At 45.6% G+C, this 1,153,433-nt stretch overlaps 2 protein-coding genes across 3 annotated transcripts; both read right to left on the bottom strand.

The window, feature by feature from the left end:
* Positions 1–306,021: 306,021 nt before the first annotated feature.
* Positions 306,022–885,592, bottom strand: PCBD2 (pterin-4 alpha-carbinolamine dehydratase 2). Of its 2 annotated transcripts, XM_086931502.1 has the most exons (4): positions 885,472–885,592; positions 720,271–720,405; positions 356,730–356,810; positions 306,022–307,033 (listed from the first exon to the last, which is right to left on the bottom strand). In XM_086931502.1, the coding sequence occupies exons 1-4, from the start codon at positions 885,577–885,579 to the stop codon at positions 306,938–306,940; spliced, it is 420 nt and encodes a 139-aa protein (XP_086787628.1). In that variant the 5' UTR covers positions 885,580–885,592; the 3' UTR covers positions 306,022–306,937. The 2 variants fall into 2 exon arrangements, with proteins under 2 accessions (XP_086787628.1, XP_086787629.1); XM_086931503.1 differs by lacking the exon at positions 356,730–356,810 and having other exon boundaries at positions 885,472–885,582.
* A 132,310-nt stretch (positions 885,593–1,017,902) lies between these two features.
* On the bottom strand, positions 1,017,903–1,144,302 carry TXNDC15 (thioredoxin domain containing 15). Its single transcript, XM_086931501.1, has 5 exons — positions 1,144,034–1,144,302; positions 1,107,793–1,108,289; positions 1,061,861–1,062,024; positions 1,044,553–1,044,683; positions 1,017,903–1,020,443 (listed from the first exon to the last, which is right to left on the bottom strand). Exons 1-5 carry the CDS (start codon positions 1,144,098–1,144,100, stop codon positions 1,020,247–1,020,249), a joined length of 1,056 nt encoding a protein of 351 aa, XP_086787627.1. The 5' UTR covers positions 1,144,101–1,144,302; the 3' UTR covers positions 1,017,903–1,020,246.
* Between the last annotated feature and the right edge of the window lie 9,131 nt (positions 1,144,303–1,153,433).

Raw genomic sequence — 1,153,433 nt, 5'->3', positions numbered from 1 at the left:
ACAGTATAGTGTTCATCCTCTGCATTCCAAAGAAGTAATGGGGAATGCTATTGAGTTGTTTCAAATGAAAGAAGAAAAAGGAAGTCCCATTAGTGTATGGGAAGAAAGTTTGGAAGCTCGTTGTTTTCCTCAGTTATTTCCAACAGGTCAAGGTGGACGATATGATGACCGACCTGTTCAAATTCCTGCATCTGAATACCGGACTTAAGATTATATGCAGAAGATCCAAGGTTTTGTCAATGTAGTCCATATTTGTTTCATCTTTTGTTTGAGAGTGGCTTATCTGGACTTTCTTATGCAGTGAACCATATACTAAAAAGTGGAGTACATCTGCAAAATGTTTCGGCAAGGGACTTTATGGATAAAGTCCAACAACAAGACACTATTTTGGAATCTCAGCTAATTAATCTCATGGCATGTCAGAGTGGTACTAACGAGTATTGGTACAGTCGTCATGGGGAACTGAAATGTATGGTAAGAAACTTAGGAACTCCTACATGGTTCCTCACTCTTAGCTGTGCTGAGTATGCTTGGGAGGACCTACTTCAAGTTCTTCGAGAGGCAAATGCAAACATAGAAAATATAGAATACAAGACACCTGGAGAACTGTGCTCTTTGGATCCAGTTAATGTATGCAGGTATTTCAATCATAGATTTGAAGCTATGATGTCTTTTATTACAAACAAAAAAAATCCTCCTCTTGGAGAGGTTTTGGATTTCTTTTAGAGAAGGGTGTATCAAGCAAGAGGTGCTCCTCACATAACATACATTTGCTGCTATGGATCAAAGATGCTCCCAAATTTGGAACAGATTCAGATGACACAGTGATGAGTAGTATTCTACATGTGTTGTTCCGAAAAGTACAGAAGAAAACAATTTAAGACATCAAGTCTTACGCTTTCAAACCCATCGTTGTGGAAAATACTGTCGTCGAAAGTTCAAATCCAAGGACAAGTTCTACACAAAATGTCGTTTTGGATTTCCACGACCAGTAATATCTAAAGGAAGAGTGAACAATTTTATGTCTTCTTTGCGACATACTGTGACAAGAAAATCACCGAAAAACACCTATAACTTAAAAAGAAATGAAGAGTCAAAATACATAAATGACTATAACCCAGTCATTTTGTCCATGTGGAATGCTAACATGGATATTCAATATGTTGCTGACAACTCTATTGCTGTGGCTCGATATGTAACGTCGTACATATCAAAATCAGAGAAGACAGAACTAAAGGAAATGTGGGAGGAAATTGCTCATGAAAAGAGCCTAAGTAAGAAATTGTACAGTTACAGTCTGAAGATGTTGTCGCATCGAGAAATTGGAGCATATGAATGTTCAGATCGGTTATCATCTGCAAATCTATATGCCAAATCTAGAACAATCATTTGGGTGAGTCTACGTCTTGCTGCAACACGAAACCGTGTTTTGAAATCTGTACAAGAAATTGAGTATTTGGCAGAGAAAGAACCAAACAGTACAGATATTTTGAAGACAAACATGTTGGATACATACTATCCAAATAGAAGTAATCATCTTGAGAACGTTTGCCTCTATGATGTACTGCAAAGCTATACTTTTAAGAGGAATATTACAGAAGATATCAATAAAGGAGTATATGCTGTAATTGGATGTGAAGGATGTCTGGTGAAACAAAGAAAAGGACATTTGATTAATCATCGAAAATTGACTTGCGAATCTCCAGTCAAAAGGGAATTTTACTATTTAGCTCTTTTGCAACTTTTTAAGCCATGGCGTACAGAAGAGGAACTACTTGGAGATTTTCTCAGTTATGAAGATTCTTTCAATGCAACCTAAAATACCATAGAATGTCCTGTTTTTACAAATTATCTGCAAATGTTGTACGATGAAATACAGCAAGAAGCTACAATTGCAGCAGAGATTGCTAGAGACAGTTCTCAAGACAGTCAGAGTTCTGCTTCATTGAGTCAGGATCCACTAGGAGGACCAATTATCCAAAATGAAGCTGCCACTGCCATGGATGAGGTGGAAAGAGCCATAGAACAAGCTCAGGAGGATGTAGTAAACTTAGAAGAATTGGAAAAACAACTAAACGTTCAGCAGAAACAAATATATGACGAAGTCACAGAACAGATTGAGCATGGTTTATGTCATGAGAAAAAAGAGTGCTCATGTACGTCGTTTAAACCTGTCTGACTGTACATGAGTGGAGAAGCGGGAACTGGAAAAAGTTTTCTAATTAAAGTAATTGCAACTTATCTGCAGAAAATCACTGAGTCATCGCTCTCTTGTGTTGTTACCGCTCCAACTGGGTTGGCAGCACATAATATTAAAGGGATTACTTTACATTGTTTATTGATGCTGCCAGTAGAGCATGATAATAAATTACAATACCACAAGCTATCTGGAGAAGCTTGTTGTGAAGTTTCCAGAGTCCTGAAGAAAATTAAACTTCTTATCATTGATGATGTAAGCATGGTATCAAATGTAATGCTTGCTTTTGTGCATTTAAGAATGCAACAAATTCTTAAAACAGAGTATGATGTCTTATTTGGAGGCAAACACATCATTGTTTTTGGAGATCTACTGCAGCTAACTCCTGTGAAAGGACAATCAGTGTTTAAAATGCTTACGCATGAAGACACCAGAAAGTGCCGAAGAAGCATTGGAAATGTTAATATATGGGAATGCAAAACTGCTCAACAGGAGCAAAACAAAGAGGAAAAATTAGGGCCGGGTGGAGCAGTGGTGTTCCTCCTTCTTTCGAACAATTAGTTCAATTCTCTGCTCCCCGTAGCAGAGCAGTTGATCACACTGTTTGCAGTGTATTTTCAAATCAGCAAAAACCGGCTGTACGTTGGGGATTATAGTTGTTGTTGTTCCTCTCACAGACGATGTAGATGCTCCGGTGGAGGTGAAGGCGCCATCTCTTGGGGGATTGCGTGCCAGGTCCTTGGTGCTCTCCCTATCAAAGTTGTTAGGATGCCTCCTTTCCACATGCCAGATCAAGGTGGCATTCCCAAAGCTGTACTTTCGGGTGGGATCCCCACGTGACAGAGTTGTGTCACATATCCGGCACGTCACCTTTGCAGCATTAGATTTCTTTTCCCCCTCTGGGAAAGTAAAGAACTTCCAAATAAAATGCTCTTTAACTTTCCTTTGGGGGTGGTCCTCAGGCAGGAAGTCCACATCAGAGGCGCTTCCGGGGGCGCTTACGCGGCGTGTATGAATGACGTTTTGCTCGATTTTTGGAAATGTGTTTAAAGTTAAAATATCGTTTTTAAAAATCAAAAATACTACTTTTATGAGTATGCCACTGAATTTCTTACATTATTATTTACTTTAAATACATAAATATTTTTTTTCCGTTCACGGGAATAGCGTTCACGCTACGTATACGACTGCGTTTACGGGTGCGCACACCCTGACCGCTCCAGGGTTTAAATATAAAAAAGAAACAGGAAAAAATACATTCAAAAATTAATATTACAAAAATACAGAATATTGGAATAATTCGAAAAAATTATAAAAATTAATAGCTATAAAAATTTGCTATTAACAAAACTTAATAATTCACTTAAAAAACCGTTATAGTTAGGAATTAGCATTTAAAAAACCTTTAAAATTCACTGAAAAAACCATGGGTTTAACACTCGTTATAGTTAGGAATTAGCATTTAAAAAACCTTTGAAATTCACTGAAAAAAACATAGGTTTCACACCAGTAATAGTTAGCTGAACATTTTACTCATACAAAACCATTGAAATTCCCACGTTATAGTTAGTTGGACTCACTATAACTTGCGCGCCCGCAATCCACTGCTGATGATGTCACATATTACATCATTCATGACATGGTCAGTGACATCACTGATGACATCTCAAATGACATCACTGATGACATCACTGAAGACATCATCCAGTGGCTGTGTGTTTCTGTAAAGTTTAAATATGTTTTACGTATTGAAGAATGAGTGGATATATATATATATATATATATATATATATATATACATATATATATACATATATATATATATTTTCTTTTTTAAATCATTTACCTTAGTTATTTATACTGTTATATACATAGGCTATTACAATACATGGAATAAACTGTTATCCTTTTTTTCCTGGTATTTGCTTGAATTTACATTTCTGTATATCGTTATTTCTGCTGTATTTGTTTAAGGTTTAGTCAAATCCCTGGGAGCTTTTTTGTGCCAGAAGGTAAGTCAGACATTATTAAACGTAATCAGTTTTTGCCATGTACATTTTAATTTGTTTTGTATAATAATGCATATTCTGGTATTCACAGCGCTTGGTTGGAGCTGATTCAAACAAGTCTTTTGACTCACTCTCATCCCCTTTCAGTTTCCACACACCCAGCCAGTCTCTCCTGATGCCTCAGGTGTGCAGGAACTCGGCCAGGAGGGGGGGAAACAGCTGAGAGGTGCTCAGACCAGGCCACAACCTCCCCTGCAGGCTCCGACCACAGCCTTCATTTCTTAAGTAAGCATCAGGCCGCCTGGGCATGGCGGTGATCCTGGCACTCACTTGTCAGCCTAGCCGTACCTGTGAATGTTTTTGCATTGATTTCACCCGGGCGCAGCGACAAGCCGGTCCTCATTCTCACGGAGTGTCTTTTGGAAAACTTTCATTGCTATGCAAAGTGGACTGATTTAGCCAACTGCTATCTTAGTTTGGGCTAATGCTTCACATGTTGTTTCCATGACTGCGCCGGTTTAAAAAGGCGAACACCAGTTACAGTAACCACTTTGTCTCTGCTTTAGCCTCATGAACAGTTGTTTCTCTCTCACTCCAAGTGCTCCTTTGCCCTTTGAGTGCCTTAAAAGAAAAAAAGGGTTTACTATTGTTTTGGAGTTTTAGCATTAGTTATGGGAGTCAGTACATAATATTATAGATGTTAGTGTTACATTTAATAGTATTAAAGTCAACACCTTTTAGGGTTGAAACATTTTAACTGTTATTGACGTAGTATTAATAATTTTAGTAAATTTAGTTTTAAGTTAAGTAAGTCTAGTACATTTTACTATTATTTAGGCAGCATGGCTGAGGAGAAAGATTCACCTCAGTTTGAGGATAGTGAGGATATATTCAGGAAATATTTTGAGGAGGATCTGAATACCTCTATCAAGAAGGCGGTCAAGGCTGCTATGTCTAAGATGAAGAGGAGTGCTCCTTCAGCAGAGGAGTACTTGTCTGTCTCTGACACTGATAGACCCACAAACCCCAAAAAAGGTGGAAAGGAACTAAGGAAAACAAGACATCTGGACAGATCCAAGAACACTGGGTCAAAAACAAAGAGGAACGAAACCCTGTCCTCCTGATGTGGTAGCCTTAGCACTATAAAATACTAGAGTAGCCATAGCTCTACAAGAGACATTGGTGTCCACTGCAGCACAAGAGAAAGTGGTGTAGTTCTTGGCACAATAGACAACCAGGATTCACTTAGCCTGGAGGATATATTCGATGTCAATGGTGATGTTAAATGGTTTGATGAATTCGTATTTACCCTGAAGAAGGCCCCGATACCTTTGGCAGTGTAGATGATGATTCACAAGGCATTTCATTTACTAAACCAGTTAAGGACCCATTAGGAAAAGAGATGTTCAGACCAGATACCATTAAACACCCACACAGTTCTGAGTGGTGGGAAATTATTCACGTGGCAAAATATATAAAGCAGTGGGTAAGAAAACCTCTTGAGAGGCAACATCAAAATCTAATGCAGTGCGAATATCCAAGACCAGTAATAGATGACAAGGCATGCCAGACACCAAACTTAGACCCGAAATTGATAATATTCCCATTTCAATCTGGTAAGGACCCAAGAAAGGGCCTGGAACGTTTCCTGAAACAGTGTTAGGACTGTCTCTTGAATGTCTTGGGCCCTTTGGCTCGACATGGCTGACGAAGCACAGATCAATGACTCTGAAGTAGACCGTTGAATGCAAAGAGCGATCTTCATGTTGGGTAATGCCAATTCAGGCCTGATAGCTGAAAGAAAAAATGCCAGTCTTATGAGGATGAGTCAAAAACTCGCTGAGTTGGCTAATAGAGTTTTTTCAAAAAGAGGGAGGAAGGAGAAGTGATCACTTGATCAACGGACACCGTTTACCACTCAGGTGAGTGGAAGGTCCAGTCACAGCGTGTGCCCGTATCAATGATTACAACAAGGAGGGGTTGCTGGACTGTTCCTATGCGTGACTAAGGGAAGAACTAACTGGCGTGACCAAAGGTGTAAGTGTAACACCCTAGGGCATCCATTTTGTTGGATGGATTTGCCTCACACACCCAGAAGGGTGTCATGCTTCATCATCGGCGGTTGCTCCTCGTCGGGGAGGCGGTGCAATCCCCGACGGGCTCACCTCAAAGAGGGGCTCTTTGGCGGAGATCTTTTTTCCAACAGCCTTATGGTGAGGTGTGGGTGTGTGGGCAGGGTGGTATGTGATAGTGAAAAGGGATATTTAAAATGTAGCTAAGGGTACCGGAATTAACTTTATTCTGGGGGTCCCCTGGCTGCAATTAAAAACAGGGGGCTAGCTCACTAGGAGTCAACGAGTAAAGTCAGGTGAACCTAGATGGGGCTAGTGGTGAAGACGGTCGACATGTTTCTCGCAGTGGGCAATAGTTACCCGCGATTCATCAGGACCTATAAAAAGGTGATTTACAACATGCTGGTGTCATGTGTGAGTTTGTGTGTGTATTACCTCTGTGGGGGTTGTCCTATGCCTAAACATAGAAAAGAGATAAAACAACAAGGATTAAAAAACAATTTGCAAGATGCAAAGTAGGTCACGTCATGGGAAAGAACTGTGAATAGTGTGGCATGCTGTAGGTGTACTTGTGATTCAAGTAACAGTCATTGCATGCCTTAGTGGTTATGTATGCCTAGTGTCTAAAGTGTGGCACACAGAACAATCACTGAGTAGGTGAGGTGGATTGTTGTGAAGTGTGAAGAGGTTTAAGAAGGTTTAAAAGGTTAAAATATGCAACAGCTATCCAGGCTCAAGTGTGCACCTGGGTTCATACCATGTGTAGGCATCAGGCAGTAGAGAGGGAGACACCCATTAAAACATAAGGTGACTAAGTGAACAATTACACACACACTCTGGCTCTACAAGAGCCTCAGTTCTGACAAACTCACATTGCCCACTCACCTATCAGTCAAGAACTACCAGCCACCAGAGGGGTCGGCGGGATAAGGCATCAAGGATGAGTCCATGGGTCAAAACTGGGGTAAAAGATAAACATACCGCCAGGCAATCGTTAATAGGTGAGCAGTATCTACAACCTCAAGGGACTCCTAGCCTAGAGCCCTGTTGTACCGCTACAACACTCACCTCCAATCTCTTGTGCCTTGACTGCATGACCTACCCTTCTCCGCCGAGCTCGAGTAGATATGGGAGCTCGGCGGACAGGGTTATTTACATCGGCAACAGCGAATCGGAACGAAACGCGCGTCTCCGCCTATCGGCGTGTCACGTGATTTCAGTCGATCGCGGGGCGGCCATCTTTGACTAGTGGATCTGTAACGTCAGAGAGGCTATGATGTGTATATGCGCTCCATTTTACTGCGTTAAATGCGCAGGATACCCGTTGATCAGGTGATTAAGTCACATTAGAGTCGGGTTTCCATTTGTTGTGCCTTGCTACAGTGGTGAAAAAGTGGTGGGGCGAACATCATTCTAAAGCGTGATGTCGATCAGTGTAGCGGCGGCCATATTGGAATGGTGTCACAGTGCCAACAACCCTGAGTGAATCCAAAACCATGCGTGCTGTAAACGGATTCGTGTTGAATCTTGGGATGTGCAAGCATCAGTGGTTGAGCGCTCATAGCTCATTTGTAGTTCTAATTAAAGAATGCAGGGTCGTCTGTTCCGAGTGTGTCATGAATAGCCACTGAGGTGCTGTGGCAATAATTCTGATCGTGGTATCAAAAGGGTGGGGAAACCACGTCTTTGAGTGTGTGTTTAGTTCACTATGGGGTATGAACCCAGTGGGGGGAGGTATAATTACAGATTGCAGCCCAATGCTGGTTGTGAGGCTGCATGGAAAAGTTGGCAACAGTGTCTATAGAGGAATTCGGATGGCTCACAGCGAGTGCCACGGGATGTCTTCGTTGAGACCCCGTTTGTCAGAAGATAAACGGTGGACCCATCTCTGTTCCTTCTGAAAGAGGGCATTCTTAGGGCAGTTAGGGCTGGACTCGAGTACTACCCACTTAACAGATTCTTCGTCATGGCCTTGGTCTACATAATGTTTGCACATCTTTGTGTGTGTCCTCTTGCAGCGAAAGTTGCTGCGATGTTCAATAATACGGGTTTTGATGGGGCGGGTTGTCATCCCGATATAATGCAAACCACAAGGGCACGTGAGGAGGTATATACAGTGTGAGGTGTTACAATTAGTATGGTGCCTCAGCTCCCATGTGAAGGTCTCAGAGAGCTGTATAGTTTTAACTGTCATGGTGTATCGGCAGACTCCACACATACCACAGGGATAGTGGCCCGTGACCGGGGGAAGATGCCACAGTGTCTGTTGGGTTTCCTTTCTGGCTTTCTTAGGTCGGGTACTGATTAAGTACAGACGACCCTGCATTCTTTAATTAGAACTACAAATGAGCTATGAGCGCTCAACCACTGATGCTTGCACATCCCAAGATTCAACACGAATCCGTTTACAGCACGCATGGTTTTGGATTCACTCAGGGTTGTTGGCACTGTGACACCATTCCAATATGGCCGCCGCTACACTGATCGACATCACGCTTTAGAATGATGTTCGCCCCACCACATTTTCACCACTGTAGCAAGGCACAACAAATGGAAACCCGACTCTAATGTGACTTAATCACCTGATCAACGGGTATCCTGCGCATTTAACGCAGTAAAATGGAGCGCATATACACATCATAGCCTCTCTGACGTTACAGATCCACTAGTCAAAGATGGCCGCCCCGCGATCGACTGAAATCACGTGACACGCCGATAGGCGGAGACGCGCGTTTCGTTCCGATTCGCTGTTGCCGATGTAAATAACCCTGTCCGCCGAGCTCCCATATCTACTCGAGCTCGGCGGAGAAGGGTAGGTCATGCAGCCAAGGCACAAGAGATTGGAGGTGAGTGTTGTAGCGGTATAACAGGGCTCTAGGCTAGGAGTCCCTTGAGGTTGTAGATACTGCTCACCTATTAACGATTGCCTGGCGGTATGTTTATCTTTTACCCCAGTTTTGACCCATGGACTCATCCTTGATGCCTTATCCCGCCGACCCCTCTGGTGGCTGGTAGTTCTTGACTGATAGGTGAGTGGGCAATGTGAGTTTGTCAGAACTGAGGCTCTTGTAGAGCCAGAGTGTGTGTGTAATTGTTCACTTAGTCACCTTATGTTTTAATGGGTGTCTCCCTCTCTACTGCCTGATGCCTACACATGGTATGAACCCAGGTGCACACTTGAGCCTGGATAGCTGTTGCATATTTTAACCTTTTAAACCTTCTTAAACCTCTTCACACTTCACAACAATCCACCTCACCTACTCAGTGATTGTTCTGTGTGCCACACTTTAGACACTAGGCATACATAACCACTAAGGCATGCAATGACTGTTACTTGAATCACAAGTACACCTACAGCATGCCACACTATTCACAGTTCTTTCCCATGACGTGACCTACTTTGCATCTTGCAAATTGTTTTTTAATCCTTGTTGTTTTATCTCTTTTCTATGTTTAGGCATAGGACAACCCCCACAGAGGTAATACACACACAAACTCACACATGACACCAGCATGTTGTAAATCACCTTTTTATAGGTCCTGATGAATCGCGGGTAACTATTGCCCACTGCGAGAAACATGTCGACCGTCTTCACCACTAGCCCCATCTAGGTTCACCTGACTTTACTCGTTGACTCCTAGTGAGCTAGCCCCCTGTTTTTAATTGCAGCCAGGGGACCCCCAGAATAAAGTTAATTCCGGTACCCTTAGCTACATTTTAAATATCCCTTTTCACTATCACATACCACCCTGCCCACACACCCACACCTCACCATAAGGCTGTTGGAAAAAAGATCTCCGCCAAAGAGCCCCTCTTTGAGGTGAGCCCGTCGGGGATTGCACCGCCTCCCCGACGAGGAGCAACCGCCGATGATGAAGCATGACACCCTTCTGGGTGTGTGAGGCAAATCCATCCAACAAAATGGATGCCCTAGGGTGTTACACTTACACCTTTGGTCACGCCAGTTAGTTCTTCCCTTAGTCACGCATAGGAACAGTCCAGCAACCCCTCCTTGTTGTAATCATTGGCTAATAGAGTGGCAGAAGGTGACCTTGGGGTCCTTTTCTAGTGACACAATTTTAATAAATTAATTTGGGCAAATACATGTCCACCTTTGCGACCTTAAGCAAAGCACAATATAATGTGAGATTTGTATTTGGTTCATGTGCTTTTGGAAGAGCCGACTGAAGGGGACTGGCTGCTGGCCGACGAGTTAGAGAAACCTCCACTCTTCCACAAGAAGAGAACGTACAATAGAGCATTCTCTGGAGCTGCGCCTAGAATCTGGAATTTACTTCCCCCAAACATTAGAAGAATCCGGATCACTTCAGTATTCAAGAGGGAAGCTGAGATCTTTCTAATGAGCAAATTCCTTCCATAACCAATAACAGACCCTACACATCAATGGACTAATTAGAGACTGTCCGGATAATCCTTCGATGTATATAATCGGCCCACTCCAGAAGATTACATAAATGCAGGATAACAGACTATTCCAACTTATAGGAGATAAACTATCGGAATAATCAGCCACAATCATTTTCCTTGCTATAGCACTGTAATTTATAACCAGACTAGTTGCTTCTTACAGTCCACTGTACTAATATATATGTGCTCTTTTAGGACATGTATTATTTTAAATTACAAATGTTCCCATTCAGAAGTTCATAGTTATACTCCTAGTTTTGTGTAAAGGACTCATCTAACTACCTGTCTCAAGGATAATGCTATAGATTTGTGAAGCACTCTAATACCCAATTGGGTCATGATCGTGCTATAAAAAACACTGAATAAATAAATTCCTGTACCCGGACCACTACAAGGTTTGGACTCTGGAAGGGGATTAACATGCAGGTTTCAGAAATATCGAACCTATAGCAAGATGCTTTCCCCGACTACCTGGATATTTCTGGGCAAACATTTCATCTACACGTAGCAGGTAATTATGTATCCAGAAGTATGGTACAATTTGTAATTCTATGGCAGCTGAAAACTGTAGTTTCAATCAAAAGAGGATGACTGGCTCATTTGTAATGGGCCTGTGTATAGAGAGAGCAGGTGGAACACAATCTGCTGCTGTACACACCTGGAACATAAATTCACTCCAATGGATGTATTCGACATTAAACTTTAAGGCCTTCATTATGTGTGGGTCCTTATTGTCCCCAGGATTTCCCACTTCAGAATACAGGGGAGATAAAGGGAATTTTAGGAAAAACAGATGTACCATGCCAACACCTGCATGTGTTTCCTGTTTTTTCACTCAGAGGACTTTGGCTGTTTTCAGCATGTGAAATCTCCGGCTGGAATACTTGTCACAAAGTGAAGTAAAGAAAAAAAGAAAAAGTTACCGCACACAGCTGGATGCCCTGTCCCCTTTCTCTGCCACTCTGCAAATGCGCCTCCTGATGCACTGCTTGTTGTGGTATATAGTCCCCTTGGATGCTAAGGGTAATTGGGGGCCAACAAGCCCTCCTGTTATCTCCAGTAAGTCCCACAGAGCGAGATTGCTGAGAGAACTTTGGAGGCCACGTCCCATTTTGCCACCACTCTGCAAACACGCCTCATGGTGCACTGTTAGTTGGGGGATGAGGTCCCCTTGGAGGCTGAGGGTGTCTTTAGAGGTGACACACCCTTTCTCCACCACTCTACAAACGTGCTTCCTGGTGCCGGATGAAGTCCCATTGGATGCTGAAGGTCCTTGGGGTCCCAACAAACACTCCAGTAAGCCCCACAGAGTGCGATTGCTGAGATGACTTTGGAGGCCACACCCCCTTTCTTCACCACTGTGCAAAGTCTGGTGCACTGCTGGCTGGGGGATGAAGTCCCCTTGGCTCTAGAGGGTCCTTGAGGGCCAGCAATCCCTCCTGTTACCTGCAGTAAGTCCCAAACAGAAGAACTGCTGAGAGGTGTTCACAGGCCTGACCCCTTTCTCCACCACTCTGCATATGCTCCTAATGGCACAGTGCTGGTTGTAGGATGAAGTCCATTTGGTTGCTGAGGGCTCTTAGGGGCCCAGAAGCTCTCCTATTACCTCCAGTAAGTCCAGTACAGCAGGATTCCTGAGACCTGGTTGGAGGCCCCAGCCCCTTTCTCTACCACTCTGCAAATGTGACTATTTGTTAAAAAAACATAGAAATTCATTGAAAAAAGCAAAGGTTCCAGGGACGTTATAGTTAGGCTCAGATTTTCAGCAGTTCTAGTTACCTGAGCTAACTATAACTTACGTCCCCGGCAATGCACTGCTTATGACCTCATATATTACATCACTCATGGCACTGTCAGTGACATCACTGATGACATCACTGCTGACATCATCCACAGAACTACTCACACCCCTATAAAACATCTTTTAAGCCCACCCACACAACCATTCACAAACCCATTGATGGATCCGTACCAGTACTCATATACACACTCACTCCTCCATAGAGGCACTCTCATACCCACTCACTCATACAGCCACTCACATAACCATTCACTCACCCATACAGCCACTCATACTACCAGTCACTCACTCATACAGCCACTCACATAGCCATATAGCTACTTACACACCCACTTATTTACCTACACAGTCACTCACTCACACACTCACTCACCCATACAACCTCTCAACACAACCACTCACTCACCCATATACTCACACACTCAGTCACACACCCACACAACCACTTACATACCCATTCACGCATCTATACAAGCACTCACACATCCACTCAGTTACCAAGTCAGCCAGTCACACAGACACTCTCCAACAGTCACTCACACACCAACTTACTAAACCAAACACTCACTCAATCAGTCACTCACTGAACCATACAGCCACTTACACACTGAGACACTCACTCATACATTCATTCAGGCACCCACTTACTCACTCACCCATACAGTCACTACACACCCATTTACCTACCCATTGAGCCACTCACATCACATCACCACTCAGACACCCATACAGCCAGTGACACACCCATTCCTCACCAAAACAGCCACTCAGACTCAATCTTATTCACCCACACAGCTACTCACACACCCACCTATACACCCATTTACACACCCATACACACACGGATATAATCACAAAGCCATCACATAATACATGTTAGAAGTAGTATCACTGACTAGTAGTGCACCTAGTATACAAATTTAACTTCTAGTAGGTTAGCATATATGTTTAACAATCAAACACTTAAAAACACTTACACTCACTTGATGATGTCATCAGTGATTTAATTTGAGATGTCATCAGTGATGTAATCAGCGATGTCACTGACCATGTCATGAGTGATGTAATATGTGAAGTCATAAGCAGTGCATTGCGGGGGTGTACTTTAGAGTTAGCTCAGGTTACTATGGCTGCTGAATTTCACTGGTTTTGTATGAGTGAAAACTGAGCATAACTATAATGTCGCTGTAACCTTTGATTTTGTTAGTGAATATATATATATATTACCTACTGGCAGTCGCCACTAGGAAGTTAAATATAGTTAGGTCTGCTTTTCCATAGACTGAGTGTTTGGTTTGCCAGTAACTGTGGCCCCATTTGACGAATCTTCAGGAAAATGTCCTAAAAAAAGTTAATTCACCTCAGCCCTTTCCTGGAACATTTTGGGGCGATCTGTCAAGCGTGGGCGAGAAAAAAAGGGGGAGCCTAAAACATAACTCCCAGGTATTTTTCATAGATTCCTCCAGACACGACTACAGTAAAAGCTGCTAAACGGAATTAAACCAACTTCGGCAGGAAGCTAGATCTTGGTCTACAGATTGTGCATTTGCAATTTGATGTGAATCCGTTAAGTAGCTTTTGAGAAATTAAGAGTGAAAAATAATTGTATATTTGAACAGTTGGGCTCGTGAGAGTACTGCATGCCTCCCGCATGAGTGAAACTTTCAAAATGGAGGCCTGTGATTGGTCGAGAGGCCAGTTTTTCAGTGAGCCTTCTCATGGGAGCAAGAGATGTCCATGTGTCTCACAAAAGGGAGCGTTCTGATTGTTTGGCTGTTGGAATGTTAAAAATGAAATGCTCAGTGTTAGAAATGGGAGTCTCTAGTTGATAATGGTTTGCACCTTTGTGAAGTAGGGACCCTTCGTCATGGTAAGGGAGTTACGCTCCTAAAATAACCCCTGCTCACCCACTTGGTAGCTTGGCATGAGCAGTCAGGCTTATCTCAGAGGCAGTGTGTAAAACATTTGCACATAACCATCAGTAATACAGTGAAAACACTACAAAAGGATCATACACCAGTTTAGAAAAATATCCATTATTTTTATAAGACCAAAACAACAAACATCCAACATACAGCACTTTTAAAATATGCACTCTGCACAAATACACAGTTCCTTGAAGTCGGTAGCTCTGCCCGCAGAATCCAAAAGTTCTGTGTGACCGTGTTGGTCAGGGGTGTCGACAGACTTGTAAACAGTACCTTTTGTGTTATGGCCGACACATTGGTGCGAGTCGGTCGAGGCAACCGTCGAGGTTGCGATGCAAAGCGTAGCCCTCAATGCACGGTGGAGGCAGTGGCTACAGTCGTCCAGCGGCGTTGGTGAGACCAAGGCTGCAGTGCAGAGTGAAGGCTCTGATTGATGCGGTGCTGACAGATCACAGTGCAGGTGACAGTGCCGGTTGCAGGAAGCTGGCGTAAGTCGGTCCGGACTGCGGTGTGGGACGGGGTTGTGCGTCATGTGACTTACAAGCAGTGGCCCCAGGCCACAAAGCAGTCACGGAAGTTGGGGTCAGTGTGCAGCACCAGCGTCGGTAAAACCAGGGTGGTGAAGTGAAGTGAGGCAGTATGGAGTGCAGTGTCCACAGGTCACAGTGCAAGCAGCGGCTTGGTGGCAGCAGCATCAGTCATCATCATCATCAGTGAGACCAGGGTAGCGGTGCGAGATGCGGACGGTGCCCTCTGGGGTGCCTTCAGGACACGGAGCAGGCAACAGACTCCGTGATGGAGTCAATTGCTTTTTTTCCCCTCTGAGGCGACTGAAACCGCAGATCCAGAAGCGGTACCCAGAGATTGGTGAAGTATCTATAGTCCCTGAGACTTCAGAACAGGAGGCAAGCTCCACTCCAAGCTTTTGAAGATACACCGCACATATAAGGAAAGTTCAGTCCAGTCCTTTCAATGTAGAGGGCAGAAGCAGCAACTGAAGGCCAACCCAACAAAGCAGCAACACAGTACAGAGGCAGTACTCCTCCTGGCAGTTCTTCCACCTCTTTGTCTTGGCAGGTTCTTTGATTCCAGCAAGTTCTAAAGTTCTAAGGTCTGGGCCCCAATATTTATACTAAAAAATCTTTTGTTCTCAGGCAGAGTGTGTCTGTACTTATTCCAAACCAGTTTGGTCTTCTCTGGCCCAGCTTCTCAGCAGGAGGTGGAGACAGCATTGTCTAAAGCAGGCCAGGCCCATTCAGGTGCAAGGAAATATCCACTACTCTAAATGCAGCCCAGGTTTAGTCAGCCCAGCCCTGACTTGTCGAGGAAAGGCAGAACACATCTCGCCCCCCCCAGTGGCTGTCTGAAGAGAATGCACATTCCCAGCCCTTGTCACTCCAATGCAAGATAGTCAATACACAAACCTAACAGAGGCACACAGAATGGCTAAGCAAGAAAATATCTACTTTGTAAAAGTGGTATTTTCAAGCACAGAACATAAAAATCATCTTTGCTAAACGATGCATTTTTACATTCTGAGTCCTAGCATACTAAACTCCATTTCCACATCTTGTCCCTATAGGAAGTTTTGCTTATAAGATGTTATAAGTAAAACTCCCATTCTATCCTATGGGACAGATAGCCTTTCCATAGCAAAAAACAAAATGCACTGTAATTCACTACCAGGACTTGTCAGACACACCAGTACATGTCCTACCTCTCATATACACAGCACCCTGCCCACAGGGGTACCTTGGGCATACCTTAGTGGTGACTTATATGTAAGAAAAGGGAAGATTAGGGCCTGGCAAGTGGGTACACTTGCCAGGTCGACATGGCAGTTACAAACCGTGCGCAGACTCTGCAGTGGCAGGTCTGAGGTACTTTTACGGGGCTACTTATGTGGGTGGCACAATCAGTGCTGCAGGCCCACTAGTAGTATTTGATTTACAGGCCCTGGCACTCTAAGTGAACTATACTAGGGAGATACGAGTAAATCAAATATATCAATCATGGAAACACCAATCTATAATACAATTTACCACAGGAGCACTTGCACTTTAACGCTGAACAGTAGTGTGAAAGTGCACAGAGACACTAAACCAGTCAAAACCAGGGGTCAGAAAGCAAATAAAGACAGGGGAAACACACCAAAAGATGCCAGGTCTTACAGTCATCATTACTGTTTACTGTGAACAATTTGAGGTGTTGTGGAAATGAAATAAAAAAGCTATATAAGGTGGCAGAAGAAAGGCAAGCTGTCCCCCTATGTTTAGAGGGGAGGCGTCTAAGGGATAACTAGATAATAGATGCATATTGTTTTGAACTAATTTTTATGATCTCACGGGATTGTGAATAGTAGAGGGGTAGGTGAGTTCTGAATACACTCCATTAGTAGGAATGCATATAGTGGTCATTGTTTTTGAGAGGAAGTGTGTAAGAGATAAATACTGTGATGAGTAAATGGTAAATACCTATTTTCCCCCAAAAAGTAATGATCGTGCTAGACTCTTGCTGGATTATAAACAGTAGAAAGGAGTAGGTGATCTTTGAATAGACTGTAGTATGCACACTTTCTACTATAAGAAGGAGTATTAATTGAGATGGTGATTGTCAGAGTGTACTATTTATGCCTAACAGCTTTGTAAGTGTTGCCAGTAGGCTACAGTCTCTTTCCACATGCTATGATGCACATCAATTATCAGAGAGAGGGGTGGTAGCAGGGAGGACATTCCCTGGACAGAGCATACTATGCACACCAGTCATCCAAGAGAGAGGACTCGGTATAGACACAAGTCTCTTTCTACACATCCTACTATGCACACCCGTTATCTGTGACAGCAGGGGCCAGTCCATGTACACAGCCTAATATGCACAGTTGTCATCTGAGAGAGAGAGGTCTGTCAGGAGAGGCCAGTTCATGGTACATGCCCTACCATGCAAGCCATCACCTGAGACTGAGGTCTGACAGGAGAGGCTAGTCCAAGTAAACACCCTACTAGGCACACCCATCATCTGAGACAGAGGTCTCACTGGAGAGGCCAGTCTTTCTCCATATAGCCTACTACGCACACTATCATCTGAGAGAGAGGTCTGGAAGGAGAGGGTAGTCCATGTGCACACCCTATTATGTACAACCATCATATGAGACAGAGATTTGATAGAATGGGTAGTCCATGTACACACCCTAATACATAAACCTGGGATCTGAGAGAGATGACGTAGTGGAGAGGCAGTCTCTCTCCTTACATCCTACTAAGCAACCCCGTCATCTGAGAGAGAGGTCTGGAAGGTGAGGGCAGTCCAGGTACACACCTTAGTATGCACTCCTGTTATCTTAATAAGATGTGTGGAAAGAAAGAGCAGTCCTTGCAGACACCCTATTATGCACACCTTTCATTTAAGACAAAGGTCTGAGGGAAGAAGCCAGTCTCTTCTCTTGCATTACTATCCACACCCATATTCGAGGAGAGGGCAGTCCCTCCATACACACTACTACGTACACCTGTCATCTGAGACAAAGATCTGTATGGAAAGGCAAGTCTCTCCCCACACACTACTACACACACCTGTCAATGAAGAGATAGGTCTCAGTGGAGAGGATACTCTGTTTAACATACTTCTATTTACCTGCAACATTGCTGCAATTCCGTAAAACACTCACGAGAGTAGCTCACAAGCTTCAGGGATCGAGGCTTGCTGCATAGACACTTGCGATCTCGTGAGAGGGTTACGAGACCCGCATGGAAAATTACTGGGCCTGTCACAAGGTGTTTTACGATCTCGCTAGTCATGTAAAATCGTATGGGGAGAAGTAAAAAAAAAAAAAGAGCCAAGGCTCAACTGATACTTACGATTCTTATTGCATGGTTGAAGAAATGCTATGATGTGATTGGGTGTAGAACCAGGGATTGCTCAGATTGCGCTTGATGATTTGGAGGAGAAGGAAGCCTGTTGGAGTTGTGCTCAGCAGAACTGACTATATTTAGAATTGAGACAGACTGGTGTCTTCAATTGTATATAAGAATCTGCTCTAATGTAAGGTAATTATAAATATACTTTATGAAGTTTGTTGAGAAGTGTCAGTAAGTGCACTACTGTTGGTAAATTGATTCTACACAAGGTTTAGTGAGTCAAAAGCTGTTTGCAGTAGTGCGTGTTTATTAATATAGGTTTTGAGAGGTAGACTTCAAAATGTGGTGCAATATCAGCAAGTATTGGATGTTGTGTTAAAAAACTGAAATGTCCAGTCTGTATGTGGTTGTAAGTAAAAGAGGCAGTGTTTCTGAAATAATAATAAAAAAAAGCATCTGCAATATGTTAATACAAGGCCTGGGGTTTTTATTGACCTTTACTGTGCACATTTTATACCCCTATGAGATGTTTGAGTGGAGATATTGCCATTTCTAGAGTAAAACACAGTGCTCGCTTTTAGGAAAGGTGTGTATAGAGAAATATGGAGCTTTACAAATTGTTATGAAACCATGTTGAAAGGCATGTTATATCTGAATTGTGGATATAAAACTGCAGTGTTTGAAGCTATAGAATTTTTAATAGAATGGAGCATGACGTTAGTGGCACAGTACACATAAATATGTGATTGTGGGTGACAAATATAGAGAATGTAGTGAGGTATCATTGTTATCAAATATTGATCAGTATGTAACTATATGTTTTCATTATTTTGTCTTTTTTAGGTGAAAATGGAAAACAGAAGCTCTGAAAAACACAAGTACCATGTCACACAATATATGGAGGAGTAAAACAAGAATTGTTTACTTTGGAAGAAAGATTAAAAAGTAACAGTGTGGAAAGTCAGTAAAAAGAAATTAATTCCACAACTGATGTTGTTCTTACTGCCTAAGGCAACATTTATGCCCTTGAAGAAACTTGTTCTGTATAGCTCTACTCTACTTGTTTTTGATGGCAAAATGACCTACTTAGTTAAGCAGCAAAAAGTGTTTTATTTATATAAGGAGGGTTGTTATATGCTTTAGCATTGAGGACCTTGGCAGGCACAGTGTCGCCAAGTTCAAAAGATAAGGATACCCCTGAGGAGTTATCAAGCTCTGCAGCACAGGTTAACTCAGCCCAAGCAAGTTTTTGAGGGTGCAAAGCCCTCAAATTTTTCCACATACCAGTGGTACTCATGGTGTATTCCTTGTTCTTGCTGTCCCTGCTGAACTCCTTTTTGTATATTTTACAAATCAGCAAAGATAAATAATAATGTGCAAAGTATGTTGTTTCTAGCATTGTCGTAGTTTGTTAATGTTGTTATTGTTTCTCAAATTGTTATATATTTGTTTTAATAAAAGTGTGAAGTTACTACTGATTTCTTTCTTTAATAGGTTTTAAAGATTTGGAAATGAATACAGTTTTCAAATGTTGATTTCAAGTTCTTCAAAACTGTAACTGTTCTCCTGCATGTATATGTATGTTTAAGGTACTATATTGAGATTAGAGCTTCTTCCCACTGTAGGATAATGATGGTATACTACACAGTGCTGTCTGTTGGTGGCGAGGGCATTTCTTTTGCACCTCTTAGTATACATGCTTTTCACTCTTGAGAAATGTTTTAGTGCAGAGCTTTGCCTTTGTGTACAACGTACTACACATGTCTGTCCCCATAAGGAGTTGTCTGAGACACAGGTGAGTGTGTCCATGCATTCAAATGTGCCCACTGATTGTACAAGACACAGTTGTCAATAGAGTGGATATTCCATTTTACACTCTACTAATGACATTAATTGCCCTGAAGAGAGGTATGAGTAATAACAGCAGTCTCTACCCACATCGTATGTTGCACATGTGCTACTCAAGGGAGATGTCTCAGATGAGAGGGCAGTGTGTTTTCATATCATAGTCTCTATAGGTGTTATGCAAGATATACTCATGAGTATAAAGGTAAATTCAACTGCATGCTTTACTTGTACTGCTTTCATAATGGAAGATGTATGACCACAAAGGTTAGCCACTTTTCATACCCTAATTTGCACAAACATCATCTAAAAGACACATCACGGGAGAGAGGGCAGTCGCTATATACTATACTATGCAGTTATCATGCAAGACACTTGTCTTAGCAGAGAGAAGACTTCTTTCCCAGGGTGAAGACATATTGCTGTTATTCTAAGAAGAGGCATGAGGACAGATGCCTCTAGTTCACTACACTGTACTTTATATCCGGGTTGTCGTGGAGATAGGTGTTAGTGCAAAAGTCAACGTTTTCCTAAATACTACTGTATATATCTGTCATGCTGGGGAGAGCACTGAGTGCACAGGATAATGCATTCCCACACATTAATAAATATGGTTATTTCCCTGGGGAGAGGTGTCAGTGGGGAGGCCAATACTTTTTATACTTAGTATGAAATAGTGAGGACTTACATGTGAGGTGAGTATCATCCCCAAGATACACTATATTTTGGGTAGGGTCAAAGGCCAAGGTTTATAGACACAGCGGGATATGCAGCCCCATTATCAACTAGTCAAAACACAATATATATCCCGAGGTCTAAATACAAAAGAACAAAGAATATCTGATCTGACCAAGACTCTATGAAAATACACAAAATTTGTATGGATTCCCATCACTCACCAATCCAGGTGACATGCTTCATCATCTGGGTCTCCTTTGACAGGGCTAACACTCCACCCTAGTGATGGAGGAGCCCAAGGATGTTTTCAAAGTTATGGATACAGATGTGAGCAGGTTTTATTTGTCGAGTGTATGGGACAGGAAAGTGCAGTGCAAAAATGTGGTGTGAATTCTAAAATTGAAGCGTAATCAGACTCAAACTCCGATACAAACAAAGGTTAAAAACAGTGCAATGGGACAGTTTAAATAGATAGCCGTCCACTAGTAAACATCGGTCAACATGTTTCCGCACTCCACGGCAAAACTGCACCTAGTGCTTTCATCAGGACCTCATAGATATTAAATGCTACTGCAGAGTGAAAAAAGTGAAATGAACTCAAATAATAAACAACGTAAAGGATACACTGTGAACCAGTCTTCTCACAGTTAACATTCCTCTGATCTCTTGGAAAATCTATAAGAGATACAAGAGGTACATACTAGAGTCTTAGATAACAGATTTAATTGTCTTTAATGATCTATGCAGCTAAAAATAGCCATCAGATGAGCCCTCAAAGTAGGTTTAAAGAAATCCATCGAGCCTTCCCTCAAGAGTATGGAAGGAAAACCTCACCCCACCTGGCACCCGACATATACATATCGTTAGAAGAGAAGCATACTCCCTCGATCGAGGGAGTATGCTTCTCTTCTAACGATATGTATATGTTGACAGAACTTATAGCACCTAGTTTATCGGGTGCTTTGCAACCTATACCACATACTTAGTTACTACCAAGAGATCTTTTCTGGAAATATTGAGATCTTTAAAACACCGAATACACCGGGTGTTTTATGGTTTGAAGCCTGATTCTTTTTTATAAAAGAGGTTGCATGGAGTGTTAACATCGACTGTGCACCTCTGAATATGGCACATTTTTGTTTAGTATGTGCTTACATCACACATCGCCATACCTTACTGTATTGGATGGTGTGTTTAATATGAAAAGAGAGAGTTAGTTTGAGCAGTGAGGGCTCTTACTATTGTCGCGGGCACTAGGTCTGTGTTTTTAATGTAGAGAAGGAACAATTCACCATATGAATTATGGTTTGGTGTACTTTGTTTCTTTCCTAGAGCGGTGCCTCCTTTGTCCTGAGCTGTTGCCAGGTGGGGTAAAGTTTTCCTTCCATACTCTTGAGGTAAGGCTCGATGGATTTCTTTAAACCTACTTTGAGGGCTCATCTGATGGCTATTTTTAGCTACATAGATCAATAAAGACAATTAAATCTGTTATCTAAGACTCTAGTATGTACCTCTTGTATCTCTTATAGATTTTCCAAAAGGTCCAAGGAATGTTAACTGTGATAAGACTGGTTCACAGTGTATCCTTTACGTTGTTTATTATTTGAGTTCATTCACTTTTTTCACTCTGTAGTAGCATTTATTATCTATGAGGTCCTGATAAAAGCACTAGGTGCATTTTTGCCTTGGAGTGCTGAAACATGTTGACCGATGTTTACTAGTGGACGGCTATCTATTTAAACTGTCCCATTGCACTGTTTTTAACCCTTGTTCGTATCGGACATGAATAAGGTTTGAGTCTGATTACGCTTCAATTTTAGAATTCACACCACATTTTTGCACTGCACTTTTCTGTCCCATACACTCGACAAAAAAACCTGCTCACATCTGTATCCATAACTTTGAAAACATCCTTGGGCTCCTCCATCACTAGTGTGGAGTGTTAGCCCTGTCAAAGAAGACCCAGATGATGAAGCATGTCATAGAGTCTTGGTCAGTTCAGATATTCTTTGTTCTTTTGTATTTAGACCTCGGGATATATATTGTGTTTTGACGAGTATCATCCCCACCCTACTATGCATACTACTTAGCCTTGGAAAGGAGTGAATGGAGAGGCAGTGTCTCTCTATACACCAGTAATCTTCATGAAAGTTCTCAGTGGAGGGGGCAGTTTCTCCCCATAGTCTAGTAATGGGGATTGTAAGAAGTAAGCATTGTACTGAAGGAAAATGTAAATTGTTCCTCTAAAGTGTTTTTATAATCTCACTAGAGTCTTTCAGAATTGTATAAAAAAAGGGGTAGCGAAAATCTGGTGCATATAAATTATTATATATATATTATAATAATTACCCGCTGATGCTTCCCGGTCCCGCACCTTCCTCCTCCAAGCGTCCTTCTATTGGCCAGCTTCCCTCGACGTCATCCTGACGTTATTCCTTTCTGGATTCCTCCTTCCAATTGAAGGAACCCTGTTCAAAATATACTGTGTCTTCCTGCAGACTCCATCTGAAACGCGTAGATTGTTCGGGCTGAGAAGACATAAAGGGGTTTAGTAGGTGAGTCTCCTCCAACCCTGCCCCCTTTATTTTCATTGAATCCCGCGTGGAGGTGGCCCTGCGACTCACCCTCTCCCCAAGCTTCTCCCGTTCAGGGAGAGACAGTATTCTGGATAAATCTGCATTCCCATTGACAGAACCCTTCCGATGTTTTACCTCAAAGACGTATGGTTGGAGGGACAGGAACCAGCGTAGGATGCAGGGATTATTGCCTTTGTTCCGGCTCATCCATTGGAGCGGGACATGATCTGTATAAAGCGTGAAGGGTGTACCGTCCAGATAATATTTGAGTTTATCAATCGCCCATTTTACTGCTAAGCACTCTTTTTCTATGGTGGTGTACTTTTCTTCCAGAGGAAACAGCCTTCTACTGATACAGAGAAGAGGATGTTCTATAACAGAGGATGTTGTTTGTGATAGAACTGCTCCTAACCCCACCTCTGATGCATCTCTATGTAGGATAAAGGGCTTGTTAAAGTCAGGAGATGCTAAAACGGGACTAGTGTTGATGGCTTCTTTTAGTCAGGTAAATGCTTGTACCATTTCTTTTGTGGGTTGTTTTAGGACCTGAGACCTTACATTTTTCCATAGCGCATCTGTAAGTGAGGCTGCTATCTCAGAGTATTTAGGAATGAACAGTCAGTAATATCCTAGGAGCCCAAGGAAGGCCCTTACTTCCTTTTTTTGTTCTGGGAAATGGAGTGTCACATATGGCTCTTACTTTTTCTTTTTGGGGTGCTATCATCCCTTCTCCTAAGACGTACCCGAGATAGTTAACGGAACGAAAACCACCCTGGATTTTTTGGAATTGATATGGAGCCCTGCGTTCCGGAGGGACTGTAGAACCAATTGGAGGTGCCTCAAATGTTCTTCCCAGGTTGGACTGAACACCACAATATCATCCAGATATACGGAAGAAAAGACCTGGTGTTCCTGGAGCACTGTGTTCATCAAGCGCTGGAAGGTTGCCGGTGCTCCATGTAGTCCAAAGGGGAAAACATTGAACTCGTACAGACCGTCCGGAGTTGAAAAAGTGGTCTTCTCTTTGTCTCTCTCTTGAAGTGGGACTTGCCAATGTTCTTTAGTTAGATCAAACATGGTGATGTATTGAGAGGTCCCTATCTTCTCCACCAACTCATCGATTCTAGGTATAGGATATGAATCGAAATTCGAAACTGAATTTAGGTTTCTGACATCCATACAAAAGCGTATGGATTCATCAGGCTTAGGGACTAACACAATAGGGGAGGCCCATTCACTGTTGGAGGGACGTATGACACCCATTTCTTACATGTTCCTGATTTCTTCTCTAACCGCCTCCCTCCGGGCAGCTGGGATACGATAAGGTCTTTGTTTTACTATCTTTCTCGGGAGGTTTGTTATTGAGTGGTGTATGAGTGAGGTCTTTCCTGGGCTATCGGAGAAGAGTTTGAGAAGAAGTATAACAACTCCTTCAGTGCTTGTTTCTCAGAACAGTCTAATTCGTTGTTTATGGGTAACTGTTCTAGTGTACAAGAGGTGTCTTCATGAGGGAGGGGTATTAAAATGTTGGCGATTCGTGGAGAAGGGCCTTACCATTTTTTTAAAAGGTTAACATGATATGTCTGTATTCATGAAGGACTCACTTGTATCCTATAAATGGTCTTCCACACCTTAGCGACTACTTTATAGGGGCCCCTCCATTCTGCTTTGAACTCATTTGAGGAAGAGGGTAATAAAACAAGAACCCAATCACCCTCAGACAAGCTTCTCCATTTCTTCCCTTTATCATATTGATATTTTTGTTTTTGTTGCTTCTGTTCTTGGTGGGAATTGGCAAGGTCTCTGAGCTTCCCTATCTGAGATTTTAGAGCGGAGGTGTATTCCAGAAAACCCCTTGCCTCATCTCCTTCCTCTTTCTCCCATGCCTCCTTCATCATTTCCAGTAGAGACCGGGGTTGTTTCCCGTAGAGCATTTTGAACGATGAGCTGCTCTGTACTTGCCCCCTCATCACATATAAGGCAAGGAGTAGTAGATTGTCCCATTCGGGCCCATCACTACTCAACATCTTCTTCAATGTTTGTTTTAGAGTCCCATTATGCCGCTCCTCCGACCGTCCGTCTGGGGATGGTATACTGAGGTTCTAATATGTTCAATATTAGGTGTCCTACAGACCTCTTTCATGAGGCGTGAGGTAAACGGGGTACCCCGGTCAGTTAATATTTCTCATTGAAACCCTACTCAGGAGAAAAATTCAACTAATTTTTCTGCAATATTAGTAGTGGTGGGCGTCCTTAGGTGGAAAGCTTCAGGGTATCTTGTAGTATAGTCTACGAAAACTAGAGCGTAGAGATGCCCTCTTTGTGTTTTGGGTAGGGGGCCGAGGAGATACATGCCCACCTGCTCAAAGCGGGTTCCCAGGATGGGTTAAGGCTGCAATGGTATGGGGGAAGGGCGATAGGGGTTGTGCTTTTGACATGTCTCACATTCTTGACAATAACGTTTATGTCAGCATAGGCTCCTGGCCAATAGAAATACCTTAGTACGTTTTGAGTCACCTTTTCTACCCCAACATGTCCGGCAGTGAGATGTGTATGAGAAAAGAATAGAATTTGCTCTCTAAAAGCACAGGGAACAAGTAGTTGGGGTTTCTTCTCTTTATCTGTTTTTCTATAAAGTAGTTCATTTAATATCAGAAATTGGGGATATATCTCTGTGGTACTCCTGTTTGTTATCTGGGCGGCTTAACATGCTTGCTGAAGAGCGGGATCATTAGCTTGAGTGAATTTGAACTTCCTGTCCAAGAGCCAGGGTTCTGATGTTATAGGGATGGATATTGGGTCTCTGGGGTTCTATCCCGAAGTACTTTGTTATTGGTTTGTTGCACTGTTGAGAAAAACATACAGAGAAAGTCTGGGTTGTCAGTACCAATTATAAGCTCTTCTGGTAATTCCGGTAAAACCCCCACCCTGATTTGGTACGGAGCACCCCCTTGTGGCGTGATGGTGAATACAGCTATAGGGTAAGGTTTTGTGTCTCCATGTACACATTGTATGTATAACAAACTATCTTTCGTCACATGAGCTAGACTTATGAGTCCTTGCTGGATCACGGACTGCCTACAGCCTGAATCCAACAATGCCTTTACCACCCTCCCCTCTACGTCAACACTTACATACAAGGCTGTGCCCATTTTGGCAGAAAACAGGACTGATTGTGGGATATATCCGACCTCCATGGGCTCTTGTGTTTTTTTCCGGGAGCATACCCGAGCGATATGTCCCCTCTATCCACATTCAAAACATTGTGGACTTTTGAAAGGTAAGACTTCAGGTTTCGTAGGATGAGATTGTATGTGTTCTGGGTGAGGTTTATGGTGACTTTTCTCTGTCATGGGGGTTGAGAGGCGTTGTTTCTGTGGTTCTGAAGACAATACCCTTGGCTGTGCATGTGAAAAGGTGGCCACCATATCTACTGCCTGTGCGGTGGTCAGGTGTGAGTGCTGTTTGAGCCACCTCTGGGTATTGTATGGGAGCGCCTCTAAGAATTGTTCTAAATAAATGCGATCCATAATCTCCTCTTTGCTACTTTCATGGGTCTTTAGCCATTTATCTGCTGCGGTTTTCAACCGAAAGAAGAGAGTCTTCGGGTTTTCTCTTGGGCGTCCACTCGCTTTCCTGAAACATACTCGGAATGCCTCCGCATCTAGACCTAAATGGTCAAGGATTACTGTTTTTATTTCTTCATATGACGTATTCCCATTGCTGTTGGCAACCTGGTAGGCTGCCTGTGCCTCTCCTGTTAACAGTGGCGCTAAAAAGAAAGGCCACTTCTCCACATGCACAGGCCTTGGCTACCCTCTCGAAATTAAGCCTAAACGCATCCGGGTCTTCCCCCGGTATGTACTTCTGTAATGCCACTCCTGATGGACTGGGGTGGTTAGAGGTCTCGCCTCCTGAGATCTTTGTGAAGAGTCCTTGGCTGCTAGTGTCTTTATTTCATCTAATTGTGCGGCCATACTCTCTTTAAAGGTGTCTCGGTCGTCCTGGGCCGACTTCATCTGCCGTTCTATGGCCCATCCTAATTTTTCCTGTCCTGCTATCAGGTGCTGGATTAGGTTGTCCATTATTCTATCAATGGAGGGATGTCCGCATTCTCCACCAAATGTAAAAGCGGGCAATGAATAGAGGAGACAGTAGGTTATTCGAACTTGAAATTTATTATATCAACAGATTTATCTTTTATCTTAGCCTGATTTGTAAAGGTGGGGGTATTTATTCTTTGTCCTTATTCTATTTTGAGTCTGGTTGTGTAATGAGTCTTTACTGGGGAATAGCTTCATCCTTTATGCTTTCTCCTTATTCCATCTTCAAGGCACTCCTTATGTCCTCCATTTCCTTTTTCTGGGACTTGTTCGTACTTGGCGGTCTTGGTACTCGTGCCGGGTAAGTCGGTAAGGGAGTTATAAAAGAAAAGGAAAAAACAAAATATGGCGTCCATGAGGATTCTGATTTTCAGTCAGATTTTTAGGGCAAGGAGTGAGGGACCACTGGTGCTAACACACACACACTCTGAGGGAAGTGTCGGTGCAGGGTCTCCGGGGTTTATGCGGGATATTGGGAGAGCCCCACGCTGCAGGCTTCCTCCACACCCACCCCGCAACGTGCTCCCATACCTGATGTAAACACGTTTCTCCTGGAGAGCAGCTGGGCGCAGCACCTTCCTCGAGGCCTCCTGCCTCTCTCGTCAGTACCACTTTCATGCACAGTGCTTGTACGGAGATTCGGTCTCCTCTGCTTCTGTGGCTACTCGGTGCTCCAGCTTCCGCCGATGCTTCCCGGTCCAGTGCCTTCCTCCTCCAAGCATCCTTCTATTGGCCAGCTTCCCCCAACGTCATCCTGATGTTCTTCCTTTCTGGATTTCTCCTTCTAATTAAAGGGGCCCTGTTCAAAATATACTGTGTCTTTCTGCAGACTCGGTCTGAAACACAGTGATTCTACCGGGCTGAGAAGACATAAAGGGGTTTAGTAGGTGAGTCTCCTCCAACCCTGCCCCCTTTATTTTCATTGAATCCCGCGTGGAGGTGGCCCCCCGACACAAATGATGCAACAAGGAAGAAATCTTTCTTTGCTCAATAATGACATCCAGATGAACCAACCACAAACCTTCCTTGGGATGTCTTTCCTCTCCCAGGCATATCACAGGTGTCTTGTGAGAGGGCAGTGAAATCATAAAATACAAAGAACTTTCTTTATATTTCAATACAACAATACATCAATTGTTTTTGTACTTTAATCAACACTTCTCATGACTTACTTTCATCACAATTACACTGTTATGGACTTAATTCCAAATGTACGATCTCGCTAGAGGATTGCGAGAGCAGGACAGCAAGTACAGCCCCCTAGTAGTGCATGCAGGGGATTGTTTATTCGTCTCCTGCGATATGTTTCGCAGGAGCCTTAACTTTGTAAACAAAATAATGAATACAATATTCATACTACACTGACTTTATTATTAAACATTAACATTCAATAATAACTGACCACTTAAAAAAGAACTCTATACAACAGATTAAAACAAAATGTATGACTGCGATCTCTTGTGCCTCCCAAGCCCTCATGGCCGGGGCGCAAGTTATAGTTAGCGTTGCTAACTATAACTGGTGAATTTATGTGCTTTTTTTAGTTCACAACATTAATGTTGTCACTGACAAATTCACCTAACTATAGCTTTATCCTTTGTCTTTTTCTGTGCATTTTCAAGTTTTTTTTTTAATTAAAAGAGCAGATCCTTTTATCACACCAAACTATAATTTTACTTTAACCTTTGTTTTTTTCAGTGAATATATATATATATATATATATATATATATATACACACATATATATATATAAAAAAAAAATATATATATATATATATATTGTATTTTCTTCGTTATGCATTCCTTCCCAAGAAAAAACGAGCGTAGACCCAAATCCGTGCTTCAAATTCTTTATTGTCACCAAGCTAGTCCGCCATGATGCGTTTCGGCCGACCCACGGCCATGATCACATGTATATACACACACACACAAATACTTATATATAAAATATACATATATATGTATACAGAGTACATAGTTCTCTAGATGTACATTGATGTTATTACTTTCTTCGTCCTTATTTTACTCAAAATAAGGGGTTCTCATCCTATCATGCACCTACCAGGGCATCACTATTGTCATCTAAACTAAATCAGAGAAATTAAAAGAGTTCACTTTACCCTATTCATCACTTCTTGACATACTAACATTGAGTGGTGTCAGTATTCCCTTTCACCTGTGAATTTTAATGGCTGGTCAATTGCTTACCAAAAGAAGGATGAGTTAGGATAACTGGTATGTGTCAGAACTTTCTGAGAGGAATGTGCTCTTTTATCCAGCTACCAGAGTAGTCCTAATTACATTCACTTCTAAGCCTAAATGTATATTGTAAGAAGCAATAAAGTATGTTTAGCAAATTGTTTTCTTAAACCTTAAAACAAATGGCGAAGCACACCAAATCTTCATATGGCCTGATCTGCAAACAAGGATTTGCTGTACACTAGGATTAATTCCCCATGACTTCCTCCACCTGCACACTAACCTAAACTCCCAAATACTTAAACCCTCTAACCAGAGGGCAGTGCATGCGATCTTCGATTGTCTCTACTCAAATATTGACTGAACAGCTATTGATTCAAACACACTCTTCATTTGAGCAACTAGCTACCTCAAACAAGCTTCCGCATGCAGTGTGCCCAGTAACATGAATGGGAAGGTCTGTTTGGTGTATGAGATTTTTGAAAATGGTCATATCATCAGCACTGACTTGCAGTGTCTTTAAAATCTCTAAGTTTGCTTTTTTGGTATAGAACAGATGTTTCCCTACCGTGCAGATGGAGCAGAATTTTAATTAGAAGAAGTTGTGGGCAACATAAACTATTGGGGGTTTTGACAATAATGCACTAAGCCAGCCATAAGTTGTAATGCAAATGCTAAATTGTACTCTACACAGTGGGACATGTGTGCCATACAGTTGTCCCAAGCTGCACCTGAGATTTCACTGCCAGTACCACCAAGGGTTGTGTTGTATTGCATTTGTGCAGCAAGAGGCCAGAGTGGAATGTTGGGGGTCGCACGAGGAATGCTTCTCCAATAACTTTTATCTCACTAATAAGGGTACATGAGTGTTTGCAGTTACCTTCAGGAACTTTTGTGGCTGTTGAATCACAAGCAATCATGGCTAAACTCTTGGCAGCAACTGACGTTCAACAGTATAGTAAGAACATTATTTAATACACCCCCAAAAAACGTAATACTTATGTCCTACAGGAAAACAGCTGAGAAAATCAACTGGCTCCTGGTTTTGTAGTTCTCCCATGGTATTTCCGGGACACAACAAAAAGTCTTGGTAAATCCATCCTGGCGCAATGCAGTTCACACACATTGGACTACACATTGATGAATCTCATTCGATCACCTGGGAGTTTCAGTTGTAGGTGGTATTAGAAAAAGCACTCCAGAAGAATAGGCCCAATTCATTGGACACTCTCCAGATAACCCATTATGTTGGAGCATTCCATCAAAGTAGCAGTAAACACCTATACGTGCAGGTCTCATTACCAACACTGAAGCCAGCTAGCATGAAGGAGTAAGTCACTAAGGTCTTTGGTCCAAGGTCTTCATAAAGACTCTGGCAGTTGTGATCCACTGATCCTGCTTTCAGATGGATGTGCCCCTGCATTCCCTGACAGTCACTTGCATTCTAAGAGTAAAGTGAATGCTTGCAGACTAACTGAGTTGTATTTCCACTCCACTGAGGTTTTCCCAGTGGCTTAGAAGTTCAATGGGTTTTTTGAGGTTGTAAACTCCAATGATAGGTTTGTTCAAATCCAGGAATAATTAATTGGCATTTGTTTGCTGAAGCAGGATCTGGGACATTAGGCATGGGAATGGATTCCTATTAATTCTTGTGGTTGAAATATTTATTTGTTGAGGTTTCCACTTGCCCAAAAGCCTGTAGAAGCTCATGCGGGGGCAGCCGGATGTTACAGGCCGATTGGACTTAAGAGGCCACTTACAATGAAGGCCCTGACTCTCTGTTTGATTATTTACTATGACAAATGGCATGGGATTGGATTAATGGTCTCTTTCAAGGAAATCTTTTAATAAGCGTGAGCTTCAGGGATAAGGGAAATGAGAAGAGCACCCAGTTGATGATAATAGAGTCTCTTATCTAAAATAATTAAATTGACAAGTCAATAGCTTGAGAAGCTGTCATAAAAGCAAGAGGATCTTGGATTATATAACAGTGAAAGGAGAAGGCACTCTTTACCGCAGGAACCAACCTCTCAAAGCCAGAGGCACGGAAAATGTTTAGCATCATGATGAACAGAGTTTATGATATATTCCACCTAGCAGATGTGGAAAAGAACTGGTGTTATGTATTAATTGGAAGGCAATGATTTAAACTGCTAAAAGAAAAAAAAACAATGTGATACTGAATGCAGTGGTTAATTGAGATGGTGTTGAGTCAGGAAGTCCGTGTCATTTTGGTATCTGTATGTGTATCTTACATAAAGGAACCAGAGTGTTATGAGAAACTAAATTAACAGTCTCTATCTCCTTAAATAAGGGTAGGAAATTTCAAGGTAGTCTTGCATGAGGCTGGATAGACATAACCATAAATTCCATCCCAGAATTGGTAGAATGAGACTCACTCTTAAGAATTCATTAAAGATCTAAATGTTAAGGATATTTCAAATGAGCGAACAGAGGAATCCAGAAGGTATATATTTGATCCAAGAAGATATGGCATTATATCAGGGTAGATTATTCTCTGCTTGAAGTCTCACCGGTGAAAAGGGATAAAGGCAGTCAGCCACTCCCCATACACTAGTCAGATCATGCAATAGTGGAAATGGTGAAGGGAGCCAGAAGAGTGTGTGCATCCAGGGCACAATATTATCTATTGAGAGAAAGAGATTTCAGGAAATGTGGTAATGAAAGCACACATGAGTTATTTTTATTGGATTCAGGGTCTGCAACATGAGACATAACATGGGATGCTTCTGTGGAGTCTAAAGGGGAAGTATAATCACCTGCAGTATAATAATTAATAAAGACAGGAGGAGAAAAATGACAGAATTCAAAAATAATATCAAGATACTAAAGGCAGAATCACCCAAAACAACAAAGAAGTCAAGAGGATGGAAACAACCTGCACATAAGTAAACATAGAACAGGATGCAGTTAATTGAAGGAAGATCATGCTGAGACAATGGCACACAAGCAAGCCGCACATTTCTCAGTATGGAGAGAACATGTGCACTACTTATATATACAATAAATGCAGATCATAGGCACAACTTGATCAAGGCAACAGTTTGGGCGAACAAAGACAAGTATACAGATCAAGCAGTCTTGTGGATTTTTTTCAGTGCTCTCTATAGAGAGGGATAGTAATTCAGAGTGTGAGGAAATTAAAAGGTGGATGCAAAATGTCAACCTCCTGGCACTAAATCGAGCAGAAGGAGTAGATACTGCAAAACAAAATGTAAGAGAATTCTACTAAGAAGCTAGCAACAGAAAATGCTGATAGCTTTGGTGATGTACCATCAGAAATGTATATAGTATTGCCAGGTTGTCTTGCCCTCATTTTGTTTGGAAATCTGATCAATGTCTCTTCCCATGGTCTGAGGTAACCAGCAATCAAACATTGAAACCAGTAAAAAATTGTTTCCCCTGCAAGAGTTAAGGACCCACCTCTCTCCATAACTCAGATCAGAAGATCTTCACTACAATACTGGCAAGCAGATTGAGGTCGATTACTACAATTATTTTCCACAGAGATCAGAAGGAATGCAGCAAATGTGTTAGATCGAATAAATTATGTATATCTATGATGAAACCTGCACAGATTTGGCTTTGGCGGCAGCAGTTTAGAAGCAATTTGGGGTTTCTATTTCCACCCAATGGCCTGGGTATCAGTTAATTAAGCGCTCACCATGGACATGTCTGTAGAACGATGGGGTAAGGCAAGGCTGCTCTTTGTCTCCCCTACTATTGGATTCTATATTGAACCATTGGCATGTATGGTAAGAGACTCACAGGTAATTCAAAACTTTAAATTGAACATGATGTGGATTATTTAGCCATCATCATATAATGTCCAGATGCTAGTAACCATAAAACGAGAGGCAGTAATAAAGTGTTTTTTTAGTATTTCTGGGTGAAGAAAGGTCTTTAAAAAGTTAAACATTTGAAAAGACGTCCAAGACATTGATTTGAAATGCTGATTTTCAAAAGCTAGACGAGATGGCTCTCGTAAACCTAAGTAGGCTTACAGAAGAAGTAAAGGTGGGAGAAGCCTTCAACTCACCCTAATAAATTGGATAAACATAATTAAGATTACTATCTTTCCCGAATGGGTTCATATCCCACAGCCTCCTTATTTCAAACTCAAAGAAATAAAAGGTTGCAGTTTCTGATTAATTACTTTGTCTTAATGACGCACCAGTAAGGAGCCCACAGACCAACCCACCTTCAAGACACCCCTCAACCAATAACAACTCCTGAAAGTGACAAAAAGGAGCACCCTAGCTAACCACATCAAATTCAGTGCCAACCACAGCAAAGAACTCTTCAACATCTTCAGAGAGTTCTCCAACCCCATAGCCACTGAAAACATCATCACCTCTTCCTAAGAACTCTGCAGCACCCTGGTGGGCTTTTTCCACTACAAAATCTCCATCATCTACAAAAACTTCAAACCCAAACCCACGATCTCCGACATTCTCAGCCTCCTCGATCCCACAGATTCAAACCCCGACCACCTGCTCAACCCTTGGGACCAGCTCACCACACAAAACACCACACCCATCATGAAATACATCTACTCAGAGCACCCACAGACCCATGCCCCCACCACATTTTCAACCTCTGGAGCAAGATGATCAGCAACAAGCTCATCACCATTTTCAATGCATCCATCACCACCACCGCCTTTCCCGAAGAATGGAAACATGCAGAAGTCAAACTCCTTAAGAAACCGTCAGCTGACCCCAGCGTACTCAAGGACTACATCCCATCTCTCTGCTCCCCTTTCCTGCTAAAGTCCTTGAAAAGCCCATCAACTACCAACTCACAGAACACTTGGAAAACAACAATTTTCTGAACACCTCCCAATCCAGATTCCCCTCCATCCACAGCACTGAAACCTGATCCTCCTCAACCTTTCAGCAACATTCAAAACTGTATCCCACCACAGCCTTATCAAGAAGCTTCATCCCATTGAAATCCAAGGAGATGCTCTCAAATGAATCACTTCCTTCCTCACAGGAAGATCCCAGAGAGACCGCCTACCACCATTCTAGTCCGAACCCAAGAACATAATCTGGAGTGTGCCACAGGGCTCGTCCCCCAGTCCTATACTGTGCAACAATTACATGACCCCCTTGGCAAAAATCTTCAGACCCCATGGACTAAACATCAAATCCTACGCAGATGACACCCAGTTCATCCTTTCGCTATCAGAAGACCCCACCACCATGATGGCCAACTTTAGTAGGTACAAACTAGCATCACCGACTGGATGAAAAACAAATGCCTAAAACTCAACACAGATAAAATGGAGGTGCTGATCTTCTAAAAGAACACTTCCCTATGGAATGATTCATGAAACCTTCCAAACTAGGACCCTCACCCACTCCAACAGGCCATGCCTGCAATGTTGCATTATCCTGGACAGCAAGCTCACTGTGATAAGCCAGATCAAGGCAATATCTTCTGCCTGCTTCCTCACTCTTCGCATGCACCGTAAGATCTTCAAATGGCTCCCAGTCAGCACCAGATGAACCGTCACTTAAGCTGGCTGGACTATGGTGAAGGCACTCTTTTTTTTATATATTTATTTTATTGGTTCACAGCATAAATACATCATCATAAATGAAGTAATATCAGAACTCCAAAAAGAAACAGAAAAAATAAATCAAATATAACATAGAGACTGGCTTAATTCATCCAATGGCAAAAAACATAACCTCGGCTATACGTGTGCACTAGATTCAATTGTGACAAATGAAATTACAATTTAAGCTTCATAACATTCTCAGTCTTCATAGTAATCTGAGAAAGCACCCCAAATTTTCCTCCTAGACCCAGTAACTGAAAAAAGTCCCCACTCCAATTTATATAAACTGTACATTTGTGTTCGCCACTCAGTAGCAATGCACAATCGTTCAACAGTCATTTTAAAAAAGATAAAATGACGAAATCCGCGGGGCTATCTTTAGGAATGTTCCCCAATATTAGCATCGCAGGGGTAACAGTCAGCCGAAAATTAAGTACTAAAGACATAAGTTTTTCAATTTCTCCTATAAATCCGGCCAACCTAGGACAAGAAATAAAAATATGTATACTATCTGCATGGTCAGCTTTGCACCGAAAACATTTTCCGTCAAAACCCTCTCCCCATTTGGACATACGTTCAGGAGTATAGTATAAATCAAACAGGGTTCTGAAAAATTGGGCTTTTAAATTAGCCGACATTAAAGCTTCTTTGGACAATAAAATAAGATCTTCCACAACTACTTCTGTATCCCCTAAACTGTTGGCCCATTTTACCCTTATTTTCTCAAGATCGTCCAACTTCCCTTCCCTTCTACTAACATTCGATACAAAGTACCAATTTTCACCTGTCTGCTAACTTGCTCCTTTTGTAAAATTAGCTTTTGTCTTATGAGAAAATCCTGAATTTGTAAGAATTTAAAAAAATAGCTTCTGGGTAGAGAAAACTGATCAGTTAATTCAACAAAAGATTTACACTTGCCATCCTCCATGCACATGTCACCCAGCCACTTTACCCCTTTTTTTGCCAATTTTGAGACATTCCATCCAAAAATATAATTGGCAATATCTTTGATGCACTAAAGGGAGTATAGTATGAAAACTTCCCAATTGCCGTTGTTCGGATCAGCCATCTCCAAGTCTTATAAGCACCCAATAGTACCTTAAATCGGGTTCGCTTATAGTAACTGCCATCAATTTCGATGAATAAACTCTGCTTCACACAAGACCCCAACAGGATTTCAAATATTGATGGATGGTTATACATGTGTTCAGTTGCTTCCCCTTTTATCAAAATTCTCATTTTCAATAAGAAACAAACTATATAGTAAAGAAAAAAAATCTGGTACCCCTAACCCTCCCCATTCAATTGGTAACATCATGTATTTCATAGCTCGTCTTGGTTTTCCGGGGCTCCAAATAAATTTCCCACATAAGGATTGCAAAGCCTGTATCTTAGGTTTTGGAAATTCCAAGGGTATTGACCTAAACAAATATAACACTTTAGGTAGAACATTCATTTTTATAATATTGGTGCGTCCAATAATAGTCAAGTATAATCGTTCCCATCTCTCAAGTGACGTCTTAATTTTGTCATATACCGTATTCCAATTAGAATCAATCAATTCTGACATATTAGCCCTAATCAGTATCCCAAGATAAGTAACCTCCTTCACCACTCTCTCATCTTCCCATGCTAAAGCTTCCGAACACAAAATCTGAGTTTTTGATTCATTGAGTTTATAGCCAGTTATAATTCCAAAGTCTTTTCCAAGCCTCTCAATCTCTGAAATGGCAGTAACGGGGTTCACAGTGACCACCGCGATATCATCCGCATAGGCGAAAACAGAAAAAGCAAAATCAGATACAATAAAGGGGGGTATAAGAAGATTTTGATTTAATTGTTCTGCAAAAAGATTGATATACAAAGCAAATAGTAACGGGGAACAAGGGCAACCTTGGCGAGTCCCTCTGGTAATATTTAAAGAGTCGGAAAGTACTCCCAAAGCAGAGATTTTGGCAGTTGGTATAAAATATAGAGATTTGATTGATTTAATATATTTCTGGCCAAATCCCATTTTGACCATTAATCTCCATAAGTAGTCCCAGCACACACGGTCAAACGCTTTTTCTGCATCTAACAGAAAAAGCGCTAATTCCTGATTATTCACCGCTGCGATGTCAAACAGCGTGATAACTTTGTTTATATGATCCACCGTTCCTCTTTTCGGTATAAAACCGTGCTGTTGTCGAGAAACTAAAGATGTTACAACTTCGGATAAGCGGTTGGCCAAAATCTTTTAATAGATCTTATTATCAACATTCAATAGGGATATTGGTCGATAAGATCCCACAATATCCGAAGGTTTACCTTTCTTGCAAAAAGCCGCAACAGTCGCTTCTGACCAAGTGCTAGGTGGGTTTCCCTGCTGTGCTTTCAAAATAACACTCAGCATTTCATCCTTTAAACTATAAAAAAAACTGTTTGTATACTTCCGCGGGTATTCTATCGGGGCCAGCGGCCTTACCAACTGCCAAGCTCTTTATGCCATTGCTAACTCTACCATCGTTATCGGTAAATCCAATTCATCAGCAATATTAGAATCTAACACTTTCAGCCCTATATCCAATCTATCACTCCATTCAGTAGTTGCATCTGGCCTATCTTCCTGCGAGTATAATTCAGCGTAAAACCTTTGAAATATATTGAGAATTTGTTCCGGCTCTGAGTGAGATACACCCTGGCTGCCTTTCATTGCGTTGATGTTCCGAGCTGACTCCTTCATTCGCAGTCTTACAGCTAGTCTTTTACCGATTTTTTTCCCCAAATTCATAACTTTGCATTTTAGAAGTTAAGAATCTCCTTGCATTTTCTGTATTCCAAAAGCCAAGAATATTAGCTCTAGCCTTTGCTACCCCATTTTCAACCTCCCAAAGCTCCTTTCTACCCCGGACAACTTCCCTCGTTAAAAGGATCTCTGCATGTGCCATCTGCTCATATCTTTTATCAAGCTCTTTTTTAAATTTCTTTTGCTGCCAAAGTGAAAAGCTAATGCACTCACCCCGGAACCCCGCTTTGAATGTGTCCCACACTATGCCATCATTAGCTGTACCCTGATTATTACTAAAGAAAAATCAAATCCAACTTTCCATATGTATATTAAATTCTTTATTCAATCCCAATTTACGATCATAAGAAAAATTAGGAGGTATTAACCTCTTCACTCGTCCCTGTATTTCAATCATTATCGGAGAATGATCAGAGGTGATTCTGGGGTAGGTTCTAATTGTAGCACCTTCCAATAAATTTTCTGGGGCAAAAAAATAATCTAATCTAACCAGTTTTTTGTGGGGATGTGAATAAAAAGTAAACCCATTATCTCCCCCCCTGAGTTTTCCCCATACATCAATTAAGCCTTGATCTTGTAGTAAATTAGCAAGAGCTTTATAAACTCTTGGTTTTCGGCCTTTATAATTTCCATACCCATCCTGTATTGCATTATTCAGCAAGTTTATATTCATATCCCCACAAATCACTATTGATTGTGAAAAATTAGCTAGCTCCAGATTTATTTCATTCAGAGGAGCGGGGTCATCCAAGTTTGCTCCATAGACTGTAGCTAATGTTAACTGCCTGCCCCCGGTCCTACACTCTACAATGGCCCAGCACCCATTTTTATCCACAACTTTCCGACCAACATTTGTAAGGTTTTGTTTAATAAGTATGGCTACCCCCCTTATCATACTAGACTGTTCAGAGGCAGCAACTAATATAAAACCAAGTTCTTTTAACACCCCCGTTTTGACCATGGGATATGTGTTTCCTGTATACACACTATATCAGGTTGGATATATTTCAATTCTGCAGCTAATTTCTGTCTTTTCATAGGATTATTCAGTCCAGACACATTCATTGAGAAGATTCTGACCCCTTTATTCGCCATTGTAATTGTAAATCCATTACCTGCCCCTTCAACATCACAATGAAAACTAGAATAAATGCTGCTAAACCATTCTTTTCATTTAAACTGTTCACCACATATTCTCCATGTATTTTGCTGTGAATTCTTTTTTCCCACTTTTTTACACCCCCCCGTGAGCCCCTTCCCCCACCCCCTTCTTCAGACTCACCCACCCTCTCCCACCCTTCCCTTCTCCCTTAATAGAGGCTTTAGGACTTATGGTCCTGTGATGCGAGTTTGCCCCCAAACCCCCTGCCGTCCCCCCACAGAGTTTACCCCCTTAATTCTACACCATACTCAATCCCCTGCTTTCGGTGAAACTCCAAAGCGAGCTTAATAAGTGTACAAATACTATTGGCTTTTTGCTCTCTATATACAGATCTCAGATAGAGTTATTGTTATCCATTATAACTATCTCTCTGCAAATTACAATGTCCCCAAAAATTATTTAGCTGCGGCGGCAGTCGTGAAAAATCTTGTACGTTCCTTATGTATAACTTTTAGTTTATCAGGAAACATTAAATATGCTTGCGCTCCCTTTTCTTGGAATTTTGATATAAGCTGTCTTAACTGCCATCGCACTTCTACAGATTGTTTGCAGAGATCAGGTCTTACAAAAAATTCACATTCTAAGCCTTACATTTTTTATCTGGCCGAGCTCTCATAAATAACTTCTCATGAGCTTGAAAACTATTAAAGGCCACCAAGATGACTCTAGGTTTCTGATCCCGTGGATTTACTCTAATTGGGAATCTGTGGGCCTGCTCCACCTCCCGATCCCAATCCCATTTGGTAACATCTGGCATTGCTTCCTTTAAAAGCAACACTATAAAACCTCGAGTATCAGACCCCTCTTTCCCTTCAGGAATCTGCAAAAATCTCAAATTATTTCTACGGGATCGATTCTCAGTGTCAACAAGTTTCCAGTTAATGTCTTCCTTGGTAGCCATATGTACTTCAATAGTCTTTTTTTGTTGAGCTACCTCATCCTCTAACGAAGAAATACGTGATTCTGCCTCCGTGGCCCTAGTCAAAAATTCAGAATGCGATTTCACCAATCGCCTCATGGAGTTCTGCAGCTTTTTACAAGAATTCTGAACTCTCAGGCTATCCTCTCGTGTCTCATCCCTATGCTGCATCATAGTTTGGTAAATCAATCCCAGAGAGATGTCCTCCATTTCCGACTCCAAATCAGTCACCACAGCTTCAGTGCGTACAGTTTCTTCTGCCCTGAGTTTGTCTCTAGTATCTAGTTGCAACTTTCGAGCAGTACCATGCTCTGGCCCCTCTTTCTCCATTAAATCAGCATTCATGCTGCTGTGGTCACTCCCTTCCTCTAAGCATCCATCTTCCATGCTCATTCTCATTCGTGTAGCATAAAGCTCTACTAGGTCCTCGGAGGATGACATAGATCGATCTGACAAGGAGTAAAAATCAGCAGAATCAGTTTTGCCACCAGTAGGTAGCATTATCTAATCACTGTTTAATACCGCATCATCTTCCTTCACCACTGTAGAAGTTAGCAGCACACTAGTATCAGGCAAGGTGCAGGTATCAGGTATAGATGAAACCAAAACTGTGGCGTCTGAGGTGAGGGGAATACTCAAGCTCTCTGCTGTAATCGTCTCCTCTCCATTCAATATCAACACAGGGACGGGGACAGGGACAGGTGTTAAAGTTGTAATGGCTTGAACTGATACAGTCACAGGTAATCCCTCTGCCCCCAACCCCTGAGCTTTGAGTAGCGCAGTCTGTTTTTTAGACTTTAGTTTTCCTGCCTCCTTCATTTTTGTAACGGAAAACATCTCAGGTATTTTCTTTTTTAAACTAGCAGCCTCACCCTCCTTGGAATATACCACAGCCTGCGCCCCCTCCAATTCTGTTGTCTTGCTCACTGAAGGTGCGGCTGATGCCGATGACAAGGCTGTCTCTATTCCGTCTATGTTTTCAGCGGCAGCGGCAGCCCCCTGCACCCGGGCTCTTCTACCTTTCGGCCCCATTTTCAAAACCGATGCCTTCTGCCGAAGAAACGCCTCGCTTCCGGCTACTACACCGCCTTGCTTCAATCGCAGACGCCGTACAGCCCAGGTGCGCCGAGTCAGTTGCCGGGTCAGGTGCTGCCAGAGAAACGCCCAGTGTTCTGCCTGCTTGCTCCGGATGACCGGTTCAGCAACCGTCCGTATTGCAAACATGCGGAGGATGTAAAGATCAAAAGCTGGCTTAACTCCACCAGATCACCCTGCGACGGAGGTAAGGATCGCCGTCTATTTCTTAATCGCTTAATCAAAAAGCCGTTTTAGCCGTTAATCCGCTCGGGTCAACTCAGGCCTGGCCGCTGTAGCAGAGTGGCGTACAGCCAAATGTCTGCAACTTAATGCCGCCAAGACGGAGGTATTAGTGGTGGGAAAAAATCCTGAACTTTGGGGAGATCACTGGAGGCCATGTAACCCGAGAAACGCTCCTATACCCAAGCCACAAATAAAAAAACTTGGAAATCTGGTTAGATTCTGCTTTAAGCTTCATCACCCAAACCAAAAAGGTTGCCGCTGCTTGCTTCGGCATTTTACGTAGCCTAAAAGCAATTCTGAAATTCTTCGACCCGGGTACCAGACAGGTGATTGTCCAATCTACAGTGTTATCTAGATTGGATTATGCTTCTTCTCTGCTTCTTGGGACCAACAAATCAGAAAATGCCCGCCTTCAACGCGTCCAGAACGCGGCTGCAAGAGCTCTTATTGGCCTGCCCCGTTTCAGTCCTACCTCTAAAACTATTCGCAAACTCCACTGGCTTCCAGTAGTTCAGCGAATACAGTTCAAAGTTTTATGTAGATCTTTCAAAATTTTAAAACAATCTAGCCCCAAAATGCTAACGCCTCTGCTGAAGATGTATGTACCCACGCGAGCTCTTCGCTCGGCTGGTCAGAATCTGGTTGAAGTCCCCCGGTTCAAACGCAGTAGAGCCGGCGGACGTTCCTTTCGGTTCCTAGCAGCAAAGCTATGGAACACTTTACCTGGCCACATTCGAGAAATAAATGACCTGCACCAATTCAGGAAAGCTGTCAAAACTCATTTATTCCCTTATTTTCTCCCTGCTGTGTTTCTGTTGTGTTTTGCTCTGGATCAGCGCCTGGACGCCCCTTTGCTGGGGCATCTGCGCGCTTTACAAATTTCCGTAACATAACATACAGCTACTGACCCAGGGAGGTCCGGCAGGAGCGACTCACTCACGCGTCCACACACCATCTTGCCTCCCTTACCCTTGCCTCCCTAAGGCACTCTATGTAGGAATCGCCACACACCTCCTGAAGAGACTGCAGACCACCAGAACTTGGCAGCCAGACTCATCTTTGACCTTCCCAAACGTACCCACATCACCCCAACAAGGACCACCATACATCAACCACCACATGAACTTCCACCAACTCTTCCGACACCTGCGCTCTGCCTCCCTATACCTCGCGCACACCCCCCGCGTCCACCGAAGCAACAGTGGAGGATGCTCCTTCTTCTACCTTGCTGTAAAGTCCTGGTACAACCTCCTCTTTCACCTCCAAAGCTTACGCCCTCTTCTAGGAAGGGACTAACGACCGAGCTGTTCAACCAAGCCTTCTCAAAGCAGCAAGGTTCCCAGCGCCTGGATATACTTGTGGGTGATTAGTCGCATTCTACAAATCCTATCCAGGCATTTTATTTTCCTTTAATAGTAACTGGGGTCCCCATCAAGACCAGTCTAGACACATTTATTAGAACCATGGAGGCGATTTTTGGATTTTGTAACAAGATAGGCAGCAAACCTATTCATGATATGCTTAAAATATACGGCAGTAAATGCCTACCAGTAGCAACCTATGGCTCTATAGTTTGGGGTAATGCCAATCTAAACATATTACAATCCTGTGGAAAACAATTCTTCTGTCGTATGCTGGCTGTGCAAAGGTCTATCTCCATTTATCTTTTGCATAAAGAGCTGGATGCACCATATGTTGCAGATTCAAGCAAGAGCTTTATGCTTCTGGCATAACAGTTGGTGCAAGTAGGGACCAAAGTTCACAAGGGATATAATTAAGGACTGCTTAGCACTGGAACATACTAACAAAATTCCATGGCTAGCACATTTGGATAAGTTGCTGAAGAATATCGATGAAGACCTATTGGTGAAATATCCTGCAGGTATTCTGCAATATGGCAAAAATTAAATTAAAAAGATGTACATGGAGAAACAAAGCCAAGAGAGAGCTAGTAGAGATGAAGAAAGAACAAGTGTTTCAAGATTTATGGCTAGCATAGAGATAACTAGTCTACCTGACTGTTTGGTCAAAGTCACAAACATCCAGGACAGATTTTACATGACAAGGTTGGGTTTGGGCATTGTCCATGAACTGGTGGCTTTTCCAAAGCACGAAAAATGGCAGAAAATAGTTCACAAATGCCCATCTGACAGGAAAGCCGTCCAGTCCATGATGCATTTTATGTTGTTTTGCAAGTTTCAATAGAGATATTTGAAAAATCTTATTACAGACAATTTTTATCGTATAGAAATAATTTTTGTACGAGGATGCTATGAAATGTTTTTGTACCCTTGACAATGAATTATTCTGCCATATTGTTGTTGCTGATTTTATAAGCAAGGCTATACTAAGAAGGAAATATCTTGTATTTTTAGACCATTTAGTCTATGAAGCTGATTGAAGGATTATCTCAGGTTGACAAAAATAATTTTTTTACAAGGTGATCTGTACGAATGAAGTCTTGTCATTGAATAAGCCTCAACTCTATGTAAGATGTGTCTTCTATTCTATGCATTTTATTATATTAATTGATAGTAAGTTAATATGATGATTATGATTGATTGATTTTTTTGTCTGGGAAGTAAAAGGCCACTAGTTGGCCTGGAGGAAGATAACAGCATCCTTAAGAAAGGGGGTATAAGTTATTGTCAATATCCAGCTATGCTACTGGAAATAACAAAAGTAGCAGGTCACTTAATGTGTTTGCAGGATGATCAAATTCATCGGCTGGCTCTAGAGCATGACTGAATCAGAGTCTTGGGGGTAATATATGCAAATCTGTGTGTAGCACCCATTTATTTTTTTTAACTTAGGTTATTGTATTAACCATTCCACTGAGAGCTACAAGAAATGCAATAATGATTGATCTACTTGAAAATGGGCATATCTCATTCTGGGAGGATCTAACTATATTCAAAAGGTAATCTATCTAGATTTAAGTTGGTAGGATGTTTTAGAGGCATCCGAATCATCAACACATTTACTCATCTCACTAACCTAGAGCTGAAAGCAAACAAAGGTGCATGTAACAGGAAAGAACTGTTGAAGTGCTACCAAATGCTCCAAGATGAAGTGGAGTGAAGGCAGGATCCGCCTGATGCTGTGTGGAGAAATAGCTTTCGAATGCTAGAACAAATAATAATATGCGCCAGACAATTGAAACATTACAAACAATTGTTCCCCGGCTTTATTGACATGAAACCACATTTTTACAATTTGCAGGCATAATTGGTTACCCCAGAATGTAATTCCGTTTGCCCTTCATCCCAGGATTTTATAAATACTGGAGGTGGAGGCCATAGCCTGAAAATGTTCTCTGGATGCCACTCCCTGTTACCTTTTAGAGAAGTCTTGAATTGTGGGATTGGGGGTTTCGTGGGAAGAATAAATCAGGTGGATGAAAAACTGATTAGATTTGTAGTGCCGGAGGTCAATGTAAGGCTTAATAAACATGAGAAAGATTTGCTCTTATAACTAATATTATTAGCAAAGGCACATATTGGTAAGTACTGTATGGGGGCTGTTTCTTCCTCCTTAAGGAATGTATGCGTGTAGTGTATGTCATCTTTATGGTCAACAGAAGGGCAAAGGATACATTGACATGTTGTGGTTGACGTTTTTGAAATTTATTTTAAGTGGAGTTCCATGAATATTAGTCAAATATGGATAATGGTGGTTCTCAATTGTGTTCTGTTTATCCCAAGTCTGATGGTTGTGAGGGTGGCAGGAGTCCTCCATCCTGTGTAAATTTTTCTATATCGAATTTAAATCATGAAAATAATAAAAATGAATTCTTCTTTCTAAAAAAAAAAACCTCTTGTGGCTGTATGACATAATTATTGCACCCTAGTCCACTTCAGGTAACTATTGATAATTCTGGGACTCAGGTGTGAAGGACTGGGTTATTCTAAGACCCAGCGGTGCCAGGGGACAACACCTGAAACCTTCGTGGGTTACCTGTTCCGGCGTACAAATCACAGAGACACGGGACACTTCCTTCGGCGTCAAAGATCAGCGTTTATTTACTGCAGGGATACAGAAGTCACAAGAAGTACACTACGTGTAGGTTCTGAGAGACTGCTTCGAATTGCAACAGTGGATCGCTCCTTTTATACATATTTTAGTCATAGCACAACATGGCGAACAAAAGGTTACAACTCAGTTCCCACAGTAAACTTCAAAAGGGTCGCTTTCATGTCTTCAGGAGCCCGAAACATAATTACAGTAGCATCGCCGGTTCCCAACTGTAAAAGTACGTTATCCCACCATTAAGTACATTCCATTCTGGCTGTAAACGAGTTAAGAAAAGAGACAGAAACAGGTGTAAGGAAGACAAGGATAGACAACAGATTGAAAAAGAGTGTAGGGGGGCAATATCGGAAACACGATTGCAGGATCAAAGGATTCGTGCCTTATGCATGCACGGCTGAAACAATAGACCAGCACGGCAAGATGAGCCTTGAGCGGGGCCATCTGCCTTTGCTGTGTCATCCCCCTCGTCATAAAGACACCCTCAAAGGAACATGGGTCTTCCGCAAGAGCTTGGGAACCCCAGGGTCACAAAGCGGACAGTGTCCGTTCGCTGACTACTTGAGGGCAAGAAACAAAATGGATGCCGTATCTAAAATGGAACCCGTGGGTTCAGATGGAGAAACCCACGAATAAGACGAACCGTTCAAGGCAGCATAGCGAAAACGCGTGCACCCACTAAACCCTTCATTTGTGGTTCATAGATACCAAACTCGTTCATATTCGAACAAGTCAAAAACGTCATTACGATTCTCACGGAACCTCAGACGCTCCTTTTGCCCTCATGTAGGCAAGCACTAGTCGATATCAGATTCGATCTCGATATTCATCAGATCATTCAGATGTTGCTGCAACATTATTCTATCCATCAATGCTTCTTTGGTAACAGATAGCCGGCTTATACACGTTGTAGCACAGAGGCCACATAAGGCAGGACCACACTGCACGCAAAGACAACACGGGAACAGAAACGCCACAACAACCCCGATGATCATCAGAATCTTCCAACCCCACGTCGACATTAGGCCCCAAAACCATCCCAGTAGCGTCCAATCACCTACGTCCACGTGTATGGACTCAGAGATCTTATGCAACTTCGAGATGGCTTGATATACAGTTGGAGCGTTATAAGGGATGAAAATACAGCAACTCGAATGGATCACCTTGCACACACCACCTCTATCTGCAAGAACAACGTCTAAAACCATACGGTTCTGTAACGTCATAAGTCTATCCGCCTGAAGCTCTGCTGTCAGATTACCAAGAGCACTTGCAGTTATATTAGCAGTCGATTCTACCACACGAGTCAGCTGTCTCAGGTTCCTACTATTAACCATAGGTCCCCAAAACGGCAGGAAACCCTTAAAGAAATCTCCTGCTTCTTGACCGGCAGTGTCCTCTTTGCTAATAACGCCTCTCACAACTCTAGTCTTGTGATAGTCCGAGGCGACTGTGAAAGTTGGTGGCAACAGATTCGCAATATAACAGGTGCCCGAGAAGTCACGGGGCAGCCACGTATATGCGCGATCATAACATACAAAATAGGTACCCTTGGCAGTCAGGAAAACAGGGGAAGAGAGCATCGGTAAAACATACGTTTCAGTGCAAGCACTCTTCCCAAGCTGAGCTCTTGGATTTCGACCAAGACCTTGCAAGCAGAAATTACCGAGGTGGGGTACGATCCAGATCGGAGACGAGCTCTTAAGCTGTCTATCACCCACTGACATGCTATACTCAGCCTCACTCAGATCCTTGTATGCTCGCACCTCTTCCTTTGGAATAAGCGATGCATCAAAAATATCTCTATCTAAGTCAACAATCGCTCTTGCCAAAGGCTTGTGGTACGGGCCGGGACCAAGGTCTGCAGAGCGTGGCTCTCGATGGGGGTAGGAATCTAGTGCGCTACGGAACATAGTTTGGAATGCCCGAGCTGACCCCTGGGAACTGTAAGGAAGGACCAAATACGGAATACCCTTATCCATGGTATGGGGCATTAACCCACACACTCAACAGTTAGTAGTATTCATCACTAACTGATGCTGATGTAAGAGCTGGACAAAGGAGTTGTTCATGAATTCCGCACGTCTAACCTGTTCATGTTGAGGCAAAAGATGAAAGGAATGTGGAGAAATAGTGGGGATAGATTTCGGTTCAGAAGAAGAAGTAGTAGGTGAAGTGGAAGGCAATAACGACTGTATTCCAAAATACACTCCACCCACTAGTAGTATAGAAACAGTCAGAAACAACAGGAATACCTGAAACAGAAAACATTTTGTTCTTACAACCTTATGCAATTTTGATCTTGATGCCGACATCCTCTCTACTTCCGACAGCTTAGAGAACTCCATCCTCTAAAAACCGTCCGTAAAGTTCTTGACGCACTTCGTTCTGAGTAGCGATTATCAATTCCCAGAAGTTCCCAGGAATCGACAAAAGTAACCGACCTAGTGTCCGGAACCTGCTAAACAGAAGGAAGTACCTGCACGGCCCTACGGTCAACCCGGATGTAAGGTTTTCTTTTAATCAAACATTCAATTTTAATGCAAATCTCCTAGCTGTGGAAAAAAACATACGTGGAAAAAAACTCATGAATTAATAGAGGATGCAATTGTTCATAATGTTCATGGCACCAGTAAGGGGTAATGTGAATTCAAAAAGAAAAAACAAAAAGGACTTTCTTTTATTAGTCTTTGTTACGAGAACGAAGAAAATATCGACTTCTCCCAGGTCGAGTCTGTTCTTCAAATAATTGGTCAGGTTGCGAAACAGTGTTCAATTGATCAGGTGACAGTTCAGGCCTCGAATTCTCCAATGCTGACGATTCAACAAATGTATCTGGCTGCAATGAAGTGTCTCCTACAGGTTGAGCATCACTAAACGGCACGAAACGTGTTGGGGTCTCTGTTTCCGATGCGGCAATCCCAGTCCTCACCCAAGAATCTGCTGGCAAAGGGATCGGGACTTTCTTGGTGTGGGTGGCATGCACCCAATTCTTTCTGCCTGCCAACCGAACTGCAGTCCTTGTAGCCAGCAGGACTTGGAAGGGACCCACAAATCTCGGCTCCAAGTTATGCTTTCTTCCAAAGTTGCGGGTGACAACCCAGTCACCCGGTTGGAGCCGATGTCCAGGACCCTCAGTCTGTGCCGGTAGAGCTTCAAAGACCTGTTGATGAATTAACCTCAGTTTAGCAGTCAGATCATGAAGATAATCAATTAACATTGGATACTCGAGACTATCAAAGGCCTTAGGCCTCGGGACTCCCCAAATGTTCGCAGGACGGACGAACACAATCTCATATGGGCTAATCCCTACTCGAGAGTGTACAGTCGCCCTGGTCGACAAGAGAGCTAGAGGCAAGGCATCAGGCCATGACAAACCAGTCGTCGCTTGAATCTTAGCAAGTTTCAGTTTCAGAGTACCATTGTACCCTTCAACTAAACCCGCTGACTGGGGATGATTGGCACTATGGAATTTTTGTCGAATTCCAAGGCCCTTACACACACTCTTCATCACACTCCCCACAAACTCACTTCCGTTATCTGACCATACAATCCGTGGCATTCCATACCGAGGAAAGTATTCCTTCAGTAGGACTTTCGCTGTGGACAGGGCAGTATTATCTTTAAGAGGATAGGCCTCAATCCATCTGGAGAACGCGCAAACCACAACTAAAACGTACTTCAGGTTATTGCATCTCTCCATATGGATGAAGTCCAATTGGATAACCTCAAAGGGACATGTAGGAGGAGCAAAATGTCCAGGTGGAGTGGGGGTGGCCTTGCCAGGATTATACATCATACATACCATACAATTCTTAATCACTCTCTCAGCGCACTTAACAATACCATCATTCTTCCATACAGGAGACAACAACTTACTTATACCTTTCGCGCTAATATGTGACAAACCATGTGCCATAGGCACAACGGCTAGCACATATGCATCCGGTAACATCCACCTCTGACATTCCGACAAATCAACCCAACATCCATGCGTGTCTAACTTTCCCGTGCTTTCTTTCCACTTAGTCTTCTCAATTTCGGTAGCCTCATTCTGAATCGCTTTCACGCTCTCAACAGCGTCCTCACACATACCAGTCTCCGTCGGCCACCTTACTGAACTCGTAACATACATTCGGGTTGCAGGATTCTTAGCTGTTTCTTTAGCAATCTCATCCGCAAAAGCATTACCACGACCAACATCATCCGTAACCTTTCGGTGCGCGCTGCATTTAATAATTGCCACCTGCTCAGGCAATGTAAGTGCGTCCAAAAGATCGTTCACGAGCTGTCCGTGTTGGATCTTCGTGCCATGCGATGTCATAAATCCTCTTTCTCTCCACAGACGACCAAAGCTATGTGCAACGCCAAAAGCATATTGACTATCTGTAAACACATTCACTCGCTTTCCCTTAGACAAAACACACGCTCTCGTCAACGGAATCAACTCTGCCGCTTGCGCGGAATTCTGGCTCAATCTCGCAGTTTCCACAACCGTACTCAACGTCACCACAGCATACGCAGTCGTCACATCACCATTCGACAACTTAAAACATGAACCATCAACATACAGAGTACCATCAGGATCTGCAAATGGAGTGTTTTTTAGGTCAACACGACCCTTCGTTTCTTCCTCAGTTCGTAAATAGCAATCATGTGGTGGTACATCATCTGATTCCATATTAGTCGGCAACAATGTCGCCGGATTCAGTACATTACAACGCTTTATTTGTATATGACTTGCCAAAAGCGTCAACTCATAACCAGACAACCTTGCGCTCGTCAAGTGTTGAGTTTTTGTTCGATTCAAGAGAGTGTCAACTGCATGCGGAACCATCACCGTAAGCATATTATCCATGACCAGTCCTGCAGATTGCCGGATGGCCACCGCAGCTGCCGCTGTCGCTCTTAGACAACTCGGCAATGCTCTAGCTACTGGGTTCAAGGTCGAGGAAAAATATGCACATGGACGCTGCTTACCGCCAAATTGTTGCGTCAAAACACTCAACGCACAACCCTCTCTCTCGTGAACGTATAGTGTAAACGGCTTGCTGTAGTCAGGAGTACCTAACACAGGGGCCGAACACAACGCATCACGCAGTTCAGAAAAACTTTTCTGACACTCTTCAGTCCATGGCAAAGGAGTCGGAACATCCTTGCACGTGAGGGCTACCAATGGCTTCGCTAGCAATGAAAAATTTGGAATCCATTGCCTGCAGTATGACATGATACCTAGAAAGGCACGCACATCTCTCTGAGTTGTTGGCACAGTCATTCGAGCGATCGCTGCAATTCTTTCTGGGGTCAACCTTCTTCCCTCCTTTGACAATAAGTGACCTAGATAGGTTACTTCTTGAAAACAATATTGCAGCTTAGAAGGTGACACCTTGTGATGTAAATCACATAGATGCTGTAACAACGACACCGTGGCAGTTTTGCAAATCTCTTTAGTGTCAGCAGCCACTAACAAGTCATCGACATACTGAATCAGGGCCGCACCAGCTGGTAACACAAACACGTCAAGTTGACTCTTAAGAGCTTGGCTGTAGATCGATGGACTCTCACAGTAGCCCTGAGGAGCGCGTTTAAACCTGAAGCTGCGACCACCTAATGAGAAACCGAATAGATCTCTGCTTTCCTCAGCAATCGGAATGCTAAAGAAAGCATTCTTCAGATCGATTACCGAGAACCAAGAGGCAGAGGCTGGAATCAGAGTCAGTAAAGCCGTAATGTCAGGCACCACAGGAAATTGTGGAATCACAATTTTGTTTACCTCTCTTAAATCAATGACAAAACGGTACACAGGAGGCTTGGATGGATCAGTTCGTTTCAAAATAGGTAACACAGGACTATTACACACATTTCCCCGAGTTTCTTCAATAACATCCTTCTGGATCAAATCATAGATGATCGCTAATAGCGCTCGTTCACCATCAAGAGAGATACGATACTGGGGAATACGTGGTAATCGCACATTTGATTTCAATTGGACAACATAAGGTAATATGTCCAGCAGGCCCACATCATTGGGACCTGTTGCCCACAAAGACTCAGGAAGAGAACTCAATTCCGATGGGAGCTTGTCAGTCGACAAGTACATAGGAGAGATCACTCTCTGACCCAATGTAAGCTCCACTCCCGCAGGAGAACAGTACAAAGTCGCATACAACCGTTTCAATAAATCCAGGCCCAAAAGATTCTCACCACAACCAGTAGTTAAAATCAAGGGAGCTTCTAGCTCACGAGGCCCAATTGTAAGGGGCAAAGGGCTAGAAACTGGATTGCTAACCGGGGCACCAGAGAATCCAACGGAAACATTCGTTAAGCCAGACAAAGGTGCGCCAGGGAGTTTCGAATGCATGATGGAACTTTTCGCTGCACCAGTGTCCAACAGAAAAGGCTCAACTACGCCCGATGTGGCAACTGCGACGTAAGGCCCTCTCTGATCAACCGGAACTGATACTACTCCCTCTCTTTGTCTGTGGCTGTCCTAGTAGTTACCATCAGCATCGATATCTAAGCATGGGCGGAAAATCCGTTTCGCTCGCGGATTTTGCGGATTTTCGGTAAATTCGCAATCCGCGAGATTCGCGAATCTCCCGCAAAATCCGCAAATCCGCGAGCAGCGGATTTTATGGCTTGCTCGCACTGTTCGCGTGAGTTCGCGGCTTCCCAGTACAACTTCGCGCCCCGCGAATAAGCGCAAAATTGCAGAAATACGATCTTAGCAAAACTGAAATTACTTACCAGGTTCAAAAGTTCAGGCTCATCATTAGTAGCCATTTCCTGTAGTGCTTCCTGAGGGGCCCCTCCAGAGTTCAGTTGCCAGTTGCAACTATTATGTGACCCTGCTCTGAACCTCAGAATAGTTACACATATGCCACAAAGGTCCTGAATTACAGCCAAGGGAGACAAGCAGGAGCCAGGCTGGAAGTTCAAATCCATTAATCAGCCCCTATTTCATTATTGTCAGTTGGGGCAGAGCAGGTGTTGTAACTAATTTTGCAACAATGAAAGCACTTAGCAAGTGCAAAAGATCACTAATCAGGAAGCACTAAGGAAGCAGGTGCCAGCTAAAAAAATATTCTGTGACACATTAATCAGCCCCAAATTAATTCAGGTCACCTGAGGCAGGGAAGGTGTGCTTTGCTTTGCCACAATAATGTACACTGACTGGACAACCAGAGGGTGCTGTGATGAAACAGAGGGTGGCATGGGTGGGCCAGAGGGTGGCATGAGTAGTCAGAGAGTGGCAGTGGTGACAGAGAGTGGCAGTGATGAAGAAGAGTGTCCCAAACAGGTTGGACACGTAGAAACAACAAGTTTGCAAAACTTGCGACCCGACAGGTAAGTTCGCATTTGCGAAATTGTACAAAACCCTCGCGAACTGGCAGAAACCCGCGCGAACACAAAAAAAAAAATCCGCAAATTCGCGAGAATTCGCGGATTTTGCGGATTGCGAGTTCGCAAATCCGCAAAATTCGCGAACGCGAGATTCGCAAAATTCGCCCATGCGTATCGATATCATGCTCGACGTAATAGTCGTCTACATGATACTGTGCAGATCTACCAGACGATAAATTGCGCTGATCAAAGCAATTGTTCGAGTCTGATGAAGCGGTAGAACGCTCATTTTGATTTTGAGTGGCACCGCGACCTCTACCACGAGATGCTTGTTGAGGACCACTACGACCTCCTCGAGCCGAAACACCATTATTTCGGTCACGTAAAACCGGACAATTAAACTTCAAATGGCCCTCACCTCTACAGTATGCACATTGATTGTACCCAAGCATAGATCTCGGTGTAGAGGAGTCAGTACGCGACTGCGTCCTAGAAGACTGTGATTGCGATCTATTTTGCTGCTGTGCGTCATTTTGATTCGAGCGCGGAGGATACGCTTGTTGCAACAGAACTTTAGTTTTAAGCTCCTTCGTTTTCTTATCTGCACAATCACTTTCTTCCTTTTCTCTGTTTTCATAATATTGAGCCGTAGCTAATATCTGAGCAGAGGTAGAAACAGCCCACGAACTTTCGGAATTTTTCAATTTGTTGCTGAGTTCAGGCAACAAATTCGATACAAATTTATCTACAAACAATCGCTGACCTCCCTCTGTGCTCATATCCTGACCACTGTGATCGATGAATGCCTCCTCAAATCTGGTAAAGAAATCGGAAACACTCTCGTCCTTCTTTTGCTTGCACGCAGACAGTTTATCCCAATTAACTCTCATTGCCGGCATAAGTGTCTTCATAAGTGTAATAATCCTCTGGGGCAGATCAGTAATGAGCTGTTCAGGCTTAGCCCCGCCAATTTGTCGTCCGTCGGCCGCCGCAAGAGCAGCCCAATCACCGCCTAACTCGGCTACGTGATTCTCTTGACGGATTTTTGCCCAAATTGGTTGAGGTACTACATTACCGAACAACATGTTGATATCGGCAAGGTTCATGATAGTGGCATCCACTAATTGGGATAATTCCTTATAATAACCTGCCGGATTTTTGCGGGGGTCAGGCAAAGTTTGCTTCACCTGCAATACTTCCGACCGCTTCCATGGGAGATGTATCCAAACTCTCTGGAAGTGTGGTAAAATTGGAGGGTTAGCACCAGGATTACCTGGCATCCACACTGGGGGGACTTCTCGAATAGGATACTGACCAGGTTGTGCCATCCATTCCTCAGTGGAGTCATTAAACAATGCTCGAGATCGTACTGTAGATCGGAAAGATAAGAGACGCTCTAAAGCACGTCGAACATTACCACCCACAATCAGACCGTTCGAAAACTGATTCTGGAGTTCAGTCATTTCGGGTGGTACATTGTCTACCTCATCATTATCCCACTCCTCTCGTAAGGATTTACACATTTCCTCAAACACGAATCTTTGTGTGGGCTCATTAAACTGAGAGAACGTGTCGAAAACTATACGCGAAGTGTACTTGGCAGGATGCCTAATCCATTTACGCGTCATTTTCACTAACGTCTCACTCTCCCTACCACCAGGAATTTGACTTCGTCTCTGAGAGGCGTCAGAAACATCGGACCCAAGTATCGGTCCAAATGGAGAGTAAAGATTAGCAACAGCATTAGGTATGCGACTACGGACAGAAGGAGAAGAGGAGAGAAGTACAGGGGCAACAACATGAGGGCTGAACGTAGGAACAGCAGGAGCAGTCGGAGTAGCCAAGAGAGCAGAAGTAGCAGGAACAATAGACTGAGAAGGTATAGGCAGTGGAGCAGTAGGAAGAAGGGCAGGTAAGGGAGGAGGAACAACTTGAGGAACAAGAGGATTCGGGAGGACAGGACCAACGGCAGGCTGACCCGCAGCTACCGGAACAACAGGTTGAGGAACAGGAGGAACCACAGGAGCTGTAGTATCCTGTGCGTATGGAGGTGGCGATTTCAGTAGATAGGACAACAAAGGGTCCTCCACCGCTTCTTCTCCCTTTTTATCAGAACTTGACGGTAAAACCGGATAACATTTATCCACCGCCATATGTTGCAGTCTAGCAAAAACTTCCTTTTCCTTCTCTTCTTTGTCTCGCTGGAACTGCTCTGCATTTTGCATCATCGTAATGATACCTTCTCTCTTATTTTTCTTAATCTGTTTAATTTCTTTCTGCTTGGCCTCTTTTCGCCATAACCGAAAGGAATCAAACCTAGATTTCTTTTTAAACAATTTTGCTTCAAGATTATCCAAAATTGCAGTTTCGAAACTACCAGGGGGTGGCCAACTAAGGACACCGTCATCTTTAGTGTAGCGGATCCAATAATCATTATATACGATAGGACCCACTCCATGGCGACTATATAGCTCATAAATTGGAGTTCCAACTGGAGGTATCAGACATGAGTCCTCCAACCGGGAATCCGTACCGCAACATTTTAGGAAACCAAACAAAGTACTACGGCCAGGCATCGTGCACACTAACCGAGTTTAAAACTTCAAGGGTTATCGAATTACGATGTCCTCGCAAAAATGCAAGACCCTCGGTTTTTGGCAATTGCAATCGTCAAATAAAAACTCAACAACTAAGAACCAACAACTAAGAACCACAAATGCAATGGAACCATGCAAACAACCAAGTTTCAACAACAACAACCAAGGCTTCTGGGAGCGACCCACAAATACTTAACTGAAAGAACAATGGCGTCACCAGGAAGGCCCGTCTATCGTCTCGCCGTACAAAGGACTACGCCAGGCGCCAAAACAGGTCGACAGTCAGGGCATCAGTCCGTCACAGCCGTCAGGAGGCGGGAATCTTCGCGGGAAAAGTCTTCGGACCACTTATTTCGACAACAGGATCGATGAAGCGGGGTGCACCTTCCCTCGGAGATTTCACACGAAGTTCCTCACGATCGTCGGGCTTTGGACCGGTACCGCTGATGTCGCCCAACGTTGGGCGCCAACTGAAGGACTGGGTTATTCTAAGACCCAGCGGTGCCAGGGGACAACACCTGAAACCTTCGTGGGTTACCTGTTCCGGCGTACAAATCACAGAGACACGGGACACTTCCTTCGGCATCAAAGATCAGCGTTTATTTACTGCAGGGATACAGAAGTCACAAGAAGTACACTACGTGTAGATTCTGAGAGACTGCTTCGAATTGCAATAGTGGATCGCTCCTTTTATGCATATTTTAGTCATAGCACAACATGGCGAACAAAAGGTTACAACTCAGTTCCCACAGTAAACTTCAAAAGGGTCGCTTTCATGTCTTCAGGAGCCCGAAACATAATTACAGTAGCATCGCCGGTTCCCAACTGTAAAAGTACGTTATCCCACCATTAAGTACATTCCATTCTGGCTGTAAACGAGTTAAGAAAAGAGACAGAAACAGGTGTAAGGAAGACAAGGATAGACAACAGATTGAAAAAGAGTGTAGGGGGCAATATCGGAAACACGATTGCAGGATCAAAGGATTCGTGCCTTATGCATGCACAGCTGAAACAATAGACCGGCACGGCAAGATGAGCCTTGAGCGGGGCCATCTGCCTTTGCTGTGTCATCCCCCTCGTCATAAAGACACCCTCAAAGGAACATGGGTCTTCCACAAGAGCTTGGGAACCCCAGGGTCACGAAGCGGACAGTGTCCGTTCGCTGACTACTTGAGGGCAAGAAACAAAATGGATGCCGTATCTAAAATGGAACCCGTGGGTTCAGATGGAGAAATCCACGAATAAGACGAACGTATCAAGGCAGCATAGCGAAAACGCGTACACCCACTAAACTCGTCATTTGTGGTTCATAGATACCAAACTCGTTCATATTCGAACAAGTCAAAAACGTCATTACGATTCTCACGGAACCTCAGGTGTAGAGCCCTTATAATTGTTCTATCTAGGCAGTAGCTTTCTTCTGTTTTAGGAGTCCTCCATTCTACCATTAGGTGGTGCTCAAAAAAGTCCTGTGGGGTCCTCACTATAAACCAGTTAATGGCAGTACACTGCAGCACATTGCATCTCTCGCACCACATCACCCTCCAGACCTGGTTTCCACACCACTGTCCTAATTCATTATAATCCATGTAGTTCTGTTTGTCACCAGTCTGTACCTAAGTCCTGTCCTGGAGGTGGAGCTCTGTTCAGCATCTAGTTTCTGGATCTTATGGATAAATTGATCCATTTGTGTTTGCTTTCTGGACTGACTCTCCTTGCTCTCAGCTCCAGTTCACAGTCAATTATGGGAAAAACAAGTAATAATGAATACCCTAAAAACTAGGCGCAAACCTGAAATCACAGAAGCAAGGTGTCCCTGTTTCCCTTCTTATGCCTGCTGGCTTTGCTGGTCTTGCACTCTCCAGGTCCCAGTGCAGCCTTCTTTCAATTGGTGGTTCCCCAATTCGAAGCATCTGTGTAATTTCTCATACCGGGCTCTCACCTAGCAACTGTGCCCCTCCTCCAAGCTTCTAGCTATTTGTGCCTTGTGAGCCCCATGCTTACCATTCTCACAATCTTTTTTTACTTCTTAAACTGTGCAAAATAGTGATTTCTTGCTGCTTTACTTTCAGGCTTACTCTTAGTTTGTGTGTCCTTTGGGCTTCTTTATTACCTGTTTTTCCTATACCTGGCGTTGCCACTTTCGTTTCTCTATTCCTGTTCCTTGTTGGTTGAGCCCCTCTGTCTCTAATGCATGAACATGATTACTAGTTCAGTCTGCATACTACCAGTCGAGTCATTGCTTGTGTACTGTTTACTTTGTCTTACACACAGGAGCGTAGCTTGATCAGTAAGATGGGGGGAGGGGGGCGGGAGGGCGAGCTTCAGACTTTCCAACAATCACACTAGCATATAATGTTGAAATACATTATGTGACCAGCAGGGCACATTAGAGGGACCTATGGGGCAGTGGAAATGGATTGGCAGGGATACTAAGTGAGAGAAAACATAATATTTTGTAAAATAATTCAAAAGAATTAGGACTTTTGAAACAGAGACCGGGAGAGGAGAGGGTGTGTGCGTTTTTGTTTGTGTGTATGTAAAACTTTCTTGTGAAATCTGACAGACACCTCCACATATACCTGACTAAAATCACCTGTACCCAACTATTTATCAGAAAATACATTTATTAGGATTGTGTAACACCTCAACCCTCCCCCCCCCCTTAAGTTACACCCCTGCTTATATTTCTCACATGTTGGATCACTTTGGTTCTGCCAAGTCATCCACCATCACTCAACAGTTTCAAGTCAGTGAAGCTCTCAATGTCCATGATCCCTACCTCGCCACATCCAATCAGGTCTGTTTCACTGTTCGTGACACTGTGCACCACCCACCCTAGCTCCACCAACCATACTATTAACCCTCCCAGTCTCAGATCCCAGATAGAAAACCCTATCATAGACACTGCAATTCTGATTTGTCGATACGTAAATATTTTAATAATCAAAATGCAGTGAAGGAAAAGAAAAAAAACAAAATCATACATATAAAAGAGCCATATTAATACTTTGCTTTTTCTAGTGAATTTTTGTGTACACACGTTTTAAATTACAATGACATATTGTCACTTAGGCAACTCAATCTCTGAAAAATCTTCGGGAAGCCAATTCTGCCTGGCCTATACTTGCAGTACTCTCGTCCAAGCAACAAAGAACTCATTTATATAAAGTGATAGGCACATCCTTAACATTACTATGCAAAAATAACCAGTGTCAACTTGAAAACCGAGAAGAAAAAAAGAGCTGAATTAGCCTGTAGCACTAAATGTAATTCTTAGACAATTATGCACAAATGCCCTGACTTGCTACAGCAAATTATTTTATTTTATTAAAGAATAATGACAGAATAAACGCGATGCAAAAATGCAGTGGATTCGACAATGGCATGTGACGTAGCACGCTTTAATCTTTTGGTTCCCGTGAATAGAATCCACCTTTTGCATTTTCTTGTAGACAAAATTATGTTCTTGATGCAAAAAAAGCCCATCACAGTGTTTGAGAGTATTTCCACACGTCCCATAACATCAATTCTCAGCGATGAAGTTGCTCAATATACATAAAAATTAGAATGCCAAACAGTTATGTGGTAAAATGTAAAATCAGACAAACAAATAAATAAAAAATAGAATACGGAGAAGGCTGCGAATTCCTGTAACTGATCAAATTTGGGAAAATGTAGAAAAAAATCACACCAGAAGGTAGGACAATAAATGCTGCTTAGTACAGAGGATACACTCTCTACTTAATTGTGTGGACAGTTTGAGGAGCATCACAAAAAGGAACACAAATGTCTATAGTTATTTTATTTATTTATTTTTATTTTTTCCATTTGTATGGCGCACAGCTAACCAAGAAGGGTTTCCCGGCGCCGACAACAGGTTTGCTGATCACAAAGTTTAGCTTGAGGGTTACAGAGAGTTATTTGTTAAAGAGCCAGGTCTTGATGCTCTTTCTGAAACTGGCATAGTTTACCTCAGTCCTGATGTTGACTGGGAGGGAGTTCCAAAGAGTGGGTCCCAGGACAGAGCAAGATCTACCACCAATTCTTGCCAATTTGTATCTGGGGATCACAAAGAATGCTCCTGAGTGGGAGCGCAGCATCCTTCCAGGGATGTAAGGGGTGACCAGTGTTTGCAGGTATTGCAGGTATTTGGGGGCTGTTGAGTTTTTAATTCTGAACATGTAGGTGAGGGCTTTGAACTTGATGCGTTGATCAATCCTGAGCCAGTGCAAGTCCCTCAAATGTTTCGATACACTGGTGAATTTGGGGATGTTACAGAGCAGTCTTGCTGCTGAGTTCTGGGCAAGCTGCAGCCTTTTGATCACAGCCTGATTTGATCCTAAGTACAGGATATTCCCGTAGTCAAGACGTCAAGACGTGATGTTATCAATGCGTTGACTACGGTCTTTTGAGTTGCAAGGGGCAACATCCAGAGGATCTTTCTCAGCCATTTCATTATGGTGAAACAAAGACTGACTACTTTTGGCCCTCATCCAGGTGCTTCCTAATGGCTTCCGTGACGCCTAGTAAGGCGGTTTCAGTAGAGAAGCCGGCACGAAATCCTGATTGGGATGGATGAAGAAGGGCGTTATTCTTGGTGAAAAGAGTAAGAGCAGAGTGAATGTGTCTCTCCAGAAGTTTAGAGCAAGCGGGTAGAAGTGATATGGGCTGATAGTTAGTCAGCACTTCAGGGTTGGCAGAGGGTTTCTTCAGTAGTGGACTGACCATCGCGTTCTTCCATAGAGAAGCGACCGTAGAGAGGGTGAGTGAAGCGTTAAGGGTGTTAGCGACAATAGTCAGAGCTGGGTCGTCGAGGGTTTTTAGAACACTGACGGGGAGGGGGTCTCGAGGAGGACCAGATTTGATGGACTTCAGGGAAGATTTAAGTGAATCCAGGGTCATTTCAGGCCAGTGGGTAAGGATTTTAGAAGCAGGAGGGTTTAGTGGTGGAGCGACTGGAAGGTTGTTAGGGAGAGGTTGAGAGTTTATGGCATGGATGATGTTCTCAATTTTATCAGTAAAGAAAGATGCTAGGTTTTGACATTGTTTGGTGCTCAGAGGGGGGCGTTTGCAACAGTATTGACACCTGCAAGTTCCTTAACTGTGTTGAAAAGAGTTTTTGCTTTGTTAGAAGCGAGATTGATATTATTTGCAACATAAAGGGCGCGTGCTTTGGTACAAGCGGAGTGGTACTTATTTCTGGCATTTTGGTAATCCCTCTTTTTTTCAATGGAATAGTCCTTTCTCCATTGCCTCTCAAGGTGTTTGCAGTGTGATTTTTCCGATTTCAGGCATTCAGTAAACCATGGGGCTGGGGGTCGGTGTATGTTTTTTTTGGTTTGAGAGGGAGGGAGACAACTGTCAACAGCTTTTTCCAGCCAAGTGTGCATCGCGTTGGCAATACCTTCCATATCTGAGGCCTGAGCTGGTGGGCTGTTTGCTAGAGATTCACTGAGTTTACTGTTGTCGAGCTGTTTCCAGTTTCTCATGGACGAGACCGGCCATACCGCGTTATTTAGAGTAGGTGTAGGTAATTTTAGGCCGAAGAGTAGGAGGTGGTGATCAGACCAACAGACAGGGGACGTGGACGTCCAACTAAGTTCAGGGATGTTTGTAATAATGGGATCTAGTAAGTGTCCCGCCTTGTGAGTGGGGCCAGAGTTTAGTAGTCTAAGTTGCAATACTGCAAGGTCCTCCAGTAAGTTGGAGCAGGTCACGTTGTTAGGGTCGTCAAGGTGCATATTAAAATCACCAAGCAGGGTGAGATTTTTCTAAGTTATAAATAGGGGGGTTATAAAACTGGCCAAGTCGGCAGCCCAATTTTTTAGGTGGCCGGAGGGGGGCTTATATATATGGACACCGGAGAATGTGAAGTTGGGATTCAGTGAGATCTTGAAGAAGGCAGCTTCACTGTCAGGTATGCTAATGGGCTCCAGATTGCAGGTAAACTGTCTCTGAGAAATTACCGCTATGCCACCTCCAATTTTTCCCTCTCTGTCTCTTCTGACGATGGCATAGTCAGGAGGGAGGGCAAAAGCAATATCCGGCCCTGAGCTCTCTGTTAGCCAGATTTCGGTCAGAAACATGGCGCTGGGTTTGTTATCTAACAGAAGATTCAGAATATCTAATTTATGCTGGGGGAGCGATCTGCAGTTTATACTATGGAAGGTAAAAGCAGTGTTTGCCTGCTTTCTTTGCCTTCTATAGCAAGTGTTCGTGCTATCAGGGTCAGGATGTGGTTGATTATTCATGAGTGCAAAGTTGCAATTTGGGCAACAGCTTTCTTCATATAGCGATGGCGCCAGTGTACTACAATTTGTGTTTGTCTTTGGTCGCAAGGACATAAGGAACTGGGAGGACATACCTGGACGACGAAGGGATGGAGAGGCATAGGTTCCTGCCCTGGCCCCGGTCTGGCCCGGACGGGCCCAGACGGGCAGGTCTTAGGCATGTCTTTGGCGTGGTTCCACATAAGTAATGAATACAGCTATATTCAAAGCAAGCTCATAGTGCCATGCATGCTTCCAGACAATGTTTCCTTCACCTAAAGGCTAGAATGGTCGACCTTGAAGCTGGGGAACTGAGTTAGAGTATCGGCAGGGGCGCTCAACATCCTGTGATTCTGGACAAATCACTTGAGGGGCAATTACGATGTCGGGTGAATATGTAAACGGGACAGACCAACCTCCAGTCTGCAGTCCCGCCCCCCTCATTTGGATGTGAACGTGTTCGTTCGCAGTCCGACATTTCCCTATGGGAGCATGCATTACGGCTGTAAACCGGACATAATACATACTCTCATGCCCCCTCTGCCCTCTACCGGAGACCGCACACTCAAGGGGGCCCTGCTGGGGGCCCCCAAACACGCTTTCCGACATGGTTCCATGTCGGACAGGCTGGCAGAGAAACCAAGCCGGAAATTGTGCTTCGTAATCCCAAAGGCGGAATGGCCCACCCTTTGGGATTACGAGCCAGTTCTGACTGGCCAACTGGCTCTTTGAGCCTGTCGGAAGTCAGCCGGAATAACCAGCCAGTTTCAATTCCGACCGGCTGATACATAGTCAGCCCGTTTAAATAGGAAAAGGAGGATGGGGGTCGGAAAGCCTCCAACCAAAGGTCAGAGGCTTTCCGACCTCCATCATAATAGGCCCCTAAATCTCCCAGTGTCCAACAAAATTAATGTGCCCATCTGTAACAGCTGATGCTCATGTAAAGTGCCCTGATACCTTTGGATCAAGTTCGCACTATATAAAACTCCGCCCCCCCAAAAAAACTATCCAGTTTCACCCTTGACCATGCCTTTTTCCAAAAAGTCTTGAATGGGTGGCTAAGATGCAGACCTACTCCCTTTTCAACTAAGAATAAATTACAACCATACCAGCTATTCCCACGCACATAAATATTATGTTATATGTGAGTCCTAAATTAAAAGGTAGATACATGCATGACTGCATCTATTTCACATTAATACTCAACACCACATCCTTATGGACAGCGATACTGCCACAGCATATTTTGAGTACATCTCAAAAACGAATGCACCTCACCCAGGACCAACCTTCACAACCATACACACTGTGACGGGACACCAGGAACCAGATACAAATCGGAGCACTTTGGCGACCAATCAAGATATAAAGCACTTTATCAATACAACACCCTGGGGCCTGTTAACAAAAGGCCGGATAAAAAAGTAGAAAAGTAGCTCACACAGGAAATCTTCTAACTTTGGAAAAAATTACACCCTTTTTTAGTTTCCTCAAAAAAATCGATACTTAGCCCTAGAAATCGAAAGGAATCCTGAATACTCTTGTGCATGTAGATTTTCTAAAAGGTGGAAAATTTTAAGCATGGGCGGAAAATCCGTTTCGCTCGCGGATTTTGCGGATTTTCGGTAAATTCGCAATCCGCGAGATTCGCGAATCTCCCGCAAAATCCGCAAATCCGCGAGCAGCGGATTTTATGGCTTGCTCGCACTGTTCGCGTGAGTTCGCGGCTTCCCAGTACAACTTCGCGCCCCGCGAATAAGCGCAAAATTGCAGAAATACGATCTTAGCAAAACTGAAACTACTTACCAGGTTCAAAAGTTCAGGCTCATCATTAGTAGCCATTTCCTGTAGTGCTTCCTGAGGGGCCCCTCCAGAGTTCAGTTGCCAGTTGCAACTATTATGTGACCCTGCTCTGAACCTCAGAATAGTTACACATATGCCACAAAGGTCCTGAATTACAGCTATGGGAGACAAGCAGGAGCCAGGCTGGAAGTTCAAATCCATTAATCAGCCCCTAATTCATTATTGTCAGTTGGGGCAGGGCAGGTGTTGTAACTAATTTTGCAACAATGAAAGCACTTAGCAAGTGCAAAAGATCACTAATCAGGAAGCACTAAGGAAGCAGGTGCCAGCTAAAAAAATATTCTGTGACACATTAATCAGCCCCAAATTAATTCAGGTCACTTGAGGCAGGGAAGGTGTGCTTGCTTTGCCACAATAATGTACACTGACTGGACAACCAGAGGGTGCTGTGATGAAACAGAGGGTGGCATGGGTGGGCCAGAGGGTGGCATGAGTAGTCAGAGAGTGGCAGTGGTGACAGAGAGTCGCAGTGATGAAGAAGAGTGTCCCAAACAGGCTGGACACGTAGAAACAACAAGTTCGCGAAACTTGCCACCCGACAGGTAAGTTCGCGTTTGCGAAATTGTACAAAACCCTCGCGAACTGGCAGAAACCCGCGCGAACACACACAAAAAAAAAATAATCCGCAAATTCGCGAGAATTCGCGGATTTTGCGAATTGCGAGTTCGCAAATCCGCAAAATTCGCGAACGCGAGATTCGCAAAATTCGCCCATGCTTAGAAAATTTGCATACAGAAATGTACTGCAAACGTGTATTGACACTCACATCATCTTGTTTCTCCAGGGTGAAAAGGAGGCCCCAGTTATGTAATCCTTTACCCTTTAGTTAAGTCCTGTGTCCCTCAGTCCCATATCCAGTGCTTTAAATGGGGCGGAACTCACCGGTACTGAGTACCGGCACTTCTTAGATTTATCACTCTGAGTACCGGCACGTCTCTACTTCTAAGGAGAGTACCAGTACTCGTGAAAAGGTAGGCTCATTGGCTGTGAGTGCTGCTGAGCAGGAGTGGAACGTTTTTCTGGTAGCCAAGGCGCTGCTTCTGTAGCCCCGATCTGAGCTCCAACTGAGCTATTCAACAGGGCCCATTTGAATAATGTGCGGGTGCTCACCATAACGCTGTGTTTGACAGAGCAGGGTCCGTTCAGGCACTGTGCTGTCAATCAAATTCACACTATCCTGTGCATTTGTGCAAGCACAGGAATTATGGCAGTCCCTTGGCAATGGCAATCCGGTTACGGCCAGTCTAACCCTGGTGGCAATTAAAAAAGCCATGGTAGGTGAAGAGTATAACATGGCTTTTATCATACCCGATTTTTTTGTGCGTCATCTTATGTTTGTGTGTTTGTCTGCATTTGTATTCTGTTTTTGTAAGAAAAAAGTGAGAGAAAGAGAGAGAGAATCAAGACACTCTCAGGAGGTATTTTAAAGAAAATGGATGGCACTTTGTGTGTACATGTCTGCTCTGTGACAAAGATTCATAAATAACGTAAATGGGAGGGTTAGTGGATGAATGAGTGAGTAGATGGATAAGTGAGCAGGGGTGGATGTATAGGTGGATGGATGAATAGATAGATGAGTGAAAACATGGATGGATGGGTGAAAGAGGGTGGATGATTGGATTAAAGGGCGGATGATGGATGGATAAGTGAAAGATTGGATGGATGAATGAAAGGGAGAGAGGATGGATGAAAGGGTGGATGATGGATGAGTGAAAGGAGGGATTGAGAAAAAAGGTGGATGGAATGAAAGGGTGGATGGAATAAAGGAGTGAAAGGGCTGATGGATGTACAAGCGAAAGGATTGATGGATGAGGTAAAAGGTGGATAAAGAGATGGATGAGTGAAAGGATGAATGGATAGGTTTGGAGATGGATGGATAGGTTTAGATATGAAGGGTGGACAGACAGAATGCTGAAAAACTGAATGATGGATGAAAGACTGAATAGACGACAGAATGTGAAGGTTAAATGCTGGACAACAGCATGTTAAATGTAGGAAGAAAGGTTGAATTGATAGATCAATGGAAGAAACAAGGGATATCTTTTGGGGAGGGTCATGATGATTTGTTTCATTTGCTTGGTGCCATAAGAGCTTTGGTTCGAAGTGGGGGTATTTCAGTTTCGTCCTACTCACATGCTCAAAAATACATAGTATTGTGCCAAACAACAGCAATTAACAGTATGGCATTAAGAAGGTGCAACTATTGTAAAAAAAAAAAAGAATTGTTAACATATCGCATTTCTCTTTCATTTTATGTAATGAGTTAACCTGCTTTGTTTATATAAACACATTTCTCATGTTTTGGCATGTGCTACAACTTATATAGAAGAAGTTAAGTACCATCATGTCTTGCCCTTAGCCCCGCCCCTAGCCCCGCCCCTTACTACACCTCTAGCTCATTTTAATGAGTACCTGCACTTATTTTTTAGTGATTTGATGCTTAGAAACGATGTTGTATAAATAATGTTCATGTGCTATCCAACAGAGTGAGTTGAGTTCGCTCATTAGAGCCTGGGCGGACCTCCATCACCGTGGTCATGATGGAGTGTACCAGGAGTAATAAAGGTTGTTGCCCAGGAATTGTTACTGACATTTTGTTTGTGTATCTAGAGTTGGACTATCTTGAATAAACTTCTTGGTTTACGTCCAACTGAGTGGACAGTACCACGATAATACTTACATTCCTTTGTTTATGCCTGGTTGCCCTCTCCATGCCTAGCGTTGAAATGCACTTTCTCCTGCCCTTTGACAACAGTAGTTTTACATACATGTCTATCCTGGGGAAATACCTGAAAATACTTTTGATGCCCACAAATACGCTATTTTGTACGTTTTCACCCACTTTTTAAGTGAACCCACACCAGAAGAGCGAGAAATCCTCCCCTGCCACTTAACTTGAAATTGCAGAAATGTCATAATACTGGCGGATTTCTGCTATTACAAATGAACTCTACACACGAAAAATTATCTTGGTCCTGATTCTGTGAATCAGGACTGGCCATTTCCATGAACAGTATGAACCTTATGTGCACCTGCATTGAACTTAAGTGCCAGTTTCCCAAAACCGTTTGTGACTCAAGACCGCTGCGGTCTGTGACTGTTGAAACACTCTCAGTGGAGGGGTTGGCTTTATTCTTACACATCTACTTCTGATCCCGGTTGATAGCAATGCAAGCACTCCGTTTCTATTTTTTATTCACTGAGATTTTATAGGGTTTATATTTAGAATTTACAACATGAGAAAAGGGACTCCACTTTCATTGCGACATCTTAGCAAGTTACACAATACTCCACAAACAGTCTGAACAAAGAAAACCTACTTCCACCCCCACTACCCCCCTCCCCTGTTTCATCCATCCCTCACCCCCATGGCGAACATACAGTTGTTTGAGCAGGTGAGACACTCTTTATTATTCTTAAAGGTATTAATACTTAGTTGCGAAGTATATGGCGAGTCACAGGTTGTGTAGCCTTCAGCAATGCACAAGGGCAAAAGGGCCTGTGACAAGAGGCTTCCAGGTCCCTATTCGGGCAGTAACCGGAGTTGCTTGTAATCTGAGCCTTGTGAAAGGTGCGCAAATTTTCACAATAGCTTTAGCGATAAACCTTTGTTTGCCTACACTCGGTCTAAAAACCTGAAAGAATTGTTGAAACATTCAGAGACTGCTAAAAAGAAGGATCACAAAGGGATGAGGAGATGCACAAACTGTGTGCATTGCAACAATGTGATGGTTGGTAATGTGATTACCCATCCTCAATCTGGAAGAACCATCAAGTTGAAATTTGAAGGAGATTGTAACAATAACCAGGTTATTTACACCATTAAATGTCCTTGCGGACTTTTATATGTTGGAAAAACTGAGCGGAAATTGAAAATTCGTATTTCAGAACATAAAAGCAGAATACGAAATAAATCCATGACATCATCCTTAGCAACACATTGGCTAGAAAAAAAACATACTATAGCCCAACTCAGATTTACTATTCTTGAAACAGTATCAATCACAGAGGGTTGTGACAGGCATAAGAAATTACTACAGAGAGAATCATTTTGGATAAAAATGTTGGGGACACTGACCCCTGGGGGATTGAATGACCGGATTGAGTTAAGCAGCTTTTTGTGATCACTATTGTATACATGTCTTCTAATGTTATATATTGAATCTGCTGTAGGGATTGTATATCACTGTTGATAACTGATTGTTTTTTAACATCAAATTTCTGATTTGGTCTCGTCATCAAAATACATTCATAATATCATTGCTTAAAACTGATTGTTCTTAACAAAAATCTCTGATTTGGTCTTATCAACAAAAAATATGCATATTGCTGGTTCATGGTTTTCTTTGCACATCTCTTTTCTTTTCTCTTACTTTTTTTCACTCTTGGTGTGGAACTTTACATCTGGTGGTGACTTTTTTTATTGACATTGATCACAGACAGTGACTGTTGCGTGTCTGTTGGGTTCAACAAAGTTTTTTGAAACTCGATGCTAAACTTACACGTGTATTCGCGTTTTTGGTGCATTATGATATGGTACGTGTCTTTCACTTCAGTTGAACACAGAACTTGTCGGGTATTTAAACATATATCTGAACATTATTATTGCAACTAGCAAATAGCATTTTATTACTATGTTCTGTTGGTTTTTGCTCGTAGCGGGTAGTTGGTTTGGGCTGGCAAGTACGATAGCATTAGAGTTCGGTCTCCGTGGTTACGCGTGACGTACACGATCAGGATTGGTATCTCGCATCTGATTGGTGGAGAGTATCTCCGGTGTAACCAATTGGAATGAAGGTTATAGTAGTTTAACCATGAATTGATACTGGTAGCACTAACGCGGGAGACTCCGAATGTCGGAATATTTTCTTGTGGATTGTTTGATGAGCTGCGCTCTCTGATGTAAATGGTAAGGATCTTTATAGAGTGAGGTATTGAGTTTTGGTTAGAACTACGGAAACGAACAGCATATTTAGTGTTCTATCTTTTTGTTGCAGACAGGTATCGAACTAACGATCACGCATTGAGAGGAGAAAGGGTTCTCAGTACGCATGTACCTGAAGTATATGCAGGTATGCATTTATATAACGCTCGAGTTTGCTGTGGTCAGAGTCTTTACTCACGTTTCTTTAGGCGGTAGCCTGATTTGTTTCTACATTGCTTTTCATAGTTGTGTTTGGACCTAGAAGAAACGAAGCTCATAAGAAGTACATTTACTTGTGTGTAAATGTGAGTAGTTTGTATATGCTCTTTGGGTTAAGGAGTATTTGTTGGTTAATGCACTATGGGTGTGTTTTCATTTGGTGTTTTTCTTTGGTGGTGGAAACTATTGAATTGAACCATGTGTAATATATATAAAAGAGACTGATGTGCCTGTATATGTTATTTTGCAGCATTGCCCCTGACGAAGGGACCCTACATTTGTCCCGAAATGCATTGGGCGGACTACGATGCATACAAGAAAATTTAATGTGTTTTCAATGTATATATTTGTTTGATTTTGGTTTAGCAAATGGAAATTCATGTGTTCATGTATAAGTACAGAATGTCGTGTTGAAATAAGCTTGACTGATTAGCAAAAAACATATGAATAAAAAATATGTGCTGAAACGTTTAAAAAGGTTTGATCAATAGAATTCACTAGAGTTGTGCGCAACTGAGCCTGTGTTAACTGTTAGTTAACCAGCCACATTTTCATGTTACTTTGTAGAGTGTTTGGGTACACTCAATCAGTCGCAGCACACAGATCACAATATCAGGTTCAGACTTAGTAAAAAATTTGGAATTAAATAGGAGTGCTCGGTGCACAATTGTTCATCCCGTTTATCTACCAACGACACATCAGTCCGGCCGGTATAAGTGACGCACTCTAAAATGTAAGGCACGTTTCAGTGGCGTAAATACAGAATGGCGGGCCTCCCTGCAAAATGTGGTGAGGCCCCCCTGTGTCTTCCGTATCTCATAGATATTTATTGGCCTTCGGATGAATGGGGCGGGGTGGGGGGGGGGCGTTGCCGAGGCCCGTGTTACGCCCCTGGCATGGCACGTTTGAGGTAGAAGCCCTGCCATTATGCATGACCACGGACGTGCTTTGTATAGACAGTGCCTCAAAGTAACAACTGAATTCAACACAGGCATCACGAATTGGTAAAGAATAAAGAAAGAACACCAACACCTCTTCCCCCATGGAAAACAACTATCGGAGCTCGGGGTGAGTGGTTTTAATGAAGCTTAGCCTTGTCTGACTCAGCTAGATTTCGTGTTTCATTCAAAAAAGTGAAATGAAAATGAACCGGCGGTAGGGACATGTAGCAATGAACTGAAGATGATGAGTGGCTGCAAGCAGCTGAAGAGACACGTTTTCAGCGCGTTCTTGTAAGGAAGGAAACTGCACATATATACAGGCAATACTGCTCGCAGCTACCAACTCAATTTATTTACGCAGGCCTATCACAGTGAGAGCGTGTAGGTGTGTAATTTGCAATCCCTCATTTGATAGATCTTTTTAAATTGACGGAGACACGAAAGGAGTCAGCAGTAAATAAACAATTCAACTTTCATGTAGCCCATTTGGCCCCACATTAAGGGCCTGGAATCAGTAATTGAAGTTAAGCAGTTTTATTTCTAATTAATAATAAAACCAGTATATATGTATATCAAGAGAATATTAAAGGGATACAGAAATACAGCTGGCAAGCTGAAATATCGTAACTGGTTACGTCTCAGTAGAATCAGATATGAAAGAATCACACACAAGCAATACAAACGCGAGAAATAGGAATAGGCAGGGGCGACTCCTCCGCTCTGGCGGAGGAGGGTAGCCCCGCTGCTTTTAAGCAGTGCTTTTGGGCAGTGAGAAACAGTTTGTGTCCTGTTGCTTTGCGGTGGGCAAGTGGGCGGGGTTGCTCTGCTCTCTGAGCAGGGCAGGGGAGGAGTGGTTTGCCCACTCTAAAGTGCGCAATGACTGTTTGGTCGGCACTTCAGCCTGCATGGAGATCATGCCCACCCCTTTAGCTCTTGGCTGAGCACCATGTCAGGATGCTCAGACCAATCACAACGCTGCATTGCACCATTGTGATTGGCTTAGGGATGGTAGCCGTGCCTGAAATGGAAAAATAGATGTGAAGGTACTCTGTAGTAAAGTACCCGCTTGTTTGTGAGAAGTGCCGGTACTCTCCAATTAAAAGTTTAGCATTTCTCTTGAGAAGTGCCGGTACTCTTTCTCGCAAAAATATAATGTGCCAGTACTCCATACTGGACAGTACCAGCTCATTTAAAGCACTGGAGCAGAGCCTGGCAGCCGTCTTCTGTTCCTGCCGGAGGCAGGAGAGTAGGAGCAGAGAAGACACGGGACACGGCCTCGAGGTAAGTTTACATTTTTTTTGTATTTCCGAATCCCCCTCCAGCGCAAAACTTGGCCCCCACCAGCAAGCCATGTTGGCAGCGACTGGGAATAGGTGTTCCTTAATAAAACCCCGATTTCTCTGTACTAAACATGAATACGTTCTAAAGTTCTTTAACCAGGGCTCTAAGTTTAGAATAAGGATGGTTCGTAGAATAGGGACTCAAGGAAATTTGGAAATGCGAGGAGGTGTTGGCATAGTAAAGACTCCAGTAGAAATCTTCCAAGAATTTTAAAAAGTGTTTAGCATGAAGCTTCACACTTGCAAGAATAAAGGAAGCAGGAGGTCTGTACCCCTCAAGATCGAAGGTAATCTGCCTCCTTCTAACAGTGGGAGCACTATTTAAACCAGTAAAATTCCAACAACAATCATGTCTCTTCCCACACCACCAGGAACTAATCAATTCTCTTCTTGCGCTGTGTAATTACAACATTACTAGACTTTCTCATCCCACAGAGATTGGACAGTTACTGCAACCTTTAACATTCTCAGTTTGTGATACGCGATATGGGGTTTCATCTGCTCATTAGGTCTTCACGTTTCTTGACAAAATGTCTCTTCTCATCCTTTACTATCAAGAAACTAGTACATACAACAATGCTCCTTTAGTCTAGCTAATAAAACCTTGAGAATGCACCTGCAAAGGAAAAGAACAAACTGGCGAAGCAATAAAAATGTCAAAATTAAGGCCTTTAGCCATGCTAACTTTAACTAAGCATTTAAACGTACACTTCAAATACTTGGTTATACTTGTACACATGTAACTCAAAAAATAATGCAATACGTTAATAACAGCAAATATCATTACACTTTAAAATATGACTCAGAATATATGCAAATGTAACAAAGTATAAATGCAAATGTGTCTACAGAATTCATCTTCATGTTAAACTGAACGATGCACAGACAGAATGATTATTGAACTACCATAATATCGAGTTGCAAATATCGTGATACAAGAATATCGACTGCAAGATTAGCGCAAGAATATCATGGCCCAGAATACCGACAGTAAGGTAAGATAAGAAATACAGTTTTTTTAATATCAAAGTCAGTAATATCGTTTGTAAAAATATCATTGTTTATAATATCAATTTTTATATTAGTGTGATGTATTTTAGTATGTATTTTAAAAGTATGTGATCTATTTTTTGTATAAGTATTACTTTTTTTAATATATGTGTACATTTTTTAGAAGGGAATAATTTTATGTTAATTAAATTTTGTTTTTAGTTCTGTAGCGGGTTGTGGGTTTTATAGGGGAATAGGGTGGGAAGTAATTTAATTATAATAAGGCAATTGAATATTTTGATTTATTAGTATTTATAAATAATATTTATTAATTAATTATCAATTGGTCATTAATTTCTATTATTAAATTAATTGGTAATTATGTTACTTGTGTTTTTTTAGGTGCGGGTTGTGGGTTTATGGGGGAATAGGGTGGGAAGTAATTTAATTATAAGAAAGTAATTAATAATTTTTATTTGTTAGTATTTATAATCATTTTTAGTTTAATTAATTATTAATCGGTTAATTGTTATTGATTAATTAATTGATAATTAAGTTGATTACGTTATTTCTTTAGGAGCGGGTTGTGGGTTTATAGGGGAAAAGGGTGGGAAGTAATTTAATTATAATAAAGTAATTAATCATTTTACTTATTAGTATTTATAATAATTTTGTATTCATTAGTTATTCATTGGTTTTTAATTTCTATTAATTAATTGATAATTATGTTCATTGTGTTCATTCTTTATGAGTGGGAGGTGGGTTTATAGGGGAATAGGGTAATTAAAACATTTTATTTATTAGTATTCATTTCATTTCTATTTTATAGTGTGTGTGGTAATTCATTTATTATTAATTAATTATTAATTGTTTGATAACTATTATTAATTAATTGGTAATTATGTTAATTGTGTTAATTACGTAGGAGTCGTTTGTGGGTTTATAGGGGAATAAGGTGTGAAGTAATTTATTTAAAATTCATTAATTAATTATTGATTAATGGTAATAAATTAATTAAAAATTAAATATTTAAACTGTGTAATTAATTAGAGATGTGCGTTGTGGGGTTTATAGTGGTAAAGGGTGGGAAGTAAATTAATTTTAATTAATAAGTTGTTAATTGACAAGAATTTAATAATGTTAAATTAGTTATGGAAATTGTGTAATTATATTTATGTGTGTGTTGTGGGGTTTGTTGGGGTAGAGGGTGGAAATTATTTAAAGTTTTATTAATGAATAAATACTTGTTAATTATTATTGATTTATTAATTGATAAAGTTTTATGGTAAATGTTTAGTTTTATTTTGTGTGGGGATTTTGCATTTTTAGGGGTAATTTGTGTGGTGAGTAAATACGTTTTATATTGATTTTGAATTAATAATTGTTTATTTCATAATTAATTATATTAATTATGGAGGTACACTTTTATAGACATTTAGATGTGTGTTGTGAAATGTGTGGTGTTATAGGGTAGGAAATAAAGATTATTGTTTTTGTGTAATGATTAATGTTTTTGATTATAAGTAATTTACATTAAATATAGTTTGTAAAAGGTTTGTAATTTTTTTATAAATGAATGATTGTAGTTAATTCTTAGTATGTTTTAACATTATAATATGTTTATATCTTTTGTAATTTTTTATATGTTCATATATCTTTTTATTTTTGTGTTGACAATTTTTGCATTGTAGTTGATATTTTGTTTCTTTTTTATGTTGAATTTTTTTTTAGGACATTTTCATTTTAACCCTCTGCTATCCAACACTTTCCCTACTGTTGCACTCTCTGGAGTGGGAATAGCATTTTTTTCCCTTACGCTATCCAACACTTTCCCTACTGTTGCACACTCTGAAGTGGAAATAGTAATTTTTACCCTTACGCTATTCAATACTTTCCCTACTGTTGCACTCTCTGGAGTGGGAATAGTAATTTGAACCCCTCCGCTATTCAACACTTTCCCTTCTATTGCACTCTCTGGAGTGAGAATAGTAATTTTTACCCTTCGCTATCCAATACTTTCCCTACTGTTGCACACTCTGAAGTGGGAATAGTAATTTTTACTCCTACGCTATCCAACACTTTCCCTACTGTTGCACTCTCTGGAGTGGGAAAAGTAATTTTTACCCCTCCGCTATTCAACACTTTCCCTAATGTTGCACTCACTGGAGTGGGAATAGTACTTTTTTCCCCTTTGCTATCCAACACTTTCGCCACTGTTGCACTCACTGGAGTGGGAATAGTAATTGTTTCCCCTCTATATACTTTTTTTATTTTTGTGTTGACAATTTTTGTATTGTAGTTGATATTTTGTTTCTTTTTTATGTTGAATTTATTTTTTGGGAAATTTTAATTTTAACCCTCTACTATCCAACACTTTCCCTACTGTTGCACTCACTGGAGTGGCAATAGTATTTTTTTCCCTTACGCTATCCAACACTTTCCCTTCTGTTGCACTCTCTGGAGTGGAAATAGTCATTTTTACCCTTACGCTATTCAATACTTTCCCTACTGTTGCACTCACTTGAGTGGGAAAAATACATTTTACCCCTCCGCTATCCAACACGTTCCCTACTGTTGCACTCTCTTGAGTGGGAATAGTAATTTTTATCACTCGCTATCCAACACTTTTCCTACTGTTGCACTCTCTGGAGTGGGAATAGTTATTTGAACTCCTCCGCTATTCAACACTTTCCATACTGTTGCACTCTCTGGAGTGGGAATAGTCATTTTTACCCCTATGCTCTTCAACACTTTCCCTGCTGTTGCTATTACTGGAGTGGAAATAGTAATTTTTACCCCTCCGTTATTCAACACGTTCCCTAATGTTGAACTCACTGGAGTGGGAATAGTAATTCTTTCCCCTCTACTATCCAACGCTTGCCCTACTGTTGCACTCACTGGAGTGGAAATAGTAATTTTTACCCCTACGCTATCCAACAATTCTTCTACTGTTGCACTCAATGGAGTGCAACTTGTAAGTTTAAATATTTATAAATATTTTACCAATTTATGTTATAATATCAAGGGGCATATTAACAAGAGCCATATTGCTGCTTTCTCGGCACATAGTGCTGGAAAAGTGTCAATTTACACATTGCACAATCATCAAGGCAGCGCTAACATGCTGTTTACAAGACGCCTTGCATCTTAGCAATATACATCGCTCATCAGATGCAAAATAGACATTCCCTCGAAAACCAACATGAATAAGTCGCTAAGCAAACACTGTGGTATTTACAACCCGGGAGTAGGATTGCATGGTTAAGTCCAGATCTCCCTATTTACAACATTCTCATTAGCGCTGTTCTTATTTCGCTGTATTCCGCCGCTATTAATGTGTATCGCCATCTATCACCAGGTTTCATATCGCCTGTCACCAAAGTGTTGCAAATACGCCGCTAACACAGGGATGGGAACCGGTGATAGACGGCGATAATGCAAATCGCGCTAAGAGCGATTTGCGATTATTACAGCGGCCCCTTGATAATATGCCCCCATGTTTTTATTATTAGATTTTGTGTTATAGGTGTATGTATATATATATATATATATATATATATATATATATATATATATATTACCTACTGGCGGTCGCCAGTAGGTATATATAGTTAGGATTTTTTTCCTATGGGATTTTTGAAAATTCTATGTCGAATAACTTTGGCGTTTGTGGACGGAATTGGCTGAAAGTTTCAGGAAAATGGCACATTTTGTTTCTGAGCAGCCCCTGAAAATTTGGGGGGGTTTCGTCAAGGGGGGCCGAGAAAAAGGGGGGTCCCAAACGCGTTTTTCCCATTCATTTTTCCATAGGGCGGTTGGACTCACTTTTAGCTCGAACGGCTGAATGGATTTACACGAAACTTGGCAAAATTGTAGATATGGTTTGCCCGACGTGCCTTTGCTATGTCTCAATATATGTGCTCCAGTGGATTTTGAGAAATTAAGGTTTTAAAAAACAGATATATCTGTGACAGCGCTCCGGTTATCGCCCCGGTTCGCATACCTGACGTGTAACGGAACTTCGCGAAGCGAAGCTGATTGGCTCCCCGGTGTCTGTCAACATTCTAAACAGTCCCGACCGGCCGCCATCTTGTCTCTCAGTAGGATCGAGAGACAAGAGGAGGAGAAAAACGAAGGGGGAATTTAATGAAAGGGGGCAAGGTAGACCCCTCCTGACCCCCTAGGAATGATGTTGGGGTTATTAAAGGGTCCCGTGGGGCAAATAAAAAAAATTCGATTTTTCGCGGTAGAAGCGCTTCCTGGTACGCGAACCGGGTCGCTCACCGGTAGCGTAACGGGAGTTCGCCATTTTGTGTTTCAGTCGAATTTAATCACAAGATAGAGGAAAAACAATGTGGGAAATGGGTATAAGGGGGCACGGGAGACGTATCCTGATCCCCTAGGTTTTCTGAGGGTGGCTGAGGAGGCTCATATATGTTTGAAAAAAAAATTGAATTTTTCGCGTGGTTAGCTGCCGGTACGCGAACCGGGTAGCGAACCGGGAAGCGAACATAAGTGAAAATTAGTGAAAAAAGGTACATTCGAAATTTTGAAAGAGTAATTATAGTTAAGGTAGCTCTGAAAAGAGCTTTTGGGTTCTGTGTAAGTTCTAGGTACTTATAAGTAGGTACCAATACACAGTCTTAAATTTTGTATGAAAACTCTGTTTCCCTCATCTGAGAAGTGCACACCATCTCCTCTGTAGATATCTTGCATGTAGTAACGCAAGTTATTGTTGTAGATGGCGCCCATTCCATGGTCTCTCATATAAGCTGAAACAGACTTATTTACATGCTTCCTCGCTTTCTCAATTTGTGGACAAAATTGATTGGACCACCTCCATTTTTGTCTTTGGCATATATTGGAATATACCAAGGCAGTTTGAGGAAAAAGTGCCATTAATTGCTCAAAGGTGTCCTTTAAGAGCATTTCCAGACCTACCCCAGTCAAAAGTGCCCAAATCATTTCCTCCACAGTGCACTATTATGAGGTCAGGGTTTGGCAAATGCAAAAAGGTTTTCACCAATGGTATCAATTGGTGACATCTCAATCCTCTTTGCCCAATCCATTTGATTTCCACATTTTGTAAATTGAGGTTGTGTAAATTTCTGTTATCAGCATACCTGTGAGCCCAGTGGATGTAGCTATGTCCAAGAATCCAGACATAAAACATGGTGAGAGGAGGTTCTGTTGCAGTCAGATGAAGCGTGGGAATGAAATGGCAGTTGAAACAGTAGGAGTTTGTAAAGAAAAAAAACTGTGGAGTTTGAGTGCTAATGATTCATTAGCAGTGATTGGTCGATTTTCATTGCTGAAAACAGAAAGTTAGGGTGCGTGGATGTGTTCTTTGAAAGATGTAATTTGAATGGTTAAGAAAAAATGATTTTAAGAAAGATTGCAGTGGATTAGCAGGTGTACTGAGAGTTCAGAGTTCATTTGAAACATTGTTGTGTGAACTTGTAAACATGAGAGGTCTGTCAGGAGGTAGTTGCTATGGAAAAAGGGCAGAAAGGGCAGAGGGGGAAGGGTGTTGATTTGAAAAAAGTGAGGGAAGAGTTTTGATTGGGTGACATGAGAGATATGTGTGATGAATATCAGCATTTCTGTGCCTTTGTTGGTTGCAGCCTCTGGAGTGCATACCTTTTGCTCTGCTAAAGAAAAATTGGTGTGTTTCTGAGACTGTTTTGAAATTCAAAAAGCATTTGCTAAGGTGAGATATGGTTCCTTTACTTTAGAAAGAGACTAGTATGCTTTTTGGAGAAAATAAGGAAGCCAGCTGTGCATTTAAAATGTTGTTTTGTGTCAAGTGTTTGCATTATGTTTTCCAAGAAGATTTTGCTTCTTTTACAAATTGTAATTGGAGATAATGTGAAATATTAGTACTGACAAGGTGTGGATGTACATAGGAGCTGTGCTGTGTTTTCAAATTATTGTCAGGCTCCGTCTCTATCTCTTCGGAGCTGTGCTGCAAGACCTCTACCTTCCCTCGAATAACCACCCCAACGTCTGAAGTATGCACAGACCATAAAGGTAATTCCCCCAAGGAAGGAAAGGAAGGGAACAGCGGGGAGGGAGATCTGAAACGACAAACGAACAAACCATTAGAAGAAAGTCCCCCCCATACCCGCTGACTCTAACGTCCTTCTTCTATGAATACAAATCAGTGACGTAACCTTTCCTTCCTACCTGAGGAGGGAATTTGTTAGGGATTAAATGCGAGGAGAGGAGACTTGAGGCAATACCAGGGATTCTGTTTCGCTGTAGAGAAGACAAAGGGAACCAGTATGAAACCCTAATGTGATTAAAGACCACGAAACTCATTCATACACATTCAGGCATACCTTCTCAGAACTGCTCCCCTTACAGCACAGGACCCCTTACTTATGGTACCCCTCTCTCGGTTCTCCTGCACGTAAAAATAAAGCAAAACAGGGTAGTGGAAACAAACAGAAAAAATCAGCAAACAATGTTAATCACTCCTTAACGCTGTTTTCTTTGTACATAGTCACCGAGTCTCAGTGTCCCTTATGCACTTGTTGCTACTGCCTGCAACTCTGATCAAGAGCAAGGTAGCAATCCGTCTTGCAACCTCACCACGCTCTTCTACAAAGCAATGTTTTCCCCTCGAGCCTTGAGTTCATTCAGCCGAGAGAGAGAGCTTGTGAAGATCCTTACACACACGCAGCCTGCATGCAACTCTGTTCAAAAGCAAGGTGGCAATCCGTCTTGCAACCTCACCTCGCCTTTATACAAAGCAATGTTTTTCCCCCGAGCCTTGAGTCCTTTCTCCCTAAGCCGAGAGAGAGCTCGTGAAGTTCCTTACACACACGCTGCCTGCGTGTCTTATACTTGAACAATATCACCAAAGTTCTGGGAAGTCCTTTCCAACACGCAGCTTGCGTGTTCAATACCAAAACAAGCTTCTCCCCCAACACAATGAGGGAAGAGAAGCTCCCAAACCAGCTTACCGCTACCAGAAGACGCTCACACCGAAGACTCCGTGATATGCTGAATAATCGGCGCCGCTGCTGGTCTCCGAGGCTGTTTTGTTTCCGGGTGAGCACCTGACTCTGCGTCTCCTGTGCGCCGCATAGTTCGGCATGCCGGGAAGTGTAGTTCTACCGCCGGCTGCCTCAGGACTTCGTGGGTTTACCGGTTCTGCACCTCAGAGGTGGGTACAGAGGGGGAAGGGGGGGTTCGAGATCTGACAGTACATCCCCCTTCCAAAAGGTCCCGAACCTACACAGGCTTTTCCGGGTAAGTGGCATGGAACCTTGCCACCAGCCGTGGGGCATGAACCGCCTCAGCAGGCTCCCACGAGTTTTCCTCCGGACCGTAACCCTTCCAGGATAACAAGTATTGCAAGCGCCCTCTCACCCTCCTGGAGTCCAGAACCCTCTGTACTTCATACTCCCTGTCCTGCTGTAACCAAATAGGCATGGGCGCCTGACGACGGGGGCATAGAGATGGCTTCAACAGTGAGACATGAAATACCGGATGAATCCGGAGATGTGCTGGCAGTCGTAATTGCACCGCCACGGGATTGATGTGTTTCACAACCCTGTAGGGTCCTATGAATTTAGGATTGAACACGCTATGCTTTCTAAACCGGATGTGTTTCGTGGACAACCATACCAAATCACCACATTTATACACAGGGCTCGGCCTACGGTGTTTATCGGCTTGCTTTTTGTATTTAGTCTTGGCCTGAACCAGGTTCTTGCGAGCAGCAAGTAGGACCTTGCGTACGTGCAATAATCTTTCTTTCACATCGGGTAGTTTACTGCATGTGCTGGGTAGCAGCAAGGGAGTGAATCTGGGGTGATGCCCATATGTGCAAAAGAAGGGTGTATGTTGCGTGGATGAATGCAGAGTGTTGTTGTAGGCGATCTCTGCTACCCACAACCAATCCACCCAAGCATCCGAATTGGCCTGTACATAACAACGCAAATACTGCATAAGTGTTTGGTTTAACCTCTCTGTCTGCCCATCAGTTTGCGGATGAAAACTGGTGGACAGAGAGGACTCGATTTGCAGTTCCGCACACCAGGTCTTCCAGAAACGGGCCGTAAACTGGGCCCCTCTGTCGGACACTATATCTCGAGGGAGAGAGTGTAGCCTTACAATGTGAACCAAAAGAAGGTGAGCCAACTGACCAGCTGTAGGGACCTGCTTACATGCCACGAAGTGACCCATCTTCGTAAGGTAGTCCACGACAACGATGATGGCTGTGTTGCCCTGATCCTTGTGGAGGCCGACTATGAAGTCCACTGAAAACCGCTCCCAAGGCTGTTCTGGTGTGGGCAACGGCTGTAGTAATCCCTGCGGCTGTTGTCTGTCGGATTTCATTTGTGCACACGTCGTACACTCGCTCACCCATTGTCGAACATCAGGACGCACTGAAGGCCACCAAAACTGTCTCATCACCTTCTCCAATGTCTTTACGTATCCCATGTGTCCCGCACAAGGGGTGTCATGACACCATGAGTATGCTAGTTTTCTCAGAGGTTTCGTGGGAACTAATACTTGATTTCCTCTCATGGGCACTCCATGTTTCAGTCTCCATTCAGGGTGATGGCGAATCCATGTCCTCCATACACACGTCTGTACTCCTTTACTCACTCCTGTGAGAAAGGCCTGAGTTTGAGTCGCACCAACCACTTGAGCAGGAGGGATGATTGCCCGATCAGGGGTGAAGGTATGCATATTGGGTTGTTCTTGGCGTGTTAATGCGTCCGCTTTCTTGTTGCTTGAACCAGGTCGAAAAGTAACAATAAACCTATATTCTTCAAAAAACAACATCCAACGCAGTTGACGTGGGGAAAGATGTCTTGCGTCCCGCTTGAACTGCAGATTCCGATGATCTGTATATACGGTAACCATCTGCCTTGCACCCAGCAACCAATGTCTCCACTCCAAGAAGGCATCCCTAATGGCCAACAGTTCTTTTTCGGCGATGGTATAATTACATTCAGCCACACTCAATTTCCGAGACATAAAGGCAATAGGGTGCAATGCTCCAGTGGTTTCTTTCCGTTGGGAAAGAACTGCGCCAATTGCGTATTCCGAGGCGTCCGCCTCGACAATGAATGGCAAATCAGGGTTGGCATGAATCAAAATCGGTGCAGAGGAGAAGGAGATTTTTAACTGTTCGAATGACTGTTGCGCCTCCTGGTCCCAAACAAAGGGAACATCCTTCCTTGTAAGGCGGGTCAAAGGGGTCACTAGTTTAGAAAAGTTTCGGATGAATCTCCTATAGAAATTCGCGAACCCCAGCAGACACTGAATATCCTTAACGGTACAGGGCCGTGGCCAGTCCGTGATAGCCTTGACTTTTCTCTCTGCCATCACTTGTCCCGAGGGGGTGAGCATCACCCCTAAAAATTCCACGGTGGACACATGGAACTCACATTTCGTGATTTTACAGTATAAATGGTGAGACAGCAGGGCTCTCAATTCCTGCTTTACATGTTCTTCGTGTTCTTCCATGGAATTTGAATAAATCAGGATGTCATCAATGTATACGACAACATGACGGTCCAAGTAGTCTCGTAATACTTCGTTTAAGAAGAATTGAAATGCCGCCGGGGCATTGCATAATCCAAAGGGCATTACGAGGTACTCATTGAGCCCATATCTCGTTTTAAATGCTGTTTTCCACTCGTCCCCATATCGAATTCGGACAAGATGATATGCCCCTCTCAAGTCTAACTTTGTGTACACAGTGGCTGATTGCACTTGCTCCAACAGGACCGGTATCAAGGGTAACGGGTATTGATTTTTTACCGTGATGGCATTCAATGCTCTGTAGTCGATACAGCATCTTTTCTCGCCATTCGCTTTCGGAATAAAAAACAGTGGCGAAGCAGCGGGGGACCTAGAAGGCCTGATGAATCCAAGGGCCAAATATTTATCCAGATAGGCTCGTAGAACCTCATTTTCTGGTAGGGTAAGGGCGTATATCCTGCCATTGGGCACCACAGAACCGGGAATAAGGTCAATCCGGCAGTCATATGAACGATGAGGAGGGAGTTTTTCAGCCTTCACGTTGCTGAACACCTCCTCATATTCCGTATAACAAGAAGGAAGAGATACTTCTTTTTCTGCTGCAGTAGCAACATGTAGCACCAAAGCCAATGCTCCTGAGGGGTTGAGCCTTTCTTGACTACAATGTTCTTTACAGAATGCGGATTGAAAAAACACCGCGCCGGAGTTCCATTGGATTTGTGGTTCATGCTTCTTCAACCACGGAAGACCCAAGATGATGCCATATTGAGGCGCCTCTATGATATTAAAGGATATTTCCTCATGATGCATTCCTTGATAAGACAAAACATAGTTTGGAGTGTGATACCGTATGGGTCCCGCTTTCAGCTCTTTGCCGTCTACGGCATAAACCGTTTCTGGATGTTCTTTTGTAATCAACAACACCCCGAGGCGCTCTGCTTCCGAGAAATCCATAAAACACCCAGTAGCACCTGAGTCAACCATGGCTCTGATGTTTCTTTTCTTAGATGCAATCACTATAGACATGTGCAGAAACAGATGTGTTTGTTCTGAGTTTGTTTCTGGGGTGATAGAAGGGATAGTTATTCTGCTTGACGGTTCCCCTCCGCTCACCTTCAAGCTTTGTAGTTTTCCTGCTCCGTGGCAGTAGTACCTGCTGCTACTGGTCCGCCTCTGCCTCTGCCAGGTTTGGGTTTCACCGGACATTCTCTCAGGAAATGTCCTTTTTTCCCACAGTATAGGCAAAGACCCTGCTTCCGACGATAGTTCTTCTCACTAACTGTTAACGATGCACGAACTGCTCCTATATCCATCGCTTCTGATGTCGAGGCCGTTTTGTCTCCGTGCCCCGAATGTTCGTAAGGTAACACCGTTTTTTCTTTAGTCTTGTGATCCCCCTTTCGCTCTTTCAGCCTGTGATCCAGGCGTAACGTAAGTTCAATGAGCGCGGTGCAGGTTCGAGGCTGAGGGTCAATTTGAGCCAAAACATCCTTAAGGTCGTCATTCAGGCCTTGATAAAAAAGGGCGGATTGTTTGTTTTCAGGCCACTCTGTTTCGGCCACCAAACGGCGGAAGTTAATCAGATATATTACCAGATCCGAACCGCCTTGTTTTAGCTTAAGCAGGTCCCTATCAGCCGAAAAAGTCTCAGCCCTCCTGTCAAAAGTTTTCTCAAAAGCCTCACGAAAGTCATCCCAAGCATAGAGTAACGGGTCATCCCTTCGTACAATAGGGACTGCCCATTGGGCGGCCTCACCCCCTAAATGTGATATCAAAAACGCGACTCTCGCCTGATTTGTGGCAAACATCTTCGGTTTGCACATAAAGTGTAACATTACCTGTGTAATGAATACTTGTACTTTGCTGTTGTCCCCGTAAAAGCGTTCCGGTGGGGCTAAGGGAATCTGAGCTGGCATTTCCACTGTAACTGTGGTTGATGGAACTTGACTCCCCCCTCCCATAGCCTGAGGTGATGGGGTTCTGTCCATTCTGGCTTTTAATTGGGCGTTTTCTGCTCTGGCAGACGCCACTTCTCTATTGGATGCTGCAAGTTCAGCTTGAACCTGCGCCAGTGCAGCCATAACATCATCTAACGTTGTCATGGCGTCTTCCAACACAGCCGAGAAGAGAGATACTGCTTAGGCTGATTATTCTGTCAGGCTCCGTCTCTATCTCTTCGGAGCTGTGCTGCAAGACCTCTACCTTCCCTCGAAGAACCACCCCAACGTCTGAAGTATGCACAGACCATAAAGGTAATTCCCCCAAGGAAGGAAAGGAAGGGAACAGCGGGGAGGGAGATCTGAAACGACAAACAAACAAACCATTAGAAGAAAGTCCCCCCCATACCCGCTGACTCTAACGTCCTTCTATGAATACAAATCAGTGACGTAACCTTTCCTTCCTACCTGAGGAGGGAATTTGTTAGTGATTAAATGCGAGGAGAGGAGACTTGAGGCAATACCAGGGATTCTGTTTTGCTGTAGAGAAGACAAAGGGAACCAGTATGAAACCCTAATGTGATTAAAGACCACGAAACTCATTCATACACATTTAGGCATACCTTCTCAGAACTGCTCACCTTACAGCACAGGACCCCTTACTTATGGTACCCCTCTCTCGGTTCTCCTGCACGTAAAAATAAAGCAAAACAGGGTTGTGGAAACAAACAGAAAAAATCAGCAAACAATGTTAATCACTCCTTAACGCTGTTTTCTTTGTACATAGTCACTGAGTCTCAGTGTCCCTTATGCACTTGTTGCTACTGCCTGCAACTCTGATCAAGAGCAAGGTAGCAATCCGTCTTGCAACCTCACCACGCTCTTCTACAAAGCAATGTTTTCCCCTCGAGCCTTGAGTTCATTCAGCCGAGAGAGAGAGCTCGTGAAGATCCTTACACACACGCAGCCTGCGTGCAACTCTGTTCAAAAGCAAGGTGGCAATCCGTCTTGCAACCTCACCTCGCCTTTATACAAAGCAATGTTTTTCCCCCGAGCCTTGAGTCCTTTCTCCCTAAGCCGAGAGAGAGCTCGTGAAGTTCCTTACACACACGCTGCCTGCGTGTCTTATACTTGAACAATATCACCAAAGTTCTGGGAAGTCCTTTCCAACACGCGGCTTGCGTGTTCAATACCAAAACAAGCTTCTCCCCCAACACAATGAGGGAAGAGAAGCTCCCAAACCAGCTTACCGCTACCAGAAGACGCTCACACCGAAGACTCCGTGATCCGCTGAATAATCGGCGCCGCTGCTGGTCTCCGAGGCTGTTTTGTTTCCGGGTGAGCACCTGACTCTGCGTCTCCTGTGCGCCGCATAGTTCGGCATGCCGGGAAGTGTAGTTCTACCGCCGGCTGCCTCGGGACTTCGTGGGTTTACCGGTTCTGCACCTCAGAGGTGGGTACAGAGGGGGAAGGGGGGGTTCGAGATCTGACAATTATGACCAGAAAATCGTTTTTAAGGAAAAGGAATGCTTTTTAAATTTATGAGAATTTATTTACTTGCGATGTGACTCCTGCAATGTGTCGCTTTTGCGGAACAGATGCATGATGCATCTGTGCTGTTTTTGCCCCATGGTGCTCCACAGTTTAAATGTTAAAAGTGATGCATAAGTGGTGCAAGGGCCTTGTAAATACACCCCCATGTGTGCATGGCCATTTCAAGTCAAGTTAACGATAATTATAAGGTAAGTGTTTAGTACTCATTCCGTTACATCTCTTTCACATTTAACTTTTATTAGTTCCACTGCTTCATTTCTTTAACCCTCAGTTTCCTGCCTTTGCTACTTCCCTCATTCCTTTTTCTATTACTTACTTACTCTACTCTTTCCACTCCTTTTCTTAGTCCCTCTTTAAACAGTATCTCTGTGTTACTCCCTCTAGCTGTCTTTCTTTTAACATTACTCTCTGTTTACTTACTCTTCTTTTTTTTCTAAAAATAAATTTCTAGTTCGCTTCCGGTTCGCGTACCGGCGCGCGAACCGGGAAGCGAATCAAAAGAAATAGAGGTTGCCAGAGTGCTAAACATTCTAGCAATTTCTTATAAAGGGGAGGTAGTTCTGAAAAGAACTTTTTTTTATTATTTTTGTTGTTTTATATTTTTTTTATTATTTTTCTGAACATTTTTTTACTTTTTTTGTATTTTTTGAACGGTTTTATATTTTTTTGGTTTTTTTGGGGGGGAAATGAAAATGATTCGTTATAAAGGATAATTCATTTTCTGGGGCGTTTTGGACATTTGTGATTATCAATAGCTGTATTGATTAAATGTATGCTACTCTCCCTGTAGAAAAATCAGTTGGACACAAAAAATGCACACGTGTTTTACATTCCCAAACTTCATTTGGATATTTGGGACCATCTCCCTCGCCCCTGGTCCCGTCACCGCCTCTTCATTGGATGTACTGGCCACAGGTGGGGGGTTATCTTGCAGGTCACGGACTTGTGCAGCACTATAATTTATAGGGTGCCACAATTCCATATGCCGATGCATGGTATAATTCCCATAGCTATATTTCTTTTCTGTCCCTCTGGACAGATCATTTTGGCAGATCAGACAGGTACGTACCGGGCATTTACCTTTTTTTGGCCCTGGGGAAATGTAAAAAATTGCCATATAAAGTTTTCTTTGACATGGGACCTCCTTGGCTGTTCAGGTAAAAACCTCCTGCTCCCTTGCACCTGTTCCTCTTCTTCCTCTTCTTCCTCCTCTTGCTGTAGGATAACCTGAGGAGGTGGTCCTCTCTTCCTAGGAGGTGGTGGTGGTGGTGGGGGTCCACCAGCTGCAGCAATCAATGAAGCCATTTCTAAGGAATCAAAGTAGGTCTTTCTCTCATAAAAATGAAAGTCAGAGTGAGGAAAAAAGGTGGGGCTTTCATCATTTGGGAAAAAAAAATGTTCTAAACCAATGAAAAGTGTTATTTTTAGGTCATATGACCAAGCCTTACTTCATTAGGAAACCAAAAGTAAAATGAACCAATGAAAAGTTTTATGAACAAGTCACATGACCTGTTATGCTTACGTTACGCGTCCCGCTACGCACCCGGAGCGCTTCCGGGGCGCTGCGCTTCGCGCCTTGGTTCGCGCTCCGGAGCGCTTCCGGGTGCGCAAACGCGGCGCGTCATAAGACGCGTTACGCGGCAACGCGATACGTCGCGCTTACGCGACGCGTCACGATGTTGTTTTCTAACGCGGTAGTTGCGCTAACGGAACGTTTACCGGTTCGCGGACCGGGTCGCGGAAGCAAATTGAGCTAACGGGAAGCTGCCCGGTGCGCGGACCGGTAGCGAAACAAAAAAAAGTAATTAAAAAAAATAGATAAATAAAAAAATTATATTAAATACATATAAAATATATTTTTCCTTTAAAAGAAGAATACATTTTACAGCTTTTGATATTTGCTATTAAAAAACATTGAAATTCACTGAAAAAACCATAGGTTATAGACCATATATAGTTAGGAATTAGCATTTACAAAACCTTAAAAATTCACTGAAAAAACCATAGGTAATAGACCATATATAGTTAGGGATTAGCATTTACAAAACCTTATTTTACTCACACAAAACCATTGAAATTTGCATATATAGTTAGTTGCAGTAACTATATATCGCGCACCCGCAATCCACTGCTGATCATGTCACATATTACATCATTCATGACATGGTCAGTGACATCACTGATGACATCACTGTTGACAACTCAAATGACATCACTGACAACATCACTGATGACATCAATCATGAGATAATACGATGAACCTCTTCAGACTCTAATATAACCTTAGATACACTCAGTGTAAACAGACACTCACAGACTGTCACTCATCCATGGAGTTACTCACACACCTAGTTAGTCATGCAAAGAATCAATCACACCTCCATTTCCTCAACTATACAGTTATACACACCTTACTTATTGAAACATATTCTAACACATATTTACTCTCTTATACAATCACTGATACAAGTTTTCAATGATCCATGCAGCCACTCACACATTCACTGGCTCTTATACACAGTCATTTATATATGTCAACTCTCACTTGTACTGTGTTTTACATATGTACTTACTTTGACATGTAGCACTGAGATATCCATTCACTCACCAATACACTCATGCACACAGTCAACCACCCAGACAGCTGTTTCCACATGCAGTTTTGAACCAATACATCTAGTGAATCAAATTTTCACACATCTATGCAAAGAGTCACACACCTCCCAGCCACCCACACACATACACTCACTCTCCCATACAAATACTTGGGCAACCAATCAATAACCCATATAGTTACTCGTATAGCTATTGATCAACACATGCAGCAGTTTGCAGAACAACAGATATAATGATGCACAAATTAAAACAGTTTATTCACTAACCCATGCACTTAGTGAGACACATTTAATCACTCTCTCATACAGTCAGTCATGCACCTACTAAATCCTTCATCCACACACTTATACATCCACTCATTGTTCAATATGTAAGACATATTTTAACTTTACAGAAACTTACAGTCACTGGATGATGTCATCAGTGATGTCATCAGTGATGTCACTGACCATGTCATGAATGATGTAATATGTGACATGATCAGCAGTGGATTGCGGGTGCGCGATATATAGTTACTGCAACTAACTATATATGCGAATTTCAATGGTTTTGTGTGAGTAAAATAAGGTTTTGTAAATGCTAATCCTAACTATATATGGTCTATAACCTATGGTTTTTTCAGTGAATATATATATATATATATATAAAATTGTTAATTTTTATATATTTATAATATAAAAAAAGTAAAATTATGAGTTTATTAATTGTTATAAAGTAAATATACATTTGTATATTACATTTTATATATGTATGTTTAAAGTTTTTCAAATTAACTTTATTATATATTTTTTAAATGTACATTAAATCTTAGTAATTTTTTTAAAGTAAATTTTATTATTTCATGTACTTAACATTTTTAGATATAAAAAAAGAAAATTTTTACATCAATATTTTTTACATCTATATTATTTTGTCGATATTTAAGTTGTTTACATTATAAAGATAGAATGTCGATATTTTTACTATCTTTTTTTTGCATCGATATTTGTGTATGTAGATATTTTTATATTCGATATGTCAGTGATTCAAACTGAACATAAGGGCACACGTTCATAAAGCTCTAGTTTCTACAATGAATACATTTCATTAATGCATATAAATGTTCACACATGTTAATAAAGTTATGGCACACCGTAAATATAGTGTCACATGTAGGTGCATAAGGGCATTTCTGTGACGTATAGGGGTGGAGTCTAAATTGCGCTGCTCCAACGGCTTGTAACTACTTGCATTCAGGGACTTGAAATTTCACAGCGCTCAGATCATTTCGAAACGTTTTCGCTCTCATGACATAACCACCCAACTATTTATTTTGTGATATACTATACAACAAAGCATCAATCTCATTCGCAATTTGTAGACAGCATAGAAACCTTGACAAAGCCCATATGACAAAACAGGTTTTGGCTGTTATCCCTTACGGGCAGCTGTCATCCTATGTATATGTCATCCTAATTCCCGACGCGGCAGGGTCTTGGGCTCAATATCCGCGGACTCGATAATTCTCTCGCCTCGGCGCCAACTCTAATCATGGGTCCCACGCTGCCAATCTGGACAATAGCTTGCTTAATCTCCACAACGGCCCCAACAACACTGGGATGCCTGGCTTCACTTTGGGGGTGCCCAGGAGGGGCATCTCACAGGGAGAGCCAGGAAGGGTTCCACAGTGTTATACAGCGCCGGGACGCCCCGTTGCTGGGGCTGCTGTGCGCTTTACAAGTATACTACATTTACATTTACATACAAAATCAATAGGCTGTCAACTGACAATTTATAACAAATAAAAGGTCACTCAACGTGTTTCCAATTTTGGACTCATGTGTCATACCTTTATCAATGCTTACAATTGATTTGTGCATGATCCGATATCGTCTTGTACCAAGGAAGTAAAAAGCATGTCCACCCTTTTGGGCCTTCTTTGTCCAGGGACTCATCAAGACAATTGCATAGCTATAGCTAAGGGCTCTCAATGGTTCCTCCCCAACTACGAGAATCAAAGGAAAAATAGGGCCATTATGGTTAATAGTTTCAAAACTAAAACAGCTGACAACTGGGAGCCAATAGAGCTTCGTTAAATGAGGAAAGAAAGGCAGCAAAAAAGGAAACCATATCAAAAGGTCCAGTATACCAAACAGTGTCTAAGGAATTGCTCATGGAAGCTGGTGGTCCCAAGTGAAGGGATTCGGAGTAAGCCAGGCATTAGCCAAATATTTACCAGCTGTGTACAAATCTACCACCAGGCGGGAGCAAATATATGGCATTCCTCAGCATTTTAAGAACAAGCATGGCAAAGCCAATATGTCTATCTTGGCAGGCTTGCAATTTTTAAAACGTTTTTGCGGTTTTTTTCGCAAATGTGTGCAGTGGGCATTAAAATGATAAAAGTAATTATGAACATGTTGCTGTCTACATGTGATGCTCATACGTTTTCAAACACAAAATAAAAGAAATCCCCAAAATTTAACATTAAATACAGGCAAACTGTGAGCAGGAATAGGCCTACCAGCCCAGGTACAAAAGTGAACTGATATTTATGTGGTTTGCATTTATGCAGGAGCAAAATGTTCTCACTCATTCACAGTAAAGTTAGTCTTCTTCGGCTGGTGTGGGTGTAAGCAAAATATGAATGACAATATAGAAGGCATTCCATTTGTGTACTTGTCTGGCAGTGGCAGCTTCTCTGCTAAGGCGGAGGAGTGTCGCCTCACTACTCTTCAGTAGTTAAGAAAGGAAAAAATAAAATGATATTAATGTAATGTTATTATTATTTTATACTGTTTTCCTGCTGCAGCAGTTTGTGTGAGGGGGCAGGGTGGGACTGCAGAGCAGGTGAGGAGTGGTTTGCCTCTGTTGCAGCATGTTTTCCTACATAGGATAACTCAAGCATGAGCTGAAATACAACATTGGAAAATTATTTGGGAGTATTGCACCTCATTGATTTCTATTTTTTCATGCATTTATAAAATTAATGGTTAGCACTCTGCCTTATTTAATCTTTTACTCATTAGCAAGACTATGTTAGATGGAAAAAGCAAACCAGTTTGTGCTTTGTAAAAAGTGAACGCCAATGACAATCCATATAAAATAACATGATCACTACTTGGTCTAAGCAACAGTAGCGTGCACCCCTGCTCACATTCAAAATGTGCTTTACAGATGATGTACAGTCTCTGCCACTGTGCAATACACTTGTTCACATTAGCCAAAAGTTAAGACGTGGACTTTCAAAACTTTGAGGCCACTTCTATGTTTCAGAACCTTATACTGAAGAATTAATAGGTGAATCTACTGGTTATTAAGCTGTGTCAATAAACTCTTTACATACTGGTACCAAAAAAAAAGAACAATTAGGGTTTCATGATCCTGGACTCCAGTGAAGCAAGTCACTATTCTACAACATGCAGCCCACATACATTTAACAATATGGACCTCTCAGCATTTATGTAAGTGATCAGATAACCACACAACAGCAGAAGCTTTTATTGCCGGAGCATGCGCTCCAGAATTCACAGAAATTAATTGAGCTAAAAGGAGCCTACATTTACAGGTTCGTCATGTTGGCTTGAAAGCGCCAACAAAAGTACCACCTGGATGGTACTCTGCCATCAAAAGCACTTCAGATGTCTCTCTCAGGTGCTAACCACAGTAAATATGGCAGCTTCATAAAATAAATCAGCAGTATTTACTTTGACCTGATTTAGTGGCGATCTGAATTCAAAGGAAAAGAATTACCTGTGGGGCGAGACACCACATCTGAGGATGCATTCAATCTTGCCCACCGGCAATGGGAAAACAAGAAGAAAAAAAAGCTGTAGAGGGACCAGCAGGTAGCAGAAGTGGGGCAAAAATATTCCTCCAATTAAGGCGGAGCACTGATTAAGTTGAATCAATCTGTGCTTGGTCCATGCTGCACCGCAAGCGTTGGATGTGATGTTTCAGCTGGACTAGCCAATTAAGGATGCTGGAAAGAAGAGTAATGCAGAAGCGCACAAATGGTAACCCCTTTTTGTGAACAATAGTGTCTCACAAGCTAGACGCATAACGCTAGCACATGCTCTTGCAGGCTCGACCCTTAAAAAGAAACAAATAGAAACAAATGTACTAATCTGAAGTGCCAAGGATAGGTTTGGGTCAATAGAAAACCCACAATTGTTTCTGCAGGGTATGGTTCAGGAATATCACAGTCAGAATCTCATCCAAAATATATAATGTTTTCAAAATATCATTTACCAGTAAATCGTCCCTTTGGAGTTATTAACAGAAAATATACACCAAGTAGAATGATATTTAAAAAGAAAATAGGAAATTTAGGCTATAATATCTATATCAGATACTGTTTCTGAACACAATATTCAGACACTCTTCGGCAAGCCATGAAAGAAGGGCCTCGTGTGGATTGCCACCAAATGCTTCCCTAAAGCATCTATGAGCGTCCGGTGAGAAAGAAGCACTTCAGTTTTAGAAAACAGAAGTAAAACACTGCATAGCTCCTGGTAGACAGTGAAGTGAGTGGCTGGGGTCTTGATCACAAGTCCACATGTACATAGACTAACTGCCAATTAACACTACATAAAGCTATACTGTTCTTCCCTTGCCGTGTAATAAACAACATTGTCATAGAATTGCTGTAGATCTGTTCCAGCAAATTAACAGCAACAGGGACTTTCCCAGTTGTGATCTTTGCTTTATATATGGCCCTAAAGCCTAAAAAATATAATCAAAAGACACACTCTATAATTTCCTGTAATACAGCAGTCCTGCCTCAAAAGAATAACTGCAACGAAGGAACCGATTACAATGTCGTCCAGAAAGCAGTCCGACCGAATCGGTTCTGGAATGCTTTCCGAATGACACAGGTTCGGTGAGTCCAACCGACCAATTACTGTGTGTCCAAACACCATTCCGAACGAGAACACAGGCTTCCACTGACAAAAGGGGTGGTCGGGGAAAACCTTGCACCCTGTGGCGGTCACACCATGGTGCCTGCCACACTGGGTATGCATGGAAAGGGGGGACCCATGGGTCCCACCACGGGCCCAATACAGAGGGCACTGGGTGAAGGGGGGCCTGCTATGGGCCCTAAAAGTCAGATTCCGACAGCAGATCTGTGTCAGAACAACCGATTTGGAAAGGCTGTCCGAATCGGATATCCTAATCGCTAGTTTGGAAATGTGGCACGTAGACCTGTAAGAGTCGGCTTCGACTGACTTCGTTACTCTGAATGCCATTCGGAACAGAGTTGGACAGTTCAAATGGTTTCCGGACATCATAATCAGTCAGACGGAAATATGTCGGAGTCAGCCGGAAAGAAGGTTTCCGAATCGGATTCGACCGATTCGGATGTCATTCAGAGCCTTTCCGAACAACATAATAATCAACCCCTAGGTTAGGGCACTATTATGTCAATGCTGGCTTGAAGTACAGTTGAGTATGCTGGTAGTGGTGATTCACTGATATGGCACTATTTTCAGGGATGATATTTTGTTCTGGATGTGCCTTTTGGAGATCAGCTGCAAAACCATCCATGATGCACCTTCATATTTATCAAAAGAGATGTGGTAAACAATTTGATTCCAGGCTTGCCAAAGAATACTGTTTCTAGCAGGTGGGACAGCAAAGGCAATAAAGAATTCACAAATTCCGGAATTACACTATGGACATTATCAGTTTGGTGGGAATACAGTGAGAAAAGTTTCATCATCTTTTAATTAAGCATGGGCTGAAAATTCGTTCCGCTCGCGGAATTTGTGGATTTTTCACGATTTCGCGATCTGCGAATCTCGCGAAATCGCGGTAAAATCCGCGAATCAGAGGGAAGAATTTTCAGCCAAGCACTTACAGGGCTACAGCAGCAGGTGCAAAAGTTGAAGCAAATTTTTTGTAACCTTTTACAAAAGGGTTACAAAGAAATTAACTTCAACTTGGGCACCTGCGGCTGTAAGCCTGTAAGTGCTTCCTGGCGCCTCGTTGCCTACTTGCAACTATTCTCTGACCCTGCTCTGACCCTTGAAGCAGGGTCAGAGAATAGTTACAAGTAGGCAATGAGGCGCCTGTCACGAAAATTAAACCTCAACAGGAAGCACTGACATATATAAAAACAAGCATTTGCAATGCAATAGGTCTAGCATTAGGAAAGTTTGAGCTATTGGTCTTGTAAATGACAATTTTTTTTATTTATGTGTTGGTTTTGAAAATAGCTAAATTAATAGCTTTGTCATTTACAATGCCAATAGTTATAACTTTCGCAAATGTGACATCTATAGCATTTGTAATGCAACATGTTTTGTATTTACGTGATTTAGATGTATTGATATTACAAATGACAATGGCTTTTAAATTTTTTAAATAATTAATACTTAAATAAAAGTGATTTTAATTTATAATGGCAATAGCTTAAACTTTTGTAAATAACTTTTGTGAAGATTATGTTCAGTGTATTTTATTATTTTATGTGACGAAAATCCAAAACAGAAGTGAAATATTAACATCTTTTTGTGACATTTGTAATAAAGCTTGAAACATTGAGAGAACACATTTGAACCAGTTGTTGTTGAATGGTTGCGCAGATTGATGCTGGGGTGGCGCTGAGTGGTGCTGTGGTGGTGCTGTGGTGGTGCTGAGTGGTGCTGAGTGGTGCTGTGGTGGTGCTGAGTGGTGCTGTGGTAGTGCTGAGTGATGCTGTGGTGGTGCTGAGTGATGCTGTGGTGGTGCTGAGTGATAATGTGGTGGTGCTGAGTGATGCTCTGGTGCTGCTAAGTGGTGCTGTGGTGGTGCTTAGTGATGCTGTGGTGGCGCTGAGTGATAATGTGGTGGCGCTGAGTGATGCTATGGTGGCGCTGAGTGATGCTGTGGTGGCGCTGAGGGGTGCTGTGGTGGCGCTGAGTGGTGCTGTGGTGGCGCTGAGTGGTGCTGTGGTGGTGCTGAGTGATGCTATGGTGGTGCTGTGGTGTTGCTGAGTGATGCTGTGGTGGTGCTGAGTGATGCTGTGGTGGTGCTGAGTGATGTTGTGGTGGTGCTGAGAGGTGCTGTGGTGGTGTTGATTGATAATGTGGTGGTGCTGAGTGATGCAGTGGTGGTGCTGAGTGGTGCTGTGGTGGTGCTGAGTGATAATGTGGTGGTGCTGGGGTAGCGTTGAGTGATGATGCAGAGGGCAGAAAGGCACAAAAAGCAGTCTAACAAAGGGCAGAAGGGCAGAAAAACAAGGGAAAAACGAGTCTAACAGAAGGCAGAAGGGCACAAAAAACTAGTCTAACAGTGTATTTTATTATTTTATGTGACGAAAATCCAAAACAGAAGTGAAATATTAACACCTTTTTGTGACATTTGTAATAAAGCTTGAAACATTGAGAGAACATATTTGAACCAGTTGTTGTTGAATGGTTGCGCAGATTGATGCTGGGGTGGCGCTGAGTGGTGCTGTGGTGCTGCTGAGTGATGCTGTGGTGGTGCTGAGTGATGCTGTGGTGGTGCTGAGTGATGCTGTGGTGGTGCTGAGTGATAATGTGGTGGTGCTGAGTGATGCTCTGGTGCTGCTAAGTGGTGCTGTGGTGGTGCTGAGTGGTGCTGTGGTGGTGCTGAGTGATAGTGTGGTGGCGCTGAGTGATACTGTGGTGGCGCTGAGTGATGCTGTGGTCGCGCTGAGTGATGCTGTGGTGGCGCTGAGGGGTGCTGTGGTGGCGCCGAGTGGTGCTGTGGTGGTGCTGAGTGATGCTGTGGTGGTGCTGTGGTGGTGCTGAGTGATGCTGTGGTAGTGCTGAGATGGTGTTGAGTGATAATGTGGTGGTGCTGAGTGATAATGTGGTGGTGCTGGGGTAGCGTTGAGTGATGATGCAGAGGGCAGAAAGGCACAAAAAGCTGTCTAACAAAGGGCAGAAGGGCAGAAAAACAAGGGAAAAACGAGTCTAACAGCGGGCAGAAGGGCACAAAAAACGAGTCTAACAGGGGGCAGAATGAATCCCGCCCTGCGTGTTTGTCCACGAAGATGCTACCGTTTTGTGCTATACCTCTACTCAACTGGAGTACTTTCTACTGTCTAATCAGTAAGTGCTCTCTCGTTGGCTAAATGTATAGGGGCAGATTTACAATAACTGGCGCATCACCATGTGGCAAAAACGGTACAGTGGCGTCACGCATCTGTGCCGTAAAAGCAGCGCATTGCTGGAGCTGCGTCGCAAGCGCGACGCAGCTCCAGCAATGCTCTGGGGGGCCCTATCTCCCCAATGCTGCGTCAAGCCTTGTGCCTGCTTCAAGCAGGTGCAGGGTTTTGACGCAGCATTGGCCTAAAAGTGACTGAGTGAAATCTTGTAGATTTCACTCAGCCACTTTTAGGAGGTGTTCCTGCGCTGGAACGCCCTCCTCTGCGCCGGAACGCCTCCTGATGGCGCAGGGCTTTACAACGTGAAGCATCTCTCAGATGCATCATGTTCTTAATACCCAGCACCATGGCGCATCTTTTGTGCTGCCGCTGCGTCACAAAAGTGACGCAACTGCGGCACAAAAGAGGCGCAAGCGGCTTGTAAATCTGCCCCATAGTGCTTTTACTACACTGTAGCTGCGTAAAGGGCCAAAAGATGTGTCTCCAGTGACCCTGTGTGCCTGTGCTTGTGTTACAGGCACACATGTTCACTGGAGACACATCTTCTGGCCCTTTACGCAGCTGCAGTGTAGTAAAAGCACTATACATTTACCCAATGAGGGAGCACTTACTGGATTAGCCAGTAGAAAGTACTCCAGGGCAAATCGCAAAACAATCTGAGATTTCGTGGGAAAATTCGCGGATTTTTTTGCGATTTCACGGGGAAATCCGCGAAATCGCGGAACACGAATTCGCAAATTTCTCCCATGCTTACTTTTAATGCAAATACAGGTGGTCTAGGTTAAAGTGGCTGAAAGTGAGGTGTTGACACAACCTTCCATGTTCTTGGTGTCTTCTGAAACAAAATAAAAGCTTGAGTGCTGGGTCCACGAGCTATTGACATTTAAATATCCTCTTCTTCCATAGCTGGTGATGTTTCTGGCATTCGTTTGTCCAGTCCTGCCTGCTCGCTACCACTAGGATTGAATGTAGTGTCAATGGAATGACAGATCACCTGGAACCTGCACTTGCTTGAAGGAACACATCCTGCATCTTATTCATTGTCATCATCATAATTTCCTTTCATGGGAACAGGAAGTGGGCAAAGTGGAGTTGATGTGGAGATCATTAGGACATTTGGCTCCTTTCAAACAGGATCAGCCTCCTTAACCCACTGTTACAGAGTGAAGCTGCCCCACATCAGTAAACTGATCGTTCCCTGCCTCCTTCACAGACCCTAGCACATGAGCTTGCAGTTCAGCATTTCTGAACAGAAGCTCATGTTCTACATGTGAACACTTGCCAGGCGATGAGGACCTTGTTACAGGTGAGCTTTCAGCCGGTTCACTTCTAGTATCTAACTCACTCACTGCGGCAGTGACACCTAGTGTGCTAGCCAGAACCAGCAACATTATACTGGTATTTACACAGTATGCAATAGTTTGTTGCTAGTTGTGGTTGCTGGCCACACTCACTGTTCAGACATTTTCACAACATGCTTGGATTTGGTGCTGCTTTTGGTTGCTAACTAGACAGCACCATTCACCTTTTGCCCTCAAATGTATATTATTTAAACAATCTTACTTTTGACAAGGATTTCATGTTTTTAGGCACCTTTTAACATTCACCGCAACAATTGTTTATCATGAATACAAACGTACAAATCTCAAAGATCATATAACATTGTTGCAACACAACTCTTGTATACATATACTTATGAATGAGGATGGTAATTTGTGGAGTTTTCCTTTATAAACTGCCAAAAGATAGTCCGCTCAAGAAAAAAGACCAACTGTGCGAAGGTATGTGTCTAACATCATTGTGGAGGGCTTCTTATAGTCTGTGTTGACTACCCAGACCATAAGAAACCCGCCACAAAGCCTTTTAAGAACCAATTGGATTGTGGACTGCTGTTTTCAATCGTTAATGATGTTGGACACATAACTTGCCTAAAAGCATGTATCCTCATCAAAAGTAAGATCATTGAAATAATATGTTTGAGGGTGACAATAACAATTGAGTGCCATTGTTGAGTACGAATGTTTCTTGATCCACCCTCCTAGAGCTTCTTTTGCTTTAGGTTAGGCATCTGATGGTAGATGTCACATTTTGTTCTAATATTTAAATGCAAAAGGAGTGGTTAATATCTCAGTCCAAAAGCCTTATTACCTTACTGAACGGTTTACTGCATATGTTGTAAGTGTGGTTCTTTCTTTTGAAAATGGCTCTACTTTACTGTCTCTTCTTCCTTCATTATCGTCCTACCATCAGACCAAGTATTGTTTCTTCACATATTAAGTGGCAAAGTTTAACGATAACAACTGGATGCAGTTTGTCAAGACTTACCAGGTGATTTGTTTACAGGAAACGTGGGAACTAGATAATTGCTTTTTTCTTGAAGAATATAAAACCTACTTTGTTCCAACCGTAGCATCAGCATCGGGGAGGGCAAAGGGCGGTTTGGTGTTCTTTGTGGCATTAGAACTCTGTGGATATGTTTACGATTTAAAATGGGACTCACATTTATTTCAAGCCCTCAAAATGTTTGTTCCAGGATCTACACTGATTGCTTTGATTCATTTCCATAACGCAAAGTCAACGTCAAGTGGGTTATTTAATCCCCATACCCTATGTTTGGCCATTAATTATATGGATGTGCAGGGCTTGGGACGGGAGAAGCGCGTACTAGTAGGTGATTTTAGTTGTCACCTTTTTGCTAGCCCGATAGATCCTTGAAATGTGAGTTCGAGATGCATGATTGAGGAGGGCCTCCATATGGCAAATACACCTGAAGGCAGTGCACCTAATACTTTTTTACATAGTTAGAATGTGGTCTTTGTCATAGAAAACCTGGTAAACTCACTTAACCCCAAAGGGAGGGGTTGCACATCAATTATAGATTTTATTTTTGTTTCAGGACCTCTGTTTTTGTTTATTGTTTATTTCAAGTTTTAATATAATGCACAGCCCCTTCAGTGATCATAATCCTTTGGTTTTATGTATTGGGGTGTTAGGTGGAGGGTCAACTCAACACCAGCAACACAGGCTGTGCCCACCATCGTAGATCAAGGGAGAAGGCTAAAATGGTCTCTTGTTGACCCCAAGGCCTTAATTTGTCACTCTTTAGCGAGTTCCGGCAGGAGATCTCCACTTGTCTGGTTCCAGATGTCTTTGTGCCATCATATTTCAGAACAGCAGTGGATGGTTCACTTTAAGGGCGTATATAATATAGGTCTCCAAGATGGTATGGCGGACCAAACACACTTTACGTTGGGGAGAGCTAACCTGGTCTTTACCCAGGATGAAGTTTCCCACAGTATCGTGGTCCTGCCCTGCAATAAATTCCCGGGCCCAGGTGGCATACCCTCTGATCTATTTCGAGATAATATTGATATCTGGGGCATGTCTTAACCTTGGTTTTAAATGAATGCTGTAATAAGGCAGGTGGGCTCCACTTTCGTGGTCATCTGCCATCATTGTACTGATTTTTTAAAAGAGGGACAAGGATAATTCACAGTGCTACCGTCCAGTATCGCTCATAGATGCTGTTGTTAAAGTACTGGGGAAGATCCTATTAAACAGGCTCTTATTGTGGGCAGATGAGAACAACATATTGTCTGGAGTGCAATATGTTTTTCAGCCGGGGAGGTCAACCACTGATTGGTGTGTCAGCCTGTACTTACTTATAAACAAATACACTGTTGCTCAGCCCGGTTTGTTGCATTTAGCATTCACCAGGGTAAAGCGTAATCAGATCTGGGATCTGCTGCTCTTGATTGGATGGGGACCCAGAAATTGTCTCTCTCCTCTCGTTCTCAATGTCAGCGCTTCAGCTATGGTAAGGTACTTTCAGGGGATGGAGCTTACAGAGTCTTTTGTCACTAGTAGTGGTGTTCACCAGGGCTGCACACTTGCATCTTTTTTGTTCACTCCTTATATTAATGGGTTGGAACAAACCTTGGTGTCAGCACAGGTGGACTGTCCAAGGTTAGGTACAAGACCATTTCCAGTATTGTTATATGCTGACAAAGTGGTGCTTATGGCACACACAGCAGTGGGTTTGCAGTCCTAGTTGGACAGGTTCACCACATATATGCATAGTCTGGCCGTTTATCTATTCAAGTCATATGTCTTGATAACTGGTCCGCGGTCCACATGTTCTAAAACCTTCAGGGTGGGGAATTATATTCTAGCTAAGGTCCCAGCTATTCCTTACCTGAGAGTATTATTTAATGCCAAGTTGAACTGGAACCCTCTGGTGGAGGGCAAGATCTGTGATTTGACAAAGACCACAGGTGGGATTGCCAGTTTTACCCAGAGGCTGGGCTCGTGGGCACCGGATACCTTATTAAACTTTGTTAGTCTAAGTGCATTTCCAAGGTGTTATATGAAAGTCAAGTTTGGAGCCACAGGCGGGTGGACAGGATTCAAATAGTGGAAAACACCTTTTTGAGGTGGATCTGGTGGGTGTTGCAAAGCACCCCAGCGTTTCGGTGCAAGGGGAGCTGGTTCTCAGACACATTAGTGATCTTATAGCTCTTAGGCCTCTTTGGGTTAAAATATGGACTGGCAAAGGTTTACAGCTAAACAGGTCTATTTTGTTGGATTGTTTATCTCTCAACCACATGCATAAAATCCCCCGGCTAGTGTATGTAAAGGCTACTTTAATTATCCTAGGGAGGGCGGCCATGTTTTATAATCTTCATTTGTTGTGCCCGTGGAGAAAAAACGGCTCATAGATCTATTCTTTGCACGTACCTCCATGCAACGTGAACAGCAGGAATTGGGAAAACCTATGGTCCGATGGCATTTATTATTAAAGTCGGTGCAGGGCATGAATTCTTATCTCTCTCAGTTATCAAACGACAGAGACAGATTCTTGGTGTCTCGATTTAGGTGTAACTTGTTGCATCACCTGTTAGCCTGTCCGAGTGGCTGGGTCAGCCCAGACGCATTAGGGCCCTGTGGCTGTGACAATGTGTCTCCACAGGATACCCTTTATTTTGTATTGCTGTGTAAATATTCTAGTAATCCTAGGAAGTGCTTTTTTTTACCAATTCTAAAAACAATGGATTTTGCCCAAGCCCGCATGGCACTCATGTATTTATACTTTCTTCCTAATGTATATGTTCTTGCCGCGGTTTCAGGCTTTTTGTATGCTGCTGTAAGATCTAGGTGTTCAAGATCTGAATAATGGGGCTAGGATCTTAAAGCTATATTTTTCATCTGAATATTAATGTCATTACATTTTTAATTCTTTTTTACGCTGATATATGAAAGTATTTATGGTTTTATGTTCTTTTATGATTGTATTTATAATCGAATAAAGATTTTATGATGAGGATGAAGAAGCAAATGCTTGTTTTGCAAATTGAATTCAATATTTTCATCTAAGTCTCTTAACCCCTCCCCTGCTGGTGACGGAACGTCTCCGTCATCAGCCGCGGTCGTGCTGTGCTGATGACGGAGCGGTTCCATCACGGCCCGCTCGGCACGCCTGCGCAGCGCGGATACGGCGCCTGCGCTGAGCGTTCCATTGAGCAGGTGGGGCTGTGACGGAACCGCTCCGTCATGACCACAGCGCGACCACGGCTGGTGACGGAGCGGTTCTGTCACCAGCATGGGCTCGCCGCGTGGCCCCCCCGCCCCCTTAGCGCTGCGGTGGAATAGCCGCCGCAGCGAAGGGGTTAAAAAGTCTCCGATATCAACAAAGTGTTGTAAACAAAAAAGCACCATCAGATGTTCCAGACCTGTTGCTAAAACAACATGGGCGGGCTTCATTGTCAAAAAATTCATACATTTCTACCCACAGGTTCTCTGCTTAATATGGGTGAAGATTTACCATTGTATGCAATTCACAAAACTTTTCTAAGTCATCCCTGGAAACCCAGGTCAGTCGCAGCTTTCCAGGCATAATCGTTTAAAAGTTTGTGGGCTTCACTGACAAAGACAATTTTGGTCTTAAGCGCTTGCTTACGGCCAGAAATAGAAAAACATATACCTTGCATTACACCAGACAGAAGTCCAAAACAGAATAATTAGCAGGCATAAAAGGATTTACTATAGCATAATTTCCCACCACTCCTTCAGGCAATTACACAGTAGTAATCACAAAGTAAAAGGTGGGAAATAGGAGGGGAAACATACTTTACCTTAGGCCCAATTTAATTACTGGCAGACGGAGTACTCTCCATTGGCCTGGTAGATGACTTTAAGTCCGCTAGGCCGAGACTACTCCGCCGGGTCCGCCCGACAGATTTATAAATGACCGCCTAGCTGACAGTCATTCATAAAGGCATTGACAGGAACTACCTTCACTGTGGTTCCTGTAAATGCATTTTACTGTTTTCTGGGCTGCATTGGAAGGATGCAGCCCTGCAGCACACAGTATTCTTTTTTTCTTTTTAAAAACAAAATCCTGAAACAGGATTTTCTTTTTGCAAAAGAATAAAAGTAATGCTCCCCTAGCCATGGGAGGCCTCTCCGTTAGGGTGGGGGGGCATTAGAATGTTTTTTCTGCTTCTTACCTCCAGGTTTGACCTGGTAGTAAGGAACAGTAAAAATTACTTCATGCCTGCCCACCTAAATTGGGTGGGCGGACATGTAGTTGTTGCTTCAATGGCACTTACTCTCCAGGGCTGTGGGAGGGGATTAATCTTAGTGGAGGAAAGTAGTCTCTGACATGAATAACTCTAAGCTCTATATTGGCAGAGAGGGTACTCCGTGCCAATATGTAGATCAGGCCCTTTAGGAGTTTGTGGGCATCCACAAATTCCTCTCTGACTCTTTTCCACCCTTTAAGTGGTCAGACATTTGCACCAGTAGAGACTTCACGTAAACCTCTCTCCAGAGTGGGAAGGGGACAGAACACACCCAAACTTTATGGAGGTGTAAGGAGGGAGTTTCTCCATGGGGAAAATGGAAAAAAAACATTTTCAAGTTAACAGAGATGCTACAATTCTCCAATGCAGAATAATATTCTACATATAATTCCTCACTGAGGTAATATCAAATTTAAAAAAAATGTCACGACATTGCCAGTGGCAAGACTCACACAGGCAATATTTGTTAACTGCAATAAGTAGAAAATCTGTACCTGTTATATTCCATATAGGTACCCAGATATAGGCCCGGGTAATATCTCAACCTTTCACCTATATTCACCCCTTCATTACATACATAACTGGCTGCTAGGGCTGACCCTTTACCTAGTTCCGGTACTTCTTACAGAATATGGGGTTTTCCCTGAGCAATAGCCTCATACATTATGCATTAAGAGTCTTGGAAACTCAGCAGGACTACCATCTCCTGCATAAGAACTATGTTCAAGGTTCATTACCGACGTCATCCTAAGTCCGACAAATGGCACAGCGAGGTAGAACACCTGGTGATATATCTTTAGGTATATAAACATCATGTCTTGCTCAGATAGTCAGAGGAGATCAGGACTACCCTGCCGACATACTCACGCGAGACGCTGAGGTTCCTGCATGCAGATACTCCAGCTTGTAGTGGTCCCTTGCGGGGTTCCAACTCGAGACCATGATGGGGTCCCACAGTCTCTCACTTCAGGTAATGGGGTTGACTTTATCTTAGAGGGATTCTTGGCTCAACACCTACATACATTCTAGATACACTTAGGTACATGTAGTTAGGGTAGTGTCGTAGGAGTATGCATTTTATCGTCATGTATTTTGTATACTTGGCTGTATTCATGGTTATAGCAAAATGGTAAAATCAACCATCCTTTTGTTTTCTTAGTGCTTCTAATAATTTCTGTCTGTTTCTGTCTAGTGGTTGTTTCAGCACACCCATTTTACACTTGAATAACGACTGTACAATAAATGGTTATTGAGTGGGCAGGGGTCCTTGGGGGCTCCTGAGTGGGTGTTCTTTATGGTCGTGGCGGTGTCCTCGGTGGGAGCAGGTTTCCAGGTGGTGATGGTGGGCTGTTTGTTTGTGGTGGAGAGGGGAATGGTATCTGGAGTCTGTTCGCTGAAGTTGTCGTAGAGGGCCTTAATCTGGAGGTGGAAGTAGGAGCTGAGCTTGTTGCAGAGGTCCTGGAAAGGTGTGATATCTGTGGATTCTCTGGGTGGTTTGGTGAACTACTGTATGACGTTGAAGAGTTCTTTTACGTTGCTGGCATTGGTGTGGATTTTGTTCTTGATAAAGGTCTGCTTGGTGGCTCTTATGCGCTGGTGGTATTCAGTCATGGCGTTCCTGTGGATGTTCTGGTCTTCAGTGGTTTTCCTGTTCCTTCAGAGTTTCTTGAGTCCTCTGCAGGAGCGCCTGGCTCCTTAGAGGTCAGTGGTGAACCAGGCGGCCTTCAGGGGGTGTTGTTTGGCGGGGTGGCAGAGGGGTGCAAGCTTGTCTGCACAGCTGGAGATCCAGCGGTATAGTTCTTCTACTGCAGAGTTGCCATTGGTCATGGCAGAGGGGGTCGTGCAGGAGGGTGGTGTTGAGGTGTTCCTCTGTGATCTTACTCCAGTTTCTTTGTGGCTGGCGCAGGGCGGGTTTGGGTGTGGTGATAGTGTTGAAGGCGAAGTGTACACAGTGGTAGTCTGTCCAAAGGGGCTAGGTGGTGTGGCTGAAGTGGATGTTTGTCCCTCCTGCAAAGATGGGGTTGAGGGTGTGTTCAGCTCTGTGGGTGGGGGTGATGAGGAGCTGCTTCAGTCCGAGATAGGCGAGGTTGTCAAGGAGGGTGGTGGAGTCAGGGTCGCTGCGGTTCAGGTCTTCGATGAGAATGTAGTCCGGGAGGCAAAGGCGTGGGGTGCGACGAGGTCGGCAATGCTGGTGGTGGAAGAGGCGCGAGGCCTGGAGGGTCTGTAGACAAGGGTCTCGCGCAGCGTGGTTCTGGGGCTAGTCTGGATCTGGAAGTGGTGGTGCTCTGTGTTGGAGAGGGGGTCGTTCGTGCTGGAGGTGGAGAGTCGGAGGGAGCTTTTGTGTGCGATGGCGAGTCCTCCTCCTGGGTGGTTGGGGCAGTCCTTTCTTTTGATCTTGTATCCGTCGGGGATGGCGGTGGCAATGTCAGGGGCGGAGGTGGTTTTGGTCCATGTTTCCGTGAAGAAAGCAACATTTGGCGAGGGAGTGTCAAGAAGGTCAGAGATCTCCATCGTGTGTCTATTAGGGAGCGCATGTTGAGGAGGATGCACGTCAGGGCTTCGGTGGTGCGGGTGTCCAGCATGGGTTCAGCGGTCATGGGGGGCTGTTGATGGTGAATTACTGGCCGTATGTGGTGTTCTGGCAGTTGTTTTTTCTGGGGTTGAGTACGAGGAGGGCAGTGATGGAAGGTTGTAGATCCAGGGTTCCTGGCGCCACAGTGTATGCCGTCTAAAGGCGCAGATCCTATATAGTATTTATAGGAACTACACGACACATCAGTTCATACCAGTATGACTACGAGTGAAATGTACTGCTTTTTGGGAACATGACACTTTGATTTTTTTTCATTCAGCTGAAAATTTTGTCATGTATATATTTGCATAAGAAAATGAAACAGAGCAAGTACAGCACACTTGATAAGTTTTTGCTTTTTTCTTCATGGGAAAAATATTTCTATTGTAAAGTATAGATGTAGAAGACACACTACAATTTCCCTTCGCAGAAATGTCTTGCCCCAAATCCCCACCAGTGATGTGTGTGGTTGCCTTGTGCTTTCCAGCCCGAAAAGGGAGTTACTCTTGCCCTTACCAGGAGTAAATCTCAGAGCATCTCCAGCATGAGAAAAAGGTGTAACATGGTTTAGAAATACCCACAAACAAATACATGGGTGGATGTTGACAAACTTTAAGAGCAAGAATGCCCTAAAATGTCCACTCTCCACCCAGAGGAGAATATTTACTCACACAGAAATATCAGTCTAAGTAAATAATTTTACTGATGGAAAACAGAAGTTTAGTAATTACTTAAGTGCTTTTTAAACTCATGCAAAGGCTATTTGCTAGTGCAAGGTACCCTTGTATGTCCTAATAGCTTTGTGAATCTAGTCCCCTTATCTTTTCCCTTTACCTTTCTCCAATAGCTCCTCTGACAAACTCCACTTCCTTCTTAAATGCCATTCCCAGAAGTGCTCCCAGACTACAGAGAAGTTGCTCAATCTTCTGACTTTTATGATTTAACAAATAGATTAAAAAGGCACTTCATATTTCAAATCAGAGGATATTTTAGGTGACTTGGAAATTACCTAACCAATTTGCTCCTACTTTAGAAGCAAGAAAATTATGCTTGACTGGTAAGTAAATAGTGGCAGATTGAAGCAAGTTAAAGTTTAGAATTCCAATGGTTGGATTTTGCAATTAGTCACAGATTAGATGCACATCTTGATACCCATTTCTAGGTTCAATTGCAGAAGAACGAATTATTTAAATGTGAGCTCCTATATAGGTTCACATATGAGTTTCGGCTCTGCAAAGAGGAAAAGTTCCCTATCACCTCATGCTACTGGTTATCCTAGATCCTCTGGTGTGTTTGCATTGTAAAGCAAGAGGGAGTATTTTACACCTTAAAAGCACACTAAATCATCACACATTAAATTCTTTATCACATAGGTGCACTGCATTCACAGAGTAATTAGACTGCACTTTGGTTTCTTTTTAACTGCAGTAGGTTTTTTCAATGTTTTAATCGGGACTCAAAATGGAAGTCAGACCTTTCAGCTTTGCCAGTGCTTGTTTAGAGGTGTTAATATGAGTTTACAAAAATTGCCTCTAAGCTACAATTTGGTGGGCTCTCAATTAGCCTTGGAAGTAATGACTGTTTTTAAAACCCACAGCAAAAATATGGTGTAAAATATGTCATTTTCATAAAGGCTCACAAATTCCAGCCATGATGATGGATTTTGATATGTCGTGCTAATGCCAAACATATGAAATCTATATTTATTACATTCATTAACATTACAATTTGTAAATACAAACCCAGTGATTTTAGCAAGATGTAGGAAGTATGTTGTCCTAACTCCAAAGTGAAGTTGTGGAAAAATCAATAGACTTCTGGTAACCCGGACCTACTTGGAAATTGGGATATAATACTTCCTATATGGGGTTAAGATGAAAAAAAAATGATTCTTATTATTGATAAAATTAGTAACTGGTGTGAAATGGGGCACCTGAACCACCTATGTACAAGCATTATGTGCACCCGGACCCTGATCTCCAAGTTTCATTTATATCAGAAAATGTCTCCATGAGTTATGATCTCCCACAGTACAGGTGGTCAACCTTACACCTACCGTTGTAAAATGACAAGCAAGAAACCTTCACCCTAGAACCAGTCTTCTCAGACAGAACCAGTTGTAGATGTGTGGGGTTCTGAGGGGTACGACATGCCCATACCTTTTTAATTTAAGAAAAACAGTTCCCCTACTTTTTGTGAAAAGACTACAGTCCTGGGACAGTTAATTCAGAAAGTTGAATTGTTTCAGGTGAAGTGTAAGGCAGGGAGTCTCCTATGTAGTGACACCAAAGATGGGGAAACCAGCTAAACAAGAAACACAGCTTCTTTCCATGGTGCCTGCTTGCCTGAAAGAAATGTAAATGTGTGCAAATGGTTAATCTGCAAATGTAAAAGGTGCTTGGGAGCCGATATTGGTTTTAACCCCTTTGCCGCGGCTGCGATTTCGCGACAGTGCGGCACTTCCGCAAAATGGGCGGGCCGCGTTGGCCGTTGGCCGACGGCAGCACTAGCGAGGTAGTGCTCCCGTCGGCCAACGGTAGACGGCAGCACGCAAGGGGTTAATTGATGGAATGACACCAACATATTCATTGAGCGGTATTGTAAGGAAGTTACAAGCGGAGTTGTGAAGCGTGCTTTTAATGGAGAGTTACAAAAACAATTCCACTGCCTACAGTCTGGGTATTACTAAAATCTATAAATTGGAAGAATCTTAAACCTGTTTTCACATTTTGTAGCAGCCTATGTAATACTGCGTGTAACAAAGGTTTAAAATGAAGACTATTCACGGTGCTTTCTGTCACAGGCTGGAATCTCGTAGCACTAAAAATAAACAAGTCACTATTAACTTCTATTAAAGGTAGCAGAGAGAACACAAAAGTATCACCACTTCTTTTTTTTTTGTCCTCATTCGCCTTTAACCCTCTTGAAAAAAGAAAAAAAAAGAAACCTTTCGTAGCCCTACTGATTGAGCTCAGGAATTTTGTATTTTGTTAGCTCTAACCAGGGGTACGTTTGGTAGGCAGGAGGAATATCAAGGGGTGAAGTTAGTTTTTTTTACTCCAACTCGGTCTTTACAGACCTGATGGACCATATCGGTAGCCTGGGAGGATACAATAGTCCAAGGAGTAACCAAGAAGAGGCATAATCATAGGACCCGGGGAAAAAGAAAAAAAACCCGGGCTCTCTATCTCCATTAGTAAGTCCCAAAACGCGATCTTTATCTTACTACAGGATCTAGCCATGTCCATCTTGGATACTTCACATAGTGAGGACAGCCATTGTGAGTGGGTTGGTGCAGCTGGATCCACCCAATACTTGCAGATTTGTCTCCTAGCCATTAATATTGCATATAATAATAAAGATCTAGCAGGACCGGTGATGAAGTCATTGAGGCCGAAGATAATTAGGGGCAGATTGATGTCCAATGATACTTTCAGGATGGACTCAAGAGTATTCTTCACATTTTCCCAAAAGAGCCGGATAGAGGGGCAATCCTTAAACATATGAACGTCTGATGCTTCAGGCATCCCACATTTGTTGCAAACTTTCCCTTTCAAAAATGTAGATAGCTTAAGAGGGAAAATCTACGTTATATGAGCCGTAAACAAATGATTCCGCTTCAACCAAGCAGGTTTAACTATTCTATGTAGGATTTCAAATGAGTCCGGCCATGCGTGATCACACTGCATATCCATCAGCTCTCCCCATAGCTCATCTGCAAGTTTAAAAACACCATCCACTTCCTCCTCAATTGCCCAATACCACACTGAGACCTCCCTTTTACCCACCGATCTCGCCACTAACTGTTCTTCCAGTTTACTAACCTTCCCAAATGATGCGTTTTGACTGACCTGGGCTTGGGCCCAGCTTTTCATCTGGATATACTTGAATCTGGAAAGGAAAGGCCCTACTCTCTCATAAAGATTTTCCCAGGAGAGTAGAGAACCATCATTCAACAGCTCTCCCCAAACTGTGATCCTAGAATCTCTCACTGGTTTAATCAGACTATCCGGGAAGCATAGGGATGTACCTGGGGAGTCCCACAGTGGCGCTAGATTTGAGAAGTAGTTGAGACCCACTTTGTTTCTTATTATGGTCCAGTTTTTTACCATCGAGTGGAGAACTTTTAGTTTAACTTTTTTGAAAAAATGTTGGTCTCCGAACTTAAACATAAAACCTTCCTCCGGTAACCCTGCCCCTCTTAACATAGCCCGAAACATCTCTCCTCCCTCTGTACTAGTGGGCATTTTCAACAGCATTCTTGAATGTGAGAGCTGAAATGCCCAGGCATAATATTGCAAGTCGGGCGGCGCCAATCCTCCCTTATGCCTCCTCCGCCGAAGCTTCTTCCATGCCAACCTCTTAGCTCTGCACTTCCAGATAAAGTAATTTAATTCTCTTTGACATTTTTCTATCAGGTACTTGTCGAAAAATAACGGGATGGTATTAAAAAGAAATGTGAGCTTAGGCAAGATTGACATTTTTACTAAATTATTTCGCCCCAAGATGGATAAGGGAAGGTGAGCCCACAATTTCATCTGCTTTTGACACTCTTTAAAAACTCGCTCAAGGTTATATTCTGGAACTTTCCCCACCTCCTGTATGATTCTAATCCCCAGATATCGCATAGTGGACCCAACTTGGTGTTGTGTTTCTCCTATATTCCATGCCATTATTTCTGTTTTGCTGGCATTGATTTCGTAACCCGAAACTTGACCAAATTCCTTCGCTCGTTTGATGACTGTGGGAAAAGCTGTATCCAAGTCAGCTGTTAATATGAGGATATCATCTGCGTACAGGGCCACCCTTCTCTCCCACTTTCCAAATTTAAAGGAGGTGATGTTATGATCTTCCCTAAGTACCTGTGCAAATGGTTCAATGTACAAATTAAAGAGCAACGGGGAGAGAGGGCAGCTCTGTCTCGTGCCCCTAGTGATCTTAAAAATATCTGTCAGGCTTCCATTCACTAGGAAACTAGCTGTCGGGCCTGATATATCAGATTTATGGTACGGGGAAATTTTTCTCCCGGATTAAATTTCTTCATTACCTCAGACAGGTATCCCCAGTTTACCCTGTCAAAGGCCTTGGTTGCGTCTAAGTTTAAAACTGCCAGGGGGAGTGTAAAAGTAGAGGTAATATCAATTGCACCGACCAGATCGAAGGGGAGATTCGCTAATTGGCGCCCTTTAACAAAGCCCTTTTGATCTGGGTGAAGGATTCTATCAGCCACCCCCCAACCTATTTGAAATGTTGGCAGCGAAGAATTTATAGTCATTGTTCAGGAGTGAGATTGGTCGATGAGACCCACAGTCAGTTGGGTATTTACCTGGTTTCAAAATCAATACAACTGTGGCCTCACTCCACGACCTAGGGGGGTTTTCTCCCTTCAAAAGTATATTGTTGTAGACTTTGACTAGTACTGGGATGATCATCTCTCTTAAAGATCGATATAGTTCCCCTGGAAGCCCATCCAGGCCGGCTGCCTTCCCTCTTTCAGACTGATCTATGACCTTTCTTACTTCGTCTGCTGTTATTTCCTGTTCTAAATCTGATTTTTGATCATCCGTGACAGTAGGTAGGATGACTTTCTCCAGCCACCTTTTTCTTTTATCGCTCTCCTCGATGATAGACTCATTATAGATATCTTGAAAAAAGTCATGGAAGGCCAAACCGATGTCTTGGTTTGAGGAGCGAGATGGTAGCTCACCTTCTACTTTTATCACTTTTATCCGATTACGGACCTGGTCTGTTTTAGCTTTCCAGGCAAGTAATTTCCCTGCCCCTTCTCCAAATTCAAAATGGGAGATTTTGCTTGCTTCCCATCTACGAGTTATTCTCTCTTGAAGAATACACTCCAACTGTTTTTAAGCAAGTCAAGTTTGTCCAGATCTTCCTTTGTATCCATTCCTATTTGGCTATTCAGTTTATACTCAATTACCTTCATTTCTGCTTCTAGGCCCATCGTGGCTTCCTAAATTTTTGTTTTCTAAAGCTTGCTGTGTTGGTGATACAGCCTCTCCAAAAAGCTTTCAAGGTGTCCCAGACCACGGAAATATTGGCTGTATCCAAGTTGATGTCAAGGAAATGTTTAGTTTCCGAGAGGAGAAACGAGATTTCTTCTTCAAGCAGAATAGTTTGATCGAAGGACCAAGATCTAGCCTGCTGCTGTTGTGTAAAATCTAAGCTTAAAAGAATTGCAGAATGATCCGAGAGATGTGACGGCAGATACTCAATATCTCTAACTTGATCTTTAAGATTATAACTAATCAAAGCGTAGTCGATTCTGGACTTATGTTTATATTTCAAGTTTCTAAACGAGACTCCCAGTTGGTCACCCACTCGTTCCCTCCATATATCAGATAAACCCACTGGTCCATGATTATCAAGAGGAGCTGCCTAGATTTAGAGGAGACTGCTGCCCTAGAGTTCGGAGATTTATCCAGCTTAGGATTCAAAACTATGTTAAAATCATCCACCCAGATTACTGGATCTGGGTAATCGATAAGATGACAACGAATGGCATTGAGATATGAGTCGTCGTCCTGATTAGGACCATAATATCCCACTAAGGAGAAAAATGTACCCCCTAAAGAAATCTTCAAAATAAGCCATCTGCCACTATGATCTTCCCTATATTCCAATATTTGGGTCTTGGCTTGTTTTTTAAATAAAAACAACACCCCTCTGATATTTGCCGTCTGGTCAGTGCAGATGGAAACATCCACCCATTTCTGACTTTTTAAGAATTCTTTTGTCTCGGTCTTAAGAAGATGGGTTTCCTGGATGACAATGACCTGCACCGGAGAGTCTCTTAGATACTGAAAAATTCTAGCTCTTCTGCCATTCGTGCGCAGGCCAATGACATTCCAGGACAAAATCTGCAGAGAGGTCATGATATTTCTTCCTTTGCCTCGACAGGTATCCCACTAACTTTCCAACCCCCACAGCCTAGCCCTAACCATTCCTGAGCACAAACGGCCGTATGGACTCCATCTCTAAGATCACTCCTGACCTTTAACATGAGTAATACTGGCAGGGTCTTGGTGAATGAGTTTTTTTCTCTTAACCCTTATGTGGCCCCCCCTCCAATCGCCCCCCGCCACTTGGGAAACCCTTCCCCTTTTACTCTGGTCTGGTAAATGACCAGGTTTACGTCCTACATTCACTCTCCCCTTCCCTATCCCCCTATGTTATATCTGTGCCAAAAAAAAAGAAGCCAACCAACCTGATAGTGTATTTATATATATGCTTTCTCTGTCTATTTGTTTGTTTTGTTTCTTGTTTGTTTTTTTCGTCTTTTTCTCTTTTTTTCCCTCCCTTACTTTTGCTCTTTCTTCCTTCTTTCCTTCTTTTCTCTTCCCACCTTCCTCCCCTTATTCCCTTTCTTTTCTCCTCTTTTTTTTCTGCCTTTATCTTTAACCCCAATTCCATTTTCTTTTTTTCCCCCTCTGTTATTTAACCCTATTTAACACATTTCACTTTTTCTTTTTCCTTTCAACTTTCCATATGGCGTAGTGCTTAGCTAATAAACATCAATCTATTTTTATTGTTATCCTTCAAAAATGTCCTTACAGATATGCCGATCCTGAGGCATACAAAAAAAAAGATACAGATTAGGGAATTGAGAAGGGATTCAAGGAAGGAGGCTTGATCTCCGCATAAGCAACTCTCTCTAGATAGAATGATGCAAAGGACCCAATAGGAAGAAAACTCTACCATATCCTAATCATTCCTTCCCAGCTGATGCATTACTTAAGGATTCTAGTAGCTCGTCTGCCTGATATGGAGATCTGATATAATACATCTTGTTATTATACATTATTTTTTAGGAAAGCAGGGAATTGTAATTGGACTGTAGCACCGACTTTCCTGAATTTTTCCTCCTTTGACCCAGTTCCCACTGTCGATCGAGTGTAACTTGAGAGAGATCCGAGCGCACCTCAAAAGAAAAATCCCTTCCTCTTAAAGAATTAGCCTTCAGAGCCAAATTCAAAATCTTCTCCTTAACCGCATAGGTAAGGAAGTTGATAAGAATCTTCCTAGGTTTAGCTCTACTAGGGTTGAGGTGGAAAGGGTCCCTGTGGATTCTCTGTATGTCCTTCTCCAGTAAGTCATCCGACTCCTCGAGATTTAAAGACTGCTTAAGGAGCGCAACGACAAAGGTCTTAATGTCTGTCCCCTCCTTACCCTCTGGGACCTTCAAAAGACGTAGATTATTCCTACGAGAATTATTTTTGAGTGACTCCAACCTGTCCCGTAGAGCATCTCCATCTCTGCGTAAAGTTTGAATTTTTTTCTCTGCCGACCCCAGATTCGCCTTAAGCTCGTCAACCAAGTTTTCCAAAGATTCAGTCCTTGAATTGAATAAATCCACTTTTTTCCCAGGATTTCACATGCCGCTCTAATCTCAGTCTGGTTATCTGCTGAAATTACAAAACCTTGTTTTATGTCATTTTTTAAAGAAGCAAATAAAACTTCTATCGAGCTCCCACCTGGACTTTCTGTGGCTACTCTTTTGATCTGTCCCTGTTGCTTAATCTGCTGTTCCAGGGTTACCTCAAAGACTTCCGAGGGCCTGGGTGCTAAGACTAGTGCGGAAGGTAGTGTAGGGGTTTCAGGAATGGTAGCGCTAGTGTTCATATGCATGGGCGTACTACTAGAGGATGCAGGGGGCTTTTTGGCATCCATAGTGGCAGAGTTTTTAGCAAGTGACAGGACCGTGAAGTTGCGCTCCCCCCCCCCCCCCCCCCTGTTTTCAAATGGTCAGGATCTGGGGCTGTACCCTAAAGAATGAGCATCTAGACGGTGTGACTGACAGTGTTATGCTTGGTCGATCCTTTATTTCTAACTCCCTTTATGCTCCTTCCTTTCACCTGATAATTCTGGAAGGCTGTGCTGTGGACAAACGAGGTGTCCCCCTTAGCTGTTCCTTCCTGGTGTTCAACCCCCAATATCAACTTTGTCTCAAATATGTCTTTAGGGGCACTCAGCTCTTTATCCTGCCCCACAAGGCTGCCTGTTTGTCCAGCTTGTCTAGGAATACACTTCCCCCGCTTCCCCCTCCTCTTGCCACCTCTCTTACCAGCACTTAGTGTGGGGCGGCCTGATTCTATGCCCTCCTCCGGGACTGCAGCTCGAGACCCCTCTAGAGAGAGGGTCTCTCTCTTACCACCTGCACCACCACGGCAGCACTCCTCATTGCCCTCTGCAAAAGACTCCTCTCCACCGGCTACTCGGGGAAGAAAATCACCAATACCACTTGTTCTGCCTCTGCTGCTGATCACCCGGAGGAGACCGCGGGCCACAGCTCTGCGACCGCGTCTCAGCTCCAGGGCGGCTCCGGACCAGCACGGCAGGAGGAGAGGATACGAGGCTGCAGGAGACGCTACTAGAATGCCAAGACACATCAGGCAAGGCACCTTAAAAAGACTTCATCCGGTAAGATAAATGAGGCGGTTCTTCTGAGCACGGCCCCTTGTCACTCAAGACCGTCTCCAAACGGGAAGGGAGAGCGCTGCCTCAGTACATGCGCTACCACTCAGCTAGCGGGCGCCATGTTTCCCCAGCAAGTATCACCACTTCTTGAAAAGAAAGAGAAACAAAAAAATCTAAGAAAAGGATAGACTAAGCAAAGGTAAATAGAATAAGGAGGAGACAGTGGGGAGTATTTATTATAGAGCTCCTCTTACGGTCCCCATATCTGAAGATTTTTAAAGTGATATTAAAGATAGTTATCACTGACGTAATAAGGTGGGGCAGAACAATGAAAGATGAAGCAGGGTTTTTAAACTTAAGCCACAGAAGAGACATAGCCTCTGATGCTAGGACGCTCATTCCATGTCGTTTTTGTTTTGTAATTACATAAAGGAATGACATAACTGCTGCATAGATGTGGGTTACGAAAACATGGACTTCTAGCAGGGGCAGCCAGACCTCACCTGGCAGCTGTTCTACTTGCTTCCCATTGGCACCGAAGGCATTGCTCTTGCTAGGCCTGGTCCCAGAAGACATAAAAGCAGAGACGTGAACAGAAACCAAACGGGGATCTCCGAACCGTGTTTACTTTCTATAGTTTCTGCTGCGTGGCCTCGCCCTAGCCTCTCAGCAGCCTATAGGAGTCTATTGTTGAGGTGAAGGGTGGGAAAAAGGGGGCAACCCTGGGCAGTTATTGGTGCCAAAGTGAGTGTGAACACGTTCTCTTTCTTACTGTGCCATTTTGGCGAGATGACGTTGATTATTTTGTTACTATCACGCACCGTGTGTAGTACGCTCACACATCTTTGAGACCTGGGCTGTAGGAAATCTCTTACTAAGATTTTAGATGCTTTGCATAATTAGTTTCGCATTTCAGAATGTGTCAATAATAAGAATGTATCTGTCTTCATTTTGTATTAAGATAATGATTTATGTCCTCTTTAAGTGAGTGAATAAAATGATTTTACAAAATAAAAGGTGATGCAAAATAAAGTGATTTAATTTTAAGCGTGAAGGCACACTCGTAAAAACAGGCAGGTCAAAGAAGATACATCTGAAAAAGAGTAGAGGAAACTAAAAAAAAAAAAAAGATGGATAGCTGGCAGACTGTCTAGAAGCTATAATCATGTGAATTTAATCAAAATAAGTGCTCCTACGTGTTTAGAACCGACATTTAGCTTAAACATGCTGGAACACTTACTTCGATTAAACCCACTTGATTACACCTTGCAGACAGCAAACCACATACCTACTTTGGTGCTTTTTGTTTGGAGACCGTGGTGATATTGGGCGAAAATCATGGCACATTTTATAAAATTACCAAGTCCTAGCAGACAGTTCAAAATGATTTCATTTAAATGTAAATAGTTTAGCAGATCAGCAAACAAAAAACAACGGTTGACCTGTTGACTATTCCACTGTTCCAAAAAACCACCAAAACAACACAATTCTTAAGAACACCCTTGCAGCTCCAAGCCACTCTGCTCTTCCTGTTGTTGCTTGCAGATCGCAGCCATGCATTTAAAAACCACTGACATTTTTGTACACCAGCTGTGTTATCAAAATATGGCGAACCATCATTACAGGCAGAATGAAGAAATATGTTGAGGTGCAGCCAGTTCAATTGTTCGTATTGACTTCACTAACTAGTCATTTCGTGGCAGAGGGCGGACAATTGTCGGAAATGTTCCTTTCGCGATGTTTTGCTGTTAAATTATTGTATGCATTAACCCACAGAAAGAATGCCAATTATGTGCGCGCTGTGTTATTGGAAAGCATGCAGTAGCCAAGATTTCTAGATCATTTTGTAAACATAGTTTTATATTCCATTAACACATGTGAGGGATACTAGCTTTAATGCCAGGGGTATTAAAAAGGTGCCGGAGATCTAGTGGCACCGGAACCCAGGGTCTGAAAGGGGCCACTGACCCCTAATTATTGGCATAGTTCATTACTTAGAAACTGTTCGAGTAGGGCATTTACCTTGCTGTAATGGGGCCCTTGCTCTTTTGCTGAGGCACTGTTTCATCGGCTACAGCTTATGCACGTATTGTTTCTGGGGAGAAAAACAACTGTCCAAAGAGTCATGCAGCCGAAGACTTATCTAAGTGACACAAAAGACATCCATCTCTGGCGAAACAAGCTACAGGAAGATCCTGTGTAAAAAGGAAACGTTAAAAGAGAACTAAAAAGTAAGATCGGATGTCTAGAGAAGCACCTGTTATACATATATAACAGCTTCTGTGGTTGTCGGCCAAAGAGTCCGCTGATGCGCAAACAGCAAATAAAAAAGATGCTAGTGTAGGAAGCTTACAGACATCATGTGAGGTTGAAGTAAAGGAATGATGGAGACAAGGTGCATGGACTGGGGCGAGAACAAGAGAAACTCAGTTCATTTGCAGCCTTCGTTTGTTCGCTCTGGTGATTTTTGCGGATCTTCGCCATGTATCTTTATGAAAGCCTGTTCAGTTCTTCCTGACACTTTCTAGCTATCCATTTCTTGCACAAAACCTGCACGTTTCTCAGTGGCAGCTCCTCCATTATTGCGGAGGAGTGTCGCCCCACTGCTTCACAGCAGTGCCAACTTTAGAAACATAAAATGGTAATAACTTAGTTATTACCATTTTATGGTTCATGTCCGTCTGCCTTGTGGGCAGGCGGGCGCTGCTGCTCTGCTCTGGGAGCAGGGAAGCAGTGGTTTTGCCACTCCTGAGTGCTTAGTGACTGGTCGGTGCTCTTGGGCCGTCCAAAACAGGCATGCGCACTTCCCTGTTCTCCATGTAGGCTGCAATACAACCTGCATGGAGAACATGCCTACCCCTACAGCCACTGGCTGAGCACCATGACCAATCAGCTTAGGGGAGGGAGACTGGCTGCCTACTTCCTGTTCCTGTCAGGGGCAGGAGAGCAGGAGCAGAGAAAATGCGGGACCTGGTCTCAAGGTGTCGTGTTTATATCTAGGACCCTAATTCGATATTCCCGATTTATGCCCTTGTGAGGTTATAATCAATAATACCCTGATAGAGGCATAAGAATCAGATCCATATTCAGAAATAGCCCATGCAGTCCAAAGCACAGCACGGCTACACCCATCGACTCCTAGAAAGAACAACGCGTTCTTTAAACAAACCAAGCCTCCAGCAGCCCGGGAAATCCCCCCTGCTTTTGTTTTGATTTGAACAAGAACTCCTAAAGTCCAGAAATAACAGTTAGTTCTTAGTGACGTCTTATGTCCAACCTTACGTCAAACCCGGCACCTTCCAGGTATAAAATACCAACAGTTGCCTTAAGCAAGCACACAGTGGTTTGGAGCAGAGCGGCCATCTACTTGCCCGAGAGCCCAGCTGATTCGAGAGCCCACGGAAGCCGCCCCTCCCGTTTTGACGCACTGAGAGAGACGCTGTCTTTTTCTCCAGACGAGAAAATCCAGCTCCGGTGTTTCCAGCCTACCCTTCCAGGTTGCTGGGATATCGAGTCCTGAGGAAAGAGATACCAGACCTCCCACATTCTATTACCAAGGTCCAGAGCGGACTAAACCCTTGAGAGAATTCTTTATGCAGATTCTTGGCAAAATAATCTTAACCAACTTAACTTAAACTGCTACTTACTCATCCCTTCCCAAGTATTAGGCTTAGGTCAGGTACACTAGGTTAGACTGTGTTAGAAGCACCAGTTGAGTACGTTAGTCAATGTATTTATGTATGTATATATTTTATCTACTTTAAAGTATCATATGGCTAAGAAACCATATCAATGCTTTTACAGTATTGTTTCCTAATACTACTTTTACTGTACGCACTTTACTTTAAGTATTGCAATTGTGGCAATTCATTTCTCTTGCATGAGAAAGAAGACTGCTCAATAAATAACACCTTTTATTGAAAACGCCCGTCCCTCTATTTCTCTGCATTCTGGTGAAACTAAGTATGCACTGCTGACTGAGTGAAATAGCTGTCTATTGTTTTCACACAACTCTAGAGATACACTCTTATTCTGAGGGAGCAAAGTTGTCATGTTTATGCGGTTGTCGGAAACTGAATCCCTTCTTGTCTGAGCCAGGGAAGCTTATCCCTCCCTATTCATTCGAGAAAGTTTCCAGTGACCTCTGAGCTAGCTGGCGCAAACCTAAATTAGGTTTAACATAGTCAGTAGAGACCTAGATGGCCTCAGTCCTACGTCTACACAGCTGTTTATGTTATTCCAATGCGCAGAGCCTATTGGGAAAATAGGAACTACACTACATGGCGCCCAACGTTTGGTAAGGCGATAATCTAACGCAAGACACTAGAGTAACTCAGTCGTGCTTTTTCACACAGACCCCTTTTTCCCGTAAAAACTCCAATAAACGCCTGGAGTGGGTGAAAGGTTAATATCCGCCGGAACTTAATAGAATGAGAATCCTATGTATTAGTTTTTGGTTTGATCAACGTTGAAGGATACGGTGTTCCAAAATATTGTGCACCTAATGTTTGTTTCCTTGAAACTCGATCTGCAACAGAAAACTTTCAGTTAGAAAGTGACGAAAAGAGAGAAAGAGAAGCCTTAGCAGCTCGACTCTTAAGGGAAGACACAACCCTCCAAGATAATGACCTGAGTGTTATAATCATTCCGGTCAATATATGAAGAACTATAACTCTTAAACTTATAGAAAACGGACTGACACCACGAGGTGGTACAGTCATATTCGTGGTAGAGGCACATGAATATCGGCAGACAGAGGTATTCTATTCATGGATACATTTTCCAGCAGCACACGCTGTGACAAAAGATTTCCACTATTACAAAATAGAGGAACCCCCGGATGAATACACTCCTTTCGAGGACGTTGAAATCCCACTAAATTACCAAGAGCACCTGCTCTGGTTTGGCGCCCTAAAACATAATCACATGACCAGGCTTGGTCCACTAGGTAGACCAGGAGCAACGTGGCCGGTTCTAGCCAGCTACACACCGCACCCAGACATTGATAAAATGTCAGTTCCTGAACTTTTAGCTCAGCTAAAACTCTTAATTAAAATACATAGGCAATTGGTCCAATATGTCATGTGGACCTCAATAGTCCAACCGACAATTAATATTCCACAGCAGACCCCTCACCAGGGGAACACAAACAAAATCACACCACAGAACGTACAATCATGTCTTGGTAAAGTACCCATAACACGGGGAACAAATTCCATTCTGGTTCGCACAAAAAATTACTCAAATTGAGGCAGTATTTCCAGATACTACTCCTACTGAGAAACACAGAATTCTGACAATCTGCCTCCCAATGGGGATCGCACCACATGTGGAGGACTGTGACACTTGGAGCACAGTCTTTGCTTCCATCTACACAAAAACACATGGTGTCCCGTCTATGGCGGTCATACCAGATGTACTAAGACAGATTCAAAATGAATACGGTCCAGAACCTGCTTTAACTCTGGGTATGAAATTACTGAAAGACTTCAAGCTGATTCCGGCTATATTATTAGCTAACATAAAAGGTGAAGCAGCATCTGTGGCGATCCGCCAGAAATTGAAGGAAACAGATATAGCAGAACAACCATTTGAACTTGCCAGAATCATAGAAAAATCATATGAAGAGCTAGGGAGAGATAGTTTGGGTGGGAAACCGGTAAAACCCCAACTAACAGAAAATCCTGAAAAAACATTTATTAAAAATAATTTAAAAACTCCAAAAAAGATTTGGGATGTTAATAGACAATCCACTCCCAGGGAAAAGCATTTCCAGTTCAGAGGGAGGTCTCCTCAGCATAGAGAGAGATCTCCAGGCCGAGAAGACAAGTCTCCCCAAAGGGAACCTACTGAAAAAAAGATACAACCTTAGAGATAGGGATAATATAAGAAAACCAGACAGATATCAAGATGTTGATACACGTCCCTCTCGATCCTTCTCACTCAATCTTTCTCGATCTTCCTCACAGAAATCGGAAAGAAGAGGATGGTCAGAACACAGAGAAGAGCACGTCCAGTCCAAAGACAAGGAACCTGCTCATCAAAGTAAAAAATTACAATTTCCCAGAAAGAAAGTAGCAAGTATTAAGATTAAACATGCCGAGAATTCTGAGGACACAACTGAAAAATGGAGAGTGGGCCCAGACAATGCTAGACAGCGGAGCAGAAGTGACCATAGCTCACAAGATCCTGATGAATCATCTGGAGACAGTGGACACAAATGAATACATTCAGGTGGAAACTGCAGACACACAAGTTAGTGTGCCCCATAAACTATATGAAATAACATTACGTATAGAGGGAGATAAAACTAGGAAGATAAAAGGTCTCTTTTGGGAAAAACTTTCAAAAGGCTAGGACATCCTTTTAGCTGAGAAAGACTGGCCACCAGAGTTTGTCAGGGAGTGCCCTCATGGCGAAGAAATAATTATGCCTGCCTACTCGAATCATATTCTGATTCATAAAAAATACACATTGGCAAGAAAATGGGCAGTGGCCCAAGCTCCTGCCTTATATAAAAATCATGTAGGATGGGATGAGGATTCACCTCACCACAAAATCCAGTTAAAAAATCAGCCCACTACACAAAGGCAGTACCCAGTTAAACAAGAAGCTAAAAAGCAAGTCAGGGAGATTTTAGATCAACTTGAATATCAAGGGGTGATCGAAACATGCACCTCTCAAATGAACAATCCTTTGTTTCCTGTCTCCAAGCCAGACGATTGATATCGTCTAGTTTTGGACTACAGACACCTTAACTCCTGTTGTAAAACATTTGCAGTACAAAACTCACATAGTGCAGCACTAATGTAAAACACTGTGCGGGAAAAATATAAAACGACATTAGATATCTCTAATGGATTCTTCTGTCAAAACATTGCACCTGAAAGCAGGTATTTGACTGCTTTCTCAATAATTAGATCGCAAAAACAATTTTGCAGACTCCCACAGGGATTCAAGAATAGCCCAGGATTATTCTCAGCAAGGGTAACAGAGTTACTACAAAAATATGATGATGAAGCATTATCATATGTCGATGACATCTATCTCACAGATGATGACCTGGAGACTCACTTAAAAAGGGTGAACACCATAATACTTGGGTTTGCGTCACAGTGTTACAAATTCAACTTTAAAAAGTCACGAATTGCCCATCTAACTGTCCTATTTTTAGGATATGAATTATCAAGTGAAGGCAAAAGCCTGGCAGACAATTTCTTAGAGAAATGTGCTGTACTCCAAGCACCAAAAACGCTGAAGAATTTACAATCAATACTAGGTTTCCTGAATTTCGGAAGAACATACATTCTAAATTATGCCGAGAGGGTTAAACCCCTCTATGAATTAATAAAACCAGATTTCAAACAAACCAATTGGACTCAGAAACACACAGAGATTTTGAGATCATTGCAAACAGACATGTTAACTAAAAACAAAATTACAACTCGCGAAAACATATGCAATCTTGTAATCCGAGTCATCCCAAGAAGATGCGGATTCACATACCTGACCTCTAATGAGGGAGAAACGGTACCTATACCTTACAAATCTCATTTGTACACTGAAGCTGAAATGAAATTCAGCTCTACAGAAAAAATTCTGTTAGCGGTTCAAACTGCTGTAGCAAAAGAAAGAGCCCAAGCCCAAGGGAGAAGGATAACTGTTTTTACAGCAGAACCAGCCCTTGAGGCGTTAACAAGTCCACGTAATCTGATTAAAGTGGCCTTAGATCCAGAATGGATACAATGGGAAAATTCTCTTGCTAAAGAAGACGTGAAATACTATTTTGACCCAAAACTGAAAAAACTAGATCTAGTATATGAACGAGAATATCCTCTGCCAGCTGAAATTCTGCCTCTAGAACAATATACCTGCGTAATCTATATGGACAGATTCGCACAACACTACAATGTAGAAAATAAATCCTACGATGCAGCGTGCGCGATTGTTAAAGGTCGCTGGTGCTCTGGTAAATTCAAACCAGTGATTACAAAAACTGAATCACTCAGGAAATGTTCAGCTCAGCGAGCTGAAATAGAACTTTAAAGAAGGCGCTTGAAAATGCCGATCGCAAATTCCCCACACTAATAGTGTGGGAGTCTTATTTCTGCGTCAAATCATACAACAGTGACATGCAGACATGGATCAAAAATGGTTACAAAGATGACATAGGTGCTACAATAAAGCATAAATTTATTTGGGAACAAGTAGTTCTTTTAAAGAAAGAACTACAGAAGACTCACGTGATACACGCACCGAGTCATCAACGTGAGGGCGTTCACGTTGCAGGGAATTCATTGGCCAACAGTGCTAAGTAATTACAGGCCCATCTCTCTCCTCCCTTTTTTGGGCAAGATATTAGAGACCTATGTCACCGGGTGCCTGAGTTCGTTCGTGGAGACTTCTCTATTCCTGGATCCCCAGCAGGCTGGCTTTCGCCCTCTCCACTCCACCGAGATGGTGATTGCGGCTGTCATGGACACCCTTAGAGCGGTTGCTGATGACAACCTCTCCCAAGCCCTGATTTTGCTAGACCTTTCGGCGGCGTTTGACACGGTCGATCATGCTATCCTGGTCGACCGTGTCAGAAACGCCGGCATCCAGGGTATCGCGCTGGACTGGGTGCGGTCTTTCTTGCAAGGCCGCTCGCAGGCAGTCCACCTGTCTACTTTTACTGCTCCCTTTCTCTCTCTCACTTGTGGTGTCCCTCAAGGTTCTGCTCTTTCTCCCCTTCTTTTTAATTTATATATGCAACCACTTATGGTCTCCCTTCGTCACTCCCCTGCAACTATTTTCAATTATGCTGATGACCTTCAGTTGGTCTTTCCCTTGGACACTTCACCCTCTTCCCGTTATAAGTTTCAAACCACCATGTTGATGATCTCAGATTGGATGGCTCACAGCCAGCTCAAGCTGAATCCATCAAAAACGGAACTTGTCCTGGTGGGTGGCCCTTCTAATCCTTGGAACGACACTTATTGGCCTCCTTCCCTTGGTATCCCTCCCAACCCGGTCAGGACCGTGAAAAGCCTTGGAGTGGTTATCTCTGAGGATTTATCCATGAAACCCCAGATCTCGGCTGTGACATCATCCTGTTTTTTTCAACTGCGCAGGATCCGTAAGATCTGTCGTTTTCTCACCAGAGAGGCACTCATTCTAGTCTTACTGGCTCTGGTCATCTCCAGGATTGATTTTGCTAATCTCCTGTACGTGGGGATTCCTGCTTATCAGCTCCACAAACTTCAGTTAATCCAGAATCAGGCGGCCCGCTTGGTGTATCACCAACCTAAACACCAGCATGTTTCTCCCCTTCTGAGGAACCTTCACTGGCTCCCAGTGGCCCAACGGTGCTCCTTTAAACTTGGTTGCACCGTCTTCAAATCTCTTCACGATCGCGCCCCTGAATTTGTGTCTTCTAAACTGAAGAGATATATTCCCACCCGTAATCTAAGATCATCTGCTGATAATCTTCTAGGCATTCCATCTTCCCGCCGGAAACGGCATGGCGGCTTGCGCCTTTCTTCTCTCGGCCCCATCTTTTGGAACTCCCTTCCCTCTTCTTTTCGTCATTGCCCTACCTACGAGTCATTTAGGAGAACCTTAAAAACTTTTCTTTTCAAAGCTGGAACAGTGTGATCTCCTGGCCCTGGTTTTGTTATGTCTGTCATGAGCGCCAAGAAACCGTTTCGGTGTACGTGCGCGTTATAAATTATTTAACATAACATAACATAACATAACAGCCACAGCGGAAGCGGTTCAACCGGCTTCCGTAGCCACTGAAAAGCGTTCAGAAAAATACATAGATGGGGAAACGATGCTGGCAGTAAAAGCCTCATCAAAAGGCGATTATGTAGCATTACCTCTCAACTATCCACTCAGTAATACATACATAATTGATGCAAACTCCGTTCCGTTTGCTCGAATCCCTGGAGTGGGGGATAGAGTAATTCCAAACATGAACCGAAGAGTTTTCTTGATTGAAGACGCACACAAGGGATGGGGTCTGAGGCACCAAGAGATCCTGAAAGCTCTGATGGAACTACAATCAGAGTACTGGTGGCCGGGAATGAGCGTAGATATCTACCATTTTGCAAAAATTTGCAAGGACTGCAACAGAGATCGCAGTTGTGAACCGGACCAGCCCAGATACCACTATTAGATGGTATCAGGCTATAGCGCAGAAATCCAGTCGGAGAAATGTGTCCCATAATTAATAAAGACTTAATTCACTTAAAAATGTGGCCCCAGCACTCGGCTGACGTCAGAACGGTTATAAAAGATTTGCGAGTCTATATCGGCACATACGCAATTGGCATGCTACATTCTGATCAGGGTCCTGTGTTTAGCTCTCGAGCTAAAGAGGCCATGAACAGCATGGGCATCGAATAGCGATACTCTTCTCCCTTCCATCTTGAGGGAAATGCGGTTGTGGAAAGAAAAAACTGGGACATAAAGCAATCTATAACGGCGAGGGTATTAGGTTCGGGTGATGGGTGGGTCAAACATTTAACAAGTGTCCAACGTAGTCTTAATAATCTGCCAAGAAATTCTCTTAAAGGTCTCACTCCATACGAACTATTGTTCTGAACTAGAATGCTTATTCAGGATAGTCACACTTCAGTGGTAGAAGAAAAATCCTTTGATATCAAAGATCGTTTGGCTGTTTTACAGGATTTAAATGAAACAAGAACAAACCTGAGTAACAAAGTTGAAACAACAGCCGACAACCACTGAAGAAAAACCACCGGTCCCAGCAAGATCTGTCTGGATTCCAAAGATTGGGGATCTGGTCAGAGAAAAGATCGCGGTGAAGAAGGAATTTGGGCCTTCTTACAGAAAAGCAGTACCTGTCTTAGCTATCAGCGGAACAAGATCAGTTGTACTACCGCCCCTTGCTGGTAAAAAGGGAGAACAGAGTTGTATCCATCGACCTGGTAAAACCAAAATCATGTGGCCAATAATAAGTAGTAGGCCCAGTGGATTCCCAAGAAATAGCAGAATACCAAAATTTGCTACAATCCAAGAGGCTCATACTGAGAGACTAATCACATTTGATAAACCTGCAGTGAATAACAAAGGACTATGCAATAATGCCATGGAACTAGTGCCTCTTGAAACCCAAATAACGACAGTTCATCAAGAAACACCACTCTACAATGATGTAGCTTCTGACTATGCTAATGAAACAAAGAAAAATGCAAAAGCAAATGAAAATCTAGAAAAAATTCCAACAATTGACAGAACTGCATCTGGCTACTTCATCAATTTCGACGACTTCTCTGAAGATCCAAGCGAGCATGAAGGGACGCCTCTAACAAAAACTTTCAAAGACAAAGTAATTGAACTTTTTCACCAACTAAAAGAAACATATCTAATTTCACCATGAATTGAATTTTGGATTGTGTTAGGTGTACTCACTCTCCTGCGTTGGCTCATCATGGTTCTCTGTTTGGGATACTTCATTGATGGAAAATATAGTACAATGGACACAGCAAGTCAGAACATCACCTTGGTCCTAAAGCCTCACACATCCTCGCACGTCGAGAAAAGAGAACTGTCATCTGTGAACATCTCAGCCAATCCAATACCCGGTGGGGTAGCATGGGACAGAACTGATTATGACATATTTGGCCCGGTTGAGCTCTTGAAATATCCACATCAGTTCAAGGTTTCATAAGGTGACTTTGTGACACCAAGTACATTCTCAGATGATTGGGACTTTGAAAACATTAATAATATGATGTCAGATTTAGTAATGTCAGGAAAATTTACAGAACATGATTACTTACAGGGTTAATCGAATTATGAAGAGTTATACTGTTACAACCATTATGGTGATCACTATTTGCATAAAACTGCTCAGCCTAGAAATGTATTATCTTATAACCAGTGGGAACACTGTCCAACTCCACCAAAAGGCAGTTCGAAAACATTTTATGATAAATTCCAATACTTCTCAGGGTTTATTAACAGTGATCCAGAAACGTTTTACTTCAAAATGTTAAGTAGGACAGGAATGAAAACAATGTTGACAAATACTAAACTGATTTATTCTGAAAAATTTTATGACAAAGGCCTAGATGTATCAAGCCTTTTGCGATTCCTTAAGGCCGAAATTCTGCGAATTTCGGCCTTAAGGAATCGCAAACGGACATTTAGCATCTTTTGGGATGTATCACACATTAGCAAAATAAGGAATCGCAAAAAATTGCGATTCCTTATTTTGCTTATGCATTTAAGGAATCGCAATTTTGCGATTCCTTAAATGGCATGTATGAAACTTTTTTAAATTGCGAATTTGGGTTAAGGAATCGCAAATTAACACCAATTTGAGGTTCGTGTTAATTTGCGAAATCCTTTTAAAAAACAAAATATGACTATTTTGAAGGTGGCATGTGACAAACATACATGCCCATAGGGCATGCATGTGTGCCATATGCACACACATGTAAGTTTCAGGGGTGCAGCAGGGTGTCCATGAGACACCCCTGCACCCTTGAAATTATTCTCAAATTGCGATTAGCAAATTGCGAATTCGCAATTTGAGAATTACTGCACAATCATTCCTATGGGCCTCCTGGCCCATAGAAATGAATGGGAAAATTATTCCTTAATTGCGATTAGCAATTTGCTAATCGCAATTAAGGAATTTTAAGGAATCGCTAAAAAATAGCGAAATTCTACATACATACCATTTTGCACTTCTCAAATAGCGATTCCTTAACAATCGCTATTTGAGAAGTGCAAAATGGTTTCTTGATACATCTGCCCCAATATGTCTACATTTGGTTTCGAATTTTGGAAAAATACCATTAAAACAAAAACGATCTGGGGTTCCAAAGATTGGCAAGTACATGGCCTAAAAGCATTATTTAGGGCCTGCATGATCCTAGAACAAATGATATTCTTGAATGACACAATTCAACAAACTACTTGTCTTGGCCTAGCTAAGATAAAAGATTTAAATACACTGTCTATTCCGAAACCCATAACTGATAGTGACAGCAGTACAGATGTGGAGATCGACGTATCCCATATTTTACACCAAACCAGAACACATCCTGATTGGAAAAAGTGGTTGATCTGGCCAACAGACACGAATAACTGTCAAGATTGATTCCTGAACAAAACACAGGGGTTCAAAATGACCAGACCCTAGATACTCCCAGAGGCAACATCCAGGGATAGTTACAACATACAGTGTAGGGAAACTATGCCTTGAGAGGCTAGAGAAATCCACACTGGCTGAAATTAAGCAACACTTGACTTTACTTAAAGACGGTGCTGACTTGCGTGATTTCATAATGGGACCACGCAAACAGCGTCAAAAACGTTTCATACCGGCCGGTATATATGCTGCGTACAACGAAGCATGGAAAGTAATGCAAATTGAGACAGCAGAAAAAATACGAGAAATTGATCGTATACATTTAGAAAAATCACTTTCTGTTGTGGACAATGGGTTAACAACTCTGTCCTCCAGAATATATTCACTGAACAGCATTGTATCATCTGCTTTTGATATAATAGAGCAGGACTTACTAATGTTACAACATGGTCAGTCGCAATTACGTTCTATTGTACAGCTTGGTTGGACGTTGCAAAATCTGCGTTCAGGCTACGTACCATGGCGTTTAATCAACACAACGTCATTATTCGGTATCTTTAACCTTACTGATAAACAAATCCGTTTGGCACAAAAAAGGAGCAGACTATACGATTCTGAGCATTGAAAAACTCGAGAGATTACCATTGACAATGTCGGAGAGGCCTGTCATTGAATGGATAATACATGGAACGATTACAATTCCGATAACAACTTTCCAGTTTAAATACTGCCAAGAGTATATACCTGTAGGCCAGTATGAAAGGTTGGGTAAAGAATACATCAAATCAACCTGGGATTTACCTTATACACACAGATGCTATAGTGAAGGGAACAAGGAGGTATTTCTTAGTGGTAAAAATTGTAAAAAATCACTAAGCTGTACACTTCTGTGTCAAGGTATTAATTTGCATGGAGCCTGCGAAGGGTCTTCAAATAACCCTTCATGTCACCTGCATGGCACGCCTGCAAAACGGATAGAGCCATTTTTTAGACCACTTTCTAACGGCAGTTACGTTTTAATAAGTGACCACAGCTGTTGTGGCATGCTGCCAGGAAAAGCCTATCTGACAACTGTAACTTCCAGGGCCGTTTGCTGTATGCAAGTATTGTATCCACAAAGCAATCTAGATATGGGGGCTGCGTTATGGCCTCAGTTGAATATCTCTTCTATTCAAATTGATACTTTAAGCAGAATGAAGTCTATTCTTTTACAGACAACTGTGCCTTTAACGTCATCAAAAGAAATGTATGATCTGCAAGTGGCAAGGACATCGGCAGAGATACATTCCCTTTTATCGACAAATTGCCCCGTGCATTTCGTAGATATACTAAGCCAAATCTTAAACATGTCTGATACCAGTGGCATCGCACATGTATTTAAGACAATTTTTTCGGGACTGTTAGCACCCTTTGAAACAGTTCTGGGCATCTTCCCGAATTTTGTCCATTCTGTTTTTGGCAGCCTACCCTTAATCTTGAGACTTGTGGCAGGAATTTTATTTTTGCTCCTTCTGCACCGATATGGCAAGCCAATCCACAGACAAGACTCTAGCAACGATGGAAGAAACGATCCCAGCAATACGATACCGAGACCGTATCACTAAGGTCCTCGGATTGGCCCGGCTAAGAGATCTGAGTACAACCTGGTTTCTTTCATTCAGACCAATCTGGCAAGATTGCATCATACCTGTGCTTCGATGTCTGCTATGCAGAGACGAATGCGTGTTGGGTGTCTGTCTTACACTACAATCAGCAGTACCAATGGGTATCGATACTTTGCTAGGTCCTGTAACGACTCATGCATCTTGTTGTCCCCAGCGGCTACCGATTCTGATGACGGCATTCATTGAGACTTCACCACTACGAATAGGTGGCGGTGAAGTACGAGAGGAAAGCAGCACCAAACAGGTACAGCCTTCTGTGAACATTGCTGATCCAACCATCGATGATAGCAGTCACGCAGAGAACTGCACAGTTGCATTATTTTCGAACTTGGTCGAACTTTCACCTGATGTAGTACACCAATTTTTTGCGGGTCTGTCTGAAATAATGTTCTCTCCAATCAACGAGAATAACTCTTAATAAAAACAATGAGCACACAGCGTTCCCTGAACTCTGAATTCGGCCTTCAGTTTTTGATAAACAAAGCTACAGAAAATATTTGGAACTCATTTTCCCCTGAAAGCGAAATTATTTTTGCCCATTTTTCAAAATATTTACCTTTTTTTGGCACATGGTACTCTGCTTAAAGTAGAACTATTCTTAGAGAACAGAGCTTCTATTTGTAGGATACTAGAGACAATATTTTTCCTCAGCCTCTAGCACATATACAGCAATTTGTATAAATATCTGATGAAATGGTCTTGACCTTCTTTTCTGTATTTAGAGCCGTTTCATGTGTAATTTTCGCAATTCATTCAGCTGATATATATATATATGCATTTATCTGAATGATGACACTGCTTGAAAAGCATACAGTACCAACACTAATTTTCATGTATTTACCTTATACCATTTCAAATGCGAAATATGTATTTTGGGGTGGGTCGGAAAACCCACATGCATCGTTGAATGTTTACTATTGCTTAGTTTTTTAGTAATGATAGACATCAATCCGTGGAGTGGGTGTCGTGTTTATATCTAGGACCCTAATTCGATATTCCCGATTTATGCCCTTGTGAGGTTATAATCAATAATACCCTGATAAAGGCATAAGAATCAGATCCATATTCAGTAATAGCCCATGCAGTCCAAAGCACAGGACGGCTACTCCCATCGACTCCTAGAAAGCACAACGCGTTCTTTAAACAAACCAAGCCTCCAGCAGCCCGGGAAATCCCCCCTGCTTTTGTTTTGATTTGAACAAGAACTCCTGAAGTCCAGAAAGAACTGTTAGTTCTTAGTGACGTCTTATGTCCAACCTTACGTCAAACCCGGCACCTTCCAGTACAACAGTTGCCTTAAGCAAACACACAGTGCTTTGGAGCAGAGCGGCCATCTACTTGCCCGAGAGCCCAGCTGATGCGAGAGCCCACGGAAGCCGCCCCTCCCGTTTGACGCACTGAGAGAGACGCTGTCTTTTTCTCCAGCAGAGAAAATCCAGCTCCGGTGTTTCCAGCCTACCCTTGCGGGTTGCTGGGATATCGAGTCCTGAGGAAAGAGATACCAGACCTCCCACATTCTATTACCAAGGTACGGAGCTGTTTAAACCCTTGAGAGAATTCTTGATGCAGATTCTTGGCAAAATAATCTTAACCAACTTAACTTAAACTGCTACTTACTCATCCCTTCCCAAGTATTAGGCTTAGGTCAGGTACACCGGGCTAGGCTTCGTTAGAAGCACCAGTTGAGTACGTTAGTCAATGTATTTATGTATGTATATATTTTATCCATTTTAAAGTATCATATGGCTAAGAAACCATATCAATGCTTTTACAGTATTATTTCCTAATACTACTTTTACTGTACGCACTTTACTTTACTTTAAGTATTGCAATTGTGACAATTCATTTCTCTTGCATGAGAAAGAAGACTGCTCAATAAATAACACCTTTTATTGAAAACGCCCATCTCTCTATTTCTCTGCATTCTGGTGAAACTAAGTATGCACTGCTGACTGAGTGAAATAGCTGTCTATTGTTTTCACACGACTCTAGAGATGCACTCTTATTCTGAGGGAGCAAAGTTGTCATGTTTATGCGGTTGTCGGAAACTGAATCCCTTCTTGTCTGAGCCAGGGAAGCTTATCCCTCCCTATTCATTCGAGAAAGTTTCCAGTGACCTCTAAGCTAGCTGGCGCAAACCTAAATTAAGTTTAACATAGTCAGTAGACACCTAGATGACCTCAGTCCTACGCCTACACTGCTGTTTATGTTATTCCAATGCGCAGAGCCTATTGGGAAAAATAGGAACTACACTACAAAGGTAAATTTATTTTTTTGTTATTCTCCCCTCCCCTCAAGCTACACCCAAGTTTAGCCAAGAAGAAATGAGAGCAACAACCACAGAGGAGTAAAGACAATGTTAAGAAGAATAAAATTCTGCTGGCGTTTCCAGTATGAGTGATGGTGGAGAATTGGAAAATGACCAAAATCCCCAGATACTTTAGTGTTGGTTTCCATTAATCCACAACACCATCTAGGCAAATCTAGAATTGAATGGGTTCCACAAAGAACTGCTTCAATCTTTGTTGGGCCAATGTTTGTTCATTTACAGTAGTGATTTCACCTGAGTGGTGTGCGTCCCCCCCTCCCCCCCCCCCCCACCAAGTAATAAGTCAAAAAGCTTGTTAGGACCAACACAAAAGATACATAAACCTTGGCTCAACTTGTGGCAGCTATGGTACAGGCAGACAGGCTTAACTAAAGTAAAATTGTGTTAAATATTTAGCTCTGCCAAAAAATAAAGTCAAAACTTAATACACAAAAAAATCCTACAACCAATTCCCCAAAAAATTGAAAATGTTTTAATTAGAACAATCAGACAAAATGATTACAAACCAATAAGACGAAACAGATAAATTAATTTTCAAAGGTTAGTCCAAAAATCCCCTAGGAAAAGTAAATCCCAATCAGAAGTCACTGTTTGTTGACTGGGACCTGGGCACGATTTAGGGGTTACCATGATGGAGCAAATAATCTTAGATACACTTTCGCCCTTGTCTCTGAAATGGAAGTTAAAATCCTCCAGTGAGGCAAGATTCAAGGTTGTATCTGGCAAAAGCCTCTGAAATTCAGATTCCCATTATCTGATATTGGTATAGGCTGCACATACGTGATTGGGTTGTATGTTATTACATCGGCAGTCACATATATGTATGTTATTTTACTACATATGTATATAAATGTGTATTTATTTTTTATTATTTCACATTATGTTCATGTCTAAATCAATATGGATAAAATTCTATCTCCATGCCAAATTTGGTGCAATTCTGTTAAGCCATTTTTCCGGCATCATAGAGGAAATCTCCCTAATTTGTACTCCTTAAGATCCAAGTTTGTGTTTACCTTGCTCATTTTGCACATCGAATCAACCAAAGTATTTATTATATTTCAATTTAAGAATGAATTTGGAGGCGTAGTTGAAGCAAGCACAATGCACTTTGTGCACTTTAACATGATGAACTACTGCCCCTTTTTCTGCACATGGAATTAATTTTTAGATGCAGTGTTTATTATGTCTCTACTCAAGAACGAAGGTCGTGTCTTGCTTGCCTATTTTGCACATTGAACAAACCTTTAGATGAAATGTTTATTATGTCTCAAGTTATGAGTGAAGCCCGTGTCTTTCAGCTCTTGCCAGCCTTTTGCATTTAGCGCTTTTAAATTTGTGTTTTTAATTTTGAAGCTTGTGTGCACCCTGTTTCATTTATGCATAAATTGTTATGATTTTTATTAACTAACAATAAAACTTTCCTTACCTTACTCTATGGGAATTTGAATGGTAAAGGGCACTTTTGGGAACTCTACCTTCCTTTTTCTGGGTCCCACAGGATAAATCTTGACAAAACTTGTCATGAATGACTCAAAGTGGATCAACTTTGATTTCCATTGAAAGGAGGTCAATTTATTAGAAAAACAAATATGTCTTTCCTATGCTGACTCAACCATAACTGTAAAAGTACTATTGTTGCCAGAGATATATATATATATATACCAGAGGTTTCAGGGACATTATAGTTAGGAATTAGCATTTTAAAAACCTTAGAAATTCACTGAAAAAAACACAGGTTTCAGGGATGTTATAGTTAGGCTGACATTTCACTCGTACAAAACCAGAGCAATTCAGCCGTTATAGTTAGCTAGGCTAACTGTAACCTACGCCCGCAATGCACTGCTGATGACTTCACATATTACATCACTCATTACATGGTCAGTGACATCACTGATAACATCACTGATTACATCATCCAGTGACTGAGTGTTTCTAAAAAGTTTAAGTATGTGTTTTATATATATATATACACCGAGGTGTATTGAAGAATGAGTGGGTGTATGAGTGTCTGACTGGATGATTTAGTGGGTGCGTGACTGACTGTATAAGTGAGTGATTGAACATGTCTTAGTGAATGCATGGGAGAATGACTAATCTGTGTGAATGTCTATCAGTCTGTCAGTTGGTGTGTAAGTGGCTGCATGGGTTGGTCATTAGCTGCACGAGTGTCTATATGGGTTAAATATTGGCTGTCTGAGTACATGTATGGGTACCTAAGTGTCTGTGTGGGTAGGCGGGAGTTGTGTGACTCCCTACATAGATGTGTGAGTGGGTGATTCACTGGGTGTATGGGTTCATGAGTGCAAGTGACAGGGGCTGTATGGGTGAGTGAGTGTCCGTATGCATGTCTTCATGACTGAATATCTCAGTGGTATATGTGTGAGTAACTATACATATGAAAGGCAGTATATGTAAGATTTGGAGTATATAAGTGACTATATGTGAGAGTGAGGATTGTGAGTGTGACTGTATGGATGAGTGTGCTTGTATCAGTGATTGTATAAGAGAGTAAGCATGTGTTAGTATCTGTATGAATACGTGAGGTGGTGTGTGTATAACTGTATAGGTGAGTAAATGGCAATGTGATTGATTCTTTGAGTGACTGACTAGGTGTGTGAGTAACTGTATGGGTGAGTGGCAATGTGTGAGTATCTGTATTGGTATATGATTGCATATCTCAGTGGCTGTATAGCTGATTAACTGCATGAATAAGTGACTGTATGGGTGAGTGAGTGGATGTGTGCACACCTATGAATCAGTGAGTGGGTATGTACTAACTGGTATTGTTGTGTCTATGGTTTCTAGAATAGTAGTCTGTATTTTAGAGTGGGTCCATCAAAGGTTATATTTGGGTGTGAAGAGGTGCATCAGATATTAAGTGGATGATGTCATCAGTGATGTCTTTTGAGATGTCTTCAGTGATGTCACTGACCATGTCAAGTGTGATGTAATATGTGATGTCATCAGCAGTGCATTGCAGGAGCGCAAGTTATATTTAGCCCAGCTAACTATAATGGCTGAATTTATCTGGTTTTGTACGAGTGAAATGTCAGCCTAACTATAAATTCCCTGAAATCAGTTTTTTTCAGTGAATTTCTAAGGTTTTTTAAATGCTAATTTCTAACTATGCCTACACAGGAAGGCCATGTGCAGAAAGAGGAAGAAAGGCGCAGCAAGAAGCAGAAGTAGTGCAGAAAGAGGCAAGAGAGGTGCAGAAAGAGGCAAGAGAGGTGCAGAAAGAGGAAGAAAGGTGCAGAAAGAAGCAACAGAGGTGTGCAGAAAGGGTGTACCTTAAAACAGACTCATACAAAGTAGCCTAATCACTAATCCTTCTCCCAAGATATGTTAAACCTCATTTTTGTCTTTAAGGTTCACTATTAATCGACTGCTCAGAATGTTAGGCCTACCAAATATCGAACAGCAATCTAACACATATCACTGTTGTAAGTCTGACCAAGTTTGTGAAGGTATGCATGCGTGTCTCTGCTTTTACCTAGTTACGTTACATAAAAACAAACATACAAATACTTGAATACCTTGGTTTCAAACAGCATACTCTGTAAATTTGTATACAAAAAGGTGTATGCATTTCTTTCTGTTTACAATACAGGCCACATGGGTATTCAATAGTATATTTGAGGGGCTCTATAACACAAATATACATAAGATATGTCTGCCTGTGCAACTGAATGACAGAGCAGAACTGAGAAGCTTTGACCACTTGAATGAATGAATGAATAACTTTATTGTGTGGTTACTTAAAACCATTACATTAAAACCAAAGTATAAAATTACAAAAGTTAAAACCAAAGGTGTTTCTGCGGGCAAGTTGTCAAAGTTCAGAAGGACACACTCAGTCCATGAACGTGGCGGGACACCCGATGCCCCACAACAAAGTCTCTATTCCTGCGTGGCCTTGGCGGCCATCAACTCGGTCCGAGTGTGTTGTATGAATTTTCCAAATGAGGCCATCTGTTTTGGTATGCTCAAGGTGAATAGTTGATGGATTGCTTCCTTAGCTGTACGAGACCCGGCATCCCTAAGAATGGGCCTGAGGTAGAGGGTGCGGGGTACACGTAGGGCAGGGCAGCAGAATAGTAGGTGGGCCATTGATTCACGTTTATAATTACAGAGTCTGCATTCCTGAGGCCCCGCGCCTGCTGTTCCCGGATGATATAGTTCTTTGAGCGGTAGGGGGTGCAGTCTGTAGGCGAGAATCTTGTGGAGTGCTGAAAGGCCCACGGCCTGCGTGAGATGGTTTCGGGGGTTATGCGCGGTGTGCGGCAGGCATAGGGACTCGTGAAAGGCTCTTTTTGTGAGGGACTCCAGGTCCAGGTCCCGGGAGCGTGCATGCACTTGCTTTTTTGTCACGTGTTTGATGGTCGTGTAATTGACCAGATCTGGGTTCCACGACTCAATCGCCAGATTCAGTTGCGTTTTGGCTGTTTCAAGGATGGCTGACCAAGGGTTCCCTGGTTCAATAAAGATGTGTTTCAAGACGGCCTTCAGTGTGTTGTCGCGTGCCGCTGTTGTGAGGTAGTAATATTTACTTAAAGCCGCCATCTCTTCCAGCGTTTGTTGGTTAAGGGCGAATTCCAGGCGAATTAGGGTGTTTCTTGTGCATTTCGGTAGATGGTACAGTCTCTTGTATGCCCCACAGTGAATTTTTTCCATCTCCTTATTCAGTTTGCCTGGATACGCCTGTTGTGCGTAGTTTAGGGCCGGGATTAATTTGGCCTTGAGGACTCTTTGGATGGCAATTGCTGATGGGCTGTGTAGGGAGGCTTGTAGTTTGCATAGGGCAAAGGTGATGGTCTTCCCTTTACCCTGGATTTTCTTTAAATGTGAGCAGCACAGTCCCGATTCATGGAAGGTGACCCCTAGGTACACGTATTTCTGGATGCTGTCCAAGGTCAGATGGCCGAGGCTCTATTTTGCTTTTTTTTTTTGGGATAGTGCCCGAAGATGACTATTTTTGATTTTGTCGGATTTGCTACCAGTCTGTTTTTGTTGTTGTATATTGCCAAAGCGGTGAGTGCCTTTTGAAGTCCTATTTTTGTGTGATCAAGGATTACAAGATCATCTGCGTACTGCATGAAATGTATTTTGATTGCCCCGATCTTTGGAGTTGCTTAGGCGGCCCCAGTCAAGGCCATCTCCATGTCTGCTGTATATAAGTTGAACAGCAGGGGCGCCAACACGCACCCTTGTTTTAAGCCATGGTTCGTGTCTATCTTGTCGGTTGCAGATTCATTAGAGAGTTTGATTCTTACCCAGGTGTTTTGATAGAGGGATTGTATCGCTCTTAGCAAAGAAGGGTCGATGTTCCAATGGACCAACTTTCTCCATAAGATGGTGCGGTCTACTCCGTCGAACGCAGCTGAGTAATCGATGACGCAGGCGAATATTGGGAGGCTTTTGCATAGCCATGCTCGATTGACTAGGTAAGAGAGTGCTGTGATGTTATCTACAGTCGAGGAACCTGGTCTGAAGCCGGTTTGACAGAATGGCAGAAGATTTTCTTCACTTGCCCAGTCTGTGAGGTCCTTCAAGATGGCACTTGCGTAGGCTTTGCCCTCGATGTCCAACAGGGCGATCATGCGGTAGTTTGTTGGATCCGATTTGGTCCCTTTCTTATGAATTGGGTGCAGGAGTGAGCCTCGCCATGAGTCGGGCACGGCCCCTGATAGCCAGCAGTCAGAAAACAAGTAGGTCAAATTTTCGGACCAGAATTCAATATTTGTTTTGAACAAGTGGCCTGGGAGGCCATTAGGGCCCGGTGCGCCGTTTGCTCTGATTTTTTTTTATATTTTAGACACTAGAGATTTTCCGGGGGGGGGCATTAGGTCGGTGATTGTGACTGGATTCGCTTTTGGTGGAGGCATGTTGTGTGGCTGGGTGGTTGGTCCTTCTTCATAGTAGAGCGCTTTTACGTGAGAGACCCAGACCGATGCCTCAAGGGAGTTTTCTCTATGGTTTGTGCCTCGACCAAGATGGCTTATGTAGCTCCAGAACTCTTGTGATTTACCAGGGCTCAACAGTTCGAAGATTTTCAGCCACTGTGCCTCGCAGTGATTGCGCTTTGCAGCCCACACTTTTTTGGAGTGGCTCTTTGCGGCCTCCTGCAGTTGAATTTTGTTTTCGATTGTGCGTTTTTTGCTGTGGGCTTTTCGTTTTTTGTTTAAGTCCTTAGCACTTGTTTTAATTTCTACGTTGAATCCGAAGGCCGTCAGAGGGTGCCAGTGAGTTGCCCTAGGTTTGTCCCCGCATCCCCGGAGTTCTGCCGCTAGGGTCAGGGTGCTTCCTTCCCATGTTGCTATTGCCTCCTGGTTGTATTTGCGCGGGGGCCAGCCGGCCCACGTGTTTGCCCAGTTGTTAAAAGTTGCGGTGGCTACCTGTCCCCATTTGATTCTTCTAGGCAGCTTTATTAATTCTTGGCCGTCCGATGCCCCGATGCATGCAGGATTGTAGCGTAATTTCACTGATAGGTTCATAGTGATTGTTAGAGCCGCGTGGTCGCTGTCGTTGCGATGGTGAACCGTGAAGTTTGTCATTTTGTCATGCAATTTGTCGCTTAAGATGATGTAATCGATCGTCGTTTTATTGTTGTACGTGTGACCGATCAAGGCTCCCGGGGTGTTCTTTAAGAGCAGTGTGTGGGCCGTCACCAGTTTATAGGATTTCAAAAGATCATTCAATGCTTTAGTCGCCCCACGCTGTTGGTTTTGCTCGGTAGATTCCCCTATGTTGTGGATGTTGAAGTCACCGAGGATAATGCTATCTAATGATGGATGGCATAGCAGCAAAGTTTTGAGGTGGTTTGCGAGTGAAAGCGAGTTAGATGTGTTCTCCTGTGGGTTATGGTAAATATTGATTAGTAGTATGGGGGCAATGCCGTTGGTGGAGTGGGGGAATTTCAGGATGCCCGCCTGAAAGTTGTCTGGTTGATTATGGAGTTCCATGAATTCGGTGTTCAGTGAGTGTTTTATATAGATGCAGGACCCCCCTGAGGGTCTTCCGAATATATTGGTCTTTTTTGCTGCTTTGCTATATTCTGCATATCCTCTTAGCGATAACGGTTGGATCAGCCAAGTTTCCTGTGTGCATATAATATCTGCTTCCTCCAAGAATTTCACCGCGACTGGGTTTAGTAGCAGCTTTTTGAGTCCTGAGACGTTCCACGTCAGTATTTTTAAACTCTCTGTAGTTTTCTTTTTTTTTAAAGTTTTTACTCGCACACTGGCAGTGTGTTGAGGAGTTCCGTCTAAGTTTGCACTTTGACCACTTATAGGAGAAGTTACCCACTTCTTAAGCTATCTTCAGATGCATAACACATGTAAGAATACATTCACAAGTAGATATATACCTCAGTCCCAAAAGCACGCAGACCTTCAAACTTGACAGCTTGCACTTTCCATTTGAGTACACAAAGAGGCAAGAGAAGTTCAGACAGAAGCAAGAGAGTTGCAGAAACAGGCAAAAGAGGTGCAGAAAAAAGGAACAGGGGTGCAGACAAAGGCAAGAGAGGTGCAGAAAGAGGGAAGAGGCGTACAGAAAGAGGCAAGAGGGGTGCAGACATTTGCAAGAGAGGTGCAGAAGGAACCAACAGAGGCACAGAAAGAGGCAAATGGGGTGCGGAAAGAGGGCAGAGGGGTACAGAAAAAGGCAAGAGGGGTGCCAAAATGTGTAAGAGAGGTGCAGAAAGAAGCAAGAGCAATGCAGAAATAAACAAGATGTGTAAAAAGAGGAAAGAGGGGTGCAGAAAGAGGCAACAGAAGTTCAGAAAGATGCAACAGTGGTGCAGAAGGAGGCAAGAGAACTCCAGAAAGAGGCAAGACAGTTGGAGAAACAGGCAATAGAGGTGCAGAAAAAGGTAACAGGAGTGCAGATAGAGGCAAGAGAGGTGTGGGAAGAGGGGTGCAGAAAGAGGAGAGAGGGGTGCAGAGAGAGGAGAGAGGGGTGCAGAAAGAAGCAACAGAGGTGCATAAAGAAGCAACAGAAAGAATCTACAGCAATGCAGAAAGAACCACCAGAGGTGCGGAAACAGACAAGAGGGATACAGAAAGATACAAGAGAAGTGCAGAAAGAAGCAACCGAGGTGCTGAAGGAGGCAAGAGAACTGCAGAAAGAGGCAGGATAGTTGCAGACACAGGTGCAGAAAAAGGGAAAAGGTGTGCAGAAAGAGGCAAGAGAGGTGCAGGAAGAGTGCATAAAAGGGCAAGAGAAGTGCAGAAAGAAGCAACTGAGGTACAGGAGGCAAAAGAAGTGCAGAAAGAGGCAAGAGAAGTGCAGAAAGAGGTAAGAGAGTTGCAGAAACAGGCAAAATATGGGCAGAAAGAAACAAGAGCAGCGCAGAAAGAACCAACAGAAGTGCAGAAGGAGGCAAGAGGGATTTAGAAAGAAGCAAGAAGGGTGCAGACATTTTCAAGAGAGGTCCAGAAAAAAGCAGGAGCAGTGCAGAAAGAACCAACAGATGTGCAGAAACAGACAAGAGGGGTACGGAAAGAGGCAAGAGAAGTGCAGAAAGAAGAAACAGGTGAAGAAAGAGGGAAAAGGGGTGCAGGAAAAGGTAAGTAGTGCAGAAAGATGCAACAGAGGTGCAGGAGGCAAGAGAAGTGCAGAAAGAGGCAAGAGAGTTGCAGAAACAGGCAAAAGAGGTGCAGAAAGAAGCAAGAGCAGTGCAGAAAGAACCAAAAGAGGTGCAGAAGGGGGCAAGAGGGTGCAGAAAGAGGCAAGAGGGGTGCAGAAAGTTGCAAGAGAGGTCCAGAAAGAAGCAAGAGCAATGCAAAAAGAATCACCAGAGGTGCAGAAACAGACAAGAGAGGTGCAAAAAGAGGCAAGAGAATAACAGAGAGAAGCAACCGAGGTCTAGACGGAGGCAAGAACACTGCAGAAAGAGGCAAGAGAGTTGCAGACACAGGCAAGAGAGGTGCAGAAAATTGGGAATAGGGGTGCAGAAAGAGGCAACAGAGGTGCATAAAGAGGGAAGAAGGATCCAGAAAGAGGCTAGAGTAGTGAAGAAAGAAGCAAGAGAAGTGCAGAAAGAAGCAGGAAGAGAGGTGGAGGAAGAAGCAACAGATGTGCCTGGAAGAGGCAAGAGGGGTACATAAAAAGGCAAGAGAAGTACAGAAAGAAGCAACAGAGGTGCAGAAGGAGGCAAGAGGGATGCAGAAAGCATCAAGAGTGGGGCCGAAATTTGCAAGAGAGGTCCAGAGAAAAGCATGAGCAGTGCAGAAAGAACCAACAGATGTACAGAAACAGACAAGAGCTGTGCGGAAAGAGGCAGGAGAAGTGCAGGAAGGCGCAACAGAGGTGCAGAAGGAGGGAAAAGGGGTGCAGGAAGAGGCAAGAGGGGTGCAGAAAAAGGTGAGGGGTGCAGGAAAAGGTAAGAAGTGCAGAAAAATGCAACAGAGGTGCAGGAGGCAAGAGAATTGCAAAAAGAAGCAAGAGAGTTGCAGAAAAAGGCAAAAGAGGTATGGAAAGAAGCAAGAGCAGTGCAGAAAGAACCAACAGAGGTACAGAAAGGGGCAAGAGGGGTGCATAAAGAGGTAAGAGGGGTGCAGAAATGTGCAAGAGAGGTCCAGAAAGAAGCAAGAGCAATGCAGAAAGAACCACCAGATGTGCAGAAACAGGCAAGCGGGGTGCAGAAAGAGGCAAGAGAATTACAAAAAGAAGCAACTGAGGTGCTGAAAGAGGCAAGAGAACTGAAGAAAGAGGCAAGAGAGTTGCAGACACAGCCAAGAGAGGTACAGATAAAGGGAACAGGGATCCAGAAAGAAGGAAGAGAGGTGCAGAAAGGGGAAAGGGTGCAGAAAGAGGCAAGAGTAGTGGAATAGTGGCCATGCTCAGGGTAAGTGGTGGTCCCTGTGGTTGAATATGGCCTGGGAGGAAGCCCCCTCCACCTATTTTTATATAGTTATGACCCCAGGGAGGTGGTGATCTCCGGAGCACTCTAGGAGCAATGAGGTGTGGTCTATCCAGCCACCCTCCTATTTAATTTACAAGCCCCAGAAAGGTGGTGGTTCCTGGGGCTCTTTGATTCAAAGGAGAGGGGTCCGGGCATCCCCTTATTACATATAAATAAAGCCCTGGAGAGGTGGTGGTCCCCAGCGCACTGTGAAGTACATGGAGGTGGGCCGAGTGTGCCCTCCTCCTTTTCAAATATAAATATTCCATTCATCAGGGACCCGGCCCACCCGGGGGCTTATCTAGAAGCAAACGAGGGAGACCATGCTTGCTTTTTTTTTTCAATCTTGCCATGAATTCACAAAATTATTTTTTTTATGCTTTTTTGCTCTGGAGCTTTCCTTTGAGGTCCCCAGGGCTAGATGGTCAGGGTATTCCTACCCTGCCCCTTTCTCTTTTTTCCGCATTTTGTGAGTCATTACTGACACAGAGTCCCAAAATGGGTGTCAACACTTCCTGGTTGAAGTGTCGGCAGACAATCAGATCACTGCTTGAGATCCGGAGGATTCACAGAGGGTTTACAACTTGGAAAATAAAAATATGTTTTTTCTTTAATATCTCCAAAACTTCTAAACAGATTTACACTAAATAACAAAAAGTATTCTTTCTGAACCAAGAGCTATCTTTCTGCCAAATATGATGTAATTCCGTCTAGCGGTTCGGCCGTAGTCATATCTAAAATCGCAATAAGAATTAAATTAAAATGGGGATAAAGCATTTGGGGTCCCCACTTGATGAATCACCTCAAAATTTTCGAAACAGCAGCTGAACTGAGCAATGTACTACTTTAGAAAATGTTTTGAAGATTTTTCAAACTGCGCCAAAGTAATTGGCAAAACAAAAAATGCGTTTCCTCTGGAAACTAGGGGCCTAATTATGACAAAAGTGGTCCAATGGACCTCAGGAGCCACAATGGTGGTGCGGGTACCACAGCACCGGCGGTCCAACCGCCTTATGACAAGTTGGACAGTCGGACTGCCGCAACCGCCAGGTTTGCAGTGGTTTTGAGGCTGCAATATGCTTGGCAGTGCTGCAGCATATTACAAGTTTCCTCTCAGCCATGGTTTTCAAGGTGGCGAAACCACCATGAAAACTGTGTCAAAGAGGAAACAAAGGGTACCCTACAGGGCCCCCTGTTGCCTCAGGGCCTTGGTGTGCATGTAGGGGGCCACATGTTGTGCACCCCTGTGTTCATGTAACCCAGTTCCTGCACGCCATGGACTTTACAGTTCATGCTGTGCAGAAACGGGTTTTGGCGTTCCCATTGCGCTGCCTTTTTGATAGGCACCACCTTGGAACCCCAAAGGACTGCCTGCCAGATCACGAGATTACTCGACAGCAGGCTCCTGGACCACCAAACTCATAATCAGGCCTTCAGTCCTAACTATACCTACTTACTGGGGACTGCCAGTCGTAATATATATTTATAACACAGGTGGCAATGCTGTATTTATAGTTAATACACAGGCCAACTATATATATATATATATATATATATATATATATATATATATATATATATATATATATATAAAAAAGTGATGTATCTGACAGTAATGCTTCGGATGTCTCAGTTGAAATATTGGGACAGAACACTACATCAAGTAATTTGGGAAGGAACAACTTTCTGAAGCAATTTTTGTTATTAAAGCCAAACAGAATCAACAAGTTGAGGAGCAGGATTTTCAGAGAGGCAGGGGACGAGGACTGCACGGAAGAATAAGAGGACAAAAAGGCAAGGACAAGAAGGAAAAGAAGATTCCAACAAACCAGTGGCAATGGTAACAAGAGCGAAGAGGGGAATGAAATGACTGTAGTTAACCTGTTGAAACTTGAGTTATAATCCACAGATATCAAACGATTATCCTTGGGCCTCTCTTTTTTCCCATCTCGGAATTTAGACTATATCCAAATGAGAATTGATGTATTTTATTTTTGAGACAGTTAAAACTTAAGAAATGGTTTTATATGCAAAAACCTAAAGTTAAGAATCTGGCAAGTGTTGCAACATCTAACACATTGTGTATATATAGAATGTAGAATTACTACACACTTTGGCCCAATTGGATGAAAACATTGAACATCATGCTGATCCTTATATAAATCTAGATACTTTGGATGTAACAGTTGACTCAGCTTGTCCTAAGTCGACCTTCACACCATGATACATTGCAATGCCTTAGAAGTCTTTGAAAAAAGTATTGTCAGGGACTTAAAGAAAATGAGATATAGGAATAGGGTCAATCAAGATGCAATCTCACGGTAGATCAATAGAATGCTTTAAAAGCATTGAAGAAAGATCAGTCTTTAGTGATAAGGCAGTCCGATAAAGGAGGCAATGTTGTTGTTCGGGCTAAAGATTATTATTTGAGTGAAGGTTTGGGACGACTTAATGACCAACTTTTTTGAATTGTATATTCCAAATCAGAGGTGTTGGCATCAAATTTGAAATACATTTAAATGTTATTAGATTGGAGGGACAAAGGTTTATTGGAGTGGGAAGACTTTTGAAGTCTGAGTTGTAAACATGCTTGGATTCGAATTATGTACCTCGTTCCAAAACTTCAGAAAAATGCACTCAGTCCTTCCTCCAGGGAGGCCAATAGTCTCCTCCATAGGCTCACAACTTGAGATGACCTCCAAACACATTGATTTTTATTTGAGACTGTTTGTAACAGATTTACCAGCATATCTAAAGGACATCTATGCATTTTCTCAAAATGATTGATGGTGTTACTTGGGAACCAGACTATTTGTTAATCACATTAAACGTGACCAGTCTTTGACCTGCATAAGAGATGACTTGGGGATCCAGGCCATTCGCCACTTTCTATGTGCTAGATCAATAACAATATTGTTACATACAGAAATGCTGGTTGAAATGGTGTGGTACTGCTTGTCAAATAATTTCTTCTTCTTGGACCAGAACATTTATAAACAAATACAAGGGACGGCAATGGGCACCTGCTTTGCCCCCAGCTATGTAAATTTATTCAGGGGCTGGTGGGAGGAGCAGTTCTCCAGTTGCTGTGGAAGGTATGGTGAACAAATTGTGATGTGGACTAGATTCATTGACAACATTATTTTAATGTGGAGAGGGGATGAAAATTCAGCAAGAGACTTTATATCATCATTGAATGAGAATAATATAAATCTACAACTCACATCACATATGAGCAGTACTAAGATTGTATTTTTGGACTTAGAAGTTGCAGTACAAGGCAAGCAATCGGTGACTAAATTACATAGAAAGGAAACTGCAGGCAACAGTCTCCTCAATGCCACCAGTGCTCACCCATACAACCTAATTCAGAGTATCCCTTAGGGGGAGCTAATCAGGGCCAAAAGGAACTGAAGCACAGAAAGGGAATATTTGGCCGAAAAATCAGTGATGGATAAGAGATTTGAAGAAGAAGATTACAACAAAAAGACGATGAGATTAGCGCTAGAAAAGGCAGACATGCTACAAAGACCTAATCTCTTACACCCTGAACCCACTGCAAGTGAACAGAGTGAGAGCCAAGTAAGATTTAGAACCACTTTCTCCAATCAGGCGTAAAATCAGAAAGATGCTTAATCAGAACTGGCATATTTTAAAAACTGGTTAAGTTCTTGGGAAATATGTGCATGAAACGCCCCATATCACTTTTAGAAGAGGAAGATCACTAAAGGATGAACTGAGTCATTAGTTAGTAACATCTCAGTTGGTAGGGGGACAAACTAGTAGATCAGATGGATTTGCATGCTGTATGCAATGTAAAGCTTGTGTAAACAGCAAGAGCTGCACAAAAGTGAAGGTACCCAATAATAGAAGGGAGTTTACATTCAAAAGGAGCTTTGACTGTAACACTGAGTTGTGTATACTGCCTCATCTGTCCTTACGGGAAGTACTATATTGGCAGTACTATTCACAAGACCAGAAAGAGGGTGTTAGAGCACAAGCGGGCAATAAGACATACTGATGAAAGCTACACAGTAGCTCGACATTTTAAGGAAGTGCATGGCCAAAATGATAGATTACTGACCTTTGTAATTTAGGTGCGGTGAAGATAGAGGAAAGGGAAGGCGATAGAGAACACAGACTTAGAATTATGGAGTCTAAATACATAATTGACTTTGAAACATTAATGCCTATGGGTCTTAATCACATTGAAGAGTTATCTATACACCGGGGGTAGAAGGAATGCAAGGTAGACATCTTAGATGTTGGGACAATTGAGTATTAAAAATGTCCTAGTTATCATATAACGATCGGGGCATGTAACCATTTGGGTTTTGATTAAGAGTTATGAATTCAGGCTGTGCCTGAGGAAAATATTGAATAGTGCTAACTAAAAAGAAGGTACCTGGTCTCTTTTCTAAAAATAATCTTTCTAATTAGATTTTCAATTTTTAAATCTCATGAGTAAGGTCTCCGTAGAGACTGAAACACGTTGAGTTTGGTTGCTGGCATGCTGTAATGAAATAAAGAATTTGAACTACACATCTGAATATATATATATATATATATATATATATATATATATATACACAGCAGAGAGTGTCCATCACTTACAGCAAAGCACCCTCTATGAGAGACAGATTAGTCAAGACCAGTCCATTACTGAATCGATTTATCGAAACAAGCCGAAAGGTGGTAGAGAACAGTTTTTGCAATAAATGAAATAAGCATCTTGGAGCGTCCTGGATTTTTCTTGACTGAGAGAAGTGGTGTGTATGTATATGTGTGTGTATATATATATATATATATATATATATATATATGTATGTATATATATATATATATATATATATATATATATATATATATATATACCGCAGAGACTGTCCATCACTTACCGCTAAGCACCCTCTATGAGAGACAGATTAGTCAAGACCAGTCCAGAAGTAATTAAAAGTAGCAGCTGGCTTCATACTGACAAAGGATTCTACAAGTGCAAAACTTGCAAGGTATGTGCCCATGGTGTCAACAAAAGCACTTACAGTACACCTTTCAGTGACAAGGAATTTAATATCTCTAAACTGTTACAGAATCTGCTGTCTTTGTGCTGTTGTGCCCATGTGGCCTACAGGACATAGGCAGAACTAAAATGCAGGTACACAAGCGAGTGTTGCAACACTTACGCACCATTACAAACCAGGATAACACATATCCAGTGGCGCGTCATTTCAGGGAGAGACACAACTCTACCAATTCCACAATGAAATATTATGTGATAGATGCGGTTCCTTCCAAGTAGGAAAAGAGGTGATAGAGAAAACAAGCTGAGGAAATTGGAAACTAGATACATCTTACAGCTAGATTCCAAACATCTGTTTAACTTAATTGTGGGTATAACAGAAAAATATCATTAACAGATCGCTATTGAATGTCATGCTGATGCTTTTATCTCTTGAGTAGTGATTTCAGTAATCTATTTATTCTATGGTAATTTTAGAGCATTTTAATTGCGCAAGGTATAATAGGTGTATGTATTTATGTATTTACTGTCGGATATTTATTAGTTTTACTGATGTGTATTTGAAATATTTATCTATTTATGCATAGAAGCATGATTTTGCACAAAACTCCTATTACCGAATCGATTTATCAAATTATTATGATGTTGGATTCTTCAATCACATGAATGATATAACACTCTGATGCCAGAGATACTTATGATCCTTTTTACAATGTAATAAATGTTACTCCTCATTATGACATCTAACTTAAACTACTTCATATATCTGTAAAACAGAATTGGCAAAAATGAGACATTGTCATTCCCACACAAGTATTTTATGTGTATTTATTTTTAATCACAATTTCACTTTTTCTGCACTTAGCACTTTTATTCTGCATCACGCACGGACAATGAATTCAGAAATGCAGGTACAATTAGATTTTTTTTATCATTTGTAGTGATAGATCCTGATATTTTGCAAGATGTTTTGTACATAGGTGAGAATTATAGGGAGTTTTACTTGTATTGCCAATAGATTCAAGCTTAAGTGAACATTAAACTGAAGGATGATGAGCCTTAAATATAGGCAAACAATCACATCTCATGTTGTATGGGTAATTGAAAAAAGAAATTCTGTTACTAAACTGTAATGCAATGCATATTTAGGTTTCAATGACAGCAGCTTACAAATTGTAAATTTTCTATGTTCATGCCTGATTGTCACGTGATACCATTAACTATGCACCTGTCACTTTAAATTTTGCACATTTCGATCTTGCCACTGTCATGTGATCAAGGCTCGGACGAGCCTAAACGCATAATGGCGACAAAGGAGGAATAGAATAATTTGACAGCACGAACTAGGGTCTGTGTCCATACTTGGATGTATCCTGTGTGCGGCGGAGAAGATATATGTATATATACATATATATATATATATATATATATCTATATATATATATTTCAACAAACGTGGCTCTCTTCCAGGCACACAGCGCTCTTTGATGGTGCGGTTTCGTGGAGACGGCGGAGCCCAGCCCTTATAAAATTGCAGCAAGTATTCCTCAAGGAGAAATCCACACGCACTCATGAGTGAAATCGTGTTCCACTTTCTGATTTTATTCAGGCAGCAACGTTTCCAGTGACAAGCCCAACAACCCTACGCGTTTCGGTTTGTGGTCAGACCTTGGTTACTGGTACAAAGCGTTACCAACAGTGTTCATATTTAAAAAGGGCACACATTTACCACATGATGTTACATCACATCCTTTTCAGGGGCGCTTTGCATTCTGGTACTTGTAGTGGCATAATTTTGTGCAATTCAAAAAGTGAAAAAAATGACTATAGTGCTTAGGCATACATTCCTGTGAAAGTAGTAATTATGGACAATTTCATTACTGTAATGGCTAGGCGAAGAGATAGGCAACACACACACAGAATAGGAACACACTCTGCAGTATGAATGAATAGGCATGTAACTACATCTCCCATAATTCTGAGGGCGAGCAGGTCAGGGCACATGACTAGTTTATTTAAGCCCCGCCCCTGATGGGCTCGGGGCTGGTCACTCGAAAAATTCCTTTGAATGAAGTGAATGCTAAGAAGCTGCTATGCCCGTTACCTTGTTGCCTTTCTGGGTTGTAATTGGATTTCTCCGTAATATCTACATGTGGGCGGCTGTCTTCATGCTGGAGCAGAATGGTGGAAGATTGTCATTCCCTTCCTGCCTGGCGTCTCACTCGCCGAGGGAGGTAACTATTTTCATAGCCTGAGGCAGCTGCTATGTCCGGGTTGAAAGAATCAAGCTGCATGCAAGAACAAAGTGCAACTGATTAGGAAACTACTGCGTTTCATTGGAGCGCTTCACGCTCGCATTCAAAATACCTGCTTTGTATATTTTTCTGCTTTCGCTGACTTTATCGCTGGGACCTGTTCTATAATCCCGAACTCAGCGGAGGTGCATACACGCTAGGAAGCGCTACTATATTTTAGTTCTTGTTTTCATTTCTTGCTTCTGCGTTTCGTATTCAGGAACTCAGAAGTACCAATTAGCGGCTCCACTATCTTGGGAACCTCCCGAGTGAAGGGGCAAACGCGATAGGAAGCGCTTTATTTGTTTTTGCTTTATTGTGTCAGCCAACACGCTCCGGAGAGCAAAAACGGAGAGCAAAAAACATCTGGGGAATTGATAGCTGCATACCACAGAGACCCTGGAGATGCAAAGTGCCAGAAGAATGGCATTTTAAGCATAATTCGACGACTATCTACAACCAGATAAGTGCCTCAATCTTAAGTGATTCCAGACTGTTTGTTTCTTTTTTTCTTTATTTTTGTCTTTTGTGCTATTTTACATTGGGAGCTGCACAGTTCCATGATATGTAAGTACCACACACATAGGAGCTTAGAGGGGGTTCTCTCACTGAAGGAAGTGTGATCTCATGTGTGTATTGTGTTTTCTTTACAGGGCATACAGGTTGGACAGTAGGATAGTGAGGTTCACCACCTCAGACAACATCCCTTATCTGAGCCTAGCAGCTGCAACTTTATTGTTTCTTTTGTCCCTTTTTTCCCTTTCCCCAGTACTGGTGATATCTATTTTGTATTCTATATCTATATATATATATACACATGGGTATCTCCGCATAGATACCCATATGTCTGCACAACAGAGTGACAAACCCATGGTTACCTATAGCCTGAACGATGGACACCAACACTGTGCTTTCATCAGTGTTGGAAACATTGATCGCCCTAACAATGGAGGTAGATGCCTTCCGGGGTGAGAAGCTTGAACTACGTAATGAAATGAGCATAATGAGACGTGAAGTGACTGGTTTGTCTCGCTCTAGTCCCACAGATACACGGGGGGCCCAATACATTAGGAATTGGACACTGCCTGATCCAGCATCTCATGATACAGGTGCAGGGCAATCAATACAGCAGTAGGAAGGAGCACAGGGCCTTCCATCATACAGGTTATACAGCCGGCACAATTACCTTTAGCTCCTCCAGAAACATTCTTTGGGGACCCGAAGAAATTCTGTATATTTCTAGGACAGTGTAAGTTACACTTTATGTGTAAACCGGCAGTTTTTCCCAATGATCAGACCAAAACAGCCTTCGTAATGTCGTATCTAGGGAGTAATGCAGCTACTTGGTCTTTTCCCCTCATAGAAAGAGATGACCCTGCCTTGCGTAATTTCGACTCCTTCTGTGAAGAAATGCACAAACTGTTTGATAGGAAGGCACACTTGCTCTCCTCAGACAGAGAACTAATTACACTTAAACAAGGTAACCAGGATTTATTGTCCTACATTACTGCATTCAATAGACTCATTTCTGAAACTGATTGGCCTATGGAGAAAATAACCTGGTTATATTACCAGGGATTGCAAAGTGAGTTAAAAGATGTCCTGGCACAAGTATTGCACATGCCTACCAGATGCGATGAACTAATTGATCTCACAGTGCAATTTGACCACAGTTACAAGAAAGGAGAGGAGATAAAAATCATACTGAAACCAGATACATACCCCTGCGTCCAAGAGCAGTAGCCGAAGGACCATTTCCTGCTTCGGATAGGCCAGAGCCCATGCAGATTAGTGGCTTAAGAGGACCACTAAATCAAGAGGAAAGGGAGCGTAGGAGGAAACAACGGCTATGCATGTATTGTGGGAAACCTGGGCATTTCATTAAAGATTGTAAGGCGAAAACCAGAACAACTTACAAACAGTTCCAAGGGGTTCAGAAAGTGCCAGTGGTGGATTACCTGCATGGGAATTCAGAAAACTAGAATGCCCAAACAAGTCCCCATCGTTTGAGGCCACAGGAGGAAGAGGTCTGTCCTGCGGTGGTTAATACAGTTCAAAACGCAGTGGCACATATGAATGTATGCATCACCTTGGATATACCTGGGGCCAGATGGGTAAGAGTACATGATTTATAACGGGGGCTACAGGCAACTTTATCAACCAAAGTTTTGCACAAGGAATAGGTGTGCCTTGTTTAAAGAAGAAGATCCCAGAACTGGTAAAAGCTGTAGATGGCAAAGAACTGACGTCAGGACCGGTACGATATCATACCCAGCAGATCCAAATGCAGGTGGGCTCGAACAATTCTGAGTTTATTTAATTCGACTTAATTGATGCCCCCCATTTTACTCTCATATAGGGCATGCCCTGGCTTACTCTACATGATCCCTATGTGCAATGGTCAGCACCAACCGTCACGTTGTATTTTGCATATTGTAAGGAACATTGTACTTCTGACAGAATACATGAAGTTTCTAAAAGCACGAATCCTGCGGAATTACTTGTCAACAGTTGTATCTCACAAAGTGTGGGATGCATCACCACACTACCCAAAGAATACCAGCAATACAATATGGTGTTCAGTGAGCAGGAAACCAGCAAACTGCCTCCACATAGGGCCTATGATTGCGTTATTGAGCTAGAACCTGGAGCCAGCATCCTGTGTAGCTGCATTTATGCCCTAACAGAAGCAGAAACCACTTATTTACCGCAATATTTGGAAAAGCTATTGGCTAATGGCTTCAATTGTCTGTCATCTTCTCCGGCATCTTTGCCTCTTTTTTTTATCCTGAAACGTGAAGGAGGCCTAAGGGCATGTATTGATTATAGGGCAATCAATCGAGTCACCAAGAACAACAGATACCCCCTGCCCATAATACCGGTTCTATTGGATCAATTGAAGGGAGCTACCATTTTTACCAAGCTAGACCTTCGTGGGGCGTATCATCTGGTGAGAGTGCGGCGGGGGATGAATGAAAGACAGCCTTCAGAACCAAATTTGGCCTTTACGAATATTAGGTGATGCCTTTCGGGCTAATGCCCCCGCCGCATTCCAATACTTCATGGATGACGTTTTGAGAGGACTGCTGGACGTATCCTGTATCGCTTATATAGACAATATTCTGGTGTACTCAACCTCCCTGGAAGAACATATCCCTCACATGTCGGCAGTGCTGGAACGGCTACAACAGTATTCCTTGTAGGCAAAGCTTGAGAAATGCCTTTTTCACACACAAGAAGTGGAGTTCTTGGGGTATGTCATTGGCCCCCAATGGATTGTGCATGGATAGAAAGAAGACCCAGGCTATTATAGAAGGGGAATCCCCTTCCTGTGTGAAGGCCCTACAGAGCTTCTTGGGGTTTGCAAACTTTTATAGAAGATTCATAAAAAGCTTCTCCAGCATCATTCAACCTTTGACACACCTTCTCCGGAAAGGAGCTACCTTCAAGTGGACGGCAGCAGCTGAGGAAGCCCGTTATACACTAAAGCTTTGTTTTACAAGTGCTCCTATCCTGAGACATCCTGATGCCTCTCAACCATTCATTCTCGAGACAGACGCCTCATACTACGCTTTAGGAGGAATCCTTTCCCAGCGACACCCCGACATGGGCCACCTACATCCTGTCTCCTTCTTCTCAAAAAAGTTATCCAGTTGTGAGGTAAACTACAGCATTGTAGATAAAGAACTTTTGCCCATCAAATGCACATGTGAGCAATGGAGACGTCATCTTTTGGGGGCCAGACACACAGTAGAGATATATACAGATCACCGGAACCTGTTGTTTCTAGAGAGTGCTCCAGCTCTAATGCCTCAACAACTACGATGGTCGTTTTCTTTTTGCGGATTTCAACTTCGTAATCAAGTACAGGCAAGGACCGCAAAATGGAAAGGCTAATGCGCTCTCCAGACCTTTGCCTGCCACTACAAAAGACATCAATACAGTAGAAGAGCCTCCCATCATCCGACAGAAGGCTTCATTTCCTACAGAAACTGAAGCGTTAATAGCCACCCATAACTTCTTGAATGAAGTAAAAAGAAAAAACACATGCCTCGATAAGAATGCATGGGTGAAGGAGGAAGCCCTTGATCGATATGTGAAAGAGGAGTTGATGTTTCATGATGATAGACTATACGTCCCTGAAGGACCACGCCAGCAACAAGTCCTACACTGGGTCCACAATACAACCATAGGGGGTCACCTGGGAGTACAGAAAACACTACAATCCCTGACTCGATACTTCTGGTGGAAATCGCTTCGAAAGGACACTGCCAAATACATATCCGAATGTTCAGTTTGCTCACAAGCTAAAGCACAACATCGAAGACCCAGTGGGTTACTCAGACCGACACCCACACCACCGACTCCCTGGCACACGGTGACAATGGACTTCATAGTAGAAATGCCTCCTAGTGCTGGTTGTGACACCATCCTGGTGGTGTGGATCATCTGACCAAAATGGGCCATTTCATCGCTCTTAACAAACTGCTCATTCAGCGGAATTGGCCGCAGTCTTCCTGCAACACATAATCAGGCTACATGGAAGCCCTTCAGTCATCATTACAGACAGAGGGACCCTGTTGACCTCCAGATTCTGGAAAGCACTATGTGAAATCATGAAGATTGACGCTCGTTTGTCCACAAGTTACCATCCGCAAACGGATGGTAAAACCAAAAGATTAAACCAGACGCTAGAGCAATATCTTAGATGTTTCACGTTGTTACAAGAAGACAAATGGAGCAAGCTCTTGTGGACTGCGAAGTTCGCATACAACAACGCCAATCATACATCATTGGGATGTTCCCCCTTCTATTGTCTCCAGGGTTTTCATCCCAACATGCTACCCTTTGAATGTCCTGTGTCCTCCAATCTCCCTTCTATTCAAGAACACCATGCAAACCTCAAGCTAGTCTTAGACACTGCCAAGACGCACCTAGAAGAGGCAAGAACAAGAGACAAGCTACAGGCAGATAGGAAGAGAACATCTGAACCCTCTTATAAAGTAGGAGATAGGGTGTGGCTTAACTCTAAACACCTAAAGTTCAGAGGAAACAATAGGTTGCAGCCTAAATTCGTAGGTCCATACCCCATAGAGAAGGTTTGTAAATCCTGTTGCCATGAAACTTATACTTCCTTCTGCTTGGTGAATCCACCCAGTTTTCCATGTATCTCTCCTGAAACCCTGTCTTCAGGGTACCCGGTACCAGTCAGACCACCAGCTATAGAGATTGATGGGGATGAGGAGTATGAGGTACAGGGCATCCTGGATTCCAAATACGTTAGGGGTCGAGTACACTAACTTGTTGACGGGAAGGGTTATGGCCCATAGGACCGTTCATGGGAACCTGCGACCAATTTACACTGCCCTGGTCTTTTGAGGTGTTTCCATACGCGTTATCCCACCAAACCCGGAGGTCCATAGAGACGACGGTCAAGGAGAGGGAGTACTGTCATGGCTAGGCGAAGATAGGCACACAGAATAAGAACACACGCTGCAGTATGAATGAGTAGGCATGTAACTACATCTCCCATAATTCTGAGGGAGAGCAGGTCAGGGCACAGGACTTGTTTATATAAGTCCCGCCCCTGATGGGCTCGGGGCTTGTCACTCGAGAAATTCCTTTGGATGAAGTGAATGCTAAGAAGCTGCTACGCCCGTTACTTTGTTGGCTTTCTGGGTTGTAATTGGATTTCTCTGCAGTATCTACATGTGGATGGCTGTCTTGATGCTGGAGCAGAACGGTGGAAGATCATCATTCACTTTCTGCCTGGCGTCTCACTCGCCGAGTGCGGTAACTATTTTCATAGCCTGAGGCGGCTCTTACGTCCGGGTTGAAAGAATCAAGCTGCACACGAGAACAAAGTGCAACTGATTAGAAAACTATTGCGTTTCATAGGAGCGATTCACGCTCACGTTCAAAATACCTGCTTTGTATGTTTTTCTGCTTTCGCTGACTTTATTGCTAGGACCTGTTCTATGGTCCCAAACTCAGTGGAGGTGCATACGCGCTAGGAAGTGCTACTATATTTGGGTTCTTGTTTTCATTTTGTGCTTCTGCCTTTCATATTCAGGAACGCGAAAGTACCAATTAGCGGCTCCACTATCTTGGGAACCTCCAGAGTGAAGGGGCAAGCGCGCTAGGAAACACTTTATTTGTTTTTGCTTTATTGTGTCAGCCAACACGCTTTGGAGAGCAAAAAACATCTGGCGAATTGATAGCTGTATACCACAGAGATCCCTGGAGATGCAAAGTGCCAGAAGAATGGCGTTCTAAGCATAATTCAAGGACTAACTACAGCAAGATAAGTGCCTCCATCTTAAGTGATTCAAGACTGTTTGTTTCTATTTTTCTTTATTTTTGTCTTTTGTGCTATTTTACGTTGGGATATGGAAGTACCACACACATAGGGGCTTGATATGCAAGTACCACACACATATGGGCTTAGAGGGGGTTCTCTCACTGAGGGAAGGATGATCTCATGTGTGTATATTGTGTTTTCTTTACAGTAGGAGATTGTGGTTCACCACATCCGACGACATCCCTTATCTGAACCTAGCAGCTGCAACTTTATTGTTTCATTTGTCCCTTTTTTCCCTTTCCCCAGTAGTAGTGATATCTGTGTTGTGTTATATATATATATATATATATATATATATATACACACATAGGTATCTCCGCATAGGGGGAAGGGATTAATTAGAATGTCATTGTTCTCGTTGTATCCGGCTGTAAGGTTATTGACAACCTATCTCTGCACGAAAATTACAATTAGAATGATTGTTATACTACATGTTCAGCCATTGGATAACTGCATAATTTTCTTTTCGGTCTGCAAATGCATGGTCATTTATATTCTGCATTGATTGTGTAAGTAGCCCTCTAGTGGGCAGTCTTATCATCTCATAATGACCTAGTTTGTGCCATGCTGTAAAGGATTTTGACAATTTGATTGTCACTTATACCATTGTGGTCAGTGAGGGAAGCAGGTTGTGCATATGAATATCAATAAAAAAAGAACACAGTCAAGAGTGCAAAAAAGTGTGTGAAATTGATTGAAACTGTATCCCTGAGGATAAATCTGGTTTCATGTTCTACCGGGCCCGGTTAAAATGGCAAACAATCATTTTTAAATGTGAGTGCATTTCCTCATCATTGTTCCTCCCTGTAGGGAACATGCTGTCTGCTTGTAAAATAAAGCAAGACTCTAGTCTTCGTAAAGTCTGAACTCGATTACCACCTTGTCCAATCACTTTTACGGGCTTCTCGAAAATGTCGAGCAGTGCTGTAGCTAAGATCTAAGTTTGTGATCGCTCTCCAATATTCCAGGATGCGCTTTTTTTCCCGGTTATTTCACTTGTAATGAACTATATTAGTATGCGCTTGTCCGTTTTCACTGTCAAATAATTGGTGTATATAATACGGAAGTGAAGAGACTCGTGCCGTACAGTGAACAAGCCGAAAGGTGAAACGCGTTGGTAGAGAATAGTTTCTGCAATAAATGAAATAGGCATCTTGGAGTGACCTGGATTTTTCTTGACAGAGAGGTGACACACATATATATATATATATATATATATATATATATATATATCCAACAAAGTTTGCCCAAAGCAATGAGAGCGCACACGATTTCAGAGGAAACCATCCAGTTTATTTCAATAAAGAAACGAGCAGCAGCATTCATGTTTAAAATTCGTTTCCGTCCGACGCGTTTCCAGGCTCCTGCCTCTTAATCATGGACTTTTCATACACCCAGCAGCTGACTCTGATGATTTCATTTTGAGCATGCCTCCTTTACACACCCCCAGTGAGCCTCGCTGTTTGCGTCACTTTCTCCAAGCATGCTAGGATTTGTAGTCCTAATCAGAGTAAGTAATTACCTTCCAGTAGCTGCTGCTTCATGTATGACCTTTTTTAAAGTTCATTTTTGGAAGTTCTTATTCCCCTCCATATATATATATATATATATATATATATATATATATATATATATATATATATATATATATATATATATATATATATATATATATATTACCTACTGGCTATCGCCAGTAGGTATATATAGTTAGAATTTTTTCCCTATGGGACTTTTGAAAATTCTATGTCTAATAACTTTGGCGTTTGTGGACGGAATCGGCTGAAATTTTCAGGAAAATGGCACATTTTGTTTCTGAGCAGCCCCTGAAAATTTGGTGGGGTTTCGTCAAGGGGGGGCTGAGAAAAAAGGGGGGTCCCAAAACGCGTTTTTTGCATTGAGTTTTCCATAGGGCGGTTGGACTCACTTTTAGCTCGAACGGCTGAATGGATTTGCACGAAACTTGGCAAAATTGTAGGGACTGTTAGCCCGATGTGCCTTTGCTAGGTCTCAATATATGTGCTCCAGTAGTTTTTGAGAAATTAACGTTCAAACCAAGATATATATCTGTAACAGCGCTCTGGGCAGCGATCCGGTCCGCTTACTTTTCGCTTATCGGAACTTTGCGCGCAGAAAGCTGATTGGCTCTCCGGTGTCTGTCAACATTCTAAACAGTCCGGAGCGGACGCCATCTTGTCTCTCGGTAGGATCGAGAGAGAAGAAGAGGTGGAAAACGAAGGGGGAATTTAATGAAAGGGGGCAAGGTATCCCCCTCTTGACCCCCTAGGAATGTTGTTGGGGTTATTAAAGGGTCCCGTGGGGAAAATAAAAAAAAAATGATTTTTCACGGTAGAAGCGCGGCCGCGAACTGGTAGCGAAACGGGAATTCGCCATTTTGTGCTTCGTAAATTAAATTACTAGTTATAAGTGGGTGCGGGAGACGTATCCTAATCCCCTATGTTTCCTGAGGGTGGGTGAGGAGGCTGATATATGTTGATACATCTCTTCCAGCGGCTGTGCGTGAGCTTTTTTTTTTTTTTTGCTGCGTGACAGTCCGGAGCGGCCGCCATCTTGTCTCTCGGTAGGATCGAGAGAGAAGAAAAGGTGAAAAACTAAGGGGGAATTTAATGAAAGGGGGCAAGGTATCCCCCTCTTGACCCCCTAGGAATGTTGTTGGGGTTATTAAAGGGTCCCGTGGGGAAAATAAAAAAAAAATGATTTTTCACGGTAGAAGCGCTTCACGGGCCGCGAACTGGGCCGCAAACTGGTAGCGAAACGGGAATTCGCCATTTTGTGCTTCGTTAATTAAAGTACTAGGTATAAGGGGGTGCGGGAGACATATCCTAATCCCCTATGTTTCCTGAGGGTGGCTGAGGAGGCTGATATATGTTGATATATCTCTTCCAGCGGCTGCGCCATCTTGCCTTTTTTCGAATGCCACAATTTTGTCGTGCACGGCAGCCATTTTAGATGCCAGGCTGGTCCCAGGCTATCACCTACCCCTGCGGATGTAGTTTATGGCCCCAGCTGTAGAGAATTCAGACATGCCAATCCTCCTGATTCAGGCGTGTGAGTACTGATTTCAGTGCTAGTCTCCCGCCTCCCGATTTCTGCAAGCAAAAACCCGGGGGCATATTACGAACAACTAGCGATAATTTTTGTCTATAACTTGTTTAGAGACAAAAATTATCGCCGCACATCGGCGATTTTTATCGCAGATAAACCTTGCTATTATCGCAGAAAAGTCAGCGATATTCATGTATTATCGACCTAATGCTCTTAGCCATGTTATCCACCTCCCATTGGATAACATGGCTAAGAACTGCTCAGGGCAGGTGTTAGATTTTGGAGATATTCGCGCTTAGCGTGAATATCTCCAAAAGTTGGTAATAGAAGGTAGCGATGTTAGGGACTGTTTCCAGTCGCTAACATCTTGGCACGCCACTTTGCATGTCATTAGTGATAAGTATCACTGACATGCAAAGCCGGGCCCAAGATGGTCGCTATCTCCTTTTAGGTGTCACTAACTGGTGTTAGCGACAGCTTGATAATAGGGAAATAATTTTATCTCCGCTTTCATGGTTTTTAAAGCCAAAAAAGCGGAGATAAACCCCCTTGATAATATGCCCCACGATTCCTTGGGGGTTTCAGCTGACATGGCTTGGTATTGTGTTACATGGTAATTTTTCCATGAAACGTCAGAGGGTCGATGTAGGGGTTCTAGAAGAGGTGATAAACCATTTAAGCCTCATGAACAAGCGCATGGTCTTTTAAAGATTTGTGAAGTACTCGGGGCGGCGGTGTGTGTGTGCCCTCTTTCAGGAGCGGGCGGGGGGGCACTGCCAGCAACTTGCCAGGTCAGGTAGTGTTCAACACGTGCATCACCCTTTCTCTGCCTGCTATTGCGCTCCATGCTTCGGAAAGGTAAGAAAAAGAACGTGCATTTGAGTTTGAAATGTCCGATCCTGCAGCAGCACACTTCCAAAGCCCACACATGACAATAACCCGATTCAAGGCCCCATTCACCCGTTTTTCAAAAAATAGATAACACTCCAACAAATTAAGGTTATAAAACTTTATTAACTTTTAACGATAATGAACAGAACAAAAACTAAAAACATTTAAACATTTATTAACACAAAAAGCAACAATGGTTAGAAGCTGTCTTTTGTGCGAATAGTCCCAAGGCAGCACAACGTGCAGAGTTCTGGACGGCACCCAGGTGATGTCGCCTGGGTGCCGCACTGGTTTAGGGATCCTACAATGCTGCTCCGAAAATTGGCGTGGGGCGTCCCGGGTGGGGCGGGGGGAGGCCTTGTCAGTAGCGGTCTGTTGTGCGAATAGTCCCAAGGCAGCACAACGTGCAGAGTTCTGGACGGCACCCAGGTGATGTCGCCTGGGTGCCGCACTGGTTTAGGGATCCTACAATGCAGCACAGAAAAACAGCGTGGGGCGTCCCGGGTGGTGCGGGGGGAGGCCTCGTCAGTAGCGGTCTGTGTCCAGTGTCACATGGCTGACACAACATGTACGACAGGCACCCAGGTGATGTCCAGTAAACTGCCGCACTGGTTTTGGTATCCTACAATGCTGCTCCGAAAATTGGCGTGCGGCGGCCCGGGGGGGGGGGGGGGGGGAGGCGGCGTGAACGGGCCTCCCCAGGTGGCGGCCATCTAGCTGAGTTGCGCTCGCTCTTGCGGCCACAGCGTCTCGCTCACCATGTTGTGGAGTTGCTCCCACTCTTGCAGTGCAGCGATAGGCGGCTGCCACATGGCTGTCAAAATGGCGGACGGCTCTTCGGTTTTGGGCCTGGTCCACTGAAATGGCCCTGGGACACCTTGGAAGTCGGACGCTTGCCTGCTAGGGCTTGGGCTCCATTCTCGAAAAGCGTCCCCTCAGCCGTGAAGATTGTATAAAAGTCTTGGGGGCCCCCGACTCCCGCAGGCTTCCGGTGGGGAGCGGCTGCCATGATTGCTCGCGGAATGACCACGACGGAGCCACGAGATGGTGGTGCTCTCATGCTGACGCCAGCTTCAGTCTGAATGATCCAGAAACAAGGTGGGGCTTTCATCGTTTGGGAAAAAAAAATGTTCTAAACCAATGAAAAGTGTTATTTTTAGGTCATATGACCAAGCCTTCCATCTTTAGGAAACCAAAAGTAAAATGAACCAATGAAAAGTTTTATAAACAAGTCACATGACCTGTTATGCGACATAGGGCTACAAAAAGCGTAGAAAATCCGTTGGCACGTGAGGCGGCGTCAGTAGCGGACCGATGTGCGAATAGGCCGAAGGCAGCACAACGCGCCGAGATCCGGATGGCACCGAGGTGGTGTCCAGCAAATTGCCGCACTGGTGTGGCCATCCTACAATGCTGCGCCGAAAGACGGCGTGTCCAGCTGAATTGCGGTCACTGTTGCGGTACAGTGACTCGAACGCGCCGAGATCCGGATGGCGCCGAGGTGGTGTCCAGCAAATTGCCGTACTGGTGTGGCCATCCTACAATGCTGCGCCGAAAGACGGCGTGTTCAGCTGAGTTCCGGTCACTCTTCCGGCACAGTGACTCGAACGCGCTAAGATCCGGATGGCACCGAGGTGGTGTCCAGCAAGTGGCTGCACTGGTGTGGCCATCCTACAATGCTGCGCCGGAAGTCGGCGTGGGGTGCCCCGTTGGCTTATGAGGTGATGTCAGTAGTGGACTGATGTGTGAATAGGTCGGAACCAGCACAAGGCGCCAAGATCCGAATGGCAAGTCCTGGATGTTGAGTGCCTCAGTTGAGATTTCTGAGCAGTGCTTGTAGAACTGTCTGAAGCTTATTTGCACCTGCTGCAGCTTCACTAGGTCCGGCGGAACTTGTTGCCTTTTCCTTTCTGCTTCTTTTCCTACAATGCGTTTCTTCTGAAGACACGACCAGGTCCCTGAATGTGTGCAGGGGGACGCTATTGAATGAATGAACGCGCCGAGATCTGGATGGCACCGAGGTGGTGTCCAGCAAATTGCCGCACTGGTGTGGCCATCCTACAATGCTGCGCCGAAAGTCGGCGTGGGGTGCCCCGTTGGTTTATGAGGTGATGTCAGTAGCGGACCGATGTGTGAATAGGTCGGAACCAGCACAAGGCGCCCTGCACTGTTGAGCCTTTTTCAATGTCTGTTTTTTGTTCTTTCCCCTCCATCAAAAACAAAACAAAAATACAAGGCGCCAAGATCCGAATGGCAAGTCCTGGATGTTGAGTGCCTCAGTTGAGAGTTCTGAGCAGTGCTTGTAAGACTGTCTGAAGCTTATTTGCACCTGCTGCAGCTTCACTAGGTCCGGCGGAACTTTTTTCCTTTTCCTTTCTGCTTCTTTTCCTACAATGCGTTTCATTTGAAGACACGACCAGGTCCCTGAATGTGTGCAGGGGGACGCTATTGATTGAATGAAAATGGCGGCTTGACACAAAGCTGACTCAAGCGTTACTGTTGGTGCTATACAGACAAAAATTGGTTTTCAGTTTGTACATTCTTCAGGTTTTTTTTTCCATCCAAGTCTGATTGAGAGTTTGTAGAAAAATGGCTTCAGATTTTCCACATACTACTCTTCAACATTCTTCCTAAATGTAACAATGTGAAACTCACTAGGAGAACGGCTGTTTCTGTTTCCTTTCAAAATGCTGCCACCAATATTTTCTGAATGGAAGACACCATCTTGTAACATAAAGGGCCGAAAGGGGTTCTGGTCTGGCCGATGGTTGGTGGAGACATTTTGACTATATCTTGGACCTGCCCGGCCTCGCCCAAAATGGCGCCGGTATAAATGGGACTCGTAACTCTTTGCCCGCAAATGTATATCTAGAAAATGTTATTGTAAGTGGCCCTGTCGTATTTTAATTACAAAATGTACGTCCACCGATTCCGCAACTGTTAGACACCTTTGTTCTTGTCACCTAATGGCCCGCTCGTTACGTTCTTCTACAGTGTAAATGTCTCCTCATCATATACGATTTGAGTTTGCTCCGTGGCCGGCCCACGTGGTTATAGGCCCGTATTTGTATACTGACATTTTCACAATAAAGGTTTTTAAAACAAAACACGGTAGTAGTATTTTCATTTGTAAAGTTTTTACTTTTAGTGACTGTTTTCGAATCAGTAAAAGGCAAGTGAAATAAAGCAGTCCAATTACATGACGGATAAAAGGTATAATATGTAGGAACGCAGTAAAGATAAATGGTCAAGGGCAGTTGTGTTTTTCATGTCTGCAACATAAAGTGATCGATAAGAATCTGATAATCAGGCGTATCGGCTAAGACTAAGACAGCAGGCCGAATCTCTTTTACTCAACGGCTCCGTCATGGAAGGAAGAAACGCCCTTTTTCTCGAAAAAGGAATATATTTTACTTGCAAGACAGTTGTAAATTTTCCGGGAAAGTACATTAGCCTGGAATATTATAACATATGTTTGAAAAAAAAATATTGTTCGAAAATAATAAAAAGCGTAATTTTTAGGTCATATGACCAAGCTTTTCATCATTAAATTAACAAAAGTAAAATGAACCAATGAAAAGTTTTATTAACAAGTCACATGACCTGTTATGCTTACGTTACGCGCTGCGCGCCGCGCCTCGGATCACTTCCGGGTGCGCTAACGCGGCGTGTCATAAAACGCATTACGCGACAACGTAGGTCAAGAATATAGTCTAAATGTCTCCACCAACCAGCGTTCAGAACACAACCCCTTTCAGCAGTCCAAAAAGTTCTGTTAAATGACAACAGAGGGGACAGGCAACAAGAACCATCAGTCAAAGAGGGGAGGGCAAGTTCTTCTCTTCCGGGTCATGTTGGGGCGCTACCGGAACTGATCGAATTGGTAGTCTACAGTGTTTCTGGATGTTTCAGACTAAAGCTGGCGTCAGCATGAGACCACTACCATCTCGTAGCTCCGTCGTGGCCATTCCACGAGCAATCATGGCAGCCGCTCCCCACCAGAAGCCTGCGGGAGTCGGAGGCCCCCAAGACTTTTGTAGAATCTTCACGGCTGAGGGGACGCTTTTCGAGAATGGGACCCAAGCCCTAGCAGACAAGCGTCCGAGTTCCAAGGTGTCCCAGGGCCATTTTAGTGGACCAGGCCCAAAACCGAAGAGCCGGCCGCCATTTTGAGAGTCCTGTGGCAGCCGCCTATCGCTGCACCGCAAGAGCGGGCGCATCTCAACTACATGGTGAGCGAGACGCTGTAGTCGCAAGAGCGGGCGGAAAACAGCTGAATGGCGGAAGAGGCACAGTGTAGCAAAAGCGGGCGGAATGGCAACTAAAACGATAAAGGGGCGCCTCACTACAGCTTGTCTTCAGGTCAAACGGATTGTGGGACAAGGTCCAGAATTGAAGAGTCATCAAAAGGCAAAAAGTACCGCCGGACCCCGGGAGCCGGCCGCCTATGTCGGGGGCGATCTCAGGCTACACCAGTGCTATAAGACTTGGGGAGGGTGTCGGAGCCAAGCGTCTTCTCCGAGTCCATGGCCATCACAGCGCCCCTCAGGGGCCTCCGTCAAGCTGTTTAGGAAGGTAACATATCACATTGTTTTCTAATGCAGTCAGGTCCACAAACGACACTCACTTACTTTGAGAATAGTGAAGCTGCAGTAGGTGGAAATAAGCTTCAGACAGTGTTACAAGCGCTGCTCAGAACTCTTAACTATGGCACCCAACATCCAGAACTTATGCTATTTGAGAATGGTAGTGACATCGAAGCATCTCAGGGACCAAAACCATTAACGTACTTTCACGTATGAAAATCTTACTTGGGGAGGGGGCAGGAGCGAAGCGCCCCCTCCCAGTCAGCGCCACCACACCGTATGTTGAAAATCTGAAGCCATCGTTCTACAAAGTCAACCAAACTTGGATTGAAAAATCTAGAAAAATGTACAAACTGAAAACCAGTTTTGGTCTGCATAGCATCAGTAACAACGCTTGAGTCAGCTTTGTGTCAAGCCGCCATTTTGATTCAACAAAGCACAGGCATTGAAAAAGGCTGAAATTCAGAACTCTAAACTATGGCACCCAACATCCAGGAGCTTGCTATCCGGATCTTGGAGCCTTGTGCTGTTTTCGATCTATTCACACATCGGTCCACTACTGACATCATCTTATAAACCAACGTTATGTAAATAGTTTTTTAATAAAATGTTTTACCCTGTTTCTTTGCTGGTGTGTTGTCTATATTTTTAATATTTGCATAGGGTTTGTCATTATTTTGTGCGGGATGGGTGATGGAGCCGAGCTGTCTTGCAGCCCTCATGGTGTGGAGCTCAGTTCATCTCACTATTTTCGTATTTCTCAAGAAGGGTTGTTCCTAATATTTCTATTTTAGCGAGGTCAAAAAGAGATCCAATTAGTGGCCTACTGATTTTGCTCGATTACTTTTATTTTTTTACACGATTTTTCACTATCTGCAAAGACTAAACAGAGTATTGCGACTTTGTGCTTGTTTGTAAATAGAGAATGATCCAAAGAGAACCAATTCTAAAACAGTAAATGCTTGGACAACAATCAATCAAATGGAGAGACAAGGAGGTACGACGGATTACAACGGGGGTAAAGGCCTGCGTTAACTACCCTTCTGTATCTGCAAAGAGAGAGTACTACTAAGGCAAAAGAGGGGAGGGGGGGGGGCAGCGTTCAAAGCACATCAGCGTGCATAAATACGAAAATGTTTTTATCTATCACGTACTTGACATTTTAAAGCTTTTCATATTTGCTATTAAAAAACCAATGAAATTCACAGAAAAAACCATAGGTTATAGTGGATATATAGTTAGGAATTTGCATTTACAAAACCTTGAAAATTCAATGAAAAAACCATAGGTTATAGGCCATATATAGTTAGGAATTAGCATTTACAAAACCTTATTTTACTCGCATAAAACCATTGAAATTCCATATATAGTTAGCTAACTATAAGCGCTAACTATATATCGCGCACCCGCAATCCACTGCTGATGATGTCACATATTACATCATTCATGACATGGTCAGTGACATCACTGATGACATCACTGATGACATCTCAAATGACATCACTGATGACAACTCAAATGATATCAATGATGACATCTCAAATGACATCACTGATGACATCACTGATGACAATTCAAATGACATCACTGATGACATCTCATTTGTCATCACTGATCACATCACTCATGTGATAATACAATGAACCTCTTCAGACTCTAATATAACCTTACATACACTCAGTATAAACAGACACTCACAGACTGTCACTCATCCATGGAGTTACTCACACACCTAGTCAGTCATGCAAAGAATCAATCACACCTCCATTTCCTCAACTATACAGTTATACACATCTTACTTATTCAAACATATAATAACACATATTTACTCTCTTATATAATCCCTGATACAAGCTCACAGTGATCGATACAGCCACTCACACATTCACTGGCTCTTATGTTCAGTTATTTATATATCTCAACTCTCACATGTATTGTGTTTTACATACGTACTTACTTGCACATGTAGCAATGAGAAATCCATTCACTCACCAACACACCCATGCACAGTCAACCGCCCATATAGCTGTTTCCACATGCACTCTTGAACTCATACTCCTAGTGAATCAACTGCTTACACATCTATGCACAGAGTCACGCACCTCCCAGCCACCCACACACACACTCAGCCTCCCATTCAAATATTTGGGCAACCAATCAATAACCTATATGGCCACTCTTATAGCTACTGATCAACACATGCAGCAGCTTACACAACAACAAACATACTGATGCACGAATTAAGACAGTTTAGTCACTAACCCATGTACTCAGTGAGACACATTTAATCACTCACTCATACAGTCAGTCATGCACCTACTAAATTCTTCATCCAGACACTTATACATCCACTCATTCTTCAATATGTGAAACATATTTAAACTTTACAGACACATACAATCACTGGTTGTTTTGATCAGTGATGTCATCAGTGATGTCACTGACCATGTCATGAATGATGTAATATGTGACATCATCAGCAGTGGATTGCGGGTGCGCGATATATAGTTAGCGCTTATAGTTAGCTAACTATATATGGAATTTCAATGGTTTTATGCGAGTAAAATAAGGTTTTGTAAATGCTAATTCCTAACTATATATGGCCTATAACCTATGGTTTTTTCATTGAATTTTCAAGGTTTTGTAAATGCAAATTCCTAACTATATATCCACTATAACCTATGGTTTTTTCTGTGAATATATATATATATATATATATATATATATATATATATATATATATATATATATATATATATATTTATTTATTTATATATTAGGTACGTTGTCGTCTCAGCAGCCAGTAACTCGGTAAAAAGACGAGGCAAACCCAGTATCTAGTGCGTGTTATTTATTATTCAACCCAACACCACTCTGCTATGACGCGTTTTGGCCTGATGAGGCCTTGATCACATGACACATATATATATATATATATATATATACACCTCACGTTCCCCAATGCCAGTAATCCAGAGGCAGTAGGTGCGGTGGCCAGTCATAGTTATCTCTAGTAACTATAACTCATGCCCTAAGGTAACTATAACTCACGCCCCTGCCATGCACAGTCTTGTCAACAATAATGTTATTTTACATGTTGCAGTGATGTTATCAACGATGTCATAGAATATGTCATGAGTGATGTAATATGTGAGGAAATTAGCAGTGCATGTCAAGGGTGAGAGTCATAGTTACCTTAGGGTACGGGTCTTAGTTATTAGAGATAACTATAACTTGGTGAATTTCAATGTTTTTTTTAGTTTAAACAGTTACATTGGCACTGAAATTTTCACCTAACTATAACATCACTGAATTTCTGGCTATCTTTTTAAATGCTAAGTAATAGTTTTTTACCATACAGAAAGCTAACCCCCCCTGCCACACTCACCCATTTTATAAGATCAGGAGTGGCACGTGTGCTCCCCAACCCTAAGCCCAAATGGGCCCTGTGGACCCCATTGCCCAGGGAAATACATTTTTTTCAAGGGAGGGGGGCGCATGGCTCAATCCCTGAGCCGAAATGGACCCCGGGGACACCATCCTCTGTAGCCAAATATAGTGTTTGGGGCCGCGTGGGTTCTGGAGCTTCACTGCACTGAAGTCAACATTGCTCCTACCCGCCGGGAGCAGCTGCATTAGCTGGCTCCTGCTGGGTGGGAGTCATCACAGTTTTCCTGTCCACAAGAGCACATGCAGGAAAAACGAAGTGTGCTCCCACCCAGGAGGAGCATTTTCAACACTCCTGTCGAGTGGCAGCACACCCCTTTACCTGCCCGCGGTCCTGAGGGCAGGTAAAAGATTGGTGTCCCGGGGGTCGACTTCCCAAGCACAGTTCAAGAGCATGCCCCTGGGGATGGGGTCCTTGGGGCTTTGTAATGCTGAGGAGGGGGCTGTAAGCCTCCTTCCCCTATTAATATATTCTCGTTCTGGTGGATGTGGTCCCCTGGGCCTATTAAAGGTCGGGAGGGGACAGTGTGCTTCCCTTCCCTTTATGATAAAATTGGCCCTGTGGAATGGGGTCACCGGGACCCATCTCTGGTTCCCCAAACTATTATATTTTTATGAATGCTGGCAGGTGTTTAATTTTGTTTTTAACTTGCAATCGAGTGCTGTGGAACTCTTGCTGGATCGCAACTTTTAAATAAATAAATAAATAAATAGTTTGGCCCTAGAGGGCCTAGGAATCAGGGTATCCTTACCCTTCCCTCCTATATCAATAATGTTTTACTAAAGCTCAGAACAGGGGACTACGTCACAGAGTCATGTAACATTTTTCCTCATGTGGCAGGCAACCAATCCGAACCTTGCTCCTGATGGAGCAAGCTGGCTCAATGGTAATAAAAAAGCACCCTGGCCCAATCAGAAGGGTCTATTTTTCAAAATTTGGGTTTGAGGCAATCTCACAAGAGTCCCTCAATCTGAACTATCCAATGATACAAATATGTTTTACACTTATGATCTCTAACTAAACTATTGGACAGATTTACACCAAATCACAAAAAAACACATGTTCTGGACCAAGATTTAGCTTCCTGTCAACTTTGCTGTAATTCTGTTCAGCAGTCTTTGTCGTAGTGCTTATATCTTAAAAGAAGTCTATAGGAAAAGAACAAGGATTTTGTATTATGGGTCCACCCCACTTTTTCTTGGCCAGGCTTAATAGATCACCCGAAACTTTCCATGCACAAATTAGGCAAAAAGTAGCACAAGTAGCACAAGTTATGCAAAGATTTGTCAAACGGTGCCAAAGTTATTATCAACACAAAAAGACATTTCCTGTATAAACACAATTTGAATTACAACTACCCAGCTGCAACTGCCACTAAATAACAAATATATGTTACATATGTATGCGCAGCCGAAAAGCATTATGGCAGAAGGCAAACAAACATAATCAACGTAATTTGCATTGGTGTCTGCTTTGGATCGTCTGAGGAAAAAGAAAGAGTGATCGTTCAAAAATATATATAAAAATATCTCAAGTAAAATCCGACACAAAACACTCAATATAAAACACAGTACAAAATACAATTAAAACACAATTCATACAATCAATAAAATCTAAATCTCCTAAAACATCATAGAGGATTAAAAGAAAAACTCCACTCAATTCAATAAAATTATCTCAGTTTAACTGTAAGAATGTATCAACAGACAGTAAAAATTCACCCCATGGCACACTTCACATAAAGAAATCTAATTTTGACGAATAGTTTAATCGCTTGTCCCCTATCCTTAATATCATATTTAATAAAATTGGGTTTTAAAAACAACTTCTGTTGGGCTAAAAACCACAAACTATCCACAAGGGTGTGAATTAAATCCCCATTTTGTGTTGAGGCTACATTTACAAAGTTATCCTTCATTTAGCAGCATACCGTGTTTTTAGGACATCAGAACTTGATTTACCCCAAATCTCAGGATACTTTGAAACATCTTAGGAAGTTTCTCCAGATAGGGAAAGGTCTCACCTCCCATCCATGAAATTATCAAGTGGGAGACAGATTGTTTCTTCCTCAAATATATAAGATCCTAGTCCCTGGAGACAGGCTTTGTTGCTCTCCTCAACTTTTCCTTACTCACTCCTATCAATACATTTTTTATTTTTGTGTAATATAATTCGGTAGCGGGTTGTGGGTTTATAGGGGAATAGGGTGGGAAGTAATTTCATTATAATTAAATATGTTATTTTATTTATTTAGAATTAATTGTTAATTAATTATTAATTGGCAATTAATTAAAATATAATTGGGAATTCATTTTATTTGATTCATTGATAAATATGTTAATTTTAGTAATTTATTTTCCGTAGCGGGTTGTGGGTTTATAGGGGAATAGGGGGGGAAGTAATTTAATTATAATTAATTAAATGTTTATTTATTGGTATTTATTTAGAATTAATTGTTAATTATTAATTGGCAATTATTAAAAATATAATTGGTAATTAAGTTTAATTGATTAATTGATAAATATGTCAATTTTAGTAATGTATTTTCTGTAGCGGGTTGTGGGTTTATAGGGGAATAGGGTGGGAAGTAATTTAATTATAATTAATTAAATATGTTAATTTATTTATTGGTTTTTATTTAGAATTAATAGTTAATTATTAATTGGTAATTAATTAAAATATAATTGGTAATTTATTCTAATTGATTAATTGATAAATATGTTAATTTTATTACATTATTTTCTGTAGTGGGTTGTGTGCTTATAGGGGAATAGCTTGGGAAGTAATTTAATTGTAAGTAATTACATTGTTTAAATATTTTTTTTGTGTCTAATTATTATTTATTTTTATATTGTAAATTAATTTATTGGTAATTGGTAAATAATTAGTATTAGTAGGTAATTTTAATTATTATTTATTTTTTATTTGTAATTTTAATTAATTAATATGTTTTATAAAATTGTAAAATATTTTAATTATTTTGTAATTGGAATTAATATTTATGTTATTTATATTTATATACGAGGTATTTACTTTCCCTACTATTGCACTCACTGGAGTGGGAACAGTACTTTTTACCCCTACGCTGTCCAACGCTTTCCCTACTGATGCACTCCCTGGAGTTGGAATAGTAATTTTTACCCCTACGCTATCCAATGCTTTGCCTACTGTTGCACTCTCTGGAGTAGGAATAGTAATTTTTACCCCTACGCTATCCAACGCTTTCCCTACTGTTGCACTCAATGGAGTGGGAATAGTAATTTTTACCCCTATGCTATCTAACGCTTTCCCTACTGTTGCGCTCTCTGGAGTGGGAATAGTAATTTTTACCCCTACGCTATCCAACGCTTTTCCTACTGTTGCACTCTCTGGAGTGTGAATAGTAAATTTAACCCTCTCGCTATCCTACGGAAAAAATATTGTATATGTTTTGTTAATAATATATATTACCTACTGGGGTTCGCCAGTAGGTGTATATATAGTTAGGATTTTTTCTCTATGGGACTTTTGAAAATTCTATGTCTAATAACTTTGGCGTTTGTGGACGGAATCGGCTGAAATTTTCAGGAAAATGGCACATTTTGTTTCTGAGCAGCCCCTGAAAATTTGGGGGGGTTTCGTCAAGGGGGGCCGAGAAAAAAGGGGGGTCCCAAAATGCGTTTTTCCCATTCATTTTTCCATACGGCGTTTGGCCTCACTTTTAGCTCGAACGGCTGAATGGATTTACACGAAACTTGGCAAAATTGTAGGGACTGTTAGCCCTATGTACCTTTGCTAGGTCTCAATATATGTGCTCCAGTGGTTTTTGAGAAATTAACGTTTTAAAAAACAGATATATCTGTGACAGCGCTCCGGTTCGCGAACTTTTCGCGTTACGGAACTTTGCGAAGCGAAGCTGATTGGCTCTCCGGTGTCTGTCAACATTCTAAACAGTCCGGAACGGCCGCCATCTTGTCTCTCGGTAGGATCGAGAGACAAGAGGAGGAGAAAAACGAAGGGGGAATTTAATGAAAGGGGGCAAGGTAGACCCTTCTTGACCCCCTAGGAATGATGTTGGGGTTATTAAAGGGTACCGTGGGGCAAATAAAAAAAATTAGATTTTTTGCGGTAGAAGCGCTTTCCGGTTCGCGAACCGGGTAGCGAACCGGGTCGCGAAACGGGAATTCGCCATTTTGTGTTTCGTTTTAATTAAATTACAAGATGGAGGAAAAACAATGTGAGAAATGGGTATAAGGGGGTACGGGAGACATATCCTGACCCCCTATGTTTTCTGAGGGTGGCTGAGGATGCTCATATATGTTGATACATGTCTTCCAGCGGCTGCGCATGAGCGTTTTTAATTTTTTTTTTGCTGCGTGACGTCTGTTAACGTTCGATTCGAAGGAAATCAGGAAGTGTTGACCGCCATTTTGACACTGCGAGTAAATATATTGTTAAAAATAATTGTTATAAATTAATCCGTATTGATAAACATTGTCTGCGCCATCTTGCTTTTTTCCAATGCCACACTTTTGTCGTGCACGGCAGCCATTTTAGATGCCTTGACCAGACCCACTCTCTGCACGCCGCTGATCCTCAGCATGGCTCCTCACCCTCGCAAGCATCTCCCCCACGCACTGATCACCCCCGCTCTCTCTCTCATGCATGGGCCATAAACCTCCCCCCATCTGCGCTGCTCTTCCCTGAGAATCACACCCTGTGCCCGTCCGACACCTCCCTTTCACCCTATTCACTACCGCACCCTCTGACACTCCTCTTCCTCTGTGTCTGATTGTCCAGGCCGGTCCCAGGCTATCACCTAGCCCTGCGGATGTAGTTCATGGCCCCAACTGTAAAGAATCACCCCTCTTCAAAGGAGTTACAGTAGATCAAGGCCCCCACCCCATGAGATCCGTCACACCACACGCGTTCCTACTATCTGATAACGATCCTGTATTGTGATTGGGGAGGGGATTCTCACTGTGAGGGTGTGTGGGACCGAGCCTGAAGCGGAAGATTCCAGGGATGCCTTTTTGTACATCAAAGTCTTCACAATTAAGTGTCACATTAAAAATATATAGCACTCCAACAAAGTAGTAGGATTATAACACTTTAATAACTTATAAATATATACAACGCTTCAACAAAGTAAACACGTTAAAAAATTTTTTTTTAAACAAACCAACAATGGGCTGCTGTGAGGTGGCGTCAGTAGCGGTCTGTTGTGCGAATAGTCCGAAGGCAGCACAACGCGCTGAGATCTGGACGGCACCCAGGTGATGTCCTTTACTTGCCGCACTGGTCTTGGCATCCTACAATGCTGCGCCGAAAAACGGCGTGGGGCGCCCCGGGGGGGGGGGGGAGGCAGCGTGAACAGGCCTCCCCAGGTGGAGGCTCCTCTGCTGCAGTGGGGCGCCCCTTTACCATTTCAGTTGCCATTCAGCGGTTTTTCCGCCCGCTTTTACTGCACTCTGCCTCATCCGCCATTCAGCTGTTTACCGCCCGCTCTTGCGGCTACAGCGTCTCGCCCACCATCCAGTTGAGTTGCGCCCGCTCTTGCGGCTACAGCGTCTCGCCCACCATCCAGTTGAATTGCGCCCACTCTTGCGGTGCAGCGATAGGCGGCTGCCACAGGACTCTTAAAATGGCGGCCGGCTCTTCGGATTTGGGCCTGGTCCACTAAAATGGCCCTGGGACACATTTGAACTCGGACATTTGCCTGCTAGGGCTTGGGCCCCATTCTCGAAAGCGTCCCCTCAGCATTGAAGATTCTACAAAAGTCATTGGGCCCCGACTCCCGCAGGCTTCCGGTGGGGAGCGGCTGCCATGATTGCTTGCGGAATGGCCACGACGGAGCTACGAGATGGTGGTGCTCTCATGCTGATGCCAGCTTCAGTCTGAAACATCCAGAAACACTGTAGACTATCAATTCGATGACTTACGGTTGAGCCCCAACGTGACCCGGTAGGGAAGAACTTGCCCTCCCCTCTTTTGACTGATGGTTCTTGTTGCCTGTCCCCTCTGTTGTCATCTAACGGAACCTTTTTGGATTGCCGAGTGAGAAAAAAAAAGGTGGGGCTTTCATCGTTTGGGAAAAAAAAATGTTTCAATCCAATGAAAAGTGTTATTTTTAGGTCATATGATCAAGCATTTCATCATTAGGAAACCAAAAGTAAAATGAACCAATGAAAAGTTTTATAAACAAGTCACATGACCTGTTATGCGGCTTTGGGCTATAAAAAGCCTACAAAATCCGTTGGCCTGTGAGGCGGCGTCAGTAGCGGACCGATGTGCGAATAGGCCGAAGGCAGCACAACGCGCCGAGATCCGGATGGCACCGAGGTGGTGTCCAGCAAGTTGCCGCACTGCTGTGGCCATCCTACAATGCTGCGCCGAAAGACAGCGTGGGGTGCCCGGGGGGGGAGGCGGCGCAAACTGGCCTCTCCCGCCTCCCCAGGTGGAGGCACCTCATCTGCAGTGCGGCGCCCCTTACCGTTTCACTCGCCGTCCAGCAGAGTTGCGCCCGCACTTGCTGCTACAGTAGGCCGAAGGCAGCACAACGTGCCGAGATCCAGATGGCATCGAGGTGGTGTCCAGCAAGTTTCACTGGTGTGGCCATCCTACAATGCTGCGCTGAAAGACGGCGTGGGGTGCCCGGGGGGGTGGGGGGGGAGGCGGCGCAAACGGGCCTCTCCCGCCTCCCCAGGCGGAGGCACTTCATCTGCAGTGGGGCGCCTCTTAGCGTTTCACTCGCCTTCCAGCTGAGTTCCGCCCGCTCTTGCGGCACAGTGCCTCACCCTCCATCCAGCTGAGTTCCGCCCGCTCTTGCGGTACAGCGTCTCACCCGCCATCCAGCTGAGTTCTGCCCGCTCTTGCGGTACAGTGACTCACCCGCCATCCAGCTGAATTTCGCCCACTCTTGCGGTACAGTGATTCGAACGCGCCGAGATCCGGATGGCACCGAGGTGGTGTCCAGCAAGTTTCACTGGTGTGGCCATCCTACAATGCTGCGCCGAAAGACGGCGTGGGGTGCCCGGGGGGGGGAGGCGGCGCAAACGGGCCTCTCCCGCCTCCCCAGGTGGAGGCACCTCATCTGCAGTGGGGCGCCTCTTAGCGTTTCACTCGCCTTCCAGCTGAGTTCCGCCCGCTCTTGCGGCACAGTGCCTCACCCTCCATCCAGCTGAGTTCCGCCCGCTCTTGCGGTACAGCGTCTCGCCCGCCATCCAGCTGATTTCCGCCCGCTCTTGCGGTACAGTGACTCACCCGCCATCCAGCTGAATTGCGCCCACTCTTGTGGTGCAGCGATAGCAGGCTGCAACAGGACTCTCAAAATGGTGGCCAGCTCTTTGGATTTGGGCCTGGTCCACTAAAATGGCCCTGGGACACCTTGGAACTCGGACGCTTGCCTGCTAGGGCATGGGCCCCATTCACGAAAGCGTCCCCTCTTTTGACTGATTGTTCTTGTTGCCTATCTCTTCTGCTGTCATTTAACGGAACCTTTTTGGACTGCCAAAAGGGGTTCTGGTCCGACCGCTGGTTGGTGGAGACATTTTGACTATATCCTGGACCTGCATATGGAGATACGTATGCAGTTTTGAAGCATATGGCCGGCGGGGACGAGTACTGATTGAACATTTGGACATCCCTATTGATATTAAGTTCTAATGTGTTATTGATTACTGTACTATTGAAAGTTCGAATTAACGTTACCCATGGTACTTGCCCGCAAATGTATATCTAGATAATTTTATTGTAACTGGCCCTGTCGTACTTTAATTATAAAATGTACGTCCACCGATTCCGCAACTGTTAGACACCTTAGTTCTTGCAACCTAATGGGTCGCCCGTTACGTTCTTCTACAGTGTAAATGTCCCCTCATCATATACGATTCCAGTTTACTCCGTGGCCGGCCCACGTGGTTATAGGCCCGAATTTTTATACTGACATTTTCACAATAAAGGTTTTTAAAACAAAACATGGTAGTAGTATCTAGATTGGTAAAGTTTTGAATAATAGCCACTGTTTTTGAATTAGTAAAAGGCAAGTGAAATAAAGCAGCCCGATTACATGACGGTTAAAAGGTATAATACGCAGTAAAGATAAATGGTCAAGGGCTGTTGTGTTTTCCACTCCTGCAACATAAAGTGATCGATAAGAATCCGATATTCATGCCTATCAGCGACTAAGACAGCAGGCCGAGCCTCTTTTGTTCAACGGCTCCCTCATGGGACGAAGAAACGCCCTTTTTCTCGAAATAGGAATATTTTACTTGCAGGACAATTGTAAATTTCCCGGGAAAATACATTAGCCTGGAACATTGTTAGTGATAAACTGTGAATGCATCTGGGTCCTTTGCTTTACAAGTCAGAGTGAGAAAAAAAAAAAAGGTGGGGCTTTCATCATTTGGGGAAAAAAAAATGTTCGAAAACAATGAAAAGGGTTATTTTTAGGTCATATGACCAAGCCTTTCATCATTAGAATAACAAAAGTAAAATGAACCAATTAAAAGTTTTATTAACAAGTCACATGACCTGTTATGCTTACGTTACGCGTTGCGCGCCGCGCTCTGGATCGTTTCCGGGAAGCTACGCCTTGCGCACCGGAGCACTTCCGGGTGCGCTAACGCGGCGCGTCATATGACGCATTACGCGACAACGCAGGTCCAGAATATAGTCAAAATGTCTCCACCAACCAGCGGTCGGAACACAACCCCTTTCAGCAGTCCAAAAAGTTCTGTTAAATGACAAGAGAAGGGACAGGCAACAAGAACCATCAGTCAAAGAGGGGAGGGCAAGTTCTTCTCTACCGGGTCATGTTGGGGCTCCACCGGAACTGATCGAATTGATAGTCTACAGTGTTTCTGGATGTTTCAGACTGAAGCTGGCGTCAGCATGAGAGCACCACCATCTCGTGGCTACGTCGTGGCCATTTCGCGAGCAATCATGGCAGTCGCTCCCCACCGGAAGGCTACGGGAGTTGGGGGTCCCGATGACTGTTGTAGAATCTTCAAGGCTGAGGGGACTCTTTTGGGAATGGGGCCCATGCCCTAGCAGTCAAGCGTCCGAGTTCCACGGTTGCCCAGAGCCATCTTTGCAGGCCAGGCCCAAGTCTGTGGAGCCGACCGCAATTTCGTGAGCTCCGTAGCAGCCGCCTGTCACTGTACCGCAAGATTGGGTGTAATTCCGTTGGATGGCGGGTGAGACGTTGTAATAGCAAGAGCAGGCGCAATTCAGCTGGCCGAGCGAGGCACTGTGTCGCAAGAGCGGGCGCAAGTCAGCTGGTCGAGTGAAGCGCTGGGGTGTAGCTGAGAAACCTCCACCTGGGGAGGTGGGGGATGCTCGTTCGCGCCGCCTCTCCCTTCTACTGCACCCCACGCCATCTCCTGGAGCAGGTATATGTGATTGTCGGACCAGGGCACCGCAGGACGTGTCTTTAGGTCAAACGGATTGTGGGACAAGGTGTGGAGCAGGCGCAATAATCTCGGGGGCCTCCGTCAAGTGGTTCAGGGAGGCACCGCATCACATTGTTTTCCAATGCAGTCAGGTCCACAAACAGCCCCCATTTACTTTGAGAATAGTGAAGCTGCAGCAGGTGCAAATAAGCTTCAGACAGTGTTACAAGCGCTGCTCGGAACCCTTAACTATGGCACCCAACATCTAGGACTTGTGCCATTTCTGCAAGGCAGTGACATCGAAGCATCTCAGGGGCCAAGCAACATACCGTATCCAGAGTCCTTCCCACAACCTCTGCCTTCCTTCTTACCTAGTTATTGTTCTTTCACTCCCACTCCAGGCTTTTAGTCTGTGGATGGAAAACCATGAACCTACACTCACCTATGAAAATCTTACTATTGATGGTTTATTTTGAGCCCAAAATACAAAGGCTTGTTTGGATCGCTGTTGCAGCAGGCTGCCATGTAAATAGTTATTTAATAAAACGTTTTACCCTGTTACTTTGCTGGTGTGTTGTATATATTTATAATATTTGCATAGTGTTTGTCGTTATTTTGGGTGGGGTGGGCGGCGGAGCCGAGCTGTCTTGCAGCCATCATGGTGTCGAGCTCAGTTCCTCTCACTAGTTTCGTATTTGTCATGAGGGGTTGTTCATAATGTTTCTATTTTAGCGAGGTCAAAAAGAGATCCCATTAGTGGCCTACTGATTTTGCTTGATTCCTTTTGTTTTTTTAACGATTTTTCACTATCTGCCAAGACTAAACAGAGTATTGCGACTCTGTGCTTGTTTGTAAATAGAGAATGAACCAAAGAGAACCAATTCCAAAACAATAAATGCTAGGATAACAATCAATCAAATGGAGAGGGAAGCAGGCACGACGGATTACAACGGGGGCAAAGGCCTGTGTTACCTACCCTTCACTATCTGCAAAGAGAGAATACTCCTAAAAGAAAAGAGGAGGGGGGGGGCAGCGTTCAAAGCACATCAGCGTGCATAAATACGAAAATGTTTTTACCTACCACGTACTTATCATTTTACAGCTTTTGATATTTGCTATTAAAAAACCATTGAAATTCACTGAAAAAACCATAGGTTATAGACCATATATAGTTAGGAATTAGCATTTACAAAACCTTGAAAATTCACTGAAAAAACCATAGGTTATAGACCATATATAGTTAGGGATTAGCATTACAAAACCTTATTTTACTCGCACAAAACCATTGAAATTCGCATATATAGTTAGTTGCACTAACTATATATCGCGCACCCGCAATCCACTGCTGATGATGTCACATAATACATCATTCATGACATGGTCAGTGACATCACTGATGACATCACTGATGACATCTCAAATGACATCACTGATGACATCACTGATGACAACACCCAGTGACTGTATGTTTCTGTAAAGTTAAAATATGTCTTACATATTGAAGAATGAGTGGATGTATAAGTGTCTGAATGAAGGATTTAGTAGGTGCATGACTGACTGTATGAGAGACTGATTAAATGTGTCTCACTGAGTGCATGGGTTAGTGACTAAACTGTCTTAATTTGTGCATCATTATGTCTGTTGTTCTGTAAACTGCTGCATGTGTTGATCAGTAGCTATATGAGTAACTATATGGGTTATTGATTGGTTGCCCAAGTATTTGCATGGGAGACTGAGTGTGTGTGTGGGTGGCTGGGAGGTGTATGACTCTGTGCATAGATGTGTGAGCAGTTGATTCACTAGGTGTATGGGTTCTAAAGTGCATGTGGAAACAGCTGTATGAGCGGTTGACTGTGTGCATGAGTGTATTGGTGAGTGAATGGATATCTCAGTGCTACATGTCAAAGTAAGTACATATGTAAAACACAGTACATGTGAGAGTTGACATATATAAATAACTGTGCATAAGAGCCAGTGAATGTGTGAGTGGCTGTATGGATCATTGAAAACATGTATCAGGGATTGTATAAGAGAGTAAATATGTGTTAGTATATGTTTGAATAAGTAAGGTGTGTATAACTGTATAGTTGAGAAAATGGAGGTGTGATTGATTCTTTGCATGACTGACTAGGTGTGTCAGTAACTCCTTGGATAAGTGACAGTCTGTGAGTGTCTGTTTACACTGATTGTATCTAAGGTTATATTAGAGTCTGAAGATGTTCATTGTATTATCACATAAATGATATCATCAGTGATGTGATCAGTAATGTCAAATGAGATGTCATCAGTGATGTCATCAGTGATATAATTTGAGATGTCATCAGTGATGTCATCAGTGATGTCATTTGAGATGTCATCAGTGATGTCATCAGTGATGTCACTGACCATGTCATGAATGATGTAATATGTGACATCATCAGCAGTGGATTGCGGGTGCACGATATATAGTTAGTGCAACTAACTATATATGCGAATTTCAATGGTTTTGTGTGAGTAAAATAAGGTTTTGTAATGCTAATCCCTAACTATATATGGTCTATAACCTATGGTTTTTTCAGTGAATTTTCAAGGTTTTGTAAATGCTAATTCCTAACTATATATGGTCTATAACCTATGTTTTTTTCAGTGAATATATATATATATATATATATATATATATATATATATATATATGTTTTAAAATTAAAAAAATGTTTTAAAGTTACATTAAATATTTAATCATTCTAAGTTTATTTAAGTATTTTAAGTATGTTTTTAATTAAATATAATTATTATTATATTACTTTTAAATTACTTTTAAGATATTTAAAAAATTCGATATTTTGACTGTCTATATTTTTTCCTATCGATAATTTGGAGTCAATGTTTTTGTACTTACCTGTTTGTAGATAGGAAGTCGATATTCTGGCATTCTATATTTTTACCTCGAAATTTTTTGCTAGTCGATATTTTGACTGTCAATATTATGTCAGTGATCCCTTTTTCTCAACTTCCCTATTGGGGGCAATTTAATCTTTTCCATATTTATTTTACATTTTTTCTTCTTGCAGTAATCCACAAATATATCTAATTTTCTCTGAAGCCCAATTCCTGTCAAATCAAAAATCACTTAATCGTCTGCATATAAGTCAGCTAATATGCATGCCTTTCATTTTTGAGCTAAACATATTCGATTGATTTAGGACTTTAGGGAGAACAGCTAAAAACAGGGGGCCTTATTTATGAAGGCCTTGCGCCACCGGTGCGTCACTTTTTCCCATTTTAAAAGTGGCGCACCGGCGGCGCAAGGCCTTCATAAATAAGGCCCAGGGAGAATAAGGTTGGTGCCAAAGCACACCCTTGTTTCAGGCCATTTCTTATATTGATTCTCTTAGAAAGGGATCCTTCACTGTCCAGTTCAACTTGGGCCCAATTATCCCGGTGGAGATCATGCAAGATTAAAAGCAAGTCTTTGGGGACTCGATCAACAGAATCAAATGCAGAGCTGAAGTCTACAAAATAACAGTTTCATTACTTAGCACTGCTCTATAGATTTCTTAGCAATGGCCCATAAACTAGAACAGTGATCAGTCATAGAGTGGCTCTCCTTAACACCTCCCTGACCCTGTGGGATAATAGAATTTGTTTCTGCCCACTCCTTTAACATCCCAAGAGGATTTTTGAGAAGACCTTGCCAGTTAAATTGAACAGGTTTATTTGCCTGTAGTTTACTGAGAGGGCAGACTCACCTTTTTTATATATTGGTTTGATCATCGCTCCCTTCTAACTGCCAGTAAATCTTCCTGTTGACAGTATTTCCTAGAAGAGGATATGAAACGCACTGGTCCACCAGGCAGTTTTTGTTTTTATTTTGCCACCAGTATATTCTCAGGGCCAGCAGCACATATAAGTTTTAACATTTCAGTTGTTTACTCAGTCAACCTCAGTCAACCTCTCCTTTATCTCCTCCTTAACAAGGAATCTAATGGGGCACTGAACAGTTGTGGCATCATTGTTTTTTTAAACCATTTTTATTGTCTTTACAGCAAAGAAAACACAGAACAGGCATGTCACTATTGAGCAACACTCCCACATCCCCCCCTCCTTACCCTCCCAACCCTCCCAAAGAATCAGGCCCCAAAGTCCAACAGCCAATTGGTCTGCCACTACGCTTATCAGAGACCATTGCAGCAACATCCCCTGACCCCAAAAGCCCGCCCCTCCCCTAGCACTCAAGCAATCAAATGTTTGCGGCCTCTCCAAGTCCTCCATCAAGACCATGATAATGTCTCCATTTGCCCCATACTCTTCGAAATTTCTTCGGGCAGCCCCTCGCCTTGTATGTGACCCTTTCGGCTGCCATGTAAAGGTCCATGCCCCTCCTCCATTCCTCCATTCCTCAAGACGTGGATTATCAGGCGCCCCCCATTTCCTGGCTATGTCTCTCTTGGCCACCACCAAGGCTAGCCCCAGAAAAGTCAGGAGTGGGCGCGCCAAGTACACATCGTTAGTCATCCCCAGGAGTATTAACTTCGGGTCTGATGGGATGACAGTCTCCAGCACCTCCCCCAGTTCAGCTAAGACCTCCCCCCAGTACTCTTGAATTTGTGGACAAGACCAAATGGTGTGCAAGAAGTCCCCCCTGTCGTGGCCACATCGCATGGGTCCGGTATTCTCCCCAGTTTATGGAGCCTTACTCTATCAAAATACGACCTATGCAGGATCTTAAACTGGATCAGACGGAGGCGTGATTTAATCAACACCTCCCTGGGATGCATCAGTACCACACCCCAGTCCACGTCATCCATATCTCCCACTTCCCGTTCCCATGTGGTTCTAAGGCCTTCCAATGTGTTTGGTCTATTATTCATGATGGTTTTATATGTTAGGGATACTGCCTTTCCGGGGATCTGTTCCTGCAGGAGGCGGCCCTCCAGCGGGGCATATTCGGGGAGTGCCTCTAGTGATGCCCCCTCCGCCCTCCAGGCATGCCTAAGTTGCATATATTTAAAAAACTGGGAGCGGTGGAGCCCATACTCCTTTTGGAGCGACGGGAAGGATTGCAGTGCCCCCTTTTTAACCACGTCTCCTAGAGTAGAGATGCCTATTGCGTCCCACCCCTGAAACCCCTTCAGTTTGTGCAGTTCCTTCAGCCAGGTGCAGTGCCACAGTGGAGTTTGCTTCGTCGGTTTGTGTTCCCATTGCATTGCCCTTGTCGCCCTCTTCCAAGCTCCCAGGGTGATTCTAGTAGCCGGCAGTAATCTGGACTGTCCCCTCCCTCCATACAGGTAATAAAGACAGGTGCGGATGCCCATCATGTGCCTTTCCAGTACATAGGTGGGGTGTGTGGCGGGCGCGTGCAGCCATTCATTTATGGGCGCCAGGTGTTCTGCCCAGTAATAGGCCTCCAGGTCAGGCAGAGATATTCCACCATCATATTGGTCTCTCTGTAGGGTCGAGAGAGCTACCCTAGGCTGCTTACCCAGCCATAAATAGGACCTTAGCGCCGCGTAAATATCACGAAATACCTTACACGCTAGGGGGAAATATTCATTCTGGAATGCGTAAAAAAATCTGGGGAGCGTGACCATTTTAAACATAGCCACCCGCCTTAGAATCGTCAGGGGAAGCGATTGCCACCTACTAGCATCGTCCGAAAAGGTGCGCATGACCCGGCTAATATTAGGTTCGTAGGATAGGTTACTATTAGTCGTGACAAATATCCCTGAGTACATAAACCCCTCCCTAGTTGTGAGCAATCTCTCAGGCAGTGTGGGCCATTCCTCCTTACCATGTGAATCATATAGCATTGACTTGTGCCAATTAATCTGGTACCCTGACTTATTGCCGTATCGGTCTAACAACTCAAACAGGGCAGGTACTGTGGTTTCAGGATGCGTAACAAAGCAGGACATCGTCCGCGTACAGTGACTCCTTCTCCTCAGTCTCATCCGCTGGTCCTATACGGAACCCAGTGATCCTTACATTTTGCCATATCACACAGGCCAGCACTTCAAAGAAAGGACAAACAACAGGGGGGACAAGGGGCATCCCTGCCTGGTGCACCAATGTATTGGGAAGGCCTCCGATAGCGTCCCATTAACCCTAACTCTAGCACTAGGGCTTATATACAGGAGACCCACCTTACGTCAATACTTAGGCCCAAAGCCCATAAGCTCTAGTACACCCTCTAGAAACGGCCAATGTACAGCACCAAACGCTTTCTCAGCGTCTAGGGAAAGAAACCAGTGAGGCTCAGCCCTGCCCTCTACCTCCCTGAGCCAGTTATGGGTCCGCCGCAAATTATATCTTGTGGCCCGTTCCGGGATGAACCAAGTCTGGTCCAGGTGGACCAACCCTGTTACCACCCGTCGCATACGAAGTGTCAGGATCGTGGCGTACAGTTTCGCCTCTACATTAAGGAGGGAGATGGGGCGATAAGACGAGCAGTTGTCTGTCGATTTCCCTTGCTTATGAATCAGGACAATCGTGGCCTGTCTGAGGTCCAGTGGGAGCTGTCCCTCCTCTTCAGCGTCAAGGAATAAACCCAGCAGATGGCGGGTCAGGACATCCGCAGTTTTTTTGAAAAATTCTGCCGGGTAACCATTGGGACCCGGGGCCTTCCCCGGTCGGAGTTTTGCCAGAGCCACCCTAACTTCCTCCTCAGATATGTCCGCCTCCAAGTCTGCCTGGTCAGAGTCCTCAAGTTCCGGGAGAGTAATATGCGCCATGTACTGCATGGCATCCTCATTTGAGCCTAATTCACGCGCTTCATATAAGGACTGATAGAATGCCGCAAACGCATCTGCTATCCTGGCATCCGTGTCGGTCCACTCCCCCGAGGATCTTTCTCCTTGTCAACCCAACGATCGTCTCTCTCTTTCCTACTTAGCCATGCCAGGAGCCTGCCGGATTTGTCTCCCACGTCGTAGAGGCGGTGCAAAGTAGCCAGGGCCTGCGTCTTTGCTTCCCCCGTCACCAATTGCCTATACTGGGTTTTCAGATAGGACAGACGCCGAAGTTGCCCCTAATCTCTGGTATGCAAGTGTTCTTTTTCAGGCGCCAGAATCTGCATTTCCAGTGCCCGTACCTCAGCCTGGACTTTCTTCCTGTCTTCCACCAGCCTACAATGAGCCCTGTCCCTGAGCACCACTTTAAGAGCATCCCAGAGAGTTAATCGGGAGTCCACTGAGCCAACATTATCTGCCAGGTACACCCTCACGTCTGCTCTTAGGCCCCTCAGGAGTTCTGAGTTTTGCTCCTACCCACCTCTACCAGTAAGGGAGAATGGTCAGACACACGCCACGTGCGCAGTACTCTGCTGTGTCCGATATTTACAGCGTCTGCCGTGCCATGAAAATGTAGTCCAGGCGGGAATACACCTTATGGGCCCCGGAGAAGAAAGAATAGGCTTTAGTGCTCGGATGGAGCCATCTCCATACATCGAGTAGTCCGAGTGCAGACATAGATTTGGCCAACGATGTCACATGCAGGGGTCTATCACGGTCGCCCGTCCTATCTAATGTAGGGTCCATAACATCCTTAAAGTCGCCCCCAAGAATTTGAATCATCTCAGCCGTGTTGCGGAGAATATCAGATACTCCCGGAAGTGTGCCTATCTGGAATTTGGGTGGGGCGTACGCTGAGACAAATGTGTATTCCCTCCTCCCCCACCAACCGCGCACTCCCACATATGTTCCCTGTGGGTCCGTCCAAACCTGCGCTATTGTCATGGGTGGATGTTTTCTAATCAGGATAGCCACTCCTCTGGATCCCGAGGTGAAGCCTGCGTGTGCCAGAACCCTATACTGCCCCCTCACCAGGAAGGCGCATTTAGTACCCTGGAGATGCGTTTCTTTTGAGGAGAATGACATCCGCCCCAGATCATTTCACATAGTTATTGACCAGTCCCCGCTTTATCTTACATCCCAGGCCGTTGACGTTCCAGGTCAATACCTTAAAACCTTCTCTAGGCCCATTTACACTGCCTGGGACACCCATGGGCCTGTCGTGCGGTAAAATCTGGCGGCCTCTCGTGTCTTAAGTCGGGAGTCGTAGTGAAGTGTGTGTGTGCGCTCAACAGGACATGACAAAAGAAACTCTCCCCCTTCCCCTCCCAACCCTGAACTCCCAGAAACTGAGAACACCCATCCCCCCTCCCAACCCCAACGTCCCCCCGTCCTCTCCCACATCCAGCCCCCAACCGGATGTCTGCTCCCCAATCCCTGTGTACTGAGAACATCCCTGACTGTCCCCCCTCCCCCACCCCACCTCTCCTCCCCTTTAGCCTCAGCCGGCGAGCGGCCAAGACCGACAGCGGAGTAGGTCTGTCGCCCTCCCTTGGGTCTCCCCCCACTCAACCTAGTGATGGATTCTACTTGTCGGAGGAGCTTCCAGCCCCCGCTCACTTAGTCCATGCTTAGTAAAAACATAGCATTATAGTAAATAACAAACAGTATGTAAAGAAGGGTCGCTTCAACGTGCTTGCCCCCTCCACGATGAGATACTTCCATTGTAGTCAGTCCTGCCCCATCATCAGGATTGTGAGTCTTGCGTCCCGTTGCCCAGATCTTCCCCCTGGCCGGTCGCATCGCTCTCAAGCTCTCTAATAGCCGTTTCTAAAGGATGTAAAGAGCGACCCTCTCCTTCTTCCGCGTCCGAGCGTCTGTCCTCAAAATCGACCTCTTCCTCTGAGTCTTCATGATTAGCCAGGGAAGTAAATCTGGATCTGGACGCCACTGCCTTCCCCGCCGAGGACGAGGAGCGTGTCCCGTTTCTTCCTAACGTGTCGGCTCCAGGGTACGGAGTGGTTTGCGTGTGCCTCGTTGCGCAAGGTTTATTGAGTCTCTGAGTCTTTGGCGGACTGGTCCGGAAGCCGGTTGCAGTCATGGAGTCTCTTGCCCATTGGCTTTCAGCTGTGGCTCCTTTAGGTATGGGATGTTCCTCGATCCACTGCCAGGCCTCTTCCGGTCGGCTGAAGAAGTGTGTCTTGCCCTTGAATATTACTTTCAACTTTGCTGGGAAGAGCAACATGTAAGGTATGTGTAAGTCTCTCAATTTGGCTTTTGCTGCATCAAAGGAGCCTCTTTGTTTCTGGACCTCCTGGCTGTAATCTGAATCACAGGAGAGACAACCATATTCAGTAGTCTTGATAAAGATGGTATATGAATAAACCAAACCATCGAAACGCGTCGGCGCCTAGCATCGCACAATCCAATTTCCCAACCTACTCCAAGAATATAAGGAAAAAAATCAAGTTTTGGAGCGGGTCCCAAAAAAAAGGGTTTTGATGTGCACTTGATGAAAGACAAATTGTCTATGTCCCAGTGTTTGTACGTCTCTCTTTTCCAAAAAATCTGTTCTTTAGATACACAGGAAGTTGATTTAATTGTACTTTTTTCATGATAGGTATTTTTAATATGTATAAATTGTGAAATTGTTGATTATTTTCCTTTTATTCAATGTGAAGGAATAGTTTTTTTAATCTATGATAATGATTTTTTATTGTATGTTTGAATACATTTTGACACTTTTATATAATTGTTTTATTTGTTAAATTCTTTTGCTTAGTGAAGCCTTGTGTCCAAGACTAAACTTTTGGGCATCCTTATACAGTCTCTTACCCAAGGGAAGTCTTTTCACTTCACTGTTTATAAGTATCCCTTTCCCCTGGGTCACAAGGGGTCTCTCTCCCTCACTTTTACTGTAATCTGAATATATCATTATGTTCACATTTTCCAGTTGGATCTCCCCCTTCTTCCTGGCCTCTCTGAGTATGAGGTCCCTGTCCGCGAAGTTCAGGAAACGCGCGATGACCGGCCGAGGCCGAGCTCCCGCCGGTGGTTTCACCAGCAACGCTCTATGCGCTCTCTCAATGATGAAACAGTTCGAAGATTGTACCTTTGGGAATGTGTCCTTAAACAAGGAGTGCATTATTTTGGTCTTCAAGGCGCCCTCGAGTCTTGAATGTCTGTTCTGGATGCTTGAATCGCCTCCAATAGCATTGCGGTGTCCGAGCGTGGGCCAACGTTCGCCGGGGCCGTCTCTTTCTGCGGCCGGGCCGTGGCATAGTTATCCATTGTTTCCTGTCGGGCGGCCATGAGTATCGGGTCCCTCTTCCCCATCTCGCTCAGACCAAGGGTTCCTCTCCTCCTAACGACTCTCACTTTAGTCTCCCACTTGCCGGACCGCTGCTGGCAGGGAGTAGGGGTAGCAGTCTAATCAGCACCTCCAGCCCCTGAACGACGGGGGGGTCTAGAAGCGATGGGCCCCTGTGTCCTCCTGGCTGTGAGTCAGTGCATAAGGCCCAGGCCCGTTGAGGTGGTGCCGCAGTTGTACCAGCCCAGCCACGTCACCTACGTGGTACTAGCGGTTCAGTGGCTCGTACTCCCTGCTCCCCCACGTGTCTACCAGGTGTCCTCCTACGGGTCGCGTCCCAGGGAGCACCCCTCTTGCCTGATATCAACGCCGTGTGGCCAGATACCATCCAAAGCCTCAGGGCCCTCCTCTCTGTTCCCCGTCACCAGTCCCAGACAGCCCCAGCATGATGTTCAGGAGGGGAGGGAGGCCAGCGCAATGTCACGTAGGACTGAGGCCCTCAATGCTGTCCGCTTGTGGGCCTAGCTCCGTGTCCCTCAATGTCAGGCTACTGTCCGTTTGTGGGCCTATCTCAAGCCTCGCCGGTACATATCCAGTGTCATGCCATCCCCCAGTACCACTCGCCATGCACTCCTGCCAGATTACTGCTCACTGGGGGGTGATCTCCTACAGGCCGCCGGGGTACTCACGCTTCCGCTGCCACGGCTCCGCTCTGACCCTCTACAAGCGCGTGGCAGGAATCTCCCCCAAACGAGCTGTGGAACTCTCGGTGGCTTCAGAGATGCTCCAGCGCCCTCCGCAGAGTCCGCGCTATCCGAAGAGTCCAAAGCCGATGTGTGGGTATTGTGTGCCGGATCCCAGCGCCCCGGCTGCATTCCGTTCTGCTCCAGCTGCTGCCAGGTCCGATGCCGGGATCAGGGTCAGACCGCACTCGGCACCCGCATCGCGGCTCCGGACGCCATCTTGGTGAAGTATGCGGACGCCGCCGGGATCCCGGATGCAGCAAAGGGGTCCGTCCTCGAGTTCGCTCCGGCGTCTCTCCCAGACGTACCTCTACGGATACAGCCAGCAACAGGGCAGGGAAGCAGGATTCTACCGCGATCGAGGAGCTCCGATCGCAACGACCGACATCTTGTCACCGCCGGGCCTCCCAAACGGGTGCAATCAGGTCAGGTTTCTTCCGTGGTCCGCTAGTTTACCTCTGTTGTCGTGATCGTTACTAGGTCTTGGGTCATTATCCAGCTCACCTCGTGATTTGGCGCAGCAGAACTGCTTAGAGTGTCGGATTTAGACGTAGCTCACCGGGAGCTCTGCAGAAGCACGTCTTAGCCGGCCATGCTGCTGACCACGCCCCCAGTTGTGGCATCATTGTTATAGGTCTCCTTTAGAAATCCTACCCACACGTCCTCACCCATGGAGCCTGACGATTGTCCCAGGGAATTTCCTATCCCACTTTGTACCAACCTCCAAAATGTCCTTATAATTTTAGTCTCAATGTTCTCCATTATTACTCCTCAACATTTTTCATTTGATTCTCGCATCTTCCTAGGGGCCAGATCTTTAAGTCCTTTCTTTAAACTAAGAAGGCATAACCTAACACCTTCCCTCCCTCTTCTTGATTTTATTTCTTGAGTATCTTGTGTTTTAAGATTCTACATTCTTTATTAAATCAGCTATTCCTGGCCTGCTCATGAATTTAAGTTCATTTTATGTGGTTTTGAAGGCAGCCACTTCTATTTTTAGGCAAGCAACAACCTTTTTTAAATTATTTTACCATGCCAAGATAGAAGATCAGAGGGTGCCTGCCCAGATATTAATCCTTCCTATATATGTTGAAGGCCTTCAATAAGCTTAAATGCTTCTCTGAGAGTCTTTTTCTTAAACGCTTCGAACATTCAACCTTTAAAGGGAGATCCCTTATTTGCCTAGGTACAATATCCAAATTAAGGGTTGTACTTAAAGGGTAATGATCACTTCTCTCCAGCTGGAGAACATCAAATTTCCTAATTAGTTCAAAAGCCCATAAATGAACAAACATGTAATCGATTGGGCAATTCTGATTACCATACTGAAACATTTTTCTTGCAGGGGTGTCTGCAGACACTCATCAATTTCGGCTTAAAAGGCCGTTTGATGCAATGAAGTCTATCAAAGCTACATCCTTTCCTGTGGCCTCGTTTTACGACAAATAAATAAGTTGTATGTAAAAAGCAGCTAAACAATCCACATATTTGTTAATCACAATCTCGGAAGCAGTTTATGGTTAAAATCTCCCATCAAAATCAAAATGATCACATATTGGGGGTACAGTGCACCTATATTTACCACACCTTCTTTGAATAATTCGATATTTCCATTGTAATAAGAAATACTTATCAAGTACATATAGATGTTCAGAATAATGATACATTTCTTCCCCATACTTTCATTTGCCAATTTTATACCACAATCGAGTATCCAATTGCACCGTGTTTTACTTCCCATACACTTTATGCGATTTTAATGTATACCAGCGTTAACAGTCCCCAGAGGGGCATCCTGAAACATTACCTACTACCTTCATTTTGACTCCCAAAAAGCCATCTATCTGCGGAGGCTCTCTACACAGCCATGTCTCCTGGAAACACAAAATTGAATACTGTTCCATTATTTCTCTAAACATCTGCAACTTCATGATGTTGTGTAACCCATGAGATTTCCAGGAGAAAAAGCTGACCCACTCAAACACTCACACACCCGCTCACAGATCCACTGACACACTAATGCACCCACTCATAGACCCACTCGGAGACTCATGCACTCACTCACAAGCCCACTGAGAAACTCATGTACTCGCACACCCACTCAGACACTCATGCACTCACAGACTAACTCACACACTTATGGAGGAGTCGCAAACCCACTCAGACACCCAGTGAGACACTTATGCAGCCACTCCCAGGCCCACTCAGACACTCAAACAGCCACACACATACATATTGAGACACTCATGCATTCACTCACGCTCAAAGATTTCAGGTTATGCTTAAGAAATCAAATATAAAACCTTAGAGATTTACTTAAAAAATAAAAGGTTACAGGGATGTCATAGTTCGGAAATAGTTTTTTATAAACGTTAGAAATTCACTGAAAAAAATCCAAAGGTTACAGGGACATTATAGTTAGGCTCACTTTTCACTCATACAAATGCAGAAAAAAATCTGAAGTTATAGTTACCTGACGTAATTATAGCTCACACCACCACAATACACTGCTTATAACCTCACATATTACATCACTGATGGCATCTCAAATGACATCCTCCACAGAACCACTAATACCCACTTACACCCCTATAGAACCTATCATACACCCACTCAACCCCTCACATACCCATTCACAGACCCATATAGTACTCACACAACCACTCACTCATCCATAAAGCCACTCACACATCCACTCACTCATACTGCTACTATCATACCCATTAACTCACCTATATAGCCACTCATGTGCCCACTCATTCACCAATACAGCCACTCACACAACCAGTCATAGACATACACTTGCACACCCACTCATACACCCTTACAGTCACTCACTTACACACCCATCCAATCATCCATATAGAAGTTTACACAGCCACTCACTCACCCATACAGGTACTCACCCACCCACATACTCACCCATACAGCCACTCACACTGCCACTCACTCATACAACCACTTCCATGCAACCACTTACATACCCATTCACAGATCTATACAACAATTCACATACCCTCACTCACCCTTACAGCCACTCACACAAACATTCAATCTTCAAAACAGCGACTCACATACACTCATTTACCTATACACATACATAATTCCAAGGAAGTAACTGGTTTTATCTGTTCATGTGATCTTTTTGTATATGGTTTTATTGTTTATGAGACCTTCGTGTTTAAAGACTATGGTCTAAATAAAGTATTGACTTGACTATACACATACAGAAACAGCTAGTCACTCACCCATACAGGCACTTGCACACCCACTCCTTCACCCAGTCAGCCACTCTCACAGCCACTCACACACCTATGCAGCCACTCACATAGCCACTAACTCATCAATGCAGCCACTCACATAGCCACTAACTCATACATACAGCCACTCACATAGCCACTAACTCATACATACAGCCACTCACACATCCAATTCCTCTCCAATACTGCCACTCAGGCGCCCATACAGCTACTTACATAACCACTAAGACATCCTTACAGCTGCTCACACACCCATACAGCCACTCAGATATCCAATCACACACCAATATAGTCACACAGCCACTCCGATGAGATATGATATCAATATTATGGCTAAATACTAGTACAGAAAGAATAGTAATTTAACTTATGCTGTAGCTTTGTATATATCTTTAAGACTCAAATGTTAACGAAACACTTACACTCACAGGATGATGTCATTAGTGATGTCATTAGTGATTTCACTGACCATGTCAGGCATAGAGTGACATATAAATTATGCAAAAAAAGGAGCAGAACACTATGGGTAGGTCTCAAGTTTAGGTGGACAGCAGCTCTAGTATAGAGCACGCTCAACACCAGGGACACTCTAAATTTGCTCACTTCAAATGTCTGCTTTTCTATAAAAGTCTTTAAGTATTGGATTAGCACAGTGCCATCCATGCCGAGATAGAAAGGGACAAAGGGCCACATGCATCAAACTTTGTAATTGCGTTACCTAAACTGCGATTTTTAAGAAATCGCAATTTAGGAATTGCAATTGCTTATGCATGTAGGAATCACAAAGAAAATTGCGATTCCTACACATTCCTTAATGGTGACTTGCAAATTGCGAATTGCAATGAAGGAATTGCTTCCCATTCATTCCCATGGGCCTTGAGGTCCATAGGAATGAATGGGAATTGCATGCACAATTTGAGAGTACCAAATAGGTACTCGCAAATTGCACATGCAATTTCAAGGGTGCAAGGGTGCCAAAAGGACACCCTGATGCACCCCTGAAATTGCCATGTTATCACATGTTGCACACACGCATGCCCCAAGGTCATGTATGTGAGCAAAATGGAACTTTGAAAAATGCCCTTTTGTGCATTTTTCAAAGTTCTCGCAAATTAACATCAACTTTGAATTGATGGTAATTTGCGTTTCCTAATTGCGAAATCACAATTTCTTTTGCGTTAATGCATTGTATTTAGGGAATCGCAAATTTAGCGATTACTTAAATTGCGATTTTTGCATTTGTGATGATGCATCCCAAATGCAAAAATACCGGTCGCAAAGGAGCAGATTCTGGAACTCTGCCCCTTTGTGTCCGGTATTTTGAATCAATCATGTGGCCCAAAGTTTTTTGCTATTTCCACAGGAAAGTCTTTAAGCATTGGATTAGCACAGTGCTATCAATGGAATTAACCCTTAAGCGCTGCGCCCGTCCAGCGACCGACGGCACCACTACCTCGGGAGTGCTGCCGTCGGCCGTTGGACGTTCCAACTGCACCTGCGCAATGGAACGTTCAGCACTGGAGCTGGACGTTCCAAAGCAGCCAAGGTGTTAAGTATGTTTATTTTTATCATTGTGTTTTATTTCAGGAAAGGGCAGCAGAAAGTAACTCAAGGTAAGAGATGACAACACAGCAGGTTGCGAGTAGACCGCTCTAGTTCGAAATATATTTTGTTTCTTTTATTTTTTATATATATTGTTTCTAAATATAATTGTGTTTATCGGCAATTCCATGTATGCTTTACCATTGAAATAAGTTCTTCAAGAAATAAATGATACTCTATGATGATAGTAGGTAAATATTTATTGAGGAGTCTTTAATAATTTTGTTTCTAAGGCAATTGGTATCCCACTAGGGTGCAAAAAATGTATTAAAAAATGTTAAAGAACTCAGTGAGTTTGATAACATAAATTAATACTGTTAATAGATTGCTTGAGATATGTTTATATCAAATACAACATGAAATCAAAAGAAGTTGTTAAACTTTTAGTGAGGAAGGGCAACATTGCCAGTGAAGCCCACTTGGGCACGATATTATAACAGATATTTCATGCCATGAAAATAAAAATATATTGGTATATATATTACATAAATAAACCAGATATGCTGGAAAGTTCGTTTCCACACTTTTAGTAATATAGTTTGGTGCCTATTAAGAATTATGAAGAGAAGCATGTTTAAAGATGGCAGCCGAAAAAAGATTACTGTGTAAACAAGCCTTGTGGCCGTCCTTTTTTGGTGTTTATGCATTTTGTAAACATGTGACCTATGAGGTAAATGCTGTACCAATGCAAAAGATCTACATCATGACCAAGGTCAAATGGCACTGAACAGCTTAGATGCTTCTTCCGATGTATGTCCCACTGCCACCAGTACCACCACCAGCTACGATAACGAAACAATAATGTCCATGGCAAAGGCAGCAAAGGGTAATTCAAGGCCACTGAAGAAATCCTATGGTTTCCTGTTTACTAAACATTCAAAGATTATTTCATGTCCTCATTAATCTGTTCACTTCAAATGAGGCTCTTTGTATTGTTAGTCAATAAATGTAGTAATCTTTATATTTTTCTAAAAGGGTTATCTGTTTATTATTGGGAATGAGGACTTTTTTTATCATTTTGTGTAAGTTTGAGTTTAGCAATTGTTAGAATGAATGTGTTTGTTAAATCTGCAAAGTATAGTCTTGAATGGAGGAGCAGGATTGGTATTTTAAAATTACTATTTAATAAATATTTTTGGTAAAATAACTTGTATTTGTATATTTTAGATTGTATATATATTTAAAATGTATTTTTAAAATGTAATTGGATTTCATTAAACATATATTAGTGACTATACCAGAGCATGTGCAATTAAGTTGAAAAAATATTTTTGCGAAAACATTTTTTAACCGTTTTAAAAATATCCGATTTCAAATCATCAATGTATGAAAAATTATTGAGACCTTTTATAAACAACAAATAATAATTTAAAAGCAAAATAATATTAAATCTAAAACCTAATAAAGACATTACAAATTTAAAAAAATTATACTAGTGTGCGAATTGTTTTTTCCAAATAAATAACAGATTGATGGAAAGTAATATATTTAAGTTAAAAGATTTGGAACAATGTCTGCTCTTCTTTGACTTTTATGTGTGTCAGAGTTATACCTTGTTATATTTTGTACATTATCTTCAGTGTCATTTTGTAACTCTCCTATAAATGATAGGGAACCACAGATAGCTATTTTATGAAGTACAGCACATAACACTATCATTTTGCATGCCATTTCTAGAGTGTATAGCCTCCTTCCTGTAGACCAGAGGTCTTCAAACTCAACATGTTGAGGTATAAAGACCCCCTCCTGACAAAAATTTCTAAACCTGTAGGCAGGGCTACTGGATTTATGAGGCAGTTGATGACCAAATAAAGAGACAGGCTGGACTAAATTGTGTGGGAAGAAAATGTAAATGATGTTATGTGATGCCGCGTATTTTGGATTAGCATTGCTTCATTATTTTGAAATTAATTTATTACACACAGTAACACTGAGGAAAGATTTCACCCCATCAGTACTTGTTTATATCCAAAATACAAAAATTAACGTCAGAAAGATTTCTAGTCAACTTTGGTGAAGGGCCTTCCACTCCGCAGGAATACGTGCTGCCACATTAGAAGCTCACCTGGCCCTGGCCGGGAGCAGCAAGGTCCCTTAAAACCCTGGCGGTCTTGTGCAGAGTTAAGCAATTTACCCATGCCGCTTTCCTCTCACCCCCTCCCTTCCATCCCTCTCTCCTCTCCCAACCCCGGACCCCTCTCTCAATTTGCCATTCTTTCTTTTCACTGCCCTTATCTCTAACAGTCTCTCGCATTTGTCTCATGGACTCTCGGACCCCGCCACTTCCCTTGCCCTTCAGCACTTCTCATTCACCTCATCTCTCCATTCAACTTTTTGTCTATTTGTATCTTACACCTCTCCAATCCCCCAATTAATCTTTCACATCTCCCCTTTATTCTAACAGAAGCCCTCACCTTTGGCTCTCACACACTTCTTGCGCGTCCACACTTCTGCAATTTACATTTCTCCTCATCCCTGACCTCTTCAATCAAATTCTCTCAATCCCTTGCTGTCCTCTCGAATCATCTCATCACCAAGCATACGGGTCAGACCTGAATGCACCTCTCAGCCTGTGCCACTCTGCTTATTGTTCCCTAATTCAAGAAGGCACGAGTTGTCTGTTTTGCTGGTTTGGTGCAGGCCGCGCAGTTATGGGACTTGCACCCTCCTTTGCTTCACTCCACCAAGAATCTATTGTCCTTTAGGAAGATATAAAAACCTTTCTCTATGCTCTGTAGGTTACCCCATTTGGCTGGCCCTCCTTCTCCTTCTGTGTGTTTCTCATTTGCCTTCAGGCAGCAAGTGGTTATTAGCCCCAGGATATCTTTTGGTAACAGTAGCGCACTACAAATGCAATAGGGAAGCTTATAAAGCGCCTGGTAAATTATAATAATTGTCAGAAGCAGGGAAGCCACTAGGCCAGAACTTCTGGGGGGGAGGAGGGGGGAACACTCCGAGCCAGGGCTTGCCCTAACACTGGTTGTACATAGTGCAAAATTATATTTATTGGTGCCCCACCCCGGTTTCCTCCTTCTCCATGATTTCCCACGCTACCACTCACCAACAATGCACCTCATCTCTCTATAGCACCTTTCTGACAAACATTCAATTTTTTTATAGCGCTACTCATAGTTTACTCTCACTCATTTCTGTGATCTGCATGGTACATATTCTTTGTAGCAGACACATTAACCCTCTGCACTGTGTGGATGACTAGAGTGCCCATGTGAGAGCACAGTGAGCGATGCAACAGTGTGAGAGAAGGGTGAGAGGAGTGACTGCAGGGTGAGTAAGGTGGCCGTTCGAGTTTGGGTACGGGTGCAAGTTCAGAATAGGACGAATTAATGTATGAATACTGTTGGGCTTGTTTGAGTGAGTTATATATTCAGCAGTGAGGGAGACAGGTGAGTGAAGTGTCAGTTGAGTGCATAATGAGTAGTGTGCTTGTGTGACTGCAGAGTGAGGTATAGGATGAACAGCGCAAGTGCATTGTGAGTGCTGAGTAATCACTGTGAGTGCAGGGTGAGCAGGTGAATGGTGTGAGTGCATGGTGATCAGTGTGAGTGCATTGTGATCGCTATGAGTGCAGGGTGAGCTTGAAAGTGAAGGGCGAGAATGAGGAGTGAGTTGTCTGAATGCAGGGTGCATTCCCAGACACTTGAAGTAACTCAGGATCGAGGATGGAGGAAATAAATAATGTGCTGATGCTGCAACAAACTTCCAGTCCTATGGTTAGGGTTGTCAGCAGATAATTTTGATAGCCCAGTTGGAACAAAAATAAGCAGAAACCTAAAGCTGTATTTTAAGCACTTATATGTGCATACTTCGAACAGCAAATATAAATAGAAAACACTTTTAATTGTGTTCTAAGGCGGCCTGAATGGTCCATGACTGATAATTAAAGAGAACAAAGACAGAAAAGTCACATAATGAATGAATACATACTTTTTTATTTATATGTTATGTTATGTTATGTTATGTTAGTGCTATTTGTATTGCGCACGGCTGCTCCAGCGAAGGAGCGTCCCGGCGCACCGACAAGGTGGCGAACACAACACAACTGGGGAACAGAAATAATTATTAAGAAATTGGGGAGTGAAGGATTTAACAAAGCTCAGAAAATAAATGAGTTTTAGCAGCCTTGCGGAAGGAGAGCAGGTCACCAAAGGTCCGGAGTTTCAAAGGGAGAGCGTTCCAGAGTGCGGCTGCCCGCACCTTAAAAGAGCGACCCCCCACCCGACTGAGTTTGAACCGAGGGGCTACCGCTAATTCTTGGTCTAGCGAGCGCAAAGTGCAGCCCGGGATGTAAGGGCGCAAGAGTTGGTGCAGTAAGGGAGGTGATAGGCCCTTCAGAATTTTGAAGGAAAGGCACAAAACTTTAAAGTGGATCCGCTGCCTAACGGGTAACCAATGCAAGGCTCGCAAAGATGGACCGGCCGAGCAAAACCTAGGAAGACCTACGATTGCTCTGGCCGCAGCGTTCTGCACTCTTTGAAGTCGGGTTAACTCAGCCTGGTTTAATCCTATAAAAAGGGAGCTGGCATAGTCCAACCGCGCCAAAACCGTTGCTTGCACCACCAATTGACGAGTTGCGGCATCGAAGTATTTAAGGGCAGGGCGCAGATTGCGCAGGATGCCAAAGCAGCAAGCCGCCGTCCTTTTGGTGTGGCCAACGAAGTTGAGGGAAGGGTCCAGCCAAACACCAAGGTTTTTGATCTCCGCAACCGGATTGGGGGTCGGCCCCAGCTCAGAGGGCCACCAAGTATCTCCCCATAGGTCCGTCCGCTTCCCAAAGATCATCACCTCCGTTTTTTTGGCGTTTAGTTGGAGACAGTTGGACGTCATCCAACCAGCCACCGCCCTGAGTCCTTCTCTGAATCTTGGGGCATCCACCCCAGAGTCCCCGCTGATCGTGACCGCTAGCTGGGTGTCATCTGCGTACGACACCATGGTCATACCACAGAGCTTCACAACCTCAGCCAGCGGCCTCACGTAGATGTTAAACAACGTGGGGCTCAGTGAGGAACCCTGTGGGACCCCAAGAGACAGAGGATGACATTTGGACTGGTAGGGCGGGGACGCCACACAGAAGGAACGATCCCTGAGAAACGAACGGAACCACTGGTGTGCAGTGCCGATCACCCCTATCTCCTCAAGACGTTGCAGGAGAATGTCATGGGATACCGTGTCAAAGGCGGCGCTTAGGTCTAACAAAACAAGCGCCGCCGTTTGACCTGCATCCAGAACTACCCGAAGGTGCTCGACCATAGATAACAGTGCTGTCTCCGTACTGTGGCCAGCCCGAAAACCATTCTGGGTGTCGTCCAGAATGTTGGCACGCGACAGATGACCAGTGAGGGCGGTGTTGACATGCGCCTCTGCGAGTTTGGCTGGCCACGGGAGAAGCGAAATCGGGCGGTAGTTCTCCGATTTTGTAGGGTCGAGAGATGTTTTTTTCAAAATGGGCATTACTACCGCATGCTTCCATTTCAAAGGCACCTGGCCTGATGATAGCGACGTGTTGATTAAGTCGCAAACCGGGCGAGCAAAAACCTGGTCTCTGAACATAGGTGGCTTGAGCGGGTCGTCCGGCGACCCCGACTTAACTCGGAGAGCCAAGGCCGTGTAAGACTCCAAAGAGAGAGAGGGGAGAGAGTCTAGCACCACCTGATCCAACCGGATGGGAGGCCCCATACTGGTTTGTGCAGTGGAGGAGGGGAAGGCCCTATATATGGTCTGGACCTTCTCCAGGAAGAAAGCCGCCAGCGCTTCACAATGAGTATTGGAGCTGATGGAGTTACCGGCCGGCTTCCTTGCCACAAGGTCTTTAAGGGCCTTAAAGATGGTTTTAACAGGATTCCCACTATTGCGAAACTCCAGAGCGTAGTATTCAGCCCGGGTTCTACAAACCGCGCGGTGATAAGACTTGACCGCAGCCATATACAGGGTTTTTTTGCTGCTGTCATACCTCTTCCTCCAGTCTCTCTCTGCACGTCTGCAGACACTTTTCAGAGCCCTCAGATTGCCATCATACCAGGGACTGGGGGCGCGGGAGCCACACTTACTGGAAACCATCGGGATAAGGGAGTCGAGGGCCCTGGTTACCCATCCGCAGAAATGGTCATAACCAGACTCCACGTTCTCCACTGCACCCAGTGGGTCGTCAGTGAGAAGGCGGTGGAGATCTTCCGCCTTTAATTTGCTCCAGCGCCGTCTGGGCATGGCTCGCAGTGGCACCTTAAGTGGGGCTTCATCAAGAGGACAGTGAATGGTCACGAGTGAGTGGTCTGACCAGGTCAGGGGGAGGGGGGGGGCCACTGTAACCCCTTCTAAGTTAGAAAAAAAGGGGTCCAGAGTGTGGCCACCACTATGAGTGGGGTCCGAGACCAGCTGGAACAATCGAAGGGCCTCAAGGTCCGCCACCATCCCTCCCACAGAAGAAAGACACAAAGTGTCAAAATGGAGATTCAAGTCACCAATGATAGAAAAATTGGCAGACCCTACTGCTAGTGAACTAACCGCCTCAGGGAGAGCCTCTCGAAATGCCACTGAGCTACCAGGTGGACGGTAAATCAGCAATCCTGACAAGGTAAAGTGCGGAGTAACCGCAACCTTGAACAGGGCGCTTTCGCAGCCCGTGATGTTCTGCACACTCCAGGCGCAAGAATAGCACGATTTAACAGCAAGAGCGACGCCACCCCCTCTCGAAGAGCGGTTGAGCGTGTAGATGGAATACTCAACGGGGAATGCCAGATTCAATACCGTAGAATCGGTGTCTTGCAGCCATGTCTCTGTCAGACAAAAGATGTCAGGGGGGTCATTGTCCACAAGATCAGCAATATCCTGATAATGCTTGACCGCCGATCTGACGTTTAAATTCCAGATGGTGAGATGTCGCGAAGAGACCTTACTGCTTATGGCAGGCTGCACTATACAAGACCCCAAACAGGAAGGGGCTTCGAGTAGCCAGCCGCCACAAGCACAGCGATGGGGGCCACACAAAGGGTCAACGCGGACTTCGGCGCAGGGAGGCAGACAGGTGTTAAATGCCAGGAGACTATCCCTGGTATACATAAGCATGGTTAGAGATGCACCTGATGTGAATATCGCCGCGAAGCCAGCGCAACCGAGCGCGGACGGGCGCAGACGGGCAGGATTCTGGCACGACTCCGGCCACGCGAGGACACGGCCGCTGCGCGATCCCGCTGCGCTAGGGGAGGAGCCTTAAATAGGTGTTCCCAGGCGTCACATGTGCATTCAAGCGCTGTCAGCTGGAAAAGCCTCACTCCACTCACCCCACTCCAAGATGTCTGCCAAAAACGAACCAAGCACCCACCCCAGGACCAGACCCGCCAAAACGGCGGTGAAGGGGCACAATTTATGGTGCAGGTAAGGGGCAATTTAAAAAAGGGTCAAAATGACCAAAACAAACAAAAAGAATATATAACGTTTTTAAAACAGCAGTTTTACTGCAAAAACGCGCAAGCGCTCTCGCAGCAGCAGCTACCTTGTCAGGGGCTGAAAGCAGGAGGGACTCGCCCTAAATAGATGTTCCCAGGCGTCACATGTGCATTCAAGCGCTGTCAGCTGGAAAAGCCTCACTCCACTCACCCCACTCCAAGATGTCTGCCAAAAACGAACCAAGCACCCACCCCAGGACCAGACCCGCCAAAACGGCGGTGAAGGGGCACAATTTATGGTGCAGGTAAGGGGCAATTTAAAAAAGGGTCAAAATGACCAAAACAAACAAAAAGAATATATAACGTTTTTAAAACAGCAGTTTTACTGCAAAAACGCGCAAGCGCTCTCGCAGCAGCAGCTACCTTGTCAGGGGCTGAAAGCAGGAGGGACTCTCAAGAGGAGGTCTCTGCAGGCTCTTTAAACAAAACACACAGGCATTTTACTTTTAGCAACCCTACTTTATATTCCTTTTCATGAAATGCATTCTCACACTACAGCAGTAATTGTGTAATATAAATGTAAGGAATAGGCAGAGTAGGACCCAGGGGGTACTGGAATCAGGAAAAAACACTAAGCCTCTGTAACCAGTTTACAAAGGCATGTAAATATGTAAATAGCCTTTAAAGACCTGTGAAAAACTCTGATGGGTGTGCTGGAGATAAGACTCCAGATACTGCCCAGCTGAGGCCCCAGCAGTTTGAGTTACACTGCAGCAGCCCGGGCTGAGACACAGAATGGGGGAAGAGGGGGCCTTAAGCCCTTGGGCCTGAGCAGAAGTGTCAGTGGGAATGCGCGACCCCTTTTGCATCGCTCCACGGCCCCCCTGGGGGTCGCGCCCCACAGTTTGAAGACCCCTGCTCTAGACTGATCAAGATAGTGAAATCAAAACTTCCAGATTCCAAACATTCAATCAATTATACATCTGGTTTTAGATGTGAAGTGCTTGGATTGGGAATGTGACTCCTTAAGCAAGGCAGAAGGACATAGCCCCTGGTCACCAATGGTTCAAAATGAGTAAATCAAAAAATACATTTTATACATTATACAAGTTAACATTAATGGAAAAATGTTTTACTCTGATTAAACTTCATCATAAACATATTTATAACAACAATATTTAATAAATATACACATATGAACTACAAATGAGGTTAAATAATACGTAAACAGTCACATTCTTTTTATCAATATTTAACAACATTTATGCAGAAAAAAACTTTCCAAATAAAAGGCCATCTACACAAATACAAAGGTGGTGATCTCTCTACGTAAAAATGTAGGTACATGTATTTAGAAACAAAATATTTAAAACTGCTTAAATTTAAAACAAAATAATGTTAAAATATTAGAAGAAATTATATTAGTCATGAATTAATTAAATAAAAAGTTACAGATCCAAAACTCCTCAAAGCAAATGTGGATTAAATAACAACATTAATAAAACATGAACTTATTCTATAAATATTACAATGTTTCGAAAAAATAGCTGAACCACAAGAATATTTTAATTTTTGTTTTCTGAATGCGTTGTAGATGTTTCAGGAGTTTGGCCGGCGCTCCTGAGTAGTGGGCGTTTCCGAAGTCTAACCTGTTGCTGACAAGGGCCTGGGTGACCGTTTTTCTTGTTTCAGTGGGGATCCATCTGTGGATCTTGCAGAGCATGCAGAGGGTGTTGAAGCAGGAGGATCAGACAGCTTTGGCCTGCTTTGTCATGGAGAAGGAGGAGTCAAGGATGAACCCCAGGTTGCGTGCGTGGTCGGTTGGTGTCGGTGCTGTTCCCAATGTGGTCAGCCACCAGGAGTCGTCCCAGGCTGAGGGGGTGGAGCCGAGGATGAGGACTTCTGTCTTGTCCGAGTTTATCTTCAGGCGGCAGTTCTTCATCCACTCTGCAATGGCTTTCATTCCTTTGTGGAGGTTGGTTTTGGCGGTGAGGGGATCCTTGGGGAGGGAGAGGATCAGCTGGGTGTCTTGAGCGTAGGAGATGATGTTGAGGTCGTGCAGTCGGGTGACGTGGGTGAGCGGTGCAGTGTAGATCTTAAACAGTGTCTGGCTGAGGCATGAGCCCTGGGGTAAGCCGCAAATGATCTTGGTGTTTTCGGAGTGGAACGGGGGAGGTGAACGCTCCGGGTTCTGCCGGAGAGGAAGGAGGTGGTCCAGTTTAGCACCTTGTCCAGGGTTCCAGCGTCGTGGAGGCGTGTGCATAGGATGCAATGGCATACGGTGTCGAGTCGAAGGCGGGTGACAGGTCTAGGAGGATGAGGTCCGCTGTCTTGCCGTTGTCCAGCAGGGCCCTGATGTCGTCAGTGGCAGCAATGAGGTCCATTTCGGTACTATGGTTCCTGCGGAACCCAGACTGGGACGGGTCCAGGATGCGGTTCTCCTCGAGGTAGCGGGTCAGTTGTTTGTTGACTGCCTTCTCGATGACCTTCTCCGTGAACGTTAATGGAGAAGTGTGGCTCACTGGTTACAGCAGGCAGACCCTGAAGCAGAGGTCAGACCCGGGACAAGGGTTCGAATCCCGACGCAGCAGGGTGTTGAGCTCAAATGTCCACGGACTCGATAATTCTCACTTCGGTGCCTGACCTAATCATAGGTTCACACTCTGGGCATTAAGCTTGCTTAATCTCTACAATGGCCCCCCTGCGGCGGGATGCCTGGCTTTCACCTTGGGGATGCCCTGTAGGGGCTATCTCACAGGGAAAAACCAGGACGGGTTCCCTAGGCAAGCGCGGAGATACCCCTTCGGGGGTCGATTCTGGCGCTATATAAGAAATGTAATAATAATAATAATAATAACGGGAGCAGGGAGATGGGTCGGAAGTTCTTGAGGTCCTTCGGGTCGGCCTTGGGTTTCTTGAGTAGTGCTTTGATCTCAGTGTGCTTCCAGCTCTCCGGGAAGGTAGCGGTCTCGAAGGAGATGTTGATGGCTTTCCGGAGATGGGGTGCGATGGTGGTGCTGGCTTTGTTGAAGATGTGGTGTGGGCAAGGGTCAGATAAAGAGCTGGATTGAATGGTGCTCATGATTTTGATGGTGTAATCGTCCTTTATGTTGGTAAGAAACAAAAATACCATTCAAATGCACTAGTTATAGTTTAGTGAGCTAACTATAACTGGCGTCTCAGCCATGCCCTGCTGATATCCTAACACATTACATCACTTATGACATCTTAAAACATATCCAACATTGAGAAATAAGTTGACCCCGCATAACATCTGCCTTCCTTTTTCTGCAATTTTGTTAAGCAGTGGTTTCTCCCACTCTTGAACGTTGCCATCTGTGTTGGACTGGCCTGTCAGGCACTCTGGCATTGCCACATGGGCGAGTGTGAAACGCCAGTGGGTGCTGCAGTTTTGTTTATTCCCCTTGAGCCGTGACAAGACCAAAAAAACAGCCCTTTCAAGATGGCAGATCTAGCCGTGCCTGAATGACCAACAGGTGAGCACAGCACTAATTACCTTGCATTTTGCATTTCTGCCTGAAAAAAGATAGGATTACCACACTTGCTAACACTGCTAAGTACTAACAAAAGAATATTGTAATGTGCAAGAGCCCTGCACTTACCATCTGTTTATAACAGAGAGTGAGGTACCAGAAGTATGCATTTCTAACTCTGCGGCTGATGGACCTATCTTGTATTGTCTAAAGCATTTCCTGCCTTAGACAGATAAGTTGATGTGCATATGTTTGGTTAAGATAGGTATACATTATATACATGCAGTTACAGTCTTCTATATAGCGAATACTATATCTAGTTTTTGTATACAAACTGGGCAAAAACATGAAAAATAAACATGCTCAAAGTGTGGAGCGAGAATGCAAGATTATCTCAAAGTGAGAGCAAGGGGGATTAGGGGCAGCCGACCGAAGGGAGGTCTGTTCCCCGAGCAGATTGGGAGGGGTGGGAGCAGGCCGGGTGGCCCGCCATTTTGTAGAATACCTCAGCATTTGGTTTGCTGTGGGCTAGGTAATAAGTAGCCCAAAGGGAGCCCAATAGTATACGGGCTGTGCAGTGGAGCTCCCAGTCACAATTTTATGTTTGGTGACCTGGTGGTTGGGAGCTGAGTGTAGAGTAGCAAATTTTTCCTCTCCCTCCCTTCCCTATTTTTACTGGCTTTTAAGGGTGAATTTTTGGATCAGGGTTGTTTTGTTGTGCTTTAATTGGGACTGGGGTACAAGGGGTATATTTGTATTGTCGCTTGGAACACTTGCTTTGCAGGAGTTGGAAAAGTTTGCCGGTGTTTGACAGAAGGTTAGTTAATGTTGAAAGTTGGTAACATGAGCAGGGAAATGGAAGGTAGGTAGTTTAACGGTGTGTTGTAGAAGCTTGGTTATTTACTGTTTCAGAAAAGCAGGCATAGGATGTTGGTTTAATAGAAGTGTATATTTTGATTGCAATACATTGTAATGTTGATAATATGTTAATGGCAGGGTGGTGGCCATGTTGAGGGGATCATAGGGGTGGATGCGGGGTCAGGTGATAGATATCAGATGTATAGCGAGGTTTTAGTTTTGTAAGGCAGTTGCCAGGTATGGTATTGTAATGTGTACCAGTTTCAATAAAGCGCCATTTTTCACACACAAAATGTTTTTTGTCTGGTCTGCCCCCTCTCTCCTAAAGTGGCCCCAAACAAAAGTAACCTGCCAGGCTTTGAGGAAGTCTGAACCCCCAAATCAGGTAAGCAAGTTGCTGTGCAACATAAGAGCCTTAACCAAACAACCACAGTTTTGTACACGGGGGATCAGCATTGGCACGCAACGTTTTACACATACGGTACCCTCAGAAACATGGGGATGATCTATACACACTGCGTGTAAGAGCTCTGTTCCATTCACTAAGGCTTAAGTTACCAACCCTTGAGAACACTACACTGACAGGACACCAACACCATGAGGAGCAGTGCATGCAGGGTAACAAACATCTCCATAGATAATAGGGATGAAATTAACCGTGAATCAGAAGTGAGCACAGCCAACGGTGACAGACTGCATTCTCTGCCGAAGGACACACAATAAGCGAAAAATGTAGCACCCTGGGGAAGTCTTCTTACACCCACATTTTCATCACCAACATAGCTCCAAAAGAACATGACTTTACGAAAGGTATGTTTTACAGCACAAATGTTTTCCGAACAGTGGTTCTCTGGTTTTAACAGCAACAACAAAAACAGGATCTCTGCATCAACTAGGTTTACCATATTAGTCCATGGGACCAGGAGGCAGGCAGGCAGGCAGAGAGAGAGACATACAGACAGATAGACAGATGGATAGACGCAGCATGTGATGAATTAGTCAGCTGAAGACACTATAATTATATTTAAAAATGGGCTTGTACTGCGGAAAACACAGCATAAGTGGGTTTGTGGTTTCTTTGGGCGGGTTTGAATAGTTACCTTACAGTTTTTCTTTTCCAATAAAGAGCAATTTACTCTGCATTTTGTTCTCGTTCGTCCATAATCCATAAACTAGAACAGGTCAATGATTGTGTGTACAACTATCACATTGAAAGGATGGAATAATGCATCAATGCTCATCCTCAATGCACATAATTGCCAACTCAAAAATAGAGAAACCTGTTATCGTGATTATTTCCTAGGGATACAGAAACAAAATAGTTGTTAAGCACAGGTGACCGCAATAATCACCTCATACCATAAAAAACTGTGCTGCATAACAACCTTGCACAACAACAAACACATTATCATAAATATGCCAGCTTCAACCATAACCACAAACCCAACAATGAACAAGCAGCGCGAAGATGCTATTCAATTACCACACAAGTCACAGCAAATATGTTGCAATAGAAGCCACAGCATAAAAAAAACCAAAGAACATTCGCTGGGTCCGCCATGTATGGAATCCATAGTGGATGCTCCATTTGAGCTATTACTATCCACTCCCCTTTTAACCTTTTCCACCATTTGAGCATGCACTTGTTTCATTCACCTTGATGAGAAATGTATAAGGGAACTGCTAGAATATGAAGTTGTTAACATTGATGTCGATGTATGCAATGATACATGTGTACTTAAAAACGAACTCAAATAACTGTTGTCGAAATCACCCAAGATGACCTCTCCATCAACCTAGAGTCAGAAATACATGGTGAGGCGGGCCTTGCAAACTTGGCCCAAGGCAAATGATTGACATACCATAAGTTGGGTGTCACATAACCAGCAGAATAAGCGCATGAACAGGCAAAGTCAAGATAGGCAGCTACACCACAATGGTCCAGGGAGATTGGCCATCAGCAGTGCATTACACGCGCAAGTTATAGTGAGTCCAACTAACTATAACGTGGGAATTTCAATGGTTTTATGTCAGTAAAATTTCCAGCTAACTATAACTGGTGTGAAACCTCTGTTTTTTTCTGTGAATTTAATAGGTTTTTTAAATGCTAATTCCTAACTATAACTGGTGTGAAACCTATGGTTTTTTCAGTGAAAATATATATATATATATATATATATATATATATATATATATATATATAGATATATATATATATATATATTTCAACCACTCCCGACTTGCTCTCCAGAAATCGGACTCCGACACTCAGGTAAGCTTTTCTCCATTTAGCTTTTTATTTTTCGCATGACGCGTTTCGGCACACCTGTCTTTCACAAAATGGAGAATCACATAAAATCACAGTATTTTAAACAGAGGATTGGAGGTCACATGTTGCTTAGTTAATTAACATAGCAAACAGACTATACAATTGTATGCAGCATTAATAGGGTTCACTGTGACTAAAACATTACTTCAATAGTTAAAACATCACTATTAAATTTACAATATAAATATAAAGTGTACATATATATATATACACAAGGATGTGTACCAATCTTTTGTATACACAGTTTTTCCATTTTCCCTCATAAGGAGACTTTTGCTATTATTCCATAGTAAAAGTTCATGTTTATGTCTCTGTTGCTTTTATTTGATAACCTCTCAATGTAGCACAGAGATTTTCAAAAATCCTTCATCTTATGACCTCCATTGGTACATCCAGTCCAAGTTTGTATTAGAAACAGTGTCCATTTCCAAAAATAGCGGGCAAGTGCTCCCAATTTGAGTCAAATTTCATCTTTAACTCTGCCTATAAAATAGATTAGAAATATTCATATTATAGTACTGTATCAACAATTAGTTAAAATATATCTATTATTCAAAATATATCTTAAAATCTAATAAAGTGCAAGTGCAATACAGTACCTAAAGTTATATGTGCACAGTTTGCAAGACATTTTCCAGTACATATGATAAGTGCAAATCAGCAGAAATAAAGTGCTAGTACATACATTATTATATCTCCATTCACAATTATTGACTCGGTACCTAATTAAAGATTTCACATATACATTTTCCAATTTCTTCAGGCTAATTGGCATTGATTTAATTTGGCATGCTGCTCAGTTGTTTATGACCATCCTAATTCCTCTGAATTTAACTACATTCTAATTAAAATCAGATGAAAATGAAATTAATATTGGAATTTTTGTTTAATTAAACCACATGTACGTGCAAATCCTCTTCTACATTCAGTCCATTCGGAATTTTTGTATTAAATAATAAAATGTACTTAGATTCCAATTTACGGAGTTTTCGTTCTCTATCGCCACCTTTCAAACTTTTGGGAACCTGATCTATCGCAAAGTAAATAACATCATTAAAGTTACCCTTATGTTCCTCATTGATGTGGCGGGCTACCACATAATTCTTATAATTGTTTTTAATTGCCCTTAAATGTTGTAATATGCGGATGTGAACCATGTGGATAGTACTTCCAACATACATTTTTGGACACGAACATCTTAAAACATAGACAACATAGTCACTTTTGCAATTTAATGGAGTTCTCATCATCCAAGGGCTGTTCAATAAAGGTGATATGACCTGTTTCTCATGTTTGCCATACCTACAGGCCTTACATTTAAAACATTTATGAAAGCCAGGGGTGACCTGTAGCCAACTCCTCCCCCTTTCTTTACTTCAGGGTTGATTTTACACAAATCCTCTAGCATTGATTTGGCTTTATTGAATGTTATCATTGGCCTTCTCGTGACTTTACCCTGTAACACAGGATCCTGTTTCACTAGGTACCAATGCCTACTCAAACTATCTCTCACTTTAGTTTGGTAGGCATTGTACCCCGTGATCATTCTTATCTGATCCTGTGTCTGTTTTTTCTTTTCCACAACTTTCTCCTTATCAGGTTTCAGTAGTGTTTCTCTCTGTATGTTGGCTACCTTGTTTTTTGCCTGATTCAGTATTTTGGGGGCATTCCCTCTTTGTAGGAATCTCTCACTTAATGTACATTGAGCTTCTTTCAGAGCAACCTTATCACTGCAATTTCGTTTCATTCTTAAATTTTCAGCATAAGGAATGCTCATCTTTAATCTAGGCGGGTGAAAGCTCTCTGCATGCAATATTGTATTTCCCGTGGTCGGCTTTCTGTATGTGCGTGTTTGGAGTCTTCCTTCTGAAATGTACACCTCTAAATCTAAATATGTAACACTAACCTTACTTATGTGCTCAGTAAATTTTAGATTGAGGTTATTAACATTGATGTTGTCAATGAATTCATTTGCTGATTCTATTGATCCATCCCATATGACTAATAAATCGTCAATTAATCCAATTCATTTAATTACATGATTGCCCCAAGCATTGCTGTGTTCAACTCTGAGCACCTGCTCCTCCCACCAGCCCATATGCAAATTAGCAAAGCTGGGGGTGAAGCAGGTGCCCATTGCCGTCCTTTGCAGCTGCCTCTAAGTGTCTCCTTCAAATAGAAAATGGTTGTTACTGAGACATAGCCTACACATTTCTATCAGCATGCTTGTATGTTGGTGTAGATTGATGGATCTCTGATTTAAAAAGTGCCTAACTGCCCTTATCCCATCCTCATGGGAAATGCTGGTGTATAGGCTAACAACATCAAGTGTAATCAAAAGATATGTCTCTTCCCATACTGTATCAGCTATCTCATTCAAAAAATCTCTCGTGTCCTGTATGTAGGCCAGTAAAGATTTGAAATATGTCTGTTAAAATGAGTCAAGATATCTGGAAGTTGGTTCAAAGAGACTTCCAATGGCCGAAATAATTGGCCGCCCTGGTGGTTTATCTTTATGCTTACGAATCTTTGGAATCAGGTACAAAGTTGGTACCACTGGGTTATCAACTTTAAGAAAAGAGTATTAGGATTTACTTATTAGTCCCAAGCCTCGCCATCTCGTTAAGTCCTTAACATATTTGTGTTTGAACTCAGTTAAATTACTCTGTGGGACTTTCAAGCAACACTCTTTGTCCCTCAGCTGTGTCATGGCTTCCATATTGTAGGCTTCTGTCTGCCTGCCGTACCACAATTTCCTGTCTGTCCTGTATTTTTGTCATCACAGCCCGATACTATTTTTCAAATCCACTCTCACTCTTAAAAAACTCTTTACTAGACAATATCGACAATTCCTTTAAATCTTTTATCACAAGCTCTGAATACATGTCTATTGCATCTTTAGGAGTGTTTGGTGTAAATGTCGATTTTGCTTTAAAAACTGTCATAGGTCTATCAAACACATCTAGGCAAAATAATACATCAGTTTGACTAATAGATTCCAGCAAGTTCAACCCTTTTGCTTCTCCCATTAATTGTTGACATGCAAACTGTACCTCCATATCTCCCACTTCCAAGTTTCCTGGATCTTCATTACTCATTCCCACATCTTCTTTGCGAGTATTGCTTCTTGTACTGAAAAACTTTTTTAGTTTTAATTTTCTTATGTACTTGAAAAAGTCAATGTGCGTTTGTGTGTGATTAAAGTTGGTGCGCTTACAAAATGAAAACCCCAATGATAAGATTTTTGTTTCATCCGGTATCAGGGTCAAATCTGTTAAATTGATAACGGTTACAGGCTCTATTACTTTTTCCAACCCTTGCGTTGGTGAAATTCCTTCTTCTTCCGGCCTGATCGTAGCTCTATGCCCGGCCCTTCGATTTTTTCGTTTCCGTAATTTTCTTTTCTTTGATTTTGAGGGTTTATCCTGACACCTTGAGTACGGTCCTGATATAAAAAACCAAACTCTTCAATAATTGAAGGTGGGCTCATATTTGCACACTCATTAACAGATCCCTCCTCAGATGCTGTTTCGATATCCGAGCTTGCTAGCGAACTTGCTTCTGACATGATACCGCGTTCATCTTATGCCCTTCTATTGGCCGCTTGAATCTTTGTCATGGTACCTGTTTTAGATAGCCTTTGTTTTCTGATGCTATCAAAGCAACGTGCAAACGTGTAAATTTGTCCTCGTTGATAATCCTGGCGAATCGGCGATCTCACTGAAACTTCGTCGCTTTTCTTTCCGTTATTGACTGCTCATATTTTGTCAAACGAGTGTTTAAGTCCAATTGGAATTTGTTCACATCGTCTTCTCCCATGCATTTAATCAGGTCCGCTTCTACCGCTGTGATTTCAGCCAGAATTTTCTCTCTGTCTTTTGAGGCGTATTTTATTAGTATTTTCATCATGTTTGCTGATGCATCTGCATTGTTAGCCGCCAATTCGCCCAGCATTTCTGAATCTAGATTTTCGTAGGTGGGGGCTGTCAATACACGCAAACCTCAGGAATCCTCCCCACATCGAGGTATTTGCTTAGTGACTTCACCTCCCACCATTTCGAAATCTCATTGCGCCTTAGTCTCTCAAGTTTTCTTTTCAGTATTTGGGCATTATTTTGCCTGACTTTCCCGGTTGAGTCCACTCCACGTTTTGGTTCTTCCAAGGTCTGGCGATTTTCACTAAATACAGAATCTGCAGCTTCTTCCCGTAATCTCATCAAGCTTTCCATTTTCAAATCTTTTTCAAACCAGGGGCGATTCCTTCCCACATCAAATTTTACTTTAGTATAGTTCTTTAGCTAGGTTCACTCATCGCGCCAAACAATACTGTTACGGTCCCCTCTCCCTGCTGCTCCCGAATTACAGCTGCTGCCTCTGTGCTCGATTCACCTGGCATTCCGCTTCCTGCCAAAAGCTCACAGCCAGCAATCTCATCACTCGTCATTCAGACCAATGTTTTCAAAGAGCGTGGGGGGATCCCTCGTAGTGTTAACAAACACAACTTTCCAAACTTGCCAGGATGTCAAAGGAGCTCCAAAACGAGGTTGCATCGGATCCGCCACTATCCCAGCAATTAGTGGCTAAATACTTCAACCACTCCCGACTCTCTCTCCAGAAATCGGACTCCGACACTCAGGTAAGCTTTTCTCCATTTAGCTTTTTATTTTTCGCATGACGCGTTTCGGCACACCTGCCTTTCTCAAAATGGGGAATCACATAAAATCACAGTATTTTAAACAGAGGATTGGAGGTCACATGTTGCTTAGTTAATGACCATAGCAAACAGACTATACAATTGTATGCAGCATTAATAGGGTTCACTGTGTCTAAAACATTACTTCAATAGTTAAAACATCACTATTAAATTTACAATATATATATAAAGTGTACATATATATATACACAAGGATGTGTACCAATCTTTTGTAAACACAGTTTTTCCATTTTCCCTCATAAGGAGACCTTTGCTATTATTCCATAGTAAAAGTTCATGTTTATATTTCTGTTGCTTTTATTTGATAACCTCTCAATGTAGCACACAGATTTTCAAAAATCCTTCATGTTATGATCTCCATTGGTACATCCAGTCCAAGTTTCTATTAGTAACAGTGTCCATTTCCAAAAATAGCATATATATATATATATATATATATATATATATATATATATATATATATATATATATATATATATATATATACACACACAACCAAATACTCCTCCAGTCAAGAAAAGAGATCCGGGCCACTTGGAGATGTAAAGCGTGTTTTATTTTCAATGGAAGGGAGGGAGGCGGACTCTCTGGGTGCTGTCGGATAGGAACGAGGTGATCCAGTCTAGGGCCTTTCCTTGGATCCCAGTGTTGAAGAGGTGGGTTATTAGGGTGCAATGGCATACGGTATCGAAGGCTGCCGAGAGGTCCATGAGGATGAGGGCGGTTGTTTCTCCGTTGTCCATCAGGGTCCTCATGTCGTCGGTGGCTGCGATGAGGGCGGTCTCGGTGCTGTGGTTGGCTCGAAATCCAGACTGGGATGGGTTGAGCGAGTTGTTTGTCTCGAGGAAAGCAGTCAGCTGTTTATTGACGGTCTTCTAGATGACTTTGGCCGGGAAGGGAAGAAGAGAGATGGGGCGGAAGTTCTTAAGGTCTTTGGGGTCCGCTGTGGGTTTCTTCAGAAGGGCGATGATGTCATTTGAGATGTCATCAGTGATGTCATGAGTGATGTCACTGACCATGTCATGAGTGATGTAATATGTGACGTCATCAGCAGTGCATTGTACGCGCAAGTTATAGTGAGTCCAACTAACTATAACGTGGGAATTTCAATGGTTTTATGCGAGTAAAATTTCCACCTAACTATAACTGGTGTGAAACCTATTGTTTTATTCAGTGAATTTTATAGGTTTTTTAAATGCTAATTCCTAACTATAACTGGTGTGAAACCTATGGTTTTTTCAGTGAATATTATATATATATATATATATATATATATATATATATATATATATACACACATATATATATACATATATATATATATATATTCCTCCAATCCTGCTTTCAGTTAAAACAGGTCTGACACATGCTCTGGTTGCCAAACAGAATTTTATTGCCACTGGTGCACTTTTGCCAACGTCGCGATGTACACTATTACAGCGTCTGGCAGACGCGTTTCGGCGTGTGCCTCATCAGTGCCAGGTAAGTGCTGAATGTGTCATGATGAATCATTTCGCGGGGCTGCTGTTTGAATACACCGAGTGTTCTCATTGGCTGGGACTCATAGATGTAGAAAGCAGACAGGGAAAGTTCCTACGATGATCAATGTCGCTGTAATCCCAACCACAAGACCTCGGGCACCGTACACCAAGTCCTGCAATGTGGAACAAACAAACCAAGCAGTCAGATTGTGGTACAGTAACCCATCTTCAGACATGATAATGCATTTGCTGCTTCGCCTGCTCCTTTGAAATTGCAGGAACGAACGGGTGGAATATCATCACAGCCGGGCATTCCTTTAAGCAGACAGCCTGCCTGCTCCCTCTCCCCAGTACCTCCAAGACACTTCAGGCTGGGGGGGGCGCCGCAATGTGCCTTCTAAGCACTCAAAGTCAAAGGTTTGTCGGTTATGTTGCGGTGCTCCTGAACAAGGGGCGTGTCAGAAATTGCGGAGCCGACCTCCGCCTCACATACTCCTCCAATCCTGCTATCAGTTAAAACAGGTCTGACACATGCTCGGGTTGCCAAACTGAATTTTATTGCCACCGGTGCACTTTTGCCAACGTCGGGATGTCCACTATTACAGCGTCTGGCAGACGCGTTTCGGCGTGTGCCTCATTAGTGCCAGGTAAGTGCTGAATGTGTCATGATGAATCATTTCGCGGGGCTGCTGTTTGAAAACACCGAGTGTTCTCATTGGCTGGGACTCATAGATGTAGAAAGCAGACAGGGAAAGTTCCTCCGATGATCAATGTCGCTGTAATCCCAACCACGAGATCTCGGGCACAGTACACCAAGTCCTGCAATGTGGAACAAACAAATATATATATATAAAATTTCTATGGCAAAATGAAACCCCTCATTTTGTTCCTTTTCAAATTAAATGTATTAAGTGTTACCACTTTATTCCAATCAAGATGACTTCAGGTGTGCCATACTTTTGTCATAAGTAAGACTGTTAGCGTTCTAGTTGTTCTTTAGAACACTCTGGGATATTCTGTCATTGGGCTATAGTTGGGCTACATCTGCCTGATATTTGGGCTACATTTGTTTTTTTTGTCTCTGGTGGCCATCTTTGGGCTACATTGGGCTACATTTGGGCTCTAACATATATATAGCCCAATGTAGCCCAATATATATTTTTTCAAAGTTAATTTTCGTAAAAACCACTGGAGCACATATCTTGAGACATAGCAAAGGCACATCGGGCTACCAGTCCCTACAATTTTGCCAAGTTTGGTGCAAATCCATTCAGCCGTTCGAGCTAAAAGTGAGTTTGACCGCCCTATGGAAATGAACATGGGGAAAACACGTTTTGGGACCCCCCTTTTATCTCGGTCCCCGCTTGACGAATCGCCCCCAAACTTCCAAGGAAGGACCGGAGCTCCGCGAGGCAAATTTGAGGAAATTTTCAGGCAGATTCGTCAACCGACGCCTAAGTTATTCACATTAGAATTTTGAGATTTTGCATTGAAAAAAATCCTAACTATAACTACCTACTGGCGACCGCCAGTAGGTAATATACATATATAAACAGATATATAACATGCATATCTATATAAATACAAATATAAATGCATGCATACATACACATATAAAAACAATGTTCCTGTTCCGCCACTATTCGGCGGAAACACAACCAGGTGCAGACCTCCAAAACAACTCCATCTGTACAGCTCGCAGTGGTTCAGATAGAAAATACGAATCCTCAAATGGATAGCAGAGTTCAAAAGTTCAAGATTTTAATAAATCAAAATCATAGGACCGGTGTCCATCCACAACGCGTTTCACTCCTCTAGGGAGCTTGATCACATGAAACGCTCAGAATGGTGTGCCAATATATAGTAAACATAGTGGTGGGACAAATTAGTGCAGTGCACGACCTCGACGTGCAGTCAGTAAAAACAAATGACAGACAAAAAAATATATATACGTTGTACTGATCGTTACATACAATAATAATAAGCTATTTTGCAGTCTTCATAAATGTAAAATTCAGTATGCATATATTTGTCATTATACATTTTGTTAATGTTTTTAGTTTTTGAACCAAGTGGAGAATATTCAAAATGGCAAGAAAGCATAAACAGTGTTGTTTAGAATATAATATTCAGCTTATACTTTTAAGCCAAAAAATTCAGATAAAAACTTGAGGCAAAGTGCCATAATCCAATCTTGCTTCTTAAATAAATGACAAGTGTCAGAAACCTGAGAATATAAAATAAACTCATGCAGTTCTTTTACGCTATGCTATATTACCCATGTATCGGTAAACAAAATTTATCAAGTAAGTATAAACATAAGTGGTACATTTCATTTGTTTAGGATTTTTGCTGTTAAAACAGTGCATAAAAAAGTGCAGTGCAATATAAACAAAATAAAATGAAGTAAATTCATGGTTTCAACCCACTAAAGAAAGTATATACAAGTTACAGCCGATTAAGCAAATTAGACAGCCCAACGCAATTCATGTGTATTATATAAATCATTAATCATTGTATGTATAAAAGTGACAAACTGGTTATCATCCGATAACACGTCTGTTCAATCATAGTTCAGCGGTAAAACTAGAATGCAGTAATATGAATACAACCTAAAAAAGTTTTCATATGCTTGTCATGGAAAGGGGAGACCTCTCGGTCACCCGAACGTATGGCTGGGTGCCCCGATCCCCCGGGAAACCTTTGCCCATAGTGGCGTGGTTGGAGCACGCCCCCGCCGCCTAAAAGGGTTGTCCTAACACTCGCCCGGAAGTCTGTGCACTTTTGGGCGGGAAGGGGATGCTGCCCCGCCTTCCCGCTGCAAGATAAAAGGCGCGGGAATCCAGGCAGGCACCCTCTTGTTCCTGCGCTCTGAAGGCTGCACCACTCGTCGCTCGTGAGCCCTCAAGGGAACAAGCTACAGTTTTTGAACGTGTAATCGTTGTTTTTTCTGTTTCAGTCGTCAAGGCGTAGCTGGAGTTCGAGTCGCTACTGCAAAACAGGCAGAGACAAAACAGAAGGCAGATATGCCTGGTAAAAAGAGTGGAAAGAGCTCCGAGATGGAACGAATGCTGCGCACACTAGTGAACCAAGTGTCGGCGATGGACAGAAAATTCGGTAAAGTAGACCAGCTGGGTCGTGGCCTAGAGGCCCTCCGAAAACAAGTGGAGGCCCAAGCGGGGCCCTCAGGGCGACCTAAGAGGATCGTGGGGCCTGCTTTGCCAAACATTACCCCAGGGGGGGATAAGGGGAAAAAGAGGAAGGGGAAAGCGGGTCCTAGCGAGGCCCCAGTCCCGATGGAGGTCCCGCTGGTCCCAGTAGCACCAGCGTCCAGCCCGGTACCCACACCGGATGGGGGATTGCCAATCCCTGTAGTTATCACACCGCTGGATAACGACCAAATGCCTCCCGAATTAGCGCTTCAGTTGGCGGCTGTGTTACCCTGGTTGAAGAAAGGAGCGGGGGGGATCCGCGGATGGGGAAGACCCAGCCGAAGAAGCTAGGCAGATTGTCGGGCAGCTCAGGCAGACAAGGGGCGCTGGGGCAGCAAACGTGCCTTCTATTTCTCCACAGGTGGCGAACCCGGCCGCGGGCGAAAACCGGAATAAGTCGACGGACACGACCGGAGGTACAACAAAGACCGGTAAGAGATCGCTCCCAATAATGGGGGAGGGTGCTGTACCCTCAAGGCGGGAATACTTGGCGCAACATGTTCCTATGGCAACTAAAGAAATGGTGTGGGCAAACAAGTATATCAAAAAGTTCTCATTGTTGACAGACAATCGTGAGTTAGAATATGCCAAGACTCAGAAGGTTTTATGGCACCCCAGTGTATGGAGGGCAAAAATGGCAGAATTCAGGGTAGAAGAGTCTATGATGAACTGGATCAGGGCTTTTTCTATTTTTGTAGCAAATATGGGTGAGCGAACACCAGAACTGTTGGGAGACCTCGCTTGCTACCAGAGCAGGATCACAGGCCTCCATGAGAAATATGGAGGAGAAGAATGGAAAGGGTATGACGTGGCATTTAGAAAAGCGAAAGAGTTTAATAAAACATTGACTTGGGATTGTTTGGATACTGTATCGTGGCATGCGCAGTTCTTGCCGAGCTCAGCGGGTGGATCAGGGTAGAGTGCAAACGGCTCCAGGGCCTTTCAACAGAAGCATCCACAGCCCTTTCGACCAACCTACGGGGGAGATACTCAGTCTAGATCGGGCGGGAATGGGATTAAGCGAGGAGTATGTTGGGGTTTCAACAAGGGAACGTGTAGCAGGCCGCAGGGAACATGCAGGTTCAGGCATGCCTGTGCAGGTTGTGGTAACACCTCTCACCCTGAGACTAGCTGCCCATCCAGAGGCAATAGTACAGGAGGGAAAGGGGGTACCAAACAGGATTGACACGGTGCCTCGGAGGTCCAAACAATCGCCCGTGGATATTCTGGCTTTGACTCCCTGGCTGAACAAATACCCTGATCATGTGTCCGCTGGGATGGCTTCAGGATCCCGGCGGGTGATTTTTGGGGGGCCCCCTCATGCAGAAACCAACTGTCCGTTAAGCACAACCCGGCGGTGGCCGCCACAAAAATCGCAAAGGAGGTTCGCTTGGGGCGGGTGGCAGGACCGTTCGGTGAACCACCAACTGCCAATTTTGTGTGTTCCCCATTAGGGGTAGTTCCCAAGAAGGAGCCGGGAGAATTCAGGCTCATTCATGATTTATCTGCACCTAGGGGAGCTTCCGTTAATGAGGCAATCGATGCAGACATTTGCAGTGTGAGGTATGCATCATTCGATGATGCAGTGGTAATGTTGAATCGCCTAGGCCCCGGTGCATTGTTAGCGAAGTCAGACATTGAATTCGCATTTAGGTTGCTTCCGGTGCATCCCCAGGATCAGCACCTGTTGGGTTTTGTATTTCAGGGGAAGTAACACATGGATATGTGCATGCCGATGGGTTGTTCAATTTCGTGTGCCTATTTTGAAATGTTTAGCTCATCTCTGGAGTGGGTATTCTCGAAGGCCTCAGGGCACCAACATGTGATGCATTATCTCGATGATTTCCTGTTTCTCGGCCCAGCGGGCTCTCGGGACTGTGCACGGGCATTGCGGGATTTCTGCGTGCTCATGCAGGGTTTCGCTGTACCATTGGCGCCAGGTAAGACGGTGGGTCCAACTACCTCCCTGGAGTTTCTGGGTATCGAACTAGACTCCGTGGAAGGTTGCTTCCGTTTGCCGGCGGAGAAGATCGCCAAATTCAGGGCCTCCTTGTTGCAATGTCTCCGGGACGACAAAGTGACACTGCACCAACTACAGCAAACAGTGGGCCAGCTTAACTTTGCTTTAAGGGTTATACCGATGGCTCGCCCCTTCTCCTGATCAATTGCCCAGGCCATGGTTGGCCTAAAGGAAGGGCACCATCGTACGAGGCTGTCGGCAGAGGTTCGCCAGGACATGCTCATTTGGCTGGCATTCCTGGCGGATTTCAACGGCCGAGTAGTCTGGAGCAAAGCCCCGGCCTCGTCAGCAGAATTAGGTTTATGGACAGACTCTGCGGGCAGTGTGGGTTTTGGCGCGATCCTTGGTAACCGATGGTCGGCCCAGAAATGGCCAGCATGGTGGGAAACAAGTGGTTTGACGAGCAACATTGGTTTTCTAGAGCTATTCCCCATCTGGGTAGCGTTGTCGGCCTGGCCAGAAGAGTTCCAAAACCGCTCGCTGATATTTTGGTCTGATAACATGACTGTAGTCGAGTGCATTAACCAGCAGGCAGCACGCTGCAAGTGGATATTGCGATTGTTGAAAGAACTTGTGTTGAAATGCTTGAGACTAAATGTACAATTCAGGGCAAAACATGTGCCGGGAGTACTGAATAATGCAGCTGATGCGCTCTCTCGTTTCAAAATGCAGGCTTTCAGGGATTGTTTACCCTCAGCGGAGCTAGTGGCAGCTCCATTTCACGAAGCACTATGGCAATTCGGCGCCCCGGACTACAAAACCTTGTGGTAGCCAGTTTAGTGCCCAGGACAAGAAAAGCTTATGAAGGGGCGTTCCGCTCGTACTGCACCTTTTTGGGCCCTGCATGGGAGCATAGATGGGGTCAGGAGGGGTACTTTACCCAATTTTTAGTGGCACTTCATGAGGAGGGCCGGTCGGTGGCAACCGCCAGTCGGTATAAGGCCGCCATATCGTTTATGGCTCAGCTCCAGGGGATTAGGGACCCGACGGATTCCATTATAGTCAGAAAGGCGCTGCGCGGCTGGCGGCGCCTAGAGGGTCGCAGAAAGGATACCAGACACCCAATAGGTTTTGACAGATTGACCTCCTTGTTGGCTAAACTAGAGGAGACATGCTCCTAACCTAGTGAGGTCGTCCTATTCCGGGCAGCATTTGCGTTGCCGTTCTATGGGGCCCTGCTGGTAAGCGAACTAGTGGCTGCCAACAAAAGGGATATCGATGGGGGTCTGCGCAGGGACCACACGCAAGTGAGGGGGGATTCCCTGCTGATCACGATAGCCAGGTCAAAGACAGACCAGGAGGCCCAGGGGAATGTTGTGTTGCAGCACGCTCTGGGTAGTCCCTGTGGTCCAGTAAGGCATGTTGAGGCCTACCTAAAACAAAGGTTGACGACATGGGGGGGTGCCTTGCTGCGACATGCTGACGGCACTCCATTAACAAAGTTTCAGTTCCAGAGGGTGCTGGCAATCACGATTGCAGCTGCGGGCTTGAACCCGAGTGATTTTGGGACACATTCATTCAGGATAGGAGCCGCTACAGAAGCAACGGCTGGGGGTCTGCGGGCAGACAATATTAAACAATTAGGCCGCTGGTCGTCGAGTTGTTTCAAACGGTACGTGCGGCTGCACATGTTGTAAGTTACTGAAGAAGTGCACTCACGCTTGTTGTCTTTTGTTTGGATTACAGTTTCACGAGCCTGTGACGCAGGGCGGAAATTGGGACCAGCCCAGTATCAGCTAACCACCACTTCAGGAACAAGGAATGGAAAACGAGTGGTCTGGGTCGTGGGCCACTCATACGTGAGGCGTGCCGCGGACATATTCAAGACAGGAGATACGATCCACACATCTGAGGAATATGGTTTCAGGGTGACCTTCCATGGGAAGGGCGGCCTATGTATTGACCGACTGCAAAGTTTTGTGGAAGAATTGTTAGGGCGGCACAGGTCACCGCCATCAGTAGTCATAGTGCACGTTGGGGGCAATGACTTGGTAAGGTTGGGCAGACGAGCTTTAATCGAGCACATACTTTCAGCAGTTAGTTGGTTAGCAAAGACGCTCCCGGGGTGCACAATAGCGTGGTCACACATGATTCCGAGGAGGGTATGGAGGGGTGGATTGTCCACGACAGCGTTGAACCATTCGGTAAAGAGGTTCAACAATAAAATTGAGAAATTGTTTAGCTCTGCACATCTTCAAAGCATACCTCATGGGTGCATCTGGGGGGACCACTGTTATTCAAACGATGGGGTACACCTGTCCAGGGTGGAGAATGATGGTATAACTGAAGGATAATGTGCCAAAAGGCATTGATGCAGTGCAACGGATTGGCGCGCGAATGCGTTCCCACATTTGGTGTTTTGTTCACGAAAGTGCGTTTGGGCATTGCACTTAAGAAGTCTGCACGCTTAAAGATTGAAACTTTGAAGCAAATGGTTTAAAAATGTTGAAATAATGGATTATGAAGGAGTGCACTCGTCTCCCACAAACGTTGACTCACGAAATGCCCTTCACGGGTTGCACCCACAAGATTAGATAAACATAATGACTCTGGAAGGATATGGTGATTCACTCATTCGAAAAGAACTTTGTGTACTCAGGAAGGTTACCAAATATTACCTTGAAAAGGAGGCCACTTTATTAGCAAATGCACAATTTTTGTGATAAAGCTCTAAACGCTGTCAGATTATGATTAATGATGAATTGTGGGACATGCAGTACATAAGCGCAAGGATATAGGCGTTAGCAATAGAAATCCAGAAAGAGCGCGAGATTCTTACACAGATGCGGGAACTAGGCGGGGTTACAGGCAAGGTGTGTTTAAAACGGAGCAGGTTTGGGTGTACGAAAGTTTGTTATGCAGCTGTAAGCGAAACGGATGGTGTTTTTATATAAAAGTTCAAGACAGGTATGCGAAACTTGACTAAAAACCAAAGCATGTATAGAGAATAATGCAGTCGTAGGATTGTTTACTCGTGACATTTTTTTAAAATAAACGGTATTTATAGCGTTCACATCACCTGTTTAGCATTGTAAGTGTAACAAGTTACTCCCTAATATGCTGTAAATAGTAAAGAGTTAAGCGCCAAACCGCATTTATGTTATAATTACATAGATATCGTTAAATCAACGTGTCATACTGTGGTAACATTAGGGACTACAGTAAAAGATAGCGAGGTGTATTACGCGTCAACTTTCATAGAACGTCTGGTTTTTTAAGTCTGTGAGGAGACTAGTTAATTTTTACTGACTGGGTAGAGTTTTGAGGGTAACGTTCATATAATAGGATATGTTTGTGCATTTGATGGAGAGACGATCAACTGATGTGTATACTTTATTATCTCTTTTATTTAGAGTGACCCCTGACGAAGTGCAAATATGCACGAAATGCATTGGGTTTTTTATACAAAAATAAACTCTGTCCTGAATACAACATGCCCTAGTCGTGTTTTCTCTGTAAAGTCCGGATGGACGTGGTGGAAATACTAGAAACCTGGAAAAAATGGCATGAGTATTTCGAGTGAGAAGTATGAAACAATGTGAAGTTAAATATAATCAAATTTACTGAGAAACAAGTCGAAGAAAAAAATGATGGTATAACTGAAGGATAATGTGCCAAAAGGCATTGATGCAGTGCAACGGATTGGCGCGCGAATGCGTTCCCACATTTGGTGTTTTGTTCACGAAAGTGCGTTTGGGCATTGCACTTAAGAAGTCTGCACGCTTAAAGATTGAAACTTTGAAGCAAATGGTTTAAAAATGTTGAAATAATGGATTATGAAGGAGTGCACTCGTCTCCCACAAACAATAGCGTGGTCACACATGATTCCGAGGAGGGTATGGAGGGGTGGATTGTCCACGACAGCGTTGAACCATTCGGTAAAGAGGTTCAACAATAAAATTGAGAAATTGTTTAGCTCTGCACATCTTCAAAGCATACCTCATGGGTGCATCTGGGGGGACCACTGTTATTCAAACGATGGGGTACACCTGTCCAGGGTGGAGAATGACTTATTGATAGGGGACATGATAGCTTGGCTAGTGGGATTGAGGAGACATGACCTATAGGAGGTATGGGGGGGCCAGATAGTCGGTCAACTATCTGGCTTGTGGCGGTAAGGTCATGATCGGTGAGCAGGGATTTCAAGGTCCCTAGTGGGGGTGCCACCCATTATGGATGGGAGCGCCCGGGGGGAGGCGGCCATTGGCCCCTCCCACGGGGGGCGGCACCCATTACGGATGGGTCGCCCATGGGGAAACGGCCGTAGGCCCCTCCCAGGAGGAGACAGCTATATGCCCCTCCCACGAATTTCCCGGGGGCCGGATACCTGCTCCGGCGGAAGAGAGTGCGGGGAAAGGGGGGTGGGGGGGAGTCCACGCTGTCCTTCTTACGGATACCCCGCACGGGAACTCGGACGACCTTAAGATGGCGCCGAGTGAAAGGGGGCCCCCATGACAAGGGAAGTTACAGTTGGCTGCGAGGGTAAAGTCCTCTGCGCATGCGCCACTCACACGTGAGGGCGGAAATTTGGTGATAGGGATTTGACACCAGGTTAAGACCTTGCCGTTGGCCCCTAATGATTGGATGTACAAAATTCGTATGCAATGCATTATGTCATGATGTTAGACTCGGTTAGGAAAATCTTTGTATTAGAGATTTGTTAAGGTTAGCCTGGATACCTGTCTTCATCAAGTGTAATGAAAGTTGAATTTTGTACATGATACATGAAACGTTTTAATTTAAAGTTTTACATTTTGTTTCATATTTTAATAAATACGTCCGGGGGGGGTCGTGAGGCCCCCCTGCCTGCCAAAAGTTCAAATTGTGTCTGTCTCCTACCATTGGGATTGGTGGTGGAAGGGGTGGCGGGCATCCCTGACCATATAGGAAGTTGTTCAAATCCTCAGTTAAGTTCAGATCGTTAGGCGCCTTAGTATCTAACAACAGTATAAAGTGTGACTTTTTGCCCGAGTAATTTTTCATGGTCCCCACCCCGTCCGGGCTGGGGTACTGAGCACAAAACAGTGTATTCAAGATCTTTCAATAATTTATTGTGGACATCACGAAAATATCTTGCCACAGGATAATTATTATCACTGTTGACGATTGCTCTTATATGCTGTAAAAAATGCGCTTTTGCACAGGCAATTTCGTACTTCCTATATATTCGAGATCGCAGGTACATTTCAATTTATAAACAACAAATTCAGACCTGCAGGTTAAATACTCTCGAATAGGGACAGGAACATCACTAAAGGCTGTCATATAGTGGGTACTATTTCTTGCAAATGTGCATGCCCGAGAGGAAGTACACTTAAAAAATCCTGTTTTGCGCAGCCAAGTTTTTTTTAGGAGTAACCTCAGGTGTAGGTCTATCTAATACATCACGCATTGAAGGGGCCCTCCTGAAAGTTATGTTTGGTGTGCTGGGTACAATTGGGCCCAAAATGACATCCGTCAACACAATTGGCCACTCATTACAGAAAATACGCTGAATTTTTCGTTCTTGTGCACAGAAAGTTGTGATCAGTCTCACTGAGCATTCTGATCTGATGGTATCACTACTTTTAGGTGCAAGAAGGGATTTACGGTCTATAGATCTAGCTTTAGTTAAAGCTTGTTCCAATGTAAGCTTCGAATATCCCCTATTTAAGAACCGATGTACTGATTGATTAAAACAAAGGTCCAGTGGGACTTGATCACTACATATACGTATAAACTCCCCATAGGGGATGCTCTTAATAGTATGTGCAGGGTGGGCACTCCGGGCATGTAAAATTGAGTTGCCCGCTCTAGGTTTACGATGGAGCCGGGTCTCTAGTTTATCATTTTTTATGAATAATTGTACATCTAGAAATTCGGCCACTTCTGTTGTTATAGCAGCAGTGAATTTTAAATTGAGTGTGTTGATGTTTAAATCTGCTACAAATGCTAATGCCTCCTCTGTCGTCCCCCTCCAGATTATACAAATGTCATCAATAAAACGCCAATAATTGACGATATTGAGCAACCAGTGTCGGTGTGTGGTCCTGAGCACGTGCTCCTCCCACCAGCCCACATGTAAACATGAGTAGCTGGGGGAGAAGCACGAGCCCATCGCCACACTGCGTAGTTGTTGGTAGACATCGCCCTGAAACCTGAAGAAATTTGAGGTGAGACAGATTTTAATCATCTCGATTAACATTGTATTGTGATCACGAAAACAAATATCACGTTTACATATATGCACACATATATATGCATGTTATGTACATGAAAGTTTGAAAAACACTAATAAAAAGCAAAGCTAAAAAGCCACCAAATTACAAACAGAATTGCTTTAACTTGAAGGAGGGCGACTAGAAGGCATTCAGATGTGTCACACAGTTGCCATAAATTCTGAATGTTAGCCCTCTGGTTGCTCATTAGATAACCGTAGTAAAGCTACTGCTCACCAGGGAAGTCTGCTGTTGGTATTCTAAGTGCATGTTTCAGTCTGCATGTCAGAATTTTTTAATGAAATAGAAGAGGATTTGAGAAGTCACTCAAAATGTGCCCTAATTTTTCTTTCTGCAGCACTAATCATAATTTCTATGGCAAAATGAACCTCCTCATTTTGTTCCTTTGCAAATTAAATGTTTTAAGTGTTACAACTTTATTCCAATCAAGATGGCTTCAGGTGTGCTATACTTTTGTCATAAGTAAGACTGTTCGCACTCTAGTTGTTCTTTAGAACACTCTGGGACATTCTGTCATTGGGCTATACTTGGTCTACATCTGGGCGATATTGGTGCTACATTTGGGCTCTTTTGTCTCTGGTGGCTATCTTGGGAGACTTATTTGTTACAGTCTCATCAGTAGGAAATGCTTTAAGTTTTTTACATTGATTCCATCATGAAAGGCATTCAGAAGTGTCACACATTTGCCATAAATTCAGAATATAAGCACTCTAGTTGCTTATTATAGAACTGTAGTAAAGTTACTGCTCACCAGGGAAGTCTGCGGTATTGAAAGTGCATGTTTCAGTGTGCATGTCAGAATTTTTTAATGAAATAGAAGGGGATTTGAGAAGTCACTCAAAATGTGCCTTAATTTTTCTTTCTGCAGCACTAATCATACTTTCTATGTCAAAATGAACCCCCTAATTTTCGTTCTTTTTTTAATTAAAAGTTTTAAGAGTTACCACTTTATTCCAATCAAGATGGCTTCAAGTGTGCCATATGTTTGTCATAATTAGGACTGTTAACGTTCTAGTTGTTCTGGAGCTGCGTTGTAGAGTGTTGTAAAAAGGGGCGTGGCCTCTGAACACTTCTATGCAACGCAGGCCCCTGGCGCATATTGGAGGTACCTGGGGGGCTAGTTGGCCCCCAGGGACCCACAGGATTGCGGAGGAATACATTCTCTAACTTAAAACTCGCCACAGGAAGTGTTTGCAGACATGTCACCTCAGGCCATACCCCCTTCCTTCACCACTGTGCAAAAGCACCCCGTGAAGCGTTTTAAGTTGGAGAATAAATTCTCGTTCAATACCGAGGATCCCTGAGGGCTCAATAGCCCAACAGGTATCTCCAGTATGCGCCAGGGAGCTGCATTGTAGACAGGTGTTCAGAGGCCACGGCCCTTTTTACGCCTCTCTGCAACGCAGCTCCAGAACAACTAGAACACTAACAGTCCTAATTATGACAATTGTATGGCACACCTGAAGTCATCTTGATTGGAATAAAGTGGTAACTCTTATGGTGCTTATTGTAGGTACCTAGTGGGCTAGTTTGACCCTAGGGACCCTCAGGACTCAAGGGGTCTTAATTTCTCAACTTAGAACAGCCACAGGGCGCGTTTACACAGTGGTGAAGGGAGGCAACAGGGCCTAAGGTGACGTGTGCAAACACGCCCTGTGGCGCGTTTTAAGTTGGGGAAAAAATTCCCCTTCAATCCTGAGGGACCATGGGGGCCCAAGTAGCCCACCAGGTGCTTCCAAGAAGCGCCACTGCGCTGCGTTGCAGAGAGGTGGTGTAGGCCGTGCCCTGTTTACATCTCTCTGCTACGCAGCTCTGTGGTGCTTACTAGATGTACCTAGTGGGCTAGTTGGAGTCTAGGGACCCTCAGAATTGAAGGGGAATTATTTCCCCAACTTAAAACACGTCACAGGGCGTGTTTGAACAGTGGTGAAGGGACAGGATGGTGTAGGAAAGTGGCTCTATATATACTGGACCGAAGAAAAATCAGCCGCACTACGAATTCGATTTACTCACCTGTTATCAGGAGAGACCTCAGTGCTGCATATTTTATCCCAGTACTGATCCTGAAAAGTAATTTTAACCGTACTTACCAGTAACTTGAATTTCCTTTCATAGGATACCATTGCCTGATTTTTGCTGAAAAAGTTTCTAAGTGTCGATTTTTGAAACTTACAAATATTCCTCTCAAATCAGCCGAACTATGAATTCCGATTTACTCACCTGTTATCAGGAGAGACCTCAGTGCTGCATCTTTTAGCCCAGTACTGATCCTGAAAAGTAATTTTAACCGTACTTACCAGTAACTTGAATTTCCTTCCATAGGATACCATTGCCTGCTTTTTGCTGAAAAAGTTTCTAAGTGTTGATTTTTGAAACTTACAAATATTCCTCTCAAATCAGCCGAACTACGAATTCCGTTTTACTCACCTGTTATCAGGAGAGACCTCAGTGCTGCATCTTCAAGCCCAGTACTGATCCTGAAAAGTAATTATAACTGTATTTACCAGTAACTTGAATTTCCTTTAATCGGCTAACATTGACTTGTTTCACTTGGAAATTCTTTTAAGTGTGGAGTTTTGGAACTTTAAAATATTCCTCTAAAATCAGCCGAACTACGAATTCCGATGTACTCACCTGTTCTCAGGAGAGACCTCAGTGCTGCATCTTTGAGCCCAGTACTGATTCTGAAAAGTAATTCTAACCGTATTTACCAGTAACTTGCATTTCCTTCCATAGGATATCATTGCATGCTATATAAAATATATATAAATATATTTTAAAAACTATAAAATAAAATAAATATTAGAATTTCAATATTTTTCACATTTCTTTTTCAATTTACATTAAAAATATGAATGTAATTTAAAAAAAAAATATCTAAAAATAAATAGTTTAAAAAAATGTAGTAAATCAGTATCAAAAAATAAATATAACAATCTATACATTTAAAAATTGTCATTTACAAAACCTTTGAAATTCACTGCAAAAACCATAGGTTTCAGGCACGTTATAGTTCGAAATTAGCATTTAAAAAACCTTTGAAATTCACTGAAAAAACCATAGGTTTTAGGGGTGTTATAGTTAGCTGGACATTTCACTCGTACAAAACCATTGAAATTCCTCCGTTATAGTTAGTTGTACTAACTATAACTTGTGTACTCACAATCCACTGCTGATGTTGTCACATATTACATCATTCATGACATGGTCAGTGACATCACTGAATGGATGGTGTAGTAGGTACGTGACTGACTGTATAAGTGAGTGATTAAATGTGTCTTACTGAATGCATGGGTTAGTGACTGATACAGACATTCACACAGTTTAGCTTGTCAGTTGGTATGTAAGCGGTTGCATGGGTTGGCGAGTAGCTAAATGAGGGTCTATATGGGTATTGATTGGTTGAGTATCTGTATGGGTGCCTGAGTGTATGTGTGGGTGAGTAAATGGATGCCTCAGTGGTACATGTGTGAGTAACTGCATATGTGAAAGGCAGTATATGTAAGTGTTGGAGTATTTAAATGACTATATGTCAGAGTGAGTGGCTGTGAGAGTGGCTGTATGGATGAGTGTGTGTTTGTATTAGTTATTGTATGAGTGTAAGTATGTGTTAGTATATATTTTAATAAGTGAGGTGGGGTGTGTATACTGTATAGGTGAGTAAATGGGAGTGTGATTGATTCTTTGCATGACTGACTAGGTGTGTGAGTAACTCTATGGATGAGTTGTGTGTGTCTGTATAGATATATAAGTGCAAATGATAGCGCGGTATTGATGGTTGACTGCATGTATGAGTGGCTGTACAGGTGAATGGGGGGATATGTGTGTAGACCTAAGAATTAGTGAGTGGGTATGTACTAACTGGTACTGGTGTGTCTATCCTTTCGAAAATGGTAGTCTGTATTTTAGAGTGGGTGTATCAAAGGTTATATTAGGGTATTAGGAGGTGCATTAGATTATCACGTGGATGATGTCATTAGTTGTAATGACCTGATAATTCTGCCAATCGTCAGGACATACGACCTTATCCCTTCTTGGGACCCAAAAGGGACATAATACTTCACAAAACTTACCCAAGAAAGGAATAATACTAACAACTAACTAAAGATATGGCCATTGCAGAGGAGCTCGTAAATAACGCCAACTGGCGACAACAACGGAAGAAACCAAGGCCCACGAGGTCAACGTACCCCAGGGTACAACAACAACACAATACCAAGGGCCACGAAGTAACAACAATGCGAACAAAGCCCACCCAGGTGGGACTACATCAATGCACGCTCCTCCTAACAAGGCCTGGGGGGTGGAAGAAATAGAATTTTGCTCCCGTTAAGGGCCAGACAACTTCTGAATCTGCAATTACCCATTAGAAGGGAATTCACCCATCCTTCTATAGGCATTTGGTCAAAAAGGAGCATGTTCTCCCTTCACAAAGAATACAGACAAATAATTATATGCTCTGGGGTTTCTTTTATTACACAATGATAGAATGACAAAAGAAAAGAATCACTAATATGTCACGATAGGCCATCTATATCATTTACAGCACCAACTTTAAACTACCAATTATATGATCACTAAATTCAAACAGGCAAACATATTTAGAATTTATATGTATATAAATGTATGGAACTTTGAAAACAGAAGAAGTTAGTTAAGCAAGAACAGTAGGAATATAAGAATTAGTGGATCACCTCACCAAGTATCTGTAAATCCCATTTCCACTTCGCCAGAGGGGAGTCCGTTTCTCCAGCCGAATCAGGATTCTCTGCTCCACCATCACAGTTACAGGTCTGCACTGTGATGAACTACCAAAGATTAAGTCTCAGACAGTAGTTCCTTTTGTAGAAGTGGGCACGTAGGACGAAGCTCCTGTGAGCCTCGCCCCCTCTCTCTCATCAGAATCAGCACCAACCTGCTTCAAGGCCACGGCATCGGTTGATCATGACTTCGAGGCAGAGCATGTACATTCCTCCGATAAGAACCGGTTTCTACCAGCATGCAGAGTGCAGAAAACAAGTGAAAAGCAAAACATACCTTCTCACCTAGAAAGGCTCAGAAGATGGAGACAGCTCAAGGAGTCGCTTAAGCATAGGCCACTACTTCCGCAAAGAGCCAAAATTAGTATACAAGATGGCATAAGATTATGCCAAAGCCAATAGGTAAGCCCTGCCATTAAGCAAGATGAAGTCAGAAACAGAAAGGTACATAATCAAGCCCTACTTTGTAGTTTGTTCTTACTAGGCAGGACTACACATTACCATGTTATATGACAGTATAAATTGTAGTTCTAAGAACAAGGGTACCCCATAAATTGAACCTGGGGTTAACTAATGTATATAAACAAACAATGGTTCGACAACTGTCCAACAGGATCCCAAAATGTGAGAGCGTATAGTAAATTCACGCTAAGGAGCTAAATACATAGGGAATTTATATAATATTCATTTATTTGTAAATTTCGTTTTTCGTAGACAAAGTTTCAGGTGCTCACATAAGTGAAGTTCAAAGGTTTTTTAAATGCTAATTTCTAACTATGCCTACAAAGGTACGACGAAGCAAGAGAAATGCAGAAAGAGGCAATAGAAGTCCAGAAAGATGAAGAAAGGTGCAGAAAGGAGCAAGAGATGTGTACAAGGAACCAACAGAGGAGCAGAAAGAGGCCTTGTTGCAAAGTCATCCTGTGCCCTCAACTTTTTGCTGACTGGTACTGGTGGCAACTGACTGACTAACCAGGCCTGGAGCCAGTGCTATGCTGAAAGACACTTAGAATACAGTTAAAACACCTACATACACTAGAGTACACTATGGGTTTGGGTATCCCTGTGATTGACATGACCTCCCTGTATGGCCCTAGTACATAATAGGGCGGGGGATTAAAACTACCTCTAACTAAGAGGTGCAGAACGAGGTAAGAAAAGTGCAGAAAGGACCAACACATGTGCTGAAAGAGGCAAGAGAGGCGCAGAAAAAAGCAAGTGAAGTGCAAAAAGAAGCAAGAGCAGTGCAGAAAGAACTAACAGAGGTATAAAAAGAAGCAAAAGGGGTGCAGAAAGGGGTAGGAGAGGTGCAGAAAGGGGTAGGAGAGGTGCACAAAGAGGCAAGAGATCTACAGAAAGAGGCAAGAGGGGTGCAGAAAGAAGGAAAGTGCAGAAATAGGCAAGAGAATTGCTGAAAGATGCAATAGAGGTGTAGAAAAAAAGCAAGATAAGTGCAGAAAGAGACAAGTAAGGTACAGCTAGAAGCAAGATCAGAGCAGAAAGAACCAACAGAGGTGCAGAAAGATGGAAGAGGTGTGGAGAGAGAGGCAAGATGGGCACAGAAAAAGTTAGGATGGGTGCTCAAAAAGGCAAGAGAGGAACAGAAAGAGGCAGGAGGGATGCAGAAAGAAGCAAGACAGGTGCAGAAACAGGCAAGAGAAAAGCAGAAAGGGGCAAGAAAAGGTGAGAAAGAGGCAAAATAGGTACATAAAGCGACAACAGGGGTGCAGAAAGAAGCAAGACAGGTGCAGAAAGAAGCATGGGAAGTGCAGAATGAAGCAAAAGGGGTGCAGAAAGAGGCAAGAGAATTGTGAAAAGAGGCAAGAGAGGTGCCGAAACAGGCAAGAAAAGTGCACAAAGTGGCAAGAGAATTTCTGAAAGAATCAACAGAGGTGTAGAAAGAAGCAGGAAAAGTGCAGAAAGATGCAAGTGAGATACAAAAAGAGGCAGGGAAGGTACAGAAAGAGGGAAGACAAGTGCAGAAAGAGATAACAGGGGTGCAGAAAGAAGCAAATGAGGTGCAGAAAGAGGCAACATGCGTGCAGAAAGAGGGAAGAGAGGTGCAAAAAAAGGCAAGAAATGTACAGAAAGAGGCAAAATAGGTACATAAAGAGACAACAGGGGTGCAGAAAGAAGCATGGAAAGTGCAAAATGAAGCAACGGGTATAGAAAGAGGTAAAAGAAGTGTAGAAAGGAGCAAGTGAGGTGCAGATAGAGCAAACAGGTGCGAAAAGAGGCAAGAGAGGTTCAGAACCAGGCAAGAGAAGTACACAAAGAGGCAAGAGAATTGCTGAAAGAAACAGCAGAGGTGTAGAAAGAAGCAAGAAAAGTGCAGAAAGTGGGAAGGGAGATGCAAAAACAGGCAGGAAAGGTACAGCAAGAAGGAAGACGAGTGCAGAAAGAAGCAAATGAGGTGCAGAAAGAGGTAAAGGAGATGCAGAAAGAGGAAAAAGATATGCAGGAAGAGGTGCAGAAAAAGGCAAGAAATGTGCAGAAAAAGGCGAAAGAGGTACATAAAGAGATAACAGGGGTGCAGAAAGAAACAAGGCGGGTGCAGAAAGAAACAAGGCAGGTGCAGAAAGAAGCATGGAAAGTGCAGAATGAAGCAACAGGGGTGTAGAATGAGGCAAGAGAAGTGTAGGAGATGGGGAGGAGCCAAGATGGCGACCGGGGCGGACGTGTAAGCTCCAGGCTGCGCGAGCCGTCCGATCCTGCACCGAAATCCTGGCATTAATCCTGACTGGACCTTGTTTAAAAGGAGGCACGCGAGCACGGATGTCGCCGGTGTTCTTTTGGGACCCCTGCCGAATATTTCTGCGGTGAATTAGCGCCGTTCTCCGACCTCCGACTCTGACCCAGGACCTGGAGCTGATCGCCGCCATTGGACACGGCTGGGCGCCTTCGGCCGGACACGCTGACACGGCACTGGCTGGGGCAGGAGCGCTGCTGATCGCGGAGGCGGATTACATCGCCCCTTTTTGAGCGGTAAGACTCCTTGCTGGGTTGCCCTGCTCCCGAGAGAGGCTGGAACCCGAGTTACAACGTTTTCCTCCCGACTTGCTGCTTGTGGACTGTATGGAGTCCATCTTGGGGTGCCTGCTCTGCCGCTGCCTGTCCACACCGCTGGTTGGGGAAAAAGCTCTCACTCTGCCCTGCCCTGGACCTGCGTGCCGCTAACCTGTTGGTGGCTCCCACTCTTTCTGCTCTTGCCTGCAAAGCCGTCCCCCCTCTCTGCACTGCGAGCCTGTTGCTGGGGTGGCCATGACGCCCCCTCCCCTGTAGAAGGAAGATGGCTGTCTCTCCGTCCTCAACGGGCAGTATCCTTTTCATGCCTGAACTGGCGATTGACCCGGGGGAGCACCCGTGCAGCGAAAGTCAGCCAGCAACGCAGAGGGAGCCGACTCGTGGCGACATCCTGGCTGCCCTGCTCGATTTGCGGGCGACATGGCGGCAACAAGCCCGTGCACTGGAACAAAAGATAGTGGGAGCTGCCTCGTGTCTCACAGAACTGGGCTCGACTGGCCCCCTGCTGCCGCTGTCTATCCCTGTTCAAGAGACAGTTTTACATCGCGTGACTGTGGAGATGCGTCCGGACCCTGGATATACAGCCGACTGTTTCACTATTGCCGAAGATACTGTTGCTAAGTCACTTTCCGCTTTGCTGCCTGATACTGTTGCTACTCTTTCAACACTGTGGCATTCCCCAGAGACTTCCCGGGCGCTGGTCCCCCTCCCTGCCTTTGCCATCGTGACTCTTTCTCTGCGTTTGCGGAGTATGTCTCAACTTGCGGCGGGGGGGGCGCCCCGCCACTTGGGCATCGATACTGTGGTTGATTGGGAGTGCTCACTTCCTCCTCCTCTTTGTCTTCTTTGTTGGGAGAGGCCATTTTGTTTCTGTGTCCAGCTTGAGGGGAGTGTACAGTTGTGGACATATCTGGATGTATTTCGGCGCACTGGCCAAGGCTGAGGATCCTTCGCACATTGACTTGCCGATTGACTGGAGATGACCTGGCCTGGACCGTTTTTTGCTCCGTTTAGTGCACTGGGGGAGACGCTTCTCTTACTTTAAGGTGGTAGTTACAACATCCTATCGTTTGTCACCGTAGCCAATATGTCGGCTCTGGGCGGAGTGGGGGTCGGGGGATGGACTATTTGGTTCTTATTTGTGCGATGTCTCCAAAATCGGTGCTATATCTGCTGCAGGTACTATTGCAGTGCTCGTGAGTCCTGGTAGCTTGATGACTGTGGGCTCCTCCCCCACCTTCTTTGTTTTTTGGGAGTTTTAGATTAGTTTACACACTTTTCTTACTCCCTATATTCAAGAGTGATACTTTTTCCTTTCTTCTGCTTCTCTTCTAAATTTCGGGTTTATTGGGCGACAGACACACTGCTGGGGGGGGGGGGGGGGGGTAGGCCGTAGCCTCTGCATGCGTGTAGGGTGGGGGGATGGGGTGATTTTCTTTTCGGTTTTGGTTTCTATGGTGCCTTTTATTTGGTGTTCGTCCTCTTTCTCTATGTCTCTCGGTTCCATGTTAGGTAGTATGGGGTGGTGGCGGTGAATTCTGTGTACTTTCCTGGTTCTGCTACCTCTTCGGGGTGACTACGCTGCCGTCCTGTCTGGGGATCCTAGCTTCCTGGGTATCCGGATCTTTGGACACACTGTTGATGAGGTTAGACCTCACCTACATGGGCTGTTTTCTTCTTATTGTTTTTGTGCATTTATGTTGTCGGACTTGAATAGCTGCATATGAAAAAACCTTTAAAATTAACCTTCACGACTCCTGAGACACGATACCACTTGGCTTTACAGTGTAACTTTCGATGATTAATGTGGTCCGCATGTGTTATGGTGTCACCGTAATGTATGCTATGACGCATCAACAGTTTTCGTGGCCGGCCGTATGGTTGTAGGCCCGTATTTGTACTCCTGATATTGCGTAATAAAGGTTTTCAAAAATTTAAAAAAAAAAAAAAGAGAAGTGTAGGAAGGAGCAAGTGTGGTGCAGAAAGAGGCAACAGATGTGCAGAAATAGGGAAGAAAGGTGCAAGAGAAGTGCACAAAGAGGCAAGAGAATTGCAGAAAGAAGCAACAGAGGTGTAGAAAGAAGCAAAGAAAGTGCAGACAGAGGCAAGTGAGATGCAAAAACTGGCAGGAAAGGTACAAAAAGAGGGTAGACGAGTGCAGAAAGAGAACCGAGGTGCAGAAAGAAGCAAATGAGGTGCAGAAAGAGGCAACAGACGTCCAGAAAGAGGGAAGAGAGGTGCAGAAGCTACAGGAGATTTGCAGGATGAGGTCAAGAGAAGTGCAGAAATAGAAAGAAACGTGCAGAAAGAAGCAACAGAAATTTAGAAAGAGGCAAGAGAGGCACAGGGGAAAGCAAAAGTGGCTTGCACACCGTTAGTACCAATTTAACACCCACATTTAGCAATAAGTAACAGGTGACCATTCTGGGGGGCTCATTAGGATTGCGGTTAATCCGCATCCTCCGGAACGGTGGAAGCCACCGCCGGCCCGGAGGATGCGGATTAACCGCTGCGAACAGAAAAAAGACCCCCCGCCAGATTAGGATGGCTGGGGGATCTTTTTTCCGTCCGCCGCTTTTCCGCCGCGGTCACCTTCCGACCGCGGCGGAAAAGCTCTAACATGGCTGGTGGTGTCTACCAGACACCGCCAGCCATATTAGGATGGCGGCGGTCCTATGCCTTTCCACTGCGGCATTTCCACCGTGGAAAGGTATACGGACTTTTCTTTGGGGGCCAGTTGTGGGCCCCCAGGGGTGAAGGGGGTTGGGGGGTGCGCATGGGGGGTACCTATGGTACCCCCCTGCCTTTGCGTGCACGAAGCGGCAGGCACCACGCGTTGCCTGCAGCTTTGTGCACGCAAAGGAAAACATGGTTTATTTAACATTGCGGCATGTGCTGCTTCAAGCAGCACCCGCCGCAATGTTAAATATACAGGATGTGACCGCCAGGGTGGCAGTCACATCCTAATCTGCACGGAGGGACCGCCGCTTCCCCTGCGGACGGTCCCTAATACTCTGGGGTGGCGGACAGACGCAGGTCCGTCCACCATCCTAATGAGCCCCTAGGTTTGCAAAGGGCCTTACACCACGCTGTAACACTTGTTGCTGCATTTTTGGTAATGTTTGACCCGTTTCAGCTAGAAACAAGACTTTTTTGTTCAAATCTGCAGATTAGGGTGCAGATAATGAATTATGTGGCTAATGCAGGAAATGTATAATTGTGCAAAAGTCGGTGCAGCCAAACAATCACATCATTCCAGTGACCCTGCTCATACCTCTGACTAGGTCCACAAGTGCTCCTCCGTGATTCAATTTTTCTTTGTCTCATTGAGTTCATAGTTGAGCTTCTATGGAAACGAGGAAGGCTAAACCTGAGGTTACCACTCCACAACACAGACTACCATACCACATAATTACTCTTCAGAACACATAATCCCACTCTACATAATTCCCATAGATTAAATACCACATACTTTCTATCCACATAATTTCACTGCAAAACATATCACTACACACAACGTATATCCACTCCACTCCAAAAAACATTAGTAAAAAACTTTTGCATTTACAACGCCAATAGCACTAATTCGCACAAATGCAAAACCTATTACATTGCAAAAACTTTTTTAACTAGTAGTCGTGTTTGCAGAGTGGTGGAGAAAGGGTGCTGGCCTCCGACCAGCGCTCAGGAATTCCGGTGAGTAAGGCTTACAGGAGGTACTAGTAGGGCTTCTTGGCCCCCAAATTTCCTCAGGAGTAAATTGGACTTCATCCCCCATCCCGTAGTCTGCCAGGAGGCACATTTGCAGAATGGTGGAGAAAGGGGGGCATGGCCTCCGAAGACGTCTTAGCAGTCCCACTGTGCGGGACTTACTGGAAGTAACAAGAGGGATAGTTGGCCCCCAAGAACATCCTTGGGGGCCAACTACCCCTCCTATTACCTCCAGTAAGTCCCACACAGCAGCATTGCTAAGTTCGAAGAGCAGGCCATAGCCCCTCTTCCCAGCACTAAACAAACATGCTCCCTGGCGCCCTCTTGGATGGGTATTGAAGTCCCCTTCACTGCTGAGTTGAGTTTGAGTTTAAAACATTTATAGAGCGCACGTTCACCTGGCGGTTTCATGGCGCTGAAGTGTACAGGACCCAGAGACAAGAAATCAGGAGAGAGGCAGAACAGAACAATTATAGTGGAAAGGCTTGTGCAAAAAGGAAAGTTTTTAACGCCTTTCGGAAATAAGAATATTGAGAAGAAGATCTGAGGTGAGCGGGAAGAGAGTTCCAGAAGACGGGGGCAAGTGTGGAAAATTTCGTGCCCCCCCACTTTTTGCGTCTAAAGCGGGGGACTGCCAACAGATATTGGGAGGAAGAGCGCAGCTCCCTGACAGGGGCATAGACTTTGATTTCCGAAGAAATGAAAGCAGGGGCTGCACCAGCCCTTGCCTGAAAAGTAATACAGCCCATCTTGAACTGAGCTCCTTCTCGGATAGGAAGCCAGTGCAAGGACTTAAGAAGAGGAGTGACGTGGTGGGACTTGGCCAAATTATAAACCAGGCGAGCGGCCTGGCTTTGGACCAACTGTAGTCGCCGCAGACTGTAAGCAGGCATGCCACAGTATAATGCATTACCATAATAGAGGCGAGATATTACCATCGCCAGGACTATGTGTTTTAAAGCAGAAAATGAAAAGAAACGGGAAACTTTGAAAATGGTGCGCCGTGAAAGAAAGGAGGAAGACACCACTAGGCTGACCTGGGAGTGCAGAGTGAGTTGGTTGTTAAACTTAATCCCAAGGGTTTTCACAGAAGAGGACGGAGAAGGGGAGGGACCCAGGGAGGGGGGCCAGAAGAGAGAGGTCCAGGGACTGGAGCAACCACCTGTCAGAACCAGCTCAGTTTTGTCTGGGTTTAACTTCAGGTGGTTGTAGTTCATCCAGTCCTGGATAAAAATCATAACAGTCTGGAACTTAAGCATGGAGTCAGGGGATGGGGACAAATTAAAAATAAGCTGAAGGTCATCTGCATAATTGTAGACGGAGACCTCCATTTGCTGAAGGGCAAAAATAAGAGGGGAGATATACAAGTTGAATAAAAGAGGGGAGAGGGAAGAGCCCTGAGGAACCCCGGATTGTACCTTCCGGAAGTCTGCCGAAAAGTCGCCCAGGCGCACTGCCTGGGTGCAGTCCCTCAGGAAGGAGGACAGCCAGACCAAGGCCGAACCTCCAACCCCCGCCGCCCTGACACGGGAAAGTAAGATGGAATAGTCAACCGTGTCAAAGGCGGCGGAAAGGTCAAGGAGGACCAGGGCCTGGGGATGGTTAGTGACCATACCCTCCCTGAGGTTGTCAAGGACCCATAACACCACGGACTCTGTAGAGTGTGCGGGGCGAAAACCAGCCTGACGGGGGGCTAAAACGCCGTTCTCCTCCACAAAGGTACTGAGCGCTCTGGTCACATGGCGCTCCAGTACCTTCCCCAAAAAAGGCAGCAAGGAAATGGGGCGATAGTTGGCAGGAGCGGAGGGATCTGCGCCAGGTTTTTTAAGGATGGGGACAATGATGGCCGATTTAAGAGATTGAATAACGGTGCCCTGAGCTAGTGAGCTGTTAAGAAAATGTAGAGGGGGCTGCACACAGACTGAGTAAATGTGCTTAAGAATGTGGGCAGGGCCTGATTTGACCGTAGGAAGGAGGGGGAGAAAAGACTCTTGCGTCAAGAGGGGGAACGAATCAAGACGTGCCCCGACTGACAGACACTGGGTATCAACAAAGAAAAGAGGAGGGGTAGGGATATTGGCTTTAATGTTGGAGATTTTGTCCAGAAAATAAGTATTGAGGGAGTCACATAGGTCCCGGGAAGGGGAAGGTTTTAGAGTAACTCTGTCAGAAAAGGCGAGATTATGTACAATGGAGAAAATTTCTCTAGGCTGGTTTTCGGCTGACATGATTTTTGAGGAGAAATAAGCGGTCTTTGCAGCCAAGATAGATTTTTTATACTGGGTAAGAAGGATGACATATTGGGTTTTAAGGTTAGGGCAGTAATCTCGCCTCCAAGCCCGCTCCGCATGGCGCACAGTTAATTTGATGACCTTCAATTCCTCATTGAACCAACGGTTCGTGTCGTTCGCACGCCTGGAGGACACCCGCCTGAGGGGAGCGACCGAGTCGCAGCCTGTTCGGAGCTAGGAGTTAATAGAATCAGCTTGTGCGGAGGACGTCAGACCGTGGAGATTGGGACTGGATGCAGAAAGTGTGGCGGACAGAGAAGCCACATCCACCCGGTTCCAAGAGTGCACCCAGATGTTTTTAAGAAGGGGGGGGCTTGGTGACTGGACTAAGATGAAGGGAGAAAGAAATCAAGAAGTGATCGGACCATGTGCAGGGGGAAATGGACAAGGAAGCTACTGGACAATTAAGGGACCAAACCTGATCAAGGGTGTGACTCTGAATGTGAGTAGGGGAGTGAACGTGGGAATCAAAGTTGAGGGAGCGAAGAGTATCCGAGAATTCTTTAGAAGTCGAGCATTCTGCGGGGTCTGAAGGCCAAAAATTAAAATCTCCCAATACCAAGATAGAAGAGTTGTTGACCGCTAGAGTGGCTAGCAATTCTTGGAATTCAGGGATAAAGTGTTGAGGAGGTTGAGGGGGTCGGTACAAGCAGGTGAGAGGGACTTTGAAAGACAATGAGCGGACAACTAAAAAACCTGACGATCCTATGGAAGAGAAAGTCAGAGGCTGGAAGGAAAAGTCTGTACGGCAATCAAAGCAACGCCGCCACCGGACTTGCCGGAGGGTTGGTCGGCGCGCAGAGCATAATATGAGGCAGGAAGGGCAGCCAGGAGGGAAGGGAGGGAGCTATCACAAAACCAGGTCTCCGTAAGAAATAGGAGATCCGGCTTGTGCGAGTCCAATAATACGAAAAGTTCGTGACAGTGCTTTACTGCTGACCTAGTATTGAGATAGTAAATAGAAAGGGCAGCCGGCAAGGGAGAGACAGGGACATCGCAAGACAGACCAGGAGAAGGAGGGGGGGGAAGGAACGGGAGATGGGGGAGTGGACAAGAAGCTGTCAATCCCAATCTACCAATGTGCGAAATCGTGGAGTCGACTAAAGGCCACGGGCCTTGAAGGTTGCAGAGCTGTGCAGAGGAATATTGTACAATCTGGGCATGGTGGGGTGCCCCTAGGCCCGACCGGCTTCGGACGGGCGCAGACGGGCTTACCTGTGGCGCCCCCGCTGCGCTCGTCCATGGCGCGTACGAGGATTGCAAATTTTATAGGGTGTATGGGGCGTGGCCTTCCGAAAGTGGGCGTGGCCTGTGATCTCGTGGGTAATGGCGGCGAGAGTGTTTGAATCCCACAGCAGCGCTAAGATCTGCTGCGCGGGGGAAGCAAACCGAAGTGATTCTGGGGTCAAGAGCTCAAGTGCAAATAAACAAAGGTGAGGGTGCACAGATTAAAATACAGATACATTTCTTTAAAAATGAGTTGTCACAAGCGTAATTTCCCGGCTTCCGCCTCAGGAGCAAAGTACATCTACCGCGCCCTAGGTATCAGCGCGACTTATGTAGGCACCAGGACCAGGGGTGTGGCCTTCCAAAAGTGGGCCTGGCCTGTGATCTCGTGGGTAATGGCGGCGAGAGTGTTTGAATCCCGCAGCAGCGCTAAGATCTGCTGCGCGGGGGAAGCAAACTGAAGTAATTCTGGGGTCAAGAGCTCAAGTGCAAATAAACAAAGGTGAGGGTGCACAGATTAAAATACAGATACATTTCTTTAAAAATTAGTTGTCACAAGCGTAATTTCCCGGCTTCCGCCTCAGGAGCAAAGTACATCTACCGCGCACTAGGAATCAGCGCGACTTATGTAGGTGCCAGGACCAGGGGGCGCGGCCTTCCGAAAGTGGGCGTGGCCTGTGATCTCGTGGGCAATGGCAGCGAGAGTGTTTGAATCCCGCAGCAGCGCTAAGAGCCGCTGCGCGGGGGAAGCAAACCGAAGTAATTCTGGGGTCAAGAGCTCAAGTGCAAATAAACAAAGGTGAGTGTGCACAGATTAAAATACAGTTACAGTTCTTTAAAAATTAGTTGTCACGAGTGTAATCTCCCAGCTTCCGCCTCAAGAGGAAAGTACATCTACCTGCTGGGGGTCATTAGGGGCCAACTAGCCTACCTCTTACCTCCAGTAAGCCCCACACAGTGGGATTGCAGAGAGGTAGACAAAGGCCATGCCCCCTTTCTTCAACACACTGCAAACGTGCCCCCTGGCGTGTTCTAAGTTGAGGTAAAAGTCCCCTTGAATACTGAGGGTTCCTGGGAGCCAACTAGCCCACCAGGTACCTCCAGTGAGCACCACACAGATGGAATGCAGAAAGGTGGTCCAAGGCCACGCTCCCTTTTTACACCACGCTGCAAAAACGGCTTCTGGCGCACTGATGCTTGGAGGGTGAAGTACACTTGTGTCCTGACGACCTCAAGACACAAGAGGACCTCATCACCCCACCAGCAGTGCACCAGTAGTCGCGTTTGCAGAGTGGTGTAAAAGGGGAGTGGCCTCGGACCACCTCTCTGCCACTCAGCTCTGTGGTGCTTACTGGAGGTACCTGATGGGCTAGTTGGCGCCCAGGGACCCTCAGGATTGAAGGGGACTTAATCTAACAATTTACAAAGCAGCCCACCCTCATGCGGCCTCAATTAACCCCGGGGACCTAATCGCCCAGGGCTGTGCCTCTTTTTAAAAAATGTTTTAAAAAAAATTATTTAGGGGGCCACGTGGCCCCCCTCTTGGGCCACTTCTGGCCCTAGGGACCCCATCCCCTGGGGCCTGGCTGCTCCATTGGGGACCGTGGGGGGAGCCCCAATGCCCCCACGGTCCTGCCGGCTCCCAGCCTCCTGCGAGAGCCGGCATTGCTTTTCCACAAGGGGAGCTGCTGACATGCAGCTCCCCTTGTGGAAAAGCAATCCTACTTTGCTCCATCAAAGCGAGAGCAGGTTTCCCTGCTCTCGCTTCAATGAAGCAAAGCAGAGTTTGATATGGCAGGGCGGGCGCCACATGACTCCCACCCTGCCATAGCAAACAGCAGTGTCCCTGGGGTGGGTATCCCGGGACACTGCAGGAGCCAGCCCTGTGGGGTGGCAGTCCCCAGGGCCATCAAGGACTCCAGGAGGGGGGCAACACGGCCCCCCTCCCAAAGTTTAAAGCCTTGGGGAGGTGGTGGTCCGCAGGGGGTCAGTAACGGACCTCTGCATTTCATTACAAAGTGCCCCGGGAAGTGGTGGTCCCTGAGGCAGTGTGGGGGTTCTGAAACCCCCAACACTAACTATTGATTTCAGCTCCGGGCGGTGGCGGTCCCCAGGGCTTGGGGGGGCCCGCGAGGTCCCCGCCCTTATTAAATTTAGCCTGAGGAGGTGGCAGTCCCTGGGGCAGCATGGGGGGTTGGGACCCCTCCACGCCTTTATTTTCAAAGCCCCGGGGAGGTGGCAGTCCCCGGGTCTGTGGGCGGCCGCCTGCACCCTGCATTTAATCCCTATAGCCCAGAGGAGGTGGCAGTCCCCGGGGCTGCGGGGGCCCCCACAAATTTAAACCACATTGTCCCCGGGACCTGGCCCACATGGGAGCCTCATTAAAATGAAGCACTGGAGCCCGCGCTTCATTTTTTAAAAACAAATTGGGCGGAATTCACAACTCCAAAGTGAATTCCGCTGAAATTATTTTTTAAAAAAATGCTTCTTTTGCCCCCCTGAGCAGGCCTAGGGGATCTGGGTGTTTCTACCCTGCCCCCTTTTCTTGTTTTTTATCTTTGATTTACTGTTTTCGGTTTTCTTGTGACTCGGTTCTCACAAGATGGCTGCCAACACTTCCTGGTTTGGAGTGTTGGCAGCCAATCAGAGTGAAGCTCATGCACCGCGCCCACAGATATCGAAACTGTTTCTTTTTATAATTTCTCTGGAACTACTGAACAAATTTACATCATTTTTCTGAACCAAGGGCTACCTTTTTGCCAAATGTGGTGTAATTCTGTTCCGCAGTTCCGGCTGCAGCTTTGTCTAAAGTTTCCTATAGAAATTAACATGGGGAAAATGTGTTTTGGGACCCCCTTTTTTCTTGGCCCCCGCTTGACGAATCACCCCGAAACTTGCAAGACAGGAGCTGACTGGAGCCCCCACTAGTTTTGAAAATATCGTGAAGACAACAGGCGCCAAAGTTATTGGGAAAAGAAAATGAGCTTTTTTAATAGAAACAAGGTCCTAACTGTAACTACCTACTGGTCACTGCCAGTAGGTATATATATATATATATATATATATATATATATATATATATATATATATATATATATATATATATATGCAGCAACAGCAGTTTTACAAAGGCTCCGCTTGAAGTCGACCCAGGAAAACCACACGAATCCAACAAGTAGGTAAAGGCACAAGATTTATTTAAAGCTTCAGTCCAACAGAATCTGACGCGTTTCGGGCATCCGCCCTTGCTCACAGACAGTCAGTTAATGCGGCATACACATTTAAATACCCAGTGCTTCACAGTTTTTTTTGTGTTTCAATTAACATTTTTTTCTCTCATTTTTTTTTTTTTTCAAACACTGCACCATGTGATGATGAAAAGCAAAGACATACTCCATTATGGACATCAAAGAGTCTGTTTTCCAAACAAAAATCACATTACTTTAAATGTACTACTCACAAATAAAGGGTTCAAATCCACAAGTATTAAAATTATTTTTTGTGAAATGCATTAGTATTGTAAAATGCATTTAAGTAGATATCACAAGTGGCTACAATTGCGGCAGTGCAAAATGAAAACCAGCAAAGAACATTTCGTGTTATCATTCAAATAAAAAAGACATTTTTGTTTTCTTTACTTTGGATAAAATCCAAGCATTGTGCAAAATATGCAATTATGTGCAAACTTTGTTTGGCAGAATAAAGTGCAAATGCAAAGTGCAAAGTGCAATTGTCATTTGTTTATATACACTTATAAAGTGACATTGTGCAATGTTGTGCAAAATGATGCAAAAAAGTAAGCAATTGGATAAAATCCAATATAGATGGATTATAAATGTCTTATCAAATAACACGGCACTGAAGAAGTTAAATGCCAGAGATGCAAATGGCCAACAATAAATTTAAAGCCACAACAGGTAGTACAAAGGTAAAGAACAACTAGTGATAATAATGTGATTGTGATAAAGGAAACTGAAATACTCAACTAATAACCCATGGCTATGTCTAAATGGAAATGAGAAAGAAGTGTATCCCAAAAGAAAATAAAGAAATGGGGAAAAAAAGAGAGCTTATATGGCAACAACCATGAAGCAATTTGTGATAAGGAAAAATTTAAAAAAAATGGAGTGTATGAAAGAAATTCTGTGTCCAAAGATAATGCCAAAGATAAATTGATACTAATTTTTGTATTTACGGAGAATTAGAGCAACCAAAATCACTAAAGAACTACAGGAAAACGTACAAATCTTCAGTATTATTGAGCCCATTTGGAAATCTGCTGTCTAATTCCAAAATAAACTGGGACTCAAGTCTCCTAAGCATCCTGTCCCGATCCCCACCCCTCACAGGTGTATCTACAGCGGCGATGGCAAAATAGGATAGGCACTGTAAATCATTTTTATGATTACTCTTAAAGTGCCTTGCCACCGGATAGGATGAGTCATTGTTCACGATGGCCCTCAGATGTTGAAGAATCCTGACATGCACAGGTTGTCGTGTACTGCCGACATACCTGAGTCCACATGTGCATGTCAGGACATATATGGCGAACTCAGTTTTGCAGGTGAACTGACCCCGGATGTTAATTGGGTCAGCACTGAATGGTGTATAATACTAGGTAGTAGATTTGCCAAATTTGCACGCCCTGCATGAAGTACAGCGTTTGAAACCATGACGTGATTTCATCCAGTCCTCCTTTTTCCTGAGTTCGGGAAAGTCATAACAAATATGTGATCTCAAGGAAGGGCCCTTCCGAAAGGTCACAGTAGGACCATCAGGCAGTCTAGGTTTTAGAACCTGATCAGTTAATAAGACTGGCCACCTTTGTGACATGATGGATCTTATTTGCCTTGCTTGTTTACTGTAGGCCGTTATGAGTCTAGGAACTTCATTATTATCTTCAAGGCCCCTCTCAGACCTGATATTAGGCGTCTGATCTAACAGGGATTCACGAGTTCTGATGTTAGCCTTTTGCATTGCTACCTTGAGAATAGATTCACGGTAGCCCCTCTGTCTGAATCTTTCCAAGGCTTCATTCATGCAGAATTTAAGGTCACTCTCTGAACTGCATATGCGTTTGATCCTCAGTAATTCGCCTAGTGGGATACTATCCACTACATGTCTAGGGTGGGCACTGCTGGCATGTAAAATGCTATTGCCAGCAGTGCTTTTTCTGTGCAGTTTTGTAGCCAGATGTCCATTGCGTACAAAGATTTTAACATCTAAAAACTCAGCCTCACAGTCACTGATAGATTTGGTAAATCTCAGATTTTCTAAGTTAGTATTTAGACTGGTTACAAAATTATCAGCACTTGCCAAATCTCCCCGCCACAAAACAAAAACATCGTCTATATAACAAATCCACAATAAAACATGATTATCAAAAATAATCGCATGTTGTCGCCTGAGGACCTGCTCCTCCCACCAGCCTACGTGTAAACACACATAGCTGGGGGAAAAGCAGGCCCCCATAGCAACTCCACGCTTCTGCACATAAACATCACTCCCAAATAAAAAGAAGTTATTATTGAGACACCAAGTAGTTAGTTCCATCAATACTTTGTTATGGCAATAACAGTTCATAGGTCTTTTGCCAAGAAAGAAATCGAGCGCTCTTAGACCAGATGTATGCTCTATGCTCGTATAGAGCGTCTCGATGTCCAAAGTGATCATTAAAATGTCATTGCTCCATGGGATGTTGTTAATTTTAGCAATGAAATCCCCGGTGTCCTTGACATAAGTAGGTAAATCCATGACCAAGTTCTGCAAGAAGTAGTCAATATACTGTGTGACATGTTCTGCCACCCCCCAATGGCCGAAATGATGGGCCGACCAGGGACCGGTTCAACCTGCTTATGCACTTTAGGGAGTAAATACAATTTGGGCAGGATTGGAAACTCTACATGCAGAAAATCGAACTCCTGAGCAGAGATCATGCCATCTCTTTTGCATTGAAATAGCAACTTTTTCAAAACATCTTTGGCATCATTAAAGTGTTTAATGTTGGTTTTGGCATAACATGTTGTGTCATTAAGTTGCCTTTTTGCTTCGGAGATGTAGGCTTCCTGGGGCCAAATAATCACATTTCCCCCTTTGTCTGCAGTGGTTACAATGATATTGTGGTTGTTACCCAGTTTTTTGACGAGAGAAAAATATTCAATTTCCTTTTTGCTTTTATAACGTTTTTTGTGCTTGATTTTGTAATGTAACTTCTTGAGGTCCTCAACTACCACATCCTGGAATACATCAATCGAATCCCTGGGCATGGTAGGATTACATTTAGACTTAGGTTTGAAAGGGCTGATGTTCGCCCCTAAATGTGTAATAGATGCTGCTCTTAGTTCTTCCTGAGTAGAATTGCAAACAGAAGGTGTTACATCCTCAGAAGCCAAATGATGTAAAGTCAACAGAGTTTTGGCGTACCTCGACGGTAAAACCGGAGATACACTCTCAATGTCACCAGAGCGAGATCGCTCCATACCTTGATCATTAAGCCCCTCCTTTATGTTGAAAAATTTCTAGATTTTTAGTTTTCTGATATATAAATATACATCAATGCGAGTCTTTGCATAGTTAAAGTCAGTCGGAGGACAGTACGTTAGCCCTAAACTTAAAAGTTGTTTCTCTTCTTCAGTTAGGGTAACTGTAGATACATTAATAATAGTATTATCACTTATCTTTTTTTGCGCCAGTACTGCCGCTTTGTTTTTTTTGGAGATTTTCCACTTTTTCCGGCGCTCACTCCTCCTTTTGTTGCGTCTGGCTCGCTTGATTGATGCTGTTGTCCTTTCTGTTGGAATTTCGTCCGAGGCCTCAATGTTTGTAGTCGGTCCGAGACTAAAAAATCGACCTCTTCCCCTAAATCTAAGATCAGGGAGTTACTATCGCAGGGAGTGTTGCCATCTTCATCAGAAGTGGGGCCACTTGTGAGTGATTCATTATCGCTTATTTCCTGATTGCCACTAATAAGCGATATTGCTTGGGCTGAGGTGGAGGCGCCAGCCTGATTGGTATTTTTGCCTTGTTTGGCTTGTGCCTGTTGCACTTGTTGCGCTAGTTTTATCCGTTTTGCACTATCAAACTTCCGTGCAAAAGTATAGATGGGGCCTTGCACATAGTCCTCCTTGTCTCTGGCAAACTTATAGACTTTCCTCGCCTTTATTTTTTCTTCCTGTTTTAGCAGTTTCTCCTCAATTTCCTTACGGCCCTTAGTAATAATATCATGCGGTTCAAACTTGCATAGGATGGCATTCAGATCCTCTATTTCCTTCATTAGAATTTCTCTGTCAATAGCAGCATATATATATATATATACTAGTTATAAGAACTTTGCACAGGTATCACTGTTTGATATGTAATGCTGTTGCTACTCAAGCGAGGATGGTGTTGTAGTGGAATTTCTACCAAATTGTATCAGATGTTTAAAATGCCAATAAAAATGTTTGGGGGAAAAAGAGGGTGTAAGTAAGGAACCATAGTTTAAATGGTAGCGCAGTGGCAAAGCCCTAAGAAAAGCTGGTATGGTGGTCTTTTAAGGAATACTACACCTCTACAGTCATATTGTGGTAGTCATTTGAAGTCTAAAGTCAGCAACTTCAGCTGACTATCCATACAGAACAGTGCCTTTGAGACATTTACACTAAAGCAGTTAATATTGCTTGGACGCTCAAGCCAGGGAGACATTCTGAAGTGCACAGAAGCCTCATCCCAGGTTCCCATTAAAGGAAACATTGAAAATCGTACTAGTATGGCACTGAAGGTGCATTGGTCATCAAGGATAGCTTGGACTGAATGCATAAGGTAACGGGACACAACTGACTTCTCACTTAAGGCTTTAACCATCTCAAACTGTGTCGAGATAGAAGGGCTACAGGTAAAGCTCCTTCAGAAAACGCTACTGCTGGTAATCAAAGTGCAAATTTAGATCCTCTGTCCCTTCATAATTAGCACTCAAAAGTTTAAACTAATCCTCGAACAGCTCATACCGATGGGAAAATATAAACCCTGAATAAAGTCCACCTTGGACTTTCAATCGAGATGAGGAGCAACCCTATTATGCAGCAAGTCATGTGGTGCAAAGAAAAATAGGTTGATTTAGCTGTACAAACCACTAGACTTATTCAAGTGAATCCCTCCTATAGTCAGCAAAAAAGTGGAGAGACTCAAATGTGGCTTAGAGATTTTAAAATCACCACACTTACCAAGCCCATAGATATGATTCTGTTTCATGTTCAAGAAAGGCCAGTAAGCAGCTCTCACAGAAGACACAAGGAAAAAAGAGTCTATAACTTCTTGTAGAAATAAATACTGCCACCATCCGACCCGTTTTAAGGCATGGGCAAAGTGAACAGGGGCTCCACCTTCCAAGGGGCCACTTGTGAAAGTGAACTTTTTCTATGTTTGAACTCTGAATATTCTATTTCTGTCTTTAAACCTCCCTCCCTCTGTCTACTTCTACCCCAGACTCAGTTCCTCTATCCATTGTAATCCTAACGATTGTTGGGGGTCTTAGGGAAAACATTTCAACTGTTGTGTAACCCTGTTATGGTTTAACATATAATGTATTATTGTTTGGCATCACAGAGGTTATAAATCATCATAAGCTGCATAATAAAAGTAAAGTTTTTCCATACAAGGCCCCCAAATTATTTCTTGCCTGGGGCTCCCAAAGACCTTTAGACTACACTGGGCCCCATTTCCAGTCTCTCCAAGTATATTAAGGGTACTGTAGTCACTCTCCATAGGGTTGCCCTTCCTGATAACAGAGCCATTCACTCAGTGTTCAATCCATTTCCATGAGAGGTCCTCAATAAAAATGTATAATTGGTGTTCATCCAGGTAAAAATAAAAGCCTTAATCAGCATTTGGTCCTTTGCTTAAGCTTCCACCAAACCAACTCTTTTCTCCTGTGGGTCACCTGCCTTTCTCTCCTGGCACTTTCTCTTGGGCTTTCTGTCTGGCAAGTTTAGATATGTAAATCCACCTCTCTCTCTCTCTCTCTCTCTCTCTCTCTCTCTCTCTCTCTCTATGGAAACTTGGGCGTGTACCTTTCTTGCAGCCCACCTAGCCCTCTCGTTGCCTTTTCAAGGTCAGCAGTGAGTCTCCTCTTTGCATGTGAGCTGCACCACGCAGCACACAAACAAAGAGGGGAAAAAACGAGGACAAATGAAAATGTATCTCTTCATTACACCGGTCTCAGGAGGGCGCAGGATTTTGATGCAGATTCTTATCTATAATTCTTTTTATATAGGGATTTGTGTCAAACCCCATGGGTGGTTGCGTAGGAGCACACTTGCACCACACAAGCAAATTCATAAAAAGGCAATGCATTGTGCTACTGTACGCTACTTTGAACTCCAAATGCACTCAAATAGTAGTTTGCATTGGTTTGTAAATTCCAACAGAAAGCTTTGCATCGGGTAACTTGAAAAATGTAAAACAGACTGATGCAAACTCTTTGTAAATCTGGGGATGTATATTTTTTTTTGCTAAGTCTGTTTTGTGCAGGGGACTCCATTGAGTAAATCATGAGCTACTGGTAGCTCTTCCGCTGCTAATAGGACCTCTTGAACTGGGACTAAGCTCAGTATTTCTTTCATATGCTCTGAACCTGTATAACATTCTGCTCCAAAAACATCAGATATGAGGCAGCGCGGCTGAGTTTCAGATGCTTGAAGTGGCAGCCAGACTAATGGTGGTCCCCAAGGGTCTCATGAACCTCCTGCCTTGGCAGCTACAGTGGGGGTGGGGTTCTTGATGGGCCTCCTCTGTCTACTACTCAGCAGCTAAAGGCTCAAAATTAATGTGAAAGGGTGGGCGAGTGAGCGTGAGTGAAAGAATGTATGTATGGATGTGTGAGTGAAAGGGTGGATGAATGAAAATTTGGATGGATAATGGATGGATGGATGAACAGAAGGATGAATGGATGGATGGACTGATGGCTGAAAAGGTAGATGGATCAGTGATAGGATGGATGAGTGAAAGGATAGATGGATGAGTGAAAGGATAGATGGATGAGTGAAAGGATAGATGAATGTATGGGTTGAAGGGTGCATAGATGAATGAAAAGATGGACGGCTGAGGGAAACGGATAGATGAGTGAAAGGAAGGATGGATGGAGTTAAAGAGTTCAAGGATGAAGTGAAAGGGTGGATGTATGGGTGAGTGAAAAGATGGATGGATGAGTGAAAGGATGGATGGATGAGTGAAAGAATGGATAGATTTGAATATGGAAGGGTATACGGAGGCGCAGAATAGTTAAAGACTGATATATTGATGAAATAATTAGTCAATGGCAGAATATAAATGTGAAATGGTGGATATCAGAAGGTGGATAGAGATGAAAGGATGAATGGACAGATGCTTGGATGGAAGAGACAAGAGAGCTCTTCTTGGGAGGGTCGCAATGACTTGCTTCTCTTGCTTGATGCCGTAAGAGCTTTGCTTCAAAGTGGGGGGTATTTACATTTTTTGGCTACTTCCTTATGGGGCCCAACTCTCACACAAACAGTGTGAATTACATCAAAGAGAAGACAACACAACCCATCATCATAGGATGGCTCTTCATGTGGATTGCTTGTTTTGAAGACCCCCGAGCTATCACTCAAAAGAATTAAATTTGGAGGATGGTGGGGTTTGCAATGCGAATGTCATGCTTCTAATGATATATACTACTACTTATGTTCAATAAAAATCATCCCAATCTACTAATAGCATTAGTGTTGTAATAGTGACCACATCGGACAAGATTACATTAGTGGCCACGCCATGCAGGGTTACCAGCAGTGATTGCCTCAGTGCATCAAGCAGGGTTCTCAGCAGTAGTGTAAAAAAGCTTTACCAATGTGGAATACTTCTGCATGGGAAATACATAACAGCCATGGATGCAACATCCTTGACACAAAGGTAATAATATTAGTAATAAGTCTCCCCAACAATGCATAATTTATCCCTTAAATATCAATTTTAGATAGATGTTGTGAGAAAACAGGTTTTTTGCAAGGGTCTCCCTACTTTTGCCATCATTTGAACTACTAGATGCTGTGTTTCCCAGTGTGTAGCGGGGAGGACTGGCCAAGTGGGAGGAAGATCCCTATGATAGACTGATGGGTCACTGACCTGGATGCCCCTTCCTCTTTTACTTCACATTAGGACGAGTGGAGGTCAGACTCCCAGTCGTGTTGAAAAGACGAAGTGCTCGGACCTCAGGACGGCTCCTTTAACTGGGCATCGAGGAAGAAACCACACCTCTAAATGACGTATACACTGCGGGATTGGCTCAGAAGGGGGAAATCAGAAATCCGGCATGTGACATCACCGAACAAGCGAGTTTGGAGTGGAAAGGAACGGGAGAGACGAGCAAAGGATTCGGAGTTCAAGTGTACCGGGAAGAAGACGTGGAAGACGGTCGAGAGGCCAACGACACTACAAGTCGCCCAACCACACTCACAGGGGAGTGTGGCTCTCCCAGTTACGGCAGCGCGTAACAAGCTGGCTGGGAAGGAGGGGAGGTGCTCCTCGGTAGACAAGAAAGCTTGTAGACCAGTACTGTAGAAAATAGCGCTTTGTATAAACGTCGAGTGCTCCCCTCCCTATCCTGTACCTACTTCCCCTTCCCGGACACCCTCTCCTCACTATCTCCTCACCACGCATACAGTTTGTAACTTACACATTGCACGGTGCTCCTTCTCACAAGCCGGACCTACCCCTGGGAAACAGTAGTGAAAGAAGGACAGGTTCTAATTAGTGCCATTTTTCCCTCTCGCATGTCCTACGGTGGCGTAACCGAGGCGGAGCGGACCACTGCAGACCCCGAGCAGGAGAGTAGGCGGACCCTAACCAACACCAGAGGAGTCAACCCAGCGATACTGTCCAGAGAAAGACTGTCACAACGAAAAAAGAAGACCTTTATGAAAATAAAACCCTATATACCGAGGTCTAGTCTCCGCGCCCTTACTTCTCCACCCTCGCCCCCCTCTACACAGTGCCAGTTCTCTCTCCCTAAAACCGGTACATGTGAATTGGCAACCCCAATTTGCAAGGACTTTAACCCCCTTATAAGTCCTTGGTGAATGGTACCAGTTGTGCCAAGGGCATGGGAGTTAAAGGGGTCACCAGGGCCTGAAGCACTGTTTGTGCCACCATGAGAGACCCACGTAACAGATGACAGCACTCCTACCATCGAAGACTGCAGGGGCAGTGCAAACTGCTCAAACTCATCTTTGCGCTCACCACGTGTGGCAAAGACAAAGCACTATGTTTAATACATGCCAGTCAACACTAAGGAAGGTCTCCTGAGCTCAGGAGGCAGGGTGTATTATATTAAAGGTGAGGACATATAAGTGCAAGCGTACATGTCCCTATAGTAGCCTTTTCCATTAAGTGCTACTATAAGTGGTCAGCCATCAGTCATCCTGGCTGATGAAAGGGGGTGTTACCCAGAAACTGGTCCCTAGATGCTTGTTTCCGTTTCAGGGAAGACCAGGCTTGGCAGTTCGGGCTGGACTGTTTGCATGAGGCACAGGGACAAGACTGATTTGCATATAGCTGGGTCTGAACTGAGGTGGCAAAATAAGCTAAAGAATGATGTGGATTAAACTAAGATCTGTGACTGGGGGTGAGTGTTTGCAAAGTTTCAGCACTCCATCCATCAACTCTTGGTGTTTGCTTTGTTCGCCCTAAGTTGGCAGGGTATGCCCAGACATGGGTCCCTTGCTCACTTTGCACTTTGTCACTTTCAATAGACCACTTAACACACATCAACAATTACTAGAGAAGGGGGTGTGGCCGGGAATGCCACCAAGATGACCGCATCTGTGTCAGGCTCCGGGATATCTTGCTCGCTGCTGTACTAATCCAACTCTGGGGGCCGTACTGCTTGCTGAGTGCGCTGCGACTCGTGGGGACTTGTGGGCGATGTCCACCCGCAACACTGTGAGCTGAGACCAAGGAGAATCAGGGAGGGGGGCGATGCCACACCGCTGACACTGCCTCGGAGGCCCTGAGGCAACCAGGGCTGCAAGTGAGCCTGACGTCGAGATTGCTCGATCTCATCGGCTGCCAGTGCGACCACATCTCCCTCTACTATTGGCGGGCTGCGGATCGGTTAGCTGCTCTTGGGCTGGTGTGCGCCCCTGCTCCCGATCCTGGGGGTTAGAGGCTGCGTGCCAGAGCACCAGAAGCTTGTGACTTGGGTAGCTGGCTGATTGCAGCGGGCATTGCTTTGCTCCCGGAGGATGATTGCTCCGCGAAGCTGGGGCCTGCAACGGCCCACCTCTACTGCATATAGAAGGCTGCTGCCACTGGAGTGTGGAGAGTCCCACCTGCGGGCCTTGGTCTGACATGCCATAACCAGCATAACTGGGACTTGTGGGGCAGTGCGAAGAGGCAGTGTTGCACCCACTTAATTGCTAGACAGCCCCCAGGGACCGCAACTTAGACCATCTGCCACATAGCGTGGGTGCCTGAGGCAGAAACAGCTGTCGTGCTATGCGGTGGGGGTGAAAATAAACGAGGCGGTAGATGCTGAGCACGCTGCCCCCCCCCCCACTGACCCTGACTCCTTGTTATTTACCCACTCATCTATTGGGCTGGTGTGAGGAGATGGTGGGAGCTTGCCCACTGCTCTGCCTGTGTTTACCTGGTGTGAGGGGCTGGGGATGGGCACCCTGCCTGTCGAAGGACTGATCAATCAACCAATCACCAGAATTTGTATAGCGCGCTACTCACCCATAGGGTCTCAAGGCGCTGAGGGGGGGGGGGGGGGGTCTCTACTGCTCGAACAGCCAGGTCTTGAGTTGTTTCCTGAAGGAGAGATGGTCCAGGGTCAGCCGTAGGTGAGTGGGGAGGGAGTTCCATTTCTTGGCTGCCAGGTAGGAGAAGGATCTTCCTCCGACGGTGGATTTGCGGATTCGTGGGACGTAGGCGAGGGCGAGGCTGGCGGATCGGAGCTGGTGGGTGGGTGTGTAGAATGTGAGGCGGCTGTTGAGGTACTTCGGGCCCGTGTCGTTGAGAGCTTTGTGTGCGTGGGTGAGGAGTCTGAACGGGATCCTCTTGTTGACGGGGAGCCAGTGCAGGTCTTTCAGGTGGGCAGAGATGTGGCTGTGGCGAGGGATGTCCAAGATGAGTCGTGCTGAGGCGTCCTGAATGCGCTGGAGTCTTTTCTGGAGTTTAGCTGTGGTTCCAGCGTAGAGGGTGTTCCCTTAGTCCAGACGGCTGGTGACGAGGGCCTGGGTGACCGTCTTCCTGGTTTCGGTGGGGATCCATCGGAAGATCTTTCGGAGCATGCGCAGGGTGTTGCAGCAGGATGACGAGACGGCGTTGACTTGCTTGGTCATTGTGAGGGAGGAGTCCAGGATGAAGCCCAGGTTGCGTGCATGGTCCGTTGGCTTGGGTGCGGTGCCCAGGGCAGTGGGCCACCAGGAGTCGTCCCAGGCTGAGGGAGATGGTCCGAGGATGAGGACTTCCGTCTTGTCTGAGTTCAGTTTCAGACGGCTGATCTTCATCCATTCCGCAACGTCTTTCATTCCTTCCTGGAGGTTGGCTTTGGCGGTGGCGGGGTCGTTGGTGAGGTAGAGGATCAGCGGGTGTCGTCGGCGTAGATGATGTTGAGGTTGTGTTTGCGTGCGATGGCTGCGAGAGGGCTCATGTAGACGTTGAAGAGGGTGGGGCTGAGTGAGGATCCTTGCGGAACGCCGCAGATGACTTCGGTGGCCACGGATCGGAACGGGGGAGGCGGACTTTCTGGGTTCTTCCGTCGAGGAACGAGATGATCCACTCCAGGGCTGCTCCTTGGATTCCGGTGTTGCTGAGGCGCTGTATCAGGGTGCGGTGGCATACGGTGTCGAAGGCTGCTGAGAGGTCCAGGAGGATGAGGGCAGCAGTTTCCCCGTTGTCGAGCAGGGACCTGATGTTGTCGGTGGCTGCGATGAGGGAGGTCTTGGTGCTGTGGTTTGCTCGGAAACCGGACTGTGAGGGGTCGAGGGATCCGTTGGTCTCAAGGAAGGCGGAGAGTTGTCTGTTAACAGTCTTCTCGATGACTTTGGCTGGAAAGGGGAGGAGCGAGATGGGGCGGAAGTTCTTCAGGTCCGTGGGGTCAGCGGTGGGTTTCTTCAGGAGGGCGCTCAGCTCGGCATGTTTCCAACTCTCCGGGAAGGTGGCGGATGCGAAGGAGCTGTTGATGATGTTTCGGAGTTGGGGTGCGATGATTGAGTCGGCTTTGTTGAAGATGTGGTATGGGCAGGGGTCGGTACGGGAGCCGGAGTGGATGGTGTTCATCAGGCGGGTGGTGTCTTCGGTGCTGACAGGGGTCCAGGTGCAAAGGGTGGTAGTGGGGGGCGCTGGGGGGCGCTGGTTCGGTGGTTGGGTGCGTGGTCAGCGCGCCGAAGCTGTTGTGTATGCTGGCGATCTTGCGGTGGAAGAATGTGGAAGAATGAGGTGAGTGAGTCGCAGAGGTCTTGCGAGGGTGTGATGTCGTTGTTGCAGGTGCTGGGGTTGGAGAGCTCTTTAACGATGCTGAAGAGTTCCTTGCTGTTGTGGGTGTTGTTGTCCAGTCGTTCTTTGAATGTTGTCTTCTTGGTGGTGCGGATCAGCTGGTGGTGTTTGCAGGTGGCGTTCTTGAGGGCGGTCATGTGTTCTGATTTCTGGTCGTGGCGCCAGGCTTTCGAGGGTGCGGCAGGTTTTCTTGGAGTTTTTGAGGTCATTGGTAAACCACGAGGCTTTCCTGCTGCCGGGTCTGCTGGGAGGATTCTTCAGTGGTGCGAGTTCGTCGGCACAGTTGGTGAGCCACTGTGTGAGGTTGCGGGCTGCTTCGTTGGGATCCGTCGTGTTGGTGGGAGGGTTCTGGCTGAGGGCGGTGGTGAGCTGGTCGGCGGTGATCTTGCTCCAGCTTCTGCAGGGGGAACCTATTGCGGGTGGTGGTGGGTCGTGGTTCTCCTGAAGTTGAAGTGGACGCAGCTGTGGTCTGTCCAGTGTAGTCCGGTTCAGTGGCTGATGGGGATGTGCTTGCTGGAGGAGAAGATGGGGTTGAGGGTGTGGCAGGCATAGTGGGTGGGGGTGTTCACCAGTTGCTTGAGTCCAAGGTTGGCGAGGTTGTCCAGCAGGACGGCGGTGTTGCAGTCCTTGTTGTGCTCCAGGTGGAAGTTGAGGTCCCCAAGGAGGATGTAGTCTGTGGAGGTGAGGGCGTGCGGACTGACTAAGTCTGCGATGGCTTCGCTGAATTGTGAGCGTGGTCTCGGGGGTCTGTAGATGAGGGTGCCTCTGAGGGTGGTCTTGGGGTCGATGTGAATCTGGAAGTGAAGGTGCGGGTGTTGTCGGAGTTGGTCGTGATGCGGATGGTGTTTCTGTGGACGATGGCGATGCCTCCTCCGGTTTGGTCGACGCGGTCCCTCCAGGTGATCTTGTAGCCATCAGGGATGGCTATGGCGATGTCAGGGCCTGAGGAGGCGTTCATCCATGTTTCTGTGAGGAAGGCGACGTCTGGTGATGTTGTGTCGAGGAGGTTCCAGAGTTCGACGGCGTGCCTGTGGATGGAGCGGGTGTTGAGCAGGATGCACTTAAGGTGGTTGTTGCCGGAGTTCGGCTTGGTGGGTGCGATGCAGGGTCGGAGGCAGGTGAATTTGCAGGCTTGGCAGGTGAAGGGTCCGTGGGTGCGTTTCGGGGTGGCTCGGTAGCAGGCGGGGTTCCGGCTGGCGTTGAGTGCATGGAGGGTGGCTCGTAGTAAGTGCGACGGGTGCGTTGGCATCGTTGAGGGCCAGGGGTCCTGGCGCTGGGCGTGGTCTAGACGCGGACGGGCACAGACGGGCTTGCCTTTGACGCACAATCGGCGCGCCCGCTGCGCACGTCCGCTGCACGGTCGCTTCGTGGTCTCCATAAGTAAGGAGCCGGGATCAGTCACAGTTGCTGAAGCCTATCACCATCATGGCATTCACAGACTCAGACATAACACACGAGGACCTGCTGGTAATACTTAGCACAATCTGCTGCTGGGGGCCTGCTAGCCTGGGACACTGCCCGGCAAGGGTGGGACCCACATTCTACCCCCTGAGTGTTGAGAAGCTCCACGACACTGCCTAAATCTGTTATGACAATTGTTGAGTGGGCCTAACCAGGGGTGAGGAGTGAAGATAACCTGAATGTGAATTGTCCCCCTGTACTCTGGCTGCTGGTCAACTGAAAACTCGACATGGGACAATCAGAAACCAAGCAAAGAAGGCTTACATTTGACCGCACTGATCCCGCTGGTCACCAGGGCTCCCAGTCAGATTCAGAAGAGCCCTTTGGACCCGGCTGACCACCATGTGACATTTCAGCTGTGATGGCTGAACTAAAGGCAGGCTTCGGCGCCATAGAGGCACGCTTCGACACACTGACGAGCTGCATGCACAGCCTGTGCGAGCGAATGGACAGAAAGGGTGACCAGGTCGACGGCGCTGAAGAAAGGATCTCCAGCCTGGAGGATAACTGCGACAACAGAGAAATGCCTGAATAAAATGGAGAGCCTTTTTAAAACAAGTGGCAATTAAGAATGAGGACCTCGAAGCACGTTCTCAAAGAAACAACATGCGTATCTCGGGAATTGCAGAGACAACCAACATGGGGCATCCTGAGAACAACTGCTGCTGGCCCTCTTTGATCGCCCTAGCTTCTCCAACACATTTGCTATCAAAGGTACGCACCGCTCATTGGGCCAGTGACTTCTTGGGGCAGCGACCTCCAGAAAGGAGCGCCTCCGAAATTCCTAATAGTTTGTCTCCTTAACTATAGGGATAGGGATACCGCACGACGGCTCTCCAGGGAAAAGGGACCTCTCTAATACCAATGCTCGAACATTTCCATTTTCCTTGATTTCACCCAAATGGTACAGGAAGCTCGGCAGAAATATAGCAGTGTAAAATACCCATTCCGTAAACTAAACATTCGCTACTCCATGTTGTACTTGCCCCACCCGCGGATAGACCATAAGGGATGCGCAAAGATCTTTGACACCCCTGCAGATGACAAGGCCTACTACAAATCTATTTGTGCTGGATCGCCCATGAATGGTCACACAACCCTGGATAATAATGGGACACAGGGACCCACCCACTACATCTTGAAACAAGCATAAGAGGGGTGGCTGGTTGCCGGGTTTGATGTCTGTTGCCCTGTCACCTTGATTTTTTATTTATGTTAGCAAACGTTCCACATTGTATGCCTCCCCGCCTATGGATCTGTATCCATAGTGGAGAGCATCATGCACCAGCTTTGATACTTTGCTTTCTAGGGACTGCCGGAGTCCGGGTCGTTCCCATGCCCCCATGGTGAACACTATTCTTGTTTATTGTGGGTTATGTTTTTCTTTTTTTGGTGATAGGTCAAATGGGATTCACTGAATATTTCTAAATCTAGTGTGGGTGGGGTGCAACTTCGGGACTGTTTTATTAGAGTTAGGGAGACCTCAAAGAACCGGACCACGTCCGCACTTTCCACTTTAGCCCGGATCTCGGAGACCAGCCGCATCTGCACTTCATACCCGGTCCCTGGAGGAGGGCGGGTGCTTTAAAGTCCGACAGAAGGTCCCGCAGCGCGGAAAACATCAGAGAACTGGACCACGTCTACACCTTGCACTTTAGCCCGAACCTCGGAGATCAGCCGCATCTGCACTTCATTCCCGGTCCCTGGAGAAGGGCGGGTGCCTTAAAGCCCGACAGAAGGTCCTGCAACGCAGGACGCGCGCGGGCGCGACCCTGGCCAAGACGGGCGCATCTTAGCCCATCATAGCCAGGAAGAGGCTGGGCTGGGCCACACTATTTGACTCTTCAACTAGAGATGCTCACTGGAGATGCTCTCTCCCTCTTTCAGGACAGTGAAGCGCGTTGGTGAGCACGGAACTGCACTAATTAACTAATTATTTGTAAGGACTGTAAAGGATTGTTACTGTATTGACTATCTGACCACCTTAATAACTGTGTTGACTCGTGTCACTACCACTCTCCTACTTAAGTTAGTATTGAGTTTCCCTCACTTTTCGTTTAGATTGGGAGCGCCACACTACCTAAAAACCCAAGTAGTATTGGAAAGAGAAAAACAATCGCAACTCGGAAGAATAGTCCCGGGTGGGCCTCACAGCAATCATTACTGAATTACTTGACGGGTGCAATGGGGGCAATCGAACAACAAATCAGTTTGGTGGAAGAAGCTTTAAACACCGAAAAGACAACCCCTAGTGGGGATATTGGGGAGAAACCTTTACTCATGGTGTCTTCAGGCCTAAGCGCTCCCTCTTCACCTCAGGAAGTAGCCCCAACAAATACGGGAACTAATAATGGATGTGAATTTAATGAGTCCCACCATATTTCTGTAAGTGACCTTGAGAGCATGTCCCAACCCCCTGTTAAGCGCGCAAGAAACTTAGACTTGTCCAAAGTCACTATTGCACCCATGATTGAAATACTTAGAGATATAAAAAAACTAGAAAACCAGCAAAAAAAGCTTAGCCCATATCTGAGCCCACACCCACACATAAGCCTAAAAATAAACCCCCAGTACTAGCCCAGTCTAATATCTCGTTAGAGCTCGATAAACTAAACAATAGATTTGACGAGTTAGACTCATACCTCAGGGAAATGCTGAAAGCCCTAACCAATAGAATGGAGTCACTAGAGATAACGCTGCTAAAATGCGTACCTCACCCCAATAAAGATACTTCACATCTACGAAGAGGTAGACTGGATTGTGTTGATAACACGGCCAGTCAGCTATCCCTTAGGGGGCCCGTTCATAGAGGTGAACAGTCGGAGAGGTGGGAGATTACCTGTGTGAAGGACCTAGTGAATACACTCATACAGTTAAATTCTGCGCCCGCTTCTTTATCTACTGTGACATTAACCCAACTCATGGCTAAAGATTCAACTGCCATCGCTACCACGCATTTTATGGCTGATAGCGAGAGGCTTAATACACGTTCCCTGCCACTAAATAGCACAGGTAGGAGAGCTGGTAGGGCACAAAACATATGAGCCACCCAAAGAGATCAGGGGAGCCCAACCAAATTAGACCTGCCCCCTGCGGTCACACCATATACTGTTGTCTTAGCTAATGTCCCAAGAATATCATCGGGGTGGAGGAGACAAGGGACTCCCTTAGAAATAAATCACTGTGTTGGTTAGGTTAAAAAACAGGACAAACTGAAAGGTTGTTTGCCGAATTCAAAATGGCTAGAAGGATCAGCTGGGTAGGGAGAGGTCCGAAAAAGTTATATGGCGACTGTGTGGTACTGTCTTTCAGCACCCCACAACTTGTACAATCAATCCTTACTGGAGTAGGAAGTCAGTGGATCTCGAGCCAAGACATTAACATAGTCCCTCTGGGATATTTCTATCCACAATTATTTAACCATCAGCCCCACTTGAGGCCCGAGGCCCAAAATGCATCTCATGGCCCTATGTTTAACATCCCAGTGCACAACAGGCTTGACCTATTTAACGATCTAGAACACGTAATTGACTACAGTCAGATTTAAGGAGTCCCCGGATGCAGCAAGTTCCACATGGAGGTTCTATAATTGAAAACAGTTTCAGATCATTTATGAGTAAAGAAAAATACATGCCAACTGGAACAGTCACTATGCCCATGATAATAACAATATAATTGAGCCGGTCCTAGTAATTCGGCATCGTTTGTACAATCATAAAAGTGCAAGCATGTTAACAACACTGCCATCCAATGTAATTACACCAAAAACAACTAGGGAAGGATTAATTGATGAGGTAGGCGAAGGATACCGGAACCAAATTTGAATGAAATGTTATTTTGGAACGTAGCAGGATTAAAAAGCAAGGTTGTAAATCATATATGGTACGAGTTTGTGAAAAGATTCAATATTATTAGTCTGCAGGAGACATGGTCGAGCAAACTGATCCATATTAACGGTTTTAAAACATCCATACCCCTGCTTTAAGATCATCCCATGGTCGCTCAAAGGAGGGACTATGTACCTATGTTTCAAATTGTTCGAATTTTAACAGAATTGAGTTGAATAATGTTAATCAGTTTGTACAAATTCTGTTATTGGACACAGACAAATTATTATGTACCGCTTAAGTGAATTTTTATAATAACATTCCCCCTGACCAGCTAGAAGGGGTCTTAATGTTACTAAGGTATAGCTTACAGAATATCCAGGCCACCGCTCCAAAGGACTTGATTATTGTCTGGGGTGGGGATTTCAACTGCACGTTATGTAATTATGTGGAGGGGTCCTTGCTGTACTGGTTTTGATAAAAAAAAAAAATTCTCTCATTTTGTTCATAACCATTCTGTTGAGATGCTAAATGACAATTTGTTTGAACTAGATCTAGACTTTGCTAATGATTTATGCCCTTCCCGGTTCCCTTTAAACCAACATTCAATGGGCGTAGTACCTTCTCGACAATCGACTTTATTTTAGTGACCAGTAGGCATGCTCCCAGAGTGGCAGATTTTCGTACCACAAGATCGCCTTAAGCTATCATTTCGCTTTGAGCCTGGTGTTAATTGCAAAAGACAAGGCTAGCAGTGCGCGGGATCATCCATCTCATATTGCTAATAATATTACCCTGTCTAGCCAAAACGGGTTTGCCCTACATTAGGATAAATTGGTCCCAGAAAATTTTACAAATACGATCATCAAAAACTGTAATCAGGAGTTTATGGTATGTTTAGATAAACTGCAAATAACAAAAACGTTTTAGAGGGCTTCTCAGTTAGTGCGGGGCATATTAAAAAGGCTCTATTAATAAACTCTAATAAAAATCAGGGTCACCAGCGTGGGTGGTACGATTCAAAATGCACTAAAGCCCACTCTAAACTAAAACATTGCTTACATAAAACAATAAAAAACCGACCAGAGATTGCAGGAGCACGAAGAGATTATAGTCGCACCATGAAAGAAAGGAAGCAGGAGTTAAAAAACGAAGTGTGGTGCGCTGTGCATGCAGCCTCAGTTACAGCCTGATTCATGAAATCCGGAATCTGCGATTCTCAATTAGCGATTAACTGCGAATCGCAATTGAGAAATCGAAGAACGGAATTCATGATGTTTTGCGATAAAAAAAAGCGATTCGCACGCGGCCGCAAAAGCTGTTTACAATTATCGATAATCGCAGAAAAATCGCAATTTCCGGCTACATCCGAGTCGGAATTGCGATATCGCAAATAGCGATATCGCTAATTGCGAGATCGCAAAATCGCAAGATCGGGAAAACGGGAAGTCGCATTTCGAGCACAGTGATGACATCACAACCAGGAAGCAGCCAGTTCCCACCCCCATTCACCACAGTGAGGCAGACCTCGAGTCAGCAACTGGGAGAGCTCCTGCAATTCTGCTTGGATTTCTACTGTGATACTACACTGCAGCAATATCTGAGGATGCAGTTCCTGGGCCCAGCAACACCACAGGGCGGAAGAGAAAGTTAAAGTTCTCCGAGCAGGAGCTGGAGCACTTAATAGAAGGGGTGGTGGCCAACCACTCCAAACTGTTTGGGAAGGACTCTAGGAGGGTGCCCGAGCAGGAAAAACGCAGGATCTGGCAGGGTATAGCGTCCACGGTGAACTCTGTGGGAGTGGCCGATAGGTCACTGGACGAACTCAAGAAACGCTGGTACGACCTCCGAGGTCGTGCCAAAGAGAAGGTCGCTGAGTGGCTCAGAGAGTCCCTGGGCACTGGAGGGGGAGGACCCACAGTCCCTCCAAACACCCCCTTGGACGACCAAGTAGAAGACACGCTGGAGACTGAGGCGTGCATCGGAGTGACTCGTCTGGACTCATCCCGCCCCACCCAAGACATCCAAGGTAAGTGGCATGCGACTGCGACCCTGTCCCCTATGAATGGCCATGACCATATAGCCTCCCATAATGTACCATAGTCATGCCATCGTTGCACATCAGGTAATGCCCTAAAGCTTTGTGGGACATGTAGTGTGGCCACAATGTAGAAGTGCCACAATGCAGCCAGACAGGTTCCAAAGTACGCAAAGCCATAGGTAGTCAGGGAATGTCACCCAGCATGCATGTAGCAACTGCACGTGTGACAGATACATGCAACTAATGAACGTCCACTTCCCCTCACAGGTGGCGCAGACAGCAGCGACAGCGAGAGGCTGCAAATAGATGAGGAGGCACAGGATGAGGAGGAGGTGCAGCCACATACACAGCCTCCAGCCCCTGCCACAGCAACTACTCCTGCAGCCAGGTCCACCACCAGTGTGCCTCCTGCGTCTGGCGCAGCAACTACTCCCGCAGCCAGGCCCTCTACTAGTGTGCCCCCAGCCTCTGCCGCTGCAACTACTCCCGCAGCCAGGCCCACTACTAGTGTGCCCCTAGCCTCTGCCGCTGCAACTACTGCCGCAGCTAGGCCCACTACCAGTGTGCCTCCAGCCCCTGCCGCACCAGCAACGCCTACCGTGACACCACCAGCAGCTGGTGCTTCAACATCAGGGCCCGCGACAGCGGCAACACAGCGGCCACCCACTGTGTCAGGCCAGCAGGGCAGGCGTGGCAGGTCTCGCCTGCAGACCAATGCAGCTATCACCAGGAGGGGGAATGGACAGCGGCTGGCGAGAATGAGCGTGGAACGACGCATGCTCCGTATACATCAGCTGCAGGCACGCCGGCAAGGTGCCATACAGCTTCAGCAGTACAACATTGGCCACAATGTGGCCAGAGTGGGGGACCGGATGGACCGCATGACGGCAGCCATGGCAGGTGTGGGGGAGGGAATGGCCCGCATGACTGCTGCCATGGAGGCCAACAATGCTGCAATGACATTGCAGCGCAACACAGCCCGCCGCCGCCACCGTCAGCTATTGATCCGGCTGACGGCCTACACCAGGTCCAATTATGTCATAGGCAATGCCACCTCACAGTTATCGCGCCGGTCCCTTGCGCAGCAGCAGCAGCTCATCCAGTGCTGCGAGGATGTGGCCAGGGTCCTTGAGCACCTGACCACTGCCGTGACAGCACTGCACCCTCCTCTACCTGCCACTGTTGGGGGTGATGATGCCAGTGAGGGGACATCGAGTGTGAGCAGCCACTCTGCCTCACACGTAGGGGCACTCAGACGCAGCACCAGGCCCACTGCAGGAACACGTGCCTTGGATGAGGAAGAGCCGCAGAGGCGCTTGGGTGGTTCGCGCAGGAGGCGCACATGACTTCATAGGACTTGTACAGGCACAGGCTGCGCATAAGCCTGGCCTGTGTACTGGACACAGCTGTATGCAGGATTTCTGTTAGCAATGGCAAGATTGAAACTGGTACCATTATTGTGAATGAAACAATAATATTTAATTTTTCTTTCACACATTGGCGTTGTGTCATTATTACATTTTGCATGCAAATGTGATTTGTGGGGTGAGGGTAGAGGGTGCACTAGAAACTGTTCAGTGTGATGTGGTTGCGATGTCTGTGGCCTTCAGCTGGGTTCTCCCCGCGTGCATGGGGCGCATGTGCAGGTGGCCGGTCGTCCCCTTCCGATTCACTGCCAGAGATGTCGACAGGTATCCGGCGCTTGGTAGCAATGTTGTGTAGGATAGCACACACAGCCACAATGCGGCAGCACACTTCAGGACTGTAGTACATGGCCCCACCTGTCTTGTGAAGTATGCGGAATCTGCTCTTCAGTAGGCAAAAAGTTCTCTCTATTCAATTCCTTGTGCGTATATGTGATACGTTGTAACGCCGTTGCTGTGGTGTAGCAGGGTTGAGGTATGGGGTGAGGAGGTATTCACGCAGGGCGTAGCCACTGTCACCTGAATGAGAGGAGCAGAGGGTGAGTGACTGTGCAGCGCAGCTACTTAATCGCAATGTGACATTGTGGGCAAAGTGTACTTACCAAGTAGGTGTCCTTCCCCAAAGTCTCCCCTGACCAGTCGTGTGTGGAGGCCGCTGTGCCGGAATATGAATGAGTCATGTGTACTCCCTGGGTACTGGGCCACTATGTCCGTGATGTATGTCTTTGCATTGCAGACCATCTGGATGTTGAGGGAGTGGTAGGACTTGTGATTGCGGTACATGTACTCCGTAGCAGCAGGTGGGCAGATGTGGACGTGGGTACAGTCAATGCATCCTATCACGTGTGGGAAACGGGCGACATTGTAGAATTGTAGCTTGGTCTCATCCAATTCCTGTTGGCTGGTGGGAAATTTGATGTGGTGATGTAGCTGGGTCAGCATTGCGTCAAGGAAACTACGTAGGCAGCGGGACATGGTGGGCTGGGATATCCCCCCAGCTGCCGCAACTATCCCCTGGAAGCTCCCAGAGGCCAGGAGGTGCAGGCTACACAATACCTGGACATGTGTTGGGACGGCATAGGTCCGCCTTGTTGGGTGCTGCATCAGGGGGTCAAGGTCCTGTATTAGCTTGATGATCATAGCCCCATTCAGACGGTACTTTGCGTAGATTTGCTCTCTGGTTTGGCCCAGCAGGGTGACCCGCTGGCGGAATATCCTTTCCTGGATTCTTCGTCTCCTCCTTGCTGCTCGCTGTAGCCTTCGCCGCCTGACCACCATGTACATTCCTGGCATTGTGAAACTCCTTCTGCTGATGCTGCTTCTCCTTAAGTGTGTTTGGTCAGGTCTGCACCAGTTACTGATTGGCCAACGGTTTTTCAAATTTTTTTTTTATATGGGTTTGATGGTTACCACCTGCTTTGGGTTCTCCTTAAATTGCGCCTCGCAAAATGCGATTTTGGTTTTTTTCGCTATTTGCGATTTTTCATGTATACCGGTTGCGAGTAATGTCCGATTTCGCAATTATTTTCGCAGAATCCGTGAAATCTCGCTATTTCCGATTCGCAAATGGTCTCCGGCCGGGATTTTGCAAATATTTATGCGAAATCGCAAATCTGTGTTTGCGAATTCGCAAATTCCATGGTGAATTCCGATTATGGGAATTCGCAGTGATTGCGAGCGCAATTTTGCTTCATGAATCAGGCTGATAGTTCCGCCTTCTGGAAGGCAGTTAATTCACCATTCCTGGTGAGTTGAGATAGGGTCTATAGAGATAGCCATTAGTGAGTCAGACTGGGTGGAGCATTATTCAAAAGTATTTGATAAACCCCACTCTGTTTCCCCTTATGAAGGAAACCGCGCATTAAGCTTAAGCTCAGAGCCTTTAACTAATTCCTCTAATCTAAGATTTGACTTAGACAAAATTATATCTGCCATTTCCCTAAGCAGCCGGGGTAAGGCACCCGGGCCCGATGGCATCCCTGTGGACCTTTTTAAATTCAACATGGAACGGTCAGGCCCCATCCTAACCCAAGTTATCAATGCAAGCAGCAAGATAGGTCTTATTTTATCTTAGTTAGAATCTATATTGGTCCCTATCTTTAAAAAAGGGGACAGATCCAACCCAGCCAATTATAGGCCAATAACATTGCTCGATTCTACAGTTAAAAAAAATGGCAGAGTCCTCTTAACAAGGCTTCAAGATTGGGCAAAGTAGCATGCTATCATTAGTGATCTACACTATGGCTTCTGCAAGGGACTAGGGACGGTAGAGCAAGGCCTGAACCTGAACATATTGATAAGCAAATATGGAAGGGCAAAAAGGGGTAGACTTTTCGTGGCCTTCGTGAATTTATCCGTTACATTTGATTGCGTTATCCACAAAAAGCTTTGGAAAATTCTAGAAACTTTAGGAGTGGATCCACCTAGAATTTTATAGTACAGTTGTATCAAGGGGCCAACGCAATGGTCAGGTTTGGGCAAAGCAGAAAATGCACTAAACACTTTGACGTAAAGCGAGGAGTGCGGGAAGGTTGCGTCTTCGCCCCCTTCTTATTTACCTTCTACATAAACGACCTGGGAAGGTTGATAGTGGAAGAGTGTCAGGATCTGCCACTAATAGTTAACCGCCCAATTCCCGCAATGTTGTATGCAGACGGCACAGTGCTAATGGCCCGCACCCCGATGGCTTTACAGAGGGTCATTTGTAGATTTGCTAAATACATGTCTAACTTAGACCTGAATGTTAACATTCCAAAGACCTATGTGATGAAGTGTGGGACCGGTAGTAGTAAAACCCGGCCTTTTGTTTTAAACTCTAATGAAACTAAAAGTTCAGACACATTCTCCTATCTTGGAATTCTATTTGATAGAAGGGTGGCGTGGTCTCAGGCGGTTAAAATGAGGAAGCTATTATTTTTTAAAGTCGTATCCGCCTTAAATTTCAGTAGGAAAATCGGCAAAAGGGCCCCAACAGAATTACTACAAATATATAATGCTAAGTGTGTTGCAATTGCTATTTATGGCGCAGGTATATGAGGCTATGAGGACGTGAAAGCCCTGCAGATTATAGAGAATAGGTTCCTGAGATATTTATTGACCCTCCCAGTTAGCACCTCCTCTTTTATTTGCCATACTGAATTAGGCATTTACCATCTCATGGATATTATACAAATTCAACCAGCATTGCTGTGGTATAGGATCTGGACCACAGACCAGACAATTTTAAATAGACAAATTCTAATGGACTGCCTCAAGTTAGAGGGGGTTAAGAATATAAAATGGCTGGAATATATTGAAAAGTTTATGTTCAATATAGGTCATCCTGAGTATTTTGCTGACCCGCCTACAATAGGCTCCATATCAAGGAAGGATTTTAAAAATAAATGTTTGTCTTTTGTGAAAGATCTTAGAAGAGGGGTAGAATTAAAAAAGCCTACAATTCATGCTCATTGCTCCACCTTAACGACCTTTAAAATCCAGCCCTATCTAGAGATGCCCATAGGAGATTATAGAAGATTCTTGTTAACACTTTTTCGTCTGGGAACCATATATAGATCAATTTCATTTCCAGAACAGAATGATTGGTCCAGGGATCTGTGCAAATGCCCATGTGATGGCTTATCGAACCAGTCGACCATCCATGTATTATTTTTTTGTAGATTTTACCTGTTGGAAAGAAAGAGTTGGATTCTGCCGCTGTTAAGGAAAATTGGTCTAAGGCAATGCCGTCCAGCTTTCCTGGTTTTACAATTACTAGAAGATGAATTTATAATTACATCTGTTTTATCATTTTTAAAGAATGTTTTTAAATGTAGGAAATCAATTTTACTGTAAACTATGATACAATTTACTGAAACAATCTCCTAAGAGTGATCGATAATATGTATGCTAGGATCCTTTTATGAGCTTTTCTATTGTGCTTTTATGATTATGTGATATAATCGAATAAAGCATGTTTGAATTTGAGTTGTAGTATTTTGTTGCTGCACGTCACACCTTAGAATTTTTCACCTTTACTTTCGTATATCTCACGGCTCTTAGGCCTACGTATGATCACTGCATGCTACCTCCACAACATGGTCAAGTTCATCAACCTAGGCATAGTTACCTGGAATTTACTTGATATTAACAACCCCTGCAAAGGGAAACAGGTACTGGCATAGCTTAATAGACAATCCGTTAAAATTGTTTTTCTTCAGGAGATGCATTTCTCCTCACATGCTGACCATGCTTTTGCTAGGAATTAGGGCACACATCACTATTTCTCATGTTACAGTTCATATTTGCGTGGTACCATTATCTTAATTCATAAAACTGTACCTTTTCTTTATCACTCAGATTATTTGGACACAGAAGGCAGATATCTGCTAGTACATGGAACACTGGGAGACAAAAGTACATTATTATTTAATATATATGCCCCAAAGTCTGACGACCAAGACTTATTTTTTAAACCTCCATTCCAGACTGGACAGTTTGGAAGTGGACCCCTTTTATTATTTTACGGGGATCTTAATTTAACACTGTTTGCACACCAACTCCACTAGCACATGCCCATCTGACAAACCCAAGGCCCAGGAGGTCCCTCCGCCACATCATTGACACTTATATGCTGCACGATGCGTGGCGCACTCATCACCATATGCAATCCGGATACACTTTCTATTCGGCAACCCATTCTGTTTGGACCAGATTAGATTATTGGCTTGGATTATTGTCAGCAACCGCCCACTCGTGGATATCCCAGGTCACTGTGCTCACAAGAACATTTTCAGATCATAATCCAATCCTATTGAGGCTTTGGATCCCATATGGATGTGGCCTTGAGTTCAGTTGGCTTTTTAACAGCAACTCGCTTCGGGACCTGGTATTCCGTAGAGAGCTTCATAGCTCCTTTCTCAAATACTTTGAGATCAATGCCGGAACTGTGTCTTCACAGGCGACCCTTTGGGAGGCCTTCAAGGCCTTCATAAGGGGGGGTGAATTTCCAAGCAGGTGGGCATTCTCTGAGAAATCAATATGCAATTAAATTGGACTGAAGCAAAACTGTAGGAGTAGGAGTGTGGCAAGGAAACTGACCGGGAACCCAGACTGGCCCGACAGACGGAATTGTTGGCAGAATATCATGAATTGGCAGAACTGGAAACTGCATACATGAGCAAATACTCCCAAGCTCATTGCTATGGCAAGCAACCTGGTTGCACCCTTGCTCATATTCAACGCTCCAATAGATCAATCAACTATGTTGCGGAAATTCAAGCAGAGAAGGGAGAGTCAATTATGGGAATAGAATGTATCATGGCTAAGTTCTACACTTATTACCAGAAATTGTACTCTTCTCATGAACCCCATGACCATGAGACAATCTAAACATACCTAGCAAGTGTTGCTATGGTGTGGCTTGCAGATGGTCAGAGACAGTTCCTCACTGAACCGCTCATTCTCGAGGATGCGACTCACGCTATTGACACTCTGGACGGTTCCAAAGTGCCCGGCTTTGACGGACTAACCGGGGCCTTTTATAAAACTTATAAGAAACAACATGCACCAAGATTGTTTGCATTATACAACGAGGCCATGCAGGTCGGCACTTTACCCCACACGCTTCAAGTAGCAGTCCTCACTTTACTGCTGAAGCCAGGTAAAGATCCTGGTAGCTGTGAGTCATATCGGTCATTATCGATGTTCAATTTAGATAACAAAATATTGGCTAAGGTGCCAGCAACCAGACTGGCTTTGCCAATGAAGCAAGTCATCCTTCGGCACAATCTGGGTTTGTTCCACATTGGTCCACCTCCTTGAATCTCCGAACTGTCTTTGCCGTACTTAATAAAATCTCCCCGACGTCCCTGCTGCAGTGGCACTGCTTGACGCAGAGAATGCCTTTGACTCTCTCGAGTGGCCTTTTCTTAGAGCTGTACTCGGCAAACTAGGCATCCCCCCCCCAATTCATATAATTAATTATGTTATTAAATACCAACCCAATGGCCTGCATTGAAGTGAAAAGCGCTATAACGGATGTGTTCCCGATTCTACATTGAACTCGACAAGGGTACCAACTATTCCCTCTCCTATTTATAATGGCAATGGATCCTCTGGTCCGGGCATACAGGAGCGCCACCTGCATCGTGGGCTCCAGCTCACACATGGGCCTCTACTAATATCATTATATATGAATTACATTTTACTGTTCATCAGCAACCCTCACCTCAATCTCCCCCTTATTATGCAGGTGCTAGCCAGATTCAGTGACTTCTCTGGCCTCTGTATAAATTGGGCACCGGATAGAACCAAATATCTGGGCATCCACATCCATAGAGACAAGGCGCAGGCTCTATAACAAAATTATGGACCAGCATTGACGGAACTCAACACACAGGTGGAGCGCTGGGTAAAGCTCCCTTTATCCATAGCTGGACGAGCTGCCATAATAAAAATAGTTGTCTTACCTCTCTTTCTGTACCTCTTTAGAAATATTTCCCTATTCCTTTAACACAGCACTTTTTCAATACACTACGCGGAACCCTCTTGCAGCTAATATGGGAAGGAACTTGTCCCCTTATTCGGGGACATGCGGATGCTTAAATATCCTATTTACAACCCGAACGGGCTCTACTTGACGGAATTACACACACACAGATCCTAACCAAGGGAATCCCACTCGACGATGCGGACGTACAAATGGTGTCTACTACCTATTAGGCATGGCGCCCTATGCACCGCATATTGGGGGGTGGCCCCCTCTATAATATTGCCATTCGGCTGCATGATAACCCTTGGCTCTCGCTCACCTGGGAGAAATTACTTCACCATGGTATTAAACATTGTCCTACTTTTTCGCTGATTCCTTATGTGTTGGTTCTGCTGTCAGTTTTTTTACGGGATGAGCTCGGCTCAGGCTCTCAGTCCCTGAGGTGAGATCGTAAAGTTAACTGGACTGAGTGATTTGGTATAAGCATCTTTTATGTTGAAGTCCCCAAAGTGAAGTGATAAAAACTTAATCCATACGGCTTCGCTAATATTTGCAATACCGTAACCACTTGTAATTTGTGGGCTCCTATTTAGAAGGGACTAAAATTGCTTTGAGTTGTGATTTTTACTTTCATAAATTAACTTCAGCCAGAATTGATCCGAAGCCGCTTGTTTTTCCCTTCGTATTGAGAGCCTAAAAGCTGCTTGTGCTTGCTTATAATTGTTAAAGTTGTTTTTATTATTGGGGTTCTTCCTTAACAATCAAAGCGCTTGATTTTTGTGAGTTTTTAATTTTCTTGTGGCTTTTAAAATTTGTGGAATTGAAAGATTTGTTTTCTCGGGCTCCTCCTACGTGGCATTTCTTTGAGTAGTTGGTTTATAAGGGAGGTCCAGCCACTGACGACGTGGGTATGTGACTCTAGAGATTGATGTAATAAGGCTTTACTTTTTTCAAACAAAAGAAGAGTCGTGGTGTCCGACCACTTTGTGCCGGGTGATCACTCTCACTTTGTGGTGCGATGTGATAACTCTCGATTAGAGGCAACGTTTCTCTACTCCCTAGAGTAAAGTCCAAAAACGAGTAGGTTCGACCATATGACCTGGTCTATGCAGGTGGAATATCAGTGGGGAGGCGCCCATTCAATAGAGTAAAGCCTAAGCTGCTAAACTGCATTACCACGTATTTGCCCAATGTCAAAGGTTTACTTCCTGCAGAAGTCGACTGTGGAGCAAAGTGTGAAGGAACTCTTAGGGGATCAAGCCCTATGTCTTCAGCAAAATTACAGTGGAGGTTGGTGTTAAAATCTCCTGAAATGATGCTGGGTGTGCTGCCCTACTTGCTAAGTTACAAATGATATTAATTAAGCTGTCCGTTTTAGATTTTTTCTCAGTGGTGCAGGTACAAATATAGACGCTGAGGAGGAGCAACCGAGTATCCATAAGTGAATTTACCAGCATAATGCCAGAGAGCCAATCCTCCTCAAATGTAATCTGTTTGATCGTTGGGATAATTTTGTTGATGTATATATCGTGAGGCCGCCGCTCGGTCTACCAAAGTTGGACTGTCTTGTAGTGGTTGTCAAACTCCAGGTAACCTACTATTGGGATGCTTTCTACTGCCCATGTTTCCTGTAAAAGAAGGATGTCATATTCTTTTAAGAAGTCCAGAGTGGCGGTAGATTGTTTTTCCTGCCCAAATCCCTTAATGTTCCATGAGCATATTGTTAGTCCGTGATTAAGAGTGGTTCAATCGGTCCGGTTTCAGGATATGACCCCTAGAAACCATTACCAATCTACCCGGTAAAGTTTTGCTCATTAGTTGTAGACTCTGGAATTACTGTTGGTGAGCGGCTTCTCACGGACCTCAGTACTGAAAAGGGCGCTGGAGAGGTCTGATTGTTTTCCAGTATTAAAGGGTTGCGGGGAGTGCTTGGTGTTGTGCTTGTTATACCCCAGGATTTTTAAATGGATTTGTTTTTGTCAAAACCAGGTCCCGGGTTGCCGGGGATGCCAGTCTTACTTGTGTGGCTTCATCCATTTTGGATCCAGTAGTTGGAATAAATTCAATAGCGATTATGTCTCTCGATTGTAGGTGACTTAGGCCTGGAAGTGATTTGAAGAGTCTTCATATATTCCCTCGATTGAAGATGTCCTGAGAGCCTCTGGAGGTGTATTCTGGAATAAGCAGCAGTTTGGTACTTTGGCTGTTACTTAAGTGCTCGCAAACCTCATTAGTCATTACCAGCTTTGTTTGCTCTGTTTTTTTTCCCGCTGGGCGGCTTCGATGTGAGTGTGGCGAGCAATGAAAGGGACGATTTGCTATGATGAGTGTTTAGGGGTGGGACAAAATAACTTTTGCTTGTGGCCACCAACTGATGACAGCTTGATAAATTCATGGAGTTCTTACGACCAGATTCTGTGACTATACACTGTATGCACAATGTGTTGTCCTCAGCAATGGATGTGGGAGAAACTAGCTTCTAAAACTAGCACCTGGGAAGTTACAGGTCCCTATTGCCCTACTTCGGGTGCTGGCTGCATTGTTGGCGATTAGTTAAAGCCGGATTTTGCTTGAATTGATGGCTGGAGGGAGTGCCCCAGGTCTTGAGGTGGCCCTGGCAGTTGACTGGTCTGATGTAGAGATTCTGTCTGTGAGACCAGCTGATACAGTGTTAATTGCTAGCTCGACTGTTCTCCTTTCACCAGTAATGTTGAGGGTACTTTTTGTGGAAGCTCTGAGTTACTCGATGGGGAGTTACTCACAATTGAGGTTTTAATTTCTATTGTTTGTTTGTTCCGGATTTTTCGCGGTCTTTTCTTTTCCCATTTCGACAGACGATGCATATTAGGATTGTTAGATGGTTCGATGAGAATTGATATGCTGTCCGCTGGCTCCGTGGTGTGAGGGGAAAGAGATCGGGTTTGGACTTTTGGGTGAGTTAAACCCTGTGCCAGGCTCGGAGCCTGAGGTGGGGGGTCTGATGACTCAGACACTGGGGGTTTCTTTATTTTTACTAGAACTGCTGAGAGAAATTGAGGCAGGGATGATAAGGAATTGATTATGGGAGAGCAGCAGCACACTGATTGGACCAGTTGGGTTTGGGCTTTTGTGATGAGAGGATTAAGTGCCTCCAGTTTTTGGTCGATCCCAGCAATATACACCGCAAGTGTATTTAGTAGGTGTACCTGCAGGTTCATCTTGTCCGAGTGGTATGTTAGTGTTGCTGCCCTTGTTTGGAAGGGTTGCAATAATTGGGATTATAGGTTGTTAGGGTTAGTCGATGGAGGTCTGTCCTGTAATACAGACTTATTGGGTTCAGTGGTAAAGAACGATAAATCTAAAGAGGTGTGGATTACGTTATCATTTGGCCCTTCTAGGTGAACCATTGGATCACCTTGATCGACCTATGCAGAAAAACTTTCCGACTGGCTGATCGGAGTTACTAAAGAGGGCTTGCGAATAGGTCATGACCCGTGGTAGCAAAACTTTGGGGCTCTTTATTTGATAGTCAGGTTTAAATGTGATTGAAGAATTAAATGCGGATGGAGAAAACGGACTTGGGTTTGAAACTTGTTGAAAAGTTAACAGGTGAACATCTTTGGTGGTAATTACATAGGGAGAGGTTTGTTCCGTTTGAACTGTATGCTGAACTAGCGGTTGAAAAAAAGCTTGATGTGATTGGCTATCGTCAAGGGCTTCTAAGGCTTCTTGGCAAAGGGATTCAGTTATTAGTGAAGAACTTAATTGTATTGAGTTGTCAGGCCCTTCAGCAGCCCCATGGATCAGGGGCAGAACCTTAATTTGGTGTGGCAATAACTCTGTGGCTGCAGGGGGAGTACCTGCGGCTTGTCCAAAGGGCTGATTACTTTCTTCTGTGCTGTCGCCGGTACTGAAGTCCTGAAGTAGTCCCATAATGATGCCTTGATTGTTGCAGGTTTTGATGGTTCTGCAGAGCCTGGTTTTAGCTCTTCAGCAGTCAGTTGGGCGTGTACTGGCCCTGGATCAGAAACTGTTCTTGAATTTCAAAGTATTTGAAGTGGCGTAGACGCCGTTGGGGATTTTACCAGATGTTCGCAAAGATCCATCTTCTTTGTACCTTTTTTGATGGACCTTGTTGGAACTTTCCTTACTCGCCCTGATCTCATCCTTGGAAATTTTTTGTGGTAAGGGGCTATGCGTCTTCCTGATAGTTCCTGGTAATTGATTAAATGATTGGCCAAGTTGGTTGGCTGATTAATTGATGAAATAATAAAATAAGTGAGGTTGATTAGTAGGTTAGATTGATATGAGCCAGTAGTCTTTTAGGTTTTGCTGTAGTGATTGTTTGCTTGTTTCGCGGTTTTTCACCGGCTGGTTATAAATTTTTTTTTTGTTGTAAGCCTGCCAATGCCTGATGAGCCTTGAATGGCCAGGTTGCTAGAACCCTGAGCAATCAGGATAACTGTGAACTCCCTTAAAAGACAGCCTGGCGTAGGTGACTCCTGCCGCGCTGTGTCTGTTTTTTCCTTGTCCTTATCCTTTTTATTTGTCGCAGTACTAGGCAAACTGTACTAACTGCAAAATGGGGGGGGTGATTTGTCAGTGTAATTTGTCCATGGCAGGTTGGAAGACTGTGGGACCGGCGTTGTTCATTGTGGCTACAGCCGGGTTAATGCGTAAGTAGTACGTGGAATTTTTTTTTGCAGGTGGTTGATGGAGGTTGGTGGAAGTTGTTGACCAATGGAGAGGAGCTGGGGTGAGCGGGAGGGGAAAGCGGGGCACTCAGGGCTGAATCGCAGGCTGCACCTGTACTAGACAGACCTCCTCTGCAAGACGCCAAGGGCACACACTCACTGCAGCCGCCGGCTAAAGGGCACCGGTGCTTGGCACGGACCGTCAGCAACAAGCTCGGTCCCCTCTGTCTCTCAGTCCCCTTTGTCTCCATGGCTGCCTGTGGGCGGTTGTATTTTGTTCAACGGCGATTTTTTTCTGGTAGGGAGACAACTGAGGTGAATAGGTGAGTAGTGAAGGAAGAATGGCAGTGGTTCTAGGCAGGTTCAGGTTTGAAATTAGAGTTTATTTGAGGCTTGAAAGTTTAAAAGTTTGTTCGGTTTTTGGGCACAGGAGAATAAAGTGAATACAGTGAAGGGCACTGCAGTTCAGCCCGACTCACCCTCACCCAAGCTCCCGAGCTTGCTGGCTCCGAGTTACTGCTTCGCCGTTAGCGCTACCGTTATCCCTTGGACGTCTCGAATCCCCCGCCTCTCTGCATGTCTGCGTGTCCGCGGCTCCCGCCTCCAATTCTCGGCCGGGTCTCAACTTCACTCCCGGTCCGAGCAGCTCATCTGCGACTCGTCCGCAGCTCACCTCCACCACCACCCTGCTCACAGCTCTGTAGCTCCGCCTGCAACTGCGTCACGTACGCCGATCCCAGACATTGCCTCCATTCAGAAAGTTCACCTATCCAGTATACAAGCCACTAAGCTCAAACATGACAGGGTGAGTTAGGTACTCTTCAGCAGTGGACCCCCCTTTCCACCCCCACCCGGCAGACAACGGGTGAATTGCTACCATGCTCAAACTGCAGGAAATGTGGGGTGGCCATACTGCTCTGGAAATAGTAGCAATGTAAAAACTTTTGGTCCTAGGCAGATGACGAAGGGCAATTTATACTTGCCAATGTCAGATTAGGTGACGAGGTCCTCGAGGTGAGCTCTGACTGCGCGCCCACAGGGAACATGGAACCCCTTCTCCTAGAACCTAACAGAGTTATGACAGAAATGGTAACCTCCCAGTTGATCCTGGGAGGAGACTGGAAACTTGGCCCAGACATCATCCTTGACAGGAAGGCTCCCCTAGACACAATGCATGGTAAGGACAGGGCCATACTTTAGTATGAAATGAGAAGATCATGTCTTGACTGACATCTGATGCCTACTACATCCTTCAAAGGATTCACAAACCACTCGCAGGTACACAATCTGGACTAATGCTTCATAGCCTTAATGAGAAAGAGCGAGCTCCCCAAAATGGGTGACATAACAAAGTAGGAAATAGCTCAAGCAAATTCTAAACGTCCGTATAATGAAGCTCTGGTGGTATATGGCTTCTTCTGAGAACTTTACCGATGGGTGAGATAAGAAGCAGTGGAATCGCTCTATGATGTCTAAAAAGAGGGGAGATGGGAGGCCTCTGCAGCCCTCTCTTGGACGTCAGGAAGGCCTGAGATCGGATTAAGTGGAATTATCTACTCCATACGCCCCAGAAACTGGGGTTTGGAGACAACATCATAACTAAGGTCAAGTGGCTTTATGTGGCTCCCGCCTCAAACTTAATTGTAGGGGGTTTATTTCGGAGCCCTTTCCAATCTGCTCACCCCTTCTATTTCTTGTTGCTCCAGAACCCCTGGCAGCCACCATACGACGCCACCCAAGGCTTGCAGGTGCTCCTACCTGCGGGTGCATCCATAATTCTCCTATTTGCAGATGATATATTGCTCACACTCACTGACCTGCCCACCTCCCTTATGGCAATCATGTCCACTATTTTGGAATTCTCAATAATTTACAGTTACAAGATCAACTGGTACAAGAGCAAAGCCCTACCACTCTCCTGAATTACAATGAGGGCAACCCTCCTGGACTATACATTTCAATGGAAAGCAGACCGCCCAAATTATCTGGAAGTGTATTACAATAGAAGCCTGCAAAGATGGTGTCAGACAACACTGACCCACTCATAACCAAGACTAAGGTGGAATAAGCCAAATGGTGGCATCTAAATGCATTATTGTGGGGGCAGGTGCAGGCAGTGAAAATGGCGATAGTTCCTCTGCTTATCTATTTCTTGGACTTCAGCTACAAATATCAAGCATGCAGGAAATTGGCAGGGGTATAAAAACCTTTATGTGGGGATCCATGTGGCCTAGATTGAAATTCACCACATTGATTGCCCACAGGCGATGTGGTGGCCTGAGACTGCCATGCATGGAGCACTATCACAAAACACTCCACCTGTCTCAGTTGGTGTATTTGTGGCCAAGATGGGACAACAATGCATGCAGTACAGGATCTCCAAATTCTGTATGGCACCCAAATCTCATCCTTACAAACCACTCATCCTGTTATAGAGAATATGTTTAAGGTCTGGTTCAATGCCCACAAGCAGCTCCAGGGTAACAGCAGACTGCATTTGTGAGCTTCTATCTGGCGTAATGCCAGCATGTGAGGCAAAGGGCATATCTTCAGGGACCTGTGAAACAGGCGGGCATACTTATGTAGATAGCTTGTTCATATCAAGCAGCAAAGGCGGCCTGTGAGAGAGGCTGTCACTCCTGTTTTTGGCCTACACTACAGTGACTTTAAAATCTATTGTTTCTGCACTCGCATCTACTTTTAAACCTTTTAACTATTTTGGTGATTTTACAAGGAGGTTTTGCAGGCTGTTTACTACCTGGGGTGTTGGTGCTCTGTCTTTCTGCCTTCCAGTCCCAGTCCGACGCAGCAGTTAGTGCCGTTGCCCGGAGGACTGAGGTTCCGTGACAATTGTAAGTGGTGTTTTCGACTCGTACGAATATAGTCGAGTTTAGTATCTACGAACCGCAAATGACGAGTTTAGTAAGTGTGCGCAGTTTCGCTGTGATAACTTAAACCGTTCGTTTGCTACGTGGGTTTTTCATCTGTACCCACGGGTTCCATCTTAGATACGGCATCCATTTTGTCTCTTGCCCTCAAGTAGCCAGCGAACGGACGTTGTCCGCTTCGCGACCCTGGGACTCCCAAGATATTTGCGGAAGACACATGTCCTTTGTAAGTGTCTTTATGATGAGGGGGATGATACTGTAAGGCAGATGGCCCCGCTCGAGGCTCATCTCGCCGTGCCGGTTTATTGTCTCAGCCGTGCATCTCATTAGGCACGTCCCTTTGATGCCTGTAGCTCGTGTTTCCCGATACCTCCCCTTTTACACCCTTTCCAATCTCCCCACTGTTTCCATCTTCCTCTGCACCTGTCCTTGTTCCTTTTTCGATCTGTTTTACTGCTGATTGGAATGTACTAATGGTGGGAAGATGGGTTTTTACAGTTGGGAACCGCCAAATGTTTCCGCACTTATGTTCCGGACCTTATGAGTATCAAAGTGACCAAAGCGACCCCTTTCGGGGATAATTGTGGGAACCGGGTTGTAAACCTTTGTCTGCTATGCAAACCTATGGGAAAATCGTGTATAAAAGGAGCGATCCACAGAACCAATTTGAAGCAGTCTCCCTGAACTACACTCGTTGTACTTCCGTGATCTCTGTGTTTCACTGCAGCAAATAAACCTTGAATCTTTGACGCCGAAGGAAGTGTCCCGTGTCTCTGTCATTTGTACGCCGGAGCAGGTTACCCACGAAGGTTTCAGGTGTTGTCCCCTGGCACCGCTGGGTCTTAAAGAACCCAGTCCTTCAGTTGGCGCCCAACGTGGGGCTGCATCAGTGGTACCGGTCCAAGCCCGACGATCGTGAGGAACTTCGTGTGAAATCTCCGAGGGAAGGTGCACTCCGCTTCATCGATCCTGTTGTTGAAACAAGTGGCCCGAAGACTTTTCCCGCGAAGATTCCCGCCTCCTGACAGCTGCGACGGACTGCTGCCCTGACTGTAGACCTGTTTTGGCGCCTGGCGTAGACCTTGGTAGAGCGAGACGATTGACGGGCCTTCCTGGTGACGCCATCGATCTTTGAGTTAAGTATTTGTGGGTCGCTCCCAGAGTTCTTGGTTGTGGTTGCTTAGTGGTTGCATGCTTCCATTGCATTTGTAGTTCTTGGTACTTTGTTGTGTTGTTTGACGACTGCAGCCGCCAAAAACTGAGGGTTTTTGCTTTTGCTGGGACTTGGTAAATCCCGCAACCCTTGAAGTTTGTGAAACTCGACTAGTGTGCAAGATGCCTGGTCGCAGTACTTTGTTTAGTTGTTTCAGACGTTGTGGTGCGGATTCCCGACTGGAGGACTCGTGTCCGATACCTCCGGTTGGAACTCCGACTTATGAACTGTACAGTAAACATGGGCTAGGCCCGATTACTTTTAATGATTATTGGATTCCCTATACTAAGAAGGACGGTGTCCTTAGTTGGCCACCTCACGGTAGCTTTGAGACCCCGATCCTAGATAACTTAGAGGCTAAATTGTTTGAGAAAAAGTCAAGGCCGGCCATGTTCGATGCCTTTCGGTTGTGGCGTAAAGAAGCCCGACAGAAAGAAATCAGACAGACTAAACGAAATCAGAGAGATGGTGTTGCTACCATTGTAAAGAAAGCAGAGCAATTTCAGCGTGATAAGGAGGTTAAGGAAAAGGAAGTGTTTGATAGACTACAGCGCATGACTATAGATAAATGCTATCCTGCTTTGCCTACGGAGTCGGAAAAGAAGGAAGACGCAGTTGAGGATCCTTTAATGTCTTATCTTATGAAGTCGCCACCTCCGTATGTACAGGGTACCACAGCTCCTGTGGTCCCCCCCGTACCTATTCTTCCACCTATTCTTCCTCCACCTGTTCCTCAACCTGCACCCGTTCTTCCGACTGTTCCTGCTCCTTTGTCTGTTGCTATCCCTACTGCTCCTCCGCTTCCACATACTCCTGCTCCCGCTACTGCTCCTGCTCTGTTAACTCCTGCTGTTGCTTCTGTCTCTACTCCTTCGCTTGTTAGTCCTGTGTCCTATACTTCTCCCTCTACTCGTAGTCGTACTTCTCCTCTTGCGGCTAGCTTCTTCCATTCGCTCGGACCTCTTCTTGGGTCCGCTGGTCCTCAGAGACGTAGTCAGCTTCCAGGTAACAGGGAACGCGCTTCGCTATATAATATGGCGATGGGTTGGATGACGCATCCCCTTAGAAATCCACCACGTATTGTGCTCGACGCGTTTTGTCAATTCAATATACCAACCCAAAGATTCGTGTTTGAAGAAAAGTGTAAGGTTCTTCGTGATCAGATATCGGCCGACGCACCTGACGAGGTGCTGACCGCTTTGTCTGAATTGCAGCTTCAGTTCTCGACTGGACTGATAGTGGATACCAACGTTCGACGTGCGGTTGAGCGGTTGCTATCTTTCCGTCCCACTCCTATACCTCAAGCCTTGTTTGTTGAGGATGTTGAAAGACAGCCAGATGAGTCTGGTCAATTTCCTATGCGTGAAGTTCCACCAGTATGGATGCCAGGTGATGCTAATGCTATTCCTATTATTCTGCCACATTTCCAGAGAGTATGGATCCATCTCCCATGGAAACGATCAGAAGTGTTACAGGTAAAGCAATCTTTGCCTGACCCTCGCAAAAATCCTGCAGGGTATTATAAAGAATTGTCGCAGCTCGTAGACGCTACGATAATGAATCTTGCCGATATCGACATGTTGTTCGGCAATGTTGTGCCTCAACCGGTATGGGCTAAGATTCGTCAGGAGAATCATCCACATGAATTAGGTGGTGATTGGGCTGCCATTGTAGCGGCGGATGGTTTGCAAACTGGTGGTGCTAAACCCGAGCAGTTGACTGCTGCTCTTCCTCAAAGAATAATAACGCTCATGAAAACTCTTATGCCAGCTATGAGAGTGAATTGGGACAACTTGTCAGCTTGTAGACAGAAGAAGGACGAGAGTGTATCCGACTTCTTTACGAGATTCGAGGAGGCATTCATCGACCATAGTGGCCAGGATATGAGCACTGAGGGTGGTCAACGGTTGTTTGTGGACAAATTCTTATCAAACTTATTGCCCGATTTGAGCAATAAATTAAAGAATTCGGAAAGTGCGTGGGCCGTTTCTACTTCAGCTCAAATATTGGCTACGGCACAGTATTATGAGAATAGAGAGAAAGAAGAGAACGACCGTGCTGATAAAAAGACAAAAGAACTCAAAACTAAAGTGTTGTTACAGCAGGCCTATCCTCCACGTTCGAATCAGAATGCTTCGCAACAAAATAGATCGCAGCCGCAATCGAACCGATCACAATCTCGTAATGACTCCTCTTCCCAAAGATCCTCGTTAGGGTACAATCAATGTGCCTATTGTAGGCAGGAGGGTCATATCAAATTCAATTGTCCTGTTCTAAACGATCGTAATAGTGGTAATTCATCTAGAGGAGGTCGTGGTGGTTCACAGCAGACGTCACGCGGTAGGGGTCGTGGTGCTCAGAATGATCGCTCAGATAACTCATCAAATTCCGATAATTGTTTTGATCAACGTGGATCATCGCAAGGACGATCTGCGCAGTACAATGTAGACGATTATTACGCCGATCAGGGAACTGACGACAGTAATTACTAGCGCAGCTATGGACAAGGAGAGGGAGTGGTATCAGTTCCGGTTGATCAGAGAGGGCCTTACGTCGCAGTTGCTACATCGGGCGTCGTTGAGCCTTTTCTGTTGGACACTGGTGCAGCGAAAAGTTCCATAAAGCATTCGAAACTCCCTGGCGCACCTTTGTCTGGCTTAACAAATGTTTCCGTTGGATTCTCTGGTGCCCCCGTTAGCAATCCAGTTTCGCGCCCTCTGCCCCTTACAATTGGGCCTCGTGAGCTAGAAGCTCCGTTGATTTTGACCACGGGCTGTGGTGAAAATCTTTTGGGTCTGGATTTGCTTAAACGTTTGTATGCGACTCTGTATTGTTCCCCTGCGGGTGTAAAGCTTACGTTGGGAGAGAGGGTTGTCTCTCCTATGTACTTGTCTCTCGATAAGCTTCCACCGGAATTGAGTTCTCTTCCTGCATCTTTGTGGGCAACAGGTCCCAATGACGTGGGCCTGCTTGACATCTCCCCTTATGTTGTTCAGTTGAAATCTAATGTGCAGTTGCCACGTATTCCCCAGTATCGTATCTCTCTTGATGGCGAACGAGCATTGTTAGCGATCATCTATGATTTGATCGAGAATGACGTTATTGAGGAAACACGGGGAAACGTGTGCAACAGCCCTGTACTGCCCATTCTGAAACGTACTGATCCTTCGAAACCACCTGTCTATCGTTTTGTTATCGATTTACGGGAGGTGAATAAAATTGTGATTCCTCAGTTCCCCGTTGTGCCTGACATCACGGCACTACTGACTCTGATTCCAGCTTCTGCATCTTGGTTTTCGGTGATAGATTTGAAGAATGCGTTCTTCAGCATTCCCATTGCAGAAGAGAGCAGAGACCTTTTCGGTTTCTCTCTTGGTGGACGCAGCTTCCGGTTCAAACGCGCTCCTCAGGGCTACTGTGAGAGTCCATCGATTTACAGTCAAGCCTTGAAGGGTCAACTGGATGCGTTTTCATTGCCGGCTGGTGCGGCCTTGATCCAATATGTCGACGACTTATTGGTAGCTGCAGATACTCAGGACATTTGCAAAATTGCTACGGTATCGCTGCTGCAACATCTCTGCGAGTTACATCACAAGGTGTCACCTTCTAAACTCCAATATTGTTGTCAAGAAGTAACCTATCTAGGTCACTTATTGTCAAAGGAGGGAAGGCGGTTGACCCCAGAGAGAATTGCAGCAATTGCACGAATGGCTGTGCCAACAACCCAAAGAGATGTGCGTGCCTTTCTAGGTATCACGTCGTACTGCAGGCAATGGATTCCAAATTTCTCATTGCTAGCGAAACCATTGGTGGCTCTTACGTGCAAGGATGTTTCAACTCCTTTACCATGGACGGAAGAATGTCAGAAAAGTTTTTCTGAATTACGTGATTCATTGTGTTCGGCTCCTGTGTTAGGTACTCCTGATTACAGTAAGCCGTTCACATTATATGTTCACAAGAGGGAAGGTTGTGCTTTGAGTGTCTTAACGCAACCTTTTGGTGGTAAGCAACGTCCATGTGCATATTTTTCCTCGACCTTGGACCCGGTGGCTAGAGCATTGCCGAGTTGTTTGAGAGCAACAGCGGCAGCTGCGGTGTCCATCCGACAATCAGCAGGACTGGTCATGGATAATATGCTTACGGTGATGGTTCCGCATGCAGTCGACACTCTTTTAAATCGTACGAAAACCCAGCACTTGACGAGTGCGAGATTGTCTGGGTACGAGCTGACGCTGCTGGCAAGCCACATTCAGATAAAACGTTGTAATGTCCTGAATCCGGCGACTTTGTTACCAATTAGCTCAGAGTCAGATGAAATAACAGAACACGACTGTTATTTGAGGACAGAAGAGGAAACAAAAGGTCGAGTGGACCTTAAAAACACTCCTTTGGAAGACCCAGATGGAACGCTGTATGTGGATGGTTCATGTTTTAAATTACCGAATGGCGATGTGACTACTGCATATGCTGTTGTAACGTTGAATACTGTTGTTGAGACTGCAAGATTAAATCAGAATTCTGCCCAAGCTGCAGAACTGATCGCTCTCACCAGAGCGTGTGTGTTAGCGAAAGGGAAACGTGTGAATGTGTTTACCGACAGCCAATATGCTTTTGGCGTCGCACATAGTTTTGGACGGTTGTGGAGAGAGAGAGGTTTTCTGACATCGCATGGTACGAAGATTCAGCATGGTCAGCTTGTGAATGATCTTTTGGATGCACTTACGTTGCCTAAGCAAGTGGCGATTGTTAAATGTAGTGCGCATCGTAAGGTGACGGATGATGTTGGTCGTGGTAATGCGTTTGCGGATGAGACTGCTAAGGAGACTGCCCGGAACCTTAGCACTCGAATGTATGTGACGAGTTCGGTTAGGTGGCCTACAGAATCGAGTATGTGTGAGGACACTATCGAGAGTGTGAAAGCGATTCAGAATGAGGCCACCGAGACTGAAAAGATGAAGTGGAAAGAAAGTACGGGAAAGTTGGATGCGAATGGTTGTTGGATTGACTTATCGGATCAGAAAAGATGGATGTTGCCTGATGCGTATGTGCTGGCTGTTGTGACTATGGCGCATGGGTTAGCACATATTAGCACGAAAGGTATTTGCAAGTTGTTGTCTCCTGTGTGGAAGAATGATGGTATCACGAAATGTGCTGAACGATTGGTTAAGAATTGTATGGTATGTATGTTGTACAATCCTGGTAAGGGAACCCCAACTCCTCCTGGTAGTTTTGCTCCCCCTTCATGTCCCTTTGAGGTGATCCAATTAGACTTCATCCATATGGAGCGATGCAATAACCTGAAATACGTTTTAGTTGTGGTTTGCGCGTTCTCCCGATGGATCGAAGCCTACCCTCTTAAGGACAACACTGCCTTGTCAACTGCGAAAATCCTACTGAAGGAATACTTTCCTCGGTACGGAATGCCTAGAGTTGTGTGGTCCGATAACGGAAGTGAGTTTGTGGGGAGTGTGATGAAGAGTGTGTGTAAGGGCCTTGGAATTAATCAAAAATTCCATAGCGCCAATCATCCCCAGTCAGCTGGTTTGGTTGAAGGGTACAATGGCACCCTTAAACTAAAGCTAGCAAAGATTCAGGCTACGACTGGTCTCTCGTGGCCTGACGCTTTACCCTTAGCATTATTGTCAACAAGGGCAACTGTACACTCCCGAGTAGGGCTCAGTCCCTATGAAATAGTGTTCGGTCGTCCTGCAAATGTTTGGGGGGTCCCTAGACCGGGTGTGTTCTGTGATCTTGAGTATCCAATGTTGATCGATTATCTTCATGACTTGACTGCTAAACTGAGGTTAATTCACCAACAGGTTTACGAAGCATTGCCGACGCAGACGGAGGGTCCAGGCCACCAGCTCCAGCCCGGAGACTGGGTGGTGACGCGCAATTTTTCGCGCAAGAAGAACTTGGAGCCAAGATTCACTGGACCCTACCAGGTCCTCCTTGCCACGAGAACTGCAGTTCGTCTAGAGGGTCGGAAAAACTGGGTGCATGCCACCCATACCAAAAAAGTCCCTATTCCGTTGCCGGCAGACTCGTGGGTGAGGAGAGGCATTGCATCAACTGAAACCGAAGGATTGCTGGCGTTTGTACCTTTCAGCGACGCACAACCTGTCGGAGAATCCTCAGTGCAGCATAAAGACACTGTTGAACATTTGTCATCAAAAGACTCAAGACCAGAACATTCAACTGATCAACAGAACGCTGTCTCTTCAACGGATCCTTTGTTTGACGAACAGACACGTCCTGGGAAAACCCGATACTTTTTGCGATCCAGCACTAAAGACTAATAAAAGATCCTGTTCTGTCCCTTGACAATTGCATTATCCCGTTGTCCACGATCAGTTTGAACACTCGTATCACTGTAATTATTTTTGTATATATACATTGAGTTTTGTTCCTCATATTTTTGCTTCCACAGCTGAGAGACACTTTGCATACACATAATTGTGAACAAAGGCCGAAGGCCGCGCGTGTACTTCCTTCTGGTTAGTAGGACTTGACACTAGGTTAAAGACCGTCGGTTCCTGGGAACTCCTAGGGATTGACTACTGCTACACAGAACGAAGTGCGTCAAGAAACGTTGCGGACGGTCGTAGGGGATGGCATTTTCGAAGCTGATGGACTTGGAAGGAGCTCAGGCGCAAAGGTTCAAGTTGCAACAACTTAGTCGTACCAAATGTTTTATGTTCCAAATATTCGTATTGCTTTTGACTGTTTCTGCATTTTTGGCGGGTGGGGTGTATTACATGATGTCTTGTTTCTTATCTCCTGCTATACCTACTCCTACCTCTAATCCTCAATCTACCACTGTTGCATCTCCCCATTCTTTCCATTTCTTACCCGAACACGAACAGGCTGGACGTGCAGAATTCCGCAACAATTCCTTTATTCAGCTCCTTCACCAGCACCAGTTAGTGGTTAACACTACTAATTGTTGGGTGTGTGGGTTGATGCCACACACTACGGATAAGGGAATTCCATATCTGGTGTTACCGTATAGTTCCCAAGGGTCCGCTCGAGCATTTCAAACAATGTTTCGAAGCGCACTAGATTCTCAACCCAATCGAGAGCCACGTTCTCCCTACCTTGGCCCTGGCTCGTACTATAAGCCTTTGTCTATAGCGATAGAAGACTTAGATAGAGATATCTATGAGCCGTCGCTCATTCCAGTGGAAGAGGTACAAGCCTATAGGGTCCTGAGTAAGGTCGAGTACAGTGCGCTCACGAGTGATAAACAGCTTAAAAGCTCGCCTCCGATATGGGTCGTACCCCACATTGGTAATTTTTGTCTAATGGGTCGTGGCCGAAGATCGAAAGCCCGACTTGGAGAGAGTGCTTGCGCTGAAAATTACATGCTGCCGATGATCTCGTCCCCTGTGTTTCTGGCTGCCAAGGGTACCTACTTTGTCTGTCATGATCGTGCGTATGCATGGTTGCCCTCTGACTTCATGGGCTCATGTTTTATCGCAAACTTGTTGCCTCCGACGTTTACTGTAGATGCAGATTATCACAAGACTAGAGTTGTGAGAGGCGTAATTAGCGAAGAGGATACTGCCGGTCAAGAGGCAGGAGACTTTTTCAAGGGTTTCCTCCCGTTTTGGGGACCTATGGTTAATAGTAGGAACCTGAGACAGTTGACTCGAGTGGTAGAATCGACAGCTAATATTACTGCCAGTGCCCTTGGTAATATCACCACAGAACTTCAGGCGGATAGACTTATGACGTTACAAAACCGTATGGTTTTAGACGTGATCTTAGCAGATCGAGGTGGGGTATGTAAGGTGATCCATTCGAGCTGCTGTATTTTCATTCCTGATAACGCTCCGACTGTTTATCAAGCCATCTCGAAGTTGCATAAGATCTCCGAATCCATACACGTGGATGTAGGGGATTGGACGCTACTTGGGTGGTTTTGGGGCCTGATGTCGACTTGGGGTTGGAAGATTCTGATGATCATCGGAGTTGTTGTGGCGTTCCTGTTCACGTGTTGCCTTTGTGTGCAGTGCGGTCCTGCCTTATGTGGCCTCTGCGCTACAACGTGTATGAGACAGCCGCCTGTTACCAATGGAACTCAGTTGGACAGAGCTATGCTACAGCAACATCTAGATGGTCTGATGAATATCGAATATGATTCCGACTAGTGCTTGCCTACATGAGGGCAAAAGGAGCGTCTGAGGTTCCGTGACAATTGTAAGTGGTGTTTTCGACTCGTACGAATATAGTCGAGTTTAGTATCTACGAACCGCAAATGACGAGTTTAGTAAGTGTGCGCAGTTTCGCTGTGCTAACTTAAACCGTTCGTTTGCTACGTGGGTTTTTCATCTGTACCCACGGGTTCCATCTTAGATACGGCATCCATTTTGTCTCTTGCCCTCAAGTAGCCAGCGAACGGACGTTGTCCGCTTCGCGACCCTGGGACTCCCAAGATATTTGCGGAAGACACATGTCCTTTGTAAGTGTCTTTATGATGAGGGGGATGATACTGTAAGGCAGATGGCCCCGCTCGAGGCTCATCTCGCCGTGCCGGTTTATTGTCTCAGCCGTGCATCTCATTAGGCACGTCCCTTTGATGCCTGTAGCTCGTGTTTCCCGATACCTCCCCTTTTACACCCTTTCCAATCTCCCCACTGTTTCCATCTTCCTCTGCACCTGTCCTTGTTCCTTTTTCGATCTGTTTTACTGCTGATTGGAATGTACTAATGGTGGGAAGATGGGTTTTTACAGTTGGGAACCGCCAAATGTTTCCGCACTTATGTTCCGGACCTTATGAGTATCAAAGTGACCAAAGCGACCCCTTTCGGGGATAATTGTGGGAACGGGGTTGTAAACCTTTGTCTGCTATGCAAACCTATGGGAAAATCGTGTATAAAAGGAGCGATCCACAGAACCAATTTGAAGCAGTCTCCCTGAACTACACTCGTTGTACTTCCGTGATCTCTGTGTTTCCCTGCAGCAAATAAACCTTGAATCTTTGACGCCGAAGGAAGTGTCCCGTGTCTCTGTCATTTGTACGCCGGAGCAGGTTACCCACGAAGGTTTCAGGTGTTGTCCCCTGGCACCGCTGGGTCTTAAAGTACCCAGTCCTTCAGGACGGGGAAGGTCTGAGACACTTTTCCGCTTTCCTTGTGGGGAAGGTCAGCGGTCTAGTCTGGGGAGGAGGGCCATAAATTGTGCATGCCTGAGCGGCCTGGGCCTGGGGCCCGACCCCTGCCCGAACAGGGGTAGTTTGCAGATACTCCTTTGAACAACCCACTGCTTTATGCCCGCTAATTCTGGAGCAGAGTAAACACAGTATTCTGCCAGGGAACTGGTGGCATAAGTGTAGCCACTGCCCCTTTGTGTCAGTGTCTGAACTGAATACTACAGATGGCGATCAACCCCTGCATTGTTCCTTGATCAACTGCAGGTCTCTGCAGAAACAAACTGGAAATGTATGACTAAGGGACGTCCAGACGGACGTGCTTTTTCTTACAGAGACCTGGCTAAATGAGGATTCGGCTCCTGATATTCTGGAAGCCCTTCCTCATCACTACGGAAATATTAGGGTTAATCGAATGCGCAAGAGGGGCGGAGGAATCGCCATTATACATAAGCTATCTTCCCAGTGCACCTTGGAATCAATTGAGATTGAGGATTGCGAAGCAGAGTTTTTCTCCATCACAGCTCCTCTAGATTGCTGTATAAAGGGGTACCTGATCTACTGCCCCCCGGCCAGAACACACGCTTTGCACCTAGTCTGATTGAACGAGTAATGCAACCTGCCCTACGCTATGCTAAACTGATGTTGGTTGGAGATTTGAATCTGCACTTGGATGATCCATCTAACAATGGCGTACAGGAGGTCCGCCAGGCAATAGCAGATCTCCATCTAATGCTTAAATCAGACTCTCCTACTCACCAACTTGGCCATTTATTGGATCCGATCTTTGCCAACTGGGACGCTTTATATGTTAAACCTCGACCCCGGTCCTGTGGTCGGTCTGATCATTTTATTGTCTATTTTGAGATTAGGCGGCCTCAGTTTGCTGTACTACATAAAATTGGTGCCACTAAATCAATTAGGAAATGAGCTAAGTTCTTTACATCTACCTTTAATACAGCACTTCAGAAGGGTGGGCCGCCTCGGGGCACTGATATTGTGTCAGCATGTGATGCACTTGATAATCGCATCCTGGAGGCACTGGATATCACGGCTCCTTGTTCCTCGAGAGCATCAGGCAGGCAGGGTAGGTCTGCGCCATGGTTAAGCAATGAACTCAGAACAGCTAAATCTGCCTGTAAGCGTCTTGAGAGAGCCTGGAGGAGGGAGTTCGATGTTCCGTCAAAGCTTGAATATAAATCTAGCCTAAAAAAATATAATGCTATGATTAGAAAGCAATGGGCCACCTATTATAACCATCAAATGAAATAGGCTAAGTGCACCGCTTGGTTGAATAACTTTGTTGAATAGTAAGATGTTGTAGTTAATGTTTTGAAACGGTTGGGTGCTCCTGCAAGTAACGTATCCGTCCGTATACGTTTATGAAATACCATGAGATAGTGCACACATAAACAGTGAGTGCATCCCTGTGTTGGGCACACCTTCAGTTCTTCATAGAAGACTCCAAATGAAACATTTAATCGTTATATGAGTTGATTTATTTTTCAACGTTTGAACTCTAGTTCCATTCAATATTATTTTTTCATATCAAATGTGTTTGCCAAACAATTCATATGCTCAATACATTCTTCATAGAAGTTTTAACCTCTCCGATGCATTTCGGGCTATTTAGCCCTTTGTCAAGGAGCTGTGGAAACGCAAATAAACCAAAATGTACATCATTTCAAGATTCACAGAAATAAGGATCATAGTATATACGTTAGGTTCACAAGTTCAAAGGATGCAATAAGTACACATGCTTGAGATAATCATTAAAGAAATACGATAACGTGTTAGTGCCTAATCGGTATTATGTGTTCAAGTGCTCCGGTACGGTAAAGTGAATCATGCATCGCGCTAATTGTTGGTAATGCTTACATGAGCCGGCTTGAATCAGTTCACCAACTGAAACAGAGATAATGGACCAAAGTTAGCAACTAGCAGCCTCTCGGGCTAACACAAAAAATAAAAAAATAAAGTGACAATGCCAAGGTGATTGCGGGTCAAACGCCGACTTACTTGCAAGTTGCCTGGAGGTTAACTACGAGCAGGTAACAGAAACTCGATGTTCGTCGCTACGTGTCTATTCCTTCCCGAAATTCAAAAGCGTACGCTAGGTGGTGAGATTATAAACCCGGAAAAGGCGGTTGACTCTCGTGTGGGTAGTGGTAATGAAAAACGGACTACCGGGGCAGGTGGACGATATGGCAGCCTTCTTTAGTGAGTGTCTGTAGAGTGATTGTCTAATCGATAAGTGCAAAAACATCCAAATAACATAAATGTACATCATGAAATAGTACAACATAACAAATCTCATAATCGGCAGCAGAAAAGTAGAATGCATTAGATCCCCACCAATTTGGTGGTTTACAAAAAACAACTAAATTCAGTCCTTTCATTAAGCCCAAAGGGCTTCATGGCTTGAAGACGGTATATCCAGGAGATTTCTCGTTGGAGCAACGTTTTATTATTGTCTTTGCCCTCTTTTTTTTTCAATGGTTTCTAGTACCAAGAATTTGAGTTGAGCAATGTTGTGTTGATATTCAAGGAAATGCATTGCAATATTCGATTTCTCATTTTTGGTACGAATGTTCGAATTGTGTTCATTTAAGCGTATTTTTCTTTTTCTTTCAGTCTTCCCAATGTAGATTTTGCCACATGGGCATTTCAGCAAATAAATGAGATTAGATGAGTCACAGGTAGCATTGACATTCAAGTTGATACTGTGCCCCTTCATGGGGTGGTTGATGGTATTGCCTTTTATTACATTATTGCAACTGTTGCAATTTAAACATGGTTGAGTTCCTTTGGACTCTGTCTTGCTCCTTGGTTCTCTGGAGAGGATTTATTTGAGGTTGTTGTTCCTGGAGTAAGCGAATATAGGTGGATTTTTGAATATGTCATTGAATTTGGGTTCTGATGTTAAGATACGCCAATGTCTTAAAATAATCTTTTTGTAGGCCATGCTTTGTGTGGAAAATTTAGATACTAATACCATCCTAGTATCTTCCGGTTTGGTAGTTCTAGTTAGCGATTTTTCTCTGGTTATTTTGGATACTGGGTTTTCAGCATCTTTTATGGTGTCATGTGGATAGCCTCTTTCAAGGAATCTAGAGCCCATCTCTTTGATCCCTTTTTCACATGTTTCAGGGTTAGATGCTATGCGTTTGGCGCGTAGCATCTGAGAAAAGGGTAAGTGACGTTTAAGTGAGCCCTGGTGAAAACTGGAAAAGTGTAATGTGTTATTGCGGTCTGTTTCTTTCCGGAAGAGATCAGTTTCAAATCCAGTGTCAGTTTTTGAGATTAACCCATCTAAGAATGTAACAGTGTCCTCACTTATTTGCCATGTAAGCCGAATTCTATTGTCTTTAGAGTTTAACTCAGAGCTTGTTCCAGGTTGTTTTTGGTATACTTTCAGATAAAGAAAAGATCGTCAATATATCTGACGAATAGCTTTAGATTCTTGTTCCAACTGGGATTCTCAAAAATGTTGGTGACTTCAAATTCTTGCATATAAATGTTCGCGTACGTGGGCGCTGCACAGTTACCCATGGACATTCCAGATAGCTGAAAAAACCATTTGTTGTCATATACAAAACAGCTATGGTAAAGGGTATACATCATGAGTTCCATAAGGAAAGTTTGCATTTTCTCCTCTATATTGCTGTTCAGAATGGCTTTTTCAATTGCCTAGATACCTTCACCGTGGGGGATAGATGTGTATAAGCTGTTCACATCTGCCGTGCAAAGAATCAACTTTTCCCCTTCTTGGATGTTAACTTCAGAGAGTTTGATGAGAAATTCTGTAGTATCTTTAATATAGCTTTTCATTTGTTTGACAATTGGTTGAAGGTATCTGTCCAGAAATGTTCCAACTGGCTCATGTAAGGAGCCTCTGGTAGACACTATTGGTCTAAATGGAGGGTCTAGCAGATTCTTGTGGATTTTTGGCGTCATATTGATGGTGGGACTCTTTGGATGTTCCAATAGTAAGAACTTTTTGGTTCGTTCATCAATTGTGCCAGATATCTGGGCTTTGTCAAGTATTTCCATCAGAGTTGCTTTAAATTGATTAGTTGGGTTCACTTCCAATTGCATGTATGTACGTTGATCTGATATGTGTTCATGTACTTTATTTTGGTACATGTTGGTGTTTACAATTACCAAGGCTCCACCTCTGTCCACTTTTATGCATTTTATGTTTTTATTAGCTGCTATTCTTTTCAGTGTGTCTTTGTCTTTTTGCGTAATATTTTCTTTGGTTTTTTGTGATAATTGATTTTCATCAAGTCTTGTTTAACTAGTGTTTCAAACATATCAATACATTTATGACTGAATGGAGCTAGGTAGAAACTAGGTGGACGTAAGCCCATTAGTGGATCAGGTTTCTGTGCTGTACTAGGTGGTACAATGTTATCAAAATAGTGACGCAATCGGAGTTTCCGTGTGAATTTAAAGGTACTGACTTCTAATTCCAGTAGGTTGGTTGAAGTGGTTGGAATGAATGATGTACCCTTTTGTAGTAATTGTATTTCATTTGATGTTAGGGTGGTGTCTGATATATTGATAACTATGTGTTCTTCTTTTTTTTGGTGTCTTTCTTTTGTTGTTGGATTGTGCGCCTCGTGTTGGGGTGATCTTTTTCCTTCTGCTGTGTTGCTTTGGCCTTCTACTAAAAAAGGCTCCGATGTTGATGAATGATCTTCTCTGGAGGTCGACCTTTTACTGGTGTCTCTATGCCCTTCAGATGTTGTGGGAGCTGTTTTTCTTGGTGGGCGATTAGACGATTCACTTCCAGATGAGGAGGTGTCAGTTTGCTGACTGTAGGGTTTAGGGAGGGTGGGTGTAGGGATAAAGGAGCTCAACCATGTTTAAATTGACACAGTTGCAATAATGTAACAAAAGGCAATACCATCAACCACCCCATGAAGGGGCACAGTATCAAATTGAATGTCAATGCTACCTGTGACTCATCTAATCTCATTTATTTGCTGAAATGCCCATGTGGCAAAATCTACATTGGGAAGACTGAAACAAAAAAGAAAAATACGCTTAAATGAACACAAATCGAACATTCGTACCAAAAAGGAGAAATCGAATATTGCAATGCATTTCCTTGAATATCAACACAACATTTCTCAACTCAAATTCTTGGTACTAGAAACCATTGAAAAAAAAGAGGGCAAAGACAAAAATAAAACGTTGCTCCAACGAGAAATCACCTGGATATACCGTCTTCAAGCCAGGAAGCCCTTTGGGCTTAATGAAAGGACTGAATTTAGTTGTTTTTTGTAAACCGCCAAATTGGTGGGGATTAAATGCATAATACTTTTCTGCTGCCGATTATGAGATTTGTTATACGTTATGTTGTACTATTTCATGATGTACATTCATGTTATTTGGATGTTTTTGCACTTATCGATTAGACAATCACTCTACAGACACTCACTAAAGATGGCCGCCATATCGTCCACCTGCCCCGGTAGTCCGTTTTTCATTACCACTACCCACACGAGAATCAACCAACGCCTTTTCCGGGTTTATAATCTCACCACCTAATGTACGCTTTTGAATTTCGGGAAGGAATAGACGCGTAGCGACGAACATCGAGTTTCTGTTACCCGCTCGCAGTTAACCTCCAGGCAACTTGCAAGTAAGTCGGCGTTTGACCCGCAATCACCTTGGCATTGTCACTTTATTTTATTTCTTTTAGCGTTAGCCCGAGAGGCTGCTAGTTGCTAACTTTGGTCCATTATCTCTGTTTCAGTTGGTGAATTGATTCAAGCCGGCTCATGTAAGCATTACCAACGTTTAGCGCGATGCATGATTCACTTTACCGTACCGGAGCACTTGAACACATATCACCGATTAGGCACTAACACGTTATCGTATTTCTTTAATGATTATCTCAAGCATGTGTACTTATTGCATCTTTTGAACTTGTGAACATAACGTATATACTATGATCCTTATTTATGTGAATCTTGAAATGATGTACATTTTGGTTTATTTGCGTTTCCACAGCTCCTTGACAAAGGGCTAAATAGCCCGAAATGCATCGGAGAGGTTAAAAATTCTATGAAGAATGTATTGAGCATATGAATTGTTTGGCAAACACATTTGATATGAAAAAATAATATTGAATGGAACTAGAGTTCAAACGTTGAAAAATAAATCAACTCATATAACGATTAAATGTTTCATTTGGAGTCTTCTATGAAGAACTAAAGGTGTGCTTAACGCAGGGGTGCACTCACTGTTGATGTGTGCACTATCCCACCTATTATAACAACAGAATTGAAACAGATGAGAACTCCTCTAAAGAACTTTTTTCTATTTTCAAAGAGATCACGTCATTAGCAAGAATCACTGCTCCTGACGTGAGTTCAGTTGAGTCCTGCAACAGGATAGCGGATTTCTTGCTGAGAAAGTGGGTAAGATTTATGCCACTTTCCCTACCTCAGAGCAACAGGGATGCGCCAGCAGCGAAGGGGATTCCAGAGGTGGATTGCCTTCGTGATTTCGTAGTTCCTAGTGAGGACAGACTTAAAGCAGTTGCCAGCGGGATTAAGTCTGGCTCACCCAGAGATCCGGCCTCCCCAACGATCTTGAGTGGGAGTCTCACCGTATTAGAGTCCTATATTAGACATCTTCTGGAGCTCTCCTTTTCATCAGGAGTTGTCCCGAAAAAATGGAAAGAGGCCATTGTCATCCCTCAAAAAAAGAAACCTAACATTAGCATAAGTCAGATGGATAATCTTCACCCTATTTCCCTCCTGCCTTATTTTGCGAAGGTAGCAGAGAAGGTTGTAAACATTCAACTGAGTGCGCATATTAAAAACCACAACCTCCTCCACCTTACTCAATCTGTCTTCAGTGCCACTTATTTCACAGAATTGGCTCTGATCTTATCCGTAGACAAGTAGATGCAGGACAGGCAGCGGCTCTAGTCCTTATAGATCTCAGTGCCGCTTTCGACACTGTTGCCCATCACACACTATTATTGCGCCTCAGAGAAGGCGGCGTAGACGGCAAAGCGATGGAATGGTTAATCTCTTTTACGTGACCGCTGTTTTCAGGTGTCACAAAAACCTTTCCTCTCGAAAAGTGTCAAGCTGGATCAGGGGGTCCCACAAGGCTCCATACTTAGCCCCACTCTCTTTAATTTGTATATCACACCTTTGGCAGAGATTGTGTAGAGGTTTGGCGTTAGTGTGATGTCATATGCTGATGACACATAACTTGTGTTGACCTTGGCCCAAGATTCTGAGGCTGCACACAATTTTTAATTGTGTCTTCAAGAGTTGGCCTCCTGGATGGCCGCAAACTGCTTGAAACTTAATGGTAATAAAACTGAGGTTTTAGTCATTGGCAAGGCCCCCTCAATCTGGTCCTCTGCTTGGTGGCCCCGTACTTTGGGCCAGACCTCTTCCCAAAGGATTTGGTGAAGAACTTGGGGATATGGCTGAACCCCAAACTGTCCTTTGAGACTCACACCAGGCGAGTGATGGGAAACTGTGTGGAGGTCCTACGCACTCTCCGGAAGACCCTAGATGTACTCCCAGTGTCTGCAAGAAAGACGATGGTCCACGCTTTTGTGACATCGCGTTTGGACTATGGGAATGTTCTGTATCTAGGAGCCAACATAAAGCGTGTTCAGAGACTCCAGCACATTCAGAATGCGGTTGCACGTCTCGTCTTAATGCTCCCGAAGAGAGCCTCATCCAGTAAGGCTCTTGCGTCCCTGCATTGGCTTCCAATGAGAAAGCGTGTTTTGTTTAAAGCTATGTGTATCAGTCACCATATTCTGCAGAAGATGGGCCCCTCGCAACTACATGATCTCCTCACCCCGTATGCTCCCACGTGAGGTTTAAGATCTAGCGGAACGGGTCAGGTATGTATACCAATCATCAGAAGAGCCAGGATGGGGGGTCGCTCTTTTAGTTTCCTAGCGGCCTCCTATTGGAATAAGCTCCCAATGGGGTTCCGGCTGGAACCATCCGAGACGATCTTGAGGAAAAAGCTGAAGACATGGCTTTTTCCAGCTGATAATTCCATTGTCTGATTTTTTACTGTTACGTTCGTCCTGGCATGGGATCTTGTCGCAGCGTGGGGACGCACTAGCTAGTGCAACCAGGCGCTCTATAAACTAAATTTGATTTGATATCGGGTACAGAACTCAAGTCCTTTAAGGTGCTATATGAAGAGTTTTAATTACCATGGTCATGAGCATGGAAATACAACTGAAACACTCTCTCACATACTGGAAGCACTGCCATGGGCCGCAAAGGACTCTCCCGTACAACAGTATCTCAAGCACTAGGGAATGTTCAAAGCGGTGGTCTCTGAATTTTACAGCCCTTGAATGAATATGCTCCTTCCTCACAGGGAGAGCACAGTAAGACTTACACCCTACACATCAGAACTCAAGGACTTGACCAAGAAGTACCTCAAGGATTATATCTCAGCCCTACCCTGTTCGACACTTACAGCACTTGATGTATTCAGAGCTCACAGCATCTCCATAATTTCCTAAGCCAAAGACACCCAACTCATCCTCTCAGTATCCGACAAGTCCCTCACGATCAGATCCAACTACACCAAATGCATGATCTGCATTGCGGAATAGATGAAAACCAACCCCCTGAAACTTAGCTCAAACAAGATAAAAGTATTGATCTTCGGGAACAAGAATAGGCCCTGGGAAGCCCCCTAGTGGCCGTCAGAGCTTTGCCCAACAGGTATACGCACTAACCATGCAAGAATCCTGGGAATCATCTTGGACGACAAACACAAAATGGCCTCACAGGTAATTGCAGTGCAGAAAATCCTGCTTCTACATACTACACATCCTCAGAAAAATCTTCAAACGGATCCCCAAGAGCTCCAGGTGTACTATCACTCAAGCCCTAGTTACTAGCAGACTAGACTACAGCAACACACTCTATGCCGGAATCTCCAACCACCTCCTTCACCAATGTCAGACCATCCAGAACACCACAGCTAGACTCATCTTGGATCTCCCACATCGCAAACACATCACCTCACAACTCCACTGGTTACAGATTCACAAACGTTGCCAATTTAAACTCCTCACGCATGCATGCAAGGCACTACACAACACTAGAACAGCATACTTCAATGCCGCCTTCACTTCCACCAACCCAACAAGCACCTACGATAAGCCTCACTCTTTCTTTGAAACAACTAAAATCCTGTACACACAGTACACATTTCATTTCCCCCAGGAATCACTGTAGGAAATTGTGTGACATCTACCCTGTCAGCATCTGCAATGGGAAATCCAAGTAATTGGCTTTGCAATGGAGATTTTTGGCCGCCTTTGTCTTTCTTCGTGTACCTGGCCTCCAAAAACTCTTTCACCAAAGGCCCCATTCTTTGTCTATTGGTAGGTATTATATTGCCTGCTGTTCCCTTAGCAGGCACAGGTTACTAAGTTGCAAGTTTTGGAACAGCTTTCTTTGAAACACTACTGTTTCACTATTTTATTGACAGAGTCAAGCCTGATGCCATGTGCCATCGATGAGTTTCTAATGTGTCTGCTTTTTTTTTTAGAGCACCCACATTTCCTTGTTAATCAGCACAGTGTGTCCCTGACCCTTTTAAAGATACGTCTGCCAAGTCTTCCAAGACTGCTTACCTTCTCTCTTGTTCAGCTGTGTCTCTGTCTGAATACATTTGAATTTCATCATTTTATTATTGTGCCATTTCTCTAAATAAGTTTATTGTAAGTTGGGGGGGCGCTAGAGGGCGCCGGACAAGATGGCCGCACTTGCGTGAGGCTCTGTCGAGACCTAGAAACATTTGCCCATTTATCCTAACATTTCTCATGCCTGCACCCTGAAAAGACGCCGAGAGAACCCCACTGCCATCGGGGGTCGGATGCGACGCTTTTTTCCGGCGCCTGCGGTGACTCGGTGAGCCCCTGGGGGCCGGGACGCTCTGCACCGCGTTCACGCTAGTGCGGTCTGGGGACCTCGTGGAGGAGACGCCCCGCTGCCGTCCGACCTGAGGACACCGTTGCCTCCTGCGTGAGCTGTCCCGGGGGCGTGGAGTCGGCGGACTGCAGAGGAGAGTCGGAGGCGGAGCACGGCAGCGGAGAGACACCGGAGTAGCAGCGGAGTGGCCTGGACCCGGCCTGCCGGCGTTGGTGAGTGGGGCGGGGCACTACGCAAGCCCGGGGCTGCGGAGGTGGCGCCGGGCATGGTTGGGCCGCGCCGCGCGAGCTAGGGCTGGCGGGGGAAGGGCGGAGGAGCTACGGTGCGCGGAGATGGCGGAGCTGTGACTCTGAGGGGTATTCTTATCGCCCTGGGCTGTAACGGTAGAGCGTCCTGTGTACAGCGGAACCGCTGGGGCCCTGAGCTGCGCTGAAGGACTGGCGGCCTGTGGTGCGTCCGCCATTTCCAGGGACAAACAATCAGATCGGAAGACCTTGGCCTTAGAGGGGAGCCTTACACAACGAGGCCACAGACGGTACGGACTGTACACGCGGCAGTGGGGCTGTGCTAAACTCCATTGGACACTGTGCTGGTTGTAGCACATGAAGCTGCGGAGAGCCTGAAATTGCGACGAGGTGCACTTCTGCTTTCGTCAACGGAGGGCAGTTAGCCTGCCAGCGCCATGCTGTAGAGCACGGAAAGAGGCTGGGAGTAGCACTGGGCAGTGTTCTGGCCCTGACCTGCGAGCATAGCCTGAAATAGCTGCGTCTCTGCTTGGCATCTCTTCTTGGGCTGAATTAACCGCCACCATGGGCAGGACAGACAGGACTCAGCCAAAAATAACGTTTGAAGCAAATAAAAAGACTGCGCACACATCTTCCCAGGCGCCTGCTGACCCTGATCAGGGGGGGGCTGTAGGGGGCGCCCCAAACTTGGAATCCACCCTGGTGGCCATGCAAAAGACCTTACAATCAATTGAAGGCACCATGGAGTCTGTCAACCACCGCCTCGATCAAATGGCGACACAATTCGACCGCCAAAACGAACGAATGGGGGAGGTGGAACAGAGAGTCTCTGCCACGGAAGATGGTCTGGCCACGGTCTCTTCTAAGGTGTTCAGTATGGAGAGGGTGTTGGCGGTCATTCAGGCCAAAAACGAGGAGTTGGAAGGGAGGTCCAGAAGGAACAATGTAAGGGTCACGGGCCTGCCGGAATCCACAAATGTGGGTCGTATGGAAGACTTCATGGAACGTATGATTATTGATATATTCGGGGCTGATCAACTGTCCAGACTCTTTATAGTGGAGCGGGCCCATCGCTCTCTAGCCAAACGGCCTCCGCCTGGAGCACCACCGCGCCCGATAGTAGCCAGGATACTAAACTATAGGGACCGAGATACCATTCTTCGGCTTGCGAGGGAAAAAGGGGCTATCGAATACCAGGGCAACAAACTCGAGTTCTACCCCGACTTCACCATGGCGGTGCAGACAGCCCGGAAGGAATTTGCTGCGGTGAAGCAGATGCTGCGAACTGAGGACGTGGCATATGCCATGCTGTATCCGGCACGCCTGCGGATCGGGCCCCCTGCGGACAATAAGGTATTTTCCTCCCCAAAGGCGGCCATGGACTACGCCAAACAACTGAAAAGAAGAGCTAAAGGGCCGAGGGAACGTCGGGACGACGACGATGGCGGGCAGGAAGAAGCCGCCTGAGCTGAAGATGTGCAGTTGTCTGTGGAGGGGGACTTGCTGCGAGTCACTGCGATATGCCACCTCCACTGTTGCTTGGGCTGTTATCGATGCTGGGACTCGGGGTCCAATGGGGTCTGCTTTGCCCTGCTCAGTGACTATGTACATTGTGGGCGGAGGGGCATGCTAACTGATGGGGACTCTGTGGATTGTGCGGCACTGACCCTTTATAGATCATTTCACCTGTGTGGGCATTGCTAGGCCGGGCTGAGGGCCACTAGCGTTGAGCGTTGTGTGCACGTGCTGCGGTGCGCATGCGGCGCCCATTTGCCTATGAGTTCTGATCTATTTGCTGAGGGCCCGGGCTGGAGCAAAGCTAACAATGTGCTGGAGTTTACTCGATTATCTGTTACTTTTTTATTCACGGAATAGGATTGCAGGTATGGGGATGTAGTTCTAAATGTTAGGTCTACGCTCTCGTCAATACCTGGCGTGAGTGGAGTGCCACTACGCCCCCCAGGATGGGAGCTCCCCACACGCAGTTGTTGATATTGTTGGGGTTTGGGGTAGGGGGGTCAATGGGATTGCTTTGGCATTTTGGGCACGCTGAAGTGGGTGGAGGGATGGGGGCTGAGTTTCTGGGGGATGTTGGGGGACTGTTCTTTTACCTGGTCAGGGAAGTGAGACCTGTGTTGCTGTTAGACTGTGCTTGGAATTTCTGGTATTGGATCGGTCTTTGTAGTGGAGGATCGTATGTCCTTTATGTGCTGATGGTGGCTGTGGATGGGCCTCTGAGATGGAAGCCGGGGAAAGCCTATTGCGTTGAGGGAGGATTGCGGGATTGGTGTTATGGAGAGGGGGGGTAAGATTAAATGCATTACTTGGAATGTGCGGGGACTTAATAGGCCGCAAAAGACTAGACAAATGCTTGCCTTTTTGAATAGACATGGCGTACAGGTGGCCTTCCTTCAGGAAACGCACCTTCAGGGTAAGGCGGCCGAAAAGGTGGGCAAACAATGGGCGGGGGTGAGACTGGCTACGAAATACTCTTCCTATGCAAGAGGGGTGATGATCCTGATCAAGAGAAATGTTCCCTTTGAAATTATGCATGAAGACATTGACCTGAATGGTAGATACATCATAGTACAGGGTAAATTATGTGGCACACTGGTAACTCTGCTCAATGTTTATGGACCAAATGTGGATGACCCTGAATTTTATGTAACTCTCTGGAACAAGATATATTCACTTGCACCTTCGGCTATCATATGTGGGGGGGATTGGAACGTCACTCTGGATTCAGACCTAGATAGGAAGCAAGACAGAACTCCTGTGCGTAAGAAGGCAGTGGATGCGGTGTGCGAGGGCATGGATGGGTTGCGCCTGCTGGACGTATGGAGACTACGTAACCCGACTAAGCGGGAGGGCACCTGCTACACCTCAGCACATGATACATGGTCGCGTTTGGACTACTGGCTAATGACACGAGATGTCAGTGGTTGGGTGGTGAGTGTTGACCATCTACCTCGTACTATCTCTGATCATGCGCCCGTCACACTGGTGCTGCAGCTCCCATCTCATGTCCCCACTCCTTTCACCTGGCGACTTTCCTCTGGGGTGCTGACGGACCAGGTGTTGTCTGAGAAACTGAGGCAGATAATTGAGGAGTTTTTTACTAACAACGTGGGATCTGTAGACAAAATGGGTACGGTCTGGGAGGCCTTCAAGGTGACGGTGAGGGGTGCGTGCATTGGGCTGCGGTCAGGGGTGCTCACGTCCATTAGGGGCTCCATGACCAGGTTAGAAAGAGAGTTACTGATTTTGGAGCGGCAACTAGAGGAGGGAGTGAATGGCACGGTTCTTGCTGACATTCGAACGAAAGTGGACGAATATAACGATCTGGCAGAGCAGGAGGTAAAATTCCTCTCCAAGAAAGCCACAGCTAGGTATTATGGCGAAGGGGGCAGACCAGGCAAGGGCCTGGCGGATCGGATCAGGGAGCCATGGGCACGACACTGCACAGTGCAGGAAATTATGGATCAGGGGAACGTGGTTACTAGCACAGAGGGTATACTGACCTGCTTCTCCAAACATTATGAGCAACTCTATGCGCATAGGGATACAGCGGATGTGAAAGAAGTGAATCAATATTTGGAAGATGTAGCCTTGGTATGGCTATCTAGGGGGCAGCAGGAATTCCTTATGCATCACGTAACTGAGGCCGAATTCAGGGATGCAATAGCAGCCCTCCCTAGTGGTAAGGCGGCTGGTACGGATGGCTTACCCTCCGAATTCTATAAAACATATGCGGATTTACTGATCCCGCAGCTGGCACAGGTGTTGGAGGAAGCGTTTGACTGCGGACAATTGCCGGCAACCATGAGGGAGGCACTGCTGGTGGCGCTGCCTAAACCAGGGAAACCGCCTGATAAGTGTGACTCATACCGCCCCCTTTCACTTATGAACACTGATGTGAAGATAATTGCAAAAGTCCTGGCCACACGGTTACGGTTACTGCTGCCTGTCATGGTCTTACCGGACCAATCAGGTTTCATTCCACTCAGATCCACTACACATAATTTAAGGACACTCTTTGCCGTTCTGCACCTGCTTAAACCTGAACTGCCTGCAGCCGCGGTCATGCTGGACGCGGCTAAGGCCTTCGATTCGGTGGCATGGAAATACATGATGGCTGTCCTGCACCGGATGGGGGTACCGTTCTTTTTCACGTCACTCGTCGCCCTCTTATATACTGCACCCACGGCAAGAGTCAGGGTCAACGGCCACGTATCTTCCTCGTTCCCGATACAGAGGGGAACGAGACAGGGGTGCCCTCTGTCTCCGTTACTGTTTGCCATCATGATGGAACCCCTGGCCTGTATTTTGCGTCAACGATATGCTGAAGCTGCATTGAAATTCCCGCTCCGAGCTCTGGCGGTGTCAATGTACGCGGATGACATGGTCCTGTATGTTAGGGATCCGGCTCTCCACCTGGAGAACATCCTACGCGAATTCATTAAGTTTGGTCGACACTCTGGTCTCACTATAAATTGGGACAAATCTGTGATCATGCCGCTCACGGAGGCGACCCGCCAGACCCAGCTGGAGTTCCCCCTGGAGTGGGCGACGGAGTCAGTTCGGTATCTGGGGGTCTGGGTGCACAGGGACTGCCAGGAGGTTATCCGGGCCAACTATGGTGTGGCTGTATCTAAACTAGAAGATCAAGTAGCGCGCTGGACTCGACTCCCGTTGACTCTGGCGGACCGAATATCCTTAATTAAAATGGTGGTGTTACCAAAATTTCTCTACCTTTTCATTAATATCCCTATCCTGTTGAAGTCGCATTTCTTTGCAAGGATCAGATCGCTCCTGATAACTCTCACATGGGCTGGCAAGAAACCAAGAGTGACTTGGGAGGTGCTGACCAAACCGTATGCACTGGGAGGGTTCGCCCTGCCGGACATGAGGCTGTATTTTCTCTGTGCACAGGCGCATTTTGCGAGTTATTGGTTGAATGCTCCGCCATACACCCCACACGTGGCACTTGAGGCGAGTGCGGTTCTGCCGTATCCGCTGAGGGCCATGGTAGTTAACGAACACTCGATTTTTGACAAGGGAGAGATAGACACAGTGCGGATTACGGCGACAGCCTGGGAACACCTTGGTCGCAGAGCGGCCCGCCTGCCGTTATATGCACCGGCTATGCCGCTACTCTACCACACTGACATTTCAGTAACTGGTGAGATCGGAGGGTTGCAGGTCCTGAGGGAAGCCGGATTACAATCCATGGGGGACCTTTTTCCCGGGGCGTCGTTTCTCTCTTTGCAGGCCATGACGGCTGGATTGACAAACACGTGCATGCCTACTTTTATTTATGCCCGGCTGCGGGCTGCGATAAAGGATTTGTATCCAACATACCCAGAGGAGCCCCCAACGCTCGGGGCATTGCAGTTACTTTACACAGCTAAGGACAGGGCTAAATTGGTCTCTAAACTGTACAAGGCTGCGCAGGAGGATGAGGGAGGGGGGGCGGACCTGGCAAGAGCACGGTAGGATAGAAGCCTTCCTGACCCTCTTAATGATGACGAATGGCATGAGTGTTGCAACATGACGGGAGGATATGTGATAAATGGAAACTTCCGGCTCTTACATTATAAATTTCTGCATCAGTGGTACTACACACCGACTCAACTAGTGAGGTATGGGCTTCGCACTACTGCACGTTGCGTGAGATGCGGTGCGGATGATGCTGACTTTATACATCTTGCCTGGGGTTGCCCGCGAGTGTATGACTTTTGGAGGGCGGTAACAGAGTGTCTGACGATTATGACTTCAGTTGAGGTTCAACTTGATGTGCGGCTCTGCCTGTTGGGTATAGCCTCTGGGGTGGCAGCACAATCACGACGACTAGTGGTACTGGCGCTCCAATTAGCTAAGAGGAGGGTTGCTATGGGATGGGGGGGAAGGAGGGCACCAGACGTGCAACTATGGCTGAAGGATATGGCTTACTGCAGAGACCAACTGCACTGTTATTATGAGGGTCTGCCGGAGAGGTCTCGCCCGCGAGACATATGGGCTCCATTTACGCTGTATGTCTTGTCTCTTGAAGATTCAGATAGCGAAAGGAATACGATTGCTGAAATACCGGAACATGATCTTGTATCGGATTGAATGTTGTTCGAAAGCGGTGAAGGTGGCTGCGTTGTGCAATGTGCTCATGCTGTTGTGCTTCATGTGTACTGGACATTTGCTGTGATAGATTCACCAGGCCAGACTGCCTTCTGCTGCCCAGCTGGGATCCGAGTATACGCTGTAAGAATAGCGATACGTTACCTGCGATGGCCGCACACCCTGGGCCGTTTCCTGCAACAGCTAAACCTTGAGCGTTGTGTATGTCCAATAGTAAGGCTCACTAAGACCGGGAGTGGGAGGGGTGGGAGGGTGTTGGAATTGTTAGTCGGTTGACTTTGTTATACAAAATCAGAAAATGAGACCGAGATCACATGAGGGCTATACGGCCGACATCATCGTATGCTCTGACCACTGCAATTGGAACATATATGGTGCCTACAGGAGCTCAGTATGGGACTGCAATTGTACTAAAGATGTATGTTACTGAGATCCACTGTGACTGTATGATGCACTGATTGCGGCCGGCCCTACCAGTGGGTTGTAGGCGCTCCGCTGTGTTTATTCAATATGTGCAATAAAGGTCTACCAAAAAAAAAAAAAAAAAAAAAAGTTTATTGTAAGTTCACTGGACAGTTCACCAGGTGCTTCAACAAACCTTTTAATCCACTTTCCCGTTACTGCAGCTATCACCCTCTGCTCGGTTTGCATGCACTGGTCCTTACAACTGCATTTCTTTTCCCTTTACCTCAATGTGCGAAGTTGGTAATTCCAAAAGCAAACAGAGAGTTATCTTTCTAGGAGACCTAATCAGTTACTGTCTGCATTAGGGCATACACTGCTGCTTACAAGCTTGTTCGGTTTCAGTATCCACTGGGCCTTCTCCACTCTGCTCATGGTTTTGCCTCACCAGTATGAGTGGTGACTTTCCTCTCCTCTATTTTGCCTTATTCCGTTGTTGTTCATGGTCTTTTCGGTGGATCTGAATCATCTCTCTCCAAACCCCTCTCTCGTCATCAATCCAGGAGAGAATCACCAGTCTCTGGAGACCGAGTTTCCCTCTTCTTTCTTGGGGGGAGGCTCAGCTGACTTCTCCAGGCCCCATATCCTCTCCACATCATTTGAGGTGAGGTTGTGGTATTTCAATTGGCTACCCACTTGGCCTAGCCGTCGTCAGATGGTTGTGCAGTCTTGCTTCGCCACTGACCTTGGCTTGTTGATGGTATTTGAGGTTCTCAGATATATCTTCGATTTCATCCTTTACTGTGTGAACGATGAGTCAGAGCAGGGTCTCCTATCGCTGAAGGTCCAGTGTCTTCATCTCTCTTCATGGAAGAAGACCTGACAAAGTCGTCCAGTGACTGTTTGACTGTTCCAGTTCATGGCTTCTTTGTGCGTCACTCCATGTGTGGCCACGAAGCACACCTCAGTCCCTAACCTTGTAGCCTAGCAGCCATAGGTGAGCATATATTCTTTTAGAGCAGGCATTGTCTCACACATGCTACCAAAACCTCTCCTTGCTATTGCAGTAACTGAGACTGTTACTCTGAACCTAGGTGAGTGCTAATGAAAGCGTTATTGAGGGATATGGTTGTAGAGTCTACATCACGACTACTCCATATCCGAGTCAACCTTTCTTAATATTGAGCCTCTGTGGAGTAAAAAATGATTGGTCAGACTGCACTCAAATGACAAAACTACAAATTATGTTTTCACTGTCCATAGCTAAAAAATGAATTATCTAAATCCGATGGGCATCAGTTTGCACTCCCATAAGACAGCTTCCCTGGCCATTTGAAGACTATTAAATTAAAAGCTTTTCATAACACATAATAAAATGGATGTATGGGCAGATTATCTTATGTAACCACTACTGTTACTCACAAGACATGGTGTACTAGGTGTAGATACACAAACGGATCAAAAGTTGGGTCTACATTCTTAAGAAAAGGTAAATTATGTAGTACTTGTAATGTCTGAGCCTCTCCTAAATATGCAGAGCTTTGCTAGGCATATTTGGGTCCATTAAGAATACCTTGGTGCAATGTAACAAGTACACGCAGACCTCTGTATACATGTTAATGGCTGCCATTTGTCTTAATCCTGTTCACCATCTCAAAAGAGTATGTATTGCCCCATCTACTCAGATTGACTGGTCCCGTTGTGCTTTAATCATTCGACATTCCTTGTAGGGTTGCTTTTAGACACCAGATGTATACATATAAGAATGTGGGACCACACCATTTAGGCAATTCAGTCCGGTTTACTGCAACAGTATATGTCAAGTACCAGGGAGGTGAGGAACCACAGTGCCTCAGCAGAAAGTAACAGAAAAACTCGGTAGTCAAAAGTAGTATTTATATTGCAATCTTCATGATTACATATTTATTGCTTACGCTATACGAATATGATATTTTAGGCACATTTTCTACAGCTCAGATAAGACAGTGTGTACGTTTGTAACTGGGTTCAGAAACAAGACTGCATGTGCATCAGTAAATGATTCATAAAGTACTGGTAACAATTTATCTGCATAGAATCCAGTGGAAACTAGAATATCGAGTTTATATTGGTTAATAAACATGATACAGCCCCAGAAAAAAAAAAAACTTTTGTGGACCTGGTCCGTGTCCAGGGTAAAATAACTTTATAAAACACAACAGCGCACTTGAGACTGAATGAGTATGACAGGTAATCACACAAAGTGCTGAGCCGCATATCTTGTAATGCGTGTTCATGAACTTGACCATAATACACATTCTGTATGGCTTGAAAGGCTCCCAAAATTGCTATAGGAACATTGGCAAGTCTACTTTCTGCTTAGTTTACTCTTTAACATGTCTCTTTGCAAACCGGAGATAAACATGGAGGAAGAATTTACCGGGGAAGAGTCCAAGGGTTGTGGGACATTCCTAGTTCGTGAATGTCAGAAAGCAGCTCTGACCCTACTACTTCTAGGTGGTTTCTCAAGAAAACCTTTAGCTACCACATGAGGTGACTGTGTGGGAAACTATGACGATAGTTCACATCCCGAGCTGCGCAGCACACTGATCCATTAGTAATAATTACCCTTGCCTTATAATAGTTTTAAAATGCAGTCTTTGAAATTCCGAAAGAGGCTGGTTTCCACCACACACAGAGGAAAACATATCTGAAAAGTGCCCTTGGCAAGCTTATTTTTCAGTAGAGACAAATGCGCTGCATGGCCCGTTCTAAGTGCAGAGCCTACCTACGGGCATGCTAAAAAAGCATTGCACTTAAAGGTGATTACACGGAGGCAGCAGCCCTATCAATGAACTGAGCCAGCTTGATGTCCTTTTTGGTCAATCCTCCAACGTCATGTGTGGTGAGGGTTATCTGGACCTGAAAGACACAATTAAATTAGAGTTATAGCAACAAAAAATGGGTGGTATTAAAAATGAAGAGCCATTCTACCTGCATTACATGTCAGGTACACGTTTTCATGTATACATTTAACTGTGTTATACTGTTGCCACTTAAGAGGGTATGTCAAGACTACCGTAATCGATTTAAGTAAAAACTGTCTCTGAGGAGGAAAACATTGCAATGATGGCAAACTATTTGTGAGTCCTAAGAATATGCATGCATCAGATAGTCTGAAAATCCAGGCGAAGGAAGCAGGGAGTCATGTAGAGTTCAACGCTATTGTTGGGTGGGAGAAAGTAGAGTGGGAGAGTCTGACAAAGAGGCTACCTAGAACTGATCCTTTTAAAGGTATGCCAGTTTATGCAGGGTGCTTTTTAGTGCATTTTAGTTGTTGGTTCTGTCTAGTGGCTAAGTGTCCCAATTCACATTTATTCCTAACATTTATTCTTCCTCTGGGTGGTATTTAAAAGGTGTTAGACCACAAGTTTTCAAAGTCACCTTTCCTCTCACACTGTTGAGATATTTCCAAATTGTATGGGAACTCCTCACCTAATTGTGCTCTAAATACAATCTCAAATACTCAAGAACTGGCAGTCAAGTTGTCAGACTTTTTTGAAAGCAAGATATCCACCATTCTGGGATCCCTCAATTCTCGGATACCCAGTGACTCAGAGGCCCCAGGATAGCTCAATATACTAGACAGGTTAGATTAAGCCAGATAGGTAACAAGGAGGTTCCCAATGCAACAAATAGCGTCAACCTGAGTAGATGCCAGTACAACTAGGCGCCAATGTCATCAGACACATTTTATTCAATCACCCTAAAATCAGGGCACCAGTTAGATCCTCTGCCCCCGTTTTAGTGGAAAGCGGAGGCTCTTGGTACTTGCATTCACCCGATACATCCCAGCAGTATGGAAAAAGGCACTGATTGTGCCTTTGTTAAACAAAACAAAAAACAAATGCCAATCCCTTGCTTCTTACCAACTTTTAATCAATATCCCTGTTACAATTTCCCATTAAGAATCTAGAGGGACACTTTAATCAACTCCTTTCAGAGCGGGTGGCTAATGGGCAGATTTTGGATTCAGCACAGTCGACTTTTCGCCCCTTCTATAGTACAGAGACTGCCCTGTTGGTTGTGGTGGAAGACCTGCAGATACTGATACAGAGTAGTGCCCGCAGCAGCCCTAGTGCTATTAGACAGGTCTGCAGCATTTGATACAGGCTTCCGCAAGATACTACTGAATATGCGACAGGAAATTGGGAAAATTTCGGGAATGAGGAAGCTAGAGAATCCAGAATGCAGCAGCAAAAGAGGCTTTTGATCTCCAGCAGTTTTCTTCCACTTCAAAAGCATTACATATTCTTCAGTGGCTTCCTAAGGAAAACAGGGTGGTTTTAAAAATTATCTGCCGTGTTTTTAAAGCTATCGAAACTACTTGCCCAGAACACCTATCAATAGAATTCCTGAAATACATTCCTGCACACTGCCTAGGTTTCTCTGAGGCCCACCTGTTGATTCAGCGTAGAATCAAATGCTGTTGCTCAGGAGGAAAAGCTTTTTGCTGTTAGGGCAGTTGAACCTTGGAATTAGCTGCCTAGTACAATGGAAGATTCCCTCACTAATACAATTTAGGAAAGACTCAAAGACCTGATTTTTCTGAAACTAGGGTCGTGTATCGTGCCCTAGTATATCTGAGTTGGGATCTACTCCTCTTGTTCGAATTACTCTGTTCAGCACCAGGTCAACCTTTGGGAAATGTTGCACTCTATAAAGGTCTTAACATGTTTGGACAGATGAGTGGATGAATGAGAGAACGAGGTATGGGCGAAAGAAATGATGGATAAGTCAATGCCTGAATAAATGCACTGCTATACATACGTTCTAGAGGACTGAGGTGTACACTCATCCCAGAGAAAAGTGAACCCATAGGCTCTTTACACTTAAGTTTCTGTGTTTTGGGGCTCCAATGTCTTTTGATCTGAATGGGTACGACCCCTTTGCTCTGTTCCAGAAGGGAATGAGAAAGTCTAGCCTATGAGAATACACGAGTCCTGTATGTGTAGTTTTAGCTAACTGAGCGGATGCATGCTTATTATGCGTTGTCAATTTATTCTGTGTGGCACTAAAATGGGATACTGTAGCTACCCAGCCATGAGCCGGAGAGAATGGACATCTTAATTTAATGTCACATAAAGAATAATGCACTCAAACGTTTATATGAGTCCATCAATCAATGACAGGACTGCCTTGCTAGCCCTGGAGACAAAACCTTCATTGTTGGAAATTTGCCTTCTCTGCAGGGTCATCCCAGATTTTTATCCTATGTTTATGATCCTGCTTTTGTTGGCAAATACGACTCTCTGCACTTTACCCCTACTAACCAATCGTAAAAAGCTTGGATCCTCCCCATCAAACATATTACATTTGGTAACTCCTAACTGGCACATTTAATTTACTTGTCAGTCCCTAGTATATTGTACCACATGTAGCCAGGACCTGTAAATGAAATTCTACTAGTGGGCTGCAGCACTCATTCTGCCACGCACTAAAGTAGCACTGTAAAACATTTCTCCAGGCCGGCCACTGCAGCCTGGATGCACAGTATAAAAGCACAAGTTACTACTTGTGTAATGATATATCTGTAAGAGACATTAGTTAGTCCTTACTTTAGAATATCCCCAGGCGTCAGACTGGATCCAGAAAGTTTTTCGTCAGCAGTGCCTCTGCACATCGGTAGGTGGCACCGTGCTGGCAACGTAAGCGCCAAGATGACATCACGGAGACTACTTAGGCGCCACCCATGCGCGCTGACATCAGTTCTGTACATGACTTTCCATGCCAGAAATGCAGAGCCATGCAAGAAACTGACCACTGGTGCCATGAAACTAGGGCCCAGAAAGGAATGACCTTAAACCTAGAAATCAGTTCGCAGAACGGGGAGGATGGGTGGGGCGGTAAGAAATCTATCACTAACTAATGTCTCTTATAGATACATTATTACACAAGTAGTAACTTGTGTATCTGAAAGAGACACGATAGTGATAGATTCCTTACCCTAGAATAGATACCCCAGCAATACCAACCCCGGAGGTGGGTCTGCGAACAAGATTACACCAGAAAGTCACGGAGAACAGAACGGCCAAAGAAGCCGTCTCTCCGGACTTGACTGTCAAGGAAGTAATGCTTGGTAAATGTGTGTAGCGAAGCCCATGTAGCTGCCTGACAAATGTCCTGCAAGGGAACGCCGTAACCTAAGGCAGTAAAGCTGCCATTGCCCTGGTAGAATGGGCCTTCTTAGCCAATGAGTAACATGCTTTGATTCACAGAACAGCCCACCGAGAGATGGTCAGTTTGTGCACGGCCCGACCTTTTTTGGTGCCCACGTAGCCAACAAAGAGCTGGTCATCCACCTATAACTGTCGTGTGCGCCTCAGATAGAACGAGAGCTCCACCGTCTGGACCCAAAGGGTCCAGACGGTGGAGCCTCTCTTCCTCTCTTCCTCTTTTGAAGGATGTGGAGGCGGAAAGAAGGTGGGCTAAGTGATGGTGGAAGGGCGTGACAACCTTTGGCAAGAAAGAAGGAAGGGTCCTTAAAACCACCTTGTCCGGATGAACAGAAAGGAAAGGAGGTTTGGAAGAAAGAGCCTGGAGCTCACTCACTCTTCTGGCAGAGGAAATAGCCGTCTTGAGAGTGAGAAGATGCAAAGGACAGTTATGAGGGGCTCGAAGGGGGCGCACATCAGATTTGTTAAGACAATGTTAAGTCTCATTGAGGCATAATGAACGGCACATGAGGAAACTTGTGCGTAATGACTTTCAGGAAATGGTTAACAACCGGAGACTTAAAAAGAGAAGGCTGATTTGGAAGCCATAGAATGGCGGAAATGGCCGAAAGATAACCTTTGATAGTGCCCAGAGCAGAGCCCGTCTGGGCCAAGACAGAAGGAACAGAAGGACTTCAGAAAGAGGGACAGAAAGGGGATCCACAGACTTAGCTGTGCACCATGCCACCAACCTGTTCCACCTGCAGGAGTATACCGTTTTAGTGGTGACGCCTATCTGCCAGAATAACATCACAGACTTCAGGAAAAAGATCGAAAGCCGTCAACTGCCACTGCTCAATCTCCACGCATGGAGGTGGAGGCTGGACAGGTTTGGGTGGAGGACCGTTCCTTGCTGCGATAGAAGATCCTCCGGAAGAGGCAGTACGATCGGGGGAATCAATCGCCATGCTGAGTAGCTCTGGATACCAGTATCTTCGTGCCCAGTCCGGAGCCACAAGAATGACTTGGGCCCGGTCACGCCGAACCTTCTTCAGCACTCTGGGCAGAAGTGGTATAGGCGGAAAGGCATACAATAGACCGCAACTCCACTCGCGATGAAAAGCGTAGCCGAGCAAGTGCTGCCTTGGAAATTCCAACGGGCAGAACTGCTGACATTGCGTGTTCTCTTCTCTGGCGAATAGAACTAACCAAGGCTCTCCCCACTGCTGAAAGAGACCGTGCGCCAAGTCAGAGTTCAGACGCCATTTGTAATCCATCAAGCACCGACGGCTGAGTTCGTCTGCTCTGGCGTTCAGAGAACCTGCCAGGTGATGCCTCGATGTTCCAGCCATGTCCAGAGGCGCAGAGCCTCTTGACAAAGGGTCCACGACCCCACCCCGCCCTGTTTGTTGCAATACCACATGGCGGTGGTGTTGTCCGTGAACACCTGCACCACTCTTCCCCGGACAGAGGGAAGGAATGCCTTCAGTGCAAGTCGGATTGCCCGAAGCTCCAAAAGGTTGATATGGAGCCAGGATTCCGGCAGAGACCAGAGATCTCTGATCTCCACCTCTCCCAAGTGGCCTCCCCATCCCAGGAGGGACGCATCTGTCACCACTCTGTGCTCCGGTAGGGGAAGGGAGAGGGATCTGCCACTGACCCAATCGCGATTCGTGAGCCACCATTGCAATTGTCGTGCAGTGCCCTCCGAGATCTGGACATTATCGGACAGGTTGCCCTGATGCTACGCCCACTGGAACTTCAGGTCCCACTGCAGAGCCTGCATATGCCATCTGGCATGTTGCACTAGCAGGATGCAGGAGGCCATCAGGCTCAGGAACGGAGGGTCATCCTGACTGAAACCCGGAATAGAGACTGAAAGAATCATAGCCTGAATATCCCGGACTCCCTGCTCGGAAGGATAAACCCGAAACCGCGTCGAATCCAGAACCGCTCCGATGAAGGTGAGCTTCCAAAAGGGACTCAGGTGCAACTTCAGCACGTTGATGGAGAACCACAGCAAATGCAGGAGGTCAACCGTAGTCTGAATGTGATTCACCACAATGGTACAGCACACCACACAATATTCAGTAACAGTAATGAAAATAGCAATAAGCCATGGAATGGAAGTAGCCAACGCGTTTCGTCCGAAGGACTTCTTCAGGGCGAATGGTTATCAGATTTACGTCAGGGATTATGTATTTCAAGATTTTTTTAAAAGGTAGTTCGAACTACCTTTTCGAGGCTGCGACCGGGAGGCTTGGAGACATGAAGATTGTTGAAGGTGAATATTGACATCACCGCCTACGGATGCGAATTTTTGGCATCTCATATCACTTCGTTATACAGCATTTGCAGAGAAACTTACTCTTCTATCTCTAAAATACAAGGATTCCCTCTATTTTACCTTCCGAAGACCAAGACTGTGTCTTACTGTTAAAAAAATCTTGAAATACATAATCCCTGACGTAAATCTGATAACCATTCGCCCTGAAGAAGTCCTTCGGACGAAACGCATTGGCTACTTATGTGTGAAGATTTGGAATAAAAACAAGAAAAGAGAAAATTCCATGGCTTATTGCTATTTTCATTACTGTTACTGAATATTGTGTGGTGTGCTGTACCATTGTGGTGAATTGTATATAGTGCCTTGGCACTGACTTTGGAGGCCTAGGGGTATATGGTCTCTGGTTTCTGGCACCCGCAAACAAAACTAGACCAAGATATAGAGAATAGAGTGCAGTCAAGTTTTTTACCCTGTACCCCTTTTTTAGCATCTCTAACCATAGTCTGAATGTGGGTGACAACTGCCTGGGGCAAGCCTGCCTTCAACAACCAGTCATCTAGGTAGGGGAAAGACTGACACCCCTGACCTGCACAGGTGAGCTGCGACCACCGCCATCACTTTCATGAACACCCGAGGGGCGCTGGTATGGCCGAAAGGGAGCATGGCAAACTGAAAATGCTCCTGGCCTACCGCGAACCACAGGGGATGCCGGTGGGCCGGCAGGACGGGGATGTGAAAATATGCGTCCTGCAAGTCTAATGCTACCATCCAGTAAGTAGTGGGAATAATAACCAAGCCCTACTTCTGGCCCAGGAACGAGCTTGAATGCCCCCTTGGCCAAGAGAGCCATAACTTCCTGTTGGAGAAGCACAAAGTGATCCCCCTACATGCAGTGGAACTGAGGTGGCATGGCTAGGCGGTTAGACTTGAAGGGGAGGGAGTAACCTCTCCGGACAAGTTGCTGCACCCACTAGTCGGAAGAGACAGAACGCCAGTGGGGAAGGTGATGTCGAATCCTGCCGCCCGCAGGCGTGGGGTGCACCCCAAAGTTCGGACTAGGAAGGCTTTGAGGCAGAAGGAATAAACGGCACCGGGAACGGGGCCAAACCTTGCATAGTGTCCCAATGCGGATCCCAGGTAGGGACAAAACTGTAGAACCGGGGCAAGGGCGGAACAAATGGTATCCACTGCGGCGCCGGAGGCAGAGCCGAGGGAGGCGCCGGAGCCGGCAGCGTGGGACCTTGTGGCGCCGTGGCCAGAGCCAGCGGGGCAGGATCCTGCAGCGCCAGGGGCGGAGCCGCCGGCAGCGTAGACGGCTCAACAGGATCCTGACACGCGACGGCGGGGCCCAAGGCACGCCGGCGGGAGCCCGAGGCCTAAGCAGGTGGTCCATGGTAGCAAAATTCTTGCACCTGTGCAGGAGTCACCGACGGACCCGGATAAGGTGGGTAGGCCATGGGACTCCCGGGCTCCGAAGGAGCTGCCGAACCCCTGTGCCCCTCGTCCGCATCTGGGGACCGACGGTGAAAGGTCTGAGAGCGACAACACTTCTTCGACTTCTTTTTGTGTCATCTTTTACCCGAATCCGAGGGTGAAGACTTGGAGCCGAGGAGCGATGATGGTGGCCCCGTGAGCAGTCTCTGGAGCGGCCCCTGGACCAAGAACGGTGCTGGGATGACTGCTGAACCTCAAGCAGCTTCCGGCGCCGCTCCCTCAAGGCCTTCGGGGACATGGCCAGACAGTCCATGCAGGACAGAAAGTTGTGGTCGTACTCCAGGCAGTTTAAACACGTCATGGGGGTCCACCACCGGCATATTGCAGCGGCAGGCCCCACAAGACTTAAAAACAGGCATCCCTACGTACACCAGAGTAGACTTACAGGAGACAAAAGTCTGAAAAAGAAAGTAAAAAAGCTACTAAGGTACGTGCTCTAACCGAATCTGCGCTTTCTGGCACGGAAAAAGAAAGAACTGACATCAGCGCGCATGGGTGGCACCTAAGTAGTCTCCGTGACATCATCTCTGCGCTTACAATGTCAGCGACAGACGCGGAGCCGCACAACCCAACCTACAGACGTGCAGGGGTACTGCTGACGAAAAAACTTTCCAGATCCAGTCTGATGCCTGGGTATATTGTAAGGTAAGGAATCTATCACCATCGTGTTCAGATACTGCTATTTCGGCCTGGCTAAGCCAACCTTTTTTTCAGGCATAAAAGTTCCTGTTTAATACTAATTAGTTACCTCTAAGGTAGGACCTAAATTCCCATAGAGCAAGGTATTTAAAAAGTAGGTCATGTATGGTTTACATGTCCTGGCAGTGAAAATCCTCCAATGTCGTTTTTCACTGTGGCAAAGCTGGCTCTCCAACAGGCTAACACTGGTTTACACTATTACATTCATAAAGTACTACATTCAGTTTAGGAGTAGCTACTAAAAGAGTTAAAGGACTTATTTTAATAGTAATTTAAAATCCAACTTAATTGTCAAGTCACTTTGGAAATCAAACTTTTATCAAGTTGCCAGAGATCGAGTGCAGTGTGAGAACATGACCACGTTCGTCATATAAGTCAATGTGTAAGTCGCAATTGCAATTTTCAAGATTGGATGGAGAAACCACGTGAAAGACAGAAGGTTGGTGAGCCACCCCTCCGGTGGATACCCTAGTACCCATGTTACCTACACCAGGGAAGCCGGGTGCATAGGTGTAAAGTGGTGTCGGAAGCTGCCGTCGAACCCAATGGAGGACCTCAGGAAAATGCTGCTGCTGGGAAAGGAGAAAATGTCCATTGAAATCCAAAGGAGGATTCTAGTTGAAGAGTACCTGCAAGCAGAGGGGACAGAGTCTACGTGACACAGGAGTGACCCGGAGACCCAGAAGACAAATGCCCACCGATGTAGGGAGTTGCAGGAGAGTTGACGGTGACCTTGACTCTGGAGCTGCGAGGACCAGGCGACACTGTGAAAGACCAGGAACTGTGCACAAGCTGTCCCACGTCGGATATCGAAAGTTGAGGGGTCAGTGTCCGCCAGGAGCACCAAGAAGCCTTGGCAACTGCAAAGAAAATGGATGTCAAATAAGGTGCAATGTTAGGACCAGCAAGGTCCAGGGGTCTCACCACAAGCGTGGGCGTCAGGGCAAGCCCCGAGCAATTAGGGGAGCCCAAAAGAAACGTTGATGACCCTCAACAGGACGCACAGGCCGGAGGCACTGGAGTCGCAAGAGGACCTCGAGCAGCTTACCAAAAGATGCAGGCCACGGTACAGAAGATGCAGTGTGGACAAAGATTCTGGTCACTGGAGATGCCTGAGGTTGGGGTTACTTGGAGGCCAAAGATCTTAGTGGAAGGAAGCAAACAGGCCTTTGCAACTGCAAGTTCATGTGGTGAACAGGGGTACGGTTCCTGCAGCTCCTACGAGGAATACTGGCCTCAAACTTGGTGGCAGGGCAGGCCTCGAGAGATATGGAAAACCACCACCTGTGTTGCTGAGCCTTTTGGAATTTGGGGGAGCTCAGAATAAGCAGACCGGTCAGCTTAGTCACGGTGCCTGCATATGCAGGGAAGTGAAACCTTCACTCCAAGGGAGAATCCTTCAGGTGTCTTGGATGCCCACAGGTCTTGGAAGGTTCCTGTATGGTGCACAGGCACAGACAATGCAGCAGACTGGAAGGGAGACGAAGTCAAGCCCAAACAAAGTCTAGAGTGCTCAGACGGTAGAAGTTGAAGTAGTGTCTGAATGAAATTGTGTCCCACAACTAATCTAGGGACCTACACCCAGGTAAGCCCTTAAGTACCCTAAGGAAAGGGTTGGGATGATTCAGGAGACCCTCACAGGGGAGGGTTTGGACGGGGGGGGGGAGAAGATATTCCCATGTCCTTTGTCCAGTTTTGCCCCAGAGCGGGAGCCAAGGGTTCCCAGAGCTAGTTTGAACTGGACTATGCAAGGAGGCACCAAATGTGCCCCTCATGCAGACTGAGTGGTGCTGACAAGCGCACCCACCTGGCCTCAATACACTAAACCATGTCTGGGAGGTGGTCACACCTCCCTGTGACAGGATGCCTATTGTTGTGCCTTCCCCTGCTCGAGCTTGGCTCAGCCTCAGGAGGGCAAAATTGTGTCTCTGGTCGGCAGCGGCCATGTTGAGCTGTCCGGGTCTAGAAGACTGGTACCGGGAGCACTGAGAGCCTGACAGGGCACGTACCAGGGCTTGGAATCATACCTCCCACACCGTTTACGGTGTGAGGGTATGATTTGAACATGTTTGATACCAAACATGATAGGTTTGTTGCAGCCAATTTCGCGATGGTCAATGCGTAATTACGCGGTGCCCCTCTACAGGTTATATGGCTGCTTAACTTACAACCCAGGAGAATGGACTCCATAGGCTGTAGGGGTGTACTGCTCATGCAGGGGTACCCTCACACTTAGAACCAAGCCCCTCGCCCTCAGGATTGTAATGTATATGGGTGACATAGGTTTTTAAGTGCAGTGACCCTACATATAGGAGACCTATATCTTTCGTAAGTGGTGCTAGCACCAGCTTACACAGGATGCAATGGCAGGCCTGTAGTTACAGTATGAATGGTCACCCATGGGTGGCATAATACATGCTTCAGCCCTTGTGGGATCTCTGGGCTACCTATGCCCAGGGTACCTTAGTTCCGTATACTAGGGACTGATAAGGGTACCTCCGTATCCAATATGGGATGTACTCAAGTACTGAACATAATTTAGGGCAGTAAGCAGAGAGACTGGGGTCCTGATTAGCAGGATCCCAGTCCAACTAGTCAATAACAGCTTAGCACCGGGCAAAAAGTGGAGGTAACCATAAAAGCAGATCCTACTTTCTACAATGCTAAAGGATCTCGCTGTTCAGCAATTGGCCTTCGTTGAACCCCGCTACAGATCCACTTGCTCTGCCAATGACTCATCAACAAACACTTTTCCTCCTTGCAAGTTTCTTAATCAGAAGGCAAATTTTCCACCAGGGCGAATTTAGTTCCTGTATCTGACCCACAATCCATCACAGTCAGCCTTAACTTTGACCCGATCTAGTGCAACCAGATAACCATGGTTGGAAATATGTCCTTTTTTTTTTTCACAACCAAGTTTATTGAGCAAAAGAATGACAAGCATGAGGCACCTTCCCACACCAAGGTCACCACATCAAGATCAATGCAAGGATCACATACACAAGAAATACTTAAGCAAGTATCAATGAAGCTCAGCTTTAAAATCCCAACTACCCATCCCAACCCCAACTACACCCCCACCCGTACCCACTATCCCCCCCCCCCCCCTTCCACACATGTACAGAGGCAATACAGAGATGGTTCATATAAGAGAAGCAAGCATGAAGCAACCTGGGATGTGCCTTTAGGGCCAGAGACAGCGCTGCGATCAAATGTCCTCCTCCGGTTCCGCCGGGGGTTCCAAGGATAGGCCACGGTAGTCAGCCCACCGCTTCCAGATCTTGAAGTGCTTGCGCGGGCAGCCCCGCGCCTCAAAAATCGGTTTCTCAAGACCCATAAAATAGTCCAGTCCCGCCTTCCATGCCGACAGGGGGGGGGCCCTCACAGATTTCCAGGCCCGAGCCAAGTCGCGCTTAGCCACCACCAGGCCCAGAAGCAATAGGTGACGTTTATAGATGTTGCCCCCAACCCCGTCCATGACGTGCAGCAGGCCCAGCCGGTGGGTACGGGGAAGATCCCAGCCCAGGACCTCAGCCAGGCAATTCCATACACCCCTCCAGAAGCCAGCCAGGCGACCACATGACCATACTGTGTGCAACAAGGTGCCAGGCACTTCACCACATCGCAGGCACTCCGATGACTCAATCAAACCAGCCCTCCACAGTCGTTCACGTGTGTAATAGGCACGATGTAGATACTTGAATTGTATGAGACGGAGCCGAACCGCGATAGCGGTGCCACGAGGAGACTCCAGGGCCTCTCTCCAGTCGTCCTCGTCCAGAGTGCCCACGTCCACCTCCCAGGCTTCCCGGAGGGAGCTGAGAGTAGGCGAGCAGTGAATAACCAGAGTCTGGTAGATCCTGGAAACCTTCTTGTCTCCCAGGTCGCCCATAAAGACTTTCGCCTCAATTGGGCTAAATTCCGGACGGGAGTCAAGGCCGGCAATGCTTGGGGCGAGGGCATGTCGCAGCTGTAAGTAACGGAAAAACTGGGACTGAGGCATTTGGAATTCCACTCGGAGGTCTGCAAAGGACTTGAGGGTTGCGCCGGACACGACGTGGCCCAGTTGAGTAATCCCAATAGTCTCCCAACCCTCGAACCCAGCCAGAGTCGCCAGCTCTGGAAGCAGACCGTTGTGCCACAGCGGCGTTTCCGCCGTCAACTTGCCCCACCATCCCATGCGGCGCAAGGACTGCCGCCACACTGCAAAGACCACCCTTGTCACCGATGGCAACCCACGGCGTATACGTGCCGAGTATAGAACGGTGTGGAGCGTATGGTCACCCATAAGATGCCTTTCCAGGGCATATGCCGGATCACTCCTATCCCCATACCACCAATCGTTAAGAACAAGCAGATGCGATGCTTGGTAGTAGGAGAGGAGATCAGACGTGGCCAAGCCACCACAGTAGGTGGATAGAAAACATGTCTTTAAGGCCACCCTGGCTGCTCCGCCCTCCCACAGGAAGCGGCCCAGCACAGAGTTCACCTGGCGAAACCACTCCATGCCTATAGGGTGCGGGAAATGTTGGAGTTGGTACAGCAGTCTCGGTAGCGCCACCATCTTAAAGATGGCCGACCTCCCAAAGATCGTAAGCGGCATCCTGGACCACGTTTTAACATCCGTCTGGACCCGTTCCCACACCGGTAGGACACTACGCGTCCAAGCCACGGCCCGCGAGGTCGAGAGGAAAACACCCAAGTATTTCAGGCCGTCCGTCGCCACTCGTAGATCAGCAGCCCAATCTTCGGCCACCACTCCGCCATGCAAAACCCACAGGGTCGACTTAGATAAGTTAAGGGTAAGCCCGGAGACTTCGCCAAACCCCCGCATGATCTTCAGGATTCGGGGGCCAGAGCGCCGCAGATCCGTAAGGAACAGGAGGACATCGTCCGCGTAGAGTGCAATTCTATCTGTAAGAGTATCGTTCCAGACAAAGCCACGCAGCTGGGCATCTAGCCGCACCCGCGCCGCGAGGGGCTCCATGGCCAGGGCAAATAGGTATGGGGACAACGGGCAACCCTGGCGCGTACCGCGGCCGATTGGGAAGCGTCCTGAGACCGCGCCTGCCACCCGGACCGACGCCGTGACATTGGTATACAGGAGGCGGATATAGGACAGAAAGACCGGCCCGAGGTTTAGGCGGGCCAATAAGGTGAAGAGATACGCCCAGCTCACCGAGTCAAAGGCCCGGTCCATGTCCGCAAGGAGAAGTGCGGCCTGTTCATCCCTAGCACTCATGGCGTCGATCGCTGCCTGCGCCCGCCGGATATTGTGTCGGGTGGCCCGGTGCGGCATGAACCCGGCCTGGTCGGGGTGGACCAGGTCGGCTATGAGGGGCAGAAGGCGGTTCGCCAGGGCTTTCGCCAAGATCTTGGCCTCGATGTTGAGGAGGGAGATAGGCCTGTACGAATCATGACGGTCAGGCGCCCTACCAGGCTTCAAAAAGACCACAATCTCAGCATGACGCCAGTCAGGTGGCAGCTCGCCCCTAGACCGCGCTGCCTCTAGCGCATTGCGAAAGTGGGGTCCCAGCTGGACGTGGAATTTTTTATAAAATTCGGCAGGGTAGCCACTAGGGCCGGGCGCCTTCCCAGTGTTCAGTTGGCCAAGGGCCTCCCCTAGCTCCTCGGACGTAAGTGGGACCTCTAGGGCCGTCCTGGTCTCCTCCGGGACTGCCTGCGGGAGTAAAGCATCCAAGTACGGGGCAATCCCGCTCTCCCTCAGTGGATCGCGAGGGGCATATTGTGCCTCGTAGTAGCGGGCAAAGCTGGCCGCCAATTGGTCCGGGTCGGTTATGACTGAGCCATCCCCCGCCGTGAGACCAGGTAGCTCCAGGGGCTGGAAGGTCGCCTGGCAAAGTCTATGCAACATGGTGCAGGACTTATCGCCCCACTGATATACCCTACTGCGCGTGGCGAGCCACGCCTGCCGGGCCTCCTCATGTAGGACCGAGGAGTAAGTCTGCTGGGCCTGCAGGAGCTGGCGCACCACGCCCTCCTCACCTCCAAGTCGACCACGCTGCTCCAACTCCTCCACGCGGGCCGCGGCAGCCACAATGGCCTCTCGGTGCTTCCGCCGAGCGGCCACACACCAAGTTATGTCGATGCCCCGGATCGTGGGCTTCAGCGCCTCCCACACCACAACAGCATCGGCTCCCCCCACCAAGTTCTCGCGCCAGAAGTGGTCGATTGCCTCCCGTAGGTGCGCCACGTAGTCCGGCCGCTGCAACTGCCAGGCGGACATACGCCAGCGAAAAGGTTGCCGTTTAACGGGGAGGGTCAGAGTGGCCAGGACAGGGGAATGATCCGAAAGGCCCCTGGGGAGTATCGAGGCGTCCCTAACACGGCTCAGGCAGGCCCCGGGTACAAACAAGTAATCGAGCCTCGAGAATGATCCATGCACCGCCGATACATACGTGAAGGCCTGTACTGCGGGATGAAAATGCCGCCACACATCGACCCAGCCCATACTGCGCGCCGTTGCACTCAACCGGGTGGGGGCAGCCGCGGGGGGGGGGTTAGGTACCACACACGCTCGCCGCTGGCGGTCCAGGCCCACATCCATGACTTCATTCCAATCACCCCCCACCACAGTCAGGACCTCGGGGATTTCGTCCCACAACGCAAACAGCCGTTCAGACAGTGCCCACTGCAGGGGGGGAGGGGCATAGACACTACCAAAAACCACCGGCTCGGAACCCAGCAGGCCTTTAACAAAAACAAATCTGCCCTGGGGGTCAATCCATTGCTTCTCGTGGACATAGGCCACCCTACGATGAATCAGTATGGCCACCCCCCTCGAGCCCCTCGTAAAGCCAGCATGATAGACCTGGTGGTAGCCGAACCTCTGGAGGCTAAGGGCTTTGGATCCCAGCATGTGCGTTTCCTGAAGCAAAAGAACATCCACCATCTCCCTTTTCCCCCACCGCAGCACAGCCCCCCGCTTAATCTTATCCAGGACACCCCGCACATTCCACGTCACCACCCGCAGGGTCTTCGAAGGAGTCACATTCGCAGCACTAGCCATTATCGACACACAGTTCAAGATCTGGCCCACCCTCCCACCCAGGTGCTACCCGCAAAATGACAAAAAGCACAGCCCCCGACACGTGTGGACCCACCCCCCCAGCCCGCAAACACAACTCCCCCGTTCCAGCCCAAAGCCCCCCCAACAACAAGTGCAACACCAAAACACCCCCCCAAACCCCACCCCCCCACCCCAATACCTCAAAAAACAGTGAAGTACCTGTCGCGGCATGGAGAGACCCGAGCCCAAAACAGAGGACTCAGGGCCCGCCATACCAATGGATCCCCAAAACCCCACCAAGACGCACACTCACCACCCCCCCAACAACACTCACATCCGTGAGGGTCTGAGGCCCGTATAAGGTACCCTCCGAGCCACACAGTGTCCCCATGTCTATAGCTGAAGTCTCCACATGGGAGCCGGCTGGTACATCAAGGACAAAATAAGACAGTCTCACCAGCCAAGGCAGAGCGAGTCCATATGCAGCAGACAGAATGTATGGAGGCCCAACAGTGTTCAGCTGCCCGCATCGGAGTGTTCAGAGTCCCTGGTGCCACCCGATTGCGACGCACAGGCGGAAGCCGATCTTTTCTTGGAGCGAGACCTCCGATGTCGGCCCTTCTTGGGCTGGCGTTGTGTCCGCTCCGGCGACGAACCTGGAGACCTGCCCGGGTCCAGTCCCGGTTGGGCGTGGGGACGAAGTCGCACTGCCTCATCCGTCCAGCGAAACACCTCCTCTGGCGAGTCAAAGAAGTGGGTACGAGACTGGTATATGACCCGCAGGCGAGCTGGATACAGGAGCGAGTACTGGAGCTTGAGGCCCCGGAGCTTGGCCTTAGCGTCCATGAAGGAGTGCCGCTGTTGTTGCACCATTTTTGTGTAGTCCGGGAAAATCATAATGGTATGATTCTCAAAGGCGAGGGAGCCCTTGTTCCTCGCCTCCCGCAGGATAACATCACGGTCATGATAGTTCAGCAGGCGGGCTATGACCGGCCGCGGGCGCTCACCCTCCGGCGGCCGCTGGGTCAGGGCCCTGTGGGCCCTCTCGATCACGAAACACCTAGATAAGGCCCCTTCAGGGAGCCAGCTCTCCAGCCACCCGGTCAGGAACCTCTCCATGCTGTCCTTCTCGCACTGCTCCGGAAAACCAATGAAGCGGAGGTTGTTGCGCCGCGCGCGCCCTTCTGCATCCTCCACGCGGGCCGCCAGTGTCTTCTGGACGCTTTCCACCTCCGCAAGGCGCTTCTTTAGGCCACTAATGTCCGCCTCAGTCTCCGTGACACGGGTTTCGACCCCAGCAATCCGCTCCACTGCATTGCGAAGGTCCTGGCGTAGGAGCGTGACATCCGCCCCGACTGCGCCTATCTTGGCATCGAGCATGTCCCGAGACTGGGTTATGGCCGCTAGGAGAGCTGCGTTGTCTGGCCCGGGGCCGCCGCTGCCACCGGTCGCCCCAGCGCCACCACTCGGCCCTGTGAATTTATCTATGGGCCCATGCTTGGGCGGGCCACCTCCTCTGTCCCTGGTCATGGCAAGCGCCGGGCAGAGCCAACACCACTCTCGGGCACTGTCGCAAGAACTGGACCGGGGCGGCCCAGATGAGGCCCCGGGGAGGGACGCTGCGATCGGATGTCGCGAAAATCGGGGCCCCGGCGTCACCCCAGCAGGACAGGCCGCACCCACACTCGTCCTCACGGGCAGCCGCCCAGGATATATCAGGAAGAATCAGCGGGTCCGCGGTCCACGGGTCGCCGTACCCAGCGGGCCTAGCCAGGGGAGGCGGATCAGGGGGGGCCAGCCGACCACCAGTCCAGCCCCGGTCGCCCCCGGGCACAAGAAGTCCCGCCACCAGACTGTCGCAGGGCCCAGCCACGCCGCCACCACTCGCCGGTCGTGCAGGGGAAGAGCCGATGGGTAGGAGTCGCTGGTTCCGCCTCAAACTCCAGGCGATCGCGGGCGGAGAGATAAGCCCAGGACGGCGTAGCGGATGCCACCTGCACCCGCCAGGTCACAGCTGCCACCAGGCGTCGCGAAACTCGAGGACCCCGGTTCCGGCCGGCCACCAGGCCGCACTCTGCCGCCGACTCCCCTCGATCACAGGAAGGGAGGAATCACAGGATCTACACACCAATGCAGACTGGAGACTTCACCGGATCGAGTACAGGCACTGGGCACCAACAGTGGGCTCGGGGGTCAGGATAAATGATCGGATTTAGTCCGGGCCGGCGGGAGCTCTACAAGGCTGCGACCGCCATCTTCGCCCGCCAAGCCACGCCCCCCCGAAATATGTCCTTTTTGATGCTATTTTTAATTCAAAATTGAAAAATTCATATTTCCAGTTATGCTTATTGGGTTTTTGTAGTTATGGTGACATTTAATTTATCTCTATTTTTCTCAATTGGTTTAGGATTTTTTCTGTGCTGTGTTTTCACTTTATTACTGTTTGAGTACTGCATAAATACTTTACACATTGCCTCCAAGTTAAGCCTGACTGATTTGAGACAAGCGACCATGTGGTAGATATAGGTTTATTTACTGATTTTTTTTAGGTTTACTCTGTCAAGGACTTTGATTATTATTTGAAGTGGTTCTCGTCCCCTTCAACTAGTACTCTAATTACTTTCATTCACTCTAATTACTTACATTCAATAATTAGAAAGGTGGAGGCATCTTATATTAAGGGGAAATCAGCAATTTATTCTTGCTGAACAGACAGATCATTTCATTGATGTTGGATGGGTAATTGGTAACAGTATCTTACCAGAAATTATCACTTTCTATCTCATGAAAATTATTTTCAATACACACATGAAGATAGCTGAGTGGATTATTGTTCCTGTTGCTGGAATTGGTGATGGTAAAGTGAAAGAATACAACTACTACACTATCCTACAATATAAAAAATATTGTCGCTGGTAAGCTCCCAGCAGCTCAGAGGAGCTACATAGATCCTGTCAGGAAATCCAAATAGAAAACATGTATGGCCCCTCTTTAGGAAAGGTACTTTCAGCAGAAGAAAAAAATATTTTTGAAAAAAATGCTGGTGGTACTAGTGTTTTGATGAACTTTTTGTGGGTTTTTTTACAGTGAAAAGAAGAGACAGACACTGTAGTGGTATCAGGTGCTTCATTCAGTCTAGGTATATTAGTGGGCAGTTAAAAGCAAACCCTTGCTGAGGGTACCTAACCCAGAGACAGCTTATTAAAACAAGAGCATTCACTGCTTCCATCAAAGAGCAGCTAACTCCCTATTGAAAAATGGCTGACAGAGATAGCTACATCATTCGAATGTTAATAACTGAAATGAATAATGACATTTTTGTTAGAACCCACATGATTGTGCTTTATCCTTCATATATCTGTAAATTATTAGGTGCTACTGGAGACCCATCTAAAAAGGGATGTACGATGTGACAACGCATGCTTTTACCACGCATGCCTTTACAACGCGGTTTTTACAACGCATGCCTTTTCAACGCATAGTGCTTTGGGGCGCTGGATAGTGAATAGTTTAATTTACTATTCCAACTCCAGTCCCCGTGGATAGTAGGGAAGGTGTTGGATAGTACATTAAACCTATTCCCTATCCCAGAGCGCCCCCCAGCGCTATGCGTTGTAATGGTTTGGTTGTAAAAGTTGCGTCGTAAAGGCACTGCGTGGTAAAAGTTGCGTTGTAAAGGATGTTCTCCTCTAAAAAGATCTCCTTTGAAGAGGAATGCCACTTTACAGACTTGTCTGGTGGCCTTGACAGCATGGTTGCGAAGAACACAGACCTTTTCAGACTTACTCTTCAAAGGGGAATTCAAAGTGGTGTGAAACAAGACCCTAGGAATGAAAATGACAAAAAGCGTTGCTTATGAACACAGTATTTCCTGAAGGTATCACACTGTCCTCAGCAAATGGTGATCAGTATGGAAGTTTTGGCAATCCCTACAAGAACACAGTCCTGTAAAATGCTTTTGTCGTCCATCTCACTCACAGGGTGTGCTCACAAAATGAGGAAAACCCATAAATTGGACATCAGCACCCCTCTGAGCCATGCACTCTAGGACTAGGGAAGTCTGCTAATTACGACGAGAGAACTGTCAAAGCCTACATCCACAGCGTTTGTAGAAACATCTCAATGAAGGCCTAAAGACCTCGCGCAGGTTTGTCGGCCAAGGATCACCAAGAGCCCATAGAGCTAGAGAAAGAGTCCATGGTGTCAAGACTAGACCTATGAAGTTGCCTAGTAACCCCAAAAACATAATGGAGAACTTCAGTGAAGTTGCCTCTTACGTGATCCAGCAGTAGAGGAATCAACAGCCGTACCATCAGAGTGTGGAATATTGTATAGCAGGCTTATGTCATTACAGGCACAAAGAACTAGGCTTCCCAAGTAAAATATTATTTTTCTATCAATTCCATTCACAATAATTCCCTGTCCGTGGAAGAAGGGAGGGAATAACCATTGTTGACACCTGTGTAATTAGGTGCCTGGAGCCCCGGTCTCTCTGTAGCCATGTGAGAAGACAAAAATGTAGTGTTACCCTGGGCTAGTGGAAGTCTGCAAGGAATCTCAAAGTTGATGACTTGTACAGAAATTAGTCTACCAGCCTTAAATAACCAAGCCCAACAACTCTTCATTAAAAGGCAAAGGAGTTCTGGAATACAGCGGACAGTCTAGAGAATTTCAGGCAAAGCGCTAGTTTTAATCACAGCCAAGGGAAAAGGAAGTTCCAGAAACTCAGCTGCCTTGCTCAACACTCCAGTGAAAGTTATAAAGCCCACAGAAAAGACTGCTAGGAGGCAATCAGGAGTAACTAAATGAGAAGTGCCAAAACCATGAAGAGGCTGGGACCCTGACTGTCGAACCTCGTCAAAGTAAGAAACTTCTCTACTGATTCTTCAGCCAAAACAGGAGGAATCTCTAGAGAAACGTGCTCCATGTGTCCTTACAGTGGAGTGGTAGACGTTGTTGTGGATGGTGCATGTCTCAATGCCATCTTAGGCATCTAAAGAACAGCCAACAAAGTGGCATCAGGCTCAAAGGCAGAGTTGACCAGCACCTGGGGGCCATCCAGGCACCGCACGGCCTAAGCAGCCCAAGGGCCAAAGGCATACTAGAGAGAACCAGAAGAACACAAACCATAATCAACAGAGCCCAGTGAAAGTGCGTACCTAAGACAGATCTTCAGGAAAAGAGAGAAGCAGATTCAACAGTGCTGAATGTAAGTCAGAACAGAGCTTGGCAGAGGTGTCAGACTCATGCCCCCTATAGTAGGACATTGCTTCAAAGACAAAGTCAGAGATTGAATCCGCTAACCCAGTGTTTCCAATTTTCGGTGGGTCATGAACATCCAGGAAATAAATTAAGATGCCTTTAGATTTTGCTTTTATGTTCTAACATTTGCTGTGCTTCAAAGATAGAGGCCATATGTCAGGCTAGGTCTTCTGACCAATTGCTGCTTATTTGTTTAACTTAGGTATTGGTGTTTACAAACTTCTCTGACTACGCAAAAGTCAAGTGAAATATGTGACAATCTTACTAGATTACAGGGAATGTGAAGGGAAAGGCTGTAGGATGTCATTTTTGTAATACAGCAACATATAAATACCTGTAAATAAACTGTAAACATTCAGCAGTTGGGAAAGCAAAAATGAAGCATATATATATATATATATGTAATTCTGAACTGTGATAAAAACAAAGATTTTAATAGGAACAAAACAAATAGACACTTTATTTGGTGATGTAAAAATGAAAAATGTTTACTGAAATTCAATTTCCACACATTTTTTTTTTCAAAACGTAGTTTATTGATTTTGTACAAACATTCCTGATTCTCCGCACAATAATAGCCATCACATCCGCAAAAGCCTAATAGAGGAAACCCCCCCATCAATGAATAATTACATGAAACGATAAGCCTCCATAATGGGGCCTCACTGTCAATGCCCCGGAGAAAAGAACCCTACACAACCTGAGTTCATCCCCAAATTATCACAACAAACTAAAGTGTCCCACCCCAACTCCCCATCCCCGACGCGGCTCATCAGCTATCTTTCCTACTGACAAACGTTCCTAGGAGAAACCATAGGTTGGTCTATGTATCACGCAGGCATTGCGAGTGGCTCCCCTCCTTCCAGTAGTCTGCCCCTCTCAGTCGACATGTGGTTCGCAATCTCGTAGCGCCTCCACTAATGCTTCCCATGCGGTTGCAGCCTCTAGCACCTTGTCATCATTACGCCTACGCGCCATTTGGTATTTCAGCTCGCTGTCAGCAGAAGCCCATTTCAGGAACTCCCCTCTCCATCTATTACTGGTGGGACCCACCGCTGCATTCCAGTGTCTCATGATTTCTCTCTTAGCCAATATAAGACCCATATCAATAAATGTACTCGTAGTTTTATTGGGTGTGTGGGGGAACCAATGTAGCATGCAGATAGCCCTGTTGAACTCTAATCTTCGCTCTGTGATCGGATTCAGTGCATCTCCCACCTCCTTCCAATATAGCCCCATCTTTGGGCAAGACCAGAGCATGTGGTCCAATTCAACCCCCGTCCTGGCGACCTAGGGCATGCCGCCTCTTCCACCTTAAAATATTTCCTGATCTTCCCCGGCGTCAGATATGCCCTGTGGAGTATATAGAAGGGCACCAATTGGAACCTGGCGTTCCGCGTGCTCCTCCAGGCTCGTCGCACTATCTGTTTCCAAGTCGTCTCAGGAATATCCTTGCCGAGATCTGTCTCCCACTTACCTTTCAATGCCTCCAGGGGTTGCAAGCCCTCACCGAGCATTCTAGAGTACAAGCATGTGACCTCTTTAAAGGTCCCTGCCACCATCATAGTGTACTGGCAGGCAGTCGTTTTAGGTTCCGCCAATACCTCCTTCCAATGCACCTGCATCTCTCTGGTCACAGCTCTGTGTAATAGGAAATCTCCATTCGGTAGGTCAAACCTCTCCTGGAGAGTCCGATAGGGCAGCATAGCTCAGTCTTCATAGAGGTCCCCCAACATTTGCACCCCAGCTTCCTCCCAGCTCTGCAGTCGCGACCAGTCTCCGCCATGTGGCAGCGCCGTAACCATCTCAATCGGTATCTCGGGCGTGTAAGCATGCAGCACTCCTGCTCTGCGTTGAGAGCGGTTCCAACAGAGTATGAATGTTTTCTCCTCTGTGAGTAGTTCCCAGAAGGTGAAACCTCTGCTGCAAAGCAAAATATGAAAGAAAATGGTGCGGCGTTCCCTTACCTCTCTCATGGTCCGGCCCCCTGAATTCCCGCGCAACCTCCTGAGTAAATACCTGTAGTTGAGCCGCCAAGTAGTATAGCTCAAAGTCTGGGACCGCCAGTCTGCCCTCAGCTTTGGGTCGTATGAGCGTCGTCTGTGCAACTCTACGTCTACCCATGCCCCAGAGAAAAGATACAATTAAGGACTTCAATAATCTGAAAGTGGAACCAGGTATCCACACCGGTAAGGTTCGGAAGCAGTACAAGAATCGGGGGAGTGCCACCATTTTTAAGAGGGATACGCGACCCGTCACTGACAACGGAAGTGTGGATCAGAAGGCCATGCTACCTTTTAACGCCCTCACTCCCCGGCCCACATTGCCCTCTAGCATGTTCACCGCCATGTGATAAATGTGTACGCCCAAGTATTTGAAACAGGTGGGTTTCCAGTTTACAGCCTGGGTCAAGCGCGGTCTGGTCTCGCCCGCCTCACCGGAAATAGACACGTCTTGGACCAATTCACGTTCAAGCCCGAGACTTCTCCAAATCTCAAGAGCAAATTCTCCGCTCCCGCCATCGCTCCGGCCGCATCTTCCAGACAGAGTAAGAGGTCATCCGCATAAAGCGACACGTACTGTTGCACCCCTCTGCTCTCTAGGCCTCCATAGTGGTTTCCTGTTCTAAGATCAGCCGCTAGTAGTTCCACCGCCAAAGCGAACAGTAATGGGGACAACTAGCATCCCTGCTCGTCCCTCGTTCTACTGGGTGTTGCGACGATATTAACGAGCCTATTCTCACTCTGGCTACCGCAGACATTTACAGCACCTTTGTCCACCGTAGATAGCCTTCTCCCAGTCCAAACCGGCCCAGCACCTTGTACAGACACTCCAATTCAAGATTATCGAAGGCTTTCTCGATATCTACTGATAGTATCATTGGCTTTTGCGCCTCCGGATGATCTCCGTCCAGTAACCTCATTAATCTTCCAAGGTTCGCGGAAGTATTCCGCGTTGGTATGAAGCCAGCCAGGTCAGCATGTACCAACGTGGTCATGTGGGGCAACAAACGGGCTGATAAGATACTGCTCAGTATCTTGTAATCAGTGGTTAACATCGAGAGAGGTCTATACGAGGCCGTGGCCTCGCCCCCTCTTCCGGTTTCAGCAGCGGGATCACCAGTGCTTCACGCATTGATTGGGGCAACTGCCCCATCTCCCTGGCCTCCCTATAAATGTCTTGGAGCCACGGTGCCAATAAATCGACATACTTCACATAGAATTCTATGGGAAGTCCATCTAGTCCCGGAGTTTTAATATGGGCCATACGTTTGATCGCGCCTCTTATCTCCCCATCTCTATATCATTGCCCAAGACTTTCGCCTGCTCTTCCTTTAGTCCCGGCAATATCAAGCCCTCCAGGAAGGTGTCAATGGCAGGGTCCTCGGGATCTAGTCGACTAGTATATAGTGTATCACAATAGAGCTTGAAACACTGCAAAATCTCATTCTGTATGTGGACCACCCGTCCCTCTTCCGTCTGCAAAGCTAGGATAGGGGAGCTCCTCTTCGCAGGGTTGGCCAACCAAGCCAGCAGCGTCCCCGCCCAGTCCCCTTCCGCATGTGCTCTTGTCGTGTACGCCCTATGGTCAAAGCTGCGCAACTGTTCCACTTCCACTGCCACTGCCTCTCTGGCGGCGCCAACCTCTTCCTGCAATTCGGGAAGCCCAGGTCTTGCTACCTCTGCTGCTCGGAGTTTAGCCTCCGCTTTGCTCAGGTCTCCTAGGAGTACTTTCCGTACTCCGGCATATTTTCCTATGCGAAGTCCCCTGACAACCACCTTAAAGGCGTCCCATTCTGTCGCCCTTGTCGCCGCCGTACCAGCGTTTTCCGCAAAGTACTGCGTTATCCCTTCCTCCAGCACAGCATGAAAGAGCGGATCATCTAATGTTTCCGGGCGCAATCTCCAAGTGGGGACACACGATATTCCAGCCATCCAGTCCATGGTGGCCAACAGAGGGTTGTGGTCCAAAATTGCCCTATTGAGATATTCAGTCCGTACAATAGTTGGCATTACTGTTGGGGAGCAAAGCACTGCATCTAATCTCACATGCAGCTCATGCAGACAGGAGAAGTAAGAATAATCCCGGTCTACCGGATGCTGCACGCGACAGGCATCTATCAATCCCAAGCTCGCCTGCCAGTCCAGCCGGCCCCTAGTTAATCGGTGTGTCGGAGAATTTGCCAGTGGAGGGTGTGACCTTTCCATAGTAACATCCGCTACGGAATTTAAATCACCCCCCAGCACTAGGGGACCCGCTAGATACTGCACGAATGCCCCAGATAACTTCGCCAGGAATCCCAACTGATCAACACTGGGTGCGTACACACTGCAAAATGCAATGTCCCTTCCTCTCAATATGCCCTCAATGGCTACATATCTACCCTCGGTAACTATTGTTTGCCTGGTCAGCTGGAAAGGGACTCCCGCCCTGATCCAAATCAATGTCCCCCTAGCAAACGCAGAATACGTGGTGTTGTACACTTTGCCCCTCCATCTACGCTGCAGAGCTATCCCCTCTGCCTTCGTTAAGTGCGGTTCTTGGAGTAGTGCAATGTGTACTCCCCCTGTGAACTAAATAAGCATGAACTTTATGTTGTCTGGTCATAGTGTGGAGCCCCCTCACATTCCACGTTATACACCTCAAATTAGTTGAATCAGCCATTGTCCCATAGCACTCTGGGTGAACCTACACAGTCACTTGCTGCCGCGTCGGTAATGGCCCTTCCCCAACTTGTCCCCAACTGTCCCATGCCCCCCACCCCCCAAAAAACAGGACCTAGAAGCACCCAACTAGTTCCCATCCAAACCATGACAACTGTCAAACAGTTAAGCCCAACAGTAGACACTGCAGGCAACTTCAACCTAGCTCTCATCTAGCATCCCATCTGCCGTGGCTGGCGTGACCCTGGTAGGTGCGTGCTATACGCCTCAGATTATTCATCATCAGATTCTTCGATATCTTTATTGGATTCTGCTCGTTCCGGAGGTAGCCGATCCTGCTGGTTCGAGAGCGCCATCACCGCCTCCAGTGCTAGTCGCCGTTCCGATTCCGTTTCCTGCGACAGGGGTCTTTTCAAACTCCCCGGCGGCGGCGGAGCCTCCTGGACTTCCTCTGTGGCAATTGGTTAGAGGGGGGCCGCACATCATGTTCTGTTCCATCTTTTCCCGCTCTGTACAGTTCGAGCCATGAACATACTTCCTACTTCCGCGTGTCAAAGAATGTCGTCACGCCGTCCACGATGACTCGCAGCCTAGCAGGGAAGAGCAGCGAATATTGGAGTCCCTCAACCCTTAGTTCCCTTTTCACAGCCAAGAAGGAGGACCGGCACCGCTGCGTTTCATAGGTGTAGTCTGGAAAGATTTTCACCTTGCTGTTTCCCACCTGGTATGGACCCTGCGTCCGCGCCTTCTGCAGCAGGAGGTCCCTGTCGCGATAATGGAGTAGTCGCGCCACCACCGGTCGTGGGGGTCGCCCCTGCTGGGGTGGCCTAGCGGGCACCCTGTGAGCACTCTCCAGTGTGTAGAATGCCGACAGGCCCTCCGGAGCCTTGAGACAATTCTCCAGGAACTCCACCATGTCTTTCCCTTCAGTTTTTTCAGGAACTCCCACTATTCGAACATTGTTTCGGCGATTACGCCCTCCCGCCTCCTCCGCCCTCTTCTCCAAAGCTTCAACTCTCTCCAGCACATCAGCCATAGTCGCCGGGAGGACAGTCTGCTTCGGGCCAATGGACGGCAGCGTGCCTTCCACTTCCGTCACCCTGTCCGCAAGCTTGCCATGGTCTGCCCGCAAGAGGCCCAGGCTCGAGGCCATCTGCGCTATGTCCTGCTGCAGTGCCGTCTTGGTGTCCACTATCACCTCTAGTATTTTGTCCAACTGTGACTGCAGGTGCGGGTCACACGCCTGGTCCGACTCCTCATGCTCACCCTGACCCGGCAGCTCCGTGTCTGACTGCGGTTGCGCACCTTCCTTCTTGCCCTTAGGTTTCCCCATGGTGGAGCGCCGCGGAAGCAGGAGCTCCGTTCGAGCCCAAGGGCTCTCAGGGTTTCACAATGCAGGTGGGCGCACGGTTCTCTCTCATCAGCCGGGACAGTCCCTATGAGGCCCCGATCATGCGTCAAGCCAGCGCGGGTTTCTCAACGTTCCAATCACTGCCACTGTCGCCGAGCGAGGGCCGGCGGCTCATGTCCCTTCTGCGCAGCCCCTGCTCGGTCCCAGACCCCGCTCCTTGGCTGTTCTCTCCTCACCTCCAAACGTACGGTCAGCAGGGAGGCACATAAGAGGGTCCAGATCGGTAACCCGCCTCCGCAGGCCAGCCCTCACCGATAAACTGCACCAAGGGGGAGAGCCCTTCAGATCCGAAGTCCCATGCAGCTGGATTAGTGCACAACAGTAGTTTCTACCTCTGGGCGCCAGGGGAGGCTCACCGCCCTCCGGTTCCGGCCGCCCGTTCCCCACAGGACAGCACCTCCAAGGGGAACTATGCACCAGTGGTGGCCTCCATATAGTCTATGACCGCTGTATGGTCAGGTGCTCTCTCCAAGTGTACTCCTTATTCTTCAATGCCCAGGTGGGTCTGTAAGTTATCTGGTTGGGCCTTCTCCACCATCTGCCTCTGCACTGGGCCCCAACACACCACCGAACACCACCACAACAGTCGCTCCTTAGTGCCTCCTCCCTCTCACCTCTCCACTGGCTGTTGCTCTAATGTCTGGGGGTACATTCAGTCGATCGTGGCTGCCAAACAGGATTCCCCCACAGGCGTCCGACCCCACAGGGGACCGCACCGGTGGCCGCAGGTGCCAGGCCCCGATCGCGGCAGGCACCCGATCAGGCCCTCGGCATGCCTTTTAAGCTCCGCCTCCACCGCTCCGCGAGCAGGGCCGCCCGACTGTCCGAGTCTCCACAGGGGTTTATACAGGCGGCCAAAGTGCACTCAGCCGCTCTGCACCCTGCCCCCGCTCCACCGCAGCATCCATGTCTCAGGCCTCCGCCCCACAGTGTTGTGCAACAGTGCTAATGCCGAGTCAGACAGCCGGGTCTTGGCAGCCACCGGCCCGCATCTGTCTGACCGTCGCAGTCCAGCGAGTGCGCTGCTTCGGGTCTCCCTACGCCGCAATCACCGCCGCATGCGTGTGGGCCAGCACTTATGTATCCCGAGGCCCAGTTCTTTTTGCGATCCCCGTTGGCGGCTCCCCAACGGGTTCACCTCCTCTGCTGCCGCACTCCGAGTGTCGCCGGGAAGTCGGAAGAAAGCTCACGCCGTCCTCTTCTCGCCCTGGCAGCAAACGCTCCACAGCCCGACTCCTCCGGCATCATCTCCTGCCTTCCACCAGCCAATTCAGCCGAGCGACGTTAGGCAAGCGCTCTCAGCCACCACAGACTGCCCTCTCCTCTGTCAGGCTGCCATTTTGGGGTGCAGATTTTTAAGTCCCGCTTTCCGGGTCGTCAGGTAAAGTTTCCCCTCAAGGAGATCCTCGGTTGGTCCCGGCTCCCCCACACACACCCCGGTCGGGGAAAGGGGGTCCGAGGACACTTAGAAGAAGGATAATTACGGGCTCAAAGACAGAGCTCGCTTTCTAAGCGGCCGACATTCGCGGGTCCAAGCCACGCCCCTCTTCCACACATCATTTATGTGCAATATAGTTTTAGCAAACAGTGCAAATGTAGTTGTCATTTCAATGGCAAATGTACAGAACTCTACCACACAATGCGTTCGTCATTTCCTGACTCATGTTCATTAAATCTAGGGGGGTTGCGAATGTTTGTTGTTAGGTTGTGGTTCCAAAACTTTTCGGAAGCCCTGCGCTAACCCAAAAACCTGTCTCTTGAATGGGATTGACGTCCTGATGAAACAGAGCCCTCCGCATGGTAAGTTCTAAACGATGAGTAAGAAGGCGTCCCCAGGAAAAGGCCCCATAATCACGTCTATCCCAAGATCAGTGCCTGAAGAGACACTAAAGTCGATGCTCACTTAGGAAGTTCTCACCACGCCTTCCACGGATGTGGAAAACAGGCAAAACTGTAAGGAAAAAGCCCAGAAGCAAGTCCCAAGACAGCATGTGAACCAGAAGAAAAGTCTTGGGAACGGCAGGAACGACACCCATGCAAACCAAACATATTTCTCTGTGGCATTTTATCTGCTCGTCAGCGAAGACCCCGACGCCTGTAAGACTTGTGCAGCCGCAGCCCTCGTGGCTAGGTAACTCGGCATTTCGGTGCCTGCATAGCCTCTTTACTCTAGGGTCCCGAGTCCCTCGCTTCCGACTGGCCTTATCGGGTCCGCCCGAAACCTTAAACTTTCCGTGTCCTCGGACACTTGTTTTAATTGTGCACTTGAAGTATTTTCCTAAGAGATTTGGTTTGTGCTAAGTACCCTGTCCTCATAAAGAGTACAGGGCTGTTGTGATTCCACAGCTAGGCATTTTGTGAAAACTCTCGGTGCTGTTGTGACACCGAATGGAAGGACTTTGAACTGATAGTGTTGTCCTTCTAACACAAACCTTAGGTATTTTCTGTGGGCTTTGTGAATTGGGATATGAAAGTAAGCGTCTTTTAGATCCAGTGTAGAAAGAAAGTCCCCTTTCTTCAGTAAAGGGAGTACTTGTTGGAGCGTGACCATGTGGAAGTGCTCCGCATTTATGTAAGCATTGAGAGGTCTGAGGTCTAATATTGGTCTTAGGGACCCGTCCTTTTTGGGGATCAGGAAGTATAGAGAGTATACTCCTGTGCCCTGTTGATCTTTTGGGACCTTCTCTATTGCATGCTTTTGTAGAAGTGCTAGCACTTCTTCTCTTAACAATGTCAGATGATCCTGACTCATTGGATGCTGTTTGGGGGGGATGTTTGGCGGGGTATCTGTGAGTTCTAGGCAATAACCATGTTGGATAATTTGTCTCACCCACTTGTCTGACGTGATGTTTTCCCAGACAGGTAGGAACTGTGATAGACGTCCCCCGACCGGTGTTATGTGGTCTGGGGGGAGTTCTATGAAGTCACTGTTTTGGTGTTGAGGCGTTGCGGTTATTATTATTTCCGCGGCCTCTTCCTTTATTGTTGTTACCTCTGTAACTGCCTCTTGAATTACCTCTGGGTGATGTAGGTGTGAAAGATGTGGATTGCTGATTTGTTCCTGTATTCTTTGAGCCCCCTCTATAGGTGGATCTACGAAAGGAACCTCTGTGTGTTGGCTGTTGCAATGCTCCCATTGACTTAGCCGTTTCCGTATCTTTCTTCATCTTCTCTAATGTCTCGTCTGTGCTTGAACCAAACAATGTCTTCTGATCAAATGGTTTGTTCAGTAGGGCTGTTTGTACCTCTTGTTTGAATCCTGAGATTCTAAGCCATGCGTGCCTTCTTAGCATGACACTAGTGTTAATAGACCTTGCTGCAGTGTCTGCTGCGTCTAATGCACACTTAATGGAAGTATTTGTTATTATTTTACCTTCCTGTATTAATTGGTCTGCCTTCTTCTGATGTTCCTTTGGGAGATGTGTAAGAAGTTTTTCTAGCTCGTCGTAATGTGCCCTGTCATAACGTGCGAGTAGTGCTTGTGTATTGGCTATACGCCAGCTATTCGCTGCCTGTGATGCTACTCTTTTACCTGATGCATCTATTAACTTTGACTCTTTATCTGGTGGAGGAGCCTCTCCTGTAGATAACGAGTTTGCTCTCTTACGAGCGTTTGAGACCACCAGCGAGTCTAGCGGTACATGCCCTCTAATAAATATTGGGTCCTTTGGGGCCGCTTTGTATTTTTTATCAATTCTTGGGTTTAACACCCTGGCTCTCACTGGGTTTTCGAATATCTCATCTGTGTGAGCAAGAAGACCCTTCAACATAGGGAGAGTACCTGATGTTCTCTGTGCATTAGGTAGAGTCTCTAACAAGAAATCCTCTATTTGAGGTTCTGTATGTATATCTACCTTATGGTATTTCGCTGCCCTATTAATGAGCTGCACAAAACCTGTGTTATCATCAGGTGGTGAAGGCTTTGAGGGATATAGCTCTGGGTCGTTGTCTTCATCTGACCCTACATCATAATTTTCCCATGGATCCTCCTCATCTGGGATAGTTTTGTCATCCCCTTGAGGTTCTCCCTCCCCCATATCACTGTCTACATCTGACTGAGGTGTAGCTGGTCTTGGTGTGGAAGGTGTAGGAATATTTGTCCTATTGTGAGGAATAGGAGAAGAGGGTGTTAGTCTAGGGCGAGGAGAAGCAGGAGGAGTTATATTCGTCCCCATTGTTCTCTTTTTTGAAGGAAGAGGTTTATCTTCTGACTGTTCACTCTTTCTCTTCTTCGTGACCACTTTCCCAGTTTGTGGATCAATAAACAAGATCTTTTGTTTGGGATCTGTCTGTTGCTCCTGAATCGGTACCGAGGGTCCTGGTTCCGAGAGGTGCTTTTGTTTTCGATCGTCAGATCTTGTTGTTTTCGAAACCGAATGTTTGCTCGATTCCGACTTTCTTGGTATCGAGTGTCTCTTAGGCGATAAGTCATATTTATGTTTCGACATGGAATGTTTCGATCCCGAGCTGTCCTTTGTATGTAGCCTCGGTGCCGAAGTCGATGTCGCCCTTTTCTCGGATCCGACATGGTGGGAGTCCGAGTGTTTCGGTTTCAGTTTCGGTTTCGTTGCCGGGCCCGAAGGCGGGGCGTCGGAAACTTTTTTCAGCGGTTCGACCGGGCCCGAGGGCGGGGTCGTTACCGCACGGGGTCGGTTTTTCGGTAAGGGGACGTCGTCACTCACGGTTTGTTGCTCGATGAGTTCTTCAGCCTCCGACTGGTCCCCTTCCGACCCCGACTGGTCCTCTTCTTCCTCGATTTGTTCGTCTCCGAACAGCTCCGGGATCGCTTCCGCCTGCATTCTGGAAACCTCGTGTCTTCGAGCTCGACGATTTCTAATCGTTAGCTTGGAGGAGAATGCTGCGCAGGCTTCGCAGTCCCTGGATTCGTGTTCAGGCGATAGACAGAGGTTGCACACCTCGTGTAGGTCCTTGTGTGGGAACTTAGCACCACACGTTGGACATTTTTTGAATGGAGTCCTTTCCATGGACTCCGGGCTTGACTGCGTCGAGAAAGGCCTCCTGTTCTTCGACGTAGTTCCAAGTTTTTCTCTTCTATTTTGAATTTGTAACGCGTCGGAAAGGAAATGAACGCGTTCGAATAACAATACCGTCGAATTGGAAAGGGAATACGCGCCGAAAATCACTTTCTTGCGAAGTTGATCTGGAGCGTCTCGATCTTCATCCGAACCCGATGGCGGAAAAAAACAATCTAAGGATGGAGCCGATGCCCATGCGCACTACCAACCAAGGGAGGAGTCACCAAGAGACAAAAGACTCTCCAAGAGAAAAACAAAGTGCAATCATCCGAGCCCAACACCAGATGGCGATCTATTCATAATGTACCATCTGCAGCCCATATGCCTCGAACACGCTTTATATCCTAACACGTGTAATATGGTGAGAGGATGTGGTCTCAGGGCTAGACTTCCGACTTTAGAGCTGGGAAACCAAGGTTCGAGCCTCAGGGTCGACTCCATATCCTGTGGTTGTGGGCAAATCACGTAATCTCCCCGTGCCTACCAAAAAAACAATATATAAATGAATGTGTCCTTGTGTAAAGTAACTGGTGCTCATGTAAAGCGCTCAAATACCTTTGAGTCGAAGTTGCGCTTTATAAATCTGCAACAAAAAAAAAGGCGAACCAGATTTCTATTAGGTTTGTGATTGAGCGCCCGTCCACCAAACTCTAAATCAGGCCCTTTGTTACCACTCCCGTTATGCACCGTTCCCTTCAGTCTGTGGCTTTTCCCAGTACAAAGTGAGACACGGGACTCCTCTTTTGAAAAAAGCCACCTTGGATCCATAAAGTCGTCGACAACTTCACTGCCCTTTTAGGTAAGACAGTGTTACTTTGCTCTTCCATGTCTTTCAATCTTCTTGGATTTCACTGGTTTGGGAGTCAGGTAGGCTCTAGCACCAAGGAAGCTACTACTCAAGTAATGGATGAAGTCTTCCAGATAATAGATGGAGACACATTCTGCCTTAGTGCTGCAGGACAGCTCAATAGTCTTTATTACAGATGAGTATGAGGTTCTCCTTATTTTTGAGAAAGGAATGAGCGTCAGAAGTGTGATGTGGCAATGTGTTTTCTTCTTCTTCCGCAATCAAGCTGAAGTAGTCAAAGCTGGGACATCCACCTCTGTATTCCTGGGGGTTTAGTACTGCCCCCTCCTGTTCAACTGTACATGGTGATGCTGGGAGTAGGCATTGAGGCCCACAGTATGGAGAGAGTCTGCAGCTCTGTATATAGGTATATTCTCATGACCATATATCCTCGGCTCAGGTGCCTTTCTCAGACCATTGTTTACACCTCATAGTTATGTGTTTAAGTGTTTAAGTACACATAAGTAGGGGGCAAAGCAAATTTACTGAACCTTACGCGGATTGCACTGAAAATGTGGCTTTTAAAAGTTGCACTGTGTTCATATTTTTGTTTACACAGTGATTTTCCTCTCTTCATCAAATAGTCAACATATTCTGCAGTGACCTTTAATTTCGTTGTAGCAATTCATGAGCTCCTACCTGCTGCCGGAGGAACTGGAGGAACACACATTTAATGTTTCATTGTTCAAGGCTGATGTCTTTGCTACCATAATTGTGCTTTATTCATATGTTCAAGCAGCTATTGTTTAGTAATGGGATGTCATTTCGACTTTTATGTAGGTTAAAAGTCCTACTTGACTTAATTTTGGGTGGGCTTCTAGAGTGAGCTTGTTTTAAGTGACAACATTTCTGAATGATGATAGGCTTTTATTAACGCAACATTAGTAAAACAAACAATGGTGCCACTTCACTCCATGTTTAGGGCCCTGTCCTTCGGCTGAAATGCTATAAAACCTGTTGTTTTGGGTTTGTGCACGGTAACTACGATCTCCCTCCACAAAATGCTGCCTGCCCAATATCCTTGGGGGTTAACTTATCTCCGAACTCCCCTGTCTCTCCCCCACCATCTTCCTCCTCTAGTCCCCCTTACCCTCAGTCTACTATCCCAGTTCTTTTGGGAACGAGCAGATGCCCCCTTTACCCGACATCACCTAGACCCCCTCAACAACTAACATCTATCCTCCCTGGTCCCTCCACACAATACCCTGACTCTTCACCCCTCTACCGCATGTTGATTAAATGCCGATCCGCATCTTGCCACGCGACGGATATTGCGGAAACCATTCTCAGTGAAAACATCGACATTGCATTCCTACCTGAAACCTGGCTCAACCCCCACTCCATTCCTATCCTCGACTTGCTCATTCCTCCTGGATATTCCATCATTAGGAAAGATAGAATCGAGCAAATAGGAGGTGGCCTTGCCCCAATCTTTAAAGATGAACTTAATCTCACGCTAGTCCATCTCCAGGACCCTTCCACCTTCGAATACCTTTGCGCTGATCTTACTACTCCTGGCTCCCCCACCATTCGTTAACATACTATCTACCACCCCCCTAGCAGTTCTATCCCCTTTACTGAGGAGCTGTCCGATCTTATTAAACAATCATCGCTTTCTCACTCCAAGAATCTCTTCCTTGGCGACTAGAACATCCACTGGAATAAAAATGAAGACCCTGCTGTCATCCTCTTTAAAGACACCATGGACATTACTGACCTGACTCAACTATGCCAATCCCCGACTCACTCCAAAGGCACCACCTTTGACGCTATTATGACTAGCAAGGATCTGGCCTCTCACTCAATGATCCTTCTCGTGGACTGGTCTGATTACCACCTTATCTTCTTTACCTTGAAATGCTCCGTTACTCGCCCCACCCCTATCAGCACTTTACCTATGAAACATACTCGTAATCTTCACCTTATTCCCCCTGGCAATTTGGAATCCCCAATCAAAACCCGCCTACTTCTCCCCCTCCCTCTCACAGCACTAATGACCTAACTGAAAATTACAATAATTCTATCCTTCAAGTCCTTGACCAAATTGCCCCAATCAAACTTAAACAACAAAAAAATCCCTCCCAAAACCTGGTTTAATTCCGACCTTAATAATGAAAGACGGGCCCTCAGGCAGTCTAAACGTTCTTGGAAGAATCATCCCTCCTCTGATAATCTGGTATTCCTTAGAAATGCTAGAGCCAAATACAAGAAGCACATCTTCAATGAAAAAGCCTCCTTCAACCGTTTGCAACTTGACCAGGCTAGAAACCGTCCCAGAGAACTCTTTAACATTGTTAAAAAACAAACTTCCTCTGGTACCCGTAAAATACCAGCCACTGTCGAAAGATGCGAAGAAATTGTAAGCTTCTTTTCGAGTAAAGCCAACTCGATTGAACTATCCTTCTCTTCCCCCACTCACATTCCAATTTCCCGGCAGCCAACACCACTTCCCTAAAATTCCTACTGCACCCTTTTCCTTCTCCCCTCATGTCATGACCCCTCTCAACCCCTCCCTGCTCTACCCCACACTGACTCCACTTTTAAGGACCCCCATACTAAAAACAATGCTTCTTGGAGTGAATTCTGTCCAGTATCTGAATCTACTGTCTTCAACATCATCTCTAAACTCAAACCATCCTTTCACACCAAAGATCCTCTTCCCGCCCAGTTGGTTCAGGAACTCAAACACATCATTGCCCCCATATGGACCAATATAATCAATTCCTTTATTGCCACTGGTTGTGTTCCAGCATCCCTTCAACTAGGTCAAATCTCCCCCATCCTCAAAAACTCCACTGCTGACCCTAACGACTTTAACAATCTACGCCCTATCTCTAACCTTCCCTTCCTCTCTAAAGCCCTTGAAAAATGAGTCCTGTCCAAATTAGACAACCATATCATCTCCTTCAACCTCCTTGACGTTTTTCCATCTGGTTTTAGGAAAGGATGCTAGGAAACTGCTATGCTCAGTATTACTGATTACATTCATCGCTCTCTTGAAAAGGGCGAATCCTCCCTCCTTATCCTCCTTGACCTCTCTGCTGCCTTTGATACTGTCCACCATCCCACCCTTCTTAATACTCTCAAAGATCGCTTTGGGTTTGAGGGCATTGTTCTCCAATGGTTCACCTCGTATCTTCAAAATAGATCCCAACAAATTAACTCAGTCACTGCCTCTCCAAACCCCAACCTGTCTCACATGGTGTCCCACAAGGTTCTATCCTTTCCCCAACCCTATTTGATCTATTCATGGAACCACTCACCCTCATTCTCAAACAAGCCAAAATCAATTACCACCTCTATGCTGACGATACTCAACTATATTACAAGATCAAGTCCCACCATGACATCCTTCACCTCAACGATACCTTGAATAAAGTCCAAGCCTGGTTCCATCTTAATCATCTCAAACTGAATCCTAAAAAAACTGAAATCATCCTTTTAACACCCAAAAACAGTTCTTTGCCTATCCAAATCTTGATCAATGATATCAAAGCACTTAATTGCTCCCTCTCCACCGCTAACTCTGTCAAATCCCTAGGCATCAGCATTGACCAGAATCTTAATCTCGTCCCCCACGATAAAAAAATGCAGCCAAAGGTGCTCTCTTCACCCTTCTCCATCTTAAAAAAAAGAATCAAACCTTTTATTCCAGCTGATGACTTCAAAATCGTTGTTCAAGCTCTTGTACTTTCCAGAATCGACTATGGCAACGCCACCCTTGTAGGCACCCCTAAAGTCCACCTTGCCCCGATTAAATCTGTTCTCAACCTGGCTGCCAGGCTTAATTCTGACTGTAAACGATTTGACCACATCTCTCCAGTCATCAAAAACCTCAACTGGCTCCCAATTGAAGGTAGATCCACCTACAAGATTGCATGTATCACTCACAAAGCCCTTCACCAAAACAACCCCTCCTACCTTTCTGACAAACTACATAAAGCTGGGTGCTCCAGGTCCTTAGAAGCACTAACGCCCTTGTCCTTATCCCTCCTAGACTCAAATGTAAATAGACCCAATCTTGTGCATTCTCTGGTAATGCCCCCACGATTTGGAACTCTCTTCCCAAAGATCTTCGCTGCAACCCCTCCTACCCTCTCTTAAAAAAAAGACTCAAGGTGCTTCTTCTCGACAAATATTGGGGTACCTAACACCGCTGAAATGACACTGTCCTTTATTTTTGTACTCTCCTCGACCTACCCCCTCTTTCTTCCTTTTCCTATTTTCTCTCACCCTCTCCTTCCCATCTCTCTCTCTTATTTTTCAACCTTCCTCGTCTCCTGTACTGATCTCTTAGTTACCTTCTTTCCTCATTGCCTCGTCTGACTGAATTGCCTTATCCTATGTTAGTTAGATGCACAATGTTAATTTTGTCTCGATGTGTTTACCTACCTGTAAAGCGCTCTGATACTCTTGGGTCCAGTAGCGCTATATAAAACCTTTTAAATAAATAAATAAAAATAAGGTCTTCCCATTGCTCCCCTTGAAGACAAACTCCATGTCAGTCTTCTTATTGAATAAGAGAATCCTGAAAAATCTCGATGACTATTTGCTATTTAATTTATTATTTGCCTTTTGCTATACGTAATTGAATTATTTACTGGCAATGAATAATAATAGAACTCAGCTTCTTTTTCCTATGCTAATACACATTTTCAGTATTTTCAATTGACTATTTTTTCCTTCTGCAATGATTCAAAATTTTAAATAAACCTTTATAGTTTGTATCTGAATCTTTTCCTGTGTGTGTTCTCTGGGTTTTCTTATACATTTATGCCCTGGGCTCTTTGGGACTCACAAATAGAGCTGATCCATCTTATCGGCCCTTTTAGTGGCAGAAAGCACAAACAGATGCACTACCACCCTGCAGTCTTGGCTCCAGATCTGAGCTGCAAACAACACTGTTCCTCAAATAGTGCTCTGATTTACTGTGAACTCCAAGTTTCACAGGATTACTTATATTAAATTCATTTTCCTATCAGAGCAATGGACTTAGTACTATCCAGGGCTGACAGAGTAACTGTATGTACCTATGATTACAATTGCCACCTGGAGACCTTCCTTCATGGTGTTGTCAAACTAGCGGAAGCAGTTTGCAAATTTGATCATAGATTCCCTCCATTCAATTTGAGTTTCTTTGCTTTTTTTTTTTTAGTCCAGGATTTTGTAAGAATTGCCTGCTAAGCCTATAAACCTGAACAAATGAACAGCCTGCGATATTTGGAAAATAAGTCTTCCTAAAGAAATCTCTAGGCAGATCTCGAAAACTTAGTCTACTTGAAACATGTAAAAACTGACTCTAAACAATTACCATGAGAAAATATATGTGTGTGGACTAAGTTTTCGAGATCTTCCTAGAAATTGCTTTAGCTTTCCCACAAGCCTCATAAATACATACATATGTGACATATTTACAACATAACATATGTAACATATGTATAATAAACATATTACCTCTTGGAGGTCGCCAGTGATTAGTTATAGTTTGACCCTAATTTCCATAGGAAAAGCATTTTTTATTTGCCAATAACTTTGGTCTTGTCTGATGAATCCTCAGGAAATTCTCAAAACTAGTTTGCCACTCAATTCAGCTGCTGACTTGAAAGTTTTGGGGTGATCAAGTCAAGTGTGTGTAGGTGGGGAGTTGAGAAAAACAAAAGAGGTGTGGGCCCACAACACATTTTCCAAATTTTAATTTCCACTGGAACTTTAGACACAGCTAAACTGCTGAATGGAATTACACCAAATTTGGCAGAAAGGTAGATGTTGGTTCAGGGAAGTGCCTTTTTGCAATTTGGTGCAAGTCCATTCAGTAGTTGCAGTGTTATTAAAATAAAGTAAAAGAAACTGTATATAAAAGGACTCGGAGGATCCGCAACCCCTCCCAATCTCGTGATGAAATTTGATTGGCTTCCAGCACTGCAAACCAGGAAGTATTGGCAGCCATCTTTAGACTCAGATTGAGCAGAATCCCAGATCACTTTTTTTCTTTTTTTTTTTTTAAATGAAAGGGGACAGGGTAGAAATACCCGAACTTCCTAGGCCTCTTTTAGGGGTCCCATAGGTACCCTGCAGGGTGATTAAAGCCTTTTTTCCAAAGAAATTTGACGGGAGTTGAGCTCAATCCACGGCTCCAGCTGAAACGTTAGAAAAAATGAAGTGCAGGCTCCCACACTTCGCTAGTAATCGCCCCCGAGTCAGCCAGGTCCCAGGGGCATTTTCATAGAGGATGGGGTCGCACAGGCCCCCCACCTGGGGCTTAGTAATGCCCTTGGGAGCACCACCTCCCTGGGGCTTATTTATTTAAAAATGGGGGCCTCTCAGACCACCCCAGAGATCACCACCTCCCTGGGGCTACATGGCAAAAAAGAGATCAGGGGGGCCTCTTTGACCCCCCCGTCCCCGGGGATCACCACCTCCCCTAGACCATAATAAATGTGAAGTGGGCCCAAGGGACCCCCTCACGCCCCCTGCACCCAGGTACCACCACCTCCCTGAGGCCAAGTTCATTCTTATAAAATGGAAGGGGGGTCATCAGTGATGTGTTGGGTGATGTCACTGATCATGTCATCAGTGAAGTAATATGCGAGGTCATAAGCAGTGCATTGCTGTGGCGAAAGTTACAGTTAGCTCACGTAACTATAACTGCTGAATTTCTATGATTTTAGTGAAAATATATATATATGAAACCATCCTAATGGAATAAAGAACACTTTTCTTTGATATTGATCCCACGGTGTCAGGCACGGACAACAGATTTCAGATGAAGAATAATTTTTATTTCATTGCTGTCGCCATAACTTTTCGGCTCACTTGAGCCTTGATCACATGACATATATATATATTTATTTATATTCACTGACAAAAACCATAGGTTTGAGTCCGGATATAGTTCGGAATTAGCATTTAAAAAACCTTTGAAATTCACTGAAAAAACCATAGGTTTTAGGGGTGTTATGGTTAGCTGGACATTTCACTCGTACAAAACCATTGAAATTCCTCCGATATTGAACATCTCCTGTAAACAGTTGAGTAAAAACGTTTTGGTTACAGTAGTGATTTTTAAGTAATATTATTGTATTTTAAAAGTTGACACTTAGAAACGTTTTCACATAGAATTACCAATGTTATCCTATGGGAGGAAATTCACTTAGCAGGTAAGTAGTGTTATTGTTACTTTTTCTTACTCAGTGGTGGATCCTGGATCCAGCACTGATGCATCTCCTGTAAACAGTTGAAAGAATGCGTTTAAGTCATACAGGCAATTTTTAAGGAATATTTGTAGTTTGTGAAAATCAACAATTAGAAACTTTTCTGGTGAAAACCAGACAATGGATTTCAATGGAAGGAAATACAAGTTACTGGTAAGTACGGTTAGAATTACTTTTCAGGTTCAGTGCTGGTCTAAAAGATGCAGCACTGGCTCCTCTTCGATAACAGGTGAGTAAATCGGAATTCGTTGTTCGGATGATTTTAGGTGAATATTAGTTCGAAAACTCCACACTTAGAAGAATTTCAAAGTGAAACCAGTCAATGTTAGCCTATAGTAGTGTTTTAGGATTTTGGGAAATGCAGTGGTGTTTGTGTAAAGTAGAGGTCGTGCTGGGGGTTGTGTTTTAGGGTTTAGGGTAGTGCAATGTTGTTTGTGTAGTGTAGTGTAGGGGTTCCTGCCGGGGGTAGTGTTTTAGGGTTTAGGGTAGCACAGTGGTGTTTGGGTAGTGTAGGGGGTCGTGCCGGGGGTAGTGTTTTAGGGTTTAGGCTAGCACAGTGGTGAATGGGTAGTGTAGGTGGTCGTGCTGGGGGTAGATTTAGGGTTTAGGTTACTGCAGTGGTGTTTGTGTAGTGTATGGGGTCGTGCTGGGGGTAGTGTTTTGGGAAGTGTAGTGGTGTTTGTGTAAAGTAGGGGTCATGCTGGGGGTTGTGTTTTAAGGTTTAGGGTAGTGCAATGAAGTTTGTGTAGTGTAGGGGTCGTGCTGGGGTAGATTTTGAGTTAAGGGTAGTGCAGTGGTTTTTATATAGTGTAGGGGGTCGTGCTGGGGGTAGATTTAGAGTTTAGGGTAGTGCAGTGGTGTTTGTGTAGTGTAGTGGGTCGTGCTGAGGTAGTCTTTTAGGGTAGTACAGTGGTGTTTGGGTAGTGTAAGGGGTCGTGCTGGGGTAGATTTAAGGTTTAAGGTAGAGCAATGGTGTTTGGGTAGTGTAGGGGGTCGTGCTGGGGTAGTGTTTTAGGGTTTAGGGTAGTGCAGTGGTGAATGGGTGGTGTATGGGGTCGTGCTGGGGGGTAGATTTAGGGTTTAGGGTAGTGCAGTGGTGTTTGTGTAGTATAGGGGGTCGTGCTGGGGGTAGTGTTTTAGGGTTTAGGGTAGTGCAATGGTGTTTGGGTAGTGTAAGGGTTGTGCTCTGGGTTGATTTACGGTTTAGGGTAGTGCAGTGGTGTTTGCGGGTTCGTGCTGGGGTAGTGGTTTAGGGTAGTACAGTGTTTGTGGAGTGTAGGGGGTCGTGCTGGGGGTAGTGTTTTAGGTTCAGGGTAGTGCAGTGGTGTTTGAGTAGCGTAGGGGGTAGTGCTCACCAGGGATTTAACTGGAAGTCTACTGCTGGTATTGAAAGTGATTGTTCAGTCTGCATGTCAGAATTTTCAAATTAAATAGAAGAGGATTTGAGATCTCTCCTAAAACATGCCCTAATTTTTCTTTCTACAACACTAACCATAATTTCTATGACAAAATGAATTCCCTCATTTTGTTCCTTTTTAAATTAAATGTTTTAAGTGTTACCAGTTTATTCCAATCAAGATGGCTTCAGGTGTGCTATAATTTTGTTATAAGTAAGACTGTTTGCGCTCTAGTTGTTCTTTAGAACACTCTGGGTAGCTGCAGTAGAACACAAAGGAATCAACTGCCAGGCTGCTTCTGTTGTAATATAACAGGAAGATATTTGAGATCTCACTTAAAACATGTCCTAATTTTTCTTCCTACTGCACTAACCATAATTTATAGGACAAAATTAACCCCCTCATTTTATTCCTTTTTAAATTAAATGTTTTAAGTGTTACCAGTTTATTCCAATCAAGATGGCTTCAGGTGGGCCATACTTTTGTCATAGTAATGCTGTTAGCGCTCTAGTTGTTCTTTATAACACTCGGGGAAGCTGCAATAGAATACAAAGGAATCAACTGACAGTCTCTGCCCTTGTTGGATGTACATTTTACTGAGAATGTCAGACTTCATTATCACATGACTGAGAAAGATAATGTGAATTCACAGAAAATATGCTCTCATTTTAGCTTCTGGAGCACCTTCCAAACCTCTATGGGACAAGCATGAGAACATAGTTGTCTCTCAAACATGATTCATGATATCCCAGCAGAAGGCTTTTTCACATGGTAAAATCACCTTAGAACACACCACAATTCCTAAAATGAGTATGGTACCATCAACAATTGATTTATAATGTAACTAAAGTCTTTAAACCCTCTATTAACTGAAATGCTTTTTAATGAGGTGCTATCATGTATATTGGTCCCAAGATGGCTGCCAACACTTCTTGGATGAAGTGCTGACAGCCAATCAGATCTCACAATGAGATGTTGTTAGGCTCCGCCCAGATATATATGTACTTTTTTTCCTTTAATATCTAAAAAACTACTAAACAGATTTACACCATTTAAGCAAATGGCACGAGTCTGAAATGAGTACTACGTCTTTGCCAAATTTGGTGTAAGTCCGTTCAGCAGTTCGGGCTGTAGCTGCGGCTAAAGGTCCCTATGGAAAATTGCATGGGGAAAACACGTTTTGGGACCCCCCTTTTTTCTCACCCACTGATTCCCGAATCACCCCGAGACTTTCAGGATAGGAGCAGAGCAGACCTGGCCATTCGTTTTGAAAATTTTGTGAAGATTCGCCCTTCCGCGCCAAAGTTATTCCAAATAGAATGTTGCGGATTTCCTATGGAAAATAGGTCCTAACTATATCTACCTACTGGCGATATATATATACATATATATATATATATATATATATCCAAGTTTGCCTGGAAGAAAGAGGGGCCCACGAGCAAGGTAAAGATTTCAGCTTTTAATTCTTTGTCAGGATCGCAGCTTGCATACAGCTTTTTATTTTTAGCAAAATGCATATGAAAATTGTGCTGTAAAGGTCTCTTTTAGTTTAACCCCCCCTGACAACTCAAAATGGGTGTATTTGCCATCCTCTCCCTTCTTCCTGTTTTTTATATCTGTAAGTGCTTCCTGATGAGGTTTAATTCCTTGGACAGGTGCCTCGTTGCCTACTTGTAACTATTCTCTGACCCTGCTTCAAGGGTCAGAGCAGGGTCAGAGAATAGTTGCAAGTAGGCAACGAGGCGCCAGGAAGCAATTAGCAGCAGGTGTCCAAGTTGAATTTAATTTGTTTGTAACCCTTTTGTAAAAGGTTACAAAGAAATTAGGTTCAACTTTTGCACCTGCTGCTGTAACCCTTGCTTGGCTGAAAATTCGTCCCCGCCGATTCTACCGCGATTTTGCGAGATTCGCGGATCGCGAAATCGCGGAAATTCCGCAAATTTGCGAAACAGATTTTACGCCCACCCTTAATGCAAATACAGCTAATTCAATGAAAAGTCAGCCTGACGCGTTTCGTATTGCTACTTCTTCAGAGGCACTGACTCGAGCTGCAAGGCAGGCATTCTTTAGGCAAAACCACGGCACAAGTACCCGCCCGGGTGGGCGTTGCCGGTCGCAGGGCTTCATGGTACCTGTAGTGTGATGTCCTGTCCTCCTTCAGTGAGTGGTCTGCCTTGGAGCACACTGTTGATGAAGAGGTGAGACCACAGTGGGGTATGCAGCTGTCCATTATCCCCAACAAACGCTCCTTGCTCCCACAGCATTGTAGAGTATCAAAGACAAACAGAGTCAGTGAGTGATAACAAGATATAATATTACTCGTGGTGTGAGACAGGGCTGCATACTCGCCCCTTTTTAATTGCTCGATACACCAATGCGGTGGAATCGGCCTTGATAGATTCCACCACAGTAGTCCCCATCATTAATTCTTTCCCTGTTCCAATGCTCCTCTATGCAGACGATGCAGTGCTCTTGGCACCCACTCCAGAGATTAATAGAGGAGTATGTAACATTTATGAATTAACTAGACATGAAGATAAACCAAACTAAGTCATTTGTACTGGTGGTGGGCACAAAATTAACAAAATATCCTAATCTTTCCATCAATGGTAGAAAACTTGAGATTGTGGACTCCTTTAATTATCTTGGATTATTTTTAATAGGAAAAACACCTGGTTAGATATGATATAATAGAGCCACTGTAATGAAAAAAAGCATTGGAGGAATTTTTAGATTTATAAAGAAGCTTGGCTCAAAACCACTAAACGTAATAATAAAGATCTTATACGCAAGCTAGGGATTAGACAATGCCGCGCAGCTCTTTACTATTTACAGCAATTATCGGATCCCTTGGTATGCTTTTCTCTGGCCTCGTTCTTTTTATCCGCTCTAAAGACTAGAAGGCGCATTCCTTAAACTCAAACTTCATAACTGAGAGAAGGCTCAATATGACAAACTACTGTTTTATTCCTCTTTTTCTTTTAATTGATGAATTCTTTGTATTTAATATGGCTTTTTGCTCTTTTTATATTAAATGATAACTCTGAGTGCTAACAGATGATCTTTTTATCTCTAATGTTTTTACTGTAGCATACTTTAGTGCCATTATATCATTGGCGAAATAAAGTTATTATGATGATAACAACTGGCTGTTTTGTGACCCTTTAATTCCCTACGTTGGCCAACCGTGATCTCTTTATTGATAATGCAGATGATTTTGAAGGTGGTGCTTACCGGAAAGTGGAGCCTTTGGAGCTTCTTCGTGGGGGCGGTGTGAAGTGGTCATACTTATTTGTACCCTAATAAGGTTTGCTGCAGCATAAAGGAAGCCCTTCAAAGGGGTCAGTGTGGATTCAAATTCCAAGATGGTTTCGCAGATACCCAGTGCGAGTTAAAGTGCATGGCACAGAAGGTTTTTGATTTAGAAAAGGGGGTGGTGATGAACAGAGTGTCTGAGTTAAACAGACCACTCTTACCCAGTCCAAAAATCAGGGCTTGATCCATCACCGTTATTTATCTCACTGCCCCATCCCAGCTCAGAACCTGGCTATATGCAAATCAGTCTGTCCCTGGCCCAGTGCATCATGGGAACAGGGCAGACTAAACTACCAAGCCAATTCTTCACCAGAAAGGAGACAAGCTACCGGGGACCGGTTTCTGGCATTTCAGCCTTCTTCGGCCCGGCTTGCTTGAATCCTGATGGAGCAGTGAGAAAGGGACTCATGTCTGAGTATACCCTGCCACACCTATAGTGGCCAAAAACGATTTAGAAAAGGGGGTGGTGATGAACAGAGTGTCTGAGTTAAACAGACCACTCTTACCCAGTCCAAAAATCAGGGCTTGATCCATCACCGTTATTTATCTCACTGCCCCATCCCAGCTCAGAACCTGGCTATATGCAAATCAGTCTGTCCCTGGCCCAGTGCATCATGGGAACAGGGCAGACTAAACTACCAAGCCAATTCTTCACCAGAAAGGAGACAAGCTACCGGGGACCGGTTTCTGGCATTTCAGCCTTCTTCGGCCCGGCTTGCTTGAATCCTGATGGAGCAGTGAGAAAGGGACTCATGTCTGAGTATACCCTGCCACACCTATAGTGGCCAAAAACGATTTAGAAAAGGGGGTGGTGATGAACAGAGTGTCTGAGTTAAACAGACCACTCTTACCCAGTCCAAAAATCAGGGCTTGATCCATCACCGTTATTTATCTCACTGCCCCATCCCAGCTCAGAACCTGGCTATATGCAAATCAGTCTGTCCCTGGCCCAGTGCATCATGGGAACAGGGCAGACTAAACTACCAAGCCAATTCTTCACCAGAAAGGAGACAAGCTACCGGGGACCGGTTTCTGGCATTTCAGCCTTCTTCGGCCCGGCTTGCTTGAATCCTGATGGAGCAGTGAGAAAGGGACTCATGTCTGAGTATACCCTGCCACACCTATAGTGGCCAAAAACGATTTAGAAAAGGGGGTGGTGATGAACAGAGTGTCTGAGTTAAACAGACCACTCTTACCCAGTCCAAAAATCAGGGCTTGATCCATCACCGTTATTTATCTCACTGCCCCATCCCAGCTCAGAACCTGGCTATATGCAAATCAGTCTGTCCCTGGCCCAGTGCATCATGGGAACAGGGCAGACTAAACTACCAAGCCAATTCTTCACCAGAAAGGAGACAAGCTACCGGGGACCGGTTTCTGGCATTTCAGCCTTCTTCGGCCCGGCTTGCTTGAATCCTGATGGAGCAGTGAGAAAGGGACTCATGTCTGAGTATACCCTGCCACACCTATAGTGGCCAAAAACGATTTAGAAAAGGGGGTGGTGATGAACAGAGTGTCTGAGTTAAACAGACCACTCTTACCCAGTCCAAAAATCAGGGCTTGATCCATCACCGTTATTTATCTCACTGCCCCATCCCAGCTCAGAACCTGGCTATATGCAAATCAGTCTGTCCCTGGCCCAGTGCATCATGGGAACAGGGCAGACTAAACTACCAAGCCAATTCTTCACCAGAAAGGAGACAAGCTACCGGGGACCGGTTTCTGGCATTTCAGCCTTCTTCGGCCCGGCTTGCTTGAATCCTGATGGAGCAGTGAGAAAGGGACTCATGTCTGAGTATACCCTGCCACACCTATAGTGGCCAAAAACGATTTAGAAAAGGGGGTGGTGATGAACAGAGTGTCTGAGTTAAACAGACCACTCTTACCCAGTCCAAAAATCAGGGCTTGATCCATCACCGTTATTTATCTCACTGCCCCATCCCAGCTCAGAACCTGGCTATATGCAAATCAGTCTGTCCCTGGCCCAGTGCATCATGGGAACAGGGCAGACTAAACTACCAAGCCAATTCTTCACCAGAAAGGAGACAAGCTACCGGGGACCGGTTTCTGGCATTTCAGCCTTCTTCGGCCCGGCTTGCTTGAATCCTGATGGAGCAGTGAGAAAGGGACTCATGTCTGAGTATACCCTGCCACACCTATAGTGGCCAAAAACGATTTAGAAAAGGGGGTGGTGATGAACAGAGTGTCTGAGTTAAACAGACCACTCTTACCCAGTCCAAAAATCAGGGCTTGATCCATCACCGTTATTTATCTCACTGCCCCATCCCAGCTCAGAACCTGGCTATATGCAAATCAGTCTGTCCCTGGCCCAGTGCATCATGGGAACAGGGCAGACTAAACTACCAAGCCAATTCTTCACCAGAAAGGAGACAAGCTACCGGGGACCGGTTTCTGGCATTTCAGCCTTCTTCGGCCCGGCTTGCTTGAATCCTGATGGAGCAGTGAGAAAGGGACTCATGTCTGAGTATACCCTGCCACACCTATAGTGGCCAAAAACGATTTAGAAAAGGGGGTCAGGAACAGACTAATTTGCATACAGCCAGGTTCTGAAACTGGGATGGTGCAGTGAGCTAAAAAACGGTGTTGGATCTAGCCCTGATCTCTTGACTGGGTGAGAGTATTCTGTTTAATTCAGAGACTCTGTCCCTCACCACCCCTTGTTGTAAATATTTTTGTCCACCCTAAGCGTGGAAGGGTATACTCAGATGTGAGTCCCTTGCTCATTGCACCATCAGGATTCAAGCAAGCCGGGCCGAAGACGGCTGAAATGCCAGAAACCGGTCCCCGGTAGCTTGTTTCCTTCCCAGTGTAAGAATTGGCTTTTGTAGTTTGGTTTGCCCTGTTCCCATCATGCACTGGGACAGGAACAGACTAATTTGCATACAGCCAGGTTCTGAAACTGGGATGGTGCAGTGAGCTAAAAAACGGTGTTGGATCTAGCCCTGATCTCTTGACTGGGTGAGAGTATTCTGTTTAATTCAGAGACTCTGTCCCTCACCACCCCTTGTTGTAAATATTTTTGTCCACCCTAAGCGTGGAAGGGTATACTCAGATGTGAGTCCCTTGCTCATTGCACCATCAGGATTCAAGCAAGCCGGGCCGAAGACGGCTGAAATGCCAGAAACCGGTCCCCGGTAGCTTGTTTCCTTCCCAGTGTAAGAATTGGCTTTTGTAGTTTGGTTTGCCCTGTTCCCATCATGCACTGGGACAGGAACAGACTAATTTGCATACAGCCAGGTTCTGAAACTGGGATGGTGCAGTGAGCTAAAAAACGGTGTTGGATCTAGCCCTGATCTCTTGACTGGGTGAGAGTATTCTGTTTAATTCAGAGACTCTGTCCCTCACCACCCCTTGTTGTAAATATTTTTGTCCACCCTAAGCGTGGAAGGGTATACTCAGATGTGAGTCCCTTGCTCATTGCACCATCAGGATTCAAGCAAGCCGGGCCGAAGACGGCTGAAATGCCAGAAACCGGTCCCCGGTAGCTTGTTTCCTTCCCAGTGTAAGAATTGGCTTTTGTAGTTTGGTTTGCCCTGTTCCCATCATGCACTGGGACAGGAACAGACTAATTTGCATACAGCCAGGTTCTGAAACTGGGATGGTGCAGTGAGCTAAAAAACGGTGTTGGATCTAGCCCTGATCTCTTGACTGGGTGAGAGTATTCTGTTTAATTCAGAGACTCTGTCCCTCACCACCCCTTGTTGTAAATATTTTTGTCCACCCTAAGCGTGGAAGGGTATACTCAGATGTGAGTCCCTTGCTCATTGCACCATCAGGATTCAAGCAAGCCGGGCCGAAGACGGCTGAAATGCCAGAAACCGGTCCCCGGTAGCTTGTTTCCTTCCCAGTGTAAGAATTGGCTTTTGTAGTTTGGTTTGCCCTGTTCCCATCATGCACTGGGACAGGAACAGACTAATTTGCATACAGCCAGGTTCTGAAACTGGGATGGTGCAGTGAGCTAAAAAACGGTGTTGGATCTAGCCCTGATCTCTTGACTGGGTGAGAGTATTCTGTTTAATTCAGAGACTCTGTCCCTCACCACCCCTTGTTGTAAATATTTTTGTCCACCCTAAGCGTGGAAGGGTATACTCAGATGTGAGTCCCTTGCTCATTGCACCATCAGGATTCAAGCAAGCCGGGCCGAAGACGGCTGAAATGCCAGAAACCGGTCCCCGGTAGCTTGTTTCCTTCCCAGTGTAAGAATTGGCTTTTGTAGTTTGGTTTGCCCTGTTCCCATCATGCACTGGGACAGGAACAGACTAATTTGCATACAGCCAGGTTCTGAAACTGGGATGGTGCAGTGAGCTAAAAAACGGTGTTGGATCTAGCCCTGATCTCTTGACTGGGTGAGAGTATTCTGTTTAATTCAGAGACTCTGTCCCTCACCACCCCTTGTTGTAAATATTTTTGTCCACCCTAAGCGTGGAAGGGTATACTCAGATGTGAGTCCCTTGCTCATTGCACCATCAGGATTCAAGCAAGCCGGGCCGAAGACGGCTGAAATGCCAGAAACCGGTCCCCGGTAGCTTGTTTCCTTCCCAGTGTAAGAATTGGCTTTTGTAGTTTGGTTTGCCCTGTTCCCATCATGCACTGGGACAGGAACAGACTAATTTGCATACAGCCAGGTTCTGAAACTGGGATGGTGCAGTGAGCTAAAAAACGGTGTTGGATCTAGCCCTGATCTCTTGACTGGGTGAGAGTATTCTGTTTAATTCAGAGACTCTGTCCCTCACCACCCCTTGTTGTAAATATTTTTGTCCACCCTAAGCGTGGAAGGGTATACTCAGATGTGAGTCCCTTGCTCATTGCACCATCAGGATTCAAGCAAGCCGGGCCGAAGACGGCTGAAATGCCAGAAACCGGTCCCCGGTAGCTTGTTTCCTTCCCAGTGTAAGAATTGGCTTTTGTAGTTTGGTTTGCCCTGTTCCCATCATGCACTGGGACAGGAACAGACTAATTTGCATACAGCCAGGTTCTGAAACTGGGATGGTGCAGTGAGCTAAAAAACGGTGTTGGATCTAGCCCTGATCTCTTGACTGGGTGAGAGTATTCTGTTTAATTCAGAGACTCTGTCCCTCACCACCCCTTGTTGTAAATACAGAAGGTTTTTGAGCAACACAATTATGAATGAAAACAAACCAGCTGAAAATAGTTTGACTTCCATTGAAGGTATCACTCAAGTCACTATAAAACATCAGAAATTGCCGGCATACAATGAGATATAGGCTAAGAGTAATGCCATATGCTCTGAGCCATGGGTACAAGGCCCCCAATAAAAGTCCTGTGATGCTGCCAAAAACTTCGAATTCTCAAATCAAACGGGATACTGAGTATTTGTATACACTTTGGTGGTTCCAGAGTGAAGTCCCTTTTGTGTCCAAATGCAATTAAATGAAGCTTAGCATGGTCACGCAAAGGATAACCAGGAAGTTGAAACCAAGACACGGGGTTTTGAATAAAGTTGAAGAGGGATGGTGACAGGGATCGAGAGGAGAGCAAAGCCAACATGAGGAGGTAAGCACTGCTGCAGAGGGGAACGACTGTTAACGAGGAGTAAAACTGTGAGCTGCCACATCGCTGTCAAGTGCTCATTGCAAGTCCCAGGATGACAATATTTGCCATACTTAGGCATACCCATACTAGCCAATTGCATCAGTGTTCCAGAAAAAATAAAACAATAGAAAATACAGATGGGAAAGTTGGTATAAACTAAGCAAAAAATTTACCTTGTTGTACACATTAAACCATTCAGGATGGTGATTCATTTTTTCGGCTCGGAGGGCAATGCGCGTCATAAAGCCAAATGCCTGAAAAGCCAAAAATAAAGATAGTATATACACTGATAAAATGACAACCAACACATTCAGTTTTATATCGAACAAATGGCACAGATCAGTATTAACGCTTATTCTTTTATTGTAAACACAGTGCAGACCTTTCATGGTTAGAGTGAAGGATTTTGAAATGTCTGCCTTGACTAGTAGTAGATGATGCGGTGCATAGCATAATTTGTACTAGAAGTGACAAAAGTGGGATTTTGTTCCTTTATATTAAAAAGGTAGTGACAGTGCCTCTTTCTACACAAAAACTCTGGCAATCTCCGGCAACGCAACTGCAGGCTGCTTCATGCCTGTAGTTATGAACAAGGGCACTTGTGCTCGAAACGCGTCGCTGGTTTGGCTTCTGTGGATTTAAAATAAACAAGATCTTTGCTGATGACTTGGTGGTCCGTATCCCTTTTGTTGATGGCGTGGAGGCGGTGAATATATATATATATATATATATATATATATATATATATATATATATATATATATATATATATATATCAAACACAGGTTGCCTCAAAAGGAAAGACGCCACTGGCAGGTAAGTGAACCTTTCTTTAATGGTCATCACTTGCAAGCAGGAAACATCGAGAAAAATGCAGCCTCAGTAACACAAGCCTCCAAACGTGTTTCTGGAATCACAATTCCCTTCATCAGTGGTTTGTTTGAGCTGTAAGACAAGACGGAGTTCTCCGCACGATTTTCATTCCGAGAGCATGCCTCAGTGGGCGGGGCCATCTGCGTGGCTTTATGGTCTCTGTAGTGCCGGGGAAAGAATTAATTAAACTCAAGTGAGTCCGTGTTGTCAACAGGCAATATTGAAAAGTTTTACCCCAGTGGGTTGGTGCAAGTTCTGTTTTGTTGCCTGCCCTGCTTTACAGTGATGCACCGTAGGTACTGCCTCTCAGAGTAAGGAAGACTCCAGCTTGGCGCCAACATTGAGCCCGCTCGCCGGCGGTGGGCTTCTTTTTGAGACCTGGCTAGCCGCTCAATTTCATCAAACACAGGTTGCCTCAAAAGGAAAGACGCCACTGGCAGGTAAGTGAACCTTTCTTTAATGGTCATCACTTGCAAGCAGGAAACATCGAGAAAAATGCAGCTAGCAACCCCAGAGCCTTGAGACCCTCACTGGTGATTTGCTGCGCTTTTCACAAATCCTTGATTGATTGATCAATCATCACATATTTTGAAAAACAGTACAAATCGCGGTCTACGTGGCTTCTTTCAGTCTTAAACTTTACTTAATGTGGACTTGGAATTATTTTCCAAAATGTGATCAATTTGGATGTATAGAGACCTGGAAAAAATATTGCTAGCATAACCATTTTGAAACTTGATACTGCACTCTGGGGCAGGCACAAAAAGCATAGCCAATCTGAGCCCCTCAATGTTATGGGTAGACCTCTTTAGACAGCAGAAAGCTAGATCTTCAGAAGCACAGAAGCAAAGCAGATGATGTAGAAAAGGGAGGAGTGTTTGATGTTCATCTCTTTCTGTGATTGGAGATGACTTCACAGCAGGAAAAATAATCCCATCTCTGGACCAAAACATGGAAATCCTATGAAGTCTGTGGTAACAAGAATAACAAGGGGGTAAGCACCTGAGAATGTTTGTCAAATTTATGAGGAAACATTCTTTAGGGGACCAAAACACAAGGCCATCAATAAGTTAGTATAGGGCACTTGGGGCTAGATTTATGATATGATAGGCTATTTGTATTGTACGCACCTACTCCAAGGAGTGTCCAGGCGCAGAACTAGGCCGCTTCCATGCTGACAAGCCCAGAAACGCTAGCGATCTACCTCCTGATCTCTGTCGCTGGATCCTTGGGGTGCTTGAAAGAAATTTGTTGGATCTTAGCTGTCTTGTATGGTTATAGAAGCTGAATATGGTTTTAAAGTAGGTAGGTCCTGCATGATACAAAGCATTGTGGACCAATACCAGGGCCTTGAATTTAACTCTCTCTCTGATGGGCAACCAGTGGAAGCCCCATAAGTGTGAACTGATATGAATCAACCCCTGAATATTTAGTAAAAGTCTAGCAGCTGCATTCTGGGTCACCTGTAGTTTATCAATTAGGTGGTCCCGAAGGCCCATTAACAGGGCATTGCCATAGTCAATTCAAGATGTAATCAGCACCCGAATGACTGTTTTCATTGCGGGGAATGATAAAAGGGGCGGACATTTCCTAAGGGATTTCATAATCCCAAAACTGATCACATCCAACCTTTTTACTTGGGGGCTAGAGAACAGTCTATTATCGATGTAATCCCCCGATTTTTTACCAAGTCTTTATGGGGACCTGGGGGAGGCATCATCTGGCCAAAAGGTTTGCCAGAAATGTGGTAATGTGTACATAGCATTTTTGCAGCTGCAAATGGCCAACTGCAAAAATGCATTTTGGGATGTGATTCGATCACATGTTACAGACCGAATAAATTCATTTTGGTATGTATTAATCCCAAATTGTGATTCAGTAACATGTTACCAAATTGCAATTTGGGATTGCGAATACATACAGATTCAGTATTTGGAAGGGGCATGTTTGGGCGTCCCTTCCAAATACTGAATCAGAATGGGATGTATGAATGTTTTGTAACAGAAATGCAGTCGCAAAACATTCACACTTTACCACCAACTCAAAGTTGGTGTTAACCCATTAGCATATGGAAAGGGGTCCCCTTGGTACCTCTACCCCTTAGAGAATGTTTAAAATAATATTTTTTTTAAAAGAGCAGGCAGTGGTCCCAAGGACCACTGCCTACTCTTGAAAAATAAAAATGAAACTTTTCATTTTAAGTTTTTAAGTGCATTTAAAAAAAAAAAAAAGATTGCCTTATTTCAAAGCAATCACAAACATGGTAGTCTGCTGAACCCAGCAGGCCACCGCCCCTGTGAAGGTAGCGAATCCTAGTGGGTCACAAATTGCTACCTACCTCATTAATATTCATGAGGTAGGTCTATTTGCAACACACTACGAAACACTATTTAGGGAATAAAGGCTAGCAAACCGCTTTGTACATTAGTAATAGCAATTACCAAATAGCAATTCACAAAAAAATCACTATTTGGTAATTGCTATTACTAATGTTTGTACATCTAGCGCTTGGTCTGAAAAAAAAAGTTCATCTTCGGAACATTCAAAGCACTGCAAGCAATTGAAGATCTAGAAATGGATTGATAAAGTATTTAGATCAATAACTAGAAAAGTTGCTGAGTACCGGGTTCCTTAACAATTATGAGAAGCAAATTGGAATCATCAAGTGGTCCATCAAAAATGACTTTTATAGACCGAGCCCTGTTCACCCAAGGCTTTTACCAGTTAGCAGTCTGTTGTGCCCAATATGTAGTCTGTGTGGATTGTCACTGGGTTACAAGGGAGACGACCTCTAGCATCTTAGAAGACTTGGAGTTATGCATAAAAAGTAAATAAAATGCCCTTGATAACCATGTGAACAGCCAAGTCCATCACCTTGCAGAATGGACACTAGTCACAACGGCGCAAATTTGCCCCAATACACAGAAGCCTTTAAAAGGTGCAGACATAATCTGTAATGGTTAATGAACCACAATACCTATAACAGAAACAGGAGGACAATATGCAATGGAAGCTGAAGATGTGAGAGAAAGAGTCTTTGCATTGAAAAGCCAATTAAATATGGAGGGCTATGTATGAACAGACGTACAAGGCAGACTTTCAACATGCAACCACAAGGTGATGGATGGAATGCTTAAATTAATCTCAGCTACAGCAATCACTTTGGGGTGCATTTCAGTCCACCACTCCACTCTAGAAGAAGGCTCGCATTATTCAAATCAGCACCAACCCAGCTTCTCAACTGGCAGACAAGGCCCCCTCCAAAAAGGACCACAAGCAACCCCAAACCGGTTTTGACCTATTTAGGTCTCATTAGCAAGGTACAGCATGAGTCCTATGGGACAGTGAGCAAAGAGCCCATGTCTGGGCCTTGGGTCACTCGTGTTCAGATTCAGGGAGAACCTGGCCTGACACTTTGGACTGCACGCTTCCTAATGGAACAGGGTCACGGCTATTTTGCATATGGCTGGGTCCAAACTGAAGAGGCATGGTGGGCAAAAGAACAATTGTTTGGAAACAGTCCTGCTATCGCCTCTTGGATGTTCAAGACTGTTAGAATGGTCAGAACTTTGGCAAAAACAACTGCACTTCGAATGGGTGAGCCTTGAATCAGCTCTCTCTAGACTGAATGATACAGGAACTTCTAGGCACTCCTAAAATGGGAACCCGTCCTGTATATTGACCTATCACTGTTGGTCTGATATAAACAGATGATCAAAACTGGGCCAGTTTACCATGTTGAATGTACGAACATTTAAGAAAGGACTTGAACTGGAGTAGTCTACAAATGTCCATTTTTCTGCAAAAATGAAATAAAAGCAGACCAGCGAACCTTCAAACTGCTCTTGGAGTACAGTCTCTTCAGGTCACATTTGTCTTGCAAATTCTGATGTAAACTGTGGTGAAGCTTTTTTATCATTAGAATGGGATGAACTTTAGTATTCAAGTATTTTTGGTCACAATGGCAGAATAAACAATTCTTCACATTAGCAAATACCCTCAGCTAAACTGGGCTTTATTCACTTCTGCACATCGCAATCCTGGACATGGAGGAGGCAATGGTTAAATGATCTTTTTAGCTACACAGTTCTTGTGATTACACTCGAAAGAAGGCTACCAAAGTTGGATCATCTACTACAACCGGACGTGGCTCACACCACAGTAAAGGAAGATCTGGTTATCATTCCATAACGATCCTTGGATATGCACAAACATTATGCTATATTTCACAATTGAAGTTACTCGGTAAGTGATTATTTAGGAGATTGAATTTTTTTATTCCAAATAGAAGTGTGGCATTGTTTAATTATTGGTAGAAAAGGGTCTTTGTTTTAAATAGTGGCATGTAATCACTCTCTGGCCCTGATAAAGCAACATATATATTCGCTAAAAACATGCTGACCCATTGTTCTGAGAGATAAAGAATTACATTTGTGGCAAAACTATTTTTGAATATAAAGAATTCAATTGATTAAAGATTAGCAGATGTCTCCGGCGTGATATCTACTTAAACAAGAGGTGACCTCAAACTCGGTCTATATTTCTTTACCAAACTAAATATGTTGCTGACTAGATTAGAGGGGAAGGGGAGGGGGAGTACCCCCAAGCGGAGATGTGTGAGATGGAAGACTACGGTAGACGCACGATTTAGCAAGGTAGGTCCATGCAGAACAATTCCAATTTGCAATGCAGTTAACTGGTCTGTAAAGCACAGCTCACCACATTCTAATACAAAGGGACCAATTTGATAAGAACACAGCAGCCAGTCTCATCCACGACCTCCCCAGACAGATGTGCATCACCCATACCTCAGGAAACTTCATTGGCTATCAGTCGCTAAGAGATGCCAGTTCAAGCGGCTCTGCCATGCCTACAAGGCACTCCACAATGAAGGACCAGCATACTTCAACAAACAAGTGAATTTCCACCAACCTACCAAGGAACTCCATTCCAGATCCCTCTCCCTAGCATATACCCAGCACATCTGCCAGACTAACAGTGGAGGCTACTCCTTCTCCCACCAGGCGCTAAGACCTGGAACACCCTCCCCCTGCACCTCAGTGCCTCAGCATCACTACAACAGTTCAGGAAGGACCTCCAGACCTGGATGTTCAACCAATAAGAAAAGACAACGTGATCCCGCAGCATGACCCCCACAGCACATCACGGGTGATGCAGCTGCGCTATACAAATCCTTATTGATTGATTGATAAGGAAGCCATTGAGACAGTTTGACTGGTAAGTTACCCAAAGCCTTTAAGCTCACCCACTGCTTTACTAGAATTGTTAATGCAAATATGGTTTGCATATTTGTAAAGAAGTCCAAGTGATTTCTTGTTCCAGCAAATCAATCAGCAAATTCATAACCAACACAAAAGTAAAAATTATGTGATCGCAATTAATAGGGGCTTTCTCCATCAAACATTGCAATCAAGTAGACTCTATTGAGACCAAACATTGCTTCTGATAAATCTACATATTTTCCTGTTCCATTAAATAAATCAGAATATTTAAAGAAGGTGATACCTAACTTCTAACCACAATTACTTTCCTTACCATGGGAGGAAATAGCATTGACAGTCAAGGTTGAAGAGACTTACAATCACTTCGCAATATATCTTCTATCTGGGGAACAACTCTTATTTGGTACATAGCTTAATTACCAGTATATCAGGATGAATGTACTCCGTCACTGACACAATGTGGCTATCATATATACAAACTTCAATCTCTATGTGAGAAAGCTTCCCACTTAACATGGATAAGTAGGTTTCAAAAGCACAAATATTCACATCAATTAACTGTGGTTTCATTGTTTGCACAACGTTGGGCAGTCTCTTATGAGAAACGAGTGTTGGGCCACTATAAGGTATTTGATCCCGAATACATTAGTATTCAGGAACATGTACTAACAGATACATTCTGTACTATTTTAGCCTTATTAGTGTCCTCTAAAAATATTTACTTCCTGGCTGTAATCTTGTAGTCAATATATCATTACCATCACCCTCCGAGCATAAATATTACCAATTCTCCGGTAAAGGTTGCTGTACTTTCAACAATTGTTCATAGATAACAGTATTTCACAGATCTCGAGTCACGTTATTTTCCAATAGTCATGCTGAATTCCACTTATAATTCCAAACTAAGAAGCACTAATATCACAATAAATATCACAATACATAAAATGTATCAATGAAATATTTACCTGACCTTTATAAGAGAACTTAACCAAGATCCCCTGGTCTCCATCCAACTCCTGTTCTGGGGATCACTATACCATCTGCAACACACTTTGCATGCTGGTGCCAAAGAGCAGGCTTTTAAGGTCTTGTTGGGTGGGCGGGATGGGAGTCTGAGTAGGGTAGCTAGTCAATGGGGTAGACGTGGCATAGAGAAATTCTTCTCCTTCAGTCGAGCAAAGCACCGGGAGGCTTTGCACTTCTCACCTTGGGGAGAACCAAAGTGGCTTAGCTCAAAGTAAAAACAAAAACACACAGTACCACCAAAACAGGGAGGCGTTCAGGACCCTAGCTTGTTCATTCCACAAGATGGAGGAATAATAGGTCACCACAAAATAATTTGGTTAGTGCAAAACCACCTTATTAAACACTGCTGCCAATTGATCCAAGACCATTTTTTCCTTGCCTGTTGGTCCACAGAATGTGAAAGTGGCCTAGTCACTATCTCTGAAATCAGCATTAGACCCTACTTAGTGCACAACCAAGTTCCCCACCTCTTTCTCAAATAAAGGTGATCACTGGTATTGAGAGAATGAGATGGCAGAGAGTTCTATTCCTTAGCAACCAGGAAAACAAATTAGCAGCCTCCACAGTGGGTGCAGCGATTCTAGGAAGTTGGAGTATGGAAGCTGAGGAGGAATGTACCTTGCAAGGGTGAAGATAATGAACAAACAGCTCCTTTGTAACACAGGGCATTGTTGGTACAAGGCTTTATAAGAGATGCAGATATTTACCTGTCAAAGGTTTGCCAATTATTAGCCAATGAAGTTGGCACAAAGGTCCATGAATACAAGTTTGCCTGGGAGGACCTAACTGAAGACAAACGGCTGAGTTCTGGACAATCTGAAGTTGCCTAATATGGTAAGTTGGTAGGCCAAAGTAGGGAGAATTTCCATACCCGAGGTGAGAGCATAGAATGGCCAGAAATAAAATACATTTAAAAGGTGTCGAGAGGATTAAAGAGGGAGAATATCCTTCAGCATACACAGGACGAAGTGACCTTGGAATTTTGAGTTTAACAGGAGAGATACTGGTCAAAAGGAAACCCAATTGGGGCATTGACCACATTTCTTGGGCCACCAGTTCTAGGATTATTTTGAAAGGGGCAATGCATCATTTGTGTGTATATATATATATATATATATATATATATATATATATATATATATATATATATATATACATATACATATACATATATATTGTACATGCCTCCTCTAATCAGATCGCACTGCCATTAAGCCCCAGAGGAAAGTGCAGGAAGCACTGAAACGCGTCGGGCTGACAAGGATGAGAGACGGAAGCTGGGACATTCTCAAACATTAAAATGAAGGTTTTTTACCGACTTCTCTGTTGCCGTGTGCTTTCTTCGCTGCAGAGCCTTTGAACAATAAACATTTAACACAACAGCTTCGTCGTGGGAGAGATGCACCACCTGGACACACAGGAAGGAGCCGTGGAGGAAGGGGCCGTCGTTAGGGAACCAACCCTGACAGGATAAGGCGCAGCAGAGTGTAACACTGGTGAGAATGCTCGAGTCAACCGGGGCATATTTAAATGCTTTTACAATGTGGTGGAGTGCTACAAAACCATCGCAACTTGAGATATTTTAATGCCGGTGTGAAACCCACTGTGGGGAATGAATGCAGGCAAAACAGACTACAATTCCCATAAGACATTAATGAAGTCACATGCTGATAAAGCGCCTCCCAGGCTAATCTACTAAAGTGAGCAGGGACTGGGTAATTGTACAAGCCTCCTCTAATCAGATCGCACTGCCATTAAGCCCCAGAGGAAAGTGCAGGAAGCACTGAAACGCGTCGGGCTGACAAGGATGAGAGACGGAAGCTGGGACATTCTCAAACATTAAAATGAAGGTTTTTTACCGACTTCTCTGTTGCCGTGTGCTTTCTTCGCTGCAGAGCCTTTGAACAATAAACATTTAACACGACAGCTTCGTCGTGGGAGAGATGCACCACCTGGACACACAGGAAGGAGCCGTGGAGGAAGGGGCCGTCGTTAGGGAACCAACCCTGACAGGATAAGGCGCAGCAGAGTGTAACACTGGTGAGAATGCTCGAGTCAACCGGGGCATATTTAAATGCTTTTACAATGTGGTGGAGTGCTACAAAACCATCGCAACTTGAGATATTTTAATGCCGGTGTGAAACCCACTGTGGGGAATGAATGCAGGCAAAACAGACTACAATTCCCATAAGACATTAATGAAGTCACGTGCTGATAAAGCGCCTCCCAGGCTAATCTACTAAAGTGAGCAGGGACTGGGCAATTGTACAAGCCTCCTCTAATCAGATCGCACTGCCATTAAGCCCCAGAGGAAAGTGCAGGAAGCACTGAAACGCGTCGGGCTGACAAGGATGAGAGACGGAAGCTGGGACATTCTCAAACATTAAAATGAAGGTTTTTTACCGACTTCTCTGTTGCTGTGTGCTTTCTTCGCTGCAGAGCCTTTGAACAATATACATATACATATACAACAAAAAACAAAAGCAGGTGCCTACAACTTTTCTAAGGATGCTACCACCCACTCACTATATGTGCTCTGCAGAGAGGCAAAAGATTCGATGAGCTTGTAATTAGAAGACCTTTATGACCGAATGACTAGCACTGTTAGAAAGGTGGATTGCCTAAAAGATACGGAGCTCTCAATCATGCTGTCATGAACACCCACCCACTTCTTGAATTCACCACCCCAATACCTAGCGACAACTCAGTTCATGGTATGCTCTAACCAGCACTAATATATTACACGAATAACAATGCTGCTGAAAAACAATATCAGGGAAAATGAAAAGATATATATCATGCAACATCAAGGTAATTATAAGTGAGTGCATCCCTGACTTGGATAACCTTAAGGGTTTATGCACACTGAGACTTGAAAGAAAGGGCCTGGTAGGGAGCCGTTTCTAAGTCTATTTTACAATACTGCAGGTGCTGAGCTCTCACCAAACAAAGCCCTGACTCGTGCACATTCCATGCTCACATATACTCACAAACACATACAACCAAACGAAAAACCATGCACACACACTCTCTCTCTCTTTCTAAGGCCACAACGACACACTTCCCATTAGTAATAAACAATGGAGCACCAGGTCTCTGTTGACAAAACACTGATGGACTATCAAAGAGTCCTAACTATTGGTGGAGAGAATGCAAATTATCAGGAAGTCTGTCTAACTAGTATTCATCCTAAAGATAACCCGTAGGATTGGATCATTTTGACAAACGGGGTTCACATAAATATTGACAAAGTTGATACTATGTATTGACCCTTGGGGGAACTCTGTAGTGTAAAGATTTTAAAGAAGATTGATGTGCTGTAGTGATGCACTCTGTGAATGCTCATTCAGAAATAAGTACAGCCAGTCAAAAGCCTTGCCACCATCAGCTATCTCCCACGTCATTCTGAAATGAAGATTGAATTGGCTACAGTGTGGATGGCCACTGAAGGATCCAAAAGGGTCTCAGCTGCCCTGACACCTGAAACAGGAATGGGGAGGAGCTGGTTCAGGACAGATCTACCTATAATGAGGAGTACGGTATTAACAGGTGTAGTATTAACATACCAACTTTTCCGACCCTGAATGTGGAGTGATAGCAGGAGTGAATGTTTGTGCATCAATTTCCGTAGGGTTACCCATCAGTCTGTGGCCGCTTTCCTGGGAAAATTCAGCCTGCTTTTAACAAGCGAAATGGGTCTGGGGGAAAAACCCAAAGGTCAGGGTTTCATCGCGCATTTTCTACTCCAGATTTAGTTGGACAGGCTAGTTTAAACCTCAATTATAATTTCCATGAAACTTGTAATGAGGGAACAAGTATTAAAATGCCCATTAGCTTGTCCTGGTTCTTCCAAGTGTGAGAAGTGAACTCTTCCAAAAAGTGCCCGTGTTTAGGACCCATTTTTGGATTCGTTTTCTTTGCTGGCCCCAGGAAAGCTTTGCGACAAGATGTTGTAACAAGCATTTACAATGCAATGGTTTCGCCTTTGGAAAAGTTAGAGCTATTGGCATTGTAAATGACAAAATTTGTATTTATGTGTTAGTTTTGAAAACAGATAAATAAATGGCATTGTCATTTACATTGCCATTAGCTTAATCTCTCGCAAATGTGAGACCTATTGTACCCTACGGATGAGCTCAGCAGACAGCAATTACTACCACACACACACCCAGAGCCACACACAAGGTTGATTTGTGGAACGGTGAGATTAGAAATCAGCGGGTTTAAGGCAGTTTTTTGTTTCTGGGCTGAGGGTGCAAAGTCAAGTCAAGTCAAGTCAAAGGATTTATATAGCACACTACATACCCAGAGGGTCTCAAGGCGCTTATGGAGGGGTGGGGAATTACTTGTCAAATATCCACGTTTTAAGTTGCTTTCTGAATGCTAGGTGGTTCTGGGTAAGGCGAAGGTAAGTGGGAAGTGAGTTCCAGGTTTTAGCTGCCAGGTAGGAGAAGGATCTACCTCCCATGGTGGTCTTGTTGATGCGAGGTACAGTGGCAATGGCTTGGTTGGAAGAACGAAGCTGGCGGGAGGGGGTGTAGAAGGACAGTCGTGTGTTGAGGCATTCTGGTCCGGTTTCGTAGAGTGCTTTGTGTGCGTGGGTTAGGAGCCAGAAAGTGATCCTTTTATTGACGGGAAGCCAGTGGAGGTTTTTCAGGTGACCAGAGATATGTTCTTTACGCGGGATGTCTAATATGAGCCTGGCTGAGGCGTTTTGGATTCGTTGGAGTTTTTTCTGGAGTTTAGCGGTAGTCCCGGCGTAGAGGGTGTTTCCATAGTCCAGTCGGCTCGTGACCAGAGCGTGGGTGACCGTTTTCCTAGTTTCGGTGGGGATCCAACGAAATGTTTTTTTGAGCATGCGAAGAATGTTGAAGCAGGATGAGGAGACGGCGTTGACTTGTCTGTTCATTGAAAGTGAGGAATCCAGGATGACGCCCAGGTTCCGTGCGTGGTCTGTCGGGATGGGTGCTTTTCCAAGGGCTTCTGGCCACCAAGAGTCGTCCCATGCGGAGGGGGAGGTACCTAAGATGAAGACTTCTGTTTTATCAGAGTTCAGTTTCAGACGGCTGTGTTTCATCCATTCGGCTACTTCTTTCATTCCTTCGTGTAGGTTAGTTTTGGCGGTGCTAGGGTCATTGGTGAGTGATAGGATCAGTTGAGTGTCATCCGCGTAGGAGATGATGTTGAGGTTGTGTTGGCGGGCGATGGCCGCGAGGGGGCTCATGTATACGTTGAAAAGGGTGGGGCTGAGTGAAGATCCTTGTGGTACGCCGCAGATGACTTCAGTGGCCTCTGACTTGAATGGTGGGAGGCGGACTTTCTGGGTTCTTCCGGTGAGGAACGAGGTGATCCATTCCAGTGCTTTTCCTTGGATTCCGATGTTTCTGAGGCACTGTAGAAGGGTGCTATGGCAGACTGTGTCAAAGGCTGCGGAGAGGTCTAGGAGGATGAGGGCGACTGTGTCTCCATTGTCCAGTAGAGTTCGAATGTCGTCTGTTGCTGCGATGAGGGCGGTCTCAGTGCTGTGTTTTGCTCGGAAGCCGGACTGTGAGGAGTCGAGGGATTTGTTGGCTTCGAGGAAGGTGGTGAGCTGGTTGTTGACAGCTTTCTCGATGACTTTGGCCGGGAATGGAAGGAGCGAGATGGGGCGGTAATTTTTGAGTTCGGTGGGGTCCGCTGTGGGTTTTTTCAGAAGGGCGCTGAGTTCAGCGTGTTTCCAGCTTTCCGGGAAGGTGGCGGATTTGAAGGAGCAGTTGATGACGTCTCGGAGGTGCGGTGCTATGATGGAGTCTGCTTTGTTGAAGATGTGGTGAGGGCATGGGTCTGTGGGGGATCCTGAGTGGATGGAGTTCATCAGGCGGATGGTGTCCTCAGTGGAGATTGTGTTCCAGTCATTAAGGATGTTTGAGGGGGGTGAAGGTCCAGCATATGGTTGGGTGGGTTGGTCTCCGGGTTGGTTGTCGAAGCTGTTGTGGATGTCTGCAATTTTGTTGTGGAAGAATGAGGCTAGGGAGTCGCAGAGGGCTTGAGAGGGGGTGATGTCGTTAGAGTTGGCCGAGGGATTGGTAAATTCCTTGACGATGTTGAAAAGTTCCTTGCTGTTGTGGGCGTTGTTATCTAGTCGTTCCTTGAAGGCGGTTTTCTTGGCCTTTCGGATCAGTTGTTGGTGTATGCGGGTGGCGTTTTTGAAGGCGTCCTTGGTGCTGGTGGTTGGGTCTTTTTTCCAGGCCTTCTCAAGGGAGCGGCAGAGTTTCTTGGATTTCTTAATATCATCGTTGAACCATGAGGCCTTCTTGCTGCCAAGTTTGCTTTGTCGTTTTTTCAGTGGTGCTAGGATGTCGGCGCTGTTGGATAGCCATAGGGTGAAGTTGGTGGCGGCTTGGTCGGGGTTTGAGGAGTGGGTTGGGGGGTTAAGAAGAAGCGATGATCTCTGCAGAGCCGGCTCAGATGTTCATTGCAGCGAGGTGGATGACATAAAGGTTTAGCTAATAACTCCTCTCCACAAGGGCCTGGTCAATTAACTCCGGGCTCTGCAGTTTACTATCACCATTAATCTGTTATGCGCGTCTCTGCTTTTCGAGTATTGTAGAATGACTACCTCTGCAAACAGCACGTGTTCTCCCAAAATAGGACCCTTTCCACCTCGATTGAACATGCACATCTGTGAGTAAAGCCTTCGACACAGTTTTAATGTGATTGATAGCCGTCTAAATCAATAAATATGATACTGTGCAGTACGCATAAACATTTTATGGGCGCTATAGGGAAATCGGGAGATGCCCTCCTGACAGCGGGTGCCCATGAACTCCTGAAAAGGAGGGTAGAGGTATGGTTGTTTAACGTGACGTTGTTAGAAGCATGGGCATAGTCACCCGCTCTACGGCACAGCTGGGACACTTTTTGACAGCTTTGGGCTGGTGCGCGAGTTTAATTGTTATGTTGAATGTTTGGATGGTGCTTTTGAGAATATAGCGTTACTTCGAAGCGCCCAGAGAAGCAAGAGGGATGGAAAAGATACAGGTGAGGGCTAGAAAGCGAGGAGGGGGTGTTGGATGAAAGCAGCTTCTCCAAAACGCTGGCAACGCACTGGACTGAATGACAGCACTTTAAGGGAGCGCCTGGAGGGTTCTTGCAGGAAGGGAGGAAGATGAGCTGGAAGGTAGAGGAGAGATGACAGCAAGAGGGCAGGAGGAGAGGGGGGCAGTCAGGTGATGGTGCGAGAGAGCACAGTTTGGGGAGTCCAGACCGGACTGAGTGAAACATCACAGTACGCCGGCTCAAAGATAGGTGTGACTGGGAGTCCAACAGGGAGACCCCCCCTCCCCCTCCCAAACTCTGCTTTTAATGGGGCAACATCTCGTGGGTCCTGGGCTCATAAGACGCAGCACCTGAGTGAATGAAAAGTAAGGTGACGGACCCCCCTCAGACCTTGTCTAGTACTGCCAGTGCCTACATGCCAGGGAATGAATGAAATAAGGCAGTGCGTCCAGATGGTGTCACAACCTTTGGGATAGCCCAGTGTAGCATATACAGGCTATTCACCCACACAGACCGCTAGTAGGGTCGGTGCAGCAGCTTCTTAGGGGCGGTGTCTCTGAGGGCCGCTTGGCCCGGGGCAGAGTCACCGTCCCCTCGAGCTCCGCCTGACTTGGGCCTGGCGCCTTTGGTGTGTGTCAGCAGGGGGTGAGACGGTGAAGAGCTGCCAAGGGGGGGTATTGGGATGGTAAAAACAGTGCCCACTGTGTGATAATGAGGGATTAGAACCACTTTAAACTGGAAAATCAGACAGAAACATGCACTCATGGATAAGGCTGAAGCAAGATGCTGTTGGCATTAACTTAATGCACACAGCTCCCTGCGCCCCTCTATATTGGCGGCCACCCATGCTAAATGAAGGCCCTGGGTTCCACAACTGTTCAATGAGGATTCTCCCATTACCACTGTGTGACACTGCGCTTTATCAAACTGCACCATGACATGCTATATTCTTTTGTATCAACACACTTAGGATCTAGTGGGATCTGTCACAGCCAAGAAGTACTGATCCCTTCAAGAATTATAATTCACACTAGAATACGACTGACTCAGTCTTTGTGAGAGGAAAATAAGAGGGCGGGTGTTCTATGGAAACCTGTAAGGGGAATATTTTGTCCTGGGGGATATCTCCCCCATACAGGTTTCCATAGCACACTGGCCCTCTTATATTCCTCTCACAAAGACTGAGCCAGTCGTATTCCAGTGTGAATTATAATGCTAGATTCTTTCACACTGCCTTGCGTTAAACTATGTCTCCTACTAGCACAATGTGCTCCTGGGCTGCAGCTATTCTGCACTGACGTCTAGGGGACAATAAATATTATTCTGTGCGACAATGCACTGCAGCCCACAATACTTACAGTAATGTTGCTATACTGTACCACAATGGATGGGCACACTCTGCATGATTTACATCTGCACTGTAACGGCGTACTCCATTACGGTAGACGTACACCTATCCCTCTAACAGTTCTATACATGTGATCAACTACACCGCAGTAACTACTGTGAGTCACAGAGCCCCATCCACGCCGCACTGTGCCCGCAACAACACAAACTGGGTAATATAGAACGACTTGCTGTAGTACACACACACATTTTAGTCAGCACAAGCACAGTGACAAAGATAACTTAATAATTTGAGCCTTGCTATTGGCTGTCACTGTAGTACAGCGGCATCACACAGGGAAAACTTCTGTGCACATCTGCACCGCATCCTTTCCCAGAAAACCCTCATCCGAAGCAGCGCAGCGAGAAGCGTGTGGGTAAGGCGGCAGGAATGTTAGTAAACAGGCGCCTCCGGGCATGTTTCTTGCTCCCGGTTCAAGTGCCTGCTGATCAGACGGCTTCCCTCCTCCCCCCGGCAACAGAAAGACACAGACGGAGACACTCGAGCGCAGGGAGACGCGCGGGGCTTCCACAGGCTGGAAGCCGCGCAGCCTCCCTCAGGCCGGAGGACGACACAGACCCCTCCATCCCCAGATCACCTTCTGCCGCCGGCCGCCTCCTCTCGGGGCGCTGCGGGCAGCGCGCGCCCAGGTCCCCCGGGACTGCACGTCCAGCCGGGGCCTCTCCTCGCCCTGTGGTGGCCGAGGAGGTTGTAGCTTCTCTCGGCTTTGAGATAACCCGGGCCTCAGCTCCCGTTACTTGTTGCTCAGCAGCAGCGACACCATCCGCTGCCGCACCGGGAGGAGCCTGAGCGCGTCATCGCGGCGTCAGGCAGGGGGCGGCCGCGGCCCCCTTCTGTGCACCCTAGAAGCCCCCCCGATTTGGGAAGCCCTGGTCAGACTTTCTTTGGATACTGTCAGAGCGTACTTTTACAAGAAACCATCACGTGTGTGTTAATGATTCTTGCTATCTTGGTACACACTTACAAACTTTCCTTACTGATGGAGGGTTCACTCTATTGTTTCTATTTGCAACTCACGACTCATTACGACTGCCAGAAGCGCTTTACACCGGGCGGCAACCTAGCCATTTTCCTTCTGCTTTTGTGACTCAAAATCAACATGCACCTACGAGGACACGGGGGAGGGGGGGCGGGAGAGGACACGGACGGTGGGAGGGGGGCGGGAGAGGACGAGGGGGGCGGGAGAGGACAAGAACGGCGGGAGAGGACACGGACGGCGGGAGGGAGGCGGGAAACGTGCACAGGACAGCGAGGGGAGGGGGGACGGCGGGAGGAGGGACACGGAGGAAGGCAGGACAGCAGCAAGCACGGCCCGGTCGGACCAGATTCGGGGGCGTTCCCGGCTTTTGGCTGACGTAGCATGACGTAGCCAAAAGCCAAAAATTCTCGGGAACGCCCCCGAATCTGGTCCGGCCATGACGGACGCCTCTCTGTTCCAATGGCTAGCCTCCATTTATGGAGCTAGCCAATGAAACAGAGGGCGTATTCCAAGAGTCCCTTACTGAAGACTAGAGATTTCTCTGGGGGCGGAGCTTACGCTCCGTTCCCCAGTCGAAACCTAAAAAGACTGTAGAGGAAAGCCCTTGTATCTTCAAAGGTGCATAGCTCTTGTTAGATGGCTACGTTTGCTGTCTCCCATTATATTCTAAGGCTTCTTTAAAGATTTGCCGGGCACTTTTAAAACCTATAAACAAAAACAACAAAAAACAGTACTAGTTTCTTGGAAATAGCTATTTTCTGGGTCACAGGATTGCCTAAAATTTGCCCAAAAAATGAATCCCCATATCAAAGCAAGAAATACCAATCCTTAAGGTCAATTTGAGAAGCAAAAGGCAGGAGCCAGCACTCCTGAATCATGCAGAAGACAGTCGCCTAGTTGAAACGGTGGCATGAAGAAAAGAACATGAGAATCATAGAAACAGAGCAGTCCGAGCACAGGAACCCAGCTACTATTTTTTATGGCTGTCAAAACACTGTTTCCAGGCCTGCTTGCCACCTAAAGAAGCTATTTAATGTGAACATGAAGACTCATTATGTACAAGTTCAAACTGTGTGAAGTTAGAAAATCCCTGTTGACATCTGAGCGCAATAAATGCTTGTGGCTTACTTTTATATGCCAACCTTGGCGGACCACGGAAAGAAAACACGGCATTAAAATGACAGCAAAAGTGAAAAATGATTAATCTTAAAACATGGTGGGTCTCTACAGTTTCTTCGAGGTCTTTTGATGCAGTAGTGGGGTTGGCTAAAAAATTAAGGAACCGAAACTCGAGGAGCCCACAAATGCACCATATTTAGTCTATCACACGTCTGAGAAACATCTTTGAGGTTTACCAGTCGATCCCTCGCCCAGCAGTCCTTGAGGTATGCCATCATACTCCTGGAAAGGCACTGAGACTGGCACATGGGAAGGATGCTCAAACGCATGCAGTCAGATTTTTCCATAAGCGCTTGAAATAGTAAAAACTAACTATATGACTAAAAAAAACGAATTTTATGTACTGAATGCATTGAAATACGATTTGGTATACCGTCGGCTACGTCACAGGCACTCTCTTCCTGTCTAGGATTTAGGGCACAGCCTCAATCCATCACTAGGAGGAAAACCAGGAGCCAATTATTCAAAACAAACCACTGCAGCATGCATGTCCTTTCAGTGGGTTCCTGTCACTATGGTCTGCAAGTTCCAAGCCAACGGAGAAAACAAAGTCAAACAGCATCAGAAAAAGAAAAGTGTGTTAGGAGAAATTAAAGCAAAATTAATCCAATCGCTATGGCCTTGGCAGGCTGGTGCGATGGTTATTTTTTTTTATTGCAGGCATATGGCACACAATCCAATAAAAAACTTACACAGCCAACCAAACATGGCCACCATATACTTGCAATTAAAATAATAAAATTAAAAAATATTTACAAATGTGGACGTATTACTGTTGCCATTTTATAAATACAAAGTCTTTAGTAGGATCATGAAGTTTATTAATATGATTTGCAAAGGAGACAAATACAATCACTACTTCACCAAAGAACTCAAATTGTGATCAGTTACAATGTTATTTAAAGACTTTCTAAAAACAACTTTAAAAAGGAGACCTAAATCACTGTGTAACTGGGCAGCCAAAGTATACGCTAAATAAACACTGGCATGTAAAGCTAAAACACATTAAAACACATTTTGAACCAGAATTGTGGCTGAGGAGAAATTAACTATTTTAGGGGGACGTGAACAATATTAACATAATTTCTGCAGTGATTCAAAGTGATGGAAGTCTATGGGCAAAACTGACTGACTGGGTGTACGCATCTGTAAATTGTGGCGGACAGAAACAAAATTAACTTAAAAAAAATATTACTATGGATAAACAGCTAAAGCTGTCTCAAAGCCGATCCGTTTTATCACTACAGAAATTGAAATACAAAAAAGGAGAATAATACAAAAAACAGTAGCATTGACAAAAAATTATCTAGAAATAAGATCCATCCAGATGAAAAGGCGAAGGACTTTTGGACGTTGTGGTTTAAGACGCTGTTGTATGAACTTTAAATTTCCGGTGTTTGGCATGAAATTGTACAGATATTCATATAAAATTTTCACTCTACTGGGTTTTTCAAACATTTTTATCAGCCTCTCTTTCCATTTTCTTGAATAGATATATATGCCATATCAAGTTTCACCAGCCAAAGGTAATGCAAAACACTTGTGAGCTGTCACTGCCTTTAGACGGATTAAGAAACAGAGGTGCAGGTGATGGAGCAGGGTTGCGCACGTAAAGCGACTTGCTCGGATTCACAAAATAACACAGAATGCATTAATAAACATGTTTCGTATTACTAATATTGCACCACACAACATTTCTAGTATCTAGGGGAAGCTTCTCAATGTGCTTTTACTAACAGTAACTCGAGTGACCGAATATGGCCACCGCAACGCGGGAACTTTTCTGAGCATGCGTCTGTCACACTTACGTGACATGACGTATTTTCTGCTTTGGTGGGAAAACTTTCCTTCTGCGCACTAGAAATAAAGATGCCTGCTCTATGTTTCACATGCTGATGCTTGCACTGCTACTCGTAACCCTGTTCGTTCTGCCTAAATCATTACCGCTATAGTTAAAATAAAGTAAGGGGAATAGAGTGGTCAGAGGTAGAGATATGTGGTATACAGTGCATTCATTTATTATTTGTTCTAAAATTGTTTCTCTTTGACTTTGTTACTAGCTCGTATTTGGGCCTGGTGTGTCATTGCTGAACTCCATTTTGGGACTCAACGCGCATGTGCTAAATTCCCTCGAGTCCACAAGCCATGGCATTGAAACCATGCCAGTGACAGTCTTGCCTGCAATGCGCCTGGGAAAATGAAATTTTACCCTCAAAAAGGAAGACAACTTACCAATCTTCTTATCCATGTATTTGTTATTGAAACATCCATTGTTAGGAGGAATAAAAGTGCATGGGAAAATAAAATCATTGGGGGGAGGGGGACATTAATTTGAATATATGAATGAAATGACCACATAACTGGTATGGTGTGATGGCCTCTCCTAGCTTTTCATCAATCAAATTGAGGGAATACACAAACTTGCAACATTGGGGGTTGGTACACTGCTCTGGAAAATGGTATAACTAAGGTAGGCTTAGCTAGTTAGATTGTCCGACTTGTCCGAATAGCTGACATGTCACTGACCCAACGTACTCAATAGGCGATCGAGAGCAGAGGTGTTGCTCTCGACCTCCTTCCCAGAACCCAATCGGGGTTCTGGGAAGGAGGTGGCTAACCCAATCAGAGTCTGACTGTTAGTTGTAGAGAGGGTGTGACACTGGCTTTACACTTTAGCTGTGGGTGCCGGTCCTGACCTCCGGTGGTCCTGTCCTGATCCAATTTGGTCCGTACTTGTCCTGATACTGGTCTGCACCTGTCCTGTCCTGTTGGCACCTGAACTATCGAGAGTCCTGTCCTTTGTCCCAGCCCGTGGCCAGGGTTGGTTTTCACACCATTCTCTGTAAATATAAAATTTGTGTGGATATTTCATTGTACTATTTCCCTTTCTTATCCTTCCCATGCTTCAATGCTTGATGAAAGTCTCGCAATATTTTCACATAATCAAAGCAAGATAATTTTCTTCCTAATTGAACGAGCTTTAATTGAATCGGTATGGACCATGAAATTTAAGAAATTTCATAGATAAAGTGTTTAAATCTTTCCCGAGTTTGTGGTTATTTTATGAATGCAACGGTTTATTTACTACCTTTTATTCTAACTCCCTTGATCCCTTAGGACTCTAGGTACCGGTGACTAGGATTGGTAAGTCAATGGTATAGGTCCTACAATGTTAATTAAATCCTGATTAAGAGTAGGTTTACCTGTTCAAAGTGTGTATGTTTTATAGGCCCCGGTGAGTATGGTAAACGGAGCAGGTGAGCCCTATCACAGGGACCAATGATCAGCAACCAAAGAAGTTAACAGATAATGCCATTCCACTCCAAATTAACTGGTGCTCAGCATACAAGAACCCCATCAGCCACACTTTAAGAATATAATGCTAAACGATAACTAACTGCAGAAGAAGTATTTCAGGCACAAAAGATATTTTGTACTGCAGCCTGATCACATTGAAATGTATGGCTGTCTAACAATCAAAATCTACGTTAAGCTTCACCCCAAAAGCCCGCAGTGGCTTCGGGTTCATCTGGCTGTTTCTGTTTAGACCCCAAGTACCAAAGGAACACCTGATGGCGATCTGCCAGGCGCAAGTCAAGGTTTGAATCTTATCGTTTTAAGAGGGGGCATTCCCTTGCACACTGGTTTCGATTTTTAGAGAACGACTGACTCAGAGACAAAGAGGTAGCTCTGGATTCACATTTGGTGGTACAGAAAAATAGAAACTGACTTAAAAGCATGGATGGCATTTATATGCGGATCCACACATCACTTCTGGACCAGAACAATTTTGGTGCAGAGACACACAACTCCACCTACCAAAGTACAGAGGTACTGATGAAAAGTTTCTAAATCCAGTTCAACACTTTGGGAATATTCAAAAGGTTTGTAATATGTAGCTAGCCGTATAAATCTAAAAGATAGTTACCGATAATGGCACACATTTTACATCTATGAACATGAAGAATTTTGTAAAGAATTTTGTAAAAATTATGGCAGAAAACATTTGGAAGTAGCTCGGCATTCACCTTCAGCTAATAGTTCAGCTGAAAGAGCTAATAGATTTTTTAAGGAAGGTGTAGAAACGGCAATTGCACCAAGAGCAAACGCAAAACAATTTTTATAACAAATAATTTTGTCATAGCATGTTACAACGTACAGTACTATAGGATTGCCCTCTCCAAGCTGTTGAGGAAAAGCGATCCTATCTTATGTCTTGAGTTAAGCAAAACCAAGTCATTTCATGTTGGTATACTGGATTCTGTCTACAACAGAGTATAGCAAAAACAATTTCAAGGTAACATGTTACTGAATTGTAAATTGTGTTTAGCAATTTAGTATTTGGAAGGGGTGTGTTTAGGACGTCCCTTCCAAGTACAGAGTCACAGTAGTATGCATGAATGTTTTACAATCGTATAACGGTTGCAAAACATTCATATTTTACAGACACCTCAAAGGAGGTGGCAACCATTCGCAAAGGGACCATTTCCCCTTTGTGAATGTTGAAACTAATATTTTTTAAGAGCAGGCATTGGTCCAACTGTGCAGTATGGTTCCATGTATTATTACTCTAACTGATGTGTTTTGCTACAGCTCATTGACTGCAAATGTTGGCTATTACAAAGCTCCATTACAGGAGTGCAAAGATATAATAAATCATACGAATGCCCCCAGGCCCTAGCCCACCATGTTTTTGTTTTGTTTTTTGAAATGGCGCTGTAGATCGTTGAATCCTCTGCAGATTCTTCATTAAAGTTTCAAATCTAGGGAGGAGCTACGCAAGCATCCGAGATGGCCGCGTGAGCACAGGGCTCCCGAGACCCTCGCCGCCCTTCGCACTTATCCTGAAGATATCCTGATTCTGAACACGGGTTATTGGAGATGAACTTCGGCTGACACTTTTGTTCTTTTAAAAATTTTAGTTGGACTTTGGGAACTGCAGCTACGTTGATCTGAACTTTTGAGGCCCACCCCATGGCGAAGCCGGGGGCTTGACTAGCTAGGACGCCGGGAAGTAATTGAACAACAGCGGCTGAGGGGCTCCCCCCTAGTAGCCTTGAACCAACTTTCAGTTTCGTTTTTGGGTCCTGGCACAATCAGACTGCAAGACGGTTCCGGTTTGCCCTAAGTCCAGCCTGGCTCTGCCTCTACATCGTGTGCCTGCGGTCGTGAGCGCTTTCGTATTGAGCTACGTTGTTACCCATGCCACTTGAGCCTACTTTTGTAGACTCTGGTGATCTGCCCGCGAACGGCCATTTTCACCAGGTCTTGCGGGCCCCTTCGGAGCACACTGTCCAAGATGGCTCACAGGGCCGACAACAAGAAGTGGAAAACCAAGACGCCTCTACGCGGGGGACCGATCCAAACTAACGCCATGGACCGTTATACCCATCCTAAAGGGTCCCCCGGTGGTACCAGCCGTACTCTGGAAGAAACCAAGGAAGATCCGACTGCGCCGACCGAATTGACTCTCCAGGATGTCATGGGCGCCAATGCCAGCATGAAGGCTTCCATTGGCAAGCAATATGAAGCTCTCGCTCCTAAAATCGACACAGTAGCCATCAATGTTACCCTGATCAGAGCTGACTTGTCTAAGACCAATGAAAGGGTCAAGTCGCTGGATTTAAAGACCTCTAGCCTCACGACTGATGTGTCAGATCTACAGACTGAAATCGGTAATCTGCGATCCTCCAACGACCTCATGTCTCACCGACTGGAGGACTTTGAAAACAAGGCCTGACGTAACAACATACGCATCATTGGTGTCCCTGAAAACCCCGAAAATCCCGCAACGGATCTCCTGGTGGAAGACCTCGTCCTAAATCACCTTGCCCCTACAGGTCTGAGCAAATTTTTCACAGTGGAGCGTGCCCATCGTGTGCCGGGTGGGAAACCGAAGCCGGGTGCCCCTCCGAGGCCTGTCATTACCAGGCTTTTTCACTTCAGAGACAGAGACGCTATCCTGCAGGCCTCGAGGGTGAGCGGCCCTGTAAAGTTCGAAAACACAACAGTGAGCTTTTACCCGGACTTCACTCAGCTTGTTCAAAGGCAAAGGATGGGATTTCAGGGAGTGAAGCGAAGACTGCGAGACGTGGGCCTGAAATATGCGATGCTATTTCCAACCAGGCTTCGTGCCGAATACGAGGACCGGACGTTTTTCTTTGACCGTCCTGAAAGTGTTAGTGACTAGCTGGATGCTCTACCTACACAGAACGATCGAACTGAGCACCCTGGTGGTGCCGAGGGTTGTGTGCCGGAGCAAGAGTGATACTGTGGTTCCCGACTTCAGAACATTTGACTTATCACACAGCTGGGTTTGATGATTCTAATACTATTGTGTTTCACTGTTGTATGCCCGAGGTTGGCGGGGGAAACAAGACTCTTTCCTCCTCCGGGTTTCTTTCTGTAGATTAGTTTAATGTCAGGGCGACAGGCACACTGCAAGTTGGGGTGACTACTGAGTCTAACGCAGGGGTGCAGGGTGGGGGGTGTTGTAACGGGTTCAAGTTAGGGGGTGGAGGGGGGAGTTTGTGTGTTTGTTATTTTCTCTCGAGGCAACGTATTGTTCTCTTCTTTTATCCGGTCATTGTGTTCTTTGTGGGGTGGATTCTGCATTCCATTCCGGGATGGGGGGTAGTGGGTTGAGGCTAATGTCTTGGAATGTCAATGGGTTGGGTGATAGGATAAAATGGGGAGTGGTGCTACAATTCTTGCAACGCCTCTCCCCCGATGTCGTTCTCCTACAGGAAACACATTTGATTGGGAATACGTTTCATGCCATGAACAGGCGGGGTTATCGTCTTGCTGCACACTCGGGATTTACTTCTGGGTCTAGGGGCGTGGGCATCCTTGTCCGGTCCTCTCTCCCTTTGGAAATAGATGATGTAATCCTTGACGATAGGGGGCGCTACGCAACTCTCACTGGCAGATGGGAGGGAAGGACTGTTTCACTGATTACCGTATACGTCCCGCCGGGTCTACAGACCTCTACTTTTGTTGCTATTGGGCGTGTAGTACTGGGGCTTCCTGATGGTATCCAGGTTATGGGTGGAGACTTCAATTTGGTTGTCTCTGGCAGCGTAGATCGCTACCCCCCAGAGATCTTACCAAGTCTCAATCATGGCTGAGTGGGTTCTTGTAGACTTTTGGTCTGGTAGACTGTTGGAGGTTGATGCATCCTGAGCAGATACAATACACTTTCCATTCTGGGGCCCACAGCGGTCTCTCCAGACTTGACTACGTTCTGATGCCGGCGGCACAATCCTCTTCCATCAGAGAAATTAGACACCTTGCTCGGGGTATATCAGACCATTCCCCTTTGTGGCTCTGCACGGATACTATAGTGTGTGGCGAAGGACGGGTCGCTCCCATAAACCCTTGGTATCTTCGCAATCCTAAGACCCACGCTGATTTGATAAAGTCCCTTGATCACTATTTTCTTGAAAATGTGGGATCTGTGTCCTCATCTGTGTCATTGTGGGAGGCTTTCAAGGCGGTTATCCGTTGACAGGCTCTGTCGTTAATCGCTGGTGCTAAGAAAACTAAATACGAAGAAACTGTTCGTCTTGAGACAGAGATAGCCGAGCTAGAGAGTGACCTTGAGGCTGGCGTGACTCGTGCTAAACTACACTCCCTCGGCCTGAAGCAGCTAGACTACAGAGCCCTGGTGACTGATGCTGCCAAAGAAATGAATAGAGAGCAACATGGCAGATTGTATGATGTTGGGGACAAGGCTGGTAAATTGATTGCGTGGCTCGACAAGAAAGAAAGGGCGAGTTGTGTGGTTCCCGTGATTGAGAAACTTGATGGAGTGTGTGTGACAGACCCGGCTAAGATTGTTGAGTGTTTTGCGGAATACTTTCAAACGGTGTACTCTCCGGTCTCCGATAGGGAAGAGGAGGATTCTCCTCTGCTGTTGCGCGACATTGCATTGCCGCGCCTATCGGAGGTCGACAGTGATTTAATGGATGCTCTACTTTGGCGAATGAGATTGCCACCCCTATTCGTTCCATTCGCTCTGGCAAGGCTATGGGTCCCAATGGTCTGCACATTGAACTATACAAATTGAGTCCTGATAAAATGGCGCCGTATCTTCGAGATATGTTCCTGGAAACGCGAGACCTTGGCTCCCTTCCTCATGATCAGCGTCTCGCTGCGATCGTGGTTATCCGCAAGGAGGGGAAGCCGCGGGATCGCTGTGCTTCCTATAGGCTTTTTTCGCTTTTAAATGCTGAACCCAACATTCTAGCCAAATTGTTAACCAACCGACTGATCAAGGTAATTAGTGACCTGATCCACCCCGATCAGTCTAGTTTTATCCCGCATCGCAACACTGCACTTAACCTGCGGCGCATACATGGCGTCCTCGCGAGGGCGGCGTCTCTTCATGAGCCGGCCATTTTGGCTTCCTTAGACGCCACGATGGCCTTTGACACAATAGAATGGCCATATCTCTGGGCCGCTCTCTAAATTTGGTTTCGGTTCCGGGTTCATCGGGTGGGTGAAACTTTTATACGACAAGCCGCTGGCTCAGGTGGTCGTTAATGGTGGTCGTTAATGGCCGAGTATCACACTCCTTTACCCTCGGGCGGAGTACACGGTAGGGCTGCCCGTTGTCCCCCCTACTTTTTGCCCTCGCTCTGGAACCACTGGCTGCTTGGTTGCGATGGGAGCCTTCGATAAAGAGTATCCAGTGGTCTCCGGATTTTGAGGATCGAGTATCGCTTTACGCAGATGATATCCTGTTGTACCTCATGTCCCCCCGAAAATCGCTTAATGTGTTGTTCGACGTGCTTACTTCGTTTGGAAAGAACTCGGGTCTAGTTATCAATTGGACTAAATCCTGTGTTTATGTGCTTTCGGGTGGTCTCCCTCCTCTGCCTCGTAGATTTCCTATCCAGGTCTCGCAGACTGGTTTCAAATATTTGGGGATCTTCATATCTTTAGACCCCGATGTCCGCTACGAGCGCAATCTGCTCCCCCCTCTTCAGAGGCTGAAACTCAATGTTATGCGCTGGCGTAGATTGCCATTGTCACCGCTCGGGCGCGCGGCGCTTTTCAAAATGATGTGCCTGCCACGATTTTTGTAGGCGCTCCAGAATACGTTCAATATTATTCCGGCGAGCTATTTTCGAGAGGTGGAGAGCTTACAGAGGCGGGTAGTCTGGGACGGACGTGCGCGTATCGCCCTTGCTAAGCTAACACTCCCCTGGTACGACGGAGGTATAGCGCTTCCGGATATCAGGCGTTATTATTGGGCCTCTCAGCTGAGTGTGATTAACCACGCAACGTACGCACCTGGTCCTAACCCGACATTCGAGATGGACAAGTACCTGTTGCAGGAACTACAATAGGGCACTCTATTCTAAGGTAGTAGGGATGAAATTATCGGGACCTACCAAGATTGCTGTACGGGTCTGGCATGATACGAATGTGGCTTTGGGATGGAGAGATCGACTGACCCGTGCAACTCTGTTATATGCATCTGAAAGATTGGGATGTCTCTGGAAAACGAAAGGTTTTGAGAAATGGGACATGATTGGTATTAGCAGGGTGGGCGACCTTTGGGCCAAGGGCAAAATTAAGACCTTTGAGGCATTAAAGATAGAATATGAGTTGAGCGACAGGGAATTTTTCAGATATGCACAGATTCACCATGCTTTGACCTCGGTTTTCACTGTTGGCGCCGACATCCCTGAGTCCTACCCGCTCGAAGATTGTGTGCTTGATGGTCATGTGCCCGATAGCACGATTTCATTAATATACAAGAAGTTGATCAACAATCGGGCGGATCTACTTGTACGTCTCAGGGAGGTCTGGACTGGTGACGGTTTGGAGCTAAATGATGAGGACTGGCAATCCGCTTTATCTTCGCCTAAGGAGGTGGCTATTCCTGCCCGTCTCCGCCTTGTCCAGCTTAAAATCCTCCATCGTGTGTATGTTACTGGTCCGCGCTTGGTTCGTATGGGTTATTCCCCCGATGGGTTATGTAAGCGTGGCTGTGGAATGGTTGGAACCTTCCTTCATATAATTTGGGAGTGTCTGGAGGTGGTTGCATTCTGGAACCGTGTGCATGCAGTGATGGAGAGGGTCACGGGAGTTGTATTAATGCCTGAAGTCAGGCGCTGTCTGTTGAATGTGTGGGAACCGAATGATTATAATGTTGCTCAGACCCAGTGGGCGACCCTTGGGAACATGATTGCTAAGAGAGACATCGCACAGTTGTGGGGTTCCCAGCGGCCGCCCACGGTATCGGTATGGAAGGAAGCATGGATTGGTGTATGTTTAGACAGAAGACTGTATATGTGGCTAGGGGTAGACCTAGGAAATGGAATAAAATCTGGAGCCAGTGGAATGCCTACCGTGGAAATATAGGTTTGCCCCCTTTCGTTGAGATCCTAGATGTCTCCCTCTCACCCTGACCTGACATTCTATGTAGCTTTAACTTTGTTACCATTGACTCGCTTCCCCGCTGACCCCCCTACTCTCTGTATTAGTTATATGCTGAATAACACTGTGCTCAGAAGTCCCTCCTTTGTGAACACATGTCCGTGTATATTGTATTATTGCCTTGTGTATTGTTCTTTCTTTTTCTCAATAAAAATTAAAAAATATTCAAATCTAGTTTGCCACTTGCTTCAGCTGCTGTTAGGAAAGTCTCAGGGTGATTTGTCAAACGGACCCCAAGAAAAAGGGGGGGTTCCCAAAAAGCATTTTCCCCATGTAATTTTCCATTGGGATTTTAGAACCGGCTACAGCCCAAACCGCTGTACGGAATGACGCCAAATTTGCCAGAAAGTTAGATCTTGGTCCGGGAAGAGCCCTTTTTGTAATTTGGTGTAAATCCTTTCAGTAATTTTGGAGTTATTATGGAAAAAAACTTATGTATATCTAGAGAATCCTCTGCTGCTCTGACAGATCTCAAAATGAGATTTGATTGACTGCCACCACTTCAACCAGGAAGTCGACTCAAACTTGGCCAAGTCCCATGAAAAAACATTGTTTTTAAAGTCAAGGGGGAGGGTAGGAATACCTTGACCCCCTAGGACTGATGGTGAGGACCCACACGTGTGTTTCATTATGCCCCAGGGTGGGTCAGGTAAAATAACGTGGCATTTTGAAAATTGTGACTTTCAATCTGACTTTACAATTAAAGAGGGTGTTAAATTATATTTCTTTAAATACCAAACTTGATATTCCTACCAGTTCCAGCCAAAAGTTTTCACTTATTACATTAAATGTAATAAGGTAACTCAATGTTATCCTATGAAAGATGCACGTCTTGCAGTAGTTAAAAATAAATGTAAGAGATCTTCACTGCCGGGACATTTAAAACAAAAACACATGTCCAACTTTTTACATACAATGCACGCTGCCCTATGGCCTCTTTATGGCCTACCCTGGGGGGTGACATATATATATTAGAAAGGAACGTTTAGGCCTGGCAAAAGGTTTCTTTTGTCAGCTCAAAATGGCAGGTTAAAACAGCACACACAGGCTGCCATAGCAGGCCTGAAACATGTCTAGAGACTATATAGCGGGTGGTATAATCAGTGCTGTAGGCTTTCTAGTAGTATTTAATTTACAGGCCCCGGGTACCAGTAATATCACTTTCCTAGGGACTTACAGGGAGATTAAATGTGCCAATTGAGTGTTAGTTAATTCCACCATGTTTAAAGGAGAGCGCACATGCACTTTAGCACTGGTTAGCAGTACAGAGTCTTAAAAGCCAACAAAAAAGGGTCCTGAAAACAGGCAGAGTGAAAGCACAAAGTTTGGGGATGACCCTGCAGAGAGCCAAGTCCAACAGTAACTTTTTTTTATATGTTAGTCAGCTTGTAAGCTTACAAGGCACACTTCTGGCAATGACTAAAGGACATATTTAAACAGCTTTTTTACACTGCATATCAATAGTAACCTCCCAACCCTTCCACGTGTCACTTTAGGGTTTTTAAACTGTAGTCCAGCCACAGCATACTGGTGCTGCTTGAAGCCATATGTATTTGTCATACATGTGGGTGGTGTAAATACACATCTCAGCCCACATATGACATTTAACTTTAACGCCACTGTTTCAATTTCTGGGATCATAGTAAGGCAGGAAAGTTAAATTCACCAATTTTACCAATACAGTTTTAGGGCAACAGCACACTCACTATGGCAATGAACAGCAGCATCACAGTGCATTTCTGCTAATACCAGCCAAATCCAGAAAAAGGCAAAAAATCACCGGAGACAATGTTAACAAGCTTTGGCATAGCCAATAGGTCTCGCTTTTGGAACTTTGTAAGTATTTAGTTATGCAGCAAAATATCCTTGGTGCAATAACATCAACTGTTGCATGGCTAAAAACGTATAAGGTCCTAAAGACGAGACCTACTGGCTATGCCAGTGCTCGTTTTTAGAGGCCTGGCATGCAGTTTTAAATGTAGGCAGGTAAGAAAGGTGCCAACCTGAGGGGCAAGGTCTAGAGAGAAATAAGATAGGAAGAGAGGTGAGCTATAATGAGATAGCACAAATAGAAAGGTGAAGCACAGAATGACAGGTCAAGTAAACAAAGTAGCGAGGCAGAGAGGCAAGTAGAGCCATTGGGAACAAAAAAAAGAAAGATATGAGAAGTAGAGAGAAAAGAGGTGCAGATGAGGTAGAGAGATGAGGCTAATACAGAGGAAGGGCGAGGAAGAAGTAGAGAATGGTGAAATAGGGAGAGAGACAGATGTATTAAACGAGTGTGACATTGGAAGCAGAGAGAGTGAACGGAAACACTGAAGGAGATAGAGAGAGAGATGAAAGCAAAGGGAGTGATAGATGGAGTGGAAGAGGTAGAGAGAGCATTGTCGAGAGAAATAAATAAAATAATGGGAAAGGTGAGGGAAAGAGGGCATCAATAAAAAGACATAGAAGGCCAATAGGTGAGGTAAATTGAGAGGCTAGATAGTGTATGAGAGGGGGGAAGAGAGAGATGAGGCAGTGAGTTGTAAGGCAGTTTTAGAAATGAAAGAGAGAATGGTGAGGCGAAAGAGGCATGTGAGAGGTAGAGAAAGGTAAGGTATAGATGGCAAAAATGATAGCGGGAGGTGAAGTAATGGAAGAGAAATGAAGGGGGATCAGATGCAAACATAGTTGCAAGATGCAGAAAGAAGAGAAAGTAGAGAGAGAGAGAGACACTTGAGGAGAAGAGAGTGGCAGAGAGCTGACCGAGAGCTAGAGATCTAGAGGTAGCATCGGAGAGAGGTGGCAAGTTAAGGTCATGAGAGCCAAGTGGTGTGGGGCACTGAGGTTTATTGAAAGACAGGTGTATTGTACAGAGAGAGAAGACCAGGACTGCAAAAAGTGTCCACACTGAACTAGAGGTTGGTGATCACCCTAAATATATTTATTAAAATAAAGCATTAGGAGAGTGCACTTTTATGGATTTCAGACAGCGATGGCTAACTGCTATAATTATACAATCCAGGTACCTAAGAGCCTTTAAAACCTGTTAGCAGTGGTTCTGGTTTAAAAAACGTTGCTGTGCGTAGGAGACCGTTCTCATTGATAAACTGGAAATCTGCAGTGATGTTATGACGAGTTTGAAAATATCGGAAATCTTCCTGGAGGCAGAGGAAAACTCAACTGTTAGGTCTTGTTTACAATATAAATGCTCAGTCACACAGACTGTTACATAGCTCAGGGTCCCTTAAAATTAATAGAAAAGGGCAAAATGAACTGAACACAATTGTGTCCTTTCGTATATAAGCAGTTGTATGCACCAGAGGTATCAATAAACGTTTGCACAGTAATAACACCAGCAAGCTTCAACTGGATTCCAGCACCCAATACATTCTTCATAGGCGATTTCTTCCTCTACACACTAAAGTTACGGACATTCGACACAAGAGGATGTACTAGGGAGTATACTGGATATGGGGGATTCATCCGCCCACTACTTACACAACCAATTCAGCCTAACAACCGGTCTCTGTTGCAGGTAGTTTTTAATAGATGCCTTTTGTTGTATGTAGTTTCGAAACTTCCGGGTGGCATAATAACCAATGTCACAGTACAACACTTTCAGCAAGTCGGCTGGAAGTGGGTGGTACTGCTAGAATGTAAGAGGGCCTAGGATTGTAGCATTGAAGTCACACCAGCCAATCGTAGTGCACGACACAGAATTTCGAAGTGCTGGATGGCTGTGGAGTCCGTACGTGCCCTTTGTCAAAGCTGTCGTCTCTTACGATCGTTGGGTGCCGCGGATGTATTTCTGTTTTAAGGGGCGTCTGAACTAGACTGTGAATCTTAAGGGCCGTCTGAACTAGACTGTAAATGTATGTCTTGTGCATGCCAAACTAAGCTGCTGACGCGCATGATGTTCTTTATGTGCTGGAAGAAAGGGAAGACGTGTTTAAATGGGAGGACTGGTCAGTACGGGTGAGCAAGCAAATTTATAGGGACTTCAGAGCTGAGGGTTTAGGTTTATTGTAAGAGCACGATCCAACCGATCAAAATCTTTTGGCAGATAAATCGTACAGCTAAAATCACTTTTGCCTAGGATAAAGACGTCAAGCGTATTTCTTTATAACAAAAGAACGGTTCATTTTAGGTCTGCGTCTTGTTACATTGAGTGCCTTTATTTAGAATTGGTATGCCCGCGCTAAAAGGAAAAAAAAAGGACGAGAGTGGTGCGCACGCGACGGGAAAAGTGTAAGCAGGCTGGCGAGTGGTGTGCACGCACCATGACGAGAGTGGAAAGCAAGATGGCGCATCTGCTCGTCATTGTGCGCGTCACCGCACGCTCTATGCCACCCGGTCGGACTTTTGAAAGCCCACTCACTAAATGTCTTGCCAAGGCAGCGCATGCGCTGGCTCAGGCGAGACCTAAAAAGGGGGATTTCTTCTCCACTGCTATAAGTATTGTAAGCTCCTGCCATTAGCTGAGAATTAAGAAGCAATTTCCAATCCTTACCAATTCTCACTATCAGTCAAAGAAACACCTATCCAAGGAGCAAACTGTAAGACAACACCCTGGTTCAACACTGCTCCCCAAACCGTTCACTCAGTTTTTGTACATAATCTGGAATTGCTCACTTGAACCCTACTATGCACAGCACACTGTTGCTTCCTTCAAAGGCCACCATTATATTAGTTGCAATATATGCATTCCTGACATTGTGTGTCAATGACCAGCATAGCAAAAATAGTCATAAATGGGACAAATGATGGAAAATTTGCAGTTATCAATGATCGTGTGAACGCCTTCACGGAGCGCCTTCCTCAACCAGGGCACTATCAAGAGAAGTCAACAATGATTTGATAAAGCATCCACAGTAATTGACATACTAGTCGCATGTTTTTGATTGTTAAACAGCTTTGAAAGGAATAACATGATATTGGATTCCGGTCATTAAATTATTCTGGGACCTAATTTAATTTCTGAATCCAGAATGCAGGCTTTTATAGGGAGAACATGCACATACAGCTTTCGCTTGTATCTTGAGTCAGACAGGACAAGAAGTGCAGAGATTTTTCCAGAGAATACTTCTTTACTACTAATAATGCCAGTCAACCTCAAGAGTTTGCATCATAAGACCTAAGGCTGCTTCAAATGAATTGTGAACAAGTCACATGTGAAGTGAAGACGTTTTATGCTCTTTGACGAGAACCATACTAATACATAGAATATATATAAATATGGCACCCCGGCCTAGTCAATTCATATTTATCAGGAAAGGATTACATATCACAGTGCAAAATGAAAAAAAACGTTATTTACATCAAGAATAAAAAAAGCGTACTTCATTAAAAAAAAATGTGTGTCTGCACATTTAGAAATAACCCCCTGAAAACAGGTGCATAGAAGTTAGTAACTCTTATACAACATCCGTGGAAAACACTTTAAAAAATCCAAAATTTCTGAAAGACTGGGGGGTTTCACACACATTTGCACTAAATTCATATACTGGCTGAACTGAAAAACAACCCGATTTAGTACTTACAATTCACAGTTCCTAAAAATTCCTAAAAATAAAAAAAAAACAATATTCTTTTCATTTGAAAGTGGCAGTCTTGCTGAATTCCTCCTTCAATTCCTCAGTGACCACTTTATATTAAAATGAGCCTTTTCAAATTTGTTGTCATTAGAACGCAAGAAATACTAGCAATCAAGACACAGGGCATCTAAAACACAAAAAGATTAAATAAACACTGGCAAAGTCAGCAGGTTTGGGCTATTTTAGGTGAATTTGTTGGGTTATATTAAATATTTTTAGTAAGTGCACGTCCACTTGACGGAGTAGTTTTGGAGATATTAAAGGAAAACTAAATTTGTATATCTGGGCAGAATATAAGTACAGATCCAATGGTGGGATCAGATTGGCGGCCAACACTTCAACCAGGAAGTGTTGGCAGCATCTTGGGACGGACCAATATACATGGTAGCAACCAACTGAATTGTATTGTAGTGAATGGCAGATTTTGAGGGTCACCAAAAGGAGAAAGTATAAAGGGTGAAAACAGATTTTAGTTACAATATTAATCATTTATTGTTTGTACCATACTAATTTTAGGAATTGTGGTGTGTTCTAATGGGATTTTACCATGTGGAAAAGCTTTCAGCTGGGATTTCATGAATCACTACTGCAGCCTCCCAGAGTGTTCTAAAGAACAACTAGAGCACTAACAGTGTTACTTATGACAAAAGTATGGCACACCTGAAGCCATGTTGATGGAATCAAACTGGTAAAATGTAAAACATTTAATTTAGAAAGGAACAAAATGAGGGGGCCGAGTTTGCCATTGAAATTATGGTTAGTTCTGTAGAAATAAAAATTAGGACATATTTTAAGTGAGTTCTAAAATATCTTCTGCTTCTATTTCGTTAAAACATTCTGACATGCAGACTGAACCATGAACTTTCAACACCAGCAGCAGACTGCTAGTTAACTCCCTGGTGATCAGCAGCTTTAAAACAGTGTTCTAATGAGCAACTAAAGTGCTATCATTCTGAATTTATGCCAAAAGAATTGCACATCCTGATGGAATCGAAGTGCAAAACTGAAAGCATTTTCTATTGAGGATCGTGCCGTAAATGAGGAAATCAGGGAGCTTCATAACAAATAAGTCTCCTGAGATGGCCACTAGAGGAAAAGAAAAGAGCACAAATATAGCACAAATATCACCGAAATGAAGCCCAAGTATAGCTCAATGACAGAAGTTTGCAAAACTTTTGCTTTTTTTGTTTGTTTGCAGTTTTATATAGCACAGACTTGACCTGAAGGTATAGGGGTGCTTTACATGAGCATCAGTTAAGTTACACAAGGACACATTCATTTTGGTTTTAGGAATAGGGAGATTAAGAGATTTGCCCAGAATCTCGAGATGTCGAGCTGACGCTGAAACTCAAACCTGGTTCCCCAATTGCGAAGTCTGCAGCTCTGGCATTAACGCCACATCCTCTCCTTTAAGTGTCACATACAATCAATTGGATAAAAAAAATTAAAATATACCAAATTAATTTCAAGTGGTTTGTTGCTATTTGAGAACTCAAACAATATGTCTTCATTTTAGGTATTTAGAGCACTAACCATAATTTATAATTGGACTAATCCCCTGGGAGGGCCAGGGACATCATATTTAGGACCCAAGTCTCCATCATGCTACTTGTCAAAAAAGCGCGTCAACTCCCTGTCAGGGGTTGTAAGTGCTATATAGATGCAAATACAATATAATACAATGATTGCATTTATTTGCTCCCACCTGGCACACCGGGTGAGAGCAAACCTATGTTCCCTGCCCGCATTAGCACAGGCAGGAAGTTGAAGCTCTGTCTATCCATGCTCTTGTGGACAGGGACCAATAGTGTCCCGGGGGATATAACTTGTGCCCTAAACAGCATTCTGCTCTTTCACAAGCAGCACATCAATATACAACGTAGTTCCCATCCTTTCACAGACTATAATGGCAATTAGTGTTTTTTGCGACTCACCAATATTTTTTATTTTGCCATTTCTTTTTAGATTGACAAGGGCCGGTCAGCTCCCTCAACAATAATGTTACACAAAAAACATGGTAAAACAAGCAGAACAGCTGATGCCAGACCTACTTTGGCTTTGTTAATTTTAGTTTTATTTGTGCATTGTGCTTCAAAGCCAATCTACCCTTACACAATCTACACTTACACTGGACTTTTGTGTAAAATTGTGTTTGCAAGGGTGAACTCTTATTTCTCCTTAAAATGTTCCATTTCCCTGCTCGCAAAGTATTTGCCTTTCTGATGAACTGAAAACTAGGAGACAAGCGAGGTAGTATCCACAATTACACTGTTAGTGTTCCAAAAACCAAACTTTGCGCAATCTAAAATTAGACACGTTTCCATACCATCTGCCCTTACATCTTTTGTCAAACTGACGATTTTACAACTGCCCAATCCGTCCGTAAACATGTATTATGACAATACACAATAATTTATTCACAACAAGAGCGTGAACTGTACAATTTAAAATAAATGAATGAAGGAAAAGGCATTTCTAAAGCACAAGGCTACCTCGGGGCATACCAGCACTGATAGCGGTGCAGCTTCAGATGTGAACACTTTTAGGAAATAGATACGTTTTTAATTGTTTTCGAAAAGTCAGGTCATATGGCTCAAGATGGATACGAAGGGGCGGGAGGTTCCACAACTTAGCGGCATTGTACAAGAAGCAACGCCCTCCACTTTGTGTGTTTCTTATTATTGAGAGTACCGCCAATTGTTTATTATCTGACCTCAGGGGCCTATTAGAGCGATAGGGTTGAATCATGGAACTGATAACTGACGGGCCCTTGTCTGAGAGTGCTTTATGTGTATTACACAGAGCCTTAAACTGGATTCTCTACTGGATAGGAAGCGCAGGCATAGCCGAAAGGCTTTTGGGGGTATTTGTGAGCAGACGTGCTGCGCAGTTTTGCCACCTAAGACGAGAGCTCCACCGAAGCGGAGCCCGAAACCCTGTAAATCCGCATGAAATCCGGCAGGTAGCACCCAAGCACCGCGAGGAGTGGCGGTAGATACCCAGCAGCATCCGTCAGCGCAAGCCGGAGGCTCCGAAACGCTCACTGACCCTGCGGCGCATTGAGAGCTCCTCAGCAGCGGCCCAGTGTAACCGGGAGGAAGGATCTGGACACTCCACCTGCCGCCTACGCAACGTCCCGGCACCAAGGCCCATCGACGATCGGACGAAGTGAGGAGGGCCCCAGACTTAGTGCTCCCAAGCCTCCACTCCTGGCATCTGTTGGGGGTCCGTCGCGGGCGTCGGTGGTCACGAAGGTGCAGAGAGTGGTGGAGTCGGGGCTGCGGCATGGCCCCGAGAGACTGCGATTTACCGGGTGAGTGCCGGCCGTGAAGGGGCCTGCTTAAACGGCTTCAGCAACGCATCTCTGCCACCACGGGTGTCCGTTGCTCCTGTTGTGTGCCTCCATTCCAGGGACCCCCAATCACATCTCTGTGACCCACTGGCCAGATCGAGGGCAGGGTGGGAGCGCTCCCGGCTAATCGGTGGCAACGGTTGGGAGTGAAGGCCGTGAAGCCGGGGGTGACTAGACTCCAAATTAACCCAGCGGAGATAAGGCCAGTGGCGGGGAGGAGTGCGAGGCTGGGAGCGGTGAGTACCGGGAGTAGAGCCCACGCCCAGGACATCTAGCTAGCACGACGGCCGAAACTCCTCGCCTGCTCTTGGGAGAGGGCCCAGTGGGGGTAATAGCTGCATACACTGGAGGCCAACTCAGGGGTCGACTAAGGCCCTGGTACTGTTAGATGAAGAACTACCTGGCGGAGGATGCCCGCAGCACATACTTGGAGGTGGGAAAGTGGCGGTTTACTTACTCACTGGAAACGACTGACACATGCGCTGGTGGGAGTTGAGGGAACCCCTGGAAGGTGAGGGACGGCGGACACTAAGGAGCGGCACAGAGGGCCTGACAACCGCTACCTGAATCTTCCTGCAGCGTGATTACTGGGTGGGGGACGTCGGCCCACAGGTGGCGCTGCCCCAGGCCCTCACAAGAGAGCCGTAAACCCCAACTGCAGTGGTCCAGAAGAGCACGATTGCAAAAATGAAGCCCAAAGGCAGCGCACCTACTCAGACAAATATGCGGTCCCGAAGTCAGCCCCACAAGACAAAGGAGCAACACGAGACCAATCCGCAGCAGCTGAGCCATCCTTAGCTTCCATAATGGCGGCCATCCAAGGTCTAGGGACCACTCTCAAGACGAAAATTGACAAGATGTCCATCGAAATTAATCTCATACGAGCCAACCTCAACAAAACGTCAGACAAAGCCAGCACCAACGACTCCGACATTCGGGAACTCCAAGCTTCCACCAAGAAGCTCGAGCAGAAGAGTCAGTGAGCTGGTCCACCAACACCGTCAAGTGGCCTTGAACCTCGAGGATCAAGAAGGGAGGGCCCGCAGGAACAACATTAGGGTGGTAGGGGTTCCGGAAGGTTCCGAAGGGCCTAGTATGGAACTCTTCCTTGAAGACTTGATCCTTAATGATCTAAAACCGATGCAGCTCTCGACCATGATCACCATTGAAAGGGCACACCGTGAGCCAGTTCCCAGACACAAATCAGGAGCGCCCCAAGATCAATAATTGCGAAAATCCTCAACTACAGGGACCGTGACGCCATCCTGCAGGCCGCCAGACAACTGGGAGACTTGCACTATGAAAACGCAACAGTCAGGTTCTTTCCAGACTTCACGCTCAAAGTGCAACAGGAGCGGCGCTCCTTCGACGGGGTGAAAGCGGCGCAAAGCTTAAAATCATGGCCAACGGCAAATCCCTCTTTTTCACTACGCCATCGGAGGTTCAGGACTGGCTGGACAGAGGCTTGGCACAGACGTCAGCGACTGCAACAGGCGACAAATGGAGAGACACTCGAGCCAAGTCACCGAGTTCATCAGACGGGAGATCAGACACAGACAGGCGGAGTCAGCGCTCCTGGCAATCGAGGTCAAGCAGCCTGGCGCAAGAGCCGCACAGAAACATTTGATGGCCCACATGGACTGCAGAGATTGCATTTACAGACCTCGGCAACCTACAATGTAACGTATAAACATTTTTACGATACCGGGGGTTGGGGGTTCTCAGTGTGGCACCAACCAGGCGAAGGTTGTGCTCCCTACGCCTGGAGCCAACCAGAATTCTATACTGATGGCCAGAGAGAATGCTTGACTTTCACTGTTCGAACTGAACTGGCCGACTGGCCCCGCCGTCCCATAGGCATATGTAATATCATCAGGCAGAGGGCATGGTAGGGTATACAACGCAACAAGATTCTAGCATAATCTGGGTGCATAAACCTGACAAAGTATTTAAGGTACGGGGATGGGCCTCTAGCGGCAGGACTTGGCGCTAGCGCATTTCCCCACCTAACTGTTAACCGGGGGGTCTTTTTTTGGGGTGATAGGTGCTCTGCTAGTTGGGGATGTGGGTTGTTCTAAACCTACGTGGCAGGGTAGCAGGTTGGGGGGCGGTAGGGTTTGCAGTTTCAATGTCATGTACAAACTGTTTGTAATGTTTGGGGGAGGGGCGGGGGTCCATGTTGGTCATGCAGGAAACGCAATAGTGTCATGGAACGGTATTGCAGGTTGTATGGATCGCGTGAAAGAATAGCATCCAGCGATGGCTACGAGATGGGATAAAAGTTTAAAGATCCTCAGCTGGAACGTCAACGGGCTAGGGGACAGGCTTAAGAGGGGTATAGTTCTCCAGTTTGTCAAACGAAATCTCCCAGATGTTGTCCTAATTCAGGAAATGCATCTTATCGGTAACAACTGTAATGTGCTTAATAGATGAGGCCATACAATAGCGACACATGCCGGCTTCACAACGGGGTCCCAGGGGGTGGGCATTTGTTGCAACGTAACTTCCCGTTTGTCATTGAACATACAGTGACAGACCCATTGGGACGCTTTGCGGTACTCTCGGGGAGGTGGGAGGGGTGCACATTAAACATGTTGACGGTTTATATTCCACCAGGTCTCCAAACTCAATCATACCAGGATCTGGGCAAGCTTCTCCTCTCCCTCCCTGAGGGGTAACTTATACTGGGTGGGGACTTTAACGCAGTAGTATCGGGTGGGCTTGATAGGCACCCACCCAGAGACACCCTCACAGGACACATGTGGCTCTCTAACCTCCTTAAAGCATTTGGCTTAGTAGACCTCTGGCGCATGCACCACTCGAACCTCCAACAATACACATTCTTTTCTGGACCACACCGCACCCTCTCCAGGATAGATTACGTCCTTATGCCTTTGCAACACAACCCTCTCATTCAGGAGATCAAGCACCTGGCACGGGGCATATCCAACTATTCCCCCATATTGGCCCACATCTCAATAGGGGAACAGAAGGTAGGCTGTATTGCACCCATAAACCCCTGGTTTCTCCACAACATAGAGACCAAAACAAAGATAACACGCTCGATTGGCCAGTACTTCCGAGAAAACGAAGGGATGGTGGAGTCCCCTACCATCCTTTGGGAAGAGTTTAAAACTGTAATAAGGGGTAACGCCCTCTCGGCAATCGCCGGGCAACGCAAGGAAAGGGAAAAGCAAATGCTTACCGTCGAGCGCAACCTTCTTAATCTAGAAAGGGCAGCGCAAGCGGAAGGAGACCCGGTAGCTCTGCATCAAATGCAGAGTAAGGCGACCGAATACAAGGCACTGGCTACTGAAGCTGCTAAGAGCCTAGCGAGAGACAGGGACCGGCGACTATATGAACAAGGGGACAAAGTGGGCAAAATGACAGCCTGGCTGGATAAAAAAACAGAAAGCACAGAGAGTAGTGGCAGAGCACAGAGACAGTTCGGGCACCCTCCTAACTGAACCTCAGGAGATAGTTCGTGAGTTCGCAGCACACTTCAAACAAGTGTATCTAACGGGATCGGAGCTCCCGGAGGAGGACTCCTCCGTGCTATTGGCCGACATCAGACTGCCTACCCTCTCTGACACAGACCGAGAGGACCTGGAGGGTACACTCACTGCAGAGGCGCTGACCATGGCGATCAATGATTTCCTGCGTGCAACGACCATCATGCTTCAATGTACTAATAAACAGAGTTATAAAAAAAGAAAAAAGAAAAATGCATGCAGAAAATCAATAGTGAGTTGGATTTGGGGAAATTGTAACGTGTTATTCCAAATAGTTAACCGAATGGAGTATGAGTGGCCACAACTGAATTGCTTTAGAATAAATCAATGGAAGATTGATTTTTACATCTCTGCACTGAATATCAGCTTGAATTAACTTCATTGAGAATGTCTGCTAAACTTTGCATTCCTTTTTGCGAAAAAGAAATTTATTGCGAAAAGGGCACCTGTACTAACGTTAACAGCAGCACCAAAATACGCGTTCATACATTTTGCAGCCGATGTAATTCGTTTCACTAAACCATTTTCTGGTACATTTTTTTCCCAGCCGATCAAAGGTATTTTACAGTGCTGATTTCTCCTGTCCAACGCTAGTGGTGCAAAAATAAAATTAACACAATATTGACACTCTATGTATGCATTTTACTCCGATATAATGTGCGGCACTCCTTGGTGAATGAGTGTTTCTTGTGCACATTCCTCAGTATTCGCCCAACCAGATACTACTTGCAAACACTTCATTTACTGAACCCTCCTCTACAAAACAGAGATCATCAGCTCAACAAATATAAAAATGTGTGTTGCCTCTGAAATCTCAGACACTTCTCTTGGATTGCCCCTAAACAAACCTTTAATTCCAGGGCTGTGTGCGCATCAAAACCCGTGATTGGGTGATGTGACTTGCAATCAACATATATGTGGTTTACAAAGTGTGACACTTATTTATTTATACACCACACTGCTTTATTGTTCTTTCAAAATGTTGATGTAAAGCATGATTACAAATGTCACAACCAATCTGCCACTGAGATGTACCTTATGTAGCTATTGAGATGTTGTTGTTCTTCATTAACTTTTTTCATAAATGTTTAAAGCAACAAAATGTCTTCTTATAACACGTTGTAAGCATGCAATTGCTTCTTGCATTTGTTTTTTTCAAAGATTTTAAAGTTATGTCAAATACCCCAGAAGCGTACTGCACAAAGTTTGATTAAATAAAGCACAGAAAGAATCCCCCCCAAAAGGACGTGGGTAGAAGTAATTACCCTGTTGCAATCTCCATTAATACCCCAACTACTTCCTTTCAGCATCAAATACCTCGGTGTCTCGGTCTTTTCGAAGCACCTTAGACATAAATAGAACACTAACCCTACTTCTGATAAAATACAATTGGCAATGGAAGGAAACGATATTTATCTTTGATTATATAATCCTGTTTTCATTTCGGAATCAGTTTTGGCATTTCTTCACGTCTTGAAACTTGATCGACAATTTGCTGTAATTGGCGATCAAGGGAAGTATCTGCAGATCAATTAAAGTAATTACCGGATTCCGGCATCACAGCCTATGTTAATTTTGGCTGAGGTCTGCACTTCAACTCCAGTTACAAATGATTTATTTTACTGAACAGTTTGCAGGGCAACCTTACCCCTAGCCACGTGTCATATGGCACGAGGGCCTCCAATGCTTGGTATGATACTTCCTGGGCTTTCAAAGCAGCTATTGGTACCCCAGAGGATACTCCTCCTGTAGTAGTATTAAGATGCCATTATATTTTACCATTACACCGAGTGCTACTAACATAAATGCTACATGATTTAATAGTATTGACGACAATCTACGGCTTTGAATAAACGTGCTTTGAGGAATAATTCTGCGCATCGCAAAAATCAGTCTATAAAATAATGTGTGTTCATTATTTTATTTCGAACTGATCTACACTTCTCTTTGATAATTGCCGAGCACTGGGGGTTTTCACAGGGAAATATATAGTTTAATCAATTTCCAATTCATTTAGTCCAGTTTGCATTTTGGAAAGCTGTGAAGTGCAGATTTGTTCTTTCCTGCACACAAAAACAAAATCAGCATCCATCCATCCATGCAATCAATCATTTATTCATTCACTCCCATCCATCACCACTCCATTTCACAGAATCCTAAGCTTGACAACACATCCTGCTCCTTGCTAGTGCAGCAAATAATACTTAAGGCAAAGATAGGGAGCAAAACTAAACTCAAGTCACGTACCAGTGGGGCATTGGTAAAATGCACTCTCAACAGGGGGGAAGTAATACACGAAAGATGTTATCCACAAAACTCAATCGGACAAGCAAACCAATGGACAAGAAAATGTTGTGCAACATTCACACCTGAGCAGGCTGTATACAACATTTCTGAAGACCTTAACTACCTAACCAGAAAAGCAGCAAGGGCTCCAAACACCAACCAGAAAGGATCAGGCGGTCAGACTGCTATTTGAATGAAGGTGATCTTGCATTGGCCTGCCCCATCCTGGACTCTTTCAAACATAATGCATGGGCAGCAGTGCAAGCAGGAGAACCAGGGTCGGACTGGGAGCCCAAAGAACCCTGAAAATTTTTTCGGATCGGGCCCATCCTCCGGGTGGTTGCAAGTGTGAAGCACTACTGCTTAACAAGACAGCCCTTCAGCACTGCTGCTTTAGTTACTGGGGGGCAATATTGCAGCGTAACTCCAAAACGGGCCTCCAGTTACAAAACTGGCCCCCATTGCTCCAAAACCAGCCCCACCCTTCCAGCCTCCGGGGCAAGTGCCAGATGCCCGCTACAGCCAGTCCGGCCCGAGGAGAACCTTGAAATCAACGAGGAGAAAGAATGAATAACACCAGGAGTCCAAGCAGAGGATTTCAATATTATATATATATATATATATATATATATATATATATATATATATATATATATATATATATATATTCACAGAAAAAAACATAGGTTTCAGGCCTTATATAGTTAGGAATTAGCATTTAAAAAACCTTTAAAATTCACTCAAAAAACTATACGTTTTAGGGGTGTTATAGTTAGCTGGACATTTCACTCATACAAAACCATTGAAATCGCTCCTATATAGTTAGTTGTACTAACTATATTTCGCGCACCCGCAATCCACTGCTGATGATGTCACATATTACATCATTCATGACATGGTCAGTGACATCACTGATGACATCTCAAATGACATCACTGATGACATCATCCAGTGAGTGTGGTTTGCTTCGTTATTTAAATATGCATTATATATATAGCAATTTGCATGGAAGAATTAGTCGATATATAAAAATAAATATTTGGATGGAGGATTTAGTAGCAGTTTAATTGACTGTTTACTTGACCAATTTAGTGTCTCACTAAATATAGTGGATAGTGACTAAACGGTGTGAATATCTGTATCACTTTGTCAGTTGTTGTGTAAACTGGTTCCCCAGTTGGTAACTAGCTATGTGAAAGTCTATATTAGTAATTGATTAGTTAACTGAGTTTTTGTATGGGAGAGTAAATGTGTGTGTGGTTCGGTGGGGGGTGTGTGACTGCCCAAAGATGTGTGAATACTTGAATCACTAGATATATGAAGTTAAAACTACATGTTCTAACAGTTGTTTGGGTGAGTGAATATCTTTATGGGTGTGGCGATGAGCAAATATTTTTTCATGGTACATGTCCAACAAACTAGAAAAATAAAAGGCAGTGTATGTGTCAGTTATTGATAATAAATAAGTATACATAAGATTCAGTGATTGTGTGAGTGACTGTATGGATAACTATACTTGTAATAATGATTTTATAATTCACTAAGTATGACTTACTATCTAAATGAATAGATGAAGTTGTGTTTGTATAAGTGTGTAGCTAAGTAAATATGTAAATATGATCCATTGTTTGCATAAGTGAGTAGGATGACTTCATATGTGAATAGGATGTGTGCTGGTGTGTAATGTCGATATAGGTGTATAAGTATTTTTGATAGTGTTCTATTGTTCATTGACAGCATGTATGAGTGAATCTACAGGTAAGTGATTAGATGTGTGTATACATCTATGAATCACTAAGTGGGTTTTTAGATACTTGTATTGCTGTGACAATGGATTCAAATATGATACTCTATATTTTATAAAGAGTGATGAAAGATTTTACTAGTGTATGAAAAGGTGTATGTGATTGTCACATGGATGATGTCATCAGTTCAGTGATGTCATTTGAGATGTCATCAGTGATGTCACTGACCATGTCATGAATTATATAATATGTGACATCATCAGCAGTGGATTGCGGGTGCGCGAAATATTGTAAGTACAACTATCTATATAGGAGCAATTGCAATGGTTTTGTATGATTGAAATGTCCAGCTAACTATAACACCGCTAAAACTTATAGTTTTTGAGTGAATTTTAAAGGTTTTTTAAATGCTAATTCCTAACTATATAAGGCATGAAACCTATGGTTTTTTCAGTGAATTTTAAAGGTTTTTTAAATGCTAATTCCTAACTATATAAGGCCTGAAACCTATGGTTTTTTCAGTGAATTTCAAAGGTTTTTTACATGCTAATTCCTAACTATATAAGGCCTGAAACCTATGGTTTTGTCAGTGAATTTCAAAGGTTTTTTAATGCTAATTCCTAACTATATAAGACCTGAAAGCCCACCAGGAATCTCCAGTATACGCCAGGGGACTGCATTGCAGAGAGGTGTAATGAAACCACGCCCCTTTTTACACCTCTCTGCAACGCAACCCCCGGGCGTGTTTGCAGAGGGGGAACTAATTCCCCTTGCAAACTGGGAGTCCCTAGGGGCCAACTAGCCCTCCTTGAACCTGCATATGCACCAGGGGGCTGGATTGCAGAGAGGTGTAATGAGCCACACCATTTTTTACACCTCTCTGCAACGCAGCCCCCGGGCGTGTTTGCAGAGGGGGAACTAATTCCCCTTGCATACTGGGGGCCCCTGGGGGCCAACTAGCCCACCTGGAACCTCCAGTGTGCGCCAGGAGGATGCATTGCACAGAGGTGAAATGAGGCTATGCCCCTTGTTACACCTCTCTGCAACGCAGCCCCCTGGCGTGTTTGCAGAGGGGGAACTAATCCCCTTGCATACTGGGGGTCCCTGGGGTCCAACCAACTAGCCCACCAGGGGAGCCTCCAGTATGCGCCAGGGGGCTGCATTGCAGAGAGGTGTAATGAGGCCACACCCTTTTTTACACCTCTCTGCAACGCAGCCCCCGTGCATGTTTGAAGAGGGGGAACTAATTCCCCTTGCATACTGGGGGGTCCTGGGGGCCAACTAGCCCACCAGGAGCCTCCAGTATGCGCCAAGGGGCTGTGTTGCTTTGACCCGGCAGGCGGCGGTCCCCGGGGCAGTGTGGGGGGGATTGGGCACCCCCCACACTTCTTTATCACTATGCCCCCGCGATTTGGTCCCCCCGGGGGGGGGGGGGGGTGATTATTAAAAAAACATACCGGGTTTAAAAAAAAAGAAAAATTGGCCTTGGGGGTCTTTGTGGGACCACCTTAACAGGCCTAGGGGGTAAGGGTGTTTCTACCCTGCCCCCTTTTTGTGTTCAACACGTTTGTTTTTCTCCTTTCTTGTGCCTCAGTCTAATGAGCACAAGATGGCTGCCAACACTTCCTGGTTTGGAGTGTTGACAGCCAATAAGCATGCAGCTTTCTCGGAAAGGTACGCGCACCGTCCGCATACGTACGAGGACCCGTGCGCACACGGTACGCACACCTTGTGATTTTTTTTTGTTTTTGTTTTGGGGGGTCCTAGTGGGACCCCCTGAGCAGGCCTCTAGGGGTCAGGGTGCTTCTACCTTGCCCCCTTTTTGAGTTCTACACGTTTGTTTTTCTGCTTTCTTCTGCCTCAGTCTACCGAGGCACAAGATGGCTGCCAACAATTTCTGTTTTGGAGTGTTGACAGACATTGGCAGCCAATCAGCATGCAGCTCGCGCACGCGAAGGTCCGCGCACATATATATATATATATATATATATATATATATATATATATATATATATATTATAGTTAGCTGGACATTTTACTCATACAAAACCATTGAACTTCCCCCGTTATAGTTAGTAGTACTCACTATAACTTGCGCGCCCGCAATCCACTGCTGATGTCACATATTACATCATTCATGACATGGTCAGTGACATCACTGATGACATCATCCAGTGAATGTGGTTTGCTTTGATATTTAAATATGTATTATAAATACACTACTTTCCATTGAAGAATGAGTGGATATATAAATATAAATGTGTGGATGGTGGATTTAGTAACAGTGTCATTGATTGTTTCCTTGACTAATTTGTAGAGTCTTACTATATATAATGTGTAGTTACTAAACTGTGTGAAAGTCTTTATTGCTTTGTCTTAATAACTATGTTAAAGACTATATTTGTTATTGGTTACCTAACTGAGTATTTATATGGGTAAATGAATGTCTATGTGGTTTGGTGGGGGGTGTGTGATTGCCAAAAAATGTGTGAATAGTTCATTCAGTAGGTATATGAGGTGAAGACTACATGTTATAACAGTTGTTTCAGTGAGTGTATATGTTTATGGGTGTGGTGGTGATGACATTTTTCTCTCAATGGTACATCTCAATTAAACTTGAAAAAAAGGCAGTGTATGTGGCAGTTATATCTAATTAAGTGTGCCTAAGGCTCAGTAATTGTATGAGTCACTATATGGATAACTGTATACTTGTAATAGTGATTATTCACTGCATATAGCACTGAATCTATAGGTACGTGATTAGATGTGTGTATAGTTCTATGAATAACTGAGTGGGTGTTTAGAAATTTCTATTGGTGTAACAATGGTTTCAAATATGGCACTTTCTATTTTACAGTGAGTGATAAAAGATTATACTAGTGTGTGATGAGGTGTATTTGATTGTCACATGGGTGATGTCATCAGTGAGGTCATCAGTGATGTAATTTGAGATGTCATCAGTGATGCCATCAGTGATGTCACTGACCATGTCATGAATGATGCACTTTTTGTGACGTTCCGGTGGCGCAGAAGACTGAGTGATATTTATCAGGCAGGACGAAGCCACTTTTTGTGGCGTAATCCTGCCTGATAAATATCAGTCCCTTTAACGCAGTGTCCTGCGTTAAAGGGGTGTGCAATGGGTGTTGCTGGGGGCGTTCCCAGCAGCATCCATGGACTGTAGAAAAAGGGTAGGGCTAGGACCTTTCTCAAGATTTGCCCGGCGCTAACCGCCCTTGTACCATTCAAATTTACCAAGCAATGAGGCAGGCGCCGGAGACCAGAAGGCAGGAAACAGAAGTTTATTCCGACGGAGCAGAACACATCAGATCAGACAACAAGGTATCGTCTCGAGGTGCTCTAACAGCCACTCAGAGGCCTGGCCTCTTATACACTGGTTTATGGCATGTGACCTTCTTTTAATACAATCACAACTTTGTAAGGCATGGGAAAAGACATCCCCGTAATCCTCGTGTTAATCCCACCCCCATATACATTCACAATGGAGGTCCTCAACCTGCTGATAAGAGGGAGGGTCATCACGCAGCCGAGTGTTTCGTCGAGTCTTAGGATGTGTGCGCCTGATCATGTCACAGGGGGTGGGGAGGCCTGGATCAATAGAGGGTCCTTTGAAGGAGAGCGACCTCATACAATAAGGGCAGTAAATGGTATTTCTCGGCTTAGGCAATGGCCTCGGACCTGTGTGGACAGTCGGACACCGGGTGAGGGGCCATCAATGGAGTGGTATTCATGCTGCGTGGACAATCCAGCGCAGAGGGGAGGTTTATCAACAGAGGGGCATTCATGGGAAGAGAGGAGGTGTTGGTCAGGCGCTAGCGTGACTCCCAAGGACAGGGTCATGCAGATGGGTCATGCTCATAAGGAGGAGGGAGGGGGGAGTCAGGGTGCGCGGAGGATGCTTGCTGGGTCAGAGGGGCGCGCTGGCGATCGGTCGTGGACAGGGAGACCATGATATCTAAAATGGCTGCCGTGCACGTAATACATAGGTGACAAGCTGGCGCAGATGATGTTCAGATCGCAAACTAAAATTCCACAGTCCTCCCTTTTAACATGTCTCGCCAACTTGTCAGTTCGGATTTATCCCCATAAGGCCACGTATTTCTACTTCATAGAGGGGGCTCATGTGCTCATTTCGGAAGTCCAAAGTCTTTGGGCACATATAGCTAGAAAGAAGGCCGAACAATGGTGGCAGACATTGGATACCTAAGCAACACACACATAATATTACAATAGGTATCAGCACGAAGGAAAACAACTTCCAACCCCAATTTTTCAAGGTGTCCCAAAACCAGCTCCCAAGCGACCATCCTTCCTGCTCTTGGTGAACCTCTGAGGACAGTCTGTGGAGGTGTTCAATGGCTTTGTAGACTGAAGGCGAGTTGTCAGGCACGTAGGTGCAGCAGCTGGATCCGATGATGCGGCATGCTCCTCCTCGGTCGGCTAGGACCACGTCTAAGACAAGACGATTTTGGAGGGTCACGAGGCGGACCGCCTGAAGCTCCGCAGTATTGTTGGCGAGGATGCCAGCCGTGATATTGATCGTTGTTTCTACTGCCTGGGTCAGGTGTCGGATAGCACGGCTGTTAGCCATTGGGCCCCACAGAGGAACAAGTCCCTTTGCTGCATCCAGGAACTGTGCTCCAGTGGAGTCGGCTTGCCCAAGGTCGTCTGCACGCCTCTGCCGGTGGTGGTTGGCAGGGGCTACATATGTGGGTGGAAGAACGAAGGCAATATAACAGGTGCCCTTCCATCCTTTCGGGAGCCAGGTGTAAGCCTTGGTGCCACACACAAAGTACATATTCGGAGAAGCAACAAAAGAAGGGGGTTCAGCTGAGTCCAATGTTCTGGTGACTCGGCAGGCGCTGTAACCCACCAGCTGCGTTCCTTGGCCTTCTAGGCACACAAGGCCAGTGACATTGATCACGGACAGAGCCACAGTCAGGGTGGCGGTAGTTTGTTTCTGCAGATGAGAGAAGGTGGTTCTGGCTGGATTGTGGAGCACCTGTACTTCGACTCGTTCTTTGGCTGGAATGTCTTTGATGAAGGTGGTGCCTGCGAGTGCTGGACACAGGGCAGCTGGAGTCTTTCCTGTTTTGTTCAGCCAGAACCCAGAGTAGAAGAGTGACACTGTCCGGCTGGAGGTGGCGTTGTCCCTGTGGCTCTCTTGCATGAGGATCAACCAGGCGAGGCAAGAGCCGTGAACTGAGAAGGGTGAAGGGATAAAGGGGATGGAGTGTCCAGTGGCATGTGGGAGCAACCCACAGATCCAACAGTTCGTAGCATTTGCAGCAAGGTTATGTTGGTGCAACAGTTGCACAAAGGAATTGTTCCAGAATTCCCTGCGCCTTTCTCGGAGCTGAGGCGACAGAGAGATTAGGTGATGCTCTTTCAGGGGTGTTGGCTGTGCAGTAGGTAGCAATGTCTCATGAGCCGGTGTGCTCTCCTCCAGAATCCAGAGGGAGGTCATGAGAAGGAGGCAGAAGAGGAAGACAATGAAGAGTGCAATTGTCTTCGATTTGTGCAGGTTGTCAGTCTTTGGATTCCTATACTGGGTATTTCCCGTTGCTTCCATCATCTTCTTATCTGGCGCTTCCATCATCTTCTTATCTGGCGCTTCCATCACCTTCAAGGGGCTCGGTAGTGGGCAGAACCACAGACTTTGTTTAGCTTCTCTCCCGGCAACCCTTGATTGTGTGTAGGTCACCGTTCTGAGATTTTAACTTAGTCCGTGGCCTACTTAGCCGAGACTCCCTCCTTTCGACGCAGGAAATACCCTTCTCTGGATGGCACAGTAGGATCAGAGAATTTTGCAAGTTCGAGTGCCCCAGTATCTGGATAACAGTCCAATATCGGTCGGTCTTTGGTCAGGAGCTCTTCTTGGGTGCTGACGTTTTCTGTCGTGGCCAGGTTTGCAGGGACCTTCCGACAATGATGCGCGTGCAGCCAGTGCTTCTTCCCCTCCACTCGGAGTGCTGTTCGGGTGGTGATCAGCACTTGCCAGGGGCCCGTCCACCGAGGTTCCAGACTCTTGGTTCGCTGGAAATTTCGTATCAATACAAAATTTCCCGGTTGGATGTCGTGACCGGGGCCCCTGGAAGCATCGGGGATGGCCTGCTGCACCTGTTGATGAATGACAGACAACGTTTTAGTCAACTTGCACAAATAATCAGATAGTAGGACGTCTGGGACGTCATGAATGGAGGTCGGTTTGGGAGCAGTCCAGAGGTTCATAGGCCGCCCAAACACGACCTCATAGGGGGTCAAATGGTGCTTGGTGGGAGTGGAGCGCATTGATAACAAAGCCAGTGGGAGGGCATCCGGCCAGTTAAGTCCAGTGGTGGCCACTATTTTTGCCAGTTTCAGCTTGAGTGTGGCATTGTGGCGTTCCACTAGACCAGCGGATTGGGGGTGGAAGACCGCATGGAATCGTTGCTTCACCCCCAACCCTTTCAGGATTAGCTGGATAACCTCAGCTATGAAGTGGGGGCCATTGTCACTCCATAAAATTCGGCAAAGGCCATAGCGAGGGAAGAATTCCTTCAGTAGTACTTTGGCAGTAGTCATGGCAGTGTTGTCACGGGTTGGATAGGCTTCTACCCATTTGCTGAAGGCACATACGATGACTAGTACATACTTCAGGCTTTGGCATCTCTCTAGTTGGATGTAATCCATCTGAAGGACCTCAAAGGGGTGATTGGGGGTCCCAAACCCTCCCCGGGGCACTACAGTCCCTTTCCCGGGGTTGTGTTGCAGGCAGATAAGGCACTGCTGAACTAGGCGTCTGGCTGAGTCAGGGATTTTGTCGTTATGCCAGACTTTGGAAATGAGTTCAATCATGGGTGCAGATCCTATGTGTGCGGGGGAGTGAGCCATGGTCAGTATGGGGATCAGGTATGAGTCGGGCAGCAACCATTTGCTTGCATCCTTCGTTCGCCAACAGCCCTCCTCATCCTTCAAACCCATCCTCGCCCACTTAGTCAGCTCGTGAGGGGTGCTGGCCGATTGTATGTCTCTAATCATTATCCTTGTGTCACTCCATGTTTCTGCTTGTGACCTGGTCATGTACATGCGCGTCACCGTCCTATTCTCAGCTGTGGTTCGTGCAGTGACGTCGGCCAATGCATTCCCTTGCCCAACTAAGTCTGTCACCCTTTTGTGTGCTTGACATTTGATCACCGCTAGTCGTTTGGGGAGGAGAACTGCTTCAATCAGAGCGGAAACTAGATCTCCGTGGAGGATCGGGGTGCCGTGGGATGTCAGGAATCCCCTCTCCCTCCACAGGAGCCCAAAATGGTGGACCACTCCGAAGGCATACTGGCTGTCCGTATATACGTTCGTGGTGGTCCCTGCGGCTATGATGCATGCTCGGGTGAGGGCTATCAGCTCTGCTGCCTGGGCAGATCGTTGTGTGATGCAGGCTGTCTCAACTACTGTTCGGGCTGTCGTTACTGCATAGGCAGCTGAAGTGGTGCCATCTGGGAGTTTGATGCAAGAGCCGTCTACCCATAGCTCTCCATCGGGGTCGGGAAAAGCAGTGTCTCGGAGGTCAACCCTACTCCTAGTTTGTTCGTCCGTGAGGGTCACACAGTCGTGTATGGGAGGCACGTCGGGGTCATTTTCAGGCAGAGGCAGTAATGTGGCAGGATTCAAAGTCGTGCATCTCTTCAGTGTGATGTGGGGTGCAAGTAGAGTCAACTCGTACCCTGTCAGTCGTGCGCTAGTCAGGTGCTGGGTCTTTGTCTGATTCAAGAGGGTGTCGACTGCATGGGGTACTAGCACTGTGAGGGAGTTGGAAAGTACAATTCCCTCGCTCTGACGGATAGAGACAGCAGCGGCGGCTACTGCTCGAAGGCAGGCAGGCAAGGCTCTGGCTACAGGATCAAGAGTGGCGGAGAAGTAGGCACAAGGGCGCTGCTTAGGACCAATTGATTGAGTTAGGACAGACAATGCGCATCCCTCCCTTTCGTGGGTGAAGAGGGAGAAGGGTTTGGAGTAATCCGGCGTTCCTAGGACAGGCGCTGAGCAGAGTGCATCCCGTAATTCTTTAAAGGAGGCTTGACACTCAGCGGTCCAAGGAAGCGGGGAGGGGACATCTTTGGTCAGTAGGGCAAGTAATGGTTTCACAATGAGGCTGTAATTAGGCAACCACTGTCTGCAAAAAGAGGTTAGGCCAACCAAAGAGCGGACCTGCTTCTGTGTTTTCGGGATGGGGGTATCTAGGATGGTTTGGATTCGGTCGGGTGTGAGTTTCCTCCCTTCTTTGGACAGAAGATGGCCTAGGTAAGTCACTTGTGGCTGGCAGAACTGTAACTTCTTTTTGGAGACTTTATGGCCATTCTCTGCAAGAAAGTGTAGGAGTTGGACGGTGGCTGTCGTTGCAAGCGGGGTGGTGTCGGCCGCCAAAAGGATATCATCAACATATTGGGTCAACACCACTCCCTCCGGTAGCTGGAAGGCATCCAGCTGTCTTTTGAGGGCCTGGCTGTAAATGCTGGGACTTTCAGTGTACCCCTGGGGAGCTCTACAAAATCGGTACGAACGGGATTTTAAGGTGAAGCCGAACAGATAACGGCTATCTGGATGAATGGGGATAGAGAAAAACGCGTTCTTAAGGTCGATAACAGTGAAGGTGGTGGCAGTGGACGGGATGAGGGTCAGAATGGTGGTGATATCAGAGACCACAGGATATTGGGGTACAACCACTTTGTTAATCTCTCGCAGGTCGATGATGAAGCGGTACGCTTTCTCATCTCCTTCACCTTGCTTCTTAACAATAGGTAGGATTGGGCTGTTGCAGACGTTGCTAACCACCTCTTCAACCACTCCTGCATCTACCAGAGACTGAATGATCGCTACCAGTGCCTTCTCACCCTCTGGTGATATCCGATACTGCGGGAGTTTCGGGAGCATAGCGTCCTGTCGTACAGTTATGTGAATAGGATCAATCATCATTCGCCCCACATCAGAGTCATTTTTGGCCCACAGGTACGGGGGTAGGGTGTCAAGCAGGGACAGGTCAGCGTCAGTTACGGAGCACATGTGTCGTGGGGGAGGGGATCTGGGCATGTCTGGGTTGTCGTACAGGATGACTCGTATTCCATCTGGGGAACACCTAATGGTAGCTCGAAAATGTTTCAGTAAGTCAATACCCATAATGGCGTCAGGGGAGTTGGAGGAGAGTAGAAATGTCGCGTCAGTAGTGTTGTTTTCTAGGTCAAAGGTAATAGGTACGGACAGGGGGTTAGTGGAGGGCGTCCCATCGAAACCTATCGACGTTATGTGTGAGCCAGACAAGGGTGCCCTTGGAATCAGTCGTTTTGATAACACACTACGTGTCGCCCCAGTGTCTACCAAGAATGGAGACTCTGCACCCAAGACCTTAGCGGTGACATAAGGACCTTGCTGGTCAACACAGAGCTCGACTGGATCCCTCCCTTGCCCCTGGCAGTCCTATGCAAAGTCGGGGGCATGTTCACCTTCAGATAGCTGATATTGGTTCTGTCGGGGACGGTCAAATGTGTTCGGTCTTCCTGATCTGTCATTATTGGTGTCGTTGGGGCTCCCTCGTCCCTGTACTCTATTCCTCGGACCACCCGTCACATCCCTGGAATCCCTATTCCTATTCATTTCTAGCAGAACTGGACACTGGAATTTCCAATGGCCGAGCCCTTTGCAGAAGGCGCATTGGTCATTGCTAACGTCTCTACGTCCAGTGTGGGGTGCTGGGGTGTGATCTTTAGGAGGTAGATCTCTGGGGGTGGTTGATTGGTAGTTCCCCCTTTGGTGTTCCCGTCCAAGCGCTATACCTTGTATCTGGGCTATCATTACCCTTTCCTTTAAATCTTTCTTCTTTTTCTCGGACGCCCTATCATTCTCATTCTTTTGGTGCTCGTAATACTGAGCCATCTGAAGGATAGCTGCGGGTTTGGAGGCCCCCCAACTACTCTCGCTCGTCTGCAGTTTTTGGGAGACTTCTTGTGTTAGTCCCTTTACATAATTTTGCACAAACAGGTGCTGTCCGGTTGCGGTGGTCATGTCTTGGCCACTGTAGTCGGAGAACACTGTCTCAAATCGGGAGAAGTATTCTGACACATCTTCCTGGGGTTTCTGTCGGCAGGCTGTGACTATCGACCAGTCTACTTTTCTTTCCGGGACCAGGGTTTTCAACTTCTGGACCAGTTTGTCTGGGAGTTCCAGTATGTCCTTCACTGGTTTACTCCCCGGCTCTCGCTGTCTATCTAGTTTACCGAGTTGGTCCCAGGTATGTCCAAACAGATCTGTGTGGTCAACCTTCCGGATTTGCTTCCACACATCAGCTGGCAGGCATAACCCAAAGAACAAGTCAATATCTGCTAAAGTCATTATTGTCGAACCCAAGGCTGTGCCTAATTCGGTATAAAATGCCGTTGGGTTCTTTCTTAAGTCGGGCAGGGTTTGTTTGAAGGTTAGGATATCTTGTCGGTCCCATGGTTGGTAAACCCAATTGTACACAACCCTTCCCTTTGCATGTTCATTATTAATATCATCGCTCGTCCCCTGGCCCCGTGGCGGGATCCAGTAAGGAGCCGCTTCTCTGATAGGCATCATAGTATTGACTACTTCTGCCGAGGTTGTTTCAGGGACCGTAACCTTGGCTTCTGGCTTCTGTTCCGCGAGGTGGCGGAAGACCTCAAGCATTTGCATGAAGAGCTCCGTCGCCTCACGTTCGGTCCCATCTCCAACATCAACCTTCCTATACAGTGTTGTTAGTTTAGCGGGACCCTTACTCTGATACCTATCTTCATACGCGTTCAGGGTGTGGTAGCTGAATCGCAAAATGAAATGCCGTCTGTGGCTGTCGGCGTGTGAATTATATACGCTCATTGTGTATTCTTCGCTCTCCCTTCGGTCTACCAATGTCTTTGCTATTTCGTTGATCCCATCCCGCTCATCTTTGCTTAACCTACTTAACCTGGCTGATGATTGTTTGCTAGCCTCGGGGTCGTCTGACGAAGTTGTTAATGTGGCTGGTGCGGAGGCCGTGAGGGCCGGTGCACTAGCACTAGGGTCACTTTCACTCACACTCGGGGCTTGCAGGTTTTGTTGGCTGGGAGCGTATGGAGGGGGCATGTAGATGATTGGGGGACCTAGCAGTAACTCATCGTTTGCCCGTTGTTTGGAGGGCAGTTCAGGGTAGAGCGCAGAGGGGGTCCTAACAGGACATTGGCCTGTTGACCCTGATTCTTGGTTTTGTGTAGCTTCTTTTCTTTCTTTTCTTTCTTCTTCTAGTTGTTTTGCGGCTAGGTGGGCTGCCTTTCGTAGTTCTTTCCCTACTTTTGCTTCTTCTCTTTTCTTTCGTTGTTCCGTTTCTTTGCGCCACATGCCGATACTGTCGAGCATAGTGGGCGTGGTCTTATTCTTCTGGAGCGCTATTTCTAATGTTTTTATTTTATTTTCGTTAAAGGAACCTATCAGTGGCCACTGACTTTCAGGGTTCTTTTTCGTATATTTATGCCATAGTCTAGTGTAAGCTATAGCGACTAGTCCATACTTAGTGAACATGTCCTTATTAGGGGTGCCCTCCAGTGGAGCTGGATGGTTCATCTCTAATAAGCGGTCCGGGCTAAACAGGCTACCAACCAGTGGGGAGAAGATAGGCATGACGGTTTACACCGGGGACAAAAGTCTGCACTACCTATCTTATCACAGCGGGCAAAGACTAGGCAGAATATTTCTATTCTCCGTTGTTTGGCGGCGGTGAATACCTCAAACGAACCAATACCGAATAATCGGCCAATCAAACAATTCAGTGGGGAGAATAAGTGGGCACGAAAAGTTATCGCTACCCACTCTTTCTCTACCTGCAAAGAGAGACCTTGTTCTTCCCTGTTTGCAGACAAAGAATCTCCAGACAATAATCCACGAACGACAGTTCGGGAAACAGTGGGGGAGGAAGATAGGCACGACAGATTACAATGGGGACAAAAGTCTGCGTTACCTATCCTTCACTGTTTGCAAAGAGAGAGCCTGTTTGTTTTTCCCCGTTTGCAGACAGCGAATCTCCAGAGGTTTCAACAAAGCGTAATACTAGTATTATCCAAAAAAAACAATTTTCCTCAATTCGTCGTGTTTACACGACCTTACCCGGACCGCATGGACGGTTTCCTGTCCTCTGGATCCAGCGCCCGATCGTCCTCTCTCCTTCGTGATGTTCGCGGCACTCCTGATGGTTCCCAGTCAGGACCGTAGATCACTCGAGAAAGGTCTGTTCAGAACTAGTGAAGGTCGGATGATCGGCTGTCAGACGAGGGTCTATCGGACATGAGCTCTTCCCGATCGTTGCAGTCGTTCACTCTGTCATCGGGACCTCTCCCACTGGATCCACGTGTCGCTGATGGGCCCCACGCTTTGGGACGCCAAATTGTAGAAAAAGGGTAGGGCTAGGACCTTTCTCAAGATTTGCCCGGCGCTAACCGCCCTTGTACCATTCAAATTTACCAAGCAATGAGGCAGGCGCCGGAGACCAGAAGGCAGGAAACAGAAGTTTATTCCGACGGAGCAGAACACATCAGATCAGACAACAAGGTATCGTCTCGAGGTGCTCTAACAGCCACTCAGAGGCCTGGCCTCTTATACACTGGTTTATGGCATGTGACCTTCTTTTAATACAATCACAACTTTGTAAGGCATGGGAAAAGACATCCCCGTAATCCTCGTGTTAATCCCACCCCCATATACATTCACAATGGAGGTCCTCAACCTGCTGATAAGAGGGAGGGTCATCACGCAGCTGAGTGTTTCGTCGAGTCTTAGGATGTGTGCGCCTGATCATGTCACAGGGGGTGGGGAGGCCTGGATCAATAGAGGGTCCTTTGAAGGAGAGCGACCTCATACAATAAGGGCAGTAAATGGTATTTCTCGGCTTAGGCAATGGCCTCGGACCTGTGTGGACAGTCGGACACCGGGTGAGGGGCCATCAATGGAGTGGTATTCATGCTGCGTGGACAATCCAGCGCAGAGGGGAGGTTTATCAACAGAGGGGCATTCATGGGAAGAGAGGAGGTGTTGGTCAGGCGCTAGCGTGACTCCCAAGGACAGGGTCATGCAGATGGGTCATGCTCATAAGGAGGAGGGAGGGGGGAGTCAGGGTGCGCGGAGGATGCTTGCTGGGTCAGAGGGGCGCGCTGGCGATCGGTCGTGGACAGGGAGACCATGATATCTAAAATGGCTGCCGTGCACGTAATACATAGGTGACAAGCTGGCGCAGATGATGTTCAGATCGCAAACTAAAATTCCACAGGACTTGAGTAATTTATAGCATCTTCTAAGTCAGTCTTTCAAAAATTCCAAAGTATAGGACATGATAATCCAAATCCAAATGTTTCTCAAGGAAAGTCATAAACCGTGTCCGTGGGTCATATCTGCCCAAACGCCGATATTTCAAACGATTGAAAATGACTTTTCTTGAGAAACATTTGGATTTGGATTATCATGTCCTATACTTTGGAATTTTTGAAAGACTGACTTTGAGGATGCTATAACGCGTCAGCTGGCTGTGGTACATAAACTTAAGGAAAATAAAAGCATTTGAATATACACCAAGATTCAGCGCTACAATAAGGACTCTAAGTGATATGATTTGATTGCACTTGTTGTGCAAGTGGTGCTGTGGCAAACTTTGGAATATTCTCCACTACTCTCTACTACTCATTCTCTACTACTTTAGTACTCTCTACTACTCTCTCTACTACTCAACTCTCTACTACTCTACTCTCTACTACTCTACTCTCTACTACTCTACTACTTACTCTTTACTACTCACTCTTTACTACACACTCTCTACTACTCACTCTCTACTACTCACTCTCTACTACTCACTCTCTACTACTCACTCTCTACTACTCACTCTCTACTACTCACTCTCTACTACTCTCTCTACTCTCTACTACTCACTCTCTAATACTCTCTAATACTCTCTAATACTCACTCTCTAATACTCTCTAATACTCACTCTCTAATACTCTCTCTACTCTCTACTACTCACTCTACTAGTCACTCTCTACTACTCACTCTCTACTACTCACTCTCTACTACTCACTCTCTAATACTCACTCTCTAATACTCACTCTTTACTACTCTCTACTACTCACTCTCTACTGCTCTCTACTGCTCTCTACTACTCACTCAACTACTCACTCAACTACTCACTCAACTACTCACTCTACTACTCACTCTACTACTCACTCTACTACTCACTCTACTACTCACTCTCTACTACTCACTCTCTACTACTCACTCTCTACTACTCACTCTACTACTCACTCTACTACTCTCTACTACTCTCTCCTACTCTCTCCTACTCACTCTCTGCTACTCTCCATTACTCACTCTCTACTCTCTACCTCTCTCTACTAGTTTCTACCTCTCTACCTCTACCTGCACACATATACACATATATATATGCATATATATGCATTTATATATATGTATGTTTGTATATATACATACATATATAAACATATATACTCTGCATATCTATATAAATACAAATATGAATGCATGTATACATATACATATATGCATACATATGCATGTTATTTACATGAAAGTTTTAAAAACACTAATAAAAGCAAAGCTAAAAAGCCACCTCATTACAAACAGAATGGTTTTAACTTAAACGAGGGAGAGATCTATTGCATTTTCAATGCTTGTTTACTTTGGTTCCATCAAAAAGGCATTCAGATGTGTCACACATTTGCCATAAATTCTGAATGTTAGCACTCTAGTTGCTAATTAGATCACTGTAGTAACGCTACTGCTCACCAGGGAAGTCTTCTGCTGGTATTCAAAGTGCATGTTTCAGTCTGCATGTCAGAATTTTTTTAATGAAATAGAAGAGGATTTGAGAAGTCACTCAAAATGTGCCCTAATTTTTCTTTCTGAAGCACCAATCATACTTTCTATGGCAAAATGAACCCCCTCATTTTGTTCCTTTTTAAATTTAATGTTTTCAGACTTACCACTTCTTTCCAATCAAGATGGCTTCTGGTGTGCCATACTTTTGTCATAAGTAAGACTGTTAGCGCTCTAGTTATTCTTTAGAACACTCTGTGACATTCTGTCATTGGACTATACTTGGGCTACATCTGGGTGATATTTGAGCTACATTTGGGCTCTTTTGTCTCTGGTGGCCATCTTGGGAGACTGCATGTCAGAATTTTTTAATGAAATAGAAGAGAATTTGAGAAGTCACTCAAAATGTGCCCTAATTTTTCTTTTTGCAGTACTAATTATACTTTCTATGGCTAGGCTTCATGACATCGGCCTAAGGGGGACGGTGTTCAGATGGTTTTCATCTTTTCTGGAGGGCCGCCGCCAGACGGTCTGGGTTTCCCAGAGCTCCGCCGAGATGCCGCCATTGGGAGTTGGGGTTCCACAGGGATCTGTGTTGAGCCCGACATTGTTCAACATCTTTATGTCCCCCTTGGCGGCAGCGGTGGAGGCTTACGGAGCCCAGATCGTGTCCTATGCCAATGACACGCAACTCCTTTTCACATGTGCTAAAGACCAGCCATTTGATGGGGAGAGAATTCGGGACTGTCTGGATATGGTCTTTGGCTGGTTCCAGCGGAACAGTCTAAAGGCCAACTCCAGTAAGTCGGAGGTATTATTCTTCGGCTGTGTCACCGATCCCGAGTGGCGGCAGTGGTGGCCGGCCGCCATGTGTCCTCCGGTACAATCATCCCTGGTGGCTAAAAATCTAGGCGTTAAGCTTGACAACAAGCTTTCTCTCAGATCTCATGTTCTTGGCCTGGTTGGCACCTGTTTTGGCATTCTGAAAATGCTCCGCAAGTTTCTTCCACTTCTTTCTGCGGAGCATAGACGGATTACGGTGCAGGCGCTTATCGGATCCAGGCTAGACTATGCCAATGCTCTTTTCCTGGGTCTTCCAGAGTACTTGGTCCAGCGTCTGCAGGTGACACAGAACTCGGCAGCGCGCGCAATCTTTGGTCTGCATAGACGCGCACGGGCATCTGGCCTTCTGCGGACGCTGCATTGGCTCCCGATCCGTAAGCGGATTATGTTCAAATCTTTGACGCTGGTGCATAAAGCTCTGTTTGGCTCAGGCGCAGGATATCTTCAGAAGAGATTGGCTTTCTATCGCCCTGCTCGCTCACTGCGCTCGGAATCCCTTTTCACGGCTGTGGTTCCTCGCGTGAGGAAGGCCCGGATTGGGGGGCGCTCCTTTAGCCTCAAGGCCTCCCAGCTGTGGAACTCGCTTCCACTGGAACTTCGCAGCACTCCCACCCTGCTTCAATTCAGAAGGAATCTGAAGACTTGGCTTTTTAACCTTTCTGTTTAGGTGGATTTTCTTCTTTGTTCTCCCCTGGGCTTTTGTTTTTCTTGTTATGTTGTTATACACTGTAGCTTCATGTGGAAAGCGCCGGGACACTCTTTTAGAGTAGCCGAGCGCTATATAAACATATTTTAACATAACATAACATAACAAAATATACCCCCTCATTTTGTTCCTTTTTAAATTAAATGTTTTAAGAGTTACCACTTTATTCCAATCAAGATGGCTTCAGGTGTGCCATACCTTTGTAATAAGTAGGACTGTTAGCGCTCTAGTTGTTCTTTAGAACACTCTAGGAGGCTGCAGTAGAACACAAAGGAATCAACTGACAGTCTCTGTCCTTGTTGGATGTACATGTTTTACTGAGAATGTCAGACTTCATTCTCACATGACTGAGAAAGATAATATGAATTTACAGAAAATATGCTTTCAGTTTAGCTTATAGATCCCCTTCCAAACCACTGTGGGAAAAGCATTAGATAATAGTTTTCTTTCAAACATGATTCATGATATCCCAGCAGAAGGCTTTTTCACATGGTAAAATCACCTTAGAACACACCACAATTCCTAAAATGGGTATGGTACCATCAACAAATGATTTATAATGTAACTAAAGTCTTAAAACCTTCTATTAACTGCAATGCTTTTTAATGAGGTGCTATCATGTACGCGTACCCCGCGATTTAAAAAAAAATGTTGGTCCTGGGGGGTCCTTGTGGGACCCCCTGAGCAGGCCTAGGGGGTCAGGGTGCTTCTACCCTGATCCCTTTGCATGTTTTGCACCTTTGTTTTACTGCTTTCCTGTGCCTCAGTCTACCGAGGCACAAGATGGCTGCCAACACTTTCTGTTTTGGAGTGTTGACAGACATTGGCAGCCAATCAGCATGCAGATCGTGCTCGGAATGGTACAGAGTACAGTAAGCTTACAGTAAGCTTACAGTAATCTGCTATAGATATATATTTTTTCTCTTTTGATTTTTTCAGGAACAACTGAAGGGATTTAAACCATTTAAACAAAAGGCACTTCTGCGTACCAGTCCCTACAATTTTGCCAAGTTTGGTGTAATTCCGTTCAGCGGTTCGGGCTGTAGCCGTGTCTAAACGCCGTATGGAAATTAACATGGGGAAAACACGTTTTGGGACCCCCCTTTTTTCTCAGCCCCCGCTTGACGAATCCCCCCAACACTTTCAGGGAAGGAGCAGAACTGAGCTGGCCAAAATTTTTGAAAATTGCACGTAAATTCCTCAATCGACGCCAAAGTTATTCCAAATAGAATGTTGCTGATTTCCTATGGAAACTAGGTCCTAACTATATATATTTATATATATATATATATGTATGTGGGTTTTATCCAACATGAACCAGACACATAATGTCAGACCACTGTTCATAAGTGTTGGGGGATAGGAGGGTCAAAAATGTAACAAACATCGAAAATGCAAAATTATATTACGAATTTAAAGGATATTACGAAACCCAGTAGTCTGGTGAGTAGGACCTTGGAAGAATTACTTTGAAATTAAAGCTCCACAGTCTGTCGGCCATTACTAACAGAAGGAATACTGCAACAAAATTAATTAAAAACTCCTCATTGGCATTTCCCATTAGGGTGTTTTTGAAAGTACAGTTCAACAGTCATTCAGAACAGATTCACTGTGTGATGCGACAAAAAAGTTTGGAGACTAGAGTTGGAATGTATTGACTGCAGGTGTTGGTTCAGCTTGGATGCAGGAAGCAGGTTGCAACATGGTGTTAGGTTTTTGACTATAGATGGAGGAAGCCCTTACCAATGCCAAGAGTGTGGTGTTTACGTCTGGGCAGGATGCTGGTTATTTTTTTTACATTTTATGAGAGGCAAGTTGTCTTCCAAAACTAAATTGACTCTCTTGGGTAGCTTTTTATTTACTGATCCGAGATCGTTTGGTAATTATTTTTTAGTAGAGCTAAAGGTTTTAAAAAAAATCTTTTAAAAGGTGGGGGCTGGGCGAGTTAAGCAGCTCTGTGGGGAGGAGGTAAGGGGGCCAACTAACATGGAGGAAGGGGCAGAGGGAGTCCAAGCTACAGGGCAAAAGCATTAGTGATATGGAAAGTATCGTTACTGGAGAACTCTTATATTCTCCTACATGCCCTTGTAAACCGTCCCTAAACGACCCAACTCCCTATTATTAATTGTATATAATATTTTAATTAGTAACATTGCAACAATGTCCAGTCCTTTCTAGTTGTACTAACCGTATATGATTAGTCCCCGAATATTCCCATTTTAGATGCTTTGGGGACAATATTCACAGTCATAAGAGTAGGTAAAGGAGTACCGCAGGAGGAAGGATAAACAGGCCCTTCGATTGGAGGTTGCTGTAGATAGGTCACGGTGGCTGTTAGCGATCCTAAAAGGGACTTTCCTTTAAAGTTCACATACCTGCCCCAACATCCCTCCAGAACCAAGACCACCACCCTTGAGTGCAACACCACCTTAACACCTGGCCGAATGATGTCAAGAATTTCCTGCTTTGTAAATATGTAATATGTAATTGTCTAAGCCTAATCGCTGTTAAAATGTAATCCTGAGTGAATTTGCTATTTGTATATATGTATATATATAACTCTAACCACTAGTATATATAGTAGACCTTTGTACTTACGACCATTCCTATGTGATTTTAGAATTTATCTGTTTGTATCTCTTCGTTGAGTGACTTTACAACTTGTACATTTGCAAGTTTTCCTTCCTTTCACTCCACTTGTATATTTGCAATTTTTTTTCTGTTTATATCTCTTATGTAACTCATATAATCCAAAGTCCTTATGTAACGCAACTGGTTCTTTTGTAAAGCGCTCTGACACCTTCGGGTAATGTTCGCGCTATAAAAAATCGCATTAAATAAATTGGAAGAGGAGTCCATGCCTATCTCGTAGGAGGTGGTGTGACTGTCGAGTCTAGTAGAACAATCACCATAATCATGATTACTGTGCTGTTTGTGTTCAAGAATTCACACCTACAACGAGCTCAATCCTCTCTCATAAGTACAAACACCAGGGGAAGCTCCTCCTCAACAGTGGAGGAGCATCGCCCCGCCTGCTGCGAGCACAGCAGTCACACACAAATAAATAAAATGGCTTGGCAATGCCATTTTATTGCCTTGCCATTTCATTTTGTGCTGGCTCGCACGAGTGAGTTAAGGCGGGCTGAATCCTGTGATTGAAGGATTACAACTGCCCCTGCAGTGCGCCTGGCGGGCTAGTCGGCTGGCTTCTTATGGCCAGCCAGACATGCACAATGTAGCCTCAACAATCCCATAGCTCTGAAACAGCTGGGGAATTGCTGGCACAGGCCCTCAGTCTCAAAATAAGCACTGGGTTAGCCGGCTACCACCAATCTTGGAGCTGCTCTCATGCTGATGAGAGCAGCTCCAGGATTGGTTGGACTGGTGTTCTACTGGGCAGGAAGGTTGTCCTTCCATTAATGCTCGTGGACGCCAGGAAATAAGGGACGCACCTGGGGAGCCGCATGTATGGTGAGTTTGGCACCATCACAGCCCACCATACGTTAATATTGCTACCTGCCACAAACAAAGACCAATTTTATCATATGGCAGAAGAGTGGAAAACTGATCAAGCCACCAAAAAAACTATGACTAACCATAGTTTTGCGCTCACAGTTGAGAACTATTAAAATCATTATAACAATATATTATAACAAAGGCAACCTCTGAATAACTACATTGTGACATTACTCCATTTTCATCAAAGTTCTCAGTGTATACTTTTACTGCCTAAGAACCATGGATCAGGCAGCTTTCTGACCTTTCGAAGCACTGGAATTGTGGGTCACCTAAAGCAAATGGGGTGCACACAAGGATGTTCTACTTTCAGCTCTGGATCTGCCTAGCACCAAACCAGCTGGGCTACCCTAGCTATGAAGCAGTGGACCTTATCCTAAAAGATTGGGGGGAAGACAAGCAGAAATAAGGCTTAGGAAGCTTTCTTGTTGGGTGTTTAGCAATGCTGCGTTATCTCAGTTTTTACTAAAGTTAGAAAATATTGCACATAGTCCGATCTCTCTGGAGCTCGCATACAGTTTACGTCTATTAGGATTCTTTATCATCTTAGTTGGTCTGGACTCTCTTTCCCTTTCTTTCTAGGAGGCAGCAGTAAAAGGCCACCCAATGGTTCCTTCAGAAATGAACAGTACAGCTCAAGTAAGTATAAAATATTAGAATAGTGAATTTAACCAAATTAAACAAAGCAATGTTGTAAAAAATAGTGTTATTATTTCAGGAGCGTGAGAACCTCACACAAGTAACAACCACAATCTTTGTCAGGACGAACCACAAAACTCACTAAATAAACCTGTGCTTAACCCTCTCATAGGTTGGCACACAAGCAGTCAGGGTTAATACAGAGGCAATATGTACAGTTCTAATGCAACACTCAAACAGCCATAAAATGAAAACACAACACAAGATTAATCCTAACCTAATGTAGAAAAATAGAGTCAAATTTAATAAATAAAATGTCACCAAAATTAAAACAACCCAATAACCAGAACCAGAGTTAGAATGTTTTAAGTTCTAGATGAAAACAAAACCAGAAAGCACAAAGCGCCACTCACAGACATGTGGTTGCATGGACCCAGAGAAAGTAACAAGTTTTCAGGCTGACTACGAAGGAGCGTGTGTTGAACACAGAGACTAGATTTTCCCCAGTGAGGAATTTACCTTCTCATGGTCCACGCCCATGCGAAGAGCCTCGATTGGGGCTTCAGGTTGGCAAGGGCCACAAGGAATCTGTTGTCAGTGCAAGGTATAGGTCACCAATGGAGCTTTGCACTGGCAGTTGATGTGGCCAGTCTCTCTTTGGCTTAAAAAGCAGCTCAACTCCAGAGGTTCACCTGGAGGGAGACGTGAGGGTTGATGCAGATGTGGGCTCACACAGCTGACTGTCATAGCTGACGCAGAGAACAGGTCATCCTTGGAGCTTCGCATCGGCTGCACCATAGATGGTCGTTTATTCATGTGAAGAGTCCGCTTGCTGTCACAAGGTGCCCAAAACTTCTGATTTTTCATCTGAAGTTCTGCTTTTGAGGCAAGAAGAATATACAGATGCCAGTCAAGGGTCCAGGACCTGGGGGGGTGGGGGGGCCTCTTAGGGATCAGGACTCAGGTTAGCATCACGGATCAGGCAGGTCCAATTTGTGCTGGTCAGTTGGTCAGTTGCAGGCAAGGCCCCTTGTCGCCATGTCTGGAAGGAATTCACAACACAAACCAGAAGAGTCTCTCATTGTCATGGGACCATCGACACAGGCAGAAAGGGATATTTGGTTCAGGTAGAAAAAGGCCATCATTTCTAGCTGTAATTTTCTACCATTTTAAAAGTGGCATTTTCAGAATAGTAACTTAAAATCAGACTTTACCATTAAAGGGGATTTTAAATTACAATTCAATAGAGTGAAAGAAGCATGTTTCTATATGTTCCCAAACTGAAGTTATGACTTATTAAGTGTAAAAAGGTAACCCAGTGTTAGTCTATCAGAGAGATAGCCCTACAACAGTGAAAAACAACTTCAGATGTTTTTTACTGTCATGACACGTAAAAAGAAAATACACATGTTCTATACCATGCACCCTACACAATGAGCCTTTAGGGTCTTCCTTGGGGATTACGTGTTAAAATGGAAGGCTTAGGCCTGGCAAAAGGTATATTTTGCCACATCAAAATGGCAGTTTAAAACTGCTCTACAAGCTGCAGATGCAGGCCTGAGGATCAATGAGTGCTGCAGCCCACTAGTAGAATTTAGCTTTCAGGTTCTGGGTACATGTAGTACCATTTACTAAGTACTTTATACGTAGATTAAATGTACTAATCAGATGTAGGCCAAGTTTACCTTGTTTTCAAGGGAGCACAATGCTATACCACGGATTAGAAGGTGTGAAGTGCCTGGAGTCCTAAAAGCCAAAACAAAAGGGTTCAGCAAAGCAAGGCACAAATCCGGGGTCACCTTGCCGAAAGAGACCGGTCCAACATACGTCCTTTGGCTTTGACCTAAATGCCAGATTTTGAATCTTCTTCTGGCTCCCCTAAACTCAAAAAACAAATGCACCCTTTGAGTGAGGTGTTAGCTTATAGTATTTTCCTCTGCTCTTTTAACTTATAAAACTCTACCTCCACCCTTCGGGTAGTGTTGGGGTCTGAAGGGGTTACCCATCCATTAAAGAAATTAAGTTCAATCAATCAATCAATCAGTACATTTGTAGAGCGCGCTACTCACCCGTACGGGTCTCAAGGTGCTGGACAAAAGGAAAGGGGGGGGGGGGGTGCTGCTACTGCTCGAATAACCAGGTCTTGAGGTGTTTCCTGAAGGCAAGATGGTCCTGGGTCAGTCGTAGGTGTGCGAGGAGGGAGTTCCATGTCTTCGCTGCTAGGTAGGGGAACGATCTTCCTCCCGTGGTGGTTCTGCGAATCCGTGGGACGGTGGCAAGGGCGAGGCTGGAAGAACGGAGCAAGCGGGTGGGGGTGTGGAACAAGATGCGGTTGTTGAGGTATTCAGGGCCCATGTTGTGGAGTGCTTTGTGGGCGTGGGTGAGCAGCCTGAATGTCATCCTCTTGCTGACAGGGAGCCAGTGTAGGTTTCTCAGGTGGGCGGATATGTGGCTGTGGCGGGGGATGTCGAGGATGAGTCGTGTGGTGGCGTTCTGTATTAGAACTTCTTCAGATTGTCCTGTCTGAGAATATTGTTGAATTTGGAAACTCTCTCTTTCGTCAAATCAAGGGCGTCAGTATGGGGGCGTCTGTGGCACCCTCCATCGCCAACATTTATATGGCAGCCTTTGAAACTAAATTCATACACAACGAGATAGCACCATTCTACGAATCCATCTCCCATTGGTCCAGATATATAGACGATATCTTCTTTATCTGGACCAATGGGAGAGATTCCCTTTTGGAATTCCTCGAATGGATTAACTTGACGGACATAAATCTCAAGTTCACTGCACAATACAGTGATACTCAAGTCGAATTCTTGGACATAATCATTAAGAATCAAAACAATAAACTAATTGTGGATTTGTTCATTAAACCTACAGCGAGGAATACTCTTCTTCACTTTAAGAGTTTTCATCCACGGTGCCAAAGGGAGAGTATCCCCTTCTCCCAATTTCTTCGAGGTCGAAGAAATTGTTCTAATTTGGCAGATTTTGATATCCAGGCTAAAACCATGAGACAGAAATTCCTAAATAGAGGTTACCCACACAGACTGGTCCGAGATTCGTATAAACGAGCCAGATTTTACGACCGTGACCACCTTCTTAGAACAAAACCACCAGCAACTAATGACCAACTGGTATGTATCACAAAGCACTCCACCCTAGACAATACAGTAAGACATATCATCAACTCAAATTGGCATATTCTGAATTCGAACCCCTCCAGTAGCAAACTAGAGAAGCCCATCTTTGCACATAAGAGGAATAAAAATCTTAAAGACCTTGTTGTTCACTCACGGTTTACATCAGGTAATGTTCAGTCAGAATTTGTACAAAGATCAATTAGTAATAACTTCCCGGTTAAAGGTACTGTAAAATGCTCAGCCTGTAAATCCTGCAGTAACATCATTGAAGGTGAGTTTTTTTTAGCATAATGGTTGTCGGACCTCTGCCATAGACATGTGGAATTGCAAAACTACTAACTGTATATACTTTATTTTGTGCCCATGCCAGCTTGGTTATGTGGGCGAAACCTCCAGATCTGTTCAAACTAGACTGACAGAACACAGGTCAGCCATTCGGACCAACAAACAGCTAGCCCCTTTGGTGAAACATTTCACCGAACACCATCACGCTCCAGATGACTTTAAGTGGCGCATCGTGGAAAAAATTAGACTCCCTAGCAACAAAGGGGGTGACCTAGTCAGAAAGAAAAGGGAAGTCTTTTGGATTTTCTCCCTGGGAACTTTCAAGAATGGCCTTAATGCCGAAATCCCCTGGGAGAATGCAATCCAATAGGTACTTTCAGTCATCTACTTCTAAGTGCAGTATTAACTTTTTCTATACAATTATATTGAGTTTGGACATATTTAATCCATGATAAATATAAATAACAATCATTACCATCTGATTTCTCCGACTATTTCCCCACCGTGATTTACAATTTAATGTTTATAACTATTATACCATTAAGACCTTGGGATGCATAATATTATTTAGAACATCCCGACGAATAATTATTAATATACATATATGTCCACTGATTAAAAACAATCTTTTGATGCCCACTATAATAGGAAAGTATATACTTTCTATGACTAGAGGTATAGTTTTGACTTTGAACAATTAGAGAACTTGATTAGTGTTACGCGCCATATTTAAATAAGATTGGCTTTAGATCTTCGAGACTCTACCAGTCCCATTTCGAGATCTAAAACAATCTTTTGATGCCCACGATAATAGGAATGTAAATACCTTCTATGCCTAGAAGGTATTGTTTTGATTTTGAACAATTAGAGAACGTGATCAGTGTTACGAGCCATATTTAAATGAGACTGGCTTTAGATCTTTGAGACTCAACCAGTCCCATTTCGAGATCTATTAACAGTAGGAATCATCTAACAATAGAAATCATCGAGCGAATTGTAAACAACATATCTTCGTATCGTTAGGTCTTTTACACACGCGGTATTTCTACCCGCATACATCCATAGGAATAAAGTTAGATATCGATTTAACCTTTTGGATGTTTTTTCAAGCCATTATCGTTGTCCTAAATTAATAAAAATTCCTCCTTTGGGATAATCGGTATTATCAATAATAATATTCGAAACCATATACGCTCCTTGTGGACGCACGCGCCCTTAACCTTTTTAGATTGACCATATTCGAGCGTTTTTCACGCGCCATCTTAGAACGGGATTCCTTTAGATCAGTTCCGGCCCATTAGTCTCTTTTCTACATCGTCGGTACCTCGAGTGCAACCGGGTCTTTTTCGCGCCAAACTCTTCCTTAAATACAGAATCAGCCACTTGGTGGCTAATTTCTTTTTTCGTGGAGGACGGGTCCCCATACGATGAACTTCGGAGCAGCACCATCTTGCTGTCCGTCTTCTAACATAGGATTCAAGGTAAGAACCTCGCTAGGTTGGGCGTACTGGGTATACTGGGTTTCGTCTCGCTCTTTACCAACAGTGAGACTTTATAAAAGACTAATTCCCTACCATGACTCTATTTTCAGAGCCTTTTTTAATCTCCACAACAAGGCGCCTTCATCAGCTGACCTGTTTACAACGTGAATACCACTAACCGCTACGGTAAAAAAAAATTTTATTACGGTAATGGAGATATTTACAATAAAATTCGAAGCAGTACCCGAAAAAAATGCTAGATTACTGCTGATACCAACCCTATTATTATCGATTAGTAATCCCGTTTCCTCGTTTTATCTTCTAGAATATTTTTATATTTATCCAACTTGAAATACCGACATAAATCAACGTTCCAATAAAGATTAACCCGTACACACCGCAATTCATATTCTCCATCTGGGAATTTTCAGGTACAGAGATGGTATTAATGAATTTAATATCTGCAATATACATTAGCCTGTTATTGGTTATTTCAGTCATATATAGATGTGCACCCTTTAATCCTTCCAGTAAATTTGGGTCCCATTTCTTTCCCACTTCTTTATTCTCCACGGCTCCTTAACCATCTAGCAGCTGTGAGATTACGCTTGGGGTCCTCATAGTGGATTCTTTGACCAGGAATGAGCAGACTGCCCCTGACGGTGGAATCGTTATATCATACGACCGCCATAAGTGTCTAGAACATTAACACAACTATCAGGTAAACACTTAAACAGAGGCTTGGAATAGTTATGCACCTGCCCTAAACTTTATAATCAACATTGTTGTCATGTGTAGGGTCTTTTACATTAAGTAGTCCAACCATTTTGGCACACCGTTCTATTGATTCTTTCTGAACCTACAGCATTGTCCACATGTCTTACGCAGAATGTTTGACCCATTATGTTTTGACCGAAGATGAACATGTCTTGGGTTACATCTTTTTACTAGTGTTATTTTTATCTTCAGGATCCCTACTATACGACAATTATACTTTCATCCAAAATAAGTATATGAAGATTTCACCTTTTAGTGTTCTTACTGCATGGATAGAGTCCTCATTGTTGTAAGTATATTGCTGTCTAGTGAGTAGTATGCTATGTTACATCATGACCTGTTTCTCCTTTAATACGCAATGAGAGTGACGCGACCAAATATGTTTGTAATGTTTAAACATCCTAAGTGACAAACATCCAATCCTATATACTGTGAATTGAATAAATATTAGTCGGAATATAGAAGTTCCACCAGGTGGCCATAAATGTTGGGGTCTGTTTCCTATACTGAGTCTGATACTGTACAATCGCCGGAGGTTATTCTGCCAATTATTGGCTTTGAGTGCACAAATCGTTAGTCATGGTCAGTTATAAAGTAAGGAATGATGTTTTAAATGCGTTAGTAACAGTTAATATGGTTCTGCCACTTTGTTATATTTTTGCTGATATGTTGACACAAAATCATGAATGTATAGATAATATATATATATATATTTTTTTTTTCTTCCCCTATGAATATATTTCAGGATCTAATCTGTGTCTCCTGAAGAAGGCGGTCCTCTGCCGAAACGCGCGTCGAGTTTTTATGCTTGTTTTCATTATTTATGTCATTACACTTATGTTTCTGTCGATAACCTTCACTGTGTTGAATATAAAGTTTTATGCTAATTGTTATTGAAATTGTATGTAATCCAAGAAACCTTTTATACCCATCATATGGTTTGACCTTTTGGCCATTCAAAATATGATTTTTAAATACATTGATTAAAAATATACTTTTTATACTAATTTGACAATTTTTTGATTGTTCCTTCCTTTTCTCTGGTCTGACCTGATTGTTCACTCATATGCTTAGATGTCCTAGGACTTTTTCTCACAACCTGTTGTTACCCTGCCCTAGGAGTCTATAGATCTTCACTACCCAGGGGGTCCTTGTTATTTTCATTTCTATACCATGCACCCTACACAATGAGCCTTTAGGGTCTTCCTTGGGGATTACGTGTTAAAATGGAAGGCTTAGGCCTGGCAAAAGGTATATTTTGCCACATCAAAATGGCAGTTTAAAACTGCTCTACAAGCTGCAGATGCAGGCCTGAGGATCAATGAGTGCTGCAGCCCACTAGTAGAATTTAGCTTTCAGGTTCTGGGTACATGTAGTACCATTTACTAAGTACTTTATACGTAGATTAAATGTACTAATCAGATGTAGGCCAAGTTTACCTTGTTTTCAAGGGAGCACAATGCTATACCACGGATTAGAAGGTGTGAAGTGCCTGGAGTCCTAAAAGCCAAAACAAAAGGGTTCAGCAAAGCAAGGCACAAATCCGGGGTCACCTTGCCGAAAGAGACCGGTCCAACATACGTCCTTTGGCTTTGACCTAAATGCCAGATTTTGAATCTTCTTCTGGCTCCCCTAAACTCAAAAAACAAATGCACCCTTTGAGTGAGGTGTTAGCTTATAGTATTTTCCTCTGCTCTTTTAACTTATAAAACTCTACCTCCACCCTTCGGGTAGTGTTGGGGTCTGAAGGGGTTACCCATCCATTAAAGAAATTAAGTTCAATCAATCAATCAATCAGTACATTTGTAGAGCGCGCTACTCACCCGTACGGGTCTCAAGGTGCTGGACAAAAGGAAAGGGGGGGGGGGTGCTGCTACTGCTCGAATAACCAGGTCTTGAGGTGTTTCCTGAAGGCAAGATGGTCCTGGGTCAGTCGTAGGTGTGCGAGGAGGGAGTTACATGTCTTCGCTGCTAGGTAGGGGAACGATCTTCCTCCCGTGGTGGTTCTGCGAATCCGTGGGACGGTGGCAAGGGCGAGGCTGGAAGAACGGAGCAAGCGGGTTGGGGTGTGGAACAAGATGCGGTTGTTGAGGTATTCAGGGCCCATGTTGTGGAGTGCTTTGTGGGCGTGGGTGAGCAGCCTGAATGTCATCCTCTTGCTGACAGGGAGCCAGTGTAGGTTTCTCAGGTGGGCGGATATGTGGCTGTGGCGGGGGATGTCGAGGATGAGTCGTGTGGTGGCGTACTGTATGCGCTGAAGGCGTTTCTGAAGTTTGGCTGTGGTTCCTGCTTATAGGACGTTCCGGTAATCCAGTTGGCTGGTGACGAGGGCCTGGGTGACCGTCTTTCTGGTTTCGGTGGGGTTCCACCGGTAGATCTTTCGGAGCATGCGCAGGGTGTTGAAACACGAGGACGAGACTTCGTTGACTTGCTTGGTCATCGTGAGAGAGGAGTCAACGATGAATACCAGGTTGCGTGCGTGGTCAGTGGGTGTCGGTGCGGTGCCCAGCGGCGTGGGCCACCAGGAGTCGTCCCAGGCGGAAGGGGATTGTCCGAGGATGAGGACCTCCGTCTTGTCCGAGTTGAACTTCAGACGGCTGTGCCTCATCCATTCTGCGACCTCTTTCATTCCGTCCTGGAAGTTGGCTTTGGCGATGAGAGGGTCTTTGGTGAGTGAGAGTATAAGTTGGGTGTCGTTGGCGTAGGAGATGATGTTGATGTTGTATTTGTGGGCAATGGTGGCGAGGGGGCTCATGTAGATATTGAAGAGAGTTGGGCTGAGTGAGGAGCCTTGGGGTATGCCGCAGATGATCTTGGTGGCCTCGGAGCGAAAGGGAGGGAGGCGGACTCTCTGGGTTCTATCGGAGAGGAACAATGTGATCCAGTCCAGGGCCTTTCCTTGGATCCCAGTGTTGTAGAGGCGGGTTATTAGGGTGCGGTGGCAGACGGTGTAGAAGGCTGCCGAGAGGTCCAGGAGGATGAGAGCGGCTGTCTCTCCGTTGTCCATCAGGGTCCTGATGTCATCGGTGGCTGCGATGAGGGCGGTCTCAGTGCTGTGGTTAGCTCGAAATCCGGACTGGGATGGGTCGAGCGACCTTTTTTCTTTGAGGAATGCAGTCAGCTGTTTGTTGACGGTCTTCTCGATGACTTTGGCCGGGCAGGGGAGCAGAGAGATGGGGCGGAAGTTCTTGAGGTCTTTGGGGTCCGCTCTTGGTTTTTTCAGAAGAGCGTTGATTTCTGCGTGTTTCCAGCTTCCAGGGAAGGTAGCTGATGTGAAGGAGCTGTTACTGACGTTCCGGAGGTGGGGTGCGATGGTGGTGTTGGCTTTGTTGAAGATGTGATGAGGGCATGGGTCGGAGGGGGAGCCAGAGTGGGTGGTGTTCATGACTCGGGTGGTGTCTTCAGTGCTGATGTGGGAACATGCGCTGAGAGTGGTGGTGGGGGTCGTTGGTTTGGTGGCTGGGGGCGGGGTCTGGGGTCCAAAGCTGTCGTGTATATCTGTGATCTTGCGGTGAAAGAATGTGGCGAGGGAGTTGCAGAGGTCTTGCGACGGTGTGATGTCGTTGTTGCTGGCGCTGGGTTTGGAGAGATCTTTGACGATGCTGAAGAGTTCCTTGCTGTTGTGGGAGCTCTTGTCCAGCCGCTCTTTGAACGATGTCCTTTTGGTGGTGCGGATCATCTGGTGGTATTCGCAGGTGGCGCTCTTGAGGGCTGTCATGTTTTCCGATGTCCGCTTGTGGCGCCAGGCTTCTTCGAGGGTTCGGCACGATTTCTTTGCGATTTTGAGGGTGTCTGTGAACCATGAGGATTTTCTGTTGCTAGTCTTGCCGGGGGGTTTCTTCAGTGGAGCGAGGTTGTCGGCGACAGTTGGTGATCCATTGTGCGAGATTGTCTGCTGCGTTGTCGGTGTCAGGTGTGTCGACCGGTGGGTTCTGGCTCAGCGATGTGGTCAGCTGGTCTGTGGTGATTTTGTTCCAGCATCTGAGGGGGATCTGTAGCGTGTGGTGGTGGGATGTGGTCTTCTTGAAGGTGAAATGGATGCAGCTGTGGTCGGTCCAGTGTAGTCTGGTGGAGTGGCTGAAGGCAACGTGGCTGCTGGCCGAGAAGATAGGGTCGACCGTGTGGCCGGCGTAAAGGGTGGGGGTGTCCACCAGTTGCTTGAGTCCGAGGTTGGTGAGGTTGTCGAGCAGGGTGGTGGTGTTGTTGTCGTCGTTTTTCTCCAGGTGGAAGTTCAGGTCTCCTAGGAGGATGTACTCTGGTGAGGTTAAGGCGTGCAGGCTGATGAAGTCGGTGATGGTTTCGCAGAATTGTGTCCGTGGGCCCGGGGGTCTGTAGATGAGCGTTCCTCTGAGGGTGGTCTGGGGGTCGGTGTGGATTTGGAAGTGTAGGTGTTCAGCGGCGGTGAGTGCGTCTTCGGCGTAGGTCGTGACGCTGATGGTGTTCTTGTAGATGATGGCGATGCCTCCTCCAGTTTTGTTGATGCCGTCTTTCCGGGTGATTTTGTAGCCGTCCGGGATGGCTATGGCGATGTCGGGTACAGAGGAGGCATTCATCCAGGTTTCCGTGAGGAAGGCGACGTCTGGTGCTGTTGTATCTAGGAGTTCCCTGAGTTCGATGGCGTGTTTGTGGACGCAGCGGGTGTTGAGGAGGATGCACTTGAGGTGGCTGTTGTTGCTGCGTTCGGTGGGAGGTGTGCAGGTTCGGAGGCAGGAGAATTTGCATGCTTGGCAGGTGAAGGGTCCGTGGGTGCACCTCGGCGTGGCTCGGTGGCAGGCGGCAGATCATCCTGTGTTGAGTGCGATGAGGGTGGCGGTGTCGTACCTCAGTCAGGTGCCCTGGAGACGTCTGGGGCCAGGGGTTGTGGCGCTGGTCGCGGACCAGGCACGGACGGGCGCAGATGGGCATGCCTTAGACGTGCATTCGGCGTGCCAGCGGCGAGCCCGCTGCGCGCGTCCGCTGTGCGGTCTCGCAGCTGCTGCCATTTAACGGGAGGTGGGGAGGAGGCGACAGCTGGGAGGCGGGAGGGTGGTCAGCAAATGGGCACGGGGGCGGGGCCGCACGGGAGGCAGCGGCGAGCGAGGCTCCAAGGGAGAGAAGGTCGACAGTCACACGGGGTACAGAAATCAAAATGGGCAGCAGACACTGGCACACAGGGAGCAGAGCAGGCGGGTCACAGGCGGCGCTGCAGCAGTGGGGAAGCGACCTACCCGGAGGGTCAAGGGTTGCTGTCTCTACAGCGCAGCGGCCGCCATTTAAAGGGAGGTGGGGAGGAGTGGACAGCTGGGAGGCGGGAGGGTGGTCAGCGAATGGGCACGGGGCGGGGCCGCACAGGAGGCAACAGCAGGAAAACGGAAATCAAAATGGGCAGCGGACACTGGCACACAGGGAGCAGAGCAGGCGGGTCACAGGCACAGGTGGCGCTGCAGTGGTGGGGAAGCGACCTATCCGGAGGTAGTTCACCAGTCCCGCATTGGTGTACTTTCCTGCAAACCCAAGTTCTAGGGAAAAAACCTAATTTAATAAAAAGATTACTTGCTTGTTATTTGTAGGTGACTTTTTCCTCAATAAACCGGAGGCCCAAAAGGCCATCAAAACATGTTATCTACAAAGAAAAATATGACACACTCCAGTCTCCTCCCATCTTTCTCAAATCAATTGAAAGCACCCATGAAGCCACATTCCCTCCAGGACTGTGGCAAACTAGCTGGCATCTATCAGTGGTCCAGTCTTCTGTTTAGGTGTCATCAGTGCCGTCCAAATCTTTCCTGCTGTCTTAATCCTCAGTTCTTTCGGTGTCTGCGTGGACAGGTTTTCCTTCTCATTGGTGTTTGCTCCCTTGTTCCTGGGTCTTCCTCACCTCCTCTCCGGAATCGCTCCCTTCCTGTAAGATGTAGTCCTTTTTCAATAATTCTGCCTTTGTTTTCTCCCATTTACCTCACCTTTCCCTGTCTTTGTCCTTCCTCTCTTTCCAGCTCGCATCTGATAGTGTCTCCTTTTTGTTTCTATTTTCCCAAAGAGCGAGCCTGCAGACTTGAGAGGAGAAGTGGTAGAGCGCCTAGTTAAGTTATTTCCTCTCTTTATATTTTGTACCCACTCACAGGCAGTTAGTACTCTCAATCCATCACAACAGAGTTTACAGTGAATGATACTCGGCTACTGAGACTCACTCACGTCAGAAGCCGATAGATCAGGTAGTCGAAAACCAAAAAATACAGAGATTAAATTGTGCAGAAATTATTTCTCACAAAATTGATGACAAAGGCCATTTGTCGTAGAATTTTGTTGGCCGTCGCAGACATTTTGTTAAACTACTTGGTTGAGAATGCGGTATTCCAGCATAAAGGAAGTTCTGACCCCATGGCTTCTACTCTCAATGTCGGTTTGAAAAAGCAAAGCCATTAATGGCTTACTGTTGCAGAGGACCAGCAGTGCACCTTCCAGTTTTTCAGTACACTACACAGACAGGGAAAAGTTGCAGTTTTGCCATGAACTCTGTCATCCAGCTCATTCATTTGCTGACGAAAAAGATGCAGGAACTGTAATAAAATTCCCAAATAACAATGATGTTGAAGAAATGGTTTAGACAGGCAGCATACTCTCCCACCAGGTGTCACACGCAAGGCTGATGGTCCCCAATGTGGTACAAAAGGGGGTGGTGATGGACGGAGCATCTGAACCAATCAAACACTCACACCCAGTCAACAGATCTGGGTTTAATCCATCACCGTTCTTTAGCCCACTCTGCCACCCCAGTTCAGACATGGCCATATGCAAATCAGTCTGACCCCGTGCCTCATGGGAACAGTTCAGCCCGAACTGCCAAGCCATGTCTTCCCTGGAACGGAAACAAGTTTCAGAGGACCGGTTTCTGGCATTCCAGCCGTCTTCAGCCCGTCTTACTTGAATCAAGTGGCAAAGTGAGCAAGGGACTCACGTCTGAGCATACCCTGCCAACTTATGGCGAACACCCGCTTTTGTACCGATGGTCCCCAATGAGCACATCCAGACTGCTTTACTGGACCCTAGTTAAGCTTTGTAACTTGTAAGCCCTATTCATAGGATGATGTTGCTAGGTACAAGGGTAGATCATGGAGTGAGGGCCAGCACAGCAGACTAAAAGCTGAAACATCCAAGCAAAGGTCTGAAGAGGTGCCTTTTTCATCGATCTCTTGAGAGTTCTCAGGGAACTAGTTGCCTCAATTTCTCTCACATCAGCATCATCCAAAGAGCAAAGCATTCTTCTGGGACTGTTTCAAAAGCTTAACTCTTAGTAAACTCACAATTGGAGAAAACGCAGAGGGTAAAGTGAAGAAAGCCAGTTAAGAAGATGCCATAGGAACTCTTGGGTAAGGCATCCATACGTATTTCTAATGCCAATCTCATTGTAATCATATTTTAGAAGCTAAAATAAACAAACGCAAATATCTTCACCAGCACTGAGTTGTCATAGCTAAAACAGGAATCTGCTGCTGTTCTCACCACTCCCTCCGATCAGTGCTATCAGAGAAACCAAATACATTGCTTGCCCGGCACTACCCGCACCCCACCTCACCCAGATTCACAATGTATCTTCTGATGTTATAAATTAATAATACCAATAGTCAGAACTTCATGCGGTTTTGATCCTGTCTGTGATACATGGCCAAAAAGTCCGCCCACAAAGGACAAACCACACTTAATAAAGCAAGCGACAAATTCACCGCCACCATTATTCATGAGTAAAGGGCGGTTTGGTCTACAGAGACAATGGTTAAAAAAAAGGTCCGGAGCAGTAGTGATGCAGACTTGCCATTTGCTCAGCATATAAAGCAAACTGCTCTTTGTCTAGCCAGTGCTATATGCGCTGTGACAGGGCATAAAATTAGACCCGAATACTAACTGTACAAAACATGATCCTCCTCATAAGCCTCAAATTGTGACCTTTTTTCCTAAGGCTTTAAGTTGGTGTTACTGGTATATTGTTAGTTCCCTGATCATTTGAATTTTATTTGTGATCACGTAACAGCTTCATTATTACCGGTGTGAGCCATGAGTACTATATTGATCGTTCAATAGTACCCACTCCAAATAATTCACTAGTAAAATTAGAGATTACGTGTGATCAAAAAGAAGTGACACCCAACATAGGGGTAGGACATGGCTAGAATAACTAGGCCCAGATTAGGAGTGGGCTGGAGTTTTCTGACGTCTTCTCACACCCATTGGCTCAGTGGTCGGAATATCACACAGTAAAGTAATTATCACACCTCATAATTAGCGGGTGCATTAAAGTCCTAATCATTCGTTAAATTTGTGTAGGTCAAACATGCTGGCATTTAACAGGGGAGTACAGTACTTACAGTTACATGAGGATTTAGGTCCATTAAGCAACACAATCAGTATGTTATTACACCAAAACTAAATGTAAATGTTCACACTTGATAAATTCCAAACCTCTGGAAGTCAGTTTTATGGGGTGTCATAAATAGTACTCAACCCGGCTCTTGGTTGGCTTCCAACTGTTAAGTAAATTTTGCACTGCATTGACTTCTTTTGTGACTCCATAAAGGTTAGATTATCTGTCTGTAAATAAGGGAACTTCTGGAGCTTTGTTCACTACTCATGTTATTAAGTTTGCTTTCAAGTGGCGATTCTGTTCGGTTGAAGGGTGGACATGTGTAGGCTTGTATTGGAATAGAGATATTGGGGAAATATTAGACCTTTCAACTGAGGATCTAATAGTATAACGGGTCTGTATAGACCGATACTACACTAAAATCAGTCCATCTTGTGCCAAAGAAAAATTTTTGCATAAATTGAACATCAATTTCTCTCCCAATTTTACATAAAAATTCTCCTCATCCTGAAATCCTGGTTTTATTTGTTCCAAACAAATAGGTTACAAATAATAGTTTTTAAATCCAACCTGCTATAAGCAGCCCCTTGGATTATTTCACATTTTACATGTCATTTTCTTTCACAATCCTGCCAGGTATCAGAGGGGAAAACGCAAAAACCTGTCCGTATCCCGCACTAAAACCAGATCCATGAACGCATTTTCTTGTCATAAACCCTGAGATTCGGTAAAACACCCGATTTGAGACAAGAAAATGTGTTTTTCAAATGTACAGCTCTCATTTAGCGATTCAGTGACATGTTACTGAAAAGCAACATTTGTTTGGGAAACTGTTAGGAAACGCTATTTGGAAGAAGCATGTTAAAGGGCATCACTTTCAAAAAGTGATTGCTTATGGTATGTACTAATGTTGTACACCGAACTCTGGTTGCAAAATATTAGTATTTTACGGACTGCTAAAATGTAGTGGCAACCTGTTTTCAAACAGGAAAGGGTCCACAAGAGAACCAACCTTTAATGAATGGTAAAAAAAAAGCAGTGATCCCTGAGAGAACTGCCTTAAAAAAATTGTTTTAAAAACTATTTTTAAAGCACATCTCATTTTCCTTTAAAGAAAACAGGCTCCATTAAAAATAAAAGTTTGCTTTATTTGAAAGCAAACACAGACTTGGTGGTCTGCGAGCCTCAGCATGGCACTATCCGTATGATGGCAGCGCATAGTAGTGGGTCACAATGTGCTACCTACCTCAATAATATTCATGAAGTATGTCGAATTGTGACCCATTGTGATTCGGTACTTTATGAACCAACATATTACATGGATCGGTTTGCAAAATTCCATACAAGTTGCAAAAATTCTGCTCTTTAATTCTGATCACATTTTGTCATTCCTATCTTAGTATGTCTGGCACTAAATCTCGAAACAAAATTGAGGTCCAAAAAGAACATTTTGTGATGACCTAAAGAAAGACACTCATCACTTTTGTTTTCCCAATGAAAGCAAAATGGATAAAAAATATATATATATAACTTATAAATGTGCACACCTCCTTACGGCCTAGAGACATCCTAAAACATGAGGTGATTCTGAGCCATTATTTACATGAAAAAAACTTGCAATGGTATTATCCTTTACACTTCTACGAACAAACACAATTTAAAAATTGTATTTGCTTAACTGCATGCAGCAGTGAAAACTTTACTTCCAATGAAGCATGTGTGCTTCAAGCCCTTTGCAAACCACTGTATATTTAAGGAATACCATGTGATTTGAGTTTCATGTTATATGTTATACTCTTGTATCCATGCCAAAATATTATGATGTGCCTATAAAAAAATATATTCCACCTTGTTGATCCTGCATGGGATGAAACATACTGTAACAATCTTCATAATTTATGTCCTGTTGGGACACAATGATTTAAAGTGACATAATACAGAACAGCATCACCACTAATCTGAACCACCTGACCAGATAAACAACCGTTTCCCTTCTCTCCACACTCACAGCATTTCTGTTTATTGTCGTAATTTTGTAATTTCGGGCACCAAACGGATAAATGTGGTGGCCCAGTATTTCAGACCTGGGCAGCCACCGCTTCCACTGAAAGCAGGAAGCACTCACATAAAGGTTTGATCAGAATTGTAAGGTTTGGGTCTTTGATTTTAAGACCTCCATTCACAAATCGATTGCTGTCAAGAAAAGGATCTAAGGAAAAGGGGGCTAGGGGGACTTAGTGAGTACATCCAGTGCAGCCCCAGGTGCGAATCAATAAACTATACATCCCTCCTGTCACTATAGCTACAGTGTTAGAAAACAAATGACAATACCTTAAAACAGACACACGCTAATGTCAGAACTGCTTGCTTATTTGCGCTAGCAGACCCTGAGGTACTCGGTGGCGGTTAGGTTTGGGATTCGCGTTTCCAGTGAATTGGCATTTTCAACGTACCTACAGCCATATCCGGATTTCCAGAAAACGTGGCAAATGGCTTAAGCAGACAGTTGAATTTGGCATGTTAAATGTCGATAAAATCAGTCACAGAATGTTTTTTATGGGAACGGGGCTGGAAGGGAGGGGTGGCGGAACTGATTTTCAATTTTAGATCTCATAGGAAGATTTGCTCACATCTGCAGCCCGAAAGACTGGCTTAATCAACACCAAGCTTGATATGAAATTAGAATTTTATTCAGATTGCAATAATTTTTTGGGCCTAGAGTAAATCCGTTCCGTAGTGTTTTAGTAGTGTGCATTTTAAAAAAGTTACCAAGCATGCTTTAAAGGATTAATGTACATCTGGCGTTTTAATCATGTTAATTATATTTTTAGCAACATGTGATTGGCTGGTTTAGGGTTTCATTTGATCACTCAGGAACAGGCTGTAACTTGCAAGTTTTGAGCTGAGAAAAAAATCTTGCAACAGCATAGCGGAGGAGCCAACCCGGGGGCGGCTCCTACGCTATGGCGGAGGAGCATCGCCTCACTGCTTTTAAGCATTGAGAAACATAAAATGACAATAGCTTAAAGTTGTCATTTTAGGTTTCCTGTTCTGCTGCTTTGCGGCCGGAGTGTGGGTGGGGCTGCTTGGCTCTCCGAGCCGGGCGGGGTGCCCAATGAATGTTTGGGCGGCCCTCTTGGGCCACCAAAAATAGTCATGCGCACTCCCTTGTTCTCCATGCAGGCTGCATGGAGAACATGTCCATCCGTATAGCCCCGGCTGAGCGCCATGTCACGGCACTCAGACCAATCAAAATGCTCCATTGGAGCATTATAATTGGCTTAGGGGAGGGAGCCTGGCAGCCTGCTTCCTGTTCCGGTCAGCGGCAGGATAGCAAGAAAGCAGGAGCACAGAAAACACGGGACCCGGCCTGGAGGAAGTTTTTTAAATTTTATTTCCGATCTCCCTCCTGCACGCCACCGATCCCTGCCACCCCTCCCCCACGATCGCTCCCCCACCCCACACCCGCCCCCCACACCTATGGGCCATGCGGTCCGCGACTGGGCCAACCCCAAAGGTGACAGACACCAGGACTGTGGGTACCCCTGATCACAGACCTGGCATCGGTCACCTTTGGGGTTGGCCTTCCTAGCGGCCCTCTTGGGTCCGAGATTTCACTGCCATTTTGTGCCTAAATCAAGAATTTAAGGCACTTTAAAAAAAACAACAAAAAAACAAGCAACGACACATTAAAATTATTGTCTTGCTTTGCTTAGAAGGTACGCGGTAGGGCGCTGGGCCTGGCTGCACACCAAGATCTGTGCCCAACCCCTGCTGCATACAGACAAGGTTCACACGCAGGGGGAGTTGGGCATTTGCAGCAGGCAAGGCATTGACCCTGGCGCAGACAAGGCCTGCACCTAGCTCTTGTCAAGTGCAGTCCAAGCAAGTGCGCAACAGGGATTGGCAATTAAGGATGTCATGAAAAAAACAATGACATTTCCTGTAAAAAAAAAAAATCAAGTAAAACATTGAGTAATGTTTCTGGTTTGAGCACGTAAAACCACTTCTGTGTACGAACGATAACAATATAGCTCACGGTGCACAAAATACCTATTCGATGAGGAGAAAGTTGCAAAAAAAAATTTAACAGGAGAACATCGCAGATGAGAGTGAGTTATGTCGTGTATTTTTTGCATTCCTGAACATAATAGGTGAATTTCAGGTTTTTTTAATGTTAGAGACAGAAACCTAATTCGGCTTTTAACTGTGGAGCGTGTATAGCTCCATTCATTAGTGAATATACTTTCTTACATCGTCCACTTTCTCGACCAAACCTAATTTTAAAACTCTAGCTCTAATAAACAAAAATAATACTTTTATTATGTGCACACGTTAAACTTTCCCAATATGTTAAATGTGTTCTATAAATAATAATAAACCATTTTTCTTGTTTGAGTAAAGACACGAATATTGTGGACGGAACTAAAAAGTCTGACCATGAGACTATCCCTCACACGTCTGTGCGCTACATGCTGTGCTTCAATGAATCCTCCCTGACAAGTTCAGAGAAGGCCTTCAGTGCCACCCCTGATAAACCAAGGTGAAGGCCAAATCACATGAGGCTGTAGCTTCTGAATTGAGTGAGGCAGCATGAACCGTCACTGTCCTTAATACAATGTGCATGTGGAACGGCAGTGCAAGATGGGCCAGTCTGACAGGTCAGTGTGTGGACCAGTTTTGTGGCAATCTGTGAGTTCGTTTTGTGGTAGTTGGCCAGATTTCTGGCTATATGTGGGTTAATTTTGCAAGCATCTTTACATAATAAGCAGGATGCAGTAGCAGATACCATTGCCCAGTTGGCGGTGAGTAGCACTGAGCATGCAATGCAGCATGGGGTGGGTGCCTCACATCAGGCGTGCAACACCCATTGGGCTCAAAGGGCTTCAGCCCCCCCCTCGTGTGTGGCAGCCTGGGATGAGACAGCTTCCCAGGCACACACACAGCTGCACCCGAGCACTTCACAGGTCTTTAACACCTTGGCTGCTAAAGGTTAATCCCCCCCCCTCCCCCCCCCCCCCGGTGCTGCACTCACAGAGTTACCATTGTTCATGACGAGCTCAGCTCGTTATCAGCTGAGCTCGTCATGAGCATCGAAGGGGTTAATCGACCATTCGCATGTTAATGAGGCCTTGCTGTTATTTCACTGCTTCTAAGAGCCACTGCAGCTCCACTCTGTCTATTGCTTAAATGTTCAGAAACATTTGGCTCCAGTTGCGCCTCTGTCTCACATAGTATGGAACAAGCTGCATCATCATCTCCTATCAGGCCAGCTGAAGGCGGAGGGTGAAGTTCTTTTATGTTCAAAATATTTTATTGAGTCTTGTAATACAATTAACTTTCCGATGCTGGCAGGGCAGACTGGGAACCAAAATCGGCCCTGACAAAGTGCTCGGCCGCCCCGCCCCACCCCCATCCCCCCCTCTCGGGTGGGGGGTGCCGCCAGGCTCTTTTGCCATGGACAGTTTTGCAAAAACGGCCCTGTAACAAGATCAACCCCCAAGGGCCCAAACCCAGCCCCCACCCGTGCGACACACTGGGGGATTGCCCGGTGCCCGCTACGGCCTGTCCGGGCCTGGATGCTGGGATCTTACTCTCCTCCCCCTGTGCCACGGTCCACTCGTCCACGCGATCTGCACAACCGGCATCGGAAGGAATTTGTGCCTCCTTGCGGTTAGAGTTTTACCGCAGGCCGTGATTCTGCCTGCTCAGAATCAGTGAAAACACAAGGGCAGCGTGCCGAAGAGAACGAATCGAGGGTGGAAGCCTTGCCGCGTGAGTTTCCCTGAAGACTTCTCGGCAACGTAGTACCTACCGTGCTGCTGCTACGGCCGCTTTGTTTCGGTCATGCCATCTCTCCTCGTCTTTACCTCCACGCCACCACTGTCACCACTGCGCCAGAGTCTGACGGGAGGGGGGCTGTGTCTGGTTAGGCAGCAGATGGTAAGGCGGCAGATGGTGTTGCCTTCATCTCTTCGTGCGCATTTGGTGCTCCACCCACGGTTTCATACTCCTGCATCTTGCTATAGATAGAGTGACCCTTGATCCTCAGGCCCCATCTCTCTCTGCAGCTTATTCCCTGCATGGTCTTGACTGGGCCCTTGGAAATTGGTGCTTTGGGCACTTAATTAACCCTCATTATTAACCCAATACAAGTGGTATCCCTGTAACGGGGTTCCTGCAGCCTCCTAGTATATATGTGCAGTTATATTGGAAGAACTAAGTTTCCTATATGTGGGAGGTGGCGGCAGCTCGTCAAATCCTGGGGAGGAGGTAAGTGGTTAATTGCTGCTGCCACTGCTGTGTTGCTGTGCTACTGTGTACTGCAGTGTACCTGGTTTGCAATGCTACATTGTCACATTGCCACCTGTTTTACCACAACCCGGAACTGTGTCATTGACCTATTTATTGATTACACTCTCTCCACCCGGACCTTGTTTCCACCTGACCCGGACCTTGCGCCTTTGACCCTGCTTTTGTCTTATACCCATATCTGCTCATTCTTCCATTGCTGCCTGTTGCTTGAAGTAGTCTGCCCGGTGTTGATGGCTACCCAGCGGCCCGCTTTTTGGTTGGTCTTACTGCGCTGGGGGGGCTGGAGCGTGTTTAGCAGTAGCCCCCTTAACAGGACAACCTAGATAGACCTAATGCTTCAGAGGGCGATCGGTGTCGTAGCCTCTGCGATTGAGCTATCTGAAAGGAGACTTTCCTTGGTCCCAAAGGATTTTGCACATTCACAGCCTCGCCCCTGTGTGACCGTTCCATCAGGAAGTTTTCCGGGGAGGGAGGGACGTGAGATTGCTATGTTCAATGATGGGTTGCAGCACAAAACCGAAATGGGTGGCTGATTTAATAGAGGATCTAGTTGGCAGATTAGAAGGGATCCTAAAAAGTGAACTCTCGCCTGTTCTGGTACGATTGTCCGAGATCAATCGTTACTGAATGACATCTCCAAACCAATACCATCATCCTTTCAGCCAAATGTCAGAGTAGATCCGGCCCCACCTTCACCTCCACCTCCCTCAGTAACAGAAACTGGAAAAGACAGGATGAGTATTGTTTTTGCGGAAGCCGCTTCCATTACCCAAAGACCAACTAGCAGTTAGAATATATTGAATACAGGGGTTAATCCGAGGGGAGGTCTGCGACCAGAGCAATTTCACTATCGGGGGCATTACCAGTCGAAACGTGGCGGGTGTATAACTCCGCAAGAGACTAGGAATCTTCCAATTAACTTGCCCCCAGCAGTGTGCCCTTATGTGGTAATTTTGTAAGGAGTACTGGGACTGATCGAGGAGCGGAAAAAAGCCCACAAAAGCTTGGCCAACAAGTGTCTGAACTGGTTCTCCAAGTACATTAATTTCCCCACTTCCCTGGCTCATAAATTCCTTCTTATTCGTAGAGTGTGCTGGATTGGGGAGAGTCAGTAGGTCCATCCAGGGAACTGTATCATCACGAATTTCAAAGAACGCTCACTGACCCACTTTGCACCTCGCTTAAAGAACACCCCCCTTTCTTGGCAAAAGTCCCTCAGCTGTGTTACTGTATATTTCCTCAAGTTAACCAGCTCGAACTCCATCCTGCCAGGTAGGACCTCAAACAATACAAAACGGGATTCTGGTCAAAACGGACCTTCTTTACAAGTTACACCAACCACCAGACAGGGATACTTTGGAAAAACCAAAAATATCCTATTAGGGAGACAACTAGGAGAAAACTCCAATCAGAAAAAGAAAAATTCAGGTGTAGGGTGCGTGGTGCACACTAGGCCGCTGTAAAGTGAACGCAAGCACAAGTCTTCATCCCACCGCTGAACACCAATATGTTGGACCAGGGGTCACCGGTCCACCTAGGGTAGCCTGGCACAAAGTGGGAAGGCCTACCTTCAAGGCGGATTGTCGTACTTGCACCACACTCAACACAGCACCCCAGCGTACCTCCACCAAAAATGACACCACACCATCTTTAAAAAAAGTAGAAAAGCTTTAGCTTTCCTTTAAATTTGATTTTCAGTTGCGACAGCAATAACAAATCATCATTTTTAATGCTTCACCATTAAAATTCTTGTCTCCTGAAACACAGGATATTGCATTATTTCATGTCACACTAGTGAACCTTACTCATCTACATCGCTAACAACAGGGTAAAGTATATATTCAATTCAGGCCAACACTCATTTAAATACTAGGAGCGATTAGAGGAAGGCCTAGAAGCAAATCAGCAGAAAGTATCATTAGTTTGATTCAAGCATTTGGTTGTATCAATTGTCAAGCAGAGCAGTGCCTAAAAATGGACAAGGCAGGTGAATACATTAAGCCATTCATGCATAAAATCAATAACAAAAGGTTTTCATTCAATACAGTCAGAGCATACATTAGTTTTAGCAGAGCAATAGAGTCCATGCATTAAATCAGGCAAGAGTACGCATTAATCTTGGGAAGTAACCCTGCCACCTGTAGGTTAATCTGCAATGCCCTGGTTCCTGCACAGCTGCAGATCTCATGGGAAAAGTACACTCTAATGTGGTTCAGCTGTTCTTTGCTCCCGGGGCCCATCACACTCTCTTTGTGGACCGGAGAACCGAACCACAATAGCCAGCAATTATCTCTTGAGTCGCGTCTTCCCCCCTTTCCCCCTTGGCTTGGCTCCCTGCTTACTTCTGCCTGGGAAGTTCTTGCGCACTGTCCAATAGATAGCAAATGGAAGGGGTTATTGCTTCTCCAGTTGTGTCCCCCCCCCGCAAAACACTAAAAGCAAGCCCCCGGTGGCGGAACCCCCACCGAAGACAGGGCGCGCCTCTGCGGCAATTCCTCCTCCTGTCTCCGTGCGACTCTCTCTTCGCCCTCACAAAAGTAAAGTTCTCACTGGAGACCGGGCGCGCCTCTGCGGCAGCTCCTCCCTCAAGGCAGGGCGCGCCTCCTTCAAACCCGCCCCGCTCCTTCCTGTGCTCCTCCTGCCAATGCCAGGGCGGGACTCTATTCAGGCCTCCGCTGCCTGGCAACTGCCTCTCCAATGCCGCGGACACCCTGTCAGCGCCGGACCTCCCCCACACTCTCCTCAGCAGGGAAGTCAGCGTTTCTCAAGGGCCCGGACTCTACTCTGACCCCTCCGCTAATGTATGCAGGACCAGACGCCAGGGGCGCCGCCGGCTCCAATCCACCGGAACCACGCTCCCACCACAGGAGATCCGCTAGTGCAGCGGCGGAGAGGCCACACAAGCGCGGGGAGCTCAGGTCAGTCCAGAGGCACGATAGAACAGGCTCAAGTGGGTCATAGCAGGGCAGCTAGGTGATGGGTCATGCCGGGCGCTGGGTGTTAATTAGCATAAGGGACTATTCCACCAAGGTTTCAGCCCCTCACGGAAGGCAGCCCCACTCACCCTCACCAGCCTGGTCAAGTTCCCTCAGTCCACGACCTGGCCTTCCACTAGTGGTACTGGTGGTATCGTAGTTTCAAATGAAAATGTCCTTGCGGGGTCAGATCAATGGGCTGGGGGTAGCATCACATATAGGAGTAGCAGCCCCGAAAGGAAGTCAATCCCCCTACAGTGTGCCAACCTCCTCACTCCACAGCCTGGACTCTAGCTTGGCCTCTCTCTCCACATACAATCCCCCTCCCAAAATGGACGCCCAACATTCCACCTTATATAGCCTGGGCCCAGAGTGACTAGAGTGGACCAGAAGGTTCTGGAACCCCTCATGTCACCCTATGGCCCAAGGCTGTGAGGTAAATCTAGACAGGCCACCATTTTGTGAGAGTGCCTACTCTCCCCAATTTTGAAAGGAGCACCTGCGCCCCACCATTAATCAGTAATGATGGTGCGCCCGGAGTTTTTAAGCCAACACACAAAAAAAAACATAGTGGATGCAAAAATGGGAGGCAGAAAGGGAGAGAAAAAATAAGGAGAGACCACCCAAAGGGCTGACAGATCTAACAGAGGCCACCCCTGCTTCAGCTATCAAGGGGTCCACAGATGTCCTTAATTTGACCACAAATTCCCTGCAACCAGAGGCAGCTGCTCAGAGGTTCGAGCAGGTGCCAGCAAACCACCTTACCTCCTGGAATATTGCTGGGATTTGGTTAAAAAAAAAGGGATGATGGGGCCTGGGGATTGTTCATAGATGTCTTGATTTCAGTATCTTCCAGGAGTCTTGGGCGCTGACTAAGGTTCATAGGCAGGGTTTCTTATATTCATAGCATTGAGGCACTACCTTAGGTAGTGGGTAGGCCATGCAGGGGGCTTTTAATATGGTTCAAAATTAAACTTGAGTGTTCAATTAAGAAAATCCCTATAGACTCCTGTGACCTTTTAGCTCTTCCTGAAACCAAATTCTGGCACTCCATGTCTGTTGATTAACATCTACAACAGGTAAACCCTTTTTGCCAAACCCTTGTTGCGTCTTAAGACTTTGAGTGCAATTCTGGAAACTTTGGCCATTTTCCATAAAGTGATCATTGCAGGAGATTTTGATGCATCCTTCGAACCCTATACCCCATTCTTAGAACTGCTTAAAGACAAGGGTGAATCTGGTAGGATACCCAGACTTTTTGTTCAAAGGAAAGCACCTAAAATGAGTTCTGCTGCCCGCCAGATTATTGATATATTGGTCTAATTTGGTCTGAGGCCATGTAACGGGCGCTTTCCATCAGATCTCAATGCAAAGCCAACGTTCAGGAAGGGTGATTATAAGAGCCACATAGACTCTATCCTCTTGTATGTTCAGGTTTGGTATGAAATCAAAGACATGCCAGGTCTTGATCGACATATCATCGATCACTTTCCTATTACATTAGTCTGGGATAAGTCACAGATAAGGGAAAGGCAAAGTTTAATCTCTCCTGATCCACTTAATTCTGTGGTGATTAGTAACAACAAACGGAAGGTGAAATGGAAGGTTCTTTAGAAATCCAAAGAGGACAAATTTGCAATCTACAAGGTTATTTTAGAAGAACTTTAAACTCTAGAGTACCAGGTTTTAACCCCCACACAGATCATGATAATGCACAATAATTTGTTTATAAAAATTGGTAACCTGTTGTAATGGACTGCAAAAGTAGAAGGGGATTTCAGACACCAAGAGTAAATGGATGGTTTAATTAATCATGCAAAATCCCTAAGAAGGCCCGCTTAGATGCTCTAAAGAGTAACCAAAGTGCACTCATAATTGAGTCCAGAAGGGGATTTTCCAGTGCTTTTAAAACCAGCAAAGCCCAGTGGGAGGCCTTCATTAGGGATGATCTATTAGAGGTGGTAAGGCTTAGAGACAATAAGCACTTCTGGCAGTTTGTTGCACATGACGGCAATAGAGAGTTATCTCACCCAGACTGACATATTCCCCCAGACTCGTGATTCACTTCTCGAAACTTTATAAGGAGGCAAGCTTGGGCGATGGGATATTAAACACCCTGCCATCCCTTCCCACAGATTCTCAGGGAGAGTAGGTCAAGCCATTCACTCTAAATGAAACGCTAGATGAAATCTGGCAAAGCCCCTGGTTTGGATAGAATTACAGTAGATTTATTCCAGAATGAACTCCAGATGAATATAAATTCCTTCTCAAATGGTGGTGCACCAATTCCGAGGTCTTGGAAAGGAGCCGAAATAATCCCGATTTATAAAAAGGGTGATACATGCACACCGGGAATTATAGACCAACTAAGTCTGATAGACAATATTCCGAAAGTCTACAGCATGCAAATCTTATCTAGGCTACAGGATTGGAATGCCCAAGACCAAAGTGTTGTCTCAATAACAGGCAGGATTTAGATCCAACATCAGCACCATAGACCAGATTGACTGATTCTTGACCATTAAGTGGAAGGTAATAGACATTGATAGGGGGCTGCTGCCTTTGTGGATTTGCGTGTTGCATTCAATCTTGTCCCTAGGGCAAAACTTTGCGTGGCTCTGCACAAGATCGGGATTGCGCACGGGCTACTGTCCCTGATCCAGGCATTATACACAGAAAACTTTGTGAGGCTTAGATGGGTTTCTGCAGGGGGATTGATGGAAGATATTCCAATTAGGAGAGGTGTTCGACAAGGGTGTATTTTAGCCCACACACTCTTTCTCTTGTACATAAATGGTTGCATCCCCTATCTTTTAAACTGTGAAAACGATTCCCCAAAGATGAAGGATTCTAAAATTCTGGGTCTCCATTTCATACATGCCACATGCTAGACCATGGCCTGGAATTAGCAAAAACAAAACCAAGTACATGGTCTTTGGTATTAGGTGGAAAATACCCAAGTGTAAGGTACTCCTAAGGGGGAGGCTTTAGATAGGGCCCATGAATTTATTTGGGCGTAAGACTGGAAGACTCCCGTAGATGGATAGCACAGGTCCAGAAAAGTATCATGATTTTAAAGCAAAGAAGCGATTAAGATTTAAGATTTGCCAAAAGATCACCCACTTTTGCTATCTTCCCTCTTTCAGAGATATACAAGATTCAAGCCTGTGGTGGGACCATGTGTGGGGCATGTTTATGGGGGCACTGTAATCTTAACACCCTTGAAAAAGCTGAAAATGCGTTTATTAAAACTCTGTTGAGACTCCCAAACAGTGCACCGACCCTGCCTATTAGATTCAACCTAAACCTAAGAACGATTTCTGACATTGATGTGTTGAGACCTATCCAATATTGCCTAAGGCTAGGACAATATAGGATCTAGGACCCTATAGGGACTGTGTTATAATGATATGAGATTGCTGACATCCTAGGAATATCCCCTGGCTTGTACACTTCAAAAATTGGCTAGTTAAGTTAGGATTAGAAGGTTTCTGGCTACAGCCCCTTGCATTAACCAATGGTGCTCAGGAGAAGCTGAAAACATCCCACTGGACTTATGTATTAGGCGTAAAACTCTCTGCGGTTTCTCCTAGAACCCTGGTAGACTCCTTTCTGATGTTCAAATGTGCACCTGAATATGAGTAATACCTGATCCTGGTCACCAACCCTCCCACACAATTTTCTTTTTTGTTTAGAGTTTTATATAGCACAAACTTGACCCGAATTGGGTATCAGAGCGCTTTACATAGCACCAGTTACGTAACATGAGGACACACATTCATTTTTTTAGGCACAGGGAGATTAAGTTATTTGCCCAGAATCACAGGATGTTTAGCGGCGTTACTGAGACTCGAACCCAGATCGCCAGGTTCGAGGTCGAGCGCCCTAGTGCACTTTATGTTAAATTCAGATTGGGCATATTACCGCTGGCTTCTTTTACCCATTCCTGGACAAAAAAGGGAGACATAACACACCTGTGCCCGATGGGTTGCCAGTCCCGGAGAATACCGAACACTTGTTATTTTTTTGTAAGGCATTCACTAAACAACACTCATGTTGGATTATTCCCCTTTGTAAACCTCTTGGATTTAGGGATAGCCATAGAGTTCTTAGAATATGCAAAACCAACACCAGAGGCTGTGGTGTATTCAATTGCTAGATACATGTTGGCAATTTGGTACATTAGGTCAATTGCTCCTTAAAATAACACCTTCATGTATATTTTATGTACTGGCCCAATCGTTTTTATGACTGGTTTTGTACTCTGCTATCTAGGTGTCCACTTGTCTTTCTTGTAAATCATATTCATTTTTGGGATGTTTTATCCAAATCTTTTATCTTTTTTATAATAATATGAATGTTAAAAAATGTAGGATTTGTATTGTAATGTTGGACCAAAATTCCCTTAACAGCAAAGTTTTACCTAGAAATGGTGTTGCACAATGACATTGTACGTTTTACTACATTACCATTTTAAATGTTTACATTGTACCTTTTATGGTTTATTTAACCGGAATAAAGGAAATATGATATGATGACAAGAAGACATACAAAAAAGCAGCAAAATAGTCATACTTCTTAGTGTAAATTTGAATCAAATCTAAAGAAAGTGTTATTCAATACAGTGGCGTAACAAAACTTGAGGGGGCCCCCCTGCAAAGCACGTGGAGGGGGGCGCCCGGCAGACCCCCCTCACTCCCGGCGGCCCAGCCCACCACCTACCACTTTGCCCCACCACCCAAAAATGTGGCATATTTTGCTTTGAAACCTCCAACATTTAAATTAAATGCCTCTATATTGTCTTTCTCAAAGTTCTAATGAGAAAGTGGGAAATCCTTTTAACATATAAGCTACGCTATTTGTAACATTCAAAGTCAAAAGCAGACTATTTAACTGAGGCAGCAATCAGAACAATGCCAAAGAGGGATCCTATTGTCTCAGGAACTGCTTATGGCTGAAGAACTATGAAGGGTCTTAATTAGAAGTGACATTAATCGACATTACCTTGAAACTTTGTAAGACAAACCCAAACCTGCAATTCCATAAAAACTATCGACAATATACATTCCTTAATAGTGGTAGCATTAGTCAATATTATCCAGTGTCATTAACTGTCTTGTGATGCTGATTTAACCAAAACAGCTACAGTATTTTTTGAAGGACATGAACATGAAAACTACATTACAAACACACAAACATTGTCTGCAGTATCATCTTTTTAAGAAGGGGATGGTTAAATCCAGTGTTTTAAAAAAAATATATATATACATACATATAGCGCTGTTTTGTGGTCTGTACTTACGTTTGCAGAATCGGAGTCCAGTGCCGATTAGTAGGAGTGTGGAACGGATATATATCTATATATATATCTATATATATATATATATATATATATTTTGATACACCCTCGCTGTAAATTGCTGGAGCAAAGATTCTTCACCAAAGAAGACGCCGCACACCACTTTAGACTACACTGTTCTGTTTATTCTCCTGTAGGTTTCCCCACCTACGCATTTCGGACTGCCAAGAGTCCCTGTTCACGGTTTACAAACCATGAGGTTACTAGGTCTAGCCTCGCTGTGGCTTAAAGGTATTATTGGCTTGAGGCTCATTACAGTACTGACGTTACTTGGGCATTGGGTTGGCTCAGGGTAGAATCAACTTATTCCAGCTGGCTTATGGCTCAATGGAGTTACTGTGCTTGCACGTGTGATAGGAGTATTTAAGCTATAGTAACATTGATTGCGAACTCTAAATACGGTCTTTCCTTTTCAATCCGACAATATTCCGTATGAGTGTATTCATCTTGAGTTGCTCACTTCAGAAAGGACGAAATGAGTCACAGCACAAACTAAGTTTTTATGAGGGTGAGGGGGCTGTATAATTGAAACATGTAATTGAAATAAATAAAAGTAAGGAAACCCACTGAGTGGCCTACATCAGTGTAACCTAGCCTGAGGAAGTTCTATCTAGACAAGCCTTCTGCCTTACTACTGTTTTTCTGCTTGTCACTTTTACTAGATGATTAAAGAGCAGAGTCTGTCTTAGCGACAGCAGACTATATTTATACAACCATCTGGTACAGAACAGGGCCTCTCACTCACACCATGCACCGGTGTCTAGAGAACATGGTTACGGCCTTCAGCTGTGCCCGGCAGGTATTTTGTATATTTGTATTTATATATTGAATTTATTTGAACGTCTGTCTCCAAGGCTATGTACACATAGAGTAAACTGATAGAGGCCTTTACAGCACATGGGGACAATACAATCATTATAAATTCCATAAAAGAAACTAAAACAAGTAAAGGGCTACATAATACATACATTATACTATCTAATACTATCTAATACAAACCAGTTTACCATAAGCAGCTAAGTAGCATTAAGAAAAGCATCCAAAGTCTTCCACACTGATGATGCAAGATAAAGCAGCTTCTTATTTTTACTGAACAAAATTTAAATCCCATTTCTCAAATAGAACATCCAATCCCACCCAAATATATTAATATCAGATTTCCAATACATAGTAATAAATTTGATAGCAGAAGAGATGAGTAAATCAAACAATTTAGCATCCGTATACGAAAGTGTAAACGGAATGCATGAAGATTCACCTATTACAATTTCGTATGTAATGGAATGATCAATATTACAAATTTGAGAGATTTTACACCAAACATTAGATCTAAAATTGGATATCACTGGACATTGAAATAACAGATGTTTCAAGGAGCCTTGTTCAGTTTTACAATTCCAACAAGTAGGATTACCAATTAAGTTAACCTTATTTAATTTAAAAGGAGTCCAGTAGCAATTGTTCAATATAAAAGTTGCTCTGGCATATGAAAGACTGAAACCACTGATACTAATGCATAACCAACAACAATATTTATCATTTAAATAGTCTGTAGAGGGTACTTAACATAAAACAGTACATCATCTGCATATCCAGACACTCTCTAAAACGATATTATTGATGGTAATGTTTTTTTTTTCTAAAAGAACGAATAGTATTAAGAGGGTTCAATGACCAACATAAATGACAAAGGATATAAACGGCATTCCTGCCTAGTGCCTCTAAAGAGTGGAAAAGGAGAAGTAATGGCGTTAACAAAAATATTTGCTTTGGGTGAACAAATACAATCCTTTAACCATGGAAATTAATGTGTCGCCTATGCAACATTTTTGCATACTTCTAAATAAACATTTCCAATTGACTTTATCACATTTCAGCATCTAAAGCTGAAAAGCCTGTGGGGCATTACATCTCTTAAGGAAAGAGATAGTCTGACATAGTAATCAAGTGTTATATGAAGATAGTTTACCTTTGAGGAAGCCAGTGGGCAGGATGAATAAAATGGTGTAGAATTGGAGTGAGTCTATTTACTAGAATTTTAGCATACATTTTACAATCCTGATTAATGAGTGAAATGGTGGGATAGTTAAATAGTAATGTAAGAATGTTATCAGGTTTAGGAAGGACAATTACTGTTAATTCTTTAAATGAACCTTTCACAGAAGCTTTATGTGTAAATTCTTGAAACCGTGATGAGAGGAGAAAGTTGGCTCAGAAAGACTTTTCTAAATTCTGCAGGAATGCCACCAGGACCTAGTTATTTTTTGCTATTAACATATTTAATGGAGCATCAGTCAGATAGTCATAAAAATGGTAAGATGAACTTAAGTAGAAAATGATCTAATATGGAATCATGAATATCTTGAAGTTTATCACAGAGGTTTAAATAAAAGTTCTGAAATTGAGCAACTATTTCGGTAGCAGATATAAATAAATGTCCATCTGAATTATGTATAGCAAGTATCTGGTTTTTATCCTTTTTGATTTGTAAGTAATTAGCAAAAGTGCGGCCAGATTTGTTTGCATTAAATTGGAAATTGACTTTGTTTGCAAATAAAAAGACCTGTTCTGTTACTAAGCAAATTATTATATTCATAGGTAGTTCTTGTAGTGTAGTTTTGCTTGAATGTCAGAAGAAGCTAAGAAAAGTCTTTCAGTTTTGGAGATTTGCTAGGCCAGACTATCACATTTTAATTTGAAAATTGGACTCTCATGTGCCATAATACAAATAGCAACAGAAAAAGATGATGGACTAGAACACTGAACATTGTCAAACATTCACCCTTAAGTACAGAAATCCAACCCTAAATCCATACTTTCTTTGCTCACCATACCATTCCAGTTTGGACCCAGCCATACACATCAGTCTTAGCCCTACTCCCCATGGGAACAGCCCGAACTGCCAGGCCAGGTCCTCCCTGTACTAGAAACAAACATCCAGTTTCAGGATATCACCCCTATCAGCCAGGCTAGCTTGAATACAATGGCATGGTGAACACGGGACCAATGTCCAAGCATACCCTTCCCACTTGGGACGACTAAAGCATCGCAAATACATGACGGACAGAATGCTCAACATTGTCAAATATTCACCCCCAGTATAGAGATCTGGGTGTTAATCCATTTTTTATTGCTCAAATGCCATTCCATATCAAATCAGTCTTGACCGTGCTCCATGGGAATAGTCTAGCCCAAACTGCCAGGACAGGTCCTCACTAAACTGGAAACGAGCATCCGAGGACTAGTTTCAGGGTGCGTTTATGAGTGAAGCAGGTGTGGATCTTTTCAGGCTTGGTACCCATTTCTCCAGGGGCGCAATAGCTAGTAAGGTTTTCTGGGTAGTTCATTTGTTACCTGAGATTTTGAATGCAGCAAATTGGTTAGTTCTACTTAAGACATGTGAAGCATGTAGGCTGTATGGAGCTAGATGGCTTTAAACATGCATAATGGTAGCCTTCAGTCTCTTAATGAAATGGAGATTCTCCTATTAACATGCAAAGAGAATCTTAGTTTCATTAAAGAAAACAGAGGCTAACATTTTTCCAGCCTCCTCACCTTTTGAAGAGAAGATGGAGGAAGTATGGTAAAAATAAAATATTTTTTTAAATATTTATTAAAATGAAATAATGAATAGGAATATCAATGTATAAGTATGGTAAGATTTAATTAGAAGAAAGTAATGTTTTTGCTTATCGGAATGTTTCAGGATGTTTTTTAGTTATGATGGGCTCATGGATTAATCCGGGTTTTTGTGTTTCCAGACAATTCATTGTAAAGTTTGCTTGGAGAGGAAGAAGATGTTATCCTGTTTCATTGCAGCTTAAAAGAGGAGGATGTCTGCACGCACTGGATGTTTACATGTTTCGAACATTCTAAATGCTTTGTGATTTGTTACTGTTCTTTCACAGGCTGCATATTGGGGCAGCAATAAACGTTATTGCATAATGTTAACCCCAGTTGCTTTAACCCCTTCTATGCTCATGACAGAATGGTTCCATCATGAGCATAAGTGCCAGTGTGCTCATGACGGAACCATTCAGTCATGAGCACACACTAAAAAAATCCCTCAGAAATATCCCTTTTTTTTTGCTTTGGGAGGTGGGGAAGACTTTCCCCAACCTCCCAAAGCATACCAGGTGTTTTCATTGTAATGACAATCACGCTCATGATGTGCTGTCATCATTACAATGATTGGTTTCGGTTTAGTTTCGGGGGCTCTGCCCTACAATGGATCACTTCATTTCTAACTGATCGCACTCAGAAAATTCAGATGAATGACTGGCTCACGGAGAGCGGGGGTCGACTCTCTCACCGCTTCTTTTCAACATCTATCTCAGTCCGTTAATCCATGCCCTTGCAGACATGGAGTGTCAAGTTTACAACTATGCCGATGATACCCAGGTCATCTTGCATATTGCAAACTCTACTCAATCCCATTTCCGTGCGCAAGAGATACTCCGCTTCACCATTAATTGGATGACTTCCAATTCCTTGAAGGTCAACCCAGATAAAACGGAGGTTTTAGCCATGACGGATGCCCTTAACACTTGGAACTCCCTCTTTTAGCCGAAGGAGCTAGGCGTCACCCCAGCACCAGCCCCAGTAGTTAAAAGTCAGGGAATTAAAATTGATGCTAAACTTACCATGGCCGACCAAGTCTCCACGGTGGTTGCCACTTGTGTCCGCCTACTCAGACTCCTAAGGATACAATCTTCCATCCTTTCATTCTCAACTATGAGAACAGTGGTATCCGCCATGATCCTAGCTCGCCTAGACTATGCCAACTCATTGTATATTGGACTACCAGACACCCTAGTGTGCAGATTACAAATTGTAATGAATGATGCTGCCAGATTAATCTTCTAACTCCCGAGGCACACGCGAGCATCACCCCTCCTTCAACGCCTCCATTGGCTTCCGCTCAAAGAGAGCTAAATTTAAAGGCCTCTGCATAGCACACAAGGCTGTTTACGGTCAAGCCCCAGTGTATATTAAACACCGGCTCAAGAGGTATAAACCCACTCGTTCCCTCCGTTCCTCCACGGACTGCCTCCTAAAAATCCCCCGCTTTAACTACTCCACTGAAGTAGGACGAGCTTTCTCTACCTCCATTCCCATACTCTGGAACAAACTGCCAAAACACCTTCGTGCGGTAAAGCAGTCTCCTGCCTTTCAGGAAACAATTTAAGACCATCTTGTTCGCAGAGGCCTGGACACACCCACCCTGTTAATCTATCTGGCTCACCCGCTTTCTTCTTGCAGCGCTAAGAGACCTTCCGGTATTAAGCGCTTAACAAAAACAAATTAACATAACATAACATAACAAAACAAACTAAGTTTCAGTTTTACAGTTTCAGTGCTTGTGGGGCTATCTCAGCCCCCCGAGCACCGTAAAACATGGGAGTGGTATCGTTGGAAAGGGGAGAATCTCCCCTTTCCAATGGTACCCTTTCCTAGAGGATCCCTGCTTTCAACGGTCGGGATGGGGGCTACCCCACCCCAAAAGATGAGTTTTGGGCCATTTCCTGTCACTGGCCCTAGGCCTACCCACACAAGTGAGGTACCTTTTTCTCTGAAGAATTTGGGGAACGCAGGGGTGAGTGGAATTCTATGGATCCACGCAGATTCCAGAACTTTCCACCACAAAAATGTGAGGAAAATGTGTTTTTTTGACAAACTTTTAGGTTTGCAAGGGATTCTGGGTAACAGAACCTGGTGAGAGCCAGTCAAGTCACCCCATCCTGTATTCCCCTGGGTGTCTAGCTTTAAAAAATGTATAGGTTTGCTAGGTTTCCCTAGGTGTCGGCAGAGCTAGGGTTCAAGATCCACAGCTAGGGCCTTTACAAAAAAATGGTCACTTTTCACTGTAAAATTAAAGTGTGTCCACGTTGCGTTTTGAGCCGTTTCCTGTCGCGGGAATTAGGCCTACCCACACAAGTGAGGGATCATTTTTAAGTTGAAGCCTAGCATAAGACTGCGCACATGCGCAGTCTCGCTGGTGAGATTTAGTGATATTGGGTAGCTTGCACTAGCAGGCTTTAAGCTCCACCCCTCTTTCCCATTGGCTGGTGTCACCGTTTATGCTAAACGGTGGCCGGCCATTGGGAAAGATGTTGCGGTGACGTACCGTTTTCTCTCTTTCTGCCGTCCCACTTGGACGGACTGCCCGGACTTCCTGCTGGCGTAAAAGGTTTGTTGTCTTCTTTATGGGTCCAACAGATGACCCCATAAAGAAGATAATAAACCTTTTACGCCAGAAGGAAAGCAGGCTGAGGCCGTCCAAGTGGGACAGCAGACGGGCCTGGAAAGGATCAGCGATGCAAGCAGCCCAAACACCGCTTTAATGCGTGCTTCTCACCCTTGACTGCTGGTTTATCGAAGGACAGTAAATCGCACGACTCTGCTGTGTACTTTGGGTGAAATCTTTGCTAATGCTACTCTGGAAGCCTAGAGTGAAGATTGTTTTAAGCAGCATTTGAACACTGGGCTATTTTAGTTGGGCTGTATTTGAGGTTAAACGAAGTGAAATGCTGTTTGTGGAATGGAAAGGAGCCATAGGTGCGGCCGCATTGTGTTTACAGGGCCGCGTCTCACGCCAGCTCGGATGCGATCACATTTTCCATGTGTTTACGCCATAGCGGACCTCTGTTTCACATTTCTGCCGCATTCAACCGGGGTCAGCCACCTACCTCCTATCACGTACCGCGCTGTTCATCATGAGGTCTTCTGAGACTCTGAGACCGCAGGCATGGACTGTCTATGTGGCGTCTGTGTCGTAATGAAGTCACATAGCTACAAGCTCGCACATGTACAGGGTCATACATGTCTCCATTTGGAATGCAGAGTGGGGATTCCCAGGCTGTCCCTTCCTGGTGAGCAAGGCCTGCAGGTCAGCGCGGCTCAGTCCCATTCTGGGGGGCGGAGTCTAGCAGGAATGTGAATGACATTCCGAGGTGGGGGTGCAGTGTGTGAGGCGGCAGCCCTAGTTCTGTGTGTTTGCTACTAACAAACTGGGTCGAAAATGCCAGCTGCCAACACAGAATTAAGTTTAATTTCTGTTGTTTTATTCCCGGCTATACCAAATTCATTCTGCTCTGGTGGGTGTGGTGTGACTGCAGCTGTGTGTTGATGCATTCGATTCTACTGGTGCGTCTTTGCAATTGTGCGCACAAGTGTGGTTGGGTACCTAAATTTGGATTATGTGCATGTTTTACCATCAGTGTGAGTTGTGTGTTTGTGTATTTTGTGGTAGTGCAGTTAGGTGTGTTTTGATATGGCCGTGTTTTTGTGTTGTTGCCTTTGGTGTATTTGTGCCCCTACCTGCGGTTGTGCAGGCGTTTCTACTTGCGTGTGCCTTGGTGTGATTGTGGCACAACTAGGAGGCAGCCACCTACCTCCTATCATGTACCGCGCTGTGCTGTTTGGCACTCACACGAGAAATACATCTATTTACGTCCTCTCGCCAAAGTACCGCGCGCCTCGCCGATTGATGGGCGCTTTTCATTTTTGGGCGAGGGTCACCTTGGCATCTCGCATGCCGCCATTTTAAAGCACGCCACGGAGCATTTGTATTGAAGGGATGTGACGGGCTTTCTTATTCATGGTGGTGTAAATGTGAACATGAAGAGGGAAGTGTGGGATATTTCATATTTTCATTTCTACCAGTACAAACATATGTCAGGGCCATTGCAACACGTGTTGCTTCTCTCGAGGAACAGTGGCCATATGACTGTTTCATAAGGACACTGTTTCTATCAGGACACTGTTTCTGTCCCTGAGCTTTTTAAGTACAATTCGTTACTCTGGTATGGTCATCCTAATTAGGTCGGCGGAAGTAAACCAAGACTATATCACCCAGAATGCATTAGGTCATGGGTACTCACAAACATTCTCTCGGAGCCAAATTTACAGTGTGGTTTGTGTCCAAAGGCCGCACCGGTGGGGGTGGGGTCAGTGGGGGAGGGGCGGGGTTAGAGCAACAAAAAAAACTGACCATGAGGTTGAACACAGGTCCCTGCAGTGGACGCCTTCGTCCACTGAGCAACCAGACCCGGCATACCCGGCATACCCACCCAACCCCACCCCACCCCACCCCACACCACACCTCTCTCTCTCTCTCTCTCTCTCTCTCTCTCTCTCTCTCTCTTTCTCTCTCTCTCCCTCTCCCCCCCTATCCCCCCTCAACCCCTCTTAACCCCTCTCTCAGTCCCTCCCTCTCTCCCTCCCTCTCTCCCTATTTCTCCCTCTGTCTCACTCAGACTGTCTCCCTCCCTCTCACACCCTCTCTCTCTCCCTGACTCCCTCTGTCTCTCTCTCTCTGTGTCTCCCTCTCTCTCTCTCTGTGTCTCCCTCTCTCTCTCTCTGTGTCTCTCTCTCTCTCTCTCTCTGTGTGTCTCCTTCTCTCTCTCTCTCTCTCTCTCTCTGTGTCTCCTTCTCTCTCTCTCTCTCTCTCTCTCTGTGTCTCCTTCTCCCTCTCTCTCTCGGTGTCTCCCTCTCTCTCTCTGTGTCTCCTTCTCCCTCTCTCTCTCGGTGTCTCCCTCTCTCTCCCTCTCTCTCCCTCTGTCTCCCTCTCTCTCCCTCTCTCTCCCTCTCTCTCCCTCTCTCTCCCTCTCTCTCCCTCTCTCTCCCTCTCTCTCCCTCTCTCTCCCTCTGTCTCCCTCTGTCTCCCTCACTCTGACGCCCTCCTCACTCTGACGCCCTCCTCACTCTGACGCCCTCCTCACTCTGACGCCCTCCTCACTCTGACGCCCTCCTCACTCTGACGCCCTCCTCACTCTGACGCCCTCCTCACTCTGACGCCCTCCTCACTCTGACGCCCTCCTCACTCTGACGCCCTCCTCACTCTGACGCCCTCCTCACTCTGACGCCCTCCTCACTCTGACGCCCTCCTCACTCTGACGCCCTCCTCACTCTGACGCCCTCCTCACTCTGACGCCCTCCTCACTCTGACGCCCTCCTCACTCTGACGCCCTCCTCACTCTGACGCCCTCCTCACTCTGACGCCCTCCTCACTCTGACGCCCTCCTCACTCTGACGCCCTCCTCACTCTGACGCCCTCCTCACTCTGACGCCCTCCTCACTCTGACGCCCTCCTCACTCTGACGCCCTCCTCACTCTGACGCCCTCCTCACTCTGACGCCCTCCTCACTCTGACGCCCTCCTCACTCTGACGCCCTCCTCACTCTGACGCCCTCCTCACTCTGTTGCCCTCCCCCCTCCCTCCTCCATCCCTCTGTCTGTCACCCTCCTCCTCCCTCTCTCTGTCTGTCACCCTCCTACGTCCCTCCTCCCTCTGTCACCCTCCTCCCTGCCTCTGTCACCCTCCCCCTTTCTCTGTCTCGCTCCCTCTCCCTTTCTCTGTCTCCCTCCCTCTCCCTCTCTTTGTCTCCCTCTGTCTCCCTCTCTTTGTCTTCCTCTGTCTCCCTCCTCCCTCTGCCTCCCTCCTCCCTCTGTCTGTCTCCCTCCCTCTGTCTCCCTCCCGGTCTCCCTCCGTCACCCTCTCCCTTCTTCTATCTGTCTCCCTCCCTCTATCTGTCTGTCTCCCTCCCTCTGTCTGTCTGTCTCCCTCCCTCTGTCTGTCTGTCTCCCTCCCTCGGTCTGTCTCCCTCCCTCTGTCTGTCTGTCACCCTCCTACGTCCCTCCTCCCTCTGTCACCCTCCTCCCTGCCTCTGTCACCCTCACCCTTTCTCTGTCTCGCTCCCTCTCCCTTTCTCTGTCTCCCTCCCTCTCCCTCTCTTTGTCTCCCTCTGTCTGTCTCCCTCTCTTTGTCTTCCTCTGTCTCCCTCCTCCCTCTGCCTCCCTCCTCCCTCTGTCTGTCTCCCTCCCTCTGTCTCCCTCCCGGTCTCCCTCCGTCACCCTCTCCCTTCTTCTGTCTCCCTCCCTCTATCTGTCTGTCTCCCTCCCTCTGTCTGTCTGTCTCCCTCCCTCTGTCTGTCTGTCTGTCTCCCTCCCTCTGTCTCCCTCCCTCTGTCTGTCTGTCTGTCTCCCTCCCTCTGTCTCCCTCCCTCGGTCTGTCTCCCTCCCTCGGTCTGTCTGTCTCCCTACCTCTGTCTGTCTCCCTCCCTCTGTCTGTCTCCCTCCCTCTGTCTGTCTCCCTCCCTCTTTCTGTCTCCCTCCCTCTGTCTGTCTCCCTCCCTCTGTCTGTCTGTCTCCCTCCCTCTGTCTGTCTGTCTCCCTCCCTCTGGCTGTCTGTCTGTCTCCCTCTGGCTGTCTGTCTGTCTCCCTCCCTCTGTCTGTCTGTCTGTCTCCCTCCGTCCGTCTGTCTGTCTGTCTCCCTCCGTCCGTCTGTCTGTCTGTCTCCCTCCGTCCGTCTGTCTGTCTGTCTCCCTCCCTCGGTCTGTCTGTCTCCCTCCCTCGGTCTGTCTGTCTCCCTCCCTCTGTCTGTCTCCCTCCCTCTGTCTGTCTCCCTCCCTCTGTCTGTCTCCCTCCCTCTGTCTGTCTCCCTCCCTCTGTCTGTCTGTCTCCCTCCCTCTGTCTGTCTGTCTCCCTCCCTCTGTCTGTCTGTCTCCCTCCGTCCGTCTGTCTGTCTGTCTCCCTCCCTCTGTCTGTCTGTCTCCCTCCCTCTGTCTGTCTGTCTGTCTCCCTCCCTCTGTCTGTCTGTCTCCCTCCCACTGTCTGTCTCCCTCCCTCCCACTGTCTGTCTCCCTCCCACTGTCTGTCTCCATCCCTCTATCTGTCTCCCTCCCTCTGTCTCCCTCCCTCCCTCTGTCTGTCTCCCTCCCACTGTCTGTCTCCCTCCCACTGTCTGTCTCCTTCCCACTGTCTGTCTCCCTCCCACTGTCTGTCTCCCTCCCACTGTTTGTCTCCCTCCCACTGTTTGTCTCCCTCCCACTGTCTGTCTCCCTCCCACTGTCTGTCCCCCTCCCACTGTCTGTCCCCCTCCCACTGTCTGTCCCCCTCCCACTGTCTGTCTCTCTCCCACTGTCTGTCTCCGTCAGTCTCCCTCCCTCTGTCTCAGTCTGTCTCCATCCCTCTGTCCATCTGTCTCCGTCTGTCTTCCTCCCTCTCCCTTTCTCTGTCTCCCTCTCTGTCTCCCTTTCCCTCCCTCCCTCGCTCTCCCTCTGTCTGCTTCCCTTTACCTCCCTCCCTCGCTCTCCCTCTCTCTGCCTCCCTTTCCCTCCCTCGTTCTCCTCCATCTCTCTCCCTTTCCCTCCCTCCCTCGCTCTCCCTCTGTCTGTGTCTGCCTCCCTTTCCCTCCCTCCCTCCCTCTGCCTCTCTTTCCCTCCATCACTGGCTGTCCCTCGCTCTCCCTCCCTTTCCCTCCCTCCCTCACTCTCCCTCCCCACGCTCTCCCTTGCTCTCCCTCCCTTTCCCTCCCTCCCTCTCGCTCCCTCTCTTTCACTCCGTCCATCTCCCTCTGTCTCCCTCCCTTTCCCTCCCTCCGTCCACCTCCCTCTGTCACCCTCTTCATCTCACCCTGCTTGTGTCAGCCCGGACTGAGACAGCTTCCAGGCACACACACACAGCCGCGAGCACAGTTCTTTAAAAGACCATTTGTATGTTAATGAGGCTTTTGTATTTCACCTCTTAGCCCCCCTGCAGCACCTCTCTATCACTGGAATTCCCCGGGCCCCCACAGAGCAGCAGAGTCTCGGCGCGCAGTGTTTGCAGACACTCTTTAATTAATTTATTTTTTTAAACATGGGTAAATTGTCTGCAAGGTCCGCGGGCCACCCAGGAAGGCTTGCCGGCCGCTGGCGGCCCGCGGGCTGTACTATGAGTACTAAGTGCCATCTCGATGTCTTGATAATGTTGTAGCATGCTGCTTGCTCATGGGGTGGATATGGGGCACAGTCTTTAGGTAAGGAATCAGGTCACTTGCAAAGCTGTGGCTCTGATTGGTTTCAGCACGTCAACCTTGATGATTGAGAGGATGTGGCATTACGACCAGAGCTGCTAACTTTGCCACTGGGGAACTAGGTTTGTGTCTCAGTGTCGGCATAACATCCTCTGATGCTGGGCATATCACCGAATCTCCTTGTGCCTACCAAAAATTAAAGTGTCCTTGTGTAAGGTAACTGGTGCTCATGTAAAGATCTTCAATACCTTTGAGGCGAGTCTGCGCTATATACAAATAAATAACCTTCATTGACTCTTCTGTGACGCCCGTTCCACTTGTAAGTATAGATTGGACATGGTGGCGTGGGAGGAGTAAGGGAAGAGTGCTTCATGATGTACTCACAGGGCCGGTTAATGGCATGGAAGAGCTGGGTCCAAGCCCAGTGTACCATTCTTCAGCGGGGCTTAAAGAGCTCACTGCATTAAGGTCACTCAGACAGCAGAATCCCTGTCACCTTGCTCCAGTGACTCGCATTATAGTGCTTTCACACTTTTTTTTAACCTGCTGCAGGCGCTGTTATGAATATAGACTGTAAATGCGAGGGTAAGGCGCACAGCTTGGATAGTTGCTTGCAAAGTTAATTTGTGAAATTTGAGGTGATTTTGATGGTTTTAGGGTGCTCCAACAAGTGGCGTAACCGTCCCAGTACGCCGAAAAGTTGTGACTGGTTGAGTGCGTTACAGGGTGTGTAAACGCATCCTTGTGATTGGGCACACCGTTAGGTTCGTCATAAATACGACAGACTCCTGGGTTTCAGAAATGAATTACTTTTTTAATTCACGTAATTTCAAAAGTTCATTTGTTTACATTTCATGACTTCATCTTATCCATATTGATGCATATGGTGAAATAGTTCAACACTTTTAAGCTTCACATAAAGCAAATGCTCCAATGCATTTCGGGCAGGTGAGGCCCTTTCTCAAGGAGCGCTGAAAACATAAACGTAAACACTTATTTAGAATTGGATTAACCCAAAAAGGAAAACATGCATTTATGCTTAAACATTGCAATTAAATACATTAGATCAAAAACCCGTGATGGTTGCACATTGTGTTGTGGTGGAATGATGGAGGGTGAACAAGGTGACCTAATGGCCCAGAGGTGGGACGTGGGGGGATGGGGTAGAAAGGGGGTGCGGTGCAAAGGTAGTCGCAGGCAAGTATCGGAGACACTTACGTGCAGGATGATCATTCAGTTCGGTGAAGCTCTCCCTCCCTTTCCCTCCCTCCCTCTCCCTCCCTCTCTTTCACTCCGTCCATCTCCCTCTGTCTCCCTCCCTTTCCCTCCCTCCGTCCACCTCCCTCTGTCACCCTCTTCATCTCACCCTGCTTGTGTCAGCCCGGACTGAGACAGCTTCCAGGCACACACACACAGCCGCGAGCACAGTTCTTTAAAAGACCATTTGTATGTTAATGAGGCTTTTGTATTTCACCTCTTAGCCCCCCTGCAGCACCTCTCTATCACTGGAATTCCCCGGGCCCCCACAGAGCAGCAGAGTCTCGGCGCGCAGTGTTTGCAGACACTCTTTAATTAATTTATTTTTTTAAACATGGGTAAATTGTCTGCAAGGTCCGCGGGCCACCCAGGAAGGCTTGCCGGCCGCTGGAGGCCCGCGGGCTGTACTATGAGTACTAAGTGCCATCTCGATGTCTTGATAATGTTGTAGCATGCTGCTTGCTCATGGGGTGGATATGGGGCACAGTCTTTAGGTAAGGAATCAGGTCACTTGCAAAGCTGTGGCTCTGATTGGTTTCAGCACGTCAACCTTGATGATTGAGAGGATGTGGCATTACGACCAGAGCTGCTAACTTTGCCACTGGGGAACTAGGTTTGTGTCTCAGTGTCGGCATAACATCCTCTGATGCTGGGCATATCACCGAATCTCCTTGTGCCTACCAAAAATTAACGTGTCCTTGTGTAAGGTAACTGGTGCTCATGTAAAGATCTTCAATACCTTTGAGGCGAGTCTGCGCTATATACAAATAAATAACCTTCATTGACTCTTCTGTGACGCCCGTTCCACTTGTAAGTATAGATTGGACATGGTGGCGTGGGAGGAGTAAGGGAAGAGTGCTTCATGATGTACTCACAGGGCCGGTTAATGGCATGGAAGAGCTGGGTCCAAGCCCAGTGTACCATTCTTCAGCGGGGCTTAAAGAGCTCACTGCATTAAGGTCACTCAGACAGCAGAATCCCTGTCACCTTGCTCCAGTGACTCGCATTATAGTGCTTTCACACTTTTTTTTAACCTGCTGCAGGCGCTGTTATGAATATAGACTGTAAATGCGAGGGTAAGGCGCACAGCTTGGATAGTTGCTTGCAAAGTTAATTTGTGAAATTTGAGGTGATTTTGATGGTTTTAGGGTGCTCCAACAAGTGGCGTAACCGTCCCAGTACGCCGAAGAGTTGTGACTGGTTGAGTGCGTTACAGGGTGTGTAAACGCATCCTTGTGATTGGGCACACCGTTAGGTTCGTCATAAATACGACAGACTCCTGGGTTTCAGAAATGAATTACTTTTTTAATTCACGTATTTTCAAAAGCTTCATCGCCTGAAGTCTGTAAATCCAAGCAGTTTCCCGTTGAAGGAGAACTTTGTTGTTGTCTTTGCCCTCATTTTTGCGAACAATCTCAAGTACCATATACTTGAGTTGGGCCACGTTGGGATTTGAATCGCTGAAGTGGAGTGCTACATTGGATTTCTGGTTTTTAGTGCGAATATTTGACATGTGTTCGTTAAGACGAACTTTGATTTTTCGTGTTGTTTTACCCACATAGATCATTCCACATGGGCATCAGCCTTATGTTTCGCCAAACTGGCTTGAAACAAACAGTGCTAACAGTCTTTTCCCACGCCTTTTTCTACAGGTCTTCACCGAACTGAATGATCATCCTGCACGTAAGTGTCTCCGATACTTGCCTGCGACTACCTTTGCACCGCACCCCCTTTCTACCCCATCCCCCCACGTCCCACCTCTGGGCCATTAGGTCACCTTGTTCACCCTCCATCATTCCACCACACCACAATGTGCAACCATCACGGGTTTTTGATCTAATGTATTTCATTGCAATGTTTAAGCATAAATGCATGTTTTCCTTTTTGGGTTAATCCAATTCTAAATAAGTGTTTACGTTTATGTTTTCAGCGCTCCTTGAGAAAGGGCTTCACCTGCCCGAAATGCATTGGAGCATTTGCTTTATGTGAAGCTTAAAAGTGTTGAACTATTTCACCATATGCATCAATATGGATAAGATGAAGTCATGAAATGTAAACAAATGAACTTTTGAAAATACGTGAATTAAAAAAGTAATTCATTTCTGAAACCCAGGAGTCTGTCGTATTTATGACGAACCTAACGGTGTGCCCAATCACAAGGATGCGTTTACACACCCTGTAACGCACTCAACCAGTCACAACTCTTCGGCGTACTGGGACGGTTACGCCACTTGTTGGAGCACCCTAAAACCATCAAAATCACCTCAAATTTCACAAATTAACTTTGCAAGCAACTATCCAAGCTGTGCGCCTTACCCTCGCATTTACAGTCTTTATTTAACCCACTCCGCCCCGCTGGCAGGCAGCACGCCTCATCCAAATTCAAACAAAATGCAGTATGAGGAAATCTCCAAATCAACTGAAGCTAGAGCAAGCACATTAGCCTTCGGATCAGAAGAAACTGAACGGATTTATGCACTTATTAACGAGGACTTAACCCAAACGACCTCAAGTCGCACCAAGGAACAGGGTGTAAAACAACTTCTTTACTTATCAAAACGCCGAATCAACCAAAAACTCCACGCAAATACCCTGATCAAATACCACAAGGCCTTGCGCATACCCAGAGGACTACGGATTGCTTTGAAGCCTTCATTGTGCAAAAACTCACCAGTGTTACAAGAGAAATGGAGCGCTATACTGAACAAGTGTAGTCTCGATCTCATTCTCCTGATAGTAGAAGAATTGTCCTCCATCTTATTGGAACTAATAAAAGAAATCAATGACATAGAACAAGAACTCAAGGATTCAATTACCCAAGAGGACCTAGCAAAAATCTTAGAGGACATAAACCTACAGTTGGACAAACACACGAAGGAGATAAACGAACGAAAAATTCGAAAATGTCGCCGGGACACCCTGGATTACAAGTTAGGGGAAGTGTACACCTGGGCCGACATATACGCCCAGCGTCGTCGAAACAGATCGTACAACCAGAACACTGACACATCATCCTCAGGCAGCGAAAGTTCGAACCGCCCACCAAGGAGAACACACCCGGAATCCACTAAACCAGGAGAATCACGAGACACCAGACAAAAACCAACATCAACCGATACACTATCCACCTCCGAGCCTTTTTTAGAGGTAGGACCGGACGACACAAACGACCCCGTCGGGGAAAAAGAGCAGGAAAAGGATCAAGAAGGAAATCAATCATCAAACAAAAAGAAAGCCAAAACGAGGAGGAATCGTTAGTGATCAATATATCAGATGTACACCTCAATCCAAATTAAATAAGACTACTCCAGAAAGGTACATCTTTCATCCCCACAAGCAACACCAACTTACTGGAGCTGGACGTCAGCACCTTTAAGTTAACCCGGAAATTACGCTTAAGGCATTTCTTTGAGAACATCATACAACCTACAACGGACAACAAAACCGATCAATTGCTGGGCCTGCGCCCATCAAGCTCGTACATGCCTCCATGCAGTCACAAAAGTATAGACACCTTTGAAGCCCTAGTAAGACAAGACATTTCCAAATTGAATCTCAACAAAAAAAAAAAACAGAACGTCACAAGGAAAGATAAAGACACCCTTAAGAAGATCGCCGGTAACAGTACCATCAAATGTCTCAAAGCTGACAAAGGGGGTGCCCTGGTCATCCTCAATACCAGCATGTATGAAAATAAAGTGCTAGAACACATCTCTGACCTTGAAACTTATATGCCCCTTGAAGGAAACCCCACCAATGAATACAAAACGGAGCTTCAAACCATCGTCACAAAAGCACATGAAGACGGCATCATCGATGATCGCACCAAAAAATTCCCGATAACAGAACATCCGAGAAGCCCTACGTTAACCATGTTACCCAAAATCTACAAAAACCTCACTGATCCCCCATTCCGACCCATCGTGTCCACGAGAGGGTCCCTTCACGAACCGATTGGAAAATTCCTTGACCGTTACTTACAACCCTCAGTCATCAAACTCCAAAGTTACATCAAAGACACCACCGAATTCCTCACAAAACTTTCTGAAATCAGCATCACCAATCATGAACATTTGATCCTTTGCACGGCAGATGTCAAGAGCCTATACACCTCCATCCCCCATGGCGGTGGCATAGAGGCCATTGAAAACACATTATTGAACAGTAACATCACCGAAAATCTACAAATGTTCCTCATGGAACTTATGGTTTATACACTCTACCATAGCTATTTCGTATACAACAACCAATGGTACCTACAGATGTCCGGAATGTCAATGGGCAATTGCGCAGCGCCGACGTATGCAAACCTCTACATGGGTGAATTTGAGTTTAAATATATCTACACTGACAAGAACTGGACTGACAATATTTTATTGTACGTCCGCTACATTGACGACCTCTTTTTCATTTGGAAGAATACGCAACACACCCTTGAAAATGCTCTGAACCTTCTCAACACTAAAGACAACCGAATTGCATTATCATGGAACACAAGTGACAAATAAATCACATTTCTTGACGTTAAAATTACCATCTCAGAAAAGGGTTCAGAAACAGACCTGTTTCGCAAAACAACCGATCGGAACAATACCCTTCATCACACCAGCTTTCACCAGGACTTGTTGAAAAGGCACCTCCCCTACAGCCAACTACTGAGAGTTAAAAGAATTGTATCCAATCCAGACACGTGCATCAACAGAATGAATGAAATGGGCAAAAGATTTCAAAGCAGAGGGTACCCACAAATTAGGCTCAGCGAAACTATCAATAAAGTTTCAAACATCACTCGTGAGGAAGCCCTCAAAGGATCCATCAGTAAAAAAGACAACAACAGAACAGTACTAGTATCTAGATACTCCACAGCCAGCAAAACCTTTAAAAGCATCATTCTGAAACACTGGCGCATTCTGTCGTCTGAACCTGACTTTGGATATCTTTTCAAAGAACCCCCACTGTTTGCATACACAAGGACAGAGAATCTAAAAGAATAGCTATCCAAACCACCACCCAAACAGATGTCACACACTGGAACACGTCCATGCCACAACTGTAACAGTTGCAACAACGTCATCCCTGGAAACAGCATAAACCACCCTATGAGAGGTTTCAAAATTAAACTCAACGTTGACGCCACCTGTGACTCTTCGAACCTTATTTACCTCCTGAAATGCCCATGTGGAATGATCTATGTGGGTAAAACAACACGAAAAATCAAAGTTCGTCTTAACGAACACAAGTCAAATATTCGCACTAAAAACCAGAAATCCAATGTAGCACTCCACTTCAACGATTCAAATCACAACGTGGCCCAACTCAAGTATATGGTACTTGAGATTGTTCGCAAAAATGAAGGCAAAGACAACAACAAAGTTCTCCTTCAACGGGAAACTGCTTGGATTTACAGACTTCAGGCAATGAAGCCGTACAGCCTCAACGACCGAATTGAACTAAGCGCTTTTCTATAGTACCATGTTTGGTACTTCTTCTTCACATTGACCCTTGGCAGCATCAACTTGAGTGTCATCATTAACTGTTTCATTAGTATATGCATAACCTCTCAATGTTTACATTTGGTACACATCAACCCTATTCCAACATGGCTGCCGCTACACCCTATTCCACCCCAGTCCCTCCACTGTGTTCAGCTCCGAACCACGTGACCCTTCACCCAATCCTGTTTAACTCCTCCTGCGGAGATTCCCTCCCAAACTTCGTGGAAACTCCGCTCCAGGAACCAGTCGCTTTGCAGCTTCAAACCTGATGCTTTGCAAGCATCCTTCCAAACACCAAGTAAGTCGGGGCCCCGACGTGCATCAGCCTTATGTTTCGCCAAACTGGCTTGAAACAAACAGTGCTAACAGTCTTTTCCCACGCCTTTTTCTACAGGTCTTCACCGAACTGAATGATCATCCTGCACGTAAGTGTCTCCGATACTTGCCTGCGACTACCTTTGCACCGCACCCCCTTTCTACCCCATCCCCCCACGTCCCACCTTTGGGCCATTAGGTCACCTTGTTCACCCTCCATCATTCCACCACACCACAATGTGCAACCATCACGGGTTTTTGATCTAATGTATTTCATTGCAATATTTAAGCATAAATGCATGTTTTCCTTTTTGGGTTAATCCAATTCTAAATAAGTGTTTACGTTTATGTTTTCAGCGCTCCTTGAGAAAGGGCCTCACCTGCCCGAAATGCATTGGAGCATTTGCTTTATGTGAAGCTTAAAAGTGTTGAACTATTTCACCATATGCATCAATATGGATAAGATGAAGTCATGAAATGTAAACAAATGAACTTTTGAAAATACGTGAATTAAAAAAGTAATTCATTTCTGAAACCCAGGAGTCTGTCGTATTTATGACGAACCTAATGGTGTGCCCAATCACAACGCTGTTATGAATATCTCATCAGCCTGCTTTCTTGCCCTCCCTCTCACCCCCTGCTGCCACGCACTGTTGCCCACTCCCGCAAATAACTTGACATCAGCGTGAGGAGCTAATCTGTGAGTGATTCAGGTGAGTTGGGAGAGGTGCAGAGATGTATGCGTTTAGGGGCAGTCATAACTCTGGCGTAATCAGCGAGGAACTGACCACTAAACACAAAAGGGGCTCCCTGCTGCCTCATATTATTCACTGGAAACGGAGGTCCCATATTTCTTTCCACCTACAGTGTTATTCTGGCAAAGGCTGACTGTTCGGTGCATCAGCCCTTTGTAAGCATGAAATGGCCCTGTGCAGATCCTGTAGCTGGTAGAATGCAGCAAGCAGTGCAGGGCAAATCTGTGTGGGCTTTATTCCGAGCCAGGCTGCTTTTCACTCTTGTTACTCGAGCATTAAAGTTTGCCAGTGAAATGTGATTATCTCACTCAGCTGCCATGCTAAGGTGCTGCTGTCATTGATGCCAATAGCTTCAGGTTTCTGATCGGTCTGCATATAAGCAGCCAAAACATCAAACGAAAGAATGTCCGGGCAGGTGTGGGGGGAGAACATTTGTGTGGGCTAGCATGCTTTAAGGCATTATCGTTCATGTGGACCCATGGTGCTATGGCCAAACATACACACAGCACAGTCCCGCATCCACCTAAAAACACATACACACACACACACACACACACACCCCATCTCATGTACATAGGAATTTGCCTAACTCCCTATCCACTCGCGCACACAAATAAAGGCTTGCACTCACAGTATGTTACAATCTTGCACAATCACTCACAAAAGTGAGTAATATAACTTATGCGGTCATAAGCTAAAACACACCCAACCCAGTGACCAAGACACGCACCAATCGTACATAGAAATGGTTCACTCACAGCTAGTAGGCTTGGTGTCCTTTTGAGAGTTTATCAGTGCACTTTGTGTCTAGAGGTTTCTTTCAAGTATGCTTGTTGCATATTTCTCCCTGACCTTGATTTTTGCAATCACAAAACAGATTAGCAGAAGCCCTTCCATCGATACAGTTTTTGTGAGATGTTCATAAATACATGCAGTCTTTTTTGGTTTGAATATCAACATCTGTGGAGAACTGAGAGGAAAAAGAAGTTTTAAGGGTACCCAGTGTGTCCTCTCAAAACATATTTGTCACTAACAATACTGCTAAACTTTTAAAATACAGAAATAATCAACAACCACAACCATGTTTATTTTGAATGTATTGCATTACACAGACTTCAGACTCACCTGCACTTGTGATGGCTTACTTCATCCCATAGTTGTAACTTTTGTGCATGCTGTCTTTTTGAGATTATGCTGTTCTGAGTTGCATGTGTTTGTGATATTTTAGCCTTTGTTGATGATCTGTTAGTAACATCTGCATATATGATAAACTTGAATTGGGAATTCCTTTGGGTTTTACGACCTGTAATTCTGGTTCAAGGTGTTAATTCCTTACTCCATGCGGTTCAACTTGCAATTGCTTAGTACTTGCTTGATATTACCGTGAGGTTATGTAAATCTCAATTGCAGATTTATTATCCTATAAATACTGTGCAATCGTAATCAGGCCCTTAGTCTTCACTGACATCTCCCTGTCACAATTAGTGAAAACAAGCATTTGCAATACAATAGGTCTCGCATTTGAGAGTTTGAGCTATTGGCATTGTAAATGGCAATGCCTTTTATTCATTTGTTTTGAAAACCTACAAGTGGTTCATAAACACACACTTTGTACGTATAGTCCTCGCTTACGAGAAGCAAGGCTTGTAGTAAAGGAGACTACCAGCCTTGCTTCTCATAAGCAAGGACTACAAGTACAAAGTGCTTGTTTAGGCAAAGCTTGCAGGTTTTCAAACGCATAAATATAAGGCATTGTCATTTACAATGCCAATAGCTCAAACTCTCGCAAATGAGCGACCTATTGCATTGCAAATGCTTGTTATTGGGAGACTTAGGGTAACACAGAATTGTTGAGCAAATGTTATTACCTATTGACTTTCGATGCAGTTCTGCCTTCCAAATTAACTACAATGTGTAAAAAAGAAGTCATGTTAAAAAATGACCTATAATTCTCATGCTAGTATGGGTACTCACAATTTGGGAAAAGTGCAAATATCTACTGTTTCTAAACTCTATATTTTGTTCCAATTTCAGAAATACATAGGTGTCTTTCATACCGATTTTTCCATGTATATATTTTCCCAAATTAATTGCTATATGCAAGACACTGCTCAATTATTGGCCTCTGGGTTCGTCGGGTTCTTGGTGAACCTACAAGTCCTATATATCCCCACAACCAGAAAAGTCCAGCGATGTAACGGTATATTGCTTTCAAACAGCTGTCAAAATTAGAAGAAGTTACAGGTGTAAACGTTGACACAAAGGGCTGTTTTCTTTAACTCATTTAAAATGTTCCCTTTATTCAACGGTTAGTTTCTACAAAGAAACCTTGAAGGATCTACACAAATGACCCCTTGCAGAATTCAGAATTTTCCTAAAATGTATAGCTTTACAGGATCCATTATTGTTTTCATACCTATTTCTACCATTAACTGGAAAGAGGTTGAAAGCACAAAAAATAGCAAAAATAGGCTATGTCCCAGAAAAATGCCAAACCTGTGTAAAACATGTTGGTTTTCTGACAAAAGTCTGCTTGTCCCTGAAAGCTGGGAAGATGGTGATTTCAGCACTACAACCCCTTTTTTGATACCATTTGCAGGGAAAAAAAACAGACGCTTTCACCTGTAGCCCTTTTTTCCCCATTGTTCCAAATAAAACACAAATTTAGCTGTATTTTGGCTCATTTCTGGGTCCCCTCCAGGAGAATCCACAAACCCTTGGTACCTTTAGAATCCCCATGATGTTGATAAAAAAGGACACAAATTTGGTGTGGATACCTTATGAGATCAAAAAGTTACAGGGGCCTAAGCGCGAACTACCCCAAATAGCAAAAAAATGGCTTAGCACGGGGGTGGATTCTAGCAGTGAAGGGGTTAATGAAAACAATATTCTCTTTGCATTTTAATAGGAGGATTGCAATTCCCTGCAACACTGTCATAATGCTGTACTTCTATTTCCAAAGAGCTGAAGAAACTTTATGTGGCCAATTAGAAGTTGTGATATTCTGATAGCTATGACAGCATTCACACTCGAAATGGGATTCTAGGTGTGCTAAACGAGAATTGTGATACAGACTCAAGCAGTGTCTGTTTCCTAGTGAATACATTCATTTCTACAGGAATAGCTTTTAAATGTCTGTGCAGTTTTGTGAAATAAATTAAATACTCTTCATTCAAATGGAGGGTGGGAACAGTAATTAACAACAGCTAGGCCATCAGATTAACAGAAATTGTGAAGATTCTTACACGCATGTGACCAAAGGTAACAATAAGAGGGATACATATTTCTGCCCGAATAAACAGTTTACCTTGCTGAACTGCTGATGCCAATGAACCAAGGTTGAAATATTCTCTGGACAATTAGACTTCTCATATTTACATCAATGTAGAGCATATTATGTTGGAAAAAGGGGAGTGTGCTCGGAGGGAGCAAGTGTTCCAATGAGAGAGAGTGAGACAGAGAGAGATGCAGCATACTATTGACTAGGATGTTCCTTTTGATTGTTTACTAGACTCTCTCAATTGACCTGCTCATTCATCAACACATGGTTAGAAGTACCCAGAGTTGCTCATCCTGCACACCTAATCCTTCAATTACAGATGTACTGCATATTCATCACTCAGGCTTTCCTAACTAGTAACCAGATACAATCAAGTTAGCATCCAACTATGTTTACCTTAAATCTCTGAACCAAGTCCAAATATGGAATGTATAGTTAAGGGCAGGGTAAACTGCATGCAACATTTAAATCTAGCCTACAGGATAACCAAATGGTATCTGCCTCAGTCTTCAGACTAGGATGAATTCCTACCATTGAATAGTTTTTCATGAAATCTATTGCAATATTGGTCCTGGTATGTTCCCAACCTGCCCTTATTAACCTGTTTCTAGGAATTGCAATAGGCCCTCAACAGTTACTCCTTACAAATGAGGTGACTAAAGCCTTTAATTTCCCAACTTCACAGTGCTGAGGGTTGTACTCATCTTCTGCATGGTTGTAAACCCCATACTTGCTGGATGACTTCGTGCCAGCACCTGTGGACAGAGAACATTGATATCCTGGCACCATTTCCAGGCACCTGCCATGATTGAATTGTCCAACCACTTGCTTAGCTCATTAGTGGTTTTATGTCCACAGATGTAAAAGAACACAGTGGATCCCACTTCACATATTCTTATGTACACCTTGAAAGTCTCCCTTATCAGGTCGGACAGTATACTGAGCCCACACTGATTTAAAAAAACAGCTTCTGCCTGACATATTTGTAACATTAAGACAGAGTCGAGGAGTGCCTCAAGAGGGAATTTCCATAAACAGGGCAAGTGGTTTGACTATTTCAACTGAGGTCACACAGGTGCATTCATCTATGGAAAGTAATCCAGCCTGGATTAAGCATCATGCATTAATCAATAGAAGGCAAACTCTGGGGCGTGGCTTGACCACTGAGCGCGATGGCTGCGAAGCGGTGAGGCTCCTGACACCGATGGCCTAAACCCGCTCTAAATATCCGCAAACGTATCAGTTTTACCCTGCAAGTCCAGGGGATTGTGGGCGGTACACCCGCTGTGACACTGCACACTGAAAAACGCTGGTGCCTGGGCTCCGGAGAGAAGAGGAGCTGTGGAGCGAGCAGGCTCGGAGTCCCCGGGCTCGAGTCCATCTACAGCCGGTTGGGACTTCCATGAGGGGCGGCCTCGGCTGTCGGGTCGTGGCTGCGCTTTGGAGGCTTGCACCCCTCGTTGAGCATCTGGACCCCGGAGGCAAGTAGCAAGGCGGCGATGTCCCTTTCGCAGTTTCCGCCCTCCCCCTCCGCTACTTAAACTCTCTCTCACGCAACTGCAGCATAGGCCAGGAGCGCGGCAGTGATCAGGTTCACAGCTTTGGGTTCCCGGTACTCCAGCTGTCCAGTGGCTATGTTGGGTGCCTGGTGGACGCGACCGCCGTGATTCACGACCACTACCTCCAAGCGTGACGGCCCTGTGGGTGTCTGCGGACTGGGAGAGTGGGGCTGTGATCGGATCACGTGGCCCTCTGCCCCACAGCTATGGTGAGATGGCGGGGGAGGAATGAGTCGGCCCGAGGCAAGGCGGGTGTTCACTCTAGGCTGCAGAGAATTCAGGGATGCCCTCTAAATTCATCCTGCTCGCAGACACAAAGTAGGATCTATCCCTGCCGGCATTCCTATTTCTTCAAGATTCACTCTGACTGGGTCTATTTATCGGCCTCCGACTGCTGTGGGTACCAGCAGTCTCATCCTGCTGCATTCTCCCCAGAGTGTTGGGATCTATCAGTACCAGATCTAGGATATTGGGTGCTATTCTTTCATTCTGCACTGCTACCGGCCTAATTGCCAGAGGTTCACTGTGGGAGTTCTGGTGGATGTTGGCTGTGTCTGGCAGGGCCTTTCAATCGCTGCTTTCTACCCTCATGGTAATGGCTGCAGGAACCAGTTCATACGGATTGTTACCCATAATCTGACCCCCACCAACACTTCATCGCACGCACAGAAGGCACTGACCCCACGCTACAGTGTACACAAGACAGTGGACGACAAATGCAATTCCAAATAAGTGGAAACTGGTGTACAGATTCTTTGCTGAAGGGGGGTAATTTGAAATCAGGAAACAGCTGGGAGGCTGAGGACACTATAGTGCACACCTTGTAACCCTGGTGAATCAGAGATTTGGAAAAGTCTGGTGTGCCTTAATTTGCGTACAGTGTGCGGGATTCCAGAACTGAATACCGGTATGTGAATCGTCACTTAAGCTACTACGCTATGTCTGGGCAAAAGGGACAGAGAACTACACTCCAGACTAAGTTGGACAAATATACCACTCATAAAGTAAACAAGCTGGAGAGAGCAACCAGGGGGGAGATGGGGAAATCGCCGCCACCTTCTGGGGAGTAACCAACGCTGGTGAATGTAAAGGCAGACATCGCAGGGGTGCGTGCCTCGCGGGAACACAGAATGGACACCATATCAATCGAAATGGAGCTGATCAGGACTGATCTGCAGAAAACGAGCGAAAAAGTTGAAGCATAGAAGTGGTAACTTAGGAACTTAGTGGCGACACCCAGCAAACGCGTAAAAGAAATCAAAGATCTTTAAACCGCGCAGAAGAGATTGGATTCCCAGCTAGACGATTATAAAGGTCGCGCAAGACGTAACACCGTCCGAATTATTGGGGTCTCTGAGCGGCAGCTGACCTATTCGTAGAGGACTTAATCATTAAATCGCCTACGGCCCAAAACAAAATCCAAATTATTTACAGTTGAAAGAGTATACAAAGTGATGGGGGAGGCCTAAACCGGGTGCCCCTCCAAGACCCATTCTGGCACGCCTCCTTAACTTCAGGGACCGGGATGCTATCCTACAAACGGCTCGTACTAACCCTCCCCTGAAAGTTGAGAACAGTGAACTGTCCTTTTTTCCAGAGGTTACCATTACAGTTCAACGCCAACGGCGCACCATCCTGGACGTTAAAAAGTCGCTGAGAGACAGGGGAATTCGATATGCGATGCTATTTCGGCAAAGTTGAGAGTAGAAGCGGATGGCAAGACTTGGTTCTTTGAAACCCCAGAAGCGGCACAAGACTGGTTAGAGGGCTGGAGACCAGCAAAGGTCCACAACGCAAAATGATACGCGTCAATTGCATCGCCCCGTAACAAGTTTTATCACGCCTGCAGTGTGAAATGCGAGCAGAACCCTTCCTATAACGTCCCTGTAATCTTTGGTCTTTTTAGTCAATTTCTAAGTTTTTTTAAAAATCCATTTCCTAACTATAAAGTCCCAGTAACCTTTTGTTTTTTCAGTGGATTTCTATGGTTTTCGAAGTACTAGTCGTGTTTGCAGAGTGGTGGATAAGGGGGATGGGCCTCCAACCAGCTCTCAGGAATCCCGCTGTGTAGGACTTACAGGAGTACCAGGAGGGATTCTTTGCCCCCAAAGTCCCTCCAGAGTAAAGTGGACTTCATCCCCCAACCAGTAGTGCATCATGCGGATTTGCAGAGTGGTGGAGAAAGGGGGCGTGGACTCCAAAGACCTCTTTGCAATCATGCTGTCTGGGACTTCCTGGAGATAACAGGAGGGGTAATTAGACCCCCCAGTGGAATAGCCGAGACCTAGTAGGAGGCCACGTCACCTTTCTCCACCACTCTGCAAACATGCCTCCTGGCGCACTACTAGGAGGGGGATGAAGTCCCTTTAGCTATTGAAGGCCCTTGGGGGCCAACTAGCCTTCCTGTTACCTCCAGTAAGACCCTCACAGCTGGACTACTGTGAGGTCGGCAGAGATCACGCCTCCTTTCTCCACTACTCTGCAAATGCGCCTCTTGCCACACTCCTGCTTGGGGTAAGAAATCCACTTTAATCCTTAAGACACAAGGGGAACTCATCCACCATCAGCAGTGCACCGAGGGGCACATTTACAGAGTAGCGGAAAAAGGGGGTGTGGCCTCTGGCCACCTCTCAGCAATCCAACTGTGTTGGGCTTACTATAGGTAACAGGAGGTCTTGTTGGCCCCTAAAGACCCTCCGCAGCCAAGGGGCCCTCATCCCCCAACCAGCAGCACCCCAGGAGGCGTGTCTGCAGAGTGGTGAGGCCCCCACTTTAAATGTCTTAGCATTTGCCCAGAAAAGGTGAAGTTCCTGGGGCTGCGAGGGGTGGGGGGGGGTCTGCCCCCCTGCCGGATTTCTGTTATTTTTAGCCCGGGAGAGGAGTCGGTCCCCGGGGAGAACTATGTGGACCCTCTGCATTATTAAAAAACTTGCCCTCTGGAGGTGCCAGTCTCCAGGGCATGTGGGTTGCCACAAGGGCAAATCACGCATAAATAATGAAATATGCCTTGGAGAGGTGGCGGTCCCCAGTCTTATGAGCCCCAATGTACCCCAATCTAGGCCTAGGTAGCTAAATGACCTTTTACCCACATTTGTCCTACCTTGCGCTGCATAACGGTTTTAGCACTGTCATTTTTACCAGTTATGTGCTGATAAATGTCAATCAGTTTCTTGAAAACTAGCCTCATTTATTATGCATGAGGATTCTTAGAAAAGTCCCCTGCACATGACGTACATCACAGCATGAAAATACTCTCCGTAAAAGGTGTGGCCTTCATCCTAGGGTAAAAGAACTGCTTTACATAACTGCAGGTATTGTTCTAGGCTCATTTGTATAACTGTACAAACATATTGATTGTGTAAGGAACCCCAAGGCTATCTTTAGGGTTTAAAGGACCGATACCGAACACTAGATAGAGGAGAAGCTTCCATTTGGTGCAATTCCGCTCAATGTTCCGGGCTTTAGTGTTCAAAAAATGAAAAATCCCCATAGATATAACAAGGGGAAAACGCATTTTGGGACTCCCCTTTTTTTCTCGGCCCCTGCTTGACGGATCAATCTGAAACTTTCAACACAGCAGCTGAACCAAAAATAGGACGTTTTTCGAAAATGTTGTAAAGATTCATGAAGCGGCTCCAAAGTTATTGGCAAAACAAAACACGCTTTTCCTATGAAAACATTGGTCCTAACTATAACTTCCTACTGGTAGTCAAAGCTGGCGACAAAGCTGGCTTTAGCATTGGACGGCGTCCAGTGCAACAGTCATTGTAGCCCCCCCCCCGCACAAACTACTTCACTCTCCACAGATGCCATCACTTGCACACTCCATCAGTGCCCCTCATTTCTACTTAGCTTCCTCTCACATTTATTTAATTTGTTTTACTGCGTGACTCGCAACAATGTAGGGTGTCCCAGCACTTTACATCATATACTCATATTAAGGAAAGACAATGAATAGCACAGCTGTGGGAATTCCTTACCCTTATTCTTGTTCTCTTTGCATTAACAAATGTATAGAAGGTAGTCTCGGAAAGTACTCTACTCAGAATTTGTGTTCAGCAAACAGTACACACATTAAACTGTAATGGATATCAATGACGCACGGAAGCACTCACATGAGCAGTCTTGCCCAGAGCATGCTCTCGCATCAAGTGTACAGTGATACACACAGGCCTGACCTCATGCACTGATGCAGATTAAAGTAGGCTGGCAAATCTAATCAGGAGACAGTCGCTTTCAGCGTTTTCCTAAATACCATCAACTCACATTGAGGTTTCTAAGACTGTAAGCAAATCTATAGGTACACACCGATTTACAAGCAGACATACAGTGCACTCACTCTCCTCAAACAGACACCTCTCACCAAAGAGACATACAGACACCTCTCACATACTCAGATACTGATTTACATAACCACAGAGTCACCAAACACAAAGAGAGATGTGATACATGAATATGCTGCCACATTGTAACACACTCAACCACGCTTCAACAAACATGTACACTTACACATCTAGAAACATGCATACTTGCACACCTACAAACATACTTACACAGATAAAGCTGATTTACATTAGTCTAATGAAAAACAGGTATGACAACACAGATAAACAGATGTTGGGCTGAAGCCAGTCATTGCAACGATACCTCCCTCCACTAAGGAGCCGCAGCGGGCGCTTACTTTCAACTCCACTTCCTTGCTCTAAACCAGAATTCCCTGTACATAGTAATCAGAAAAATAGCAGCTCTTATACCCCGAGCACTGCAAACACACACAGGTTCTACCTGAGAAGATAATGATTGCTACCCTCTGGGGCCACAGATGGGCTGGGGTAGAAAAGTTGAAAATATACTAAAAGTTCACGATATCAGGCCATGGAAAAAAGACAGGCTAAGGAGAAAGTCAAGGTAAACGTCTTTTAAAATGCATTTCATTTTAGTGTAAAACTCCTAAAACATAAAAAAAGCATTGTAAAACATTCAAACATATCATGTTTAAGCATTTAAGAACGTTTTCAAAGGAATAATACACAAAATGTGGAATCAAGAGAAATAAAGAATGAATATTAAGAACACACATGGCTCATGATGCCTTTGACTTGCATGTTAAGATACATATAAATAGTTGGATTTCTGTCCCTTTGTGGGTATTGAACCCAATGTGACAGTTCCTTTTTAGGTCAAGCCTGTGCAGCACATGCGCTGCGCTGCTCTTCAGCATGCTCTATTGGAGTATGGAATTGAAGCCCCGCCCACTCTCCGCCCATATTGGTCATTGGCTTGTGTTATTGCCCTTTGTAAATGCGGGCTTCTGATTCGTTAATAGGCGTGTTAGTCCCTCCTTAGTACAGCCGTTATCTTCATTTGTAACCTCCCATGAGGACTTGCTCTTTTAAATCACTTGTTATACGGTACGTCTTTTTTAGTCAGTAAGCACTATTTTCTTTAATAAGTTTCTCCTACTGCAGGCATGACATGCTTTCCTGCAACATTCATGGTTCAGAAAAGGCGGTGGTGATGAACAGAGTGTCTGAATTAAGCAGACCACTCTTACTCTGACCCTGGTCCCCGGAAGCTTGTTTCCTTCCCAGTATAAAAATTGGCTTGGTAGTTTGGTTTGCCCTGTTCCCATCATGCACTGGGACAGGAACAGACTAATTTGCATGTAGCCAGGTTCTGAGCTGGGATGGTGCAGTGAGCTAAAAAACGGTGATGGATCAAGCCCTGATCTTTGGACTGGGTAAGAGTGGTCTGCTTAATTCAGACACTCTGTTCATCACCACCCCCTTTTCTGAATCGTTCCTGCAACATTCAGCGCGCCTTTCCGAGCAGCACAGGCCCATGGCGGCCGCTTCCTTAAATAGGTCTCCCATTAACAAGAGTTTGAGCAATTGGCATTGTAAATTAAAATGCCTTTTATTTATGTGTTTATTAGCAAAACAGATGCATTTATTTTCCAAGAACTTACACTCCCGCAAATGCAAGTCCTATTGCATTGCAAATGCTGGTTTTAAATTTGTTCCAGATTAAGTGGTCCTCCCCCCTAGTTTCAATGTATTCCGGGATCACTCTGCATGATCAATAGTGTAGTAATTGTATAACTCTTCAATCCCTGGCTGCACGGTACCCAGGATAATGTGCTGCAAGGCTAAACATTTATAAGGTCCCAAAGGCGAAACCTATTGGCTATGCCATTGCTTGTTATGATTGATACACATCCTCAACATCAAAACCCTGCATTCCCTGTCGATAAGTTTGGTTTCTCTCCTTTAGATGGTTCATCATGATAGTTAAATTCTCAATTTTACTTTATATGGCGAACAATTTACTGTTCATCTTAAGCAGCCATTGTGTCAGGTCACCCTCTGTTGCCACAGCCGCCTGGAGCAGTGACTGGAGATGGGTATCCATTGTTTGATAGTCCTGCCTAGCCCTAGGTGCCTTATTTGCATTGAGAAGGAGTTTAGCTTTCTTGGCGTCTGCTTTCTCCATGGTGCTGTAAAGACTGGCTAGATTATGCTCTCCTCATCAGTTAACAAACCCAATACACTGATAAAATGCAAAAGAGGGCTGAACCTAAAAACCTATATACTAGGAGTCTATTATCGATGATGTGCCCCCAAACATCAACAGAGCAAAAACCGCCAACAGCAACTGCAGCGCCTCACATAATTGTGCATTTACAGCTCCTAGGCCACCCCATGCCCTGAAATCCAGCACTAGTGATATTGGACCAGGTCAGGCCATGAGCCATAGCAGCGCTCCAAAAATATCTTCAAGCACATATCTGTGATAATACGTTGATTCCCTTGAGGACTGACTATGTACGTACAGGGTTTTCTCTACTCTGGGATGACAGCCGCCATTTTAAGTGGCAAGGTTCCAAACTTCTACCCAGACAACTAGGCCGCAGCCACTACATCACTCAAAGGCACTTTGCTGCAGTTACTCTGAAAGGTGAGCCCATTCCTGGTCGAGTCTTAAAATGGGCAGCACTTAAAGTTGGGCAGCTGCCACATCAACACGGCAGTGGTACAGAGATCAGCTTTCAACCGACCATGTTTGCAAGTGTCAGCTATGAACCACCAAGCTTCATGTACAGCTGCCATAAAGCAGAATGCACAAAGTATTTTCTGAATAGTCAGCATACATTGACCTGTTAGGGATATCCTTTTACTGTAAAGAAGATCTGACCGTTGTTGGTACTGGTGTGAAAACATACACCAGGGTTGAACAATAAATCATTGCGGGCCTTGGGTAAACATTAACACAGCTGTGGTAAGAGTGCTAGCCACAATGACCTCCACAGCAAATATTTCATGTTTAAGAAGAGGCAACGGTAACTTGTAATTACAGTTGTGTTAAGGAACTAATGTGTGTTAACCGGTATCTTCGTATCAATCAAATGACAACTGTGTACAATTCCAATAATTCACTTTTTGAGTAAACAAAATACTAACAACCCTTGTATTTCAGTAAACAATCTCACTCAGTTAAAAACTTAATATTTCACTGTTTGGCATTTAGTGGCCTATATCTAGCCATACGTCTTACATTCGAGGACTATCATACACAAGATTCTGTTTGAGCACATCGTAATACTTCTCCTGAAACCATTCCTTTACTACAGAAGCAAATTTGATTTCTTTTGTGTCATACATGTCAAAACCCTATTTCCCACTTGAATAAAACATACTCAAATTAGAAATCGACGTTTTATTTTTCAAATTGTTGTCATAACAGAAGCAATCGTGGAAGTCTTGATTTTTTTCAACAGTATCTTAATGGTAGGAGCATTCCATTCACTATCGTGACAGAAACAAATCCATCGGAATAAAACCACAAATATATCTAACTAATATCTGTTCTATGTTTTCACATATCAGTTGTTTAATTTTATGTGAACTTTTTAAATTATTTTTTATTAAACTAATGGAGTCACTTCAACTTGAATATTTCTAGTGCGGAATGCTCAATTCCCACCCTCCTGAGGTTTTCCACCAAAAAAATCATTATACATATATAGTTTACTTATTCATGTTTGCCATTCATTTAAGTTACAGATATTTACATATTTTACTTCCCCTGTAGTGTCCATTACTTTACTTACTATTGTACGCACATTTTTTTTGGTCCTGTTTAAAGCAGCATTTTTGTGGTAAACTTCATGAAAAGTTGTTTTTTTACTTTTAGCACACATGCCTTTACCACGTATCTCGTAGTAAAGGTATGAGTGGTAAAGGCTATTGTGGTAACCACGCATGCGTTGTAATGCATGCATGGTTATGCCTGGAAACGGCCGCGTTGTAGTGCCCGTTTCCCCAGTAAAACAGTACCTTTCCCGAAATGACTACATGTAGTAGCAGTACATGATCAGATCTGCAGATATTTAAGCATCATTAGCAAATCTCATCCCTTTTTTGTTGAACTATTGATGCTATAAACATGCACAGCTATTGGCCAGAGTGTTATGTTTGACATCATGCTGAGGAACTCACATGAAGAACTAATTTCCGCACTCAACATATGCAGGCACTACACAGGGGTATCTTTTGGACTCAGCGGTGTCAGTCCCAATTCTTTTACATGTCGGTGTTGTGCCTTTTTAGAGAGTTATCTGGACTATGCGTCAATCTGGATTAGTCTAGGCTATTTAACCTGTGAGGTTTGGGTGGGTTGGAGTATGGAAACTGTTGTGGGGTGAGGTACAGGGCCTTCCCGGTCTCCAGTCGCTTGCGCAGGGGTGGACGCGCGCAGCAGCAACCAGTGAGCCTCACACCCAGTGCCAGTCGGAAGTGACGTGCTCGAGCGCGCGCCCTCCATTTATTCAACCTTGCAGGCCACGCCTGGCCTGCGGATGCATGGGTGCGTGCGACGTGCGTACACTAGAGTGCTAACAGCACTACATCACTATCCAACTTCATGAACTTTATGCAAAATGTCTTATTCACAACAGTTCTCAAATTAACAACAGTTTTTAGGGTATGGCTCTGTACTTGCGTGTCCCTTGGATGGTGGCTTCAGGGTCTCAGCTGACAGGCATAGTCTTTTAGCCGCTGGCTTGGAGGTGGATTGGGTCTGAGGTTGTACCGTGGGGTGCTATCCATCCCTTGTTCTCGGTTACGGGATGGATTTCTGGCGGGTGTCTGTGCCATTGGTGTTCCACCCGCATGCTCCGGCGCCGACTCCCGATGAACCGTTGTTGAGTCTCCGCCTTCTTCCGATATGGGAGCCCCGGGCCGGGGGGGTTCAGTGGGTCTGTCGGCTCCCTCGGTGTCCGTCTGCGACCCCGGTGGGACTGCTTTGAACCACGAGGTGTTCCTTGAAACTTCTTCTCCTTCTCTCCTGGCGGTCACCATGGTCCCTTTTGTGGCTGTTACTGTCCATGGGCCCGGCTCATAGAACGTCTGGAATTTTCCTCCGGGGCGCCTATTCCTTATAATCACTTGATCTCCTTGATGCAGTCGACGTGGCGTCGCCCTACGCCGTTGACTCGCCCGCTGGTTGTTTCGGTGTCGACGTTCCTGGATTTCGCTCGTGTTGATCGGGCTTGGGCTTGGCGCCGTCTCCGGGGCCGTTGGAAGGAGGTCTCGGCGTTGTCCCTGGAACATGAGGGACCACGGGCTCTTCTGGGTGGTGCAGTGGGGGGTCCCTCGATATTCTCGTAGGAATTCATGCAACCGTTGTTCCGGGTCAGCTTCTTCCACTACCGCTATCCTGAACATTTTGTTGAGTCCGCATAAACCTTTCCGCCTCCCCGTTGGCTTGGGGCCACTGCGGCGTGATGAGTCGGTGGGAGATTCCTCTGACTTTCAGAAATGTTGCGAACTCTGCTCCCTGAAAAGGCGGTCCGTTGTCGCTTTTTACCTCCTGTGGGTAACCGAACATGGCAAACAGTTTTTCTAGCGCCGGTCCCACGTGTGTGAAGGCGGTAGACGGCACTCGCTCCACCAGGGGGTATTTGGAGTATGAATCAATGGCCACCAACGTGTGTCCTTCCCCCGGGAAGCTCCCAAAATCCAGGCTGATTTTAGTCCAGGGGGTTGTGCATGCCTCCTCAGTGATAATTGGAGCTGGCCTCTCAGGATCACTCGTGAGTTGGCACAACATGCAGTTTTTTACATAGTCCTCGACCATTGCTTCCAATTCAGGAAACCACACCTTCTCCCGCATGCGTGCCTTCATCTTCGTGGAGCCCTGATGCCCGCCATGGGCAAGTTGAGTGGCCCTGTATCTGAGGCGTTGTGGTATCACTAGTCGTGTCCCTCTTAGCAGTACACCTTCCTCCTTGGCGCTGAGGTCGTGGCGGACGTGCCAGAATTTGATGAGCGATTCCTTGTCTGGGGCCGCCCAGGTGTCAGGAGGATGTAGGTAGTTGGTCCAGGATCCCTCTTGCACCGCCTTCAGCGCTCTCATGTATGGGTTGTCGTCCACCGCCGCTTCCATGATCTCTTCGATGGTCCTGCATTGGGGGCAGGATGTGAGGGCCACCCACCGGATGTGTTCTTCGCAGTTGTCATCGGTCGGTATTGGTTCGGGGGGTAGCGGGTGTCGCGACAAGTAGTCGGCCGGATTCTTAGCCCCCGGTCTATATACTACTTCCATGCCATAGGTTTGTAGCTGTATCACCCACCTCTCGATTCGCGGCGGTGGGTGTGGGGCAGTGCCTTTGAAGAGGGGCACCTATGGCTGGTGGTCCGTCACCATGACGAACGTGTGTCCTTGTAGATACAAGTGGAAATGGCTGCACGCCCACTTGATTGCCAGGGCCTCCCGCTCAATTTGGGCATACCTGGTCTCGGTCGGGGTCAGCGCCTTGCTGGCAAAAGCTAGGGCCGTCCATTGGCCCGGCTCGCTTTCTTGGGTCAGGACTGCCCCCAGGCCTACCGGGCTGGCATCAACGATTACTTCAGTCCTTCTGGCGGGGTCAAAGTATGATAACGTTGCGTGTTCAAGGAGGGCATCCTTTATCCCCTGGAAGGCTTCTTGTTCTTTCGGGCCCCACTGCCACTTGGCGTCTGTCTTCGTTAGCGCTCTTAGAGGTTCGCTGAGTGTTGCTAGGCCTGGTATGAACCGGCCACAGTACGTGGCCATCCCGAGGAAACTCCTCACCTCTGTCGGTGACTTCGGTGCGGGGGCGTCTTTTATGGATTTTGATTTCCTTGGGTCAATTTGAACTCCCTCTTGGTTAAAAACGTAGCCAAAGAATTCAATCGACGATTGAAAGAATTGACACTTGTCCCTGTGGAGGGTTGCCCCATGTGTGCTCAGTCTTTTCAAGACATCCCTCAGGTGTTTGTAGTGGTCCGACGCGGTGGCAGAATGGATTAGAATATCGTCACTTACATTAATCACCCCCGGCAGGCCTGATAGTAACTCTCGGATGGTATTTTGAAATACCTCCGCCGCTGACGATATTCCAAAGTTGAGGCGCTTGTATCGTCGGAGGCCCAGGTGGGTGCTGAATGTTGTAATGAAACGGCTCTCTTCCGCGAGTGGTAGCTGATGGTAACCCGCGTTGAGATCGATTTTTGAGAACCATCTTGAGCCATTTACGTCGGCTACTATGTCATCCATAGTGGGCGTCAAGTGTCTTTCTCTCTTGATAGCGGTGTTTGGTAACCGCATATCGATGTATAGGCGAATCTCACCCGGCTGCTTGGGTTTCTCCACTATGACCATCGGCGAAACCCATGGAGTGGGCCCCGTTACCTTCTCAATGACCCCCAAGTTCTCAAGTTTCTCCAGCTCCTTTTCGACCAGCGGCCGCAGGTGGAATGGGATCCGCCGGTGACGTAGTGCCTTGGGGGTGACAGATTTGTCGATATGGAGTCTGATTGGATCGCACTTGATGCAGCCAAGTCCTTTGAATAGTTCATGGAATCGCTCTAGCAGCTCGTCCACTTGCTGGGTCCTGATGCGGTTGGCGAAGGCGATCAACTTCAGATCTTCAGCAGTGTGACAGCTCAATAAGGTGTCGGCCTCCCGGTCGATGATGTGAATAGTTGCAGCTATTTCAGTTTCATCTGCCCGAATGGGTATGATGATTTTCCCTTTTAGGGGAAGTGGGGTGTCCGCTCCGTAGGCAAATATTCTGGTCTTTGAGTGTAGGACCTCTGAGCGGGGGCGAAGTTTGTTAAACTGTTGTAGCCCCATGACGTTGACAGTCGCGCCTGTGTCGATGATGGCTTTCACCTCATTCTCCCCCATCTTCACCACGCATGTTGGTTGTGGTCGTCGCCTCTGCTTCAGTTCTCTTGCAAACGAGACCACATACGCTTCCTCGTCTTCAGAGTCGGAGTCATCATAATTTTCAGGTAGGTGTTTCCCCGACCTCTCCGGTGGTGAGTTTTGTAGTGATAGCTGGCGGACGGTCTTGGACGGCGTCCACGACTTTTTGGAGGTTTTGTGTTGGTTTTTCCGCCGGCAGACAGACGCGAAATGGTTAGCAATTCCGCAGTTTCCACACGTTTGCCCCTGAGCTGGGCAGTCTCTGGCTGCATGGGGTTCATGGCCACAGTATCCGCAACGTGATGGGGGCGGTTCCCTCCGACTTCCTCTGTGCGCCTGGCCACGTGCTCGAGGCCGTACTGCGTCGGTGCGCTCAATTTTGATGGACTCACTTTTGGCGGGAGTTTTGTGCAGGGCCTGCTCCATGACCGTTGCTCTGGCGTCTGAGAGCTCATGGGCCCTGGCTAATATGAGGATATCTTTCAGGGAGATCCCTGGTTTCCGCAGGATGTGGCCTCTGAGTGTTTTGTCACGGCAGCCTTGTATCAACTGACGCCGTATGGCCCTCGGCTGGTCCTCATCGGTGGAGCTAGCCAGTTCTCTCACTCTGGTGTGGAATTGATCCATAGATTCTCCCTCACGTTGGCGGGCTTGTCCCAACTTGAACACCTCAAAGTCGATATTCAGCTGGGGGTCAAAATGGTTGTTGAGCGCAGTGACCGCCGCAGCATAGGTGGTCACCGCCGTCGGGTTGGGGAGGTGCTTGAACAGTCTGAATACCTCGTCCCCAGCATAATGGAGGAGCAGAGACCTCTTCACCGCATCATCCGTCTCCCTCGTGACCACAAAATAGTTCTCCAGCCAAATTTTCCAGCGAGGTGAGGCCGTCGACGGATCACTCGCTTCACTGAATGGGGGTAGCACCCCCGCCGCAGCGTGTTGGAAAGGAATATTGACGACTGGCACCGCGGCATCATTGTCCACCATGGCAGCAGATTAGCAACCACCGCCAACACCACGCGCCACGTGGTCAGCAAGCGAGGACGTGCAGGTTCCGATCCAGGCGGCACCAGGCCACACGCGGTAGGCACCGCAAGGCAAGCAGACGACTTCGGCTGGGTCGAAGTCGTTGGGCGAGGGTCGGGCACCCTCCACTCGTCGCCAATGTTGTGGGGTGAGGTACAGGGCCTTCCCGGTCTCCAGTCGCTTGCGCAGGGGTGGACGCGCGCAGCAGCAACCAGTGAGCCTCACACCCAGTGCCAGTCAGAAGTGACGTGCTCGAGCGCGCGCCCTCCATTTATTCAACCCCGCAGGCCACGCCTGGCCTGCGGATGCATGGGTGCGTGCGACGTACGTACACTAGAGTGCTAACAGCACTACAGAAACGTTCCTAAATTGGAAATCCAATGGGCACTGGTTGGCTTCAGATACCGTGACATTCAAGTGGCACAGTTAGTGGATGAGCAGTTCGCAACAATAGCAAGTGATCAGTTGGAAAGATTATCAAAACCTTTAGAAGACGGAGCACTTTAATGGCACCCATGGATGAACAAGCCTGTAGATATTGCGCATGATACCACCAAAATATAAAAAATAATCAGACTGGTTGACAGAGTAAAGGAGGTAGTAGAGAGAAAAAATATTTCAATGCACCCTAATTGAGCGTGATCTACAGACATTAACTTGTTCGCTGCGGCGGCTATTCCGCCGCAGCGCTAACAGGGGGGGTGCGGCGGCCGCATGCTGGTGACAGAACCGCTCCGTCACCAGCCGCGGTGCTCGTGACGGAGCGGTTCCGTCATGGCCCGCCCCACTCAATAGAACGCGCCGCGCAGGCGAGGCGGCCGGGCCATGACGGAATCGCTCCGTCATCAGCACAGCCCAACCACAGCTGATGATGGAGCGGTTCCGTCATCGGCATCGAACGGGTTAAAGAGGATACAAAAAAAGATATGGAGGGGACACAGACAGCCAAGAATATATATCCTGAAGGGAGGGTCATAATGTTTGATGATGCACGCACACAATTTAAGAGAAAGCAGGGCCAGTTTTCACAATACGCATACTTGCCAAGGAGATATGGATAGTGCTTTCACCACCAGAGATAACACAGATATCAACAACAAAGTTTAGTTTGACATCTGGCACTGGTTGGTTACTAATATATATGTAGCATTGAGATAGGACCCATTCAGAGGTCTGGGGGCGGGAATCTACCAGGTCTAGAAAGCACTGGCAAGATGTGTGTTCCAAGTCTATAACTGGGAAAGAATTGGAGAATCATGCACTCAAGTCAAGGAAATATCCAGTAATAGCAGGTTTAGGATTGGCTCAATTTAAGTACTTGCTCAGATCATATATGACTCCTGAAAGCGGTGTTGTATTGCTAACATTACTTGGTCCGGTTATAAAAGCTTTGTGTAATCAAGTACTTCACTGTATAATGAATGGGGTCGGGGCTACTACCGCCCTCAACAGGAAGCACTGCTTATTGAGAATTATCACCAAACCCAAACAAGGCAAATTGCCACAAAAAGTTGCCTTACTGCCAACCATCTGGGCAAAAAGGTACATAGTGATTCACTGGATTACATCCCGGGAACCACAGCTCAAACGCTTTGTAAGGGATTGACAGGGTGGTCATTAGCACAGAAAGGTCACATGAAACTCATTAGTAGGTGTTGGATTTGGCCTTTTTTCCCTAAATTTTATTTGCGTTTCCGGCTAGCCGTTGACCCTGTGTGAAAAAATACCTGCTTCGCAATGGCGTGCACAGATGTATTTGTGCTGTTGTGAAGAAATGCTACTTTTAAAATGGATGCCTTGGCTGTGTGTTTGTGCCGCCTGACTAAGGTGGGTTACCAGTCTAGTTGTTTGTTTCTCAGCACCCCCAGCTTTTGGAGGGAAACTTGGCAGACAGGGTGCTGGACACCTCCCCCTAGACCAGTTAGAACCAGTTTCCCCAGACGCTTCCAGAAGCTTCCAGCCCTTTCTGGTAGGTAGGGTGAGGGGTGTATAAATAGCGGAGCTGGGAGGCCATGTGCTCAGGCTGAGCGTGGACTCGAATGTAAGGGGACACTCTGCCAGGAGGTACCACCACATGGGCCTGTGTGCTGGCCCCTGTGCCAAACTGCAACCCCTCTGCTGTCCACAGGGCTAAGTGAGAGCCTTGCTACTGGAGTAAAGACTGCTGTACCAGGAGGAGTGCCACGTTACAGAGGATGACAGTTCCTGGGAATTGCGGCCCTGTTCTGATGAGTGCCCACTGACTGCTGATCTTGCCCAGTAGTGCCTGCTGCTCTCCTGCCTAGCGCCTCTTGAGAGCTACAACCCTGCTTCGTGGGACCTAGCGCCATGGGAGAGCTAGATAGCGACCTGGCCTGTACTCCCAAGAGGTGAGGAGCTCTATCTTTTGTCCCTGAGGCTGCTGGTGGGACCTTGCGCCTCGTGAGCGCGACGTCTAAAGTGCCAGAGAAGAGGTAGGAGCCATTGCCTGCAGCGCTAAATTGTAATCCTGCCCAGGCTGTGCCACTTCCTAGCGCCTTGCAGGAGCTATACTTTAATCTACCCAAGAAGAAGGAGGGGATTCCAGCAGTGCTGGGTGGCCAGGAAGAACTGGTTTATTTAAAAACACCACGGGAGCCAAGACTGCCGGATTGCCGCCCTTTTCGATGTTTAAACTACTGCGGTAGCCTACACTGCGTGGTCATCGCTAGCGGTTGCCTACCCCGCGTGTGTGCCGCAGTTGGGCAGACTTGAAAACCCAGCAGGAGCCCACCCTGCAAGCTAAATGCCAATGATAGCGGGAGCCTACCCCGCACTTTGAAACAGCCAAGAATCACCGCCGCAGCCCGGGGCCAGAAGGAGAGAAGAGCTGCCATGCTGCCGGCGGCGACCCGGAAGACCTGTGTTGCCTGGCATGGGCAGAGCCAAGGCAGGAAGAGGTGGTGTGGCCGAGCGGGGCTCCCGTGCAATGGGAGAGCCCCGCGTCTCCAGAGGAGCCAGGCAGGAGCCTACCCCATGCTGGTCCCACGTCAACCAGACGTCGCTGCCTCCCCCTGCCTGGGGGGAAGCCGTCTGGAGCCTCGCAGGCTCTGCATTGAAGTCCCGGGTCCCAGGAGGGGGCCCGGGTGAAGCCCACGGCAGGAGTGAGATGTCCAGAGAGGTTTGGGGCGGTTAGGGACTGCAGAGGCACATAGTCGGTGCATTCCCTGCCCGCGCAGACGTCCGGAGCCTGCCCCAAAGAGCCTGGTGAATGGGGCTCATTGGGGAACCGGTGGTGGAGGAGGCAGCGGTGCACTTTGTCGGTGCCTCCCCCGTTGGTCCTTCTCAGAAGACCGGAGTGGTAGTACTGGTCTACCCAGCTGCCCGCTTAGCAGTGGACAGCTGCAGCATGCAGCCACCTTTGCTTAGGAGTCCGCGTGGGGCCCCCACGTGAGCTGGGACACAGTGTCCCGTGGGCCATACAGCGCCGCCGCAGTTACGGGCCGCTGCACCGGTTTGGGGGCATTCTTGACTTCAGAGTCCCCAAAAAGGAAGACACCAACGTGCCAGCGTTTTTGCAACAGGTGGGGCAGCACTATTTTCAGAGCCCCAGAGTGGGACCCCAACTTGACCAGTACTAGTTTACCCTACACAGCGGTGCCGCAGTTGCGGGCCACTGCAATGTTTTTGTGGGCAACATCATTTTTGGGGTCTAGAGACCCGGAGGGGGCTCCCAGGTGACAATACTGATTCTCCTGTACTTAACTGCCCCACCAGACCATTGGTAATTTGAGAGTCCTAGAGTAGGGGCTCCCCAGGCGCAGTAGCGCCAGAAGCTAATCTGCAACTTTGGGGCTGCTGTTCCAGGTGTATTTACATAAAGTGTACTGTTAATGTTGCTTATGCCTAATGCTAATATGATTATGCGGGTGCATTTCTATGCCTAGTTGAATACCTCATGTGCATGTATGTTTATGGCTATGCCTAATCTGATGGTTTCCTTTCCCCTAAGGCTTATGTCCATGTCTCAGGCATTGCTATGTTTGACCTAATGTATTCATGCCATGGTGTTTCCATTTCAGACTTGAGGCAAATGTGTTGATAACGGATACCAGGCCGTGAAGTTCCGTTCTATGCCGAATGTCAAGTTATGATGGTCTATGTTTATGCCTCATACCAAAATGATGTATCCTTCACGGGCATGGGTTTTAGGCCCCAATCTAAGGTGAGTTTGCGCATAGTGTGTTTATTGGCTGACCCGACATTTTTATTCTTGGCTCATGGTTCATGCCTCATACCCAGATGGGTTTTTTGCCAACTGAGAGGCTGAGATGTTTTCGTTCCATGCCTAATGCCAATTTGACATAGGCCTAAAGCAATTTATGCTACGTGCCTGGGTTTGCTAGTAGCTACTGGCGGTTACTTATCTAAAGCTGATTGATATCACCCAACCTGGTGTGGAGTCTCTTTTTGTAGTGTGCCTTGTGTGTCGCCTGTGTGTGCTGCGCGGATGCTTTACACATTTCCTCCAAAGTTTGGCCCACCCGTCTGCACCAAGCTACCCGTTTCTAACAGTAGGGATCATACACAAATGAAAAGCTTAGCTGAGTGGGTCACGTTGCGCAAGGATTGACAGACCCTCTGGATACCAGGCCGCCTTGAGGGAGTAGTAGTTAGGGGACTGGCATATAAGCTTTGAGTTATGCAGGAAAAGTGTGTGAAGAGAACGAGACCTAAGGAGCTCCACACGAGGGATGCATGTGTGGGAATGCCACCACATGAAGTGTGTCGAAATGGAAAGTGCGAGAAGGGTCTCCAGTTCATCAGAGCATGTCTATTTGATTAAAAAAGTAGTGTGCTATACATCGTATGGAGAAACTAGCTTAGGGGAAGAGGTGTTTGCATAAGTTTAGAAATGTAGGAATTTTGCTTTTTTACTGTACTCCTCACGGGATGTGTTAATGTTTTGACTGCTGAGTTAATTTTAGAAAAATTGAATAACCTGTGAAAAAAGGTGTGCAGGTCCACACTTCAAAACAGAGTTAATTTTAGAGGCATTGTGTATATTGTTGTGGAAAGGAATTGAAAAATAAAGATATTAATGAAAGAGAAGACTGGTACAATTATACATTAACATTATACCAATTTTCTTGGGCACAATATTTCCTCATTCAATCATTTTCATTCGTCTCTAAACATGTATTTACCTATTGCTATATTGTTCCATCATTCCCTGCTGGCACTGAAAACATAAGTGTTGATCTCTTTGTTATACTCTTAATATTAGTAATCATTTGCATTGTTACCTCCCTGTTTACATTCCCAATCTCATGTGGGTGTGACCTTCTGCTCCAATTTTCACAAAAGGAATATTCATCATCGGGTGATTCTTTTTAGATCATTACAGATGTGGGAGTTTGGAAATCCTGGAAGACACTACTTTCTATTTCCCTTCTTCCTCAAAAAGAATTCAATCAATCAAATACTTTATTTCGGCATTAATGCCATAAATGTTTCCCACATTCACAGTTTATCATCAGTGCACAATATATAAAACTATATATAAAACTACGAGAATAAACATTTTTGGGATATTTACATAAATTAGTAAAAATACAATATGTCTGTAGATAAAAGCTTACAAAGTATAAAATACATATATACACCAATATTATGGTTATAATTTCGAAAGAAAGAAAAAAAAGATAACCACACCCAGAGGATGTTCTAATTAAATCAGTACTGCCTAGTGCTCATACATACCTCTCGGTATAACATACTGTTTTCAAACGCACATTAAACCAGTATGAAAGAAATATGCAAGTGGAAATAGCATTTGTCAAGATGTTTGGAGCTACTACTCTCCTCTAATGGAAGTCTGTATTAAAAATTTGCATTCTCAGCTCTTTTCTTGGGAAATTCCTCTGCTAGCATTATTTTCTTATATTATGATTTATTGTTGCAAAGATCTATTGAATGTGTTAGAATCGTCCCAATCACTTACATACTGATCAAAATTCATAATCTGTTGTATTTTCCTCTTTTGATCGAGTTCTTAGCATCTGTATAACTCCCAAATTGTCTTTTGTTCCACCTGTTCTCACTATTTACTTCAGACACTCAACGTAAAGATCACTGAATTGTTGAAATGTCTTATTTTTTGTCAAAAAAGTTATTACGTCCTATGTTCTTTTTTTAATCAATCATTGAGAAACCCACCTTTCATTAAATGTTCGCATCACTTGTGTTTTTACAAACTTAACAAATCCCTCCTCAGATTTTTTTTCATGTCTAGAATTTTGTCTGGCGTTTCTTGGTTTGCACATACCTATTGGTTACATTCTCTCTGAAAACCATTAGGGGAAGACTACTATTTTTCAAACACCCCATACTTATTGCTATACTACTATTGGTATTCAATCTGGATGTTTTACCACAGTATTAGAAGGATCCATTCAGTTTATCTGTTCAATCCTGTCTCCAATGCCCCCTTTTCATGAATACATTTCTTGTATAGACATATCAATCTCTCTACTCTGTTTTCCTTCTGATGTTACTCCGTATCCTGCTTAACACTAACCATTTAGATTTTTTTGCAATAGGTTCCATAGAAAGGAAGTGGTTGGCCACTGTACTTTTTTCGTCTCAATTTCTGACCACTGATTAATGCTCCACCATCCTGGTTCACACATCTGGTTACCATATATCTTGCTGTCTAATCAAAATATAATTTCTCACAGGGTCATAAAACTCCATATATAGCATATTCATAGTTAAAGATCGTGTTCTCTTGATTTATTTATACAGAATGCTAGTTTTATTTAAGCAGTAGCAACATTACCTACAACGTTAAGGATCTATCATCAAACTTAAACCATGCTTCAAAGGGATTCACTATTTAGGTGCATTATTTGGAACGGTATGCACTAGTTTATTAGTGTTCATCCCCATCTAAACAAGCAGTGTTTTCATATGTCTAGTTACAATTTCCCATTTTCTTTTGTATTAAATCACAGTTCTAATTTCAGCACTGTTTTGAATATTGGTAAACACTCCTAAAATAGTGTTTTCCAATATTATTTTAGTTATAAGGAGATGTTTTCCATGTTGGTACTCTGCTCTCTTACAGGAGATTATCAGAATTTACCATGGGGATTCCCTCAGTCCAAAATTTGATTCCAGCTACTTAGTGTGTTTCTCATATTCCATAGGACTGCTACAATTCCTCTGAACATGGAGGGACTTTCTGTAAGGTAGAATCACTTTAAAACGTTTTTATTCTGAATTAAAGAGTGAAGCTGGTCATTTCTGTGGGATGCCTTTGTATGTAAAGGTGGCATTTTACCTGCAAAAATTAGGAATCCAAGAAGTCAACATAGGTTCACTGTATTTGAAAGTAAATTCAAATTATTATGTCTTAAATTTAAATATTTCAATAAAGGATTACATCACTTGTTTTGTGCCCTTCTATATGACAAATGTACCATTCATTAACTCTTCCCCATCCCTGGGTCTGTAATCAGAATTGATTTATAAAAAGGGACTGACCAACATATTACCCCATAATATTTCCCTTCTTTGTAGATAACATTAATCTTTTAAGAGAAAGGCTTCTCTTAACACCACACTTACAAAACCAACTGTGAAGTCAATAGGAATTTCAGGTGGACAATTAGTCTTATGGAGCACCTTCTTCAAGACTTTGAAGGAAGCTCCCTGGGACACATTAGCATAGAGCCCTTTGACATCGCTGGCTACATGCACACTACACACGCACACACAGGATGTTGGTGCAAGGTTTGGCCATTCACATTACAGTACAACTTTACACAAGAGTAGACTGTAGGCCACGCTCTCAATGATAAAGATCAAAATGTCTGGTCACACCATCAGTCTCAAACAGGGTATACTGCCATCGCCATTTTCGATACTTCATCCAGGACATGTATAGTAGTCCTTTGTCCAATCTTTCGCTTCACAGGACAGGTCCATGACATTGCCTAGTCAAGGGCTGGCCTAGCCCACTGCTCTCAGGCTTATTGATGCTAGGGCCAAAAAAGCCCGGACACCAGATACACACGGAGGAACACTCAGAGCAGGGGAAAGTGCTGCTCTACCATGCAGGGGACATTCCTGTCTCAACAAACCAAAAGTTTAGTACCATTTCCGACAACCCCCCACAAAACGTTAAGCAATATTTGTGGCAAAGCCAACACTCACTGGTGTGATACACTCTACCCCACGCATACTGCTCGAAAATTAGATACAGGAAGAAGGAACGTCTGAAATTCCTTCAAACTTGATATTTTTATGTAAAACAAATGAAAGCGTATACTTGTTTCACACTAATAAGACGTGAGCCTGCCAGTGGTTTTCATAGCACATGTTACATTTTAAGAAACGTGATTGTTTGTGAAAGAAATAATTCTGATCAAAAAACGAAATTGCAGCCAGTGCGAACCCTGCACTGTGTCACTGTAATCCGTCTTGACAGGAAGCAGTAAGTGGAGATTCCTACTGTGAAAGAAGCAGATGTGAAAGGTCAGAGTCGGCACAGAACTTCAAAACCGTTAACGTGTAAAAACAGTGTGCATGGAAGGCCGAACAGCTAACCGCTGGATGAACGGATGTCCGCTAAGTGGTTCTGATGTCCTATTGGCGAATAATAGTTAACATTTAAATAGGTCCATAGAAGGGTTTGCCCAATTTACCAAAGTCTATTTTTTACTTGCAAATATAGAAGGCCGCAAATATGTTTTTGTAAATGTCTTCTTGGCTGCCTGGAAATCCCCACATAATAACAGTTTCTAGCATTTTGCTCTCACTAGGATGCTCTGGTATCCGAACTAACACGGGGCCCTTCTTTTTACATCACCTTCCATTGGCTCGGAAACGATAGCACGGAAATAGCATACTGCCCACAAAACCAGTCAGCTGATCCAGGGCTGTGCCAAAAAACACAAATGAACTTGAAAGATGGTATGCTCCACAGCGCGGTTTAAATCCGCCTCAAAGACACTGGGCAAGAAAGACTGCGACTTGGAACCCAACTGAACTTTCAGTCATGGAAGTGAAGCATAGATGAACATGTCTACTGAAGGCAGCACCTCGAAATGTCAGAATGAAAGACAACCGAGAGCATTGAGTGCCAAAGCAAAGCCTCTGTTAAGGCTAGGTAGTCAGTAACCATTGCTTCTGTCCTGAAAAGGAGCATTTTGCTGCGTGAAGCCATTCGCTATTTTGTCAAATCTTGCATGTGTGCTTGCCAATAATGAATTACATTAGCATAAAGTAAATACCGCAGAGGCACTAATAGAGTTATTACCCCTGCTTCTTCCCCAAACACAGCATAAAGGAGGTGTTAGGGGAAACTGGATAGTAGTGACTCTAAACCGCAAGGAAGATGGCACAGAAGCTGACCAACTACCACAAAAACATAATGATACATCTCAAAATAAGGTTCTTTTTTTTTAAAATTGATTTTCAGAAGGAACTTGCAATCCATAAACAAGCTGACATTTCTGGAAAGCCCTTGTAGTAGCTCGCACTAGTGTACGCACGTCACGTAAGCCACGTGACGTGCCCGCGCAAGGATACGTGGCTGCGTAGTGGGTTGGCGCGGAAGACCGTTAGGTCAGTTGAGGCGCGGCGCTCTTCGGGGATAGACGTGTCTGAATAAAGACTGTTAAACATACATGATTGCAGCATCATCATTGCTGGGTACTACACGACATTACAATGGCGACGAGGGTGGGATCAGACATCCCTACCCGCAGTGAACCGACGACAACCAAGCAACCACCTGGAGAGCGCGGCAGGGCCGAACAACTACAACCTCCTCCAGAGCCCAGAGAAGGGAACGAGGAAGACACGTGCAGCAGCTAGCCACGAGGTATCGTCCATTAATCAAGGAACGAGCTAGATACCTTGGTAAAGATCGAGGGGGCGGACACAGGTGGTCCCCAGAACCACGCGTACAAAGCTAAAAGTGATAGCGCCCCGGGAAGCCCCAAAGGACAAACAAGCCACCAGCCCACGATCAAGAGTGAAAGAATGAGCATCCAAACTAGATACGCGATGGCGCCGATGCAATTCCTGCCCAGGCCAGGAGAGCCGCTAATGAAGTGGGACGATTGGAGGGAATACATCGACAACTTCATTGGCGTGCTAGAGGATGAGAGCGAAGAGACGTTCAAACCAGCAAGAAAAAAACGTATCCTGCTATTGAACTTGGGCCCGGAAGGTTTGAGAGTATACAAAAGTCTGGTGCCGAAGCAAAGGGACGACACGGATGACGACGTATACGCCCAGGGAATTGAGGACCTGAATGAACATTTTAAACCGGCGGTGTGTGTGTCGGTGGACAGGTTCAACTTTCAGCAAAGAAAACAGCGGCCAGGAGAGACGGTTGAGGAGTACGTGGCGGCGTTGAAACGGCTGGCCGCCGCATGCAAGTACAACAACTGGGAGGAGGAATTCATAAAGGACCAAGTGATTATGCACACCACGTGCGTTTCTGTGCAGGACAAGTTGTGGGCCAGCGGAGAAACCACCCTGAAAGATGTAATGGTCATTGTTAAAAGAGCGGAGCTGGCGAGGAGATGTGCGGATGCAACTAAAAAGGAGACGGCAACAAGTTCTATGGTGAACAAGATCGATGAAGACGTGATCCGTAAGGACAAATCGACTAAAAAGACCACGGAAGGAAATGGCGCCAAATGGAACAGCAATGGCGGGCCCTCAGGAAGGCACGTGGGCGCCAACCGGAAACCATGCTACAGGTGCGGAAACTGGTCGCACGAGGCGCACGATAGGAAATGTCCGGCGTTCCGGGCCAAGTGCATGTACTGCGGTATAATAGGACACTTCGAGAAGGTGTGCAGAAAGAAAGTCTCCAAGAACACGGTGAGACTAGTCGGCCAGGACAGTGACACACAGGTAGACACACCGGAAGAGGAAGTAACCACAGTACTGGGCATATATGATCAGGTACGGGGAGCGGATGTGCAAGTCATGAGCATGGATGGAAAAAGATCGATGAAACCGGTGCTGGTGATGGCTATGGGAGGAATCACGATCAGCGTAATAGCGGGCACCGGTTCGCCGTATACCATCATCCAGAGGGCCGTGTGGGAGGAGAAGTTTGCGCCACGACTAGGCCCGAAACTGGAGAAACTAGATATACGCCCGGTCACGTACAACGGGGACCGCATACCCATGGTAGGGTTCCGACCACTGAGGTTCGAATTCCGAGGCCGATCGGCCCACTGCAAGCTCTACATAGCAGAAAAAGGACCATCGGTATTGGGATGGCTGGACCAGGGCGACCTGGGCATCAAGCAAGACCCAGGAGGAGTGGAACAGATCTTGTTAACGGAACATGAGGAGTGGCCTGACCAAGACAGGTGGAGGAAGACCTTCCCCAAGGTGTTCGGAGGCACGGTGGGGAAGCTGGAGAAGTTTGCACATAAGATCATCCTGAAGGACAGGGCAGTACCGGTAGCCCACAGAGTCAGAAACATCCCCATAGCAGTACGTGAGGCCGTACGAGAAGAGCTCCAAGAGCTGGAGAGGAAGGGGATCATTCAACCCATCACATGTGCGGAATGGCTATCGCCCTTGGTGGTGGTCAAGAAGCCCAACGGGAAGGTACGGCTGTGCGTGGACCTCAGGGAGCTGAATAAGAATATAGTTGTGGAAAAATTCCCCCTGCCAAGGATAGAAGAGATGCTGACCAACACCCGTGGCATCAAATGGTATTCCACCATCGACCTGACATCCGCCTACCACCAAATAGCCCTGCATCCAGAAAGCCGCCGGCTCACGTCCTTTATCACCCCGTTCGGGTGTTACCAGTTCCTCCGCATGCCATTCGGACTGGCGTCTGCAGCGGCAGTGTTCCAAAAACTGATGCACCAGCTCTTCCATAAGAGCACTGACATCCAGTACTTTCAAGACGACATCTTGATAATGGGCCGAGACAAGCTGGATCATGATGCAAAACTAGGGAACGTGCTGCGGATTTTGGAAAGAAAGGGTCTTACAGCGGAATGGTCCAAGTGCCGCATTGGAATGTCGTCAGTGACATATCTGTGTCATGATATAGGCGTAGATGGAGTGACCCCCAAGACGGAGAACGTCAAGGCGATCCGTGAAGCACCGCCTCCAACCAGCAAGGAGGAGATAAGATCATTCCTCGGCATGGCCGAGTACTATGGAAAATTCGTGCAACATTTTGCTTCCAGAACCCATCACATGAGGCAACTCCCGAAGGAGAACACTGAGTTCCGGTGGTCAGCAGAGACACAAAAAGAGTTCGATGACATCAAGAAGGCGATCACGGAAGCGGTTCCCCTTCAAGGGTATGACCCCCAAGGCAAAACGGTCCTAACCACGGATGCCAGTGATAAGGGATTGGGAGCAGTCCTGATGCAGGACAGAGGGCAAGGACAGATGGAAACCATAAGTTTTGCCTCGCGCACGCTGTCGGACACGGAGAAACGATACAGCGTAATAGAGAAGGAGATGCTGGCAGTAGTGTGGGCCACCGCGAGGTTCAGGCAATTTCTGTGGGGGATACGGTTCCTATTGAGAACAGACCATAAACCCCTGCTCAAGGTACTGACGTCAATTGGGCATGCTGAAGCCACACCGAGAATATCAAAAATGTCATTGAAACTAATGGAGTTCCGGTACGATGTGGAACATGTACCCGGGAACCGAAATCGTGTGGCAGACTACCTAAGCAGAGCTGCTGCGATGGAAACCAGTGAAGGAGATACGGAAGGATCAGAGGAATAGGTGGCACTCACAGAGGACCAAGAAAGAGCTATCAGCCTCGCAGAATGGAGGAAGGCGTACGAGGAGGACGCTGTTCTGCGGGAAGTGAAGCAGTTTGTGACACAAGGCTGGCCTGAGAAGAGAGTGCTGGTGAGGGAAATCAGACCCTACTACGAGGTTAGAGAGGAACTGTCGATAGGAGATAATGGAACATTTGTGCACAGGTGAGAGAGAGTGATACCACCCGCCAACCTCATAGACCGGTTACTGGACACAATCCATGAGGGACACCTGGGGATCTGCAAATTGAGGCTGAGGACCAGGCAAAATTACTGGTGGCCGGGAATGGACTTGAAAGCAGAAAGACATGTCAGGAACTGCACCAGGTGTCAAGGAGCAGATAAAACCTTGAAACTTCTCAGACCTGAGATGGGGAAGTTTGAAATACCAAAGAACCCGTGGGAAGAACTGAGCGTGGACATACTGGGCCCGGTTCTGGACATACAAGGAGTACAGAAGTACGTGTGTGTCATGATGGACAGGTATTCGAAATGGCCTGAAATTATGATAAGAGAGACCATGGACACAGATGCAATAATCAAGTTCCTGGCAGACACTTTTGTGAGAGAAGGCATCCCCAAAGTGGTACTTAGTGACAATGGACCCCAGTTTAAATCCGAGAAGTGGAACAGATTCATGGAAAGGAATGTCATAGATGCTAGGCACACGGCTATCTATCACCCAGCCGGCAACGGTTTGGTCGAACGCTTTAATAGAGTGGTGATGGGCTCAATCCAGGCTGCCATAACTGATGCCAGAGACTGGGAGGCGGAGATTTGGCACATGATTTGGGCGTACAGGATAACACCTACCAGTACAGGATACAGCCCGTTCCAAATACTCCGAGGCAGAGAGCCCTTCACACAGGACAATCGAGTGTGGAAGGAAAAGAAAATTACCAGTGAATGGTCGCCCGCGGTGGTGCGAGCCAACCTTGAGAAGGCCCAAGCAACTTACACGGAACACTACGATCGCAGACGGAATGTACGTGACACAGGATTAGAGAAAGGAGAGTGGGTACGTGTGAGGTTGGCTAACGTGCAGAGGAAGATAGCGAGTAAGTACAGCAAGCCGATGCAAGTGAGAGAAGTAAGAGGCAGAGCGGCCCTACTAAGTGATGGCAACGTCTGGTCACAAGACCGCATGGCAAGATGTAACAGGGTTGTGAACTGGAATCAGAAAACCACAGACTGGGAGGATGAAAGAACAGAGTTGGCTGAGCAAGAGGCTCCGGAGGGAGCACTTGAGGAGGAAGGAGTAGAAGCACAGGAGCTAGAGACAAGAGAGAACGAATTGGAGTGGATGGCCCGAGGAAGTAGCGGAGAAGGAGAAGGAGGCGCGGCCGCGCATGAGTCAGAAGGAAGTAACGAATGTGAGAACACCAGCACCCCGGTAAGACTGACCCGAAGTGGAAGGGTGGTGGTTAAACCAGTGAAACACAAAGACTATGAGTTGAACAGTGGACAATGAGGGACTATCTCCACGTTGGGTAAAAGGGGGAGATATGTAGTAGCGCGCACTAGTGTACGCACGTCACGTAAGCCACGTGACGTGCCGCGCCCGCGCAAGGATACGCGGCTGCGTAGTGGGTTGGCGCGGAAGACCGTTAGGTCAGTTGAGGCGCGGCGCTCTTCAGGGATAGACGTGTCTGAATAAAGACTGTTAAACATACATGATTGCAGCGTCATCATTGCTGGGTACTACACGACATTACAGCCCTCCTTGTCGTTATAATAAGAAAGGCCATATATCGAGGCTCTCGAGGTTCTGCAGACAAATACTGTCCTATGCTTCTCCAATAAAGGAATAATGCAGCTTGGAGAGAACGGGGACCCACTAAAAAGCAAGGAAGTTACAAACCATGGAAATTTTCAAGCTCTTATTTTACAACACGTTGGGACAAAACACTTGCTGATGACCATATATTTCCTAACAAAACAGACATCTGAAAAAAACGCGGTAGGTCAAAGACACACCCACAGGCATTTATGAGGAAATTCATCAACCTCTAATAATTCAATGCTCACATGGTCTGCAGGCATTCCAAGACTGAAATAATTCTTCTGCTAAAAGACCCACTGCTTGGCCTAAATTTGAACCATTAGGGGGAAGCAGATGAAGATAGGACGGCTTACACAGGAGGTGGACATTCTATGATCTACCTCCAAAAGAATCTACCCCATTCCTTCTCCAATTTAATATCTGTTTTTACAATTAGACTCGTAACTTAGGGTGCATAACTAGCATGGGTCTCATGCTGTTAGCCCATGTAGTGCAGGAATTGCAGGTTTCATGCCTGTTAAAAGGCAGATTCAAAACGTTTTTGATTTGCTAATAACTTAGGCACGTTTGATGGCTTTGCACAAAATATGCTAGATTCAGCATATTTACCTTACTTTTTGCGTTCTATATGCATGTTCACGGGGGTAGGGGTTGGTGGGGGAGGGGGTAAAAGATGCTTTCAAAGTGAGGGTCGAAGAAGAGTTCCTTTACCAATAAATATCCGGAAATTTGATGAATCTGCTCATTAAATTTGACAGTTGTTTAGCATGTGTTGCTTTCTGTTGGTATGTCAAGTTTTCAACAAATTCATTACGGTAGTGGGCACAGACAAATGAGTGATAATGTTCCACTAATAACGTTGGAGCGGTTTAATAAATTTTCATGAAATCTGACAGACTATTAGCAAATTAAACCTAGTACAACAATATTCGAATTCATGCACAACAAATAGTGTAGGGGCAAAGTTAAAAGGGAGAGTCAAAAAAGCTAGGGATTCATGTAATCCTCCCTGTGCATGGCTGAAGGCTTTGAGTAGCGTATGTTGTCTACCCACAGGGCTTGAGCAGAGGGTCTGGCCAAAGGCTCAGAAAGGTACAAGGCATATGAATGCAGTACATCAAAACACAACCCTAAAAGTCACTGAATAAAACACAGTTAAAGGTTACTTATGTTTTAGCAAGAAACAGATGAAAAAGCCATGACATTTGCCAGTTATGGTATGCTATGTATAATGCACACCATAACTGCCCCCCTCTCCCATCTTGCGCAGTACACCACGTTGCTCATGGCAAGTGAATAAAAAAAAAGAAGAATGAAGTAAGGTGTGCATTGCATTGGTGAATTTCAGGGCTTTTATTTTTTTGCTGAACCATAGATAACGTTTTAGCGGAGTGTTTGTTTTAGGAAATTTGTGTATGCATAAATATAGTATATACACAATTTTAGTTTCTATTTAAAATAACAATGCAAATTGGGCAATCCATAATATGTTAATACTTCAGAGTAGTGGAAAATTCAATAAATTAAAACATGAAATTTATGCAAAAGCTAGTTCAATCCAATTCTAGAAGAAGCTAAAAAGTGCACAGTAGATAATTGCTATAAGAATTGTAGCAGGGATTCTGCTCCTACACAGGACTGTGCGTAGAGACTTGGAATCTCAGTGAATTAGGGTGTGCCAAAACTCACCTTAGTACCAAACATCCCCTACCAGACTAGCATCAGTGTCTCATTGGCTCTTCCATACCACCAATGATTAGACAACCCAGAACATGGAACTTAGATTACCTCAGGCAATGTGGAACTGTGAGGAAACGGTTCCTGATAACAATGAGGACTCACCCCTTTCGGCCGTGTTCGGTCTGAGCACAAATGCGGGAAACAATGAGTTAACTGGGAACCCTCCTTCCTCTCTACAGGAAGCCAAGGGGAAGGTAGACCAATGGGAAGAAGGACAGCCACGGATGAGGCGGGACAACGGACATTATGGGAGTGGACGCGGGAGAAGAAGGGCGCGATAGGAGGAACCCGGAAGTCACTGAGGAGTTCGTCACGACGGAACATTGGGCAACGAGGGAGATCCAGGAGACGCCGAAGGACGAAGAGACTGCCGGAAAGGACGTGGACTGCTGGTTCGAGGACTGGTGGAGGCCCCCGGAAGATTCTGTGAGGCTGCCGCAACTCTGGAGAGTTGCGGCAGACGCGGTGAGTGGGTCTACAGGGACAGGAAAATCTGGACCCAAGTAGCCCTGACCCAACCAAAGGAAAAATCGATGTGGCAGTATGATCCAGGATTTCATGTTGCACAAAGGGAAGACCCCACCCTAAAGGAGGCTTGGAATCAAGCCAAGGAGGAAGAAGACCCTGACCAGGTAGGTCCTCATTTATTTGTAAAGAAAGGTTTACTGTATGGAAAGGGGGGAAGGGACCCTAATACCCAGTTATTTATCCCTCAAAGATACAGAGAGAAGGAGCTTTTCTTGGCCCACAGTCACCTGCTAGGGGGGCATTTCGGTAGCGAGAAAATGCAAATGCTACTTACCAGTATGCATCTGTTCTTGGCATGTAGGGCTGCTGACATTCATATCTGTGCATAGATCTCCGCCTAGTGTTGGGTCCGGATGATTGCACATTGTTGTCCTGGAAGAGTCTTCGAAGTATCACGAGATAGGTGGCTCCTCCCCTGGACTACAGTGCGCATGGGCATCGCCTCCATCCCCAGATTGTTTTTAGCCATTGGCCGAGATGGAGTGAACTATGTGAGTGGTGACCATGCTATGAGCATATATATATGAATACTGCAGCTGCTACAGGCGCCGGGGAGGAGGGTGGGCGATATGAATGTCAGCAGCCCTACATGCCAAGAACAGATGCATACTGGTAAGTAGCATTTGCAGTTCGAGGCATGTGGGCTGCTGAATTCATATCTGTGCATAGAATACATAGCAGTCCTCCTATTATTGGCGGCCGCCCGTGCCAGCTGCAGCAGTTTGAAAAAGTGTTTTGAGAACAGCCTGACCAACAGCTGCCTGCTGTTTGGAGTGCACGTCTACACAGTAATGTTTAGTAAAAGTATGTGTGGTAGACCATGTGGCTGCCCTACAAATATCCTCTAAGGGAATGTTACCAAGGAAAGCCATAGAGGCCCCCAACTTTCTGGTGGAGTGGGCTCTTGGTGGAATTGTGAGAGTGCGTTTAGCCTTAGCGTAACAGATCTGAATGCATTTCACGATCCACCTAGCGATACCAGCTTTGGAGATAGCGTTTCCCATGTGGTGTGAGGCAAATGCAACGAAAAGTTGCTTGGTGTTTCGAAAATCCTTTGTCCTGTCAATGTAGTACATTAAGGCTCTTTTAACGTCAAGGGTGTGGAGCATCCGCTCCGCCAGCGACTCAGGGTTTTGAAAAAACACTGGCAACTCAATTGTCTGGTTCATGTGGAATTGAGATACAACCTTGGGTAAAAATTTAGGGTTAGTGCGGAGCACCACCCTGTTAGCGTGTACTTGGAAAAAAGGTTCTTGGATGGTGAGCGCCTGTAACTCACTAACCCTCCGTAGCGATGTAATTGCTACTAAGAAAGCCACCTTCCAAGTCAGAAACTGAAGCTCGCAAGAGTGCAGTGGCTCAAAGGGAGGACCCATCAGCCTTGTAAGAACCACATTGAGGTTCCATTCCGGAGCTGGTGGAGTCCGTGGTGGAATGACCCTTTTGAGTCCTTCCAGAAAAGCCTTGATAGCAGGAACCTTAAAAAGTGATAGGTGTTGCCTATTCTGGAGGTATGCTGCCATTGCAGACAAGTGAATGCGGATGGAAGAATACGCCAAATTGCATTGGTACAGGTGGAACAGGTAACAAATGATGTTCTGAATGGAAGCATCCAGCGGGTCAATATCGTGGTTTCCACAGTAAATGACAAACCGCTTCCATTTAGCCGCATAACATGCTCTAGTAGTGGGCTTCCTTGCCTCCCGAATGATGTCCATGCAATCGGGGGGAAGATTGAGGTAGCCAAACTCTAGGACTTCAGGAGCCAGATAGCCAGGTTGAGCTGTTGCGGATCTGGGTGCTGAATGTCGCCATGCCTCTGCGTCAGAAGGCTGGGTGTGAGATGAAGCCTTTGATGCGGTACCACGGCGAGTTCCAGAAACGTGGTGTACCATGGTTGGCGACCCCACGTTGGAGCAACCAGGATGAGAGTCATTGAGTGCTGCCTGAGCTTGCGTGCCACCAGCGGTATCAGAGGTGCTGGGGGAAAAGCGTACGCAAATCTGCCTGACCAGTTCATCCACATCGCATTGCCCTGCGATTGCGGGTGTGGGAACCTGGCGGCGAAGCTTTGGCATTTTGCGTTCTCCTTTGTGGCGAACAGGTCTATCTCTGGATGACCCCACCTTTGGAAGTACGGTTGGAGTACTGATGGATGTATCTCCCACTTGTGCATTTGGTGGCTGTGCCTGCTGAGCAGGTCCGCCATCTGATTGTCTTTGCCCGGGAGATGCTCCGCCATGAGGAAGATGTTCCTCTGAATGGCCCACTTCCACATGCTCTGAGCCAGATGTGACAGCTGCGGAGAGTGTGTGCCCCCTGCTTCTGAATGTAGTGCATGGCCGTCATGTTGTCCGTCCGGATCAACACGACCTTGTTGCACAGATGTACTTTGAATGCCTTTAAGGCCATGAAGATTGCCATCAGTTCCAAAACGTTGATGTGCATCTTCCTTTGCTGTAGTGTCCATAGTCCCTGCACTGTGTAGTGGAGTACATGCGCTCCCCATCCTTGGAGAGAAGCGTCCGTTGTCAGGATAATCTGTGGCACAGGCTCCTGGAACGGTCGGCCCTTGCAAAGGTTTTGTGGATTCCACCAATGCAGAGAGTTGTATGCCCGACCGCTCACCAACACTAGGTCTGTTAGTTGCCCATGAGCCTGAGTCCACTGACGTGCTAGGCACTCCTGAAGCGGACGCATATGTAGTCTCGCGTGCGGGACGATGGAGATGCAGGAGGCCATCATGCCTATCAACTGCATGAACACCCTCGCTGGAAGCGAGTGCTGAGGTCTGAATCGTTGGATCAGCGTCTGGATACTGGCGATTCTCACTGAATTTGGCTGCGCAGTGGCTGCCAGAGTGTCTATTGTTGCGCCCAGATACTGCCGTATGTGGGCGGGCTGGAGATGGGATTTTGGATAGTTCAGCGAGAATCCCAGATCGTGCAGGAGATGAATGGTGCGGGACACGTGGTCGGCGCACTGCTGTTCTGACTTTGCCTGAATGAGCCAGTCGTCCAGATAGGGATAGACGTGGACGTTCTGGCGTCTTAGATGCGCCGATACAGTCGCCAGGCATTTTGTAAAAACTCTTGGAGCTGTGGTGACCCCGAAAGGCAGAACCCTGAACTGGTAGTGCTGGTCTTGAATCGTGAATCTGAGGTACTTCCTGTGTAAAGGATGCAGGGGAATATGAAAGTATGCATCCTTGAGATCCAGCGTAGCCAGGAAGTCCCCCTGCTGAAGCAGAGGGAGAACCTGCTGCAACGTGAGCATATGGAAGTGCTCCGACAGAATGTACCAGTTGAGGGGCCTGAGGTCCAGGATGGGCCTGAGGGATCCGTCCTTTTTGGGGATTAGAAAGTACAGAGAGTAAACTCCTGTTCCCCTTTCTTGCAGTGGAACGAGCTCTATTGCCCCTTTTTGCAGCATGACTTGAACCTCCTGCTGCAACAAGTGCAAGTGCTCGCTGGACATAGGACGGTTTCTTGGAGGTATGTTTGGTGGAGTGGAAGTAAGTTCCAGACAGTAACCGTACTGGATAAGAGATTTGACCCACCTGTCCGTGGTGATGGATTTCCACGCGGGCAGGAACTGCTGGAGTCTCCCCCCGACCGGTGTTGTGTGGTCGGGGGGCAGTGACAGCTGTTGTTTCCACGTCCCCTGCCTTTGACGTTGTTGCCCCTGTAACCACCTCTACCCTTGTTGGTGTATGAGGTCTGGGTGTTGCTTTTATAGTACTGCGTGGATTGTGATGCCTGACCCCTTGAGGTGCCTCTGTTATTGGAGCGGCGAAAGGAACCACCCCAAAACTGCTGGGACTGGAGGGCCCCCATAGACTTAGCAGTGTCCGTGTCTTTCTTCATTTTTTCAAGGGTTGCATCCACTTCCGGGCCAAACAGGTGGTCTGGTTAACTGTTTGGTTTAAGATGGTTGTCTGTATATCTGGTTTGAAGCCTGATATTCTAAGCCATGCATGTCTCCGCAGCAACACGCTAGTGTTTATAGCCCTGGAGGCGGTATCAGCCACGTCCAGTGCACATTTGATGGAAGCGTTGGTGATCAGCTTCCCCTCCTGAATCAACATTTCAGCTGCCTCTTTGTACTGATCAGGTAAGTGCTGCAGAAGTGTTTCTAGGGTGTCGTAGTGCGCCCTATCGTAGCGTGCAAGTAGGGCCTGCGTGTTTTAAATGCGCCAAATATTAGCTGCCTGCGCAGCAATACGTTTTCCTGAGGCTTCAAATATTTTTGACTCTTTGTCTGGGGGAGGAGCATCACCCGTGGTCTGCGAGTTCGCCCGCTTGCGTGCGTTGGATACAACCAAAGAATCCAGTGGCAAGTGTCCCTTGATGTACGTTGGATCCGAGGGCGCTGCCTTGTATTTTTTGTCAATACGAGGATTGATGACTCGCGCCCGAGTGGGCTCCCTGAAAACCTCTGGCGCGTGCTTTAGCACTCCCTTGAGCATAGGCAATGTCTTGACTGACTTTTCAACCACTGAGAAAGTGTCAAACAAAAAATCGACATCCACAGGATCCGTATGCAGGTCAACATCATGATTAGCTGCAGCTCTCTCAATTAGAGCGTTGAAGGCTGCAGAGTCCTCTGTTGGCGAAGTTTTCGCTGCGAAAAGCTGCGGTTCCTGACCAGACTGAGGGTCCTCCGGGTCGCCTCCGGCAGACCAAGGTTCATGTACCTCCTCCGGATTTGAGTACGCTGGATAATTGTACTCGTCCTCCTCATCTCCGTCGCCTTCCCCAGTGTTAGAATGCGTTGGTGAAAGTTCCAGATTTTGTGGAGATGCAGGCTCCATAGGGGCAGAAGTACCCGCAGAGTCCTTTTTGTTCTTGAGTGGAATACGAAAATGTTCCAACACCGGCTCCGGGGTGATCTTCCTTTTGAGGAGAGAGAGTTTTCCGGTGTTGGCGTCGATGATAACCTCTCGACGCTCTTCATCTGCGAGTGGCTGAAGCCGAGGCTTCGGCACCACCGATGACGCTTTAGGTGTTGACACCAACTTCAAGGGCACCCCGGCCCCATGCCTTGGAGCGAAAGCCTTCGGCGCCGTCTTCGGCGGCAGCGTGAAGTGGATAGGCGTTTGCGCCTTTGCCGGCTTTGGTGTAGGCTTCGGCACCACATCCTTCGGTTCGGGAGCCACAGCGTCCTTCCGAATACGTTGCAGGGACTCCGCGACCTTTTTTGTTAAGGCCGGGGAGGGCTGGACCGGCTCGAGCGATTCCCCCGAGTCCGGAGTCGGGTCGGCGAAAGGCACGGTCTTTGGAGCCGACACATCACCACTCTTGGCCTTGACGCCCGGAATCGGCGCAGCCACAGCTTTGGAGTCGTCTTGGCGCTTCTTCGAAGCTCTCTTCGGGTCATCGACCTCGACCATCTTCGGAGCCGACGCGGCCGCGTCGGTAGTCTTCGCCTTCGGCTTCGACACCGGGGTCTTCGCGTCGGCCATCCTGGCGTGGCTCTTGATGTTGCCGGCCATTTTGAGTTTTTTAGGCACTGAGGCCTCTGGAGCCTTGTGTCCCACCAGTGCGACTTTCACTTTCGGTTTCGATACCGTTGGTGTGGACCCCGATGGCTTCACTTTCGGTTTCGTCACCGGGAGTGGCGCATCACAAATGTCCGTGGCCGGGCCCGGAGGCGGGGCCGTGGGACGATTATTGAGGTCTTGGGTAAGGCCCGCAGGCGATCCCTCGACCTGGGCCGTACAGTGGGGGTTGACCCCTGAGTCAGTCTGAGGATGCTCCTCTTCTGAGCTATCCTCCACGGTGGCAATGGCCCCGTCGTCGTCCCCTACCTCTCCGACGACTTCATCAAATTCCTCGTCCCCCGCGTCGTAGTTTTCATCCTCCGACGCCGGGCTAGAGTCCGAAACTTGAAAGACATTGTCGTCTCCAACTTCTTCTTCGAAGATGTTGTCTGGCGGGGGCGCTGATAACTGGGCCTGGAGTCTAGCGGCCCGACGAAGCTTGAGAGTCTTCTTACACCGGAACTTGGAGCAGGCCATACACCTGGCCTCATCATGGTCCGGCGACAAACATTTGTTGCACACTGGGTGCACGTCGAGGTGTGAATACTTTGAGGTGCACACCGGGCACCTCTTAAACGGAGTTCGTTCCATGTTAAGTAGTCTGGAGCGTCGTGTAGGCCCGTCCGCGCTGACAGCACGCGGAAGGGCAGCGAGAGTTCGGAGCTGACGAACAAACAACCCGAACGATGACAATACCGACGCCAAGCCTAAAGACCTTTTGGTCTCAAGTTAGGAAAGTTAAACAACTATCGATTCCGACAGAGGGAACCGAAAACACATCCGAACCCAATGGCGGAAAAAAACAATCTGGGGATGGAGGCGATGCCCATGCGCACTGTAGTCCAGGGGAGGAGCCACCTATCTCGTGATACTTCGAAGACTCTTCCAGGACAACAATGTGCAATCATCCGGACCCAACACTAGGCGGCGATCTATGCACAGATATGAATTCAGCAGCCCACATGCCTCGAACCAGAAAAGGAAATTCGAGAAATTTATCACCAGATCAGCCAGTACTGTAAAGAATGTTCTATCTGTCAGAAAAATAGCCGAAATATTCCCCCGAAAGCTCCTCTTCGACCCTTGCCCATAATTGAGGAGCCCTTTTCCCGGGTAGCAATGGACAATATTTGACCCCTTCTTCCCTCTAGAAGAGGCTGTAGGTATGTGTTAGTTTTAGTCGATTATGCCACCCGGTTTCCCAAGGCGATAGCCCTGCGACATCCTAACGCATCCCAGATAGCCAAAGCGATGATAATGATTTTCTCTAGAGTAGGGTTTCCACGGGAAATCATAACCAATCAGGGTACCCCTTTTATTTCCAAATTGATGAAGCAAGTATGTCAACAACTTAACATCAAACAAATAAAAACATCCGCTTACCATCCTCAAACGGATGGATTAGTCGAAAGGTATAACGACGCCACCCTCAAAGCTACCCTAAAGAAGTTACTTGATTTGGAAACCAGAAAATGGGAGGACATACTGCCTTTGGCTCTCTTTGCCATTCGATGTAAGCAACAGAAAAGCACGGGGTACTCCCCCTTTGAGTTGTTACATGGGAGACCCCCACACACCTTGCTAGAAATGGCAAAAGAAGAATGTGAGGAAGAGTCAGGGGGCAAGCCTTTACCAGAATATGTAGCAAGCCTTAAAACACATTTGCAAGAATTGCGTAGTATCGTACGATCTCATCTGGAACAAGCCCAAACGTCACAAAAGAATCAATATGACAAACAAACAAGGATACAATCCTTTGACGTTGGTGACTATGTTCTATTGATGTTATCTACTTCAGAACACAAAATGTTAGGTCAATGGCAGGGACCTTTCCGAGTGATAGAGAAGGTGACCCTAGTAACATATCGTTTGGAGTTAGATCCTAAAAGACCCACACAGACCCAAATATATCACGTTAACTTATTAAAGAAATGGAAAGGACCCATTCCCACTTTGGTGGGGATAGTCAATCAGAATGAATCATTGTATAAGAAGAGTATTGACCCTGACCTTCCAAACTTACAGAGAGACGAGTTGTGCTCCCATTTAGAGATCCTGCAAGAAGTGTTTTCCTGATGCCTGGGAAAACAGATGTCCTAGAACATGAGATAAACACCATCCCAGGAAAAAAAGTGAAACTACGGCCCTACCGTATTCCAGAGGCCAGACGAGAAGCAGTAAAAAGAGAAGTAGAACAAATGCTGAACATGGGAATAATTGAACCCTCCTCTAGCGAGTGGAATTCGCCGATTGTTTTAGTTCCGAAACCTGATGGGTCCATCAGGTTTTGTATAGATTTCAGAGAAGTGAATAAAATATCCCAATTTGACACGTATCCTTTGCCGAGAGTCGACGAGGTGATAGAAAAAACCCAGTACATAAGTACTCTTGACCTCTGCAAAGGATACTGGCAGGTGCCCTTGCATAAACAGGACAGGGCGAAAACTGCTTTCTCTACACCCACAGGGTTGTTCCACTTTACCGTCTTGCCCTTCAGATTACATGGGGCACCTTCTACTTTTCAGAGGATAATGAATACAGTTCAGAAAGCCTGTGCAGCCTTCGCGGCTGCCTATATTGATGATATTGTCATCCACAGTGACACTTGGGAACAACATCTGCAGCATTTGGAAACAGTGGTTTATACATTAGGGAAGAAGGGTTTTACGATCAACCCCTCCAAAAGTAAACTGGCAGCGAGGTCTGTTAAATATTTAGGGATCTGTTAGGTGAAGGCCTAATAAAACCCCAACAGGAAAAGGTAGAATCCATCACTGCCATTCCCTTCCCTAAAAACAAGAGAGATCTGAGAGCCTTCTTGGGGGTCCTCGGTTACTACCGACGGTTCATCCCTAACTTCTCCCACATAGCTAACCCTTTAACAAATCTCCTTAAAAAAGAGGCCAAAACCGAAAAAGAATTGAACCATCCTACCCCAGAAGCACTACATGCTTTCAGTCGATTAAAACAGGCAATAACAACCAAACCTGTCCTTCTTAGTCCGGATTACGATAAACCCTTTATATTGCAGACAGATGCCTCGGAACACGGACTAGGGGCAGTATTATCACAGAGGGATTCTCTAGGACAAGAACGACCAGTCCTCTACATTAGTCGGAAGCTATTTCCAAGAGAAAAGAAATATGCTATGGTAGAAAAAGAGGCTCTAGCTACCAAGTGGGCGGTACTATCTAGAGGGACGGGAATTCATCCTATTTACAGACCATGCCCCTTTAGAATGGATGGCGAAGAACAGGGGGCAGAATGATAGGGTTTTAAGATGGTTCCTAGCCCTGCAGCCCTATCATTTCACCACCTTACATTGAAAAGGAAAAGAACATGCGAACGCTGACTTTCTCTCAAGGTACCCTTTAGAACCATTTCTTGCTGGCAAGAATGTTAGGGAAGGGGGATGTGAGGAAATGGTTCCTGAAAACAATGAGGACTCACCCCTTTCAGCCGTGTTCGGTCCGAGCACGAATGCGGGACACAATGAGTTAACTAGGAACTCGCTTTCCTCTCTACAGGAAGCCAAGGGGAAGGTCGACCAATGGGAAGAAGGACAGCCACCGGATGAGGCGGGACAACGGACATTATGGGAGTGGACGCAGGAGGAAGAAGGGCGCGATAGGAGGAACCCGGAAGACGCTTAGGAGTTCGTCACGACAGAACATCGGGCAACGAGGGAGATCAAGGAGACGCCTAAGGACGAAGAGACTGCCGGAAAGGACGTGGACTGCTGGTTCGAGGACTGGTGGACGCCCCCGGAAAATGCTGAGAGGCTGCCGCAACTCTATAGAGTTGCGGCAGACGCAGTGAGTGGATATACAGGGACAGGAAGGGAGGGAGGGAACTACGGGTATAAAGTCCAAGGTGGGCACGTTTTCATTTGTATTTTGCACCCCGCACACCTGTTAAATCCCACTTGCACTCCCTACTCTCACCGACATCACCTAAACTGAGCTGTTTTTTAGTTTGTGAGGCACGAGAGAGAGGAAACCTTAAGACTGCAGTAAAGAGGGGGAGGCTTTCCCCGAACTCAGTCATCCTTGCCCCTCAGTCAGACACTAAAAGCCAGTAAAAGGAGGAATCCAGCACCAAAGTGTGTTCTTGCTTACTTTAAATTCAAAGCACGTCGGGTGTGGTGACGGTACATAGAAAAGCCTTAATTTCCTTCAGTCCACTGACTGCTCTTTCCGTTTTTCTTTGAGCCTTCCGGGGTGGCTGTCCATAGGACCAGGAGGAAGGAAGAAGTGAACAACGGCTGGCCAAGGCATTTCATAGCGCAACCACCTGATGATCCTGACTATTGGAATACCATCACCATCATTGAACTTTGTTTTTCTCAAACATTCCTACCCCATCTTGTACATCCCCTCAATGAATCTCATCATTCAACCCACACTTCGGCCTCCTAGATTCCATTTTTGCCCATCTCTCCGACAGGAACACATGAACACTCTTTCGTTATACTATCATACCAGTCCAAAACACGGAGTAAATGAAGACACGTGCAAGTTTGAAATGTTTATTTCTAATGCCGTGTTCTCATGCGCAGTATCTTAGCTAATACAAGCAGACATATTATCAGCAACAAGATTAGCAGCATAGTTACTATTCCATAAAATACAAAGGAAGAAAGCATGTTATAATGCTAAATGGAAACAGGTTTAAAATATACCTATATTTCACCCTCCCTCGCTAGTAGGTTATTTTATATCTACAGAAGTTCTCTTGGGATTACAAAGGCGGCCCCATACCTCTGGTACTAGCAGAAATGGATTACATCAGATTCTGCAGCAGCTCTCAGCATGCGAATGTTCTCCAAGTGTGTGTGATCATGCCTACGCAGTGCATTATTAAACGCACCAAAATCAGAGGTGGCCACAGCTGCATATATGTTATGTCTAGAACGTGCGCTGATCAGTCCGAACAACAACCACTGTGTTGAAATAACCTTGAAGGCCTCGGCACTCACTGTTCAGACAAAGCTTACCAAGCAAGGCTGCTAATATAGAAAAACATATTATTCTCGTGTTAAGCAAAACACTCTGCTAAACTCTAAACATTTATTATAATGTGTGCCGTGTGCAAAAAGGCAGCAGAAAGGAAAAATGGCGTTTAAACTTCTAATAAACTCATGTCAACTTAACAGAGTGTGAATGCAAGGCTCAGCCCCATGACAACCCTCCCTGGATCTGAGCACGGATAGGAAAGGGGCAAATTTGGAAAGCAGAGTTCAAGAACAAGTCAGAACCAAGTTCAAATTGCCACCTGTGAAAAAACGGGAGCAAACTCAAAAATAGAAAGTACTTCAAACCAAGCAATTGCATCCACGGGAATAGAGAAGTCAATAGGCCTGGGTGCAAAAAAAATGAAGACGAGAGAAAAAAAATTAAAAATCTGATGTCCAACATGTGACCTTGGCCATGGAAGAGAGGGAAGCGATAACACATCTCACTCCAACAAGGTATATGCAAAGTATGATGCAACAGCCTCCAATAGGAAGTCACTGTTCTCATCTGAAAACATTTCAGCCATCCAATTCAGCAATGGGAAGGAACATACATGTTCCTCAATAGCCGGAGCCTCTAGCACCATCAGAGGACAGCTCGGTGTTTCTTCAATGAAACTTCGTGCCAAGAAATCTTGCACCGCTGCGAAAACATTCCAACGTCCCGGGACACCATGCATCGCTGCAACGGCCATAATCCCTCCGCCAGAACAAAGCAATTCATGAGCAACTAAGGGGCTCATCAGTTGATCATAATCCGCGTTGGGAGACACCGTATTGCAGAGACAAAAATCCAGGGCCCAGTCGAAATCGCAACTCAGGCAATGAAAGACAGGCTGGATGCATGTGAAAAAGGAAAATCTAAACGATAATCCATAAGCTGCACTCCATAATATTCAAGCATTCAGTTGCGGAGCAGCAACAACCGTGACAGATCTTCTCGCAACACAGGACGTGCATCCATTTTGAAATAAACAAAACATCAGAAGTACGCCTGCAACCAGAGAGAGCATTAAGGGAAATCCACCAAATAGGCTGGAAAAAGTCGAATGAAAAAATGCAGGGAACACACCAAATATAGTTTGAAAAGAAGTCACAAGGCCACTGCTAACAGCTTTAAAAAAAGTGAGCCAGCCCTATGGTGGAGGACGCATTAAAGATAGTGTGATTTAATTCACCGAAATGCAAGGGCAAATCCATATTTAATAAAGTGTGCCCTTCTCTGCGGGTGCTTGCCACGTGAAGGACAAATGTTTCACGAGCAGATGTAAGGGCAACCTCTTTCTGAGACAATAGAGCTCTTATGCAACTCATCTTGTTGAACTCTGCTTTCAAGGTCGGAATCGATGGCAGATGGAAAAAAAAAAAAAAAAATCGAGCTTCCCATATGGGGGAGGAAACATTACATTTTTACAGCAGACTACACGTTGTAACCACGTAAGGAATGCCGGCTACCATCCCACAACAATCTTCATTGTTTGAAAGTAAATAACTACTGTCTGCTAATAATGTGAATGTGGGTATGATAGCCAGTGTACCTTTTAAAATACAGGCTAAATTCAGCTCATTCTGATTACAAGAGCCATGCAATTGGATATTCCTACACATTAATGAGTAATCTGGTGTTGTAGTGCAATCTTCTCCATTCAAATAAACTTCTTTTCCCTCCCTAAGGCACCTATAGGTAAATAGTAGTGACCAAGCTTCACGAAGATAAGCAGTGCCTAAAGGCTCATATCTGCCAATTGCGTAGTACTTCATGCAGCCCTCGAATTTGAAAAGGGGGAAAGGTAAAGTTATCAATCCGTGGAAGAGCCACACAGCCAAATTTGTCTCGGCCACAGAAAATGGTAACGGTTCTAACTTTTCAATATGTAACAGAAAAAGTTGCATCTTTCATAGACATAAAACTTTGTTTTTCAGTCAAATTAAAATGGGCAAACAATGATGAAGTATTCATGTAGTGCCACTGCACTTTTCCTGATTTCAATGTCTGCAAAGTCCAGGCAAACTGCATAATAGAATGCAATTGATTTTGACCATGGTACAAAACAGACACATCCTCTTGCACAATATCAACAACAAATGAAACAATATTATCTAATGTGTAAATGCGGGAAGAAAGCCTGTTAATGCTATTATCTACAACTGCTAGCACTTTTTGTAAATTTGCTTGATCTATTGCTCTAATGCGGGAAGCAGCCTCAATCTGGGACAGTTTCCAAACTTCATTGTAAATAGCATATATCCATCTTTTCGATCTGCCGGAAACTGGGTCCTTGGCAAAATCATTCAGATCAACATTGTCAGTCAATTTAGATAAATGCGGCTTAACTGACGCTAAAGTGGAATGTTTGAGCCAACTCGGACATAATTTGCCTACAGAATAGGTAGTCACACAATGGCCACTTTCAAAAAGGGGATCCACTCTAACCTGTGTATAGCCTCGAGCTAAACCCAGAGAACGATGCTGGCAAGAATCTGCACTTTTGTGCCACAGCAACCAACCCTTAGGATCCAAATTGGATATGTTAAAGGTAGAATTCAGTAACAGCGTCTATAACGCCCTAATTGAAAAATTGGTATTATTATCCCAACCGGAGTATTCCTCTAATTCAGGAAAAGGAGCATTTAATTTTTTAGTAGTAGCCAAACCAAAGCAAGTTGTTTGTGAAATTGTAGAATTCAAAAACAACATATGGTTCGGGATGAGACATGCACAATGCAAAGCCTCAATGCCTTGCACTTGCCAACTTTTAGAACCCCAAACAGATTTAAGATCAATAGTATCCTTCCACAGTTCATAGCCCCAAACAGTTAATTGGTCTAGAAAGGCTTCAAATACAATAATTTTGTGTGGGTAAGTCTAACCTCGGAAGAGGACTTCTCTGTCATTTTAAAATAAAATGCATTGGGATTTGACTGATTAAAATCAGTAAAGTAAGCGAATCTCTTTAAAAGAGAAGGGGAGCTGCCTGCAACAGGAGCGGGACAATGTTCCCATTGTGTATAATTAACCATATTCCTCCTGGTGTTACCCTTATGCAGGTAGTGATTGCCAAAGTGTTGACAACAAAACAAATCACCATAATTTGCGGAATCTAAATACAAATCTTCAGCATCAAAGGCAGCATAATATTTCAAATCAGAAAACAAAGCTTCTACGGCCTGAACATCCCAATCAACAGAACGTATATTTTGTTTAATCACATCACCCATAGAAACCCTTAGAACATTTGAGACATTAATAACCTCTGTAGGTCCATGGATTTGAAATCTAATAGCATCCCACACAATCCCATCTAAGACGGGACAAGCAGTAATGTTAACAAAAGACAGGTCCCTTTTCAATCTGTGTGATGAGGAGTGGGGTGCCAATGTTCCATTAATATGTCACATACATGTTCTCTCTTCACCATAGTGTCCGTTGACAAGGCGGAAAAAATACACCACAAATCCAATTGACATGAACAAGTAAATTGAACAAAAGCACCAACCAAATGTATGTCCAAGGAGGAATCAAAAAATGTTTTTTTTAAACCATGTTGCAAAAACAGAAACTTTTGAAGGGGTCTTCGGTGTGTGAGAGTCAGTGTCAAATGAAAATCTGGACTCTGTAGCTACAAAACTTTGCAAATCAGGCATCGATAAGTCTGTGGGGTAAGTATACTCCGTCTCATCAAGATGAGCATCCGGTGGAGAACTCAATAAAGAACTGGAACATGCAGGCATCTTGAGGGTAACGTCAGGCCTGGTATTAGGGGCCGGGGCCAAAACTGAATGTCTCAAAAAAGATGGACAGGAGACCGCGGGTGTCATACTAAGAAGAATCGGCCACTCAGTGTAGTTTGACATTGTCAATGGAGATGCACCTTTTTTCCTTACGACCTGGAAGTGGTGGTAAAGTGACTGTTCTTGTGCCCTGCACGCCAAGTACAGGAACTGGAGCTCGATATGAGGGACCAAATTCTTTCTTGTTTTCGATCTTCTCCCGAACCAGTTCTCCAACTCGGGGTAGCCAGCCAACTACCAGAATCTGCAACGCAGCATCAGATGTGGAGGGCAAGTGTTCCTTTGCAAGGCTGTCTCTTGTCTCTTGTAGATTCTGTAAAGCATGACAATGTTCATCTACGTCAAAGGGGGCAGCAACAGCCGCCTGGTCTAGACCTTCAAGGTCCGGGGCGAACATTTTGATACCAAAGAGCATTTCGTATGGGGTCCGCCCCCCCAGAGACCTTCTAGGGAGATTATTAAGTGCACGTTGTACGCTATTGAGATGGGCCAGCCAGTTCCTGCCAGTACCTATAACCCTAGCTGTCAAAGACTGCTTTAAATCTTGGTTAATTCGTTCCACAACACTATTACCCTCAGGTCTGTATGGACAAAAAGTTGACTTGGACCCCAAACGAAGTCATGGCATCCTTGTATGCCTTAGGAGGCGAACGCTGGACCCTGATCCGAATGGAAGGTGCCACAGGCACAAATCCCTACAAAGATACACAATTAAGTCTCTTATGACAGTTCGCGAATCAGAACTGCAGTGTGGCCACACCCAAACAAAGTGTGTGCATGAATCAACTGCAACTAAGATATACTTATACGCAGTATCAGAGGAAAAAAGGACCGCAGTGATCTAAATAAACACAACCAAGTGGTCTATTAGAAACGTACAACTGTGTCTGGGGCGGATGCGTAGCAGTCGAAGGCTTAATCTGCTGACAAATGTCACATTGAAGGACATAATCACGCGTCTTTTTGTACAGTTCCCACCACCGGAAACGTTGTTGTAACTGAGATACAGTAGCCGAAACGCCTGCATGCGCAGACGCAACACCCTCCCGGGCAGCTGTAATCAGTGTGGACCTGCGGTCCGCGTTGGGGATCAATCTTTCACCAACATCCGGCATTTTCACATAAGGAACGTTATCAGGACAAATAATAAGAATACTTCGAAGGAAACCCCTTAGGATATTTACTTCCCTTCTCAGTAGCGGCAACAGCCGCCAAGATGTCATCATCAATCTTACTTTTGGAATGTTTAACTGCTGCAACCAAATATGTCGATACTGCTGATTTAGTGGCCTCATCGGCCAAACTATTGCCAACAGCGTGAACTCCCACACGTTGATGACTAAGATATGAATTACATACACGAGTGGCAGCTGCTCTTTAAGTTCAGCCACTCGGACCCAGATCATTTTATGTTTTATTGTGCTACCTTTGGAATCACGAAAATCCTTCTGCATTAAAAAAAACAGGTTTTATTGTAAGACTGGACACAGTAGTAAGAATCACTCACAATAAGAGTAGTCACACTAGGATCTGCGTACTCCAATGCAAGCATCAGAGCACGGAGCTCTGCCAATTGGGCGGTACAGTCCCCTAATGTCTGCGTATGTACGACATCTGACTTGAATTCATCATTCACCATGGTACCTACCACAATGGCGCAAGCTGAGACATATGCGTGCTTAGACCCATGCACAACTTGCGCTGAACCATCAGTGTATGTGATACAATGGAAATCCTCCAAAGGCCGCATAGTCAATGGAGCAGGATGAACAAACTCATACTGCAAAATCTCTTGTGACTGCAAGGAGGCATCAAAAATAAACGTGACATCCGGAGATGTCAATGATGCAGCCCATTGTATCCACCGTGGGTACAAAGCTTTAGAATTTGGTACACTGGCTTTCGTCACTGCCTCTAGTGCAGGACACGGGGTAGCAACCAACATGCGTTTACCCTGCGACAGTGCGCGTTCCTTAAGAATCGCCATTTGCACTACTGTCAAAACTTTTTCTACAGTGGAAAACCGCATTTCAGCCGAAGTGTACAAGTGTGACTTGTAAGTGATAGGCACTGTGTCACCTTCGTTAAAAGTAAGGTATGTGAAACCCATCGCCCCAGGGATGATTCTTATCACAAGGTTGGTGTGGTTATCACGAGTCAGCAAGAATTGAGATTCTAGAAGATCAGCCTTCAGAGATTGCAAAATGGCTGAATGTTCAGGCAGCCAGCATGATTTGGTAAAAGTAGGTTGTATAAAAGCATACAAAGGCTTGATACGCTGGGCATATTCGGGAATATATGTACGCCCGAAATTCAAAAATCCCAGCAAGGACTAACTTTTTCAGTGTAGTAGGAGCGTGCAGCAGTGCGCATTTCTCTAAGAAGTGAGGAGCTAAACCTCGTCCTTCATTGATGAGCTCATAGCCCAGGAACAACACTGTGTACTCTGCAATGTGAGACTTTGCAAAGTTGAATTTGTAACCGAAGTCCGCAAAGTTACAAATAATGCAGTCAACGAGACACAGATATGCCCAAATTTTGCAGTCTGAGATAAATGTCATCCATATACGAACACGCATCTGGGTCAACTCTCTCCAAAAGAGAGACAATGGGGGCAGCAAACACACCCGGACTATTCTTATACCCCATGGCCAGGCTTTTAAATTGGCCTTGTTTGCCGCCACTGGTAAAACTGGTCCATTGGGAACTCAGACGAGACAAATTGTGGTCAAAAAAACGTTGGATATGTCAAGTGTGGTTTTAAACCTTTTGCGCACAAGACCATCCACTAAAGCAGAGCCGTGGGTATTCTGTACTGCACAGGTATAGCAATTCGAGTTTAAATGCTGGTAATCCAATACCAAACGGTACGAACCGTCAGGCTTGGTCACAGTAAAAAGTGGGTTATTCATCGGTGACACACAAGTTTCAATCACGCCTTGATATTCTAATTGTTCAAGGATTTCCACCACGGAAGCCTTAGCTTCACGCCGCATAGGATATTGGGGTTGAGGCTGTGGCATAGATCGTAAGGGAATCTCGTGGTGTGGGGAACATTTATCCCAACCACAGTGAATACTGTACAGAGTTGGTGCAAAGGCCATAGCCCACTCTTCTGCAAAATTCAGCGCATGCTCCTTTGAGACTGTGTGCGCGAAACTAGGGAGGATTACCTCCTCCCCTCTCGGAGCTGCGAGAACAAAAGATGGGGGCCAGTCAGCCTCGGCTAACAAAATGTCATAGGTAGGTGTAAGATTTTCCCAAAATACCCCTTTTATGGTACATTGTATGTCACCTTCAATTAAAAGGAAAATTTCAAAAATCCTATCAGGGGGAGCTACTCTAGTATCAGCTGTCTCTACAACACCATATTGATCAGTCGTTGTCACCTTCAGTAGTGGACGCAGGGCCTCTCGCACTATGGTAATCTCCGCTGCGCTGTCCAACAATGTTAGCGCCCATGTCTGATTCCGAAGCTGCGTTCTCACTATCTGTGGCATATCTCGCTGTTAAAGCAGCAATTTTATTTTTCCGAAACTGGGGTCTTTTCTGTGAAGAATCATCCTGCTTGCCTTTTCCGTCTTTTGGGCGGGGCTGGTCGCGACTCTGCTGGACACCCCGACCTCTGCCGCCGCTTCCACCACCCAACGAAGAGGCCGATGTGTCCTGTAAAGACCGAGGAGAGCGTTGATCAGGAACCTGAAACTTATCAGGCGACTTAATCGTAGTGCGGTCGTGCAAATCATAAACGCGCTCAGTAGACGCATGCACTGGTGACGGGGGCAGGACTCCTGTTTCTGTTGCTGTTTCCCCTGTTTTTTATTTCTTTTCAATTTTCCTTTGGAGCTGTGGGTTGAACGTCCGTTTCAGGCTTCGCACCTTGAGTTTGTTGTTTATCTTTAGCTTTAGCAGAAAAGGGCTTGACCCCTAAACTATTGCGGCCAATCGTTTTTATAAGATGCCGTAATAATTGTTGGTAACTGTCGGGGTTTGTCGGCATCGGGGACCTCGAGTAAGGCATTCGCCACTTGAAAGTTCACCGCATCTCCCTTTATATTAGAAAGGACCAGATCGGAAACTACATCAAATGAGCCCACGATTCTCATTCCCAATTCAACCGCAGCCTCCGGTCCGTGTTCATCTTGAACACGCTTAATGACCGTCAGAAGGACAGCCATTGACGAAATGCCAAAGCACCTCGTGTACAGTCGCAAAAATCCTACCCCATGACTCACAGTCACCGGCCTCCGGTACCAAGTCCTTGGGTAAACTAATTGTAAGAATCCTGTGTTTTTCTACGGGAGTCAAATTAGGAAATACTGCTTCCAGCTGGTCAAACTTCTCGGCAAGCCAAAAAGGCATATCATCCTTATCTTGGGGACGCTTGCCAATTACTGCATTGACCATCAAGGGACTGAGCTTCATTCTGCTCGGTCCAGCTAGAAGTGCCGCAACACCATGGGCCCGCCCTGGAAATTGCAGGTTATATATTGAACAAGGGCCCGAATAAGGTTAATAGAAGAGTTATATAGGGTCCGTAATTCTGCAATGGAAACTTGCCCCGTACGAGGATGCGGGTGAATCCAGCCAAAACCAGCCAAGAAGCGCCCGGAATGGACAAAGGACCCAATCTAGCCACCGTTACACTGTGGGGAAGGGCGCCATCAAACCAAAAGCTGTGCTGCCTTGCAGAAATCAGAATCTCCTGTGTCCTATAAGGGACATATTCCCCAGGCACGGCAGTGTGAGTGTAATGTTAAACACCTGAGTAGCCGCATCGGCTGCAGGAAACGTCACCCATGAGTAGAAAATCTGAAACGGGTGGGCAACCTCAGCACTCACCACCAAAATAACTACCATGCCCTCCAAACCAACGTTATAAGCTTGCAAATGATTGCAGACCGCAATGAGACTATGCTGTGGTATATCAACGTTAGCCATAGCGACACAGAGAAGAAAAGGTACAATGTAAAACAACGTAGCACAACTGGGTAGTAATTCAAAAGAAAACCGTTTTGAAAGATTCAAGCTTGAAAAGACCTATGTAACTATAGGTAGGTTTGTCCGACACCTTTGTTATCCGGAAACAGTAGTGAAGGGGCTAAGGACTGATTGAAGTACTACTGAAGCGTCATGTAATTAGACCACCATCGTTGGGCGCCATGTAGCAGGGATTCTGCTCCTACACAGAACTGTGCATAGAGACTTGGAACCTCAGTGAATTAGGGTGTGCCAAAACTCACCTTAGTACCAAACATCCCCTACAAGACTAGCATCAGTGTCTCACTGGCTCTTCCATAACACCAATGATTAGACAACCCAGAACATGGAACTTAGATTACCTCAGGCAATGTGGAACATATGAACACTCTTTCGTTATACTATCATACCAGTCCAAAACAGGGAGTAAATGAAGACACGTGCAAGTTTGAAATGTTTATTTCTAATGCCGTGTTCTCATGCGTAGTATCTTAGCTAATACAAGCAGACATATTATCAGCAACAAGATTATCAGATTAGTTACTATTCCATAAAATACAAAGTTAGAAAGCATGTTATAATGCTAAATGGAAACAGGTTTAAAATATACCTATATTTCACCCTCCCTTGCTAGTAGGTTATTTTATATCTACAGAAGGTCTCTTGGGATTACAAAGGCAGCCCCATACCTCTGGTACTAGCAGAAATGGATCACATCAGATTCTGCACCAGCTCTCAGCATGCGAATGTTCTCCAAGTGTATGTGATCATGCCTACGCAGTGCATTATTAAACGCGCCAAAATCAGAGGTGGCCACAGCTGCATATATGTTATGTTTAGAATGTGCGCTGATCAGTCCGAACAACAACCACTGTGTTGAAATAACCTTGAAGGCCTCTGCACTCACTGTTCAGAGAAAGCTTACCAAGCAAGGCTGCTAATATAGAAAAACATACTATTCTCGTGTGAAGCAAAACACTCTGCTAAACTATAAACATTTATTATAATGTGTGCCGTGTGCAAAAAGGCAGCAGAAAGGAAAAAAGGGGTTTAAACTTCTAATAAGCTCATGTCACCTTAACACAGTGTGAATGCAAGGCTCAGCCCCACGACAGAATAGCAACTTCAAATTCTGATGTACTCGGTTTTTTGGTTTATATTAAATCAAGCAGCCTTCAAAGAAGCAGTTGCAGATTAAGATCTCCTTCACCTCCGATAAATTACGTAAATAATGATGATCCACCCTACTCTTGTGGGCTCGTTCTTCAAACCTACAATTTCCAGGTAGGTCTGATACAAACTAGATGTATATGCGCAATGATTGCCTACAAAATGCAGCTGACAGGCTTCTTTTCAAGATCCCCAAATATCACTGGTCATCCAATGCTGTAAGACAATTTCCCTGGCTCCCCATTAGACATAGTATAACCTTCAAAGTACTCCGCATCGCCTATAAAGCACTGCATGGACAGAGCCCACACTTTTTTCAACTGAGTTTATACAGTATACTCCAGGTCGGACCCTACCATCAGTTTTAGCTAAACTTGAGGTGCGTTCTAGCTTCAAGCGGGTAACCTCAGGAGGGAAAAGCTTTCGTTGTACTGGGAGCCACAAAAGCTTGGAATGCAACTCCCGCTACATATCAAGGAGGACCCCAATGCACTAGTCTTCAGAAAATCGCTAAAGACCTCGCTATTTAAGTCTCTGCAGCTTCTTTTTCTTTAGGTCCACATGTTACGCAGTGCGGCTGGGTCCCTCCTCGCTGCGCATGGGCAGTCGTTGACAGGCCTCTCCTGCGGATCTCGGATGGCGCTGTCCCTGCGAGGGCTCTCCTGAGGTCCACATGTTACATTAGTGATCTTTAAACCAGCGCCAAGACACCTTTCAGGTATTAGAGCGCTATAGAAAACTATATCATAAAAATATTAAACACTAGTTTCCAGTACATCCAAATAAAAACTGCAAACTCTCTCATGCCCATGCCACACTCCTGTAACTGTAGAAATGATACAATACCACAGTGGAATGGAATTACCCTGCCTCTCTGCATGCTGGCAGGAGAGCACAGGTGTCTGTATCTGGTGTTCTGTTGCCTCCGCCTTTAGTTGGCGGGGCACGAAGCATACAGTTTGTCTCCTTCGGATCACTGCGGTCGCGTTGACTTCCGGGTCCGCAAAGGATCAAGGGAATTGTAGTACAAAGGACTCTCCTTCAAAGTATGTTTGCGATCTGTATCTGGGTTTCTTGTGCCTCCGCCTTCGATTGACGGTGCACGGAGCTTCCAACTTGTCTCCTTCGAATCGCCGCGATCGCGTTGACTTCCGGATCCGCGATCGGACCCGGAAGTCAATGCGATCGCGGTGATCCGAAGGAGACAAGCTGTATGCTTCGTGCCCCGCCAACTAAAGGCGGAGGCAACAGAACCCCAGATACAGACACCTGTGCTCTCCTGCCAGCGTGCAGAGAGGCAGGGTAAGATCGTCACTTATGTAACACGGACCTATAAACAAAATAACTTGTACACGTCGGGAGCTTTGTGCAGGTCGTCCACAGTCTGAAAATCAAGAGACAACGGTCCTGATGATAACTCAAAAATAACACTAGTTTGAAACGCGTAGACCTTTCAATAAGCCAAAAATATTAAAAAAGGTTTCAAGAATTGTAAAAATAAATCTCCTTTGAGAATATTAATTGGAGATGGCTTAGCTGTGAAGAATTTTATTCCAGTACTCATTTAAAAAGCACACTATGTTTGTTGTTTGTGGTGGTACGTCTGACGAATGAATGGAGGCTTGAATGGTTCACTTTTTTTGAATTGTATATTGTAACTGTTTTTGTCCATGTAAATATGAATGTTTTTCTTTGTGTACATAAGGTCTTAAAAATGTGAATTTGGCAAACTAAGATACCAAAGTAGGAAATTTATAAATAAAATAAAATAAAAAACAAATTAAAGAAGTGTTAATACACACATGGTGTTTTAGTTCATATGTTTTGAAAAAATTGTTTAGGTTAAGCAAATAGCGTCACATGCATTCTTTTGTTCATTTAATAAGATCATGCACCTTTAATAAGATCATGCTAGAACTTAAATTTGGCAGCTAAACAAGTGCCCTAAAACGTAAGCACCGCTCTACTTGAATCACCTCTATTAGTACAAAAGGGCCAATCTCTAGTAGTGCTCTTCACACTGCTACTCTTAAAGAGTAAGAATTAGCTATCAGCTGTAGAACCCAAGCAATCTCCCATACTCCTGGGCTATGTTGCATAGTTTGACGCCATCAATTCCGAGTCCACCATATTCATATCAGAAATGTCATAAGGCACTCACAACATTCCTAGTCCATATGATTACACCTGGTCTCTTCAATCAATAGACACACAGATGATGGACGGAATGCGAGCAAATCAAACATTCACACCCAGTCAACAGATCTGGGTTGAATCTATCGTTCTTTTGCTCACCATGCTACCCCAGTTTAGAACCAGCCATATGCAAATCAGTCTTGACCATGTGCCTCATAGGAGCAGTCCAGCCTGAACTGCCAAGCCAGGTCATCCCTGGCCCAGAAACAAGGTCTGTTCATTCAAGCATCAGGAAATAGTTTTTTAAAAAGGGATCTATGTGCATCAGGTTTCCAACCATCCAATGCCCATATCCTTATTGTCCCAAAAGGTAGCAGCCATTTCTTCTTTAAGTTAACCATCAACACTACACTTATTCTAGTTAGGTCGAATATCATTTGGGCGATCTACTGCCATAATTGCCTGTCCATTGAAGCTGGTACTGTGAAGTGAAAGGCTACCAAGGCAACAATGACATCACTCAAGTAAATATGAACGTAAAACATGTGCCACAAGATATCTGTTAAAACCCCTCCCCCACACTGGACCAGTTCAAGTAATATTCCTTTTCAATCAGATGTACCCAAGTACTGTTATTAGACAAAGTTTACTCAGATGACAACAATGAATCCATGGACTGCGTTATCCCTGACGAAAAAAAATGGCTGTCTCATTTTAAAAACGTATACGGGGATACTGACGAAGCAACTAAAGGTGTTTCGTTGGCAACCTTAGCCGCCCGCCCCATCTTTTTTAACCATCAAGAAGTGGAAAAAGCCAATTTGGCTACTACAAAGCATAAGGCACCCGGTCCCGATGGAGTTCCTGCGTAACGAACGAGGGTAGGTGTACCCCCCTCTTTAAATCATTAAGGGGGGTGCGGCAAGGCTGCATTTTAGCCCCCTTGCTCTTCACCATTTATATCAACGGCCTGGGCGCACACCTAGGTGAGCAGGAAGCCGACGTCCCGCATGTAGGAGCCGCTAAGATCCCGGCGCTCCTATATGCGGATGACGCCGTACTAATCGCTCGCACGGATGTTGGCCTCCAGCACCTTCTGAATGCTTTTGGTTCGTTTATGGAGAGATTGGATCTTAAGGTAAATGTAACCAAGTCACATACAATGGTGGTGGGCCATGAGTGTTGTAAGAAGAGAAGTAAAACATTCACATGTAGGGGGGACACTGTTTCCAGGGTATCTACATTTCCCTATTTAGGTGTACTGTTTGATCAGAAAGGGACCTGGGGCCCGCAGATAAGAGCCAAGAGGCTGGCTGTCATTAGATCATCATCAGCACTCTTGGGCTTTGCTGGTAGGCTAGGGGCTAGGCCTATGGAAGCTCTGTTAAAAATCTATAAGAGTAAATCCGTGGCCATTGCACTATATGGTTCCGCATTGTGGGGTTATGTAAACTTGGAACCAATCCAGAGAGCAGAGAATAGATTCATCAGAACCCTGCTTTCTGTACCCCAGTCGACCCCAACCTACTCCATCCATAAAGAAGTGGGCCTATATTTTTTGTCTGACATGCCGAGTATGGCCCCCCTGATTTTTTGGCTAAAAATGTGGATGAACGAAGAACTCCCATTAAATCACAAGATCATGTCTGACGTTCTGTCCCTGGATAAATCCAATAAGATTCCTTGGCTGGCCTATTTGGCTAAGGCATTTTCAGACCTGGGACGTCCGGAGCTTTTTACCTCCCCCGAGAACATTAGGGTACAAGACATTGATTTCGTGAAAAAGTCCTTTATGGGAAGGAAGGAAACATGCCGCGAAGAACGTGAACTGGCAAAACCGGCAGTGAGGGAACATTGCCTACTTGTTAACTCATCTTCACCTGCACCTTATCTTGGTTTTGTCACAATTCCCTTCCATAGGTTCCTTTTAACTAAATTCAGATAAATTTTGTTACATTTTTATTTAGGCTCCTTTAAAAACTGTCAGAAGCCGGAACTAGCCTTGCCCTGTAGCTGCGACCATTTCTCTGTACAAGATACAATGCATTTTATCATGTTTTGTGGGTTGTATTCAGAGCCAAGGAAAAAATACTTGTTGCCTATTCTAAAAGAGGCTGGCTTCACTCAAGTGAGACCGGCTCTGCTCTTTTTACAATTACTGCCTAATCCCCACATTACCTTTTGCATAGCTAATTTCCTGGTAGCCGCCTCAAGGGTGAAAGCTGCCTGCCTAGATTCGCCTTAAAGCAAATGTTTTATCACTTATACTCATGTTGAATGTAATACTTTTTAATTGTCTGTAACATTTTCTAAATTTGTCGTCTATATTTAACGTTTTTTATGAAAAAGGGGAAAAAAACTTGTATGAAATGTTTTTATCTTTTTCCTCCTCTTTGTATGGCTTTTAAATAAGCCGAATAAAGATATTCTGACTGACTGACACAGTTTACTCCTAATTTTAACCAAATGGGCTGTGCAACCCAATCACTCATTTTGTGATAGTACTGACTCTTCCTTCATATCCAAGTCTGCTGAAAATTAAGCAAATCCAAAATGTTGAGGCAGAGCTCCATCATGGAGTGTGCCGTTTACCAAGAGAGTCAGAGATGTGTTGTACATCAACATTTTCCAGCGAAAGCTAGTTATTGTGAATGACAATGTAGCATGATTTTCAGATCAATCAGATGTTTACTCAGCATCCTTGTACAAATCCATGCAGACAGAGCATTGAAAAGAGTATAAAAACAATGCCTTTGCAATTACCTTTTTTATATAATGAAACAGAAAGAACTCCCTCTACACATCTGGGACTATACCATTGGCCAAGATCACAGAAAGAACCTTGCTACAAAGCGCGGCCCACCACCTTGGTTGGGTGTGAATTACTATGTCAGAAACCTTATATGGAGTCAATGCTGTAAAGCTTTGATGCCATGAGGGGGTCAACTCGCTTGTGGATGCCGTAAATGTCAAATGCAAGAGAATGGTCACTATGCAACAACCTCCTCTGACAACCCAGGAAAGTTTAGAAAAGTTTGATATTTTACTGTTCGGGAATTCTTATACAAATGGAAATAGGCACTGGCCAGCTAGAATGTTTCAGTAGTCAGCCTCCGCTTTCCAAAAGTGTGTATTGTCACGGGCTTATATAATTTGAGTCTGCTCTTTGTATGGCCTTTGGTCATCCTTTGAAAATTAGTAATTTGTTTCTTCTTTGGCAATTTGCATGTCTTATATCAATATTTTCTTTCTTTACCACTTTTTTAATGTATAGCTTCCTAACTTAAACATTCATTGTATCAAACATTAAAGGTCTGACATAACTGGGGTGTCAGACACTGAAATGTGTGCGTTCAAACTACCTGCCTACATCACAGAAGAGCTACTCCCACACTACCAATCAGGCTTCTGATTTTGTTACCCTCTTTTTCAATTAGTGGAAACTGGAAATTAGTACTCCAGTTGAGCTGCTATGCTCTGTGGCATTTTCCAGGGTTCCGTCATAGAATCAACTATCTTCAACATGTAGGTCCAGCCCCTGAGCTTGCTATTCGATAGATCAGTAGTCTCCATACATCAATATGCAGATGACCCCCAACTCTACTTACAAACATCCCCCATGACTTATACACTTTTCACTCTGACCCACCAAGCATGGATGGCCGACAAGTTTCTAAAGCTCAATTCCCAAGAAGCGGAGTTACCAATTCTTGTCCCTATAAATGAGTACCTAGTTGATGGAGTACTCATTGACAAACTCAAAAGAAAAGACTTTCATCATTCCTTTTCACTAACAGTGAAAGCCTTAGGTTTTCCTCTGTACACCTGTCTGTCAGTGATGCCCCACATGAGAAATACACTGACATCTGCCACCTCTTTAACCTTCACACTCTTCAAAGTACTTATACATTTACTGCTGCTGAATCACTCAAGATGTGCAGCCCAGGCTATAGCAATTACATGCTTAGACAATGCCATTGTTGAAGGGGTGCCCCAATTCTTTTCATACAAGTGTCAATGTAAAGCTGGGCTGTCTAGTCTATAAAGTCATCTGAACAAACCTTCCTACATGGCCAACCTATTGCTAGGCCTGTCAGGGAAGCAATGTCCATAAATCTCTCTGCAGTGACCTCTACAACCTGGTCTGTCTAAGCCCATAATCTTACTGGTCTGCAATCATCCTGATCCTCCACACACCTCAGTTGGAATCATGTTGCAGAGCTCACTTACATTCTTGACACTGGCCCTGCTCCTTTTGAGCTGCTGCCCCATCAGGGAGCCTGTGCTGTCTCTTCCCTTTATCGCAGAGTCTGGTCTAGTTGGATCTACGACCCACAGTATTGAGGGTGAAAGAACTCCAAAAAAACGGGTACCCACTGCCTTTGATACCAACCCTTTTAGATCAAATTTCGAGGTGCTACGATTTACACTAAGTTGGTCTGCAAGGCACATCTCCTGCAGCATATTCATAACGATGGCAAATGGAGAAAGGCTTTCCATATGAGAGTGACTACACCTGGTCAGGCATCTCAGGCTGTGGAACACCCCAACATGGGTTCAAGGTTTCTTCAATGAGGTCCTTTGTGATTTTCTAGACGTTTGTGCAGTCCTGTATATTGGCAATATCTTTATTTACTCATGCACTATCAACGACCAAATTAGAGTCATTCAGGCCACTCTCCAGTGTCAACATTTTCTCAGCCCTCTGGGTTTAAAGGGATCTAAAAAAGGTCAAAGCAATTTTGGTTTGGCATTCTCCTAAATATTAAAAGAAGCCCAAAGCTTTCTAGGTTTTACAAACTTCTATCATTGTTTCGCAGAATATTTCTCTACAGCTGATGCCCCTATAATACAGCTTCTGAGCACACGGGTAAGCTTTACTTGGACACATTCCTCTGAAGAAGCTTTCACACTCTTAAAATAGCACAACACCTCCACCCCTATCCTGCGACATCCTGGCATTACCCAGCCTTTAATGGTAGAGGCTGGTGCATCCCAGGTGGTCGTGAGGTGGAATTCTTTTGCAATGTGACTCTAATACTGGTCAGCTTTATCCAGTCTCGTAAGTTGTTGCCTGCTGAATGCCATTATTCGGTAACAGACCGAGAACTCCTAGAGATTGAGGTTGTTTTTGGGGAATGGAAACACTATCGCCTCGGTACCCCACACAATGGGACCATCCTTACTGATTACAAAAATCACCAACACCTAAGAGCAGCCAGATAATTCCATTGGGCACAGATCTTTAGTGACTATGGCTTTGTCATTCAATTTCAATCCCTTTGAAAAAAGGCAAGCGAGACGCTCTCTAGTGTTACAGTCAAGCTGCTTAAGAAGATTCCTAAGAATCACCTCTGGTGTTAGCGACAGACTAATAGGAGCAAGGACTAGCAACTAGACTGATCACCTAAAGGATAGGCATTAAATATTTGACCTCGACGGGATCATGTCCAAAAGAGAAAATCTGTTTAATGACTTAGGGTAAGTGGAAAAAAAATCTATGTCCCTACAACAGACCCACATACATAAGTCTCACAGTAGAGCCAAGCAAGTGTGTTTGCCGGTCATCCAGGAGAGGAAAAACAATAGACCTTTTGAAGAGATAGAACGGTTATTGTGGATGTCAATAGATTTTAAAAAAACTATGCCGCTGCCTCCGCTGTTTGTGCCCACTGTAAAAGATCCACTGTGTACCAGAAGACTTTCTATTTCCCATTCCAATAGCTTCAGGACCTTGGTACACAGTGCAATTGAATTTTATTGTGGTGCTTCCTCCATCAAAAAAGGGTTTACAACAGGCTCTATGTATATTATTGGACAGCAATGTATGCCTGTCATCTAGTCATCACCTTAAAAATGCGAGGCGTTTGAAAATGGTGCACTAAGTCTTAGAACAATCTCTACAATGCTATTCACTAAATGACTGACAATTGGGCAGAATAGTTGAGGGCAGCTGAGTTTGCCACCATCAATCCTACACATTTGTACCTGGGGCATTCACTTTTTTTCTGTTCTATAGGTTTACATCCTTGCATGATAAGTGATAATAGTGCACCATTACAGAGCATCCCTGAAACTCAAGAGTTCTATAAACATACACAAAATACCCAACTGCAAGCAAAACAAAATCTCATTTAGGCAAAAAACATTTACAAGGCTGTAGCAGACAGCTGTTGTACCCATACTGCACAATATCGCATGAGGGATAAAGAGTACCTTTCTATGATACACATTACACAATAAATCAGTGCTTAATCCAAGCAATAATTTAATGGACCATGGTGAATCCAGTAGCAGTTAAATTAGACTTGCCCCCTCCTTGTCAATTCATCCAGTGTTCCATACTTTATGGGGCAACCCAGTTGCCTAAAGCACCAGATTACCCTTTTCCCATGCCCCCCCCCCCCACCCCCCCCCCCGTCCCCAGTGTATGATATCACTCAATTTAACGACCGGGCAGTCCGAGACTCTGAAATAAAGAAAAAAGGGTAAGAGGCAGACTTTTCTACCTGAAGGATTGGTACTGAATACTGATCATGAAAACCAGCGAGTCAAATGCATGCCCCAGGGTTGGTGCAGCAATTCCATCTTAAGAATCCACCTAAACCTGTGGGAAGCATCCCCGGAGGGATGTACTCCCACATTCGTCAGAGAAGCTAATGCTCATAAGCATCTCTCTGCATTGACCTCACACCTTCATTTGTCTCTGCTCACAGTATGTCTGGTACAGAAGCATCTTGAGGCTCAAAACTCCTCAGTCAGGAATCCTGTTCTAGAGCCTATTGCAATTCCTGTCAGTGCCCCTGCTCCTGATCACTAGCACTGATCAGATCAGCAGGACAACTTCAATGAATAGTGAATCTTGCTCAAAAATATTCTGTGTTTCATAGGCGGGTCTGGTGGTGTCAATTTCGTAACCTCTGTCTAAGACTATCGGGGTTTGTGAACAGAACTTCGCTCCTGAGCAGTTTTACAAAATACACCACATATGCATCCCAATGTGTACAGGAGACTAGTTTGACTCCAAGGCCAAGTGAGAGAGTTTTGTATTAGAGTTCATAACAACACGATTCAAGTTACAGTGAGGAGTTTTTGATACACAAATGAGTGAATGTGACTTCTTTGTAACTTGTTCTACTACAGGTTCAAAAGGCTAGCTCATGAAGTTGCAACAGACTGCGTTTCCGCAGTTCCCAGTGTAGTTCTTACCCAAGTCATTGCAAAAGATAGCATATTTTGGTTGACAAATATGTGTGGGTCATAGTCTAAAGTCTTCTACAACAGTGCCATCTTCCTTTGATAACCTGCTCATCAGACTACCTCAACGCAGCCTGAAAAAGGTCAAACAGAATGTAGATAACTAGAAACGAGGCAGGTCATGGGCAATATTCTCTCAACGTATCCCTTCCCTTACCAGTGTACTGAGGGTTCTGTATATCAGTCACAGAGAAAAGGGTACACCGAGGAGGGCATTGAGGACCATACTGCTCTTGTGGAACCAGAATCCACATCCAGGATGCAAAGTTAGTGGCTTCCATATTCAGACACCTATTCACTGTTTGTGGCGGACAAGGAAGGCTTCAAACCAGGAACCTCTTGTGCTTAGACATACTAAGAATCAGATGTGTCCAAGCTGAAAATCAACCTTTCTCAACATGCAACAACTTTCTGGAATTCACCTCCTGTGGACATTGGAAGACTAAGCGTACTCTTATGTTAGTCAGAAGATATTTGAACGCTTTATCTTTTCCAGTTGTATCTGAAACAAGAATAACGCAGATGCTTCAACCATTCTCTAACAGTTTTTGTTACCATTATGAGGGAAAAAAAGGGGCACAACGTGGATTTAGCAGTACAGTCTGGTGCCCGACTGCGCAAAAACACAAAACAAGGGGCACAAGGCGGGAAGATCCGAAAACAAGTCCTGATTATCCAAACCCAAGCCCTAGAGATCTGAACCAGAGCCCCACAGCAGGAGGAGGGACGGTTCCTTCTCCATGGCCCAGTGATGCCGGGAGTCGGATTCGAAAAGAGACGTTTTCTGAGGACTGTCCTGCCCTCCACCGGGCTGCCGTCCGCCCCCGCCGGGCTCCCAGCACCTCTGGCCTGCTGCCCAAGGAGCAGTCGTAGCCGGGCACCCGCAGCCGCTGCGCATCAGGACATCAAGACTGAGAATGGCACCCCTTTACCCCCACAGGCCGCCTCCCCGGCGCTGCACCCCGTGCCCAAGATCGAGAGCCCGGACAGTAGCAGTAGCATATCAAGCGACAGCCCCTCGGGCCGCCCCCCCCCCCCAGCAGCAGCAGCACCCGCAACACCATGGCCAGGGCTTCATCGTGGATAACATCATGACCTCGCTGCGGGCCTCCCCGCAAGGCGTGGAGAGCGATCTCCTCTCCGCACCCAGGACTGGCATCGCTCCCTCCTTGTTCCTCAACTACTCGCCCAGCCAGGGCTCCTTCTACAGCTCGCCCTGCAGCCAGAACAGCAGCTCCAGCGCCGGCAGCTACCACTGCAACATGCAGAGCATGAACCTGTACTCGGGAGAGCGCTTCCTGACTTTGATTTCTGAACTATATACCCCCCCGGACTTCTCCTGGCACTCTAATCCATACTCACTGGGTCACCCTCATGGACTTCTTTACGTTTTTTCTTTTGTCCTGGCCGCCATTTTGCTGCTGTTCATGGCCGCTTTTCTCTGGACCCTGACCCACCATCTTGTCCATTCCCTCGTCCTTTCCCCTTTTCCCTCGTTTCCCCCTTGACGATCCTTAAATGTTTCTTCCTTTTTCTGATTTGCCTTTTCTCCAAACCCTTGTATCCCTCCCTTGGTGTTGTAACTGCGTCCACCCTCCGACCTCACTTAATGGAACTCTGCTCTCCGGGTTTTTTGGGTCTTGACCTGAGAAAATCTACTATTTGTATATCTATGTATATAGACAACTCTAATCACTAGTATATGCAGTAGACCTTTGTACTATCTACCATTCCTATGTAACTCTTAGACTATATCCATTCGTATCCCTTCCCTATGTATATAGAGTTAACTCTAATCATTAGTATATGCAGTAGACCTTTGTACTATCTACCATTCCTATGTGACTCTTAGACTATATCCATTCATATCCCTTCCTTGAATGTTCCTCCTTGTGTGACTCTATAACTTGTACATTTGCAATTTTTCTTCTGTTTGTATCTTTTATGCAACGCACGTATCCTGAGTCTTTATGTATCGCAACTGGTTCTTATGTAAAGCGCTCTGACACCTTCGGGTAATGTTCGCGCTATATAAAATCACATTAAATAAATAAATAAATATATGAATAAATAAATAAATAAATAAAAAGAGGGCCTAAACTTAAGCCACAATAGCAAGAGTATGCACTGGGCCTTGCAATTGTTCTCAGTTCTATCAATAATTTTTAAATATATGCAATATTGGTATGTAACTCCATTTCCAAAGGTGATAATGAAAGACTATATTTGGACGGAAGAGGTAGATGGGAGGTAGATGGGAAAACATAGAAAAAAGGAGATGGTATATTGGAAAGTTTGACTATACCCCACAAGAACTGCAATTCACCTTAGAGCGCGAATTCTTTCCCTTAGAGTTTTACATGGTGCAGTGTTTTGTTTGGAACCAGAGACAAGTACTCACCAAACACACTGAACGTTTATAGTTGCCATATTAATTTCTGAAAGGTTTAGTGGGGAATACACAAAATGAACCCAAATTATAGTAATTTAAAAATGTCACGCCCACTGGACCTTGATTCTTTGTCAGACCTTCAGCAGATCAGGATACCTTTGTGATAGCCATATCTTTCTCACTTTTTCACTACATTCACAGGTACAGAAACCTAACATGGGCAGATCATCAACAAAGTTTTCAGTCCTCTGAAATAAGATTTAAACCATGCGATTAGAACTCTACATTCCCAAATCATCAATAAAATACAAGACCAAAATAGAATGTTTCCCTCTTTCTTAGGGATTTCTCAAAAATCTTCAACTGGAATGACTTGCAAATAAAGCTTCAATTTGAAGAATCCTCTAACTGCATTAAAAATCTGGTGTTAAACTCACTGGTGCAATCAGTGGGGATATTGAGGACATTGGAAATTGCACGATCTAAGAACCAACATTTTTAATTCTCAGAGTTGTTGTTTTGAAAGGTTTCGTGAAGGTTGGTCAAAGAGGGACTATTGTAAGGGCGTAAAAACTAATTTTAACTAGAGTACCATGTAGGAGTAAGCTAGCCGAAATGATTTGAGGGCCTGCTTAAATCTTACGACAACGGGAAAAAAACATACAGTGAAATGCAGCTAGACTAATGACAAAAGTGAGGTATGGCCACATACTGAAAAGGAAAGTCAGTAAATTGGTAATTTGGAGTATTTAACAAGTTTCATAATTTAACACCACTAACTCTACATAAGAAACGATCATTATTTTGTTTTCTAAATATATTTCCAAGATTGTTTTCACGTTTTTTCATACCTAGAGAACTAAGATGTATGGTTCTCGTTATTCAGCGGTTACAGGCACATTTTACAACCTGGATATGAAACCAATCACTGACGGAGTTGAGAAGATTCACAGGCGAAGACTGCATATATCAGGAAGGGGGAGTTTTCCGATTCTAACGCAGCCACGTTGCTTCACTCTGACCTCTATTTAACAAATCAAGTTAATGGGCAGTGCGAGGGCCATTACCCGAGAACAATGGGGTGATTTTTCCTTTCAAAAAACAGTTATGAAACAAAATGTTGGATAACTCTGACAATGCTGGAAATCAAATTAAATCTAGACATTTTTTAACAGACTTGACAGGCATAATCCTAGTTACCATGTAAATTTATGATAAGCTGGTGGGATATTAGCCGCAGGTGCTACTTTTAATATATAGGCTGCATCTGGCTGGGAATAATCTCTCTCCGAGGACTTAAAATGACCTCACTATCAGACAAGAGAGAGGAAAGCCAGCACTGCTGCACCACATGAAAGGTAAAGATGTAGCGAATATAGCAAGCGAAATGTATTTTTTTTAAAACAGATTGCCATCGAATTGGTAGTGTGTTAGTGCCCGAGAGCATGCCCGTGCAAGAATAGCCCATTGTTACCCGAGGGCAAAGCTGAAAAAAATGCCAGAACAAATACCGCTAATACATGAAGATGAACTACACTAGCTAATTAGAAAAGCAACCCAGACTATCTGCACTTGATATTAACAGACTACTTCTTAGCCACTTAAAATCGCTGTTTAGTTTACAAAAAATATTTTAGAAGTGTTTAAGAACAAAATTAATATTTTTCTGGCTTGCATCTCAGAGCGGTTTCGTGGCTACTGATTTTACTACACTATTTGCCATAATCATGATTTATGATCAAGATATTAAAAGTAAGGCTAAGCCTCCACTTCAGAGAGCCTTCCGCCTCTTCATCCTTATAATACACTGTCCTTGAAAAATTAAGCAGCTAGCTTTATTTTAAATACCTGAAGGTCCAAAGAAAGCATAACTGTATCAATGCACATTTTCCACTTTTACAATTAAATGGTTTCTTATCAAAAATACAAAAGCTTATTGTAGTATGCAATCAGGGATAATGGGGATGTTGGTTCAAACTGCAATCAAAAGTACATTAACCGATATTGGGGGCAACGTGTATAAACGCCACCTTATGCTCCTAGGTTTTACCCTGGCCAAGCGCGACATTGCTAAAGCCTGGAAAGCGACAGAAGCGCCCTCCGTTTCGGTTTGGAAGTCAGGTCTAGACTTCTGTATGGGCTTGGAGGCTCCCATCTTCGTGGCAAGGGGGTGCCCTCGGAAACATTACAAAATATGGAAGCACTGGGCAGACTATCGGGACTGGAATTGGAACCTGTCCCAGTACAGGTCGCGGACCGGCTCGAATCTTCTCCCACCCCCCTACTTCATTGGGGTGGGTTTGTTTTTCTTCTTTGTATACATCTGGTGGGATAGAGCCTTTTTAGAAATAAACTGTATTGAGTGTAGTATTGTTGCTCTGTCAATACAGACCATGCTTGGTTACCAGTGCGAGGGGGTGGTGGGTATTGTATATTCTTTGTGTTCTTTTGTTTTGATTTAATTATAAGTCTTTACAATATTCTTTCCATATACAACCAAAAGTGTCAAAGACATGATAATGTATGCAGTGGCGGCTGCTGACATTTGAAAGTGGTAAGGGTTACATTGTCGTACTGCACTTTTATAATGCAGACAAATAACTGTCAGACACACAGCCGCCTCCTGCCTCCTTCCACCTTGCTCCTGACTCCTGCCTCTCCTCTTGGTTAGTGTACCCCCTTTCTCTGCCTCTTATTTTCCCTCACACTCCTGCCCTTGGAATGCTTGTGCCACCTGCCTTCCCTATGCCTTCTGCAACAGCGGCAGTGACAGCTTTCTGCCATCCCTTGACCTCCACCTCCCGCTTCCTAGTCAAATGTTCAAGCTTGTACTGTTGTACAGGACATGCGAGGGTGCGAGTGATACATCGGAGAGTGCACGCTTCTGTCTGTTGCCAGAACTACCCTTGTAAGAATGTGCAAACTCACCTCACCTCGGGTGGAACACGCACACCATGTTTTTAGATCACTAATCACGATACGTCAAGCATTGTGCTCCAAAGCGTTTGTTGTCACTGACTTCTCACCCAAATGTCAGGCCGATGCAACACTTGGGTTCGTGTGCCAGCGGCTGCGGAGGTCCGTCTCCCACCCTCCTCCGATGAATCCTGGGGGTGGGGAGGAATGCTGCAACTTTTGAACCCTCTGCCTTCTGGCCATAACCTGCAGCTGATCAAATGATTAGCGGCGAGCACCTAACTTAGAAGCAGACACACTATTGCGGAGATGACGACTGACGAGGCGCTATACCCCAGAGCTGCCTACTTTGTAATTGAGGAAACCGGTTTCAGTCCTGACATCGGCTCAACATCCTGTGATTGTGAGTAAATCACTTAATCTCTCCGTGTCGTTAAACAAAATCTGACCTTGTGTAATGTAACTGGTGGTGTCGTGTTGACATAAACCCACCAATACCGGTCCATTGGCCGAGTTCGCGCTGTATAAAACGGAAAATATATCTAAAAATAAATAAATATAAACCCTCGAACCTTATATTTCCATTCCCACTCTCACCCATTCCAGTACTCCCACCAGGGCCTATCACACCTATCACAAACTCAGCACTAGGCAAAACACTCGCTGAGCACCACTGTACAGCCAGAATAGCACTGCCCCACACAGATACACATGAGTCTCTGCAAGCAAGCGTGCCAATCTCCTGAGCATTCAACTGTTTCTTCAGCTTTCAGTTAAAACACAGTTCACTCACTACGTTTTATGGCAGGAGTGGATGGCTTGGAACTGAGATACAACTAACTGGGCAGGCTACAGCTTTTGATAGAGTTGAATTTTGGGGATGATTCAGAAATATGTTGAAAGTACACTAAGAATTTCAACCTAGAGACAGAATGGAAGAGCCTTGCCAGTGCCAATGCCACAATAATAGATGAGAGTGAAAGGCCCAATCAGCGTGGAGGTGCCTTCTGTGAATTCTATACACACACCTTAGCAAGTGGACGTGAGGAGGGAAAAGGGAAGTATTTTGAGACCTCGGTGGATATCTGTCTCAATGCTGGAATACCAAAGTGTACAGTTGATGTGTGACCTTGTGTATGCTTACGTCCGTACATTCTTGTGAATGGAACAGCTTGGGTACGGGCACATATCTGTACTTTGTAGGTGAGGTTGACTTGCATTGAGAGAGCTCAGTGGATGTCTCGGTACGGAAAGACCGCAGTGTGCACACAGGTACAAACAGGTAGTTTTTGAGGGCTCTTTGGATGTTCAGTCCTGGAATCCTTGGCGTGTGGTCACTGGTCTGTTGGATCAGTACAGAGGTTCATTGTGTGAATCCCGGGATGTTTCAGTGGCTGGCTATCAGTTTGTATGGAGGATCAGTGCACAGGTGCTTTATGAAACCTCTTTGATTGTCTCAGTTATGGGATGTTTGTTGAAGCTCTGTGGTGGATATCTCAGAGCTGGAGGACCGACCGAGGTGTAAAACAGCACAAGATAAATGTGTAATGTAAGACGTGTACGTGCCCCACTAGGGGAGTTTAGAAGCACACGGAGAGTCGAGATATTATATATGTGTATAGTGTATTACAATAGATCTAATAGCAGAAATGATGTAAACGGGTCAATTACACTGTAACATTACTTTGTGGGTACCCTTGCTTATGTTCTCTTGTATTGGATGTAACGACCCAATTGACCAGCTGAAAGGGCAGCGAAAGGACAATATAATATTTATTTACCGTCAGACTCCGGAGGAGGCGAGCTGCGAGCACACAATGACGACGAAAGTCAGGACGACTGGTAGTCACGCGTCTTATCTTCGTGACTCTCCACAGACTCTGCACTTTCACTTTCTTTACTTGAGTTGTTGTTGTGTTCTGGCCGGGTTTCACCACGCGCGGTGACGTCCCCGACAGCGTAGAAAATGGCCAATCACCTCGACATGGCTGGATAGCCATATGGTGATTGGCCATACAGTGCAGCCCCTCAGCAGAGCAGCCAACACCAACGCGCGGACACATCCTGCTGCAGCAGCCAATCCTGGCGCAGCGTTAAAGCAACACTGCGCCAGGATTGGGCTACGAGCAGGATACTATCTGCCCATTTATGAGACCGGGGGCCCGGGTCCCTACCTGACTGTGCCCTGTGTCTCGAGAGGGGGGGAGGGAAGGTCTACTGTGCGCATGCGCGGGCCAGTCGAAGTTTTTACTACTCCTGGATCCCACATGCGCATTACTGATTTACTGTCTCAGCTATTCTCACTTTGCCTGTGCGTGCGCTGCCTGTCACTCTCTCCGCTGCAGCCCCGCCCCCCGGCCACGGCCCACTTCCTACGATGCCCGATTGTGTCAGGCTTGTCCCGGGGCTGGTAGCGCACAGTGCGCTCGGATTTATTTTTTCATCAGCTGAGCTGACAGCTGCAGACAGCACAGATCAGAAGGATACCCTTGGCTTTCAATGCAAGTGCGGTCGTCCATGGCTAGTGGGGCAACGCCCCAACGCCTCTGGGTTACAGAGCTCCTCTCTATGTGCTTTTGATAAATAAAATATGTTTAACAAAAAAAAAAGGTACATCAACCCACCAAGTAAAAATGTCTCAAACAGCAAAGAAGGCGAGTGCTACTATTTTGATTTCCAAAGGCAAACTTATGCATAGAAGACACTGATTTTGCATTGCTATGTCCATGAAAAATGACATGCGAGGAAAACTCAGCTAATAAGTCACACTACAACTGTGGCGGATGACAAGACACCAAATCACATTTACGATTAAGGACGATTTCATAATTCACCTTATTCTGGGTACCCTTATTCATAATGAATTGTCCCTGCACATTTAAGCATATTCTATTAAGATGGCAAATACATATTTGTTATTAGTTCAATGTTTAATAATATTTTGGCACTTCGAAATGCATCGAAGTCTGCACCATAAAGGTGGCATAAAAATAGCACCTGAATGAATGGTCACCCAGTGTGACACAAAGCAAATGGAACAGAAAACAGAAAAGAGAACCCAGCCCGGTTAGGCAAAAAGACACACAAGTGCAAGACCTCATGGTGTACTTACTACTTCTGTATATAGACTTATGACAAACCTGTATCTTAGCCAGGGCAGCTCCTCCATTTGCATGGTGGAGTATCGCCACACAAGCCCCAGAGAGGAAAAATAAAATGGGAATAAGTTTATTTATGACCATTAATATATTTTCCAGCAACCGGTCCTGAACTAAGTGGCAGGACGGAGCAGGCCAATGCTGCCAAGTGGCAGCAGCAGGGAGATGTGCGATTTAAAATGTGCATGTCTCTTTGGCTGACCGTCTTGGGACGACCAGTCAGACATGCACATTTTAAAGATCTTTAACTAAGCTGGGTTAGAGAAAGCACAGGCCTCCAGTGCTCTTAGGAACACAGAGAGCCTGCTGTATCCAATCCTGGTACTGCTCTCATGCTGCCAGAGCAGCACCAGAATTGGGTACTGCAGTTTCCAGCTTTCAGAAGACATCCAGGGCAGGAGGACATTGCGCTGCAAATTGGGTAAGTCTATATTCTTTTTTTAAACTTTTTTTGTGCCCCCGGCACACCACCCACGTTATAAGCCAGCCGCCACTAATCTTAGCTATATGGCACTACGTTGGCCTAGAGTCTGCTATTTGCTGCTTTACTGCACATGGAATGTATTTTTATTCTGTTAACTTTTACCTAGGAAATAAAGACTACATTTTTCAACAATCCTCATTTTGCAAGCACCAAAATAGTGAAATAAAAAGTGTACATATTCATTGGTCATATTTTACCAGGGACACTCCATTTGGGCAACTATAAATCATAGCATAACAAATAAAACAGTATGAACAAGTGGAGGCAAGTGACTGCTGTGCATAAAGTAAAGAAGCAGTCGCAGAGGTTTAGCACTGGAACCAGGGTAAAGTTATTAGTGCAGCAGTTGCATTGGCAATTGGTCCCAGAGACCAGCAGGACCCAGTTTCTTAGCTTCGATTTAGCAACACTGCACCCATGCAACACCTCTACTGGGCAAAGAAGCATTGGCAAAGGCAGTAAGTTGCGCCTAGGCAAGAGCTATTGGCTTTGTGGATTTTAACCATGTTCACACCCGCGTGACTGCTGTTCAGCATGGCTAAACGTTAGTGGTGTCTGGGAGAGTGCTGTCAAGTGGAGTGGCGTGGCAAACAGTGAAGTAGAGTTGCAAATAGTAAACTGAAGTCGTGGAGTGTTGTGCAGTATCATGGAATGGAGCGTCAGAGCAGAATAAAGTGTAGAGTGGAGTGGCGTAGAGTGGAATAGAGTTGCCTAGAATAGAATGTCAGAGCTGAGGGGCAAGAGAAGATTGCCAGTCAATTGGAGGGGCATATATTTGAGGGGGCATATAGTGGAGTAAAGTGTTGTAGAGTTGAGTGCAGTAGAGTTGAGGGGAGTAAAGTGGCGTAGAGTGTCAAAAAGTGGTGCAGAGTGTCCTGGAGTGAAATCGCTCAAGTGTCACGTGGTGGAGTGTTGTGTAGTAGAGTGGAGTGTTGTGTAGTAGAGTGGAGTGTAATAAAGTGGAGTAGAATGTCAGAGTGGAGTGCCATAAAGTGGAAGATGCATGGTGTGTTAGAGCATTGCCTTTGCAGACAACACATTTTCAATTACATTACATTTGCACATACAGTTTTACTGATAAAACTATACAGCGCATAAACGATATGTCGAAATGGCAGCACCTAGTTTACCGATTTGTTTGATCATATTAAAATGTTTGTTTACATTGCACTTCTGAATTATTTTTGGAAAAGTGATTTAATTGTGCTTTCCTAATTCTGATGTATTCTGAAATATTTGCCCAGTTTATGTGAAGACATTTACACATGCTGTTGTGGGGTAGAAAAAAAACATTTTCTTTCTCAGTATGAAGAAAGAGATAGAAAAGTACCCACCAAGCTCCCTAGGGAAACAGAGTCCGATATTTGACCTCTAGGTCTTTGAACATACAGCAAATGTGACAAGATAGGAACAAAATGTAAAAGGCCTATATACAGAAAGCTACTATTCGTGGAAGAATAAAAGGAGAGATGGTGAACAAGCTTTTCTCCACGGGAGAGACAAAGACATGCTGGACAGATTAAAACAAATAAAGCTAGCAAAAAGAAAGCCAGAACAAAGCCAGAACATGTGACTTACAAACACCAAACCAATGGCAAACAATGTGTGGAATGCATTCCTTGGAAAGATTTCAGAATCAAAACACACAAAGTACAGAGGGCTGAGATGATAAGCCCTCTTCGACCTCCCGCTCAAGTTTAAATATCACAAAAAGAAGAGGGATTCAAAAGCTCAGTGGAGAAGGATAAGTGTATAGGAATGCACCAATTTTGTAAAACTGCCCTCACACACACACACAGCAAGCTGTGTCAAGCTTCATCATAGGGCTGCTAACACACCTCCCCGCCAGCCAAACACTGGAGGTGGAGCAATAGGGAGGGGAAACAATACAACACAAAATGTGAAAGTGGAATCACGGGTGAGATAATGGTGCAGAATAAGTGATGACGAGTGATATGTCCCTGTGATCTACTGTATCTTGGTATGACTACGAGACGGGTAAAGACTAGAATTATGGAGAACAGGTCGACATTTAGATGTCCACGAACAATGATTAGTTTGAGAATGCCCAGTGTGCTCATATAAAAATCATGGATAGTAGAGAAAATGAAAGCAGTCATTAGCTGGATTCTCTGCACTGGGTGTGTTGGGTAATGAAAGCCACAAACAATATGCTTAGACACCAGAGGCTGCCAGCATTCTTGCTGTTTTGGTTTGGGTACAAATGCTGGATTCCTCCTTCTTGGCACCACTGGCATCAGGCACTGCTCTGCTGGACAAGACAACCATCCATGGTTGGAAGTTCACAGAAGCTAAAAAAGGGGCTCTTCAGTGTTAGCACTGACTGCTAGACTGTGCAGGAACAGATTGCTAACCCATTTGAGTGTGCTGTCTGAATGGATTCATTAACTTTCGCCAAATATTTTATTGGTAGAATAGCACCTTAAAAAGACAGGGTCACATGTAACACTACTCCTTCATCGGAGGCATTAACCCTATATGCATAAACCTATATTGCAAACATGGGCACTGCAGGGTGTAATGATGGACTTCAGCATTGCTCAGCTGAAGTCAAAATACATTTTCTTTTCTCGTTATCTATTTTAATAATCGCTCGATTGTTTTTTTTGTGGTGCTTTTTGTTGTATTACAGTACATATTTTGCATCATTCTCAGCAGTGCCATATTTGCCATGGATACATAATTCTATGGCAGGACCGGAGGCTTCGGATTATGCCATTCTTTCTATCGCTTTATTTTCCACAGAAGCAAGAAAAATATATAATAACTACTTTTCCCATGAACATTCGGGAAAAAAACAAAATCGAACATGAGTCCTATCACAGTGTCCAGGCACCGGCAGCTCCCATCATGCTCTGCTGTCCTTTCCTCCTCCTCTTTCTTCGCTGCTCGCAGCAAGTTAAGTCAGATTTTTCTTCTCTCCTGGGTTTGTGGGTTCTGTGGCTTGAGCGTTTTGGCCCTGGGTCATGCGCTTGTTTTGTTCTTCCCTCACAGATTTCCTTCTTCAATCGCGGGACGCTTCGGCGCTCCTCACGCGATTCTGGTGCCCAGTAGTGTGCGGTGCGGTTAACTCGCCGCTAGGGGTCGGTGTCTGGGCTGCTGCGGGACCGCCGTCAGACACTTTCTAGAGCGTTCTGGCACGGTTTTGTCACCAGCGTGTAGCCTCTACCCGGCCACCCGGCTCTGACACCCTTCGGGGTCGCAATTTAGGTTTCCCCTTGCTTCTTTGACGACCTCTTGGGTTGTACTGAGACTTTGAACACCCTTCGGGGTCGTAATTGTGCCGGTGTTTGGCGTGGGAACGCTTCGCCGGGTGGCTTCCCTGAAATCTGAGGGCTGCAGCGTCTCCAAGGGCTAGTCCCATTAATTGTGTGCCTTTGGCCACCCATATCGCTGGGACCTTCCCCAGACCATAGAGTGCCCTTTGGGGGTCAATTTCGGTCTCCTTGCTGACCTCTCTGCCTTTCGAGCCTAATTTACCTCACCATGCAGAGGGAGTCGGACCAGTATACGGAGGAGGATCCTCTGAATTACGTCCCCTTGGACGATGACTTTTATCAAGCGGTCGACGACTCGATCTATCGGGCGGTAGACCAGGCAATGGTACCCCTTGAGCAACGGCTCTCGGCGCGTTTGGATGAAGCGTACGCTAAACTCGCCGCTCTAATCCCTGCGCCTGCTCCGGCCTCTGCCCCGGACACGTCCCCTCCTCCACCTCCACCTCCCCCTAAAAAGCCTTGTACTGAGGGGGTTGACCCTACGACTTTCGCGAGGGTGAAGAGTGCCTTTATGGCCTTGGAGGGCTCCCAATCCCCTCAAACTCTCCCCGCGGAGGTTCCTCCGCCTACACCCTGTACTATGTCCCCGGAGCCGCAGCAGGACGATGACTCTCCGGACTCGGAGGAGGAGGCATGTTCCTCCAGGTCGTGGCTGCCATCTCAACCATCCACCTCCGCGGGTCCGTCGGACATGTTGGACCCGGACGACATCGTCCACCCCAGATCTTCCGAATGGGTCCAATGCGACAAGATGGCCCAGTATGTTGTAAATCGCCTCAGGACGTCGGTGGATAAGGATGCCCGTAGCCGCCTTCGGGCGGAGTAACCTAGACCGTCTCTTGAGGGTAAGGTAGCCATGACTCCTGACATCGACCCAAAAATGGCTACCTTCCTGGTGAAATTCATCAAGGATCCCCGGAAGGGGATAGAGAAGTCCTGGCGTACGTGCCAGGACAAGCTCCTGGATGCGGTCGGCCCCATGACAAAAATTTTGGACATGGCGGAGGAAGCCAAGGTGTCGGGGGACATGATTTACCCGGAGGTGCTGTCGAACTGGGCCCAGCGCGCCATCATATTTCTGGGCAATGCCAACTGCGCCCTCTCGACAGAGAGGAGGCGTTCGCTCTTAATAAAGGTGGACCCCAAGCTGGGTGACCTTGCCTCGTCCGAGGCTGGCGCTGTGGCCCAGGGTGGTCTGTTTGGAGATCCTTTTATTAAGGAGCTCGGGAAGTTCGTGGCGACCTTCACTTCCCTAGACCGGGCTCAGTCCAACATCAAAAAGGTCTTCGCCCCTCATGTTTTTGAGAAGGCCGGACGAGGCAGGGGCCGCTCGTTCGGTCGCGGCGCCAGCTCTGACAGAGGACAAGGCTCCGAAATGGGCAGTTTCAAGACAAGGCCCGATTCATCAATTTCTACCCCGCCAGAGGGCAAAAATTCAGAGGACGTGGTGGTCAAAGAGGCCAACATCAGGGCGGTGGACAAGGTGAGTGTGCTACCTTCCGCGAGCTTGCGAGTAGGGGGGCGACTAGCGCAGTTCTTCCCAGCATGGGCCTCCCTTACCAGCGATGCCTGGGTGCTGCAGACGGTGCAGGGCTTCCGGTTGGAGTTCCATGGCCGTCCGTGTCAGCTTCAGCGTCCTCGCCCCATTACCTTTTCCCAGCGCGATGCGGCTTTGGTGAGCGAAGAGGTCGCTGCCCTCCTCCAAAAAGGGCAAATTGTTGCGCTTGCAAACACCCCTCAGGTTTCCTCAGCAATCTCTTCTTCGTCGACAGAGTCGACGGGGGCAGGCGCCCGGTGATCAATTTGAAGGAATTAAACGAATGGCTGGTATACCGCCATTTCAAGATGGAGGGGATTCACCTCTTACGAGATGTTTTACGCCCGTCCGATTGGATGGTCAGGCTCGACTTAAAGGACGCTTACTTAGCGGTCCCGATCTTCCCTCCACACCGTCGTTTCCTCCAGTTCAGGTGGGGCGATCAGGTTTACGAGTTCACCACACTACCTTTTGGGCTATCCTCAGCGCCATGGTTCTTCACAAAGGTGTTGCGTCCAGCTGTGGAGGCCTTACGAGCTCGAGGTGTCAGAATGATCGTATATTTAGACGACATGCTGTTCATGGACCAGTGCCCGAGACTCCTACAGTCTCAGTTGCAGTCCGCGATCAACCTTCTTCAGGGCTTGGGTTTTGTAATCAACAAGAAGAAGTCCCTTCTGGTTCCCGTCCAGTGTGCGACCTTTCTCGGTTTCAATATAGATTCGGTGTCTTCCACCTTGAGTCTGCCCGCCAGGAAGATGTCGAAGATCAGACACGAATTACGCCAAACTCTGGCGAAGCCATTGATGTCTTTGCGTCACCTGGCGCGGTTGGTAGGCCTGTTGTCGTCTTCGATTCAGGCTATCTTTCCAGGTCCCCTCCATTATCGGGCCATGCAACGCTTGAAGGCGTATCACCTCAGGAAAGGACTAACGTACTCTCAGCTGGTTCCTTTATCAGACGATGTGAGAGACGAGATGAGATGGTGGCTCACGCACATGGAGGCCTGGAATGGCCGTCGATTTTCGGCTCGGCTCCCGACATCGTGATAGAGTCGGACGCCAGCCGTTCAGGCTGGGGAGCCAGGTGCGGGGATTTCTCCACGGGTGGCGCCTGGTCCGCTTTCGAGCAATCTTTACATATCAACTGCTTGGAGTTACTGGCGGGCTCCTTCGCGGTGCAATGCTGGACCAAAGACAGACTGCAATCTGCGTCCTTCTCAGAATGGACAACGTGTCGGCGGTCCGTTATATCAACCATCTGGGTGGCACCAGATCCAAAATGCTGGCGGACCTCGCCAGAGACTTTTGGCACTTTTGCCTGGACCATCAGGTGTCTGTCACGGCGGAGTATTTGCCGGGACGTCAGAACGAGGTGGCCGATTAGCACTCCAGGAACATCCTGGACGCCAGCGTTTGGAAGCTGGATCCTCTTCTGTTCTCCAGGCTCTCGGACCGGTGGGGTCCATTCTCGGTGGACCTTTTTGCATCCCGTCTGGATCATCAACTCCCGAGGTATTTCAGTTGGCGCCCCGACCCTCAGGCGGAGGCGACCGATGCGTTCCTCCAGGACTGGTCGGTCGAGCAGGGGTATGCGTTTCCCCCATTGTCGATGATAACGCGCGTATCGGCGTTGCTACGCCGTCAGTTGGCGCAGGTGGTGATGATCACTCCGTGGTGGAGATCTCAAGTTTGGTTTCCAGTTCTACTGGAACTTTCCTGGGATTCTCCAATCCTACTCCCAGTCTCCTCACATTCTCCTCAATCCAGAAGGAGCTCCCCACAAGTTGGTCCAAGAGGGCTCTCTGCAACTGATGGCATGGAGGCTCTCAGGCGTCGTTGGACGCTCCCGGGCCTTTCGGGAAAGGCAGAGGACTTGCTTTCCAAAGCCTGGACGAACAGCACGACCAAGCGGTACAGATCTGCATGGCATAGATGGAGTCGTTGGTGTGTGCGACGGAATTTTGCTCCCGTGGGGGCAGCTGTAGTCCATGTACTGAATTTCTTGGCCGAACTGGCTCAACAGGGACTGGCTTATCGGTCGATCAATACCTTCCGGTCTGCGATTTCAGCAGGGCACAATTTGGTGCAGGGTTCCCCAGTTGGGGAACATCCTTTGGTTTGTAGGCTCCTGAGAGGTATCCGCCTTTCATTGCCGCCAGAGCCTCGGTACTCCGTCCTGTGGGACGTGAACAGAGTGTTAAATTTGTTCCTTTCTTGGCAACCGAAAAGGTTCTTGTCTCGTAAAGAGTTGACTGCTAAGTTAGCTATGTTGTTGTGCTTGGTATCTTGCAGACGGGTCTCGGATGTGCGCACGCTAGATATCACGGCCAGAGTTTTCTTTCCAGATGGAGTTTCTTTTACCGTCAGTAGGCGGACTAAGACCCTTACTAGGGTTATTTCCTACCTGGCCTTTCAGGACTCCCCCAAACTGTGTGTTGTGCAGTGCCTCCGTGCTTATGAAGATATGACTGATGATACTCGCTCTCCGGGTGAGAGGCAACTTCTTATTGCCCTACGGAAACCGTACAAGGCTGTTACTTCACCAACGATCGCCCGTTGGGTGCGTTGGGTAATGCAGGAGGCGGGGATTGATACCAAGCAATTTAGAGCTCACTCCGCGAGAGGACCTATGGCCTCAAAAGCTTTTGCCCTCGGGGCTCGACTGGAGGATTTGATGAGAGCGGCCGATTGGTCCTCGGACTCCACATTCAAGAGGTTCTATTTGAAGCCAGTTATAGAAGTAGCTCGGCTGGTTGTCGATAAGCTTTGAACTGGCATAATCAGAAGCCTCCGGTCCTGCCATTGAATGAGAATTTGCCTAGCCTTAGTGCTGGTAAGTTCCAATTCTATTAAGGACTCGGAGGCGAGGATTATCCCCCCCAGTGACTTCCTGGAAGTGGACCCTCCCCATATGCAATGTAAGTAAATCTTTTATGATGCTCTACTCGATGAACTGTTGTTGCTCTGCATTGTACTGCTCTTCTTTTGATTGATGACGTTCTGTTGGAACGGGCTAGATCTGATGATGTGTTCTTTTGCAGGGACTGAGAATTCCAAACAGGATGCGTGATTGGACCAGTGTATGGGCTTCGCGCGAAGAAAGAGGAGGAGGAAAGGACAGCAGAGCATGATGGGAGCTGGCGGTGCATGGACACTGTGATAGGACTCATGTTCGATTTTGTTTTTTTCCCGAATGTTCATGGGAAAAGTAGTTATTGTATATTTTTCTTCCTGCTGTGGAAAATAAAGCGATAGAAAGAATGGCATAATCCTCGCCTCCGAGTCCTTAATAGAATTGGAACTTACCAGCACTAAGGCTAGGCAAATTCTCATTCACACTTCGTGATTACTGTAGAGCTGGGGGTGATTAGGCATCTACAGGCCAAGGGACTATTTATAGTGGCCCTAGTGACTTTTTTTTGTGAACTCCCGATTTCTTTCTTTTGAGGATTTTGTGGGCATGGATTGTGCTAAATCTATGCACATACTATTATAAATAGCCTCGCTTCGTAGCTCCCGCAGAACTATATGGACAATTTCCTGCAGGACCTCCCGAATAGCTACTCTCGACTACGATAATGACAAACCCTAGCCCAACTAAGCTGATTACACGAATGTATAACCACGTTATCCACGCAATGGCATATACCAATTTGACTTTTTAGGTGGATGGGAAAAAAGAACTTGGTTTTGAAAAATCAGATGCACAGTGGGACTATTGTTGCGAGCAAACCAAGAAGATTTTGTACAATGGTAGGTTTCAGCATATCAAATTAAATTTCTCCATAGTGCCTATTATACGTCGAGCTAGAGGGTTCATTTTGCTCTGGCAGCGGAGTCAAACAGTTGGAGATGTGGCGCTTCTAATGTACATTTTCTAAACTTTACCAAGGTCTGAATAAAATGGTATCCGGTGATTAAAGGCCTGGGCCAGTGGTGGCCGTTTTGGAGTATGTCAAAGATGCTCCCAAGCCTTTCTGCCAGTTTGTAGCTATGGTCCTAACATTACGCAAACATAGAGTTGCCATGGACTGGCGGAAGAACACTGCTCCCAGATATGCCCAATGGATAAGAGACTTTACTTGTTCATGTCAGTCTGAAACATATGGAGCATTATTGCCACATACTTCCCACCCCAGGGATGTCTGGGAACCACTCCACAATTACGGGCTGACTCTACAGCAGACCTCCTGAATGCCTGTAATGACATACACTTAGTAATTATTAAATGCTACTGTTCTTCTGGTGCAGTGGGTGTACTTGCTGTGTCTTCATTTGTCACACTGAATTATTTTGATTGCAGCACTGATGGTAATGTATTTAAATGGTTGTATGTGTACGTTTCTTACATGACTATTTTATATGTTGTATAATGTATTTCAACGCCTAGGTTTCGGTTTAAAATGAAAGTTTTAAAAACAATTCTTAGCATTATAACGTCACTCATCTTGTGTGTAATCTTTATACTGCATTTTTAGTGTGCGTGTAACCCTAAACCCTTTTTAACAATTGAATATTTTTGGGCTCTTCGGCAGGCAGTCAATTTTTTTATTGGCTTCATGCTCCAAGGGTGGCCTTTTGAAATAATCACTTCCAAGCCCACAGCTGTACATCACCCCATGTAATTCACCCAAACACTGCAAAAACGAATTACGAAGTGTCTCCCCTAAAGCCAATTTTACTATTGTTCACTCTGTCCTGTGTCTGTCACTACCAGGATTATCTGTCACAGAGCTGAAGCTGATCTCAGCACACATTGGATCACCATCGGCAGGCACCGGATATACGGCCCATATGCACGGTGTGAGGTTGCATAAATGATATTGACCCAACACTTCGTCGGCTCCGCACAACCTTTCAGCTTCTCATCTCAACATTCTGGCCATCTCTGGGGCTTTCTAGGCCACAGAGTATGGCAGAGGATGTGGGTAACTTCACTTTTATCCATTAATATACAGGGACACTCTGTACACTCCAGAGGATTTGGAGTTTTAGAAGAAGCGTAGCTCAAATATACCTGGGACAATAGCAGGGTTTTCCAAAGGGTATTCAACTACTTAGACGTGTGACCTGTAACCCTATATGTGGTTACCAAAGTAACCCATCCACATGCACCACCCAGTTCGTAACTACGCAAACTGGAGTAGAATCCTTGCAAGCAGTAGGCAATGCAAGCCCATCTTTACAACTGGAAGATATTGATGCATAGCTGAATTTACATGGAAATCTTCTAAATAAAGCTAGTCCCCTTGCGATGTCCTGTCGAGGAATCTCAAATTTTACTCCCCAAAAAACTTTGTCTGGCCACTCCATGGACGTCATTTAGGGGTCGGCGTACCGCTGCTGCACGTCAAGCTCCTCATCATTATATCCGAATATAATAGAAACATACACATTGATTTATCTCTACCAATATAATTGCCTCAACATGTACTTAACCTCTTCCCTGCGTCGGACGGCCCCTGGCAGTCAGACGTCACGGTGGGCGTGTGCGTCGGATGGCCAGGGCCATCCGATTCGCGCACGCGTAGAATTCACCCGCAGGGGAATATGCGCCGCAGCAAAGCCGATAAACTCTTGACTTCAATATGTTCGAGCTGGCACTCTTGCCGAGATTCCGTTTCACATTCATCTTGGCATTTAAGATACGGTTATTTACCACTCGTATTGTTGGTTGCAGCTGTTGCTTATCTGGCTTTACCACCATTGTAAAGCTGGTACACTGCTCGCGCCCGGTTCTGTCTTTTCTGCGGCTTTGGATACATTGCCACACAGCTCCACTGAGTAGTTTCAGTCTGCTACGGACCCTCCCATTTAAATCAGTACGATTACCACTGGTCACTCCCCAGAATTCTTGGAGGCCTGAGAAGGGTATCATCCAACCCTTCTTTTTCAGTGGCATCCCTGAAGAAGGTGCTCCTGTGTCGAAACGCACGTACATTGATGAGTGAAGATAAAAAATGTCAAGCCACACATGATCTTTCTCAATGGATTATTATTGTATATAAATGCCCAGCAGCATCAGCTTTTGCAGGGCAGTCTTCAGATATTCGTGTGTCTTTCTGTGCACCTTGTTTTTAGAGGTTGGATGAAATCAGTGTGAATGCAGTCGCGAATGAAGTGTGAATGTGACATTATTAATTTATAATGTCAATTTGTATTTCAAGATTATACATTTATAGATGTTTAAATAAACATAACGCTTTTTGTATACTAAATTCTTGTGTTGCCCTCCTCATTGTTTTAATTATATTTTGGAATTCAGGTCAATACAAGTATATGAGAGTTGCCTTAGGTTTTTTTCGCTTACATCATTTAGAGGTCGCAGCTGTGACCCCCGGCTTACCCTTTGCTACCCCGAGCACTGCCTTTGCCACCCCTGGCCTCATAGGTGGCAAATTCAGTGCCAGGAACACAGGGGCAGCTGGGGCTCCACTCTCTTTATTTTCTTTTATAACACTAATAGTGAATAAATAAATTATATTATTCACTAATAATGTAATAAAAATGGAGTACAATAAGCTGGAATATACCCTTCCATGGCAGCTGAGGTAAGTAAAAAAAAATTTAAATGTATGTTGTGTGCGTACTTGCGGGTGAGAATGTGTTTACGTGTGAGAGTGTATATGTGTGAATTTGTGTATATGTGTGAATTTGTGTGCATGTGTAAGTAGGTGTGTGTTAAAGTGGAGGTCAAAGGGCGTGTGATGTCACTTCCGCTACCCCTGGCATTTAGGTGAATTGAGGTCCATTGACCACTCCCAATTAACACGAGGGGGGGAACAGAAAAACAAATGGAAAACCCAACAGCTAAAAGTGCTCTTAGGAACAGGGTCTAAAATCAACAGAGCAGTCAAGGGTCCCAAAGGATCATCAATGCATAAAATCTTCCCCACAAAGGCACAGCAGCCCAGTCAAGGTGACTATTGCAATACCATAATATTGCTGGCTCCCTATCTACTCTCAGTTCTCCGCGTTAACACCTCTGCCACCATCTTCAAACATGTTTCTGGCAGTAAATACAAAAACAACAAATCTGTCATTTTCACCATCAGACTACTGACTAACCATACCCATTCTGTTCACTTTACAAACACCTGGAGTCTTTGTGTAGTACAAGTAACTTACTTTCAGTAACATTCTTTCCGGTGGAGACAGTATATAACTGTATATTCAACACCCTTTTGCATATTTCCCAGAAGCCAGACTGGATCCAGAAACTTTTCATAAGTACCCCGACGCACTGGAAGGTTGTCCCGTGCAGCTCAATTTCCAGAGCAGAACGGTGTCAGTATGATGTGCGGAGACTATATATGCACCACACTCATATGCTGATATTAGTTGCTTTCAAAGGTGTCCATGTCCTCAAATGCAGAACCCCAGCAGCAAATTGGTTGTGACCCGCGTGCAGATTCCTTTACTTGGCACCTTATTAATGGATAGGGTTCAATCAGAGAACGGGGACGATGGGTGGATCAGTGAGGAATCTGCAGTTATTGTCTTTACCAGGAAGAGCGTTACGAAAGGTAATTTACTTGCTCTTCTGATAGAAACCTCTAAAAGCAGCACTCTCATGTTTTGTATAGGTACATGTTTCAGTGGCTTCCGTTAAGCTCTCGGAGAACTCGGATTCAGGCACTCATTGCAAGCCACCTTGACTATGGAAATGCAGTCTTAGTAGCTGAGCTGCCTATGACTCACTCCTGTCTAAACTGCAAGTTGTTCAAGATACTGCTGCACGTTTGATCTGTAAGCTCCCTTCTGGGTCTCCTTTGGAGCCCACACCTGAAACTCCTTCACTGGTTCCATGTGAAAAAATGCTCCTTGTTTAAGCTTCTTCATCTTGTTCATAAATCTTTGGCTGGCAAGGGCCCACTTTAACTTCAAGAGAAACTTCTTCCTTACTTACCCAGTAGGACTCTTTGATCTAAGGATCGATTACTGCTATGTCCCTGCCGTATCCGTACTGCGAGATACATAGGAAGGACATTTTCCTATCTTGCTCCTCATCACTGGAACAAACTTAATTTTCATATTCGTTCCTGCTCAAACTTCAACAGCTTTAAAAAAAACTCTTAAAGACCCGACTATTTCAAAAATTGCACCTGCTTAGAACCGCTAAGAGCACCAAGATGCTTTTTCGGATGTTAGTCTCCTGCGCTATACCAAATACTGTTAACATAACATAACATACCAAAGCAGCACCTGCTTCGAGGAGGCAAAGTGAAAGGACTCAGACATGAAAGTCCTACAGGACCAAGCAGGCGAAATGCCCCTCTCTCTTAACCGGACTGACCAGACAGTAGAGTTTCATAAACTTATGGAGTGAGACCCACGTAACTGCCTGGCAGATGTCCAGGACAGAAATTCCAAATGTCAACCTAATGGTTGCAGCTTTAACTCGAGTGGGATGAGCACCCATTGTTTCCGGAAATTGGTTTATGGCCGATGCGTAGCAGATCTTAATGCAGAGCACGATCCAATGAGTTATTGTCGTCGTCTACACAGCCTTGCCTTTTTCACTCCAGTGAACCCAACAAAGAGCTGATCTTCCACCCGGTGTTCTCCGATATGATCACTGTAAAAACTAAGTGCTCTTCTGAGGTCAAAACCATGGACTCTCTCCTCTTCATTAGAGAGGTGACCGAGCAAAGAACACTGGCAAGGTGATATGTTGATTGACAAACAGAAGGGTCAAAACTTTCAGCAAGAAGGATGTTCGCATCTGCAGAACAAGTTTGCCTGAGAACAAGGTCATGTACGGTGAGTGATACAGAGTTTGGAGCTCACTCACATGCCGTGGCGATGCAATGGTGACAAGGAACACAGTCTTGAGGGAGAGGTACTGCCAGGGGCAACTGGGAAATCGCTCAAAAGAAGTGCACATCAAATATGTGAGGGCCAAGTTAAAATCCCATTGTGGCATGGCAAAGGGAGAGCGAGAAAACAGATTCTGACCTTTTAATATTTTTATCACAACAGGTGATTTAAATAAAGAGGGCTGGCACAGCAACTGTAAACAGGCAGAAAGAGCCAAAAGGTACCCTTTTACTGTGCCCAGTGCAAAGCCTTGCCAGGGGAGGGATAATAAACAACAAAACATTAGATAACTTTGCCTGAAAGGGTTGATATGTCGTGTGCACACCAAACAACAAATCTGTCCCAAAGACAGGCACATAATGTATTTTTAAAGGAACACCTGATTGACAAGGTGACAGCAATCACCTCTGGCGTAAGGCCGAAGGTGTTCAGCTGTCACTACTCAATCTCCAAGCATTAGAGTGGAGATTGCGAAGGCCCAGATGCAAAACTCTGCCCTGTTGCAGCAACAGCAGATCCTCTACGATGGGCAGCCTGATAACAGATGCTCAGGCTCTGGAGTGCTGTATACAATACACTTCATGCCCAATCTGGTGCCACAAAAACAACTGCACCCAGAGAGACCTGATTTTCTTTAAAAGTCGCAACAGAAGAGGTATCATTAAGAAGGCATACAAGAGTCTCAAATCCCTCCTCTCTGAGGAATACGTCTCTGAGCAATAGATGCATGGGAAACTACAACAAGCAGAAATGCCGACATTGCGCGTTCTTGGCAGTGGTGAATATATCGAGACATAGTTCCCCCCAATTCGCAGAAGAGACCTTGCTTCACCTCTGAGCGTAACTGTGACTTGTGATCAGGTAGCCATCAGAGACGGAGTTCAAGCGCCTTGCATTCAATGAACGTGCCAGGTGGTCACCACTAGGAAAACTCTGTGATGTTCCAGGCATTTTCAGAGGAGAAGCGCCTCCTGGCACAGGATTCATTATCCCACCCAGCCCTGCTTGTTACAATACCACATGGCGGTGGTGTTGACTGAGCACCTGCACCAACCTCCCTTAGATGTACAGACGGAAGGCCTTCAATGCCAAGTGGATGCCCCTCAGCTCCAGTAGGGTGATATGAAGCAGGGACTCTGTGGGAGATCAGAGGCCTCTAATCTCTACCCTCTCAGGTGGCTGCCCCAACCCAGAAGTGACACATAGGTCACCACTGTCAGCTCTGGGCAAACTAAGGAGAGAGGTCTGCTGCTGAACCAACCACAGTCCAGCAACCACCAGTGCAGATCTTTTGAAGTCTCTACTGAAATCTAGACATGGTCAGAGAGGACCACTTGTTGGGCCCATTGAGAATTCAGATCAGACTGCAGAGCCCAGATTTGCCGCCTGGTGTGTTTTACCGGTAGTTTGGAGGAGGCCATCAGTCCCAGCAGCCTCAGAGAAGACCTCACTGAAAGCCCGAGCAGAGTCTGAAAGAGTAGGATCATAGACTGAATGTCCTGGACTCTCCTGTCCAGGAGATAGGCACGAAACCAAATGAGAGCATCTGAGATGGAATCAAGTGTGACTTTAGCATGCTGATAGTGAACCCCAAAGAACGCAGGAGGCTCACTGCAGTCTGGAGGTGGTTGATGACGGCTTGGGGCGAGTCCGCCTTCAAGAGCCAATCATCGAGATAGGGGAAGACTGCCATCTCTGACCTTTGAAGATGTGCAACTACCACTGCGATCACTTTCGTGAACACCCGAGGGGCACGGAGGAGACCAAAGGGAACACAGCAAACTGAAAATGCTCTTGTCCCGCCACAAACTGCAAGCGGTGCAGATTGGCACGCAGAACAGTTATAAGGAAATTGATGTCCAGCAAGTCCAACACAATCAGACAGTGTCCAGAGGCGAGGGCAGACAAGAGGCTAGGGTGAGAAATTTGAATTTGTCTTTTCAGAAGAAGTCATTGAGAGGGGGCAGGTCTAAAATATGACAGAGGACTCGGTACTTCTTTGGCAGCAGAAAGTAGTGGGAATAACAACCATGATCCTGCTACAGTACAATAGATGGTCCTCCATCAGTCCGGGGTAGCTGGAAGGTGCAGAGGAGTGGCTATGAAAAGTATGGTGTATCTTGTCTGGACATTACGCAAGATACACCTAGACTGTGACTAAGAAATACTGTATGGAACACAGGATATAGACAAAGCACAGTCAGTATTTCGTCTTGGTGCGATCATTCAAGACACTTCTGTAAATTCAATGCGAAAAAGAATGAGAGGTGAGTTAGTGGAATAGACCTACTGAAGGTGAAACGGTCTTCAGTTTAACAAGCTTAAGAAATAAGCACAGAAGTAAGGGAATCTTGCAAATGTCATAAGCGATTTTTCAGTCCTATGTTGATACATGATAAAAGAAGCCTATGCTTAAACAAACATGTTGATAGTGCTTAAATCAAACATTTAGCAGAGTTTCCAAGACACAATCACCCAAGTATATCCCTCTAAGGGGCTTGCTCCAGGAGCAAAACACAGTACAAAAGAGGATGGTTGCTATATGACAGAGTGACCCAGGACGTCTCAGTAAAAAATCGTGTCTTCATATTTCTTTCTAAAGATCAAGAAGTTCTCCAAGAAATCAAGATACAAAGACAAAATAATCCAGTAATCATGGATTTTAATAAAAAATACATTCCCTAAAGAACAAGATCTCTGTAGGGTTTTCTTCATAGCTAGTGTTTTCACTGAGTACAGTGCTGAACCAGTAATATAATGAGCCAATTAGTCCATTAAGTTCTTGGCAGAATCATTTCTGCCAGGCGGATCTTCCATTGAATTTGTCTGGGTTATTCATCAAATCCAGAGTCTTATTTAAGCTACTTAACCACCAGCAAATAGAAAAAGTTGGCTATATGGAGTTGTGCTTTAGAAATGTGTTCAGAATCATTCATCCAGGTATTTATTTTAGTTACTACCCACAGAGTAGAAGTCATAGAGAAAAGGCACAAAGAGATGGACAGGCAAAGCAGGGCAAGTAATGAATTCATATGCTGGCCAATAGGATGTATGAAATTAGTTACTTAAATTATTATGGTTCATGTAATAAACAGACACTAACACCTGAACACCTTTGTAAAAGGCATTATGGCGAAATTAGAGCATTTAGAGACCCACTTAGGGGGCCCAAAAATGCCTGTGAGATCGATAATAATAGCGTCAACCCTCAGGCCCAAACGCTGCCAATTGTTAAAAATAGGGAGGGGGGCCCAGTTAATCAAATGCCACAAAAGAACAGGTCAGGATCAAATTCTGTATCCAATGTAGACGTAACTCTAGGGGAACAGGCCAAAGACCTTTGTTCAATTATGAGCCTTTGAATCAGAGTAGGCCCGAGATAATACAGTGATTAATAAAGTAATAAATGGCTGTAAACTTAATTTGCCCCAGAGGCTACTCCTTTAGTGGCCATTCTTACAGGGGTTCCCCCACTCAGAGAGCACTGCTTGGAAACCACAATGGAGCTACTACGTAAAACAAAATACTGGTGTGATCAACATTCCAGTAACTGGACCAAGGTTTCCTCACACATTATAATGCCAGGCGAGTGGGGTGGGGTGGGGTGGGTTGGTCATAGACACAAAAAGATTTCTGGAGACTGTACTGTCGTTAATTTTGATAGTTTAGACATAGGGGGGCAGTTATTTAGGGACGGGGGCATTAGGGCCCTGCCTCTGGGCTTTTTCTATCCACCACCCAAGGGGGTACAGCCATCAGGTAGTTCCTCCGGGGGGCCTAGGACCTTTGTGGTCAGACAGGGTTGCTCCACTCTCCATCCAAACCCCATGGAGGAGATTCATACGTCTAACTGGAGCCCAGCATGTGCCCCGAAATGACCAATCTAGTCTAATGGGAAAGCTGAAGAAGGAAATAGTCTAGCCTGTCAAAATAGAATCCTCCCCCTGTCCTTACTAGATGAAAATGATTAACTGGCGCAGTCTTTCTCCTAACAAAGCTCCACCAGCAAATCAACTAAAAGGCAGGGGATAAAAGCTAATTAAATCCTTAATTGCAAGATTATCAGTTGGAACATTGCGGGCCTGAGAAGCAAACAAGATGATCCTAGGTGGATTAATTTCTTAAAAGACTGTGATATAGTTACTTTACAGGAGACTTGGGACACGAAAAACAGTTTCTGGGTGGATGGGTTAAAATCATAGTGTTCCCGCCCGACCCTCTCAGTCAGGTAGAGCAAAAGGGGGCCTCCTAATGTTATTTTCACTCAGATTGTCAGGTGCACAGAGGAGGGTGGACATGAGGTCCCATAATTGTCTGGCAAGTGAATTTACTTCTCCATTAGGATCCATTGTGCCTGCATGATTATCGTTTTTATGCTGATTTTTTAATTCTGAATTATTTTTATTGGGGTGATTTACTGCTATATATGTCCTAATGGCACTCAGAGTTTTTAGGTGGTGTAAGGAATTCTGGCTTTGTAATATTTTTTCTTTTTTAGGTCGTTCATATTTACAGATGATTTGTATTTTAGAGGCCTTTATCGTGTAGTGTATTTCAATATATGTAGTGTAGTTTTATCTTTTCTATTAACCGAATGAAGGGGTTTTGACTGACCTAATATTCACAATTGACATTGTTTCACTTATCCTATTTTAACATAAGGAATACAGTTATAGTTTGTGTAAACAAGTACATAATTTGCTTACAGGTTGAGAACAAATGGTGTTCTGATGGGGATCTTCGATATAAGGCATGTTGCAAACAACGCAGGCTGTATATTAAGAAAATAAAACAAAACATCACTTAACTCACTCAAAAATGGACAGCTGAATCAACTCTCCGAAAGAAGACACCCAACAACACTGGCAAACAGACCATGTGCACGCCTTTCTTTCCTTTCCGATGTCACCCAGAAGATCGCACAAAGAAATACTCACAAGATTTTGATAGAGAGATCATATTTGTTCAACGTCTCCTCCCTATTAAATCATGAAGTGTCACTCGCCCACTAAAATCTTCTCTGAATATGTGGTACCTGATGGGGCATAATGTTAAAGTGGTAAATGTTAAGGCAAAAGAAGGAATACAATGGTAGTTTATAGGAGGCTTCAACTGGAAAAACCTGCTGGTACATAGAATAAAGATTTGCTTGGTGCTTGCAACTGCACCTTCAACTTTCAACTGTGAAATACGTTTACTCTGGAATACTGGTATCTATGTCTAAATATCAATACAGTCAACATACATCTTTGTACAATATCCATCTACAGGAAAAAGGTTAAGGCAATTGATTTATGCCCTAAAACATGTAGAACTGAAAGACTATTTTCCCCCTATTGAAAAACTTGTTTTCTCATTTTAAGAGAGTGGGTTGTTATTTACAAAGAATGTGGTTCTTTCCCAAGTAACACGTCAGTGACCTGCTGTTTACTGGGAACCAAGTACCCGCTGTACCACTTTACTCTCTCAGGGTAGTGAGGCAGAGCCCTTCAAAGCCTACTCAGGAGAGGTGGTGTGGGATAGTACTCTAGTTCGTAGCTCAACAGCACCCAATAAACCAATGTCTAATCATTGCTTTTACTTATAAAAAAGAAAAGTACTTCATTATGCAGACACTGCTCAACACTAAAAAGGAATGAAAATAAATATATACATAAAGGCAAGTGGAAAAACCATTGGTGCAATCTTCCAAACGGCTCACACTCCTAGTTAGCCATGAACCCTATAACCACAATTCCCTCCATATATATACTAGACACAAAGGGCTGTTTTTATCAGTCTCATGTTTGGAAAACTGCCAATGCTCCTGGTGCAGGGGTCTCCCACAGCAGTCCAAGGATTCCAAGGCAGTGTGTCCTTCCACTCTGCACCCTCCAGGTCGCATATCCTAGTTTGGCCACTTAAAAAGGATCTGGGTCAGTGGAAATCAGGAGCCCACTTCCTTCTGGAGGTCACACTTTTGCAGGACGAGTACACAGAAGATCGAGGGGAATCATCCAGGGTCCCCTCCAGCAGGTCCATCCTTCTATTGTCCCCCAGAGAGTGTAGCAATGCCTTGGAGAAATAAGTTCCAGACGCAGATGCAGACTAAAATTAGAAATCCTTGAGTTGGTCTTTGCAGTGAGATCAGGTGTTTTCCCTTCTCCAGCTGGGTACTTCCCCAGCATTGCTTACCCCACGACCAGACTGTTCTCATAAGTCAAGTAAGAGGTTCCAGAAGATAGGCACTTATGAGAAATCGGGGATATTGGTTGAGGAGTTTGTATGCCTTTCTCAAGCAACAGCTACAATCTTTTTCAGGGTGAACCACAATAGTCAAAAAATTAACCTGTGCTTAACCCTCTGGTAGCTTGGTGCAAAAGCAGTCAGGCCTAACTCAGGAGCAATGTGTCAAGCATTTAGGCAGCACACACACAGTAATTAAGTGAAAACACAATAGAAGGAAAATAGAGTAAGATTTAATCAATTATTTGACACCAAAATGACAAATATCCAATCAGTAGAGCAGGAGGTATGCAATTTTAAAGATTTAGATCAAAGTAGTGCCAGATGACGCAAAGGGACCAGGACAAAGTCACAAGTTCAGGCAGACCACAATGGAGCACAGGCCAGGCACAGGACCAAATTGGGCCCCCTGAGGATTGTACCTTATGTCCTTGGAACATGGTCTGCGCAGCATTCGTTTGCGAGGTTTCACGGTGTACTACATTGGTTCCTGTGAGGAGCTGCAAAATGATGTCCTGCATTGAGCTCCATTGGTTCTGAAGCTGTGTGGCGAGGCTTTGCGTCACTCGGCTTTAGTTCTAATGAAGCTTGCTGCTGTGTGGCGAGGCATTATGGGGATTCGTGGTGCTTCATACCAGATTTGGTGGAACCGTCAGTTAAGAAGGAATTCTACTTGGTACCATCCAAATTAAAAAACACAGACATGTACCAGTTATAGTTAACAGAGCGAACTATAATTTTTGCCCAGACATGCACTGCTTATGACCATACATATTACATCACTCATGACATGTTCTATGACATCAGTGATGGCATCTCAAATGAATTAAGGAAAAGATTATAGGGTACTGCGAAATTATTTAGATAGGTCCACAGTACCAATGGAAATATAAACAAATTACATATACACTGCACTGTACACCACTGCACTCTGGGCTCTACAATGCACTCTATGCCACTCTACTCAAGCCCACTTCACTCCACTCTATTCTATGCCAGTTTACTGTACCCCAATTCAGCCTATGCTAATCTACTCTACCCCATTTCACTTTACCCCAGTTTACTCCTGCCACCCTACTCTATTCTACTTCAATCTATCTCTACTGTATTCCACTTCAAGCTACAGTACTCCGCTCTACTACACTCTATGCCACTCTACTGTAAGTCACTGTACTGTACACCAGTCTACTCTATACCACTTCACTGTACGCCGCACTACGCAATTCTACTGTATGCCACTCTACTCTATGTCACTGTAGTCCACGCTGTGTCAGGACTCTACTCTGCATCACTGCACTCTACGCCACTCTTCTGTAAGCCACTCTAACTCACTCTACTCTACCCCACTCCACTCTACCCCACTCCATTCTACCCCACTCCATTCTACCCCACTCCATTCTACCCCACTCCATTCTACCCCACTCCATTCTACCCCACTCCATTCTACCCCACTCCATTCTACCCCACTCCATTCTACCCCACTCCAAACCACTCTATGCCATTGCACTGTCCGCCACTGCAAAACATGCAACTTAACTCTAGTCTGCACCACTCTCCTATACCCTACAGCACTGTACGCCACTCTGCTCAAGTCTGCACTGTATGCCACTCTATATTACTATAGTGTACACCACGGCACTCTATGCCACTGCCTCTACGCTACTGCACTCTACACCACTCTATTCTGCACCACTTCACTAAAACACTAAGTTACTGCACCCTACTCTGTGCGACTGCACTGTTCGCCAGTTTACTTCACTATATGCCACTCTACTCTACCTCACTCTCCACTCTGCCACAGTACTCTATGCTACTCCAAGCCACTCTGTTCCAGTCTATACCACTGCAAAACACTCTATGCATGGCACTTTACACCATTGCAGTGTACACAACTCTACTCTAGTCTGCACCACTCCACTCTACTCTACAGCACTGTATACCACTCTACTCTGCGCCTCTCTATGCTAGTGCACTGCACGCCACTCTATTCTACACTACTCTACTGTGTGCCACTGCACTCTATGCCATTGCATTCCACGCTACTGCAGTCTACACCACTCTACTCTGCACCACAGCACTGTATGCCAATGCATGATATTATACTCTAGAGGCCACTGTACTCTACACCAGTGCCCTGTACACCACTGTACTCTATGCCTCTGCACTCTACTCCACTGCGCTTCACCCCAGTACACTATGTGCCACTTCACTCTACACTACTCTACTGTATGCTACTGCACTCTAAGCCACTGTACATACTAGAAGCTGTGCCTCTACCATGCACAGCGAATACCCTGTCATATTACATCACTTATAGCATGTTAAATCATAGCATTCTTAACAAAACTCAAGGCATCTCAAATTACATTATTTATAAGAAGACTGTGCATGGTAGAGGGGTGAGTTATAGTTGATTTAGTCTGTCTAACGAGTTAACAACACTCTGTACAAAGGTGCGCGAGTTATATAAAGTTCTGGTCGGGCGGACATTAGATCTTTAAATTAAAAAAAACACTTTTTAATTTCTATGGTTGGTGTAGGTAAGGTTGGTTTTCTATGGAAATAAGTTTTCCTAACTATATCTTATCTGTGGCTTTTCCATTCAATATGGGATATATATATATATATATATATATATATATATATATATATATATATATATATATATATATATATATATATATATATATATATATATATATATATATATATATATATATATATATATATATATATATATATATATATATATATATATATATATATATATATGTATATGACGCTCCAATTCCTCTTTTCCTTCAAAAGAAGACGACAGCACTCGAGAGGTACTTCTCAGAGCTGCAAGTTTATTTCACAAGTAGGCGCTCCCCACAGACGCGTTTCGGCGTGTTGCCTTCGTCAGTGTGGTAACAGTGATTTTTTACAAGTCGATGGAATAAATACACCATTTTCACTTTTTTGCTCTATACATCGAGATAGACAGAGGACAACCCCACTATGGTCACTATGGGCGCCATCTTAAAGTGTGAAATGTGCAATCTAAAAGTTATCACAGATTGTACAATAAAGCCCATGGATGGGCTGATCCTAACAAGTAGTGGGTATAAACAATAAATCATAACTTTATGGTATAAACAACAAAAATAAAGCCGTGGATCGGCTAGGGTCCTCTGTCTAGTAAACAATGGTCCACCAATGTATGCAGACAATCATCGTATGTTCATGCTATATAAGTCTCAAAGCAATACAACTCACAGTGTTTGGATCTCAGTTCCTCAATGATTATGTAAATGATAAAAGATAGAAAATTCCAAGATCCTCAGAACCCAGCATTATTAAATGCTGAAACATGTGAAGGTTCTAGGTAAGGGGAAAACCAAGAAAGAATGATCAAGATCCATACAAGAATAATTCATGATTCTATCTAGTGAGTTTTCTGCCAGTTGAACGACAATAATGTACAGAAGGTATATGCTAAATAAACAATTGTGAATGCCTTCACAAAACAAACAGAACAAACAGCAATCCACTTCAGTGATCATCGGGTTCAACATCACATTACAGTTATATACAGAAATCGATTAAGGGCCAACGAATTCTCCAAAGTTCTTACTGCTATACCCCCCCAGGTAATTCTTGCAGATGGGGAAGTGTTATGGACATTACGTGGCCAATGACGGTACACTGTGTTCCTATTTTATTTACCCAGATGAAAAGCCATCTCCTCCCCTGCGTTTAATCCCCTAGGGTACTTCGTAGAAAGGTCTATTATGAACCTTGATTCCAGTCTACGGAGTCGTCTAAGGCGATCACCGCCCCTCACATTCGGTGGTATGGTATCAAGACCGAAATATTGTAGTAGTTTTCGGTCTCGTCCATGGACCTCTGCAAAATGGCGGGCCACTGGGTAACTGGGGTCTGCCTTGTCGATGGCCCTCAAGTGCTCCATAACCCTTAGCTTCAGTTCTTTAATGGTGCTGCCAATGTAGCGGAGGCCACACGGGCAGAGTAAACAGTAAACAGCATATTGTGTGCTACAGGTAATGAATTTTCTAATGGGTATACTCCTTCCTGTATCTGGTATGATGTACGAGAGAACTCTCTTGCTACTCGCACAGGCCTTGCATCTCCCACATGGAAAAAATCCTCTCTGATCTTTTAAGGTATTTGCCCTAGGGGGAGGTTTGTCTAGATGGCTCCTGACGAGTATATCACCCACAGACCTGGCTTTGCTGAATGTAACTAATGGGTTAGGTGGGAGATCGTCTTTTAGTACAGTGTCCGTTAGCAAAATATGCCAGTTCTTTTTAAGCATCCTTTTCAAATCATTAGCTCCTGTGGAATAGGGAGTAATCAACCTAAATTTATTGATAGTGGTGGTTATGTTTCTTTCACGGCCAGGTCCATCTGGTCTGGCAGTGAGTAAATCCCTCTTGATTTCTTTTTTACCCTTTTCAGCGTGTCATATAGCAAGTCTTCGCCATATCCCCTAACCATAAAGCGGGATATGCATTCAGAGGCAGCCGCCTCAAAATCACAATCTCTGGAGCAGTTTCTACGGATTCTCAGTAGCTCACCATAGGGGATGCTATTGACAAGTTGTGGTGGGTGACTGCTGCTGGCAAACAAGGTGGAATTGCCAGCCGTTTCTTTTCTGAACAGGCTCGTGTGTAGTTGCCCATCTTCAACAAACACCCTCAGGTCCAAATACTCCGCTGTCACAGGAGAAATGGATCCCGAAAAGTGTAGGTTGAGAGTATTATCGTTGAGCATTTCAATGTATTTGGTGGCTGTTGTGACACTGCCGTCCCACACGATGAAAAGGTCATCGATATATCGATGCCAGCACACGATGGAACCCACCTCCTGTCCGACGATGCAGCTCCTGGGTACTTGCTCCTCCCACCAGCCCACGAAGAGGTTCGCGTAGCTGGGAGCGAAGCAAGTACCCATCGCTGTCCCTGACTTTTGTAAATACAATTGTTCTTCGAACAGGAATACATTATTGTTCAGACAGAATTCAACAAATTCCAATATCATGAGATTGTGTCTTGCGAAGCGCATTTGGCGCTGTTCTAAAGCGTATCTTATTGCTTTCAAACCCTGTTGGTGTTCAATGATTGTATATAGGCTTGTGATGTCAAGCACCACAAGGAGATATCCTGGATTCCATTGTAGGTCTTGTATTTTCGTCAGGAAGTCCTTTGTATCCCTGACGTATGATTTTAGATTTAGCACCAGAGGGAAAAGAGTATTGTCAATGAAGCGTGACATATTCTCCGTCAAGCTGCCAATTGAAGAGATAATGTATATATATATATATATATATATATTTCAATAGACTTTGTCCTTTTCTATCTCGGCGTGGATGGCACTTTTGCTAATCCTATGCTTAAAGACTTTGATAGAAAAACAGACATTTGAGGTGAGCAGATCTAGAGTGTTGCTGGTGTTGAGAGTGCTCTAACAGGAGCTGCTTTCCACCTAAACTGAGAACTACCCAGAGTTCACTCCTTCTTTTTTGCATATATATATATATATATCCCATATTGAATTAAATCTATCCCAGCAACATTCCATCGTACTTGAAAACAGGTCTGACAAGGAACTGAAGTAGCCATAATAGGCTATTTATTCCTCAACGGATTCAGGCCAGCTTACTGCAAGCTCTATGACCTGAAGAACTGAAACCTGGTAGAGGTTTCAGTGTGAAGAAAATCAACTGCAGTGAGGGGGCGTGGCTTGGACGGCAATGAGGACGGGCGCCTAGGTCCGATACCTCCACAAACCCGAGGGGGACAACAGCGAATTAATCAGCGAAACGAGCACCGTCCAGAACAAAAAGTAGTCACAGGGACGTCGGAACACCTGGGGCAAGCGCTGAGGGCAAGGAATCCCCTCCAGTAAGAACATCGAAAGAGATTACCAGCACTTTTCCTCTGAGGGGGAAGCGGGAGAGGACTCGGCAAAATGGCGCCCACAAAATAGCTGGAGATTTGCGCAAGAGAGGCTGGAGACGCGGAGACACTGAGTGCCCACAGAAGCGTGCAGCGAAAACCCCAATGCCCCCTGCTATGATAACCCCCGACAAAAACCCCAAGTAAGTGCCAAACGGGAGAGAGGGGAAGTGGCGACACCGCAGAAGGGCAAGCAAGCAAAAACGAAACCGAAAGCACGCTGATGGGGGCCGCCATTCAGTCATAGCCACACCCCACTCTCTCCGATCAACAGCGGCGTGAAAGGGGTAGGGGACCGCCTAATTATCACCGGCGCCGCAGAAGAGAAAGGAGAAAAGCACATAAGAAGCGCGAACGGGGGTCTCAGAGCTAACGTGCGAAGCCATTGCCAGCGGTGAAGCCAGTGCAGCATGGCTAAAAAACAAAACTGAAGGCGCCACAGTGGGAGCTGCCATCTTGCCCCAGAACTAGACCGCGGCAGACGACAGCAACAGCGGCAAGAGGATCAGTAAAACCCACCCAAGTGCCACCCCGGCGCCTCAAGCCTGTTAGTGCCATAGTGCCCCAACTGAAGGAAAGGCACCAGCACGCAAGAGCACACTGAACTCAGGCTGATTAGAGCAGCAGCAAATGGGGGCACAAGCCGATCGGGCCATAAATAGGCCATAAATAGGCCCCCAGCTCGCCCTAGCAGCCAGGCCGCCACAGGCAACAGCGACTTACATGTGGCAAGAATCCTGACCGAGTGCGGCAACAAGCACCACAGTGGAGCCCACAAGCACCGCAGCGGATCCCGCCTTCTTACCAAAACAACGGGGAAAAGGCCCCAAACAGCGCAAACAGAGTGAAGCAGGGCCGACGGAAGTGGGCGTTGTGTAGGCTAAAACGAAACTGCAGGCGATTCAGTGGAGGCCGCCATCTTGCCAAATAGCGCGAACAACCAACCAGTCCACTGCAGGCAACTACGACACAAGCGACGAGATCACTGGCTTACTAATCAAGTGCTGCCAATAGCGGGTCAAGGCTGCTAGTGCCGACAAAATCAGTAACAAAAGGAAAGGCACAACACGAACGCTCATAAGTAGGATCCCAACTTAAAAGACCCATGTGCGGGCACAGAATACAGCGCAAAGAGGAGACCCCAACAAGCCACGGTACCTCACATAAGCAGGCACTGGAGCTCAATAAACTACATAGGGGCAAATAACAAGGGCCTTGCAAATAGCCTCACAAACAGCCCACTTCCTAGGGGGAAAGAGGTGCATCATAGTAGAAAGTAGCGGTACAAGTGCGGAGCTGACAGGAGCAAAGACCAGGACAATGTCCATCGCAGAGCCAAGCAGGTATAGACTAGACCACCAAGTCACAAGGAAGGGGCAACCAGAGTCAAGAGGAGATCAACCCAAGCCCTTAACCGCACAGCAGAAAGGCGGCAGACTAGATAGCTACCTAGCCAGAAGAGGTTTCGCAACGAAGGCAGGACAAGAGGGCAAATTATCCAACGAGAGTAAGAAATACAACAAGCATTTACAATGCAATGGTTTTGCCTTTGTTAAAGTTAGAGCTATTGGCATTGCTCTTGACATTATTTTTATTTATGTTTTTTAAACATAAATAAATGTCATTGTCATTTACAATGCCAATAGCGTATTCTCTCGCAAATGACACACACAAACACCCACAGAGAGCCCCCCCACACACAGAGCCCCCCCCACACACACACCCACACAGAGCCCCCCACACACACAGCCACACAGAGCCCCCCCCACACACCCACCCAGAGCCACACACACACCCAGAGCCACACACACACTCAGATCCACACACACACACCCACACACCCAGAGCCACACACACACCCACACACCCAGAGCCACACACACACCCACACACCCAGAGCCACACACCCAGAGCCACACACCCAGAGCCACACACCCAGAGCCACACACACCCAGAGCCAGACACACCCAGAGCCACACACACCCAGAGCCACACACACCCAGAGCCACACACACCCAGAGCCACACACACCCAGAGCCACACACACCCAGAGCCACACACACCCACACACCCAGAACAACCAAGGTCAGCCTCTTGTGCTAAAGAAATGGCTAGGAAGGACACAATTTCAGATTCTCGCGTTTGTAACTCATTTACAGAGGTCCCAGCACTTCTAGACATCTGCGTGCTTCGTGCCATAACTTTAAGTGGACTTCTGGTTTGAGGTGCAGGGCAACACCCGTAGTCAGACAGTTTTTACCAGTTTTATTAGTCAGACCTTCCTAGCAGGCTGAAAGCCCCATTACAGATCTGTGATGGTCATGTTAGCGCTACACCTTGAACCATGAACCGAAGAACACAGATGCATGGCCTGAGGGTGGGAATACAGAGGACGCTGCCTACGACCTTCCAGATAAGGGGCTCTTGCAGAAAAAACATTGATTGGAAGGTCTGTAGGATGGAACTGTACAAATATAGCACATACTTCCCGGAGAAACAAAGGCCTGTACCATACAGTAAACTCGAGATTCCCTGATTAGACATTACTTCTAAGCTGGTGGTTAAGTAGTGTCAGACTCGTATGTATCAGGCATGGGAAAAGACATGCAGCGGGCTTCCTTGAAAGCAACACAATGTGATGTCCTGCACAGTAGTGCAATCCTTTGACACTGAAAGTTATTGTTTGAACCCACCTTTCATATTAAATACGACAGACTATGCCCATTCAGTTTTTGACCTCGCAGCAGTGACCGTTCTCTCGTACTTGCACTTTCACAATAAATGTACAGTAGCCTTTTTGAACATTGCTAATAATGGGCACTGCAGCACGGAAATAAAGAGACCAGTGCGAAATGGTAGTATGCCCTTACTGAAAGTAATGATTATGTGCATTAAAACCACCGCTATTAGACCTAATGGCACTGGTGCTATAATTATTTCAACCCAAAATAGAATTGGCAACACTTCTCTTAGCTTCCTCCACTAACTACCAGGGTACATCATACTTACTCAGAAACATAAAGCATGGATTGGAGATGTCATGATCATACACTCCTTGGCCTCTCACAATGAGACATCTAACAAGTAATACGAACGGCAACAAAATTATAGCAGTGTACAGTAAAAGGTTGCCCAACAGCGCTGAAAGCACCACCTGCAGGTACGTGCTTGCGACCCTGACACCACCTGAAGCCACGCGGGGGCGCTTGCGCCCTGACACCACGGCGCAGGCGCCCCTCTCCCAGCTGCAGGGCCACGCTGCGCCGGACGGGCGCGTGGGCCGCGCTGACCCAACACCAGCTATGCTCGTGCTGTTCTTTACGTGTTTGGCTGGACAGCCGAGACTTTTAATAATAAATCATTCTAACGAAATAATTATTGTGCAAGCTGTGTTCTAGTTTTCTGTCCATTGTTAAAACCGTATTGAGTGTGCGCCGTTCTCTCCCAGCGAGGACGGAACACGATTTGAACAGATTTTTTTTTTACCTGCCCCTCCCTCCCATACGGACATGGAGTAAGGACCTTCCTTCAGAGGGTTCGTGCACATGCCGCAGTACTGTACGCTTCTAGTACAGGCCTCGGGCTCAACCTTTTCCACTCTACCGTCCAAAATGATTTGTGTTCATAGCCGCATCTGCTGCTACCACAGCGCTTAGAAGAAGCCAGGCCGTGTAAGCAAGCGGTGTATATGCACATTGTTTTTCTTGGAGGGGGGGGGTGTTGCCTTAGCGTGAAATCGACCCGAATGTATCAGAGCGCTTTACACAAGTACCAGTTGCTTACCCAAGGACACATTCATTTTTGTTAGGCTCGGGCAGATTAAGTGATTTGCCCAGAATCACAGGATGAAATTGGGCGTATGTCACACTCGAACCTGGTTTCCCCAACACCAAAGTCAGCAACTCTGGCCCTTACGTCACATCCTCCATTAATAATGAAGGCGCTATATTTGCTTCAGGCCGAGTTATTAGCACGAGTTTAACCAAATGCGCGCAAATGTTACAGCGAGTCAGCTTGCTGATATGAAACACACTTGACGTATTAAGATCCTTTGCAGAATTCATTAAAAAAACACAACTTACATTCTCTTATTTCTCGCCTTCTGTGTGTTATACTCCCGTCCTACTTAAACCCAGATAAATTAAATACGAACCACTGAGCTCTGTTGCTCTTACAAGGAATTGTCTTACTCAAAGAGATTCGCAGAGTCATTTTATTACAATTGCAAGTAACTGCCACCACGGTTTGCCAAGTGTCACACAGTTTGGTCAAGAGAGGTAGCCGGGATCACAGTTCGCTTATTTTGGAACCCAAAACTAACTATATATCCAGTACCTGTACATTAGGTTTGGAGATAGTTCTGCATTTCTCGGTGTATTAGAGCTTTTTCTTACACACACACGCATATGTACTTACGCTTTTATTTCCTCAGGTGAAGAATTCTGAACTTGCAATATACAATGTTAGCAAGATCGACCGGAAACGGCCTGACTACATTTAAAACATCAGGTGCGTCAGTATCATCCTCCTCAAATGCCACTAACTCATTTGCATCGACCCCAGGAGGATGAAAGTCGGAGTCAGCGCGCAGGTCCCCCCCCCCCCCGACTTTTTCGCTAAAGTAAATATAATTTTAAAAAATCTGCAAATTCAGATGCAATGCCATCAATTGGGCACGCTGTCTTACCTCTATCAGAATACGTGAGCATAATGTGTTGACACTTAACCGGGCTGACTCCGCCTTTCATCCTTCCACGGTCGATAAAAGGAATAGCCCTGAGTTGGGTCATAATTTGTAAAACTTTAATATCATTTGTTATTACAGGTACTGGGTACACGGGGGGATTAAAATGTACGTCATTGTGCGTTTTAGACATGATAACGACTTTGGGCCTCTTCGGAAGCATTAGAGTACATGTACATCACTGACATTCAAAGGTACGGAGCACTATACTGGCCAGCTGGGGGTGCAGCCTCACCACCTGCATACTCGGCAGGAGAGTAAACACCGTGAAATCTCGGCAGAGATTTAGTGAGGAAAGGCACGAAGAGCGGGAGGGGGGGTCGGGAACGGCCACACACGAGGTAAACGGAGGAGGGGGGGCGGAAAGGCACGAAGAGCGGGAGGGGGGTCGGGAACGGCCACACACTGACAGCGGGAGGGTGAGGGGCGGGAACAGACACACACACACACGGACAAAGCAACAAACTAAAAAACAAAGCACTCACCTGGACATCTTCCGGCAGATCTCTTGCTTCCTGCTCTCCACTCCTCCTCTCGATGACGTGGTGGAGGCTCGGCCGGCTGGGCCAATCCCAGCGCGGCCCTGGCTGGAGGCGGACGGCTGCTTCCTTCGGCTGGCCGGCCTGAGGAGTGAAACTGAAATGGGGGGAACCCAAAGCACAGTCCAAGCTGGGGAAGAGGTATAATGGCCTGAAGAAAATTCCGGGTGTAAAATGAATACACCCTAACCTCCCAGAGCTACTAAATGGTAACCCAGATTCACAAAATTAGATTTTTTACCAAAATTGGACGATATTGAATATTAAACAGATAAATAATGAAATTATAAAACCATCCCGCCACGCGATGGCGGGAATCGAACACATGCTGCAAGCTGTAGCGACCCCGGCACTAACCACCGTGCAAATGGCCTAGCTCTCATGAGGAACCCGGGAGAGGAATGAGATGGCGGGCCGGTACTGCATGGACTCACTAATTCAGCCCAAGCAAAAGAACTGCTAAAGTCGATCGAACCTTGCCCATAAGATCGAATGTCAAACGCCCAATCAATAGGCCACCCAGACACAAAGAACACACGCGTGCCTGGTGAAGGCTCCGATGGAATCACGCTCGAACCCCTGGGTGGGTGGGGGTAGATGGCCAGCGAAACTCATAACCAGAGCACGACACAACTGTCTACGCCGAGACGGCGAAAACGGGAGATGAAAGAAACGTAGAAAATACAGGGAGGAACTCCATGGCACGACGGAGGAGTGAGTAACGGTGCGGAAGCGGTGCAGCCCCGTGACACTCCACCCTCAGCAATACATTGTAGGCATGAAAGAAACGCTGCCCGAAATTGGCCACGCACCCACGCCCCTCCCCCGTAGCACCGAAGGGACAGACTGCCCCCTAAAATGGCCGCTTGGGCGCCCAGACCCATTCAGCCGGACCATGGCGCCCCTAAAGATGGCCACCGCCAAACCCCAAGACACCCAGTTAAAGGGGGGTCCCGAGGCACTGCTAAATTGCAAAAGAGCGTGCGTAGGACTCCTAGGCCCGGAGGGTCTGAGGAGAGGCCACCTAGTAAAGAGAGCGGCCAGCCAAGCCTCTCCTGTGGTGTGCCCGCCGGCTGGCAGACTAACGCATAGCCCCGCCAACTGGGAAGGTAGGGGGCCTCGCTAAGAAAACAAATAAGGAGCGGGACGCTGAAAATAATTTCGAATAATAAAATAAATACTAGACACTGATTCTATTATTCAGGTGGTCAAACCGCATGAAAGGGAATCAAACCCTGGTCCGCAGGGCCGGAGGCGAGCGCGCAGAGCCTGAGACACACCCACTGACCATCAGAGAGAAATCCTCCGCATACCCGACCCGCGTGCCAGTAGATGGACACTACGAAAAGGTTGCGCGAGGAAAATACATAATACATACATACACGGCACAAAATAGAAACAGGAGCATAATGGCCGAAGAACGGGCAGCATATTATATTACCCCATGCGCCGGACCTATCGAATGAAACTGCCCAAGAAAATGGCCGCACCGGGCACCCTAACCACCTGCGCAGGACACCTACGAGGAGTGCCCCAACAATGGCCGCGCACCGACGCCATAACAACGTGCGTCGGGCCAAAGAACAAAAGGCCCCATAAATGGCCGTAGTGTATGAAATTCCGCATCAAGACACAAAAGACATAAAACCAATGGCTTCAGTTCCACCTTCCACCGGCAGCCGCACCGCCCCCAACCAGGAGGCGATCGGTCAAAACTTATGCCCCTCATGGTCCATATACAAATGCTGAAGAGCGCTTTACATAAGATCCAGTTGAGAAGGGGGGACGGAGATCGTAACAGAAGGACTGAACCACCCTGTGGCGAGATCTCCTCACTGCACGCAGTAAGGACACGGCTGCGCAATCGGTATCTTGGACACCCAATAATGCCATTATACCTTATCCTCCACCTTGAGAAGGGGCGGGTACTCCCTATAAAGCAGGCACAATGGTCACCACCAACAAATTGGTCGAATCCCCAATTTGAGTGCGACAACGCTGATGTTCTGCAAGCCCGAGACATGCGTGCGCCGCTCACCGATGAGTCCTCGCTAACGCTGCATCTCTGCCCGCAAGGCTGCGACAAACCCCGCCACCAGCACTAGCCGGGCACCGTAGGCTATACTACAGAACCTGTTAGGAACTGCTGAAATGCCCCATAATTTTAATACAACAACGCTGGTTTGCCCCGTGAAATATAGCAGTTCCCAATGAAATTGCGAGTACCACACATAACCAGTACCGCATAACTGCTGATCAGTGCTGCAGCTGTAAGCCCCATAAAAGACGTGCCTAAACCGTCCCAATAAAAGTGAATCAACCCTAAGAAGTGCTGGTGTGAAAAGATCCCTTCCGTGAAATGCTAATGCCAATACCATCCCGTGAAAACAGCATCCTACAGACCGCTAAAGTAAAACCTCATGGGAGGGCCGAAGAAAAGTTACAAGTACGAGGCTAATAAAATTGCAACGACTCCCCTCCGAAGGGCAGACACTGTCCAGACGGCAAGGCTCCCGCAACCCTGAATGCCCGCGCTCCGAATGACTGGCAAGTCGAGCGCGGGCCCGCACAAGAGACCTCCCATGCCCCCACGATAGTGTCAAAATTGCCCAAACAAAACGAACCCACACGGGCTGGAGTGCTACGCTCCATGCTAACAGCACCCTGCTAACCACCTCATGTGCCACAGGGAAGTTACAATGCAGATGCCTCGCACCCGTGACCGACCTCCCATGGTGCAGGGCCCCGACTGCACCATAAAAAAGGAAAGAACACATCACTCGGTCCCACGTGGCGGAAAGCTTCTTCACGCCCTCCAAGGCCTCTCCGTGAGATCCCGGACCAGCGCCCACGCACAAACGCAGGCCCAGCACACATGCCCCCGAATACCCGCGACCGGGCACTGGAGCAGGGCATAGGCCTCTGAACCCGCGCTGTCCCCTCACCCTCACCCGAAACGGCAAAATCAACAAAACCTTCACCAAACCGACTCACCGCAAGCTAAGCCAAGCCTTGGCCCGCTGGAAACAGCACTCCGACGCAGCGCCTTCTCGCTGGAGGGGAGGGGCGGGCACCGACGCCCCCTCTCCCTCGAATCACTCACCGGCTCAGTCTCTCCGTAGGCTGCGGGGACGCTGGCAGTCTCCTTCCTCGTCCGGAGCTTGGCTCTCCTCCTTACCGGGCCGCGGGCGGGGCTCTCTCACCCTCGAGAGCCTCGCCGAGGACAAGACGCTGGGCTCCTTCTTCCTCTTGGGCAGTACGTGCGGCCGGCGCCCCAGCCGCGATTAGGCCACCATTTTCCCCGACGTCCTCGAGGACGCTTCTCCCGTTGCCGGGCAACCCTCCGGCCAGGCTAAAGCTTGATAGGCTGGCGAGACAGCCAATGGCAGCGCGGCCCTGCAGACGAGCCCCCCAGGCTCCGGGTCGCGCTGCTGAGGCCGAGGGGAACTTCTTTTTGCCGCAATCCGGGGTAGCCTCCCGGGAATTCACAAATAAAAGCGAGGTGGCACTCGCTTGGGCGGACAAAGCGCTCCTCAGCGCTAGATGCAAAATACAGCGCTCTCAAGCGCTAGAACAAAATCAAGCGCTCCCAAGCGCTAGAGGACCAAAATAGCAGAGGCAGGTGCCGGCAATGCCGGACCAGATTCGGGGGCGTTCCCGGCTTTCGCCTGACGTCGCGTGACGTCGGCAAAAGCCAAAGAATCTCGGGAACGCCCCCGTGTCTGGTCCGGCATTGACGGACAGGCCCCTCGTCCAATGGCTAGGCTCCATTTATGGAGCCAGCCAATGAATGACGAGGGCCGACCCAAACACACACACACAACTCAAGAGGTTTTTTGGCACATGCGCAAAGCGCATGGCCAGTCAAAACCTAAAAAGGACCCACCGGACTCGCCACTAAAGCAAAAGCACGAGATAACACTGGACATGATTCTCCAAAAAATTAACAAGGGTAACGACCTTGCTAAATTGACTAAACAGACAATAGACTAAGTATGAGCGGAAAATCCGTTCCGCTCGCGGATTTTGCGAATTTTCGGTAAATTCGCGATCCGCGAACTCCCGCGAATTTACCGAGAATTCGCAAATCCGCGAGCGGCGGATTTTTCCGGGGGCAAAAGTTCAAAAGTTGAAGCTGGCCTGTTGTAACTATTTTAGGATGGCGCCGGCAAGCTGCCAGCGCCATCCTAAAATAGTTACTAAGTTAGCTTCAACAGGAAGCTCTAATAGATAAAATAAAGCAGGTGCTCGATTTTATCTATTAGAGCTTCCTGTTGAAGCTAACTTAGTAACTATTTTAGGATGGCGCTGGCAGCTTGCCGGCGCCATCCTAAAATATTTACCATGCCCTTCCTGTGACTTCTTCACAAATTGTAATCTACCGTGGAAAATCAGCTGTGATGCTGGATAAAGGCTTTTGCATCCGTGACTTTCACGAGCGCAATACCCGTGCTGTTTCTGTGACCAGGAGCTTATTTATTTCTCTTCATCTGCTGAACTGATCTTTCTCTGACCTTTTATACACACTATGTGAACTCACATGGTAGCCCTGCCCGTTTGGCCCAGCCCACACACTCGTGGTTTGCACCGTCTTCCCGCCATTCACCCACTATGATGGACAGCACACTCAAGGGACCCCTGCGCCCTTCGGGGCGATTGCATAGTAACACACACATGGTCGCTCGAACTAGTTGATGCTCAAATTCAGTGGCTCATTCATTAGCCCAAAAACAATCATGAGCGTCTTCGAGGCTGGACAGGTGTGCCTCTTCCCAAATCTACCGTGGAAAGTCAGCTGTGATACTGGGTAGAGGGCGGCCTTTGCATGGTCGCTCGAACTAGTTGAAGCTCAAAATCAGTGACTCATTCATTAGCCCAAAAACAATCATGAGCGTCTTCGAGGCGGGACAGGTGTGCCTCTTCCCAAATCTACTGTGGAAAATCAGCTGTGATGCTGGGTAGAGGCCTTTGCATCCTTGACTTTCATGAGCGCAATCCCCGTGCTGTTCCTGTGACCAGGAGCTTCTTTCTCTTCATATTATTGTGTTCGCACGGGTTTGTGCAAGTTCGCACGCGTTTAGTACAATTTCGCAATTTGCGAAATTGTACAAAACCCTCGCGAACTTGCAGAAACCCGTGCGAACATTAAAAAAAAAAATTCGCGAGAATTCGCGGATTTTGCGGATTGCGAGTTCGCAAATCCGCAAAATCCGCGAACGCGAGATCCGTAAAATTCGCCCATGCTTACAATAGACAATATGCAGCTAGAGCTGGCAGCCATAAGGGCGGACCAGCACAAAACGAACAGCAGGATAGACGTTGCGGAAAAGCGAATCAGCGACATAGAGGATGATAATGCCCAATCAAATAAGACTCTACAGTCCATCTCTAAGGTCTCTATCACCCTCCAGAAACAGTTAGCAGAACAGGACAACTGCAGCAGAAGAGGGAACATAAGACTGCTTGGGATTCCCGAAGGAGAAGAAGACAAACCCGGATCCTGCATAACCCTCTTAGAAGAACCAATACCACTACTAACAGGAATCAAGTTTGACAGACAATTTGAATTAGACAAGGCGTACAGAGTGTCAGCAGTTAAACCGACACAAGGTCGCAGCCCACGGCCAATCATCTGCAAGCCCTTAAGATCACAGCAAACAGAGGCGATCTTTGCGGTAGCACGGAAAAACCCAAACCTAAGATGGAACGGCAACAAAATAATAATAACGCAAGACTTCTCAAGGCAAACAGCGGAGACTAGAAAGGGATTCCTAGTGCTAAGGGAAAGAATGCGAAGAGATAACATCACCTTCAGCTTTGCGGGGCAAGCAAGCCTGAGAATCACAGACAAATGGCGAACATTGTTTTTTGAGGAGCCTAGAAAACTAAGAAGGTACCTCCAAGGCCTAGCCCTAGAGGATAAGGAAGCCCAAGCCCCAGGAGCGGCAAAAGGAGAGCATCGCCAGACAAAACAGAGGCAGGAGGTGCTGAGGACAACTGACGCAACTGCGATTTCAGACAGGCAAGATAGCCTTTGGGGGCTGCACGCCTAATAGAACAAGCTCACGACCAATCAACCAGTCCGCCGACAAAACCTGATCACAGATCCACACGAAATCCACTAAGCCAGTCATTGATGCATCGCTAGACGGCAGCTATAAGGCTGCCCATCACAAGGTAGTATCCGTGAACTGTGACGCCTGGGTCTAGTAAAGACTGCTTTGTGCGCTAAGGGAAGAGGGCCGGGCTAGACCGGTCCGGAACGACCAGAACACACAGTACACGAACAGACTAAGCTAACTGAGCGGGCAGAAACAGCTTGCTGGATTCCTTATTGCACCTGAACTACCTCAAGACACAATAACCTACCTCAAATCATGCATACTCACCGCTCCGGTCCGCGGCCAGAGGGAAAGTCCGCACAGCAGGAACATTTACAAATCCTTTAAATGTTGATTGAGCTCCCCGGTTTTAATGACAAGCGGTGGCACAGTGTGAGAAGGGAAACCATTAACAGCCACAACCTGAGCCATAGAAGCGACATCATTAAAGAGAGCTCGGACTCAGCTCACCACAAGTCTTCAGGGGGAGGGAGGGAGGGAACATTGCTGTTGCATGCTCGTATTGCAATCAGTTGGGGGTGGGGGGAGGGGAGGTCTCCAAGTACAGTTTTCTTTGTTTTATATGCTTTCTTTCTTTCCTTTTTTCTTCTCTTTCCTTATCTTCCCCTTCTTCTTCTCGGACAGATCCAAACGATTACTAAGCTATCCAGTGAGACCGATCAAGCACCATAGGGAGGCAACAATGAAGGGTGGACTGGGGCCATATGCAAGGAGGCTAGCTACACACAAGAGCATCTCACTAATGAGCGATACCTATTTTAGGAAATGACAAAAACGATGCAAAACCAACTACTTTCAAACCTCAAAGTAGTTTCATTCAACGTTAAAGGGCTCAACCACCCGGTCAAGAGAAGGAAAACTATAGAGTATCTAGCAAAGCTAAAGAGCGATGTGTGCGTGCTCCAAAAAACTAAACTGTCAGCAGAGGAAACACAACGATTGAGGGCGAACTGGATAGGGCAAACATTTTGCTCGCCGACAGTGCACAAAAAGAGAAGAGTAATTACACTAATAAACAAGAAAGCCAGACTAACATTGCATAAGAGATACGCTGACGAGGAAGGGAGAATCCTAATAACTAGCCTCAAACGAGAGGAGGAGATGATCCACATTGCCAATATTTATGGCACAACATAGAGGACAACGCCTTCTGGAGAGAGGTTGAGAACAGGATGAGTAAGCTCCCCCAAGATGACCTACTGATTGAAGCTGGAGATCTCAACCAAGTACTACACCACGCCACAGACAGACACCCGCAAAGAGTTAGCCACTGCTCTCAGGGTCAGAATCCCCTGAAGAATCTGTGCGCCAAGCTCCAATTTAGGCACCCCTGGAGACTCCAACAACCAGGTGCTAGGGACTAAAACTTCTACTCTCATCCACATAACTCATACAGCAGGATCGACTACATCCTTATTTCAGCCTCACACACACACCTTATAGAACACACAGAAATCGCCCCAAGAACAATATCAGACCATTCACACATCAGTCTAACGCTTAATGGGCGAATACCGAGCACATAAGCCGCAGGTGGAGATTCAACAGCAACATCCTTAAAAATCCAGCTAATGTAGCCGAAATAGAGGAGACCATAAAAGAGTATTTAGAGTTCAATGATAATCCGGGTACAGATAGAGGTACTCTCTGGGACGCCATGAAGGCCACAGTCAGGGGTAAAATACTTAGCATCAAATCTAGAATGAACAAAGACAGAAATAAAACAAGCATTGGAAATGCAATAGGGCTCGCATTAGGAAAGTTTGAGCTATTGGTGTTATAAATCATTTTTTTTTATTTATGTGTTTTTTTTTAAATAGCTAAATTAATAGCTTTGTCACTTACAATGCCAATAGTTATAACTTTCGCAAATGTGACACCTAAAGCATTTGTAATGCAACATGTTTTGTATTTACGTGACTTAGATGTATTGATATTACAAATAACAATGGCTTTTAATTTTTTTAAATAATTAATACTTAAATAATGTATTTAATTTGTAATGGCAATAGCTTAAACTTTTGTAAATAACATTTGTAAAGATTATGTTCAGTGTTTTTTTATTGTGACGAAAATCCATGTTCAGAAGTGAAATATTAACATCTTTTTGTGATTTGTAATAAAGCGTGAAAGCTTGAAAACAGCTTGAAACATTGAAAGAACATATTTGAACCAGTGATGCTGTGGTTGCGCTGAGTGATGCTGTGTTGGTGCTGAGTGATGCTGTGGTGGTGCTGAGTGATGCTGTGGTGGTGCTGAGTGATGCTGTGGTTGCGCTGAGTGATGCTGTGGTTGCGCTGAGTGGTGTGTGCATCGGTGGAGCTGTTTGGTGGGCGCATTGGTGGAGCTTAGTTGGAGCATCGGTGGAGCTGTGTGGTGGGTGCATCGGTGGAGCTGTGTGGTGGGTGCATCGGTGGAGCTGTGTCGGTGGAGCTGTGTGATGGGTGTATCGGTGGAGCTGTGTGGTGGGTGCCTCAGTGGAGCTGTGTGGTGGGTGCCTCAGTGGAGCTGTGTGGTGGGTGCCTCGGTGGAGCTGTGTGGTGGGTGCCTCGGTGGAGCTGTGTGGTGGGTGCCTCGGTGGAGCTGTGTGGTGGGTGCCTCGGTGGAGCTGTGTGGTGGGTGCCTCGGTGGAGCTGTGTGGTGGGTGCCTCGGTGGAGCTGTGTGGTGGGTGCCTCGGTGGATCTGTGTGGTGTGTGCATCTGTGGAGCTGTGTGGTGGGTGCATCTGTGGAGATGTGTGGTGGGTGCATCTGTGGAGATGTGTGGTGGGTGCATCGGTGAAGATGTGTGGTGGGTGCATCGGTGGAGCTGTGTGGTGGATGCATCGGTGGAGCTGTGTGCTGGGTGCCTCAGTGGAGCTGTGTGCTGGGTGCATCGGTGGAGCTGTGTGGTGGGTGCATCGGTGGAGCTGTGTGGTGGGTGCTTCTGTGGAGCTGTGTGGTGGGTGCCTCTGTGGAGCTGTGTGGTGGGTGCCTCAGTGGAGCTGTGTGCTGGGTGCATCGGTGGAGCTGTGTGGTGGGTGCATCGGTGGAGCTGTGTGGTGGGTGCTTCTGTGGAGCTGTGTGGTGGGTGCCTCTGTGGAGCTGTGTGGTGGGTGCCTCTGTGGAGCTGTGTGGTGGGTGCCTCTGTGGAGCTGTGTGGTGGGTGCCTCTGTGGAGCTGTGTGGTGGGCGCATCGGTGGAGCTGGGTGGTTGGTGCATCGGTGGAGCTGTGTCAGTGGAGCTGTGTGGTGGCTGCATCGGTGGAGCTGTGCGGTGGCTGCATCGGTGGAGCTGTGCGGTGGCTGCATCGGTGGAGCTGTGCGGTGGGTGCCTCGGTGGAGCTGGGTGGTGGGTGCATCGGTGGAGCTGTGTGGTGGGTGCATCGGTGGAGCTGTGTGGTGGGTGCATCCATGGAGCTGTGTGGTGAGTGCATCGATGGAACTGTGTGGTGAGTGCATCGGTGGAGCTTAGATGGTGCATCGGTGGAGCTGTGTGGTGGGTGCATCGGTGTAGCTGTGTGGTGGGTGCCTCGGCAGAGCTGTGTGGTGGGTGCCTCGGCGGAGCTGTGTGGTGGGTGCCTCGGCAGAGCTGTGTGGTGGGTGCCTCGGCGGAGCTGTGTGGTGGGTGCCTCGGCGGAGCTGTGTGGTGGGTGCATCTGTGGAGCTGTGTGGTGGGTGCATCTGTGGAGCTGGGTGGTGGGTGCATCGGTGGAGCTGTGTGGTGGGTGCATCGGTGGAGCTGTGTGGTGGGTGCATCGATGGAGCTGTGTGGTGAGTGCATCGATGGAGCTGTGTGGTGAGTGCATCGGTGGAGCTTAGTTGGTGCATCGGTGGAGCTGTGTGGTGGGTGCATCAGTGTAGCTGTGTGGTGGGTGCCTCGGCGGAGCTGTGTGGTGTGTGCCTCGGCGGAGCTGTGTGGTGGTTGCCTCGGCGGAGCTGTGTGGTGGGTGCCTCGGCGGAGCTGTGTGGTGGGTGCCTCGGCGGAGCTGTGTGGTGGGTGCCTCGGCGGAGCTGTGTGGTGGGTGCCTCGGCGGAGCTGTGCGGTGGGTGCATCTGTGGAGCTGAGTGGTGGGTGCATCTGTGGAGCCGTTTGGTGGGTGCCTCGTTGGAGCTGTGTGGTGGGTGCCTCGTTGGAGCTGTGTGGTGGGTGCCTCGTTGAAGCTGTGTGGTGGGTGCCTCGGTGGAGCTGTGTGGTGGGTGCATCGGTGGAGCTGTGTGGTGGGTGCATCGGTGGAGCTGTGTGGTGAGTGCCTCGGTGGAGCTGTGTGGTGAGTGCCTCGGTGGAGCTGTGTGGTGGGTGCATCGGTGGAGCTGTGTAGGTGGAGCTGTGTGGTGGGTGCATCGGTGGAGCTGTGTCGGTGGAGCTGTGTGGTAGGTGTATCGGTGGAGCTGTGTCGGTGGAGCTGTGTGGTAGGTGCATCGGTGGAGCTGTGTGGTGGGTGCCTCGGTGGAGCTGTGTGGTGGGTGCCTCGGTGGAGCTGTGTGGTGGGTGCCTCAGTGGAGCTGTGTGGTGGGTGCATCTGTGGAGCTGTGTGGTGGGTGCATCGGTGGAGCTGTGTGATGGGTGCATCAGTGAAGATGTGTGGTGGGTGCATCGGTGGAGCTGTGTGGTGGGTGCATCGGTGGAGCTGTGTGGTGGGTGCCTCTGTGGAGCTGTGTGGTGGGTGCATCGGTGGAGCTGTGTGGTGGGTGCATCGGTGGAGCTGTGTGGTGGGTGCCTCTGTGGAGCTGTGTGGTGGGTGCATCGGTGGAGCGGTGTGGTGGGTGCATCGGTGGAGCTGTGTGGTGGGTGCATCGGTGGAGCTGTGTGGTGGGGGCATCTGTGGAGCTGTGTGGAGGGTGCATCTGTTGAGCTGTGTGGTGGGTGCATTGGTGGAGCTGTGTTGGTGGAGCTGTGTGGTGGCTGCATCGCTGGAGCTGTGTGGTGGGTGCCTCGGTGGAGTTGTGTGGTAGGTGCCTCGGTGGAGCTGTGTGGTGGGTGCCTCGGTGGAGCTGTGTGGTGGGTGCATTGGTGGAGCTGTGTCGGTGGAGCTGTGTGGTGGTTGCATCAGTGGAGCTGTGTGGTGGGTGCATCGGTGGAGCTGGGTGGTGGGTGCATCAGTGGAGCTGGGTGGTGGGTGCATCAGTGGAGCTGTGTGTTCAGTGCATCGGTGGAGCTGGGTGGTGGGTGCATCTGTGGAGCTGTGTGGTGGGTGCATCTGTGAAGCTGTGTGGTGGATGCATCGGTGGTGGTGGGTGCATCTGTGGAGTTGTGGTGGGTGCATCTTTGGAGCTGTGTGGTGGGTGCATCGGTGGAGCTGTGTGGTGGGTGCATCGGTGGAGCTGTGTGGTGGGTGCATCGGTGGAGCTGTGTGGTGGGTGCATCGGTGGAGCTGTGTGGTGGGTGCATCGGTAGAGCTGTGTGGTGGGTGCATCTGTGGAGCTGTGTGGTGGGTGCATCTGTGGAGCTGTGTGGTGGGTGCATCGGTGGAGCTGTGTAGGTGGAGCTGTGTGGTGGGTGCCTCGGTGGAGCTGTGTGGTGGGCGCCTCGGTGGAGCTGTGTGGTGGGCGCCTCGGTGGAGCTGGGTGGTGGGTGCCTTGGTGGAGCTGGGTGGTGGGTGCCTTGGTGGAGCTGTGTGGTGGGTGCCTCGGTGGAGCTGTGTGGTGGGTGCCTCGGTGGAGCTGTGTGGTGGGTGCATCGGTGGAGCTGTGTGGTGGGTGCATCGGTGAAGCTGTGTGGTAGGTGCATCGGTGGAGCTGTGTGGTGGGTGCATCGGTGGAGCTGTGTGGTGGGCGCATCGGTGGAGCTGTGTGGTGGGCGCATCGGTGGAGCTGTGTGGTGGGCGCATCGGTGGAGCTGGGTGGTTGGTGCATCGGTGGAGTTGTGTCAGTGGAGCTGTGTGGTGGCTGCATCGGTGGAGCTGTGCGTGGCTGCATCGGTGGAGCTGTGCGGTGGCTGCATCGGTGGAGCTGTGCGGTGGCTGCATCGGTGGAGCTGTGCAGTGGGTGCCTTGGTGGAGCTGTGTGGTGGGTGCATCGATGGAGCTGTGTGGTGAGTGCATCGATGGAACTGTGTGGTGAGTGCATCGGTGGAGCTTAGATGGTGCATCGGTGGAGCTGTGTGGTGGGTGCATCGGTGTAGCTGTGTGGTGGGCTCCTCGGCGGAGCTGTGTGGTGGGTGCCTCGGCGGAGCTGTGTGGTGGGAGCCTCGGCAGAGCTGTGTGGTGGGTGCCTCGGCGGAGCTGTGTGGTGGGTGCCTCGGCAGAGCTGTGTAGTGGGTGCATCTGTGGAGCTGTGTGGTGGGTGCATCTGTGGAGCTGGGTGGTGGGTGCATCGGTGGAGCTGTGTGGTGGGTGCATCGGTGGAGCTGTGTGGTGGGTGCATCGATGGAGCTGTGTGGTGAGTGCATCGATGGAGCTGTGTGGTGAGTGCATCGGTGGAGCTTAGTTGGTGCATCGGTGGAGCTGTGTGGTGGGTGCATCAGTGTAGCTGTGTGGTGGGTGCCTCGGCGGAGCTGTGTGGTGGGTGCCTCGGCGGAGCTGTGTGGTGGGTGCCTCGGCGGAGCTGTGTGGTGGGTGCCTCGGCGGAGCTGTGTGGTGGGTGCCTCGGCGGAGCTGTGTGGTGGGTGCATCTGTGGAGCTGTGTGGTGGGTGCATCTGTGGAGCTGTGTGGTGGGTGCATCTGTGGAGCTGTGTGGTGGGTGCCTCGTTGGAGCTGTGTGGTGGGTGCCTCGTTGGAGCTGTGTGGTGGGTGCCTCGTTGGAGCTGTGTGGTGGGTGCCTCGTTGGAGCTGTGTGGTGGGTGCCTCTGTGGAGCTGTGTGGTGGGTGCCTCGTTGGAGCTGTGTGGTGGGTGCCTCGTTGGAGCTGTGTGGTGGGTGCCTCGTTGGAGCTGTGTGGTGGGTGCCTCGTTGGAGCTGTGTGGTGGGTGCCTCGGTGGAGCTGTGTGGTGGGTGCCTCGGTGGAGCTGTGTGGTGGGTGCATCGGTGGAGCTGTGTGGTGAGTGCCTCGGTGGAGCTGTGTGGTGGGTGCATCGGTGGAGCTGTGTGGTGGGTGCATCGGTGGAGCTGTGTAGGTGGAGCTGTGCGGTGGGTGCATCGGTGGAGCTGTGTCGGAGCTGTGTGGTGGGTGCATCGGTGGAGCTGGGTGGTGGGTGCATCGGTGGAGCTGTGTGGTGGGGGGAGCTGTGTGGTGGGTGCATCAGTGGAGCTGTGTCGGTGGAGCTGTGTGGTGGCTGCATCGCTGGATCTGTGTGGTGGGTGCATCGGTGGAGCTGTGTGGTGGGTGCATCTGTGGAGCTGTGTAGTGGGTGCCTCGGTGGAGCTGTGTGGTGGGTGCATCGGTGGAGCTGTGTGGTGGTGTGTGGTGGGTGCATCGGTGGAGCTGTGTGGTGGGTGCATCGGTGGAGCTGTGTGGTGGGTGCATCGGTGGAGCTGTGTGGTGGGTGCATCGGTGGAGCTGTGTGGTGGGTGCCTCTGTGGAGCTGTGTGGTGGGTGCCTCTGTGGAGCTGTGTGGTGGGTGCCTCTGTGGAGCTATGTGGTGGGTGCCTCTGTGGAGCTGTGTGGTGGGTGCCTCTGTGGAGCTGTGTGGTGGGTGCCTCGGTGGAGCTGTGTGGTGGGTGCCTCGGTGGAGCTGTGCGGTGGGTGCATCGGTGGAGCTGTGCGGTGGGTGCATCGGTGGAGCTGTGCGGTGGGTGCATCGGTGGAGCTGTGTGGTGGTTGCATCAGTGGAGCTGTGTCGGTGGAGCTGTGTGGTGGTTGCATCAGTGAAGCTGTGTGGTGGGTGCATCGGTGGAGCTGTGTCGGTGGAGCTGTGTGGTGGTTGCATCAGTGGAGCTGTGTGGTGGGTGCCTCGGTGGAGCTGTGTGCTGGGTGCATCGGTGGAGCTGTGTGGTGGGTGCATCGGTGGAGCTGTGTGGTGGGTGCATCGGTGGAGCTGTATGGTGGGTGCCTCGGTGGAGCTGTGTGGTGGGTGCATCGGTGGAGCTGTGTGGTGGGTGCATCGGTGGAGCTGTGTGGTGGGTGCATCGGTGGAGCTGTGTGGTGGGTGCATCGGTGGAGCTGTATGGTGGGTGCATTGGTGGAGCTGTGTCGGTGGAGCTGTGTGGTGGCTGCATCGCTTGAGCTGTGTGGTGGCTGCCTCTGTGGAGCTGTGTGGTGGGTGCCTCTGTGGAGCTGTGTGGTGGGTGCCTCTGTGGAGCTGTGTGGTGGGTGCATCGTGGAGGTGTGTCGGTGGAGCTGTGAGGTGTGTGGCACTTTTTATAAATCATTAGTAAAAGAGATCAATGAAATTCAACTAAAACCCATCTATATCAGAAGAGGAGAAAGCTCTAGTAACGGGATGCAGGATGAATGTATTCCTTTGAAGCAAATCGCCAGCATGTGAAAGGTGTAAAATAGCAATCAGCATAAAACGAAAATGCCAGCAAAAGACTTTATACAATTCTGTGTGGCCCTGATAAAATAATTAGAGCGTTTAATTATATCATGACCAACAACGGGATTGTTTATATTGCAATATAAACAAGCCCTCGGCATTGCTGTGGTGGGAAGGGGTATGGGGAGAGGCAAGAAGGGAAGAATAGGGGCCGGGAGCAGCAGCCTTTGATGTGCAACGGCCGGCCGGCCGGCCGGCCGGCCGTGCAGTGAATAATTAAGGGAGGAGAAATGCCGGATGGGGGAGGCTTGAGATGCCTGAGGAGGCTGGTGGCTTTGATGTGCACGCGCTTCGGGCACTGCAACAAATTACCGAGTTAGGTAAACTCTGTTTAAGCTGCAATATAGCTCGCCGGCTATGCGCATGCGCATCAGCAGGCGAGCCCTAAAAAGTATTAGAGCTCGAGGTGCAGATTAAGGACCTGGAAATGCGCCATACTACCAACCTAGCAGACAAGAACACCCTCACAGATCTAACTAGGAAGAAATACGAACTCAACAAGATTTTAAGTGAAAGGGCTGGTATGTGGATAAACAAATATAAAGCAATAAACCTATGTACAGCAAACAAAGCAGGGAAAGCACCAGCCTCATACCTTAAGAGCAAGCAGAGGCAACACACTATTGTAGCAATAACAGCCACTAATAAGAATTCCCAAACATCAAACAAGGAAATCCTCAAGGTCTTTAAAACACTTCTATGAGTGCCTTTACAGGGAGGACAAAAACCTTAAAGTAAAAATTTAAATTGATACTTGTGTAGCGCACTACTCACCCGCAAGGGTCTCAAGGCGCTTGTACGACTACCACTGTGGAACCCATCCTGGCTTTCCCTGTGAGGTGTCCACTCCTGGGCACCCCCAAAGTGGAGGCCAGGCATCCTTAGCGTTGTGGGGGCCGTTGTGGAGATTAAGCAAGCTATTGCCCAGAGTTGCAGAGTGGGACTCCATGATTGGAATAGGCACCGAGGCGAGAATTATCAGGTCCGTGGAATTTTTGAGCCCAAGACCCGCCGAGGCGGGGAATTGAACCCTGCTCCCGGGCTGACCTTTGCATCAGGGTCTGCCGCTCTAATAAAGCAGACGGGGAGCCAGCCTCCTAGACAAGCTAAACCTACCCAAGCTGACGGATGTACAAAGATCATCTCTAGAACAAGACATAACTGGGGCAGAGATAGGGAAAGCAGTAGCAGCCCTTAAGGACAACAAAGCAACTGGCCCGGACGGGTACACAGCAGGGTTCGATAAGCACTTCCTCCGCCTAATCAAGCCCACAATGGAAGAGGTCTTCACGCACTGTATCCAAAAGGGGAAAATGACAAGCTCGATGGCAGAGGACAACATAATAGTCATCCCAAAAGAGGGCAAAGACCCACAACATCCACAAAACTACCGACCCATCTCCTTAATTAAAGTAGACTGCAAGATCTATGCAAAGGTCCTAGCAGCACGACTAAACACGCAGCTCCCAAACCTAATCCACAACTCTCAGGTGGGGTTGCACAAAAACAGGATGTCCCAGGATAACACGAGACTCCTATGTCACTTAATAAACCATGCCTCTAGCAACAATAAACCGGCAGTCATGATCGCACTTGACGCCGAGAAGGCGTTTGACAGAGTGTTGTAGCCCTTTCTTGACCAATGCATGCAAATGTTCGGGCTAGGGGAAAACTATAGAAGAATGGTGATGACGCTCTATAACGAACCGAAAGCCTGCGTAGTAGTCAACGGGGGCACCTCTGAGCCACTATACCTCTCTCCCTGGAACCACTGCTGACCATGAGCAGAAATAACACTGAAATAAAAGGAATCCCAATCATCTGGAATACGGTTAAGCTAGCTGCATATGCGGACGACATACTCTTTACAACAGAGAACCCTGGCTCCTCGATAGCAACCCTAATGACTACCATTGAGGAATACGCACAGGTATCGGGCTATAAACTCAACAGGGACAAATCTGAATGCAAACCACTAAATGTGCATACAACAAGGGCGGTATTAGGAGACTCAAGGTTGGCTTGGCAGAACAATTTCCTGAAATATCTTGGCCTTTACTTCGGCAGGGATCTCAAATCAACACTCTACTACAACAAGAAAATAATATTAAACAAGCTGAAAGAGAAATTAGACTCATGGTCACCAAAGTTTGTAAGCTGGTGGGGCAGGGTAGAAACAATAAAAATTATGCTAACACCCATGGTTAACTACCTGCTCAGTATGCTCCCACTCATAACTACGGAGGACTTCCATAAAAAGTTGGATATCCTGACAAATAAATTCCTCTGGAGAGACAAGAAACCCAGGATAAGCCTACAGAAATTAAAACTAAGCAAAATCTTAGGAGGACTCAACCTCACCAACTTCAAAACATTCCAGACAGCATGCCTAGCCAAACAAGGGATATCCTGGCTCTCTCCAGAGCAGGAATACACGCTGGTATGGCTGGCGCTAGAGAGCAATCCTCAAAGGTCTCGATCCCTTAGCCCTACTCACAGCTAATAAACACCCTGAGGCCAATAACATCATACTCAAAAACACCAAGAACGCTCTCCTCAAAGTCGACAAAAGAATGGAAATGAGCATTAAAAACACAAGATGGGAATCTATTTGGTTCAACACTAAAATAAAATACAAAGACAAAATACTTAACATTAACTCCTGGTACGAACGGGGCATCTCCACCCCCAACCAGCTAGAAAGGTTCAGTACCCCGCTCACATTCGACTGTCTAAAACACTTGCACAACCTACCAGATATTGAATTCTATAGCTTCCTAAGAATAAGGGCGGCACTCACGAGAGCAGATCTTAACAGGGAGGTCCCATCAATCCTCCAATACATGGCGAACCTAAACAAAATCGGCCACCAAACCTCGCACCTATACAAACTCCTGAGCCCGGGAACAACAAGACTAAACGCCAAAACAATAGAATATTGGGAAGCCCAACATACTAGGCACTTCAGTGAGAAGGAAAAGCTTCACCTTTGGACCTCAGCAGCCAAAGATAAAGTCACCCCAACCTTAGCACAAACTAAATACTGGTTCCTCCATAAAGTGTACTGGACCCCAGCCCGCCTGGCGGCTGTCGGGCTCCGTGATAGCGATCTATGTTGGAACTGCCATAAACAAAAAGGAGACTTAGCACACCTTATCTTTTACTGCCCTAAAGTCAAGACATTCTGGGGGAAAATAAGAGAATTCATAATCAGCATAATGGAGTACTCGCTTCAACCAGACTTCCTAGGGGTAGTCACCGCCTTCATGGCTCCAGAAATTCAGTCAAAAAACGTTAGCCAACTGATAAAACTATCCTATCTAATTGGAATGACACAGGGAAGGCATCCTTCAAAAGTTGGTTCAACTGGATCACCTTCCTAAGAGGGGCGGACAACATAACATTAAAACACTCACAAAACCCCACCCCAAAGGGCGAGATGTGGCACTCCTTGGACAACTACCTGGGCACACACAAACCACCTTAGGCAGGACACATGTCTCGGTACCCCCACACCCATCCTCCTCCCATCGCAAACTCTGGAAGTATGGCTGCTGACTACCGTGCTACCCTTCCTGTCCTCTCTTCCTTTCTTGCATTTCCCACTTTAGTTTCCTTCCTTTGAGGGTAATACATAAGACCACCAATGGTAGCAAACGCCAAAGATCGTGATTGCCTACCTAATGTACAAGTGACCAATCATGTCAACGGTATGCCTACTGTAACCCCAACAGCGTATAACGATACCAGTATTGCCTTTACTATATCTGTACTGTATATATAAAAGAAATTCTAATAAAATCTTTTAAAATAAAAAAAAAAAAGAAAATCAACTGCAGTTTTTGTTTCTTCATTAGTCTGTGAAACTGCATTCTGAAAATGAAGACCAGGGACTGTATTTCACATACAGCTCACTAAATCGGTTTGCGCTATATGGTGCATCTTTAACTAGGCGCCTTGGGCAAACAGGGACACAGCACCCCATTACATATTATGCGCTGCCCGCAAGGCAGTGGTGAACATGTCTGCCCTTGAGGCGACATTGATAAAAGCTGGAACAGCACTTTGAATAAGCTGCTCTGTCTTTCACCTGGTCCTTCTGACTAGTCCAGGTGAAATTCTACAGGAAAATGGGGAATTGCCAGCAAGGTTCCTGATTCCCCCAATAATTCCTCATTAGGTCGGGTCTGGGCAGCGCTTGTGCTGCTCTGCGAGGCATGCTGTATTTAGGTATGGACTTGAAGCTCCACCCACTGTCCTCCCATATTTCTCACTGGCTTATTTCACTGTCTTTTGTAAACTGTGACTTTTCATTGGTCAATAGGCTTAGTAGGCCCTCCTTAGTACCGCCTTGTCTCATTTTGTAACCTCCCATCAGGACACCCCCTGTTACGTGTTGTTGCTCGGTAGGCTTTATTACAGCCTCCAAGAGATTAAATGTTTTGGTCCTGCCTGATGTTGTAGGCAAGACACACTCTTCCCTAATTCTTTATATTATCCCTAGCAAGGCACACTGATGGTGGCCATGCCCTTAGTTTCTTTGCGGCCCGAACGCGGTGCATGTTTTTTTTCTCGATACTATGCCACATATGGTGTTTTCACTTTAATGTCGGCCACACCCCTTTCTTAAGACACGGCTCGTCTAAAGAAAGGTGCGCAGACGTTATTAAAGTAAAACCGCGGCATGTGGCACCTTTACAAAAAAAAGCATTTGTTTGTCAAGGTGACAAACCGATTGTTTTTTTAAATCGCCCCATACCACGCTTTCATTTAAATGGCATCCATGCCCCTTTCTTTAGACGAGCTGGGCCTAAAGAAAAGGGCGTGGCAGACATTAACGTGAAAGCACAGCATGTGGCGCTTTTCCGAAAATAGCATTTGCAAAGCAATAGGTCTTACATTTGTTATGAATTTATGCCCTATTAATTCCAGAAGAAATGTGTCTGAATTTTTTAGACCAAAACTATTGCTTCAGCTGAGTCATTCAACTGTATACAAATCTATTCCAGAAGATTTAAACCAAAAAACAAGTAATACTGTATTTTATATCCTTTTCAGAGCCAAAAAAGACAGAACAACATAGCCCTCAGGAATAGTAGTATTTCATAGGGCTGCATTAGCAGATTGCTATCTTGGAGAATCCCATATATCAATGCCCATTTCCAGTGGCGGCCGCCACAACATGAAGCCTCCAACGGCCGCCTAGGAGCTCGCCCAGCAGTCTCTTGGAAGGCAGAGGCTTCTCAGCCTATCTAGATGCTGAAAGCAGCACCAGGACTGATCTGAGAGGCCTGCTCTGTCGTTCGGACACTGCCTGTGAGTCTGCGGCATTTCTCCAACCAGGCTGTGAACACAGCTGGTTTGGAGAAATAGAAGTGCACATGTATGTTTGGCCGGCCTAGGATGGCAGGCCAAACTTGCATGTGCACTTCTAAATACCACCACCAGCCTGTCAAGTCCCGGCCATTCCTGCAAGCAAAATAAAATTATATCTTTTCATTACCATTTTATTTTTCTGTGACTGACGAGTGGGGCGACGTCACCACCGAGCAGCTCCATACTGCACCCTCTAAGCACACAGCCTCAAGCAATTGATTTGATCAAAGGCAACACTATGTGCTGGATATGTCGATGTTAAGCTCTTAGATTAAAAATCGAATGAAAGCCCAATAAAGTCTATAGTGGTAGAAACGTGTTAAGAACTATGTGTAGAAGGAAGTCTTCTGCAACAGGGCTCTGGGATTGAACGGTCCCAGCAGATTATGTACCAAGTGTGTGGGAGATGCGGAGCCTGCTAGAAAAAAGAAAATTAGCATGTTAAACTTTCAGCAAAGCGAACTTCTCTAGAGCAAGAATGAACTATAGAATGCTCTTTGATTGGGTCAGTAGATATTCCCGGGCTTCATGCTAGGGTGCACCAAATATATCCAGGCACAAAGCAATGCCAAACAAAGCGAAGAAGGATGCCAAGTCCTCGGATCAACATGAACGGTGCTTCTGGTTGATCTTTTTGTGAGCAAATGGTCACAGGAGAGGTAGTTGCTGCATCTGCTGTATGACCAGGATTAAATGTTCCCAGTTGTGGTGCATGATGTGCTGTCAGTCAACAGCCACTTGCTCGCAGAGATTTACAGCACTGTCCATTTAAAATGTACTCTTAGAGTAAACATCTAATAGAGACCCATCAACTTTTTTTCCTCCACTAAAATCTTCTTGAATGGCCTCCAGAGCACGCTGTTGTAAAAGCATTGCCCTAGTCCTCCTCATCATACACAATGTTGGGCCAAGACTCACAGCGGATTGAAAAAAAGAGTATCGCCATGATTAAGTGTGGAATTATAATTATGTACAGTTTTCCCGGGTGTTGGAACACCAGACCTGATTTTGCCTGGTAAAATCGCATGAGGCTTTAGCTGCAGCAGAAGGTATGTAACATATCCTCAGGTACAGCTAGGTGTCATTATGTCCTGGCGAATACTGATGGCCTTGCCAGCGAGTAAGCGACTCAGGGGATCCATACACAGGTTGAATATCACTGGTGAGAGCATGAAACCTTGAAGAAGTCGCAGTTGGTGGGATGACTACCCATCTGGAGGAGAACTTCAGGACAGGTCTCAGTGCTAAAGGTATGAAGTGAACCACTACAGGGTGAGTCCATCACAGCCCACTCAATGTGTGAGGGAGTCTAGCAGACCCCAAACGGAGGAAGCAAACCTCACAGCTGCAGCACTTTAAATGCTCTCATAGCCAGTTCAATCGAGGGCACAGACTGCCTCGCGCCATGGTCACAATAGGCACTGCAGCCTACTGTCCAATTTGATTTTACAGGTTTACATCAGAAGCCAGCATTTTGAGCTATTATTTTTCAAAGCTAGTGAGTGAATACAGACATTCAATACAGTTCTGTTTCTTAAACTGACCCCAAGTAATAGAACAGTGGTACCTTAACACAGGTTAGCTTTCGGTTGTCTTTTGAAAATCTGGTGACTGGAGGTCTCCACACAGCAAGAATAGCTCCAAATTCATCCAATGTGCCAAACATAATTTCAGAATAAAAAAATCAAAAGTATTCTCTACATCAAACCACAGATGAAAGATCGGTCTGCTTTTGGGCAGAGAACATACAGCTGAGTTTATTTTACTGTACCAAACGGACTTCAACCGTCATTTAACTGACAGCAGTCATTACTATTTCACTGTGTTTTGCAGAACCTCTACCCCGTGTTTTACTTTGCTGGTCTCGTTTCAGTACCTTTTATAGACTTGTGAGTGAGTGTGGTGCGAATGGGTTAGTAGCAAGAGAAGGTTAGCTCTAGTTATGACATACTAGGCTAGCCAACTAAACTTCTACCTTCCAAGCCAACCAGCATTTTAACACATGAAGACGACTTCTTGGTCAGAGTTTCTGTAAGGTCAGGATGATCGGCTGCCGACACCCACAGATGTATTTAGAGGGTCACTTCCCCGTCTCCCAAAGCTTACTACAGACATCGAGACTGAAAATGGCATGGTGAGAAAAAAAGAGACGGAATCCGCTCTCTTCAAAATGCTAACTTGTTATTGAAGTCATCCACTGTACCACACTGGTTAGTGGGGCATTTCTAACTTATGAACCCCAACCGACATGCTTCACTGAAACCTGGCTAAAATCTGAGATGTCAAGAACAACATTTTTTTTGCAGTTATGTTCATGTATTTACATGTCGTTTAGGAAAATATTGCTGATGATTATAGAATAATCATGATACATTGTAAAACACAGTGATTCTGACAGCGAGGAGAACAACAAATGTATATAGTTAGAAAAGACTGTTCATATGTAACAGGGGTTACCTAACCCTCCCATTTTTAAAATGTGTTTTATTGAGTTTTCTTGAAATTTTAGAAAAACAAAACGTAACAGAACAGACAGTATACATATCATATGTTTCCCATCAGAAAAAACAATGCAATTTATGCCAATATATACACATTATTATTATTACATTACTAACCTTAAGTGTAATAACGTGATGCTCTGTCCCGGGGACATAGAATGAAGGTACACAAGTGAAGAAAAGAAAAAGAAGAGATGGGAAGGAAGGGGGGGGGGGAACATGATGTAAAACGAGTAGAAAATCTTCCCCCTGGTACCCATAAACATATAATTACGGTAATTGGCAACATGTCCCAGTGACCAGATAGAGTATGTTGAGTTGAAAACAGCCATAAGTGAGACAAGAGGGACTCTTTCTTGTGATTATTGGTTTTGAGCCTTGTCCCTTTTGTTTGAAGGGTTGCTCTCTTTATTTTTGGTAAAACCTGAGATTAACCACCTACTAACCGGCAACTAGATCACTGGCAGGACTATGTAAATAAAGGGTGCTGTAGTGGCTTATTTTTCAGTTCAATATTCTATATCTTGCCTGCATGACTTAAAGATCAGCTATAAGGAGTTTATGATTATTTTCACGCCACAAACAAGATTTGGGCAATGCACTTCACTCTGGATTATAGGCCGCAAGGTAACACTATAATTTTCAATCAAAGCTATTTGAAATCATTGCACCCATTTATTGCATTTTTTCCCATCAAAGTGGCTCCAAGTGACTTCAGTAGACGGATAAACAATTTCTGCAATTTTGTGGTGACATTTCCTGCAGAACCCAAGAAGGTCCACGGGATGAATGAATTCCCAAAAATGTGCCACAATGCAGATCATTACCTCGCACTGATCCTTTATGAAAAGACAGGCAATAGCTCCAAAGGTGCTAGAGCTGGTACAGTTGTACCTTTCAGAAGGGTGTCTTCCAAAGGCTCAAAAAACAAACCTGTTGGATCTGACCCAAAGGAAGATAGCACTTGGTAAAGGCCTGGTCACCAACTTTCTCAAAATAAACTCTCTCTCTCATTTCTGCCTCAGATTATGGGGACAGCCATTACTGAAATGTTTAGAAAGTATGGGGTTTCTTTTCAGAACGACCAAGTAATTTTTTGGGTAGATTAGACGGAGTTTGTTCTGCTCTGAGATGATGACCACATTTGGTGTTTGGGTTGAGAATGTTTAGTTGGTCCTAGTCATGCTACGCTACTGTGCTCCCTCTGACGTACTTTGAACCACAGTATGCAGCTCTAGCAACTTTGGGAGTTGTAGAGAGATAGGTGAAAAGTCTTACAGGGGCCCTTTTTGTCCTTTCCTCAGGATCCATCAGATGATCTCTAGTGGTATTTCATTCATCGTCTTACCTTAAGGTGTGGTGATTCAAACAAATCAACTCTGAAAGCGAGGTTTAGCAAAGTGTTGATACAATGTGAGACAAGTTTGAGAAATGGAGTCAAATGAAGGAAAGGAGATGCCGCACCAGCAATGACACGACTGAAAGACTGCCTTCATAACAGCCCTTAACCTCTACAACAGACAGTTGAGAGAATCAAAGAAAAAGGCCTTAGCCTCACGCATCAAATCAAGCTCTAATAACAGCAAAGAACTCTTCAACATAGTCAAAGAATTATCCAACCCCCCAGCTGCAACAAACATTACCACCTCAAAGTAACTCTGCAACAACCTTGCAAACTTAAACTTCTTCCTAAGCAAGATCAAAAACTTCAAACCGCAGCCCAAAGTTACTGACTTCTCCAAACACCACAACAACCCTGCTACCACCACAGATATCGGACTAACCAAATGGAGAGAGCTCGCCCCAAAGGACTCCGTCTCCATCATGAACTTGCCACACTTATGGGCCCCAACTGACCTATGCCATCACCACATCTTCAACCTAGGTGAAAAAAAGAATAAGCCCGTACGTACTCATCATCTTGTTCAACACCTCAATTGCCATGGCCACCTTCCCCGAGGACTGGAAACATGCAGAAGTCAACGCCCTAATAAAGAAACCATTGATAGACACCAGAGAACTCAACAACTAGCAACTTATCTCCATGCTCTCATTCCCAGCCCAAGTATTTCAAAAAGCCATCAATCAAAAACTCTCCTTACATCTGGAATGGAACCTCCTACTCGACTCCTCCCAATCCGGATTCTGCAGCAACTGCAACACTGAGACACCCCTCATGTCTGCTACTGACAATATCTGATCCCTACTGGACCGAGGAGAGACTGCGGCTTTGATCCTCCTAGACCTCTCGCCAGTCTTCAATACGGTCTCCCACCAGACATTCATCACAAGGCTGCACACAGACAACCAAGGACCCACCCTCAAATGGATTGCCTCTTTCCTCACCAAAAGAATGTGAAAAGTCTGCCTTCCCCCCCCCCCCCCCTTCACCTCCAAACCAAAGGAAACCATCAATGGCATATCCCAAAGATCCTCGCTCAATCCCACCCTCTTCAACATTTATGAGACACCTCTAGAGACCAGCATCGCCAAAACCCAGGGACTCAGCAGGATATCCTACATCGACGACACACAACTCATCCTCTACCTCTCCGAAGACAACACAAACACCAAGACCAGCTTCAGGACTGATGTTGCCAACTGGATGAAGAACAACTGCCTGAAGCTCAACACAGGCAAGATAGAGGTACTGATTCTTAGAAACAAAGGCTCCCCATATGACGCATCCTGGTGGCCATAAGAACTCCAACCTACTCCTTCCCCACTGTCCATGCTAGGAACCGAGGCATCCTTCTGGACTAGAAGCTAACAATGAAGACTCAGTTCAACTAAGTCTCCTCCTCCTGCTTCTTCATCCTCTGCATCCTCTTCCACTGTCCAAGCTAGGAACCTAGGCATCATTCTGGACTACAAGCTAACAATAACGACTCAGGTCAACTAAGTCTCCTCCTCCGGCTTCTTCATCCTCTGCATGCTTTGTAAGATACTCAAATGGCTACCCCAAAGCTCAACACGCACCATCACTAAGCCCTGATCTCCATAAAAGTGGACTACAGCAACACTCTCTAAGCAGAGATCGCAGTTGACCTCCTACGACTACAAACCATACAGAACGTGGTAGCCGGACCCACCCTGGATCTTGCTAGACAAACCCACATCACCTCCTATCTCAGGGAACTCAACAGGCTCCCTGTGCAGAAAATGCCAGTTCAAGCTCCTGACCCATGCATGAAATGAAATTAAATGAAATGAAAACGGGATTTCTAGAGCGCATGGCTGCCCGGGGGCGTCCCAGCGCTGGGATTGTATAAAAGGCCCTACACAATTACAGATTTGCATACCTGAGCCAAAGCCTGAAATTCCAAGAGCCCACTAGACAATTCTGATCTGCGTCCCTTTCTCGAACCCTCACCCCGGCATCGAAAGTAGCAGATGCAGAGTTTGCTCCTTTTCCTACATACCAGCAAAGACATGGACCAAGATACCCTTTCATCTATGGACCTTGCCATCTCTTCCAGGTTTCCAAAAACGGACTATTCGGCTAATCAACTGGACCTTGCCAGCGCCTGGATACCCTCACCAGTGACAAGCAGCGCTCTACAAATCTACGGATAGATGATGTGTTTCTTCACCAATTGACCTTTCATAACTTGCACAACTAATCTACAGAACAGTCATTTGTCTAAAATGCTTATTGTTGGTATTTAATTAATTTCTGATTGAAATGTAATTGTTGCTAAATAGAGAATATTCATTTTGCATCTGAATCTAGAATAGCCACAAGGTGTAAAACTATTGTTACGGGCATGTCAATAGTTTCTATTACAGCATGAACCTACTCAAGATTCACATGCTGTACACTGATTAGACTGCAGTATTTCCCCTATGGCGGAGGGCGAGAAAAGCAAAACAATGCGTGCAAACATATTAACACTCAGTGCCCTAACTCTAGTTCTTGCCTTGACTGAACGTCTTCACAGTAGTGTTTCTTAACAGTGTGCATCCGTGACAATTCAGAACTAAAGTAATTGATCTCCACACTTGCTATGCATGCTCATGAAGCACCTACTTTGATATAGAATATGTCCCTGATCTGACCTGCAGTGTCTTTCTAGCTAATGCGCAAACAGAATTTTCTCTGTAATGCATCGAACAATAGTTTGCCAAATAACTGCCCATTAAATGTAAGGTATGTGGTACAAAACCTGGCTGTGTCTTAACCCTATAATAGATTAGCAGGCTTCTAACATCTAGAGAGCATAAAGCTCTTTCCGCTGTAGAGTTCTTGACATAAGTCGGTAATTGGACATTCTGATTTCTATGTAAAAAAAATGCTAAATATCTTTGGTATCGATCTGGAGTGTCCTCAGTACCATTTGATTACGCTGTCCTTATGCATTTAAAAGTTCAGGCACCCTCAGGAGGTAACTGCTACGAAGAAAGTGGTCAATAGGTCAGATATTTTATCGCTGCATTTTGCATTGATTTAATGAGGTACGCATAAGCTACTGTGATCGATAAAATCTCTTCACCGCCATCCATGGAAAAGCATGCATTTGTGGAAGAGAAATAGTGACCTTTTCGACTGTCTCCCAATATACAGTGAAATAGCCAAAGTACCTCTATTAAGGTGTTCCTTAAATAGCTAGCTAGTAAGCTTAGACAACATTAAATAACCACTCTCTCATCAGGTGGGTCCGCCTGTTGATTATTCCTCTGACTATGAAACAAACGTTCCCATGTTGCTGTATAACTCTTTTGTGTCCATACACCGACTCAGTAATTTTGGCATCTGAACTCTAAGACGTTTGAAACAAAGCTCTAGGTTCAGGGTGTGGGAATCTCCTCTTGCCACTATTTTAACATCTATGTAAGAAATCCTTCTTTAACTTTTCAGAGTCACAATTCTCTTAGAGTTTGTTTAAACTCAATCATCCAGTTTGAAAGTAAACCAGGGACCCTTTTTTTAAAATTACTAATGTAGCTGTGGGCCATATGTATGAACACATTTTCCCATAGACACAGAATGGGTAAAATCCCTTGATACATCTGGCCCATAGTCTTTTCATGTCCGGATAGTGGTATCTCTTCAAACTTCATAAAAGTGCAGAACTTGTACTTTATCTTTTCAATGTTTGTCGATATAGATGTCAAAATTTGTTAGGGATTATTCAGTTCCGGAATTTTGGATTACGAATCCCTGGCGGTGTTAGCATTGTCTTTTTCATTTTCTTGGCACAAAAACAATATTTTCAGGAAAGACCAAAATTAATTTTACTATGGTCTATGATTCGTAGAATGCTGCTTTCTGAGCCTCTTCTGCTCCTTCCACAACAGAGCTATGTTCTTTCTCCCTGGACCTAAGACCCAGATTCTGTAGATGTTGCTTATAAACTTGATGATTACAGTGATCCAACTGGTTCACATGGCTTGACTAGCACAACACTTTTGTTTTAAACTATTTTTTGTTTCCCCACCAAACAATGTTTACAGCCTTTTCGCCTCTGTCCAGTGAGTGAAACTGGTCACCTCAGACTTTTATACTCATGAGTACATTTGGTGGCACCTAGACATCATATAAAATGTGTAAGAAATTAAATTATTGGTTGAAGGCAGGGGAGAACCCACTTCCAATAATAATCATAATCCTTGACAGGGTGAATAACAAGAGCCACTAAATAAACCATTGCTTAACCGTCTGATAGCTTGGCACAATGCAGCAAGGTTTAACTTGGGGACAATGTGTAAAGAATGTATGCAGTACTCAAACAGTAGAGACACCAAAACAAGAAAAATCCAATAGGTTGAACCAGAGTAATGAATGAGGTTCAAACAGAGAGTATCTGGTCATACCTAACCAAAACAAAATCACAAGTTCAGGCTGGTCGTGATGGGGCATGGGCTGGATAAAGGGCCTGGTTCATGCCACTGGAAGTTTTACCTTCCCACTTAGATGTAAGGACCATGCAGGACGGCTCTGCTGAGCTTTGCGTCATGCTACCTCACTCTGCGTTGGACCCAGTGAGGATTTTAGTCAGGATCTTTGCGACTCTCAGGGGTTTGGCGTTGGATTAGGTGAAACCTTCAGTAAAGAACTGCGTGGCAGCGCACTTTACCGATCTACGTTGGATCCACTGAGGTCTCCAATCAGGAGCAGTATGGGTTGGCTCTGCGTTGGGTTAAATGACCCCTTCGGTGAGGAGTGAAGGGCTTTGTGTCGCTTTGCATTAGATCTGGTGGAACTTTCAGTTAGACAGGGGGAAGTGCACTCTGACTCCAGCCAAGGGCCCAGGACCTTCAGGACAACACTTAGGGGTCAGGGCTGACTTCCACAGAGGGCAGCAGAGGAGATCAGGTCAGGTCCAGTTGGACATGGTCAGCTGGACAATTGCAGGGAAAGGGCCTCTGGAAGCTGGTTATGTCCCTGTAGCCTAAACAGGAGGTCAGACAACTAACTCTAGGCGTCACTTTTGGGGTCCTGGGTTCAAAACAAGCAGGTCCTGTCTTCCTTCTTCTGACCTCCACTGGTCCAGGAGTGTTCGGTTTTCAGGTTCTGGAGATGCCAGTTTTATGCCAAGTGCCAGCCAGTGGGTGAGGGGCACCCGTTTGCCTAACTCTAAAACTGGTCCCAGTCAGTCAGTCAGTCTGGGTATGGCTCCAGTCTGGCTAGTGAAACAAAGAGCAGGCAAGGCCAGGTATGAGCTACATATGCTAGTGACAGGGTAGGATTCCTCTGAAGTCAGGAAGGGATGGATACAGCCCCCAGGCTAACCTTTGAAGTGCAAACAAAGCAGGGGCTCGGCTTCTCCCTAGCCTAAATCTAAGTTGGATTTTATATTTCTATTCCTACGAGTCCTTGAATCATTTCTCGATCTAATCCCAAACTGAAGTTATTTATTAAAAGGAGTTATAATGTCACCTAGTGCTTTTCTATGGGTGAGCCAGCTTTGACACAGAAAAACCAACTTTAGAGCCCAAGCCATAAAGCAAACAAGAAATTAGAATATAATTATTCTTTATATTCTATTATTCTTGTGGTTGAAATTCTAGAAAATTCCTCAGAACTAATGGCTCATCTTTTGACTGCATCTCTTGCACATTTAGTGTTGCTATATGTTTCCAAAACAGATTGCACTCGTACTCTGGTAGCAGTAATTGTCTCCTGTGTTGTCCAAAATATAATTTTCATTGCCCATGCGTCTCAATGCTTCCAAACTCAATCCTCGAAAACCAGTGCTTAATTTGTGCCGGTGCTTTCCGGTGCTTAGCACCAGCACTTATTTCTTAGGGCCGGGTCTACCCTCCGCATTGTCACTCCTATGCTGGGTGTCTGAGCGGTCACTGAAAGCACTTAGCAGTGACTAAAATTGAGAGTCTGTGGCAGCACCGCCTGGCTGAGGCTTATACACGTTGCTCCAGCAGGATTGAGGTTTCACAGCTGCGCTAACGCTGCTGGCAGCGTTAGCACAGCTGCAACAATGTATCAACGTTACAACTGCCGCGGCGCAGTTCTTCCTGTCAACATGACGTCATTGTGGAGGGACGTCACATCCTGCTTGCTGCCTGGGCGCCAGGAGAGTTCGTTTTGGGTGTTAGAACTAAAGGCGGCTGGCTAGTTTGTGGGCAGCGTGGCACGCAATCGTGCACATAATCATGCCCGGAGGGAGCACTGCACTTAATCAGGGCGGCGGCGTGGGCTCGCACCGGCCTGGACCACCACGTGGCCGCGTACCAGCTGTTACTAACCCCCACCCACCTTCCCTGAATTCAGTATTTTACAGCAGCAGGTGGATTCAGTGGATAAGAGGCCGCCAGGACAGACTGTGTCACTGGATACCCCCCATGGGGCACACAAGCATAACAGGACAGCGAGCAGGCCTGGGTGTCTATCACAGGAGGCGGGCCGGCCGGCAAACTCTAATTGCCACGGCGGCCGCTGCAGTAGCTCGCGGCCTAAGCCTGACTTCAGCCAGCCTTGCAGACCAAAGTTGCGGCATGCAAATATGGAGCGCGGCCTGAAAGTTCAACATTTGGTTAAGAGGGTTTAGGAGCTCGGCAACCAATCTGCTGCATCTGAAGGTGTCCAGGGTCGTTAGTGGGCACTTGACATGATGCATACCTGGATGATGGTAAGAGAATTTCTTCATAAGTAGTTAATATTGTGATGTGGATACGGAGATGTGCGAACATTGAGCTTTACGAGGAAAATGTTGGTGTTGTTCTTGAATACGTCCAAAGTACAGTGGCTGTTTTCTAAATTAATTTAAAGCAAGTTTTGTATTATATTTTATTAGCTTTTCAGCTTTTGAATTCACAATCCCGAAGCACTATAGCACTTAAAAAGATACCTGGGGGGCGTGGCCGAGACAGCGATGTGAGCGGACGCGTCTCGTGCGAGCTCCGTTGCCCCGCTGCTCAATTAGCCTGTTTTAGCGAAGCCCGGGGGGTTTCTGCTCCTGGGGACCCCCTGTATGCTGTGAATCCTGCCAGCGATTTCTCCCGGAGGCGAGTCCCGGCTGTTGGGGTTCCTGTTGCGAACGATCGGAGCCCCGGGACCTCCGCGACCGGCCCCTGGCCGCCATCTTCCCGCAGGGTCTGCTGCCGAGACGCCTAGCCCGGCATCCGCAAAGCGGGCCTGTTCGCCGGCGTGGGCGAGGCGCCGGAGACCCCCTGTGCCCCACCTGCGGCGGACCTTCTCCTGTGGAGCCTGATTGCTGCTTGGGCTCCACCGAGGCTGGACTGCTCCTGGCGGAGGACGCAGAGACCGCCCGGGCGCCGAGACTAGGCGAGGCCCCGGCTTTGGCGGGAACGGAAGGCCCGACTCAGAGACGTCGCCGGAGGCCCTCTTCACACGAGACTCGGCCCCAGCTCCATCACCCGCCGCGGGACACACCTGGTGAGCTGCAACGCGCCGCCCCCCTCCCCTTGTTTATCCCTGGAGGGGCCCAGCAATAGGGGGACCCGGCAGCAGGACTGACCGCCATTTTGTCTCCCAGACCGGCTCTTCGTGACGGTGCGCCTGGAGGCGGAGGGCCAGCTCCTTTGCCCACGCGACCCCCGCCCTCAAGCTCCCTGCTGCCCTGGGGTGCATTGGCGGTGGGCCGTGGGACTACTAGGGCGCTGCGCTTGAGGGAGGCCCAGGCTTTGGCGGGACCGGGAGGCCGAGCCTTGCAACAGCCGCCGGGGGTCCTTGCACTGCGGGACCCGGCTCCTGACCATCGCGGGACAACTCCGGGGAGCATTCTTCCCCCAACCCCCTTTTGTCTGCACGCCGTCTTGCCCCCTTGGCTGGCTGTCTATGGCGAGGTGAGGAGCCAATACATCCGCTCACGCAGCCCCCCTGCGCATCAGACTCCTGCTGCCCTGGCGTGCCCTGTGGACTGCTAACTGGACAACCCTATCTCCGGCTTGCGGGGACCTCGGCGACCCCCCGCCATCTTCTGCCTCGTGGCCTGGAGCCCCTAGCCGTAGGCCCTGTGTTGCTGGACCGTAGGGGCGCTTGTGGGGCCCCCCTTGGACACTTTACCATCGCGGACCGGGGCCGGATCGCGACAGCTTACCCTTCCTCCCTCAGTCCCCGGGCTCCCCGAGTGGACCATGACCCGTGGCAAGGGGAACAAGCCGGACCCCCCAACGGCGACGACCAAGGGCACGTCGGTGGCCGCCATGTGGGGCAAGGTGGGTTCGCCGCCCTCTTCCGGGGGTCCCTCGACGTCCGGGGGGAACCCACTACCGCCTGCCGATTCCCCCCCGGTGACCCAGGCCTTCATGTACTCCTTCATGGCTGATTTGAAATCTGAAATTGGGTCCCTCAGGACGGAGGTCCACTCATGTGTCAAGGAGCTGCGCAAGGAGGTCACGGATCTGGGCGACCGGGTTGATGGCCTGGAGAAAACGGTTGACTCCCGCACCGAAGATCTGGCAGAGGGTGGCGACCCTGGAGGAGCAGCATATTCAGCTCCAAATCAAGCAAGAGGACCTGGAAAATAGGGGGCGCCGCAATAACCTTCGTATACGGGGTGTGCCACTCGGAGAAGAGGGGACTGATACCATGGCGTATGTGGCCCTACTCCTACACGCGGTGTGGGGCGAGGAGGATGCTCCCCCACCGCGCCTCGACCGTGCGCATCGAGTCTTCGGAGCAGGGGGTAAGACGGGCCCACTACCCGACATCGTCGCCAGGCTCCACTACTTCACGGAGAAGGAGGCCATACTGAAGGCAGCGAGGGACAACCCGGACCTGCGTTATGAAGGGCACAAGATCCAGATCTTCCACGACCTGGCTCCCACCACGCTCCACAGGAGGAAGGTCTTCCGCCCGATCACGGAGAGACTCCGGGCCCTCAATATCTCCTATCAGTGGGGTCACCCCTTTGCCCTCATCTTTCGGTGGGAAGACAAGCGTAGGGCCCTCAGGTCTTACCGAGAAGCGGCGCAACTGCTCGGCATGCCGGAATCCCCGGACCACAGCCCGCCCCGCCCTCACCGCCCGGAGAGTGCCCCACCGCGCTCCGACTGGTCCACGGTGCGCCGACATCGCCGGTCCCCCCCGGTGGATAGCCTCTCCACCTCACAGGCCAAGCAAGACATCATCGCGCACATACGCTCCCTCGAGGGGGACCGCGAGGAGCAGGCCTCCCAACTTCTCGCCTCCGGCACTGATGGAGAGGATCGTCCTTCAACTCCAGGAGATCATTGAACGCGAACAATGAGACTCACGCTACCTTGAACCTGCACTCGACCCCTGGGCAACTGGGTCGGTCCCCTCACGCCCCGGCGATCCTGTCCTCCTGTTCATGATGGTGGGATCCCCCTCCTCCCTTGCGGGCTGCCCCCGCGGTTCTCCCCCCCCCACGGGGGGTCAGAGGGAGCGGCTGGAGGCCTCCGTCCCTTCCGGGCCCTACCCCTCACCGCTGAACCTGGGTGCCCTCTTGGCGTCTGGCCTGGACTTGAGGGCCTCTCGACTCATACTTCCCCCGGACTTCCCTGTGGCAGCGGGGTGGACGGGCAGCGAGACGACCAGACTTCACCCACCCAGAACTTCGCTCCCTCACTTTGTCCTGTAGGAAGTGACATTCCTGTGTTCATCCAAACCCTCGGGTAGAGGATGTCCGGTACTTGGGACATTGTACGATGGCCCGGTTGGCCTGTTTTGGTTGTGTTTTTCCTGTACACTCTTTCTTTTCCTTCTCTCTCTTTCTTCTCTGCTTTTTTCTCGCGCTGCCCTTTCTCCTGGTCTTCCCCCTGCGCTTGCGGAATGGTGGCATGGTGGGACCTGCGGGTGTTGGCACAACAGCAACGGGGGGAGGCGACCGCTGCCCTGTCTGAGGGGGGAGATGCTCCATGGGTGATTGCGCTGCCCCGCCCCCCTTAGCGCGATGACGGCGAACATCCCCACACCCTTGAAGGTTCTGTCACTCAATGTTAAAGGGCTCAACTCCCCCAACAAGCGGACTCAGCTATGGCGCTATCTCCTGCACCACTCCCCCGACATTATCCTCCTCCAGGAGACGCACCTTCTGAAGGGAGACACCAGGCGCATGGCGCACCCTAGATATCCCATACAGTTCTGGGCCTCTTCTGACACTAAAACGGCGGGGGTGGCTATTCTCTGCAGGGCTGGCTTTAGACGGGGACCCACGAAACCCTTCAGGAGTGCGGACGGGCGTTTCCTCCGAGCCTCGGTACGGATGGGTAGTGTACAGTTCACCTTGGGTTGTGTATATGCGCCCAACCAGTCGCAGGATAAATATCTCCAGCGCTCCTGCGGGACCAGCTTCCGCCGGGTGACCCTTGCACGATCCTGGGCGGGGACTTCAATCTAGTGTGGGACCCGGAGCTAGATCGAGCGGGGACCCCCTTCAATGGCGCGGGGGCAATGTCTTCCGCCCTTCGGACGCAGATTACAGACCTGGGGCTTGTGGATGTGTGGCGTTACCACAACCCGGGAACCCGGGACTACTCCTTCTATTCTCACTCCCACAGGACGTACTCCCGTATAGATTATCTTTTTACATCCCTTGATCTGACCCGAGATTCCCTGACGGCCGCTATCTCTGATATTTCCTTATCGGACCATGCCCATGTGGAACTTCTGTTACAAGATCCGCTGGCCCGTGCCGCTCGAGAGCGGACGTGGGTACTCCCGCCGAGTGTCCTTCAAGATCCGGAGGATGTTGTTAGCATCCGTGACGCCATAGACTCGTACTTCGCCATTAACGACACCCCGGACTTGCCCTTCCACACGATCTGGGATGCCTTTAAGGCCACCATTAGAGGCCACATTACCTCCCTGGCGGTGGCGCGGAGGCGGGAGGCGTTTAAACTAGAAACCGACCTGGCCAGTGAGATCAAACAAGCGGAAACTCGGGACAGAGACTGCCCCTCGCAGGCGACTAGGAGAACGCTTGCCAACCTCAGGGGGCAACTCCGCATGCTGCGCACCAATAAGGCTGAGCGCTCCCTGTTGGCGCTCAAACAACGCTATTACGAGGGCGGGGACAAAATAGGACGCCTGCTGGCAGGCAGACTGCGGGCACGTGCGGCCAGGGCCCACATCGCCAACATCAGGCGGCAGGATGGCACCTGCGCCACCACTGAAAAAGCCAAGCAAGAGGCGTTTGTTGCCTATTACTCCTCCCTGTATGGAGAGGAGCCTACCTCTGCGGAGGCGCGGGAGGCCGTCCTCACGGACTTCGAGGGATCTCCGCTGCCACCGGCAAGTGCGGCCGCGCTGGAATACCCCCTACAGGAGGAGGAAATATCAGCGGCCGTCAAGGACCTCCCTCCTGGGAAAACCCCGGGACCGGACGGTCTGCCGTTAACTTTCTACCGCGTATTTCTGACACAGCTCCGCCCGCACCTGCTGCGGCTGTACGGTTCCTTCTCTGACTCCACTGGCCCGTCCCCCGACATGGGCCTGGCTGAAATCGCCCTGATCCCTAAACCCGGGAAGGACCCTGACCTGTGCGCCTCCTATCGCCCTTCTGAATACCGATCTCAAGATCTACACCAAGATCCTGGCCAAACGGCTGGACCCGCACATGCCGGGATTGATAAACCCGGACCAGGTGGGATTCATTCGGGATCGCCAGGGGGCCGACAACGTGTGCAGGTTGGCACATCTTGTGGGGAAGGTGCGACACTGGGACATCCCGGCCTGCCTTCTCTCGCTGGACGCAGAGAAGGCCTTCGACCGGTCGACTGGACCTTCTTGAGAGCAGTCCTCCAGAAACTTGGTTTTGGCCCCAAAATGATCACCAGGTGCATGGCCCCCTACCTCGGCCCACAGGCCAGAATCCGGGTCAACGGCCAGCTGACGCCGCCGCTCCCGATACACAGGGGCACGCGGCAGGGGTGCCCACTCTCGCCGCTTTTGTTCGCCCTCGCGGTGGAGCCACTAGCGGCACTGATTAGGCGCACTCCTGATATCCACGGAATCCCCCACGGAAGGCGCGACAACAAGGTGGCGCTGTTCGCTGATGACCTAATCCTTACTCTTACACGCCCTCGGGACTCCCTCCCGGCGGTGCACGATGCCCTCTCCCTCTTTGAACAAGCGTCTGGCCTTAAAATTAATCACGCCAAATCCTGGGCGCTCAACATCACCATCCCTGAGGAGGAGGTCACTATCCTGAAAGGGGTAGTGCCCTACCGTTGGGCGGAGAGCCACATAAAGTACTTGGGATTGGACCTGACGCCCCACTTGGACACCTGGTCCGCGCGGAACTGGGCGGCCTGCCGCAAGGAAGTCCTGGCGGACCTGCGGAAATGGAAGCCCTTGATGATTTCCTGGCTGGGGCGACTCAACGCGGTCAAGATGTCGGTCCTCCCCCGTATTCTCTATGTTTTTCAATGTTTGCCCACCCCAATCCCGCTCCACTGCATTAGGAGTCTCCAGCGCGACCTCACGTCGTTCATTTGGGGAGGTAAACGCCCCCGGTTCTCACAGAAAGTCCTCATGGAACCGAGGGACAGAGGCGGTATCGCCTGCCCGAACCTTCTCCACTACTACTGGGCGGCGCACCTTCGGTTTGTCATAGAATGGGGTGCGCGTGAGAGCGGCAAGCACTGGTTCCACATGGACCGGGTGGTCACGGGGCGCACCATCTGGGACCTGCCTTGGCTGCCGCGAGCGGCGCGCTCCAGGAGTGCGTATATGGCGGTCCCGACGAAAACGGTTCTGGACGTCTGGGACAGGGTAGCGGTGCCCAAAGGCCTTACCACGTTTCCCTCTCCGCATACCCCCATCGCTGGTAACCCGCACTTTCCCCCCGCAGCCCGGACCCGCGCTTTTGAGCGCTGGATACAAGGGGACTGCAGAGTCATAGGAGACCTCTTTCTCGGAGGGTCACCTAAATCGTGGCACGACTGTAGGGAGGAATTCGATCTACCCTCGACCGCCGGCCTACAGTACGCCCAATTACGCCATTGGACCATGGGGGACGAAGTGTACCGGGCTGCCACCAGGGCCTACACGCCCTTCGAGAAGCTGGCACGCTCCCTAGGGGGGTAGAAGAGACTTATCTCCCAGATTTACAACATACTGCAGCACCCCACCTCACCGCCTGCACACCCCTACCAGAGGCAATGGCAGTCGGCGGCAGGTGTCGATATAACACCTTCTCAGTGGGCCAGGCTATGGAACGACATCCCCAAAACCTTTCGCAGCATTCCGCAGAGGGAGAACGCTTACAAGATGCTTACGCAATGGTATTATACCCCCATGAGACTCAGCAAAATGTTCCCGACTACCTCGCCGCTGTGTTGGAGGTGTGGCACTGCGACTGGAGACTTTGTGCACATCTGGTGGACGTGCCCTACCCTATCTGTCTTCTGGAAGGAGGTCCTCAGTCACATCAAGAGGGTGTTAGGCTTCCCCCGCCTGAAGAGGTCTGCACGCTCTTGCTGGGCATTCGACCCTCTGCGCTTAGGGCCCTCACGCGCAGCGACTGGATCCTCACACTACACATGCTAGGCGCAGCCAAACAGCTCATCGCTTTATACTGGAAACGGGCTGAAGCGCCGCCGATAGCCTCCTGGTTTGTGCGCCTCTGGCAGGTCCTGGCTATGGAGCTGCTCACGGCGCGGATACAAATGAGAGGCGTGCGCTTCAAGGCAGTGTGGGAACCCCTCGTGCGCCACCTGTGCTCCATCAGCTATGCGCGCCACATGCCCCCTAGACTTCGCGCTCTACACCTGTTTGAGGATGCCCTTCTCCCTGCTGACCCGAGCAGACTATGCCCTCGATTACTCCCCTCAGTACTGGCACTGACGCGCCCCGCCACACCACACGCCCTCTTGTGTATTGCCCCCCTACCGGCAGCCGCTGTCTTATCCCCTGGCCCTTCTCCTTCTCGCTTCTGCTTAACCTTCTTCTGACCTTTCCTTCCTTCCTACTTGCCACTCTGGCTTCCGCCCCCCTTAGGGGCAGTTCGAGCCCCGTTGGGCCTTTGGACAAACGTGACACTGCAGTTATCACTTCTATACGCGCCTCCCCCGCACAATGATGCGGCACTCGCTTGTGGACTACTCTTGCCATCAATGCCCCTACGCCACGCAGCCGGCCCCCTCCGAGGGGTTGTAGGCAGGGCGCTGTGTTAATACTTCATCCCTCCCCTGGATGGCGCGCACCCACGCGTTCTTTTTATGCGCGGCCGGCCCCGATACGGGGTTGTAGGCTTATCGCTGCGTTCACAATAAAAACAGATTTGAACAAAAAAAAAAAGATACCTGGATTAGTGATGTTGAGAGATATAAATGAAAAGTAATTCTTGCTAGATAAATGTGGAAGAAACGATTTAAAACAGTCCATGTTATATTCTTATGCCCCAGAATCAGCTATAGCCCAGTATCAGCCCACAGACCTGCAGGTACCAGAACTCACTCTTAAGATCTGCTTAGAGTTTCTCGTTGTTCAAATGGTTGTAATTTTTTATATTTATATGTTTCCATCATCGTAATTGTTTGATTTTGCTCGGGAGACAGTGTCACTAATAGTCATTGAAATGTCACTCATAATTACACCGAAATTATATAAATGTCACACATAGCAATCTGAAACTTTGGCAGCTATGTTCGTTTTTGTGGAGAGAGTATCTTCTAATCTAATTACAGCATTAATGCAGGCCCGCGCTGCAGCCGGCTTCCTTATTTGATCCAGGGACAAGACGGCAGATAGTGGTGGTCTGATCCCATACTCCTAGGCGCGAGACCCCGGAGAGTTCGGGCCAGCGAATTTATTTAAACAGAGTGTCACTGAGAGCCAAGGAGACGCCAGTATGAACTGCCAACCATGTGCTTACTTCAGTTCAAAACAGAGGTCTGTTACGGGAGCCCTGTTTCCACGCAGGTATGTGTAATGTAGGACAGGAATAACTTCATTTATTTTGGACTCTGCGGGAACACCCGATATTTAAAGTGGTGCTTGTGCTAACAGCGTTGCTCATCAAACTCTTTCTGTGCGCATAATGCAGTCTCATTCCTTTACGTGTGTATCGGCTCTCCTTACCCATGCCGGAGTCTCGTCTATTTTGCAGAATATCCACAAATCCATCATGCGTTTTCATGCCCTGGTAGAGCTGAGCTTCTGAAACACTACTTCCAAGAATATCTGCTACATTAAATCATTACAGGGCCGGTTCTAGGATTCTGGGGGCTGTGGGCAGAAAGCGAATTTGCGAGGCCCCTCTAATTTGCACATACGTTACACATTCAGGGCTGCCTGCATCTCAATAGATGCCGCTGCTCCTCTAGCTGCAGCCCTTCCCTCTCCTTAAGTGCTTCTTAACAGCTCATAAAGGGCTGGAGGTGTGAGGGTTGGTTATGTGCAGAAAGTGTTAGAACTGTCAGGGAGCTAAACAGGGGGACAATAGCCATCACGCTGTGCCACCGCGCTTGCGGGGGGGGGGGGGGGATAGAGGCCTAGTTGCTGGACACACTGGAAGAAAGTGTTGTCTTGCAACTGGGACTACCCCCTACCTCTCACCCCCCTCAAGTTCGCTTGGCTACAACAAAGCAATGAGGCCACGGGAGGGGCCGCCTAGGGTGGAGCATTTGCAAGGTCGTCCCACCTTTAATACCATAAGCTGGCTGTGTTGCGTTGGTACGGGCCCCAAGTTGAAGGGCTGACTACGGAGCCATGGGCAGCTGCCCACACTGCCCATGCCTAGCGCCGACCCTGAATCATTAAAATATGTTTTGAGGGGGCGTGGTCTCGCTGCAGATGGAGTGAGACGCACACTTTTGAGGCTCCGGGCTGCCGCTGGCGAAATCTGCTATTAAAGCTTACATTCAGCGCTGGTGAGGCCCTACCTGGGGTCGGCTGTATGCGGTGAGGTCCTGGACTGCTTCCTGGGGCCCTGACGACTCCCCTAGCCTGTGGAAAGCAGAGTGTGCAGCGGCGGACAGTGCGGGCTCCAGCCTGAGAACATGCGCCCGCCATCTTGAGGAACCGGAGCCGAACCTAAGAGCTCCCGAGCGTTGATTTTTGCAAAACTACGCTTGAGGGCTGGCACGCATCGGAGGTGCGAGGTTCGGTTCCTGGGCTCAAACTGCTCTCTCCCTGACACCCCTGGCAGCAGCCTGGAGAGACCTTTCGTGTGACGCCCTGCGGGACGGAGACCACCATTTCGCGTCATCTGCCCTGGAATGCCCCTGAATAGCCATCGCCTCAGGGAGGCGGCCTAGATTGGAGATTGCTGCCGCCTGAGGAGCCAAGCCCACATTGAGCCTCTGGGGGCTGGGAGGGGTCGGCCCGGACGCTTGGGGAGTGCCCGGTTCCAGGGCAGCATTCATTGCCGACATCTTGGGCTTCTGGCTGGAACTGTGCTAGAAATCCCCCGCTGAGGCGCCCTGCCCCTGATGAGACACCCAGCCTCACCGAGAGTGCCTACACTGTGCCTGCCGCGGAGGAGCAGAAGCAGCCCCGGGGGTGGCCGCAGGTGAGGAGTTTGAGACAGGACAGTGCAGGGACCGGGGAGGAGGCAGACTGCGTTGGGTGGAGAGAGCTGCTCCCTTCTGGGGCGCCCGCCATCTTAGGTAGTGCCCTGAACTGTGGAGAAGTGTGGCTCACTGGTTAGAGCAGGCAGACCCTGAAGCAGAGGTCAGACCAGGGACCAGGGTTCAATTCCCGACGCGGCAGAGTCTTGAGCTCAAATGTCCATGGACTAGATAATTCTCGCTTCGGTGCCTGACCTAATCATGGGTTCACACTCTGCAACTCTGGGCATTAAGCTTGCTTAATCTCCACAACGGCCCCCCGCGGCGGGATGCCTGGCTTTCACCTTGGGGATGCCCTTTAGGGGCTATCTCACAGGGAAAAGCCAGGACGGGTTCCGAAGGCAAGCGCGAAGATACCCCTTCGGGGGTCGATTCAGGCGCTATATAAGAAACATAATAATAATAATAATAATAACTGAGACACTGTACCGGGGGCCCCTGGAGTTGCTGGAGCGAGCCCCCTGGGAGCGCTTACAACACGCTCTCGTTGCAGACAGGAGTGGGGCCACAGGAGGAATCAAGGTACTCCAGGGAGAGGAGCTGGCCGCAATTTAACCGCAGGGGGGGAACCTCGGGCCTGGACAGTGTTGCTCACCCCCGGCAGAGAGGCCCAGAAGCGTGTTTTCCTGGCAGGTACAAAAGCAGGGGGGGGGCTAGTGCCGCCGTTGGGGGACATCACTTGCGCTTTGGCCCACCTGCAGTCTCACTCCCCCTGCCATTTTCTTGGGACATAACGCACGCCCCGGAGGCTACCTACATCATCTGCATCAGCAGGCCGGCACACAGCTAAACATCGAGTGTGACGAGGTTTCCTGCATACCAGCGTTCCCCTCCATCAGCGATTTAACCGCATGCATCGAAGAAGACGGGGGAGATCGTCCATTAGCCCCCATTAAGCTGCACAGATTCTGTCCGGACATTCGCGATTGGCTGGAGGCGGCGGGGTCCAGAAGAGCGGGGCCTGCACAGGTACAGGGGTAGGGGATGTTGTTGCTGCCGCTTGGGGGTTTCGCAGTATGCTATAGACTGCCTGAGTTCCTTGCAATCCCCATTGTTCTTCCACGTTTGGCGTTGCACCCTGGCGGCGACACCCCTGTCTCCCTGAGTGAGTTAGTCGCCACAACTACAGGCCACTCGTGTGCTGCAATCCCGGATGGGCACCTGGACACTGTCACTTTACCCGCCACTGCTGGCTGAGAGACTTACTGGTGCTGGACGTCCCCCCCTGACCCCCTGGTGGCAACTCGGGTACAACCTGAAGGAATACAGCTCCAAAGTCTGAGCCCCCCTTTCCTCAGCGCAGAGTGGTTCACTATTGGAGGGGAGGAGAAGTGCTGAGCCATCCCCTTGGACATTTACCCGCTTGAGCTCCTGCCTGGTTGTCTGTCTCTTATCCCGGGAACCCAAGTCCGGCCCGTAGCTCTTCGTAAAGATATCTCACAGTGCTTCGCTGCTAGGTCTGATCTCCATATAGACTGCACGCTGGCTGGCACCGAAGTTGGGAAGTGGGGAGCTCAGGTACAGTAGTCTGCCGGCGGCCTTTGACGGGGGCGCCTCTCCAGCGATCCGCAGCGACAGGACACTACTTCTCTACGACCATGACTCGGTCAAGGACCAGGAAAGACCCCTCAGTAACCGCTAAGGAGGCTGCGACTCGGCCCTGTGGGACAAACCAGGCCCGGCACCGGCTACTGGAGGGATGCTGGTGACTCTGGGCTCATCCGAGCCGGTCACGCAGGCCTTCATAGCGCTTTTCATGAAGGAACTTAAAACGGAAACCGGGTCCTTGCGAAACGAGGTTCAGGCCTGCGTCAAAGATCTCCGGAAAGATGTGGGAGAGCTGTGTGATCGGGTGGACGACCTTGAAAGAACCATGGACAACTGCACAGAGGATCAAGAACATATATGGCAGACGTTGGCCACCCTGGAGAAACAGCATATCGAGTTGCAGATCAAACAGGAATATTTGGAAAACAGGGGGCATCGGAACAACATACACATAAGGGGGTACCGATATAATGACTTTTGTGGCAGACTTGCTCCACGACATCAGGGGGGGGACGATGACGCCCCTTCGCCTGCCTTGGATTGTGCACATAGAGTGGCTGGACCTCCTGGGAGGCCTGGCCTCGGTCCGGATATCTTGACTAGAGTACACTTTTTTACTGAGAAGGAAGCCACCCTCAAGGCGGCTTGTGACAAGCCTGAGATCCGGCTCAACATTGTGCTCATTCAGCTCTATCAAGATTTGGCGCCCACGACACTTGGACGCCGCAGAGATTTTAGGCCCATCATAGACAAGCTTCGGGAGCTCAACATCCGCTACCAATGGGGGCATCCCTTCGCCCTCATATTCCAGATGGAGTCCAAGCGGCGAGCGCTGATATCATACAGGGAAGCAGCCCAACTCCTCCAGATTCCTGACTTCCTTCCCTGACTCCCTCCCCTCCCCCCAGTTGAGCCCGCCCCGAATGCCCGCCATGGCCCGACTTCCACTAAAGCCACAATGGAACTTGGTGTGCCACTCTCAACATCCTTCCTCTAGGGATCGTAGCAGCTCCTCCCAAGAGAAACAGGACATCATCCAACATATCAAATCTCTGGAAGGGGGGCAATCACCTTCGGGCTCGCAAACGGCTGTGGTTAAGTGAATGAGCTTTGCAGAGGTCGACTACCTTAACAGGATATTCTTTTCACCCTGCGAGTATTCCCCCCCGCTGTTGCTTGTGCAGACTTTTAAAGTCCTTTGCGCCACGTTCTGGCTATAAAAGCTAGCGCCGGTCCGGCGCACGATCATCATGTCTCTTTGGCTTCACACGGAGCCTCACTCCAGAGTTTCAGTGCTCCTAGCCTCCCGAAGCGATCCCTCTACCTGGGAGTGTTCCTACTCGACCTGTCATACTTCCTGTCCGCAAGCTCATACCCCCCTGACACTACACAAGGGGCGGCCACTAAGGGCACTACACACTATGTGCCCGCTAAGAGCCTCAGGAGGGACCGCACCGTAACCGGTGGACTGGGCGCTCCCTCATACCGGTTGTGATAGACCTTCTCTACTCGGTTGGCAGTCTGCCCTACAATGCGTACGGGGTCCTGACGGAGTCATGTCGCCTGTGGGCTTATAGGTGGCTGCACCTAATTGAATCGCTCTGCCTCCAGTGGTCAGGCTACATGACTTCCCAGCGCCCGGAGCGGGTTTTCATTCACCAGCGAGGACAAGCAATGCCCTCTTTCTGCTTTTTTTTTGCTTTATTTCAGAAGGCGCTTCATTAACCATTGGTTGTATGCCACAACATCGGCGGCCTGGGACTGCAACCCGGACTTCTTGAAATACTTTACAGCACAAAGACCGATCCCCACACCTATTCCTGGGAGAGTGACATCTCCGGGCAGCCTGTGCCGGTGTGCCTGGCTACTCCCTGGACTGAATTAGGATGTTGTTGGCCATTACAGTTATTATGGTGTTTTCTTTGTATCTATCCTCCTCTCTTCCTTCCTCTTCATGCCTGTCCCTTTGCCGGGGGGGCGCCTGAGCGCTAGAGAAACAGAGAATTAGTTAGATAGGTGGCTGGGTTTATAGTGCGCAACACTACTTATTTTTATCTTTTCTACCTCAAATCTGTGGCTCTAGGGAACAAGGGAAAAACGGCCACTAACGTCCCCACGGTTTCTCTGTAAACAGAGAAAACAAGAAAATTGATACAGTCCCCGAGCACAGTCACACAATATACAGTATATTATGAAGAAAAAGAAGAAAGTCAAATCCAAATATTCGTTTTTCAAGATATTCAACAGTCTTTTTTATTTTATTTTTCTTGTTTTATCTTCTTCTTCAAATTTTCATCATTCCATAGTTCATAGAGAATATATTGTACAGCGAGCGTAGCCAAAAAAAAAAAAAAAACCCTCCAGGAGTTCACCACTTCCAGGGACCACTTGCTAGTCACAGCGACACTGCCCGACAGTAGCTGACCTCTGTTCCATGTTTGAGGGTCCTTTCTCTAAACGTGAAAGGGCTTAAATCCCCCAATAAGCGCCGCCAAATATGGCGCTACTTATTGCTGCAGAACCCAGACATCATTCTCTTACAAGAGACCCACCTCCTTAGACGCGATGTCAAGCTCATGTCTCACCCACGCTTTCCTCACCAGTTCTGGTCCTCAGCAGACACCAAGACAGCGGGCGTCGCCATTCTTTGCAGGGCGTGCATTCCACAGGGCAACACTAAAGTAGTCCGGGGCATGGAGGGCAGATTCCTAAAGTGGAGGTCAGTAGAGGTCATCGCGAACTCACCCTCTGCAATGTGTACGCGCCAAATCAGGGCCAGGATACTTTTCTGCGCAGGGTTCTCCGCGAGCAGGTAAGACTGGTGAGCACGGACCTCATAATTGGGAGTGGCTTTAACTTGGTTTGGGATGCGGAGATGGATCGTAGCGGGGTGCCTTCCATGGGGTGGGTGCTATGTAGGCGGCCACGAAAAACTCCCTAACTGCTTTAAATCTTATAGATATCTGGCGTTATCATTCGCCTGAGGATCGCAGTTACACTTACTACTCTCACGCGCACCGCTCTTATTCACGCATTGACTTTCTCTTCGTCTCCCACTCGCTGATTGGGGACACCCTCTCTGCCGACATCTCCGACATATCCATCTCTGATCATGTGCACGTGGAACTGCTCCTCTATGAACGCTTTGCGTACCCCAAATGGCCTACAAGATGGCGGTTTCCACCCCATATTCTTAGAGATCCAGTAGATAGGGAAGAACTCCAATTGGCTATCATATCTTACTTCGAAACTAACGACCTCCCTGACACGCCCCTTCCTGTTTTGTGGGATGCGTTTAAAGCTACAATACGGGGTGTGCTCACGTCCCTTTCTATAGCAAGGGCACGGGAAGCTCGCCTGTAAGAAGCCAAACTCGCGCGTGAAATCAAAATGTAGAAAAAGCTGGATCAGGAACGACCCTTGGCTAGTCATAAGAGATGCCTGACGGTCCTCAGGGGTCAGCTTAGGGGTCACAGGATGTATGCGGTTGAACGCGCTCTGCTTGCATTGCGGCAGCGCTACTATGATGGAGGAGACAAAGTAGGAACGGTGCTGGCGCGTCGCCTGCGGGTGAGGGCAGCCAAGGCTCACATCGCGAAACTAAAGCTAGGAGACGGATCATGGACCACCAAGAAAGCTGATAAACTTCAAACGTTTCAAGATTATTATGCATCACTTTACACTCAAGACTCGCCCACTCCAGCCCAGATATCTGCCGCCGTAGACGATTGCGAGTAGGATCCCTTGGACAAATACCATTCCGATCTTCTAGAGGAACTAGTCACCTTGGAGGAGCTAACAGGTGTCCTCAAGGAACTTCCACTGGGGAAAACACCGGGCCCTGATGGACTCACAGTACTGTTCTACCGCACCTTCTTGCCATATCTCCAAACGTACCTGCTGCGCCTTTTTAATTGTTTCACGGACACTTTCGGACCGTCCCCTGATATGGCAATGGCGGAAATAGCCCTCATACCGAAACCTGGGAAAGATCACACGCTGTGCTCTTCTTTCCGCCCCATTGCCTTGTTAAATACGGACCTCAAACTGTACACTAAAATCCTGGCTAAACGGCTCAGCATGCACCTACCTTACCTCGTTGGACCAGATCAAGTAGGCTTTATCAAACAACGCCAAGGAGCAGATAACGTGCGGCGCGTAGCGCATCTTGTAGGGAAGGCGCAGCACTGGGGAACCCCAGCTTGTCTGCTCTCATTAGAAGCCGAAAAGGCGTTTGACCGGGTGGACTGGGGATTTCTTCGCGCTGTCTTGCAGAAAGCAGGTCTAGGACCGCGCATGATAGCGTGCATCATGGCCCCTTACATCTCTCTCCTCGCTAGGGTGCGGGTCAATGGTCAACTCACGCAGCCCATCTCTATTCTCAGGGGTACCAGGCAGGGCTGCCCCCTGTCGCCCCTATTGTTTGCCCTGGTAGTGGAGCCACTTGCTATTATGGTGCGCGGGTCGCCTAACATCCGTTGCATTGCACTTGGGGGTATTGAACATAAAATTGCCCTCTTAGCGGACGATTTGCTCCTTACCCTGACGGATCCGTTGCAATCGCTTCCAGCAGTGCATACCTTGCTCCAATTCTACAAGCAGGCGTCGGGACTTAAGATTAACCACACAAAATCTTGGGCTCTTAACCTTACAATCCCGGCTGATGAGATTGAGACCCTGCAAGCCCTTGCCCCCTACCAATGGGCGACTAGTTCTGTACGCTACCTCGGCCTAAATCTAACGCCAGACCTAGCTACTTGGACTCAAGCCAATTGGCAGGAATATAAAAACTCAGTTCTCGCTGATCTGCGAGCGTGGAAAGCCCTGCCACTCTCTTGGTTGGGACACCTCAACATGGTTAAAATGTCTATCCTGCCCAAAATCCTTTATCTGTTCCAAACGCTGCTGACGCCTATCCCAGAACATCAGATTAAGGGGCTGCAACGTGAACTCATCGCCTTTGTATGGAGAGGGAAGAAGCCACGATTCTCTAGTAAAATCTTAATGCTTCCAAGGGATAAGGGGGGTCTTGCATGCCCTAACCTGCTGGAGTACGATTAGGCATCTCACCTTCGCTTTATACCGGAATGGGCGGCATGGGAAAGCGAGAAAGTGTGGTTCCATATGGATAGAGCAGTCACTTGTCGCCCACTTTGGGATCACGCGTGGTTGCCCTGTTAAGCGCGCCATCGTAGCGCGTACATGGCCATTCCTACTAAAACGGTCCTGGAGATTTGGGATAAAGTGGCGATCCGTAGAGGCCTCTCTACCTTTCCGTCCCTGCATACCCCATTGCTCGCAACCCGCAGTTCCCCTCAGCGTATCGCTCGCCTTACTTTGTAAACTGGACAGACAAACACTGCAAAATGGTTAGTGACCTATTTATTGGGGACGACCTCAAAACGTTTGTCCAGTGTAAACAAGTATTTCGGCTAACTGAGATGGATAGGTTTCAATATATTCAACTTAGGCATTGGTTACAGGAGTCCTCTTTATCCCAGGTGGCCACGCGTCCTTTTACGCCGTTTGAGCGACTAGCACGCACCTTTAGCTCCACTAAGGGGTTAATATCTTGTATGTACCAGATTCCCGAACACTCGCACCGCGTGGAACTTCATCCCTACAAACGGCAGTGGCAGTTAGTATCAGATGCCGACATCACTCCCTCTCAGTGGGCACATCTCTGGCGTGACATTCCAAAAACTTTCCATAGCATCCCCCAACAGGAATCAGCTTATAAGGTGATGACCCAATGGTATTATACTCCATCTCGACTTCAAAGGATGTTCCCAAATGCATCTTCTATGTGCTGGCGCTGTACACAAGCGGTCGGGGACTTCTTTCATATTTGGTGGTCATGCTCTCTCCTTACTATATACTGGAAGGAGGTCCTCCGCCATATTAAGCGGGTGTTAGGCTACCCGTTACCTGAGAGTCCGCTCGTTCTCATCCTGGGCCTTAAGCCAGTGAACCTGCGAGCAATGACCTGCCAAGATCGGCACCTCAGTCTTCATATGCTGGGAGCCGCAAAGCAAACTGTTGCACTATACTAGAAGAAACCAGAAACGCCTTCCATCAATGTGTGGTTCACACGCTTGTGGCACGCGGTGGCAATGTAACTGCTCACAGCGCACCTACAGCTTCAGGAAACCAAATTCACGAAGTTGTGGAATCCGCTGGTAGATCACCTGCGACGCCTGGAGAAATCTAGATTACAACCGCCAAGACTTCGAGCCCTGCAGCTCTTTGATGGCGCAATTTCTCCCCCTGACCCGGAGGGCTTTTGGAACCCCGCTGATTAGTCACACACCGCAGTGTCCCAATGTATGCCTAGAATTCAGGCACTCCCTATTGGTGCGCTGGTCAATACTGTCACCCAGTCCCTTATGTTGTAAACAGCCTCGGAAGTTACATCATGGTGCTCCTTCTTCCCCCGCCCCCCCCTCCCCGCCACCCACTGTCCCTTTTTTATCCTTTTTCCACATCCCTCTCTTTGTCTATGCATTCTGGTTACGTCCTTGATCTCTTTTGCCTTTTGGTTTCTTTGTTACATCTTTTATCCATGGTTTACAGCGTATGTATACTTTACTGCGCTATACCTCAATTTAGGCATGTCTATCTGAAACAGAGCGCTTAAGTACTGGTTGGTGTTTTTGCCCTGTAGCATCGTAGCGCCGCTCCTTGACGATTGAAGCTCATTGATGCCAGTCATAGACGCGAGTCCAGCTGTTGAAATTGTATACCACTGGTACGATAGGTCCGGAATATGCAAGGTGGGGTCACCGGACAGCTTGGGACTGTCACGCTACCATTGATTGAGACCATATGGGGCTCAGGAGAAGTCTCTATTATTTTCTTTATTGTGATCCCTTAAAAATGGCTATGCGGTAGTGCACGGATTGTATTTGCAATTTTTCTTGCTCTGTCTCCTGAATGTTAATAAAAAACGTTTTGAAACAAAAAATATGTTTTGAAACTCTGAAAGGAAACCCACCGTTCCGTTTTTTTAAGTATATGCATTCATGTTTTGCCTAGCTTTGAGCACTTACTTCCAAGATTTTTAAGATCGACTTAGAGTTTCTTGTTCTCAAATGGCCTAAACCTTACTGTTTCACTTGCACATTCCTCTCTGCCAGGCTCGTTCCTAGGTTTACATGTGTAGCCATGGCCTCCAGGAACGACAATAACTTTCTTCATTCTGGGACGGGGGAGGAAAGTGCATTGGATTCCTACCTAGAATTCTATTGACGTCTTGATTAATTATTTTGAGGTGTTTAAAAACACAATGTGGCTCTTAAAAATATTGCCAATATTCCACCCCGAAAAATACCCGGCTATAATTTGTAGAGAATGTATGTCTTAAAGTACATTAGAAGCTCATCCATTAGGGTCTGTTCTGGTGTCTATGGGATGTACACTGTAGAAGACGAGTAGCAAAGCCCTAGTCTCTTTGTGTAAATGACAGGGGCATCTGCTCATATAATACGTTCTGCATCGGCACTTCTCTCTGTGATAAGAGAACAATGCAATAAACGGCATTTGTGACGGGCAGAGCTGGAAGGGGCGAGAAAATGAGTTGAGCTGAATACTAACCAATTTCCCTTATTTTAAAACGGCTTGCATATTCGCAATGCTTTTAGTTGCAGGCTGGGTTCTCGTAGCGCTACACATAAGTCACATTCCCCACTGCACCATCATGATTAAATGATGTTTCTCTGTCATTACACACACATGCACATTCACAAACACACACGCCCCCTGATGCTTGGTAATTGGCAAGGCTGTCTGTTGTATTTGGCAGACTTGCTGTACTTTCTAGAAAGTGCATCATAGACAAAAAACTAAAAAGAAAGTAATGAAGCATGTGCAATCCATGTTGACTAATATAGGTGTTTTACATAAATGCCAATGTTCGGGGTTCGGGTTCAGGCAACTTGGTGGGAGGAGCCAGTGGGTGGAGTTGGTAAAGTGGGCGTGGCCTCCTACCAAAATTTGAGCACCTGGACTTCATATTTTACACATTAAACACTGTCGAAAACAAATCTAAACCTGGTCCACATACTGTGGGCATTGTAGGCTAAGGGCTGATGCTGCGAGCTAAACTCACTCTTCCAAGGGTTAAAGCCCAAAGGATTATCTCTGGATTCAACCTTTGATTGTGAATTGATGCGCAGAACGCACAAAAATTAATTTTAAAAAAAACACAATTAATATTATCTGCACAACACTCACCTAAAACTTTCGGGACATCATGCACGGTTAAAGAGCTACGAAGCCACTGCATTTAGAAATAAGTGCTGATCCAAAAAAAGGTCTTCGAAAAACCTTACACCACTTGATAGTAATAATGGGAGGAGAACAAGCACTATGTGGAGAGTGAGACAAAACTCTTTGCACTGTGAGCTTGTTCGGACCATTTTCACTTTTTCTGACCTGCCCTTTTTGCTTTCTTTCTGTTGTCTGTAAAACCCGGGTAGATTAACACTCCGAAACAGTGTCAGAATTAAATCACTGTTAATAGCACTGAAAGTGGTTATCTTATAAATTGTGAGAAAAATTAAATTTGATGCTAAACATTAAACATGGATTTTGAATTCAGTTTTAACGTTAAAAAAAACCGCTGTGTTTTACATGCGTTATGTTCAGTGCCGTCCATTTTACAGCCAAGTGCGCGCTTTTCAAGCTTGCTAATCATATGCAGGAAAATAATGTTGTCACCTGACGGTGTTTTTTTCTGTTGGGGATAGAAATGTGCGCAGCGGGTTGGACAGGCCAGCAGTGAAATTGCTCGCTCTCTCCATGTTTTAAAACGCCCTCCTAAAGAACTGACCGGCCACGGCCAGCAGCCAATCAACACGCCACATTCTGATATTCCAACAGATCTCGGTACATTCTAACATGGCAGATTTCATACGCCTGCCTAAAACAATTATCTCAGAATATTCAGCTTCTGTTCACCTCAATTCCATTATCACACGAAAAGAGAAAATCGTCACTTTTTCAACAATTCCATGTCTGGTGTCCTGTCAGGGCCACCACACCCATAGTTCTCCAGAATCCTGAATTCTGGTCGTTTTTACAACTAATTAAATAAGATCATCTATTCTGATCAAAGTTTAACAGAAAGGACAAATATAGAAACAAAGGATGCAGAGAGCACGAAAGGGTGCATAAAATAGTGAGGCATGGCGGACATTTCCATTTAACACGTATTTTACAATAGTATTTTTTAAACCAGAGGTGTACAGATAACCACTTTTAACTTATTCATTCTGAAATGATATATAGCAGTAGGTTAAATCCGATCTTAAATGCCAGACCCTAAAAAGGATTATTCTGAAGACATAACTCCCTATATTATTTTTCATTTCTTCAGTTATTACAATATGTGGATTTGGCTTGTCAAGACAAACTAACACATTTATTCACGCAGATTTTCCACATCTGCTCGAATGCAAGGTCCCAGTGTATTAAAACCCCTGGCTTGCAGCAGTCTCTCATATTCAAAGGGCTCAGGGGCTTATCCATAATCCAAGTATGGTGAAAGCCCTTCACTGCAACCCTGTGAAAAAGTGCTTAGAAATTTACAACTTCCATTATTGCAGAAATAAAAAGGATCAGGAAGAATCAATTTGAAGCATTAAGAGAACATATGTTTATTCATCCCTCGTTAGCAGCATAAGCCTTAACAATACAAATCTTAAAAATCATTAAAATAAAAAATTATACATCTCATAAAAACCCTCCCGAATTATTGAATAATTAATTACTATAAAATCAATGAGTTGAGTTGAATAGTTCAACCAATAAACAGGTGTAAATCCGGTATAATCAATCAATATCGCCATCAAACAAGTCAGCCTCTAGTTATGTGATTATTTGAAAGAATGTGGAATAAATTAATGGCACCGTTATATACTAAACTCTGAAAAATAAAACTTAAAAATCTACACATTAAATTATTCTGACAAACTATCCTATTAAAAGAAATGCAATAAATATGCAGCGGAGCTCGAATGGCCCATCTCAAAAACTCTCAGATCAATCCAACTTTTGCTTATCCTTAGGTTTGCCTGTTGCAATACAAACAGATCATACAGAAGAGGCAACTGTGTTGACTGATTCTTTATCAGTTTTCTTTATAACTTTTTTCTTTGATTACTTAAAGATTGTATAAACCTTAGGAGTAACAGAGCCCTGTAAAATACAGACAAAATAAATCACCCTAACTGGCGTACTATTCTTTTTTTTCTGCTACATAAATTCAACACTTAAGATGACAGTAAAGAAAGTTCATTCATGTACTATTTTAACATTCACAGAGGGTTTTTAATAGGTCAATTGGTGTTTCCAAAGGGTCGAGGGGACCCCCATGCAACCTAAGAAGGGAGCCCCAACTCCTCCATAACCACGAACGGTGTATGATACCAATTAGTCATTATCTAATAAATGGTCCATCTGAAGCTATTGTATCTGCACTTCAGACCTACCATGCCGTCCGTCACAATGAGCCTGCTTCATAACTAATACTGGTAACTGGCAACAGGGTCTAGTAAATAAATCAGGGTCCCAGATTTAAACTCTCACCATTAACTGGGGGAGAGCCTAAACATTTGAAGGTACCCCTAAGCAGGACTAGTGAGATTCTTTCTTGTAGGATTGCCTTACACGATGAGGGCATAAGTGATTTCACTCAACCCACATCTCCTAGTCAGCTGGCTTCGTTAATGACTGATGTACCAGTCATTATTACAACTTTTTTTACCTATAACTCAGGTGAGAATTACATCTGAGGTGATGGTTTAACACTCAATTATAATAAAACACCAGGAGTGGGCCTCAAACGGTCAATCCTCTAGGCTTGGGTTATCCAACGCTTCTACATTGGTTGATCTAATCTGTTCACCAAATCCTAGAAATGACTGCATTATATCAGAATCAATGCAAGTTTTGGAGAGGATATTGACCTTGATTCCCACCGATTTGTTGAACTCCTATCAATCAGGTTATCTCCAAGTATTACGGGGCGATGATAATTGTACTGATACTCAACAAGGGTTCACAAACCAGTCCATCTAAATATCGCTATATATAATTTTTAGATGGTGGGGGTTACATCTTTGGATGGGTTATTTTTAATCGAAGACAAGAATGGGTTGCTTCAAAAAAAATCCTTGCAGATAACCGAGCTGGCTTTAGGAAAGCTCTTGGTATCAACAGGTCATGCATTTGAATGTAATGTTTACTAAATATGTCAAACACAGAGTAGTGTCCTTATACTTAACATTTATCGTGCTTAAATCAGCCTTTGATCTGGTGAATAGAGATCAGCTATAGCTTACATTGGAACACCATGTTTTAGGCTACTCATTAATGAAACCATTCCACAGCTTACATACTGACAGATTGGCAGCCATATGCTATGGGCCAAGAAGTGAGACTACTGAGTTTTCTCTTTCTCACAGGTGTCTTGTAGGGATGCTTTTTGACTCCTCTTCTTTTCTCGCTGATTTTGAACAATGTTGGCCCTCACCTAGTGAATATGAAAGTGAAGAACCAAAATCTCTGCAGCAGTAGAATACTGATACTATTGTTTGCAGATGATGCAGTTCTCCTTTGACTGACTGAGCTCTCTATGCATAAATGTTTAAAAGGCTTTGTAGACTACTGCACAGAAAAGCAGCTAACTATCAGTGTTATCAATGTGAGTGTCACAATGATGAAATCTAAGGCCGCCTTGAGGATCTCATTTTATGTTAGTATTTAATTATTAAAAAGGATGAAAATAGTTGATTACTTGGGCTTACACTTTGATAATATGTTTTGTTGGAATCAACATAACTGCAGCTGCTGTCATTAGATGCAAGCAAAGGATTGGGGGCCAATCCCCAAGTACCTTATTGGATGTATATAGATCTAATCCAGTAGCTGTGACTTTCTATAGGGCTGAGGTGTGGGGCCACATAGAGGTCTCTGCTTTGCAGACAAATGGGAATAAGTGTTTGAGAACACTTAGTATTGGGCCCAGGTCCACACACTCAACTTTTAAGTAGGCATTAAACCAATTGTCGATTTTATTGTTTTTGCTCCACTTTTGTCCTGGATTCGATTACACAAGAACCAACATGCTGATATATAGTTACACTCCCTAAGGAGGTAATTGGCCTTGATAGGGTATTCAAGATGCCTTGGTACAATCATGTTCAGATTATGTAAAGTCTCTTGAACGTAAAACTATGAAGATCCATCTACTATAGATAGCAGAAATGCTAAAAGAATTATAGAAGTGTATTGGCAGCATAAAGAGAGAGGTATTCTTAATTCTGTTAAGAGTAATTCATCAGTCATTAGATATCTTAAGAACAAAATGAGCTAGATGGAAGCCTTAGCTAGATGAAATTCACCCAAAGTAAGAAGTACTTTATACATCAAGTTTCGCCTGGGTATACTCCAGTTGAAAAGCTAGACAGCTAAATGTAGCAAGCACGCTTCCTGTGATGATTGGTATGATTGTGCTCTGGAGGGTCAGCAAATCTCTTTTTTTGAAAACATATTTTATTGTTTTATATCATTATACATAGGTTTACTGTGCAGTCAACCTTTAAATAAGCAAAACCTTCCAAACTTTCTGGTTGTCCCACATTACAATACAAGCCTACATGCCATAGATTGATGCACCACTGTTCCCAATTTAGACAGGACAAATCATTCTGCATACTGATTATAAAAAACCTCTCGCCTAAAGAAGAGCTTAATCAACTCTACTAATGAACTATTCCTAAACCAAGAAAGTCCCACCCCCCTCCCTCCCTCACCGGTGTGTTTATATATTAACAACGGTTACAGCATATGTCTTAGGTTAACTAAAGCCAGAGCTGCCCCTAATGGGTGTGTATTTGGCCTCCCGGGGCTATACCATCTTATATTGATCCTTCCTCCGACTGTTGGTCGGACAGAGAGTGCACCAGTGACTCCCATGCTCTTGTTGATTCCAGCGCTTTTTCATTGTTCAAGCGTCGCGCTTGTTGAAACCGAATAACACCCTCACTGCTAGCCCATTTAAGTAGCTCAGCTCTCCACCTTCTGCTGCTGGGACCCTCCTTCGACTTCCAGTGCATTGTAATTTCTCTTTTTGCCAGCACCAGCCCCATATCCACAAATGTACTTGTCACCTTTGTCTTGGATGTATGAGGGAACCAATGCAATATACACATTGCCATGTCAAAGTCCAACTGGCGCTCCGTAACTGAATTCAATAGCTCTCCCACTGCAGCCCAGTAATTCCCCAGGTTTGGGCACTCCCACAACATATGCTCTAGTTCCACCCCCTCTCTTGTGCACCTTGGACATGCAGCATCGTCAACCCTGAAATACTTTTTAATCTTACCAGGTGTCAAATATGTTTTGTGTAGTATAAAAAAGTGTACTAACTGGAATCCTGCATTCCGGGTGCTTTTCCAAGCCCTGCGTAGTATATGTCCCCATGCAGTCTCCGATATGGGCTTCCCAATGCCTGTCTCCCATTTTAGTCTTAATGTATGGAGTGGGTCAAACCCCTCATTGAGCATCCTTGAGTAGAGGCATGTAACTGCTTTGAATGCCCCTGCCGCCATCACTACATACTGACATGCCATCGTAGTTTTGGGCTCTACCAGTCCCTCCCTCCAATGTTTCTGAAGTGCATGCACCAGAGCGGCTTGCACCAGGAATCCCCCCTGGGGAGGTCATATCGTTCCTGCAGCACTTGATAAGGCATTAATGCACCATCCTCGTATAGATCCCCGAGTACTTGGATTCCCCCCTGTTCCCACTCCAACAAGGACGTCCAATCTCCACCATGGGGCAACGCTGTAACCATCCCCAATGGAATTTCAGGAGCATATGGATGCAGCGCACCCGCTCTTCGCTGGCTCCGATTTCAGCATAATCTCAGTGTTTTCTCTTCCAGTGATAGATCTTTGTCTAACCTCTGCTGCAAAAATATAAAGGATAGGATGTGTCTCGGTATTCCTCTAACTCTCAAGTTCTCTGGGCCCCTAAACTCCACTGCGACTGCCTGCGTCAGCACTTGTAGTTGAGCAGCCAAATAATAAAGTTCCAGGTAGGGAACTGCTAGTCCGCCCTCTGCTTTCGGCCTCACCAGCTTATTTTGGGCCACTCTGCGCCTCCTGGACCCCCAGAGGAATCCCATTATCATGGACTTCAACAATTTTTTCCTAAGACTTCAACTGCTCTAACAAAATGAATTGCTCTTTTGTTTGACGTTAACAGCATAAAGAATGCAACAGGTAAGAACAACACTGATCCTGGGGAAGGCCCTACTTAGGAAGAACCACAATATAGGCGCAGTTCAGCTCCGGTGGGAAGGATCCCTGTTATATTGCTGTAGTATAGAAATTTAACAGTTGAGGGGTTAGGATGTCTTGAGACTGCTTAGAATATAGAATCCACTGTTTTAATGCTCATTGGTAAGTCAAGGTTGATAGCGGACAGCAGAATGCGGCCCTAGAATGGTACAGTGGCGATAGTTCAGAGTTGAGCAGAATGGCAGTAAAGAAAGTACACTCGCCTTCCCCTTCCAGTTTGTGGGACGGCCAGAGTTGAAACAGAGGCAGGAGACAGACTGTGTGCACCATGGCTGCAGGTTTTGAAGAGGTGCAGTGGTGTGGGAGGTAAAAAAGAGAAATCTGTCCCAGACCACCAGAACCGCGGACGAATTCAGAAAGCGGTCTGACTGATCTGTGAGTCACATGTTCAGGCCATGGCTCAAACAATACATGGCGATCTGGAAGCTCACAAAAGCTGCATCCAAAACCTGTGAAAGCACTGACAAGAGTGCATTTGTGTGTTACTGTGAACAACTGCCTCATCAAAACTAAAAGAAATAGAGTCACACACCGAGAGGAGAAGCATATTCATTGTGTGGTCCAAGCCTGACCAGTGCCTGTTTGATGCAATATAAATATCCTGTTCCAAAAAGACCCCTGACCAACACATGGCAGGAACTACACTAAATACTTCTACTATATCATAATTAGACGCCAAGGGACAGCAGCAAGTACCCTCACTGCAGGCTTTGGGAAATCACAAGACCAACTTTAATCATCATCAAACTGGTGGCTGGACAGATACCAAAAGTGGAATCACACATCAGAATTGAGAAACAATCCAAAAAGAATTGAGAAACAATCCAACACAAGCCCAACAGCATGGGCAAGCATGCATTTAGCAAATCAGCACAGGGTGACAAACCATTATCATTAGAACTGGATACCAATGATTCAGAACCTACTACTGAACAAGTATGATCAGTAGTCCATACTACCAGGGCCATATTGGGACATAAAACTAAATCTAAGAGTGGGGATCTCATCATCCTGTGAATTGACCTTAGGAGCATCTCCAAAACTGCAGGCAACAAAAGGGGATTGCAGGAAGCTGTGTCCGACATTAAGCAACTTCAAAACACTGTCAAAATTGTCATGGCAGACTATACCAAATGTCTGAAGAGGCAGAAGACAGGGCCCATAGAAACAATTTATAAACTGTGGGCAAACCAGATTGGGCAGAAGATGCAGGTACTAAACTGTTTACAGAATAATCGATCCAGTCAATCCTGAAAGTGAAAGGCCAGACGGCCTTGTTTTCTGTTGTGAAGCCATTATGTCCGGGGCTGGCCTACCCCTCCAGTAGCACCAGCTAGGTGTCAGAATAGCAAACTTTCTACACTAAAAGGATAGGTACAAATGGTGCCTAACCCATATGAGAATACCTCATACTTCTTTTCCAGTCTTTACTCTAGCAGTCCAGTGACAATGATGAAGTTTCAATGCAACAATGAGAAAATTGAGTGAAATAGGAATTAAGTACACAACTATGTTTCCAACAAACATGAAAGCCTTCATGGAAGGAAAAACTAAATGAAAGGAAAAACTAAATACTTCCTAACACCTGAAGAAAATGGGATTGGCTTGAAGGATTAGATGAAAAAGGCCAATGAGGAAAGGAAAAGAGGACTCACAATAGGGCACGAATAATGAAGCTGCAAGGCCAGCTGAGAGGAATGCTCAATCCTGAATCAGAAGCTACCCCAAGATTGTCTCTTGATTGACCACCTCAGTTATCAGACACCTACAATCAAACACCTAAAATACACACCTGATGTGTGATGGGTGGACAAGAGATGAATTACCTAGCACAAACACATAGGTCACGATACGTAAAGTAATGAAACTAAGGTTGGCACAGAAACTCCATATCTCCCACAAAATATTGATAGCAAAGTTTGGTAACTGCTTGGGACTGCCTGCAAAACAGTTTTAAAACACAATTTGTACCTGAAGAAGACTTCATAACAACCCTTCTATGTACAGTAACATTGTTAATCAGAACCATATTTCCCCTGGATGAATCGCAGGGCAGCTTAGGTCCATTTGAAATTGTTTTTGTAGTGGGGGGGATTCTCTCCTGCACCGTTGGGGTTGGGTCCCTGTGTGTTCGTGTTCACTTCAGTCTGGCCAGCTGGTAATGTTTGTGGCATAGGGGGTTTGGTTGGTTATATGTGGTGTAGTAGAATGTGGGTTTGTTTGGTTTTGTTTGGAAAGGGAGATGATGTGGGTAAGTGTAATCTTTTTACTTCCTTAAAGACTGTTTTTCTTGCCCAGTTCGTGGTTTTCATTAATGGGAGTACAAGGCTGGGCATTGTAATTTTCCATCATTTCATATCTTATGTTAACATTCCAGTCAATTGTTAAATTCCTCTGTGCTTTCTTTGCATTTTGAGGTTAACTTGCTTGCACATTGTACTGTGCTTTCTTTGCTTTTGATCTTAACTTGAATGCCCTTTAGACATCTTCAGGTCTGTGCAATCGGCCCTCGTGTATTTTCTATGCATGTACCTTTCTCCAATGTGTACTTTTCCCTTGGACCATTGCATTGTGTTCTTGTTCACTGTAAAGAAGTAAAATGTGTACTTGCTGCTCAGCCAGTGTGAGTGTGGCGTGGAATGTTGGTGTGGATGATGTTATGGAATGCTGGATGAGTGAGAGTGTCGGTTGGTGTATTTGGCTGAGCAGAAGGAAGGCTGCCTCTGTAGGAGCTCTCTGTACTTCTACTCTTGATCTTAATAAATACTACTTAAGCTACCCTGGAAGTTGGATCCTCATTTCCATTACAACAGTCTCCTGGCCGAAGACCATAGGGAAGCAGCCATTTCAAGAGCTAGAAACAAATGCTGGCATGGCCTAAATATAATTAATAATATAGGGTACAATTTGATATTTTGAAATCCCCAGAGACACTAAGAAACAGTACTGGTGCATTCAACAATGTACCCCTTAAGCAGCAATGTATAAAATGGTTTGCATGAGTTTCTACTGGCAAGTGTGTTTAAACTCTAAGTCATGACCTAACGTCGAAAACAAAAATCTAAGGCATGAAAATAATGACAAGTCAGTTTTGTAGACTCTCCCACAAGCCAAATTCAAATAAAACTGATGTCAGAAGCACAATCCAGTTGGGCGGACAAGATGTTCTCAGGATTTTTCCTATAAGACCAAGTGATTTGTGAGAAAAGGAAGGTGCTTCATAGGTGCACACAGGCATGTCTCCAGGATTCTAGATCTGGGAGGGCCATGAAGGAGCATGAGGGAGTGGACAAAAATGCAAATCTTTTTACCTTTCCTGCCAGCCAGTCGTGTTCTTGTTTCCCAAAGCCTGCCAGAATCATCAACTCCCTCTAGGCTAGACATATTGGGTGTATGCCTTCAAACTCATGGTCTTAGTAAGGGTTACCAGGTCACTCCTTTACCCCTATCAATTATTTAACAAAAACATAATAGTGACTCAAAGGTGCTATAATGAAAAATAAACCAATGCAACCAAAACGTTATGAAAGAAAACAAAAAAAGAGGAAAAAGTGAACCAATAACGTGCTGAATAAAGAGAAAACCTTTATTTCCTAGAAGAACCCTCACTCACCAGCCTAGTGGTGACATGCTTCATGATAGGGTTCCCACTGGGGGAACCGAATGTCCCCGCAGTGTGCTACAACGCCTGTTTTACAGCAGAGCTGGTTATTTGTGATGTATTAATGTATAGTGTTCCAGTGAATTGAATGTGAAGATTTAAAAGATAACAGCTGTACCCTAAACAATTTTATTAGACGGTCAGCTGGTATCGTTAAAAACTAGTGAGCAGGACACTCAGAGGTCTAGTTATTTAAACCACTGTATCCTTATAAGTGTAGGTCGACATGTTTTAGCTGTTTATTGCTTTGTTTAGCTCCGCGTTCTTCAGGACCAAGAAATGTTTATCCCCGGTGGTCCACGCGCGCTAAGGCGTGTCCTATCCGTGAGGATAATCATGTGAAAAAGGAAAAAAAACACGGTGTTACCCGTGTGGGCACTCCTATAACTCCCCAGGGGCCAAAACCTGTGAAATGAGAAATTAAAACGTTAAATACCATCAGAATCTGTCCCTAAAAATAAGGCAGAACAATGACCAGAATTCAACTATCTTCTTTATTACTAATTTCCACCCAAAGATAGAATAGGTATCTACTTTACAGTACCTTGTTCACATTGATGTGGTTGTTTATATTACCACCCAAACTGTAATGTTGTTGCCATTTGCACAATATCCCTTGTCAATAGGGATTTTCTGGTTTGAGATCCCCAATTAGGAGTACATACACTCTTTTAGGGCCGGCAGACTCTCATTTGTGGTCTTGCCTCACATACGGTTGAGTGCGAATAAACGTCAAAGAATTGACAACTAGTGCGTGCGCCGATTAAAATAATCTTATTTCTCTCCCCCTTTAAGAAAAAGACTTTTGATCACACATCCATTTAAAAAAAACTGTATAGAAAATCAAGGCCCACTCACAGAACGAATTTGTCGTGCATGCACCATGGGCTTGCGGAGGGGGTTAATCTTCACGTCACTCCCAATCTAGAGGCAACAGAGTTGTCACAATAAACGCGTTGCCAAATAGCTGGAATAACCAGAATTGAAGAAGCAAACCTCTCGCCAGCACAACATACTCCTTACTTGGTTAGTAACTGCTCCCCGCCTGCTACCTATTCAAAGCGCATTTGCTGCCCGAACAGCAACTAGTGGGGCCGAAAATGAGGAAGTAAAAGATGTTTGAAAGATATTGTGCAGCGCTCAGGTGCGAGCGTGTTATAACTCTTTTTAGTGCGACCCCATTTTAACACCATGCGCGCTAGCGGAATTCCGCTCGCACGCTGGGTTTTGCGGAAACGCACTTTACGTGACGAGCTGGGCTCGTCATCAGCGTGCGAGGAGGCTACGCCATGACGAGCCCAGCTCGTCATCAGCGTCGAAGGGGTTAAGAATGGAAAATCTTGGCTTATCATACACGAGGGAAGAAGTGGATGCTATCCTGGGTGATACATCATTGTTATCAGATCACCTTATTTCTCAGACGATCGCTCAGACGACCGAATGGGACAAACTGGGAGAACAAAAGAGAAGTCGCATACGGGCCATCTTGCATGGCACTATGCTTAAAGAATATTTGACTAACAACACAGCACCAAAGGGGCTATTGGTTACTAATGCAACGAGAATTTTTCCCCGATGACGCAGTGTTCAGGAAAGAATAGGCCCAGATTGCTTGGCACTGCACCCAGGATTGGGCAGTGCTGATTATAAAAACCGCCCTCCGCTTATCAGAAGCATTGTTAATTGAGATCCAGCAAACAGAGCCATTTCAGGACAACCCTAATGGGGTATAAAAAAAGACTAGATGACCTGAACAAGGAAATGAATGAATATAAAGAGAACTTAGCACAATCAAAAGCACAGAAGTTCAAAAAAGATCTCAAACGCTTGTCTTATGTGAAAGCCTAACCTTATGCCAGCCCAGATTTCATACCGCCTACCACAACCGATTATAACTCTGTGCATCAGGGGATTCTAACTCCAGTTGCTCTAGTTTGGGTAGAACTGGCAAAAGAGGTAGAGGGTGAGGCAGGGCTAGGGGCTTTCCCAATCAGGGTTGGCAACCATATCAAGGTGGGACTAATTACCATCATAATGCTTTTCACCAACCACCACCTTTTCCACCAATGATGGGATGGAATCCTGCTTTTGGCCCCCCACAACATCCTCATTACTACCCGAATATGTTTCCCCAGCCTTTTTTAGGGAGGGGCCGGTGTGGCAGAGGCAAACGGAGAGGTCCCACTCAGGTCCATTGGGAACAAACAGAAGCTATAGGCGACAACACCCGCAGCAAGACACAAGAACAGAGAGCGGGCACAAGCAACCAGAGACTTTAGTTACCAATCTATCCTCTGTTACTCTAAGTCCAGCAGAGACTAACATTTTGGAGAAAGGTCTTGGGTTTATCCCTACCCCACGATTAGATCGCTTCAAGTTACACTGCGAATTGACAGACTTCTTTCGCAAATTAAGATTGAAACGTTTTTTTGAACAACAAACACGAGAACCTTCACAGACCGTTCCAAGTGATACTAGTTTCAGATTAAAGTCCACTTTCACTCCTCCTTCACAAACAATACCTCCAGAAATATTAACTTTTGAAAAAGATGTTTTAAATGAGGTAGAAGCCTTGTCAGAACCAATGCCATTCAAAAACCTAACAGCAATTGAGTTCCAAGCGATACAGTCACTACAGAACAACACTAAAATTGTGATTAAAAGTGCAGACAAAGGGGGAGGAATAGTCATACAGAATGTGGAGGACTATGATCGGGAATGCCGTCGCCTTTTGGAGAATCAAACAAATTACATTTTGCTGAGAGAGAATCCATCTGAATCCCTGAAAGCTGAGATTTTGGAACTAATCACAACAGCAGAATGGGCGGGACAGATCAGTAAACAAGAAGCTGATTTTCTAACAACTACGGAATGAAAAATACCATACTTTTACACCCTTCCAAAAACTCACAAGGGCACTCTTCCATCCCCAGGGCGACCGATCTTCTCAGGCCTAGGTTCATTGCTAGAGCCTCTTTCCAAATATTGTGATTTCTTCTTAAGACCTATCATCGAATCTACAAGTACATATATTAAAGATACTAAAAGCTTGTTAGCTATGCTGAAGACAATCATACTACCAGCTGAATCCTGTTTTTTGGGCAACTCTGGACATTGAGAGTCTTTATACCTGTATCCCTCAGGATGTGACGATTAGAGTGATTTCGGACAGGTTACAACAGTCTACATGTTATGTTATGTTACAGGTTTTTTAAAGCGCGCAGATGCCCCAGCAAAGAGACGTCCCGGCGCTGACAAATCTAACTGGCACAGAAATCCCCAGAGAGCTCACCCAGCAACATTCACAGGCTATGTTGAAGGAAAGAGGAGGGTTTTAATTGCTTTCCTGAAAACCAACACATCCTCCATCCCCCGGATAAGGGGCGGCAGGGAGTTCCATAGTTTGGCCGCCATGTATCTAAAGGAACGGCCACCAATGCGGCGGAGCATAATCTGTGGTACCGTCACCAGGTGTTGTCCTAGTGAACGTAGGTTACGGTGAGGAACATATGGGGTCAGAAGGGTACATAAAAGTTCTGGGCTTCCAAGTTTGACAATCTTAAACACCAGACACAAAGCTTTAAACTGAATCCGGGCAGAGATAGGGAGCCAGTGTAATCCCTTGATGGTAGATCTGACCGAACATCAGCGGGGAAGCCCCACCAACATCCTGGCTACCAGGTTTTGAACTCGTTGGGGCCGTTGAGTCACAGCTTTGTTGGCCCCTAGGAGTAGCACACTAGCGTAGTCCAATCGAGACAGAATAGTGGATTGAACAATAAGCTGTCGCACTGCTGGTTCAAAGAACTTCAAAAGAGGGTTAATGCCTCTTAACAAGCCCATACAAGTGGCAGTGGCAGCCACTCGCTTAGTGTGGGTCTGATGGGAATATAACACCTCACGTACCTTTGTGGTGGAATGTGCCACACTGGCTTTGAAACAAAAAAAATGTGAATATGAAGGTAACATCTACCTCCAAGCCACAGGTAATTCAATGGGGAGCACATTCGCGCCTAGTGTGGCGGGTTTGTATGTCTATAACTTCTAATGTGAACACATCCTCCCTCAGACCAACCCTTTTGCATCCAATGTGATACTATGGCAGCGTTACATAGACTATGTCCTGCTAATTTGGAAAGGAGAAGAAAAAGTCTTGCAAACTTTTTTGAATGGAACAACAACTTGAACCCACATTTGAGATTTACCCACGAATATGCTGAAGATGAAATCGTATTCCTGGATGTTATTATTACAAAAGTAGGCAGCCAATTAAGGACTAAGACCTACTACAAACCAGCGGCAAAGAACAACTTATTGCATTATTCCAGTTTTCATTCACAGGCACTAAGGGAGAATCTCCCCTATGGGCAGTATCTACGGATACGACGGAATTGCAGTGAACTTAAGGATTACAAAGATCAAGCCCAGAAACTTACTGTGAAGTTACAACGCAGAGGTTACCCTGACCATTTGTTGCACAAAAGTTGTAAGAGGGCACACAACCAACATAGGGATGCTTTGCTGGAAGACTGCCCGAAAGTTGCACCTAGTGAGGTGCCCCTAACATGTGTAACTACATATAAAACTCAATGTCTAATGTTATAAGCCGTTGCATCAATAAACACTGGAGATTACTTAAAAGCACTAATCATGGTTGGGAAAAGCCTCTGTTTTCTTACAAACGGGCAAGGAGCCCGAATGATTCATTAGTCCACACACGCCCTAGAAAACAACAAAAGGAGAGTGTTCTGAATGCCTGGGGCCTACCTCCAATTACTGGACATTTCCCATGTGGGGGGTGCAGTGTTTGTCAATTGACTAGTACTAAGACACTAGATCTTGAACCAGGGAAGCAATGGCAACAATGCAACCACACAAATTGGAATTCCTACAACGTTGTCTATTTACTTACCTGCCCGTGTGGGCTAAGATATGTAGGAATAACAACAAGACGGATTAAACTTCACATCTGTGAGCATCGGAGTAACATGCTTTGCCAGAAAAGTAACACTAAATTAACGACACATTATTTACAGCTACAACACACCCCGAATGACATCAGATGGACAGTCATCAAACAACTTTTTCAGGGTCCTGACAATAGTTTGTTCGAAAAAGAACAGAGGTGGATCTACCGTCTCTCGAGCCATCTATCAGGTTTAAATGATGATATCCCTTGGGGGTCAGTGATGAAACGCTAACGTCAATGATAAACATCTCTTGCCAAATAATTAACACCCATAAGGGTTAATAGTGTTACTGTACAATCTTTTCTAGTGAACAATAAACAATTGCGAATTGTAGTAATCATTATGATCACTAGGAGTGCCCACACTGGTAACACCGTGAGTTTTTTCCTTTTTCACATATTATCCTCACAGACAAGACACGCCTTAGCGCGCGTGGACCACTAGGGATATACATTTCTTGGTCCTGAAGAAAGCTGAGCTAAACAAAGCAATAAACAGCTGAAACATGTCGACCTACACTTATAAGGATATAGTGGTTTAAATAACTAGACCTCTGAGTGTCCTGCTCACTAGTTTCTAACGATACCAGCTGACCATCTAATAACATTGTTTAGGGTACAGCTGTTATCTTTTTAAATCTTCACATTCAATTCACTGGAACACTATACACTAACTCATCACAAATAACCAGCTCCGCTGTAAAACAGGCGTTGTGGCACACTGGGGAGACATTCGGTTCCCCAAGTGGGAACCCTATGATGAAGCATGTCACCACTAGGCTGGTGAGTGAGGGTTCTTCTAGGAAATAAAGGTTTTCTCTTTATTCAGCAAGTTATTGGTTCACTTTTTCCTCTTTTTTTGTTTTCTTTCATAACGTTTTGGTTTCTTTGGTTTATTTTTCATTATAGTACCTTTGAGTCACTCTTATGTTGTTGCAAACTTATTGTGTCACGTTCTTGTCCCAAATGTGTCGACCAGAAGTGACTACTTAGCTGCGACCACGGTGCCACATTCTGTTCAGACACCTGGCTGTTATGAATTCTAACTGTTAAACAACAAATTAGGTGGATGCAAGTCAAAAGTCTGCATGTGGTCCTTAAAGTGATTTGCTGTCAGTTCTTATTTTTAACATTAGGGCTTACAATTTACTTTTGTAAAAATCTTAATCAGTGCAAAGTCCTTTAATCTTTCCTGCTGTCTGGTTGGGTGCTTATTTCCCTGAGCTTGGTATAATCTTCCCAATCTCGCCAATCATCCTCCTGAGGCGCTACCCAATCAACTAAGTTTTGCCAGGGGTGAAGGGCCAGATGTACGTACCTTTAGAACAACGATTCCAAAATAGCAATTTTCCGAATCACTATTTGGTGATCAGTATTCTAAATGTATTGAAAGCTTACTTCTTAATTTTCGATTCCTAATAGGTCGCAAATCAACTTACCTCAATATTAATTAAGTAGGATGCTATTTGTGACCCATTAGTAATCTCAGCAGTCACAGGGATTGTGGCCTGCTGAGATCAGCAGACCACCACATCTTTGACAGTTTTTTAATAAAGCAATCTTTATTTTTTTTTTAGATGCAGCACATTTTCCTTGAAGGGACCACTGCCTGCTCTTAAAAAATATTTTTCAACATTCTCAAAGGGGAAACGGGTCACAGGGGAACCCCTTCGAATTTGTGAATGGGTTAAAATTGTGGAAACGTACTGTATTACTACTGGAATTCGGCCGCAAAACAGTAATACATACCATACCGATTCAGTATCAGGAAGGAACACCCAAAATAAGCCCTTTCAGTGTACTGAATTTCAAATGCAAATTGTGATTCGGTAACAAGTTACTGAATCGTATTTTGCACATTTGAAAAAGCTTTTTTCTGGCCGCAAATGGCCCAATTCTGTGAATTGGGCAATATGCGACAAGGAAAATGCTTTGTATATCTGACCCCAGGAGTCTTAATGGTGATATAGTTCATCTTTTTATATATAGTGTCAATAAGTTAATTACTCTTGTTGTTTTCCCCTAGATTATATTCTTTCTGATGCTACCAAAGTTTCTCTAAAACTTGAGAATTTATACCAGTCATACCCCACTCTGACGGTGCTGTATGTCCCCTTTGTCATACCCATATAACAATTAAGGAGGTGCCATGTACTCCGCTATATACTTAATTTAGCATACTCTGCTAAGTGTTTAATTTAAAAGTCATGCTTTACACTTTAGTTTATGTGCCTTGTAAACAAGTCTCTTTAACCCCTTGCGTGCTCGTGACGGAACCGTTCGTCACAAGCCTCGGGTGGGCTGTGCTGGTGACGGAACCGTTCCGTCACGACCCGCTCGCCGCGCCTCTGCGGCGCGAATTCCGCGCCTGCGCTGAGCGTTCTATTAGCGGGCGGGCCGTGACGGAACCGTTCCGTCACAAGCACAGCCCACCCGAGGCATGTGACGGAGCGGTTCCGTCACGAGTACGGGAGCGCCGCGCGGCCCCCCTCCCCCTTAGCACTGCGGCGGAATAGCCGCCGCAGCTAAGGGGTTAATGAAGTAAAAGTATCTGGTATTTTTGTTAAAAAAACAGTAACTGCTAAGAAATTAAAGACCTTCATTTCCTGCTGCCCTCGTATCCTGCCAGAGTGTCTTGTATTTTGTTTTTGTTTGTACAATGACCACAGACTAATTAAGGGCCTTTGTTTCCTGCAAGAAAATTGTGGAAAGAGGCGCGCTCACAAACTAATTCTTGTCAAATCTTATCTAGATAATTAAATCAAATAATCTGAAGGGTGCTACACTACGTACTTGTGTTGGCTACACAGTAAATATACAATGTAAAGATGCAGGCTGCAGCCTGCAAGCAGTGTGCACTGTTCCTTGGAAAACTATATTCCACTTGTTATATAAAGAGAATTCTCAAATGATAGACTCTATTGATTGTTTCTTCAAACATTCATTTATCACAAATAGATTCAGGTAAAAATGTAGAGTGAACAATTACATCATTGTTTCAATAAATTTTGCAGATATTCATATACATGTGTATTTTTTCAATATATCGTCATCTAGGTTTATACACTGGTATATCTTAACACTCATCAGTTCATATTTCAAATAATACAAATATCAAAATACAAATAATTATTTGGCATGTAGCCTTGATTTCAGGAAGTCCGGAGCCCAATGCATTTTGGGAATATGTTTTCCCTTCATCAGGGGGAATCTCCCAAAACATAAAATAAATTGGTATGTATCTGTTCCTAATTGTTTATTGTGGGAGTAAATTACTCAAGAGGGTGTCCCTAAAGAAATCATTACCGTGATCTGAAGTTATCTAATGTCACCGTTAAAATGGTGGTCATCAAAGTTGAAATAATCGCCATTGAAACAAGCATTTGCAATGCAATAGGTCTCGCATTAGGAAAGTTTGAGCTATTGGTATTGTAAATGACAATTTTTTTATTGATGTGTTGGTTTTGAAAATAGCGAAAATAATAGCTTTGTTATTTACAATGCCAATAGTTTTAACTTTCGCAAATGTGACACCAAAAGCATTTATAATGCAATATGTGTTGTATTTACGTGACTTAGATATATTGATATTACAAATAACAATGGCTTTTAATTTTTTTAAATAATTAAATAAAAGTTATTGTAATTTATAATAGCAATAGCTTAAACTGTTGTAAATAACTTTTGTGAAGATTGTGATCAGTGTATTTTATTGTGCCGAAAATCCAAGAACAGAAGTGAAATATTAACATCTTTTTGTGACATTTGTAATAAAGCTTGAAACATTGAGAGAACATATTTGAACCAGTTGTTGTTGTTGAATGGTTGCACAGATTGATGCTGTGGTTGCGCGGAGTGATGCAGTGGCGTTCAGTGATGCTGTGGTAGCGCATAGTGATGTTATGGTGCCCCTGAGTGTATGTATGTATGTATGTATGTATAGGCATTTATATAGCGCACTACTTACCCGGAGGGTCCCAAGGCGCTTCGACCGCTGCGAAACCCTTCCTGGCTTCCCTGAGAGATGGTCCCTTAATGGGTATCTCCAGGGGGAGACCAGGCATCCCCGGCGGTTTGGTGGGGCCGTTAGTGAAGATGAGGCAAGCTAATGCCCAGAGTTGCCGAGTGTGATCGCTGATCAGAGTGGGCACCGAGGCGATAGAATTATCGAGTCCGCTGACCCTGGTCCAGAAACCTGCCGCGCCGGGAATCGAACCCTGGTCTAGATAGAGGCGATAGAAGGAGTGCAATAGATAGATAGATCGCGATAGATAGATAGAGTGAGGGCGATAGATAGATAGATAGATAGATAGATAGATAGATAGATAGATAGATAGATAGATAGATAGATAGAATGAGGGCGATAGAGTGAGGGGGATAGATATATAGAGTCAGGGCGATAGATATATAGAGTGAGGGCGATAGATATATAGAGTGAGGGCGATAGATATATAGAGTGAGGGCGATAGATATATAGAGTGACGGCGATAGTGAGGGAGATAGATAGATAGATAGTAGATAGATAGATAGATAGATAGATAGATAGATAGATAGATAGATAGATAGATAGATAGATAGATAGATAGATAGATAGATAGATAGATAGATAGATAGATAGATAGATAGATAGATAGATAGATAGAATGAGGGCGATAGATCGATAGAATGAGGGCGATAGATAGATAGATAGATAGAGTGAGGGCGATAGATAGATAGATAGATAGCTAGAGTGAGGGCGATAGATAGATAGATAGATAGCTAGAGTGAGGGCGATGGATAGATAGATAGCTAGAGTGAGGGCGATAGATAGAGTGAGGCCGATAGATAGAGTGAGGGCGATAGATAGATAGATAGAGTGAGGGCGATAGATAGATAGATAGCTAGAGTGAGGGCGATAGATAGATAGATAGATAGCTAGAGTGAGGGCGATGGATAGATAGATAGCTAGAGTGAGGGCGATAGATAGAGTGAGGCCGATAGATAGAGTGAGGGCGATAGATAGATAGATAGATAGATAGATAGATAGATAGATAGATAGATAGATAGATAGATAGATAGATAGATAGATAGATAGATAGATAGATAGATAGATAGATAGATACATAAATAGATAGACAGACAGACAGGAATATAGTGTGGAGGGGCTCGGACTTGACTACATACCACAACAAGGCAGAGGTGGAGAAGGGTACAAGGCAGAGGGGGAGAAGGGTGCAAGGGGGAGGCCGAGAAGGGTGCAAGGGGGAGGCCGAGAAGGGTGCAAGGGGGAGGCCGAGAAGGGTGCAAGGGGAAGGGTGCAAGGCAGAGGGCGAGAAGGGTGCAAGGCAGAGGGCGAGAAGGGGGCAAGGTAGAGAATGGTGCAAGTCGGAGAGGGAGAAGGGTGCAATTCAGAGGGGGAGAAGGGTGCAAGGGGGAAGGGGAGAAGGGTGCAAGGGGGAAGGGGAGAAGGGTGCAAGGGGGAAGGGGGAAGGGGAGAAGGGTGCAAGGAAGAGAGCAGAAGGGTGCTGCAAGGGGGAGGCCGAGAAGGGTGCAAGGGGAAGGGTGCAAGGCAGAGGGCGAGAAGGGTGCAAGGCAGAGGGCGAGAAGGGGGCAAGGTAGAGAAGGGTGCAAGTCGGAGGGGGAGAAGGGTGCAATTCAGAGGGGGAGAAGAGTGCCATTCAGAGGGGGAGAAGGGTGCAAGGGGGAAGGGGAGAAGGGTGCAAGGGGGAAGGGGAGAAGGGTGCAAGGAAGAGAGCAGAAGGGTGCAAGGCAGAGGGGAGAAGGGTGCAAGGCAGAGGGGAGAAGGGTGCAAGGCAGAGGGGAGAAGGGTGCAAGGCAGAGGGGAGAAGGGTGCAAGGCAGAGGGGAGAAGGGTGCAAGGTAGAAAAGGGTGCAAAGGCGGATGTGGAGAAGGATACAAGGGGGAGGGGGAGAAGGGTGCAAGGGGGAGGGGGAGAAGTGGGGGAGGGGGAGAAGGGTGCAAGGCAGAGAGGAAGAGGGTGTAAGGTAGAGAAGGGTGCAATGGGGAGAGGGTGAAAGGCAGAGAGGGGAAGGATGCAAGGGGAGGGTGAGGAGGGTGCAAGGGGAGGGTGAGAAGGGTGCACGGCAGAGGGGAGAAGGGTGCAAGGGGGAGGGGGAAAATGGGAATAATGTACTAGGAGGCAAATATTTGGTTCAGTATTTAAAGATGTGGCTTAACGGCTAGAGCAGCTGACTTACAAACTGGGGAACCAGGTTCGAGTCTGGTGGGAGGCTCAAGCACCCTGTGATTTTGGGCAAATCCTTTAACTTCCCTGCTATATAAAACTGCAACAACAAAAAAAGTCCACTCTGAACATGTGTTTGGGTGAGACACTGCTCTACCGATATCCTAACATAAGAGGGCGCATGGGTCGGTGTCACATGTCAAGAATATCAGCCATGACTTGGCCCTTCAGAGTCCACAGTATCATATATACCGGGACATGCTCCTTGCTGCTGCCTTCTGTACCTGTTTTTCCAGGTAGGCGAGATATGCAGTGGCGTTATCTGAGCCTACGCTGCGACACTAGGGGGCACAGTGGTGCTGCTTGGCCGACTGCCGATATCAAGGCGGGCTCCAGCAGCGCGCCTGGCACAACAGCCCACTGTTTCAAGTCACTGTTTGCAGTGGCTCGGATTAGTAGAGAGAGTGAGGCAGCGAGAGAGAGAGAGAAATTACGGAGAATAAAGCATAAGAAAATGAAGACGTGCAATAGGAGGAAAAGCTAGAGGTTGTTACGCAAGACAGGTAGGACTATGCAGGAATGAAGGAAGGAAAAAAAGGGAAAGAATAGGGGAGAAGTACAAAAGAAAGAGAGGGTAAAAGAAAATTAGTCATGGGAAAGAAAGAGCCCGAAAACTGAAACTGAAGGTAGGAAATGAAGAAAGCAATGAACAGATGCAGATGAAAAGAAGCGGGGAGAGGTGGAAGATATGAGTAAACCAGAAAGTGGTGCAGGAAAGTAAGAAGGGAAGGGTAAAAAATTAAAGAAAAATAAAGAAAGAAGGAGGAAATGAAGGGGGGAAAGAATAGCGTTAAGAAAACGACAGTGGAAGCGGACAGAGAGAAAAAACACGTAGGAATTAAAGGAAGAAAATTAAAAATTGAAAGATAAGGGAAGGATGGAAGCAATAAGGGAACGTTCAATATCAGCGTCCATTCATCCTGGGCCTATACAATCACAGCACCGCCATAATTCACACACATACATTTGTCAATGATCGATCCTTTACCGCGCTATCTGCCTTCCACTTCATTTCCTGGAGCTCCAAGACCAGTTGAGCAAAAACCATGCAGCGTGTTCAGGGTTTTCATGCACAAGAGAATGTGGTGTAACGGTCAGAGCAGCCGTCTTTGAAGCTAGGGAACCAGGTTCGAGCCTGTGATTCTCTGCAAATCTGCCCGTACCTTAAAAAAACAAGTCTTCTTCATATTGTGGAGAGTTTATTCAGGGAATCCATGTCTTCTTGGAGCTGCAAATCTCAGTGAACCTTTTAAAGATGTTCTCGCTGTCTGTGAGCTCCTGGTTTGCTATTGGTGTGATGGTTTGGGTTTAGCGGACAGATCCTTATGGTTGGGTTGGTTACATGTTAACTCATTGAAAGTTTGCATAGTAGCCTAGAAAAGTCTGAGCTTAAAGCTTCTCTCTGTCTAATAACTATTGTCTACGTTCACCTTGAGCCTGTTACTTTAAAAAAACATACACGCATCTTACAAGTGCAGAGCTACGGCCCACTAGTTAAGGTGAAAAATAAATCCAAGTTCATAAATCAACAAGGCTGAAGACAGTTGATTTCCCACAGTGTCTGTCACTTTGTAATAGATGTGTTAAAACTATATGCTCATCCAATCTGTGGCCTCTCTGCAGAGCGCACAGGGGTATGGCCACATATGTATCAATTGCATTCTGTGAAGAAGTGAATGAAGGTGGTACAAACCTGTTAAAATATTGACAGCACCTTAGAAAATACAATGCAGCGCACAAGCGCGCGTGTGTGTGTGTGTGTGTGTGTGTGTGTGTGTGTGTGTGTGTGTGTGTGTGTGTGTGTGTGTGTGTGTGTGTGTGTGTGTGTGTGTGTGTGTGTGTGTGTGTGTGTGTGTGTGTGTGTGTGTGTGTGTGTGTGTGTGTGTGTGTGTGTGTGTGTGTGTGTGTGTGTGTGTGTGTGTGTGTGTGTGTGTGTGTGTGTGTGTGTGTGTGTGTGTGTGTGTGTGTGTGTGTGTGTGTGTGTGTGTGTGTGCGCGCGCGCGCGCGCGTGTGTGTGTGTGTGTGTGTGTGTGTGTAAGAGATAGTGAGAGGGCATGGAGTCGTGTAGGAGATGAAAGGAATGCACATGCAGAAGGAGAAAGTGAAACAGCAGCGCTGGAGTGGAAGGATATGACGTGTGAGGCATGCAATCGAAGGACTTAGAATGAGATGTGTGATGGAAAGGTCTTAACAGAGAGATTGTAGACTAGAGGAAAGTAATGTGATGGGAAGAATGGGAGAGATTACTTACTGATTTAATGTTGAATAAAAATTAGTGTTACCAAGCATTCGCAAAGCCAATCGGTAGGGCTTGTTTTTGACGCATGTGTTTGGTGTTGTAGGATGTATTTGGCTACACTAACACAGTTAGAGACACATGAACAACAGCCATGATGTGGCACGCGATGTCAAGCACAGGAGTTGGCAAACAAAAACATTTGGTTGGTTACTGGCTATTGATGTGTAGTGCAGCAATGATGCTTGGATGTTTATGTCGACAGCTGGCTGGAGTCTTGGAAAATGGAACACGAGAGACATTGTCGATGCAAGATGAAGCAGATAGGCGACCTTGGGTTTTAAAAAGTGTGCATTTATCACGTCCTACCTTAATTGTCCAGAACAATCAGCAGCCTTCAACAATCAGCACCGCTGGTGACAGAGAGACGGACAGGAGAAAAGGCACCGGAGAGACAGCTGCAGAATTTACATCCCAGCGCGTGCCCTGCCGTCGCCCGGAACTATTTACAAGGACACCAACATTCGCTCCCCGATACCGGATTCAGCCTGCATCCCTGACTTAACGATGCGGATGCAACAACAAAACAAGTACGTTTCTCTAGAATGCAAAAATTAGATACCTCAGCAAAGAGGGAAAGTGAACAGTGAAAGTGGTCATAAGGCTTAATAAATGTGCAGCGGTCACCCATTCTACATACATGTGTAGGTAAATACACCCGCCTTTGACGACTCCAAAGGCGCTAATGAGACCTACCGACAATCCGCAACACGCACAATATAATGACAGCACCTTCAAACATCACAGAGAGGTGACTCACCCTCGAGGAACTTCCACTTTTGCAATCTCCCGGTCGCATCATAAGCACAACATAAGCAGTGGCTCACACAGCCAAGGCAGACTAAACGCGGCAACTGTCACTTCAACGAATAGCGCAGTTCCTCTTGAACCTTTCATCGACTTCCCTTGTATGAGTCATGTTATTTTGATAATAAAAATACACTTTTATATAACACTGTTATCAGCCCCCCAAACATAACAAAGCGTAATTAAGAACACGAAGACTGACAGACTAAAAACGCTGTATGTGTGTCTGTGTCTGTGTGGCCGGCCTAAGTAACGCTGTGTGTGTGTGTGCGCCGTTTATATGTAAGCGCATCCACAGACCCCAATCGGCTCGTGCACCGTTCTGTACCACTTGGGAGGCAACACAATCACAATAAGTCTAGCTGGCAACAGCGCTTCGCGCTGCAACACCAGCGAGACCTAAAAATGCAGTGTTATTTTATACAATCATGTGAAACTGAAAAGGAGTTGTGTTAGTATGAAAGCCAAAAAGGATTGTCCACATTCCACATGCAAGTAAGTGTCAAAGCGCCTATTCATTCATAGTGAGAGAGTGACAATCCTCAGTGCTAAAACCACTTTCCGTGAGCCAACACTATCCGTGCCTGATAAGTGAATCTACCTGTGCTTAACCTAGCGCTTTAGTTTCAGAGGAGACCGGCTGCTTGCTGGAGTGCCGACCGGCATTTTCTGCATTTATTTTTTTTAAAACGCTCGACTTTTAAATTTGTGCTTTTATCACTTATATTTACTGTATATTTACCTGCATATTGCTATAGATCATTTACGCTTCTTTGCACACATTTCTGACATCCACACAGCACTTTGTTAGCTTGTGCTCTGGTGTTTGCATACTCGACCGCCATCTTTGTAGGGGAATTTCGAGGCTAGTGACGCTCCCAAGACGCCATCTTGGGGAGGGCTCTAGTGTTTCTTCAGAATATTTTCCACACCCTATTTAAGGATTGCTATGTTGGCGCGCAGCGTGCGCGCCCCTGGCGCGCCGGAGGTGCGCCAGAGGTGAGCCCGTCTACGCCCGTCCACGCCAGGACAGGCCTAGGGGCTACCCACTCAGTTCCCCCTACATGTCCTATCGCGCCAAATGGGTTACGTATTACTTATACAGGTGAGGAGCTGAAAGCATTGGGACACATATCTTCGATACTCTGTCCTAAATGTATTTTGACACAAAATAATTTCAGATGCTCACAGTGCAATTTCAGAACGTGTAATATGAAGGCATGTAAATCTATGAAACCCGCACATAAACGTGGAAATTCCAGGGGAGGATCGAGAGTATTTAAATCCCTTTCCTCCAACAAGACACTCAATTTTTGGAGCATAAATTGTAGGTCGCTCCCCAAGCATAAAGATAACATCTTTGATTTCTTAACGGAGGAAAATCCTGACGCCTTGTTTCTTACTGAAACCTGGCTTCATGCTAGCTCAGGCCCCGACATCGCCATGGCTGTCCCTGATGGCTTTAGTATTGTTAAGATGGATAGGGAAAAAGGTATAGGTGGTGGCATTGCCATAATATTCAACTCCAACTATACTTGTAAATTTGAAGCCCTACCGCTAGTTGGCTGCGAAGCCGGACTTTTCAGGCTAGCGATCAATCCTAATTTCACCCTATCCGGTCTATTGATTTATCGACCTCCTGGCAATCCAAATACCTGGGTATCTTCCTTCGCAGATACCATTGCCCCTATATCCTTGAAGGCTGCAAATGTTACTATTCTTGGCGACCTAAACTTACATTTCGAGGATGTGCAATGTAAGGTTAGCAAACAGTGTTTATCGGAGTTAGAATCCATCAACATTCACCTACATAATAGGGGGCCTACCCATGTCGCTGGTCACTTACTAGATCCAGTTCTCTCCAACCTTTCATATGACTGCCTTTCCCTTGCCCGTCCCTTGGAATGGTCCGACCATTTTGCTGTCCATTTCTCTCTTCCTAGGATGCTTTCCTCCATCTATCAAAATGGTAGTAAAAAAAGAGTATATTCGCCGTTGGAGTAAGCTTAACATCTCAAGTTTTAATAAGCATCTGATAGACACCTTGCCTGTCATTAAGCCATCAGTTGACGAATCAAACACTGCAGTATCTACTTGGCTGACTTCTGCCATTGATGAGTCTCTTCCTTTGACACTCAAACTTACTTCTTCACATCGATCTCCTGCTCCTTGGTTTACTGAGGAATTAAAACGCATGAGATCCAGCTGTAAGGCTTTGGAAAGGAGATGGAGGCACTCCTATTCGCCTTCTTGTAAAAAGGCATACAAGGAAGATCTGAAGAAATATCACCATCATTGTAAAATGGCTAGAGCTGCTTTTATTGTTAATACGATCACGACTGCACAAAACTGTCCTCGCACCCTTTTTTCAGTGGTGAGAAATCTTACGGGCGCAAATCAGGCACCGCCCCCACCCGCTCTTGATAAAGCCAAATGTGATGCAATTGCTGAGTTTTTCATTGCAAAAGTGGAACGCATTTATAGTTCACTTAACTCTGATGACTCTGACGATTCGCCACTGTTTGAATTGGTGCCAAAACCATTGACTCCTTCTACGATATCAAACAAACTTACTGCTTGGGTACTGTTTGATGATATCTCTTTTTCCTCCTGCCTTAACAGTGTTAAATCTGGTTCCCCGCGCGACCCCCTACCGGCCAAAATACTGAAACAACTTGAGGCTGAGCCACGCCGCGTGTTAATGCACCTCTTAAATCAGTCATTACTCAAATCTACTGTTCGACAGGAGTGGAAACATGCCATGGTTGTCCCTCTACTGAAGAAGTCTGGAGCTGATGTGGCCAATCTTTCCAACTTCCGGCCCATCTCACTGCTCCCCATCTTTTCTAAGATACTGGAGAGGCACATCAATGAGCAGCTTACTCACCTAGTAGAGAACTCGGGATTTCTCCATCAGTCCCAGTCAGGTTTCAGAGCTCACCATTCGACTGAGACCACACTCCTGGGGGTCACTGAGAGTTTGCGACACAGTGTTGATCAGGGTCAGACTTGCGCCCTCATCTTATTAGATCTGAGTGCGGCATTCGACACTGTGCCTCACTCCATTCTGATTGAAAACCTCCGTTCCCTGGGAGTTGAGGGATCAGCTCTGGCTTGGCTGGCTTCCTTACTTAGTGGTCGCACCTTTCAGGTGTTCTCTACTTCTGCCTCTTCTACAGTTTGTCCTTCAGCGCATGGAGTCCCTCAGGGATCCATACTTAGTCCTCTCCTGTTCAATGTTTATGTGAAACCCCTTGCAACACTTATCGAAGAAACTGGCCTTAGTTTGTATTCTTATGCTGACGACACTCAAATCATCTTTTCTTTAACAAATAAAACGAGTAATGACATTTCTGCACTTAATATAGGACTAACCCGAGTATCCGATTGGATGAAAAAAAACCTCTTGAAGCTAAACGGTGACAAAACTGAGGTGGTGATACTGGGGAAGGGGAAGGACCTCTGGGGCCCTCACCATTGGCCCGTCAAGATGGGACCTACCCCGCTGCCCGTGGCGGTTGTCCGAAACCTTGGTTTCCTCATTGATGAAAATCTCACCATGAGACAGCAGGCCCTAAAGATGGCCTCAACATGTTTTGTCATCCTAAAATGGCTTCAAAAGATCCTCTGGATGTTACCTCCATCAACACAGAGAACCGTTGTACAGGCGCTTGTCATCTCACGCCTGGACTACGGGAACGTTCTATACCTTGGAGCCGACCAGAAAACTATTAAGAAGCTCCAAGTTATTCAGAACACTGCGGCACGTCTTCTCCGCAAAGTTCCCAGAAGGGTTTCTGCTTCACAAGCACTTCACAACCTCCACTGGCTGAAAGTTGTAAACCGGATTAAATTTAAAGCTCTTTGTCATCTTTTTAAAATTAAACAAGGATCAGCCCCTAAATACCTTCAGAGCCTTGTCCAGGCTTACAAACCCGGCCGTGAGTTACGCTCTTCTGGGCATGGTGATTTCACCGTTCCCAGGTTTAGGTTGGTCAAAATGGGAGGTCGTTCTTTCTCCCATCTGGGCCCTAAGATGTGGAATGCTTTACCAATGACCTTGAAATTGGAGCGTAATCTTCTCCGTTTCCGCAAAGGTCTTAAAACTTGGCTCTTCCAGGAGTAATGCCTCAATCGTCAGTCTCTGGATGTGTTCTCTATACTGCTAGTTTTCTTCTTGAGTCTATCCCTGGCGCCGGGAAACCCACTGCGGGTAGGTGAGCGCATTATAAGTGTAATAAAATAAAATAAATAAATAAAATAAACCTCCAAAGCAAGTCTTCAAAAACGGTGTAGTCATACAATACGATTCGTTGGACCACTTTCGCCTAATAAAAAACGAATCGGTAAAAAGATGAATAAATGAAGGTGTTCTAAAATAAAAGCTGCTGAGAAAACATGAATTAACGATAGAACTATCACTGTGATTACACGCTCTGTGCTAGACTGGGTAAAAGCAGAGTTGTAGACTTTGATCATGTTAAAACATTGCACAACAGGTTCACGTTTTCACGAAATAAATGAACTGGAGCTAAAATCTTAAACACTACATATCTTAAAGCCCACTAAATAGTCACTAACCTTTGCGGCAATGAAACGTAGATAGAATGGAAGAGGGACCGTAGGGCCTTGATGGACGCTGTATAACGTCTAAATGCCTATTCTTGCTGGACGCCCATCTACAACAAATATGATGTTGAACCTTACTCATAATCTCTGTTACACAATCGCTAAAGAGCATGGTTGCCTTAAATAACTACAACATACCTTACATGTGAATATTGTTGCAGAATTTCACAAGTGTCTACACGATCATTCTTATCTTTAAGGAAACATTACTCGCGCTACTACAGATAATGACAAAAAACTTGTATAAATACTTATAAAGAATCACATTCCATCTCGACACTGCAGGCAAACTGTACCTCCTCTGGGCTCAACGTACCTAATTTTCTGGAACAACACAAGCTGCCGTGGATGCTGGCGACTCACAGATACCGGATTACCTTGTCAAGTTACCGCTGAAGAATAACATACGAAAATAAAAGAGTGCACAAACGCAACATGACGTGATGGTAATTTTGGGACTTATGGAAGATGTAGTATTTAAATATCCAGTATACTACAGTGGACTCTCCTGGTAATACTTTCTCACGAATATGTTTGAGCACATCCCATACTATGGCGCGAATGCCTGCTGGTACAAAAATATTCAAAATATGTTGTAGATGGGGCAAAAAACCTCCTCAGTAACCCTGCATGACAACATGAATCGATTATGCCTGCTAGGAAGTAGACGTTGCTGACAAACTTAAAGTGGACCTGTAGCACTCTCGCATACGGTCATGCGCTAATTGTAGATATCTCCTATTAGAAACATAAATATTGATTTTTGGCCGCTATCCAAAAAAGAAGTTAACAAAATGGAGACTGGGACCACTTGCGCTATCCAGCACACAATCATATAACTATCTCGGAGTTTGGCTCAGCGAAACTGGCCGGCCAAAGGTTCATCGACTAAAGCTCCAGCAGAAAGCCAAGATGGTCACTTACGCCATTTGTAAACTCAATGCCACTTTGGAAAGCCCAACCACCACGGCCATCCAACGAGTCCTGAGAGCAAAATTACTACCCTCCCTCAACTACACCATACAGGCTTTCCCAGGCAAATTGGGGCAAGATCTCGAAAAAATCAACTGCGCAGCCTATAAAAAGCTATTCTGCCTTCCGTCATGTACAAGGAACACTTTAATTTGTTTAGAATTCAATCTTACCCGGCAATCTCTGGAAGAACTAGCAAGCCTGGCAAAATATTACTACTTAACCACCATAGCACCAGAGAACTCGATGAAGCATGTCAAACAAAATTTTTACAAAGCCAGACAACCCGTGGTTAGCTGGTCTGACATCAGCCAAAGAGCTTTTGAACCTAGCGATAGAGAACTGGGACCCTAACTCAATAAAATACACAACCATCAAAACAGTATTGAAAAAGCAAGTTAGATCTTGCTCACAAAAACTGGATATTGAAGCTTTGACGGTCATGGCTTCCACAAATCCCAAAGCTCTCCTCACATTTTAAATGTGCACAAACCACACCTTGTTCAGTCAATGGGCAGGCAAGCTCTACAACGGATTCTAGCGGCAAGACTGCATGCGCTCGCCTTAAAACATCTGTCTCCCTCAGTTAAAGTTAGATCAGCGATCACGGAGTGCCGCCTCTCTCACTACAAGCGGGAAACATTGTCTCACATCCTATTCTGCTGCCCTGCCCTGCTGTCGATTCGTAGTATCCATTTAAGGCCCATTCTTCTCCAACAGGGAACACGTACGGTAAAAGAGGCGGTTCACCAACTATACTTGCTGGACACAGTGATGCACAGGCCAACTTTGCCAAATTCATCTACCAAGCGCGACTAGCCCTAATGGACAGGCCATCCATGGTATAATTTGACTTTTAACCAGTGGAAGTTCCAATATAGTACTCGCTTTCCAACATTAACGTAGTTTTACTTAATTTTAAACATTTTATACTGACTGACTTTTTATATGGAATGCCTTTTATATTGATTTTTATTAATCATTCAATAAAAATTACTTACTTATTAGAACCATAAAGGGTACAAAGACCAGTTAAAAACCTTTATGTGAAGGTACTATAGTAGATTTCGGTGAAAACCTTAGTGGGCATGTTGAATATATATATATCATCTGTCATAGGTGTGGAGGAAAGCTTGTTAGTTCAACAACGGTGTTGGTTTGTTTGAATTCGGTGGTTTATAATGTCTTTTAAGGTGTGTGCATAATGGAGACTTCTATGAGGCAACTAAGGTGTACGCTAGATTGAAAACCCCATCTATTTGTATAGACGTTGTTGCCTCTTATCTTGCTGAATAACGGTACTGGGGATAAACCAATAAATATTAAATATTTGAAGTGATCCTAGTGGGATGGTAATGGCTATTACTATAAATCATTAAGCAACAGTTTGATTAGAAAACACAATGAAAACTCAAACAAAGACAATGTCATGCAGTACAGTAATCATAGTACACAAAATGTCTTATCTTCTATACAATATAACGAACACATAATGTGAGTACATTGTAGATCTTGAATGTATAAATATGACTACCATGGTCATCATGGTGATAATAAATCTGGTATCCTTTGTTTCCTGCCCCAATTGCCTGTAATAAACTGTCTTCTGTTTGGCAGGCAGTACTCTCCATGTGCATGACGAGCTATAAAGCCCACGTTCAAAGTGAAGTTGCCTGCTTGGATTCATCAAGCCATCTGAAGAGAGAGCTGTTGCTTGGATTCATCAAGCCATCTGAAGAGAGAGCTGTGTGTTACACCAGCACTGCATGTGGGTCCCGAACCCTATCATATGCAACAAGAGTAACCTGGACACGGTCGCCTGAAAACTGGGGGTTTGCAACCTTTCTTGGAATTCCTTCCCCCTTCGAGACGACTTTCTACAGTACTGAACCCAGTTATATGGTCTTTCAGCCGTCATCACCACACATTCCTCCCCATGAATTACTGCATCATTCTCTCACCACCACTCAACCCTCCAGCGACTTATGCCCATTACAAGGACCTCAGGTTAGTGCACCCGCAGGGCACCTCTCACTTTTGGTTTCTCATTTCTTCAAGGAAACCTTTACAGTTAGAATTTAAATGAGGAATTTTTAGCAGAAGAAGAAAAAGAAAGGGCTCCCATGGAGACTCCGATTTCTTTTTGTAATTCTGGTTTGATATTTTTGCAACTAAAAAAAACACTCAAAAGGAACCTTTTTGAAAAACTGTAATAATTCACTTAAGTCCTATTTTACCTTAGGGACAGTAGAATGGTAAACTCAATTGTTGTCTCAGCAAGTACGTTTATGGATGGTGAAGGCAAACCACAATCAATCAATCAATCAATCACACTAGGGTGCGGTGGCAGACAGTGTCGAAAGCCGCGGAGAGGTCTAGGAGGATGAGGGCCGCTGTTTCTCCGTTGTCCATCAGGGCTCGGATGTCATCGGTGGCCGCGATGAGGGCGGTCTCGGTGCTGTGGTTGGCTCGGAAGCCAGACTGTGAGGGGTCCAGGGATCCATTCGTCTCGAGGAAGGCGGCCAGCTGCTTGTTGACGGTCTTCTCGATGACTTTGGCTGGGAACGGGAGGAGCGAGATGGGGCGGTAATTCTTGAGTTCGGTGGGGTCTGCCGTAGGTTTCTTTAGTAGGGCGCTGAGTTCGGCGTGCTTCCAGCTCTCCGGGAAGGTGGCGGTGTCGAAGGAGGTGTTGATGATGTCCCGCAGGTGGGGTGCGATGACCGCGTCGGCCTTGTTGAAGACGTGGTGAGGGCAGGGGTCGGTCGGAGATCCGGAGTGGATGGAGTTCATCATGTGGATGGTGTCTTCGGTGCTGATCGGGGTCCAGGTGCGGAGGGTGGTGGTGGGGGGCGGTGGTTCGGTTGTGGCGTGCGTCGGTTGAGTGCTGAAGCTGTTGTGTATGTCCGCGATCTTGTTGTGGAAGTAGGAGGCGAGGGAGTTGCAGAGGTCTTGCGATGGGGTGATGTCGTTGTTTCCGGCGTTGGGGTTGGAGAGCTCTTTGACGATGTTGAAGAGTTCCTTGCTGTTGTGTGCGTTGTTGTCCAGCCGGTCCTTGAATGCAGTTTTCTTAGTGGCGCGGATGAGTTGGTGGTGCTTCCGGGTGGCAAGCTTGAGGGCGGTCATGTTGTCAGGTGTTGGTTCCCTTCTCCAGGCTTTCTCGAGGGCTCGGCAGTTCTTCTTGGAGCTCTGAAGAGGAGGCAAGAAAGGCATGCTCAAGCTAATTGTAAAGCATGTATGTACATCTGCCTAAAGTGATATGTTATTTTTTCACAGAGTACCCCTCCTAGCAGAAAAAGTGTGCCTTACCACTAGCACACGAAATGTTCTGATCAAAAACATCAACACAATAGTCATTCCGTCGACAGGAGCTCGAGGTACACCAGAACCATTGCTTTCACTCGCTCTCTTTTTCACTCTCCCAACCCCTTTTACCCTTCAGGGTCAGTCATTGGTGTCAGTGGTCAGTTCTTATACTATGGATTATCCTTGGGGGTTGGGGAGGGGATGGGTAGTGGAAGATCTTTTCTTCCGCAATCGTCCTGGGAATTCAAGCGAGTGGTCCTTAGTTTGATAATAACACAATGTCCCTCTGTATAAAGCCTCATCCAATGGTCCAGCTAACTCTTCTACTGTAGATTGCGGATCTCTATGAATATCATAATTTTGCCTCACCTTCGTTACAGGAAAATATGAGATATCACACACTGCATGCACAATTGCCAGGTATTAGATTCTGAGAGTTGATCACGCTAATAAAGATGGAGGCAGACAGACATTCTTCATAAGAAGAACACTGATAATAAACCAACACTTTTTAGAGAACGTATGAAAATGAAGCTCCTATCCGAAAGTGCAAAATTGGGTACATAACAATAAATGTGCTTTTATTTATCGCCCATCTCCAACCCAAACAATCCTCTACCTCTGTCTCTGTCTCAAATTCTGTCATAGTAGATAAAGGCACTCTCACCATCATCCATGACAATTCCATTGCTCTGGGGGATTTCAATTATCATATAGAAAGCCTTGTTGGGGTTAGCCATTGCTTTTTAAAGGAACTCAAGATTTACCATCAAGATACCATCAAATCTTTTAGATGCCTCCGCTGATCTACATTGCACCTTAGACCCTTGGGAATTATTACCATTGCCCGACCATCGCAGATTTTATTTGACACTCAAAACCATGAAAATCCATACAAGGCAGGTCACAACAACAGCCCTATTTTGGAGATCCTTCTTTAGACAACTGTGCAAGTTGATTAGTAGATCCATCTTTGCCTCCAACCCCATTAGTGCCAATCCAAGTAATATAAGCTGTGCTTTATCAGCTTTTCATCACAATATGACACATTTGTTTGACAATGGTTCTAAATAATGGGGATGATTCCTTTAGGAGAACAGGGGCTTGAATCAGAAATACTGTAATCACAAAACACAAATGCCCCTGACACCATAGATTCCACAATTAGTTTTCTTACAGGAGTCCCTTTTATTGACTCTGTATGTATTGAAATATATTTTTCTTTTTCTTTTTATATTCTTTTATCACATACCAACTTTCCTTTATACCTTATATATAATACATTGACAATATTTACAACATTTTTCTCATACTGTACATTTATATACATAAACTTTTGTCACAGTTTTTTCACTTAAAGAAACACAACTCTTATATATACAGGGTCCTATTTGTTTTAAGATTGTCAAGAATTCACATTCTCTTGATCATATCCACATTTCTAAGTGGTGGTCCTTAATAAGTATGGTCAACAACAGTGTATCATATGGTTTAACTGCTAGTCCTTATCTCAAGAGGTTTATCTTTATATTTTAACCAGATGTTATTGGCACTATCTGAAATGTATTTATACATATATGACCAATATGTATCGCCGACGCGTTTCGACCTTGTCGTGGTGGGACCTGCACTCTTGTTTTTGTCAAGGTCTTCTTCAATGCTGTATTTATATTGCTGTAGGACAACTTTCCAATCCGCCTTGTAGTTGACGGTGGGTACTGTTACTATTCTCACCCTCAGTTCTTCTTTATTGTTCCTGTTGCGGGGATCGTGGGTTGCCTCTCTTCATTCTCAATGTGCCCGTAGGCTGTTGTGTCTTTGGCGTCCTCGTTACCCTAGGTAACGAGGACGCCAAAGACACAACGGCGAAGAATCCCGCAAGGCGAGCAAAGAATACGGCAGAAATAAGAATATACAAGAAACAATAACGAGAAAACCAGCCTACGGGCACATTGAGAATGAAGAGAGGCAACCCACGATCCCCTCAACACGAACAATAAAGAAGAACTGAGGGTGAGAATAGTAACAGTACCCACCGTCAACTACAAGGCGGATTGGAAACTTGTCCTACAGCAATATAAATACAGCCCTGAAGAAGACCTTGACAAAAACAAGAGTGCAGGTCCCACCACGACAAGGTCGAAACGCGTCGGCGATACATATTGGTCATATATGTATAATAAATTTCAGATAGTGTCAATAACATCTGGTTAAAATATAAAGATAAACCTCTTGATATAAGGACTAGCAGTTAAACCATATGATACCCTGTTGTTGACCATACTTATTAAGGACCACCACTTAGAAATGTGGACATGATCAAGAGAATGTGAATTCTTGACAATCTTAAAACAAGTAGGACCCTGTATATATAAGAGTTGTGTTTCTTTAAGTGAAAAAACTGTGACAATAAGTTTATGTATATAAATGTACAGTATGAGAAAAATGTTGTAAATATTGTCAATGTATTATATGTAAGGTATAAAGGAAAGTTGGTATGTGATAAAAGAATATAGAAAGAAAAAGAAAAATATATTTCAATACATACAGAGTCAATAAAAGGGACTCCTGTAAGAAAATTAATTGTGGAATCTATGGTGTCAGGGGCATTTGTGTTTTGTAATTACATTTATTTGACAAGACATTACCCTCCAAATCCCTCAGATATAGTTACAATCTGTCTCAGAAGAACAACCTTTGGTTTACATCTGAGCTACATACCTGTAAAATCAAAGCCAAGAGAACAGAAAAGAAATGGTGGACAAATTGCAAGGGAGAGGCAAAACAACCATATATCAAAGCAATAGCCTTATACACAAAACTAAATGATTTGATGGAACAAACCTACTAGTCCACCTGCATTACGCTAGCAACTACACATCAAAAGAGATCATCAGTCCCCCGACCCTGGGCAAATGGAAGTCCGAACTTGATGGAGGTATGGGTGCCGAGATTGCAGTACTTTTAGAACAAGGATGCCCTGCAAAACCTCGGAAAATATGGACTCTTTGGTCGTCATACCTAGAAATCTAGCTTTCCCCCCTGCCACCCGCAAACCCTTCAGAGGTGCCCCTTATTCCCTAGTGCTCCCTGATCGGTCCTACCCGCGCTGTCTATTACTTGATCCCGCTCCAAATAAGTTATATATATGCGTCTTGAGTTCGAGAACTGTGTGCAGTTTGTTTTATTTGTATCACTCGCATGTTTGGCTGGTGTTGAAAATTGGTAAAAATGCGGGTATTTTCGTGAGGATGATCCTTATTCTCCCACAGGTCATTGTAGGGCGGTTGCCCGATTTCTCTACGAAAACCCTAAGAAAATGTGTTGTTAAAAAAAAAGATCATCAGGGTTATTGTAAAATGGTACCCTCTAACACCTAATAACCAATTTGAACTTTTCAAGCTCTGTGTAACAAACTGGCACAGTTCCTTGCAACCAATATCAATATCTTCTGATCCAAGATTGAGCTGCGAGCCTCTCTTACTACCACTGTTTCATTTTACCTAGTTTTAAGGCAAACAACTCAAACTCACCCATTTTGCAGAGATTCCACCTGCACAAAACGTTACGATTCTGTACAACGCCAGAACCTCAGACTCACCAGCCGATATCTGCCCAGCTTCCACATTTAAACTACAGGGTCCACTGCTCATCACAAATATATATCAGCTCAATCATTTCCTAAATCTAAGTGTCGTTCAGTTACAGTAGAAGGCAGAAACGGAAAATCCCATGTTAAAAAGCCTTCCTTTTGGGACACGACAAATTCCTAGACCCACACAAACCCCCATAAACAACGTAAACTAGAATAGATCAGCAGGAATTTACCCCCACCAGCGTTCGGCTAGGCAAAGCGGCTTGACGGGGCGACGAATAGTCAGTGGTTTTCAAGCTCCCCCACGAGGCTGACGGTAAACCACAAAACAACAGCCAAAGACCTACATGTTTTGTGTTATGTTATATGTATCTTCTAAACACGAGATCATCCGCAAGACCTACACGCTCTAGGTTATGTTATATGTATCTTCTAGGCACAAGATCATCCGCAAGACCTACATATTCTATGTTATTTTTGTACAAGTCAGAAGGGAAAATGAGCGCAGGCTGTTTTGCCCAATCGTTTGCCCCATAATTACATGTGGCCATTACTGTAAGGCGAGTGCTCCAGCAGGTTCAGCCGCGAAATGTTGATATGCATTATATGTAACAAAAAGCGTTCCCTTTAGTTTAGGAACGACCCTCTGGGCGCTGCTACTTTGGATCGACGCTGCGATCTGTATAGTTTTTGAATCATGTATAACCAATAAATAATACATTTGTTCTTATTGAGTCATCCTTAGATTTATTATTTCATTTTTCAAATGTTGAAATTCACATCTTGAAGCATGTCATAATTATACATCCATAAATCCATAAATCCATGTGGATAAATAAGACTTTTCCCAATGCATTTCGTACCTCTGATAGGTTTTATGGATTTATGGATGTATAATTATGACATGCTTCAACATTTGAAAAATGAAATAATAAATCTAAGGATGACTCAATAAGAACGAATTTATTATTTATTGGTTATACATGATTCAAAAACTATACAGATCGCAGCGTCGATCCAAAGTAGCAGCGCCCAGAGGGTCGTTCCTAAACTAAAGGGAACGCTTTTTGTTACATGAATAAACACACCTGATGTTCGACTAGGTGATACCTCCGTGGCACGCTTTATCTGCACAACTGTTCGAACTTTCAGCCTGTGCCCAACCGCCCCCCTTGTTTGCAAGATATGTATTATATGTCATGTCACATATTGTAATGTGAAAATACCAATAAAAATATTTTACAAAATCATTTTTAAAAAGCCTTCCTTTAAGTAGAGGACCCTAGCAACTTCTGCCTAATATCCTTCCATGTTACCATATGTTGGAAAACATTTGGGATAAGTGGTAATCACACAGTTACACACAATTATCAGAAGCCATGATGCTTTACATTACCTTCGAGCAGACTTCAGATCGGATCATAGCACAAAGCTGGTAATGGCTTTCTGCCATGGGGATCTTCGGAGGCTAATGAAGCATGGTTTAGAAGGGGCTGTGGTCCTTGAATATCTACAACAATTGATACCTCAGACCAATTGCTGTTGCTTTCCAGACTGAACAGTGTTGGCCTCTATAGTCTTGCACAAAAATGGGTCCACGTGTTTTTTGACATATCACACCCAGTTTTTCTGCTACGTTTGAAAGCATTACAAGTCAGGTTGAAAGTGGAGTGCCCCCAGGTTCTGTACTTTCCCCTCTGCTTTTTAATATTTACATGTTTGATGAGCCTTCTTGAAGTAGAGTTTTGTATCAATACTAATGGCGCCGAGGAGGAGCTTCGCGCACATCCAAGATGGCCTCGTGAGCACAGGGCTCCAGAGACCCTCGTAGCCCCCCGAATATATCCTGCCACTTATCCTGTTCGTCGTTGAACTCTCAGTGTTGCTGAACCACGAGAGAATCGAACGCTGTAACCTGTGTCCCGGACGGACCCCGGATGCCAGAGTTGTGAGGTTAAAGAGTTTGCGGCCTCTACCGCCCAGATGCCCGGCGCTTGAGTTGACCGAGTGCCTGAGGTGTAGTTCAACAACAATGGTGCTGTTTACCGGAAGTGGCTGGTCTGGCCCTACTTTCGCTTTCGATTTCATCAATCAACATCAACTTCAGACCTGGGTGCATTTCATTAGCACGGACGACTCTATCACTGTTAAAAGAGCAGGTTGACTGCACAGTCCGATGAGGGACATATTCTTGCCTTGAGAACTGGGTTTCTAGCCGACCATCGCCGGTGCTCCGCCTCGAGGCCTTCCTGTACACTACCTCCGTGGGAGCGGTGTGAGCGCGTTCCGCAGATCTATCTTGTCGTGGGCACTTGTAAGTCTTACCCCCCTCCCTGAACTATACGACGAACTGTGGGTTGTACCGAAATGGCAAAAAAAACGGAAGGGGATAAGCAGAAATTGAAGACCACTAGACGGGGAGGATGCACCCAATCGAATGTTATGGACCGCTATGCCCAAGTTAAGGTATCGCCTAGTGGACCGGGTGGATCACGGGATGAAGCGAGGAATTCCTCTGGTCCGGTAACTGAGCCAACGTTACAAGATGTAATGGCCGCCATTGATGGGATCAAACCCTCCCTTGGGAAGCAAATGGAGACTCTTGCTCATAAGCTGGACACAGTGTCAAATGAGGTGAATTTGATTGGTACAGACCTCGCGAAAACTAGTGAAAAGGTCAAATCATTGGACATTAAAACATCAAGTCTCACGGATGACGTCACAGAATTGTAGACCGAGGTTCGGAATCTGAGGGCCTCGAATGACCTCGCAGTCCGTCGCCTGGAGGATTTCGACGGGGGGGCCCGAAGGAATAACATGCGCATCATCGGAGTACCGGAAAAGACTGAGGACCAGGCGGCAGACCTCTTTGTCGAGGATCTCTGTGTCAACCATCTTGCACCCAAAGGCCTGAGCCAGTTCTTCACTGTCGAGAGGGCACACAGGGTCCGTGGCGGGAAGCCGCGAGTGGGTGCCCCGCCTAGGCATATGATAGCTCGGATATTTAATTTTAGGGACAGAGATGCCATCCTCCAGGCCTCCCGAGCGGGTGGGCCCTTGAAGTATGAGAATGCGTCCATCAGTTTCTACCCGGATTTCAAACAGATTGTTCAAAAACAGAGGCTCAGTTTTCTGGGAGTGAAGAAGACTTCGGGACATGGGACTCAAATATGCGATGTTTTTCCCTGCTAGGCTGCGGATCGAACACAGTGAGCGGGCCTACTTCTTTGACAAGCCGGAGACTGCGGCTGACTGGTTGGACACTTTGTCGGCCCAACAAGAGCCAGAGGGACAGAGTGGTGGTGCGGAGGGGGGATCGCAGGAGCAGGAATGAGCACTGTGGTTCTGGTATCGGGGGACACCTTGGGTGCTGATTATTATGATGGTTCTGATCTTATTATATTGATTCATGCAGTAAGGTGGGGGGTTAACTGGCAATCAGGGGGTCTTTCTCCTCCTCAGATCTACTTCTTGTAGTTTAGTTTAGATGTGGGGGCGACAGGCACACTACGAGTTGGGGTGGCTTTATAGTCGGAAGCAGGGGTGCAGGGAGGGGGTATTGTAACAGGAAGTTTGGGGGGGTGGGGGGGGGGCATTGATTCTTTGTTTTGTTTATGTTCCTGTAAGGCACCATATCTCGAGACTTTTTCATTACTGTGCTAGACTCAAGGGAGGGTTGGGTCTTCTTCCTCTTTCATGATGGGGGTTGGGGGTTGAGGGTGATGAGCTGAAACGTAAATGGGTTGGGCGATAAGATTAAATGCAGTGTAGTATTGCAGCTACTTAAAAGGCATTCTCCTGATGTGGTACTGCTTCAAGAAACCCACTTGATAGGGAATACGTGCAAAGCGATGAATAGGAAGGGGTATTGCCTAGTGGCTCATGCTGGGTTTACGGCTGGTTCCCGAGGAGTTAGCATCCTTCTCAAAAATTCTCTTCCATTAGAGGTGGAATCTATTGTTTTGGATGATAGGGGGCGCTATGCTGCTGTATCGGGACGCTGGGAGGGCTCTACGCTTTCTCTGGTGTCTATTTATGTTCCTCCTGGCTTGCAGTCTGCGACCTTTGCTGACCTGGGACGGGTTATACTGGATCTTCCGGGTGGTTTCTTGATCCTGGGTGGTGACTTTAATGCAGTAGTTTCCGGTGTGTTGAATCGATATCCACCTAGGGATGTCGGAAGGACCCATAGGTGGTTGCCTGGCTTCATTGAGACAATGGGCCTGATGGATTGCTGGAGGTTGTTCCACTTCAATCAGCAGCAATATACATTCCTCTCGGGCGCCCATGGCAGTCTTTCGAGGATAGACTATGTTTTGGTACCTGCGGCCCAGGCGTTGTATGTTGCTGAGGTCAGCCATATGGCATGGGGTGTTTCGGATCATTCCCCGCTTTGGCTTAGATTTGAACTAGCTCCTGGCTCAGGGAGCCCCCATTAACCCTTGGTATCTGCGCAATCCTAAGATTCGGAATGATTTGGTAAAAGCGTTGGAGCATTATTTCAAGGATAATGAAGGCTCAGTCTCCTCGTCGGTCTCTCTATGGGAGGCTTTTAAGACGGTGCTTAGGGGCCAGGCTTTGTCCCTTATTACAGGTGTCAAAAGGCAGAAAGAGGAGGATGTGGTTAGGGTTGAAGCCAATATCGTCAGCTTAGAACGGGAGCTAGAGGTGACCCGTGCTAGACTACATGTCCTGCAGTTGAAGCAGCTAGAATACAGAACGTTGGTTACGGACGGGCCCTTAGTCGGGAACAGCAAGGGCGTCTTTATGACGTTGGTGACAAGGCTGGCAAATTGATTGCTTGGCTGGACAAGAAAGATAGAGCTAGTCGCGTAGTTCCTGAGGTTGAGGCGGAGGGTGGTGTTTGTATAACTGATCCGCAGGGGATAGTGGACTGCTTCGCCGATCACTTTCGTTCTATTTACTCTTCTGTATCTGACAGACCAGAGGAGGATTCTCGCTTATTGTTACGAGACATAGCGCTTCCGTGTCTAACTATCGAGGATCGAGACCTCATCGATGGTAGGATTACAGCGGAGGAGGTGGCCTTAGCGGTGCGCTCCCTGAATTCGGGTAAGGCAATGGGCCCCAATGGTCTCCCGATTGAACTTTACAATCTTAGGCCAGACAAGATTGCTCCCTATCTGAGAGATCAGAGACTGGTGTCGATAGTGGCGATTCATAAGGAAGGAAAGCCTAGGAATAGATGTGCTTCATGTCGGCCGATCTCGTTGTTGAACGCGGAACACAAGATTTTGGCTAAATTGTTAGCTACTAGATTGATTAAGGTCATTAGTGAGCTTATCCATCCAGATCAATCTGGCTTTATCCCGCACAGGAATACTGCGTTGAATCTGGGGGTCTACATGGGGTTCTTGCGAAGGCCTCTACGTTACGGGAGCCGGCCGTTTTGGCGTCGTTAGACACCACGATGGCTTTTGATACAGTTGAATGGCCGTATCTATGGGCAGTATTAACCAAGTTTGGTTTCGGCCCAGACTTCATCAGTTGGGTGCGTCTTCTCTATACCGCACCCCTCGCTCAAGTAGTGGTTAACGGTCGTGTTTCTGCGCCATTTTGTCTTGGGAGGGGCACAGACAGGGCTGCCCCCTTTCCCCTCATTTGTTTGCTTTGGCCCTTGAACCTCTAACGGCTTGGCTTCGCTGGGAGCCTTCAATCAAAGGTATTTGATGGTCTCTGCAGTTCGAAGATCGCATTTCATTATATGCGGACAATATTTTATTGTATCTGACCTCTCCCAGGAAATCGTTGAATGCTCTCAGTGATGCTCTGGTTTCCTATGGTAGAAATTCGGGATTGGTTAAAAAGTTGGGCGAAATCTTATTTGTATGTCCTGTGTGGTGATGCACCTGTGTTGCCTCATAATTGTCCGATTCAAATTACAAAGGATGGGTTCAAATATCTCGGGATATATGTCTCTATGGATCCCGTCGTCAGATACGAATAGAACCTTCTCCCCCCGTTGATTCGGCTGAAGCGTTATATTGCGTGCTGGCAGAAGCTTCCGCTGTCAATGTTGGGTCGGGCTGCCCTCTTTAAAATGATGTCGCTTCCTCGTTTTCTCTATGCCCTTCAAAATACTCTTGATATCGTTCCAGCAAAGTATTTTGGCGAATTGGAGGGTTTGCAACGGAAGTTGTTGTGGGATGGTAGACTGGCTAAATTGACGTTCCCGTGGTATGATGGGGGATTGCTCTCCCTGATATCAAAAGATATTATTGGGCATCGCAGTTGGGGGCTATTAATTATGGTACATACGGGCCTGTGTCGGATCCCGGCTATGCCAAGGATAGATGGATACTTCCTGGAGGAGATTACAACAGAGCGTTGTATACTAGGTCTGTGGAGAAGAGTTTGACGGGTCCGAATAGGACGGCAGTGCGGATATGGCATGATGCTACTAGCTCGCTTGGATGAAAAGACCGTTTGAGTTTAGCGACCCCGCTTTTCGGCTCTGAGAGGTTCGGCAGACTGTGGAATACAAAGGGTTTTAACAAATGGGATCTTATTGGCATTTCCACAGTTGGCGACCTCTGGGTGAAAGGAAAGGTTAAATCATTTGTAGATTTACAGACTGAATACGAATTAGGAGAGTCAGAATACTTTCGATATGCGCAGGTTCGTCATGCACTGACATCGGTGTTCCCTGAGGGGGTGGAGATACCGGAGACAACCCCATTGGAGGACCGTATATTGGATGGTTATCTGCCTGATAGTACCATTTCCCTTGTCTATAAGAAGCTGATTAATCATAGAGCGGACCTTTTGACACAACTACGGGATAAATGGACCTGAGACGGCCTAGAACTTGATGATGAGGACTGGGTGATTGGCGATCTCCTCACCAAAGGAGGTCGCGATTCCAGTACAACTGCGATTGGTTCAGCTTAAAATACTACACAGAGTATATGTCATGGGTCCTCGTTTGGTCCGAATGGGTTTCACGACAGAAGGTCTGTGTCAGCGGGGATGTGGTCACTTGGGGACATTTCTCCACATCATATGGGAATGTCCATATGTGGTTGAATTTTGGGGCAGGGTCCACGGGGTGATGCAAGAAGTGACAGGGGTGGCTCTATTGCCAGAAGTTAGGCGATGTTTGTTGAATGTCTGGGAGCCGACTGATCTCAATACGGCACAAACTCAGTGGGTGACTTTGGGGGCCATGATTGCTAAACGGAACATAGCACAGCAGTGGAGGTCCTAGAGTCCACCTGCTATTGAGGTGTGGATAGAAAACATGGATTGGTGCATGTTCCGGGAGTAAACTGTATTTGGCTCGACCCGCCCGAGGAAATGGAATAATGTATGGGGCCCGTGGAATCGATACAGGGGAACATATGTGTACCACCTGCAACTGCAACCTTTGATGTCCCACTTTCCCCCTGACCTCTCATTATTGACGCTGAATCTCTTTAGTACCCTATCCTCCTCTCCCCCCCCCCCCTCAGTTCATCACTAATTGTATCATATGTTGATATTGTGGACAACCCTCGTATGTTCTATGCACTCATGTATTCTGTGGTTGCCTTGCTTTAATAAAAAGAAATATTAAAAAAAAAAAAAAAAATACTAATGGCACCCAACTGTTGTTTAAATTACCAGCTCCGCAGGCACCCCATCCACAGATGGTTTCCTGCAGTCTAGGGTAAATTTCCTAATTTGGGGTTCACGAAATTTAGATACTTTGCTTTTGCGCAGTTATGGCATGAAATTACACATACTTACATGAAATGCAAACCAATTATTTTGTGCTACATTTTAACACAAAATGCGTACTTATTTACATTTCTGCTGCAAGGACACATTAAATTGAAGCACCATAAACAGTCACTTTTGTTCCATCCACCTGCGACAGACCCAGGAAACGCTGACCTTCAGGAGACTTCTCAAGACCGGGCTGTTCGAGCAGTAGCAGAGGCACCCCACCCCCTCCCACCACCTCCCTTAGCGCCTTGAGACCCCCACGGGTGAGTAGTGCGCTCTACAAATGATTGATTGATTGTTTCTGTGTGTTCCCGTCACATTTTTACCGCAAATTTGAGGCATTTTCACTTTACCGCAAATGGCACCTATTTACACAAAGTAGCATAATATAGTAATTTTGGGAATTTCATGCAAAAAGCGAAAATAGACATACCCAATATTAAGCAAATTATACGGGTGTAATAAAAATTTTGCTGCGGCTTAGTCTAAATCAGTGTAAAAAAAACACGTTTAAAGTCCTTTCTGACATTTATACAATCATTCATAATTCTTCCCCCTATTCCCAATTTCAGTGCCCTTAAGGTAATCCTACACTTCATTTTTTCACTTTCCATTTATTTTTCATATACTGCCACAAGTTAGGAATAAAATCGCTATCAAGGCGTACATTCTAAATGTATGCACATTTTAATTTCTTTTCCGGATTCATATTCTTTCTGCCCTATTACTTAAATACCTTTTGATGGGAGAATGCAGTATCTTCAGTTATAGAAGTGGTGTTTCAGTTATAGAAGTGGTGTCTCAAGATAATCGACTTTAGATGTGTGTAAAATTAGTTATTTAATTACGCGAAAATTCAGGAAAGTTACACGAAATGGCAGTAAATGCAAGTCTGCCACTTAGCGCTACAATTTATTGCAAAGAGCTTACTTGCGTAAATTTTTGACAGAAGGGCACATTTCATGGTAAAAATATAGTGCGAAACATACAAGTGGTGTGAGCAACGGCAGCTTGAGTCCTGCCGATCGAGTCATTTGGGGGAGGGGGGGGGATGAGAAGTGTGACGTAAATTGTACGTACAGGGATCGCCTTCTCTGGGAAGCTTGCCCTATACATCACATGCTATCATGTGACTAGATGACGTCATTGTCTTAAGCACAAGCCACGTTTACTTCGTCATTTTGAAATGGCTGCAAACTATTTGAACAATTAAATGCCACAAAAACACGAAATTAACTAGAGTTGTTTTCTCGTTTAACGACTGATAGTGGTTCAAATAAACCTATATAAATACAAACTTTCCACGTTTTAGGTTATGTTGAGCCGAAACGTCCACAGAGATCGTGCCCACAGGAGATTTGCTAACGTTTCAATATGCAATTTCGAATAGCTATGAACACCTTCAATTTTATTAGAAAAGTCAAACCAGTATCACATGCTAGACATAAATCTGAAAAATCCTGTATTTCAGCTTAACAGGTTACTGATTTTTCGCTTTCAGTTTTCCTTTTTACATTCATCTGATTTTAAAACATCTGTTGGGGGCAGCAGGAGGTTGAGGCCTCATACCAGAATGAAAAGTATATATCAGAACTGTTTGACTTTTCCTAAGTGCTCCAGCTTTTCGTCATGTAAATAAAAAAAGAACAGAGGATGTGTTTTCAAGATTGGAAGAGGTTAGGAATCTAGTCCTGGATAAACCATGCTGCAGGCCACAGTGGTGTTCTCGCTGGTGCAAATGCAAACAGAACAATTGATGGACAGAATGCTGAACAATGTCATACATTCACCCCATATCTGGGGTGGCAGAGTGAGCTAAAGAATGATGATGGATTCAACCCAAATCTGTGACTGGGGGTGAGTTTCTGAAAAGTTGCATTGCTCCTTCCATCATCTCCTCATGTTTGCTTTGTTGCCAGACTTGGGCCCTTGCTCACTTTGCCACTGGATTCAAGCTAGCCTGGCTGATGAGGGGTGTTACCCTGAAACCGGTCCCAGGATACTTGTTTCCGGTCCAGGGAAGACATGGCTTGGTAGTTTGGGCTGAACTGTTCCCATGAGGCACAAGGTCAAGACCAATTTGCATATAGCTGGGTCTGAACTGGGTTGGCAGAGTAAGCTAAAGAACGATGATGGATTCAACCCAGATGTGTGACTGGGGGCCAGTGTCTGAAAAGTTTCAAGGCTCCGTCCATCATCTCCTTGTGTTTGCTTTGTTCCCGTTGGTGAAGTCTCAGCAGTGTGGGTGCCAGAGGGGGCTAGACTCTATGGTCAGTGGACTGGATCAACTCTCAGGAGACACTGCATTTCATCATGAACTCTTGAACTGAGCAATGATGATGGTGCGAGGTTGCTTGCTAAAAAGAATAAGAAGAAAAGGTTGCCAAGTAAAATGGGGAGACATGTTTAGCGTTAAGATTCCAAGAAGTGTCTTATTTATCGGCTTTGCTGTTTGAGGAATTCTTATTTCTGTGCAACCCTCATTTCAAGATTTTTAAGGATTTATTTATAGGACGACCATAACTATCTATATGAGACAGAAGGGCGTTAGAGTGTCTCACTATAGTTAAAGGTATTTGCATACAATTGTAGCAATTATATTTGAAGGCAACAGTGGTATGGAACAATTAAAGGAAGCGGTGCTCTTCGATTAATTCACAGTTCCAAAAATTATGGTTTTTTATAGTATTTTCGAATTTTCTAATCAGGTAATTAATAGGCTTAAAAATAAAGTGGGTATGCACTGAACATTCAGGGTCAAATGGTAATTTTAAAGCTAGAGTACCAGGTTTTGGTCCCCTCACACACCAACAGGCCCCTGGTGTCATGCTTCATCATCGGGGTCATCGTACCCCTCTACGGGGTACGGCGTGCTGCAACATACGGATACGCGGGAGCACTTAAGATGACTATGTGTGGTGTGGATGGGGTATTTAAATGTGAGTGTATAGTGGGGTTTAGATCTAAGTGAGTGAAGTTTAAAAAGAACCTGGCCTGTGGGGTACACAAATCAAGGTACTTCTCGAGAAGGTGCATTTTTGGCAATTGCTGTATCATTGAAAGAAATAAGAATTCGAATTGATACGGTGAAGAGTTACATATCCAAGTTGCACGCCCTGAAAAAGTTTGAGAATCGAATACTCTTTCTCACATCTGTGGATCCATAGCCAATAGTTTCCTTTGCTTCTGGCTATGCAGAATCCCTAAAGGATGGTCAGTGTCTGCTAAATATCTTTAGGAGGGTTGTGTGATGGAACCACGCATGCATTTACCATGCATGCTGTGTCCACGCGGTTTGAGCTACTCAAGACTTCACCACACATATGCTTTTACCATGCATGCCTTTACAACAAAATATACATTGTTAAGGCTTGTATGGCAAAGTCATATGCATGGTTAATACTTTTCAGGTACCCCCAACCCCTGCCCCCCGCCCTGAGACCTAAAACTATCCCCCTCCCGCCTGAAAACCAACCCCCTCCCCCCTTGTGCCCTAAAACTTAAAAACTTTCCTGCCCCCAGCCCTAAAAACTACCCAACCCTCACCTAAACCCTAAACACAACCCAACTCCCCCTCTGAGCCCCAAAAACTGCCCGCCCCTCCCCCAAGCCCTGAAAACAAACCCAACCATTACAAACTAACCCACACCCCCAAAACCCTGCCCCACTTACCTCACTGCATCCTGCTTCCTTCTCCCGATCCTTCCTGCTTCCACCCATTCAAGGCTGCAGCTAGACCGCGCACTGCCTTAACCAAGCATATGCGTGTTTAAGGCATATGCATAGTTAAGGCAAGTGTGGCAGCGTTTGCGATGCTGGAACGCGTGTGGCTCTGCCGCGTTGTTCCGATTGTTTCCCATGTAGGGGTGGTTAGGTGCAGAGCCTACTGTTAAGCAGATAGTTTTGCAGAAGCATCTTGCCTAAATCAGAAACCATTTTAGAAAGGAAAGGGCTGTTTAATGTGGTTATATTGACTGGATTTGGGGACTACCCTAGCTGCAGCATGGAGGTCGGTGTTTATTGATGCCATGATCTTCGGAGGGAGACCAATGAGAAGGGCAGTGTCCTAGTTAAGGTGGAACAGTACAAGAGATTTCACTTCAATTTTTAGATGGACAAAATGTAAAATAAAATAAAAAGTTTGCAGTTTCAAACTAGATTTGAATTGGAAAAATTACCCATTTTTCAAATTTTTGATGCAGGCTTCAACATCGAGTTTTTTGCCCAATGTACATCCTCGGGATTTGACTGACAATACAGTCTGAAGTTAAAAGCCAGCAGTCTGGTTCGCACGAATGACATTTTTATTCAAAAGGAAATTAGAGTAAAGGAGAAGAAATTATGCTTCAAGTTCATCAAGTTTCAGGCCTATGCAGAACTGTGTATCATCAATTTAGGAATTAAATAGATTGCCTATTTCGATTAGCAGTGACCCAAGGGGTTTAATGTTGATGTCGAACAGTAGGAGTTCCACATTGAGCCAGTAAGAGAGGTAGGATTTGAACCAATTGTGCACTGTTATATTAACTTCAAGCCTTTATTTGAGGATGTAGAGTATGTTTTCGTAGTCCACTCTATCAAATACCGAACATATGTCTAAAATAACCAAGAAGCAGCTGTCAATTTTGTCAAACGTATTTAGGGTATTGCCTACCATGGCCACCATAACTGTTTCATAACTCTGTCTCGGGTACAAACTAGATTTAAAGTCATGAGTGAAATTGTACACTTCCAAGTAATCCATGAGCAGTTAGGGAACACAGTTTTCAATGACTTTCATAGCTAATGGCAATTCTGGCATTGGACTTTAATTCTCAAGTTGGTGTGGGCCCTCTCATTAATTTTCAGCAGAGGTTTGGCATGCCCCGACTTTTTCAGGCTCAGGAATGTTAGCAAATTCCAGAGGTAAGTCATATCGAGTCACTACAGTGTCAGAACACAACTGATGTTTTTGACCCAGGCTTTGGAGCTACTGAGTATGCCTCATATCCAGAAGGTTCCATGCGATTCACAAATGTCTTCGAGACACCTCCAAATGAATCCAAGATGTGTCCATGGTGTCTTATTTTTCTTTGCGATTGTGCTTCTGAAAATATTTTTAGAGGAGCACAACTGAAGTCTGAACAAACTTATTTAGGTGTTGAAACACTTAGGAAATTCATCACATTTGGCCGTCCTGATTTTGTATTTACTGACCTCAGTGAAAATCTCTTTCGGTGTTTGTAGTAACTATGTTAGTTTTTTTTGCCTCAGTTCTTTAGGTATTAAAATACTTTCCATTCACTAATAAAATATTTATATTATATAGAGTCGAAGTAGAGGAGAGTTTCCACCATTTCATTCAGTGCTTAAAAGCGTTCTTCTTTCAATACGATAAGCCATGTAACAAACAGTTTTTGGACCGTTTCACCTTTTTCAGTTTCAAAGGGGGGGGGGATGGGGGGGGGTGGGGGGGCGGACTACTTTGTCTAGAAGGTTAACGCAGTCACATTGTTGAAAGAAACACTGAATGGGTTGAGTGAGAGGTGTGTCTGCTAACTCGGGTCTGTGTGTTCACATTGTGGTAAATTAATCTCATGTAGATCATCAAAATGTAAATAAGACACATAGTGCCCCGACACAGATCAGTTTGCTCAAGGCTCGGGTAATCCTTTTCAGGGTGTATATTAAAGAGAGTGAAAGGGGTCAGACAGTTATCTTTTCAATCAACCACTAGTAAATTTTCAATAATCAAACTGTGAGGTTTTGCAATAAAGCAGTTAAAGAGCCACCCTTGGTTTGTGTTGGCTGGACACAACCACTTCCTATAGCGGATGTATGACATTACAACGCATGCTTTTACCGCGCATGCCTTTACAACGCATAGTGTTGAGGGGTGCTGGATAGTGAATAGTTTAATTTACTATTCCAACTCCAGTCCCCGTGGATAGAAGGGAAGGTGTTGGATAGGAAATTAAATCTATTCCCTATCCTAGAGCGCCCCCTGCGCAATGCGTTGTAATGGTTTGCGTTGTAAAAGTTGCGATGTAAAGGCACTGAGTGGTAAAAGTTGCGTTGTAAAGGATGTTTCCCCCTATAGCATATGTGTATGGACAAAGAACCTACAAGCTCAGGAACTGTTTTATTTCACATTCAAAATTCGAATGAAAAAGTGACAGCTCGGAGGATGTGTTTTTTTCACTTTGGGGGAGAGGAGGTGTAGTGATGGATATAGGATCATGTAGTCAGTCTGAGTGGTAGATTATAAGGTTTATTCCAGGTAAGTACATTAGCAGAAGATGAGTAGATAAGAATTCACTGAACCCCACCAGGAGCAGGTTCCTACCCGCTCAGCCCCAGGTCTCAACTGACTTCTGGGAGTCAGCGAAAATTCTAATGCATCACAACCATATGAACATTCTACAGGGACAAGTCAGAGGCAGAGAAGAATGTAATGAAGACACTACAGGAGGTAATGTCTAGTGAGTAGGTCCGTTACCAGCTAAAGACTTTGACTCCAATTCCGGATTCAATACTGTGTGACCCCACGCACTGGAAAATACCCTGTTGCTTAGAAAAAGTTAAGATTTGCAGAATGTAACAAAACATTTGTAATGCAAAAACCCCACTTGAAGTACACAATCTCAGATGGTCTTCCAAAACCTCTGGGATGTATGCTAAAAAACATAGCAGCAGAAAGAAGAGTCAGAAAATGTTTACATTTGTGTTTGCCCAAGCTGCATTTACGATATGATCTGGGCAGAGTCTAACAGGCACCAGTACCGTCTGCCCAGATTGGCCCATGGAAATTCAACACAATATGCCTTTCAAAGTGGGGTCTTACACCGCTAACGCGATCCAATATGCACAGCACGCCAATAACAGAGGCACACCAGCATGACAACACAATGTCTCACCCTCTTCCTTGTACTGACTTTCATTGAAGGTTAGCCACATACTCAAAGCAGTCAGTACTTCCTACAAAGCACTCCAATATAACATACCAAGTTCCCTGGACACAAATATCTCAGATGGCTTTATTCTACCCATCTTCTCAGCAACAATGTTCTGCACCTGGAACTCACAAAGAGCAAAACATAAACTCACTCAATCTTTATCAGCCTGTGGTCCAAAAATCTGCAACTGTCAACATCCCGAACGGAGATCAGCACTAGGCACTCTTCGGGGCAGTGCTAAGAACATTAATGTCTCTTCAGTAGACACCTGACAAGCTATGCTGAGGGCATAAATGGCTGAGACAAAGCCATGCCTTCATAAATACATTAGGTAATATTCTGCAAGACTTTCTGAAGGATCGTATTTATGTGGGTGTGCCTAATGATGAAAGAGGAGATGATCTATATATACACTTCCCCCCAACTATTCCAACCCACCGGCTCCCTGAAACCACCATCGCTCACAAGTAAACAGCTCTCTGAATGGAGCTGTGTTTGCAGAACCTAAACCCTTTATTTAGGAAAGGAAGGACTGATTGTTTTAAGGGCCTAAGATGGTCACAATGAATTGGAGCCTCTATAACATGTGTAGGCACCACTAGGGAGTGAAAGGTCTGAATGATCGCACACGGAGTGTGAAGGGTGAAAGTCCTATCGACTAGAGGTCTACCTAAAGGTTACTTCATAGCTAGCGGTCATGCAGATGTGCCCCTACGCAACCAGGCCCTTGGCAACCATCTGAGGGTAGAACTATGTAGTTATAGTGCTGCGTCCTGCAAAGACGGATACACTTCTAGTGACTTATGAGTTGAGATGTTGAACTAGGAGTCAAGAAGCTTTACACCGCACAACTAGCCTCACTATTGGACGTAGAATATCATTTGCTTCATGTGTTTATGTTTGTTTACAATGTACATTTTTGAATAATAATGTGTGCAAAATAATACTTTTTATAATGTATATAGTTGTAACTGATTAACTAAAACAAATTAATAGTAAGGTTTAGAAGTGCGATTAAAAATGCAGTTTGGTTATGCCACAATTTTGTGAGAACACCATTTTATCAAAATGGATGCAGTTTCTAGTGGTTTGTTCATTCTGCTCCTGCTCATTGCCCCTCCCAATCAATGTCCTTCCTCGAGTCTACTCTCCCCACAATCTCTGCGGAAGTCAGAGCAATGTGACGCAACTGACTGTTTCTTTAAAGAGTATGTATTGTGCATGAAACATTTCCTTATGTTCCTGATGCAACGCTTTGAAGGACACATTCGCTGGAAGCTCCAATGACTGTCTGCTAGCATATCAGGGGATTGGTCTTTGTTTGAGAAGATTTCCTAATGGGGTTTGTATCTCTTTATTTCTGTTGCTGTGGAAGGTAAAAGAAGATTCTTGATTCTTCTTAGAAGTGGGCTAGTGTTATAACCTTTATTGTGACAATCCAGTTTCTGATTTGTCAATAATGTCCGTCAAAAAACCGTGTCATGCTGAATTTACAGTTTTTCCTAATTGTTTATGCATAAAATGTGTGTAAAAAGCCCTGTTTTATGTGGATGGGGAATCTTTTATTTTTTCTCATAAAACTCTGTCCATTTGAGCAAGTCTTCAAATATTTCCTTACAACTCTTACTTTATCGAAATACTTCCTTCTTAATTAGAAAATGCTAACAGTGTTCTTCATGGACCCAACATTTATTGATACTGATTTTGCATCCCCGATTCCGTGCCTTCATGGCAAGCAGCATTCATTATTCTGTTTCGCTTTTATCTAAAAAAAAATTATAAATCTCTTTAACTGGTTATTGCTCTAGAGCTCAGTTCTTGAGGTGTCCCAGTCACTATTGGATTTACTCTGCTAAATTTGGGGATCTGATGTCGGGTGGGGTGGTGTCTCACAATGCTAGATCAAGGGTGCCGGAGCTGAATCTCCAGAGGTAAATCATGAGGTGATCAAAATAATGGGGGTTCATGAAATTATTTGGGTTTGGGCGCCTACACAAGGATGAGGATAGCATTTTGGAATGGATTATTCTTTTTGACTTCTCAAGTGGTAGACATTAATGCTGCCTGTGGCATAGCATCTCAGGGCATAGATCATTTTACTAAAACCTGATGTCTACTGGCCGTTCAAAGAATCATGCTTAAGAAGTAGCAAGTCTTACGAAGCAGCTCCCCAGTAATGTGGAGGTCTGCTTGGCACTGTTACCCTTAATTATATGCTTAAATGGCTGGCTAGAATATTTTTCAATCTGGTGCGCTTGCCCAGGTTCTGAATGATGCAGAATATTAGGAGAGCAGCACAGTGACAAGCTAGCACATGGGATCCATCACTGGGGAGCGTTTCAAAGTACATGCCCTCCCTCAAGAGGGTCAATACTGAAGAGATCCATATCCTCGCTCCCTACGAGGCAATCGTTCAATGAAGCAGAGGCAATACAAACTCCTTTTATTTACTGTTATTGTGTTTTGTAAGCTGGAATTCTTCCATATTTCCATAATAGCCAAGGTCTCTGATGCTTCCTGCTAGGCAAGGGCCTCTTGCTTCCGGTTCCGTTCAGTCTCTTCGGGCGGGAGTCTATGGATTTATGTGTGATCTTGGACGGCTGATATCCTTATATTGTGCCATTTTCCCGAGGCACTGCCCGAGATACCCGCCTCTTCATTGGTGCCACTGGAAGGAGTTGTCTGGGAGTTAGTGCAGTTTTTGCATGAGTTTGGATGTTAAAGAACTATTACCTGCTCATCTCGAAAGAAATGCCCCAAAATGTAATACATTAGACAATGCTGCAGCGCTTTGCTCTTTGTGAGGGGCAGGTACACGTGTGTGGATGTCTATTATGGTCGCTTCGAGTTGCATTCAGCAAGCCCTTTAGACATTAAATAGATTTCCATCACTCCGGAATTTCCCCTTCTAGCCCCTCTGCATCATTAGTTCCGTCACAGAGTGGATCGCGGTGCATCGTGGGATGAGGGCGTCCGGTCCAGGTACAATGTGGTGATGAGCGAAGGCTCCTAGGCGGGGTGGAGAACAGCACAGATTTCATGCAGGGCGTCATTGAGGATAACTGTCTGTGTGCCCTGATCTCGGAAAAGGGCTTACCCACAGGAAGAACATGAATAGGGATGATGTGTGACCCAGTGTGTATCCTTGGACTCCAGAGGCAGAGTTGGAAAAGCTGAACTCCTTCAACATTTCAGTATCTGTTGCGAGAAGGAGAGAATGCAACAAACAAAGCAAGGCAGGTGCCCATTTGTTAGAAAAATGTCGAACCAAGGGAGTTTATTTAGCAAGCCCAATATTTGGGAACGTTGTAAGCGGACGTGCTCAGTACAGCAGGATGTCAAAAAGACAACCAAGGGTGACACCGAGTCTCAAGAGGTACAGGTTGTATAGCAGAAACGCTCAGTGAGATCAGGTTGTACGAGACGACGTCTCCCAATAGTCTGCGAAAAAAACAACGTAAAACAGGCTGTGAAAGGATGAGACAACAGAGAAAGGCAGTTCGGGGATGAGGTGTCAAGTTGTGATTGCTGCAGGACCTGCACCCTTTTACAGCCATCCTTCTGTGGCATTAATCGCTCGCTAGCTGGAGAAGGCTCTAGGGATGAAATGGGTATGGTGGCTGGTGGGTCAATAACGGTGGTACACTAACTCCAGTCCAGCCACCTCAGCAGAAAGGATGAAACAGCGCAATGAGGCAGACAGAAGGCGCTCGCGGGTACGATAGAAACTAAGACAAGAGGGATGCGTGGACCTGCACCTTCAAGCCTCATTGATCTTTCCACTATACACAAGGTGGCGCTGTTCACACACATTGAGAAGAGAAAGAGCGGAGGTAGGAGTATACAGAGCATTAATCGTTTCACAAATGTAGAAACAGTCCTCAGACGACTTGCCAGAAGTGATCATGAGTTAAAAAGACGAAAGCGGAAAGGGTCAATCTAGAACTTGCGCTATTCGCAAATCATATTCACCCGGCAGCCATACTGATTCCTTTCAGAATACCATTTCTAACGACATTAATTTTCAGCTCTCGAATTTAAAACACAATTTTCTTACATATATTACCCTATTTTGAAGTCTATAGTTTAAAATGAATCCTTCAGAAGTACCTTAAGTTCGTGTGCTCGTCAACTGCTGTTAGTGCATCTGCTTTTTCGCCTAATATTTATAAATTTTCAGTGCCAAATTATGTGAGGAAGACACTTATAATAGGAAGCTTGTTAACCCATTAACTGCTGGGTTATAGGGAATTGTGGGACTACAAAACCATTGGTGCATACAGCACAACAATTGTGATCAGGGAATGTTTTATGATGTATTGAATTTGTTATGACATTTTTTTTAAGTAAAGAATTTTGTATTGTAATGAAGTTTTATACGAATATATTGTATGACATATGAAACGTTTTCTAAAGAAAATGTTGGAATAAATCGGACATTTTTACATAAAATCAGTGTTAAAATAGTGGAGTAGATAATAAAAGTGTGAATGTTTGTCTTTCCCTATACAGAAAAGAGGGGATTGGTATGAATGACCAAGAGTATGATACTAAAGAGATCCCTTTTTTAATTTTCAGCCTCAAACAAATAGCAATATGTTTACTCTAAAAAAATACAACTTTATGCTTAAATTAAGGTAATTACAAGGATGAATTCGCATACAATGTGTGTCTAAAACATCAAGGTCAACATTGACACGCACGAAATGAAAAAACAATATTTTGTAAACCCAAAGAATACATAGGAATTATTTATCACAGCACTGTGTTGGTTTAACATGGGAAATGATTTAACTGAAATAAATGATTCATTATCAATACGTGTATTGACTAAATGTTAACTGTGAAAGTATTTACAAAAGCGCTGTTATCAACTTATAATATTTCTATGTTGCTATTCCTTGCGGTTATAAAACAAAGCTGGAGAGTAACCCCCACATGCATCATTGTTTCATTTTGCACTTCCTAATTTGCGATTTTTAGGGAATCCCAAATTAGGAAATGCAAAATGGGATGCATGTACATTTGTGCAAAATATTTGAGAATCGGTAAAAATCGCAATTTTTACCGATTCTCAAATATTATCCGAATTCCAAAGTGCGAATTCGCACTTCCCATTGTTTCCTATGGGCTAAAAGGCCGATAGGGATCAATGGGAAGGCTTTAACAGATTGTGATTTTCATTTTGAAAATCGCAATTTGTTAATGCATTTCATGGGTGCAGGGGGGGGTCCAAAGAACCCCCCCCTGCACCCCGGAAATGTATTTTTCGCATCATGTTACACACACACATGTCCTAAGGACATGTGTGTCCGTAACATGACTGCTTAAAAAAAGCATTTTTAAGCATTTTTACACCTTTTTCCAAATTTACCGAGTGGTTCAACCACTCGGTAAATTTAACCCCCTAATTGCGAATTCGCAATTTGAAAAATATTCATGCATGGCTTTTAAGAAATCGCATATTTGCGATTTCTTAAAAGCAAATGCAATTTTAGAAATCGCAAAAATGATGCAAATTCTAAAATTGAATGATGCATTCCAAAAAGCTATTTTGGAGTCGCCAAAGGCCGATTTTAAGGAATCGCACCGTTTGCGATTCCAAAATACTTTGATGCATGTGGGGGTGAGTGATGAGGAATAGGCTATTTTACATTGTAATTTTGGGGAGCACCAGCCACCTACTGAGGGCATCCCGTCACAGAAGCATGGAATGGGTAACAAGACAGATAGGATTAACGTACAGAGGCTTAGCTCTCTCTCAAAACCCAATGGGATTGAATATAACAGGACGAAATGGATGAAGTTCAAAATACCTGCTCACAGATAAAAGAAAACCTTATTTCTCTCTTTACTCTGATGAATTGAACGATAAGTTTAGTAGCCAATTGTAAAGAAAGACTCTTTGAGACCACAAAAGCAGTGCTGTGGAGGCAGAAGACGCGACAGGTGTCGCCGAGTCTTAAAACGAACTCTCTGCTTAATGCGAGCCAGGGCAGATCCTTACAGCTGAAGATGCAGCGGACTGCCATGGCAGATTCAAAATACGGGAGGATGAAGGCTGCATGCTATGTAAATAAGTCACAGGGTATACTGGATGAAGCAACATAATGTCAGTATAGTAAACTAGGTTAAAAGTTAAGAGCTCTGGGGGGGCGTGGCTACCGCGCCGAGGCGAGATGGCGGACAGTCTGTGAGCTCCGCTGAGCTACGGGACTTTCTCATATATGGACCTCGATTTCCACCACTAAGAGCCGGCTTTTCTTGAATTTGGATGCCGGAACCTGTTCTGCAGCGGACGGAGGCGTCTTTCCTGGATTTCCCGCTGTTCTTTACTTAAAATGATAAGCGGCTGAGTTCCTCAGATCTGGACGCGGGCGGCCGCCATTTTGTGCTGCGGTGCCCGCGTCCTCTCGTAACCTCACATCCTCTGTTCATCGCCTCTTGGGGAGTGGTTGCCTCAACTAGCTTAGCACCCACAGTGCCAACCTTGTCCCTATGTTATGCAGGTATGGAGAAATTCCGCGCTGTTATTTTATACGTAATGGCATGCTTCCTGTCAGCTGCTTCGCTTCTTTGAAGAGGAAGGAGTTGGCTTTCCTGATATTGGGTGTGGGCGGCCGCTCTCCTACGCCGCTGAGCTCATAGCCCTTAATTGCCTGCCTTCTGTAAAAAAGTTTCTTCTGGTGACAAATACCGCTGTTGCACGGCCTTACCCATGCACGCTCTATCTAAATTCTGGAAATACACTATGATTTGGCTGACTGTTTCATTTATATGCATATGGTGTCATACTTACTTTTGAAGTTTTCTACGGAGCCTTCTTTCCTTCCTGGATGCGGGCGAACGCAGTGTCCTTCTGCCGCTGAGCTCATACCCTTCTCTTGGATATCTATATCTACGGTGCTACTTACCTATGGGATATCCCCTTATCCTCTACTCTGTATTAAGTTGCCTCTTTATTTAAATCCTTCTCATGAATTATATATTCCCGGGATGCATTTGATCTGCCTGCTGAACTGTATCATGTCACTTGGTCCTATTTTTTATCTCATATGAGATACATGGTCGTTCTTTTAGCGGTCTGAGTGCAAGACTGTTCTTTCATGGGCCTATTTGGATTCCCTCGGTACCATCTCATACACCGTAATTGATGAAACTGCGCTTCTGGACTGCTCTATTTTCATACTTTTGAGGGGGTCATTGTTGCGCTTTCTATCCTAGTGCGTCAACTGAGAGATTGCTTTCATCCAGTTTTTCACCATCTACTGCAGCTGAGTTTCCTCCTTGGCGTTTCACCATGGCGCATGATGCAAATAACGCTAAGTCATCCCACACCTGCACAAAACCCAAATGAGTAAAAAACAACCCCCCTTCCCCCATCCATACTTCTTCAAATCCTGTCCTTGACTCAATTTTGGAGGAGTTAAGGGGTCTACAACCTTTCATGAGTGCTACCAATGAGAAACTGAAGCAAATTGAGGAGAGATGGGTCATCATGGAGAGCAAGGTATTGAACCTAGAGCAAAGGGTCCGTGCTATACAGGATGTTGCCTCTAAAGTTCCTCTACTGGAACAAGAAATTCACAAACTAAAACTTTATACAGAGGACCTTGAAAACCGAAATCGTAGGAACAACCTACGCATTTATGGCATTCCGGAAAATGTTGAAGGGTCAGATATGGTGTCATTCCTACGTAAATTTCTACATGATCTTTTGGAGCTTCAACCTGCGTCACACCCTCTAAACATACAAAGGGCTCATCGCCTGGGACGTCTTACTCCCAATGCCTCCAAGCCTTGTGGTATTATCCTATTATTCCTTGAATTTTCTGAGTTAATGACTGTTCTTAAGGCAGCTAGGCTTAAACGACGTCTCCAATAGTCTGGTCACAATATTTTCATCTCACAAGACCTCTCCACTGCCACAAATGCTCGCCGTAAGGAATTTCTCAACCTTCGTCCCCTGATGAGACAGTTGAACATCCAATATGGCATCCTCCATCCTTGTTTGTGCAAGATTACTCATGATGGTCGTACCCGCTCGTTTGATGATCCACAGAAGCTACACGCATATCTGCAAAGTATCTCCTCAGCTACCATGGATACTAACTCTTGACAATTTCCCTGATTTCTGTAAGATCTGGTTTTTGCCCTATGTGGCAGCATGACTTGCTTGTAGCTCTTCTCTGCTCTGACTCTTCTCCTGAGAAGCTCTTTTTGTCCCCCCCTATACTCTTCTGGCATTGGTTAGGTCCGTGTCCTCTTTGGCTTCTCTTCCTTCCTGATTATTATGACTGCTCTGGCTTCATCATGGCTCTGTTTTATGTCCTCCCTCTTTTTTGAGGTTCTACCTTTTCTTCCTTTTCTTTGCCCGAATTTGCTCTTCTGCTGCTCTCTGGGTTCCGTCTCCCCTGTGGCGTCTCCTCGCCCCTGATGTCTTGGTTCTCTCTTTCTTTTCAGACCTGGCTTTCTTGCCTTGATCTGTCTTCTTATCTCTCATCTATTGTTCCTCTTCTCTCTCTTGTCTTCCCAACCAGCTTTCTCCTTCTCTTCCCTTTCTCTCTTTTATGTGCACTCTCTTCTTCTCCCTTTCCTAGACAATCTCTGTTTTCTCTCCTCTGGTTTTTATGTTCTTTGTTGTTGGTCACATTGATTTTGGCAGTATATAATCATCTCATTGTGTATGTTTTGGGTTTCTTGTTCTCAGGTAACTTATTTTTTTGCTGTCTTCTCTCTTGTAGCTGTTCTCCTGCAATGTATCTACCCCTGGTGTATATCCTCTTCCTCACCTTCCATCATGTGTAATTTTGTATCGTGGAACGTCTGAGGTCTTGGTCACCCTATCAAACGTCAAAAGGTATTGTCTCATCTATCTAAACTTAATTCACAGGTCGTTTTTCTACAAGAGACTCATTGTACAAATGTTGAATCTTTGAAGTTAAAAAGGAATTGGGTGGGTCAAGTGGTGTTTTCTCCAGCTGTTGACAAAAAAGGGGGTGTTGCTATTTTGTTCCATAAGGGGTTATCGGTTCAAATTGTATCCTCTCAAAATGATGATGGGGGACGTTGGGTAATGGCTCAGGTTGTGATCCAAAACAAGACTTTGGTCCTATTGAACACTTATGGTCCAGTCGGCCAGATCCCAAATTTTGGAATGATATCAAAATCCTTCTCTCCACTATTGATTGTCCAAATATTGTCCTTGCTGGTGATTTCAATCAATGGTTAGATCAATTTTCCGATAGACTCTCGTCAAGCAAATTCCACCCTGAAAAGTCTCATAAGTGTTTCCAATCTGCCATTGCCTCGCGTCCCTTTTATGATGTATGGAAAACCTGCAATCCTCACTCTCTGGAGTATACCTTTTTTTCGAATGTTCACCATACCCTTTCAAGGATAGACTATATTATGGTTAGTAAATCTCTCCTTCCCTCCATTCACAAATCCGACATTGGTTCTATTTTTATTTCTGACCATGCCCCTGTATCTGCGGTCCTTGACCTCGCCCTAACGTCCTCTAAATTCAGCTGGTGGAAATTCAATACGTTTCTGCTGTCTGATACTGCCTTTGTAAAAGAAGTCACAGTCTTTATCAATGAGTTTTTCTCGTTTAATGACGCATCTGACAACTCGATACCCAATAATTGGGATGCTTTCAAAGCTGCTCTTCGAGCGTTCACTATTTCCTATGTCGCTAAAAAGAAGAAGGCAAACAGAACTAAATATGAAGACCAACTGAAAAATATTAAGCGGCTTGAACATTCTTATTTTTCTTCTAAATCCCCTGATGCCCTTCAGAATCTAATTAAGGCAAAGTCTGAACTAAATAAAATCGCTACTGTCGAGGCCTAAAAATCAAATCTAAATACCATGGGGGCCAAAACAAGGCGGGTAAAATGTTGGCAAATTATCTTAAGATTAAATCTGAACGCAAAACATTTGGCCCTATTTTTAATGATTCGTCCAATAAATTGGTTTCCTCTGATGAAGACATTGCGGAAGTTTTTCATAATTATTACCACGCTCTTTATACTGATGACACGTATCCTTCCGATGTCAACTTAACCTCTTTCTTTGATGGTCTCCCTGCTCCGCCATCACTCCCGGATGATTTTGCCCACTTAGAAAGAGCCATCTCCCCTCAAGAAGTGCTTCAGGTTATCAACGCCTTGAAAAAATCCAAGGCTCCGGGCCCTGAAGGATTACCTGTCGAGTTTTACTCTACATTTCATGCCATCTTTGTACCCAAATTACTCCAACTCTTTAATTCTTTTATTTCTAATGCTAGGGCCTCCGGGTCTTTCTTAGAAGCTCTAATTGTTATTATTCCCAAACCCGATAAGGATCATTCCCAATGTAATAACTATTGCCCGATTTCCCTGATTAATTACGATTGCAAAATTTTTGCCAAAATCCTTGCTTCCCGTCTTGACTCCCTTATCCCACTTTTGATCAAGACAGATCAGGTTGGCTTTGTAAAAGGTAGATTGGCCACTGATAATGCCTGTATGTTTTCTGATATTTCGCACAGCAAAACCTTTAAAACTCCGCTAGCAGCCTTGTCTTTGGATGCAGAGAAAGCTTTCGATCGCATCAATTGGCAATTTATGTTTTGTACTTTGCAATGGTTTGGATTTGGCCCTTCTTTTACTTCCTTGGTCAAACTCCTTTATTCTTCTCCTCGTGCTAGCATTTTTGTCAACAACCAGTTTTCTAGATTTTTTCCCTTATCCAGGGGTACAAGACAAGGCTGCCCTCTCTCCCCGTTATTATTTATCCTATGCCTTGAACCTTTTTTGGAGCGAATTCGTAATAACCCTAATGTTAATGGTTTTAAATTGGCCTCCATTGAAACAAAAATTACTGCCTACGCTGATGACATCTTAGTTTATATGGCTAATCCAATCACGTCCCTCCCTCCATTCATGGACGAAGTTAGTTTGTATTCATCCATCTCAGGATACAAGCTTAACTTATCGAAGACTGAAGTTTTACCCCTAAATTCTACCTGTTACCAATACATGTTTGAATCTACGGATTTTGCTTGGTGCCCCTCTAAAATAAAATATCTTGGCATTTGGTTTTCCTCCTCCCTTGTTGACACACTTAAATTTACTTTTGACTCCCTTAAGAAAATTCAATCTCTCTTACAAAGTTGGTCTCCCCTGTTCCTGTCATGGTGGGGTAGACTAGATACTGTTAAAATGATGATTACACCTAATGTACTTTACACTGTATCTACGTTCCCCATAAAAATACCCAATTCATATTTTGTTCGCTTGAATTCTCTTTGCTCTAAATTTTTATGGAATGATAAACACCCCCGTATTGCTTTGCAAAAACTCATCCGTCCCAAGAACGAAGGCGGTGTTAGTTTTCCTCACTTCAAAACCTACCACTCTGCCTTTGTAATTAAACAATCCTTTTCTTTAGCTTATGACTTTCTTGACTCCCCAATACCCAAATGGGTTGTATTTGAACGCTCCTTGATGAAAGAGTTTTCGTTTCAACACACTGTTTTTATGTCCAATTGTTCTTTTTTGTCCAAACATCCGGTTTCAAAAATATTCTCAAACATTATTGCAAGACACATTTTTTAAAGATTTGTCTCCTCTCCAGTGTTTCTTAGCATCCACTGTGTGGTACAATAAGTTTCTCAAATACAAGGGCAAGTCTTTTTAGTTCAAATATTGGAAGGAGAAGGGCATTTCCTTTGTATATCAATTTTTTTCTAATAACACTATTCTTCGTTTCCCTGAGATGCAAAATGTATATCAATTGCCCACCTCATGTCAACCTGAATACACCCACATAACTACTGCTATACAATCTCACCTATCTACTCTTTCATCACTCAATACCTTGCCTTCCTTCTCTCCCTCATCTCCACTTTATCCCTTGTTTTCTGTTCAACAACCTAAAGCTGCCCTTGTATATAAAATATTGTTATCCAATGTTCCTGACCGACCCAAATCATCAACTGAGATTGCTTGGGAAAATGATTTGGATGTTTCGTTGTCTGTTGATGTTTGGGATCATCTTTGGTCCAAATTATTTAAAGTTTCTATTTCTGCACGTATTACCCAGTCCCTTTTCTTTATTTATCATAGAGTTGTTCTTACACATGTAAGTATTTCCAAGTTTTCACCTTCATCTCCTTCTTTATGGTGGTCTTGTTCTTCCGAAACAGGTACACTTAAACACCAATTATATGAGTACCCTTCTGTTTTATCCTTTTGGAATTCTATTTGGGATATATGTATGCGAATATTTCATTGTTCTTCCTCTTTAACATGTGTGAATGTATTTTTGGGTTCTATATCGGTTGATGTTGATATTGCTCAATCTGAAGCTAAGTTACTTGACCTTTTTATTGCTATTGCATTCAACGTGATTTTATCTTGCTGGAAAGAAAACTCCAAAATATCTATATCTACTTGGTGGAATTTCATATGTGATGAACATAGGATTGCTATTGCCTCCTCTACTTCCACTTCTTTGAAAATTAAGACTGATCTCCTCTGGCTCCCTTTTGTTACTTTCCTTTCTTCTAAACGTCACAATTGATTACCTTATTCCTTTTTTCGCTTACATATTTTCCCTCTGCCTTCTCTTTTTCTTTCTTTCCCCCTTCTTTTCCTTTCCTTTCTTTTCTTTTTCTTTCTCCCCCCTCATGGTCCTATTTTACTTTAGAATCAAACATTATGCGGCTAGTTAGCTTCATACACAGCCCAGCTGCCTACATCGACTCGCCGGCAGGGCGTAAACAAGCAGTAATTAAACACGGCATTTGGACCTACAACCCGGAGGGCGGTCCTGCGTAGTAAAAACCATAGGCATTCCCCACCGGCATAGCAGAGTCCACAATTTTCATAGAAAAGAGAACCAGCCAGAACAAAGAAAAAAAACAAAGAACACATCCCCCACTTCCCCCTCCAACCCTCCTCCCCTAGACGATCACCCCATGCCCCCCCACCCTCCCTCCCTACTCCGCATCAGCCATCAGCTCAGGTCCGTATATCACTCCCACCGCTCCAATCCAAGCAGACCGAGCCCCAGCCCCAGAAGTTAGAGCCCTGGAACAGCCCCCATCGGATCCAGAGGAATAAGCTGCAGGATTTGCAGGTACTTTGGGCATGTAACCTCTCTGAATTCCTTAGATCGAAGACTCAGAAACGGAGCCCACAGGGAAGCATACTCGGACCCTCTACCATCCATATTCAAGGAGAGCCGTTCCATCGCCAAGACATGCCACAGGCGCATCAACCAGTCACGCACATCCGGGATGTCTGGGGAGCCCCAACGCGCTAGCAGGACCTGTCGTGCAGTCAGCAATCCTAGTGCAATTTGTCGCCCTAGCGGCGTGCGAAGAGGGAAGCAAGCAGGGTGTGGGAGGCTTAGTAGTGTATGCTCAGGTAGCCTAGGCAATGTGATCTGGAACGCAGAGTCTAGTTCATCAAGAACTGTTTTCCAATATCGTTCTAGCTTAGGGCAGTGCCATAACAAATGCAGTAGAGTGCCTGACATACCTCACCCCCTCCAGCAAAGACTGGATTTAGCCCTGTCCCAGGATGCAACGCGCGGCGGTGTATAGTACCAGTATGTCGCAAGCTTGAAGGCCGACTCCGCACCCGCTGTGTTAGCTATCGTGTGATGTGCTCGGTAGAATACCTGCAGCCACTCCTTCTGTAAAAGTGGCCGCCCCAGCTCCACCTCTAAACGCACCTGCGCCTTTGTGCGTCGACGCTGTGGATCACGCAGGATCATGGCATATAGTTCAGAGATAAGGCTCCGGTCATTCTTTTTACGTAGGAGCCATTGCTCGAAGGTTGTGAGGGAGCGCGACATCAAGGCCACATTCTCCGGGTGTGACACCCAATGAGTTACTTGCGCATAAGCAAAACTATCCAATACATCCAATAGAGAATGTTCAGACCGGAGCTCCGAAAAGGGGACAAGCCCCTCCAGATCAAAAAGCATACCCACCCTCTTACAATCCTTCTCTCGCCAGCGATGAAAGACCGGGGATGCAAGGCCAGGGGGGAAGGCGGGGTTGTCTACAATCGGTGTCATGGGTGAGGGGAAGGTAGTCCAACCTTTACGAATTGCCAGTTGATCCCATGCCTTAAGTGTTGGCGACGTCACTGGCGAGGAATATAATCCCCAAGCCCTATCTTTACGAGGTAACCAGAGTTCCCGCCAAATATTGCAACCCGCCACTGTCTGGTCCATGAATAACCAATGTTTACTCGATTCCGGCCTATTCCATTCGAGCACGAAGCGTAGACAGGCGGCCTGAAAGTAGGCCGTGAGATGAGGGAAGCCTAAACCGCCAGCGGCTTTAGGGAGTGTGGTCGTCGCGAAGGCCGCACGGGGGCGCTTGTTGTCCCAGAAGAATCTATTCAGTAATCCCTGGAGTTTTTTCAGAGTCCCTCTCGGCGGTGTAAGGGGGAGCATTTGAAAGACAAAGTATTCTGGGCAGAAGCGTCATTTTGATAGCCGCTAACCTGCCAAACCACGACAGGTTAAGGCGCGACCAAGCGGAGATAGATTTGGTAGTTTGTTCCACCAGGTTAGTATAATTCAAGGAAAGCGTCTGGGGCACAGTCGATGCTAGGCGGATGCCCAGGTACGTGATGTCAGAGTGTGCCCAGCGGAAGTCAAAATCCCGCTGCAGGTCAGCGACCTCCTCCGGCGGAATCGAAATGTTAAGGATTTCAGATTTAGTGAAGTTGACCTTGAAACCAGCCACGGCATGGAAAGCGCGTATCTCCGCCGAGAGGCAGCGCAGAGAGGCAGCAGGGCTCTGCAGCGCCAGGATAATATCATCGGCGTACAGACTTATTTTATGCTTGTCTGCTCCGAAACGAATGCCCGCAATGTCGGGATGGGATCCGACACTTTGAGCAAAGAGCTCCATATAAAACGCGAACAGGAGCGGCGAGAGAGGGCACCCCTGCCTTGTCCCCCTGGTGATAGAGAATGGCGCCGATCTACAGCCATTGACCCGCACGACCGCCTTTGGCGATGCATACAGGGCCTGGATCCAGCGCAGGAAATTGCCCTTTAGTCCATAAGCCCAGAGCACTCGGAAAAGGAACCACCACTCAACCCTATCAAAGGCCTTGTCCGAGTCGATGGATAGAAAGAAGGACTGGGTCTTTGCGCGGTGAAATCCATCCAGCAGGTGCAGCAATCTCTTGGAGTTGTCACTGCCTTGGCGGGTGGGAACAAAGCCTGATTGGTCCGGTTCAATCACTCCATCCATAAGGGGGCTGAGTCGCGCTGCGAGAATACCCGCGAAGAGCTTGGCGTCGATGTTAAGGAGAGAGATTGGCCGGTAGGAACTACAATCAGCGGGGTCCTTGCCAGGTTTAAGTATGACCGTTATGGCAGCATCTGACATAGAAGGCGTGACCGAGCCTGTCTCCAGGAATGAATTAAAAAGGCGGGTCAGAAACGGGGCCAATTCCCGGCAAAAGGTTTTGTAAAACAGTGCTGAGAAACCATCGGGCCCAGGGTACTTGGCTACCTTTAGCTGGGCAATGGCGTGAGATGACCTCCTCCACGCGAATCTCCATGTTCAGATCTTCGACTGCATTCTCCAACAAGGGAGTAACGCCAGCCGCCGAGATGTACCGATCACTCTCTGCGGGCGGAGAACCTTCCTTTGTGTATAAGGATTGGTAGAAATGGCGAAAGGCCGCAGCGATCTCAGTGTCAGTGGTACGGGACACAGATTGGTGGTCCCGGATTTCGGCGATGGCACGAGACTGGACCTGGGCCCGCCGGCGGTGCGCGAGCATTTTACCCCCCTTGTCTCCACTCAGATAGAATTTATGACGCAGGCGTAGTAACACATATTCTGCCCTATCGAGGTCCAGATGTTTCAGCATGCGCCTCTTAGTTTCGAGCTCTCTCCAAACCCTGCGGGCCCCTGTACGTTTGTGGACAGCTTCCAAGCCACGGACCTCCCTCTCCAGTTCCTCCCTCCTATCTCTTCGAGCTTGGAGTATGTGGCGGCCAAAGCAATAAAGTCCCCCCTAACCACCAGCTTCAGCGCCTCCCAAATAGATGCTATCACCGTGTCTCCGAAGGGGTTCTCGGCGAAGTAATGCATGATAGTGTCCCTGATCTTCTCCACTACAGTGTCAGTACGAAGCATGGAGTCGCGCAGCCGCCAGCCAGCTGAGGGAGGGCGCGCGCCGCTTAGGGTGAACATGACCGATAGGGGCGCGTGATCTGAGAGGGATCAGGGGGCAATATCCGCGTCGTGAAGGTGGGGTAACAGGGCGGAGGAAGCCAGAAAGTGGTCAAGGCACGCGTATGTCTGATGTGCCGCCGAGTAATATGTATAGTCGCGCTCCTGGGGGTGTTGCAGCCGCCACACATCATGCAAACCACCATCTGCCAACCACTGCTTCCCCTCCACTGACCAGGACCCCGAGGAATGCAGCCTATTCACCGACCTGTCAGTAGTCTCCTATTTTACTTTATATGCATTCTATGCCTCTTGTTATATCTTATGTTTATTTACAGATATTGTCAAATGGCTATGTTTTGTATTTGCTTTAAACTTAATAAAATTCTCTTAAACTGAAAAAAATTAAGAGCTCTGCTTCTTCTTCTTTTTCCTCCAATCTCTTCCTCCCTTGTTTCTTTCTTCTTTTCCTTTTTCCTCTTCTTTCTCCTCCTCTCTCTTCCTCACTTGTTGCTTTTCTTCTTTTTCCCATAGTATCCCTGAAATGTAAACCGCTTTCTACTATATTTTGTTGCCTACTATATTTTATTCACCCATTATTTTGTATATTATGTTTTTGGCCTATGCTATATTGAATTGCTTTTATGTTTCAATAAAGCGCATTAAAAATAAAAAAGCTAAGAGCTCGCCCTGCTCCTATCTTAAGGACTTTAGACTGTTAAAAAGCTGCCCAAGGTGAAACGATGGGTCGTAGACATTCCAATGATGTATGCAGAATTTTATTCAGAAATACCCTGACACCAGAGGCGTCGGTCCCAGGGGGCAGCCTTCATCCAACTGACTCACGTCACTGATGCCCCAAGCTCCTGGACCTGTCAGGTGCCTTCGACATGGTCTGCCACTGCACACTACGAACAAGCATCTATGACGCCGGAATCCAAGAGAAGGTCCTAGACTGGACATCCTCCTTCCTCTCCGGCAGAACACAGAGCGTTCGCCTTCCCCCCTTCCGCTCTGAAGCCACCAAGATCATCTGCGGCATTCCCCAGGGCTCATCACTCAGCCCGACGCTGTTGAACATCTACATGGCACCGCTAGCCCACGTCGCACGACGGCACAACCTCAACATCATCTCCTACGCCGACGACACCCAGCTGATTCTCTCCCTGACCAATGATCCCCACACTGCCAAAACCAACCTCCACGAAGGAATGAAGTCCGTTGAGAACTGGATGAGGAACAGCCAACTGAAGCTGAACTCGGACAAGACGGAGGTCCTCATCCTCGGACCCACCCCCTTGGCCTGGGACGACTCCTGGTGGCTGACTGCACTAGGAACACCCCCAACACCCACCGACCATGCACGCAACTTAGGGTTCATCCTCCACTCTACCCTCTCCATGACGAAGCAGGTCAACGACGTCTATTCCTCCTCCTGCTTCAACACCCTTCGCATGTTCCGCAGGATCTTCAAGTGGATCCCCACCGAACCAAGAAGGACGGTCACCCAGGCCCTCGTCAGCAGTAGACTGGATTACGGGAACGCCCTCTACGCAGGAGCCTCGTCCAAATTCCGGAGACGGCTCCAACGCATCCAGAACGCCTCCGCACGCCTGATCCTCGACATCCCTCGCCGCAGCCACATCACACCCCACCTGAGAGACCTGCACTGGCTCCCTGTCAACAAGAGGATAACCTTCAAACTCCACACCCACAAGGCACTTCACAACACCGGACAAGCATACCTCAAAAGCCGACTCAGCCTCTACACCCCCACCCGCCAACTCCGCTCCGCAGACCGTGCCCTCGCTACCATTCCCCACATCCGCAGAGTGACCGCCGGTGGCAGATCATTCTCCCACCTCGCCGCCAAGACATGGAACACCCTCCCCATCCGCCTACGGCAGACCGAAGACCTTCTAACCTTCAGAAAACTTCTCAAGACTTGGCTCTTCAAACAGTAGCAGCTTACCCCCCCCCAGCGCCTTGAGACCCTCACGGGTATGTAGTGCGCAGTACAAATGCCTTGATTGATTGATGGATTGATTGATAAGAACTTAATGACAAGACAATGCCACAGGTACAGATGGACGGTATCCCCGCGAGTCATACAAAATACATAACATTTCAAAATGTGGTCAAAACACAACACCAGAGCTCTTAAATCTCGGCAGCAAACTTCTGCGGCAAAGGTGACGTCCGGGGGGAATTACAGATCTTTATCACAAAACACTTTCAAGCTCTTTGCTTGAAAACTCCAGAGTAGAGGGGAAGATAAGCAGGTTTAAGGTCAGGGTCCAGTGATATACCTGTGGGCTGAATACCATCATTTGTCTTTGAAGGACTGAGCTTAAAGTGTGAATCACATTCCAACTGGTCGATTCCTAGCAGACAGTCAGTCATACATGTTCCTTGTGGATACTGTCACTCGATGCGTGATCTAGATGTCATTCTTATAGATTGATAGACTAGCCCGCTATGCTTGAATAATATCCGTGAATTGGGGAATATAAATATTTTTTAAAGAGACAAAGAAGTGAGAGCAGACAGCCACAGGAGGTTAGATGTATAAGGATTGCAACTGAGAGGAATGAAAGGAAATTCAATAGGAAGGACCCTTCCCCGGACACCAATCTGGTACAGGTGGAAAAAACAGTCTTGTTATCCACAGTGTTGAAAGTTGCTAAATGGTCCAGCAGCACCAGGCTCAACACCTTCAACATCTGCCGCTATGCTCGGGCCAACCACAACCACACGTAGAAAAGATTCAGTTCTTGAGCCGGGTTAAAACCAGGCTTCGTGCCAGTCAAAGAGATTGTGTCCCTCTACGAATACCCGCAGCTCGAAAATACAATTTCCTCCAGGTTGTTAGTTAGATAGGGACAGTCCAAAATGGATTGAGAACTAATTAATTTTGTTAACCCACGTGAGGCTCCGTTAATACTGGGGAGACCACAGTGTGCTCAGAAGTTTCAGTCCGGCAAACCATAAAGCTGTCTGCGCACAGACCTGTAGTGAGCAGACTACGATTTGGACAAGTAAATCGGAGTTTCTAAACTCACTTTTAATTTAAAATCGTTCTTTCTGGTGTGTTTTAGCCTCATTAGCACTGAGAATGGTTTTCTCCTCGGCATGCTTTTTTGCCAGTTTGTAAGTCTTTAGTTGACATTTGTGGCCTCAGAATATTGGCTTCTTTAGTTTCTTTCTTCAGCAACTGCCGGTGTTTAAGCTGTCTAACATCAGCAGTAAGCCACTCACTGGAGCATTTCTTCAAAAGGGTAGCCTCAAATATTGGGTAAGTGTTTTTAAGGTTGTTGAGAGAAACTCTACTGTAGTGCACCAGGGTGTGTGAGGGCGCCTGGGGTCCTTTCGAGTTTACTCAAGGAGTGTCTAATTGCTGGACAAGACAGTATAGAATCAAATTGTGAGATTTCTGTAAATCTGGTGCACCAGTTTGTTTTGTTGTTGACTTTTAATTTGACTTTTTTTTTATTTCTTTCTCAACAGAAGGAAGCACAGTGTGGAACAAGACGGCAGGGGAAATCAGACTATTCCTCAAAGGACTTTTAGCCACCAAAATTCCTACTGTTAGATAAGATCATAACAAGAGTGTGTCCTGCTCTATGTGGACAAATAAATAAACAACATTAAGGACAATTAACATCCACAAACAGGTAAATCCGCCCACAGAGGTTATTGCAGAATGATCATCTTATAGGAGGCAATGTAACTGCAAGGACATCATGAAATATGAGTGGTGAGCCAGGTGGGAGACAGTACTGAACAAAACATGCGAAATTGCAGGAGAGAGTTTGACTGAGACAAATAACTATTCACCAGGTCTGGGAGATTCAGTAGGTTCAATCTTTCACAGTAAATTTTGATAGTAAACTACATTGATACTTCCACCTACTGGGAGGTTGCAATCGAAGGTTGGAATTTTAAAATGAGATCATACTATGTGTAAGATTGCTGGAATTGTTTAGGTACACACGCTTAAGGTCTGTTCCTTGTCTTGAGGGGCTCATACGGGCTTGAATTTTCATGTGCCACTGATAGTGCTGTGAACTCTAGGATAGTTCCCATCTCAAATCATCTGTTTCCTAAAGAAAGATTTGTTCTCAATTCAAATGTTATCTGTATTAGGTGTGAAATTCCTCTTCTAGGTCAACTACATGGGCGACCCAGTATAAACTGATATCTTGTCCTCTTCATAATGGATGCCTCCATTGTAGAATGACGTTTTTGATTATGCACAGGATTATGCACTTATCAAGATGGCAGCCTCCTGTAAATTTTAAGTCGAACCTGGCACTGCCCATTGATGTAAACATGTGGAGTTCCGCTCACTATATTAGGCTGTGATATTTTAAATCGATTTTGAAAACATTGGTGCAAAAACCCTTTAAGAAACAGATTTCAGACAATTAATTAGGAGCGGCCTTCGCATGACAAATTATTGCCAGAGTTAACGCCGACTTTGCTGGTTCCCGATCCAGACTTCATTCTTAATTGGAGAGATACATTGGTAGAGTCAGCTGTAGAAGCCAGGAGTAGCCGTGTGGTGAGTCTTGTCCTTGGCAAAACCCAAGCCTTTTCTACCCTGACAGAACTCTGATAGCAAACAGCTAGCCTTGCTGTTTTCAAAAGGTAGGATATGTGCTCCATTCCAAATATTCGACAGGCAGGAATAATATCGAATGTTTTAGCCTAATAAATTAGCACAAGGTTTAGAAATAGCATTAGGATCCAAGATGTCATTTAATACAAAATAATGTTTGAAATGTTCTTAATGCTTCCAGTGATAATTTAAATTGCACTTTTATGCTCCTTCTGTGTCGTTACTCTATACTTTATCTGCACAAGATTAAGGCCTTTAAAATATACTTTTAAAACGACAAGTCCCTATTTCTTAGTGAAAAGTTTGAGTGCGTTGTCTGAAAGACAAACAAATTGTTTTTGGATTTCCACTGTGTCCCTGAATGGAACTACTAAGTAACCTGCAAACACTGCCTGCACAAAGAGTAGCTGGGTGGGTTTGCGTTAGTGCTGCAGTCTAGTGGGCTGCTCTAGTTCAGCGCATGTACCAAACTGAGTCTTTGCACCATGGGTCGGAACCCCCACCCCTGCAGTTCTGGAGGAATTCTCCAGAATTCATATCAATAGGACACCAGCTGAGATGGATCACAAACAAAAAAGAAGGAACGTGTCCAGGAGCTAAAAGAAAATGCCTTCAGAGAGCAAGACTCAATTGAAAGTGGCATTCAGCACATACATAAAGTGTATAGGAAAAAGTTGCTACTGAGCAGATCAGGCTGAGGGGATTCAGATTGTAACTGAGCCTGCTATGCTAACTCAAAGTAGGCATCCAAAATACATGTTATAAAGCAGTTTGCTAAGGAAATCTGCACGTAGGCAGTTTAAACCATGGTGTGTCACTCAGGCAGTGTGCGGACCAGATAGCCTAATGTACAACAGAAGAAATAGTACCATGAATTCTATAATACATTCTTGGGCCCAAAGTGAAGCCAGAACAAAGGATCTTTGAGATACAGAAATTTGTGTGCGACAGCTTGAGTTATTGCAAAATGCAATTGTCATATAATTACCAATTAGAAAATGCATTTAAGTAGATGTAACACACCGACTGGAAAGACAACTCCTAAAGACAACTCTCATGCCTGGGATCCATTATTGCCATTTAACGGAGTGTAATGTCAGGTAACACAGAACACTAATATTTTGTATCGATTTAGATTCCATATGCATTTCCCGATTCATGCCCTTATATAGGTAGAATTGACACGCTGCTCTTATATAGGCATAGAAATCCAGTCCTTATTTAGGCATAGTCCATGTTACCCAAATACAGGCATGGCTACATCCATCCGTTCATCTAAGTCACAACGAGTTCTTGGAAAACCAGTCTCTTAAGCCATTAGGGACTTCCCCTTGCTTGGATATGGATTTCTCCAAGAACATGAACATCTATTCCATAGGGGTTCATTCATGATGTTCATATGCCAGACTCTTACATCAATACTGGCATTCCTAAACACCTTCAAGGTATGAATATACCTTCACTTGCTATGGCAAAGCACGGTGTGTCTCGGTGCAGTTCGACTACCTACTTGCACGGCGCAGCTCGCCACAGCAAGTACAGAAGGAAGACAACCCCACAGCTGACGCACTGACTAGACGATGTCATCTTCCTGCCGGGAATCCAGCTCCAGTGTTTCTGACTCCCCTTGCAGGGTGTTGGGAAATCGAGTCCCGAGAAAGAGATACCAACCTCTCTCATTCTAAGGTATGGAGCTGATTAGAACCTAGAGAAACCTTTGGCAATTCTTGGCAAAACTAAACCTATGCTAAAGCAGCACCTACTTCTTCCCTCGTACTAGACCTAGCTTAGGTACACTGGGGTAGGCGCATTTTAGAAGCACCAGTTGAGTATTTTAGCCTGTGTTATTTATGTATGTATTTCTTTATGTCATAGCAACAGACAATGCTATTACAGTATTATTTTATATTACGGTTTACGCTGTACGCATTATACTTCACACTTTGTCTAAGGATTGTAGCAGTTCAAATCGCTTGCATGAGAAATAAGACTGCTCAATAAATCCTTTTTATTGAAACGCCTGTCTCTCTATTTCTATGCAACTCTGTAGAAATGAAGCATGCACAATTCACTGAGTGAAATAGTTATCTATTGTTTCCACGACTCTGAAGATATTGTTCAGATTCTAGGGGAAACAAAGTGGTCATGTTTATGCGGTTGTCAGAGACTAATCCCTTCTTGTTTATGTCTAGTGACCTCTGAGTTAGCCTGCACACACAAGTAAGTTTAATAAACTCGATAGAGACATACTGACCTCAGTCGTATGTCAAATCTATAGTGTATGTGTTATGGCAGAGTTTTTGGCTCTATTTAGCAGTGATATAGATCTTAGTCTTGCTCACATCTATTCTTAGCTTGTGTGGGCCCTTTTAAGCCCTTTCTTCCAGACCTAGAAGAGGATAGCTGCTTAATATGATGATAGATCCCTTATTCTTGACTCTAACCTGTCTATTGCCTATTGGCTTTGACATACTTGACACATTGGTATGGTTTATGTAGGTATTCTGGCAGAGCTAAGGGGCATTTCATCCCTTTCAGGCCTACAGGCCTAGAGCTAGAGGGACTCCATCTTGATGAAGCTGAGAGGCTTTTCAGGGTAAAGGCAAAGTTTATAGTCAAAGCTGTTTTTCACTTGGAGAGAACCGGTCTGGGCCAGCCCTTATCGGTAGGCTGTATTATTCTCTGTGTCGAAGACACCACAAAAGGCTGGCCAGCTGGGTGTGTGTCCTTGATGCGAAGTGGTGCAGAGATCTGGTGGGCGGCAGGCTGATGGCTGGAACTTTCCATGAGGAAACAGCATTCTATATCAGTGAAGTGCAGAGGCGGAGTTAGGGAGTCGAGTGGAGGTGGCGGAGCCAGTCAGTCGTGTTGAGGTGGAGGAGTGGTAAGCAGTCGAGTGGAGTTGGCAGAGAGAGAGAGTTCAAGCTGGAGAGAGCTGAGTTGAATAGTGAGCTGGAACTGAAGGAAGCAGTCAGAAGCAGTTACTTATCAGGAGGAGGTGTGAATAGCTGGAGTCTGAAGTAATGCCTTTTAGAAGAGACGGAGGAGAGATCGTGGACTAACCTGTGGGAGCAGCTGGAGTTATTTGGACATTGGCGCAGAGACAGAGTGAACAAGCTAGTGGAATGAAAAGCATTAGAGCGGCAGAAACCATTAGAGTGAATCTGGAAGGTGGAGACAGTTCGTGGGGAAGAGGAGTCCAGTGCAAAGTGATCAGCGCAGAGGTGTATCCAAGAGTGCAGGAGAGAGAGAGAGTCTGAGATGAGCCAAGGCACAGACGAGAGAGGAACCCAGATGACAGCTAGAACAAGACTTCACACTAATCAGGTGATATCTACTCCATCACATTAGTTTACTTTACACTTGCATCTTAATCTTGTCCTTATTCCCTAGGCTATTGTATGTCTAATATTTTCCCTTTCAGCGGTGTGTTCTATCTATAGTCTTTGCCAGTTACAGATCTGTGTAGGTGTTTATATTGTTCTAATAAAACCCCAGTTTGTAGCAAACTGCCATGTGCCTTGTATTCTTGTGCAATCCAGGTAAATGTATCTCCTAGGTGATTATTGTTTTTCATGAATGGATGAGTAACCCCAATCAGGTAAGTGGTGATCACATAAATAGGGAGCGAGTGGATCTTTGATGCCAAGAATAAGAGGTACATTATATTAATTGGCTAACTCCTAATATTGTAGTAGCAAACCCTTAGTGAAGAGACTTCCCAATATATATCTGAAGGTGTTCATAGGAATGTGGTCGTCGTTGATATGCGGCGTTAGTGAGAACGTTGGGGAGGATGACCAGCGTGTATACCCACAGGATTGTGGCTTGTGTAAGTGAGAGCGTCAGGGGGGATACTGGCGTGGAGGTTTGCCGGATTGCGAACCGTTTGGAAAAGAGAGCATTGGGTTCTGCAGGCCCATGTGTAGACGCACCGGATTGTGTGTCATATCTGCCCTGGGGTAGATTAGTCTGGGTCTGAGTGGCCGCAAGTCTAACTGATGTATGAGTGTGGTGTAGGGTATGGATATCCTTAGTAATCAGTGAGTATTCTTAGTATCCCTATATATTTAGTGGTGTTTTTAATAATATGAGCTTGTATATTGCGAGTTCCCCATCCTCAGGTAGGTACCCAGGTGCCTGGATAGATGGTCCTGAGGAGGGAGGTGGTTACGTTCTGGCTGGGTTGGAGGGGCCCCTAGGGGCTGATCCCATCTAATCAGAAAATCCAGCCATGACATCTGGCGTCACGAACTGCTTACCTATCCTGTGTGTCCTGGCCATGTGCTTAGAGAGTTTCCCATGTGTTGTGAGGGAGTGCCCTGAACGCCGGTTCCATCTGGCGTAATGTTGCAGTTTATGTAGCCTGTGTGACCTATGGGCTTGAACAGTTGCAGCGTGAGGAGATTGCATTACATCATGGCATTTGGCTTATTCAGGGTGGAAGGAATGGTTTTCATCTTGGTGTTTAAACTGTCAGGGTTGAAGGATGGCATTACATGAGGGAGCCAGTTACATCTTTGTAATGGTCCAATTGTATAAATGTGTGTAAAAAATGCTTTTAAATTGCCCATTAAATTGCTTGCTGCATCTGCTTATGCTGTGCAATGTGAAATGTGTTCATTGTAATATGATTTGTGGAGTTCTTTGAATATAGCTCCTTGTAAATATGGCTTGTGAATAGCGCCATGTTAATGTGGCTTGTGAGGTGCATGTTCTCATGTTGATCTGCTGTGTTCCTTGTGCATTGCGCCTTGGATATATTGTTTGTGAAAAGCTTGTCTTGTAAATATGGCTTGTGAATAGCGCCATGTTAATGTGGCTTGTGAGGGGCATGTTCTCATGTTGATCTGCTGTGTTCCTTGTGCATTGCGCCTTGGATATATTGTTTGTGAAGAGTTTGTCTTGTAAATATGGCTTGTGAATAGCGCCATGTGGTCATGGCTTGGACAGGGCATGTTATCATTACGTTAGGCAGGAGAGAGCTGGATCTCTCTCGGGTGCTTGGGGATAACGTTTTGAAAATGTGTGTACGTGTTATCTGTAAACGTGCAGAGATGTGCTCATGATTTTCCCATGTATCTGCAGTCATTGGGAATTGATTGTGCTTGAGCTGCCAAAGGGTTAATATCTTGAATTGAGATGGCAGTCTTTATTTTTAAACATGCTGTTTTACCTTGCATGGTTATCTGAACTGACTATAAAAGTCAGTGGATTATTTTAAGGATTGGTGGTTTGATTTTGACTTTTATTGATTCCTGGGTCTGCCTATGTGCTTTGTCAGCTTCTTGCCGGAAAGGTAACATCTTGTGCTTTGCGAAGGGTTCTGTTCATTTCACATTCTTTTTGAAATGCGTCTACGAATTTGTGTGGGTTTACCTTGGAACGGATGTCTCCATGTGTCTGACTGTTAGGGGTCGGTAAGTTATAAATCAACTAGTCGGATTGAGATAAGGGTTTGCACGGAGAGAGCTGTGTTCTTTTAAATGCGCTTCTTAATATGCACCCACAGACGTGTGGAGAATTATTTTTGAATGCATGATTTAAAATGAGTGAAATGTTAAGGAGGTGGCCCGTTAGAATGCATGCTACGGGCTGTTTTCATTAATTATTTCTTTGAGGGTTTTCCATCTAGAAAGGAATGTGTTGGCCGATGCTTTGCAGTGATCACAGGTTGAGAATAATCAATCTTGCCCGACAGTGCATGGTATCATGTGCTTTTAATTAGTGAAAGGCAACCGTGTGCTTTTACAATAAAATGTATTCTCATTATTATTTTCCCAAATGCAAACTGAACCTTTTTTTTTTAAATGTGACTGTATGCAGCAAAACCGGCATTGGTAAGTTAACCAACTCAGTTAGAAAATAAATGGCTGTTTAGTAATATATGAATGTGACCCTTTTATTAGGTTAAATTGAAAAGTTTGCGCTATAAATTACACTGTAATGCAAAATTACATGATGCCCCTGGTTGAACATAATACAATGGTGAAATGTGTCTGCATTTTATGTTGTTTTAAAATTATTTCTCTTTCAACAGCTGATCATATATATTTTTAATACCTTGCACGATAAACGTGCTGCCTGATGGATATATCTGCAGAGAAATGTTAAACCCAATAGTCCATGTTAATTCGTTTTTTTTTTAAATGCAGACTGTATAATTTTGTGTGCAGAACTAAGTTGCCCCTTACTATATCAATGCCCATATTTCAATTATCTTGCCTTTTAGCTGCATTAGTTAGACAAAAGTCTTTTTAGAAAGTGGAGCTTTTAAGTAGCAGTACATTGTAACAGAATTGTTTTTTTTAAAAATGCTAGCTTTCGTTAGTTAGAGAAATCAAGCCTGGGAACAGTTTCCAAAGGAATTTGTTTGTCGACCTTGGCAGACCAGCTGGTTTGTGAAGACGGGTTTTTTCCTCTGCAGGCTTCGATTGCAGCCTGTCCTGTTATGATTGGCTATAATCCAATTTTGTTCTGCGGACGGCATGTTTATGTAAGGGTGGGGTGAACTCGCTCTTCCTGGCTGTTGACGCAGGCAGCTTCATTGCCTGCTGATAAGGGATTCTTGCAGACTCTTGGCCCTTGGAGTTAGTTAGATACAGTGGGCCTGGGCGGGCTTCCCCTGATCAGGGAAAGGGAGGCTTGCAGCCCCTGCTCCTGCTGTGAGATCATCATTTGGCAGTGATTAAAATTACTTCACACTGTAGCCTGGCTCCTGCGTATTCTGAAGGGAGGGGCTGTCTCACAGAGGATTAGGGTATGTTAGGCCCTTCTAGTTGTACTTAAAAATTAGATTTTGAATGTTTTTAATTAATTAGGATATTTTCTTTTCAATAATGAAAAGCACCCGGGGTGCTTTTTAAATAGAAAATTTTATTTTGCAAGAATAATGATACTTGTTTTCTTGTCCTAGGATTGCTGGGTTGTGGTGTTGGTGCGTGGGTCGCCCCCCCCCCCCACTTCCTTTCTTATTTTAGTTTTTTACTTTCATGTTTTTATGTTAGTTTATTATTTTTGGAAGATGGAACCAGACCAGACCAGACCTGAAGGGTGGTGGATGGCCGCATCGGAGGAAGTGTCCGGATACCGAAGATGCCGGGTGGTGACCTACACTGATGTCCCAAAATTGACATTGGACTTTTTTTTTTTTGGATGAAAAACAATTACACTTTTTTTTAATTTGTGACAGACTCCATCATCATAAATTTCCCGCTAATGTAATTCCTTGGCCTGCATTATTCCCATGTTTTCAATCACTACAAGCAGGCCCCACTTTTAAAGCAAAAACATGTCATCATGGTTTCCAATGAAGGACAATTTTTTTTTGAATGGTGGTGCACACATGTGTTCCACAGTGTGAAGAAACTAGGTGTTATATATATACACCAGCTATCTTGTAGAAATGGGGTTGTCTTTTACTGTTCTTACATTTTCACCTTGATTGATCAAAGGGTGGTTACCCTAGATTTTAGGTTGTCCTGGGAGGTGTGTCTTTTAGTATGATTATGTATTAATGTTTGCCCAGACCTTGAAAATGATTTGTCATGTCTATTTCTCAGATTTCACCAAAATGTTTCCTTAAATTGACCATAGTAGGTAGGCCTCATTTAGGCCCATTGTTATTTTCATCCCACAAACAAGCCCCTACACCAATAGATTTTATGAGTCATCATTTCCTTAAGTTGACCATAGTAGGTAGGCCTCATTTAGGCCCATTGTTGTTTTTATTACACATTTAAGTCCCTACACCAATAGATTTAATGTGTCATCATTAGCTTAAGTTGACCATAGTAGGTAGGCCTCATTTAGGCCCTTTGTTGTTTTCTCATTAGAGGTTGAAACACATTTAGTTCTTAAGTTGTCCGAAGTAGGTAGGCCCCATTTAGGCCCCTTGCTGTTTTCATTCAACACATAAGTCCCTACATCACTAGACTTCACCAGTTATCACTAGAAGTTGAGGCACATTTAGTTTGAGGATGCTTTGGTTAGTTTCTGTTGTTATCAGATCCAATCTCAGATATGTTTCAGCATTCGAATCAAGGGTGCTTTGATTTGTTTTCAGTTGGTGGTTAGGTTTGTATTTCCTACAATTGAGTTTCAGGTGGAATTTCCTTAAGTTGTCATTCTTTTTAGAGAGTTTTTTAGTTTTTGATTTGTTGATAGATTGTGTTGATGTTTGTTTTTATGGATGTTTTTGTTTATAGATGTTCGCAAGATAAGGATCTAAGGGTGGAATGTTATGGCAGAGTTTTTGGCTCTATTTAGCAGTGATATAGATCTTAGTCTTGCTCACATCTATTCTTAGCTTGTGTGGGCCCTTTTAAGCCCTTTCTTCCAGACCTAGAAGAGGATAGCTGCTTAATATGATGATAGATCCCTTATTCTTGACTCTAACCTGTCTATTGCCTATTGGCTTTGACATACTTGGCACATTGGTATGGTTTATGTAGGTATTCTGGCAGAGCTAAGGGGCATTTCATCCCTTTCAGGCCTACAGGCCTAGAGCTAGAGGGACTCCATCTTGATGAAGCTGAGAAGCTTTTCAGGGTAAAGGCAAAGTTTATAGTTAAAGCTGTTTTTCACTTGGAGAGAACCGGTCTGGGCCAGCCCTTATCGGTAGGCTGTATTATTCTCTGTATCGAAGACACCACAAAAGGCTGGCCAGCTGGGTGTGTGTCCTTGATGCGAAGTGGTGCAGAGATCTGGTGGGCGGCAGGCTGATGGCTGGAACTTTCCATGAGGAAACAGCATTTTATATCAGTGAAGTGCAGAGGCGGAGTTAGGGAGTCGAGTGGAGGTGGCGGAGCCAGTCAGTCGTGTTGAGGTGGAGGAGTGGTAAGCAGTCGAGTGGAGTTGGCAGAGAGAGAGAGTTCAAGCTGGAGAGAGCTGAGTTGAATAGTGAGCTGGAACTGAAGGAAGCAGTCAGAAGCAGTTACTTATCAGGAGGAGGTGTGAATAGCTGGAGTCTGAAGTAATGCCTTTTAGAAGAGACGGAGGAGAGATCGTGGACTAACCTGTGGGAGCAGCTGGAGTTATTTGGACATTGGCGCAGAGACAGAGTGAACAAGCTAGTGGAATGAAAAGCATTAGAGCGGCAGAAACCATTAGAGTGAATCTGGAAGGTGGAGACAGTTCGTGGGGAAGAGGAGTCCAGTGCAAAGTGATCAGCGCAGAGGTGTATCCAAGAGTGCAGGAGAGAGAGAGAGTCTGAGATGAGCCAAGGCACAGACGAGAGAGGAACCCAGATGACAGCTAGAACAAGACTTCACACTAATCAGGTGATATCTACTCCATCACATTAGTTTACTTTACACTTGCATCTTAATCTTGTCCTTATTCCCTAGACTATTGTATGTCTAATATTTTCCCTTTCAGCGGTGTGTTCTATCTATAGTCTTTGCCAGTTACAGATCTGTGTAGGTGTTTATATTGTTCTAATAAAACCCCAGTTTGTAGCAAACTGCCATGTGCCTTGTATTCTTGTGCAATCCAGGTAAATGTATCTCCTAGGTGATTATTGTTTTTCATGAATGGATGAGTAACCCCAATCAGGTAAGTGGTGATCACATAAATAGGGAGCGAGTGGACCTTTGATGCCAAGAATAAGAGGTACATTATATTAATTGGCTAACTCCTAATATTGTAGTAGCAAACCCTTAGTGAAGAGACTTCCCAATATATATCTGAAGGTGTTCATAGGAATGTGGTAGTCGTTGATATGCGGCGTTAGTGAGAACGTTGGGGAGGATGACCAGCGTGTATACCCACAGGATTGTGGCTTGTGTAAGTGAGAGCGTCAGGGGGGATACTGGCGTGGAGGTTTGCCGGATTGCGAACCGTTTGGAAAAGAGAGCATTGGGTTCTGCAGGCCCATGTGTAGACGCACCGGATTGTGTGTCATATCTGCCCTGGGGTAGATTAGTCTGGGTCTGAGTGGCCGCGAGACTAACTGATGTATGAGTGTGGTGTAGGGTATGGATATCCTTAGTAATCAGTGAGTATTCTTAGTATCCCTATAGATTTAGTGGTGTTTTTAATAATATGAGCTTGTATATTGCGAGTTCCCCATCCTCAGGTAGGTACCCAGGTGCCTGGATAGATGGTCCTGAGGAGGGAGGTGGTTACGTTCTGGCTGGGTTGGAGGGGCCCCTAGGGGCTGATCCCATCTAATCAGAAAATCCAGCCATGACAGTATGTTATTCCAATGCACAGAGCGTAGTAGGAATATAGGAACTACACTAAAGAGCACTGCAAGCAGCAAATGATGCAATCACAATCCTACCCGAAAGAACTCTAGTGCACACAAAAGGGTTTTCAGGAACTCATATTTCTGCGGAAAGCAAGTAGAAACACAGTAGCATAGAACATTGGTGGATTTGGCCTTGTCGATGAAGGTTTAAAAGGCAATTACGAAAAATCTCAATCAAAAAAATTTTCATAAAAGTGGTCAACTCAATACAGGGCACCTATTGCGAACGCATCAGATGCAGTAGCACCAGGGCTCAGGAGTGCTATGGATTTATCATGAACTACCAAACAAGGTCAATTTGCCTTGCTTGCATTATGGCCCACAGCATTCTTTTTTTTTTTTAAAGAATCTTTTTATTAACAAAACCAAAAGAAAAAGCATCAGGTGGCATATATCGCTTCTACATTCGTCATATAGAACACCTTTAGGGATCATAGGGACTAGTGTTCACTGCTTCGTCCCGAACAACTGGAGGAACACAGATATCCCCAGATAACTATTCCAGGCTCCCCAGATCTTCCCCTACTTCGCAGGACAGCCCCTAGCAACGTAGACCGATCTTTCCCTGAACATGCACCAGTTTAGGTCCTCCATCCACCTCCCGATCTGGGGCGGCTGGCTGGCGCCCCACAGCCGAGCAATGTTACGCTTGGCAATCATACACGCCAGGGTCACCCACTGCCTCTCATATGCACTCAAATCCGTGGGTTCCCAGACATTTAAGACACACCTTCGAGCCTCCAGTGCAATCTCCTTCCCCAACACCTCTCCCATCTTTCCATGAAATTTGACCCAATATTCCTGTACGTCTACACAATGCCACAAAATATGCATGAAGGTTCCAAGCTCTCCGAACCCCCTCCGACACTCCCCACTCTCCGCTCGACCCATGTGTACCAGCCGGGGCCCTATGACATAAGACCTTTGGAGAATCTTTAGTTGGACCAGCCTAAGTCTCATTTGAATAGCCACTACCTTTGGGGAAGAGACTGCCTCCCTCCAATCCTCATCATCTACTCCCAAGCCATCAGCACCCCATTGTGTCCTACTGGCTGCCAGTGGGTCTCCCATTTTGTTAATAAGCTTTTTGTATATTAACCAAATGGTCTTTTCCGGGAGGTATCCATCTAACACTCGATCTCCCAGGGGGGAGGCGTCCGGGATTGCGGTACCTCTGGGAATAAGCGCAAGCAGGGCATGTCTAACTTGAAGGTATCGGTATTGCTCACTTTCCTGTAGATGGTACTTTTCTTGGAGGGCACCGAAGGTAAGAACTGCGTCCTTTCCCCAGATATCTATGATCTGGAGATCCTAATGAGATCCCACTTGTCGAGTCCCTTTGTTTTCCACAGGCTGCCCAGTCTCTCAGAGTTCCATAATGGGGTCGCAATGGTGAGCTTTCCGTCCCACTTAAGATGCAGAGTTGCTGCGTGCCACACCTGCACTGCGTCAGCCGAGGGTCCGACTAGGAAAAATCGGCCGGCCCCAGCATATAGCGCCCTCGTGAAGTCGCCCCCAAGCACCTGTACACGATCCAGCGCATATCCAGGGTCTCCTGGAGACCCATTAACTGCGTGGTTTATCGCCGCTAGTTGGGAGGCTATTTCCGCAGATCCGGCAAGCAGATACCCCCATCATACCAGAGGAGAGAAAATTTAGTTAAGGCAATACAAGGCTTGCCCTCCCATAGAAGCTGTCGTTGAAGGGTCTCAATTTCTTTAAAGTAGGACAAAGGCACCGGGTCCATTGCATTCTGGAGGGCATACAGGAATCGGGGAAGGGCCATCATCTTGAAGAGCACCACCATACCCAAAAGGGAGAGCAGTAACGCCTTAAACCTCAACATGTCTTTCCTAAGTCGGGTCAGCAGGGGGGCCAAGTTATTGGCGTATCTCAACTTCGGGTCTAACGTCACATAGATGCCGAGGTATCGGAATCCTACTGGTTCAATTTGTAGTGGGCAGGAATTTGGGACCACCGGAGGGTTACCACAAAGGACAAAAAGCACTGACTTCAACCAGTTAATTGCGAATCCGGAATACCTCCCAAATATAGCCAGCACATCTAGAAAACAGATCAGAGATTTCCTGGGAGTGGTGAGATAAAGCAGGATATCATCCGCGTATAGCGAGATCTTGTCCTCCCAGTCCAGCGTCCACTGCAGCCCTCTAATCGATCAGTCCCATCGGACCCATGCCGCCAATGGCTCGTGAGTCAGGGCGAAAAGAAGTGGGGGCAGGGGACATCCCTGCCGCGTGCCTCTACCCAGGGAAAAATCTGCAGATTTTCGATTGTTCACTTCAACCCTGGCAAGGGGATCTGCAGATAAGAGACGGACCCAATTGATAAACTCCGGGGCAATGCCCATCTTCCCCAAAACTGAGAATAAGTAGGGCCACTCAACCTTGTCAAATGCCATAGTGGCATCCAATGACACCAACACTGCCGGTTCATGTATCTTCAGGGCACCACTAAATATCCCGTGCAGCCTTCGTAGGTTGAGGGCCGTATTTCGGTGTGGCTTAAACCCGGATTGGTCCGGAAGTATCAGAGTGGTGATGACTTTAGCTAGTCTCGTTGCCAGGAGCTTCACCGGTATCTTAGGGTCAGCATTTAATAACGAAATGGGCATGTAGGAGGAGCGCCCTGGGTTTTCCCGCCTTGTGGATACCAACAATGTTCGCTACTCGCTGATCATAGGGAAGCTGCCCCCTATCTTTACTCTCAACAAACATGGCGAGAAGGAACGGAGCAAGCCTGTTAGCACTTAATTTGTACAGCTCTATAGGGATCCCGTTTGGGTCCGTGGCCTTCCCGGAGTGCACACTTCTAACGGCCAGTGCCACTTCATCATCTGTGAGAGGGGAGTCTAAGGGAGTCCAGCGGACGTATATACCGAACGATAATATTTCGCGAACTCATTTGCTATACTTTGCGGGTCAGTTATCCTATCTGAGTCGCTTTTCTGCAACTCTGGCACTAGCCTCGATGCCCACTCCCCTCTCTCAAGCCAGGCAATCAGTTTACCGGCTTGGTCGCCCTGTTCGTATATCCTGCTCTGGGTGTCTGCGTGCTGTGCTTTAGCCCTATCCCTAGCGAATCCCCTGTATCCATCTTGAAGGAGTTTCAACCGGTGTGTACTCTCGGGGGTCGCATCCCTGGACACCTCAATCTCCATCTTGGTCACTTCTGTCTCCACCCTAGTCCACCTCGGCCAGACTTTTACTCTTTTTTCCCGCGACTAATGATACAACCTCCCCTCGAATAACTGTCTTATATGCCTCCCATAGGGTCAGTGCCGAGTCGACCGATCCAGAGTTTTCATGAAAGTACTTTTCAGTGCTCGTTACGACCTCCTTCCTGGTGGCGGGATCTCTAAAGTGCCATGCATTTATAGGGGCTATTCTACTTACATCAGGCTGGCCAACCTCCACCCGGAGCCAAACCCGCGAGTGATCAAGACCCCCCTACCCAGGTGCTGCACCCCTCGGACCGACGCCTCCTGAGCCGCGGGTATCAGTACATAGTCTATTCTGGATAAGGTGTGGTGTGCAGCAGATGCGTGTGCGTGGTGTACCCCACTCTGGTTTTTCAACCCCCAACCATCGGCAAGCCCTGTTGTTTCTAAGAAATCGGGAAGCCACCTCTGAGACGGCTTCAGCATTCGGGCTGGGTGTCTATCTACCTCACCATCCATCACCGCATTGAAATCCCCGCCCATCACCAGAAAACCCATGGGCAGAGTTAGGAAAATCGCACCCAAGTTCCGGAAAATGTCAGTCTGCAGGCCCGGTGGAACATAAACAGACATATAAGTAACAGTTCTCCCCTCACACAATCCCGATATGCTGATATACCTCCCTCGCTGATCGGCCCAAGTGGCTCGGATGGCCAGGGGAAAGGAGTTTCTCACCAAGATACCCGTCCCTCTGGACCCCACAGTGAAACCGGCATGAGCCACTAACTTATATCCCCCTCTGTGCAAGGCCATGCAACGATAACCAACTAGATGTGTCTCCTGCAGCAATACCACATCTGGGGAGTGTCACCTAATCAATTGGCCTACCATCCCCCTTTTATTTTTATCCCCTAGACCATTCACATTCCAACGGAGCACATTTATCCCCGGTCCCCGTCTAACAGCTGACATTGTAGTGGTGAGGAATCAAATCAGTCCTAGCTACGTCACCAGATGCAACAAAAAAATAAAGACAAATAACAAATACAATTGTACGCAATGCAATCCCAATTCCCAAAAAAACCCTCACTATCAACCCCTCTCCCGCCTCCCTGCACCCCTGCATATGGCTAACGCCCATCCCTAACTAGCAGTGTGCCTGTCGCCCACACACTAATCTACAAACTAACTAAAGGTAGAAAAAGGGAAGGAGGACCAGGAACCCCGCGCCCCCCCCCCCTCCCCAGCCTCCATTGACATTTCTTCGGTTCTATGGCAATCCAACGTACTTTACCATTAAGCAATGCTATACAGGATAGTGGCCATGGATTCACCCCACCCCCCACCTGTACAATATGACATTCTAAATCCCCGCCCTTCTTTATGATTATTCCAGTCATTCATCCGCTCCACCTCGGTCTCGGTCCTCCGGCTCGCTCGGATGCGCACCCTTCAACCAGTCCGACGCCACCTCAGGGTTATCAAAGAACCAGGCCTTCCCATTGAGTTCCACCCGCAGGCGGGCTGGGAACATCATAGCGTACTTAAGACCCTTGTCCCTAAGCTTCTTCTTCATCGGCAGGAAGCTCTGTCGTTGTTTCTGCACCATTTGAGTAAAGTCAGGGAAAAAAGAGAGCGTTGCGTTTTCAAACCGCAATGGGGTCCCTGCTTGCGCCGCCTGTAGGATCACATCTCTGTCTCGGTAATTCAGGACCCTTGCAATCATTGGGCGAGGGGGGGCTCTGGGCCTGGGCCTTCCCCCCGGCACCCTGTGCGCGCGCTCGACCGTGAAGAAGTTGCTCAGTTCCTTGGGCTTGAGGTGATTGAGGACAATGTCTTTGACAACCAGATCCGGTGTTTGGTCCTCTGATTTTTCGGGCATCCCAAGGATGCAAATATTGTTACGCCTGGCCCTCCCCTCGTAATCATCTAGCTTGCGATCTGTAAGGGTTCTTGAGGTCTTCAGGTCTCTTACCTCCTGCTGCAGCAATGCCACGTCATCGATTAGGCTGGCCGTCTTGATTTAAAGTGATTTAACTTTCTCGCGTGCTCTGGTTAGATCCGCTCGTATCAATCCTACCTCAATCATGACCGTGTCCAGCTTGTTATCTAAAGCTTCCATTTTCTGGCATAGGACACCTGTTCCCCATTTATGGCTGCCATAAGATCCATCGGGGTTGGTTCAGTGGAAGTGACTGTTCCATCTCCCCCCATCGACGGAGCCCTCTTTATTTCCACTGGGGACCCTTTAGGCATGGTATAACGATCTAACTTATTTGTTTGGATGTTTCTGTACCCCTTGGAAGATTTCGGCTTTGTTGCCATCTCAACGCTATTTCTTCTTCACTGTCGGTCCCCGCGCGTCTCACTGACACCCCGTCACCTGTCGCTGCGCCGCCGCGTTCCCAGGGGTTTCCGCAAGGCAATACATGGGTCTCCCAGCCAGTCCGCGGGCGGGGCGGCCCCCACAGCCACTGGTCATCCAATTGCCCAAGGGACAGAGCGCTAGTCTTTAAAGCCCGCACCTCTGCACACAACGCTGGCAGCTGGACTCATGTATCCCATTGCCAGACACAGAATCCCAGCTGTGGCCGGACCACTCTGCTTCAAGTGGTCTACCATCCCCGCATCTGCTGGGCCCTCCACCTATCACTCCCAGTCACCACGAAGGTACAGTCACACCGCTGCTCCTCACACCGTGTGTGCAATGGGTACTCCCCCTCCACTACTTGCCCATTTTGCCAGCTCCTCACTTGTGGCGCAGGGCAGGCTCAGGGGTCTCGAGGGGGCCAGCTCCACCTATCAACCACTCTCAGGGACATGCTTCAGTCACCCAGCTGTCGTACAGGCCACCGCCTCACTTCTCGGGCTGTTGCTCCACAGCTCAGCGCCTCCTAAATGTGCTGGGACGCCTCACTCTCGCACCCCACAGGGCTGCCCATACAGGTTGCTCGGCGCTCCTGTCTCATTGCCGTCCCCCTCTTCCCATACAAGCTCCAGAGGGCCCCCCTCAGCCCTGGGGGAGTTTCAAGTCTTTTACGGGGCTGCACCGGTGACTTTGGGTTGCGGCTCGATGTTTATCTACTCGGCGTCGGGCTCCCCCAGAACTCGAGCCCCCGGCTTCAGATCCGCAAAGGCCGCAGACTGCCGGATGATACAGCTCCGGAGTCGAGCGTCGTAGATGGACCGGAAAAGCGGCCGGGTTCATCGCTTTCGTTGCTCGTTCCGGGAGTGGGGCTTCAAAACAGGATTATCCCCAGGATGTTAGGGCTGGAGAGAGAGGTCGGAGGAGCCGAGCTCTTACGAGGCCATCTTGGTCTCGCGCTTGCCCACAGCATTCTTGATAACCCCTGACAGTTCAGGGTGTTCAGGTACTGCCTCGTCTATTTTACCTTCAATGTTTAAGGGTCGGCAGGTGTGTAATGTTGTCGAAGACCTTCTGACAATAAAAAAAAAATGAACACTCAAATTGCACATGTCAGCTAGGCCAGCACTCGACCCACCGTACGTGCATGGTTTGCATGGTTTAAAATCTGAGGCGCAGCGCTCTTTCAGATATGCGGCAATCAATAGCAGACCACAGCTTTCACTCTACACTACTGCTCTAAATGCAACAGAAGACCCAGCATCGCATTAGCAACGTGAATGACAATGTATGGTTGTAAGTTGACCAATCTACAAAGACATTACAAAGACATTACTTCTGGTTACGTCCCCATTGCTTCACATTAGTAAAGACTTGAAGAGATGGGGGAGGGGGGGTGTTGAGCATTGTGTGTCTGTCTAAGCCTAGTTATAAAACTACGCTTCATATAATGGTGGCCATCCTTGGCATACTGCAGTCAACCATAAAATGATGGTGCTTACCTGGAGTACAAATCTGGCTCTGGCATGACGGTAGTAATTCTTGACTTACAGTGGCCCTCAGATGGTGATGCCTTGCCAAGCAAGGCTGAATCTACCCATGTACGGCAATAGTACTGAAAAGAAAGTTTGCAACAGATTTTTGGATTAGGCTCTTGTCGTGGTGCGCAGGGACATTGCAATGTACTGAAGATTCCCTGAGGGGCCATCCCATAATTGATGGAAGAGCGTGGTGGAGAAATGGGCAATAGCAGATGGGAAAGAGCTTTATGACGAGGAGCATAACGATCTCCAGAACAAACGTCCATCGAACCTCTGGGGCCTGCGGGACAGTTCACGGATGGATGGTATTTGCCACGCTTGGTCTGAGCCTCTTTGCTTGTCCTTAAACTTGTAGTACATGAGTGATACGGGAACCAAGGATGTAAATACACTCCTACCGGAAAAAAGCTGGAGGAGGCACAATACTAAGCTAGCTCGAGTGGGAACGATTTGCATATAAGGGGTTAGGCTGTGGCACAACAGTTTCTGGTTGTTGTTTGTTGTTGTTTAAACGTTGCTGTGGGTATGAGCTGGAGTCCTTCTACTGCGTAAAGTAACAGCATGCATAAAAATCTCCATTAGCTCCTATGTAGGATTTGAGCATGTGTAAGGCGAAGACTCTGGCAAGGTGCGATATCATGCATATATTTGATCCGCATGCTTCATGACCAGCAAGATACCTATGTGACAGTACTCCAAAACTCAAGAGAGTACATTTTTTTTTTAAAGTGCTATACAGTAAAGTGCAGCTTAAAATAACATTTTCCAAGTGCTAAATGAATAAGGCAAACTATTTTATGTATAATTACCGGACCACCACAACCTGCTCTACAAACTGCCCTTATTTACATGTACACAAAGAAAGCACTAGATCAAACTGCAAGAAAAGCTTGTAAAATGAGAAGTTGAATTCACTAAAGTCATGTACTTAAATGCACTTGCGTCTGCAGAGTAATGTGGAAATCCGCCTTTTCAAAAACAATAGGGTGAAGGATGGAATGCTTGAATTAATCTCAGCCACTAGCAAATCAGTCTTGGCCCTGCTCCTCGTGGGAACAGTCCAGCCTGAACTGCCAGGCCAAGTCCTCCCTGAACTTGAACACAAGTAATCTAGGACCAGTTTTGCCCTAGTTAGAGCTCTTCAGCTAGGTAAAGCTTGGTTCTAGTGGCACAGTGAGTCCAGGAACCACGTCTGGGCATACCCAGTACAAATAGGGCATCAAATGCAATAACAACATGGTGATGGATGGAATCCATGAATTAATCTTAGCCACTGGCAATCACTCTTGGCCAGATTTCAGAATCTGCCTTTTCTGCACGGTCTCCCCTGTTTTTTCTCGTTTTCTTGATACTATTTTTGCTGGCTTTAGAGCTGTGTGCAAAGCAACGGTGCTTCCCTTTTAAACTTGCTAAAATTGGCTTGAACCTGATTTGCGCAATCACCTTGCCTATAAGGCTATCGAATATGGTGCATAAATACACCTGTGCATGCCAACTGTGGACTACAGCACCTATTCTACCATCCACTACAGTGAGCAGACTGAACCCTGCGGCAGACCTCAGTCAATGTCACCTTTTTGACAGGTAGGAAAACTGATTTTAAATATTAAATATGTCACCCCTAATCACACATTTCTGCCTACAAGATAGGGTGTATATTGTTTAAGAGTGAAATGTGTGACATTAGAAATGGCATCCCCCCCAGTGACTATGCCCAAAATGGCGCTGTCACTAGCCAGGTTGTAACAAGCCCATTGGAATAGTCCCAATATAAATTATACACATTAATCTAGAACGTTTGACCTATATCAGCAACAGCCTAAATTCAAAGGCCAATTTTAATATTTAATAAAAACAGGTTAGATTGTTATTAACTATAATTGAAATGTAAAAAGTTGCATCTACCCTGTCTAATGCTGCTGGGGCAACTTTGCATCAGCTCTGAAATAGCTAGTCAGTATGTACTAGGCATGAAAGAGGAGTGAAAGAATTATGAAAACTGCTCCTAGAGCAGAGACAATGGCCTGGGTGTAGGGACTGAAAGAGGTATGAAAACTGCTCCTAGAGCATAGACAATGGTCTGGATGTAGGGACTGAAAGAGGTGTGAAAACTGCTCCTAGAGCATAGACAATGGCCTGGGTGTAGGGAGGTGTTATTTTTCTTCCTGAAGGAAGATCAGTGATAGGTGGCCCCGGGAACTTCCATTAACTTGAAAGAGGATCTGCCCTTTCACAAGTAATTGTAAGGGAAAGCCTTTGTCCCCCTAGTCTCAAGTTGGCACAAACCTGGTAGGAGGGTATCTAGCTCCAGAACTAGTTTAGAGTGGACACAGGAGGGGACAGCTCATCTCCCTGGCCACATCTCCGGGTGGGCACACGTGCGCTGCACAAGGGGAGAAGGGTTTTCCCATCTTGGATTCTGGGAATAAGATACACTGTAATACTGCCTTCAGTGGAGGAAACAGACAGTTTTAGAATTTTTTGGCATCTAGATTTTTACCGGTACCAATCCACTTGGTGAATCCGACCCGTGCTCCATTGAAGTTGGCCTCAAATCACGCCTAGGTCTCGGTCTAACCCTTCCATAGACTATCGTTGGCACTTAGTACTCTTTGGCACTTTTTCTCCTAACAGCTTTAAAAACTCATCTTTCTGATTACCCTTATTGGATTTTTGTTGTTTTGGGATTATTCTCTTTATTACAACTTGCTCTATTTTTTTCTAATTTGGTTTTGGATTTTTAATGCTTGGTGTTTCGAATTTATTATTGTTTTGGTAGTACACAAATCGTTTACACATTGCCCTAAGTTAGGGCTAACTGTTCTGTGCCATAGCTACCTGGGTTTGAGCTCAGTTTAATTTAGTAACTTTGAGGATTCATCCTGATAAGAAGTGTTATTATTCCTCGAGGTGGGCAGGCTCCGCCCGAAATAATAGTTTACTTTCGTACAAGTTCTCAATATGCTTGAAACAGATCAGCAAGTTTTGTGGTATTCTTAAACATCCACATGAGCACTCCTTAAAATGTACAAACATCATAGCTGTCCAAGTGTGTTGATACGGACAAAGGGGTCCCGGACTTATGCAGTGATTTGAATATAATTAGAAGCATAGAATGAAAAAAGAATCAAAAAGGAACAAACAAATGAGGTTACGATGTTTTAATTCACAAAGTACCTATGTCAACCACTTCATGGTTACGTAATTTACTACAAAGTTGTTTACGTTTTATAAAACAGTTGTGCCCACATGGGGTAGGGGGGAAGGAAAGTGCTGTGAGGGAGTTGAGTGAACGGAAATGAAAAAGTATAAACAAACGTCAATTGTACATCATTGATTAATGGTTGTAATACATTCTAAGACGGTCTCCCAAAGTCGGAGCCAAGAACGGAATTAAATCACACTTTTTAGAAAAAACACAACAATATCTCCTCTTTCAGGCTGTTCAAATCACGATTAACCTTGGGAGTAAGATTATGGGGAGCAGTCTACGTTTCGACCCTGTTAGGATGTAGGGTAGTTGGCCCTTACAGACGGGTCTTCATCAGGACTGGGGAACAGTGGGCAGGCCTCCTAGGGAAAAAATGGAGAGGAACTCAGAGGGGTACATATTACCCGGAAAACTAAGCGTTGTGAACGCTTGGTCATAGCATTTGGACAAACACTGTTAAAAGGACTACATGATCCCTGAAAATACCTTAGGAGAGGAGGACCGATAAAGTTGCCATCAGGTCCGGTCAGTTGCGCCTTATGGAATTTCTGAATATGAAAAGGACGTGTTTTAGAAAAACCTATAGTCGAGTAAACTATATGGTACACTGTGGGTAAAGTGCGTAACAGGTTACGCATTCAAGATTACCTTTTGGTTCCCGTTCAGGCGTCTTGATCGGTGTTTAACAGATCGTATCTGGGGAAGCAAGTGAAAAAGGGGGACCTCATGAGTATCTGGTCATAAGGGTAAAGGGAGCATGCCCTACTCCTTCTTCCTAGGCAGTATTCCAGCGGGCTTACCTTGTTAAACACAAGATCGCATCAGCAAGGTCTCGAGGCAGTCAATGGACGCGGCTCTCTTAACCAGGAAGTATGAGTCAGGGGCGTGGCTACGTTTTTATAGCTGATTGCTGAAAGTGAGAAGGGACTAACCTCATTGTTGCCTAGAAACCAAAGGACGCTGCGTGGACATGGTCAGCGTCCTTTGGTTTCTAGGCAACAATGAGGTTAGTCCCTTCTCACTTTCAGCAATCCGCTATAAAAACGTAGCCACGCCCCTGACTCATACTTCCTGGTTACGAGAGCCGCGTCCATCGACTGCCTCGAGACCTTGCTGATGCGATCTTGTGTTTAACAAGGTAAGCCCGCCGGAATACTGCCTAGGAAGAAGGAGTGGGCATGCTCCCTTTACCCTTATGACCAGATACTCATGAGGTCCCCCTTTTTCACTTGCTTCCCCAGATACGATCTTTTAAACACCGATCAAGACGCCTGAACGGGAACCAAAAGGTCATCTTGAATGCGTAACCTGTTACGCGCTTTACCCACAGTGTACCATATAGTTTACTCGACTATAGGTTTTTCTAAAACATGTCCTTTTCATATTCAGAAATTCCATAAGGCGCAACTGACCGGACCTGATGGCAACTTTATCGGTCCTCCTCTCCTAAGGTATTTTCAGGGATCATGTAGTCCTTTTAACAGTGTTTGTCCAAATGCTATGACCAAGCGTTCACAACGCTTAGTTTTCCGGGTAATATGTACCCCTCTGAGTTCCTCTCCATTTTTTCCCTAGGAGGCCTGCCCACTGCTCCCCAGTCCTGATGAAGACCCGTCTGTAAGGGCCAACTACCCTACATCCTAACAGGGTCGAAACGTAGACTGCTCCCCATAATCTTACTCCCAAGGTTAATTGTGATTTGAACAGCCTGAAAGAGGAGATATTGTTGTGTTTTTTCTAAAAAGTGTGATTTAATTCCGTTCTTGGCTCCGACTTTGGGAGACCGTCTCAGAATGTATTACAACCATTAATCAATGATGTACAATTGACGTTTGTTTATACTTTTTCATTTCCGTTCACTCAACTCCCTCACAGCACTTTCCTTCCCCCCTACCCCATGTGGGCACAACTGTTTTATAAAACGTAAACAACTTTGTAGTAAATTACGTAACCATGAAGTGGTTGACATAGGTACTTTGTGAATTAAAACATCGTAACCTCATTTGTTTGTTCCTTTTTGATTCTTTTTTCATTCTATGCTTCTAATTATATTCAAATCACTGCATAAGTCCGGGACCCCTTTGTCCGTATCAACCATTACCCAGGTCCCAGTGACTATCTTGGGTCGAACCCTGTGTTTATACAGCGTCCATGTGTGTTGGTCAACACTCCACTAAGTCTACTGTCAACATAATAAATGACACTACATTGCACGCACTAGCAAGAAACATAGGAAAAGCAACAAATCTATTTTACACAAACAAAATATAAACATCCCGCACACTGTATACTGTAATATGAAATTGTTACAAGTTCTGAAAGCATCATGTCTCGAATGTGCAATTTCCGGTCCCGTTCTCCCTTTACAAGAGAATAAAAAAAACTGACAATCTTATTTTTTCAGTTAATGAAGACTGAAGATTGTTCTTCTCTAGATTTTGCACAGATCTTGCTGTAGTGGGTGTATGATACAAAGACAGACTACTTCCGTAACAAACATTTACCTGATTAAATGTTTTGAAGATGAACTCTTTGGAAATGGCGTCTTTGGAACTTTCCGCCGTCCATCCTGTAGCTTGAAGGTCAGTTAAAGCTTGAGTCCTTTCCTCGGGTGTCAGGCTGTGAACCTCCGATGTCGCCTACATACAAAGAGCATTCGGGAACAGATACGTTTTTATTATTTAATAAAATATCTAAAGTACTATGTGTGATATTCACTATGACACAATAAAAATATTACTACAAAGACAAACTAGAACAAGCAAGTGGATATTTCACTAAACAGTCTAAAAGAACGTGATCGATCTTAAGGCTACAGTCTCTGATTGCACTGCTGAAGCCCAAACAGAACGAAGGAGATCCCTCACAGGCGTCAGTCGCGTATTTAGCTGTGGAATCAGATCCAAGCAACTTTGAAAAACAAGCATTGGTAATTCCAATAGGTCTCTTTTAACCATGCTGTACAGCATGGCTGAAACAAAATAAACAAGCATTTACAATGCAATGGTTTCACCTTTGGAAAAGTTTGAGCTATTGGCATTGTAAATGACAAAATTTGTATTTATGTGTTGGTTTTGAAAACATAAATAAATGGCATTGTCATTTACATTGCCATTAGCTTAATCTCTCGCAAATGTGAGACCTATTGTACGCTACGGACGAGCTTAGCTGCCTGCAATTACTACCACACACACACACCCAGAGCCACACAAACACACCCAGAGCCAGCCACACACACACACACACCCAGAGCCAGCCACACACACACACACACCCAGAGCCAGCCACACACACACACACACACACCCAGAGCCACACACACCCAGAGCCACACACACACACACACACACCCACACCCAGAGCCACATACACACACACACACAGACCCCCACACACACAAACCCAGAGCCACATACACACACACACACAGACCCACACACACACAGAGCCACATACACACACACACACAGACCCACACACACACATAGAGCCACACACACACACACACCCAGAGCCACACACACACACACACCCAGAGCCACACACACACACACACACACACCCAGAGCCACACACACACACACACACACCCAGAGCCACACACACACACACACACACCCAGAGCCACACACACACATCGAGCCATACACACCCACACACACCGAGCCATACACACCCAGAGCCACACACACACACACCCAGAGCCGCACACACACACACAGAGTCACACACACACACACACATACCCAGAGCCACACACACACACACCCAGAGCCACACACACTCACCCAGAACCACCCAGAGCCACACACACCCACCCAGGAGAGCAAGCACAGCCAGGGGGCAGTGAAGCAAGCACAGCCAGGGGGCAGGGAAGCAAGCACAGCCAGGGGGCAGGGAAGCAAGCACAGCCAGGGGGCAGGGAAGCAAGCACAGCCAGGGGGCAGGGAAGCAAGCACAGCCAGGGGGCAGGGAAGCAAGCACAGCCAGGGGCAGGGGAACCAGGGGGCGAGGAAAAGGTTTATTGGTCACCTTTCTATTATTTATTACTTTATTTTAGAGCGGAGCTTGCATTAATGAGGTGCAACCTATGCTCAGACATTGTTAACAAGTGTAAAAACTGCAAAATAATAAAGTAATACTACAGCTAAGTGTATCTCACTAAATCGTTATCATGCTCTATATTTTTGTAATCGTGTACAATATTACATGTGTAACGCATGACTGTGATGCCATCCACGCGACCATTAACTAATCTCCATTTCTATGCCCCCCGGCCGGAGGAAGCAAATGTTTTAAGAATTTATGCTTGACATGTTTGTAATTCGTGCAAGAATAAAACCGATCGACATGGACTGAAGTACGCACCGCACCCCTCCAGAACGCGAATGTACATTGCCTAGGTTTGTGATTTATACAGCGCTTCCATGTTTCTAGAGTAGTAATCCTCAACAAGATCCCAGAAACTTTCAGCGTTACACATAGCACTACACCAGCGGCCCAAAAACAAGTTAACAGCAGTTTTAGAATGCAAGTTATGAAGCGCTATTTAGATGCTAAATGCAGTACAGTTGTGGTGTTGCAAAGAACAGCGAACTTACAGTGGTCACCGCCAGTGCCTGGACGCCCAGGGACAGGCTGAGGAGCACACAGAGCCGCAGCAGCGCCTTCATTGTAAAAGAGATACGGCAGACGCCACTCAGCAGACTCCGCCCCCGGCAGCGGTCTGATCCGGTCAGGGAGGTAAGCACCGCGGGATTGTTCTCATATATATATAACCCCTCAAACAATTTCTCAGGTCAAGGCCCCAAAAAAAATTTAAAAAATACATGGGGTAGGCACTGCTACCCCTAATTGAGTCCTCTAGCATGCCGCTTCCCTCGTTTCATCTAAATCCTTTAAAACCAAAACATGTGCCTTCTTTTCACAGAGCTCTTTTGCTGTTACGGTAGCGGGGGGAGTCTGGCGCTGTGGTGTTCGCATTAAAGGTTCCGTTTATCTCGCCCGCCACCGAGGCCGAGCCTGAAAGCTGCTTGCGCGAACCTATCATTTTCTCTGCGCATTATGAACACTTAGCCACAAAGCAAGTCTTGGCTGCAGAGCCCCGCGCACTCCTCTGCCCCGGCCTCTCCCTCACCTTGCTTTCCATGGGAACCAATTCACCCTTTACAATCAAAAACCCTTCTCTGCCTGCTTCCCTACCCTCCCCTCCCCTCCCCTCCCCCAGCAGCCGCAAGAGGACAAACTTCTGGTGCATTCGGAGCTTTCATCAAAAGAAAACGTGAACAATAAAATACTTTTTCAAAGATTAACAATATATATTGTTACATCCTCCAAATGCAGGGAGCGTAGACACCACCCCTACTAAGTAAAATAAGCTTAAATCGAAGTTTGTTTACCACTTGAGTCAACAAAAAGTACTAAACGTTTCTTTTAAATGATTGAGTCGGTATGCGGTCCCAGTGGCCTCGCCTGGACTTGTTTGGAATTATGCAAAAGTCATTAAATTAATATCGATGGTATTTAGTTGTGTTGCAACAGCTCAGCATCTGCTAAAGATATGGCCTCTTGGCGCTGTATGGTGTGGCTTGCACTTGTGGTTGTTTGGGGTGGTCCTCTGGGCATTTTTCCTTCGACCCCTTGTCCATGAGCTGCTGTGTTTGATATGAAGTGCATCACCTGGGGCGTTTCTACACACCTTCACAATCCAATCCATGTTCATACATGTTATTGGCATTGCGCACATATGTGGTATTGTATAAGGCGAATTGAGTTTGTCTGGAACTTCTTGCATTCTATTGAGGGGTGTTGTAAGTCGAAGAAAGTAAAACTATTGCAAGAAACGTCAAGCTCGCTGGCTGAAAAGGCGCCTCAGTCGCGCACGTCTGCAGTGTCGGCATGTGTGATGTTGCGCATCCCAATGGGCTTTTCAGCGTTCCCTCGCCGCCTCTTGAGCCGGGCATGCTTCGCCCGTCCCTCCTGCCGCCCACTACGCCCGGGCACACACTGGCTTCAAAGCGGGGGCCGGCCGCCCGTTGTGCGCGCCTAGAGCCCGCTCACAGACCGTATTTAGGTCAGCGCTGCCCCCGCCGTCTCAATGGGCCGGTGACCGTCAGGGACCAGTGCACACCAGCGCCAGGAAGTGGAGTCCCGCAGGAGGGGGGAAGGCGGACAGGGGCATCTGAGGGCCGTCCCACTCCGGCTCTGTACGAGGGTAGGGCTGCTCGCAGCTCTTCCCGGCCCGCCCCTCCCCTCTGCTGGCGCCTGGAGGCGAGAGGCTGCGGCGCTGGAGCGGTGCGGGGTGCACCGCAGCAACATGGGTCTGTCACAGCTGCCCTTGCATGACAATCTGGCTGCTAGTGACGCGCGTGGCCCTGGTGTGGAGTTTCCTGTGAGCAGGAGGGCAGAGGGGCGCTCTGGATCCGTGATTGGCTCTACCAATGCTGCTTGTGATCAACACTCGGGGCACCGTCAGTAACCCAAGCTTTCTTCTTGCCCAGATCTTCCAATGGCGGCAGTACAGGACACGAAGACAACACACGGAGACGACAGGAAACAAAGAGCAGCCCACTCCTGCAAAAGGCAGGACGAAAATAACAAAAACATGCAGAGACAAAAAAAAATAAAAAATCCGCCCACCGCCGCAATGACGTGATAAAAGGGGCTGGATGAGAAGAAAAAAAAAATTTTTTTTTTTTAAAAATCGCCGGAACGCCCACGAGTCGCCTCGCAGAATGACGGGTGCCTCTCTTTCAATGGCTAGCCTCCATTTATGGAGCTAGCCAATGGAAGACAGAGGCAGGACAAAGCCCACATACTGTAAAAAGGCGAAACCTAAAAATGCGCTGTGAGCCATTTTGGGGTGGGGGGTGGGGGGTGGGGAGAGGGGTGACTGGTGGAGCTGGTAACAAATGGAGGAGGAAGGAGGGACAGAGGCAAGCAACAAAGGAATGCGGGGATGGGAAAGATGGTGACAAGCAAAAACAGTATGTAGGAGGGAGTGGGAGAGACATGAAAGAACAATAAAATGCGGGAGAGAATGGTAGGGATGGAGCAAGCAACGGTATGAGGGAGGTTTTGGGCGGCACAGCGGAAAGAACAACAGAATGAGGGATGGGGTGGGAGGGACGGACAAGGCAACACCAGCATCAAAGAGGTGATGGGTGGGCCCGGGGCAAAGCAATAACAGTATGCAGGAGATGGCGAGAGGGGCGGGTGCAAACAACGTCAGACTGGGCTTGGAGGAGAGGCGACTTGCAAATATATGCAGTCTTATGGAGTGCTATCGCTAAAGGGAAAAATAAATTACCTCAAAAAGTGCAAAAGCATTGGAAGAATACTGGGCGACTCAAGGATGCATACTTGGACCATGCTCCAGGGGAACGACAAACAAATGAGGAGAAAGTGAAGCCAGTACACGCTGACGAAACAGAAGCTAGAAATGAAAGTTTTACAACTGGTAAGCAAAGGGCCAGAACTATGCACTCTGTATGTAAACAAAAGGTCTCACAAGAAACAGTGCATGCGCTTTCTCAGGTGAGACCCAACAGCTTATTTGCACACAATGTAAGGCTTTTGATCTGCTGATAAAGGCATTTATCCATGGCTAAAGGGCCAAATCTAACTTCAAAACAATGTATTTCAACTCTATATACAATTCATACCAGTGCATGGTCATTTGGGATTCATGATGTACAGTTGTTTATGTTATTTTATAGGATATACAGTGTCACACCCTCATATGGCCTACCCCTGCCTACCTTTGTTTCCCATTCTCTTCCGACTTTGTAAGTTTCACAGGTATGGCACCTCTGCTATTCATGGCACACATATTGAATACTTACTTTGAAAGGCTTTCGGCCACTGGCTCCTTTTCCTCCGAACCGTCAGCCATTAGCTTGAGACACTGACAGTCAAATATTAGATTAGCTTGGGGGCGTGGCCACAGAGGGAACCAAGATGGCTGCCTCTGCCTGAAGCTCAGTCAGTCGGGCTTCCAAATGCTTAAATAACGATGTTTTAATCAAGCCCTGAGAGCAGCAATCTTTCTCCATCCTGTAACAGTCCCCATCGGCAGCCTTCCGGTGCCTGAACGGAGCTCTGCGGGGGTGTGAGGCGCGAGAACAGCGGAGGGGATCAAGGACCTTGTCGCCCTCTCCCTGGGACATCCTATCTGCGCCCGGCTGATCGGTGAGTCTTGCGCCTGTGGGGGCTGTTCTGCGTGCTGCGCAGCTCCGCGACGCTCGGTGGGCCCCCTTCTCTCTCCCCAGTCTCCTGTGGGTTTGAGCTGTCCTGTTCCCGGTTGCTGGGGATCGCTCTTGGCTCTCGGGCCTGTTGCACGGTCCCGGACCGGGGACTGGAGTTGTGGTCTTCCCCGGCGGGCGGGGGGGGGGGGTTAGGGTGGGAGCTCACTGTAGTGTGGCTCACTGGTTAGAGGCGGCAGACCCGAGAGCAGAGGACGGCCCGGGACCAGGGTTCGATTCCCGGCGCGGCAGGTTTCTAGACCAGGGTCAGCGGACTCGATAATTCTCTCGCCTCGGTGCCCACTCTGATCAGCGATCACACTCGGCAACTCTGGGCATTAGCTTGCCTCATCTTCACTAACGGCCCCACCAGACCGCCGGGGATGCCTGGTCTCACCCTGGAGATACCCATTAAGGGACCATCTCTCAGGGAAGCCAGGAAGGGTTTCGCAGCGGTCGAAGCGCCTTGGGACCCTCCGGGTAAGTAGTGCGCTATATAAATGCCTATACATACATACATACATACAGCTCCGGGGGCCGCGGTGGGGCGCAGCGGCGGTTCCTGCGGGGGTGAGTGCCTCCCCTGCCCTGTGGCGGCCCGCCTTTTCTATTTTGCCTCTGCCCTGGCCGCAACTCCACCTTTCGTGCCGGCCATCCAGCGGTTGACCCGGCTGCCAGTGTCCTGCTGTCCTGCGGCCTACATTACATCCCCACTTCTTACTGGTCTCACTGGGCCCCCCCCCACCTCGACCATTGGGCAGATGATTCTGGCTGCTGTCATGTGCGAGGGGAAACATCAATGACTGCCAGTGAATGCCCTGGGGTGAGCTCCCTGCCTCCCACTGCGGCGCCATTATTAGGGAACGGATCCTTCACAGACACGGCCCTCAGTTTCCGCTCCTGGGCCCTTGGCGCTGCGACTTGTCGCCCTAGCCGTTCCCTATCCAGATGGTGTATTTACAAGCTGGGGTGTTGATTCTACCTGCTTTTCCACAGGCTCTCCCTTTACGCCCCTTAGACCACTGGCGTCTCTAACACGGACTCCTCCTGCTGTCCGAGTGTGTCATTGGGTGCTCCTTTTCGGGACCCGATTCCTACCTTGTGCACAAGACCATCTGTCTCTGCCATTTTGCCGGCCTGCTATCGCCTGTTAACACCTGTTTCACACCATGGGGAAGAGGGATCCAAACCAACGTAAACTCAGCTTTGACAAGGCTTCCCTCCTTACCACTGATGCCCCCCCTGGCTCCTCCACAGGCGCTGTAGACTCTGCTGACCGGGACGACGCGGCTTCTTTGGTCACTGCCATGATGAGTGAGATGAAGGCCGGTTTTAAGTCACTTGATAGCCGATTCGACAGCCTCGAGCAAAAATTGTCCGACATGGGGTCTAAGGTATAGGCTCACGACCGACGCTTGGACGTGGTGGAGTCCAGGGTCTCGGACATAGAGGACGGCGCGACAAAATCGCTGAAACGTCTGGAACGAGTGGAAAAACTCCTCAAAGATGTGGCCATTAAAAACGAGGACCTTGAAGCGCGTAGCAGACGCAACAACATCCTCATTCTTGGCGTGGCAGAGACGACGTCAACTGGGCGAATGGATATCTTCATGGAAAAACTACTCATTGATCTGTTTGGCAGAGAAATATTCACGCAGGGGTTTGTGGTGGAACGAGCCCACAGGTCTTTGGGGCCCCGGCCTCGCCCTGGCTTACCTCCGCGCCCCATAATTGCTAGGCTCATGAATTTCCGCGATCGCGATGCTGCTCTTCAGGCAGCGCGTGAGAAAAGGTGAGATCCAGTAGCAGGGTAATACTTTGTCTCTTTTTGTGGATTTCACCCTCATAGTCCAGGAGGCGCGACGAAAGTACAATGGCTTCAAAGCTACCCTGAGGAACCTGGGCCTCAAGTATGGTATGTTATATCCAGCACGACTGAAGGTGGACGTTGCCGGCAGGTTTCGTATTTTCGACACCCCCAAGGAGGCGCAGGAGGTTTGCCAGAAATACAAGAAACATGGATCGGGAGCAGCTGACACTTCTGGTTCGCTTTCTCCTGTGCAGGGCGATTCCCAGAACAGTGTGGAACTCTTCACGGACCCGGGGACTGGCTGAAAATTCATTATTTCATGTCCCTTTTACTTTTGCTCGGTTACACGATTTTGTACACTCCTAATGTTCATTTGTGACTTGTCATATGGGTTTGCCTGACCGACGAGACGTTGCTGCCCCCCAGGGCGGATGCCTTTGATTTCTAGATTTTTAGGGTTTTTCTTGGATATGTTTATTGCTTATTTCTCTTGTCAATGTTATGCACATTATGATGTTTCGCTACAGGGGTCCAATGGGTTCGCCTCTCGGGGGTTGACAAGAGGCTGGGTGGTGGGAAGAGGGAGGGTTTTGTTTCGGTTTTTATTAGTCATGGTTGTTACACTGTTTATTATGCTCTTAGATTGAATTGGAGTAGCGTGCGCTTCAGATTATCCTTGATTCTGGTTTTCACATGTCCAAGCTAGGCCTTCAGCCTCAGGTTTCCGGGCTGTCACTGCTTTCCTGGAATGTTCGGGGGCTTAATAATACTAAGAAATGCAAACAAGTTCTCAACTATATCACTAGACATAATGTCGATGTCGCTTTTCTGCAGGAGACACATTTGTCCTCTTCTGGCTCCTCTCGGGTCGCCAATAGCTGGGGCGCACACAGGTTTTTCTCTAACTATAGCAGATATTCTAGAGGAGTGGCCATAATTATACACAAACGTGTCCCATTTGCTCTTTCCAATACTGTGACTGACACAGACGGCCACTATTTGATAGTCACTGGGACTCTAATGGGACATAAAATTACATTGGTCGGGATTTAAGGCCCCAACGTCGACTCCCCGTCCTTTTTCCAAGACCTACAGGTGCACCTCCCCACGCTCGAACCTGGCTTGTTGATTATAGGGGGCGACTTTAATATATTGATGAATCCCACTAGAGACAGTACGTCCTCTTCCCCTGCCACTAAAAGTAGATCACGCCCGGTATTGCTTGACATTTGCACACACTTCTCCTTAATTGACATTGAGCAGAGGCTACACCCACATCTTGCGGACTACACCCTTCATTCTGGGTTTCACAATACCTGGACCAGAATTGACGACTGGCTCCTCTCCCCTGGGGTGGCTGGTTGGGTTGAGAACCTTCTCACACTCCCTCGCACACTGTCAGACCACTCCCTAATAGTTCTTAAATTGAAAGTACCAAGATTGGGTGGATATGAAAGACAATTGCGATTCCCCGGGAGGGCACTTGCGGACCCCTTTTTTACAGAGGAAGTTCGACAGGCCATTGAGGAATATTTCGACCTCAACACTGGATCAGTGGATTCCTGGGCAGTTCTTTGGGAGGGATTCAAGGCGAACATTCGCGGTATCTGTATTGGTAAGCATGTCGGTGTTTTGAGGGACATTCGTTCCACATTGTCTTGTGTTGAAAAAGACATTGCTGCACTAGATAGGGAACTATTACTGAACCCCTCCAGCGAGAAGGAAGCCAATCGTTTGTCATTAATGATGGAGTTTAGAGACGAAGCTGACAGGGAACTAACATTTCTTACCAAACAATTCGTGGCACGGCAGTATGGGGAGGGCAACAGGCCCGGCCGATTACTAGCGCAGCTACTTCGTCCCCCTTATAACACTTCATACATCACAGATTGGAGGTCCGCGTGGGGCGATTCTCTTGACTCCACGCCAGAAATTTGCGACGCCTTCCTGTCCTACTACAAAAATTTATATACATCCACACTGACGGGCGATCTGAGAGATCAAGGTGACTACCTCAACGAGATCGCCATGGTTTATCTGGAAAAACACATGCAGGAATTTCTAGCTATGCCCATCACTCAAGATAGCATAGTTGAAGCTATAGATACGTTACGTGGTTCTTCGGCGCCTGGACTGGACGGCTTTTCTGCCGAATTTTATAAGGCCTACAAAGAGGCCTTAGTCTCGCACTTAGTAGAAGTCTATGCAGAGGCACTTGAGACGGGCTGTCTACCTCCCACGCTCAGAGAGGCGGTCATTATTCTCCTTCCCAAACCGGGCAGAGACTCCAAACTATGCAACTCATACACACCTCTCTCTTTATTAAACCTTGATGATAAGATATTGGCAAAAGTGATCGACATCCGGCTTTCATTGTTGATGGAGGCCATCATATCCCCGGCGCAGTCTGGCTTTGTGCCACACCGCTCCACCTCTTTGAACCTCCACCCCGGCTGCCGCGATCCTCCTCGACGCTGAGAAAGCGTTTGACTCTTTGGAGTGGCCCTTCTCCCTGTCCATCATGAGACGCATGGGCATGCCGGAATGCCTCGTCTTCACAGTGTCACTATTATATACTGCACCTACCGCCAGACTGCGCCTCAATGGCACTATTACTTAGCGGTTTTCCTCATCGCGGGGCACCCGTCAGGGATGCCCCTTATCCCCGCTACTCTTCATCCTGGCGATGGACCCTCTGGTTCGCCATTTTCGAGAAAAACACCTACACCGGGGGCTTCAATTCCGTACTGGTCCTCTCCTAATTTCTCTGTATGCGGACAATACGATCTTATATGCCAGAAAGCCTCACATTAATCTTGAACCGCTCATCCTGGAAATAACTTGCTTTGGCAAATTTTCTGGTCTTCACATCAATTGGCACAAATCAGTGATTTTTCCGCTTACCCCTAGCATGTCCGCATGGAATTGCACCTTCCCCCTTGAATGGTGTCATGACTCAGTCAAATATTTGGGGGTTCATATCCACTTGGACTCCTCCGCCATCATTAGACTAAATTATGGTAGTGCGGTTAGTTTATTAGAGAGCCAGATTGAGAGATGGATTTGCCTTCCTCTGTCGAATTGCCATAATTAAAATTTTTGTACTCACTCGTTTTTTGTACCTTTTTAATAATATCCTGATACCTCTTACCAAGGTTTTCTTTTCCCAGCTGGGCTCTTTATTGCTGCGCTTAGTCTGGGGAGACAAAAGTCCAGGTGTCACCTGCCGTGTTTTGACTCTCCCATATGAACGTGGTGGATTCGGAGTTCCCGATTTTTATCTTTATTTTTTAATTGTACAATGCTCCTACGCGCACTCCTGGTTCCACCCCGATGCTCGCATTTTGTATCTGAAACCCGAAGCGGATTTGGTCCTCCCTGAAATTCTTTCTACTGTTCTGCCGCGTTCTGTCTCATCAACCTGCTGGGCCTGGGATAGGCTTCGCAGGCTTCGCAGGCCTGGACCAGTTATATTCACCAGCACTTCCTTTGCCCAATGCTTCTTGGTTCCCGATCACCGGAGAATCAGTAGTCAAAAACACATTGGCTAAATTTAACATTCACACTATTGGCGACCTCTTTCCTGAGGGCCAAGCTTTTTCTTTATCTGAAGACCCTCGTTTCGCTGAACGCTCGTTCATGGACTCCTTTGTTTTGACCAGATTACGATCCATGTTACGAGCTTCGTTACCTACATTTACACTGGCTCCTGACCCTGCTCCCCCCTCACGCTCCTAATTCAACACACATCCGGGACACACATGGTTTCTAAATTATACAGACTGTGCAGTGCCTCACTCCCCTCTTTGGACGCCAAAGTTCACGCCGCATGGGAAGGTGATCTGGGGAAACCTATATCTGATGTTCAGTGGGAACAGTGCTGCAAAGCCACAAAGGAAATTTCCTTGAACAGTAGACACAAACTCATCCATTTTAAAATTCTTCGTAGATAAGACAATACGCCAGCACGTTCACATAAAATAGACCCTAGTCGTTGCCACCACTGCCCCAAATGCAGGGCCCCATTTGCCTATTTCTCCCACCTTTCTTGGACTTGTCCCCTTTTTCATGATTATTGGTCTCCGGTACACCGCACCGTTAGCGACATTTTATGCATGAACCTGGTCCCTACCCCGGAAATTGCGCTACTGGGATAGGTCTCCAACTTCCCACGCACAGTCCGTAAACTTGCCGCATTGGGCTTCTTGTTGGCAAAGAGGGAAATAGCATTATTATGGTGTGATAGAAGGCCCCCGAGAGTGAAGTCGTGGCTCGGGAGCTTGGCATTTTGCAATATTAACAGTGTGGAGCACTCCACTTTGGTCCCCTGTTCATCTAGACCTACTGATATATGGGGGCCATACCGCTCTTACATAGCCAAGATCACTGCTGCCCGTCAGTCTCAATTAGTAAGTCAAATAGTTCCTGAGGGGGTTGGCTGAAGTGCCATGCATGTGTAACAATATGCATTTGGTTTTTATTCATTTCCCCTTTGGTACCCCTGGTCATTTCTTTTTGTGGAGATCTGATTGTTAAGTTATCATGTACAGGATGTAATAATAATGTGATTTCGAATGCCCCCCTCATTGCTGTTGTTTTTTCTTTTTTTTCTATTTTTCCCTTTCTGTGCCTTTTGTTTCACATATCCCTCTAATTGTATATTTAACTGTTTGTCAGCTACCTGAACTACATGCCATGTAATATTCTAGGTCTGTACGCACGCTCTCCTTATTAGACATTAATGGTGCGCTATGTTATGTAACAAGAAATGCATCATTGCTTGATTGTTTAGAAAAGGATAAATAAAGTAAAAATAAAAATGTAGATTAGCATACAGGAGTATCAGCCAATAGGTGTACTTTTCTCTAGTTTTTTCAAAAGGCTGTTTGGGTGCGACCTCTATCGCCACTAGAATACATGATGAGCTATTTTACATCTGAAATGAATCAGTGGCGGCCTGGTAGCACCGGGAAGTGAGCGCAGACAATATCATCTGAAAAATTGATGCCCCTGAAAGGAAAGCAATAATTTTTGTAGCATTTATTTTTTGGATGTTTCTGCCTGTGCTCAGTCCCCAGAGCTGTGAGGTAAACAAGCACTGGCAAAGCCAACTGGTAGGTTGATTCCTCGGGCACACATCATATTCGTAGTCTGTTAAAACATCACACTTATTGGCTACTGCATTCCTCTAAACAGGTGCGCAAAGAATTGCAAGCTTGTTACATTACCATATAGCACTCTGCTATAACTATACTAATATGTGAGCACTTTGAAATTGATAATGCTACACCGGTAATTAAGATAAGTCAATACATTTGATATATAAAAATTATTTTTAGGATTAATGAGAAAAAAAAACGAATCAAGGAAAGAAGTCCTAGTTCAAAATGGATGCGAGAAGCAGATTGTAATAGGCTATTCTTAAAGAAAACATCTATGGGTGGATAGTATTATCACATAATCATTTTAAAAGTCTGCTTGGAGAATAGCGTGGTGCACGCTTCACAGTATGTAGCAGCTTTTTGTATAGTGCATCATACCAATGACGAAGCCACAAAGTGCTCTAATTTGCATTGGGGTTCTAGCACCCTTTCAAAGTGCTTGTTTGATAGGATGCTGGATGAAGTTTGGCCAATTTAGGAGGCATTGACTCATGTGTAGGGTTAAAAAATGCTTCAAATAATGTCAGCAAATGGCGCTGCGCATAACCAGGAGGTGTTGAAGAGAGTGTGAGAATAGACAAAGCTACACGTACCTAACAATTTAGTGGAGATCGTCAGAGTACATGGAAAATAGAAAGGCGGAGGGCGCCAGGCAGTGGATTATATAGTATAATCTACTGGGCGTAGTGCAGTCCCATGGTGGGTGGGGGTGGGGGGCTAAAGCAGATAAGCATATACATAGTGTTAATCTAGACAGATGAGCAGCATGGCACTGCGTTCCTTGAGTCTAAAATGGGGAGTAATCTACGTATTGTGGAGGTATTCCCACTGCCAATGTAGTTTCATGTTATTCTGCTTCTCATCTTTTGATCAACGATTGGTGGTATGACCAGTAAAGCGATCTAGCATATGCAGTTGAGAAATGGATGATGGTTGCCACCTCCTTGCTCAACTATTTATATGATGGGAGGGGAGTGGGGTCCCTCCCGCCGGCAACATTGGTGGTCCTGAACGTGAGGAGGTGCAACCTGCGGCAGATGGGATGGTGGGGTAAATTGAGTGGACGTCACTATGGCAGGGCAGTGTGCTCAAACAAGTGACCCAGCTAGAGGGCTTTCGGATGTGGGATATTATTGGAATCTCCACCCTTGGAGATGTGATGTGGGGCACAATCTTCAAATCATTTTAAGAGTTGCAAAACGAATACCAATTGCACTGCAACCAATTCCACCGGTACTTGCAACTCCGTCACACTCTTACTCCATACATTAAGGACCTCCTGGTCCTTCCACAAATTTTTCCGCTGGAAGGAAACCTCCTCCTGGCTGCTCACAAAATAGCAAAGAGCTACCAGTCACTTGCTACAAACAGTTTAAACGCATTACCTGCATGCAGAGCGGCCTGGGAGACCGATATAGTTACATACTAGATGACGAAGTCGGGACAGAGGCCCTGGGTGCGCCCTGAGAAGCAGCAATTTTAGCACGTCTCCGAATGATCCAATTAAAATACCTTCACAGAGCTTACTAAACACGACATCGCTTGTAGCGCATGGGAGTGCTTGATTTCCCTGTCTGTCTCAGCTGCAAGGAAGATGAAGGTACTTTCATCCAAGCAATGTGGAGCTGTGTAGCACTGGATGGTGTCTGGTGAAGTGTGACGTTCTGCCTAGGGGAGGTCCTCTCCTGGGAAGTCCCACTAAACCCAAAGTTGATTCTTCTTCATAGTGCGGATGGCATGGAGGAATGATATAAATGCCTGCTTTTGTTCCTGGGTCTCACTCTGGCAAAGATAGATACATCCAGGACATGGAAAGCGGATTTCCTCCATCTCTTGAGGTGTGGAAAAAGGGGATGGATCACTGTATGGGGCTAGAGACTCCAGTGTACCAGATGAATGGGTGCCCCCAAAATACACTAAAATCTGGCAGAGGTGGGACGACTACAGGGGATTTGTCTTGGATTTGTCTTGGATCCTGTTCACTCTGCCGATTCCCTTCTTGAGGTGGAAATTCACGGATATGGAGCTGCAAGACAAGACAAGGGAATGATGTATGTGACTAAAGCTTAATCTGTTTTCAGGATATGCATGCTGTCATTCTGGTACATGGGTGGGATTGATTGTGCAAGTTATTTTGTTGTTTTCATTCCTGGTTGTACTCAATCCAACATCGTGTATATATTTCTCAGCCTCTTGAAAACCCAATAGAATCTGTTATGAAAAAGGGGAGTAATCACAGATGGCCCCTTACTCCAGATGGTACAATGCACAAGGTAGGAATATAGTGAAATGATGCAAAATGAGCGAAACAGCAGTCAGCGAACCAGTCAAAGTTAGTGACATTAGCAGTATCCATGCAGCTTTTTAAAGGCATGTAGAGGGCCTGCTGCTATACATGTGCAGTTCAAGCACCTCTCAGGAATGGAAGAGAAATCGAAGTGGCAAGATTAGCATGGCTTAACTAAAGGACAACTGTGGATGCTGGACACCAGTGGTGCTCCCAATGGGTCAGTATGACAGGACTCATTTTTCTTAAATATTTGATAAAACATACTGCATTGTTTATGACCCATTTAAGATTGCAACCACTTCAGTGAAAGCAAGTATTCATGCTGCATTGCAAGTGTCCATTCCTGACATATATGCAGCATAGATTAAAATCAGTTTTTACTTTTTTTTAAAGAACATCCGCCTTATGTAAGTCTGCTGTGTATGATTTTCACCCCCCCCAAAAAATTTCACATTTGTATACTGTGCTTCTAGCTATATGCAAAGTCTTGCTTGTCCTATTACGCCTTATTCAATTATTAGTCTCAGAGCTCTTCATCACGTCAAAGTCTTTCCACGAGGAGCACCAAAGCTTCCAAATTATTTTGCGACTTTGGAGTTAATCTTCTAGTACCATGGTAGTGAGCTATCTCCAGTTTCCAAATTTCCAATGCTAGCCTGCAGAAAGTGTGAGAGCCGACAAGGCCATCTTGGTATAAATAATGCTTATTGAATGATCTACTTCGGTTAGGAACACATATCTTTAAATACAAGAGAAGAAGAATTTTAATGGCAGAAGACCATTTTCAGGTTTGGATGGTTGCTAGGTACCTTCATGTACTCTCTGACTGGAGGTAGTCGCTTTTTAGAGCACTTCAACAGTTTCTCTATTCATGCATCTGTGATTTAGAGGCGATCAAGATTTGACGAACTGGCATTGGAAGATCAGGTCTTGAGGAGATTAGAATCCAGGATATACCAACACAGAGCTAATGAACAGGTGGAAAAATGTATTCTACATGTTGTGACCTTGGCCTGCATCTGCACAGGGAAGAGGCTGGATCCAAGCCTTCAATAAACATCTGTAAACAAAACACGGATGGAAAAAAGTACATCAGCCGAGGAAATCTTACAATCCAGCTAACAAACTCCTTATGCAGTGCTTAAAGTGGGTGAAATAAAGCTTTATAGCTAGAATCTCCTTTGGTGTAGAAACAGCGATTCCCAAGGTTGTATCAAAAGCAACATGCAACCGGCACTCAGAGTGGGATGCAAGTTCATTTTAACCTATAGAAAGTAGACAGACAAATGCAAATGTGATACTTCCTTTCAATTGCTTGGCCTCAGAAGAAGTGACCAACCTTGAACTCCAAACATGGCACTTTTGGACAGGCAGAATCAGACTGGTTAGCTGTTACGCTTGTGAGTTTACTACAGAAAGTTGCCATTCCTCCCATTTCAATATTTTGATGTGAGCTGTAATGTTACATGTCGCTTAAAGCTGTTGGCAATAGAAGACTATCAGTGCAAGTTAACATTTCTATGACTAAATGTGAAGCTGCTGTATGCACTCATTTTTCTCCATGTCCTGCAAGACCCCACATGTTCTGGCCTTTAGGCCGTGGTTTGTGAGGCACCATGATCCTGATGGCCATCTCAAACTCCAAATCTCTGCTGTTCTGGGACAACTTCGGTGTGTCCCAGGAAGAAGAGGATGTCCATTGGCTCCACAGGGTGGTGTACCAATAGAGCAGCCCTTTCTCCTACGTCTGTATGGGCCTTACTAGGTGGCAGTATTAATAGGTTTTGGGGTACAGTTCATGCTCTGGGTATGATGCCCACTTCTCTCCATTACTAAATAAAGTCCAGTGACATTTTTTGTTTCATTTGTAAACAATAGGCACACGGTTTTAACAATAATAATTGCTAACCTTAGAACTTGCACATAGGAAATGGTTCAAAATCACCACAGGTTGACCTCTTGATAGGGTTACACTTAGCTGATCACAAAAACCTTAATGTTTGTATGAACCGCTGATGAATGCTGCCCAGAGAGGACAAAGGTGGTCCATGCTAAACTTCTCCCTCTGCTGAACCTTTGCTTCTAAAGTCTTTCTAAAAGCGCAGTACACAATGTTACGAGTCACAGACAGCACCTCGAGGTTGTACCTTACCACTTTAAATAGGTAGAATGCAAAAACAACAAGGTTTTGGATAGAATGCTTGAATTAATCTATGCCACTGGCAATCGCTCTGGCCGAATCTCAATCCATTATTATTTACCCACCAGGTCACCTCAGTTTGGACACATCCATATGCAAACCAGTCTTGATCCTCTTTCTCTTGGGAAAAGAGCAAACAGAATACAATGATAGACGGAGAGCTGAAACTTTGCAGACACTCACCCCAGTCGCAGCTCTGGGTTGAATCCAGCATCATTCTTCTGCTCAATAAGCCACCCCAGTTTGGACCCAGCCATATGCAAATCAGTCTTGACCTTGCTCCTCGTGGGAACAGTCCAGCCTGAACAGCCAGGCAAGGTCCTCCCTTTCCACAGCCGCCTGTGCATAAGGTAGTACTTTTAGCGCTATGAAAAACTGTGAGGGCTTTTAAGTGATTTGAAATTCAAAGCAGCATAACAGAGACGTGGTCTGTGAAAGTGGTGGTGGACCTAATTCTGTACATGACAAATTCTTAAACCGAACATTCCTTTATCGAAAGAATAACAGGAATGCGCAGGCAGCGCACTATTTATTAAACGATTTATAATTCTGGGTGCTCAAAACTCACTTTCCACAACTGTATTGATAAACTTTCCATTATCTGTTGTTTCATACATCCTAAACAGTGACATCCAAGAGGCACCGTTCTGAAAGATCGTGCACATGGGTATATTTAGAGGGAATGTGGATGAACGCGTGTAAAAATAACCAATGAGCAGAAAAGGGGCTGGACTAGATAGTGAATCCAAAAAAGGTGATTAAAGGGCTCCAATTTTTCTTTGAAGATTCGACTCTCTTTTCAGTTCTTTTTTTTGTGCCTCGACTCACAAAAATACAGCAGTTGAAAATTATTTTTACCACAAGTAATATATAGAAGGGAGATGGCCTGCCACATAAGCCCTCATTACAAATGGCCTGTAAATTCGATGGGCCCCGATAGCAGAGGATACTAGGCCTATCGTAATTTTAAGTTCTGTCAAGTTTACCACAGAATCTTTCAGCTTCTCAAAGCAGACAATCTTAATGCAAAACTCTGTGGGGTACAGGTATGGAAACACCAATGTAAGCATATAATTCCCCAAAATCTCAATCATTTTCATTTTCCTGCCCCCGGAAATACCAGGACTCCCAGTGACTAATTCTGGGGTGGGGAAACAATAGGGATTTTAACAGGCCACTCATAACGAGGGCCATAACAGCTGGCACCTCGAGTTACTTTACTACAGTCCATCCATAAAGGTTTCACTCTTATCCCCACACCAACCTCAATATTGTTCATTCTAAAGGATTATAAACTCTTAGATAGAACAGCATTTTTCAGAAGAGTGACTGTAATGCAAGCAGTGCAAGCATATCTGTTGCTATGGAAGCACATCTCTTGCTTCTCTTTCCTCGCTGGACACCACATGATTTAAAAGGGGCTATCCCAACTACTGTATTCAGCACAGGACAAGGGTTGAACACTCAATACACAGAAAAACTACAAATGGAACCTGCAGAACGACCGCATAGCCACAGACTAATGTAAATCACACACAGTCTATCTCAAACTCATTTTTCCTTCATCACACTGCTAAGCGCTGAAACACACAACAGGAAAGGAGCACCTCTCCGAAGCATTTCCCGCATAGGCCTGATTGGAAGTACGGCACTCTTCCAACCAAGCACTCCCCATATTTTTGCCCGCTAAGCATTTGATGAAGTGCTTTGGCACCTCACTATGAGGTATGAGGAGCTATCCAAATGCAGTTGCGATCACTCCAGTACATAGTATGAAAGGACATGTACAGCAGCTGGGCACATATGCGCAATGCCTAATGCAGTATCTGCTGTAGCAGTTACATACAAAGGTATTCTGGTCTGATAACATTGCGAGTTTATCTGTCTCCATTTTTTTGTGTACTTAATATAATCTTCATAATGCGTAAAATAATTTACCAACAAACCAAAACATGGCTTAAGAAAACAAACAATAAAAGCTGGCCACCAACATAATCCATTATTTGAATCTGTGAAGTGCTGTGTTTCTTACAATAAAATAGCACACTAAGAAAAGACTCTGCTGGCTGCCTCCCTGATATGTTTATGAGCCCAGGTTATACTCTGTTGCTGGGCAGCTGAGGCAGGACCTATGCAGCTCCGAACACAACAGTGATGCCTGCCCTGGGGTGCTTCCCGGCAGCATTCAGCCCTAGATTTGTCTTATGCACTGAGGCTCTTCACTGCACCACAGAGCCACAGCTTTGCCACTGACACTGGGTCGGATTTCGTTGGCAGAAGTAAAAACTTGATCATGAGAGACCAGAAAAATATATGGTCCAACAGGGTCCAGACTGGTGAAGTTTTTGAACTTTTCCAGTGCAGGGAAAGGCAAGACCTGTCCACTTGAAAACCTGGTATGAGAGGTAGAGACTATTGCAGTTCTCGTTGATTGATTAAAGTGTGGCCTTTGGAAATTATGCATTTGTACAGAAAGGGTTGGTCTGTAATAAATCACTCAGTCTTTATAGTTTCGATTAGGTATTCACCATTTTCTGGAATGCAGCCTCTTATTTTGATGCTAGATGCTCAAGGAGTTCCTTAAACTCCAATCAATAAACCCTGCATAGCATTTAACAACCAATGCGTGCCTTTTGAGGGCCTGTGAATTGCAGCCTTCCTATACAATAATCCGATTAGAATAGAATGTGACCTATTCAATCAAGAACTTGAGTGCATGGCCGCTTTGGCAAAATATTTTTATCAGACAACTGCCACACTCGAGAATACCATGAAGGTAGCCATAAATACAATTTTCACGAACAATCCCTAGTCCACCAATCTTAAAGTCGTGGAGGACACTATTCAGCTCGCATAGGAGCACTGGGATTCAAATGCCATCAACTATGCAGCCATTAAAATGGCGATAAAAAAGCAATTGCGAGTCCGCTCACGCAGAATGTGCATGGCAGTTCTACAAGCGAGGGAACTACACAACTCCTTAATGACACCTCAAATAAATCAGTCATGCAAACCACATGTTTACCAGGCATTGGGAAAACGCAGTCTAAATCAAATATTCTGGGCAAATTTGGAGCCACTCCCAATCAGAGAACTGAACCTGGCCTGGTAAGCAATGGAAAACATCACACATTGCAGACTGTGTGATTATCAAAAGTAATCGCTGGCTCATATACTATTTTGTTGCCCGGCACTGCAGCTCGCGCGTCGTACCCTCTTGAGGCCAATATTCCTACATCATGGTGCTTGATCAGTCAAAGAGGCTCACACCTCTTATTCATCCTAGAAACTGTGGCGGAGATGGCCAAATTTGGAAAATGTATACATCAGCCCCTTTATTGCTAAAGGGCAAGTTGTGGGAAAACACACCAACTACCGGCCCCTGCCCCACCCCTTAACAAGGAGCAGACTAGCACTCAATAAATACAGCCCCAGCCCACATAAGTAACTCTGCCCTCTATAACAATGGGGAATGCATTGAAATATCCTCCTATTTCGCTGCTAAGAAATATTTATGCCTGAAATATCTTGTTCATTGCACTGAAAACTGTATTATATTTTTTCTTCGGCATGAACTAATTTATTTTAAATTTGCGTTTTTATGTCGCCATACATTTTTAGCCTGAGCTTGCCCAAATTTGTAATGTCTTTAAGTAATTATACAATAAAATGAATCAATCAGTAAGACATTTATTTCCACTGCACTCTGCTGGCTGTCTGCCTGGTATGTTCATGAGCCCGGTCAACACTCTGGGCTGGGCGGCAGAGGCAGGATCTATGCAGCTACTAACATAACAGTGATGCCTGCGCAGGGGCGCTTCCCAGCAGCATCCGGCCCCAGATTTGCCTTATGCATTGGGGCTCTCCACTACAACACACAGTCCCAACTTTGCCACTGACACCTTTGCATAAGTAAAAACTTATTTACGGGAGGCCAGACAAATATATGGTCCAACAGGGTCGACTAGTAAAGCTTTTTGAACGTTGCCAGTGCACGCACAGGCAGGATCTGCACAAGACCTGGTATGAGAGGTAGAGTGTATTGCAGATCTGCTTGACTGATTAAAGTGTGGCCTTTAAACGTTATGCATCTGTGCAGAAAGGGTTGGTCTGCATTTCATCACTGTGACCATATAGTTTCAATAAGGCATTCTCCATTTCATGGAATGCAGCCTATTATTTTGTTGCTCGATTCTCAAGGAGTTCCATAAAGTCCATTCACTAAACCCTTCAAAGCATTTAACAACCAATGTGTGCCTTTTTGAAGGCCTGTGAATTGCAACCTTGACTTCCTTTCTAGTCACCACAGGTTGCAAAAGATCTTTGCTACAGTAAAAAAAGTCACATTTTTAATAAGACTGTATACTCACTTATAACCACTAGATGACGCTGCAGCCCAAAAAAAGAATTAGTGTAAAGTCGAAATCAAGGTATCAGTAGTTTGAAAAATCAAATATATATGTTCTGAGATAGTGGTGGAGCATTGAGCCACATTGTGTTTATAATCTTTGCTTGGTTGCAGTTTGCTCTCACTGGGGGATGAACTTTGGCATCACTCGGTGTTGCTTCCGAAAATAAATTCCAACGTTATTTCTGGACTTAGGATCACGTTCCGTTCCAATGCCACGATGAAATAGAACAGAGAGCGATCAATGTCACAACTGGAGAGCTTGGCCTGTAGACGACTACAGACACCTTTGTCAAAGACAGTACTGTTGTCTGTGAAACAGACATGCAGTGGTTTATTCGTTGTACTGGTGTTAATTAACAGGGTGAGAGCTACAATATTGTCTTAACATCCTTTTCTAAAACCAGTTTGATTAAACAGTACAAATATCAGCGTTCGACAAAACTCTGGTGGGAAGTCTGTTCAGTAGAAAATTAGCAAACACTTTTGCCATCAACATAAAGAAGCGTGACAAGACAAATTCTCCTGTTTTTTTGGGCCTTGTATGAGATTAACAATAGACAGTTTCCATGACAGTGGAATACGGCCTAGCCAGGCACAGAACATTACAAATAAGCATTGAAAATGCAAAAGGTCGCGCCTTTGATTAAGTTAAAGCCATTTGCTTTGCTAATGGTATTGTATAGCATCTTATACTTAATGAAAGGCGAGACCTATTGCATTTTAAATAACAGCATATTGTTGTTGCCAAGGGACTCCTTACTGCTGGTACTGCACTGTATAATGTAATATGTTTTAAAATGCCAATATAGTAATACGACATAAAATACAAAAGGAACTTGCTTTTTGATTTAGAAAAACAAACTGATGTATTTTCTTATTATTTCAATACCAGAGTATTGTCATAGCTCTCAACCTGTCAGTGGAGCCGTAGGCCCTCAGGCACTGCAATGCCACTCTAGCTTTTATTTGAAAACCTGAGATCTATAGAGCCTCCATTTTCGAGCTAGTGTCAATATGTAGTGTCCTCTTCAGAGAAGTACAAAGCGGTCACCTGCATTTATATCAGGCTCTGGAAAGAGCCACTGCCTGGACTTAACAACTTGCGATTGCAATGGGTAGAGGACCTTGAGACCTTCAGTGAAGAGAAACATTGGGCAGAGTCGGTGGAACATGCCCTGAAGGTCACTAGAAAATCCCGGTGTCGGCTGATAAACTTTTACATATTACACAGGGCATACCTCACGCCTGCACTAATAAATAGGTACTACCTGATAGACACAGCAAAATTCCTGCGCTGTGGTGAAATAGGAGCCGACTTGCTACATATGTTCTGGTCCTGCTCAGAGTTGGGAAACTATTGGGGAGCAATAACAGACATTAACTGAGGTAACCGAGAGGGAGGTTCACTGTACGCCGGGGCACTGTCTACTCCACTGGTTCCCGCACACCTCTAAGACCAAAGTAACTAGCAAGTTCCAGGATTTGGCACTACTCTTGGCCAAGCGAGAGATTACCAGGCAATAGAAATCCCCAAGAGGGCCGTCGGTGGAATGATGGAAGAAAGAGTTACAGAGGTGGGCGGACTATGAAGGAGCTACACTACTGAGAGAGGACAGAAGGGGCAGAGGATCCTTAGAGACAGCCAGGGCATGGGCGGCACCAGGGACAGCTCTGAAGCACCCGGAACTCCCCCCCCCCCCCCCCCCCCGAGGGGATGAAGGACAGCGCTTAAAGGTCCCACATACGCAAATGTAGATTGGATCAAACTGAATTAATTACCCACATAACTGGTCCCCATATCTATACTACTATTATAAAGAGAGAACTGTGTCCTTCGAACCAGGTAAACTCGAAAAGTACACCACCAATCGCAACACCCAATACAGCGTTGGAAAGGGGCGGTCCTGTAGATGGGCATAGGCTATAAAAAAATAAAAATAAATGTTATTTAAAAAATAATCAATAAAAAAAAGTAGTCCCGAAGAAGTAGCGCCGGCCGTGTGCGCTAACAACGTGGACGTGCGTGCTGACATCATCTAGCGAAGGGAGGAGCGGCGGACAGCAGCGGTGAAGTCGGGCTGAGATACATGATGCGCGGGAGGAGCGGAACGTGTGCAGCTCAAAGAAGCGATGGGAGGAGGCGGGACGAGGAGCGGTGAAGTCGGGCTGATGGGTGGAGGCGTAACGAGGAGCGGTGAAGTCGGGCTGATGGGAGGAGGCAGAACGAGGAGCGGTGAAGTCGGGCTGATGTGAGGAGGCGGAACGAGGAGTGGTGAAGTCGGGCTGAGGTAGGTGAAGCGCGGGAGCGCTGGGAGGAGGTGGAATGTGTGCGGCTCAGTGAAGTGCTGGAAGGAGGCGGAACGTGTGCGGCTGAGTGAAGCACGGGGAGGAGTGGAAATGTCGTGGCGGGTGGGGGCCAGGGCGGGAGTGCATGCAAGCCTGAAATGCTGCCCCCTTCTGCCCCGGGCAACGCTGGGGCGGGCTGCTAGTAAAGAGTATAAAGTAAAATATGAATAACAAGAAAAAGACTAGGAGGTCTTTGGAATGAAGGAAAGAGACCACAATCTATTGACCAAAACTCCTATCACAACTAACGGTGAGGGTCCATCAGTAATGAAAGAGTCCTATCAGCCCACCCATTTGGCGGAACCTCGTCATCTAGGACCTTATCAGCAGGTGTTCATATGGCCAAGCTCAGTTGTATTTGCTTGGTGCCAACAGTTCCCATGCTGAAAGAAGATGAGTCCTCACTGCGAGTGGTACTGATAGGGTGCAGTGCTCAAGAGAAAAGTGCATAATTAAAATGGCGGTCAAGGTAGAAAAAATTATTTATTAGTGTCTCCCTGGACGCCAGATTAAAAAGATGTAGCAACAGTGTGACAATATCACTGTCAAAGAAGCATCTAGAGATAGGCCAACATGTTTCTGCCGTTCATGTAACGTTTTACAGGCATTCGTCAGGGCCAAGCTGTACAAATAGGCTACTGCAACATCTAATAAATTCTCAAGGTGAAACATTTTTAAGACAACAAAACAAACTGTTAAGCATGGTTGGGATGGTGAGTTTAATCGTGTGGCTAAGTCAGCCACCCTACCGTCTCAGGTTAAGTAACCATGTGGGGTACCATCCTTTCCTGAAATGATAAAGAAAGAAGAAACATACTGATATCGCATCCATTATACAATTGTGAATATCAACATGTGGTGAAGGTCAAAATTATAGTGGTCTCCAAACACTTCTAGTAACTGCTCATACGAGAGCCAGATAACTCATGACTATAGGAGAGTCAAAAGCCAGATAGTCTGACGAATTATATGATAAGAAAGGAATAACAACTCACCCAACACTTTGTGGGAGTTAAGCCTCACCTCACCCGGCAACGGCTCGGATAGAGAGGCCCCGCTCTAGGAAACATACAGAGAAACACAATTTTTGGCAATGATAAATGTCGTGCTCAATGTATTTATTGTGGTGTAAAGACACACATAAAAAACTTGGTTTTAGATCTTACTGGTTTAAAGCCCCAACCAGCCAATGGCACAAAAAAGGCAAGGAAGTCTTATGACTTGGGCATCGGATATGACGTGCCTCAAATCTATGAATATGCTAATGCAAAGCTATTTGTGAATGTAATTTAATAGCTGCGAATTAATCAAGCAGATAAAACTAGCTCGGTTGTTAATCAGACTTAGTTGTTAATTAAGCTGGGGGGAGAAGAGGGGGACAAACTATCTTCTACCACCTCCGCTTTGTTACAAAAAGTAAAACAGTAGTTGTAAGAAGCAGGGAAACTTCATTCTAGTGCTCTCTTGAGCGAATGGTATAGTCATAAGGAAGTAAATAACCCTGCCTGCCTGATATTAGCACAAGGAATGAGACCAGAGCTGTCAGCAGGAATTCTCTTACCTGTCCGTCGGTGCCTCGGTTTGGGTCCAGAACCGAAGGGGAGGCGCCGATGGACAGGAGGCCGGAAGTTTATATACCCACGTGAATTGGGTAATTAATTTTTAATAGTCTACACCTGCGAGATGGCAGATGCGTTTAGTACGCGCATCTGCGCCTGCTCGCTCGGCATAAAAGCAATGTTACCGCATTGCGCATGCGCGTGGATCCAAAATACGAAACCAACGCAGCTAAGCGCATGCGGTGGTGTGTAGAGAGCAGAGCGTACTCGTGCGCATGCGCGATAGGCTTCTTGATGCCTCTCTCTGTGTCTGTGTTGTAGGGAGATGGAGTGCGCCTATGCGCACATGAAACGCTGATGCCGATAGGTGCTAACGAGCTGTAGGCATTTATTTGCATCATTCCGTGATCAATTTCACTGCAAAGCAAAAACCCATGCAAAGGTGGAGATAGTTAAAGGGCCGTTTCCAAAGAGCTGGTAATCCCGATAATTGTGGGATGCTTATGTAGAAATCTGCAAATACTGTGGCCAAATTACAACAGTGGCTGAAGTTAAAGGACAAATTGCTAATTTATCCAGTATATCCCTCATACAGCAACAGTGATTCAAAAAGGATGCAAACAACAAGACTAATGTTAACAATGGTTGGTGTGGGTTCTCTAATCCAGTATGTAGCCATTTACGGTGTGTATATATTATCACTCTGAGAATTAGGAAATGATGCAGATGGTGATCATTTTTACAGAAAGTACAGAGTGTACCTTTCTAGAGAAACCCAACAGAGTTGACAAGTTGTCAAAGCAAAACTAGATGTTGTATGCCTCTTATGTATTGAACCAAATGAAGGTGTAGAAAGGGTGTTGTATGAGCTCAAACCCTATGTCAGAAGGGCTTAAAATCTTAGTCTAAAGATATCATACATGGACAAGAACAGTGATCCTATGCAGAACCTGGAAAACCTCTGTGGTTCCTATGTCAATGGACAAGTGCAGTATAGAAAACAGTGCATAAATATGCACAAATTAGACTAGATGAGAGTCATAAAGAGATCCAAGGTATGTTATCATTCAAACCCAAGACGTCCGTCTTGAGCTTGTGTATCCAACGTTGCTCTCTGAAAAATAGAAAGTGTGATACATTGGTCACATGAGGTGGAATGAATGGTCGCTCTAAAACAACCCATTTCATTTCATCAGCCTTGTGTTTATGAGTCAAGAAATGGTTCGTAAGGCGAGTAGATTGCTTATTGCACCGGATGGTGCTCTTATGCTCGCTTATACGAAGCTTAATCTTCCTGGTAGTGTGACCTATATAGATGAGATTGCAGGGACATGTTATCATGTAGATCAGTTTGTCTGAGTTACAATTAGTGTGGGAGTTTAAACGCCACGGTCTATCTGTCCCTATATCTATTGTCACAGTTTTGGAAGTTTGGGGACAGGCTGCACAACCTCCACATGGATAGTGTCCTCGTACAGGTTCGGTATTCCAGAGAGTATTTGTATCTGGCTTAGGGTGGTATCTTGGCCTCGTGTGTACGAGTTGATCTCGTATACTAGAACCACGTTTAAAGGCAAAGAGGGGACGCGGGATATTCCCCATAGCTGTGTTCAATATCTTCCAATGTTTAAGGATGATTTTTTTCACTTCATTGGAACGAGTATTGAACGTATGTACCATAGTGATACGATCAGTAGATGTTTGTTTGTTCTTGGGTTCTAAAAGAGCCTCTCTATTATTGTTAGCTGCTCTTTTGCATGCACGCCGAACGAGGTGGTTCGGGTAGTGTCTTGTATTTGCAGATTTCTACATAAGCATCCCACAATTATCGGGATTACCAGCTCTTTGGAAACGGCCCTTTAACTATCTCCACCTTTGCATGGGTTTTTGCTTTGCAGTGAAATTGATCACGGAATGATGCAAATAAATGCCTACAGCTCGTTAGCACCTATCGGCATCAGCGTTTCATGTGCGCATAGGCGCACTCCATCTCCCTACAACACAGACACAGAGAGAGGCATCAAGAAGCCTATCGCGCATGCGCACGAGTACGCTCTGCTCTCTACACACCACCGCATGCGCTTAGCTGCGTTGGTTTCGTATTTTGGATCCACGCGCATGCGCAATGCGGTAACATTGCTTTTATGCCGAGCGAGCAGGCGCAGATGCGCGTACTAAACGCATCTGCCATCTCGCAGGTGTAGACTATTAAAAATTAATTACCCAATTCACGTGGGTATATGAACTTCCGGCCTCCTGTCCATCGGCGCCTCCCCTTCGGTTCTGGACCCAAACCGAGGCACCGACGGACAGGTAAGAGAATTCCTGCTGACAGCTCTGGTCTCATTCCTTGTGCTAATATCAGGCAGGCAGGGTTATTTACTTCCTTATGACTATACCATTCGCTCAAGAGAGCACTAGAATGAAGTTTCCCTGCTTCTTACAACTACTGTTTTACTTTTTGTAACAAAGCGGAGGTGGTAGAAGATAGTTTGTCCCCCTCTTCTCCCCCCAGCTTAATTAACAACTAAGTCTGATTAACAACCGAGCTAGTTTTATCTGCTTGATTAATTCGCAGCTATTAAATTACATTCACAAATAGCTTTGCATTAGCATATTCATAGATTTGAGGCACGTCATATCCGATGCCCAAGTCATAAGACTTCCTTGCCTTTTTTGTGCCATTGGCTGGTTGGGGCTTTAAACCAGTAAGATCTAAAACCAAGTTTTTTATGTGTGTCTTTACACCACAATAAATACATTGAGCACGACATTTATCATTGCCAAAAATTGTGTTTCTCTGTATGTTTCCTAGAGCGGGGCCTCTCTATCCGAGCCGTTGCCGGGTGAGGTGAGGCTTAACTCCCACAAAGTGTTGGGTGAGTTGTTATTCCTTTCTTATCATATAATTCGTCAGACTATCTGGCTTTTGACTCTCCTATAGTCATGAGTTATCTGGCTCTCGTATGAGCAGTTACTAGAAGTGTTTGGAGACCACTATAATTTTGACCTTCACCACATGTTGATATTCACAATTGTATAATGGATGCGATATCAGTATGTTTCTTCTTTCTTTATCATTTCAGGAAAGGATGGTACCCCACATGGTTACTTAACCTGAGACGGTAGGGTGGCTGACTTAGCCACACGATTAAACTCACCATCCCAACCATGCTTAACAGTTTGTTTTGTTGTCTTAAAAATTTTTCACCTTGAGAATTTATTAGATGTTGCAGTAGCCTATTTGTACAGCTTGGCCCTGACGAATGCCTGTAAAACGTTACATGAACGGCAGAAACATGTTGGCCTATCTCTAGATGCTTCTTTGACAGTGATATTGTCACACTGTTGCTACATCTTTTTAATCTGGCGTCCAGGGAGACACTAATAAATAATTTTTTCTACCTTGACCGCCATTTTAATTATGCACTTTTCTCTTGAGCACTGCACCCTATCAGTACCACTCGCAGTGAGGACTCATCTTCTTTCAGCATGGGAACTGTTGGCACCAAGCAAATACAACTGAGCTTGGCCATATGAACACCTGCTGATAAGGTCCTAGATGACGAGGTTCCGCCAAATGGGTGGGCTGATAGGACTCTTTCATTACTGATGGACCCTCACCGTTAGTTGTGATAGGAGTTTTGGTCAATAGATTGTGGTCTCTTTCCTTCATTCCAAAGACCTCCTAGTCTTTTTCTTGTTATTCACGTTCTGAGTGGGGTTTTGACTAGAGAGGTCGATAAATATTATCCCCTTGACCCTCAAAATACAGTTGTTGTTTCTTAATTATAAAGTAAAATACCCACAATTAACAAACTTGTCTAAATGTGAGGCATCAGCATGTCTCATGGAAATAGTACAAGTTATAATAAGACACTGAATTCAACCATGGTACGCCCAGAGGGAGGGGGGAGGGCGGGGAAGGGATAAGTTGGGGAATTCTAATTAGTGATGCAAGGTACGAGTCGGATATAACCTGATGAGACCTAGAAGAACCGTGGTCCATATGTGTACAACAATAACATGCCTAAGAGTGTGCACTCTAAAGTAGACTAATGCTTGTATCCTGCCTGTCATGCAGAGATGGATCTGTTGCATGGCAGACTTGCTAAAACATGGCCATCGATGCAATGCACATGTGCACCCGGCGTGTACTGTTTGCATTGCATATTTAATAAAAATATTGTTTAAAAAAAAAAATGATGTGCAAATGAGTACTATTTGCAGAAACCAAATTTCCAACATTGTCCTATGTTTCAGTAAAGATGCAGGTTAGTGGGAAGTCGTGGCCATTTCAATGGAAAATGTTCGGACTGTAAATGGCAGCGTGCTTCCACATCCTGCTTCAGTGATATATTTATCAAAGGTGTGAGTTTGTAAACATGAACTGAGAAACATTCCTGCCCACATCCTGATGACAATGCTGTTAAAGAATTAAGAAGCAAGTCGGGGGTCATGTGTTTCTTATATGCCGGCTACAATCGTATTACAACTAGAGCAAATATTTAGTCTATTAAATCAAAGAAAAGAGTTTCATGTACAGCAGACATGCTGCACACGTACATTTGTAGGTGCTTCCAAATGTGATAATGAAGAAAAAGGCGGTTGGGTCAAATATTATTTGCCCATGATTACATCATTTGAGACCAGTAAATGGGTCAGGAACATTATAGTTAGGTAAAGTCAAGTCACCAGACCTGCAGGTCTGGTAAAATGTTTGATTTTTTTAGGTCAACAAGAACTTGGGGATGAACGCTGCAGGCCTGTAGTGGGACCATCTACCTTTGAATTTCTGGGTCTGATGTCCATGGCTTTTTCCATACAGCCAGCATTAGCTCGAGCATGGCCTTGCTGAAGGGCCGAATAGCACAAAATTCAGCAGTAGGATTTATGTGTAGATATTGGATTCGAGCTAAGCAGTAGCAATACGAAAGGTCAATCCGAGCATTTCCGTTGTTTTACACACAATTTGTAGGAATGATAAAAAAAAGCATCCTCTGAGGGAGGTTTTGAGGCAGAACCGAACGCAGCTTTGAGAGTAGCGCCTAAGACTTTATGGAAAGAAACATAGAACACAGAGGAACTAGATCTTGGCTAGAGGTGGCTTTTATAAGATAGAGCTGAAGCTGGATCCTGTGCAGGCACACAGAGGGGCTCTAGAGTACCTTTAGATGCACGGAGTCAAAGGAATAACACATCAAAAGATAGTGATCAAGCCCAAGGCAGCACATGCAGTTGATGTGAGGACAGTAGCATCTGGAAGCGACAACTCTGACAAGCCTTAAACCCAGGCAGCTTGGGTTGTAACATTTAACCGTGTCTGCTGAACAAGCAGTGTTGGAAAGGTGAAGAACACAGAATTGAAGGAATGTTCAGGAGCCACATCAGTTAAGCTGCAGATAAACATGAACTGATGCCAGCACACCAGGAAGCCACATATATAGACCTCCACCTTTGGCATAGGTGGAATCATGACTGAAGATGTGTGGCTCCACCTGGTGGTGATGGAGAGCTACTACTAGAGAAATGGTTTTCAAATACAATCTTGAACCTGGGGATAGTCATAAGGTGTGAATTATGCAGAAAGAAGTATCCAACAGAAAGTGCTTTACTTACATTGATTATTACGCTTTTTAAGTTCATATTTTTGTAAGACTTAAAAGTGAAAATAATACCCCTAATGAATAGCAATGTCTAAATAGAAACAGAATACCTATTAAAGACATTTTGAAAATAAATTCTCTAAAACAAAAGTCACTTTAACTAAAATAAGACAGCTACAAAGGGGGATAAAGGTGAAGGGATACAGACGAAACAGCAGAAAGTAAGCAAATCTAATTATTAAACACTAGTCCTCCTCTACAAGGAATACAGCCCAGAAAAACACTGCTTATCTTACAACGCAAGTTTTCACTCGTTTTTCTTTCAACCAAATAGGGAATCATACACATATTATTCCAACGACAAGCATGCCATCTCGATGCTTATGTGACTCACTGACTTTCAAACTACTGACACAAGCGGTGTATTCATTTACTTTAACGCAGTAACCAATTCGCTGTGGAATTTCTATGAGTCACCCTTATTCTGATTCTGCACAGTTAATTACTGGAGTCCTGCTATACCCCTTCCTCTAGGAGACTGAGAAAATAACCCAGGGCTTACATTTCAGCTGTTAAATTACTTTAAGCTCCGTGAAATGGACTGACATTTATAAGAAAACAACACCAACATATATAAAGTCTTCGAACCACCACTCTTCATAATGGTGCGGATCCAGAAGAGGGACACAAAGCCTGCCAGCAGGAAGGTTGTGCCGCCAGCCAGGTAACCCGCAGCGCCGGGCACTGCTCAGGCCCACGTAGCTGACGCCGCTGAGGGGGTCCCTGTCCACCCGGCCCAGTGGCAGCACCACAATGGTCTGTGCAGCCGGCAGTGCTCCGGGCCCCACTTGAGACTGGCCGACAGGAACCAGGCGAGTGAGAGCACAACCCACCAGGCGGAGGAGGCGATGCAGAAGAAGTAAAGCAGCATTAAGATGGCCATGCAGCGCTCGCACTTGGTGCCCCATTATTACGGTGTGTCAGACCTGCTCCAGGCAGGCAGCGCGTTGCCCCAGCACCCAGTCCACACCGTAGGCGACCGCAACCATCAAGTTGCAGCCAGACAGGAAGATGATGGGCTGCTCGGGGTAGTGGAAGTGCAGGGTGTCGACTAGGTTCTGCCCGGCGTCTCTTACCTTGCTATTTGCTGGTACTTTAGCGGAGTACTCACTCGGCTGACTGGCAGGAGCAGCATCAGTGTTTTTCGCCAAAGCAGCCGCAACACTTTAAAACGCTGCGCGGTCACTTCCTAGTCCCGGAGACTTCGAATCATCCACACGGCGAGTGTCCCGTTCAATAAACTGTGGAGTAAAGGCGCACCAGGCGAGGGCCTGAGCAGCAGTTTCACCAAGCCAATCGCTATTTTTGTTGTCTTTATTGCTGCATCCCAATTGGCTGCTGGGAGCACGTCGCTTGGAATGTTTTGAACTGAGGTAACAAGCGGTCGGCGTTGGGAAAAATATAGTACATAGCAGATAATGAGTGTGTAACGCCGCAAGTGACAGATCCAATCCCAGTGGGCTGGGTCAAAAGGAGACAAGGCGGCAACAAGGAGGGACTAAGAAGCCTCCTTTACAATCAGAAGCCAGAGTTTTGCATAGAAGATGATGCCAGCGAATATGGAAGATGGGCAGGGCTTCAACTCCGCCTCCGAGAGCTTTGGAATCTATATTAATTCCAAGGAGCCCTCGAATGACGAGAGCAGCGCATGCGCGCTGCTTTCGCCAGCCGAGACCTAAAAAGGTTGTGAAGTAATATGCTCCACGTCATCACAACAGTTTTAAAAATTGCTACAGGAATCACGTTCATGCCAAGTGATGGCGAGGACCTGCTGTTTTTTAAAATTAATATGTATACTTCTACTTGAGAGATGGAAAGCGTTGTTGCAAGTGAATCCCGTGGCCTCGAAAGTATCAGATGTATTTGTGAACAGCTCACCAATGTAAGTTTCCCAGTGAGTGTTAGAAATAAAGAAACAATTGCCTGCCTTATGATCTTCAGTCCCGAGGCCGACCAAAATTTACTAGAAAAATTTGACTTGATTGCCTCCAGTAGGCCGGACCAAGCCTTTTTGACCGGGTTAGCTTTAATACTTCTTATTTTAGTTTTGCACAGATGTTTCGATTGCTTGATCTGCTCATTGCGGCGGTCTGTGGGGGCTGTTTTCAGCAAGCGCCTCATGACTTGCTGATGATGCAGTCCATCATAACTTGCCTGGAACATGAATCACTGGGCAGATAGTCGGATCCATAATTATTACTGCCCAAGAAGCTTGAAGAAATAAAGTTGGAAGTAGCATGAAGGAGCTGTTCCCAATCGGGTATACAGGATCGAGTGGAGCACACGGCGTCCGCGTTGGACTCCAGACGGGGAGCTATGAATATTTAGGTAGTTAGTAAAGCGAGTTTAAGATCAAGATCATTGATCCATCGCATACACAGTTTCTGGATTACATGTCCTTGATGGTGGCCAAAGTTGGATTTGTTAAGCATTGATCAAAGGCGATGCCTAATGTAATGTGGTGTGGATTATGATCACTGTCCCATCTGGATATTAGTTCAAACTCAACAAACTAGAGGAAATAAGCAGAGTGAAAAGATATATAATCAATAGTTGTTGAATGATTGGTGCCCTGCGACCAAAGTAGATTCTGCAGGAACGTTCGATCGAAAATCGCCTGTTTAGTGACCGGAATCCATGGAATAAAACAAGCATTGGCATAGCCAATAGGTCTCAACCTTGGGACCCTCTAAGTGTTTAGCCAGAGCTAATGGCTTTAACAATATCTTTAAGATTATGTTGTAGTGCAGTAAAATGGTGGTTAGTAAAGACATACCCCAATCACAGGAGTGAGGAACTAAAAACAAGCCGCAGTGCGATACTGTGCTAGAAAAACAGCGTTAAAAACATAATTGCATTTATATTAGTCAATAGCACTTCACACATAATTAGACACAACAGCATTGAAATCACGTATTGATTGAAATGATGTGCTTTGTGCATGCACGGCTGGCAGTGTGTTATAGTGTATGTGCGTGTCCGGGCACAGAATGCGCAATACAAGTGTTTCTTGAAACAGCTGCAATACTAGCACAAACTGCACTTCTAACACCTTATGCTGATACAAATGTATAGAGTTGCAGCTATCTGGAGGAGCAGCGTGGTTCTTCTGGGGGACTGCACCCCGTGGCCTCTTTTACACCAATAGGTGATTTTTTGGAAAGTGATATTTTATTTTGCATAATTTCCATGTGGGACACATGAAGACGTGTACATTTTACAGAAACTCGGTAAGCCAGTGCTACCCTCGATAACAGGTTAATTTGCAATCACCCAACATCAAAATTATGAAACCTTACAGTATTCTAAGCAAGGCTCGTTACTAAACACAGCAGAACAATAACAGTATTCCTTTCTGAAAAATGTTCTAATATCATATCCAATTCATAGAGCTTTGCAGTAGCTGAGATGTGAACTGCACTGCCAGTGCGCGATGTTAAAAGGAGTGCATTTCTGCTGATTTGACACACCATAGCTTGATGTTTCGAATTGTCTCATTCTGAGGGACCCCCCACACTTGTCACTCCCCTAGGTGACGCCCCACCGCCAACACCTGAGGGGAACAGTGCTTGAACTTGCCGTAGAACGAGCCAAAAGTGCACGCAGGAAATTAACTTGACAAAAAGGATTTGTTTAGGCCGTCTCCCTTAAAGAGGGCTGGCTGTATTGAGTAAGGAACAAATCATTGACATGGTTTTCTTCTGCGTATGAAACTCAACAGCAGTGTATAACACTTCAAGTATGCCACTGAACCTTTCGCCCCCCCTAGAACCGGCCCGTACTCCCACGGCCCCCAGCCGCTGAGCCCCAGTGCCCAGACCACCTGCCACAGCCCCTGCAACGGCTCACCTGCTCCGTAAACAGCCTAGGGACCCCTACACACAGGTCATCACAGACAGCTAGATGTATGGGACCAGCAGCAAAGCGCACAGGATATATATGTACAGCAACGCATAGAATGCAGTGAGGCATACAGGACATCATAGAGTGCATAATGCACATACAGCCTAGGACGGTGTGCCTGATGTACACATACTCATGTACAAGATGTAGGACAATCACATGCCCTAGGCTAGGCTCGTACTACTCAGTAAGCAGTGCGCAATTCATACAAACAGCTTAACAGTGCAGGACGTGTGTGTGTCTAGCAAACAGTACCCGATGCACAAACAGGTCGTCACAGAGTACACAGACAGTTCAAAACCTTTTGGAGAACAGATCAGTACTAATTGCAGTTCACACACATACTGCCTCGTACACACTGCATGGTACAGATAAAGCACAATATAATATGTAGGGCGCACAGACCTTCGCACACAGTACAGGATGCTCAGCACAGAGTGCATAAGGTGTGTTGTGCAGAGCAAGGTGCACGCAGCCCAGCATGCAGTGCAGATACACGCAGCCCAACCTAAACTGCAGGATTCACTCACACAGCCAGACACAGAGGGCAGGATACTGATACAGCTGATCGGAAGAAAATCTGACCGCACAGACAGCAACAGATCCCATAGCTCTGATCACCATCCACTATGCGGTTTGTGCGTGTATTCACTAAGCAACTTCACCACATTACTAACACCCTGAACAGGTTTGGTTCCAAAAATTGGCTTCCACCTAACACCCATCCAACTGACCACCTGACAAAAGTCGGCTTGTTAGTGGGCGCTCAAACAGAGACCCCGCATGTAACAAGGAAAGTAATGGGAAGGGCAGTTTAAAATTCAGCAGTATATTTGTACTATAAAAGCAGTGATAGAAAATGAACAGAACATGCGTTTCAAGCAAGCATTTCCTCCTGTACGCAACTAATTATAGATGCTATTTTAAGCTCTGCATGGAAACCCCCAAGAATCTGTTCAATGTTGTTTCCCTTGATTTAACTAGATGGCCAGCATTTCTAAACTAACAAACACTGAACGTGTACACGCAGTACACAATGAAGGGGCGTGCACAGCGCATCGTTAATAGAACACAAATAAAAAGGATGGATCAAAGAAAGCAACTAAGAATACTGCCGAAAACCACTATTATTCACTTCCACTGATGGACTAGGAAATAGGATAACCACAAATAAACGAGGCAACATATGTGAAGATCGCCCTCAAACATGACAAGCACGCGCGCCTCTGGCTCAAAGTAAAAAAAAAAAACAAGTTTGACGCGAGGCAGCAGGGGGAAGGGAGAGAGGAGGGAGCTTGCGTCTTTCTCCCTTGCGGGAGCGAACAGGAACCATCTGTTAATTACAAACAGATGGTTTGAAAGCTCGCTCCCGCAAGGGAATCGCCAAACGTGCACGTGTTGTCATTCAAAGCAATGCATACAAGTTTTTGACTGCAAAACGGAATCGATTTTCAAAGGTCTTTTTCCTATGCAGCGCATGCGCGCTGCGTAGGGGAGACCTAAAAAAGGTTTGCATCAGATGCTATTTTGAGTTTGGTCTTATTGGTCATCAGAAGAACAAAGTTGAACACTGAATCAGGTGAATCGTCAGCCGCGTCCATAGGCATGGTCCAAAATAAAGCGCCATTAAAATCCCCTGTAATAACAATAATGGAGTTTGCGTGTGCATCTGAGATGTTTCGAAGTTCATCCAAGAAGACACCGAAATTAGCTCCTGGTTTGTTTGGAGGCGGTGGAAGGTAGATCATGTTAATAAAAAGAGTGGATTTCTTGTCTTTAGTTTTTAACTGTATCACTAACATTTCCTTTGATGCATAAAACAAATGATGCATTTGAAAGCCAGATTGCTTCGTTGACAAACTGTTATTAATAAGACTTAACCCCTTCGCTGCGGCGGCTATTCCGCCGCAGCGTCACCAGCGTCACCAGCATGCGGCCGCGCGGCGGCCGCATGCTGGTGACGGAGCCGCTCCGTCACCAGCCGCGGTTGAGCTATGCTGGTGACGGAGCGGTTCCGTCATGACCCGGCCCGCTCATTAGAACGCCCGCGCAGGCGCGAAATCAGCGCCGCGGCGGCTGGGCCATGACGGAACCGCTCCGTCATCAGCACAGCGCACCCGCAGCTGATGACGGAGCGGTTCCGTCATCAGCATGCAAAGGGTTAAGAGACCACTACTGTGTTTACCCATTTTTGATTTATTAGCTGGCTTCTTAAATGTTGAACAGTTAGAGAAGGTAAACAGTGCAATTGTCACGACTACTGAAAGCAGAGCACATTAAAGGTGTTCAAAAATTTGAGAGAGGCATTTCTATGAGTGAATTGCCTGTCTATCCCGCGATATTTAAGAGAACAGATTTGTACAGCAAGGGCCAGTGTGAGGAAAGTACTTGGGTTCCTGTTAGGTTAAATGAGACCTCATCACAGGGGGACGATTACAACTTCCTGGAGGTAAAGAGGTGATTCATATGCTAAGATCAGAGAGGTTATCAAGAATTATTGGCACATTTTCCTGATTATTTAAGCTGGAATGGTCTAGGCCTTTGAAATGAATACTGTGGTACAAGAATCGTTTAGTACTACAGAAAGAGTTAAAAGTAGCTGCAGGCCTTAAAACTACAAGGGATTTAACTTTTGGTGGTTGAGAAAGCAGGATACCCCATGGATTACTATGTATTCTGAGCACCTAATGATGGCATTGACTGGCTCAGAGAGAAACTCACAGTGCCTTCAGCCTCAACTCCATAGCTCTCAATGTGGCCCTTTATATAAACCTTGGAGGACTAAGTTCAAAGTATGCACTATACAAAAGTAATATGCTGCTCAAAACAAAAATACCAAAACAGAGCATCCTTGAAAAAGCAAACACTCAGAGAATACCAGAGTAAGTAGAGCATGTTAAACAGTAACAGGATCAACCTGGATTACTTTAACGTTTTTTCACTTTGTGTTCCAAAAAACGATCAGTATTTTTGCCCGTAAAGTTAAGGATATGAGTACAGCAGAGGGGCCTGGCACACTTAAAGCCCTGGTTAAAGCATACAGTTGTGCCATGTTTGACGTTTACCTGATTTACAGCACAGCGCCCAGTTCATGTGGCATTCGGTGCTGGAGGATAGAAAGGTGCCTCATCATGGCTAGCGAGAGACAGGCCACAAACAGCGAGAGCCTCTCTCAGCCCCTCCCATACAGTGTATGGATCAGTCGACTGAGAGGGAAATCAACATGAATTGAATATGGTTCTTATACAGTGCCCTAAGTAGAGGGGGGCTTGGCGCTATTGGAAAACCTCTCTTGCAAATCAAGGTGAACAGACCAACAGATAACTAGAATACTTTTTCAGTTGTGTTCTGAAAGATAAGATAATTGACATCACCAAGGTAAGAGATTGTCACACTTTGGTAAGTGAAATATCGGTTGCCAAATCTGGATCTCCTGAAAGAGGGAATTAAAAAAAACAAAAAAACTGTCGCCTTCGAATACTCTTTTTGAAATCGTAACCCAAAAAAAAAAGTATGACTTCGGTATAAAACCTGATGCATCATCACAGACACAAATCAGCGTCTCATACACCAATTGGTACTTATATTGCTTCCCTAGGATTTACTTTGCTGGGGCATCCATAAAAGGGAATCATTTATGGCTTAGTTACTTACCGGTAATTGCATTACTCCAGTGTCTACTCTTGCTTGGGTTAATTATGTAAGGAGAGGCCACTGCGCCTCACAGACACACCTAACAATGTCAGAGCAAAAGAATTCAGGATAAGTTGAGGGCAGAGAAAAAAAATCTATCATTAAAAGATACAAAAGAACGGTCAAGATAGTAGAAGAATCTGAGTACTATATGAGAGAAATGAAAAGGAGGGATATAAAAAGGTGGAAACAAACTTACATGGGTAAACAGTGAAGAGACAGAAGAAAATGTTACCTCCAAAAGTAATAACGGTAAGGTCTGTAGCAGGTGTGGTAGAAACAATAAGACGTCCGATTGAAAGAATTGCACTGCAATAGGTAAGGAATATAGCAGGGTTAGACGTAGAGTATATTTTTCCGGGGAATCAAATGGGAAAGATTGCAGTGTTGTCAAACATGGTACCATCTGAGCCTGGGTCGCTAGGATCAGACAGAATGGTGTGTGTGGGGGATGAGGATGATGATTCGTAACCTAGGCGGAAGAAATGGGCCTATGGTAGAATTTACATCCAGTTGTATTACTCTAGTTGTTATAACAGTTGTTATAGCACAAAAAGCAGACACAAAGTTAAGATTTTGAGTGGATCGAAGAAGTTTGAATCATAGTATTATTACAGTATTTGAGCATTTGGATTCCGTTATCTTGGAAGAAGTCAAACTAAAGAAAGACTTCATCAGTGCGATAAAGTTAGCGGCCATAGACAAAAGATCGGTTACAATCCTTTCTTGGAATAATTGAATATTACTCCAAGTTTATAAAAATGTTGTTAATAAAAGTGTTCAAGAAATGGATGTAGTTTTACTTAGAATGATCCACAGCAAACTCGTTTTGATAATATCAAAATGGAGATCTGAAATGCTGGACTCTTTGTCCCCTTTGGCACAAAACGCAAAACTTTTCGGACTGTTGACCGGTCAACTGGTATAGGTCCTGTGCTGTCCCACATTCGCTCCGATACAGAAGTAAAAACAGTTGCATTTGCATCTCGCTTGCGAACACAAAGTGAAAAGCACTTTTGAGTCATGGAAAGGGTAGTCTTAGAAGCAGCCTGGGGTCTAGAATATTTTAAAACTTGCGTGGGGTGTTCAGATTTCCGTTTGCACAGATCAAAAGCAGTTCATGAAAATCTAGTCACCAGTGGGAGTGATGTAGGACCATGAAGTCAAGGGTCAGTATCGAGCGATGAGTGGTCCTGTGAGATAGATGCAGATGTCCTGAGTAGAGTAGTTCAAATGATTACAAAGGGTGGACGGAGAGAAAGTTTTTTTATCAAGCTTCTTAAGGACATATCTCAATTTTGTGGATGCATCGTTGTTACTAAGAGAGGAAGTGAAACTGCAAGGAGACAGACGTTTTTAATATAGCGCATGAATGTCATTTGGGACAAAACCCTTACAAAGAAAAGTTTGAGAGCAGAGTATGGGCAACAATGTGGTATCTTTGATAAAGAGATGCACTAACCGCAAGGATGACTAAAAGAGATTAAAATTTGGGTGCAGAACGGAGTTAAGGACAATTTGTGACCCTTGTTAAGTGTTGCTTTAGAGGTCCCTTGCCTGGACTCAGGAAGGAAAGGAAATTAGTGCTATGCTATGAATTTTATTGAGGAGTTGACGTTTTGATGCTTAAACGTTTCAGTGGTCTTTCTTGTTATATGCAATTCTTTTATATGGAATTTCAGTGGCATCCAGAAGGTTGGTCTTTTCCTAGTATAAGTGTGCGCAAGGATAAATAAACATTGTATTCAAACATTTGAGTCATGCTACGAACATAATTTTGAAAATCTAACTATGTCTTTACACAGACTCACTCGTGTAAAACTATCCATCAGGGTTTAGAGTACATTCCCGTATGTTACTACATCAATTTTTGTTTATGTACAAACACATTCCATGCCACTGAAAAATGTTCACTTACACTACATAAGATATCTGCATTTTTTTATTTGTTGTAGCATAGTTGCTGTGAAATGCTTGCGATAGTCTGGAAGTACCTTCTACAGGTCTTACCTGAAACACACTAAGAGACTGACATCCAGACAGCTGGCTGCCTAACTAATAATTGCATTAGGGCCCTCAGTGGCTGTTCCTCCACTAAAGTGGAGGATCATTGCCCCCCCACACAAAAAGGAAAAATAAAATGACAAAGTATCATTAATATCATTTTCTTTTTCCCATTGCATGCAGTCAGTGCCCTTGTTCAACATGGGGTGGGGCGGGGCTGGCCAGAGCGGTTGAGGAGTAGTTTGAACTCCCTAAGAGCGCATGAACTGTTTGGCTGGAATAGTTCATGCGCACTTTGCATGCTCCCCACCAGGCTGGTTAACATGCACAGGCTCCCTGTTCCCATCTGAGTGCCGAACCACGGCGCTCAGACCAATCACAACGCTGTATTGCAGCATTGGAACTGGCTCATTGGAGCCTGTGTGCCGGGTGCTTCCTGCTACTGGCCGGCCCAGGAACGCCGGAGTAGGCTGGATGGTGCGCAAGAGAATTTCGAAATTGCCATTCCCGGTAGCCGCTAGTACGGTGTGAAGATAACGGGCAATTCGGTAGTGATAAGGATACGGGTCCACAATGGGGGTCCTCGTAATCCGTGGGAAAACCTCACGATCCTGAGGTTTTTTTCGAAATTTTTTCGAAATTCTCTTGGGCACCATCGAGCCTACTCCGGCGTTCCTGGTGTGGGCATTCTGTATATATGTAACTGTTAGGCAATCTCTTGTTGTCCTGAGGATGAACCTTGAATTACAATAGGGTTCGAAACGTCGTCGACTTTTATACACTAAATGCCTATTTATCTTGTGATATTATTATTTGCATATGTGTATATTTTGGATTGTCGGTGTATGATCTATGATATTCAGACTGCCTCAATTTGCCTAAGAATCTCCTGTTTGTTTCTCCCCCGAGTGTGTTAGTTGGGCACCGGCTGGTGTCCCACTTGTATCACACCCAATTTTTATGTACCTTATATATTGGAAATTAAACTGTCCGGCTGGACATTGGATATAGAACTATTGAGTCTATATTTATTGAAATTCATTGTTCTCTGGTCTAGGGACATTGTCTCTGTTAATATATAATCACCCAAGGTCCCTAGCTTACCGCGCCTTTGGGTACCCTTGTGTTCTATATATAATAAAAATAAATTCTGCTACACCCCTACTGCTTTTCGGGGTGTCTGGTATTCCATTAACTTTCTGGAAACAAACTTAGCCTCTTTTTGGCACAAATACCTCCTTGATTTTCAGAGGAAACTACTTGCGAATCATTGGCAAGTCCCCAAAAACATACGAGGTTTTGGGTGTTCAACTTTGCAAGTTAAGCAACCTAGTCATGTTCACAAACGTGCTGCAAACTCTGTTTTGGGAAATTACCACTCCGGATTCTCAGACTCAAGAATGCTACTTTACCCAGGCAAATGTTTTTCTTTTGTGCACACAACTAATCTAACATGTACAAAAACTCTTAAGATCTGGCAAACAGTAAGGCCATGTCATAGCAAATAACACAATTACAAACTAAGAACTAGCCAGTGTAAAGCCTTAAAGTATAATTAAATTGGTAATACAACCATACATGCAAACATGAAAAAAATAAAATGTTGAGGCCTGTTACATGCCCTAATCTCCCCCTCCAAGAATTAAGGGCAAAGCGTTAACCTTTGATGTCAGAGGTAATTCTTAGACGAGGAGATTGGAGTGTGCATAACAGGTATCAACATTTTATTTTTGGACGTTTTGCAAAACTTCGAATTGGGTTTCTGCATGCAGGGATCGGTAGGCGGGAGACTAGCCTTGAAATCGGTAGTCTCCCATCTGAATCGGAAGGGTTGGCATGTATGATACAACTAATATCAAATGGAAGCTGTGATTGCACCTCTACTGATACGGTTGTGCATGGGTCTCGTTGGTCAGTACAGAAAATAGCAGGCAAAAGGAATGACCACTTAATAAAACTATCACTACAGGGTAAAGTGATTTTCTTCTAGTGTCTCCAATACTGACACACCATGTGCCATATTACCTAGGAATCCAGTGCGTTTGTCTCTGTGCCATAGTATAGATGTCAGCACAGGGGCAAACTGGCTCTCTCGGGAGGCACATTGACAGTGAACCACATGTGAAGTAGCATATAGGGTCTCCCATACTCCAGGGCACCCCCATGGATGGGGTAAGATGGTCCCAGCACCCGCACCCACCTGCATAGGGCCTCAGCGCCCTCTTGAATGGTTCTCCAGATCCACTTGAAGTGAAGGACAAAGCCAAAGGGTTGAATGCTGCTCTGTCTTTCACTGATGAGCTCTCCCCAGCACATGGGAATACTGCCAGACTTCATACACCAACTGGGTGCTAGATGTACGTAGCACTGGTCGAATGTTTCAACCAGTACTTTTGCAACCAGTGTGGTAATTTGCAATCCAAAATATGTCCTAATCAGGCGGTTTGCAAATTCCTAGTGGGTCGTCATTAGACCTACCTCAAGAATATTAATGAGGTAATTCGCAAATTGAGCCCCACTACAATTTGAACCTATCACAGGGATGGTGGCTTGCTGGGGTCAGCAAACCACCACGTCTATAACTTCTTTAAAAAAAAGCAGGTTTTTTTGTATGCAATTTGTTTTATATAAAGAAAAATGGAATGAGTTAAAAAAAATTGACAAGATTGTTTCAATTTTTTTTAACAGTAGTCTTGTCCCTGGACTTTAAAAAAATGTTTTTGGTCAACGTCCACCAAGGTGGACCCCTTCCAGTTTGTAAATAGCTTGCCACTAACTCCTTTGAGGAGGTGGTAAAAGAAAAATGTTTTGCAACTGGAATTCGGTCACAAAACATTAATACATATGTTATACCTGCTGCTCAGCCAGTATAAGTGTGCTTTGTAGAGTGTTGGTGCATGGTGATGCTTTGGAATGTTGGGTACTTGTGAGTGTCAGTTAAAGTAGGAGCTGAGTAACAGGGAGGCTGCTCCTGGTGGGGCTTAACATCAGGTTATCCTAGAAGCTTACTTATGGAACTCACTACCTGAAACTAAGATAAAAAAAACTTCTTACATTATTTTACACCTTGAAATATGGACCGTTTTCTTTCCATTACAACATTTTGGCAATGATTTTAAAGAAAAAACTACATGTGTAAGCTGAATGAGAGTTAACTTAAAGAGAGAAATCAAGATGACAAGGAGACACTTCAAGCTAACTACTGTGAAATTAAGAATAGATTTGAATTGTATTGGAGCCTGAAAAGATCTGCATTACCCTGGCGATCGCCCCACCAGTGTTCTACAACATCGAACAGCCTTCAATCCAGGGCATTAGTACAGGCATCCACTTGTTTGACTCTGCCAGCAGTATGTGAAGACATTTGGCTGCTATGTGAATATTAATGGCCTGGCAGTGATATCTTGGCAGAAGCTGAGGTGAGTCACCAGTGTCCTTCCCCATCGGACAGCCTTTGACGTGGCTGGTGTTTAGGTGCCTAAATTCAAGAAAACTCAAGTAAAGCGGTTGTTTGGCCGCCGCTGTTTGGTAACTCTTAACCACTTGCATGCTGCTGCGATTCCGCGCTTGTGCGGCAAAATCGCAAGTGGGCGGGTTTATGACGGCCCCCAGCCGTCATCAGCACACGAGCGCCGTAGTGCATGACGGATGGGGGCCGTCATCAGCATGCAAGGCCTTAAAGGACAGGTGTGTGCTTTGTGGAGGCGATGTGTGCATAGACTGCTCTGATACCTGCAACTGGACGCCTCATTCCAGAATCAGATGTGTGTACTCTGTGTTGGTGAAACACTGCCCTGACCAGCGCATTGCTCAAACGGTAGTTTCGGCGCATTTAGGCCTGTTGCACGCCTACTAGTTTCCTCACGCATGCTCGTTTCCTTACCGTTGCTGTCTAGGCGCGTGAAGGTGCTGCAGGACTTTTGATGATGTCACTATGGTGTGGTCGCAGAAGAGTGCTGTTCAGCGATGTTTGGCGCACATATGCACCTGAAGCCACCTGGCGCCGTTTTAATTACGTGCTGCCCTTTTTGTTTGTCCCAGGAGAACACCAAGAAGCTTAGTGTGTCCACATTTTACAAAAGGTATTGTGTGCATGCTTGAGAGAAAATGCATATGCACACATGAGTCGCCGGAGGTGGATGGGAATCTAATAACGGCGGAACCCCGACATAGTATTTCTGCCTCTGTGAGCCTCACTGAGTCATTCTCCTTTTGAAGTTATGGTGTTAAGCATGACGTTTTTTATTTTAAAATCTTTGTTGGGAGACACTTGAAAGCACTTTCTTATCCATGTCTAGTGTTTCTATGGAGACTGCGAGGCGCTGCAACTAGTGGTGGTTGTGCTGTAGATTGCCTCAGTGCGTGCATGCAACTTTTCCAATGGAAAACCTAAGCTAGCAACAATGAAGCTATGTCGCTGCCTGGAAATTTGGATCAGGCAAATATTGAGGAGTCATTGCATTTTGCAGAGCACGTTACTGCTACTATATTTCTCAAATGTATGTATTTTACTAACTGTGGATGCTAGTAACAAAAATCTGGGTGGAGTTTTCCCATTCTTTACTGCTTACTCTAGATGCAGTGTGGGATGACTGCGCGAGATTAAGACACCCATTTTTGCTTCATAGGTTTATGTGTGGGATGACTGTATGAGGTTAAGTCACCATTTACCTACTGTATACCTTCTTACTGTATACTAGTTTTCCTTTCTTTTAGGGATGAAGCATAGGGTGGATTTCAACCTTTCATTGCTGTCTACACTTTGTGTTTTGGGGGAGTTATATAGTGGGTGATTCAATGTGGTTTTGCTTTGATGGTGTGTGACTTCATGTTCAGGTCATTTTAAGTGTTGTTGTCTGCCCTGCCACTTATGTGTGGGATTTTCTCTGTGGGCTGCCTTTCATACAAGTCTGGCCAACGGGTGTGTTGTGTGGCATGTGGGGTTCAGTATGAGATGTGGGGCGTGGTAGAGCGTGTGGTTTTCTACTTTTATTTTTATTACATTTAATGTTTTCTTGCATGTCTCACTTGTCTTTTTAGGAGTTCACTGTGAGAAAGGAGTATCTGCTTCTTATGGTAACCCCCACTTTTTGCTGTTGTCTCACAGTTTTTGGACTAGTCTGACTGGGATCCTGCTATCCAAGACCCGAGTCTATCTGCTTTCTCGACCCTAAATTGCTTTGTATGTACTTAAGGTAAACCCCAGGTTAGATACTGGAGTACCCTGATCAGTCCCGAGTATATGGTACACATGTACCCAGGGCATAGATACCCCAGAGGCCGCCCATGGGCTGAAGCATGTATTATGCCACCCACGAGAGGCCATTTAAAATGACACAACAGGCCTGCACCTGCAACCTGTGTAAGCTGGTGCTCGTACCACTTACTTAGATATAGGTTCACCATATCTCTACACTTAAAAACCTATCAGTCACCTCTATGGCAGGCCTTATCAATTCTGAAGCCAGGATGCTGGGTTTTACGTGAGAGGGTGCCCCTGCATAGTAGGGCCCCTCTGCAGCCTTCGGAGGCCATTCTCCGGGGTGGTCTGTGATGCAACCAGACAAATAGGTTAAATTGCATTATAACTTTGCGGTAAGTCCTAATTTTAAAACTGGTGCTTAGAAACATGTGTGTTTGGTGTCAAACACCTTGGAATCATACCTCCACACCAGTAACTCGTATGGGAGGTATGATTCCATCCTTCTGAAGCGAGCTTTGTGGGGTCACTGGTCTAACCAGTGCCAGCCTTCTCGACCCGGGCAGCACAAAATGGATGCTGCCAGCCACAGACACATTTCTGCCCTGCTGCTGCTGGACCAAGCTCCAGCAGAGGAAGGTATGACAATAGGCATCCTATCACAGGGAGGTGTAACCGCCTCCCAGACAGGGTTTAGTGTATTGGGGCTGGGTGGGTGCACTCAGAGTGCCAGAAAGTCTGCACTAGGGGCACATTTGGCGTCCTTGTGCATAGTCCAGCTCAAACCAGTTCTGGGAGCCATTGGCTCCTGCTGTGACACGAAACTGGACAAAGGATATGGGTGTAGCCACCCCTCTATCCTACCCCGCCCCTAGGAGGGTCCCCTGAATCTGTCCAACCCCTTCCTGTGGGTATAAAGTGGGTTACCTGGCTACAGGACTTTAGATTTTACCTGGACAAGATTCTGCTAAGAAGAAACCAAGCACTTAGACTGTCTGCAAGATGCTGGATGACTGAAGAATCTCCCTTGGAGTAAAGGAGTTACTCCCCTGCACTAGCAGGCACCTAAGCGCATCTGACCGGCTTGCTGCTCCTGAGGACTAAGTATATTTCAGCAACACAGGAGGTGGGTTTCCAAAGGTCCCGGAGGTCGATCTACCCTCTCAACAGCAATTCTGAGGCCAGTATCCCTCGTGGGGACTGCGTGACCCAAAACCCTGGGCGGAACATACATTTGCAAGTGCATATGCTTGTTGGCGATTCCCGGGCTTGTGCATTGGTCTCCGTGTAGTCCTGACCCTGAGCAGTATTTGCATCAAAGAACTCTGGCCTACTCGCACTGAGTGATCGGTAGGCTGGTCCTTTGCAAACTTGCCTGAGGTCTCCTCGCGACTCCTGGTCCGTTGGCCTGAGGGTCCTGGCAAGGATCACTGTTTGTTCTTGGGCTTCCCTGGTTGCTCCAGACGTGCCCTGACTCTCCATTGCTTGGAGAGTCCTCTGGACCTTGCTGGTCCACACCATAACCTGTTTGTCCTTTCTGCATGTGTTGCATTTGCCAAGGTTTGTTGGTGCTCCAGTCGGACATCGACCCCTCAGCACTCGACATCCTTCGTGGGACAGCTCACCTCTGGATCCTGGTAGTCCTCGGAGTCTCCTGGTCCTTGTAGCTGCAGAGCCAAGCATCCCTTCTCCGTACATGAAGCACCAGACATCGGTGGGCATTCGACTACCGAGCCCTTGGTCACCTGAAGTGACCCAGACTCTGTCCCCTCTGCTTTCAGGTTCTTCTCACCTAGAATCCAGGCTTGGATTCTACCGGACACTCTACCCCTTCCCGGCAGCAGTATTTCTTTGCAGCTCTCCACTGAAAATGATGAAGGTTTCCGACACCACTTGACCCCTATTCACCCAGCATCTCTGGGATAGGTAACACAGGTTCCTCGGTACTCACTCGTGGGTTGGCTCTAGAATCGCTTATGTTCCAAAGGGTTTGCTTGAAGTGCTCCTAGAAGTGTCCTTAAACTGTAACTCTGCAACTGCGACTTTCCCATAGAGTTGTACGGAGCACGCAGTTGTGTTTCCTCACTGCACCTGTCCTCCGTGGGCTCCCGGTGTCACTACCTTGGGTGGTTCCTTGGGGTCCCAGCAATTCTACATGCTCTAGGCACTGTGTCTATTCAAGTCGTGATTGTTATACCATTTGTTTAGTATCTGGTTCGGTCTCCCCCTGGAGCCTGCTGTGTATTGTGCTACTTACAACTGTTCTATTAATCCAGTATTGTGTGCTTTGTGTTCTATCCTCGTGTAGAGGGTAGTAGAGAGTGTTATAATAATACATATTCTTATATAACTACTGTGTGGTTCTCCTTTCATTTAGTCATTTGGGAGGTAATATTCTGGTAAAACAAGCTGCTTTACATTCCTTCAAGATTAAGCCTAAAGGCTGCTCTCCATAGCTACCACTAGGATAGCTTTCAATAAGGTTATCTTTTACCTCATACATCATAAGGGTTGTGTGGACTGGTACAGGGTGCTCACTTTAATTAGTGGACAGCATATACCAGGCCACCGTCTCACATTCGTGATATGGTCATCTGGTATTTGCAGTTTTATTGATAATTTATTTTTTGCTTTTATTTGCGATGTTTTTTTTTTATGTATATGCGATATCATATCATCTTTCATCTAATATGGTTCCATGCATCTCTTCTTGTTTCTTCTTCAGACTGCGATATTTCCATCTGTCTTTAGCATTATTGACGCTCTTAAATTTATTGCGTTTACATGCATGGTTCCTTACGTATATGCGATTTCTAATCGTCTTTATATCTTTGTTTCCAAGCATGTTTCTTGACTTTCTTTATGCAATTGCAAGATATTCATTGGGTTATTGCATGTTATACTTTTGTTCTGTAAAAAGGGGAGATGGGTTATACCTGCTGCTCAGCCAGTATGAGTGTGCTGTGTGGAATGTTGGTGCATGGTGATGCTTTGGAATGTTGGATGCCTGTGAGTGTCAGTTGGAGTATGGGAGAAGTAGCAGGGAGGCTGCTCTTGGTGGGGCTTAACATCAGGCTTATCCTAGAAGCTTACTTTTGGAACTCATTAACTGGAACTAAGATAAATAAACCTTCCTACATTAATTTACACCTTGGAATATGGATCCTTTTCTTTCCATTACAACGGCATACTAATGCAAATCCATACTTGGAAGGGTCGCCCTAAACAGGCCCTTTCAAATCAGCGCTTCAGTTTTGGGTCGCAAACCTAAATTTGTTTCAGTAACATGTTACTGAATAACAATTTGTGGTTTGTACATACAGAAAAACTTTTTGCAGTCGCAAACTGCCCAATTCTGCAAATCAGACTTTTTGCAACTGAAAAAAAGGCTACATAGGTCTAGCCATAGATCACTTTTCGCTTGTAAATAGACTAATTGCGCACTGCGTACAGGCAAGGGTGCACCATGCCACATAGAGAGAGAGTGTGTCATATTGCAAATACAATGTCTTAGAAAATGGATCCCTTTGGGAAACAATATTCGCACACCCAGTTTATACTCATCACTCAACCTCAAAAGTCTCACACACTAGCCAATCAATCAAATATATAAATGTTTATTCATTGATTTGTCAAAATTCATAAAAACACAAGTATAAAAATTGATAAAATAGAGCAATCCGCTCTAACAATCATTCTTTTTTAAAAAACAAAGTGCACATTAACAACCAAGAAGCAACACGTTTCGGTGGTAACAGCAGGTCCAACCACCTTTTTCAGGCTCAACAATAACAGTATTAAAATCCCAGCACTTTCAATCGTTCTTGGGGCGTATGATGGAAGTACGGGAAAAGCAACTTCCATTTGAAGTCTTCAACCGGGCCTCACTCCTGCTAGCTCTTATTTCTTGTTTATACAAATAGCTGGCATCGATAATGTATTACCATGTATATGTTTTCAGTTGCTCCACAAATAAAAACAATGTCCAGCGATGTGTCTGCAGTTGTTCCTCTTAATGAAATCAATATGGTCACAGAGTAGTTGCTTCCTTCTACGATCTCCAATTTGCCCCTGTTATTAAATTGGATTTTTTCATTTGAAAAGAGCCAGTCTTCTTTCGAGCGTGTGACGTCACTTGTCCAGTTTCTTTCAAGAGTATATTGCAAATACAACCACAAGTACTCTACACTGGTGAAGCCTCTACTCCCTCAGCAGCAACTTTACCTTCCTGCATGTCCTGGCCATGTTGCCTTTAGGGGTTTGTTTGAGGGCGCAAGGAAGCCAGGATGGCAATAACTTTGTCGGCCTTAAGAGCTGTATCTCCGGCGTTTTCTCACCTGCTTGTTAGGATGGTGTGGAGCAGCATGGTGGGATTATAAATTGTTTCTTTGTGCTGCAATGCACCACATCTATCTTTGAACGAACGAACCGAAGACAAAAGATAGATCACATACTGTGTATTTTTCCCCCAAGACTTCCCTTAGAACACAAATTCACTGCTGACCAGTGGGACCAATTTAGAGGTGGAAAAGGCAGGGGCAGGCTGGTCCATTCCTTTGTCAAACCTAGAAGCAGGTTCACTAAAGCTGCCACCTATGCAACTTAGGGATGGGTGCTTCATATTGCCACCTTAAGTTATGGGAGTGCCAGTGCAGGACTTTTGGCATCTTGAGAAATATTCTCTCAAACCCTAACACTTATGCACTCCCAGAAGTCTTAGCACCTAGAGAAATGAAGTAGTTCTGCTTTCACTCTTCCCACTCTCTCCGCAGCTTGTGGCTATGTAGGTAAACATATCGATAAGTAAGAAGAAACTCCTTGTGGTTCTAGTGAAGGCACTATCACGGAAGAAGCAGCAGCATCCTCTTACAGTCCGTGGATGCTCATGGGACTAATATCCCAACAACTTTTAATCCAGACAGGCTTGCTTTCTGTCACCAAACAGCCACAAAGATGCACAGATGCATACACGAACACACATACTTTCAGTTTCCCAGTCTCTTTAATTCTTTCTCTACCCCGCTCTCTTCAAACAAGAGTATGCCAACCACTTCAATGACAAAGTAATGGTTGAAAAGGCCACATTAACAGATACTACACAATATTTACCATGCATAAAAAACAGTCTACTCCAACTTTGCCAGTCACTATTTAATTCACATCTAAATCCCTTAATATAGCTTCTCTCCACCTTCTGCGGTCAATTCTAAAATCCATTACATCTTCTCTAATGAATCAAATTCTTGTTTAAGCATACCCCATTACTGGTTATAGCACCCTGAGATCATGACTTTGTGGTTTGTAGTGCTTTACAACAACCCGAAAATAAATACAGTGATAACAATATCATAACATTGTAAATAACTTTACCCTCAACAAACAATGTGTTTTCCACCTCAGGGTTTAGTGTACACCATAAACTAATCAACCTATCTGCACTGTGCTGGGAATGGCCATCTTTTGTGTGGTATTGCCCCAGATTTTAGTCTTGACTGTTTTTGTGAGCCATAGAACTATGTACACTTTACCCCAGCTAACCATTGGTAAAGTATTTCTGGTCTCCCTCTAAACATGATGAAATTGGTATACACCTGATTGGCACATTTCACTTACGTATCAGCTCATAGTACATGGTGCAAGGTGTACCCAGGGCCAGTAAGCTAAATGTCACCAGTGGACTGCAGCACACATTGTGTCACCCACTGCAGTAACACAACAAACCCAAATCACAAGCATAACATTGCAGCCTGGAAGAGCAGTTTTTAAACTGACAATATGACCTTTCAATGTAAATCCTGTTGACCGGCCTAAAATATTCCCTTTAAATACTAATAAGTCACCCCTAAGGTAGGCCTTAGTGCTCATAAAGGCAGGGTGTATGGTATTTAAAAGTAGGGCATGTAAAAGTTTAATGACCCACATGGCCTTACAGAGACGAATATGCAATCTTATCACACATGCAATTACAACGCGGTCGTTATAACAACTGCGTTTTAACAACGCAAAGCATTACTCTGCAAGTCGGATCAACGACTTGCTGTAGCGGGGTGCTGGATGTTGGAATAGTATAATTTACTATTCCAACTCCAGTCTGTGCAACAGTAGGGAAGGTGTTGGAGTTTAAATCCAACACCTTCCGACTCCTCCGCAAGTCGTGGTTCCGACTTGCGGAGTAATGGTATGTGTTGTAATTGCATGCGGTGTTCCAGATTAGTGGTAAACAATGTTTACCTACAGAGACTTGCTCCTCTAAGCTATTTTCACTGTTCTGTTTTCCCTAGCTTCCATAGGAAAAGCACTGGAGTGCAATATTATGTACAAATACTGTATCTCGGGAAGGGGACTAGCTAGAAAAATAATTCACACATGTATTAGTTATTAAAATCCTGTTCAATTGATGTTTTCTAGATATTACAGCGACTTAACTTTTAGAAAGTTACCTTTGAATACTGCCCGAAGTCCCTAGAAGGTAAATCTGACTTTTGCCACCCCATAATCAGCATTGGCATTTCAATAGGTGTGATCTTGCTCCCAGGACAGGGACAAAAGGCCTTGGGAGAGGTGTAGTGTTATTCTCTAGACAGGAAGGCTGTGGGCTGGACTCAAAGACTTAATTACCTTCAAAGATGGGTACATCGGCTTGTGACACGGTAGACAACAAGCAGGCCTGCACCCTTTTGTCTCCCCCAGCCAGACCAACTACCATCACAGAGGGTCTTTCGTTGACATCACAGTGTCAGACACAAGGCTTACTTGTCAGGTCTGCGGGGGAGGGTTTCTATACCATTTGGGGAGCACTTAAAAGGAGGGAAACAGAATGCCATAGCAATTTAGGTGTACTCGTGGTCTAATTGCTGAAACCTCAGCCTTGGTCTACCAGACTTCTGTTCCTTAGTTTGTTGGGGGTATAGGGACTGCCTAAAACTGGATTTTAGTGTTAGATGTGGTAGGACACTAGGATTTCAAAGTACAATCCCAACAGACACCCCAAGCCCTCAGAGCTCATGTTTAGAAAATGCCCAAATTGAATAGGGTTATCCACGGGAACCTTACCCCATTGTTTATTTAATGTATTTACTTAATAAGTTTTATATAGCGCTGGCTAGACCCGGAGGTATCAGAGCACTTTACAGAAGGAAACAGCAAGTTGCAACTTACAAATTTCACATAAGTTACAGAATGATTACATAGTCAAGACAGAAGCTACAAGCGAGCACAAAAATCAAGCCCCAAAAAGACCAAGAGAGCTGGAAGTCCACAGGTTAGGGTGTACACATGGGTCATTCCAACCCACAAGCTTGTGCCAGGTATAACATTGGCCTCACCAGGCACCCACTTCAGAACACTTCTGGACCTGGGGGAGATCAGAAGAGGACTGAACCTGCTGCCAGAGACATGAGAAGAGCCCTAAAGGACTAGACCTGCTCTCTCCCTGCTGTGACAAAGCCAAAGACGTGGACTCCAAGGGTCAAAAGGCTAATCTGTTCAACCTACGAGGACACAACAAGCTACAGAGGCCTTTCCTGTAATTGTCCAGCCGATCAATTGCAATTGGACCTGGACTTGACTCTGCCTGACACCCTGTAAGTCTTTAAGTGACTTCCCTGTGGTCCTAGGGGGCTTAGAAATGTCATGTGGTTGATTGTGACTCAATGGACTAAAGTCAGAAGGTAAAATATTTGACTAGGACAAAACGTGTTGATGCATCCAAACTGTGCACCATGGGGTCAGCTTCCAATTGTGCCCAGGTCCTGTTCTAACGCGATTAGTGACTAGCATTTGCACTTAGCACTTCTTGGCACCATTCCGATAAAAAAATTTAAAAACTCATATCTCCGGATCCCCATATTGGTTTTTATTGTTCTTCATTTCCCCTTTATTACCATTGTAGTACTGTATAAATAAATATGTTATACATTGCCTCCAAGTTAAGCCTGTCTGCTCTGTACCATAGCTACCAGAGGGTTGACCTCAGTTTATTTAGTGACTTAAGTAGTTCACCCTGTCAAAGGCTGTGGTTATTACTGGAGGTGGTGTCATGCCTGCCGATCCACGGGAGACGTGGTTGGCAAAAGCTTGGTTGGCGGAAGATAGTGAGTCAGAAGAGCGCATGCGCAAGTCTCGCGCATGCGCGATACCGCTATATAGTTCCCCCTTTCGGCTGCAATGACGCTTTGCGTTCCTTCCGGGTTTCTGCATCGCTTCCGGGTCACGGTGGTGGCGTTCGGGCTTCGTCGGATCCTCCCTTCGATTCAGGGTCAGACTTCTGTTCATCGCGCTCTCCTACTGCCGAGATAAGTACGAGGGCTAGTTTTGTTTGTGGAGCAACACTCGTATGAGTTTCTAACCAGTGTATAGTCATCACTGGGGTTTTTTGGTATATCGTATTGTAAGCTAACAGTCTTTGCAGAGTTTAGTTCGGAGCTTTATTTACTGCAGAGGTGTTTATTCATTTGTTTATCGGAGCCTCAGAAAATAGGAATTGGAGCTCCTGGGTGATTTATATATCTTCTTTTGATGACACAAAACAGGTACTGGCGATACCTTAAAGGTCTATAAGTGCATTAGAGAGTATACAGGATTACTGACAATATCTTTCATATCTTTAGGTAATTATTATATTGATGTGGGAGTTACTTTTTGTGGAGAAACAGGGAGTCATTCTTCATAAGGCACTGGAAACATTAAGTACGTTTATTTGCGTATACTGATACATATAGCTAATCTTATGACTCTCCCTGATTGATAGCCTATGACCCGTATCTTATAGGAATCTTCTTTTATATGTATCACACTACCTACCTTTCTGTGAAGTCAACAGAAGGGAAGTCAAGTACAGGTAGAAGCACTGCAAGTAATCGCCAGGTACCCAAATATCTCAGTTTATAACATACACACTCACAGCTATAGTACACCACTCTCTTAATCACTTTCTCTTTATTCACAGGAGGTGTTCAGAAGAGACAGTGAGTGCTGACCAGTTCTCTTTGCATCCTGGATTTCGGATTCCTGTGTCTTCCCCATCTTTCCTTGTTTTGTTTCCCTGTGTCCCTTGCACTGGCATCAACTCTTCTCACCAAGTATATATATTTCATTGGTGTAGAGTGAACCGGTGTGGGGGAGGTCAGGAAAGAGCTTCAACTTCGTGGTGTTTCCGAGACAACCTCATACAAGGCACGACAGGTGGGTACTTGCTCCACTCAACTAATAACTCAATTTCATACACTGTGGTTTTCACTTTTTGCCTCAAGGACTTTAAAATCTGAGAGAACGAGCCTAAAATGATCACAAATAAATCTAAGAGTAGACAGGTATCTGTTAAAGTGGAGTTCCCAGAGGATTAAGTCTCTTAGAGCAGCTAAATGTGGCATAACAGTCTTGGAAAGTAATCATCTTTGTAAGCAACATATCTGGCAAGCAAAGTGTCTTTCACTTACTGTTAAAATACTACTGTACCCATTCCAAAGTCCAAAAGGTAACCTTATGAAATTCTGTCTGCCTTTGTTGCGAGGATTCTACACATACACAGAACTATGCGCAGGAAAACAGGACCTCGGTGTATAGGGGTTGTACCTTCCTACCACCTTAGTACCCAAAATCCCAAAACGACTAGCTTTAGTGTCTCATTCGTTCTCCTACATAATCACAAAGCTACAAATGATTGGACAACCCAGAACACATTTCCGACGCTCTCAGGAATCGCTGTAGCAAGACGTACCCTTTTGCTCACTCACTTGTGCTTGTCCACAATAAGAACAGTCAGAGTCACGGTTATAGTTCAAAATGTTTATTTTAACTATTGTGCTCTGTAATGCAGTGTACGAACCACTACCAGTAGCAAAATGCATAAACCTAAAACAGTTAGCACTGTTACAATGCCACAGAATATAAAGGGGGATGTCATCATATACAGACAGTGGAAAAAGGACTAAAAGGCCTAACCACCCACCCCTTGATAAGGTGAAGTTTATTATATAAAGGAAGGTCTCTGAGCTTGGTCAGCAGACCCCATACCTTAGTGCCTAGATGGAAGTTTTTCATCATAGGAACAGCATAGCTCTTCTCCAAGGAAAGGTCTCTCTCCAAGTGTTTGAACATCATGCATCCCCATAATATCAAAGCACGAGTTTCCAGCAGTGCAGCTGTGTTGGCATGTCTTGTCTAGGTGCTAGGACTGACCAGAACAGAACAACAAGGGGCATTGTTTATCGACTTTGCACATCGTGTTCAGACTAAACACCAGGAACAGACAGAGAATGCTGAAAGCAGAGAGTTCTCATGTGAAAGGCCCAGAGTTGTGCAAAATAAAGTCATATAGTAACGTGCGCAAAAGCAGCATCATGGCAGCAGAGCTCATGCTAACTTAGCAATGTCGACAATGACCCTATCGGCCATATAACACCCTCCCTTTGGTAAGGTCGCAGTATATAGACAAAACACCAAAACAGAGTTCATAGTTAAGCAGAATTCAGAAGCGCTTGAAAAAAACAAATTTGGAAAAATGTTTAAAAAAAATTGTAAGTCGTTTAAAATGTTGTCGTTTCCGGGGAAACGTGATTAAGAAGGAGGTGTAAAATCCAGCAAAGTACTTGAACTTAAGAATGCAATTTGTTCCAAAAGGCCATCCCTTTCGTTAGTTGAAAAAAGAGATGCCACCCAATCAAGTCGGCCGAAGGAACAGACGTGCTCCTCAAAATCCGGTGCTTCCAAGTGCATTTCCCGGCAACTTCTGTGTTATTTGATTAAACTCCGTCACAAGAGGTTCTGAGCAACCGCACTGCTGGAAACTCATGCTTTGATGGATTTTCCAGTGTAAAACCTTAATTTGTTGCCTATATTGTATCCTGATTTTAATCTCCACTAATATACAATTCCTACATATTGCTTCACATGTTCCTTTGACATTTTAACTGCTGAATCCATTCCTTCGTGTGGGTTTTGCACTAATAAAGGGATGTGGGCCTAACACGTCTGCAGCTTTGTACATGAACATCTTGTCATTTGAACTGGCTGTACTAGAGTGCAACTTTTAAAAATGTGCTATGTTTGCAAACAGAGGTCATGCAGTCAGCCTTCATACAGGCTTAAGTTTGACAGGAAAGGTGAATTTTGAAGAAATACTGTTTGCACAGAAACTTCTAAACTTAGCTTCAACACAGTGGCTTCAATTCTTATACATAACATAAAGTATATATATATTGATGAATCCAATATGATTAGTTTATGTATATATTTGTATAGATCGTAATTGAAGGAGTTACAAAGTAATACTTAAACATTCCAGTAGTCCGGTCAATATACGGACAGATTTCTGGGCTGCCTTGGGCATTGAGTGAACAGAACAGAGTTTAGCATAGGATGATGAAGCTGCTTGAGAAAATAACAGAGCAAATTATTACACTGGGTTCGACCCAAAGGGAATTGGGTAGTTGTTGACCATGTTGTGCTTACAGGAAGCAAACCAGACTTTCTGGCTGCAAACCCAGCACATGTTACCTTCATTTAAATTGGCTGACCTCTGGGAATTCACTGGAAACACTGAAACAAAGGAGACAATGAACTTTTACCCGCAATTTGAGCTTCTATTTTGATGAATGCAAGAAACCCAAATGAAAGTTTAGTGACATGTGGGCAAATCTCACTAGATTCTGCTGCAGTCATACAGATTTTAGGATCATTTACCTTTAGTTCGTTTTTGGCTAGAGAATTTACTGTTTAAAATCAAATCAACTTTAATAGGGTTTTGCTTAGGCACTCTTGATTTAGGAGGTACTTATAGCATTCGAAGGTAGAGTCCTTAGGAAGAAGCCTGTATTTAGCTTTCAGAAGGCGAACTGGACTGAAGTAAACTATCAGAACTGGATCAACCAGTTCTTAAACCTGCGCTCAGTATCACTAAGGTAAACAGGTTTCTGTTTACCTGCTATTAGGAGACTAAATTGCTTTTTATCATCCACAGAGCATACCTTACGCCTGCAAAGATCAACAAATACTTTAGCCGCCTGGACGCTAAATGCCCTCGATGCACACTTATAGATGCAGACTTACTGCATGTGCTTTGGAGATGTCATGTACTAACTGAATACTGGAAATCAGTGGCAGACGATCTAGCAAGTTGCACAGCCAGGGACATCCCCTTAGAGTGGCCCACGTTATGTCTGGCATCTAAACCGCAGGATCCATAATAACAAGGTCACTTCCCGGTTCCTGGATCTAGGAATAGTAGTGGCAAAGCGACTAATCACCAAGAAATGGAAGGCTCCTCTTCCGCCCACAATCATAATGTGGAGACACTCAATTCACAGCTGGGCAAAAGCGGAGAGTGTAGCGCTTTGCAGGGAAGATACACTAGGGCTCCGCAAGATCCTGATAGCAAGCAGCTGGGACGCACTTCTCACAACCCTTTTGAACACAAACAATTGAGACGAATCCCGCTCACAGAGCCAACAGCACAGCCGGGACGAATAAAAAGACCTGGTCCAGGTTAAAACGCCACACCGGCCAAAAGGTGGGCGAGCAGCCAATAACACCAGGCGATAAACCGCTCACCTATGCAACCTAGTAAACATCATTTGGTGTAAACCGGACATGTACACCCATATGACCCAGGACACATGGCAAGGATATCTCAGCGACTACACTTATTAATTTGTTACAAAGAACTTCTCACATATCACCAGTTCTTGTTCATGGTTATGACCCCCATTTTTCTTTTAAAAGTTGAAACTGTTAGCAGACACATACACGATGAAAGTAATGGCAGGATCATGCAGGCTACGCCTATACCAGGAGCAGCCAGCCCATGCCCTTAGTGGCCCAAGCAGCACTGGAGAGACAGCAATAGCGAGACTGCACACTTTATGGATACAACAGTAGAACCAAGAGATTGACTAACTGGTCAACATGAGCAACACTCTCCCACTAGGCAGATCATTTAACACCTTAGCTGCGTGTAAACATCCCTCCCCAGTGCTGCGCTGTCCATTGGAACCAGTGCTGAATGGACATCCAATGGTCGTGCGCAGCACTGGGGAGGTAGCGCTGCTGACTACCATTGGCCGTCAGCAGCACTTAAGGGGTTAAAGATGTTGTTATGCTCTTGTGTTCCTAACGTTCAAGGATACCTTAACTAATGTATGTACTAAAGCAACAGACGGGAACCGTGGGGGAGCAGACGTACGGACAGTACTTATGGCGCCGGATCCAATGGTACTTCATTTTTAAGCTCAACCAAATTACCTCGGAAGCGGGACTGATATTTTGCTATCTCCAGACTACATATTCAAGTGGGTGATTTTTTAACTCCACTATATCCGGCTAAGACAGGATGCCATAGGATCTCTATCTTTTTTTTTTTTTTTTGATAATCAAATTTATTGTTTTTAAACATATAGAACAAATCAGCAAAAGCACGGAGGACAATAGATTAATTACATTCTTGTGAGCATAGCACCCCACGGTTTCACACCCCATAAGATATGCACAAACAAAGTAAGGAACAATTCAATCCAAACCCTCCACAGTACCCAACCACTTCCCCACACCCTTCGGTATTTTTTGGAACATCCTCTTGCAACGTAAAGGAATTTCTCTTGGTTCGCGTACCAGTCCACCCCCCTTCGCCACTTCCCAAGGTCAGGACATTTCCATGCCGCCGCTATGTCACACTTGGCTACAATCATGGCTGCACTTAAAAATATCTAGTCATTTCTGGACCCGTCCAGCCCGTCCGTGATCCCCAATAGTGAATGACATGGGTCATGGGGAACTCCCCACCCCAGGACATACGTAAGCTCCTCCTGAATGGCCCCCTAAAATCGCTCCAGGCGGGGACAGGACCAAACCACACCTTGAAATGACGCGTCCGGGCGCAAGCCCGCTCGGGGGAGGCTCAGGGGAGAGAGTTAAGCAGCGTGTAGGTAGTATAGTTGGATCAGCTTAAGTTTAGCGGAAGCGGTGACGGTCTTGGGTGCCATGAGGGCGTCGCGCCAATCCACCTGATCCAGGAGGCCCACCCACTCTACTCATTGGTCCCTCAACTTGTCCAATGAGGTGGGGGTGTTGTTGACTGAAGTGAGATATATGCGGGAGATGCCCCCTTGCCTAGGTACCCCAACATAGTCTGCGCCTCGGTAGGGCTGTATTCTGGGAGCCTCGTGTCATCAGTGATGTACGCTTGGAGGGTATGCCGCAGCTGTAGATACTTATAGAATTGGGATGGATGTAAGGAATAGCGGGTTCAAAGTTCCTGGAAGGAGAGCATATGGCCTTTAACCCATACGTCCCCAAGTTGTGAGATGCCAATGAGGTCCCATGATTTAAATCCCTGCAGCCCACTAACTTCCTGGAGCCAAGCCCCATGCCAGAGGGGTGTACATTGGGCCAACCTACCTGTCCAGCTGGTGTGGCGTAGCGAGGCCCACCCAGCCAATAATACAGAGCGCGTCGCATCATGTCAGGTAGTTGGGATGGAATGGGCCCCCGTACATCATAGCCTGGACTTTGGGTAGTCCCATCTCGCTCAGCTCAAGCGGGTAGGCCGGGTCGGACCAGCCCCCATTGAACCAGTCGTGGACCACCAGGACACGCGCTGCCAAGAAATAAAGATACAAGTGCGTCATCCCCATATCCCCGTCGAAGGAGGGGATCCGGCATGTAGACAGACCCAGGCGCAACCTCCCCCCGCTCCAGAGAAATTTGGTAGCTAGACCGTCCAGTTCCCGGAACCAGGTTTTGGGAAAGCAGAAGGGGGCATTTTGAAGGACGTAAAGAAATCTGGGGAGGATCATCATTTTAAACAGAGCAACCCTCCCAGGGGATTCAGCGGCAGCGTCTTCCATTTTTTGGTCTTGAGTGCTTTGCAGGGCAGAGCCCTTCTCCGCCTCTGCAAGAGATTTTGTAGGAGAGGATTTTCAGAAGAGGGCTATAAGCCCCGCCCCTCATTTCCATTGGCCAGCGTCACCGTTTATGATAAACGGTTTCCTGCCATTGGAAATGAGGGTTTTCTGTTAATGCCCTTTCTCTCCGAGCCGGACTGGCTTGCCTGCTTTGTGTCTGTCGTGAAGACATTTCTTATCAGCTGTTTACTTAACAAGCTGATAAGAAATGTCTTCACGAGAGCCGTGAAGGAGCATGCACCAGGCGTCCTGCAACCACGCTGGCTTCAAGCCTGGATCATGCGCCAGTCTGCTCGCTCATTGGTCTGTCGCTGGCTGGTGAGTGGACTTCGCGAACTTGAAGCGCTTTGCATGAGCTCCAACAAGGACACATACATTTATTTTTTGGTAGGCACAGGTAGAATAAGCCATTTGCCCACAATCACAGAATGTTGAGTCAATGAACACTTGAACCTCCTTCCCCAGCTCCAAAGTCGGTAGCACAGGCCCTTACGCCACAACCTCACACCTGAACTGAAGCATTTTCAACATTATATAAAATGAAGCCAGAGCTGTGTTTGCACGTTGTATGTTTATTTTTTGCAACTATTAACCGTTGGCAAAGCCAATAGTCCTAACTTGTAAGTGTATTGTTACTTGTTTTATTATATATCTGGAGGCAATAACATAAGCAGCAAAAACAACAGTCGGGCAGCACACTATGCAAACAACATCTTTTTAGCATAATGTTTTTAGTCATGCCATTAATTACATCGGCCACCAGTTCTTTCATCCCACGTAAAGCCCTGGCTATTGGAATGCTGTGGTAAAATTTAGCCCCCAAGTACGTCCTGTCAGACGCCTCAGTGCGATCACCCGGTTCAATGAGAAGCCCACCCTCGCTCCTTTGAGGCCGCTGAGACGCCCATTCCATCCTCTTAATGTGACGAAGTCACGTGGTCTTGAGGGGAATCCAGCCTAGGAAAACGCGGATCGTAGTCAGACAATGACGCAATAAGCAAAATAAAACAATAAACTAATTGAGGTATAAGTGTGGCTTAGATGCACCACGAACAGCTGTAAATATGTGGAATCGCAACAGAAGGCAAGGAATGGCAAAGGGCGGAGGTGGAGGTGAAATACAGGGGAACCTTATTTTAATCGTGGCAGGAGGGAGGATAAAACATTCTCCCTTCGTCCTTATTATGTGGCACAGTAACAAACATTGTCAAAGCCAATTACTCACCTAAACGAGATAAATTGGCTTTTTCAATGTGATTTTTAGCCAATGTGGCACAGCGCCTGATCTAAAAGTTTGTTTCTCTGGCGAATATTACGGTGAAGTTGTAAATCCCCCGCTTATTTTAAGAAAGAGTCAAACAGTGATAGGCTTGGATTGAATTAACTGCTGCTTTAAGGGCGGAGCTCAAGCAAATATATGGTACCCTCCCTCTTGTAGCTTTATTCGCCCAATTATATATGCATAGCTGCAGATTGCCTAGCCAGTTGGGTGACTGTCAGATGATCTATGTGTTTTGAGCACAAATCATGCTGGAACCTGTTGCTTTATAATAATTTGGGATAGTGAAACTACAAGTACCAACTTACTAAATGAGATCAGCGAGGCTTGCCTTCCCGGGCTCTGCTCCCCCGGAGACCCCCCACTCCCCCCTTCACAATCCTGTAACCCCTATTATTTAGACTGACGCTAATTACACATTGGATTGCATTTGTGGCAACAGCAGCATGACACTTTCTTTCCCTTGTAGCGCAGCGTAAACATTTTCGTACCCTTGAGGGGGCTCTGTACCATCAGATAGTTCTCTAGGTTCGGAATTCAACACATGAAAAATGGCACCCATCACAGGTTTTCAATTTCCAAATGGGGATAGCATGCACATTTGGTGCTTTCGACACCAGAATCTGTATGTCCTGATAATTACTCGGTATTTCCAATGTATGTCTGTATGCGGGGGGTCAACAGGGGGTAAAAGACATTCTCATTTACAACGACATTACTTGATTAATGCTTCACAAAGCAGGAAAAAAAAACAATAACATTTTCAATGCCAATAGCTCAAAACAATGTCATTGCCAGACCTAATGCATTGTAAATGCTTGCTGAAGATCCTCTTTGGCCTTTGTAACCAATGGGGCGACATTGAGTGACCAGCCCAATCCCGGAAGAAGGGTGACCCATATCCCTAAGTATGTAAAGGATTGTGGCCGAAGCAGTATTGTGGATTGCCAGTCGTAGCAATCCCTAGAGAGGTGCAGTGGGACCAGTTACGATTTCCTGGGGTTCAGCCGAAGACCAGAGGCTTGCCCGAAGGACTGCAAGACCTGGAGGCAGTACGGCCCCAATGAGGGAGTTTCAGCCAGAAAAACCAAGACGTCGTCCGCATATAGCGCAATCTTGTCCGTTTCCGTATTGGGTCACTCCCAGCCACGAATACGATCTTCAACCCGCGCTAGGGAAGCCAAGGGCTCCATCACCAGGGCAAATAGCAAGAGTGAGAGGGGACATTCCTGCCTTGTGCCCCTGCTAATGGGGAAGGCCTCTGACAATACACTATTGACTAACACTCGCGCTCCCGGGTGGGCGTACAGGACCTGAACCAGTGCTCTAAATTGTGGTCAGAATCCCATCTCGGCCAGCACATCCTGTAGATATACCCAGTCCACCGAGTCAAAGGCTTTTTCAAAATCTATGGACAGGAGAGCTAAGTATGGGGTGAGCAAGTGCCGATGGGCTAAAGCCAGCTGTAGCCTCCGAAGGCAGTGTCGGGTCCCACGTTGGGGCATGAAGCCACATTGGTCTGGATGGAACAGCAGGGGTGCATAGGGCTTCAGTTGCTGAGCCAGGATGGTGGCATACAGCTTAACTTCCGTATTGAGGAGGGAGAAGAGACAGTAGTCTGCGCATTGACGGGAGAGAGGCTGGGATTTCGGGAGGACCACAATGGAGGCGATATCCGTCTCTGGAGGGAAGGAACCTTTCTCCAAAGCTTCGTGAAATAAGTCAGCCAGACGGGGCACAAGAGTGTGCCGGTACGTCGCATAGTATTCCTGAGGAAGGCCATCTGGGTCCGGGGTCTTACCCGATGAGGTGAGGAAGATCGCTTCCTCGATTTCTTTCAGAGAAATGGGGCGATCCAGATCTTTCTGGGCCGCCATCTGCAGCCGAGGGAGACGTACATTACCTCTTTCAAAGAGAACAGGGAGCGGTAGATCATGGCTTGCGCTGTGTATAAACGCCGATAGTAGGCGGCAAAGGTGCTTGCCATCACCAAAGGGGCGCGGTGCACCATTCCAACCTCATCGACCACCTCTGGGATAATGCAATTCGCACTGGGATATGTGGCTAGCCTGTGTATGATCATACCGTTATTGTCTCCCCAGCCATAAACTCTCGCTACCCGCGACCGCCATAGGAGCTTAGCAGCATTCAGGGATAGTTGTCTGATTTAGTCCCGAAGGTGAGCAAGTTGTCTGGCCTGTGTAGCGTCATTGGACAGGGACAATGATTGCTCCAGACAAAGCGCCTGCGCTTCCCTCGAGGTAATTTCCCACAATTGTGCTGGTCTCTTAAGCGGCCCCATCGCCACACCCCGTATAGTCTCCTTCCCTGCCTCAAATAGGGTACCCGGGGAGGCTACAGAGCCCTCGTTAGTAAGGAAGTATTACTTGAGTTCCGTCCCCACCACCTTTTTGAACTCTTTATCTTGGAGGAACCATGCGTTCATTCTCCATGTTTGGCAGGGCCAGGGGGGTGGGGGGAGCCCCTGTACTAAGGAGCACTGGAGAGTGGTCAGAAATAAGTCTATAGTCTCAGAACACTCAGTTGCACGGACAAAGATCGCATCAATGCGCCCCTGTGTGTGGTGGGTCACAGAGGGGTGTGTGATTTGAGTGGTGAGAGGGTGCCACGTGCGCCACACATCACAGAGGCCCAGAGACCCAGACCACTTCATTAGCTGCTTCGCTTGCGCCATTCGGGAGGCAGAGGGAGGGCCCTTTGTATCAAGGCCGGTGAGGAGACTGCAATAAAATCGCCCCCAAAAACAGTGGTGTTCAGCAGGGCCACGGTATGTGTAAGTGTGGGTGTGAGCATCAAGTGGTGGGTGGCATATACAGACATGAGATTGAGGGGGGAGCCAGCCAATAAGCCACAAACTGTCACGGATGAGCCTTAAGGGTCGTGGATCACCTGGGAGAGGTCAAAGGGTAGAGTGCGTTTCAGGAGGATAGCCAGCACACGGGAGCCGCTGGAGAAGCCGGAGTGCCGTACTCTATTGTACTCCTAGCGAGCAAGGAAGGTACAATAATTACCCAGGAGGTGCGTTTCTTCGAGCATGAGGATGTCTATGTGAAGGCGTTGCACATAGCGCCTGACCGCTGTGCGCTTATGCCAGTCCAAGAGACCATTGACGTTCCATGACAGCACATGGTGAGACGCCCTCGGTGTATTAATAGCGGTCATGGCAGGCGTTACCTGGATCTGGGACGTGCAATCCTACAGGGGTGCGTGAATGCGCGTGGGAGCCTGCAAATGTATGGACAATCGCTTGCAGTGAGGACATATCCAGCCCTTGTAAAAGAAGCATCTGTCAATTACTGGTAGCGGAAACAATAAAGCAAAAAAAAACAACAACATAGAGAAAAAAACCATTCCATACCTCCCTCCTTCCCCCACCCCCACCCTACACTTCGAGAACAGAACCATCTGTCTACTCCCCATTTTAACAATACCTAACTACAATGCTTGTATTGGTTACGTGGAGGACTCCTCCAGAAGGACAGATAGGCAATGGATCAGCATTAAAACAAGTTAAGTGAACTTAGAAGTGAACTTAGAAGTCTACCAGTGTTAAAGAGCCCCGCCAAGGGGGGGATAGGGGGGAGGGGGGGTAGTGTTCCATTCCGGCGGACGATGGGCAACATACCTAGCCCTCAGAGCGTAGGAGTGCAAGAAAGATCCGAGTCCAGTCTGGGTGAGCCCACCCGGGCTGGTGATGAAGATGGTCCGGGTAAGTCCTCGGTAGAAAGGTGCCTGGTGCGAGGCGGAGATCCCGATTGTCTGGAAGAGCCTCGAAGTCCATAAGCCGCCACGCTCGAGGATCTGGGTGCTGTTGCCTGAGATTGGCGTCCCTACGAGATTGCGTGTGGCGTCGGCGTTGACATCCCGGTGACCTCGGCCCCTTGGGCTGGGAGCCCGTGGGTCCCGGAGCTGGATCACGCCTCTGGCGGAGGGGACGTTCCTCTGTCAGCCAAGTCCACGCTGCCGGGGGGGAATCAAAGAACTGCGTTTTATTCAGAAAGATCACTCGCAGGCGTGCAGGGGACTGGAGCTGATACTGTAGGTCCAAGGCCCGTAGCTTCTTTTTAGCGTCCGTGTAGGAGCACCGGAGTTCTTGCACCTCCCTAGTGTATTCCGGGAATACCATAATGGTATGGTTTTGAAACTTGAGGGGACCTGTAGCACTTGCCGCTCGCAGGATGGCATCCCGGTCTTTGAAGTTAAGAATTTTCAGGATGATGGGGCTAGGTGGAGCTCCAAGGGTGGCTTGGGTGCAAGGGATCTGCGGGCTCTCTGAACCACAAACCATGATGAAAGGGTGTCTTTAGGCATCCACAATGTAAACCAGGCCTCAAAGAATGTAGCCACCTGGCCCGTCTCAACCCCCTCAGGAAACCCCACCAAGCGGAGGTTGTTCCGACGTGCGCAGTTCACAGCATTTTCGGCACGCCGATGGGTTTCCCTGGTAGGAGTGTGGAGGTGGGCCACCTGTTCCTTCAATTGTGAGAGGTCATCCTCTATGCGAGACTCTGCTTCGGTCAGCCGCGCAGTGGCGTTACGGAGATCCTGCCGGAGGAGGGACACGTCCACCTTGATCTTCCCAATCTTCTCCTCAACAGGCGCTTGCGAGGCACTAATGGCCTGAAGGATGGTGTGGAGATCCTGGAGAGGGGGGGGGATCCCCAGCCGCCCTCCAGTTTGGAGGTGGTGAACCGGTCCATTTTGGTCTGCGTGGGAGCCCGCGTGGATTTAGGGGCCCTGTCACTCCCCATAGCTGGTGATGTTGTTGGTTGGGTTTCAAGGACCACGTGTTGGGGGGAACCAGCAATCACGGAAACTGTGCCCGAAGGCCAAGACCCCACTGGAGCAACAGATCTAGGTAGTTACCCAGGGATCGCGTGGAGAGTAGGCCGCGGGGGGACCCAGCACAGCGGAAAATTGAGGCACCGTTAGCACAATCCTCAAGTCCAGAGGCAGTGGGAACGCAACAGATTATCAACCTCCGGCAGAACCCCAGGACGTGTGGACCCGGCCCCAGGGCCGCCTGGTGCTCCACCGCAGGTTATGGCTCCCCCGCACCGCAAGTGTGGGACCAGGGTCGCCACCAGTAGACCGGCCGGTCTTGAACACGGGCCCATGGGGGTGCCACCAATGATGCCCCCCACGCCACCCGATATGGTGGCAGAGGTTACCCACTCGTGGATATGGAGCAAAGGGTTGCACGAGTGCGGTCGAATCGGCCCCACCAGCGCACCAAACCCTGTAGTCTTCCCCTCAGCAACAAAGACGGGTGGAGGCCTCTGCTACACGCCGGCACCCAGCCAATATGTGAGCCCGGAGATCCAGCCCTTGCGCCCAGGGAACATCCGCAGCGGTGCTTCCGACTGCTACCAAATATGAGGGCCGAAGTCACTTCCTCATTAAGGACGGGCCCTGGGGTAACCGGGTATGACAGGCCCAGGCCCACCGACACAGCAGGCGGTGCTCTAGGCTCATGGATGCCCACACCACAGTCCAGATGGGAGGAAAGCATCACAGCGCACCGAGGCGGGCGAGAAGAAGGGGAGGCAAGCATTCCCCCCCATGCAGCACGACAAGACAGCAAGTCCCCTGCCCCACTCACCGGAGGATGGAGCCACCTTCAGGCCCGGCAGGAGGTCGGCTTGCTAGAGTAGGCCACAGGCGCAGGAAGTAAGCAGGCCCAGCACCGCCTACACAACAGGCCACGTTGCAGGCCTTGCCACCCTCCACGCAGCGGGGTTGGCGGGAGAAGGCCCTCCGAGCGCGCCGGAGCACACCGGCCCCTGAATCAGCCTCAAAGCGGGGAGGGGATGAGAAGTATCTCACTGATGCAATATCGGATAGATGCACAGCTGATGTTTGTTAGAGTGTTGATGAAAAGATTTGGCTCTTGTGTTATGGTGCTCCTAAAGGTGACGTTGAGGGTCCAACGGCGTCTAGAAATATGGATTAGAAGTGAAGCTAGAGAATCTCTAGTATCATCCCTTTTAAGGCACACATGTTGTTGTCTTTCCCTTTGGAAAAAGACTTCCACTCCGTTATTTCTGGTACATAAATGTCTTTTTAATTCATTTGGGTTTCACTCATGATTTTCAGCTTAGTTTCGTTTTCATATAAGTTTTAACCATATGCGCTTCAGGCAATGTCATTTCAACGTATCCAATGCATTTCGGGCATTGCATTCATGCCCTTCATCAGCGTTTTTTATCTTCACCATAATTTTTTGCCCATTATTTTTTAACTATCCTTCCAACCCACTCCCAATTATAAGTATTTCTATTTTTATACACATGCGCCCACACTCTTATTATGTCACCCACTGGTGATTTTCACAGCCTACTTCAAATTCCATTCCCCCTGCGAGAAACGATGATATCCATAGTCTATCGACCATGTCTATGGTCACATGACTGGTCACATGACCGGCATCCTTTCAAAATAGTAAAGCGCGGCCAGAACCCGTCTGCGCCGCCGTTTCTGAAGATTGTCAACAGACCCGAGCACGCCAAACCAACTCCTCAGGTTAGTTTACAACAGCCGACAGGTTTAACACTCTGAGCGCTCTACGGAAACGCTCTTTAAGCACCGCTGACCGTGCTCTCACTGTCTCTTTACAGATGCTAAAACCCCCGAGGAAAGGCTTGTAAGTGACACATCGTTTTCATTGTTTCTGATCGTTTTTTCACACAATAATTGCACATACAACCCTTCGCTATTAAGAACTGCACTTGTCACCATTGTTTTCCATTGTTTACCTTAATGTTCTAAAAAGCGCAGTTATCAGGTTATGATGTTGTTTATAACGATGATAAACATTATTGTAATTGCCACCATATTATGTTCACAGTGTCGATTCCCTGATGAAGGGCATGAATGCAATGCCCGAAATGCATTGGATACGTTGAAATGACATTGCCTGAAGCGCATATGGTTAAAACTTATATGAAAACGAAACTAAGCTGAAAATCATGAGTGAAACCCAAATGAATTAAAAAGACATTTATGTACCAGGAATAACGGAGTGGAAGTCTTTTTCCAAAGGGAAAGACAACAACATGTGTGCCTTAAAAGGGATGATACTAGAGATTCTCTAGCTTCACTTCTAGTCCAAGTATCCCACTGAGCCAGGCCCGGAGGGGGGCACGCATTCCCACATGCGTCGCTGCCCGAGCAGACAGCCGGTCCCCGCCCACTCCCCTGAGGAATCCATAGATGAAGCTCAAAGCCAGAAGTCAAGCCTGGCAGAATGACTCCTCACCGCTGCCGATATTGCTCGCTGGGCACCAGCCGACTCGCTGGCCGAACAACAGAGGATGAAGGAATTTAGGCCTTGGGCCGCCACCACCAGCTCTGTGGGCGGCAGGACTCCAGAAGAACTTCGGACAATCTCGCCCGCCGATCACGAGAACCAGCTCACGGCCAGGGCACCAGATGCTGCCCAGGGGCGCCCTGCCGCCGCAGGTCTTACGGCCCCCGCTCGCAAGGCACACAAGAGGTGCCTCAGCACTGCCGGCAGGACGCTGCCGCAGCAGGAATGGGAGCGCGGGCTCCAGACGTCCTCAAAGGCCCCGCACCAACATTACAGGCACAGGAGATCGGCGCCACCATTCCGGGGATCCTCTGCAGGTAGGTAGGGATCACAGATGGGTGCCGATGTTAGCAGGATGTGAGGCGGATGACGGAGGGGTCTGGAGCACTCTTAGAGTGCGACCGCCATCTTGACGCCTCAGTCCACGCCCCAGCGATCTCTATCTTAACTACATCGATACCACATATAATTGATTGGACCAACTATCTTCCCCTCCAACATGCTTCAAATGCGGTCCTGTTCTTAGGCACCTGGATTATTCTGGTCCAGAAGTATTTTGATCCTGTTGTTGAAATCTTTATTCCATCTTCTAAATTTATGTTCCATATCTGTTCCATGTTCCCTGTTTTCCACCTATGTCTAGACGTTTCTTAGAGCACTTTTTCTTCATTATGGAAAATGTATTATGAATGTTGATGGTCATAGAATGCCCACCATTTAGATTCAGGAAGTCTGCGCCCTGATGAATAAAGTCATAAACATTGGCATTTCGGAAACGCGCGTCAGTGCTTTCACCTTTGTCTTTTTATTCGTTATATGTGGTGCACATTTAATGTATTTTTTGTATATTGTAAGATGTTGGTTATGTATTTTTTTCTCTAGAATGTGTTAATGTTTATATTGTTTTTTCTTATGTGTAGTTGAGGTGGTCATTCGTATAGTTTTTACTGTTTCTGTATTATTTACTTTAGGGCTCTTGTGTTTTTTGTTAAACTGCATATATCATTCTGTGATTATGTATTCAATGTACATATGAGTGTAGTTATTAATTATTGGTTTATATCAATGCACTAAAAATATTTATACAAAAAATAATAATTTCTATATTGAGATTAATAAACAATTGTAAAATGTTTTTTTCTGTGGGTGACATTTATAGATTTGGAGTTAATACCCATTCATATACATTTTCAGTGGAGGGATCTCCCTTTTGTACTCTTCTGTACTAAAGCAATCTTAATGTGCTATGTACTGGACTATGTATGTGGAACCTATGTATAACGTGTGATATTACAACTTTGAACATTTTCTAAAAACAGATCAAAATAAATAAATAGGAGACTAAATTGCTTTGCGTCCTAAAAAGGAAAGGTGGTAGCTGAGAAGGCCAAGAACACAGTCAGACAATTCTGAAAATTGAGAGGGGTGGATGAGATTGTATCCCTGGCTGAAACTAGGAGTAGGGAGCTTGGATAGGTAGCCACTTACCTGTGGCGGGCCTGAACACTTGACAACTAGTCCACTGGCCAAACACTCAGTCTTCACCCACAATATATCAAATCTTCATTAGGCACAGACTGAATCCCTCTCATCACAACATTCCACCTCTGCTTAACACCTTGGCTGTTAGGCGTTTCCCCCCCCTGTGCTGGAAATTGCCATTTTGCTGGTGTCATGACGAGCTCAGCTCGTCATCAGCACAGCTCAACTGTGCATCATGACGAGCTGAGCTCGTCATGAGCATCGAAAGGGTTAAAGACATGTACCTTAAAGCCCATCATATAAAGTTATCTTTTTTATGATTCATAAGTACCTTCCTCTCCTTGCCTTTATGGAACTGCAATAAAAATGTATTATACTAACACGTATTGTTTTTTCACTCACATTAACAGAATCAGAAAACAATAACAGCATTACTAATGGGCAGCCTTTTGTTACATGGCACAGAATAATCTAATCATATTACAACTACTTGCTTGTAAATTAAAAATAAACTTTAAGCATTTGGCTTTCTCAAAAATTCTGATAAAGGTCTCACATATTGAATCATTGACAGCATGTGACCGCTCCTCCATCCCCCCCATGCTTCTTAGCCAGCCCTCATCTTAGACTTCCCCACTTCCTCCAAGGACTCTCCTTCCCCCAGCCAACACGTCGAACTCAGAATAGGAAACCCATCACTGAGGGAGAGGAGGACATCGAGTAAAAGCCTATGCCTGAGGATTATCTCGGAGCTCCGAGAGGGTAGGTTGGCCCAATGGTCTCCTCGTTGTGTGACATGTTAATGTACGCAGATGTCTGGAAACGTAGACTCAGGCCACCGGGGAGGTTCAAATATTTCTCCAGGAGCACATTCCAGCTGACTGCTCTCACTGTTAGGGGTATGTTTATTTTTACTACCGTAAACCACGGCCAATTACTTGTTACTTTTTGTATTATTTATCAGCAGAGCAGTAACCGCTCATAACATTGTGGGAAGAGAAGTAAGTCGTCTGTAAAGTTGGAAATCCCTAGTTTGACGACCTATGTAGAACAAGCATTGAAAATGCAATAGGTATCACTTTTGATTACGTTAAAGCCATTTGCTTTGCTAATGGTATTGTATAGCAAAGCAACTGGCTTTAACTTAATAAAAGGCGAGACCTATTGCATTTTTAAATGCTTGTTTCATTGGCAATCAATATGAAAAATGCCCATTAAGCTGAAAGCAAACACTTTGAATTTAGTTGCTCTGATTTCCTTTCAACAAAATTTATGGCGCAAATGCAGCCAGTGACTCGGGAACTAGTTAAATTTATATTCAAACAGCATAGAACTCTCTTAGGCAAAAGTGACCTAGACACTTACATTGTGTTTGCTTTGCAATATTTTAGCATTTCTAGCAGTAATAACAAAAACTGCTTAAAGGGACCAAACTGCAATGTATGTAAATGTATAAATGTAAATGTAAATGTATAGGCAATTATATAGCGCACTACTTACCCGGAGGGTCCCAAGGCGCTTCGACCGCTGCGAAACCCTTCCTGGCTTCCCTGAGAGATGGTCCCTTAATGGGTATCTCCAGGGTGAGACCAGGCATCCCCGGCGGTCTGGTGGGGCCGTTAGTGAAGATGAAGCAAGCTAATGCCCAGAGTTGCCGAGTGTGATCGCTGATCAGAGTGGGCACCGAGGCGAGAGAATTATCGAGTCCGCTGACCCTGGTCCAGAAACCTGCCGCGCCGGGAATCGAACATTGCATTGTTCTCCCGACTGACTCCTAAATTGTTCTGAGGTCGCTGGGCCTGCAGATGAATGCTGCTGCATACACAATATATATTAAACCTGAAAAATGATTCCTTTCTGTTAAATATCTGAAAATGAATTGCTATGATGAAATGAAAAATGAGTCGAACAAAATTAAAACATCCATTTCAAATCATAGAAACAGATTCTACTCTGGTTCCCTCCTCAGTTCATTTCCAGTGCACCACATATTAACACTATATGATTTTCGGAGTTTCCAAAGCTAACCATTTCTCCTCCCACAGATGCTGTTCACAAATCTAATGATTTTGAGAAAGAAAAGACATTCAGAGTCTTGAAGGCTTGTTCCTCCATGTCACGATTATGTTTTGATCCCGCAGCCGTACTTTTAATTATTTACTGAAAAACTACTCCACAAGTGTTTTCTTGGATTCTCAGTCATGTTCTTTAAAATCTAGAGGCTCAAGGGTACCCACATAGGAAACAAAGCGGAAGATCGAAAGAAAGCCCCGCCCCCCGCTCGCCTCTTTGGGGGGCATGAAACGACATAGAGGAGCAGCAACACCCTTGGATGAGTAGTCGCAGAACCCCTCAAGCACAGGGAACCCCTGCGCTGAAACGCCCACGAGGGTCCCTCAATGAGGGATAAAGTTCAACTGTTGGACGGGCAACTTCTTGAGATAGGAAGCCAGTGTGCCTCAGGGTTCTTCTTTCCGGCAGGGAGGATGTGGGGAGAAATGAACGGAGGCAGGGAGCGCTGGTGACTGGACTTACCGGCAGCAGGAAGCAGGACGCCAGCCACAGGGCGAGGTACCAGGGGGTCGCTTTGAAGATGTGAGCCTTGTTGGAAACGCAAGCGGCGAGAGACGGTGACACCCAAGATAAGCAGCTGTTCGCGCCACTGACACCCTGCGCGGCAGCAGGCTCCCGGAACAAGACTGGCAGCGCCTCAAGGTATCAGACACGCAGATAAGTGTCATTGCTGCCTCTACACGAAGGGTCGCAACCCTGCAGGGAACTAACTCAAAAAACACAGCACCAATCGAAGATGAGAACTTGCGGCAGCCCAGCAGGGAACACTATATAGTGCCCCATTAAAAGTTCAGCAGACAGGTGCAGCCCCAGCCACCGTTACAATTGGAGCATCCCGCACAGAGCTCCCAGTCATGCTCCCGGTAAAAGTATATGGCAGCCCCTGCAGAGAAGAGTTACCCCCGTATTACAATACTTGTTCCCCGATTTAAATGCATAACATTTTCACGGTACGGCTCGGCTCATGCACGGGATCATGGCCCCAAGCCATAGCTCTTACTCAAGCTATAGCTGATAATTTATTGGCTCCCACACCTCTAAAACACCCCTAACCAAAGAAGAAGGTAGGACACTTCCCGACCACATGCCCCCTCGCCAGTTACACAGACCCTCTGAGCGGTAGCGAAGCAGAATACGCAGAGTCGGAGGGACACAGAACACCCTGAAGAGCGGCAGATGGCCGCCTGGAGTACAATCACCTGAGGGATATAGCCCACGGGCAGGGCCTTAAGTGAGATGAAAAAGCTGGAGGGAGTAAAGTTATACACAAACGTATTTCCTTAAAAATTAAAAAAAAGCTGTCGCTGTGGCGCCCCACACAGCACTGGAGGGAGGGGAAGGAACAGCAGAGAGAGTGGGGTGGGGTTGGAGGAGGAAGGAGAGGGGAAAGAGAAGACGCATGTGACAGTACATGCAAAAGCTTGCTGAACTCTCTTGTCTTGATGGGGCCATGTGTTTGAAACACATGGCCTCATAAAGATAAGAAACCTTTTACGACGCACGGAAAGCAGGCAAGCCCGTCCAAGTGGGCAGTCTACAAAAACCAAAGGGAGGCAACATACAAAGCACTTTTTTAATGGCTGGCCACCGTTTAGTATAAATGGTGAAACCAGCCAATGGAAAAGAGGGGCGGGGCTTAAAGCCCTTTACTGAAATTCCTCAAAAACATTCAATCTCACCGAGCGAGTTGCGCAGCAACGCTAGCCGAGACCTAAAAAATAAATGACAGTAATTCAGTATTAAACACAAATACAAGTCACCCTCATTACTTCACAATAAAAAGGAAATTGAAATAAATGTAGTTACTTTTAGCATTACATCTATAAAGACTATAGGTAATTTAGTTTAACTTTGAGAAGCAATCTACTGAATTAAATGTCCTTCATCAGTAAGCAAGGGGAATTCATTTTGATCATAAAGGCATTTATGTAAATAAAGCGTTTTATCCCTAAAAGGGCTAACTTAATCTAAATGAATAGGAGTATGATCCATTTTATTATATCTTTGACATGAGTTCAAGCGCAGTTCTTAATGTTCCCAGTCCATTTAAGAGTACCTCAGTCAGTCTAGGATTTTATTTTCTTCTACCTTAGGGCCCTTGCTGGCACACATCCTCCTATAAGCGCTTTCTCTAACTGAAGGGGGCATGCAGGAGAGTCAGGTCTGTAGTTGTATGTGCTCCTGGCTTCTTCCGGGAATTAATGACATTTTTGTAGCATATACAGAAGTTGAAATGCACCCGCTTTCCATTGACCCCTCTACCACGTGATAGTACTGTAATGCCTGATGTATGGGCCGATTCTTGTAAAACTTGGCTAAGGGCCTGGTTTAGATCTTGGCGGATGGGTCACTCCGTCACAATGGTGACAGAGATCCCGTTCACCCAAATATAAATCCCATAGTGGGATTTATATTTCAACCGTCGGTATAGCCATTTGAACGGAGTAACCCGTCCGCCAAGATGTAAACCAAGTCCCAAGTCTGGCCCCTACTTTTGCCATTTATTTCCGGTTATCAAAAGCCTTCTGGTAATGCATGCCGTAAGGCTGTGCTATACTGCTTCACTTAAGAGAACGGCACTCCCAGCTGCGTGTTTATTTGGCCTGGTTTCTATACTAGTCACAAAATGGCATGCGCCAAGCAGAACAGTTTTAACATCTGCCAGAGCTCTTGCACAGTTTATGTCCATGAAGACAACTGACAAGCTAAATCTGCTTCTCAATGACCAACAACAGTTCCTATTATTTTTGTAACACGGCCTACTACACGCAAGGTCTTTCAGCATGCTGAAATCTGAGTACACTGGTAATGTGTTGGCCCTAATGGCCACAATGATCCAGAATAAATCCTTTTCAGTACTGTGCCTGTCTTATCACCCAAATCTGTAAGAAAAGCATCTTCTGTCACCATTGTTATTCTTCCTGCCACATCAGGAAGTAATGAATTGACTTGTAAAGATTTTAGAAGATCTACATGGAATGCAGCTGCAACAGGATCCTGGTGTGGGAAGTTTCTTGGGAGCCTTCTATTCTCAGAATCAATCCATTCTGAGGGACCCCATCAGAGTCAAGTTGGCTCCTAACCCTTGCTTGCTATGAATTGCCTGAAGCTAGTTTAGTCTTCATGGACCTCTTGTGGGTGGTGGAGTTGCAGTACTTTTCTAATGATTTGTATCTCTCCTGTAATTTTGACCACCCTGCAGGGTATGGTGAATCATCTCAATCCCTAGTTACTGTATCCTGTTCTTTTGGATCTTACAGTAGTGCTGTGTTGAGCATTGGAAATCTGGTCTTGGGAGTTTTTTTGTATATGGTTGCTATTTAGTAGAATGGCTGCACCTACCACATTTCAAGATTTCAAGAGAGAAGGTGGATATCCAGTTTCATTTAGCTTTGTGCCTATAGTGGTTGTTCCCATGGCTTGCACCAAACGCCTTTCTGGGTTCTTCCATGGAATTGCATCACAACTTCTTTATTTCCTCCTGACATTCCCAATCTTAGGGCCACCACCATTATCTTATTATAAAATACTTTAGGATCATTAGTACCCACAAATGCAATCAGCTAACAGTAAAAATATGCAATGCAGACATTTTTGCAGCACAGTGAGCTTGCCAACAGCTAACCAACCCTGCCCTACAACCTCTACCTTTCTCACAGTGCTATGCATCATCTATAAAAACACGAATACCGATCTGTGTTCTCGATAGAGGACATGTAAATATTTTGTGATTGTTTTACACCAAAACTATTTTTCACCTACATAAAGGGCACCAGGCCAACAGGTGGGAATATGTGTAAAGAAGAAGAAATTGATGAGATCTGCATTTGGAAAAACATGAGCAACTGTCCCCAACGCTTTGTTGATTGTTGACAGATTGATGGCCCGCCTAAATTCACGGTCTATACTGCCACTGCTGGTGTTGTTTCATCTGCTTTCTCATTCGAAGTACGCTGGCAGAACTAAAAGGACGAGTGCTTATGCACTTAAGATTATCTTTGCACATTCCCTCCAGCAACAGACCTCATTCGGGGGACCTAGACGGCAAGAGTAAGTGTGGTATTCGTAGGTGCAAGGACCTGTGACCAACCCAGGTTTACTAATTAATTGTAACCAAGGCGTTTGAGCATCCACTGCACCTGCAGAATGGGGACAATCTCAGTTCCTTTACCAAAGTCAGTACTCCTTATCTAGCCCTATGTCCTTTTGATGTTTTCAAAAAGCCATGACCTGGGCCACTTGTCCGGTAAGATGACATCAGGTAACTCTCTGTATTGTCTATTGTGGGGGTGGCAGTCTTCCCGATAAGTTAGCCTTTTTCCTGGCACAAATACAAGGTGGTAAAAGTTCCACAACAAAAAGATGTAATGGTGTATCTAATGCAGATTTGCTCAAGCCAATGCCTTCATGGGTTAGGAGCTAAAGGTGTGTTTTGATAAACCTCCTTGCTCCAATACCCATGAGGTTAGGTGCATGCCCAAACTGGGCAAAGAAGCAGCTCATCAAAATTGATGATGTCCTAGGACATCATTGATGCTGCTGAAAGGACCATGAGCACTATTCTGTCTGCATGCAAGCTGGCTTTGGTGAAGCTTTTAACACAATCTCGGGCAAAGATAAACGACTGTCCAATTCAATATGAAGAACCAACAGTTATCCCATTCAACATAAATAGCTACCAATTCTTTTAGTATGAGGTACAGCTGTTTATTACAGCTCCACCAACATCCTCCATCAACTCAACTATGCTTCATATAGCATCCAAGAAAGATGACCTTTCTTTTAGAACTAAAAGTCCTGTCCACGGGAGGCGCTAGAGGGAGCACAGACGATGGCTGCCTGACACAACAGCTCCGCCGGGCAGACCCCAGTCCGACGGCATAACAATCACGAAACAAAAGTCAAACAGCGGACAATGTGCACAGGAGGGCGTGGGAATGTAGTAAGTAGCTGAGGAGCGCTTCTGCTGTGTTGCTGGTGAGCACGGAACGAAGATATTTGCGGATCGGCGGAATACGGACGGCAGCGCAAAATGGCGGCTCGTGACGAGCTAGGATGTCACGGACGGACACACGAGTAAACGCAGGCAGCGCAAGTGGCGACGGAGTGCTATAGTGGCGAGGTACATGAAATAAGAGAGGGAACAGATGTGATGCTTGCATGAGAGATCACAAACCCATTACCATAGATGCAGCGGGGGTCGGCGATCGCCGGGCAGGAAGACTTTAGATGGTGCCCCCGTGACCGGTACCAGGCTTCCCAACCCAGCGCGGTGAGAGGACTGAGAGACATCGGATGATTGTGGATGTGCCCTGTGTGTGCTCGGACTGCACTGGACCTACAAATCAGCCATATCTGCGCATATATGGGCACTTCAGGCGCAATACATTTGGCGCTGTGGATATGAAAGCGGGAGGGTGACAAAAATAGCGCGAAGAGACTCCCTGTTGCCGATTGCGGCGTGAACCTGTGAAGTGCTGCTGACGTTCTGACAGAGCAATTTTTTCCAATTCCACCAGTTGGCTGCTCAATTGCGTGACAGGATGGACATAACACATACTATCCCTGAAAAACTGTGTGCAGTATTATAACCTTGCTTTACACAGAAAATACATGTTGCAAGTAGTGCAAGAAGCTTCACCTCCGGGTTAAGTGCGGCATTTGCGAGATCCTTTACAAGTGGCCGGTTCGTAGATCCAGGGGGCGCAGATTGAAACACAGAGGGAGCTGATGCGCTGATTGCGTCGACACGCCACGGCTGAGGTACTAAGTTACATGATATCATAAGACGAGTCATTACTGCGAGACATTGCCAGGATCGCTCTGCACATCCTGATGGGACCAGGGGCTGGCTGCGCCACTGCATAGCAGCGTATTGGCCCTAAAATAGTCTTCGCAAGGTAAATCACGACGCAGGGATCGGTGGCATGAGGTGTTTGTCATCGAACCGACGGATCACAAGTGCTCCATGCAGGTACAGTATGGGGAAGCCAGATAAGTAACAACCAAAGCTCACTTTCGAATCCTGGAGAATACCAAGAGGCTCGACGGGACAATCGGAGGGAAGTCAAGACATCAGAAGCACAGGCGGAGGGTAGTATGGAAATCATTCTAAAAGCCATCCAGACTAACTAACAAGACATCAACGGGAAACTCGACCATCTAACGAGTAGGATGGACAGCATGGCTGCGAAAATGGATAAACAAGGGGAAAGCTTGGAGACAGCTGAAAATCGAATATCAGGGGTTGAAGACGAAGCGCATGAAACGGCGAGCAAATGTAGTGGAATGGAAAAGATCCTTGAAGTGATAAAGAATAAAGCAGAGGAGTTGGAAGCTCGTTCCCGTCGAAATAATGTACGAATAGCCAGGCTTCCGGAATCCACAAACACAGGCCGCATGGAAACCTACATAGAGCAGCTATGAACAGAGGTCTTTGGAATGGAGGCATTTTCAGTGATCTTCATAATTGAGAGGGCGCATAGATCCCTAGCACCGAAACCCCCACCGGGTGCTGCGCCGAGACCTATTGTGGCTCGTGTACTGAACTATCAGGATCTTGATAATATACTTCGACTCGCACGAGAAAAAGGCCAGATCAACTATCAAGGGAACAAGCTTGAATTTTATCCGGACTATACCATCGCTGTACAGCAGGCGCGACGGGAGTTCATGGCGACCAAAACAAAGTTGAGAACATTGCAGATAAACTACGCCATGCTCTATCCGGCACGCCTCAGGGTGACATGGGAAGGGAAGCCAGTGATCCTCTCCACACCTAAGGCGGCACAGGAATTTCTTTTAAAAAATGCAGGCAAGTGCAAGACACCGGACAGAAGAGAGCAACAACACGACTCCGATTAATAACATGGTGCTGGTGAGATATTTGATTACTACTGATGCAAGGTCATTCAACTCAGTTATCGACTGGCTGGATATACCTCTCACGGGTAAGACTGTAAAGTTACCAAATGTACGGTGAAGGGAGGGTAAATGGCTGCGGCTACTAAGACGTTCTGCACTCGACCAATTGCTGGATCTTCTGATGTCCTACGAACTCTGGTCTATGGGGGTATTGAACGTATGTATCACAACCGCCATGTGCACACATCACATGGAGCCTGTCTACTGGGACTAAGATGTACATTACATGGTGCCGGATGCTGTGTTTTTTCTCGGTTTGTCTTGTACTGGTAGGTGGCGGCGACCAGTGTAGCCGGGCACTGAACGTCACAATAGATGAAACACGAATGATGGGGCACAGATTATTCTAGATACCACAGCTGTGCTTTGGGAATGGGATATCTCCTTTGATCCATATGCTAAGTGACTATACTTGCTAATGTATGTAAGCTCACAAGCACAAATGGTACTGCAACAGGAGAGGAGGAATGTACCAGTACAATAGGACACTGTGAGATATTGATCTTACCGTGTTATTGGTTTACTACTAATGGGGCTGATATCAATCAACACACGTTAGCCTTTCCGAAAACTGCATCTATATAGCTATGAAGGGTCTGCCCCCATCCATTAAGTAGGGTGGTGTAGTGTACCCTTGGTGGACCTCCACATGGGTGATCCCCATTACGGATACGATATCTAGGGATGTTAAGTGGGGAATATGGCTTCGGCAGGATTGGGTTGCTAAGTGGGTGGGGGTGGGGAGCTGTTCTAGTTCAAAGACCAACACATTTGAGATGCATTGCTGAAATTCATGATGTGCTAAACTATTGTATTGAGGGTACTGTGCCAACGATGGTCAAAGTAGTCACTGGGAGCGGACACTACTGCTGTGAGATTGTTATGGAATTGTTTAATAGTGTATGATGCCTAATAGTGAGAAGCGTTTAGATAAAACGAGTTTGAACCTCCTAACATGGAATGTTCGAGGATTCACAAATCCAAAGAAAAGAAGACAGATATTTGCATGTCTGGATCGGTGGGGAATAGACATAGCTTTATTGCAAGAGACCCACATAGCCCCGAACACGCACAAAAATGTAGGCACTAGATGGGCGGAAACGATACACGCCTCTAACTACTCCTCATACTCAAGGGGGGTCATGACACTGGTGAGGAAAAGAGTGAATTTTAAAGTGAGTTGTGCGATACTGGACCGGAATGGGAGGTTTGTTATACTCACAGGAACATTGCGAGGACAGAGATTGACACTGGCTAATATATATATGGCCCCAATGTGGATGCACCTGAACTGTACCAAGAAATATGGAATCATATGCATGAATTCCGGGATACACAAATATTATGAGGTGGACATTTTAATATAGCTTTAAATGATCAAATAGACAGGTCGGGGGCCTCCACCGAATCACATAGGAAAGCACGTGCGAAAGTGCTGGATTTAATGGCTGATTTACGCATGAGGGATCTTTGGAGGGATAGACACCCAGAACTGGAAGGGGCTACACACATTAATGCAGCACATGGAAGCTGGTCACGCATAGACTATTGGTTGGGATCAGATAACATATTGCTGTGGACAAGGGAATTGGGAACACTACCCAGAACCCTCTCAGATCACAATCCTGTACGGTTATCCATCCAGATACCGCAGTATCAACCCCCTCCATTTAGCTAGAGATTTAATGCTAAAGCTCTTACAGACACATTATATGCAGATACCATAGCCAATGCAATAAAGGATTATTTTCAGTTAAATATGTCCACAGTTACAGATTCGGCCATTCTGTGGGAGGCTTTTAAAGCCACCCTGAGAGGGGTTTGCATCAGCACGACGGTAGGGATATTAAGAGACATTAGACAACAGATCGCACGCTGTGAAGCCAGGATGAAAGAGCTGGAGACACAATAAGAGACTACACAGAATCCAGCCTTATTAGGGGACTTACGGCAGATACACACAGAACATCAATCTTTCATCGAGGACAAGCTCAAATATATCTTCAAAAGGTCCACTGCTAGGCAATTTGGTGAAGGTGGCAGACCAGGTAGAGTTCTGGCATCTAAAATCTGTGAAGGGAGGGGTCTTCAAACGAACTTACAAATACGGGTGGAGGATGGTGAATTGATCACACACCCGGAGGGTCTTTTACAGGGATTTGTGAGTAACTATAGCACATTGTATACATCCCAGTCTACAGCACAGCCCACGGAAAGCTTTAGTTATCTGGAAGATGTGGCCATTGCATGGCTCTCGGACAATCAAAGGGAGTACCTCACGCAACCAATAACTGTGGAGGAAGTCACGGAGATCATAAAATCATTGCCAAATGGAAAAGCACCTGGCCCGGATGGGTTCACGTGCGAATTCTACAAACAATATGTAGATATATTGGCCCCCCCATCTGGTAGCTATGTATGGATGTGCTTTCGATCAGGCAGTACTCCCCCCAACGCTAAGGGAGGCAGTGATAGTGGCCCTTCTGAAACCAGCTAAGGATCCTGAAGTGTGTGAATCATACAGACCTTTATCGTTGATTAATGTCGACTCTAAGATCCTGGCCAAGATCCTGGCAGTCCGGTTACAACCGCTTAGGACAGCTCTGGTCCTCTCGGATCAGGCTGGTTTTATACCATCTAGAACTACCTCACACAACACCAGAACCCTCTTCGCACTCTCCCATTATTTAGTACCTAGCACTAAGGCAGTAGCGGTCATGTTAGATGCCGCTAAGGATTTTGATTCTATAGAGTGGTCTTACTTACTAGCGATATTGGAAAGGATGGGTTTCCCCCCCGATGTTCACACAGTGGGTTAAGTTGTTGTACACAAACCCGGTAGCTAGAGTGCGGATAAATGGGTATATCTCAGATCAGTTCCCTATTGCAAGAGGGACACGGCAGGGATGCCCTTTGACGCCCCTGCTATTCGCTCTAGGACTCGAGCCTCTAGCTTGCATTGTTAGGCAGAAACATAAACAATCGGCTCTACAATTCCCATTCAGGCCCCTACATATAGCACTATATGCGGATGATATGCTATTATATGTTCGTGACCCTGAACAGAATTTAACTCCCCTGTTGAGGGAATACATCAAATTCGGTAGACCCTCTGGCCTGCAAATCAACTGGGCCAAATCATCAATAATCCCCCTCACAGATACCACCAAGCCACACACAACTGAATTCCCGTTAGACTGGCAAACTGACCCAATAAAATATTTAGGGGTCTGGTATCATAGAAATCCAGAAGTGGTCATTCGCACGAATTATGGGAGGGTGATATCAGCTCTGGAAGATAAGATCAACCAGTGGATACAGCTACCGCTCTCCTTAGCAGATCGCATAGCGATTGTGAAAATGAACATTTTACCTACATTTCTCTACCTATTCAATAATATCCCTATTCCCCCTCCTAGTGCTGTTTTTAAGAGTATCAAGTCTTTAGTGATTAAGCTAATCTGGGCGGGTAAACAAGCACATATAGAACTCAGAACATTAACACTGCCTTATGACAGGGGAGTTTTTTGTGTACCATATTTCTTGTTATACTATCTGTGTACTTAAGCGCAATATGCCGCTTACTGGTACCATGGGATACCTTACTTGACGCATACAGCAGGGGAAGAAGGAGATGCATTACCTACCCCCTTGACAGCCATAATAACACATAGACGGCCTCCCTTACATGCAGACGACATTAACACTATTGATGCCACAACGAATGCATGGCGTAGACTAGGACAGCTAGCTCACTCCGGCACTGCCGCTACACCACCACCCGGAACTGTCAGTCACAGGGGAGAAGGTTGGCATGGAACTACTGCAGCAGGTGGGGATTGACAAATTTGGAGATCTACATCACAAGGGTACTTTTCGTCAGTTACATGACCTTTCATACATTAAAAATCAAACAATGCTATTCCGCTTCACCTACTATAGGCTGCAGAGAGCCATTAGACAGTTATACCCTGACTATACTACGGAACCGGCCTGCTTAAACACGCTTCAACTTATATTGACATCATCCAACACTACACATCTAGTCTCACGTTTATACTCAGTAGCACAGACTGAAATTCCATATACCACTGCCAAAGCAATGATGAGGTGGAATGATGTGCTCACAGACCCGCTCACATAGAAGGAATGGAGCGCCACGTGCGCATTAACTCGACTGCTGACACCTAACGGTAATCTGCGCCTTTTACACTTCAAATATCTGCATCAAACATACTACACACCGGTGAAACTCCACCAATATGGGTTAAGGACAGAGACGAGATGTAACAGGTGTAGAGTAGATAAGGCTGATTTTATCCACCTGGCATGGGACTGTGTACAGATACAGGAATACTGGGAGGAAATAACCTCAACAATTGCAAAAATGGTAGGAACAGAAATTGGCTGCGATATAAAAACCTGTCTCTTGGGGCGTGGCTAGCAGCATGGCCGAGTGAGTCGCACTCTGCGCCAGCTCCGGCTAGCCGACTCGATCCGACAATCTAAAACCCAGTCACGGACCTTCAAAACGCTATATATTACACCGGAACGACTGCTGATCCCGGCGGCCATATCAGATGGTATCTAAACGGCATTGATTGAGAGAAATCACTGGAGACAACACCCGCGCTCGGAGCCGGGTTTAAGATGGCGGCAGCGGACTGCTGAGAGTCCCGACGCCCGAGCCTGACACCCGCCTACAAACCTTACGGGAGCTATCCTGCACTGCTGAGCGTCTTGGGGGCCGGGAACTGATCCGGAGTGCCTACACTGAGTCTGAGACCTGCACAGGCTCCGTAGAGCCGAGGATCGAGGGAGTCGCGGGCGCGTCCCCCCTCCCCCCTCACCAGCCTCACGAAGCGTCTATGCCTGAAGGACACTGCTTTACGGAGAAGGACCCCGGGGGTGATCCTCAACGGTGAGCAGCTCTGCGAGGTAACCCCGGGGGGGGGGGGGCTGCTACACAACTTCATTTACCCAAGTGAGGTGGAGGGAGGGTGTGGACGGGGGTACTCCCCGGGACAAGGCGCACTAACAGGCTGGGGCCGCCTGTGAGAGACGATTGGGCCTAATACGGACGTGTCCTTTGTCGCTGAGGCGGTACCTGGTGTCTCTGTTGCCTAGAGGTGAAGAGGGGCAGACCTATGGTCCCGGTCTACGGCACCACTGCCACTGAGCCGGGAATTGCACAGGGAGTGGACTGTGCTGTCACCGGACCCCCGGGGCTGGCGACTTCACTGAGGGGGTGCTACGGACTGACTGCGGGCGTGCTGTGGGCCCTTCCGGTGCCGGGATTTGCTTGTGACCTGGCCGGGCCAACCACGACTGCTACACTACAACCCCTGGTCATAGAGCCTGAAGGAGCGGTTAAGGCATATAGACCACGCTGGTGGGACCAACACTACACCGAAAGGCAGCGGGCGCCCCGTGCCACCGGCCGGGCTGCCAGTGAGACGACACAGTGGAGGGCCGGGGTAGCCGCAGGACCGCTGCAAAGCCCACAGAGATTACCCTGCGGAAGGCAAACCAGTCCGCCATGGGAAAGAAAGATGAGGCCCGAAGGCCCAGAAACAAGGGTTAATTGATAAATTTGCGGTGGTGCCACACCCCGGTGGAGCAGAGGGGGTAGGAGCAAGTTCGGACACGGCTCTCTTGAGGAGTGTGATACAGTCCTCCAGGGTAGATATCCAGGTGTCTAGAGCGGCCCTCAAGGTGAAGATCGGTGAAGTGGGAGTGGAGGTCAATCTACTGCGTCAGGACTTCCGAAACCTCACGGAGAGGGTCACCACTGCGGAGACGAGGTTGGGAGAGGCGGAGGATGTCATACACGATCTACGGAAAGACGTCCAGGATGCCCACAAACAGCTGTTATGGAAGGTGGATGACGTGGAAAATAGGGCTCGACGGAACAACCTCCGCTTTGTGGGATTTAGAGAGGGAATTGAAGGGACCAATATGGCGGAGTTCCTGCGCTCTTGGCTACTTGAGGCATTTTCCCAGGCGACATGTTTTACCTGCTTCATCATTGAACGGGCACATAGAGCACTTATGGCCAAGCCACTGGTAGGGGGAAGGCCGAGACCGATCATTGCGAGGTTCCTGAACTTTGCTGACAGAGACCTGATCCTAAGGGAAGCCAGAAAGTTGGGCGAGATTAGGCTTGAAAACTCGCAAATCATGATCTTCCCTGACTACAGCCAGGAAGTGCAGAAGGCGAGACGCTCCTTTGACACGGTCAAGGCTAAACTCTGAGACCTAAAGATTCAGTACATGCTCCTTTTTCCAGCCAAACTTAAGGTCATATATAAGGAAAAAACGCACTTCTTCCTACACCCGGATGATGCATGGCAGTGGCTAGAGGAACGTCCACCCCCTTGGTGACGTGAGGGAAATGGAAATGATGCGACGACGACGGGCCCAGCCGGTGGGAACCACTGGGAACCACTGGGAGAAGGTGAAGCCGCAAAAGAGGCGAAGACCTAGGGGGCTGAGGAAGACTCAAGTGACGCCGTACCCTCCACAGAACAGGTCCCCGGGAAGACAACGGGACCCCTGATCACCACAACTCGACAATCCAACGGGTAATATGTTCTCCGTCCTTGATATAGAGGAAACCACAGAGAGGGAGAGTGAAGCAGGAGAAGAAACGTCCGAGGTGGAGGAAGGGGAGGAACAGTCACTCCACCCACTGATGATGGCCATACATGAACTAGAGAGCGATCCCGGTGCTGGTGGGGCCCCAATACAGGGAGACAGCGGTCCACACGACACTTGAAGGATACCGAAGGTGGATGGACAAGATATCTGCTAGCCACATGGAAGCACGCAAGTGACTCACACGCCTCCTAATTTTGTTCATAATTGTGTTTTCTTTTTCCTTTTTCTTTTCGTTTTCCGGAGTGTTTTTTGTATAGTTCTTTTCACCTACCGGACTTCTACACCTCATTACAGATTTTGTGAAACGTAGCCTTTGAGATACTGTTTGATTAACAAGTTGGGGTAGTTCGAAGGGGGGGGGGGGGGGGGGGAGGAGACACCAGGGAGGGCGACAGACCTTTTCCTGCCAGCAAGTCCTGTTGTGAGGGGAGGTAGACGATGGGCCTGATGGGGGGAGGAAGGTGGGGTGGGGGGAACGGGGTTCAGTTGGGGCACTTGCTGAGTGGGATTGAATGGATAGGTTGTAGCAATGGGGGGGAGGGTATGGGAGTTGGGGGGAGTTGGGGGGGAGTTGGGGGGGAGGAGGGAGGGAGACGGACAGCATGGGAGACACACACACACTCACTTATCGGGCACACACGAGCACAACGCTCCACATTCCTCCACAAGCGGTACGATGCCTTAAGATGCTCTTCTCCTTGCCAGGATGGGAGCACACGCACACCACACGACGAGCACCAGCGCTAGACGTGGGAGGTCCCCCACGCGTATTCCACCAATAGGACCATGGGGGACACGGATAGAGAAACTGGACATGGGGGGGGGCATTAAGGTGGTGACATGGAATGTCAACGGCCTAGGTTGTAAGATCAAACGAGGCTTGGTCAAAAACTATGTTAAAAGGTCGGGCGGATGTGATACTCCTTCAGGAAACACCTGCAAGGCACTAAATGCGCCTTCCTAGCTAGGGGTCAATATAAAGTTCTGGCTCACGCGGGGTTTACCTCGGACTCCAGATGAGTTGCAATACTGATAAAAAAAAAAAACACCCATAAGAGTGGCGCAGACCTGGACTGACCCAAAGGGCACCTTCGTGGGAGTACGTGGGAGTACGCGGGATATGGGGGAGGAGAGAATACACATTTATCTCCGCCTACGCTCCCCCCAAATTGCAGGCAGGTACGATGACGGGAGTGTCGAACATCATCCTTAACACGTCAGACACGATTCAAATTCTTTATTTATAATAATTATGTAATGGACCTAACGGTCGACGGGATGAGTGAACAGGATAGACCCCCGGTATTGACTCCACTAGCTAAAACCATTACTGCACTTGGCCTTCTGGACATATGGCGATGGCTGCATCCGGATGGTAGGGCATTCTCCTTCTTTTCTGGGGCACACAAAGTCTATTCCCGTCTGAATTATATTTTCATGACACGGCAGGCTCTGCAGGTGTCTGATTCGGCTGAATATTGTGCTCAAGGAGTGTCTGATCACTCGCCGTTGTTGCTAGAGATAGGAAGGAGGAAGAGGGACGGACCCAGAGTGCTTAGGCTCGCGGCTTGGGACCTGCAAAATCCGGAACTCCTGAAGGGTTTACAAGCTGATGTTATGGTATACCTGGCGGAAAACGTGGAGTCAGTGGACTCTAGGGTTGTCCTCTGGGAAGCGCTTAAAGTGGTGCTCCGTGATAGGGCACACTGTAGATTAGCGGAAGCTAGGACAAAGGGCCAGGCTGTGGTCCAGGCCTTGGAGACACAGATATCACTGCTGAAGGCTGAACACCTACGTACCAAAGACTCTGGGAAACTCAGACCCCTTGCGGATATGCAGGCCCAGTACAGACAACTGGTGACGGGGGAGGCTAGGACTCAGGCGCTGGTGACTCTACACTGCATCTATGATGTGGGTGATAAATCCGGAAGGCTGTTGGCGTGGCTAAGCAGGAAAGAGAGGGATGAGAGATGGGTGGAAAGAGTAAGAATTGGCCGGGATGGATGGGCGTATACAGACGATAAGATAGCGGACGCATTTGCCGACTGCTATAAAACTTTTTACAAAGCGCGTGATCTGGGGTCCAAAGAGGAGGCACTGCAATATATATAGCAACCATTGCCCTCCCGAAGCTCGAGGAGGCTGACCGTGTGGAACTAGAATCCGACGTCACTGAGGAGGAGGTTAGGGTAGCACTGACTAAACTCCGTACAGGAAAGGCTCCGGACCCAAATGGATTCCCTGCGGAGTTTTTTTAAAAGATGGCAGACCTTCTGACCAGTCACCTACTGGGCCTTTTCCGGGAAGCTGAGTACGAGGGACAGTTCCCACTTGATTTTAGGCAGGCCACGATTGTCCCAATCTACAAGCCAGGAAAACCGGCAGAGGACTGCGCGTCCTACCGTCCCATATCCCTATTAAATGTGGAGGCAAAGCTGTATGCCACTATACTGGCGCTCCGCATGAGACGAGTCATACCGGGACTGGTCCATATGGATCAGACAGGTTTCATCCCGGAAAGGGCGACTCGATATAATCTTCGGAGGACGCACAACTGGCTCCAAGAGGTAGAGGGCAGAGCGGAACCACACTGGTTTCGGTCGCTAGACGCAGAAAAAGCGTTTGATGCTGTCCACTGGCCCTTCTTAGAGGGAGTACTGGAACATATGGGATTTGGACCCAAGTACAGATGCAAACTTAGTTTACTTTATTCAGGCCCTAGCGCTCGAGTCAGGGTGAACGGAACAATGTCAAAGGCCTTTCCTATACGAAGGGGAACCCGACAGGGTTGCCCCATGTCAACCCTACTATTTGCCCTGTCCATCGAGGTCATGGCCTGCGCGGCTCGTCAAAATGAAAGGATAACAGGGTTTCGGGTGGGACAAGCTGCGGTGCAGGAAGAGAAACTGTCTCTCTAAGCAGATGATGTGCTGCTATATGTCACGCAACCGGAAACCACAATACCGGCACTGTCCGATGAACTGGACAGCTATAGCGCCAAGTCTGGGTACCAGATTAACTGGCACAAGTCGACACTCTATGACCCCCGAGGACGGAATGAATGGCCCCAGTTGCCAGAGAGACTACAGACGACCGGAGAGGGATTTCTCTATTTAGGGATCTTTATTACGACAGACACTGACCTTTCATATGAACTAAATGTTAACCGTATTGTGAGTAATTTTAAAACTGACGCAGACAGATGGCAGTCGCTCCCCTTGACAATCATCGGACGGGCAGCTATGTTCAAATTGATCTCGCTCCCGAGATTCTTATATGCATTCCAAAATGAATATTACCCGGTGAAAACCAAGACCTTCTGAGACGTCCATGCGGAGTGGAGGTCCTACCTATGGTTAGGAAAACATCCTAGAGTAGCGCTGGCGACCCTACAGAGACATCAGTATGACGGGGGGATTTCTCTCCCGGACCTTGAAGCCTATTATTGGGCGGAACATCTCGCCCCTATTAATGAATAGGTACATGCACCTGCCGCGCATCCCACCTATGCATTAGAAAGGCACACCATGGGCACACGCACTTGTCTCCACTACATATATGAAGGGAAGGGACAAGTCAGACTGCTGCCGGCCACTAAAATTAAACTGGGGGCGTGGAGAAGGGCATCGAAAGTGACAGGATGGGTACACAGGCCAACGAAACAGACACCGCTATGGGATTGCTCCTGGCTGAAGGAACTCAATAAGCTGAAAGGGTTTCAGGGATGGGACGACATAGGTATCTCCACGTTAGGAGATGTAGTAAAGAGCGGGACACTTAAGTCATTCCCATTACTACAGACGGAATATGGGTTACACCGCACACAGTTTTTTAAATACATACAATTGAGACATGCGTGGCGGGCTGAAATGACACTACAAGAGGCGCTCCCTGACTATGCGCCACTGGAGGGCCGCCTGCTACAGGAAAGGATCCCTGAAAAGGCCGTGTCCCTGACGTTCAAAACTATTATGAACAATAGGCCGAATAGGCTGGAGGGCCTTCGGATCACATGGGAGCAAGAAGTAGGGGAGATGGATGACGTAGACTGGGGTGTGGTACTGATGCCTCCCAGGGAAGTTGCAATTAAATCACGTCTCCATCTCATATAGTTTAAGATCCTACACAGGGCGTACTTTGATAGAGTGCGGCTCTTTAAAATGTGGAGTGTGTCTGATCCTAGCTGCTTGCGCTGCAGGCACGACAGTGGAGGTTTCCTGCACATACTACGGACATGCCCACACATTCAGGCTTACTGGGGCAAGGTCACCGCCGAACTGGGTGAGGTACTGGGGACAGACATTCCATTGGATCCGAAACTCATTCTCCTGGGAATGGCAAACGACGTGGACCTGCCCCGTCCGTTACTGATATTCTTAATCCTAGCCCTGGTAGTGGCCAAAAGGGACATAGCTAGGAATTGGGGGGCGCCAGATATACCTCAGCTTAGGGAATGGAGGAGGGGCATGGACATCTATATGGCAGCCGAAAGGGTCACATACAAAGTGAGAGGGTGCCCGAAGAAATTCCGTAAAGTGTGGGGTAAATGGAGACATTATCATGGCCTGGATGGAGGACTCTGAGGAGACCGGCACCTGTAAAAATGTGCCTACCGTGAGGGGGTATGTTGCTCGGGGTCAGGGGACAGTGCCCAAAAGACCTTGTGAACTACACTGGATGGACATCTGAACTTTGATACTGGGGTATTGGACCTTGAAGGAAATTGGGGGGGGGGGGAGGGGTGGGGGGCGCGGGGATATTGCTTGATGGTGACGTGCTTGCTATGTGTTTTCTCCTTGCGGCAAAACAAAAAAATGTTTTTTGTTTTTTTTAAACGGTCTCTTGGGTCTGCTGACGAATGTGAGAGCGGTGAAGCGTAAATTCTGTGTCATAGCATTATTACTAGCCAAGAGTCAAGTATCACAATGTTGGGGGGCTACAACTGTTCCAAGTGTAGAGATAAATTATTGACGTACGAGGAAGAACTTCTGGCCAGATCTCGTCCGAAAGACTATTGGCACTTCTTCACGGATTATGTACGTGATATTGAACTGAATTTACAGTGATGGTTAACGAAATGTTTCTCCCTTATAATATAAGACAGGAAATGTACAGATTACCCTTGTACTTTGATAAATATTATGTACAGTGCTCACATGGATGATGGATGCAGTAATGTAAGGGTCTGTTTCTTGGTTAATATGGAACCTATGTTCTTTTTTTTTGCTGATAAAACTCAATAAAAAGATTTAAAAAAAAAAAGTCCTGTCCACAAAAAAACGATTAGAATATTACTTTCACTCCTTTCTTGTAAGGAAAACGTGTGGGTGGCTATGCTCCATCCCTAATGTCTGTGTTAGTGGTGATTTAAGGGTCTCTCTTTCGAAGTTTTCAAAATCAGTAACATACGTTTAAAAGTGAGGCACTATACAAAACATAGCTATTGTTATTATGACCTCTTCATAAATACGCTGTTTCATCTGTTCGGATTGCTGATCTTAGTGTCTCATTTTTCCATTATTAGTGTTACTATATTCCATATATTTATTCAATGTCACTAGCAAAGTCTTAGTGGGTGACTGCATCAACCTTAATGTCTAGAGAACACTGGTGCCTGGACCCGAGCCACGGGAGCCTAAACAAGCAGTGGTCATCTGTATGTGGGGGATGAGTAGGCTCATCCCCAAGCCACACTTTGTTTGGAGATCAGATCTGCCTGCTGTTTTATCTTTACCACATCCCACCTATGAAAGGCTCTTAGCCAGTACCAGATGAGGGATAGAGAAAAAAAACAGAATCGCGAGTTGGTCTACCAGTAAAGGCAGGAAGTAGCTTGAGGTGCTATGATAGTAGTCCTCGTGTGTCTATTCTTGATCACTGCTTTTTTTGTGCCCTAGTCCGTTGAAGAAATGGGTTCCGCCAGTACCAGATGTGAGTGGCGTACATCCTCAGAGTTTGGCGTACTCTACCAAAGCTGGAAGTAGCCATATTCAGAATTTGCACCCCTGTCTTATCCTATCATTTATAAGTGCACCTATTCTATAATTGAGTCCCATTTTGTACCTCGAAACCTGGAGATCTGGGTTGAGTCCCTTTTCCCAACATTAACAGATTGTGTGATTTTCGGAGAATAACTGCCGCCTCATGCCTCAGTTCTCTCATTTGACATTAAATGTGAGCATCAAGACTGACCACGTTGGATCGCTGCCTGCAGCTCACCTCCTCGGAAAGGGTGACTACAATGGGGCAGAAATAGTAAGCAGCTGTTTGGTGACCTCAGTGGCTGGCTTTCTTTTTGTGCTTTGTATGGGACTTGCCCCAACTGCAGGGGCAGAAATTATGTGTATTTATACGGCACAGTCAAAACTTGTGTTCCAACGCCTTTATCCCCGTTATAGTCACAAAAGTGTACTTGGGCCTCCTAACAAAATGCAATATACATACCAGATCAATACTCTGACCAACTGATTTCTCCTTGGTTGGGAGAGAAATAGCTTTTGCAAATTATTCTTTGTCTCTAACCTCCTATGACCCATTGTGCATTAAACAATCGGCATAGGATATAAAACCAAAATTTCTACTTGACTTACAGCGATAGTGCATCTACGGTCTCATCCTTCAGAACCGGTTTGAGGTGGTTCTCCTTTCAAAAGTCCTCTACAGGCTGCGCCCCAGATACAGCCTTTGTGTGTGATTCCCCTCATAGCAGGGTCGTATCCAGCCTGGTGCACTCACAACAGAGCCACAAAGAGGTGAGAGATTTCATGCACTCACAGTTATGATCATGGAAGACAAAACACTGGCAGAATCTACAGGGCCCCCTTCAACCTGCACAACAGTAGCTCCAGCTCCACCACTCAACTGAAGGGTGGTGCTTTAGGAAACCAAATCAGCAACTCTTTGCTAACAAAGTTTACATTATCCTTCTCACACCAGTTTCTGCACCTCCAACATCCAGATACTGGAATGCAAGCAATACACGTCCAGTGTGTGGAAAACTAACTGCCCCCCACCCCCATTCCCATCTTGTGACAATACAGAGCAGATGGATCCCACTCTCGTTTGTAATTAACACTGTGAGCCAAACGTGAAGATGAACATCAGAAGACATCCATTGCAGCATTTGCAGGATCTCCTTTTCAACGTATACATTAACTGCTCTCACATTTTCTAACAATGCTAAGATGTTGAGGTTACTGCTTTCTCAAAGTGCAGTCTAACGCCATTGCTTTTTATGTCCAACCCTTGAGCTGATCAACCGGCCTGCCTCGTACAGTGGACTAACAGTAGCCTAGTAGTGGACAGAGTTTGCCTATCAAAACTGTATAACTGCACAATCTTCACTTGTAAATGTTTATTTTCTACAGTTTGGCTTCCTCAAACTGTATGCTAATCTAAAAAATATCCTCTATAACTATAATCATATACCTGGAATCTGGCACAAAAAACTGACCTTTAGTTACAACTTAAGTTGTTCGCCTCCACTTTTTAGGTCAAGCCAAGGCAGTGAGCATGCGTGGTCTATGAGACATGCTGTATTCAATGTATGGGCTTTGTACCCGCCCTGCACTTCTGGTTGTTTGGGCTGCATTTCAAAATTTCTTTGCTTTGGTTTTGTGAATAGTGTAAATTTGTACCGCCTTTTGGCCATTTTGTTTCCGCCCTACAGACTGCCATTGCTACATGGATCCTTTCACTATCGGACATGTTACTCTTCGGCACACTACTTTTTGTCTTCCCGCCAGTGGCATAATGCATATTTGCACCTGTAGGTTGCCCTTGATGGGGCGGCACACCGCAATTTATCCACGCGCTTCATCTTTAAGTATGGCGGCCGAGCACCTTTCTTTTGTTCTGCACAGGGAGCTCGCCCACCTCAAATTTTAGCCTGCCATTTATTTCAGTACCCATTCTCAACCCAGTTAAATTAAGCAATGGGACAGAGAATACTAGGAACGAAAGTCCAGACTATGAAGAGCCCAAAGCCCTCTGTACAATTGCTTATCAATCTAGCGGTATACGACTCCCAGACATCAAAATCCAAGCTCATCTAGACCCCAGCCTCTGTAGTCACGGGTCGCTGCTGGCCATGCTATAAGCTTCACAAACACTGAAACTTTGCTCTCATACTCTTCTGACGTCACTGACTGCTGATCGCCGTTTACTGCAAAACTAGTTCCCTCTGCACTCGAGACCCTACCCTATTGGTTAGCTAGGCACTATGTGATCTGTGCGTAGCAACAGGCCTTATAGGCTTCACAACGATAAGAGATGAGAAGGCTGCCACTGAGCTTCCACTGTACTCTTTTTATTTACTTTTTACTGTCCAGTACCCTCTCCCAGCTGCCTTCCAATTGCCGACTCCCACCCACAATTGGTGATGCTGTTGACGCCATGTTGTTTTTGGCACCACCGAGCAGAATCACATAGGAGGTGGCCAGGACCCAGGAGCAGCAGCAGCAGGTGGCAGATTAATAAGGGCTCGGCTGATCCTCGCAAAGCAGCATCGGAGCCACATTGAGTTATGCAGGGAGAGACCTTTCCTCTCTTCACTCATCCAACCCAGATCTTTTAAATAGCCCCTTTCTGAGTTCTTTCATGTGAACCGGCAGCAAGGAATAACGCATTCTAGTTAACTTCCAAGGGTGCCTCAGATTCCCACCTCTGTGGTTCACGATACAGGGAAGAGTCTTCAAAGCACATTTAACAAGCAGCAAATACATGATAATGCTTCCTGTCTCCTCAAGCTTCACATCTTTCTCACTGTCTCTTAGCCCTAAACATTACCAGTGCTTCTCTACACAATCCCATAATGTCTGAACTCTAGTCTTCCTCCTTCCAGAGAGCCAACAATCTCGCTACCACTGCCCTTCACACTCTCAGCGTTTCTCTGGTTCCTGTCTGCCCGCTGCCACCACTCTCCTTGCTCTGCGTTTGCTCACTGCTTGTTCCAATCTTATCCTTTAATAGGAATGTGCATATAGGCCCGCCAGTAGTTTCTTAGGTTATGTTAAATGTTATGTTAAAATAAATTTGTAAAGCGCACATACACCGAGGAGGTTTCTTGGTGCTGCAGTGTTTGAGAACCAGAGTCCAAGTGCGTGATTAGAAAGCCTGACGAAATAACCAAGTTTTAAGACCACTTCTAAAACTGAGGAGACTGGTACAGAGGCGTATTTCGGAGGGGAGAGAGTTCCAAAACATGGGGGCCAGAACAGCAAACCTGGCACCGCCAGTGTGCTTTAATCTGTAGGAAGGGATAGACAGAAGTAGCTTGTGTGCTGAACGAAGGTTACGAGTGGGGACATACTTGTGAATCAAATTGTTCACAAATTTAGGACTTTTCCCATTGAGGGACTTAAAAATGAGGCACCCAACCTTGAAGGCGCAACTCCCTTACTGGGAGACAATGGAGTTGCTTCAGGAGGGGGGTAACATGAAGATGTCTGGGTTAATGAACAAGCAAACAAGCCGCCTGGTTTTTAACCAATTGTAACGTTTGGAAAGATAGAGGGGAATACCATAGTAAAGTGAATTGGCGTAGTCAACATGAGACATAACCATAACAAGAATCACCTGAATTCGAGCTTTATAGGTGAGGAACCTGCAGATCTTTTTTTAGGGCTCGCAAGCAAAGCGAAGCGAAAAGCCCTTGTAGAGGGGTTTTAAAAATTGACCTGGAAATTCCACACAGCTCGTGCGTGTTATTTCCTAGGTCCATTTTGATTGGGCTTTGAGTGCGTGTCGTTTTTAAACAGAACACGCAATAGGCCATAGGCCGTCGCGTAGCTCCGCCCATGGCCTATTGGTGAATGTTATGCGCACCAAAGCCCATATGTATTCAATTATTGTGCCGACACAGGCGCAATAATTGAAGACATATGCCTGCAGTGGCGCGTGCACCATTTGCGGGCTTTTTTTTTTACTATAGCGAAAGCGATCGCTTTCAGTGCTGCTTGTTGGTGGTTTAGGAGAGGGCGGGGCTTCTGGACCTGAGGAAGGCTTGTTTAATTAGCAAACTTCCCACAAGCGGTGGATGTGAGGCACGGCGGGCGCGAGGCTGTGCAATCAGGACCTGGCCTCGCAGAAGGGCCCACCCCAGATGTCGGGCGCCTTCGTTGACTTCCTATTAGTGGGCACTTAATGGAAGGGAGCCCGAACGCAGCTTTGCCTAAGCGCTCATCAGTAGACGGCAAACGTAATTGCTCCTGATTAGCAATTTTAGTTACCAGGTGATGGGGTTAGGGCACGCGAGAGCTCTTTCACCTCATCAGTTGAAATGATGAGCTTGATAACCATGTCGAGTTTTGGGCAACTGAAAGCACGAATTTGATGAATTACTTACTGTTGTCATTTGGGCCTTTTTGCCCAGCTGTGCGTGAAATGTTTAATATTTTTCACGTGACATGTTCAAGTACGAGTCTAATCGCTTTCTGCTGTTGTCATTTTTGTCTCCGCAGACACCACGTTATATGCCGGGTCCGCTTCCACACTTCTGAAATCCACCGCGTCTGCTCAGAAACGGCCCTCGGAGCTGGCAGCCTGCCGAAAAGCAACTACAAACTCAGGCTCCGTTCTGTAGTCTAACTCAGGTCTCCCCTCTTTCCTTCAGCTGTAGTCTACAGTTTTGATTTAATGGCATTCTTTTTCTCATTTTCCCAGGACTCGTACATTAAGATTCAGACATAAACAGTGAAAGAATGTTGAACTTTCCTCTAGTTTTAGGAGGCACGGAAAGGTTACGTGATTTGTCCAGAATCACACGCTGTTGAGCCGACGCCGAGACACGAATCCGGTTCCCTGGTTCTAAACTCGGCCGCTCTGGTCCTTACGCCACATCCTCGCCTTGTCAAACCCTCATCTTCCCTTTTAAAATCACCAAGAACAGCCATGGGTATTTCCTGAAAAGTGCCCTTCTCCCTCTCTTTGCATTTCCCTATTACTCTTTCCTGCACTAACTGCTACCCAAGCCACGGTCTGTATAAGAGGCAGCAGTTAGGAACCAGAAGAAAGCTTTCTGCCCTCTGTCGGATTATCCAGGCAGATTCGCTCCAAAGCAAATGCATTGGTTTCGCACGGCCAATCAGAATACTTTATGCTAAAAAAAAAAAACACTCAGAATTATAAAATGCGATAGCTGAACCCTTCTCCCTTGTTGGCAATGCACTGGCCTAGATTCAGCTCGAGAGCGCTGTTGACAGTGCCAGCATCCCAGGGCACAGCTCCCAGTATGTCACTCGGGTTTTAGACAGGCCAGTGGCATGAACGTCAGATTCACGTAGGTCAAACTGGAGTAAGTCGCATTAAGTTAGTAAGGATATCACAGTATGAGGCGGTGTAACCAGAAACATCTGATTTTGTCTGTTCGGCATGTCCAGTGTGTCATTGCGTTATTAATCCAAAATCTCTTTTGGAGAAGAGTTGGGAGTCACAGAATTTAGCAGGTGGCACATTTCTAAAGTGTGTGACAATGCTGTCCTCGAGTTTAGTGTGACGCAATGCGTTACCGCTTCTGAGTTTCACTATCAGCTCAGCACCTTACTCCCACTGTCTTTTAGTGCTGCTCACTGTACAGATTTCTGTTGGTTACTGTCGCCGCGAACTGCTTTGTGGTGCCTGTGTCACCCACTGTGCAGATATCCGTGGGCTTAGTGTCGTCAGGCTTTGGCTTGTCGTCTCTGTATTTTAAATGTCTGTATATTTGTAATGTGTCGCCTGTGCCTAATGTCAGGCTGTGCTACTTCAATTTTAGTGAACACGCACCGTGCTGCGGTCTTTGCACTTCTATCTCGGGCGGTGTGCTGCTGCCTTAGTTTGGTGTCAAGCAACGTGCTGCTGCCTCTGATTTTCAATTTCATGAGTTGTCCTACTCCTGCCTCTATTTTACTGTCATGGCCTGCACTGTAGTCTCTGCACTTCCGTGTCCAGCGCTACGTCGGTGCCTTGTTTACTATAGCGAAAGCGATCGCTTTCAGTGCTGCTTGTTCAAATTGTCGAGGGGTGCAGTAGTGCCAGGGTCAGTCGGATCTCCCTCTTCTCAAGGCCGAAATTGTTTTTTTAGACGGGTGGGGTTATAGCGCTCAGATCGGGGGTATCCAAGCACTGTTACTTGCAACTCGTGAGATTATACACTGGGGTTATGTACCGTTTGTGTTTCGATCACCTGGTCCTGTTTTATTCTTACTCGATACTCTCTCTCATTCTTTGAGGGCTTCCCACATGCTTACTGGCAAATCTGAAATTCCGTTTAAGATTACTTTGTTAGGTGTGGCGAATCGGAGTGTCCAAAGGATTACTGAGTGATGTGAACTTTAGAAAAAGAAAATAACTCAGTTGTTTTTTAAAATGTTGCCTGTGTCATCCTGTTTCAGTAAGGACTCACTACCAAGCAATATGTAATCTGGGAAAGTTTGAAACTGGTCCTTGAGCAAGTGGGATGGAATCCAAAGAAAGACTTGGGGTAATGCAGATTTTCATTCCTGCATTGAGGCGCTGGTACATTTAATACTCAACGGAGCCCATTTTCTGAGAAGGAGTAGAATATCAATTCCCATTCCGTCCTTGGCCTCTTATAGTAGAAATCCCTAGCACAGCGTGATAGAAGGCTTTGCTGCAAGCTGAAATTTCGGGGACCCCAGTAGATTTCCCTTGGCTCCAGGCTGCAAAGAAAATAGACTGGTGCCTCATAACTCCTCCATCAAATCTTACATAAAGTACACATCATTTTCGTTGGACAATCCTGTCAGAGAATCGAATGATTGTTGGTGAGTTCCCCATGGCCTACCCTCCTGGTTAAACACACAACTGAAATCATATGGCTTGGAATACTAATGGCTTCACCACCATATAAACATATATACCAAAATAGAGAAATTACAAGTAAATTACCCACACCAAGCGTAAACAAGTATTTGCAATGCAATAGGTCTCGCATTTACGCAAGTTTAAGCTATTGACATTGTAAATGACAATGCTTTTTATTTATGTTTCAAAAACATAACTCACGTAAATGCGAGATCTGCTGCACTGCAAATGCTTGTTGTTTCCTGGTGGCGACCGTCAGTCTGAGTGAGCCGAAAATAAAGGGCAGAGCAGTTCAAGGGCGGGGAAGCCAAAGTATCCTTTGATCATTGTATTGGTCACAGTGGTTGCAGGCTAGTAGCGGCCCCACTAAATGAGGTGTGAATCACGGCAGCAGCAGGGCCATCACAGTTAGCAGTTTTCGTGCTAACCTAAGACTGATGGCCCTTTTGGTGTTGTTTTGCAGGCCCCGAGACACAGAGGGGAAGGGGGGGGGTAGGGGGGGGGGGGGGGTTGTGGGCACTGCCGAGGCCTTCCTCGATGAGCACCACACAGGCTGCAAAATTAAGTTGAAATTTTATAAAATTAGGGCTATTCCTGCAGTCCCGGGACGCTTTTTAAAAACAAAGAAGTAGGGGAACGGACTGAAATCATTTTTAAAAGTAGGGGCACGCCGTACCCTTCTGATCCCGCCCACTTCCAACACTGACTATACATCATCAGCAATTAATTACATATGCCTCGCAGTGGCGCGCGCACCTCTCGCAAGCGTTAAAAAATTTTTTTTACAATAGCGATCGGTTGCGATCACCTTCAGTGCTGTCTGAATGAAGGGAGGCGCCGGCTGTTACCCATTTTTAGGTGTCGCCTGTCAATGCGCTTGCGCATTGAGCTTGCAAGAGATATTGGGGCTTAACCAGAGCTTAACCATCGGGCGATTTGATGCTGTGCCCGTGAAAAGCAAGCTCAATGCGCAAGCGCATTGACATAAAAAGCGCGTGCACATCAAAGCCACCAGCCTCCCTCCCACAGGCATCCCCCAGCGTGCGCTCTGCCTCCGGCATTTCTCCTCCCCTAATTTATTCACTGCCCACGGCCGGCCGGCCTTTCGCTTGGACGGCCTCCGGCCGTCTCTCGCGTTTCTCCTCCCCCCTCCCAGTGTACTTTTATTTTTTTTTAACTTGTTTAATTTTACCGCCCTCCCACCCTTGCTTGCCGTTCATTTCCCGCCCTCCCACCCTGTCTTGCCTTTCATTTCCCATTTCTGGTTTCCCCCCCTCTCCTTCTCCATTAACCCTCCCCCTACAATCCCTTCTCCCCCTCTCCCAGACATGCAGATCTACCAAATGACATGACCCCCCCCTTACACCGAACATAGCAGACGAGGCCCCCAGCCCCACCAGCCTGGTCTCCTTTTCTTTTCTTCTTTATCTCTTTTACTGTGTCTCCACCCATTCCTCCAACAATATATGGATATACCACTGACGGCAGGATCAGAGGTTATTCCTCCCTCCCTCCCTGTTTTGCATCTGAACCTTGAGCTCTGCCCCACACTCTGCATGCACCCCCCTCCCACCCCCCGACTCCGGGCGCTCTACCTACTTACTAGTCTCACCATCCCTCTACACAGAAGATGCCTTTTATTCAGGCCACACTACAAGCACCACTGAATGTGTCCCCTGGGGACCAGCCCTACGCCAGCGACACTGGCCTTCCATGTTTTTCTCCTCGCAGGCACCATCCTTCATCCTTGTCCCATGGTATTACTTAAGAGCATCTGTAGCAGCCCTTGGCCATTGTTCCCTACCTCACCCTATACGCCTACCTTCCCACCTTCCTCCCTTCTTATTGTTATGTATCATCTCATCCTGTTTACTTCTATACGAAGTGGTCACATCTGACTATTGGATGGCTTTTATCTATGCTGTACATTTCTACTCCTTACTTAATACACAATTGCAACACACAAAAAAGCTTGCATTATTGTTAGTCACTGTGAGTTCAGGGTCAGGACGGTGTCACCTCAACTATTAGGTGGGGTCAGGATTGAACATGTATTCGTGCGATCACTCACTGAGGTGGGGCTCAACCCTTTATTGCTACAGTCGCTCACAGAAATCTGGATTTTAACCGGCATAGGTTACACATTGCCACTGTTCCATATCAAAGCTTTTTGCGTACTTGGGTTTTCATTGTACGTTGTCAACATTGTTTAATATAGCGGAGTGTGCGCTGTCTTCTATATCTTTTTCGGGTTCACATAAGAAAGTACATTGAGAGGAAATGTACTTGGGAGGAAATAAATAAATAACAAAAGCCCTCTGCTTGCATGCTACTTTCGCGACAACTTTGATGTGCGTCCATTTGCCACCAGCCACTTAGCCACTTTGTGTGCGCGCGTCGCCTCTGCTGCCAGGCTTCAGCACACCAGGCTGCACTCCCCCTCACCCTCAGTCACTTCATCGGCGCCCACTTCACACGCGCTCTGCAGGTCAAAAACAGGACCATCTGCTCCACTCCCAGCGCTGCAAGACCGTCTTCAAAGCAAGCTTGTAACACGAGCTGCCCTTAGACGTTCCAAGATACACACTTTTCATGATTCTGAGGTCGATAACATGAGCCCCGTTGCATTGACACACACTGCCCTCACACACACAAGTTACTGTCACACACACAATGCTCTCAGACACACAGGCTGCTCACACACACAGGCACTTCACACACACACCGGCACTTCACACACACACCGGCACAAATGCAACATATGTGATTTGTCAGATCAATACATGTAAGACAGGGAAAACTAAACATGTACCTTTACTAATGCTATAGATGTAACATTTGCTAAATTTATAACTATTGGCATTTCAAATAACAAAATTAATACTTTTATATTTTGCAAAACAAACAAAAATAAAAAAATATTTACATTTACCACACCAAAAACTCAAACTTTTCTATTGCGAGACCTATTGCATTTCCAATGCTTGTTCTAACCACTGCCCTTCGTAATTATCACAATTCCTCTCCCCAAGCCACCGCTTTCCCCCAATCCCCAGCCCTACCTGCGACTTTCGAAGTGAGTTCGCTAGCGCCCTCTCCTACTCACTCTGCAGAGCCATGTTCCACGTCTCTTTCTCGCGGTCTCCTGCCTCCCGAGCTGCCGCTATCTGCATTTCCTAGAGCGATTCCAGCAGTTTGCAGGAAAACACAGCTGCTACATGCACTGACATTTTTAAAACAACACAGCCCCGTCAGACTGTCTGGGCCTCCAGAAGGAAAGCGCGCAGCCAGGGCTGGCTGGAGAACTGTCTCCTTTACGTTCCATCAGCGATAAAAGATTCTGACTAAAATAAACCTTCCCATACATTGTCCACATTTCATGTTTCTTTGAAACCTTATTGAAATATGTGTATTGAAAACGATTTATATTCTCAGTACCTTCACACGATTTTTGTATTCGGGCATTAAAAGAAAACCTGAAACATTGACATGAGAATAGTGCTTGCAGACCTCTAAAGAATTTATACGTGCAGTGTGGGTGTGCTTGCGTCTGTGTGCATGTGTGTGAGAGAGAGAAAGAATTCGTTTTTAGCACTGCAAACCACACTTACGACTTCAAAGAGCTGCAACAAAAGATGTTACATTAAACCAACGCAATCCCCTGCAGACCAGATCTGCCCCGAGATTACATTTTCCAGACGCTGATACCAGAGCCTTTGACTCCACCGGCTACAAAGGAGCCTTTAACCTCGCCAGCTGGAGAGTTGCGGGTATCGCTCAATCTGATTGGACAAGAGACGGGTGCAGAACTCCAACTCAGTATTGTGGTTGGCGAAGCCGCTTAATTAACCCCAATCCCACACAAATTGATGTAGGCCAGGTACAGAATCAAGCCCTGCGTGCCCCGTCCAGGAACAACCAGAGGGCAGGGCGGGGGTGCTCTGTGCAGCTGACGGCGCCAGAGTAAACTTACAACTGTCTTTTCTAGGGTAGGGTAACGTTGTGTCTCTATGCATGTCATTTCGATTCATAAGGCATGCACCGGAGAGGGACTGTCCGATTTGAAATACGTGCATACACACATCATCATAGACCCACCGCTTCATAAACGTCCGGGTGGCAGTTTAAGGTTGAACCCCATTGGTTGGGCATACTTTATTTATTATTTATTCATACTAAAGCGCGGGGGGTTCATGCACTGGCTGAGATCTGCTACCCACAGGTTCGGAAGCTTCACCCTTGGAGGCTGGCGGTGAGGATGATACCCGCTGGCAGCAGGGAATAGCGCCGACCGGCACCAGTCGGCGCTAGGATGAACACTGCACGGTGTCGTGGGTATCCCGCGGTATGTCCCCTCTCCAGCAGAGCAGGCAGATAGCGCCATGTCCAGACCAGACTCATCCCAGGCTCCCTGGAACCGAGCCGCTGTTTATGGCTCCGAGGGGACAAAGTGTCTTCCGTGATTTTTTTACTCTGCTCCACACTTACTCAATTAACTAAAATGTGCAGTAGAGGACAGATCACTACTTTTCCTTGTACCTCATGTCCACTACCTGTGAAAAATTGATGCGGTTTGAAGCACTCCTACGCCACTGTTAAGCACCATATCAATTAACTGTCGGGCAGGACTTGTTTATTTGAGTGTTTCTTTTTTTGTTTAAAAGTTACATGGGAATTACTTTACCCAACAAGCACTTCACGTTTAAATGGTACTCTCCGAAGACCGAAGTAGGGGTAGAGTGTATTTATTAGGCGCAAGAGGTACGTTTTCTTTGCTCTGGTTTGTGTCTCTGTGTAGCAGAGTTATGTGTACAGCGTTGACAAGCTCAATGGTTGGTTACATGAAAAGCGCATTAACACTTTCCGTGCTCATGTCGAGCTGAGCTCGTCATGAGGCACGGTTGAGCTGTGCTCATGACGAGCTGAGCTCGTCACGGCCGTTGGAACGTTCGCCCTCAGGGATAATTTCCTCTCTGTGCTGAACGTTTCAAAACAGGTGTGGGCGTGACGAGCTCCGCTCGTCATGAGCACAGTGCCACCATGCACCGTGACAAGCCGAGTTCGTCACAAGCACGGCGGCGGCGCGCGCGGCCCCCCTCCTCCCCGCACAGCAGGTGAATACGCCCCGCAGTGAAGGGGTTAATCTGCAGAGCTGCCAGTGTTTTGTTCCCAGGTGTTCATTCCCGCTGTGGCCTCAACTTAGAGACTGTGACCAGGTAATAATATATCACAGGGTGGCTTCAATAACATAGTGTGACATCACCTAACCTAAAGTGAGGTTATAGCATGAAATAAATGCACATAATTACACTCTACTCAATACCACATAAATACAGCCCACATAAACCACTGTCACATAGCAACAATCCACATAGATACTCCAGACTATGCCACAAAATTCCAATCCGAATAATTCTACTCAACGCTAGTTTCACCCCACACAATTGAAATCCACACCTTTCAATTTCACACCACATAATTGGACACCACCTCATTCAACTCAACAACACAATTACACAACACACCACATATATCCAATCCATAGCACAGAATTCCACATCTTGCCACAAAATTTAACGCACCAAATAATTAAACTCCAGGACATTCCACACCACAACACACAATACCATTACACAGAATTACATTTCATGACTCACAATCCCATTCCATATTATTCCAGTATGCTCAATACCACATAAGTAATATCCACACAATCCCACTGCACACTATGCCACTGAATTCCACTACACAAATCCACTCCACACCACACCACACAATTCCACAACTAACAATACCAATTCAACCCACATAATTCCCCTTCACACCACATGGATTCATCCACTCCAAACAAAAACATATGGCTAAAAGGCATTGTAATTTACAAGGCCAATAGCTCTAACTCTCACAAATGCAAGACCGTTGCATTGCAAATGCTTGTTATTTTCCTTAGTTGGGAAAAACAGGTAGAGATCACTGACCCTATCGGAGCCTTCATTGCGGGAGCCTTCATCGTGAGATCCTGGCTGAAGTTCCCTGGGCCAGAAATGAGGGCCCCAGGGGTTCTTAGTAATGCCGCCAGTAAGAACTAACTCAGTCTTGTCCGGACTGAGCTTAAGATGATTTCTGTTCATCCACTGACTAATGAACAGCATGGTAGATTGCAGCAGCATAAATTTGGGACCCCCTCTATTACTCGGTTACGGCCATGGAAAAGAGGGGAGAATAGTAAGCAACAATACAAAAAATTCTCTCATGGCCTCAACCTTACTTATCAATCGACATTGTTCAACTTTTTTCAAAAGATCATTTCTAATTAACACGGGTACACTAATTTATTCAAAATATATTTGTTTTTTATTCTTTTTTACCCCTATATCAAAATTACTTTTCATATTTTTTATATATATTTAATTTTTGAATTTTCATTGCATTATTCTTTTCAATTGCATTTGCTAAAAATACATATGTAACAAATTTAATATACAAAAACACACTTTTTGGGGGGTTTTCTTCTCATAAAGAATCAAAGATACCCTTGTAGTCACACACCTATCATCAAACATACATAACACATTCATTCCTATCCACACACTTCACTAAACACTTCAACAGTCAAGACAATCTCTTTCCTCTGTATCTGAGGTTGTACAGGTAAAAGTTGGTTACTCTTCACACCAGGTCGACGCGTGTTTCGGTGGGTTTGTACCACCTTCCTCAGGACCAACAGACAAGAGTATGCCTCTTTAAAGTGTGGATACAGGGTATCCTTTGAGCACTCTCAAAGCATATAGAATCAGATGCCAGTAGTTAAGCTTCCGTAATCTCGTGGCAAGATGCCTTAACAAGGAGCACCGCAGATTTCTAACATATGTCACTTGAGTGGCGTGTTCAGAATAATCAATAGCATGGGTTCCCGTGACACTTTACTTTTAATTTGACAAGTGTATCTTCATCGATATTATCCTTTGGATTATTGTTACTGTATCCTCATCGCTTAGTTTTCGACATGAACCATATAGTTCCTCAGAGTTCTCTCATGCGGCCGTCCCCGCGGTGGAATCAGCATGGCTCCAAGCTCACAGACTTCAGGCAAAAAGCTGGGATATTCCTACTGTTGGCAGTGCTGCTGGCTGGGCCGGTTAGTCCGCCGTGCACTGGTCTTGTTGTGTGGTTCGACCCGATGACTGTATAGCACACGTCTGCCATGCGACAGCAGCCTATCGTAGCGCTTAGAATGCTCATAGCCCTATTAGAGGTTCTGAGGGGTAGAGAAAGGATGAAATTACACTGCTTATGTTATTTGTTTTTTTCAAAGCAGAATTCTGCCACACATTTTATCATGACTATGTCATTGTCAAGTTGTTTGTGTAGTGCTTAGAATGCTTATGGTATTAAGGGAGTAGAGAAGGGGAGAGTGAAAGTGCACTGCTTGCTACGTTACTCAGTTTTTGCATAATGCACTTCTGTGACTGTTATGGCCTCGTAGTGCTATTACCTACTGCCTCTTGTTATATACTGATCTTGTCATCTCATATTGGTAGGATAGTGCTTAGATAAGTCAGGACCCTTTTGGAAGCATCAGGGGGAGACAAGAGGCAGTAAGTGCTATCTTATTTATTTGGTCCATACTTCAGCCATTGATATTGTTCCATAGTACTCTAAAAATCTGATGTTAATTCTCCACTATATCCGTCTGCTACTCATATTATAATTCACATACTATTTCCGAAGCTCTACCCTCCCATTGTTTAAATCTCCCCACTTCCTAAACAACAAAAACAACTTTAGAACAGGCAGGAAAAAGTAGGTAACATTGAGAAAAAAAAACACACACACTAAAGATTTTTTTTTATATTCTTTTTTTAATAAGGTCGTCCAGTTATATACAATATCAACTTTATTGTAGATAAAGTAACAAAACTGCTTAGAACACTTTATTTTAACATTGCAACATTGCACACAAGTCACACTATTCTACAACATAGCTTAAACACATTAGCAAAGCCAATAGCGTTGGCTAAACACTTCTAAAGTCCCAAAGTCGAGACCTGTTGGTTATGCCAAGGTTTGTTCCTTCAAGTGGTCCTTGCCTTCCCATCCAACATCTGTAAACCTCCTCTTTCAGAGTTCAACCTACTCTGTCACATGCATGTTTGCTTTAATTTATGTTATTGTATTTCTGTAAATTCCCCTCAACTCACTTAGAAGATCACAACCTGTCCTTCTTTCTCTCAAGGTAATATCCCTGTAACATAGCAATGTCTAATCTCCTCTAGGTCCCCTATTAATCCCACAAACCATGTACATGAACAGACATACCTCCCTCCTCTCCTACTAATGATCACAACTAACCGCCATTAAATTAATCCATCACAAAGAAACTGGAGTGAACGCATGGAATTGTTTGCTTGAGCACACAAGGCTAATCCCAGTATCCATCAATCAACAATAATACTGGACTAACCACGAACCGTGGTATCCAGAAAAACATGCTGCCTGGCATAAAGTGATCCAGCACCTTGTCAGCGGTAGCAAGCACTATATGTCCAATTGATAGTGCAAACATTTATATAGACCCTCTCACATATGACGATAGGAGACGGTAGCACTAAAAGACCAATTATAGATCAATGGTCCTGTAGAATAGAGAATATTTTTTTTTTAATTTTGACTAAAGGATATCACTAGACATGTCCAAACAGGCCCCAAATCAAACACTTTCAATCAACAACGTTGCCCGATGGAAAGTCTCTGAAAATATGAAGCAATAATGAGCTAGCATTGCTCCTTGATTTGATATGTATTCTAAATATTGTGCAAGCACAGATCATATGAGAGGACAACGCTCGCTCTGGATCAGCTGACCTACTATTAGGATAAACCACGTGGGACGCAAACTGCATGAAGAAGCCCTGTAGGGTAAGAATAAGCATCTGCAAATATCATTTGTTTGTCATATATAAATAATCTCTATATTCCAAACACATGGTTAAAAAAAACAAAAAGGTTAAAGCTCCACAGAGAAACACGTTAAACAAACACAAATAACGTATCTAAAAACAGCAGTTCTATAAAACTAACTCCAAAGACAAACTAAACATCTACTTTAACATTGATTTGGAAACAAATAGGGCAACAGCAACTGATGCGCACAACATAACGTACAGCTCCTTTATATTGCAGCTGCTTTGGAAGACGTGACAAATAACTTTTGATTAGCCCTTGCTAACGTTATATCGCCTCGCTTTGAGAGAACCACGGACCTTTTTGCTCCTCCTTGACCCCTGACAGCGTGCACGGACCCGCACGGACCCGCCCGTCTCCCGCGGCCCGCCAGCTCTGATTCCAGCTAGAGCGGGGTCGCTGAGAGGAGACTGGCGAGGGGAGAACTTCATTTCCCAGAAGCCCTTGCTGGGGTCCGTGTCACCGGGGAGCGCCAGGCGGCGCATAAAAAGCGCATCAGCCCCATTGAGTGGGGGAATCCTTGTAGCCCTTGCTAACGTTATATCGCCTCGCTTTGAGAGAACCACGGACCTTTTTGCTCCTCCTTGACCCCTGACAGCGTGCAAGGACCCGCCCGCCCGTCTCCCGTGGGCCGCCAGCTCTGATTCCAGCTAGAGCGGGGTGGCTGAGAGGAGACCGGCGAGGGGAGAACTTCATTTCCCAGAAGCCCTTGCTGGGGTCCGTGTCACCGGGGAGCGCCAGGCGGCGCATAAAAAGCGCATCAGCCCCATCGAGTGGGGGAATCCTTGTAGCCCTTGCTAACGTTATATCGCCTCGCTTTGAGAGAACCACGGACCTTTTTGCTCCTCCTCGACTCCTGACAGCGTGCACGGACCCGCCCGCCCGTCTCCCGCGGCCCGCCAGCTCTGATTCCAGCTAGAGCGGGGTCGCTGAGAGGAGACCGGCGAGGGGAGAACTTCATTTCCCAGAAGCCCTAGCTGGGGTCCGTGTCACCGGGGAGCGCCAGGCGGCGCATAAAAAGCGCATCAGACCCGTCTCGCGGGACGCCGGGCGAAGCCCGGGCAAAGGGCGGGCCCGTTTAAGCCCGTTCAAGACCGGGTAAGACTGGACTGGGCCATGTTATGTGCAATTGTGATTTCTATCGTGCAGACTAACTTCACTGTTTAATCAATTCTACCCTATCGTCACATTGTTTGTTGGATAACGACGACCTCACTTTGTACTGGGTTTTTTCTTACTTCCTCTGTGGTGAAATGTCGTCCACAAGAGGTTCAAGAAGTAAAACAGCACAGAATCTAGCCCAAATAACAGGCCCTATAGACTTATTCATCACCAGAACCAACGAGGTGATTAATCAAAGTATATCTCTGTTGGAGCGGAGGGTATCGCAAGAGCTGGAAATAGCAAGGAGGTCCTCTTTAGGGCCCCTAGCTTCCGCTCAAACTCCAACACAGTCAAGGCTAACTACCTCTCTCGTAAGCCAAAATGAAACCGTGGCAGAGATCCTCACCGTCCCTGTCACGGTCGATTTGTCTGTCTCGCAGCTGTCGCTTAACTCACTCTTTCCCGATGACCTAGAAAAAACACCAGATCTATCCCAATGCCAAAATCACGTGGTGTCATCGGAAACAAAGGATAAAGGGAAGAGGGAAGGCGCTATAGCCAAACAGAAAAAAAAGACAAAGAAGATAAAGGGGAATAAATCTAATCCCATTCAACCAACACTCTCAACAAACTCTCAGCCCCCGGATGTAAATCACTCCGCACGGCTTTCACAAAATGATATTAACACCTCCGTGATTAATACTCAGGAAATTCCGGATAGCATGCGAATACCCGGGGGTATCTGTGATAGATGTGTCTCTAACGCCTACCTACTAACCAGCGTGGGGGAGCTTTTTAAACGCTATCTGCAACCAGTTGAAAAAAGCATAATGCATATTGAAAAACAGCTAGCGAAGCTAAATACATTACCTTGTAATCAGAAAACCCTGGCTCCTGTGTTTTCAGGGGGGGCCAAATCTAAAGCTTCGGGTAACCCTCCCAAATTAGTGCAAACTGTTTCAAATATCCCCGTTACAGAATCCATAAAATCCGCAGATACTCAAACTGAGCGGAAAACCGTACAAGACTCTGCCGATTCCACTGCTGGCCGAGTAAAGGAAAAGTCCAACACCATCCAAGACAGCACTAAGTCCACTCCGAGTATAACCAAGGACCCTGCGGGGTCAGCCAAGCAAAATCCTATAATACATCCTTCTTCTAAAGTGCTGGCCACACATCCTAAGGGAGAAGAGAACAAGAAGGGAGTAAGGCACAGGCGGCCTGTTCATCTTCCCCCTGAGGCGACGCCCTATACAGTTATCCTTACGGGTGTACCTGAGCTGATGGAAAACGCGGATGAACCTCCGTGGTCTCTCCGTAATAAGGTCCTTCAGTGGCTAGGCACAAACAGACCTCTCCAATCTCCATATACTAGTAGCATTACATCAGTGCGAAGAGTGGTTTGGATTGGGGATTCTAGAAAAAACATACAGGGCAACTGCATTATAGTCAGCTGTGGTGATTCCGCCACGGTGGATTATATCTGCTCTAGGCCTGATCTGGAAAAAAAGGGGGGGGATTGATGCTCATCGTCTCTCCTTTTTTTTATCCCCCAACAAACTTATATAACAACGCAGATTTCCAATACTGGGAGGATGGTGCAGATTGGTCTTGGAATCAAGTAGGTCACTGGAATGGAAATAGACATAGATCGAGAGACTGGGAGCCTAGGCCTTGGTTGCCAAGGATAAATCAGTACAACTTGGATGGTTGGAGGGGCATCCCCCTGAGAAATAGGTATGATTGCCTGGACATGGTTGACTGACCATCACGACACTCATCAAGGGTGAATAAAGAGTGTAGTACCCTGTCCTCTACTTCAATCCTAGACAATAAACCTGAGTTGTGTCATTCAAATCAGCCCCTTAATGGTTCAATTGAGACTACTACGAACTTTGACCCTGCCTGCACACCGCTTACGGAACGCCCCGTTAAATCAACACAAGAAAAAATAAATAAAGGTCTGTTAGACCTAACAGAATATAACGAAGTTAATAGTGTGAGCCCACAACACTCTGAAAAAGATCTGTCACCATCATTAAGGAAATCTAATTTGGTCCTGACCTCATGGAACGTTGCGGGCCTTCATAAGAAAGTGAATGATCAGTTATTTCTATCTTTTGTAAGGAAATACGACATTGTTTGCCTTCAAGAGTGTTGGAACCAGGAAGAGTCGCATTTAGCGGGCTACACCACCATATTTACGCCGTCTACGCAGGGTAATCGAGGCAGGCTTTGTACTTATGTCTCTAATCTGGCGAAAGTTACAGTGAAGAAAATAGCGGGGGAAGGGGCTAATGACAGAGTGTGCAGATCCCTGCAAGGTCTCTCTGTTGTTGGCAAGGGGATGAACTTCGTTCTGATTAACTTTTATAACAACACAGGGAAAGAAGAACCAAAAGACACAATAGAGGACCTTACCAACATCCTAAATCTGGGAGCAGGAAAAGCGGACTGTATCCTTATCATGGGCGATTTCAACTGCCATTTATGTCCCCTTAGTGTTGCGGGCATCTGTGGCATAATTGATCTTAAGGGCGAACCGACCACACATTTCTTCCACTCCACTTTTGGTACCATGTTAAATCATCTCATGCATGAATGGGACCTAGGTTTTGCGAATGAACTTTGCGAACCCATGGTTGACTTTCAAACAACCTTCTATGGGCATGGGTCTGGGACCACTATTGATTTCATGCTGATATCGAACAATAGTCATGGACATGTTCAGGGCTTTGATACTGAAAACCTAGCAATTAGTGATCATTTCCCAATTAGTATCAGTCTGCATAAAGCCTGTCATGATGGTCATGCCGTGAGCCTTCCCGATAAATTATACGGTCACTCTATCTCACTTTCCAAAAGAAATGGATACGCTGTGAAGTGGGTGAAAGTTGATTCTAGCAACTTTCTAAAAGAAGTAATCACAAAAGATCAGGAGCACTTCATGATGTGCTTGGAACAAGATCCTTCTCCGGAGAAGGTGAAACTAGCCTATAGTAAGATAGCGGCTACCATAAAGGAAAAATTGACTAGGAAAGGCAAAGAGAGGGAAACGAGCAAATTGAACCGTTGGTTCAATTCTGCCTGTACTAAAGCTCATACTTCTTTATTGCAGGCTCTCAAGACACTTCCGAGGGATGTTAATCTACTTAGAGAAGCGAGAACAGTGTATAAACAGGCCCTAACTAATAGGAAAAACGATCTCAAACAGCATGCATGGGAAGCACTAATCAGAGCTAGTGCCCTTCGTGATAACATTTCCTTCTGGAGAGAAGTTAATGCCCCATTTTTTGTTGGAAGCAGGACTGACTCTCTCGAAATCGTGATATCCGAGGACGATTGGGTCAATTATTTCACGGGCCTATACAAAAAAGAGGTTTTATTGGAGACTAATCAACGTGAAATTCCTGCAAACAACTCTATTGTCCTACACCCAGAGTCAACTTGCCATCTAGACAAGTTTCCTTTGAATATAGTTTTCATGTCTGCAGAAGTCGAGCAGGCCATTTGTGATAGCGCAAATTCAAAAGCCCCAGGCCCAGATGGAATTCCTATTGACATATTTAAAGAAAGTCTGGACCTCTGGGCTCCGCTTCTCACAAATGTCCTGAATGCCTACAGCCAAGTAGGCTTTCCTGTTACGTGGCAAGAAGCCATTGTAATCCCAATATTTAAAAAAGGGGACAGACAGGATCCTAAATGTTATCGGCCCATCTTCCTGCTCGACTCGGTGATGAAAGTAGCAGGGAGAGTATTATTGACTAGATTACAATCCTGGGCTAATGAAGAAAAGGTTTTTTCAAAATTTCAGTATGGCTTCAAGAGAGGTTTGGGTACAGTCGAGCAAGGCCTGAATCTGGCCCTTATAACCAGTAAATATATGATGGCAAAAAAAGGCAATTTGTTTATGACATTTGTCGATCTAAGCTCGGCTTTTGACTGTCTAGATCACAAACTGTTATGGTCAACTCTAATGAAGCTAGGTCTAGATCCCCCAATTTTTAATTTTATCAAGGAACTTTACAGAGGTGCAGAAGCAATGGTTCGCTACGGCAGAAATGGTGAATGCACCAGGAAATTCCCTATAGATAAAGGGGTAAGGCAAGGATGTATACTTGCACCCTTTCTTTTTAACCTTTATATTAACGAGGTGGCTGACTTTTTAACTAATTTAGAAGTTGATTACCCCAAAATAAATGGCTCGTCGGTTCCAATACTCCTATATGCCGACGATGCCGCAATTTTATCAAGAACCCAGATGGGCCTTCAAAAAGCACTATCTGGTTTCTCATCTTTCATGGGGTCCAGAGGTTTGAAGATCAACGTAGGTAAAACTTTTACCATGTGCTGCACCTCCAAAAAAAAACCCTAAGATAGTCTGCAGAACCTTTCTCAATCAGTGTAAGATAAGCTTAACTAAATCTTTCTCATATTTAGGCATCACATTTAATAATAGAGGAACCTGGACAACAGCGATAGCCACACGTAACCTGGCCTTCTCCCGTACTATTGGAGCGGTAAAACATTTTGCCAAGCGCCTGGGTGGGAAACCTATTGACACTTTGATTAAAATCTATGCAGCTAAATGTGTATCGACTGCAACCTATGGTGCTGGCTTATGGGGGATGGCCGATTGTTCACAAATCCAAATGACAGAAAATGCCTCTCTCAGATATTTGTTGGCAGTCCCAAGATCTGTTTCCACCACCATCTGCCATAAAGATCTAAACCGGGTTCACATTACAGATCTGATAAAGGTCACACCAGTGATGCTGTGGCATAAGATTTGGACCTCAGATGAGACGGGCTTCAGCACGGATGTGATCTTGGACTGTATGAAACAATCAGCGGCCAAGAAGATCATCTGGCTGCAATATATCAAAAACTTTATGAACTCCATTGGGCACCCCGAATTCTTCACAACTCCGAGTACATGTTCTTTAATTTCAAAAAAACTCTTAAAAGATTCTTGTCTCGAACTATTGGAAGATAGAAGGTGGTACCTGGATGGTACTAAGTCAACAATCATTTTCCATCGCCGCATTTTACATGGTCCAGGCCTTCATCCGTATCTGGCCCCGGAAATCCCTAGTTATGCAAGATCACTTTTAACTAGGATGAGAACAGACTGCTTTTTCAGGATGGTAACATTCCCTACCCCAAATGACTGGTCGGTGTCATTGATAAAATGTCCGTGTGATGACGTTTCGACTCAGTCAAACATCCATAGTATTTTCTTTTGTAAATATTATGAGTGGGGGAGAAAGAGATTTTTGTTACCACTATTAAGGCTGTGGGGCTTGTGTCAATGCAGACCTGCTCTAATTAGGCTGTATACGCTACCCGATGAACTTACTGTGAATACAGCTGCCACTTATCTGAAATATGTGGTTAGAACTAGAGGCTCTATGATTTAATGTAAAACGTGGAATTTACACATATGTAGCAAATAACATACCTAATTAATTGAGTTCCTCAGATTACCTTTTTATGAAGTGTTTATAAATGATTTTTATTTTTTTAATGTTTTCTCCTGCTGTAATTTATATAGACTTAATTGTATCATGCTATGAATTTTGTATTGTGCTTTTATGGTCTTTTTATAATGCCGAATAAAGCTATCTTGACTGACTGACTGACTGGCTTTGCTGTGCACTTTCTGCAACATAACAGAAAACCGTCACAAAAAACAGAAAGGCTTTAACGATTTCATATACTTAAACAAGCATTTACAATGCAATGGTCTCGGCATTATTAAAGGTAGAGCTATTGGCATTGCTCATGACTTTTTTTTTCTTAAAACATAAATAAAATGTATTGTCTTTTACAATGGCAATAGGTGAGCATTAGAGAGTAGTAGAGAGTATTCGCGGACACAGAGCCACACACACCGAAAGCCACACACACACAGAGAGCCCCACACACACAGAGAGCCCCACACACACACACAGAGCCCCACACACACACACACACAGAGTCCCACACACACACAGAGCCCCACTCACACACACACACACACACACAGAGCCCCCCACACACACACACAGAGCCTCACACACGCACACACAGAGCCCCACACACACACACACAGAGCCCCACACACACAGAGCCCCCCCACACACACAGAGCCCCCCCCACACACACAGAGCCCCCCACACACACACAGAGCCCCCCCCCACACACACAGAGCCCCCCACACACACAGAGCCCCCCCACACACACACAGAGCCCCACACACACACACACACACACACACACAGAGCCCCCCCACACACACACACAGAGCCCCCCCCCCACACACACACACACACACACACAGAGCCCCCCCCCCCCACACACAATTTGTGAAAAACCATTTTCTGTGTAATATAAAGCATGGGCGCTGCAGGGAGAGAAGCGAACTTGGGTTTGGCCAGGCATTGGGGGTCCTAACCTGCACTATGTCAAGAAGTGTTCGGGCCATGGGAACTTGATTACCAGGGACCCAATGCTCATTCAGTCAAAGTTGCATTCAGAGTCAGGCAAAAAGTGGGGGCTAACCCTGCCAAAAGGACTACTTTCTTATATGAACCAAAATTATATATTTTCCGAACTTTGAAAAATTCTAACACCTAAAGTACTTACCTTAGTATTTTGTTCTTGGTCTTAAAAAATACTTTTAAAATTGCCTTTTTTTCTATAAATTGGTCTCAGACTCTTACCTGAGCAGTAACAAACACTCCGGAGAAGATTTACAAGAAACTGACATCTCTGCGTTATAGCAGAGATGCGTCAGTTTACTTGTGCCAATGCCAAAAAAAACCTGCGCCACCATAGATGCGTCGCATTTACAATGCGGCGCACCATGGCACATGGATTGACAGATGCGTCACGCATCTGTTGGCGCAAAGGTCACTCATTGCTGGAGTCGTGTCACAAGCATGACGCAACTTCAGCAATGCTCTGGGAGACCTATACTTATTGGGCTGCGTCACTCCTTACGCCTGCTTCAAGCAGCCGTAAGGTTTTGAAGCAGTGGTGTCCTAGAAGTGGCGCAGTGAAATCTCGTAGATTTCACTGCGTCACTTTTACGAGGCTTTACCTGCGTGGGAACGCCCACCCTGCATACATCATACCTGACGCAGGTATAATGTGGTACAAAAGGGGGTGATGATGGACGGAGCATCTGAACCAATCAAACACTCCCACCCAGTCAAAAGATCTGGGTTTGATCCAGGTATAATGTGGTGCAGGGCTTTACAATGTGACGCATCTCCCTCGATGCGTTACGTTGTAAATTAGCCACAACATGGCGCATTGTTTACGCTGCTGCTTTGGCACTAAAGTGACGCAACGGCAGCGCAAAAGTGTTGCATGGGGCTTGAAACCCTGCCCCTCCATCTCTTTAAAAATATGCAGAGTTTGTATTTACGCATTTTCAGCTAAAAGTGCACATTTTAAAGTTTGTCCTACCATGTTTTTGTTGTATCCTGTGCTGCCCTTTTATCCCTGTGACCTCATAAGAAGTGCTGACAGGATGAGCCACAGTGGTTGAATCATCGCAGGGTCAGTGACCGTTTCTCTCTCCTCCTCAGAGAGGCCGTGATGTCCCTCTGTGGGTGAAACAAAGACCGGGAAACAGACTCCAACCCCAGCGCCGGAAACAATGACATCACTTCCTCGCAAGACCTCTGCAACTCACTCGCCGCGTACTTCCGCCGCAAGATCGCCGACATACACAACAGCTTCGACGCACAGACCACGCACCCTATCACCGAACCAACGCCCGCCACCACCACCCTCTTCAACTGGACCCCGATCAACACCGAAGACACCACCTCGCACAATGAACTCCATCCACTCCGGATCACCAACCGGCCCCTGCCCACACCACGTCTTCAACAAAGCCGACGCCATCTTCGCACCCCATCTCCGGGACATCATCAACTCCTCCTTCCACACCGCCACCTTCCCGGAGAGCTGGAAGCACGCCGAGCTTACTGCCCTCCTGAAGAAACCAACGGCAGACCCCACCGACCTCAAGAACTACCGTCCCATCTCGCTCCTTCCCTTTCCGGCCAAAGTCATCGAGAAGACCGTCAGACAGCTTGCCGCCTTCCTCGAGACGAATGGATCCCTCGACCCCTCACAGTCCGGGTTTCGGGCCAACCACAGCACCAAGACCGCCCTAATCGCAGCCACCGACAACATCAGAACCCTGATCGACAACGGGGAAACAGCGGCCCTCATCCTCTTGGACCTCTCTGCGGAGTTCGACACCGTCTCCCACCGCACCCTAGTGAAGCCCCTCAGCAACATCGGAATCCAAGAGAAAGCACTGGAGTGGATCATCTCGTTCCTCGCCGGAAGAACCCAGAGAGTCCGCCTCCCCCCGTTCAGATCCGAGGCCACCCAAGTCATCTGCGGCGTACCACAAGGATCTTCACTCAGTCCAACCCTCTTCAACGTCTACATGAGCCCCCTCACAGCCATCACACGCCAACACGACCTCAACATCATCTCCTACGCCGACGACACCCAGCTGATCCTCTCCCTCACCAACAACCCCACCACCGCCAGAGCCAACCTACACGAAGGGATGAAAGACGTCGCCGAGTGGATGAGGAACAGCCGCCTTAAACTGAACTCAGACAAGACGGAAGTCCTCATCCTGGGATCATCTCCCTCCGCCTGGGACGACTCCTGGTGGCCCCCGGCCCTGGGCACCGCTCCCAAGCCAACGGACCACGCACGCAACCTGGGCTTCATCCTGGACTCCTCCCTGTCGATGACCAGACAAGTCAACGCCGTCTCATCTTCGTGCTTCAACACCCTGCGCATGCTCCGCAAGATCTTCAGATGGATCCCCACTGAAACCAGGAAGACCGTCACCCAGGCACTCGTCACCAGCCGACTGGACTACGGGAACACCCTCTACGCCGGAACCACAGCCAAACTTCAAAAAAGACTCCAGCGCATCCAGAACGCCTCCGCACGACTCATCCTGGACATCCCCCGACACCACAGCCACATCACCGGACACCTGAGAGACCTGCACTGGCTCCCCATCAGCAAGAGAATCACGTTCAGACTCCTCACCCACGCACTCAAGGCTCTCCACGACCTGGGCCCCAAGTACCTCAACGACCGCATGACCTTCTACACGCCCACCCGCCAGCTACGATCGACCAGCCACACCCTCGCCACCGTACCACGCATCTGCAGAGCCACCGCCGGAGGAAGATCCTTCTTCTCCCTGGCAGCCAAGACCTGGAACTCCCTCCCCACCCACCTTCGGCGAACCCAGGACCATCTCTCCTTCAGAAAGCAGCTCAAGACCTGGCTGTTCGAGCAGTAACATACCCCCTCCCCCAGCGCCTTGAGACCCTCCCGGGTGAGTAGCGTGCTTTATAAATGCCGTGATTGATTGATTGACTCCCTCTCCTGGATTACTTCATTTGAGCAGCTTTCATTTAAAACTCCAGGATAGCTTGAAGTGTAACACAGCGCACGTGATGTGCAATGGGCGAAAATGACATCTGTGTTAGTTCTGTATTTACATGTGCGGTGACATTTATTGTAATTGTTGCTTTAATCTAGCTCTCAAACCTTCAGGAGAGACCGCTGCTTCTAGGCGCTCACAAAAGCTATACATTATTGCAGATTTAATGGAGCATATGAGCTTTTCGATGACGTGAACGTGCGAGTTTGACAATTAATCGACCATAACATGAATGCCTGGCTCTATAAAGCAATGTCTGCATCCCTTGGTTTACATTGTGGCTGTCCTTGGCGGTGCTTGTCAGACTTCTGACGTGCTAATTAAAAAGAGATGGGCTGTCCTGCGGTTCCCTGCCAAACGCAGGGTTGGTTAGGAGCAGGGCTTTAAGTGGAAAAACCAAATATAGTAGGTACTCACTCCTTCAAGCTCCTTTTTGCTCTTGAGAAGTGCCGGTACTCACTCTTTCAAGCTCCTGTTTGCTCATGAGAAGTGCAGGTACTCACTCTTTCGAGCACCTGTTTGTTCCTGAGAAGTGAAGGTACTCACTCTTTAGAGCTCCTGTTGGCTCCTGAGAAGTACCGGCACTCCCCATTAAATGTAAATGCAGTGTAGCAGTGCGTAGAAGTGTAGGCGCTCACTATGAAGAGTGCAGGTACTCTCCCTTTCACATGAAAAATACGCAGGTACTCAGTACCGGACAGGACCAGGCCCTTTAAACACCGCTTGGGAGAACCGTGGCTGTCCTTGGAACTGGGGAACCAGCTCGAGTCTCGGCGTCAGCTCAACATCCTGTGATCCTGGGAAACTCACTTAATCTCCCCATGCCTAAAGAAAAGAGTATAAAATGTCACCTAGTGTATGTTAAGCGCACTAATGGCTTCAGGCCAGTTCGTGGTATGTTCAACTTCAAAAAATAAAACAATCTTTTGTAAGAATGCAGTATATCGGTGAAATAGAGGAGGTATTACTGCTGAGTGAGTCTGCACACAGGTCAGGGAGGGGGCAGTGTTGCAGCGTTAGCTGCACATTTACTTTTATGGCAACACAAACTCTAGGGCGGCCCACTCACTCTCACCCAGTGAATTTATTTCCAGCTTAACCCCGGGTTTTCCTTCTGACTCAACCAGAGTGCCCTGTCATGGTTCCTGCTTAGCCCCCAGCCTTGTCTTTAAGGGCCGTGCCCACAGCGGTCCTTGAAACCATCAACACTGGGTGCTGTGTAATTGTAATTGCATTTAGATAGCGCTTACTACCCTTGGAGAGGCGTCAAAGCACTTTTCGGCGAGCAGCACGCTACTCTGGAACTCAAATAGTACTAGTGGTGAATTAGCACAGTTCTGCAGCCTCCCTCGTTCAAAGGACCCGGCCCCCTCTGTGCCCCAGAGACAGCCAGGCGATCTGATGTGTCTTTTTAAATATGCGCAGGTACTCAGTTCCGGACAGGACCTGCCCCTTTAAAAAAAATCGCTTGGGAGAACCGTGGCTGTCCTTGGAACTGGGGAACCAGTTCGAGTCTCGGCGTCAGCTCAACATCCTGTGATCCTGGGCAACTCACTTAATCTCCCCATGCCTAAAGAAAAGAGTATAAAATGTCACTTAGTGTATGTAAAGCGCACTAATGCCTTCAGGCCAGTTCGTGGTATGTTCAACTTCAAAAAATAAAACAATCTTTTGTAAGAATGCAGTATATCGGTGAAATAGAGGAGGTATTACTACTGAGTGAGTCTGCACACAGGTCAGGGATGAGGCAGTGTTGCGGAGTTAGCTGCACATTTACTTTTATGGCAACACAAACTGTAGGGCGGCCCACTCACTATCACCCAGTGAATTAATTTCCAGTTTAACCCCCGGTTTTCCTTCTGGCTCACCCAGAATTCCCTGTCATGGTTCCTGCTTAGTCCCCAGCCTTGTCTTTGAGGGCCGCGCCCACAGTGGTCCTTGAAACCATCAACACACGCTGCTGTGTAATTGCATTTAGATAGCGCTTACTACCCTTGGAGAGGCGTCGAAGAACTTTTCGGCGAGCAGCACGCTACTCTGGAACTCAAAAAGTACAAGTGGTGAATTAGGACAGTTCTGCAGCCCCCCTCATTCGAAGGACCCGGCCCCCTCTGTGCCCCAGAGACAGCCAGGCGATCTGCTGTTTCTTTTTAAATATCAATTCTCTCTTTCCATCGAACAGGGCCGAAGATCGAAACCTGCGTCTCACTCAACATTTCCATACCGTCCGCAGGGATGTAAACACTTGTCATGACAAAGGGCGCCTGTCGTGTATCTTGACCCCCCCACTCCTTGCCCCTCTCTCTGGGCCTCTCTTCCCTGAAGTTTCGCTTTGCCTGGTGACTCAATCGAAAAATGACTCACTGAAGCACACAACAATGCGAAAACAACCCAGAAAAACACCAAAATGAAACATACAAGGAAATGCGTTCCAGAATATGAAGACAAAACAAATGCGTGTCCGTCAGTTCTGCAGACACCAGATACAGACCTCAACATTCAGGAGGAGCAGCCTGGGATTCGGGGGCGTGGTTTTCGTTCTCTCCTCTTCCCATTGGCTGGAAGGTAAAATTCCAGCCAATGCGAAGAGGAGAGAACGAAAACAAGAAAGAAGAGAAAAAACACGCCCCAATCCAAACAAGCTGAGGATCAACGGGCGCGAAACAGCGTGGTGGGCGCGCACGAGACGCAGCGTGGGCGTGCACATCAGCTGAAGATCGCCGGAGAAGACACCGAGTCTGCCTGCTGCTGTGACTGACCCACTGTGGAGCAAAAGAGCCCGGTGAGTGGTTGTAGAGGGGGGCAGCAGAGAGGGAGTGGGCAGAGAGGGAGGGTGCGTGTGCGTGTGTGTGTGTGTGTGTGTGTGTGTGTGTGTGTGTTTGCGCGTCTGTATGTGTGCTGCCTTCGGCTGGCCTGGTAAGCGCGTCCACAGAGCCTGGTCCGCTCGTGCACCAGTCTATCTCCCTTGAGGAGCAACTCGGCGACAATAGGTCTCGATGCCGAGACCTAAAAAGGGATGAACCAACCTTATTATAATACGTGGCTTGATTTATGGTTTAAACCACTGCAAACACAAAGGGTCTGGCTTTAATAGGCTCATGTATACAATCAGCATTTTTTCGAGCCTGTGATTCCAAACATATGCGTAGTAAATTCAGACCTTTTAGCTTTGACAATTTTTATCATGTAAGCTAGACCGGTTAGCTTTGCCAATTTTTTAGGATCTAGCTAAAGACAGCTTTAGCCGTCTGCTGACGAACACTAATATCACTGACCCATCTGTACAGGGTACTGGCATATCGCGGGTGGTTAGAGGTTAACACATTGTTATATTGATTTCAAACTATGGCTTTGTCGTGGCATAAAGGAACACCCATAATTTAAGAAGAACGGAGGACAATGGGCATATACAGGCATTCAATAAGAACGCAAACCGGACACACTGCATTTTCGAATGTTTGTTTTATTTTGCAATTTTACTTTTGTACTCTCTTTGAAGTTAATTGTTTTGCTTGTACCCTGCTGAGCTCTCAGACATGCAAACTGTAATTTGATTCCAACAATGACAACAAAAGTCAAAATTATTCCAGATAGCAGGCTGCTAAGTCACAAACGACTTTCTTGGCCATCCACCAGGTACCTCTAAAGCCTCCAACCACATCCATTCCCACCCCAGCACACACATTTGTGTCTCTGCAAAGGTTCACTACTTGTTGTTGAACCCTGTATGGGAAGCACAGCTCAGTCTTCAGCTTCATCGCTAAAAAGTAGATTATACATTTGCAAAGCAAAAAACACTGGCAACACCATTAGTGACACCTGTGTTCTGTGGAATGACCATGTCCTAACTGTGATTCAAATAGGTACTGGTGTTTTGTTGTATTATACTCATCAATTGACATTATGGTAATGATGTGGGTGCATTGTCCTATGTACGGTCTAAATGGGCTGCTACTCTGGAGGGTCTTGGTTGGACCTCAAGAATTTGGGCACCGCAAACTTGGCTGTCGTTCTTTTCATGGTGGTGTGTAGGCTAGCGACAAAAACACTAAATCAGTCATTGTTTTCTGCAAAAACCCTCTAATTTCTCCTCAGCAAAACAGTGTTTGCTGCAGTCCCAAGATGAAGATGTGTTAAGGTACAATTGAGAAGCAAGCGCTGCATGGCGTCTCGCCTCATATGCATCACCAGTATACCTTGTGAACACAGCTGTTCATGCTGTGAGATGCATGACTGAAGACACCTTGCCTTTAGGTCTTCTTCCTTTCTCAGGTTTTCCACATCTCTTGCAACTACTTTTTTGAATTCCAGACTGCGTGGAAAAAGGAGCTCCCAATACATAGTAAAATTACTATTGCAGTATTTTTTATTGCCTTAAAAAGTCATTTTTACAAGGAACGAGATTCAAACTTTCTGTTTTTATCCTTTAGAAGTTATTTTTCAGGTGAGGGAAAGATAGCATTGAATGTCTGCGCATGAGCAGAGGATGAGCACAAAATTAAACGCTTTGTAGCCTCGTCTTCACAAGCCACTTTATTCCCTGCAAGAACCAAAGTGACAAATCACAAAAGGCATTTATGATTACATGCAGTACTACTCCTATAATAGTTTGTCAAGTAATCCTAAATGCCTTCATAAATTGGTCCCAAAAACATCTAAAACAACGATATTCAGGGAATAATTATGTATAATTAATGCAACCAGAAAAGACTGTGCCTTCTTTGCACTTTTATTAAGAGGGAGTTGGATATTTCAGGGACAATTCACAGAGATATGTAGGAGTTTTTGAAGTAGAACTTCCGTCGTACTACATCATGTACTCCTAAATGCTTTTGTAAATTGGCCCCTTATCTTGTTGTCTCCCTTGTGCCTTCTGCAAACTCAGTATTCCATGTTTCTAAGAGATCCAGTCACTGTTTTGGCATGTAATGCTCTGCTGAAAGTTTTCTCCAGCTCCCCTTTTGTCATCCATTTTTGTCTGCAGCAGAGCAAAATGAGGTTTGCAGATAATACTTCACAAAATATCTAAACATTCTATTGTTTTAGAAAAAGGACTTTTCTGTCCAATCATTCAAGGTTTCCCTTTTCTTGTGTCCTGTAATATGGTCAATAGACAGCAAAACAATGTTTAAAAATCCACATACTCGGGGGTCCTGCATCTCTTTCACAACTTCTACAATCTTTAACAATATCTTGCGAATCACTAGGGGGTTTCAACAGCGCCATTGCTACAAAGCCAAGTCTGATTGCCACCGGTCTATGTATGACCCAAATAATTTGGTATAACTATGGACTGGCAGGTCAAAACATGTTTGGCACTGAGCATAGCTAACAAGTGTATAGTCCAATCTCTAAAGTCGCTAAAATAACAGTGATCAGGTTGTGTTCAACAAATGGTCTCAAACCTACAGCTAGCCATTGACCAGTACACAGACAAGGTAATGTAAGTTCTATGTTGGGTTGGAATGTATAGCGTGTGCTTATGGCTCATGGAATGTTGCCTAGGGAGCACTCCAGGAGAAGTGGAATGCGGTAGGATGAGAAGAAAGGGGGGACGTGGAGCGTTGTGCTCCCTGTGATCAGGGTGTTATTTTATAATAAAGTGATCCCTTCTCAGCCAGCTACATTGTGTCTACTTCACATGGCGATGACAAAGTAACCTCGATCTACACCATGTGTGTGGAATAAGCGGAACTGAGCTTTCACAAAGCATAAAGTACATCTTGCGGAGCCACGCTGGAACTTTCTGCTTGCTTTTGTGCGTGTTGGTAAATAACAGGAAGGGTTTGGCATGTCGCAACCTTGAATGCTAAAAGGTACTCGCCTAAAGGTAAGACCATTGCATCATCTTCAGTTGGAATCCACATATTAGACCGCTTCATGTGCTGCTTGACTCTCTTGATCATAGAGTCTCTGCCCCGGTTCTGTGACGTGAGCATGTTGCGAGGTCGCGCTACATGACCCAACGTAGGCGCCATCTTGGGACTGGCTCCTGTGTGCATTTCTCTACTGTTAGTGCACTAACATTACTGCGCTCACAGTATTTCTTGGTTTGCTGCAGAGTGACTGGGGTTTGTTTAAAGTGAAAGAATTCCTTTAAATTCTTATATGTACACGGTGAGAGTTTGTTTCCTCCCTTGCTTCAGTATTTTTCTTGACTGACTGTGTTCCCCCCCACCCCTCTGTAATTATCTGTGACTGTGAATCAAACTTTACGATGTGTTCAATCCTTTACCTTACCACCTCCACAATCTTTTGTCAAGGGTCTGTCACAAGAAAAAAGCGTCAACTTCAGTTAAAAGTGTTTTGAACTCGGATTCTTTAGAACATTAGGACGTACAATGTGTCCTATTTATTGACTATGTTGTGCTTGGGTTGGATGGAGGGAAAAAGAAAAAAAAAACGTCTTGCAATATTATTTTAGGTGGCATTGTAATAGAAGTTGTTGCTCACTCTGGATCCTCATACACAACAGTTAACCACTCTGTATGGAACGATAAGTTTCAAAATATTTTAGGAGATCTCCTTTAACCCTCTGATGTACATCCTGCAAGTTGTACAGGTGAATTCATACCTATGGTGGGCTTTTGCAACCTCATGTTTGAGTTGAAGGGAAGAAAAGCAGAAGGCAAACTGTACGTAGCAGAGAAGGGCCCATCAGTACTTGGGTGGTGAGGGCAAAGAAACTTAGGGACTACCCTTGATCCAAATAATCAGTAGCAAGTTTTACTTGCAGGAGAGTTTTTTTTAACAATCGTTATGCCTACAATTTTCTAAGGTTTTCCCTGGTAAAGGAGGGCAGTTTAAAGGGGTTTGAGCATAGGATAGTTCTCAAAGAAAACCACAAGCCTGCTGGGATAGAGTGAGAAGCATCCCCTTTAGCATCAGAGATTAAGTGAAACAGGAGCTGGACAAGCTTATGGAGGTGGGAATCATTGAAAAAAAATTGAGGCCAGTGATTGGTTAGCCCCCTTCGTGATAGTAAGAAAGGCCAATGGGAAGATCAGATTATCCATAGACTTGAGAAATTTGAACCTTAACATTCGAGTTGACAAATTTCCACTCCCGAAAATTGGAGAAATGCATTCCAAGACTAAGTGGGTCAAATGGTTCACATCTTTAGATTTTGGTGCGCATACCATCAAGTTCCTTTCCATTCTGATAGTAAACACCTCACAGCTTTCATCACTCCGCAAGGATGCTTCAAATTCAACCGTATGCCTTTTGGCCTTGCATCAGCAGTATTTCAATGCGTGATTTATTGGTTGTTTAAAGATTTACCTGGTGTACATTTTTTCCAGAATGACATATTGGTCATAGGGAGGAATGGAGAACAAGAGGACGACTGGCTTAAGGAAGTCCTACAGATTTTGAGTGTGAATGGTTTAACTGCAGAAATAATAAATGCAAGATGCAGTGAACTCAGTAACTTACCTGGGACATGAGGTGACCAGGGATGGTTTTTTCCCCAAGACAGAACTGTTGGATGCAATTTGCAATGCTCCCTCACCTTCTTTTAAGGATGAGGTTAGGTCCTTCTTGGGTCTAGCGGAATTGTATTCGAAATTTGTTAAGGATTTTGCCACAAAAATCTTTGAATTAAGATAGCTATTGAGAATACCCTGTTTGTTTGGCAAGAAGTCTATCACAAGTGATTTGAAAATATTAAACATGACATTTGCAATGCAATTCACCTTCAAGGGTTTTACCCTATGGATAAAACCATCATACCCACTGGTGCTAGTGAGAATGGGTTAGGGAATGTTTTGAGCCAAATTGGTTGGGATGGAGTTGAATCAACCTTCTTGCTTGCCTCTCATTCTTTATCCCCTGCATAGGAGATTTGTTTGACAATACAAAAGGAAATGTTTGCTTGTGTGTGGGGCATATGGAAGTTTAGGCAGTATGTATGGGGCTCGTATTTTGTTATTCATACCGACAATAAGCCCCTCACACAAATATACCTACTACTTTTGGTATGGAGAATTCAATGCCAAGAGTAGCCTGGTTGTCATTGCAACTGCTAGATTTCGATTCTAATGTAGAATACCTGTCTGGGGTGAAGAATGGAGTTGCAGATTTTCTAAGAAGATCCCCTTTTTAGTTATAAACTATGGATGGGTGGCAGATCCTACTCATACTGGGTGACATACTTGATATTTGCCAAGGACAATTTATTGAAAGTGGTGGAGGTCTCTCCGGTAGGCTGGTCTGATCATTATTTGGTCAGTGGCGAGCAGAGAGCTGAGCGAGGTCAGTGGCGAGAGTGAGCCGAGCGGAACGGAACGGGCTAACGGTCAGAGGACGCCAGCCCGCCGTGCCGTGCCGAGAGAAAGACCAAAAGGGATCAAGTGGTCGAGAGGGCCAAGTCTCCAGTCGCCATTCCTTCCTCGGTGAGCAGTGAGCAGTGAGCAGCGGTGAGCGTCCCTCAGCGTTTTCAGCGCTTCAGCGGCAGCCCCGCCCGCCTCCCGCCTGGCTCGCACCTGGTTCCGGCACTTAGCAAAAGTTCTCCCGGCTCCCGGCTTCTTGCTCCCGGCCCTTGGCTCCAGCGCCCTTGGCCCCCAGCGCTAGTACCTGGCATCCGGCAGGGGTTTGAGCAAGCGGTGGGAGCCAACGGGTGGAATTGGCGTCCGGATTGACGCAGCGCTCAAACTCAATCTCCCTGAGGCACTAATTCTGGCAGGCTGACTGCTGTGGACCGCTGCTGACAGTGAGCGGCCGCGGGAGACCCGGATTAGAAGTCACGGCTGCAGACATCAACAGAAGTGACCGAAGCCATAAGGTCCAATTGTGTCTTCAGAGATTGCGGCGTGCACATAGGCCATAAACATCAAGTGGAGGAGCACTCAGCAAATAGTAAGCAAGCAGTAAGCAGAATATTTAGCGGGGCTTTGAGCAACTACCTCTCATCTAGGAGAGCCGCTCGCTTTGCCTGCCTTCACTCTGTGCTCTTCTCCCACCAACGCTGCTGTGTGTCCTGACTGCGTCGGCTGTTCCGCCCTGAGGCGCTGATTGTGGACCTAGGAGCCCGTGTGCTCCACTTTGGACTTTTGCTGCTCGAGTTGGGGAGAGAAGCGTTCTACGCAAGTAGCGGGAGCGGGACTGCGAGGCCCAGAGGTGCTAGCGCTTCTCCACCGCGCGCACCTGGTGCCTCTTCTCGACCCCCTTTCTTCCTCGTACTTAAAATATTTAACATACGCGAACGCGGGACGCGCGCGGACAGAAGCACGGACGAAGCCCGGACAAAGAGCAGACCCTCTGTGGCCCTCAGTGGCTAAAGTAGGCTGGGCTGGGCCCTCTTATTATTTTCTGTCAATACAGAGATAATTTTATTTTTCAATCCTTTGACTGTATGTAGACGTTGGCTATTGCTGCTTATTCAGTGACTTTATATATGCCTCCGATTGACTGACTTTGTGATTAGATAGTATTCGCGTTATATATTTTAACTTGTTCACTGGCATTGTATATTTCTCTATTCCACATATTTTGATATTTGTTGTAATATGACTGCTAAAAAGCTAAGATCTGGAAGACTGTTGGGGGGAAGATCAACAGCTAAGACCAGATCCAACCCACTTCGAAATAAGAATGTTTCAACGATTCAGTTGAAAGGCCAAAACCAGATTTTCCAGCTCTGGGAGAAAGCGGTAGATAGGGTACCCCAGGAAAATACTGCTTCTAATAAGAGCGTCTCCTTGATTTCATCACCTAACCCATCGTTTAACCATCATCCGAAGGAGGTAGAACCGGGAACTCCGGGTCTAAGTTCATGTACTACTGTGGGTATCCCATCTACTACTTCTTTACCTTTGGAGAATGATAAATGTTTAATTTCCAGCCCAGATAATCCCAAAAATATCAAGACTCCATTAACATCTGTAAATGTCTTGCAAAATGGGATACTTTCCCTCTCTAAGTTGAGGGAGGATATAAACGAAGACTCACAGCCCCTGGATATTGACCCAGTGTTATGCGAACGTTATTTGGTTGATGTACCTAGGGCATTACTAGAAGCTGTAAAGACCCCAATGGGTGCTACACCTTCGGGTCTTCATCTCTTTAGCAGTACCCCCTCTTCCAACTCACAAGATCTTTCTCTTCAGTCAAATATGTCTAAAACTCCAATGCTCAATATAACTGGGATTGAGGCTATTAATGATCCTAGCCTGAAACTATCAGAGAAACCTATATCTGAATTTTTACTCTCCTTAGAATATTTGCTATCTTCAATTCTGACGCTACTGAATAAATTTGTGGGTAGCTCGGATTGTGTATTGGATTCCGTTACCCAAATTTTAAAGGCATTATTATCAAAAACCTGTGAAGGGAGCTGTGGCCCAGATTCTCCTATTGCAATACCTCCCAAAAATCTTTTGGCTAATACACCTTGTTTGTTAACTGAGAATATACTGGTTGCACCCGTAGTGAAGGACTTACGTCCTATTTTGAAAACATCTGCTTATAATTGTATAAGTGATTCTATTCCAGATATTGTTTCTGAGGAAAATAATATTGTACTGCCAAATGCTAATGCCGAAAAGGCATTATATCCTATTTTTGATCAAGACTTTAAGGGGCCGGAATTGGAGGAAAAAGTGGAAAAACATGGAAAGCATAAGGGGAAAAAAAAGAGGAAGTCTCTCCGTAGATTTAAAAAGAGGAGGCAGAGACAAATTCTCTTTGAGTATCCCCAAGTTTCCTTTAAATCCTCCTCTGCTAAGGTTGAGAATGACAATGTTAATGGTTCTCTGAGGCATGACTCAATTAGGTCCTCTACTGAATTTTTAGGGCTTCCCGTTAATTCTGATGAAATTATTAGGAATTGTTCTAAATTAAATTCAATAGAACAAGGTGTAGAAAAAGAAAAATTCATGACCCACCGCTTAGCGGTAGAAGAAAGAAGCTCTGTCCCTGTGGTTTCCACTTCTTTAAATCCTTCTGCCCTTTCTTTTCATACACGGGCAGAGGAGGCAGTCTTAGGTCAAAACTCTGTTTATAAAGCTATGGAAACCCGTACTGACTCTCTGCTTTTGGACTTCGTCCCATTATTTGATATTGATTTAAGCCTGAATAGATCTTTTTTGCTGAAATTTGCATACAGCCAGGTTCTGAAACTGGGATGGTGCAGTGAGCTAAAAAACGGTGTTGGATCTAGCCCTGATCTCTTGACTGGGTGAGAGCTTTCTGCTTAATTCAGAGACTCTGTCCCTCACCACCCCTTGTTGTAAATATTTTTGTCCACCCTAAGCGTGGAAGGGTATTCTCAGATGTGAGACCCTTGCTCATTGCACCATCAGGATTCAAGCAAACCGGGCCGAAGACGGCTGTAATGCCAGAAACCGGTCCCCGGGAGCTTGTTTCCTTCCCAGTGTAAGAATTGGCTTTTGTAGTTTGCCCTGCTCCCATCATGCACTGGGACAGGAACAGACTAATTTGCATACAGCCAGGTTCTGAAACTGGGATGGTGCAGTGAGCTAAAAAACGGTGTTGGATCTAGCCCTGATCTCTTGACTGGGTGAGAGCTTTCTGCTTAATTCAGAGACTCTGTCCCTCACCACCCCTTGTTGTAAATATTTTTGTCCACCCTAAGCGTGGAAGGGTATTCTCAGATGTGAGACCCTTGCTCATTGCACCATCAGGATTCAAGCAAACCGGGCCGAAGACGGCTGTAATGCCAGAAACCGGTCCCCGGGAGCTTGTTTCCTTCCCAGTGTAAGAATTGGCTTTTGTAGTTTGGTTTGCCCTGCTCCCATCATGCACTGGGACAGGAACAGACTAATTTGCATACAGCCAGGTTCTGAAACTGGGATGGTGCAGTGAGCTAAAAAACGGTGTTGGATCTAGCCCTGATCTCTTGACTGGGTGAGAGCTTTCTGCTTAATTCAGAGACTCTGTCCCTTACCACCCCTTGTTGTAAATATTTTTGTCCACCCTAAGCGTGGAAGGGTATTCTCAGATGTGAGACCCTTGCTCATTGCACCATCAGGATTCAAGCAAACCGGGCCGAAGACGGCTGTAATGCCAGAAACCGGTCCCCGGGAGCTTGTTTCCTTCCCAGTGTAAGAATTGGCTTTTGTAGTTTGGTTTGCCCTGCTCCCATCATGCACTGGGACAGGAACAGACTAATTTGCATACAGCCAGGTTCTGAAACTGGGATGGTGCAGTGAGCTAAAAAACGGTGTTGGATCTAGCCCTGATCTCTTGACTGGGTGAGAGCTTTCTGCTTAATTCAGAGACTCTGTCCCTCACCACCCCTTGTTGTAAATATGAAATGCTGTGAAGACATCGAGGGATTAAAATTAATTAAATCAAGCGACATTGACCTAGTAACAATATTGGGATCGGGGTCTATGTCATTTACTAGGGTAAGGTTCTATTCAAACCTGATAGTGAATCTTATATTAAATAAAGCAGAAATTTTCCAGAGTCAGGGGATTGACGTGGTGCCGTTTACCGCCACATGTGTTGATAATCATATTGTGAATAGTCACCATAGGGGATTGGGTCAGGTTGGTCTCTCTCAACCTTTTGATGACTTAAAAATTCGTGTCTCAAAAACAAAAAGGATAGTAACACATGTTATTCCTCCCCCAATAACAATAAATAGGGGTATAACTGAAAATGAACAGCAATGGAATTGGTTACCTGGTGCCCTGGCGACTAAGGTGACGGACAACCCTAGATTGTTCTCTCACCTTTAGCAGTATCTTTTCTGTTATCTCCTGGAATGCTGCCGGCATCAATAACAATCCTGAAAAATTATCATATCTTTTTTCTTTGAATGCCGATATAATCTGTATCCAGGAAACCTGGTGTACTGATAAATTGAACATAGCGAAGGATTACTACGTATTGGAGGTGGCGGCAACCCCCTCTAGTAGAGGTCATGCAAAAGGGGGAATTGCTTGCCTATTATCCAATACAATAAAGTGGAGTTTCTCTCACCATACAGATCCCAGTAACCTTTTTCAGGCAGTGACTCTCTCCAACTTAGATAAAACTGGGGAGAGACACCCCCTTTGTTATAATAAATGCCTATATTCCGCCAGGTGATCTTTTTAATACTTTGATGAAGAAATTTTTTATTTTTATTAGACAAATTAAAAGAATAGCTCCTCTCTCTAATTTTTTGTTAGTTGGTGACTTAAATTGTAAAGTGTCCAATCATAGTTTGGAGCTATTTAGGAATAAAGAAAAAGAGGAGGTTTTACTGATACCCCAAGCCCTCTTTCCAGATAACATAAAAACAAATAAACGGGGTAAATTGCTGCTGGAAGAACTATATAGCACGGAGGGACTTATAGTTAATGGTAGGCTCCCATCCGATGTTCCTGCAAACTATACTCATAGCTCCTTCAATAGCAAATCAATTTTAGACTACATAATCGTTGACCACCCTATTTTCTCTCTCTTAAGGGATTTAGTTGTTATGGACACTACCCTTAGTGACCATAATGTCATTATACTAACGCTTTTTTTAGAGCCCCCTATTTCTGACACCTGGGCGTTTGATAGGGATGTAGTCACCTTCCAAAAAACAGGAAGATGTTTCTGGGATTATAAAGCTATGAAGGGTTTGGAACCTCTTCTTGAAAAAACACTATCCAATTTAAGCAACTGGCAGGAGGTGGAACAGTCCTCTTTTGATGCTTTCATAAAGGAGATCATCTCTGCCGTTAAAAAATCGAATTTAATTAGGAAAAAAAACACCCTCCCTAAGGCAGTTGTTTCCCTTAATAAGGAAATAAATAAATTGGTGAGGGAACAATACATATGTGGTGCAGTAGAAAGATCTCAGAAAATATCTCTCCTTAAAAGGAGGAGAAGCAGGATAAAGAAAAAAATTAAAAGAGAAAAAGAGGACCTGTTATGGATTGGATTACGGGAAGCCGCTGTTCATGGGAATTCTAGACAATTCTGGACCCTTATTGGGGAGGGATGTGGTTCTAGAGTGCGTCCACTTCCAATCCCTATCTCCGAACAAACCTGGGTCCATTACATCTTAAGTCTGTATGCTAAGAATGATCTACATGTGAAACTTAGGGGAATTGAGGAAGATACTATTTCTATAACTGAATACCCCTCAGAACTATCTATAGAATTGGCTATAAGGGACATGCGTCCATCAGGTGCCATGGGTCCTGATGGAATCCCGATATCAGTCTTGAAACAAAATCCAGTATCCTGGAGTAAAATCCTATTTCCCCTTTTTAGGATTTGGTACATTAAAAAATTTATTCCAGCATCCTGGAAGGGGAGTATTTTGGTTCCTATGTTCAAAAAGGGCGATAGAAACTTACCCATTACCTATCGCCAAATAGCTCTCCTAGACGCTATTGGGAAAGTGTTCTGTAAATGTTTATTATCCCTAATTAATGATTGGGTGGCGCAAAAACAAATCTTACCCCTAGAACAAGTAGGCTTTCGTAAGGGTCACGGAACGCTGGATAACCTTTCCGCTCTTCAGACAATTATAGATAAATATATAAGGGTACATGGCGGAAGAGTTTATGTGGCCTTTATAGACTTATCCACAGCATTTGACAAGGTTGACCGTCCACTGCTGTGGAGAAAGCTCTCTGCTATGGGAATGCCGCCTTATCTTCTAGATATGATCCAGTTGCTACATACAGACACCTGGTGCCAGGTCCTGCAAGGAGGAGATAGGGGGCTCTCCAAGATTATCCCCTCATGTAATGGCCTTAAGCAAGGTTGTCTTCTTGCCCCGTTACTTTTTTCGTTATATATTGCTGATTTACCTGCTTCTCTCTCCTCCTGCGATGGTATAGCTCCAATCTTGGGCGGAAAACACATTTCATGTATGTTATATGCGGATGACATTATAATAATGGATCTCATGCCCAAAGGTCTCGCCAAACGCCTCCTTGCTCTACATCAGTATGCAGTCGCTCATTTTTTAAAAATTAATGCATCCAAGAGCAAAATTATGTGCATCACAGGCCGGAAAAAACATAAATTTAGGAACTTTACCTGGTCTGTGGGAGATGACAAACTGGAGGTAGTAAAGAGTTATGTTTTCCTCGGAAAATTAATTTGTGATAATCTAAGCGCTAAACCCCATACCGATATCAGTGCCGGAAGGCCTTAGCTCAAGGGAGAAGCTTAAGTGCACTGTACTCGGCATTGGGAAGAAGGCATTTTTCACATTTATTGGAGGTCTTTAGGGCAAAAGTCCCTTCCACCCTTCTATATGGTTTAGAACTAATTGATATTAAGCACTGGGATTTCTTAAATAAGGTGGAGGGAAAATTGCTAAGAAGCATATCCACCGTCAGTTCTGCCTGCTCCGTGGCAGCTTGCAGACTTGAGTTTGGCTTGCGCAGCAGCTGGGTGCAGGGCCTGGCAGCTGTGGTACGTTGGGTCGCAAGCATAGCCAGGGGAGAAGAGGGGACTATGAGGTTCCTCCTAAAGACTGAACTACTGGGAAGTCTAGGGGAACACTCCCTAATTGTTAACAACTTTAGAAAAGCTATATCCCTCTTGCAGCTGGAAGAGAGTACTCTCTTTTCTCTTCCTGTATCCCAGCTAAAGTCTGTCCTGAAAGAAGCTACTTGGGATCTTAGCTATAGACTAGACTTTACTTCAATCTTTGCTAAGAAGGGTGTTAATTTTCTTACCGATTCATTCGCAAGAAAATCCGTCCAACCCTACGTTACTTGGAATTTACCTCATGGTATTCGGAGATTTTGGTTTTTATTGAGACAAGACTTGTTACCCCTAAATAATCTTTTGTTTAAATGGTATGGAGTATCTGCAATTTGCAATTTGTGTCATCAATCTATTCAAGATCGAATACATGTACTCTTTATATGCCCAGCGCTGCGTCCTTATCGCAGCAAATGGTTAAGACAAATATGTCTGCAAATGGGCATTGTAAATGTGAATTCTTTTATGAGTGCCTTACATAGTCCCCCTAATGAGAGATTTTGCTTCTATATTTATAATTTTTTTTAATGTTTTTTAGAAATTTTTTGAATATTGGCATGCTTATCAATGTGTCACTTTGTGTTCTAGTAATTGCTATGATTTGTCTACCCTCACTGTGAATGGTATTTTTGTATTGTACTCTTTTCTTATGTGGACCTCTAAGGAGTTCCAAAACATAATAAAGATTGAATTGAATTGATCAAATTTGATGTGACGGTATTAAACTGAATGATTCTGGTAGAAAGGAGATAAGTCGCTTTCTCAGCAGGGACTGGAAAGGTTTGTTGAGGAAGGCTAGTACTGCCCCTGTATTCCTCTTTGAAGGCTGGTTTGAGCCAGGAAAACATGTGGAGGACAACTATGCCGCCTTTTCTTTGTTGAAAACAGATTTTATTTGTCTGGACGCACATATGATGCACTGCTCCGAACACCGGACACTACTGCAATCAGCATAGGAAAAATACCATATGCAGACTTTTACAAACAACTTTACCCCATCCCCCCTCCCATCCCTCCCCCCCAATTGCGCAGCTGCTGAAATAAGGAGGACACATTTGCACAGAAGACAGAGTCAAAGCAAGACACAGCACAATATCATCAAATGTCCGGATGTCAAGGCGACGGGATTGCAGCTCTATCAGGTGGAGGGTCCTAGTCCAGTCCTCGGTTATTGGCCCACCTCTTCAAATCTTAAAGTGTTTGCCAGGGCAAGCCCTGGCCAGAAATATAGGTTGCTCCAGTCCCATGCAAAAGTCCATGCCGTTCATCCAGGCAGCCAGAGGAGGGGCCTGGGGCGCCTTCCAGGCTTTGGCGAGGTCTCGTTTTGGCCAGCGTGAGGCCCAGTAGTCGCAAGTGACGCTTATACCTGTTGCCCCCAATACCCTACATAACATGCAGCAACGCTAGTTTGGGGTCTCGAGTAAGCACCCAGGCCAACACCTCCGACAGGCCCTGAACCCTCCCCCCCCAGCACCTCTGCAGTGCTGAACAGACCCCAATAGGCATTCCGGGGAGCCCACCATTCCCGCCCGCCACAGGCGCTGCCGTGTAAAGTATGTGCGATGTAGATATTTGAATTGGATTAGGCGCAGGCGAGTGGATATTGCGGCAGTCCGCGGACTTGCCAGAGCTTCATTCCAGTCCTCCTCTTCTAGGTCCCCAACGTCCTCCTCCCATGCAGTCCTAAGTTTAAGTAAGTCGGATGAGCAATGGTGGACCAGTGTCTGATAGATGCGTGAGAGTTTCTTGTCTGGCAACTCACCCATAAACAGTTTGGCCTCTAGCGGGCTAAAGTCGGGGAGCTGCTCCAGGGCAGTCAAATAGGGCGTGGCGAAATTAAAGATATTTAAAAAATTGGGAGCGGGGCATCCCAAACTCATCTTGCAAGTCCTGGACCGACTTCAGGGAGCAACCTGTCATCACATCCCCAAATGAGGAAATAAATATCGCGTCCCAGCCCCGGAAGCCCACGAGCGCAGACAGGTGGGGCAGACGACCATTGTGCCATAGAGGGGTTTCCTGGGTAAGCACGTTCCACCATTCCATTCTACGTAGCGCTTGCCTCCAGACATAGAATACCACATGCGTGGCCGAGGGAAGGCAGCGCCGAAGCGGGCTGAATACAGCAGTGTATGGACCGATGCTGAGTCCATGAGGAAACGTTCAACCGCATATGCAGGGTCTCCCCTGTCCCTGTACCACCAGTCTTTCAGGACCAGTAGATGTGCAGCCTGATAATACGAGAGTACGTCAGACGTGGCCAATCCCCCAGTGTAGGTAGAGCGGAAGCAAGTCCTCAATGCAAAGCGCGCGTTTCCCCCCCTCCCACAACAACCCACTCAGCGTCGAGTTGACTAGTTGGAACCAGCGCGGCGGATCCAATATGGATGGTTTTGTAGCTGGTACACGATACGAGGGAGTGCCACCATCTTAAGGATGGCCGATCTGCCATGAATGGTCAACGGCATTCGGGACCACACCTTCATATCCTCACGCGCACGATCCCAGACAGGGTTACGGTTGCGCTCCCGGGAAACCGTAGCCTCTTCCGACAGGTACACCCGCCCAAGTATTTCACCCCACCCGACGCAATCTGGAGGCCAGAGGCCCACTCCCCGACCCGTCCCCGCTCGCCAAGCACCCACAGCGTTGACTTGGCAGGGTTCATATATAGGCCAGAGGTTTCACCAAAAATTTGCTGAATGCGCAGCAGCCACGGCCCGAGCGGTCTAAATCCGTAAGAAAAAACAATACATCATCCGCGTAGAGCGCTATTTTGTCCGCCAGGCCCACGGACCATCGGAACCCCTTAAGTTGGGCATCAATGCGCACCCACGCCGCTAGGGGCTCCATAGCGAGCGTAAACAGGTAAGGGGACAGGGGGCTTATGCCACCTTTTGCTCATACATTAAGGATCACCTCGACCAGAGTGCCCCTCAAAAAATGATGAGACGGTAAACCTTCTGCACCTTGGTACAACACTGCCTTGAAAAACTTAAAACTTGCATGTAGATAGGCAGAGCGGAGATGGAGGAGGGGGTACTCTATTGTAGACAAGTCTATCTGGAAAGAGAAGATCAGTAGCTATAAGAAGAGTATTGCCTCCACTAAAGTCGAGTACTTTGCTGATATAATCTTGAAGGCCTCCAACAGTTCCAAAAGCGTTTTTAAAGTACTTAATGATATAGCCAATCCGGCCTGTACAAATAACAAGACTCCTCCCACACAGGAACTGTGTGATAGTCTGGCTGCCTTCTTCGATAATAAGATTATTAGCATCATCAAGGGAATTGAAGTGAATAGTATGGCTAATAAGATCATTGACCCTCCACTGGTCAGGCAGGAGGACCTGAGAGTGATGACGGAGACCTCGGCTCAGTTGCCTCGTTTGGACCATTTTGACATTCCTTCCACTGAGGTGTTTGAACTAATTGCGCTCAGTGTGTCTTCTGGCTCACCTTTATACCCTCTTCCACACAGGGTCTGGAAAGCGCTTGGTGCTGAACTGTTCCCCGTTCTCAGACAGCTGTGCAATCAATCTTTGCACAGTGGGGTAGTTCCCTCTTGTTGGAAGCAAGCAATTGTCTCTCCCTTATTAAAAATGCCCTCACTGGACCCAGCCTGTCTTAAAAACTACAGACCTATTTCACTTCTTCCATACCCAGTGAGGATTGTAGAGCGCCTTGTGAGTAGGGCACTCTCCCAGTTTCTGGAGATCCTTCGGTTTAAGGGTAGTGAACTATGCTGACGACACTCAGCTGATACTTTCACTGGAAGGTGAACAGTCAACCTCCTTGGAGAACTTTCACAACTGCATGCGGAATGTGGCTCAGTGGTTAAGAGATTATTCTCTGCAATTTAATGCAGATAAAACTGAAATTCTATGTATTAAGAGTAGGAGAGTGCCACCTCAGCTTTCGGCTGACTTTTGGCCTATTCCTGCGGACCCCCCACTGTTACCATCTAAGTCAGTTCGCAACTTGGGGGTCTTATTTAATGAAAATTTGACCCTGGAGACACATGTTAATAAAACCTTGGGGAACTGCTTCTCCCCTATCAGGGCTATGAGGAAGATTCTTCCTCTGCTCCCTGCTCAAGCACGCCCCCTGGTAGTTAGGCGCGTGATTCTGAGCAGATTAGACTTTTGTAATTCCCGATTGCTGGAATCCCTTAAGTTTTCAACTGGCAGACTACAGAGAATTCAGAACATGGCAGCTAAGTTGGCCCTGTCACGTCCTCAACACTCTTCCTAAGCCCTTGTGGAGCTGCATTGGCTCCCCATAGTGCAGAGAATTCACTTTAAATCGCTCTGTGTCGTGTTCAAGGCGCTTCATGGATTGGGCCCTGTACCACTACAGAGTAAATTCTGCTGGTACGCTCCTTCCCGCTGACTTCGGTCCTCTTCAGCCTTCTTGGGGAAAATTCCCTGAATCAGAAGAGCCAAGCTGAGGGGGTCAGGCTTTCAGTGTTGCTGCTGCAAGACTCTGGAATAAGCTGCCCATAGAGCTGCAACAGATGAATGATCTCTTACAATTTCGAAAAACAAATAAAAACTTGGCTCTTTCCTACAATCTAACTTTTAGCTGTTCAAATCCCAGAGGTTCATTACTGCTTCCCTCTTTTAGCGCCAGGATGCCTATTGGGTTACAGTGCGCTGTACAAATTTTGTTTACAATTACAAGTTTACAATTACAGAAAAGTTGAGTGAAGGGTATATGGTGGATGTAATTGAAGTCTGGAGTGTGAGTATTTCAATGATAAATTGGGAAGAAGGGTTTAAATCTGACCCAATCCTAGCCCAAGTTATGTTGTGGTATTGCTTGACTTATTTACCAAGTGGTTGGAAGTTTGTGTCCTTGATAGGTTTGATTCGAATACTGTGCTTAAAATTCCTTGATGATGTGTTCTTGCAAGAAGGTATACCGGCAACTATTTAGAGTAATAATAAGGCTTGGTTTAAGCCCAAAGTCTTCCAGGATTTCTTGGCCAGAACAATATTAAACAGATGCATACTTCAGCCAATCAATCTTTATTCTATCATCATATGACAATAGAAAAGACGTAATATGAAATGCATAAAAAAAAACATAAAAGCATTACAAAAGTATGTTTAAAATGCATAAAAAGAGTTCTTAAATCACAATATAATTGATGTCCTCTGCAATATAGAACACTGTATAAAAGATGAAGATAAGCAGCAAGACCTCGCAGTTGACAAAGACTGCTAGCACGGCCCTACAATATCTGACACTGGCCTGTTTTAAAAAGGTAAAAATATACAACTTTCGTAAAGATGAGTAAAAATTACAAAAAAGCTGGCAGTGCAATGTGCATTGTGCAGAGCAGCCATCACATGGACATACAGGTAGGTTAGCAATATAGCTACCATAGGTACCCTCCTTAGGATGAGTCACTAGGAAATGGACATTGTTCAACCTTAGCCTTGTTAGCAGGAAACTGTGGTGCAAGTTACTTACCCAAGTTGGATATGGCTGAATGCCAGGGGCAGTACACATTTTGACATATGCAATGGCTTGCTGGTCTCATTCTCCCCTCATTACCTTAGGCTAGAAACTCAATGTTTCCGAAAAACTGGCCTTGTAGGGTCCTAGGATCTTGGACAGGTCAATATAAACATCACAAAATATTAATTAATAAGCATGTTAAAAATTGCTTATTAAAATAAACGCAGTTACATCTTTTCCTCCCAGAGCAATGGTGTTTCTCAAGAACTTAACGCGGTTACCCACTGCTTTTACAGAACCACCTTTGAAGCAAAATATCACCCCTATGATATTGTTTATATGCCCTTAGCATTAAACATTGGTTTTAAGTATTTTGTCCGCTCGTCAAGTAGGGCTGGATATAGGTACAATTATGTGTTCAATGGACTTTTCTGCAGATTACACATCCTACACAACTTGTCAATACAGCCCTTTAATTCCACACACCATCAAAAACCATAAAAGGGATATAATCAAGCATAAAATGCATGAACGTGATCTTCTCCAGGGGCCGCAGATTAAAATAAATCGAAACAGGGTTGCCTAAATATAGATAGGGTTTCTATAGTGTATCTAATATGCTTATATCTGGAGGCTGTGTCAGTGTCCCTACTCGGGATTAGGCTTTTCACTCCCTTTTTTACAACTAGTTTGAGCACTGCTCTAGACATAGATGCTATTGCTACCATTGAGGGGAGCTGTATTCTTCCAGCAGGCCTTCGAATTGCTTTTCTGAAAAGAATGCTCCTTACCAGCATGTGGTAAGTGCTTTGCCGATAAGTGATCTTAAAATGCTGGTTCCTGCTTCTTTCACCTCTAAGAAGTATGTGATGAGATTTCTATCAACCATAGCCGATAGCTGCATCAAACCTAGTTCTAGCCTTATGCGGGTTAAGGGGTTGACTGCCTTAAGAAAAATAATGTTTAAATACAATTCATGAACATGAGATTCAGGATTTGTAAAAATTAACTAGTCCCAATTAGGGCCCCGTATAAAAGTACAGTGATAACCTTTGCCTTTATAAAATCCAATAGAGAACCTAACGACCCCCCTCCCCATAAAGGGGGCAGCCACAACAAGCAACACCTCTGACAACTCCACTGACTCCCAAACAACAAAATAATCACCTTCAAAGCTGCCGACATACGCTAGCGAAACTCTCCATGACGAAGGACAAGCATACCTAAATCACTGCCTCGCATTCCACATACCCGCCAGACAACTCCGCTCTCCCCAACTCGCCCTAGCATCCGTCCCCAGAATTCACAAGACCAGAACAATGGAAGTTCATTCTCCTGCCTCACCACCAAGACCTGGAATACCCTGACCCTCCACCCCAGGCAATCCACATCGCTGATCTAATTCAAGTAGGACCTCAAGACCTTGCTCTTAGAATGATCCTACTCCCAGAGGGACCAGCAGCCGCCACCATTCCCTGCCCACTCCAAGTGCCTTGAGACCCTCATGGGTGAGTAGCCTCACCTTACAAGCTATTGATTGATAGACAGATAAAGAGTGGAAAATCTTTTTAGAGCTCCACAGATACTAGCATTACTCATTTTTAAGTTCTCCACATGACAAATCCCAGAAAGATGTTTGTCTAAACCAAATCCTAAATTCCAGTATTCCACGACCTCCTCTATTTTAATGGTATCTGCCACACAATCACTGAACTATTTCGGGCAAAAGACATTACTTTGGTTTCCGGATATTTAGAAAAAGGTTGTTTGCTAGATTATATGCTTGAATTCGGTTGAGTTGCCTTTGAAGGCCATCTGGGTTATCGCCAGGATGATCAAATCATCAGTGTAAGCTTAAAAAGGGACTTTAGTTTCCTCTAGCTACAGAACATCGTCTAAGGCTGTAGAGGAGTACATCTGCTAACTCTGATATATACAGGTTAAAGAGAAGTGGGGCGAAGATGCATCCTTGTTTTAAGCCATTGAGGGTGTGAATTTCTGGTGAAATACCACGACCATCTGACACTTTCACTCTAACCCATTTGTTGCTGTGGAGTTGTATTATCAGGTGCAAAAGCCCTTGGAGGATACCTCACCTATGAAGCTTCCTCTACAACTTAATTCTATTCACTAAGTCGAAGGCTGTTGAAAAATCTATGAAACAAGCGAAAAGGTTGTTCAACACATTATGGATGCGTCTCATAGCCATCCACTTTTGTGGATACGCCATTTAAAACCCAGCTGTTCCCTGCAGTTACATTAGAGCAGTGAAAACCAAAGCTTGCACTATAATGGAGTCATGTAACCATGCTTACATGCCAAGCCCAAATTAGCAGACAAGTAAAAAGAAAGCAAAACAAAAAGGCCTTTCTTTATTTAAAGAGTCAAATGACCAAAAGTTACACTCCTTTATTAACCATCAACAATCTACTATTTTAAATGCAAGTTTAAAATATTACTTATTAATGCCATTTTTTAAGTGTGTTAAATATAGTGTACAAGTATTGGACCCAAATATAAAAACCATCTTAGATGGGATGCTATGAATAAATGGGATATTTTTCATCCTAGCGTTATGAGTGACATCTGATAGACAACTAGTGAAGCTACAGTTTTTCAGATGCCCCTCAGAGCCTCTCCATATAAAAACACACAATGACAGACAGTAGGTCTGGTTCTAGAGCACTAATGTGTGCAAGTAGACTCACTGGCTTTGCCAATGCATGTATAGAATGTACCATGAATAATAACCCAAATACAGCCAATTAACAAATACCCATTTTGGAGGCACTAGACAAATGCTGGACCTTAACTGTCTTTCAATGAAAAACCTGCAAAGTTCAAGCTGCAAAGGCAAATAAATGGAGTATAGCAACAGTTTGTATAGATAAGCACTCCAAACATCGGCGTTTACCAAAGCTCTAAACCAGGAGCAGGGGAGTGGAACTAAGGCAAACAAAATGTAAAAAATTATAAAATAAAAAAAACCAATGCACTTTCCCGGAGGACTAAAAAACGACTTCTAAAGTCTACTTGTCCTGTAAGTGCATGGAAACGGGTCCTTTACTAAGCATTATTGCTAGCCTATTCTCTTTCAGCTCACGTCTCTTGCCAGCAATGGGTCCAGCCCTACAGAGCTAATTTAGGACATTATTTCAATGCACTCTAATTTTTCCACCAAACCATGTGATCCTCTTTGCATACTGCAGACCAGTCTGCTCTTCCCTTCGAATTTCCCATTCGGGGTTCATGGTTGATTACAAAGGTCATTGGTTTCTGTTTCACATGCCCTGCTAGTTTACCGCCTTGCTAAATGTAAGCCTTTAATTACTTTTGTCCATTACCTGTCGAAAACGCTCTGCACTAGGATATCAGATCTCCTTTTGCTAGTTCATTCGGCAAAGATATGAACTGCATTTGGGAGCTGCAACAAGTCCATCAACCGCCAGTATATATTGCACGATGGAAATGTAGTTGACAAGATTCCATTAACAAAAACATGCAGTACACAAAAAACAAAACATGCAGGACACAAAGAACAAGTGAAGCTTCAAAAAGCAATATATTAGACCCATTACAAAGAGGTGAAGCAGGATGGCCCTCTTTATTATATCCTCTCCGCTTCATCTAGGGCTCTGGAGAAAGGCGTTTGTCCTTGGTCTATCTTTGAGAAAGCAGAATTTCCTCATTGTGGCCTACGTATCTTACTGAAGGACTGGAGCAAGCCACACATTGTGAATCATTAATTTCATAAAAGGAAGCTGAAGCAGACCCCAGAATGTGCCTTTTTTTTTTAAAGAGTTGTAAAGGATTTACTACTTTGTTAATGGAACAAGACCACACTCTGACCAATACATCCTAGAAAGACACAGGAGACCCCAGTGTCCTCTATTTTATTTTCTACAGTTCTTCAACCCCCCCTTATTATGCGGGTGCAAGATCTTTTTTATGCACAACGAAAGCGCTTTCAAAGTTGCAGTCTGTTCCAAAGAGTTATAGTGGTAAAGCACTGCATTGCGAGGTTAATATTGCCCCGAATTGTGCCTCATTCACAACATTAAGGATCTTTAAGTGTTCCTTAATGCTAAATGCATTCTTGGAGATACACACAATGCTTTTTGGTGCCGTGGTGGTAGTTTGTGTCTAAGGTGTTTGAATACAAAATGTGCAAATGTGGATGTGCATTGGTGGATGAAGAAGTTGCGTACGTAGTGTGCTTTTTTGTATGATGTAAAGCAAGGTGTCTCTTGGCTTTGGGGACCAGAAGAGGATGCAAACCCAGGCGCGAGAAGCATAGAAACAATGATGGAGAACCATTGCTTGATGTTGACAAATGAGAGAAGGATAATAAGTCGTAGATTTATTTTGGAGAGGAATGTATCAAAAAAAGACCAAAGAAATGAAGAGGAGCATGATCTCTGATGGCAAATATAATTTTACTTTACCTTTAAGGCTGTAATATTCTTTTTGGATGCTCTCACCTGGGAATTGCTTGGAGAGCTCACAAGTCCCTTGACTGGGCTCCTTGCATTGCATGGGGCAGCAGACGGAACTCATACATTGCAAGGAGGGCCTGGGCTGGACAGTCAATGATTTTCATGTTTTTAGGTCTCGCCTGCGCATGCGCGGCTCTGGCGAGACTTTTAGTTAGTGGGTTTCAAAAAGCTGACCACAGCTATTTGTGAGGCATAGAGTGTGCGGTTACGCTCACCATCGCGCCTCGCTCCGCCTCTCCGTCTCGGCTTCAACGCTGCTCCTCCCCCTCACCCAACACAGAGCGCATCTCGCGGCCACGCGTCTTTTTGTTTACTGGTTGACTCAGGTGTACTGTATAACTATTGCACACCTATTTATTGTCAGCCAGCATTGCCTACTCAGAGGTATGAAGCATGCAGTTACGGGCACAAGCGCACGTGCCTCGCTCCACCTCTTGTCTCTCCATCTTGGCTTCAACGCTGCTCCTCCCCATCACAGAGCGCGTCTCGGGGCCGCGCGTCTTTTTGTTGCTTGTTGACTCTGGTATACTGTATAACTATTGCACCAGTTTATGGTCAGCCAGCATTGCCAACTCAGATTCCTCCTGTCCACAGCGCTTCCTATAACCTTTTCCCCCCCTCACGTGAGAAATCATTTTTTATTGCAGAAAAGTTTGACTAAATCGTCTCTGCACCGAGATCTGTCAGGTGATTTTTGTCTAGAGCATGGGTACTCACAAACTTTCTCTCGGGGGCCAAATTTACAGTGTGGTTTGTGGCCGAGGGCCGCACCGGTGGGGGCGGGGTCAGTGGGGGAGGGGCCGGGGCTCGAGCAACAACAAAAAACTGGTACCATGAGGTTGATCACTGGTCCCTGCAGCGGACGCCTTCGTCCACTAGCCACCAGATCCGACATACACACATCTCTCTCTCTCTCTCGTTCTTTCTCAGTCTCTCTCTCTCTCTCTCTCTCCCCGTCTCCCTCTCTCTCTCTTCCTCCCTCTCTCTACCTCTCCCTCCCTCTGTCTCTCTGTCTCCGTCTGTCTCACTCACTCTGACTCTCACTCCCTCTCACTCCCGCTCTTCCTCCGTCTCACTCACTCTGACTGTCTCACTCTCTCTCTGTCTTCGTCTCTGTTTCCCTCTCACTGTTACCCTCTCCCTCTCTGTTACCCTCTCCCTCTCTCTGTTTCCCTCTCCTCACTCTATTTCCCTCTCCCTCTCTCTCCTCCCCTCTCCCTTCTTCCCTCTCTCTCCTTCCCCCTCCCTCACTCTGAGGTCTCCCTCCCTCGCTCTGTCTCCCTCCCTCGCTCGCTCTGCCTCCCTCCCTCGCTCTGCCTCCCTCCCCTTCCCCCTCCCTCACTCTGAGGTCTCCCTCACTCACTCTGCCTCCCTCCCTCTCTCGCTCTCCCTCCGTCTGCCTCTCCCTCGCTCTCCCTCCGTCTGCCTCTCCCTCGCTCTCCCTCCGTCTGCCTCTCCCTCGCTCTCCCTCCGTCTGCCTCTCCCTCGCTCTCCCTCCGTCTGCCTCTCCCTCGCTCGCCCTCCGTCTGCCTCTCCCTCGCTCGCCCTCCGTCTGCCTCTCCCTCGCTCTCCGTCTGCCTCTCCCTCGCTCGCCCTCCGTCTGCCTCTCCCTCGCTCGCCCTCCGTCTGCCTCTCCCTCGCTCGCCCTCTGTCTGCCTCTCCCTCGCTCTCCCTCTGTCTGCGTCTCCCTCCGTCTGCCTCTCCCTCGCTCTCCCTCGGTTTGCCTCTCCCTCGCTCTCCCTCGGTCTGCCTCTCCCTCGCTCTCCCTCGGTCTGCCTCTCCCTCGCTCTCCCTCGGTCTGCCTCTCCCTCGGTCTGCCTCTCCCTCGGTCTCCCTCGGTCTGCCTCTCCCTCGCTCTCCCTCGGTCTGCCTCTCCCTCGCTCTCCCTCAGGGAGGGAGATGTGTGTCTGTCCTAAGCCCCCCAAAACTCACCCCATCCTCAGGTAAACGGTCAGTAACTCAGTCTTTGAATTTGCCTTTTCTTTTGACGTATGTAAACTGGTTTCTCTGGGAAGTACGCAAGCACTTGCTGAAAACTGGTTAAAACTCTTTTTTAGATTTGTACTTGGTGCTGTGATGATATAGTGCAGTGCTGTTTTCGAAGCAACGTTGGTGCTTTAGACATTCCATGTAAATTAAGATAAGGCAGCTTGAGTCTCCTATCTGCAGCCTGTGCCGCCTCTTTGTTCAGCCTTCCCCGGGGCCCTGCCTTTATGGAACTATCCCTGTGGGCACTTGTTATACGCTCCCTGCCATCGCTGGAGGCAGAGTAGCCAGGCTACCAATGGGAACGGATTCCGAGTGACAGCAGAAGTCACCCATGGCTCGAACACTAACCGAATAACAACAGTAATGCCTCCTGAGTGATTGCACTGCTTTTGTGTACTTTTCGTGTGGTTGCAGGTTTGGGGGAGCGTTTGCAGAGATGTATAATTTCCCCTCTTTGACATGATAATGTCCTTTTGTATCGGTCTAGCTCCAGGAACGAGCCAGGGAAGGTTTCACTCTCCTGGCCGAGCCATTGTCTGATCTCTTGGATCTACTGGCAGCCTGCAACGACGGCCAGGGGAAGGGCAACTCCCTGGGGTACGTCGTCGCCAGCGAATTCCAGGAATGGATAAAGGATTGGTTCAGCAGGTTGATAGCCAGCTGGGGTAGAAGATGTGGTTATTTCGAGGTGAAAACGCTACTTCATACCGCAAATAGGGTCTCCCAAACACTTTACCAATTCTAACGAAGCCCCCTCTTTTACTCTTAACAGCCAAGCTAAATGGTTAAACAGGTACCTTGACTTCACATTCCTCTTGCTATTCAGGGGAATTAAGCAATTAAACAGCTTGGGAGAGACCAATCAGCGTTTGGACTCCCGGAAGGTAGCTTCCTGCTTCACGCGGCGGTAGCAACAGCGGTGAGGAAACATTGGGGTAGGGGGCAGGAGGAACCTGAGACCACGATGTCTTGCCAGTATGTTGTGATGGCAGCGGGGACGATCAAAGCAATCACTTGCCTACATATGAGGATGCTGAATGAAGAGTGGAGACCGTTGCTGGAATTGAAATCGAAATGGGAGGAGAGTATAGCCCCCCCTGTCCCAGATACGACGTGGGGCAATATTCTTGGGAGGGCATGGAAGGGATGTAGGAATGCGCGGTTTCGGCAGGTACAGTTCTTTATCTTGCATCGGGCTTACCTGACTCCGGGCAGGATTAAAAAAATATTTCAATGTACAGACTGCAGCGTGCCCCAGGTGCAGAGAGGAAGAGGTGGAATTGGAACACATGTTATGGCATTGCCCGGTTTTGGGGAGCTATTGGGTGGAAGTAGGGGCTCTTCTGACTGAAATTACAGATAGGCAACTGACCTATGACATGACAACATGCTTACTACACTGGTTCCCACACACAGCCAAAAATAAGATCACCAGCACATTTATTGACTTGGGGCTGTTGCTAGCCTAGAGAGAGATAACTTGGCATTGGAAATCGAGGGACGGGCCATCTGGCAGCTGCTGGCGAGCGGAGTTCTGTAAGTGGGCAAGCAGCGAAAGTGTTATCAGGTTCCAGCAGGCTAAGTGAAGGGGGGGGGGGGGGGGGGGGGGGAAGATTTGGCAATGGAGATGGCGAGAGCATGGGAAGCACTGGTTCAAGCTTTGTTGCAACAACAGTCGGACGGAGGGGATGATTAAGTAATTAAGGGCATGTGGTCATCTACAGGGGGGAATTGCATATAACTATCTGACCTGCTAGGATTTCTAGGTATTATGGAGAAGTGAATATACCCACACCACTGCGATGGGGGGAGGGGGATAACTAAGGGGACATGTTTGTGGTATATGAAGAATGTAAGAAATGTTTTCTTTGTATGATGAAAAATGACCAATAAAATATGTTTTAAAAAAAAAATGGGAGAGACCAATCAGAGGAAATGAGACTGCACAATTTTCCTACTGTGGTCTCTAATTGAGAAATTCCACCCATTTACTCCCGTCTTACTCCATACGTTTCTGTGTGTGCAGTTTTAAGCAAAGTAACCAAGTATGAAATATATTGTATTTGTAGCACAAAATGAGGGCAACTGGATCCTATTTAAAATGAGGTCAACAAACATCACAGCCATTGTATTTTAACAGCACTTATATAGTGCTTAGAACCCTTGATGAGGTGTTGAAGTGCCTTATGGACAGCAGATAGCATGTTACTCCAGAACCTATGAGATTGGTGAGATCATAAATACATTCTTGATAATGATGAAGGTGAAATATCTACATATCAACTGTGGGACACAATAAGTCCCTAACTGATGTAGTCAAGTGATAAATCATCATCAACAACTTACCCTGGGGCGGGTTAAATCGAATACCTAATAGCAGTAGGGGTTAACATCTAAGTGACAGGCTTGACTTAGATTATATGTTAGCAACTAAATAAATTTGACTCCTGTGCCTGCCATGTTTTTTCGAGGGGGGGGCATAAGTTTGGATTCCATCTGGCACCTGTGCTAACTTCAGTAGTTGAGGGATCTGCAGTTAGATGGAGTATGAACCAGAAAGAACATTACCAACTGTAAATAACCTGTTAATTTAGTGCAATTCTTTTTTGTGTGCAATTATTTTTTTAGCTGGAATGATTAAACAGTTCCATCGGTAGGTAGAAAGCTCCAGGATTTGTGTTCATAGGGTTGCTGAGAATTCAGTGGAAGGAATCAGAAAGTGAAAAACCTCTTCACACAATGTACTTGTGAGTATTAATTCCAGATGAGCCCTCTGGAACGCTGAAGGTTCTCTAGTAATCGGAGGGCCTTTCATTTCTGAAAATGCGGTGCTACTGCAGCCATGAGATACATCAGGCCAATAGACGAAGGTATGTACTATTTGAAGTATTACCAGTCTCATCCTGAGAAGTAAGCATATTCTAACACAGGCCTAGTCATAATAGCCCTCACCATCTAACACCAGACTGTGTATTCAGGGGTCACTGTGACCGAACACCAGGATGTGCCTTGAGGTGCTTCAGAAATTGTAGTCATGTAATAGACTTAAGCAGCATGACCAGTCCTATCCAGGTGTGATCCTTGTGTCGTGATAGCCATGTTAGATTTTGCTTCGATTGAAGACGAGTTTAACCAAGTTTAAGGTATTAGCATTGTATATGGCAATGCTTTTTATTTATATTTAAAAAAACGGAAACAAAAATAAAAGGTATTGTTATTTACAATGTTAATAGCTCAGACTCACGTAAATGCGAGACCTATTGCACTGCAAATGCTTGTTTTTGGTAGTTGTAGGAACAAGTCCTCATCAAAAGCAAACATGTGCTAACTTGAATATACAGAAACTGAAAGTCTGACGTGCATTCACGAGGCAGTACCCTAAGGGGTTTCCGTTTGCTATAATCCAAGCTAAGTCTAGTACACACGCATATACTATACTCTGTACACTGATGCCATAATAGGTCAGTAAGCAAGCAAGGGGCTCAGCTTTCCTTGTTCGGCACTTAGACATGCATGCAGGAGTGCAGGGCTGCCAGCTGTCACACATCTAATGGGATACTAACAAAATTTCAACTTTTGCTAGTAGACTAAGATGTCAGTTATATATTCTCATGGTTTTGTAGCAGACTATTTTAGTGATAGTAGTGGTGGCTTTGAAATATGCAGGAAATAATACATCTGTCAGGAGGCAGTGTATGTCTGCCCTTTCGGGCATTCAGTTCTTGTTTCACCTAGACTTGTAGGTTTAGTACATCTATGGGCCTAGTATTTAAAGGCAGAGCCTCAAAGATTATGCTACAGATCACAGTGCCACGCCAAAAACACTCGTTATTGACAGGGGGTTGCATATAAAGCATATTGACGTATTGATTGCGAACGTTTCCTAAGGTTTTCAAGATCTTTATGCATTAAGGCAGTAACTGTTGTAGTTAAAGCACGACAGTGGAAATGTTCAGTTTGCTTGTACCACATACGTTCAGGAAAAAAGCCTTGAAAATGAGCTATCGAATATTTCTTTACCACCTTGCACTGCTGTGTTGGGTTCTCGTGTTTATAGCTTCAAATCGTTATAAGGCTCTGGTTATGAAAGTAAGAAAGCAATATCTTTGAAAGAACACGGTTCAATTTAAAAGTCAGTAGTTTAACTACAATATTAATGGATTAATAGAAAATAACCTTACTAATTCGATGCTCATTGAAAGTTAACCTAGAATGCAATAAAATTACATCTATTGTTTTCTCATAATTTCCACAAACTAAGGCTTAGAAACACAAGCTGAACCGGTCAGGTAAATAGAGACCTAAAGTTGAGACAAACGTATGTATGTTAGCCAATAAGCTTTGCTTTACACTTTGGAGTCTTACTTTCAGCTTTACATTTTTAATTACATAAATAAAACAAACTTCAGATTGGAACGGAAACACTGGACCGGTTGAGCTACTAAGATCCACCTTGAAGTACGTCAAGATGTCCTTTTGCTTGAAATACATAACATCAGTCAAAATACATGGTTATTCCCATACACCGAAACACCCACTGTCACAAGCTCTGGGTTGCCGAAAACTGAGCCATGGACAGCCACTCCAGAAGAATCTGAATGCTTCTCCTACTTTGCCACGATTACTCAACTTAGCTGCATATAACACTACTTCCATCAATATTAATCATCCTAAAAGAAACTCAGCTGAACGCTCACATCTTACCACTCACAACACCCTATCACAGGAAATAAATACTCTGATTTGGGATGTAATTTTGCAAGTTGACAAGAGATAACCTGCAATTTGAAAGGGTTTTGGTTTCCTGAAGCTCGGCGTGTGGTGTATTTTGCACAAAATATAACTATTTAAAAAACAAAGAATCCAAATTGAATGTTTAAGGAACTTAAGAGTTTATATCTAACCAACGGAACCGACTGGTCAACCTTACAAAAAAAAGTTTGAGTTTAAACGTAGAAGGATTCAAATTTACGCACTGAAGGTGACGTGCAGGTGGTACATAACGTACTAAACTATTTTACCATGATTCTAATCAGTGAGTTACACATTAATGTCTGCAACAAATGACATTTACCCACGGAGCTATCTTGCAGTGAATATAAACTTGTGACATAAATGATACACGCAATACTATAGGACAGACACATTAACCCAGAACCTATGTTATGATAGTTCAAGCCTGTGACAAGAGATTACTACTCTTTCTACCATGAAGATCAACACATGAGTTATCTTAGTACAATGAGACTTGCTGCATACATAAAGATATCTGTTGCAAGTGCTTAAGACACTTAGTGCCGGATTACGAGTTTGGCGGTCTTGCAGCGGGCTGCCATGCCAGCGCCCTGCTGCGAAACTGCCAAACCCATAGTCTGACCGCCCGCTGGATTCAGAGTTGAATCCGGTACAGGCAGTCCTATGGGGGTGCCTTTCTAAGGCTCAAAGGAGAGCCATAGAAACGCTGCACCGTGGGAGCGCCACAGCACGTGCCTGCACAGGGAGAAATTCACCATGTTGTGCATTTCTTCCTGTGCAGGAACTGGGGGTGCAAACATGCATGGAGGCACAACATTTGTCCCCCTGCATGCGCCCCCCGGCACAGATGCACACGGGTAACCCCTTGCACACGGGTTTATATTTTGCGCTGTGCGGGAGAAATAAACATCGGGCGGTATTCGGACAGCTCCCGGCCGTCATACGCACACGCCCGCCGTGACGCATGACGCCAGGAGCAGTTATGAGCATGCAAGGGGTTAAGGCTCCCTGACTTGTCTATCTACCGCCCTTTACATGGTGGGCCAACTGTCGTGGATAGGGTCGCAATGAGGCAACTCGTAATATGCTCGGCAGTGCCGCATCGGCACCGCCAGCATACTGCAGCCTCAGACTGCTGCATCACTGCCAGGGGATCTGTGATCCCCAGCAGCAGAAGCGGTCCTAAGGCAGTTCCACTGCCGCACTCAAAATACGGCAGCCGGGCCACCAGTATAGCGGTGCGCAGACCACCACCACAGGTTCGGCGGTCCGATGGCCCGCCAAACTAGTAATCGGGCCCTAAGTTATTTGCCTCCGCCTGGAAAGACCATACACATGGCTCATGGATGCCCCCAGAAGCACAGTAAAATATGGAGGGACTGAGCACAACACTGGGGGATTTGGCTTGAACCGATTTGCAAACGGCCTTGGAGAGTGGACTTTCGAAACTCAGATATGTCACAGACTAGACGGTGATGAGTGACATGGGAGGGAGAAGCGGAGGGTATATTCCTTGGATAGAAGTGATGTATTATGCGACATATGCCTGCTGTTGAATCACCATCAACTGTCGACTGGTTGTTGGCTGCAGCACGGTTTTGTTATACATTAAAACTCAATAAAAAGTGCTATAAAAATGACCCTAAGCTCTTTAAAATACATTTAATTTGTTATGAATTAAGTAATTCGACAACATTACTAACGTTTTCTTTACTCTCAATTGTTTAGGGTGGAGTTTGCAAAAATAAAGCATGTTTGTAACACAGTTTCCCAAAAAATGTGTTAAATAGCCAAATAGAAGAAAGCAACTTTCGAGATCTCTGAACTTGTCCAGTTTTTCGTGTTATACTTCAGTAGCCTACCCAATTGTTTATTTGCCATTTGCACTCTGGTAGTATTTTTTTAATAGTTTTATTTGATTTTTGAAAAGGAATACAAATGGGCACCAACATGTACTCATGGTTAACAAATGAGCATTGCAGACAAGAGCAGTCCAGGCAACAATCATAACTTTTTTTTCCGTAATTGTAGAATAGGAGCAGATAAAGAATTGACAAATGATAGGCCGTTACAATCAATGTGGGGAAACTAAGAATCAGACCAATACGGGCAGAGACTCAGATTCCTCATCTGAAACTTCGAGATTGTGGTATGCAATCCCCTCACCCCAGACTTTATGGAAATTACGTGAGCACCGTCTAGTGTTATAGGTGACTTTCTCAGCAGCCATTTAGAGGTCCATCCTCGATCCCCATTTCAACCTAGTTGGCGGTTCAGGGGCTCCCCAGTATTTTACCATATCTTTCTTTGATACCACTAGTCCCAAATTAAAGGAAAGTAATTTCACTTGGGGAAAATCAACATCATTGGGTATAACCAAAAGGACATGCTTAGGCAGCAGAGTAAATTGTTGTCCCGTATCCTGAAAAGCCCCACAAGTTAACCCTGGCCAGTACGAGTGTTCACTGGAGCACTTATAACCCAGGCCACAGCAACAGTGAGAGCGATAATGCTTGCATGAAAATTCAAGTCAGTACGAACAAGCCAAGTAAAGGATAAGAGATCACGATCCACACAAGGCAAGCGAGAAAAAGCGTGGCAGAATGATAAAACTCTCCAATAGTCACAGGTGATCTTGTTAAGGCAGTCAAGGTTGTCCATAGTGAAATTCGGCGAGATGGGGTTCAAGCAGGGAACGCAGACAATGTTCATGGGTGCGCGATCCGTAGTATAGGAATCCGCAGCGCCAAATGGATCCGGCGTCTGCACGGGGACTTCGAAGTCGGATAGACAATGTTCTGTGGGCGCCAACGCTGGCTGCAATGATGGCAAAAAAAACGATGTCCGGTCTCCGGCAAAGATCGTCCATTGTTACCGACAGTGCCTGGTAGTTGACGGTGATCTGTGAGTGGAGCGCTCTGATGGCCGCCATTACGGCGTGCAGCGGTTGCGAGTCTTCTGTCTCCTCCATCTCCCCTCGCAAGCCACAGATCAGGATGCAAACCCCGGAGGCCGGCTTCTCCGGGGTAGCAAGCAAATCTGGAGCGGACACCAGCAACGGGCGCTCTCACCTCACGACGTTACTCCTTTGCCGCTGATCAGGGCTCCCGTCCTCACTCCCACGACAAGCATACTATGTCTCCGAACGTAGGATATGGGGCCGCAGCAAACGATGTGGCACGCCGTAGCATGTGTGTTGCAGGCAGGATATGAAATCGCCGTCAAAAACAGGAAGATTATATCTCCGCTCGGAAGACCGGACAAAGCCCAGGGTTCACAGCCGATGTTGTTCAATTCCAGCCCGGATGGGTTGGAAATCGAGGCCCCGGCTTCCGCTCCGAGGTAGGCCGAGAAATAAAACACCGCGTATCTCTGTCACCCGGTATGATAGAAAGATCGGGATTGCGCCTTCAGAGTCAGTTACTCCTCATACATACGGGAGTTCGGTGTGAAGTCAGGATAATTTGCAGGATATACGAGCTGCTGGCGGAGGTCGGCGGAGCCGGGAGTTTATGCGGCCATCTTGGTTGCTAGCGTAGCTCCTCCCGGTGAAGGATTTTAAATTGAATACATTTTAATCTAGACTTGATCGCCACTTCTTTCTGGTGCATTAAGGCTGACAACCAATCAAGATCATCCAGTTTCCCCATTTCTGATTCCCACTTAGCCCTCAGGTTTTTTATGCTGTGCGGTGCATTAGTATTGATGGTTTTATAGACTAAGGAAATAGCTTTTTCGGGCAGCTCTCCTATCAGGAGCCTACCCTCCAGAGGTGCATATTCCAGAAGATCTGAAGCTAAACTCTCTGCCCTCCATGCATGTCCAAGTTAGAAGGATTATCAACTCCATGACACACAACGTTTCAGATACTTACAGAGAGATTGAAAGGAGATAAAGCCTCTGTTCTCAATGAGGTCTCCCACTTTGGAAATACCGATTAAGTTGCAGGTATTAAAGCCCCAGAGTTTCTCGAGTTCTTTAAAGTATGGTCCCATCCATAATGGGGTCTCCAGAGTGACTCCACGGGCCCTGCCGATGAATTTATTTGTTCTAACCCATGATTCAAACACCACTTGAGTTGCGGTAAGAAATCGGATCACTCCCTTCCCTACGTATAGGTGATGTTTAAAAGGGATGCGCATGTAACTGGATCTGCTCAAGTGCATAAGGGGGATGATCCCCTGGGTTGGGACTACAATCATTGATAACAATGAGGTGGAATGACCAGTAGTAAGCTTGCACATCTGGGAGGGCAATACCCCCATTATATTGGTTCCATTGCAGTGTTTTAGGGGCTACCCTAGAACAAATGTCATCCCACAGCAACTTCCTGAGTTCTTAATCAATCTTCGTGAAGAACTCCTCAGGGATTCTATAGTATGTGGAGGGCGTATAGGTACTTCAGGAGTGTGACCATCTTGAACATGGCCGCCCTTCCCGGTATAGTTAGGGGCAATTTCCTCCAACGTTCCTCAGTAGCATGGAATGCTGCTTGTATTTGGAGAAGGTTCTACTCTGGAAGCCTCTCTTGATTCAGAGCCACGTATTTTCCGAGATATTGAAATCCCTCCCGGTCAATGCGCAATCTCCCAAGGAAGTACCAAGGGGTTCAGACATCCACCACTAAGGAACATAACTGATTCATCCCAAATTAAGGTGTATTCTGAGTGGGCACTATATATGTCAAATGTACAAAATGTCACGCAAATCGACTCCTGGACGGGTGAGATATAAGAGGAGGTCATTACGTATAACAAAATCTCTTCCTCATGGATCATTGACCTTGGGATATGAAAGCCTGTGATAGCTTGTTGTGCTCGACCTAAACACGCAAATTGCTCCAATACTAAAGCAAACAGGAGGGTGGACAGAGGGCAACCCTGCCTAGTCCCCCTTCGTATAGGGAAGTCCAGAGAGCTAGCCCCATTCACACGTACTGCGGCCATAAGGACTTCTCTCAGCTTCCTGCACTCTAGTCTGCCTTGAATTTTAAATTGCTCGTAACCAGAATTTATTTTACCTTTGTGTGTCTGACGGGAATTGGGTGGGGGGGGGGGGGGCGAGGGGGTGCCTGACTGTAACCGGGACCGGCCGCATCACCCCGAGGAAGGGCGCAAATTAACAACTTGTGACCCCCCCCTCTTATCTCCACAGTCCCCGCAGCTCCCGGAGTGGTCAGGAGAAGAGAAATACAGCTGCGACGATGAGGACGAGTGCAGGCTCTTTAACTGGATGGGAGGTCCACAGGAGGAGGAGGAGCCACGTACTCCGATAAGAGACGTCTCCGACAACCTACAGGTGTGTTATTACACCGGAGGAGTGGACAGTGAGAAGCAGAGCGGCGAGGTGGGAAGCAGCGGAGAGGCGTGGAGCAGGAGAGAGACGTGGACCAGCGAAGAGAGTGCAGCAGAGAGTGAGAAGATGGAGACACGAGAACCGAGTGAGGCGGGAGTACACCGAGCACCATCTGGGACGGAGGAGAAGCCCAGAGGAGAGGACGGGAGTAAAACGGAAGAGTGGAGAAAGCCAGGAGGCCAACCCACCGCGTCGCCCAGCCGCACACCAGGAGGGGTGTGGCTATCAGAGGTGCGTACCCGTATCATGGGCTGGGTGAAAAAGAAAGGCAAAAGCCTTAAGTAGTCAATCCTTATCCATCCCCTGGGAGCCTTGCACAAACCCCCCCCCCTCACGACCTGACAAGAGTTGCACCTGTGGTTTCCCTCACTCCCCCTGCCCTGTGTGTTGATACCCAGAAAGTCTTAGAAATTGATACGTGCCTTTTTCTGTTTTCCCCGGTACCGGTGGAGCCTGGGTCATTACGGAGCCTAAGGAGAATAGTCGAAGGAGGAGCCCCATCCGACGGAGGGAGGAGGGAATACTTCGGAAAACCCGAAGGGAAAGAAGCAGATCACCGCGAAGAGGAGCTACTAGAAAGACCTGTACTGACGTTTTGTTAGAACAAATAAACCCTGGTAAAACCAAGACACGTCTCCTGCCCTTTCCTGCCCCAGGCGTTACACTGACATATTGTTTTGTTTATCGTGCTCACTTGGAATTTTAAAACCCACTCACCGCTTTGTTGCTGGCATTGCTTGGGCATTGTCCTCCCTCGCCACGGCTCCGTAGCACTCCTGACCTCAATTGCGGCCGGGTAGCGGCCATCTTGGACGTGACCCGCGCTTGGCGCGGTCAGCGGTCCAGGCGATGCACGCATCTTCCTAGCACTGGCCACATCCTATTTAAATGTGTCTGGGCAGAAAGCGCAGCGGGCGCGCAGAAGGCGCGCCTAAGGCAAGCCCGTCTGGGCCCGTCCGCGCCCAACCGGGTCATGGGGCCGTAACCTCTGGTCAAATCATCTCCTACTCGTCCCTGGAACTAAGAGCATTGGTGCAACATCACAACCAGTTGTCCTATGCATCGGTTAACCGCATTCGGTCTAATCAAATAGGAAAAGTAACAGTGGACCCGTTTATACCTTTGGGTTTGTCCCTCTATGTTCCTCCCATTAGCAGCCCCACCCAACTTAATTCCGTGAATATTCGCTTTCTCTATCTTAACACTAGGTCCTTAGTTAAACACCAGTTGGACATTTTCCTGCTGCTTTCCACAGAAAAGCCAGATGTGTTGCTGATCACTGAAACATGGCTGACTTTGGAGTCTACACACGATATACTAGCAGCCCTTTCCTCAGATTATTATATCCTGAATGTCAACCGGCGCCCAGCCAAGTCGGGCTGGGGCGTGGCTGCTATTATACATAAGAAATTTAACAATATGTTAAGGCCCTCCTTGGAATTGCCCGATGTAGAGAACATGGTCATTTCACTAGATTCAACAGCAGGAGTCATTGCATTGGTGCTGATTTACCGACCTCCTCAGTCAATGCCCTCCTTTCCGCTTTTGCTAAGCGAACAAATGGCCAACCTTGTGACGAATCATTCTAGGGTTTTACTCATAGGGGATTTGAACTACTGGGTCAACGACGCTCACAGCGGACCACAAGCAGTAGAACTGTCTGAATTACTTTCCAATTTGAACTTAACCCAGATTATATCGTCCCCATCCCATATAAAAAGGACACATACTGGACCAAATTTGGTCCCATAATCTGACAACATCGACACCCTTGATATCTCCCTGTATATGGTCAGATCCCCATTTGATTGATTTTACGCTCAGTCCCAGCGACAGGCAGAAACCCCCAAAGGTTGGGGAAGGATTAAAAAGAAAGTGGAGAACTCTTGATACACAAGAGCTCATTCACATCCTCGCCGGCTCCTTTCCTACTTTTAACTCAAACGTTGACGCTATGGAAACTGCCATCGCGGAATGGCTGAGATCGGCCAGTGATGAGCACGCCCCCTGATTCAATTTTCTCGCACTAGACATCAAGACGCTCATAAATGCTACACTGCCAAATTGAAGTCACAAAAACTAATGCTTCGACAATTAGAAAGGAAATGGAGGCATGGATATCATATTCTAGACAGACATAAGTTTCTGTCAGCTCGCACAGAATATAAAAAAGCAATATCGACTGCTAAAGCAGCCCATTTATCAGCAAGAATACTTAATGCGAATAACAGAACTAAGGAAATCTTCAAAATTGTTGGTGAGATTAGCAGTGATGAGAGAATACTTCCAAATCATGCCCCCACGCAAGAGATGTGTGACGTCTTAAACAATTATTTAGTGGAAAAATTTGCTACTATTAAATCGAGCATCCCTCCTCTGATTAATACAGAATGCCAGGATAATATTTTTAGGAACCCTGTCACTATGACTCATCCGGGTCAAGTCAGGCTCTCCGAATGACTGTTGTCCTCCTGCTATTATGAAAGATATATTCACAGTACTGCCACATAGCATTCTTCCTTTTTGAATGCATCTCTCAATCAGGGGGTAGTACCGCCTGCCTTTAAGGCCGCTACAATAGTCCCCCTTCTGAAAAAGCCCGGGGCAGATCCTTTAACCACTTCTAACTATCACCCCATATCTCTTCTTCCTTGTCTGTCCAAAATCCTGGAGGCACATGTGGCCAGATGTCTATCTAACTTTGTGGAACGAACAGAATACCTGGAGCCAAATCAAGCGGGCTTTCGGCCGGCCCATTCAACAGAGGTGGTAGTTTTGGCCATCCTGGATACTCTAAGAGCTAATTCGGACATGGGAATTCCTCAGGCCTTGGTGCTTTTGGATTTGTCGGCAGCGTTCGACACGGTCGACCAGAACACCTTGTTGAACCGTGTCGAACAAGCAGGCATCCAAGGTCTTGCCTACAACTGGCTTAAATCATTTTTAACTGGCAGAACGCAAGCAGTGCAACTGGGCACTCTTACTGCCCCCACAGTGACTACCTCTTGTGGTGTACCACAGGGCTCGTCCCTGTCGCCATTATTGTTTAATCTTTATCTGAGGCCTCTGCTCTACTTTTTAAAGAATCGGAAGGTCACCATCTTTAACTATGCAGATGACCTCCAGTTGATTTTCCCCCTAAATGGTCCTAATGCTGCTGTGGAATTTCAAAACCACCATGCTCCACATTCAACACTGGATGGACAGCAACCAATTGAAACTCAACCCGGGCAAGGCGGAACTGGTGCTGCCTGGGAAGAGCAAGGACTGCTGGGGTCCACACTTCTGGCCTAGTGAACTGTGTCCTGCCCCAACTCCATCCTTGTCTGTAAAAAGCCTAGAAGTAGTAATCAATGCAGACCTCTCGCTGAGAGGACAGGTGGGTGCAGTGATCTCCACCAGTCTATATCAGCTTCGCAAAATCAGGAAAATTGGTCATTTGCTGACCCACTCAGCTCTGATCCAGGTGGTGATAGCAATGGTTCTATCACGCCTTGATTTTGCAAACTCCCTCGATATCGGCTTGCCTCAGTACCTCTTAAAACGGCTGCAAATGGTTCAGAACCAGGCGGCCAGATTAATACACAAACAGCCAAAATGGCACTCTGCCAGGTCCTGGTTGATCAAGCTTCACTGGCTCCCAGTGGAGCAACGTGCGGCATTTAACCGCTTCCGTGCGGCGCGAATTCCCCGCCCATGCTGGCTCCGCCTTGCGCGGGCGGAGTCATGACGGAACGGTTCCGTCATCAGCACAGCTCAACCGACGCTGATGACGGAACCGTTCTGTCATCAGCATGGAAGGGGTTAAGACTGGGTGCCTTGCCTTCAAAGCACTGCAAGGCAACAGTCCAAAATTCATTACGGCCATGATAAAAAAACATGTCTCCCGGCGCAATTTACGCTCATCCTATTTGCATCTTCTATCTGTTCCAACTATAAAACTCAAACGGGTTGGAGGCTGCAGATTTTCTTACCTTGCACCTACTTTCTGGAATTCCCTTCCGGTAACAATGAGAAGCTGCAACAAAGTTCTTGGCTTTCGAAAGGCACTTAAATCTTGGCTGTTTGGGCTAGCCTACTAATCGGGTCTGATGTAACAACTTATGCAGGAGTAGCGCCATGAAACCCTGGGGTGACCGTGCACTTTATAAGTAAGTCATAACATAACATAACATAACATTATATAAGAGTGTTACCCATTTCAGAAATTGGGGGCCAAAGCGAAGATCCACAGGGTCTGCATCATAAAAGGCCAATGAACTGCAATGAATTATTTTTCTGCATCCAATGAAATGAAAAAATTGGAGTCAGGTTGCTTCTGAGCCTCCACTAACCAGTTGGGGAGCCTGCGAAGGTTATACTTAGTTGATCGTCTAGGCATGAAGCCAGACTGGTCTCTGTGTACGAGGAGGATTATAATACTGCCAAGTCTGAAGGCAGTACCGTAGCCAGGATCTTAGTTTTTATATTTAGCAATGAGATGGGGCAGTACGATACACATTTAGAGGCGGTTTCGCCACTTTAGGTATACCACTATTGTGACTTTGCACAAATCCAATGGAGTTTCCCATCATCTAGGGGTTCCTAAATACATATTAAGGAGGTGTGGAGCTAGTTCTGTTGTGTTGTTCTTAAAAACCTTTTCTGGGATACCATTTGGCCCTGGCATTTTATTCAGGTTCAGCTTGTCTATGGGCTGCCTTAGTTTTATTTTTTTCATTAAAAATACAGTACTACTTGATAATGAATTCATAACTACTGATGAACCTAATAAAAAGAAAATGTAAAAAAAAAAAAAAAAAAAAAAAAAAAAAAACACACACAGTACTCCATTTATGTGACTGCAAACAAAAACAGGAGTACATTTATCAATACTGCCCCAATTTATAGTAAATTGTCACTGGAGGTTTCACCCATAAAATATACGAATGTCACCTAGATGCAGCTACGATAGAAATTCCACACATAAGTACAGAAAACTAAGCAGCAGTCTCCAGAAGTATGCTGCCATAAGACTGCGATTAAATCAGCTGGAGGGGCAAGCATGAAGTTCCAGGAGTGCAAAAGGTTAGCTTGGAAGCTCTTTATTTTAGCTGGGCCGACTGGTCTTGTGAGCACTACCGACATCCAGACCAAGACCAAGACCCCATGCAATAAAGCAGCACATGCCTAGCTGTTGGGGGTCATTAAGTTGAGAGAGCCAGGACCCTGCAAAGAGATCTTCTTCATCCGGCCCGTGGAATCTTCTGATCCTGGAATGTGGGAGGACGTGGATAAAGTCTGGGAAGTGTGTGACCTGGGGAGCAAAGGGCAGTTCCTGAGGCTATATCGAACCTAACTAGGGGAGTTGGGGTACAGCTGCTTTGGCCCGTTACTCAGCGCTCCTATTGAACTCCTGGTCGCAATTTGTTTCAGAAAATGAATTGCTTCTTTTTAACCGTACTTTACCAACAATTACAAGGGCCCTTTGTCTTCAAAGCACAGCCAAACTTTTCATCACAGGTTTTTATATGTTTAATTTGTCAGAGTGATGAGTTAACAGCTGCTATTGATGGATGCACAAAAGATTTGCAAAGGTTCAATCAATCAATCAAAACATTTATAGAGCGTGCTACTCACCCGTGAGGGTCTCAAGGCACTGAAGGGAGGGAGGGGGTGGGGGGGGGGGGGGTGCTGCTACTGCTCGAATAGCCAGGCCTTGAGGTGCCTCCTGAAGGTGAGATGGTCCTGAATCAGTCGTAGGTGTGCGGGGAGGGAGTTCCATGTCTTGGCGGCCAGGTAGGAGAAAGATCTTCCTCCGGTTGTGGTTCTGCGGATCCGTGGGATGATGGCGAGGGCGAGGCTGGCAGAGCAGAGCCGGCGGGAGTCTAGAATGTGAGGCGGTTGTTGAGGTATTCGGGGCCCATGTCGTGGAGAGCTTTGTGTGCATGGGCAAGGAGCCTGAATGTGATCCTCTTGTTGACGGGGAGCCAGTGCATGTCTCTAAGGTGGGCGGATATGTGGCTATGGCGAGGGATGTTGAGGATGAGTCGTGCGGAGGCGTTCTGTATGCATTGTAGTAGTTTCTGGAGTATGGCGTTGGTTCCTGCGTATAGGGCGTTTCTGTAGTCCAGTTGGCTAGTGACGAGGGCCTGGGTGACCGTCTTTCTGGTTTCGGTGGGGATCCACCGGAATATCTTTCGGAGTATGCGCAGGGTGTTGAAGCATGATGACGAGACGACGTGGACTTGCTTTGTCATCGCGAGGGTGGAGTCCAGGATGAATCCCAGGTTGCGTGCGTGGTCTGAGGGGGTTGGTGCGGAGCCCAGTGCTGGGGGCCACCAGGAGTCGTCCCAGGCGGAGGGGGATTGTCCACGGATGAGGACCTCCGTCTTGTCTGAGTTCAGCTTCAAGGGGCTGAGCTTCATCCATTCTCAGACGTCTTTCATTCATTCCTGTAGGTTGGTTTTGGCGGTGGCTGGGTCTTTGGTGTGGGAGAGTATCAACTGGGTGTCGTCGGCGTAGGAGTTGATGTTGTGTTTGTGTGCGATAGCGGCGAGGGGGCTCATGTAGATATTGAAGAGCGTGGGAGAGTATCAACTGGGTGTCGTCGGCGTAGGAGTTGATGTTGTGTTTGTGTGCGATAGCGGCGAGGGGGCTCATGTAGATATTGAAGAGCGTTGGGCTGAGCGAGGATCCTTGGGAACGCCGCAGATGATTTTGGTGGCTTCTGAGCGGAAGGGAGGGAGGCGGACTCTCTGGGTTCTGTCGGAGAGGAACGAGGTGATCCAGTCCAGGGCCTTTCCTTGGATCCCAGTGTTGAAGAGGCGTGTTATTAGGGTGTGATGGCATACGGTGTCAAAGGCTGCCGAGAGGTCCAGGAGGATGAGGGCGGTTGTTTCTCCGTTGTCCATCAGGGTCCGGATGTCGTCGGTGGCTGCGATGAGGGCGGTCTCGGTGCTGTGGTTGGCTCGAAAACCGGACTGGGAAGGGTCGAGCGAGTTGTCTGTCTAGAGAAAAGCCGTCAGCTGTTTATTGATGTCTTCTTGATGACCTTGGCCGGAAAGGGAAGAAGAGAGATGGAGCGGAAGTTCTTGAGGTCTTTGGGGTCTGCTGTGGGTTTCTTCAGAAGGGAGTTGATTTCTGCGTGCTTCCAGCTCTCGGGGAAGGTGGCTGACGCGAACGAGATGTTTACGACGTTCCGGAGATGGGGTGCGATGGTGTTGGCTTCGTTGAAGATATGATGGGGGCATGGGTCCAAGGGGGAGCCGGAGTGGATGGCATTCATGACGTTGGTGGTTTCTTCAGTGCTAATGGGGGTCCAGGCACTGAGGGTGGTGGTGGGGGTCGTTGGTTCGGTGACTGGAGGCGGAGTCTGGAGTCCAAAGCTGTTGTGTATATCTACGATCTTTCGGTGGAGGAACGTGGCGAGGGAGTTGCAGAGTTCTTGCGATGGTGGGATGTGGTTGTTGCTGGCGCTGGGGTTGGAGAGTTCTTTGACGATGTTGAAGAGTTCCTTGCTGTTGTGGGTGTTGTCTAGTCGCTCTTTGAATGATGTCCTTTTGGTGGTGCGGATCAGCTGGTGGTGTTAGCGGGTGGCAGTCTTGAGGGCTGTCATGTTTTCTGTAGTTTGGTCGTGGCGCCAGGTCTTTTCGAGGGTTCGGCAGTACTTCTTTGATGGCGTCTGTGAACCATGGAGTTTTCCTGTAGCCGGTCATGCCTGGGGGGTTCTTCAGAGGTGCAAGGTCGTCGGCGCAGTTGGTGATCCACTGAGCGAGGTTGTGGGCTGCGACATTGGTTTCAGCAGTGTTTGTTGGTGGGTTCTGGCTCAGCGATGAGAGGAGCTGGTCTGTGGTGATTTTGCTCCAGTGTCTGCGGGGGATTTGTTGTGTGCGGTGGTGGGATGTATTCTTTTTGAAGGTGAAGTGGATTAATCTGGGTCGGTCCAGTGTAGTCCGGAGGAGTGGCTGAAGGAGACGTGGTTGCTGGCGGAGAAGATGGGGTCGAGCGTGTGGCCAGCGATGGGGGTTGGGGTGTTTGACTGTTACAGTCTCTTAATATTGTATTGCACATGCAAATACTGCCCTTTCTTTCTACAGTTTTACACCCTCACATGGGATGCTATCCTACAGCCTTCAAACACTATAATCCTAAAACCCTGCACGAAAATTGGCCTTGCTTAAAACGTTTGATTGCTCCTCTCCGACTTTCAAATTACCATCTCCTTGCCTTCCACCTCTGTATTCCTCTTCTGAGTGTATCCTACTCTAAATTTCATGCCTATATGCCTTAATCTTTCTTCTCATTACTGTACTTTTACAAAATGCGCACCCCTCAATTCACAGATCGCAACCTATCTTAGAAAACCATTTCCTAGCTTATCAACACTGCTGTAATATCCTCTCGGGTAACTGTTCATGCAACCAGTCATCTGCATGAACTCATAAAGTCCGCACTAAAGTCCTCATCTAACTCGATTGATTTAACTTACAAAAAGCAACTGGGGTATAGTCGTGGAATGGTTTCCAATAACCAGCAACAATTAGTACCTTAAAATCTAACTTTGGGTTCGGGAGTAGCGTCCTATTCTCCACAAAACAATGTCCGTTGTGAACTGCATTGCTCCTTGTTCTCTTAAAGGTACCTAAAAAGAAAAGGCTGCTCTTTCAATACCTTCTTTCAATTCTCTCGCGCCTAGCTAGCGTTCACAGACCTCTCCGAAACTTACCATTGTAGTAGCTCTCCTTGCACAGCTTCCAAACACACGAGCTGTCTGCACACCAGGACACGCCAGCGCCGCCTTCCCAGCTCTGCTTGTAAACACAGCCCACGGCATGACTCCAAGTACAACGTGTAGAAGACGCTGTCATCAACATAAACGACAGACTACACCAACCAGGAAGCGAGTGTTTCGTGGACCACAAAGCAAAGCCCTTTTGGAGGCACCACAAGCCGGGGAATATTTGAAGTGAAACTTCGATAGTACTTAAGCAGATATATTCCATGTCAACTTTACTAAGCTCGACTTCTTGAAATCAAATGTATTAGTCCAATATTTATCAAAGAAATGTGTAGCTGTTATAATACATATGTGATTAGAGCGGAATGTTGTAAAATAAAAATGTAAAACTACGTTTTTTACAATAGTTCTATTTAAAAAAAATTCTCACACTGAATTCTTTTATATAGATTTTAATTCCTTGCCACGATCGCTGCCAGTGAAAATATACCTATTTAAATATGGCTGTCACAGTTTGGGAAAGTTGGGAAGCGTTGCTTTCACGTGTGAAGGATCAACACTAAATAAGCATTTGCGGTGCAATAGATCTCGCATTTATGAGAGTTTTAGCTATTAGCATTGTAAATGACAATGCTTTTTATTTATGTGTTATTTTTAAAACAGATAAATAATAGGCATTATAATTCACAATGCCAATAGTTTAAACTCTCGCAAATGTCAGCCCTTTTGCATTACAAATGCGTGCTTTAATTTTTTTTTAAGGCGTTAGGAGAGAGCAAAAGCAGGCAGGACAAAGCTATTTGATTAAATAGTGCTGGGAGGCTGTAATTAAAGCCTACCCAGCAACAACACACGTAACGGGGTGTCAACATGGGAGGTTACTAAATGAGACAAGGCGGCACTACTCAGCCTTTTGAACAATGAACAGCCAAAGTTTACAGTGGACCATGACACAAGCCAATGAAAAATGTGGGCGGAGAGTGGGCAGAACTTCAAGGCCCTACCTCAATACAGCATGTCTCGCAGAGCCCCGCATACGCTGCCCAGGCTCGACCTTAAAAGGAGTGTGACAGGCGCAGAGAGCTAATGATGAACTACTAGTGTTATTTAAGCAGAGTCTTTAGACACTGCATTTCCAATTTCACCACAATGAGGCTCTAAGGTACCAGTATGGTTGTTTTGTAGTATTAACTAGGGGAAATGCGAAAGAGTTCCACATAAATCCAGAGTGTTTTCATGCATGCTCCATGCATACCAATAGACCAGGGGAGATTTTCAATTTTTGAGGTCCTAACTGGCATTAACTGTCTATCTCCTGAAACTGATCCTGTTTCAATATTAACCAATGGGGATAATCCACTCTCCCAATTTATTTTTCAAAATCCTCCACTTACCTGTTCTAAAATGTCGGTATGAACGATGCTCTACCGGTTTGAACGTTACAAATTATTAAATCAATAGTCAGCAGAGGTCAAAGTAGGCTGGAATTTCTGGGAACTGATCTTCCACGCCTCAGTAAGAAATTCATTTTCATTAAAAATAAATGTTGAACATAGGTTTGATTTTAGTTAGCATAACCAGGAAGCACAAGGCCACATTATCGACAAAAAATCATATTTAAATGTTTTGCACAAGTATTGTTTTTCATTTCCTTTTCAGAACATTATCAAAGTTCAGCTACAGCCATGGTTTACTGTGAGTGCACCTGCAATTTCATTTTGTTCTAGTTTCCTTGACTGAAGGGCTGTGTTTTGAAATATTACAAGGTTATGTCCTGAAATCTGTGCTGCTATGTTGTCATTTTAGATGTGCAGAACAATCCATTGGATCAAGTTTCATTTCTTGTGTATTTCTACTGTGCAACAAAATCATGAGAGATAATAGCCAATGAAAATCATGTACAAGTAGGCTTAATTTGGGGTGGATTGGAAGCTAATATATATTTTGGTTTACTACGCAAGTAACATTGTAGTGCTACCTTGCCATGCAATGTCATGCCATGAAACTGTGTGCTTTCATTGTCAACACATTCTTTATTTGTACAAACATGTTCTTATTCTTTTGTAAAACATTACTGAACTTCTGTTGGCCTGAATTATTGGCCACCAACAAGGGCAGAGCTTCATTGGGGCTTGTTGAAAGCTTTCAAGGCCTTGCAGCATATATATCTATATATGTATCATGCTATGTCTATCTATCTATCTGTGTGTGTGTGTGTATATGTGTTTGTATATATAAACAGCGACGACGATCTCGGTCACCCAAATAAGGAGAGCACTCACGGGAATTCCAAAAGAAAAATTTAATGTGCAGACCCTCCTCCGCACCAACAGACACGTTTTGGTGTTGCTGCATCCCTCGATGTTGGTGAGTGTATTCTAGAACCACCATTTTAAAGTGCATAGTGTGACATAAAAACAAAGTTCATTAACAGCGAAGATGGCCTAACAGAAATTATTGTGACCAAAATTGGTTTAAACAGCAGCGGCCATCTTACAGCGTTTCTCCGGCATTAGACATTCGGTTTGTGAAAGTCTATTAACAATGTATATACATATTAAACCTGAAGCAGGTCGTATGATTTACAAAAGGAAAGATAACACTTCAGAGCAAATCTCTAAATATACAGTGTCACCTTTTGGAATCTTATTTACAAATTTCTTTGAAAATTCATATTTCTCAATACCATGTACAAACAAGGGGATTCCGGAGTTGGTAGCACACCGCTGACCTCTTCCGCCGTATCGCCCCACTGCATCATGGTCTGTGCAGTTCAAGTATTTTCAAGAACGGTTCAAAGTTCAAATTTCCAAAGTATTCCACCTCAATCGGTGCAAGTAAGTACTTGTATTGTGATCATCTCTAGACACGAGCCTAGCTCGTGTTTCGGGATTGATTCCCTCATCAGTAGAGATAGTTTCGGGGTTGCAGAACAGGTCGCCAAACACCCGTCACGGAACTCGTTGCCCCTCTGGCACGCAGGTGCATCTCCAACCAGCTCGTCAGCTAAATGGCTACCGGGAGCCATGAAAAGGGGATTCCGGAGTTGGGAGCACATCGCTGACCTCTTCCGCCGTATCGCCCCATTGCATCATGGTCTGTGCAGTTCAAGTATTTTCAAGAACGGTTCAAAGTTCAAATTTCCAAAGTATTTCACCTCAATCGGTGCAAGTAAGTACTTGTATTGTGATCATCTCTAGACACGAGCCTAGCTTGTGTTTCGGGATTGATTCCCTCATCAGTAGAGATAGTTTCGGGGTTGCAGAACAGGTCGCCAAACACCCGTCACGGGCCTCGTTGCCCCTCTGGCACGCAGGTGCATCTCCAACCAGCTCGTCAGCTAAATGGCTACCGGGAGCCATGAAAAGGGGATTCCGAAGTTGGGAGCACACCGCTGACCTCTTCCGCCGTATCGCCCCACTGTATCGCTAGGCATTATTATAGTAAACAACCAGGGATGTGAATAATAGCTAGTGAGACTGACATCTTTCCTCACAGAGATGCCTGTTGATAGGCAGTATTAGCGTCGGAGTCTAAACAATTGTGATAATGATATCTTCAGTACAATATTATATTACAATCTCATGTACTTTTTGTGGCATGGCATGTAATATTTCCTTCATTCATTAAATGCAGTACCAGCCATAATGCATTTGTATAATCATGAATACATCTGCGAACCAATTCAAGCTAACTTCGATGAACAATCTAGAGCAGGATGGATGAAATGCGGTGGTTTACTATGCAGGTTGTTTACTATGCAGGTTGGACGTACCATCAGAGGGATGTCGGGTGCGTGTGTGCTGGGGATGTCTGTGCTGATGGATCATTCTCATCCGTGTGGGATGGATATGTAATGAAAACATTATTTTCTAGGCAGAATTGCACCATTTCTAACAACATAATGTTATGTTGTCGCATTATAAGGGGACGTTTATCCAAGAACCATTTGACTGCCTGTATACCCGGTTGATGATTAATGCAGGTATACAGGCTTGGGATATCCAATGTTATTAGTAGCATGTCCTCCTCCCACATGATCCCCTCTATCTGTCTCAGGAAATCCTACGTGTCTTTGATATACAAGCTGAGACTTTTTACCCATGGTGCTAGGAAGGAACATTTTTCTAGGAGACTGTTGATTGATGCCCCTATGGGTCTCCCAGGGGGTTTCATCTCGTTCTTATGTACCTTAGGAAGGTGGTAGAAGGACAGGAGAACTGGATATTCGCATAACAGGAAATTATATTCGTCAATGTCTAACATTCCCTCCTCTCTCCAAATTGCTAGACACTGATGAAACATAGAAATGCATTGCACATAATCAGCTCTGTTAACAGGTAAATAGCACTCTGTGTCTTTTAATTGATTCATAGCTTCATCAAAATAGTGCTCCCTGGAAAACACAACAATATTTCCCCCTTGTCAGAGGGCTTGAGTCATCCTTTTTCAAAGATTGTATGGCTTGCCACTGTACTAGGGGGATATTAAACTGTGTAGTGTCCGTTATTTTAATGTACTCTAGATGTTTAAGGTCTGCTATGACAGCATCATTAAAAACATCAATGGCATCAATGGTGTTCTTGAGACAGTTCTCGATTTGTTTTTAAATCCAATTTTACTGCTAGACTGGATTATTAGTGCTGTCTCTAGACAGATGTCATAGTCCATATTAGTGGAGGATTCCAGAGAGTGTAGAGTTGCCAGGGTTCCCAAATCATTTCCAGTAAGCGATTCTGTATCCGTTGGACCAATGTTCTCCCTAGTGCTGGTTGTGGTGGGATGTAGTATGTGCACGTTCTGTAATTTCAATTTGCAAATGTACTTGAATAAATCGATCCTTGCTTCGACATAGTCGAACTCTGCCATTGGGCAGAATGTCAGTCCCAATTGTAGTACTTTGATGTCATCCTTGTTCAGTACCCTTTTCGATAAATCGATGATGGTTTTGGCATCTACCACCTGCCCCGTTTCCCCTTGCTGCATGTGACTATGGGAGATGGTATTTCTTCTCCTTCCTTTCGTGTCTCGTCTTGTTTACATTTCCTTTTTGGTCCGTCAGATGCGTTCTGGGTGTTGCTCTTTGGCGGTTTTCTCGGATGAGTCGGTACTCCTGGAAAAAAGTTGGTTCTGCACTCCTTTCTCTATCTTCGACGCCAGTGGGCTGCTCCTTTTCAGATGTTTCTACCTCAGATTCCGAGGTGTCTCTGGTTGCAGGTGCACCTGCTTTGAACTGGCTTAATTTTTTCCTAGGAAGATCATATTTGCAGGCAAATGTTAAAACCCGGCCTGAAGCGTAGTACTCCTCATCATGTTGAAACTTTCATTATTTACATTGTCGTATCCCGCTTTGATAGTCTTTCAGCCTTTTCATCATCCCGATCTTCATTTCCTCGCTTTGTTTGATGTATTTATCCTTTTGGATCATTTCCTCCAAGTTTTTTATTTCTTCCAGGAGTTTAGTCCTGTCACTCCACGCATACTTTATCAGGATTCTCACCATACCTTTCTCAGATTCTGCCAATCCTTATAAATATACATAAATATATCTCCAATATATATGTCCAATAGCGCCGTTATTTAGAACAACTGTACTAATAAACACACATTCCTAGCATTAAAGTGCAAAGGTCAAATTCAAGTGTATTACCACGCTACAGCAAAAGTGACATGAGAAAACACCTTTTATTTCCACATGCATAGCATGTAACAGATACTTTACACTCAAGCAACTCTCTTAACAGTAACCATATCTTCTAAGTGTGATTTTACATTAGTATACAAACATAATCACTTGCATCCTTGTTTCAGTAAGTTTTGGCTAAACACATTTGTTAAAACAAATGCACATGAAGAAATGGCATGATATTATCCATATCTGCAGATGCGCAGGGTAAAATATTCTATTTATTAAGCTTGTTGAGGAAATAGAAGGGGTATCATGACCTACTCAAGACTTTGCGACTCGCAAGCCTTTCCCACACTCAACAATGGTAATATGGGAACTGGACATAACACATTTAATCAATTGCAGAAGGATATAAGTCGGAGTTGATCTACCATGATCTGAAAAAGCATTACATGACCAGACAAAAAGAAAAATCATTATTATGGTATTTATGCAGGGGAGGGAGGAGTGTGCAGATATGCAAATACATATCCCTCTTCACTTGCATAGCCACATAACACACAATAATTTGTTTTCAACCATGTGCTATTTCCTGATTGTTTTCTAAATTCGGTGAAATTAACAGGATGCAGAACTCAACACAGTATTTCTCAGCACTTGTTTTGGTGATCTCTGGGCACATGGCTGTTGACTAACTAGAGTGCTTGATGCTGACTCTGTGTTAAGTTACTAATTTAGAAAATGTTTTTATAATAATAATAGCCTAACAGGAGGGCAAAATAATAGCATTTCGCTACAAATTAATGTAAAACTAGTAGAGCCGCACAGGCCAGTAGTACAAACTCTGACAATGCTTTTAAAAAAAGCCCTGTATTGCATCAAGTTAACAAGCAGGTGGAAGTTTGGTAGTGGGCGGGGGGGGGGGGGGCGGGGGGGAGGGTTGACAGACGCACACACAGACAGTCTGACACATACATTAGTACCGACAAATATAAGCACAAGGGCAGACAGAATGACCAACCCAACCCACAGGAACGCACATACAGGCACACACAGGAGGACAGACCAACACAGATCCAGAGACAAAAAACACACATAGATTTCCAAACAGATACATATACTCTGACACATTGACAGAAGGACAGACACGCACACACTATTGCAGTCATGAAATAAATAAGCACTGTATGTCATTAGATCTATTTGTGTGTCCTGTGGACCACAGATACAGATCTAAATGAGACACATAGTGGGTTAATGCGCTGACTATAGAGATGTGTGTGTAATATACTGGTCACAGGGTTCAGTTGTAGTGAGATTGATTAATCCACGTACTTTAGAGATCCTTGTGTAACTTGTATGTCATCGCAGGTTACAATTCCAGTAACACAGCACTATCCCAGCAATCTACCAAAAGTGTTGAAAGCTTTGTGACCAGTGATTATAAAAGTCACGCTTCTTAAGTTTAGATGCTAATAATTATTGGTTTATGAATAAATCAATACAAAAAACTTCTTAAGTCATTAATTCATCACATTTTAAAATCTTTATTCGGCTGCAAACAGCCATAAAAGCAAACATAGCAACAAAGACGCCTGCATAGTCATGGATCAAGGTTTCATATGTAAAGAAACTTGCTCGGATTCTGCCCTCTCGAAATAACATTTAACTTATTAATCAACCTGTTTTGTATTATTAATAAATGCATTACACAATATTTCTAGCATCTAGGGGAAGCTTGCATATGAGCTTTTACTAACAGTAACCCGAATGCATTAAAATGGCCGTCGAAAACGTGGGAACTTTTCTGCGCATGCGTCTGCCACATCCATGTGATGGGACGTTTTTTCGCTTTGATGGGAAATCTTTACAGCTGCGCATTAGTGCCAAGATGGCTGCTTCATGTCTCACACATTAATGCACCTGCTACTGCTATAACTAAAACTGTGTTTGTTCTGCTTAACTATTAACACTATAGTTACATTAAAGTAATGGAGTTAAAGTAGAAATAAGTGGTATACGGTGCATTCATTTATTTTTGCATTCTAATGTGTTTATCTTTAACTTTATTATTAGCACGTATTTGGGCCTGAAGGGTGCTTTCAAACTCCTTTTTTATAAAGGCTGAGTCTGCACAATCAAATACAGAAAACCTTGAAGACGCTGACATTGACAAGCAGCCAAGTCCTGACTTACTCGCAATATTCAAGGGAACATGAACATTTGACCCCAGGAGAGGAAAAGACTGAATGTTTTTTATACTTTGTATATGATTTTGCAACAAATATTGCTGGGTGGAATAAATTCATGGGAAATTAAATTATGGACGGGAACTTGATCAATTTAAGTCAATGAAAATGACCTCATCTTAGTATGGTGTGATGACCTCTCCTCAACTTTCTGACCAATCAAATGAAGGGAATACACAAATTGGCTACACTGGGGGGTGGTACATTGCCCTGGAAAATAGTATAACTAAGGTAGGCTTAGTCAGTTAGATTGTCCAACTTGTCACAGACCTGACACTGACCCAACGTATGCTGAAGGAGAATCGAGAGCAGGGGGCTAGTCGAGCACTCTGTCAGAAGAATCGGGAATTTTGCTGAGGGAGAAGATTCGATGACCCAGTCGGGGTCCGACAGTAAGCTGCAGAGAGGGGTGCGAAGCTGGCGTTGCACTTAGCTGAGGATACCTGTCCTGATCTGCACCTGTCCTGTCCTGATCTGCACCTGTCCTGTCCTGTTGGCACCTGATTTATCGGGAGCTCTTTCTGTTGGGATTGTACATGTGCTTTCACGAGCCATGTCACGAGCATACAGCTTGTCTGGACGCTCGTGACAGGGCCGTGCCTGTGGGTATGTTGTTATGTTTCAAACATGTAGGATTCGAACACGTCATCAAGTTAAATGAGAATGCCATTCCAGTGAGGCATAGAGTAAGGAATGTTCCTTTATCTTATAGAGTTAAACTTAAAGAAATGTTGAAAGATCTTTGTGAAAAAAACATAATTGAACCCATAGAATCATCACCATGGGTTTCCCCCATTGTGATTTCGGTTAAGTCCACTGGGGAACTTAGATTATGCATTGACCTCTGCAGTGTCAATAGTGCTATATGGGTCGACTCACACCCTTTACCTAACCTTCATGAGATGGTCTCGACACTGGCTGGTGCACAAGTTTTTTCATGTGTTGATCTTGCCAGTGCATATCATCAAGTTGTATTAGCTGATGAGTCTAAGAACATAACTGCATTCATTACGCCTGAGGGGTTATATAGGTTTTGTCGTATGCCCTTTGGGTTGGCGAGTGCAGCCTCGGTATTCCAGAGGTTAATGAGGGACACCTTGGAAGGTTTGAAGGGTGCTATAGCATTTCAAGATGATATTTTGGTGTATGGAAAAGATGATATAGAACATGACAATAATTTAAGGTGTGTGATTGCTGCTTTAGCGGACAAAGGTCTTACGTTACGTCTTGACAAGTGCAAGTTTAGGCAAAAGGAAGTGGAATATCTAGGTCACACTATTAGTGGAATGGGGATCAAACCAAAAAAAAACCATGTGAAGAGCATTATTAATGCTCCGATACCCACATCAAACGAACAACTTGTGGCTTTCTTGGGTCTTATTGAATTTTATGCCAAGTTCATTCCTAATTTTTCAGTAAAGGTTGACCCATTTAGATGTTTGTTGAAAAAAAATGCTAAATTTAATTGGACTGAGGAAATGACAGGTGCTTTTCAATCCTTGAAAACATTCATTGTGGATGCTCCTTGCCTTAAACCTTTTGTTGTTGGAGTGAAATGTATCATTATGGTGGATGCCAGTTCTTCTGGTTTGGGAGGTGTACTTCTGCAGAAGGACAGTGAGAGAGAATGGGTTGTTGCATATGCGTCGAGGGCTTTGAGGGATGCTGAAAAGAACTATTCTGTTATAGAAAGAGAGTTACTGGCTTGTGTTTGGGGAGCTGAGCACTTTAGACCTTTCCTTTGGGGTACAAGATTCTTAATTAAAACGGATCATAAGCCTTTGGTGTATCTCATGTCTCCAGGTGGTGGTAGGACAATGTCAGCACGTCTTGCAAGGCTAGCTTCGAGATTACAATCTTTTCAATACACTATTGAGTATGTTCAGGGTAAAGCGAACGTACACGCTGATTGTATGTCGAGACTGGTTTCTGACACAGGAGTTTCTGAGGTGATTAGTGAAGAGGAGTGTGAGGTAGCTTTCACCTTTCGTGATGTCAATTTAGTGTGCGGTGAACGAGTCTCGTTACAAGAGGATATTTGGATGGAAGAGATGAGTAAGGATTTGGAATTAGGATGTGTCAAGAAGTATCTTGTTCATGGTTGGCCCGAGCAGAGGAAGTTATCTGGAAGTATGATGGGGTTTTGTAAGGTCCAAGAGGAGCTTGCCTTGGAAAATGGTTTAATTCTACGTGGTGATAAGATTGTTCCACCATTTTCTATTAGGAACACCTTACTTGACATTGCCCATGAGGGACATTTGGGGATATCCTTCACCAGAAGACGGTTAAAAGAATCCTTCTGGTGGCCTGGTATTGATTCATGTGTAGATCAGTTTGTGCGTTCATGTGTGTTTTGCTCTAACAGTGACAAGACAGCTGTTGCTCTACGTCCTGAACCATGCCCCATTGATTTACCCTCAGGTCCCTGGCGTAAACTGGGGATTGACATCATTGGCCCTTTTAGTGGTTTGCCTAAGCAGGAAGCGTTTGGTATTGTACTTATAGACTACTATTCCAAGTGGCCAGAAGTTAAAATGGTCAAGGAGGTTACTTCTCGTCATGTGATAGAGTTTTTAGATGAGATTTTTTGCAGGGAAGGGATTCCTCAGGAAATTGTGACCGACAATGGTCCGCAATTTGTGAGCAAGGAAATGGAAGATTTTCTTGTGAAATGTGGCATCATACATAGGAAAATTGCTGTTTTCCACCCTGAAGCAAATGGCCAGGTTGAGCGTTTCAACCGTGTTGTCAAGGAGGCCATACAACTTTCTATCAAAGGGAATTTAAATTGGAGGAATGCTTTGCAGTCTATGTTGTTAGCTTACAGGACTTCTGCTAACTCGGTGACTCTAGTCACTCCTTTTGAACTTTTACGAGGACGGAAGCCCAGTACCAAGTTAGTACCTTGGTGGCTTAAAAAGAATTTAGTTGGGTCTGAAAATTGTTTAAAGGTAGACTTTGAAGCTGTTCAACACAGGGTCCAGTTGTACAAGGACAAGATGAAACATGATTTAGCCAAAAGAATTGGTCCCACCTCTTCTCGCTCTATTAAAGTGGGAGATTCTGTCCGCATTAAAAAGAAAGAGGGTGTCAGTAAGGGTCTACCTGTTTGGTCCAGTCCAAAAAAGGTTATTGAAGTATTTAGAAATGCGGTCAGAGTTGATGGTGGCTCTGTGTGGAATTTGAGCAGAGTTTCTTTGTTTAATGGACCTAGTCAATCAGCGGATGATTTGGACAGCAATGTTTTTCTGGATTTGGGGGAACAGAGTGACCATGGGAATTCTCTTCATGCGGAATGTAATCCTGACAATACTAGAGACGTTAGAGCCACTCGTTCTCATCGATTACCTGTTCGGTTTGATGATTTTGTAATGAACTGATTTTTTTTATTTTTTTTTATTTATTGTGGTTTTTTTTGTGTTTTTTTTTTAAGGGGGGAAGGTGTGTTGGGATTGTACATGTGCTTTCACGAGCCATGTCACGAGCATACAGCTTGTCTGGACGCTCGTGAAAGGGCCGTGCCTGTGGGTATGTTGTTATGTTTCAAACATGTAGAATGTTTCACTGTTAAGCGATGTTCTCGTTATGGCATTACTAACTGGAACTGCTTTACTGAATGACCGGAATAAACTTGGTCTGCTTGAAACTTCTCTCCGTGTTATTTCCGACTTTCCTACACTTTCCTTTTTGTTCCAGCCCGTGGCCAGGGTTGGTCCTCGCACCATTCTAGGTAAATATAATCTGTGTGGGTATGTCCTTGTATCATTTCCCTTTCTCACCCTTCCCAGGTACCAATGTCTAAAGGTTCATCTTTAAATCTTGCAGAACTATTGCTTTAATAATTATTTTCTTAATTGAAAGAATGATAATTTCAATTGTATGGCTCATGATTCACAAACTATTGCATAGATACAGTGTTTAAATCTTCTCCTGAGTCAGTGGTTATTTCATCAAGGTAAATGTTTCATTACTACCTATTATTCTAACATCCTTTCGCCCCATAGGACTTAGTGTACAAGTGACAAGGATTTGGTAAGTAATGGTGTACAGGTATAAGTCCTAAAAGTGAATTATAAATTCTGATAGGCAAGAATTTGAAGCTGGATTACCAGTTCAAGGTCTGAATGTTAAGTGGAGTGGTGTGGCACACTGGTTAGAGGCGGCAGACCCGTAAGCAGAGAACGGCCCTGGACCAGGGTTCAATTCCCGACGTGGCAGGGTCGTGGACCAGGGTCAAAACGGACTCGATAATTCTCGCCTCAGTGCCTACTCTAACCAGGGAACACACTCGGCAACTCTGGGCATTAAGCTTGCCTCATCTCTACAACGGCCCCCACAGACGCCAGGGATGCCTGGTTTCACCTTGGAGATACCCAGAAGGGACCATCTCACAGGGTAAACCAGGACGGGTTCCCCAGCGGTCTTCAACGCCAGTTTACTCCATGGAGTCGCAGTGCGCTTTACAAGTACACCCACAATTACAATTACAATGGGCCCAGGTGAGTATGATAAACTGAGCTGGTAATCTGATGCACCATCAGTATTGCTTTGGTAGCAGAGTAGTGGCTAAGGTTTAGTTAAGGTAGTTAGTTAGAGTGTATTGATTATATTGATTTGATATTGATTTTATGTATTAACCCAAAACCTGTTTGTATTGTTATTTGTTGTCTGGAAATCCCCGGGGATATTGAATAGTGGGTGGTAAATGGAAGCCACACTGCAGTGAGGTTACTTGTCTGATGAAGTAAGTGCAGATAGTTAGGTAGAACTTGAAGCACTGGTTAGGGATTATTTTTCTGGTATAAAAGTGAGAGTGAATGATAGCAAAGAAATTCCCTGGTGAAACTTTGGCTATATAGCACCTAGAAAGGGTAAGTCTGAAGGAATAACAGGTTCTTTGATGCTTGAGTGAAGAGTAAGCAGAAGAGGTTTTACTCGTAGTGTGTGAAGAGTAAACGGAAGGGTTTTACTCGCAGCAAAATAAACTATCTTTTCTTTGAATTTAGTTAATCAGACACAGTAGCGAATGTTTCTATGTTTTTATTAATGAAATAGGCATTTGAAATTGAAAAAGAATTAAGTGTCTGAATTACCTTACAAAGGAGGGAGTCAGTGGCGGGTGCTGCACTGATGACACAAAGAGCCACGCTGGGATTGGTAGAGGCAGCGGGTGTGTAGCTGAGGTAATATTGTAAAGGAGGGGTGAGTGCAGAAACCGTGAGAAAACTCATCTCATTGGAAAGTCGCGCAACCATTGGTAGAAGTCGATTGGTTGCTGAAAATAAGTGATGTGCTGGTATTGGAGAAGCATTTACATAAAGTAAACAATTGATTAAAATTAGAACAGCTGTAATTATATGTGGCATCTAGACCCAGCAATTATAGGAAATCGCCCTAATAGAAAATATTTAGGGTTTGCTAGAGAACAACAAATTAGAGGAAGACCCCTAATCATGTACGGAGAAAAGAGAAAATGATAATTCTTGCAGAAAATTAAGAATTATTTAAAAAAAGATAAACCCGTAAAAACAAGAGAAGGTATTATTATTCCACCACCGAAAACCCTCGCATCATACATGATGATAGAAAGAGGCTACCACACTTGTATATGGTTAGAGAATTGGATAGAGTACACCCAAGACGAGTACACCAAAGACGACGGTATATTGGCTTTTCCTTAGTATGGTACCTTTAATGGTAGAATTTTGCACAATCTATGAACTCGCATGAATTAATTAGACCCCAGACCAAGATTAACGCAATATGAAGCTTTAGAAGAGTGGGAGACTGAAACATTTGAACGAGACAGATCACAATGTGATATAAATTTTAGTAGATTTTATCCTAGATATCCTAAAGAAACAAGAGATAAGCAGATGAAACAATGGAGACAGTCTATGTTAGTAGAAGGATTATATCCTGTGTTGACCTTAGAAGAACTGACAGGAAGTAAAAGTACAGAGAAAACAAAAAACGTAATGACTAGTGGTGATTCAGACGATGATTATCTTGAGGATTTATTAATGAAAAATCCACCACCTTTTCAGGAAGAAACAAATAGAGTTAACCCCAGTGCTCCGTTCTTAAAACCCCCTTTGATTCCACAAATTGTACATGAGACCAGCGTAGAAAAGGTATTACAAGAAAAGGAAAGGGAAACATTAAATAAACAGCGTAATTCATTCATTCATAAAATCACTCAATTGAATATGAGTCCTGAAGCCCTAATGATACCAGTAACTATAAGTCCTGTTGTTCCCTTGTATGGAGATAAGCAACCTAGTCCTAAAACTCCCGTTCTGACTACATCTGTAGTACAACCCAGGAAAGAAAACATAATAGTTGATGACCAAGAAAGTGAGTGCGAGTCACTGATTTCTCTGATGGACTTGCCTATAAGAGAACCAGTGGGTGACTCAATCAGAAAAATTACTCCTGGATGCTCAAGAGAGGTACAGATTGAAACATCCACTGGAACTAAAAATGTCACTGTAGTAACCCAGTAGAAATAGAGAGATGGTCACGAGACATAGAAAAGCCAAAATCGCAGCCAAAAGTATTAGACATTTTTAAACTAAAAGTAGAACTGGAAGAAATGATAGCTGGGAATGTAAGATTAGTAAGACTAAATACTTTTTGTGAAGAAGAATTGTTATTCATATGTAGAAGCATCACCCGAAATACAAAAATATTTCATGAAAAGTTAATGATTTTGGCCTCTGACATGAGAATTGACATAGGTAAATCTAAAGTATTGCAAAAACCCTATAGGGCTGATTTTCTGACAAAGATTTAGAAAACATGAATGTGTCAGGACAAAAATTGCAAATAAAAGAATTGTTATCATTGTTACAAAAATGGGGAGATTTAGACAGATGGAAAGCTAGATGGACAGAGAAAAAGGAGGAAGCTCAGGCAAATCGAACTACATCTGAATATTTAATGAAGGAAACCGAAAAGGTTATAAGGTTGTGTCCAATGAGAGAAGTGCCAGGAGAAGGGTATGTGCATGTCTCATGGTATCGACAAGATATTTTATCATTTACAAATGATTTCCCAAAACTTAGAGAGAAGCCCGTAGAATGGTACAGGCAAGTCGATAGATTTGTGAGTTTCAAAAGTGCTGGTAAAGGATTTGGATGGTTTATTTGACATAGTTGTTCCTGCAGATTTGTGGATAGAATGTAATATGACAGTAGATTGGCCAATTGATGAATACCCTAGAGATCCAAAAACAGGAGCTCCGTCGGATGATGTTATGAAAAAGTACTATCAGGTAATAACTTATTTGAAAGGGAAGGTTCCCCCAAAGGAAACAGATTGGACAAGAATACACAAAACTCAAAATAAAGATGAATCTGTGCATGCATATTATGAGCGCCTTTTACAAGTGTTTAAACAGTACCGTGGGTTGGAAACCATTGATAACAAGGACATGACACATTTTATTTATCGGTTTGTGTCAGGTTTAAAACCAGAAATTTCGCAAATGATTAAAGACCATAAAATATGTTGGCAGGCAAAGCCTATAGACGAGATCCTTAAGTATGCAAAATATTTTGGGGATGAAATTGATAATAAGCGGAAGAATTTGGAAGGAAAGGTAATGTGGGCACAAGTAAAATTAGCAGAACAGCAAGAACTCCGGTTGAGTCAGCAGGCAAATAATCATGGAAGAGGGGAAGGACAAGGAAAAAGGCAACGGGGCCAAGCCTAGAAACAGAATGAGCAGAGAAGATGCAGGGAAAAAGTTTCCCTGTCACGGGTGCGGAAAATTGGGACATTGAAAAAAAGAGTGTAAGTATGTACAAAGTAATAATGTCCAAACTCAAAACTTAAATCCACAGACGCGGAATGAAGTATCACAAAGGCAACCACAGCAGGTAATACAAAACCAGTTACCCTCTGCTCCTATGCCAGATTTTGTGAGTCAAGCCAAATACAGTGTGGATACCAGGAATTGGGAGTGAAGTGGAAAGAATAACACAGTAACACCACAGTTTCTCTTGCAAAACACATTTTTTGAAGAAGATAGTTTCTGACCGTGCCTGAGGGGGGGAAGAGGAATGCGTACTTGGCGCATCGGTACCGGTAGATCAGTCAGGTACTTATGTAGAAGGCAAGGTTGAGGTAAATAAAATCACCTTCTTGTTGGACACTGGTGCTACCCGTTTTACTCTGTCAACAGCAGACATACCAAACCTACCCCTCTTGGGAGAAGGGATCCAAGTAGTGGGCGTGTCGAATAAACAAATTAGGACCCCTGTTACAGAACCTATGGAAGTGTGTATTGGCAGTTTTAAAGAAATGCATAAGTTCCTAGTATGTGACTTCAGTCCCATAAACATGTTAGGGAGAGATTTACTGTGCAAAATGAATTGCACCATTTACTGCACCTCAAGTGGAGTTGAAATTCAAACTCCAGATGAAGAGGGAATTTATAAAGTCATGTTATCCAAGCAAGAAACTGAAATTAAAAAGCTGACTCTTAAAGATTTAGCAGAAGAGCTTCAAAATACCGTAAATCCTGATGTGTGGGATTTTACCAGAAAAGAAGTAGGGTTAATGGCAAATGTAGACCCGATAAAAGTGACAGTGAAGGAAGGTGCAGTACAAAATGAGCCCAGAAATAAAAACAGGTGTTGCAGCAGAAATAGAGCGTTTAGTTGAGCAAGGCATTTTAAAAGAAGTAATGAGCAGTCCATGTACTTCACCTATAATTGGCATACAGAAACCAAGCGGGAAATATAGGGTCGTACAAGACCTGCGTAAAATCAATAAAATTGTTGTCCCATGTTGTCCAGTGGTCCCAAATCCAACAGTAATTTTGTATCAGATACAGTTGGAGTGCAGGATGGTTCATTGTAATTGATCTATGCCATGCCTTTTTCTCAATTACATTGCATCCAGACAGTATTTTTTTTATTTTCGTTTAAGTTTGACGAGCATGACTATGTTTGGAATCGTGTTCCTCAAGGGTACACAGAAAGTCCATCAATTTTTAATCAAATTTTGAAAAAATATTTTGAATCTCTGGTGCTGCCCGGACAGTCTGTCTTGGTGCAGAGTATTGACGACGTATTAGTTGCGTCTAAAACCCGAAATGACTGCATTGTTGTTACAATTGCATTATTGAATCATTTGGCTGAAGGTGGACATAAAGTGTCATCTGAGAAACTGCAATTTTGCACCACATCAGTAAAATATCTGGGACACCAGATAAAGAGAGGAGTCAGAAGAGTGACATCAGAAAGAATCAAAATAATTAGAAACATGAATTTACCCCAGACACAAAAAGAAATCAGGATGTTTCTCAGAGTTGTAGGCTACTGCAGACAGTGGATTGTGTGATTTTCAGTCCTAGCCAAGCCATTGATCCAAATGACAAAGAAACAAGCAAAAGATCCAGTAGAATGGGATGAAGAGAGCATGACTGCTTTCCTAAAGTTACAAAACTGTCTGTGCTCAGCTCCAGCATTAGGGATGCCTGATTATACGAAAGAATTTGCACTGATTTGTGATGTACGAGATAATTGTGCCCTTTCGGTACTAACCCAGATCCATGGTTTAAAGTAAAGTCCAGTGGCATATTTTTCTGCCACACTGGTTTATGTGGCATCGGCCTTGCCAGGGTGTCAGAAAGCTGTAGCTGCAACCTGCGTGAGTCTAGAACAGAGTGAGTCTATTGTGATGGGACATCCTGTAACTATATTTGTTCCACATGCAGTTGTGATTCTATTGACACAAACTAACACACAATACCTAACTCCTAGTCGGCTGACTAAGTATGAGCGAGTTATTCTAGCTGCAGAAAATTTGACAATTACCAGATGTACTGTTTTAAATCCAGCAACACTGTTACCTAATTCGCATTTTGAAGAGGTAAGGGAAGAAGTCGAACATGATTGTGTCGACCTCACAGAATACAGTACTAAGCCATGCCCAGACAAACAGGAAAGCCCGCTAAAAGATTCCGAAAATGAGCTATTTGTAGATGGCTCATGTATACCACATGAGGAAGGAAGCTTGAGTGCTGCTTATGCTGTGTGCACATTGAGTGGTACAGTCGAAGAATCCTATTTTCCAGGAGTCAAGTCTGCACAAGTAGCCAAATTAATATCCTTAATAAAAGCTTGCAAAATTGGGAAAAACTAGAAAGTAACCATTTACACTGATAGTCAGTATGGTTACGGGGTTGTGCATGACTTTGGCCAACTCTGGATGCAAAGGGAGTTCATGACTTCTTCAGGTACTCCTATTAAAAATGGACAGTTTGTAATAGAATTACGTGAAGCAATTCAATTGCCAAAAGAAGTGGCTGTGGTCAAGTGTGCTGCTCACCAATCTGGAAATGACAAAGTGACAGCTGGTAACCGTTATGCTGACCAAGTGGCCCAAAATTGTGCCAAGTACAAAATGGCAGAAAACAAAAAAATCGATGCATGTGGAATCAGCTGCCAACTTATGCTGCTAGAGGGTGTCAGAACAGGTGAAGTAGTGAGAGATTTGAAAAATGAAGCAAAACAAAAAGTAAAGGAAGAATGGGAAAAAATAGGTTGCCAAAAAAGGGTTAAAGATGGTATCATTATTTACTTAGACGGAAGGCCTGTGTTACCAGACTGTATGCTTGCTCCTATGGCTAGGATGTATCATGGGGACACACACATAGGTAGAGATGCAATGATAAGACTATTCAGACAAACATGGTTTAATGCGAAGTTCAGGAATGTAGCAGAGAGTCTTTACCAGAGATGCTTAATTTGTCAACAAATGAACCCTGGTAGGAAAACAGTGATTTGCCCCAGAAAATGTGGGAAGGCAGAATGCCCTTTTATAAGATTACAAATTGACTTCATTCAATTACCTGCTTGTCGAGGATTAAAATATGTCCTTGTCATTTTCTGCCTGTTTTCAAAATGGATGGAGGCCTATCCCACCAGAAGGACTGATAGCTTAACTGTGGCCAAACTTCTGTTGAGAGAGCTCATTCCTCGTTCCGGTTTTCCAGTAACGATTGAATCAGACCGAGGGTCTCATTTTCATAATGAAATAATTTGTCTAATTTGTGAAGCCTTCAAAATTGAGCAAAAGCTTCTCTGCGCGTACCGCCCAGAGGCTTCTGGAGTGGTAGAACAATTGAATGGCACAATCAAATCGAGATTGGGAAAGATGTATGAATCTACCCGATTTGAGTGGCCTGACGCTGTTCCTCTTGTTTTGATGGGACTCTGACGCATTCCAGACAAAAACACAGGCTTGAGCCCCCCTGAGATACTCATGGGAAGAGCAATCAGGCAGGCGTGGGTACCAGGACACAAGCTGATAAACATAACTGATGATTTGGTATTAGAGTACTGCAAAGAGCTGGCTGATCAAGTGCGTTCTATCTCTCACCAGGTTGGGTAAGAAGCTGTGGCCAGACAATCAACTCCAGCACATGACCTGAATCCAGGTGATTGGGTAGTGATAAAGGAACACACCAGAGAATCGTGTCTAGCACCATGGTGAGGAAAACCACACCAAGCAATATTGGTTACCACCACAGCTGTAAAGTGCAAAGTAATTCCGAACTGGATTCACGCTAGTCATACTAAAAGGGTGACTGAACCTGACGAAGTAGAGGCTGAAGGTTGCTCAGCTGAAGGGTCTCAAGTGGTTGATCCTGAAGTAGCTGATGAAAAACAACGAGCACCAGTTGGGATGAATGGATTCCAGTAGTTGACATACCTGAAGACATTGTGAGAACCAGAATTCAAACCTATCTAGATAGACAGAATGATAGTGAGGATGAGACAGGAATAGAAGAACGACCACAGATTACAGAAATCAAAGCCAATAGTAATTCTGAGGAGGACCAGATAAGGAAAGAACAGTACACTCAAACAAAAGAAAACAGCCACAGCACTCCTGAGTCTGAGGAGGGACAGACAGATATTAGCGTAAACACTCAGGCAGAAAACAATCAAGAGATTAGAAGTCATGAGCAGGACCAGACAGGTATAGAAAAATGTGTTCAGTAAGAAGAAGATGAACAAAGCAGAAGTCAAAGCCAAATCCAGCAAAACTCTGAACAAGGTCAGATTAGTATAGAAGAACCCATCCAGGCAGAAATGACAGAGGTAATATGCCCTGGACAAGGACAGACAGAGAGGAAAACAGAAGATGAAAATAACCAAAGTGTGCCACAACTGAACGAAAACAAAAGAGTGTCTGAAGAAAATCAAAACGCAGTGCCAGCTAAGAGACTCAGAAAAGGTGATGCTTGGCCTAGATTTGTCAAAATAATAAAATATCGCCTTAAGACAATAAATGAAGAACCTGACCAAGTAGACAAAGTATCAAGTCAATCTGGACCATCCACAGAAAAGTCCAAAAGAAGAAGTCCACGCTTGAAAAGACTGAATAATCAATTCAAAGGCCTTGAGTCGACATATATAATCTTTGAAGATTTTTAAAATCTTGAAATCAGTGATGAAAGTGATGAAGAACTGATTACTGATCCAATTGATGAAGAAGTGAGGCCAACTTGAGATTAGGCCACACATTTATTCTGCGTAAAAGCCACAAAGAGGGGCTGAGTCTCATTATTCCAAAATGGCTGATAATAGAGTTGCAGGAAACTCGAAAAGAAATTGTATAAAGACAGGTTGTAGAATATGCATATGTAGTGTATTGGTAGTACTCATAGCATGGTTAGGACTGACGATAGCGATACATTATTTGATGGCTTCTAATAAACAGAATGACACTAGTACACATGGAAAGGTAAACAATCTAATACAAAACAGAGTAAATTTAGAAGCACCAGATGAAATAGAATTACACCATAATAGAATTAGAAATGAGACAGATTTAAATGTTGTTGCTAACCTGTTAGTGCATTATGTAGAAACAATGGAAATTAGTGATCGTTACGTGTGCACGAAGTTGCCCACATCAGTAGCAGAAGGGATGAAGTCTCATCATTTACCCATGACCTATGGTATTTCATGTAGTATTTTGGCTAGTTTGTTTTATAAAACTAGAAAATTACAGTATTATTATTTTAACATAGATGTAATCTTTTCTGAAATTCCTATATGTAGAAACATGAACCCTGTCCTTAGTAGTAGAGATACACAGTTTATGGGAGAATTTTTCTTAACAATGAAAACAATAGATATAGCTGAAGCACATAACGAGAATATAACATGCAAGTTATATGAACAAGAAAAGGTGTTTTAGAATTTAGTAGAGAAAAGGAGGCAGGATTTCCAAAGAAAGGCCAATGAACCGAAACCCAAAATACCCAAGTGGGTTGAAAGGGAAGATTTGATGGCAACTGGCAAGACTCATGCTGAAATGTCTCTGGACTTTGAAAAGAAGAAGAAAATCTGTCTCCATAGGTTGAAAACAGAATATAACAATGTGTTCATCAGTTCCAGTGAATGTGAACACAATTTCCTAATAATTGGGGGTTGGGGATTAAAAGGGGGAACCCATCCAGTTTTTCCTGGAGTGTATTTTATATGTGGGAATAAAGCTTACTTTAAGCTGCCTGATCATTGGTATGGTAGTTGCTATTTCGGAATAGTATTCCAGAAAGTATACCATGTGAAAAGAATCACTGGAAGCAATGAAGACAATAGTGAACTAACAAGATATAAAAGAGCTAGTTTTTCGGAAACCGTAGGTGACATATTTAGTGCATTGATACCTTCAGTGGGAGTAATTCTGAATACTCAAAGAATTTGTAAATTGTCCACAGTGGCTGATCGTTTATCAACTGACACTGCTGGAGGATTCTTACTGATCAATACTGAATTAGTTGCGATAAGATCTATGGTTTTGCAAAATCGACTTGCTCTTGATATATTATTGGCAATGTTAAAGGGATTCTGTGCAAACACAGAACCCCTTTTATGGTACGTTCTATGTCACATTCAACTACAAGGACTATTTCATGAAGTCTTTCAGGGGGAGCCACTCTAGCGTCTGCTGTCTATACTACAACAAAGGTGTCAGTCGCTGTCACCTTCAGTAAAGCACGCAGCGCCTCTCGAATGATGGAAATCTCTGCCGCGCAGTCCAGCATGTCAGATTCTGAAGCTGCGTTCTCACTATCTGTGGCATATCTCGCAGTTACAGCAGCAACTTTTTTCTTTTGAAACTGGGGTCTTTGACGTGGTTACTCGTCCTGCTTGCCTTTTCCGTCAGCCTTACGGGGCTGCTCAAGGCTCTGTTGGGCACCTTGACCTCTCCCGCCGCCTCCTCCACCGATGGCTGTTACCGATGTTTCCTGCAAAGAGCGAGGAGAACGTTGTTCAGGAACCTGAAACCTATCAGGTGACTTAATAGTACTGCGGTCGCGCAAATCATATTTACGCTCAACAATGGCAGGCGTAAGTGAAGGCAGACGGGAACCCTGTTTCTTTTGCTGCTTCCCCTGCTTTTTGTTCTTACGCCAATTCTGTTTTTGAACCTTAGGGCAGTCATCTTTATCAGATGACCCTTGCTGAGCTTGCTGTTGCTTTTCTTTTTTCGCAAAAGGCTTAACACCTAAACTATTACGACCCACGGTCTCATAAGCCTTCGTAATGATTTTTGGCAACTGATGGGGTTTATCGGTATCTGGGACCTTGTGAAGAGCATCAGCGACTTGGAAACTTACAGCATCCCCCATGACATTAGTAAGGACGAGATCACGTACCATATCAAATGCTCCAACGAGTCGCATCCCCAACTCCACCGCTGCCTATGGTCTGTGCTCATCCTGAACACGCTTGATCACAGTAGGCAAAACAGTCATTGACGGGGTGCCAAAGCACCGAGTGTAGACTGCTGCAAAAATCACTCCCCAAGTTGTACACCTAGTCATGTCAGGCACTAAGTCTTTCTGCAAACTCAAGGGGAGAATCCTGTGTTTCTCAACAGGATTAGTATTTGGGAACACTGCTTCCAGTTGGTCAAATTCTTCGGCAAGCCAAAAAGGCATTTCCTCCTTATCCTGGGGACGCTTGCCCATGACCGGATTAACCATGACGGGACTAAGTTTAAGTTCGCCACCGCCAGCTAGATGCGCCGCACCACCCTGGGCCCCTCCCGGGAGGTTGCGAGTAATGTAGTGAACCAGACCCCTAATAACTGCTACCGAAGAGGCATATAGGGGTCTCAGTTGTTGAGCTGTCAAATCACCCAGCTGAGGATTGGGGGTGTAAGCAGCCAACACAGGCCAAGTAGCGCCTGGAATGGACAACGGTCCTTATCTGACCACTGTAAAAACGTGTGGGAGGGCGCCATTAAATCAAACGGCATGCTGCCAAACAGAAATAGGTGTTTCTACTGTCCGATATGGAGCGTACACTGCAGGATAATCAGCGGGGGTATAAGAGTGAAAAACACCAGAATTAGCATCCACTGAGGGAAACGTAACCCATGAGTAATACAAATCAAACGGGTACCCCACGTCAGCAGAGACCACAAAAACCACAGCCTGTCCCTACAGAGAAACGAGGTAGTCCTGCAAATGATTACGCACAGCTACACGACTGTGTGCCGGGATATCAACCACAGCCATATCGAAACAGTAATAGAGAAGTACAATACAATACTAAAACGCACAACTGGGTAGTAATTCAAAGAGGAAACCTTTGAGAAGTATCAAGCTTCAAACAACCTATGTAAATATAGGTAGGCTAATCATCCGTCACTACCGTCAACCGGAAACTATAGTGAGGGGGTCGTAGATTGATATAAGCACTACTTAAGTGTCTCACAATAAGCCCACACTCGTTGGCAGCACCATGTTACAGGGATTCTGTGCAAACACAGAACTGTGCCCAAACACTTAGGACCTCAGTGAATTAGGGTGTACCAAAACACACCTTAGTACCCAAAATCCCCTACCAGATTAGCAATCAGTGTCACATTAGCTCTTCGTCCTATAGCAAAGAAACCAATAATTAGACAACCTAGAACATGCGACTTAGGACCATCTCAGGAATGGTGGGAAGTGAGAACTCTCTTTTGTTATACGTTCATACCAGTCCACAACAGGAGTAAAATAGAGACACGATAAGGTTAAAATATTTATTTTAACAACGTGATCTCAAGCGCAGTATTTCAATCAACATAAGCATACATACGATTAAGAATAATACGATCAGCATGGTTACAATTCCATAAAGTACAAAAGGAGGAATCAAATTATAATGATAGTGCAAACAGGCGATAAAAGCACCTATTTAAAGCACCCTCCCTATTTAGGAACTATGTGTTATAAAACTATAGAAGGTCTCTGGAGTATTCTTTAGGGGGACCCCATTTACCTGTCCGCTCAGTAAGTGTAAATTACATCAGGATCGGTTAGTCTCTCTGTATGCCTGGAATCTTCCAAGTGTGTTCAATTCATATTCGGCTTGCAGCTGCCAAATTGCTGTGTCTAGAATGTGTTACACGAACACGCCGAAAAACACACTTGCATGTTATGATAACCTTGGCGGCTCAGCACTCACTGTACAGACTGGGGACACAATGTATGTCTAGAGATGTTGAAAAAGAAACCTTTTTCCATGTATAGACCTTCGTAAAAGCTAACTCTGCAAAAACAGCTAAGCAGTGTTGTGTGCAAAAAAGCAGCAAAAGGAAAAATGGCGTTTAAACTCCTAATAAGCCATGCTAACTTAACAGGCATGCAGAAAGAGGCCCATAAACCATACGACAGCAAAAGAGGGCGGATGCTGTAGAATGCTGAAGGCGCAACATTGTTGCACTTACATACCTGATAAAAGTATTGAAATTGGAAGGTATGTCAGAAATATTACTCATTTGGAAGAAGCATTGAAACCACTGGAGGTTGATAGTGCATAGAAGAGACTAACTGATGGTCTCTCCTCTATAGGTAGTTGGTTTTCTAACGTAGCAAAACGTATTGTAGGTAGAATACTGCTGCCAATAATGGGAAAAGCCCTTCTGATTTTAGTGATGATGATTTGGTGCAAATGTCGCAGAAACAGAAAGTGGTATGCAGTAAATGAAAAGAAAAGGAAACAAATTCAACTTGAAGAGATGAAAGGGGACATACACAAAAGAATGAGGGGGTTTCAGAAGAATAGGGAAAGAAGAAATTCTAAAGTAATAGAAGAAATTGAATTTGGAGAGTGTTGAAGTTGGCATCTGGTTCCTCAATTAGTGATGGTATAGAATACCATCAAAGAGGGGATTCATGGAGCAAGGAAACTTGCTCGGATTCTTCCCTCTCGAAATAACATTTACCTTATTAATCAACCTGTTTTGTATTATTAACAAATGCATTACACAACATTTCTAGCATCTAGGGGAAGCTGACGTGTGAGCTTTTACTAACAATAACCCGAATGCATTAAAATGGCTGCCGAAAACGTAGGAACTTTTCTGCGCATGCGTCTGCCAGATCCATGTGATATAACGTCTTTTCGCTTTGGTGGGAAATCTTTGCAGCTGCGCATTAGTGCCAAGATGGCTGCTTCATTTCTCACACATTAATGCACCTGCTACTGCTATAACTAAAACTGTGTTCGTTCTGCTCAACTATTACCGCTATAGTTAAATTAAAGTAATGGGGTTAGAGTAGAAATAAGTGGTATACAGTGCCTTCATTTATTTTTGCATTCTAATGTGTTTCTCTTTAACTTTATTATTAGCACGTATTTGGGCCTGGAGGGTGCTTTCAAACGCCATTTTGAAAAGGCTGCATCTGCGCAATCGAATACAAAAAACTTTGAAGACGCTGACATTGACAAGCAGCCAAGTCCTGACTTACTCGCAATATTCATGGGAACGTGAACATTTGACCCCAGGAGAGGAAAAGACTGAATGATTTTTATACTTTGTGTATATAATTTTGCAACAAATATTGCTGTGTGGAATAAATTCACGGGAAATTAAATTATGGGTGGGAACTTGATCAATTCAAGTCAATGAAAATTACCTCATCTTAGTATGGTGTGAAGACCTCTTCTCACCTTTCTGACCAATCAAATGAAGGGAATACACGAATTTACAACACTGGGGTTGGTACATTGCCCTGGAAAATAGTATAACTAAAGTAGGCTTAGTCAGTTAGATTGTCCGACATGTCACAGACCTGTTACTGACCCAACGTATGCTGAAGGAGTATCGAGAGCAGGGTGCTAGTCGAGCACTCTGTCAGAAGAATTGGGAGTTTTGCTGAGGGAGAAGATTTGATGAACCAGTCGGGGTCCGACTGTTCGCCGCTGAGAGGGGTGTGACTCTGGGGTTGCACTTAGCTGAGGTTACCTGTCCTGACCTGCACCTGTCCTGTCCTGTTGCCACCTGATTTGTCGGGAACTCTTTCCTTTTTGTCCCAGCCCATGGCCAGGGTTGGTCCTCGCACCATTTTAGGTAAATATAATCTGTTTGGGTATGTCCTTGTATCGTTTCCCTTTCTCACGCTTCCCAGGTACCAGTGTCTAAAGGTTTATCTTTAAATCTTGCAGAACTATTGCTTTAATAATTATTTTCTTAATTGAAAGAACATTAATCTCAATTTTATGGCTCATGATTCACAAACCATTGCATAGATAAAGTGTTTAAATATTCTCCCGAGTCAGTGGTTATTTCATAAAGGTAAATGTTTTATTACTACCTATTATTCTAACATCCTTTTTGATCCATATGACTTAGTGTACAAGTGACAAGGATTTGGTAAGTTATGGTGTACTGGTATAAATCCTAAAAGTGAATTATAAATTCTGATATGCAAGAACTTGAAGCAGGATTACCAGTTCAAGGTGTGAATGTTTATGGGCCCAGGTGAGTATGATAAATTGAGCTGGTAATCCCGTGCGCCATCAACGTCGAGGAGACACTGCGCCCGGAGGCGCATACAATCACTGCCCGGCTTTGGCAGCGCGGGACGCCTACATACTCACTTCGCCGTTTTTGCCCTGTCCGGCTGCCAAATCTAAGGGACTCCAGCCTTTGTGCCAGGCGGCTCCGACAAGGAGACACTGCGCCCGGAGGAGCATAAAATCACTGCGTGGCTCCTGCAGCGCCCAGAGGAGGCAGGGCTGGGACACACCCCTGATATCTACCCCTCTGCTACTACTATGGGTAAGCACAAACAACTCTGTAGCTTCGATCTGGGGAAACCAAAAGTAAAAGTACCCAGGAACTCTGCCTCTATAATTTCCTATCTAAGTTCTGCTGTGGAGGCTTTAAACAAAGAAATTCAAAATGCGGAGGATCAGTTGGGTTTGAGAACCGGTCATCAGGGAAAGCTTTCCCTTAGTTACTTCCCCCGGAATGCAACCATACATGAGTCACAAGCCACTATTAGCATGCAAGTAGCTCAGGGGTAGGGCCCTATGATTCCTGATAGAGTGCCACAGTGTGCAGAGGAAGAGACAATGGGAAAGGATGCTCCCCTGCAGAAGGAACTGTTGTTACCCACAGGGAAAAAAGGTGTAAAAGGATAAAAGACTAAATCTGGGCTGACATCAGTTGAATTATCTTAAAATCAAGAGGGAGGCCTGAACTCTTTCGTCATAACAGCTGTTAGACAAGCTATGGAGGACCATTTTGACTCACGACTGGAGTCACTTTTCTCAACTGCTTTAAAAGACATCTCCCTCTTATTCAAAACATTGATAAATCGGGTAATGGGGAAATTAGAGTACCTATACACTCAAACGAGTGATTTAAAAAACAAAAGTGTGTTGTCTGATAGTCATGTTCTATCCTCCTCACAATCCTATTCTGTAGCTAAAAAGAACAGTGAGGGGTCTATAGACCTGCAAATCGGATACCACGTTAGAGTAGCTTGGGCTTCGTCAGTGTCATTAATCCAGTAGCAACTTCGGGGAGTCATGAAATGGGTAAGAATCTTATCTATACTGAGTCAGTCCCTGGCCCTGAGGTCAATCGTGAGCCCTCTGGGAGGGGCGGGGTTGGAAACACGCGAACATGGCGGAAATCAGGGCAACAAACAAATGTAGACCCAACCTGCCTCCAGACGCTACCCCTTTAGTTGCCATTCTTACAGGTGTGCCCCCGCTTAAAGAGAATTGTCTAGAATCCACCCATGAGTTTTTATATAAAACTAAGTTTTGGTGCAATCAGCATTCTAGTAGTGGGGCTCAGGCTTCCTCTCATATTATAACAGCCAGACGAGTGGTCTGGGTTGCCCATAGGCCAAAACAAGTAGAAGGAGACTGTATCATTATTAATTTTGATCAGTCAGGAATAGCAGTGCAACAATTCCTGGAAGATTTTAGGGAGGGCCCAGGGGATAATGGGGCACTAAGCCTGGATTTTTTGTATCTGACACACAAGGGCATACAGCTACCTGGTAGGAGTCAGCAGGGGTCCGAGCTTTAGTACATAGGATGATGTGCTCACTGTCTCCACCAAGATTCTGTGAGGAGCAACCCCCAAAATTATCCCTTGCGGGTCAATGACCACCCGCACAACCAATATTACCCTCATGGGTTGTAGATAGGGAAAACAGTTTATCATGTGCGAATAGATTTCTCCCATTAAGTCTCCTAGTATTGACAGGAGTCTCCTCTCCCACAGCAGTGATATAACGAGGGACCCGGGGTTTAGCAAAAGTGTAAATCCCAACTGTAAATTCCTTAGCTGGAATATAGCTGGATTGAGGAGTAAAAAAGACGATACTAGGTGGCTTGATCTTGTAAAAGAATATGATATAGAGGGTTTACAGAAGACCTGGGATATGGAGAATAATTTCTGGGTGGACAGGTATAAGCCTTATGGCGAGCCTGCACTGCGCTCACCAGCAGGTAGAGTAAAAGGGAGCCTTTTAACCCTAATCTCGCTCAAATTGTCAGGAACCCATTGTTGGGTGGATGTTGGTTCTTGTAACTGTTTGGCAATAGAAATCACCCCTACCAACACATTTAAAATGCTGATTGTTAATTTCTATGATTCATCTGAGAGTTAATTTATATGTGAACATCTAGGGAATTTGAAATGTTTTTTATAGGAGTATAAAAGGAAGCAAACCACGTTTTATTCTATTGTAATCATGGGCAATTTCAACATTCACTTATGTACTATGAATTGTCAGGTTGAAGACTTTTTAGGGCCAGTAAACTCTTTTAACTCACATTTTGAGCATAAACAGCAAGAGAAACATCTGGAGGATATTTTGGCTGTAGTAGGCCTTATCCAACCCAGTGCCATTGCTAGTGAGGCAAGGATCCCTATTTTCAAAGCAAGATGGTGGGGTTCCACAATAGACTATATATTCATCTCCCCTGTATTGTCACCCCAGGTGGTGTTTTAAAATGCTCACTGGTCCCATTTTAATGACCATAATACCGTCCTCCTTGAGTTAGGTAAGGACTTTGGCTTAAAGGGCAAGCATGAAAACATCCTATTGACACCTGCCTAAAACCTACTGACCAAGGACGCAGGTTAAAATGGGCCAAAGTAAATCTGGACCTCCTCCTCTAGGACCTCTGGCAGAATGTTGAGGAGAAGCTCGGCATCTGCCTTGATCCAACAAAATGGGAGGTACTCACATCATTTGAAGGTATCTGTGTGCAGGTAGCAATATGTCTCTCCCTGCCCAGTAGAAGCTATCAAGAATCTGGTAAGAGATGGTTTGATAGTAACTGCTCTGGAGTACATAGTAAGTTGGTTATTGCCTTGAAACAGGTCCAACAAGACAAAACGTACATAGCCAAGTTAAGAAAGGCATATAAATGCGCTCTAAATACTTGTAAAAAAGAAATTAAAGAGGAAGCTTGAAATGATCTATAAGCAGTTGAGTTTTTAAAGGATAGTTCCAGATTTTGAGCTATTGTAAATAATCATTTTTCTCAGGAACTGACAATTCTCCTCTAGAATGCAATATCACAGTGGAACAATAGTATTCCCACTTTAAATCTATATATGAGACCCTTAAACGCCTGGAGTCCCCAACCTGTTTAGAACATTAATTGAACACTTCTGTAGTGGTTTTTAATGAAGGAGAAGTTGTGCTAGCAATAAAGCAAATGACTAGTAATAAGGCCCCTGGCCCGGATGGTGTCCCGGCCGATCTGTTTAAACAGAACCCAATTTTGTGGGCCAAAATGTTAACAAATGTTTTTAATGTTGCTAGTGAGCAGGGATTTCCGCGGTCCTGGTCGTACTCTACTATTATCCCGGTTTTTAAAAAGGGCCAGAGAGGGGACCCAAGCTGCTATAGGCCTATATCTTTAATCGACTCAGCTGTAAAAGTGCTAGGGAGGGTGATCTTAAGTATGTTAATGGATTGGCTGAATGAGAGTGGTGTCTTAACAAATCTTCAATTTGGCTTCAGAAAAGGAAGAAGTACATTGGACCAGTGTTTAAATTAACACTTATTAGCAGGGAAATATACAGTGGCTAAGGTGGGGACACTTCAGCTAGCCTTTACCAGACGGTCACTCACACCCTGGTCACCAGCAGACTCAACTACGGCAAAGCACTATATGCTGGAATAAACAACAAGCATTTACAATGCAATGGTCTCGGCATCATTAAAGGTAGAGCTATTGGCATTGCTCATGACATTTCTTTTTTTTTCTTTAAATCATAAATAAATTGCATTGTCATTTACATTGTCAATACACAGCATTCAGCACTCAACAGCACACACCACTCTGCACTCAACAGCACACACCACTCTGCACCTGCACTCACTACTCTGCACTCCCTACTCTGCCCTCACTACTTTGCACTCTGCCCTCACTACTCTGCCCTCACTACTCTGCACTCTGCCCTCACTACTCTTCACTCTGCCCTCACTACTCTGCCCTCACTACTCTGCACTCTGCCCTCACTACTCTGCACTCTGCCCTCACTACTCTGCACTCTGCCCTCACTACTCTGCCCTCACTACTCTGCACTCTGCCCTCACTACTCTGCCCTCACTACTCTGCCCTCACTACTCTGCCCTCACTACTCTGCACTCTGCCCTCACTACTCTGCCCTCACTACTCTGCCCTCACTACTCTGCCCTCACTACTCTGCCCTCACTACTCTGTACTCACTACTCTGCACTCTGCCCTCACTACTCTGCCCTCACTACTCTGCCCTCACTACTCTGCCCTCACTACTCTGCACTCTGCCCTCACTACTATGCCCTCACTACTCTGCCCTCACTACTCTGCACTCACTACTCTGCCCTCACTACTCTGCCCTCACTACTCACTACTCTGCCCTCACTACTCTGCCCTCACTACTCTGCACTCTGCCCTCACTACTCTGCACTCACTACTCTGCCCTCACTACTCTGCCCTCACTACTCTGCCCTCACTACTCTGCCCTCACTACTCTGCACTCACTACTCTGCCCTCATTACTCTGCCCTCACTACTCTGCCCTCACTACTCTGCACTCTGCCCTCACTACTCTGCCATCACTACTCTGCCCTCACTACTCTGCCCTCACTACTCTGCACTCTGTCCTCACTACTCTGCCCTCACTACTCTGCCCTCACTACTCTGCCCTCACTACTCTGCCCTCACTACTCTGCCCTCACTACTCTGCACTCTGCCCTCTGCACTCACTACTCTGCACTCACTACTCTGCACTCTGCCCTCACTACTCTGCACTCTGCCCTCACTACTCTGCCCTCACTACTCTGCCCTCACTACTCTGCACTCTGCCCTCACTACTCTGCCCTCACTACTCTGCACTCACTACTCTGCACTCACTACTCTGCACTCACTACTCTGCACTCACTACTCTGCCCTCACTACTCTGCCCTCACTACTCTGCACTCTGCCCTCACTACTCTGCCCTCACTACTTTGCACTCACTACTCTGCCCTCACTACTCTGCCCTCACTACTCTGCCCTCACTACTCTGCACTCTGCCCTCACTACTCTGCACTCTGCCCTCTCTACTCTGCCCTCACTACTCTGCCCTCACTACTCTGCCCTCACTACTCTGCACTCTGCCCTCACTACTCTGCCCTCACTACTCTGCACTCTGCCCTCACTACTCTGCCCTCACTACTCTGCACTCTGCCCTCACTACTCTGCCCTCACTACTCTGCCCTCACTACTCTGCACTCTGCCCTCACTACTCTGCCCTCACTACTTTGCACTCACTACTCTGCCCTCACTACTCTGCCCTCACTACTCTGCCCTCACTACTCTGCACTCTGCCCTCACTACTCTGCACTCTGCCCTCTCTACTCTGCCCTCACTACTCTGCCCTCACTACTCTGCCCTCACTACTCTGCCCTCACTACTCTGCACTCTGCCCTCACTACTCTGCCCTCACTACTCTGCACTCTGCCCTCACTACTCTGCCCTCACTACTCTGCACTCTGCCCTCACTACTCTGCCCTCACTACTCTGCCCTCACTACTCTGCACTCTGCCCTCACTACTCTGCACTCACTACTCTGCACTCACTACTCTGCACTCACTACTCTGCACTCTGCCCTCACTACTCTGCCCTCACTACTCTGCCCTCACTAGTCTGCCCTCACTAGTCTGCACTCTGTCCTCACTACTCTGCACTCTGCCCTCACTACTCTGCACTCTGCCCTCACTACTCTGCCCTCACTACTCTGCACTCACTACTCTGCACTCACTACTCTGCACTCACTACTCTGCACTCACTACTCTGCACTCTGCCCTCACTACTCTGCCCTCACTACTCTCCCTCACTACTCTGCCCTCACTACTCTCCCTCACTACTCTGCCCTCACTACTCTGCCCTCACTACTCTGCACTCTGCCCTCACTACTCTGCCCTCACTACTCTGCACTCACTACTCTGCACTCACTACTCTGCACTCTGCCCTCACTACTCTGCCCTCACTACTCACTACTCTGCCCTCACTACTCTGCCCTCACTACTCTGCCCTCACTACTCACTACTCTGCCCTCACTACTCTGCCCTCACCACTGTGCCCTCACCACTGTGCCCTCACCACTGTGCCCTCACCACTCTGCACTCACCACTCTGCACTCACCACTCTGCACTCACTACTCTGCACTCTGCACTCTGCACTCACTACACACACGATAACGGCAAGTTACCCGGGCTGTGCCCAGAGGCATTAAAGTCTTGGACAGGTGCTCGGCACACTCACTTGCCTGAGCTCGTGGTTACCTTCCACTGCAGGCTGCACACTGCACCACTGTGCCAAGAATGCCCACTGCTACCTTTTACCAGCACCCGCTGCTTATTGGGGGCATTACACTGGCCCTGTAATTATAACTAGTTCGGGGCTAGTAGGCAAAACGCACTTTCCAAAGCTGCTTCATGTTCATAGTCAAAGGCGACCAAAGCGCTGCGAGGCACAGTGGACTACCCTTACAAACTAATACATTTTAAGAATGTAAAGCTCTTGCACCAAAAGGCGTATGCCTACCAGGTGGCATTCACTACATAAACGCTCATAAATTCACTACAAAATAAATAAAAAAGTATTTAGGTGGACTGTTTAATCCCCTCTGGACAATCCAGTGCCTTGACATGTTTGAATGGCTATACATTCATGCAAAAACATTCTCAAGTAAATTGCTTCTACACGCTGAACTGAATGGTCTGATTTTGTTACATATAGCAATTAACAGTCTACCCAACTTTGTTTCTAAAAAACACCTCTTTATTGAAGCGGATCGTAATGCTCGGCACATGAAAGCAATTTGCCCAGGAACGCACTTTCAAATGCATTTTGTTTGAATGAATGCAGTTGTGAAATAAGTAGACTGTTATAATCGATGTCGTGATGCTCAAGCAGTAGTTTATTTTTGATTCTGGCTGCTTCCGAGTTGTCAGTGTAGGCAGTGGCCATAACAATGGTACAATTGGGTTGCGTAGTAATTTAACCAGGTGAATAACTGTGAAAAGTTGCGGGCGCCGCAGAAGAAAGATTTTGAGCACCGGGACTTATTTTTCTACAAATTAAGCACTGCTTACACTGTGGCATGGAGTCATCCTGCTCAGCTCTCGGCCTCGCGCGCGCGCCACTCCAGGCATATGTTTTCAATTATCTCCGCCGTGATGGCGAGATAATTCAAGATATATGGCCTTCTGCTCTTAAGACCATGCCTTTCACGTCTGCCCTACACGGAAAGAAAACACAAGAAAGGCACGAACGCGCGCCCATTCACTGCAGACTGGTGAACGCGCCCACAACATCTGCATTACATTATCGCGGCACCCTGACAGCTCCTAATTGAAACCAATGCACTGCTGTGCGCGTAACCACACAGAAAATGCCAACATGGCGACCGACAAATTACATTAAGCCTATCGCGTCAAGGATAATAAAAACACAGCGCAGCGAATACGAATCACTATGCAGATGTAAAAAAAAACGCGCACGCACTAAGGAATGTGGCAGCCAGGACCCCTAAAGAAACTTTTTTTTTTTATAACATAAGAGCTCGGAGCTCCGCCTCCCCTGCTGACGCAGGGTTGACGTAGGCCGAGCCCTAAAAACCTCACCCGCAAGCTACAGAACATCCAGAACGCCACTGCAAGACTGGTCCTCGACCTGCCAAGACACTGCCACATCTCCCAGCACCTGCTCACACTCCACTGGCTCCCCATCGAAGCTAGAGTCACTTTTAAGATGTTCACCCACGCCCATAAGGCCCTCCACGACACCGGACCAGCATACCTGAACAGCTGACTCAAATTCCACGCACCCCAGAGTACCCTACGATCTGCCCTGCTCTCCTACGCTGTGGTGCCCGGCACCAGAAAGACCAGATCAGGAGGTCGCTCCTTATCCTTCCTCGCGGCCCGAGCCTGGAACCCCCTGGCGCTCCACCTCAGACAGACAATTTCGCTACCCATCTTCGCAAGAAACCTCAAAACCTGGCTCTTTGACAGACCCCCCCCCCTGATAGACTGGAGCCTGCTAACCCCCCCCCCCCCTCCCCCCCCCCACCAGTGCCTTGAGACCCTTACGGGTGAGTAGTCACACTTAACAAACGCCTGTTTGATTGATTGATTTATGGACATATCTTCGGCTTTCGATCTGGTTAACAGATTGAAGCTATGGTCCATATTGATTGACATTGGTGTAGATCAGTGTTTAGTTCACTTCCGGGCCAACTTACACAGAGATCTCTCTGCGAAGGTGAGAGTAGGTCAAGATGGTAAATGCACAAAGCACTTTAAAATTGGTAAGATCTGCCTGTTTAGATATTCCACATGTGGGGGATAGGGCAATCCTGGCCTTCCTATAGCCGCTGTCAAACCTCTGCAAAAGAAACCCCTAGTAGACCCCACTATACTTTCAAACCTCCGTCCTATTTTGCTGCTCCCAATTCTCTTTAAACTTACGGAAGCAGCAGTGAATAAGCAACTGACTAGGTATCTGGAGGAAAACGACATCTTGCATCCCAACCAAGCGGGGTTCAGGGCTAAACACTCCACGGAGTCAGCACTACTACACACGGTGGAAACCCTGAAGACTGCTATGGACCAAGGAAAAAAGGCTGTTCTGGTGCTGCTCGATTTATCGGCGGCCTTTGATACGGTCTCACACTCCGTATTAATTGGCCGCCTAGCGGAATCAGGAATAGCAGGAGTTGCTCTTGAATGGCTAAAAAACTTTCTCAGTCACAGGAAGCAAGTCACTGTACTAGGGAAATACTGCTCAGAGGAGAAAGCATTAAAAACAGGGGTACCACAGGGCTCTAGTTTAAGCCCAGTACTATTTAACCTGTACATGACCCCCTGATAGAGCTTATTGCTTCTTTTCACATCAGCACTATATCTTATGCTGATGATACTCAGCTCATCCTCGTATTAGACAGCAATACAACAAAGGCAGAGGAAAATCTGAGAGATTGTCTTACCGCCACATTTGACTGGATGAGAAAACACCATCTCAAATGTAATTTGGGCAAGACCGAAATTTTACCATTCGGACAACAAAACCTTTTCTCCCCCAAATCATGGTGGCCACAAGATGCAGAAGTCCCCCCAAACACCATTACTACGGCCCGCAACCTTGGGATTAGGTTTGACGAGGCCTTGTCATTTAGGCAACAAGCAGGTGCTGTGGCAAGGTCCTGCTTTAGCATAATCAAAGGCCTCAGAAGATTCTTCCACCTTCTCCCGCTGACAGCCAGAAAGGCGGTGGCTCTTATTACATCTCGCCTGGACTACTGCAACAGTCTATATGCAGGCTCCAGTAAAGCAGTACTGCATAGACTGCAGATGGTCCAGAATGCCACCGCCCGCCTGGTGCTGAGATGGCCCAGGAAGTCGTCTGCATCAGCAGCACTCAAGATCCTGCACTGGTTGCCCATCCACAAAAGGGTGCTATTCAAAATCTTAGTAATCACCTTTAGGTCCTACCACCAGCTGGGTCCTACCTACCTGTCAAAAAGGTTTGGAAGATATGTGCCTTCTCGCTCACTCAGATCTTCCAACCTGAACTTGCTGGTGACTCCCAAATTTAGACTAGCTACGAAAGGAGGAAAATCCCTTGGAGTGCTGGGTGCTAGGGCCTGGAATAAACTACCACTCCAACTGCGCCAGATCCCGTCAGAGAACATTTTCCGAAAGGCTCTAAAGACATGGATTTTTAAACTTACAGACACAGCCTGTTTAGCCCTAGTCTAAACCCAATCCCCAGAGACACCAGATACTGTCTTACTGGTGCCTCACTAGTTCCCTGGCCAAACACCTCCTAGACATGAGTGGTCAGCGTCAAGATGCTCCGTGGAGTGTAAGTCAGGCTTTACAAAAATAAAATTACATTACATTACAGGCAGACAAGGCCGTATTGTTGGCTCGTACAGCTGTAGGGATCCAGAGGCTTTTGGATTCTTTTGGGGCCTTCATGCAATCCCTGAATCTAATTGTTAATATAGCTAAACCACACATGATGATCATGGGACAGAGACCAAAAAAGCCAAAACCCTTTTTCTGTGAAGTCGTAGAGTTGTCTAGGGTGACTTCCTTCACTTATTTGGGGGTACTGTTTGATGAGAGGGGTTCGTGGGTTGCCCAACAGAAGGCAAAAAAGATGTAATGGCAAGATCCACAGCTGCTGTCCACGGTTTCGCTCTGCTACTTTAGGCCAAGCCAATCGCAGCTAAGCTCAATATTTATAGGCCTAAGTGCTTAGCTATTGCAAGGTATGGGTCAGCGATCTGGGGGTATAAGCCAGTGGAGGGGCTTCAGATTATTGAAAACAAGTTTTTATGAACGCTTTTGTCGGTTACTCAATCTGCCCCAACGTATGTCATCCATCAAGAGTTAGGCATTGGCTATATTTCTGATTTGATAAGGCTGGCCCCAGTGGTATGTTGGCTAACGACCTGGACCAATCTAGAACTAACGCTGAATCAAGAGATTGTCAGGGATTGTGTCTCTTTGGAGAGAGCAAGTAGTGTTTCGTGGTTACAATACGTGAAGTCAATTTTATATAAATTAGAACTCTTTGAGTTTCCGGGAATAATAAGTAAAGAAGATCTGGTGTGGGGAAAGACAATTTTTTTTAAATTGTCATCTTTAGAGAGTGAGGTGACAGAGTTAAAGAAACCTTCCGTTAAAGCATATCTTTTGCTAAAAACCACTCCACAGATAGAACAGTATTTGACAATCGTCACCAAGCCTTTCCACTGCCTTCTTTTAACTAGATTCCGTTTTAATCTTATTCATTGTTTACTAACTGATTCACAGGGTTGGAGCATGGTGAGTGATTTGGGCCCCTGCACATGCAATAATTTTTCAACCCAGGATACCATGCACTTTATAAGGTTTTGTGATTATTATAGTGATATTTGCAGAAGATTTTTAATCCCAATGTTAAGGGGAAACGGTTTTATACAGGTTAGACCTGCTTTACTTTATCTACAGTTGTTGAATGATCCTTGGGAGATTTTTAATATTGCGATTTATTTAGACACTGCAGTGAGCCACAGGAGAAAACGGCATTCTTTGACATGTGATCTTGCTGTACTTGAATGATCTAATGTACTTTGGCCTAACGTCTGTTCTCTGATTTGAGCGTCTGTTTTTTAACTTATATTTTAGCTGTTTGTTCCCATTTATGAATCGATGGTAATTTGTGTTATTAGTATATCCATGAAAATTGGTCTCGAAATGTTTTATGTCACCCAAGCTTACTGATGAATTGCATATTTATTATTATTCAGATGTGTTATATATTACATGTCATGTACAATTATGGTTTTTATTAACCAAATAAAGTCGTTTTGACTGACTGACTGACAATTCAATAAACATTAATACATTCATTGATTCGATTATCATAAAAAGGTTAAGCTCCTAATACAAAATCAACTAATGGGCTTAAAGGAGGCTGGATCAGCAATTTGTGATACATCCAATCCGCAACGTCAGCTAGGTGATGCAGCCAAATTATCTTAAAAAAGCATTGATTCCTTCCCACAAGCAGACGGTTGCATGACGAAAAAGCTCCACACTCAAACGTGTCTCTTCGTTCACTAGTTGTTTAAGAAAATAATAAGCTCTACTACAATGTCACTACACACTACTTTCAGCAAGTTTACTAAAAACCTTCGAGTAAAATGTTTATAAAAACCACAGAAGACTAACACGCTGACGACACCCAACTTCTGTTTCCCTTCACAACTCTCACACCGGAAATTCTTTCATCATTTGCCAGTGGGATGAGAACGATAGCACAATGGATGGCAATAAATTTTCTTCAATGCAACGTGACCAAAACAGAGGTCATGCTGTTTGGAGGGGCGACTCTCCTCTGGTCACCAGATTGGTGGCCTCTGGAACTAGGCCCGGTCCCCAACCCCAAGCCCATAGCAAAAAACCTTGGCATTAAGTTGGACCAAGCACTCCTGCTTAAGGAACACACCACTCAGGTTGCAGGTGCCTGCATTCACGTGGTGGGGCTCCTAAGACGTGTCTTTCCTTTCCTGCCAGACAACCACAGAAAGACCCTCATCCAAACTTTAATCCTAGGCAGAATGGATTATTGTAATGGGCTTTACCTATCGGCGAACGAAGAACAAATAGACAAACTTCAGGTTGTCCAAAATACGGCAGCAAGGCTGGCCCTCAACGCCCCCCCCAGAACGCCCTCCCGCCCCCTACTACACCAACTCCATTGGCTTCCCGTGAAGCAGCGCATCAATTTTAAAATCTGTAACATCATACACAGATGCCTGTACGGTACCAGCCCCAAATACTTACGAGAGAAATTTGTACCTTATTGCCCTAGACGCGCACTCCGCTCTAGTAACCATCTGCTGCTACAAGTTCCAAAAATAAGAAGAGCTAGGCAGGGAGGTCGAGCCCTGTCCTACAAAGGACCCTTACTTTGGAACTCCCTGCCCACTGAACTGAAACAGATTAGCAATTTAGTGTTGTTCAGGAAAAAATTGAAAACGTACCTTTTTACTAGGCCATAATACCTATCCCCCCCTAGCATTTCACCACTGCAGTAAGCTGTCCTAAAACTGCTAGCAACAGCGCAGAGATATCCCTTCGGGAATTGACTCAGGCGCTTTACAAGCATATAAATAAATAAATAAATAAATAAATAAAATGCATATTGATTGTTTTGAGGTTCTGTTACACTGGCATGTTCTTAGTTCGAAGTTATGTTGGTACCCAGCTGGGAAACATAGTAAAAACGTAAGTGTATCTGCGCTAAAGCTGTAATAACTAGTCCATCTCTAGCAATCAGCTGTTTGTATATTTCTTATAACAAATAAGGGCAAGGGGATGTGTTTGGATTTGTCAGGGGTTGCTTATTATGAGTAACTAATTTGGAAACTACTTTTTGAGAGTGAGGGCCCTCTGCGTTAAAAAAACATAAATAGAATTTTTTTTTCGAAAATACACAAGTGGATCAGCTTTCAGCAATGTTTTCAGATGCATTTGCATGTATAAGTTTTGCCTATGGAGTTTCCTGTCCGCCTTTCAATGAAAAATGCGCGTGGCAGGTTTACTATGTCAGTGCTGGCCAGAGTTCACAGTGCCATTTATGTGTTCAAAGATGACCCATTGATATTCACACCCTGTGTGTTTCATTTCTATAGAATAGGTCGACATGTTTGTGGTTGCTCAGCCACATTTAAAATGCTGCGATGTTCGCAGATCCTGGCTTTGATCTTTCTGGTCGTCATCCCTACAAAACATAGGGTACAGTGGCACATTATTAACACCTTGGCTGCTAGGGAGATTTTTCTCCTGTGCTGGTCCTCCTTATTTCTCATTGTTCATGACGAGCTCAGCTCGTCATAAGCACACGACCAGTGTACTGCATGACGAGCTGAGCTCGTCATGAGCAGGGAAGGGGTTAAATACACCACTCTTTGTGTATTGCAATTGGTGAAATTCCTTAGTTGCCAGGTCATTTGATTATTGAAGACCACTGTTTGCGTTGTTTTCGTCAGATGGCAGACACTACAGCTGCCACATGGGTAGTGGCCCCTGATTGGTGTTATGGTGCTCTGTACATTCACCGTGGTATTCTGTGTCTTGCTGGGGCGTGTGTGTACCAACATATCTTTCAGGCTTTTTCTGCCCCTGTGGGAAAACATAGGGTGTGGTATTGATAAGGACCCACTATTCAACATACTCCAATGATGATGATTTTCGTCACTTAATTTGATGCTATATTGAAAGTGGTGATACATATTGGCCTTTCCTCCTTGTCTTTCTGTAACAGAGGCTCCATAAGGGCTTCCCTGTTGTTATTTTGTGCCCATTTTCTTGCCAGGGACACCATATTCCTTGGGTATTTCCTAGACTCCAGTTTGCAGGCGAGGTGGTTTGCTTGTATTTTATAGTCCCATAGTTCAGAGCAGTTTCTCCTTAGTCATAAGACCTGCCCAAAAGGTAAACTCTCTTAGGTGTCTAGGATGAAAACTGTTGTACAATAGAAGGCAGTTCTTTCCAGTCGGTTTCTCATGAGTAGTGGTTTTAAGCGACCCTTGGCCCACTGCTATATTTAGGGCCAGAAGCACAAATTCCTTTTCACTCATGGTGTTAGTGAATTTGAGAAATTAATTCTGCACATTTATTCAGATCAAGAAATTTGTCACTGTGGCTTCGTTGCTCTCCCAGATTACCAAGACATCATCAATGTATCTTTTCCATAACTTTATATGCTTCAGAAAAGGGTTCAAATTACCTCAAACAAATACATGTTTTGTACATAATTATGGTTTGGTTGGAGCTTCTACTTGTGTGGTCTCTCAATACTTGCATTCCTAAATTATGATTGGAGTGGAGTGATGTGAAAATACGTTGAGATATTGATTGTCAGTATTTTAATAGTGTACACAATACATACTGTTGAATATATTAAGTAAGTAAGTAAGTCTTTATTGCTTGATTAATTAAAATCTTAGCAGTCCATTACGATTATAAAAAACACATATATAACACAATTTCATATGTCCTTAAAACAGGGTTACTGTATTCTAAAAAGAAGGGTTTAAACAGGTTAAAAGTATGGGTAATAAAATTATAGTGACCTTCTTGATATAGATGGAGTCTGTGTACAGTCACTTGGCTCGTGGGTGGTTGTCTCAAGTTTCGATGCCTAGTTTAGTTTGTACTTCTTTCATAAAACGGACTAAACTGCAAACTAGTCTGACATCGGCCCCATCAAAAGACGCCTTATTTATTTATTTTATTTATTTATTTTTTGCACTTATAATGCGCGCAGATACCCACAAAGGGTTTCCCGGCGCCAGGACTGAGAGGCCGAAAACACAGAAAGCAACCCGGTCAAAGACCACAATTATTTATTAAAGAGCCAAGTTTTAACGTTTTTCTTAAAACTGGCGAGGTTTTCCTCCTTACGTAAGGCTAAGGGAAGGGAGTTCCAAAGGACTGGACCCAGATGGGAAAAAGACTTTCCCCCCACTCGGGCCAGTTTAAATCTAGGAACCACAAAGTTTGCTCCATTTAAAGAACGGAGGTTACGTGCAGGAACGTAGGGCCTAACCAGTTTTTGCAGGTACTTTGGTGCGGTCCCTGCCTTGATCTTAAACATGTAGGTCAACGCTTTGAACCGGACCCGGTTCTCTACTCTGAGCCAGTGCAGGTCCTTAAGGTGCTTCGAGATCCTTGCTGTCCTAGGGATCTTACACAGCAGCCTGGCTGCGGAGTTCTGGACAAGCTGAAGCCGCCTAATCACGGCTAAATTGGAACCCAGATATAAGATATTACCGTAGTCAAGCCTAGATGTAATCAGTGCATTGACTACGGTCTTCTGGGTATCCACAGGCAGCATCCAGATGATCTTCCGCAGCCATTTGAGGATAGTGAAGCACGTACCAGCCACTTTATTGACCTGCTGTTTCATCGATAAAGAATCATCGATGCACACCCCTAAATTTCTGACCTGGGTAGCCGGGATGGGAAAAGCACCCAAGGATGGCGGCCAATGGGTATCCTGCCACAGATCTCTCTTTTTACCTAGGAGAAGGATCTCCGTCTTCTCCCCATTGAGCTTCAGCTGGTTCGTTGACATCCAGCTGAAGACTTCGTGAAGACCTAGTTTCAGCGCAGAGGGGGATGAAGGCTTTGAGTTGGTAAGAGAAAAAATAATCTGCGAATCATCCGCATAGGTCATAAGTTCTAGACCTACTCGCTCTGCTAGATCGGCGAGAGGGCGGAGATACAGGTTAAAAAATAGCGGACTCAAAATTGAGCCCTGAGGCACGCCATGGGGTGAGAAAAAGGTGTCTGACTGAGCTTGCGAGGACGAGATCTGAAACGTCCGGTTGCTCAAGTAGGACCCAATCCAGTCCAGCGCTTTCCCTCCGACACCATCCTCACTCAGCCTGGTAAGCAGTCTGTTGTGTGAGATGGTGTCGAAGGCTGCGCTTAGATCAAGCAAGACAAGAGCAACCGTTTGCCCCTTGTCCAAGAGTCCCTTGATCTTCTCGGTGACTCCCAAGAGGGCGGACTCGGTGGAATGGCCCGCCCTAAAACCTGACTGGGAAAAATGGAGTAAGTTGTTATTCTCCGTATATGTTGAGAGTACACCGTGAATGTGCTTCTCCAAGATTTTTGAGAAAGCAGGCAACAGGGATATCGGGCGGTAATTGGCCAGCACCTCGGGATCAGCAGCCGGCTTTTTCAATAGAGGGCTGACCATGGCGTGCTTCCAGGCCGCTGGGACAGTTGCCAGATGAATGGAGGCATTTAGTGTCTCAGCAATAATCCCCAGAGCTGAGTCATCCAGTTGGCTCAGAATGCTAATAGGGAGAGGGTCGTAGGGAGAGCCCGACTTAATGGAAGCAGCTAAGGATTTCAGGGTGTCCAAGGAGATGGGTGGCCAAAAGTCAAGCCTTCACTGGCTGTCTGCAGGTCAGGATCTGCATTTCATTAAAATGTGGTTTTAACAACTTTCTCCCGGTCTAGAGGCTTGCAGATGCACAGCAGGTGCAACACGCCTTCTTTGGTTTCTCTACATAATCTGCACAGGCTAGTTGGAAATTATAGTTTTCCAGGGGTGCATGTGGGTTTTGGCTGGTAAACCCCCCATCCTCATACTGTTGAATATATTGAATTAAGCTCATGACAAATTGGTCACAGACCACGTTTATATTTCAGTACTGTACCCAGGTCCATTTTGACTTATTGGGTTACCCCATTATCTATAACATCTATATTTCTAGGTCTAGCTGTGAGTGTAATGTAACAGATACTGCTACTCCTGTCCAACAGCCTCCTGAACATTGACAGCCAGTTCCTCAGGGCCTTAAAAGGTTCCCCATTGTTCAAGCACCTACCACACCATATGTGTGGTTTGCCTATCCTCATTGCAAGCTCTTTTAGGGGTCCACAGACAACCATGTCCACTTAAACCATTATATGCATCAAAGATGAATGGTGCAATGACTGACTTCTTCACAAAAAAAAGTCTGTGGCCTGGCTTGCCAACTAAGAAACAAGAAAAGTTAAGTAAAGGAACGCGAAGGCAAAGCAAACCCTGAATGACTGAATTAGAACTATTTCGCTCTCATGCATATCATCACACTTTTGTTGAAATAGCAGCTTCAATGTGGGCTGACTTTGTCTAAACTCCACACATAACGTTGAGGTACGTAAAAAATAGGGTGACCAACTGGCATAGGTGCAAATTCAGGACAGGGAGTGTAAAAATTCAGGACAAAGGGACAAAATTCAGGACAAAAATTCAGGACAAAAGGTCAAAATTCAGGACAAAAGTTTGGGACAAAAGGTAAGTTTTACAGACACGTCAGAGGTGGTCGTGCAATAGCATATAAGTATGTAAATAGACAACCATCTAAGTACAAGTCAAAATAAGTTTATATTAGGTTGAGGCAATCGTGCACTTCACGGTTTTTCAGTATGGCCGCAGCTTGCTACCTTAGACGATTAAAAATTTGCATCTAGCTCCAGCAGGTACATTAGTCAACAGGCAATGGTGAACCACACCTGAATATAAGTGAGGCCGCTTTTAGTGTTGATTGAAAACTACTGGATATACAAGGAACTTTGCAGTGCCATCCCCCAGTAACAAAACCGCTCCCCCCCCTTTCCAGCCTCCCAGGAAAACACCTGAAGCCCGGTCTGGCCAGTCCTGCCTTGCTACCGCCCTTCAATGGTGCCCCTCATATTCTTTTAGACTGTCTCTCATGTGTATTTAATTTCTCTTATAGTGTTACTCATCCCAATTATGTAGGGCAGGGTGTCGGAGTGCGTTACATCACACACATTATATAGAGACAATGACTCATTAACGTGAAAGTCAATGTATAGGAAATGTTACTTAAGATAATGGGTGCTACAAGGTGTAATCATTATTTTATCTATCATTCAGTCTTTCATCATTCATTCTGTCCTATCCACCATGTATCCTTCCACCCATCATTTCACTCATCCATCCATTATTCATCTACCCACCCTTTCACCCCATCCAGCCACCCCATCCAGCCACTCTTCCACCCATCCATCTATTCACTCATCCATCCAGCCATTTACCCTTTCACCCATCCAGCCATCCATTCACTTACTCATCCATTCACCCAGTCACTTATCCTTCCACCCATTCATCCTTTCAGTCATGCATCCTCCCTTTCACTCTCCATCCCCCTTTCACCTATCCATCCATCCATCCACCCACGCATCCATCTACTCATCCATTCATTAATTCCATCCATTGATCCTATTACTCATCCATCCTTTTACTCATCCATCCATTCTCTCACCCATCCACCCTTTCACTTCTTCACTCATCTATCCATTATTTTGTCCATCTACCCCCTTTCACTCATCCATCCATCCATTCACCCTTTCACTTATCAATTCAATCCATCCATCCTTCTACTCATCCATCCATTCACTCGCCCATCATCTAAGCTTTCACTCATCCATCCATCCTTTCACACACCCATCCACCCTTTTACCCATCCTTCTACCCTTCCACCCATACATCCATCTATTTATCTTTTCTCTCATCCATACTTCCACTCATTCACTCATCCATCCATCCTTTCATTTATTATCTATCCATTCACCCTTTCATTCATCCATTCATCCTTTCAGTAATTCATCCAGCCATTCACACATTCCTTCACTTATTTACTCACCCACCTTTTCACATTATGAGCTGAGCCTTTGTCTGCAGAGTTGCAGACAGAAGAGGCCCATCAAGAACTTTACCTTGCTGTAGTTCCTAAAGCAAGGGGTGAAGTGGGGTGGGGGAAAGTTCACTATGCCCCTGCAAATAGGCAGTCTGAAAACGTAGAAGTCATGAGTCATGCATGATGCACAGTGCCAGGATGTGAGGTGACTGTGACATGGTGTTTCCAGGGCTTTAAGTGGTGTAAAAAAAACTGGGGGGTCTCTTCAAAGGGGGTGTTCAATGTAATTAAGGGCATGGTTTAAAACACCTAGGCTAAAAATCAGCGCTTAGCATAGTGTTCTGCCCAACTGGTATTATGTTGTCTATGTCATTGCATCCAGATATATAATACAGCAAGTATCAGTACACCAACAACAAGCCAGGACTATTGGCTTTGTCAATGGTTATTAGTTGCTTAAAATAAAAAAAGCAGCAACCATGACTTTGTTGAATATAATATTGAAAATACTTCAGTTAAAAAATGATGAGACAGTGAAAGAACGAAAACCCATACTTTTTTACTTATTTTACAGTCTTCTTTATAAAAAAAGTTTTCCAACGCTGCTAAAGTTGCAGCATTAGCGTTTTATCTTTTAACTAACAGAATACTCTGCTGTACAAGGAGGCAGGAGGAGGCCACCACATACTGTCACACCCCAGACTGCCCCATTGACATTCTGTATGTGGCAATTAGCCGGCATACAGAATGACAATGGGCAGGAGGGGCTGCTATTGTGCCCCAGGAGGAGCGCGAGGCGCCAGAATCAAGGGGCCAAGGCTTCTCACAGGGAGCAGTGCTGCTCCCTGATGGCCAAAATTACGGACAAAAGGCGTCCGTAAAAAGGATCCTCATGGACAACGGACTTGAGGTCCAAATTACGGACTGTCCGTGAAATTTACGGACGGTTGGTCACCCTGGTAAAAAACCCTGGGTTACATAGCGGAACTTTTTAACACACACCTGCAATTAAGTCACATTACTGACTGTACACACAAGTTGGCAGGGTATGCCCAGACATGGGTCCCTTGCTCACTTTACCACTGTATTCAAGCTAGCCTGGCCGATGAAGGGAGTTACCCAGAAACTGGTCCCAGGATGCTTGTTTCCGGTTCGGGGAAGACCTGGCTTGGCAGTTCGGGCCTGGTTTGTTCTCATGAGGCACAGGGTCAAGATTGATTTGCATGTAGCTGGGTCTGAACTGAGGTGGCAAAGTGAGCTAAAGAATGATGATGGATTCAACCCAGATCTGTGACTGGGGGTGAGAGTCTGAAAAGTTTCAGCTCTCCATCCATTATCTCCTTGTGTTTGCTTTGTTCGCCCTAAGTTGGCAGGGTATGCCCAGACGTGGGTCCCTTGCCACTGAATTCAAGCTAGCCTGACGGATGAAGGATGTTACCCAGAAACCGGTCCCAGGATGCTTATTTTTGGTTCAGGGAAGACCTGGCTTGGCAGTTCGGGCTGGACTGTTCCCATGAGGCACAGGGTCAAGACTGATTTGCATATTGCTGTGTCTGAACTGAGGTGGCGAAGTGAGCTAAAGAATGATGATGGATTCAACCCAGACCTGTGACTGAGGGTGAGTCTCTGAAAAGTTTCAGCGCTCCGTCCATCATCTCCTTGTATTTGCATTACTCAGCACCATCCAGTCTGCGCTTTATCGTGAATTCAAGTCATATATTTCTACTAATAACCAGGCTTTGAAAGCCAGGGTGTTTGTTACTGCCTTTGGATTTGGAACCCTCTTCGGTGTCAAACTGCTGAGTGGGGGTGAGTGTCTGAAAAATTTCAGCACTCCGTCCATCTTTACTTATTTTTATTTATAAAGTTTTATATAGCGCGAACTAGACCCAAGAGGGTATCGGAGCACTTTACATATAGGATTGTTGCGTTTAAAGTTACATCAGTTACAAGAGCATGGTAAGGTGAAGTACACATAAACAATGTTGCAAGAATTCGTAGGAGGGAGGGGAGCAAGGAGTAATAGCGGGGAGATGAGGAGGAACTGTGCCCAATGTCCGGCTGGGTAGGTGACTGTCAAGGGGGAAACCAGGACCAATCTCCTCATAAGCTGTCTAGGAGCTCCACCGGGCATCAGCCACGTTGCTCAGGTCTCAGTGTTCAGGAAAACCAGTTTTGAGTTTATTAGATTTGAGAAGTTTATAAAGCGCTGGCTAGACCCGGAGGTATCAGAGGGCTTACCCAGAGGATCATTGCATTACAAGGTACCTCTAAAAAAGGTTTATATAGCGCTGGCTAGACCCGGAGGTATCAGAGCGCTATACCAGAGGAACATTGCGTTACAAGCGGCATCAGGTCCAATAGCGTAGTAGAGCACAGTTAACAAACAGCGAGGTTGAAAGAATTTGTAGGAAAGGACGAGAGGAAGGAGCCATGGCAGGGAGACGAGGAAGAACTGTGATCAATGTCAGGCTGGGTAGGTGAAGGTCGAGGGGGAAACCAGGGTCAATCTTCTCATTAGCTGTCTTGCAACTCCACCGGGCCTCAGCCATGTTGCTCAGGTCTCAGCATTCAGGAACAACCGTTTTGAATAGATACATAGGCTACAGTAACAGAGTCAAGCAGTGGAAGAGCATGTCCCCACTAGAGGATAGAATTAAAAGAATAAGGTGGGGAGAGGGAGTAAAAACAAACAAGAGAAGGAGCTGGGGCTGCCCTTCAGGCCGATGGAGGATGTGTTCCAGGTCTGGCGGAGTCTGGTGGTAGTGAAAACTGTGGCAGCCATCTTAGGGTCAGGCAAGGGATTCAGACTTTACATCTGATTTGTATTGTCCCTGTGCCAAAATTTGCTGGATTCTGTGTGGGGACAAGTTAAGGTTGCGTCTGCATCACCTTTAATTTATTGCTTTGTCCCTTCACTTGCTGTAATTGGGCCCGTGAACTGTGGGAGGGTCACAACCGGGCGCCATCTTGGGGTCAGGCAACATGCTTCTCCGCATCATGCCTCTATTACTTGGGCCCACCTGCCGGATTCTCTCGCTCTGATCAGGTAGTTTGTACCCGTTTCAGTGTGTTCGCTTCTTTGGCTATGATGAGCGAATGCGGAGGATGATGTAGCCGAAACAGTGGGCCCAACAGAGAAGGCCCCGGACAGGCTACTACTCTATGGGGCCAGGCGATGGTGCCGTCAGCTCTCCAGGTCCTATCAAGGTTCTGCCCTTCTTAATCATCTTGTAGGTGTGTCCCAGATATTGGTACAAAACCAAAAAGACCTCCAACACTTTGTTTGCTGTACCAAGGCAGCCCGTCCTGCAGTGTCTCTTATGCCCCGGAGCCCTGCTCTCTCTGTGACCCCCTCACTACACCGATTGACTCCCCCTCTCCAGTGCCAGTCATGCGATGCAAGCCCCCTCGTGCGAGAGCAGAGGGAAGGGGGAGCCCCGCCACCTCCCACGTCCACCGCTCATCTCCGTATTCAGATGAGGTGATCTCCTTGTGTTTGCTTTCTTCACCCTAAGTTGGCAGGGTATGCCCAGACTTGGGTCCCTTCCTCACTTTGCCACTGGATTCAAGCTAGCCTGGCTGATGAAGGGTGTTACCCAGAAACCAGTCCCAGGATGCTTGTTTCCAGTTCAGGGAAGACGGGGCTTGGCAGTACGGCTGGACTGTTCCCATGAGGCACAGGGTCAAGACTGATTTGCATATAGCGGTGTCTGAACTGAGGTGTCGAAGTGAGCTAAAGAATGATGATGGATTCAAACCAGGTCCGTAACTGGGGTAAGTGTCTGAAAAGTTTCAGCGCTCCGTCCATCATCTCCTTGTGTTTGCTTTGTTCGCCCTAAGTTGGCAGGGTATGCCCAGACGTGGGTCCCTTGCTCACTTACCACTGGATTCAGGCTAGCCTGGCGGATAAAGGGTGTTACCCAGTAACCGGTCCCAGGATGCTTATTTCCAGTTCAGGAAAGACCTGGCTTGGTAGTTCAGGCAGGACTGTTTCGATGAGGCACAGGGTCAAGACTGATTTGCATATTGCTGGGTCTGAACTGAGGTAGCGAAGTGAGATAAAGAATGATGATGGATTCAACCCAGATCTGTGACTGGGGGTGAGTCTCTGAAAACTTTCAGCGCTCCGTCCATCATCTCCTTGTGTTTGCTTACTCAGCACCATCCAGTCTGTGCTTTATCGCGAATTCAAGTCATATATTTCTACTAATAATCGGGCTTTGAAAGCCAGGGTGTTTGTTACTGCCTTTGGATTTGGAACCTTCATCGGGTGTCAAACTGCTGAGTGCCTTTGTCCAATTTCCCCTCAGTTTTCGTGCATCTGAACTTGATGATCTGTTAGACTGCTTAATTTTTTTATGTGCTATCTTTAAAAAAATTATTATAATAAATCTGAATATGGCCCCTGAACTGAATGAATTGCAACTCCACGAAGAAAAGCGGGAGGCAGTAGGCGTGAAAGAAAACAGACCCAAGGCCCCAAAATATTCTTCCAGTGCGCTGGGGATCATTCCACAGGTGGCTCGGAAACTCCTCTTGCCCCCATCCCTACAATCTTCATCCTTAGTATGCAGAATGAAAATGGGAAGCCATAGAAACCAATAGTCACAATGCACACTGGTCAAGTAAAGCCTGATTCACAAAGAGCCTCCGCCCTCGTGGCGGAGGCCCCGCAGTCATGTGGAGTTCCTAATCTCATGGTGGAAGCCCCACAGCTGTGGGGGAGTTTTTGCCCTTGTGGTGGAGGCCCCTCAGCCATGGAGGAGTCTCAGCACTCGGACGGAATCCCAGCAATGAGAATTGCGCCCTGGGTGCACAGGGTTCTCCACGACTGAGGGGCCAGAGGCAGGGTCAGATTGGTAAGGCGGGCACTTGGGCAATGGCTATGGGGCTGGTATCTGAGTTCCAGCTGTGGCCTGCTTTTTTGGGTAGCCTGGAGGGGCCGATTTGGGTGGTGTCTGTGTTGTTCTGATGATGCAAGCAGCCCAGTGGGTGCCTGAGTGGCCATTCTGGATGTAGATGGGCGTCCATTACCTCCCTGTTATTAAAAGCAGAGGTGTTACTCCATTTGTCTCGCTGGGCCGGCCCATTAATGTATGCATATTGAGCAGGGACCCCCCCTTCTTTTTTTTAGAAAACTTTGCCAAAGCACTGTTTTGTGGAAAGGCAATATGCAAATGTGGGCCACTTTTTTTTTGCGTCACCGGGCCAATTATTTATCCCAATACAACCCTGGCCAAAGGCCCAGTGTCTTTAAAGAATTCAAATAGATCAACGTTTCTTCCACCCGTAGAAAGATAGGCATCTTCTCGTCCATGGCTACTCAGAATTGCAGGAAATAAAACACTGACCTGGGCATCCATTGTGACAATGTATTTTCATGTGTCTCCGTTTTATCAGCAGCAGCTGCGTTGACATCGGGAAAGAATATCAATCATTGACTATGATTCATGACTAGACCCTACTTGTCTGGCCCCCTCATGAGCAGTTCATTCTGAGAGGTCTCCAGCAATCTCAGAAATACTATGCCCCTCCATCACAGTTTTGTTGTTTCCTCATGAGCAGTCCTTTTGCCAATCATGAGGCGAACATTTGATGCCCTCCTAAGATTTTCAAGCATTGCTATCCTGATATTTATTTACTTTTATTTCTTGGCATTTATAGAGCGCGCTATCACCTCTAGATATCTTGGTGCTAATCAGTATGCCAAGAGATAGTATCAAGTTCTGCGATTTCTCAAATAAAACAGTATCCTACGGTGAGTTTTCAGGGCTTTCCTGAACAGAAACAGAGCTGGTTGCAGTCGGGTAGAGACGAGTAACATGGTCCACCGCTTTACGTAAGCCAGTGAAAAGCTCTGCACCACTATCAATCAATCAATCAATAAAAGCATTTATATAGCGCACTACTCACCCGGAGGGTCTCAAGGCACTAGGGGAGGGGGGGGTCCGCTACTGCTCGAACAGTACTACGTTACTGTCTGGAATTTCGAAACAAACACCAGACTTTCGTTTTTTGGTCTTTATGTTCCCAGCAGGGACATAACTCTGGAATTCCATAGCTAGAGGTTTTTTCTGATTGATGTGTAAAGCCTTATGCACTAAGCAGAGTGATTAAAATGCTGTCCACTGTTCACAGGTAGAGTTAGGAAAGGTCTATAGCAAAGTGACAGACATTGATTAGATAATACAATTTACGTTTTTTTGTAAATAAAAACCTAGAATGAAACAGTATATTAAGTCCACTTGTGTACAGAAACCAATGAGCAAACTAATTTCTGATAGAGCTTTATTGTTTATTGTTGTTGACTATTTTTCTTTTGTTTTCTACTGTTTTTTTTAATATATATAGTTTTTATAAGTGATTATGTGTTTAAATTTTATATAGTCTTGAATTAAAAAATACAAAAGAGAAAATACAAAATCAATAGACATGAAACATATATACAGTGATGAAGGCAAAGCGGTAGACACCACTACGCGCGTTTCGGCTCTTGAGCCTTCTTCAGGTGACCGTCTATTGTTAGAGATTCAAAGAGTCCAGGACTCACAGTTAGGTGTGGCGTGGATATAAAAGGTCAGTCGGTAAAGGCAGCTTCTTAAGATCTTGAGATGTGGAACGATGTAGTCCTATAGCTTGTCATATGATGTTATGACATCAGAGAAAATGAGGTGGTAGAACAGTATAGTGGAGGTAGCTTAGATTCAGATCGTTATTTGTGTTGACATTTGTAGAACCTCCACGAGTATAACTTCCAGTGAGTAGATGGTAAGGTGATGAGAGCAATAGTGAAGGAAACGAGTATTTATCTCCACAAGTTGATAAAATATCCGGAGGCGAGCAATAATGATGTATAATTGTTAGCACGAATATTTTGTATCCACCTAAAGATAAAGTAGAAAAGATGTCCCAGGAGCGGAAAATACTATGGAGGATGATCTGGTCATAGCATCGCCCGTGAGGTATGCTAGAATGCAAGCAACCTGCATTCTAGCATACCGGTGTGTGGTCTTTTGGCGGTCGAGTATTGCTACCAGTCCTTTTCTACCAGGAGCGTCACTATTTTCATCAAACCTCACGGGCGATGCTATGACCAGATCATCCTCCATAGTATTTTCCGCTCCTGGGACATCTTTTCTACTTTATCTTTAGGTGGATACAAAATATTCGTGCTAACAATTATACATCATTATTGCTCGCCTCCGGATATTTTATCAACTTGTGGAGATAAATACTCGTTTCCTTCACTATTGCTCTCATCACCTTACCATCTACTCACTGGAAGTTATACTCGTGGAGGTTCTACAAATGTCAACACAAATAACGATCTGAATCTAAGCTACCTCCACTATACTGTTCTACCACCTCATTTTCTCTGATGTCATAACATCATATGACAAGCTATAGGACTACATCGTTCCACATCTCAAGATCTTAAGAAGCTGCCTTTACCGACTGACCTTTTATATCCACGCCACACCTAACTGTGAGTCCTGGACTCTTTGAATCTCTAACAATAGACGGTCACCTGAAGAAGGCTCAAGAGCCGAAACGCGCGTAGTGGTGTCTACCGCTTTGCCTTCATCACTGTATATATGTTTCATGTCTATTGATTTTGTATTTTCTCTTTTGTATTTTTTAATTCAAGACTATATAAAATTTAAACACATAATCACTTATAAAAACTATATATATTAAAAAAAACAGTAGAAAACAAAAGAAAAATAGTCAACAACAATAAACAATAAAGCTCTATCAGAAATTAGTTTGCTCATTGGTTTCTGTACACAAGTGGACTTAATATACTGTTTCATTCTAGGTTGTTATTTACAAAAAAACGTAAATTGTATTATCTAATCAATGTCTGTCACTTTGCTATAGACCTTTCCTAACTCTGTTTCTTCCCTATGTATAGCAAGTGCTACTATATTATATAGGGGTCCCCTTTTTCCAAATATTCACTGTTCACAGGTAGTCAGTGCAATGTCGAGTCAGCTGGGGAGATGGAGTCAAATCTAAAAGATTGCACACCTATTACGCGGGCACATTTTTGACAAGGTGCAATTTTACATTATCCTTGTTTGGCACTGGAAAAGAAAATACATTTGCAGGACTCCAATCTCGGTGCAATGTTTGAATGCATTTACGAGCAGGTTTTCTGCAAGTAGGTAAACAGATAAAAAAAATCTAATTCGTTTAATGTGGAAGAAACACGTCTTTTCGATTTAATTTACATTTTCAGTCATGTTCAATTGAACATCAAAATTAACTTGTGAGTTCTTAACGGAATGTACTGATCTTGACTTCATCTCTAGGCCGGAGATACAAAGGGGCACCTCTAAAAGGTATTAAGATTTCAGTTTTGTTATTGTTTAATTTTAATTTGTTTGGCATAATCCGGCCTTCTGGTTTGTGTGATCATTTCTACATTTAATGATGTATATTAATGAGACTCTGAATCAGCTCTCCTTCAGTCTTAAATATAATCCAAGTGTCATCTGCGTACATAAAAAATGTCAAATTATATACCTGGTCAACAGACGCCAGTAAAGCCATATACATATTAAAAAGTGATAGGGATAGCAGTCTCGAACACTGCATCCAACAGACTTGTTGTCCAAACGGCAACGAAATTGAACTCTAAAAGGATCTATCCAATGGAGGATTTCTCACCCGATGTCTTGAAATGTTCTTCTTCTCCCCTGTTCACAGGTCTCATTTACGAATAGATTATATATTTCCCACCCAATCGTCTCTTCAATTCATGACAAATGCTTGGATTGGCTCAATTCTCATCTCTGATCATGCCCCCGTCATGTTAGATGTGGACTATCCCACTTCCACACCCATATCACGCCGATGGCGTTTTAATAATGCCCTTTTATTAGACACTCAATTTTGAACAATTTTCAATGTTTATATAAGAATTTTTTTATAATAATTTTTCCTCTGATTCACAGTCCAATTTTATTTGGGTTGCTTTCAAAGCTACCGCCAGAGGATTTATCATAGATTTTGTTTCCCAGGAAAAAAAGAAGCACCTAATGATGCAACATTAATTTAAAAACACATTAAGACCCTAGGGCATGGATATTTTACCTCAAACTGTTCTGATACTTTATCCAATCTCATTAAAGCTAAATTAAAATACAATAAACAATCCTGGGATAATGCTTGTAGCAATCTCCTTAAATTTAATTCTAAAATGTATGGAAGTGTGTTCCTTCTATTAAAACAGAAATCCAAGTTTGTTGCCATCATAGATAGTGCAGGAATCAGACATATCACAGATTCTAAGATCCTTGAATGTTTTACTGAATATTAAATTACCCTCTACACTCCCGAGTCAACTCCTTCTGCTGACCAAATAGAGTCATTCTTTCAAACCATCCCCAAACCCTCCGATAACCATGTTTGTTTAACATCCCTTGATAGCCCTATTTCAGAACAAGGAATTATAAATGCTGTTAACCAACTTCCCAAGGACAAGACCCCTGGCCCAGATGGTTTTACTGTACGTTTCTTCCTTCATTTAATGCAATTTCTGATTCCCCAGTTGTTACTCTTCATAAATCATTTCTTAGCCTCTGGAAAAACGCACGGTACCTTCTCTCAAGCAGTGCTCTGTTTGATTCCTAAAAAAAGATAAGGACCCCTCTTATTGTAAGATTACAGACCCATTTCCCTTATTATTACTGATTGTAAGATCTTTGCCAAATTATTAACCCTCCGTATAAATCAGGTTATTCTGGACTTACTCAATATCTATCAGGATTTGTAAAAGCGCTTTTCTAAACATTATTAATTTAGCCTCCAAGGCAGATTCACCAAGTGCCGCAATTACGTTAGATAGAGTGAACTGGGAATTCATTTTCAGAGCACTAAAATGGCATGGTTTTAGCCATCCCATTCTTCGATACATCCAGTTGTTATACTCTGCACCCTTCACCTCAATTTGGCTGAATGGACATCAATCCAAATACTTTTCACTCCACAGAGGCACTCGACAAGGATGCCCTCTATCCCCACATTTATTTATCCTTGCCCTTGAACCTTTTTTCGCCGTTCCACACAGTTTACGGGATTCCAATTCAAACATATAGATATTAAGTTTACTGCATACATGAACAACATTTTATTATACCTTTACACCTTCACAACCTCTTTGCCAGCATTTTTGTCTTTGCTCAAGGAATATTCTCTAGTTTCTGGTTATAAATTCAATATTGACAAATCAGATATTTTGACATTAAATAAACATTAATTTTAAGATATGTTTAAAGATAAAGGGTTCAAGTGGAACTCAAATAATATCAAATGCTTAGGTATCCTGTAGACTAATAATATTAAAGAAACCATCAAAATTAACCTATCAGATATCCTTAAAAACTTTCAGCACTCATTGATAGCTGGTCCCCATCATTTTAGTCTTGGTGGGGTAGATTAGCTCCAATTAAAATGATGTTGCTTCTGATTATCAGTCAGTCAGTCATAAGCTTTTATTCGATATGCAAGATATCTTGTAAGCACATATAAAATACAAACATTACAATTTCAAAAACAGGAGAACAATGCTACAAGAAGCCAGTAAAAAAGTTATTTAAAAAGGATAAAAGGTCAATAAATTAGCTAAAAATAGATTAAACAGCTACTGACAATCTCTTACAACGAATAAGCCAAAACTGTTTTAAAAACTTTGCTATGCCGCACACTATTGGGGGGGAAGTGTCCGTAGATAAAATACGTAGAGCTACTAGGTGGTTACGTGTGCCCATGTTCCGACAAAGAGGTTTTAGCCAAAAGCTCCTGGGCCTTGCATAGTCAGGGCATTCAAATAAAACATGCGCAATAGACTCAACCCTGTTTGGGCAACATGCACAATTGGGGGAAATACGAACCAATGCTGACCATTTTGATACCACAGCACCTACGGGGAGGGATCCAACTCTGAATTTGAAATAAAGTGCTCGGTCAAAGGGGATGGTAATCAAGTCCAGGTAGGGTTCAAAGGCCACAGAGTCTTTAATTTGTAAAAAAGCAACAGTAGATTTGCAATGGTTAGAGTTGGTGATTAGACGCTCCGAAGTCCATTTCCAATAAAGGGCCTTAACAACTTCTTTTGGTGGGGCTGAACGTGATGACCAGCAGTCCCCTAGCCCGATGTTCTCCAGGAGATTTTTGGTTTCTCTTAACCATTTTATCTTGGCCCAACCCCCCAGACTCATAATTTCCCCCAAGGCATCAGCATAGGATTTTAGTTCTTCACCCCTCCAAATTCGTGTCCATAGCAGGAGCGGTCGGAGCTGGGCCTGGTCTTTGATGTTTTTACAGCCCGTGTCCAACCACACTGGTACAGATGGGGTGCTCAGTGGGACGGAGATAATGGATTTCAATAACTTGCTCTCCGCTGTCACTAGGGCGTCCATTCGGCAGTGGCCCCACAGTTCTGCCCCATACAAGGCGGATGAGACTACTTTGGCCTTGTAGATGTCAATTACTGGGGTGAGTGATCTCCTGGGTGAGGCCCTGAACTCCCTCATAAGAGCTCCTCCTACTCTCTTATGGTTGAGAACCATTTTACCAATGTGGTTTCCCCAGGACAACCTATCTGTAATCCGAATACCGAGGTAATCGAATTCGGCTACTTTCTCTAAGGGGATCGAGTTAAGGGTAGGAGGGCGGCCCAGTTTCTTAGGGGGATTTAGGACTAAGTATTTTGTTTTGTCCACGTTTATTATTAGCCCCTTTGCGGTACAGAACTCCTGGAACCGTGTTAGCAGTTTCTGTAGGCCTTGTGGGGTTTTTGAAATCAGGAGCGTGTCGTCCGCAAAGAGTAGGGTGGGGATGCGGACTCCTCCGAGACAGGGGGCGTCGGCTGGTTCTTGCTGAAGATGTTTTACCACCCCGTTCACATATAGTGAGAAAAGGGTGGGAGCCAAGACACAGCCCTGTCTTACGCCCCTGGAGACTGGTATCTTCTCGGTGAGCTCTCCGTTTTTACCCCAGCGGACCTGTGCATAGGTATGGGTATGGAGGCTAATGAGGAGGGATAGAATGTAAGGAGGTAATCCTAACTCATAAAGTGCCCTCCAAAGCTCTTCCCGGGGCACCAGGTCAAAGGCAGTCTTCAGGTCTATAAAGGCCAAATAAAGACTACCCTTGCCTAGTTCCACAACCTTCCACCCCAATAGTGCCAGCCTAAACACCTGCTCAATTGTCCCCATACCAGCCCGAAAACCCGCCTGGAGGTCTGATAAGATTTTGTTCTCCTCCACCCAGTGGAGAATCCTTCCAAGGATAGCTTTACCAGCTATCTTTTGGGTGGAGTCTATCAGACTTATAGGTCGATAATTCCCCGGTGTTTCCCTACACCCTTTTTTGTAGATCGGGACCACCACTGCCCCTTTCCAAGATTCTGGCACTGCCCCTCCCATCATGATATCATTTAAAAGAGCTGCTATAACCCTCGCCCACTCCGCAGGGAAAGCTCTCATAAGGTCCCCCGGAAGGCCATCCGGGCCCGCCGCCTTACGGGGCGCTACCCAGCCTATAACCCCCTCAATCTCAAGGGGAGTGAAGAGGTCATAGGCATGAGGTTCAATTTCACGTGTAAGGTCGAATCCCTCGTTTAGTTCCCCGTTAGGAGGGAGGTATAGGGCCCCAAAGTGTTCTACCCAGTTTTGGGGCGGGATGTTACAGGGTCTCACAAGTGCATCGGGTTTATTACGTGTGCTTATGAGATTCCAGAAGGCCCTTGAATCCCTGATTTTACTAGCCTGGAGCAGGTCGTCCCAAAATTTTTCTTCCCACTCCCTTCTAGCAAGTTTAAGGGATTTGTTATAGGCCTTCCTAGCTTCCTGTATCACACTTTGGGGCTTAAGTTTTACCGCCTCAACTAGCCTTGTCTTGTGGGCCCTACAAGTTTGGGTATACCAGCCCTCTCCTGTTTTTTTAGGAACTTTATTACCCCTCTTGTTTGGGTGCATAGTGAACACGTTGGTTAAGGCTTCTACCAGGGAGACGAAAAGCCCACTAGCTCTACCCACCCCTTCCAGAGAGGTTCCTAGGGTTGTTACTGCTTGGTTTAAGAGGGATTGAATTTCCCCTACCTTAGCCTCGGATAAGGCCAGTCTCGCCCATTTTATTCGCCTACCACAGGGGGAGACTTCAGACTCATCCGGGGGTACGGCTACCTGGGTAACATTGTCCCTTCTTAGACTGCACCACCACTGAGCCATGGTTAGGGAGAGTGGATTGTGGTCACTTTCGGATGATGGAACCACCTGCATATCCCTTACCCAAGGCCATAAGAGTACGTCTATTAGTAGATAATCTAGCCTAGAGGTGTGACCTGGCCTATTGTATGTGTGGGCACCCCCCCTATCCGAGGGTGTCCTCCCATTAACTGCCCTTAAGTTGAATTCGAGGCTCAGTGAATATAACTGGAGCGCCACTTCTGTCCACCTTCTGATTGGTGGGATTTCTAGTACCGGTATCCCCATCCTGGAGTCCTCCTCATCCTGATCGAGGGAAACGTCCGAGCCCAAGGGCTCGAACGTACAGTTCATGTCACCTGCAACCAAAGTACGAGTTCTGTGGGGGGTATTATTTAGCAAGGTCTCAAGGAGAGATAATACCGGGGACTTTCTCCCACCCTTGGTTCCCCGGGCATAGACATTATAAACATTTAAGACAGTTCTTCCCCTTTGGTCTCTTAGGATTATGTTTTGGATGTCCGGAGAACCTGTAGGGAACTCCACTACCCTACAGTCTAAAGAAGCCGCAACCCAGATAAGAAGGCCGCCCGAAGGTCGCCCTCTGCCTGTTTCCGAGACTTGTGCGGGGGCGGAGTAGGAAGAAAATCCCACCCTGTGGACTGAGACCCGGCTCCAAGTTTCTTGGAAAAGGCACACTGAATGCTCATCCACCCAGGCTGTAACTTCCGGGAGGGCAAGTTTCCTTGCAATCCCTGCGACATTCCAGCTGAAAACCTTAAAGACTAGGTCCGTCACAGCTGGATTGCCGTTGGGAGCTGTACTGCCCCTATCTGTGGACCTCCTCGGAGACATCTGGAGGGGTGGATGACCTTTTAGGGAGGCGGAGGAAAAATCTATTTCGTTTAAGGGGCTTGTTTGAGTGAGTGGTACTCCTGCTGGCTCTACTCTGCTACCAGTTTCCAGTCAATGAGGCCCCGCTGTCCACAATTGGTTCTCCCTGGTACCCCCCGAGACCCCAGCCCAGTTTTGAGTTAAAAAAGGGGGACAAAAACTTGCTTCAATTGGGCTAACAGTTTGCCTGGGGTAGAAATAAGAAAGATCTACCACCTTAACCCCCGGGGCCCCCATATTCTTAATAGGGGTACAAATCGATGGGACTACTCTTGGGTCTTGGAAGTTTATAATTATGCAATCCCCCTCCTGTGTTTTTCTCCCCTGTCCTACCCAACCCACTCTTCGGACGCTTAAAATAATACCATCCACTCCCAACGGGATTGGCTTGTTTGCCTTCAGCCAATGTATACACTTATTCTTAAGTGACGAGTAATTTTCCACCTGGCCGTCCTTTAGAGGAGGCACGTTAACCATGACAGCAACATAAGGTTGGCAGTCCGGAGGAAGATTTACTGGTGGGATCCGTCGCACTGGATTACTGAGGACCGTTGGGGGGGTAATGGGGGCAGTAGGTTGGGATACAGGCCTGGGGGCTTTCCCTGTCGCTTGCCCTTGTGGTATGCTTCGCGCCCCTCGTATTTGGGAGTCTTCCGTTTTATCCCTAACTGACTGTGCCTGCTTTTGTACAGGCGGCTTAGTCTTATTTTTGTCAGGCTCTAAATTTGTTGGTGGTCCCTTGTGGTTTTGCCCTGGTTTGGGGAGGGGAGGGGATTTAAGAGCTGGGCTTTGAGGCTTCTTAGGGACAACTTTTTTTTGACCTACTGGTGGCTTAGGGTCTTTCTGAGCTGGAAAATCGGCCCCCTTTGCGCCCAGGTCCTTGTTTTCAGTCACTCTGGTTATATGCTTAATAGTAGTCTTGAGTGAGTGAAACCCATCAAGGGTAGATTGCTCTAATTTATCAATCCTCTCTCCTAAACCCGTGACTTGCAATAGTAGCGGTTTCAAAACACTGTATACCTTCTCAAGGATTTTTTCCACCGTTACTAAGTCAGCGGGCTTAGGGGCATTAGCAATGATATCGTCTGGGAGCAGCCCATTGGAAGAGGTCTGAACTTCCCTGTCTATATCACTTTCATTCTCTATAGGCGTACCCCTAGTATGTCTTGCACCTACTCCAGAGCTATTTTTTGCTCTTTGGTAAAGAGCGGCTTGTCTCGCTAGCCTACCCTTTTTGCGTTTCCGTAATTTTTTGCTTAAAGGGCCATTCTCCTGCCTATTGTCAGGGGTTTGGGTGGTGGGGGACACCCTAACTGACTCCCCTTCAGATATAACTATGGAGGGAGGGAGCCGGAATGGGGACTCAGGATTACTAAGTGCTTCGTTTGGGAGATTAGGTGATAATGGAGTGGACAGCCTACTGGGATCGCCATCTTCTACACACACTACGGGGAGAAGAGCGGCCAGATTTTCCAGCCTATCTATATTTTGCTCTATACCAGCCAACTGTGGAGGGTCTGAGAATACACCAGGCATACACGGTGGGGATACATCCTGGACCCGGCTACTGGTCGGTGTAAGCGACTGGGCAGCAACCCCCAAGGATGAACGTCTTGAGGGGAGGTAAACCTCGGATAGACGTCGCTCCGACATGGCAATTTCCTTCTCGATCACGGCCGCCACCCTGGTGATGAACCGGTCCATAGTTCCTATGACAGGGCTCGCGGCATTTGTACCTTTATCAAAATCGCTCCTAAGGGGTTTCCCAGATCGAGTAGACATGGTTTAGTGCGAACACACCAGGCGTTTGTACTCGCTTTTAGCGACAGCAAAGGGATGTGGCCCAGCCCAGCCTTGTCTGCCCCTGACTGCCACAGACTGCCCGCCCTTTGCTCGGGCTTCGCTCGGCGTCCCGCTCGCGTCCCGCTGAGCGACTGGCTGTTTGTTATGTAGTGGGCGTTGCAGGCGGGGGGCGTGTCTCAAGGTGGGCGCGTCCGCTCTCAGGGCAGGGGAAGCAGGGACTCCTGGTCTACTGAGTCCCTGCGAGCGCCTACTAGTTGGTCCTTCCTGGCGCCTCCCTGTCCTGGCGTGCAGCCCTCACCTCTCCCTCCTCCGAGCCTCCAAGCCGCGAAGCGGCACCCGCGGAGCGGGTGCGGCGAGAGGCAGCGGCAGAACAAGCGGAACAGGCGCACCCCGGTAAGAGGCCAAAATCCAGCGCAGGGTCGGCAACAAGCATCCAAGCACAGTCCAGGTGGGTCCCAGCGGCTTGTGGAAACACGCGCCTTTTCACCTGGTCGGGCGGGGGGCGTGTCTCAAGGTGGGCGCATCCGCTCTCAGGGCAGGGGAAGCAGGGACTCCTGGTCTACTGAGTCCCTGCGAGCGCCTACTAGTTGGTCCTTCCTGGCGCCTCCCTGTCCTGGCGTGCAGCCCTCACCTCTCCCTCCTCCGAGCCTCCAAGCCGCGAAGCGGCACCCGCGGAGCGGGTGCGGCGAGAGGCAGCGGCAGAACAAGCGGAACAGGCGCACCCCGGTAAGAGGCCAAAATCCAGCGCAGGGTCGGCAACAAGCATCCAAGCACAGTCCAGGTGGGTCCCAGCGGCTTGTGGAAACACGCGCCTTTTCACCTGGTCGGGCGGGGGGCGTGTCTCAAGGTGGGCGCGTCCGCTCTCAGGGCAGGGGAAGCAGGGACTCCTGGTCTACTGAGTCCCTGCGAGCGCCTACTAGTTGGTCCTTCCTGGCGCCTCCCTGTCCTGGCGTGCAGCCCTCACCTCTCCCTCCTCCGAGCCTCCAAGCCGCGAAGCGGCACCCGCGGAGCGGGTGCGGCGAGAGGCAGCGGCAGAACAAGCGGAACAGGCGCACCCCGGTAAGAGGCCAAAATCCAGCGCAGGGTCGGCAACAAGCATCCAAGCACAGTCCAGGTGGGTCCCAGCGGCTTGTGGAAACACGCGCCTTTTCACCTGGTCGGGCGGGGGGCGTGTCTCAAGGTGGGCGCATCCGCTCTCAGGGCAGGGGAAGCAGGGACTCCTGGTCTACTGAGTCCCTGCGAGCGCCTACTAGTTGGTCCTTCCTGGCGCCTCCCTGTCCTGGCGTGCAGCCCTCACCTCTCCCTCCTCCGAGCCTCCAAGCCGCGAAGCGGCACCCGCGGAGCGGGTGCGCGAGAGGCAGCGGCAGAACAAGCGGAACAGGCGCACCCCGGTAAGAGGCCAAAATCCAGCGCAGGGTCGGCAACAAGCATCCAAGCACAGTCCAGGTGGGTCCCAGCGGCTTGTGGAAACACGCGCCTTTTCACCTGGTCGGGCGGGGGGCGTGTCTCAAGGTGGGCGCATCCGCTCTCAGGGCAGGGGAAGCAGGGACTCCTGGTCTACTGAGTCCCTGCGAGCGCCTACTAGTTGGTCCTTCCTGGCGCCTCCCTGTCCTGGCGTGCAGCCCTCACCTCTCCCTCCTCCGAGCCTCCAAGCCGCGAAGCGGCACCCGCGGAGCGGGTGCGGCGAGAGGCAGCGGCAGAACAAGCGGAACAGGCGCACCCCGGTAAGAGGCCAAAATCCAGCGCAGGGTCGGCAACAAGCATCCAAGCACAGTCCAGGTGGGTCCCAGCGGCTTGTGGAAACACGCGCCTTTTCACCTGGTCGGGCGGGGGGCGTGTCTCAAGGTGGGCGCGTCCGCTCTCAGGGCAGGGGAAGCAGGGACTCCTGGTCTACTGAGTCCCTGCGAGCGCCTACTAGTTGGTCCTTCCTGGCGCCTCCCTGTCCTGGCGTGCAGCCCTCACCTCTCCCTCCTCCGAGCCTCCAAGCCGCGAAGCGGCACCCGCGGAGCGGGTGCGGCGAGAGGCAGCGGCAGAACAAGCGGAACAGGCGCACCCCGGTAAGAGGCCAAAATCCAGCGCAGGGTCGGCAACAAGCATCCAAGCACAGTCCAGGTGGGTCCCAGCGGCTTGTGGAAACACGCGCCTTTTCACCTGGTCGGGCGGGGGGCGTGTCTCAAGGTGGGCGCATCCGCTCTCAGGGCAGGGGAAGCAGGGACTCCTGGTCTACTGAGTCCCTGCGAGCGCCTACTAGTTGGTCCTTCCTGGCGCCTCCCTGTCCTGCCGTGCAGCCCTCACCTCTCCCTCCTCCGAGCCTCCAAGCCGCGAAGCGGCACCCGCGGAGCGGGTGCGGCGAGAGGCAGCGGCAGAACAAGCGGAACAGGCGCACCCCGGTAAGAGGCCAAAATCCAGCGCAGGGTCGGCAACAAGCATCCAAGCACAGTCCAGGTGGGTCCCTGATTATCAATGTTTACCTCTCCTTGCTCCCAATCGCTCTTCCACTGACTTTCTTTAAAATCATCAATCGTTCTGTGACCAAATTCTTATGGAATAATCGCAAGACCAGGATTTCACTAACCCGCCCAAAGATCTGGGAGGGGTTAACTTTCCTAATCTTAGGCACTATCATTCTGCATTTACTTTGAAACAAGGTTGGACCTTTCTCATAGATTTCTCACATGCAGAATCAACGGCCTGGAGCTCATTAGAACAAGTCCAACTTGCACCATTTTCTTTTGTTGCTGCTACACGTTTATCTCAACCCCCCAGACGTTTTTTATCTCCTATTTTCTCTCACTCTACTGCAGTCGCCACCACTTTGTCTAAAGTCTACCTTCCCCAATCGGATAACTTTGCCCATACTCCTGTTTGGTACAACAAACATTTAATGAATAATAACAGAGCCCTATTTTGGAAAGAATGGATTGACAAAGAAAACATTACATTTGAGCACTTGATGACTGACTGGTCTCTTATAGACCTTAAGGAGATTCAAGAAAAATATGATATATCCCCTTACACGCTCCTCATTACTTTCTTCTTAGGTCATCTATAATTCAAATCCAATCCCAGAGCTCTTCCTTGGACTTTCATGATCAGACACCCATTCTTTCTCAACTCAGTTCAAGGCATCCGCTATTCACAAGATATTGTCTCGCCCGACTGCTGGGAGAATCAAATCCAGTATAGAAATTTTGTGGGAAAAAGATTTGGCACAAGAACTCTCGTTTCAGACCTGGGGATCAATTTGGACAAAAATACACACCTCCTCACGATCAGCAAGCACAACACAGACTTTATAATATTTTTATAACAGGCTTTTTCTCACTCCTACAGACCTCTATAACTTTAAGTTGTTGGATGTCCCAAAATGCTGGTCTTGTCCTCACAGAAACAGTGATTTGCTTCATGTGTTCTTTCTCTGCCTTTTGGTTAAGAGTTTTTGGTTAATTATGTGGAAACAATTGAATGAAATTGTATCCACTAATGTTCCATTTGATATAATTCATGTTTTTCTGGATGGTTCCTCTCCCATTTGGGGTACACAGGGAAGGGTGGGTAAATTTATTGACCGGTTTATAGCTATTACTTTTCAGATTATTATTGAAATTATAATATTGTTAGAATTCGAAGGATACAGCTGAAATCCTGTACCAAGCCTGGTGGAACTTGCTATGCCATCATCATAGACTAGACCACTCACATGCTACCTCTACACCCTTATTGATTAAAAACTACTTACTCTGGTCTCCACGCACAAAATTTCTATCTAAGATGGCTATTTGACCTACTTCGTATGTACATCCTCATATACCTTCTTAATGATGTTATGTTCAGAAAGTTGCTAATGCTATTTTTGCATCACTATTAAGCTGCTTTTTATTATCTCCTCCTCTCCTCCCTTCTTCCTCCTTTCACCCCTATTTTAAAATGCTAAATTGCATATGCTTTTGTACAGGTTTAGATGGTGCAAATTAGTTTTTATCATATCATTCTTTACATTGTTCATACACGTTTTGGATTTGTATTTGTTTTTCTTTTAGCCACTTTACTCAATTTAGAGTTATGGTACTGTTTGACCCTTGCTTGTATATTTTATACTCATGTTTTACTTTGTGTATCATTTTAATAAAGCATTCTCAAGTTAAAGGATCTATCCATTCTAAAACTTCGAAATTAAGCCCATGCTGGTCTACTAAGACCAACATCAGCTTAGTGTCTCAGGTCCAGGGTATCAAACGCAGCGGACAAATCTAAGAGCACCAAGGCGGCTAGCACATCACGTTTAGCACAATACCGCAGCTCATCCAATGTTAAATTTACAACCATCTCGGTACTACAATCATGCATGAAGCCTACCTGGAAGGGGGGGGGGGGAGGTAGTTTATTTATATCTACATATGCTAAAGACAGCATGCTCGAGTAGCTTTGCAATAAATGGCAACTGTGACAGGGGTTTATAGGTTTGTACCTTTTTCGCATCTAAAGAAGGCTTTTTTAGTAGCAGGCAATAGGGCTAATTTAAGTTCATTCGAGATAGCCCCTAACACAAATGAGGTGCGAATATTCTGTATAGCGTGTTCAGGAGATCCAAAGATTACATTTTTGAAGATCACTCATTCTTACATACTGGAGTGAAGTGGTCTTGTAGGATAGAGGCAAATGGTGCAATAGTTTCCCTCTTTTATGAAGTTGCTGTTGTTCGCCAGCATTCAACAGATTTCAAACATTTTGTTCTTCAAAGATCTATGCAAATTTATCACAATTACTTTTTGACGCTGGAATGCAATTATTACTTTGCATCTGTTTTAATTTTTTTCATCACCACAAAGATAGCTATTGATGTGTTGAGTGCGGAAAAAGTCTTCTTGGCAAAATAAGTTGGTTTTGCTACTTTTATCACTATTTTTTATTTATCATTGAAAAGGATCAATCACCTTTAGCTTCCATTTAGTACTCCTATCTCAAGACTCTCACAAGTTACATACTCTTCATTCTTTTAAGTTCCTTTGTGAGGCAATTTTTATGTGGCTTATTAGAGTCTACAAGCCGTGTTTGAAGGCTTCATTAACTAATGAGGTAATAGTGTCTTGTAGACAGTTGGTGTCTTCTCTAGCATTTAAGTCTATAGAATCTAGTGGTTTTTTTGCTCTAGTACAAATTAAGACTTTTTCTATTGCGGAATTGTCTCATGGTCTGAAATAAAATCTTTGACGCCAGACTTGGCAACACTAAAAAAAACGAAAGGAATTAGGCAGACATCCGCCCAATGTATAGGAGTAGGAGCTACAATTTTACATCCATCATTATTGTTGCTACAGATTATGTCTAGCAATTGGCCGGCTACATGAGTTGACAGGCCACCTCGAAGCTGAAGATTTACATTGAGAACTATTTGAAGTTTATTTGCATCAAGTTCATAGGATCATCTTAATGAATATTTAGAGCTCCCCAGTATTATATTACTCATTTTATCTGTATTGGAATTTTTGTAAGCAATGGATTGAAAGCTTTTCATATTCACAATGGAGGCAATAGCATACCATTGGACATACCACCAAAATTAGCTTGCAACTCATTTATTTCCCTTTCTCTGACTGCAAAAACCTTCATGTTGCTGTGTCCAATAGCCAAAGTCCATGGTACCTTCTCAGCCTCCATCACAGTTTTGGAAATATCCTCTAGAGGGCGTCCAATGAGATCACCTTGGTTCTGAGGCTACTTAACTTCTTGCATAGGCAATCTAAAGAATCTAACAATATCATTTCACCTGCAGAGAGGGCATTTAAACAATTGTCTGATGCTTAATCGAATTCAGGTACCCCTTTACCATTAAGATGCAGGGATCGATAGAAATCCTACTGTGTGAAAGATTTCCCTTTCCTGGCAGACCCTGGCAGACCCTGAAAGGCCACATTTCTTTGTGCCTTTAATAGTCTGTGTGGAATCCCAGTGTTCTGCTTGAACTACTTTTCAAGTGTACATTGTTGCAATGGATGGCCACCGAACCCTCACCTTCCTTGGTTTGTCCAGGCTAAATGAGAGTGAGTGGATAGGTAAACACCCAGCTAAAATAGAACATAATCCTGAGAGTTACCATCTTCAGTTACACAGTAGCAACGGACCATTCAGTATGAGAGCGCCTGCTGGGTGAGGCATAAAAGTACCTTCTTCCCAGTGTCTGCTCCTCTTGTTCAGCTGATGCTCTCAAACTTTCACCACCGCCAGGTCTCCTACTCTGCTTCCAAGATAGAGCTCCCCACCACGTGGAAGCAATGTACAGCCGGGTTGGAGATGGATTCTCTAACGAAGATCTCTGACAAGCACAAATTACTGAAGCATCGAGCACCCTTAACAGAAGCTTCACAGTTCTCCCCAGAAACGGCTCTCAGGCTGCTGTTCATCAGTATTGTGTGATATAGTGTATATTTGTGGGGGCCCGTAAAAGACTTATTCAGCCTATGATTTGAAATATTATTCTTTATTCAGATTTATATGTGCACAGAGAAGAAAATAATTAGTTCCTGATGTCTTCATCCTCCTTTTCGTCTCTTCTTTAAAGGATCTTCTTTGGTGTTTCTCCTGGATGATGTCTTCCTGGCCAGCAGTTTTCCCTCAGAGAGAAAAGAGGCTCAGGTAAGTGTTTTGGTTATTCAAATATAGTGATGTGGGGAGGGGCGTGCAGGACCACCAAAATTAAATGAAGCTGGTGCCTTGATGAAGAGAGGTTTAATTCCCAAAAGAAACCTTAAAAGTGAGAAGGGAGGGAATAGTGACAAGATCCCAACGAGGAAGGTGTGTTCACGCTCAGACTTAAACACTCGGTTTGCCTTTTGCTCTCAGCGCACCTCCCAGTCTCTCCCGATCACTTCCAGTACCCTCGTAGGCGCCCACGCACCTGTGAGAGCCACAACCTCCTGGGCCGTGGCAGGATACTTCACCTTGACTCTGCGACGGCTGGGCTTCACCCGCTTCCGTCTGTACGACGTTAGTTCTCTTCCTGTCGCCTTCTTTTCTCCATGTCGGGAACACACCTCCTGCAGTCCTTTGTAGTCTCTTTGATTCACCGGCATCTTCTGCTCCGCGTCTCATTATCTCCTTCATTCTTCCTTTTCCGGCAGAAATGCTTCCTCCTTCCCCATGTGACTTCCCACGTGGGTAGCAGCAGTGCTTCACTTAAAGAGCCCGCCGTTTTCATTCAATTCTATGTCAGGACGGAGGCGAGGATTATGCAGTCCTTTCTTCTCTTTATTATAATAACAATTCAAAGAAAAAACCAATCAGCACATATCAACTGAACCACAACTCCCATGAGCACATGGGGCACAGTGTCCATAGTAACCACCAGCCAATCATGATGCCGTCCGTCGTATAATTAGCTGTGACGTTCCTTCCTCTTCCTCTTCTTCTCTGTGAGGAAAGAGCCCCAGGAATGCTCCTCAATCCTTCTGGTCTTGTCCTAAATCAAACAAGATAACCGTTATGTAGCTCTTCTTTCAAGAAGGAAAGCAAAGAGAGGCAGTACACAGCATATACGAGAATCAACATAGCCTGTTAACGAGAACATTTTATAGTTCTAGAATATGTACATACTTCATTATCCTGATCCAACACATCTCATTGCATAAGCATAGCAGTGAAATAAATCGTAAATCATTACTTACTGAAGTACGAAGTTGTACGGGCGGGTCGAGACCAGCAAGTCTCGGGAGGGATAATCCTCGCCTCCTAGTCCTTAATAGAATTGAAACTTTCCGTTACGTTAGCTAGGAAATTTTTCATTCTATGTCAGGACGGAGGCGAGGATTATGCAGTTTCAAAGCTTATCCACCACAAGTTCTGCCGCGCCATAGATGGGCTTGAAGTAAAACTTTTTGAATGTGGATTCCGAGGACCAATCCGCTGCTGCCATGATGTTCTCCAGCCTACCGCCCACCTGAATGGCTTTAGAGGCCATTGCTCCTCTCGTGGAATGTGCTCCAAGCCTGGTCACATCCACCCCCGCTTCAGTCCTGATCCAACGGACCCACCTAGCGATGGATGAAGCTGAAACCGCTTTAAACGGCTTCTGCAGAGCAATGAGACGCTGCCGTTCCCCTGGAGGGCAGTACTCTGCCGCCATGTCCTCATACGCCTTGAGGACATTCCTCAGAGACAAAAGAAGCAAGTGTTTTGGTTATTCAATTATAGTGATGTGGGGAGGGGCATGCAGGACCACCGAAATTAAAATAAGCTGGTGCCTTGATGAAGAGAGGTTTAATTCCAAAGAAATCATTAAAAGTGAGGAGGGAGGGAATAGTGACAAGAGCCCAACGAGGAAGGTGTGTTCACTCTCAGACTTGGTTAAACACTCGGTTCGCCTTTTGCTCTCAGCGCGCCTCCCCGTTGCCCCGTCCGCAGACATATCCCGGTTTCCCTTTATTCTTGGATCTGCCAGGAATATTAAAAAAGGAGAGAATAGAGTTGTGTGGGATATTATGGCCCTAAGACCCCAATGCCAACATGTTTTGGTCCCCTTATGCCCCTAAAGGGTGCTGGACTTTAGCGTTGAGCCGTTGGACCCACACCAAATAGGATACACTATGGGGTAGGACCTTAGATGGCTTTTGGACTACAGGGCTACCCCATTGTAACGTGAGGACCCATGTGGTGTATAACCTCTCCCACATTGGGATGGAGTGATCATAAATAAAAGTTACTGATATTAGAAAAAGGAGCAGCTATCTGCCCTTATTATAAATAGTATAGGGAAATTCCCGTACTGAATTTATCCCAGGGGGTACTACGCCATCGCCCTGAAGAAAGTCCAACACCCTTTAGGGGCATAAGCGGACTGAAACATGTTGCCATTAGGGTCTTAGGACCATAATATCCCACACAACCCTATTCTCTTCTTTTTTAATATCCCTGTCAGATCCAAGAATAAAGAGAAACTGGGATCTGTCTACGGACTTTTAATCTTTATCCCCCCTGGCCAAATACCTCTCTGAGAGCTCCCTAAATTATGGTTGAGCCCACCCTGACCTCTAGGCGTCAGGGTGTCCCGATGATGAAGCATGACACCACTAGGGAATGTGAGGGAATATAAAACAAAAGGACGTGCCTCCTTTGCCACTTCCTAGTGACATATTATCCGTAGCTTCATATAGGGATTTCCCACCACTGTTTGATCAGGATCCCTCTATTACATTAATAGTGGAATATGGTTAAGACATTAGGGGAGTACTTTTTGTGATCTAGCATTTGAGCTACCCCTTAGACTCTGGTTGGATAGTTCGATAGATGGGCATGAAGAAACTAAAAAGCAAATTTGCAATCCGCCCGTGCTCAAAGCCACTAAAACTGTAGGGAACAGGCATTTGGAGGTACCACAGAGCTGCTCAAATGGTGTGCAGGAAACTGTAGAAAAGAAGCAGTTGGCCTTGAAATGTATGTCAGAAAATCACTTAATAATGGTATGGTGGGTTTCACACTCCACCTCGTATGCCCCAAAAGGCTGTGATCATCCAAGTAAGGATTTAGTATTTGAAGCTTTGAAAAATTGCTGAATACATTGACCAAGTGTCTGAAAAACGGTCTCCACTCTCCGCTCTATGCCTTGGTAGTGTATGGTCTTTCAATTTCGAAACCAACGTTCATACATGGTCAACAGGTGGCCTAATGACAATGAGATTATAGTGATGGATAGAAACTATTTCCCTTCTTCAAGTTCTGCTACTGTAGTGGGAATGTGCCAGGAACATTGTCTCCAAGTGGCAAAACTCTGTGTCTGTATTCATGCAAACACATTGCAGAGAGTGAGGATGAAAGGTCCTGGTTTTCTTGGGTAGAACAGATGGATGGAAAACCATTCTATCATCTTACTGTGCCCAATAACCTATAACCTTGACAAAACAAAATCTGAGGTGGATTTAAATTTCAGCAGAGGTTCCATCTGCCCTATTTATACTTTACTGACTTTACTGACTTCTATGTTCTCTCAATATTGCAGATGAGGCAACCACTATTTTTGGCAGATGTCCAGCATCAGCCAAACTCTGAATCAGGTCAAGAATAGGAGTATTCATTGAGTGGGCTTATAATCCCTTCAGGTATCAATTTAATGATGGATCATATGCTGGCAGAAAACGGGAAGTCTTAGAAAAGCTCCGCTTGTCTCCTAATAAATTGCTTAGATCCCACACTATTTCCTAACTACTGGGATGGATGCTCTGTAATTGCCAATACAGACCTATACCATGGCCTCATTCAGTTACCCAGCCTTTTAGGAAGGCGGTTATAGAATAAACAAATCTATGTTGTGGGTAGAGAAGTCTATCCAGCAGAATGTGCGCACTATAAACTTGAAACATATTTTTCTTCACAAAGTTCCATTTCTTGGTTTCAAAGTTCGTTTGTCATTCCAACAACTATTTTCTCCAAACCATATGTGATATCATTTTCTGGAGGGTTTGAATTGGTCCTGTTTAACTTCTTTTACAGACCCCTGAAGAAAGGTCCCCGTTTTGTCAACCCGAAATGCATTGGGTATATATGCAACATATCGACAACAATCATTGAAAATTGCACCATAAGATTTCCATTATGTTTGCAAAGATGTATTGAACCACATATGGTTTGGAGAAAATAGTTGTTGGAATGACAAACGAACTTTGAAACCAATAAATGGAACTTTGTGAAGAAACATATGTTTCAAGTTTATAGTGCGCACATTCTGCTGGGTAGACGTCTCTACACCCAACATAATTCGCTTTGTATAAGGCACGGTTAGACTACGTGCGACGAATGCAGCGCCAACCTAATCCAAGTGTAAGATTGACAATAAACCTCTTGTGAACCACCGAGTGCACTGGGATTACACAGTTACTCATAGTTATAGAATAAACCTCATTCTGTGTTCACAAACCAATTACTCTAGAAAGCCAATGATCTTTTGGGGATTCATTCCCATCTCCAGTGTGGAAAAGCATATGTCTCACAGGGTTCTATTCTGGCAAGAAAGGCATTAGTGAGATCATGGAAAGAGTCAGACAACCTACCTATTAAGCAATCAGTGGTGGGATAAAATGCATGACTGCTTTGTATGAGGGTGAGAAAGCTTTTGGTGGCACTGTGATCCCAAACTTTGGAAAAAGTCTATGAAATGTCTGTTAATCACATACATTGTCTCTAGGTTTGCACTGTATAGTGATCCTCATGGCAGAGCGGGTCCTTGCTTGGCTTAGTGATTGCAGAAGCTCTGGGTGAGAGATGTGGCTTTAGCCAGTACTAAGTCTATGGTTGTTGTTTCTGTTTTCCTGTACAAATCTGGGCAATTCTATTAGTGTTGGGCTCACAAAATCTTCTTTCACTGATATTCCTCCATAGTGAAGTAGTGTGGCTCACTGGTTAGAGGCGGCAGACCCGAGAGCAGAGGACGGCCCGGGACCAGGGTTCGATTCCCGGCGCTGCAGGTTTCTGGACCAGGGTCAGCGGACTCGATAATTCTCTCGCCTCGGTGCCCACTCTGATCAGCGATCACACTAGGCAACTCTGGGCATTAGCTTGCCTCATCTTCACTAACGGCCCCACCAGACCGCCGGGGATGCCTGGTCTCACCCTGGAGATACCCATTAAGGGACCATCTCTCAGGGAAGCCAGGAAGGGTTTCGCAGCGGTCGAAGCGCCTTGGGACCCTACGGGTAAGTAGTGCGCTATATAAATGCCTATACATTACATTACATTATCTGCATGGTATGGTTAGTACAAATGTAATTATTTGTTTGTCGCGTTATTAATCCAATTATAATTGGTTGAGTAAGGAAGTTAAACTTGTGGAAAACAGCTGGAGCGTCGAGATTATAGCAGGAATTGTTATTTACTTATCTTTAAAACGGCAGGCAGCATTGAAAGAGGTCTCACAAATGTACATGAGACGCAATATGATTTGGTATTCCACTTTGATGTAGTGACGAAATGTTCTGAAAGATGGTTTTATAGAAATGTAAATAGTAAGACCACCAACACTAATTTAAAACAAGCTTAGTGGAATTTGACATTCTACAAATAAATAAATGTACCCTATATTAAAAAATGTGTACATGGAGCTCCTGAAGGTTCTACTGGTGATCGGTATCCACCAGTACTTTTATGATATTCCACCAAAAGGTTACTTCCAGCCAGGACATTAACTGCCTCACCACGACAACACATCTGGAATTCCAAAGTCTACTTCAAGCCCAAGCCAGTGATAACCGATTTAATCATATTCGCCAATAAGCTGCAGCAGGTCCAAAGATGGCTTCATGAAATGAACCTGTGTGACTTCACATCAGGACTACTTAATAGCTGCAAGTCCTGCACTTTCATATCAGTGCCAAACGTAGCCTCAAACCTCACATGAAACACAAAATCAAGACTGCCTGGCATGAACTGTCCTTGCTATACAAAGTAAAGCCCTTCATCCTGGAAAAGGACTTCAGAAGGATTGTGCAAGTGCTGGTACTGTCTCACCAAAATGGAACCAATATCCATCTAGCTGGCATCCTTGAACTTCACGTCCCAGTGCTTAGGAGCTTTCTATATGCTGTGTTGTAACAATGCATCTACAACTCTACCCAGTTGATGAGTTCCGGAGCCCTTAGCTTTCTGCATACCACACTAGCCTATCTCTGAAGAAGAGTTCAGTGGGGTGCATGCATTTGTATACATGTATATGAGATTTCTGTACTGCACACACAGCTAAAATGCAGCAGAGAGCTGTAGCGGGTGAAAGAAGAGTATAAAATCAAGGACTGATAGGAGAGGTACCTGGGTTGTGGACACGTATTGAATTGTAATGTAGTGTGCTTTAACCACGGCGTAAAATACGCTGCGGTGCGGGCGTTCTATTGCACGGGCAGGGCCGCATCGGCCAACGGATGTGCGCTGCACTACCGAGGTAGTGCTTGCGACGGCCGTTGGCCAACGAACGCACGCAATGGGTTAAAGAGGTTAGTCTTCAGCTCTTTCCTAAATTAGAGCAGGGTTAGGGCAGTCCAATAGGATACGGGAATGATTTTCCACATCCTGGGTGCATAGATCGAAACACCTGCTGTCTTGTTTCATTCTTTTTTTACACTTATAGTCTCCAATCTGGCAGTGTCCTGGCAGCTGGTGTGTTGAGAACTACCAACGGTTTTGGGCTTAGCGGCAAGATAAGTAAAGGTACTGGACATGAAGGCTTTGCAAATGGTGCAGCTGTTTTTGAAGATGGTGTGTGCCGGCAAGGGAAGGCAATGTAGTTACTTCAGGATGGGGTTGATGTGATCATATTTCTTCTGGCACTGGATGACACCTGCTGAGGGGAATAAGATGTGCTTAAGGCATGCCAAATGTGGAAGCTGTGAGGGCATGGAGCATTGCGTTATCACCATCCAGTTGTAAGAGTAGAAACTTAAACACCTGTTCTGAAGTCACTTTCTAGAAGAATTGGTTTCACTTTCTTTAGACGAGAGAGCTGATACCAGGCTGTCTTTGTGATTTTTTTGGCAATGTGTTCCTTGAGGGTGAAAATGGTGTCCAGGGTAAATCCAAGTCACTTAGCATTCTGTGAAAGCTGCCATTGTTCATGTCATTGAACCAGGTTTGTACTGTTTCTTATTCTGGTCAAAAAGCAGGAATTCAGTTTTGGTTGGGTTAAGCTACTGGTTGGTGCTAGACATTCAGGTCCGAAAGATGTGCAGGCAGCGGAGACTTTCGAGTACAGTTGTGGGTCATCTGCATATTGGTGAACCTCGATGCATTTTCTGTTAGTAGAGCACCAAGATATGTGTGTTCCCGTCCACACTTTCTAACTGCTCTGCTAGACATGATAGTGGATGCAAGAGGGCTGAGGTACTGCCCCCTCATTTCTCTATCACAGACACTTGGTTCCCCATAAAAAACTGGGAATCGGACCAGGTACAAACATACCAATGCTGCATTTTCACACCCTCTTTGGTTGGTGCATTGATCACTGCTGTCCAAATAGCTATAACCTGTAAAACTATAGCACGAGCTGTCAGCATTTAATAAACTGTCCAGAAGATTTCAGCAGTCACTGCAAGAGAGCTCTCGTTGCTGAAATGTTTGGAAGAGAGAGTACTTAAACTGCATATATTTCCCACATGACCAAACGCAAGCCACTACAAAGAGAATGCTTTTAGCGAATAAGCCATTATTGAGAGTAAAGATAAACACACCTTGCCAGCTTCATTATAATAGTGGTTGAAGAGAGTGGCAAAGTCATGGATCCATTTTGGACTGTTGCATGGATAATCACTAGATTACAGATAGCTAGATGCTGGTTCTGCCAAACTCATCTTCTGATACAGCCTGGTTTCATGAACTATTAGAACACTTCCTTAATAGAGAAGTTAGCCAGGATTGTGGGGCTAAATTCATTCCAGCCTGGTCGGAAATGTGTAGCCATATTTATTTCTAGATTAATTTGATGCCTGAATGTGATGGCATACCATTTATTTACATCCTTTTATCTCGATGATTTGTTTGATACTGATAAGAACATTGTAAACATTGAGGAACACTTGTGAATTAAAGATTTTAAATAATGAAGTGGAGTGATTAGAAATATTTTGGAACCAGAACTGGTGCTAGGATTTTTTGCCAGTTGTAGGAAAATTAACACTTCTTTTCTTTCATCCCTATTAAGGAGGATATATTAACTGCGTCTAGGGGCAACTTATTTCTCTCTCTCCTGCTTCCCTCATGAGCTAGTGGTATTCCAAGCAGCCAAGTAGTGTATTTTACCCTATAATTTGCCCTTCGAGCAACCTGGAGAACATAAAGGCTTGAGGTGTCCCAAGTAAACTATGGTAATATCATCTTCATTACATTTTTATAACATTTTTTATAGATTTTTAAAAAATGTGCAGGGCATGTGCCAAACAACTTACCAGACAAAGTAACCGATGCAGAATTTTAAAAGGCATATGATATAGTGGAAGAAACTACATAGGAAAGATAATGTACTATCATTTTAAGATATTTACAATGTGCTTCGTGTTTGTTCTCCAATGAGAAACAAACTGATCCTGTGAAGAGGGTAATTAAGGTCCATAGAACTGATGTTTCAGTCCCATCATCAACATGCATAAATAATTTAAAAAGAGCTTTGTACTGTGACAGTGGTTGTCATTGTTATTTATGGAAGTCTGAGTTCACAGGGATTATTTCTTAAATTATTAATCAATGTTTAATATTACATGCGCCACTCTGCTTAATCAATAACAGAGATGCAGAACCCTTAGCATCAATGTGGTTCACGCTTCGCACACTGCTCTGTTTCTAGGAAGCGCAGTTAAATGAAAACGCAATATTATAATTCAGCGTCTTATACAATGGACACCTAGAAAAAAAGAGAAACAATTCCACGTCTCTGACAGTTTAAATATCACAAGTCTGCCACTGCACCAGCCTGTTAAGTGTATTTTGTTTCAGATTGTAGACAATGTAGGCCGCAGTCAAGTGAAAAACAAAGCAAGGTAGTGACACTGACAGTACACGGAGACACAATCGGCACACAGACAGTCTTAGGGTGTGCGAAGTTTTCTAAATGCGCACGAAGCTTTGCAGCCAGAGATCTCCGTGTTTGGTATGCCCGTAAATTGCATATTTTACTGCTTTCCCTAGGTTTACGCCCTAGTATAGGTTCTCCCTGCAAGCTGGTAATATTCACAGGCGCGTGTCAGTTGGCAAGACAAAGCACGTTCCATTTCCTCTCAAGTTTGCTTTAAAACCATTTTCCGAATGGCATTTAGCTGCTAGTATATATGAGCCATTTTTCTCTTGCGACATTCTAAAAAGAGCACAGGAGTCTCATTTCAAAAAACGAAAATCCACATGCCGAAATCTTCACAAACTATGCTATGGGCAGTTAGTGAAGTATTTATTAAGATTACCTCAAGTTTGCAAAAGAAAATCTTTGCAAAACCATCGTAAAGACGTGAATTCATCAACTGGAGCCACACGGCCAATGGGTAACGCATGAGAATGAATGCTAAAAAAAAAACCATTTATTCACACATCGGTCACCAGCAGTGAAGTGTCTGGATTTGGGACCGCCATCTCCTGTGTGGGCCATACTAAGCAATGGGCAGAAAGACAGTAAAGGGGCGGGGTGAAGCAGAAGGCACTTGCTACTGCACAGGGTTGACAAGGGAGGAAGGGGAGTTAAAGCACAGCATATTTAAAGAAAGCTTGAGCAAAATACATGTTTTCATTTCATAACAAAGGGGTGGAGAGAACGCAGTGTGAAGTAGCCAATAAGAACTCATAAGCATGCCTGTCGTTGTCGCTGGCAGTCTAAGTTCACCAACGAGCATGAAATTGGGTGGAAGAAAGTGTCAAAAATGTGCAGTTCTTTGGATTTTCTTTAGAAAAACTGGCAGAGAGGGCCCAGATTTGAAAAATACACAAAAAATAAAGCAAGCTGAGGCTTCATCGGTAATGGGAAAAAGAACCGAGGATTGTCAGCATTAAAATAAAACAGACACTTCCTGGCAGCTGAACTATTTAATCACACTGAAAGGGCCACGGTCCTCGTCAGTGTAAACATATAAACACCTGTACAACTACGAACTAAATGATATTTTAAGCAAGGGAAATGAGGGAGAAGGAGTCATTTTTTTCCCTGAAGAGAGCAACATAATGTAACTTTTTTATACAAGGGAGTGTAGTAGTGAGCCTCAGCAAGGCCTACCAGTGCAAGGGATTCACCCTTCTCTGCACAGAGTCCTCAGACCAATAGGACCAATAGGAAGAAGTTGACACAGAAGCTGGAATAGAAAATACAGAGTTTATTAAACCTCATGAGGTGGAACTACATTCACACAGCACCCTTCGGTAATGTATGAAATAGCACACTCAATGGAAGGAGCTTGGTCCTTTTATACCCACACAGGGGCTCAAATGCTGGTTTTAGGTACATATAAGGTCATCCAGAAAATGCACAGTCAAAAAGTGGAGGAGCTAACAGTGGCTGTTTCTGGCAAACACATCCTGACAGTTACAGACTATTGGCAGCTGCAAGCTCAACTGAGCATGTGCGAAGGTGGAAGATGCTAAATATATCTCGTCTCTAGGCAGATTTCAAGAGCAGAGAACAGGAAGATAGGACAGAGCACATGGCAAACAAAATGGCTGACAAATACAAAATGGATTCCGCGAAACGGACAAGATAGCCTCTAAATACAAGATGGCTTCAGCTAACGCTAACACAATCGACCCTTTTAGCATTAGCTGAAGACATTGGTTCATTTGGGGTAATCTAGATATACATCCTGTACATCTATTAGCTTTATTTCAATGATCTCTTTATTCAACATTTGTTGGGCTTTTATTTCTGCAACATTTGTTTTGGCAGGTGTACAAGTAGTAATGCAGATAGAGCAAAGCATAGGACCACATTGTATACATACACAGCATGTAAATAGCATCACCAATAGTATACATAGAACAGTCAGTAGCTTCCTGCCCCAAGAGATAAAGAGTGCCAATAGCCAGTTCGAAAATGTCCATGTACCAATCTCTGGGTAAATCTCTGCAGCAATCTTGTGCAGTTTAGAGATTGCATAATATACTGAAGGTGAGTGATCCGGAATGAAGACACAACGGCTGCTGCCAATGATGCGGCATGCACCACCTCGATCAGCCAGAATCACATCAAGGACCATACGGTTTTGGAGTGCTACAATCCTTGCAACTTGCAGCTCCTCTGTAATGTTTCCAAGTGCCGTAGCTGTCTGATTGGTAACAGCTTCCACAACACAAGTCAATCGCCTTATCTTTCTACTATTCAATGCAGCACCCACAAAGAAGAACAATCCTAAATTTAAATCGACGTATTCCGGGTGCATCCCAAACAGGGGCGCTGTCCGAATAGTATCCTATGCCCCAACTACATCTGAGCCTATACCATAGCTCCAAGATTGCCCTCAGAACCTTCAGACGTACCCGCTTGAAAAATTTTGGCGACCCAAACTTATATAAAAAAGCATCACCATCTCCTCCTCGTTCCGATCTCGCCATTTCTCCTAACAGCCTGCCCCAAGCGGACTCCTCTGGTTTAACAAGTAGCATCCGGATGCTTTTAAACTGAAATGCTGCTGCGTACAGCCTCACATCAGGAAGAGCTAGCCCGCCTTTCTTTAATCTGCGTCTAAGTTTTTTCCACACCAGTCGGACCCCTTTTTCTCCCCATACAAAGCTCCCAATCTTGCTCTGTACCTTACTTAAGCTTTTTTTCCATGAAAGTTAATGGTATAGAGGAAAATAAGTAAGACAGCTTAGGAAGAATGACCATCTTTACCAAGTTGGTTTTTCCATAAATGGTCAAGGGAAGGTTCCTACATCTAATGAAGAGGTCATCTATTTCTTTAATGACCCTATTGAGATTAATCTGAGGTATTTCTTTAAATCCTTGACGATATATATCCCCAGATATCTCATCTCTGTGCTGACTCTTCCTGTCCACTCCCAATTCTAACAAATCACCTCTGTCTTTGTTTTATTAACTAAATACTCAGATAAAGATCCAAATTCACCCGTAAGCTCCTCTACCCTCGGAATCGCCGCCTCGGGGTCACTCGTGTACAATATTAGATCGCCGGCATAAAGGGCTATTTTAGAAATATATCGTTCAGATCTAAAGGGATGGATTAGATCGTCCAATCTCATCGCCTGTGCCAATGGTTCCATATATATATTAAATAAGAGGCGAGATTGGGCAGCCCTGCCTGGTCCCTCTCTGGATATTAAAGCTCGATGTTAGTAGCCAGTTTAGAAGGATTCGGGCGGAGGCACCCTGATAACAGTTCTGCAAGGTTTGTATAAAGATGGAACTAAACCCCATTACCTTCAGAACCTCCCAAAGGTACACCCAACGGACTATCAAAAGCCTTGGCCGCGTCTAGAGCGACTACGGCCAAGGGTTCAGTCCTCTGAATGGCCAGATCTATATTGCCTATCATCCATCTTTCTCGTGTACATAGAGTGTAAAAGGCTTCGTATAATCTGGAGTGCCTAACACTGGTGCTAAACAAAGCGCTTGACGTAGCTGTCGGAAAGCATTCTCATATGCATCTGTCCATGGAAAGGGCATTGGAGTGTTTTTCGTCAAAAGCGCTAGCAGAGGTTTAACAATGTGTGAAAATCATAATATCCATTGCCTACAAAGCGAAGTCAACCCAATAAAGGCACAAACATCTTTCTGAGTAGAAGGTACTGATGTGTCTAAAATTGCTTGAATGCAATCTGGTGACAGTGCACGGCCCTCCTAGACAGAAGGTGACCTAAGTAGGTTACCTTTGGTCTACAATATTACAATTTCTTTTGTGACACTTTATGATGGTGTGTAGCAAGAAAGGAAAGCAAAGACAAAGTACATTCCTCACACTAGTCAGGCGTATCGGCTGCCAACAAGATGTCATGAACATATTGTATGAGAGCCACTCTTTTAGGTAAAACAAAAGAATCAAGCTGTCTTTTCAATGCTTGGCTGTCGGGGGAACCAAAGTAAGAAGTGTTATGTCTGAAACCACGGATATTGTGGTACTACAATCTTGTTATCTTCTCGCAAATCAATAATGAATCTGTAAATCCTAGTGTCAGTATCTTTTTTTCAAAATGGGCAGAATAGGACGGTTACAAACATTGAAAGGGACTTCCTCCACAACCCCCACTTTAATCAAATCATGGACAATGCGTACAAGTGCTTCTTCTCGAGAAATTTGTATTGCGGCAAGCGCGGCAATGAAGCGCCCTCCTTGACACTAATATGCACTGGTGGAGTAACCATTTGTCCTACATCAGTGTCTGAAGTAGCCCACAAAGCACTAGGGAGTGAAGCTAATGCAGTATCTTCTTTAACCAAACAAGATCTCTCAGTCATGGGGTAGTTGTCATTCAAAATAACACGCACTCCTTCAGGAGAACATCGTATCGTAGCCCTGAAATACTTGAGCATATCAAGACCCACAATATTGTCTGGTGTGTTTGGAGAAAGCAAAAATGGACATGGAGCAGTGAACTTATCAACATGGAATGCAAGTAGTTGTGACAATGGGCTAAGGGAAGGTGTTCCATCAAAACCTATCAATGTAATGGTTGAGCCAGACAGGGGAGCCCTTGGAACCAATTGTTTAGATAAGGCGCTACGAGTAGCTCCTGTATCAACCAGAAACTGATCAGTAGAACCCAAAACATGTGCTGTAACATAGGGACCCTTCTGATCTACTGGAACTTCAACTGATTCCTACCCCATCCTAGGCAATCCTATGCATAAGCAGAATCTTGAAAATCAGACGGCACATAGTCGGACATTTGATATTGGTTCCTTCTATCCAAAGTGTTAAACCCATCCTGCCTACGTGTATTAGCATTAAACCTAGCACGATCATTTGCGCTTCTTCTAGGCCCTGGATATCCTGAACGACTTCTCATTTGTTCCCGACCACCTGGACACTGTTGAGCACGCAGCACTGGACAATCATAAATCCAATGTCCAAATTTCTTGCAGTACGCACACTGGTCAACAGAAAAATTTGAACGAGTATAGGAAGGAAAGGACAAACCATAAGATACACGTCCACCGATAATCATTATCTCTAGAAGGTGGACCATAAGCCTGAGCCAACATAACCTTTGTTTTCAACTCTTTAGTCTTTTTATCCTCATTACCCTTCGCTTCTAATTCCTGGCGTTCATAATACTGAGCCATAGTCAAAAGAGAAACCGGAGAAGAGGTAGTCCATGAACTCTCACTGGACTTTAGGCGACTAGCAAAAGGTTTGCGACATATTTATCGACAAACAGATGCCCACCCGTGTCATCTGTCAGTGACTGGCCACTAAAATCGTGGAATGCCTCCTCAGAGTGTAAAGAAATCCAAAACCGATTCATCTGCCTTTTGCTTACACGACGCTAAGACAGTCCAATCTATCTTTTAAGGGGGAATAATCATCTTTAACTTGACTAATATAGCTGTAGGGAGATCTAAAATCAATTTACACTGTTTCTGTGCAGGCTCCCGCTCTACATCCATCTGTTCTAACTCTTTCCATAATGCCCCAAAAGTTGCACGATCATCAACTTTACACACAGTTCTCCACATGTCAGGCGGCAATATCAAGCCGAAAAACAAATCAATATCAGGCAAAGTCATGGTACAAGAGCTAATAGCACCCTCAACTTCCTCATAAAAAGCTGCTGGATTTTTACGCGGATCAGGCAATGCAGTTTTAAGGGCCATAACATCCGCTCTATTCCAAGGAGTGTAAACCCAATTATAAATAAAAATAACCCTTGGAATCGGCAGAACTCTTATCATCTATTCCCTCGCCTCTAGGAGGAAAATACAAAGGTGCGGCTTCCCGCATGGGTTTCGCATGAACTATCATAGTCTTATCTGTTCCGAAGATAGAAGCTTGTGTCACGTCGGTCTGACATGTTTGTGCAGCTGCGTCTGCTGCCTTTTTCTCCTCTCGCAAATGGACTGCCTCAACACGCAATTTAACCAAACGTCTGATAGAGTCATAGAGTCAGCCACCTGAGAAAAGAGAAAAAGACCATCACGCATTTGCTTACAATCATTTGCTGTATCAACAGGCTCCAATTCCTCAGAATGTTTCCTAAACCGTTTAACTACTTCTGCGGCAAACACCTCTGTAAAATATACTTGCTCCCTTTCCTGCCAATTCTTCACGTCATTTAAAAGTTCAGAGGCAGTATTACGGACGGCTTTGCGAGCAGCAGATCTAAGCTCAGCAGGACGCGCAGTGGTCAACATAGAACGAGTTCCTCGCGCTTTGTCCTGATCTGTAGAAGATTCCTCATCGGACTTATGAGGAGCGGAAGGGAAAATATACGGAGGTGGAGAACGATCTAATACCAAGAAATCTTGCGGTTTATTAAGGATAGGGTAAAGGGGCTGCCTAACAGCGTATTGGCAAGTCACCTGTAAATGGCGCTCCCTATTCCGGCTCTCTCTTAGTTCTTTTGTTTCCTTGTTTTTTAACTCTAATGCTTTAGCATAAATTTTCTTTTGCTGTTCTTTTTCAAGCAAGGCTTGCTCACGCTTCATTCGTAAATGCACTTCTTTCTCCCACATTTGCACAGAGTCAAACATATCTTGCCTAGTCTTTCGCTTAAACATACATTGTTCCACATACTGAATCTTTCGCAAATCAAATGACCCATGCATAGGCCAACGCAACTCAGGATCCTTGCGAGTATATTTATTCCATAACGTGCTGTACATTATAGAAGAAATGCCATACTTAATATACATGTCCCTATTAGGCGTCCCCTTCGGGGGGGCCGGTTGTGCTTCATCGAGTCTCAAATTGGTACCTCTACAAAAGCAACACATCCTACGAAGTGTGCTGAAAACAGGCATGCCAAACATAATGCAAAATATGCAGTATTATAATCAAAGTAGCGCTTAAGGTACTCTTCATACGTTGGGCCGTTCAAACAAATTAAGACAGAGAAAAATCTCATTACCTGCCTCTATAAATTGCAATTTATATATACCTACATACTAATCAAAAGTTGGCCAACGCAAATCTAAGCCACAGTAAGTGTTACTAAAACTACCTTACCAATCCAAGGCATCCAAAAACCCAACAGCAAGTGCCGCAGAACGACTCTTACCAATCAAATGGTGTTCAGGTTCCAACTGCCAAGTTCTCAAATCGACCAAATGGTCACTGCACGGCGAATCAACAGAAGAGATCTCAGTCGAGGACCGGCACCACCTGGATGGTCAGATCAGAAAGAAAGAAAAAACGCTGGGGTTGCCAAGATTCGGGTCTCCTCAGGCAGCGATTGTAGCCAAAGCAAAACTCCAATCCTTCGTTTTGACCAGTCCTTCAGGCATCAGAGTCGCCGATGAGCCCCGCGTTGGAGCGCCAATTTGTAGTAGTGAGCCTCAGCAAGCCCTACCAGTGCAAGGGATTCGCCCTTTTCTGCACAGAGTCCTCAGACCAATAGGAAAAAGTTGGCAGAGAAGCTGGAATAGAAAATACAGTTTATTAAACCTCATAAGGTGGAACTACATTCACACACCACCCTTCGGTAATGTATGAAGTAGCACACTGAATGGAAGGATCTTGGTCCTTTTATACCCACACAGGGGCTCAAATTAAGGCGGTACAAGTACACATGCTAGTTTTAGGTACATATAAGGTCATAAAGAAAATGCACAGTCAACAAGTGGGAGGAGCTAACAGTGGCTGTTTCTGGCAAACACACCCTGACAGTTACAGACTAGTGGCAGCAGCAAAGACAGCTGCATGCTCAACTGAGCATGTGCGAAGGTGGAAGATGCTAAATATATCTTGTGTCTAGGCAGATTTCGAGAGCAGAGAACAGCAAGGTAGGACAGAGCACATGGTAGCACATGGCAAACAAAATGGATTCCACAAAACGGACAAGATAGCCTCTAAATACAAGAAGGCTTCAGCTAACGCTAACGCAATCGATGCCAAATTACAACAGGAGAAGCAAGAAAGACTAGTCCAAGATTATTCTGCTTGAGTTTTGTTGTTGAGCGATGTCACGAAAATAGGATTTGTTTCTTCCTGTTGTTGCCTATATTTTTATGTACTTTAAAAAATATATATACATATTAATCAAATAAGAAACAAAAACAAACGACAATCAGCAAATTTTTGTTGTGCTTGATTTAATGGTGCAGGGTTTAGAAGCATGTCTAAGGTCAGATCTAATTATTTTATACACTGGTGAGAATCTGGGAATAATAAAAACATATTTGATCTTTGGGCAGTGAATAATATTTGCACTGATTGGTGAAACGGCTGGTTCATAAGAATCTTTGCTAATATGGACTATCGCATTTATCAACAAATACGGAATGGGTAAACCCTTTACTACATAAGCACCCTTTTCTAATAAGGCAGTATTAATAGAAGGTTAATTGCTAAACACCCCATGATTTAAACATTCAATGCAAGGTGTAGTGACAAGTACCTGTGAAAAGAGTGCAATCACCATGTACACAGGATAGTGGTGAAAACAGTACAACACTTTCCATATACCAAATATTTAATAGTTTGCAAGTTGTCCCACTGTTATGTGTGATACCATCGGCTAATACTGGCTTTTAACCCACTGCACTGTACTGTACTGTACTGCTGGGGGCTTGGGCCTTTGGTTACAGTGTTCCCTGTAAGAATTTATGCACCAGAGAACAATGTGATGTTTGTTAAAAGCTCAGGACTGGCTTTAAGTGAGATATGTGCCAAGAAGACATTTGGCAGCTACGAGAGTCCTCACAACAGCAACACCATTCTAATGCAGTCAGGCAAAGTGTGAAGAAAAGCAGTGGCGAGAGTGCTTAAAGCATCAAGTTTCAGGTGCCTCAGAATGCAGGGCTACAAATTAATCTTATGTAATCCAAAATTTCAAAGGTTTCTCAAGGTACTTTGCTATTGGCAGGATTGACTAATCCGACAAGGTCATACTATTCAGTAAGGGTAGGTGAATGACCATCATCTGTGTCCAGGAATTTGTTTATTAAAACATTTGAACATAGCACTCTTTGTTTTCAATCCATTTATATTCCAGTAAACCAGACAGTCCTGCCAGAGAGAGTATGAGAGGTACTGAAATGTGTGAGCAACAGTGCAATACCTTCTTTCTAGGCTTAAAACAGTCTACCATAAGTCTATTGGACACACTGCTAATGGAAAGATACTACAAATCCTGCATTACTTCTTTAAAAAATAATATGAGTCTGCAAAACAAAATGTGTTGTAAACACTGGAAAAGCACAGTGTCTATTTCGGGGAGAAGGTCGCTGAATAAACGCTGGTAAATGCCGATTTCCAAAAGGTTTGGAAAACACTGAGAAAGTGCCACTGAAATCCCCCCCAAAGACAATGAAAACAGGCCATCCTATGCATATAGCAGGTGGAGTCACCAAGGCCAAAAACAATGTTTCTAAATTTAAAGAAAACTTTTACAAAACTAGAAATGCAGGCATACAGCACAATGGCTACAATCAATTTTTAGAGAACAGGGCAGAATGTACCAATAAGATAAAAACTTTAATTTTTTCAGAAGACAATTAATGTCTTGAGGCTGCAATAATTTTGAAGCCGGGAGGTTATCCATTATTTTCATCAAGAATGCACCGGTCCAGCATCTGCGCAGCCTCAAGAGAAACTAACTCACATTCTCTCACTTGCCCATTCATACTCACTCCAACTCACACAGAAACACACTCACTGATTCTTATTCCCACTAACTAAAACACATACACTCAATAACTCTCGGCCCTGGTGCAACTGCACCATTGATAGCTACACCCATGATGCACTTCCACTCCCTCGCACAACCTCCAATCAATAACACATTCTAACACTCTCATACTCCTCCACTCACTTCCTTGTAGTCATGTTCACTTATTCATGCTCACTCCCAAACTCTGATTCTCACATTAGTTCTCAAACACACACACACTTTCACTCAATCCCATTAACTCCCAATTACTCACAGCCACACTCACAAACGCATTGGGAAATACAAGTTTTGTTTTACTTCCTTAGCTTACTTAGCTGCCAACTCGGGAGGCTCCGTGGCAGAAACAAAGTAGAATCTGGTGCTGTTCGTAGGAACAAGCAAGCCATGATTCCCAACGAGGAGCAGTGCTTAATTTGTAAAATATTAAGTGCAGGTGCTATCATTTTTTTAGGATGCCACACCCACTCTCCATGGCTCCGCCCACTTCCTCCAGGGGCTCCACCCACTTCTGTTATCGGCTCCGCCCACATACTTATGCCTCAACACATCAGAGTTGCCTCCTAACTCCTTGAGGTCTGCAAGTAGCTGAAGACTTGGCTCTTCGCATAAGCACCTAGGGGTCCTCACACTTGCCAATGCACCTGGACACCCTCTCAAGTCATTAGTGCGCTAATCAAATCAATATAACATAACATAACATATGGGAAGCTAGTATGACAACAACTGAAAAGTGAACGCAAATTAGAGAATGTGTGTATATCTCAAAATGCAGTTTTAGGAAAGGTTATTTGAGGACTTGAGGCAGCTTTGCAAACTTAAAGAGAATGTGTTTGTACTGCGCTGTTTAAAAGAAAGGAAAGGATGAAGGAATGAATATAGTAAAGAAAGTAGCAACAAATGAAAAATGGAAGGAGAGTACTGGAGTGAGAAAATATATAAGTAATGGATGAATGAAGAAGGAAATAAAAAAATATGAAAGGAAGAAATTAACGGATAGAGGAAGGAAGGAAGTGAACTATGTGGGATGAATGAACAGAAAGAAGAAAGGAAAGGAGGAAGAAAAGTAGAAGGAAGGGTTGAGGATAAGAAAGGAAGAAATTAAAGAAAGGATGAAGGGAGCAGCATGAAAAAAAATACTAAGGAACAAATGAAGGAAGAAGGAAGAAATGCACTGAGGGAGGAGGCTGTGAAGGCTGACGGCTTAAAGTTCCCTGGCCTTAACGAGATTTTGCGCTCTGACACAACAACATTAAAATTTAATCGACATTAATAGCATTATCTGTGCATAATGAAAATTCAAAAAGTTGTGACAAGTACTTGAAGTGAAGTGGCAGGCCGTGTGCGGTGGGCGTGGGCAGACTTCAATCATCTTCAGAACCAGCCAGCTGCAGTGTGGTCTGGCGCGTGGGCGATCTGACTCAAGCCGGCAGCTCTGCTAAGTCAAGCAGCTGGCTGCCAGTGACCCCATGGCAATTATCTGCCGGTCAGTGCAGACGATGCTGCGGCCAGCAGTGTTCTCTACTTCAGTCACAGTGACTGCAACGTATTCCCCCCACAGCGTGGGATGTCCGGTCGAGCTGCAGGTGCGAGCTGCACATTCTCAGTGCTGGCAAAGCAACTCCGAGCACAGAACACCATTATTGCCACACCCGGCGCCACCCCAACAGGCAGTAGGCACAAGACTCAGTGAGGCGCGCTCAGGTGTCAATAGTAGCTATTGGATACATGGGTCACCTTGACGGCCCTGGGTACCATCAGAGAGGATTGCGTGTTAGGACGGAGCCATTCTTATAGGTTGAAGGTAGCCCATACCATACAGTACAATACTGTGGCCCCACTGTCTAGCCTGACCGAGATCTCCTTGCCCAGCAGTCAAACGTCATTTCCGGTTCATCGCGTTTGTACTTGTATATTCTCGTAGGCTGTTTTTGTTCTTTCTTGTTTACTAAGGCTGTGGATTTGACCAGTTTGCGCTAATGTGTTTTTCGAACTGGCCCTTTCCCCCTCATTGAGCTGCGGAGTTACAAAGCGCATAACGCATAGCTGCCAAGGTTTCAGATTGCCATGTTTGACATTTTTTTAATTTCTGTGAAATTATGAGACATTACAACGACTAAGAGTGACACTTTCTCTCGAGCAGAAATCATGCAATGAAGACGAGGGAAACTTCTAAATAACAGAAATTACAGACATTTGAGCAACAAGAAACTCCCCCTGCCCGCCCTCTCCCTCGTCCCTGCCTGGGCCCCAGTGCTGAGAGAGCAGCGAGAGTTACCCTGGTTGGTAAAACGGTCACGCACTGACCCGTAGTCTGGAAAGATAAACCCAATTAGTCAGGGCTCCCATTATAAGGATGAGAAGACAGAGCAGCCCTGCGGCCAGGCCAGCAGATTTACTGTGATGAAATCAGATCTGCAGATAAACCTGGCTCATTCAGAAGGATGATGAGACAGAGCATCCCTCACAGCAGATTGTAAACTATATTGATTGTGTGTGACTAAAATAATTTATCAGATATCAGACTGTGCGTGCCACTCCGGGGCGGCGCTGACACAAGCACTAATTATTAAACTGTGCATAGCTGCCAAGGTTTCAGATTGCTATGTGACATTTTCATAATTTTAGTGTCATTATGAGTGACATACAGTGACTATGAGTGACACTTTCTTGTGTACAAAATCAAGCAATGAATATGAGATAAACATAAATATCAGAAATTACACCAATATGAGCAACAAAACACTCTAAGGAAATCTTACAACTTTTGCACAGCACCAGAAATGGAAGGGCACCGACTTCACATGAACGCCTGTAGTGATAAATGAATGCAAAATTGCTATTGAACTAAAAGAGCTCGTGACAAGTGTACTACAGCTGCAGGGATGGCCTTGCACCGGAGCGGTGATTCGCACAGTAAAGCTCTCAGCTCCTCTGGCCAGCTCTGCTCCCCGAAAGTGTTTCAGGGCTGCTTGATAGTGCTGGCGCTGTCATCTGACAGACAGCCTTTCTGTTGCTGTAGTGTCTCTCTTCCACGGATCACGTTAGGGATGCAATAAAAGCCTGTCCTGAGTCCTCCAAACTGTGTCAAACGCACACGACTGGATGGAGGACTTCACTGGTAAGTGTGAAGTTCAGTTCCGTCTGGCCTGCCAATTATTTCCAGATAGGGAGGACGGCAGGCTGCAGTTTGAAAAAACATCTTGCGCCTATACCAAAAACTCAACCTCACACACAACACAGATCAGGTAAGTGTTGGGCACGAAACCAACTGGGCAGGTGACAAGGGAAAAATGAAAAGTAAGATGTTTTCATGTAAAAGCACCCACCGGTGAAAAGTGACAACATGCCAAAACCAGCTGCATTATTATAGATTGCATAGGCCCAGTAATGCATGTCGTTTTTAAATCGTCACACAGTTCAAATTTACCACCAGTCAATCCTACAAATGTCCCAAAAATATATTGTTCACTGACACAATCAATAACTTTGCAAACTAAATAATAAATTATGAAGCAGGCATATTTATGGCTTACCTGAACGGAGGAAAGCGGAGTTCAAACAGCTAATAACACTGTGTGCTGTTGGCACATGGTTTTGGCCAAAGTAGCATGTAACTGGCAGCCAGCCCCTTAACAATACCACTGACTGCCCTGTCTCTCGGTCTGTGAAAGTTGAAGAAATTGATGTACATAAACAGCATTCATTTCCCTTCTTCTCCCACTCCTCTCCCTGTGAGCACTGTGAATACCGTAAATTATTGACCGTATCACTCTGCCAGTAAGAGCCCGTACCCATATGCATATGTACAGCCATTCTCGGCACCATGGCCTTCTACCCATTGGAATCCCCGGCTTCCCTCCTGCGCGTATCTCATGCATAGACCATGAAACCCTCTCCCTCTGCGCGACCCTGCTGCGAAAGGCAACTCTCCTGCTTGACCCGCACAAAACCCCCCCCATTCCCTCTTGAAGAGGCATCTTTCGCCTTAGCTGACATAGCCCTCCCCAGCTGCACCTGACTGCCCCCGCTCTCTCATGTACGGGTCATAAGATCTCTCTCTCTCTCTCTATGTGACTCTGTCCCTGTGTCCACCCTGGCTACCCCTCCCTTCCCCTCACATGGGCAAGCCGTAAACCTTCTTCTTCTTCTGCAAGACCCTGTCCTTGGGAGCCACGGCCGCGCCTGACCAACACCTCCTTCCCTTCCATGAATGCCCCTCTGTTGACAAGCCTTCCCTCCGCGCTCGATTGTCCATGCGACATGAATACCACTCCTTTGATGACCCCTTCCCCCGGGTCCGGCTGACCACACATGTCCGAGGCCATCGCCTGAGTCAGGAGATACCATTTACTGCCCTTATTGTATGAAGTCACTCCTCTTCAAAGGACCCACTATTGATCCTGGCCACCCCACCCCCTGGGTTATGATCAGGCGCACACATCCTAAACAGTTGACGGAACACTCAGCTGCGTGATTGCCCTCCCCTCTTATCAGCAGGTCAAGGGTCCCTATTGTGGACATATGTGGGGTAGGATTGACACGAGGATTATAGGGATGTCTTTTCTTTTGCGTCACACTGTCCTGATTGTACTGTCAAATGTTTCGTAAGGTATAAAAGAAGGAGTCTCAAGCTCACTTGTTAGAGCACCTCCTGAAAGACACCGTGTTTCGTGTCCGAAATGACTGGCTCTCCTCATGAGAAATAAACTCTGTTCTTGATTCCTGCTTCCAGCGCCCGTCTCTTTATTTGGTAACTATTCAGCATGGGAACTAAGAGGCGGTTTGCGCCAGCGGCCTGGGCATCAATAGAATTATGGGCTCCTGTTCCACAGGTCTCTCCTCGGGATCAGACCGTGTTAATTGGAGTGCGGCCGGGCGGTGTAAAGTGTCATCATGGTGCTGCAACTCGCACTCTCCACAGGCCCCCCCGTTGGGTCTATGCCGCCTTGAGTTTCTACAGTCTGTCTCCTGGCCACTGCTAGCCCTGGTATCAGCTGGGCTCAGCTCTGGCCCAAACACTGAGCGAAAAGGGTGACGACTGCCGTGATCCAGAGCGGACGGCTTCCCCTGGGATGCTGCCTTAAAGTAGGCCTCCGTCCCAGGCCTTGTGACTGGGGGAGCGGGCGCACATTAGACTGCTGGCCTGTCCAGGCATATGGGGCAACAGGAAGGGGAGGCTAACCGAGAGTCACTCACTCAGGTCGATGCTGCTGCTGCAGCTGTGCCCATCCCGCCTGTCTAACGGCCGCCGGGTTAATCATATTATAATAAAGTATTGCCTCGTCCTCCTACGCAGGCAGCCGGTGGCACAACGGCGCCACAGAGCTGCCCGTAACGCAACTGCTGAGGGCAGGCCCTACCCGGGTATCCGGGCAGATTGCAACATTGTAGCACACCACTAGTGAGAGCATGATATTTAACTATTTAGTGATACTGAGCCTGGCAAGTCAAAGTCAAGTCTGCTGTGGCCCGGGCCGGGCGCAGAGCACACAGGTGTCAGAGGCGGCGCCGGCGGCCCCGTTTCAGCGTTGTCATCAGAGTGCCGGTCAGTGGCACAAATGCTTAAGTGTGACAATGCATTTAGCACCACGCTGAAATGCGTTAGAGAAGCAAAGCATGCTTTCTTCACTGATTGGGATAATTGTTTAACAATTACTGGGGCTACCGCTCGGGTAAGGAAACTTTCATAGACCCGGCCCTGAGAAATAAGTGCCGGTGCTAAGCACCGGAAAGCACCGGCACAAATTAAGCCCTGACGAGGAGCAAGATGGAGCAGCAAGGGAAGGATTGAAAAGGGGAAGACTCGCCTCAATAACCCTCTCCGCTTCTTGATAGGCAGGCCACTGGAATTATGTGTCAGGGAAGGGCCAAATTATGCGGCAGGGTTGATTAAATTATGCAACAAAAGTGCAATTTATACAGCGTAATGCGACACATTTTGTGACAGTATTTCATTATCTCGTCATTTTTACACTTGTTAATACCAGTCAACCTTTTACTGGGGTTTTACTAACTTTTGAACGTTTGAGCTAGCAACAATTTTTTTGTTACAATCTGGAGATTAAGCAGCAGATGATGGATTATATGGCAAATGTGGCAAAACCATAACTATGCAAACAACACTGCAGCTGCACAATCACACATTTCCAGTGGCCATGTTGATCGGACTGAAAGCACAGGCCTATATGAAGATGGGATGGTACTGAATAACCTGTCCCTGATGCACTTTGTGGCTTTTCATTGGCTTCAGGGATGCACTGATGTGCACCCTTACAGCCCCTTTTAGCAGATATACTGTGCTGCCCGAGGCATGTGCAGTATGCCTGCTAAATAAAAATTGACTGTGCCTGTTTTAAGGGGTTCATAGTTGAACTACCCCCTCAGACAACTCACATCTCACCTCCCAAAAAGTCTTTGTGAGCCTCTTGCTCTTTTTTGTTTGCTGGACAGACGTATAATGGAGTGAGGAGGCAGATCAGGATATTTCTGTGGATAGACAGCATCTGAAACTTCTCCCCCCAAAGCTTTCTGCCATAGCAGCATGGTGTTTCCCAGTCCACTCTGCTCTCATGTGCTCTACCTATTGGGAATCTTTACCATGCCTGCAAGTGGCAGGGGGTGGTTGGAAAACCTTGAGCCAAAAGGAAAATACTGTCTGCTCCAAATCCAAGACAAATTCACATTTCAAATGATCCAAACCAGTAAGTAAAGTCCTATGGGTTAACACCTACTTCAGAGACGTGGTGCACCTGACTCGCCTCATTTCATAGTCCTTATCTTTTAAAGTTGAAACTTGGGGCTCCGAGACAAGAGTTCAAATGTTATGTTTTTTCTTTAACTTTGCATTTCTGCTCAGGCCCGCTCTTGCCTTCCCATGTGCTACAGTCCATTTAATATCTATTGCATTGCCCATAGGTAGTCACCTGGACCTTAGCACTGTTCATCCTGCCCTATATCGCTCTTGTCATTCTCTGCAAATGTTGATTCCTTCTCTCCTGTTCCCTTTCATCCTTCCTTTTCATTTTTCTCAACCTGCCCCTTTCCATCCCATACATTTCACCTTTGTCTCGTTTCGTATTTAATATTATCTCCTTGTCTCAGCCTGATCTTCCCTGCTCTTTCTAAATTTCCCACTACAAATGTAGACCAAAAAGACATACCAAAATGACATAAAAGCAATGAACATCAAGAAGACATGCACAACAAATCGCACTCTGTGAAAAAAGAGGGTGTGCTATTGAGGAGTTAAGAGGAAAGGGTACATGGAGAATAGCACTGAGTCCAAACTCCTGCAGTGTAAAGTAAATAAAAAATCGCTATTCAAAAGGGTTAATCCTGCTCGTTACCAAGAAGCTCATCTCAGTGACTATTTTCTTAAGGAGAGGAAGTTGGTTGTTCTTATGGAGATAGGCTGAACACTTAGAAGACAAATTCCACACAGAAAAGTAGTTTCACGTTCATACAGTGTGGAGCTCTGCCACAAACATACATAATCATCTTGTAGAGCTGAACTCACTCCTCTGCAGATACAGCTGAGCTCCAGCACAGATGCAGCCAACTTCCTGCATACATGAATGAAAAATGAATGAATGAATGAATGAATGAATGAATGAAAAATATTTGTAGAGCGCACGATGGCCAAACGGCTTCCTGGCGCTGGGAGCTCTGAAGAACCGAACAGACAGGGCCAGGAGGTTTAGCAGGGGTAGGCCAGGGCAAACAGAAAAGTTTTCAGCGCTTTACGGAAATGAGAAAAAATAGGGATCGAACGCATAGAAAGAGGAAGGGAGTTCCAGAACCGGGGAGCAAGAACAGAGAAACGGGTTCCACCAGTGCGAGATTTGTGAAAGCGGGGAACAGTGAGGAGGGCAGAAGATGATGAACGGAGAGTGCGGGCAGGGGTGTGACGGGAAATCAAAGAATTGATGAAAGCCGGTGCAGAGTGGTCAAGGGCCCGGTAAACAAGGCACCCTAGTTTAAACAGAGATCTCTGCAAAATGGGCAACCAGTGAAGGGATTTGAGGACGGGAGTGATGTGATGGGTTTTGGGCAAATGAAAGATGAGACGGGCGGCCTGATTCTGGATAGCTTGTAAGCGGCGGGTTTCATAGGCAGGGATGCCAGCGAACAAGCTATTACCATAATCAAGGCGGGAAGTGATAAGGGCGGAAATAATAATTTTACATAGTGCTGAACCCATGCACAGATAGAGCCGAGATCGCGAACCCATTGGTAATATGTGTCATTGAGTTGGAGTTGCAACCAGATCACTGCGACCCTGGGCAAACAGAGCTGTGCTCTTCCAAATATGCAACTGAGCTCCAGTGCAGACAGTGGGGACCCCTGCGCAGACATAGATCAAGGCGGGCCGGTTCACAGCTAGAGTTGAGCTCGTTCAGCATGCATTTCTAGAAGGTAAAACCCGAGGTTCTGTGGAAACTGAGAAACCAGGAACAGTTAATATTCTGTGGGAGGGGGCGTGGCTAGCCGAGCTGCGAGATGGCCGCTTTCTGAGCAAGCTCCGCCGGCCGGGGGAATAGTCCTGTTCCGAGTACTTTTGTAAAAGTGCTGCGGGCTGTGAGCTGGTGGGGAGAAATCGCTGTGCACATCTAGCCTGGAGCGGAAGACGGCGTTGCGGCTGGGAGGAAGATCTGAGGCGAAGTGGGGCTAAGGGAGACCAAGGCCTGAGCGCTGACCCGACTGCCGCCGGATTGGCTACACACTCGAGCCCGAGGCGGAAGACTTGCCTGAGGGCCGAGGTTCAATACACACGGAGCGGAGACGGCGGGAAGAACCGTGGTGAGAGGCCGAGACCGGGCGCATTGCGGAACTCCCCCCCCCCCCCACCCCCCCCAGCAAGTGATCGACACTGCTGAGCTGGAGAATACAGAGGAGCAGAAGGCGCGAAACTGGAGTAGATGACTGAAAATATGGCAGCGCCCTGAGAACCTATGATGGAGGTAGGCTCATTGTGGCGAGGAGACCCATGGGGCCGTCTGGCGCTGGAGTGTGCTCACTGTGGAGCTGCGGCACAAGTGTGAGGAGCTGACTGATTCTGGTGCTGAACTTTTGGACTAAGTCGCGACGCGCTATACTGCGTCGGCCTACATTGGGGATCTTGGCCGCTTACAGAGGCGAGTAATACATGCCTGCATGTGTGCTGAGCTGTGCTGTGAGATATTTGGTGAAAATTACAATTTGGTGGACAACTTGTGGACTATAATATTAGATGCCCTGCTGCGGAGCCCAATTGCAGTGCGCTTTAGTGGATGAACGCGGCGCCACCATTTTGATTAACGAGGTGTGACCCCTCTATGGATGGGCCTGTGGATCAGCCGTAGAGTATCTGACCGAGCTTGGAAGCCCCCGGATGCCCGTGGCTGAGGTGATAAGTGGGTGCAAGGCACAGTGGCACGACTGTGCCTGAAAGCGTCTGGTGGTGAAGCAGAGGACTTTTTCCGCCTGGAGGCAAAGTCAGTGAAATTAGTCAACGAAACAAAGAGATGATGCAAGAGGTGAACAGTGCATAACGTAGGGCTGAGGACACTCGCAGCGCCATGGCACTATTCGGTGGAGAGAGGGGTGTATTGGTGAGTCTGACGGAGGTGGGATACGCTAGAGCTGTTGCACTCCAAGTTTCTGTTTGCAACTGTGTGAAGATTGCGTCTGGGTGCTCTGCTGTGAAAGCTGTTGTGGTGGGCGACGTTGGAGGCTCACTGGGGTCCCACTGCGCCAGTGCATGAACATACCCTCTGGACGCCGTGGCTTAGACAGGAAGTCTGATCTTGGGCAAATATGGGGAAGCGAGATCCTACACAGGCAAAGATAACTTTTGGCGCACGTCGTTCGACCAGGCAAGCCGACACTGAGGTTGGAGCACAGGGTGGTTCAGATATGGATGTACAATCTGGAGCAGGAGACGAGGATGTAAAGACCCTGCTGCTGGAAATGCGCAGAAGCCTCAAAAGTATTGACGCCAAGTTGGACACACTAACTCAACAGCTGGATAGTGTGAAAGCTCAGGTCTCTGTGCATGAAACACAACTAGACGGCCTGGAAAACCGGCAGGGAGAGTTCCACGAATTCCAAATGGAGACCAAGGACCAGCTTTTGCATATGGACAAGCTTTTAGGAGTAATAAGGGCAAAGAACGATGACTTAGAGGCGAGGTCTCGAAGAAGCAACCTCCATGTCAAGGCCATACTGGAGACGACAGCAATGTCCAAAATGGAGGACTACATGGCAGATCTCCTAAACACACTGTTTGATCCACACCTCTCGAAGGGGTTCACTGTGGAAAGGGCGCACAGAACATTGGGCCCAAAACTACCAGTGGGTGGTACACCACAGCCTATTTTGATTAAACTGCTAAACTACCAGGATAGACACACCATTTTGAGACTGGCGAGAGAGAAAGGTCAGATTACACATTACCGAAACTCCATATCTTTCTATCCAGATTTCACGCCGATGGTGCAGGCCGCTCAGAGAGAATTTCTACCAGCTATGAGACTCTTGCTGCAGGCGCAGATACCGTACTCCTTGTTGTATCCGGCCAAATTGAAGGTGTCGCATGACGGAACAGCGCATTACTTAACAGATGCGAGATCAGCGCTAAAATTTGCCAAACATGTTGCGGGCAAAGTGCCTAAGAAAAGAAGTGATGGAACTGAGCTATCAACGGACAGGCTGAGCGATAACGATTAAATTGTTTTTCTTCCAATTTGCATGTTAAGAAATGGTGTGTTGTCCACTACGTTGCACTACCCCACAGTACGCCCGTACGATACACTGATGGGGTTGTAATAGATCCCTGTGGGGTTCCCCGCTTGAAAAAAAGATGTACTTCTTAAACTGACCCCGTACCATATGAGGAACGTATGCTGTAGTAACCCCGGCCACCCAGCGAAAGTGGGGGTGTATGCCGGTCTACACTCGCCCCCTCGGGAAGGTTCCCTAGGGTCTGTTTGATGTTTGCAGATGTTGTTCTTGGGTGGGATATGCTACAACCTGACGTGGGGGTTGGTGTGGGTGGGGGGTGGGGAAAGGGTTGGTTTGTTCTTATTTGTGAGCCAGTAAGTCACAGTCATGAATGTAACACAAATATATGGTTGGTTCCATGTTCTATCCAGATTGGACAGTGCAGTACACCTTGTTTGACTTGGGAATGTCGTGCATTACTACTCTGAAGGTTGTAACCTGGAACGTTAGAGGGTTAAATGATGGACGCAAGGTGAGACTAGTCCATGCATATTTAGTAAGGCATGCTATAGATATTTGTTTCCTGCAGGAAACCCACATTAACGGAACACTGTCGCAGAAACGTAAACATAGCAGGTGGGGGGGGGGGAGATATATTCAGCAATATATTCTAATTATGCTAGGGGGGTTGCTGTTTTGATACGGAGAGGATCTGATTGGAAGTGTGCATACTCCTTTGTGGACACGGAGGGTCGCTTCGTGTTGCTGAATGGGAGATTGGGTGGTAGGGAGGGGACACTGGCTGCTTTTACGGCCCAAATAGGACTCTCCTGATTTTTTTAGTCAACTGTGGTCTAGAATTAGAGCAATAGGATGCCACACTGTAATCTGGGGTGGGGACTTCAACGCAGTACTCTCAGACACTGTGTATAGACTGGGGACTGCTAGAACATTACACCCTCAAGCACGCACTGCTCTACACGACATAATGGTAGATGGGGACCTTTTGGATATTTGGAGGGAAAGGAACCCCATCCTAAGAGAGGGTACGTGTGCATCGACTCATCACCGGGCCTGGTCGAGGTTAGACTTCTGGTTGATATTGTGGGAGGTGGCGACTTGGTCGGTGGAGGTATCCCATATGGCAAGATCGCCGTCAGATCACGCACCTTGTGTCCTCCGATTGTCCATACCCGGGACTCCTCCGCGTGCTTTCGGCTGGCGACTGCCTCAGCATGCGTTGCTAGATGAGGCATTCAAGGAGGAGGTAAGATCAGATATTAAGGCATACTTTGATACGAACACTGGTTCAGTGGACTCTGAGGCCACTTTATGGGATGCATTCAAAGTAGTCATAAGGGGACAATGTATTGCTAGGCAGAAGAGGGTGCTAAAGGCCATCAGAGGGACATTGGCGGGATTAGAGAAAGAAATTAAAACCTTGGAGAGCCAGCTATACTTGCACACGAAACCGGAGACAGCAGGCCTGCTAAAAACCAAACTACTTGAATTTGAAGAAGAGGCTAATAGGGAGGTGAAATTCTTAGGTAAATATGCGGAGGCCAGACGGTACGGAGAAGGTGACAGGCCAGGGCACACACTGGCAAATATGATTAGGCCTACCAGAGATCTGGCATTTGTGCATGAGATAAATTATATGAAGGGAGAGGCTGTCAGGGGCCAGGAAGGGGTGCTGACTGCATTTCGTGATTTTTATTTTAATTTGTACAGGACGGCTGAGGTGTCCGACGTTGACAACATGTCGGAGTTCCTAGACTCTATTGCACTTGCGTGTTTAATGATAATCACAGATTATATATAGACCTGCCTATCACCAAAGAGGATGTGGCACAAGTAATTAAAAGGCTTCCATTGAATAAGGCCCCAAGTCCGGATGGCCTTACGACGGCCTTTTATAAGGCGTATGCTGAGGAGTTGGCACCTCGACTGCTTGCAGTGTACGAGGAGGCTTTGGAGGCGGAGGTCTTGCCCCAATCCATGACAGAGGCTATGATCATTACACTGCTGAAGCCGGATAAGCCAGAATTAGAACTAGACTCCTATAGACTGTTGTCTCTGATAAATGTTGATGTCAAGATTTACGCAAAATTGTTGGTGAATCGTCTGCAGCCAATGTTACCCATGATTGCGCTCCCTGACCAATCAGGATTTCTCCCAGGGAGGTCGACGTCGCATAATTTGCGCACATTGTTTTCAGTTGTACATTATTTGCACCAGAGTGTACAGGCAGCGGTAGTCTTTCTCGACGCCACTAAGGCGTTCTATTCCTTGGAGTGGCTGTACTTGTTCTTGGTATTACAATGCATGGGGTTCAGAACTCTATTGGTAAAGAGAACAAAGTTGCTATATGAGGTTCCAAAGGCCCGTGTCAGGGTGAATGGCATGGTGTCAGACTCTTTCGCAATCTCGAGGGGTACAAGGCAGGGGTGTCCGCTGTCGCCGTTATTGTTTGCCATAACTATGGAACCACTGGCGGTGAGAATTAGACAACACCACACGTTCAGGAGCATAGGGTTTAGCACGCGAATCCTCTTGATATCGTTATATGCAGAGCACGTCACCCTATACATACTTGACCCGGAGGAGAGCCTTGCTGCGGGGGTTTATAAGATTTGGGGGCTTTGCGGGAAGATCCATAAACTGGACCAAGTCAGTGATTTTCCCACTAACTGATGGTACGAGGGAAGTTTGCTCTGAGTTCCCACTACGATGGGAAACCACAGAGGTTACATAATTGGGGGTGTGGTTAAGCAGAAACCTGCAGGACATCTGGAACCTGAATTTTGGCCGGGCTTACTCATGGCTGGAGGGTAAGGTTGCTATCTGGTCTAAGTTGCCTACATCGGTGGCAGGTAGGGTAGCACTGGCAAAGATGGTTATACTGCCCAAATTTCTGTATTTATTTGTGAACGTGCCAATTCCCCTTACTAAGCATTTCTTTGGGCTCCTACGCGTGCAATTGTTAGCCCTAATATGGGCAAGCAAGAGTATCATGGAACCTTTTGACCCTCCCCTTAAGCAGGGTGGACAGGGATCCACTGTAATGCACTTATATGCCCTCTTTGCGCCGGCTCAGTTTCTACATTTCTGGGTGCATGAGACCCCATTCCAGCCCCATGTCGCGGTTGAGAGAGACGCGGTGTCTCCGTTGCCACTGGATGTTGCTTTGTATCAGAGTGAGAGTCGCCCAGGAGCAGACGTGGACACTGCAGGAACATTGCGCTGGGTGCAGCGTGAGTTGAAGAAAAGGGCGGGTATTCAGAAGCTATATGCACCATTGATGGTATTGGAGCATAACCCTCTACTGCCTTGTATGGAGAAAGGTGTTAGTAAGACGCTACTTACCGCAATGAAGTTAAATAAGTTAGCTGACCTCTACCCTGACGGCAATTTCCGACCTCCTTCCTTAGAAGAAGATCATGAGACGCCGTTTGCTGAAAAGTTTTTATATCACCAAATACACACAGCATGCCGTGCGCTGTATCCGGGATTCCCCGAGGCCCCACCGACTATGCTAGCTCTGGAAAATGTTCTTAAAATAAAGTCGTCTGGGAAACTAGTCACTAGGCTCTACACGGTCATGCAATCTGATTGCCCTATTCTGAAGCCCAAATCCATGGAGCTTTGGAAAAGTGAATTGGACTCGCAGATGACAGGAACAGTGGGAATATTGTTGTGGTCAACTCACTGTATTGTCCCCGAACTACCGTTTGAGACTGATACATTTCAAATTCCTACACAGGTATTACCGAACGCCTGTTAGCTTTCCCGTATGCGCTTAAGGGAGGATGCGCGATGCTGAAGATGTGGCTATGATCAGGCCACCTTTTTACATGTGGCTTGGGAATGTCCGCATTTACAATTGTTTTGGGGTGAGATATTCAATGAAGTCAATCAAATAATTGGCAGGGAGGATCCACCTTCGCCTATGCTGGGTCTTTCAGGATATGTACGTGACAATACCCAAGCGGCGTAAGCTACACGCACTTCTGTTGCTTTATGCCCGCAGACAGATTGCTACTCGCTGGGGCAGGAGGCGGGTTCCGGATTTTAAGAGTTGGTTAACGGATGTGACCTATGGGCACACTCAACTAGAATTATTTTGGGACCAGATGCCCTCCACGCCCTGTCCAACTGATATATGGGGGCCTTTTTTGGATTGGACACGATTGACCACTAGCCAGGCTACACAAGATGAGGATACTAAAGTGCATGATGTGGGGGGGTAGCTAAATTGTGAAATTGATATGTCTGTAAATGCATGGAGAAATCGCAAGATCGCTGGTAAATTCCATTGGTGATGTAATTTCTGCTTTGTAACTGTACTAAGAAATCTGGCACGCGCCATAATGATGAAAAGGTTGCACTGTTTTATGTTCCCCATACGTTACGTACTGTAAAGGCAATGTAATGTGTCCAAGAATCTGGTATAAAGCAATTTTGAACTATAGAACCTGATGCTGTACTGGGAAAGAGAATACTGCATTTGAACCTAAAATATGTGTTGTAAATGTGCTGTGACTGGCTAAAAGTTAGCGCCCTGCGATTTTGTTTTGTAATCTGTTGAAAAATCAATTAAAAAAAATTAAAAAATATTCTGTGGGAGTATAGCAAATCATTTACCCAGGTTCACCTCCAGATAGGGAGTGAGAATGACAGTGAGAGAGAAGGGATTGAGAGAAGTGTTTGCAGAGAGAAAAAGACCAGGTAGATAATAGTGAAAGAGAATTAAGCTTACATGTGAATATGGACAGAAAGATGAGAAAGAAATTATGATAGTGTGACTGAGATGGAAAAGAACAGAGACAGGGTGTGAAACTGGACACTACAGCGAGAGAGATTAATGAATAAACCCACAAGAACGCAAAGGCTAACTTTATGTTGGTAAGGATATTTGTGAAGTGCAAATCTCACTCTGGAGATTATCCTGGTGCTGAGAAAGCAGGGGTTAGGTCAACTGTGACTGGGAGTTGTGCAGATGAAGACTAGTTTTTAGTTACTTATGGAGCTGAAGTACTGAGCAGGCAGTCAAATGTGTAAAGGCAGATCCTTCCAGGCTTGGGCAGGAGGTAGGGTAAAGCCCAACAGTTGACTCTGGTCCTCTCTATGTGGGGGTTATAGTTTAATACTCTTTTTAAATATTTATTGTATGGATTTTTAATGATTTTTTTTAATCAACATTTGTGTAATATATGTATGTATACTTTTATGACTTAATTGTCGAATAAAGTTCGTGAAACGGAAACAGATGTGCAAGCAGGATTCTGACTAAGCAGAAGTGCCTGGTGAATGTGTTGCATATGGGTTAAAAAATGGGGGGGGGGGGGGGGGGGAGACGTGCAGTGGAGGTCTTTGTAGGTCAGGGTAACGTGAACCCGGGGGAAAGTTTAAGTGTGAATTTGGCTAATGGGTTTTGTGTGGTCTGAAGTCTTCTAGAGTTAGACGGTGATTCCGACAAAGTGCGTTGCCATAGCCCAGCTTGCTGGAGAGGAGGGCCTGGGTAACCGTTTGCATGAGCTGAGTGGGTGCCAACTGAAGATTACATTGAGCATTTTGAGGGTGTGGAAGCAGGCGACAGTAACTACAAGCAACCTTTAAAGCATATATCACCCATTCCTTTTGCTCCCTTCATAAGAAGTCTGTCTTTCACTGTGTCACTGGGCTTTGCTGGTGCAGGCTGTGGATGGTGCAGATCCCAATCTCCCCCAAAAACATTTGTCACCAGTTCCCATTTGGTTTTAGCCAATTAAACACTGGATTGGAGGGAAGGTTTGCACATGTGACAGATTCACTTGACAGCGATGTTTTAGAATTGTAAAAGATTGTCTAGTCAATTTTGAAATTGTGTTTCATGTGGAACATCAAACGTAAACTCTTCATATACTGAGTTTCGCGTTTTATATATTCACTTCCATGGCATGCTTGAAGTAGGGAAACCCAAAAGGGAGTGACTGGAGGAATAAATCATAAAGCTTGACTTCAAGGGTTCAATATGAGGGATTTCTTTCAGGAGCCTCTGTTAGTGCATGAGCGCTCATCGTCTTGGTGGAACCACAAACAAAGGGAAGGACTCCAATGCTCTCAAATCATGGTCCCCCTCAGTGTACAGAAGCTCTATGCACTTCCCTATACTGCTAGCTGTACCTTCCAGCTTCATGAGAGAGAGCGCACCAGGCATCAATTCTGGTGAAGGAACATGAGCTCCGCACTAGCGGAGGGTGCAGATGCTGTGCACCAGCAGGAGTTACAGAAGCGCTTTGAGAGCGGTGCAGCAGGATTAAAGGCATGCACACACTTTTTCACCTGGCTGGATATACTCACAGGTCTCCTTCTGGCTAAATCAATCAAATCCTGCAATAGTGTCTTAGGCTGTTGATGTTCACCATAACAAGAATAAATGTAATGTTTACATGGCTTCAGCTCCTTCACTGATTAATTTATGTTGCACCCGGCACACATTTAAATCTGTGCGTCTTTGTCTAACTTTCTTTCATTTGAAGTGTTTATTTTTTTTATAAGAAAATTAATTTAGAGCTTCCAAAATGGGAACTGTCTGTATAGTTGTAGTTTACATTATGGCCTCATTGCTCTCACAGCAGCGTTTAGCCATTTTAAAGAAGCATTGCAGGGCCAACAACTAAAAAAAGATTGATAAACTGTTTGAACACTACCATAGATGACAGAAAATAATACATTAAAAAAAGATATTCGTCCCCACCACGATCTCTGCTCAACACTGATGTAGATTATTGACAATACATTACATCTTAGAGTAAAACTGCATGTATTACATGTTTTGCTGCATTTGTTGCACAAAAAGAAGTGGTATTAAACCAACATTTTTAAGGACGCATGAAATATGGAAATATTTCACAGGTATGTGTGAAATTTTAATTTTGTCGCCACTGTGCAAAGGTTTTACATTGTCCAAGCTAATAGGATTATGCACCTTGCAGGACCAAGGTTATCGGAATTATGCAAAAAAAATACAAATGATGTGGCACTTTGGGGGTATTATTTTCATCTGTTTGATCTAGAAACAACAGTTTTGTTGAAATCTGCATATTTTGGAAATTATGTGGCAAATTCATTACATCCATAATTATGATGTAAACTCTTCAGCCACAGAGCCACATAAATCCACTGATCTCACCATTGCCTATTGTTTTATCAAGAATTTATTTTGTGACAGGTAAATAAAACTTCAACATTTTATTTAGAGTCATTGCCCATTGATAGCTGCACTTTGAATAAAACCGATTGGAATACATAATGGGCACCATGTCATTGCCAGCCCAGGCTTCTGCTGACATTTGCAAACTACAAGGCCAAAGATAGCACCAAAATCCCTCAATAATGATGGCCCAGATTACACAGTTACACATTATGCATGCTGTATATTGACTTAACTTCAAATCACTGCGTAAATGCAAATAGGTATACCTTAAACCGAGTCAACTCGTGTAGGTGCTACCCCTGTATAAAACATAAATACCAAAATAATTTGCCTTCGGTCCACTCACTAGACAGCATGAGGAATGCATCCTAATGGCTATGTTAAAACATCAGCAAAACATGAGTGTTCACAAGGAGTGGTGAAATTGAATGTTTGAGTCTTGTTTGAACGTTCTAGTACATTAACTAAAGAAGGAGATGTGGTCTAGTGGCTAAGCTGTAGATTTGAGGGCCCTGATTTAAAACCAGCTTGGCATCGATTGAATGTTTATCACAATGTGCCTATAATTTAAATGTGTGAGATACTAATTTGAGTGACTGTAACAGGAAGTTATAAGCCACCACTTGCGGAATACAATCTAGCATCATTTTCCATCACCTCCCATAATGGGCAATGCTCTGTTGCTCTCAGCTTAGGTCCATGCTGTAGAAATACCAACAAGTGCATGCTCTTACATTGTGAGCAGGTACCAGCTTATTATTCTTCGTGGATACCCCTTCCTTTTGAGCGGTTGTTGAACCCATCTCATTTTGTGACAGTCAGATAGAAGCTCCCACGATTTTCTTCATCCCGTTTTATTCTTCACACCTAAGTCAACTTCTCAATTTCTGAGAGAGCACTATATTGGGCCTATTGGGAGATTGCCCCACACATCTTTTTATTTCCTGGAAGCATGTTATCTTTATGCAGTTCATGCTACTTTTAATCAAAAAACCCACTTTTCCAGTAAGCCTTCAGTGCTTTCATTTCTGACATGCACCAACCATCTTGCAGACATTCGATGCTCGCTGGTCTGGTGACACTCCCTACACTCCAGCAGTGCATGGTGTCTCAGGGTAATGCATTGGCGAAGACAAAAGATCTGGCTTTAATGTACTACTGCAGGTAAAAAAGGCCTGGAGATATGCCTTTTCCATACACAGCGCATTAACCCGGATCTATTGGCCTTCCAAACATGTATGCAGAACTTTGGCACAGGCTGTGCTGGAATCGGTGTAGTCGACCTAACTTTCTTCTACCCGAGACCACCAGGTATCCATTTTGGTAAAACCCCAGAAGCAGGTTGTTACTATAACTCCATGCCCCTAGAATTCGACCCTTTTACTGTACCCTACCAGCACGGCACCCACTACAATGTACCAACCTTTAACCGCTTTGAAGCGATGGTAGACCAGGGGTGGGTTGATTGACAAGATGGTAATAACACCAAGGGATCGGACTATGATGATACTATGATTAATAGGGAAGGTATGAATTTTGAGGCAATGTGTGGGGAGTCTGCATTAATTCCTGGGGTACTAGAAAATGTGGACTTAAATGACACTAGTACCGACCAGGAAAGCACACATTTAGAGGTAATGTGTGGGGAGCCTGTAATAATTCCTGGGCTACCGTAAAGTGAGGAACCAAATTCAATTAACATTGCTGGTATCCAGAAGGCTGTGTATAATAATGAGGACAAAAATGTAGATGAGGAGGGGATTGTAGGAATCCAAACTAGCCATCCTGGGGCGTACCATTTAGGATCAGCTCCCATAGATGGTTCAAATTTGGGTAAATTGGTTTCATGGAACATTGCGGGATTGGGTAGCAAGCTGGTATCCCAAAATTGGATAGACTTCATCAATGGTTTTGATGTATGCCTATTCCAAGAGTCATGGGCTTGCGATCCTATATTCCTTCTTGGCTACTTAAACTTCTCAATTCCAGCGAGCAAAGGTGATAAGGGTCGACCGATGGGGGTCTAACAATTTGGATACGCCAAGGCTTACCTGCAACAATTAAAGTGGTAGAATCTGGTTGCATTGACATCCAAATGATAAGAATGGCATCAGATTATTGGGAAGGTTTAGATATTTACAATGTCTATGTTAGGGGCAGCACTAGAGGGAAGTCACCTACCATAGAGGCCTTGTCTTCTCTTTTGGAAAAACAGTCCTTGGGTAACAAGGTTATAGTTGCTGGTGACCTAAACAGGACTTTTGAACCCCTAGATATTTCTGATGATCCTTAGGGGCGAGAGGAAGATACGCAATGGGGCGTCCCAACTCTAGATCTGACCCCGGTTAGGCGGTGGACAAATGACATAATACGTCTGAATGCTATTTGCCTGGAACAGGGACTGCGAGCCCTAAACGGGAGAACGAAGAGGGACAGGGGAGGCTCCTGCACATTCGATAATGGTCGTAGCCAAAGTTCGATAGACTATGTCCTCTGTAGCCTGAACCTGTGGCATTTAATATGCGACATGGAAATAAAGGGTAGGCTGGAGAGTGACCATAATCCTCTCTGTGTGGCCCATAATTGGTGGCCGGCTAAATGTGGGAATCTCCCACCAACCGAAGATCCGCTACCCGACATGTCTAACGACATGCGTAGGTTGAATTGGCCGAGAGTAATGGCTAATGAGGAATCTATGAAATTTATAACTTCTGAAGTGGATATTGCAATCACCGCTATGGAAGATATAACTCCAGTAATCCCAGGGTCCAGGGATATAACCGACATTCACGATAGACTCTTTTCCCTTCTAAAACCGCATTTCCTGAGGCCTCGTAAGACAAATAACAAACAACTACCCAGACTAGTTAAGTGGTATAATCACCAGTGTAGGGAAGCAAGTCAAGTCAAAAGTGCTTTATTCGAGTAATTACTCATAAAAGCAGACAAACAAACATATAATAAAATACAATTAAATTACAAAGTCAAAATGACTTAAAGCACAGTCAATTAAAAGGGGAACATTTCCTTATATAAAAACGAATTTCATCAAGTTATAGAAGTCAAGGTGCAAAGTTCATATTATAAAAACATACATGATTTTAAATAAATTTTCATCAAAAAGACTCCAGGCATGGGAACAGGGAATAGATAAACTAGCAGTCCCTGAACAGTTAGGCAGAGAGTAGTCACAGTGCTAGCAATCTCTGCCTAATTACCCAAGCCCACCCCAAATACTTGGCAGTTGCTATGATAATCCAGATTAAAGGCGAAGTTTTAATAATTCGTAAGGCTACCATAGAGCTTTTAGTCCCCAGATTCCTACACATAGGAGCCAACCAGACACGTCTCGGAACAGAGTATGCTTGACAAACAAACAAAAAATGCCCCAAAGTCTCATTCCCTTCCCCACATGCTAAACAAGTTGCTGGACCTCTATTACTCCATTTGCATGTTAGGTTGCCAAGAGGTAGCGAGCCAGCCCTCAGTTGGAAAAACAGTTTCCTATCCAGGGATTTAGATATAATATCCCAGTATATTTCAAACATTGGAAACAGTTTAGCTTCGAGGAAGGCAATCGTCATAGACCCGTTACTATTACTAAGAAGGCTCTTGTTTGCAACATATTCCCAGTAAAGGTTTTTTATAAACACTTTTGGTGGAAAGGAGGACCCGGCAGGATCCGACCACAGTACGCTCAGCCCTAATTCAGTTAATGCAGTTCTCAGAAATGTAAACCATTTGATGACATGAAATCGATCTGCCTTGATTACATCAGCAAATCCTTCTGCATATTGTGCTAATTCAGGGGTGGTCCATAATCTGCGCCAGTATAATATAGGGCGAAGTTTACACATAGCAGAAATTTCCTTTCTACCAAGTTCGTATCTGAGTGGCAAGAGGGGAGTACTCTGTGGGGTGCCAGTTAGTTTACGGAGGAAGCAATTCTCTGACCTCTGTAACTCCTGGAGGTTTTCTTGCCCCCACAGCTCTGCCCCATAAAGTGCAGACCCTATTACTTTGGCCTCATAAATGATCAGAGGCGGTTTGATTGGCTTGGTTAAGGATTTCGCGTGCTCCTTAATAATGGTACCAGCAAGCTGTTTATGTCTTAAAATAGCTAAATCTAAGTGATGGTTCCATTTATTATTATTAGAGATATGTATCCCTAAATAAGTAAAGGAGTTCACGACTTCAAGACAGCGCCCACTCAAAGTAATTTTAGGTTTGAATTTCTTACTAGGATTAAAAACCATGAGCTTTGTCTTCGCTGTATTTACCTCCAAGCCATGATCACAACAGAATTTATCAAAGATTAACAATGCCTTTTGCAGACCACTTGGGGATTTTGATAAAATAAGGGTATCGTCTGCAAACATTAAAATTGGAACTTTTGCACCAGCTAATGAGGGAGCATCTACAGGCTCAGCTTGCATAAGAGGAACTATTCCATTTATAAAAAGAGTAAAAAGTGTTGGAGCCATTGAGCAACCCTGCCGTACCCCCCGCTCTACAGGGAAGTCAATAGTATCATTGCCATAGCCTCCCCATTGAATCTTTGCATAAGTCCCCTCATGAAGTCTCATAATCAGAGTTAAGATAACCAACGGGACCCCTAGGGCGGCCAGGACCTCCCACAATTTTGCCCTCGGCACCAGGTCGAATGCAGCCCGCAAGTCAACAAAAGCTGCATACAGACTGCATTCACCCAATTCCACTGTCCGCCATTGGATGAGTTGGAAGCGAAAGACCTGGTCAACAGTGCTTGTTGCTTTGCGAAAGCCAGCCTGGAAAGGGGATAAAATGTTCTGCTCCTCAGCCCAATCAAGCAGATTATTAATGATAACACGTCCTACCACTTTTTGGACCGTGTCTATTAGGCTGATTGGGCGATAGTTACAGGGTTGCGCACGATCCCCCTTTTTAAATACAGGTATGATGACGGCACCCCTCCAAGAAACCGGAATTTCGGCACCTCTGGCTAAGAGGTTTAATAAAAGGTAGATGTACTTACTCCACCGTTCGGTGTCGTCTAAGAAAACATCTGCCGGGACACCATCGTTACCCGGAGCTCTGCCCCTATGGACAGATTTCAAAGCAGACTGGATTTCGCCTAGCACAAAAATGTCTTCATCTGCGAACACATGAGTTTGATTGATGTTACTAACAGGCTGACCCCTAGAGGAGTACTGCTCCTTAAAAAACGTAACCCAGGCGTCGAGAGGGACGTTGTTATTAGGAGGCTCTGAAGGTCTATCATGTCCCCATTTGACGATGTGCCAAAACTGTCTGGAATTTTTACTTTCACTAGCACATCTCAATTTCTGCCAATGTTCTTCGTCCCAGTCTTTTTTTGCCCTGGCGATACAATTTTTGTAGTGCTTTCTAGCAGACCGAGTCTCAGACAGATTGTTGTTTTTGATTGCAACTCCTAGTTCCAATCTTGCTTTCCTGCAATCTTGGTTATACCACTTTGCTGCTTTGAATGGACAAACCTTATTGTTACGTATGGGTTTTAGAAAGATTTTCTTAACTTCGTCAAAAAGTGACGTGTGAACATTTTTAGCCTCATCCTGTCCATTTTCTAAATCAGTGATATTTTCCAGTGCCTGAATGGCCTTATCTGCAGCTGCACCTATCTTTTCCAGGGCCTGCTGGTCCGTCTTAACACCGGACCATCTAAGCCTGCGCATATTGTTGGATTGCGTAATCGTTGGCGGCACAAGTAAATGACAATGCGATGAAAAGTTTACATTAGATGTCCACCAATTATGTGATACGCATAGCGGGTCGTGGTCACTTTCAATTCTGGCAGTGACTACCATATCAATAAGGGATGGCCATAGTGATATACTACAAATAACGTAGTCAATACGACTTTTGCTTCGGCCGTTATTGAATGTCATGGCGAGTGCACGGTCTGATTGGGTTCGTCCGTTCAGGGCACGTAACCCATGCTCCAAGCACATGGCATTTAGCCCTAAGATATCAGCTGTCCATCTTGTTATTGGGGGGGACTCAAGTGTGGGAATATCCCAAAGTTTATCTTCCTCAGATCCCAGGGGAAAATCACTAGTGATTAGAGGTTCAAATGTCCTATTTAGATCACCTGCAATTAAGATGTTTTTTCCTGCAGATTCAATCTCAAGAATGTTAGAAAGGCTCATAAGAACCTCGGATCTACCTTTGCTACCACCTCTGGCATAGATATTATATATATCCATAGAGAGGGGTAGGTCACTGGACAGTCGTATAAGCTGAATATCTTTTTGGTCGAGTTCCACATTTTTAACAGTAATCTTTAAGGATTGCCTAATCCATATAGTAAGGCCCCCCATAGGTCGCCCTTTGGGACCCTTGGTGGCCGGAACGTGAAAGTTTAGATACCCCAAAGCAAAAGTAGGCTCACACGCCCAGGTCTCTTGAAAAATACAGAGGTCAAACCTATTTATAAATTCAAACCATTCTGTACTTTCCATTTTAGAAGATATACCTGCTACATTCCATGAGAGGATATTTCCAGAAACTGGAGTCATATGCAAACCCTCGGTTGTTGAGTGCATGTCTGGCACATTAACCCCTAAGCCCTGGTCTTCAGTCGTAATATTCGGTGCCCTAGTTTGGTCGACAATCGTGGGCCCCAATGGGCTAATTGTTATAGGGTAATGAGCCAAGCATGATGAACTCAAGGCATGAGCAGGTGTAGTCACAGGATTACAGTTAGGTGGTAGTCAATCACAGTCACTTAAATTGGTCAATGATAAAAAACGATTTTCTAGCCCCAGACCCCAGTCAACGGAGGCCACATCCTTCCTCCCCCTCTTAGTCACAATGTTCCATTTAGTTCTTAGAATACTAGAATTTGGTCCGCTTCCCTTTCTTGGATAAAAGAAGTCCAAAGTCAAAGGAACAATTGAAGTTGTTCGCCTTTGTGGTGGCAGGATATTTGGTAGGATGTTAGGCAGGACCCCAGGGTCAGAGAAGTGAAGAACAACACACTCCCCTTTAAACTTTTTTGCCCTATCCCCTATCCACTGAACCCTTCGTGCTTTGACAAGCTCTTCAGAAAGTTGCTGCTTTCCCCAAGGAGTAATTACCATGTTGGTGGTTAACCATGATAAAGATTTATTTCGTAGAGATGATGCTGTTTCCCTCTCACCTTGACCCAAAGCTGGAACATTGGCAAGGACAAGTACCAATGGGGATGCTTCAACCACTAATTCAAAAGTCCCGTTTTCAATAAACGTGTCTTCAGCAGCAGGAACAGGGATTGAGGCAGTATGAAAATCACCTGGGATAGGATTATTGCTTGCCATTGGAGTGTTCGTTACCGGGGCAGTGACAGTGTTAAGACCACCAACAGCCGCGATTACCGATTTATTAACAGATTCCTCTATTTTTGTGAGAACATTTTCTGATGCTTTCCCAGTCTCATCTATTGATTTTAGAAGTAAACCTTCCAAACGGTTGACCTCAGCGGTTAGCTTGTCTATTTTGCTGACTAAGGGCTTCATTGCACCTTTGATTTTTGAGTCCAGTAAGGTCATCAATTTATTAAATTGGGCGTTCGAGAGTGTAATATACGCTTCACTAGCCAAATCATGCTCCTCTTCCTCAGAGTATTTCCTCGGGGGGTTTGCTAATCGGTTCTTGGCTGACCTAAGGCATTCTCGTTTACCCAGAATCGGTGCAGGTGGAGAGATAGATGGATCCTGGCTAATAGTAATATCAGCCAGAACCTTGTTGGCACTCAAATCTTCGACTACAGCAACAGTACCACTTGGCTGAATAGTAATAGTGTCTGAGAACAAATCAGGAGTGGCACTATTAGTGCTGTTATTTATTAAAAGGCCAAAAGGGTCATCATCCTCAATGTCGATGAAAGGGGATTGAACAGATGAGTCTATTCCCAAGGAGGCTCTTCTGTCAAGATTGATTTTTTCCACTACTTGCACCAGATAATTTTCCATAGTGTTAGTAGGCGTAGGCAGTTTTTTAGGGGGCATGATAGACTGTATGGAAAATCAAAGTCAATGTAACTTACGTATCCGGCTGGTCGTCAGTATCACAGCTCGTCAGCAGCAATTCCAGGGCGGAGAGCAAAAGGGACCAGGCCCAACCCAACCTCGTCCTTCCTCGGACGGCCTCAGACGGCCCGCCCTTTGCCCGGGCTTAGCCCGGCTGCACCCGCGCGCGTCCCGCGTCGCGGGGGGAGTGCCGGTGTTAAATGCGCCTCCGGGCGCCAAAGTTCGCGTCACGGTGGGCGTGGCCAACACGCCAGGGATTCTGGGGGCTGTGGTCCTCCCGCTCCGCGGCCGCTGATAGATGGCGTGGAATGCGGCGGCGGCGAGGTCCAAGCAACAGCACCCCAGGTCAGCAGGCAAACAGACACTCTGTCGTCAGGAATTTACGGGCTCCTCCTGGCAAGCTCCGGTATGCAAAATGATCTCCCCCGCTCTGCCGGGGGAGTGCCGGTGTTAAATGCGCCTCCGGGCGCCAAAGTTCGCGTCACGGTGGGCGTGGCCAACACGCCAGGGATTCTGGGGGCTGTGGTCCTCCCGCTCCGCGGCCGCTGATAGATGGCGTGGAATGCGGCGGCGGCGAGGTCCAAGCAACAGCACCCCAGGTCAGCAGGCAAACAGACACTCTGTCGTCAGGAATTTACGGGCTCCTCCTGGCAAGCTCCGGTATGCAAAATGATCTAGGTAGAGCAATACAGAGTAGGGACAGGGTAATAATTAGCGGTGCTAGAAAGCATTACAAGATCAGCCTATCCCTAGCTAAAGAATTATGGGATGAACAGCATTGGGCCGATCTAAAGGAGGCCTCGGGGGCTAAGGATTCCAGGCTATTCTGGAATATTGTCAAGAGGGGGAGAGGCGGTTTTCCAGACAAACCTGACAATAATGTTCCAGAGGGTGCCTGGGTAGATTACTTTAAACCCCAATATGCCGAGACTTCACAGTTCAAGGATGCGGATGTAATTCCAGAGGTATATTCTATCGGGAATTTATTTACATTCAAAGAAACCGAAGATGCTCTATCTACTGTTCCCAGGGGAAGGGCCCCGGGCCTAGATGACGTACCAGCCGATGTTTTTATTAATGACAAAGCGAGGTGGGCTAAATATATATTCCTTTTGGGAAATGCTATTGCGAAGGGATCGGCTGTCCCGGAACTATGGAAGGGAGCGATTATTATTCCCATATATAAAAAAGGGGATCAATCTCTTCCAGCCAACTACAGGCCGATAAGCTTGATTGCTACTGTTCAAAAAGTGGTAGGAAGGATGGTGGTCAACAAACTGATGGACTGGGTCGACGAGAACAATGCTCTATCCCCTTACCAGGCTGGTTTTCGGCGGGCCACCAGCACAGTTGACCAGGTGTTTCGTTTTGTTTTGCTACAGTGGGGGACGGTGGTGCTTGGCGAAGGCAGCCTGTATTTTGCTTTCGTTGACTTGCGGGCTGCCTTCGACCTGGTCCCAAGGAGAAAACTCTGGGCAGTTCTGAGTGAAATGGGTCTCCCAATAGAGCTACTCACCCTGATAATGAGGTTGCATGAGTGCAATTTTGCCAAAATTCAATGGGGTATGCATGGCGAATCCTCTATTGACTTCCCGGTTGAACGCGGAGTGCGTCAGGGGTGCGCAATGGCTCCCCTGCTTTTCTCTCTATTCATAAATGGGATAGTGGCTCGAATGCTGGACGCCAGTGTAGATGCGCCTTCGTTGGCGGGCCTCAGGGTTCTAATCCTGATGTTCGCCGACGATACGCTAATTCTATCTAAAACTCCTGGCGGTCTGCAGCGAGCTCTGAATATCTTTGACATTTTTTGCGGGGAGCACGGTCTGGAAGTCAACGTGGGAAAGACTAAGTTGATGGCATTTGCGCCAAAACGTACACTTAGGCCTAAAATACTTTTGAACAACTGCCTGTTAGAGGTGGTAACTGTATTTACCTACCTTGGGATACAGATAGCAAACGACTCGAGATGGTCCCAACACATTGAAATGGCGGTCTTGAGGCATCAACAGATATCGGGGGCACTTCGGGTGGAACACAAAAAATCTCAGTCCAAACCAATAAAACCTGCCCTGGCTGTATATGATGCTAAGGCTCTTGAGTCTGCCCTTTATGGGGCAGAGCTGTGGGGTTTTGGGAAGCTCCTCCCCTTGCAGACATCTGAGAACAGGTTTTTAAGGGTATCACTGGACTTCCGCAGAGCACCCCAATGGTCCCCCTTGGCATTGATCTGGGGAGAAGAAAAGTGAGCGACTGGACAGGGTTGCGCCCGATTCTCTACTGGAGACGCCTATGGACTACCCCGGAGATTCGGCATTATGCGGAGGGGTTTTTAGCCATAATAAATGCTGATACCTTCCACAAGATAGCTTGGCTAAAAAATCTTATGTCTGCTCTGGGCGACCTCGGTCTTACGAATCTATGGGACAAACCTACCGGGGCACCCTTTCCAAGTAAAAAAGAAATCAAAGACCTATATTGGGATAGGGTTGCTGAAAGAGTCTGGAACAAAACCAAATCCGACTCCATGACGGGGCGTTTTGTGGTAGTTAAGCTGTATCCAGTACTAGAATCTTATTGGGATAGCATAACTAACCGTGGGGATAGGAAGCTTCTTTTCCAGTTAAGATCGGGTGCTCTTCCGTTGAGATCGCCGACAGGCAGGTCGAGGAATTCCTCCATCTTAAGCTGTCCAGCTTGTGGTACATCAAACAAAAATATAGGCCACTTCCTATTCTCCTGTAAAGCCTATGCCACCCCGAGAAAAGTCTGGTTAGTCCCTGTTTGCAAATATTTAGGGACATAGAGGGGTATGGAGGCCCTACGAATCCTCTGCACTTCCACCCACTTGCCTGTAGTTTTAGCAACAGCTAAGTACCTGGGGTGGGCATGGTCTATAAGACGGTGGGCCCTCCTTCTTTAGAGTATACATGCTGTGGCATTCAATTTGGCATTTGTGCAATTGTGTATAAAAGTTATTGTGCTCCCCTTCTTTGATCAACTGCTTATGTTTGTACAAATTTTACATAAAAACTGTATTTTATAAGGTAATATTTTTAATACTGTATTTTAAATGCATGTTCATGCTTTTATGAGATCAAACCTCGAATAAAGCTTTTTTAAGTGAAGTGTATTCGAATACTGTATTGGCCTCCAGTGTTTGTAATGGTAGACTCATCAACACTGTTTAGTACTAGCTCTCCCCCCTCTCTCCCCCACCAGCCCACTAAGTTTGGTTCTAGTTGCCCACCTGCTGGCAGTGAGTCACCAGGACTGATCCTCAGGGAGGCCTAGCCCTGAACAGACAGACACTCATGCATTGAACCCTTTTTCCTCCTCAGCGTCCCCAAAGTTTGGATTGAACTACAGCAAAACTGAATCCCTTCACTCTGGCATTCCCGGGCTACTTGTGCCTGCTCCAGAGCCTGGCGTGGACAGAGACCTGATTGGCAGGCTGGGCCAGAGGAAAGCAAACAAAAAGATTCAAGCTGAGAGATGGCATTGGGGCAACTAAACCTAGGGCTTTCCCCTCCACTGCATGGACGGGTAACCCTGGTACCTGTGAAGTGGTGGTAGCAACAGAGACAGCTTTACACCTTATTGCAGTCTGGGAGGCAGGACATGGTGGGAGGTGCTAGAGTGCAATAGCAGCAGTAACAACACTTAACCAAAACAAGCATTTACAATGCAACGGTCTCGCCTTTGCAAAAGTTAGAGCTATTGGCATTGTAAATGACAACATTTGTATTGGTTTTTAAAGAAGATAAATAAATGGCATTGTCCTTTACAATGCCAATAGCTTAATCTCTCGCAAATGCCACCCACACACGCACAATGAGCCGCACACACACACACACACAGAGCCCCACACACACACAAAGAGCCGCACACACACAAAGAGCCCCACACACACACACAAAGAGCCCCACACACATACAAAGAGCCCCACACACACAAAGAGCCCCACACACATACACACACACACAGAGCCCCACACACACACACACACAGAGCCCCCCCCACACACACAGAGCCACACACACACACACACACAGAGCCCTACACACACACAGAGCCCTACACACACACACACACACAGAGCCCTACACACACACACACAGAGCCCTACACACACTCACACAGAGCCCTACATACACACACACAGAGCCCTACACACACACAGTCACACACACACACAGAGTCACACACACACACACAGAGCCACACATACACACAGAGCCACACACACAGAGCCACAGCCACACACACACACACAGAGCATAATTCCAAGAGCCAATGTAGTAAAAAAATTACTTGTGAAGAAGCATCCGGGGCACCGTAGAGAAGCTGACAGCTCATTTGCTTATGTGCCCCCTCCCCCAATGATTGAATACGCTCAGCCTCCTGGTCCAACCAGTCATGGCCCACAGCCACTTTCTATAACAGTCTACTCCAAACAGTCATGGCCTACAGCCACTATCTATCAACGTTAGTGCAGACAGACGTGAACAGGAAATGTGCAATCGATCTACAGACGGGTATTGCACATTCCTAGGTGGATCTTGTGCACTGGCACACAGGCGGGAGCAGGGACCCCGCGTAGACATGAAGAGGGAACGTGTGCTCTCCAGACATCTACTCATAGACACACCAAGTGATATAAAACACATGGTAGCTAGTGACACACAAACAGACATCTACTCACAGACACATCAAGTGAGTGATACAAACCACACAGTACCTGTTGAGACACAACTAGCAAGCACTGACACACAGACTACCCTACCTTATACTGACACAGTCGGCGCCTACTAGACACAATCCTCTCTCAGACACATCCAACGGTGCAAACGCTGTGCCTGGTGACCCCCTCGGAATCTTCTGACAAGGACACGTGTGCACAACCTCAATACACCAATGTGGCGGTGTTGTGTCGGGGAATTGTGGTGACTCGGTGGTTGTGATGCTTTAGTTCATGAACACGTTGTCCATCAGTAGACTTGTAATATAGCACGTGGTGCCACTGCTCGGCGGTCCTGTTGCTAGGCGCTGCACAGCCTGCTCAGGGTCACAGTGGCACGCGGGCTTGTTAGCCTGTACCCTGGGGCATTGCATGAGTGCGTGTGCATGAGAAGAGCGTGTGTGTGTGTGTGCGTGCTTGTGAGAGATGCATGCGTTCGCTGTGACCCTGCAGGCTGCAGTTTTTCTCCCCAGCACCCTGGACCCGTACCGACTAATGCCCCCCACCTATCCCCCTTTGCCCCCCCCCCCTCCTCACCTGGCACCTTGTCGGATGCACACATAATGCGAGCCGGAGTTAAACGTCGCACATTACATGTTCATGTCACCGTTGTTTGCTACGATGTTTCCAAAGCGCTAAGAAGTGGCGCCGAAGCATTAGGTGTATATATTGAACAAAACAGACATTTATGGGCGCCTAATCTTTTGATATTCAGGGGACAGCTTAGAAGAGTCCGGGCCAACCTGCAGTGCTGTCTGGCGTAGGGGTGTACATGTCACTCAGACCCCCACCCTGCCCGCCCCAGCCCTGCATGCATGCATTCTTCTAGCGTCTGAGTTCTTACTCAAAATTGCCGTTTCTGCTCCGAACGCTATAAAAGTTCAAAAGGAAAATACAAAAATATGTCCTCTAAATCTTAAGACAAGATTGTGGAAGCGTTGTAAATATGACTCGTCAGCTCGCCCGAACAGAGAGCTCACAACACAAATAAAAGACACAAGGTACACGTCAGTAATGTAAACGATATAACACTGAAAACTGCGAAAAGGTTAATAACTCACCTTCATACATATTATTGCATATAGAATTATCAAACAAAACAGTGTGCCTAAAACTTCTGCTCGAATGGCAAATAATTGTACGCAATTCATCAATATATTCAAATGCAAACTTTACCTTCTAAGGAACGGCCATAACATCGGTGGAAGGCATTTGTTTTATTCTTTTCGCAAATTTTATTGAATACTTAATAGCTTTTGATGAATAAATTTACAACGAGCACCGCGGGGTATCTTAAAAAAAAAAAAATAGCACCATGCAAAGAATTAAAAATGTTGGTCACAACTGCTATTTTAATTCCCGACGATTCTTATTTACTTTAAAAAATAAAAAAGACGATTGCTATCTGCGTGTGCCTCTTTCTATCTATATATCGATTAGTGTGTGTCTATCTATCTGTTTATGTGTGTATCTATCGGTCTGTGTCTATATACAAGTACAAGCGTGTGTTTATATATACCATAACGTCGGAGCCTTTGAATAGATTGTAAATAACAGAAGAAGGTGCCAGTACTGATAAACATAACTTAGGACTATGGTTAATCCAGCACAAACAGAAAATCGAATTCATGAAAGGGAATGCTTATTAGTCGCAATTTTATTTATAGAAAATCAACAATATTTTATAAAATTCATTTTTACATTTGAGAAAAAAAACATTAGAAAAAAATCAAGATGAGAACGGACACATAAGAATACAGTCACTTAGAACGAACCACCATTCAAAACTGCAATCATATCACATTCGCCACACATTCAACACATACAGACTTAGCTCAAACATACCATATATACATTATCTACAAGGGAAAAGTATATAACTGGAACTGCCTTAGTTAAACAAAACATTCAGAATGATTGGTTGAGAAATGGTACAAAACCAAAAGATTTTTCAATTTCAAACAGTCTTTCAAAATAAATGTAAATAGGTAATGTACAGCGAATAGCAAAGAGTCTATAGATGGACATGACTCTTAAACACAAGGGCAGACCAGTAAGAAGATAGGCCTACGCGTTTCGAATCCCCTTTAATTCTTCGGAGATTCTCATCAGGGCCTCAGGCAACACCAAAGTTGCTACAGCGGAAGCTTGTGGTGGTCCGGGACGGGGGAATGGTAAAGGGGAAACCAATCGCTCAGAGAAGATCAATCTGCCCGAGCGGCAAGAAGATGGATCCACAGAAGAAATCTGGGGTGAATTGGCCCACAGCCGGAAGGACCACGGGGACCGGAGGCTTTACATATCGGCGTGTCTTTTTATATAAAAAGCAGACTCAGGGTCCTGTATGAAGCGATATTGGTGCTTCAGCCCGTCTCAATCAGGCAGCTCCGAAGGTGGTGGCAGCGTCAGCACAAGCAGGCGCAAGTCGCGTGTGCGAATCTAGGACTTCTTCTTCGGAGCACTCCAACCGGTCGGCGTCGCGATGTGCACTGGTCACTCGCGCAATATACTGGTCTGCCCTTGTGTTTAAGAGTCACGTCCATCTATAGACTCTTTGCTATTCGCTGTACATTACCCATTTATTTGCAAAGACTGTTAGAAATTGAAAAATCTTTTGGTTTTGTACCATTTCTCAACCAATCATTCTGAATGTTTTGTTTAACTAAGGCAGTTCCAGTTATATACTTTTCCCTTGTAGATAATGTATATATGGTATGTTTGAGCTAAGTCTGTATGTGTTGAATGTGTGGCGAATGTGATATGATTGCAGTTTTGAATGGTGGTTCGTTCTAAGTGACTGTATTCTTATGTGTCCGTTCTCATCTTGATTTTTTTCTAATGTTTTTTTTCTCAAATGTAAAAATGAATTTTATAAAATATTGTTGATTTTCTATAAATAAAATTGTGACTAATAAGCATTCCCTTTCTGGAATTCGATTTTCTGTTTGTGGAGGATTAACCATAGTCCTAAGTTATGTTTATCAGTACTGGCACCTTCTTCTGTTATTTGTGATATAGGCTCAGCCTTGCTGATTAGAGCCAGCCCTATTTTGTTCCCACTTTGAAGAGATTGTGGCACTCGCCGAGTTTACTCGCCCGCCGCCGCGCCTCCCCTGCTCCAGCACCATTTCGCAGGCGGGTAATTAGCAAGTTAAATATTTGCCCTGCCTTCCTGGCAGGGTTCCCCAGGCCCCCGTCAGCCCCCTCGCTCGCTGCTGCTGCTACTACTATCAGGTATCTGCAGTTTGATCTCAGATCAAAGCCGCCTCTCTCGCTAATAGTTGATGCCTTCCCATTGATCCGGCTACGATGCAGGAGAGTTCTGCTCCAACACGAGCCAGGGGGGCCCTGTGCACCAACATCCTCACAGAGAGCTGGGAAAAACCTGCAAACCCTTTCAACTTCTGCAAATGCTGCCTCCAGATATCTAAATCGATAATTAATGACAATGAGTAAATAAAAATATCGATTTAACTTGCAACATATCCTTTCAGATTGAACAGATCTACCTCTGCGTCTGCTCACAAAGTTCCCCCTCTCCGCGTTTCAGGGCAGAATTTGCATTTTAAACGAAGGAGGAGCATTTTTTGTGTGTGTGTTGATTCGGTGGTTGTTTACCTGCGGACTCCGCGGCACTGTTGGATTTGTGGGATGAAATGAAGCCTCTCTGGCCAAGTTTGGAGTGTGGGGAGGCGGGGTGAGCGGTGGAGGCGCGGGGAGGGCCGCAGCTGCGAGGAGTAATCCCTCGGCTACTTGTTATAACGTGTCTCAAGGAGATAGTCGAGTTGAAAGCCGCAGTTACTGGCCGAGCGGGCTCATGCGGCGGGTCCTCTCCTGGGAGGCCCCAGTGTGGTGGCGGCCACTGAGCTCCACGCTCCAAGTCCTCTGGTGCCCTCCTCAGAGCAGCGCCAGGGCGCCGAAGCCGGCCTGGCGCTGCTGCACCACATAGGAGAACCTCCGCACCCTTCTGTCCTCGGCTGGGTCAAGATGATCCGCCAGGAGACAGTCACACAGCACAAGGAGGCACTCCGGAGGCAGAGGCGGGGCAGGGGGGAAACAGGGAGGAGTTAAAGACAAAAAACCAAGGAGGCGGTTTTAAACCGAACAAAACAAGTTGTAGCCCAGAGCTTTTAAAACATTGCTGGCACGAGCGAGGGAGGTGCGACGGGAAGACCCGAGCTGCTTAAAACAGCTACTGCCCGGGCGCCATCTTTGGAGAAATGACAAAAACAAACCTTGGAAAAACAACAAAAAAAAACAAACGCCCACCGCCGCATGACGTACGAAAAAGGGGCGGAGCTGGAAAAAAATACAGGAACGCCCACGAATCTGCTCCAACATTTATTGGCACATCTCTCTTCCAATGGCTAGCCTCCATTTATGGAGCTAGCCAATGGAAGAGAGAGGCGGGTTAAAGCCCCGTACTGAAGATAAAAAGATTTTGCCTGCGCGACACTGCTGCGCAGTGAACGCCAGGCGAAACCTAAAAACTACATAGTACAGCCCCATTAGCATTCTCGACAAGGTTCAACTACCTGAAAATTAATTAAATCAAAGCTTAAATTCCAACTGAGAACCCGTTACCGAAATCGGTGTGGAGTCTGTTTTCGGGTCACTGTCATGGACTAAAGGCAGATCCCCGCTCCGGGTGGGGGTGGGAAGAGGAGGTGGACTGCTTTAGCAATAGAGTGAGGGATGGAGTAAGCCTTCCCTTCCGAATAGTGGGACCTTTTGGTTGGCCCCATGCCCACTCCGTGTACCCAGTCAAACAGTCAGGAGTCAGACGACCCGATAGTACTAATGTTGCACCCCTTGCCAAACCTAGGGCTGCTTATGGGCATCAGCACCAGTTAGCAGAGGTGGCACCTGTGTTGACAGCAAGCAGTGACAAATACCCCACCCCGAAATACTCCAGGCTATTTGTGAAATAGGCATAACAAAACAAGTCTAGGATATGACAAAAAAAAATGTCTAGGCATGAATCAGTACATCAGTACTTCCAAATGCCTTTGAGTTACGTTAACTCTGTTTGTTTCTAACACATTTTAATTCTTCTTCTTAATATTCCCAATTTTTATTTTTTATCATCTTTATTCAGTTTTTTAATACAAACACACAAATAGGGGGGATAAACAAATCATATAAAGGAAAAAAGGGATGGGGAGACAGATAATCAAACTGAACCAGATTCGGAGCATAGCTATCGGATCCCATTATTGTACAATTATATCAGACTAAAGAACATTCGGAAATTATCGTGTGAAACACAGTTACACAGCCAGGTCATAACAATCAAGGACATACAGTGTATAACAAATTGGATACAATGTGGTGGATGCCTTAGTCTGTTGGGGCAGATAGAAATAACCACTCCCTCTTCATGGGTGTTGCATTTAGTCTAGGCAAAAAATTGCTCTACTCAGCCTTTTTCAGATATGTATTATGTAAACTCCCAGAAAATTTGGGGCGACTTCGGGGAGGAAGTAGCTCGCTGTACGATTCTGTTTGCATATTGCAAAATAACATGTCTATAGCCCATTGGGTTATTGAGGAGGGGAGGGGGGCGGCGGGGGGGCTATGGGCCCAATGCATTGCCACCATTGTTTTAGCTATTAATAATCCCATGTCAACGAGTCTTCTAGTGTTTTTTTTTTTTAGGTGTTAGTACCCCTGTATTGCCAATAATGGGTCCAGGGCCGATCTGCTCGCCAATGATGTCGCTTAGTTTGGAGAAGATTTGAGTCCAGTATCCTGAGACAGGTCGGCAGAGCCAGTAAGCCAGTAAGATGTCCGCCTCCCTCTCCCCGCACCTCACAGCGGTCAAGACTCCTGCATCCCGAATTTATGAAGCCACACGGGTGTGCAATATATTTGATTCAGGAATTTAAATTGTATGAGCCGATGTCTGCCGTTAAAGGAAATACGTTTGGTAGCTTTGCAATAGTATGTCCACATTCTGTCATCTATCGTGAGTTCGAGATCATGCTGCCATTCCAATCTTGCTTTAACATATTGTTACTTCACAGCTCTTGTGTTTTTTTGTAATGTGGGAAACCAGTCTGCAGGGGAGTCAGTTCGCAGGATGGCTGAGAAGGAGAAGACCTCCTGAGGTTCCAATAGGTCATCCCCTTGTGTCTAACGTAGCGCGTCCCGGGCTCTAAAGTAGTGGAAGAGTGTTAGGGAGGATTTCGGGGTGTCATTCCCTACTAGATCGTCCCAGCCTCTTCCCTGTCCTACCTTAAAGAAGTCGCCAATTGAGTCTATTCTCAAGGTGTGGAGGGCTCTAGTCATCTCTGGTTTAGTGAGTTCGGGGAGCCACGCGCACAATTGCAAGGGTGTGAGGGCAGAGCAAAGAATAGTAGTCGCTTGGTGATTTAACAAGTTCCGCCAGGCGTGCGTGGTTGCGTTTATCGAGTCTGCGGCAAGATGTCGCGTGAAACAATACGGTGGACAGATGTGAAGGGGCCATCGTGATACGCTCTATGTGGAGGTGTGGGGGGGTCTTTCTGATGGAGCCAATGGTAGACATGTGAGGCCTGCGCAGCTCGATAATAAAGATCTAGGTCGGGTGTGCCCAATCCTCCCATAGCATAGGGAAGAGTGAGAATATCCCACTTGGCTCTAGGTTGCTTGCTAACCCAAGCCAGTTTGATTTGCAATGTTTTCAGTCTTTTGGAAAAGTGTGCAGGCAAAAGCATCGGGATGTTTAAAAATAGGAAGAGAAATCTGAGCAATACTACCATTTTCATGATGGAAATCCTTCCCAGACGTTAGAGAGGGAGGCGGATCCATCGATCGATGTCCTCCTCCAGCCTGGCCATAGCTCTTCCGTAATTCTCCAGGAGTACCACTTCAGAGTCTGTATCCCTAGGTAGCGGATCGGATCGGTGGACCAAGTCAAAGGAAAATCAAGGCCCTCCAGAATTGGCATAGGAGTCAAGGGAAAAAAGATACTTTGCCCAATTGATTCGGAGGCACGCGAATTCCCCAAATCTTACAACCTCACGTAATATTGGGGAGAGATTAACCGCAGGGTCTCAGGCATAGAGGAGGGTATCATCAGCATAAGCGGAGATGATAAGGTCATAGGCAGGGAACCTAACCCCTCTATGATTGTGATACTCTCTTAGAGCGCTGGCTAGTGGTTCCGCCACTGGGGCATACAGTAGTGGGGAGAGTGTACAGCCATGTCGTATACCTCTAGATATCACCAAGGGCGCAGTGACTGTGTTGCTCACCCGTACTCGGGCTGTTGGGTCAGAATAAAGCGTTCTCACTAGATGTATGAATAGACTGTCCAGTCCCATGCTTTCGATGACTAGCATCAAGAAGTTCCACTCAACATAGTTGAACACATTTTCTGCGTCCATGAAAACCTCTGCTACGTTGGCATCAGGGTTAACGTGTTGGATTGCACCAAATACTATACAGAGGTTATGGGTTGGGGTTCTTCCCGGGACAAAGCCTGCTTGTTCTCGGCCTTCTAGGGTTGGGAGTAGAGGGGCTAGGCGATTTGCCAGGACTTTGGCGAACATTTTTGTTTAAACATTTAAGAGGGACAAAGGGCGATATGCGGCACAGTCGTGTGGGGATTTCCCCGGTTTAGGGATTGCAATTAGCAGGGCTTCCTGCATCGTAGGGGGCATGGAACCGTTTTCACCCATTTCCTCAAACAGGGACATTAGGTGGGGAGTTAGTTGTTGTTCGAATTCTTTATAAAACCCAGTGAGGCCATCTTGACCATGAGCTTCACTTGAGTGCATTGAACTAAGTGCATCGTGGATCTCCCAGGCTTCCTGCTGCCAACGGCTTGTGGCCATTCTATAACCAAGGAAGTTTTATATATTCTAAAAAATATGTCACATCTGGGTCATGGGTTCTGGAATGGTAAAGGTCCGTGTAGAAGACCCTGAAACGTTCAGCAACTTCATCTGGGTCGGTTATCGTGTCACCTGAATCCTAATTAAGCTCAATAGAATGTGTGGCTGCGCGCCGTCCCTTCATGAGTGAGGTGAGAGGCCCCCGCCCTCCCCATATGTTCTCTCTATGGTGTATTTTCCCATCAATTTAATCTCTCTATCTGCCTCTTGGGGATATTCTTCCAGGGAGGTCTTAAGGTCTTCACTGGTCTCAATGTTCCCGCCCGTTAGTGTCTCCTGTTCTAGCCTGGCGAGGGTCTTTTCCAGGAACGCAAGCCACCTTCTTATGGATTTTAGCACTCCAGAATGCTTAGAGATGGCTACTCCTCGGATGTAGAATTTAAAAGCCTCCCAGATCGCGGCAAACTGTTCAACTGTGCCGACATTAGTGGCAAAGAATGTGCCCATGACCGCCAAAATTTCAGCCTTGAATACTTCATCTAATAGGGCATAAGGGGGAAACCGTCAGGTGAATTGGGCATTCAGTAGGTGATGCTAGTATAAGGAGTACTGGTGAGTGGTCGGAGTAGGAGCGAGGTAACACCACGCAATCGCGAATGGCATGCCCTAGGGTTAGCGCCAGAAACCAATAATCAATCCTGGTGTGTAGGTTGTGCAGGCGGAATAATGTGTGAATCAGTCAGCGGAAGATGAGCATCACGGCCAGATGTCTGTCAATTCAAGTTCAAGTAGGGTATCTGTAATTGTTCTAGCTGCCATGGACTGGCGCAGTGGGGGGCCGCCTGAGCGGTCTATGTCCAGGTTCAGTGTGCAATTGAAATCACCCCCCCAAATAAGCGGGAGTGTTGGTAATTGGCACATTAGAGCACGCAGATCACGGAAGAATTGGGGGCAGTCATAATTGGGCCCATAAACATTAACTAAGACGCACACCAGACCCCTGCCTCTCCATATAGAGATAGTGTATCTGCCCTCAGAGTCTGTGTGTAATTCCTCTAGGGTGAGTTAGGCTCTAGGGTTAACCCCCCTGGCATGTGAGGAAAAGCATGCTGCCTGACCGGTACCACGTATCGGTTTACGAGCCTGTGGGAGACTAGACAGGGGTAGTTGTGTTTCCTGCAAAAGCGCTATGTCAATGTTGTGTCTAGCTTGATACGCAATGACTTTCTTTGTTTTAAGTTGATCGTTGAGGCCCCTAACGTTTCATGTTAGTAACCGCCGTCTATCTTCCATGTGGGCTAAGTAAGGGGTGGTGGGGACTTATAGTGTGCGAGTGTTCCCTAATGACTAATCCTTTAGGAGACTGTAACTCTCCCGATCTGGTAGCTGTGTGACCCCTGTGTGGTGTTCTTGTCACAGTAGAACAAACAATAAGAAACAAAAAAGAACTCAGCAAAAGCCCTTTCCCCCACCCACGCCATGCATTCCCCAACTAAGCACGGACATAGTCCATCCCTCCCCATTAGTAACCTCTGGCAACAGGCCATGTAGTGTGTAATACGTGGGGGCAGATGTTACCACACCGCTTCGAGCAGCCATCAGCAATAGTTCCATGTAGATTTACATAAGTGTGGACATCCGAGCTTGTCTAGGCCTCCACTGGCCACACCTTGCTAAGGGGAGGAAAAGCTTAGCTATGCATTATAACTATTCAAAAACCTTTTTTCTGTCACAAATCGATAAGCACATCTATCTAAAAGCAGTTACAGTAGGATAAGATTAACAGAGACATAGGGCTCTAGGTCGCGGAATTCCAGAAATACTTGCGAAAGTTCCGGTGGGCGAGTCTCTTAGCAGGGCTTGTGAAGGGTCAAGTAGTGTCCAGAGCACAGCAAGTCGGCAGGCTAATAACCCGCCATCCAGCGAGGACCCGTGTATCAGCTAGGCAGTTTCAGCGGTTCATGTCTTAGTGATGGAGATTCCCCAATGCAGAAGCGTCATTCCGAGTCGTCCCGACCACCTTCTGCTCCACCAGTCGCAGCCTCCATCAGACTGTACGTTGTTGTCGCCTATCTCTTTTTCTTTAAAAAGTATTTTAGTATCTTTTGCAGTGTTTTAGGATCCGAGAAGATGAGGGACTAACCATTGAGGGTGACTCTCAGCCTGGCCGAGTAGAGTACGTAGAGCATGGCGTAGGCAATATTCTGACACCAGAGTTGTCGTTTTACAGTTGTGAATTGGCGTCTCACTTCTCGAACTTTCATTGTGAAGTCCGGGTAGGGGGGAGAGGACTGATCCTTGCCCTAGCACGTCGTAGGGCAGAATCCCGGTCGCGATAGTTCAGCATTTTCGCGATTATTGGGTGAGGGGAAGCCCCTGATTGCGAGCGCGGTCCCAGCGAGCGGTGTACCCTTTCCACTAAGAAAATGTCTGAGAAAGTGTCACGACCCAGCAAGGTGATTAGGAGCTGTTCTATGAACTGTTCCACCTTGGGCATCTGTGTGGACTCCGGGAGGCCAGTAATGCGGATGTTGCTCCATCTGGACTTGGTTTCAAGGTCCGCGGCATTGCCCTGTAAGGTTGTGAGCACTTTGGCCACTTGAAGTTGAGTCGAGTGCGCCTCGGTTTGGGCCTCTTCAACCTCAGTGACACAGCATTCTGTCATGTCAATTCGATTTGCATGCTTATCTAACCATTCCGACACTCTGTCCATGTAGTATGCCAGCGAGTCTCTCTTCCCATCTATCATCAGTAAGCTTTTCTGGACTGCAGCGAACATTTGTTTCACCTCCCCAGGCTCGTCCTCTGGAGCTTCCACTTGGCGGTCTGTGGAGCTAGCGCCGCCCGTTTCTCTAGTTCTAATGTGTTTAGGGTCAAAAAGTAGTTTTGATTGGGTCTTGTTGACCTTGCCCATGATGTGTTTTCTCGAGGGGTGGAAGGGTGCTATTGTAGGCTGTGCTCCCCAGGCACTGTTGTTCAGGGTTGGGAAATATTCCCCCGTCGAGCCTCCGCGAGCAAGTTCGGCGGGATATTGTGCTCAAGTGGTAGACGCAATTGCTATATTTCTATGATGCAGGGCTGCAGAGGTGGTATCTGGCAGTAAGAGCGTGCGTCCCACAGGAGGGTAATTACGCCTTAAGGGTTGCGTCGTGGGCCGTGTGAGAATGGCGTACCCAGCCAAGGAGGACTCCTAAAGGTCTGTTTGTCTGCGCCGGTATTTGTAAAAAGTATATTCCTAGGGACCCCTCTGCAGTATGAGGCTGAATAGGTGACATTCTCAATTGGTTTTTATATTGCTCTGTATCATTTAACCTTCACCATTTGTAACTGTTCTTATTAACAATACAATATAAACTGGAATTGAACCATTTGTGAAACTAGAGCCTCACTCAATAAAAGAGATCTCCATGACAGTACAGCCTTTGCAAAACTCAGTGAACGAGCTTAAGAAAACAACCTGGAAAACAGAGTGGAGGAAGCCGAAGAGAGCTCAAGACAACTTCTGCTTTGTGGGAGCAGGACTTCACCTAGAAAAATTTCTAAGAACCTGGCTTCAGTCCTGGAAGCAGGCAGATAAGCTTCACTCTGCCTCATTATCGACTGTCTCAGCCTTTGAAGTTTTTTATGTTTTGGTTTGTCTTCCTTTGAATTGTCCATTCCTCTCTGCCTCTTGAAAAGCTGTCTGTCAGAGCATGAGTGACTCCAACTCTAATAGTGCTACAACACAAGCCTTAGGAGTGACTAGAGTTCACACCTGGATGTCAGTCATAGTGATATATGCATCAAAAGGTTAGCCCAGTGCCCAAGCCATAATATGTATGATTCTCTTATCAGCCCCATCTCTTTCCTGAGATGTGGCCGAGCCCCTTCCGTGTGACATCTCGCTGAATCAAAGAGCACCCTTTGAAGTGTACAGAGGAAGCCTGGATCTCCCCTCCCCAGTGTGTCCCACCCAGTTTACAGGAATGCACAAATACACACCTGTCTGGGGGAATGTCTCTACCTCCTCTCCATGTTCCACCATGCAGGCCTGGGTTCCCCAAAATAGAACCCAGGGCCCTCCATGTATTGTACCATTCACATGCACACATTCATTCAAGTGCATGTATTTACCCCAAAAATGCTGCAAAGCACTACATCCTTCATGTAGTGTACAACTCACAGGCACACATACATCCAGCATGTGCATTTAGCATCATGCACGCACTGCACAGTTCTGCAAAATCACTATTTTGTAACCTTTCCAAGCACACAGCGCAGATACATTATCCTGTGCTGCACAGCACTTCACACCAAACTGATGTAGGCCATGGGTGAGTTAAGCACACACCAGGAGAACTTTAAAAATGAGTACGTCAGCAGGAGCAGGACTCACTCCAAATGCAAAGGTGCAAAGGGTAAAAAGCATATCTTCACTGCTACTGAAGAGAAGGGAAGAGGTGTGGCGCCGCGGCCAGGGTGACTGACTCCAGAATCTGGGGATCAAAATTCGATCCCCGGCACCGGCAGCAGATTAGCCCAGCACCATGTGACTCTGGGCAACAGCTTGCTTAATCTTCCCGAAAGCCCCCAGCACCTAGAGACCCTTACGCGGTTTACAAATGTGGATTATTATTATTATTTCTGATCACTACACTGTATGCTGCCACCATCGTATTTGTGCTGCTTAGTTCCTGGTTAAGGCAGTTGCCTCCACACGCTATGAATGTAGCATTTTGGGAACCCCTCCAGGTCCAACAGGTCCGCAATCCACGAGACAGTCCTATTTCATGGCACACATGCAGGATTCGAGTTTGCCTAGGACAACAAAAATCGGCATAAGGGAACCAGACATCAGTACATTTGAGCACTCAGGCCATGGGTGCACATTGATTATCAGGTAGATTACTTTTCTGTCCCAGCAAATATAGTCTGACTTCATACTTAAACAAAAAAAATGGAATGGAAACAAATCAGAAGTATCTGCAAAGTGACTAGAGTTCATTGTTTGCAACAGCAGTCTTTGAATTTAGCGTTTTTTGGGAAACATACCTCTTGGCCACCTGGTTCACCGAAGACCTCCAGGCCTCCAAACGAACATGCCGAAAAATGGAAAAGAACTGGCTCCGCAAACGGACTCTGCACAGCTACACTGCCCACAAGAACGCCACCCGCAGACACAATCAACTCATCAGAACCACCAAGAGGGGATCATTCAAAGACCACCTGGAAAACAACGCACACAACAGCAAAGAGCTCTTCAACATCGTGAAGGGACTCCCCAACTCTAGGTCCAACACCAACCACATTCCGCCTTCGCAAGACCTGTGCGACGCGCTGGCCGCCTTCTTCCACCGAAAGATCGCCGACAGCTTCAATGCCACAACCGCCCCAACAACCATCGCCCCACGACCCCCACCTGCACCAACCGCCTGCTCTCATGGACCAACATCAATGACTAGGACACCAGCGAGATCATGAACACCATCCACTCCGGATCACAGCTAGACCCATGCCCTCACCACATCTTCAACAATGCCAGCACAGCCATCGCACCCCATCTCCGGAAAGTAATCAACATCTCCTTCAAGACAGCAACCTTCGCGGAAAGCTGGAAGCACGCCGAGATCAAAGCCTTACTCAAGAACTTCCGACCCATCTCCCTTCTCCCGTACCCGGCGAAGGTCACAGACAAAATCGTCAACAAGCAGCTGACCCGCTTCCTCGAGGAGAACAGCATCCTGGACCCGTCCCAGTCCGGGTTCCGCAACAACCACAGCACCGAAACCACCCTCCTCGCCTCCACTGATGACATCAGGACCCTGCTCGACAACGGAGAAACAGCTGCCCTCATCCTCCTGGACGTGTCAGCCGCCTTTGACACAGTCTGCCACCACACACTACGAACACACCTACATGACGCCGGGTTCCAAGAGAAGGCCCTGGACTGGACCACATCCTTCCTCTCCGGCAGAACCCAGAGCGTCCGCCTCCCCCCCTTCCGCTCCACTGCCACCAAAATCATCTGCGGCGTACCCCAGGGCTCCTCCCTCAGCCCGACGCTGTTCAACATCTACATGGCACCGCTCACCCACGTCGCCCGACAGCACAACCTCAACATCATCTCCTACGCCGAAGACACCCAGCTGATCATCTCCCTCACCAAAGACCCTCACACCGCCAATACCAACCTCCACGAAGGAATGAAGACCGTCGCCGAATGGATGAGGAGCAGCCGGCTGAAGCTGAACTCGGACAAAACAGAGGTCCTCATCCTCGGCTCCACCCCCTCAGCCTGGGACGACTCCTGGTGGCCGTCAACCCTAGGAACAGCCCCGACACCCACCGAACACGCACCCAACCTGGGGATCATCCGACTCCACCCTCTCCATGACAAAACTGGTCAACGCCGTCTCCTCATCCTGCTTCCACACCCTCTGAATGCTCCGCAGGATCTTCAACTGGATCCCCACTGAGACGAGAAGAACAGTCACCCAGGCCCTCGTCACCAGTGGCTGGACTACAGAAACGCCCTCTACACAGGAACATCAGCCAAGCTCCTGAGACGATTGCAACGCATCCAGAACGCTGCGGGACGTCTGATCTTCAACATCCCCCGCCGCAGCGACATCACACCCCACCTGAGAGACCTGTACTGGCTCCCTGTCAACAAGAGGATAACCTTCAACCTCCTCATCCGCACACACAAAGCCCTCCACAAGACCGGCCCAGCATACCTCAACAGACATCTCAACTTCTACTGCCCCACTCGCCAGCTCCGCTCCGCCAGCCTTGCCCTCGCCACTCTTCCCCGCATCCGAAGAACGACCGCCGGCGGCAGATCCTTCTCCCACCTCGCCGCCAAGACCTGGAACACCCTCCCCACCAACATGCGGCAGACCCAAGACCTACTGGCCTTTGGAAGACTCCTCAAGACCTGGCTCTTCGATCATTAGCAGCACCCTCCCCCCCCAGCGCCTTGAGACCCTCGCGGGTATGTAGTGCACTTTATAAATGGCATGATTGATTAACTGATTGGATGGAAAGAGAGGGGCCTGAGGGACGTTGTTAAACTTCAGAGGGTTTAGTAGTTCTCTGCATTTCCAAAGCAGATTAGGTCAATCTGCTTCACTTTTTACACAGTGAGTTAGCACACAAGGTGGAAACACCACTGAGTCAAAGTAATAGTGTATCATTTCCCGGAACACACTCAATGACTGCATTAAATAGGGTGGAAGTACTGAAACACATTAGGCACTGGTCCATCAAACCCAGTAAAATTTTAAGAAATTCACCAACTAGGTACAAAATATAGCTTTCAGAGAAGATATAGACACTCTTGAATTTTCCAGTCAGTCTTTACTAAATGAATGAATGAAAACAAAAGTACAGGGCTTCCGAGAGTGTCTCGGCACTAACTGCTCTAGCAGGTGAGCAGTTTTCTTAATCACACTCTCTAAAGTAATCTCAAGGAAGATGAGTCATAGCGACTGGTTCTCACGAGGGCATACCCTGGAAATTGTTTAGGGAGTACCTCTTGTCCTAACTAACAGCACTCTCAAGCCCTCATTGACCTACTAAATGACACTCATTGAGTCCAAAACTACATAAAGCCCACAAATCACATACCCTGCCCAGCTTGGTTGCATTGTTGGGGCTGTGCGACGCTTGAAGCACATGACATCAGAGGTAACGAGCTTAAACTTCTACTCTGCGGCTCAAGTTCTTCTCTTGCTTGGACAACTTCCTCCCTGCCACTGCCATGATCGGAGTGACCGTGTACCGATACTTCGGGGCATCTCGGAACACTCACCAGGAGCTGCTGCATCGTGGCAGATGAGTGTATCCTGAGGATAATTTCATAGGCATTGCCAAATGTGGCATCTGAATGCCTGGTGGCTAACAGACACAAGCTTCTCAACATACCTCCTGGAAGACTGCCTACGTTAAGCAATACTCCAGATTATTCACCTCTGCCCCAGTACAATGGAAGGCCTTCACCACTACCATCAGTGGTCCTTTCTGTAAAAAAAAAACATGGAAGCAAGCCCCCACAACCCTAGAGTCGGAAGTCCTTGAATTAGAGTAGTTATATTCTTCTTTCCCAAGAGAGGTCAACAACATTCATAATACTAGAGTCGACAGAGACTCAGTTAAAACAACTGGAAAAAGAACACCAAGTTCACCTGGATGACACTGCAAATATGACCTGGGAGATAAAACGGACAAATTACTAAACTGACTCGCTAACCAGCAGGACATAGCCATGATGAGGCCATCACTATACGTCCTTGTGTGTCAGTGCAAAGCTCCTTAGATATAGCTTCAGCCATTACTAATTAATAAAAAACAGTTTAGGCAGCACAGCTTCACTGGGGCAGAGGTGACCCGAAACATACTCTCAGAACTATCAATGTAAGCTCTGTCATGCCATCAGTTCAAATATGTGGACCTTACCATAACCCCGGAAGTAATTCTAGAAGTGATAATGGGGGTGCAGTCAGGTGTGGGCCCAAATGGCCTCCTCAATACATTCTTTAAGTAATTCACATCCCTCTTGACACCCCACCTCCCAGAGGTATTTGCTGAAGCTTCACAAACTGGTTACCTCTAGTGCATCTAGACTAAAATGGCTTTATGCCTGGTCACTGCATTAGGCACTGCCTTGATGACTGTAACTCACACCATATAACTAACACACTATCTAAGTAGCACACACACACACGCACACACCCCCACCCACATTAATTTTAGTGGATTTCAAACATGCGTTTGATTCCATTAGTTGGAAATTCCTCACACAGGCGCTTCAGAAAATGAACTTCGGCTCAAGATTCCTTTCTTGGTTACAAGTCCTGTACTACTCGGAGGACTCTGCAGAGGATGCATACTTCATAGGAAGCAGCTTTTTCAAACTATTAAAACAATGTAACTTTTAATATTGACACTTAACACTTAGTTATTAATACTCACATATGGGCTCAGAAGAGCTGTGCGTAAGTAACAAAGTGAAGCTGTACCATCTGACCTGGTTCCAGTATTCCAACATCCATTTATCATATGTAGGGGGGTCTTAGGACTTTCCAGCGCTGGAAAAATCACTGACACGTTCTGTGGTGGTGACTGTTCTGTGGTGAAATTGCTTCTCTGCTCACCTTGCAGATACCGGTCACTTTTACATAAGTGCCACCCTTCCCAATTAGTTTTGGGAAAGTGCAGCTTCCTGCTTTTTTAAAACTCTGCACTGGAGCTGAAGGAAATGTGCTATATCCATCCATCTTAAGTAATACAGGAGGAAAATGCCTTAATGAGAGACATCCAACTCATTTACAAAACAGAAACCCTCACGGTATGGCCTAAAATAACTAAACACAGTGGTGGTACAAGTAAAGCATTGAACATAAAGTTTATAAAATCTAAGGTGCCCAGTTCCAGGAAAGGAGCTGACTGCTTTTAGCTTTATACTCTCCCTCAATGCTTGAGTTTCCCTTCAAATAGGTTTTAAGCAAAATCCTTTCGCCTTGGGCTCATAAAGCAAAAACGTATGTTTCCATTTTTGTTCACAGTCTTTATTATTGCCAGCACAAACTTTGGCTAGTTAATGTTTCTTGAGTAGATTACCCAGGTATTGTAATTTCTTCGGGGGCAATGATCTCTCCTTTCCAAATGTTTCCTCTCGCAAATCATTCAGGGTGTTCTTGTTCTGGTCCAGGTAATAGCCACCGAATGCTTTCCGTCCGTAACGTTGCATAAATAATAAAACTAGCCATAAACATCATTGAAAATACCAATAACCAATCAATTCCTTTCTGAGGTTTGCTAGGCAGCGGCCCTTCGTGGTCTTCAGCAGTGACAGCCACATCACTATTTGCGTCTATACCTAAAAGAGAAAAGAATCCATAGCATTAACACAAGATCAGTACAAGGCATTAGCATCACACTGGAGTTGATCGAAAGAGAACAGTTCAAATTGTTACTGACCGTAATACATTATTTTTTGTGTCACAAAAATGTGTCTTGCAATTAATCCCTCAGGTAAGACAAAATGTAAATTAGAGCACATCTAAAATCATTATCATGGATAGCTGAAGCCCATTTCTAAACAAATGTCAAATGAGGACAATAATGGTGTTCCCGATACTTGGCTTTAAACAGTATATCAATATTGTCAATGCACTACATAAAACAGCCATCTCCTTCTCAACCACTTATACAGGCTTCGCCATCAAAACCACGTTATGTAAGGAAAGCCTATACGCTGGGTCCAATGATAAATATCTTGTGACGAGGGCAGATAATTAACAGATACAGGGGAGATTCAAAAGGACCGTCTGAAGACCTTTAGACAAATTTCATTTTATTAAAAAATGTGTGTAAAATTGAGATTTCCTCTGACAAATACATTTTTCAGTGACTGTGGGCATTTTGCTAACCTAGTTTTATCAAAATCATCACAAATACCCCTCTTATTTTCTTCTTTCTGGGGAACTGAATACGAGTGCAAATGATAGGAAAGTCTACAGTTGGTATATGATCAGTAAGACCATTACCACAAAAGGTAACAGCAAACATACTAGTACAATACATTGCAAAACCATGCCATTAGAAGGTGTCATCTGAACTACATTGGAGATATTTAAGTCCTAAGATCGGTTTGGAGCGTTCCAGAAAGTAGTTATTGTACCTAAAAAAATTGTTTTTGAGATTAGGTCATTTTTAATGTATGTACTTGTAGGCAGAGACACCGTAAACTGCCCAAGTAGTTAAGATATCATATTTTAAATGCGACTCTCTGCTTCAGTTCAGTTGGTAGCTCATGAAAGCTGGAAGGAATCGAGGTGATTTAGTCAAATTTTCTTATTGAAGACAAGAGTAGAGTGTATGAAGCCTTTTGTCGATTGAGTGAAACTTTAAGCCCACTGGGACAAAATGTGTTGCAATAGTCCAAGCATGAGATAACCAATGCCTCAGCAGCCATATTTAGATGGAAGTCAAAAGAGGCTAACGTTTTGAGAGATGGTAATGGCCACTTTTGCTATTTTGCTTATGTAAAGAACCAAGAAAAGATATGAATCTATAATTAAGTTTAAAGATTTTACTGTGCACAACAAGGAAGGAAAGGAGTTGCACACCATCGAAGTTTAGAGTTTGGTGAGTGAGGTAGGTAAGAGTAGAATGTCAATTATGGAGGAAGTTATTAAGTACATTATGGTATCATTTGCATATTGATATATGGAAGCTGGCCTCCCTGAATAACAAACTCAACAGCTTGCAATATAGATTGAGCAAAGTGGGAGCTAAAAAGAACTCACAAGGCACCACAGAGTTCCCTCAAGTCAGACTTTGAATCTTCATCAAATGCGAAAGGTTGGTCAGAAACAAGCAAAACAAACCCAGGATATTGCCATGCAGGGCTGTTTGGCAATCCAAAGTGGAGATCATTTTGCTGTCTCCAATTGTGTCAGATGGTGATGTGACATCACACAGAATGAGGAAGCAAGAGTCCCCCTCCTCGATTCAGTATGCAGTGCACATCATCTAATAGTTTTAATGTGGCAATCTCAATGATACAGCAGTTTAGAATTCAGACTGATGATCAGTGAAGAGCTGCTCTTTGGTAATGTATTTCATGAGTTTAACAGACAAGCAACTCTCCATGCCAACAGAGATCAGAGACAGGTCTATACTTGGAAAAAATATTGGGGTTGGGTATTTATTTTCGAGTATGAAGTCATGTGGCAGGATTTCAGCAGGTCGATAAAGATTGCATGGGTGAGGGTAGCATTTAGCAGATTGTACCATTGCAAAGCAAACAAACTGAAACTGACTTTTATAATGTAAGGAATGTTGGTATTGGGAGGAGGGAACCTGACAGATATCAAGGTGTGAGGGATGATATTGTGTCTGTCAAGAAGAGTAGAATTTCATTGCATTCGTCAGCTGGGGGTCAAGGCAGGGATTAGGTGAGAGGGCTGGTATTATACTGGATATAGGGGAAAGAGGACCCAGCTAGATTAAAGGACAAGTCAATTTAATTTTGGAGAAGTTTGTCTTTGAACAATAAGGATGACATTTTCAGAACTTCTTTTCAGGGCTTTTAACTTGGCAACCGTAGGTATTTGGAAGTCAACCAAACATTTTCCATAAAGTTAATCTATATTCTTTTTCTGAATGAGAAACTTGGTGTATTGTTGTTTAACTGAAGCGGGCTTATGTATCAACAACTGAGGCAATGCTGATGTTATAATTCTATGTCAGGACTGGAGGCGAGGATTATGCCTTCTTTCTCCACTTTATTCACAGCTGCAAAGATAACAAAGACTACATTTCCTATGATTCCACAGGGGCATGTAGTCTAACAAGAAAAAAACAGAAACACCTGGTAACAACCAATAGAATGTCCAGACTCAATGTCCAATCAGGGCCTTGGCAGCCCTCACATAGTCCCTCCACAGTGTCTATTCCTCCTCTTTTTTTCGCTGCTGAACAGCAAGATAAGTACCCTTCAGGCTTTTCCTTGTGTTTTAGCCGTTTTAGGGTGTTTGCGATGTTTATTTGCTAAAGCGCTGCTTTGTTCGACTTAGTGCTTCGCATTGTGGTAGTTGATGTGGCTTCACGCTGTGGCATTGTGTATTTTGGCTTCGCGTGGGGTTCCGCACTTCTTGGCAGAATCTTACTTTCCTTTCCAGTGCGTGCATTCTTCGTTATAGCATTGAGTTTTGATTCCCTCTCCCGCAGCGGTGAAGCCGCGCGGAGGGGTGGTGCCGCGGCTACGGGTTTCCCCGTACCTATGCGGCAGAGACTGGCTATTTCTCTCTGGTCCTCCCGCCTTTAGAGGGCGCGTGTGTGGAGGCCGGCGCATCGCGGCGTTTGATCTCTTTTCGGAGGTTCAAACGTCGCGCACGCGTCAGCGAGAAGCCCCGGCTGAGGACGAACGCCTGTGTGGTTGTATCGGCGGTATTGAAGCGTTTACCGCGATTCTTGTGCCCCACGCTCTGGCCCTGCTTTCTTCTCTTGAGGCTATCTGGACAGGGCCTGTATTTGCAGCTGTTGCTGTTCACGCCTGTTGGTCTGTATTGTGAGGGGGCACAAGTGCTCAAAGGGACATTACCCAGCCGGTAGCCCTGTACAAAGAGGGTTGATTAAGTTTTATGCCAGTTTGTCCCTGGGCTTGGACCCATTGATTGGCGGATCTCCGCCCTCCTAAAGTGTTCAGCTGACACCCAGCCCGATAAGCCTCTCTGTTGCTAGGCCAGGGGTACCCCTCTGTTATATACTGCGCAGCTCTTCGCTGTCCCATCATGGAGTACTATGAGGACTATCAGGAGGACGACGACGATCCCCTCGCTGACATGCCCTGGGGGGATGCCTTTTACGAGGCAGTGGACACCATCTATAAGGCGGTTGAACAGGCCATATCCCCTTTAGAGGATAGGCTATCGCAAAAAATTGACCAGATTTTTGCCAAGCTTTCCCAGCATATTGCTCCTATTCCCTCCCAGGCTGCTGCTCCTGTCCCCCACGACCCACTGGGCTCCCCTCCGCATAAGTGTTCCCGCAAGGCGGGCGTGAATGGGGATCCTTTTGATCGCCTTAGGCAGGCCTTTATGGCCAGTAGGCCAGCTGCCTTTCCCCCGCCCCAGTGCCAGGTCCGTCTTCCTCTCCCGGTCAGGTTCCGACGCCCCTAGCCCCTCAAGCTCTTCCAGGGTCCTCCCAAGAGCCCCCGATCACGGCGGATATGTTGGATCCCAATGATATAGTGCACCCGCGGTCCTCGGAATGGTCCCGCTCCGATAAGGTGGCGGCTTACGTGGCCGCCCATATCCGCCGCCCTCTTGAGAAAGAAGCTCGTAACTGTCTGCGGGCGGAATGCCCTCGCCCTTCTCTTGACGGGAAGGTTGCCCTTACACCAGAGATTGACCCCAGGATGGGCACCTTTCTTCAGAAGTTTATTGGAGATCCTAAAAAAAGGCATCGATAGATCCTGGAGGGCCTGCCAGTATAAGCTCCTGGACGCCTTGGGTCCCATTACCAAGATCCTGGACATGGCCGAGGAGGCTAAGGAGTCCGGATCTCATCTCCCCAGACACCCTTTCAGGCTGGGCACAAAGAGTAGTTATTTTTATGGGCAATGCCAACTGTGCCCTGTCCACTGAGCACCGCCGGTCGCTCCTTATCAAAATCCACCCGAAGCTGGGAGACCTGGCGGATTCTGAAGCGGGCGCTGTCGCCCAAGGGGGCCTGTTTGCGAACCTTCGTGAAGGAGCTAGGTAAATTTGTAAATACCTTCACATCCCTTGACCGTGCTCAATCGACGATTAAGAAGGTGTTTCCCCGTGTTTTTCGCGGGGCCGGCTGAGAAAGGGGCCGCTCGGCCGGTCGCCAACAGCTAAGTCAGACGAACCAGAAGGGCTCCGGAAACTATCAATCAATCAATCAATCACAGCATTTATATAGCCCGCTACTCACCCGGAGGGTCTCAAGGCGCTTGGGGAGGGGGGGTCCGCTACTGCGCGAACAGCCAGGTCTTGAGCTGCTTCCTGAAGGCGAGGTGGTCTTGGGTCAGGCGGAGGTGGGTCGGGAGGGAGTTCCACGTCTTGGCGGCGAGGTAGGAGAAGGATCTTCCTCCTGTGGTGGCTCTTCGGATGCGGGGGACGGCGGCGAGGGCGTGGTTGGTTGATCGGAGCTGGCGTGCGGGAGTGTAGAAGTTGAGGCGGCTGTTGAGGTATCTTGGGCCTTGGTTGTGTAGGGCTTTGTGTGCGTAGGTGAGGAGTCGGAACGTGATTCTCTTGTTGACCGGGAGCCAGTGCAGGTTTCTCAGGTGTCCGGAGATGTGGCTGTGTCGGGGGATGTCCAGGATGAGTCTTGCTGAGGCGTTCTGGATTCGCTGGAGTCTCTTCTGGAGTCTGGCAGTGGTTCCGGCGTAGAGGGAGTTGCCGTAGTCCAGTCGGCTGGTGATGAGGGCCTGGGTGACCGTCTTCCTGGTCTCGGTGGGGATCCACCGGAAGATATTACGTAGCATGCGCAGGATGTTGAAGCATGACGAGGAGACGGCGTTGACTTGTCTGGTCATGGAGAGGGAGGAGTCCAGGATGAAGCCCAGGTTGTGTGCGTGGTCTGTTGGTTTGGGTGCGCTGCCCAGGGTGGGGGGCCACCAGGAGTCGTCCCAGGCGGAGGGCGAAGATTCCAGGATGAGGACTTCAGTCTTGTCTGAGTTCAGTTTCAGGCGGCTGTTCTTCTTCCACTCAGCTACGTCTTTCATCCCCTCGTGTAGGCTGGCTCTGGCGGTGGCTGGGTCGTTGGTGAGGGAGAGGATCAGCTGGGTGTCGTCGGCGTAGGAGATGATGTTGAGGTTGTGTTGGTGTGCGAAGGGGGCTCATGTAGACATTGAAGAGGGTGGGGCTAAGCGAGGAGCCTTGAGGAACGCCGCAGATGACTTCGGTGGCTTCTGATCTGAAGGGGGGGAGGCGAACTCTCTGAGTCCTTCCGGCGAGGAAGGAGATGATCCAATCTAGTGCCTTCTCTTGTATTCCGGCGTTGCTGAGGCGCTGCTCTAGGGTGCGGTGGCAGACAGTGTCGAAAGCCGCGGAAAGGTCCAGGAGGATGAGGGCCGCTGTTTCCCAGTTGTCGAGCAGGGCTCGGATGTCATCAGTGGCAGCGATGAGGGCGGTCTCGGTGCTGTGGTTGGCCCGGAAGCCGGACTGCGAGTGGTCGAGGGATCCATTCGACTAGAGGAAGGCGGCCAGCTGCTTGTTGCCGGTCTTCTCGATGACTTTGGCCGGAAACGGGAGGAGCGAGATGGGGCGGTAGTTTTTGAGTTCGGTGGGGTCTGCTGATGGTTTCTTCAGTAGAGCGCTGAGTTCGGCATGCTTCCAGCTCTCCGGGAAGGTCGCTGTGTCGAAGGAGGTGTTGATGATGTCCCACAGGTGGGGTGCGATGACTGAGTCGGCCTTGTTGAAGACTTGGTGAGGGCAGGGGTTGGTTGGAGATCCGGAGTGGATGGAGTTCATCGTGCGTAGGGTTTCCTCGGTGTTGATCCGGGTCCAGCGGCGGAGGGTGGTGGTGGGGGGTGCAGGTGCTGTCGTGGGGTGCGTCGGCTCTGTGCTGAAGCTGTTGTGTATGTCCGTGATCTTGTTGTGGAAGTAGGAGGCGAGGGAGTTGCAGAGGTCTTGTGATGGGGTGATGTTGTTTCCAGCGCTGGGGTTGGAGAGCTCTTTGACGATGTTGAAGAGTTCCTTGCTGTTGTGGGCGTTGTTGTCCATCCGTTCCTTGAATGCGGTTTTCTTGGTGGTGTGGATCAGTTGGTGGTGTTTTCGAGTGGCGAGCTTGAGGGTGGTCATGTTGTCTGGTGTTGGGTCTCTGCGCCAGGCTCTCTCGAGTGCTCGGCAGTTTCTCTTGGAGCTCTTGAGTTAGTCGGTGAACCATGGTGCCTTCTTACTGCCAGGTCTGCTGGGCGGGGTCCTCAGTGGGGCGAGATAGTCTGCGCAGTTGCTGATCGACTTCGTGAGGTTGTTGGCGGCCTGGCTGGGGTTCGCTGAGCTTGCGGGGGGGTGGGGGGGTCCTGGCTCAGGGAAGCGGCGAGCTGGTCAGCTGTGATCTTGTTCCAACTTCTGCGTGCAACCTGTTGCTGGTGGTGGTGTATCGTGTTCTTTTTGTAGCTGAAGTGGACGCAGCTGTGGTCCGTCCAGTGGACGATCAAGATTCGGGAATTTTTACCCCACACGAGGAAAAAGGGGTAAAGGCAGAGGATACCATTGAGGAGCTGCAGTCTCTAGTCCAGGTGAGCGTTCTCCCTTCTTTCCCACAAGACATAGGGGGAAGGTTGGTGCGCTGTTTTCAAATCTGGCTTACAATCACGAGCGATGCATGGGTCCTACAGACTGTGAGGGGTTTTCACTTAGAGTTCGAGGGGACTCCGGTGCAAGCCGCCTTGGAGCGGCCTATCCAGTTCTCCGCTCAGGACAGCCTTTTGGTGGACGAGGAGGTCTCCTACCTCCTCCGCAAGGGTGCCATTACCCGCACTTCTCGGGGGTTTGTGAGCAACATTTTCCTGGTCCAAAAGACCGATGGGGGCAAGAAGACGGTGATCAACCTTTCCTACTTCAATCAATGGCTGGTTTATCGCCATTTCAAGATCAGGACAGCCTTTTGGTGGACGAGGAGGTCTCCTACCTCCTCCGCAAGGGTGCCATTACCCGCACTTCTCGGCATCCTTCTCGGGGGTTTGTGAGCAACATTTTCCTGGTCCAAAAGACCGATGGGGGCAAGAAGACTGTGATCAACCTTTCCTACTTCAATCAATGGCTGGTTTATCGCCATTTCAAGATGGAGGGAATCCATCTTCTCAGAGACGTCCTCCGGCCTTTCGATTGGATGGTCCGCTTGGACCTCAAAGACGCCTACTTGGTGGTCCCCATTTTTCCTCCCCATCGACAGTCTCTTCAGTTCCTCTGGGGTCCGCACACTTACGGGTTCACATCTCTCCCCTTCGGCCTCTCATCGGCCCCTTGGTGTTTCACCAAGGTACTCAAGCCGGCGGGGGAGTTTTTAAGGTCCAGGGGTGTCAGGATGATCGTGTACCTCGACGATCTTCTGTTGATGGCGGCTTGCCCGCGTCGCCTGTCACAACAACTGCAGGTGGCGGGGTCACTCCTTCAGGGCCTTGGGTTTGTGATAAACTAGAATAAATCTGTTACAGCCGACCCAGAACATTACATTCTTGGGATTCGTCATAGACTCCAAGGTTTCCACGCTCATTCTTCCGGGCAGGAAGGTGACCAAAATCCGTCACGAGCTGCGACGGGTTCTTTCCAGAACCCAAATTTCCCTCCGACAGCTGGCCCGAGTAGTAGGCTTATTGTCCGCCTCCATTCAGGCAACTTTCCCGGGCCCTCTTCATTACAGGGCCCTCCAACGCCTCAAAGGGTACTTCCTACGGAAAGGGTATCCGTATTCGCACAAAGTCGACTGATCCGATGATGGTTAGATCACATGGAGGCGTGGAACGGGCGGGCAATCTTCGGGTCCACCCCAGACATGATTATAGAATCAGAAGCCAGCAGGTTGGGTTGGGGGCCCGATGCGGGGATCTCTCTACAGGAGGTTTGTGGTCACCCAACGAACAGAAGTTACACATAAACTGTTTGGAACTTCTGGCGGGATCTTTCGCAGTGCGGTGCTGGAAGAAAGAATCAGTTCAGTCCTGTGTGGCACTCAAGATGGACAACCTCTCAGCGGTTCGATATGTGAACCATTTGGGGGGGCACCAAGTCGAAAGCCCTGTCTGATCTGGCGGCAAGTTTCTGGCAATATTGAGCAGCTGGAAGAGTTTTTTGCTTTAAAGATCTATTGAAAGTTTTTTGCATGCATAGGGATTGTCACATTCAGTTCAGTGTAGTGTAGTTCCTAGTTTCCCACTAGGCCCTGCGCATTGGAATAACATAAACAGTAGTATCGACGAGGAACTGCGGATATTCCAGGCCTCCACTGACTATGCTAAACTTAATTGGGTTGTGTTACCAACTAGCTCAGAGGTCACTGGAAACTTTCTTCTCTGCATAGGAAGTGATCAGCTTCCTTGGCACAGACAAGAAGGGATTCAGTTTTCCAACAACCGTGCAACATGACAACTTTGCTCCTCAGATCAAGAGTCAATCTCTAGGGTCGTGTGAAACAATAGACATGTATTTCACTCAGTCAGTCTAGTACAGTTTACTTTCACGAGATGTAGAGAATAGAGAGACGGGCGTTTGTCAATAAAGGGTTAACATTTATTGAACAGTCTTTCTTCTCGTACAAGAGAAATGTATTGCCACAATTGCAATAATTGTTATTATAAAAAGTACGTACAGTAAGATAAGTATTGCGAAATAGAACTGTAAAAGCATCGATATGGTTTCTTAGCCATACAATGGTTTAAAAGTAATAAAACATATATACAGTCATATATACATTAGGCTAACATACTCAACTGGTGCTTCTAACTAAGCCTACCCCAGTGTGCCTGACCTAAGCCTAACACGTGAGAAGGGGAGTAAGTAAGTAGCTTTAAGTTAAGTTGGTTTTGCCAAGGTTTGTTTCAAGAATTCTCGTCTAAGGGTTTAGTCAACACCATACCTCTGAATAGAATGATGGAGGATTGGTATCTCCTTCAGGGGTCTCTCTCGATATCCCAGTCACCCGCGAGGGTAAACCGGAAGCGCCGGGACTGGATTTCTCTGCACGAGAAAGGCAGCGGCTTCTCTTCAGCGCGTCGAGGAAGGAGGGGGGACAGCGTCCGCGGGCAGCTGGAATCTGCTGGATGTCTTCGCAGAGGGACGGCTGTTCAGCTCCTTAAGCGTACTGCACCATAGGTCGCGCTTTAGCGGCGATAATGGTATCAGCAGCTTCACCACCACAGGATAGCAGGCTGCAGCGACAGAGTGCTAGATTTACCAACACGGGGTCGTGCAGGCAGCTGGCTTCAGTAGCTCGTACAACAGGCATTGCTTAAGGCAACGTTGGTAATATTTATACCTGACAGGTGCCGGGTTTGACGCAAGTTTGCTGGACATAAGACGTCAATTAAAGATGTCACTAGGAAGTGATAGTTATCAGTTGCTCATTAGAGTTCCATTACTAATCAAAACATAGCAAGCGGGGATTTCCAGGTTTGCTGAGTTTTTATCTTGTTGAAGAACTCGGAGTGTTATCTAGGAATATCAGATAGTGACTACTGCTCTGTCATTGCACTAATTGGTCGCAAAGGAAGTGGCAGAGGGAACTATGCTGGAATGTGGCTCTGTTCGTGTGAGGCCAGAGATGACTTTTCAGAAAATCGCACTTGAACGGTTATGCCAATATAGGGAATAAATGGATTTATAGCCGAATAGGGGCATAAGGTCACAGTATCGATCAGGAACCTAGATAAACACGCAACACCCACTCCACGGGTTAATGTCCATCAAAATTACTAAAACTAAGCAATTAGATGCATGTGTAACATTGCCCACCCCAAAATACATAAATGCATTCGAAATAGGCGTACTTGTAATACATGGAATTTAGGTACTGTACGTTTTTTAAAGCATAGTAATCATTCAAAAAATTATTGCATATGAAATCAATGAACGATTATGCAAAAGGAATTACACATGAAGTATCTCTGACAGAAGAAAAGGCGAGATAAATCATCACATAAAAATGCATTGTAATAACATGTGTGCTAGAGGCTGGTGTAATGTTGTTATGTCTCTAGATGTGTTTAGAAATAGAAGTGTGAAGCTTCTGTTCTCTAAGAATAGTTTTTACGTTAAGCAAAGAATTGTTCGTGCCAAAAAAGGTCAATATTAAAAAAATTGTCCAATTCAAAGAAAATAGATTTCCAAAGCTCTTGGCAGTTTTTGTTGATCAAAACTGAAGGCCGAATTCAGAGTTCATGGGAACGCTGTGTGTCGGAAAGCTTCTAAAAATGTTATTGTTTCTCTATGGGTGAGAACATCGTATCAGACAGGCTCTCAAAGAATTGGTCTACAAATTCAGGTGATAGTTCAACCAAATTAGATAGCGCTGTAACTTGGCAGGTGTGAGAATGATTGCTGTCATCGAAGGCAGGACCAGCAATGCTCACAGAACGTTGTACCTGGATGATGTTGCTTTTGTCACTCGCTCCACTGTTACCACTTGGCTGTAGTACAGGAGTCTCCACGAATGCCGTCATCAGGATTGGTAGCCGCTGGGGACAACACAATGCGTGAGCCGTTATTGGACTGAGCAAAGTATCGACGTCCATTGGTACTGCTGATGGAAGTGAAAGACAGATGTCCAACACGCATTCATCGCCGCAAAGCATACACCGTAGCACAGGTAAAATGCAATTTTGCCATATCGGTCTGAATGAAAGGAACCAGGTCATGTTTAGATCTGTCAGCCTGGCCAATCCAAGGACGCTAGTTATCCTGTCCCGGTAGCGCATTGCTAGGATTGTCTCTTCCATTCCCATGGGAGCTATGTCTGAGCCGAGGCTTGCCATAACGAAGCAGGAGGGTCAAAAATAGAATCCCTGCGACGAGTCCCAAAAATAATGGTATGCCGCCAAAAATGGAGTGCACAAAATTAGGAAAGATTCCCAAAATTGCCTGGAAGGGTGTTAGCAGTCCCGTAAAGACTGTCTTAAATATGCCTGGGATGCTTGTTGCACTAGACATGTTAAGGAGTTGGCTGAACATTTCTACGAAATGCACGGGGCAATTTGTTGATAAAAGGTCATGAACCTCAGTAGCCGTCCTTGCGACTAGAAGATCATACGTCTCTTTAGATGACGTTATAGGCACGGTTGTCTGTAAAAGTACAGATTTCATTTTGCTTAATGTATCAATTCGTATAGAATAGAGATTCAGACGAGGCCAGATGGGAGTCACTATGTCTGGAGGCTCACTCGGAAACAATGCTTGCATACAACATTTGACCATGGACGTAACTTGTACTAGATAACTTTTCCCTGGCGTCAGGCCACAACATCTGTGATCCGTTCTAAGAATGTAACTCCCGTTTGCGAGTTGCATAAAGAAGGGCTCTATCTGAGTTGCAGGTGTGACTAGCTGGTGGCATGAAAGGTTGTTTGAATTTCCATCACATGCTCCGTGTAAATTAATACCCTGACACAAAAGTATACCGCTTAGTGAGTGTTTACAGTTGTCACCACTAAGAAATACATTTTTGTCACTGTCACTATAGCAAGAGTGAGTGTATGGTAATTTCCATTCGGATTTTACATATCCTTTACCCAATTGTTCATACTGGCCAGCAGGTATGTACTCAAGGCACTTTTTAAATCGGAAAGTTGTTATCGGAATTGTGATAATTCCGTGTATTATCCATTCAATGACAGGACTCTCTGACATTGTCAATGGTAATCTCTCGAGTTTTTCGATGCTCAGGATTGTATAGTCTGCTCCTTTCTGTGCCAAACTTAACTGTTTATCAGTAAGGTTAAAACTGGAAAATAATGACGTTGTGTTGATTAAACGCCAAGGCACATAGCCTGAACGAAGATTTTGCAGCGTCCAGCCTAATTCTATAATAGAACGTAATTGAGATTGGCCATGTTGTAACATTAGCAAATCTCTGTCTATCACATCAAAGGCAGAGGATACAATATTGTCCAACGAATATATTCTGGAAGACAGAGTCGTTAACCCATTGTCTACCACAGAAAGTGATTTCTCCAAATTAATACGATCAATTTCTCGTATTTTTTCAGCAGTTTCAATTTGCTTTACTTTCCAAGCCTCGTTGTAAGCAGCATAGATACTGGTCGCTATGAAACGCTTTTGACGCTGTTTGCGTGGTCCAAGAATGAAATCGCGCAAATCAGCACCATCTTTTAATAAAGACAAGTGTTGCTTAATTTCAGCCAGTGTGGATGTAGTTAGCCATTCTAGGCAGAGTTTCCCTACACTGTATGTTATAATCCCTGGATGTTGTCTCTGGGAATATCTAGGGTCTAATCTGGTCATTTTTAACCCCTGTGTTTTATTCAGGAATCTATCTTGACAGCTATTTGTGTCTGTAGGCCAGATTAACCACTTTTTCCAATCAGGATGTGTTCTGTTGAAATGTAAAATTTGTGACACGTCTAACTCAATATCTGTGGTTGCATTTTCAGGTATTGGCTTCGGTATAGACGGTGTTTTAAGGTCTTTGATCTTAGCTAGGCCAAGACAAGATGTTTGGTGTATTGTGTCATTTAAAAATAACATTTGTTCAGGTATCATGCAGGTTCTAAACAGTGCTTCTATGCCTTGCACCTGCCAATCTTTTGTACCCCAAATTGTTTTCGTTTCAATATTATTTTTCCAATAATCAAAACCAAATGTCATCATTTTGTCATAAAATGCTTCTGAATATATCAATTTAGAATTTGTCAGCATTGTTTTCATTCCTGTTTTATCTAACAGTTTGTAATAAAACGTTTCTGCATCACTGGTGTTAAACCCTGAGAAGTATTTGAATTTCTCAAAAAATGCTTTAGAACTGCTTTTAGGTGGTGTAGAACAATGTTCCCATTGATTATACATAAAAACATTTCTAGGCTGTGCAGATTTATGCAAGTAATGATCCCCATAGTGGGTGTAACAGAATAACTGCTCATAACTAGATGAACCTTGTAAATAATCACGATCTGTGAATCTAGCTGACATTATTAAATCAGACATCATGTCATTAATACTGTTAAAGTCCCAATCATCAGAGAATGTACTAGGTGTCACAAAGTCACTTAAGGAAACCTTTAGTTGATGAGGATACTTCAGGATTTCGACCGGACCATAGATCTCATAGTCTGTTTTCTCCCATACTACCCCACCAGGTATTGGAATTGCTGTGACATTTACTGTTGACAGTTCTCTTTTCTTCACGTGGGATGATCTGTGTGGTTTCAGGACTAGGTTGATGTTCTGACTTGCTGTGTCCATTGTAATATATTTTCCTTCAATGAATTTTCCCAAACACAGTACCATGATGAGCCAAAGCAGGAGGAAAAATACACCTAGACCGAACCAGAACTCTAGCCAAATGGAAATTAGATAGATTTCCTTCAGTTGATGAAAGAGTTCCGTTGCTTTTTCTTTAAGAGTCTTTTTTGTTTCTGGCATCACTTCGGGCTCGTTTAAATCCTCAGAGAAGTTGTCGAAGTTGATGAAATAACCAGAGGCAGTTCTGTCAATTGATGGGATTGTTTTTTCAATCTGTCTCTCGGTAGCACTTTCTGATGCCACATCATTGTAGACTGGTGTTGTTTCTTGACGAACTGTTTCAATCTGTGTTTCAAGAGGCACGAGTTCCATGGCATTATTGCATAGTCCTTCATTGTGCACTGCAGGCTGATCGAATGTGATTAGTCTTTCAGTTTGAACCTCTTGGATTGTTGCAAGTTTGGGTATTCTGTTGTTTCTTGGGAGTCCACTGGGCCTACTGTTGATTATAGGCCACATGCTTGTGGTTTTACCAGATCGATAGACACGACTCTGTTCTCCTTTTTACCAGCAAGGGGCGGTAGCACAACTGATCTTGTTCCGGTGACTGCTAAGACAGGTACTGCTTTTCTGTAAGAAGGCCCAAATTCCTTCTTAACCGCGATCTTTTCTCTGACTAGATCCCCAATCTTTGGAATCCAGACAGGCCTTGCTGGGGCTGTTGCGGGTGGTGCCTCGTCAGTGGTACTTGGCTGTTGCTTTAACTTTATGTTGCTTAATGATTTTCTTGTTTCATTCAGTTCCTGTAAAACAGCCAAACGATCTTTTACATCAAAGTGCGTTGTTTCTTCTTGTACCACTGACATCTGACTATCGAGGTCCTGAACTCGCATTCTAATTCCGAACAATAGTTCGTATGGGCTGAAACCTTTTAGAGAATTTCTTGGCATGTTGTTAAGACTAGTCTGGACACTTATTAAATGTTTGACCCACCCAGCGCCTGAACCCAATACCTTCGCTGTTATAGATTGCTTTATGTCACGGTTTTTTCTTTCTACCACACTGTTCCCTTCCGGGTGCGACGGACAAGAATACCGCAACCCAATTCCCATGCTAGCCATGGCCTCCTTATAGGCTTGAGAGCTGAAAGCAGGACCCTGGTCAGAATGGAACGTGGTAATTGCGTATGTACCGATAAAGACTTGCAAATCTTTTATAACCGTTCTAGCGTCAGCCGAGCGCTGGTGGCCTCATTTTTTTAAGTGCTTTTCGTCTTAACTATTAATAGGACGCAGGACGGGGTGTAGGCAGCGTTACGCTCTTTCTGACTGGTAGCCGGTAGCAAGGTTCCTTACTGCGATCCCTATTACAGTTTTCACAGTTGTTCGCATATATTTGGTGTTCTACACTCATTCCCGGCCACCAGAATACTGATTGTAATTCAGTCAGTGATTCCTTGATCTCTCTGTGCCTGGGACCCAAACCCATATGTGCGTCTGCTATTAAAAATATTCTCCTGTTCCTGTTTGGAATTACTCTGTCCCCCACTCCAGGGATTAGAGCAAAAGGAACGGAGTTTGCATCGATTATGTATGCATAATTGAGTGGATAGTTTATGGGTAGTGCTGCACAGTCGCCTTTTACGGTCGTTTTTACTGCCAGCATGGTTTCCCCGTCTATGTACTTATCTGTACGCTTTTTTGTGGCTACGGAAGCCGGTTTAGTTGCTTCCGCTTTGGCTCTATTAGCCAATGAATTCCCTGCAACGTGAACGCCATCACGTCGAAGACTCTGTGCGTGAATCACGTGAGTCTTTTGTAGTTCTTTATTTAAAAGAGCTACCTCGTTCCAGAGCAATTTATGCTTTATTGTGGCACCTGTGTCATCTTTGTAGTCGTTTTCGATCCAACTCTGCAGTTTATTGTTGTAAGAGTTGACGCAAAAATGAGAATCGCACACTATAAGTGTCGGGAATTCACGTTCTGCATTTTCGAGCGCCATCTTTAAAGATCTGATTTCAGTTCTTTGAACCGAACACTTTCTTACAGATTCAGTTTTTGTTACTTTCGGTCTGAATTTACCGCACAGCCAACGACCTTTAATGATCGCACATGCTGCATCGTAGGATTTTTTCTCTACGTTGAAATGCTGTACAAAGCTATCTGTATAGATTATACATGCGTATTGTGGGAGAGGCAGAATTTCGATTGGCAGAGGATATTCTTCTTCATATTCTAAATCATTCAGTTCTTCGAGTTGCGGTGCGAAATAGTATTTCACGTCTTCCGCTCCTAGAGAATCTATATACTGTATCCATTTCGGATCCAGTGACACTGTAGGCAGGTTTACTGGGCTGAATAGCGCCTCGAAGGCGGATTCCGCTGTAAGGATATTAATCCTTTTGCCGTGTGCTAGTTCTCGTTCATTTGCTAATGCGATTTGCACTGCGTTCACAGTTCTTTCTGTGTGACTGAATGCTTTTTCTGCTTGTGTGTACAAGTGAGATTTAATTGTAATAGGTACCTTTTCTCCCTCATTAGAGGTCAGGTACGTGAATCTGCATCTTCCTGGGATGACTCGGATTACAAGATCAATCGTGTTGTCACGTGTATCTAATTTAGTGTTTGCTAACATGTCTGTTTGCAGTGATCTCAAAATTTCTGTGTGTTTTTGAGTCCAATTGATTTGTTTAAAATCAGGTTTAATTAGTTCGTAGAGAGGTTTAACCCTCTCTGCGTAATTTAGTATGTAAGTTCTTCCGAAATTCAGAAAACCTAGTATTGATTGTAAATTCTTCAGCGTTTTTGGAGCTTGGAGTACAGCGCACTTCTCTAAGAAGTTGTCCGCTAGGCTTTTCCCTTCACTTGATAATTCGTACCCTAAAAATAGTACTGTCAGATGGGCAATTAGGGACTTTTTAAAGTTGAATTTGTAACCCTCTGCTGCGAACCCAAGTATAATGGTGTTCACTCTTTTCAAGTGAGTATCCAAGTCGTCGTCTGTGAGATAAATATCATCTACGTAAGACAATGCTTCATCATCATAGATTTGTAGTAACTCTGTTACCCTAGCTGAGAATAGTCCTGGGCTGTTCTTGAACCCCTGTGGGAGTCGACAGAATTTTTTCTGTGACCCAAATGCGGAGAAAGCGGTCAAATATCTGCTTTCTGGTGCAATGTTTTGACAAAAGAAGCCATTAGAAATGTCTAATGTCGTTTTATATTTTTTCCTAACTATGTTATTCATTAGGGCTGCACTATGCGAGTTTTGTACTGCAAAAGTTTTGCAACATGTATTAAGATGTCTGTAGTCCAAAACTAGACGATATGAATTGTCTGGCTTGGAGACAGGAAACAAAGGATTGTTCATTTGAGAGGTGCATGTTTCAATCACCCCCTGGTACTCAAGTTGATCCAAGATCTCCCTGACTTGTTTTTTAGCTTCTTGCTTTATGGGATACTGCCGTTGGGCAGTTGGTTCACTTTTTAATTGGATTTTGTGAGGAGGTGAATCCTCATCCCATCCTACATGATTTTTATATAATGCAGGTGCCTGGGCTACTGCCCATTTCCTTGCATATGTATATTTTTTGTGAATCGGAATGTGATTCGAGAAGGCAGGCATAATCACTTCTTCGCCACGAGGGCACTCCCTGACAAACTCCGGGGGCCAATCTTTTTCAGCTAACAGAATATCATAGCCTTTTGAGAGCTTATCCCAAAATAGACTCTTAATTTTCCTAGTCTTATCACCCTCTATACGCAATGTAATTTCGTATATTTTATGGGGCTCGCTAAGTCTGGCGTCGGCAGTTTCAACCTGAATGAATTCATTCGTGTCCACTGTCTCCAGATGACTCATCAAGATCTTGCGCGCTATACTGATCTCTGCTGCACTGTCCAACATTGTCAATGCCCACTCCCCGTTTTTCAACTGTGTCCTCAGTATCCTCGGCATGGTTGATTACTCTAATACTGGCTACCTTCTTTTTCTTAAATTGAGATTTCTTATTTTGAGCAGGTTCCTTGTCTTTGGACTTGGTGTGCTCTCCTGGGTCTGACCGTCCTCTTCTTTCCGAATTCTGTGGAAGAGATCGAGAGGGACGTGTATCAATACTTTGATATCTATCAGGTTTTTTCAGATTATCCCTATTTCTAAGGTTATATCTTTTCTCAGAGGGCTCCCTCTGGGGAGACTGGCGTTCTCGAGTCGGAGTTCTTTCCCTCCGTCGAGGAGACCTTCCTCTGGACTGGAAAACTTTTTCCTTGGGAGTGGATTGTTTATTTCCATCCCAGCTTTTTTTAGGAGTGTTTAAATTATTTTTAATAAATAATTTCAGGATTTTCGAGCAGTTGGGGCTTAACTGGTTTTCCACCCAAGCTGTCTCTACCTAATTCTTCATAGCATTTTTCTATGATTTTTGCAAGCTCAACAGGATCTTTTATATCTGTTTCCCTCAACTTCTGGCGGATCGCCACAGATGCTGCTTCTCCCTTTACGTTGGCTAATAATATAGCCGTGACCTGCTTGAAGTCTTTCAGTAATTTCATACCTAGATTTAAAGCGGGCTCTGGACCGAATTCATTTTGAATCTGTTTTAGCACTTCTGGTATTACCGCCATAGACGGAACACCGTGTGTTTTTGTGTAAATGGAAGCAAAGACTGTACCCCAAGTGTCACAGTCCTCCACGTGTGGTGCGATTCCCATAGGAAGGCAGATGGTCAAGATTCTGTGTTTCTCTATAGGGGTAGCATCAGGAAATACTGCCTCTATTTGAGTGATTTTCTGGGCTAACCAGAAAGGAATTTGTTCCCGTTTTACGGGTGTTTTACCAAGACATGACTGTATGTTCTGTGGTGTAATTTTATTTGTGTTCCCCTGATGAGGGGTCAGCTGTGGTGTATTAACAGCTGGCTGGACTGTTGCAGTCCGCATTACATATTGGACTAATTGCCTATGTATTTTTATTAATGTGTTTAGCTGTACTAACAGCTCTTCTCTAGACATTTTTGCAATGTCAGGATGTGGTGTGTAGCTGGCTAGAACCGGCCACGTGGCTCCTGGTCTACCTAGTGGACCGAGCCTGGTTATGTGATCATTGTGTTTTAGGGCGCCATTAAACCAGAGCAGGTGCTCTTGAAATTTAAGTGGAATTTCAATCTCCTCGAAAGGAGCGTACTCTTCCAGAGGTTTCTCTATTTTGTAATAGTGAAACTCTTTTGTTATAGCGTTTACCGCTGGAAAGTTTATCCATGAATAGAATACCTCTGTCTGCCGATACTCGTGAGCCTCTATCACGAAAATTACTGTACCACCCTGAGGTGTCAGTCCGTTTACTATAAGTTTTGAAGTTATAGATTTTCTTAAATGTGCCGGGATGATTATTGCATCCGGGTCTGTGTATTCGGGACCTTGCTGAGTCGCATCTGCTGCGCCCCCAGTGGTTCCGTTATTTTCTACTGACATTGTATAAATGCAGGTTTTGCAGAGTAGGTCTCCAAGGAGACAAAGATTAGGTGCACAATATTTTGGAACACTGTATCCTTCAACGTTGAATAAACCAGAGCTTTACATAGGAATCTCTTCCTACTAAGGTCGGGCGGATTTTAACCTTTCACCCACTCCAGACGTCTATTGGAGTATTTACGGGAGAAAGGGGTGTGAAATATGCACGACTGAGTTACTCTAAAAGTCTTGCGTTCGTTTATCGCCTTACCAAACGTTGGGCGCCATGTAGTGTAGTTCCTAGTTTCCCACTAGGCCCTGCGCATTGGAATAACATAAACAGTAGTATCGACGAGGAACTGCGGATATTCCAGGCCTCCACTGACTATGCTAAACTTAATTGGGTTGTGTTACCAACTAGCTCAGAGGTCACTGGAAACTTTCTTCTCTGCATAGGAAGTGATCAGCTTCCTTGGCACAGACAAGAAGGGATTCAGTTTTCCAACAACCGTGCAACATGACAACTTTGCTCCTCAGATCAAGAGTCAATCTCTAGGGTCGTGTGAAAGAATAGACATGTATTTCACTCAGTCAGTCTAGTGCAGTTAACTTTCACGAGATGTAGAGAATAGAGAGACGGGCGTTTGTCAATAAAGGGTTAACATTTATTGAACAGTCTTTCTTCTCGTACAAGAGAAATGTATTGCCACAATTGCAATAATTGTTATTATAAAAAGTACGAACAGTAAGATAAGTATTGCGAAATAGAACTGTAAAAGCATTGATATGGTTTCTTAGCCATACAATGGTTTAAAAGTAATAAAACATATATACAGTCATATATACATTAGGCTAACATACTCAACTGGTGCTTCTAACTAAGCCTACTCCAGTGTGCCTGACCTAAGCCTAACACGTGAGAAGGGGAGTAAGTAAGTAGCTTTAAGTTAAGTTGGTTTTGCCAAGGTTTGTTTCAAGAATTCTCGTCTAAGGGTTTAGTCAACACCATACCTCTGAATAGAATGATGGAGGATTGGTATCTCCTTCAGGGGTCTCTCTCGATATCCCAGTCACCCGCGAGGGTAAACCTGAAGCGCCGGGACTGGATTTCTCTGCACGAGAAAGGCAGCGGCTTCTCTTCAGCGCGTCGAGGAAGGAGGGGGGACAGCGTCCGCGGGCAGCTGGAATCTGCTGGATGTCTTCGCAGAGGGACGGCTGTTCAGCTCCTTAAGCGTACTGCACCATAGGTCGCGCTTTAGCAGCGACAATGGTATCAGCAGCTTCACCACCACAGGATAGCAGGCTGCAGCGACAGAGTGCTAGATTTACCAACACGGGGTCGTGCAGGCAGCTGGCTTCAGTAGCTCGTACAACAGGCATTGCTTAAGGCAACGTTGGTAATATTTATACCTGACAGGTGCCGGGTTTGACGCAAGTTTGCTGGACATAAGACGTCAATTAAAGATGTCACTAGGAAGTGATAGTTATCAGTTGCTCATTAGAGTTCCATTACTAATCAAAACATAGCAAGCGGGGATTTCCAGGTTTGCTGAGTTTTTATCTTGTTGAAGAACTCGGAGTGTTATCTAGGAATATCAGATAGTGACTACTGCTCTGTCATTGCACTAATTGGTCGCAAAGGAAGTGGCAGAGGGAACTATGCTGGAATGTGGCTCTGTTCGTGTGAGGCCAGAGATGACTTTTCAGAAAATCGCACTTGAACGGTTATGCCAATATAGGGAATAAATGGATTTATAGCCGAATAGGGGCATAAGGTCACAGTATCGATCAGGAACCTAGATAAACACGCAACATCAGCTTCGACACGTAGGCAGTTTGGTGTACCTTGCATATTCAGGATGAGCACATGAGAAAGAGTAAATTTATTGATATTTGATGAAACGGAGGGAGGGTTACCCAGACATTTATTAAGAAGGTAGTGGCGGCATACGGTCACAATTAGCGGGAAAACATGGAGCGTGACTAAACAAGTGCTTAGAAATGTGTTTTGCATAATTCAAATATATACTATTTTGGCATTGAAATATTGTTTTTTAATTGTAGAAATACCCCTGACGAAGGGCCTTGAAGGGCCCGAAATGCATTGGGTTATCGTGATGAAATTTATGAAGATTACCGGCATATACTCCTAGCTACCGATTAAGGCTTTGGCATGTTTGTAGCGCATGAGGTTACAGTTATGCCAGTAAAATGCCTCGCACGTGTTCTTGGAGGAATTTGGCATACTATGAACAGTTTGGATGAACTTTCTGAATAAACTTTGGAACTAACTTGGTTTGAAATGTTGCATAATTCACATGCTTTCATTACCGCTGTGCGTCCAGTAATGGGGTAAGAGCTTGCCCCATAGTTCCTGATGTACATTCACAATTTCGTGGCTCCGGGCAGACCACGATTCTGGGCTAGCACGCGAATAAATACAAAATGGACAAATTAATGAAAAAATAGGTGTGCACTTCGTCACTTCCTTTGGAATATTGTCTAGACAACCATGTCGAATATCTGCGGAATATATTCCAGGTCGGGACAATCTGGAGGCAGACTTTCAGTCTCGCCACTTCCGGGACGCCAGCCTTTGGCGTCTGGACCACTCGGTGTTCAGGAGCCTGAGCAACATTTGGGGTCCGTTCTCTGTGAACCTTTTTGCGTCCAGGCTGGACCACCAGTTGGCTCGCTTCTTCAGTTGGAGGCCGGATCCTCTCGCTACGGCGACCGATGCATTTCTCCAGGACTGGAGGGCGGAGCAGGGGTATGCGTTCCCTCCCTTCACCATGATCACGAGGGTGATGGCGCAAGTTCGCAGGCATGCGGCAGAGCTGGTAGTGATCACCCCGGTGTGGAAGTCGCGAGTATGGTTTCCAGTTCTTCTGGAACTTTCTTGGGATTTTCCAATCCCACTCCCCCCGTTTCCTTCCCTCCTTCTTAGTCCGAACGGAGCTCCTCACTCTCTAGTATCCTCGGGGTCGCTGAGGCTCATGGTGTGGTGGATTTCAGGGGTCGATGGGAAGCCCCTGGCCTTTCGAGAGAGGCTGAGTCCCTCATCTCGAAAGTGTGGGCAGACAGTACTGTCAAGTGATACAGGTCTGCTTGGTACCGATGGACTCGTTGGTGTCTGCGACGGGGTTTCAATGCCTTGGTCTCGGATGTGGTCCACGTAGTCAATTTCTTGGCCCAGTAGGCCTCTGAGGGCCTGGCTTACCGATCTAGCAACACCTTCAGGTCAGCTATCTCTTCTGGTCATCTCCCAGTGGATGGAGCACCGGTGGGTGAGCACCCGTTGGTTTGCCGGTTGTTACGGGGCATTCGTCTTTCGTTGCCTCCGGAGCCGCGCTAGTCTGCGCTTTGGGACGTTAACCTTGTCCTTAATTTGTTTATATCTTGGCAGCACAATAGGTATCTCTCAAGGAAAGAGTTGTCGGCGAAACTGGCCATGCTCTTGTGTCTCGTTTCTTGCAGACGAGTGTCAGACCTGCGTGCTTTGGATATTTCTGGCAGAGTTTTCACTCCAAAGGGTGTGACGTTCACTTTGCACAGGCGCACAAAGTGTCATACGAGGTCTATTTCATATCCGCTGTTCGCGGATTCTCCGAAGCTTTGTGTGGTTCATTGTCTGAAAGCTTATGAGGAGGCAGAGGAATTCCGTCCCCCAGGCGAGAGACAGCTTCTCATTTCATTGAGAAAACCATTTAAAGCGGTTTCTTCCCCCACTCGTTGGGTGATGCAGGAGGCAGGCATCAACCTTAGCCAGTTTGGAGCACACTCCACGAGGGGTGCTATGGCTTGGAAGGCCTTCAGTCTCGGTGCGCGGCTTGAGGACATTCTCAACGCGGCGGACTGGTCTTCAGATTCCACATTCAAGCGGTTTTATTTCAAACCGATCTTGAATATGACACACTTGGTTGTGGGCAAGCTTTGAACAACCATAATCCTCGCCTCCAGTCCTGACATAGAATGAAAGATTTCCTAGGTAACATAACGGAAAGTTTCAATTCTATTAAGGATTCGGGAGGCGAGGATTATCCCGCCCGGACTTCCTGGAGGAGAACCCTCCCCGTATGTCAGTAAGTAACAGGTTTATTCTTGTTTGATTGGTAACAGGTTTATTCTTGTTTGATTGGTTTACTTCATTGTATTGACTATGTCTGATGTTCATCAGTACTTCCTCTGGTAATGTGGTTTCCTCTTGCCCTCAGGCTCGGATTCCAAGCAAGACGCCTGAAGAGAGGGGAGTGGCTGTCTAGGCGCTCAGAAAGAGGAGGAAGAGACATTGTGGAGTGACTATGTGAGGGCTGCCAAGGCCCTGATTGGACATGGAGTCTGGACATTCTCTGTTTTTTTTCTTGTTAGACTACATGCCCCTGTTAAATCATGGGAAATGTAGTCTGTTATCTTCGCTGCTGTGAATAAAGTGGAGAAAGAAGGCATAATCCTTGCCTCCGAGTCCTTAATAGAATTGAAACTTTCCGTTACGTTAGCTAGGAAATTTTTCATTCTTCGACAGACAAGCTCTTCTGGTTGAGTAAGATGAGTACATGTTCGAGAGATGATGCAGTTGATAATAGAGAGGGTAAGGTTTATGATAAGACATTTTCAGCGCATAAACTCTAGTCAAAGAGAAAAAACTGAAGAAGGGGTAACTGGAAGGAAATAGAGACATTTTTCATCACAGTCAGGCAGTACTAAAGAGAACCAAAAGCCTTTATTTGATGTGGGTAGGGAGAGAAGAGCGCTAAGGTTGTGCTTTTGAAAGACCCTTGAGGGTTGTGAAGAATTTGTATCTAGTTTAGATCTCTTCTCGAAGAGTGCCTCTGGCATAATCATTTTTCAAACATTTTGGAACAGGAAAGAGCAATTAGACCAGGTTACAAATTTGGACTCGTGCAGATATCTACTGAGTCTTGGTAATGTTTCAATTGTGTCCTAAAATTAGCAGGTTCCCAGAGTGGAAGTTTTAAATTGCTAAACCCTCGCTAGGAAGCTCTGAAGTTCCAACATATACGTATAAAGACAAACAGTCAAGATGATATATGGCAAATGGAGTACCAATTCCATTCTCCCCCCTACTAACCTGATTGATTGAATATGAAGGATTTAAGAGTTTCTAGAGTCCGCTCTGTATGGTTAAACCTAGCCATAGGCTTGGCTCCTTGAAACAGAAGTATGTTGGGAACAGCTACTGTGCCAAATCTTGTAGAAAGACTGAAGGAAGCAAATAAAAACATACAAAATGAACGTAGCAGTGGAAAGCATAATTTTACATACAACTTCCTTTTAAAGTAATTGATTAAACATATACCAGTACTCTACAAAAAAGAGAAATGGTAGGATGCTCAGTAAGTTGTAGTGTGTTTTATACACTAGTAAATAAAATAAATCTGCCAACAGGTATGAACCACTGAATTGTGAAATAGCGGAATCAAGCATTATGTAAAAAAAAAAAAAATATGCTTTTGGTGACTCCGTTACTCTTAGTTAATAGAAGTCTTACCTTTATCAACATGAGGGTGCAACTTACTGGAAACTGTATGTATACTTTTTTTTTAAAAAAAATTGAAATACTAAGCTCTGTGCATTGGTACTTCTATTAATACCCTGCATGATCCCATTACTGTGCCTAAGGGCATCTTTGTAAGTTTCCACTCAGTTTAATTAAAAATAAGCCAATGTGTGTGTTTGGCCAATAACTGAAGGGCCAGCCAGAGGGAACTGATAAGAGCCCAATGACCAAAGAGTCTCCATGAATTGCACTTTATCATATCCTTACATCCTGGCTCTTTCCCATTCCCAACCTATGGATTGATCATATAGCAACTGAGAATAACAAAAAACAAAAGAGACGGCGAAAGGCAGCATTTGGCAGCCAGGGATAACACTAAATGGTTCTGCAGAACTTCATACGAAAACTTAGCACTGCTCTAGGAGCAATGCTCAAGTGAGTAGTGTATTCAGAATGTGACTAAGATAGCAAATGTAGCCAGTCAGCATGTCTCGGACACGTGCAGGTCTCGGGAATGCCACCAATGCAACCTTTCTTTTTTTTTTAAGCGTTCTATATAGCGCGAACTAGACCAGAGGATATCAGGTATCAGAGCGCTTTACAGGAGCACCTTTGTTGTTACAGATGGACACATAAATTTTGTTAGGCACAAGGAGATTAAGTGATTTGCCCAGAATCACAGGATGTTGAGCGTTGCTGCCGAGACTCGAACCCGGTTCCCCAGCTTCGAGGTCGACCGCTCTAGCAGTAAGGCTACATCCTCTCCCCTTAGTCTTGCTGGATGGTGCCATGACCCTGGATGAAAGTTTGGCTCTGTGCATAGTGAATTGATGGGTGATGAATGACTATCAGTCTGGCAATAGTTGCTTTAGTAGACAGTAGGTTGTCCCAATTAAGTAGGATCTCCTCAGATGGGAGGCATGGAGAACTGGAAAAATAGAACTATATCTTTTTTAAGAATGAACTCAGACAGCAGTTTTGCAAAGTAGCAAGACTGAGCTCAGAGAACCACCCTGGCACAATGTTACACTGTGCAAGGTTCTGAGAAACCAATCCTTCTAGCTTAATGGCCTACCTGATGTTATGGCCACAAAGAAGGCAGTTTTTGAAGTCTAACGGTTTATTTCTCAGGATACCATCTGTGTGAAAAGCTTAAGGACTGGTATCTACCTACCTGTAACGTAGCTAAATTTAGTATTTAGGGGCAACCCTGAACCTTGCCTCAGACAAGAAGAAGAAGGACCGAAGAGCCATGCTGAGGATGAAGAGGAGGACACCAACAGAGTTGGCCCCAGCCCCACTGGCCTGTCCCGACCTCAACAGACTACAGCGCAATCCTGGTGTGTCCTGCAGTCAGCACACCCCAAGAACCCAGAGGACCTGCCCTGCCTTCCCAAACCAGACTTTGTCTCCTGTGAACACCGAATTTGCTCACCAACAGACTCTGGCTCCGGCCAAATCCGCAAGTCTGCACTAGAAGCCCACAGCCCGAATTTGTATGTCCCAACACTATGAGGAGGTCTCTCCGGCGACCCCGACTTGGGATCTGGTGATCCCTGATCTACCTCAAGTCTCCAACTGATGCCTGCAGCCCTTTCCTGGAGCATCCCCCCCAACCGCGACTGGAGCCGGTAAGAAAAACCCTATGCCTAAATACACCTCTGCACCAAATGTCCCCCGGCCTTGGATGGCCTGACCGATGGTGTCCCGGCATCCCAAAACACCCCAAATTATCTATGAAACTGGTGGGTGCCTCCAGAAGATCTTTGTCCCCGAGCCTGCAGTGTTTGTGCCAACCGTAGAATCCCCATTGAAAACAACAGGGCACCCGACGCTAAACCAGAACCTTTCACCCGGACGTCCCTGTGCCACTGGGTTGAGCTCACAAGGGGATACTATTTTCCTAGGGGACTTAAACTTATGCTGGAGATGGAGCCAGTATGCAATTATGCTCCAACCCCATACCCTGCAAAGGGTTTGTCTTAGACAGGATAACTCCAAAGGGTCTGTCCAAGATGCATAACTGTGATTGAGAGGGAGTACTGTAAAATCTCTACAACCATAACTCTTTGCATATTACATGTGTGCTAATGACACTCAACTCAATTTTAAAACATCACCCAAAGAACTGCAGCCTATTTGCTATCGGGATATCCTAATTACGATGACCATCTATCATCTCGTACTCCAGACACTTTAAACAAATAGATCCTTTTAATCTCTCCTATGATCTGAGAAAGCGAAATCATGGCTTAACTTGTGCTCTGTACTAAACTGCCATCCTCTCACAGTGAAATGCATCACTGTGTGGACCTATGGGTACAGTCTGAGATAAATAGAAATGCTAATAAATACATCAATCTTGCCTATCATTGTATTGCTGGTACTACCTGATCAGGTGGGGATTATTCTTGGCAAATCTTCACCATGTACCATAAAGGATATTACATCTTATCAATGTTAGACTTATTTAAGGTAAAAATCGAAATGGGCATTGTTATTGCATACAATTTAGGCATTGTTATTGCATACAATTCGGGCAACTGACTCCCTTGCATCCAAGATCTAGGCAAGACAGCCGGATCTAGGTTTCAAAACCAAAATATCTATTTATATTTAGAAAAATTATAATACCCATGCTCCATATGTCTGTTATATCAGAACTGAACAGGCTAAACTACTTTCAGAGGCCTGAGCAACCAAGTATAAAAGATACTGACAATTTGAAAATTCTAAACCAGACAGATCGGTCTTCTGAAAAAGCAATTACATCAACAATAATTGAATCAGTCCATCAAGAGGCTCAAGCTTTCTTTCCATATACTTCCCAACACTAGTCACCTAACATTCAGTACTTATAACTGCTTATGGAATGCAGCAGGAATGGAGCAAAAAATAAAATTCAGTGGAGAAAATGTAATTTATATTAACACAAAGTGGTCCGCCTTCAAGAATCTGGGGAGCACTCAACATTTAACTTCCCTAACTTTAAAACATTTGAAAATAAGGAAGTCAAAAAATAAAATAACCAGGTAAGTGAATGTTCACAAAATTTAATAACTTATATATGAAAATCAGCCCAGTATCAAAACACAATAATTGTTATGGACGATGGAGAGAAAAAAAATTATTCATAGTTAACATCTATTTGATGATACTAAAAAAGGACATGTCTAAAATCAATCTTATTTTTGAGGACCTCGAACAGACTTTAGGAGCTAATGCAAATGCCACCACTATTTTAACTGGTGACTTCAACGGAAATCTTTTATTATCCACTGCATAACTCCTTCAGATGATTCACCGGAGGTGGCATATGACACTGTTTATATATTCTGCCTCTGTGATAGTTCAAATATTGTTAAACATGCACATTTCCATGGGTAACCTCCTGGAATCGACTCCTCTTGAGGATAGTCTACTCTCTGAACCACTCCCCGACAAGGCTATTTTCCTAACGTACTGCAAGCTGTGTAATAACCTACCTGACCCTTTCCTAGCTCTCCGCAGCCGGTGGCAAGCAGACATAGGTGACATTGACGACGATTGGCAAACTGCGTCAATGTCGCTGAGAGAGGCAGCCATTTCACTTCGCTTCCGGCTGATTCAATTAAAAGTTCTGCATAGAACGTACCTCACCGGCGTTACACTAGCTAAAATTGGGACGCGACTAGACGCATCTTGTCTGCGGGGGTGTCACCAGGAGGCAACCTTGTACCACACTATCTGGGATTGTCCATCCCTGCGTCCCCTATGGGAAGGGGCTACCACATACTTGCAAGACACTAGATAAACAGATTATCCTCACTCCATCATTGGGGCTCCTTAATATTTGGGAACCATCTGACCTCACTGAAGTGGAGCAGCAACTGGTTACCTTGGGTTATGTGTTGGTGAAGAGAGCCATTGCAATGAAGTGGAGGGTGGCGGGCCAGCCTTCGATAAACACATGGGCGGCTGAGTTAGATGAATGTATGGTGGCGGAAAAAGAAGTATTTAAAATCAGAGGATGCCCCAAGAAATGGGACAGGAAGTGGAGTGGGTGGAATGCATATTGTGGAAACCTAAGCGTCTCTCCGACTGTAGAATTGGAAATGGCTAAAGGGAAGCATCCTACACTTGACACAATAGAATGAATGTATAACTATGTTTAGTAATCTGTACCTGATGTTCTAAGATCGAACTATCTGTGATTTACACCTGTGATTGGAACTTTTTTAATAATAAAAAAAACAGTTGAAAAAATGCACATTTCATTTTTCTATCTTATCTGGAATATTCAGCACTCAATGGAAATGGAAACAGGGTTTTGATATAAATACATGCACAATTATAAACTTTTGTACACTGTTCCAACTTTCACTTCATAAAAACTTTGAAATAATCAGAGAACCAGAAAGTAATTATTCATACCTTTCTTTAAATAATAGAATTATCAGTTGGAACTGGGAAATTGATCTCAAATTATAACAAATGAGAGAACAGGACGTTATTATATCTTGTATTCTAAACGTCATAGCCAACTATGACTGGATGCTGGACTGGGAACCACCGCCGATTGTGACCTTCAATTTAATTTCCAACATATAACGCAATAATTATCTTTTCATAACTTATAATGAAGACCGTGAAAAGATTTGTCATTCAAAGACTCTTGTAAAAAGGCAGCATCGGAAAACCGTGCAACACATTTTAGAGGAACCTCAATCCGACAAGTAAGATTGAATAATTGAAATATAAACACAAGCCAACTATAAAGCAAATTAAGAAGACCCACTAAGAAAAAGCATAGATTAATCTTCATGAGGCAATAAAAACACGAATTTGCAAATTGTTTTGGTCTCCGATTGGGTCTAGTACGTCTGCGTAAAGGATTTCCAAAGATTATTTAATTTCAAATGATATATGGGAAGTGTACATAAAATAACTCTTTTCAAGTCAAATTTCCTCCCCATTCTTGATGGGTAGTTACTGTAACAACAGCTTTTCTATTACTTAAGGCTAAATTATTACCCTGATAAAAAAAAAGAGCTGAACATTGCAAACTGCCGGCTCTAACAGCCTGCTTACCGCTGCTGTACTGAGAAACGAAAATGATGGGTTGGGCCAATTTTTGTCAGCAAATCAAGGCCACTAAAAATTATGCAACAACCAAATATACGCCAGAACTGATATAAACCCTTCAACAAGAAACTTTTGCTGTTATGGTCATGACACTTAATCAACGTGATCATAGTTTTTTATTCTCTAGTAATTCGAACACTTTTCTTTCACTCTAAATGAGATACTGTCGAAAATATAAATCTTCATGAAAAGATGACATGAACATTTAAATGCATTTTTCAAGGAAAATATACAAAAAAAATCTTACAACACAAATGCCAAAGGAAGTTTTTTGACAAGACAAAAATGTAGCAACAGCATAAACAATACATAAATATGCCCCCCATTTAACAGAACCAACGAGCCTCAAGTGAGTGAACAAATAGTGTGGGCTCACTTTTAAACTGTAAACACCAGGTGTCTCTCTATTTTTTGTCATTGCAGTGTCCCATAGTTCGGTGTCCGGATGAAAACCCTCAAATAGAAATGGGTTTGAACCCTAGGTGCATTTTTGCGCACCAGCCCAGCTGACCAAACCACTCTGCACCCGAGCCACCTGGCCTCTGACGAACCGGCTGTGACCCCTTGCTCCAAACCTCCTTCTGACCTAAGACCCCGTTTCGGAGCCCTCAGACTTGTCCGCAAATCCCCCTGTGTAGTCTGTTTTTGGGCACCCATGCCCCCTTTACACCATAGCGATCCAGCTACCAGCCTCACCAGCAGACGGCAGAAGCGGGAGGAGACGTTTTTTTCAATAGAGATCGGCGAGGAAATGAGGGACTTATCATATCGCCCCAGATGCAGTACTGATTATCTTCAACTACTAGGAATACTGTTTACACAAAGTTCATCAATACGATCCTCTCAGGTAACACTTTATTATGTCATCTACGGCAACCGAGACCGAAGAAGACCTAGATACTACTATTAAACTTTGTATGCTGATTTTACAGAATCATTTCGATTTCACCTTTCGAGCCGTCCAACTTCTCCGAACAAATTGTATATTTTTGAGCCTTGAGAAAGTCAAGATTGTGACGAAACGCATGTGGACAGTTTTTTTATGCTCTTTACAACAAGGACTGGACTACTATCCCCATCATTGTAGAGATTTTATGATTGTGTTAACAACACATAAATGTTCAAGTCCTTTCAACTTTTTGTATTAAGTTTGGTACTTTGTTATTTATTAAATAAATCCATGATTGTTCAGATTAATGCACTTCCCATGTCACAAGGAATTTCCCTTCTTCGAGTTAGGCTGACAAATTACGGTCCTATTTAATCTGAAATATTGCGAGTGCCAGGGTTGCTTTGTTTGTAACATTTCACAAGTTACTGCTGTTTCTTGTGTTTTCTACACCTTAGGTAGTGGGGTGTTTTACCCTGAGTGGCACCAATTCTACTTTTTCATGTGAGGTTACAATCTATATTCACTCTGTAAGCCCGTACATACAGTAATTTTGAGGTGCGACCCTTGTATCCACCACTCCTCCTTTTGTTTTATGAGCCCCACCAGCACCCTGCTCCCAGTGGAACCCGGTAGGTTCCAGAAGAACTGCTGGTAGTACTTTGGACCTTGTGCATTGTGTGTAAAAGCACACAGGTTTGAACATTTTACTTACCGGTGATTGTTGATATCGAAAACAGTACTTACCTTTGAACGAAGTTCTTGGTTCTAAAACATATATGAAAAGAAGTGTTATTTTTCTATTTTGGATTTATTCCTTGAGTGTGTGTCTCATTTATTGCCTCTGTGAGTACAACAAAATGTTTTAGTACTATCCTCTGATAAGCCTAACTGCTCGCCCACACTACCACAAAAGAGAGCGTTCGTATTATCTACTTTTGCTTCTGTAAACCAATCAAGGACCCACTGGACTCTGCACAGTTTACTTTGTTCTAGCAAACTACATGGAGAGCCAGCTTCCTACAATATAATTTCTATGCATGCATCAAATTGCTCTGTGAGAGCTTTACTTTTTTTTTGATAATCAACTTTATTGGCATTTTGAGAACAAGAAAGAAAATTCATGGGCAGCGGCCCGACATTCAAAAGGGTGCAGTGGGAAAAAATCAGCAGCATACATAAAAGGGATTACAGAAACTCGGTCTGACATTACATGGACATGGTCTAGGTAAGTGACAAAGCATACCTCTGGGTTTACGGTGGCAGCAGATTGTACCATTCCCCCAAATCTTGGAGAACTGTGCTGGCGACCCCCGGGGTTCAAAGAGGGCCTCCTCTTGGGCCCCACACCAATCCACCAGCCCTTCACTGTGGGAGCGGACTCTCGCAGCCAGTGACGTGCTATGTCTCGCTTAGCGTGGCCACCGCCGTCCCCAGGAAGCGCTTATCCGATCTAGTACCATCTAGGCCATCAAAGATCCCCAGGAGCAGCCGAAGCGGGTCATGAAGGACCTCCCAGCCCAAGGCCTGTGAAAGCTCTCTCTCCACTCCCCTCCCCTCCAAAACCTCCTGAGCCCCGGGCATGTCCATACCATGTGAAAGAAATCGGCCGGGGATTGCACATACCTGGGGTCGTCTGGGGAGGTTCTCAAGTGGGCTCGATAAAGCCTCTCCGGGGTGAGGTAGGACGTGTGCAGGTAGTAGGTCTGTACCAATCGCAACTTGGAAGACGTAGTTAGGGTACGTGGGGCCATCAGGGCATCCCTCCAGTCGGCCTTCTCCAGGGGTCCCACCCATCCCTCCCATCGGGTACGCAGTTGGTCTACGGACGTGGGGCTATTGTTGACTAGGGCACGGTAGAGGCAGGATACTCCCTCCCCCCAACCCCCCCCCCCTCTCCCCCAGGTCCCCCATCATCACCTGGGCCTCTAGAGGGCTGAATTAGAGCTTTACTTTTGATGAATGCAATACTGCTCTGGAAATTTCAAGTACCAATTTTTGAAATGTTACTGGCCGTAACTGGGATGCAAGAGGTACATGCACGTTTAACATAAACTAGCTTTGCAATATATAAAGAGGTTCAAAGATATATTATTTAAACTGTAATAATAACTATTTAATACTTTTGCATTCATGAAGAGAAATTGAAAATTTAAGATCCATAAAGTTTACTTAGTTAAATTAGTCTTCCCATGGTCTGCGCAGCATACAGTTCATTTTAGGGCACAAACTACATTTCATCTATTTTGAGCCAGCCCTCTCCATAATAAGTAATCAAATACTACAAAAATCACACAATCCATCACAGTGAGATTTATTTTCCTTAAACTGGTAGTTGGATGCATAAAAGTCTAGACATTATTTTTCCCTAAAATTTACAAATGAGGCAAGTAGAGAACAAAATCTCAACAAAGAAATTAGAGTAACGTTGAAACTAAATAAGCAATGAGTATGGCACAGAAACCGGAAATGAAGCAGTAAGCTCTGCAAAGCACAGCAAGTCCAATACAAAAGTACAAAAGGTTTTAACCTTGCTAATGCGAAGGAAGTGATGCCCTCTAATTCCTCCCACTGCTATGCCTAACCTCCCCTATCCCTAAAGCCCCAACAGTCTCACTGCACAACCGTGGATGTGGACTGGAGAATTTGCCCCCAATCTGCAAAGTACATTGACAGACCAGGGATCTTGCAAAGACCACATTGACTTGGTATGGAACCAGTTTTCATCTGTTCCTCTCAAGGGCAATAGGCCCACCCATACAAGTGAGGTACTGTTTTTATCAAGTGTTGAAACACTAGATGGCCAGGAATATTGTGGATTCTCACACACAGATTACAGAACATTCCATCACAAAACCCTGGCCTCGTGTAGGTGTCGGGTTTTCAGAAAATGACCGGTTTAGGTAGGGTTCCCTTAATGGTGGCAAAGCCTGGGCAAAAACTTCACAACTACCCACAAATCTCCAAATGGGTAATTTTTCATGAAGAAAATTTGATGTCTTCATTTTATATTTTGGGGCTTTTCCAGTTGCAAGTGATAGGCCCCAGCCATGCAGTGATGTACCATTTTATTGGGGGATGTGTGAGAGTCCAGAATATTAGAACATTTGTTATTATGAACTGGAAATCCCTCCATCTTTGGCTTCTAAATACAAGCCAGTGTGCAAGAAAGAACAGAGTTTGAAAAATGCCCTCTGAAACACGAGAGCCCTTGAAGTCATTACAAATGCAGAGATGTACAAATGACCACTGTTCACAAAATCAGTATCATGGACACATTTAAAAAATAAATCATTTTCCTTCATACCAAGCTGCAACAGTATTTTTTGACGAGCGAACACTATACATCCCTACGACCAGAAGGTTCTGACAGCCATACCAATATTTTACTATGGTAAATGGGCCATTGGGGAAAAAAATTACAGATTACATTGTAAACCATTTGTATTTTCCCCCTATGTTTTACATTATTCTTTATGCCCACACTTAGTTTCCCTGGGTAAGCCAGGATCGATATACACAAACGACCCCTTTCTAAATTCAGAATTTTGCCTAGTTTTCTGAAATGTTTAGCTTGCCAGGTTCCCATGGGTTTGCTGACAGGTTTAAGTGTGAAGTACCTCAAACATCCAAAAAGTGCCTAGGGGGTCTCGGTCAGCCTAGATGGCCATGTGGACGTGATCCACGATGGCTCTGCTACCACCAATCGAAAAAAGAAGGAAAACGAACACCAAAGGCAAAACCCATCGCCGAAAACTACTTCATCTCACCCAGTGGTCCTTGCCTGTGCACATTTAGAGCCCTTGGCGGTGCAGTTGCGGCCCGATGGCGGTGGGTGGCAAGGGGCCTGGTGAGGTCAGGGCCTGGTGGACGGGGTCTTCCGTGGTCTGTCCAAAGGTCTCTGGGGCGCACGGTGGCGCGGAACGGAGCGCCACCGGATGCGGCGGCTGGGTGACAACTACCCCACTCACCGAGGACACTTGAGAAGACTCCCAACCCCCAAATAGTGATGGTGAGTGGGAGGCAAAGAACACGGGCCACGCCTGCATGCCATCCGCCTCTCACCTAAGACCAGTCTTTTTAATCATATAGCAGATACCAAACATGTGACCCATACAAGAAGCGAGGCCCTTACTATGGTTATCCCAAAAGAAGGAAAGGATCCACGTCACTGTGGGTCCTATCGCCCTATATCATTGCTTAATCTAGATGTGCAGTTATACTCCAAAATCTTGGCCTCGCATCTGGAAGACTGACTGCCTGGTCTGATCCACCTGGATCAATCCGTTTTTATTAAAGGTAGACAGACACACGATAATGTACGAAGAGTGATACATTTGATTGAGAAGGCTACCAAAAATCACATCCCTGCGGTTCTGGTCGGCTTAAACGCTAAGAAGTGATTTGATCAAGTGTGCTGGTTCATTCTGTTTCACACTCTTTATAGCATGAGTACTCAAAAACATTTTCCTGGGGCTGCAAAGTTTGGTCTATGGTGTGACCAAGGGTCGCATTGATGTCAGCAGAGGGTGTAAATTGGGTGTAGGGGAAGCAAAGCATGTATATCTAGTGGCTGTCTTTAACAATGAAGGTGTTCCTAAAGTTAAGGGCCTTGCTACTTCCTTTCCCTAACTGCAATTAACCTTTAAATAAATGATTGCTGTATATTTAGCATGTTTTTCTTAAATAAATGATTGCTGTATATTTAGCATGTTTTCCATGTTAGTACGGAGTACAGTAAATAGCAGCCCAGTGCTGCTGCTGCCCAGGGGCTGCATGTTAAGGTCAGGAGGGCCGCATGTGGCCCCTGGGCAGTACTTTGCGTGTCACTGCTTTATAGCAATGATACAGGCAAACTTTACCACGCCAAGGACTAAGATACTGATCAATGGGGTGGATTTGGATCCCTTTCTATTGGGCAGGGGGGGGTCGAGACAGGGATGCCCGCTTTCTTCACTTTTCTTTGCGCTCAGTATTGAACCCCTCACGGCAAAGATAAGAGAGACCCAACGATCAGTGGTATCAGTTTCGGAACAGAAGATCATAAGTTTCACTGTTTGCCGTTAACATCTTACTGACACTTACAGATCTACAATAATCTTTGATGACACTGCAAGAGGAACAGACAATTTGAAGAAGTGGCGGGCTTACGCATTAATCTACCCAAATCCTTTCTCCTTAACTTGACGCTGACCAACAAGGAGATGGGGGTGCTGGTAGCAGCAACCCCTTTCCAGTGGGCAAAGAAAGAACTCACATACCTGGGCATAACTCCCAAGATCTCGGGTCTGTTTGCGGCTAACTACCCGCCACTTCGCTGCCCATTAAAGACTGATCTTAAAAAAATGAGCCCCTATGTACATGTCATGGCTTGGTAGAATACACGCCATTAAGATAGTATTCCTACCAACATTTCTTCATCTCTTCCAGAGCTTACCTGTTGACTTAGAATGGGATTACGTACCTGGATTTCGCACTCTTTTCACAAAATATCTGGCAAAATAACAGAGCATGCCCAGCTTTTAACTTCCGAAGGACGAAGGAGGTCTGGCACTCCCTGACTTTGCTCTTTATTATAAAGTGGCCCAACTAAGAGTCTTTACGGAGTGGTCTCAGCGAGAGTCGGACTAACACTAGCTCCACATAGACAGGGCAACAACGGGAAGAGCCATATGGGATGTTCTCTGGAAACCGAAGCCAGCCCCACCCTCTTAATGCTTATACAAGGACCCCCTCGAGAACGACCTTAAAAACATGGGATGAGTTGATAAGATTGGATGCGTTGATGAAATTTCCCTCACCGTTTACTCCCATTAATTATAACCTGACAGTTTCACCAGCAATGCAACTAGGCCCATTTGACGTGTGGAGGGAGGGGGGGGGGGGGGGGGGGCTGCCTCACACCATCTGACGTCTTCCATAACTGGGATATATTGACTTTTATTTATTTATTTGAAGAGTTTTATATAGCGCTGGCTAGACCCAGAGGTATCAGAGCGCTTCACATGAGGAACACTGAGGTACAAGAAGTAGTTCGTTGGAGGGAGGGGGAGGAAGGACACACAGTGGGGAGACAAGGAGAACTGTGCCCAATGTCCGGCTAGGTAGGTGACGGCCGAGGGGGAAGACCAGGGCCAATCTCCTCTATTGATGTCTAGCAGCTCCACCGGGCATCAGCCATGTTGCTCAGGTCTCCGAGGTCAGGGATAACAAGAATAACAGTTTTGCATAGTTACATTTAGTTACAGTTGCATAGAGACACATATATGGACAAGTCCCCAATGGAGGATGGATAAAAATGGGGAGGGGAGTAGAAACAGGGGGATGGGAAGCGGATCAGTTCTGATAGACCAGCAGGGGAAAACCGGTACCTAATGGGAGCCCAAATAGATTAGAGTAAGCTGACCCAAACCCAGGTGGGGTCACATAGTCACCAAGTCCAGTGCCAAATTCAATCACTGCGTTGGGTGTGATCGGTAATTTGGGGGACCTCAAGGTGGGGGTGAAAATAATGGAGCCTCATTAGTGTCCATAAATGTCTGGTGGGGAGCGAGCATCCCAGAGGCAATGGACAGGCAGGCGACCAGAGGCGTGGACCGGCAGCAAGCAGTGATCCAGGAATCGGTCGAGGCCAACAAGATGGTGGGCACAGAGTAAGAGTCACAGCAACCTTGGCACAAAATGGCGGCCCCCAGATCAACAGAAAAAGCAAGCCAAAGAATAACTCCAAACTGTTCCACAACCAAGCACACCCTGTGTAGTCTATTATGAGCACCATCTTCACCACCACGTTCATGTGGCCCCTAGGAACGGAGTTGGTGTCCTCTCCCCACCAGGCCGTACACACAGCCATCACCCACGTGGGGGAGGCAGTCTTCAGCGCCCACAAGCTCAGTCAGCTGTTCCACTTCACATAGCAGCCCAAACAGCAATCCCCCGGCAGCACGTCCAGAGGGCCACAAGTACCGCTCGGTCCCTCCTCACCTTCCCAGCAGCTCCAACACGGTCACCACACTCCACAAAACACAGCAGGCGAAGGCCCCCAGTCAGTGCCAGCTCTTCGCAGAGTACGACCGCCTCAGCCCCAGCTCCTCTAGTGGCCGCAGCGGTCGCTACGCCCACAGCCAGGATCACACGCACAACTCCGATCAGGAGGAAGGGGAGGGCTCCCCACTCACCTCTGCTTTCATGAACGGGTCCGGCAGCTCCGCTGTGGCTCCTTTTTGGGACCGTGCCGTCTGCCCCTGCCCCCAGCCGGGGACCGCCTGTGCCTTCACAGGTCCCCCAGCAGCCTTGCTGACTATGCCAGCTGCCATCTTGCAGCTGCGAAGCGCCCTCAGGACTCCGGCGCCGGTCACAATCTACAAGCCCAGGTGGGCTGCCCGCACATCGCTCCTGGGACCAGGACCATTACAGCAGTGCTCTCAGTCCAATTCCGCTGTATATACCCAAGGATGGGCCGCTGTGGATGGGATTGTAAGCGAATAAGCAGACTCGATGGCAGAGCCATTTCAGCAAGCAGCTTGTGTCCAGCGCTCCGACCCCTGCGGGCAGAGTTGGCGCTAAAACTGCAAACAGACGGAGGGACGACCCTGGGAACCAGACATGGAGGGGTCTATTAAACCAGAGAGCTTTTGAACACTGTCTGCGAGACTTGCACCTTCGAACACCGAATACTTTCACTACCTTCAGCTACGTCACTGGGTCCTACAGCTTGAGATTCTGGAAGCAGCGACCAGGGAGCTTACACCACTAGAAAGCTTTGAGAAGGGGGCCGGGACTATTAGGGGCACCATTTCCTTTCTATATTCTCTCCTGTTGCACACTTCCGACGACCACATCACCTTCAGTTCTGGGAGCGCACACCGGGGCACGACATTTTAGACACCCAATGGAAGGTACTCTGGAAAGACCTAGCGCGGCACAACCACTCTCTAGGGCTTCATGAAGATCACTATAAGATATTTTACAATTGGTAACTATAACCCACAAAACTGAGAAAGATCTGTAACACATCTGACTTCTGTTGAGGGGTTGTGATCTACTCTGCGATTTTCGTCATATCTGGTGGGACTGCCCGACAATCTGCCCCTTCTGGACCAAAATCTTAGCCCAAATCAAAGATATGTTAGGATATCCTATCCCAGACACCTCCTGGGCTTACGGGATAACTACCTGAAATATTAAACAAAAACAGAACAAGCAATAACGTTGCTTTGCTTGGGAGTAGCGAAGACAGCAATTGCAGCAGCTTGAAAAAAGAGGGACGCACGACCGTGACACAATGGCATGCACGCCTATGAAAAGCAGTTATAATGGAAAGTGACATTTTTAGAGGAGGACTTTAATCAATCAATCAGGGATTTATAGAGCACACTACTCCCCCTCAAGGGTCTCAAGGCGCTGGGGGGAGGGGTTTGGGCAGCTCTGAGGTCATCCAAAGAGCCAGTTCTTGAGGACCATCCTGAATGCTTGCAATGTGTGGCTTCATCTGATGCTGAGGGGGTGTTTGTTCCATGTCTTGGCAGCGATGTAGGAGAAGGATCTGCCTCCCTTTCTGGCTCTGTGGATGCAGGGGGATTTCGGCCAGGGCCAGGTCAGCGGAGCAGAGGTTTCTCTTGAGGGCATGGAAGGAAATTCTTTCATTGAGGCATTGGGGTCCGGTGTTGTGGAGTGCTTTGCAGGCCTGTGTGAGCAGCTTGGAAGTCACTCTTTTTTCGACGGGGAGCCAGTGGAGGTCTCAGAGGTGCTGGGTGATGTGGTCTTGTCGACGGGGGAGGACAACGACTCTGGCTGCAGTGTTCTGGAGGTTGTCTAGGAGGGCGGTGGAGTTCGGGTCGCAGGGGTTGTCAAGGTGGAAATTCAGGTCTCCGAGCAGTATGCAGTCTGGAGGAGAGGGCGTGGGCCGCGATGTAGTCTGCGATGGTGTTGGTGAAAGGGGTGCGGGGTCCCGGAGGTTGGCGAGAGTTTCCCGGAGGTTGGCGAGAGTTCCCCGTAGAGTCGTTCTGGGATTGACCTGGATCTGAAAGTGGATGTGTTCCATAGGGGGTGAAGAGTCGTTCGAGATGGAGGTTGTTAGTCCGAGGGAGCTTTTCTGGTCGATGGCAAGGCCTCCTCCAGGGTGGTTGGGGTGGCCTTTCCTCTGGATATTGTACTCATCTGGGATGGTGGTTGCGATGTCGGGTGTGGAGCTGGCATTGGTCCAGGTCTCTGTGAGGAAGGCAACGTCGGGCAAAAGGGTGTTGAGGAGGTCCCAGATTTCTACTGCGTGTCTGTGTAGGAAGTGTACGTTGAGGAGGATGCAGCTCCGGGGTTTGGGTGCGCTGGCATCCAGTGGGTTGGCGGTAGCGGTCAGGGTCCAGAGGTGGGTGAAGGTGCGGCGGCAGTGTCGACAGGAGAACGGGCCTTGGGTAGTGCTCTGCATCGAGAGTTGGCAGCAGTAGTTGCATCCAGGGTTGAGTGCGTGGAGGGTGCCTGAGTCATAGTGGCGGTTGTGGCAGAGGACCACGGTCCCTGGCACTGGTCGTGGACGGGCACAGACGGGCTTGCCTTTGGTGCACCAGCAGCGCGCCCGATGCGTGCGCCCACCATTAAGAAGGGGTCGGGGAGGGAGAGCAGCTGGGAGGCAGGAGTGGGAACACACAGGGAGGAGGGCCGCGGAGCACCAGTGGCAGGAAAAAAGGCAGAATAGGGCAAAGACACAAAATAAGCAAAAAGAAAATATCGGCAAAAAAGGCAAAGACAGAGAGAATCAGAACAGAGAAAGACAGAACAGCAGCTGACAGAAAAGGCAGACAGAGCAGACCAGCAGAAGAGCACGCTCTTCCACTGGACCACCAAGGATGAGGCGCAGGCAGGAGCCTGAGGTGGAGGAGGGCCTCGAACACCACCTACCTGAGTCACCAGAAGTCGCTGGGGGCAGCGCCTTAAGGAGGGAGCTGCACGAAGGGAGAGCAGTTACCCTGACCAGGAGGTCAGATCTTGCTCCCCCTACTTTAAAAACTTTGATAACGCTTGGGGCCCTTTGATCAGTTACCTCTCTAGAGGTCTTCTACTAGTGGCCTGATCATCACGGGTGAGAGCGCTACAGCTCTTCCAGTTCTAAACAGTGAGATCCTACCCACTAGAGTACTGACTCCAAGATTTATACTTACCTCCACATCACCCGAGTCTTCTGCTAGGCCTTCTTTCTCTTTTCAGTTTTAAGTTGTTATTTCCTGTTTTTTTCCCTTTTTCTTTTTCAGTTCAAGAGGGAGGAGGGAGGGACATAAGTTGGGACAATGTTTACTTATTAACCCTGGCAATGCTTACTGAGAATCGATAGGAGGGGGTACCATGAATAACTGAAAATTCTGTGTATTGATATAGATAGTGGAAAGCTATAATGGGATTCCTTTATTAAATTTATTGCCATGTTATATACCGGAAAATCAATAAAAACATGTTTGACAAAAAAAAGTGCTCAGCACTTGGGATGAGGGGAGGGGTAGTGGGTTGGCTCAGTAGCTAAGTAGTTAAGATGTATGTGAACAGAATGAAATAAATTACAAAGAAATCTACAACATGGCCCCATCTGACAAGAAAATAGGACCACAATTTAGCTTCATCACATTTGTTGTGATTGCTTCTCTAATTTCGGTAGATGGGGGGGGGGGGGCTGGCCTCTTCTGCCACCTCCATCTCCAAAGTTCCCCAAGGCGTTTGTGAGAATCTATTAGAGATAATGGTTTTTTTAGTTAGGGTGCAGAGACGTTCACCTAATGATATGTTTTGACACCTAAAAAGAGACTTTAATCATAAAAACAATAGGTTATGATTCAATAACATCCAAACATTTTCCAATACTCTACGTTCATTGAGAAATACCTGCTATGCTGAGAGGCATCGAGCGCCAAGAAATGGAGGGTAGGAAAAGCACGTGGCAGAGAATTAAAATGAGGAGCCAGTCTCGCTGAAAAATGACACCATGGTGTATAAAACAAGACCAGAGTACATTCACTGTTGTTCGAGTTCAAAAACTCCATCAAGTCCTGCAAAAAAAATAATAATAAAAACTCAATCCGATGTGCCTATAAAATGGACCATGCCAAAAACACACAATTTCAGACAAAATTACCAAAAGTATTATCAGGTGAAACACTCAACATTATCATTCCTAAGCGCTCTGGAGCACAATCATCAAAAAGATGCATCATTCATATCTTCTGTTCAGAGGTCTTATCCCCAGACCATTCTGCAGTAGATGGCTAAATGTACCAGGAAGTTTTTGGTGGTTAGTAAATAACTCAACAGGAAAATGCAATGGTCTCCCTTTGGCATCACAGAAGCGGCCTAAATGACCTACTGCTAATTAGGTATGCTACCAGTACATCCGAGGCATTATTTTGAGAGTTGTTACATTGCAGGCAAGTACATCTGGAGTATTTACCTCGGATCCATGTTTAGGTTTTTACTTCGCAGCTCTTCATTGAGCAGGTAAGTGCATACAGTGTGAGTGAGTGTGGGTGTCCGTGTGTAAAAATAATGTACTATGGTATTAAATTAAAAGTAATTAAAATAATGATATGCCCATTTAAATTAATATTAAGTTATTTATTGCCAACATTAATCAGTAAAAAATTACTTTAACATTAGATTTAAATTATAAAGTTGAAGTGATTTTCTTTTAATTTAATTTACAAAACAAATAAATAATAAGCAATTCATTTTAAAGGTACTGTACAGTGTTAGGTTTTTAAGCCTCAGAGAAGGGTAGCCTATGTAGGCAGTAAGGAGTTTTTTAGTTTGAAGATAGGTCTTGTGTAGAGCTAGTAAGAGTATTTAAAATGTATAGGTAGTGGTAGTCTAGAATTAATATGTGAACACAAGTATAACAAAATGATCTTATCAATTAGGAAGTAATTAAAATGTTAAGATTCAAATTATATTTAACAATTTAATGTAGAAAAAAAAATGTTGGCATCATATTTATGTATATTAATATATTTAAATATATATATATAGCATACATATAAGTGCAAGTTACATAAAATATATATATATATATATTATATATACATACATACATATATATACACACATACACACACACACACACACAATATATGTATATATACATACAAACACACACACACATTTAATATTAAGATAAATAAATAAAATGAGATGGGATTAAAAGTAATACTTACCAACAAAGTAAAGAGCTACAGATGTAAAGGAATGCGATCTAAAGGTACTCCTGATGCAATGACAAACTTGGGCTGTTAAGACTCCCATGTAATAATGATCTATTTAACAACTGAAATTCGTTAATTACTCTGGACACCGTCCTTTACATTGTAATTTATAGTTTGTCAGTGCCATTACAGACCTGGGACCAACAAAATGCTTAACAACATCCGTCAGGTCCCAAAAGAGATTGTACAGCCCAAACTGCTAAACACAGGAGCAGGAAACCACACAAATCTTGGATTGGGTTGTACTAGCCCTTACAGGTAGGAGGTGGGGGGGGGGGGGGAAATAACTACTGAATTATAAAATGTCAGTGGTCAAGATTAACTCTAGCGTTTCCATGCATACATTTTATTTTTCACAATATGCACTCAGCCAATTGTGTGTAAACTTGCACTTTTCTACCAGTAAAGAAATGCTAGTTGCAACAACTTTAATTCAATTGAATAATTCAATTGAATAAAAACAGCTCCTAAATAGTTTTGTCCCTTAAACCCCAATATTCAAGAAATCAGCGAGTTAAGGCCTAAGAAGTTACTGGAAAACAAAATATTATGTAATGACCATAAATTAAGGACTTTCATTTTTTTTTTTAAACACATCTTACACAAAGCATAACGTATTATTCCCAACAAATGTAAATTTACTTAAGGGATTAAGAAAAGTCATTTAAACATGAAATCTTTGTAATTCCATTTGAATCAGAGATAGGATTTGCCTAATAGATAAAAATATGTTAAAATGATAACATAAGTTATACAGGTTCTGCATTTCAGTGGCATAAATGGTCCTTCACCAATATGATTTAGTTTGCTGAGACCTGAAGACCCCCTGCATGGTAAAAGGGTTTTCAATCCTGGCTTGAGTGTCCAACTGTTGTTTCAACTGATATTGTAACTAGTGTGCCCTAATAGCTGGCATGGGACTCCTCTCCATGCCCTGGTTGAGACACAAAGTGATGGTGGGAGCAAACTGCGTTTTTGTGAATCCTTATAACCAGACCTTTTATCTATGTCAGTATACAGTGTAGTCTACTGTCCCCAAATGTGTGAAGTTCTGCATTAGAACTACTAAGGGGCCTACTGGCCCCTTACATGCCTACTAGAGCCCTGCGTTCCCAAGGCCCTGGACTGGTGAAAGTCCCAGTTATAATAAGAACGAGAATGGGAGGCGGTTCTTTCCGCTACTTGGCCGCCAAGCAATGGAACGCCTTTCCCCTTGACCTCCATATGGAACAGTCAGAGAACATCTTTAGAAAAAAAGTGAAAACTTGGCTTTTCCAGGATTAAAACACTATTTCCCATGAGCTTCACTGGACCATTCTTCGATTCCTCTCTGTAGCTCTTTCTGACCGCAGCGCGGGGGCACACTCGTCAGTGTAACCAGGCGATCTACAAACTCTCTTTAATTAATTAATTAGATTAAACTCCAGACCTGTGTGCTAACATTGCATGTGTATGTGCAGTGAAGGTGTAGCACATGTGATAGTAGGAGTTTGAGTACTGGGACGACTTATCTAAAAACTTTGCCTGTTCCCCTTGGGTGGGGAGCTCAAAATGAGCACTTGGAGGTACATTCCCCCAAGGGGAAATCCTGAAAAATCCGGCAAACATTTTGACAAGGATGAATATTGAAGTCAACCATTGCCACTATTGGAGTAAAAGAGATATGACATGAGCCCATCTCTGGGGATCAGGTTTAGAATTTCTCAGTCACCACAGAGACAATAACATCGGAGTAGGTAGATTGGTTGTTTGAGTTATAGATGTTGAAGACCAAAAGATTTGTTTTGCCAGGAAAAGTAAGAAAAACCGCTCCAAATTTGGAAGAGTTTGTCTCCATGTCTTCCATTAGACAATTCAGAGTCAGTGATATTAAAATGCACACCACACCCCTTGGCCCGCCCAGAGGATTCTGGTATAGCCGGGCTAAAAAAAGTAAAGTGAACAAAGCCATCTAGGCATCTAGGAAGGATGTGTTTCTGATTGACCAGGGTTCTTTAAAGTCCAGCATGTTATATTGCATGATAAAATCTAGCCAATTCTGATCACTGACCTTCTCCTCAAGCCCAACAACATTCCATGACAAAAACTAATCTGATTGACAGCATCAGCCACTGCAAAGGGAGAATCAACTCCCTTACCCAGCAAGACATTTGCAACATTGCAACTAATAGAGGGTAATCAATCTTCCTCCTCAAGAGAGATGGGGAGTAACAGTTGCCTTAAGAGGCCTAGTATGGGGACCATCATGCATGTGACTCAGCAAAGAGGAGTCACATGCATCGCCACGACATCGCCAGTCCCCAGTCCCCCTGGTTCATCCAAACCCCATTTGCTCATACGGTATGACCGTGAGGAACTCGTTGCCATGAACCTTAGCCAAAGATGCTCTAATACTACTGGCACCCTGGGCCACTCGCAACTTTATTGCAATCGTTGCCATTTTTCCACCAGCATGCCTACCCGCGTGTGGGGATGCCGTGCCAGTACCACAACTACAACCCCGCCTCTGACGATACTACAGCTCAATGTCAGATCCCTCTCTAAACACCATCTAGAGGTAAACTCACTCTTACTGGATGAAAATCCAGACATCCTCTTTCTCTGCGAAACATGGCTACGAGACGGCGTCTCTACCATCCCTAACCTTACGCTCCCAGATGAGTTTCACCTGGCCACTATAAACCGTGAAACTCGAGGTGGCGGTATCGCGGTCATTTATAAAAAAAACCTTACCTGCTCCTTTACTAAAGAATCTCTCCCTGACTGTGAAAGCGCCCAATTTAAAATTAGCATTAGCCCTCAGTTTACGATATCTGGCCTATACATATATCGCCCACCAGGCCCAGCCGCTAGGTTCATTGACGCCCTCCTCGAAATATCCACGGCGCTCACCACCAAATCCGCCAATTTCACGATTCTAGGTGACCTTAACCTACATTTTGATCTAATCAATGACCACACAATTGCTAATCTTCTCACAGATCTTTCGGCACTGCAGCTTAACTCTCTTATCCATGCTCCTACCCATACAGCCGGCCATACCCTAGATCCAGTTTTTACCAACATCCAAGAGGCAGCTACAGAGATCCCCATCCCTATGGGATGGACGGACCACTACCTCATTAAACTAATGGTCCCAGCACCCAAACGTCAGTATAAAACTGAATCCAATTGTCGCTTAAAAAGACCTTGGCACAAACTCTCCACCCCCACTCTTCATGAGACCCTTGGAGAATTCCACTGCGAAGCCAATCAAGAGATAGATACGACTTATACCTCGTTCACTACCTGGATTACCAATGGGCTTGACACTCTCATTCCAGCCAAGCTAACTAAAGGGCGTATCACACCTTCTAATCCGTGGTACGATGATACCCTTAAAGCAATGCGCAAGGACTGTAAAAGAGCTGAGCGTCAATGGAGGAAAAACTTTGACGATCAGGACAAGGCTAACTACTTATTCAAGCTTAAAGCCTACCACAAAGCCATTAGCACTACCCGCGCAACTTTTTATGCTGATAAAATTAGGTCCAACCCGAACCCTTCTAAAGTAATCTTTAAACTGGTCAAAGAACTACAAAACCCTCGGTCGCCCTCTCCCAAAATTTCTTCTAATGAACAATGCGAGCAGCTGGCCACATACTTCGTTGAAAAGGTCCAAAAAATCTATGCTACCTTTCTACAGAACCCTCCACACGCTGGGGAATTTAAGACATCAGCCCCCATCAGCACCCCTCTTACCCAAATCCCTGCCATCACTGCTGCTGATTTGACCAAACTCTGCAAGAAAGTGAAATCTGGCTCTCCGGCTGACCCTATGAGCCCCTCTCACTTCCTGGATTCGATTGACTTCTTCCTACCCCCCATGCTTGACATCCTCAATCTCTCCTTCACTTCCGCTTCTGTACCCACAGCCTGGAAGCAAGCGTGGGTATCACCGATAATCAAAAAACCTACCCTGGACCCTTCTAAACCGGAAAATTTCCGGCCAATATCTCTCCTTCCCTGGATATCTAAAATAGCAGAAGCCCATGTCAATGGCATCCTTTCTAAACATGTGGATCTTAACCTAATCCTGGATCCATCTCAAAATGGCTTCCGAGCGGGCCATAGCACCGAATCTGCCCTATTGGCCACCACCGAACATCTCCGGACGATTTTAGATTCCGGTCAAAGTGCTGCGCTGATCCTCTTAGATCTCAGCGCAGCCTTTGACACGGTATCCCACGACATCCTTCTGAAACGTCTGGAGATGGCCGGTGTGACTGGCCTTGCTCTTGCATGGTTCCAATCCTTTCTTAAGGACAGATCCTTCAAGGTATCAGCCCCCCCATTTCTCTCTAAATCTCATCCCATTGCACAAGGAGTCCCGCAGGGCTCAGCGTTGAGCCCATCCCTCTTTAACTTATATGTCCAGCCGCTTGCGGATGTGGCCAAAGAGTGGGGGCTCACGCTGGTATCATACGCTGACGACACCCAGTTGGTCGTCACCCTCACTGAAAGCCCGTCCATCGCGGCTTCCAAGTTCAGAGAGGGCATGGCTGCGGTGGCACAATGGATGACGGATAACTACCTCCAACTTAATGCCGGGAAAACCGAGGTGCTCCTCCTTGGCCGAAACACCAGCCTATGGAATGAGCACTGGTGGCCGTCAACCCTCGGTGCCACCCCACTCCCTAAAAACTGCGTAAAAAACCTGGGAGTCTGGATGGATGCTAACCTTAGTTTCCAGTCACACACCAAAAAGGTGGCAGCCACCTGTATAGGTCTCCTCAGGAACCTCAGGCCTATACTCGGATTCTTTGACGCAAAGACTCGCCAGCTAATTGTCCAGGCAACCATCCTGTCACGCCTGGACTATGCGAATGTCCTTCTCCTGGGAGCAAACAAAGCAGAAACGGCCAGGTTCCAACGAATCCAGAATGCGGCAGCTAGAACGCTGGTCGGTCTCCCACGCAGGAGCTCAGCCAGAGCCACCATCCGCAAACTCCACTGGCTGCCCGTGGAGCACAGAGTTAAATTTAAAGCCCTCATCACGATCTTTAAAATTGTTAAACAGGGAAACCCCCCTCTGCTACGAAACCTGGCCCGACCCTATGTCCCTGCTCGTGAACTTCGCTCCTCCAACCAACTTCTCCTGAAAGTACCCAGAACCAAGCTCTGTCGCACTGGAGGTCGCTCCTTTAGCGTCCTCGGACCCAAACTATGGAACGATCTTCCGCTTGGCATACGTTCCATAGACTGCCTCCCAGTCTTCCGTAAGGCTATCAAAACCCTCCTCTTCCCTGCTCTCTAAGGCTTTTCTTTATCCTGCCAGTAGGTGTGTGTTTGTTCTTCTCAGCGCCGGGACGCCCCATTGCTGGGGTAGCTGTTGCGCTTCACCAAACCTAGAAATTAGAAATAAATTAGAAATATGCCTAGAAGTACTCAAATTATGCACATTGCCCAGTTTATAAAAATAACCCAGTGGTCGCACCTTGATGCTCACAGTTGGATCAACCTTTCCCTCAAAAGAGACAAGAGTTCTACCCGCAGCCCGACTATTGCTAAAATGAATCACTATGCAATCACCATAAAAAGTTTTGAGGCCATGCTTCACCTATCCTACTCGGCTTACCATTATGATTTTGATTTGGGTAACAATGCTCACATTAGCCCCATGCCCTTCTTGTTTTTAAACGGAGAATCATTTTTGCCTGCATTTGACTTAAGTGGAAGCACATTTACCCAAACAACCACATGCAATCACATGGAAGATTCAGTTGTTCAGTGTTCGACAAGTGTGTACAAGATGACCCCCTTGAGGGCACTGAGTGACTCTTGCTTAAAATATGTGGGGCACAGGTATGCCGCGGCAAATCCAGAGCAGAGTCAAATTGGAGGATCGCGTCATCGTTTGTTACGGACTGTATATTAAAAAGGTGCATCATTCTGCTCTGCTCTGGCACTCCCAAAGCCCAAACCATTATGGTCAATAATATCTCTGGATAAAGGGAAAGCAGGAGTCACATGACTACTGTCTGTGGCACAATTGCCCCGAGATGCTCTAACAGGGTTGGGAAGGCTAGATGGGCAGACAGGCTGTTCTGTTTGGCAAACCGTGTGATTGCAAATCTGACATAAGAGGTATTTCTCAATTAAGCCATTATGGAGTTATAAAAAAAAGTGAACTTCACATTGAAAGCAATAATGGCATCCTTTACAATATTACATTTGTTCTTCAAAATACCAACAATAGATTTAATATCGATCAGAGATGAGGTATTAGGGGCCAAGACAGACGTTGCCTGCCTTTCTGTTTCTCCATCCAGGTCAGTTGATGGAGTATGGCAATTAAAGGAAACTATAGGAGTCAAATAAGTAGGTCGAGCTGCCTTTTTCTCTTTCATATGTGACGGCCCATTCATGGTCTATGGCACCTGGACAAACATCATTTGACTTCCTTTAATAAAATGTAGTTATCTTTGATTTTGAGGCCTTCAGAGCCTGCACCACTGGCAAGTTTCTCCCTTTATTGGAATGCCCTCGACCTCCACAATTAGGTTATCAATGTCCTGACAAGCGCAATTTTCAGCCGCCTGTCTCCATGCGGTCTTAGGCTCCTTCCCAACACCCGGGAAATGATCGGCTGCCTTTCTCTTGCCCATGAAAAGATCCCTTCTCAACACAATGCACAGTAAGAACAAGATTTGCCACGAGCTAAGTCAAGACCAAACACGCTCAAAAGAGAAAACAGAAGGACACTGTCTTCGTTCAGCTAATATAACAATCATACCAGCAATGACTAAACATTATCTGGGTGCAGGACCAAGGGGCATGGCCCTACCCTGCTTCTTCCGGTCACCAACAGGCACGAAATGGCCTGCCCTAGGCCCAGGCTTTGCCTGGGTGCGGCCAGCACATCAGGAAATGTGAAAGTGCTTTGTAACACTGAGGGTGTTAGGCTCCTCCTCCTCCCTTATTTGCAGCCTCGCGTTGACACTCTCAAGCCTGGTAATAGCTGGAGCCTGGAATCGCCCATAGGCACAACAAGGATTTCCGCACACATAGACGTTCATTTATTGTAGACGTATCATGCAATGACTGTATTGTGCTAATTGTTCAGTTGGAAAATAAAAACATTTTTTAAATGATGTCCCGCACAGCAGGAGATGTCGTAGCACTTTGTAGCGCCGAGGGTGTTAGGCTCCTCCTCTCGTCTTTGCAGCCTTGTGTCTGCGCTCTCATTTGTGGTGACAGCTGGAGCCTGCAGTCCCCCCCAGGCACAACAATGATGTCCCTGAATCTGGTCTGACCAAGTTCCTCGGGAATCCTACCTATGTTGGCAGTGGTGTGAAACAGTGGATTATATTTTAATCTCTTCATCCTTATTATACATTTTGATTGACTATACGGTTTTATTGTTTGGCTGGAGTGTCCATAATGCCTTAATATTACTGTTAATGCACTCTCATCAGTACCGGTCTTGGCCGGCCCTCCTTTGCTCCTACAGATTAGGACCTGACTAGGAGTCCAAAGATGTCTTGAATGCTTTCTCTGTTCTCTGAGAGAGAGTGAGGGATGCTGTGCTGTTACCAGTAGAGGCTATACCTTTGCTGTGTGTGGGGTTAGGGGCTGGAGGGGGCGGGGAGAGCTGGTTTGATCAGAAATGCTCTAAAGACCCTTGTGATCTAATGAAAGTCCTCATGTGTTCACCCAGGGATAAAGAGAAGGTTACATTCTTACATGGCCTTTATAAAAAGGCCATTAAGGAAAGAAAACTGTGCCTCAAGGGCCAGTTATTGAGCGCCTGTGAAATCCGTGATAGTGCCATCTTTTGGAGGGTCCCAATAGTCCAAACCTAGCGGCCGAGGATGTGACAATTTTGACCCTAGTGATAGACAATAGATTGTTTGACCTTTTTTCTCATATATTGAATCAGGTATAGACTCTGGACCACAATCTACCAGAGTGGTACATTTGGGAAACAGAAAACTGTAATTTTCTGGTTCAGAAGTTGAGTGCCATTAAGAGATTGGCGGGAAATAAGGCACTGGGTCCTAACGGTGTCCAGGCAGAACTTTTTAAGACTAATCCCCTTATCTGGGCCCCCTTGTTATAGAAGATATTAAATGCTGCTGTGCAATTTTGTCTTCCGAGCTCGGGGGCTCAATCCATATTTGTTAACATTTTGAACAAGCATTTGCAATGCAATAGGTCTCGCATTAATTAAGTTTGAGCTATTGGCATTGCTAAATATTTCAACACCAACTGCAACAAAAGTCTATAAATTGTAGGCCAAATTTTTTTTTTATTATTGTAGCAATGGTGGCATGCTGCTCTTTAGATGAAAATGTTTAAAAGTAAAGTGCGCCATACTGCGATTGCTACAATAGTTAATTGTGGATGCGTCACCAATTTATGTGTGCACTGATGGCTGGCGGTGTGTGTGCCTGTAGAAATTGTGCACTGATGGCTGGTGGTGTGTGTGCCTGGTGGAAGTGTGCACTGCCGGCTGGTGGCGTGTGTGCCTGGTGGAAGTGTGCACTGCCGGCTGGTGGCGTGTGTGCCTGGTGGAAGGGTGCGCTGACGGCTGGTGGTGTGTGTGTGTGTGCCAGGTGAAAGTGTTCACTGACGGCTGGTGGTGTGTGTGTGTGTGTGCCAGGTGAAAGTGTTCACTGACGGCTGGTGGTGTGTGTGTGTGTGCCTGGTGAAAGTGTGCACTGACGGCTGGTGGTGTGTGTGTGCCTGGTGAAAGCGCGCACTGACGGCTGGTGGTGTGTGTGTGCCAGGTGAAAGCGCGCACTGACGGCTGGTGGTGTGTGTGTTCCTGGTGAAAGTGTGCACTGACGGCTGGTGGAGTTTGTGCCTAGTAAAAGTGTGCACTGACGGCTGGTGGAGTTTGTGCCTAGTAAAAGTGTGCACTGACGGCTGGTGGAGTTTGTGCCTAGTAAAAGTGTGCACCGACGACTGATGGAGTTTGTGCCTAGTAAAAGTGTGCACCGACGACTGATGGGGTCTGTGTCTGGTGAAAGTGTGCACTGACATGTGTGCGTGTGTGTGTGTGTGTGGTTGTATGTGTGTGTGTGTGGTTGTATGTGTGTGTGTGGTTGTATGTGTGTGTGTGTGGTTGTATGTGTGTGTGTGGTTGTATGTGTGTGTGTGTGGTTGTATGTGTGTGTGTGTGGTTGTATGTGTGTGTGTGGTTGTATGTGTGTGTGTGTGGTTGTATGTGTGTGTGTGGTTGTATGTGTGTGGTGCGTGTGGTTGTGGTGCGTGTGGTTGTGGTGCGTGTGGTTGTGGTGCGTGTGGTTGTGGTGCGTGTGGTTGTGGTGCGTGTGGTTGTGGTGCGTGTGGTTGTGGTGCGTGTGGTTGTGGTGCGTGTGGTTGTGGTGCGTGTGGTTGTGGTGCGTGTGGTTGTGGTGCGTGTGGTTGTGGTGGTTGTGGTGCGTGTGGTTGTGGTGCGTGTGGTGCGTGTGGTTGTGGTGTGTTGTGTGTGTGGTTGTGGTGTGTGTGTGGTTGTGTGTGTGTGGTTGTGTGTGTGTGGTTGTGGTTGTGTGTGTGGTGGTGTGTGTGTGGTTGTGTGTGTGTGGTTGTGTGTGTGTGGTTGTGTGTGTGTGGTTGTGTGTGTGTGGTGGTGTGTGAGGTGGTGTGTGAGGTGGTGTGTGAGGTGGTGTGTGAGGTGGTGTGTGAGGTGGTGTGTGAGGTGGTGTGTGAGGTGGTGTGTGAGGTGGTGTGTGAGTGTGTGTGTGGTGGTGTGGGAGTGTGTGTGGTGGTGTGGGAGTGTGTGTGGTGGTGTGGGAGTGTGTGTGGTGGTGTGGGAGTGTGGGTGGTGGTGTGGGAGTGTGGGTGGTGGTGTGGGAGTGTGGGTGGTGGTGTGGGAGTGTGGGTGGTGGTGTGGGGTTGGGTGTGGGTGTGGGTGTGTGTGGGGTTGGGTGTGGGTGGGTGAGGCTGGGTGTGTGGGGCTGGGTGTGTGGGGCTGGGGGTGTGGTTGTGAGGGTGTGTGTGTGGGTGTGGTTGTGTGTGGGTGTGGTTGTGTGTGGGTGTGGTTGTGTGTGTGGGTGTGGTTGTTTGTGGGTGTGTGTGTGGGGTTGTGTGTGTGTGTGTGGGGTTGGGTGGGTGTGTGGGGCTGGGTGTGTGTGGCTGGGTGTGTGGTTGTGGGTGTTGTGTGTAGTTGTGGGTGTTGTGTGTACTTGTGGGTGTTGTGTGTACTTGTGGGTGTTGTGTGTACTTGTGGGTGTTGTGTGTGGTTGTGTGTGTGGTTGTGTGTGTGGTTGTGTGTGTGGTTGTGTGTGTGGTGGTGTGTGTGGTGGTGACACTGGCGGGGTTAGTTTATGAAAAACCCAGCTACGCGGCGGAGGCTGTAAATAGGCACGTTCATCGTTAGTGGAGGGGGGGAAGCCGCGCAGTCCATTTGGCTCTGCTGAATCTACTCTGTGACCGTTCCAGGTTAGCTTGGGTTCAGGTCAGGAGGTCCAGCGATGCGATAAAGGGGACAGCTTTCTGTACTCAACTCTTCAAAGATGTGCTACATTTGATTAAGACTCCACCAGGGCAAGGGGAGATTGAGAAGAGAGAGATAGTGAGGCTGGGAGTCGATTTGTTGGTAAGCAGAGTCCAGGGCACCAAATAATATGATCACTATAAAAAATACACAACGCATGCCTTAAAAAAAAAAAGCATGTGTGTGAAAATAAAGGTTCAACAAGCATTGGTCGCCCGCGCCTAGCGTTCCGCTTCGCGCTCAAAGTTTAAACAAGCAAGCAAGACAGAGCGAGGGTAAGGCAAATGGAAACACTGCATGTGCCCAGCTCCCCCGCCTTCCTCACCTCGCTCCGTGCTCAACAGTGTCTCCTCAGGCCTCGGTAGCCGCTCCGGCGAGAGCAGAGGGCAAAGCGCTAACAACCCGTCCGCCCGTTGCTTGGAGGCGCCAGTAGTTCTGCCATTAGTGTCCTTCGGTGGACGGGCTCACCACTCTCAGCTCTCGTTGCGGCTGTCACAGCACTCTTCCAGCACCCCTGACTCCAGAGCTCACAGCTCCAAATACGGCAAAAATACGGCATGGACTCGGTCACTTAATAAAGAAGACGCCGTGAGCGTGCACATGGGCTGTCCAGGCGCCCTCACTCGCGAAAGTGAAAGCATGGGGGAGAGCGAGAAGAGACGTGTGCGTTCACAGCCCGTGTCTCTAAAAACGCGCGGTCACAGCCATTGTCTTCAATGTGTTTACAAGCTTGTGCACCTCTCCTGTCCCACTTCGCTAAGCTACCCGGCAACAATAAGTCTCGCTTACACGGGCAGCACATGGTGCTGCATCGGTAGGCGAGACCTAAAAAGGGTGATCGAGCCAAGATGTTACAGATCATCCATCTCCTTGATTGACACAACGGCCAGGTGATCTTGGGAAGGCCATCTCTATGGGGCAAGGAGAACAACATCATATCCGACCTACAGTATGGGTTAAGGCCTGGGTTAAGTACCATCGACCAGTGCCTGAACCTATATTTAATCATCCAGAAGTATACTGTGGCTCAAAAAGGCACCCTTGAGTTTCATGCACCTTACTTCAACATTCGACTAGTAAATGGCACAAAGCTTTAGGCAATGCTACTGTCAATGGAGGTAGACCCAGTATTGGTGTTCCTTTTGGAGGACATGCACAGGGATATGTCTGCGTCAGTCAGGTATGGGCGGGATGGCTGTTATTATAGGATCTTTTCCAAAAACTTGTGGCATTAGGCAGGGGTGCATTTTGGCCCCATTCTTGTTTACGATCTATTAACCTGCCTACAGGCAGTGCTAACAGACAAGAAAAGTGTTGTTCCTCCTGTCGGCCCCCATCTGATACCAGTTCTGCTTTATGGAAACAATGACGTCCTCATGTTTAGGACGGCCACAGGGGTGCAATTACTTATCAACACTTTTGCAGGTATTATGGATCACTTAGTTCTTTCCATAAACCATATGAAATCATTTGTAATGGTTGTCAGAGCTAAGCCCAGTAAACCCAAAGCTCTCTTTTTCAATAAAAGGAATATTGCACAAGTGCACACTTTCAGCAATCTGGACAATTTGTTTGACAAAAGCAACGAATGCTGTCCCCAGTTTACATCTTAAAGATCAATGCTTGTGGGTTCATGGGTGGGGGTCATGGATTTTGGTGCAAGGTTGGGCCGGAAACAAATTAAGCCCCTTCTTCAAGTTCATATGCTAAATATGTGTCTGCTACATCTTATTTTAGTATCATCTAAGTCGAGAAGAACAGATTTGCCAGATGTTTCCAGGCTGTGCCCCAAAAGCACTTCAACTTATGCCGTCCATGGGGAGTTAGTCTCAGATATATCTAAGATAACTTTATTTTAAGACCATTGCTACATTGGATACAGCCAACCGTAAATAGAATGATCATCGGGGACTTTCTTACCCTGGATAATGTAAGAGTGATTATATGGCTAGGCTATATAAAAGCTGAATTTACTATTTTGGGTCACTCAGACTAGTATTTATGCCTTGATAAAATCAATAAAGCAGATTACGAGTGGGCTAAATATACTTTCATTATGTGCGCTGCTGCTTTAAGGGAATATAATGAACTGCAGAAACTTGCCATCCATGCCCACTGTTTAATAAAAACGGTATCCTCAACTGAATTATATCTGACCTGTGTGACTAACGTCGAACACTGTCAGTTATTGACATGGTTCAGGCTAGACCTTTTTGCACAACTGATAAGTATTCCTAAGGGCTTGTCTGCTCAGGGCTCTTTGGGTCCCCGAGTGTGATCAATTATCAGCCCAGACTATTGTACATTTTGTATTGTTTTGCCCATGTTTTACCTGGCCTAGAATTTTTTTTTAATACCTTCAAACAAGTGAAGCCAGCCATACTACACATCCTGATGCTCAAGGATGTATATGCTGGTGAGTGCAGGCAACTTTTTAGTAGTGTAATTAAGCTCTGGAGGTGTGGTCTTAATTTTATTGTGGGCATGAGACAGTGCTGTAATGTTCTAAATGCAGGCCAGAACTTACACTACGTGTACAATTAAGTTTATTTGTCTATGTGTCTCTATATATGTGTCTATGTTTTTATGGTCATTTTTATTTATTTTAACTCTTTTCTCATGTTTTGTATTTGGTGTTATGACTATTAACTGCTAATAAGTATCTTATATGGTCATATTTCAACCAAATAAAGATTACTGGAGATAGGACTACCCAGACAAATTCAATTAGGTCCTTGTAAGTAACGGGTTGCTGACTGGCTCTTCTTAAGTACTGTCATTTGGTAGATGATAGGGCCGAGCCTGGGGTGGGGCTGCAGATTCTGTTATTCAAGGGAAGGATGTTTCTAGGCAGTGCCTGCCATTTTGTCGAGTTCTGACAGCTGCTTCAAGAAGTCTGATGACAGCCAGATGCAGCAATCACACACTTCATTATGCCTTAGTTTTGCCAACTCCGAATTGGAGCTATTACCATTGCTACCTGCTGTGAGAGCCATCACCTTACACAAAGGCTGTATCTGACAGAAGTTCTAGACCAAGAAATGAAATGCTTCGCAGAGAACTTGGACTGGTGTGTGATCAGGGCAAGTTCCTGCATGACAGCCAGACTTTCCGAAGTGAGAGAACATCATCTTAAGTCTGCACTTCCACTGGAGGAGTGGAGAGTTTCTCTCTGGAGCTTAGAAGCAAGGCTGCCTGCTGAGATGGAAAGTGAGTGCCTGGCTCTGCCGGAGAAAAGACTGTCCAGGAGGAGAAATCCAGCATGTCCCAGGCCCGCCTAACACCCAGAAGAACCTGACTGCCTGAGGGAGAGAAGCCATAAGAAACCCATGTTGTGTGGATGTTTCCGGATCTCCCTGAGAGACTGCGATTATGGGTTGCACCAATCTACACAAGTAAGGAGAAACACTGTCGTCAAGAGTCAAGCCTTGTGCTGAAAACTGGTGCTGCCACTACCTGACATCTGAACTGCCCAAAGAAGAATTGCTGTCATCATCCATGCAGGAGACCGGATGGATCTGGGAGGCTGTAACTCCAAACAAGCATTTGGAATGCAATAGGTCTCGCATTAGGAAAGTTTGAGCTATTGGTATTGTAAATGACAATTTTTCTATTTATGTTTTGCTTTTGAAAATAGTGAAAGTAATAGCTTTGTCATGCCACTCTATGCATGTGCTTGGTTTTTAAAGGATTTTGAGGGTTATTTTTGTTACAGAAAATGTTTAACTTGTTCACATATCAGAAAGCGATTTCTTCCAAATTGAAAGTGCGTAGTAAAATGTATGTACGGTTGCCATGATGCAAGCATTTCTCACACATAGCATTGCGCTTTTGCACACCAGTCCAGAGGACTATAGTGTTCATTTTACACATTTAACGTGCCCTGCACTACTTGGAGTATATAAAACAAGAGCTTTTCAAAATCACTAACAGGTACTATATGCTGTGCATACTACCACAGAAAAGGACACATGACAGAGTTCTTTGTTTAATTAAGGTGGGGGGGGATATATTTACCAAGTGCAGTAATTTTTTTTTTTTTTTATCAGCTAGGAGCTGGAACAACCCTGCTGAAATTATATCCTGGATGAATGCAAGTCTAATTTCTTGGTGAAAAATCAATAATCAGGGGAAGCCCATCCCTGCAACTCGCACCAGCTGTGGGAAGCGCACCTTCTGTAACGGAAGTGCTTTGGTGAGCAAAATATATATATATCACTTAAAAAACCATAGGTTTCAGGCCTTATATAGTTAGGAATTAGCATTTAAAAAACCATTGAAATTGCTCCTATATAGTTAGTTGTACTAACTATATTTCGCGCACCCGCTATCCACTGCTGATGATGTCACATATTACATCATTCATGACATGGTCAGTGACATCACTGATGACATCACAGATGACATCTCATTTGACATGACTGATGACATCATCCAGTGACTGTGTTCCTGTAAAGTTTAAATATGTTTTACATATTGAAGAATGAGTGGATGTATAAGTGTCTGGATGAAGGATTTAGTAGGTGCGTGACTGACTGTATGAGTGAGTGATTAAATGTGTCTTACTAAAAAAGCATGGGTTAGTGACTAAACTGTCTGAATGTATGCATCAGTATGTCTGTTTTGTAAGCTGCTGCATGTGTTGATCAGTAGCTATATGAGTGGCTATATGGGTTATTGATTGGTTGCCCAAGTATTTGAATGGGAGATTGAGTATGTGTATGGGTGGCTGGGAGGTGTGTGACTGTGCATAGATGTGTGAGCAGTTGATTCACTAGGTGTATGAGTTCAAGAGTGCATGTGGAAACAGCTATATGGGTGGTTGACTGTGTGCATGGATGTGTTGGTGAGTGAATGGATATCTCAGTGCTACATGTGCAAGTAAGTACATATGTAAAACACAGTGCATGTGAGAGTTGGCATATATAAATTACTATACATGAGAGCCAGTGAATGTGCAAGTGGCTATAGGGATCATTGTGTACTTGTATCAGTGATTGTATAAGAGAGTAAGTATGTGTTAGTATATGTTTGAATAAGTAAGGTGTTGTGTGTATAACTGTATAGTTGAGAAAATGGAAGTGTGATTGATTCTTTGCATAACTGACTAGGTGTGTGAGTAACTCCATGGATGAGTGGCAGTGTGTGAGTGTCTGTATAGGTGTATGAGTGCATACAATAGTGTTGTATTGATGAGTGACTGTATGTTTGAGTGATTCTATGGGTGAATGAGTGAATGTGTGTGTAGACCTAGGAATCAGTGAGTGCGTATGTAGTAACTGGTATTGGTGTGTCAATGGTTTCAAGAATGGTAGTCTGTATTTAACACTGGGTGTATCAAAGCTTATATTAGAGTGTGAGGAGGTGCATCGTATTATCACATGAATTATATCATCAGTGATGTGATCAGTGATGTCAAATGAGATGTCATCAGTGATGTCATTTGAGATGTCATCAGTGATTTCATCAGTGATGTCACTGACCAGGTCATGAATGATGTAATATGTGACCTCATCAGCAGTGGATTGTGGGTGCGCGAAATATAGTTAGTACAACTAACTATATAGGAGCAATTTCAATGGTTTTTTAAATGCTAATTCCTAACTATATAAGGCCTGAAACCTATGGTTTTTTAAGTGAATTTGCAAGGTTTTTCAAATGCTAATTCCTAACTATACAAGTCCTGAAACCTATGTTTTTTTAAGAGAATTTGCAAGGTTTTTTAAATGATAATTCCTAACTATATAAGGCTTGAAACCTATGTTTTTTTCAGTGAATTTGCAAGATTTTTTAAATGCTAATTCCTAACTATATCAGGCGTGAAACCTATATTTTTTTTCAATAAATTTCAAAGGTTTTGTAAATGCTAATTCTATTCGCGGATAACGTTTATATATGTTATTATCCTTCTGGGACCACCTGAGCAGCCATCTTGTTTCTCAGGAGAAGTGAGGCACAAGAGAGCACAAAACAAGAGTGGAAAACGCGAAAAGGGGGCAGGGTTGAGACCCCCTAGCCCTTCTCAGGGGGGTCCCAGAAGGACCACCAAGCGCAATTTTTTTTAAATTTAAATCGCGGGGTACGCGTACGTTGCGCGTACCCCGCGATTTTTTTTTATTGATTTTTTTTTTGCCCTTGGGGGTCCTTTTGGGACCTTCTGAGAAGGGCTAGAGGGTTGGGGGTCTCTACCCTGTCCCCTTTTCGTAGTTTCCACTCTTTTTTTGGGTTCTCTTGTGCCTCAGTTCTCCTGAAAAACAAGATGGTGGCCAACACTTCCTGGTTTGGACAGTTTAGAATGTTGACAGTCGACTGCCAGCCAATCAGAAACTCGCTCGCGCACGTAAGGGTACGCGCACGTACGCGTTCGGTACGCGTACCATACACGTACGGTGAGCGCATAGGGATATATAATTTGGTCAAATTCAATTTTCTCAACAACTACTGGAGGGATTTTCACCAAATATAGAAAAGGTCCTACTGCATACCTGTCCCTACCATTTTGCCAAGTTTGGTGTAATTCCGTTCAGCCGTTCGGGCTGTAGCATTGTCTAAAGGTCCCATGGAAAATGCCATTTGAAAAATTTCTAATTCAATTTTCTCAAGAACTACTGGAGGGATTTTCACCAAACGTAGCAAACGCACATCTGCATACCAGGCCCTACCATTTTGCCAAGTTTGGTGTAATTCCATTCAGCCGTTCGGGCTGTAGCCGTGTCTAAAGGTCCCTATGGAAATTACCATGGGGAAAACACATTTTGGGACCCCCTTTCGGCCCCCGCTTGACGAATCCCCCTCAAACTTTCAGGGAAGGGGCGGAGCTGGCCAAAATTCTGGAAAATTACACACAGATTCCTCAATCGGCGCCAAAGTTATTCCCAATAGAATGTTGAGCGCATATAGATATATAATTTGCTCAAATTCATTTTCTCAACAACTACTGGAGGGATTTTCACCAAATATAGAAAAGGCACTACTGCATACCTGTCCCTACCATTTTGCCAAGTTTGGTGTAATTCCGTTCAGCCGTTTGGGCTGTAGCCATGTCTAAAGGTCCCATAGAAAATGCCATTTGAAAAATTTCTAATTCAATTTTCTCAAGAACTACTGGAGGGATTTACACCAAACATACAAAAGGCACTGCTGCATACCAGTCCCTACCATTTTGCCAAATCTGGTATAATTCCATTCAGCCGTTCGAGCTGTAGCCTTGTCAGAATGTCCCTATGGAAATTACCATGGGGAAAACACGTTTTGGGACCCCCCCCTTTTTTCTCGGCCCCCGCTTGACGAATCCCCCCGAAACTTTCAGGGAAGGAGCGGAGCGAGGCAAATTTAAGGAAAATTACAGGCATATCCCTCAATCGGCGCCAAAGTTATTCCCAATAGAATGTTCGGAATTTCCTATGGTAACTAGGTCCTAACTATATATACCGCCAGTAGGTAAAAAAAAAAAAATTATATATATATATATATATATATATAGTAGGAATTGACATTTCGACACTCCCATCATTTCCACCGACCTAAGATGTTTACAACATAAAGCATCCTGGGAGTTGTAGTGCCGGAAATTAAGTGGACAAACAACAGGTGTGCCGCATTGCTAGAGGGAGGAGCGGACCCACTACAACCATTAAAGCAAGCAGCACAAGAACTCACATTGACTACTGCATCCAGTGTTGGGCGCTGAGGAAGGCGGAAATGCCGAAATGCATTCGCCGCCACTGGATCTTTTCTGCAGCTCAATAAATCAGTTTTAATTGTTCCCCGAAAAATTAGCGTCGGCGACGCTAAAAAAAACATTGCTGTTCATCCCGTGTTTGCTGTGGGTAATGAAACATCAGCGCCACTTACAAAAACAAAGAAAATATCACAACATAGCGTTCATTGGCAATAACCACGTATGCTACTGTACGACCTCTCGAACTCCCACGCCAGATTGGTGATGTTAGGGGATTTTAACCTGTGGCCAGACGGACCAACAGATTCAGCTTTTAAATATTTGACCCAGGCTTGCTGTAACATTCAACTGGAGCAGCTAGTTCTTTCTCAGACTCACCAAAAGGGCCATGTTCTGGACCTGATCTTTGCAGACACCAGTCAGGTGACTGTTGAGAAAATTCTACCGCATTGTTGGACGGACCATGCCCTTGTCCTTCTTTCTATAGCTCTCCCAGTGGGCCGCTTAAAAAACAGTAGCTCGGGAGCTGCTAAGACTGGTGGACAGTGGTCGAGGCTTTTGAAACATGCTAGTCTGCCGATTTTGCTCCCCGGAACTTTCAGGCTGGGAGGTAATGCGGACGAAAGTTACAACTCTCTTACCCGGCAAATTACCGCCTCTCTGGACAATTTGGCCCCGCTGACTGTATGTTTGAGTGATTCTATGGGTGAATGAGTGAATGTGTGTGTAGACCTAGGAATCAGTGAGTGCGTATGTAGTAACTGGTATTGGTGTGTCAATGGTTTCAAGAATGATAGTCTGTATTTAACACTGGGTGTATCAAAGCTTATATTAGAGTGTGAGGAGGTGCATCGTATTATCACATGAATTATATCATCAGTGATGTGATCAGTGATGTCAAATGAGATGTCATCAGTGATGTCATTTGAGATGTCATCAGTGATTTCATCAGTGATGTCACTGACCAGGTCATGAATGATGTAATATGTGACCTCATCAGCAGTGGATTGTGGGTGCGCGAAATATAGTTAGTACAACTAACTATATAGGAGCAATTTCAATGGTTTTTTAAATGCTAATTCCTAACTATATAAGGCCTGAAACCTATGGTTTTTTAAGTGAATTTGCAAGGTTTTTCAAATGCTAATTCCTAACTATACAAGTCCTGAAACCTATGGTTTTTTAAGAGAATTTGCAAGGTTTTTTAAATGATAATTCCTAACTATATAAGGCTTGAAACCTATGTTTTTTTCAGTGAATTTGCAAGATTTTTTAAATGCTAATTCCTAACTATATCAGGCGTGAAACCTATATTTTTTTTCAATAAATTTCAAAGGTTTTGTAAATGCTAATTCTATTCGCGGATAACGTTTATATATGTTATTATCCTTCTGGGACCACCTGAGCAGCCATCTTGTTTCGGTTCCGTGAAAGAACAAAAAAAAAAAAATGGCATTGTTAATACAAAACCCCGCCAGGGTCACTGCATGTTTAATGAGGTCTGCGAACAAAGAAGAGCAGAGCGGCGTCGCCGGCAGATTTGAGCATTGCCTTCCACTACCAGAACATTCCAAAAAAAAGGGAGGAAAAAAACGTCACTGCACGCGCTGCCCTGTTGGTTTGGGCGGAGGGGCTTCGACAAGGAGGCAGCCACACCCTCTGTGCTCAAACATATTGCAGTAACCAAAAAAATGCATACATTCAAGGATACTTGGGAATTCATAAATGAACACTTAGGGGATATTTGCTTTAAAATGTGTATAAACGCACTGGAGCATCGTGTGCTGCTGCTTGGATGAGAGAGCACACATCACAAGCAACACAGTGAAATGCAAACAGACACGACCAGCATCTACCAAGCTCGATGTGCTTCGCAATTAGAAGTGTGTACAATGTAGCGCCTGCGGGCAAAATAAGGCAGCTAGGAGCATTTATTTGCAAGCTCAACGCATTATGGCTGAGATACCCGCCACCCCCTCTCAACACAATCCCCAAAAGGAGGGAAACCGGAAACAGTTCTTAAAGTTTTTGGATGTGGGATGGAGTGACCATCCCGGCCGTATTTATTAAAACAAAAAATTAAAACATTAAACGTTTTCATGTTATGTACAATTTCATTATCACATTACGATGCTTGGCTAACCTTAACATAATCTCTAATACAGAGGTTCTCCTAGCCGAACTAGCATCCTACAAAAACATTCTCTAAGAACACTGAAATTGTACATCCTAACGTTTAAGGGCCAACGGCAAGGTCATAACCGGTGTCAAGATCCCTAACCAGACTTACCCCTCCCACTTGGGAGGGGCGACAGCACAGAGGCTTACCTCAAGTGCAACTACTAACAATTTCCCTTGACTTGACGGGGGCACTTAAGACTCGACGCCATTTAAGGTCGTTCGAACACTTGTGTGTGGTATCTAGAAGGTATCGTTGACCTCTCCCCACCCCACACAACTTACCGCATCTGCCGTCGCAGATGACCCTGGCCCCGGGAAATTCCCCAGGAGGGGGCTGTAACCCCTCCTACAAAGGAAGGGGCCTTGACCGCCTTTCCTTTACTTCCGGCGACCCGCCCTTAGACGGGACCGCCTCCCCACTGAGGGGCCAATGGCCACCTCTCCCGAGCGCTCCCATCCGTGTTGGGTGACGCCCACTCATAGGGATCTACCAATTAGTGCTCACCGATCATGACCTTACCGCCTACCAAAAATTAAATACGACAATTCTTAAACCTATGAAAACATTGGTCACTATGACCGAAAGAGCATGCTAGAAATGCAACACTACATCAAATCATTTTAATCGTAACAACCTAGACGGTATTCACCATACTTTATTATGATTAACCACAAACTGATACTGTCACAGCCTGTAAACGAAATGGAAAAACCAACTTATAAATTCACTTTATTGCACAACAACTTGCTGTCCTCAGGGGCTGGTGGGTGGGTCAAAATTGGCTCTTCGTTCCGTCCCGAGCTCACGTGTAGCGAGGAGGTGCAGCTTCGGAGCACAAGAACAAGAGGACGTCTTCTGGTCTTGCGCCTTCTTTTATCCGTCTTCAGGGCGGGCGAAAACCCGCCCCTGCCCGCCCCGAGGGCGTGGCTGGCTGCGTCGGTGTCTAGGCCAGCCCACTCTAGGGCGGGAAAAAGCGCGCCCCGGCTACGCCGCTTCGGGCATACCAGCCGAGACGCGCCTCCCGCCCAAAAATGGCTTCCCGGGGGGATCGAGGCACTCAGCCATACGTTCGGGGGGACCGAGTGGTCGCCCCTTTCCATATGGCTGAGATACCCGCCACCCCCTCTCAACACAATCCCCAAAAGGAGGGAAACCGGAAACAGTTCTTAAAGTTTTTGGATGTGGGATGGAGTGACCATCCCGGCCGTATTTATTAAAACAAAAAATTAAAACATTAAACGTTTTCATGTTATGTACAATTTCATTATCACATTACGATGCTTGGCTAACCTTAACATAATCTCTAATACAGAGGTTCTCCTAGCCGAACTAGCATCCTACAAAAACATTCTCTAAGAACACTGAAATTGTACATCCTAACGTTTAAGGGCCAACGGCAAGGTCATAACCGGTGTCAAGATCCCTAACCAGACTTACCCCTCCCACTTGGGAGGGGCGACAGCACAGAGGCTTACCTCAAGTGCAACTACTAACAATTTCCCTTGACTTGACGGGGGCACTTAAGACTCGACGCCATTTAAGGTCGTTCGAACACTTGTGTGTGGTATCTAGAAGGTATCGTTGACCTCTCCCCACCCCACACAACTTACCGCATCTGCCGTCGCAGATGACCCTGGCCCCGGGAAATTCCCCAGGAGGGGGCTGTAACCCCTCCTACAAAGGAAGGGGCCTTGACCGCCTTTCCTTTACTTCCGGCGACCCGCCCTTAGACGGGACCGCCTCCCCACTGAGGGGCCAATGGCCACCTCTCCCGAGCGCTCCCATCCGTGTTGGGTGACGCCCACTCATAGGGATCTACCAATTAGTGCTCACCGATCATGACCTTACCGCCACAGGTCCGGATAGTTGACCGGCTATCCGGACCCCCCACAAAACTCCTACCTAAAGGTCATGTTTTAAAGATTTTAACCAGGCTAGGAAGTCTCCTATGAGTAACTCATTCCCCGCCCTCGACAAATGCACACCATCCCCCAGATACATACTGTCATCAGTAATACAATTATGCGAGATTGAATGCAATGTCTTGGAACGGAACAACCTACCCACTTTGTTATTCAATTTTTTAACAGAATGATTCAAAGCAGGGATCGAGATAGCCCCCCGCCACACTTTTCGTGGGATCATATGAGACCATGCAATTAGGCACCCCGGAACCCTCCTCGCTAACCAACTTACCGTGGAAAGCATAGCCTCCAGGAGAAGTCGTCTACCGGTGGTGACCAAATCATTGCCCCCCAAATGCACTATGACTATGGACGGCGGTGACCTCATCCGCTCTAACAAGCCCTCAAAAAATTCCTGAAACTGGTCAATACAGAGACCGCCCCTTCCGTAGAAGGACACTCTGTACCCGTATTCCCCAGGTACGTGAACCATGTCACCTGCTTTGAATACGTCTGCAGCCCGTCTCACGTATGAGTGGCCCACGACCCAAACCTCCTTCCTCACAGCCGGTGACGTGCGACCGCTGACCTGGTGTTGGGTCGACTGCTCAGTCTGCCCTGCCGCGTAGGCTTGCGCAACTGAAAACAAACAAAAGACAAGAGGCGTGAGTACATGATTACAGCTTCACAACATGTGCAATCGCACGTACCTCTTATAACAATTGGAGGACCAGCGCCCCACACGTTTCACTTGTTCTACCTTAAGACCCCTGGCTGTAGCTTCAGTGGCAGCCCCTATACGAAAGGAGTGGGTCCCAAATTCGCCCGGGTCCAAGCCCGCTGCGGCAATGGCCATTGCAAGCACCCGTTGAAACTGAAACCTCGTCAGCGGGGTGGCGTCTGCATGCCTCAACAACGTCCCCCCCCATGATGCCACCCTTCGTGCTAGGTAATCTTCTAAGCACTGTACCGGACACATGGATGACTCGGGGTTCCTGCGAATGATCGTACAGTCCCCTCTCCCATCTTGGTCAGTCTTGGACCTGAGAAAGGAGACAATCATCGCATCACCCCTGATCTGGACATGCTCCCTGCACAAGCCCCCCGCCACATCCTGTTTGTTCCTTGCAACTAGCTCACTAACTCTCATAGCCCCGTGAAATGCCAGCGTAAATGCAGTCCGGAACAAACAGGTCTCGAACGGGGACGAGCATGTGTTCGGGAGTGTGACCAGTAACTGGGACAACCTGTCTAGACCTATCGGTCGTCGTACGTCTACTCTGCGACCCTCTAGACGTTGCCACCCACGTAGCGCTTTCTGTACCGTGAAAGACGCTGTTGGGTCCAGGACAATTTCTTTGAGGAGCCTCAAAATCAATTCACAACGGGCTGCCTGACTATTGATGCATTCTACCACGGTCATATTGTCGGACCAGAACACAACAGAATGATCTCTGAACCCTTCTGGCCAGGTTCTCAGGGCCACCAGAATGGGAAATAGTTCAAGGAAAGCGATGTTACTTGTCAGCCCCTTCTCGTGCCACCATAGGGGCCACTTTTGTGCCGACCATTTTGTGCCGAAGATGGCGCCAAAACCTACGCTTCCTGCTGAATCTGTCCATAGCCCAAGCTCTTCAGAGGACACGGCTGGCTTGTTCCAGACGACCCGGCCATTGAAGTCCGCCAAGAATGCTAACCATATCCGCATGTCCTGGCGGACCTCAGCCGATAACCTTGTGCGATGATGGCCCTCCTTTAGGCCAACCATCGCTTGGGCAATTGAGCGGGAAAAGGGGCGAGCCATTGGTATCACCCTCAAGGCAAAGTTCAACTTTCCCACTAACTGTTGCAACTGATGCAGTGTAACTTTGGATGCATTTAAACATACTTGGAGGGCTGCCCTGAATTTCGACACTTTGCTAGCTGGTAAACGGAAGCACCCCTCCCTTGAGTCCAACTCGATCCCCAAAAACTCGAGGCAAGTCGTGGGACCCATAGTTTTACCTGGTGCCAATGGCACGCCAAGATGATCCATTAACACACAGAATTCAGATAAGGCCTGGGCACATTCGGGATTACCGGCGGGGCCAAGGAACAGAAAGTCGTCAAGGTAGTGCATTACATTTCGGAAACCCGTTTTCTTAGTGAACACCCATTGCAGGAAAGTACTGAATTGCTCGAAGTAAGCACATGATATAGAACATCCCATTGGCATACACCTATCCATGTAAAATGACCCCTGGAACCCGAATCCCAGAAGACGCTGATCGTCTGGGTGTACCGGGAGCAACCGGAACGCTGACTCGATATCAGATTTCGCCATCAACGTCCCGCGCCCCAGGCGATTCAAGATGGCTACCGCCTCATCAAAAGATGCGTATCGCACCGAACAAACTTCTGGATCAATTGCGTCGTTCACCGAAAGACCATGTGGAGCAGATAGATTATGGATCAAACGAAACTCACCCGGGTCCTTCTTGGGGACCACCCCTAACGGGGAACAAACGAAATCCGGTACCGGGGGTTCACTAAACGGGCCGGCGACCCGTCCCCGGCTAACCTCTTTCAGAATTTTTTCTTGCACTACAGATGCATGTTGTAAAACGGAGAGTTGATTATTGCACATCCCTACACCCTGAAAGTCCCCTACCGGGATGCGGAAACCATGTGTAAAACCGTTCCGCAGCACCCCGGCAGAAGTACGATCCGGGTATTCGCTGAGCCAGGGAATCATTGCCAAGGTATCAATCGGGGTTGGTAAAGGCGCCCCTCGGCCTAGCTTAGACCTGTTTGGCGCCTCCCCTACCCCCATTCTCACCCGTTCTGGCTCTGCACGATGACTCAGGATGGGACGACCCACACGTACTACACTCATGTTTGAATTTACACGATCCCGGAGGCCGGGTACATTTCCCCTTGTTGAAATTAAAACAGAAACCCTTTCTCCCTGTATTGCCTGCGGGCCTCGACTGGTCGTCGGTGCTCGTACTTGGTCGAAAGGGCGTCCCCACATTTTGGCGGGAGTAATCAACAACAGTGCTCCCGACCAATGGCATTCTTAACATTCCCGATTCTTTCATTTTATCCCATGTTAAAGAATCGTAACAATCCCAAGTCAAACTCTTGTTATGTTCCTTTTCTTTCCTGAACAGATTGTCATAACAAAACCAATGGTTACCTTGATACGCTGTCGAGTAACCCATAATTCGTGATTGATAAACGGGAAACTCAGGAAGCAACTCGGGCCTACGTTCCCCCAAAATCGATGTGAAAATACCCCATGCATTGCCCCAGTTGCCAATGTTCTCATTTACCTTAAAGGCGGCCATCTTTGCGCGCCAAACACTCGGATGCATTAAGTCCTTCTGACTTTTCACATGCTCCACATCATAATGATCAACAAGCAGGGAAAAAATATTCACGTACTCCCCCGCCCAAATCTTTTCCTTTATAGCTAAAGGCACATGTTGTCCTAATCTCTCTCTACGAGAGGGTGCTGACTCGTCCCTTGCAATCGGCAATGGCCGCTTACCTGCACCGGACGCAGCTTCTGCCGCTTGCGGCTTGTCTATCCCTGCCAACGGCGTAGCCACTCTAGCTGCCTCTTTCTTCTCACGAAGCCCTTTTATCAGCGCCTGTGCCTCGGCAGCCGTGGCGCCATCACTACTATCCCCCAACCATGCTGCTAGCTGTGCTGCCAGCTCGGGGGGCATGTCTTCTTTGGATGTCGGGGTGACGACAACGGGGATTGGATTCCCCTCCATCGGTACTGGGGCCGGCGCCTCGAGCGGGGCAGAGGGAACCGGGACGGCCCCACCGGCTGGAACCTTTCTCGGCCTCTTAGGTCTCCCTCCAGCCGGCGCAGGGCCCGAACCCTCCTCCCCATCTCGCTCCGCCAGCCGCTTCTTTATGTCGGACATATCCTTAAAGAGGGCCCGAACCATCTGCTCAGTCGTCATTCTCTTTGCGCCTTTCTTGGGCATTTCTCCGACGAAGTATCTAGAAGACAAAGAAAAAGATCAAAACGCTCAAAATTGGCTCTTCGTTCCGTCCCGAGCTCACGTGTAGCGAGGAGGTGCAGCTTCGGAGCACAAGAACAAGAGGACGTCTTCTGGTCTTGCGCCTTCTTTTATCCGTCTTCAGGGCGGGCGAAAACCCGCCCCTGCCCGCCCCGAGGGCGTGGCTGGCTGCGTCGGTGTCTAGGCCAGCCCACTCTAGGGCGGGAAAAAGCGCGCCCCGGCTACGCCGCTTCGGGCATACCAGCCGAGACGCGCCTCCCGCCCAAAAATGGCTTCCCGGGGGGATCGAGGCACTCAGCCATACGTTCGGGGGGACCGAGTGGTCGCCCCTTTCCATGCTCTCTCGTCTGTTTGACCTTAGAATACAGAGCATGAGGGAACTACACAAAGCATTTATAAGCAATTCATAAAAAAAACTAGGGAGGCGGGGGAGCGGGGAGCAGATCCCTTTGAAGCACGGCCTCGCGGCCGTGAAAGTGAGTGAAACAGCAGGGATGTAATTAGGGGGAGGAGAAGTGAGGTCGAGCGCGCGCTGGGTGAATGCCTGAGGCCACTGGGGGAAGCTTCAGATGCCTGTGGGAGGGAGGCTGATGGCTTTGATGTGGACGCGCGTTCCGCACGAGTGCACCACACGAACTGTCCGAAATCCGCGATGGTTTCAGACCTTGGTTTGCCCTCTATACTCTTGTCTATTATCCCTTGCGGGATTAATAGGAGAGACCTAAAAATGTTAATCTTATGAAGACCCAGCCAGGAAGCTGCAACTACATTGATGGAGATACTGCTTACAACAAGCCTAGGAGGCCACAACTGCCACAGATGATCGTTCATCCACTGAAGACCCGGCCCTGAGGCTGCAACTGCTAAGGTAGAGTGCTCGCCTGGAAATGGCCTAGGAGGCCACAACTGCTGAAAACAAGTGCTGCCAAACCAGTCTCGCATGCAGATTCCAGCAACTGGTCTGAGATGGTACGAGATGGATGCTGCTGCAGTACTACATCTCTGCAAACACTGACACAGGAATGGGTTCACTGTATGCACCAGCCAAAATCACAAGAAATGCAGTTCCAGCAAGAAGTAAAGGCAGGTCCTACGTCTAAATCAACTGAAAGATGAGCACATACAGGGTATACCACGTGAGCAAGAGACCTATGATCCTATGAACTCTGTGTGGCGAAAGCCACTGAACTGAACTGTGCATTAGCCAGAATAGTAAGCCAGAGTAAACTGCACATTTGGATAATTAATGCATATGTCCGTATAACACACTAGAGGCCATAGACTTTAACATTCCTAAAGAGGGACCAGCAATTTTACTCTGGATTGTAGATTGCAACCCTGTATTTGTACCTTGATTGAACAGTGTGGTACTTTGTAGTTCTCACGAGATTAAAGTGGATTATTTTTCACTAAAGATAGAGATTGTGCTGGAAATTCCATTTGTTGGTTTGTTGGTGGACTGTAGAGTTCTGAGCCCTTGCAACCCTAACTCACACACAACCTGACTAAGACACTTGACTACTTGCACTTGCTACACTAATAGTCAAGTACATAAGGGGTGCACTTGACAAAGATTGCAGATCCCAGTGGCAAACAACTTTAACAACCACAGCGTGGCCCAGTAGCCCCCGAATGGGTTTAACAGAGTAATTTGCAGATAAAATTAATTATGTGAGCATCTATAAACTTACAAGACTGTCCAAGAGTAATGATCACTCTTCATTGTTTAGCAAATAACGCAGAGATAAGATGAAGTTCTGCCACACCAGGTCTGAGAGCCACACGTGCATTACATCAAATGTGTATTTGCACATTTAAAAACACCAAGGGACAGATTTAGTAACAGATTTATGCACCTTTCATGTGCAAATAGCATTGCTCATGAGAGAAAAATCCACTTCCTGAATCACAACTGAACGGACTTTTGTTCTCTTAAATAGAATTCATCAAATTAAATTTGGGTAAACCTTTTTTATTTTAACTCTCTACTTTGTTAATCTACTTATTTGCATAATTTACACAATTATTACATATTCATAAACGTTACAAAAAGAATACATTTACATTTATAGAGCTTAAAAATAACATACAATCGATAAATACTCACTTATTCTGGGCTAAATAGTATATACAATGCTTCAAAGTAAGTTTGGACATTATACTATACAAGGATGTGTCTCAAAGGGTGACCTTGATAGAAATTCAGCACAGTACCAAGAAAGAAAACATGAATTTCCGCAGAACGGAACTGGCATCCTATGTGGTTTTTTTACCCGTCTAATCTTAGACCCACATATCTTCTCCTATTGGAAGATTTCCCGACTTAACATTCATATAGAATCTTCTAACTTTGACTAAAAGATTGGATTGTCAATACAATTGCAATTCTCCCACTTCTACAAATTATCAATTAAAGTGTAGTCTATTTATTTACACACAATGTAAGAAATCGTCAAAGGAAGCTTTTTTGTATGACCATGTTTTCAAACCATAACTATCATAATTGTACTATCCCGAGACACAATTTCTTCCAAATGTATTTCTCATTATTTTAAACGTCAAGAAACTGATTTTGTACACAAATATTACTCCAAAATATCATTTTAAATGCAATTCCATATTAGATATTTAAAATAAAAGTACATTTTGAAGTTTTAAAAAGATTGTAAAAAATTACTTGGGAAATTCCTCTGAAACTTTCAGCTGCCAGCCCTATTTCCAGCCTTACTATTTCTATTGGAGTTTAATGCTGCATACCAAAACAAGCCTTCCACAATTGTGATTCAACCTTTTCAGGGCTCGCCTGCTAATGCACTTGCGCATTGCTGGCGAGAGATATAGGGGCTTAACCAAATGGGCGATTTCATGCAGTGCCCGTGAAAAGCGCGTGCACGCATCAAAGCCACCAGCCTCCCTCCCACAGGCATCCCCCAGCGTGCGCTCTGCCTCAGGCGTTTCTCCTCCCCTAATTATTCACTTCACTTTTCACGGCCGCCAGGCCGTGACTCGCATTTCTCATCCCCCCAAATGCTAAGAGCTTGTTTTCTACAGCATTCTACGGTATGCTGGTTCTTCTTTCTTTCACTTCCCATCCATCTCCGACCTTCCCTTTTATTTAGTTAGTGCACTCTTTTAGCTGTAAACATTGGGGCAGTTTGGCAGTTTAATTGTAGTTTTATTTGCGGAGTTTGGCTTCCCTCTGACCTTTCCTTTTATTTAGTTAGTGCGCTCTTTTAGCTGTAAACATTGGGGCAGTTTGGCAGTTTAATTGTCGTTTTATTTGCGGAGTTTGGCTTCCACTGAAGGGCTGTTTCCTTGCTCTGTGGACATGCATCACCTTTCTCTATCTCTTTTTCACCATGCTGCCTCATTCGCTCCCTCCCTCTCACTCATCTCTCAAACTAGACTAATCTCTCACCTCTTCCTCTGCTCAAGATTACTCTCCCTACTCCTCTCCTGCTCTCCCTCTCCTACCCTCTCTCCCCTTCTCATTATTCTCTGACCCCTCTACTCCATCTCATCAGCGTTCCTCTTTATCTCTCCCCCCGCACTCTCTTGCTCTCTCGCTCCTCTCTCTCAGTATTCTCCTCTCCCCCTCCATCCCTCTCCTCTCCCTAATCTGGCTCGCTGTCTTTCTCTCAATGCTCCTTTCTCCATCTCTTAATCCTCTCAAGTAATCCCCATCTCTCTGTATTCTAGCACCCTCGCCTTCCCTCCCCCTCCCCTCTCCCCGACTCTTGCTAACCTTCTCTTCCTCTTCACTCTCACAACTGCTCCCCCCGCGTGTCTCTACTTTGATCATAACCTCTTTCTTCTCCCGTTCCCTTCTTTCTCCCTTCCTGGTTTCTTTCTTTGTCCCAATCACCCACTTTCTTCTTTTTTCTGCCCTGCCTCCCCTTTGTGCCTTTTGTCTGCACACGGATTTCTCTCTAACATTTTGTTCCCTCTTTTGCGACTTCCCATCCGTCTACGGTGCATATTCCCTCTTTTCTGCAATCGGCATCCATCGACTTCCTGGCGTCCTCTCCCTCCCTCAGTCTTCACTCCCTCCTCTCTATCCCCATCACTTGAATGGGACTCTCTTCGCCGTCCTCACTCCTTTCCCTCACTCTGATTTTGTGACCCAGCTCTACTACACCCTCTCCTATCTTCACCTCGTCCCTCTCTCCTCTCTGTTTCTTCATCTCCTCTCTCCCTTGCGTGCTCGCCCCTCTCCTCCTCAACTTCCGGCCTCCCGCACTTCTCCCATTCCAGGTGTGTCCCTGGCTGCCTTCCCCTTTCATCTCCTCCGTCCCTCCCTTCTGTCTTCTCCTCCGCTTCCCCCCCCCCCCAATCGCCTCTCGTCTCTACCGGCTCCTCTCTCCTCTCTACCCTCGCTTTCCCTCCCTCACAACAGGACACAGAGAGGTTTCACAGTGCCCAGAGGCAGGCGGTTTGCTGGAATCGCTTGAATGCCGGGGGATTCGATGGGGCGCGTCACGGTGTACCTGGGGAGGGCACAGGGCACACATGCTGCCCCGGGGCTCAAAGTCTGGTTGGTGTTCGCTTCTCGATCATTATTCCTCTGGCCTTTTTCTTCTTTCTTTCACTTCCCATCCATCTCCGACCTTCCCTTTTATTTAGTTAGTGCGCTATTTTAGCTTTAAACATTGGGGCAGTTTGGCAGTTTAATTGTCGTTTTATTTGCAGAGTTTGCCTCCCTCTGAAGGGCTGTTTGCTTGCTCTGTGGACAGGCACTTGTGACAGCCCCATGTAAAGGAAGCCCTAACTTACATACTGATGTCAAAATCTTTGATTATTCCGATGGGTGACGATGCCTTTCACTTCCTCCAGGCCCCACCCACTCCCCCCCCCCCGGTTCCTTTCAGACTTTTCTTTCTTAAACACTCCTGTCTGGCTTCTCCTTCCTGTTCATGCTACTGAAGTTCATACGCGGGATTGGAAGTTTTCTTTGCGTATTTGCATAAATGTGTTTTCAATTGGCTGCTGACTCCTGAAAACATGTTGTGGAACTTCAAATGCCCGTGTGTCTTTTGCCTTTCTGTTACAGCTTACTGTGTGGGTGTTTCAGTTGGCTCAGGATTTCAGCCTGATCCAGTGAGTGAAATCTGGAATTGTGGGCACGTGAACTGAGGCAAAAATCAGTTGGTTACATTTACGACTTTTTCCAGGTTATTAGTGTTTGTTTGTTTACGTTGTAAACCACAGCATCACCACATCACTTTGGGACACCGCCGCATCGCTCGGGGACACCGCCGCATCGCTCGGGGACCCCACCGCATCGCTCGGGGACCACCACCGCATCGCTCGGGGACCACCACCGCATCGCTCGGGGACCACCACCGCATCGCTCGGGGACCACCACCGCATCGCTCGGGGACCACCACCGCATCGCTCGGGGACCACCACCGCATCGCTCGGGGACCACCACCGCATCGCTCGGGGACCACCACCGCATCTCTCGGGGACACCACCGCATCACTCGGGGACCACCACCGCATCACTCGGGGACACCACTGCATCACTCGGGGACCACCACCGCATCACTCGGGGACCACCACCGCATCACTCGGGGGAACCACCGCATCACTCGGGAGCGCCACCCCAGCATCACTCGGGAGCGCCACCCCAGCATCACTCGGGAGCGCCACCCCAGCATCACTCGGGAGCGCCACCCCAGCATCACTCAACGCCACCCCAGCATCAGTCAACGCCACCCCAGCATCACTCAACACCACCCCAGCATCACTCAACACCACCCCAGCATCACTCAACGCCACCCCAGCATCACTCAGCGCCACCCCAGCATCACTCAGCGCCACCCCAGCATCACTCAGCGCCACCCCAGCATCACTCAGCGCCACCCCAGCATCACTCAACGCCACCCCAGCATCACTCAGCGCCACCCCAGATCACTCAGCGCCACCCCAGCATCACTCAGCGCCACCCCAGCATCACTCAGCGCCACCCCAGCATCACTCAGCGCCACCCCAGCATCACTCCGCGCCACCCCAGCATCACTCCGCGCCACCCCAGCATCACTCAACGCCACCCCAGCATCACTCAACGCCACCCCAGCATCACTCAACGCCACCCCAGCATCACTCAACGCCACCCCAGCATCACTCAACGCCACCCCAGCATCACTCAGCGCCACCCCAGATCACTCAGCGCCACCCCAGCATCACTCAACGCCACCCCAGCATCACTCAACGCCACCCCAGCATCACTCAGCGCCACCCCAGATCACTCAGCGCCACCCCAGCATCACTCAGCGCCACCCCAGCATCACTCCGCGCCACCCCAGCATCACTCCGCGCCACCCCAGCATCACTCCGCGCCACCCCAGCATCACTCAGCGCTACCCCAGCATCACTCAGCGCTACCCCAGCATCACTCAGCGCTACCCCAGCATCACTCAGCGCTACCCCAGCATCACTCAGCGCTACCCCAGCATCACTCAGGGCTACCCCAGCATCACTCAGCGCTACCCCAGCATCACTCAGCGCTACCCCAGCATCACTCAGCGCTACTCCAGCATTACTCAGCGCTACTCCAGCATCACTCAGCGCTACTCCAGCATCACTCAGCGCTACTCCAGCATCACTCAGCGCTACTCCAGCATCACTCAGCGCTACTCCAGCATCACTCAGCGCTACTCCAGCATCACTCAGCGCTACTCCAGCATCACTCAGCGCTACTCCAGCATCACTCAGCGCTACTCCTGCATCACTCCGCGCTACTCCAGCATCACTTAGCTACTCCAGCATCACTCAGCGCTACATAATCTTCACAAAAGTTATTTACAAAAGTTTAAGCTATTGCCATTACAAATTAAATAAATTAAGTATTCATTATTTAAAAGCCATTGTTATTTGTAATACCAATACACCTAAGTCACGTAAATACAAAACTTGTTTCATTACAAATGCCATAGGTGTCACATTTGCGAAAGTTATAACTATTGGCATTGTAAATGACAAAGCTATTAATTTAGCTATTATAAAAAATAACACCTAAATAAAAAAAAATCATTTATAAGACCAATAGCTCAAACTTTCCTAATGCGAGCTCTTTTGCATTTCCAATGCTTGTTTACTTTTCCAATTAAAATAAAAAGCAGAGTGTCATGGCAGGAATTGCAATTGCAGGAATGTTACCATTACCAATATAAATTTGCATCGATGCGGGAGGCGTGGACAGGATGGCGACCAAGATTACCGCACAGCGCTGAAGCTCCACCAGTGAAATCCCCACATGCCAGGATAATTCCAAATCAGGCCATTTCCATCAGCCCAGGGGGTGTCTTGCTTGCCTGCGACCCGGCTAAGGTCCCTCAATCCGGTTGTAGATATTGAGTCCGGAGCTGGGTCTACCAAGCCCTGCCAGGTCCCACTGCCGTGTCCTGAACCATATGGCCTCACAGGCTTACGGGAGCCACCCTGAGACATCGGGACTGACCGCTGCAGGACAGCAAACAGGGAAGTGGGGTGCACTGCATGGGCTGCACTGTCATCCTTTTGGTGGCCAAGTTGGGCCGCGGAGCGAGGCGAACCACAGACTGTTCCATCCAAGCTGTCGGCTGCCTCCTGTCACCGGGGACAGATGCGGGTGGCATCACTCTAGCTCTGCCTGCAGCCCCCACTGAGGACGGCACCTGCACGGGTGAGCGACGCCCAGGGCAGGGGTGGGGTGAGCGGGCTGCTGCACTGGCCAGGGCCTCAGGTCGGGAAGTGACCTCTCACGTTTCTTGGGAGCGAGTGTCTGTCCTCCCCTCCCCCGCACATTGCTGACCACCCACTGCGTAGGTAGGGCTGCGATCCTACTTAGCTGTACAGATCCGCACCGCAGCACGTAGCGGAAATAACTTATTGCTGAAGGCCAGAAGCTCCTCATTACCCCCCAGGAACAGGGAGCATATGACACTGCCAGCTCCCGAGGAACGACATGCAGAGAGTACCTAAACTACACGCTTTTCATCTCCTCTGTCCACCATCGCAGGGACTACTGCGAGATCGCCCCCATCGGAGGTCCTGGTTACCCCAGCCCCGCACCTCCACTTACTGCTCTCCCACCATGGGTCGTACAAGCCCTAAGCATCGTCAGTTACCTTTTGAACGCGCTGGAGACGGCCACACCAGCCAAGATGACCGAGGCATGTGGGTGTCCCTCAGAGCTTGCGCAACCTGCTACAGTGGAGGCCCTGACGATGGAGATTCGTGTGGGCTTCAAGGCCAGAGATGCGTGATTTGATGCCCCGATCAGGCAGACTGGATGGAATGAATGAACTGTGTCAAAAAGAAATTCCCTTGTTTTATACACTTTTTTAATGTGTTTTTAATCTGTTTTTTAATTATATATATATATATATATAAACTGTGCATACTGAATCTATTTGTCCTTACAGAATTTAGTTACTTATTGCATTGCTCTGATTGATATGTTTCTATGTTTGATGAATTGATGTATATTTTGTCTGTATAAGTTACTTTGTTCGCATTGAGGTGCCCAAAGGGAATTTCTTATTGACACGGCCAATCCCTTTGGTAGTGGGTCCCTCTCTCTTTTATTATAGATGGAATGAATGAACACCTGGACCGCCACCAGATTCAGATAGAGGGGGCTGAGGAGTGGGTTTCTACTCAGGAGGGCGGTGCCGCTGTGCCTGGAAAAGCTGGAACGCCAGGTCCAGACTGTGGCTGTGAAAAATGAGGATTTGGAAGCCAGATAACGCTGCAACACTCCGAATAGCTGGTGTTGCGTAATCCACAGCTACAGGAAAAATGCAACTGTTGAACAACTCCTGGTCAATTTATAATAATAATTATCTTTATTCTGCAGTAAATACAGCCATAATAGAAACGGTTTCAAAAAGACAGAAACTCAGCACATCAGATCCATGTAATATCTGCGTACAACCATATATGCAGGTTTACAAAGTATCCAACATATAGCTAAAAAACATAAATGAATGCTCGGGCCATGAGCACAAATTGATAAGTTAAAAAAAAAAAAATACTCCACTATAACCAGGAGGGATTCGTTAAGTTTTATAGCAGCAAAGCATTGTGCATATACGCAAAGGAGTAATAACCATTAGTCGCCCCTAGAGCGTACCTTAAAAAGTTACTAACACAAAAAAGTGTGTAAGCATTAGGTAAAAGCTGTAAAAACAGTAAGGCAACACGAACCGGTCTAAACCCCAGATCTTTTAAAAGCCCATTAAGATACGCTCTTCTAGGGTACGAGAAATATTTATTTTAAAAATGGAGGGTATCCTGTGGCGACCTAGAGTCACAGCCACAGGCACCTCTACCAACTGTGTTTGGAAAGACACCTGGAGAAGCAGCCAGTAAATGGTGAATTTGATTCAGTCTGAAACTGCTGATTAAAAATCTGTCATGCATACTTGATAAAACAGATAAATAGGGCTCCACACCTTGCACTTCTTTACCATGATACCAGTACTTACTAAGGGTTTTCGGAGTTAACGTGCCTCGCGGTGAGCGGCCGCGTGTTTATAAAACAAGTCTTTGATGGTGTTCTTATCCTGAGATTTTATGTTCTATCTGGTAAACATATCTGGTCTTCCTAGTGCAGTGAAGGTATCCTTTATATACTTTAACCAGGGTATCTTGAGTGCATGTTCAAGGAAGAGGGAGTCCTGAATTACAAGTCTGTTAAATCCTGCCTTCTCGCTTGACAAAATCTTCACCCAGCAGAACAGGGGTTTACCACAACCAGGGTTGTGATGTGCTTAGTACCTAGTTCCTCGTGAATGGAATATGAGAGGGTGCTCGGTGGAACTCGCAAACTACATCGTAAATATTTATTTTCTGCAGTTTGCTTGCCACCATGAACCCCCAAACCTTGCTGTCATATAAAGCTTTGGAAATACAATAAGAATTGTGTAGTTTTAAAATAATCTCCGGTGACCAAGTTCCCAATCTAAGCGCATAATTTGCAATTGGTGCTGTAGATAGTGCCATTTCAGTAAGCTTCCCCCCCTCTAGGTTTTTTAAATTAAGTTTCTCGTCAAATGAAGGGAGGAACTTTAGCTAAGTTGTGTGAACAAAGTTTATAAGAATTATGTCTGGTACCTGGTTTACCTACTTCCATTACATAAGATTTAGACAGGTTCGGTGACAAATCCATCTCACTCATGAAAATTGGTGTGCGTCAGAGAAGAACCGTATCATCCGCGTATAATAGAACAGGGATCGGCCTTGCCCGTGTCCTATGAGTATCTATCAGCCTTAAGGGTCGTCAGGGAAGCATCGATACCATTAATATATAACGTAAACAAAAAAAGAGACTAATATACAACCTTGCCTGACCCCGCTTGAACACTTAAAGTAATCAGTGGTATTCCCTTCCTGGGTGTATCTGATTAAGGCAGAGGTATTGGAGTGTAAGGACATTAACACATTCATTATCACCACATCAACCCCCAAATCCCCAAGTAATTTCCATAGCTTACAACGGTTCACCCTATCAAAAGCCACGGTGAGGTCCATAAAACCCAGGAACATCGCACCTGGTTTGGCTAGTGTATATTTTGCCATTAGAAGGTAAATGGTTGAGGCACTGGTCTGTGGTGGATTTTCCGACCCGAAACCCATACTGGTCGACTTGTTCAGACATGAAGCATTCTCGTCAGTGTTTCTCGGCCAAACTCCTGAAACGACTAAAACACATACAGAACGCCTCTGCTCGCCTGATCCTCGACATCCCGCGCCACAGCCACAGCACACCACACATGAGACCTGCACTGGCTTACCGTCAACAAGAGGATCACCTTCAAGCTCCTCACCCACGAACACAAGACGCTCCACAACACCGGACCAGCATACCTCAACAGATGACTCCCCTTCTACACCCCGAACCGACAACTCTGCTCTGCCGGCCTCGCCCTAGCCACCGTACCCCGCATCCGAAGAGCGACCACCGGCGGCACATCGTTCTCCCACCTCGCCACCAAGACCTGGAACACCCTCCCCGTCCTCCTAAGGCAGACCCAGGACCTACAAGAGGCTACTCAAGACCTGGCTATTCAAACAGCAGCAGCCCCCGCCCCCCCCCCGCGCCTTGAGACCCTCATGGGTGAGTAGCGCGCTTTACAGATGGATTGATTGATTGAGAGATAAAGTGCCATCTCCTTCTATCCGGACTTCACCTTGATGGTCCAAGAAACCAGCTGGCACATAGGCCTGGCTCAGGAAACTGGGATAACGCCTTGGCATGCTGTACCCTGCCCGTCTTCGTGTGGATGTACAGGGCAGACCGGGTACCTCTGACACCCCTGTGGATGCTCAAGCGTTTTGCAAGTCATATGCTAAGGAACACCGAAACTCTCCAGGATAGTTCTCCTGCACAATCCCCTCTGGATCTCCATGCCACAAACATTTCAGATCTCTTCCCCGCAGACTGACATGAAGTTACTACAGTTACTTTGAGCACCACACTCCTCTTTGCAGCCTCCAAGGATAATTGGCAGTACTTATGGGCCCTGGTTAATTGTCAAGGCAGTTCACTAACTGTAGAGGACTCTTTGGGTGGCCGATGGGTTTGCGGTCGGGGGGTGCCTGTGGGTGGGTCGCTACATAAGTCCAATATTGCTGGTTGCTCATATGTTTTCCCCTTCTAGTCCCTACAAATATCCCTTATCCCGATCATCAACTATTAGAATGAGTCTACAACGGGAACTTGCTGTTGAGGTGTTGCCACCCTCCGAGGTGTAAACCATCATGTTTAATTGTTTGTATTGGGTATTTTTAAGTATTTGTTTCTGCACAGGTCATTGCTGGGAACAGGTCTGCCAGGGCTGGGTGGGTGGAGGCGGTTGGGACTAGGTTGTTTTTTGTGTTTATGATTACACACCATTTTGTGAGAATGACTGTGATAGTGTGCTTGGCTGGTCCGACAAGACTATGGTAGATAATGCCCTTGGTCCTGCGACAGATGGACTAGAGATCCCATTCCTGACCTGGAGTATTAGAGGCATTAACAATCCCCTTAAGAGCAAACCGGTGTTGCAGTACCTGGTTAGGCACAGGGCAAAAATAGCTTTCTTGCAGGAGACGCACCTGTCTCTGGGCTCCACCACGACCGATGCCTCGGCTTGGGGTCTGCATAGATATTTCTCCAACTACAGTTTGTATTCCTGTGGGGTATGTATGCTGATCTCCCGCCTTATCCCCTTTTCCTTTTTAAAACAGTAATATAGACTCCCCAGGGCACTTGGTGGCAACTTGAATACTGGCTCCACCCTTTTCCTACACCCCTGGCTTAGCAAGGTGAACTGCCCTCCTCGCACTTTATCGGACCATGCCCCAGTGCATTGTTTTAAATGCTCGGCTTCCAGGCAGCAGGGTAAAAACATGGCATTTTCCTTGTCATGCCTTGCTTGACTCGGTCTTCTGCAAAGAACTTCAGATTGCTGTCACCGACTATTTTGAATTCAATGAAGGTTCAGTGGCCAAAGGCCACCCTCTGGGAGGCCTTCAAGGCTTACATCCGTGGGATAGTTATAGCCAAGCAGACCAGTATAGTATGCGATATACGCTGTTCCCTGGAGCAAGTGGAGGCCACTCTTCAGCGTATAGATACTGCTCCACCCACAGAGGGGGTCTGACTATATACCAGAGCTCACACTTGAGAAGGGGGCCGGACCTCAGATAATGGTAGGGTACTGGCAGAATTGCAACGCTTTTATACTAAACTATACACCTCTAAGAATGCGGAGGATGGCAATGCCCGGGTGGACTACCTCTCTGAGGTGGTTATGGTATGGCTGTACACCCCACAGCAACCATTTAGAGTGAACCAATATCGGTTTAGGAAATCATCTCCGCAATAGACTCTATGGACAGATCCAAAAACCCCGGATTTCACAAAACGTACAAACATCTTCTTGCTCCTCGCCTTTTAGAGCTTTACGCTGAATCACTTGAGAAGGGTATACTACCCCCCTATGCTTCATGAAGCGATCATAATTCTGCTATTAAAATCCGGGAAGGACCCCTTGCAATGCCAATCCTATAGACCGTTGCCGTTATTGAATTTTGCCAATAAGATTCTCGCTAAGGTTTTAGCCACTAGACTGGCCTTCCTGCTTGAAACCATCATCTCCCCTCTTCAGTCAGCCTTTATTCTACACCGATCCACGTCCATACATTTGCATACGTTGTTCTCCGTTTTGAACAGATCATCGCTAGAGGTCCCAGCAGCAGTGGATTTACTCGATGCAAAGAAAGCCATTGATTCTCTGGAGGGATCCTTTCTTTTTGCAACATTGACAAAGCAGGTCTGCCGCACAGGTTCTCGTCCCTGATCAAGCTCTTATGCGCTTACCCTACGCCTCGTTTCATTGTCAACGGTTCTTTGATGTCCGCGTTTACACCTGCCACGTGCACTAGACAGGGGTGACCATTCTCCCCACTCCTATTCAATATTGCCAAGGACCTGTTGGAACGACATCTCCAGGAGAAACATCTTTGGCGAGGGCTACAGTTCACCACAGGCTCGCTGCTCTTATTTCTTTACATGGACAACATATTCCGTTTTCTTAGACACCCCTCTGCCAATTTGCATCCTTTATACAGGAGATGTAGAGGTTTGGTCATTTTTTAGGCCTCCTAATCAACTTGAGCATATCAGAGCTCTTTCTGCCGACAGCGGCCACAACAGTTTCAAAGCAATCACCCATTGTAGTGGTGAGATGATACCATCAAATATCTTGATATTCATATCCATCGCAACAAGTAAAAGGTCCTTCGACTGACTTATGGTCCAGCTGGTAGTAAATTAACACAAATCGAGAAATGGAAAAAATTGCTGCTTTTGTTGGCTAGCTGCCTGGCAATCATTAAATGGTTGTTCTTCCTTGATTTCTTTATTTCTCAATATTCCCATCCCCCTCACTAATGCTTTCTTTGTCATGTTACGAGGTCTTTTGTTGCAATTAATATGGGTGGGTCACAAACCGTGGATTGATTGGTGAGCGCTAGTCCTTCCTTATGCAAAGGGCAGCTTGGTTGTGCCACATTTTTTACCTATATTACCTGGTCGCCAAGTGTCAATATGTGCATTATTGGTACCACAGAGACACTCGCCTTCCTTATGACTGTGTAGACTGGGATTTGGTGGGAGATACACCACTAAATGCCATCCTTCCCACGGGCTATCATTGGACCCCACAGACACACGGACACAGAGCCACTTTCCACTACCTGATGGGCATGGAGCTATTTAATGTGCCTCCTCTACCTTGCCGCTTGCAGACCCGCTGGCTCCCCCCAATGACAGAAACCATTGTCAAGCATACTCTGAATCACTATGCATTACACACTAGTGTAGATCTGCTCCCGCGAGGCCATGCTATCGTTTGGGCAGCACACACACGCTTTGCCATTGCATCGCCACTCGACAGATTAATTTTGCATTGTATCCAGAGTGCCCTGCGTGCCCCGATACCTTCATATCCCACTGCCCATTAAGACTACACCCCCTCACTCTTCTTATAGAGGATGATATTGGTGAGCACTTGGTCTCTGGATTGTATCACGCATGTCTAGACATGTTCCCTACAGCGGGCGACAGACTGTGCAAGGCGTGAAGAGAAGATCTGCAGCACCCATTGCCAGACGACATTTGGTATTACTGCTGCATCCAAACCAAATTAGTCTCCCCCAATCATGAACATAACAAGCTGCATTTTAAATTCCTCCTGTGCGCCTAAATGACACACAGTCTTATGGCCAAGATAGACATGTCCCTAATGTAGTGCAGAGGACACAGACATTTTAAATCTAGTGTGGACGTGCCCACAAATCAATAGTTACTGGTTCGACATCTTTGCACAACTCTCTCAGATGCTGGAGGTGTTGTTGACTCCAAAGCCCCTGCTGGCGGTACTGGGATATGTACATGGCATCCCAAAGGGGTCCCAGAGCTTTGCCGTAATTGCAGTTTTGCTGGCAAAGTGGAGAACTGTGCTGTGCTGGGGTAGCAGCCATTGCCCCATTGTCGCACAGTGGCTTAAAAGCTTCATATTTTGTGACAACTAGTGAGCCTTAAGCCCCGATGCAACCACTCACATCTCGCCCACGTAATATCTGGCAACCCCTTCACACGGTTTGGATGAGACGTTAATATAAATACTTCGGTGTAACGGCTTTAGGGGGAAATCACATGAATCTTGGTTGGAAGTCTATCACTTACTTGCACCATCAGTGGCTACCTCGTGTATTGCAATTGTATCATTTTGTTGTCTCTGATATACTTATATTGTTTTTTAGAAACATCTTGGTGCTCTCCTGAAGGAGACTTTTCGCCGAAACGCACGCAGAGATTGTCACATTCACATTGACATTGTTGAACATCTTTGTTAAAAAAATTTAGTTATGTACATTTTTGTGTTTTTTTAACAAAAAGAATATACGTTTTATAAATTGTGTTGTAGCTGGATAAGGTTGTAATTTTTACACTGTCTTTTTAAGTAATTATCTGTGAATTATTTATGTTTCTTTCTCCTTTTTTGTTTTACAAAAAATAATACATTGTGTTTTCCACATTTTAATTGTATCGTTTGTTAAATTGTGTTTTCTACATTTTAAATGTATGGTTTGTTAAATATTTTGAGGTAGCTACTTTTCTTTCTGTGAATGTAACCTGATTTTAGGCAGGTGCTCTGTGGCCTAGGAAAAATATTCGTATTAATACAACCCCTTCACACTTACCTGCAACGCACAGGTGCGTCCTCACAGGATTGACTCCCTAGGGCCAATGCCCCCATGTCATGGACGCATTGCAAACCCCGTTACGATTTATATGCACCCTGAACCATGCTATTTTCCTCCCTTCTAGATCCATCGAGATCGCAGCAGACTGACTCAACGAACAACACACTCCAAGTATGGAACATAGTGCGCAGAAAGTTAGGATGGCATAATAAGATCACGCAAGTAACACCCCTCTGGGTCACGGATAAACTAGGTAGGCTGGGTAGGAGCAAAGGCTTCAAACACTGGGACAACCTAGGGATCTCTAGGGTAGGAAGCCTCTGGGTGCAGGCAAAGATGGTCCCCTTTGAACAGCTTCAGAAACAATACGAGATGGCACCAACAGAACAGTTTAGTTATCGCCAGATTAAACACGCACTAGAGGCAGCGATTCACCCTGGCACTACTCCGCCAGAGGCCTCTCCGTTACAGGATAGACTACTAACGGATCATATGACAACAAGGGCAATCTCCAGGACATACCGTAAGGTTATTAACAACATGCCTGACTCCATGCAAAGGCTCCGAGACAAAGGGGGGGGGGGGGGGGGGGGGGGGGGGGGGGAGATGGGAGAACTAGAGGACACTGATTGTCAGGAAGCGCTCGCATCACCCAGAGAGGAAGCGATCACATCCAGGCTGCAACGAGTACAGCTTAAAATACTCCACAGGATATATTATACTAGAACCACGCTCTATAAAATAGGAAGAGCCCCTACCCAGCTTTGCCTACGAGAATGTGGAGAGGTTGGTAACTTCTTCCATACACTCTGGGAGTGTCCCACAATACGGTCGTATTGGAAGTCTGTCATGACCACCATTACAAGAGTTAGCAGGAAACCAGTTCCTCCTGAACCCAAACGCTGCATTCTAAATATTTGGGAAGCAACAGATCTTAGCTCGATAGCACAGCTAATCTAAGGAGTGACCCAGCGTGTAGCCTCGGTCGAGAAAAGGTAACACCATTTGCCATTAGTCCTGCACAAAAAGCCAGGTTTTGAGATTTTTTTTTAACATTGCAACATTATTCACAGTGTGCAAGACCAGGGGGTAGTTGATGCCATGCTACTGATCCTACGTAGGTGAGAGACCTTCCTCCTGCTCTAGTTCATCAAATTCTGTGAGACACTGCTAATAATTTATTAGAAGAACTCAGATTTCTGGAAGGAGCGTAGAACCTGAACCTGGTTCTAGGGTAAAGTTTCCCAGTCTGGTAGAGAGCACCATGCACTAAAACAAGGGCCTTTATTATTATCTGTTTCCTAATAGGAAGCCAGTGATGAGCACGGAGATAAATTGAAATCCGTTTTCTAACTGGCAAGTTCAGCAGAAGGTGAGCTGCCGCAATTTGGACAACTTGAAGCCTGTCCATTAGGTGTTATGGTAGCCCAAAGTAGAGGGAATTTCCGTAGTCCAACCTGGAGGTTATTAGAGCCGGAATAACAGTTTTTTTGCCAAGGACATGTGTTAAAACTTTAAGGAGCGCAATATACCGAAGCAGGTGCCTACCACTGCCCTGATTTGAGGCTTAAAGGACAGGGCATCGTCACATTTGACCACTGAATTTTTAACTGTGCCACCTTGCTAGCCTGGAGGGGCACACCTTCAAGCCAGAAACTCTTCCAAAATTCTGGAAGAATATTGCCCAAAAAAATAGAATTTCAGTTTTTTCCACCCTAGACTATTTATTATCTTTCCGCTTATGCATTTACGTATTACTCTGTTCGATTTCCTTTATTTTTGTAAGCTCACATTTTGAATTACATTCAAATTGACAGGATGTGATTTTTATATGAAATGGGAGGTGATGTTGAGACATGGGACATTTACGATATTCTTTTATAAGTTTTTATGCTGTGTGCTTTTTAAGATATAAGTATATCGAAATAAAGCCTTCTTTGACTTGACTTGACTTGATATTCTTAACATATCTTAGATGGAGGAGTAAATGATAGCTATTCTTTCAAATTTCTAAAGCCTCTCAATAGCAAGTAGTTGTGGACCTTCCACCATGGAGACAAATACACACTAGTGGTGAACATTCACAAATTCTCATGTTTATGGGTAGCTATAAACTTATTGCACTTAGCTTATGACTCTGAAAATGGCTACCGATATACAAGCTAGCAAACAGAGTGGAACACACCCAAAACTGGAAGTGGTATAGCGATAATGGTTTCTCCATTTCCTTACGAATAAAATAAATAAGTTGTTAAACAGTGCAAATACGGTGATGCATTACGTTAATGAAAGCAAGTTAATATGTATACAAGTCTCCTGCTGCACAGTTGCATCGGTCACTAATTTTCAGGACTACTGTGGTCGAATTATTGATCAAAATCAAAGAAAGGAGGAAGTTTGCTCTGCTGCCCTGCCTTTCCTGTGCACTCCTTCCTAACTGTATCAATTTATTTCCTCAATGCATCACAAAATTTTAAATATTATTCATTTAGTACACTTAGAAATGCTCCTAGCGTGCATGGAAAAATAAACAAACCTAAAGGAACTTACTTGTGAAACATTTAGTATCCGCAATGTGAAGGCGTCTATGCCTGTAATGTTTCTCTCTTCACAGTTGACTTTTGGGCTTTTGGCGCTTTCCGTGGTGTTTGATTCTTCAGTTTTTGAAGAGCTCGCCTGCGAGGATTCAGGTAGTGGATCAGCAATCAAGGGGTTTTCTTCTCCTTGATCACCTGCAGCAAGCTTATCGGAAGTACTGATGCTCTCGGGGGCTCTGCATTCATCCCCCTCAATTATGGCTTCACAGGTGCCCTCCTCTGACTCATTCTCATACACATCTCTGGAACCTCCAGGAATCATAGAGAGCGGCAAGTGATACTGACTGTCAAACTCTGTGCCAAGCATTGCATCCGCCATTTCAGCAGTCTTGTACTGGATGGTCTTGGAAGGCTGACTGTCGTCATCCCTGTAACCAGATTCTTTGTCCAGGTTGTGAGAGACCTCTTTTTCAATATGTTTTTCAGGTAGTGAATCATAACTTTCATGTCCTACAAAAGTAAAAAGAGAACAGCATTTGAGATTGAATTTTTTCTAGCTATTGCTACAGATTATAAAACAAAACAATAGCCACTGAAGAATGTTTTTTTATTTTTGCAAAAGGAAGTACATAGAAGAGTCTTTAGAATCTTTAGAGCCAGGCCTTAGAGATTCTGAAGAACCATTTCAGGGCCAATATGTTTTGGATTGCCACTACTAAAAGGTTTGATAGCCCACAAGATCCGATTTTATGGATTGACATTTCCAGATAGCATCTAAATGTCATAAATACATTTTCAGGGTGTTATTTCACGCTTAATAAAAAACAAACTCTGCACCAGGTCAAGATGTAAATGTAAATGTCATGGTACTTATAGAGCGCACTGTCACCAGACGGTCACCTTGCGGTGTCGCCTATTCGGCTTCCTGGCACTGATACTCATACCGCTGTGGAACCCCTCCTGGCTTTCCCTGTGAAGTGTCCACTCCTGGGCACCCAGGTGAAGCCAGGCATCCTTAGCGCTGTTGGGGCCAGTGTGGAGGCTAAGCAAGCTATTGCCCAGAGTTGCAGCGTGGGACCCGTGATTAGAATAGGCACCGAGGCGAGAGTTAACAGGTCAGAGGAAATTGAGCCAGAGACCCCGCCGAGGCGGGAATCGAACCCTGGTATCTGGCCAGAACTCTGCATCAGGGTCTGCCGCTCTAACCATTGAGCCACACTCCTCCACAAGATGGAACAGGAAATGCATGGAGAGGACTTTTCAATAAAGTTTAACAATCATATTGTTTATTTCAGAAAGGTCTTCCTTTAAACATACATACAGGTCACTAATACATTCATGACGGACAGTAAAATATTTCCTATGCAAAATATGAACAAAACTTTTACTGAAAAGAGCCTTAACAGTTGCACCTTTAAACAAGTAAAAATTGCCCGTTTAAATTTAAAATAATATACTTGCAATTAACTTGGTTCAGCTTCACACCAGGGGATTTCACATGAAATTGCGGGCATAACTCTTCCATTACTGACCAGGTGAGAACTATAAATCTCGCCGTACAAAATTGCACTATACTGATCTCAGTATTTTAGTGCAACAGTAAAGAATGAAATAAATAATGGTTATAACCACATAAAGCTTTGTACCAGAGGAAAATTAACCATAAGTGTTGTAGATCATCTTGGATACAGGAGCAGATAGGTGCATTATTAGAGACAAATTTTGTAAAAACATTTTTTTTTTAAACAAGATTGCAAAAGCAATAGTAAAAACAATTCCCCAGACTTATTAGCCAAGGTGAGAGGCATGGGAGTCAGATCTAGGACTATTAGAGGATGATGGCTGGGCCGAAGCTGTGCAGAGTCCAAGAGAGGTGGCAATCAGGGCTAGATTCCGACTAATACAGCTGCGGATCTTCCACAGATCCTGTTACACTAGTACGCTGTTGCACCTAAGGGGTCGGATCCGAACAGAGGAATGCCAAAGAGGGTGCACCCAGAAGGGGACGTTCTTTCACATTTTATGGGATTGCCCAGTCATACAGAGATACTGGACTAAAATTGCAAATATTCTCACCGAAGTGTTCGAACAACAGGTCCCGACAGATGCTAGGTGGCATATATTATGTGTGACGAGAGAACGGACATGGCCTAAATACTTAAAAACTATGGCTGCAAGTAGCGGCAATGGTCATGAAAAGGAATATAGCCAGAACATGGGGGGCAGCCCAACCACCTCTGGTCTCTTAGTGGAAAAAAAAAAAGATATGGAATGGTGCAGTGCGGCAGAACGAACGATTTTTTTTTTTTTGTGTACTTGTAGAGCGCAGACCTGTCACCCAGAGGGCATCCTGGCTCTTTGAACTTCTGGACGATTACACTTCTTACTGCTCAGACAGTTTTCGGGAAAAGATGCATTTTCAACGCTTTCCTAAACGGCAGGTAGTCCTTGTGGCTTCTCAGAGAGATAGGCAGGGAGTTCCAAAGTTTGGCCGCTGCAACACTAAATGAGCGGCCACCCATCCTAGCTCTGCGAAACCTCGGGACCACCAGCAGTTGTGCCGAAGAGGAACGAAGGGGCCGCGAAGCAGAGTACCAGGAAAACATATTCCGCAATGGTACTGGGCCCAGTTGGTGTACTGCCTTGAACACCAGGCACGCGGCTTTATACAGCACTCGCAGATGTACCGGAAGCCAATGTAAGTCTCTTAGCGCGAGAGTGGAGGAGCTGGACCTGGGACGAGAAAGAGCCAACTTGGCGGCCATGTTCTGCACGCGTTGTAACTTCCCCAGCAGATTTTTTGGGGCCTCCAGAAGTAGCCCATTGCAATAGTCTAAGCGACTTAGAATGGTACTGCGGACTACTTCTGGCCTGGCCTGGGCGGGGAGAAGGGGCAGAACTTTACGCAACATGCGTAACAGCATCATGCACGTCGAGATGGTTTTATTAACGTGCAGGTCAAGCTGTAAATTTGGGCCGAAGATCACCCCCAAGTTGCGAGCTGACCCCGCCGCCGCTACTGGCTCGGGAAAGGTGGCAGGCCAAAAGTTCTCTGGAAGAACCCGCGGAATCCGGTCTGTGGAACAATGTAGCACCTCCGTCTTAGAGCTGTTAAATTGGAGGGAGTTGGCCCGTAACCAGTCCGCTGTGGCTGCCATACAGCGATGAAATGTCTCCAGCGGGACCGCGTTATTTCCCTCCAGAGAAAAGACCAGCTGGGTGTCGTCGGCATAATTGAAAGCCGAGACACCAAAAGATTTTATGAGCTGGACTAAGGGGCGAAGATACAGGTTAAAAAGTATCAGGCTGATGGCCGAGCCCTGTGGGACCCCCTGTCCAACTTTCCTTGGCTCAGAGCTGAATGGAGGAAGCGAGACCAGCTGTTGCCGGCTACCCAAATAAGATATCAGCCAATCTCTAGGGCTCTCTGTGACCCCACACTCCTCTAGTCTCCTGATGAGGGTCTGATGGCAAACCGTATCGAACGCGGCCGACATGTCGAGCAGCACTAGAAAGGCTGCCCGACCACTGTCGACACGCGACCAAAGATTTTCCAGTACGGTTACCAGGGCAGACTCCGTCCCGTGCCCGGGGCGGAAGCCAAACTGTGCCTCATCAAACCAACCAATGTTCTCCAGGAAGCCTGAGAGCGCGCGGGTCACCCATTTTTCCATGATCTTAATTGGAAATGGGAGCAGAGAGATTGGCCTATAGTTAGAAAGGCAAACCGGGTCCAGCGTGGGCTTCTTGAGCAGAGGCGACACTACTGCTAACTTCCAGCACTCAGGGACCGATGCCAACTCCAAAGACTGAAGGCAGATGGAATGCAGAGGCTGAAAGAGTTCTGCATGGAAGGCCTTCCAGAGTTTGGGAGGTAGTGGGTCGAGCGGAGAGCCCGAAGCTACCGTATGTGCCAAGCTGCAAAAATCCTCAAAGGAGGGACGAGGAAACAGTCTTAGTTGGGGTCGACTGGAGGATGTCTCCGGAGCTCCCCCACAAGAAACTGGGTCACTCGGCTGGGGTCGACTGGGTGGTCCATCCGGGGCTCCCAGACTGGGGCCGAGCGTACCCGTCTGGGGTCGACTGGGCGGACCAACCGGAGCTCCCAAGCCAAGAGTACCCTGAGTGAGAGCTGCGGCAATCGGCTGGGGTCGACTGGGTGACCCGTTCGGAGCTCCCGAGCCAGGGAAAAGCCCTCCTGGCCGGGGTCGACTGATCGGGCTAACCGGAGCTCCCAAGCCGAGAGCAGCGGGCAGAGGGTTTTTTAAGCCCTCTAAGATCTTAACAGTCTTCTCCTCAAAAGCACCCGCCAGGGATTCGCACAGGGCTTGCGACGCCACAACCGTATTGGCTACACACACTGGGTGGGACAAGTCCCTGACAATTTTGAACAGGGCTTGAGATTTATTAGGCGCCTTATTCAAGGTGGATTCCAGAAAGGCCGCCTTTGCCAACTTAATCTGCGCCTTGTAGCCCTGCAATGCGAGCCTGAACGATGCCTTATGAAAGCAGAGGCTGCCCGAAGAAATGGGGTAAAATATGGCAAAGGTGGGAAAATTACAGGGGGTTTGGGGGGCAGTTGGACACCTACGCACATGGTGGACTGGGATTTAGGATATCTGCCAATCGAGTTATAATAAGAAATGCACATCAGACTGAAGAGGTTAATGAGAACATGTAATTCATTCTCAATGTATGATCATGACAATGTAACGCTGACTTTGGTTTAATAAAAGAGTCTTTAAACTTTTTTTTAAAAGACTGCAAAAGCAAAATGTTTAATCTGTTTTGGGCTAAAGCGGCGTTCCAGGAAGTGGACATTTTAATGCAACAAACTTTTAGTTGGGACATACTGGATTTAAAGATTACGTTAACCTCTGCACCATCTCTATATCTGCAGTAGCTTTCTTGTATTTAAGGTTTGTTTACTTAGGGAGGTCAGATCTAAAGAAACATGGCTTAGTCCAAACAGCCCTCCCTACTAGTAGAGTTTTATCTCACCCTCATATGGGGCAAAAAATTTTATATGGCAAAATACTTTAATAGATACTGTAGAGCACTTTAGACCAGGCCAAGCACATCGCATCATCAATAGACGAACCTCAGGGGCTCTTCATCTTCCATTGGGCAATCAACAATGGTTCTTTATTGTGATTGTATCCAAATCATTAATGAATATCTTGAAGAAAAAAAGATCCAACCGCTAGGCAGCGTTCCCTAATCTTATTAGGTGCACTGAACTACCTAGTGAAATCACCTTGGGATCTATAATGCGGTGCAGATGTTTCTCATTAAAACAGGCTTGTTGCATTCAATCTGCCGAACACAGAAGAATGAATGAGTCGACCTTGCTGAGATTGGAAAATACAACTTACAGATCACAACAATGAGCTTATCTATCTTGCCAGCATACTTCTTTAACAGTAATAAAAGACCTTGCACCACAGTACCGATCTGCTCTAAACCTCAGACCCTCACAAATACTGCATAGTAAAAGAGTTCAACTCATCAAGTGGTTCTGCGGCCAGATGACCAGGGCTTCCCCAAAAATCTTACCTACTCCCTCTAGACGCTAGATAGGTCAATAATTAGGAGGAAGCATCCCATTTTCGTTTTCAAGAGAGGAAATAAAATTACAGTCAATAGTTGAACTTTTCCTGTCATGAAGACTATATTGAACACATTAGCAATGAACAATAATACCAAATTCAGCCATTAGTTAAAGTTATTGGAGTGAAAGAGTATTAGGAAATAACTTTCTATGGTTACAAGTTTACCTTTAAAGACAAGGGTTAGCTGTTCGACACACATAAAACGCCCTGTCATCTCAAGGCATTTTAGATTATGATTTCAAGAAAAGCGTAGGCAACCTGTTTAGTATTTTTGACAGAACGATATTTGGCCAAACAAACACAATGGTCTATGCGATAAGATATTTATTTCTTTTTATTCATAGAGTTTTATATAGCGCAAACAAGATCCCGAAGGATATCAGAGCTCTTTACAGAGGAAGGACATAAATCCAATATTGACAACAGTAAGAATACACAAAAGGAATTCTTGCCCAAATCCCAGACAAATAAACACCTTACTCCCAGAACAAAAGAATCAAGGAGAATAGTACAATAAACGAGTAAGTACCGTACTAAGAAAGAAGGTAAACGAGGCAGAGAAAGGAGCATTGATCAAATATCGACATTAAGTAGGAATATACAACAGGAATACTTGCCTGTTTCCCAGAACAAGTGATTCACAGAGAGAAATAAGACAAGCATTTGCAATGCAATAGGTCTCGCATTTGAGTTTCAGCTATTGGCATTGTAAATGACAATGCCTGCTAATTATCAAAACAGATAAATAAAAGGCATTGTCATTACAATGCCAATAGCTCAAACTCTTGTAAATGACAGACCTATTTCACTTCCAAGAAGCTGCCACCATTGTCTCGGGTTACTTGGAAAGTAAAAGCATGCATGGTGCGCTGAATGTTGCAGGAAAGCAAGTCGTGTCTGCAGTAAGAGAAACGGATTAAAGAAAATAGTGCTTACAGATTAAATAAGACATACTGTGTAACAACAGAAGTAAAAGGACCAGTCCTCATTGGAGGTTACAAAATAAAGACTGTCCTAGGGAGTGACTAAGTCTATTAACGATTCGGAATCCACCATTTATAAAAGATAATGACACAAGCCAATGAAAAATATGGGCGGAGAGTGGGAAGAGCTTCATGTACATACTCTAATACAGCATGCCTCACAGAGCAGCGACTGTGCCACCCAGGTTCGACCTAATTAATGCAGATAACAAGTAATAAAGACAGTTTTGTGCTTAGCTAGTCTTACCAGGAACCCTATTAAATTGAAAAATACTTTTCCTTCAGAAACCAGTATAGAAAGAAAATCTCTTTTGGCTTGGTGGGACTGCTTTCCACTTTGGTCAGTAGCTTTTTGTGTGCCTTTACTTCATGGCTGGTTTTACAAGTTAGCAGTAATTTGGGGTCAAACCAACTGTACGGTCCAGTCTTGCACCCATGGCAGGGGGAAGATGCATCATACAAAGCTTGATATAATAAAATATTGTATCTGGCATCTGTGCATCCATTATCTGAGCTCTACAAGTACAGAGCAAAGTATTTAAAAAAAAAAAAAAAAATGAGGCTAGATGTGTTGTCTTACTGACTAAGCACTTTAAGTGAATATGAGTTTGCATCCCTGCTTTATATGTTACTATGACATTCTTCTCAAAATATGTAGCCCTGGATGGGCATCAAGTTGCTTGAAAAGTGTGCCTGTGTTTATGCCAAATTGGATCCGAATACGTCCACCATCATCTTATACAGCTGCAACAATTTTTCCCGATGGTAATTTATATTTGACAAAATAAATCGCATTTTCGGAGTCTACTCCAACAACTGCTCTCAAGAAATATGAACACAAATGTAAAGGCTCCATTGAAAGTAAATTACATTTTTAGGTCTCGCCTGTCGATGCGCATCGAGCAAGCGAGACTATGGGGGCTTATCCACTCTTTATCCAACTTGCAAGGAATCGTGGCGATTCCTTGCAGTGCCCGTGACTTTTAAGCTCAATGCGCATGCGCATTGAGCTTAAAAGCGCGTGCACATGCCCCCAGCTGCCTGCCTTGCCTACTCTCCCGCCCCCTCACTTCTTCCTCCTCTCCTCCCCTCGCCGTCTGTTCCCGCACTCCTCCCACACCCCCGCTCCGCCCCCTCCCCTGCCTGCCATGTCGCGTCGATGTAGATCGCTCTGACATCTTCAATGGTCATTATGGCTTCGGGGCAGTTTATTATTGTAAGCGTTTTTTTTATTGTCTGAGGTTTTCTCTTTCATGTGCGTCGCGCTGGTTCTGCTTTAATTTTTGTATGTATTTACCCTGCTCCTCCACCCCACCGCTCTCTCTCCCCCCTCCATTTCAATCAATCACGGGCTCCAGCAACACAGCGGAGCCACGTGGACAGGAACAGAGGGCTGTGCAGGTGGTCTCTCATGCTCTCGCTATAAGGCTGAAGAGTTGCTGGCAGAGACCGGTGTCCCTGCCTCGCAATTTGCTGAAAATCACAGCTCGCAGCGTTTGTTTAAAAGCTGTGTTTTGACTATCCTACAAGGCTGTGAGCCTTAGAGGACAATCCTCTCATCACGAACTCTGATTTGTAAACAATACACAGCAGTTGACCCTGTTCCCTGTAGACTTGCCCATCTTCCCACAGCGGCGCACTCAGAGCGCCATGTTCAATGCAAACAGTGCGCTCTTAAGCGGAGCCATTTACAGGCCAGTCCGTACTTCGAGAACTTGGGAACTGCACTCAAAGCTCCTCGTTCTTTACACGGAGACACGGAAGGCGCTGCACTCCCTAAGCTGGAATATTTATATTTAGCCCATGTTTCCAGAGCTCGGCCATCGCACTGAGCAAGTCGGCAAACATTGTTCTGATTTCATACATGAGCCCCAAGTCAGTTCAGGGCAGCGTTTCCGTGAGGCTACCCACGGCGCTTGGTTTTAATCTGATGTTTTAAAATGTTTAAAAATTGCACGTTGAGAGCACGGAACACACCGCCATCTGTCTAGCATTGGTCTGGTTTCATGCACGAGCTCCGAGCCCGTTCAGGACTGCGTATGGGTGGTTGATTGCAGCGAGTGTGGTAATGGTCAAACGCAAGAAAATGGTCATTATGGCTTCGGGGCAGTTTATTATTGTAAGCGTTTTTTTTATTGTCTGAGGTTTTCTCTTTCATGTGCGTCGCGCTGGTTCTGCTTTAATTTTTGTATGTATTTACCCTGCTCCTCCACCCCACCGCTCTCTCTCCCCCCTCCATTTCAATCAATCACGGGCTCCAGCAACACAGCGGAGCCACGTGGACAGGAACAGAGGGCTGTGCAGGTAGTCTCTCATGCCCTCGCTATAAGGCTGAAGAGTTGCTGGCAGAGACCGGTGTCCCTGCCTCGCAATTTGCTGAAAATCACAGCTCGCAGCGATCTCTGTTCGATCTTTAGTCTGCTTTGCTTTCACTTTCTTTTAAGACAGTAAAGTTACCATTTCCAGGAAAGGAAGGACACCCACGCGCAGTACATGTGAACTCCACCACTCCCATTCCATCTGCTCCATCCATATTTTTTAGGTCTCAACCCCTCACTCACCCTCACTCTCACTCATCCTCACTCACCCTCAACCCCTCACCCTCACTCACCCTCAACCCCTCACCCTCAACCCCTCACCCACCCTCAACCCCTCACCCTCACTCACCCTCAACCCCTCACCCACCCTCAACCCCTCACCCTCACCCACCCTCAACCCCTCACCCTCACTCACCCTCACCCTCACCCTCACCCTCACTCATCCTCACTCATCCTCACTCACCCTCAACCTCTCACCCTCACTCACCCTCACCCACCCTCAACCCCTCACCCTCAACCCCTCACCCTCAACCCCTCACCCTCACCCTCACTCACCCTCACTCTCACTCACCCTCACTCTCACTCACCCTCACTCACCCTCACCCTCACTCTCACTCACCCTCACTCACCCTCACCCTCACTCTCACTCACCCTCACTCTCACTCACCCTCACTCTCACTCACCCTCACTCTCACTCACCCTCACTCTCACTCACTCTCACTCACCCTCACTCAGCGCAACCACAGCATCTTCACTAAATATATTTAATAAACTTTAAGCTATTGGCAATATAAAATAAAATCCATTTTATTTACGTATTAATTATTAATTGTTTTTTAAAGCCATTGATTTTTTTTATATCAATACATATAAGTCACATATAAGTCCCGTTAATACAAAACATGTTGCTTTACAAATGCTAGAGGTGTCACATTTACAAAAATTATAACTATTGGCTTTGTAAAGAAGAAAGCTATTAATTTAGCTATTTAGAAAAAACAACACATAAATAAAAAATAAATAACACCTATAGCTCAAACTTTACTACTGCGAGACCTATTGCATTTCCAATGCTTGTTTAGACTGGTCATCCACTTTTGTCAAAAAGAGGATCATGTCATTATCGCGGCTTTTCCTATGCAAAGTGCCACACAATCATAAATACAGAGACACACCCGTATTATAGGTTTTATAAACATCACACGTGCAAGGATAGTTTCTTCCTTATTTCATGTGGAACAGATCCGGTGAAAGGTTGGTATAAAGTAGGTCAAGCCCTAAACAACTTCAGCAATCCTGTGAACCTTGTTAAAAGAATGCTTCACTACCGTTCAAGCAAAATATGGAAATCATTCTAAAAATCAATACAAGAGACAAAACATGTAAACTACCTTTAACAAAGAAATTAAATCAATTGCTCTTCTACACTCTAGTTTACTTTGCAACGTGTTCAAGATATGAAGACGTTCCTCTATGACAAATGCTGGAATGTTTCCGAGTCCCAGCATGGTAAAATCAAGTTCGAATGCAGGAGATATACAACGATACAGAAGGCAAGTGTGTTCAGGACTAGCTTTCAAGACAGATGATTACCTGTCACATATTAGGCTTCAATGAGGCATACTGGCCGGGGGTAGGATTATAGATAGGTCCCCATGTTTTGTTCTATACAGTATGCTCAAACTTGCGACCTCTGGCCTATTTTTGAGAGCACAATGTACTGTAAAAGGCCAGTACCGCATTCTCTTGAAACACACATACTCTCAAATATGTTGTTAGTGATACTGTTATAGAAATTACTTCTCTGCAGCATCAAATACTTTAATTCGCCTGCTCAGCAGTCAACATATTTGGTAGGGAAAAAATAGTTTCAGAAAAAAATAAATTGCCTTTTGAAGGAATGCAATTTGGGCTCATTTGGAAAGTACTAATGGTGGCTAAACCAATGAACCTAAAACTGGAAGATTTTTCAACAGATTTAGCGATCTGATATTTAACATTACAGTACTACCGACTGTCTTAGTGCACAGAGCCAATTTAGCTGCAATAATGAAAGCTTCTGAGTAAAAAGTAGAGAAATGTACAGCCCTTGTTCGATAAGGTGCACAGGCAGTGAGCCACCTTTAACCACCCCCAAGAATACATAACAAAATAAATCAAGACTGGTTACAATAACAAGTCCCGAGGACAACACAATCATGAAAGTAATGCTTCATAGAACAACCCCGAGATGGTAATAGTTGCCTGGATGCGGATAAAATTAAACAAAATATTCTATGTCAATGGCCCAAGTACAAACAACAAGGATTTCCAATGCAATTCAAAGCATTAGGGGGTGGAGGCTCTGGATCAGCCTAACGTCCGGCTGTAAAGCTACCTGCGGGGACTGAGAGTGAGAGCAGACACAGGCAGCGTGAGGGGAGGTGAGCAGTGCGACCGAGCCTCCTGGTGTTTGCTGGCAAAGCTGCCCGCTCCCTCACCCCGAGCCTCCACTGCCGCCTGCGAACGGTCTGCTGTTTGAGTCATCACCGCAGGGCCTCGCTGTATCTACCAAATAAAGCCATGGCTTTCCGCTGTGTTGGTGCCTCACCCTCACCTTGCCTGTGGTGGGTCTCTGTTGTTCCTTTTGCTGCCTCTAGAACAACGGTAGTTTCTCGTCCTAATTTAAACCTTTAATCTGCAGGATACATAATGGCTCTGCAAAAGCAATTGCTGGACTTTTTGGTTTACCTTTGACCACTGACACTGACCAAACAATGGCAGTGTTAGCCTCTTAATCCTGGACAAAGCACAGTTTCCTTCGCTCTAAAAAGGAATCGCAGTATTTTTAAAACAGTTCAATTTGGTGTGCATCAGAAAAAGAATCTACCTTTACGTCAGGGCTTTAAGTGGAATGAACAAGGGAGCAGGACATTTGATCATGCCGTGCGCCAGAGGCGTGCATGAGTCTTAAACAAGCGTGTGGTGGGAGAGTGTGAGCGCGGAGAGGAGACGCCATGCGCATGCATACCGCCTGTCTGTGCACGCACATGGTTTGTCTCCCTTCGCAAACAAAAGCTACGACAGTAGAATTGCCAAGGCGATGCAGCGCATGCGCTGCGTTTGCTAGGCAAGACCTAAAAGATGCATTTGCAATGCAATAGGTCTCGCATTAGGAAAGTTTCAGCTATTGGTATTGTAAATTTTTTTTTTTTATTTATGTGTTGGTTTTGAAAATAGCGAAATTAATAGCTTTGTCATTTACAATGCCAATACTTTTAACTTTCGCAAATGTGACACCTATAGCATTTGTAATGCAATATGTGTTGTATTTACGTGACAGATGTATTGATATTACAAATTATAATTGCTTTTAATTTTTTTTATAATTAATACTTAAATAAAAGTTATTGTAATTTATAATGGCAATAGCTTAAACTTTTGTAAATAACTTTTGTGAAGATTATCAGCCCGATTCATCAAGCGAAATTGGGCTCGCAAAGGGCCAGATTCTGAGAATCTGGCCCTTTGCGAGTGCAATTTTTGCATTTGGGATTCATCATCCCAAATGCAAAAATCGCTAGTAGCGAAATTGCATATTTGCGAGGAATTGGATTTAAGGAATCTCTAATAGAGATTCGTTAAATGCAATTCATCAGCCAATTCGAAATTGCGAATTCACAATATTTGGTCGCTATTTACCACGAAGTCTGACTTCGTGGTAAATTGCGAAAAAATAGAAAAAAGCACTTTAGTGCATTTTTCTCTGTTGCATGTTACACACACACACGTCCTTTGGACATGTGTGTGCGCAACACCTGTCTAAATTTGCATTTCTGGGGTGCTACAGGGTGTCCTTTGGACACCCCTGGCACCCTTGAAATCGCTATCTTGTTAAAGGCCCATAGTTCAAGTTCAAAAATTTGTATAGCGCACTACTCACCCTGAGGGTCTCAAGGCGCTAGAGGGAGGGTGGGAGCATTACTTATCAAATAGCCAGGTTTTAAGCTGCTTTCTGAAGGAGAGGTGGTTCTGTGTAAGGCGGAGGTGGGTGGGGAGAGAATTCCAGGTTTTGGCCGCTAAATAAGGATCTTCCTCCCATGGTGGATCTATTGATGCGCGGAATTGCGGCGAGGGCTTGATTGGATGACCGTAGTTGGCGGGTGGGTGTGTAGAAGGACAGTCTTGTGTTGAGGCATTCGGGTCCTAGGTCGTAGAGGGCCTTGTGTGCGTGGGTGAGGAGACGGAACGTTATTCTCTGGTTGACGGGGAGCCAGTGGAGGTCTTTCAGGTGACTGGAGATGTGAGCTTGAAGGGGGATGTTCAGTATGAGTCTGGCTGAGGCGTTTTGGATGCGTTGGAGTTTTTTCTGTAGTTTGGCTGTGGTTCAGGCGTATAGGGTATTTCCATAATCCAGACAGCTAGTGACCAGTGCGTGGGTGACTGTCTTTCTTGTTTCGGTGGGGATCCAACTGAAGATTTTTTTGAGCAAGCGTAGGATGTTGAAAAATGAGGATGAGACGGCATTGACTTGTCTGGTCATCGATAGGGAGAAGTCTAGTATGAAGCTCAAGTTACGTGCGTGATCTGTAGGTATGGGTGCTGTACCCAGGGCCGGTGGCCACCATGAGTGGTCCCAGGAAGAGGGGGATGATCCTAAAATGAGGATTTCTGTTTTGGAATATAGGAATGAATGGGGAGTTATTCCTTATTTGCGATTAGCAATTTGCTAATCGCAAATAAGGAATGTGTAGGAATCGCAATTTATTTTGCGATCCCTACACGAATCCCGTTTAGCGAGTCTGTAATTGCGATTCCTTATGAATCGCTATTAAAGACTCGCAAAACCGGTCTTTGATGAATCTACCTGTATGTTCAGTGTATTTTATTGTGACGAAATCCAAGAACAGAAGTGAAATATTAACCTCTTTTTGTGACATTTGTAATAAAGCTTGAAACATTGAGAGAACATATTTGAACCAGTTGTTGCTGAATGGTTGCACAGATTAGTGAACAGCTATGACAACGCGGGGATTACCCTGCACTGCCATTACAACGCAGGAATTACAACGAAAGTCGGTACAACGACTTTCGCTGGAGGTCGCTCTTGAAAAGGGAATAGTTTAATTTTCTATCCAACTCCTTCCCTATTGTCAACGTGGGCTGGAGTTGGAATAGAAAATTAAACTATTCCACTATCCAGCGCCCTCCAGCGAAAGTCGACGTAACGACTTTCGTTGTAATTCCACCGTTGTAATGGCACGCGTGGTAATACCACGCGTTGTCATGACATACAACTCCCACAGATTGATGCTGTGGTGGCGCTGAGTAATGTTGTGGTTGCAACAAGTGATGCTGTGGCGTTCAGTGATGCTGAGGTAGCGCATAGTGATGTTGTGGTGCCCCTGTGTGAGGCTGTGGTGGTGCTGTGGTGATGCAATAGATAGATGGAGTATAATTTTGTGGCGTGTAACTATGTGGCACTGAGTGGTATTTGGAGTGTATGTTGCATTGAGTGCAGTGTAATTATGTGGCTTGCAATTATGTGGCACGGAGTGGTATTTGGAGTGTATGTTGCATTGAGTGCAGTGTAATTATGTGGCATGTAATTATGTGGCACTGAGTGGTATTTGGAGTGTGTGTTGCGTTGAGCGCAGTGTAAATATGTAGCATATAATTATGTGGAACTGAGTGGTATTGACTGGAGTGTATGTTGTATTCAGTAGAGTGTAATTATGTGGTGTGTAATTATGTGGCACTGAGTGGTATTATTTGGAGTGTGTGTTGCATTGAGTGCAGTGTAATTATGTGGCGTGTAATTATGGGGCACTGAGTGGTATTTGGAGTGTATTTTGCATTGAGTGCAGTGTAATTATGTGGGGGGTAATTATGTGGCAGGTAATTATGTGGCACTGAGTGGTATTTGGAGTGTATGTTGTCTTCAGTAGAGTGTAATTATGTGGCATGTAATTATGTGGCACTGAGTGGTATTTGGAGTGTATGTTGCATTGAGTGCAGTGTAAATATGTGGCGTGTAACTATGTGGTACTAAGTGGTATTTGGAGTGTATGTTGCATTGAGTGCAGTGTAATTATGTGGGGAGTAATTATGTGGCACTGAGTTGTATTTGGAGTGTATGTTGCATTTAGTGCAGTGTAACTGTGTCGCGTGTAATTATGTGGCACTGAGTGGTATTTGGAGTGTATGTAGCATTGAGTGCAGTGTAATTATGTGGAGTGTAATTATGTGGCAATGAGTGGTATTTGGAGTGTATGTTGCATTTAGTGCAGTGTAACTGTTGCGTGTAATTATGTGGCACTGAGTGGTACTGTGTGGAGTGTGTGTTGCATTCAGTAGAGTAATTATGTGGTGTGTAATTATGTGGCACTGAGTGGTATTTGGAGTGTATGTTGCGTTGAGTGCAGTGTAATTATGTAGCATATAATTATGTGGCACTGAGTGGTATTGTGTGGAGTGTATGTTGTATTCAGTAGAGTGTAATTGTGTGTGAGGGTGCAGAGAGTGTGAGGGTGCAGAGAGTGGGAGGGTGCAGAGAGTGGGAGGGTGCAGAGAGTGGGAGGGTGCAGAGAGTGGGAGGGTGCAGAGAGTGGGAGGGTGCAGAGAGTGGGAGGGTGCAGAGAGTGTGAAGAGGGAGCTGTTTTGAGGGCACTGTAGAGGAAGAGCAATAGTAGGTGTTTCTAGTAGAGCTAGTACAGAGGTAGAGGAGAACAGGACTTTGTACTAAGAGTACCTTGTTTAGGGAGGGTATCAATGAGGACGAGTTTCCAGCAAGGCCGGACCGTTGTTTTACTGGAGGCTGGCATGGTGTTGGCTGTTTATGAGGCTAGTGGGGGCCGATTTTATTACTGGGGGCCGGGCTGGCCACATTTCCTGGTTGTTTTTTTCCCTCGGTGCAGTGTTGTGAGGCATATTAGTATCCCTAGGATAGACCACCCTAGCCATTCACTAACACTGTATGGCCATGTGTGCCTATAATCCGTTGTTCATGCCTCGAAGACAATGTACAGCTGAATTGATTAAAACGCACTGGTGTAGCACTAGCAATGTGTTTACACAGACACACTTGGACGCATTATCAAACACACACCTACAGAGACACATACAGACACACAAGCACACATACAGACACATAACGCACACATACAGACACATAACACAAACATACAGATACACAACGCACAAATACAGACATGGTACACATTCAGACACACAGAGACATACAGCACACAGACACACGTGTGCAAGTGAGTCAGGACCCGAGAGCCGTGCACGCCCGGCAGTGCCCGTGTGTGCGTTTGACTGGCGCTGGCTCAACTGCATAGCGCTACAAAACAGCGTGAACTGGCGGAAATTACAGAAAACCGCTTCTAAAAATACACGCACCTGAGTCAATTATACGAAGGGCAGCATGCCGGGAATAGAGACACGAGTCCGGCTGATGGCAGGGACAGTCGGGGGCGGCTTGTAGGGACACGCGCCCGCAGCGGGAGCATAGAGGTGTCTGGTAGTGCGGCAGCACTCCGCCTTTCATCATTCCGAGGCCAGTTACAGGACTTCCTATGATGCCTTGCAAATAACAGCTGGCCAATGTAAGCGCTTAACAGACCTACAACGGGCCGGGAAGCGCGGTATAGGGCATTAAATAGAGACACAAGTCTGGCTGATGGTAGGGACAGTGGAGGGCGGCTTGTAGGCTTGTCTCGGTCTCTCCCTGTAGGTGTGCGAGTGCGAGACCGCGGGCTCTTTTAAGCAAAACACATGTGCATCAGAGTGGCCATGGTGGAGTGGAGGGAGGAGGTCGAACAGAGCAGCAAATGCTGTGGGAGGAGGAGAGGGGAAGTGTTGCCGCCTGATAGTGCACAAATCCGCCTGAACATCGCAAACAATCACAACTCCTGTCGTGACCTGCCCCCGATGCATATGTCAGCGCAAGCAGGTAGCAGATGGCTTCGGAAGTGGGCAAGAGGAAGACGACGGGGTAGATGGCGACAGATGTAGCTAAAGGAAAATAAAATAAAACAAGCGTAACACTTCAGTCTGTTTCAGGCCCTCAAAGCTACATGAATGGTTTCGTAGGCCAGCATTACTTGTTTAAAAGTACATTTAATTAACAAACAACTGCACTTGTGCTGACACAGGCTCAGGGAACGCCGTGCTTTATATGACACAGTCTGAAGGGATGCCCTCCTTAAGATGACACAAGCTGAGGGGACGCCGTGCTTCAGATGACACAGTCGGAAGGGATGCCCTCCTTAAGATGACACAGTATGAAGGGACTCTGTGCTTAGCAGGACGCAGTCTGAAGGGACGCCGCCCTTAAGATGACACAGACCGAGGGGAGGCTGAGTTTATGCGGACACGGGCTGAGGGGACACCGTGCTTCAGATGACACAGGGTGGGGCAATGGGCAGGGGAAAGAGCTTGAGCACCATGGGATGAATAGAGGGGAACCTGACACAGGCTCAGTTGGTGCTGACTTGAACACAAGCAAGGGGTGGCATAGGACACACGCTGGAAGGGAGAAGTAAAGGGGTTGAAAGAGATGAGGGGGGGGGGGGGGGGGGGAGAGAAACTAATGGGGGTCAATGAGGTATGTGCAGGTTTAAGGGGCCAGGGGATGAGAACTATGTGAAATGGATAGAAAGGGGCATAGGCTTGGCTGCGCAGGCGGGATGGAAAGAGGATCTGGACAAGCGGGGGAAGAGGAGGCAAGCTGGATTCGAAATATTGTAAAGAAGGGTTACAGGGTATGAGGTGCTGAACAAGACAAAGGGTGGCAACTTTCCATGATCATTTCCCGGGACACTTTGGGAGTGTGTAGATACTTTACCTTTGTAGAGACACTTTCCATGTGTAGAGGCATCAGAAGATGTTTTCTGGGGAGCAGTCTGGATTATGAGTCACAGAGCTCATTTATGGGGTTTAATTCCACCAGTCCGTTATACAAAACATTCCCTTTTAAGAGATATAACTTGGCCGTCTGTTGAGCTTATCAAGGGTGATTACTGTGCCACACTACATTTGAGTTCCAAGCCCTTTACCGCTAATGTAATTAAAGCAGGGGGTGGGGGAGCGGATCCCTTTGAAGCATGGCCTCGCGGCCGTCAAAGAAGTAAACAGCAGGGATGTAATTAGTGGGGAGGAGAAGTCGCGCTGGGGTGAATGCCCGATGCCAAATCCGGATCGTAAAAGTCAGCTTTGTGGATGGGCGGCTATAGGTCTCTCTGCGAGACCTAAAAACAAGAATATAAACGGCTGTAAAGGGGGACGTAGAATGCGGTAAAGAGGAGCAGCATCACATGAGGGTACAATGGTTGTAGGAACATAGATTTCGAGCAAGTGATCCAAGCACAAATTAAAGTAAAAATGTGTTCATTAGGAATCTTTTGGTTTCCAGTTTAAAAGCAGTCGTTGAAGAGAATCTGCATACTTCCGGTGGGAGAGAGTTCCAAATCCTTGGGGCCGCACCGGAGAAGGCTCTGAGACCAGTTCTCTTTGGACGGGTGGTTTCAGGAGGAGAGTGATAGCCCTTCTTGATGCTCTTCCAATGAAGAAATTTTGAAATGCAGGGCTTTGTGCGCTAGAATGGCAATCTTTAAATGAATTCGAGCTTCATAAAGCAAAAATTTAAGAGATTTTAGGATTGGGAATATGTGCTCACTTCGTTTGGTACCAGTGACCAGTCTGGCTGCTGTGTTCAGTGAGGACCTTAAGGGGGCCACGGTGTGTTTGGGAAGGCCACAGATCGTCGCACTGCCATAGTCCAGTACTTCAATGCAAGGGCCTATATATATGTTATTATCTTCCTGTTTACATTAGGTGTAAATAAGAACATGCAACTACTGCTAGGGAAAGCCTGCTAGTAAGAATCGAATCATAGTTGCGCTAAATAAAGGGCCACAATTTTATTGGGAGGGAGACATCTAGCAACCCTGTGAAGGACGGGATATATACCTCAAGAACGCAAGGTTTAAAAGTTGATAAGGCGTTGTCACTTACCTATAGAAACTGATACAACTAGGCTAAAGCCATCTTAAGGTAATATGTAAAACAGGTTCATGACAGAGATCAGGTAGTTTCAATAATTTGTGAGAGACGTATACAAACATAATCCCACCTTCTCTGCAATTCCGTTTAAAAGGATTTCTGCACCAAACAGTAAGCTGCATCCTGGCCTGAGTTCACCAGGAAATAAACCTGGAGTCTGTTGGCATACTTGTTCTCATTGTAGTATGTAATTATATCTTAGATCTTCGACTACTGTACATGGAAGAGTGATAGCATCTTGATGAACTCAAGAAACATTATCTTGGTCTTATGGTCTTTTTTTGGTTAAATTACTGGTTCGATTACTGCTGATTTTAGATGTAAAATAACTAACCAAAATCAAACTTCATTCACTTAAAAAGCAAATACATTATCTCACAGTTTGACCTCTAGTGCCAAATTGACATGAGTTTCCCGTCAGGCTTCTTGGTAATATGCTAGGCATCGCTATGGATCAGCATGATTATCTCCAGCCACAAACAATTTCACCAGGGATGTAGTCCTTCATGAACAGTTCCCAACGTCCAAAACATGACTAAGGGCCTGAATCTGATGCGGTTAGGAAAGCCTCCTAACGGCATTTGCTCAGTCCAAATCTGATCAGGAACGTGTCTTTCCAACCAACTCAGAAAGGTTTCCGATCAACCGAGTATGATGAGAGTTAGGAATATCCCAATCTGAACCCGGCGGCATTTGGAATGACCGAGCCGCATGGAACAGAATTGTATATATCTACGGGCCACGTTTCCGAACGACTGAGTATGATGCTGGATTCGGACAGCCTTTACGAACGTGCCGCTCGACTCGGAATCAGCATTCGGAATCAGACTTTGGGGGCCCGTAGTGGTCCCTTGCACCCGGAGTTTTCCCAATCGGGCCCATGAGTCCTCACTTACCAGCAATGCACAGTGTGCCAGGCACCAGGGGGTGCCCGATTTTCCCCAGCCACCCCTTTCTTCAATGGGAGCCTATGCATTCGATCGGAACAAAGGCTCCCATTGAAGTCAATGGAACTTCAACCAAATTGTTTCTGGAAGCATCCAGATGCATCGAACTCAGTCGGTTGGACACTCCCGATCCGATCGGAAACCATTCCCAAACCCATTCAGTCTGGAAGCTTTCTAAACAGCGTCAGAATCAGGCCCAAAGTCTGAAAATGTTCCCCATCTTTATATGTGGTCTATGGATATATTCTTCTTGGCAATGACAAAAGAAGCAAGTTTGAAGAGGCCATTAGAAACTAATGCCATGGCCTTTAATTCATTCACATCATATTCTCGACTAGATCTTGAGTGTTTCATTCATCCAAGGTGCAAACTCAATTCGTTTGTGCAGAATGCATGGAAGCTAATTGTCTGTTGGACTGTGAACAGTGATGGATAGATGTTGCTGGAGTTTAAGATCCTCTATGACAGAGCTAGCTACCTTTGACTGCCTGCTCATATACCCAAACAAATGCATGGGCAAAAAGAGACTGTGATGGGCCTCTGGCAAAGAAAGTGGTGCACCCCATCCCTCTCCTGCCCGTCCCACTGATTCACAGACAGCTGTGTTCTAGAGGTGCCACACAAGAAGAGAACTGATGGTACCCTTAATTTACAGGGGACCATTATGCATGATTTTAAGTACAGCATACTGATACCAGCTTTCTGTAAACTCCTAAGCTGCTTTCAAAGCCGTATTGGGTTGAAAGTGGTGTTCATTGTAATGTCCTCTTCTTTGGCTCATCTAGAAAAAGACTGCTTAGCCCAGCTCCTTCTTGACGCTGTATGGCTGAACTAACCGCATGTCATGGGGTCTTGGTTATAACTAGGTCTCTTGGTTTTATGCGTTTCTATCATATCCGTCTGAATATATCTATATTTATTTTTTGCTCATCAGCTCTATATTTATGTATATTTATTGTGTGTACTGCGAAAGAATAAACTAGTAATAGTGTTTCCACATGTATTTACCCTGCAATAACACGCTCACAGTTGAATACCTGTCAGGTTTCAGTCCTATCACCAGTCATATATATGCAACTATCGAGTCAAATGAAAACATGAGCATTATAGTAATAATATATGTTAACATATGCTGTCGTTTGAGAGAAAGTATAAACACAATGGGGTGACCCTGTGTCCCTCAGAACCTGGGTATGTATGTGTTTAGGTACAGTGGCTCAGTCGGGAAAAAAGCAATTACTTAGCAAATAAAGAAAAATATAGGGAGGAGGTTTTGGTGTGTGACTCTCTACGTAATCAATGTGTCAGAGGGTACTGTAAATTGAATAAATCACAGCACGTGACAGCACAGAGATTGGAACACAAAGCTACAGAGCCAATACTCAGATACGTTTGCAAAAAATTATTATTAGTGTTTTTTTTACAAAACATTTTAAAAAACAAATTTTTTCTTTTCAAGGGCTGTCAAGGTGAGACACAGTCATTTTCTTTTCATGAAGCTTTATTCGGTACATATAAAAAATTACCATAAAAGCACATTTAACATACACATTTGAGCAGAAAAAATAAAGAGAATATCAATAGTGCACAAAGTTAAAACATCATACTTTTCCTAGCATAAAATGATTTATATAAAAAGGTGGCAGTAAAAGAACAAATGTCTGGGTTTTGCAGATTAAAAATCAGCTTCATTGCAATCATCAACAGTACGGATACCATTTTTTAAAAACATGGGCTTTAAAAAGGCAATTCGAAAATTCATATAAAGATTACAAATCAGCAAAAGGTGCAATGTGCTTTGTTTAGATATGCCATCACACGGGCAAGGGCCAACTGGGTGCTTCTTAGGATGTGGGAAAGCCACCAGGTGATGTACCAGCCCGAGCCTAAGCCTCGTAAGAACAAATCCTTGGGATGGTCTAGTCACCTGGCTCAGATATAACTGGAAGCTTTCACAGACTAAATATCTATTGTAAAACATGCAAGTAGATAATTGACCATTTATGTTCACCCGCCTCTTTGCTCTATATGACATACATTTTTTCAAGAATCAGCCAAAATATTTGTCTCATAGATTTCCTGAAAGCTATGTACGATATATTTTAACCAGGGAATCCGGATATAATCGTCCAAATCTAGGCAATCATTAATTACATGCCTATTAGAAGCTGTCTCCTCCTTTTGCCAGATCGATCACCAAATTATTAGAGGCCTAAGTGATATCAGATCTGACAGATAATCAATCCCAACTTCTCTATGGGTTAGATCAGTTGGGGCTGAAGTTGGGAGGCAGAGTAACTTTGAGGAAAATATTTTCCTCAATTTATAAACGGCCATCAGATGATATCCCCACACCGGAGCCCCATACAAGGCGATCAATACACATCTGGCTTGATAGATCTTCAACATATCCCTGATGCGTCTATCGCCTATTTTTGCAGCAAATCTGAATACCCCATGGGCACTTTTGGCCATCTTCGCCCGAACATTTGTGATTTCATGCAACCATGTTCTATCTCTGGCAAAGGTAATACCCATCTTCATCTATATAAAAGGCATGAATTTTATTGTGCCTTACCCCACAGATCATTGTACGTGTTTTATTCTTGTTGATCTGCAATTTCCTGTCCTTTATGAAAACAGTAAACCGATCCATCAAACGCTGAAGGCCAATAGGACTAACACAGCATCGTACGCGTAAAGCAGTACCGGTACGTCTATACCTTTTACCTGTGGGGCATCTGCTCTTACTGTTTTTAAAACTACATCCACCTCATTAATAAAAAGAGTAAAAAGCAGAGGGGCGAGGACGCAGCTTGTCTTATGCCACATCTAACGTTAAATTTGGGGATGCACTCACCCCGTACCGAACACAAGTTTGTAATCTTTCGTAAAATCGGGCCAAAAAGAAGATTTTTCCTTTTGGGGCTCCAAGCGCTAACAGCGTTATCCATTGGGTGGAATGGTCCACCAAATCGAAGGCGCTACTTAGGTCTGCAAAGCAGAGATAAAGAGAGCCTTGTTTGGCCTGGGTATATTGCTCAATTAACAAATCTAGGTTTATACACTGGTCAAGTGTTCCACGCCCTTTCCTAAAGCCATACTGAATACTGGCTAAGATCCCTCTGGCCTCCGCCCATTCTTCCAGCCTGACCAACAGTATCCTGCTCATGATTTTGACGGAGGAGTCTAATATGGAGATAGGGCAGTAGTTTTTAGCATCCGACCTACCCCCTTCTTATGTATCGGGATAATAATAGACTCCCCACCCCCCCCCCCCCCCCATGTAGGAGGAATACCGTTGCTCACAGCCGCATTAAAGACAATAGTTAGTATGGGGCCCCATAAAGATGGTACTGTTTTGTAAATATATATAGGGACCCAATCGGGCCCCTGAGCCTTTCCCCCTTTACTAGCTTTGATGCCTTGATCTACCTCTGCTAAGGTGAAATTGAGAGTTACAATGGGCTAGGATCCGTTGCTAGCATCATAGGGGCAGTTAGCTCTAAATATAGCAGAAAAATGGGTTACCCATACCTCACTACTGACATGGGACGTAAGCTCAGGGATCGAGTCATCCTTTAAGAAAGAGGAATTGACTGTTGCCCAGAAAAGGCGGCAATTAGAGGTCTCTGCCGCCTGTGCTAGACTATCCCAGGCCTCTTGTTGCAGCTCTCCTTTCCTTCGCTTGCGGGCTAATTTGTAATCGATTCTTAGCTGAATTACCAACTTCTGGTCCCTTAGCCTGCTTGTTAGTGCCTGTTTTAAATTGTGAAAGCAGTATGGTGCAGGCATTATCAAACCATCCCATGTTATGGGTGGTTCTCCCATTACCGGACCTGGTAAAAGTGGTATCTATAAATGTATTGATTCTTATAAAATTTTCTAAAATAAATTCTGAGCCGTTATCAATGTTCAAGATGTCACTAATTTCCTCGGCACAGCCTGTTACAATAATATTTATCACGGTCTCAGATTTTTCCCCATTCCATCTAAATCTAGTCCCATTGGGTCTGTGTGGTTCAATATTCTCCACTATTCTAATGTTGGAGGCAGTCTTTTGTTCCCAGATAGCAGTTGTTAAGATAACACAATTGTGGTCACTTAATGCGGTCTCTTCGATCCTGGGAGCTAGGCAAGAAGGTATAATATTAGATGACGCCACAACATGATCTATAATAGAGTTTGTATTCCTGCCAGTATAGGTGGGGGTCATATTACCTCACTGGTCTTTTGCATATTGCATAATTAATTAATTAATTATGTGCTTATATAGCGCTGGAATCACTCCCGAAGGGGTACCTCCGCGCTTCGACCGCTGCGAAACCCTTCCTGGCTTCCCTGAGAGATGGTCCCTTAATGGGTATCTCCAGGGTGAGACCAGGCATCCCCGGCGGTCTGGTGGGGCCGTTAGTGAAGATGAGGCAAGCTAGTGCCCAGAGTTGCCGAGTGTGATCGCTGATCAGAGTGGGCACCGAGGCGAGAGAATTATCGAGTCCGCTGACCCTGGTCCAGAAACCTGCCGCATCGGGAATCGAACCCTGGTCCCGGGCCGTCCTCTGCTCTCGGGTCTGCCGCCTCTAACCAGTGAGCCACACTACTTCACTCAGTTCCAAGTCATAGTCTGCCATGATTTTATTAAGTGACTCCCCATAAATGTTATGAGGGAAATGCAGGTCATCAACTCCTCGATTGCTTTGAACCCCACATACCCTGGAGGTAGACATAAGGCAAGTAGAAATATTAAACTCACCCACCCTAATAAAATCAAAAATTACACTATCCTCTGCAATCAGCTGCTCAATGTCTCTAGGTCCTTAACAACTCTATGCTGCGTATTGTCAAATATGTTGTTATAGTAATTAATTAAAAGGACGTCATGGGCATGTTTCCCATGCAGACAAAGAATCTGAGAATGTGCCCCAACTTTCATATGTCTTTCCACTTTTAGGGATAAATCTAGGGACACCAAAGTCAAAAGCCCCCCCTTTGCTCTTCCTGCGCTTCTAGATTGTAGGAGGCAAAACCATCATAACTTATTAGTTCCGTACACCAGGTTTCTTGAAAACATAGAATATAATAAGATCTAATAAAGTCCAACCATCCCAGTGTCCCCCCTTTAGAAGCCAACCCTGCTAAGTTCCAACTGACAATGGATATCCCTTTGTTGTTACGAATATTTTCCTGCTCTTGTGAGGAATTTCCACCCAGGGCAGCCCCCTCACTGGGCAAGATTATAACTTTTACCCCTACAGCAAAAATATAACTAGGGTTATCCTCCTGCAAAGCTCCTTGGTCAACTAGAGTTCCCCCCACAGTATCATCAAGCCTAGGTCAGACTGCCACTTCGAATACTGGGCGGTCCAAATCCTGTCAATGGTTAATATCTAGACTACTCAATGCTTGAAACCGATTCGATACAGGTACCTCAAAAACAGGATCAATATTAGGAGGCCTACTATTAAAATATGGGTCCTTATTCATCCTATCATTAGTTTGATTCATTAAATGGCCATAAAAATAGCCAAGTGAGCGTAATGTGATACCTTGCTGAGTATGTGGTAACGATGCTGCTCTTATCAGGGATGTTGTGGCATAACGAGGGTTTTTTAAAGTAATAATGACACAATCTGCACTGACACTCTTTTTAGAATTGCCTATCCAGTTGACCCTTCTAGTCGCAAGGATCTCAGAGTGATTCACCGGAAACCCACATTGACGGTTGAGCCAAAATACTGTTTTATTTTTGAGAGATTTGTGAGTTTCCTGTTGGTTTAGATTCGGGGATGGGACATCCATTAAGACAGCCATATATGGGACACAATCAGGGGGTAAATTGATAGTATTACTGTGCTTTACTTCAAAGGTGGACCTTTACTTTTTACTACCAATGGGTTGTTTGCTTTGATCCACTATGGTAGCCTTAGCCCTCCCAGCACAGCCTAAAGCTTCAAGCTTCAGTGTTTCTACAATTAGATTACTAACATTATTACAACTTATCCCGGTTAAATCATTTGGGACCTTTAGTAATTCCTTTTGTGAGGATATGGTTCCTCCTAGCCTGATAACCTCTCTATTCAAAATATTAATTTTTCAATTAGTGGTTTAATGAAGCTTTCAATTTTAGCAACCAAAACATTAAGTATTTGATCAACCTGCACACCACTTAAAATCCTGTTACCAGCGTTACCCGGTTGCTCATCCGCACTTGGTGCAGAAATAATTTTAGGGCCCTTATCGCTGTTATTTGGGCCAGAATTAATTTGTGTCTTTCTGCATCCCCTTTTGGCTCGGGGGGCTGGCGATCTTTGGGTAGATAAATTGGGGGCATCAACCTGTATTTCTGGTACTTGTTCTGTACCCCTAGGAGAGTTAGAGCCTAGACCTAAACATTCCGATGGGGGTATCTAAGGCGTAGCTGGTAAACTACCTAATGAAAGTCGCCGTTCGGCTTTATCTATTTCATCATTGAGCACGTTAACTGCTCTAACAAGATAAGTATCGATGGTTGCACCGGCATGCTCGGCAGGGATATTATTCCCCTTCCGCCTGGACATAATTAAAATTACAGTTTAACTTTACTATCAGAACAACCATAGACACCGGACTCAAATCAAATCAATGATATCATTACAATGTTCAATGTTCTGGTTGATAGGGAGATTTTAGTGGGGTCTTACCCACAAAGTGCCGCTTACAATCCTTTCGGCATTTGCCTGTTTCACAGCTAGAAGAAATACGACCAAAGGGGGGTGGCCCAGCCCAGCCTCAACAGTCTCGGACGGGCTCAGACGGGCCCACCCTTGCGTGGAGGGATGCCAACTATATACAAAATGGGGGGGGAGGGGGGGGGGAGACAGGGGGGGGGGGTGTCGATGATCTTCAGGTGAGCTCCTTCGCGGTGCTACTGGGACTTGTAGTCCTGTAGCCACACAGAACCTCCCTGCAGGCGGGTGGACAAACAGCAGGCAGGCAGTCTCACTTCACTAGACCCCCAACAGTCGTCCCCGATATTACCGCGTTCTTCCTCAAGAGTACCTCCTGCCAGAATCCTCTGCAAAGCGGCACAGTCTTAAAGTGACAAGTGTTTCAAAGTGACACTGGGTGCTCGGTGCTGATAGTGCAGTGTATATATACAAGAGTGAAGAACTACACAGCAGTGAGATGCGAGCCACAGGAGGAACACCACCCTTGGTATAAGTGTGATTACAGGGGGTCTCCCTGGCCCCCCGCCAGTTCAAGTTCGACTATCTTATGAACTCGTAATTGTACCTCGTGCGAGGGGAATTACCTCCACACGGATGAATATCTATATGTTAAGAGCCCTGAGAATTGATCAATATAAGGTAACAAGGGGTGTTTCGACTAGGACTGATAGAAGTCCTGAGGAAGATCGGTTTGACCCTATATTGGGGGCATGTTGGCATGGTCGAAACATGTTGACAATCACGGCAGTTTAAGGAGGGGTGTTAGGAGTACCTAGTCAGCTCTAGACACGACCATCCTTCACGATTCCAACCCTGGCCGGGGGAACCCTCGAATAAAGTTGGAATATTGGATACCCTCGAGTTAGTTTTAGACACTTTTTCACTGCACCTTTTCTATCACTGTTCCAGTCACTGGATTAGCACCAATTAGGATTATTTTTATGTTGTTTGTCTTCCCCTTCCCTATGCTCCATCCTGTGTGTGGCTACGTCAGGGTGTATTGTAAGCAGACCCGATGATGAAGCATGTCACACACATTTTTGTGAGTGAGGGCAGTTTTTTACAACACTACTTGTGCCACTTCATGCCCATCACCTTTGTTTCCTCCCTACCCCTCTTGGTGTTATTATGTTTGAGCAGGGGGTTCGGGGTAGGTGAGTTGTTAACCCTCACCCCTTCCTTTTTGTGTGAGAGAGAGATCTTGTAAATACAAGATTTCTAAAAGGGACTCTAAGCCCTGCCCCTCTTTTCCATTGGGTAGCGTCAGCGTTTATGGTAAAAGCTGGCTTCTCATTGGAAAAGAGTGTTTTTGGGTGCCACTCTGTTCGTTTTTCGGACTGCCCCTCCAGACACCATGGCCTGGTTTGCGGCTGTCGTGAAGATTTCTCTTATCTGCTTGTTTATTTAAGAGGCTGATAAGAGAAGTCTTCATGACGGCCGTGAAGCAGATGGGACTGCGCACTTGCTGTGCATCCCGCGTGCCCTGAACCCACTCCCCCGTCCTCGTGCATCTCTCCTCTCCTGGTGCTTTCTTGACTCTTTTGTTCTTGTTCAGAAATTTCAGAGTGTAACAACTGATTGTGACAGAGAAATGTCACGTTCCGGGGGTTGTTCAGAAAACGAGGAGGGAGTAATGTTTATTTTCTCTGTGGCGCAGGCTTTATCGCGTTTAAGCGATGGTTCCAGCTGGGCTTGGATTTGCAGCCTGGAGGGCTCAGTGCGGTGTTTGTTTTTCTTGCCCCAGGCGGCCCCTGTTCACGATGAATGTTAGGTTTTTAGCTGAGACCAGCGAGTGCCTCTCCCGCTGACATCATTATCCCTTGTCTGATTGCAGAACAGTGAGGGGGGGTGTGGGCACTGGAGGTCATGAGGACAGCGGCAGAAACCGGTCAGCGGTCTCCGGTTGAGCAACGCTGCCCTGCACCACACACCAACAACCGCTTCACAACAACGAGCGACCACCCCCCCCTTAAAATCCACCACAACCTCCACAGCGAGCCCCTCCCTACACAGTCTTTTGGGGTAGATGCCCCTACCCCCCAGATGATTCAAGTTCACGCTTACTGTATGGCACGGATCGTCCCGGGGGTTTAAGGAGTCGAGTTGCTTGGGCGTGAGATTCAGCCCGACGGAGGAACATTTGAAAGGCCTATGGGAGATGGGGACTGTCCAGGAATCCAACTTTTAATTACTGAAAGACCTGTGCTCGCAAAAAAGCAATAGGTGCCTTCTATTCACACCCCGTCATGGAACTCCTCCGCCCACACTGGCACAGGCTGCCCCAGTCCCCCTCGGGCAGTCTTCCTCTGAAAGCCCCCAGTGTACTGAGTGGTCAGCCACATGCACCTGCGGTTCCCAGCCCGTTAGGAGAACCGCCAGTGCATGGCTCGGCGGCAGCCGATGGGCGAGCGGTAACCCTGGCTTGGCCTGGTCAGACCCAATCTCCAGTGGTGCAAAAGAAAGCGCCTGGCGGACTCGGCTTCTGGCGCTTTGAAGCAGTTGTAAGATTGTGTTAGAGTTGTGTTGCCAGAATGTGTGTAATTTCTGAAACCAATGTTTCCCTAGTCTTCAATGCTTGATTTTAATTATGCCAACCCCCTCACTCGGGGCAGCGTTCCCCGGCAGAGACACCCTGAAACCGGAACCCCAACTTAGTGCCCCAAATTCAACCGCCTTTCCCACAACGCCCTAATCACCCCTGGGACCCCTACACCGCCCACCAACACCCGCTTAACAACGCGCTCCCAATCCTCCCTCCCCCCTGCAATCCACAACCTCCAAAGCGAGCCTCCCGCAGTCCAGGAAAGAATCTCCTGCTAACCTAGCTCATTGCACCCTCTGTAGCCCTCCCAAATCTTCACAAATAACCCCATGCTAGTGGGCGGAGCTCGGCAAGGCAAAACATCCATCTTCTCCGTATGTTAATAAGATCATGTATGCTATGCGACTAAAGTGATAAAAAAAAGGTTTAAAAAGTAAGTATAAGCCCTACAGTAGTCGATTGTGGAATCCTGATGCCATTGATTAAGAACTGGGGTGTTTTTTCATGGGATGTGTGATATGAATTAGATAGTTTCTTCGACTACTGAAGCTAAAATGTCCAGGAAACTACATTCATAACAGTCACTTAAAAATACGGTTGCATGCAGTTACAACGCATTCCGTTGCAACGCATGCCTTTTCCATGCATGCGTTACAACGCGAATGCAATTACCACGAATATGCTTTACCACCAAAATACCTTTACCACGCATAGTTATACACGATTTTCGTTTTATAACTATGCATGATAATGGCATTTTCATGGTAAATGCTTTCTCCGATCCCTGCCCCAATACCTTACATGTTCCCTCCGGCCCCAGCCCCCAACCCTACCACACCCTTACCGCCTGCTGTGTTTTTTTCTAGTTTATTACTATAAATATATTATTTTTTAATATGCCTAACATTAAAAATTAGTCTGATAGAAAAATAAGGAAAACAGAGTAATTTTATTTATCGGGGAATGTGTGGTAAAGGCTATACCTGGTAACCACTCATGCGTTGTAAAGCACTTGTGGTTTAGTATAGCAAGGCAAACAGCTGCGTTGTAGTGGCTGTTTCCCTAAAAATACCATTACTCTTACACTGCCTCCCAATCTCCTTGATATGTGGCTATGCCCCCCCACCCCTAATGTCGAATTTTTAGACTAAACTTGGTGACCTCATAGAGGAGCTCCCAGAGACCCCGTGGCTACTGGGCGATGACCTCAAAGAGGTGGGCGATTGAAGCCTCGATCGCTCCTCTACCCCTCCTGAGACTGGTCATGGCCAGACACCTCTCTTAGCCTTTGTGCACAACTTAAGTCTGATTGACATGTGCAGAGCACACCACCCAGGGGAGAGGGGATATATCTTCTCCCTGGGGGCCCACCGGTCTTTCTCTCGGCTGGACTATTTTGTCATGCATCAGCGTGAGGGTCACCCGGTTCTAGATGTTAGCCTACTGGCTCAGGGACTCTCCGATCACTCACTAGTGGCAAAAGACCTAGTTTGGGGCACAAAGGGGGTGGCAGTGGGCTGGCCATCTAGACCGCTGAAGCCTTCAAAAAGAAGAATTTAGGGAAATGTGTCAACACGCATGCCAAAAAATCCTTACTGTAAACAAGGGATCAGTGCTTTTCCATGGTACAATGTGGAAGCTCTAGAAGGCTACTGTCCGGGGAGACACTATTAGCTACTCGAAAAGTCAAAAAACACTCGGCCACGCAGAGGATCAGAGACTTTGAAGACTGGGTACTCAACCTAGAAAGCTGTTATGTGGCATTGATGCAGAATTCCCTTTTACAGGATTCACTGCATACTCGGACACTGCTTCAGCAGGCGCTCACACAAGAAGCAAGGGAGGCATGGAGAGCCACTTCCAGCAGAATTAATCAACAAAGCGACAAAGCGAGTAAGACTCTACACTATAATTAGTTATACAGTACCTACATAACACCTACCAGACTCCATGGCATTGACCCGAGCAGGGGAGCAAGTTGGCCGCGTTTTGGAAAATATGGGGCCACATTTTTCCATCTGGCTTGGCACTGTGAGGAGGTCCATCATTTTTAGAAACTAGTGGCACCCCGTGTCTCGGCTGTGGTGGTCATGGTTGTCCCCTTGACCCCTGGTGATTCTCTGCTCGGAGGAACAAAAAACCCAGGGGGCGTAAAACATCATACAAGCTACTCCAGTAGGCGTTGCTCCTTGGATGGGTCCAAGAATCCCAAGTGCGGGTTTGTGGATAAAAGAAATGTTGGAATGGGAAATTGCCGAGAAACAGCATATAAAACTCTCCCGTACAGATGATAAAGTGGTTGAGGATTTAGAGGCATAGGGGGCAATGTTGATCACCTTTAATGAATATGTTGCAGCTGGCAGAGATTTAGATCAGGAAGACCGGAACTGAATAGAACACTGACATCTGCTGTAGGTATTATAGTGAACCTGGGTTGTGACTCATTCTGCTAAACAGTGCAATATATACTGGAAATCAGTGGGAGGGATGATTGTACACTTGTATTTTCTGATTATTATACTGACACCTATGGCCATGCACTTTATGTTGTGTTGAACTATAATAAATGGAGAAAAAAAACTGTTTTAAAAAATAACTACACTGGCTTTGTACACCTAGAGAGACCAGGGGCCCGCTGGCTTATTTGGTGGCCTAGGATGGCTCTCAAGTGACAGAGTAAGCTCATTGTGCATTCCTTTGCATCCTACTAACGAGAGTTGTACAGTGTGATCCCTTGAGCGTTGCACGAATTTACATAACTTTGTACTGGACCTGCCAACGCCTCGTCTGTCCCCCGAGGAATGAGAAACCCTGGAGAGTGATGTCACCAATGACGAGTTGCACGCAGCTTTGGCACAGCTACAAGGAGGTAAGGTGCTGGGACCTAGTAACTTTCCGGCGAAGTTCTGGTACTTGATGTGGTCTCAGACGGGTCTCCTGTTACTGAAGGCCTTTAAGGAGGCTCTAGAGAATGGCAAATTACCTACAGACCTTAGAACTGCAGCAATAGTTGTGATACTGAAACTGAATACAGAGGGCCCGCACTGCAAGGACTTTCGGCAGATCTCACTGTTGAACTTCGAGGTGAAAATCTGGTCTAAGATGCTGGCCACTCAACTTGTGGGAGTTATCACTCGCCTGGTCCACCTGGACCAGTCCGGGTTTGTGCCTCCCTGGGCCACTAGGCACAACTTGAAGGAAGTGCACAACATGATTGAGCTGAACAAACCCTGCCGTGGCCAAAGAGCCTTGCTCTCAATTGATTTTAGGAACGCCTGTGACTCGGTGGACTGGGAATATTTATTCACCCTCTTGCCTAACATGGGGTTCAGACCAAAGTTCATTGGCTATATGGGTCTACTATACACTAATCTTAAGACCAGGGTACGCATTGGGGTAATGACTTTAGAGTGGCTCCCCATAGCACGAGGCACCCGTCAGAGTCGCCTTCTATCACCCTTGCTGTTTGTTCTAGTGATTGAGCTCCTGGTGGCCTGGGTGCAAGTGGACGCTTTGATCTGGGAGTTTCAATGGACCTCGGAGGTGAGTGACAGAATCTCGCTCTATGCGGACTACATCAAGCTGTTTTCAGATGATCCAGAATCGCCGGGGCCCAGAGTTCTCCAAATATTCAGATCTTCGTGTGAACGCTAATAAGTCTCTAATTTACCCCATTGCTTCCTGCCCATTAGTTTTGCCATGGATGTCGGGGATACCAGTACTTCCTTCGGGGTTCAAATATCAAGAGGTTTACATTAAAGACAATGCACTGAGGTCCTTTGAATGAAATCTATCATCCCATCTGGACGGCCATGTGAGATAATTTAAATGTTGGTCTTCCTTCCCTCTGTCCCTCTTAGGGCGCTCCACCATTTTTAAAATGGTCTCTCTGCCGCACCTCCTCTACCAACTACAAAACCACCCCTTATCGGTGGATAAGGCCTTATTCACCAAGGTGAATGTGCAAATCAGAATGCTGCGATGGGCAGGGGTTCCACCCCAAATAGCCCTGGGGAAATGTTGTCAATTGATTTACAAGGAAGGATAGGTACCCCTTGACACGCTCTTGTAGTACTGGGTGGCACACTTGCTTATAGTGAATGGACAGCAGTCTGGGAGACTTGATGATCCGGAATATGCAATGGAGGGATGGGTGATGGGTCGTAAAAACCTTCCACATCACTTTATGGCGCTGTCACGCCAAAGACCCTCCCCTCCAGCCAGACAAGTGGTGCTTGAGGACTGGACAGCATTGATAAAATCCATAGGATGGGCCGGTAGGTGGCTGCTGAAGACTCGACTGTGGCGAGGCACTCAGCTCCCACAAGTTGCAGACGTACATGTTTTTTTCTGCCTAGGATACCATAGGCATTTCCACACTGGGTGACATGATTCACACCGGGACGCAGAATTCTTTTCAAGACTTACAGGCAGAATATTATAGGCACAGAACACAGTTCTTCCACTACTTGCAGCTTTGCCACACACTTTTACCAGTCATACAGTCAGGAGGAGGACATCCCCGAATTTTCCACAACGGAGGCAAAAATTCTTCTTAAGGACATTAAAGACCATAAATTGTCTGAGACCTATAAAAAGCTTTTCAGTACTTTGCCAGATCCAATAGTGGTGGTGGAGACCGGGGGAGGGGGAGCTGGGTCAAATGGAAGACGAAGACTGGAGGGAAGCAGTGGAGGCCCCTAGCATCTCAATTTAGGCTGACAGTTTTAGTTGCTCTACCGTGTTTACCTTGCCACAACACTGTTACATCGCATGGGCATGATAGCCTCAGGGAAATGTCTTGAGGTGTGATGACCCCCAAGGAGACACACCCACACATTCTGGCATTGCCTCGCACTCTCACTTATGGAACGGGGTTCTTGGACGGCTGGAGAGTGTGCTGAGATGGAATATCCCTCCCAAGACCCAAAACTCATCCCTTTACACATCACAGACGAATTAGGGGGTACTCGATACCAAAGGGCGTTACTCGGGCTGGGTTTGATTGTTGCCTAAAAGGATATTGCCAGAGCCTGGAAGGACACATCATATCACATCACCTCCCCCCCCCCCCCAAGAGACATTGGCTAAGGGTTTGGATTATTGTATGGGTCTAGAGCACCTGATTTAATTGGCAAGAGGATGCCTCAGATTCCCTATAAAATCTGGAAGGGATGGGCCGGGTACAGGGGCATACAGTTGGAACCATGCACAGACAGGCCATGGTCCACTTTCAGGTATGCACCTATGCAGTTCACACGTGGAATGAGTGCCTCAGGTCTTGTTATATAGCCGAGTGTTATTATCCGATGTTTTTCTGCATTGCTTTACTGCTCTGTTGTCATGCAACATACGTGATGTGTCCTGTATCTGTGTCAGGACAACACTCACTTTATTTCTAACATCAGAAGAACATTTTTAAAGAAGGATTACTGACAGTCTCAGCAAAGAGGCACTGGACTGAATGGGCATCTGTAATGCCATATTAATTAATTGGACTTTGGGATCAAATTTGACTTTCGCATCTTTAGACTGTCCCTCTAGTGATGAACCATGACTCATGTGACGACTACGCATAAATCTCGCACTCTGGTCGCTTACAATGGTTGTAATTGTAATTGCATTTGTATCCGTTTAATACCCCTTAGGAGGTACTGAAGCGTTTTATGCAGGGCAGCACACTGCTCCGGAATCCAAGGTTAGTGGTTTGTTCAGTGATATTGGATACGGTTAGTTTTTGGGATTAGTATTGTGAAATCAAGCACACCATTCCATGCAGTCATTCAAGTTTCTTTATAGTGAACTTAATTGAAATGGGTTAGTTGCAATCATTAAATGGGTGGTATGTTCACTCGTGCACATTGCTGGTGTGTGTTAACTAGCTGCTAATATGCTTTCTGTTCGATGGGCGAGGGAAACTTTAAGTGTGACTACCCAAAATATACTTGTATGTATGGGGGAGATAATAGGAAAAGGGAAATAATGCAAGATAGAAGGCAAAGTGTAAACAAATACAAAGGCACTGTAAGTATTGTATGTTTGCGTTCTACCTATATTCTAGAGGACATTTGCTGTAACCCTTGGGAGATGGTTTATTGGAATTATCGAGAATCTGCAAAAAAACACCTGTAACCCGCAGGTTACAATCTCTAATATTCTAATCAGTTAGAAAAATCAGTGGGTAAACACGCCTACTGCAAGGATATGTATTATGCAGTCCAGAGATTCTGATCACAATAAGACACATGGTATATTATAGCTAATAGTTATGTTTGATATACGAGTCATAGGCTCCAATCACTCAGCGACAAATCAGTGTGTGAATGTGCTTACTGCAGATATCTTTGGGTAACCCGTTTATCACAAGTTCCAAATTTAGTAATCTTCCTCCTTCCGGACAATGTATCAATTGTGCAACATTCTGTGGCTGGTGAATAAATATGGCAAGCTTTCGATACCTTGCACAAGTTGTAATGGCAATAATGTATTATTTATCAAACACATACAAATATGCTTAACTGTCAGTGAAGCGTATAGTCGGTCTGGATACTTTATATGCAGTTACCGTAGGTGAGAGTCCGACAAAGTTACAGGGCATGTTGATATAAGTGACCTTGGCCCCCGGACTCATCCCAAGTCACGCACAAATATCGTCTCGCAGTGAATACAACTAAAAGTAAGGCCAACATGAATAAAGCAGGTTACTGCCGGGTCGGAGGTGCCTTGCCGAGAATGCAAATGGTGCCATCAGTCATGATCGTGCTAATGCCAGGAGGCAAATATCCGTACCGGACTTCAAGTGCCCGTCAACCTGTTCAAAACTCTTCTGGGCAAAAGAAGGACCAGTCTGGCGACTGGTAGCACTATTATCTTCCTGGTGCCGCTGTCAACCGGTCTTTCACACGTTTTCTATCCTTTTGGAAGACCGATTCAAATAAATGATAGCGACCTGTGCACAATCCAGGCGACCCTGCGTGGTTGACTTGCCCGGTCAGGTTGAATGGGATCTCCTGTGGAATCCTGTGCCCTTCTTGTTCTTCAGCTAATGCCACCACTCCGGTGGGTCACTCAGAAATATATCCCTTTACTTGCACTTACCTTGGACCCTGGCCAGGAGGACGCACAGGCTGCAGAGAATGGCCCGACATAACAAGGGCCCCATCATCACCCACCGCGTAGCCGCTCCATGAAAGAGCTGGTCTGCTGCCTTCCGAGCGACTCCAAACTTCTGCACTCCGCCTCGGTTGCAAGAAGAAACCGTGGGATGTTACTGGTTACGCGATGACGTCGCCGTGACCAGGTTATTACAAGCAACGCCGTTCATCACAATAACTCACTACGCATGTGCCGCATGGGCCGTGTTATTCGTCGCTTGAGAAGGAAATGCCGTATTGTAGGCTTCGTACCGATTTGTTGAGTTCATAAATGCTAGACCGCGTATTACACTGCATGATGCTCCTCAGTCAGCGTCCATGTTAGGTGTAGATCCATATATATATATTTTATTGCAGTTTATACGAACTCACCCCGAAGGTATTGCAGCGCTTTACATGAGCACCAGCAATGTTACACAAGGACATAGTTATTTTTGGTAAGCACAGGGAGATTACGTGATTTGTCCAGAAAATCACAGGATGTTGAACCCAGCCAAGGCTTGAACCTGCTTCCCCAGCTCCAAGGTCGGCAGGTGTGGCTGATAGAGCTTTCCGCGTTTGGGATTTTCATGAAATTTAAGATTGCTTGGCTGCAGCCGATTGCCCGAGGGACTACAATGTCCAATTTTCTATTTCATTTCTAAATGAGACTTATTTTGTCTAGTCTTTTAACAGATAAGATAAGATTTTAATATTGAAAAAAGCAATATGCTTAAAACCTACTTCAGTAGTCCTGTGCCATAGCAAGTGACATGATAATACAATGATACAAATTGTAGTGGAAACGATTGTAGGATTGCTCCAGTGAACGCAAAATTGTAGAAGTTTCAAGTTGACCTAGTTGTTCTCCTGAGGCGGAAGCCCGGAGTTGTGTTGCGCGTATTTCTACATGTACTTTGTGCTTTTAAACCTTAAAGATCTTTAGTTCGGCATTTTGCCTATTTTTAACCCACCACCGCACTCACCCTTACTCAGGCGAGTAGGCGTTGAGCATCACACTCACTCGGAGGCGGCTGGAAAATTATAGCGGCAATCTTGGGGAGGTTAACCCAGGGTAGCAGTCTAGGCGTTGGAGGCGCTCTACTCTCTGCACCAGCATAAAAGCAGGAACTGGGGGGCAATTGCGAGACCTAGTTGTTCTCCTGAGGCGGAAGCCGGGAGTTGTGTTGCGCGTATTTCTGCATGTACTTTGTGCTTTTTAACCATAAAGATCTTCAGTTCGGCATTTTGCCTATTTTGAACCCACCACCGCACTCATCCTTACTCAGCCGAGTAGGCGCTGAGCATCACACTCACTCGGAGGCGGCTGGAAAATTATAGCGGCCATCTTGGGGAGGTTAACCCAGGGTAGCAGTCTAGGCGTTGGAGGCGCTCTGCGCTCTCCGCCAGCATAAAAACAGACGGGCATGCCTCCGTGCAGCGGACGCGTGCAGCGGACGCAGCTTCAACGCGCCAAAGGAGCGCCTAAGGAAAGCCCGTCTGGGCCCGTCCTGGCCAGGTCGGGCCCAGCGGCTAGTCCCCCTGCACAACCCACCCCAGGCAAGGTTAGTTACAGTTACAGTAAGGAACAGCTCCTTGGACTTAGACAGAGGGAAAGAACAAGATGCACGAATACATTGGCCGGAGATATGGCTCAGCGATCCTGCCCCTGTTGTAAGTTTGAATTCACCTCGGAAGAAGCTACAGCTCAAGCATCTTGTAAGACTAAGTCTTTCTCACTAGCGCTGCTTAATTGTCGCTCCCTCCCGAAACATGCGACTGAGATTGGCATGTTGCTGGAAGAGAGAGACTTTGATGTGCTCTTTTTAACCGAAACATGGACCAACTCATGCTCAGATCCCGATGCTATCCGGGCTTTACCCTTGAACTATGCTATCCTGAGACAAGATCGGGATGATGGGCGAGGGGGGGCATTGCTATTATTTATAAAAATAGCTATGGCTGTAGGTCCTCGAGCTGTCCTATTCCGGATTGCGAGAGCATGATGTTTGCTATTTCTATCTCTCCCACATGCACTCTCTCCGGGATACTTCTTTATCGCCCTCCAGGGACACGTGCTACATTCTGCGATGAGCTCTCAAATACTGTCACAAATTATTCCAGTCTTTGTCCCAATTTTTCCATCTTGGGGGATTTTAATATTCACCTGGATACTCCTGACACTCCTGCATGTCAGAATCTTACGGCAGGTCTGGAGGTGCTCCATTTAAAACAATTAGTCAAAGGCCCCACGCACAGAGCGGTTCATACGCTTGACCACTTCTTTACGAATCTTAATAATCTTAGCTTTGAGGAATCTCTGGTAGTCCTCTGGTCGGATCATGCACTTTTATCTTTTTCTTGGTTCCCTTGTGAGCAGGTTCTCCCGGTTACTACAACTAAAAAATTGATCCGTATTTGGTCCAAGTTGTCAGTAGAGAAATGGGCCATAAATCTCCAAATGACTGTGCCGGCCTGCAGCTCTGACCCTTTAACGGCAAATTCCCTTCTTAATAATTGGCTGGAGTTGGGGGGGCGTGGCCAACAGCCGAGCATGTAGGCCGTGAGCCGTCCTAGCTCCGTGAATAAACCCCAGTTTTTGCTACTTATCCTGAATTCTTGGCGTAATTCCTCATCTCTCTAAACATGCTGTGAGCGGGATCGACTGCCGATCTCAAAAAGGAAAAACTTTGAGCGCCAAGGACTGCCGGAGATCGAGCTCACCCCGGAGCGGTGGTGAGGCCCACAAACAAAGAGACATCCCCAGCCCACAGTGAACACCAGGGCAGACCGGAAGTGAGCTGAATCTGGGGAGGTGTGCGCCCGCCCACGGCCCCTTCTAAATACTGTCGGCGGACGCCTCTGTTGCACCGCGGTGGGGCGGTGGCGCTCCCCCCCCCCCCAGTACCTTTGAGCTGGCTGGCTTGCAGACATTGAGGGCGACACGCTGTGGCCGACCGGAGCGGAGCCGGCGGTGGCTGGAGATTGGGTTCAGAGACGGAGCCGGGTCGCGGCTCGCGCCCCGTGCCCCGCCGCCCCCCCCCCCCGAAAAATTGACCATTGAAGACCGGATTCGGGGTGAGAGGAGCGCGCGAGGGAACGGAAGCAGCAGTGGATACGGCGAGGCTGAGGTGAGACACGGCTGGGGGACCTGTTCGTGTTTGCAGACGGCGGCCATTACCGCAAGTGGTTACAGCGCTAGCGGACTGCTCTTGGAGGAGTGACTGCGGAGTACCCTAGGGACAACGGACACAGGGTGGCCCCCCCCGGCATGTCAGCACTGGCTAAATTGGTACTACGCACACAACATAACGGCCTGCACAACGCGCTGCTAAACCCCCCTCCAACTTACAAAACGATAGTTCCCGGATGGGAGGCGCCGCACTGCTCCGCTCCCGTTGAAAGTAGAAGTGACACCCATTTAAACGCTACTGTACCTGTGAATGTGTGAAACGCTGGAGCCCGCTGCGTGATACGGGGTGGACCAGTGAAGGACACGCTGCGTCGACTGCAGTGAGTGGTGGGGTTAACTTGACCCAGACTCGGATTGGGGGTGCAAATACCGAAAGCTCCTGGTGGGGACTTGAAAATTCCACGCGACGTGGAGTGCCTGAGGAGACATCCGCAGACAAGCAACGCAATGGTGAGAAACGGCCTCCGCCGGAATGACCCGGCGTCACGCACGATGGTTCCCTCCTCTGGCTCGGAGGACCCCCTGGCGTCGTCCACTGAAGACATCATCCCGCCGACGGGTCTGGGGGCGCAGGATGCCAAACTGGACCTTATCCTCACGGAAATCAGGGCCTCCAGGGAAGCACTCGAAGCAAGAATGGACTCGATGTCAGCAGGTCTCTCCCTGCTGAAGGACGACCACAAAAAATTATAAGAAGAAGTGGCTGAACATAAACTCGCACTGGATGATCTGATACCTCAGCAGACTAAGCACTCCACGAAACTTGAGGAGCTGGAAAAACACATCAGGAATCTAAGAGAGAGGGGGGACGACGCGGAATGGCGCTCCCGTCGCAACAATATACGTATTTTAGGTGTGCCGGAGCGAAGCGAAGGGACCAATCCGACTAGATTTGTGGAGGATTGGTTAAGAACGATCATGGACACAGAGGAACTGACCCCGATGTACAGCGTAGAAAGAGCCCACAGAGTACCACCTAGACCGCCGAGACCGGGAGCCCCACCACGCCCGCTGATAGCCAGACTGTTACACTTTAGAGACCGAGATGCGATATTGAAAACTGCCAGAGAAAAGTCCCCAATTAAGTATGAGAACAAAACAATTTCCATCTATCCAGACTTTACTCAGGCAGTACAGAAAGCCCGGGCATCCTTTTGGGAAGTGAAAAAGACACTTCGTGAACGAAATATGAAATATTCGCTCTTCTTCCCGGCGCGACTTAGGGTCATCCATGACCATAAGACCTTCTTCTTTGACACCCCGGAGGAAGCCTCAGAATGGATAGAGGTATCGCTCACACCACCCGATCCCGAAGAGATAGTCAGGGAGCACAGAGCGAACAATCACACGGAACTTTGAGGAAGCACTCAGACCAGCCACTGGAGGAGGGGTTGGAGGATGCACACCCGCAAAACCGGGGTCGAGACCGGACAGACATGGAAACCTCTTTACAAGTAGCAGCTCTCACAACAGATGCACTGGCAGCTCATGATGCGGGCATGGACAGAGACACGAATAGCCAGGCAAGCTCTCGCACGGCTGCATCAGATACAGATGCTAGTGTGCAATTATTCCCACAAATCACGGCGCAGCAGGCAGAGAAGTTCTGAACGGCGTCACAACAGATGCAGATTGGTAACGTAATACCGCGACAAGTGCATAGCTGGAAGAGAGAGATGGGTGCCAAGTAACTTATTAGTGATGGGGTGTTTAGGAGGAGAGACTTCGAGTGGAGACTTCGAGTAAGTTATCGACTGGGCACACCGCCCCAGGCGAAGGCACCATAACAATTAGTCTATACCCCAGTTGGGTACTATGGTTTGGTCCCTCACAGTTTAGTAATAAGGACCTTATAGTTGGGAAGTTCAGTACAGTTGAAGCACTGACACTAATGTATACAATGTCAAATGTCTTGAGAACTTGGGTGATGTCCAGGACTGGGGAAGCTCTGTACCATGTCGACTCCTAATAATTATACAATCTGCACCTGGAATGTGAGAGGGTTGGGTTCAATACACAAACGGCATAGAGTTCTGGCACAACTGAATAGACTCCAGGTGTCTATAGCATATTTACAAGAAACCCACTTAAATAGGGAAGAGGGGGCTAAACTGAGGTGGAAGTGGAAAGGCCAGTTATTCGCCACAGAGTATTCAGCGTTTTCCAGAGGGGTAGCCGTTTGGATAAGGAATAACACCCCTTTCAAAATTCTAGAGCAAAAGATAGACGAGGAAGGGAGATTTGTACTATTACGTGGGATACTAGATGGTATATGCGCAGTGCTGGGTTGTATTTACGCGCCTAACTCAGAGCAATCTAGGTTTTTTCGAGATCTCACTGGAGTGCTGTCAGGATGGGTGGCCCAGGACGGGGTGATAGGGGGAGACTGTAATGCGGTGTTAGATATTACATTGAATAGATCGCACCCCCCACTGCATGCCACGGACAGTAGAAGACAAGCTGAAGCGCTAGCGTCCTGGGCAGATGGATGGGACCTTGTGGACTCTTGGCGAGTACAGAACACAACCAATAGAGAGTACACATTTTACTCCCCGCCGCACAAACTACACACTAGGATTGACCTATTTTCTGTTCGCGAACACTAATTCGATCCATAACCACAGTAATGCATATGGGCAAGACATTGTCAGACCACAATCCTGTGGAACTAACATTACGATGGGGGAGGATCCCTACCCCGATACCAACGTGTCGTCTATCGCCTGGCCTATTGGAGGACTCGGTCTTCCGCTCCACTTTGCTAGATGCCACCACTCAATACTTTACAGATAACGAGAACACAGCCTGCACTAGACAAATTGAATGGGACGCGTTCAAGGTGACGATACACGGGGTAGCGATGGGCACAAAAGTGGGTGTCAAGCAGACACTGTTAGATAAACTCAAGAAGGTGGAGGGCGGGTTGGCACTGCTGGAAAACGAAGCAGCGGGAACGGATTGTAACCTCACACAGCTACAAGAGGCACACATCCAACACGCAGAGCTATTGGAGGAACTGCGGTTGATAGATTATAAAGAATACACATATAGGCAACACACACAGGCAGATAGAGCGGGCCCCCTACTGGCGCGTTTAACGCGTAATGCTCCAGAGAGTAACCCCATCACGGAAGTAAAAGATCAAAGCGGGAAGATCATACGTCCCCAAATAGATATCAATAATACGTTCAGGTCTTACTACAGTGAGTTATATGGCCCACACACTCCACTTAATGCCCAGGACTTGGACAACTTTCTTTCAGATCTGCAATTCCCACAATTAACACCGACACAACGAACTGAGCTCTCGAAACCCATATCATTGCCGGAAATCAGACAGGTCATTAAGGCAATGCCGCGAAACAAAGCCCCCAGATCGGACGGTCTACCGACTGAATTATATTTGACGTTCATAGATACACTGGCCCCAAAATTACAAATACTATACCGGGAGGCTCTGGCAAGTGGTGCGTTACCAGACTCGACGCTGCAGGCAATAATAGTATCCCTACTGAAGCCGGGTAGAGACGCCCTACAACTGGAGAATTATAGGCCATTATCCTTACTGAATACGGATTATAAAATCCTCAGTAAATTGCTGGCAACGAGACTATCCCACTGTGTCGCGGATATCATTTATCCGGACCAAAACGGTTTTGTTCCGGGGAGGAGCACCGAGCTGAACTTACGGAGACTGAGTCAGCTGATGATACCGCAAGGGAGGGAGGGAGAAAACAAAGGATGTATCTTCCTAGACCTTAGGCAAACCTTCGACTTCCTGAGATGGGATTACATGTTTGCAGTGCTGACCAAATTTGGCATTCCTGGGGAGTATATAGCATGGGTGAGGTTGCTCTATCACGGCCCTACAGCGCGAGTCAGAACCAACACGTGTGTTTCAGAGCAGTTCGCAATTGCGAGAGGCAGCAGGCAGGGCTGCCCGCTTTCACCCCTGCTCTTTATCATCGCTTTAGAACCATTATTACTGAAGGCATGGACTGTAGCGATCCATAGAGGAATAACCAGTCTCAACACTCATCATGTCATCTCTGCCTATGCAGATGATATATTATTATTTCTTAAAGATGTGTCGGACCCCCTAACGCCACTGCCAGAATTATTCAGTGATTTCCGGGAACTCTCGGGCCTCACAATCAATGAAAATAAATCCTATGGATACTATTTCCACAGGCCCCTTGTGGACGCTCGCTTGTAGTTTACACCATACAACTTCCAGATTGCACCCGAGACTTTTAAATATCTGGGTATTCAGATTTATAGACGACCACAGGACCTGTTAGAGGGTAATTTAAGAAAGGCCCTTAGTGCACTGAGAACGCAAGTTCGTTTCTGGACCTCATTACCGCTCTCAGTGGCTGGTAGAGTTACGATCTCGAAAATGGTGGTGCTGCCCAGGCTTATATATTACTTCATAAACCTACCAATACTGATCCCGCACCTTTTTTTAAGCCTCTAAATGCCAGTTTGACAGAACTAGTGTGGGGCACAGGCAGACGACGTATCAGTCTGACAAAATTACAGCTGCCAACAGAGGGGGGAGGTATGGGAGTCCCTGGCCTGATCGCTTATAGCTTATAGCTATGCATGCCAATTACAATGGCTGCCCTATTGGTTAGCGGGACGTAACTTACATGAACTTGACATGTCTGACACTGATAGAGCCAGAGGAACCATACACAGTTTACTTCTCCCACGAGCCAAAATACCGGACACTACCCCGTTACTCAGACCAGACACTACACCGTTACTCAGACTGGCACTTAAGCACTGGAAGGCGGCTGTGAAATATACGGACAAAACCTCCACGTACGCGCCACAATACCACTACTGGGAATACCCCTGGGAACAGGTACACTTACGGAACGTAGGCTGAAACCAGGGCACGATGCAGGAGTGATGCAGATCGGAGATTTTTTCTCTGCCGGGAATCTACTGACATATACGGACTTCACTAATTTGCACCACACCCCAAGAGACCTATTTCTAATACATGCGCACATAGCGCATTATATCACCACACATTGGGCGAGAGCCGGAACAGAACCAGACACAAACACATTACTCACAATGCAATATCTAATGGGGACAGGCTGACGAAATGGCTAACGAGTGGGATACGACTAGGCAGGGCAGTCTCCTTAAAGCCCCTCCTGTCCCGTTGGGAGGCGGACGCAGGCAGGGGCCTCAGAGACAAAAGAGTGGAAAAGAGTGTTAAAGTACCCCAAAAAAGTGGCACGGAACCCTAAATTTAAGTATATTCAATTAATGATAGTCCACAGAGCATACCTAGCTCCACACAGAATACACGCAATGTTCCCAGAATCGGCAAATAACTGCACTAGATGTGGACTAGATGATGCAGGCCTAATACATATGTTCTGGGACTACCCCAAGCTTGGTCAATACTGGGGGGAGGTTCAGGAGATACTAGCGACGGTGGCACCGGGCAGGCCAAACACCACCATGTTATATGGAGTTCTGGGTATAGGACACACAGAAAAGAAAAAGAGTGTGGCCACAAGATTTGCAGATTTGGCTATGTTACTGGCGAAAAGGGCAATAGCGATGAAATGGAAATCAGCTAGGCCTCCTGACATCGAGACCTGGCGCAGAGAGGTGCTGAGATGGGGAAAGGCAGAGGGTGCAGAGTTACAAAGGGAGAAACGCAGAGGTCTTAGAAAGACATGCATCTCCCTAGACTGGCACTCAATACTGGGAGAGTTCGAAACCCAATCCTCGACCCACACCGAGTGAGGCCAGATAGTGCTTCTAGATGCCTGTCTATGTCACCATGAGATTGCAGCCTAGTGACTCTATTATGTACACGGAACACGTTACACTCATGAACCCTACACGAAGCAGGATGCAGAATCTATTACTATGTACCACAACACACACACGCTATGAATGAAAGGAGGTTGAAAATTGAGACATTTAAGCTAATAAGCACCTATGAGACTTTACCCGCAAGGCATTACCTGAAACTATTCAATTTTGTATGTACTATGAGTGCTAGGGAGGGAGGGGGATTAAGGGGCCGTTTTAAGTTTCGCAATGCAAAGTACAATAGATATAACAAAAATTACAGTATTTTGTCTCATATGTATATGGAGTAAGGGTATGATATACAAAGATGGTGTATTGCTTGCTG

This window comes from Lissotriton vulgaris, chromosome 7 (assembly GCF_964263255.1).
Source record: "Lissotriton vulgaris chromosome 7, aLisVul1.2, whole genome shotgun sequence".
NCBI classification, from domain to species: Eukaryota; Metazoa; Chordata; class Amphibia; order Caudata; family Salamandridae; genus Lissotriton; species Lissotriton vulgaris.
This window is presented reverse-complemented; position numbering and strand designations above follow the sequence as displayed.

What these genes read in the sequence shown, in the direction of transcription:
- PCBD2 (XM_086931502.1), bottom strand. Translation starts at nt 885,579, where the DNA reads ATGCCGTGGGCTGTGTTTACAAGCAGAGCTGGGAAGGCGGCGCTGGCG. An exon ending in CAAGGAGAGCTACTACAATG is followed by an intron (nt 720,406 to 885,471) that starts GTAAGTTTCGGA and finishes CTTTGTATGTAG; the next exon opens with GCGACATCGGAGGTTCACAG. An exon ending in TCTTCAAAACATTTAATCAG is followed by an intron (nt 356,811 to 720,270) that starts GTAAATGTTTGT and finishes TTGGCTTTTCAG; the next exon opens with GCATTTGGCTTTATGACGCG.
- TXNDC15 (XM_086931501.1), bottom strand. Translation starts at nt 1,144,100, where the DNA reads ATGATGGGGCCCTTGTTATGTCGGGCCATTCTCTGCAGCCTGTGCGTC. An exon ending in CCTCCTGGCCAGGGTCCAAG is followed by an intron (nt 1,108,290 to 1,144,033) that starts GTAAGTGCAAGT and finishes TTACTTTTGTAG; the next exon opens with GACATGAAAGTTATGATTCA. An exon ending in GGATACTAAATGTTTCACAA is followed by an intron (nt 1,062,025 to 1,107,792) that starts GTAAGTTCCTTT and finishes TTTTTTTTGCAG; the next exon opens with GACTTGATGGAGTTTTTGAA.